We start from the raw sequence: 1,153,433 nt of genomic DNA, 5'->3' as shown, positions 1-1,153,433 counted from the left end.
ACGTCTAAAGGTGAAATGTCTCATTTTGGTACTGCCTGTTCCAGAGAAAACATTTGTATTGGTTCTTGGCGTTTAAAACATGCACACCTTTTCACATTTTCAAAAACACTATTGGGAGAAAATCTCCTCTCTTGGTTTTTTGTTTGTGTTGATATTATGAAAGGCAAAGGCCATTCGCCCCATGCAATTTGGGTGGTTATGCAAAGCCAAATTAATGAAATGTGCATATTTCACCTTGTCATGCTAATTCCTGGCGACGTCACATACCATTGTGTTTGTTGATGAGTCCCCCACTTTAATTTTTAGGACTTGATCGCTGTGCTCATAGGTGTTAATTTTAGATCAAAACGGTGCCCGGTCCGCGGCATGTGCATTGAAAGTTACTGGGCTAAGTGTTCCAGAATGCAGCACGGCTCTGACCTTGCCCCGGTGGTGGCACTCTCAGTCTAAAGTTGTACCCATGCTCATCTCCATTTAAAACAACCCTTTTCCTCATTTTCAACATTCATTTTAAACATCCCTTATTCCCGAAATCAAGGAGTGAGTAAAACAATTACACCACCCGTATGTTTGAAAAGGTCTTACCTTAAGAGATACCCAGACATCTCTGTGTGCTGCATTAGTATTTTAACAACACAAAAGTCACTTTCACACAGCATCTTGTGAGTAATGTTTGCAAGTATGCAATGCATTATTAACACACTGTTTTGATAAGTTAAAAACAGGTTTATGGAGTGGAGATATCCACTGTAGAGTATACAGAGGATGAGGGGTTTTGGGATGCTAATAAACTGAGACTTCACTAAGGGGGGCTATTAGCACTCCCCATTTCACACTTGCATCTGCACCAGGCCAGTAATAAAAGATAAGACATGAAAGCAACAGACATGAGAGAATCTTCTGGGGCACGTGAAACCCTGCTATGACTTTGGTCTGCAGTATACACAAACAACCCTTTTGTTAGGATTTCACCGGGGGGGGGGGGGGGGGGGGGGGGGGGGGGGCAGGCCTCCGTGTTTTACACCTCAGAATAGCACCCTTTTCTGTGTTTTTAGGGACGAGGATGCGTACCACAAATCAGATCAAGTGCCACCAGCAGGGTCTTTGCATTGAAAGCCAGTGCAGCGAGTTCTCCTTTCCCAGAAAAGGCATGATACAAATCGCATAAAAGGATGCCAGGTCCGCCCTTTTTCTAGAGGCTGGCCTGGCATCTATTTCAGCCAGCACTGACATTTTTTGAACCAGCAGACAACCCTCCCTTACAAAAGCCTGACTACAGTGCATGCCAATGGAGGGACTTCCACTGTAATTTCTGGCACACATGCACTGTCAGGTATAAGAATGGAGCCGCCATGCACTAAATATGCTTTGCCGTCCATGGTAATGCAGTACCACTAGTGCTTTAGGGGGGGGGGTAAGAAATTGTGGGGGGCTCATTTGTGGGAGTGTCTTGCATGATGGGCGTGGTCTAAGACTGGATGGGCATGGCCTACAGACAAACATGTACAAATGTTGTGGCCTACATAATAAGTGCATATCCCAACACCGTTGGCTTACTACATTCCACAAATCAAAGCTAGACGTCCTATAGTTCACACAATACCCTCTCAGCCCACTACTGGCACACTGTCCCTATAGTGCACACACTACCCTCACATCCCACTACTAGTTTACTTTGCTCAGATCAAACACATATCTACCTTGCCAGTAACCTCGATGCATAACTCTCTCCATTTTCCGAAGTATTGCAATCTTCCATGAATGTTTTCATTAGCGCCTAGAGGCTACATAGGGGCATAGAAAAACTACATTGGGTCTGTGTTCAACTTGAAAGGAGAACTCTTGTCTTCGAAGTGCCGCATTCCTTGTTTACCTGTTTTCGCTAGTGTACCCTTTGCTTGTGAAGTTCAGGGAAACAGAATCAGGGTAATTTACTATAAATCAAAGGATGCAGTTCCTAAGGCGACCAACAGATGTCCTCCCAAGATATATGTAGGAAAGTAAAATGACTCTATCTTGTAAATGGAACTCAGTAATTCGTATGTCCAGAGGGCAACTAGAAACAAATTCTGTTTGTTTACTTTTCAAATTATCCAGATAAACGTTTGTCTGGGGTAAGGTCCTCACGCAGGCAAACGTTTATCTGTACACTTTGCTTGTGCTATTCAGGGAAACTGAATCAGGATAATTTATTACAGTCAAATGCAGTTCCTAAAACAACCAACAGATGTCCTCGCAAGGAACTTGACATGCAGGCTGCAGATCCACCAATCTTAGTGATTTTTAAAAAGTAAACAGATTGTTTTCCTACATATATATGTACATGAACCAGTGAATACATCGGAACACGGGTTCTGTGCCGTCATCCTTTTACACAGCACCAGTGTTATCTTGTGGGAGGAGCCATTCAGGTACAGTTTGCGCATGCGCCAAGCAAAACATCTGCATACCCCAAAACCTTTGCAAAATCAAACACTTTTTGTTCCTTCTGATGTAAATGAAGTCTTGTCCTTAGTGTTTATAGAGGTCGAAAATGGACACAACATTATACTCAAATGTAGATTTAACTTTAGTGCAAACCTTGTTTTACAGTGTTTCTGACACACGTTTTCTGCCGCTGTGATTGACAGAAGTGCCAGCCAGTCACAGTATCACACACATTGTAGTTTGCATGACAATGTGGCTGGCTAGCATTTCTGTCAGTCACAGCTGCCTGACTTGATGATAGCAGTGGGTTCATCTCCCTCAGGTGGTGGAACAGGGGATTGGTGGAAGAGGGGATTGAGGGGGGCGGGCGGTCCCGCCCTGCAGGGCCGCTAGGCTCAACTCCACTTTTTGAAGACTGGCTGGCCGTGGCCCACTTAAAGCACTGGGTACCACAGAGTTTACGCACAGCCCAAGCAGTGCTTACTAAACCGGGCCTCAAACTACTTAAGCCATGTTATGAAAACCACACCACTGTGCAAAGCACACCAGCTGCTGCAACTGGCTAATAACAAGAACTAGCTGCAGAGGTTCTGCATTCCGACTGTGGTGGGGTTAAACATGCTTTAGTTAGGGGGAGTGGAGAACCGCTAAATGCCAAGCAGAGACTTAAGTTACACACTTTTACCCGCCGCCTACTTACTACTTACCTTGGAGGAACTGGAACAGAACCACGGCCTGGCCTGCTGCTGTCTCTGCAGTGCTCAATGGTCGATGCAGGCAGATGCGCGCCTCATCGTCGCTGGAGCACGGCCACGTGGCGGGCGGCCGCACCTGCGCATGAAGCACACTAGGGCACGTGCGGTTTACTTTCAATGATGCCCAGCTGCCGCGACAATGCGAATGCGCGCGGCACGGGAAGAATCAAGCAGGCAGAGAGTGAACCACACAAAGGCTGGCTCAGGCAGCTGCTGGCCTGGACGGATAATTCATGTCATGTTGTTCCAATCGAATTTGATATGTAGCCTTCCTCAAGAAAAGACACCCTATGTCCCCAAGTCCTACTGGGGAAAGTCCTGGTGTCCCGATGGGCCAGTCCAGGCCTGGCTGCAGACATACTGGGGAGCTGTTGACAAGGGACCCTCTCAACTCCCCCACATCACCTCTGTGGAAGGGCACCTACCCCAAATGGACCTTGGCCTCCCTTGACAGGGTCATGCCCTTTGCCCTGTCACACTCTCTTTTCTGGTTTGTGAGGCAAACAGCTGGGGTTCTCTGTTCAGCATGACTAAGACTTCCAGTTTTTGTGTTCCCGCAAATCAGCTCTGCAGTGACCCCTCAGCAAGGCTTTTCACTGCAGACTTTCCATTCATGCTGCTCCCCTGCTCTGGGCTCCCGCGTCTCCACTCTGCACCCTCTCAGAAGCGGCTATTCTGCTCTGATGCCTTCCTTCTATGAATGATTTCACTGGTCCTCTGCACTTTGGCTTCTTTTGGGCTCCATGGACTGGCCTTAAAGCCAACAGTGCTTTACATCCTGGGACATGTAGTTTAATGCATCCCATTATGTTAACTACTGAAAATAAAGAAGGAAACAGAGAATATTCAAATGTCGGGGAGGAGGTAATCTAGAAAATAAAAAAAAATGTGTCTTAAAATACTTTAAAATAAATCTCTCTAGGCTGCATGGAAGAGTGGAGAGACAGTATTGTTGGGGAGGGGTTAGACGAGGGTAAGAACTGTAGGGGCGCTGTTTAAGAAGAAGAGGGTTAAAAAAGAAAAGGTCAGAATAGTTAAGCAGGTAATGTGGGTTAGCGACCCATGTGTTAAAAAGAAATCACATGCCTGTTTATTTTCAATGTTTAAAACATTTACACTTTCCATGAAGAGCACTTTTGTCATTTGAGAGTTCAGCCATTGCGTTTTATTTTAATATTCAAGATTTTTACACTGAAACACCCACCGAAAGCATGGACCTGTAGATCTCAGCATCCAGAGCGCTCTCAGCGTAGTAGCCGGGGCTGGCTCAAGGGGATACCGAGGAAAACGGGAAAGTTGCCAACTGGCAAGGAACACACATCGGCATTGCGAATTAAACAACCCAGGCACTGGAGTGTTCCTTTATGAAGTGAGTGGAGTATGCAGGCTCGGACTGGCCTATAGGGCAATGCCCAAACCAAAAACACAAAATACTAGTGTGGGCCAGTTTGATAGGTTACTTCACCACGTGGCTAGTAGTTTTGACCAGTGTTACTAAATAAATATTCTTTAAAATGCAGTATTTGCATCACATTTTATCAAAAACCTCCCCCTTCGGTACTACTCAAACAGTCTGTCACAAAAGGAATGAATTTGCAACGGTGGGACACTTTTTCATAGGTGCCCGAGACAATTGTATGCCCCAGTCCAACCCTGGGAGTATGGTATCTGAGTAAATGTTATCAGTGAGAAAGACATGACTCTTGTTAAGTCTACCTGCAGAGTGAGATTTCTCTATTAAGTTGGACATTTCACATGCTCATCTATTCTACAACCCCCGCTGCTCGATCACAAACGTGTGTGGTGAGTAAAAGGCTTGTGTGTGTGTGTGTGTGTGAGGTGGCTCTGCCCTCTTGTGGCCCATATAGGAATAAGCGGGAAATCTGTGTTTTTCTCACACGCTCTTTAAGAAGACATACACAGTGGGATGCAAACCTCCAGAAATTGCGCCCAACAGAAATAAAACGAGCCTTTGGTGACATGAACTGTTCCTTTGGGATCTGTGTTTGCTTGTATTCTAGTTATAACTTGTGATGGTATGCCAAGCACTTATCAGAGAATGTATCCGTTTATTCTCCCCCTCCGCCCATCCTCCCTCCCACCCCACCGCCCTGACACTCCCCAGTGGTGGCACTCCCAGTTTAAAGTTGTACCGATGCTCCGCTCCATTTTGTTAAAAACACCCTTTTTTTGCAACATTCATTTTAAACACCCCTTATTCTGGACATCAAGGACTCACCCCTGATGCTTGAAAATGTCTTAACTGCACGAGAGAACCAGACATCTCTGTGTATTTCCCTACTCGTCTTCACATCACAGAATTGTTTCATACAAGCACCTACTCAATAAAATGTGCACGTGTCCATGCATTACACTGTTTCAGGCGTATTTGTTGCAGCCATTTACTGTGGAGAATGGTCAGAATGGGGGCTTAGGAATGCTGATGGCCCCTTCTCAGTGAGCTGTGACCTGTCAGGGAAAAGGGCCAAACGCACTCTCCAGTTCACAGGTGTCTGCCTCAGCCCAAAAATAAAATATAAGACATCAAAGAAACAGACTTGGGGAATGACCTGGGGCCTGTGAAGTCAAGCCGTGGCTTCTACAATGGCTTGGCTTTGCTGCTTCAAAGTCCTCGTTAGTGCCAACCTGCACTATGCAACAACAACAGAACATTTGTTATGATTTCAAGGAGGCAGGCCTCTGTGTTTAACACATCCAAAAAGCACCCCTTTGCTCGATTTGGGAGGACAAGGATTTATTTATTTATTTATTAGCATTTATATAGCGCACAGCAGCCCAGAGGCATCATGGCACTGTTACAATAAACATATCTGGTTACCGTGATCATAACAGTCAAACAGAAACATGCAATAAGCAGACTTAATCACAGACGGTCCATTTGGAAATGCATTCTTTGATACAGTCAACATCTGTGAGGGCGTAGGGGCAGGGGGTGGCAAGAATCAGTTGAAGAGTGTGGTTTTGAGACATTTGTGGAAGGTGGAGAGGGAAGTTTTCGGCTCGAAGGGCGTTTGGTAAAACGTTCCACAGTTTGGGGGTTATATGGGGCAAGCTTATACCCCCTGCTTTGGCTCTTTTGATGGGTGGAATGCACCGTTGATTAGCGTGATGCACTCTTTTGGGGCACGCAGAGGTGTCTCTGCTGATGGTTTCAGATAGGTAGGAGGGGGCAGAAAAGCTAAGGCATTTATGGGTTAAGGTAAAGGGTCTTGAATGTGATTCTTTCCTTAACTGGGAGCCAGTGGGCATCCCGTCTGGCTTGTGTGATGTGTTTTCTTTTGGGGATGCTGAGAGCTGCTCTGAGCGCGTTATTCTGGACTATTTGAAGCCGGTTTAGATTCTTTGCTGATGTGCCTGCAAGGAGCACATTGCAGTAGTCTAGCTTGGCACCAATTGTGGCTTAGCCGATAGAGAGGCAGTTTTGATTGGAGAGTAGTGGTTTGATGGTGTTTATTAGTTTAGTGGTATGAGCAGAGGAGGAGGCTATGGCGCTAACCTGTTTGCTCATGGATCGGGTGGCGTCAGGGTGGACCCCCACGGTCTTTACTGAGGTGGAGACAGGAATGGTGGTGTTATCAATGACAGAGTTGTTATATTGCTTGTTCAATTTGCCAAGTATTTCTTTGGGACCTGGGAGGATTATCTCTGTTTTATCACCATTGAGGCATAATCCATTTGCTGCCATCCAAGCTTGGATGGTAGAGTATATTTGGAGAAGGGCTGCAAAGTCGTGATCATAGGAGCCGGTGAGGGGGAGGAGGACTTGAATATCATCGGCATAGCTGGTGTAGGCTATGCCGAGAGAGTCCAGCTTATCGTAAAGGGGCTTGGTGAACAGGTTACATAAGATGGGCGCAGTGCAGGAGCCCTGGGGGACACCGCAGTGAATGGTGGTGGGATCACCGTTGGCCGAGTATGAGAAGACTTTCATAGCTCTGCCTTCTAGGAAAGAGTTAATCCATGATGAGGCTTGTACAGAGAAGTGGGCTGCATTGGTAAGGTGAGAGTTAAGTATTTTATGGTCAACGAGGTCCAACGCAGCTGATAAGTCCAGAAGCAGTAGGAGGACTGGTTGGCCTTGGTCCATTATGGTGGTTATTTGTTTTTTAAGTCCAGGAGGGCAGGTTCCGTGCCGTGGCCTTTGCGGAATCCAGATTGTCTTTTGCCTTCGATGGAGTTGGATTCAAGGCAGTGCTGGATCTGGTTGTGGGCAGCTTTATCTAGCATCTTGAGCAGAAATGGGAAAGTGGTAATAGGGCGGTAGTTGTTAGGGGAGGAGGGATCAAGGGAGGCGTTCTTGAGAAGGGGGCAGACCCACGCTTCTTTAAGGCTCAACGGGACGATGCCTGAAGTGAATGAAGCATTGATGAATGCAGTGATGAGGGGGACAAGGGCATCAGCGCAGTCCTTAATGATGTTAGGTGGAAAGATGTCACCTTTGCAAGTGGATAGTTTGAGGTGTTTGAGGAGGATAGTGACTTCAGTGACAGCGACGTCTCTGAAGGAGAAGAGAGGAGGAAAAGGGTTCTGTCTGGGGGTGGATGGAGTGGCGGGGGGACAGACTTCGGTAGTGCGTTGCGCTTGTATTTTGTCTTGGAGAAGGGAGATTTTATTTAGAAGTGCTGCCTGGATACTAGTGCACCAAGCTTGGTCTTTGATGATTTCATCAGGGCTGGTGGGTGGGGTGGTGAGATCTTTGAAGATGGAGAACAGCTCTTTAGACTTGGAGTTGGCTTTGGAAATACGGAGGTTGATGTCATTGGATTTGGCATGGAAAAAGCTTGTTTGTATTGCTTGTAGATTCTTTTAGATTCTTCATTGGTGGAGTTGCAGGGGTTGGATTGCCAGTTAGTTAGGGCCGCACGTTTGATTGAGTGGAGGACTAGTAAGTCATCTGTGAACCATGAGTAAGGTCTTCATAGATTTGTTTTCCTTTTTTGCTTCAATGGGAGCTATGATGTTACTGGCATTGGTGAGGGTCCGAGAGTGTCAGCAAGGGAGTTAGGGTCAGTGGCAAAGAGGGTTTTTAGTTCTTTAATATCTAGGAGTGGGCGGAGGTTGTCTGCAGTGAGTTTTTTGGAACTTCTGGCCATAGTAGGAGGGGTGTATAATAGGGATCTGGTGGTGGGCTTGGCGGGGATTGAGAATTGGATGCAGTTGTGATCCGTCCAAGGGTATGCAAGGTTGGAGGTTATGGTGGAAGAACAGTTGTGGTCTGTGGCCCAGTCAAAGGTGCGGCCTTTGGAATGAGTGGGGTGGGTGATTTTTTGTATGAAGCCAAGGTCTTTAAGGTCTCTAGTAAAAGCAGTGGCTGCTTTGTCTTTGGGGTCGGGGAGACCGAGGTTCAGATCACAGAGTAAAATTGTTAGGGTAGAGTTTTTTAGATTATTGCTTAGAACTTGGAGGAGGTGCCCTTGGAAGTCGGGGGCTGAGCCAGGCGGCCTATAAATGACGTGTATGTTTATAGAACAATTCACTGATAGGGATAGCTTAGCTGAGAGGAGGTCAGAGTTGCCTTCCCAGGTGTAGTGGCAGAGTCTGACGGGGAGCTCATCTTTGGAAATGAGGGTGACGCCTCCGCCTGTGGAGAGCTTTCTATCCAGTCGGAGGATAGAGTAACCCTGTGGGAGAGCGAGCGAGATGGTGGGACCGGAGGGGTCATTGAGCCAGGTTTCTGTGACAGCGAGTAGATCTAGGTCGTGGGTGGAGATGAGGTTGTTTATCTCAAGTGCGTGAGCTTGGAGAGATCTAGCATTGATGAGTGGGCATTTAAGGGCATGGCTAGGTCTGGTCTTACTAAAGGGGGAGGTGTGAGGGGGGAGTGAGTGGGGTATGGAGATGGAGTGGCTGAGGAGATGGTGGGGAGTGTAAGATAGCTAGAGGGGGTTCCTTGTGTGAGGGTGGGTTGTGTACGGGTGAGCTGTGGCTTGGTGTGGCGTGCTGGTGCTAATTGACATGGTTTGTGTTTGGCCGCATAATGTGGGTGTGTATAGGTGGCTTAGTGCGAGAGCCAATCTTGTGATTTCTTGTTGCTAGTGGATTAGGGAGGCTGGAGTGCGGCAGGGGCTCTGTACGTGCTCTGAGCCTTGCGTTCCTTGCTTTGTCATGTGTTGTGGGGATAAGGGGGGGTGGGAAGGGTATTCATGGTGAAGGTGCTCAGTGTGGAAGTGTGGGTTGGCCATGTGAGCTTGTGTGGGGAGAGAGAGGGAGGTTGTATGTAGAATGTATTCAGTAAAGTGGGGTCAGAGTGCAGGAGAGAAGCTAGTGTGAACGCTATTATAAGGAGTGGGAGGGGTGATGGTGGTGTGGAGAAGTGTTTTGAGGAGTGTGCATGAGGGTAAACCGGTGAGGAGAAGATAGATACATTGGTCTGGGAGGTATATGTCGCTGTGTGGGCACAGTGGTAGGAAGCAGAAATCAGGGTAAAGGTAGGCTGGATGCAGTGTACGATATCCAGGGCACAGGTGAGTTGGGGGCATTAATTAGATTTCAAGCATAAATGGCTAGATGCAACATTCAATGGTGGGGGCGCAATGAGCAAAAGGTACAGTGATCCACACTTTCCTGGCACAGTGGGTAGGGATCAACAGCTAAATATCAGGCAAAGTTGGAGAAGTGCAGTATCCGTTTGCACGTAGAGTGTGCTAAATGTAATAAACAATACTGAGGGCACCGTGGGCTGATGCAGTGATCCTTGGAGCAGAATGCCAAATACAATGATTAGGGCACCGTGGGTTACGGTGCCCTAGCTAGGGGCTTGAAGATAAAGCCTGATGATGTCCTTAGGTGTCCTTGTCAAGCAGGCAACATCATCTTTCGGAGTGCCCTGACGTCTCGATGTGTGATGCACGACAGTGCGTGCAAGTATAGATCTGAGGAATCCAGTGTGGTGGTGGCGCTGGGTACCCGAAGATTATGTTGGGAGAGGAGGATACGTTAAAATAAAGGAACACTCACAGCAGAACGGGGGGCAAGGCGTCCAGGCAGCAGTCAGCAAACTGTCACAGACAGGCACAGACAGGCCCTTATCCATGGCCCGTGGGTCACGGCCGGCTTCCGCCTACCAGTGCGGATGGTGGGCAGAAGTAGGGTGCTCCAGCCAATCTGGGACCAGAGCTGAGAATTACAGTGCAGATTAGAACAACTTCCGGACGTTGGTGTAGAGGATCGCGGCCATTAACCACGTTGCTGGTAACGGCTTCCAATGGGCTCTGATTAAGCAGCAGCTGTGGGCCCAGATGGCAAGCAGATCTTGCTGTTCTAGCAATAATGCACTTCGGTACAGTGCTCCAATGAAATCAGGGGCATTAAGATAAATGTTTGTTGCTCCTAATCAGAGCATGCTTCTGCCCCCTCCTCCCGGCAGATGAGTGGATGTACCACACATCAGTTTAAGTGCCACCACCAGGCTTTTTCTATATGCGTGTTTCCGTGCTGATAGCTTGTCATCAAACTATGATGGAAGATAATGTCTGTCTCAAAATTGATGATATCAGGAGTTATTGTCAGTCTCAACAGACTCAGCAACAGGAAATGCCAATATCCACACAAAAGCTATGGCCAATGCCCACATACTCACTCACATTACCGGTATCAGGTTTAGCCAGTCCCAACAATGCCCACTAACAGGCGTGCCACTCCTCATGAAGTCCACTAACACCTGTTGCTAGTCCCACAATTCCTGGTGAAGGGCATGGAAAGTCTGCAGATGTCCAGTAACAAATAAGATCAGTCCCACTTTGCTGGTTGCGATGGGTGAGGTAAGTGGGTGCACCGTTGTGAATGTATCAGGGAGTGATTGAGTGGAGTTTAAACTGTATGCACTCCTTGATAGGCAACCAATGGGCTCCGCGTCTCACTAGAGAAATATAGTCAGATCTTTCCAGTCCCCAGACTGCCCGAAGCGCATTATTTTGGATCAATGAGAGTTTAGATATTTTTTTGATGGAGGTTCTTGCGAGGATGGTATTACAATAATCATTTTTCTACCGGTGGTGCCCCTGGCCACAGCGAGGCAGTTGTCAGGGGATACGCATTTTCTGGAGAGGTTGATGAGTTTCGTAGAGTATGCTGCGGCGCAGGCAACCGCTTTGACATGTTTGTGCATGGTGAGTTCTGAGTCAAGGTTGATTCCCAGGGTTTTACCAGAGCTAGATCCAGGGGTGATATTTCCATCAATGGAGAAGGAAGCGAAGGCTGGGTCAAGGAGTTTGAGGCGTTGCAGGGTGCCTGCGATGAGGAGTTCTGTCTTGTCATCATTGAAGCATAGGTGGTGGGTGGCCATCCACGCTTGAAGGATGCTGTAGATCCGGTTGATATGGGCAGATTCTAGGCAATGATTTCCAGTGAGTTTTAGGAGTATTTGCGTGTCGTCAGTGACATCAGTGTATGGGATTTTGAGGTTGTGAATGTGATCAAAAATGGGATTGGTATACATATTATACAGTGTGGGTGGGAGGCATGACCCCTGCGGGACCCCATAAGAGACAAGGATGCAGTTGGCACCTTCCAACCCTGCAAAGATCCTGGCACAGCGCCCACTTAAGAAGGAGTTGATCCGATTGGCAGCTTTGTTGACAGGCTGAAGGTGGAAGTGAGGTGGTGACAGGATGTCGTGATCCACGAGATCGAATGTCGCGGATAGGTCACGCAGGAGGAGGATGGTGAGACCACCTACATCACAGATGATATCCGCCTGAATCTTGTAGTCAAGGAGGGCTGACTCAGTGCTTAGCAAAAAACCTCCCCCTTGGGTACTCCTCAAACAGTCTGTCACAAAAGGAATGAATAGCCATTTGCAACGGTGGGCCAGTTTTTCATTGGTGCCCAAGACAATTTTATGCCCCAGTTCAACCCTGGGAGTATGGTATCTGATTAAATGTTATCAGTGAGAAAGACATGACTCTTGTTAAGTCTACCTGCAGAGTGAGATGTCTCTATTAAGTTGGACATTTCACATGCTCATCTATTCTACAACCCCCGCTGCTCGCCTCCAAACGTGTGTGGTGAGTAAAAGGCTTGTGTGTGTGAGCTGACTCTGCCCCCTGGTGGCACAGATAGGAATAAGCGGGAAGTCTGTGTTTTTCTCACACGCTCTTTAAGAAGACATACACAGTGGGCGGCAAACTTCCAAAAATTGCGCCCAACAGAAATAAAACGAGACTTCGGTGACATGGACTGTTCCTTTGGGATCTGTGTCTGTTTATATTCGAGTTATGACTCGTGATGTTCTGCCAAGCACTTATCAGTCTCTCCTTTTGCCCAGGTGGTGGCACTCCCAATTTAAAGTTGTACCCATGCGCCACTCCATTTTTTTTTAAAAACACCCTTGTTTCCAACATTCATTTTAAACACCCGTTATTCTGGAAAACAAGGAGTCTGCAAACATGTAAAACACCCTGATGCTTGAAAATGTTTTAACTGCAGGAGAGAACCAGACATCTCTGTATATTTCCCTACTTGTCTTCACATCACTGAATTGCTTTACACAAGCACCTACTCAAAATGTGCAAGTGTGCATGCATTACACTGTTTCAGGTGTATTTGGCGCAGCCATTTACTGTGCAGAATGGTCAGAATGGGGTCTTAGGAATGCTGATGGCCCCTTCCCAGTGAGCTGTGACCTGTCAGGGAAAAGGGCCAAAAGCACTCTCCAATTCACAGGTGTCTGCCCCAGCCCAAAATCAAAGAAACAGCCTTGGGGAATGACCTGGGGGCTGTGAAGCCCAGCGGTGGCTTTTACCATAGCTTGGCTTTGCAACTTCAAAGTCCTCGTTAGTGCCAACCTGCACTATGCAACAACAACGAACATTTGTTATGATTTCAAGGAGGTAGGCCTCTGTGTTTAACACATTAAAAAAGCACCCCTTGGCTCGATTCTGGGGACGAGGATACGTACCACACATCAGCTTAAGTGCCACCACGAGGCTTTTTCTATATGGGTGTTTCCGTGCTGATAGCTTGTCATCTAACTGTAAAGGAAGATAATGTCTGTCTCAAAATGGATGGTATCAGGAGTTATTGTGAGTCTCAATAGACTCAGCAACAGGAAATGCCAATATCCGCACAAAAGCTATGGCCAATGCCCACATACCCACTGACATTACCGTTAACAGGTTTAGGCAGTCCCAACAATGCCCACTAACAGGCGTGCCACTCCTCATGAAGTCCACTAACAGCTGTTGCTAGTCCCACAAATCCTGGTGAAGGGCATGGAAAGTCTACAGATGTCCAGTAACAAATAGGCTCAGTCCCACTTTGCAGGTTGCAGCAGCACACGCAAGCCGTGCTGCTCTACCCTGTATCTGTTACAGCAGGTGATTCGCAAGGTAACTGCACTCAACTGAGTATGCTCTTCCCACACTGACTCCTACATCACACTGTGCTATCAGTACATGCTCGGCAGGCTGCCACATCAGCTCTCAGGGGTCCTAGTGCCCGCTTGGTTTACATTTCTCTTCAGCATTTACAAATAAGTACAGAAGGATTGAAGCAGTCACATGTTAGGCCACAAGACCAGGGAAGCTAGAGAAGAGTCATTACGCATTCACTTACTTGGCTCACAATTTTGAACATGCATTGGCAATGCCAACAGTTTGGGCCTTTGTGTCCGCATGGCAAAGGCACTTGAGAGTCACTGCCATAGTGATATTTATTTATTATTTATTTTATTTGAAGATAGCGCCCAAACCCAGAAGTATCACAGTGCTAGATTACAGTAGGTTGCAATAAGAGTAGTGCAGTAGGCATGGTACGATAACAGTTGGAATCAATGCACTCGGTTACAGAAGAGTGCAGGAACCGTTGGTTCAGTAGAAAGGCAGGGAAGTAGTTAGGCATATTTCTTGAATGAAACAGTTTTAAGCTATTTACGGAAGATCGGGTAGGAGGGCTCTTCCTGGATACATGTAGGGAGAGTATTCCGGAAGGATAGGAGCAATGATGGTAATGCTAGCTCCTCCTGCTCTTTCTCTGGTGAATCTGGGTGTCACAACGGAGGTGGACGTGGAAGATTGCAGGCAGCGAGGTTTGTGTTTTTTGGATATGTGATGGGTCAGGTAAGTGGGTACACTGTTGTGAAAACATCAGGGAGTGATTGAGTGGAGTTTAAACTGTATGCGCACCTTGATAGGCAACCAATGGGCTTCACGTCTCACTAGAGAAATATGGTCAGATCTTTTCAGTTCCCAGACTGCCCGAAGGGCATTATTTTGTATCAATTGTAGTTTGGATAGGTTTTTGATGGAGGTTCCTGTGAGGATGGCATTACAATAATCCAGTTTGCTACTGATGAGGGCCCCGGGCAGAGTGAGGCAGCTGTCAGGGGATACACATTTTCTGGAGAGGTTGATGAGTTTCGTAGAGTATACTGCAGAGGCAACTGCTTTGACATGTTTGTGCATGGTGAGTTCTGAGTCAAGGTGGACTCCCAGGGTTTTAACAGAGCTAGATCCAGGGGTGATATTTCCATCAATGGAGAAGGAAGTGAAGGCTGGGGTCAAGGAGTTTGAGGCGATGCGGGGAGCCCACAATGAGGAATTCAGTCTTGTCATCATTGAAGCATAGGTGGTGGGTGGCCATCCACGCTTGAATGATGCTGTAGATCCGGTTGATATTGGCAGATTCTAAGCAATGATTTCCAGTGAGTTTTAGGAGTATTTGCGTGTCTTCATTGAAATTAGTATATGGGTTTTGAGGTTGTCAAGGTGATCAAAAAGGGGCTTGGTATACACATTATACAGTGTGGGTGGGAGGCATGACCCCTGCGGGACCCCATACAAGACAGGAATGAAGTAGGCACCTTCCAAACCTGCGAAGATCCTGGCAGAGCGCTCACTTAAGAAGGAGTTGGTCCAATTGGCAGCTTCGTTGGACAGGTTGACGGTGGATGTGAGGTGGTGACACAGGATGTCGTTATCCATGAGATCGAAAGCCGCAGATAGGTCAAGTAGGAGGATGTTGAGACCACCTGCATCATAGATGATATCCAACAGAATCTTGTAGTCAATGAGGGCTGACTCAGTGCTGTGCCTCGGTTTGAATCCTGATTGGCACATGCCAAGAAGATTATGGGCTACCAGGTTGATTTGGAGCTGTGTGTAGGCAGTACAGTCCAGAATTTTCAGTAAGTTGGGTATTGTCGTGATGGGGCAGAAGTTGGTGGAAAGGGTGGGATCGAGCAAGGGTTTTTTGAGGTGGGGGTAACCCAAGCTTGTTTGATGGATATCGATACCTTGGAAGTGTTGAAAGAGGCATTGATAAATTTGGCAATAATTGGAGCGAGGGGGGCGCACACATCTTGCTGAGATGCAATGGGCACATTTCTCCTTTGCAATTGAACGTTTTTAGGCGATAGATGGTCGTGAGTATTTCAGTTGGGGATACATGGGAGAAGTGAAAAGGGGACATGGTAGGCTCGGGGGGGCCATAGAGCCTGGGGGGGTGCAGTGTTGGTGGGGCGCATGGATTTTCTTTTTGTATGATTTTATCTCTGCGGTTGTGAGTTTTGTTGGCCAGTGCGGACTGGACCAAGGAGCGCCAGGCTGTGTCTTATGGGAAGCTAGCGATGGGGGGAGCTGGGGATTCAAGCTCCTTGAGAATTTTGAAAAGCTCTTTAGTATTAGAGCTGCCTTTGTTAATCCTAGTGTTATTGATGTTAGCTTTGGTAGTCACAATTACATTTTTGTAGGAGTTGGCTGTATTTAGAAAGGCCTCCTTGTGTACTGTGGAGGATTTCTTTCTCCATAGGTGTTCTTGGGAGCGTTTCAGTTTCCAGAAGGTGGTTAGCTCCTCTGTAAACCAGTTGTGGTTCTTGTTTTTTTTTGTTTTTTGAGTCGTGGTTTTGAGGGGAGCATGCAGATCAAGAGCATTGAGGAGGGTGGAATGAATCAGTGCTGTCGGGCAACAAAGCCATGGAGGCGCAGATGGTGGGTTCAATCATCTCTATAGTAAGTTTATGGGTGTGTCTCACCATGATGGGGGAGTGGTAGCTAATTTTGAGGACAGTGGTGGGATTGATGGCTATGGTGAAGACGAATGGTCCGTCCAGGGAACAGGGTCAACGGTAGAAACCATGATGGGTAGGTTGGTATTCAAGATCCAGTCAAGGGTCAGGCCCTTAGTGTAAGTGAGGCAGTGACGGCTTGTGTGTGTTTAATTTCTTGGAGGATGGCGCTAAGTGCTGTGTCTATATGTTCAGAGAATGGAGTATCCATTTGATATGGCGAGCGACAGTGAGGGGCCTGCTGCGTCGTGTAGCCAGGTTTCATTGACGGTGAGAATGTCAAGGTAATTTTCAAGTGTAAGGTCATGTATATCAGGGGCACGTGCAAGGATGGAGCGTGCGTTTATGAGGGCGCAGGAGAGGTGATCAGTTTAGAGTCGGTAGGGGGTGTAGGCGGGATGGTCAGGCTAGGTGGCTGAAGAATAGCTGACAGAGCGGGTGGTGCAGACAATTGGGGAGTATTAGGTGTGCGCGTTCTTATCTGGGACCTTGTGGTGCTCAGGTGTTTAGGGGCGTCAGTGCAGGAGCAGAGGCACTGTAATCTGGTTTACCCTGTGCAGGGCTGGGGGCTGGTTCTCAGCTGGGCGCTGGTAATACAAGAGGTCAGGAGTGTGGTAGTCTTGGTGGGTGTACGATTTCTTCTCTGCGGGCTGGCAGTGGGCACCTGTTTGGGGGTGTATTTGTGGGAGCGGAGGTGGTGTAATCTGGTTTCCCCTGAGCAGGCTTGGGAGCAAGTTCTAAGCTGGGTGATGGTGGAATTAGAGGTCAGGTGTGTGGTCGCTTTGGAGGCAGCTCACAGCCCCCGGGGGAGAGATGCAGTGGTCGAGGAAGGCAGTGACTCACTTCAGGGTGGAGTGTGGTGACAGTGAGTTGGGCAGCAGGATTTGTCAGTAAGAGGGGGGAGGAAAGGCGTAGGGTTGGGTAGGCACACGTGTGAAGAGCCAATGCAGTTGGCAAGGCTGTAATTAAAGGCCACTTTGGTGGGACGAGGTGTGCCAAAATGTAGGGCACTAGGTAGTGATTTGTGCCGTGGGAAGGCGTGGGTCACAGGGCATGAGTGAGGTGGTAAGGCGGTAAGGGCGGTTCCCCTGTTATTGCTGGCGGCAGAGATCAGGCAGGTGTGTAACGGGAGCAAGCTGGGTAGCATGGCATTAGGCGTGGGCAATAGCGTAAGGGCGGTCCCCTTGTCACTAGTGGCATCAACAGGCTGGCAAAGAGGTACAGTGTTCAATCCAGGCAACATAGCAAAAGTATTAGGCATAGTAGTAGGCATAGGCAGCATGACGTTGGGCAAAGGCAAAGTAGCAGTGGCGGGCCAGGACGTGCCCACGGCAGCAGATACATCATAGCGGTGAGCAGAGCGTGAGCAAGGCAACGCGCTTGGCGCAATCATTGCGGCAGGGGCAGCCCTCATGAGCTTAGTGGTTAGGTAGTCATTGTAGGTAGGGTTCGGTAGCTTGTGGGAGTGTGGGTCAGCCGGAGGAGCAACGCAAGTAAGCGGTAAGGCTGGGGTAGTGGCGGTATTAGCAACCAACACGTTAGAAGGAGTAGGTTTAACAGGCAGGTTGGCAGGCAGTGGAATTGGAAATGGCAGCGTTGAGTGAAGCGTCGGAGGCGTTTATGGCGTGACCATCATGTGAGGCAGATTAAGGCTGTGTGCCGGCGTGGGCATGGTTGATATAGCAAGGGGAGACCGATGTCTGCGGATCAGTAGTAATGGCAGTCTGAATGAGTGCGCAGCTCGCATGCATGCATTTGCAATGAGGGGCTGCAAAAAAGTTGTTGGGCATCCGGAGAGGGAGGGCGGGGGATTGCCATGGATAGTTGTAAAGCGGGAAACCATTGCAGGGCTGAACGAATGAGGTGGAGGAGTGGTGGATGGGGTCATCAGAGTGCTCATACGTTTGGGAGACTTACCTATGTCACTACATAGGGTTTGTGGGCAGGTCGATCCGCCAATGAGAAGGGGTGGGTTGATCAGGGGTTGGGGTCATGCAGGCATGCCGCCGACAGGCACCGACAGGAATTGGCCTTGCTTTTGGGACTTCCTGCATTGGGGCTGGCAGCAGGTCCTGCCAGCTCTGGATGCTTGCTGGCCATAGGCTGTTTTCCAGCCAATTGGATCGTTGCCGAGGTGGAACATTCATAGTGGAAGGCGGCGGCCATCTTATTCTCGGTTGCAGGCTAATTTTCTTTGCTGGGGGAACAGTGTTTATAGTTTTGTTGTCCATTGTGCATGAGGCATTAAAGCAGTTTTCATTTTCCAATGTGATGTTTGCAATCATGCTGGTTTTACTCCTATTTGTGCTTATTTTAGTGCGGAAGTCGCCGTTCTCACTGCATGCCTTCATAATGCCGATGGCTTCATGTAAAGGTAGGGATGGTGTCTCCGTGTTCTGGTGGGGTAATTCCAATACGGGTAGTGCTGTTGCACCAACAGGAATCGGTCTTGCTTCTGGCCATCACACGTTGGGCCTGCCGGCTCTGGTTGCTTGCTGGCCATAGGCTGTTTTCCAGCCAATTGGATCGTGGCTAAGGCAGTTAGTTCGCTGAAGCTCTGGGAGTTGGTACAGCATTGTGGAAGGTGTGGCCATCTTATTCCGGGTTGCAGGCTCATTTTCTTTGCTGGGGGAACAGTGTGTATGCTCATATTAACTGCCCATAGATAGTGAGAGCCGGTCGACATCTCCATCTTCTTGGGGGGGTGGGGGAGTGGGGTTGTGCTAAAACATGTGCCAGGTGAGCCAATTTGGAATTCAATTTGGACCCTATGGTGTTCCTTTTCGCTGTTCCATGGATCTGTCTGCGTATGGGCATGTATCGAGAGGGTAGCGGGGCTTGTGATTTTTTCTTCCCAGTTCCTTTCAAATACCCCATAACTAGCTATAGGGTGCAGAGGCTTGGGTTTATGAGTAATACAACAAGGACAGTGGCCAACACCTTAAAATGTTTGCCCAACCAGGTAGGCACCCAGGAGAACATCAGGTGATACCAATCTTCATCTATGACTGGACTGCTCTCCTTCTCCATAGTATTGTGTAAACTATGCAAAGCAGTTATTACATCAGTCAAACTGCCATTTTGCCCTTCTTTTAGTGCACAAAACGTGCAGCAACTCTTTCCATTTGTTTTGCAAAAACGCCCCCTTCCTTAGCAGTGAGGAGGTCAAGCACATATTTATTTTGGAGAGAGGTCAATCTAACAGCCTGAGCTCCTCAATGGAATTTAATCCTTTCTCAATGGCATTTGCCAATTGCTGCAGCTCCCATTTTGTAATCTGCATCCATTTTGAACTTGCTGCGGCCTGTATGCCAGGTAAAGGAAGTGAAGTAAAGAAAACAGCAGCTTTGCTGAAGAGTCTGTACTTGGTGGGTATTTCCTCTATCAGAGGATTCTGGTGAGAAATAATTCTCACGCTTCTTGCTTTGTAACGTCACAGAGCGACGGGTTTGCTTCTTAAAATGCACATTAATGAAAGGATGTTCGGTAATCGATACAACATGACTTTGTGGCACCACCAGTGCCAGTGAGTGTAAAGTGGTTTGTGAACACAAACCAGTTCAGTTCAGTGGGAGCTGCATATAAGCCCGGGTGCCACAGGACCAATAGTGGTTCCAGGTTGCAATCCTGGCATGTTCATTGCACTCCTACACCATGTATTCCAACCCACATTTGCTGTTCCATTATATCTGGAAACATAGAGATGGGTGTGTAAGACTCTGAATGTGGAATGTTTTTTTCTTTTCATCAATCAACGTAAGTAAATTGGCGTACTTACTCCATTCAGCAAGACATATGTTATTAAGATATGCAATTGTTTCTTTTGCCAGTCCTACCATTGCCTCTGCTATGCATCCCATTATCCCCTCATTCGATCTCCCTCGTTGGAAAACCTCCCCTGTTATCAGTTGCAGCCTCATCCAACACCCGGGCAGCGTGTTTCCACCCAGATCTGTGCATTTTTTTACACTGTTTCCTAAAGGTCAATTACCCCCGTGTGGACCCTGTAATTCATAACGCATTGCAATATTTTTTCTATCCGGATCTAGTTGCCATTTTTTGAGTTTGATAAAATCATCAACAAAAACGGAGTCATATTTTTCTACCCAATGTGTGTGTGCCCAACTCCCCTTAAATAACCCTCTTGTCTTGCATAATGCAAGATGGAGCATACAGTGTGCCATATTTACTGGCACCTCCTGCATTATAAACAGGGGGCACCCGTTGTATGGGGAATGAGAGAGCATACATAACAAGTCTCATTTGATCTCTCCCTTCCCACTCCCACCACCTGCATGTGGCCATACCACATATTATTGATGTCGGAGGAAAGGCCATCACTGGTACCAACCAGAAACCTTTCTGGGTCAAAAACCTTTTTGTCCAAGTCACAATTTCACTGCCATTATCAAGCACATTTATTACATTAATCTCTTTTTGTGCCAACAACTGCAATCATTCTAACCAAAGGAACGAAAGAGAAAAAAAAGCACAATAATTATACCGATACGAGGCACATTTGTCATAGGTCTTTCACATCTCCTGTGCTGTGAGGAAAATGAATGTCGGTCTGGAAAAGGACGAATAGAATTAGAACAGTCACATGAAACCGAACAACACTGTTCCTTCACTTCCCTCCTTGTCTCCAGAAAGAGGGTGTTGCTCTTGTCTTACTTGACGTCACTCATATGAACTCCTTCCTTGGCGTTTGACAGCAGTTGGGGTTGCGTAGTCAACTTTAAAAGGTCCACCAAAGTGAGGACTGTTCCAGCGATGCACAACATTTCTAACCAGCACTTTATCTCCTCGGTAGAACTGTGGTGGCAGTATCAGCACTGTTATTTTCTGGATGAGCCTCCTCTTCTCAGGTAGCTGGTGGGAAATAAACTTAAGAGAATCGGTCCTGGCCCTAACATATTCATAAAATTCATCACCTAATACAGCTGCAGGGCTATGAGCATCAGAAAGTGCACGTGCAGGCGTAAGCAGAAAATGCATTTGTCAGCCTGTAGCTATCTCATGCGGGGTTAGGTGGCGGTCAGAACCTGGCTGATTCCGCAAAACGAAAAAAACGAAAACGAAAAGAGCCAGCAGTAAGCAAGGGAGTCACTCAACTTTGCAAGGCTCTCCTTAGCAGGCTGTTGAGCAGTTTCACAACTCTGTTGGATTAAGGGTGATAAATTGAACACAATTTATGTTTAATGTCCAATAATGATGTAATTTCCTTAAAGAGATAATTGAAAAAATGATGTCCATTGTCAGACCACAATACTGCATATAGTACCCACCACGGAAATAGCTCACATACGAGGAATTTTGCTGCTAATTTGGCATCAAGATGAGCATGCACAAGGACCTGCCTCAAGCCAATGAGAGAAGGGGCACACCACAACAATTATATAGTGATAGTTGTTACATTTATTGCTCATATTGATACAATCAATATGAAGTTGTTGAAAGGGCCCAGATGGGTGAAGCAGCATAGCTTTCACTGTTTTTAGGGTGTGCCCTGCAGTATATTGCTGACACGCTGCACATTTGGTGATAAATTTGGACACATGCTCTGGTAAATTGGGAATGAACCAGTTCTCCTGTAAATCTGCTGCTATATACTCTTTACATACTTCTTGTATGTGCGGGATGATGTAATTGTTCAAGGGGAATTGTAAGCAACCCTAATGGCATAACAGGCTTCCCTGTAATGTTCGGTCTCCAATTTAGATCTGTGGGTGATACGGAACTCCCATTTTTTTATCCATAATTCTTGCTATTGTCGATGTGCAAGACCCTGCAGTTCTATTATTTGTTTCTGGGGTAAATCGTTATAGGGTTCAGTCATTTGCTTTTGTCGCATCACTTTACTTCTTCCTACCAATTTCAATATGTTTGGTAAATATGCTGCTTCTTTGGCTACTCTTTCTACCTACATCATTACCCCCAAGCTAGCATGTCTATTCCATTTGAATGGGCTGCACACTTCACCACAGCTAATGCTGAATCGATTGATAATGCCTCAATTAGTCTGAGGAGTAAATGGTTATGTTGAACAGGTGTGCCATCTGATCTCTTGAAACTTCTCCTTTTCCATCATGAGAGGCCAGAATGTACTGTAGAAGTGACATATGTGGAGTCTGAATAAATGGCGACAGGTTGGTATTCTTACATTTCTAATGCTGATATTAAGGCTATTAGTTCAGCTGATTGTGATGAGTAGTGTGAGGGCAATCTTAATGTTGCTACTACTTCAGACTCTCCATCTTCATAATGTGTAACTGTTGCTCCTGTATGTCTCAATCCTATGGTCTGACCGATTATTGATGACACGTCCATGAAAACGATCTCTTCCCCCTTCTAATACATCCACCTTAACATGGGGTATGTCATCAAAGAAGTCAGTGTATGTGGAGCATTCATGTACATAATCACCTTACTACACAGGTTCTGCAATAAAAGTGGCAGGATTACCAATGCAGCACTTCCCAATTTTGATAAAGAGATTTGAAAGAATCACCTCATAGCATGATGGGCCCCTGTGTGGTGAGTGTGGATTTCGAATTTTCCATAATCGCAAAAAGGGCATGCTCTACCTAAGGAGTCATTGAACAGCCCATGGTAATTGTCAATGATTTCTCTATTGCGAATGCTCCTGCTAAAGCCTGTTCACATGGAAAATTACCTTCCATTAATAGGACCACTATTGTAGGCCAGGGGTTTGTGTCCCATTGGAAACTTCTGAGTGGGGACAGCTGTCATCAAATAGCCATTAGAATGGGAAAACAAGAAAAGCTTTTTTTAAAATGATTTGGCATCGCTAAAACTGGGGCAGTACTGATTGCTTGTTTAAGTTCATGGAATGATTTGTTCCTCTCTACTGACAAAATAAGGGGAACCTTTTCCTTTTGTGCTTTGTTTAATCCCTGTAAAAGGGGTGTAGTGTAGGAGGTGTAGTCAAAGATCCAGGATCGGCAATAGTTGCACAATTCCAGAAATTGCTGCATCTCTTTGACAGTGGTAGGCTTTGGTGTGTTGTTTATTGCTTCTGCTGTTTTTGATGTCACTCTCCTTTCTTCCAATATTATTTCTCCCAAATAACTTACTTCTTTCTGGCATTATTGCAATTTGACCTTATCCACCTTGAACCTGTTCTCTGCCAATAGTGTCAAAAGCATCACTGAGTCTTTTCTACATTCCTCTTCATTGGTTGTACACACAACAAGGTCATCAACATATTGCACTACTACACTCTGTGTATGTAAATGTCCCAAGTCCATTGGCAACGCTCTATTAAAAACACTGGGTGAGTCACAGTGCCCTTGTGGTAATCGAGTGGGTTGAAATCTCTGCCCGTGGTACGTAAATGCAGTGAAATATTGCGAGTCTGGGTGCAATGGCATGGAAAAGAAAGCATTCTTAAGATAAATCACTGTAAAGTAGATGGCATCTGTAAGGATATTACACAAAATAGTTGCTAGGTTAGACACCACTGGACAAACCATCCCTTTGCTTTTTTACAGGGTATACAGCCGTATTACATGGAGATTCTGATCATTGTATAATGCCCTGTTGCCATAATGCAACACTTATCTCATATATTCCTTCATCTGCTTCTTTTGACATAAGGTGCTGTCTTACCCGGGGTACTATTACCTCTTGTTTTAGTTTAATTCTAACCACTCCTACTCCCTTCAGGAGACCTACATTCTGGGGGTTACTAGTGCACAGCTCTTTTCACACTCTCTCTAAATCTTCCTGAAAGTTTGGTGATTATGTTTTGACCAATAATACTTTCTGGGGGAGCTATCTGTGCTCTATTGTCAACTGGCTGGTATGCATATATCACAAATCCTCTCTCTATCATCATTATCATCTTGAAAAAGCTGTTCATCAGTCAAATCAGTCAAACACAGTGTTGGATCAATGCACAAAACGGAGCGCAACTCAATGCCCTCCTCAAATATTACTCCATATTCCTTTGTTATAGCTGCTTCCAAATGTACTGTGATGATTGCTCCGGGTGGAATATCTCTAGAAACTGCTGTTCTAAATATACATTCTGTGGGCAAATGTAATATTGTGTCTTCAATTCTAGACACCCATCCTAATAGCACCTGTATTCCCCATAGAGAAATAAATCTGGGTGAAGTGGCACTCCTTGCAAAATGCTGTGACCACAAAATGCCTGTATCACTGCCTCTGCTTGTGCATAGTGTATACCTGGAGTAGAGCACACAATACCCTTTTCAGTAAAGGAAATGGTCATGTTTAATTTACTCTTAATGACCCTGCCAAATATATTCACTGGTGTGTTTCGGGAATACAACAAAGGTGCTATTATGTCTTGTGTACCAATCGTCATGGGCAAATCTTCTGTGAAAGGAACCAATACCATAGCCCCAGAGAACTCCTGCATGCCCATTTTGAAGTCTGACAAAGGTCACATTCCCTCCCTGATATAGGATTTGGTAGCCCCTGTGTCTGCTAAAAATGAAAATGCCCTGTATCCTATCTTAACTCCCACCCGGGGCTCCTCTTCTGGGTCGGACATCACTGGTGTCTGGGAACAGAAAAGAGTTACCCCCACCACGCTGACCCCACCAAAGTGTGGTACAACACCCGTGGTATCAGGTTTTTGTCCCACTGCTGTTTTGATTGCAGTGCATGGGCTTGGAGGGGGTTTGGCAGTTGCTGAATCTGGGGTTGTGTTGTGTTCGGAGGAGTCGCGGCAGAGTACTGAACTTGCTGCTGCTGTGTCGAATCGAGTGTGTTTGAATGGGGTGTCGCATCTTTGCATTGTATTCTGCACATTCGCAAAGCGATATTGTGTCTGTTGATGCATGGGGTTTTGAATATTAGTGGTGTGCTGTGTCTGATTCGATGGGTGATAAGTGTATGATATGCTGGGCACTTCCTTAGCCATGGGTTCCTGAACCATAAGATGCTGCTACTCTACTCCGATATGCTAATGCAAAATATCCTGTTCTTCCACACCCCCAAACAGTGTCCTCCAAACCCCCCGAATCCTCTGCTTCCTCTCTGGAAACTCCCCCTCCCTCTAGAGTAATACATCATCTCTCCCCTACCTGTGATATATCACACTGGTCCTACTTGTGAATAGTCCTGTTCATACTGGCCCTCAACAGGGCTAATAATTACTCCCTTCCATTGTAAACGTAGCACTTGCTTTGCTTCTACCTTCTCTCTCTGTTCAACTTTATTTTGCTCTTTTTCCTTTTACAATCTACAATAATGAACTATATGTGATTGTATTTTGGGCCACACCCTCATCTCTATACCCACTATGTTGTGCAATTCTGGTTGACCTTGACATAGTATGTGATTTAAAAAACGGGGATTATTCTTGTCCCACGTTTCCCTCCTGTCTAAACACTGCTTCTCCTTCATCTCCTGAATGTATTGAGTGGGGTCCTCATCTATTTTCATTTTTCACCTCATAATAATGCTCAAATTAGATGTGTCAGGGTATTGCACCCTTAATGCTTTCTAAACATTTGTTCGGCAGTTATTGAATGGTGAGCCATCATGTGCATTGTTATTTGATGTAACTTCTGCGTAACCTGCCCTCTTCCAAAGATCGTGTGCTTGATCTCCCAATAGGAATTGAACAAGCTCTTCATGTAACCTGCAGCTAGAGTCATTCCCGCTGTAATGTTTTCTAATTCATTTACCAGCCTGTGCTGTGAGAGACAGCAAGTTGTTTACTACATTTTCTTTATCAATGTGGGGCCATGGGATATACTGCAATACCCCTGGGCCCTTCTGTAATAGGGGAAACTGCATACCTTTTTTCTTACACAATATGTGTTTCCTTTTTCTTTTTCCTGTTGCAAAAACCATTCGACCTGGTACTTTTCTAAGTCTGTCCCTGCAAGTTATTCCTCTGTTTTCCTCCATTGGGGCATCGTGCATTGGGTGTTCGTCTATTTGGCGTTCGTCACCTGTGTCCTCCTGCTCCCAATCTTCCTCATCACCAGCATACACTGTGACATAATCATCCTACTGCTGGGTGCTTCCACATCTAGTGAAGTCCCTCTTCCTCCGTGTAACAGCTTATCACTACCCTGCAATCGTGCTTTGTGGTCCCAAACCATTTTGCTATCGATCTTAAACATTATCCGTCATGCCCTCCACTCCTCTGGAGCTATCACTGCGCTCTGTCCCTTTCCTTGCGTCTGCTTTACTCTCGCGAGCTCTTGCTGTAATTCTGCTTCTAAATTTTACTACAGGTCATTTTCTACCTGTAAAATGAGCGGGTCTCTAGTCGCATCTTTTATGGGTTCTGTTGCCTCTTTACTGTCTTCACCCGAGGGTATGTAACAGGGATTGGAATAGCCTGCAGTGGCCTGTAAGGGGTAGTGTCTGGACACATTCTGTTGGGAAAGGCAACCAGAGAGGGGTGGGGCAGTGCCTGTATCTCATCACTTCTCTGTGTTACATGATCACTATTGTCTTTCTTCCCCTCAAACATCTTCCATAGCTCAAGAATACTTAATCTGCTCTTTAACTTCTTGCCTTTATGTGTAAACATCTTCCATAGCTCAAGAATACTTAATCTGCTCTTTAACTTCTTGCCTTTATGTGTAAACATCTTCCATAGCTCAAGAATACTTAATCTGCTCTTTAACTTCTTGCCTTTATGTGTAAACATCTTCCATAGCTCAAGAATACTTAATCTGCTCTTTAACTTCTTGCCTTTATGTGTAGCTGCTAAATGTGCTAACATGTGCTGCAGTATTTCCTTAGTATGTGTACCCACTGAACATTTTACCTGATGGCTTCTGCACCCACTCCTGGTGGCACATTAATATTTTTCCCTATATCGCGGGCTGTGCCTTATACATATGGGCTAGTGGATTATCCAAAATCAAACTTTTTTAATTAATTAGCCTGCAGACACTGTTCTAGCACTGTGTGTGAAAAATACTAGTTTCCCATTAATTCAATTACCCTCCCAATTTTATGTTCTATACCCTAAAGCACTTTCTCTCCCACAACAATTTCAAATCGTTCACTCCCAAACACTATCACAACAGCAACGGACCTCCCATGGTCCAAAACAAAAAACACAATATATACTAAGCTCAACAAAAATCACCCCTTGTATACACCATTACTCATTAATAAAAAAACAGCATTTCATTTATTTATAACAATTACTTAAGTTACTTAAGTTCTCCTCGTCCTCCTTCTCGAGGTGTTGCCTGTGACGGAGCGAAACCAAATATATAACCTTCCCTAATCTTCACAAATTCTAATCTATGCAGCCTTTACCCTTATAAGAGGAGTACTCACTCTTAAATTCACCTCACTTTTTCACCATAAAAAATGCCTATAACTACACCATGTGGTCTTTCCCACATACTGAGAGTACTCTTCTTATTCTTTAACCTGTTTAATCATTGCAACATCACGTTCTCGACATCTCTGAGGTCCACTGATGCTGAGTCTCCTCTCTCAACTACCTGCACCACCCAGCGCAGCGGCCGCCTGCAGAATTGGGCAGACTTTCGTAGAACTCGGCACTTGCGCACCTCCTAGTTCACGAGCACAGGAGCCTATCTCAGCAGGCCGAAGCCGCTGCCCAAGGTGTATGGCAAAGAGCCCTCAACCACACAAGGACAATCGAGATTGCGCTCGGGGCCTCCAAATGTGCAAATGCCCCCAAAGCCAATCCAATGAGACAAAATAATGGTGCACACCCGGTGCAAGGAAACCCCAGCTTTATTGCTTTATTTTGCAAAAGTAACAGCTGGGAGCAAACAAAAGAAAACTCAAAAATGTCGACATCGGGCCAAGGGTTAAAAAGTGGAAAACCGCAGGATTAACATAATTACAAAAAAATACATTTAATAAAATTCTAACATAGTCATTGGCTACTCTAGGATGGACCCAATATAACACTGTACATTGTAATCTATCATTGGCTTATCTACTATCTACAGAACCACCAGGTCCAACCCATTAACTTAACGTCCTCACTATGAACATCATCAACTCAGTGTTTCATTGGGTGGCAGGGTTGATGTTGACAGTGATAAAAAAAAAAGTATTTATACCATTGGTTGGCAGTCCTTAGAATGGCCTTGGATGTTGCATCTCTCAGAGACAACCCAATTGGCAATTCATGTGAACAGAGAGATCAAACCTTGGCTTCAAGAAAAACAAATACTCCCATCTCACTTGCCATGCTTGGGCCCCAATGATCCCAGACCATTCCCTAACCTTGAATAGCTCCATTCTGCAACTCTCGTCTTGATACATGTTGCCAACGCAGGTGCATGGTCTTCTAATTGGGTCATGGGATAAATAGCTTGTTTTAGAAAAAACATGGTGAGGGCCCTTTGTGCAGAAAATAGTTTCTCGTAGTTATTGGTCTCATCAATACACTAACTCGTGGTGGTGCTGTGAATGCAGCATAACTTTGTATATTTGGCAATGTTACTACGTGAATCTTCATGCACCTGGGGATCAAAGCTTTGTGTATTCAAATAGCTATCGTCTGGAATGAAAATAATTGTTGCATATCTAGTTTCAAGCCCTCCAAACAGCCAATTCTCGCAGCTTCAGCTAACACCATCCCCTCCTCCCTTCTTCCCTGGCTTTGGGAGTCTCATGCTTTCCAAGCAGGAATGAAAAGGAAAGCTGTTCAATAAATGAATAAATTTGGCATCTTCCAATGGGGTCTTGTCTCAAAATGCCGATAATCTTGCTCAGTGTTATAACAAAGTTCAACAAAACTGATGTTCCAATATATGCCCTGTGTGACAGTACATGTCGGTCTTCATTGTTTTCTATGTCCTCTGTTTTCAGAAACCTAATGCTTCCTGAAATGCAGAAAAACTAGTTCCCTTAAGTGTGGCAAAACAAACTCTATTCTACTTGTGTCCATAATCTACAAATATTTTGTGGCTACTTTAAAAAAAGACAAAAGCCATAAAAATGTTTACTTAAAGAGTTTTCTTATTTTATATTTCTGCTCTTGCTTGGGAGGTGTGGGAGGTGGTGTGTGGTGTTGCATCTGCCTTACTTGCACAACCACAGGCGTCAAAAGCGATACCTAATAGCCCAAACTAAAAATGGTATAAACAGCCCAGTGCCACTTGTAAGAACTTCATGGACCAGAATGCTCTTTGCGCTTAGGTTGGATGGATTGCGCTTGCAAGAATACACTCATTGGCTGAAAGCCCATCTGGAATGCCAATATCAGTCCCCGCACCAGTTGGGAAAACAAGAGCCATTACCTCCACATACTCTCACCCTCATCCCAGTATTACTCCATGAAGGCCCTCCGCCTACCGACAGAACGGTTTCCCAAAATTATTCTTTTTTGGGGCATAAAGCACCTGACCTGTCTCATAATCCTCCTGTTTCCCTTTTTTCCTTCTGGACTTGTTTTCCTGGAGTTGTAACCCCGCTGCTGGGCTTTGGAGGTCTAAGGATGCGGTTTGTGGTTTCCCCCTCAGTCCTGTTGGGCGTGGACTTCAGGAGAAGAGGGAAGTCCCAGCCCTGCTGAGTATGGAGCACCCTTGAATCTCTAGCAGGCTGAGAGTTAGGGGTGTCCAAGCCTGAGGGTGGCTGCAGCAAGCAAACTGGCGGATCTCTTGCTTCCAAAAACTTTGAACCAGTTACTGGGATTTGAGGTCTAAGTCTGCTGTTTATTTTCCCCTGAGTTCCTCCTGGGCATGGACTTCGGGAGGAGAGGGCAATCCTGGGCCTGCTAAGTATGAGTCACCCCGGGAGTCTCAGCTGGGTTGAAGTCCATGAATGCCCAAGCTTGAGGGAAGCTGCAGATACCTATCTGGGGGCCCCAAAGAGCATGGCACTAGGATTGAGAGGTGGATGTCAAAGGAGGATGGAGCTTTGCATGTTGAAGTGTGGATCACAGATTTCCCTCCCAGGAGCCTTCAGGTGACAGTGAGTAGGAAAGAATTGGACTGTAGTCATGGTGTTATTCTCTCTATCTCTATATACGTGGCCGCTATTCTGTGTATCTGGTTTGGTGATTCCCCACTTTCAAGTTTGCAAACAAGAAGACTTATTGCAGGTTTTGCAGTCTCCTTGCTGGTGGCGCCCCCATGTTGTGGCAGTGGCAGCTTGAGAATGGCATTGGGGTGAGCAACATTTTGGAGGTTCTTCCCGCAGCCAAGTAGACAGGTTGTGGGTGCTGCTGGGATGACACTGTCTCTCCCACCCACCACCCCCACCCCCACCCCCAAATAGATGGAAGGAGCACTGCAAGGGGATGTGTGGACTGCAAACGCTCCTCTCAGGAGCCATTAGTTCATAGTTGAAAGGGGAGGATAGGAATGCTGTCACTGAGTTCCTCATGTATGTTGCCTTTATTCTGTTTGGGTATTGACGGGCCCAAATCTGAGGTTCGCAGACATGACCTCTTCAAGAGTCTGCTGTGCTTCCTTGTTGAAGCCCCCCCACCCGTGGCTCAAAGAGGTTCCCATCCCCCAGATTACTGACCTTGTCAAAATATCCTGGCTTGTAAGACTAACATGGAAAGTGCACTAATCATATGATAAACCAACATGACAATACTTTAAAAAATAAACCCTTGTAAAACATGTTGCACAAAAGGAGCATGATTGTAGCTTTAATTTTGCCCTCATAAATGGAAGCCTGCAAGGAGCCAAATAATTTGTGTTTTACTGCTGTATTTCAAAGATATAAATAAACCCAGCCAAAACAATTAACTTTTGTGAGCTGTTTGGTTTCATTTTGAACAAAAACTAGCCAATTGTTATTCATAATGGGAAGAACAATTGAAATCATAGAAAAAAGCAACATTATCTTTGTGTACAATCAGTAGACTTGAAAATAGGAATGCCATCAGAATGTGAAAGGGCAACCCCTTTCTCCAAAGCCAGCACAGTACTCTACAATGAGATAAGATGATCTGTCTAGTATATCAGCATCGTCCAGTGGCAAAGCCAGAATATCAGTCATGACACTGGCTCCACTATCTGTGATGGGAGGATAGCTCTGTGGCAACGCAGGGTTCTTGAAAGCAAAGCCACGCTGAGCAAACACAGGTTCAAAACCCGGATCTGTGCTTGGGGAAAAAAACAAGCACGTTATTATAAATAACCTGCACTTCCACAATTCAACTTAACAAGCACCTAGATAGCTATTGTTGTGTACGTGGTACACATAATGCGCATGCGCGGCCCACGAGCCGGCGCATGCGCACCAGTTTAATAAAGGCGGCGCCCGGCGGCAGTTGGAGCCGGAGCGCCGGAGCAAGCGGACGTCTCCGTTGTCTGTTCTTGCACAGCGCCGCTGCGCGCAGGGCCCAGATATAGGAGGGGCCCGCACTCCACCACCGTGGGCCCCCCCATCACCACACTGGCGACGAGGATGAGCCACGGCCCACTTCCGTGCCCGGCAGCAACGGAGTGACTGAGTCCGCCGTGTCACGGACCGACGGAGCACCGGCGGCCATTTTCTTTACCCGCTCCCCGTCACACGTGGCGACCGTGGTTGCGGCCCAACAGGGTGCTCGTGCGCCACTCGCCAACGGCGTCGGAAGACCTGAAAAAAAAAAGAAAACAATTTTTGGAACGCCCACAGTCTTGCTGGTGCAGGACTGTGGCAACAAAGAAGAAAGAAGGGGATTTCGCTCCCAACACTACCGCAGGGCCGAGACAGCCACCCGTGAGTACCCGGCACTAAAATGGGTGATGGTGCTGACGATGAGGGTGCCGCAGCCCCGATCCCCCGCAGAGCCCGCAGCTCCCTAGCCCCCATGCCGGAATTCGATGCCACTGGGCCCCCTTCCAAGCTAGGCCCGAAGTGGCTATTGTGGGTCAAAAGACTGGACATGTTCTTCAGGGCGGCTGGGGTTAACGATGATTACGAGAAGATTGCAACCATGATCTATTCGGCAGGAGCAGAAGTCCACAAGATCTACGACTCCCTTGTCATCCCCGTGGTCACATACGACGCAGTCAAGCAGGCACTCAAAGACCACTTCTTACCCATGGCCAATGTGGATTTTGACAGGTTTGTCATGGGCGCTGAGAAACAATTAGACGATGAACCCCTAGACAAATTCTGCGCCCGCCTGAGACACCTGGCGACCTCTTGCAGATGGGCCGACGAAGAGGAAATGGTCCGCAACCAACTACTGCAGGGGTGCAGCTCCGGAAAACTTCGGAGGCAAGTGTTGAGGGAGCCTGGCCTGACCCTCCAGCAGATTCTAGACCTAGGCAGAGCACATGAGCTAGCAGAGGCCAGAGGCGCGAAAATGGACGCTGCCTCGCGACCAGGACACAACGAAGACGCGTTTGCAGTAGGACGGTCAGCTGCGAGTAGGTCGAGATGGGCGCCGAGAAGGCCTGACACCGCGCCCACTCCAAGCAACGCCCCATCGTGCTCGAACTGTGGGTATGACCTCCCACACAGCGGTGACTGCCCGGCGAAGTCAAGGACATGCGCTCGGTGCGGTACACCAGGTCATTTTGCCAGAATGTGCCGTGCGGCTGTCCCTGTTACAACAGCGAGAGGACCAGAGAGAGTGGGGCGAGGCGGTACTCGCAGAGTGAGAGGCATCTCCTCGATTGATCAAGGCCTGCTAGACCTAGACCTCGCGGAAGAAGAAGAAGAGGAGGAGGAAGAAGTCTTCTTCATCTCCAGCATCGCGAAAAGTTCCAGCACGAAGCGCCAACCCAAGTGCACCGTCAACATCAAAGGTACCCCCACCCCCATCCTTATTGACACCGGAGCCTCAGTCTGCGTGCTAGCCACCAAGCACTACGTAGCCCTGCCAGGCCCACCAGAACTGTCAACATCAACGGCTAGGATATACGCATTCGGTGGAGACTCCCCCTTACCCATCCAGGGTGCATTTGTCGCCCCAGTATCTCATGGACAGAACTCCATCAAGGCAAGATTCTTCGTCACCGAAGTCAGCCCCCATTCTCTGCTGAGCTGTGCTGCGTCAGAAGTGCTTGACATCGTCCATTTCACATTTGGGGTGTACCACGCAGATCTGAAAAGCATGCTACACAAGTTCGAGAGTCTCTTCAAGGGTATCGGCAAACTGAACGCAGACCCTATTCGCTTGCACATCGACAAGTCCGTAAGGCCGACAGCCCTCAAACACCGCCGAATTCCATTTCACCTGAGGGCACAAGTGGAGGACGAGTTGCAACAGCTAATGGACCGAGACATCATCGAACGGGTAGAAGGGCCCACTCCTTGGGTTTCGCCCATCGTAGTAGCCCCGAAGCCGAAACAACCAGGGGCCGTGCGCATCTGCGTGGACATGAGACTCCCTAATGCCGCCATCAAAAGAGAGCGCCACCTCACGCCCACCCTGGATGATATTGTCGGTGAACTCCAAGGCGCCAAGGTCTTCTCCAAACTGGACCTCAGATCCGGCTACCATCAACTGGAACTGCACCCCGAGTCGAGGTACATTACTACGTTCACGACGCACGAAGGATTGTACCAATACAAGAGACTTAACTTCGGGATCTCATCCGCGGCTGAAGTCTTCCAGAACGCCATAAGAGGAGCTTTATCCGGCCTGAGGGGTGTCATTAACATGTCCGACGACATTTTGGTCTTCGCCAAGTCAGAGAGCGAACACCTTAAAAGGCTGGAACGCACGTTTGAGAGGCTCCAGGCGGTAGGTCTAACACTGCACCAAGAAAAGTGCGAATTCCTCAAAGATCGGCTGGAATTCTTCGGGTTCACCTTTCACGCGAACGGCATTTCACCTGATCCTGGCAAAGTAAAAGATATAAGAGATGCACCTCCACCCACATCTCCAGCAGAAGTTCGGAGCTTCTTGGGGATGGTCAATTACTGCGGCCGATTCATCAAAGACCTGGCCTCCCTATCAGAACCACTGAGAGCACTTACCAGGAATGACATACCGTGGCAATGGACAGCGACGGAACAAAGATCATTCAATGCCATCAAAGAGGCCCTGTCAGAGCAGGAGACAATGGCCTACTTACACCCCAGCCGGGAATCAGAGATCGTCGTTGACGCCAGCCCTGTAGGACTAGGGGCAGTCCTCATGCAGGCCGATGAACTGGGTGCCATGAGACCCATAGCATACGCTAGCAAGGCCCTCACCAACACGGAAAGGCGCTACTCACAAATCGAGAGAGAGGCCCTTGCCATCCTATGGGGATGCAAACACTTCAGGATATATATCCTCGGCAAGCCTGTCGTCGTGGTCACAGACCATAAACCCCTGATTCCCATCCTGTCCGGCACTTCTTCCAAGCCGCCTCCCCGTATCGAAAGATGGATGCTATCGCTCATCGAATACAGCGTCAGGTTGGTGTACCGCCCAGGCACCCACAACCCCGCAGACTACCTGTCCCGCCACCCAGGCACGAGGGACGCCCAGAACCCGGTGGAGCTGTCTGACGCTGGGGACGCTGTGCATCTCGTCGTTGAATCAGCCCTACCAGTGGCCCTGTCGAGGAAGGACATTGCAGATGACTCGAACTCTGACGAGGCATTCTTGCGAGTGAAAAGAGCGGTAGCCACGGGGGAATGGCGAGACGTCCTCCTGAACAACGGCAGAAGAAACCCAGATGTGCAGAGAGACCTACAATCATTGTGGAAGGCTCGACACGAGCTCTCGGTGTCCACGGACGGCCTGCTACTGCGGGGAGAACAGATCGTGATCCCTAGGTCCCTGGTCACGAGGGTTCTCCAGCTAGCCCACACAGGACATCAAGGCATGGCTAAGATGAAGGCGCGCCTAAGGCTCAAAGTCTGGTTCCCCGACCTGGAACACCGAGTGACCGAATTCGTAAAGGCCTGCATCCCCTGCCAAGCCGCGAGTCCGGCAGATAAGAGCCCGCCCATTCAAGCCATGACACGGAGCGGCGTGCCGTGGGGTACCGTCCACGCAGACTTCGGCTCGACCGGCAGAGGCCTATACTTCTTAGTAGTGACAGACCAGTGGTCGAGGTACCCAGAGGTGGAACTCGTGGAATCCACCGCCAGCGATCACACCATCCTGGCCATGGACAAAATTTTCGCCACCCAGGGCTTCCCGCTCGAGATCTGCTCAGACAATGGCGCCCCGTTCCAAGGGCAGCGTTTTGCCAGGTACTGCGCAGAACGAGGAATCAGGCACCGCAAAGTGACTCCACTGTGGCCGAGGGCCAATGGAGAAGTCGAGTGTTTCATGCGGACACTTAACAAAATTTTTCGCATCTCTGTCAATGGAGGGGAAGACCTGCGCCATAACCTGATCGAATTCCTCCGTGAGTACCGATCCACCCCACATCAGTCCACCGGAATCGCGCCCGCCGAGGCACTGTTCAAGCGAATACCCAGAGGATTGATACCGGAAACTGGAGAACGACGCCCAGGGGTGATTGATGACGCACAGGTGGCAGCGGACAGGGCCGCGAGAAACGAGAAGGAGACAATGAGGCGGAGGCTGCCGGAAAAGGAGATAGCAGTAGGAGACACCGTCCTGGTCCGAAACAGGAAGCCGGAGCGGAAACTCTCAATGACGTATGAAACACACCCGATGGGAGTTACCCACGTCAAGGGATCCATGATCACGGCGGCGAACGCGCGTGGGACAGTGACCAGAAATTGGTCTTTCTTCAAACGCATAGGACCAGCAACCTCTGAAGGAGAACCGGATCCTGGCCAAAAGCAGGCGGCAGAAGCGCCACCGGAGAACGTTGAACCGCCCGGAGACCCTGAGGAGCCAGAGAACCTCGAAAGGGGCCCGCCAAGGTATCCCCGCAGGGAAGGGCGCCGCCCCCCACAAAGATTCCAAGACTTCATTATGGACTCAGCGACCTGAGCAACAAAGTCTGTTAAGTATAAAATGTTTTGAGCCACGTTGGCCCCCATGTTTAATGTTTTGTTGTTTGAGGGGAAAAAGGAGGGATGTTGTGTACGTGGTACACATAATGCGCATGCGCGGCCCACGAGCCGGCGCATGCGCACCAGTTTAATAAAGGCGGCGCCCGGCGGCAGTTGGAGCCGGAGCGCCGGAGCAAGCGGACGTCTCCGTTGTCTGTTCTTGCGCAGCGCCGCTGCGCGCAGGGCCCAGATATAGGAGGGGCCCGCACTCCACCACCGTGGGCCCCCCCATCACCACAGCTATGAGGTATGTGTGCTGCAAATAAATGCAATTGAAATAAAAAAATCTCCAAAGTGACCGTCTAATCTAGACTCCTTACAAATTCATTATGCTGCGCTGTTATTACAACCCTCGTTTGGAAAGGCAAGCTCTAGACCTTCACCATACAGATGCTATGTCAGATTTATAACTAGCGCTTTCTGGTGTATGTACATTGTTTTGTAGCATAGCAGATGTTACTGTCAAAGTTTACACATTTAAGTTAATCTACTTTAGACAGAAGAAAGGCGGAATTTGCCATGCTGGGATTTGGCTCTCTAATAGTGCCTGAACAACGAGCTATCTTCTTAACCAGTGTGGAAATTACCCCTATTAATGTGCATTTCAACCTCGGGTATTTTACATGATCAGTATATTCTGCCAAGATAGGTGAAAAGCACCAAAGTTGTGCTATTGTTAAGACACAAATTGCATACACTACAGTGAACCATAGCTCTCAACCTTTTTTGTCAGCAAGGCGGGTGAAAACACCCGATTTTCTTTTTGGCGGGTGAGAGGCCCATAGAAGTCAATGGGCGTATGAGGGACTTGGCGGGTGATTCATCTGCTTTCAAGGCGGGTGACACCCGCCAAAAGCGGGTGAGTTGAGAGCTATGTAGTGAACACAGAATACAATACAGGGTGAATTCATCATTGTGGAACCGAGTTGACGAGGACAGTCAGAAAGTAGGCTCACAACCTCATCAGCACACCATACAATATCATGAAATGTGTTATGGTTTGTAGAAATAATGTGCACTGCCTTCTTTGCCCCAGGTGCATCAAGCTGCTGGGGGAGCGGCTTTTGCCCACCTACTATGGCCTATCTGAGCTCAGAATGTCATCGGGGATGCATGGTATTGTATCCCCTTCATTTGGGAATGCAAGGAGGATTCGTCTGTCCCACCCCCCCAAGTTCCTACACCCCTGCAGATAAGCCACAGAGGAGTTTCATTTGATTTCATTGATTTTTCATAAAGCAGAACACGCTCATAGGCCGCAGCACGCAACATAAAACATAGAACCACAAGAATAACAAACAACCACAAGGCAGAAACGTCCAGCAAACCAGAAGAGAACGCCCCAGGCAAAGGTTAACAATTCCTACAAGTGAACAGAATGCATCAATTTGTGATCATTTTCAAATCAGTGTGGGATGACATATTGCGCAGATTCTCAGATGAACTAAGAACAAGTGGTAGATTGCTTTGACCGCACCCTATGAGAATACCGTTGGTATTGCTCTTAGTGCACCCGTTCTCAATGTGCCCCCTGCAGAGACACCTGTCTTCTAATAGAGTTTACAACCACTCTTTGATGTAGCCAGGCCAAGACTTTGTTTCTGAGCGTCTCCCTTGGCTCAGGCCAGCTCGGCTTCTCCACATTCGTAATTATATTATTTCGTGGGTCCATAGAAACCCCTCTAAATTCCTGTCAGTAACCCCGTGGCATTAGAGTTTTTCTAATGCAAATATCCTTTAAGGGGGGAGCATCCGGTATGGAATTTGTAATAACCACACATCCAAAAGGCTTCGAGGCGGACGGCATAACGCCATGGGACAGTTCTATCACTGGGCTGAAAACTGAACAAGTTTCCTGATATTCAGCAGGTTCAATATTTTCCTTATTCAGAGTCCCCGAGAGAGGTATTTCATTTAAGTTCGTCTGACAAAATTGATTAACCCTGCCATAGCTCTGATCCTTGACATGGCTTATCGACTCTTTCAGTAGGTACCCGTAATACCCTCGTATCCAGTGAGTCATTCCAGCAGCAACATTCCTCCACATTTGTGCATACATTAAGGTCACATATAATAAGCTCCTCAATGCGTGACCATCTCCCATCTTATCCAAAGCGGACTGCACCAGGGCTTCTGATATAGCCTCTCCTCCATCCTTTCCGTGGGGGGACTGCATTGCCAAGGTCAGTCCGCAGGCTAAAGTGTCAATAATGCCAGCTCGATTCCCCACAGGCCTTTCCCGGGGACACCCAGATGGTCCATCTGACTGGCCATTCCATCCTTCACCAACGGTGTGTCTTGTATGAAGTAACAGAGCTGATAGTAAGTTATATAAACTAGACTGCAGCACAATTATAACTAGAAGTCCTTCATTCTGCACACATCACTACCATAGTGGTCTTAACACACCAAGCCTTGTCTGTGTAGAGGAGAATTGTGGTGCCCACACAGGATGGTAGTCACACCTTGTTCTGGGTGGTAAAAAAGCAGTGGTCGAATTGAGCGGGAACGGTCGGGAGCGGTGTTCCACTGTTTTTTACTGTTAACAGCTCCACTACTATTTTCAACCATTTTCACCATTCCGTATCTGTTCTTTATGAAGTTAAAGCACACTTCTCCACTTTACCACCGAATATCAGTTACACTAAACTGATATCTATTTCAACTCAATTGGCTTTAAACCAGCATGACATAAACCCTTGAAAAATGTGTTTCACGCTTCTTCTTTCCTTCCTACTCTGTCCCCTGCCGGAGTCACAGTCCCACTACCTTTTTGGTACACTTCTATCACTGGTAAAAAGGAATCGGGGCGAAGGAGTGCAGGAAACGGGAAGAGTGGGGAAAGTCAGGGGGACAAAAATATACAGACTTAGCTCACAACATGTAGAGAAATTAAAACGTAGAGGTGAGTGGCAGCGATCATTGGAACATGTGTATAGTTTTAGGAGTTTTGACCAGAAGAAACTGTAACCAAGAGAAGGGATGAGAGCTTTCCTTATTGGCCAGCCAACAGCAGAACTTGCCTGGATACAATTTCTAGAGTGGTGGTGGTATTACTTTCAGTCTTGTTGTGGATGCGTGATGGTCTTGGAATGTAGGTTTTTTTTTATAAAGCACTCTGTCACCATTTCAGTGACCTCTTAGCACAAAACGAACTAACACCAGTGATCAAAGAAAACACCTATACAGGAGAACTGACTTTAAGAAGCTATGCACAGCCATGTGACAAATTAGCAAAGCGGTGAGCAGCTGCTTCTTTCGACTAAAAAGACTGAAAGGATTCCTGAGCTATTTCTCGTTCTCTGAGAAAGTGCTGCTTCTGAATCCTTTCATTTCCAGTCGCCTTGATTACTGCAATGCTGCCTATCTTGGGGCTCCCAAAGACGTCTCTATCTAAATGACAGCGTATCCAAAACGCAGTGTATCCAAAACGCAGCGTATCCAAAACGCAGCGTATCCAAAACGCAGCGTATCCAAAACGCAGCGTATCCAAAACGCAGCGTATCCAAAACGCAGTTGTACGGTTGATTTTCCACCTTAGGAAATATGATCATATTTCTTCTTCTCTTCGCTCCTTGAATTGACTTCCTGTGGCTAAAAGAGTGGAATTTAGAGCTGTGTGCCGGACGCATACAGCTTATTAGAAAATTGTTTCACCTTTAACGAGGACCCATGTCACTCTGTATGTTCCTGGACGACATCGTCCCTCCACCTCCGCTAAACTCTTGACCATTTCTAAATTCAAGAACCAAAGATGGGGCAGCCGATCCCTTGCTGTCCAGGCTTCGACTCTCTAGAACTCTTTACCCTTTACAATTCGGGATAGGTCTGACCATTTCATTTTTAGGAGATACTTGAAGACCTAGCTGTTCCCTAGAGTTTGACTTTTTACTGGCGGCCTGCAACTGAGATCTCTTTCCAGCGCCTTGATGCCTTGTCTGAGGCCATTTGTTGCCATTAACATGATTACTTTCTACACCTAAAGAAGTCCGAAAAACTAAGAGTCATTGTCCATCTCCCGGATAGCCATGCAGAGCGAGTTCCACGAGGTAGGAGCGATGACTGAGAAAGTTCTATTCCTTGAGCATGACCTCTCAATACACAGGTCACATGGCAATCGTGTGGACTCCGGTCTCGAGCAACAAGGTTGAAGACAATGGCTGTACTTTGAAGCAAGTAAGAGGAATTTAGCTAATGGCAGGCTCGGGGAGCAACACAACACAGCTACATGTTTACATACAGGAACGCAATGGTGCTGATGGAACAGTCCAGAGTGAGACCGAACAATAGTCACCCCCCGCTGGGAGTCATGCAGCTGTTTCGGATCTGTGCAAACTTGTTTGGTAAGTGCCAGGGCATGTTCGGAACACCAGTGTCTTCTTACCATATGAGGGCCAATATACTTTTCACCTTAAGATTTTCAGATATTGAAAGATGGCCGGGGAGGAAACACCTACCCAGTCTTCCACAGAGAGCTGAAAGTGGGGTATATAATGATCTTAGCGGATCTACATGATTATTGCGATGGCCGAAATTGCCGACTTTTTTTTTAAACCCCTTTACACCACAAATATATGCGGGGGAGACCCCCTACAGCCCTCCCCCATATATGTGGTTAAGGGATGTGGGGGTCCCAAAAAAGAAAAAGTCGGCATTTTCGTCCCTCGTAAATGTCAGGGCGACATTTTGGTACGATTCCATCTTAGCCAAAAATGGCTCTGTTCCTGGCTCTCAGCCCTAAATGCGTCAAGACTTTGTGGGGTGACGGTCCATGACGACAACCGGATTCTTCACCACCGATGTTGACATTGGACAGGGTAGTAAAGAGGGTGGCCAAGAATCTAAATGCCATTCCTGTCGCCCATTGTCGCGATTGCAGATGTATTTAGGTTTTAACCCGCCACCTCCAGACAACGAAAGCTTACTGATCTGTGGCTGAACGCGCAATGACCATTGGTTTATTTCATCTCCCTGTCCTCCTAACTACTGTGGGAATATAGGTTTCATTTTGTACAAACAGGATTTTAATAAAGCACAGAAATGCGCAACAGGCAGTACATTTAAATAAATACAAAAATGGGTTGAAACGGTTGAATTCACAGCTTCCTTTTGGGGAAATGTAGATAAAAAGCATAATGTATGTTCCTGTAATTTAATTTATCTAGCGTTTACATCTTAGCACTGAATTGAGTTCATCAACATAACAGGACTATTCATGGAGCACTGATCCACGCCAGAAGGGCATCTTGGCACCGATAACAGATGCTTATTGCATAAAATGGTTTATAATTAGGAGAAAACGTGTGTGCAGGTTACATAGAGAGATTGGGAAGGGCGAGACGACAGAAGATGCGATTTCAAAGGAGAGCGGAAAGAAGAGCGCGTGGAAGCTGACTGAACATAAATAGTGGGAGCAGGATTGTTTAGGGGCAAGCGGTGAAAAAGAGCTGAACAGGGAGGGCAGGGTGATGAACAGCGGGTGAGTAGGAAGTGGCAAGTGGAGAGAGGTAGGGGGCAGAATAGGAAATAAATGAAAGGCTGTGCAAAGAAAACGAGAGCCAGTGAGGGGGAGATGTCAGAGGAGATATGTGGGCAGTGGCAGGAAGTTGAAAAATAACATGACTAGAAGAGTGGTAAATAGACCAAACAGAAGAGAAGAGCAAAAGACTGATTCATGGAATTTGTGCGCCGAAAAACTGGGATTTGTGTGACATTCTGCCCGCAAATCCCCATTTGTTAAACAGGGATTTGCGGGCAGAATGGTGCACAAATCCCCGTTTTTTGGCGCACAAATTCCATGAATCAGTAGGGAGAAAGGAAGAGGGTAAGAATGTGAATTGCTCCGGTGTATAAGGTCAGAAAATGACATATTTTACAAATGCTGAAGAGTTGGAGGCAAGATGTGCAGCACTGCAGAAGCGGGTCACCAGCCGTGCAAGGCAGCATTTTGCTGCATCACATGACCTATGTACATACTAATAATGTGCCAGTGCGAACCTTGCTTGCCCAATGGAAACTTTAGATGCACAGCAGGCCCGTGAGCCAAATCAATGAAGCATTGGCCGGTGCATTGTGCCACAGCATGCCATCAGGGCCGTCACGAGGATGCTGCGGGGGGGGCGGGAACTGCCCCGGGCCTCGCACTTGTGGGGGGCCTCGCGGCCCCCTCTCCTAAGTGGAAGGCTGCGCACACTCCCGTGTCCTTTATTCACATGGGGACTGTGCTGCCCCTGCAATGATTTTGCTGTTTGTTCCGAAGCCGTTTGGCTCTGCAACAAACAGCAAAATAATGGGAGACAGCAGGGCTCAGAAGTGGGCTCTGCTGTCTCCCGTTATTCAGCTGACAACGTGGACGTGCTGAGTGACAAGAGAGGACTCCTCTCCTGTCAGTCAGTGTGTTCACGTTGCTCAGCGTGACCACGCTGACTGATGGGAGAGGAGTTCTCTCTTGTCAGTCAGTGTGTTCACGTTGCTCAGAGTGACCACGCTGACTGATGGGAGAGGAGTTCTCCCTTGTCATTCAGTCTGTTCACGTTGCTCAGCGTGACCACGCTGACTAATGGGAGAGTTCTCTCTTGACAGTCCGTGTGTTCAGGTTGCTCAGCATGACCACGCTGACTGGCAGGAGAGAAGTTCTCTCTTGTCAGTCAGTGTGTTCATGTTGTCAGTGTGATCAGGCTAACTGATGGGAGAGGAGTTATCTTTTGTCAGTGTGTTCACGTTGCTCAGCGTGACCACGCTGACTGATGGGAGAGGAGTTCTCCCTTGTCATTCAGTCTGTTCACGTTGCTCAGCGTGACCACGCTGACTAATGGGAGAGTTCTCTCTTGTCAGTCCGTGTGTTCAGGTTGCTCAGCATGACCACGCTGACTGGCAGGAGAGAAGTTCTCTCTTGTCAGTCAGTGTGTTCATGTTGTCAGTGTGATCAGGCTAACTGATGGGAGAGGAGTTATCTTTTGTCAGTGTGTTCACGTTGCTCAGCGTGACCACGCTGACTGATGGGAGAGGAGTTCTCTCTTGTCAGTCAGTGTGTTCACGTTGCTCAGCATGACCACGCTAACTGATAGGAGAAGGCTCCTCTCCTGTCAGTCAGTGTGTTCATGTTGTCAGCATGATCACGCTGACTGATGGGAGAGGAGTTCTCTCTTGTCAGTCAGTGCGTTCACATTGCTCAGCGTGACCACGCTGACTGATGGGAGAGGATTTCTCTCTTGTCAGTCAGTGTGTTCATGTTGCTCAGCATGACCACGCTGACTGACAGGAGAGGGCTCCTTTCCTGTCAGTCAGTGTGTTCACGTTGCTCAGCATGACCACGCTGACTGATAGGAGAGGACTCCTCTCCTGTCAGCCAGTGTGTTTATGTTGTAAGCTTGATCACGCTGACTGATGGGAGAGTTCTCTCTTGTCAGGCAGCATGTCTACGTGTCGGCTGCGTGGATGCTTTTTAAGGGTGCATGGAGGTAAGGTAAGTGTTTTTTTTAATTTAAAATTAAAAGTGTATATGTGTATTTAAATTAAATGAGTATCTATATGTGTATGAATGCATGCGTGCATGTTGGTATTTGTGTCAATGCTGTGTTTGGTTTTATGTATACATGCATGTATGGAGTTGTGTAACTGGTGAATGAATGCATGGGTGAAAGTGTTTTTTGTGAGTCTGTGTTCAGCACCACCCCTAAATGTAGCCGCCCTGGGGGCCACTTCATTAAGGGGTGGGTTCATGGCATCAGAGGTGCACCTAGGCTAAAATGTCAGGGGGGAAAGGGGACTAACACTTCAAATGTTGGGAGAGGCGCTAATGTCAGAGGCTGTGAGGAAGGGGCAAACTTCCGTGTGTGGGGGCACCTAACATCTTTCCACATTTCGAATGACACTATTCTGGTGAAGCTTCAATGTTACAAGCAGCTACCTCTTGCCTTCATTTCTGAAACGTCACACTTAAGGACTGCTGTGAGAATGAGATGTCTCATGTCACCACTTCCCTTCTAATCACTCCCCTAGCATGCAAGTGCTAATCCCACATCACAATTTCAATTACCTAAAAATGTATGGATATGAATGCAGGTGCTAACAGTGAAAAGATTTCTCATGGCCATGCTAATTCCTATGGCAATTCTCACCCAGTTCCTGCCCTCCCCACCCAAAACACCTCCTCACTGGAACTCTTTGAGCTAGCTTTAAACCTGCCTTGCCATCAAAAGTTGCCCTCAATGTGCCTGCAAGTGTTTTCTCAAAGGAGTCTTCTGAGAATTCATGACTTCATTGGAGTTGTAAACACGTAACTGGTGTAATAAAAATGTCTTAATGAGGTCTGCCTTTGGCCACTCAATTTAAAAACACCCTGCGTGTCTTTCGCTGAAGTTCTTTTAAAAATAAGCATTGGCAAAGCCAACGGTTTTGGCATTTACAGGTACTGCTATTAGCTGCTCAGGTACTCAAACCATTTTGCACTGGCACTATCAATGTCCAGCTAATACCAATACAGAAGTGCCTTTCCCATGCCTACACAAATGCCCAAACTGTTAGCATTGCCAGTGCTCTTTTTGCTTTACCCTTCATGCACAGCACTATGCATCAAGGTTAAAGCAAGCATACTACTTGGCTAATTGGCCCACATTGAATGTAGGCCAATCTAGCCAGTAATAACACTTATGGTACACAGTCAGCCTGGATATACTTTCTGTGGCATGGCATTTTTACTGGCTGGGAGGCCGTACATGGTAATAATGGCATATATGGATGCAGCCTGCATCGACATAATTAGAACAACCAGCATGAATATATTTTTATACTAGCATATCTCGCGTGGAAAGGCGGCATGAAATGTATTGGAAAATGTTCCTATGCACAATTTGTGATTTGCAACTATTGGGAATTTCCATGTGCTTCCATACAAAACCAATTGCAAACTGTATGGATTTCTACCCAATTTTGCAAAGAAAGTGCTGTAAAATGCATACTTTTAACCCAATGTTTCAAACATTTTCTTGGGAGTGAGAACCCCCCCTCAAGCAACCCTTGTTTGTTTTAGGCTCCCTCACTGTGCTTTGTTGATCCTGCCTAATTGGCACAAACATTTAAGCCTCTTAAGTTCAGAAATGTACCAGCCTCCACTGTACATCATTTGTCACTGTATATGATGTGTGTTTTAATGGCATACAGGGGCAGGGTGCTCCTTAATGATATGATATGACATTTATAACGTGCCTGTATACAAGTGTTTCTAGGCGCGACAAGGCAAGGAGGGAGAAACAAAAGAGTAGGACAAAACATAGATCTTACTAGGCCTTGTGTCATTCAGATCGCGCAATAGCAGGGAAGAGGGGAGGGGAGAAGTGTCGAGGGTGGGGTAGGATGCAGAAGTGCAGTAACAAAGGAGAAACAAGAGTGCAGCCAACGGGTGGCAAGTGTGGGTACTCATAAGTGCAGCCAACGGGTGGAGAATAAGAGCAAGAGCGGGGCTTGTAGGGTTACAGATACAGACCACAAGTGTAGGGGAGCCAAGAGGCAGTGCGCGATTGCAACAGGACAGGCAGGTACCTGGGCCCGAATTCAGAGCTTGACCAGGTGACCAGTGCATGGATCAGGCAGGTGATCAGCAAGAGAGAGGAAGAGAGAAGGCAGAAGCAAAGAGACAGGTCTTGAGGTGCTTCCGGAACCGGAGATGGTTCTCCTCAAGTTTCAGCGAGGCAGGGAGGCTGTTTCCAGAGGGAGACCCCAGCAGAAGAAAGAGATCTGCCCTCAACTCTTTGCTTGGAAAAGTGACTGACCCTCAGAGAATTGGAGGTGGCGCAGTGGAGAGCTCATGCCATCTTATATATATTTATTCATATGATAAAAAAGTTAGTCTGGCATGAACCTTTCTTCAGTAGAGAAATCTAACTTTGCTGTAGTTGTTTTGGAGTTGTAGTAATAAACCATATTTGGGATCCTGCACACAAACTCAAGGGGAGATTTCTCGAGTCTCCTGTTTGCGGATGTGCCGCCGCTGGCCGAGTGCAAAAAATTGTAAGGGGGCCTCACCAAATGTTTTGCCCCGGGCCTCACCACATCTTCTGACAGCCCTGCATGCCATTACCACGCTGATAAACTGCCAGTCTTAATTCACACGCCAGTAGGAATTTGACCTGTTTTAAATATAGTTGCCAGGTATCTGATGCTCATTATTGCTCTCTGTTAATCAAATCCATTCAGAATTGCCAAAAGCACTAAATCAAATCAGAATCATTTCTAAGAAACTAGGCCCTAAAGCTGGCAGTGCGCAGAAACCGCCTGCACCTTTTCTTACCTGTTTAGCTCACTACCACCCGCATACTCGTCTTGCCTCTTTACAAATATATGGAAAAAGAGCTCTGGAATCATGTTGTGTAAATCCTGCTGTTTTTGTATTCCTGTGCACACTGTAAATAGTACTAGAACGGATTGTATTTGTGTATTTATTTGTTAAGGGTAACAGGTGCTCCGAATTCCAGTAATGCAGCGCCAAGGGATAGGAGCAGCAGAAGCAAGAGGCGATGCAAGGTGGTTGCGTAAACTAAAATGGAGTGTGCACAGAGGAGAGTAGCAGGAGAAATTGTTGGCTATGGAAGGAGGTGAAAGCCCATAACAAGATTTCTAAAGTAGTAGTAAGAATGTAACGAGGGACCGCTTTTAATGGAAAGCCTACTGGCATGGAGGCAGTGCTTGAATTGTATTGTACTGTATGGAGATTTGTAAAGTGGGAACTAAGGCCCATTGGTGTGTAGGTGCTTAATAGAGGATGGGTGAGAACTGATGCAAAGCACGGTTAGAACAAATGGGTTTTCAAGATCTTCCGAAAGTGGAGATATTCGGGAATGCTACGAAGATATGTTGGCAAACAGTTCCAGAGTATGAGGGCCAGCACCAAGAAAGATATACCCCACACCCAGAGCCCATCGGAACCTTTGAATGCATAGAAAAGACAGAGGAAGTACAAAGAGATCTTGGAGGTTTGTAAAGAGTCAGCTTGGACCTTACAATCTCAGCGCCAGAGTTATGGATTGCACGGTGCACAATGCCTGAAGTCTTAAACTTAATCCTGCTCCTAATAGGGAGCCATTGAAGCTGACAAAGGAAGTCTTGAGATTGCCAGAGTCTGGGGGCTCCTGGCACCAGCCGGGCAGCTGAGTTGTGGAGAATCTGAGGGCGCTGCAACAGCATCTCAGGTTGTCCAAGATAGATGCTTTTGCAGTAATCACCATAACCCATAATAGATAAAGTAATCACCCCAAACCTAGGGCTTCTCTAGATCCACTGGCTATGAGTTTAATACCTAAACTTTGTACTGCTGGGACTGGCTCAGGACAGGGTCCCAGGGAGGTAGGCCAGTAGTCGGTGGTCCATAGAGTCCCCATGGTATAAGAACCGACCAGGAGGACCTCTGTTTTATCTCTGTTGAGTCTGAGCCAGTTCTTGGCCATCCACTTACCATCCGAGGAAAGGCAGTCCTTTAGCCTAGAAGGAGGGTCAGAAGCAGGATCATTTAGGCGAAAAAGAATCTGTGTATCGTCGGCGTAGGAGTATAAATGTACCCCATAATCTGTGACAAAGTCTGCTAATTGTCGCATGTATAAATGAAACAAAAGGGGGGATAGAGCCAACCCCTGAGGGACTCCACAGTTAACTACAGTAGGAGTACAATGGCCTCCATCATAAGGGCTGGAGGTAGAGAAATTGAATGATAATTTTCAACCTCCGCAGGGTCAAGATGTGCCTTCTTGAGCAGTGGAGAAATGACTTCATGCTTCAAGGGTCCTGAGATCAATCCTGTTGAAAAGGAAGGTTGTAGAGAAGCAGTAAAGAGATGAGTGGTCTTGTTCGAAATGGATTGAGTTATCCGCAGAGGGATCGGATCAATGGGAGAGGCGGACCTACGTTTCAATAAAGTTAAGACCGTAGTGTCTGTAACTCTGTTAAACTGAAAAGCACTGGTCCGATTTACTACAGGATCCGACATTAGGGGATAAAAGGATCAGACACATCAGGCCCAATCATTTGTCCAATGTTGCTAATTTTATCCCTGAAAAAGGAAGCAATCCGATTGCAGTGAACTTGCGTCTGCAAGGCATTAGCTAACGGTCGCACAGGAGCTGAAAGTTCTTTAGCAACTTGAAAAACTTCTTTAGCTGAGCATGATGATCTCAAAATTTGGTCGGTATAATATATATAGATTTGGCCTTTGTTATAGCCACCTGGTAGTCTGTAAGGGCATTTGTATACATCTTTTTGGCAGAAGGAGCAGAATCAATGTGCCATTTATGTTCAGCTTGACGGCAATCTTGTTTTAGCAATCTAAGTGCTGCCAAGAACCCGAGGGCAGAGGGCTTAGATCGACCGCAAGAAGATCTCATAGGGGCCAACGTATCTGCAGTATCATTCATGACCTCAACCAGGGCAGTACATGGATCTTTATTTTTCCACACTACTCCTTCTTGTGTCAGAGAAATCAGCACGACTGATGAGTCTGTAATGACATACTGGCACCAGAGACAAAGGTCTGAACCGAGAGGGAAACAGGAAGCAAATAATGATCAGGCCAGGAAACAGGAAGGGGTTAAAACGTATTTGACTCACTAAAATCGGAGAAGATAAGATCAAGCATATTGCTTCCATTGTGGGTAGGAGGGTGGGTCCACAAAGAAAACATACAGTCAGCCAAAAGAGCCACAAAATATTTGTCCAGAAGGTGTGTAGGAATATTAGGGTGCAGATTAAGTTTTGGATATTTCAAAGATAAATCTGCCACCAGTTGTGCAAAATCATAACGAAGATCAGTAACACAAGCTAGTGGTCTATAGACTATAAGAAAGTGAAAAGAGGCACTCGGGGAAGACTGAAGTCTGACTAGCAATAGTTCACATGGCAGTTTATTAGCCTTAGGAATACATCAACATCTCAGCATGGTCTGAAAAATGAATGTCAGTCCATCCCATCTTGGGGCGGATCTGTCAAGTGGTAAAATATTATACAAAAAAGGTAGCAGGTGCCCTTCTCTAGAAAGAACATGGGATGATAACCTGTTTTGTGGTTTTTTTCCCACTTTCAGATTCTGCAGCCATTGCTTTTTGCTCACCGTACCTTTCACAAAGGAGGAATAGCCATTTGCATATCAGTCTTTGTTCCGCCCAAAAGGGCAGTCCAGCACCGAAATGCCAGGCAAACCTCCTTTGAACAAGAGTACCAACAGCAACCCCAGACACATGTTTCAGCCTTGTTGTGCCTCATCAGTGAGGCGGAACTGTCCCTCTTTGAGTACAGTGAACAAGGGGCCCACGTCTGGGTTTCCCCAGGTAACTTAGCGTCACCAACCCCAAGTTCCTTGCAGAAAATACAAAAAGGTTTGCAGGCGCCCCTCTCTAGAAAGAACATGGCATGGTAACCTTTTTTGTGGTTTTTTCCCACTTTGAGAATCCGCAGCCATCGCTTTTTGCTCACTGTACTTTTCACAAAGGAGGAATATCCATTTGCATATCAGTCTTTGTCCTGTCTCTAGAGAGGGGCGCCTGCTACCTTTTTTGTATTTTTGTAAAATATTATATTGGTGTGGGGGGCATAATCTGAACAATATCTGAACCAAAAGAAGATGAAGAAAACGTGTTTTAGTCATGCACAGAAAATCAGGTACAATGTCTTCCAAAAGGGAATAAATGTAGTCTCGGTGTTACGCTCAACTGGTATCCACAGGGACGCCACCCAGCCGGGTTACTCGCTGGTATGCTTCTCAGCTTTGCCCTGATGTGGTCTGCGGGGAATGTTCTGCCTTGTGGTAGAATTAGGCGTGCTCTCAGTCCTGCCTTCTTTGCAGGGGCGCGTTGTCTTTCATGGGCGAGTGTGGTCCAGTTACTTCACTGACGCCGGCCCGTTTGATATTGTTCAGGTAGGTCTTATTGCTGTTCTTTAGTTTTGTTGCTATCCTGCATGCCTTTCTTTGTTTAAAATGTCTCTTTTTCTCCCTTAGGTATGTGGAGCTTCAGCGCGGCGAACTGGCTTGGTTTAGCCCCTTGAGGCCAACAGGTATCCAGGGGAGCCAGAGCCGTCAGTTTGTTGCTTGTATGAAACCAACAGATCATTGGCGTAGATGGCTGCATATTCTGCATAGAAGACATGACCTATTGCCCGGCCGGTTTAAAGGTGGGATAGGATTGGGAGGATTGTAGAGGGAGCAAGTCTCAAAGCTGAGTTCTGTATTAAGTGTGGAGATGGAGTAGAGATGAAGGCTAAGCACAGTTGTCAAGGCAGCTGAGTACTACAGTCAGTATGATGGTGTTGGAAGAACTGTGAGGAGAGGGTGGGTGTTTCTGATATTCAGGAGGTTAAAGGAATAGTGCGCTCAAAAATATTATTGGCTTAAAAGATGGGCAATAATCAAAAACATATATTAAACATCTTTTTAAAGAAAGTTTGTATGTAAAGTTTTGAGCAAACGAGGCTCAAAGCGTTTACATGGTGGCATCCATTTTGGTGATTTGAAGCAGCCTCCTCTGCATGTTAAGCTCCGCTCTTGCGGCACTAATCAAATGCAAAAACCCCTACTAGGAGCTTTTTCTTATTGCAGCCAGAGCATAGCTGAACATGGAGAGGAGGCGGCTTTCACTTTCATTTCACGTTTTCGGTGCTCCCCAAGACCAGGGAAGCACAGAAAACGTAAAATGAAAGCCAGAGCAATTAAAAATACTTCGTCGGCTGCCGGCTGAGTTTTCTTTATTGCTGCCACTTTCTTTTCTAGTTTCCCGTGTGCGGGAAACTAGAAAAGAAAGTTGCAGCAATTATGAAAACTCTGCCGGATGCCGGTGAAGTATTCTTAATTGCCTGGACTTGCCTACAAGAAAAGGCACAGCAATTATAAATACAACGTTGTTGTATTTATGATTGCCGTGGTTAGAAAACCACTGCAATCATAAATACAAGGTTGTATTTATGATTGCAGTGGCTTCAGCTTTGAGTCTCCCGGGATCCCAGGGAGACACCTGACCGCGTTGTGTTTAGGATTGCCATAATTTTGTTCAGGAAAATAAATAAAATAGCACTTACCGGCATGCAGCCTTCCTGTCTGCATTCTCTGCTCTCCGGAAATAATTAAGCAAAAGCAGTAGACAAACAAAGTGCCTTGCAGTGGTGGGTTAACTGAGATACCAGCAGAAATGTGGGCAGAAAGGTCAGGAGTAAAAAAGGGGCAGAGAAGATAATTTGTTGTCATCTGCAAAGAGGTGATGACAGAACCCAAATGACGAGCTCATTTGACTGAGGGAAGAGGTGCAAAGGGTGAACAGTAGAGGGCAAAGAATGGAGCTCTGAGAATGCCAACCGGGAGACAGGGTGGATCAGAGGTGGTCACATTGCATAGGATGGAGCAGGACCGATGAGAAAAGTAAAAAGCCACCCATGCAAGAGCAGTGTCCTGAATTCCAAGGCTGGCGAGATTCAGAAGAAGAGAGGAGTGATCCACCATGTCAATGGCAGCCCAGATATCAAGTAGAATAAGGACAGAGGAGAGTTTGGCGTGATGAGCAGATGTCAAAGTTTGAGGTGTCGTTATGGTCACTCTCAGTAGAATGTTGGCTATTGAATATAGATTGGAGCGAGTCATTGGGCCAAGGTAGGAAGAGATCCTGGTGACTGCAATGTTTGGAGTGTTTTAGAATAGTGGAGAGGGAGGAAGGAGCAAAGAGAGGAGGTAGTGAACACAGGGAGCGGGGAAGAGGAAGCAAATGCCTGGGAGGGCATGGGAGGTGATGAAAGTGTCTTGATTTGTTCTTCTTTCGATGTGAAGTAGTGAGCAAAGTGGTTAGCAGAAAGGGAAGAGGAGAAAGCATGAGGGCGGGAAGGAGTCAGCATGGCTTGTAGTGTGGAGGGTAGTTTCTGAGGATGAGAACCATGGGAAAAGAAAACATTTGTTAAGTAGGATGATTTGGTGGCATCAAGAGCTCCATTGAAGGAGTACAGGGAAAACGTATAAGCAGGGAGAGCAGAGGCAGATCAGAGAGGATATCCCAGGCTGGGGGCAAGTGGTAGAAGAAATAACTTCTGGGGGTATACTGGTGGTCAAAGGGGAAATGGAGTGCCAGGTTAAATTCAGAAAATGCCTGTTCAAAGACGAAAGCTTGGGGAAGAAGGGAGAGGAAGGTGGGCCTGGCTTGGGCTAGGGAAGGACACAGAGTCAGGTTTGAATTTGCAGGTAGAAACAGTGGAGATGGGAAAGGGAGAGTGCAGGGGAGTAACAGTGATGTTGGAATGGAGACTGGAGTGGTCAGTCTGGAAGAAGAGGTCAATGGCCAGGTTAGAAGTAGAAGCACGGACGAGAAGAAAACTATGCCAAGAGAGTTAACATGGGAGTGAGCGGGGAGATTGTGGCGAGGGGAAGGGGAATGATCATAGAGGAGAGAATTAAGTTGAAGTTGGCATTTGGGAGAGATTTTAGGGAGGTTAGGAATGGAGCCATGGTGCAGGTCCAGATCAGAGGAGAAGTTAACAGGGCCAGGAGGGTGCACAATCAGGAGGATGGTGAAGGGTGGTGGGTGGGAGTGGTTGGGTGGTGGTGATTTTTAATAATACTGGTAGGAAGTCAGTGGGAGGAGGGAGACGGGGTGTGGCCTTTATTAACCATGATGATGAACCTCACCTCCTTTAGAAAAGAAAGAGTGAGAAGATAGTGTCAGTGTGCAAGGCAGCATGGGTAGCGAAGTCAAGAAATATGTGAGCCTAAAAGCCAGACTGCTTGATAATTTCACACCTTACCCATGACTACCCAAGGGCTCTGCAAACTGTCCTGTGGGCTACCTTTTTGACATACCCCGGAAGACAATGTGTGGTGAAACCCCTTGCTTGTATTCATTGTTTGAAACCGGCAGGCATCTTGCTGTCGTGCACATGTACATAACATGTGCAGTTCCACAAAAAAGTGAACTGTCAAACAAGCAGGGATCACGGGTCAGTCGAGTTCATAAAGTTTTAATAAAGCTAGTAACTGTGATTCCGTTTGAGTAGGCACATTGAGAAGCCAACTGGGGGCCTTGACATTAAAATTGCCCATGGGGCTTGTTATGGTCCACCCATTAGCACGTTCCTGTAACCGAGATGTGTCAGAGAAAACCCTGCATTTCCCCTTTAAAGCACGCATGCGCACACAAGCATTTCATTTACCAAAAACAAGGCCCCCAAACATGCACGGATGTACAGACATTCAAAAGTATTAAGATACCTGTGCTTTTTCTGGTCTCCTGCTGCTGGGAGTTGGTCTTCGGTTAGCATCTGAGGGAAACAAGATATCATGCACCCTTCCTCCGGCTTGCAGTTTCCTTTACTCTGTCTTATTTCCTGCTGGTGCATGCTCTGGGCATGCACCAGCAGCAACATTGCAGCACCCTCGCTGCCTTCTGTGGCATTATCAATGGCACCTTAAAGCACCTCGATGAAGACCTATGGACCCAGGACACCCAATAAGGAAACCGCACCCAGCTGCGACAACTAGGGGTAGGGGGTGGACAATTGAGGTCTATTCTCACACTTTTGAGGGAAGGACGGTTTGGGAAGGGGAACCCAACTATTCTCCCCCATACAAACACAAAACACGCAGTGAGAAGTGAAAGTCTCCCCAGGTTTCACTCAGCAGCAGGTCTTGTGCCCCTGGAAAACAAAGAAGCTCCTTGGAACAAAAAATGCTGCCCCTGCTAAACCGCACTTTAACTGCAGACAGAAGAGCTCCCATACCTACAGACAAGCAGGTTAGGAAACACCTATGAGCGTTATGTCTTTTAGGAGACTTGTTCACAATGGCTAATCCTTCCCTTCAACCCTTCTAACAGAACCCTGCAGTTTTTTGTTTCCCCTCGCTATGTAATAGCGGCAAGAACCAGGTATTCTTGTGCATTGTAAACAGGGAGTGTTTGTGCCCTCCCCGTCTATCTCATGCAAAAGAATAAAACCATCACACCCCAGATGGAGAATGAGGCACAGAGAGCAGGCTGCGAGAGTTCAAGGCAAGGTTTATATAAGTAAGTGGCATTCAAAGATCTCTGTTGCCTCTGAGAGTGCTCTGACCAAAATTAATGTTACAATACATTTTATAGGACAAATGACGCAACTAACATAGGGTACTACGTTGGTCCCGGATTGGACAGTCCATATGGTGCCCATGGTGTGGGCGGCATCTCTTCCTCCGGGTTGGTTGCTTGGTTGGCGGGAGGATGGACGTCAGGCATCTGTGCTCCGAATGGGTGAAGGTCAGGTCGCTGTGAAGCAGGGTGGTCACTAGCTAAGCTAACATACAATATTCTCAAAATACATGCACTAAATAACAATCGTTCATAGTGTTTGAATAATTCATCGTGTCTCTATAAAAGTCACACGTATATCTATACTATCAATTACATTGGATTATAAAGGCTTTAGGTTAAGGGTCTTGACCACCATAATAACACTGGTTGAAGTTAGGGTCTGCGTTCGTAAGAATCTCTGGTATGTGACATTTGTTAGTGGTAGACAATGATATACTGCAGTAGGGGTCTAGTGTTAGTTGGGGATCTGTTGGGTGGGCATCAAAGCTTGGTCAGTGGTCTGGCACATGAAAGGAATACCTTGCAGGGGCACAAGGTCATAATGGCAGTAAGTTTCCACTGGCGAGGGTGCGGGGCAAGGACACGTTTGTGGAGATGAACGAGCTATGTGCTTAGCTCATGCTGGTTCACATGCAGGACCGTGATCTCAGAGGAAGAGTGATGTGTTACATTTATTATTTGTTGCAAGTACCTCCGTCTTCGGCGTGAGAATGGAGCCACAGAGTTTTCCAGTTGGAGTGGGAAAGAAAGGGAAGCAAAGCGTTTTGTACTATCGCAGTGAGGCCTAGTAACCAAGATGGAGTCGAAAGGGGGTACAAAAATGGAAGCCCTGTGTCCTGCACAGTGGTCCCATCTACGCAAATGTTAACCAAAGTCGACATTGCATAAGGGCGAGGGGCGAACCCATCACTGGAGGCACTTAGTTCAAGTCTTGTACTGAGAAGTAAAGGACGCGAGGGGCCTGATGGCCCCTCGCTCCCACACAGGAGGCTGGGGCAAGGTGAGGTAAGGGTGGCAGAACCCCAGATGTTTTTCCATTTATAGTCCGATTTCCTCACACCTCCCGTTTCCACTGCCTGCACTGCTGGTAGATGGGGACAGTGTGGGAAAGAGATGTGTGAGTGACGGTTGGGTGGCATGCAAAACAAAACAGTGAATGCAGTAACTATCATTTTCTTTATTGTGTTTAAGGTATAAAATACACCATTCACAAATAAAACCTTTTATCAAAAACATCAAATTCAATTCCATGATTATCTTAAAATAATTAATTCATTAAACGTCATATTCATAATTTTCAAAAAGACAAAAACATGATGTATACACTAATTCATCTTCATCATATAAAAAGCAAAAAATACTACCTCATGATTACCACAAATACAAAAACTTCATTCAAACCACTTAATTCACTAATTTAAAAATGTCCTTTAAAAACCTAATTAATTCCAATATTAAGGATAATTATGCAGCATTCATGAGTTTTTCCGTAAGTATTTTAGGTAAGACCTTTGAAGTGGAGGATACAAACGGACCAAGATATTGGGCCTCATTACACGGTAGGCGGAGGACCAAGGTGCTATTAGCACCTTGGTCCATGCCGGTAAAATACCGGCACCGACTTGGTGGAAAGGGGAATTACCGCCCTATTCCAAGGTTGGCGGGCGGTAATTCCCCCTTCCCCCATTGCCCTTCCTCATTCCCATTTTTGCCCCATAGTGCTCTATGGGAATGGGGAAGGCGCTAATTACGGTGCCGCAATTTGCGGTACCATAATTAGCACCCTGGTCCCTTTGCGGGTTGGTTTTTAACACCTGCTAAACAGCAGGCGTTAAAGTACCTACCCGCAAAGGGACCTCATAGTAAAGCGGTAAGGGTTTACCGGTACCGGTGCCCTTACCGGTATCGGTAAACCATTACCGCCGTCCGTGTAATGAGGCCCATTGTATCCTCCGCGGTGTTAAAGATGGGTATTCGATGATTACATGATAAAGAGTTTCTATACACAGACTTTTACATGCTCCACAAGATCTTAATTCTATGGGAATGTTTTGTTTAGGTCCAACCACTTCTAAAATAGGCAAACAATTCAAACGAAATTTCAAATACAGGGATCAGAACTCCGACGAACGAAATCTTTGTAAGTATGGTCTTAGTTCATTATGTGTTACATACCAAACAGATTTTCCTTTATACAAGTTCAGTTTTTGTAGCTGTTCTGAGTCTGTTATTCTGTCCCACTTTCGTAACTTTTGCTTTGTGACACTAAATGTATCATCATTATTTAAACTCAACAATTGTATAGAGTCATGGCATCTTCTAAAATGTAAAAGATGGTTATTAAAATTGCCTTTTAGAATCTCTCCCAGTATACTGGCTAAATTGCGAACCTCTGTATCAGTAATTTTCTATACAAGCACGACGTACTTATTAGTATATGAGCCCCACCAAGATTGTAGATTAATCTCGAAGCGTACAATACTTATCGGAACTGATCGAGGGAGCCTAAGGACTTCTCACCAAACATATCCCTCAAGAATATCAAATTAGGAAAATAAACAATTTCAGTTTTGTAAAGTATCATTGGGGTAACTTTCATGCGGTAAAAGTCAATCCATGGTTTAAGGGAAAAGGCACATAATCGAAATGTAATAGACTTCATTAAAGATATAGATGCTCTGGATTTATTTTGCATCTTGTCTCTCTGCATGTTTACAATAGTTTTATTAGTCAAAATAAAGACCAAACAACAAAACAAATCTACTTCTTTTATCGGAATTTAATTAATGGACAAAACAAAGTGCCTTTACTGCTTTTTACAAGTTACTGTCCTTAGTACTGATTTTACCAGGTTTATCACTAGTTTATTCTTTCCAAGATAACCTGCCGCCACATTGAGTGAATGTTGCAGGCCAGCTGGTGTAAAGTCTAGAAGGGGGAGGCAATCTGCATATGCTATGCAATGAATTGCATTACCATTTAATTTGGGTGGATAGTCTCCCCGATTTAGAGCATGTTCCCATAAGCCAGAAAAGTATAAATTAAGCAGTGATGGAGCTATCACACAGCCCTGGTGGACCCCTCTATTAACTGCTCTATTACTTGACAAATTCCCCTCTGCATGTAACCTTACCCGGACCTCATTTTTAGAAGGCAGCAATTCCAACATATGTAGCAAGCCAGGATCGAGCCCCCAACTGTGCAACTTATTCCACAAAATTGATCTATCTACATTATCTAAGGCAGAGAATAGATCCAGGCTTGCCACCTGTAATGTACGACTTGTCGCTCTAACTGCCAGAGCCATGCATGAATGTAGGACCATCCTACTCATTATTGTTCCAATCCCTTTCCTGTACCCTGTTTCACACAGATTATGTCTTTGCACTCTCTCGGGTGATTTATTAAGATCATTCAAGATCAAATCAGCGAAGACCTTTGAGTAACAATCTATGAGGGAAATGGGACGATAACTTATAGGTGAGTCACATCTTCCTTTTTTAAAATTGGTATTATTATTGCATTGTGCCAGGAATCCGAAATTGCCATAGTCTCAGCTATCTGCCTAACGAGGTCAAAGAGACTATCCGCCCATATATCTACGTTGTTCTTAAAAAGATTAATTGATGTTCAATCCGGGCCGCAGTAATTTGAATTTGTGGACCTTCGATGGTTAGTTTTATGTCCTCTATATCAAATTCATACTTCCATTTCTCGCCCCTTGAAATACATAGATTTTCAGGTGCCCCATCACCACATTCTTCATAAACACAGCAGAGAAGTTATATACCCAATCCACTTCTGCAACACATGTTTATTTGGTCTTAGATTGGGTTTTCCCCTGTTTAACTTCCACCAGATTGCATGTGCATCATTCTGACCTATAGTTATACGAAACTCCTGATTTTCCTTGATATCATTTAATATTTCATAGTTCTTAAACTAATTTTTGTGGTTTTGTCAAGCAATCATATTTTACTTTTTTTCACCCCAGTCTGTCTCCAAAGCTTTCTTTACTTTCTTAAGATGTTTCCTTACATTTTTCTGATGCATTTTTTCTTTAAAATTATAAAGCTTTGCCTTATTTTCTGCAACATGGTTTGTTTCCACTTCCTTACTGTGTTTAACATCCCTTCAAGGAGGGACATAGTACTTGTAAACGCTTTAGGGGAGCAGCACTGATCTTTCTCAAACTGTGTTGAGACATTCCACCATGCTTCTAAGTCTAGATTAACATTAGAAGCATTCTTACTAAATGGAGTTAGCCTATTAGCGGAGTCATTCGTTATTATATTTGTACATGCAGGGTTGACGCTATGAATATCACCCAATTTTGAAAATCTTGCTGTTAAAATAGCATGATCACATAGCCTCGTTTTTCTATCACAAAGGAGATAACAGCAGTCATTTCAACTTTTGAATGAACAATGTAGTCAATTGCCGATGATGAAGCAATACCAAACCAAGTAGGGTCCGAAATTTGACCTGGTCAAAAAAGAGAGTTTAAGTGAATGAACTCCCATGTGGCCAGGAAATGGGCCCAAATGCCTCCGTCGGACCTTGTCGTCGTAAATCATACATGGTAACTTTCCCTCCCTTCTTTTCCTTGAATAGTTCATCAACTCCAAGATAAATACTATTAAAATCACCCGCAATTAATACAGCACTATTAGTGCAACCCATTAATAACAATGTCTATTTCCATCTTTAATTGGATTAAAATAAGCATTAATGATGCACATCCTGAATAAATTACCCCATTCTGTGTACAAACACTTTTTGCCAAAAAAGCTTCTGATCCAGATACAATATGTACAATGAATGTCCCTTGACCATTCTTTACCGCTGTCAACTTTCCTCCAAATGGACACCCTTTACTTCCCTTTCTGGCTAACTTGACGTCCAAAAGGAAACCATCAATTGTTGTGATAACATTTAACCATGTTTCCTGTATTAGCACAATGTCAAACTCCAGGAATGTTTTTCTCATATTGGTATTCAGAAAGCTATTGCGGCCGCAAGAGTTGCACTCATGTTTTAACCTCATGTTTACTTGAACCGGGACGATTTACAATATTGGTAGTAAGGGAGGAGGCAAGGCAAGCCAAGCCCAACTTGTAGGTTCTTGATTTAATGTGACCTACCTCCGTCCCTGCCCATCAACATTACATTTTATATTTATTTTTAGGTCCAACATCTTACAATCGTCTAACATATCACTTTTATCATATTGAGCAGGTTTCAATATATGGGGCAAACCCCCTTTTTAAAAATATTATCATAGTTTGCATACACCACATTTTGAATCAGTGGAGAATAAAACATCACTTTTTCCCAACCAGCCATCATCAAACAGGTCCACAAATTTTAAATCTGTTCATTATATTGACTCTAATTGTGGAATCGTACTAAAAAGAGACAATCTTCTGGATCTGTTTAGATGTATTTTATGTTTTTTTTACACACAGATTCAAATACTAATGTCAAAGAGTTAACACTTGGTGTAGTAGACTTATGTTTACATGTGGGGTTCCTTCTTTTTTTAACTGTTACAGTTTTAGGACCGCCATCTCTATCGTCCACCAATATTTATGTGTCAATCAGTTTGTTTTGATGTAAGACTGGTGAAAGCAGATCAATTACTCTCATTACCTCTTGTTCTTCATTAGAGCTAGTGGAAGAGTCAATCACATTTTGTTCTAGATCATCTCATTTTGACACAGTGCCAGCCACTGTGTCTGTTTTAGAGAAGAATTTTCTGATTCCGTTACGTTTTATTCTTCTCTTTTTCCTTTTAATACATGATTTTTTGACAGTTTTAGGAAGTTGCTCAGGTTGTACTTCTATGTTTGACCTATTTATCTGGGATTTTGCTTCCTCATTATCAGCAACAATGTTCTCCTTTAATTGTTGACTATCCTTGATTAATATTATCTCTGGGTGTTGTATATCAGAATTTTATAGATCTGATATCATTTGTTCATGAGGGTGTGTTGCCCCCAGAATTGTTGAGGAATTTCCTTGATCCTTTGTTGGTATTTTTCGTAGTTCCTTTTATATTTTTCAATTTCTTTAAGGGAGCACGAGTGGCGGATTTCCTTTTTTCAAATTCATCCTGCACCATAACTTATGGATCGTCTTCAAACTCATTTATTGTATTATTAAACAAGATAGACTCTTTCAGAGGTTGATTTTGCCTTGCTTTTGTAAGTTCAGAGTGAGTATTATTTTATCAACTCACATAATTCTGCTAAGATGGATGTATTTGTTCTAACTTCTACAACCAAAGTATTGTATAATCTTATGAATGATTGCAAAACCACATTCAGAGTGATCTTCAACTTGTATGTATGTGGGCCTGTATAATTGCTTCATTTCTTACAATACGTGCTGTAGTTGCACTATTCAATGAGGAATCCAACAGATTCGGTGAGATGCTTAAATGCGTTGATGGAATGTCTAAAGCTTGAATTTCATCATCCAAACTTAAACATGCGTGAGGTATTAGCTCTCCTTTCCACATCACACAAAACAGGATCCAAAATGTCAATATCTTCTGCCATGTCATTTGCCATTTCCAATATTGCAGTACCTGGAAGCGATTGAACTACTTGGCTGTAGGACGTGCATGCACAGGAAAGAAAGTAGTCATTTTTCTTGCATTGCCCGATTAACATTTACCACACAATTTGACTGGATAAGGTTAACCAGTCTCCTGGAAGGACCTGAATGGGAATATCCATAAATGGTTATATCAGTCCAATTGATTACTTTGAAGTTTTCAATGAAGATATCTTGCTTGATTGAATTGATTCAAAAATCTATATTTCTTGTTAGGTTATTCTTCATAATAGGCCTTTTGCATTCATTTACATTGTCCAATGCATTTCAGTCCACATGGGACCTTCTTCAGGGACTGTATATGATGAATTGTGCTCTTGGGCCTTAATAATCTGTTGACAGCAAGGCACCATGCTCGCGTGGATGCCTTGCTGTCAACAGAAGATCCTGCAATAGATTTGCTATCAAACATCAATATATGAAGAAAGTACTAATCAGAAAATCACTACCTCAAACCGCTTCAGCTTGAGTGGACATTAACTTTGGATACCTTTTGTTAGGCAGAAACCTGTGCAGTTCCCTTAGGGACCACTGCAAAAGATTTAAGACTACAGGTGTTTGGCAGTAAACTCACTTGGTAGCAGTCTGTACCACACAGATTCACTTGGTAGCTGTGGCTGAGCAGTCAGACTTCTCTCAAGAAGAGTTAGGCAGTATGTAGAGTATACACAATAGGTACAGAGATACAGTGGTACAAACAAACACTGACCAGAGCTTTGGTGTAAAAGTATATAATTATTTATTTAAAAACACACTTGTAAATCACACTAGCAAAAAAGAGGTAAGTAATTTCAGCACACAGTCACTATCATATATATACAACCCTATTCACTTATTAGACAAGTCTTAGTGAGAAACACCACTTATTTTCAGACAGAGGTGAGCGCTTAACATAAGATGACACTCTAATAAGTTGCAAAGAAAGGGAGGGAAAAAGGCAGAGTTAACGAAGCACACAAGTTTCAATACTTTCTCAAAGAACCCCAGTAAGGCAGGATAGGCAGAGTTCTACTGGAGAGCAAGGAAGTCAATTGCAAGTCCCACTCTTGGAGAGAGCAAGCAGAAGGGGTCCAGGTTCACCAGTGGGGTTATGCCCAAAGAGTCTTTGTAGATAGTTCGCACAAAAAGGATGAAATTAAAGTCAGGAAAAGTTAGCTAGGTTGTCCCAAGCCAGCCCAGGTTAGAAAGTCGAGGCTTTACTGTCACCCCGAACGATCTGTTGCAAGGGAAGCCAGGCGGGACACAGTACCTTAAGTGTGAAGGAAGCTCCAGCGGGGGCAGTTGTTCCTGGCAGCAGGTGCAAGTCGGTGTTTCGTCCAGAGGAAGAAGAGGTCTCGCCGTGGAGGAAAGATGAAGGTCGTTGCACTGCCAGGGAAGAAACCAGCCGCGGAGTTCTCCGGTTAAAAGGCACTACCCTTCTCTTCGCGGTAGTGGTAAACCGTGGTATTCCGGTTGCCGGGGTGCTTGGCACGGGCAAGGCGGCCACGAGATGCTCCAGGAAGGTGAAAAGAAGGTGAAACTGGTTATCCCCACCAGTCAAAGGAAGAAGACTCTCCGGACTGGAGATCTCCTCTGTCATCGGGAAAAGTGGTGAGACGGTTCAGCAGGGCTCCACCGGTGGTGTTGTCGTTGCAGGTCGGCTCAGCTTCTCCCTCCTCGGATTCTTAGGTCCTGTGGCGACTTCTGAAGTTCCAGTCCCCAAAGCCCTGCTTTTATGCAGCAAACCCCCATTCACTCAGCCTAGCTGTCAATCAAACATGCTAAGTGGTGAGCCGGCCGGCTCACCACTTGGGCCAATCACACAAGAGTGCGACTTGAGTTACCAAGGTAACTCAGTCCAGGGTGCCTAAACCCCCTCCCACACCCCCTTTGGTACCCAGACAGAGTGGCACCACTTTTGGAGGCTTCTGTAGAGAAGCCCGCCAAAAAGTGGAACAAAGGGCTCGACTCGGGTTGAGTCACAGAAGAGAACACAAATGCCATTTTAGAATTGAGTTCTGGCAAAAAATACCAACCAGTGAATTAATATTAAATAAATAAACCGGCGGTAGCTTCGAGGCTATAAGAATTAAATAATTAAAGTTGGTAGCCTCGAACAATGGGAAAATCCCATAGAGATATATTAACGGTCGAATATGCCCCCTCGAACAACAGACCCCGGGGCAATCGAATTGCCCCCACCAATATGTCCACAATATGATGGTTTGTACTGGTTTCTGTTCATAATTTGGGACTAGTAAAGCCAATGGTGACTTTACATGCCCTGGGAGACAGTAGTCAGTCCCAGGGTATGGAGTCTATGTTGGGGGGTCGCTACACACCCCTGGGTTACGGCACGGAGGGTGCTGTGTAACCCACATCAAAAACACATGAGACCCTATGGAGTAAAAGACCCCATAGCCCATAAAACACATGGAAAGATAAAGGAATACCTCAAATCATGTCTAAGAGTGTGAGTAAAAGAGTCTCACTCTTAGCAGGAGAAAAAAATAAACCCCAAAAATCCAGCAAAGCTGCTGGGGGACTCACTAGGTTTGGGAAATTAGCCTTTACAGAGAATTCTCCCTAACACTCGACCCCCCAGACTAAGGGACAGGAGGATTTAATCCACTCCTGGATGAACCTCATACCTATAGTCGATGACATACATCCTAGAGAGTCCATCAGCATTTTGGTGGTGACACCCTAACTTATGTTCAGTGGTAGAGTCAAAGGTTTTCCTTTGTAAGCTATATGACCTAGAAACCCTTTGAGGAACATTAGTCTTTTTAAAGTTATAGGGGATCTGGTTGACCAGTCCCTCAGAAGTAGGTAAAACCTCTGAACCTGCGTTAGGCGTTTTTAAGGGGTCCTTATAAAGGATTCCCTTAGATCTAGAGGGGCCTCCAGAGGTCCTCACCACCTCTCTGTTGGGAGAAGGTTGGGTTTTAGGCCTCTTGGTTGGAGGGGATGGAGATAAGCAAGGTACATGCTTCTCCTTCCTCTTAGATCTACCTTTACCTACTTTAGGAGTTTCCCCCTTAAGACTAGGAATTGGGTTGGAGTCTTCTGTGGAAGGTCCAACAGTCTGAAGGTTTTTGGCCTTAGACTTTTCTTTTCTGGTTTTCCACCAGCACTGAGAATTACCAGTTCTCTTAGGCCTAGTTAGGGTTCCAGTAGGTCTATCCACCTCTTCCTCAGAAGCAGGGGGAGTCACAGACACTAAAACTGGGGGAACAATGATGGAGCTTGGTTGGGGCTCCGATTTCCCTAACAGTTTAGCCTGAAATTTGCCTGGGTCAGAGGTCAATTTACCAACACCAGGGCTTGTAGTGGGGGTCTCAGTAGAGGTTCCCACTGGCTCAGAGGGGCCCCTTAAGGTGGCCTCTCTAGCCAATTTGGTTTGGTTCTGGGTCTCCATACTGGGAGGCCTGGGGGTACTGGATACTACTCCTAGAGTTCTTAGATCATTCCCCAACAGGACTCTCCCAGGCACCTCAGTCTGAACACTGACAGGATTCAACACTGTCATGTCATTACACTGAATGAGGGCTGGTAGAATTGGAACCATTTGGACAGGGCCTCCAGACATCTTAGTGGGACCTTTGGGAGCCTTAGCAACATCCTCAGGCCTGAAAAAGCTTTCATCCACTACTGTTCTGCTGGCCCCAGAGTCTCGCCTGGTGGGAGTATCCTGGCCATTGACAAGAACACTGTCCATATAATAAACTTTAGAGTTTTCTGGTATGGAGTTGTACACACTCCTATTCTGATCACTAACCAGACCCATGGACTCTACTGTTACACTTGCTTGGAAACCCAAAGGTTCTTCAGCAAAGACTTCAAAGTGAGCACTAGCCATTTGGACTTCCTCCTCAGGAGTGAAGGCTAAGGAGACTGTGCTGATCCCTGTAGGTTTTGCCTTACTTCTGGGATCTCCTTTGATGTGGTCAGTTGCCCCACAGAGATAGCATGTTCCAAATTCTCTCTGGAAGGGTGGCTTGGCCTGACCTCCCTCTGGTTTGTGACTAGAAGGTACACTAGCCTGTTGTGGTTTACCCTGGGACTTACCCTGGTTATTTTCTTGTTTGGGGCCCTCTTTGGTTTGGGAGGTATTAGAAATCTCTTGGTTCCCTTTTGGTGGCTGCTTTCCCTCATCCTTTTTCTGAGTGGCCCCTGAATCCTTGTGAGTAGCCCCGTTGGCAACCCACAAGTCAGCAGCCTTAGCTAGTCTTCTAGGATCTAATTCCTTTGAATCAGCCAAGTGCTGTCTGAGCTCAGGAGAGCAGGCATCATAAATTGACTTCAAAATTACAAGATTTGTCATTCCCTCATAAGTGTTCACCTTGTAACCCTTAATCCATCCCTCTATGTTTTTCAAACACTCACTCACCCAGGTAGCCCAAGGGGTACGATCATTCTTTTGAGGGTCCTAAACCTCTTATGGTACTGGGAAGGGGTCTTCCCAAATCTAGCTATCAAAGCTAGTTTCACACATTCATAATCCTTCTTATCCTCCTCCCCCAACTCCATTACCACATCAGTTGCAACAGGGGGGAGCCTAGAGAACAACCAGGAAAGTAACTCATTTCCTGTAATGTTCTGGAGCCCATGATTATATTCAACAAACTCAACCAGTCCAACACATCCAACTTAGGTTCATACATACCCACCAACTCCTTAGGCATCCGGAGTCTTTTGGGACTGGAACTCCTAGAGGATTCGGAGAGAGAAGCACTTTCCACAGACAATTTTTTAATTTCTAGCTCATGGTTGAGCTCCATTTCTCTGAGCCTTAGTTCTTGATGCCGTTGTTCTGTTTGAGCATTAATTCTTTTGAATTCTAATTCAAGCTTCATTTTTTCTATTTCCATATATTGAGGATTAAGTGTGGGACCTGGTAAGGGTCCAGTAGTTACAGCTGGCAGGGCAGGTAGAGGCCCAGGGGAGACAACTCTAACATCTTCCACCTCCTCTTCTGCTTCTGACTCAAAGTTATCAATACTAACATTCATATCAATATCATTGCTGTTATCTACAGTTGCTGGAGTGGTAGGTTCCTCTGAACCACTATCCAGACTTTGGTTTGCTAACAACCTTTCTATTAGCTCCATTTTCTTGCCTTTAGTCAGGAGATTCTTATGCTTACAGAGAACTCTTAAACAATCAGCAGTTTTTGTAGCAATGGACTCTTGACTATAACCTTTCATAGTTGACATGTTTTAGAAAATACTTCTTTAGTGCTAAGCTTTGTGGTTAGTTGTACTAAGGTATCTATAAGCACACTAAAATGTATACTCAATACAAATCCCACCGCTGTACACCAGTGTTAGGCAGAAACCTGTGCAGTTCCCTTAGGGACCACTGCAAAAGATTTAAGACTACAGGTGTCTGGCAGTAAACCCACTTGGTAGCAGTCTGTACCACACAGGTTCACTTGGTAGCTGTGGCTGAGCAGTCAGACTTCTCTCAAGAAGAGTTAGGCAGTATGCAGAGTATACACAATAGGTACAGAGACACAGTGGTACAAACAAACACTGACCAGAGCTTTGGTGTAAAAGTATATAATTATTTATTTAAAAACACACTTGTAAATCACACTAGCAAAAAAGAGGTAAGTAATTTCAGCACACAGTCACTATCATATATATACAACCCTGTTCACTTATTAGACAAGTCTTAGTGAGAAACACCACTTATTTTCAGACAGAGGTGAGCGCTTAACATAAGATGACACTCTAATAAGTTGTAAAGAAAGGGAGGCAAAAAGGCAGAGTTAAAGAAGCACACAAGTTTCAATACTTTCTCAAAGAACCCCAGTAAGGCAGGATAGGCAGAGTTCTACTGGGGAGCAAGGAAGTCAATTGCAAGGCCCACTCTAAAGATAAAGGAACACCTCAAATCATGTCTAAGAGTGGGAGTAAAAGAATCTCACTCTTAGCAGGAGAAAGAAATAAACCCCAAAAATCCAGCAAAGCTGCTGGGGGACTCACTAGATTTGGGAAATTAGCCTTTACAGAGAATTCTCCCTAACACCTTTCCATAAGAGAGAATAGATTATTAAGGCCCAAGAGCACAATTCATCATATACAGTCCCTGAAGAAGGTCCCATGTGGACCGAAATGCATCGGACAATGTAAATGAATGCAAAAGGCCTATTATGAAGAATAACCTAACAATAAACATAGATTTTTGAATCAATTCAATCAAGTCAAGATATCTTCATTGAAAACTTCAAAGTAATCAATTGGACTGATATAACCATTTATGGGTATTCCCATTCAGGTCCTTCCAGGAGACAGGTTAACCTTATACAGTCAAATTGTGTGGCATTGATTTTCACCTTCCCTTGCGAACAGGGAGGTATCTGGAAACAGGACCAAATACACGTATTCTTAAAACAATATATTACATGAAACTTAAGAATACCAGCTGTGCCCACTCGTTTATTCTTCTATACTGATTAACATGTACCTCTTAATCCCAAAATTGCTGCCATTTCCTTAACTAAGGGCATAGGTTCCCCACTTCTTAGATTATACCTCTTAGTTTTGCTGTGCCTAATACCTTGCGGAAAAGTACTCACAAGGCATATGTATGCTCTACGCAGTACTTTTAAAATGAGTGCAAAGACAACTATTCTAGTTTTACATAGATGTATTTTTTCACTTGCAAATAGATTACAAAAGGTGTCTGTCTGTGTGGGTTCTTTCAACAAACTACAAACTGCTCCCCTTCAGTACATGTATTACTGACAGACCCAATGCCCGAGGAGGAGGAATAGCCATCATATTCAGATCTATCCTAGACATGAGACTAGCCACTTCCTCTCCTCTGGCATCCTGTGAACTCCTGACAATCAAGCTCCAAACGGCTCCTAAAAATACTATCACGATCCACCTAATATATAGACCTGCAGGCCCCCCCCAGATCTTTCTAAGAAGACATTACATCACTAGTAGCTGAGAACACTAATCTCATGGCGCAAAACATCATCCTAGGTGACTTCAACCTTGGCTATAATTACCCTAATGACCTACCAGCCACCTCCGTAGCCAATGCACAGAACAAGGCTTCTAACAAATAAGTACCCAACCCACTCATGAGAAAGGTAGGATACTCGATTGGGTAGCAGACCTCAATTGCAATATTACCCTAAAGGACTCCTCACCACTTGTGTGGACTGATCATTACCTCCTTTCCCTATATAACAATGTCACAACTCAGAGCCTAAAACGCCCCCTATCACACCACCTTGTCTGACTAGGAACAAACGCAACATCACAGCTGAGGCTATATTACCTTTGGTAGTCCCCATACTCAATGCACTTCCTGCCACAACTGACCTGAATCTGTTGGTTAACACCTACAATGACTCATGACCAAAAACATAGACACCATTGCCCCGCTAAAACTACGCAAAATCAAACCTGCAGAAAAAAGAAAACTTGAGACACTCTGGAAAATTACCCCCTCTGCAGAAAATAAAGTTAACCTAACCAATATCACTGCTACATATAAAAGTGAGATTATTCGTACCAAAAAAGGAACTTTCAATGTCAGAATAAATCAGGCAGGATCCAGCACTAGAGAATTATTTAACATCTGAAAGGAATTAGAAAACCCTAATCCACCTGTAGATACCTGCACCATGGACAAACCGTGGTGCACCAGCATTCAAAATGCTCTATCCAACTAAATTACAGGGCTCCAAGCCAAAATAGCTAACAAACGGCACCAATTTACCTCCGGTATTTTCACCAGTCCAATCATGCCATCGTCCGCACACCTTAACTCAGGTTTCAAATTCAACAATTTATCCATACCCGAGGTACAAAAAATCATAGCATCACTGAAACCATCTAACTGTAAAGGTGACAGTTGCCCGGCTCAGATCATAAAAGATGCAGCCAGAGATGTATCTCATTTTAATACCAAACTAATTCTCATTCGCCAACAACTCAGTCTCAAATAATCTGAAACAATCTTGGGTTCTCCCATTACTAAAGAAACAAACACTATATCCGTCTATACCCACTAATTATAGACCGATCACCACTGTCCCTTTCTTACTGAAAATCTTAGACCAAGTTGCATACCTGCAAATTCAAGACTATCTAGAGAAAAACCAACTATTAGGAATCCGTCAATCTGGCTTTAGACCCAAACATGGAACGGAAACTGCCCTTGTTGACCTTAAAAGTCAGATCAACGAACTAAAAGACAAAGGTAGAGTTGCCATCCTACTTCTCTTAGACTGATCGGCAGCCTTTGATCTGGTTGACTATAAAATCCTATGTGACCACTTGTCATCAGCAGCACACTTCTCCAACTCTGAAGGCATGTGGATCCAATCCTTCCTCGCAAATAGAACCATGCGTGTTTTCTCACCCACAGCCGCGGCCGACCCGGTCCCCATCACCTGCGGTGTCCCACAAGGCTCCTGTGTATCGCTCACTTTGTACGATATCTTTACAAAGCCCTTATTCGACAAACTGGACCATCTAGGTGTCACCTACAGCAACTATGCAGATGACACCCGGATACTCCTAATTATATCCGGCACCTACGACTGATGTTTGCCAGATTAACGAAGTCTACACCATCATTCAGGTATCGATGGCCACACATGGCCTCTGCCAGAATGATGATAAGACTGAGCTACTCCTAGTCGGCTCACCCAACATCCTGCGGAAACGTAGCCCCAACTACGGTAAAATCCGCATTGATGGGAACAACATACCTATTGCCAAAAATGTAAAAATACTTGGCTTCTACCTCGATGCCAATACCAACCTAACTAAACAAGTAAATACGACTGCTTCAGCCACTGCCTGCATTGGCAAGCTGATCAGGGCTTGCAGACCCTTACTGTCCTCCAATAGCTGCCTTATATTGCCCAGAGCACGTATACAGTCCAAACTGCACTATAATTAACAAACTGCAGGTTTTGCAAAATAATGCACTCAGAGCTGCATTAAATGTACCTAGAAGAGAGCACATTTTTACAACCAAAAAAATGTCCAAATGGCTCTCCATACAAGAAAAGATTGACTTAAAAACCATCTGCCTTACCTATAAAGCTTTGAACCACCAAGCCCCACCATTTCTCACGGATAAATTTACTCTAAAATCGTCAGCCAGAATTACTAGATCCACTAACACCTCTTGCCTGGTGGTGCCCAGGTATAGCCTAAAAAGAACTGGCGGAACTAGTTTCCCGGTCCTAGCCTCACAACTATGGAGTCCTCACAGGACATCAAAACTATTCCTACCTTTCAAATATTCAGAAGTCACGGTTTCACATGTCATCTGAATAAAAACTAACACTACTCACCTTACACCTACACCCTGTACTCCTTTCCCTTAACTGTATACGCATTATCCTTGCCTCATCTGCTATTTGAATGTATTATTTGTAGTCTGTCTGTATAAACTGTATAAACTGTATAAACTGCATAATCTGCATCTTGTAACTGTTACCTTCACCTCAAAGCGCCCAGAGACCCCTGGGTCAGGCGCGCTATATAAATAAAATAAACAAACAAACAAACTGCAATTCCCCTTAAGTCACAATCAATACTTCCTAAAAAGGGTTTATTGCAATAGAAATATTTCTTCCTTTGACCAGGCCACTAAAATTGTAATCACTAGTCTGCTCCAAGGGGTATACCCCTCAGTCACTAACACTCCTTGCTGGCAGCTGTTTTTCTTGTTGGATTACTGTTTAATGAAAGGTCAGCTCAAAGAGTTTCAAGTATTCTACCCCGCAGTCACTGACACTCTATAGCCACAGCAAGCACTTGCTATAGAGACTAAATATATTAACAAGCATTGCCAAAGCCAACAGTTTTGGCTTTTGTGAGGATAGGTCAAAGGTATTTGCCAGGCATTGCTGTAATGGTACTAGGTGGCCATTAATGGAAGCAGCATGAAAATGGTGCATGTACCTGGACACATGATAGCAGTGCCTGGCAAATGCCTATCTAATACCTATACACAAGCCAAAACTGTTGGCGTTGCTAATGCATGTTTTTACAGGACTTCAGAGAAGGACAGGATTACTGCTTATAATTCAAGTGGCTAAAGGCAGGTCTGGTTAAGACATTTTTATTACACCAGTAACATGTTTACAGCACCAATTAAACCATTCGCTCTCAGAAGGCTGCTCTGAAGAAACCTTGGCAGGCACCTTGAGTGCAAAGTTTGATTTTAAGCATCAATAAAGTTAGCTCAAAGAGATCCAAAAAGGGTGTGTTTTGGGCAGTAGGTAGGTGGGAATGGCCATAGATATTAGCATGGTGGCTGCCATTTTGGAGGTAAACATGGCTGAAAAATTCACTACACAATACAAATTCAGCCAAAGAAAGTGACCATTTACCTTTGTGTGTAATGTTAAACCTAGTGGTCAAAGAACATCAAATTCTCGAGGCAGGTGACGTAGTGTTAAATCCTGGAAAAAATAAAATCTGTTGGAATCCCAGAAATCTGGAAGCGGCTAATATTCTTGCAACTGAGGAGCTTTCTCTTTTTGCTAATTATTGTCTGACGCTACAACCCAGGTCTGAAATTAATATTCTTCAGGAATTCTCAAATATCATGCTTAGAATTAGAGTTGTAACCAAATAGATCCTGCATTCAAAAATCCAGGTGAGTGCTGGAATAAGCCTGTTACTAAATATCTTAGACACGATCATAACATCCAACGTGTGACGAAAGTAAGGAGAAATGAGATTGCAATGCTAACCTACAAAACAAAAAAAAAGGTTCTGATGCTTCTTAAGAACATAGAAAAGGAAACAACAACATGAGTTATGGTTTACATTAGCATCTCAGGCAAGAGAAAACAATAACATTAGAATTTGGTCCACCCCTAGAGGTGTAGTTAAACGAAATATACCTATCAACAGTGTACCGGAAGAAAGATGGCATGCTCGCATTCAAAATCCATTAGGAGCAATATTACCTAGTGATGAACAGTATAGCCAGCTAGACGTAAAGTGGTCTTGCTGTCAATCTATTCCCCAGATCTCCACAATGATTTCTAAACTTCCATCTTCCCGGGCAATAGGGCCTGACGGAAATTGTAATGCCTTAATAAAATTAACTCCTGACCCTAGGCCTAGGGTCTTGCATCCCGTATTTAATGCAATAGGAAGTTGCGGCAAACTACCTAGCACATGGAAAGAAAGCATTATACTCCCAGTTTATAAAAAAGGCACGTGGAAATTACCTGCGAACTATAGAATGTTTGCAGTGCTAGACATCCATGCCAAAATGTTTGCACACGTGTGCTATTGAAGGAGCTAAATGAATGGATCGATCAAAACAACGTTCTGCCTATCAATCAGACGGGCTTTAGGACGAAATCAAGCACTAGCCACAATTTGATCTGCTTGGTATCAACCATTGAATATGTGTGGGAATGTCGTCAACTGTCAGTGTATGCAGCCTTCATTGATTTCAGCGTGGCATTTGACACAGTCATGAGGAATAAACTATGGCACAAGCTGGTGAAATGGAATATTCCTCATGGCCTGTTAGAAATTATCCAACTGCTATATACTGACACCAAAGCCCGTGTGAGAACAAATAATAAAGGCCACCTAACTGATCCATTCTCGACTGTGCCTGGTGTCAAACAAGGATACATATTAGCAGTGTGGTGTCAAACAAGGATACATATTAGCAGTGTGGTGTCAAACAAGGATACATATTAGCAGCGTGGTGTCAAACAAGGATACATATTAGCAGTGTGGTGTCAAAGAAGGATACATATTAGCAGTGTGGTGTCAAAGAAGGATACATATTAGCAGTGTGGTGTCAAACAAGGATACATATTAGCAGTGTGGTGTCAAAGAAGGATACCTATTAGCAGTGTGGTGTCAAACAAGGATACATATTAGCAGCGTGGTGTCAAACAAGGATACATATTAGCAGCGTGGTGTCAAACAAGGATACATATTAGCAGTGTGGTGTCAAAGAAGGATACATATTAGCAGTGTGGTGTCAAACAAGGATACATATTAGCAGTGTGGTGTCAAAGAAGGATACATATTAGCAGTGTGGTGTCAAAGAAGGATACCTATTAGCAGTGTGGTGTCAAACAAGGATACATATTAGCAGTGTGGTGTCAAACAAGGATACATATTAGCAGTGTGGTGTCAAAGAAGGATACATATTAGCAGTGTGGTGTCAAAGAAGGATACCTATTAGCAGCTACACTGTTTAACTTATATCTTGCAGACTTGACAGAATCACTTAATCCATCTGATGCACGACTAGTTAAATTTGGCCCTTTGGGCTAATGCTGATGACCTTTTGGTAGCTGATTACACACCAAGGGGTCTCCAGGCATTAATAGACGCCCCGGGAGAATATGCAGCCAGAAATGGATTACGAATCAATGTTGAGAAAACAAAGGTAGTGGCTTTTAAGTGCAAACTAAAGAGCAAGAAACAACTGAGGGTGATATGGAAAATTGATGGCAAGGAGATAGAACAAACCCAATGCTACAGATAGATACATAGGTATCATAATAGATGACAGGCTGAGCTGGTGCCAAAAATGGACAGCAAATGTAACCAAATGTATAATGATTGCCTACACATTGAGCAGGTTCATTGGTAGACAGTGTGGAATAGCCACAGAAATAATGGTATGGCTCTACACTATTGCTCTACACTATTACTCTACACAGCTAAGGTCGTGTCTTGCATGCTTTCTGGAGTTGAAGTGTGGGGGCACAATTTGACAAGCAAATTGGGGAAGCTCGAAGCTAACATTTTGAGACTACTCTTTGGCATGCCTTTTTCACTTCCCGTTGAATTCCTCTGGTTAGAATTTGCAATAGTGAAAACCGCTGGTGTAATGGAACATAAGCTAGTAATGACCTATGAGAAGCTGGATGGCCTAAAGAATGGAACCATAATGTGTCTCTTCGTGCAAGCTTTTGCGACTAGGGAAAACAAATCTAAGGTTGGGTCTATAGGACACTGGCATGTGAAACATAAGAAATGGGCAACAGATAATCTGAGTAGACGTAGCACTACGTCCCTGCTTAAGATCAAATGTAGCTATAAAGAAAAAATGACTGATCTGTACAATGAAAGAGACGTGATCAATTTAGTCTCATTGGTGAATAGTGGCCCCGTTTTAGCCTATTGGCTGCAACGAGCCAAGCGAGGCACATACATAGAAGCCTTTATAAACAGGGAAAGCTTACGATCTTATCTGCAGTGTACGTTTAACCGAGCAGAAGGGTTGGAAATAAGAGGAGCACGCATCCATTTAAAGCGTGACGAGCGAAATTGATGTCTATGTAGAGACAACCTGATGGAATCCATAGGACACGTTTTGTGTGGATGTGAGAGCCCACATGGTGTAATAATGAGGATAAACAAATCAGGGGACTGAGTAAACACCGACAAGGATGTGATTAGACCTTATGGAAGGAAATGATGCCTATTTGATTTACCACACGATGCCATTTTAAATGGACATTATGAACAATTTTAAACTGTTGACAGAATAAAACAGTTGAAGGAGTTGAATGTATTAGCAGTTTATGATACTGGACGTAGCTTATGTTTGGAAATTAAGGATGAAATATGATGTATATGATAATGGTTTTAAATTGTTCTTATGTTTGTTTTGTACAAAACCCGTGTGTAGTTATAAGTATAAATAAAAATAAAAGCAAGCTAAAAATGATTAGCATGAGCGCCCTATCCCAGTGATTAACTCCCTGCGAGGCACCGGAGCAGGGAGGTAGAAAATAAATGTGGTGCTCCTGCCCCCCGCTCCTCACCCTGTTGACCAGGGGTGTGCGCGGGGAGGGGGGGACGCCAATTGGCCCAGGGCGCTGCTGCTGCTGCTAAGGACGGCCCTGCTGCCACGTGTTTCCTGAGCAACGGTGCAGGGGGCTCTTGATGGTTTTATTTGTCCATGTGATGTGTGTTTGTGTCAGCAACACGGGTAAACCAGCATGGCTGAACGAATCGGCTCAGCAGACGTCAAAACGCGGCATCTGCTTCCCTGCCAATTACTGTTACCATCACAGAACCGTAAGAAGGGCACATGATGGCGAGGAGGGCGGCAGCGTTATTTTAAGGTTGAAAATAGAACTGCTGACCATTTCCAGGTGGAACTGCCTATCACGAGAATGCAGTGCCGTTCCTAGGGGGGGTAAGGGGGCTATAGCCCCTAATCTTTTGGTTGTAACCCGGATAGAATCTCAGGAGCTACAGCCAAAAGACTAGCTAGCCCCCAGTCCCAACAGTTCCGACATCAGCTTAGCCCCGGGTCTTTTCCAGACCTAGCAACTCCCCTGCGAGAACGTACACGGGTGAAGTGTCTGCTCATTAGACGCACTCATCGAGCAACATCACACAACATGGGGAGAGGGTGGCGGGGGCAGGGATGAGGAAAGAATGTGGAAAATAATGGAATGGGTTGAAGCAGAGAAGGGGATGAACGTGCTAATTACAGGGAGGTAGAGTGGGAAAGGAGTCGCGACGGCCAAATGAAAATACGAAAGAGCATGCTCTCGTACTACAGTCATAGCTCTCAACCTTTTTTGTCAGCAAGGCGGGTGAAAACACCCGATTTTCTTTTTGGCGGGTGAGAGGCCCATAGAAGTGAATGGGCGTATGAAGGACTTGGCGGGTGATTCATCTGCTTTCAAGGCGGGTGACACCCGCCAAAAGCGGGTGAGTTGAGAGCTATGCTACAGTGGTGCATTCAAGTGGACACGGCCTTTGATCAATTATGAAAAACGTGTGTGGGGGGCAGGGGAGTTGCTAGGTCTGGAAAAGACCCGGGGCTAAGCTGATGTTGGCGCTGGGGGCTAGCTAGTCTTTTGGCTGCAGTTCTTGAAATTCTATCAGGGGCTACAACCAAAAGATCAGGGTCTATAGCCCCCTTAGCCACCCCTTAGCAACGCCCCTGGTGGGGGGAAGGAGGTCTATTTTCATATGGGTGTAGCTTAATATTCGGTTTTCACTATAGTGGTCCAAAACAAGGTGGCAACCATATTATGAGCTAAAACAGTCAAGGGTGATCACACAAAAAAGGGCAAGATGGCATACAGGGGCGCCATCTTTAAAAATTCCTGTCAGAGCGAATCGTATATTTCTTCACATTATGTGTGAGAGAGAAACTTGGAAAACCAATTTCCGGATGATCACATATAGCTGGTGCCGATGAACTCATCCTTACAGGATTGCCTTAAAACAAAATGTACAAAAATGGTCACAAACATTAATGCAAACACAAACCTCATGATGTAAAAATGTGATCAACAGGAATGGACCGCTGCCTTTAACGCGCGAGATGTGAAGAGTTATTTCGGGTAGAGGAGAGTATACCGAACCAGTTGCGAGAACAAAAACATTTTAACTTCTTGATAAGTAGCTAGTTTGCAACTGACAGGCCAGAAGGGAGACTCCATGCAGTACAGAGCCACTGGACTCCTGACCGTTTAGGGGCTACTTGAGCGCATAGACGGTCTTGCCATTCCGCCAGTGGGCGGGATTTATAACGACGAGCAACCTCCAGTTGAGGGGTGCTGCAGCTGTGTGGACTCACTGGGCGGCGCTTGAGAACGTCTGACTCATTCCACTAAAAGCAATCGGTGGCTGAAGTTACCAGCCGAGCGTGGCATGCAAAAGCTGCCTTCACCTGCTGAGCTTCTTGTCTTTATTTTCACGTCATGTGTGCGCTGGGGATGCTGGCAGCAGCGCCAGGCAGCAAAGATCACTCTGTGTCAGGAGTTCAAGTAACAAAAAGCATTATTGCATAAAAATGAAAATATTAATGGGCATAGAGTTAAGTGCAGACATTGTGCTCCTACTTCAGAGCGTGCACAGCTCCCCAGCAACAGCAGCAAGCGGGCAGACGTCAGTGAGAGGGCCAGCCATGAATGGTGCTTCGGTCATTTCATCGCCCAGGCATCTGCAAATTGCCGTGCAAATGCCATGCACTGCACCCAAACGCACTGTACTGTTTTTTCTTTACATTACCAATGTTTTGGAAATATTTTCCCCAACCAAATGCCACGAAAAACCAAAAACTATTCATATTTACTGAAGGCCAGTCTCAATGTCCTTCACAAAGTTTTAACAGCCACGTTGTTATGATCGGGCCCACAGTTGTTATACAGCTCCCATGAGCAAATGCAATGTCACTAAAATAATTCTGTCAGCTCACATCCATGTTAATTGGGCCGCTGTTACACTTCATTCCTCATTCAAGAGATCCGTTGTAAAATCACTGTACAAGTAAGCGAGAAACAGAGAGGCAGCAAATAGTCGACACACTCCGCGCTGGGGGTTGCATTTAAACCAGCTGCACGCCCCCAGGCGTGAATGCACAGCAAATTGAATGCAGCTGCAGAGTGACTCCAAACCACCAAACACTCGACACACTATCAACAACGGGGATTTCCCACCTCAGGGTCCGGGTGGCATCCTAGATAAATCCAGCTTCACTCACAATGCATGTGTGGTTTACATACCTATTTTTGGTAGTAACCCATCATATAGGGTGACCAGACGTCCCAGTTTTTCCAGGACTGTATCCGGTATTTGGTGCTCTTTCCCCCTTTCTCAAAATTAGGTTCCCATTGTATAGTGGCCCTCAAATGATCACAGGACACTTTGTGATAGGAAGGGGTATTTATTCAAGACCTGATACATAGAGAGTAACAGTGGATGGTTGAGTCCAGGAACGGGGATGGGGCATTACTCACTGTTCCTTTCCTGTTGCCCAGGGCAGTTGTCTTCACTGCCCGATATGGGTGCTGGGGCATTAGTGATCCCTTGTTAGCTGGAGCTCCCACTAGGCTGTCCTCCAGCCTTGGTATTACACTCAGCTAACAAGGCTCTACATATGTGGCAGATCTTCTTAAGAGGGCTGATTTCCCTGTGCAGGAGGAGTTACGAGGCATGACTGCATCCTCCGGTCTTGCTCCACTTGTTGCGCAAACCTCTTGCTCTTAGCGCTTCACGCGCAAACTCCCGCACAAGATCTCGCGTGCCGAGTCCCCACACACCTCCTTTTCGTAGGAAAAGCTGGTTCCTAGTTCATGACAGTCTGTGAATCTGGTTGGCTTCTTTCTTTCCCATTGGGGCTGGTTCTGATCAGTGGCTGCTTTTGGAGATTGGGTGGTTATGCAGGATGTGTCGCCGGGGTTTTGTTCTTCAGAGGTTGTTTCCCAGTATGGTTCCCTAAACCAGGGTGTGGAGCTCATGTGTACAAGTTCATTATGGTTTGCCTCTTCCCTAACGTCCATCTCTGGTTGTTGGGGGTTGCTGGCAGACTCCGATGGCTCATGGTCGTCTCCTACTCCTAAGGAGGGCCAGGTGGTGGATGCCCTCTTCTTGTACACTGCCAAACTTTCCAGGTTGCACCTTCTTCCATCACTGGTGTGGACATGGTTGGTTCCTTTCCATGTGACTTCTATGGCCTTGCTATATTTTGAGCCAGTCACAGTGTCTTTGTGCGGTAGATGTATTTTCACTAAGTCTTCTTCATTGACTACTGTGCGATATGCTGCATTTGCATTTAGCGCCCTGAGATTTCATGATTTCTTTGTTCTTTTGCAATCTGAAAACGATGTCGCTCATGTCGATGTCCGCGTCCTCTCATACTCTTTGTAGCCACAGTGGTACCAGCGTGGATGCAGCCCTTCTCCCTCTCAACAAATGAAATGGCAACACTCCTGTGATGGCATTCGACATCAAGCGATGTGCTGCTATGGCCTCCTTTACAATTTTGCACAGATTGATGCCTGATGCGCATGCCAGTTGTAGTGCTCCTTTGATGAAGCAGTTTTCCCTTTCTACTAGCCCGTTGGCTCGTGGGTGATACAAGCTTGCTCTCAACTGGCAGATATTGTGCTTTTTGAGAAAGCTTTCCATCTCCCTGGAAACTAGTTTCACCCCATTGTCCGTTACAATCTCCTTGGGGAGCCTTTCTATTTGAAAGACGGAGCTGAGTGCTTCTATGACTGTACTCATGGTAATGTCCGGCACAAACTCAAATTCGATCCATTTGGAGAGATAGTCCACCATGACTACACTGTACCTGTTGTTGCTTGACATGTCGTCCAACGGGCCTATGAAGTCCAGCCCTATTTTGTGCCAGACGCCCTGTGGTATTTCTGTGTGTATTATGGGTGCTTGCCTTACCTTTAACCGTTTTTCACTGTTGGTGCATTCATGGCATCTTTCAATCATTGCTCTTACTTCTTGGTCCATTCCAGGCCACCATTACGCGTTGCGTACTCTGCGTCGTGTCATGTTGCTGCCTAGATGACCTGCATGTGCTCTACACAATATCACCTTTCAGATGCCTCTTGGGGGAATCACTTGGTCGCCTCTCATTATTAGGCCATCCATCTGTGTGATTTTGCCACTAACTTTCCAGTATGGTCGCAGACCTTCCAGCACCTCTCTCTCGTTTGGCCACCCTTTGCGGGTCCATTGTGCTATACGGCCCAGGGCGTCGGCCGTACCATTTCCTCGTTCAAATGCGACTCGCTCATCTCCATGAAGTCTTTGTTCCTTAGATCTTCTATGGATGCGACAACACACTCGTCCTTGTGGAATGTAGTGCCCGGGACACTTTGATCCAGGAGCCTGGACATGCAGTCCACTTGGGCGTTCTTTTAGCCCACAATGTGTGCAATCTCATAAGTGTACTCCTGCAGTTTGGCTGCTATTCTTGCTAGGCGTGCTGTCGCCCTTTTCATGCCGCCAGGGCTGAGGATGTCCACCAGTGGTTTGTGGTCGGTGAATAGGCGGAACTTGGTTCCTCAAATGTACGACCTGAAATACTCCACGGCCCAGGTGCACGGCAGCATTTATTTTTCAGCAGTGGAGTCATTTTTTTTCTGAGGTGGACAGTGCTTTCGTCGCAAAGGCAACAATATTTTCGGTGTCTCCCTTCTTTTGGGTGAGGGTGGCACCCAAACCATATGCACTGGCATCTGTAGTTATGTAGGTTTCCCATTCGGGATTGAATGGCTTTAGGCGTGGTGCATGCAGGATTCTTTTCTTGATTTCAGCAAAGGATTCTACTTGTTGCGATTCCCAAGCGTACTCCGCACCCTTCTTCAAAAGCTCTCTCAAAGGTGGTGTGGTTTCGGAGAATCTGGGAACAAATTTCGCGTGGTATTCGTGAGGCCCAGAAACGACCAAAGTTCATCTTTGGACGTCGGGGCTAGGGCATCGACTATGGCCTTTAGAAGGTTTTTCTTGGGACTTACTCCTTCCTTTGAGATGTGGTAAGCCAGGTATTCAACTTCGCCTGCTCCAAATATGCAGTTTTCATGACGCAGGTGGACTCAGGCGCTCTGTAGTTTGCCAAGTACCTCTCCTAGCACTCTGTCATGGGTTTCTGTGTCCTTGGTGTATACCAGGATGTTGTCTTGCAAGTACGACATGTTGTCGATGCAGTGCAGCAGTGAGTTCATCATTCTTTGAAATGCTGAGGCAGTGGATGACAACCGAAAAAGGTATTTGTGTATATTGAAACGTGCCGAACGGCGGGATGAATTCTGTAAGTGGGCGTGAGGCCTTGTGTAGATCAATCTGATGGTAGGCATCGCGCATATAATGTTTTGTAAATAAAGTGCTTCCTTCATCATCAGTATGATCTCATTGATGCTGGGCAAGGGAAAGCTGTCCATGACCACTTCTAGGTTAAGGCTGCGTAGATCTATACACACTATTAACTCGTTGGAGGACTTCTTCTTAATGAGGACTACCGGACCTAGCCATTCGGAGAACTCAACAGTCTCAATGGTTCCTTCCTTGACCATTTTCTGAAGCTGGGATTAGAGCGCCACTCTTGCTGTCGCTGGTACGGGCTGGACCTTGTGTTTGATCGGTACTGCATTGGGTTTTAGGTGAATTTTGTGCACCTCATTTTTTATTTTCCCGGGTGTTTCGGAGAACAGCACAGTGAGTACACTTTCGAGACTCTGCGCTCCTCCTGAGGAGACCAGCAGCACTTGTACAGCAGTGCTGGGGTCTAACCGGATGCTCAATCTATGCTGGTGGTCCCATCCCAGTAGAGCTGGACCCTCGGATGAGAAGTTGTTGTGGTACACCTATCCATGAATTCGAGTTTGGCTTTGATGTAGCCTAATAGGTCTACATTGGCTCCCCCGAAGACTCTGGGCCTTTGCTTGCTGCTTCTGATCTCAACTAGGTTGCCTCCCATCATGTTCTTGTATGTCTGAATGGGAAGGATGGCCAGGTCAGACCCCGAATCGGCCATGACGCATGTTTCTATTCCATCCACTCTCACAACGCAATGGGGTTTCTCCCTCCTTGCCCGAGGTGATTTAACTATGATTACCATTGACTTGTCGTACGAAACTTCTTCATCGCTCGTTCCCCTATCTCCATCAATGTGAGTGACGTTCTTCTCCCACCACATGCAGGCTACGGCAATGTGGCCAAATCCTCTGCACTTGGAGCATTCTTTGTTCCTTGTGGGGCAATTGTTAGGGAGTATTCTCACAAATGTGCCAATTCCCTTCACCTTAGAGACACCCATCAACTTTGCTGGATTTTGAGGACTTGGTTTTTTTACCTGGAAAGAGTGTGAGCCTTTTTTCCCACTCTTTTGATGTGTGTTTTATTCTTGTGTTCTTTGATTATGGAGTTTTAGATAACTCCATAGGCATCATCTTTTCATGTGTGCTACACAGCACCCTCAGTGCAGTGACACAGGGATGTCTTTTAGACTTCCAAAAGGTTTAAATACCTTCTCTGGGATAAACTACTATTTCCCAGAGAATGTAAAGTTAAATTGATTTACTAGTCTTTTTAAATTCCTAGACCCAGCACACACTATCTTCCTACAGAGTGCTGGAGGGGTTACCTATTACCCCCTGGGTCTCGAAACCTATGTAGCAGTCAAATTCTACCCTTTTCTATTGAAATGGCTGGTGGCAGTGGTTTTACAATGCACTACCATGATTTTTCCCAACCGCAAACACCGGTAGCTAAAAATGGCAGGAGCCATGTTTATCAAGATGGCGCCTTAAGGCCCTTTGTTTAAACAGGTCCTGGTCTTCTTTTTTTGCCATTTCTTTTTGGAAAGGGCCTTCTACTGTTTGTCTCTGCATGCCAAACTAGGTGTGGTCCTTTTGTTTCTATGCCTTTGGTGGGCTTGAGGACTGAAGACAGCCTCTGGCATCTGAGCGTCTGGGATGGGCAGGAAGTGAGGAAGGTGCGCGAAACTCCCTGTGCTTAGTCTCCTAGGAGACCCAAATGCACTCTGGCATGATTGGCTGGCTGATTGTCCGGCAAGGACAGCCACCCTACTGGGTGAGTGGCAGCTAGGCTGGAATGAAAGGGAGAAAACTGTTTAAAAGGCGAGTCTCTTGGACTGGAAAGCAGAGTCGACCACTGGAACGAAAGAACCAAAGACGAGCTGGAAGAGGACGGCTGCTGCAACTCCTGGACCAGTGGTTTGCCCGGTGAAGCCCTGCTGCAGGTCCGAATTGCCAAGTTCATCTCGACAGAGAAGCCCCTTCAAGGACGACTTCTTCCTTTGAGTTGGTGGGACCAGTCAACTCGTAAGCCACCTGGATACCATTCTCGGAGCTGGTTAGGATTAACCAGCGGGGGAAGGACACCAGGTTGTGTGCTTGACTACAGCTACTCGAATGGAAGATCTTCCATTTTGCCAGCTTGTTTGACCCGTCCCGCACAGTGCAGGAGTCCCCCAACGTCCTCCCTCTTGTCCCCACGACTGAGGCTCAGGAACAGTGAGATCTGCAGGAACTGCCAGGAGCCAATGTCTTCAGCTGCATCTTTTCTTCATTTTAAGGTACTGTGCCAATGCGATTGAGGGAACTTACCTCTCGCGGTGAAAGTTCGTGAAACTTTCCCAACTTGCAGGCCTAATCAGCTTGTGACCCAACATATGATTCTTTTTCGGTCAAACTACTTCTGAGGACTTTGGCAAAGACTTTAGCGTTTACTACAAGAACTGCTCTTTCCTATCCAAGACACTAGTCAATTGACTTTGGCCTAAGCCTATTGAACTGAATCGAGTCCTCTAGTGAACTACAACTATTTGCACTACCTTAGAAAGTATTTGTCCTCCTATTGAAAGTGACTGAAATGCCATTTTGCTTCTATTTCAGGGGAGCCTAATTTACTTAGAAACTTATTGGTTTGGTACTGAAGTGTATTTGTGTATGATTTTAAGTTGCCTCCTTTTAGTGAATGTTTTCTAAATGACTGTGTAATAAATTAATAAGTGTTTTACCAAGAAACCGTGAGAGTAAGTGTCTACTTGAACCACTGTGATTGTAAGACCTCTGTGTAACCTCTTTAACTGCTCACATTCCCTCATGAGATAAGCCTGGCTGCTCAGCTTGCTACCAAACACTGTGTAGTTCAGACTTATACCAAAGGTTGGTTTTGCTTACCCCTGTAGTCCTAATTGTATGTGGTGGTCCCAGAGGGCATCCAATTCTGCCTAACAGCAATCTCGATCGTTCGCCAGGTGCTTACAGCTGGTGCACCTGTAGCACTTGGGAGCTTCTCTCCACTTTGGACCTTTCTCCCTGGAGGTTTCTCACGGCTGTCTCTCTCTACGCCCCTTCTGTTGCACAGTGGCCATTTTGGGAGTGGGCGACGGCCCACTTCTCTGTGCCTGCTCGAGGTCTCCTCTTCTGCCCTTGAGATTTGTATGGCTTTATCTAGGTACAGTTATTTCTCTTGTATGAACTTGTCCTGAACTTTGTCGCAGATTACTTGTTCCAGGTTCTCCCCAAATCCACACTAAGCTGCCAATTCTCTCATCCTGGTAATGTAGTCATCGACGGGTTCGTTGACTTCTTGTTTCCTCATGTAAAATTGAAGTATGATGTTTTCTTTGTTGGAGAACCTTTTGACGATCCGTCGAATTACCTCTCGATAGACGTTATCATCCTCGTTTGCTGTCGGAACAGCTTTGAGCCCTGCAAAAATGCACTGCCCTTCGACCCCCATGGCATTAAGTAACATGGCCTACTTCCTGGCAGGGTGTTAGGGAGAATTCTCATTTATGGCTACTTTCCCTCACCTAGTGAGTCCCTCAGCAGCTTTGCTGGATTTCTGGGGTTTCTTTTTTCCACCTGGTAAGAGTGTGAGCCCATTTCTCACTCTTACATGTGTTTTGCCATGTGTATTTCTACTGTTGCGTGATCTTGGGCTATGGAGCACACCACTCCATTAGCCCCACTTTTTGTGTGTGTTACACAGCACCTTCAGTACAGTGACACAGGGTTGTCTTTTAGACTTCCCACTGACTCCATTTTTTTGGGGCTGACTACTGTCCCCCAGAAACCTGTAAAGTTGCCATTAACTTTATGTAGTCACTTTTAAACTACAGACCCAGTACACCCCATCTTACATGGAGTATTGGAAAGGGTTAATTCCTACCCCTTTTTGTCTGTGCCTCTCTGAGCTTTGTTTTGCTCTTTTATCATTTAGACTTGGCTGGTGGCAGTGGTATCTACCCTAACTTTTCTACCGCAATTATACTACATAAACGTGGTATTGTTCCAGGCTATTGTGGTAGCCTCGAAATTAAACCTGCTTGCCCAAATACTTTTTATTTCGTCTCCGGTCGGGTTTAGCCACCATTTCTCTTTGTTAAAGTCCTTCTTGTGTCTTACTTTGCGCGGCAAACCATGTTTGCCTTCTTTGTTCACCCCTGCACAGGGTATCCATGGAGACCCAAGTCGCACTTTGTGATGATTGGCTGAGGTGGTTGTCCAGGCCGGACAACCCACTCTGCTGCGTGATTGACAGCCAGGCAGTGTGAATGGAGGATTTACGCATTAAAAGGCAGGACTCTTGGGCTGGAAGTCAGAGTCGCCACTGGAACTGCAAGGAACCGAAGAGAAGCGGAGAAGACGGCTGCTGCAACCCTGAGTCCCGGTGAAGCCCTGCTGCAGTCCTGAGCTATCTACCCTTCAACGACCAAAGGAGATCCAGTCCGGAGTCTTCTTGCCTTGAGCCTGGTGGGGTCAACAGCTCATCTTCCATAGCCAGAGGAACCTCTTCGTGGTCGAAATCGCTGCACACTGCTGCAGTGGTCCGGATAGCCATCTGAAGAGCCTCTCCTGTTTTAAAGGAGCGCACCTTTTATTCACCGTCGCTGCTTCTGGCCTCATCCCTGGGTAGTGCAGATCACTCCAGTCGTCCTCCTTCTTGTCCCCATGACTGAAGCTCCAGGAACGGTGAGTCTGCAGGAAACTACCAGGAACAACTGCTGTGGCACCAGCTTCTTCAAAGAATAAGGTACTGTGTCCGACTTCGAGGAACTAGGGTGAACCCATTTTCTCCTCACTAAAGGCTTGCTCTTTTCTTCCTTCCCTCTTATAACTTTTGCCTCCTCTTCTGACAAAATCCAAGTACTCCTGGCAACCTTGAATTGTGAACTGTCTGACTGTGTGATCCTCGACAAGAGGAACCCTGTTCCACTTGACACTGGCGCAGGCCTATTGACTTTTATCTTCTTGTTAGAAAGTGTTCTCTGATTCTGTCTGCCTTGACAAAAGTATTGCCTATGATTTTTATCCCCAACTCTCTTGTGCTACCACAGGTGCTAAGTGTGTTTTAACTCCGGTAACATTTCTTCCCGTGGGCACGTGTATCTTTAGTAAGACCGAACTGTCATTACTGTCAAAAAGTGATCGCATATGTATTCCCGGTTACGTCTTTGTTTCATAACACTGGTCTGTCAAATCCTAAGGTACTTACCTTGAGTTGTTCTGAACAAGGGGAATTGGTTGTGTGTAGTGTATTTGAAGTGTGGTTGTATTTTTCTAGAAGTGAAGGGTTTTGTGAACAGATAGTTTAAAAATAAATGTACTTATATTTTTTAACCAGAAACCCTGAGTCAGTGTTTGCTTGAGTCACAGTAATTGTAGTCCTTTGTGTAATCTCTACTAGTGCTCATTTGCTCTTGAGATAAGTCTGGCTGCTCAGCCACTGCTACCACTCTTTCTGTGTAGTACAGGCTTTTACCAAAGGTGAACTTGTATTACCACTTGTAGTCTTAACTCTGTGTAGTGGTCCCTAAGGACACTGCATAGGATTCTGCCTAACACTGGTGTACAGCGGTGGGATTTTTAAGTATAGGGATTACACTTAGAGTGCTGCTATTGCCTTGGGTCAACTAACCACAAGGCTAAACACCACTATATCTGTTAACTAAAAAATCATGTCAAGTATGGAAAGGCACAGTGAGGAGAATCTCTTAAATTACACTGATGAGGTTTTGGGAACCATGTGTAGAGAGCAGAGGCTCCCTGGTAAAGGAATACAATCTAAACTGGTTGCTAAGTTATTGGGAAAACAAAGTCTGAAGAATGGGTCAGAAGGACCTACCCCTCCAGCAAATGTGGATACTGATGTTTCTGATTCTGAGAGTGTTGGTTTAGATGAAGTAGAGGAATCTTTGTCAGGAGATCCTACCACTCCCTTACCTGCTCAGAAACCACAACCTCTGACCACGGGGACCCCCACAGGTCCTACACTCACTCCTGAATGTATAGCCTTTGAGAAAATGAGACTTGAATTGGAAGTGAAACGTATTGAGGCACAAACTGCCATGAAACATCAAGAGTTAAGGCTCTGGGAAATGGAGATGGCTCATGCTTTAGAGATGAAGAAATTGTCTTTGGAAAATGCTTCTCTCCCAGAATCTACTAAGTCTTCCAGCCCTAAGAGACCCTGTATGCCAAAGGAAATGATTGGTATGTATGAGACTAAACTTGATGTTTTGGGTTGGTTAGCAATGTTTGAGTATAAGCATGGGATTCAGGGTATCACAGGGAATCAGTTGAGTCCTTGGCTTTTCTCTAGGCTCCCCCCTGTTGCAAGTGATGTTGTAGGGGAGTTGGGGGAGGAGGATGAGCAGGATTATGAGTGTGTGAAGCTACCTTTAATAGCTAGATTTGGGAAGACCCCTTCCCAGTACCTTAAGAGGTTTAGGAACCTCAAAAAGCATGATGGTACCCCTTCGGCTACCCGGGTGTGTGAATGTTTGAAAAACCTAGATGGTTGGGTTAAGGGTTACAAAGTGAACACTTATGAAGGTTTGAGGAATCCTGTTATGTTGGAGTCTATTTATGATGCCTGCTCTCCTGAGCTTAGACAGCACTTGGCTGATTCAAAGGAGATAGATCCTAAGAAGTTAGCTAAGGCTGCTGACTTGTGGGTTGCCAACGGGGCTACTCACAAGGATTCTGGGGCAACTCAGAAGAAGGAGGAGGAGAGAAAGGAGCCAGAAAAGACAAGGAGAATTCCAATACCTCCCATCCAGAAGAGGTCCCCAAATATAACCTGGGTAAGCCACAAGGGAAACCAAATAGGGCTAGTGTACCTCCTGGTGCCAAACCAGAGGCAGCTCAGGACAGACCCCCATTCCAGTGAGCATTTGGTAAATGCTTTAGTTGTGGGTCAACTGACTATATGAGAGGAGATCCCAGATGCCAGGGTAACCCTGCGGGGGTCAGCAGTCAGCAGTACCTCCTTAACCTTCTCCCCAGAGGGAGATGTACAGATGGCTAGTGCCCTCTTTCACTTGTTTGCTGAAGAACCTTTGGCTCTTCAAGCAACTGTATCCTTAAAGTCCAAGGGTCTGGGTAAGAAGCCACATAGTGTTGTGTATGACTCCATTCCTGAAAACTCTAGGGAGTATTATGTGGACAGTGTTCTTGTCAATGGCCAGGACACCCCTGCCATGAGAGACACTGGGGCCAGCAGAACAGTTGTGGACGAAAGATTTTTCAGGCCTGAGGATGTTGCTAAGGCACCCAAAGGCCCCACCAAACTTGCTGGAGGCCCTGTCCAAATGGTTCCTATTCTACCAGCTCTCATTCAGTATAACAAAATGACAGTAAGGATCCCTGTCAGTATTCAGAGTGAAGTGCCTGGGAGAGTTCTGTTGGGGAATGATCTAAAAACTCTAGGAGTAGTATCCAGTACCCCCAGGCCTCCCAGTATGGAGAAGCAGAACCAAACCAGATTGGCTAGAGAGGCCACCTTAAGGGGCCCCTCTGAGCCGGTGGGAACCTCTACAGAGAACACCACTACAAGCCCTGGTGTTAGTAAGTTGACCTCTAACCCAGGCAAATTTCAGGCTAGTATGTTAGGGAAATGGGAGCCCAAACCAAGCTCCATCATTGTTCCCCCAGTTTTAAAGTCTCTGACTCCCCCTGCTTCTGAGTAAGAGGTGGGTAGACCAACTGGACCCCTCTCTAGGCCTAAGAGAACTGGTAATTCTCAGTGCTGGTGGAAAACCAGAAAAGTAAAGTCTAAGGCCAAAAACCTTCAGACTGTTGGACCTTCTACCGAAGACCCCAACGCAAATCCTAATGTTAGGAGAAAACTCCCAAAGTAGGTAAGGTTAGATCTAAGAGGAAGGGGAAGCATGTACCTTGCTTATCCCCAGCCCCTCCAACCAAGATACCTGAGACCCAACCTGCTCCCGAAAGAGAGGTGGTGAGGATCCCTGCAGGCCCCTATAGATATAAGGGAATCCTTTATAAGGACCCCTTGAAAAAGCCTATCACAGGTTCAGGAGTTGTACCAACTTCTGAGGGACTGGTCAACCAGATCCGCTATAGAGTTATAAAGAAAGATGTTTCTCAAAGGGTGTGTAGGTCATATAGCTTACAAAGGAAAACCTTTGAGCACAGAGCAGGAAGTCACCACCAAAATGCGGATGGTCTCTCTAGGATGTTTATAACCGACTAGAGGTATGAGATCCATCCAGGAGTGGATAAAATCCTCCTGTCCCTTAGTCTGGGGGTGGGGGTGCGAGTGTTAGGGAGAATTCTCATTTATGGCTAATTTCCCTCACCTAGTGAGTCCCTCAGCAGCTTTGCTGGATTTCTGGGGTTTATTTTTTATCACTTGGTAAGAGTGTGAGCCTTTTTCCCACTCTCACATGTGTTTTGCCATGTGTATTTCTACTGTTTGTGTGATCTTGGGCTCTGGCGCACACCACTCCATGAGCCCCACTTTTTGTGTGTGTTACACAGCACCTTCAGTGCAGTGACACAGGGTTGTCTTTTAGACTTCCCACTGACTCCATTTTTCTGGGGCCGACTACTGTCCCCCAGAAACCTGTAAAGTTGCCATTAACTTTATGTAGTCACTTTTAAACTACAGGCCCAGTACACCCCATCTTACATGGAGTATTGGAAAGGATTAATTCCTACCCCTTTTTGTCTGTGCCTCTCTGAGCTTTGTTTTTCTCTTTTAACATTTAGACTTGGCTGGTGGCAGTGGTATCTACCCTAACTTTTCTACCACGATTATACTGCATAAACGTGGTATGATCGTTTATGATATGATCGTTTATTTATAGAGCGCCTATACACAATGTGTTTCAAAGGGCTTCAAGACAAGGGAGGGAACAAGGGAAAATACAACCACATTCTTACAGGCCATTAACAGTAAGGATGTGAAATTAACTATCGTACTCGACCTGACAACATTTCAGATAGTGCAAGAGCTAAGACATAGATAAGGAAGGGAGGGGGAGAGTGGGAAGGAAATGGAAACAGGAGGAAAAAGGACCTATGCTAGTTAGCCTTCGGAGTGGGCCGCACACCTAAATTACCCCAATAGGGTTAAAACATTTGATTTAGATTGTAAATGACAGTAAAGCCATCTTCAGTAAAGTTGCTTCAAAGTGCTTTAATTTTTCAAGTTGTTATTTTATTCAAACTTTCCTTTAGTTAACGAATGGTTAAACTTCACCAATTAGTTTTGTGCTGATGCAGTCGCAAAGGAAATTAACCTAGTGCTAATGCATTTCGGAAAGGTAACTTTCCTTCTTCAGAGCCAGGTTAAATGTACAAAAACATATACAAAAAAATCTTTCTGAAACAGGTGGCTTCAGTGTATGCCGTTCAAACGTTCCTTCTCAGAACGCTTGTGAGTGTATAGCTCGCTCGCTCGAGCGAAGTGACCTCCGACGGCGGGTAGCAAGAAAATGGAAACAGACAGGCGACCACCGTACTAGGCCTGACGACATTTCTGGTAGAGCCGGAGAAAAACAAAAGGTGAGGGAGAGGGGTGCCGAAAGGGAGGGGAGGAACAAAACAAGCGACTATCAAACTAGGCCTGACGACATTTCAGATAGTGCTGAAGGGGTGGTGGGGAGGAAAAAACCAGTAACGGGAGGATGGAGGAAACAGACGAGGTTGCTATCATATTAGGTCCAGGGACAATTCTGATAGAGTAAGTGCATAGAAAAAAGTAAGGGGAGGAGATAGGAAAAGGGAGAAGGGAAAGGAGGAGAGAAAAGAGAGTAAGCAGTCAAAAAGAGTGGAGAAGCAAGAGTGGAGAGCGAATACAATTGCAGAGGTCAGTATTAACACATAATGTTGCAAGCCAGGATACAAGATGAGGATGGGTACAGCATGATTCAGGGCCACCATGAATACAAGATGCAAAGGAAGTCCAGCATGAGAGTTGAGAAAGAGTGACGCACCGTGAATGAATGAAGTCCATAAAAGTCAAATCCAGCCTTGGCCACAAGACAGTGATGGTGAAGGAAGGCACTCGGTGGGCGGGGCTTGCTAAGGGGTGAAAAAGAGCGGCAGGCAGGAAGGCACCAGGTTGGCGGGGCTTAGGCCAGGTGACCGAGATCCACTTGCACCTGCTCCCCATCTGCAAAGGAAAAGAAGCTGGAGGGCTCCTTAAGTAGGGAAACAGAGCGGCAAGCCGGAAGGCACCAGGTGGGCATGGCTTGCTAAGTGGTGAAAAAGAGCAGGAAGGCACCAGGTGGGCGGGGCTTGCTAAGTGGTGAAAAAGAGTGGCAAGCAGGAAGGCACCAGTTGGGCGGGGCTTGCTAAGTGGTGAAAAAGAGCGGCAGGCAGGAAGGCACCAGGTGGGCGGGGCTTAGGCCAGGTGACCTAGATCCACTTGCACCTGCTCCCCATCTGCAAAGGAAAAGAAGCTGGAGGGCTCCTTAAGTAGGGAAACAGAGCAGCAAGCAGGAAGGCACCAGGTGGGCGTGGCTTGCTAAGTGGTGAAAAAGAGCGGGAAGCAGGTTGGCACCAGGTGGGCGGGGCTTGCTAAGTGGTGAAAAAGAGCGGCAGGCAGGAAGGCACCAGATGGGCAGGGATAGTATTGTTCCTAGGCTTTGTGGTAGCCTCGAACTTAAACCCGCTTGCCCAAATACGTTTTATTTCGGCTCCGGTCGGGTTTAGCCACCATTTCTTTTTGTTAAAGTCCTTCTTGTGTCTTACTTTGTGCGGCAAACAAGGTTTGCCTTCTTTGTTCACCGTCTTTTGGTGGGCTTCTACAGAGAAGCACTCCCCTTTGCGCCTGGGTGTCTAGTCTAGGTGGGCTGAATGTGAGGGAGGGGTGTAGTCACCCCCTGCACAGGGTCTCCATGGAGACCCAAGGCGCACTTTGTGATGATTGGCTGAGGTGGTTGTCCGGGCTGGACAACCCACCTGCTGCGTGATTGACAGCCAGGCGGTGTGAATGGAGGATTTTCACATAAAAGGCAGGACTCTTGGGCTGGAAGTCAGAGTCGCCACTGGAACTGCAAGGAACCAAAGAGAAGCGGAGAAGAAGACGGCTGCTGCAACCCCGAGTCCCGGTGAAGCCCTGCTGCAGGCCTGAGCTATCTACCCTTCAATGACCAGAGGAGATCCATTCTGGAGTCTTCTTCCCTTGAGCCTGGTGGGATCAACCAGCTCATCTTCCACAGCCAGAGGAACCTCTTTGTGGTCGAAATCACTGCACACTGCTGTAGTCGTCCGGATAGCCATTTGAAGAGCCTCTCCTGTTTTAAAGGAGTGCACCTTTTATTCACTGTCACTGCTGCTGGCCTCATCCCTGGTAGTGCAGATCACTCCAGACGTCCTCCTTCTTGTCCCCACGATTGAAGCTCCAGGAACCATGAGTCTGCAGGAAACTACCAGGAACAACTGCTGTGGCACCAGCTTCTTCAAAGAATAAGGTACTGTGTCCGACTTCGAGGAACTAGAGTGAACCCCTTTTCTCCTCACTAAAGGCTTGCCCTTTTCTTCCTTTCCTCTTATAACTTTTGCCTCCTCTTCTGACAGTATCCAACTACTCCTGGCAACCTTGAATAGTGAACTGTCTGACTGTGTGATCCTCGACAAGAGGAACCCTGTTCCACTTGACATTGGAGCAGGCCTATTGACTTTTATCTTCTTGTTAGAAAGTGTTCTCTGATTCTGTCTGCCTTGACAAAAGTATTGCCTATGATTTTTATCCCCAACTCTCTTGTGCTACCACAGGTGCTAAGTGTGTTTTAACTCCGGTAACATTTCTTCCCATGGGTACGCGTATCTTTAGTAAGACCGAACTGTCATTACTGTCAAAAAGTGTCGCATATGTATTCCCGGTAACGTCTTTGTTTCATAACACCGGTCTGTCAAATCCTAAGGTACTTACCTTGAGTTGTTCTGCACAAGGGGAATTGGTTGTTTTTAGTGTATTTGAAGTGTGGTTGTATTTTTCTAGAAGTGAAGTGTTTTGTGAACAGATGGTTTAAAAATAAATGTGTTTGCTTGCGTGTCACAGTAATTGTAGTTCTTTGTGTAATCTCTACTACTGCTCATTTGCTCTTGAGATAAGTCTGGCTGCTCAGTCACTGCTACCACACTTTCTGTGTAGTACAGGCTTGCACCAAAGGTGAACTTGTATTACGACTTGTAGTCTTAACTCTGTGCAGTGGTCCCTAAGGACACTGCATAGGATTCTGCCTAACACTGGGGAATAGCCCATACCTCCCAAGGCTTCCAGATACGTGGAGATTAACGGTTCCCACTGCTGCCACAGGATCGCTGGCGTGCCAGGGGACTGTAGGAAACCGGGGAGTGGCGTGGTGCCCTGCATAGTTCCTGCACGGTTGATTCCTGGTCCTCATCGCCATTTATGTAGTGGCCCTCAAATGATCACAGGACACTTCATGACAGGAAGGGGTATTTATTCAACACCTGATACATAGAGAGTAAAAGTGGATGGGGCATTACTCACTGCTGTTGTCTTCACTGCCAGATATGGGTGCTGGGGCATTAGTGATCCCTTGTTAGCTGGAGCTCCCACTAGGCTGTCCTCCAGCCTTGGTATTACACTCAGCTAACAAGGCTCTGCATATGTGGCAGATCTTCTTAAGAGGGCTGATTTCCCTGTGCAGGAGGAGCGCCGAGGCCTGGCTGCATACTCCGGCCTCGCTCCACTTGTGGCGCCAATCTCTTGCTCTTTGCGCATTATGTGCGAACTCCCGCTCGAGATCTCGCGTGCCGAGTCCCCACACATTGGAAACTGCAGTTTTCCCTGTATTTTGTAGAAGGTGTTCATAGCTGGCAGCCAGGAATGCACAATCTCGCACAGAAGAAATGCTTAATTTTACAACTTAAGACGTTGTTAGTTTGTGATAAATTAATTATATGTGTTTTTATGAAAAGTAACACTTAAACTCCCTTCCCCTCCAAACGCTACTGAAGTGTAGTGCCTCGACACTGTTGACAGCCACTTTTGGGAGTTAGTCCTACTTTTATGTTGGTTGCCCTGTCCCGGTGTTTTACTTTTTAAATCGGATCATCCTACCGTCATAAACTATGTCCGTCATCGGCCTGACTGCCAAAGTACCCTTGAAGCAGCTCTCCTGTATTCCCCTCTGCGGTTCAACCTTACGTTTTCTCATACACCAGGGTTCTTTATTTACTTTTCCATCGGCCCAGATTGGCAGTCCGCAATAACAGGCCAGCGATGTTTTTCCATTCTATAGACGTTTGATGCAATGCAATGCAATACTGTCCCCTGGGTGGCGCTGTGACAGCAATTCCCCACGGTGCAGCGCACAGGGACTGCGTGGCACTGGCTCTGGGCGATGAGCTGAGCCCTCGCGCTTCTCTCACAGCAGCACTGCCAAGTCCAACATAATCATTTTGATTACGTTTTCATTTGCATCTTTCGTACCTTGGTCTACAACGCCAGTGGAATCTGTTTGAGATTCTGTCCGAGGGATTACTTAAAGTATTGCAGTTTCTCTTTCATTCGCCAAGTATTAAATGACGATGCAGGTTGGTCAGGGGGTCTCGTAGATCGCAGAATTCTCCCTCAAATTACCTTATACACGGATAATACCACATCTCCAGTAATTGCAGGACAACAATCCCTTTTTTGTAACAAACGTGATTTTATGATGGGCGGATGCCTCGTCTCGTTTTTGGGGGACGTTGACCTCCTACCCCCCCCCCCCCCTCACGAAAGAGGGTCCGTTTTAGTACTAGGTACCTGCCACATCGAGTGCGGAATTGGGAACGTCGCAGCTACATTTTTGTAATTATGGAAAATAAGCGGCCAGCGCCCCGTCTTTCCTTGCCCTGCGTGGCAGCGCCCCTTCCCCTCCAGGGCCAGCCACTGAAGCCAGGTTTACAGGAGCATACAGCAGAGTCCGACGCCCCTCGGGGGCGTTCCATGCCGACTCCTTGAAAGTGCCTTGTGAACATGTAAGCATAAAACCATGCTAATGCCTCCACCCAAACACGATGAACGACGCATAGATGAAGTTAAATACACCTGTGAGGCATACTTGCCAACATTCTGTGACCAAGAAAATGTTGGATTTTTCCAAGTTTCAAAAATAATGCTGACATCATAGGAACATACAAAACATACATTGTTTGCACCACTGGAGCATTCTAAAATGCACAACCCTTCAAACAACACAACATGGAAAGATGTACAAATGTTTAAAATGTATACTTCTGAATGTTAAATTAACAACAAATTCAATTACCTAACTTCACAGAAGATAATCACACAGAGCTGGCAGGCAACGTTTGCCACGGCAGCAGCCTGCGAGTACATACCTATTCCTGCAGTGCAACGACAGACTGATACCCTCCTCCGCCTGAAAGGAAGATGCTGTGTGATGGTGGTACGCTCTGCCACTTGCCTTCACTGGTGGTTCACCGAAAGTCTGTCCCAGCAAGAGTGCAGGGCTCTGCCACTTTTCTTCACTGGTGGTTCACTAATATCTGTCCCGGCAAGAGCATAAGGCAGAGTCAAGTAGCTGTCGGGTCAATTGATTGATCTGAGCCTATCACTCAAAGTAATCGCTTACCCGCCCACCGCACAGACAGACAAATTAATGTGTTGCATGCTTTATCCTAGGCCCGATCTGAAGCAGCCTGCCTTAGAGTCTACAAATTACCTGCCACTGGAAAAAGCAGTAGGATCCATCACCCAAATCTGTAGGCAGTAGGCCTGCTTAAAAAGCAGTAACCTACTGCCTAAATCAGTAGGGTTGCAAGTATGGTGATGTCTGTCATATGTAAGCTTATGAGCCTGGGCAGGACGGTGCATTACGGTTGCGTAGCGAAATAGAACTGGCTTTTGCTCTTTTTTTTTAAAGTTTGCAACTTTCAATGCAACAATAACGTCCGTTCGGGCAAAAATGTTTCTTGGAATCTCTGGGTTTGTTTAATCTTAGTTAAGAACCATAATTTGCAATGTATACTTTGGGCATGTATTTGTGTTCAAAGTGTCCCCCAAGGCATGGAAATAAAACTTTGCGCATGTATTCCTGCCCCAAGCATCCCTAAGGCATGGGCTTTACCATACCTCAGGCAGAGAGACCTAGGCACTGTGGGAGTTGTGCCTGACCTGACCCTGGCTGCAATGCATGGCCATATTCCATGCATTGTGGGAGCTGTTTTTGACATAACCCTTGCTGCAGTGCATGGCGGCCTTCAATGTATTGTGGGAGTTGTGCCTGACCATGGCTGCAGTGCATGTCCGCCCTCCGTGTATTGTGGGAGTTGTGCCTGGCCCAACGCTGGCTGCAATGCATGACCATATTCCATGCACTGTGGGAGCTGTTTCTGAACAGACCCTAGCTGCAGTGCATGGCTGTCTTCCAAGCATTGTGGGAGGTTTGCTTGACCCAACCCTGGCTACAATGCATGGCCGACGTCCATGCATCATGGGAGTTGTGCCTGACCTTCGCTGCAGTGCATGGCCACCTTCCATACATTGTGGGAGTTGAACCTGACCCTGGCTGCAGTGCATTGTCGCCTTCCATGCATTGTGGAAGTTGTCCTTGGCCCAATCCTGGCTGCAATGCATGGCCGCGTTCCACAAATTGTGGAAATTGTGCCTGACCCGACCTGGCTGCAATGCATGGCCATATTCCTTGCACTGTGTGAGCTGTGCCTGACCTGACCCTGGCTGCAATGCATGGCCATATTCCTTGCACTGTGTGAGCTGTGCCTGACCTGACCCTGGCTGCAATGCATGGCCATATTCCATGAACTGTGGGAGTTGTGCCTGAACTGACATTGGCTAAAGTCCTATGGGGACATGCCCTTTAGGAAAGCCATGCAGGCTCTGTGACTCTCCATACAAGGTATACAGGGCCCGCTTGTCACTGCATCATCAGTATGGACTTGGCACTATACCAAGCACAATGACCTTAGGTAAGGCAGTACCGTGCTGACACTGTACCCTTGTAGCCGTTTATATGTCTTCAGCACTCTGACATTAACAGTGTGGGTATTAAACCCACCGAAATGGAGATGCATGCCTTTACCACGCTTCTGATGCCGGCACGTCAAGGATCCATGTCCGGGTTTAGAGGTGCGTGCGGGGAAAGGGGCAAGAATGGACGACATGGTCCTATAATTTCAGGGGGGGACAAGGGTGTTTGTCCCCCTCTCCAACTTTCATGGCACACCATTTTGTCCCTATTCATTTGGCTGGGGCACCTTTTCTGCAGATGTCATGTCCCCCCCGCAACATTTTCAGCAAAGTTACTCCACTGGCCATGGTTTAGAAAGGCATGGGTCGGCAACCATTGTACTGTTGCATATCAATTCTACAGTAACACTGTTCAGATGTTGGAGAACACTTGTACCACTCTAGAACAGCTGCGTTCCGGAAAGGTTATAAGGGGCGCCCGACTTCAGTGGAAAAAGAGGTACTGCGCTGAGGCATTTGCCTTAGCCCTACACCTGCAACAATGTTTCTGCCAGGTAGTTTAAAATATTGCTTTTGTGTGACATTTTGTCGTGAAAGAAGGTGTAGCCAACGGGTGTTCACGGGAAAAAAAGTCCCTTATTGCGGATATCACCAAAACGTTTAAAGATAAGCCCTCGTTGGAAACAATGCCTATGCAAGTATGTGCAAGCCCCAGTGGGACCTCCTGGGCACCATTTCCCAGGCCGTTGGGAAGGAGGGTTTCTCTCACAGCGACCTGGGAAGGTGAGAGCATGGCCTCCATCAGATCATGCTCGAAGCACACAATGGGCCTCATTACGACCCAGGCGGTAAGGGGTTTACGGCAGCGTTAACAGCGCTGACCCTTACCGCCTGAGTACGAGGTCCCTTAGCGCCATGGCGCTTTTAACACCTGCTTTTAGCAGGTGTTAAAATCCATGGCGCTAAGGGACCATGGAGTTAATTACGCCACCGTAATTTACGGTGGCGTAATTAACGCCTTCCCCACTCCCATTATGCCCTATGGGGCAAAAATGGGAATGGGGAAGGGTAAATGGGGATTGGGGACTTACCGCCCCGCCAAGGTCACGGCCCAGGCGGTAACTTACCGCCTGGGTCGTAATGAGGCCCAATGTATTTATTCATTTGTAAACATGTGACAAACTGGCAACTGGTACCTGTGGGGACCCGCCATAAGCAAAGGGCCCCTGGGCGATAGACAGACTGTCCATGCCTGGCCCTGATGGGAATGAGTCTATACAAAGCAGCCATAGACCACTGTCCTCTCGTTGAATAAGCTCTAGAGCTAGGCTTAGCCAGACCACCATGATTGACATGCATGATGCCATCCATCTTGCTGCGGGTTGCATGCTTACAGGCAACCATGCACATGTAGCATAATAAACAAACGGCTAGACAAGCTCACCTCCGATGTCCATTGAAGTTCCATGCATACAGACTTCCCACAATGTGGCTAGATTAGGAGCGCAAAAGTATATTTGAACACGCTAGTTTATGCCCTAAATTATTTTGGGCCAAGAGAACAGATGCGACTGGTGGAACACTTTCTGTTGAAGGCAAGTCCCTAAATGGTCACACCAGCGAGAATAAAACCCGCTAGGGAAGAAAGACACAATTTGATCTTTTAAGGATAACCAGTTTTAATATCACACGCAGATGAGAGCAACAGGAAAGAACTCTGCTGCTAAGAACATTCTGGCAAAAAGTAGTACAAACCGAATCTTATAAAGAGAAACATCGTCATACATGATGCAATACATAAGGTAAAATCCCACACGGCTGGTTGGTGTGCGCCTATACAGGATCCGCCTGCCCCATTAGGGAAGTCAGGCCATTCGTTCCAGCCTAACCTGCCCGTCTTCCGTCACGTGGGTGCTGCAGTGATCATCTTCTCACGTCAAAGGTCAGAAAACAAATTAACTATACTCCTACCATACAACTACTTATCACTCATACTTGGCAGGCCTTAAGACATGCTAAACAGAGGTTCTGGGGCACTCTAACCTTCACACACACATTTCACTCGCTCCCCTCTGCGCCATCCAGCTCCAAGGTCTACACCCTCATTTTGAACTATAATTTATCCCTCCCAGCACCTCACAATAATAATCACACGATTGTTGCATCCGCAATGTGCAGTGTCTGTCCACTTTGAACATCTCAGGACTTGTTACTTTGGGGTTGGTGGTCAAAGGACACCTGGAGCCATGGAATTCAGAGTTTTAGTCAGCTATATGGGCTATAACTCGTGGTCACCTGGGGATGGGCCGGGTCATGCTTTGGCCAGCGTGAGATACCATGCACACCAGCCGGTCTGTGATCGCGGCCTTGTAGGGCACATTCCTCTCAAACATCTTCGTAACACTGTTAGGACAATGAATAGGCATTGTGGCGGTTGTGGGTGTGGGCTGTCCTCATGGGAGCTCAGGCATTGCTGGGGATTTCGCTTGTCTCGAGATTTGGGCCTAGTGCATGCAATGGCACATTTACTGTGCAGGCTTTCCCTTCTACCTATGGTTACTAATATCTACATAAAAATAGCAACAGTGCTCGCGCCCTACGCTTCACCATATGGGTTAAGTATATTTGATTATATTGAAGTGGGGTCCTTTTATATTGGGAGGCGGTGCTCTCACCATCTCCTCTCCCACCCGGCCCCTGCTTAAAATGCAGCTCGCCTCACTATAAAGCACCTGGGGGGTAGGATGGGGACGCCCCCTTCCCAACATTCCCCCTTTTGTTACTTCTACAGTAACAAATTCTGCTATACCCCTGCGCTCCAGTTTCTTCCTCTCTGCTTCCATGTATGGCTGAGTTCCCTTTATTGGCACGCAGGCCCTACACATGGACCGCAAACTCTCCCCCTTACACGCATACCCTTCAGGTGAGCAAGTCATATAGATGCACCCCCACCAGGTCCACCCAAGCCTGTGTAATTTTCTAGATCAGGGGATGGAGAAATGATAGTGTGGTATAGGTGATCAACATCATCTCTATATGGGATGGGGAGCATTTTATATTTAGGGCCACCCTGTGGTTTAGCAGTCTGTACTTCAATATTTTTGTCTTGATGTGCTTTTGAAACCCCAATCGATACCAGTCGTGCACTATTAGGTGCCACGTTGGGATAACATCGAAGGGCCAGCTGACAAGTGCAGAAAAATAACAAGAATTAACACAATGATGGGCATTAACATCTTGATGATCGCTCCAAGCCACGACAGGGCTCAACTGAATGCCAATGTAAACCAATCACTGTCCCGTATTCCTCCCTCCTTCATGCGGACAGCCAGGCTATGGACAGCTACGATGATGCATTCTCAGCCTCCTCTGGAGACATGAATGTGCAGCAGGAATCACCAAACCTTTTGCAAACCCCTCCTTCCATTGATGTTAACATGTCCAGCACTTTTCAGTTTTGCATGGTCATAAGTCTTAATGCCCACAACTCAACCTTGATCAAATTGAACCCGTTCACTATCGTTTGCGAGCTGCACCAGCTCCCATCTCACAATCTGCAACCATTTGGATTTGGCATTTGCTGCGGCCTGAACTCCTCCTGGCAAAAGTAAAGATGCAAAAAAGGTTTCTGCTTAGCTGAGGAGCCTGTATTCTTCTGGTATTTCAGAAAGCAATGTAGAGGAATCTTTGGATATATAATTCAATCTGTTCATACTCCTTGGTTGTTGGAACTGTCCTTTTCCTGGCAGGATGTGGAGCTCTTGTCTAGGCAAAAATGTCTACAGGGGTGGTGCCCCACACAAAAGGTATTGACCCCTCCTACTAAGTGGGGATATAATATTATTCAATCTCAAATAAAGGAAGGGTGTTAATCCATAACCAACAATCACATCTATCAAGTGGCCGAACTATACTTGCTTACCTTGTATTAGCTCGGTACGTGTGGCCAAACAATCTTCACTCTGAATGGAACAGCCGAAGCGACCTCGCTCCCAAACAATGCTCGGCTTAAACACCGCCCAGTCACATGATACCAAAGCGTGCTCACTAGCCAGCGTGAGTTGGTAAGCAACCCCGTTACAACAATCGCTTGCGGGGGGGTGTGGGGTGTGTGGGGTGTGTGGGGTGTGTGGGGTGTGTGGGGTGTGGTGTGTGGTGTGTGGTGTGTGGTGTGTGGTGTGTGGTGTGTGTGTGTGTGTGTGTGTGTGTGTGTGTGTGTGTGTTTTTTCGCTCTCTTACTACGAGCACGGGAACGGACACCCCATTTCTCCTTTCTTGCCGGACTGAGAAAGGTAAGCAGATCCTCCTCCTCCTCTGCACTACCTTGCTTCCTTAAACTACACGATCGGGCTCGAACACCTTTTGAACATTAGAGTACGGCCCAGACGACTGAGAAGTCACAGCATCTCGTGTTCTGCCGGATCCTCCGGGTTGAGATTGTTGCCATTCTACCTTCACGGTGACTACTTTCCTTACCATAAGGGTAAGCACAAAAACCTTTTCAGACTAATATTCTTTTGTAAAGATACAGCCCGCCTCATATCTCTCAACATGAATAATCATTGATTAATAGCCCTCCATTTATGAATGAACCACTCTTTCTCTTGTCAACTACTGACAATGACAATGATATCTCCTACTTGAATGCCTTTTTAAAAAAAATATATAGAATATCTACTACTTGAAACTTTGAATTTGGTATATTGATTGTTGGACACACCTGATTGTCTAGGATAGAATAGGCCGAACAACTTTATAGTTGAATAACTGAGTGAATATGTTTACTTTAATGATATTTACCTAAGCCAGCAGTACATTGGGTTCTTTCCTGATGAGAATGCATGTGAATACAATATATTGAATTATGATTGACTTTGAATATATATTATCATAAAGATAATTACATGTTTTGTTGAAATTTCCCTTTAGATGTGATAAATTTTGTTCAATTCTCGAAACGCGTTGGGCCAACTATGAATTATTGAAAATTAAAGAAACTGGAAATACCTACAATTTATGTGTGGAGGTTCTTCGTTGAATACTAAAATGTTTTTTTGAGCTTTAAACTAAATAAGTATTGCAAACTATGTACACACATTTGGTGTATCTAAGTCATATTAATAATTGGGCTCGATTTGAGCTAGTGAAAGTGTGCAGGGGATGGGAGTTCCTCTATTAGGAACTTACTTTGTTTTCATTCCTCAGGGGCAATCATGCATCTTGTGCTTTGACGTGGCGTTCTTTTTCCACTCAGATTCTAATTCTTAATTTCAATAATGGTACTCCAAAATCTGTAGGTACAACAAACATACACAAAACATATCAATATGTGGGCATCACAGGTTTAGAACACTTCACCTAGCCCTAACCCTCAAAACCAAAAGGGTAAAACAGGTAGGAAAATATTTCTGTATCTCTACCTGTAACACGTATCCCAAGGGTATAATTCTCTTAGGCCATAAAAGGATAGTACTCCTTAGTTCCGTACACACTGGTCATTACATCCAACAAGGTCCACACGGTCAAACTGTACCAAAACAAATGGGGCAATTGCCCCCAAGCAGAATATTAAAAAAAGGTGCTGATATAACTCTCCACGAGTCTAAATGAACACCCCTAGATCACACCACACCCAAAATCAATCTGTCTCCTCACCTTAGCAGTCCAACTTCAGACTCAGAGGGTAGGTCCTGGAAAAACTCCAATGTATTCCAATAGTATCAAAAGGTTTCAAACATATCCAAATTACGTGACCAGTACCACCGACATGGGTTGTCTAATAGTCCTCACCAGTAGCCAGGTCCTGTAAACAAGAAGCGAGTGTCAACCACTTAAGCAACGCTAAAGTTACAACCTCCATATCCTTTAGTAACACAACATCCTGTTTCCCGTGCGGGCCGAACTATACTTGCTTACCTTGTATTAGCTCGGTACGTGTGTGGCCAAACAATCTTCACTCTGAACGGAACAGCCGAAGCGACCTCGCTCCCAAACAACGCTCGGCTGAAACACCGCCCAGTCACATGATACCAAAGCATGCTCACTAGCCAGCGTAAGTTTCTAAGCAACCCCGTTGCAACAATCGCTCGCGGCCACGTGATCCCTTCACGTCCTAGCATTGCTAGGGAACCGCGTTGCTTATGTTCATACCAGGAACCGTCATCCATCCCGCAGGGTACTGCGAGCAGCTGATCGAGTGAAACATATGCATTTTATATTTAGGGCCACCCTGTGGTTTAGCAATCTGTACTTCAATATTTTTGTCTTGAGGTGCTTTTGAAACCCCAATCGATACCAGTCTTGCACTATTAGGTGCCACATTGGCACAACATCGAAGGGCTAGCTGACAAGTGCAGAAAAATAACAAGAAATAACACAATGATGGGCATTGACATCTTGATGATCGCTCCAAGCCACGACAGGGCCCAACTGAATGCCAATGTAAACCAATCACTGTCCTGTATTTCTCCCTCCTTCATGCGGACACCCAGGCTATGGACAGCTACGATGATGTGAGATAAAGATGCATTCTCAGCCTCCTCTGGAGACATGAATGTGCAGCAGGAATCACCAAACTTTTTGCAAACCCCTCCTTCCATTGATGTTAACATGTTCAACACATATCAGTTTTGCATGGTCATAAGTCTTAATGCCCACAACTCAACCTTGATCAAATTGAACCCATTCGCTATCGTTTGCGAGCTGCATCAGCTCCCATCTCACGATCTGCACCCATTTGGATTTGGCATTTGCTGCGGCCTGAACTCCTGGCAAAAGTAAAGATGCAAAAAATGATTCTGCTGAGCTGAGGAGCCTGTATTCTTCTGGTATTTCAGAAAGCAATGTAGAGGAATCTTTGGATATATAATTCAATCTGTTCATCCTCCATGGTTGTTGGAACTGTCCTTTTCGTGGCAGATGTGGAGCTCTTGTCTGGGCAACAGGCCCTTATCTTCTTTTTCACCTGTGGGGAGACGAGTTGGTCTTCTGGGATTACTAATAGTGCCGAGTGCAATGTGGCCAGCGAACAACAGCCCCTCCATGATGCTTGAAGGTGCCAGTAGGCTTGTTGGCCACAGACCCAGTAGTAACCCATAATCGCTGCTGTTCCTTTCTTCATGTCTGATCAAGAGAGTCTTGTTGCAATGTTTCTTCGAGCAGACAGACTGTATCCTTCCTGCAGAAACAGAGTCTATACCCTTTTCCTTGTGCACTCGCAGTGGTTTTTCCATTGTTGCAATCCACATCAACTTTGTGATATGCACCGTTAGGACTGATATTCTATACTCTTGGCGTTGTCAACAGATGTATAGAAGGCCAACCTATGTTGTGACAGGGACAACTCTCTGGCCCTGTAGCCAACCCAGTTCAGGTAGCAGTGACTAGGCTAAGATCCTCAGAGGCGGTGAGCTTGTAAAGGGTCCACAATGAGGTCACACAATTGAAATCACAAATTACACTTAGACATGATGTATAAAAACAGTTATTTATTTACGACCAAAACACACTATGAAAAAAGACTACTAGCATGTAAAGTATTCACACAAGACTTATAAACATAGATACATATATATAAATGGTTCCATGTCATTTCATCATGGAATGTTTTTTCGCAGGTTTTTTATAAAAAAAATCCATCAAATTTTTGAATTTTTAAATTATTTTTGAGGGGTTCTCCCATTTTCTTTAATTTGTATTTATTCCCAAACACCCACTCCTCATATATATAATTTACTAACCACCCTAAAAAATGCAATTGGTTAAAAAAAATTAGCAGCAAAAAAACCCTGCAAAAAACATACTATATATATATAGATCGATATAGATATATATACAGTCACTTGTAAAAATGGCATAATATTCAACACAAACTCGTGCAAAGGAAAGGTATGGATATATTATGCACTTCTAAGTCTACAGAGATTATCCCCAACTAAAATTGCCCAGCCCTAAATTGTCTGGGACCTTTTGATCAATAGTTCAGGTAAAAGTTCCACAGAAGTTATGAAATGGGAAAAAAATGCAGGTAGGGTCTCCGGGGTCCAGTGAAGGGTTCCTAGGGTTAGGGTACAAGTAAAACTACCAAAAGTAGCCCCAACTTTCAGAGGTCTTGCACAAGCAAGCAATGGCAAAGACAATATTGCTAGAATTAAGGTTTTATTATAAGCCCACTGACTATTAATAGGAGTATAGGGGTAGGTTATGAACTCTGTAGTGTACCCCCCCCCCGTACTCTGATTCTTCCCCAGACTTGGCAGGACAAAGGAAGAGAGTCTGAGGTTGTTTTTCCCACCGAAAGTCACAGTCCTCAATTCGCAGGGGTTGCAGGTTCGAGCTGATCTCTGGTTGGTGTCTTTCACTGTTGAAAGCACTCTCGATTGAAGAATGTTGCAAAACTATGCAGAACTGGACTCCAGTCAGGCAAGCGATTTCAGATGGTGGTCACCACAGCACAGTTACACAAAAAGACTCAGCAGCTGTGGTTGGACTTTACCTCTTATCTCAGGCTAGGACACCAAACCTTTGCAGAGGTTAGTCTTGTAGGGCCAGCTAAGAATCCCCCAAGTTTCAGGCCGAAACTCAGAACAATGACGCTGGCAGCACGGTCGTCCAAAATCGAAGCTGGTCAGCCACAGGACAGTTCAGGGCACTTCCGAAGGCTTCCTTTGGCAGGGCAGGAGCAGACATCAGTAATGGATGGTCCCTCCACTCCAAGGGTCACAGCTCCTTCGCAGGACTGCTAAAGATCACAAGCAAGACAAGGGTCTTCCAGGACAGCAGCAGAAGAAGTTTGTCACCAGGCCTCCTTCAGTCAGGTCGCAGGTTTCTTCGCAGGTCTCACAGCTGGATATGATATTTGGCTCTTTCAGGTTTCTCCAGGATCTCTGAAGAATGGGTGCAGGGGTCCTCTTATCCTAAAAGGCAGGTAAGAGCAGCTGCCCACACTAGCCAATAGCAGGACTAGCCCACTCACAAACCCAAGCAGTGGTCCAATCAGGAACATTCATAAATACCACTCACACACACATCCTGCCAGTAAACACACAGCCCTCCAGTAGCCCGCCAAAAGCTTCTGCTTTCCTGGGCACTAGAAGTCCTTAAGGATTTTCATGGCCTCTCAGGCCAGGAAGAAGGCCAAAGGACAAGATGGTAAAAGGACAGGTGAAAAACCACGTGGCACGGCCATGTTTGGACACTAGACACAGTTAGTAGCCAAATGTGGTAAACACAGTAAGGCTAAAATGAAAAGTCCCAAAAAGTGGGAAAAGGTCACTGCTGCCACCAACTTATCCTTTTAGCACACCTAGAGTAACCAAAAATCCTCTGAGTGTTAGTCTAGGGCAAAACAAAAAATGCACCCCATTGTACCATGATAGAAAGTTACCACAAGTGATACAAAAGTAACCAAAAGTATTAACACAACCAAGGGAAACAAAGTTTCCCAGTACTGACAGCCTGAAGGGGATATCAGTTTCCCCATGACATATGAGTGCAAAAGTATAGGTCAGACTCAAAAATAAAAGCAAAAGGTTTGGGGGTTCCATAAAGATGGAAGGAAAGGTGCAGTAAAGAGAAATCTTTCCCAACAGCTGCTATTCTTTCCTTGCTATATGTTACCAGTCCTTCTGCCAAACAAGGTAGCGTGATGTCCTTCCAGTTATTATTGACATGCTTACACCCTTTCACCATCAGATATGGCAGCTCTATACACTTGATGTCTTTTGAATCGCTGCTGCATTGTACAAAATTTGGCCCTACTATTTGTAGTTGCACACTGTGTGCCTGGAATGTTCCTTTGATTCTACATAGCGCAAGATGAACTAGGCAGTGTGCCTCTATATTTGGGACTGCTTGCGGTACTAACACATTGGGTGCTCCTGACTCACGTGGAATGAGTGAACACACAACATCTTCCATTCACAGCATTTCTTCCCACACCACTCATGTCAGACTACCATGAGTTGGTAAACTCTGGATGACGGATATCAATCACATCCAACCCCGGCCGTTGATACATGTCACACTTTCTTCGTACCTCCCTTTTCATTATTCTATACATGCTTTAAGGGATGGCAGCTTTAATAGTGCTATCAGAAATAAGTTGTGTTGTATTTGTTATATTCATTTCCATTATTATTAGTATTCACATTGATACAAATATATGTAACTCCACTAATGTTATTAACATTTATGTTACCCGTTTCGAAAATATACATTCCCCCATTTTTAGGACCTCCCCCTATAACATCCTGCCCCAATACAATCCCACAGAGACCTGCGACATTGGTCAACCCACAATAGTAGACATAGATCTATATTTTGTCATTCGCACATCTACACCTCAGGTCCCTACGTAACAAATTATTAACATTAGTCCCGTTCACCATCATCTTTCCTGAAATGAGAACACTCACAACAAAAAGGAGAGACATACAAAGCATACTTTTTACACAACGAAAGAGGGAAAGAAAGAGAAAAAAGTGCTCCTAAGAAAAGGAAGCTACAGAGCTGGCAGCTAGGCTACGGCCTACCACGGGAGCATGCTACTGCACATGTATCATCCCTGGACAGGCTGGTGAGGTAGACGGAGTAAAGGTACTGCTACTCCTTGTTTTTAAGATAACTGGGTCTGGAGGCGCCCTACGAACATCAGAGAGGTGGACCCAATAGCGTAATTCCTTTACTTTTACAGCAAGGGGAGTACAAAACACCACCTCGTAAGGCCCTTGGAAGCGAGGGTTATTCCACCTGCGCACGACATTGCAGACATATGAGGTCCCCAGGCTGCAGCAGTTTTGTAGTCCTATGCTCGGGATCTGTCGCCGTAGTAGTCACACCGTCCGGTGTCTGTCATCACAATCATCGGAAGTGCAATCTGTCAGGGAACCTATTTAATTGCCCAAGTTAGTGTGGTCAAATACTCTTTGAACTCATTGCCTATCACCAGTGCTGCACTATGTGCACCTGTCACCCTTTTTACAGGAGATATGGGGGGTATGCATACTCTGGTCAGGGACCACTTCGTGAGGTGACAAATCGTGATCTTTACTTGGCTGCTTGCGCAAACTGAAGAGGGCCAGCAGCAAAAAGTGCACCCAATCTTTCTTCAACGTAGTACACAGTTTGGATAATTTGCTTTTGAGGAGCCTGTTTATCCTCTCCACACCACCATTGGCCGGTGCTTGATGCCAAGTAGTGCTGTAACATGGTGACATTTTGGACGCAGTGTAAACCTCCCAAGGAGAATGGCATGACATTGTATCGCAGAGACAGGAAGTTTCATGAACGCAGAAGACGGCAGCAGGACCAAATCATTTCCCGAGGCAAAATGAAGTGAGACAGCGATTACATCACCCCAGAACCTCATCAACATGAATACAGAACAGTATATTGAATTACGTATTGAGCACAAAGAAGCTTAAGCTAATATTGCTTAAATATGCAGGTGGTGGACTAAAGAAATATGGACCCATCTCAAGGCGGAGTTGAACAGAAATTAGTAAAATGTCTCAAGTCACCTTATGAGAAGTACATTTTCCATCTCTGTACAAGTCCTGAAGAAGACTGGCGTCAGTACCCATAAAAGGGTTTCCAGACAGCACGTCGTCAAAACTAGACTACAGGGCTGTTTGTTAATGTTATTAAGGAGGAATCTCCCGGTTGATACTCCCAAAACACCCATAGTTGGACATCACTTGTATAGTGGGTCTTCTAGCGGAATTATTTAACGTTAGTATGATCTAGCCTGGTCTATCGATATAACTAATAGGACAATAGGCCCAGGATGTTGGTTTTGTAACAATTTCTAACATTTGCACAATTTACCTTTTGAATTCAACAAGGGTTTATTCTATACAGTTAATCAATTTGCTGTCTTTTTGATATATGTATTATCTTTTATGTAAACTGTAAGGAAAGTATTGAATTCATTTTTGTGATATATTAAGTATTAATAAAGAATTGTGATAATAAGGTTGATACATTAATAACTCATACTGAGCCCTCACTTCTAGCCTTCTATACGGTTTATAGTCCATTTTCTTAAAATAATTGAGATTTAATAGTGGTTCAGTGAGGCATCACATCTGGTTTTGGTTAAGATGCTGAAATAATACCATGATAAAATGTCTGCCGTTGTCGGACCTTAAAACCTCACACACACACCCCATCGAGAGAAAATCTCTTGTACTAAATATCTAGCAGCACACTTGGCATCCAGATGTGCACACAGCCCTGCTTACACCCACCTTGAGAAAGGACCATCCACTACAATGAGGTACCTAGATCCATTGCAACGCTCACCCAGATCAGCTTAATCTATGTGTAATTCACATAACGGCCTACTAGGGCAGGGCAAGGTGACCGGTAGCGTTTGTAGTGTCATCCCTGTACTGAAACTTTGACATGTGGTGCAACGTGCAACCATTTCTGTAATACTTTCCTGGATATTTGATATAAACCAGTGCTCCTGCTTCTCTGCTGCTATATGCTGCTTCGAAATGTGGTATGGGTAGTTTAACTGTTCAAAAGGCTCCTGCTAGCAGCTGCTGGGGCATTACTGTCTTTCCAGAGCTTCCTTGCCTCCATAACAGATCTGTCAGAGATTGCTTACAACCTCTCAGTGACCACAACTTTCTCCCTTTCAGGTGCCCTTCTTGTAGCTCGATAATCTGGGAGATGGGTAATGCTGTGCAAGGTTCTGGATGTTTGTCTGCGAGTGGGGCAGTCACAACGTACTGAGCGGGTGTTTCATTTGGCAGATACGCCACCATTTTGGCTGCCGCATTAGCGGCTGCATTCCCCATCGATATCTCATCTGTCCAGTTAGTGTGGGTGGCTCATTTGACGACCACCACAAGAAATGGCTGGGACAATGCTATTATTTCTAGCAGTGCCACATGCTCTACTGGGGATCCATCTGCCCTCTGAAAACCCATCCTCTTCCAGCGGGATAGACCGACATACGCAGAGTTTGAATATATTGTAACATAGCGCTCTTAATGCTTTGATGAGTGCTAGGAGTTCCGCCGCCTCTGCAGAACAATACATGGGCAACCTTTTCATAACCACCCTCTCATACTTTCCTTCCTCAAGTCATACCACCGCTGACCCAGTCTGTCTTTGCCCACCTTCTTGATCAATTGTGGAAGACCCATCAACAAAAAGTGTCTCACCCTCTGACAATGCACGGTCCCTTGCCTTGGGCATATAATCCTCATATGTCGCACAGTCGTGCGTCATTAAGTCCTCTGTAGTTGGCATGTACGTTAAAAAGGTAGCAGGGTTCACTGTTTTGCACCCAACCACATGAATATGAGGTTTAGAAATGATGATCCCATATGCCGGAGACCTTTGTGTAGTCAGGGTGGATGTTGATCTCTCTAGAATGGCAAACAAAGAATGTTCCACCGACAACGTAACTGAACACCCCATTACAATTGTAGAACTTTTCTCTATTGCGAAAGCAGCAGCCGCAAAAGATTGTTTGCACACGAACTACCCTTGCATCACTGAATCCAAAGTGCCGCTATAACAGGCCAATGGCTTATGGCCCATAGTGCTCTTCTGAGTCAATACCGCTGCCATAAACTGACCATCTGAATGTAAAAACAAGTACAATTCCTGCGTGTAATCTGGGGTGGCCAGTACGGGTTCCGAACTAATGTTCTTTTAAGTTGTCAACGGTTTAATCATGTCCACTGTAACGTGCAGTCCTTTGTTTTTTGTGCTTCCTTAAGGGCTTGCAAAAGTGGACCTTTGTATGCCGCGTAATCTACATTCCAGGCCCTATAGTAATTACAGGCCCAGAAACCTCTGCATTTCTTTACCTGAGGCGGGTCTGGGGGTGGCCTGTACTGATGCTGCCCCTATCTGATAGTATTCTTCTGCGGCTTCCCATCAGATTTTAACCTCCCAAAGTAGAGGAACCCCGAACCAAGTTTTGCCTGCAGGGGCGGCCGGTGGGCGCATGTAAATCCATGAAAGATACCAACACTGGAGAAATGGAGTTACAGGTAAGAAACTACTCCCTTCTCCAGCATTGGATCTTTCATGGATTCACATGCTGTGAATAGATTACATAGCAATATGACCACTCAGAGGTGCATGACAGGCAAACAAATCCCCATGCCCCCAGTTCACAGTAAGCAACAAACAATAGGCATGAGAAACAAACACCATTAGAACAAACCCCAGAAGCGGCAGGGCTTACATTTTTTCGAACAGTTGTTGGAGGACTGCATGTCCCACCTGCACATCTTCCACATGTCTCCCCAGACAGTAGTGCCTGGTGAAGATATGCGGCACTGGCCAAGTTGCTGCTTGGCAAATGTCACTGAGCGCCACTGACGACGCTGTGGATGTTGCAGAATGGGCCTTAGGAGTGGCCCGCAAAGGCTTGCCAGCCTTCCCGTGGCAAAAGGAAATCGTAGAGGAGACCCAATAGGAAAGTCATTGCTTAGAAATCGACTGTCCCCTGTTGAAGGGGGCAAACAGCTGCCTTGACTTCCTGAAGACATGAGTCCGATCGAGATAAAATGTCAACACCCTCTTAATATCCAAGGAATGTAGCTCTTTCTCTGAAGGAGGGGTAGCCTTATTGAAAAGAGTGGGCAAGGAAATTGTACAGTTTTTGTGAAACTCAGACGGTACTTTAGGGATAAAGTGCAGATTAGTAGACAGGAGAACCTTGTCCCTCATGAACCTCAGATACGGTGGGTCGATGACCAGAGCCTGAATTTCAGAGACCCTCCTGGTCGATATAATAGCCACCAGAAAAACTACATTCCGCATGAGTAACCTCACCGTCGACATCCGTTCAAATGGGAGCTGAGAGTACCACATTGAGCTGCATTCCGGAGTAAACTTCTTCTCCAGGATAAATGTCCTGAAAAGGCCCTTGAGGCAGTGTTTGACCAACCTGTCAGTGAACAGAGGTGTAGAGTTGCGCCGTCTCGTGAACCTGGAGATGGCAGCCAGATGGACATTGATCGAAGATGACGACAGCCCCCACCCTTCTCCAGCAGCAGAAGATACGGTAGAAGCTGAGCTGGTGACACCTCTAATGGCTGCAAGTGTGGTTGCTCTGCATACCAGGCACAGAACCTAGTCCACTTTCAACTGTACGACATGTTGGTAGATGGTGCCCTTGCCACAGCCAAGATCCGACTGCAATCATGTGGGATTTCTAGATGTCCAAATTCGGAGTGGTCAGGAGCAAGACAGATGCCGGGTCGTGATGTCACACCTTTCCGCCGTCCTACGATAGCAGATCCGGTTCTGACCCCAGATGTAGCGGGTCATCCACCGCAAGGTGAAGTAGATCCGAAAACCAAGTTTGCCGGGGCCAAAATGGGGCCACCGTGCTGGCAAAAAAACAGGTACTGCTTGTTTTCCGGGCTGGTGAACAAGTTCAGAGGGGGGAGAACACCATTTCCTGAAAATTCTCACCTCCGGGGCGTCCTTCTGTTTCCATTCATGCAGCCAACTAGTGTCGGTGCTGAGAGCATCCGCCTGAACATCTGTGCTCCCAGCAAATGGTAAGTGGTGATGTGAATCCCGTGAGCAATGGCCCATTGCCAGAAAGCCTGAACCTCCTGGGACAGGAGCCGTGAGTGTGTGCCGCCCACTGCTTACGCACATAAAACATTGTGGCAGTGTTGTCTGTCAGAACGCTGACCACTATACCCTGCACGAGAGGCAGAAAAGAGCCCAGCGCACTGCCTTCCATTCCACAATGTTTATGTGTAAGGACGCCTCCTTGAGAGTCCACAAGACCTGAACCTGAAACTGGTTGAGGTGCGTGCCCCATCCCAACTGGGATGCGTCCGTCATGAACACCACCGCAGGGCCTCCGCCAAAGCCCGGAACACAACCACCTTGTCGGACCAAGAACGAGGCTCTGCGACCACCTGGAGGCGAGCAACTCCTGCACTGGCCTCACAAACAGACAACAATTCGGGATGAGAGGGATGCAGGACACCATGGATCCGAGAAGAGGTATGTTGCCTCGAGCCGTGCCCTGGAGATTTGCTTCTGTATTCTGTCAACCGATGGCTTCACAAGATTGAGCTGCATGTGAAACTGGGCCCATAGAAAAACCAAGTCCCTGGATGGCGTCGGACAAGATTTTGCGAAGTTGACCGTAAAGCCCAGCCGCTCTAACAGAAGCATTGCTGACTGGAGAGACTGACGTCCTTTGAGGAGACGCTCCCCTAACCAACCAATAATCCAGGTATGGGTATACATGATGCCCTTCCCTGCAGAGGAAAGCAGCCACCAGAGCCAGGCACTTGGTGGAGGTCCTCGGAACCGACTTGAGGCCAAACGGCAGAACCCGAAACTGGTGATGATCGTCGCCGACCACGAACCTTAGGAACTTGCGATGTTTGGGAAGCATTGGGATATGGAAGTAGGTGTCCTCAAGGGCCAACAACGCCAAGAATTCTCCTGGCTGGACCGAGCATATGATATCTTGCAACGTTAGCATCTTGATCTTCAGGCACGGCAGATTCTTTTTCTACAGCCGAAGGTCCAGAATAGGGCGCCACTTTCCATTTGGCTTTTTGATTACAAAATACGGGGAGTACACCCCGCTGTCCTTGTTCCGACACCAGGACCGGTTCAATCGCCCCTTTTTCCAACATCAGACGCACCTCCTGCCGCAAGATTGATAGATGTGGCTGCAACACCTTCACTGGTGGAAAAGGGAGCTCCGGGTGCCATAATGTACAGCACCCATTTTTCCATCGTAATTAAATGCCACCCGTCGACATGGTGCACCACCCTGCCCCCTAGTTGACTGCCTATATGGCAGTCATTGCTGAGGCATGGAATGCCGACCTCTACCAGCCAAGGCCACCGGACCCCTCTTTCGCTGCGCTTGAAAGTCCTTGGACCTCTGTGCAGACTGGAAAGAACATCGGAACCTTTGGGAGGGAATAACTGGGGTGACCGTAGCCGTATCGCATGAGCCTGCAAACCTGGCATTCCCGGAGGCTTCTCAAAATGCACGAAAGGCGCAAAAAGAGCATCCACTCTGCTGCCTGCCCAGTGACCTTGCTGTCTCAGAGTCTTCCTTCATCCCTTTCAACGCCTCATCAACTTTTGCACCAAACAGCTGCTCCCCTTCACAAGGCATGTCTACCACTGTGTTGCACCTCAGGCTGGAAATCAGTACAGCGCAACCAGATCTGCCTACAGAGAACCACACCATTGTTTATCTTTTGAACACAGACTCTGCCAGGTCCACTGCAATGTTAATGCTGTGGTTGGAGGCCTCCTCCCCCACTCAAACCAGCTGCATTGCCTCCTTCCTTTGTTGCTCAGGAAAATGATCCAAAAGTGGAGCCAGCCTGTCATGATTTACAAATGTTACGAACGAGCTAAGGCAGGTGTGCCACAGATTAGACTTCACTCACTGTGCATGCGGTGAATACGAAGTACACTGTTGCACATACGGCCAAAGCTAGTGTCTAAAGACAAAGTTAGACATTTACTGTAGACAATATATTGTCATTGATAAACGCTTGTGGGTTCAGCGGAAAGCAAGCGCATAGCTTGTTCCGTGGCTTTAGCAAAAGCGATTAACAAGACATGATAGATGCCTCTTCCTAACCACAGAATAGCAGCCTCTTGTCTTCAACAACTTAATGCCTTGAAAATACACATGGTCTTGACACCATCATAGTAATAAGCTATGGATGTTCTTTGGGCAAAAACACTTATTCACACACAATGCGAGTGTGGCTTTCAAAAGACAGAATCAAACACTAGCTGTAAACTCACAGGCACTTGCCGTTAGGGTCAGCTAAAGGTGAACATTTTTTTCCCCTAAAGCCAACCAGAAGTATCAGCTTCCTGTTTTAGATGGGCTCGAAGCAGAACGCAGCCATAGACAGGAAGCAGGGTACCAAAATACATGTGTGGTTAAAGTGTCCAGGTCACATTCAAACCCCTTCAGAAAATGCATTGGATATAATGGCATTCGAAGTAGGCCAGGTAAAAACACAGCACCTTGCCTGTTCGTCGAGCGGAAGGCCGTGCACTTCAATGGAAATAATCAAGAAGCAAAGCCATCACCTTTCACTTGAGTTCTCACATAGGTAAATGTGTGCACTGCAAAGCTAAGCGCACAAGCAGGTGCAGACTCTAGACGTTCTTTCTAGGCCAGGAAAGTGACACACATAGTACATGTAGGCTAAGTCACGCGTGTTAATATAAAAAGCACAACAGACTAAGGCTAAGGAATTCAGCAGCAGGCAGCTACGATCAGACACTGAGATCATGGGGGGTTGGGAAGAGCAGTCGATAGCAGGTCAGAGCAGCAAGCCCAGTGTGTTGGTTGAACCTTTTTTGCATATGTCAGACTGACGGCATGCTTTATTAAGCCACTCCACTCCTGATCATACCATAGTATATCTTAGACACACATAACATGAATTCCATGATTGCTCAAGCTGGCATTTCAAAATGATGAATTGTACTATCTTTGTTAAATGTGAATCATGTTTATAGCTTATGCAATAATGCTGTCCCTATATCTGACAGTATGCTACAATGATGATTAAATTTGGTAGAGATCAGAAATAATATTAAATATATTGACTTGCTACCTTCCAGTGTCAGCTTCATATTTGTGAGTAATGCTTCAAACTAAGGTCTCTCTGAGTCAAAACTACACAATATTCTCTGGCTGAATTTTGGTCAATATGACCAGAGGTGCAAACACTCAGGGAAACTGTCAAAGCGCTAGGCCGGAACCCATGAGGCACCTCTCATCATAACGTAACACTTTTGATTCTGTGCCCACGCCACACAGCCCTACCTAGGTTCGGGGGGGCTGGCAGGGAATCACACCCTAAGGGGCAATTAAGTCAGACTAGTGCCACATCTCCCTGTCATATCAAGCCATAATGGCCAAAGAGTAGGCCGCCTTGACCGTCGTAGCCCCCACCATAAGCACCTTCCTGTCGAACGCATTGTTGCACACTTGAGCTGACTACGCGCCTTACGATCAGACGCCGCCGACACCACAGACGCAAGTGGGGGTTGCGACGTGAGGCACTTGGGTGAAGACTCCGGCACTTTAAACTTCTCCAAGCGTCCCTTGACCACAGGCTCGGAGATCGGATGGCGTATCGTGCGGAGCCCATCTTGCCACACATGCTCCAAAATGTGATCGAATAAAAAACCGTCCTTGCGCTCCTCTTCTGGAGTAAAGCCAAACTCTTGACAAGCCTTGGCCATCACTGCATGAAAGGCACTGACATCATCCGGTGGAGAGGGCTGAGCCGGGCTGCTCGGGGGATCCACCTCTGGATCAGTACCCCAGGTATCCGCCCACCTAGGAGATGTCAACAGAGTGTCACCTGGAACACTATCAGGATCAGAATCCCCTAGCTCCCCCTCTTCTGGATGTGTCCGCGGAGGGGGGCAAACCTACCAGAGACGGCACCGGTGGCCGAACCATAGGCGACTTACTTGGGAGGCCTGGACGAGGGGCAACCTCATCCTCATCTTGTCGCGGCACAACCCGCACCTTCTCCACGGGAGCCAATGGGCTCAGCAGGACTGGGAGCCGTGCATCCAACTGACCCAACAGTGACTGCAGCATGGTCAGCATCTGCACGGACAGCAACGAGAGCGGATTCACCAATGGTTACTGCGGTGGGACAGCTCTCAGGCCTGCCAAAGTAGACAGCCCTGCTGGCTGCAGATCCAACGCCGACAGATCGAAACAATTGATGACTTTGCTCTTCCGGACTCAAGTCCACGTCGTACATCATGGGGTCTTGCTGCAGAATCTCCAATGGGAGCTATGGCCCAAGGCCAGACTCAGACTGCCATAGCACCTCCAAAATCAACGGTGCACCTGCTGCTGTGGTCAACGATGAGGAATTCAGTGCGGCTGACGGACCAGCCACCACAGTCGACAAAGGAACAACAGAAGGCGGCACCACCACCGTCGACAGAGGGACTTCCGTAGACAAACCCCCCTCGGTGACGGAAACAAGGCTGGCACCGACCTAGCCCTCTCCAGCGAAGCGGACCGCTTGGCCGTGACGCTGGATCGATGTTCAGATGGCTCACGGCCTGAAGAGGAACGGTGCCGGTCCTTCGATGACGAGCACTTCGAGGATGCTCAAAACTTTGATTTCTACTCATCAGCCACCAAGGACATGTGCAACAGCGTCACCGACTTCTCTGGCCTGGCACTCACTTCCTTCGACATTTCCAGTGTGGGTGCTTTATCCTGAGAGGGGCTGCCCGACCCTCTAGTCTGATACACTGACCGGGTACCAGAAACCTCACCGTCTTCCCCCACCTCAGATGCCGGCCCTGCCGTGCACTGCTTCTTAGAGGGGGGTTCTGCCGACCGTGTCCTCGGGTGCGAAGACGCCACCTTCACCGCTGTAGTAGAGGAATGGCCCCCATGAGCCTTACCAACTTCCAAACCCCGGTAAGTGCCCTCATTCAGCCAGCAAATCAACTGCCGATAGCCGTCCTTCAGCGGCTTCTGGGAGAAGCCTTGAAAAATTTCAGTTGTCCGCAGAATGATTGGGATACAGGCAATAAAGATAGCCTGCATTCCCATCCCCTTCATAGACATTCTTGAGGCTGCAGGACTCAGACGGCCGAAACAAATGATTTCTTTGGGCCCACAGATGACATGCTGGGCCTGAAAAGGCACAAACGAGCGAAAGCACGTGTAGAACACAAAGAGCAATGTTCTCGAGAGAAACCATGAGATGATCCCAACAGTTTGGAGATGGTTGAAATCTGAAGTGAAGCCATGGGGGCGGGGCTATTTATAGTAGACGTACTTTTGATGCAGCCTAAAGCACCCAAAAAGATGTCGATAGGACACTCAGTGTCGAAGTTTTCCATAGGAAAACGCCATGTTAAAGTGAGGTTTTCCCAGTCTGATGGGAAATATTCACAGCATGTGAATTCATTAAAGATTCAATGCTGGAGATTAATGCATTTTTCAAGTCCACTACAGTAAAAAGCATGGCTTCTTTTGGGATGCTGCATAAAATTGTTGCAGGATTCCGAACGACTGGAAATTCTTTCTGTACCACATCATTGAGGGGGTACAAATCCTGGATCATTCTCCAATTGCCCAGTGTTGATTTCTTGACAGGGTATATTGCCGCATTACACAGATGCTGATGGCACAATGATCCCCTGGGTCCAGCAAGGCCTGTATTGTCTTTCCGATACCCTCCTCTACCTCCCTCGATAATGGACATTGTGTTACCCTAGGCAGCACAGAACCTGGTTTCACTGTTATAGGCACAGGGGTCACATCTTTTAATAATCCTACATCATGTGGATTTGTAGTCCACAACTGTAAAGGCGCGTGTTTCAAGTCTTCGTGAAAGAATGGGGGTGGAGTTAATACAATATCGAAGAGCGCAGTGTCCTTTGATAGCAGTATTATGTCACAGGGGATACAAATCTCCAGTATTATCTCCCCACCTTTGTCATTATTCTCAAAGAATTCGTCATCCGTCATTTACTTTAGCTGCACTGTTGGATTTACACAGAGCACTGAGCGCCACTCACACCAGTCTGTCAGTGCCTAATACAACAACCCTCTTGTCAGAAACCAACAATCCCAGCAAATCCAGCGATACTATCGTTCCCACCACCACCTCAGGTGACACTGCTGGGAGAAAGATCAAATTGGTGGGCATTCGCCAACACAGTTTGGCAATCTGGGGCACCGTCTCCACGAGCGCAGTAATACTGTAAATTAACATATCTGGGTCCACAGGAATCCCACGGACCACCACCTCCCTTGTCATTGTATTATCAACATTGCTCTTACAGCACACATCCCAGGCATGGAGCAAACTATACCATGATCAGTAAATTATATTGTCATGTTTAATTTACTGAGCCTAATTAATTAAAAGGGGAACTTTCAAAATAGAACAAAGGCGCCCGCACCACCTTCCCTCCCACCTTTACATTCAGCTCCTCAGAGTATGGAACCTTGGAAATAGCCCCAGAGAATCTCTGTGCGTCAAGATATTTTCCTGATAAGGTATAATTTCCCTCCATGATACAGGATTTAGTTGCACCTAATTTAGAGTCCACCCTGAATATGAACTGTTTATTTCCCATCTCCGCCCTCACAAAATGTTCCTTTTCAGGGTGAATGGTTGCTGACAGGACCAGACATGCGAGTGCTCTCTGTGGGCTGTCCTAATGAGGACATGTGACAGTTCCAGGAAATTAGAAGGGGTAACCCCTATCACTGCTGCTCCTCCAAAGGGAGCAGTAGCCCCACTTGGTACTCTGCTTACCGGTGAAGCACCACCCAGCTGTTGCTGTGGCTGATGCCGCACTTGCGTGCCAGCGAATTATGTTTGATATTGCCCCTGTGGATACCCTTGTTTTGGATATTCCTGGTGCTGTTGCAGATACCCTAGCCCTAGGGGCCCTTTGCGCTGTTGCTGCAGCCCATAATTATACCCCACTACTGACCTGCTCCTGCATTACCTTGCGAAATGCCCCCACCTTAAACAATTCTAACATTGAGATGATCCAAACCCACCCCCTCTGGGTCCAAAAGCACCTCTTGCTCCGTGAAATCCCCCTCTTCCTCGCTACAGCCCTCCTTGTTGCCACTGTGGGCCAGGGTACTGTTGTCCTCCGTTCGACTGTCCTTGTCCTCTTTCAGCCCAAAGCGCAGCAATAATGGTGCACACAACTTGCTGGGTTACTCAGTCCCTTCTACCTGTACAGGCATCGACACAGGCACCTGAACAACAACTTTTGCCAATTTCTTTTCTGCCAATTTTGCGTCCTACGCCTGACTCCTTTGAGCTGTTCCCCTCCCCTGTTCCTTAATCCTATAGCAATGATGCACTATTATTGCTCTGTATTTCCGGCCACCCCCTTGTGTCAATACCCACAATGTTATCTAATGCCCTCTGCCTTTGGCAATCCTCTCTTAACAATAAAATAGAATGATATTGAACGATCCCATGCCCCCCCACCCCCGTCTCAGCTCTCAACATCTCATGTAATTAAAGAATAAATGTAGCTGGATCCTCATCATCGGCCATTGTGCACTGCATCAGGGACTGTAAATCTCGGACTGTAAATCAGGGGTGTCCGGGAAAGCGCTTTGTAACATCCCACGTGTTGCTCTAATTCCGTTAAATGGTGCTCCATCATGTTCATCACCCCACCCCCCCCAAACCCCAGGTTCCTACTGGATAGCCAGCTTTAACCCACACATCCTCAGCTTGGTCCCATCACAACCCTCAAGCTCTTAAGATCCCCTACTGCCAGGGTCACCCCTGCTGTTTGCTTTTCAAATTTGTATATCCACTTGCTCACCTGATGTGAGCTGTGGGAGGGCCTTAATTAAATTGTTCAAATCCATCTGCGGCCAAGGCAAAAACTGTTCTTCCCACTCCCTTATGTGTTAGGGGCATCTGAATCCCTACCCTGTTTCTCATGCCCTTCCCACTTCCCCTTTTTCCTAGTGTCGCCATCCAGCCAGTCCTATTCCTCAAACTGCCCCTTCCCATGTGTCTACTGCTTGGGGTGGGGGGTACCAGCCACCACTCACCCCTTTCTTCCTCTTCACCCTGGTCCTCAGTAAACAAATCACTATTATCCCCCCTCTCAACACCTCCCACTACCGTATATGATCCGAAATATGTCCACTTACCCCACTGCCTAACACACATTTTTTATGCCTCCCTTATTAATTCTAACCAACAAATCCCCTGATTTGCATTCTCCTGACCCATCTTCCGGTTCCCTACATCCATCCCCTCTCTTGAGGATGTTTGTATCCAATTCTGTTTGCACCTACACCAATCTGTTTTCAAACTCTCTTGACCCGACACCCATCGAAGCCGATAGTTCAGGCAGATTTCCATATGCGGGAAGGGGGGTGGGTGAGTGGTGGCCTGTGGTGTTACTGGTGCTGAAGGGGTCCTTATCGCAACGGGTACATGGATTGGTGCACCCTTCTGCAGGATATGCTGTCAAGGGATATAATCCCCCACACTCCACTGTAGTCCTGCCCTCTCCTTCTCCCTTCCTGTACTTTCCATCTTTTTGTCTCTGCGCCTCTACTCCGTCCCCTTTATCACCTGCATCTTCAAACATACGCCAGAGATCTAAAATCTTTTCTCATCTGTAGCTGCTTCCCCTTATATTTAGCTACTAAAAATGTGGACATATGTTCCAAGACGCTTTTATTGTGAGAGCCCTGCTCTGACCACAGGTAGGGCATCCCCGTCCTCCCATCGGTGCGATCCACTGCTTATGGTATTTTTCCACCCTCTCGCGATACAGTGGCAGGGCCATATACATGTGTTCTATTGGTGTTCCTTCCCCCATGCTAGTGATGGCCATCTTTTAATGACACCCGCAAAGTCCTGCTAACGCGTTGCGCACGCTGCCGCTTGCTTGTGACAAAAAACTCAATCCCCACACTTCTGCCCCATGCACAACACTACTTCACATAAATGCCACACCATGCTGCGACACACAATGAATGCCCCTCCCTAGGGCCCATTCTTCATCCAGTAAAACACAAATACAATGCAATGCAATAAAATTAAGATAAAACAACCACCACTACTTATTCCAGTCCTGTTATGAGACCATTCGTTTTACTTCTATATTCCTCCTTTAATATATTGTCTTGTGTTACCACCTTCCCTCCCCTTCCGAAGGATGGGCTCCCTGCCTTATCTTTGCATTTATAATGCCTACCGAAATACTCTTCCTATTACAAATTTTAACACATTATCCTAACCTCACATCAATGACGTCGCTCTCCATGTACTCACACCTCTAATATTTCGCTTACAAGAGTCTACTCACATGTGCATGCTCACCCGAACTCCTCCGTCACGGGGTTCCAACACCGGCCTGCACTCTCCTCGGAGCTGCGCCCGCTTCAAAGAGCAGAGAGGACGTCTCTTAAAATGGCTCCTACTAAACCACTCAAACCAGGTTTTTTTGGGACCAGTCGCTGAAGGTGGGCACAGCGCCTTCTGGAGAAGCGACCTAGAAACCTCCGCACATACAGGGAGCCCTGGGATCAGATTGGGGTCACCGGTTGAAGGCAAGTTCCTGAACACTCACACCAGAGATCATACAACACATTAGGGAAGAAAGGCACAAGTCGATCTTGTACATTTTAATCACATGCAGATGAGAACAACAGCAAAGAATTCTGCTGCTAAGAACGTTTTGGCAAAAAGTAGTATAGGCAGAATATTATAAAGAGAAACATTGTCATAATGACGCATTACATAGGGTAAAATCCTGATTGGCTGGCCTGTGTTACATATCAGCGCAGACCTGCCGTGCCTACCTTTACTGAGAACTACATGCGAGGGAAAATGCGTTCCAGAACGTTGTTGTGGCTCAGGTATCAGTTGCCATGGCGCCTGGCTGTGCAGTAGAGGATGCCGCGTCAGCTGAGGCGTCCTGTTCACGGAGAACGCCTAAGGAGGCCTGGGCCCCCTGCATCGTAAAAGCCGAAGCAACTCAGCGGCTTGTTGCTGCTAATTGTTTGTTTACTTCTAATGCGCACCAAAGCCAGGGGTAACAGGGCGCAGCAGTAAGAAAATGCAAAACTTACATAGTTACAAGTATGGTCATTCGTTCCGTTCCATAATTGTGGCGTTACGTTCCTTCGGTTACATCCCGCTCCTGGTGCTCTTCCCTTTTTCCTTCCGATTGTTGACTCCCCGGCTCTACGAACCTCTGTTCTCGGATTTCTTCTGCTTTTCCCTTCGGTCTAATCAGTGAACTCTGTTGCCAACCCCGGACCGCTCCTGGATTGCTGCTGCCTTCTCCCTGTCGGTTTGGTTACTTCCTTACCTCCTACGCGTTCCGCGTTTAATTATTCCAACGCAGACTGTCACGTTGTGCTCTACAGAGTATCCCGCCAACTTCTGCCCGTGACTGTGCCCCTCCGCATTCTTCGAATCCTAGCGGACGTCACGTTGGACCTACCGAGGGCTCCTCTCTCTTCCACAATAACCGTTGCGGTATTGGGTACAAAAACAAGGTAAAGAACGTCTAATTCTATCTATTATTGTTTGTGCCTCAATATCTGCATCCTTCCTCTCTTCGTTGTGTGGATTCCTGGAACTATCTCATTAACATTACAGCTTGAACTGCCCTACCGGAGTGCATAGATGTGACGCTTTCCTGTGTATGCACCAACCCATCACTAGTGCGACCCTTGTGCCGCTGAGGTGTACTATTCCTTTACTAACCTTCCTGTTTATTATTTTACACCTGCCGTTGTACTCCTTTTCCAATGGAAATCCTTTAACTATTAGGAATCGCACTTGTCAGGTCTATGCTGTGTGATACCAGTCATAGTGAGGCTCTATTAGTAATTTGTGCATATTTATAATTTTGGTATTGGTAATTTGTGCATATTTATAATTTTGGGTTTTCTTGTAGGATCATCCTATTTTCAACACCACATCAACCAGTATCTAACTATTTAAAGAGATATCTGATTGTCTTGTTTGATTCCATATTACCTTACCGCTTCTAAACAGCATTGGTTCTTGGCGGTGTGCGTTTTCCCCCGGCTCTTTTATGCGATAGACATCTCTGCTGGTTTTCATCCCAAACAGCAGATAGGTACATTGTAGAGAAGAGCCCCTCTTCGGAGGAAGCCTGAATCATAGAATTCAGGGGAGCTGGATTCCTGGAGGCTGAACTTGAACCTACTAAATACTACCTCCCTCCGCAGTACTCAGAGCGGTAAGTAACAGCTGGCTGGTGTGCCTATACAGGATACCCCTGCCCCATAAGGGATGCCAGGCCATTGGTTCCAGCCCAATCTGTCCGTCTTCCGTCACGTGGGTGCTGCAGTGATCATCGCCTCACGTCTGAAAACAAATTAACTATACTACCATACAACTACTTTATCACTCGTACTTGGCAGGCCTTAAGACGGGCACAATGGAGGTTCTGGGGCACTCTAACCTTCAAACACACATTTCACTCACTCCCCTCCACGCCATCCAGCTCCAAAGTCTCCACCCTGGTTTTGAATGATAATTTAGCCCTCCCAGCACCTTGCAATAATAATCACAAGATTGTCATTTCAGCAACAGTAGACTTCTGGAGTATGCTCCTTTTCAATCGAGGAAACCGAAGTCATGTGGTACCACAAATCTTGGGGGTCAAATCTTGAAAACATAGGGTCAACTATTTCTAGCAACTTTGTACCCGTCTAAACTTTGTGCCAATCATGGAGATTGGATTTTCTCCACTCCATTTCTGCTATATTTGATAGGCTGCAAGCACTGAGTCAACAGTTTGAAGGAGTCATCTTTCCCAAACACATTGAAATCACTCTAGCACTGTCGTCCATCTCTTAGTCTACTTGTGCACCGAATAAGGGGATGCCTGAAAACAGAATGCCCAAGATGTTCTATTGCACTTTTCATCCTGAGTCGCAAATGTCTTCTCATTGAAAGACATTTCTCGAAGCCAGAGCCACCAACTCTGCCAATGCTCCTATGGCTTGATACCATCAGAAGATAGATGGTGTGATCATGCCTTGAAGGAAGTCTCAAGAAATGCTGCAATTCTGTGTTTCGTTGTTAAATGCAGTCTTACTTCTGGAAACTGTCCCTATCTGGAGGGTGAGTAGACAGTCAGAATAGTATTTCTCAGCAGCGGACGGCATTAGGAAATTTGGTGAATAGTCTCAAATGTGAGACTTGTGTTTATTTTGGCCTTAACAAACTTGTTCTGGTAAATGCCTTGGTCTAAAACATTGGCCTAGCAGGTACCAGAAAGCTTACCAAGAGAAGTAACACTTCACTGGGAGTTGGGGGCTTTTAGCATCTCAAAAACACACCAATACATATTTGCACTGAGAAAACCAGGGTGTACAAAGCCGCAGCTCTGCAAAACAGGCAAAGTCATCAATAGCCAACTTTCAAGGGTCCCACGTGATCTTTCGAATGGGGCAAGAACACAAGGTCTGCCACTCCCAATCTGATAACCCTAGACCACCTGAAAGAGGAACAGAAATTAAGCTTTGCAAAGACGTCTGTCAAAGAGGCTGGACTGGATTGCCCATGGGAAAAGTGAATTGCTTTGCCTCCATTCACCCAGAGTGACCATTTTCAGTGAATTACTAGATTGTAAATATCCTCTGCACTCATCAGTAGCAAAGTGGTGACATCGCCAGAGTTGGTTGATGCGGGTAAAGTGGGCAGCAGCTGGTTTTAACTTCTGCAGATTCACCATTGAAATAGTTAGCAGGGATAAGTCAGCATTAGGTGATTGATTAGATTAGTCATGGCATGACCGATGCAGAAGCATCTCTACTGCAACCACAAGCAAGCTACAAAATGAGGGCTACTCACCAAAGAGAATTGGTTTGAGTGGGAACCAGCTGAGAAGACCACCGTGCTCCTCAGTAATTTCCTCCATAAAGGAATCACTGGGGACATCTGGAAGGGCTATTTTTGGATCTGAGTCCCAAAAATAATTCTAAATGAAATCCCTGCAGTCTCACTTAGGCCCCTCAGGAGGTTCCTACATGGCATAGCTCTGCAGTGACTTCATTCATAAACATCTTCATCAGAAAGGTGAAGCAGGGACTTGCCTATTTAACCACAGTTAATACACCAGGAAAGAGGAGCCTTCTGAAAAATGGGAAAACGGGTTAGTTTAATACACCTTCAGACAGGTGTATAAGGCTGGCCACGGAAGAATTTATAAAAAAATTTAAAAAGTTAAAAGCTTTTGACTTCCTGGATAGCTGGTCGTCTTACATGAGGGTCTGTGCTTATTTTACAGCAGCACCTTGTTTAATCTGCCAATGAACTGTTTCAATAAAGGACATTCTTTTCATTCGCTCTTAATAGGTTGCTAAAGGTGTTCTGCCAGTGCGCTAAAGATATCCTCGCAGTTGCAAATTATGAAAAAGGTTCCATGGTGGGAGACCCTTGTACAGAGACACCTGCCATCCACACACAATCTCTCCCCTTTCCTCCATTTCAGTTATGTGGTGAGCAGCCCCACAGATAAGGGGTCTATCAACCATTTGTAGTCCCTATAAATAGGGAAATACTCCCAACAAATAAAAATAGAGTAAAAATATTCTCAACAAAAAATGGGAAACAGGCACGTAGGATCTTGTGCCCCTACTTTCACCCACAAGGTTCCAATAGTGCACCTAGTACCACAGGAAGAAACTATTACTCCCTAATTGGAAGAAGCATGTATATTTTAATGTGTATGAATAACTAAGTGAAAAGGAATTACAAACATTTTTACTCTGTTAGGGGTGGGACCCCCTGGTCCAGCCAAGCCTCTCTGGGAGCCCGCAGGTGCAAGCCAGTGGAAGGCTTAACTCCTTCCCTAGGCCCAATAAAGAACGCCAGACCCACACAAGAGGCAAGGAATGACTGGTTTATTATAGCCAAAGCACCACAGGGATCACATACATGGAAGAACGTCTACGCAACGGACCCTGGCTCACAGGCCAGTTTGATGGCATCTGACATCACAATTTGCGTCATTTTCAGGAACCGTCTCAAAAACCCATCTTCACTCGGGACAGGCTGTTGAGTAGTAGGTGCCAAATAGAAACTTATGGAGGTGGTGTGGTATTGGACAATGTAGGGTTCAGGTAGATTTGCTTGGCCATCCCCAAAAGTTGTTACACTAAATTTGTTACAGTGAGCAAGCCCCATGATTGGTCGGTGACCCCCACAGTCCACCTCTAGGGTCCATGTTTGTGATTGGGTGAGTTGCAAGGCCCCAAGCCTTGGATAACCTCTGTTGCCAGCCCACCGAACACCTGTGAATAGTGCCTTGTGCAATTATGTATCTGCAAGATGCAACTGTGTCGGCATCATGGTGATGTGTAACCCATAGCTGTAATGAGCGTGCTCCGGTTCCCAGCGTAGAGTTGTAACGTGACTAACAACTTTGATGCAGCTATTGTCTGGACTGGCGGACCAGGTTGCTCTTCCCAGGCCCCCATCTTGCAAGCCGTTCAGTTCGGCCAGATCACGTGCTTGGATACCACGTCTGTGAGCCAAGCACCTTTGAATTATTCTGTGTTTTTTCACAGAGCTCACCTCTCCTGCAGCCAATGTTACCCAGGTTCAGAGTGAGGAATGTCACTTGCAACATTGCAACCTTGGTCTGGCTTCTACTGTGCATGTCTTCATCTAATCTATAGGTTCGTGCGCTCTGGCCGTCAGGTCTCTTGTGCTCCTGTCACACCATAGGGTTATTTGCATACGAGTGTCTGCCAGCATTTACACAAACTCTTCTTGCATTACCATGGTGCAGCAGCAGGCTTAATGGCAACATAAACATGCAGATAGTATGTGTATGTCACTGTCCTATAACTATAGAGCTGCATACCTGTGTTCTTCATGTAGGTGAATGTGTGTGCATGTCCAGGGCATGCAGATAGCACATGTGCTTCATGTCGCTAAGTCGTCATGGTGTCTAGAACAAGTGGCTTGGTTTCTTAGAGCTTAATGGAGTCTGTCCATGTAACCATCTCCAGCTGTCTTGTGTCTCCTCGTTCATTCTAGGTAAGATTCGCACTACTGCTGGATTGTAGGGTCTGTTGGGAGGGTATCTCTCGTGATAATTATCAATTGTGGGAGCAGTGGGAATGGATGCAAGTTCATATGACCGAAGGCCATATTGTCGCAGATTCTTCTTCCTCTTGGAGGCTCTTCAACTCGCTTATAAAATACCCTGTTGGGAATTGGACTTGCATTTCCCCCCCACCCACCAATAAAAATGATGTTACTCCCACTTCAAAATCTTATCTGGAGCACTGATGCGGAGAGCTCATTTTACTCTATAGGGGGGACCTGGGGAGTCCCATGATGCCGCTCAGGCTGTTTCAGTCCAAAGCCGCCCCACGCCATGATCTTCTAGGCAGGCAACCATGTTGTTTGGGTGCCCAGTCATTACTGCAACAGGGATTTTAAAACAAAAAAAAAAAATCAAATGAACAGTTTCTTTCAGCCATTTCCTGAGCCTAAACGATCCAGCACAGGAAATCGAAATTTACATTGGTGACGTTTATATTTTAGATTGGCAAGATTACATTTACCTAAAATAACATTATGAACTATAAAATTTTTATCAACCTTACATGCATTCTCCCATATGTCTTTACTTTGAGTCCTTGCATTAAAGATTTGGAATGATATGCCTGAATCTGGTGAACAACATTGTATTTCAAAACTGCAGAGCAACAGAACTGGAAAAGGTTTCTGGGATAGACCGGGAGAGGAAGGATCGGATGCCCTGTAGGACTCAAAAGGGACCAGGCAACCAGTCAATGTGGTAGAGGAGGAGGGGGGGCAGGGGGCATTAACAGCAGAGGGGTAGAGACGGAAGGAAGAGAAAAGGAGGGTCTTGAAAAGCTACCGGAACACAAGGAGATCTGGCTCAAGCCTGAGTGCCAGGGAGGCCATTCCAGGGGGCATCCAGAGGTTCTACCCCCCACTTTCTGCTTGGAAAAGCATCTGATCTTCGGATAGTTGAAGCTAGAAGTCCGAAGGGCTCTAGCAGGGAGGTATTTAGGGAGATAAAGTTGGATGTGGCGGGGCCCCAGGCCCCAGAAAGCCTTGTGGATGATAGAGGGTCTTGAACTTGAAGAGTGTGTTGTCCAGATAAAACTGGAAGTGAGGAGAAAAGGTGATCAAGTGGGCCAGAGGGGCAAGGTAGATGTTGAAGAGCCACGGCTAGATGATAGATGCACTGTGACCAGACATCTGCTTTGGTGAAAGGTCACTGAGAACATGCACTTGAAGACAGTTAACATTGAATAGTGTGGGGTATATTTGCCAGCCCCACAGAAATCCCCTGCATCACAAAACTGCATTGTAGCAGTTACAAAAACAATGGCTGTGCTTTTGTCGTTGAAGCACATATGGGGCGAGATTGAACATAAGCCCCACCGCCCCCCAAGAATGACTGCATTTTGTTTTCTTCATGCAAACCCATAGGGAATATCTCCAAGGCAGAATGGCTCAGTGCTGATGTTAAGCTGCACAAGAAAATGAACGAGGAGTAAAATAAGACTGTCTTCCTGGCATGTGGTGGGCATGAATGGCAGTAAAAGGGCATTTCTGGGGAAAGCGTAAATGGCACAGATATTACATTTGGAGAAAATATGCCAGACACTATTATGCTTATGTGTAGCCATTTGTAGAATTTTAGAGAAAATGTTTCTCCTAAAAAAAAAAAACTGAGAAATGGTGCCCATGGGGTGAAGCAGCATCGCACTGACTGTTTGAACCGGCATATTCCTTGTGAAAAATTGGATTTGCCTATCTGATTGGTATAATGGTGACTATTGTAAATATAAAGCTGTATTCCATAACTTTGTGAAAAATTAGGCTTATGGGACAAAGGAGTCAAACTGCCTACACCTAAGGGGAGGTCACTTCCTTCAATCCAATCGGCTCAGAGGGAGGTGGCGACATAAATAGCCTGACCTATCCTAGTCAAAAGGTAGGTCCAGATTATTTCCACCCACATTGTAAATTCTCTGATGCCATTCTGCCTATATAAGAGCTAGGCAGGGAGGCATGAGGAGATTCCACATTCAAAATTCACCCTGCAAGACTCCAAAATGAAGTCCAGAGGTAGGTGATCCAGATCCAGGCAGAACCACCTATCCAGAACCAGAATCATCCCAATAATTCAGGGAGAAAGGAGGAGAGCCTGCTGATCCCTTGGTGAGAATCCAGCAACTAGACCCCTTTGCCCATCGGATGCATCCTGCTGTCCACTGACCAGACCCCCGTTGCCCAGCTGTTCCCATAAAGGAGAGCCCAGCCGCTGTCCAGTGACCCGGTTAGCTGTCCGAACTACCCAACTCAAGTACATTTTGTAAGCATCACCCTCCCCAGTACCAAAAAGCTGAATACACTGCTCTGTTATCTTGCATCCTGTCCAAATCCCATAAAAACCCCCATAAGAACCCTAGTAAGCTCCAATAGTTTCAACATCCTCTGTTTTTCCGGTCCTTAGAAGAATCTGTGTAGTACATCTGTTAGTGTAATTCTTTTCATATCATTTCAGTCCTGTGTAAGTCCTTAGTACCATTTTTTAAATAAATTCATGAACTCCCCTATAGGAAGGAACTTGGCATGAATTGGTTAAAAATGCAAATTAACCTCCTTGCGTGCAGTGTCTTTCTTTAATAATCTAGCCAATAAAATAGTCTCAGAACAAATTGTTAGCAAAACAGATTTCTGCCTGTGTGATTACTTTCATTATAAAATCCGATTTTTCATTTCCTGTGAAGAAACCCATACCGTCACACCATAAGAGTCATCCCTTTATTTCAGTATCCTACCTGTTATGTGCCTGTGTTTCCAATCCCAAAAACAGATTTATGATTTTGATTGCTAAGCTCATTTCCTTAGCTGTTTGCTTATGTCAAATCAGTGAAAAATAAGAACTTGCAATTCCTACCACGTCTGAAATTTGCTGCATTGTTTTCCTTCCCAAAGTCGATTTTTTCTCACCTGTATTCATGTTGCTTTAGTACCTTGCCCTGTAGCTTGTAAGCTTTCTTGCCTCTTTAGTACAGCCACAGCCTTTGTCAAGGGTGGGGGGAGTGGGCGGAGTGAGACGGGTTGGGTGCCTTCTCAAAGCAGAATCCGAAATCAATAAAATTAAAGGTGTTTATTGAGCGCCACATCCCTTACTAGTGGAAGAGTCCGGGTCTGGAGTGTGCTGTGTCGTAAATTCTGCTACAATACTGATTAGCATGGAAAGGGATTATTTAGGTGTTGTATCGTCTATTCCCTCGGGTGGAGAACAGAAATAAATGTAGTGTGCAGGAAAAACAAAATTCTTTTGGCTGCCACCTTACAGTGGGATTGCTTTTGTAAAGTTATTATTTGCAATACTAAGTAGTGGTTTAAACCGGTGGAGAGTCCTTTGGGTCATGATATTGTTGCAAGTACCACCGCCTAGAGATGAGATGGCATGCTTTTTATGCAGCCACAGAAGGCTATAGTATAGATTGGTTGTTGCACAAGGGAATGTATGGCGAAATAAATGTATTCATGACTGTGTATAGTGCAATTTGCTGTTTTTCAATGCATAGTCGGGAGAGGGAGGGAAGAGGGTTTTCAACTAAATATCTGTTACTGGACATAGGTAGGCCCTTTTAAAAAACTGTGCATGCATCTTGATTGAAAGGAATACATTCATATTTAAGTCGAACACCACACACAAATACACATTGATGAATGAAAAGGAGTAAAGCCAGATTTGATGAGTCGCATATACGTCTATAGAGAACTGCACCAACACATTCATTAAAAAGTAGGATTCATCTGGGCCTGAGAACATTATCTGGTAATTCAAATTTACATGAGCTATTGCAAACAAGTCATCTTTTGCATGTACATGGCTTAACATGCTAGCCGGTCATTGTTTATATGTCAAATGGCATCTATACAGTTAATACATTTACTGCCTCACATCTGCACAGGTGGTTAGTGAAGTTAAACAGATTGCTATTTTTAACTTTCTCAAGTACCATCCTTGTTTTGATGCTGGAGAAAATCAAATGTTTAATCATATTTGCAGTGTGTAAAACGTTCTAGTGATTAACTAGTGATATTCACAAGTAGTCAATGATGAAAGAAACTAGACATACTAACATTTCTGCTTAGGTGATCAGTACTTCGAGGATGACTTGAAAGTGGATGCCTTTGTGGAATTAGTGAGATTCAAATAGAGGGTAACATTTCATTTTGTGTTACTTTGAATACAAACAATATTGTAGTGATCTCCAGGGTAAAGCCGAAGACCCAGTTGTCCAAAACGAAACTTTAAAAACAATTTTCTATTTTTACTACCTCACTACCTGCTACTTGCCTTGAACTGTGGGGGTGGGATGGTATAAATGGGTGTGTTAGATAGGTATGTCAGTTCTGAGTGAATCACTAGCCAAAAATATAAAGAAACTCAACTGGCCATGCAGCCTGAGCCTCACTACATGCCAGGCCAGCAGTGGCATATGCAGCCCAGCTCTCAGGAGTTCTTAACAGCCCTTTGAGGGTGATGGGGGCTGAAGGACAAGGTCCAGAGGGAGCCTTCCAGTTGGCATCTAGCTCCCTCATCGCTTCCCCATTCGTCATTTCTAATTAGTACCCGGCACCCGCTACGCACCGGGAATACAACGTGTGGATTGGCTCTTTTGCAAACCATACCACACGGTATTCCCGTGTACGTTAGTGCGTGCCGGGTACTCTGTTCCCAGCGAGGGGCGTGACAGCCCCTTAGCCAATTAGGAGGCTCGAAACGGGGCAATCCCCACTCCGAGCCTCCCCATGGCTGGAGGCTGCCTTAGTCCCCCCACCGGGGACTCAGGTAAGTTTTTTTCCTCCACCCCCCGTCCCCCGCAAACTATCCCCTCCCCATCCTCCCAACCCCACTTAGCTTCTTTTTTCTTCTTTTCTTGGAGCGAACGTGCTGGAAACACTTCTGTTCTCAGCGCGTCCGCTCCCGAAAGCCCCCATGGAAAGGGAAAATGGACTACGTTTTCCCCTTTCCCGGCGGCCATTTTGTATTAACTTTTTTTTCCCTGTTTCGAAACGCAGCAGCGTTTTGAAACAGAAAAAAATGCCATTAGTATCCTGGCCTAACGGGCCAGGGTACTAATGGCAATAAGACCCTCGGCGGCAGGCCAATACCACCGGGGCTTCGTTAAGGCCCTCCCTACACTCAGGCCTGTAACTACAGCCACGGGGGCATTACCTGGGGCGGTATTGGCCCTCCGCCTTGGGTCTTACTGCCACAACATTACCTTTTCCAAAGTTCTACCACTGGCAAGTCTATTCCTTGGCCTGTCCATTGTTCGGCCAACATTCCATGGAAGAGTAGAAACAGCAAAGTGATGTTAACACTGATACATTTAAAAAATACATGTTTTCTCTAGCCTGGTCTCCACGTCTATTTTTCCCCTATATTGCCCCTTGGGTTAGGGCACAATTTAACCAAACTAGATAAGCCCTTTTTGGGTGAGGGGCTACATGTGTACTTCAGATTAATGCAAGCCAACAGACATTTATAAACAAAGATAGGACAGCAAACATAAAAGAACAATTGTAGATATCAAACTGGCAACACAAACCCCTCTAAATGATGTACGGGTACATGTATCTTGAAAAAATAAATAAAGTACAACCAGATTATCAAAAAATATATATGATTACCAGAAAAAAGAAAGACTCTAAATAAGCACAACAATTAATCGTATTGAGTACAAATGTATTCAACAACTTGAACAAATACATAGACACAAATATAGCAGCATATCACAACATTATAAAACAAATGTGTCACAGAAAACACATATATTCCCGACATGAAGCATGTTTCAGTTCTTGATGCCTTTATGTGGCTGAACTTTCTTCAGGGGAAATAATTATTCTAAAATTCCTTCGCACAATATTGAAGGAATTGTAGAAGAATGATTTCCCCTGAAGAAAGTTCAGCCACATAAAGGCGTCAAGAACTGAAACATGCTTCATGTCGGGAATATGACAATGCATTACTTACCGTAAAAGCATTTCTGATGATTGTATCTGCTTAGATTCACATGCTGTGCATAGGTCCGACATCCAGTGGTCACTGCGGGGTATTGCATTTTGTTTTTCGTAGTCGAAAAGGGACGTCGACAAGGCGTGTCTGAAATACTATCCCTATAGTGACATGTGTTGTACCCACAATCCCTCACGCGTCGAGGTCCCTCTGTTTGTATTTTTCTGCCCTGAGGGAGCCTTCTAGACGTGAGTACAGAAAAGAGATATAAAAGGAAGTCTATGTTCCTTCCATCCGAGCGGGGAGGAAGGGTGGGCGCATGTGAATCTAAGCAGATACAATCATCAGAAATGCTTTTACGGTAAGTAATGCATTGTCTTCTGATGCTTGTTAATCTGCTTAGAATCACATGCTGTGCATAGACTAGCGAGCAGTACCCGGAGTTGGCGGTGGGTTATGAGAAGGAACAGTAGAGAAAAGATGTCTTAATACTGCCTGACCCACCTGGGAGTCAGATCTCGAGTGTGCATCTAGACAGTAGTGTTTTGTAAAGGTGTGCACAGAACTCCAGGTAGCCGCTTTGCAGATGGACTCAAGGGGAACATTTGCAATGAATGCTATGGACGCCCCCGTGCCTCGAGTAGAGTGTGCTCTAGGCTTAAAGGGCAGTTCTCTCTTAGCAAGAGTATAGCAGAGAGTGATGCATTGAACAATCCATCTAGAAATAGTGGACTTTGCAACTGCATCTCCTTCTCTTCCTGCTGCCACCGAGACGAAGAACTGATTAGTCTTCCTCAGTGGTCTGGTTCTTTCCATGTAGAACATGACCGCTCTGCGCACATCTAGTGTGTGCAGAGTTTTTTCTCCCAAGTTGGAAGGATTTTGAAAGAACGTTGGCAGTTCTATAGACTGGTTTACGTGGAATTTCGATATGAACTTCGGAGCAAACCTTGGGTGCGTGCGTAGAACCACCTTATCTTTGTGAACTGTAACGAAGGGGTCTAGAACAGAAAGAGCCTGTAGTTCACTTACCCTCCTGATGGAGGTGATAGCTATTAAAAAAGCAGTCTTAAGAGTGAGGTCTTTAAGAGATGCCTTGTGCAAGGGTTTGAAAGGTGAGCCCATGAGTCTGGTAAGTACCACGTTAAGGTCCCATCCGGGAGCTGGCTCAGCTATCGGGGGGGTGTATTCTCTTTATTCCCTCCATGAAGGCCTTTATAACAGGGATCTTCCACCACGACACCTTGAGTTGGGAAGTGGTGTATGCAGAAAGTGCCGCTAGGTGGACCTTAATGGAATTGAACACTAGACCTGAATCCAATAAGTGGGTCAGGTATAGAACAATATGTGTGGGAGAGAAGTCAATTGGGTTGATGCCTTTCCCTCTGCACCAGATGACAAATCTCTTCCACTTGCTAGAGTAGCAGTGGCGAGTGTTAGGTTTTCTGGCTTCCCTGAGAATGTCCGAATTCTATGATCTCAGGAGCCAAGCTGCTAAGTTCATGTTCTGGGGGCATGGATGCACAGTCCTGCCCTTGTCTTGTGACAGCATGTTGTACGGGCAGGGGAGTTTCACTGGGGGAGATAGAGACATCTCCATCAAGTGAGCGAACCACGGCTGTCGGGCCCACATTGGGGCCACCAGTATCATGGTTACTTGTTCCTGGTGCATCTTGTGCACCACCTTGTTGAGAAGGGGAGTCGGGGGGAAAAGCGTAAACAAATTTCCCTGACCATTGCATCGACAGACCGTTCCCCTTGGATTGGTTCTGGGGGTACCTGGAGGCGTAACTTGGGCATTGTGAGTTCTCCAGGGTTGCGAATAGGTCTATTTCTGGGAATCCCCATTGTGTGAAGACGTCGAAGACGATGTCTTCGTGCAGTCGCCATTCGTACTCTTCGGGCAGGGGGAAATCTCTGCTGAGTTTGTCTGCCAGCAGATTGAGTTCCCCTGGTACATGTTCTGACAGTAGGAACATGTTTTGTTTGAGAGCCCACTTCCATATATTTTGGGCCAGTTTGGACAGTCCTGGAGAGTGGGTGCCCCCCTGCTTGTTGATGTAGTACATGGCTGTGGTGCTGTCTGTAAGGACCAACACAGTTTTGCCTTGTAGGTGTTCCTGGAAGGCTTTTAGCGCCTTGAACACAGCTAGTAGCTCTAGTAGATTTATGTGTTTGGATGCTACGTTCAGAGTCCACACTCCGTGAGCAGTCTGATGGGATAGGTGTGCCCCCCATCCTGTTAGGGATGCGTCTGTGGTTAGAGTGGCTTCCCCCGCGGGTGTGGCAAAGGGTTTCCCTTTTTCCAGGTTTTCCTTTGTCCACCATCGTAGCGAGAGAACCAAGGCCTGCGAGACCACCACTGGATCGTCCCATAATCCGCTGGCCTGACACCACTGGCTGTTGAGCCACTCTTGCATAGGGCACAGGCGCGCGTGAGGTACCAAATAAATACACGACGCCATCATGCCTAGCAAGCGCATTGCTTTGCGTACCGTCACCTCTCGACCGGTCACATATTGAGGGATCTGAAACAGCATGTTTTGGACCCTCTCGTTGGAGGGGAAGACGAGGCTGTCCTTTGTTTGAATTAGAGCCCCTAGGAATTGTTTGATCTGGCTGGGGTCTAGGCTGGACTTCTTTTCGTTGATGGAGAAGCCCAACTGAAACAAAAGGTCTACCGTCTTTCGGGTATTGGAGAAGCATGTTTCGTAAGAATCCCCTGTTATGAGCCAGTCGTCGAGGTAAGGGTAAACTGGGATGGACAACCTGCGCAGGTGGGCCGCTGCCAGTACCTTCGTGAATACCCTTGGTGCTGATGCTATGCCGAAGGGTAGCACTCTGAACTGGTAGTGTTTGCCCTCTATCATGAACCTGAGTTATCTTCTGTGCGCTGGCAACATTAAAATATGAAAGTATGCATCTTTCATGTCTAATGTTGTCATGTAATCTCCCTGTGATAGCAGTGGGATCACTTCTTGTAAGGTCACCATACGAAACTTCTGGGGTTTGATCAACTTGTTCGCTGGGCGCAGATCTAATACAGGGCGCATGGTTAGATCTTTTTTGGGTACAAGAAAGATCACTGAATAAATACCTTCCGTTACCTGAGATAGAGGCACGACCTCTATGGCTCCTTTTTCCAGCAGTAGTTGTACTTCTTGGAGAAGGATGGCAAGGTGTTCCGGTGTCATGCGTCGTCCCCTCGGGGGTCTGTATGTTGGGGAACTGTTGAATTTGATGCAGTATCCATGGGCTATGGTGGAAAGTACCCAGCGGTCTGACGTTCTTCCCTCCCATGCTGGAAGAAAGGATGTTATCCGGCCCCCGACCGGTGTTGCATGGGAGGGGACGCAAATCTTTGCGTCACTTGGTGTTGCTGGGGGCTTGGGAGCCTCTGGGGGTGGACCCCCGACCTCTCCCTTTGCCCCTGCGCTGGCCTCTTTGGCTGTACTGCCCACTATTGGTCTGGTAACTGCTGGCAGGGTACTGTTGCTGCTGATTCTGCTGTTGGCGTTGGCCACGAAAAAAGCGTTTGTTGCCATAGCCGCGTCTGGTAGTGGGCTTAGAGATCTGGTCAAGAGTTTTGATAGTATCAAACTCTTTTTTAGCCATTTCCAGAGCCTCATCCACCGCTTTCCCGAAGAGGTTTGAGTCTTCAACAGGTTTATTTATTAAAGACGCCTGTGTCTCCGGTTTGAACCCCGAGTTGCGCAGCCATACATGGCGTTTTAGGAGTATTCCCTGAACCAGGGAACGTCCCGCTGTCTCAGCAGCATCCAGAGAGTTCTTTACAATACTCTGGTTGACCTGGGCTCCTTCGCCAATAGTTGATAGCAGGCGTGTACGTAGTGGTTCCGGTGCTTCTTCGGCGTCCTTGCGCAGTTTGGCCCACTGCGTGTCCGCGTAGCTAGCTAGCAAAGAATTGTTGTTCGCAATTCTTGCTGAAAAGGCAGCCGAGGATGTTACTCTTTTAGCAAGGGCATATAACCTCTTGCCCTCCTTGTCAGGTGGTGCCTCACTGGTGGACAGCGGCACCCCTGCCCTCCACCCTTGTATTAGTTACTACAAGGGAATCCGGAATGGAATGTCCCCTGATGTACAGCGGGTCTGAGGGTGAAGGAGTGAAAAGTTTTTCAATCCTTGGATTAACGCCTCTGATTAGTGCGGGTGTGGATAGCGAAGGGATGATTCTTCTCTTCACTGAAGCGAGGAGGGGAATGGTCTGGCTGACTGGGGGTTTCTCCTTAATTACTCTTTTCACAAAGTCTAATTCCGGAGAGATCTCCCCAGTGTCCAGTTCAAAATGTGCTGCTTCTCTGCGCAACAGGGCATTGAATGTGGGCTGATCGTCAATGGGAGACGTGTTTCTAACAGGTGAACTGTCAGGAGGATTTAGGTTCAGGACATCAGTGTCCGAATATACTGATGGGGATTGCCAGGGATGAGAAGGTCCTTCTTCTGGATTTTCTCCGAAGCCTTCTCCTACCATGTCTGGGCTGTCTTCCAGACCTTCCTCTTGGTTCTGTCCCTCTTCATTGTCCACAAAATCATCCTCCTCTTCTAAGTATTGTTCCTCACCAGTGAGGTCATACACATTATGGAAGTCTAGGGCTGTGTCCTGCCTCGGGTATTTAGCCCTGGGGTCCTCCTGAGGCCCTTCTCTTATTCTCTTGGGAGTGGGAGGGTTCTGGGTGTTCATAAACCTCTTCATTCTCTCCATGCAGAGATGGAGCCTTTCCATGGTTTCATGGGGTACCCCTGAGCGGTCTAGCGGGGGAAAATTAGTGTCATCTTGCTGAAAACGGCTCGACCTCTCCCACAATGTCGAGGAAAGTGTCCTGTCGCCTTCCGAAAAGCCTTCCGAGGTGCTGGGGTCCCCCCGACTGAAGGTGGTAGTCCCTGTCTTTCTTCGGGCTTTTTCGGCGTGTCTTTCGACCTTTGCGTAGCGCTCGACGAGTCTTTCGGCGTACTCTTCTGGGCGTCGGCTACAACGATCCTCGCCAAGCTCTCTGTGACTCGTTTGTCAGCGGAGGGCTGTGTTTTCGACGTTACGGGTGTCGATCGTTCTACGGCGGCGTGCGCTCTCTGCTGGTGCGCGCCGGCCGATGGTTTGGGGGTGGCGCCCTTATTTGCCGAAAGCCCAGTCGCTGGTCGCGGCTGCGAGAGGGGCTTCGAACCCGAACGGTCCGAGGAGGCCGCCGGTGTAACCTGCGTCTCCTTGGGCGCGGATGCTTTCTCCGTCTTCGACGAAGAAGAGCTATGGGTTGTGTGTTTATGTGTTGTATCGTGTGCGTCAGTGTCGCCGGGGTGTTTATCCCCATAAGCAGGGCGTGAGCCGAGCCCGTCGGGGGCCGGGGACAGACGACGAAGAGCGCGAGCGCTCTTTAGAGGGGTGTACGACTTCCGAAGCGGAGGTCGTGTTATCACGTTCCTCGTCACTGTCGGTGGTAGCAGCGGCGGGTGAAGACCCGGCCTTCGACATCGCGTAGGCCGCCCACCTCTTGACCCTACGGTCTTTTAGTCTTTGGCTTTAGAAGCCGACAAGCCGAGCAACCCTCCTCTTTGTGATCGAGGGGCAAGCAGCGGTTACACCGTGAATGCTTGTCCTTCCAAGTAAACTTGCCCTTACAAAGTGGGCAAAACCTAAAGGGTGTCCTCTCCATAGCCGAGGCAATAAACCGTGATAACTACCCCAAGGGAAAGGAAGGGGAAAAGGAAAGGCATTCTCAGAAAAAGAATCAGAGATGTCCCACGACCCCACTCTCCCTACTGTATTAGGCCTGCGAGGCCAGGCCACGTGTCCGGCAACGCCGAAGGATCTCCTCCGCTCGTCCCCCCCGTCGAAGATCTTGCTCGGCGGAGATAGGCTTCACAACTGCGTCGAGGGAGGGATCGATATATTAAATCTTTAAACAGGAAAAAACGACCAAAGGTCGAGGAGATGGAATCTGCAATGTCTCTCGAGGAGCTCCGCGTAAAGGCGACCAGTAGCTGGGCGGAAAAAAACAATCTGAGGGACCTCGACGCGTGAGGGATTGTGGGTAACACACACGTCACTAAAGGGATAGTATTTCAGACACGCCTTGTCGACGTCCCTTTTCGACTACGAAAAACAAAATGCAATACTCCGCAGTGACCACTGGATGTCGGACCTATGCACAGCATGTGATTCTAAGCAGATTAACAAGCATCAGAAATGTGTTTTCTGTGACACATTTGTTTTATGATGTGATATGCTGCTATATTTGTGTCTGTATTTGTTCAATTTGTTTTTTATGAAAATCAAGTAATACATTTGTATTCAATACGATTAATTTTTGTGCTTATTTAGGGTCTTTCTTTTTCCTGTTAATAAATCATATTTTGTTGATATCTGGTTGTACTTTATTTTTTCAAGATACAAGTACCGGTACATCATTTAGAGAGGTGTTTGTGTTCCCAGTTTGATATCTACAATTGTTCTTTTATGTTTGGTGTCCTATCTTTGTTTATAAATATATATCTATATATCCCCTGATGGTAGAGATAGTGAGGAATAGGGGTTATATTTTGCACCTATTGAAATCACTGCAAGCCAACAGACGCCATCCACAGAATGGAAAGATGCACCATGGTACTCTGAGTCGCATTTTCTTGTTGTATTTAGGTCTTATTATGCCATTAGACCAGGATTTGCCAAATCTCCTTACATCATAGTTCACCCTTTAAAAGCAGCAGATTGCTGTCACCAACGAGTAGCAAAGGCTGACTGATGGCAGACAGGGCCATGATTTCTGCCACCTTTTGCACTGGAAAACCCACAGCAAAAACGTTTTTCTCGAGTCGAAATTGTCCCTTAATTTATATTCATTATTGAAACAAGATTGCTGGGACCTATAAGGCACCTACCAGAAGCATGGCCAGGATGTCTTGGGCTACCAATAGGGCCAGGAACTATTTTTGCACACAACTAGCCTGGTGCAGATATTCAGAGGCTTTACACCTGCAAAATAGAGGGCTGTGTACCTGGTAATCCTGTGGTACCCTCTTCCTTCCACTACAGCCACAGACAACACAGGCAAACAGGTACATTGTTTTTCCACTTCAGCCATGGACAACACAGGCAAAAAGGTACATTGTTGGAAGGTGGGTGATGAGGTTAGGAAGGTGCCAAATTTGCTTCCCTGGACTCTGCAAGGGTTTAATGTCCCTCATCCTCTATCAGTACCTAATTACTCACGGATAGCCTCATTTCTCACCCAAGCCCCTACTCTCTGGACCACTTTCAAATAAATAGCTAGAGGCCCCAGTTTCTAGTGTGAATATTACAAATAACTTTGAAATTGCCCTTTGTGTCTTTCAGAGTACACAATCTCAAGACCCCTTTCACTCCCTAAAAATTCGGAAATACTCCAATAAAGAAAAACACGGAAGAAAAATACTCCCAAAAACCAAAAGGGAAATGACGCAGGCGCTTGTCCCCCTGCTTTCTTTCATCCACAGCTCCGTGGATATGTTTGTGCCACAGGAAGAAACGTATTGTTACTGCCCGATCTGAAGAGGTACAAATCTATCTTTTTAATGAGCATCTACAACGAGTTAAACAGTTTTATTTATGTTTACTCGCTTATAAATACTACTTACTCTTAAACTTGCTTTAGGCAGGCATTAGTTGTCTCCATTTTAGTTTACTTAAGTCACATTTCCCGAAAAACACCAATTGACCTCAAACAATCACAATAACTTTCACTTCGGCTCATTTTATTGAACATTTCAATTGAAAAAACACCTTCGCTCATCCTTAATGACTAAATATTTGTATCTAGAAATATGTTAACTATGATTACAATGCCATTGGGTAATTGTACAAATTGCATCTTACTAGGTAACAAAGATATTACCAAATTCACAGGAAAGCTCCTTGGATTTTTCAAATGCCAAAATAACATAAGGAAATGAAAATCTAAAATGTTTTTTCTGAAACGCAAGTCTTATGATTTCCTACATCTGGTAGAGCATGTGCTTTGGCTCTGAACTAAAGTTGGGCAAATACAAATTAGCAGACCCAACTAAGATAGCAGGAATCGAACAGTCTCGCTTCTGCAAAATGGGGACATGCCTTCGTCTTTACACATAACCTTAACGCTATTTCAGATGGAGATACAAGAGGAAGACTCCACGGAAAACGTGTTTACGTTGACTGGAATGTCACATGTTTTACGGCTTTTATGCACTTGAAGCATAAATTCGCGCTACAATGTCTGCTAAAACATAGATAGCAATTTCAATAAGGTACTACACTCAGTGTAATGAGAACTGGTCTTAAAACATTCCAACAGGAATCAAATTGCACCAACAGAATGTTTCTGCTTCGAAAGCGTGCAACGCGTGCGTGTGTGTGAATATATACATATTACATACATATTGTTGAACGTGTGTGGAGTACATTTCCTTTAATTTGTGTGCATTTTCAAGGTGTATATAAATTTGATCAAAGCAATTAGCCATAAAATGAATGTTCAGGTGCTGCCTTTTCCTTAGTTGGCAGGCTTAACACTTCTAACATATTCCACGGTTTCAGTGAAAACAATATGCAAATTAGGATTAACGTGGACTCCACAATACCAAATTGAGGGAATTTGCAGTTCCACACATGCTTTCAATAACCAATGGGTAATACACTCACCTCTGGGTCCATCACTCAAGTCACGTACTCATTTAACACCAACTAGCTTCTGCAGCTCCACATCCAACAGAGAAGTGCGACAGTGCAATGCTTTACATTAAATGTACAATGTATTTACAAAATCGCATGAAAGCGGTTCTATACATTTGTCTATGAGTTCGTTCATTGGGGGTTCAGTAAAACCTTAAATGTGCCCGCGTTGAATTCCGATGAGGACACTTATTGCTCACTTAAAATTCTATGGCCTCCCTGGGTCAAATCAGTAGATCACAGTGGAGTAGTAAGTGCTTCCTGACGCGCCGTTGTTAGGTGAAGACCTTGCCGATTGCCCATTGCCTGTGAAGGTGCTAGTAGTCCACTACTGCACAGCACCTTCTGGATGGAGGCTGGGTATTCTCTCCAATGTTCTGCAGCCATTCAACAATATCCACGAAGTACATTGTCTAATTAACTACACCTGGAGGGCCCTCCGGTATTAGAGATGCAAAGAAGGTTTTGAAGAACACCCAGGCTGTGCTTACAAATCTGGGATTGTGCAAATCTGTAGCAGCTCCATCATCGGGTGAGGCCTCCGCTTCATGAGCTTCTGCTGGTTGTTCCTGCTAAAAAAAGATCGCATATTTAACAAAATATCAATCGGCAGAGGGTCAAACATTTCAATTTTGGTATTGGTTTAATTTTGGAAGGTGAACTTGACGCTTCAGCAGCTCTGTTTAAACCACCACCTGGCACCTACCCCACTGACCAGCTGGGGTCACCCTAGGACTACAGCTGTGCTATGACATTTTTTTGGAGCTACTTAAATGCCAATTCAGATGAACAAATTCGATGAAGAGAAAACTAACATTTTTTAAATGTGGACATTGTATAAAACCTGAAATTGACAGCAAATCAGTGCAATACAAAATAGCTGTCTAAAATATCGCTGTGTAGTTCTTCACAGGACACCCAAACAGCACAAACTACATACACAGCACACATCTTTGAGTAATCAGTAGCATGGCCAAGTTAAGGACTGGTCGAAATTTGAGTCTGCTTCCTGTCTTGCAATTCGAATGTTTGACTGAATATCCAAAATGCAGCTTAAACGAGATCAACGTTGGAGTCACAATATGCCCAAGTTTAGAACTATATCCATTTAAACTAATACAAAGACCTTTCTAAACGACCTACACAGCCCCAACACTTAAAATGCCCAAAAGCAGCCGAAGATGGAAATGGTGTTGAGGATGTGCGGTATATGAAACACCAATGTGGCTTCTTTCCTTCATTTGGTCACAACGGTCGAACTGCATTCCTCCTAAGTGGAACCACCTTCCACTGCCCGCATAAAGGTCCTGGGTCCAATCCCCAGTGTTACAATTGCTCATGCACCCAATAAAATATCAATTATGGCATCAGAGTACAAGTTTGCGTCCTCATATCAGCACTACCGTACAACATGAATTTGAAAATAGTAATTCCCTTGCTTGCCAGCAGTTAATACAAGTCTTCCCACCCACCCAAAGGGAAATCAAATCACACTGCTCCTCTAACTGGAAATGGCCAATACATTTCATTTAAAGTGTGATTATGCCAACCAAGAGGGATCCAATTCCAAAAACCCAATTCTGAAACACGAGAGCCATCCCCAGCATTTCGAACTTCCGGGTTTGCCACATCTAAGGCATTGCGTTCAAGGGACCAGGTAATTGTTAACCCTCAACTGAGGGTGCCCTCATTTCCATGTTATCTTTCCACCTGGCTATTCATGGCCGTTTGGAGCTTCTAGTCATAATACCTCCTCTCTCCTGTGCCTTATCAGAGCCCAGCAGCCAATCAATGCCCCTTTCCCCCCACCCACGTCACCCCAAAGATAGGAGGTTCAGATCAACACAGCAGGATAAAAGTTCTATCAAGGTTCGAAATTGCTGGGGGCCATTTAGCTCCTACTTGTTAGCTTGAAACAAACGGCAACCGAGAGCTACTTTTGGCTTCCCAGGAAATCTGGTGCTTTACAAACATACACGTGACATTAAGATTGAGTATTTGAGAATGTTAAAGAAGGATCAAGACACATCTAGCACATATTTAAATCTAATGCATCATATATATTGAGCAAAAACGTAATGATTGCCTCTCCTGGCAGAGTTGCAGTGTGATGTGTACTCGCCCGACAGGTAGGAGCTGGTTTTAGCTCTTGCTCATTGAATCTTAATTTAGAAGCCAGACATTGTCTTTGTTTGGACTGGTAATTATCCTGGGTCTATAAATGCTGCAAGTTTTTGCAGGCAGGACCGAAAGTTTTTTAACCATGCAGGCTGGAGAACACAACACAGCTAAGTCACCAAGCCCTACCAATCTGTTCCCCATTTCAAACTGCAGCAATATATTATGGCAGCTGATCAAAATTAGGAAAAAAGCCCCCACCTTGGCACCATCCACAAGGTGTACCGTGTTTAAATGGGTCACAGGGAAAATGCAGCACTACAAAACACCACATTAAATACATCACACTGACGAATGCGGCCAAATCACTAAAACTCATCCAGGTGCAGTCTAGAACATGTACGTCTGAGGTTAACATTCCTCATAACAGGTCTCTAAGGTTGCACGCTTATGGAAGTCTGCTTGTGCTGGCTTAAGTCTGATAACGTGTGCTCTCTCAACATTCGGACCCCCCTCTCTCGCTGCTTCTCTCAACTTCAAACGAGTCGGCAGTCTTTCATTCCCTTCTAAGATTCAAAAAGTGGAAAACGCTGGATTTTGGCGAACTCTCAGACCTGCCCGAGTGCCATATAGGCTCCCAGAAAGCTACAGAGCCTACATATAATCAGAAGTGCTCGAATTCCACAGGTGTAGGGCATTGCTCTCCGGTAAGCCACAAACTCATGCGTTTGAGCCCTTCCCTCATTTCCACCAACTGTTTTGCCGTTTGGAACCCCCAGTGAGTAGGACACAGCCCTTTTACTCACACCTGATCTGGCAAGAGCTCATTGCAACACACAATGAGCTTTAGGAAATCCAAAACATTGCTGCGGTCCTGCCATGCCTAAACATTTTACCGGTAAGGAGAACCAAAGCGTAGGTTTGTTTTGGTCCATTGCATACAGTACCAAGACCATTTAACCCTAAACTGAGCAACCAGCCCCAAACAACCTGACACTGCACCACTTCCAGCCCTTCAAGAACCATATGACACTACCAGACATGCAAACACAGGAGGTGCCAACTTGTACAATGATACCGTGAAGCAGGCATGCAAGAGATTTCATGATGCTACAATGGAAGACGCAGTGCTCTGCAAAACCCTAAATATGTGCGGGGTTTTTAAGCTGCTAATGAAAACATCCAGTTACTGCCTCTTACATCAGTATACTACATTGTTTGGAAAAAGTTACTCCTCACATTTGGTCAGTGCTGAATTTTGAGAAATATGGTTCAACAGATTCTTTTTTCTAAATTCATGTTTTACACAGACTTAATCAGTGCACCACACTATCAATTTAACACAATAAACCAATGGCAATTTCAAAACTGTACATGGGACTAACTCTTAACTGACAAACCTGTAAATTATTGTTCTGGTCTTGAGCGACTTGCGGAGGAGGGTTGTTTGGAACAGGTTGAGCTGGTCTCTGCCTAAATGGAAATATCCCAGCATGGTGCCTGTAACAAAGTGCAAAATGTCAACTATCCACAAACAGAAGCACTTAACAAGCACTCACTCCCGGCATTATGCAACTAGGTTCCTCCAAAACTAAGTAATACAGCTCCCACAATAGGATGTTCATTCGTGACAGTTACCCCTTGTGTTTGTCCAGATGATTTGTTTTAGAGGTCTCCACTAGCACTTGGTCCCTGCCTCATTGCAAAGAAGCAATCACAAAAAACGAAACCCCCAAATGCTTAAAATGACTACCTTTCCACTGGTTTACTGGCGCCATTTCCCCCCTGCGTGGTGGTCATGGGTAGAATATGAAAAACGAACTTTGAAAATTGAGAATCGCCATTCAAACGTGAAAGTTTAACCATTTTCAATACCTTCATTTTAAGCATTGATATAAAATGACGACATTTCTGGTTTAGTAAGCAATAGCAATTAACATCTACTTTTCAGATTAAATATCAATGTCCTGCTCCATGATTTTAGGAACAATGGCCATTTTACAGAAGGCTACTAGTTTGAAGCCAATGCAATCTCTATTCACAAATGACCCAAATGTGCCAGTGTTTAGGTAGGTTCAACCTAACAAGACCAGAGTGGATTAACCATCATTGCGTCAATTAAAAGGTAAACATTACTGGTCCGAAGTGTAAATGTTAAGCAAACACCAAGATATGAAGGGCAGACTCTGATAAAAGTAATGCAAACCAGGTGTGCGACAGTCAAGTCTCCTCTTAAGACAATTTAACCATTACAAAAAAGATAATTCTAGGTTAAAAGGCACAGTATTATGGGCCCTGGGTAGTAACACTGGTAGAAAAAGGGAAAAACATGTAGCTACCTTTAAATGCTGCACTAAATGGCCGACAAGTCAGCAATCCTATAATTCAAATGCATATTTGGTGCCCCGTGGGCAACGTGTACAATATAAACTGGTTATGAGGGCTCAATATCCAAAACGAGGAAGACACCAGTTGACGTCCTGCGGATTGATGAATAAGCCCAACACAACCAGAAAAAATATTAAAAGCAAGGCAGCAAAAAATAAATTAAAAAGGAGCATTGGCAAAGCCAAATGTTTTGCGTTGTTCAAGCATTGGATAGGTATTTGCCAGACACACAAAAAACAGTGCGAGTATCTGAGCAATGTCGGTGCCTACCAAAAGTACACAAGTCAAACTGGTCACTTTGCTGATGCTCTTTTTTTTACAGTTCAGTTTAAAGGAACATATGAGGCCAATACTTGAAAAAAACTGTCTGAAGCAAAAGGTACACTTGGTTGACACATTTACAAATGGAATTAATCTATGAACTCTGTTTAGAAATAAACACTGGCAAGACCTATATAGTGGTGGTGTTCCAGTGTCCAAACTGGAATCTTCGGAAACGAAACACAAGTACACTGGGGGACGGTTAGAGAAGGCGAATGGAAGGGAGGTGAAGTAGGGTGCATGCTGACCTGCCTAGTCTCCGAGTTAAGCCCAGAGACTAAGGGTTTCCACGCTCTTCTCCGGTCTCTGGGGAAGAGCGGTGAGTCTCCAGCATTAGTCCCAGTAACTAAAAGATTTTAGGGAACATTTGGAAAATAGATCATCCACCTTTCCCTGGCAATCATAGTTCGAACACGATCCTACAGCATCCCAAAGTCCAAAAATACTCCTGGCATCAGCTTGTGACTGACTGAAAAGCTAACTAGAATGATCTTTTGTAACAATCATTCCCTCAGACGTGTTTTTCTCTGAAGTTTTATGCCAGTCAACCCAGTGCAAATATAACTCATCACCGCAATACAGAAGCTGCGACTAATGCAGCATAAACCAGCAATAATGGCTGAGCATGTACAGGAAAAGTGAATGAACATAACCAGGAAATAAACTGAAAGTCCTGAAAACATGCTCTCCTAGCAGGGTGCAAACTCTCCTGGAAAAGCCAGCCACTCAAATGTAAAACCGCACTACGAAAGAAGAGTTCTACTTACAGACACATGAGGATCATGGCCCCCATAACAATCATAAACCGGCTCAGGCTGGAGTAGAAGTAGAGAATACTGACGAACACAAAAAATCTTGCAGCTGTATAAATCCAGTCCAACCAGTCACGGTTTACGTCTTCCTCTTCGTCTGCCAATCCACCTTGTGCATTCATTCGCATGTTCTGGTTGGCTCCGGGGACAACCCTGGGCTGGATATTCGGATTGACAGGCTGGTTGTCCACAGGAAAAGCGTTGGGTAATGGTACTGGTGGAGGTGCGGCAGCTGGTACCACAGGTATCTCTTGGGCCCTTTGAGAAGGTGAGGATACAGCCGCTGCAGCCAGGCTGAAAAAAGAACATACCATCAGGCATTTACATGCATCTCAAATAAACTTTGCACACATAGGTTGGAGGTAAGGTATTATTCTAAGGTTGTAAAGTTCGAAGTTAGAGGGTGCACACTATGCCTGAACTGGGACAACGCAGCAAGTCCACAGAGAAGCGAGTAAGTGAGCAGATTGTACTAAAGCTTTCAGGCAACAGAACCAATAGGCTAGTGCAATCACACTTCTGCTCATAGAAGCCTTCGTACATTCTATGAACTGTAGCGGATAGTGGCACATGCAATGCGGCATGCACTATAGTCAAAGAAACGGCAAGATGCCCCGGAAAAAAACGGTTAGAACACTTCTCCTACGCCATTGTGGCCTACTTATTTTGCTACTCTTTTTACATGAATGTTAGTTTTTCATTTACTAAACTCACATAATCATAGTTCATTTAAGGTACTAGTATCTCGTAAAATGCGCATCCCTAAGAGTTTATTACCCCACTATTACCGACTATTGGACTTACGCTCACACAAAGAAATAATATATGACGTGTGCGTTCAATTGGCAGACCATGTGCAACTTTCGTTGCGTCCTCAAAGGACCACGTCAGAAATAATGTCAATGAATGGGCTCGAAGGACTTGCTTTCTTAAACAGTAAAAAAATGTCGCTCTACTTGGCCCCTGCAACACCTCTGCCTATGACGCATAATCAAGCGTCTTCCCTCAGATCCTTTACAGTGGAACAGCATGAAAACGTACTAATCAATGTCTGTGCTAGTTCTACCCATTGCATGCTCTCGCGAACTGTCTTATTGGGAGGAAATCCTAGCCTTCCATGGAGGAGCAACAGTTCAATTACTAAGTGCTGAATTTTTCAATGGACCAAAAGCAATCACTGAACGTGGACATGATATACGGAACTGAATGTGCAATACGATTTATAGACCAGCCTTAACGCATCCATTTGCATGCGCTCTTTGAAACATTTTGAATGAGTAACTTACTACTGCATGTAGTACTGCCTTGCATAAAGTTGCTGGAACCAGAGGATATGCTGTGGGCTGTAAGCAGCATATGGCGACCCTGGGGCTGCACCACGGGTTGCTTGCTCTGCAGTAGGGCTGTGGAAAAGCAATGGGTAACCGTATAGTTGCTGCATTAATCATTCAAGGAGGCATAAGGTACACAAAAAACACATGAACTGATCTACGGAGAAAGACCAAGTACAAACCGAAAATGCAGAATAAATCCATCGCCTCCAGATATACGCAAAATGCATTTAATTATTCAATGGCCTGCAGGGCGCTTGAAATGTAAGTGTAGCAGAATGTCAATAGCTACCGTTCGAACAGAACCACCCAACCACTCACTGAATGCAGTTTCCCCGTTACTTTTGTTGGGACGTGGGCACAGCTGTCGGCTCCAACGCAACATTAAGGAATCAGACTGCAGAGAGATGTGCATTTTGACTTACAGGGTGCTGCTATGCGGAGCTGCGTGCTGCGGAAGGCCCCTCTGCCTCAAGCCATGACTTGCTGGCACTGCAGACGGCTGCTGCGCTGTCGAAGGCGTGGGCTGCGCATTCGTTTCCGTTGGCTAAATGGGGCACATTAATGTAACAATAAAAGTGTGGCAAGTGTTTCTATAATATAATGGACCAACAAGTCAGCATCCGGTCATCTCTCCATACAGTTTTCAATGCGACAACTCAACGAAAGTCAACGCAAACTTGAAAATATGTAAAAACGTTCTTTAAAATTCATTTAAAAAACAAAGAAAATTACATCTAAAATACGCAGAAGGAAAACAATGAGGTTGAGATGTAAGGTATTACTCTTGGAGACCCCTCCCCTCCCCCATCATTTTACATTTAGGAATGAGGAACAGCGTGTACGACTCATTTATAGAATGAGAATGAAAAGCTTCATCGAAAATGGGGTGACAAATTCAGCACTTCATGATTCAAAGTTTAAAAACTTGATGTGGTCTGATTTCTAACCACTAGAAACAACCTGCTAATGTTGCACACAAGTGAACAGTAAGGTGCTGAGAACATTTACCAAAAGTAACTAAAAGGTGAGTGGGTGTATGCCTATGGTTTGTGCCTGACCGTTCACTACCACTACTTCTGAACACTGCTGAAAACAAGCCCCGGGCAGCGCAGAGTACAAAGGGCAAAGTGATTTACTAAACATTAACCTCGTCTCTAATGGAACGTTTTTCAATAGAGACGACATGACAACGTAGAACTCAATATCAATACAAAAGCAGCATGGCGCTGCAGAGATCAAAAGTGTCAATACTGCAAGTTCAGGCCAGCCACAGGGGCTCGTCAGGTTGACAAACACTTTGCACTGTGCTTTGGGCCAAGCACTGTTCTCAGACTAAAAGTTTACTCCTGATGGACACTGACATTTTCGCTGGAAAGGTCACTGTGACAACGACCAAAAGTAACTTAATTGGCCTGTAAAACTCAATTGCAAAAAGGTACAATAAACCATTACGTTAAACTGCTAAAAAAAAAAGCAGAGTAAACAGCGTTGAAAAAATGACTGGTGGTGGTGGTCCTTGTAAAACGCTGTTTCTTCTCAATAGCAACTAAAAGGACGTGGAAACAGCTTCTTTAGCTTATTATTGGCTTGATCTGATGATCTCATCTTTCATTACACCCCACCATATGTGTTTTTTTTTTAATAACGTTAAGGTGGAGTCAGACCGGAGGGGACCTCCTGAACACACGCTACCTACCTCTACGGCCGTGATTCACAGGCGCGTAATGCCTGCATAATTTGGTCTCACCCCCCGCCCCCTTTCCAGGACCAAGCAAACGTCGTGCTGCTTGCACGAGGAAGCTGGTGACCAGAAACAACTCGACTCACCTCCAGCGAGCTCAAGGTAAGCCCTGATGGGCTTGTGATAATCATTGTGAACTTTGCCATGTGTGCAGCGGCGAGTGCTCTTGTGGTTCCAGTCCTGTGGGCTTTGCTTTATGTGCAGTTGCGCTTCACGCCTTGATTTGGACCCGATTCCTGAGTTTGGCGCTGCTTGGGAACCTTTTCCATGCAGGGTTGGGGCCCCCCCACCACCCTCCATCATGGCCGCCGTCTGCACCGGACTGTACAGATGCCCACCTTCCCAACTGGCTGATTGGCATCCCATTGATTTATCTGGGCCAATCACGAGCCGGCTGACAAGGGAGCTGGGCCACTCCAAGGACCCCTTTGTCTGGCTCTGTCCGGCACTGGAAGGCGCCCCACCCATGGTGCCCGACTGACTCATCTCCTGTAATCCCACACCATGCTTGTCCACTCATAATATGCAACCCCGCCACTGATAACTCAGTACATTTGTTAACTAGTTCCTGTGTTTTGTAGTCTAACTTTGCCATGCAAGAAATGCGCCGATGCCCTTGGAGCGCTATACAAATAAAATACAGATACAATGGACCTTCATCAAACAAACTTACAGTGAGCTCTTCAGCGACTGCCTCATTCCTGGCCCGTCCGGACTCACGTCTGCCTCGCTTCTGGTCCAGTGACCTTCCCCTCCTAAGATGTTTGACAAACTTGCATTGGAAGCTTGCATGTACTCTTCATCTGTGCACTGACCCAAGGCACCGTTTATAGTTTCACAGGCATATCACTCTAATTGTGCTTTCCCCACTGCAGACTCGACCATTGATAATTGTCTGCAGTGCTTCTGGGTTTAGCGAGTCCTACCTTTTCATCTCACCATGCTGCGTGCCCCCAGAGATTTGTAGCAAGGCGGCTGTTCGACACCTCTACCCCGCTCTCTGTCCCCTCCTTCCTTTTCATCGTTGTGTATGTTTCCTTCCCTTTGTTCCCCCTGCCCCCTGCTCAGTGTTATAGCACTTTCTGAAATGCCGTCAGGCTGAGTCCGTCTCTTCCCCTCGCTCCCACCCTGCCTCTGTGCATTCATGTTTTAGTGATTGCACTATGAAATGCCATTAGGAATAGAACTACAGTCCTGTTACACGTAGTTGTTGTGCTTTACCTATCAGTAACTGCATATTTGATGTAGCACCCCGTACCATGAGGTGTAGCTTTCCAAAGTGCGCACCCAAACCCATATTACCTCAGTCTAATGCGTGTTTTAAACTGAATGTAACTAATGTCTATCTTATGCAATAAACCATTGTAACTGAATACCTATGCAAGCTACCAATGTAACCACCAACCTTAAGCAAAAGCGCCTAGATGCCTCTGGGTTAGGTGTGCTATACAAATGCCCAAATAAAGGCACGGTGCATAAAGCACTGTCATAAGAGCACCGGCTGCAATGCATATAGCCGGGATAAAAGCCTAACACCTTAAAAGGGGAAGGTGCATGTTCTTCAAAAGGTATGTTTAGCAAATGTAGCCACTGTCAGCCTGAGCTGCTCTTTTACACACACCGCAAAGGCGCAACAGAAGGGTGGCACTGCCAATGGGATGGCCTCAGATTGTGCTCTCCAGTGAAACTAATAGCAAAAAAATAAAGAGGGGTCCATGCACACATTGGCAAAAGGGGCATCTCTGGAAGACCTTTAGTCGGGAAAAGAACGAAGCCACTTCCGAGTTTGCAACTTCAAATTGTCACGTGTGGATCTGCTGCTGTCAAAAGCCAGGAGCATTGCTTTTGGCTTTATGACATGGAATCCTATCCAGAATATCAAGGGGCGTCCTAGTGGGGGCCTAGCCATTGGTACTAGTGTCCAATTTGAAATCAAACAATTTTCTCTGTGTATTCTCCATACGTGATGGCAGCTGTAGTGCATGGCAATCCAACCTCACGTATACTAATTGTGAACATTTAGGACTCTCCCTGACTGCTTGGTGACCTAGTGTATTCAGACAATTGTGGCAACAATGGCAATGGAAAGAATGATCCACACCTAGGTGCTAGACTCACAACTAACAATGATAAGACACTTGACATTGCCTTGGGTACCAGTGACGTTCTTACAGAAGGTGACTGCCTGGTGGCAGTTTGTAAGTTTGCCTCAACAACAAAAGGACAAGCAAATAACTTATCTCGTACTACCTGGACGAATGGTAAATCATTTTCATCCCTTGACTGTCTCCAAAGACACAAAACTATGGTCCCAGTGTAGTCACTTGGATATAACTGAATCTGGGGTCAGCGATCATTCCATACTTTCGTGGATGCTAAGATTGAACTATACTCCAAATAAATTGATGCCGAAATTGCTATTAATTCTGGTAATCAGATTTGGTCGACAACCAATATTACACGACTAAACAGATATATGGACGTTTATTGGTTGTCCCTTGAAGGTTGGAAAATAGCAATTGGAGCCTCAAAGTTACAGGGTTTGAAATTCCTGGACGCAGAACCCTAAATAGCTCCTGGGGATACTTATTCAGCACCTGTCTTTCATATGCTAAGGGCTGTGAGGCAAAGGGTGGCTCCAACAGAGGCAGCTCCACTGAGTGTCTGCAGGTGGCCGCGGACGCCAGTAAAACCAGCAGTTAACAGACACCAACAAAAACAAAGTGTGGCATGGGTGGGGTGTAGAGCAATTACTCTACACCAGAAAGCCCCCGCCACACTACCTTACCCTTCCATAACAGGCTGCCATAGACTTAGCCCATGCATATTTAGAAAGATATGTGACCACCAGCCTGATTTATCCACGGCAGTATTTTAAATGTTGCCTTGCATTGAATCCTAACATACTAATAAATGTTAACAAGTGTCACACCTGGAAGGAATTGTAGACGCTGGCCGGCACCGTATCTAGATAGGACTGTGAATGTTAGCATCTGCCACACCTAGATGGAACTTGAATGTTATCATGTGCCACACTTAAGAGTTGAGAACTTTATATCTAGATAATCATTGTGAAGGTTAACGAGTCCCACACTTATACGGAATTGTGTAGATCAGCAAATACTACAACTCAGACAGAACTGTGAATGTTTGCATGTTAAAAGTCACATAACCCACTAACCAATATAAGCTCAAACTCTCTGCATACTTATCACACTCAAAAAACTCAACCATCTCTCGCACAAACTGCACGCACTCCAACACAAGCCGCACCAACAGCACACGTGGACTGACACCAATCCAATACTTGCAAAGCTCAGCACCCGGTGTCTACCGTGTTGAAGCTGCCAACAGTACACACCTCACGATCCTAATCCCTCTTCACCTTACTAACCCATACCACCTTCTCGTTTACAGAGCCGCCAGAGCACCCGTGGGACCAATTCCCTTGGTGACAGTGCGCTATACAAGTACCTTTAACATAATATATTAATCAGTGCTCCCAGGCACAGTTCTCAGCGCCTGCTGTGTAATGTTTCATTGACGATTTAGTTAACTACCACTAGATGGCAGCACAGTGACCAGAAGATCGGAACGCATGAGCCTACCACCAACAGCTCGAATGGCAATGCAATTCAGCACACTTAACTCCCTGAACATGCCCCCAGGTAAACATTACCACATTACTTGGTGGTTGTGCACAGTGGATGGGCTCACATGCAGCTGCAGACCTCATATGCAGTTTCGATGAAAAGTAGAGTGATGTTATGCACGCGCAACATAACCTGACTTGTAAAGGACTGTGCTCAGAGGACATAGGCAGCCACCAGCAGGAGGAATCAGCTGCTGCATAAGACTGAGTCTATCGCCAGAGTTCTTACAGAAAGTAACCAGGGCTGCAACGCCTGATCCTTAAGGTAAATTTAATAGTGGTTCGGCCCACTGCATTTTAATGGCCATGTGGGTATCTAGGTACCATTAGGTAATTGCTGGCGGTAGTACACCACCCTGCAATGCCTAATCACTGACCAGGGCCGTCACGAGGGTGGTGCAGGGGGGGCAATCTGCCCCAGGCCTCGCTCTTGTGAGGGGCCTCGCGGCACCCCCCTGCACCAGAGTGGAAGGCAGCACAGTCCACACAGAGGACGTTGCTGCCTGCCTCTCAGAAGGGTCCTGTCCCCTGCAAAATGCTTTTTTTTGTATGAACTGAGAAATAATGAGCGGCGGCGGGGCTCAGAAGTGAGCTCTGGCGCCTCTCATTACTGTGCTGGCAGCTCGGCACACTGAATGACAGGGGGGGGGAGGCCTCTCCTGTCATGTTCATGATGCGAAGACCAGCAACATGAACATGCTGACTGGGAGAGGCCTCCTCTCCTGTCAGACAATGTGTCTAGGTGCTGGCGAGGAGGGGGGTCCATTTGGTCCTCCCGTGTGGCTGCGCCGGCAAGTATGAAGAAGGGTGCATGGAGGTAAGGTGTTTTGTTTTTTAAAATTAATGTGTGCATTTAAATTAACTATGTGTGTGCGCATGTGTGTGTTGGTGTCAATGGTGTGTTGATTTTTATGCATGCAAGGAGTTGTGACTGGTGGGTGAATGCGTAGGTGAAAGTGTTATATATATGTGCCAGCCCCCACACCTAAATGTACTGGCCCAGGGGGACACTACATTTAGGGGTGGGGCGCTGCTGGGTTGCTCTATGGAGGCAAGTGTTTTGTTTTCAAATTCAGTGTGTGTGTGTGTATTTCAATTAACTGTGTATGTATGTGCTCATATTTGTCGGTGGCAATGATGTGTTTGCTTTTATGTATGCATGGAGTTGTGTGACTGGTGGATACAAGTGTTGTGCCAGTCCCCACCCCTAAATTAAGGGGAGGAAGCTGTTGTGTTGCTTTACCCAGGATGTATGGAACCATGCATCAAGGATAAAGCAAAAATAAGGGTATAGCTAGGGACCGCGTCGGGGCCTTTCACACTTTTCAGTTGAAAGGGTCCTTGGGGGGACTACAGCAAATGCCCCCATGTTTCCAGTCATCAGTCTTGTAACACAGCAATATATTGATTTTTATATTCCTTTTATTCTGGAGCTTGAAATTGGCACTTTCAAATGCTTGCCTTACAAGCTGCGATTGATGAAGCCCTTCTGACCGTCACTTCCCTGGGGTACACAAGTATTATCACCTTGTTACCTTTTGACACTGGTTCCTCCACATCAGCCAACTGACAAAGGAGGATTTAAAGATTTTGAGCGGGCATTTGGCGTTTGAGCTCCCTGCTAGCTGGCTGTCTCGCCGGGGCCTTTTAGCTCTTTCAGTTGAAAGTGGCTTTGGGGGACACCAGTAAATGCCTCCATGGTGCCAGTCAGCAGTCTAACACAGCAATATATTCCCTTTTTATATATTGCTTTCGTACTGGGGGTTAAAATGAGCACTTTGAAATGCTTGCTTTACAGCTGCGTTTGTTGGAGCCCTTTCAGCCGTCACTTCCGTGGGATATACAGAAATGTTACCACCTTGTTGCCTTTTAACACTGGTTCCTCCACATCAGCCAACTTCTGACAAAGGCGATTTAAAGAATTTCAGTGGGCATTTAGTGGTTCAGCTCCCTGCTGGCTGGCCGTCTTGTGAAAATCAGCGGCTATTAACTCCTGGCTGTATTTCTTTGTCTCCATTATAATGTATGCACCCAATGGGTGCCTCAGTCTGTTTTCCGTTCTAAGCAATTGGGGGTGGAGGGGGACCAACCATTATTTGTAAATGGGCCCCAAGGCCTCTTCAGCCAGGCCTAGGTAAAGTAAAGATAAGTGTTGGCAGGTGACTAGTCTGGCCTACATTGAATATTGCCCAGTCTAGCCAGTAATAATACTTATGGGGCACAGCCAGTCTGGATATAAATTTCGGGCATGCTATTTTTTTTTACCGGCTACGAGTCCTTATAGGTAATACTGGCATATATTGGTACAGCCTGCATGGACATGTATGGGAACAACCAACATGAACACAAATTCATACTGGCATATTTTGTGGGCAAAGGCGGCATGAAATACAATGGAAAATGCTCCGGTTCATGACTTGCATCCATTTTATTTTTTCATGTGCTACCATACAAAACCAATTGCAAACTATTGAACAATTTGGTTAAAAAGCCATAAAGTGCTGTCAAATGCACCATTTTCATTGGCTTCAAAACAATTTTGGGGCGAGAAACCATCTCAAGCATCCCTTGTTTGGTTTGGGCTCCCTCACTGTGCTGTCAATCCCACATAATTGATGCAAACATTTAGGCCTCTCCAGTTCAAAAATCTATCAGCAACCACTCATCTGCCTGTCACTATATATGTGTGTTTTAATGCGCACCCAGGGGCAGAGCGCTCCCTAAAGCTGGCGTCACGCACCACACGTCCTCACGCCATCTTCTATATATTACTGCATATGACAGAATTGTTATTCTGGAGTGATCTTGTCTTCAGTACAGAAACACAACTTTGCTGTAGTTGATTTGCTGTCATAATAATGAACCTTATTTGGGTTCCTCCACACAAACTGAAGGGGAGATTTCTCGAGTCTCCCATTTGTGGCAGCAGCGCCGCTGGTCCAGAGCAAATAACGGGGCCTCACCAAATGTTTTGCCCCAGGTCTCACCACACCATGTGACAGCCCTGTCACTGACCAATCTAAAATGCCTCACCCCACGCTGCCATAAGCAGCCGACTATAGCCGCTGCCAGACGGACACCCGCTTTTAAAGCATTTCTTGTTGACCGTTTCCTCAAAATACAATTTAAAGAAAATATTATGAAGCTGGTTAATTCTGGATTTTTTTGTTAATATACTTTTACAGCTTATTTAACTTGTATTTGTTTGTAACGCAATCCAAAAACTATACGTGGAGTAAAAATAAAGACAAAAGAAATTTGCAAAAGACTACAGAAATTAGTAGTTATAGGCGTTCAAGAGATGTTTCTAGTAACGCCATACCACCCCCAGACATAATTTGATTTGTCTGAAGCAGCCCTCGGCCGCCCATATGAAAAGGCCAAATTCACACCAACAAGAACAAATGCCGATCTGAAAGTAATTACCTCGTTGCATTTCAACGCCTGCATGTGTTGATTTCAACTCAGCTGGTTCGTTTCTGAGATGGCAGCAACCCCCACTTTAGCCCTTTTTTAAATAGCATAGTGTCTCCGGAACGTAAGCTACCCTTTGTGTAAGGACATGTCCAACTGCTTAACTCCTTGAGGCACATTTGCAGCTTTGCCAAGCCTGGGTACATGTGTCCCAAATATTTGCGTTTAAAGGTGTGCTACATGTTCAGCATTCTGTGCTTTGCCCCTATACAAAAGCAGAAAGAACCTTGCACAGCTGTCTCAAAAGGCTGTTATTGCAACTTCTAGATGTGTTGGCCTACAACTTCCATCATCCCTAGCCAGCATACGCCGTGATGAGGGCTCATGTCAACCAAACCATTTTCAAGAGTACATTGCCTACTGCTGCTCTAGGCTGTAATGTTTGCAGGGACACGTGGGAACCCAAGATAATAGGTCACTGTCTCTTTCTTAATCACGCATTTTGGAGATTCCACTCTTGATGAAAGTACAGACCTTGTAAACATTTTGACAAAAATATGCACGTTTTCCAATATGTTTATCTTTTATTCCTGTTGTGCTGCTTGTATTTTCGTTTTCACTAAAACAATACATTTACGAAGCTAAATTTAATAGCTCCTGGTCATGCCAAAGAGCCCGGTGTCAGAGTAATATCCCCAACACCCAGGAGCTACTTTCAGATCGTATGAAGCTCAATTTCGACCCCTGAGGGTATGATGGCCACCTTGGGGAAATCTTTCTGTCCTATATCTCGGAAGAATTGCTTTAATCCCTCAAATAACGTTGTTTGATGTGATTACACAGGGAAAAGAAAGCTTATTGCAGTACAAAAAGCTCTTAACCAAGCAAACAACATCAGGGACAATAACAGACAATGGTCCAGACTTATTAACTAACTATAAGAATTGGCTTAGGGACTACAAGTATTCTACTACTAATGCTCGCTTTACTTTGTAGCCACAATAGCAAAACACTTCGGGAACAATCAGACACTATACGGTTAGAAAAACTTTACTTGATTTAAATCCCTAATGTGAAGGCAAGGCGCATGGTGTAAAGCTATAAGTGATCTTTACTATGATAACATCAAGGTTTTTGAAGAATGACTGAATCCATTGTGAATAAGGATTCTGCAGGTTTTAATGTCGATAAGATGTTCATCAGGACCCTTAAGAGCTCTCGTGTGCCCGGCCCCAATGGCATGCCTAATGCTGTTATGAAGGAAAATGCAGAACTCTGGGCCTCGTTATTGGAGCAGCTAAGGGTATAATAACCACAGATAGGATTTCTGATAGCTCGCGCAATTAAATTCTGGTCCCCGTTTTTAAGAAAGGAGACCGGAGTGATACCAACAACTACCGGCTTTTAGCCATGTTAGATACAAGCCAAAAAAATCTTCTGCACCATTATATTAAAAAAGAATGGGCAGAGAGTAAAGGTCTGATCTATAAACTACAGACTGGCTTCCATAAAGGACAGCACGATACATAACCCAACCCTTTACTAAGCTATAGCCGAGACCAAGGGCCCAAGGCACAAAAAGTATGTTTTATTGATTTTGCCAAAGCGTTCGATTTGGTCTCTCTGCCCCATCATTGAAATAAGTTAACCCGATGGGGGATGCATCCTTTTTTATTATATTTTATTAAAGCCTTATATGCATACACGTCAGCTATTGTCCACATCAAGGAGGCGCCGTGACAAAATAAATCTACTACAACGGCCTTAAAAAAAAGCCGTGTCCTTGCGCCTAATCTTTTTAATCTGTCTTGCGGATATGGACGTAGAGATAGGGCGAGCTCGGAACCACCCCCCGCAACCCCAAACTATCAACGGTACCATTGTTTCTGGGTATGCAGACAATCTTGTTCTACTTGACAATACACTGGCTCGCCTACAACATTCTATTGCTGCTCTTGCCACCTTTGCAGAAGCAAATTCTCAAAATGAATACTAACAAAAATTGTCATCATAGGTGGCACAAAAAATAAAACCTTTATTGGGCCATCTCAGACAAACCACTGGAAATAGTGAGGAGGTATATATCTTCAAAATCTTATTAGCTCTCGCACAGATAGGACCGGCCATCATGACAATTGGTCCTAAAGTAATGAGAACATTGGGCGTGAAAAAAGTTTATCAGAGAAAGAGGAAGCTACAATATGGAGGGACTCCTTATTGTTATCCTCCCCAAGACTATTCTGTGGCTTGTAAAATTGAAAGCTAAACAATTGCACTCCATTCCAAGTGTTCCATCAAGTGTCCGTCCCTGTGGAGGCAATTAAGATGGGAGCACGGTATTGCGCCTAAGCGCACGCCATGGTTATTGCAGCGCTCTACGCCTCTTCTTTCTAGGGTATCACCTCATTTTTATTCAGACAGCTTGTTAGGACTGTTTTGAGAAACAACTTTCTCTTAGTATAATCCGTTTCTACATGAATTAATTTCGATTATTACAACCTATTTGAATGGTTTGGGTCTTGTAGTAGAGCATGTGAAAATGCCTAATGTCAACGTGGTTCTGAAAAAGAAAACAATAGCGTGGAATATACATAATAATTTGAAGAGTTTATCTAACAAAAATGATTGCTCCATTAGCACCAAAAGTTTTAGACCTCAACTACCATGTACTTATTTCAACAAATTGTGTTCAGTTCAATTAAGGTTTATTACATACCTACGTTTTAACATTTTGCCTACTATCCAAGCGCATATTGGGAGATGGATGAAAATACTGTAGAATGATCGACTATGCCGGTTATGTGCCATGACAGTCGAGACTAACATTTTAACTGACTGCTCGAAACTTAGCAATTTATTTTTGAAGAGATACTGACTTCATCGAGACTGACCAGTTTAGCAGTAATGTCTACAGAGCGGAGTCTGTAGTGATCATTGCGGAATCATATGTTTGGAAGGAAGCCCAAAATCTCTTCAACCACACTTAAAAGATGTTACAGAGAAAGCTCTCTAGCTATTGTGGGCTATATATTTTTGGCCGGGTAGTTTTTATAAATGTTTATACATTTTATGTCTAGTCGCTTTAATAATATGAAGGCACTTTATCCTCACCTGTGGATGTCTCCTGTATGTGTGTGTCAAATGTAAACAGAGTGATTGTACTTTATCATGAGGCAGCTGACAGTAACATTCTATTTTGTATGTAACTCATAACATTTTTACTCTCATTGATATGTTATATTGAGAGGTTTATTTATATGATCTAAATTTTGGCAGTGTTTCACTATGACATTTGCGATGTGCTTTCTTTGATATATTAACTAATTGATCGTTTTATTGTGTCATGAACTTTGTTGTTTCGGTCTTTTAGGCTTGAATTGTCTTAGTCGAGTAACAATTTTGATTTTATTTGTATATATCTTTTAAAATGTGTATTTGTATGTTTTATCGATATTACATTTTGAGCTAAGAGGTTGTGTACCCAAATGCACACAAAATTAAAATTATAGTTTATGACATGGAAATGTACCATTAGCCAACACACCCTACAAGCCGAAACAAAGTCACAACATTACACCATACAAGACAGTAAAATATGACATCTTGGCAGGGTTTCTGCGTTCAGATACACAATTATAAAAAATAAATAGCAATAATTAAAGTGATACTATTTGACCTTGTTGTCTTGTGGTTCTTTGCGCCCCAACAACTCGGGAAGCGTTCTTACCTTTCCTTGTCGCAAAGTAGAGCCGTTCTTTGAGTTACAGACAAGATGCAGAGTATGCCGTGGCTCATGCTGGAAAGAAAATTAGATTGTTGGTAGTGTGCTGCTTAAATAATTAAAGCTACAGGTCTAGTCAGACACCAACGCTGCGCACTGAAGCATATTTGTGTTGTATTAAACGAGGAAAAGTAAACTAGCCCCAATAGTAGGGCCAGGCGAGAAACTCCAGCACCCACCAATTCCTTATAACCCATTTGTCACAGGTTCCTGGCTGAAAAGCAAATCTAAAACTTGGCAACTGCTGGCAACACTTAGATGACAAACGGCTGGAGTGTTTGCTTGGCAAAGCTCGGGCTTGTGGGCCTAGACAATACAGGCAGGATTACATACCTTTGGCAGCACATGATCCAGTAGCAGATCATCACCTAGGAGCTTTCCTGAATAAATCAACCTTTGATCTTCTTCAAGCTGAAAGGAGAAGAGAAAAGGATCAGTCATCGCATGAGCATTTATGCAGAATTCTGTCCTATCACCCACAGTGGAAGGCATTATCAGGATTTGCACAGCATGGCCACAACTATTTTGCTCAACATGTTCCACATTGAAGTTACAATCATTCTTAATATTTCTTGCTTTGTCTTATATTTGTGCCATCTCAAGAAGACCCTGAGCTAAAAAAAAAAGCCTTAAGCATGCAGGCGATTTAACAGGTTGTAGGACAACCTGGATGTGTAGTGGTCTCTATGGCTTGGGAATCCCCGGGAAGGACTTGAAGCATTGGAGATCTCAAACACAAGCTTTCTGCATTTTAGAAAATTATGCACATTCCCAGCCTTGGCCAACACCCCCTAGAATAGGAAATGCAGGATTCGGCTGCTAGCCGACAATAGCCCTTACTCTTGGTCCTCCCCACATCCCTTAATCAAGACGTGCCAAAAGTTACACAAGAATTTGTCATTTTTCCGTGACGCCCTCAGAAAGATGTTAAGCCCCACCTCTTCCTGTGGTTTTGCTCATTATAAGGAAGGCTGATATGTGGTAGGGATAGGCTGTAACAAAGGACTGAGTACTGATTATCATACCCAATCAGACAACACCCAGTCCCCCGTTTATCACATTTCTTACACCATTAAGAATATAACAAGCAGTGACAGGCAGCATCATACAGTAAAGAAACAGTACTGCAATAAACTAGTCACTAGTGGGAAAGGAAGACCGAGGTCGTTCTGCAGGACCTAGCTCGAAGAATACTGGAACACAGTTCAATGGGCGGGGAAAAAAAAATCATCCAAACCCCCAGTCTTAAAGTCTCATAATAAGTTTACGAACAATGACACTGCTGTGCCAATTTTCCTGAACCGGCCCGACCAGCCATGACACAAACAGAAGATCCTCTTGGGAATCGCACGGACGACAATGTAAAATCAAAATGTCAAAAATGCAATACAACGAAGATACAAGCTGGGTAGGTGGATCCTTGTCTTCACTCTGACACAAGAGATAAACAGGGCTTCATAATGTCCACCCAAGGCTCCCAGTTCAGTGATGGACTGAAGAGTAAGCTATTAAGAGAACAATGTAATTCAAAGAAATATGGATACCCGCAAGGGAAGACTGCAGCAGGGGGAATACCCAGAGTGCCATCTCAGAAGCTGCAATGCATAGGGGTTCGACAGAATGAACAAAAAGCTGAGGTGATAAAACACAGACAGCAAGATGTAGCTGCAATATATTGACGAGGGACAGGACTTAATCTGATAACGGCGTATGTACAGTCGTTTGTTGGCCACACAGTTGTGGAAAATGCTCAGGGGTCATGTGTATGTGCTTAATGTTCCATTTGTAATTCCCCAATTAGCCCACCAGACGCCCTAGTTGAGGTAGTACCTATTTCCACTCTCGACTGCTAGCCCAGCAAGCAGAGGTACATCTGGATGTAGGCTGCTCTGTCACAGGCAACACCAATGTGCCCTTAATGGCAACCCATATTAGGGAGGACAGAGTACCACAGATGAAGGGAAAACATCTCCTTGTGGTCAGTAGTTACATCACATCACACAAATTGCACTGCTTTTCAGGAGAGTGTTTCAGAACATCACAACGCCTGGTAAACCATAATACCACTAACCCGTCAAATTATTCTCAGGGAATCCAGTAGCTAGGCATGCTCCAAGTGTTTGGCAGGCAGTATGGCGCACAAACTAGGGGCCCCGTCCATTGTTGTGGACTTTCCCGACAGCCAGAGCAACGTAATTCCAATAAACCCACTATAGACTGGCCGTGAGAATGGCTGCTGTTCCCAATAGACAGAGGAGCTCCTAGTTCCAGAACTAATCTAAAACATCTGCAAACAGGACACCGCAGACTGGGCCCAATCCCTACCGATTTGTATCTGTATTTGATATACACTGAGGTGGAGGCCTGAATCTAGGTCAGTTTCACTGAGGTTGAACAGACATGTCCCCATCTCCCCATGTGTAATAGCCACAACTGAAGCTGTGCTGGCTGCCATGCCCCCCTGTGGAATAACCAGATGTTCTGCTAGTGAGATGTACTCAATGCTGCAAATGCAAAGCGCCATAACAGGTCCAGAAAAGACCAACACCAACTGAAATAGTGAACATATCTTGAGACCCAGATCTTATCCTCTCATGACACCCCACTGCAGGAGAAGCAATTGGCTGCAGTGTTTCATATTGGATTCTTCCAACTTCAGAGTGATGTAATCACAGGCCCATTACTAACCACACGTGGAATTCCTTTAATCGTGGAATTCCTTTAATCGATCTCAAGAGAAGGGCCGATTTGTCCTGACCAGGACATCCAATGCAAGCTGCACATGCTCACCCTGTTCCCCCGTCAAAGGCAAGCATGTTGCACACAAGCGATCCACCCAATTCCTTAACATGAAAACGTGTGCTTGGGAGTACAGCTCAGTCCTGATGCCAGTTGCTTTGTCCACATTGCAGGCTGAACTGTGTGTGGGAGTCTAAACCTCAACTAGAGGGATAATTGGATAACCCTGGATTAATCCCCACATTATGGAAAAACAACCTTGATGGAGATTGACAACCCCAAGAGATGTGGAACTGAAGTGGCCAAACCTAGGGATGCCTTGAAGCCATGAGCTGCCTCATGCAGAATGTCTCACTAATCTCCTGGTACGACAGATTCTAACATGTTGTGTTTATGTTTAAGGTAAGCACATGTCTCAATACTCTGAGGTTCTCTGGTCCACTAAGCCTAGACCCTTAGTAACCCAAACAGGTCTTCATCCAAGCACTAACCAGGCTATAACACTGCGCATTTAGTCGTGTGGATGCAGCCCTATATGAGGGGGACTATTCACTGCATGGGGACTTCCTAGCAACTATTCCCAACCACTGCCAACAGAAACAACTTGCTTCAGAGCACTTCCTCTGAGACCAAGCGGTGGAGGCAGACCATTGCAGTCCTCTCCCTGGGAAACGCATATCCCTTGGGGAGCAAGAGGTAATACTGAAAATAAAGGGTGTTCAAAGCCCTGAAAAGTGAATTGTGTCTGGCTCCCCAAAACCAACAAACATGTTTTGTGTTTAGCCCCTCCTCCCAAGAGCAGTTCACCGCTCTGCAAACACCCAGAAGCACCACCTAAACATGCACTGATCTGGGACTTAAGGTACAGTAAGTTCCATCCAGTTTCTTTATGACCAAATCTCCCTGTATAAATGCTTATGACTTGAACAAGTCACCTTCTCTGTATAGATAGTGAACTGTCCAGAGAAACTTTGGCGTTGCTGAGCCAACCATTGCCTTGAGTGCCACTGCATAGCAGTGGCTGAAAAGTTTAACTCAAGCACTGGAGCATGATCCATTAACTTGGTGCTGTATAGTGTCTTACAATGAACCAACTTGTGGTACTACTCCCACCAATCTCAGAACGATGATGGGATGGTTTGCAACTTCCATAACCACAAGACCTAAAGCGTTGCCCAATTCCAGGAGCAAGCATTCCATGCGATTTTATATTACAGCAGTAAATAACTTTACGTTTTTGTTTGCAGTGATTTTGTGTATTTTAATAGCATTATTATTGTGTTCAGCCGACACATGTTTCGACCCCTCGGGTCTTTATCAAGGCAAGTAGCCTATGAGGTCTGCCTGTTTGTTGGGCAATGAGGGCAATGTCTGGTTGGATGGCTTGGTCCTTTCCTTTCGGTATCCTGGTAATCCAGATCCGATCACCAGGACACCGAAAGAACAGACCATGCCACCTGGCCAGACATTGCCCAATTGAGGGCCAACAAACAGGCAAGACCAGTCGGTGGAGCCAAGTCAGATTCTATTCTATTAAACAATGGTCACTGGAATACTTTAAGGCATACTACTGCAAGTACAATGTTGACTGGAAGCTCAAACCCCCCCCCCCCCCACACCTCAAGAATGCATGCTGATGGTCTTTATATCGAGCAATAGCAATACTATTTTCTCTCGGTCAGTATTTTTGGTTGGAGACTATAAACTTTAAAATTTAAGTCATTTGACCAGGCATTATTTCGAACATGTGACTGGATAAGGATCCAGATTGCCAAAACTACGAAGAACTTAACCCTGATCTTTCATTGATTCCTCCATGTCAGAAGAATCGATTTCAGCTCTATTTAATGAGAGCCCGATATGCCTTAGGCGTGTGACCGCAGTTATAATGTAGTCGGAGTTACTTGGCAGAGTCCTGTTCCGTGTGTACGCTACACATACAGGCAATACAAAAGACATCCAGTAAGGTCCTCTGGAGGAGTTTTAGGATCCATATGACAAAATGCAGAGGGACAACATGACCTGTAGAACACTCGTGGCTAGCCGCGTCTAAGAGGGCCTCATCAGTGTTTATAGAACGCCTGAACTTTCAAAACCTGCCTGCCACAACATGTCATGTAAAACCACCAAGCACGGGCAACAGCAAAGCTAAAATACACCCACGCTTATTTTGGTAGCATGGAGAAAAACAATTAACAAGTGCTTACAACTGTGCGGCATGTGCACAATTGCTAAAAGAATGTACTTGGCACACCAGCCAATATCTTCATAAATTGTTCTCACGCTGCTCTACTTACTCCTGCCCTTGCTAACCAAGAATGGCGCTGCAGCGATAAAAAGAAATGTTCACATTGGCCCGTAACAGCACGCCCAGAACACATGTCAGTTGCCAACCCACCTCAATTCTCACAATAGGAGCCTGCAAGATTGCAGCCCCACAACAGAGATCTAAAAAGGTGGAGGGGGTGCAAAGAGGAGAAATCAAAGGTTTGCAACAGCGCCACATCTAGATAATGTAATTCTCATAAAATGTCATTGCGGATGGAAACTGCCTGGAACAGGCAAGGGAGGGGTATATCTCTCTCCTAGGCATAGTGGGAATATTATGTAATGTTCGTGCATAACCGCCTGGGAATCAATGGAGTGTCTTCATTGCGTAAGGAAAGTGACATGGGCACGTAATCCAAGTGGTTGAAGCCCAATGTCCACTTCCCAATTGGTTAGGGATGGGCGGAGAAACAGCAATACCTCTAGTTGAGAACCAGGATCTTAAATTAACTTATTTGTGTGCATGCCTGCCACAGGGCGTTGCGATAATGCTCGCATCACAAAAACAAAGCTTTGCAAGGTAATATCCATACCAAACTGTTTGCAAGGAATCCTTGGTAAACGACCGTGAGACCAAACAGTGTTGCCAAATATCGATGGAGAACACCCTGCATATTGGTTAACAGCTAGAATCCAATTAAGTTCAATTTGTACTTCAAGTAGTCACTGCAACTGAGGCAAGAATGCAGCCACCCAATCAGACTCCGTAAAGCAGAACACTGCCTTAGCTGACGGGATGCATAAACAATGCAAGAACACAAATCATGTCATCACCTTGCAGTGAGATTGGTTTCCAACGGTGAGAAATAAGGGCGTATTTTGTTTAATATTGAGGGGACCCGAGTGAAATGTATCAGCAGTCACCTTCACTGTATAGGGTTTAAAAACGAAGTGAAAGCGAACCAGGATCATGAAGGCTTAAGGTGTCTTTTAGCCAAGTGTTGTATTTCGACAGTTAAGTAGAAGGATAAGCAGCAACGTTATTTCCTGCTGTACGAGTTGACGTAAGCCAATTGTTAATCTTTAACCACAAGAATTAAACCATATTAAATACAAGCTGAAGTACATTCGGCATCGCATTTCCTAACCCTGTCTACTAGAATAAATGAACAATCCACCCAAATAACCAAGCTATCGAGCCCCATTAGAACTTCAGTCGCTGCCCCCAAGGTGACAATGCCATTTAGCATGTTTTGTTAACGGACAGTAATCCTAACCGTTTGTGGTTCTGGGTTGGCGTACTATTGCCAAACGATAACAGTCTGGCTGCTTTCAATAGCTGGGAACATGTACTGTGTGTTAGGCCTTCCGGAAGCAGGTCTGCGATGTGCGAAGTGGGTCACCGACACAGGACGGACTCTGCCCGTTGTGTCCGGGTTCGCATCTTTGGTAAAGTTGAGGGTGAAAGATTTTTTCAGACAGAAAAACTTCTTAAGTGGACGGGTATTTTTAAGCAAACAGAAACCCATGTTATTTTTTTATAACATTGGTATGTGTTGAGACACTGTGGTGTCCACTCATTACCATAAAAGGAAGAATAGCTGTAGGTGCTCTTCAGATCAGATAACCCTATAGCTGGACTGTATTTATGAAAGGGGTTGTTACAGTGACTGGTTATAATCGAAAATATAAGCAGTTAATGCTTGTGGGGGTGCCTGGATGCAATATTTTTACTCGGGGGCAGGTCGAGTGGCTCAGTATAAAAAGTTAAGTTTGCATACTGCTCTAGTCTGACCACATGGCAGTGCGGGTTGAATCAAAGTGGCACAAACCGTATGTATTGTGTTATATCTTGGTGTCTGTTGGTTGGTGTGATGTCAGAGGTTCCATGCATCGAGGAATGTTATGTTTCCCCAACGTTCCAATAAGACGGTTGGAAGTTCGTTATAAAGAAGGAGCTGGCTGGAAGGGTGTGGGGGGACCAGTGTCTGTTACTTCGTGTCTTGTGTGTCCTACTATACCTACCTGTATCAACCGTGTGTGTGATGGACTGGAGGACAGTGAAGCATACTATCAGATCACTTGCCTGGGGTCTTGTGTGACCAGTACCACAAGGGCACTTTGCTACATTGACTACAAGTTTCAAGGCAGGCAGAGATGCTGCGGGGGGGGGTGCAGCAGGCGACAGACACTGCCCCCCCAAAAAGGATTTTCTGGAATGAGGAGTAGAGGTGACAGCTAGGGGACAAGAGCCAAACCCCAGTGGTTGGAGGCTCCATCCAAGCTGGGAGGATGGCGGCACCTGGAGAACAGCGTCGGATGGCTCAAGCATTGCCAGCAGGTATGGCAGTTAGTCCAGGCTGTTTGGTGTTGGCAAAATATGCGGGCCTGGAATGCGTCCCAGTTGGCAGATAGTGTCTGCGGACTGGTGGCAGAGTTGTTTGAGCTGCCATTGAGTGGCGCCACCGACGCCCATGTTCGTCAAGCTGGGTCGACTACTCTGAAAAAGGATCCTATGGCGAGTGCAGAGACTTGGAACCTTCTACACTCAGAGGTGAAATTATGTCACTGGAGCGGTACATACCTTCCCAGAGGCGGTCCCTGCCTTCGCCTGTTCGTAGCACAGCAGGCAAGGGCAAGATGGACCAGGAAGCAGACCCGTGAAACGTTGGTGCAGTAAACGGAGGTCCTAAAATGCACGTGGCTCTGTGATCAAGGCTGGGGTTGCCGAATATAAAAAAAACTGTGCGGCGGGGGAGTTGAGACAAACAGTGAACTGTTTGAGTGGCTGTTTTCAGTGCTCAACGACAGTCTATGCCGGGTGTGAACAGTTGCGTGTGGAGTATGCCTGGAGGCGGATTGGTTTGCAAGGGACTTTTGTGCCAGCTGCCAGAGCATATCGAACATGGGACAACTGGATCCTGGCCTTTGGTCTTGGTTTGGGCACTGTGGCAGATTCAGCAGCAGGTGAGGAGCGAGTTTAGCTTGTTGTCGGGCCAGTGCTTAATAATATTTTGTGTTCTGCATTGTGGCCCTTTGTAGTGGGTTTAGAAGTTTCCTGTGGGTGGTTACGGGAGTATGTTTCGGTGCAAGGCCTGTCATGTGTAATGTTATTTGTGTTTGTGTTGTAGCCTTTTTATTTCAATGTTTGGGGTTGTTCTTTTGGCTAACCATGCACATGAGTGTGTGGGTTCACACAAGTGCATTTTTGTAAAAATTTTGTGCAAGTGGAAAAAACATTTGGTGGATTTTCCATGGACATGGGGTTGTGGGGTTTCACACGGGAGGATGCGAAAATAAACACGTTTCGTCTTACAGGAAGGAGTGGTAGTTAGCGCTTGCATTGGTGGTTTATATTCTTCCATTGGAGGGGAAATCTTATGCGGTGCATGGTTGGAATTATTGTGCTCGCATTTGAGGACAAATGACATGCGGGTGCGCAGTGGTGGTGCAGTTTGGTAAATGTTTTTCACAGCAACCATTACATTTTGATTGGTGTTAGGCCATGGTGCTAGGACTGCCATTGTTTTGGCGGTTTTTTGACCTGGTTGTTGAAGTGGAGTTCTTGCTGGTTGGGTTTCATTGTGTTTAGCCATGGTGCGGGTATGTGCCATAATGTGGGCCAATGTGGATGTTTGTGGTGCAATGGTAGACCATGACGCTGGTGGATGCAGTGGTGTGGGCGTCCATCTTTAGCCTTGGTGTTTATTCTGTTTTTTGGAGATTGTTTTAGGCCTTGGCTGTTTGGTTTTGGGTATTCTTCTGAAGCTTTGGTTTGCGTGGGTGCAAATGCAGAGTGTGGTTATCTAGGTTTTCATTATGCTGCCTTTGTTTGGGTATTTTGGGCATTTTGGTGGTGTAATGAGTGGAGCGTGTAGGTGGCAAATAGTGTTTTCCAGGTGGTGTTTTGGTTGTGGTTAATTGAGTGACGTTTGGCGGGATTCGTGGTTGTGTAGTTTTTTCGCAGGCGAACCAGACAGTGCTTAGGTGTGGCAGGCCTGAGAGACTGCGTGGCAGCACAGAGCAGGAGTAGTTCAGAATGAGTTTGTTGGTGGTCTGATTTGTTGGTTGGTCTTTTTCTCAGAGGAGACCAAAGCTATGCTCTGGCAAGGAAAGCCTGAGGCTCTGGGGTGGTAGCACAGAACACAAGGTGTGTATTTCTCGGGTTGTGTGATGCGGTCAATTTGTTGACGCAGTGGGTATCGGTGCCCTTATGGGCCGCGTGCTCCTGTCCTTCGCTTTGTAATGCATTAGGAGGGAGTGGAGTGTATTTGGTCATATGGTGTGGATTTCAGGATGCTTAGGCATGTTCACTGGAGGTATTCTTCTGCAAAGGTGGATGTATTTTCCATCTGGTTGTCATCACCCTCTCGGTTCTATTTGTGTTGTGGCATTTTGTTGATCCGGGTTCTTGTCTGGGGTGGGTCTACCTATTTTGTTCTTATGGCCCAGGCGTTTTCCTACTTTGCTGGCTACTTTGTGGGAAGTGCTTGGGGTGTGTGGCGTGCATGGGACATAATGGTTTAGCTGTGCAGGTCACTGTTGGTATTCGTCCTGATTTTGTGTGCCAACGGAGGGAGAAGTGCTATATCTTGGTGGATGTGTTGTCAGAGGGTCCATGCCTCGTGGAATGTTATGTTTCCCCAACGTTCCAACAGGAACAGTTGGAATTCAGTTCTAGAGAAGGAGCTGGCTGGAAGGGTGTGGGGAACCAGTGAGTTAATTTGTGTCTGTGTGCCTACCATACCTACCTGTATCAACCCAACATGTTCGACGGACTGGAGGACAATCAAAGCACACTAAGTTAATTTACCTTGCCCTTGGGTCATCAGTACCACAAAGCACTTTGCTACATATTGCTCCATGCTTTCTTGGGGATATTTGTCACATTTAGGGAACACAGCAGGTATGGCTTCCTATTGGATGGGCTGCGTGTACAAATAAGGGGTTGAAAACAGGACAATGCACTGCTAGACACTATACACGTTTTCCGAGAATAATGCATAAGAGTGAGCAAAATCCAACGCAAAAAACGGCAACGGTTTCAGCCCAACTTTCCCGTCCTTTCTTCCCCTTTATATAAGGAGTCGGTAGTCACCATCCTCTCAGCCCCTAAGGCAGCCTCATAAAATGACTGCTTTTAATCGGAAATATAAGCAGATGTGGCATTGGGGGGGGGGGGTGGGGGTGGCAGCATTACATATTTTTAATCAGGGGGGCTCAGCATACAAAAGTATGGAGACCTCTTCCCTATGGTCTGACGCACCACATCACGCACAGGTGTAGACGCTGCCAGCCAACTAGGAGCAGAGCTAGAAGGGTACCTAGAAGTAAGCACATACAAAGATTTCACTCAAATGTTGACAATGTTTATTTTGCTGCATTTGACAAACTAAAGCAGCTGCTGACCAAAGTCCAGACGCCCCTAAAACCTGAACACGCCATTCATACCTCATTACATACAAACCTCCTGCGACACCCAAACAAGATGCTCACAGGGGTACAAAGTAAAAACTGCACACAATCTAAAAGCCACACAGATTGTGATGAAACACTTACACCAGAACATAAAATTCGTACTAGCCATTGACAAGCAAAGCTGTTCTGCGCTGGTGAAGAATTTGCCATCATGTCAAGGAGCGCATGACTGATGCCTGGCTATTGGATCACAAATAGACATTTTTAAACCCCTGCTCATTTCCATTCCCAAATATTCAAATAAAATTACCCTCCAGTCTGCCTAATCAGGAGTCAGAAAGTGGCAACCTACGCCGCCTTCAATTGTCCCCTGGCTACATTGCATGTGCCTTTGCTCCTCTCTTGTATGCTGTGGGGCAAGGGAAGTAAATATTTGGCTGCATGGGGCTGGCTGAAACAAATGGTTTTCAGGAGCAGATACGCAATACAATCGTCACCCAGAAGCTCCCAGTCCTACTGTGCAAATTGTCCCCACACGGTTCTGGAAAGTTGACATTCCACAGCACATGCTGATCATTACGTGTGCGTCAGGTATTATGAGCAAGAGGTATATATCATGCAATAAGTACCCACAGTACATGCCAGGGGCATAATAAACAAGAGCATTCTGAAACCCTCTTCCCTTGTTACCAGAAGGCAATGCACACAACCCCTTGATGGCAAGCGTGTTATACTCAGCCCCGATAATACAAGCCATGTCAACCATAACATTTCACCTTGCAGAAACAGAGGTCGATAAAAAGGCAAAGGCTAAAAGGCATATTTTCAATATCCCTCTTTAGGTCTGCAATTCTAAGAACTATGCATCTCCATGGCGTGAACAAAATTAAATAATGTTGGTAATAAATAAGGTCCAGATGTTGATTATGAAAAATGTTCAAAGCTATTGCATGCCACCGATTACACGTGACATAGCATCAGTATATAGAGAAAATGATAGTCACAGTGGTGCAAGGTTTGTGTCATACACCCCTCTTTTGGGCTATGCCACTGCGGGATACGAGTGCATAAATTAAACAAATGTTACATATGAAATATGTAACAAAAATGCCATACGTGGGGTACATATTTTAAGCAATGAAACTCAGGCAGTGTTTTTGACTGGTTCGCCTCCTTCCTTGCTGTAAAGCACACTGTCTCCCATGCACCCTTTTCTATCCGACCCCAGTTTGAGTACTGCAAGGTTCCACCCCATCGCCACTCCTTTTCAACCTATATATTGAATTCCTAGGACAGAACCTCAAACACAATATCCATGTCTACCAAAACGCAGACAACATGCACATATATCACACCTGGCGGTCACCCACTTCCTCAGGCTCAAACCTTCCAAAACAGAATACATCTTTATCTGCCCCCCATACACAAACCCACCTCCTGGATCAGAACTTGCCATGGGCAACCCACAAATATCCCTCTCCAGACCCATCAAATCCACTGGCCTCACCATCGACCCCCACCTCTCCTTCATACACCAAACAACCTAGATCTACACTGCCCACAAAAGATCAGACACATTCTTTCTCCTGACGTGCGCACTGCAGTCCAATCAATGGTTCTTTCCAAACTAATACAGCAATGCTCTTCTCACCGGACTCCGCAATACCACCCTTGCATCCTGCAAGCCATACAAAACCACCACAATTCCTCCGCCTACCCAAACATTTGCATATCTTAGCTCTCGCCCAGGTCCACTGGCTCCTCAGTACCCAAAAGAGTTGCCTACAAAAGGGCCCTGCACAGTTTTCAAAGACCCCCACCACACAATCCCATCTTACCTTCAATGCAAACTCAGACCCATCACACTCAAACACCAAGCAAGCCAGCACCTCCTACATATTCCATTCTGCAAACCAACGTGCACACAAAAACAAGCAATTACACCGTGGGAAGCCAGAGCCTGGAACACCCTACACCTTTTAACATCCGCACTGCACCCTCCAGCTCCATGTTCAAAAATACGCAAAACATACATGTTTCCCACGCAACACTGCTCCCTCGGCTGCTACCACATGTCTTATCTTCGTATCCTATCTACAACATATTTTCTAGCTTCATTTTCACTTCCCACCTCTTTAACCTTTGAAACCTGTAAGAAGCTCTAACCTCCCCCCGCCCCCCATCGGTAGGGCCAGCCCTGAACAGAAACTCCAATAAAATAAATAAAAACAAGTGTCAGGCTACTAGCCAGGCATAAAAGGTCACTTGCCCCCCTGCCTCCAATAGTCAAAATGCACACTTACTTGGCAAGCATCAATTCGCACTCCCAAATGGAAAATGTTGAGGCGTCTTTATTAAGTCATGATTAAAGTAATGCAAAGACTGATGTCTTGTTACTCAGCTTGTATACTGCTCATTTCACCACAATAGTGGTCTCACAGCGCAAGGGATTATCCAAATAGTGGTAAATGGTCCCCACACAGGGATAAACTTAATGTGGTATGTGGGGGGTGGACTAAACCAGACACCACATATTCCTACATGGTATGTGGAGGGTTGCAACCCCGTCATTCTACTTTCCACCTCACCCTATGTACATCGACCTCCCATGGCAAATACCCCTCCAGGCACTCACTGAAAATATTAAAGTCGTCACACCAACTTGTATACAGTCCCAACAAAACCACCCTCACATTAAGAACACAACGGGTTCGGCTCCTTCCCAGATACCGATACCTCAAGTGCCTTTAACAGGTGCCATCAAGTAAATTATGTTTCAAAGCGCCCACGGGGCAACGGGGAAGGAACCAGGGAATAAAATGCAAATATAACAACCTTAAACTTCCATCCCCGCACATATACGAGGTTTGGTCCCTGTTTAAGCAGCTACACGTAGAATCTACATAAAGTGTTGAATTGAAATCAATCATATGTCAAGAAGGTTGGGGGGGCGGGTCGAGAAGCAGTACGCTGAGGAAACAAACATCCGGGTTGGCGGAAACGTCCCGTCAAAAGGCCAATAATCCAGCCATATAAACGTGTAAACAACCACGAGTTTGGCACATATCAGATGCAAATATCTCACAGCAACGGTGTAGTGACCCGAAATGTCGAATGGAGTACAACCATGCCAATAATATCGGAAACTGTTTCTAACTCAAAACGGTGTGGGTGGGGTAGTTACAGTCCGTACAAATGTGGCATGTGACGCTGCCTTGCTGTAACTTGACTGGAGCGATGCAGTGGTGCTGCTTTATTGGACAAGCGATTCGTTTCCCCCAAACCCACCCACAAGTCCAGCAGTTCGAATTCTCGCCTCTTTTCCAACAAATTCTGCCGTCTCCCCGCGCCTTAGTCTCACTCTACAGACCTTAAAAATGCCCATCCGGCCCTAATCATCAAATAAGCACCCCGCGACGATCTCGCGCACAGCCAATCAAGCCCGTCCCCCGTACTCACCGGTGCCCCCGACAGCACGCCCCTCAGGTGCCCCTTGAGCCGCCGTACGGTCCAACCTCGATCAGCCTGGACGAGTTGGTCCTGCTGCTTTTGGCTGGGGCTCCGGATGAGCAGATCGACGGGCGCGGCCTCCATGGCGGCGGAATGCAGAGAGTCAGAGCTGCCGATCCGGGAAACTCCCCTGTTAGACTCCTCTGTACGCGAGAGCGCGGCACTCTCTGCCCTTTTTATGGCAGGGCCTCCGAGCCGCACCGTGTGTGTCTGCTCTTGATAGGCTAGCAGGAATAGCGTGGACCTATCACCGGCCGAGCCGTCTCGCACCAACAGAACACCTCACACTCTGAGCTCCAGCAACGGGGCGGGCTAAGGTGACAGCTTGGATGCCGTCTTTTGAAAGCATTAACACAGATGCCAGAACAATAAAACGAATTCCCTAAACCTCGCCGCCATCTTCGAAATAGATCATTTCCAAAGCTTCCAACGAGCAGCACAACGACTAACTTTAACCAGACCTTTGGCTGCAGTACAGTCGTAACGTGAAATATGTAGAAATATTGGCATTATGAAGATTATAGAAATATTAAAAATATTTGTATTGTTATACAAATTTAAATACGTAGCAGTGATGTTATTTGTTTCAGAGTTTATACATATCTAAATATTTACATTCATAGTTATTGCGTTAGTAGTTTCACCCGTCTACGAGACCAAAGCAAAGTGTCTACAAAAAATGGCCGCCATATTCACATGTAGCAGAGAACTGCGTTATCTAGTCCTTTTATTATTTCAATCTTCGGCAGGACTTGACAACATTTCACCGAGGGCATTGCTTGGGGCAATGACGTGATTCCCGGAACAGAAAGGCTTGTGTAAGAATGGTGCAATGTGGCCCAAGGAGGATAGAGTGAACACTTTGGAAACAGTATTGTTTGGCTGGCCAGCTTTTCCTAATATAAAAATGCACTTTTTTTTAATGCAGACTGAAAAGGAACATGAACACGTTTGACCACAAAATATCATAAAAAAACAACCCTAAATTGTAGGGTAATCTACCCGCCAATAATTATATTTAAAATGTATAAAGTGGAACCCAGACCCGAAGGTAAGAGAGCGTTGTCCAACAATTCACTACACATTGTACTGAATGTTTACTTGTCAAAAAGCAACGTTTGATTTATTTAGACTAAATTGCAAACAAAACAGACAAAACGATAACGGGGTTACTGTATTAATAACGAAGTAAACAAGTGGGCTTTCAACGCATTAAAAGAGTGTAATATTCTTTGCCCTGCCTTATACTGCGCTCCGTTTGGTCCAACAGGCAGAGTTTCACAGCCTGCAGCTGGTTTGGACACGGAACGTGAAGCAACTGTTACTACCTGGCCAATCCAGCGTCATGGCTGACTGCTTGCCCTGAGTTCACGGAAACACTAACCCAATTCCAAAGCCAACATCATAGCAGTACGTGACTTTCCAGCCCTCATCGTAGGTTTTATAACGAGGAAAGAATTGACTGCAGGACAGAAAGATTCTAAACTCAGGAATGTCATGCATTTTGTACGAGCAGGGTGGCCCTCTGTAGTAAAATGCTTGTAATGAAGACAGGAGTCTCCGAGCTTGTAAACGTTGTATTTATTCTATCATTGGTTTCATGCAGGATGCACACAACATGTGTGCCTCAATAACAGAGGCCAACGGGCCTAATGTGGCTGGGAGGCAGCTGCCTTATGTCTGTGTCCAAGATTCAAAAGGAGCGGGCCCCGTATGAGGAGGGCTCAGCAGGACGCGCCTTATCGCGTCCTCCGCTCGTCCCGTAGTGCGCGCGAAGCGCGCGGGGGCGGAACTTTGGTCTGCGACGAGATCTCTCGCGATATCTCTACACATCTCCCTTTTTCAATGCACAGCGGAATCACTGTAAAACATAGTCATTATATCTCACCGGTCTTCTGTGTTCTCTTCTGGGCCGATCATCAGTTCTGGTGCAATTCTCCTGTTGCTCCTGATCGGGATCTGTACCCAGTGCTTCCGGTTCGACCTCAGTTTCCACCCTCTCTATGTCGTCTCCTTCTGGTTCTCGTTCTTCACCTGCTCCGTAGTCTCTTTCGGTTTCCGTTCGTGATCTCTCTGGGGTCTTCGCTCTTCCCCGAGTCTTCTGGTATAGTGCCACTCTTTCAAGATTCCACGCTCGCCCGTCTTCCGTACGAGCATGATTTGTTCCTTTGTGAATCACTTTGATGGGTCGGCTAAACCGAGACCCTGTGACCTGATCTTTCTTCGGCAACTGGATTTTTACCAAGTCTCCTTTTCCTATGTCGGACACTTGCTTGGTTCTTCTTCTCCTATCACTCCATAATTTCATGCGTGACTTGTTGCTTTCGATTCTCCAGACTTCTTTTGCCATGTCCACCACTTCATCTTCTCGTATTTTCGACAACCATGGTGGAATCAGCGTGGATGCCGCACTCCTCCCTCTCAACATTTTGAACGGGGATATTTGGGTGATCCCATTTGGAGTGAGTCTGTGGGCCGCTATGGCCTCCTTGGTGGTTTTGAGCGGGTCCATGCCCGAAGCCGTTGCTAATTGGATGGCGCCTTTTATGAACCTGTTGGCCCTCTCTACAAGCCCATTGGCTTGGGGGTGATATAGGGCCGCTTTCCTTTGTTTTATGTGATTTCTTTTTAAGAATTCCTCCATGTCTTTTGAGACTAGTTGCACCCCGTTGTCTGTAACCACTTCCTTGGGGAGGCCTTCCCTCTGAAAAATTTCTGTGAGTACTTCTATAACGGTTGCCGTGGTTATGTTCGGGACGAACGCGGCCTCCACCCACTTGGATAGATAATCAACCAGTACTATGCCATACCGGTGTTCAGGTGCCATTGCTTCCAAAGGCCCTATGAAGTCAATGCCAAGCTTTGACCACACGGCTTCTGGAATTTCCGTGGGTATTAGGGGTGCTTGGCGAACCTTAAGTCTCTTGTCGCTGTTGAGACATTCATGGAAACGTTCTATCATGGATCGAATCTCCTGGTCCATGGATGGCCACCAGTAAGCCTCTCTCACTCTGCGACGGGTCATGGTGTTTCCTAAGTGGCCTGCGTGGGCTCTACACAGGATGATCCTTCTCATTCCTGTGGGAGGAATAATCTGATCTGATTTCATAATTATCCCCTCCGTTTCAGACAGTTCGTCCGACACCTTCCAGTAGGGTCTCATGCCCTCGGGCAACGCCTTTTCAGTTGGCCAACCTTCCTTGGTCCATTTGCGAATCATGGCCATGGTGGGGTCTTTCCCATCTTCCTCTTCCCAGTGTCTCTCACTGAGTTCCAGGTAATCTGGCGCTCTCAAGTCCATGATGGATGCAACTATGCATTCTCCATGAAGGAACGTGGTGGCTTTATCCTTACCCTCCGGCAGTCTCGACATGCAGTCAGCTTGTGAATTTTTCCAACCTGAGATATGCTGGATCTCAAACGTGTACTCTTGCAGCTTGGCTGCAATGCGTGCCAATCTGGGTGTGGATACTTTTGTGCCACCCGGGCTGAGCATATGGATGAGGGGCTTATGATCAGTTACTAACTTGAATTTGGTGCCCCATACATACGTCCTGAAGTGTTCCACCGCCCATGCGCAGGCCAACATTTCTTTTTCAATGGTGGAATAGTTCTGTTCCGCTTCCGATAATGCCTTCGATGCAAAGGCCACCACATGTTCAGTGTCACCTTTCTTTTGTGTTAGCACTGCTCCCAGTCCATAAGCACTGGCGTCGGTGGTTACGACTGTTACCCACGCCGGATTAAACGGTTGAAGGCACGGGGCATCTATGATGTGCTGTTTTATATTCACCATCGCCGTCCTTTGGGGTTCTTGCCATACAAATTCCGAGCCCTTTTTGAGTACGTCGCGAAGGGGTGCCGTGGTCTCGGAAAACTTCTGTATGAACTTCGCATAGTATTCAGCCAGCCCCAGAAATGACCTTACTTCCTCTTTGCTGTTTGGTTCCGGTGCTTTAATGATTGCTTGCATGAGATTCTGTTTGGGACTGATAGCTTTTTCTGAAATCTTGTACCCTAAGTATTCAACTTCTTTCACTCTGAACAAGTATTTTTCATACCGTAACCGCACCCCTGTTTCTTGTAGCTTGTTTAGGACAATTCTTAACGTGGCGTCGTGCGTCTGCTCATCCTCTGCATACACGAGGATGTCATCCTGGAAGTACACCACGTTTTTAACTTTCCTTAGCAAGACATCCATCATGCGTTGGAAAGCCGATGCTGCTGATGACAACCCGAATGGCATCTTGGTGAATTGGTAGGTGCCAAATGGAGTGATGAATGCCGTGAGGGGTTTCGACTCTTCATGTAGCTGTATTTGGTGGTATGCATTCCTCATGTCCAGTTTTGAAAATATTCTGGCTTCTTTCATTAACAGAATGAGTTCATTTATGCTTGGAAGAGGGTAGTTATCTGTGATGACTTCCAAGTTTAAACTGCGTAGATCTATGCATACTCTGAGTTCCTGTGATTGGGGTTTCTTTATAAGGACGACAGGGCTCAGCCATTCAGATGCTTCGATTTCTTCGATGACACCCTCCATCTTCATCTTTTCCAACTGACTTCTGAGGATGTCCCTTGCCGTGGCTGGTACTGGCCTCACTCGGTGCTTTACAGGGACCGCATTCCTTTTGAGCACTATTTTGTGCAGAAAACCCTTAATGTGCCCCGGTTCCTCCGAGAAAAGTGTTGGGTAGTCGCTTTTGACGACAGGTCCGCTCGTCACCCTGACCGACAGGACCTGATCTTCGGTGCTGGGATCCAGTCTGATTTTTAGCTTGTCTTGGTCGTCCCACCCTAGCACTGCTGGGCCTTCGTGACTGAAGTAGACCCTGGTTGTGGTTTCCCTTCCTTTGAATTCTACTTTGGCTTTGATGTATCCTAACAGTTCGACTGACGCCCCTCCAAAAACCGTGGGTTTGTGCCTCGTCATAAGCACTTGCACCTTTTCTTTTCCCACCATGTCCTTATACGTGCGAAGGGGAATGATCGTTAGATCCGAACCTGAATCTGCCATGACCCTTGTTTCCATGCCATCAATCTTGATCATGCAGTGAGGTTTCTCTCTCCTTGCTCTTGTGCTGTTCACCATGATGACTGTGGGTCTTCCTTCATCTTCTGAAGATGATTCTTTCTCTGTATTGCGATCTGCATTAAGGCTGGAGACTTTCTTGTTCCTCCACCGACACACAATGGAGAAATGGCCAATGCGTTTACAAATGGAGCACTCTTTGTCTCTGGCTTGGCACTCCCTGTCAAACGCCAGGTGTTTCGTTCTGGTGCACCTGTGACACTTTAGGGGTTCTTTCCTGTTTCCTCTCCCTTCTCTCGTGTCGGTTGTCGGCCTTTCTCTTCTTGCATGGAAACCCACAGCTTGTATTTCAGCGGAACTCTGGGCCCCAGTAAGCTCCTTTCGTCTTCCCGCCGTTTCCTCGACTGCTCTGGCGATCTCAATCGCTTTCTCCAACTGCAGTTCCTTTTCCACAATAAACTTATCTTGGACCTTCCGACTGTTAGTGTGGACGACCAACATGTCACATATGAGGCTCTCCGCATTGTTGCCAAAATTACACAGCGCTGCTAATTCCCTCAGCTTGGTGACGTAATTGTCAACTGGTTCAGACATTTCTTGCCTTCGCGTGTAAAACCGTATCCTGTGGAGCACTGTGTTCTCTTTACTGGCAAACCTTTTTATGATTCTCCTGACTGCCTCCTTGAAAACATCGTCATTGTCGCCAGCCACCGGTATCGGGGTGAGACTCTCGAATATTCTTTGACCTTCCACTCCCAGGGCATTTAGTAACATGGCCCTGCGTCTCGCCGCTGAGAACCCTGCCCCACCTAGGGCCTCCACATATGTCGTGAATAGGGGCTGCCATTGTGGCCATGGGATGGCAGGCCTACCTGGAGTTTGGAGAAAGGGTGGCGGTGGCGTTGCTCCTTGCATGCTCTTCCGTGAGTTCTGGTGGTGATCCTCGTCGCCAATTTATGTAGTAAAATGCTTGTAATGAAGACAGGAGTCTCCGAGCTTGTAAACGTTGTATTTATTCTATCATTGGTTTCATGCAGGATGCACACAACATGTGTGCCTCAATAACAGAGGCCAACGGGCCTAATGTGGCTGGGAGGCAGCTGCCTTATGTCTGTGTCCAAGATTCAAAAGGAGCGGGCCCCGTATGAGGAGGGCTCAGCAGGACGCGCCTTATCGCGTCCTCCGCTCGTCCCGTAGTGCGCGCGAAGCTTTGGTCCGCGACGAGATCTCAAGAGAGCGCGCGCTCTCGCGATATCTCTACACCCTCCTTCAAGGATCTGGGAAAGATTCTTCTGACCTACCACAAAGGGAAGGATAAGCTTTCCGTGCCCGTATGTCATTCTGTGCAGGGCAGATCAAGTAGTGTTTCCTGCTGGCATAAGTTCGAGACTGCCTCTCAGTCCACTTGAGCATCACCATCACTGAGAGGGTGGAATGCAGAGACTTCTGGTGGCCTGACAGAGACCTGGACACTGAACGTTTTGTGTGGTTTTTCTGAGTTTCTAATCACCAGGCATTCAATCCTGTTCCTGCCGTAGAAGGTCTGTGGCACCAGCTCACCATTGACCAAGAGGGCCTGTATCACAGTCTACACCCAGCGACTGTGAAAGTTGCCAACGCCAGAAGCAGGCTCAAGGGCCACTGGATAGCGGCTTCCAGGTGACCATCGTATACCAGCGATTTTATCACCAGTGCCTGCTACAGATGACACTAGAGTCATTGATGTGGCTGAACCTTCTCAGTATGAGAGACAACCCATACAACTATGTGGGTAACATCCGGAACAGACTGCAACTTCTATATCAGATAGCTAGAGTCAGCGCTCCCACCAACACCCTCGCTCTGGTCTGTGGAACTTGAATTGAAGAACCCACATCTGTTGCTGTTGTGATTGGAACAACCTCCTAAATGTTTGATGCACTGGCTGTACTGTGTCTATATGCCAGCATGCTGTCCATGCAGCCCTGTGCTAACAGGCATACTTGTAGAGGGAGATCAAGTCCATCACACCACAAGATGGTTAAATTGGAGACTTTCACTCCACATGTTTTGTGCATATCAATTTTATGGCACAGACTCAGTGGGCACCATTGGCCAAGACACTTGATGATGGAGGCATCAGAGCATGAGTAATACCCAGGGGGATTGCTGATACAGTGCACCCTCTAGACGATGGATGATGAGGACCTGAAGATGATCAAGGTGCCTATCATCGACATTACCAACCAGACCAGGTGTTTGACCCAAAAACAATTTGGGGATTCAGCACTATGACAGACAGCCATTTGTGAGGGTGGAGAACCCTGAGCCCTTTTGCTTTTAAAAGTAAAAGAATGCTGTTAATTCTATCTCTGGAAGTGAAATCTGCCAATCAGACCTTTTAAAATGTCCCCTGATACAAAAAATATAGTGCAAGCATTTAACTGTGCGGAAACCATCTACTGGCATCCACTACAGCTGCCCTGTAGATGTCAACATGGCAGTTACAGAGCGGCATGTGTATTCATGCAGACAGCCTGATGGAACCCACATTTCCAAAAGCCTGGGACTGCCCCTTTTAACTGTGGCTCCCCTCCCCGTTAACATTTTACATATTTGTCTACTCCCAGGGCCTGGTGGTATTTGAGTAATAACTAAATATAGGCCATGTCTTGTCATGATATGGTGATCTCTGGGAAATGACATTTATACTTGCATCATTTTATTAGTTCTAAGTGAAAATCTCTTTTTCACTTGAAAAAACCCAAAAAAGATCAATTTAGAAAGACCGCTCGGAGACCACTCCAAGCAGTCTTTCTAAATCAAATGGTCACGCCCCACTACACACACGAGTGTGCACAGGGGATAACAGGTGCAACAGGGCTGGAAGAGGGAAAGTCACAGGCATCCCAGGTAAGTGTTTGTGTCTGTGTGTATGTGTGGGGCAGAAGGAAGAATGTTCATGGCAGGGAAGGGAGCGGGTTGTGGAAGCGGGTAAATGCAAATGTGTTTTTGTGTCTTTGTCAATGTGTGTCTGGTGAGTTTGATGAGCAATTTGGGTGGGGAAGAATGGTGGCGGGGGAGGGAAATCATTTGCAGGAAAACCCACCAGCGTGGGAGAGGGTGGGGGTGGGTGCGGCCAGGCGATCGGTTTCCCAGGGGGAAGCAGACATGTGGGTTTCGCCCCAGCAAAAGCCTTTGACTTCCCTGGGAAAGGTTTGTCACCCTCCAGGAAGACAGGAACTGCCCCCAAATACAGGGTGAGAGCCAGTGCTTAACAGGGTAGGCTCTGTCAGGTCCAAAGAAATCACACCAGGTTGGTAATTAGCAGGCACTCCTTTATATAGGCACGCCAAAGGGGCTGAGTTAGAGTAGCCAAGATAGAAGCACCAGCCCAGAGAAGGGTCCCACCATCTTATATTCTCCCAGGACTCCCAAACCTTCTGTGGCCCCTCCACACTTCCTGCAGGCAAAGCACACTGGGTGTGACATCAGCAGGACTCTGAAACAGCAGCCAAAATTGGACCCCTTACAGAAGGCTAGAAGGGAACCGATCCGCTATAGAAGATTGCCTAGTTATGGGGGTGAGTGACCCCCTTATACTGGAAAAGGTTTACACCTGGAACTTTGTCGGGGGTATAGCCTGCTCTAAAGTCCTCTTCGTCTCGGGAGGATAGCTCAGGGGCAACGTGCTCGCCTTGGAAGCAAGATGACACAGAACCACGTGGGTTCGAAACCCGGGTCCATGCTTAGACACCTCTGGGTATTAAGCTTGTTATAAATAACCAATCATATCATATATCATATCATAGAAGTGAAGACACAGACCTCTAAGAAAAGGGCAAGCCTTTTATTGTCTTTTATAGTATTTAGGGGATTTGGGAATCCTTTCCTGCACCTCACCCTAACATCCCAGTTACCCTGCCTCCTTGCACCTACCTTCCACCCATCCCTTGACACAATCCCTTGGCAATGAAGGTCAGGACTGGCAGTACCCAAGAGAGACAAGTAAGAGGTGGGACACACGTGATAAGTATTAAGTCACCTCTATGGGGATGACAGCATTTATCAAAGTAAGGGCTATCCAGCATCATACTATTGTACTGTACCTTCCCCTAGTGTGAAAGCTTTTCCACCCTAATTTAGAGAGCCTAAAGCTGACCTTAGCCAGATTCAAACCTACAATACTAAAAAGGAAGGGAAAACCTTTCCTTGTGGTTGATGAAAGCAGCAAGTACACCATCAATGTTGCAAGTTCATCCAGCACACTAAATTAATTTGTTTTGAAGATCCTCGGGCCAGAGACAAACACAGCAGTCCCCTGGATACAATGTTCCAAGCCTTTGGCTTCCTGAAAGCAGTGAAACGATACGGGAAGCAGCATTACAGCTTTGTTATTCCCTGGCAACAGTATCTCATGCAAAATACGCACCAGAGAAGGAGACACATTGAGGTGTGAGATAAGAAGTAGGACAGGAGGAGGAGGAAGGGTCAACATCAGGCTACAGGCATAGAGAAAAGGTGTTGAAAGATAGGGACCTAGAGCAGGTGCTGGAAATAAGGGGCAAGGAGGTGGCCTATACATCAGAGACTTAGAGTGACACAGAAGAAAAGGGAAGGAAAGCAAAGAAGATCGAAGAGTGAAGGAGAGTGTGAGGAATGCCAGGGCACAGACTGCGAGAATAGGGATGTTCCCATGGGCCAAGTCGACTTTAGGCATGACTCAGACGGTGAGAGGAGGAATTAGATGGGGATAGTGAGGTTACGGTAAATTGAGAGAGGTGAAGGGTAAATCAGGGTGTACTCCGTCCGAGCAATGATGCCCTCTCTAGCTCTCTCTGTGCACCATAACCACAGACACATCTGTTCATAGGACCTGGTGCCAGGATTAGTGATGAGGCATGGAACCCAGAAAGGCCACAACTAGCCTAGATGATGCAAACATTTTTGGGTCACTGGTAAATCCACAATGAAAGAGGACGGGAGGCAAAGCACCTCCTGGGAACAATATCAACTCAGGTCATTGGCTTCAAGGAATCGAAGGACAAAATACCTGACTATTGTGAGTATTATTATTATTTCTTGTTCAGAGATGCCAGTTTTGATATTGAAGCTGGCCCTTCCTTGTACACAGTCCCATACATGCCAACATTCTGTGACCAAAAATCTGTAGGAATCTTAAAGTTTCAAAAATATTGAAAAAAACGGTATTTGTTGCCACTAAATCGGTAGGTGGTAGGACTGCTTAAAAAGCAGTATCCTACCGCCTAAATCGGTAGGGTTGGCAAGTATGTAGCAGGTACCGGGGTGAGGGGCGCTGTGTTGTGTAGCTACGCTAAAGAAATAGCATATTGCACTTGCGGGCGGGTGGAAGTGGCGAGACTCGCGCAGTGCGGGGCTGAAACGTGCGGTTTCCCACCGGCTCCTGGCTCAAGCTCACACCTGCCAGAACTCATTAGGAGGAGTGGCTCGCCATTGCTTCAGCAGCTCGCCCCAGCATGTAGATGACTGGCACTGGGGAGCTGAGGTACAGTAAACCATGTGGCTGTTGATATCCAGAAGTGCTGGAGCGGATTTTATGGGCACCTCTGACAGTCTGGGGAGGTTACACTGGCGCACTGGTCTGCTAACTGCTGCCAGTAAGAACACACCATTATAAAAGCAGAAGCTTGGACACATCCCCACTGAAGAACGTTGCTCGGATTCTGTGTACTTGTGCACCCTGCAACCATGGCTGAACAGGCTGCTAAATCCAGGCAAAAAAAAGATATATTATTATTATTATTCTTTTTTTAAAAATCGGTATTTGTTGCCACTAAATCGGTAAGCGGTAGGACTGCTTAAAAAGCAGTACCCTACTGCCTAAATCGCAAGGGTTGGCAAGTATGCAGTCCAGAGGTGAAAATAGTGAACTGACACTACTTGGGCTTGGCGTCCTTATTGAGCCGAGGTACCTTACATGAATGGTGGGTTTATCTGTTTCTGAAAAAATGAAAGAGTGGTGCTAAATCCTGTCTTGTGGCCTGCCTACTGCCAAATGCTCTGCTCCGGCAAGAACATAATGCTTTGGGTCAAAAGGTCGACTACCTAGACTGGCAGTTTGGTTTGGACTCAGTAGGTGAAGCAGCTTTTACTCCCAGTTACTCATCATTAAACTCCACCTACTCACAGTGGTCTTATTTCGGTTCCATCATTTCAAAACACAATCTCAGAGGGAAGAAGGTGGATAGATATAGGCAATCGTTAAGGAAACTAATAATACTGTAAAGCCGCAAAACAACTTTTAGAAAAATAAAAAATGTGTAGTTAATTCAAGGCCTTTGGTAGTGTTTCAGAAAAGGCTTGGGCTGAGAAGTGACGCAATCTGGGTATATTGATCGAATAATTATGCTTTAACAGAAGTCTTTGCACAAAAAACGCCTTTTATTTTTGTGGTGACAGAGTTGCCTAAAGTGCTGACATGTATTTTGCATGCTTCATGGCACAGTCTATTTGCTTAGGCAATGTGTGGTACATACATTTAAGTCCCTAAGGACAATAGTCTGAAAAACAGACACATTTTGGTTCGAAAGAGATAGAGCTAGAGAAAAACATTTTTTTTTAGGGCGCAGGTTGGAGGTTACAACAATTTCAGAATACATCAGTGTATACGCGTCCATAAGTAGTACAATAAAAAAAGAAAGGCGAGAAAAACAAAGTTGCAAAAATTGTTGAACAGTGTCGTTGTGACATGTGGTCGATTACGATTCTCCATGTAGACACAGGCAGCATTGTGTTCTTGTGAAGTGAGATATTAAAGTTACATCCAGTAAATGTGATATCAGAAATAATTAAAATTCATAAGTGTTAAGATGGATTTGTAAACTCTGACCTGGTGGGCAGAGGTTTAGGAGGCACCCTAGTTTCGTGGAACAGGGGAACCCTCTGGAGCACACACAGTAAAACTCCACAGAATACGCTTAGATAAGTGTTTATAAAAAAATACATATACATTTATGATAGGCCTTAAAAATTAAACATGCATACACCAAAGTAATTTCAACAGTTCCCACACACGCCTTTCACTATTTACCATATATACAATTACATTTCACCTAATGCGGGAAAGGGGAAAAAACAACCACAACCTGCAACAGAAGGGTAAGTTAACACAAATATGAAATAACACTGAGACGAAGAGTGAGGCTTACCCAGGTGGAGGGGCTATAGTAACAGACATGAGGAAGATTGACCAAGGAGGCAGAAGCCAACTGGGGAACTAACACACGCGGTACAGACTGTTACATACTGCGAACATTATAAAAAGTGAGGAAGGACTGCATATTAGGAGAAAGGCAGTCAGGGCAAGCCAGCCCTGGACGAGCAAAGAACCGAACACTGGTTCCCTGGTGAAAGGTCCGGGAAGCAGGGACCAAGACACTGCTAGCGAGGAACGAGTACCTTAGAGGGCCTCATGGAGAAGCCTGACCGGTGACACTGGAAGCAGAATCTCGACTGGCGAAACCAAAGCAGGTGGAGGACGCGCAGCTGGGTATGCGCGAGTAAGTTTACCACCGTGGAGCCCCAACGGAGAGAACGCCAAAAGCAGAAACTTGAATGGCAAAGCTAAAGAAGATGGAGGACGCGCAGCAGGGTACGAAAGACAAAGCTTTCCAGTGCAGAACAGCCAAAGACAGAACACCAAAAGCAGAAACACTGCAGAAGCTCTGCTGAGCTCCCAGGACAGATTGGAGACTGCAACAACGTTTCCCAAAGGTAGGGAAAGAGTGGGGCCGGCTGGTGGAAAGCAGAGGGCACAAAATACATTTATCAGATATCCCCCATTATCCTGGGACACAAAAAGGGAAACACAAAGGGATCACCAGCAAACTGTTAAAGTGAAAGCAAACTTGATAAAGCAGCCTATGTGGAACAGTATCTGGCAGGAGAGTACATAATATCTGTACACGTGGACACTGAACCAAGTAGGGATAGAGACCCTGCAATACCAACATACTAGAGCCTGGGACCCATATGAAAACCTAGAGAAACATAGTCAATGAACTGTAAAAGATAGATGGAACAGTACCTGCAGGAGAGTACACCAGGTCTGTTCAGCGGGATATTGAGTGGAGCAGAAGTGAAGAAACCGCAGAAGCAGTATACAAGTGTCAGGGTCCCATATGAAGTTGGGGAAACCCCACAAAAGCAAAGTCAGGGACCCCCACAAGGTCAGAGACAGTAAAGAGGTTGAAGCCTGAATCAAGTCGGAGAGAACCCAAGAGAATATAAAGAGGTCTGGGACCCATAAGAAGGTTTAAGTAATCACACAACTAGTTGGGAGATCCCAAATAACCCAAAGGAATCAAGGGACACATGGGCCAAAGAAAGAGAATTACAGGAAGTTAAATGAAAGAAAGTAATTACCCTGAAATGACATTGGAACTGAAAACAAGGTTATTTTGAGACTCAGCAGTAGTTAATGAAATTTCAGTTTGATTTTAAAGATACTTACCTTGCTTCAGTCTATTTGCTAAAGAGGTTAACTAGTCCATTGAATAGTCGAGGATTGTGATAAAATCTATTTAGAAAATGGTTGACAATCCTCACACTTTGCAGAACTGATTATTTCCTCTCAGCCTTCAGAGGAGGAATACAGGTACATGTTTGCTATGAGATCTGTGTTGGAAGTTTTAGGAGTTAGAGGTGAGAATGAATGTGCCTGTCCTTGGTTTTTCCCCTGCAGATTTCCACCGAGCCAGGAAGCAGAAGTCTGTTGTTTGTTATTTTCTTAACTTCCCCTTTCCCCCCAAGGGTGTTGGGTTTTCAACTGGTTGTTCACATAGTTGTTGACCGGACGCTGTGTGTGGTCTGTGGGGTTCAGCAGCTCCTGCAGACAAGAATTATTCAGGACCAGACACCAAGAGGAGGGCGGCCACGTGGGCATAGCAAATGCCAGGCATAGTGCACACCGTCCCCTTCTCTGTGAATGAAATGGTGGCATTTAGTTTGCTGAGCAAATCTCTCCTTAGAATATTAAAAGGAGTGTGTTTGGAGTACAATGATGGAGCTACGAAGGGTTGTGTTCCTATTGTCAGTGGTAAATCTTTGAAACTGGAACCGTGACCACCACCCCAGAGAAGCAGTGCATATCCATTACCTTTTTGGATAATGGGAATCTCCCCTCCCTGATGCAGGATTGTGTTGCTCCTGTGTCAATAAGAAAGGAACATTATCTCAGTTCTATTTTCACTGCTACCTCAGGTTCCTCTCCGGGGTTGTCTGTTACTGCTGGGACTGGACACACTTAGGCTTTCCATGAGCCGCCCTATTGTTGCGTGTTGTTTGGTGAGAAAGGGCCCCACATTTTGTGCAAGTACTACAGCGGTCCCTGTTGTCACCGCCGATGGTTGGGTCCCATTGGGAGCTGCTATACCACCGTTGGCAGTCCCCCCTTGTATCAGTGCACCTCCCTGATGCAGGGATGCCCGTACCTGTGGTAGTTGCCATGGGAGGAGCTGCACCTGTTGCCATTCTGGTTGTGCCGTACTGATCCCTTGTTGCTGTGCTGTTTGGATCGCTTGTGTCTGAGCCTGTTGCACGAATGGGCAGGTTCACGCCAGGTGTGCCATATTTTGACATGTGTATCATGGTCCAAAACCCCTATATCCCCCTGTGGGTACTGTAAGGGAGGCATGGTATCACGAGTATGACACTGACACAATATGTACAATTTGTAAAACCTTTATTCAATTTTCGGGGTTTGGAAAAACTCCTACTTTGCCCTATATCTAGGATGGGAGTAGTCTCGACCATCAAATAATAAATAAAACAGTCCTAGTTTTCTGTCACATCAAAATGGCCTACACTAACAAAACCTAATACCTGCTCTATCTCTTGTACAAAAAATGTGTAATGGGGAATATATATGCAAAGGAAAATCAGTGTTAGAATATAAAGAATACATGTGACTTAGTCAGCTCTCCTCCCCACGTTGGACAGCACAAAGTAAAGCGGTCTCCGTAGACAGGATGACACACTCTGGCTTAGGTTCTCAAAACAAAGGCAGTTCAAAACGTGGATCGAGGCCCGCTTGGCCTTTCACGTTAAAGTCTCTCTTTTCAGCTTTCAAAACACAGTTCAACAAAAAGTTCACGCTGGTCTCCCTCAGTCGAGCTCAGACCTTTCAAACACAGCACTTGTGGGGATTCCCTTCCCCAAGCCTAATTCACATCCTTAAGGGGTTCCCTTCCCCTAGCTTATCACACTTCCGATCTCCCTCAGTCGGGCTCGGACCTTTTCCTAATGTCGAGGACTTTCAAATGTGCTTTTACTATAGACCTCTGCAGGACCACTTCAACTTTCCTTTCAGCTCACACTCTTGCGTTATTTGCCCCAGTGTCTCTTGGTATGGGTAGTTCGATGTCATAAGCACAAAAGTTCAACGTTCACTTTTTTACCCCCATCCCTTTTCCCGGGGTTGATTTTGATCACTTTGCTTTTACTAGTTAATTCACTTTCTCGCTTCATAACAAAACATTTCACCTTTCACAGAGACATTCGAGTGGGCTACTTCCTTTCGCTGGACATCTCCACTACTGGTTTCACAGCAATCTGTAATTTGAAGTTCATCAGAGGCAGTGGTGGCTGCTTATGTAGGGCGTGGGGGCGCCACCCCCCCTTCCCATGGCCCCCAGGAGTGCAAAGAAAACAGTGTACTGTCTTTGTGCATTCATGATTGATTTCAAAGGAAAGTATCTTACTAACATGCTATGTAATGTTTAAATAAATAAATAATTATCGTGTGATTCCAGTCGAGTCACGAACTGGCAGGGGCTGACTCTGATTGGCACAAGCAGAGGCCGGGGTGCGTCCCATTTCACGCATTTGCTGTATTACTACACTGCATGGAGCTCATAGGGCTCCACGCAGTTTACGTAATACATTTGTGTGAAGAGGCTGGCGGGGCGCTAGAGCGGTGGCCCCGCCAGTATTGATACATGCGCAAACAGCACAGTCTCAGACACAGGAGGATCTGAACGGTAAAAATGGGGTTAACTTTTTTTATTGGCTGTTTGTCAGCCAATTTATGCTGAGTTGGGTGGGGCCAGGTGGGCGCAAGAGAGCCAGAAAGCTGAGCTTGTCACTGCCCTCTCAGCTCGGGAGTCCCTCGTTGGTTGCTGCAAGTCAGTCAGGGCGTGGTCAGTCAGCCTAGCTGCCTGAGCCAGAGAGTTGCAGAGTTGAAGCAGGGCACGTGTGTGCATTGCCAGGTGCCTTGACTTAAATTTTATATCGTGGACTTCTCGTCACGGACAAGAACCGGTAAGTAATGTGCCCCCAGGCCGCCCAAGCCTGTACCGTGGCTGAACTAATGGTCTGGACCTGGTCCATGCCATTCAATGGACGCATTAGTCCAGCCACAGTAGGTCCAGGCCTCCATTCCCTGTCTATAACATTTCGTTGCTCTGCGTCTCCCTAGTCCCTCCTGTGAGGAGATGGTCATGCTGGGACTGGAGAGGAAAGCTGTGAAATGAAGTCTTGACCATGGAACTTGTGCTTTTTGAGGCAATCTCCTGCCTAGGTTTGCGGTCCTGCCACTGTCCATGAAACTTGGGGTCCGCAGCCCTGCGTTTCAGTGGAGGGGAATGTGCTGCTCGGTTGACGCTGCTTGTTTCTCTGTCCTAGGGTGGCAGGGACCTGCTGATCACTCAGTGAAAGTGGGGAATATATAACACACCCTGTGTTATCTGAAGGGTTCTTTCAGAAGGTAAGGAGGGGTTTATGAACTTTGTAAGCATAACCATAATACAGTTAGTGAGGTTTATAGCCATTTGTTAATAGTTGCTCTGGGGCAGGGGACTTTTATTGGTTCAGGAAAGGTTTGAAATGTGTATATAGTTATTGGCAAGAGCTGAGTGGGTCAGTAGCAGTGATCATATATTGAACACGTTGGGTGGATATGAATACTGATTTTTCTGTTACGATTTTTCAATGTAAAGGGGTTTTCGTATTTTGAACCATAATGCTTTAATTCAAAGGATGCTTTTGTAATTAAGGTGCGGTGGGGCAGGAATTAACTTTTGATGTCTTCAGCAGCAAGGAGTTTGGTTAAGTCTTTTTAGTTTGGGCTATTAGGTGTGCTTGCGTTGCAACACCAAATGTCAAAGCTATTGTATTCGAGTTCAGCTAGTGAGAAATATCATATAAGAAGGGAAAACAAAGTGTGTAGGTACTGTTTGGCTGTTTGCTCACACATTGACTGTCCATAATGGCCCTGCTAATCACTATGGCAATCACAATCAGTTCCTGACTCTCCCTGCCCAAAAACTCCTCCTCATGGGAACTCGTTGAGCATGCTTTAATCAAGCCTTACCATCACACGTAGGACTTAAAGTGACCCCCAGTGTTTTTTCAAAACAGTCTTCTGATAGTTAATGACATAATTGGAGCTATATACCCACTACACCCACTACTGGTGTAATTAAAATGTCTTAACCAGGTCTGCCTTCAGCTGCTCAATTTATATACACTCTGCATGCCCTTCACTGAACTCCTATTAAAAACAGCATTGGCAAAGCCAACAGCTTTGGCTTGTGTATACATATTAGGCGTTTGCTAAGCGCTGCTATAAGATGTCCAGGTACTCGCACCATTTTGCCCCTGCTACAATGAATGGCCAGTTAATAGCACTACGACAATTTTTTTTTTTTGGCAAGTGCCTTTCCTACACAAAAGCCCAAACTGTTTGTGGGGATTTCTCTGGTGTCATGATGCTGAGGGGTGGTGAGGCATGCTCGCAGCTAAGCGCATTCAGTGCAGGTTCGCAAGGGAGGCCAGGTACTGCATAACTTTTCTAGTGCTCAGTTGATTAAAAACATGTTCCCAGGTAAGATGTGATTTTCCAGGCCTCTGCTTTGTTTCCATCTCTTCTGGTGTGAATGATTTACATATGGGAAGGACCTTCGTTGGCGTGTAAAGGAAAACGTATTTTGGGTTCTGATGCAAATGTAAGAGTAGTTTGTGCTGCACTGTAGCCTCACTGAGCATTGCACACCATCGATGGTGTCTTTTACCTATCCGTTCCTTCAGAACCTTTTTCATAGAAGCGTTCTAGCCTCACCAAAAGGAACTTACGTCCGGGTTTAGCTTTTGGAGCGTATAACGTAAATCCCAGTGTTGGTCGAAACAAGCGTGTTTCCAATAGTGGGCCTTCTACAAGGTAGTTGTGCAGGTGAGTATGCCGCACTGTTTGTTCCTTGGGATAATTCCTCTGATGACTGGAAAGCGCGGCCTCGGAAGTGCCGAGAGTTAATGCACCTGGCCAGGCCTGGAACATTTGCGCACTTACAGCACTAGGCTTTCTGAAACTGTCTGCACGTTTGTTTTCCCATAATGTCAGTACTTATTATGAGAAACAAACGTGCAGTTTCAGAATGCATAGTGCTGTAGCAATGGGCTTGATACTCATACAGGACGACTCAGGCTCATTGGCCACTACACTGTACTGCACTCTGTTGAGTTCATCGTCCAGGAATTAACAACCCGTGTGTTTCGATTCCTTCCAACCTTCTCCTGATCATTTACCGTCTAATTACCGAGACTTTATTTATTTTTTTACAAAGGCGGACCCTTTTTGAAGTGTGTAATCTGCATATTTTTAACATTAGTTTTTGATAATCTTCGCTTTGGCTCCAGCAGACTGCCAATTCTTTGCCTTCCAAACCCCTCTCCCTTTGGATCTTTCTGGCAGTCCCAGACTGGAATACAGGGCAATGCTCAAAGGAGGCCTGAAAGCCTTTTGTTGGCCAAGTTTCTGGGCCATTTTGATGTCCTGTTGCACCGTGTAGCTGATCATTTTGGCTATTGCTATGGGTCCAATATGCTTTAAAATAGGCCACTTGCACCATGTTCCTCAAATTCACCCCGTGGTACCTTTAAGTGTGTAGACAGAAGTAATTAATTAGAATGTCTAAGTTTGGCCTCTTTGAATTTTGGAGTCCAGGTCTATTTTCTTTTGTTCTGGCTTTTGCCTCGACTGTCCTTGAGCATTCCTCTTTTATAGGCTCTACAGAAAGGCGCACACACATGTAGAAAGACATAGGGCCTCATTACGAGGTTGGAGGTAGCCATGGAGCTATTAGCGCCATGGCTGCATCCAAATCCTTTCCGACTCCGCCCTGGTGAATGGAGCTATTACCGCCCCATTCCAAGGTTGTTGGGGCCGGTAATTCCCCATTCACCAGGGCCCTTCCCCATTCCCATTTGAGCCCCCATAGGGCTCAATGGGAATGGGGAAGGCGCTAATAATGGTACCGCAAATTACGGTACCGTTATTAGCTCTAAAGTCCCTTTGCGGGTCCTGTCCTTAACGCCTGGTGAAACCAGGCGTTAAGGACAGGACCCGCGAAGGGAACTCGTAGTAGGGCGGTAAGGGATTACCAGCACCGGTGCCCTTACCGGTGCCGGTATTCCCTTACCGCCCACCTCGTAATGAGGCCCATAGTGTACCATCTGTTCTCAATAGAAGCTGCTGTGTAATACACCATCACACATGCACCCATAAGAATTAAGTGCCACCATTAATATCTAAAACCTAATGCTTTTTAAGTTATGTTTGTGTGGGTTTGAGAGTAAATTCAACATTTTAGTAGCCATTTTCAGACGTGGGTCGGGCTCACTCGCTTACAATTTGGTCCCGCTAAATTTCCGCCCCACCACCTTTCAAAGTCACCAGCCACCACTGATCAGAGGTCTGTCTTTCTTCGTGTCTCATCCACCCGCGTGCAGCCTTCAATTGTGTGATATATTGTTTCAACTTCAATCTTTCATTAACACAAACTGGTCTTTCATGTCTCTTGCCAACTCACCAGCTATGTGCATTTCTTTCTGGACTTTTGCAGTTTCACGAGTCAAGGTTAATCCCACAGGCTTGGCCTCGCCTTCCCATCTCTGCCTTTCACCCAGGAGGGTCGATGGCGTCCTTGAAACACAGTGCAGTCTTCTTGTCTGGAGTTTGGCCTTCTCCAAGTGTCTTTCACAGCCTTTTGGAGGCAACAACCTTCTGTTGGGAACTCCTGGTGTTCTCTATCCTTTGCTCTCATCCCTCGATCCGTCGCTCTGTTCCAGTAGGTTTGCCTTTGCCCTGTAAATTCTGCTCTCGCTCGTGCTCCACCTTGCTCAGAGTGTGTCTCTATGTTCTGCCCTTTATCTGTGTAAGGAGAAATAATTGGTATCAGATGTATGCACTTAAAGTCAACTGCCTAACTTTGCCTGCCCCGATTAGTGGGACATGTCCAATGAGATATGTAAGGGTTAGCCTTTTTACTCTCAGTCGCCCTCTTCCTTGGCCCAGCGTTTGTTTAAAAAGGAGGGGGTTCAGACATTGGAGAATTTCATGAAATAGGATGGGTCATGTGTACGGGAAAGGGGGGAATGCCGTGTCTCACCATTGGTCGCCTCACCCTCACTCGCCGAAGACCCCTCACCCAGGTGATCCTCCCGCACTGGTACATCCCCAGGGTCTGGATCCAAAGGTGAAGGCAGTGCCCTGGCCACCTGAGAGAGAGATACCCGGGGACTAGTAGGTGAGACACCCTTTAGTTTCTCACAGTACCCTCTTCCCACGGGGTAAAATCCCTCATGCATGTAATTTGCCCATGGTGGCAGTCCCCATTGTGGTGTATACTGTGGCTGTATGCAATTTCCTTGCTGCAGTATGTTCACTGTGGTAAACCCTACATTCTGTGCTGGTCCCACTGCAGCAGCATCTGGGACAAGCATTGCCTCTTCCATGGTATATTTTGCCAATTTCTTTTGCACTAATTTATTTTCCACCCTGACAGCATTTTCTGTTGCCTGTCTCTCCCTTTATTGTTTTCGCTTGCAATAGTGTACTATTGTTACTTGTATTTTGGGCCAGCTTTTGGCTTCTATTCCTACTATCTTATCCAGCGATGCCTGTACCTCAATTGGCAACCCTTTTATCAGGATGTGATTGAACAGGGGTATACATTTGTCCCAAGACCTCCACGTCTCTTGAATCCATAGGTCTTGTAATCGCTTTATATAGTCTGCTGGGTCATCATCACCCTTCATTTTATGGGCCATTACTGTCCCAGGTCATAACTGTGTGGATACATACTTCCTAGGACCTCCCACACATGGGCTTGGCAGTTATTAAAAAGAGCCCTGTCATGAGCATTTGTTCTTAATTTTACTCCCTGGTTCCATATTTTATCTGCCTGTTGGCCTAAGATTGTGGCGAATAAACTTTTCATATCCCCAACTGCTAATGTCACCCTGCTGAACTGGTGGACTCCAGGCCTTTAAGATGAGGTAGCAATACCCTTGAGATGGATGGGGATGCAGAAGTTACTCAAACATCAATAATCGAAATGACTCAGGTAGTTGGCAAAAAGTTAACAGTTTTAATATCAATTGTCTAAAACAGGGAGTACAACGGACGTCTCAGCGTAAGATCTCTCCATGCATCTTTAAAAAAAGCATTCTTTCATAGCAAAAAATCGTCATTGATGATGTTAACCTACGTATTACTAACGTCATCCTACGTGGCAGACTACAAAAACCTAGTGGCAATTGTGATAGGTTCTTAAGGAACCTCTAAGTATACAATCCATACTCGTCTAAGAGAGTGAAGAAAAGTGATAGGTTTCTTAACATCAGGTGGGGCAACTAAGCCCTCCCCTTAAACAGGTCACTTTGAACGTCACTAAATACACAACGTCCCATTGGTTACACAAACGTAGGACCCTTAATCACGCAGCCCCCTACAATTGGCCGGCACTCTATCCTCCATCAGTACTTTTCCAACTACGTTACCAGCACGCAGGCTGGTCTTCCAGGTGCTGTTGAGCTAGTCTTAACCATAGCTTCCCACCAATTAGCATATTCATCTATCATCACCTTAGTGGTCTGCTGTCAGTTAAGGCTTTGAACTTGTCCTTGGGAGTGTTCTTTTGCTCTGGAGAATTCAGGGGAGTGAAGGCACGCTCTGCCCTCATGCGTAGGTGTGACCATCATGTTCGTCGAGCTTCAGCCTTCCATGTGACAGAAGACCACAAAATCGAGCTCCAGAACATTAAATATACAATTTTCTAATAGACCTCTGACGTCTTCCTTGTTTTTGTCCATGTCTTCTGAACAGGAGTTTCGTTCTTTCACACGATTTGTATCCAATGTCTGCTCACCCCAACCTGATAAGACCTTAGCTTCTTGGGGCTCGTCCAGCATTGCCTTTCTGAGATCTGCTTCTGTAATGCAATTGCTTTTTTAACTGCGACACACTGGAGAAGAGGCCTTCCTTCTCTGGTCCAGCCCTGCTATAATACATAGTGGAAACATCCATTCTTTTCTCACTTCAGTATATATATGTATATGTTGGCGCATGCCGCAATCTTTTCACTATAAAGCTAACCTCAAGAATACTTTGTCTGCTTGCGTTTCTTTGCATCTGTACACGTGTACAATAACTTGATATCTTCATCATTTCTGCAGCATACGTTTCTTCATCTTGATCGCAAGATGTCACTTATCTTTGATACTTTCTTGATGCCTTATAGAATATCTGCATTCTCTTGTCTCTGCATCTCTTCCATGTACGTCATCTTCTTCATGTGACGTCACCATTCTTCCCTTCCATTCATTGGTCCTGCTTCTTCCGAGATTTCATCCAAATGGCCATCATACTGTCTCGTATGCAGGTATGGCTTTCTCAATGGGAACCTTTCTTCCAGGATTCTCTTCGGTATCAGTATTTTCACTGGTGCTACACGTGTCTCACACTCTGGTTCCCAACATATAGGCAAAAAGGGGCAAAGTGGTTGCGGTGGGGGTACTTGGCTCCTTCTCTACACTCCCCCCTCTAGGCGATTCATCGACCACTCTCCCATCATCCTTCATATCTAGACATCCTTGTCTGAAGAAATGCTTCTTTGGGTGGGATCCATATTTTTATGACTCCCTTCAGGCATCCAGCTGATTTCACTTGCTCATCCTTGTTCCAAGCTTTAGGCATGCACTGTCCACTTGGGCTGCAATAGATCCACTTTCCCACATACTTCTTATGGTTCTTTGGATACAGGAACTTTGTTCCTTCAGGTGCATGGATACTGGCCTTCACAAAGGCTCTGGTTTCTTCATCTGTCAAATCTCTGGCCTTCCATCCGGATTCAACATGGATCATAATTTTCATTCCTATGGCTTTCTTTGCTGTCTTCTTGCATTGTGTGAGTATTATCTTGATCACACACAATCCAAGCAATACCAACACGATCAGGGCTCCAAAGAACTTGTACCTGTCTGCCATCCATTGTGGAACCCAAGAAAAAAGTGATCCACACCAGCTGTCATCCGCAATATCTTTTAATTCGTCTACCATCTGGACGTGTAGCTTCGTTAGCATCTCTATGGCCTTGCTCAAGGTGACATTCTCGTCATCATGAGAAGGTGTGAACGTGCAACATGATTCTTCGATTTTTGCACAAGCACCTCCATCCATAGCTGCAATCATGTCCAGGACGTATGTATTCTGAAGAGTCATCAGTTGTATGGCTCTCATCTCTTCTCTGATAGCATTGAATCCCTTTATGGTCGTGTTGATTGCAGCAATTCCCATCTGGTCATCTGCAGCCATTTGCTGTTTGCTCCAACCTGGATTCTCGGCATGAAGATCAGTGTGAATACCAACGAAGTCTGGCTAAATAGCCTGTGCTCATATGGAATGGAGTCAAAAGCTTCTATTGACTTGGCAGATAAATAGTTCTCCCTCTTCATTCGATTAATCAGCTTCACAGATCTCCTCTTCCTCAGGTGAGCATCTGCTTTCAGGAAACTGTCAAGACTTAAGTCACTTTTAGGAATCACCAATGCTGGAACATGAACATTCACTAGTGAGCATCGTCCCCCCAATCCTTGGGTATCCTCATATATGCTCTGTATCTACAAGCCCAATAGTGATCCATGATCACTGCTGTTCCAAATTTAATTCCTGGTACATCAAAGTACATCAAAGATTCGACCAAAGCTCTGATTCTCTCCAACTTTTCTTGTGCCATTATTTCTAAAGCATAACTTTGCACTCTCCAAAGGCACTATCTGCAAAGGTCCTCCTCTATCTTCGACCCAGGTCGGTAGCTTAGCATGTCTTGGCCATGGAGGTTTTCAGCCATTCTGCACTATGTCAATGGCTGGTTGATAACAACCAATGACAACCCAGACTCTGCAGATCACCATTCCTTTTTCCCATCCATCTGGTGATAGCACTGATCCCCAGATCTAGATTTGGCCTCTGTTCTTCCATCTACATCTTCCATTCTGCATATTTTCCTGGACTCTCCAGTCTTTTGTTTACTTCCCATCTGATTCTAGCTCCTTTCACTCCAGGTTTTTCGTATCTGATCACATGGTTCTTAGTATTAGCCCTGTTTCTTGTCTTCGTGTCTTGGATATAATCATCTTCATCTGGATCTGTCCATTCAGTTGCCCATTTGAGATAGGCATCTCGGCCCATGAACTGACCTCTTGTACGACAGAGTGCTGTGTGTGAAAGACAATTTGCTGTCTGGACGTCTATTTCAATAGCTATTAATATCTTAGACGTCCCCATGCTATAGGGCAGGAGTCCACATACAAAGCATTCCTCCTTTCAGGTCCTCCTTCCCACTTCTTTCTTGATGCCATATGTTATTCCACAAGTGTGCAGTACTATCCAGTTAATCATTCAGCCTATGATTATCCTCCCTAGCATTTCTCTTAGATCTTGTTCTTTTCTCACAAGCTTCTCCAGCAATCTCATTCCATATGTCAGCATAGTTTCTCCTTACTGGACCAACCATAGAAACATTTGTCAGTGGACTGCGTGTTTTTATATGTACTACCTGTGTAGGAGAAAGATCTAAAAGTATTTTCCTATCTTGAAACCTCATTTTAGCAGCAGCTAATGCCGGCCATATGGAGTCTGCTATAATCTCTGCATGTAACCTCCCTCCAAAAGGTAACCCAGGCTTATCCATCACAGGACCAGGTGCCCTTGTGTGTATCTCTAGAGTAGGAACAATCACATAAGGTCTCGGCTGCCTTGTAGTTGCCACATCAGTACCATCCTTCTGTACAGGGAGATGCACAGGAGTCTTTGCTCCATTTAAGTCTATATAGTAAGCAGTACGTACTGTAAGTGAGAGCAGTATCACTATGAATAGAATGCAAGTGTAAATTATGTACAGGTAAGTCCATTTACAACAATAACTTCTTGCACATCGTGGACGTCTCTCAGAGTCAGACATAATGATATTACTATTAATGCTGCCCATTTTTACTCTTTTTTAAGGAAGGAAAACATAAACTTTAATCAGGCAACATTATGCAATACACTGGAAGCTGCTGAGTCTGCTCCACAAGTTCCCTCGATCAGCTCCGGCTGGCTGACTATGCGATGATGAACAAAAGTTCACAGTGAAGACCACAAATTGGCCTTTTACCAGAAGACATGAAGGTTCTCCTTCAGCATGAAACAAAGTACTTTAATCCACAGCCTCTTGGATCTCTCTCCTCGAAAGTCTCATTCAGTTCTCAGTGTTCTCTCAGAGTAAAAGGTCACCTGCGCGATGATGTCTCCTAGTATCTCATTAAGTGCAGCATTATTCCTCGGATCCCTCATGAACGTTCGGACATCAGTTTGTCTCCCAACGAGATGTGGGTATTCCTCAATCAGATAATCGAATACCAAGCTGACCAGTCTATGTGCATTATCCGTTGTTTTCCCCACTGTACTCAGGAAGCTGAAAGATTTGCTCAATGATAGCTGCAAGCAATCTCCTCACAATTGGACCATTCTTAGGATCCTGCAGGAACAGATGAACGCTATTAGTTCTCCCCACAAGCGCAGGGTATGCCCGCAAAATGAACAAGAAAATTGCAAGAACAATCCGTGAAACATTGTCATGGGGCACCACCATGGGCACCTCCGAAAAGAAATTCAGTGAGAAAGGAATCGGGGAACTGTTCCCTCTTCCAGTTGTCAAAAAGGAACTCTAAATCTGGCATGCACTACTTTATGATCAGGACTTAAACATGTCTCAGTCCAATGTCAACAAACTTCTGTGGCTCCAGAACAAATAGCTTCCCTTAACTCCTTTTTTAGGGACTGAAAAGAGTGTCCCGAAATAAGCCACCGTTCAATGTACTCTTTATCTTTATTCAACAGCTTCTGCGTCCTTCTTCCTCATCATAGACCTAGTCTGCACATGCTGTGGTTCTTCCCCGATGCTTGCTTCCAACAGGGGTGTGGGTGAAAGGGGTTCTCCAGCATACATTTTCACATCTCCAAGAAATATTCAAAGGGAATCTGCCCTGCACCTGGACTGCAGATGGTGTGACGTCTTCCACTATGAAGGGACCCCTGAAAAGTGGCTTGTGCCACCTCCTGGCGAAATTCCTGATCAGGACCGAATCATTGGGGAAAAGTTTGGGAAGGCATAATATTTCAACTCCAATTGTTGTAGCATCTCCTTCTGTGTTCTGAGCTGCCCCTCATCCTTTCCGCTTGAGCTGATCTGAAATGACAGAGATACTTGAGGTCATGCATGTTAAGTAATCACGTAACACCTTCCTAATAATTCTGCTGTTGTCTGGGCATCACTTCTAGTTCTAGACGGAGGTGTGAGAGATGTCCTCATTCACCTCCCTTTCACTATTTCCTGGGGGGGTAAGATGGTGGTCTGAACCTGGTTGATTTCTCAATGTGTACAATGCCAGTGGTAGACAATGCAATTATCCTTTCATCAAGGTAAGCTTCAATTTAGCTATTCTCTCGTTAAACAAGCCGTTGAGTCTCTCACAGACACCGTTCACTTGCAGGTGATATGCCGATGAAAACTTGTGCTTTATGCTAAGCAACAAGCTTATTTGTTCATAGACTTCATTAACAAAGTGAGCGCCATTATCTGATCTTAATACTTCACATATTCCCCATCTAGGAAATACTTCTCATACTAGAAATATTGCTGCACAGGTGGAGTCTGGGTGTGTACATGGTATAGCTTCAAATCCACCTCGAGAAGGGACATACCACTACAATCCTATGTCTGTATCCATTACATATTTGCAGCATGTCGGCATAGTCAATGTGCAAATGCTGAAAGGTTCCATTAGGTCTTGGAATAACTCCTCTAATTGTGCGCAGTGGGTGCTCATCAGTACACTTTTGACATACGATACAATTTACTACATAAAATGCAACGTGTTCTACTATATTCGGAACAAACCAATCCTCTGCAATAGTTGCGGCGAGGCTCTCTCTAGTTGAGTGAGCAGGGTAGTGTAGCTGTTCCAACGCCACTCTTAATAAGGCCACAGGCATCACCGGTTTACCAGTGCTGTCTTTTCGCCACAATGCTTCAGAGGGATTTAAAGAACACCCTCTCCACATCCACAAGTCTTTCTCATCTTGAGGCGCTTCCCTTTGAATCTCTGCCAATTGAGTCCTAGACAAGTCATTATAACATTCAGACACACTCATCATCACTACCATGCTTTCATTCACATCAGGTGCATCAAAAAACATAATAATATCTGCACATGCAACTCGCTCTGCTTCCTCATCTGCTTTTTGATTTCCACGTGAGATAAAGTCTTCTCTCTTGCTGTGTGCTGCACATTTAACTACTGTAATGGCTACTGGGAGTTGTAGTGCTCTAATGAGTCTGTCCAATAAGGCTGCGTGTTGCACTGGAGTACTGTCTGCTCGGAGGTAGCCCCTCTTGTTCCAACGTGCTAATCCCACATGCACTGTCGACGTCACATAGGCAGAGTCGCTGTACACTGTGACTTCCTGGTCTGCGTGTCTCTAGAGCGCGATAATCAGCACCACTAATTCTGCAGCCTGTGCCGAAAAGTGAGACAGTAGTCGTGCACCTATCAGTACTTCAAACTCGCCATTTGCCATGTGCTTCACCACAGCGACACCTGTATACATTTATCCATCATTCTGATCGATTCTAGAAGAGCCGTCAATAAAAAGAATCTCCCCAGCTGCCAACGCATTTTCCTTCACTCTCGGGAGTTCATCATAGAATTCCTCATAATTCGAGCAATCATGTGCATGCTCGTCCTCTGCCAGGGGTTCTGCTACAAACATGGCAGGATTCACAATTTTACATCAGACTATTGTAATTGCCGGATTCGATATGACTACCTCATAGGCAGAAGCCCTTTGAGACGTCAACGTGCCTTTAGGTTTTTCCAAAATGGCAAACGATGCATGTTCAACAAACAATGTCATGGAATGCCCCATTACTATGCTGGCAGCCTTCTCAATGGCGAATGTGGCAGCAGTCAAAGACTGTTCGCACAGAAAGTGACCCCTTATTACTGGGTCTAGAATCCCACTATAATATGCAAGGGGCTTGTACCCCAACGGGGTTCTCTGCATAAGTACAGCTGTTATAACAATGCCATTCGTGTGCGAGAACAAAAAGAATTCCTCAGCATAATTAGGAGTCCCTAAAACTGGAGCTGTGCAAATTGCCTTTTTCAACTCATGAAACCCTTCCTCCATTATCTCAGTTCAAACAATTTTCTTCTGAGTTGCTTGTGTTTTCTTCAAAGCTTGCAACAAGGGCTGTAACGCTCATCTGATATCCATGGAGACACCGCTCAGTCTGGTTGGACACTTCCGACCTTGAACCCCATCACTTGTACTTTTGTTCGGCCGAGGACCAGGTCTGAAAACAGAAGAATTTGGGTTTAGTTTTGGTGTCTCTTCCGGCCCGAGCCCACCTCCCTTGTGGTCCCAAAGACCGCCTTGATGCTCTCCTCACCTTGTTTTATTATATGTTGTGCTCTCCGTCCTGCTGTTCTGTGCAGAGGTGCGTTGTTGGGTGGGCGCGGAGCAACCTAGTTGCTTCACTGGTGTGGGCCCTCAGAGTCCAGACCTGCTGCGACTCCTGTTTGTCCAGGTAAGACTGCTTGTTTGGCAGTTTGTTCTTTACTTTGCTATTGCCCCTATTAATGTCTCTCCTTCTTCCTTAGGTGCGAATGGAGTTCTGGTGGTGCCGTGCTGCTGGGGGCTGTGCACGAGATGGTAAGTGAAAGCGCGATGCGTGGCGATATGTGCCTTATCTTGTTCTGACCTGTTTGTTCTCTCTTCCTTACAGGCCGCTGCGATGTCCCGGAATGGATGCTGCCGAGAAGATGAAGAGCGGTGAGTAAAGCATAGCACATGCCGCCTTCTTGATCTCTTGTGTGCTAATCAGTGTTTTCTTCCCTCTTGTAGGTCGTTAAAATGGCCCAGAATAGACGTGGGCCAAGGACAAGTCAACCCCAGGTAAGCGTGTGCTTATTTTGATTGTTTTTCTATATTGGGCAATAAACACTTACTAATGCTGTTTTTTCCGTTCTCTTTTCTTCTCAGGTGCGGTTTTCCAGATCGAAGGAGCGTTCACTGAGCTGGTGTATATTCAGGACCCAGGAGCAGAGGACAGAAGTAGGATTCACCCGCAGGTAAGCGTATTCTAACGATGTTCTTGTTCTTGCAGGTAACAGGTTCAGGAATGCAGAAGAGGATCCAAACAGAACGTGGGAAGCGTCACGCTGCAGGTAGCAAAGTACGCGAAGCGTGTTCCGCAGCTTGGGCGTGGCTTATATAGCCTGCAGGTATCCCAGGTGCCCCTAGGTCTGACCACCTAAAACACTAGACCGCATAGCTCAGTTCGGGGACTGAGCTATGCGGGGGCATCCATGTTGCCCAAAGGCTATTGCAAGTCCCAGTTTTCAAGTTCTCTGACTTCACATATGAGCCTGGCACCAAAGGCGCCAGGACTGACTCCAGGAGAGTCTTGGGCAGAATGGTAAGGCCCTTGGGGCCATGATGGAAGGCCATGGTGTAACCCAGATGGTTTGCCTGTTAGGGCCAGGGGCAGGGGTCATGACAGCGCCTTATGTATGAACTGTAATCAAAGACCCATGCTCTTACATAGTTACACAAACCCAGAAATCTCTGCATGTGCTTTATCATAAGTGGCTTAACTGTTTTCAAAATAGCCTCAGTCCTCTCAGGAGTAACTTTCTTTCCCTCACGCGAAATGAACTGACCTGTGTATAGTACTTCCTTTTCACAATACTGTAATTTCTCCTTGTCTACTTTATATTCTTTGTCTGCAAGAATAATCATCAGTTGAACTGAATCGCATCTGCACTCTTCCTCTGAGGTGCTACAGACCAATATGTCATCCACGTATTGCAACACAATACTTTTCAAATCAATATTGCTTAAGTCCATCTGTAGGACTCTATTGAAAATTGGCAGAGACTCACAGTACACCTGGGGTAGGCGAGTACTTTTCAGATGAGTCTGTCTGAACATAAATGACATCAGATCATGCAAGTCTTTATGCAATGGGATTGAGAAACATTTTTCAAGTCAATCACAGTGAAATATCGTGCTTCAACAGGGATATTACATAAAATCGTCGCAGGATTAGGAAATAGAGGGAACTCAGCCTCTAAAATCTGGTTAATCGGGCATAAATCTTGAATTAAATGCCAGAACCCCCCTTTCCCTTTCTCACAGGATAAATTGCGGTGTTACATAGTGACTCTGATGTCACTACGATGCCCTGTTCCATCATAGCAGATATTGGGCCTCATTACGACCCTGACGGTACGGTATAGACGGTGCCGCTATGGCACCGGCAACGCCCATACCGTACCACCTTATTCCGAATCTCCCTCGCAGGTCCCTGACAGCCCGCCAGGTCTGACCTGGTGGGCTATGCGGCACCCGCGAGCAGAACTCATGATTGCACTGGCACCGTTATAAACGGTGCCGGTGCAACCATGCTCCCAACCCCCATTGTGCCCTATGGGGCAGAATGGGGATCGGGAGCCCGGCATTACCGCCTCCCATGAATGGGCAATTAATGACCCCTTCATCTAGTAATGGCCCGGTTATTGCCCAATTGCGGGAGGCGGTGCCGGTAGCGAGCATGGCGGTAGCCGTGCCTGCCATACAGGCACAGCTACCGCCATGCTCGTAATGAGGCCCATTGTCTTAAATCTGCCTCTCGAGACATAGGATACTGTCGTGCTCAAGGTAAAATTGCTCCTGGTTTCAATTTAATCTTCACCTCTCTAACTCCCTTCAACAGACCTACGTCATAGGGGCTTGTTGTCCATAATGAAACTGGCACTTTCGCCATGTCTTCATCGAAATACTCGAGGCGTTTCTGGGCTAACATAATTTTCTGAGGAACCTCACGTGTAATTGATCTTACCCAATAAGTAATGCTCATCTCAAATACTACTTCGTCATCTGATGGATGGTCTCCAAACATATCCTCATCAGTGACATCTGTCAATCTGTAACCATCCCCAATGGCAATCACTGTGCACCATTGTCTGCCTTCATAATCATTCCCTTCAAGCAAAGCCATTTCTCCTCGCACTATGGCTTTTTGTAATTCTAAAGGAAAGATGTGCCCTTCCTCTTCATCCATAGGTACAGGAATTCATCAGGTATTCACATAGTTCTGCCCACTAAACCTGGCAGCCATGTCAACAGAATGCGTACCCCATAGTGAAACATTTCTAGTTCTAACGGTACTCCTTGCATGGCAATTTGTCCTGCAAAGGCCATAATAAATTCACTCACGGTTAAATAATACATTCCTGGTGTTGTACATACTATGCCTTTATCAGTGAATGAAATTTTCATGTTCAACTTGGTCATTAAATCTCTATCTAATATATTGACAGGTGTCTGCCCTGAATATAACAACGGCACAGACATGTCACACTCTCCTATAGAGACTGGTAATTCTTCAGTAAAAGGAACTTTGCTTGTAGCTCCTGTGAACCCTTGAGTATTCATGGCATTTCCAGACATCGAAAATCTCCCCTCTCGTATGCATGAGCGTATTGCACCTGTGTCTAATAAAAAAGAAAAAGATTTGCCTCCAATATTGACGTCAACCCTCAGTTCCTCTTGAGGATTGGGCGTCACTGATAGTATTGAACACATCAAGCCTCCCAGTGAGCTGTCCTATTGTGGATACATTCTCATCCCCGTACCTGTGAAAGGATTTCCTCCTTCGACAGTGACACCTCTTATTCTATGAGTCATTAACTGACCCATACTTGTACTCTGCTGTATCTGCATGGATGACTGCTGTGACTGCCCTTGTGGTGGATTCATTATTGCCTGCTGTGTTTGAAAATCTTGTTGCATTCTCGGCGCTTGTGTTTGCTGCACTGTCTGATTCTGAACAAACCCTTCTCCATTCAGCTATGAATATGCAGGCGGGTTTGCTGTCCCCTCTCTTGAGAATTGCCCATTCTGCACAAATCCTTGACTTCTACAAGTGCAAGCATAATGCCCTGACATACCACATGTCCAACAAATAGGAGGAGGTCTCCTAACTTGCCCCTCCTGCATGCCTTGACTATCGTTCTGCATGTTTTGAATCCCACTTTGATTGCTCCGGAAGTATCCCTGATTATTCTGGAAGCCTCTACCTCGAAAGCCTCCCCTTCCCTATGGTGCAAATCCACTATTACCTTCATCAAACTGTCTTTGGGTATTCATCTGCGGAATGCTTGCTGCGAACCCAATCCGTCTCCACTAGTCAACATCTCCCCTTCAATGCGTACTTTGATAGTTTTTTCTGCACTAACTTTGCCTCTTCACCTTTCCTAGCATTGTCTTTCTTTCAATTCTTCTCTTGCAAAAGCCTGCAATAATGTGCAATGGACAGCTTAATCTCTGCCCATGGCTTTGCTTCCATGCCCACTCATTTTGTGAGCTGCTTTTGTACTGCTTCTGGCAGCCCTTGGCACAATATATGATAAAATATATGTATGGATTTCCACCAAGCCTCGCGTGTCTCCAAAGCCCACTGCTCTTGGAAATTCTGAATGTTAACAAGAGGATCCTCCCCTTCCTGCATCTTCTTTGCCATTTTAGCTCCGTGTTGGACTTACAATACAGTATTCTAAGTGCTTTCCAGACCGCCGCCCTACAGTTATTGAACAGTGCTCCATCATGAGCAGTGTTTACCGTGGTAACACTAGAATAGACTGCTCTTGACCATACGTCATCAGCCCTTTCCCCAAGGATGGCAATAAGGAGACCTTTAATGTGCCCTATAGCTAACGCGTTTCCTCCTGCCATTTCTCTAACTCATGTATCCATTTCCCAGCACCAGAAGTTAAACTCAGGAGTTTATACCTTAAATTATCCTTATCCATCTGTGGTCAAGGTATATATTGTGGCCTAACTCCTCCCTTTTCTAACAAAGGAAACTGCGAGATCCCAAACTGACATTTGTCTCCCATTGTCTGTCTATCCATAGCAGGGACAATGGATCCACTCCACCTTCTAATTGGCAGTGACCTTAACCTGCTCACATAAGGTGGCGAGTCCCCCCTCTCACAATGGGATCGCCCTCTAGGTGGATCTAGCCGTGTCAATGTTTCTGATGCCAGAGATTTTGGTAGGTCTAGATCCAACCAACATACTTCCTTATCCATTGAAAAACACCCTTCAGGGCCACACGCATTGCCTTCCTCCTCCCCATGGAAGGTTTCCCTGTCCTCGTCTGACATATCCTGTCCCCAACTTGTGTGACTTCTCCCCTCTTCATCTCTATTCAGAGTCAGTCTAAAGACAGCTCCTTTGGCTGAAAACTGCATGAGGCTCCTTCTTTGTTGTACAACTGCGTACACTCAAGTCGATCATTTTCACCCTTCGCTTGCAGCACTTTCTTAGTCCTCATATCATGAAAGACTTTATCGATAGCATCCCCAATGCTTCTAGAGTCAAACTCAACCTCTAGATTTGCTCGAGACGGACCTGCTATTAGCTCATGTGCTGGGAAGAACTCTTCTATGTCTTCCCATGCCACTACTGGATTAGGATCTATTAATTCCTCTTCCACACGTTCAAGATCGCGTGCTCTCTGGCTCCTCTTTCTTTCTAGTTCATCATCAAACTTGCTTCTTCTCTTACTCTTGTTTCCTCTTTTCATATCTCTCCTCTCATTTGCCCTTCGTATCTCCTCGTCTTTTCGTCTTTGTATTCTTTTATCACTTAATTTTTGTTCCTCCTCTTCCTCTTTCTATCTTTTTTGTCTTTCTCATTCTTCAATTGCTCTCTGTCTATTGTCATACTTTCTCTGCTCCTCTGCTCTTTCCTGCTTTCCCAGTTGCTCCTCTTGATACAACTGTTCCTGTCATTGTCTATCCTTCCTTTTCGCTCCGTCTTCTTTCAATCTCCTCTCTCTTTCTCTATCCTTTTTGTCCTGTTCGTCTCGATCTTCCCTTTTCCTTACATCCCCGATGCTCTTACCATCGAGTTTGAGTAAAATCTGACCACCCATCCATTTGTTCTGTATAAGTGCTAACTCATCAGTCTTATCTTTTTCTCCTTTCCATCTCTTTATTTCCCGTCCTATATCTACGGATGTATTTGGTCGATCACTTCTCTCTTTGTCCCTCGGGACCTTAGAGATTGCATCTCTCTCGGGTATTTTCTCTGGGCCCTCATCGCTGCTTTGCGCAGGCGACTCATATGCCGGATTACTGTACCCTGTTGCTGCCTTAAACTCTCTTAATCGGTATAGCCCATCATCTTTCTTACTATTGCTGTCAAATTCAGGCGCGGCAGGTGGAGCATAAGGCTCCTCACCCCCCCTCTTTGCATATATTCAATATCCAGTCTTCAGGAGGGGGCTCTTCTCTCTCCTACTGGTACATTTTCCAGAGCTCGTTTATCTAACTTATCTAACTTTTTTCCCGTATACGCTGCATGCAAATATGTTGTCAAATGGTGCAAAACTGCCTTTGATAAGGATTCCCCTTGTGGCCATGGCATGAACATTTTGTCTGTCGTTCCTTTAACCCATTCCACACTGTACTGTCTAGGTTTGTGTGCGTGTTTCGGCAACTGTTTGCAGGGGTGCATAAGTGGAGTAATATCCTCCATTCTGACTTGTCACACTTGACTGTCAATACTCTCCCTTACACTTTGCAGATTTCAAAAATACGTTTCAGAAAAATAAAACAATATGAGCGTGCACCAATCTTCGCAGGCTCCAAACCCTCTATATCACGTTTATTTACTTTAATCTACTTTTTCATTAACCACCATCAATTCAATTTCCACTAAATAAATAATTAATTCTCAAATCTCGTGTTTTCTCTTCACATCTATCAATTCCTCTATTGTTTTTTCACCATATTCAGTCACATAAAACGAAAAGACAAACGGACATACTCAACCTGCCACATATATTTCAGTCCTCAAGACCGACCTTTACCTACCTCTAAAAATACCCAGATTGGGATGTTAATCGTCCTCTTTAAACTCATCTTTAACCGAGTTCGTGGTCTACGTCACCCTTCAATAGGGCTCTAGGAACGATTCCTTCTGTTACGTCTTTACGACCCAGGAAACTGAGCGTACTCTTTACCGTGGCACCTTCCCTCATGATACCTTTTAATTGCTTGGCCTCTCCTCAAGTCAATTACCTAATATTTCAATGCTCAAAATTCTCAAGTTACTTTACCCCATCCTCCCTCTGTTACTTGTTTTTCCTTTATCACTTTCTTCACCCACAGCCCATTCACAATGTTGCCACCTCACTCAGTTTTACTCACCATTCGTTTTTTCAACTTCTGACTCTCAGGATCATGCGCCTCTTTAACAGCTCTTTCAACTTTCCGTTAGTTCAGCTTCCTGTAGACGCTGGGAGGGGTTTCTGCCTGAAAACAAGGGACCCGTCTCACCTACCTTATAAGACTTGCTTTAAACTAATATCTGCAACTAATCCAGAACAGAACTGCGAGACGTGTCCTCGGCCTCAAGCCCTGGGATCGTATCTCTCCAGCTCTGAAATAATCTCTCCATTGGCTCCCAGAGGATGCAAGGATTAAATTCAAAACCCTCTGCATTGTCCACAAGGCTTTCTGGGGCCTGGGTCCAAAATACCTTCAGCTATCCCTCTGCAAATACCTCCCCTCTAGAGCTCTTCGCCCCTCTACCTCTAACTCCCTCAGAGTCAGTTGTTTTTCAAAGAAACAAGCTGGGGGGTAGATCTCTGTCTTCGGCTGGGGCCTCGCTCTGGAATAGCCTCCCTGCCTCTCTAAAACTTGAGGATAACCATCTCCGATTCCGGAAGCACCTCAAGACCTTCCTCTTTGATTCTGCCTTCGCTCCCCCTCTCCCCTGCTGATCTGCTCTCACTTGGCACTGTGAACCTGGCCACCCTCTGTCCCCTGGGCCCAGGTACCTGCTCACCCTGCCACCCTCCTGCACTGCCTCCTGGCCACCCCTTGCACTGTTGACTGTATCTGTAACCATACAGTCCCCCACACCCCCATTTCCTTCTTTTTCTGCTCTTATCAGACTTACTCAGTCTGCTGCCGTAAACACATCACTTGCCACTTGCTGGCCGCACTACCACTGTTTATTGCCTCTATTATCTATTTATTTTTATTTATTATTATTTATCTGTTCTCCCCTGCTCCGCACTTTCCACTCCCCCCTCCATGCACTTTTTCCCCTTTCCCTTTTCCATGCACCTGCGCGTTCTCAATGTCACTGGGCCTAGTAAGATCGTTTTTTTGTTCTCCCCTGTTCCCCTCCCTTGCCTTGTCGCGCTCTGAAACACTTGTGTACGAGCACGATACAAATAAATTATCATATCATATCCGCTATCTACAGGGAGCTTCACGTCCTTTCAATCGAATGGCAGAGGTCGTGTGATATTTCCAGGACCCCAAAGCCTACTATCTCGATGGATTTTAAACCATCCTCTCCACTACCACGTGAACTGGTGGACTCCAGCCCTTTAAGACGAGGAAGCAATACCCTTGAGATGGATGGGGATGCAGAAGTTACTCAAACATCAATAATCAAAACGACTCAGGTAGTTGGCAAAAAGGTAACTGTTTTAATATCAATTGTCTAAAACAGGGAGTACAACGGACATCAACCGACGTCTCAGCGTAAGATCTCTCAATGCATCTTTAAAAAAAGCATTCTTTTATAGCAAAAAATCGTCATTGATGATGTTAACCTACTTATTACTAATGTCACCCTACGTGGCAAACTACAAAAACCTAGTGGCAATTGTGATAGGTTCTTAAGGATCCTCTAAGTATATGATCCATACTAGTCTAAGAGAGTGAAGAAAAGTGATAGGTTTCTTAACATCAGGTGGGGCAACTAAGCCCTCCCCTTAAACAGGTCACTATGAGCGTCACTAAATACACAACGTCCCATTGGTTACACAAACTATAGGACCCTTAATCACGTGGCCCCCTACAATTGGTTGGCACTCTAACCTCCGTCATTACTTTTACACCTACGTTAGCAGCACGCGGGCTGGTCTTCCTGATGCTGGTGAGCTAGTATTAACCATAGCTTCCCACCAATTAGCATATTCATATATCATCACCTCAGTGGTCTGCTGTCAATTAAGGCTTTGAACCTGTCCTTGGGAGTGTTCTTTTGCTCTGGAGAATTCAGGGGAGTGAAGGCACGCTCTGCCCTCATGCGTAGGTGTGACCATTGTGTTCTTCCAACTTCATCCTTCCATTCTTTACTCCCTTCAATATATATATATATGTGTATATGTTGGCTAATGCCGCAATCTATTCACTATAAAGCTAGCCTCAAGAATACTTCATCTGCTTGCATTTCTTTGCATCTGTACACATGTAAAATAACTTGATATCTTCATTGTTTCTGCAGCATACGTTTCTTCATCTTGATCCCAAGATGTCACTTATCTTTGATACTTTCTTGAAGCCTTATAGAAGATCTGCATTCTCTTGTCTCTGCATCTCTTCCATGTACGTCAGCTTCTTCATGTGATGTCACCATTCTTCCCTTCTATTCATTGGTCCCGCTTCTTCTGGGATTTCATTCAAATGGCCATCATACTGTCTCGTATGCAGGTATGGCTTTCTCAACGGGAACCTTGCTTCCAGGATTCTCTTCGGTATCAGTATTTTTACCGGTACCGCACGTGTCTCACACTCTGGTTCCCAACATATAGGCAATATGGGCAAAGTGGTTGAGGTGGGGGTACTTGGGTCCTCCTCTACATCGCCGTCTTTTTCTCGATCACCTGCATCCATTTACTGGCCTCGGCCATGAGGGAAGGCAGGCTACATATTAAGTTGTCTCTGTCCATTGTTTGCCATGGTACAACATCTGCACCACTTCTCCCCTTCTGTAGTAAGGGCATTACTTGTGCCTTGGGTCCTATTCCTCCCCCTCTAGTAGTCTGTGTTAATCCCATTTTCACTTTGGCCAACCTACTGCAGAGAAAGGTGCACCAGTCCCTGTCACTTCCGTCACTATCCTGTCTTTTTTGCTCTTTTTTCCCAGTTCTTCTTGTTTTGTTGGGTGTCCGCTCTTCACTGTGCCTGTAAGTCCATTCATCCCCTACTAGTCCTTCGTCAGATGGTGCACCTTCTCCTTCCCTTTGTCTGCATTTTTCTGTTTTTTAAATTGTATTCTCCCTGATAGCCAGTCTCCTTTGTCCCCCCTGCTCTTTCTCCTTACTTCTTCCTCTATCACGCGTTTGGCTTCATTGAATAGCGCATTCACTTGTTGGTGCGTATTCTTTTTTATGTCTGCTAGATATTTCCGTTCTCCCTTTGTGTGTATTTCCTCTCTTCGTGCATCCCTATCTTTTTCCCCTATCTTTTTCCCCTGTCATTTTCCCATGGTCTCCCCCGCGGTGTCTCGCTGGGGGTTGGTATATCCTGCTGTTGGTTATAATGTAGGGTATAACCCGTAAGGTGGGGGCGGACAGCTTGGTCCGCTCTCTTCCAAAATCTCCTTTTTCTTTTTTCCTTTTTTCTTCTTTAGTTTCCCCGTATAGTTTCCCAAGCCTGAATATGTTCTGTCTGCTGTAAGGAAGGCATAGGGCCCCATCACGAGTTGGGCGTTAGCCCTTAAATCTGGCTCACAACTGTAATCCAGTCGGCGCTATTACAGCCGGCTGTAATAGCGCCGGCTGTAATAGTGCCGACAGCACACAGCGCTAACATAGACCTATCATAAGTACAGTACCAGGGCTAATGGGGGATGAGGAGGAGACCAGCCCCAGCAAGGCGTGCAGCCACTCCCAGGGTCAGGCCATCTCTCTTTGCCCTGACTGATGGCCAGTTGGGTGCAGGGTACAAGTTGAACAGGGCCACCATCACACAGTTGCTGGGCACATTTCAAGGGGACATTGCGAGTAGGATTGCTATCAGTACTGCTGTGCACCCACTCGTTAAGCTAGTTTCAGTCCTGCAATACCTTGGGACGGGCAGCACACAGTAGCTATGATGCATGGCATGGCCCAGTCCATATTTAGTGCAGTCCTGGGCCAGATGCTGGATGCACTGCTGCGCCAGGTGAACCAACATATGGCATTGGCCACCACCCAGGCACAGGTGAATGAACTAAAGGCACAATATTATGCGATAGCACACATGCCCAACCTGATTGCAGCCCTAGACTGCACACATGTTGCACTGGTTGCACCCCGGGACCATGAGGCAGCATATCGGAATAGGAAACATTTCCATTCATTGAATGTACAGATGACCTGTAGCCCAGAGCTCACTGCCAGCCACTGCTGCGCACACTACCCTGGATCCACCCACGACTCCATGGTGCTGTGCAACAGCATACTGCCAGCCTACATGATCATCTACAGGGATCAAAATCTGCTCCTCCCTCGCCTTCCATGCTACTAAACTCCTAATATCTTTCCTCATTTTCTCCCAACTTTTCTACTGTTTCTCTTCCTCTTTGGACTCCCTGCCTCTCACCTTGCTCCCCTCAAATCCCTTTACCACTCTGCTATCCGTACCCTCTGTCTTCTTTCACCTCTTCATTCCATTTCCTCCTCCCCTTCTTTTCTTGGCTGGCTTCCCTTTCACTCCCAACTTAAATTTAACTTTCTCTGCCTAGTTTTTAAATCTCTTCATGGGCTCGCTCCCGCCTACCGTTCCTCTCTCCTTTCTCTCTACTCTCCTTCTCGCTCCCTCAGATCCGCTGATCTCTTCCTACTCACAGTACCTTCTTCCCCTTGTGCTTCCTCTCGTTTCCGTTCCTTTCAGCTTCTAGCCCCCCATCACTGGAACTCCCTACCTCTCTCCATCTGTTCCATTTCCTCTTACTCCTCTTTCCGTGCCTCCTTGAAATCTTTCTTTCTTCACCCCCCACCCTAACTTCCCTCTTTCTCCTGTTATATCCCTCCTTTATCTCTACCCTCCTTCCTACTTCCCTTCTTCTTCTCTTTCTTTCTCCTACCTCCTTCCCTCCTCCTGTTATCTCTGTATTCTTCCCCCGCTCTGACCTCTCTCTCTACTTCCCTTTCCTCTTCCTCTTATCCATTCCTCCTTTAGAACTGGTCAATTGATCTACATACTGTTTTTGATGGTTTGTTTCATGTCTTTGTAACTATATGCTTCTTGTTTACTATGTATTCTTGTTGTATTGTAAAGCGCTTTGGCGTAAATCACTATATGAACCTAATAAATACAAATACAAATACATAGTGAGGCACAGAGCACAAAGCATATGGATAGTGGGTGAGTAAAAACCCTGCCAGAAATGCATGCCAAAGCACTAGAAATGAAGGGGGGGCATAGCCACAGGAAGCCTTACATGCCACCATGAGCCAGAGCCAGCACCATCACAGCACCAGTTTCATGTGCCGGCGGCACACACAGACACCTGTACACGGCCACCACACCTTGATACACACAAGGTGATGGCCACACACTGTTGAAAACACCATAGCACATGGGGTCACGACAACCACAATGCACCTGGTCTGTGCAGCCTTATACCCCGACACCCAAGAGCTACTCCACCCAGGGCACCACACAGGAATGCAAAGTGAGAGGAATCCACTCCCCATACCCTCAACCACTGTAGATGATCATGAGCATACCCGGACATGAACATCCCTGAGCGAGTGACCCATGCCTGCATGCACATTTACATGCATGCCAAGCCAAACGAAAACTGGGTCCATGTTGCTAAATCTCCACCATCCGCTGAGACAGCCAGATCCAAATACAAATGACAACTCACCCTGAACAGCCAGTCCTGACAATAGCCTCATCCTGAGGGTCTGGATGCACCACTGTGCCAATCGCACCCAAGGAGCGGTGCATGTGGAAAGTGGGCTACAAGGGTAATGTCGCCCATTGCAGAGCAAACCCAGGCAAAATGACTACACCATATTCCAAGTACAAGTGGTTATCTGACGGCACTTGAGTGGTACACACAAACCCGTTCACATAGTGCAGCATCCAGTGGCGCGACTTCAGTAACATCCCATGTGCAGCCAATTGTCAGCCGCCACAGGACAGCCCACTGAACCACACAGGGTGCATGGGCGGGTCAGATGATGCATGGCATGAAAGATTATGGATGTATACCTATCAGCCAATCACATTGCATGTCCCTGTTGCACACAAGTAGGACCACAATGCATAGTGTATTGATGCTTTGTCCTTGCACACCCATTGATGGGACCTAGGCCTCATGAACTAATTTCATTCCATGCAGGTGACTCAGGATACCCGCAGCTCACCTGGCTGATGACCCCTGTGTGGAATACCTAAACACCGGCAGAACAAGCATACAACCAGGGTCAGACTGGGACAAGAAATAGGCCTGGACACCCAAAAAAAGTGGCCCATCCCACGCCTCAAAAAAGTGGCCGACGCATCGCCTCACGACCCTTGACCTCTGTTGACATCACTGGAAGTGATGTCATTTGACCCCACCACAAAGTGACATCCCGGGAGGCGGTGAAACATGACCTTTCATCCATTGACAAAACAAGAAGTGGCATCGAATAGCACTGTTCCTAAGTACACTATGAAAAATATGGTTATGATTTCACTAATGTGATATACATTTCATACAAAAATGGATCACCATATGTATGCAGGTGTTTCTTTTTTTTTCTAAATGTTTTCTTTCAAAACCGGCCCAGTGCCCAATCTGACCCTGCATACAACAATGCCCACAGTAGGACACGCATATGTATAGAACGGACATTTGGACTATTGAAGGAACGATTCAGGTGCCTGGAAAGTACTGGAGGGGCAGAAGTGTATGCACCTGAAAATGTTGGAAAGATTGTCCTCACTTGTGCTATGCTGCACAACATCCTCTGCTGAAGGAATGTGCCACTACCCCCTGACGCTGATGGGCCACCCCCAGGGGATGAGAGTGATGATCAGCATGTGGCCAGGGCTGGGGCTCTTACACGTAGGTATGGGGTGAGGGAGGGGAGGTTGGCCAGACAGACATTGATCAACAATTTCTTTTAACATGGTGAATGAGCACATACCACGACAAGCACTTGTAAAATAAATAACACTTGTACACAATCATGAATGTCCTTCCATTATGTCAGGTTTCAAATGCTTTAATGATTGTGGAACTCACCCCCTCCCCCTACCAACTCCCCAGCACACATGCCTCCTTTCCCCCACAAACTCCCTGGCACACATACCTCCCTCCCCCACCAACTCCCCAGGACACATACCCCCCTCCCCCCACCAACTCCCCAACACACATACCCCCCTCCACCCACACATTGCCAATGGGTCCATGTGCCTGGCCCTCAGACCAACAGTGCATTGTTCATCTAACGGGGATGTAAACGCTTCCCATGTGCACCGGCATCAGGTGAGTGGCGTTGCAAATGACGCAGTGACCTCCGCCTGGGTGACCCCTGTAGGGACCCCTCTGTGGGGGTGGTGGAGGTGGATGGCACTGGTGCATCCAACTGCAGCTACTGGCGGAGAAGATTATTCGACTCACGCATCTATTCTGCATGTGCAGATTGCCACTCGCACAATTCGCTGACTCGCTGGCCAAACCCTGTGAGGGCTGCAGTGCATGCCTCCACGACCTTTCGTGTGGGTGCGTTGTCATGCACCATGGACTTGGCCATCCCCCTAATGGCACTGCTGATGGCCTTGATGTGGTGGTTGTGTGCGCTGGCCATGCCCTCGATCCTCATCTGGCTTTCCTCTATCAGATCCAGGCGTGCCATGACAGCACTGGCGCAACCTGTTCCTGTGTCCCGTGCAGGGCTGCTGTACCAGGCAGTAATGTGCAGTGTTGTGGGGCTGCTGTTGCTGGATGTGTTGGGCTGTCTGGTAGAGCTGCTGTGAATGGAGGGGCTGCCAGAAGATGACCCATATGATGGTGTGTCCTCATCCGCTACTGGTGTGCATGCACGACGGTCGCGTGCACAGACCTATGGACTGTGCGGCTCCACAAGGTATGGGGTCCCTTCGGGAGAGACCATTTGCAGTACAGGACTGTGTATCGGTGTCAGGACAGATACAGCCTGCTGCTCTTCACCGGATGATGCTCCCTCCTCTGGAGTGGTTGAACTCTTGGCCACTTCCACATCCTGGTAACCTGGTGGCTTGGGTGCGCTGAGGTGGTGAGGCCCTGGAGGCTTGGGTGCGCTGAGGTGGTGAGGCCCTCGTGGCTTGGGTGCGCCAATGGAGAATACTATTCAAGCCAAGTTCATGCGCTATCATCCTACTCTTCACCTTCACTCATCCACCTCCGAACAACTGCATGTTCAAAAGCACAACAGAGACCGGGTTGGCGGCCGGGCCTTCTCTATTGTGGTAGCAGTTCTGTGGAATAATCTCCCACTAATCATAAAGAAAACTCGTAACTATCTGGAATTTAGAAGGCGGGTTAACTCACCTGTTTTGAATGTCATGGGGCTGTTCCCATCTCTCCTAGCGCCATGATGCCTTCGGCGACTGTGCGCTTTATAAGAATCACAAAAATAGTTAGAAAAATAAATAAATAAATAAAAATGGGGTGTGACACTGCCGCGGTGGGGTGGGTACTCTGCCTTGGCATGTCCTGCCGGACCCTTCGCGGAGTGGTGGAGCTGGTGGAGGTGCAGCTGGGCACACGTTGGGATGGGTATGCTTCCTCGTCATCCACGTTGGCCTCAGATGATGCCTGTGTGCCTCTAGGGAACATAGGGTATGGCATGAGGACGGAGCCCCTCAAATATTTATTCATGCATTTCAGTACTTAGAGGGGCGGGGGTTGTATAGGGGAGTTTCACTCATGCTTGGGCCTGACTTGTTTTGATTTTGCAATGGGCTAGTATTACTGGGGCCTGCTACGTGAGGGGGGACAAAGTTTGGAATTGTTGGCCTAGCCATTTCATGCATATGATGCACATGCACAGCTGGCATGCCGCAGTTAATGAGGGGGGCTGGTACTACACACAGCCACCTGGCAATGGGGCGATGCTGTGCCCCCACCACGGATGTGTGTAGCATGGTGCTTACATGTGTCCATTGGCTGCCCTACCCACAACTCTGGTTCACAGGGGTCAGCTAGGTGCTCTGGCACATGGGTGCTGTCGTGGGTGCATGTGGTCGCTCCCACACAATACACCACTTACAGTGCCTGGCTGTCGGGTATTCACACTGGGGATGGAGTGGTGGCCTCTTCACAAGGCAGTTTGCAAGAGGGGTGGGGGGTTTCCTGGGTGCCGGTGCCTGCCACCGCTCCTCCCATTCCCTCGATGGAGGCCATGTCGATGAGGGTGGTGCACTGCTCTTCCCATGGTGCCAGCTCCGGTGGTGGTGGACCTCCCCCGGTTGCCATGCTCTCACTCCTGTGCTGAGCCAGGAGGCCCCGGACAAATATCCGCAGGTTGTTACATCTCTTGCGGCAGTCCTCGCCATCCCTGGGGACATGGCCCGCAGCAGTGACTTTCTCGCTGACGTTTGCACAGATCCGGTTACGCGGCTGTGACCCTGTCTTCTTCTGTTGAAGACCATATAGTTCATCTTGGTGGGAAATCACCTCCTCCACCACTGTTGTAAGTTCACAGTCTGAGAACTTGGGCTTGCGCAGCCTATCCAAGGCAGACTTGCCCCTCACACGCTACTGGGACATGTTCAGGTATTAGACTTTCCCCTCACACGCTACTGGGACATTAGTAGGTATTACAGAGGCTCCGATTTTAGGTTGATTGTGATTTTCAAAATGGCTGCCGCTGCGTTTCCCGTTCCGGGGGTGACGCATTTGCTGCGTTGAGAATAGAATGCGCTATTATCGCTTGCTGCTGACTCTAACGCAATGTTTTCTGGGTTTTCAGATTTCCAGCCACTATTGACTGAGAACAGTATTAGCGTTAACACCCGAGCCATGTGCGTGTGCCTGCGACTCATGATGGGGCGTTATTTGGGCCACAACTCACAGCATTAATGCAAAAACCGCTCGCCAGTGTATGCGCCCAGATACCACCCAACTCGTGATGAGGCCCATAGTATCAACAGTAAGACAGACATAAGTGACCACAGTTCAAGGGTGTTTATTGAACTTCATAAAGGGGTTGATAAACATCTATCTAATCCTAGATCTACAGGTGGGAGCAAGCTACGACCATCAAATAATAATAACGCAGTCCTAGTGGTGTTGTGTCAAAATAAAAGGGCCTGTACTAATAAACCTATTGCCAATCCTTACCTCTAAACACACAATAGTGTTACAAAAAAGAAAGAAGTGTTCAAAAAATTATATGTCAGGATGTTCAGCTCGTTGGCTTCTCTTCCCCACTTTTTCAGCATGGGACAAGGCGGCTCAATCATTTATTTATTCATTTATTTATTTTTTCATTTGTTACACGCCCAGACCTTGGGGTATCACGGTGTGGTTACAGACATCTTAAAAATATTGGTATACACAGGCATTGGCTATGCATAGGATACAAAAACATTGCAAAAACATTGGTATTACATGGTCATTTAGAAGTCAATACGATTGTCAAGGTTCGGTGCTGTGCTAGTATAGGTTGAACATCCATGTTTTCAATTGTTTTTTTAACATGGGGAAGGAGGACTCTTTTATGATGTAGATGGGGAGGGAGTTCCAATGTTTAGGGGCTAGGACATAGAAGCTGTCACCCCCTGCTTTGTTGTTGTTATACAGAGGAGTCACTAAGTTTTGACTGTTATTAGAGCTTAGGGATCTGGCATTTGCTTTTTTTTGTAGAACATTGTTCAGGTACAGTGGTGCTTTGTTAGTGATGTATTTATGCGTGATGCACAGTGTTTTGAAGATTATACTTGCTTTGATGGGCAGCCAGTGGGCGTCCTTCCTAGCCTTGGATATATGGTCATGTTTTTCTATCCCTAGTGCAGCTCTTAATGCTTTATTTTGCAAAAGCTGTAATTTGTTAAGGTTAGTAGTGGAAATCCCTGCGAGCATACTGATGTGTTTGGTCATCGTAAGGTTGGCATCTAGGTATACTCCAAGTGTTTTCACTTGTTTGGGGATCATGGTGCCGTCAATGTTGATAGAGGAGTAATCTAAGTGGAGGGTTGCTATTTTGTTTGGGGTTCCAACGATGAGGACTTCTGTCTTTTCATCGTTAAGACAAAGGCTGTTTAGCGCCATCCAATTTTGTATGATAGAATACATTTTGTTAATGGTCAGAGAGTCTTCTGTGATGGGAATGAGGATCTGGGTGTCATCTGCAAAGTTAGTGTAGATGACACCCAAATCGTCCAGGGCAGGGAAGTGGAGTTTAATGTTGGCGCTATATAGTGTGGGAGAAAGGCATGAACCTTGGGGACACCTATGGGTACTGGTATAGGATCAGCTGCTTCCTTGCCTATGGCCACTCTGGAGGTCCGTTCAGCAAGGAAAGATTTAACCCACTTGGTGGCATCGTTCGAAAAACTTAAGTCATTAGTTAGGGAGGTACATAGTTTATCATGACCTACAAGGTCGAATTCTGCAGAGAGGTCAAACAGCAATAGAATACAGAGTTTCCCTGAATCTCTGATGGTGTCCATATGGTTTTTTAAATCTAGAAGGGCTGTTTCAGTGCTGTGGTTAGGCCTGAAACCTGATTGCCTAGTTCCCAGAAGTTTGTTTTGTTCAAGATAGGATTGAATTTGTGTTTAGGCTATTTTGTCTATGAGTTTCAGGAGGAAGGGGACTGTTGTTATTGGGCGATAGTTGGTAGGTACTGTGAGGTCGAGTGAGGACTTTTGTTAAGAGTGCAGGGACCCAGGCTTCTTTCATGCTTGCTGGCACTATATTAGTATTAAAGGAGGCGTTGACAAAGTTGGTGATGGTGGGTGCAAGATAGGAGCACAGTCTTTCACTAATTTAGCTGGGACACTATCACCTTTGTAGTTAGAGGCTTTCAATTTAGATAAGGTGTTGAGCTCCATTTCTTGGGTGGTTGGAGCAAAAGGGAATGAAGTATTAGGCGTTACTGAGGAGGTGATGGGTGGAGGTATGGGTGTATTTCTTTCTGCTAGCGATTGTCTTTTAGTGGAGATTTTGTTTTGTAGCATCGTAAATTTGGCTGAGAGTGCGTCTTGGATGGTGGTGCATCATTCTTTACTGACATTAGTGGGAGTCGTGGTAGGGATGGGATTTTCTAATTCCTTGAGGATGGCGAAAAGCTCTTTAAAGTCTGAGGCAGCATTGCTAATGCGTTTGTTATAAGTGTGTGAGATGATGGCTGCTTTATACGTTTTATTGGCATTCTTGAAGGCTTCAGCGGAGTCAGAGGTAGGGTATTTGATATGGGCGTTTGCAAGGGAACGTTTGGTTCTTCTCAATGATGTTAGTTCTTCGTCAAACCAGAATTGGTTCTTTTTGTCAGTTCGACGTGTTTTAGATGAGATGGGTGCTACTTCATCGATGGTGAGTGTGAGGCATTTGTGGTAGTAGTCGGCAATGATACTTGGGTCATTACTATTGGTTGATATAGTTTCAAAGTGTATATTGAGGGTTGGTGCAAATTTCACTACCGTGGGTTTACGGGAGTTTCTGGATTCGATGATGTCAGTTGTTTTGATTTTAGGAGAAGGGCATCACTTGAGCGCATCACTCTAGCGTGACACTCGAGTGCATAACAGTCTCTGGCTTCTTTAGCACGAGGATACAGTTCAATCATTAGCATCAGGTCTTTATGTGTTCAAGTCTCTTTACTTCTCAAAGTCTCTTCCTTAAGAGGGCCTGATGCAACCAAAAAAACGATAAGTTCTTTTCCTCTTTCAGATTTTCACATGTATTCAATTTAGGTGATTCACTATTCACCCTGGATCCCCCTCAGCCGGGCTCCGATGCCTTTAGCATAATGTTTGTCACCTTGGATCCCCCTCATCCGGGCTCAGATCCTCTTAACACACTGTTCATAGGATATTCCTTTTTGGTGACTCACGGTGGACCACTCTGTCTACGGTATCGTATCTTAGCTTCAAAGTTCAGACACTCATCTGCTATTTTAATTATATTTGTGTCGCATACCACATATGCTTCACACACTGTTTTCTTTAGTTTGCTCTATAAAATGTTGCCACTTACACAGACTGGTCTGGTATCAGTCTCCCCAATTTACCGGCTACTGCTGCTTTGTTGTAAGAGCTAAGGACAGTACCACAGCGGCAAATGATTCTCCCCATCTTGACTATCGACGCGGGAGAGCCCTGTGTACCTCTGAAACAGAATGCAGGATTCTTCAGCTTTGTTTCCAGGTCTTATGTTTCCTATTCTCGAAGGCTCATGAAGGTTACAGTCTTTTGCTGAAAAGGTCAAGGGCACTCCCCTCCTTGCAATCCTCTTCAGTCTCGTCGTCCTTCACCTTGTATTAAACTGCCATTTTGGAACTGCTGCTTCCTTATGTGCTTTGCCTGCTCAGAGAGTGCTTTTGTGCCCCACCTTTTATCCGTGTGGGGAAGTGTAATGGAAGTCAGGTATGTGTGTAATGATCAGTAATTGCCTGACCCAGCCTGACCATTGTATTGGGACACGTCAGGTATACGGCTCAGGTGTTAGTCCGTTTTCTCTCACTGTGAGCTGTCTGTGAGAAAGTGTTTCTGTTGGAAAAGGGGTGGGAGGTGAGCTCCCAAGTTTCCTACCTGGTAGGATGGGGTAAAGGTCTTACAGGGAAGGGAATACCACATCTCGCCATCCGGTGTCTCACTACCCCCCCCCCCCGAAGACCCCTCATCCAGGTAATCCTCCCGAACTGGTCCACCCCCAGGAACTTGATCCAAAAGCAATGGCCGTGTCCTGGCCACCTGGATGACAGATCCCCAGGGACTAGTGGGTGAGACACCTTCAGGTTTCTCACACTGATCATCGACTTGGAGCCCTTATTTTTAGTATACAAATATGAGAACGTGTTTTCTATTATTTTGCTGTCAAATGTACCCTTCCCTGACCATGCATGGAAGCACTGACATGCAGTCTCTTGAGTGCATTGAAAATTGTATTTTAATATTTTAATATTTTCTCACGATACTGCCGCAATTTTTAACACATGTGGTCCAGGGGGCTATCCATATAAGCCAATATTTCCTGCCCCCTCCTTTCTTTTCTGTCCCACCTTGTGTTTTCTTTAACCCCCTATCACACACTCACTCCTTCTTAACCTTCACTCTGGCCTTCTCCACAGGCCCAGCCAGACACTCCGCTCGTCACACTGGCCCTCTCCACAGGCCCAACCACTCATTAAATGTTAGCATCCATCATCCCGCTCTAAGGGCTCATTGTTTCCTATGTTAAGGCAAGCCTGTACAATGTGCCTCCTCTGCACTATCTGCACACACACACACACACACACACACAACCACTGTGATAAATGCCAAGCGCCCTATTTACACAAGGTACCTCGTGGTGTGTACTTTTCCACCATGAGTCCTGTGAGAAACCAGAAGGTGTCTACCCACTTGTCCCAGTGGATCTCTCTCAGTTGGTCAGTGCATGGCCATCGCCTTCGGATCCAGACCCTGGGGGTCGACTATTGCGGGAGGATCACCTGGTTGAGGGGTCTTCAGGGACTGTGAGTGGGACACCGGATGGCGAGAAGCGGTATCCCTCACTGTAACACATTTTCCCCCCTTTCCCTTCCCAAACACTTCCACATGGACAGCCCAAGCAGTGTACCTGACATGTGCCGCTACTATGGTCAGGCGAAGTCAGGCAATTACTGACAATCACTCACACCTGACTTCCATTAAACCTCTCCACACGGATAAAAGGTGGAGCAGGAGAGCACACTCTGGGCGAGGCAAAGTACATGAAGGAACCGAAGTTTCGAGTCGGCAATGGAACGAGGGGAGAAAGACAGCAATCCAAGAAGGGTTCACAAGCCCTTGACCTTTTCGCAAGAAACCGTTACTTTCAAGAAACCTTTGAGTCAGAAAATATAAGTCCAGGAAAGCAGGCTGAAGAATCCTGCCTTGCATGTCGGCGATAACTGAGGCCTTCCCATGTAACTGAACTGAACCAGACGGGGAGGAGCAGCAGTGGTATCGTCATTGGCTTCAAGAATAAAGAAGCGCCAGAAAGATCAACACAGCCAGGGAGTTGGGGAGACTGATGCAAGACCGGTCTGTGTTGAAGTCAAGGTTGCAATCGGCAACATTCTATAACGAGCACTAGAACAAACATTGTTAAACGCGTTTGATGAAAGGCGCAAGTAAAGCTAAACGACTGATGAATGTTTGAACTTGAGGAGGACAGATACAATACCGTTGACACAGGGGTCCAGCACTGTGAATGTACTCAGTCGAAGGTCTCTGTAAAGTATCCCGCCAAGAAGTGGTAGAAACATAAGTAGAAGATTGATCAGAGCATTATACAAAGTGAATTGAAGTGGTCCTGCGACGGTTTAAACAAAACCCATTGCGCATTCGAAAGTCTTCGATTTTGATATCAAGAGGAAACTGTAGAAAGTGAGACTGCATGGTCCAAGCCCGAACAAGGGGGGACAAGTGTAAACATTGTGATAAAAGGGGGTCCAAGTCTAAAGGAGGGAGACCCATGATGAATACTGAAAGTGAGAACTGGTGCATGTAAAGATCCTGATAAGAAGTGGAACTTTGATATTTGTTTGTTACGACTGTCCCTCTGCAGTAAGAGACTGTTATTGGAAAAGAGGCTTTGACAGAAGGCCTTGATACCCTTGCTTTGAACTGTATCCTCTTGGCAGAGAAGCCAGAGAGTGTGAAAAGCGCGAGTGTGCCGCCTTGCCTGTGCTGAAAACGTGGGCAAGGGAAGCCAACTGCCCAACCAGTCTGACATATTGTTTCTTGAACACTTTTCTTTTTGCATACACAATTGTCCCACACCCTTTTGTATTTAGAAGTAAGGATTGGCAATAGGTTTATTAGTATAGGCCCTTTTATTTTGACAGAGACTTTACTAGGACTGTGTTATTATTATTTGATGGTCACAGCTTGCTCCCATCCTGCGATTTAGGCTAGATAGGCGTTCAACCAACTGTAAGGAAGGCATGGTATCAAACAGTAAGACAGACACAAGTGATCACAGTTCAAAGGTGTTCATTGAACTTCAATTGGGTTTGAAAAATCCCTATCTAATCCTAAATCTAAAAATGGGAGCAAGCTACGACCATCAAATAATGATAACTCAGTCCTAGTCAAGTCTGTCAAAATAAAAGGGCTTATACTAATAAACTTATTGCCAATCCTTATTGTAAATACAAATAGTGTGGGAAACAATGTTATGTAAAAGAAAAGTGTTCAAGAAATGATGTCAGGATATTCAGCCGTTGGCTTCCCTTGCCCACGTTTTCAGCATGGGTCAAGGAGGCACACTTTAATTTAGCACAGTCTATGGATTCTCTAGCATGAGGATGCAGTTCAAATCTCAGTATCAGTGCCTTCTGGGCCAAAGTCTCTTTATCATTCAAAGGGCCTCATTACGACCCAGGCGGTAAGGGGTTAACGGCAACGTAAAAGGTGTCGGCGCCGTTAAACCCTTACTGCCTAATTACGAGGTCCCTTTGCGGGTCCCGACCTTAATGGCTGGTTTTACCAGCCGTTAATGAAGGAACCCGCAAAGGGACTTTCGAGGTAATTACGGTACCGCAATTTATGGTACCATAATTACCGCCTTCCCAATTCCCATTGAGCCCTATGGGGCAAAAATGGGAATGAGGAAGGGCCAATGGTGAATGGGGAATTACCGCCCCACCAACTTTGGAATGGGGCGGTAATTCCGCCATTCACCATGGCGGAGTTGGTAAAATACCGGCGTCAACCATGGCGCTAATAGCGCCATGGTTAACACCAGGGTCGTAAGGAGGCCCAAAGTCTCTTACTTCAGAGGGACTGATGTAACAAACAAACGTTCAACAGTTCCTTTCTCCTCGGGATTCTCATGTACAACCTTGTGGGTGATTTACTGTTCACGCCAGATCCCTCTACGTCGGGTTCAGACCCACTTTAACACAAAACCCTTTCGGATGACGGGTCCCCCTCTGCCGGGCTCAGACCCAAATTAACACAAAACCTTCTCGGATTACGGGTCCCCCTCAGTCGGGCTCAGACCCAATTTAACACAAAGCTTTCAATTGATCTCCCTCTGCCGGACTCGGACCAACGTTCTCTGCTTTTATTTCAGAAATCGAACACTTTTGATTGTGTTCAGGATTTTGCTCGTTACAGGACCACTTTGATTCACAATTACTTTCTCTCTTCTTGATATGCTCTCTTTCTCACTTTGCCAATTCAAAGCTGGATACCTTACAGAGATTTTCGACTGATCACACACGTGGTGCCGGATCACTCTGTCAAAGGTATTGCATCTTGCTTTTAAAAGTTCGATCAATCATCAGCAGTTAAACTTTACTTGCGTTCTTCTATCACATGCATTTCAACAATGTTCGTTCCAGTGCTCGCCATACAATGTTTCTGCTTGCAACCTTGGCTTCAACACAGGCCAGTCTTGTATAGGTCTGCCTAACTCACCGGCTATGTGGATTTAACTGAAGGTGCTTTGTTGTTGGAGCAAAGGACAGTGCGACAGCAGCTGGCGATTCTCCCGACCTTGATTATTGACGCGGGAGGGCCCTGGGTACCTCTGACACACAATGCACGATTCTTCAGCCTGTGTTCCTGGTCTTACTCTTTCCAATCTCGAGGGTTCATGACAATAATGGTTTCTTGTCAAAAAGGTCAAGGGAACGTTTCTCCTTAACATCCTCTTCTGTTTTGCCATCTCTCGTTAAACTGCCATCTTGGAATTGCTGTTTCCTCGTGTGTTTTGCCCCGCTCAGAGTGTGCTCTCGTGCTCTGTCTTTTATCCGTGTGGGGAAGTGTAATGGAAGTCAGGTGTGTGTGATGGTCGGTAATTGCCTGACCTAATCTGACCATTGTATTGGGACACATCAGGTATACGGCTCGAGTGTTAGTCTGTTTTCCCTTATTGTGGGCTGTCGTGATATAGTGGCTGTGTTTAAAAAAGGAGACGGGGTTGAGTTCCTAAATATCCTACCTGGGAGGATGGGGTAAAGGTGTTACATGGAAAAGGATACCATGGGCCTCATTCCGAGATTGGAGGCAGCCATGGTGCTATTAGCACCATGGCTGCCTCCAATACCGGTACTGACCTGGTTCAATGGGGACTTACCAGTGTAATCCGACATTTGCGGGACCGGTAAATCCCCATTGAAAAAGGCAATCCCCATTCCCATTGAGCTCCCATAGGCTTGCCCCCATAGGGCTCAATGGGAATGGGGAGGGAGCTAATAACAGTACTTCAATTTGCGGTACCGTTATTTGCTTCCTGGTCCCTTTGCGGCTCACGCTAAGGGTGCCTGGTAAAACCAGGCGCCCATAGCGGAACCCGCTAAGGGACCTCGTAGTAGGGCGGTAAGGGATTACCAGCACCGGTCTCCTTACCGGTGCCCGGTATCCCTTACCGCCCTACTCGGAATGAGGCTCCATGTCTCATCATTCAGTGTCCCACTCCCACTCCCCAAAGACCCCTCATCCAGGTGATCCTCCCGCACTGGTCCACCCCAGGAACTGGATCCAAAAGCGATGGGCACGTCTTGGCCACCTGGATGACAGATCCTCGGCGACTAGTGGGTGAGGCACGTTCTGGTTGAAGTTCAATAAACACCCTTGAAATGTGGTCACTTGTGTCTGTCTTCACTGTTTGATACCATTCCTTCCTTACAGCCCACACCATAAGGCAACACTAACTATTGCATTTGTGTGCCGCGTTAAACCCCCAAAACAATAATACACAACACAACTCTTCCCTCAATGACGCAACTATACAATCGCTGGTTCTACCTGCAACTCATGTCTAATGTGGTCCGCCACACACTACGCATCTCTCATGCTCTAATGCAGGGGTGGTCACACCTGCATCCACTCCCTAACGGGTGACCCACACTCATTTCTACACTACTTCAGCCGATCGTCCTCCCTCCTTGAGCATGCATACTAGACACCTTAAAAAGCTATCTCTTCCCCTCTCGTGGGCATGCACCACTAAGCAGTGTGTTCTTGCAGTTATACTCACGCCCTAGAGACCCTCGAGTCCCCTCGGCACAGAGCTTCCAGCATGTGCTCACCCCCCCACTGAGTGCAGACGGCACTCGGGACCAGGCAGACCATCGCAAACTCAGCATCTGCAAGGCCTCCTCAGTGATGCACGTTGATTAGGTCTGCGATTACTGGACCCGCACCCGGAGGATGGCCTAGATACCCTCAGCTGACCAGGAGAACTGAGTATCTTTCTGGGGTCTCCCAAAAATTTACTCAGGGTTCCTCTGCTCATAAAATAAAAAATATGTACTCAATAAAAGAGCACACAATGGGCAAGAAGCAACGCTGTTTATTAGAGCCGGGAAAGCACAAATCAAACAGAGCAGTGGAACACGTTTGAATTAAAAGAGTTGGCATCTGAGCGCACTTTGGTTATTATTTTTATACCATAAAACACAATAGACGGAAGTCATTGAAACATTTGCAATTTGACATGTTCTCATTCTCGACATTTTCTCAGCAATTTCATTAGCTATTGTGTGTCACATCCTTAGTGCTAAAACATACAATAGTCAAATGCAATTGGACCAAACAGATTAGTACCATCTCGGCACATCACCTCCACATGTGGCGCCACATCGTTTCTCAGCCCCCCGGAACAATTAGTAACTAGTAAAATAACCTTTGCGCTGACCGCTGGAAATTTAATACACTGCCATTGGTCAGCACCATTAAGGATGGGACACAAGGTACCCACCTTATGGTGGGAAAGGACACATCCACATGATACATGCTAGATGGTGACCTTAACAAATCCAGTGCTGGATACTCTTAAGGCTGGCCACCTCCCTGAAGCACAGTAATTTACCATCTGATTGGTTCTCCCAGGAACGTCACTTTCTCCAGTGTCCTTTTCCCACAGCCACCTGCTGATGGGCACGGATGGCCATGTGACTAGTACGCTGGCTAAGGTCCATTTCTCCTCTATCCCATATGACCGCTGGATTGGCAGACCACACTGTAATTGTGTCACCTTATTCTATTCCAGCTACTTCGATTTGCCTGTGACAAGCAACTTGTGCTCCGTTTCCCTCCTCCCTGGCTCCTGGTAAGTGGGTCACATGTTTCAGATCGGGTTTTGCCTGGTTGGACCCACCCCAGGGTTTCCTCATCAAATGTGTGTATTGACAATGTTGTGTTTTCCTCATTCTTGTGCTATTTATATACAGTGCCTTGGGCTATTTGTACACGCACTGCATATCCACCCTCGCCCTTCCCCATGAGGTCTTTTATTCATAAAAGGAAGGTACCTTTGGCTCTTGCTCCCAAGAGGTGTGTCATCACCCCATTCCTTATTCTCGAAGGTGGTAAGTGCACCCCCCATCTGAATTAGCACCTTTAGTACACTGCCACTAGTCGCTGTGAGCTGGGACAGGCAGCTGCTCATGCTGCGCCTGGAAGTAGAGCTGCAGGACAACCAGGCCAGGGCACAAGGAGTACAGTGGGGGAAGAGGTGAAGGAGAGTGAGAGCCCAAGCAAGGCGTGCACTGATCCCCAGGGTTAAGCCCTCACCCTGGATCCTCACTGACAGCAAGTTGGTCACAACCCTACCGTCTCAACAGGGAGACCAAAACTGAACTGCTCACCACACTACAGGATGACATAGGGAGCAGGATCAACTTCTGGACAGCTGTGCCCCCTTTGTTGAAGCTAGTGTCCGTCCTACAATTCCTCAGAACTGGCACCTTTCAGCACTCCGTGGCATGATGCATGGCATGGCACAGCCCACATTCTGTGCAGTATCGGGCCAGGTGCTTGAAGCCCTCCTCTGGCAAGTGCAACGCCACATCTCATTTCCTACTACCCCAGCTCAGGTCAATGCCATGAAGGCACAGGTCTATGCTGTTGCCCAAATGCCAAATGTGATCGAAGGCCTGGACTGTACCCATGTTTTGTTTGTTGCCCCCCCAGGCCCATGAAGCAGTGTATAGCAACTGGAAGCACTACCACTCCTTAGAATATGCAAGGGACCTGTGACCCCCAACCTGTACATCACCCACTGCCGTGCCCACTACCCTGGTTCCACCCACGATCCCCTGGTCCTACGGAACAGCACACTGCCCGAATACATTGAGAGGCACAGAGGACAACGGACGTGGATAGTGGGTGAGTAAAATTGCCTGTGCGCATGTGCTGCGAAGCACCTGACCAAATGGGTAGAGGATTGGAATGACTACACAAAGCATGGCATGACAAGAGTAACGCAAAAGTCTAACCTGACCATCTCCCGCACCAACGTCACAGTACAGCGCAGGGAGTATCTTCATGTCAGACATACCTGGATGGAGAAACTGATTAACACATACAGTAGCAACTCCAAACACAAACATGACTACAGGTACCACAATGCAACATGCACAATCCAAATCAATGCTAACACATGGCCACATCACATCAAACAACAGCAACCCTGCCAGTACCACATCCATGCACCCATGTGTGCCCAGCCCACAATACCAACCCACTTGCCCCAGAAGCCTAGGGAGGGTCGATGGCAAATCTAGCATGCCACATGCATAGGAGAAATAGACCACCACATGACAGCCACCATCTCAGCTGCACATGCCACCGACAGAGACCTTACGTAACACCTGCTGCAAGGGAACAGGGCTCATGTGAAATAATACAAATGTATGATACGAGTGACCCAGCATGCACAGACACTGTGCATAGACATGCAATGAATTGAAGCCCATATGCATGCACTTGATGTCTAATGCCCTGATACTGTGTAAGGCCACTCCCACACATTGCACTGTGACTTATGGCTCTGCCTTCCCCCCACTCTGGATACCCACAGCTGCCCTGGCTAATGACCCCTGTGAGTGATCCACTAACACCACAGGATAATGCCTACAACCAGGCTCACAGTAGGACTTGTGTGTGCATTGAACATACTTTCGGCCCCCAGAAGGCCCATTTCTGCTGCCTCGACCGTACTGGCGCAGCCCTGATGTACGCTCTTGAGATAGTGGGCATAATTGTGCACAGAATCTGCCTGAAGAGAAATGTTCTGCTACCGCCCTGACATGGACATGCCACACCCAGAGTATGAGAATGCAGTGCTTGTGGCAGAGGCAAATTCACGCATTGCCAGAGATGATGTGAGGGCTGGGAGACTGGCTCACCAGGGACTGATAGACAATTTCCTTTGACACATTCAGATGGCACAAGGGTCCTCTCCTGTGACGTTTTAGCTGTCTTCCAGTTCTGGATGGCTGCAGGAAGTTGGAGATTCTGGTTGGATTGAATTTTCCAAGATGGCCGCCACCATGCTTACCGTTCCTCTGGTGATGCAATTTCTTGAGGGCCAGGGGACGGTGGCGGTAGCATTATTAGCAGTGACATTCTGGCAGTCAGCTTTATTTCCGTGCAGTTTCCGCCTTCACATCAGGTTGTGATGCAGTGCTAATTCCGCTGCAAGACCCAGCGGTAATGCTATTTCCGCTCAGCAGAAATTGCGCCGGAATATCGTACGACTTGTGAGGAGGCCTTATGTATTTTCATTCATGAGAAACAGTGCCTCTAGGGAAATCCAACACAAAACTCTGTACCAGGGATAAACACCTTTACAAAATCCCAGGTGTTTTACAAGAAAACACCATTTGGGCCCAATTAGAGACGTGGAGTAGGGGATGTGGAATAAGATCTGCTTACTTCCTCAGGGGTGGAAACCACTGGACGAAAGGACATAGAGTGTATTCATGGCGATACAGAGGGACATCCACAAGCTGAAATCCCTATTACGATTCTGGGAAAAAGAATAGATTTGTTGGTAGCTGTAATTCCCAACCTGCCAGCCCAACTGGTCTTAGGAAGCGAAGGACCACACTTTGACCAGTGGATCTCCCAAGTGGCCCAAACAGGAATCCAAATACCCAAAGACATTGGGCCTCATTACGACCCAGGTGGTAGGGAGTTAACGGCGCCGGTAGAGCTGCCGGCGCCGTTAACCCCCTACCGCCTCATTACGAGGTCTGCTTGTGGGTCCCGCTAAGGACGTTTGGTAAAACCAGGCATCCTTAGCGGGACCCGCTAGCAGACCAGGATGCTAACAACGAGCCCGTCATTAACGGGCCCGTTGTTAGCATCCTCCCCATTCCCATTGAGCCCTATTGGGGCTCAAATGGGAATGGGGATGTACTGGGTCCGGGTCCCGGGAAAGGGAATTACCGGGCCCTTGAAGGTCGGAATGGCCCGGTAATTCCTCATTCCAGGAACCCAGTACCCTGTATGGGGGTAGCCATGCCACGAAAAGTGGCATGGCTACCTCCATACTCATAATGAGGCCCATTGTTTTTACAAACAGCTCTTAAGAGACCCAAATTGACTATAATAAAGCCCTCTCCTCATATTCTTCAATTCATTCTTGGGAGGACAAAGAATTTCCTATAACATGCTCTGTTTGGGATTGGGAAACCCAAACTAAGGAACCTCTTAGGTTCATAGGGAAGGTTAATGATTTTCATCAAACCAATGACCCTAGAGCAGGAGGCCAGATCTTTAGGGGAAGGGTATAAGATGAATCCTATAGAGTCATCACTGATTCCCTGGCAGGGATCTCCTCCCATGTGGCCAGAGGACGGCAGATGCTACCTGATCCTGACCCTGGGGTGGTACTATAAGGATAAAGGAGAATTATGAGGTAGGGGACGAATGTCGGGAGGAGGTGGTGACCCGGACAGAAGAGATGCAGCATTCTTTCCCTTCTAAGTAAGAGGGCTTAATAATTCTTAAGTTCTTGATGGCTTGTTGTTACTATGCAAAGCCCTCTGTAAGGAAGGCATGGTATCAACAGTAAGAAAGACACAAGTGACCACAGTTCACGGATTTATATTGAACTTTCACAAGGGTGTGATTAAAGCCTATCTAAACCTAAATCTACAGATAGCAGCACGCTACGACCATCAAATAATAATGCAGTCCAAGTGGATTCTTTGCCAATCCTTACTGCTAATTTACAAATAGGGTGGGGTAATGTTCATGAAAAAGAAAGAAGTGTTCACAAAATGATATGTCAGGATGTTTGGGCTGTTGGCCTCCCTTCCCCATGTTTTCAGCATGGGGTAAGGCAGTTCACTCGAGCAAAGCACACACTCTGGCTTCTTAGACATGAGGATACAGTTCATTTCCAGCAACAACCCCTTCTGTGCCCAAGTCTCTTTTCTCATCAAAGTCTCTTGATTCAGAGGGCCTGGTGTACAAAAAATAAGATACACAGTTCTTTTTTTCTTACAAGTATTTAACTCGAGTAGTTCACCCTGGATCCCCCTCAGCTGGGCTCAGATCCCTGCTATTTTACGAATGTTATTGCGGATCCCCCACTTCTGGGCTCAGATCCTTGTTATTTCAAAGTTCAGATAATATTTGTTTTCTCGGGTGACTCACGGTTCACCTCGGATCCCCCTCAGCCAGGCTCAGATACTTTTTCCTTTTCAATTAGTCTCCCTCAGCTGGGCTCGGGCTAATTGTAGTTCACCTTGCTTTACCAAAGACTTTCGAATGTCCACAGGATTTAGCATGACCTGTTGCAGGACCACTTTGATACAAACTTCTGTTTTACAATACAGTTGGCATTCAGTTGGTCACCTAACAGAGACCTTCAAAAGAGCACCCACATGGAGACGGACCACTCTGTATACGGTATCTCACTTGGCCTCCAAGAGTTCATTCACTTTCTAATTATATCCGCGTCGCTCATCACATGTGTTTCATACATTGTCCTCTTTGGATTTCTTCATACAATTTTGCTGCTTGCAGACTTGGTTCAAACACACGCTGGTTTGTTATCAGTCTATCCGACTCACCGGCTGTGCTGTCTTTACTGGTGCTGCTTTGTTGTAGGAGCCAAGAACAGTACCCCAGCGGCAATCGCTCCTCCCTGCCTTTGTTATCGCCACAGGAGAGCCACAGGTACCTTCAGCAAACAGTGTAGGTTTGTTCAGCTTTAGTTCCCGGTCTTATGCTTCTTACTTTCCAAGGTTTGCAAAAGTACCAGTCTTTAAAGGTCAAGGGCACTTCCCCCCTTGCAACCCTCTCTGGTCTCGCCGTCTTTCTCCTTGTATTAAACTGCCATTTTGGAATTGCTGTTTCCTCGTGTGCTTTTCCTCACTCAGAGTGTGCTTTCGTGCTCTGCCTTTTATCCATGTGGGGAAGTGTGATGGAAGCCAGGTGTGTGTGTAATGATCGGTAATTGCCTGACCTTGCCTGACCATTGTATTGGGACACATCAGGTACACAGCTCTGGTGTTAGTCCGTTGTCGCTCACGGTGAACTATCCGTGAGAAAGTGTTTGTGTCAGGAAAGGGGGGGTTGATTTCTTAGGTATCCTACGTGGTAGGATGGGGAAAAGGTGCTACAGGGAAGAGGAGACCACGTCTCACCATCCGGTGCCCCACTTCCACTCCAAGAAGACCCTTCATCCAGGTGATCCTCCCGCACTGGTCCACCCCCAGTAACTGGATCCAAAAGCGATGGCTGTGTCCTGGCCACTTGGATGACAGATCCCAGGCACTAGCCGGTGAGACACCTTCAGGTTTCTCACAATCCTCGTTATCCAGCACCCCTTTTCCTGCAAATCACACTAGACAAATTATCATTCATACCCATACACACAGGACACACACCTAACACCTCCTGTTTCTAATGTTTTTCTAAGTGAAAGTCCTAAACAATATCACTTTAGAAAACCTGGGAATTCTATGAACTCCAACTCCCATAACGCCTCAAGTAATGAGATGAGGAAGAGGAAGAAGAAATTAATGTAGATGGAAAGAAACACAAAGTTGTACTAGCTGCTTTGGTATAGTACGAGTGTGCAGGACATTTACAAATAGTGTCCGCATTCAAGAAAGCAGCAACGCGGGAGAAGGAAGCAGTACGGGAAAGAACCGTGCTGGAGAGAGCAGGCACTTCCAGCAGCGGCCCGCAAATATATACCGGCATGGCACGCAGCCAGGAGAGATGCAGTGGGCATTGTGGGAGGAGCGTGGGAGGACTGTCAGAGTACCAGCATCAACAGCAGAGCTACCAGAGACAGGGTCATGCTGAGAAGCAGCAGTCTTGCCGAGGCGGGATCACAGAGCTGCCGGAAGCATTGGAGGAAGGTCTGTAGTGCGAAGGAGGCTGTCCCAGAGAGGAGGCTTCACCACAGCAATGTGTCATGGGTCAGGGATGCTACATGATACATGTAAATTTGCACAAAGTCATTGGGGACCCGGGGGCATACTGACAGCCATATAAGCAATTAGGAATATCTGACTACCAACCAAATGAAGTGCAAACAAGACCCCATGTATGAGATGTCAATGTGGGGAAAGTTGGAGCAAGTGTTACCCCAAGAAAACAAATAACTTGAACAAGACCCCATGTATGAGATGTCATTGTGGGGAAAGTTGGAGCAAGTGATACACCATGCAAACAAATAACTTGAACACGTCCCCTTGTATGAGATATCAAAGTTGGAACAAGTAGTATCTCAAGCCAATGAGGTGGAAGCACAGTGAAGTAATACAACTGTGCTAAGCAAAAGAACGGTGAAACAAAGAAGACGTCCTGGTGAAAGGAGTACTTCAGGCAGTGAACATTTGTGGGAGAGATAGCTGGCAGAGAAGTATACCAGGGGATCTGAAAGATCCCAGAAAGGGGTTTCTGGCAGCGGAGTATACCAGGCAATCCATTCAAAGCATATGGAAGCATGAGACATTGTGATAAAATACCTGTCATGGGAGTATACCAGGGGATCTAAGAAGCTGATGAAAGGAAGCCCTGGCAATCAAAACAACAGGCATTTTGAAGTTAAATAAAATCTTTGAAGTGGTGGGAAGATACCTAGCAGGAGAGTATACCAGGAGATCTGAAGAACCTGCTGATAATGCCTGACAGGGGGGTATACAAGGAGATCGACTAAAGGCGCAGAAAGAGACTTACCTACTTTGCAAACCACATGGTAGAAAAGTATACCATAGACTCTAGGAAACACATGGAGAAGATCTGGTTGAATAGATATATCGGGCATTTGAAGTTGTGAAGTTAAACAAAGACCGTTCTATGTTCAGACCAAAATACCTGGCAGAATGGTATACCCAGAGACCGGAAGAACTCATAGGAGGATACCTGGTCGACAAGCACATCAGGTGATCCACCAGGATACCAAAGAAGTTAAAAAGAACCTTATTTGGAACACCTCATCTGAACAAGATCCTTTTTGTGAACTCAGTGCAAAGAAACCTTGGAACAGCTAAATGGAATGGGACATATTGTTTGCACAGAAACCTTCTGAACCTGGTTCAAAGAACCCAAATAAACGATTGCTATCCTAAAGAAACCATTGTTTGAAAGAGACATTTTTGCCATCCTTAAGAAACTGTGGTTTGAAAGGGACACTTTTTGACATCCTATCTGGATACCAAGGGGAAAGGAATCACCTTCTGGATCCAAGAATTTCTCATTGAAAAAGACTCTTTTCTGTTGGATGTATCTACTTGCTTTGATTGTGAACACTTTTTGCCAAATAGAAGCCAGAGAAATTTCCTTGCACCCTTAGTTGTTCATTTCTAGTGTGAGCATCAGATTAGTATGTTTTGGACACATGGACAGTTTAAAAGTTTGACGACATGACACAGACGGATGTTTAGTTTTCGGTACCTAGGATAGGGACAGAAAGGCCTTTATCCTACCCTTTTATTTAAATAAAGATGTCTGATAATGATAATATTACAACTTTGTGTCCGCCTCTAATTTCTGACTCGTATAATGCCCTGTCAAGACCCTTTACATGCCAGACCTGACCTCTTACCCTGCACATGACAGCCACCAACCCACAGGACTAGAACATGCACGACAATGCAGTAGTATGTCAGTAATGCACATTTCCTCAAATGCCAAGCAATACACACACAGAGGACTATAGGACCCGCAATGCAAGGGGACACATACCTACACATCGTATGTCACAACTCAACACTGTACAAGGCAATGCAACACTGGCAGAAACGAATGCCATGTAACCTGGTAAGCATGCATGATTAGCAATAATGGAAGGAACGTAGATACTGCAAACATAAACACCAACAACAAATTGCCCATCAGGGCACCTGCATAATAGCAATGCACAGGCCTAACACAGGCAACCTGCACACTGCAATGCAAATCACAGACCATGAGAGTGATGACTGCTGGTAGTGAGCTGCACGCAAGGTGTAACATGACAATGTACATGTACCCCAATAGTGTATGTCACTGCATGCATTAGCTGGGATGGACAACCATATTGTAGGCAATACATGGAAAATGCATGCACAGAGTGTCCATCAATATCCAATTACAATTGAATACAATCACTATAAGGGTGTTACATTTGACACAGTGGCAATTGTGCACCACCCGAATTTGATAACATGTGGTATAATCACATGCGCAATGTGGTGAGGGAGAGGTCAAATGAGAGCTGCTTTGCAGGCTCTTTGATACCTTATGCGATGGGTGCACCCAAGTTGTTTATACCCCAAGAAAGGCTGCCTCTTATAGCCCAGTGACTGGTACATTTAACCCTGTGCAGAGTACAGAGTCTTTTCCAAGGGCACACTGTCTAGGTGGTCATCATGGACAGTGATGATGAAGAATGTGCCAAGAAGAAAGAGCAGTCACGGTGCAAGGTGCGGTTATTGTTGAAGATGGAAGTAGCATTGTTTTCCAACAATAGATAGGTGGCAGTAGTAGTGTTTTACTGGGGTTTCCTGAAGACGCAGTGGCACATGTCAATAAGAACTCTGGCAAAATATAACTTAACTTTGTGCTGAAGCTGTCATGAATTGAACTAAATGAAACACCAGCCAAAGTACAAAGTCCAGCAGAGTACTCTTTTTTTTTTTACGAGGAAATGGCACTGTACCCAATGGAACAAACAGCCCTTGCAATAAAACTCTATTCATCCCTGATCTCACTGAGGGCACAGAAGCATAGATGGACGTGTACTAGGTGTGTGGACGATATGCATATTTACACCTCACACCATTGTGGAGGGGCGTATGCTCACTGACCACCCTACACACAGCAGTTCTAATAGTTAATGATACTCATCTATCAGTTATAAATGTGCCGGCCCCAGAACCAACTAAGCCCCCAATCGATAAGCGGGTTTGTCGGTCATTAAAAGGTCACTGTTGGAAGAGATTTAATTACCTGTCCAAAGACTCCTCAGAGAAGCTGAAAGAAATACTGGACCAATACTGATTATTCATCAAGATAGAAACATTTTTTGCCTCCCATTTGGTGCCAGGGAGCCAGGCTGCAGCCAATGCAAAATGGCTGCAGATAACCAGATGGGAGATGCTCCAGATGGCGAACCAGACTGAGGAGGGCCTCAACTCGATAAAGAGTGAGTTGAGAGCGATTAGACCATCTAGAACAGATATGTTCTGAACCTGCTCACAGCTATGGAGGGGAGAGTGTGTAAGAAAATTGGGGTTTCCTGCTGCACGTTCACACCCCCAAACGATGCTCACAACTTATCTTTTCCCATGTTTTATGGGCCCTTCACAATTTGAGGATTATGGCATAAGTGGTCTGCCGTGGTCATAGCAGACTTTGCTAGCATTTGATGAAGCGTTCAGTGGAGTGTATTACACTGTCATATTGAATCAAGCAGCTGACTCATTGACTAACATACAGCACTGCCTGTCACTTTAAGGATTTACTATATGTGGCTTCGACCTGCAGGGAGAGGAGGCTAGCTAACTACAAAAAGTCCAGTGCGGAAGCACGTGGAAGTGGGCGCAAGTGGTCTGCCATGGTCACAGCAGACTTGGCTGGCATTTTCTGAAGCATTCAGTGAAGCATGTTACACTGTCATATTGAATCAAGCAGCTGACTTGTGCAGTTACATACAGCACTGCCTGTCACTTGAAGGATTTACTGCGTGTGGCTTCAAGCTGCAGGAAGAAGAGGCTATCTAACTATAAAAAGCTCATCCAGCATGGAAGAAGCAGAGGTGGGTGTAAATGGTCTGACGTGGTCACATCAGGCTTTGATGGCATTTGGTGAAGCGTTCAGTAAATTTTCTTACACTGCTCTATTGAATCAAGCAGCTTACTTGTGGACACACATACGGTGCTGCCTGTCACTTTAAGTATGTACTGTATGTGGCTTCCACTTACAGGAAGAGGAAGCTATCTAACTACAAAAAGCCCATCCTTTGCAGAAGAGCTGGCGTTGGGCAGAAGTGGTTATTATTCATTGATTGTGAGACATGTTATTTGTGATATATTGCATTTTATATAATTTGTGTGGTTTATATTGTACTCATCTGTGTATGTATTTTTATTTTGATGCTCATTTTATTTTTTTTATTCTGAATCTGAATATATTTGATAGTGCAAAAGGCTAGAGATATTAGCCATACACGCGTAAATAAAAAATAAAATAATTGAGGATTGCTATGGAGAAGGGAGCTGGAGTGAATGCAGATGATTGGTTTGATGCCATGTTTTCATGGGCCCCATCGTGGTTGGAAATAGCATATAAAATGTTGGTTCCCATCCTAGTATTTCTGTTAGTAATGTTTTGTTTCTATCGAATGATCCTAAGGTGCTGCACAAAGACACTGATGAAGAGTGCTACGATGACGATTTCAATTAGGTTGAGTAAATCACCTCCTTTCACAAAACACAAGTACACCCAGACTGATGAGTGGGTTGTGGATGTAAGGCCAAAAATGCTACAAATAGAGCAACCTTTGTACCCCTCAGCGACAGTGACCACACCCGACCATATCCAGAGAATTATGTCGAATGTTGGGTTGATTTAGCAAGTGAAGGAGGGTGCCCGAGATGGGAGGAGTTTACGTCACGTGTGTAGAGCATGGGTACCCAAAGATGATGATTATAGAAGGAAGGAAGAAGGGTTAGTTAATGGAGTATTAACTAAAGGGGGGATTGTTGGGATGCACGTACAATGTCCCAGCCAGGCAAAGAGGTTCAGGCTGAGGAAAACCTATTAGAGAATAACATTATGGAAGCAGAGTGCCATGGACAGCATATACATTGTATTAGGTAGGTCTGACACACATTAGGTTTGTGACCAGACATCATTCTTTGAGGTGGCTTTACGTCTTAGGCACCCGTTTTATTCAATCTCTACATGCAGGAGATCATAGATGAGTTATTAAAGGGGTGCCAGGACTGCCCCAAAATGTCTCCAGCCAAGTTCCCAGCATTATTCTATGTGGATGATGCGGTTTTAATAGCTACATCACTGCATAGCTTGAAGGAACCCCTTTCAATTTTTTTAAGGAAATCGAGGGAGCTGGGTCTCTGAATAAGCATGATGAAAACCAAGACGATGGTTATCAAGCTGAAATTTGGGAAGAATATCTTGCTCAAAATAATGTTTGACGATTCTCTAATTAAACAAGTTGATAGCTTTGACCATCTAGGTGTGAGATTTCAGGTGAGCCCAGCATGGGCCCTTCAGATAAATATGGCTGCCGTTATGCTGAATAAATTTAGCGGGGCTATTTTATCTTTTTTTTACCTGTCGTGGGAGTGGTACATTTTCACCTGCATTGGAACATTATCAAAAGCAGGCGGTTTCAGCTGCTCTCTACGGTTCAGAGTTATGGGGGTCTGAATATGTTGAGATGATTGTCAGAAGGGAAAATAACTTCCTGAAGAAATTGTTATTATTACCCTCTAGTGCCTCGACTGCTTTAGTTCATATGGAATATGGCACAAACCCCTTTAGCACTTGTTTCGGCCTGTTTCCTTCTGGGTTAGAGTGTGGACCCAGCCAGCCTTGGAACCGTGTACGGATGCTCTCTTACATATTATGGGCCTCATTAGGACCCTGGCGGAATGGGTTTAACGGCACCGGTAAAGGTGCCGGCGCTGTTAAACCCATTCCGCCCTATTACGAGGTCCCCTAGCGGGACCTGCTCTGGACGTCTAGTTTTACCAGACGTCCTTTGCAGGTCCCGCGAGGGGACAAGCATGCTAACAACAGGCCCATTATTAACGGGCCCGTTGTCAGAATCATCCCCATTCCCATTGAGCCCTATGTGGCTCAATGGGAATGGGGATTCATTTTTACTGGGTCCATGGAATGGGCAATTACCGGGTCCGCCAAGGTCGGCATGACCCGGTAATTGCCCATTCCATGGACCCGGTAAAAATTCAGTACAGGCGGCGGCCGTGCCCTTAATAAGGGGCACGGCTACCGCCAGCGTCCTAATGAGGCCCTAGGTCTTTTGAAGGAGCAAGAAGTCTGAAATGGCTTTCCCACATAAAAAACCTATTATTCAGTTTGAATATGGGTGAATTTTGGAAGGACCCTGGGAGCTTTTGTGCAACGAGCTGGAGCCGAATTAAGCCCCTGATAAAACAAAGAGCAAGGAATCTCCTCCTCAAGGCGTCAAGGCTAAATTTGGGCCCGGACCATCTGGCCCAGAGGCATTCAGTTGGATTTAAAGCCTATTTGGACCTGATCAAGCCTGCACACGCAAGATCACTTTATATGAGGCTTACATTGGGGATCCTGGTAATTGCTGCCTTCACATCCAAATGAAAAGATTCAGACTCAGCAAACTGTCCAATGTGCGGTGCCGCTGAGGAGACACTTGCACATTTATTTTTATTTTGTAAGCCTACCAAGCAGCTAAGGCGGCTGTATTTGAGAACCATATTGAGGAGAAAGATGGCTGCTTATTAATTTGAGCCCCAGGCTGTGAGTGTTTCTCCCCTGGCATTCTGAAAATGTTACGCATGGCAGTGCCTTTATTCCCATTTATACACGACAACCGAAGATTGATGCCGCTGTAACAACCCCTTTTCAGTAGATTACATTTGTTTTTTACCTAAGGTCTTCTTAGTAGGGTTATTTTAAACTGTAAGGTGATGTGTATTTTATCTATTGAGCATGGTTGCTGATGAGAAAGATGGCTGCTTATTAAAATGGGCCCCAGGTTGCGAGTATCTCTCTTCTGGCTCTCTAAAATGTTTACGCGTGGCCGTCCCTTTATGCCCATTTGTACATGACAACTAAAACCTTATGCTACCACAACAACTCTCTTTAGAGGATCATACTTGTTTTTTACCTACAGTCTTTTTAGTAGGGTGATTATAAACTGTAATTTGCTTTGTATTTTATCTATTGTGTAATGTATCTAATCCTGATGATTTTATGTCGAATAAAGGTTTTTGAATGATATTAGATACCTACGTATAGCAACACAGAAAGAGCAATAGATGTATTAATGTTGCGGATGCAGTGGTTATCGACAGGGCAGCAGCATAGGCCCAGTGTTTAGTTGATGTACTGTAGTGACGTAGGGTAGCATGATTTGCAGGAAGCTGGGAAATAAGCGCAAGTTGGTGTCGTAATATCGAGGTCAGTGTGTCAATTAGACAGAAGTAACGCCATTTTAGATGTAAGGCATAATCCATGATGAACAGATGAAAACACAGGCTTTGGAGTGGAGCTCCGGCTCTGTTAGTTCAGTTCCGAAAATAAATTCCCTTTCCCATTCCCCAGGAGAGAAGCCGAGATCAGAAGCACCCATTGTGCTCATATAAGCACTAATTGTATCCAGCTACGGGACCTGAATGTGATGGAAACTGAATGTTAGTTGGTAAACGAGCAGGAACGGATGCACCCTTTGAACAACACATTTATGGGAATAGGGCACGAGACTCAGCAATGTCAATGAGCCAGGCAAAATATGTAGAATACTACTACCCTCACCCCGGGGCGGCTACCCCATACGAATTGCACTTAGTCACACAACTTAAGCAAACAAATCTTAGAAATTCAGATTTAAGAGTGGTGCCTTGATCACATCATCTCTGGGCACCTGGGGTAGGGAGGAATGTCTTGTTATTCAGAGCGGGAGGAGCAGAGGTGATGCAAATGAATTTAGTACAAGGTCGGGGGGCAGCTTGTGTGCACCATGGCGTCTGGGTTAATGAGGAAGCCTATTGTCTAATCAAAAGCAGGATTGGCCTCGCAAAGGTTCTTTGATTGTGTCTGGGACCAGAGGGTCACAGACACAATCACATCATGTGGCAGTCCCAAATGTATGCGCTTATTGATAAGAACCCACCAATTAGCTTTTGGGTTTGGAAGTGGCGATGTAGGGGACCACATATCTAGGGGAATGGGGTAGTGTAGATGTGGCCAATATATGTCCCAGATGCCCTGCTGAGGGTGCAGGATACGTTCACATGCTCTGGAGCTGCCCCCGGTTGGGGGCCTACTTGACTGTGGTCTGTAAGATCATGTCAGAGAAATTCAATAGTACTTTTGACCCTACCCCGTTAAAGTGTCTGTTCCACCAATATGACCAATTGCCATGCAGCTCTCGTAAACTGGCTAGCCTTTGTTCGCTTTTGGCTATCCGTGAAATCCTGTTACTCTGGATCCGCCCTACCATCCCCACTGTGATGCAATGGTTGTGAGCTGTCACATGGGCATCGGATATTGAGGAATGTTGGTCTTTACTGCAGGAAAAAGTTCTTAGGGGTTTTAGTTCATAACTTCTATATCTAAAGTGGCCTAAAGCTCACTGAATTACCCTGTTAGAAAAAACATACTGCCCCTAAATGATGTAAACTGTCCCTCGTTGGTGCTGTTGTGCCACCTATCTAGGGTAGGGGATAGAGAAGAGACTGTCCCTTAACTCACTCACTACTTTCCTCAAACTAAAAAACATTATTTGTGCTTTTAATACTTCCCTTAACTATACCGTAAACCATGTTAAAAAAGGTTTGTTATTCTTATTCTTCAAGAATCTTATGCAGATCTAATCTGCTATTATAGCTAAAATGATATAATTCAACCAAGCTCTCAATATATCTGAAAGTCTTGGGGGTTCAGGTAATCAGCCTGAACCTCCAGTAGGTCGACCGGTTTCAGCGGTATTAGAATTAATCTGACTGCTATCTTCAGGACTAGACCCCAACTAGATCGTTGGGATCACTAATTACAAAAGAGGTAACGCTGTTCTCCTTGTCAAGGGCTCCATCCTATTTTCTTTCAGGAGATTTCTCTTCTTTAGTCTTGTGTATGTCTTTATTACTTTGTTTTGAACACTAAATGGGGAACATAAAAATGGGAACCATCACTGTATATACTTTCTACTATTGTGTATAACACATGCACTGGCAGTTCCATTACTACATATAAAAACACTTTCTTACTCTCTTTTCTGTTCTCATTGCTTCACAGTTGTTACCCAGTTTTCTGTGTTCTGCCTGGAGTCAATAAAAGGAGAGAGAGCACATATTGATAGTGTCTTCCCCAGTTGTAGCTATTTTTGTCATTGTCTTCATATCAAGGTTTATTATTCATCACTCTTCAGGTATGCAGGCTATGCTTACCGGTGTGTCTTCTCAATTGTACAAGAACTGTTTCATCTCTCACTCTAGACGTGCTTCATCTCTTTATGCTGTACCTGTAAAATTATATGGTCTAAATTTAAACAATGTAGCGCTAGTCAAAATAATGACTCGCTCGCACTTACATCACATGATTGTTCTAATCCTGTAAGTATTTTACCTAAACATTTACCTCCCATGTCGTTTTTATACACATTATTGTGGGCCACTACATAGTTCGAACTACTTTGTTTCTACTTTCTGAAGCGCTCACTTCCAAGCCGTTCTTACTTGCTCCCTCTCTATACCAACATTGTCCCTCACTCAGAGGTAATGATTTCCTGTTATGCCATGAGAAAAATGGGTTGCGTCCTCCCGTTTCTAGTAAGCTATAGCTTTTTACTCAAAACGAGCTGCAGATAATGTGGTGAGTCGACCGCACGAGATGGTGTCAAGTGAGGCAGAGTCACCTCGCAATGCGGGACATCCTTGTCCTCTTTCTTTTTCCATGCCTGGTTCGTAAACCTATGTGTTTATCCCGCGATGTCATTTCTTCACAGGATCAAATAAAAACGTGCTGCAATGTATAAGGCAGCAATACGGGCCATACGTGTCATCTTTCTTTATCCATATATTGAGTGCCGGGTTCATAAGCCTATATGTTTATCCTACGCTATCCTTTGGACCAGTCAGGTGGCAATATGTTGGATCTGAAAGCTCTCTTACAGAGGCACTTACATGAGGAGGAGTTGTTGTTATATACATGGATCTTCACATTCAGTGCATATCTCCACCCCCATCATCTTGTAATTTGGTGTGTCTTAAAATCACCTCAAAGGGCACAGACATAAGACAAAATCAATTACCAAATTATTATTGTTATTTTGTACACCTAGTGCCTAGCTCTCAACCATTTGAGTCGCAAAAGCGGGTGAAAACACCCGATTTTGTTTTTGGCGGGTGAAAGGCCCATTGAAATGAATGGGCCTGCAGGAGGCTTGGCGGGTGAGTCAGCTGTTTACAAGGCGGGTGACACCCGCCAAAAGCGTGTGAGTTGAGAGCTATGCCTAGTGTCTATCTCCACAATGCACAAAATGGTGTCTTGCATAGAGCATATCTTCTATTGTATAATTCCAAGAATTCAACTACCCACAAAGTCAGGTTTTCTGTTCTCACCTATATGTTGGAACATGGGGGTCTATTCCATAGTGGTTTTCCTTCAAGGAATCGTGCGCTCAAAAATGTTATTGTCCTGAGCGTTCAGGCATGTGGTTAAAGCAATCTAATCGATCATGAAAACATTTCCTATGCACCTTATCTTAGTTTTCTTCACTTTTACACATGCAAAATCAGGCAGCGTGGCGCGCCCATCTTGTGCTAAACTTATCAGTTGCCGTATTGCCCTAAGTTGAACTGCCCTCACGGCACTAAATCATATCCCCCGTCACGGAAGCTGACATCACTATTCCTAGCAATATTCTCCACCTATTTTCATGATGTTAGTGGGCAGCGTAGCCAAACCCGCCCAGTCATCACCTACGTCTTAACGTTAGTTGGCGCAGAACCCGGAATATCAACACACAAATCCTCTCACAGCACAGCGCATCCCAAATCGGAATAGGAAACACTTTTTTTAAAGGAAACACTAATACTCTGCAATTCGTAATGTGCTTTTATTTCACAATAAACGCTCCGGGAACCTCCGCCAATTTCCATATTCAACCACATTTGAAATTTCTTTCTTTTCGAACATCAAATCTTTATCATGAGGCACACGGTGTTCCTTTCAGTAGAAGAAGCGCATTGGACGCACCTTGAATCGCAAGGCTTCGGCATCAGCTTCTTGCTAGACCACCGTAAACAATGTCAGGTTGCTCCTTGTTGCTGGTACTGCGAAAGGGCATTTCACTCCGGGACGATCGTCCCACATTAGCGTAATTGTAAGCCAGCCATTTATGTGTATCTGCCACTGCCTGCTGAAGAACCCGTCACTGGGTATCTGGAATTGATGACATTCACAGAAAGGGAGGATGTAGCTGTGTAGAGAACATAACATAAATATATCTCAGTAGCTGTTCTTTATTCTAATGTATCCATTTAACCTTTAATTCTGCACCGGGTGAAACCTAATAATGAACACAAACCAGAAACAATAGAAACACAGAGAAAACATTGGGCGAAAGTTGGAGTCTACGATGTGCTTGAGAGGTTAGTGCTGTGGAGTATTTTTAGCGCGCAATGGGATGTGGATGCGGAAGCTGACGGAAGAATTTGAACAACACTAGACGGCATTATAACGGAATATTAGCAACGAACTTGGCATTGGTGGAACCTGGGTAACCCAGACGTGGACTCCATGCATTTCGGTGCTGGACTGCCCATGCGCCCGGGGTAAAGACAAATACATACAGGTTGTGTTTGCGTATCATCACAATATGCCCCAAACAACAACCCATTACAATGTAAGCCAGCAATACCAGTCAGAAAATGAAACTTTGACTCGTTCAGCTATAAACACGTTTACAGTAAAACTTACATTATATTTGGTATTTCCATTCTCTTGGCGACACGCAGAGTGTCCGCTCAGATCAACGGTTTTCATAAAATGAAATTACATGTTCCTTTGTCCAGTTTTGAAATGGTGAACCTTATCATTTTTGCGGGTATTATACACCTCCCGTCATTCAATCCATAGCAAATCCTCCCTTTCTTCCAAGGACGAACAACAATTGAACCTTCTTAGGAGCACGTATGCTAAGTTTCCTTTTGGTGAAGGAAAGCCACAAATCAAAAACATACTGTACAGGATACGTCGGTGTCAAGAGCCCACAAGCAACATCAAACGCAATGACCTTCACTCCCCTGGGAGCGATTAGCCCAGCCGACCAACGTGGCATTTGAAATATGTTCGAAAAATAAACTAATTGTTTGCTGCCATCTACCAATGCCGCGCTATCGTGAATACCTTTTTACTCTTCTATATTGATAGTGATTTCGTTATTTTATGACAACAGTTCCAGTTAGTGTCCTCCCCATTGTCACATCTGTGTGTGCCCTGTTTTCGCAGAGGATTGTGCTCTGCGGATAACGTGAGACACTGACAAGTCATAAATCCAAGTGCCCTTCCATCTCCACTGAACTTCACATGCACTAACGAATGTTGGAGGAGAGGCGGTATATCCCGCCCCCCTGCACCATTCTCGTACCGGGCAAATGACGTGTAAGCTAAGGTGGGAGACATCTCCACCACTCCTGTACCTATTTGCATCACCCATGTTTCATATAAGTGTATTAACGCTGTGCTAATGTGTATTCTTTGAACTCCATTTTGTTTTCTTCCAAACGCCTTCTTTTTCGAGGCCCTCTGCCCCTCTGGCAAACTGTTCACTCTCCCTCTCCCAGCGCTGCACACAGCCAGCCCCACCACCTCTGTCCTCTGTCAGGTCAGCGTGTCTCCTGTTCTCATGGAAATGCAGCTATTCATTTTTGCAAGTAGCGAGTATCGAGCCCTGACAAAATGTGCTCATCCAAGAATGTGAGACCAAGGCCTGCTCCAATCCCTCCCTGCCAGGCCGTGGTCCCCAGAACCCATGACCCCTATTCCCGTTGAATGCATCTGGTCACCAGACCATACGCCCGCACCACCTCAAATTCACCTACCATATAGCTAATCTAGAGTGGTCATATATTTTGGTAACACTAACACCTATCCCCACTGTGTTTGAAATCGTAAGACTCCAAAGGCCGCAAATCAAAGATCAGCCCTTCGGATAAGGCATCCAAAAGCAACGGCCCCTAACACATGCCCCCATGAAAATATAGGTCAGAATGCACCTATTTCACACCAATAACACCCTTTCATGCAGTGTTTTGCTTAGAGTCATTAGTTCTTGCATGCCAAGTTTGTTATTTAGCTTAGGTCTCATTCCTTAACGGGACGCATATTTATTCTGTCTATGTGGACACGTGCATGCTAAGGCAACTGCAGACCCGCAGTTGCTTTCATGCTGATATCCATCTGACCCTCCCGTGCCCTGATTAGTGAAGGACCCACAAGTGCTGGCCGAAAGCAGGAGTTTGGAAAACACAGAGTTACACTGTATGGCATCCTCCAACAGGCACTTCTTGCAAACAAAATGAACAAAGAGAATACATTTGAAAAGACAATTTGAACGCTTAATATTTCTTAATACTTTTAATAGCTTTGAAATTCAAGTTACATAGATTTCCACTGGTCATGTACAATGTACAAACATTGTGGAACATACACACCGCTGCTAATCATTTATACCGGGAAGTCAACTGTTCAACGAGGTCCGCTTTTGGTGGACAGGGCACGTTTGCAATGTTTTATGGCAATGTATGTGTCCTAGGATCAAAATCATGATCGATTCCATGAGTATGCATGTCCAACACAGTCATAGTGAGATCTTTCACAAACTTGAATTCTATTTCCTGGTATATTGGCTTGACCACCCATTTTTTGCTTCTTTTTGCAAGGGCCATTGTGTAACGAAGCATCCCAAAGTTTCCTCCAAAGTTTCCTGCAGTTCTCGATTGTTCTCTCCCAATGTTCCCGTTATCCAGTAACACCGCTAGTAATGTTCAATATTGCATACCGTCTATGCCGAAATGCAACCTCTTGGGCCTGCACTTCAGGCACATATTGTGGAACACCTCCAAATCTCCGGTGTGACAGAATTCTGTGAGTCCCTTCAGGTCTCTTGAAAGAGTTTTATCAAACACAATCTTCTCAAGAGCTTTGTGTGGAGGTGAAGATGGAACAAACCACTTCTTCTTGCGTTCCTGTTCTTCCGATAAAGGTCCATGTGCACATTGGTGAAAATGTTGGTTTTCAAGCCATGAGTGAACGTTCAAACAGTGATGCATCAATGAGCACCATTTTTCAAGTAGAATTTCCACAGACCCAAAACAAGTTTTGGAGATCCACCAAAGATGGGTGCTGAAAGACTCAGACCACTGTAAAATATTTTTAGAACCTTTTTTTTTTACGTGCAGCTTTGATTTTTTTATTGATTGATTTGGCAACGTACCATACATCAAATTGATGGCGAATGTTTGGAAACTGCTCTCGCATGGCCTTGGCTATTGAAACATGTCTGTCAGTGGCTATGAGCTCTATTTGCATTCCCCTCGATTCAAGATGTTCGAGGGATTTTATGAAACCATGTTTCTCCATGGCCACTGAGGATTTACATTCGGACACCTGCACGACCTCCAAACTCACCATTTATTTTAGTTTCCATGTCCTGAAAGTGGTATGTGCAGTACTTTACTAAAAATCTGGGGCTGCCACGCTGTCCATCGCCAGCTAGCCTGAACCATTTACCAGAGAATGTCCTTTCAATTGACATTTGATCAATTTTCCAGGCTTAACTAATAGCGGGGAATTAAAATTCTCTTTGATATTTGTAGTACTGCGTTTTAGCAAGGAACTGACGTCCCACAAATTGACAGAAACTGGACAATTTACTAAAAGTAGATCCACTGAAAAGTAGAGCTGCAGAACACAGTAGATTTCCAGCTGGCACTTTGCCCAGCATCGGTTGAGGGGACCATGAAAATCTATCATGGAGGTGGGCACAGGTGGCTTGGATTTTCAGGTTAGTGCCTTGTAATGCATGTCTCACATTCACCAATGGCTCCCCGCATATTTTCCCCCTCACTGGATGCACACATTTCAGCATCAGTATAATCTCTACCAGGCAGCTGTCAAATACAATGTATTTCTACTCCTTTATTAGCCAATCGCTCTGAATGATTGTGGTTTGTGAAGCAACTGTGGTGGACAATTCGCCCAAACTGGGCAAACTGTAGTCAAGATCTTTGGCAAGCTCCTCAGTCAATTGCGTTGAAGCTTCAGTCTTTGTTAGTTAAGCTTGTGTTATTTGCACATGAATTGGAGAAACCGTCAACAACTAATGTTTGAATGTTTGTTGGGTGGACCTTTTTTTGCGGGTGTAGATTGTGTCAAGTGGTCCTCAAGAAATTCCAATGCATCTTCATTATATTCAGTTTCATCTTCATCTTGTCGAGTTTTCACATTGTAGCAATGGTCCAACAACACTTTGCTGGCTTCGCTGGTCACATTCAATTCATTTTCTGGCCATTGGGCATAAGCATCTCGAGTCTGCTTATTGACTAGACCATGCTGCGCCTCAATTAGTAGTTGCTCCATGGTGAAATCTATTTGGCAAGCAGCATCTTTGGTTTCATTTGTTGTCTGTGTCTTTATACTTCTTTTCCTTCTGGGCCTCTATGCGATGGGTTGTAAAAACATGTTCAATGTAAATCAGATAGCCCTTTAATAAAAAAAACATGTTATGAAGAAAACACCAGCACAAAACACTTTGAGAAAACATTTATTTTTATTTTTATTTACCCTTGTTTTCTTGATTTTCTGTGAAACCGTGGTCTTCTCTGTAACGACCACACCAGCAAGCTGGTCCACCACCTCTGATCCATGTGCCTCCTCTTCTAATTCCCGATCTTGTATACATTCATTGAATAGAATATTGATTTAAAAAAAAAAAGAGAATCAAACATTTTTTAAATTAAAATCTTTCATCGCACACATCGCTTACATACATACCCTCCTAGACAGTGTACGTCGTTTAGTCAAAATATGCATTTCACATTTTACCTGATTGATGTCAAGTGAACTCGATCAGAGATCACCGTGCCAAACATACTGATTGTAATGTTGCCCTCAAACATTCTGCAATGTATTCTCCATTAGGTAGAAATTGTAATCTTAGAAATGAAATGATAAAAGTTTGAAAGACTGCCCGTTTATAAGAATGTCGCTGGCTAAAAGTATCCTATGTAGCATTTACTTTCTTTCATTCAAGGGAACTGTCAGTACGCATACCTGATACTCTGGAACAGCTCCAAAGGATTATGTAATTGTAGTCGAAGTACCAGCATCCCCCTCTAACACAGTACTTGTTTTAGTATGGATGAAAACAGTGAAATGGAACAGAGAACTTGGGATACAGACAATGGTATATATAAAGAGAAACCCTAAAATGACACATAGGGCCTCATTACACGGACGGTGGTGGACCAAGGTGCTGTTAGCACCTTGGTCCATGCCGGTAAAATACCAGCACCGCCTTGGTGGAAAGGGGAATTACCACCCTATACCAAGGTTGGCCGGGCGGTAATTCCCCCTTCCCCCATTGCCCTTCCCCATTCCCACTTTTGCCCCATAGGGCATAATGGGAATGGGGAAGGTGCAAATTAACGGCACCGCAAATTGCGGTACCGTAATTAGCTCCCTGGTCCCTTTGCGGGTTGGTTTTTAACGCCTGCAAAAAGCAGGCGTTAAATTCTCCAACCCGCAAAGGGACCTCGTAGTAAGGCGGTAAGGGTTTACCGGTACCGGTAAAATACCGGTACCGGTAAACCCTTACCGCCTACCGTGTAATGAGGCCCATAATGTAAACAACCAACAGGATACATAAACAATTTCATATTATTTGAAATTCCAAGCATAATACTTTCTCGTAATTGAAAAGTGAAATAAAATTACCTGATAGGCGCTAGAAGTTGTTGTGACTCTGGAAAAGAAATGGATGCAGAATCTTGCTCCTTCATTTTCAGTGCTTTGTCACAAAGTGGTAAAAGTGAAAATTAGATTTGCATTAGATATGTGGGAAGATCCAACTCTTGATAATATGAACTTCTGCAAGTCTGTAGGGCTCACCATTGGTATACTGGACGTGTTGGTGGTGTAGTCACTTGCAAGGGACTGTGCTCCAGTCAGTATGCTCTCCTAAACAAATTGACATTTCAAGCACGCGATTACGAAAAGATTATGCTTCTTTTGAAGGGTACTATGGCATTGTTTTCTATGGTCATAATTACTTTCTATGATGCTCCATGAACCAGGGACAGATGTGTAGTAAAATGTGGTATAGTTAAAAAGTAATACAATCTGGTAAATATGCAATTCATCATCCGTGACTCCCCTGAGGCAGCGTGTGCACGAATAGAGTTGGAATTGCATTTGGAAGCAATTTACGAGACGTTCCGAGTCAACTTTTTTGTGTACTGCGATTGGTCGTACATATCTGGGGTAAAGTGCAGGCTGCAGATGCGGAATCGATTGGCCCTCGAGTCTCCCAAGACATCCTTGACTCTACTTTCAAGCTCGTCCACCGGAAATCCACAATGTCAAACCCATTCTCTTATTAAATCAATATTAGTTTGGAATGTATGCATGATAGTGCCCATACTTTTGACATGGCTCCTAGAACAGCAACCAAAAACCATACAAGCAGGCATTCTTGAAAAATCTGTATAAAAAAAGTACACATAATTACAAAAGAATTCTACTGAATGCATGAGAATGATGGGATTATATCAAAGTTTTCTATGCAATGTTTCTTTTGGTCAAAGAAGCAAAACCTGTGTAGCATAGTCGAATATACACCGGGATAACTTTCATACAGAATTGATTGATGCGATGTAAATCGTAACATGTTACTCGTTCGTTAAATGTACTTTCATGCATCAAAAGGAAACATGCTTATAGACATGGGTCAAGAAAAATGAAATTCTATCACAATAGACACTGATGAAATTTGCTATATATCGAGATCAGAACACTTTGAACAGTAGACAATGGTAAAGTCATGGAGATGAATGAACATTATACTACTAGCTACATTCGTTCGAAATAGATAGAATTTTTGAGATCAGAAAGAGATGATTAGGTGACCTGCCCTTACCTTGACTAACAAACAATTGGATTCAGCAAGCAGGGTAGTTAGTAGCAGGAGAACAGGTAGCACAATCACAAGTTGAGTTAAGTGCTCACAGGTGTTCTCATGATAAATATCCAGGGGTTTATAAAGAATTAGAAAAGTGGGTGTGTATGTGATGCAGAAAAGGGCCGGAACACTGATGAATGGAGACACACTTATGTGGATTGCAGGGGCGCGGCATGCTTCAGGGAAGCCTGCCTGGGGACACTGGGTCTGGGGAGGCCATGTGAGCAATGGCCCCTGCGCGGAAGATACCTTTGAAGTGTACATGGTGTTTGGCACCTTGGCCGTTCCCACCCTGCCAACCCTGCCAGGACAAGTGAGCCTGTCCTTGATTCAATTAAAAATGTTGCTGATGTTGATGCCGCAAATGTACTACAAATTGTATACTCCGGGTTGCAGCACAGTGTGGGAAAATCCCCTGTACTGACCGCTGTCAGTGGGGAATTTGGCTCGAATGGCACCAACAACATAGGCGGGTATTACTCGTCGGACGCAGTATCCAAGCCTCCCATGAAGCCACCATGTAAACGAACGATAGGCTACAAGCCCGTAACGCCTGTGGAAGAGAAACATACAAACTGTATTTAAATGAACATGATAAGTGTACAAGCCTTAGTTTAAAATGCAATCTTATATCTTATGGCATAGTTGCCAGTACAAATGTTACTACATGGATCAATCAACTTGGGCTTTAAAGTGTAGACACATTACAAAAGTGAACACCCATGCAATCCATAACATTTTGGGGACAGAGAAATATTGTTTCTTGGTTGTATGTGAAAGACACATAAGATGACCACTATGAATTCCCCAAATCGCGAGAGATGTATTGAATTGCCAGACTACATTCATTTGGCAGTGATAGATCAAAGTTACGACAATATAGGAGACAAACATGAAATGTTAGTGGCCTAAGTTACATCAAATCTAGAGTTCACTTACTCGTTACTTGGTTTGCAAGGACGAACTGTTGCGCGAAGTTCATGCATATGCACCATCATAATCCTCAACACGGACCTTGTGAGGCAGGCTGCCCTGAAGTCATGCAGCTCGGTAACACATTGCGGCCGTGTCTCGTCTTCTGATATGTAGGCCAAGCATCCAGAGTTTTCTCTGCAGTTGCAGTTCTCCTCCTCGGTTGGCATGACCTTGCACCAATTGCAGGTACACCAGGTGGAGACCTCTTCCATGTGACTAGGCTCTTGCTCAGGATCCGGTGATTGGTGCTCCCAACTGTTGTCCGATGCCCCATAGTATCCACATCTTTCTCTTTCAACTAATTCCGCCTCGGAATACTCTGGCTCGTACTGGTAGGGCTGTATTGTTGCCATTATATGACAAAATTAAAATTCATAGTAATGCTAGTAATAGTATCTGTTCGCACAGGATACGAGCAATGAAGATAGCTGAACAGAGCAGAAACGAGTCACAGGAAATACAAAACGAGAGTGTGAAAGGATTGAAAAACCAACTCTGATGTTGTCTGATGAGAAGCGGTCTGTTAATAGTTATTAAGGAAGGAGGCATCCTGCCATTTCCATGGAGACGCGTCATTAGCTGGCGCACAGAGAACGTTGACACAAGACGTGCTTTCGCATTGTGAAATGGGCCCTACACATCTAGTGATGTAAGCTTCAGGGGCGGGGATATGATTTAGTGCTGCAAGGGCAGTTCAACTTAGGGCGATGCAGCAACTGATAAGTTTAACACAAGATGGCAGCGCCCCGCTGCCTGATTTCGCATGTGTGAAAGTGCGGAAAACTAAGGTAAGGTGCATAGGAAATGTTTTTATGAACGATCACATATTGCTTTAAAGCACATTCCCAAATGCTCAGGACAATTATTTAACGCATTATTCCTTTAATATTAGGTGTGTATTTGCCTGATCATATTCCAATATGTGTCAACATATGTTGGTCTTCATACCTTTGTGTCATTACAGAGTGAGCGCATGTGGTATTTTATTGTGCACTTTTTCATAAGTGTGGTTTTTTTCTCTTTTTATTCCTGAGGGGAATAACATACATATTAAAGCATCATCAGAGGATAGATAGTGTTTGCCAACAGATGTCCTCATTAAGACCCTCCTTGCTGCTATTCAGGCGAAAAATCCATAGCTTTTCTATTTTAAGGAGCATGGCTCCTATATGGCCTCCTCTTTTTGGTATCTTTATTTTCTTCAGAACTGTCCAAGATATATCATTTTCTGTGTGGTTTGCATTAACAAAGTGGTCCACCAATGATGCTGTGGTCCGTTTGGTCCTAATATTGGACCGATGTTCACATATTCCTACCTTTATGGCGCTTGTAGTCATTCGTATGTACCTCTTTTTCTATGGACATATGATCTGATAGATCACGTTTGTTGTATTGCAGTTCGTCAGGGATCTTTGTTCCCATGGCAATGACCGCCCTATGTCGATTACAGTTGTCCGGTTGGTAAATTGGCAAACTGAGCATTGGCCACATGGAGTGTGTCTTACTGCTGTTGGCAGGCCCCATAGTCTGGTTTGATTTTCAATCTCCTCATTGTTTTCTCTATAGGTGTTCACCAGTGCATCTCGCACGTTTTTCCTTCTTTTAATCGCAAAGAGTGGGACCGCCAGATTTCCTTGTCCGACATTGAGGATGTGCCAAACCTTTTTTACTTCTTTTTCAACCTGTTCACCACAGGTGACTGGCTGAATACTGCTGTTATTGGAGCCTCTTCATGGTGTCTCTTTTCACTTTGAGTTAATGTAATTTCCTTCTGTATTTTGCGGGCTCTTTTTCTTGCGTGGTGTATGCTTCTCTTCGGATAATTCCTTTCTCTGAGTCTCTGTGTTAGTTTTCTCGCCTGGTTGTCATACTCCCTTCTTGTTGCACAGTTTCGTCTGAACCTTAGAAACTGTCCAAACTGTAAGTTGTCTTTCAAACTTCTTGGGTGCAAACCCATGGATTTTCCCTTGTTTTGCGCCTCTGTGGTGCTTTTGAATGGTCAATGTCATGTTGTTGCTCTCTCTGTGCCCGAATACCCCTCAACCCCACTATGGCATTGGTGGCTGTGCAGCACTAATCACAGTTATGTGCCAGTGTGGGTTTAAGACTCAGTGGGGGTCACTACGACCCAGGCGTTAAGGGGTTAACGGCGCCGTAAAAGGTTGCAGCGCCGTTAACCCTTTAACGCCTTACTACGAGGTCCCTTTGCGGCTCCCAACCTTAACGGCTGGTCTGGAATCGGTAGGTTACCAGCGTTAACCATGGCGCTAATAGCGCCATTGGTTAACGCCGGTCTCGTAATGAGGCCCAGTGAGTTGGTGGCCTGGCACATGCCTTCGTATTGATGAATCCCTTGCTGGCTGCATACTACATAAATATAGGGGATGTTTCCAGTTTAACAAGCCCTCTGCATGTGCCTGCTAAGTGTCCCCACCTTCAGAGGCACAGTAAAGCCAGAGTAATACTGACACTGGCACATAAACAGCTGCATCTGGTACCCTGGCTGCCTAGCTGCTGCCTGCCACAAACGCCTTAGCAATTCAGCCTGCTACAGCAGTGCTGCCAGTTATTACATTAGTGGAGGAGCAGCACCAAGGTCCTATCGGCTGATTACAGCAGTGTGCTTCATTAACCTTTGCTATTCATGAAACTGGACATCGAGGAGAGCAGCACCCTCATTGCTCACACTGTAGGTGCTTGTTGTGCGACTAAGACTGACCCACAGTGAAAAAATAAAAGTTGGCAAAATACCACATCTAATTGAATTCAGACTCAGACAATAAATGCAGGTGCTCAGAAATAAGTCCTGGGGCTAACTTCCTCTCCGCCATGCAAATACTCCATATTCATGCCGGTGCAAATGCTGGGGATCGCTATGGGGTCCGCTGGCTTATTACACCAGCAGAAAGCAGGAGCACTCCATAGGGATTCTTTGTAAACGCTGCCGGCCATGCATAGATTGCTGGTGACGTTTAGTCAATTTGCATGGTGGAGTGCAAAATGGAGGTCAAAAGGTGGCACACACGCGTGTACGCTTCCTATTGCCCTCCCCTTTTGCGCTCTGCAGTGCAAATGACAAAAATTTGCGAGCAGGGACCTGGCTACGCCAGAGTGCAAACGTACCAGGTGCCCATCGCCATATATTGCAGAGCTGCAAAATGAGCTCTGAAGAGTTTGCTAACTTTCTGTGTCGCATGACATCATGGGTGAAATTCATGTCTTTGGGGAACTGTTAGCTCTACAATGAAACCTTTTCTCTAATCTTCACCTTTGCGTCATTGAAACTGTCTTCATTTCATTTAGGGATACATTCCCTCTAGTTGTTTACATTTAGGGATACATTCCCTCTAGTTGTTTACATTTAGGGATACATTCCCTCTAGTTATTTACATTCAGGGATACATTCCCTCTAGTTGTTTACATTTAGGGATACATTCCCTCTAGTTGTTTACATTCAGGGATGCCTTCAAACACCCTCTGTCCATGAACTCCCAGTGCATTTGGTGGGATAGATCTTTTCCATTCTGCAGGAAACTGTGTGCCTCCAAGAGCTTCCACATGAGTGTTAAAATATGTTCCCATTAATGGAATGGTATTGGTGGCTTCTGGGGGACCTGCAGAAGAGCTGCTAGTTGTGTGATTCCTTGTAAGATTACCTCTGTGCTTGACAGTGATCTGTTGAAGTGTTCATGCTCACTTAAATATTGGTTCGATCCCACCTTGTTTGTCATGGCCAACCAGTAAAGAAATGTGATAACATAGGAGCTCATGATGCCCCGAAACGTAATTTGACTGCGGTGACCGTGTACATTTGAACTCAGACACAGCTAGGTCCCTGCCACCAAATTTTCATCATTGTGAGCGTAAAGCACCCTCCTCGTCAGTACTGTACTATCGCTCTCCGCATCCGCACCCCGCGTGCCATCTGTCGATGACGCCATGTTATTCACTCGAGTGGATTAAGATTTTAAAAAATACATAAACAGATTGGAGAAAAATGACCTGTGTATATACATACGTTTTCCTTTTACTTCTGGCTAAATCTGGACTATATTTAACCTCTTTTCTATTATTATAAGGTTATTCTAACAATTTTAAGAGCAATTTAAATACTTATTATATTTTCAGGGAGAATTGGTGTCTCCTTCTGCAGAGCACTAATGATTATAAGCACGGCTGGTGGCACACCTGAAACCATATTGGGTTTCAGAATTCCGGATGTTTTGCCCACCCCCCAGATTTCGAGTTTCACAACTGAAACTCTTCAACGCCAGCTGATTTTGTGTAGAGGAAATGTACTCCCATAAAAGCAGTACTGGATATGATATAGATTAGATATGGCGTCCAAGGGGACTCCAAAATGGGGAGTAACTGGACGTTTGCATGACTCGGAATCATGTGGACACTTCCCATGACTTAGAATCATGGGGCCACTTCCGGTTAGTGCATATAAGCAAGTCTGGTTGCATTTCCTCGTGGTGAGACCCTGGAAGTAGATACAGCTTAATCACGTCGTTGTTCCTCTTTGCCTTCTTCTCAGTTAGACGCATCCTTCCTTTCATTCTCCTCTATTGCCTCCTCATTCCATTATAGCATTTTCTCCCCTCTAGTTCATCCCCTCACTTCTCCAAATTGATTTAAAGTCAATGTTAATCGTACTTGTTCAGCAACAACTAAGTCCCATTGCAATAATTCATGCAAGCTTTCTACATTAAAATCTGAATACAAGAATGCATCATGAACTATGACGTTAGCTGGTGCAGAACAAATAACTATGAAAATGTATAGCAAATGAACAGCATATGTTAGGTTATAAAGCTTTTATGCTCCGCCATTCACCACTCTTATAGTGCTCGTAGCTTGTGCTTGAAATTGGCGTATTGGGCTCCGGCCTGGGGTACAGTGGCGGAGGCAGCTTTTGGTACCAGGAGAGGGGCGGCACCTCGATTTATAAAAGATTTAATGTCAACGCTGCTTAGCTCTTTTTTCACTGAAGGTGCATTCATATTTTCTCCAATTTAATATGATCTACTGAGTGAAGTTGCTATTGGTTCCGCAGTATAACATAAGATAAAAATCCAATAGTAGGCATGAGTATTGTACTTCATTTTCATTATGCATGCACCCAAATACATGCTGATATGGCCTCTGAGGAACACCTTTAAGATAGTGGCCACGATATATGCTACCACTGCCACTGTAAAGCACATTTCGTGCCCAAATGTATGCCAGTATATAGTGCAAATATTTGCCAAATGTATTGCAAATGCACATGAAATCAATGTCAGGATGTCCTGGTCATATTTGGCAGCCTGGTCATGTAAAACAGTTTTTTAGGCTACATGGGCCCACTTGTACCCAAATATTGCCGCTGTAAATCAAAACACTTTCAGGCTCCCTTGGTCACAACACCTGCCATCATGTTCCTGTAAAACACTTCACGCTTCCTTGGCCTACATATATGCCGGCATTGCTATTATCACATACTTTCTAGGTCGTTACCATAATATATGCTAGCATACCTCTTTGAAGCGAATGCTCAGAATGCCAAGGTCCACACCATATGCCTGAATAGAGTGAGAGTTGCCGATGTGAGGCACAGTGTGCAAGCTGGCTCTTTTCCTTAACAAGGCCAGCATTCATTCACACAGTCATCTGAGACCCAATTCCCCCTGACAGCTAATACCTCTAAAATAAGTTCATTCTAAAAGAGTTACCACAGCATTTCCTAGCTAGAGAATATGAAATCAACATGCATTCTTGCAGTTTAAAATGCAGAATCCCAGCAAGTACGGTGAGCTCAAGGAATGCTCTATCCACCTAATCTGAAGTCACAGAGCTTTTCTTAACTTGCTTCTGAAGCAAATGCTTGTATGCATTTGACTTGCTTAGATGGTTTGTAAGCAGCTATATTTTACCTTGTGGCACTTACTGAGTCTGCCATTTTGGTGGTGCAACTTTGGGGTTCAAGTCTTCAATAGACTAGACAGAGTGAGAATGAAGTTTGCATTTAAAGTAACTCTCATAAAATGATTCCCCTCCCAAACAAATGCAATGAAGAGCAGCACATCAATGCAATGATCCACCAGGCCTGCCAAGTTTCACGCAATTTGTGGTAGTCTCCGGTCAAAGGAGATATGCTCCTGCACTCCCGCAATTTTATAAAATGCTATCGCAAGATCATCTGGCCGTGTGATGTTTCTCCAGCCGGCTCCAATCTCTGGGGAACTGGGGCTTCTGGGTGTCCTGTACGCTTGCAGTGGGTAAGCATGTGCTGAAGAGAACACAGGCATGCTTGCGTTTAGCGGTTCGGAGAATTGGAGAACATTGTGCCCAGTCTCAACAAGCCTGCTCAGTTGTGAGTGCATTGCATATGCCAGGGGTCTGCAACCTGTGGCTCGCCAGATGATTTGCACTTCAAATCCCATGATCTTATACCATTGACTTTGCTGGCTAGGGCTGATGGGAGATGCAGTCCAAGACACCTGCAGAGCCAAATGTTGCAGACCCCTGGCATATGCTAACTCTCGGTTGACTGCAAGGCACCAGCCAGGTACAAAGTGATGTTTAAGGACCCAGGGTCAATTCCTAAAAAAAGGGGGGGGGGGTCATTACCAGAAATTAGCATATTAAGATGCCCTCTGAAAACAGTGGGGGGAACCTGTCCACCGCGTGTACCCTCGAATTGAGCCCTGTTAAAGACTGAGATGGAAGGCAGGATACTCCTAGACACTTGCCTGTCATTGCTGTCATGCAGCCAAGCTGTGTGTCTAGGCTCAGCTGTGTGCTGCTTTTACCTACCGTGGTGACACTGTTTAAGGTCCTTTGTGCAGATGTGACGGTGTGCCACCTGCAACGTCAGCTGAGCACATGCACACAAGACAACAGCTGTGAGACAGGTGAATGGCTACCATCAGATCCATATTGAGGGCACTAATAATATCCATGACAGAACTGTGCATGCATGGTCCTTCCCTTTGAGGGAGTTCGAGGGTCTTCCTTTGTCCCCTGATGGATGCACTAGGCACACTACAATTTTTCCATGGTGTTTATTGATTCAATGCAACCTTTTAAGCTCTGTTTTGAACTTTTAACACCCAGGCATACTGTTTTCTGTACACTTTTTTAAAAATGGAAATTTCATTTATTTCGATGTACAGTCACAAAATGCATCTTATAAGACATTTCGCTGACAGGTAAAGCGTCATTCATTCCTAATCGAGGATTGCATATCTGGTAACATTCCGGTACCCGAGAGCAGTGCTTTGCATAACCTCTTTCCAAACTAAAATAGAAGCATGAGAATGCAATAAATCTCCGGGCTTAGACAACAAATCGCCACACCTTGCAATGCACAGGTGCCCGTGGGAGTCTGGCCTAATTCTCACGCAACACTCTGCGCAGTCACGTGACATGCAAGCCAAGTCTCAGAGGCAGCAGCAGAGTGCTGGTTCTCCTTTCCTCTGAGGAGGCTGGTGCTTCCAAGCATGCCAGAGCCTCGTGTGCTAGTGTGGGCGAGAACACTCAAGGCTTAATAGCTCCTGTGCCCTCTGAGGGGTGTTCAGAATCAAGAAGCATCCTGCACTAAACAGTTCTGCCTAAGTACAAACGCTTTGGCAGAAAAGCCCTGACTCACAAAGGCTACGCCTCCTGAAAACACCTTCCCTCACATGACACCAGACCTTATATAGTCTAGGAGAATGTGGACAATGCACCTGTTCCAATCACTCACACTAATGACGCAACAATTAAACTACCCTCAGTTCCTCCCTCCCCATTCATCCACCTCCTCCTGTGTGCGCCCGGAAGTGGCCTTCTGACGATGGGGCGCTACACAAATAACCAAACGAATTTGTTTTTTAAACAAAATGTTAGAAAGAAATGTAGGAGTACAGGGAAAGCAAGGTATTGCTCTGTGGCCAGGGTAAAAAAGTAACCTTCAAGAAAATTCATGTGGGAGTTAAGAATCAAGATTACATGGTTGTGCAAAACCACTTCACCATGAGTGCAGGATGGAAGGAAATGATTAATGGCAGCAGGGAGATGTGTGCTGTGTACTCTCATCTTGTGTTCGGTTTAACTCTTCTGTTTCATTCAGCAAAATGGTAACACTGTCAAATGGCGCCCCACAACCGTAAAACATCACGTGACAGAGAGGTTTGACATTCTGCAGTCATATCCAACAAGATGAGAACAGGCCCCATTGTTTTTCTTTTTAAATGGTATTGAGCCCTGTACAGGTGAACCGTAAATACTACATGTATTGTTATGTTGATAAAGTATTTCAGCTTTATGTGTCTTTTTTAATTCCTGTATCAGAAGTCGATGTTTAGCATGTAGATTGGGTTCATTTCCTGAAACCCTGGTGCCTCCGTTGCTTTGTGTTTAACATACCTCATTCGATATTGGATAGAATTTTGATTTCAAGCTTTGTCCAGATCTCTAAAGTTATATATGTTGACATCGCCAGCCAATCTCGACTCTTCACAGGGTCAGCACTTTTCACACAGGACAATGCTTATGTTGTTAGAAGCACAGCTGCTTACCGCCGATTACCAAATGCTTTTCAATACAAATGATTAAGTGACCTAAGGAGTTGGCGTAGGACGCCAGTATTCTTGGGTTTATTGTGCTGCTGCCGGCCAGTAAGGGGCCCTGGTTCCACGCTTCTGCTTGGAAGCCCAAAGCACTGCCGTCACTTTACTCCTGACCCAGGAAACCAGACCCCGCAGCGCATGTCATTTAGGAGCAAGCATTACAGTTATAAACACTAGTAATGTGCACGAGATAACCAGTTATACTGCTCAAACCATACAAAACATATTTCCAAATGAGAAATATCCATAAATAAGAACTGGTCCATTAACAATCAAAATAGTCGGCCCTCGACCATACGTAACTAAAGTGTACATGTTATTTAAGATGCTGTATGTAGTAATGTACACAGCATGATGCAATAGGAACGTGTTTCCCAATTGAAACCTTCATCGGGGGACTAATACAAGCTTTGAAAAGTGTATTTTTCTCTAATGAGGTTGAGCCTTGTTGTGGGTGTTGCAGTAAACAAGAGCAAATCTTAAAGAAAAAATCATGTCTGGCCCTTGGCATCAATGGCTCGCAGGGTCTCTGCTGCCCTTCTCTCCTCTGAACTCGCACACACAGACACATGCACGTTCTTACTCTCTCACATACTCATTCAAAATTACGCACACATTGCACAACATTTAAAGCACACACACGTACATACATACACTTTGGGCACGATTCATGGAATTTCGCGCAGATATCGCCCAAGGGCCGTGTGCCGAGAAGGACTCTGCGCGAGCCTGCGTGCTGAAAGAAAAATGCGTGCAATGCCTATTCATGGAATTGTTCTCACAAAGTAACCGAATTGCAAATCACAGCTGGAACGCCCCCAACACGCCCACACGCAAAGCAGGAAACTGGCAGTTCAGCTACCTTTGCACGCTCCCCTGGGGCGCGAATACACGCACACTTCAAACAGTAAGCAGGCTTGCAACCTGGGGTGCCTGCACGGGGTCCCCCATAACTGTATCCAACACCCCGATAACATGCGTATGAAAATGTGTAACTCAGCAATAACTCGGGAAATGTGTGTGCAAACCCACATAAAACGTTCCTGAACTCTGCTACACAGCTTATGTGCACCCCAACGTTATATTGGAACCTCCTATTGAGTACACACACCCTGAAATCCGACATGCAATCCCACCTGCGCGTCGAAAATCCTACACGCAAGTGTACTTGCGCCAGCCTTCAGGTGGCGGATCCAATGAAGGACTTGCATGGGCATTTCCCAGCTGAGACGTTGCACGATTAATTCCATGAATACGTCTCTTGCCACGTAATAGGGGCGGAGCGAGGGACTGCTCGGAGGCTGTCCCTCGGAATGCCCATCTCTTTGCAAGTTAGTCCCCATTTCTGGTGTTCCGCCCCTTCCCGCCCTCTGCGCAGACCACCCCCACCCTCTGGAGTCTGGCGCAAGACCATCAACGTCTCACACAGGTGTGCCAGGCCTGCGCAAAATCCATGACTGTTGTATGACTGCTGGGAAGCCAAAACTACATTTGGTATAGTATGTCCCCATATCTACGTCTGCAGTATCTGTGGCTTCTGAAGGCATGTTGCAGAATGATGTTCCCTGCATTATCCATTTTTGTGGACTAAATCCAGCCACTTTCTCATCAACCAAGCAACACACGGTGCGGTTTGACTGGTCCAGCCCACAACGAGTGCCTGCCTCACAGTGAGATTAACCTCATGGTTTCTGTGGGCCACCCACTCGCCCTGATGAAGGCGGTTTACGTAGAACAAAATGTATCCCTCAGAAGCATTTCCAAATGGGATAATTTTTCCGCCGAAACGTGTACTATGTGCAAGGGGGCTGTATTGATCCATATGTCTGATTAGTACTCATTTTACCAACATCCTTAGGCCAGCATTTGTATTTCATAAGCTGACCCAGTTCCCCCTGCCACGTTCCATTCAGCAAACACTAAAAGGCCTGAATGGGTATTTCTTTCATGCACCTTATTAAGCTATTGTTGTCTAGATATAGAAATTTGTCCCATATATATTGCTTCCAAATATGTTTTTTTGATTTTCTCATGTACCCCACCAAGTTATTCGTTGTTTAGATTATTGTAATTTGTCTCATACACATTGTTTACAAATTGTGTTTCTTTGATGTTTTTTTGTCTTAACATAAACCTTGTATGTTCACAACCTTTGACACGTGTGAGTTTCCTTATTTGACCTTTCTTCTTTCTGGACAGACCTTATGGGTTTCTAACTTAGGGATTTAATCCATTAGTATAATTATACCAGGCTCCCCCACTTTCATTTGTTTCATTTATTGATAAAAATTGGGTATAAACCTGGAAGGTAGCAGTTCTACTTCTTTTTGTTTTTGTTCAAAATCCATGCAAATCCAGGAAAAGTGCCACGCATTCGATTCCATGAATCGACAAACAGAGTTGCATGCGCAGATTGGGCGCAGATTGGGTACAAGTACCCTATTTTCTGTGCAATAAATTCCATGAATCGCCTCCTATATCGCTTACCTTTTTACCCTGCCTTGACGTTCTCTCTCAAGGGCTCCAGAAAGCTACTGCAGGCTGCACGTGACCGCATCAGAGAGCATGTGTAGGTCTGCCACTGCTGGGGTACCCTTACTGTAGTATATGGAGGAAGACGAAAGAAAACAAATTAAAAAGGCAAAAGCGAGGGCTAGGGAGCCACAGTAATAGAAAAGGGACACAATGAACTAACACATTGGGAAGATACAGTGGGGATGAGGTAAGAGGCGTGCAGTTGTGTATGCAGGGGCGCATGTGCAATGGTAGACAGTAGATCAAACGGAAGGCTGATCATGAACAAGGGAAAATAAGATTAAATACAAATTAGCATACAATAATTAAGACTTTCCTATTCCTTGTCTATAATAAAAATAACTCAGCTTCTCTCCTTTTCTGCCAATCTCTCCGCACATAACTTGTTACTCCAGAAACTAGCACTGGGCAAGCGGGGATAGGGGGCCATGTCATGGCCCCCTATACATGGGTGGTCCCTGCTTCCTGTGGCAGTGGTCTATGCCGTTTTCCCAATTCTAGGGGACGAAACAAGGAACAAAACTTGTAATGTGGTTTGCTAGTGCTCCTCCGAACATGTGCATGAACACTTGTGGGATTTCCATTTCCCTGCATCACTTTTCAAGGGCAACATGCCAATCCTGAATCACACACATAGGCAGGCGCACATAGTGTTGCAGCCTTGGGGGTGTAAGATGAGCCCTTGGCCCTGCAGTGATGCCGGCCATGGAGCTCGCCACGCTACATGAATAAGTGAGGTCCCCATGGGTCATAGATAGGGGCTGAATTGCTGCTGGTGCCCAAAAAGCCTTCTCTTTATTTGCACAATGATGTTTCATGACAACAACACGTGTATGTGCATGAGTGCTTCTGAGAGCACACGCTTTCAGGATTCAAATCTGGCTGACACTGGATCAGAGGACACCATCACATCCCTCCCCTGTATGACAATGTTCCAACTGTCATTGTTTGTGGAGCCTGGCCCAGTGCTGGGTCAAAGTCCTAGTCACTTTAAAATAAAAGTTTGTAAACTTGCCTGATATCCGCCTCTGTATTCTCCTGGAGTATTTGGGCCTTGGTGATCCTAAACTTGCCTGATATTCGTCTCTGTATTCTCCTGGGGTATGTGGGCCTTGGTGATCCTAAACTTGCCTGATATTCGCCTCTGTATTCTCTCGGGGTATGTGGGCCTTGGTGATCCTAAACTTGCCTGATATTCGCCTCTGTATTCTCCCGGGGTATGTGGGCCTGGGTGATCCTAAAGTTGCCTGATATTCGCCTCTGGATTCTCCCGGGGTATGTGGGCCTTGGTGATCCTGAACTTGCCTGATATTTGCCTCTGTATTCTCCTGGGGTATGTGGGCCTCGGTGATCCTAAACTTGCCTGATATTCGCCTATGTATTCTCCTGGGGTATGTGGGCCTTGGTGATCCTAAACTTGCCTGATATTCGCCTCCGTATTCTTCTGGGGTATTTGGGCCTTGGTGATCCTAAACTTGCCTGATATTCGCCTATGTATTCTCCTGGGGTATGTGGGCCTTGGTGATCCTAAACTTGCCTGATATTCGCCTATATATTCTCCTGGGGTATGTGGGCCTTGGTGATCCTAAACTTGCCTGATATTCGCCTCTGTATTTTCCTGGTGTATGTGGGCCTTGGTGATACTTATGGGGTCACTGGATCACCTGAGCACCCAACATCAGAGCTCCACCATCTCTGTCGAGGCGGGTTCAGTCTGCACTTTGCCATCACGTCCAGTTCCCCTCTCTTCTTCGGGCATGGAGTGAATGTAGTAAACCAATCATATTAAAGAAAGAATTATGAAGCACACCTTAACCCCATTAGACCAGGGCCGTTCTAGGAGACTGGTCTACTTAAGGACCCTACTTAAGAGAAGGGTTTTAGCGGAAGGGGTTGTGTGTTTGGAGAAGGAGTGCATTTGGAAGAGGCTAGCGGAAAGAGCAGACATACAGAGATACAGCAAGAGGCTGGAGAGGAGAGTCGGGTCAAAGGAGTGAAGTAGAGCAGAGGAGAGATGGGCCATCAGTGGGAGAGAGGAGATGGATGAAAAGGGGGGAGAGGGGCCGGAGTGGAGAGGAGGATAGTACCCACATCAGTAAGATATTTTAGAAGGTGGTTGAAATGAGAGGACATGGTGGGACCAAGCAAACTGAGGAGACAAAGGTCTGTAGGGTGAGTTCTGAGCCTGGAAAGGTTGAGCCTTGGGGTGGAGGAATGAGCATGTGATGGAGTATCAGTGTGGTGCAGGTTTATCAGGAGAGACGTTTGGAGAGAAGACGGGGGACTCAGAAAGGTTCCTTTAGGAACAGGGTGAAACATTGAGGTGGAGAATAAGAATGGGTTGGTGGGTAGTAGAGTGGGGCCTTAGGAGAAGGAGGTGGCGAGTCTCCTTGAAATAATCCAGTGAAATCATCCTGTGGCTCACTGTTTGGAAATACCTCTGGGCATCTGTGAAAGCAGGGGCCTGCCGTAACATCAAACGTACCCCAATTGGTGACTGCCAAGCTAGACCAGAGACGGAAGGAATGGTCAAACCACCGAAACAAGAGCAGCAAGGAGTTAAGATATCAGTAAGACCAAGAAAGAAGTGTGAGGACACTTCTACCCTGGGACTGTGAGTGACCCGAGATTAACTCAGTGCCAACATTTTGAGAATTCTGGGTGAATATTTGTTCGGCCAAGCAGCCAGGAAGGATGGGGGACCCACTCTCAGTGAAATTTAGAGGACCCTTTTTATGGTTACCCTACACGAACACTCATTTGGACAGCCTTACAGGAAGGGAGCCTGGGGAAGAGGACTGATCTGTTGATCCTGATCAGTCCTAAGTTTACATTTTGCTCCCCTATTATTATTTTGGCCCTCCACTTTAATGACTCCTGAATAAATACTATATAATGACCATGTCGGTTATCTGTCCTTTGATTGATTCATGTCTACTTTGTGCCAAGCCACACATAGATTGAGACAAGGAGTCATTTATGCAGTTGCCAGGATATCAAATGGGTGCTGAAAGCCAGGTCTAGTCTCTAAGAAAGAATTACACACCTGGATTCCGTATGCAGGCTGTTGTAATCAGAATAACTCAAGCTCCTGGGCAAAGTTGGCCGCCAGACCAAGCTGTTGATGATCAATGAGCTGAGTGGACTGTGAGGCTGAAAGGTTTGCGATTCCAGAAAAGACTGAACTGCTTACAAAGCACTATGGGGCACATTAGAGGTTTGCCAATGCAGTAGAAAAGTGGCGTTAATGAAATTACCACTACTATTTCTGCACCGCCAGTTTGGATGTAAATTGGAGGAAATACCTCCACTATTCCTCCAATAATTGGAGGAATTACTGCCGGTGGAATTACCACTAATGGTAATTCCTCCAAACCGCAATGGGGTCATAATGGGGAATAACACTGCCTTAGTATCTCCAGTTTCTTCCACCTTTCCTAGGGTTTTTGTTAGATTCTGCTATTTTTAACGCAACAGCCATAGGTCACCCTCTTAGGACAAGTTCCCATTGAGTCTCCATGTTTGATCGCCTCTCAGATTCTGGGCTATAGGCTCTCTACTTTCTCTCCTTCTCTATATTGCTCTCCGCCCGTGTCAGATATAGCTCTGGATTTCTCTCAGTAGTATTGCAGCTCTAACGGTAATTCTATTTGGTGGATTTACCACTGCTAAATTCACCACACTCGGAATGGGGCAGGTGAGCTGGGTACTAAATCCCTTACATGTAAAATATGCTGTTCTTAATCCGTTCCACCAGCCATACCGGGGGTAATGGCCCAGCAGCCCAAGATAACAGCCTGAGCGAAGCGAGAGTGGTTAACGACACCAGGACGTTACCCCAGGTATGGCCCATGGAACTGATTAAGAACACCATATGCACACAGGGTTACCAAAGCAGTGTTAAAAAAAAATAAACATTTTCATTAATTGGACAGGATGTCACGTGCATCCCGTCCAATGAATGAAAATGCTTTGCCAAAATGGCCGCCATGGTAGTAGATGGCAGGGCTCCGTATGGAACCTTCTTCTATTACCATGGCAGCCGGAAAAGGAAGAGGAAGGGGAGCAGCTGTGGCAGCGGCGGGTGGCGCCACATTCAGGTAAGTGGGGTTGTGGAGGGGTTGGGATAAAAAAAAGGGAATGGTGGGTGGGGGAAAAAGGCATCTGTTGTGGAGCCAGCCATCAGGCGGCCTGGAATGCGGGCTAGATCGGGAGTATCAGCCCACATTTTCAGCCTCCTGATTGGCCGGTTCACAACCCCAGGGTACTAATGGGTAGTATATGTTACGCTCACCTGATTCCCACGGGGGCGTCGATCTGGACTGGCCTGCTGTTGCTTCCACCAGAGTAACACGTAGAGCTGAGATGACAGACTGGACAGACCCACTTAGCTTCGTTTGTTGGACTCGTACGAATATCTTTCTGCAATGGAGAAGGGGAATTAACCTCCCCTAATCTGAGCGTTAACCCGCCTTCCCACTCCCCTTGTCAGCTCACAGAACACTCCTGAAGTTCCCTCTTAATCTCACCTGATGATTTGGAAAGATAAGCTCTTCATCCTGCGTCGAACGCAGGGGCACGTAGACGACCAGTTACTTCACTGGCGTGGAGGAATTGGCGAGTTCCAGTATTGACTCTAAGTCCAATCGTTCGTAAGAGTTCAAAAGTCTGATCTTCACTCTGCCAGATTCCTTGCAGGTTGCAGATTTAAACCACTAGAAGAGTTCCAAGTGGCAATTGGTAAGATCCTGGTAAGTCTATTGTAGTTCTCCCCTTTGGGGCCGGGGTACAGCGATGATGCAGAATTAACTGCGCCGACCCGAAATGAGGTGAGTACCCCCCTGTGGTAAATCAGGTAAGTCTTTGGGGTTAGGTTGTATTGTCCTTGTTTTCCCCTTAGGGGCCGGGGTGCGGCGGTGATGCAGAATTGACTGCGCCGACCCGAGATGAGGTGAGTACCCCCTGTGGTAATCCGGGGTGCGGCGGTGATGCAGGATTGACTGCACCGACCCGAGATGAGGTGAGTAACCCCCTGTGGTAATCAGGTAAGTCTTTGGTAGTGCTTTGTATTGCCCTTGCTCATCTATTTGTTCTTGTCTCCCCCAGGTGTTGAAGAATGGCCTGGAGATGCTGGGTTCGCGATGGAGTAAAGGTATGCAGCCCCGGATGGTGAGTTCAGCGCAGCGCTGCGAGGCACTGTGAAGGCTTTTCTCTTCCAGATCGACGAGCTGGATCAAGGATTCAGGTAAGGGTTTTGTTCTGATCTCTTCTCCTTTTCTTGTTCCAGGTGTTCCAGGGCTGAAGCGGGCGTGGCTGAAGACTGGAGCTGCTGAAGACACAGTGAGCGTTACGCTGCAGCCCGCAGAATAACGCGAAGCACGTGTGGCTGTCTGGGTGTGGCTTAAATAGCCTTGGAAGAAGTTCCAGGTAAGTATTCTTCCACAGCCCCACCCTAGAGGAAAGGAGTCCCTGAGGTAAAATAGTCCCTCTAAGCCTCATTTGGCTTGTGGCTTCGTGCAGCATGGTCTTCATCAGGTAGGTATGCAGCATGGTCTGCATCAAGTAAGTTTTCTGTATGGCGCCAGGACTGACTTTATTCTTATGAGCCTGGCGCCATAGGCGCCAGGACTGTAGCCAAATAGCCCCTAACTGGGGTTTTTGGGCATGCTTCAAGTGGCATGATGCCTGCTTCCGGGGTTGCTGGGCCTGGTCTGGCTTTCTGGGGGCAGGCATCGTGACAGCATATCTCTTGAAAGTGAACTGGGCATTCCCTCCCTGGATTCTTCCAAGCAGGCAGAATTGAGCCAGGCATTACCAACCTGGAGGGATTACAAATAGCTGAACACTATAATCCCATGACTGAGATTTGCTGAAAGAATCAGGGTGCGCACAAAGTCGCTGTGATTGTGATTTGGGGGAAAAGCAAGCTGAGATTGTTATAAAGGAGCATTCTGGGCATTACATCCTGACAATGTGTTACAATGACACGTCCTTAGGTAGACCCAGTGCTACAGATAAGATTTTCAAGTAGGAGTATTGTACTCCCTATTTAATTAAAGTTGGGAGTAACATTATTTTTTATCTAGAAAAAAGTATGTCTCATTCCAAATGGGAGTATTTTCAAAGGGAGTAAAAAAGTTTTAACTCGTCTTAGCCCTTAGTTATGTATGCACATTAAAAGATACAGTTTTACCTCTTTGGATCAGACAGCAATAATGATAGGTTGCTTCTGTGGCACTATGTGTACTACTGGTCCCAACCTATCCATGAAGTTGTGTGGGTGAAGCAGGGGGACAGGCACCTTGTGTGTATGTACCCTATTTTTTGTTGGGGGTATTTTTACACCCTGTTTTTCTTTTTGGGGAATATTTTCCTATTTCTAGGGAGTGAAAGTGGCTGATACAACCCCTATCTGTAGTGCTGGGTAAACCTGTAGCCCTACTAGAGAAAGAATACTGACACTGCATTTTTTGACCCATCATGACACCTTTTGTTTATATTGTTCCAAGACTGATCCAGCCTTTTAAGTTGTGGTTTTGTTTATTTTCTTTCCGTATAGATGTGTATCCCAACCACTTCCTAAGCACAATAAAATACGGTAAAAAGTATATCTTTTGTTCCACATGTTTGTTTGAATGTTTATTGGTCCTGTTCAGGTGCAACATTTCCTCCCCAGATTCCTGCACTTGCACTTTATGCATGCACACTTTCCACTGCTGTGTGTTAAAGTGTTAAACCATGCGATTCCATTGAAGATGAAGTTGATAAAGAGCAGCTGTACAATGTTCTATGCCCATACCATGGGTTATGCCCATACTCTGCAAGAAGCCATGCCTTGCCATGATGGTGGACCGTACCCCAATGTCAATTATTAATGTTTCTGGGCAGCATTCACTGCAGATCTAGTCTTGCAGACACACTGTCCCAGTCATTACACATGTGACCAGGGATCGACACACAGCATACAATAGTGAGATTCAACACGAGGGTAACTCATGTTGGTTCCAGGGCAAGTGATCCAGAAACCATAAAGGTTACTGGCATGCAAGGGTGGGTTAACGCAAGGTGAATCTGGTCTTCCCTAACTGTGTATTAAGATATAGTACCTAGTACGCTTCTCATTCCAAACTTAGTTCTCAGTGGTACAGTGCCCTGCATTCTTCTTGAAACACTGGGCCTCACTACGAGTTTGGAGGTAGCCATGCCCTTAATAAGGAAAAGTAGCCTCCATGGCTGCATGGCTGCCTCCAAACTCGGGTCCGGTACCGGGTTCCTTGAATGAGGAATTACTGGGCCATTCCAACCTTGGAGGACCTGGTAGTTCCTCACTAAAAAAACCCATCCCCATTCCCATTTGAGCCCCCAAAGGGCTCAATGGGAATGGGGAGGGAGCTAATAACGGGCCCGTTATTAACAAGCCCGTTATTAGCTCCCTGGTCCCCTTGCGGGACCCGCAGAGGATGTCTGGTCTGACCAGACGTCCAGAGCGGGTCCCGCAAGGGGACCTCGTAATAGGGCGGAATGGGTTTACCGGCACCATTACCGGTGCCGTTAAACCCATTCCGCCCACCTCGTAATGAGGCCCACAGTCTCGGGAGGATAGCTCTGCGGCAAGGTGCTCACCTTGGAGCAAGACAACACGGAGCAATGCAGATTCAATCCCCGGGTCCGCGCTTAGAAACCTCTGGGTATTAAGCGCGTTATAAATAACCAATCATATAATGTCATACTAGCACCTAGTTCTTCAACCAGTGCCTCAGGGTTATAGCGCCCAACTCTTTTTTTGATCCCACCTACCATCAAGTACTTCTCTCCTCTTGCTTTAGAGTAGCGATACGGCTCTGGGATTATTAGTCCCTAGCTGCAGGGCAACCCTCTGGATACAGTCCTACTAAGAAGTGCTTCTTCCGCCCTTGCGTAGGGTACAGATGTGAGCATAGATATTGTCACTGTGTATGTAGCGGAGGGCTTCTCTCCAGGGCAGTACCAATACATTTGACACACTCTGGCCAGAAGGTTTTTCTTCAACCCTTCCTAGTGTTTTTGTGAGGCTATGCTACTTTTCACGCATGCGCCATAGGTTACGCTCCCAGGGCAGGTTCCCCTGAGTGACGCTCCATGCTTGATCGCCTCTCAGCATCCGGGCTACGGGCTCTCTACTTTCTCTCCTTCTCAGCATTGCTCTCCGCTCATGTCTGAAATGTAGCCCTGGCTTTCTCTCAGTGCTTTAAGTGGTATAATAAATTGAGGGGGGACTCAGACGCGTCCCGAAGAAATATTTGGGCGCGGGCCCAAAGTGTCTGTTGCAGATTAAAATCCGAAATAACCAAGTAGAACCTTTAAAAGACGCGTGCACAAATAATTAAAGGTGTGTCCTACCAATCGAGTTTTCGTACATACAATTAAATGGAGGAAAATCTATTTGAAAAAGTGCCTTAAAATATAATATGCAGTTAAAACATTGACTAAAATATAGCCAAATACCAAATCGAAAATTAAAAAATAAAATAAGTCAATGCAACATATAATCCCACAGTTATTTTGAATATTTTGAACGAAATCCATGGTTCTTACATATGAACATAATTAAAGCATTGTAATGACAATACTTTAATGGAATGTGTTACAATAATCAAGCAATGTATTCTTTATTTTGTAATTTCTCTTAGTGTTAGAAACCAACCTAAATCCAAATGTCTTCAACTAATGTTGTGTTTCTAAATATAGTTGATAGTGACATCTACTGCCGAAGGACGGTACTGCCACTAGTCGTTTTGTTTACATTGCTGCATAGTAAATCAGGTCGGAGAATTCCGTTCGGGGCCCAGGAGCAATATTTTCAGATTGCCTGGCTGAGCGCTACATAGCCCCGGCTCACTTAAACCCCGCCTTTCCCTTCCTTTCTGTTTTCTAGTCTGTAGCCGTGTCTGAGATACAGCAGACACTTGGTCTTCCCTCTTTCTCGCTCTCGCTTCATTTTCAAACGTGAAGTCGAGCTTCTTACTTCCATCATGTGTTGCAAAATTCCCAGCGTCTCTTAATTTCGGACTAATTGAAGACTTGCATCACTCCATGACACTTTCCCTTATCTTTACATGAATTCCCAACGCCCGCCTGCAAACACCGCATTTTGCTTGGTGCCCTAATGCCACCGGGCAGCAGCACCAGGATCACTTTTGATACTCTGTGTACCACCCTTTTCTCCTCTCCCTCCTCCAGACTTTGGCGTGTAGGAGAGGGGAGTAGGGTGAGCATTGAGGGAGGTGTCGGAGGACTGGTGTGGCACCAGCTATTTTCTGTAAGCACAGGTTGTCTATTCACCCCTCGAGTCTCCGGTATCCCCCAATCCTGATGCTCCTTGGGGAATGCATACAGAGGGGGGGAGGGGGGGCATACACAGAATAAAAGGGTTGCCAGGCACCTCCCACCACCAGGGCTCATTTCACCTTGGGGTTCCAAGTGACATTCTAAGCAGCTCAAGCTTAGCTCTCGTTTGAAGGCCCTGTTGTTTTTACCCAGCTACAATTCTATATGTTCTGCATCGAAACACTTGTTCACATAACCACCGAGTTCCATGAACTCCTTTCCCGAAGGCACGCAAACAGGATTTCATGAAAAACATATCCGGTTTCATATTTCTTGCAGCGTGACAGGTGGCGCCCATTCCTTGTACTGCTTTCAGCAGAATGTAGGCCAACCTGCCCACACCCACCACAAAATGAAATGCATGTTATTTCATGCAGGCATTTGCATTTTTTTAGCAATTTTTCATGACAGTTACAGAAGTTGTTTCTTTAGCGTACTAGCCCGCCCCCGTTATCTAATCCCAGAGCTACGCCGCCTCTTTAACGCAATGCAGCAGAGTGCAGAATATTGTTCATTATCTTTTAAGCAGGCCCTCCAGGATATTGTGGCATGAAATGGCAAATTTTGCGGCATTAAATAGCACATTTTGGAGCACAAAACTTTATATTGCTGCATTTTTGCGGCACCATTTGTATTGGCTGGAGGATGTAAGATTGGCACATTGCAGGAAAGAGGCAGTGCCCAAGACTACAAGAGAGCCAGGGTGTCATTATGTGTACCTTTTGCATCAATGTAATAGGAAGAGTCCCAGATATCTCTGGCTTGGCAGAACAGTGTTGGTTTTGGCTATGTTTTTGGATTAATGTGCATGCCTATTTAATATGACTGACAGCATTGATAATTATCATGTGTAATGCAGGAAACACCCACACACCTCTCTCTCACCAATACACCACACACGTCTCACCAATTGCCCATCACAACTTGCATTTCCGAACCTCTCACTTTGCCATACACATACTTACTGCTCTGTCACACTGCAAAGTTTCAATTTGCACTCCCCAGCACCCTGCCACACTCCAAATCATACTCCCAACTCACACCTTAGGCTCCCCACCACCTCCTGCACTATACAGCCCTTCATTCTTTCATGCTACTTCTGCATCTTGCATACTTTCTCCCATTCTATTGCACTCTTCCCTCCTTTCTCACAATCTGCAGCTGCTTGCCTCTTTCATGCCAAACGCTCCATCTCTGCTTTTTGGCCCAGTGCACCCCCTGAGCCCGTGCTCCCTCTACTTTCTGTACTGCTCCCTCTCTGATGTCTGGCCCACCACCCCACTGCTTCCTCTCTGCTCTCTTGCCCACTGCTTCCCTCTCTGACCCACTGCTCCTGCTCTGCATTCTTACCTACCACTCCACTTCTCGCCCCTCACCCCCCTCTCTCTCCTGCCCCTCTCATATTGTGACCATTTGTACATTTTTAAAAAATGTAGATTTTGGCCCAGATCCTCAAATAATGGGGCATCTAATAAAAAGAGCAGAGGATATACTATTTTTAGAAACCCCATTTATGGCAAAGAGCAGGTCACTTATTTTAAAAGGTGACCTGCCCATTTCCACAGGGCTGAGCTGTGGTGCAAATGATGTGCTGGCTGCTGGCCAGCCGCCTTCAATATGATTGTGTTCGAAGCGCTCTTCTAGCAATGTTCTACAGGCTCCCAGCACATTACTCTGTGACAGGGGGCCTGCCACTGTAAAATGCGACCCAAAAAACGCAAAACGCAATTTGAGGATCAGAAATGCCAGGGAGACAACAGCGGTTCATAACGCTGCTGTCACAACAAAACAAATAAAAAAATCTAAATTGTATGACAGGGTTGTGAAGGCCCTATCATGCAGTGGCACAGATCGTGCATAGGGTTCCCTACAATCTCTGCACATTTAAAAGCGCATCCTGTTTGTAAAATTGAGATGCTCTTTTAAATGTGCAGAACCCCCCCCCCCCCCCGATCTGCGCAAACTGGTGAAAAAGGGCATCTGAATGCACAAATCCAATATGCGCCTATTCAGATGCTACAGTGGATTGGGCTGCTCTTTTTTTGGCGCAAGTGAAGAGATGTGCTTACGCATTTCATTTCATGACTCAATATAAGTTTTGAGAACCTTGAGTCTTTTTTTTAAATGGTCCTTTTTGCAAAAATTGCCATTTCGCAGGTTTTTTTCTCAAAAATGTCTGTTTTTGTGCTATTTATAAAACTACAGTTTTTTGTGGCATTTTGCGGGATCGAAAAATCACTATAAGCTGGAGGGTCTGTTTAAGGCATGTCTTTTCATTGAATGCTGTGTTTTAATGAATTAGTATCCGACACGCAGTGCGCACCGGGAATACAACATGTGGATTGGCTCTTTTCTGAGCCATACCACACGGTATTCCTGTGTACGCCGTGCGTGCCGGGTACTCTGTTCCCGGTGAGGGGCGTGGAAGCCCCTTAGCCAATGAGGAGGCTCGAAACAGGGCAATCCCCGCTCCGAGCCTCCCCATGGCTGGAGGCTGCCTTCGTCCCCCGCCGGGGACTCAGGTAAGTTTCTTTTTCCTCCGCCCCCCTCCCCCGCAAACTATCCCCTCCCCACCCTCCCAACCCCACCTACCTTCTTTTTTCTTCTTTTCTTGGAGCGGACGTGCTGGAAGCACTTCTGTTCCCAGCGCCTCCGCTCCCGATGGCCGCCATGGAAAGGGAAAACGGACTACGTTTTCCCTTTCCCGGCGGCCATTTTTTCCCAATTTTTTTTCCTGTTTCATGCGTTGCAAAACAGAAAAAAATGCCACTAGTACCCCGGTCTAACGGGCCGGGGTACTAAGGGCTATAAGCCCCTCGGCGGCGGGCCAATACCACCCACGGTAATGCCCCCGGGGCTTCGTTAAGTAACTAAGGTCCCGGGGGCATTACCTGGGGCGGTATTGGCCCCCCGCCTCAGGTCTTATTGCCACAGTAATGTTCATGTGCACTCTGTATGTCGGCTGCCACATTAACATGGGCAGTCAGGTACTGCTTGTCCCCCACCTGTCAAGACACACATAAATCCCGTTGTAGCCCCCCCAAACTCCCTTGGCTAAATAACTGAGGCCAGACCAGTTTTCCTCAGTTGTGACATAACAAGACCGCAGTTTATTTATAAACATTGCTCTCACATTATTACAATCCCAGACGATCGGTAGCACCTTTCTATTTACACCTTCCTTGGCACCCCTTTTTTCACTTTTCTCTGTTCCTTCCTTTGTTTCCAGTCGCCATTCCTTTCCAGCATACTTAGGCCATCACTCCCCAAACCTCCCAGAGCCTCGGTCTGGGCAACACACATTGGCCGGCACCGCTGATGGGCTGCAGGGAGTGCCATTATTCTTTTCTTTTCCACCACCCCAAGCTGGAAGCTGATGACCACAGTGGATGCCCCTCCTCTTTATACCATGCGGCCCCTTGCTGTGTTAAGCTTCCGGGGGGCTAGTGACCCTTAATCATTTTAAAGCTCCCTCAGGAAGTTAGTTTAAGCATTGCTCGATCGCCTGAGTTACTGCCACACTAAAACGGGGTTTCCTCCCCTTTGCCGGCCCACTCCCGCCGAAAACTGCCCTATCATTCTCTTCCTCCGCCTCTCATGATGTTCCCCCAGCTCCGAAAAAGAGGTGCCAAGCCCTGATAGCCCGGTGAACCCCTCCCTCTTGTGCTTCGCAGGCACTCCAAAGGACCTCCGCCCGGATTGGCCTCCCTCCCTTTGACACTAGGAATCATTCCTGACCACATCCCTTCTTCACTCGCTTCCTCTGCTTAGGGACGTGCTGCTCCTTACTCCTACACCAGTTGGCCGTGTGGTCTCCTCTGCATATGCTGCACCCGTGCTTGAACTTGCACTTGGCTCCACACGTGCAGTTGCCTTTTTCGAATTTCCAGCAGGAGGTGTTCCTCCCAGATGCGCTGTCTCTAGGCCAGGCACCACCCCTGCCCCGCTCACTCTAGATATTGGCATTTTCTCATTACCACCATACATCAGGAAACGTCTGCACAGTTTGTATCAGCAGCTGAAGAGGCTGCCTATCTCTTCAGAGAAAATCTTTAGTGGCCCACATGGCCAGCCTCTAAGCCTGCCTGAGCATTGCAGGCCCTGTTGCGGTTAATACTGTTTGCTGGTCATGGTCTGCTTTCACAAGCTAGATTTATGTGTCTTGTCCCTTATCCTGCCCTGCTTGCTGTAAACATACCCAGAACCTAACATTAGAAATTCCTTTACCAGTCCGATAACATCACTAAACAAACAAAACAGCGATGTGGTGCAAACTTTGCCTAGACCAGAGACCGCAAAAATAAAATGTTGGTACTTCTACCGACATACCACTATGAAATGTACCCAGAGTGCTATAGCTCTGCAAGCTCTGCTACACGCCCGGCTGCAAGGATCTTTTTATAAAAAATATTAACTGCCATCCATGGGTATCGGTGCTGTGCCAAGATCACTTTTGCGGCTCACCACTAGTTTGGGTCAATTGAGACACCAAATGTCGTTCAAAATACGTTCTTCAGAACTTGTTTTTGTTTGTTTGTCATTGGACTGTTAATGTGCCATGTTCTCCCGGTACCTGCAACGAAAAGGAGGCGACCAAGGTGCTGTGGCAATAAACTAGTCACCTGATTGTTTCGTACCTGCGTATGTCCAAACTACCCCTCGAACCACCTCCTCTTTTATACCCATTCGGGTCCCACTGCTCTACCCACTGCAGGTGGCAGGGAAAGAAAACAGAGGAGATGCCTCAATGGGCTGCAATAGCGGCTCAGGGCCGGTGCCAATTGGGTTGGAGGAGCTTGCTCTGTTGTGAGAAACATGACTTCACAAGTAAAAGCACTGCTACTGGGCACACTCTTTGCCATACTACTCATCTTATGAAAGCGCATTGACCCAAAATCACACTCAATTCTTGTTCTCAGTCACGACATAACACCATGCAACACATTTGTGAACAGAAACCATGGCAGTTTTTGGGTTTTTTTTGCTGTCAGATTTCACATTTTTGTGATTACCACCACACGTGACCTGCATATTTCAGGCCTTATCCTGCTAGGCCTCATTGCATGGCCAACAGTAAAGGTATTGTTCGGCAAAGGCTTAAAATGAACGTGGACTGCCTTTATACAAAACAAACTAGTCACAGCTTAAACGTAAGCTTTCCTGCCACACCCCGATTGGCAGCATTGCAGGCCCAACACTGAGCTCCTGTGCCAGTGCGCTCTCCAGGGCCGTCACGAGGGGTGTTCAGGGGGGCCAAACTGCCCCAGGCCTCGCGCTTGCTGGGGGCCTCGCGGCCCCCTCTCCTAAGTGGAAGGCAGCACAGTCTCACGTGTCCTTTACACGGGGACTGTGCTGCCCCTGCAATGATTTTGCTGTTTCTTGTGAAGCTGTTTGGCTCCGCAATAAACAGCAAAATAATGGAAGACAGCAGGGCTCAGAAGTGGGCTCTGCTGTCTCCCGTTATTCAGCTGACAACGTGGACGTGCTGAGTGACAAGAGAGGACTCCTCTCCTGTCAGTCAGTGTGTTCACCTTGCTCAGCATGACCACACTGACTGACAGGAGAGGGCTCCTCTCCTGTCAGTCAGTGTGTTCATGTTGTCAGCGTGATCACACTGACTGATGGGAGAGGAGTTCTCTCTTGTCAGTCAGTGACTGATGGGAGAGGAGTTATCTCTTGTCAGTCAGTGTGTTCACGTTGCTCAGCTTGACCACGCTGACTGATGGGAGAGGGCTCCTCTCCTGTCAGTCAGTATGTTCATGTTGTCAGCGTGATCACGCTGACTGATGGGAGAGGAGTTCTCTCTTGTCAGTGTGTTCACGTTGCTCAGCATGACCACGCTGACTGACAGGAGAGGAGTTCTCTCTTCTCAGTCAGTGTGTTCACGTTGTCAGAGTGATCACGCTGACTGATGGCAGAGGAGTTCTCTCTTGTCAGTCAGTGTGTTCATGTTGCTTAGCGTGACCACACTGACTGATGGGAGAGGAGTTCTCTCTTGCCAGTCAGTGTGTTCACGTTGCTCAGCATGACCACGCTGACTGACAGGAGAGGACTGCTCTCCTGTCAGTCAGTGTGTTCATGTTGTCAGCGTGATCACGCTGACTGATTGGAGAGGAGTTCTCTCTTGTCAGTCAGTGTGTTCACGTTGCTCAGCGTGACCATGCTGATTGATGGGAGAGGAGTTCTCTTTTGTCAGTCAGTGTGTTCACGTTGCTCAGCATGACCACGCTGACTGATAGGAGAGGACTCCTCTCCTGCCACCCAGTGTGTTCATGTTGTCAGCGTGATCATGCTGACTGATGGGAGAGGAGTTCTCTCTTGTCAAGCAGCATGTCTACGTGTCGGCTGCGTGGATGCTTTTTAAGGGTGCATGGAGGTAAGGTAAGTGTTTTTTATTTTAAATTAAAAGTGTATATGTGTATTTAAATTAAATTAGTATGTATATGTGTATGTATGAATGCATGCATACATGTTGGTGTTTGTGTCAATGCTGTGTTTTGTTTTATGTATGCATGAATGTATGGAGTTGTGTAACTGGTGGATGAATGCATGGGTGAAAGTGTTTTTTTGTGAGTGTGTGTTCAGCACCACCCCTAAATGTAGCCGCCCTGGGGGCCACTCCATTAAGAGGTGGGTTCATGGCATCGGAGGTGCATCTAGGCTAAAATGTCAGGGGGGAAAGGGGACTAACACTTCAAATGTTGGGAGAGGCGCTAACGTCAGAGGCTGTGAGGAAGGGGCAAACTTCCTTGTGTGGGGGCACCTAACATCTTTCCACATTTCGAATGAGACTATTCTGGTGAAGCTTCAATGTTACAAGCAGCTACCTCTTGCCTTCATTTCTGAAACGTCACACTTAAGGACTGCTGTGAGAATGAGATATCTCACGTCACCACTTTCCTTCTAATCACTCCCCTAGCATGCAAGTGCTAACCCCACATCACGATTTCAATTACCTAAAAATGTATGGATATGAATGCAGGTGCTAACAGTGAAATTACTTCTCATGGCCATGCTAATCCCTATGGCAATTCTCACCCAGTTCCTGCCTTCCCCACCCAAAACACCTTCTCACTGGAACTCTTGAGCTACCTTTAAACAGTGTTTCCTCAAAGGAGTCTTCTGAGAATTCATGACTTCATTGGAGTTGTGAGCACGTAACTGGTGTAATAAAAATGTCTTAATCAGGTCTGCCTTTGGCCACTCAATTTAAAAACACCCTGCGTGTCTTTCACTGAAGTTCTTTTAAAAAGAAGCATTGGCAAAGCCAACAGTTTTGGCTTGTGTACAAGTATTAGGCATTTATCAGGCGCTGCTATCAGCTGCTCAGGTACTCAAACCATTTTGCACTGGCACTATCAATGGCCAGCTAATGCCAATACAGAAGTGCCTTTCCCATGCCTACACGAATGCCCAAAGTATTAGCATTGCCAGTGCTCTTTTTGCTTTACCCTTGATGCACAGGACTATGCATCAAGGTTAAAGCAAACATACTACTTGGCTAAATTGGCCCACATTGAATGTAGGCCAATCTAGCCAGAAATAACACTTATGGTACACAGTCAGCCTGGATATACTTTCTGTGGCATGGCATTTTTACTGGCTGGGAGTCCGTACATGGTAATAATGGCATATATTGATGCAGCCTGCATCGACATAATTAGAACAACCAGCATGACTATATTTTTATACTAGCATATCTCGCGTGGAAAGGCAGCATGAAATGTATTGGAAAATGTTCCTATGCACAAATTGTGATTTGCAACTATTGGGAATTTCCATGTGCTTTTATACAAAACCAATTGCAAACTGTATGGATTTCCACCCAATTTTGCAAAGAAAGTGCTGTAAAATGCATACTTTTAACCCAATGTTTCAAACATTTTCTTGGGAGTGAGAACCCCCCTCAAGCAACCCTTGTTTGGTCTGGGCTCCCTCAATGTGCTCTGTTGATCCTGCCTAATTGGCACAAATATTTAAGCCTCTTAAGTTCAGAAATGTACCAGCCTCCACTGTACATCATTTGTCACTGTGTATGATGTGTGTTTTAATGCGCACACAGGGGCAGTGTACTCCTTAATGATATGATATGGCATTTATAACGTGCCTGTACACAAGTGTTTCTAGGCGCGACAAGGCAGGAGGGAGAAACAAAAGAGTAGGACAAAACACAGATCTTACTGGGCCTTGTGTCATTCAGATCGCGCAAGAGCAGGGAAGGGGGGAGGGGAGAAGTGCCGAGGGTGGGGTAGGATGCAGAAGTGCAGGAACAAAGAAGAAACAAGAGTGCAGCCAACGGGTGGCAAGTCGGGGTACTCATAAGTGCAGCCAACGGGTGGAGAATAAGAGCAAGAGTGGGGACTGTAGGGTTACAGATACAGACCACAAGTGCAGGGGAGCCAAGAGGCAGTGCGGGATTCCAACAGGACAGGCAGGGCACTGGGCCCAAATTCAGAGCTTGACCAGGTGACCAGTGCATGGATCAGGCAGGTGATCAGCAAGGGAGAGGAAGAGAGAAAGCGTAATCAAAGAGATAGGTCTTGAGTTGCTTCCGGAACCAGAGATGGTTCTCCTCAAGTTTCAGCGAGGCAGGGAGGCTGTTTACAGAGGGAGGCCCCAGCCAAAGAAAGAGATCTGCCCTCAACTCTTTGCTTGGGAAAGTGACAAAGCCTCAGAGAATTGGAGGTGGCGCAGTGGAGAGCTCATGCCATCCTATATATATTTATTCATATGATAAAAAAGTTAGTCTGGCATGAACCTTTCTACAGTAGAGAAATATAACTTTGCTGTAGTTGATTTGGAGTTGCATTAATAAACCATATTTGGGATCCTGCACACAAACTCGAGTCTCCTGTTTGCGGATGTGCCGCCGCTGGCTGAGTGCAAAAAATTGTAAGGGGGCCTCACCAAATGTTTTGCCCCAGGCCTCACCACATCTTCTGACAGCCCTGGCGCTCTCTCAGTTTACTGCTTTCCTCGCCACATCAGGCGGGTACCAAACACGTCTCTCTGGGTATTAGAACCCCATCCACACCGTTGCAAAATAACATTCTCTTCAACACTTACAAGGGAACATGATAACTGGCACAGCGCATTTGGCACCAACACGGAAGGCAAAACAAAAACAGGGGGGAAGATGCTGCATGGCTTCCCTGGACAACAAACTGTAAAAAACATTGGACAAGGAAATATGGGGGAGGTAGGTCGAGGCACACAAGTTTTGCCCATGTAACAGAACCCATGCACTGTGTGCAGGGGCCCTGCTGGCTCTCTGACCCTCAAACCTCACTAACATCGCTAATGAAGTTACAGCACACGCGATATCATGTTCAAAAGTCTGGACTGCAAAAGAGCCATTTTTTATGGGGAAGGAGGCCCCCACACACTGTTTTATGGAGGAGGAGGTCCCCACACAGTGTGTGCACGCTCATGAATTGTGGTACTGACATGACATGCGGCATGTGGCTGTTCAATGGAGCCTGCGCTTGATATCACAACAATTTGAACAGTAGGAATTCACAGCCATTGCCACACATGGATTTGTGGGTGATGCAAAATGCCTTGCAACAACTGATGTGGTTGTGGCACAAGGCTAGAGAAAGGCAGTGGCCGGCTATTGTGATATCTAGGGCCTGTATCTAGGGATATATTTTGGGGAGGAGGTGTGCCAACAATGTTTCCTGCCTGGGGTGCAATCTGGTCTAAGACTGGCCCTGGGTTTTGATGCCTTTCACTGTAATAATTGTTTTCGCTTTTCCACATTTCTATGCACATTTAACACCACATCTTATGAATTAGTACAAATCATCATAGTGTGACAAACATTAGATATGGATGCCACTCATGAACAATGTATCAAGGTTTCTTTTTTAAGTTTCCTTGGGCCTCATTACACGGAAGGCGGTGAGCCATGGCGCTATTAGCGCCATGGCTCATGCCGGTAAAATACCGGCACCGCCTTGGCGGAAAGGGGATTTACCGCCCCATTCCAAGGTTGGAGGGGCGGTAAATCCCCTTTCCGCCATTGCCCTTCCCCATTCCCATTTCTGCCCCATAGGGCTCTATGGAAATGGGGAAGGCGCTAATTACGCCACCGCAATTTTGCGGTGCCGTAATTAGCTCCGAGGTCCCTTAGCGGGTTGGATTTTAACGCCTGCAAGAAGCAGGCGTTAAATCCTCCTACCCGCAAAGGGACCTCGTAGTACGGCGGTAAGGGTTAACGGTCACCGTTGCCATTAACGGTGACCGTTAACCCTTACCGCCGTCCGTGTAATGAGACCCCATGTCTTTTAAACAACAGTTCCGCCTTGGTACACCAATGCCCATTCTCTGAGCGTGGCACCCAGGGCAATCACCACAACGTCTCTGACGCAGTCCCTAGAGGTGTGCACACCAGGCGCCTCACCGGAGACAGCCAGGTCTTGCTGAGTGCACGCCGGCTTCCACACGAGCCTCCCGTCTCCACCTTGTGACACGCTGGGTTCATGCTCACAGGCCGCTCGGCTGTACATGCCTCCCACGGTGGGTAATCACAGTCCTTTAACGTGGAAGAGGATCCCCTTTCACGCCACCATCTTGGGGAGGGGAACCTCTTAGGAGTTTCTCTGATATCGTGAAGAGGAGCCGAGCTCTGGGCCTAGGAGTGGGGATCACATACGTCTGCCAAGGCCTCCATCTTGGCCACGTCAATAACGTACCCATTTTGCTTGAACTTATCAAAAACATTGATGTTGAAACTCCCACCAAGATTTCCAAGGACTGGTGCATGGTTAGACAGCTTAACATATGGGTGACTGAAAAATGCCTTTTGACACAGGGAATAAGTACTGGGACAATATATGTGGGGAGTGTTTGAAAGGGCAAGTAGGAGTCAGAACAGAACCGCCCCATCCAATGTGGGGTATGCCCCAATGTGCACATGCAGTGATTGATATTACTGCAGTCCCTGTAGTGCTCGTTAGAGTAGGCGGGTTCCTCTATAGCAGGTGCCCAGGCTTGTGTCTTTTGAGACCAGTTGTTGCCTGGGGCCCAAACCTGAATGTTAAATAGGGCCACCTGTAATTCTTGGTTATTGAAGTGCCCACTTTCAATCAGATATTGCACAACCTCCCAGGGGATGTGTGCGTGTGTCTCTCTCTCCTTTTTCTCTGGGCCTCCTTCCCACTTCCCCCTGTCCTTTCTCTAGTTCTAATCTCTCCCAAGAACGCCTTTGTTCCTCTGTGTTCCTTCTCCATGCCAACTATAGCATTTCCCTATTGGTTTATCTTTCTTCCGACTCCTCCTGCTCTCTCTTTCCCTTCTATAAAATCAAGTATTTCCCTGAGTTTCTCTTCCTCCCTTCTCCTTTCTCTTTCCCTCCTAAAAGGTCAACCTTTCCCTGATTTGTTATTTTATTGAATTTATAAAGCACCTTTTTGCCAAAGGTGTTGAACAATAAAAAAGAATCCAGAAACAGTACAATCAAAATGATACAAATGAATAAAGGTCACATCAGCAGAGAGAAAGCAAAGATTTTTTTTTTAAGTATCAAGAGACGAACGAAGGTAGAGCTTAAGTTTTGTTTGCAAAATGTGAAGAGAAGAGGAGGCGCGAAGTGAGAGGGGAAGAGCGTTCCAATGTTTAGGAGACAAAAGAGAAAAAGAGATGATGCACGGGGGGCTTAGGAACAGTTAAGAGAAATAGATTCTGAGATTGTAAGGGGCATGAAGGGACATATAACGAGAGTAGGGAGGAGAGGTAGGGCAGGGCCAGCCCATGGGTGCATTTGAAAACGATCGAGAGAAAGTGATACAATATCCGGGATTCGAAAGGAAGAGATGAAATGGAGAGCAGGGAGGATGTAATAGGGGACAAAGGAAGTAAGGAAAAAAGTAGGCAAATGGAGGAGTTATAGATAGAACTAAGAGGGAAAAGGTGGCAGGCAGGGAGACCAAGCAATGGAGATGAACATTAGTCAATACGGTAAAAGACAAGAGAAAAGAGAAGAAGTTTAGTAGCGTGAAAGGAAAGATAAGCGTGAGCACGGCGAATGTTAAACAGAGTATAGTGGCAGGAGCGGGCAATAGAGGAGATATGAAGGGAGAAGGAGAGGGAAGGATCAAAGATAACGCCCAGGTTGCACGCTGACGTCAAAAGGAAAGAAAGGATTGGGGAATAAAAGAGAGGAGGGGGGTGGAGTGGGAGAGATAGTAGAAGAGGGAAAGCACAGAACCTCAGTTTTTAAGGGATTGGGATGAAGAACATTGGAAGACATCCAGTTCTGAATAGCTAAAAGACAGTTTGAGACGGTGGAGTGCAGAGCAGAACAAAGGAAGAGAAAGAGAGAAAGATCTGGGTGTCATAAGCGTAAAGGTGAAAGGAGGAGATGAGGGTAATGAGAAGAGCGGTGTAGAGAGAGAAAAGAAGAGGGCCAAGTACCGAGCCTTGGGGGACACCAAAGAGAAGAGGGAGTGAAGAAGAAGAGTGTCCAGCCCAGGTGACAGAATAAGTCAGTTGCAAAAGATAAGAGCGAAACCATTTGAGAGCAGACCCAAAGATACCCAAATTGAAAAGAGAGGAGATAAGAAGGGAGTGGGCCACATTGTCAAAAACGCCGCAGACAGATCGAGAAGAATAAGAATCGAATAAAGCTTGGAGTGGCGGGCTGTGAGGAGAGAATTAGAAACATGAAGAAGGGCAGTTTCGGTAGAGTGAGACAGGTGGAAACCAGACTGCAAAGGAGGAAGAAGAAAATGAAGACTCGGGTAACAAGTTACCTGGGTGTAGGCGGCCCGTTTAAGAATTTTAGAGAGAAAGGATAGAAGGGAAATAGCGTGGAGATTAGTTGGGGAAGATGGATCAAGAGAAGGTTTTTCCACGATAGGGAGAATAAGCATATGCTTGAAAGCCACAGGAAAGCAGGAATCTACAAGGGCGGAGTTAATAAGGGAAGTAAGATAGGGAAGAAGAAAGGGATATATTTGGGGGATGAGAGAAGGGAGAGGTTCAGAAGGAGAAGCAGTAGGATGAGCACGAGTTAAGAGAGCAGAAGTGTCCAGGTCCGAAAGAGAAGAGAATGATGAGAAAGAGTGAAGTGATGGAGCAGGAGAAAGAGGAGGAGAAGGAGACGGAGAGGGGTGAAAGCTAGACAAAGGTTGGCTGCTTTAGATGTAAAGTAGTTTGCGAAGTCTGAGGAAGAGAGGGACGAGAAAGCAGAAGGATCAGGGGCTTTTGGAGATAGGATATTGTGTTGAAGCTGATAGAGATGACGAGGGTGATGAGATAGAGAAAGTGTACGTTTGGAGAAGTAGGATATCTAGGCAATGAGTAAAGCAGAATCAAAAGAATAGTGCAGCATTGAAAGCATAGCAAGATGCAAAAAGGGAGTGAGAGTTTTTCTAAAGCCGCTCGGCTTTATGCAAGCTACGGCAAAGGGAAATAAGACTTGCAGTGAGCCAAGGCTGTGAAGTTTTACGAGTCGGGAGAAAGGATATAGAGGGAATGTAGAGTCAAGAACAGATCATACAGAAGAGTGTAGAGTATTGTTAGCTAAGTCAGGAGAAAGGGAGGAGAAGAGCAACATTGGAGGAAGGTAAGAGCTCAATGATGAGAGGAAAGATGAGGAATCAAAAGAAGAAAGGATCCGAAACATAAAGATAGTCGAAGGAGGAACGGGGACAGTAGGAGAAAGGGAAAAGGAGCTAATTAAATGATCAGAGGCATAAAAGGATGAAAAGGAGACAGGATGGAGGGGGAAAAAGAAGAGGGGATTAAGTTGTGGCAGGAGCCAGACTGATGGGAAGAAGGAGAAGGAAGGAAGTGCAAGTGATAAGAGTCAGCAAGAGAGAGCAGCATGGAGAGTGAGGAGAGTGAAGAGTTAGAGGTGCAAAGATCAAAATCCCCAAGGAGAAAGAAAGGGGAGGCAAATGGAAGAAGATGGGATAGAAGGAGATCAAGATGTTCAAGAAAATCGGTAGGTGGGCCAGGGGGAAGAAAAACAGCAAGGGGAGAGATGGGGAAAGGATTGCAAAAGGAGGAAAAGTGGTATTCAAAGGAAGGAAAACCTGGGAGATTAGAACAAGGAGATAGGAGAGTCAATGAGGAATTGAAGAGGATTCCAGTACCGGGCCCCACGCATAAGTCGGCAGTGGTGTGGGAAAAAGAAGTAGAGGCAATGTGAAGAAAAAAAGGAGTTACAGAGTTATCAAGGGTGATCCAAGTTTCAGTTAAAGAGAGAAAATGAAAATTAGAACAACTAAAGAGATCAAGAATAGAATCTGATTTATTACAGATAGAGCGAGTATTTGAGAGACCTAATTAAATTGTGGAAGAGCGTCAGAAGGAATGAGAGGGCAGGACAAGTTAGATGCATCACATAGATGAGCAGATGGTAGCACCATAGGTTATCCTAGATGGGATAGGACGAGGCATAGAAGCAGAAAGAAGAATGAGAAGGAGGAAAGTAGACAAATAGATGACTAGTCGGCACATGATTTGCCACAAACAGAAATAAATAATGAAAATGTAAGCCTTTGAAGGGGAGTCGCCCGCAGAGTACGGTGTACAGGGCTACAGGTGCCAAGGGAGCTCCTTAAAATAGCAGTCACGTGAAAACACGTGACAGAGCCAGTCACCAAACAAGTGAGGCGGGATAAGATTGGAAGATCCGCTGCAGTGGTGATGAGATGGCCACGGGGAAGTCAGTTTGGTGGTACAGGAACAATGTTACAAAGTCAGCAGCAGATGATAATAGGAGAACAGCGCAGGTACCTGTCCAAGGAAAGGCACAAAGCTGGAAAGTCAGAGAAGATGGTAACGTAGAGGCAGTTGAAGATGGTAGTTCCGGTGCCCTAGGCAGAAGTCCAAGAGCAGACAGCAGAGGGCAGCGAGCACACTTTCACTGAGGTCATAAGAACTACAGGTCACAGCCTGGTGTAAACTACCTCCAAAGAAGTAGGCGAAAAGGCTAAGAATGCCACCCGGGGGGTATGGCTACAGGGCCATGTAAGTGGACGTGTTCCCAGAGAAGCACCTGCTGATCCTCCATTGATCCGTGCTGAAAGTGCACCCAAATGCTGCTGTAATGCTGGAAGAGACGTGTACATATACATGAAGAAGCAGAGCGTGACAGGAGCGTGCTTTAAGCCTGCAGGACGCCCAGGCTTCGAAGCTGTTTGCCTCGGGAGATCGGTGAATACACACAGCCAGAGGTCTCAAAATGGCAGAACAACGAGACTGTGAGAACAAAGGAACATAACGAGAAGACGAACCGCCACGAAGCCAGTGGGTGCAGATGGCCGGAAGATAGACAATACGTTGGAAAAGCTTGGAGGTACTACCTAAGGAGCGGAGCAGCCCCTGCGCTGCACCAGGGAATCACGGACGGGGCCGGAGATGCTGACTGGCATTGCAAGTGATGAACGGAGTGGTGGAATAGGGGTACAGACAAGGCCGAGCACTCTGCGGCCCCAGACCGGCATCCACACACTTCGGTGGCTGCGAGGGACTGGCTGCCTGTCGGCCTGCGTGGAAGCTTCGAAAAAGCAAAAGAGGAATGCGAGCACCGGAGACGCAGACGCGTGCTGGCCGGGTCCGCGGCCGCCAGGCACCCGAACAGTGCATGGTTTGTGGACGTCCGGAGCAGGCGCGAGGCACGGAGGACTGAAGGGCCGCAGATGGCCCGGGTGCAGATGGCCGCGGTGGCAGCGGGTGTGACTTTGGGGCACCGGGGTCCAGCTGCCGACCTGTTAGGTGGACAGGAAGGTGTTGGAGACGTGCAGAAGGCAGGGGCTACACAACTATATGCCCGCAAAAGGAGGAGATGCGGATGCCCAATGTACGAAAGCAGCGGAGGCACAATACGGGCCTGAAGGCACCACAGTAGCACACAGAGCGAGCCCACTCTGGAGGCAGCCCCAGTGGGGAGGAGAAGTGCGCACTGTGATACAGTCCCCACAAGCAGTTACATAGTTGCCGAAGTCAAAGAGCGGCCCCGGCAACGTACGGCGGGCGAAATTGACACGAGCAGGAAGAAATGGCACACAAACACTGCACTGGAAATGAGTGAGCCCAAGACACGGGCAGGCTGGCCATAGTGGTGGGCCCTTGAGCACAGTAGAAGCGCTGTGTGCCCTCAGGGAGGCACGGATGAATTTAGTTTCACCCTGGAAAAGAACACGACAAGAAACCACAACAGAGGCGCTGATAGCGCGATCGTGGCACCCTGGCCTAATTATATACTGTGCCAGATTGGACATGAGCTGGCCCACCTGACCAGCGGACACACGACAGGGCGTCACATTGAGCAGAATTGACATCGAAATGCCCACAACACAAGAGCACACACTAACCCTCCCTGGGACTTTGAACGGACCCCAGCAAAACTAGAACGCCACAGGAGCCGAGGTAGGAAGGAATGAACCCACATGGTTACGTGGGAGGACACAATCCATTCTGGAAATAAGAAAAGTTGCCAGAGGACACCCCTGACACGATCGGGCTGGGCCCAGACATTTTGGGCACTGAGCAGCAGAAATCACATAGAGATACAGCCAACACACCTGCTGCCCTGAGGCCGCTAGCAGAGTCGGAGAGGGGATCCACACGGTTACGTGGGAGGGCACAATCCATTCCTGCAGCTAAGAGGTAGTTCCGGGATGCTCCTGGGGCGGCCCCCCTGGGCTCAGGCGATAACAGAAGTCTGCCCCCGCTGGGGCTGAAAACCACAAGTAGTGGGGCTCACCTACGAATTCTAGCCGCACCGCCATGTCCAACAAACCTCCAATACTGAAGGGCAAGCAGCCTTCGCTAGACGAATATGCCAGGACACTGCCCAGCCCGGAAGGAGCCAGGAGCAAGGACAGGGCCCACACTGGGAGCGTGGCCGCCATGGGCATGAACCAGGAGGTCCTTGCCGCGATCGCTGACCTGAAGGTGGCTTGGGAGACCAAGCTTGAACTGGCCGTCACCGAATTGAAAGCAGCGCTGGAGCTCAAAGTTGGGGTGGTGCAAGAGGAAGTGAATCTTCTCCGGCAAGATGTCAGGTCAATGGGGGAGCGCACTGAGAACCTTGAGAAAGAGGTGGGCCCGAACACAGCGGACTGTGCTTCACACAAATCGGAACTTCACGTCCTGGTGCAGCGTGTGGGAACCTAGAGAACAGGGTGGAGGAGGCGGAAGGACGTGCCCGAAGGAATAATATCCGCATCGTTGGCTTGCCGGAGGGAGCAGAGGGTCCCAACCCCACAGAGTTTATTGAATCTATGCTGCTGCAGGAGATAACCGGAGGAGTCTTGTCCCAGGGGTTCGCGGTGGAAAGGGCGTATAGGGCTTTAACGAGGAAGCTGCTGCCGGGCAACCCACCTAGGCCGGTGATCACTAAGAACCTCAACTATCGGGATCGAGAAAGAATCCTTGAAAACTTCCGTAAGGGTGGAACAATACAAAGAGGGACAGCAAACATAACTGCCTACCCGGATTATACCCTGATGGTGCAATAGAGCCGTATGAACTTTGGGACTGTCAAGAGAATACTGCGAGAAGCGGGCCACAAGTACATGTTGCTCTACCCGGCGAAGCTAAACGTTTTCCTTAAAAACAGAACCTTGTTTTTCGAAACTCTGGAAGAAGCTATGGTGTGGCTCGACATGCAAAGCTGCCCCCAGGAGTCGGGCATCCAGATGGGAGAAGGAGAAGGAAGAGATAAGTAATGCGCAGGGGGGGCACCTGAAGGTGCCGTGGCTTAAGACTATGGGACTTGATTATAGTAACTGATGCAGCTTATGGGCTGGCATGAACAGGTTGGAAAGGAACATGATCCGTGAGCACTGTGACTATTGCTTAGTTAGGAAGCCTCGCAGAGCTAGTCCTTATATCCCCATCTAGAGTTTAGTTAGGTCACCGATAATGCAGTGACACCCTGCTGGGGTCCTGAGATCCAGGGATGGAGCTGGGCACCTGTTGGGGTCGGGGTGGAGTGGGGATGGGGGAGGGGGGAGGGAAGTGGTTTGTTGTAGTTGGGGAGGGTGTACAGTTGGGTTATGAGCCTACACCCCGGGAAAAACGATATGAACCATGGGAGACCTTAAGATAGTTACTTGGAATGTCAGGGGGCTCAACAGTTATTTGAAAAGAAACAAGGTTATGATGTACCTGCGCAGACAGAAAGTGGACATAGCCTTGTTACAAGAAACTCATTTAACGCAGGAAAAATTGGAAGTGATACGGAAGAAGTGGAAAGGGACGGTAGCAGGGACAGCATACTCAGCCTACGCAAGAGGGGTAATTACATGGGTGGCCCCACATGTCCCGTTCCAGTTGTTGCATTCTGCAGCAGAGTCAGATGGCAGGATGGTGGTTATGAAAGGGCTGGTGGAAAATAGAGAGATATGTATTGTAAATACTTATGCCCCGAATCAGGACACGGCTGCGTACTTTAGAACCCTGTATGGTAAACTCAGGGGTAGTGTGGGAGGGGCTGTGCTGTGGGGGGGTGATTTTAATTGCGTGTTAAACCCAAACATAGATATATCAGACACTAAGGTAGACAGACCCACTCCGGCTGCAAAGGCATTGCAGTCATTATTGGCAGATTTTGGGCTGGACGATGCGTGGAGGTCACGCCATCCACAGGATAGACAATATTCACACTATGCGGCCCCTCAGGGCCTATATACTAGACTAGACTATGGGCCTCATTACATGGTATGCGGTAACCATGGCGCTATTAGCGCCATGGTTGCCGCCAGTATTTTACTGTGTCCGCCTTGGTGGATGGCGGAATTACCGGCCTACTCCAAGGTGAGCAGGGCCGGTAATTCCCCATTCCCCAAGGCACTTCCCCATTCCCATTTTTTCCTCCATAGGGCTCAATGGGAATGGGGAAGGAGGTAATTACGGTACCGCAAATTGCGGTACCGTAATTAGCACCAAGGTCCCTTTGCATGCCCATTCCTTAACGGCTGGTAAAACCACCCGTTGAGGTCGGGTCCGGCAAAGGGACCTCGTAGTAAGGCGGTAAGGGTTTACCGTTACCGGTGCCCTTACCGGTACCGGTAAGCCCTTACCGCATACCGTGTAATGAGGCCCTATGTGTTTGTCACGCATGATCTAATGACTGAAATAACGCATGCAGAATACAAAGCAAGGGTTCTTTCAGACCACTCGCCACTGATGTTAGTGTGGGAATACCGACCCCCGAGGGGAAGGATATCCACATGGCGCATGCGTGCAGAGGCGCTGAAAGACAACGTATTCAGGGAGGATATGCGAGAGGAAATAATAAGTTATTTTGAGATAAACACTGGCAGTTTTAAGACAGCGGGCACACTCTGGGAAGCCCTCAAGGTGGTGGTGAGGGGGATTGCCATAACCAAGTCTAGGGGACTGCAGAATGGGATCCTGACCGAGTTGCAGGAAGCCGAAAAGGAACTAGAAAGGGTGTCGGAAAAGGGTAGTAATACTAAGGAAGACACGGAAATGGTACTCGGCCGGCAACAGAAATGTGCAATATACTGGGATAGATTATGCAACCTCAATTATAAAAAGTATATAGAAAGACAACATGCAGAGGGGGACAATCCAGAGAGAGTCCTGGCATGGCTATATAAAAATGAGATCCCTAGGCCCCCAATTAGAACGATAGTGAAAGAAGATGGGAGCATAGCAGACACACAAGAGGGGGTTAATCAGGAATTTGCAGAGTATTATAGACGCCTGTATGGGGATGAGACAGGAAGCAACAGTGAGGAGATAGGGGATACATTGGAAGATATTGGACTACCCCAGATCAGTGCAGAGGAGAGGGAGGAGCTAGATGCCCCGATCACCCTGGAGGAACTAGAAGAGGTAGTGAGGCAGCTGCCCATGTGCAAAACCCCGGGAACTGATGGACTCCCAAGCAAATTCTATAAAGCATATAAAACATTTACTGGAATCCTTACGTGAAGCGGTAATTATACCACTTCCCAAACCCAATAAGCCTGGTAGTGACTGTGGCTCTTACAGGCCCTTGGCGATGTTAAACCAAGAAAGCAAGATTCTAACAGCGGTCTTGGCAAATAGACTGAAGAAGGTCATTAATAAGTTAATACATCCCGATCAGACAGGATATGTCCCGAATAGGAACATCTCAAATAACCTTAGGCGACTCCACCGAGTCATTGAACATGCTAATGGAGATGCAGGTGAGATGGCGATAGTATCATTAGATGGGATCAAGGCATTTGACTCGGTCAAATGGCCCTGGTTAATGGGGGCCCTAGCCAATTATGGCATGGGACCAGGATATCTCAAATGGGTCAAACTGTTATACAGCACGCCACTAGCTAGAGTGAAAACAGGAGCTGTAGTTTCTGAAAGATAGCAACTCAGTAGAGGTACTAGACAGGAATGCCCATGGTCCCCCATGCTGTATATTTTAGCCTTAGAATCCCTGGCGATTTATTTAAGGCAGCAATATGATGCAATAGGTATTGTCGTTAGGGAGACACCACATTTAATTTCATTGTATGCAGATGACATGTTACTGCATTTGCGCTACCCAGAAGAGAACCTCCAATATATATTGGAAGTGATGAAGAGGTTTGCAGAACTATCAGGCATAGCTGTGAACCCCAGTAAATCCTCTATGTTCCCGTTGGGTAGATATAGAGGGCTCCCGTTAGAGCATTTGCCGGTCCTACAGATACCGTGGGAGGTTACCACATTCAGATATCTTGGGGTAGACATATATCACACGGTAGAAGCTGAACATAGGCATAACACGGAAAGAACAGTTAAGAAACTGGAGAGTAGCATGAAGTTTTGGGTGAAGCTCCCCTTGGCAATGATGGGACGAGGGGCGATGCTCAAGATGGTGGCGCTGCCCAGATTGTTTCACTGCTTCGCGAACATCCCATACTCAATACCCAGGAAATTCTTTGCTAGGCTGTACAGCATATGCAGGGAATTCTTATGGCACGGGATCAGGAACAGGGTAGCCCTGTGGAAATTACAAAACCCATACGAGAAAGGAGGCATTAAATTACCAAACTGGGAAGTCTATTACGTGGCGAGCCAATTACAATACGTAGCTATATGGCTCTCTAATGAGCCTACCTTAGAACACAGGCTGTTTCAGAGGGATTGCGCCCCATACTTTCTACAAGAGATGATATGGTTGCCTAAATCGGAGTTGGAAGGCCGCCCGGGGATGATGGGCCTTGGGTTGGGGATGTGGCGAAGAGCGTGCCAGTTAATGGAAAAGCCATCCCCGTGCTCCCCACAGATCCCATTGGTCACAGTGGTGGGAAGAGAAAAGCAACTGAGGTTAATGATTAGCAAGCACTGGGAACCGGTGGGGATAGCAACGATGGGGGATGTGTGGCAGGAGGGGAAGATATTGGAATTTGGGGAGCTGGTGGAACTAATGGGGTTGAGTGTGGGGCAATATATTACGTATCACAGGGTGGTGCAACGAATTAAAGATACCTGGTCTGAAGTGGCACTGGCGGAGGAACCGGACGCCACTATAGATACGATATATGACATTGTAGAAGGGGGACACAAAACATCTAGATTATATGAATTGATAATGTCCCAAGTGGGCAAGGAGGTGGTGCAACTTAGACTGGACTGGGAAGAAGAAGTAGGGGCCCCGATGAGTGATGGGATGTGGGAGAGAGCACAAGGATATCATAAAAAAGTATCGAGAAATGCTAGGTTACAGCAGATACAGTTGAATATAACTCACAGGGCATACCTGACGCCTAAAAAGATAGCTAAATTTAAAAATGCCGGACGTCAAGTGTGCCCTAAATGTAATGTAGAAAATGCGGGAATGGTGCATATGTTTTGGGCGTGCCCGTTGATAGAGAGATACTGGGGAGAAATAGCACAGAAAATGGAAGACAAAGGGATCCACATGAAGGTGGATACTGCATGGGCTTGTTTGATAGGAGGGTTTCCCAGCCCACGTAAGCTTAAACATGTAAGCAAATTGAAAGATCTAGCATATGTCCTAGCAAAGAGAAGGATTGCGATGGGTTGGAAGGCATGTCATAGACCCAAAATGGAAACGTGGTGGAGGGATCTGCAGAAGTGGGTGGAGGCGGAAACAGTGGTATGGCAGGAAGCTTGTAAAGGGGAGATAGAAGAAGAAGCCGGAACCCTATCGGGTTGGAGGCAACTGATTGCTGAATTATTTGGGCCTTCGCATGATGGACCAAATGATGGAGACCCAATATGTTCTGTCGAAGAGGAATCCCCACCGCAAGAGGTAGAGACTGGAAATGAGGGGGATATGCTGGGGAGAGGGGAGGGAAGGGGAGATACGGTGGGCTGGAATACAGCAATTCATGTTTATTGTGATTGACATTATGCATCCACTGTAAGTTTGGTTTGAGTTGTTATTTTTGGAATATAATTAATAAAATTGTTTAAAAAAAAAAAGAATGCCACCACAGCAGTTAGCTCCAAGGGGAGGTGCGGGCCGAGCCAGGAAACCTGGGTGCACAAGGGGCTCGGGAGCAGTTGCTCGCAGTCACCCCTCCTCCCCAAAAACCTCAACCAACACCCAAGCTAACAAATGCTTAGGAAAGGAGAAAAAGAGAGGGTGGGAAGAGGTGTGCACGGGTGTATAGTTGATGGCAAAAGGCATGGAGGGCAACAGAGCCACAGAGAAAGCTTGAGCCTCAGATGGACTCAGGACCTACTACATGGACCCCAACAAGCACCCAAGGTATCTGGGGCACCAAATGCCCCCACGGCATCAGCAATACAGTTTGTTGCCCACCACAGGATGCCCAGAGTAGATCACCTTATCCAGTAGTGAAAAGACAGGCTCAGACCTCAAGGCTCAGACCCTACCAACCCTGCATTAGCAGGGCTCAAGGAGACTTTCAGGAGGAGGGTGCCATGGCTGGAGAGAGCCCAGGGCACAAGGAGCTCCAAACACAGGCAGCTCAAAAGCACATACAGTGGAAGCGCTGATCTCCAGGGCAGCACGGGAAGGCAGGCGTGGTAGCCGCAGCTCAATGAGCGGTGGTAGATGCCCAGACCTCGGTCACTGACGTCGCGTAGATGAATGCTGTGTCGGTGCAGGAAGGTGTGCGGTCTTCCTTCCTCACCCTGCGACCTCCAACTTCAACCTTTTCACAATGTTCTCTCTTCCTTCCTCCTCTTTCTCTCTCTTTTCATCTTCCAACTCCAGCAGTTTCCTGTGATTCCTTTACTATTCTTTCCATGTCCCCTTCTATATTTTGTAGCTAATCCTCATTTGTTCAATATTTCTTGTGATTGATGATGGCTTCCTGTCACTCTCATGAACTCTCGGGATTCGTTTCTCCCTCCCAGTCCCGCCCTTTCCTCAAGTGCCCCTTCGAACCTTCTCAAAGGCAGGCATGGACTGGCCTATAGGGAACTCTGGAGATTTCCTGCTAGGCCTCTGCACCCTGGGCCTCTTTTGTGTGGTAATCCAAGGTTTGGGCTTGCTGAAAATGTGCAATATGGGGCCACTTTGAAAATTATTTCCAGTGCCTCCTTTGGTTCCCAGTCCATTCCTGATAACAGATTTCATGTGTGGTCCATTATTAGTATTCAAATGAGGCATATGCCTAGGCGGATGCGGGTCCATAGGCCGAACCTTCAAGAGGTCAACTCCCCATTTTGAAGTGGTTGGTCCTGTCATGGTGGTCGCCCACCTCAGCAATTGCGGATGGTTATGTGCTTGCATCGATCACTCCGCACTCCTGCTTGTGAGTTGAGAGTTCATGGAATTCTCTTGCTCGATCGTAACTGTGCATGTTCAAAGACCGCATATCAAAAAACCTTTATCATTCTTACCTTCCAGGGCCTGCTTGCAAACTGCATTCGTTCACCGTGCTTTTATCTCGTAGGGCTCCAGCCTTGACTCTGTTAGGGTTGATAGCGGCATTGGGCAGCTTGGGCAGCTTGGGCGCTGAGGGTGAGAAGAGGGCAGAGGCTCTACGGGATGCCCCATATACCACCTCTGCTCTGAAAGTCACATAGTCGGTCGCTTTCAGTGGTTGAAGTGGGAGGGAGCGGTGCTCTTCTACTTTTTAAAAAATGTTTTACTGTTCCTATACTTTTCCTTTCAAAATAAACCGTTCCGGAAATGGCCTAGTTTTAAAATAAAAATGTTGGAAGAAATTGAAACTTGCACTTCAGTGCAAAGCATTGAATATTCCCTTAAAAGCAGGTGTGATTACTGTAACTAATTGTACTCTGCTTAGTTTTGCCAAGTAAACAAAAGTTTAAATGAAAATAAAAAAATAGCAGGTGTGTTTGTTTGGGGGTGACAGGGTTTGTGGGAAGCAGGGTAGGCCAGCAGGGAACATAGTTCCACATTTTGTTTCCATATACTTTGACCACTGAGGGCTTTCCCCAAATTCTATAGTCTCCTGAACCTCATTCCCATTCCTTCCACATGTGACTTTATCACAAGGGCTACAGCCCCTCATATCCTCTGTTGGGCCTAAACCCCCCAGTGCGGATCCCCAAGTATCTGAAACTGCTGTAGACATTTGAATAGTTGCAACTCCTTCCAAGACCTGAAGAAAGAATGCATATTGGAAATAGGCCCAGGGTGGAGTACAGAAGCTAGCCCAGAAAAGGTGTTGCCACAAGGGGGAAATGCACGGTTTTTCAGGCAATCGAGAACAATTGCTTTTCTTAACGAACAGTTCACAACATTTGTGGAGGGGCAAACATGTATGCGGGTGTCAGGATATGCCAGGTCCTGAATTGGTAAACCGGTAGAAGTCCTCGAAGCGTAGCCGTTGAGTTCTTCTTACCAATGTATCCCTTTGTATTTCTAAGGAAAAACTACAAAGGAATCAATTAGCCGAAAGATGGGGTTGCTGCATCAGCTATCGAAGGACACGGACACCGTTGACTGTAGAAAAGGAAAACACCTTATATCAGAAAAGGACCTCCCAAGAACAAGAACAATGCGTGACAAAGAACAAGAGCTAGTGACAGGAAATGCTACATCAACAAGAAGCAATGAACGAACATGGATGTGACTTACCACTGCAGGGCACAAGGGAGGGACTACCGAGGAACTCTGCACAACCCAACCTATCCCTTAGACCCGACGGTACAAGGACACCTATGTGAAAAACCAGCAGTCTCTAGTCCAAGCGCTAACCCGACGAAACGAGGACGCCTATCGACCTGAGCGCCAATAATAACAGTCTCTGGTTCGGGCACTTTGGAGTTCGGGTAATGCAGGTTTACTCAAGGTAGTGTGGGTATGGAAATTAGACTTGAGTTCCAGGTGCAATGCCAAACTGGTGAGGAGAGTGCAGATGTACCTTGGGTCTGACAGATAGCTCTCCCAACATGTAGACTAACTGTGAATGAAAGGCTGAAGCAGTGGACTGGAAATGCTCCTGGGTCAGCAGGGTACGAGCAGTGCAAAAGTTTGGCAATCAGAAGACAAGGCAGGTCAGTTAAACGTTCCGGAGTCAGCAGCATGCGAGCAGTGCAAAGGTTTGCAATCAGAAGACAAGGCAAGTCAGTTCATGCAGGCCGTGGTCGGTATCAGGGGAGGTAATCAAGCAAGAGAGGGAATGAGCAAAACTGGCACAAGGACCGAGAGCAAGAATACAGGGTAAGCGCTAACTATAATTCAAACAATCAGAAGCAGAGAGTGCGGCAACCCAGAAGCGTTATAATTGGTGCTCGCGACCTCGCTTGGCTCCTCCTCTTTGAAACGTGATAGCGTTGCTTGTGGACAGGATGCCACAGTCGCCTTGGTAAGATGGCAGCGTGAGTTCTGAGGCAATGAAGGCTGAAACAAGGTACTGCACGTTGCGGAACGCTCGAGCAAGCGTTTCCAGGTTGCTTAAGAGGGAAAGGGCGCTGTCTCGGGCTAATCCTGACAGCGGGCTACTAGCCATAGAACTGTGGCACAGGTCAGCTGCACATGAAGTGGCTTCAATCATGCTGGTCACATTGATAATTTCTTCTTTGATTTCTAACTTGAGAATTGCATTTGTGTAAGAGATCTGCCAGGCAGGGAGTGGGTCTCAGCACAGCTATTCAACCAAGTGGCATTACCAAGGTAGGCAGAATCCTGTTGCTATATTATGTGTACATTCCAGAGAAGGAGGTAGCATGCGATGTTTTTCTAGATATTTAAGAATGTTTAAGATATGGCTGGAGCCTTTCCTGTAATGTATCTGGGCTCCTTTCAGTGTTGCCAGAGCCTGCACTGCTTGCTGCTTGGCAATAACCCTGCCTTTTATTAGCGAGATAGAGTTTCAGCGCAGATGACATTTAGCCAATTTCAGTTGTAGTTTACACAGCTCGGAATTCCGTATTTTTACCTCGAGTTAAACATTGTTATCGTGAAATACTATCTAACAAGTGCAAGATATCAATCACGCTCCGAACAAACGCATACAGGCAAAGCAGGGCCTACTGGCCCTGTTGGTGTTCTTTAAAGCTGGAGCCAGGATATAGGGAACCAGCTGGATGTCGGGGGATGCCCACTGAGGCCGGGTAGACAGGCAAAGCAGGGCCTACTGGCCCTGTTGGTGTTCTTTAAAGCTGGAGCCAGGATATAGGGAACCAGCTGGATGTCGGGGGATGCCCACTGAGGCCGGGTAGACGGGTCCTGCTTGCCCCATCAGGTGTTTGCCCAGCATGGTGGAAGAGGCATTCCTTGGTAGAAGGGCTAGACTGTAGAATAAAAGAAACACTTGCTGTAGAGAAAATCCAGCACTTTCTCCATGCCTAGGAATCTGGCAGGCAATTCCCCTGGACAGCTCTCCCAGCGATCTCAGTGGATTGCATCCCCTGCATGGAAGACTCGCCAACCGTTGGTGTGGGCCTCTGAGCAAAGCTTCAGGGTTGAGAGCATCTCGTTTTCAGCTAATGCACTATTTATGTTGTTTTCTCCTATATGTGATTCACAACACTACTTCTATTATTTAGAGTGTACACAGAGAAAAGGAAGAAAATGACGGTGAAGGAAGTAAACTGGGTTTTGTTTGTCTGTATGATCCGGAATAAGTGTAATACATTAATGTATGGGTCAGAGGTGAGTCCAGGCGCTTACATTGAATTTCTTTTTTTAAATCTGTGCTCACCATTACCTAGCCCACGTCATATCTCTTGGATCAGAAAGGTGTATGGTCCAGGGGGGTTTCAGTGTTTCCAGGCCTACACCGACATCTAGTGAGTACTGAGAATCAAAGCCATCGTATCATGCATCATGTTTTGTTGTTGTTGAGTGATTGAATGACTGTAATCAACGGTGGATCCAGAGGCAATTTTTATAGACAGTGGGGAAGATTCTCAAAACTGTGTTTAGTGCAACTGATGAGACTAACCACGTGAACAAATCCTGCGCATTTTAAAGCGCATCACAAATTCACTAATGGTATGCACTTTAAAATGCACAGAAAACAAAGGCATTCTTTTCTATTTGAAACAAGCACAGGATGTGTATAGCATGGCAGGTGTGAACCAGATAGAAACCTTGCATTTCACAGTGACAAATCCTGGGTGACAGTGACGTGGCTGCTGGAAGTCTGTCATACAATAGTATCAGGGTTCATACTCCAGACAGTATGGTCGGCAAAGGAGCTTGCCAGTGCATCATTTGCACTGCTGGTGCATTTCTCAAATGAGCAACAATAAAAAAGTGCATCCCCCAAGTATGTATTATTGGTGTGCTGCAGTGTGTGCTTCCAGACACTACGGTCCCTGGCTGACTCTTTCTACAGTGGTGTTGGCAATAGGAGGCGGCTTAACTCACGTATTCCTCTCTCCTGGCGGAGCGCAGCGGTGTGCTGCAGCTTGTGCTTCTGGACACTAGGGTCCCTGGCTGAGTCTTTCTACAGTGGCGTTGACAATAGGAGGCGGCTTAACTCACATATTGCTCTCTCCTGGCAGAGCGCAGAGGTGTGCTGCAGTGTGTGTTTCCGTGTTCCCGTGAAGCGTCAGAGCTGAAGCTGAGCTCGCCCCCAGTGTCTACAAATAAATGTGGCTCTGGCCGAGGTGCCTGCTGACTCATTCCTTTTGTGACTTTTACTCCAACGGGCCCGCTTCCTATTGATTGCCGTGTGCAGTGTGCCTGCTACCTAGGAAGCTGAAGTGCTGCCACCTAACGTGAGGGTGACAATCAACTGCTGCAAAGTAAGCTCTTTGCCCTATTAATTACCACTTACAGGCCGATTCATGGAATTAACGTGCGTCGAAAATCTCAGCGCAAGCGTGCGAAAGCGTGCAAATCGCAGCGCAAGTGCGAAAATCGCAGTGCAAGCGTGCGAAAGCCGTGCACATCGATTCATGGAAGTCCGTGCGCGTGTAAATACTGGGATGTGCGCCAAAATCCTGCGTGGCGCACGCGGGCGCACACGTCATCAAACGGCGCACATAGCGCTGTGCACACAACAAAAGTAGGCGGAACACAGGGTGTAGCACGCAGAATGGGGAACAACGCATGAAAATGTGGGCGTTACGGGGGAAGTACAGGAGGCAAATGCACGGAACGCCCACATGCGCGCCTACAACACGTACTCATGGAATCGAACAGGGGAAACGCGTGTGCCAAAAAAGACGCGCTAATCCGGAAACATATATGCCAGCAGGAAGCAGGTGTACGCGGACCCGCGCAGCATAAAAGTGCGCGCAAACAACAAACAAGCTCAGACGCTAAGATGAATATACCGTTCCTCACAGCAGTGGTCGTGGGACACCGCAGGAGGAGGAGGATAGTCAGGGCCAGAACTTTTACACCCAGGACCAGCCTTTTTGGGATGCCTGATGACCAGGTGTATGGGAGGTACAGGTTTCCACCTCACATGATACTCGACCTCCCCTTGGAAAAGGTGCTCAATGTACTGCACTTCTTGGCCACTGGTTCATTTCAGTGGACAAGTGCCATAGTGGGGGAGGTGTCACAGGCCACGCAGTCACACTGCCTACACCAGGTGTTGGCCATCATGACTGCACGCCCATCAGAACACCTGAAGAAAGGCAGGCTGCCATCCAGGATTTTTACGGGGTGGCACACTTCCCCAAAGTGCTAGGTGCCATTGATTGCACCCATGTGGCTCTACGTCCTCCCAGGGCAACTGAGCACATCTATAGAAACCGCAAGCACTGGCATTCCATCAACGCAGGTAGTATGTGATGCCAAGGGAATCATCACCTCAGTATATGCCAACTATCCAGGGTCCACCCATGACAGTTTCATTTACAGAATGTCAACTCTAAACCGGGATCTAGAAGCTGGGCGGCATGGCGATACACGGCTGCTTGGTGAGTATAAATGCCTCTGCACATGCATGCATGTCAGATACTGAGTAATGTCACAACCCCACTAATGATACCCATCATCACCTCCCCAGGTGACAGTGCCTACCCTCTGGCACCCACCTGATGATGCCAATTCGGAACCCCACCACACCACCTGAGGTAAGATACAACACAGCCCATATTGCGACCCGGGGCATAGTGGAGCGCACATTCGGAGTGCTCAAGTCACGCTTTCGCTCCCTTGACCGCTTTGGTGGGCAGCTGCTATACGCTCCCCCAGTAGTGTGCAGGATCATAGTGGCAGCATGTGTCCTGCACAACGTTGCAACCCCCCGGGGCCTGCCGGTGGACATGGTGGTGCCCCCACATCCCCAACCACATGCACGGCCGCTGCGCATGGGAGGGGAAAGGGCACGGGGTGAGGCAGCCCGTATGCAGCTGGTGGCTAATTACTTCATCTAAAATCACACCCCTGTGGAGTGCACACATCCCTGGTACATACAGCTGACAATCAATGATGATGACATAAGGGATAGTCAACTGTCACAACCATACCAGCCTGAGATTGGTCACCTGGAAGTGTTATATTGTGTGCATCCCTACCTACCTCAAGACAACCAATGCTGTGTCACAAAAAGACACACATTTATGCTGCATGAATGACTACCCCCTTGCAAAATAGTATATGAAAACAGCGCCATGTCACCCAACCCCTCCCCATCTCCGCTAGCCAACACACCATGGCATGTCATGCAATGTGAAAGCAAACAAAGGAATGCACAACACATGACACAAGTGTCACAAAGTGCACTGTCCCAAATGGAAACCGGCCACAGACAATATGCTCCCAGTAATCAATAACAAACAGCCACATGACCAAATGCTTACCAGCAACACAGGATGAAACATTGCCAAAATATGACAGTACCAAATCAAAGTAGTGCAAGTTTTACAACCTGCAAATCCTTACAAGCCAGCACATCCACCCCTTCCAACTGCAGAGTGTTGACGTCAGGCAAATGTGTCAGTGTACTGCATACAACATGAACTGCATCCGCAAAGGAGACGGCCTGGTGAAGACATGAAGAAGGTACCTGTGAATAAGGAGGAAGACATGGATGCACAAGCACACATCAATACACCATGCAGTGCTCAATACAACAACAATCCCCACTAGGGATGTACACACAGTTTTGACTACAGATTGCCCACACAGCTCATGGGAGCCCAATGTCACTGTGTAAGTCACTGTCACTTGGTCACACCCTTTGCAAGCCCATGGAAAGGGAAGCAGGAGGGGTGTGTTTGTCAGGAACCCAAGCATCTAACCCAAACACAGGACAAGCCTGCATGTGCCCAGCTGGAATACACAGTGCATGCCCATGGGAGCCACACAAGGCAACACACTGTAAAAAAATTAAAAATCAAAAATGGCCATGTGGGGGTCAGGGGGCGAGGCCACCCAGGAGGTTCGAGGAAAGGGTGCACACCAACACCCACCGGCGTGGATGTTGCGAAAAGAAAATACCTCCATGGGCTCATGGCCTGCACGGCTACGCTATTGTGGGAGAGCTGCTGCTGTCGCTCTCTTCATCCTCTGCTTCTGCATCAGGAGGTGGTGGTGCTATGGGTGGCAGCCCACGCAAAGCCCTGGTGTGGTCCTCCATAGCAGCAGGCATGCGGGTGTTGAAGGTCTGATTCTGGAGGATGATAGTGCGGAGATCCCCATGCAGCACCTCATGGGTTGCCTGCATTTCTGCACGCATGGCCTCGCGTGATGCCCGGATCTCCTTCCAAGTTGCCTGCAGCTCAGCTGAGAGCGAACGTGTGAGCTGCTCCAGCTGCTGTTCTGACCTTAAATTTCGGGAAGCCTCAAGTTCACTTAGAGTCTGCCTGAGGAACTGGAGTTCTAACCTCAGGGCTTCCCTGTGGCCCTGTGACTCTACAGAAATGGCTTCCCGCAGAGTCTCCAGTGCCGCCCATCGGTTCCTGTTGGACGCCAACATGTCTTCCCTGTGTGATTGGCAAATGGAGTCTGTTGCCTGCTGTTGTTGCTCCATCTGCCTTTCAGGGGGGAGAATGGAAGTGGCCACCCTCTCCATTGCCTGAGCCATCATTTCAACTGATGCTCCCTGTTGTGCTGCTATACCGTACATGGAGTTTTCCCATACAGTATTGCCTGGTGGCTCAAGGCCACCGCGTCGGCGGGTACCACACCTGTTTGGGGCAAGGCGATCTGCACCTTGCTGTGCCGGCACTGACTGAGGCTGCAGGACTGCATTCCCCCTCTGATCTGCTGGCCCAGGATCAGATGTTGTGGAGTGTGACCCTGCATCCGTACCCGTCAAAGGTGGAGTTATCAACACTGACATCCCCATAGAGGGTTCTACCCCTGGTGCAGGTGGGTTGGACAGAACAGAATCCCTGCCAGAAACACTCACCTGCGACAGCACATAAGTCTCATCATCCGATTCAGCACCTGAATCATAGAGGTCTGGGGAGGTGCAACCAGAGACACCCCTGGACAGTATGGTCTGCAATAAGATTGGGTTTTCACCCACCACCACACCACGTCCTCCACTGGTGCCAGGTCGTGCCTGAGATACCTCCTGGGTCTGCACCATCTCCTCAACCTCAACAGCATCAAGTGCGTCATCACCTGCAAAAACATGAAAGACAACAAATGGAAACAGGCATGAGCACCATAGAACACACATAGGCCTGACAAGCCAGAGATCCGGTACATGATTTACACATGTCCCACATGGCAATAACCCTGGCATGCATGCACTGTCAATGAGTTGGAAGGGGAGGCAAAAAGCAGACACTGAGGACACCAAGATGGAAAAGCAACACATTTGCTGCATGCTGGGTAGTACTGGCATCACACATTAGCCTGTGAGTGGCATGTCCAATACACATACATGACACATGCCAGCACACAGATGGCATGTAGCCTAGCCATGGTACATTTGACAAGTACAGCCATATGTCAGTGAATGAGTACTGTCACCCATCCATGTGAGATGGACATGATGAGATGAAAAATGCTAAATAGTGTGACAAAATACGCATGTGCCACACACTGCAACACATCCAGTGTACAATAATACAGTGATCGCAGGCAGATGGACACATCAATGGTTGGTCACTTCAACATGACAGTAAACAACTATCATGTTCCACATTCAAACAGGCCCCAAAAATTAATGTGAGCAGGCCAATACTCAATCAGCCTGAATGGTCTAATCATTCACATAACAAGGCAACAAATGTGGGCCAATGTGGGGTGTAATCAATGACAGAAGCATGTCACATATGTGGCATTAGGGCTGAAAAATGCGTTGCAAAAATGGGAGAATTGAAACAATCAGCCTGAATGAACAATGAAAAATTCAGAACAATGTTGTAGCAAGATAACAGTTCATGGGCAACTGAAGTAATGTGACGCTAATTGGCTACTGTGGGCAGAAGAGATACTGTCATACCCAAATCCAAGGCCGGTGAATGTTTTGGAGGAAGCACATGGGTGACCCATACCACTCAGGAGTACACACCCTCACCTGGCACTCAATCAGAACCCGTCACCCAAACAACATACACATGGATTACACACACATGCATGGGCACTCACCGGACAATGCGTCGTAATCTGGTAGGTCTCCCACGCCTTGGATCTGTTCCTCTGTGACGAAGGTTCCAGCAACAGACTCATGTTCAGTGAGTTGGTTGTCCTCTGGTGGAGATCCACCGCCAGTCACCAGAGTAGAGGCATGATTTGAGGCCAGCTTGTTCTTTGCTCTGCGTTTCAGGTCATTCCACCGGTTGTAGCAATCATCAGCTGTGCGCCTCACAAATCCAAGGGCACTAATGTGGTCCGCGATGGTCTGCCAGTGTGCCCTACGTTGACCATTTGTGGTCTTGCACCCTGCAGTCACCACCATTTTGCGGCTATGTGCCGACACATAGGCCACAAGTGCATCAAGTTCGGCGTCATTAAAGCTAGGCTTCCTTGACGTGCCGGAGTGTGTAGCCGTGTCTTGGGTCTCAGCCTGTAGTGCCAGAGCACCCTTCTTCTTTTTCAAAGGTGGTGTGGATCCTGAGTGGCTTACGCCGCTCTGGTCAGTAGGGGCAGAAGCGCAGGTGGACTGGGTACTAGAAGTGTGAGAATGCACAATGACCATATGTCTTGGTGCAGGCATTGGCTTCAGGGTGACGTTGGCAGGGCCAACGTCGGTTTGATGGACCTGGACCGACACTGTCCCGGCTGGGAGACTCAGAGCAGGGGTGGATAGAGCTGCAGCTGCCCCTGCAGCCTCCCCACCCTGCCTACTTGGGGCAGCAGATGACATTGCTGCCCAAGATCCACGTGGCCTGGTGACAGCAACTTGCACCGCCACACGTGGCTTAGACTTGCTGACCTGGAAGTCAGCCTGGGAGTCATCCTGTGCCGGTTCAGGTGCCAAAATGGGCCGGTCCAACAAGGGCTGAGCTGGGATGGTGTCAGCTACATTTCCCAGAACCATGGGGCGGGGGCATGGGTGTCCCTGATTGGTCCTCCACACACGGGGGTCTATGGGCACCCTGCAAATCCTGGCCACATCCCCTACCACGCCCACCACGCCCACCTTTTGGAGGTCGGCCACCTTTGCCTCCCTTACTGCTTGGTCGCCTCCCAACCATGGCACTGATGTTGTTGTGCGTATGGGAGTTGCAGTAAACAATTGTCCTGGGAAATTGGGGTGAAAGGGGTAGGGTACTAGATGGAATTCGTACCCTAGTGCTCTAGCAAGGCTGTATGTGACCCCTGGGGGAAGATGACGGGTCATGCAACGCACAGGCACCCCAAAAACAAAAGCACACATGAACGCAACCCCAGGTAGACCACGTGCGTGGAAAAATAAACCCGCACTACGCTGTGGCACCCAGAAACACAAAAATAAGCATACGTGTGTTACACGCAGCCTACAATGACCTCTGAAGGGGTACACGACACACGGGGGCAACCACAGTTGGAAAATACGTGCACGTACCGTCTGACTTGAAAAAGAACGTGAAAAAGATGCACGTGTGCGCGTAGGCAACACCCCCACCAAAAGAAGAAAAGAACGCAGTCTGAGGAAACAAGGAGTACGAACTGGAAACGTTGTGAAGTAATCGCGTATGAACCGACAAGAAGTACAAGATACACCCGCTCGCTCTCCACAAAAAGCACATACAAGGAAATAGCGTGATACTCGTACCTTTTAAGCCAGCCCACACGTGAAACGCCACTTACGCGCTTACGCGCTAAGGCCCTTTCCTCCAATAGCACGGTGACGTGCAGTTTTCTCACGTGCTGATTCACTATGCACCCGTGTTGTGGGCAATGCCTGCGCGCCTAATGTCACTGATGCGCTTACGCGCTAAGGGCCTTTCCTCGAATTACACGCTGACGTGCAATTTTTTCACGTGCCAAATCACTCCGTATCAAGCTGGCCATGCGAATACACACGGAAGACCACGCTCCTGCCCAAAAGGCCATTTTCCTGCCCCCCAGAACCCTGAGCACACTCCCACCTGCCATCTGCTGCTGCCTGACTGCCTGCTGCCCACGTGCCTTGCTATTTGCTGCCTGCACGTCAGCCAGGGGTGCAGTTGCTGTGACCACCCCTGCTGGAACTGAAGACTCCCGACTGGGATACCATTGCTCCACAGCCCAGCCCCAGGACCCAGTTGCCCACCCACACCTGCCTCTGGGGTTGCCATGTCGGGCACAACACTTTCTGACACCACTGGCAACCCCCAGCCAGAGAGGCAGAGGGCCACCAGCTTCAGTGCCAGGGAAGTTGGTGTCCTGGTGGAGCAAGTCCTGGGGCAGTATGATGCCCTCTTTGGAAGTTTGTGCGCCGACAATGAAGGACGGATCAGGATCTGGATGGACATCGTGACTGCCATCAACGAGGAGGGGGTGGCAGTCTGCGACATCAAACATGTCCAGAAGCGCTGGGAGGACTTCATGTCCAGGACCCTCGACAAGGCCCAGCGCCTCTTGAAGGCAGCAGATGCCAAGGGGCGCCGGAGGCCACCTGTCGGACCACCAAATGAGGGTCCTGGAACGCACACGCCCAGCGCTCCACGTCCAGGTCCTTGAGAGGCAGACCCGTCTGGAGTCAAGTGGTAAGTGTACATGCACACTGATTGGATGCTGTGCGTGTTGTGGTGTGCCAGTAGTGTGCAGGTTGCACATGTGTTTTTGGAGGGCCATGTACGGATGTGTATGTACAGGGGCATGAGGCTGACACATGTGAGTCCTCTCATGTGTGAGACACATGGATGGTGTATGTGTTGGTAAGTATGCAGGTCAAATGCAGGTGTGGGAGCACACATGTTTGAATTACTGTGTATGTACGTTGGCATGGTTATGGTGTCACACATGGATGGTGGTTCCAGCTGCATGTCTCTGCACTGTGTACATGTGCACGTGTGTGTATTTGACAAGTGTGCAACTGTGATGGAACATGGATGCATGTGACACTGACATGTAGAAGGCTGAATGGCAGATGTGACATGGATGGCAATCTCATCACTGCGACAGTTGGTGGAGATGTACACATGCATGTAAGTGTGGTGGCCTGTGTGCATGTGTTGTGCACTCCCCGTGTTTCATGTGACATCAGGCTCACCTTCGGCTGCTCGTGCTGTTGTTTGTGTATGGATGGTGCTGCCTGGTGGAATAATGCTGTTGAATTGCTGATGTGTGTGAGTTGAAATGACATGTGTGTTGGGGAGTGTGATGCCATGTCTGAAGTTTGACACTGACACTCATGTACAACTGTCATGTGTGTATCAGTCCATTGTCCAGTGCCCTGATGCCTGTGTTCTATCTCTCCCTGTCTGCAGCGTCAACTGATGACGAGGGCGGAGAGGGTGCTGTTGAGCAGAGCGGCTGGGATCGCACCACCAGCCAGAGACGCAAGGCCCGGCTCCCCTCCCAGGTTGTCATCTTGTCGGGGAGTGAGAAGTTTGGTGCCACGTCCCAGGCCGCAGCTGCCGAGGGTAGGTGCAAGAGGCAGAGGTTGGAGGTGGACTCCTCGGCAGCAGAAGGGGCAGCTGAGACCCCACAGGGTCCAACGGAGGAAGATGGCACAGAGTCATCCAGGTTGGTACCGAGTTTGGTGGAGGAGGAGGCCGTGGAAGGGACACACACGGGGTCTGGAGGTGGGGATTCCACTGGTGCTAGTGGTGTGGTGCAGCGGCAGGGACAGGAGGCAGCACAGGCCACCGCGGAAGTGCCTGTGTGTAATCCTGTCCCCGATCCTGTGACTGCATCATCCCGCACCAGCAGGGATGCGTACGTCCAGACCCGTTTTCAGGGAGGGGATCCGCTTACAACAACTGGCCTTCCTCTCCCTGCGGACGTGGCTCTCCGGGACCGGGTTGAGCCTGTCCTGAGTGGGATAGCGTTGCGTCAACGGGGCATGCGAGGTGACCTGCAGTGTTTTCGTGTAGACACTGCACGTCATCTCGAATGCCTCATTGACCGCGTTGACCTACTGGGACTGGTCACCAGGGCTGGATTCCTCCGTTTGCTGGACCTTGTTCCGACCCCCTCCTCACCTGAACACCCTACGCGCCAGTCGTCCTCCATGCCATCTTCCCACCCATGTATCACCTGGGTACCTTGTGGAGCTGCCTCTGACCCAGCGGCCAGGCTGGTGGGGGACACATCCCTGCCACAGTCGGGAGTCGGACGTCCAGCAGTGGTGGCCACCATGACAACTGCACCCCAGCCAGAGGAGGACGTGCAGGCAGCAAGGCAGGGGCACAGGCACAGCAGCAGCAACAAGGTGGGAGCCATGATGGCTCGGGGCCATCGACATCGGAGGGGCAGGCATCGGCCAGAGGGCAGGAGCACCCAGGATTACAAATGTCTTCCGTGTGGCAGCGGTTGGGCCACGCCATAGATGCGGAGCGGCAGCGGGCGGAAGAGTCACGGCTCACAATGGTCAGGGCGGAGAACTCCATGCGGAGGGCACTGAGGCGGGCCGAGTGCCTCGAGGCAATTCGCAGGGGGTTGGAGGCGAACATGTCATCGTCCCTGCGAACCCTCGGGGCCATGGAAGAGGACCGCCTCCAGGACACTGAGCGGGAGTTCGATGATGCCCTGGCCGGGACATCGAAAAGTGAGCCGTCGGACTAGCCCGCTGCCATTGTAAATAGTTGTTAGTGTTAGGTTTCATTTTCATTTTCCTTTGATTTGGGGTGATTGGACTATGCCCCACACATTTGTATATAGTTTTTTTCTTAGGTAGTTTCTTAGGTAGGTTTCATTTGTTTCGTTGGGCTCATGGACCCTTGACAATGGATTGTACATAGTTGGACAATGGATTTATTTGAACTTTTCATTTGGATTTGAACATGGATTAATGGATTTTTCTTTTTGACAATGGATTGTACATAGTTGGACAATGAATTAATTTGAACTTTTTCTTTGGATTTCATCATGGATTAATGGATTTTTCTTTTTATGTTTCCTTTGGATTTGCTTTGGTGGAGGGAGAGTTTGGACTATTTTTCATTTGGATTTCTTTGGATTGGTTATACTTTTCATTTACTCATCTTTTGGACATGCTTTTCATTTGATGTTTTTTATTCTTTTATGCTTTAATTACATTGCATTATTTTTGTCCATAATACATTTTGATATTTTACTTCCATGTGTGTGATTTGTTCATTGGGTTCATGCATGTGAAAATGTGGGTTTACGCAATCAATGCCAACCAGTGTGTGTGTGTGTGACGGACATGTGTTGATGTACATAGTTGACTTTTGGTTTGTGTCTTGAGATAGGCATGTCAGTGTGGGGTGGATTGGGAAATCATTGCGTCTCAGGACTGGGGTGGCGTGCTGTGGTATTCTGGTGTAGAAGTGGGCAATGATTGTGCATCTTTATGTCATGTGGGGGGGGACATGAGTGGGGCCCTGCTGGCAGGTGCCCCTCACTGCTGGGGGGTGGGGGTGCAGTGGGACATGAATGGGGGCCTGCTGGCAGGTGCCCCTCACTGCTGGGGGGGTGGGGGTGCAGGGGGACATGAGTGGGACATGAATGGGGGCCTGCTGGCAGGTGCTCCTCACTGCTGGGGGCTGGTGGTGCAGGGGGACATGAGTGAGGGCCTGCTGGCCGGTGCCCCTCCCTGCTGGGGGGTGAGGGTGCAGGGGGACATGAGTGGGACATGAGTGGGGGCCTGCTGGCAGGTGGCCCTCACTGCTGCGGGGTGGGGGTGCGGGGGACATGAGTGGGGGCCTGCTGGCAGGTGCCCCTCACTGCTGGGGGGTGGAGGTGCAGGGAGACATGAATGGGGGCCTGCTGGCAGGTGCCCCTCACTGCTGGGGGGTGGGGGAGCAGGGGGACATGAGTGGGACATGAATGGGGGCCAGCTGCTAGGTGCCCCTCACTGCTGAGGGTTGGGGGTGCAGGGGGGACATGAGTGGGGGCCTGCTGGCAGGTGCCTCACTGCTGGGGGTGAGGGTGCAGGGGGACATGAGTGGGGGCCTGCTGGCAGGTGCCCCTCACTGCTGGGGGGTGGGGTGCAGGGGGACATGAGTGGGACATGAGTGGGGGCCTGCTGGCAGGTGCCCCTCACTGCTGGGGGAGGGGTGCAGGCGGACATGAATGGGGGCCTGCTGGCAGGTGCTTCTCACTGCTGGGGGGTGGGGATGCAGGGGGACATGAATGGGGGCCTGCTGGCAGGTGCCCCTCACTGCTGGGGGGTGGGGGTGCAGGGGGACATGAGTGGGACATGAATGGGGGCCTGCTGGCAAGTGCCCCTCACTGCTGGGGGGTGGGGGTGCAGGGGGACATGAGTGGGACATGAGTGGGGGCCTGCTGGCAGGTGCCCCTCACTGCTGAGGGTGGGGGTGCAGGGGGACATGAATGGGGGCCTGCTGGCAGGTGCCCCTCACTGCTGGGGGGTGGGGGTGTAGGGGGACATGAGTGGAACATGAATGGGGGCCTGCTGGCAGGTGCTCCTCACTGCTGGGGTGTGGGGGTGCAGGGGGACATGAGTGCGGGCCTGCTGGCACTTGCCCCTCACTGCTGGGGGGTGGGGGTGCAGGGGGACATGAGTTAGTGATCACTAGTGCAAGGTGACATGTGGCCTGGCTGGGGGGCATGCCCATGGTGGATGGGCTGCCTGCGGGACATGACCAGTGGTGCAGGGTAGTCCCCTGTAGTGTGGGCTGCCTGCAGGGCCCATGGAGGGGGTAGAGGGCACACCTGGGAGGACCCACACTGCCAATTCACGTGTGGGACTCCCCGCGCACCCTACTGGATACACGTACCCCGCTCTGACAGCGAAATTGCGTGTCAAAACTTCACGCGCACCCCCGAAATACAGGTACCCCGCCCGCACAGGGCCAATCGCGTGTGAAACTTCCTGCGCACCCCCGAAATACACGTACCCCGCTCGCACAGGGCCAATCGCGTGTGGAACTTCCCGCTCACCCCCGAAATACACGTACCCCGCTCGCACAGGGCCAATCGCGTGTGAAACTTCCCACGCACCCCCGAAATACACGTACCCCGTTCGCACAGGGCCAATCGCGAGTGAAACATCCCGTGCACCCCCGAAATACACGTACCCCGCTCGCACAGGGCCAATCGCGTGTGAAACTTCCCGCGCATCCCCGAAATCCATGTACCCCGCTCGCACAGGGCCTACCGAGGGTGAAACTCCCCGCGTACCCCCAAATACACGTAGCCTGCTCTCACAGGGCCAATCGCGTGTGAAACTCCCCGCGAACCCCAGTAATACACGTACCCCGCTCGCACAGGGCCAATCACATGTGAAACTTACCGCGCACCCCCGAAATCCACGTACCACGCTCGCACAGGGCCTACCGCGTGTGAAACTCCCTGCGAACCCCAGTAATACACGTACCCCGCTCGCACAGGCCCTACCGCATGTGAAACTCCCCGCGAACCCCAGTAATACACGTACCCTGCTCGCACAGGCCCTACCGCGTGTGATAATTCCAGTGCACCCCAGGAATACACATTCTCCGCTCGGCGTGTGCTGTGTAGCGGCCCTGTAAACTGGTCCAGGGTTAGCGCAGCCCTTGGAGCTGGATGGGGATTTTGATGGCTTTTCCTTGCGCGAGGGGCGTTCTTGGGGGCGTAACTGGCGCTGCGGGATGTTCTTTGCGCCAGGGCTCTTTTTGCCTTGGGAATTCCATGAATACGCGGTGCACCAGAATGCTGTTTAGCGCACACGGCTGGCGCAAGCTGGCGCACGATCCCTCTCTGCGCTGCTCGCGTGCAATGCCTCTGCGCTGAAATCTATGAATTACCCCCTTAGTATTTACGTCTGTTGGTACATGTGCCCGCGCTTGTTGGGATAAGGCCAGACTTTTTGCCGGCAATGTGATTGTGAAGCACCCTTGAATCTGTCACTTCTATAATTACGAACAGCACGTATGGCCTTTGTGTGCCATCTGAACCTGCGAACTATTAAAGCACCAAGCATGCCGGCATACTGCACAGCATTATAGCAGGTCATTCCCTTTGCATGCTTGGTGGCTCACAGTCACCCCAACCTTACCGGTAATGAAACATAAGCTAGCCCGGAGGCTGGGCTTGCGCAGTGATATTATTTATAAGGCGAAGAGAGTCCAGAGTCCCTTGCAAATGAGGAAACTCCAAAGGGATGGACCTAAAACTAATAAAAGGAGGAAAGATGGAGGGCTCTCTGGGAATATGGTGACTAATACACAGCCAAGGATCTCAGGGTATTTCTCTGGATCTGGAGCCCTACTATTCACCATTCAAAGACTACTTCGTCAAATAATTCACTACCTGTCTTCTGTACGGACACAGGACTTGTTCATATGGAGGAAACTGCCCCGCAGGCAGACCCAGATTCGCAATTGTCCTGCTCTGTCTATTCTTTGGATAATAACGGATCCCTGTTGACATTATGTAAGACCATAAAATGGAATTCTTTGGGCCTGCAACTGCCGGTGCGGGATGCTTCAGAGTTTTACTGATGGCATATTAAACTGTAAATATAAACCATACCTGAATTTAAGGTATGGTCACTATCATCTCACATAGTTATCTAAGCTACATCAAATTGATATCACATATGTGGCAGCCCTGGACCTTGACCCTACTGGCTGGATTATAGCCTGGTGATTGCCTCTCTTTCTTCCTTTGTAAGGGCAGGTAACACCTTTTCCAGTGACTGCGACTCCACAGGAAGCTGGCCTGGGAACAGAAATCCAAGGGCACAAACATTCACAAAAGGTTGGCCTCACACAAGGGTGCTGCATTCTAAAGGCCTTTCTTCCTATTCAGAAAGGAAGAGGCAGGGTTAGTTTAGACAGGGAGACCTCTGTACAGTTGAGGGAGGGTTCCACCATCCTGTTTCTCTCTGACTCTGCCTCTCTTTCCTGTCCCCTTCACTTCCTCTTGAACAAAGCACTTTTGGTGTTATGTTGGAAGGGCAAAGTCCACTTCTTTCAAGAACAGAGAATGGACCCCCTAAAGCAGGCCAGCTTTAGTCCAATCACCTGAGGACTTTTACCTTTAAAAGAAGTGGTCTCACACCATGTCTTTGAAGCATCTTTTGGACTCCAACCCTTGAAGAAGATTTCATTTGGACCCTGGTGGGAGGACAGTCCTTTCCAGAGTCCTCCACTTGTGAGGTGAAGGCAGGTGTTTCAAGGCAGAGGTGAGCTCTGTCCCCTAACCATCCACAGGGACCATTGAGGGTGAACCTACTGCTGGAAATAAAGCCTGCCTCTCTGCCAGCCACAGCGGTACCCATGACCTCACCATTTTGAAGGACCTCTGCAGGTGGGTGCTAGCCTCCCCCGTGTTTGAGAGTCAGAGAAAATGGACCACCTTGTACCTGAGTCCCTGGAGTGGGACTCAAAGCAACCTTGGGAGTGGCCTGCTGTTAGAGCAAGATCTGCCTATCTGCTAGCCACAGCTGTACCAAGGTCCTCACTGTATTGAGGGAACCCTATCGTTGTGTGGCAGCCTACCCATGTTTAGGAGCATGAGAAAAGCACTCATCTTGTCCCTGAGCCCCTGGATTGGGACTCGCCGCACCCTGAGAGCCAAGACAGGTATCCTAGTGTTTTTCCCATTGTACTGCTTGGAACTGTTTTCAAAAACCATTTGATACATTCGAACCACCAGGACCCTCCGGTGCTGCCTTTTGCACTCTCTCGATCTTTGAATTGCATGCACAGCGTCAAGAAGTCTGGTTCGGTGCTGCCGGACCATCAACAACCGCATAAAAGGTACAATTGACTGCTAACTGGTGCCTCGGTTCATTCATTTATGGGCCCTAGAAACTGGCTAGGTCATTTGTATCCCTTCATGCAACCTCAAGAACATATACTTTGAACATTGTGGTATTTTCACAGTCTTTTCCCCCCTTGTCTCATTGCATCTGTTATCTTTGCATATTCTGTTTTCTTCTACAAGGGTAGTTTTTTTGTAGTGTCTTCTAGTTTTTTGTACATGGTCTTTCTAAATAAAGTATGTATATTTTTATAGACCCTTGATTGGACCTTCCTTTATTTTTGGACATACTTCGCTGTTTGGGTTGCTAATGAACCACACTCCTCTTGAGAGTATAGCCTTCCCTTAGCCCACATTACCACAAAAGGCAAAGGAGATATATCTCTTAACTATGCCTGTTTTACTTTTGTGATTGTGTTGGCTCTTGGTTTGTAGAAGTCTGAGGGCTGAGTAGGCACTTTAGCCTCTCCTAATCATTCTATGCCTGCAGGGCAGAAGTCAATTCATCACCTGGGACAAATGGGAGACATTGTGATGGGTGTTCCACCCTCTAGCTCTAAATTGAGGCCTTTGTCTTGTGGTAGTGTGTGCAATAGTGTGGCATCTCCACCCCATTTTAAGGATTTAATTCATGTTATTACTTCACACTGGGCTGTAAACATCAGTGCAGGGTTAGGTTTTAGTGTTCCGTTAACTTTAGTAACATACACTTTCATCTATGTTAGTATACCTGTTCTATTTCTAAGTGGATCCACAGTGATATGTGTTAATCTTTGGTTGTGCCTATCCAGGAGATACCACATATATGTTGCATGGGTGGGAGTGATCAATGTCTACATTTGGCTGGTTAGTGAAATATGGGTGTGTCTGGTGACAACATTGGGCATGTCTGGTGGCACAATGAGTGTCTAGTGACACAGGCCTTTATTTATTTTATTTATTGGTTATTTGTAATGCACAATATACAGCAAACGTATTTCTAGGTGCACCACGTGGGATATGGATGAGGAAAAAGAGATAAAACAAAAACAAAATGTTCTTAAAAGGTCTTGAAACATTCAGGACGTGCAAGCACTATAGCATGAGAACAGGGGAGAAAGGGTGGAGGGGAAAGTACAGGAAGGGAGAAGAGGGAAAAGAACAAACAAAACGTTCTGACTAGGTCATGAGGCGATTGGGAACGGGCAAGGGCTGAAACATGAAAAAAGGGGGCAGTGGGGGAGGAAGGAAAGTGCAGGAGGGGAAGAGGGTAACAAGTTAAAAAAAAGGGTACAGGGACAAGTAGGTAAACTGTATTAAGGAAAACCAGACATGTAATTATGACAATCAGGTATGAGTGATTGTAGCCTGGAAAAGCCACGCCTCGTGGAATGAGGGTCTACATCAGGCAAGCAGATGAACAGGGAATTGAAGAATAGGTGCACAGTTTGGGAAAGCCTCACCTCATGGAGGGGGCTACATCAGGTATGCAGGTGAAGTAAGTAACGCAATAATGGAAAGCCTAACCCTGAGGTGCAGGGGGCTACATCAAATATAACTTCAAGCAAAACAATGCAAACCGAGCATACAAATTAGACAAATGGATGACAGTATATAAAAAGCAATACGCAGCACAGGTTGCGAAAAGTCAAGACCAGTGGATGCAGGCAGGTCAAAATCCAATGCACAGCATAGACTGCAAAAGTCAAGACCAGTGGATGCAGGCAGGTCAAAATCCAATGCACAGCATAGACTGCAAAAGTCAAGACAGCTGGTGGGAACAGCTTTCCGGTGAAAGCTGCCATGCTCTGGAATTCGTTGCCACATAACCTAAGAGCTGACCAACCATACTTACACTTTAGAAAACACCTCATCAGTCACCTTAACTCCAACAACCCTTGTTTGTAGCTGCACTCTCTATACCTAGGTATAGATAGTGATACCCTGCCCATGACCTCGCCCTCGCCTCTAACAGCCCTTACAGCACACATCTGCACACCTTCCTCCTGTATAGATATTGACCTATTTGTATGAAGATTTGCATACACTTCCATACCTCCCATTCCTGTAATCCTGTAAGACGGAATACTCTTCTCAGGAGTACCCGCCTCTAACAGCCCTGTACATATTTGTATATTTGTTTATTTACCCCTGCATAGATATTGACTTTGTATGTTTGAAGATTTGTACATCTCTTATCTTGTAATTCTGGTTATCTCTATCATTACTTCATTGTGTATATTGCCGCAACATTGTAAGCTTCGAATTATCTTCTGCCTGCGCCCTGGTGCCCCTGGGTAAGGTGCGCCATATAAATAAATAAACAAACAAACAAACAAACAAGACCAGTGGATGCAGGACGGTCAAAATCCAATGCACACCATAGACTGCAAAAGTCAAGACCAGTGGATGCAGGACGGTCAAAATGCAATGCACAGCATAGACTGCAAAAGTCAAGACCAGTGGATGCTGGCAGGTCAAAATCCAATGCACAGCATAGACTGCAAAAGTCAAGACCAGTGGATGCAGGACGGTCAAAATGCAATGCACAGCATAGACTGCAAAATTCAAGACCAGTGGATGCTGGCAGGTCAAAATCCAATGCACAGCATAGACTGCAAAAGTCAAGACCAGTGGATGCAGGACGGTCAAAATGCAATGCACAGCATAGACTGCAAAAGTCAAGACCAGAGGATGCAGGTAGGTCAAAATGCAATGCACAGCATAGACTGACTGCAAAAGTCAAAAACAGTGGATGCAGGTAGGCCCAATAGGTGCATAGCTCAGGCAACGAAATATTAACACAGAGGATATAGCTGAGGGGCAGTACAGTAGCAAGTTAGAGAGGGTGGTAGCCGCAGGGATAGGAGGGACAATCTGCAAGGGTTTCTAGGGCACACCGGAGTGTGAAATATGGTGAGAAGAGGCAGAGCAAGAAGCAGGAAAAAGGAAGCAGGAAAGGGGCAGTGAGGGCTAAGGGGGTGCAGGCAACCGGGAGACAAAGTCGCCAATAATAAAGGCAACTGCGATGATGAGGTAAGGAGAGGGCATCACATGACGCAGCAGGGTAAGGTAACTTGCAAGTACCTCTACATGAAAGTCAAGTGGAGCGAGTACACGGGACAGGAGGACGAGCCATGAGTCGTGGAGAGACAGGAACACAGGACCCCAATGGTGGACCAGGATGCACGTGGCAGTGGTGGGGTGATGGAGTGACAAAGGGGAGGCAGAGAATGGACCCATTATGAGGTATCACAGACAGAAGTGGGACAAGCGGGAGTGTAGTGAAAAAGTGAGGAAAGCCCAGAGCAGAGAGAGGGGGCCAGCACAACAGGGGGGAAGTAGAAGGTGCAGCGGTAAGGATGGAGGAAGGCAAGCGGAGCGAGAGGATAAGAGGAGAATAGAAGAAACGTGAGGGAGAAGCCTCCTTACCTTACGGCATGAAGAGTGAGCAGAGTAGCAAGGGAGTAGAACAGGAAACTTCAAGGAGATGAAACAAGGAGCAAGAAAGACACCCAGGAGGCAAAACGGCAGGCACCGACAGCACCCAGACAGGTGAAAGGCCTTTTTTGGTGGCCTTCTGCGGGGGTACGCCGGCAAGCCTGCCAGCTTGGAACAAATTCAGCCTCTTCATCGGGTCTCCTCAGATCATGTGGCACGAAGGGCAGCCATAGAAGAAGCATTGCCTGTAGAGCCTGGCGGACCGGCACTGCGGTCTCGATGGTAGCAAAAGGAACAGGGCAGCCATCTTCGAATGGAGCAAGTTCTCTATGAATTTAAATGGTTTTAAATATTTCTTTAGGGATCAGCCTCTTCCTGCTGGCGGTGTGCTGCACGAGGGGCTTGGATGCTTCACACTAGCGTGACTGTTTGTAAAGTCTTGGGTGTTGTATGTTTGGGTCGTGTGCTTATGGTCTGAAAGGTTTGGGCATTGAATCAGGACGGTTATATGTGATTTAATGAAGATAAAACCAGATTGGTAAATTTCAGAGTGGTCAAAATACTGAAAAAGTACTGAATTGTTTTTTTTTCTTCATTTGGGCCCCCCCCCAACTCCCATTTTTCTATCATTTTAACCCCACCTCAACCCCATCCCCACCCATTTAACCCTTTACCCCACTACCATATATATATATTTAATTAACATTTTCGGTATTGTTTCGGTATTTTGTCTTTTGGTAAAACCTACCACTCTGATTTCTTTTCAGTAAATGACTGGGTACCAGTCGGGACACAGTTCACATGGTGTCATCAGTTGTTGGGTAGTTTTGCATATTCTCGTGTTGTGGGATTGCCTTCCGTTCTGGAAAGGGGGTTCAATAGTTTCAGTTTTTCTGTAGGATAGTGGAAGGCTGTTCCTGGGAGTCACACCATGTGTTGCACTAGAAGCTATGGTGTAACACCTCTCGAGGCTGGTAGTATAGTTTGAGTGCAGGTCATCTTAGATGGGCCTAGGCTCTTCACCCCAGGGATGGTTGCATCATAGCCCTATTGCCGTGGTAAACTATGGTTTCCTGCTCGCAGTGACCCTGGGCAGTTGGAGCATGCACCTGCTGTGTCTGATCTCGTGTGTGGTGATCCGTGTCCATCTGAATGCAGTTGTGCAGATATGCATGTGGGCAGCTTGACTGAACTGAGTGTGTGGAAGGGGGATGTGGTGACTGGTTGAATGTAGGTGTTGTATGGTTGTGTTATAATCTGTGAAGAAGGGAGATGTAGTGACTGTGTGAATGTCATCTTGTCCTGCTGGCCATACACGTTTGCTGAAGGAATGTGGATGCATGTGTATGACTGACAGGTCAGGAGAATGTTGAAGAGTGCTTGGTACGTGAGTGTTTTGAATGTGTCAATTGGAAACCTGGGCTGGAATGAACGAGGATCCCCCTGGTGGGTGGGTCTTTCTCTATCTGTACAAAACTAAAGAGTGACTGGAACCCTGCAGAACGGTACCTGTACCTTTCTATAACGGCGCACAGCTGATCTCTGTGTGGGATGACCATACCTCTTTTCAAGAATGTCTAATCCCCCTCACTGTCCTGATTGGGGTTTTGGATTCTAATAAAGACACAGAGGCAAGTATTGCAGAGAGAATATGAAATGCAATCACGGAACGATATGGATTAATGACCCCTGTAACACCCAATCACTGTAAGTCACATATAAAAGCCCCTACAGTCTCCCTTCCTTCTTATTTAGTGTCGGAACCATGACAGATCCTGTTTGGTAGGACTGTGACTCCTAGTGTCTTGACCAAGAGCAATCGGCACCATGACCAGATCGCGCCAGCCGCTTAATGTGTCATTCCAGTGTTCATCATTATGCCCAAGAAACCTCAGCCAACATAATTTACAATCTTGCCAGTCACTGATAACTGAGGAAAGAGAAAATCAAATAGGGTGGGAGAAATAATATTACACTTATTTAAATTATAAGCTACTATGATACAATGTTTGTCAATGAGAAAATATGATCCTTTGCAAGTTGTGCAGCACATTACACCATTCCACAAAGAGAATTATATAGTTTCATCACAGCTCCCGCTGAACAGGGGCCACACAAGGAGTTATGCAAGATGTTAATGTACAAGTTTACATGAAAGAAAATGTGTGAGATAGCCTGCAAGTTAATACTACAGTGGAACCATCTTTAAAAGGCACATACATGTGTTATCCCTATAAACAGAGACACGTATACAAATGATTCATATGGCACCATGAAATAAAAATATCCACATGCTGTGAGGAAAATGATACCTAAAAATAGCATTATAAGTGATGTAAGACAGGCATGGTATTAAGAGAGACAGACTCAAAGATGTTAGTTTCAAATCCTTTATTTATTAAGGTTCCTGGGTTGGTGTAAGGCCTAACTGGCCCTAACTACAAAGGGATGGTTCCCTTAACTGATGTTTCTAAGGGCCGTCCAAGTCTGAAAGTCCAAAGTAAATTTCTGCCTGTGTCGAAACCTATGCTTGCCCTCACGCTTTAACAAAATGTGTTAGGAAGTCTCTTAAAAGAAAAATATAGTGGTTCAACAGAAAATAGGAAACCCACGGTTGCTTTCAGGTGGTCTTCTCACCGGGTGGAGGATGGTCAGTTTCATAAAAATAAGTTCAATCAAAAAGGGATGTCCATAAGACCTTCTCCACAGTTGTTGCAGTAGTCTCAAACACTGAAGTTCATTGGGATTCTATTCCCCAAGCTTTAACTCTTCCAAGTTCAAAACATAACCAAAAGAAATATACACAGTTCCTCTTCAAGCTTCCCTGGGTTACCTTCCCCAAGCTTTAATTCCTTTAGCATAAAAAAAACAATAAGTATTCAACTTTGTCAGGCCTCTCAGGTTTCCCTTCCCCAAGCTTAAGCCCCCCTTCCCCAAGCTTCAATTCCTTCAGTTTCACAAAATAATAGCTATTCCACTTGTTAGGCCTCTCAGGGTTCCTTTCCCCAAGCTTAGGCCGCTCTTGTATTTAAACACAATTTCAGCTTGGGCCTATCAGGGTTCCCTTCCCCGAGTTTAGGCCCCTTTTAGTTTCAAACACACGTTCAGCTTAAGCTACTTACGGTTCCCATCCCCAATCATAGGCCCCTTTTACTTTTAAACACAAGTTCAGCTTGTCAGGATGTAACTTTCTCTCATATACAGTTCTTTCACAAATAATCCATTCAGGGGATAGCATCAGATACTTTCGAAATGCCAGTTTCTTTGATCATCCTAAGTGCGACCACTCTGATCTTTAGCCCCTCTCTTTATTCTTTACTCTTCCTTTATTAACCTTTCACCTTGAGGTGCTTCCTGCACCACTTCTTGTTCTCCTTTGTTTCCTCTTTCTTGTGCACACTTGCACTTTCCTTGCTTTCTCGTGCACACTTGCACCTTTCTTGTGCACACTTGCACTTTCTTTGCTTTCTAGTGCACACTTGCACGTTCTTAATATCTTTACTTTCTGTCTGCGCCGCTAGTGCCTTTTCCTTTTTTTGCTATCCTTATGTATATATTTCACTTTCAGTCTTTCTCATATTTCCTTTCACTTTTACGCTCCTTGCCGCTCTACAAGCTTTCTGTCGCTTATTTCACTTTTCTGCTCTGTGCTGCTTTACAAGCTTTCTCTCGCTTCATTCACTTTTCAACTTCATGCCGCTCTCAACTACACGCTCCTGAGTTTCTCTCTCACTGACATGAAACTCACCGAGCAGCATTGACGAGCGGCCCCTTTGAATACACAGGGTTGAGGTCAGGGTCTCACCACCTCCCCCTCAGGCACCCGTGGCACAGCACAAGTCCCATGGGAACGAACACTTTCCCGCCCACCAACAGCAGGACGCAGGTTGCCTTGCTCCAGCTCCTTGGATACACAGCTCCCTAGCCACGCTGCAGTCCCTTACAAACACTGGGCCCGCATCTCAGCACACAGTTCTCCTCCAGGCTTCAGGTCTGCTGTTCTCTGCTCCGTGTCCTCTCTGGTCCAGACAACATCCCCAGCTCGCTTATTCTTTGGAAAAAGACCACACCTTTTATAGTTGTGAAAATAGTCAAGTGGAGTCAGGTGTGAGTAATAATTAGTAAATGCCTGACTCTGCCTGACTCTATGAGTGGGACAGTTTGAGCTTTTTCTATAGCCGGTTTCCCTTACACTCCACATGTTGTTCCTATGGGAAATTGTCACTACTCCTGTTTACCTCTTCCTCATCACGGTATTAGTTGGAAATAGGGAGGGGGAGATGAAACGGGATTGAACATTATATTTCTGGGTGGAATAATCATAGGATGACTGACAGAGGAAAGAGGCAACTCCCCTGGCCCTGTTTTGATACCAGTGGGGTGATTCCCCTTTTGTTAAGTTGGTTCCTACTCCTGGTCCCCTGTCATAAAGACACTGATCTTGAAGGCCTCCCCTTGGGTCTGAAATGTGGGAAGATAAATAGGTTTTAGGTTTAAAGTCATATTGTTGTTTCCTCTGACCCACCTCCCTGCCTGCTTTTGTTACGATACGGTATTCCTGCCTCTCTCTTGGATCAGGGACAATGGGCCTGCATATCCCATAAAGGCTTCAGGGACTTCCTCCTACTTGCCCATTATCCTGTTGGGTATTTCCATGATCACAACCCCGGACTCCCCTACCAAGGTGATCCTGCCTCGCTCGTCCACCGCCAGGGTTGGGATCCGAAAGCGACGGCCCTTCCATGGCCACCTGAATAGAGAATTCTCTGGGTCTACATGGGAGAATACCCCTCGGTTTCTCACAGTGATTTGTCAACGTTGTTTAGAAAAACAGGAACTATGCGGTTTAAGCAATATTGTAATTTATCTCCATAATTGGAGAGCCAAGTAGACCATACGTATTTGGGAACTACAACGTAGTAAATGACCAGCAAGCTGAGGTTATGTACATTAATGAACTTTAAAGAATTAGAGCTAGGGATATGTAAAAAATAGGTATGGTGAGTGAAAGATAAGCTGGTAAACTACATAAAATAACAGGAAGTCTCAAAGAAAACCCTTTGAAGTTGTGCTAACAAATAAGAGCGGTATCCTTCTTAGCTCCATGGAAACTTCTTTCGAAAAATTGGAAACAAAGTGATCCAGTGAGAAATACTAACCTGTTCTTCCAGTTGGGTATATAGAAGTATAAGAGTCCTATAGTCAAATCAATGACATGGATTAACACACCAGTCATAATAGGAGCAATCCTTGAGCTGGGACATTTGGAAGTAAAAGGAGTTAATCATTTAAGGAATTAGGCACACCTATCTAGTGAAAACCAGATACGAACAGTCTCCAACATTAAGTACACTTACGAAAAAGTAATGACACAAATGTGCAGATTTTAATACTTAGAGAAGGAACATTCTTGACACCCATCGGCGGGCCCTTTCTAGGCAGGGAACTACCCGTCCCTTGATAACACCAGGCTAAAGTTGCTTTGTATGTATTGCAAGCCCTCTAAAAGGGAGACCATCCTGATGACATGTCAGTCATAACTGATAAACAACAAAGCATCATAGCTGTATATAAACAGCGTAAAGTTGGGGATAGGCAATGCTATACTTGGGGTGAAATCATTTGCAACATATTTGATGTTTAAGGAGAAAAACCTAGGAGGGGTAAGAGTGTTTACCAGCAGATGATGCATTCTTGACATAAGCACCTCCCAGAGAAGGGAAGAATCCCTGTACTCTGAAAAAAGTCTTAAAAAGGAGTCTCAATTTTTAGCTATCAATTATCTTGTGAGCCTCACAACGGGAGGAAGCATTTGAGACACAATGCACTTTGCATGGTGGGGGGAGGGTAATACTCGCCTCCATGTCTTCAATAGAATCTAAACCCCCACTCATGATATTGAGGTGATTAATCATTCTAGGTCAAGAACGGAGGCATCATATTACGCAGTTCAAAGCAGTATAAATTAATCCTGAACCAGTTGGGTGACAAAAAGTTGGAACACCATCGGGCACGTAAGGTGTGTAGCTATTCCCAACCTTAATTTAAATGTCCATCTTTATGCTGATGACTGGAAACCCACAAACACCAGTCCACCTAGGCTGTCATAATGTGGAAAAGAGATATGAAGGAAAGACAATCATGTGAGTCACCCTCTCTGCATAGCAACTGAAATCCAGAAGATGAGAAAAAAGGAGAACCTTGCAAACACCCAGACAGGAAGCAAAATGGAGCACCCTGCAAACACCCAGACAGGAAGCAAAATGGAGAACCCTGCAAACACCCAGACAGGAAGCAAAATGGAGAACCCTGCAAACACCCAGACAGGAAGCAAAATGGAGAACCCTGCAAACACCCAGACAGGAAGCAAAATGGAGCACCCTGCAAACACCCAGACAGGAAGCAAAATGGAGAACCCTGCAAACACCCAGACAGGAAGCAAAATGGAGAACCCTGCAAACACCCAGACAGGAAGCAAAATGGAGAACCCTGCAAACACCCAGACAGGAAGCAAAATGGAGAACCCTGCAAACACCCAGACAGGAAGCAAAATGGAGCACCCTGCAAACACCCAGACAGGAAGCAAAATGGAGAACCCTGCAAACACCCAGACAGGAAGCAAAATGGAGAACCCTGCAAACACCCAGACAGGAAGCAAAATGGAGCACCCTGCAAACACCCAGACAGGAAGCAAAATGGAGAACCCTGCAAACACCCAGACAGGAAGCAAAATGGAGAACCCTGCAAACACCCAGACAGGAAGCAAAATGGAGCACCCTGCAAACACCCAGACAGGAAGCAAAATGGAGAACCCTGCAAACACCCAGACAGGAAGCAAAATGGAGAACCCTGCAAACACCCATCTGGATTGGGGGTGAACTTGCTGCTGGAACAAGTGCTGACAAAGCCAGGTAAATAGGGGGCTATAGCAGGAGGGTCTTCAGAACTGGGGAGACATGTAATCGGCAGAAACCTCTGAAGATGTCAGTACATCTTGGTGCAGCACAAGTTATCCCCAGAGAAAAAGAAGAGCAGGAAGGGGAGAGTAAGCCTGAGAAAACCTCAGGAAGAAAAATACTTTGACCATAAAAAATATATATGTATACCCACCTAAACAAAATATTTAAAATGCCTGCCACTGATAGGAAAGTAAACTCTTTGAAACGGAAGAGAACTGGTTGATTAGAACTCCATACTTTGCACAGAAGCGAAGAGCCACCATCCTTGGAAATACAAAGTTTGTATTTACATGAAAGCCCAATTATGATGTACCAGGTGAAAATACGCAACCAGGATGCATTGGCCCTCATTACAAGTTTACCACAAAAATGCTGGTAATTCCGGCATGCCGGTATTACCACTACCAGCAGGCCGACTGCTGGAATCACTGGCACATTATAGGTTTGTGGGCGCATGCGCACAACCCCTCTGCCAGAAACGGTAATACACTTGCGCCAAAATTACTGGTGATGACATCAAAGTGGCAGTGTTTCCAGCAGAAATGTAACAAATACAGATACTGGCATCCCAAACTGCCGGAATCACAGCCGTCGGAATTACCGGCTCCAGGAATATCATCATTTCAGTTGGGAAGCTTGCTGGTGGCCACTTAAAAAAACTCAATCCACTTTAAATCCCCCACTTCCTGCTGCCATCCACTGCATTTCAAAGTGCAGACATGCCAGGAAGTAGAAAATCAATTCAGTTCACAAAGCTGACTGCCCTTGTGGACAATGTGGTCAGCAAAGCAGAGGCCCTCTTCGGGGCCAGGAATTGCAAGACAAGCCAGAGGAGGAAGACGGCCATCTGGCAGGAGGTGGCTGGCAAGGTTACAGCTATGGGGACTGTCACACGCATGCCATAGGACTTCCACAAGTGCTGGGACGACTTGCGGCTGATGGTCCGGAACATCCTGGCTACCCAAAGGAGGGAATCTACTGCCACAGGAGGAAGGACGGTGGCACTCCTCATCCTCATGTCCTGGGAAGTCCATCATGCAAATGGAGGGCATCGAGGGAGTCAGGGCAGAAGAGGCCGGAGCTGGGACCAAAGGCGATGGTGGTAAGTACAACAAACACCATGTAAATGCAAATGTTGAGTCCAAACACATGCATGCCCAGGCAGAGAAACACCAAATGGGCAGGGGAACAGGTCCAACACGTGTCAGCCACAGCAAATGAGCCAATCAAACACACATGCCAGGGGTTGCGGGCAGATGTAGCCATGCACAAGCACCGTAGCCAAAATGCACTGCCTCACACATGAACACATGATGTGCACCTATGTTTGTCAGGGGAGAACAGGACAGGAATCATAAGCCCATCGCGCACACAACAACAAGCCACTTTGGCAGATCAACAGTCTAGTTCCACTCCCACCACCCAAATGTAGAATTACACATTGGAGCAAACAGCCCAAATAAACAGCATGACAAAAGCAGGATACACACAATATAGCATGAGTGTAATACAAGCCCATATATGTGACTAGCAGAAGACTAACTGCATGCTATTCTCACCCCAGCAACCACATCCTCTGACAGCGACTTGGCTGGACCATTGTCAAGCCCAGCACGTGCAGTCGGGAAGGCTGTACCACCACCTCCTGAAGTGCAAGCACCACCACTTCCTGCTGTGCCAGCTGCACAACCAGCACCACCACCACCTCCTGCTGTGCCAGGTGTGCAACCACCACCACCCCAAGCTGTGCCAGTTGCACATCCACCACTGCCACCACCACCATCGTCAGCTGCCGGCAACACCACACCTGTGGTCAGTGGCCCCAGCCGTCCCTCCTGTGCCCTACGCAACACCATTGCAACACCAGCCACTGCCCTATTATGGGAGGTACAGGACAGAGGAGGAGGAGGAGTAAGAGGAGGATGACGAGTACAACCCCTACCCGGCCCCGTCGTTCCACCCCCCTCCTCCACCCATGCCCAACATCCGGGGCATGGATGTGTGGCTCTGTGCAATGAAGAACCAGCACAGGGCGATGACGGAACTTGCCCAGCATCAGCTCAATGAGCTTTGGCTGCTGCAGGAGTGCATTCAGGCCAGCAGCCACAGGAGCGCACAGACACAAGGCCATACCACTGCTGCCCTGCTCATGCTGGCACAAAGGGTCCGCAAGCAGGGGCGGCTGACCCATCAGGGCGTATGGGGCAGTGCACTGTCAGACCAGTGCCAGCTTCCACCACTCCTCCCTCATGTCCATGAGTGACAGGCAGCCTAACACGGTCTGCCTCACTCGTGGACACGGGGTCCATACTGCAGATGTGACATGGGGGTCGCCTCTAGAGCCACCCCCATCACACATGCGCAGTTTGCAGCAGGTCTAGGTGGATGAGGAAGACTTCACAAGCCGGAACCAACTGACTGACTGGGGGCACTAAAACTAAAGTGCCCGAAGCCATACAGATTCCTTCATCCCACACCCTAGCCTGTCTCTCACAAGGGGTGGGTGGGGTCAGTAACTTGCTGACTCGACCCCCACCTATCCCGAGATATGACAGGGGGCAGATTCAAAGAAGTGATGTCACCAGTTGAGGGAGGGCTTAGGCAGGGTCTACCCTCTAATCCAGGCTTGGCACATGACCCGGGTGGCGTCAGGTTTTGTGCTGAGACTCTACCAAGAAAATGACTCAACTACAGAAGCCAAGTATGGAACCTCCAAAGACAAGCCAGTGGTAGGAAAGAAGATTCACTGCAGCGGGGCCACAGACAGGCACCTGACCCCCCAATTAAGAGGAAAATAAGGAGCCAGGAGTATGGAATGCAGCACAGAAATCGGGTAGGTAAAATGATTGGGTTCAGAAATACAATGTGGTTGGGAACTACCACCTTCCAGCTTGCTTCTTCAAACATGAGTTAATCAGTTCGGCCACGGTGAGATGAGCTGTGAAGGATATGTCTATGTTTCACTGTTAATGAACGTTCTTCTGTGCCCTGCCCACACCTAGACCCTCCTTTGACACGCGCGCTCTTCTGGGCGTGTCTGCCAACGTATTGTAAACATCAGAGGTCTGGTGAAGTGAAGCTCTGCTCTGCTCTCGCCTGTGCCGCCCAGCTGTATTTACCCTCTATTTTTATTAAATGTACACATAAATCTCTGAAGTTCATAACATGTTTGTCACTCTATTCCATCCGTACTTAGTATGCCTTTAAAAATGCTTTGGGGAGCCTGATGTTTTTTTTTAACTGCGTAGGGGTTCACTGAAGTTCTCAGCAACAGCCAGCACATAACATTTCACAATGACAAGTTTTCGAAATAGCGTTATATATTAAACTGATTTCATAAGTGGTATCCTGAGGATGTGCTGGTGAAAAATAATCTTTAAAACGTGCTCCAGTGCAAAGGAGAGGCAGATATCAAATTGCAACACAGCTTTCTACCTTGATGCGAACACATTAATTTACATAATAAAGTAGCACGGCGGGTGCATGCTCTTGCTGTTTATACCTGCGTGAATGTTTTTTTTTGTGTCTGAGTACATATGTATGCTAGCCGGCTGTTTTGATCATTCGTTAAAAGTTCAGGTGCACAAGGCCACATCCCACTGGCCTAGAAAAGCACACAGAGAGATGGGTCAAGCCCAGTGATAAGTAAATATGATGCCAGAGTCCTGGCCAGGTTAGTGTTTGCAGCACAGTGAAGACCTAAGAAATAATGACTGGCTGCGCATTGCAGTGTCACAAAAACAGCTACGAGATCAAATCCCTCCTCTTTTAGAGACATGCCAGGCGTGTGCCCATGGTTATTTTCTACTATTCATGGAGTGCTCTTCATTCGCAGTTTTCATTCGCAGTTTGACGTTTTTCTCGCCCGTAGCACAGTGGGCATGCCCCTCTCTTGATTGGTAGCACAGAGAAGTTATTTGCAAGCTGTTGCAGCATAAGTATATGTATTCCCCTCTGCTCACCCTCACTTGGAAGGCATGTGTCTTTATCCTCGGACATTCGCCGTCTGGCAAAGCCACCTATAGTCTTCAAGAAGGTCAATGGCCCAATTACCTTTTACCACTTTGCTATCCTCCACAAATGTGTCCATCCCTAATGATTTCAATGTGAGCATGCGACAAAAAAGTCTGATTTCATCCTTTTGGACATTCAAAGTTTGAGAGTCTGTTATAAAAGAAGTTGCAACTTCTGCTGTCCACATGTAGGTGGAAGTAAGCCTCTGGCAAGGCCGCAGTGACCTAAAAAGTCGTATCTCGGCTTTGCTTCAGTTTTTAGTTAGACATGAATGCATTTGGGACACAACAAAACAATAACACTGCACAGCTGAGCAATACCTTCCCCCTTTATCACGTTTACGCTTATCTGAAGACTTTTTAATTCTTTTTTGTGATTACAATGTCAAATAGTATTTTATGACTGTGATCAAGTAAACATTTTATAAAGCTGACTGGTCCAGGCCTGCTCGTTTGAACCGGAAAAATAGCATCTTCATATTGTCTGGTACTGCAAATATGCATAACAATATAAACATGGGTGGAACTGGGGGTGGCAGGACAGCAACAAGTAGCTTACAAACACAAGTAGCATGAACATGGTGTTTTACAGTGGAAATGCTGATATATATATATAGATAGAGAGAGAGAGAGAGAGAGAGAGAGAGAGAGAGAGAGAGAGAGAGAGAGAGAGAGACGTGTGTGTGTGCGGTGTATCCGGATTTTCTATTGGCACAGCCAACTTGAACATTTCTGCTGCTGCCTAATTCTCCTGTGTAGTGTTGATGGCCTTGCAGTATTGCAGTATTTCATGTGCTTCCCAGTACAGAGCTGATTCTAATTAAATGGCTTTCTACCCAATTTTTCTGAAATGTGTGCAGTAAAATTGCACTTTTTGACCCATTCATTAAAAAGTCTATCATTCTATCCCCCTGAACTGGATTAGCCGCGCTCGCTTGCTTTGATCAATCCAGAGAAATCATTCACTCCCCGCCACTGGCCGCAAGGGGAATGAGGGGATCTGCGCCATGGCTGAGTCCTTCACACACCCTGCAAGTTACCTTGGAGCACTTGGGGGCCCAGGGGTCAGACCTGCACTCGACCATCACTACCCATGAGAGCTCGCAGCATGGCAGCCCAGGGTGCCGCTGCCAGCGGGTTTCCTTGACACCTGGGCAGCCAAGAGCCCCATGACAAAGATGCAGCGAAAATGACTCTTGGTGTGACAACTTGGTTCCCTTACTGACTATGGGGTGTTTGGGGAGTGGGTGTGTGAGGACGGGGCTGTGTGGGGGGGGCAGGGGATGTGTGTGGAAGGGGTGCAGGGAGGGGATGGATGCTTGGGAATGCGTGCGTGGGAAGGGGTTAGGGGTGTGAGGAGGGAGTGGTAGGGCGTGGGGACCGGGTAGTGCACGGAGGGGGGGCAGACGCAAAGGTTGTTGTATTTTGAATTTATATTTCAATACATACTAGCTTTCACTTGACGCAATGAATGTACATTTCTTATTTGTGTGTGAAGGTGCAGGAGAAGTGCAGAGTGAAAAGGGTACTCAGAAAAGGTTAGCTATGAGTTCCTGATGGGCCATGCACCCATCCCTGGCCTCCATGCTCACGTGCATGCGCCAGGCTGGCGCTGCATCATCATCATCACCTGGCGGAGGAATATCCAGATTGGGGAGTAGGGGTGTGTTGCATCTGATGCAGACATTATGCAACATTGTACAGGCCAGGACTATCTGCCCCACCTTCGCTGGCCTGTACATGAGCATCTGAAACGTGCCTTCAAGAGCCCGAAGGTCCGCTCCTTGGTCAGCCTTGTCCTCAAATGCACGCTGTTACATGCCATTTTCTCCTGCATCTTGGGATCCCTCAGAGTGCTACTCCGCAGGACCATGGAGTTGTGGGTTGATCCTGGGAACTGGGCACAGCAGTGAGTGATGGTCAGGTCAGCATCACAGGTCACCTGGACATTGAGGGAATGGAACTGCTCCCGGTTCCTGTAGACCTTGTCTAAGGCATGGGTGTTACCAGCTCTACGTGCATGCAGTCCAATGCTGCCAACCCATTGGGCATGCCCACAATCGCATAGAGCTGGGCCTTTGTGGTGTTTAACTGTGCCAGGGTGGTGGGGAGGGCTATGTGGAGGCCCACATGGCGCAGGAGGGCCTACAGTACCTGCACCAGCATCTGGAGAAGGCAGGCTGTGAAATGACATTGCACCTGGCTTGCAGAGTGCTGGAACCTGCCAATGGCTAGCAATTGCAGTCCCGACTCCAGCTACAACATCAGTGGTATGGCTGTCCTGATGCCGATCCTGCTCCCAATGTCATCCTGGATAAGGGTCAGGAGGACATGAACGGTCTTCATGTTACGGTGGTGCAGGGTGTGAATCTGGCTGTCTGTGAGGGCCAAGGGTGTGGCCCTTGTGCAAGGGATCGCAGCACTCCGCTGCCTTGCTACCTGCATCACCTGTATCTCGATCCTCCTCCTCCTACTTCTTCTCCTCCTCCTTCTTTTCCTGGCCTCCTGTCGCCACTGCTGCTGCTCCAGCACCAGCAGCTGAACATCAGCATGGAGCAGCTCTAGGTCCATGGTAGCTGCAATGAGTGGCAGCATGATTGTGTTGGAAAGTGGTCTTGGGGAAGGTGTGGCCCTTAAGTACCATGCCAAGGAGAAAACTGCATTCTCCACCCAAGTTGGCCTCTACCAATTTAAGGTAATGCCTTTTGGATTAAAGAATGCACCTGCTACATTTCAGAGGATGGTCAATCAAGTTCTGAATGGGATGGAGGACTTCTGCATGGCATACTTGGATGACATTGCGGTGTTCAGCCCTATATGAAAATAACATATTGATCACTTAGGATATGTATTACAGGCTCTGGAACAGGCCCATTTGACCATAAAGGCAAGTAAATGTCAAATTGGTCAGAGTACAGTGGTCTACCTTGGACTTGAGGTAGTAAAAAACTGTGCCACCCCTACTACTCACACCCAAGTGTGAGCCTTCCTAGGTCTCACTGGGTATTACAGGAACTTCATTGAGAACTATGGGACCATAGCTGCTCCCTTGAATGTCATCTCCTCTCCCAAATTTCCTAAAAAGGTCAGGTGGAATGAGGAATGCAATCAAGCCTTTGAAGGTCTAAGAAAGCCATTTGTCAAGTTCCGGTCCTAAGAGCTCCTGACTGCCACCAACCCTTCATTGTACAAACGGATGCTTCTAATGTAGGTGTAGGTGCAGTCCTTAGTCAACTGGATGAGAAAGGTAGGGAACATCCCATGTGTTGCATCAGCAGGAAGTTAAAGGATCCCGAGACAAGGTGGGCAACAATAGAACGTGAATGTTTTGCTGTTGTGTGGTCACTGAAGAGGTTTAGGCCATACCTGTATGGTTCTACCTTCATTATTCAGACTGACCACCAACCCTTGAGATGGCTGATGCAAATGAAAGGGGAAAACCTCAAACTACTCAGATGCTCAATCTGCCTATAAAGATTTGATTCTACCATTGAGCACAGAGCAGGAAGTCACCACCAAAATGCTGATGGTCTCTCTAGGATGTTTATAACCGCCTAGAGGTATTAGATCCATCCAAGAGTGGATACAATTCTCCTGTCCCTTATTTTTATTTGTATTTAGTTTATTTGTAGTGCGCACCCTGCCCAGGGGCATCTGGGCGCATGTTTAGATAGGCAGTTACATGTTACAGTAATAGGTACATTTACATATTATACATATTTGCAAAGAGGATAAGAACATTGTAAAGAGGAGCAGAGTGGACCAACGTATACAGTATAAACAATGAGCAAAAAATGTGTGGCTGACAGCTGCATGGATTACAGTGAGGTGGCCAGGGCATCCTGTTCATGAAGCCACAGTTTTTTTTTTTTTTTGAAGGAATGGATGGAAGGACCATTTCTGAGAGCATTGTGTAGAGAGTTCCAAAGCTTGGCCGCAAGGACTGGGAAGCTAGAGCCTCTGGCTGTCAGAAGTTTGAAACTGGGAATAGTCAGAGTGTGAGCCTGTGCTGATCGCAAGGGTCTGGTTGCTGTATACTGTGAGAAGCGTGTGGACAGGTAGGCAGGTGCTGCTTTGTTCTGGGCCTTGTGAGTTAGAACGAGTGCTTTGATGGATATGCGATGTGTAATTGGTAGCCAATGCAAGTTGCGTCTGGTGGCAGAGATGTGGGAGCACCTAGGAACGTTGAGAGCTGTATTATGGCATTGTTCTGAACGACCTGAAGTTTGTCAAGATTTCTTTGACTAGTCCCTAAGTAGAGGGCATTGCAATAGTCGATTTTGGACATGATGAGGGTTCTAGCAAGGATTAGACAGTTGCCCGTTGTCAAAAAGGGACAGCACGCTGTGATAAGTTTACACTTACACGATGACGCTGAGGCTACTGAATTGGTTTGTCTATTGAGAGAAAGAGTAGAGTCTAGGTAAATTCTAAGTGTTTTGGTGATGTTAGAGACTTTGATAATGTTCCAATCAATAATGAAGGATTTGTATTTGGGGTCTAGTTTAGTGAGTTTAGAATGAGAGCCTAGGATGAGTAACTCTGTTTTTTCATCATTAAGGCAGAGTCAATGATGTGCCATCCAGGCCTGGATGAGAGTGTAGACTGCATTTAGTGCTTTGACATTGGTTACATAGTCGCCAGTGATGGGGATGAGTATCTGGGTGTCATCTGCATAATTAGTGTAGGAGACACCCAGATAGGCAAGTATATCAAAGAGCGGTTTAGTAAACACATTGTAACGCGTGGGAGATACACAAGAGCCTTGTGGGACTCCACAAGGGATATGTGCTGGGTCAGCTGCGGCTAAGGGAGAGAAGACCCTCATAGATCTATTTGCCAAGAAAGAGCTGATCCGGGATGTAGCAGTGTCAGAGAAGTGAGCAGCAGTCTTGAGGTAATGGCAGAGGATTTGATGATCGACCAAATCAAAGGCTGCTGAAAGATCAAGGAGGAGCAGGAGTGCTTGTTTGCCCTTGTCTTTCAGTTCCTCGATTTGGGTTTTCAGGTCGATCAGGGCTGTCTCAGTGCCGTATCTAGGACGGAAGCTGGATTGTCTGAGCCCTAATAGGTTGTTTGTGTCAAGGTAGTCCTGGATTTGGATATAAGCTGCTCGATCCAGAATTTTGAGTAGGTAAGGCACAGTGGTGATGGGCCTGTAGTTAGCAGGATTGCTGGGATCAAGATTAGGTTTTTAATTAGAGGGATGACCCACGAATCCTGGAGGTTGTCAGGTACAGAGCCCGATATTAAGGAGGCATTAATGAAAGAGGTAATGAATGGGGCGAGATCATGTGCAACTTCCTTTATGACCGGGGCAGGGCAGGCATCTCCTTGACAATTGGAAGGCTTAAGCTTCATGATAATATTTTCGACTTCCTTAATGTTAAGGGGTGAGAAGCTGAAAGGTTTGAAGGAGTGCTTAGGAGAGGGGGTTTTGTAGGACGGGGGGTTACCTGCTGAGTCTGACAGGTGGCTTTTTTTAATATTGATTTTGGCTTGGAGCAAGGCAATTTTGTCTAATAGTGCCTTTTGTATATTGGAACACCACTCAGTGTCAGGGGTGCACGTATCAAGTGGGGCAACTGGAGACTCTAGTTCCTTGAGGATCTTAAAGAGTTCCTTGGTGTTTGATTGTACCTGTGTGATCCTTTTGTTGTACACTTCTTTTTTAGCCGCTAGTATGGCTTCTTTGTAGGTAAGGGAGGCTGTGGTAAGGTTATTTTTGTTGACTGGAGAAGGTGAGCTTTTCCAATGGGACTCAGCTTTTCTTTTTTCTTTACGCAGTTTGCGTAAGTGTGGGGCGAACCAAGAATTAAGGTGGTTACGAGGTTTTTGTTTGCGCAGTTTGAGAGGGGCAATGGTGTTGAGAGCCTTTAACATGACACGGTTGTAGGTATCTACTAGGACAGTAGGGTCCGAGCAAGTGGATGACACCATGTTCAATAATGGGAGGATAAGTGGGAGTAGTTTCTCAGCCGTAATATCCTTCTTGTTGCGTGTATAAGTGGGCGGGGCAAGGTTGGGTTTGTCTATAGGTGGACTGGAGTTAATGGAGAATAGTATTTTATGGTGATCAGACCAAGCACAATGAGAGACAGAGGTTACGTTGCGCACACAGTTCATGTCTGAGACCCAGTCAAGGGTGCGACCCTTGATATGGGTAGGTTCTCTGATGTGTTGGGTAAGGCCGAAGTCGGCCAGAACACTAGCTAAATCAATAGCTTTGGCATCATTGGTGTCCTGGTAACCTAGGTTGAGGTCGCCAAGTAAGATGATTTGAGAGTTAGGCTTTGTGCTAGTAGCTAGGATAGATGAGATGTCCTCCACGAAGGAAGAGGTAGGGCCCAGGGGCCTATATATAAGGTGCACTGTGGCGGTGTGATTGGGTGAGATCGGCAGTTTAATAGAAAGCAGTTCTGCTGATGGCAACTGCAGGCTGTTGACAGCTCTGAGATTGAGCAAGCTCTTAAATATGAAGGCTAATCCACCCCCCCTTAGTTTGATTGGTGTGCCTGTTGCACCTGATGATGGAATAGTTGTCAGGGATGGCCAGGGTCAGGGCAGGACCTGAAGCCGCATGCAATCAAGTTTCCGTGTTTGCAAGAAAGTCAAGATTTTTCAGGGTGATGAAATCTGCAATATCTAATGCATGGGCGGAGACAGAGCGTGCGTTAATGAGCGCACCTTTGAGTTTGGTGACAACGTTAGAATTGTGAGCGGGCAGGGCCGGGTCAGTTTTAGAAGCTGTCGGAACAGTAGCATTAATCTTGCTAAGGTTAGTGATTTTGTCAGTAATGGGGTTGTTCAGGTAATAGGACCAGTGGTGACATCTGGATGCTAATCTATGGTTTCTAACTGATGTGGCACATGGTTGACTTAGTAGGTTAGGAGAGGTCAATTTGGTCGGGAGAGACAGTGGGGGTTTATTGGCAACTGTATAAGCCTGAGAAGGAGAGGAGTGAGGATTCACATCGGGATACAATAAGCCTGTGTCAGACACAATGTGGTGACAGAGGGGTGAAGTTATGTTGTTGAATGTTGTAGGGTGGATGTATGGTGTATAGTGCAGGCGCGAGCCGAGCCTGGTGTTCCTAATGAAAGTGGGGCATGGTTGATTGGGAGTCGGTTTGGTAGTGAAGTGTTGTAGCCAGAGGGCCGGCGCGTTTATATAAGGATTAGGACCTGACACGCTGAGTGAAGGCAAAGGTTTGTGAAATAAGGTTGTACAAGTTGTGGGAACTGTTTGTGCTTTGTGCTGGGCGGTAATGGGGCAGAGTGGTGACCCGGTTATCGCCTGAAGGGTGAGCAGTACATAGGTGGCGAGATGTAGGGTAGGCAGGTGTGTGTGCTTTAAGGTACTCGCATATGATGCTAAATAGTGTAGGTATGTACCAAGGGTACAATGCATTTTAGTAGATAATGTGGGCTATTCACTTCAATTGTCTAGCAGGGAACATATGCACATGCAGGAGTGGCAAACTAAAGCGGCACCATGAATGGACTATGCACTTCAAAGATTAGCAGAGAACATATGCAGAAGGCAAGGGAGGCAACCTAAAGAAGCACAGTGGATGGGTGGTGCAAGGTACACAAGTTGTGAGCTGAGGTGCAATATGCTGTTTGCAAGATGTAAATACTGGGACACAGTAAGTTAAAAGGCAATAAGGCAATATGCTCAAAGAAAACACAAAGGCAATATGCTCAAAGAAAACACAAAAGATGTAAATACTGGGACACAGTATGTTAAAATGCAATATGGCAATATGCTCAAAGAGAAATCATGAGAGGGCTAAGTCCTTCAATAGAGGAGTATGGAACGTAGGCGACAGGCAAAGGAATCAAGCTTGGCAAGGCACCCTAAGGAAGCACAAAGAAAGGGCAATTCTCTACAAGTGACTAACAGGGACCATGTACGACAGACATATAATAGCTGACTGTACAGACATAGAGAATAGACAGTGCAAGGTACACAAGTTAGGTGCTGCAGCACAAAATGCTATTTGCGTGATCTAGGTACTGGGACACAGTATGCTAATAATGCCGTATTGCAGGCAGTGCATAGTAAACTGGGGGCACACGCATTTGCTATATAGGTGGGCGTATCATGCAGCAACTCAGGGGGAAATAGTGTTTAATTGTAGCTCCGGTTATTCCAACATGGATATTTGTGGGCAGATATTCATCTCGCGACGTATATGGTGCAGCAAGATCAAATTAGACAAGCCGGGGAGGTTGCCTGTGAGGGGATAGTATGTGCAGTGCAAGACATGTGGGTATCAAAAACTCAGCGTTCCGGCAATGATGCGCACATGAGTAAGAGTTAGTCGTGGAATCTGCAGGGTGCAGAGCTGCCACTTATCCAGATGAATGCTTCGATGAGCCACTGAGCCTTGTAAACAATGCCAGGAAGGTGGAGCAGAGTTCGTGGCCCCTGGCTCTGACAGGCTCCAGGCAGGCAGCCTTGTTGGGTGGCCTTAGTGGGTTGGGCCGGCGTTCGCCTGCCGGCGATGGGATTGGCCAAAAAAATACTGAAGCAGGCAATCCGAGCTGATCGGGCCAAATGGGGGCTATGCACACAACATCAGGGTAGCGTCGGCCATTTTTAAGTGTAGTCAGCCTCGTGGATCAGCATAGAGGCATGTCAAAGAATACAGTTCCGCAGTAAAATAGCGGTGTTCGTGAGATAAACACTATTTAAAGTGATTTATGATGAAATTAGGGATGCAATGCAGATTTTGAATCTGCTCAGGAAAATAATGCGATTTCGTCGAGCGTCCGTCTGCAGGGGGTCACAGACCATCCCTGGACTCACGTTAGTCTGGGGGGGCGAATGCTAGGGAGAATTCTCATTCTATGGCTAATTTCCCTCACCTAGTGAGTCCCCCAGCAGCTTTGCTGGATTTCTGGAGTTTATGTTTTCCACCTGGTAAGAGTGTGAGCTTTTCCCCCACTCTTACCTGTGTTTTGGCCTATGTATTTTGACTGTTTTTGTGATTGTGGACTCTGGAGTACACCACTTTAGTAGCCCCACTCATTTGTGTGTTACACAGCACCTTCAGTGCAGTAACACAGGGTTGTCTCTTAGGCTTCCCACCAACTCCATTTTCTGAGGCTGACTACTGTCCCACAGAAAAGGGTAAAGTTGCCATTAACTTTACATAGTACCTTTTTAACCATGGATCCAGTACACCCCATCTTACATGGAGTATTGGAAAGGGTTAATTCTTAGCCCTTTTTATCTGTGCCTCTTGGAGCATTGTTTTGCATCCTTAACATTAAGACTGGGCTGGTGGCAGTGGTACCTACCCTAATTTTCCTACTGCGGTTATATTACATAATGTGGTAACATTTTAGTAGCCTCGAACTTTAAACCCACTTGCCCAAACACTTTTTATTTCGGCTCCGGTTGGGTTTAATCGCCATTTCTTTCTGTTAACATCCTTCTTGGGTCTTTCCAAAAACCAGGTTTTCCTCCTTTGTTCGCCGACCTTTGGCGTCTGGGTGTCTAGGTGGCCTGAATGTGGTTCAAAAAATCTTCTGCCCATTTCGCCCGATATGGGCTCATAGCCCCGAAACCATTTTCCATAGAACGCCATCCCTGCCGGCTTAGTTGATATTGTCACTGGCGACAACCCTCTCTTTACTAGCTTCATTATGAATTGCACTTCATCCTCCCTTCTTTCCCCATTCCGTCTCACATCCCCCGCCATTCTCATCCTGGCTATCCCCTTTCCTGAAATTCTTCCCATGCTAACTTGTATGATGCTCTTGTGGATTCCGTTATGGGTAGACTATTGGCCTCATTACAAGTCCGGCGGTAACCAGGCGGTTTTACCGCCTCGGTTACCGCCGGACTCGTATTACCATTCCGCCTGCGTGACTCCCGGAAATACCAGGGCATTACGACCCTGGTGTCCCGGGAATTCCGGAGGCGGAATTCGGTAAATCCCCATTCCCATTGAGTCCCATAGGACTCAATGGGAATGGGGAAGTGGAAACACCGGCACCATCTCGTGATGGTGCTGATGTTTCCACGTCCGCCTGCAGGCGGGCGGTGTTAAACCCGCCAGGTCAGACCTGGCGGGAACATCACCTCCTGAATGCAGGACTCGGGATCGGGCGGTCCGGAATTAACAGTGGCGGCGGGTTTACCGCCACTGTTAATTCCGGACCGCCCAAACTGTAATGAGGCCCTATGTTTCAGGAGGATACGGGTTCCTGTTCCCAGTGGTTCCGCTTTTACTTAAAGCTTAGCACTATTGAATCTCGCTTACAGTTAGTAGTAGACAACAGGCTTCGATTACAAAAATACATATTTTATTTTTATGCATTCACATAAAAACGTTTTGAGTACGCATACATTTCAGAAAGACAGTTTCTGCAAAGGGTATTTCTCTATATCGTCCGTCTAATAGTAATAAAGTGCTTTGTGCTGTGCAAAGATGATTTTGAGATTAACCTGCATCAACCATTCCTCTCCAACTCATTCTCACTCATATATCCTTATTTACTCATACTAACACATCCCAGCATGTTTCTTTCCTCCTTTCCCGTCTGACTGAAATGTTATTTAGGGAAATTCCTCAGGGGCTTGCTGTCTTATTTGTGCAAATAACATACGAAATACAATACAAAATACATTTGGAGGTCATTCTTTCCACTCTTATCTCTTCACAACTTTCTGTGATGGAGTCCACACTGATACGGGACACTGCGTGCACACCTGAAACATAATGAACATTGGTTTTGTTATACCATATGTTCTAAAATATTTAATATTTTTAGCACAAGAAATTTGAATTAATCTGTGCTTTCAACTATACTTCTTTCTTTCTATCTGCCAAAGCTCTTTTGGTGCTATTGTTGGCAACACATCTGCTGTTGGAGCCAGCCCATGGAATCTAAACCACTGTGAACAAGATAGTGCATCAGCTCAGCAATACAGTTGTCCACCTCTGGTATATGTTTTGCTCTAAAAACAGTGTTCCATCTACACAATGCATTCATTATCCACTATGAACAATACTTTCTTGTTCTCCTACCTTTGTTTTCACAGTTTCAGTGCCATCAGCACTGGGAAACATCCCAAGGATGCAATGCTGCGGTTCTCTTCCAATCACTCTTCTTGCCACGTGGCACATTCCATTGCATCACCTGATCTTCCAGCCGCATTGAAATCCCATAGCACCCTTCCATAAAACATTGGCACATTTCCAGTTTCCTTCTTATCCTTGCTGTCAACCTGATCGTATGCTGTGGACTCTTTGCACCCGGTAAGGCTAAAGCCATTGGCCTACAGAAAGCCTTGCCTGGTGCTACTACCCTACATGCAAAGTTCAAAAGTCCCAGTAGCTGTTGTATTTTTCTCACCTCACATTTTTTCCTTGAGGACACTTCCATTATCAATCCTCTCAACTTCAATTTATTTTCTTTTGGCAACCTTGATTCCATTTTTTCTGCAATGTTCAAGAATGTCAGCACAGAAGCTGGCCCTTCTGTTTTGTCTGCAACCAGTGGAACACCCAGGCTCACCACCAGCCCCTCAAACTCTGCCAGCAGCCCATCACATTCCCCGCCATTCCTACCTACCATGAAGAAATGGTCTAAATAGTGCACTATCTGGTGTGAGCCTCTGCACGCCTTGAAACCACATATCAGAAATGTGCTGAAGAATTCAAAGCATGCTGCCGAGCATCCCATTGGCAGAGCCTTATCAATGTATATTTTTCTTTCAAATTGAATCCCCAATATCCGGAAATCACCAAGGTGTACTGGAAACAACCTAAATGGTGATTTCATGTCATATTTCGCCATCATTGTGCCAGTCCTGCATGATCTCATCAGTGCATTTGCAGATTCATTCCTTTGTCGCCATTGCTAGATGTCACCCTAATAGTTTTGCTATCCTCATGTAAGGCAATTTACTATCTCTCCTTCTTTTCTTCTTCTTTCCTATCTTTATTATTATGATTTTATCTTGTTTTACTTTCACCTTTTCTTTCATGTCCTTTTTTGCATCTTTCTACCTGACCTCTTCTTTCCCTGTTCTTTTTGTCTGGCTAAGGTGTTTAGAGTCGCCCATGGCCAGGGGACCTGTTGCAAAAGTGCATTATATCAATTTCTGATGGAGCATTGCACCATATATATGTGGTCAAGGGGAGCGGCGGTGACTCCCGCACCCTTTTAAAAAAAAAAGGTTTTGGAGTTGCAGGGGTGTCCCTCGTATGTTTTACGGAATGTCCCTGCAAAAAACTGCCATTTATTGGTGACTTTTTTGCCAGGTGACATTTTTGCTGGGACATTATTACATGGAACCTTTCAAAGGTGCTGTAAGGGTGCAGAAGTACAAGTGTGGCATGGTGATTGGCAAAGACTTTTATTTAACCAAAAATGAAGCAGAAACCTACCCCTAACTAACTCTAAGAGACGTTTCCCTGCCTCTAATAAGGAACTATAGAGTCGGTCAGAATGTCCAAGTAAATAAAATGAGTCAACCTTCGTGTCAAAACGACAACTTCTATCCCTCACACTTGTAACTAAAAAGGAAAGGGTTGTGGATCTTCTTGGTCCAGAAGAGTGGCTCCCTTCCTTTGGACAATGAGCCACAGTTTCAAACGTCGGGAATTTCTCCAGGTCTCAGTCCCTTTCTGAGGAAAAAATAAAGTTCCAGTTCACAAGGGGGTTGGGGGGCGGGAGGAATTACTCCCTTGCTCCAAAGACCTTCTCAGCCTTTTACAATTCTCAGCTTTTCACAATTCACATTCAGTATTATTAGGGTGGCGGGGAGGGCGCCACCCCTTCCCCGGGCTTGCTTTGCACTTCAAAGTTTCCAATTTACACAAGTTCACAGTCTTATGGGTGCGGGTCCCGGACCTGTGTATTTCTCTTTTCCTTGGAGCGTTAGACTTGGTTTAATCTCCTGCCAGGTACTGCGACTATGAAGATGATTTGGCCTGATCTTCATGAAAGGGCGCGAGTCCCAGACCCACAGGATTCTTCTCTCTCTTGGTGTTGTAGCCCTGGTTCACCATCCTGCCAGGTACTGTCACTATGAAGATGACTTGACTTGATCTTCACAAAAGGTTTCAGGTCCCATACCCGTGAGATTCTCTCCGCTAGGTACTGAGTTTTATTTCATTAGGGGTTTTAGCTCTCCCCCAGGGGCTTCACTTGTGCCCCAGAATTGTAGCTCCAGCGAGCGTCTGCCAGGGCCCTCTGTTACCCCTTCCAATCACCCGGTAGTCCTTGTACCTTTAGGGTCTCTACCACCTCAGCCAGGTCAGTCTCAGGGTTGTCTGCCCTCTGTTTCCGGCACCTCTGGACTTTGCCGCTCTCCCAGCATGCATCTCTGTGGTGCCTGCAGATCCTCAGTGGGTGCACCCTCTTGCAACGGCGCAGTCCCTCGGCTTGGCTTGCCTGTACGTTCACTACTCTGCTTCAGCCGGATGGTCCTTCTACATCGGACCAGGTAAGAGCCTCTCCACCTGCCCGGTAAGCTCTTCTGTAGCTGCTCTGGTTCTCCGCCCAGCCGATCGTTCCCCACGCTTGTGGTTCCTCCAGGGAGGGCCTCTCTCTCCTTCCAGATTCCCCGCTATAGTTTTAATTGGCTTTTGCCCGATCAGCTCTCAAGAACAACTAGACGGTTCATTCATGTTCTCACGAGTGCTCTCTATGCTTCCGCATGGCTTCCTTGTCCCAGTACATATCGTTAGATTTTCCAATGAGTTAAATGGTCTTTCCCTCATCTTAGTACTTAAGGGATACATGCTTCTTAAGGAGTCCACACTGTTCCTTGTTCCAGTACTTCCTTTATTGGTGGTATGACAAAAACACATAGGAACTCTAGGAAAAGTGTTGATGGAAGGGGGATAGGAAGATGTGTTAGGGTTAGGCGGGATATGGTGATACCATGTTCTGCCCAGTTCATCACTAATCCCATAGGGGACTTCCCTCCCCATGAGATTCACCTGCTGAGTACCACCCCAGTGGGACTAACGGTTAGCAGCCTCACCTCCCTGGCATCATGGGAAGGGGCTCCCTCTAGGGGAGAAGTGACGACATCCGGGGATTCACCACAGTGCCCTCAAGGGTTCATCCCAGATAGGGAACCTCAGACTCCCGGTGAGATTGATGACAACATGGTGGGCCACGAGAGAGAGAAAGCCAACGAAGATGAAAATGTGAGAAGAAGACTATGCGAATATCCCCTCGTACTAGGAGATGCAGTGTTGGTGAGAGTTAGAAATCCGACTGGGAAACTATCCCTAACCTACGAACCAATCCCATTTCAGGTAGTCGTTGTGATGGGTTTGATGGTGACGGCATGGAATGGACACGATACAGTGATGAGGAACTTGTGCTTCTTCAAGAAATATAATGCTCTGACAGAAGATGAGAAGGAGAGTTCCCCCACTAGCGATCCATCCTGGATTCGTAGTGAAGCCATAAGTGAAGACCTGAAGGGGGACTCCAGTTCCACTGACAAAGATTCCGTCCCGATCCCGCAAGACGAAGACAGTGGTGCCGGGGAGATGGCACTACAGCAAAGGTACCCCCTCAGGGAATCACATGGACACCCATCGTATCTACAGGATTATGTGTTTGGTTATTAAGTATAAATGGGTGAGGACTAGGTGTATGCCCACTATGTTATGGTTACCCATTGTATCTGTTCTGTTCTTAAAGTATATTGTTTCTTTGTTGCTGACCGAGTAGAATGAGGAAGTTAATGCATAATAGGAAGCCTCTGATCTCCACATAGAAAAACAGAAACTAAATAACCCAAACATTGATAACTAAGTTTTGCATGAGAAAAAGGTAATTAAGACTATTTTGCATGTATTGCATGTGCAGTTTATTCTGACACAAATCCATTATTTAAATTATAAACAGCTTCTCAACAGTCTGGATCTCCCCGAAATGTGGGAGGCCCATAAAATGTGTGCATGGAGGCCCATTATTGAACTTCCTGTATGCAGCTGCCTGACTCTGAAGCACATGATCACTGCACCCTAATACATTAAACGTGATGGCAGGGAAGTTATGGATTCAAATTTGTACTCATGGGGGCGGGGGGTCCTGCTGAGCAGCAACATTGATGGACACCTAGGCACGGAGCTCTGCTCCCGGTAAAAACGTGTTTCTAAAATAATCTGTTGTTTGCACAAATATTTGCTTCCATTTGCTGCTACCGTTGGTGAACGGTGCTGTGTGAGCTGTGTCTGACTCCTGTGTTATTTGATGCTGGTTGAGAAGAGATCACGACAAAAATGAAATGAGATCAGATAAGTTGCACCACTTGCTTTTTATTTAAATAGAGGTATAGTTCCCATATACACCCTGGGAAGATACACCAGCGAGAGCGTGTGGGTGGTCCCTGTGGGCTTCATTGACCCATTCAGCAGAATTCCCATCCATAACCAAGCTGCACTTCTGCAGTCAACAGCAAAATGGCTGCGCTGGCTCCTTGGAGCACCATTGCCCTGCATCAAAGCTGTGTTTTGCAGCTGCAAAATGATGGCTGCACCATCTGGCCAAACCCCTTTTGGGCGAGTTGGAACAGGGAGCACACCGAGAATGGTGCCAGTGTTTGTTCTTGTGTGCACTAAAAGAAGCAAATCAAAGCAATGCTGCTCTGCTGCTTTCTAAAAAGTTTGCATTGAAAACGGAATATTTTACATGAAAAATGATGCTGCCCTGATGCTATGTTCATCTGTTCATCATCAAACTACTTTTATCAGTTAAACCCTGCCATTGCCATCCATATTTACATTGTGCTCCAGCAGAGGAGAGCAGTATCCCCAAAGGACAGGCTGTTGTTCAGAACTGGGAAATTAAAAGAAGCTTTACTTTCAGCCGTGCGGGAAAATGATTGGCCTTTGGGCTACAAAATGTCAAAAATCAATGCTTCAAAGAGGCCCTGGCTCTCTGGGCCTATGTCAATTTCAGTGGATCTGTGTTTTAAACAAATTTCTGTATAAAAGAAACTGACTATGGCTGCAGAATAACGTGGGAAATTCAGATGGAACCTTTTGAAAGGAACATGCCAGCCGGCTTCACACAGTGTTTAAATGTACTTTTGCAAATAAGAAAAATACCTGTTTTAAAAGTTTATGTTGGATAAGGCCCTGCCCTTGTCCAACATTGTAAAAGGGTTTGTGCTGGGAAACATATATGGGATGTTTTATTTTAACAGGCTTGCTTCTGATTCAGAACAAAATAAAATAAAACCAACAATTAAATGCATTTGCTGGCTACTTTGGGAGCTCCAGAACAGGTTTATCTGCTGGCTAAACTGAGGCCTTCCCCCAAAAGGAGCCACCATAAACTTCTGGGACATATACCTGCTAATTGCCACCTTTGAAAACTTTGAATGGACCAAAAGCACTAAACAGCTCAGGCTCATCAGACTTTTGTCTGGGCTGAGGCCTCTTAAAATAGAGATTTTGGGTCATGGACACGTGAAATAGGAAATCGCACGTCCCCGCAACTTCTACTGGGAGCTTCAAAGCCAACTCAAGAGCAACCTTGTAAGCTATGCCCGTATATGGTGAACAATGCTGACCATTTGCCTCAAAAGACAATTTTATTAATAAACTTTTAAGACTTTTATCTCTGCAACAGGACTTTGCAGAAATGTAAAAAGTTAACAGTGTAAATGTAATTTTTGTGGCTGTTAAACAAGATAAGGTAGCCGTCACTGCCATATCGGGAACAGAAATGGCAAAGAATTGGATATTCTGATAAAAGTGTACATGATGCCACTCTGAAATTCAATACTTAAATGCCTTATCATAATCTATATCCATGTATAAAGTTATAGAATTTTAGGTCGAATATTTATCACTGAAAATTGCGAAAAACTACTAAACGGGTGAAACAAAGTCCTGCAACCCTGAGAATTGGACTGCCATGCTCTGCGTAAAATATGTAATCTGCCTATGTAATTTGTTAAAATGCCACAACTGTACAAATGTGTAAATTATGTCCAGATTGATCTTTGGCAAAAAGGACTGTGGGAAGGCTTTGTACATCATAAAGTACAACCCCATAAACTTACATTGGCTGACCTATCTGGGTTTTAGGGGGAGGGCTAGCTCAGTTCTGCCCAGCAATAAACCTGTGATGTCACCTGCTTTTTTATAAAGGGTGGGAGCTCACAGGGACAGGACACTCTCTTCTGAATTTTCCAGTGCCTGTGTATCCAGATCTTCACTCTGCAAGATTCCAGACCCCACTGCCAGAAAAGGGATAGTTGACCCAGGCCTTCCTATCTAGGCAGAACCACGCTTCAGCACTAAAACCCCATCACAAAATCCCACTAACTTCGAGGAGAAAGGGGAAAGGTGGCTGAGCCCGCTTTGGGATTCTCCAGTGCCGCCTGCTTTCCCTGCTTACCCGCTCCATCCAGCTGAGGCGTTGCTGTGCCATGACCAGACCTTTGCCCAGCTGTCTTTTGCCAGGAGTGCCCGCTATCCGGTGACCAGAACCTGGTGAGTACAGAATTCGGTTGGCTGCCCCAAATTCCAAACTCCAGCACTGATTGTGAATATTTTGTGGGTTGAGGGAACATTGCAGGCGGAAATCGTAACTCTGGTGCTATCTATCCAAAAAGTGTTTCTATTCATTAGTGCTTTGAATATGTTCTTGTAGAAGGTTACCCAAGTGTATTTCAGTGGTTTTCATTGTAATTATCACCCCATTGGTGATTGCTGCCCAATATAAAAATTGTGTGATTTTCTTTGAAATTAAAATAAATAAATATTGGGTTACCACCCACCGGCCTGCTTCATGGTCCATTGTGACCCGGGGTATTTGTAAAAGGGGATGTGAGATGGGTCGGCTATCGGCTCAATTTGAATTTGTTGACATTAAAGAAAAAGCATTCTAATTGCACACTACATCTAAGGCTGAGGGCGAAGGTCCTGGTCCGGTGTGATGCCCGGTTAGAATCCTTCACATCCCTGAGCAAGCTGGTTGTGTCCCTGGGGATCAATTGCAACATGATAGCATGGCTGAGTTGCGGCCTGTCCTAGGTTACCTCGACTGAGTTGGAGGGACCTTGTGAGCTTCCTCACACAAACGTAGCAGTGCACTTGACTTTCGGAGGGTGAATGAAGCCCCTTGTAACGTGAGAGTGTAATCGCTATGTGGCCAAAAATGATGCTGGGGCCTCCCGCACTTATGCGGATAATGCGCTCTACAGACCCATGAGTCCTGACCGAGGATCGGCACGCTTTACTTGCAATCTGCTCCCTGCAGGGTGTGGAAAGTACTTTCTTTGGTGCTGGCAGGTTGTATATTGGAACACAGGAGGTGCTTGAAGTGGACGTCCCGGAGGCCCTCCCGGATGCAGATTTAATTTGTGTCCCTGGCTGCTGCACGGCTTTCATAACAGAGACTGCAGTGTGAATACACTTGATTCTACTACTACTGTGGGGGAGCGCCCTTGATCCTCGTGATGACAGTGCTTGGTGGTCTGGGCACATGAAGCTCCTTGACACAAAAGGCGCTGCTTACCTATTGTACTGTGCTTGGGCCTCACTGCCACCTTACAGCCCGATTTCTGTGCTTGTGCTCGAGTCACAGGTTGACCAGTGCGATGGGCCAGTGATACTGGTTTTGGTCTTACTGGCTGCAGGAATGCCTAGACCCTTTCATATCTGGCCTCCTCGTTGAGCGCACTTGATCCCATCCTATCTGGGGTGCACTGCATAAATGTGCCCGAGCTGGGGGAGTGGGTGCTACTGCACCCTTCAGACTTGACAAGAGGGGCTGGTAAAAAAGGCAGGCCCATGGACTCCTAAACTAACACCTGTGAGGAGACAGGAGTGAGATTCAGAAACAAGGGATTCATAGTTTTGGTCAAAGACTTTTCTTAAAATAAAAGGGGGTGAGGAAATGCCCCTCTGTCCCTGTGATAGAGGTATTTCCCTACCTAAAACCAGAATTAAGTGTCAATCATTGTCAGAATGTCCAGAGCAAATCTGTCTCATGTCCAAAGTACTTTTCTGGCCCTCCCACTCTAACAAAATAAACTTTAAGGTGAAAAGGCTACTGTCTTTGACCTTGAGTGGTTTATAAATGTTCAAAAAGACAATGCGTAACTCCAACACAAAAGTTCAAGAAGGAGAGGGTTCTTTATTCCAAAGGGTGATTCCCTTCCCCTGGATTTCTCTTCCCTCTGTTTTATGTTCAAAGATATCAGTTCCTTGATTTTCTTTTAATCCATAATACAACTGTTCCACAAAATCAATGGGATTCATTACACGTTAGGCGGTAAGGGTTTACCGGTACCGGTAAGGGCACCGGTACCGGTAAACCCTTACCGCCTTACTACGAGTTCCCTTTGAGGGACCTGACCTTAACGGCTGGTTTTACCAGCCGTTAAAGTAGGGTGCCGCAAAGGGACCTTGGAGCTAATTACGGTACTGCAATTTGCGGTACCGTAATTAGTGCCTTCCCCATTCCCATTATGCCCTATGGGGCCAAAAAATGGGAATGGGGAAGTGCCTTGGTGAATGGGGAATTACCGCCCCCGCTCACCGTGAAGTAGGGTGGTAATTCCGCCATCCACCAAGGCGGACACAGTAAAATAGCGGCGGCAACCATGGCGCTAATAGCGCCATGGTTACCGCCTACCGTGTAATGAGGCCCAATGTGTCTTTTTCTCTTTATCTTATTGGGATACCAGGAGAACTCTCCTGACAGGTTTTTTCCTCCTTCCATCCTTGGTTTCACACAGCCTTCGGTTAGTCCTGATATATCCTTCTCAGGACCCTTTTTGCTAATGTATTTCTTATATCCTGTTCTGTTTGCCCTTTTCTGGTATGTTTCCCCACCAGAACCTTCTTATGTGAATTCACTTGCCCTTGCCCGGTCTACTCTCCTGGCAGGGCTTTCTTGAACACACTTGCAATTGTCTGGTATCCTCTTCTGCCAGGGCTTTCTTGAACACACTGTTAAGGATTTCAATCGGGCGACACACACCTTGGTCTCAGCCTAGTATGTAGCGCACAACTGAGATGCCTTTCTCTTTATTTTATGCGGATTCAATTTGAGATGGTACACAACTCGTCCCACACCACCTTTTTAAAATACCCAGGGTCACAATGGACCATGAACCAGGCCGGTTGGTGAAATTGCAATATTTATTTATTTTTAACATTCAAAATAAATCATACCATTTTTAATATGGGGCAGCAATCATCAACGGGGTGATAATTACAATGAAAATGGTAATGGAAGCAATGCACTTGGTTAATCTTCTCCTAGAACATATACAAAGCACAAGTGAATAGGAGCACTGTTTGAATTAGGATAGATAGCACCCAAGGTAAGGTTCCCCCCTGCAATGTTCCCTCAACCCCCAATTAACCAGATAGAAAGAAGCAGCAGGTAGTCAGGAATAAGGGGCAGAAGACAGAATCAAAATACGACCTTCCCTCACAGAATGAGAGGCAAAAAAAAAGGATTTTAAACCCTTTGCAAAGGCATGAAATGACACCCGGAAATGGACAAATAAATAATTAATGTGCGGTTAAATGTGTGAGGCAACTATGATTTCTCCCAACAACAGGAATGCAGAAACACTTGCAATCACAATGCAATGGATCAACAAAAAGCATACAATTCGAAAATGAGTGGAAAGTTAGAACATGCTGCCGCAGAATGACACGTTGGAAAGTTGCAATTTTCTCAATTCCCGTTTAAAATGACCCAAACGTTTTTTTATAAAAACAGGTGAAATACTGAAAATCGCAATGCAGTTTTTGGTCTGGGGGACAGATGTATATCACAGGGACAATATCAAAGTGAAAGAATGGTGGTAGCTGCAGATTTGGATGAGATTTGGGGGTGGAATGGGGTTCAGTTTAGGAAAAATAGAGCAGTTAAAATGAAAACTTTGGTTTTGAAAGAAAGGCAAATGTTACTTAAAATAAATTATCTAGACTATATTGTTAAAGAAGAACACAGTAAGCTCCAAGGTTGATTCGCGAAATCAACCTTATCACCCCAGTGCTCAACTTTGACTGGAAATTAGTTTGATTACTCAAAATATAACTAAGGGCTTAAGATTTACACCAGACAGAAATGAAAAGAGAGATGGCGCTAGCACTTAGAAATCAAGGACAGGGTGCGCATAGAATTCTAACAGTTTTAACAAGTTACCAGGGTATAAATAGGCTTTCTTAAAGAGTGTAATACAGACAAAAGGGTCAAGATGGGGAGACTATGGGCCACATTACACGGTAGGCGGTAAACATGGCGCTATTAGCGCCATGGTTGCCGCCGGTATTTTACTGTGTCCGTCTTGGTGGATGGCGGAATTACCGCCCTACTCCAAGGTGAGCAGGGGCGGTAATTCTCGAAGAACTTTATCCAGCCAAGAAATCAGCACATTGGAGAAAGGCTTAAAATTCGTACCTACCCACAGCACGAATAAGTTCCAGACTAAAGTGGAAATATATAAATTAATACGGAAACTAAAGCTTAAGACCTACTTTGCTGAAACATCCGACGCACTAGTTCCAGAGGCAACAAGTGAATACGTAGAGTTCAAACCCAAGAGCACCTTCTGTGCACCTGTGCATGTACCGGCTATAGACATTTTTGAAAAGATGGTCATGAAAGATGTATCACAAATTCAGTTTAAAAATCCTAAGAGATATAATCTGAACAGAGGGGAGCTTTCTCGGATTAAAAATATGTTTTCAGACGATTCCATTACCATTAGACCAGCGGATAAGGGTGGCGCGATTGTTATACAAGACACCGAGGATTACCACACCGAATGTTTAAGGCAATTGGCTGATTGTAACACTTATAATGAGTTAACACACAATCCTACAATGGAGATCAAGAAGGAATTAGAATCACTTCTTGACAAAGCATTAGAAAACCATTGGATTACAGAAAAAACGAAGTCATATCTTTTTACAGTATTCCCCAAAATGCCACACCTATACATCCTTCCCAAAATACACAAAAGGATGGAGAAACCACCAGGAAGACCAATAGTGGCAGCAACTGAGAGTATACTTCAACCACTAGGGACGTACATTGATTACTTCTTGCAACCCATTGTACAAAAAACATCCACCTTTGTTAAGGACACCACACACTTTCTACAAATTTTGAATCAAATTGTATTGGATGAACATGATATTTTGTTCACTATAGACGTCGTAAGCCTTTACACAAGTATACCTCACGAACAAGGTCAAGAGGCAGTACAAACCATCCTATTACGAACTGGGGAGATTGGAGCAAATAAGGAGTTTCTAATGATCCTACTGAAATTTATCGCCACACTCTATTTTCGAGTACGGTCAGAAGTATTACAAACAAATATCCGGGACAACGATGGGAGCTACCATGGCACCCGCGTATGCCAACAGCTTTATGTATATTTTTGAAAGTAAATACATCCTGGAAAATGCCAGATGGAAGCCTCACTTGAAAACATGGGTGAGGTACATTGACGACATCTTTGGAATATGGTCTGGAGAAAGAGAAGAATTGGATATGTTTTTGATATACCTGAATGGGATAGATGCACGGTTACAATTCACCCTAGAAGTTGGTGACCCTAACGTACATTATTTAGATGTGCAAACAGTAATCAATGGAAACAGGATAAACACTACACTGTATACAAAGCAAACGGATCGAAACAACCTACTACACCGCATGAGTTTCCACCCGCCGAATCTGTTACGTAATTTACCATTCGGGCAGATGCTGAGAATAAAGCGGATCGTTAGTGACACAGAAGACTGTGAAAGGCAATTTGAACTACTTGAAGAAAGGTTGAAAGTAAGAGGTTATCCTCAAACTGATTTACAAACAGCAAGAGAAAAGACTAGTACACGGACAAGAGAACAACTGCTCACTAAAAGAACCGAACGAAAAAATCCAGATTTGGTGTTTACCACCACATATGCGATACAAAGCAATAAAATCAAAGATATTATCAGGAATAGATGGAGTATACTCACAAGCGATGCACGAACCAAGGATCTGTTTCCCCAACCACCGGTCTTTGCCTACAAGAGAAGCAACAACCTATGCAACATGTTGGTGAATACGAGAGACAAGAACTCTAATAGAAAACCAGACAAACATCCGGGCACGTATCCCTGCATGAGTTGCAGCAATTGCAATAACGTGATCAAAGGCAACTGCATTACGCATCCCAAAACTGGAGCCAAAATCAAGCTTAGGTACCATGCTACTTGTCTATCAGAAAACGTAATATACGCAATTAAGTGCCCATGCGGTATATATTATGTGGGAGAGACATCACGGAAAATAAGAGTGAGGATAAACGAACATAAATCCTGCATTCGAAACAACAACTTGACTTCAGCAGTAGCAACACATTTTAAAGAAAAAGGGCACTCTGTGACGCAATTGAAATTCGCAGTACTAGAGCTACAATCCACCAGGAAGTGTGACAAGGATATGAAAAAATGGAGGGCTCAACAGGAAGCTTTTTGGATTGACAAACTGGATTCCCTAGCACCGGATGGAATTAATGAAGAGTTTGATTTGAGTTGTTTTTTGTAATTGTATCCATGACTAATTTTTCTTTCATTATGTACATTCACATGACAGATTATGCAGAACCGCATTCTACACAACAATGGAGTAGACCACGTGTCAAATATAGGGTATTTAGATTTGGAATATGCTTGAACCAAATTTATCAGATAAACTAAAGGTTTGAAGCATGATTTGTGACATAAATTAACGTAAAAAGTGTAGACATACACATTGTTAACAGAAGTTGTTTAGAGAAATTAATCACAGTACCGGTCACTATATTTATAGTAATGACATGTTGCATACTTTCATTTAAATATAGAGCGACCTGCAATAGTGGAAAGGTAATCATTAGGCTGCTGTGCTCAATTGTTTTACTGACCGTTTAAGTGATCGAGTCCATTACAACATGGCCGCCGTGTGCACCGGCGGTTCCTCCTTGTTTAACATGATCAAGTTACCATGGTAACTTTTAACAACTGAGCATACAGAGGAACGCGCGCACCCGCGATTCTCTGTAAGTTTCGTGGCACTGTGATTTGACACAAGGTAAGCAAAGTACAACGCTCCGCGTTGTTCTGTAACGCTGAGCCATTAGATAGGCTAAAGATACTCGTTCTTATGTCTTCTATAGGATTTGTGACGAGCACGAGTCTACCATGTATTCACAGACCAGATTAAGCTGAGTGATTACACGACTAGCGAAACAAACGCTGGCGTACAAGTTCACTAGGAAACCAGGTCAGATTTAATTTTCGTTGTGGTAGAACGGAAGATAAACACAGATAGCGTTTAATGTAAAGAGTGATTGCTAACTCTTGATTTCCTTTCGTTTTGTTTTTTCTGATCTTGCTTATTGTTTCCAAATCGCTGGGCTGTCTTTACACACTTCCATCGTTAACCGTATGTACTTTTCTTTTATACTTACATGCTGATATAATGTAATGTCTATGGAATGCTTTATCTAATGATATATATACACACGCGCATTTCTGAACTGTGCTCTTATATGTGAAATATATGGGGTTCTTTTCAATCTGGTGCATAATGGATACACAACATTGGGTCTAAATGGGGGTTCTCTTTAACTCTTTGGTGATTTTTCAACTTAAATGGGTGTTGCATTGATTTTTACCAGGCCCTGATGAAGGAATTTATTCCGAAATGCATTGGCCACCCGTATAGGCATCTGCAGGAATAAGAGACCTAAGATCTCGTGAGAGTTAGGAATAAAATACAGCCACACTTGAAAAGAGATTCTTTTTGTTTGTCTTTTTGAAAGATTACGTACCTGAAGTTTAAAGACTCCACTTACTAGTGGCTATAGGAGTGCAGCCCGCACCGCTGGCTTCACGGCCAAGGTCATTGAACACAGGGGCGGTAATTCCCCATTCACCAAGGCACTTCCCCATTCCCATTTTTGCCCCAAAGGGCATAATGGGAATGGGGAAGGCGCTAATTACGGTACCGCAAATTGCGGTACCGTAATTAGCTCCAAGGTCCTTTTGCGGCACCCTATTTTAATGGCTGGTAAAACCAGCCGTTAAGGTCGGGTCCCGCAAAGGGAACTCGTAGTAAGGTGGTAAGGGTTTACCGGTACCGGTGCTCTTACCGGTACCAGTAAACCCTTACCGCCTAACGTGTAATGAGGCCCTATGTGTTTCTCTGTGATGGGGAGATACTCACATTCCACGCTTAGGTTTGGAATTATGGAACAGCCAACTGGATCAGGTCACCGTACGGCGGGCGCACCTTACAGGAAACAGCTGGGCAATTCTGGTCACCGGATGGCAAGGACAACTGGATGGCAGGGTTGAAGCAGGCATGCAGGTAGCGGGCAGCAAGCTGGTCTGATTTCAGGATGCAAAAGGTACTACAGCTTTTCCCTTTTTTAATGGGATGTTAGTGGGTTTTTTCTGGATAACTGGCCTTGCTGGGAGAGGATCAGAAATGCTGTGTTCTTGCTGGAGTAGGGTCAGCAATGCTTTGGCCTTGTAGTGAAATCTGGAATCAGCAAGATGAATGGCGCAGATCAGGAACGCAGCCGCAGGAAATTCAGGAGAGAGTGTGTGTGGAGCTCTGTTAACCACTCTTATTTATAGAGCATGGTGACATCACAGCATTATTGGTGGGCAGAACTGAGGTAGGCCTACCTCCAAGAAGCCGATAGGACAATCAATGTTGGTTGCCTCCTCGAGGAGGAGTCCCAGTTTATGAGGTTGCATTTTATAAGGTAAAAAGCCATCCCACAGTCCTTTTTGCCTAATTTACACATTTATACATTTTGGGGCACTTTAACAAATCACATGGGCAGGTTACACATTGTATTTAGAGCATAGCAGTCAAATCCTAATTGTTGTGGGACCTTGTTTCATCCTTCTACCAGTTCTTCACGCTTTTCAGTGAGAATTATATTACTTAAATTCTATAACTTTACACATGTGTATAGATTATTATTAATAGCAATTAGGGTGAGTATCCCCTACACTGTGGACCAGGGGAACTATGCAAGAAAAGGGGGAGTTAGGGGGTCACACGGATGAATACAAAGATTCAAAACATTAAATGACTTACAAGGGTAGATGGGCGGTAGGAGGCATAGACAGGTCAGAAATCAAATTCACATATTTTATTCACTTAGCACTTTTTGACAACCCTTTTGCACTGACTTCCTCTGTCCAACTGTTTTAGAAATACAGTGGGTATAGGTATTATATCTAGCAGTGCTTGTTCAGATAGTTGTTTTAGATTTTTTCTAGAGCTTTTTTTGATGTATGTATTTAACATGCATTTTAGAAAATGTTATTGTGTGTACTAATAAAATGGTTTTTATTGTGACTTTTGTAGAAATTGAATAAAATATGTGAATTTGATTTCTGACCTGTCTATGCCTCCTACCGCCCATCTAACCTTCTGAGTCATTTAATGTTTTGAATCTTTGTATTCATCCGTGTGACCCCTAACTCCCCCCTTTTCTTGCATAGTTCCCCTGGTCCACGGTTTAGGGGATACCCATTCTAATTGCTATTAACAATAATCTTTGTATTCACAAGTGTGAACCCTAACTCCCCCTATAGATTATTATTAGGCATATCAGTGTTAAATGTGACAGTGGCATCCTATGCACTTTCCATGGGATACCCAAATCTCTGCCATTTCTTTTCCCCATGTGTCAGTGAATTCTATGACATCTTAAATTAAAGCCCATAAAATCACATTTAAATGGTTAACTTTTCACATGTTTGCAAAGTCTTGCTGCAGAGATAAAAGTCTTTAACATTTTTATTAATAAATAGTCCTTGGAGGCAAATGGCAGTATTGTTCCCCATATATGGGCATGCCTTTCCAAGGCTACCCCCTCAATCCAGGGTTGTCACAGAGATTTCCTTTGAAGCTTCCTGTAGAAGTCACAAGTAGGTGTGATTTTTCACTCTGCACATCCGTGTCCTAGAAGTTCCATTGTAAGATGGCTCACCCCAGACCCAAGTCTGATTAGTATGTGAAGTTTCTTTGTCTTGGTCAATCAATGTTTTCCAACCTAGCGATTATCCTCTAGGTGTCCTTGAAGATTATGGTGGTTCCCTTTCGGGGAAGCCTTAGCTCTGACCAACTGGAATAACCTCTTTTGGGAGCTTGCAAAAACCAGCTCATGCAGTTTAACAGTTTTATTTTTCTTTTATTTTGTCCTGAATCAAAACAAGCCTGTTGAATAAAACAGCCCACATATGTTTCCCCAGCAACAACCCCCTTTACATTGCTAGGCATGGACAAGCTTTCATTCAACATTGTACTTTTTAAAACAGGCATTTTTTTCTGGTTTGTAAAAGCCCTTTCTGACACATGTGGTGAAAGCTGGCATATTCCTTTCAAATTCAGTTTTTCACTTCCATCTGGATTCCCACATGGTTTTGTAGCTTTAGTCAGCTTGTTTTTACACAACAGTCTGTACAAGGCAAACGTCTTCATGAAATTGACATGTGCACAGAAAGCTATGATTTTCTTTTCAAGCAGTGATTTTTTTACATTTTGTAGCAAAATTTAAGCATTTCCTGTGTAGCTGAAGGAAAGGTTTTGTTGATTTTCTCAGGTACGGCTGGCACAGCCTGTCATTCAGGAATAAGGCTCTTTTCTGATGGAGCACAATGTGAATATGGCTGGGCATGACATGGTCTTTTTAATAAAGGTAGTGTGATGAAGAACAGGGAAAAATGGCATCAGAGCGGCATCATTTTTAAGGTGAATTATTCCCTTTTTCAATAGGAACTTTGGGCTTGCAGCAAAGCAGCGCTGCTTTTTCACTCCATTTCTTTGAGACAAACAAGAACACACCCTGATAGCCCTTCTCAGGGTGCTTCCTGTTCCATCTTGCCCAATGGCGCTTGGCAAAACAGTGCAGCCTTCCTTTTGTTGCTGCAAAATGCAGGTTTGGTGTGAGGCAATGGTGCTCACAGGAGCCAGCACAGCCCTTTTGCTGGTTCTGATGAAGTGCAGCTTGGTGGGGAAGTACTGCTGAGTAAATAAAAATATCACAGAACACTTGCAATTGCCTGGCTGCCGCCAGGGCTTTCTTTAAACACACACTTGCAGCTTTACTTTGCTTGATGTACCTTCCAGGGCTTTTCACATGTATACCCTGCACATACTTTCAAATAAAGTATCTTCTTGTGCTTGTCTCATCTATCACTGTACCTGCCTGGTACACTGTCATGCTAGGGCTTTTCTTCAATGTGTATTTCACATACTCACAAAACTTAAAGACTCTTATGGTTTATTTGCTTTCCCTTTCTACAAAAGGTTTAGTGTTTCTGCCTTTTTCAAATATTACATTTGTATCCTTTACATTTATTTACCTTCAGCATGCATTTGTGCCAATACACCCCGGTGTCCCTTCTACCCTTTCAGGGACTCACTGGCTCTCGCTGGCATACTTCACTCTTCCCGCGGTCAGCAGGTGGCAGTTGTTCGGCTTCTCTTCCCATCTCACCACCTTCGTTCCTCAGACAGTACGTCCCTTGCGGTTCCTGCTGGGCTCTTCTGCATTAGGCTTTGATTTTGAGCATTTGTACCGCTCTCCAAACATACTTAACCTGATCCTTTTTTACCCAGCCACCCCACCAGTCACACCCGGCATTCTGGGCCTTCTGCAGTCTATATATATGCTTGGCAGGTATACCCGCCATCAGTCCATTGCAGTAGTCCAGTTGGGTATTGGTCATGGCGCCCAAGACAACCGTATGATCATCTGATGGTAGGAATGGTAATACGTTCCTAAGCATTTGCGACAAGTGGTAAACTGGCTTAGTCTTAATCCCCACCTGGGCTTCACTGCCACGATTCTCCTGCCAGACACAACTCAAGTTCTTAATTTTTAGGGCGAATTGTAGCTTCTCACTGAGAATACGTGGAAAGACAGATTCCTTGGCATTCGCAACTCACTGCTTGGGCCAGAGCAAAATGAGCTCAGTTTTTGCTTCGTTCAGCTGGAGCTGGTTGTTGGCCATCCAACGATCAATATCGACCAGGCACAGATTAACTCTGGTGAATGCGTCCTCAATGTTCTTAGTCTCAAAATAGATTTGCATGTCATCGGCGTATGAGTGGAAACTCAATCCATGACACCTTACTATATTTAGGACTGGGTGCACATAGAGAGGGGGAAGTGATGAACCCTGACCTCACATCTAAGAAAGATAGGTTCAGAAGTGTAACCCCCAAATAGTACCCGCTGGGATCTGTTCACCAGAAGGATCCAAACCACAACAAAGCCTGTTCAGAGATCCTTCCTACTCTCACGAGATGGTTCAACAAAATTCCTGATCCACTGTGTCAAAGGCCGCGGAGACATCTAGCATCAACAAAAGAGTTGATCGATGACCTCCAATAGCTCATCATGCACTGCCAACAGCGCGGTCTCGGTCCCGTGCTTTAGTCGAAATCCCGATTGAAGTTCGTCCAACAGTCCCCCTTTGTCCACGAAAGCTTGGAATTGTGAAGTGACAACTTTCTCCAACACTTTCACTGGCCAAATCAGACCAGCAATTAGCCAGTAGTTTTTAGGACAGCTGAATCCAGATTGGGTTTTTTTAAGAGTGGTTTCACTATTGTGTTTTTAATACATCCAGAACCCGACCCTGGGTCAGAGATTTATTCACAGATGTAGTGATAAAGGGTGTGATGTTTGTGGCTAGTCGACCTAGCGGCGCAAACAGCACAAAAGCTGGACTATTAGTAGGCTTAACTTGTAGAATGTGGGAGTATATCAATTCCTCAGTCACAGGTTGAAACCTGAAGCTTTCCTCAGACCCCCAGTTTACTGGGACCACAACATCAACCTGTGGGTCAGACGATCCCGCACCACCCCTCGAGATATTGATTCTCTTCTGTATTGCCACAATCTTTTCCTCAAAAAATGTATTAAATACATTGGCCTGTGCCTGGGAGTCGAGGAGGGATGTGGCAATACAGGTAGGCTTACAGAATTTAGAGCCCTCGCCTGGTTCCCAGCACGCTCGATCTCTCCATGGAGGAAATCCCTTTTTGCCTCAAAGATGGCAATCTTATAGATTTTAAGTGCCTTCTTCATCTTAATGGCATCAGGAGACAGCTTACTATTCCTCCAAGGCTTATTGGTTTGTTGCACCTGCTTGCGTAGCGGAACCAATGAGGGCCTGAACAAGGGCATTGAAACCCTACTTCTCTTTGGTTTTAAGAGAGCGTAATTAGATCAGATTTCTTCATGTATAAAAGTACCTGCTTTAAAGTAGTCCTCATTCTGGAACGTGTTATCAATACTGGCCAGTCTCACCTGTAGTTCCACCCCTGGGATTTTGGCAAGATCTCTTGCTTTGCGAATCAGACAAGCGAGGCTAACAACATTGTCTGCTTCCCTTCTATGACCAGACCAAACATCTGTGCATAGTGATCAGACCAAAGCCTGGGATGGGTCTCATAAAATAATACAGAGTCCCCTCTGGATTACACTAAACTCAAACATTGACCTCTGACATGAGAGGGTGCGGTAGACAATATGGATAAATCATGATTCCCCAGTAGATCAGCTAATTCTTTGGAGTCGGGGTCCGAATTACTGTCCTACCAGATGTTCCAGTCTATCACATAAAGAAGTTAATTGTATCTGCTCCCGACCAAGGTCAAATAATAATCTAATTTCTATAAGAATTTCCCTGGCAAGGGAAACAATGCTGCTCTGCACCTACAAACGCCCAGGAGCACTGTGTTAGCTTCTGGCATTCCTGCAGCGTGTCTCCTCTCGCAGTCAGCTTTCCTTACCTGTCTGCTTGAGCCAGATGGCTCCATGATAATTTCTGCAGCCCCACACTCTCTCGGTCTGTCCTGAGAGATGCGGCTTTCTCCCTCCAGCAGCACGCTCCAGTCAGCTGTTGCTGTGATTTAAATCTCCCAGCTACAGGTATGTGCTCACAACGACTAGAGCGTAGCTTGTACTCTTGGTCTTTTCCACTCTGCATTAAACAGCTCATCTTCCTCATCCCAGGATTCTTGCAGTTATGGGAATAGAAGTCCATTCTTGATGTTTTATATGTAGAGTTGGTATAAGTGTTCTCAAAAGTCCTTAAAGGCAAGTTAGCTCTTAATAACTTGTAGGTGTGGTCTGAGAAGATATTTTCATAAGTCTTAGAAGGTAAGTCAAATTCGGATGGCTCACACACAGATCTTGGCATAAATTCTTCAGTGCCCTGCCTAGGTGGATGAGGGGAGGTGTAACAACATGCAATTATGGCATTGGGTATGTATGGGATATCCTCAAGAGAGGTAGGGGAATACCATTCCTTGTCCGATGGTGTCCTGCTACTCCCCCAGAGACTGTCTCCTCCATTTGATCCACCCTCATTTAGACGCCCCCAGGGTCAGGATCAGGTAGCGGCTGCTGATGTCCATTCTTGGTGATGTCCAATTCTCAGCTCAGTTTCTAGTGGAGGTTGCTCATCGGCCCCAGTCTGGTTCTGAAACCTGCAGCGCCACCGAGAACGATCGTTGCGTGGTTGTTAAACTACCGAGACAGGCACCGAATATTGAGATTATCGAGTGAATGGGGAATGCTGCAATCCGATTCAAGAAAAATCCACATTTACCCAGACTTTGCAGCAGGGGTCCAGGCAGCCCGACGTCCGTATGAGCGGTGAAGTACCTATTACGTGAAAGGCACATTCTCTATGCAGTCCTGATCCCGTCCAAGTTGTGCATACAGCATGGGGGTAGGGCACACTTCTTTGAGAATCCTGGTGATGCCATGGCATATATAGAGGCTTCACTACCTATTCCTCTGGGACATGACTTGAACAATACTTGATTGTTCCCCTACGCGCAGCTATACTCCTATGATCGGGGACTGCCCGCTGAACGCTTCACAAGAGAGGTCATGGCCTCCAAATTGATGGTGGACTTAATAAGTGATTGGTTACCATATACCGTCAGGAATTACAGTTATACATTAAGTTGCTGTTTGCACTGTTTTCCTTGATTTCTCAGTGGTGGTTGGTTTGGAACCCAATGTTAAGTTGCTGTTCGCAGTGGAGTTTTGAGGGGTACATGCACTGTCAGGTTGGGGCGTATGGTGAGGGTGGTGGGTGGAGAGATGAGGGGGGATGTTAAAAATGCACAATGTTTAACAGACATGCAGTTCGATGTTGTACGTGAGACGGGCATGAACATTTCTGACATTTGTGAGTAGCTATATGAATATGACGGGTCAAATGGGACGAGGTTGCCTGTTATGTTACTAACATGGAATGTACAGGAACTTAATAACCGTATAAGGGCCGGAAGATTCTTCCTTATGTCAAAAGACACGGCCTAAAGATGCTTATGCTCCAAGAAACACATGCTCTAGGGCAGGCCCCTGAGAGTTTTGCACGTAAATGGGTCTCTGACCTGCCACCCACCAGTGCGAGCGTGATGGGCCAGGAGTGCCATGAGTGAAATGTGTGCCAAGGAAAAACAGCAGGGCCTGTTGGCTAAAAAAGCGCTTTGAAATCACCTTTGTTTCTCTGAAATGCAAGCTAAAAATGCCTATTTTAAACATTGCAAGATATTCAAAAATATCAATGAACACCAGCAGACATTTGGCAGAAGGTAGACTTGTGTGCATACAAAATCTGGAAAGAGAAAGAGCCCAAAATAATGTTCATAATGGAACTGGCTGAGCTGTGGATGTCAGCAGCTGAAGTGAAATTGGACTTAAAGCCACTAACATCGAAATGTTTAAAATAAATGAGTGACCTACTGTTGAGTGTCACATAGTTTGCAACTGTTAAATGTCATAGTTTTGAACTTAAAATCAGCATTCTAGCTGCATGTGTAAAAATTGTAAGTTTGATTTGGATGAAGAAAAACTGGGAACAAAAGTGACATTTAGCTGAAGCCTGGCTTAAAGAGATTGAATTCTGCCCGGAAACTACCCCGACAGGAGTTGAAACTTGCTCAGCCACTCTTCCCAGGCCTGGCTGCATTCTGATGCCCCCACAAAAAGAGGATGACACCTCCCAGATTGGATTAGGGGAGGAGCAGCTGGGGACTGCAGGAAACTGAACAATGAGCCTTCCTTGGCTCAGGTAAATGTTAAATTAGGGGGTGTCGTAAATGGCTTCCTCTTGAGAGAAACGGGGAGGGGCAGTGCCACTGTGAGCAACTTGAGTTGGAGGAAGTGGACAAACCAGAAATTCCACCATGTGCTTTGGGAAACCACACCCCTCTTGGCCAGAGCATAATTTAAAATTAAGATGGATAATTCATAGTACAGACTTGCCAAAATTATATAATTAATGTCATTATTCTTGTGATTTTTCTGTTGCACATTTTAAGAGGTGTTAGAACTCTGTACCATGTTCTGAGGCAAAACCCCATGAATTATGGAGATAGCAGACACGGGGTTCACGCTAGAAAAATGAAAATTTACTGGAATATGTGTGGAAAGGCGGTGTACATCTGTGTCATTTTTGGTACAAATCCAATATTGGTAAACCAACCAAAAAGCGCAAAATGTTGTCATTTCTTAATCCAAGCTCTTAGAAACATCAGAGTTGGAACAGAAACTACCTTATGTGATATATGATGTGTATATGTAATGTCAACCACTTGTGTATCTGGGAAATGTGTTTAGTTATGAAAATGATTTTCTAAGGTAAAAGCAAAGGGGAGTGCTCTTTCTGTATGCCATAAACATGACACCTGATGACTCACTGCTCCCTTCTCAAATCCGGTCAAAGAGAAATCCTTGACCTATCAAATCATGAGTGGGTTGGGCATAGAAAGTTAGCATTCACACCCACTTTCAAAAGACATAAAAAGAGCCACTGGAAGCCAGACAGGGACATTCATTTTCCAACCTTCAACTGAATTCCTGCGCAGCACTCTGACGGAGGACTCCAGAATCCAGAACTTCACTCCAGAACTTAAAGCAGAGAGGCCTGGACCACCAGCTAAATCCTTTTTCAGCAGGCCTTCAGAATCCAGCAATCCAACCAAACTATTCTACAGCAGGGCGAGCTGTTAGATTCTTTGCCAAGAACTTTTGCCAGAACCGGTAGCAGACCCAGAAAGCAGTTCTGTATCCAGAGAGACCAGACCAGATCGCTGTGAGCAGAACCAGAGATCCAGACCAGACCAGCAGAGCAGAGCTGATCCAGATAGCTGTGACTTCAGAACCAACCGCCCAGAGTCCATTCCCAACCTGACCAGACCCTGACGGCCTATTTCAAATTCATAGTGTGAGTACTCAGCCAGAACTGTGCAAAACCAATCTCTTATCTTAAAATAATCTGATTCAAAACATTTTAACCTGTCCAGAAGTGCATCATAGGAATCGTGTGTCCCTTCTCCAATTTTAAACCTGTAAAAGTGTCATTTTGCCATTTTGAATCATTATTTCATTTCTGAAAATCTACCTTCACGAAATCATCTGTATCTCTTGAACCGTTTGTGCTAGAAGCGAGATTTAACTTTCATTTTAAAGCTAAGATTCTAGGCTTTTCAACGAACACATTATACTTTTTCTGTTATCGCGCTCGACGCACTCGGAAAAAGTGCCGCGATTTGCGATTTGGCTCAAATGTCTTCACTTGTCAAAATAGCAGCTTCTTGCTTTCCTTTGCTGAAATTCGTTTGCAACCTGACAATCATTCATAGAGCATTGCTAAAGTGATCCTGAACTAATTTAAAATAGCTATCACCCACCCTGAATCTCTTATAGGGAATTAAAAACCATTTTTAGCATATGTTACTTCATTGCCACCACATTTAAAAGGATTTTGCCTATGTTTTAAAATCATCCCTGTGATCTAAGCTTGCTAGGGGGGAACTGAACTACATTTGATTGTATTCCTGAGAACTGTGTGCTCTCCCTTCCATCTTCTATTGCATAGGGGGGGAGTGAATTGCCACCAGAGGAAAAGTGAACATATTATCTCTTGTGAAACCCTACCAGTTATTTCTGTACTGCATTCTTTCCATCATTGTTTTTCCTTGAAACCATAAAAGCATTCTCAGTTACCTTTTCCTCCCTATACTAACTCTTAAGTAATTAAATCAGTGTGCTAGTGTAACATCACCCAGTGTTGATCACTGTCATATTCTTAAGTGTGATATCAAATATTAATTTATTATAAAAGTGTAATATATATATATTGTTTAATTTTTCCAATAAATCTTTTAAATTGCAAAACAAACCTACTTCTTGGCTCAGTGAGGTCAGGAGGATTCAAAGAGAGGGGCGTTATATAAGGGTTTATCATCCAGAGTAAAACTTGTCATAAACATATATAAATAAGGGCTTCCCTTGGGCGTCCAAGATGAGGCACTGACTTAGTGGGATTGCTGAATTGAAGTCATTTAACAGGCTCCAACAGAGTCGGCTCCAGAAAGTGTCAGCAGGTGTCAGCAGAGGAAGCCAGTGAAGCCAGCGACCAGCCGTCAACCAGCAACAACCAAAAAAGTAAGTGAGGCATGGGTGGGGAGTAGAGCAATTACTCTACTCCGGAAAACCCTGCCACTCAACCTTACTTGCCTCAGAAGTGTAAATGTTAACAATGCCGCACTTAGAATTGTGAACATTAGCCTGCGGCAGACCCAGACATGTTTATGAATGTTAAATAGTACAACTTCCAGAGAGATTTGCAAAGATTAGCCTGAATCGTAGCATGTCCCACACTTAGAATTATAAATACTAGCGCGTGCCACACTTAGATGGAATTGTAAATATTAGCATGTGCCACGCTTAGATGGAATTGTGAATATTAGCCTGAATCGCGTCTAGATAGAAATGCAATTGTCCGCACGTCCCATACTTAGATGTAACTGTGAATGGTAGCATGTCCAACACTTAGAATTGTGAATGGTAGCATGTGCCACACTTAGATGCCAGTCCTAGATAGGACAGTGACTGTTAGCAATGCCGCACTTAGATTTAAACTGTAGCCTGTGTCACTTACAGATAGGATTCTGAATGTTAGCAATGCCACACTTCATTAGAATTGTGAGCATTAGCCTACGCCAGACCCAGACAGGATTGTGAAGGTTAGCAATGCCACACTTCATTAGAATTGTGAGCATTAGCCTACGCCAGACCCAGACAGGATTGTGAAGGTTAGCAATGCCACACTTCGTTAGAATTGTGAGCATTAGCCTACGCCAGACCCAGACAGGATTGTGAAGGTTAGCAATGCCACACTTCGTTAGAATTGTGAGCATTAGCCTACGCCAGACCCGGACAGGATTGTGAATGCTGGCAATGCCGCACTTGGTTGGAATTGTGATCATTAGCCTGCCAGTCCCATACTAGATTGTGAATGTTGGCAATGCCACACTTTCGTTAGAATTGTGAACATTAGCCTGCACCAGACTCTGATAGGATTGTGAATGTTGGCAATGCCGCACTTCATTATAATTGTGAGCATTAGCCTGACCAGACCTGACAGGATTGTGAATGTTAGCCTAAGTAGCTTCTAGAGAGAAATACAAATGTTGGCTTCTCCCACATTTGGGTGGAGCTGTGAACACTAGCCTGAATCACATCTGGATAGAAATGCGAATGTAAATGTTAACATGCCCCACACGTGTATCACTGTGTACCCTGCTTTCCTGTTCCCCATGCTGTTGCTATATATCCTAAACCCCCCTCCTGTCGCTGTAAGCCCAGCCCCTGTCTCTATGTGTCCGTGTGTCCCCCTGTTCCTTGCCATCCTGTTCACGTGCCTGGTCTCGGGCGCTTTAAAGATAACCATCATATATCATCACTACGCTTACTCTCTACTATACACCATCATTCAGCTAGAACACAGCTATACCCCTGATTAATTCGGCCTAGCTCTTCACATACAAACACGACCCCATGAACACCTCATCACCCTAAAAAACGCAGCTAGCCGAGCACATTCCGGCCTAGTTGCTCACACATGCATCCTTCAGGCCTAACACAGCCAGAGCCCAGTCTGGGTGTCCACCCACCAGACTGCACACATCCAACTGATATCTTCAGCACCACAGTAACGCTAGAATGCAGCTACCATCCAGCAATTACATCAGCTGCACACATATCTGGTGCACCCACACACCCTACAACACTATCTCTCTCTACTGACCAGAACTACGATTCCTCAGGGCGTTCAACCTACCAGCGCTTTTAGGTCATACCAATGATATATAGAGCGCTATATAAATGCAAAGTAACATGACATAACACAACATAACATCACATTGTGTGAAAATTCGAACTTTGTGTTAAAGTTAATCTGAGCCCGGCGGAGGGGGATCCAAGGTGAACAGTAATTCACCTGAGAAAAGTGTGCGTAGAAGAATCATGAAAGTAAAGGAACTTTGTTATTTGTTTGTTGCATCAGGCCCTCTCAGAGAAGAGACTTTGAACGCCAAAGAGACTTTGAGTTTTGAACTGAACCCTCGTGCTAGAGAAGCCAGAGACTGTGCTAAGCTCAAGTGTGCCGTCTTATCCCATGCTGAAAACGTGGGGAAGGGAAACCAGCGGCTTGAATATCCTGACATATAATTCCTCAAACACTTTTCTTTTGCATAACATTGCTTACCACACCATTTGTATTTAGAGGTTAGGATTGGCAATAGCTTTATTAGTATAGGCCCTTTTATTTTGACAAGACACCACTAGAACTGCGTTGTTATTATTTGATGGTCGTAGCCAGTGATGTCATTTAGGGGTTGCCAGGGGTTGCACTTGCGACCCCTGAGGTCTCCCTTGCTACCCCTAAAAAAAAAAAGTAAAAATGTTTTTAAAAATGTTCTTTTTTTTTTTACAAATTGAAGCTCCTGGGCTGTGGCCAATGCCATGTTGCTATTTGAGGTATTTGACTTTCTGGAATTCCATACAATAATTGCTAAACTCATTAAAGGTTGATTTCAGGCACACTTCAGGGGGTAAGTCACTGATTTAGTCTGATCTTAAACACCTCAAATTCACAACACAGACAAAATCCTCCAAAAAGCATTGAGAGTAGAATAAGCATCCATTTCGGACTATGTATTTTGCTTTTTGCAAGTTGCAGTTATAGCATGTTTTTTTTTCTGCCGATGCATATGGTGATCCATTCTTGTATGAAATGTATATCACGTTACAGTAATGTTTTAACCATATTTTTCATAGTGTACAATGCTATGTGATGCCACTTCCTGTTTTGTCAAGGGGTAAATGGTCGTGTTCCATCGCTTCCCGTGATGTCAATTCTGGGCAGGGTCAAATTACATCACTTCCTGTAATGTCATTAGAGGTCAAGGGTCATTTGATGTCACTTCCGCTACCCCAGGCATTTTGGTGAAATGACATCCCTCGTCATAGCTTGCTCCCATCTTTAGATTTAGGATTAGATAGGCGTTTTCCAAACCAAATTAAAGTTCAATAAACACCTGTGGACTATGGTCACTTGTGTCTGTCTTACTTTTGATTCCATGCCTTTCTTACACCCCAGGTGCTGACTAGGGCAGCTCAGACACTCCAGCATTTGATGTTATATTACCCGTTGTCTGATATATGCATGACATGAATCCTACTGCTAGATTGTATACTTTTTATTTGTTGGTCCACGACTCAATGTCTGATTGATTTATTGATCTACCCTCATACTTTGTCTGACCATTCTCCTGTTGGGATGTCTCTGGTGTTGGGCCACGTCTGTTGTGGAGGATTGCTCCATCCATGTTGAGAGATGCTGAGGTGGCGGTGACACTACATGGTAAAATTGAGGAATTATTTTGTAAACAATGAGGGGTCAGCAAGGCAATGCTCAATGGTGTGGGAAGCGTTAAAGGTGTGAATGAGAGGGGTGCCACTCTGCTTGTCGTCTGGAACAATCAGACATGTTAGGGGTGAATTGCGAGAGGTTGAGAAGCAATTGTGAGAATTGGAGAATGAACATGGTATAAAACATCATGGGGCCTTGTTGGGATTGATTAAGGGTAATGTATTGAAGTTTGAGGAACAAGCGGATCGCAAAGTACTACAAATGTCCAAACCACTCTTTGTCAGATGATATGGAGAAGACGACAAGCCAAGCAGATTACTGGCCGAGATAGCCAGGGCTGAGAGCAGCAGGCAGACCATTATTGGGATTTAAAGACACAATTGCAGAATTTTGACAGCAGAAACTGAAATTAATGTTGTTTTTCAAACATACTACTCAAAACTATATGCTAATTCCGATGATGGATCGGATGTGAGTGTTGAACAATATTTTAATAATATAGAGCTACCGGTACTATCGGAGGAGGTATACTTGGCTTTCGAGCAACCCATGACAGTTGAGGAGGTAACCACAGCTATGGCATCGCTAGCATCAGGAAAGGCGCCTGGATCTGATGGCTTTGGGATAGAACTGTAAAGAATATATCTACAGACCCTTGCCTGAGATTGTTGCAGGTGTGGGAAGAATGACTTCAGCTCAGTGGGCTTCTGCCATCCCTTCGAGAAGCAATAATTACGGTAATATTGAAACCAAACAGACCGCCCCAAGATGTGGCCTTGTACAGACCATTGCCCTTAATTAACTCAGATGCTAAGGTATTTGCCAAGATATTGGCCACGCATCTACTCCCACATATGGTGGTACTAGCACGCCCCGATCAGTCAGAATTTATTCCAAACAGATCCACGGCATTAAACCTATGAAGGTTATTTTGCATCATATCGCAAGTCAGCCCCCAAGCCAAGGCAGTTGTGGCATCCTTAGATGCTGAAAAGGCCTTTGATTCAGTGTCTTGGCGATACTTTTTTCAGGTGCTTTGTCTCCTTAAATTTGGTAGTTATTTTGCATATTCAGTGATAATGTCGTGATGCGAATGGCTGCCAGGTGGCGACATTTCCCTAAAAATGCACCCGCCAGACAATTAAACACTTTCGCCAAATATTCTAGGATTGGAGGTAATATATAATTATCCCCCTCCTAATATATTTGGGGAAGGAATTTTAGGGGTCAGGGAAAAAAAGTAATCGACCTGCCAACTTTTTTTTACAGTGAAATGATCACATGGAAACTTTTTTTGCTCAGTGTGTTAAATTACTGTATAGTGGCCCTGTGACCAGAGTGCCCAATAATAACACGATAACTGAACTGTTTGGATAGGGGAACGGTACATAGCAAGGTTGCCCGTTATCACCCCCGTTGTTTGCGCTCACGATTGAGCTACTTGTGGCCCTAATGAGAAACAACCACAGACACTGACCTGATGGATGACTGGACCACCTCAGGTGATCTCATTATATGCAGACAATGGATTTGTATACATTCGTTACCCTGAGAAAAACCTAGGTCCTGTGATGAATGAGATATATACGTGTACACATAAATCTGGCTATACAAGTAATAGTACTAAATTGGAATTGTTCCCTCTCATCGCTGCTACGACGCAACCTGCGGACCACTTGGGGTTTTGATGGATCCCTCTCCAATTTAGATATCATTATCTGGGGATAATCATTTCTAAGACGCAACACACTTTATATGCTGATCACAATGAGGTTTATCTGCAACACCTCCCCACCAAGCATAAGCTATGGGCTGGCCTACCAATTTCACTATATGGGAGACTTTCACTATTGAAGATGGTTGTGGTTCCTAAATCATTAAATGTATTTTGCAATGTTGCGATTTGGCCTGGGTGGGTCTTCTTTAATAAAGTTAAATCAATGATGGTATCATTCCTGTGCTGTATGGGGGCACCTAGGATCAGCTGGGATAAAATGACAGGACCTTATGAACAGGTTGGACTGGCGGCTCCTGACTTCGAGTTATATTACTTAACCACTCAGGCACAATTTGCTGGACATTGGTATATAACTGGGTCCAAAGTGGTGCTCTGACTGCTGGAAATATATGGGGCGGCGCCTTCAGACCTGAAGTCGGTCATCTTTAGTGATCAGTCTATTGACTCCAGCACACGTGATGCAATCAGGACCATTAGAAGGGCCTGGGATATAGCAGGACAATTAACAATGGGGGACATGCTTCCTGAAGAGCAATTTGTGTGCTTGGAGGACTTCACTAATAAATTAGGCGGTAGTCGCATTAAGGTGCTACAATACTACCATATGAGGGCAATTTTTTTCAGTTTGTGGCCTTTTTTCAGAACAAACCGGAAACCCATGTATGTATAAGAGCGATAGTAACAGGAGATGAGGCTAAGTGTATGGTGTGCAAACTATACAGAGTATTTCAAACTCTTAAATAATCCCAAAATATGATACGAAAGAAGTGGGAAAAAGATTTGGGAATTACTTTGAATGAGGACAAGTGGAGCAGATGCTGTCTGTTAACTAAGGAGGTCTCTATGAATGGTAGATTCCGTTTAATACAGTTTAAGGTGTTGAACCAGTTACATTACACCCTGGCCAAATTCGCTACATTTTCTCCTGGAGTGATTGGCGATTGTGTTAAATGTGGTAGGGCACTGGCAGATTCGTTCCACATGTATTGGGAATGTCCGCTGATTTTATTATTTTGACAGGAGATTGCTGCAATGCTGGGTGACATATGGGATATCCCACCAACGATGCTGCATCTCAAATATTGACTGGGGGATATTGGTCTTTGGGTCTGCAAGTCAATGTAAACGTGGACACATAATATTCCTTTCTTTTATTGGCATATATCACGTCTCTCAGCTACTCCTTGCTTTTCAGGGCACGTCTGGATTTACAGTGTTTTAGGATACATTTATTTGCAATAACGCAAGCTATGTTAAAAAATCGGCATGTGATATTAGTAAAGTGTTGATAGTCACATGCCAGCCTATATCGTTACTGGATGGAGCAGGCAAAATCTTTGCCAAGATAATTCTACAGGATGGGGCAAACTCGCACAGTGTGATTACCAACCTTCAGGCAGGTTTTAGGAATAATCGTGGGATAATTGGCCAGTGTTTCATGTCATACCTTCTGATCCAGAAGCATGTAGTTGTGCAGAATTGGAAATTATATGCTGTATTTTTAGATCTTCGCACAGCATTTGATTCCATATCCAGAGAAACCCTTTGGAAGATCCTGCTAAGAAGAAAAACACCCTCTCACTTGGACTCGATAGTCAGGATGCTCTATATGAACTCTTTGGCAACAGTACGATATGGCTTTGGGGGCAAGGAGATGCATCCGTTTAAGGTTAATAAAGGAGTCAGGCAGGGTGCGTCCTGGCTCCTCTTCTTTTTAATGTATACATTCAGGAAATTAGATGCACTGATGGGAGAATGCCATGACTGTCCTAAAATGGCACACAAGAAATATCCTACACTCTTTTACGCAGATGATTATTTATTTATTTATTTATTTATTTATTTATTTATTTATTCGGATTTGTAAAGCGCGCAGCAGCCCCAGGGCATTGTGGCGCTTGTTACATACATAGCTTAGTTACATATACATGGTCAAACAAAAATGTTACAGGCAAGGCGATAATGTACATTTTTACAGGAGTGTTTTGAGTATAGTTAAATTTTACTGTGCAAGGAGTGAGATCTTTAGTTTCCTACGGAATGTAGGGAGTGAGAGCTCTGCTCTGATGTCTGGGGGTAGTGCATTCCAGGATTTGGCAGCAATATATGGGAAGCCTAGGCCACCAGCTTTAGCTCAATTGATCCATGGGGATGTGGAGTTGGTTGGTGTATTGTGTCCTGGTGGGACGTGAAGAGTAGGATTTGGATATAGTTTCAGATAGGTATTAAGGTGCAGAGAGAGGGAGGCATTTGTGTGTGAGGGTAAGGATTTTGAGGGTGATACGCTCTTTGACCACGAGCCACTGAGCTGATTGTCTTGCCTGGGAGAAATGCTCTCTTCTATGGATGCTTAGGGCGGCCCGGAGAGCATTTTTCTGAGTGACTTGTAGCCTGTTTAGGTTTTTTGCCGATGTGCCTTCCAGGAGGGCATTGCAATAGTCTAGTTTGGCTCCAATGGTTGTTCTAACTATTGATACGGAGTTGGGTTTGGATAGGTATGGTTTTATGGCGTTAATTAATTTGGTGGTATGCGCGGAAGAGGACGTGATCGCGCTAACTTGTCTGGTCATGGTTAATGAGGAGTCTAGGTATACTCCCAGTGTCTTAACGGCTGTGATAATAGAGTCGTCAATGGTAAAGTCGGCGTATAATTTATCAAGTTTGGTTAGGGTGTTCTTTAGGCCTAGTATCATGATTTCTGTCTTGTCCCCATTGAGGCAGAGGCCATTAACGCCATCCAAACCTGGATGGTGGAGTAGATCTTATGGAGTGCCTTGGCGTCTTCATAGTATGAGCCTGAGAGGGGTATAAGTACTTGTGTATCGTCAGCGTAATTAGTATACGCAATGCCAAGTGAGTCAAGCTTGTCGAAGAGAGGCTTCGTGAACAAGTTGTATAGTGTGGGAGCTGTGCAAGATCCTGAGGGACTCCGCAGTTGATTGTTGTGGGTGTAGCATTTGCTGGGTCCAAGAAAACTTTCATTGCTCTTCCTTCGAGGAAGGAAGTGATCCATCGCGCTGCTTCTTTCGACAAGTTAGCCGAAAGTGTAAGGTGTGATGTGAGAGTCTTATGGTCAACCAGATCGAAAGCGGCTGAGAGATCTAGGAGAAGCAGTAAGGCTGGCTTGCCTTTGTCCATGATTTGGGTGATCTGGTTCTTTAGGTCCACCAGAGCTGTTTCAGTGCCGTGACCTTTCCGGAACCCTGATTGCCTGGTCCCTAAGATGAAGTGGGTTTCCAGGAAATGTTGGATTTGGCTATGAGCGGCTTTGTCCAGTAATTTCAGAAGGAATGGCACTGTGGTTATCGGTCTGTAGTTGTTAGGTTGTAGAGGGTCGAGAGTAGTTTTTTTTAAGAGTGGGCGGACCCAGGCCTCTTTGAGACTGGCCGGAATAATGCCTGATTTAAAGGACGCATTGATGAATGCTGTGAAAAGCGGAGCGAAACGGTCTGCGCAGTCCGTTATGAGCTTCGGTGGGCATATGTCCCCTTTACAGGGGGAGGGTTTGAGGTTTTTGAGTAAGTTAATAACTTATTGTTCAGTGACGTCCCTGAAGGAGAACTCAGGTGGAGTTGGTTGAGGCGGGAGTAGAACTGGTAGCGTTGGACCCAGTCTGCGGTGTTAGGGCTTTGCAGTGGTGCTTAATTTTCTTTTGGAGGAGGTCAATTTTGTGTAGCATGGACACTAGCACACCATGCTTCATCTTTGACTATTTCATCAGATGTATTGGGTGGGGAGATTAGCTCATTGAAAATGGAGAAGATTTCTTTAGAGTGCGATTTGGCATTGGAGATGCGTGTGTTGAAGGCATTAGCTTTGGCTGAGGTGATAGCTGCTTTGTATTGGTGGGAAATTAGGTTGCACTCATTTTTGGCACTATCACTTAGGTTGGGCTACTCTTTTGCATGAGTGCAATGACTGAAGTTCATCAGTGAACCAAGAGTTGGAGTGTAGAGATTTCTTATCTTTTTTCCATTCGAGTGGTGGTATTTTGTTAATGGCTGGAGAGAATGATGAGGTTATTCTCTCCACTACCCCTCAAGGCTTGAAACAAACATTGCATTCTTTTAATCAAAATGCAAAGAGTTGTCATTGGAGTTAAATATTGAGAACTCTAAAGTAATAGGGCCTCATTACACGGTAGGCGGTAAGGGTTTACCGGTACCGGTAAGGGCACCGGTACCGGTAAACCCTTACCGCCTTACTACGAGTTCCCTTTGCGGGACCCGACCTTAATGGCTGGTTTTATCAGCCGTTAAAGTAGGGTGCCGCTTAGGGACCTTGGTGCTACTTACGGTACCGCAATTTGCGGTACCGTAATTAGCGCCTTCCCCATTCCCATTATGCCCTATGGGGGCAAAAATGGGAATGGGGAAGTGCCTTGGTGAATGGGGAATTACCGCCCCCGCTCACCTTAGAGTAGGGCGGTAATTCCGCCATCCACCAAGGCGGACACGGTAAAATACTGGTGGCAACCATGGCGTTAATAGCGCCATGGTTATCGCCTACCGTGTAATGAGGCCCATAGTCTTTAAACTAAGGTTTGTAAAAAGTAGTGCCTGACTATCGAGGTGAACAATGTCCCTTTGCAACAGATTCAATTTTGTTACTACCTGGGAGTCCGGTTCCATGACACTGGGGGCTGGAACTCAGAGGTGGAAAAGTCTGGAGTAACCGTGGAGAAATACAGTGCAGCAATTATAGCTTTCATATACGGCACAAGAGTGGATCAGTGTCTTCACCACTTAACCTCTGTAGAAACCAGGCCCTTCCAGCAGCCCTCTATAGTGCAGAAATATGGGGGCACGCTGCACCGGGGAAACTGGATCTTTGCGAAAGTAAGTTCTTGAAGAAATTGCTTATTCTTCCTGAAAGTGCTCCATCAGCGCTGATATCTTTAGAACTTGATGTCAAGCCGGTGTCTTGCCAGCTGGCCCTCAAACATGCTTTGTATTGGTTAAAAATATGTCGAAATGAGGGGCTGGAGAGCTATTGGGATGCGCTGTCGTATCTGATGGCTTTGGAGGGAGGTAAAAGCCTGGGCTGGATGCTCTATGCTAAGAACACTTGGTATGCCATCGAAGCTGGCGAATTCTGGGAATATTCTACTGCCTGTTCACAAAGGTTTGTTAGGGTCCCAAAACAATCTGCTAAAGACAGATCAATGGCCCAACTAGTAACAAAAGCCCAGACCCTTAAGACCGGGAGAGAGAGAATATATTGAACTGGGCTTGGATCAGGGATCTTGGAGGTATTTAGATCTAATTAACCCAGCATATAAAAAATCCCTGTATTTACGGATGAGGCTGGGAATATTTCACAAAATCATGGAAGGCTATAGGGGGGAAATGTCCCATGTGTGGGTCAGTTTGTGAAACCCTGACACACTTCTTACTGATCTACCCTAATACAATAACCCTGAGAAAAATGTTTCTGAGACCAGTTCTGAGGGCTGTGGGAGTCCGCTCTGTAATGGAAATGTTGCAGTTTCTTAGACAATCAGTCTCATCTTGTGTCGTCTTTGCAACTGCGTGATACCTGCATAGGGCTTGTCTGAAAAGAAAGAGGGCTTTGAAATAGATTTTGAAGCTGCATATTTTTATTCTCTGTACCCAGATATTGTAACACTTTTGACAATGATGTTGCGAACGCCCGATGGGTGAAAACCAAAACGTGGTTTGAGGCTGTGAGCAATGCTCTGCTCCGTTCTGTCTTATTGGTTTTAACACTACGTGGTTTTATTATTGGTCTTTTGGAAACAAATGAGGAAACCTCTTTCTCTCAGAAACCTGGAAGGACCAGTGATGGCCGAGGAGGTAAGGTGAGCGTATTGGTTCTTCTTTGTGCAGATGTGCTCGTCATTGTTGAGAGTTAGTGGATTACGAGAGAGGTCTTCAAATGCAAGAGGGGTTTGGGTCTAGTTGGTGCTGATTGTGCTGGTATCGTGATCGATTTGGGTGGATAGGTGACCATATGTGGTTTAGGGTTGGCTTTCAGGTGGAAAGTTGGAAGAAAGGGTGAGGGAGCGGCATGGCAATGATTGGCGTGCAGTGTAATCTGATGGAGAGCCGTTTTTGAGCAGGGTGTAAGCAGCTGGGTGTGTTTACAAGTGGCGCACAATTTTGTAGCGCAATGCTGGAGGGTACGCATAATCTTGTTTTAGTAATTGTCAGGGAGAGTGAAAGATCGTTGGAGACTGGTTGTCTTGGTAGAGGCTTGGGAGGTAGGTGGCAGGAGATCAGAGCAGGCGGCACGCGTAGGTGTAGTGCATGTAGCTGGGAGGGGGCAGAGCTCTGTGGGATGAGGTGCCTGGCGGGGTCCGTTGGCAAAGACGCTGGGATGGCAGTGAGCAGCTAGGTAAATCAGTTCTTGAGGGCAGACAGCTGGGGAACACATTTTCAGCAGGTAAGCAGCAGAGTAAAACATTTCTTGAAGGCAAACAGCTGGGCAATGCATTTTCAGCAGGTAAGCAGCAGGGTAAAACATTTCTTGTAGTCAAGTCAACGGGTATTACATTTTTAGCAGCTAAGCAGCTTGGCAGTGCATTTAATGCAAGGAGATCATGCAGCAAGAGGATTTTGGTGGGCAGGCAGCTGGACAAAGTCTCACTAGCTGCAGGATCATGTGGCCGTACTTCATTAGCGGGGAGACAACTAGGCAATACATTTCTTTTTGGCAAACCATGCGGCAGTACATCTGTTATGGGACAGCAGTCGGACCTTTGCGTAGGCAGCAAGGTGCTTCATATGATGCTGGGGTTCAGAGCATGTGGTGAGAGTCCAGGGGCAGAGGGGTATGAAATATCAGAGCGATGTATATGGTTGTACGGTGCGTTATAGTCAGTCATATCGGTAAGGGCAGTTTCTCATGAGAGAGAGTGGGGGGTAAACATGAGAGGAGGGCTGACAATTTTGGATTGTACAAACAAATCCTTACCTATGTCATAGATGCATATCCACAGAGAGGAGGAAAGCATTGCTAATGCGCTTAGATCCCAAGTTGGTGGATATGTCTCTCGGAAGCAGGGCCTAAGGCCCACAGATTTCTGTTTGTGGACAGATTTTTTAAAGAATGATCTTCTTTTGTACATACCCTTACAACACTTGATAAGGCCTCTTCCTTCCATTCGGCCTGTCCTCAGCCCCCTGGTGCTTGACAATGCCTCTTTGCCTAGTAGTGTCGTTCCTTAGGGCACAGGGAGTTCTAATAAAAGTGTACTCGGATGATATGCTTATATTAGCTCAGGAGAAAGGATTGCTGTTGTTCCATCTCAGGATGACGATATCGTGCCTTCAGGATCTGGGGTTTGTTATCAACCACGGGAAGTCTATTTTCATGCCTGCACGATGCTTCCAGTTTCTGGGCTTCGTTATAGATTCTAAGCTGTGTCAACTGCTGCTTCCAAAGAAATAAATGGAATGGATTCGGCTTCAAATCCAATCTGTTCTAAGGAAGGGTTTTCTCTCTCAGGTTCCTGGCTTGGGTTATAGGAATGTTGTCAGCCTCTATACAGGCGATTTTTCCAGACCCATTGCACTGCAGGGCCTTTCAGAGGCTGAAGACCTGTCATCTCCAGAAGGGACTGGCATATTCGCTAGTGGTGCGGTTGTCTCCTGATGCCACAAAGGAGTTAAAATGGTCACTTCAACACATGGAAGCCTGGAACGGGAGAGCTTTCTTCTGATTAATTCCCAATATGGTTTTAGAAACCGATGCAAGTATGACAGGTTGGGGGTGCGAAGACAGGAGGTTTCTACCGGAGGATAGTGGTCTGTTCAAGAGCAGTCCCTTCATATAAACTGTCTGGAACTCTTTGTGGGTTCCTTGACAGTAAAGAGTTTCACAAAAGACATAATTCATTGTTGCATACTGCTGAAGATGGACACTGTCTGCCCTGTACGGTACATCAAACATCTGGGGGGATCACGGTTCAGCGGCCTAGCAGACCTAGCAAGGGATTTTTGGCACATCTACCTCAGTTGCGGGATAATGTTGCAGGCGGAATATCTTTCAGAGTTGGTCAACACAGTGACGTATTGGAACTCCAGATATCTACTGGACAGAAACGACTGGAGACTGGACAGCGAGGTATTCCGTCTCCTTTCAACGGTCTGGGGTCCATTGCAGACAGATCTCTTTGACTTTCACCTCAATTGCTTTAAACGTTAGCCTGTGAGCTGCATCATTTTGAATTGTGCCATTGATTTGTGTGCTGTTAGCAAGCCTAGGAGTTTACACTGCATATATTAGGGCTAATTAGCTTTGGGGGGTTTTGAATGCTACTCTGACATTTTGTCACTTGTGGCATTGTTTAAATGTGTTCAAATCATCTAACTGAATAGCATTAAACAAAACCTTGTGCCTTGAAAGAGCAGTACCCTGTACCCATATTCTGGGAACTACATCTCCCATCACACTGAGCGCACTTTTGTATTCATTGCAGGTGCGATAGCGCCGGGGCGGTAAAGCTGGTTTGTGCCGGGGCTTTAAAAGCCCCTTCAGGAAAGTTCTACTTATTGCTTTGAGCATTAGACTGTGTGTTGCATTATTTTGAATTGTGCCACCGATTTGTGTGCTGTTAGCAAGCCTAGGAGTGTACACTGCATATGTTAGAGCTAATTAGCTTTGAGGGTTTTTTAATGCTACTCTGACTTCTGTCACTTGTCGAATTGTTTAAAATCTGTTTGAGTCATCTAACGGAATCACATTAAACAAAACCTTGTGCTTTGAAAGAGCAGTACCCTGTACACATATTCTGGGAACTACATCTCCCATCACACCAAGCGCACTATGAATTAATTGCAAGTGCATTATCGCCAGCGCTGTAAAGCCGGTTTGAGCAAGGTCGTAACAGGTGGCGAGTTGCTTTGCTGCTTGCATGAGATCGTTGGATCATTAGTTTGGTGAGTGAATTTCCAAACTTGACTCTTCTTTCTTTCTCTCAAAATGTCTATGTTAAACGTCTGGTTGTCCTTACTTATTATGGGACGTCATGCTGGACTCATTCTACTTCTTGCTGCGTGAAAAGCAGCCCAGGAAGCTGTTGTGAGTAAGTATGTCCAGGCAACTGATCAGGATTCTCCAGATGTTGCTTGCATAAGCCCACCTGTTACTGCTGATTCAAACTCTACTGAGCCACAGTGTTCTAACCTCGTTCCTCCGGTTGGAGTCGACATTCAGCATGGTACGATTGATTTGTCACCCCAAATTGTACATGCTATGGACACCATAGTACCAACGGCTTGTAAAATGGAGACCTTACCCTCTTTGCCCCGCCCTACGGACAAATGTTGGGCCATTACAACACTTTGCAATGCTTTTCTGGCGTCCCGCAATAATCACAACCCATTCGTTTTGGCGGTTGAGCGATTATAAAAGACTCTCCTTCTTTTGTTCAGCATTCTCTACCCAACTACGATTGTGACTCTCACCCTACTTCAGACATCGGCCAAGTTATAGACTCAGTGGAGGCTATGGGCTTCCCTGTTGTGAACCCTATTACAGCTCCTGTTGTTACAGATATATTTAGCGATGCGCTGGTCTCACATGATCTTCTTCATGGTGATAACTCATCCATGTCGCCACCATCGATGTACATCACTGATGGTGGGACCATCAAGATGTCTCTTCTGAATACAAGGTTCCTGAATAAATACGCTATTGATGCCCATAATCACATAGTGGAAAACAGCATCCATATCCTTGGCCTTAAACTTGGCTTCAGGATTTCAATGGGCCCACAATTGACTTAGATGTCCCTCAAGGGTATGTTTTCTTCTCTCAGAATCGGGACCAAGGGAATGGAGGGGGAGTTGCTGTAATAGTGAGAGAGAAGTTTCAACTTTTCGAGGTAGGCTGCTCTTGTAGTGGTTGCGAAATTCTACATCTTAAAGTTATACGAACCACAACACTTGCATAAACTGTATACTTCTTTACCGCTCCCCAAAAAACATGCACAATTTCAAAGAGGATATTATTCAGATACTGGGACCACGTCATATCTAGACAAAACTGTAAAATAGCCTGCGTCATACCGAGACAGAATTGTGAAGATTAGCATCTGTCACATCTTGAGAGAATTCTAATGCTAGCTTGTGTCATATCTAAACAGAATTGTGAAGACTAGCATTGCGTCACATCTAGACAGAATTGTGAAGATTAGCCTTGTGTCACGGTATGCAGTCTTTATAATGAAAATTGTATGTAGAATGAATATATAACGGAACTTATATAATGAAAAACATAACGAAAATGTATGTGGAGTGGGTTAAAGGGTTAAATCTTGTGGGAAAACGGTTGGGGTAGGTTTATATTGGTGGGAAACAGAGGTTTGGGGAAACATCAGCTTGCATCGCAACTAGATAGAATTGTAAATATTAGCATTACGCCACATCTAGACAGGATTGTGAAGATTAGCATGTGTCGCATATAAATATTGATGCCACTAACCAACCAGATTTAACAATCTCACCCCTCTGCATACACCTCTCACACTCTACCCATACACAACCACATCTCCAAAGCACTACAAACAGCACGCACTTCACTACATCGCAACAACAAAACATAACACACATAGCCTCGCACAACAACACATGACGGCTACCAACAGAAAGCACACCTAAGCTTAGCGAAAGGTGTTAGTCGAACTGAGGCTGCCAACAGCACATCACAGCTCTCTTGCTCTTTTTCCTGCTCAACCTTACTAACGCATCCCTCCCTCTTTCCCTTTCAGATCCGCCAGAGCGTCAGGGCACCACTACGATGCTGATAGGGCGCAGTATAAATATCCTTTAACATAGCATAACATAACTAAACAAACCTAATTGTTCAACTGTACTGTTGGGCGATTTAAACAGATGGCGAGGAAACATGTGATAGGGAAGCATTATCATTAGAAATGAATTTTAACAACATGGGCCTCATTACGAGTCGGATGGTATTCCGGCCGTAAAGCCGCTGGAATAACACCAAACGTAATTACCATTACCACCACTTGGTCCAGTTGAATTTCAGCTGGTTTACAAGTGGCAGTGGCAGAGTTACTTCCCATTGGACTCTATGGGGTATTTTTAGCAGAATTATCACTCGCGGAATTACCGCTGTGGTAATACCAAAGATTCTGCCGATTTTCAGCGGAAAGCAGGAGGAGTTACCTCCAGCATGAGGCTGGAGGTAAATCCCGCAATCCAGGGCCATACTCGTAGCAGGGGGTAATTACGTTACTGCCAATTTTTTCCTGCACCACCTTACTTGGAATGAGGCCCATATTGGACTGGGTTGAATCACGCATCCTGATAACTTTTACTACCAACACTAGACCATGTATCTGGTCGGACCACTCATTTGTGGAATTTCATATTCAGCTTCTTGATAAATTGGAGAGGAAATTGAATACTACTAAAGAGACTTCTAGCAGAAACTACAAGAAAATTGAAGCATGCAAACTTTCAGTATGTACGAATTAAGTTATGGAAGCCACTATGTACTCAGATCCTCCATGCACCCTTGCCACCTTATAGAGAAATATCCTGACTAATACACTGGACTCGTGTCTCCTATGAGCAGGAAAATCATTAGAGATGGTCCTTGCCATAACAACTGGTTGAGTCCATCCTTTTTTCCCTCCGATAGTGATTTCATAAAGACACAACAGGCTTTCTCTGATAAAATTACCACTACATGAGAAAAAATCAAGAAGGACTTGGCTGCTAGCTCATCCATAAAAATGGACGACTCAATCACTGACTCAAGAAATAATTCTCAGGAAATAAAACATACGCTGAATGTTCATTTCTTCGTACAACAGTGACTGAAATGCAAAAGGTTCTAAGCAATCTACCACCCACTTCCTGCTTTGAGAACGTAATTCCATCAAAAACAGTTTTAGAGAATATTAAAATATTTGCACCTTTCTGACACAATTTGTCAACTCATCTTTTATACACAAATGTGTGCATGATGTCATTAAGGAGGTCATAGTGACTCCTTTAGTCAAGATAACAGGTCTTAACTGAAGAGAAACTATAACCAAAAAAGTGATGGGTGGGAGGTTTTGAATTAATCTGAACCACTGGCACTGCTATGGGCAACCTTTCACACAACTGTTTTTTAGCCTGTCTGCACCATTGCAAAAGGGGTCCAGCCATATGCAAATCAGTCATGTACTGCCACTAATGGGAGCAGCCCAGACCGAACTGCTAGGCCAGGTCCCTTCTGCACGGAAAGACAAGCAATCTCAGACAAGTTTCGACCTGGTTGGGCCTCATCAGTGAGCTGCAGCTTGGTTCCCTATGGCGCAGCGAGCAAGGGACCCACATCTGGGCATACCCTCTCTCACATAGGAAGACAAACTATAACCAATAAAATGATGGGTGGAAGGTTTTGAATTAATCTGAATCACTGGCTCTGCTCTGGGCAACCTTCCACAGCACCGTTTTTTAGCCCGTCTGCGCCACTGCAAAAGGGGTCCTGTTATATGCAAATCAGTCAGGTACTGCCACCAATGGGAGCAGCCCAGCCCAAACTGCTAGGCCAGGTCCCCTCTGCACAGAAAGACAAGCAACCCCAGACATGTTTCGGCCTCATCAGTGAGCTGCAGCTTGGTTCCCTATGGCGCAGCGAGCAAGGGACCCACGTCTGGGCATACCCTCTCTCACATAGGGAGACAAACTATATCCAGGAAAGTGATGGGTGGAAGGTTTTGAAAACCTGAGAGATACAGCCAACCTCAGACTAATCACCAATGTCCATTTCTTACTTAAAGTGACTGATAAGGTAGCCACTAAACAACTTCAAGCATACTTGGATTACACCTCCATCTTGCATCCTAATCAATCTGACCTCAGACCAATCACCAATTCCTATTTCTTACTGAAAGTGACTGACAAGATATCCACTATACAACCTCAAGAATATTTGTATTCCTCCTCCAGCTTTCATCCTAGACAATCCGGATTTTGGCCTCACTACGAGACAGAGAGTGCCATATTGGATTTACAGTCCAGTATGTTGAACATCTTAGACAGAGGAAAGTCTGGGCTGTTGATTTTGCTCGATCTCTCAGCGGCATTCGACCTCCTCGACCACGAGCCTGTCTTGTCTACTCTTGCCACAATCGGAAATGTGTCTAAAACTATCATTTACTGGGTCCAGTCATTTTTGAGCAACAGGAGGCCCTCTATGCATTGGGGTGACGCTATTTCTGCTTCAGCACCCATTCTTCATGGAGTCCCTCAGGGTGCATATCTGTCACCAGCATTATTTAACATCTACATTAAGCCACTCTGCGATATTCTCTCTAACATGGGCGTGCAGTTTAGCAACTATGCAGATGACACACAAATGCTATTTGAGTTGGACGGTACATACAAGGCAGATGCTGTCAAACTGAGTTTAATGTATTAATCCATCAAGCATTGGATGTCATCGCTTTGAATGTGCCTCAACAACTCTAAAACTGAGCTTCTGATATTTGGATCGTCTCAATCTGGGAACAAACTTTCCTCACTCACTCAAGCTTCACTATTGAGAATTGTTCCATCCCTGTTCTTGATAAAGTGAAAACACAGGGGGTTTTCTTAGAAGCTTCATTGGATTCAGAGTCTCGTGTGAACTACATCACTAAAAATTCTCATTATCATCTAAAGCTCCTTAGGCAGATGAGACCTTTTTCCTCTGAACAAAAGTGTATAACTCTTGCGCGTGCCACAATACTCCCCAGGATTGACAGTTGTAATGCTCCTCTGAAGGGTGCAAACAAAAGCAGTATCCACAAATTACAAATCATTCAAAATGATGTTATTCTCATTGCCAAAAATCTCCCTCAGAAATCTTGAATATCAGAAACAAGAAAGGAACTGCACTGCCTCCCAGTAGCGGCACAAGTCCAATTTAAGATAAACATCTTGACCCACAAATGTGTATAAAACAATGCTCCTATTTACCTTAAGGAAAGGTTGACTAGACATAAACCCAAAAGAGATCTAGGATCTGCTGGTGTCTGCCTTCATTCATGCCGGAGAATAAGACGGACAATTGGCAACGGCAGATCCTTTTCATATCTGGCCCCTAGGGCTTGGAATTCCCTGCCATTAACTTGACGTCAGATAAGTAACTTGCTTTTGTTGCGGAAACAATTGAAAACTATCCTGTTTGAATAGTTTCTGTTAGTAGTTTGATCCTTCTTTGTCTTCTTGTCATGTTTTTTATGTTTTGTCTTGAGTCTCTTTGTGCGCCCTGATGCACGTGGGTTTTTGGCACATAATAAACAAGTAAATAAAATTGTAAAGTTCATTGGTTCTTCAGTTGGCGTGCAGCAGACCCAGAGGTTCTAGCGGTGGATGCGTTTCTCCAAGACTGGACTCATCTTTGGGGTTATGTGTTTTCCCCCATTCTCCTTGATTGCGATAGTCCTGCTCCAGGTGCGCAGACAACGATCATCCCTTGTTCTCCTCATTCCTTTTTGGTTGTCTCAGGTCTGGTTCTCGGCCCTTCTGGAATTAACAATAGATATTGCCAGGATTCTCCTGCAATTTCCTCATCTCCTTAATGATCTAGGAGTGGGTTACCACAAATTAATCTTACAAGAGCAACTTCCTCTCATGGCATGGAGGATTTCTGCGAGTCCTGGAAGTTCCCAGGCATCTTGGGAGACGCTTGTCATGTCACCAGGGACTCATGGTCCCGATTCACTCAATCGTCCTATTCTTCAGCGTGGGCACTCTGGGTGGGCTGGTGCGTGGATTTGGGTATCAATTCTATTTCTGCCCATCCTCTGGATGTAGTTAACTTTCAAGCCCCTTTATCTAAGGAGGGGAAAGCTTTTAGAACTATTAACAATTTGCGTTGGGCCATTTCTGCAGCACATGTCCTGGTCAAGGGTGAACCTATTGATAGCCATTTTTTGGTCAGGAAAGCATTGCAGTCAATACGCATTAAAGTTCCACCATAGGCTAAGTATTCTGCTTTCTGGATGTTAACATGGTATTACATTTGTTTCAAACATGGCCGCCAATGAAAGTTTGTAACTTCAACAAGTGTCTGCAAAGCTAACAATGTTGCTATATCTTGTTTCTATTAATTATTCTTATTATGGTATTTATTGAGCACGGACCTAGCTTTGAGAGGCAACAGAATACTTTACAGAAGTATACAACAATACAGATAGACAACAGAGCTCTTTACAGAGGCATACATTAAGAGTGTTTGATGTTGAAGCATTAGATGTGGATAACAAAGCTTACTCTCCTGAAGGGGTAACCTTTTTTTAATCACTTGCAGAACGATATGCATAACTACCTCAGTTTCTCATCCCTCTATCCCATATGATCAGAAACTGTGCATGGTTTATTGTTTACAGTGCTTTGTACCGTGTACCTGATGTATTGCGTTCTCCGACCACCACTCAGCGGGTTATGTCATTCCGAAAGCCTTTTAGGGTTGTTTCCTCAGCCACTTTGGCTTGCTCAGTGCATTGGGTCGTGAAGGTGGCCGGGTGGATGTTTTCATCTTTGGGGCCCATTCGGGTAGGGGGGCCATGGGTTCAAAATCAGTTCTTCTGGGGGGCAGGTTGGAGGAAATACCAGGGCAGTTGATTTGTCTAAGGAATCTACTTTTAAAGCCGTACATCAAAAAAAGAATCGGCATGTGGCGAATGTTGCTTTGCAAGAGCTTTAAACTTGCATAATAGGAAGCCTCCGGTCTCAACATAGAATGCCTAGCTCCCCTGACTGGTGAGTGGGGGTTTAGATTCTATTAAGAGGGGGTGAGTATTATCCCTCCCACCCTCGTTGTATCGCTATTCAGTGCAGTTTTCGTCTGGAGAAAAGAAGCTGTTGATCCATTCAGACCTGACGCAGTTGGATTGAATTTCTAGTTTGAAACCTGTTTTGGATCTCTGAGACTTTCCCTGCAGCTACAGAAGAGGAGGCACTATCTGGATGGGAGTTAATAACATGGCATGGGGTTTTGCTTATGTTAGCAAAATATTTGGTTAAAATGTTTCTTATTTAGAATGTTCATTTTGATCTTTGCTACTGGTTTTGAGTAAAGAAGATGTAATGCATAATACATGCCCCCGGTGCTCTTAACATAATCCAAACCAGAGTTATGCCAGTGAGGGGGTTTGGCCATTGTTATTTAAATAGTTGCTGTGTTCAAGTGGACTAAATTCATGAACATGTCCATTTACAACTTTCTCAAAAGGAACGGTAGACAATCTGCAGAGGGCCTTGCCGTAGCATCAGCGCCAAAGCCAATTTAAAAGCTGCATTTACATTTAAAATGATGCTTGCTGCACAGTGCCTTTAAAAGTTCATGTTTTCGGTGTGGCAAGGAGCCCCTCCCCCGCTCCCTGTTAGTCAGCGCGCGCTGCACCTGTCCCAACCACCAAGAGCAGATATCAATAAACATCATGCGCTGTTCCGTTTGCTCATTTTATCTGCAGGCTGTGAAAACAGCAGCTGGTGTATAGTTTGTTAGCTCCAATTGGCAGTGGCAGGGAGCAGAGATAACACAAAATGCAAAGTTGAATGCCCACTTGACCTCCCCAAGTTTCTAATTTTGCCTTTCACAGTTTGCCACGTGCAATGCTCGTGCTTAATACACACGCCTACGAAGAAATCCCCTTTCGAGTTTTTTGGTGTCTTTTGAATGTACATTTCGTCCTTTTTACAGCGCGCTGAAAACTAAAATATAGTCTGGTTCTTAACACACCAAGCACTGCCAGGAAAAAGGGCAGATGCAAAAAAAGAGCAATTTGCCCAGGAGCCAATAATATGGCGCAAACGGCTGTTTGCTGGCTGTGGGCTCGGGAGCTCAGAAAGATTTGTATTTTCCAACGTTTTTTTTTACAAAAGGAGGTACGATTTTTCAAGTCTAAACGTCGTGATTAATAAAGACATCAGATGAATTGACAGTACATGACCATGGACGTGATGATGACATCAAAGTAACCAACAAGCACTTTATGTGTATTTCCGGAATTAAAGGTGGCATGTGGACGTGTTTACCTTTTTTGTGGCATTGCTCACGTTAATCATATCATGCAACGCAATGTGTATGCCTTTGTCACAGCCCACGAACAGGTGACCTTTGTGGAAAGGATGTTCTTTGCCGTTTTAAGTCTTTAAAGCAATGCAACCTGTAGGACACTGGTTTTTGCTTGGAATTCTGGTGCTTGTAGTTTTCCTAAATTTCAAATGGAACGAGCAAAGTCCCACAAACCAAAGGGGAAAAAGCAAGATTGGACACTGGATGTATTGGTGTAGTGGGGACCCTGCAGTGCACATGTCCTGGAGTGTGGGGAGCCCTGGGACTTTAAAAGATATAGTTTGTTTTTGAAGTCATTATGTAACGGTACGATAACGGAAATAATTTTTTCCGAATTAAAAAAAATATTAATCATTTTTTAAATCCGGGGGCTCCCCCCACAGGACATGGGGGCCGCCGCTTCATCCTCTCCACGCGTGACAGGATTTGGCAGAGTTCCTGATGCAGAGGAGTTCCTCGATTTGAAAAAGGTAAGAACATTTTTTTTTGGGCGTGTGTGCATGCCAGGTTGTGTGTGTATATGTCTATTATGTAATGTGTGTGAAGATGTATGGGTGGCTGGGTGTGCGTGTGTGTGAGTGCATGGTGAATAGATGCATGTGTAAATGAGTGAGTGTCTGGTGTGTGGATGTGTGTGTGCTTGTGCTTAATGCCTGGATTACTTACCAGTAATCTTCATTACTCCTAGCCCTACTCTTCCTTTTCCCAGTACTTGTGTATGTGACTCATAAGTACTGGGATGAGGAAGAGAGACGGGGAGGTAATGCCGGATTACTTACTGGTAATCTTCATTACTCCTAGTCATACTTTTCCTCACCCCAGTACTAACGTATGCAGTAACCCACCTCCCACAGGAACCACTCTTCTATTTGTATGTTCCTTTAGCTACACCCCCTCCTCCACCTGCCTCTGGGCATAATAGCCCACCTCCCCCGAACCACAACAGTAACTATCACTGCCCGAAAGGCCCATTCGACAACGTGGGGATTGTGAGGCGGGAAATTCATACGGGGAAGAGGAAGAGTAGGACTAGGAGTAATGAAGATTACCAGTAAGTAATCTGCCATTACCTCCACGTCCACTTTTCTTCATCCCAGTACTAAAGTATGAGGCATGCCAACCCCAGTGAGAATGGGCCGAGAGCAAAAACACCACAGACAAGACTGGGATATGAAATCCGGCCAACACCAATTTATTGAAGCACACAATCCAAGACAGTAGCAACAAAAACCAAGTCACAGAAGTGCCATAAAAAAGACCTTAGTCCAGAAAGTCCCAGCTTCCTTACGGTGGAGGTTTAAACGGTAGTGATGAATAAATGCAGCGTGCAAATGTCCTGGATATAACACCACCCACCTCTGCCAAAGAGGAAGCCATCTCCCGGGTGTACCTACCCTGCAGCCCAGGCAGGAGGAGGGAACCCGCAGAAGAATAAGCCAAGGAGATGGCATCCCGCAGCCATCGACTGATCGTGGAGACAGACGCTTACCTCGCAGGGGCGGCACCACAGAAGGTGACAGGCTGGAGGAGGAACAAAAGACCTTTATACGTTCCAAATGAACCAGGACGGCCCTCCTGACATCCAGGGTAGACCAGCGCACCTCTCCTGGGACGAGGGAGAGGGAAAAAAGCAAAGCAGGACAATCTCCTGTGAGACGTGAAACTTGGAAGCCACCTTACGAAGGAAGGGTGACACTTAAGCAACAATACATCAGGGAAGACCACCAGATAGGGCGCCTCGCAGGAGAGGGCATCAATCTCACCCAGCCTACGCGCTAAGTGATGGTCACCAGGAAGACAGCCTTAAGGGTCAAAATCTTAAAATGGACCTCCTCCAATGGCTCAAAAAGAGAGCGCTGTAGGGCCAGCAGAACCAAGGGGAGATCCCAGGCAGGCAACCCAGAAGCAGAGACAGGCCTGGCCAACGAGAAACTCTTGAGAAGCCTCCCCACCAAGGAGTGACCACCCACATCAGGACCTCCAAAGGAGCAAATGGCAGCCCACGGAGCGCGCAGGGTGGACACAGAGAGACCCATGTTGAAACCCTCCTGAAGAAACTGCAGAAGAGGAGCCTCAGAACTCAAGGTATAGAACAGCCGGGTTCGCCAGGCACAAGGACATGAAGTACACCCAGTGACGCTTGTAGGCCTTCAAGGTGGACGGCCGCCGGACCTGTTGAATGGAGGACACCACCTCCTCAGAGAGGCCCAAAGATACTAGGCAAGCCCTCTCAGCTTCCAAGTCCCCTAGACCAGGTTCTTTGGCCCCATCACACCCATCGCGCAGAGCACTGGATCTAGATCCCCCGAGAGAGGAAGCATGGGGAAATCGCTAGGCCTAGAGGAGGGGGAACCCGTGGGGCCAAAGAGGACCAACCAAGATGACCTCCGATTTAGAATCATGAATCTGGAGCGGCACCAGAACACTAAAAACACAGAAAGCAGAGTTGGCTAGCAACAGCAGCTCCACACGTCGCCGCCGACAGGTGGAAAAAGGGACACAACCCAGTGAAAATCTGGGACCAATCTGAAACATGTAGTAGGAAAATTAGCAGTCAAATGGGGGTACCACACAAAGCTCCATAAACCCGATCGGCTCTGCAGTCGGGAAACAGCAGTGCCCTCCCCGACAAGGGTGGGCCCCCTCAACCACCACCCTCGGCTATTCCAGGTAAGGTGGGAGGGTCCAGGCACCTGCCGACCTCAACAGAGGGTCCCTATCCAACAGGAACCCTGCGGAGTAAGCTCTGCTGTGGCAGAACGGCCCCCTGCCCAGCAAGGGCCAGTCGACATCACTGGCGTCAGGAACGGTCCGTGCCAGGCCATGCCATGGAGGGGGACAAAGAAGAACAGGAGTTCCTGCCAGAGGCAGGAACAAAAAGAACTGTTGTGGTTCGGGGAGGTGGGCTATTATGCCCAGAGGAAGGTGGAGGAGGGGTCATGTTCTGTCTCTTTCTTCTGGTGTCGCTCGTCTTTTGCCTGAGTCCTGGGATTGTTTTCTCAACCTTTGGTAACCACCTAACAATCAGCAATTCCCAGTAGGTGCAGAGGCATTCCATGAGTGGCTTTTTGTTCTACAGGAAGTGAGTGACAGACTGATTTGGAGAGACCACCACAGTCAGACACTGCAGCCAGCACACGCACAGGATTTTAACTTGGAGCAGACCTCTAAACATTTTAAGTCGCCATGGTAGGTGAAAACGGAGGATTTTGTTTTCAGCGTGTAGGAGCCTATTGAAGTCCATAGACGGATAAGGGGCTTGGCAGATCAGTGGGCTTAACTCCATGGCGAGCGACATACACCAAAAGTGTGAGAGCTGAGAGTTATGACTTAGCGAGTAACTTCGCTGTAATGGCTGGGTGATGCTAGGACGTGTCACAATCCTACTGCAATGAATGATACAAGACAAACCTGACCATGTTGACCCCTCTTACGGCACTCTCTCTCTCTCTCTCCCTCTCTCGCTCTCTCTCTCTCTTCCCCCGTGGTCTCAGTCTTGTCCACAGAGGTGTCAGCAAGCTGCAGACTTAGTTTGGCAAGCTAGCTGTGCAAACAGGGGCTGGTCAGACTTCATGAATTGTGGAAAGATGGGCGTGTTAAACCTGGAGGCAGCAGTGCTTTAAGATAAGTAGTAGACTACCACGTAAATTGGTAGGGAGAATGTACTTGTCATGTGAGCTGTGAACTAGATGCTGCTCTTACAATCCAGTAGCAGCCAATATTTTTTGTGTCATGGCATGAGTGTCTTCCCACACCCTGACAGGTGATAATCCTATCACAACATAGGAGGAAACATTGGTATTGTCTCGAGAAGTCACGTGGTCAAGAGAGACGGGCACAAGATAATTTGTGAATTCTTTCTTCTACCACACAATCTTTCACTGTTGCTAGTCCACTTGAAAAGAATCTTTCCTTCGGCTTCCTGCTTATCGCTTCCTATATGAAGTCATGTCCAGTGTCAGTGGAAAAAGAATCTTGCCGCACGTGTGGTTATGGGGTCACCCTACGGGGCTCACATCTCCCCCGTGTTACACCTATTGCACTGGCTCCCGGTTGCCCAGCGTATTGAATTCAAGGCGCTGTGTATTGTTCACCGGGCTCTGCATGACCAGGGTGCAGAGTATCTTCGCACTAAATTTGTGCACTACCTTCCCAAGCATTCCTTCTGATCAGCGACGGCTGGCCTGCTGTGTGTGCCCTCCTTCCGTTGCTTCCGGATTTGGGGGGCGCGCTTTTTCCATTGCTGCGGCTCAGCTGTTGAATAAACTTCCTTTGGCAATGAAAAAACTGTCCGACCATCTGTCTTTTAGCAAAGCCCTAAAAACACATCTATTCTGAGCTCAGTGGCTGTTGGCCTATGGCTTCTCTATTCCTGGGTTTCTGACTCTTCCTCTCCAGCGCCATGATGCTTACGGGTGACCGTGCGCTATATAAGAATTCATAATATAACATAACAGAGACACATGAGTATGTGTTTCATCCAAGGGGCAGAGCCCAAGATCAATCATTTGAGGTCATTGCTGTGAGGACCTGGTTAGCGGCTGGTGTGAGGAAAGGATTTGATAGGGCTGGAGAATTGAGCTGTTGGATTGCTCCATTACTGTGGTACGGTTTTAGGCAACTTTCTGCTATGCGCGTGGATTGGTTATGTTACAAGTGTAATGCAGAGGGAGATGAAGATCTGAGTTGGTTAGTGGAGGAGGGAGAGGGAAATGGTTTAGTAAAAGAAATCCAGTGCTGCAGATACGATTTAGAAGTGGGAGCATTCCGTTGAATTGGCTGTCGAAAATGGCTGTGACTTCCGTGTGGGTGTCCGCAGCGCGGCTTGACAGTGCTTGGCGGTATGAGGTTCTTTTCTCCCCTTTTCTCTTTCATTGCATCTCCCGGCTGCAGTCTAGGTTCAAGCTTGTATTCCATAATCCTGTTGTGTTGTGGGCAGCAGTCCATTGACCCTTAAGTCAGAGTCCCTGGTTGGAGCAGAGTGGAGGAACAGAGTGGAGGAACACGTTGCTTCAATCTCAAGCAGCAAAGCGAACCATTGTGCTGCTGAGTGCAGTAAGTGCAGTCCCCTTGCTTGCCGAGGTCTCGTAACGGGGAGCTTTAGAGGTTTATAGGGTCACAGGGGCCGTGGCTCAGGGCACATGGTTCTGGAGGGTTCAAGGTCTGCAAAAACCCCTCTGAGGTGCATGAGCTGGCTGGACAGCTAGGTAGCTGGTGGAGGGAAGCCACCCTAAAACCTGTGTGTACAACCCCCGGTGGCCCATGTGAAGAACAAAGTCACTGACCCCAGGTGACATGTGGTAGTAGTGGCTCCCAGGTGTCTAGGGGGCTACTGGTTGTGGTGACCACGGGCAGTAGCCCGCAGGAGACTATCTCCCAAGTTGCTTTTGCATTTAGCAAGGGCTCCTTGCTAAAACAGGGCTTTTCGTGGTCGGGGGCTTCCCACATGTAACACTTGCATCTGCAACTGCACCAGCATCAGCCAAAGGACATCTCCTCTCCTAGCACATCATCAGTTGTGCTTCCACAATGGTTCTAAAAGCCAGGCTTAAGCGGCTTAGTGGGAGTTGCATGCCTTCCTTCGTGCCTCTGTAAATCCACTAAACTGACGCAATCTTTCATTAAGTGGGCTTTGAGAAGTCAAGTGTTCTACAACAACAGGCTCCTCGGTTTGAATGGTTCTTCTAGCACTCAACCTGGAGCCAATTCGAAATGACCTGCTATTCTATCATTGGGACATACTTCGACACCTCAACAGTCGGCGCACACTTTGGTTCAACCTTCGGCTGTTACAGCTCAGGTGCGGTCAAACTCTGCAAGTGTTATGCTGGCCAGTGTTATGGAGAATGGTGGGCCCAGTGATGACAAAAAAGACCACTCTCTGACCGGCTGCTAGTTCATCTTGCTTCTGCTCCCTCAGACAGTTCTATTTTGCAAGCCCTGAGCGCTCCATAGACCTCCAATATATGGAGAACTGCATTGGAGCTGATAGCAACACAGCAGTGGAGGCCACGCCCCAGCCCTTGGCAGAGTGGGGATCAGCAATATGGGTGACGCCTCTGTTTTGCTGGCTCTGTAAGCGATCTTTCAAGGGGAACCCTTCCATTAACTCTGCACAGGAAGGTGTAGATATAAGACCTGACACAGCGTTTGCGGCAATACCAGCTATACAAGAGATAAACACTGACTTAAAGGATAGTTCCGGGACTTTTTTTTTATTGTCCCTACGGTTCGGCCATGTTTTTTAAAGCATAAATCGGTAGATCGTAGAAAACTTTCCCATGGACCCCCCCGACTTTTCGTCCATTAACGCACTCGAAATCAGCCGCCATTTTGTGATAATCCTATCATTTCCCCCCATCGACCTGGCTCACCTGCGTTTGCGGCACTAAATCAAATCCCCCGCCCCTGAGCCTGACATCAGCAGACGCGTACCGCCCATTTCCCAACGCCAAAGCACGTTTCGTGTCAACAATCGCTGCGCCTCAGCTAATGAAGTGTCGCCATGGAAATGGCAGGACGCCTCTTTCCTCAATAAGTATAAACACACCGTTTCACAACACACAGCAGCAGATTTTCGATTCCATTACTCTCTCTGTGTTACTTTGAGTATTCTGTGACTCGTTTCTGTGCTCTGGTCAGCTACCTTCGCCGCTTCTAGGCCTTGTGAACACCCGTACCATCTCTGTAAATTATTTTACTTTCTTTACCACACAATGGCTACAATAATGCCGTATATGTACGAGCTCGAGTACACCGAGGAGGAACTACTGGAAAGGCAAGCACGCGAAAACGATGGGGATTCGGACGGCAGTTGGGAGGACCAGTCAACGGATGAAGAGCCTGGACCATGTCGCATGGACGGCGTCTCCACCTGGTGCACGTGCAATCGATGCGAGATAATGCCAACTGAGGAGGAGAACTGCTGCTGCCGTGAAAATTCCGGGTGCTTGGCCTACATTTCGGAAGGCGAGCCAAGTCCCCAATGCATCACCGAGCTGCCAGAGTTCAGGGAAGCCTGCCTCTCACGGACCGTGTTGAGGATGATGATGGTGCTTATGCACGAACTTCGCGGCACTGTTCGTCCACGTAATCCGAGTAACGAGTAAGTATACTCTGGTTGTGATGTCAGTGATGCCACTTGGTTCCATATTGTGCATTTTCTAGATAGAATTTTTTTCAAAGCAGAATGACATTTTTTACCTGAATCGACATTGATAAGAAAGTTTTGTCATTTTAATGACAGTTTGCATCTTTCTTTTTCACAGGTGGTACAGGCTGGTGGCCTATCGTTGCTTCACTTGGTGGCTTCACGGGAGGCTCGGACACCGCGTTCGGAGAGTAATACCTGCCTGTGCGGTACTTGCCATTAGACAACATTTCCCCAGCGACAGTGGACAATACCGCAGATTTTCCCTGGATGTGCTGCAACCGGAACTTTACAATGTGTAATGTTTATTATTTATGTTCAATTGAAATTAAGATCTAAAATAAAACCCAACATATATTTTAACAATGGTTGTTACCACACCACTTTGTTCAAGCGTTGGCAATAAAAGGCCGTTGGATTTTATTGATACAAAACATGGTTATAGGTAAATAATCAATATGGTTGATCATAATAAATCATCCTTTTGGGCACCGGGTACAGAGATGACCCCCTCTGACCCGTGCCGCCTTGCCACCACAGGCCAGCCTGCTGCTGACTAACTGCCTAGGCATCCAGGGTCTCCAGGGTGAACTGCACCCATATATTCTCCTGGGAGGGTGAGGTATTTATAAACTCACCCCCCTGCCTTCCATGTACTAGATCCTGCAGCCTGCCTCTTACATGCAGTTAGATGGCCTCTCCTTGGTGAGGCCCTGCGGCAAACGAGTCTTGTCTGCACGACCACCGCCCCAATCCACCCCCCGCCCTATCAAAGGCAGTTCGCACCGGAGTACTGTGGAGCTGTCAGGGAGCGATAAAGGCCAAGAGGTGCCAAAGACCATGTACACTTCAAAGTGGTCTATAGAGCATGGGTTGTTGTTCCCATGTCTACCTCCAGACCCCGTGTCTCCTGCCAAGCATCCCCCCTCACGCTGGACGCCCCCCTGCAATCCACATAAGTGTGTCTCCATTCACGAGTCTTCCTGTGTCTTGTCTGCACGACCACCGCCCCAATCCACCCCCCCGCCCTATCAAAGGCAGTTCGCACCGGGGTACTGTGGAGCTGTCAGGGAGCGATAAAGGCCAAGACCCCGTGTCTCCTGCCAAGCATCCCCCCTCACGCTGGACGCCCCCCTGCAATCCACATAAGTGTGTCTCCATTCACGAGTCTTCCTGTGTCTTGTCTGCACGACCACCGCCCCAATCCACCCCCCCGCCCTATCAAAGGCAGTTCGCACCGGGGTACTTGCGCTGGCAAGTGGAGCTGTCAGGGAGCGATAAAGGCCAAGAGGTGCCAAAGACCATGTACACTTCAAAGTGGTCTATAGAGCATGGGTTGTTCTTCCCATGTCTACCTCCAGACCCCGTGTCTCCTGCCAAGCATCCCCCCTCACGCTGGACGCCCCCCTGCAAACCGCATAATGCCACGACATATACACGTCATTCATTCACAAACACACCCCTGTTTCGAATTCTTTATAACCCACTTCATATTTCTAATGAGAACTTCTTTGCACTTTGCTAGTCAACCCGTGAAGGTGCTGGTTATCTGCTCTTCGTCTCTGTGAACTTCCGTGACCACTTCGAGCAAACTCGTCAGTTTGCAACCTGTGAACTGCTCCCTGTTCTACGACAAGAAACTACTCTGATCCCTGCATCTAACTGTTTGTTCGTCAAGGTAAGGCCATGTACCATAATCATTTTGCGTCCAATTTTTTAATTTATATCTATTTGCTAGTAGTCATCAAATTGCATCCATGTTTTCTTTTCGTTCAAGACAGTACATGCAAAGAACTAGTCACATGTTCTGAGTTTAGGCAAATTATTTTTCTATTTTTTTAAAGTTATTCAAATACTTATCCGCATGTGAATAACGTGTATAGTTCCAAGAACCAAAACAAACCTTGCATTGAACCTTTTATGTGTCATTTAATTTTTTAACACATTGGTATTCATAGAGAATTGTTGATCTTTACTTTTCAGAACTTTCCACAATGCCTGCCTGTTCCATTGGCGGTTGCCCTTCGAAGACCCATAAAAAATCTGAAGGTACTATAATGCATGTTTTCCCTAAGACAATAGATCAGATAAGAGAATGGGTCCGATATTGCGGATATCCACCGTCTGAGCTTGAAAGTAGAGTCCTAGAAGTCTTTGCGGACAAGAGGGGTGATCGATACCGCATCTGCAGCAGGCACTTTAGCTCAGACATGTACTCCACATCATTGCTAATAAAGAAGAACACACCGCGAGCGAAGCGAAAATTGCTCTCAACCGCTATTCCCACTCTATTCGTCCACATCCCTCCACTGGTGAGTCAAGTTTACGGATTTAGCTCTCGGTCTTGCGGTAGTGTGTAGCATTAGCTAACAATAATTTCCCCATTTATGTATCCACTCAATATGAAGGCAGAAGATTCTCCATCCGTGTCGTTATTGCAGTCATCAGCCACTTCAAGCGCCTATCGGGTAATCTTACTTAGCTATTCTGCCACGGACTTGTTTTAGGCATGTAAATCAATAGTTTTAATTTATCGTGTAATTATTTTACCTAATGGTACACCCTAGTACTCGTCCTCTAGTCTCTGTTTTCAGTTATAATTATTGTTATCCAAAATAATGCAAGTACTGTCTTTCAGGGAGATGCTGAGGAGTCCAACGCATTGACGACAACCGTTGATGTCACTCAGATGCTCGAGGTACGTTTCCGGACAGTTCCATCGATGGAGGTCATCAGATCTTGCATTCTTGTAGCGTGATTGTTACACACAATGTTTCTTTTGTTTTTAGCCATTGATATGTCCTTCTGTCGTCGCCCTTCTATGTGTCTTCTTTTTTCAATATTGTGTTCATTACTAATGAAAGTCCTATGTTTCAGGGAGTCGATGGAGCATTAGTCCAAGAAGAAGGGGGAGCATGCAGTTACGGGTCGGCGCAACAGCTTGCAGAAGTGTGCACCGCAGTTACATCGTCCCTTGATGTTCTTATGCATTTCGAGGTATGGATACTGACAGTTCGATCAAGCGAAATCATATGACGTGATTACATCCGCTATACTTCCTTCTTTATTAACGCAAGTACTATGTTTCAGGGAAATGACGGAGCTTCTTCTAAAGAACATCACCCCTAGTAGTTGATGCAGATCTCTGGGTGGTGACACTTCCAACGATCGAGCAAATCGAATCATATTTAGATATCCATTATTTATTTTAGACAACTGATCATTTGTGCAGGTCTATTTAGATGAGCCGTTGACGCCTGCACAAAGTTTATGTTCTTTTTAACAAAATAGAAAACCATACTAATGCAATTACTGTGTTTCAACAATGCGTGAATAATTGTCGTTTGAATGTTCTACACAATGCATTCATTCGTGTTTTGCTATTGAAATGTACGTGGGTATTGGTCCCCAAGTACATTTTGTGTTTTCAATATTATTATACATACTAATGAAAGTTCTATGTTTCAGGGAGTCGATGGAGCGTCAGTGCGTGATGGATGTGCTTATCATGAAAATATAGTCGTTGCAGCGCAAGAGGAAGTGGAGACATGCACACACGAGTCGGAGCAACAGCGTCCTGATGTTGAAGTTCGAGGCAAGAAAGTTTCAAAGAAAAGAAAGCAAAAGAAGGTTAGTGTCCTGGTCACTATATTATGTTGTTTTTCACTGTTAATAGTTCAATACTGTAAGTTGTGTTTAAACTGAACATCCCTTTTCCAATCTGTCCTCTAGTTGCGAGTGGGTGTACGAACTAGATCTACACAGACAGTGAAGCGAACGAGAGATGTTGCTTGTCAAACCTTTTGGCAGGGACTTGAGACTGGAGATGCATCGTGCCAATGGGAAGAATATGAAGTGATTGACAACGGAGCTATACCACCACCAGCCATTGATAGTGAATGTCCTCCTGGTAGTTCGTATGCGGTCGGAGATCAATTCACAGAATCCAAACCCGCAAAAACTAAGACCGCGAGAAAGTTGAAGAAATTGTTTTATTCACCCATCGCCGGAAAAGGAACAGATGTTGCAATGGAAGAGAATGAAGTGGACGACAATGAAACACCATCAATATCACTGAACATAGCGGAAGACGATATCAGAGATTCTACCTTTCATGTGAGTGACATGTCCTCAACGTTACAGGCCGAACCAGCTGGGATGCAGAGTGACAGTATAAGGAAAGAGGCCAAATTCATTGTATTCGATAGTTGTTTGATTGATATTATTATTAGGATGAAATGTGGGCATTCGGTTGGTGGGGAAGTATGTGGGGAGCCATTGATTAATGTGACTCGTGCAATTCGAGGCACTAACCTTAAAATACATGCCACCTGTACAAAATATCATCCTTTCTCATGGTCTGCACAACCCATGCTGGGGCAACTGCCAGCTGGCAATCTACTTTGTGCAGCGGCCGCACTTTTTAGTGGTTCAAGTTTTAAAAAGTTAGAGTATTTCTTTCAGTTTGTGGGAATCCATTTCATTGCGAAAACTCAGTTCTACAAATACCAAATCGATTATCTATTTCCAGCCATTAGCGAAGCTTGGAGAATGGAAAAAATGTCTATTGATAGTACATTCGCGGGCAAACGGTTCAGGCTAGCCGGTGATGGACAGTGCGACAGCCCAGGATTTTCAGCCAAGTACTGCACCTACCACTTTCAGGGCATGGAAAGTAAGAAAATTGTGAGTTCGGTGGTCGTGCAGGTGTCACAAAGTACATCCTCAGTGGCCAAGGAGAAAGTTGGCTTTGTAGCATCATTGCAAGAACTACAATCGCGGGGAATGGTGATCGACCTGATAGCCACGGACAGACACGTTTCAATTGCCAAGTCAATGAGAGAAGAGTACAAAAATATAAATCACCAATTTGACGTGTGGCATCTTGCAAAAACAATCAATAAAAAAATGTCAGCTGCAGGTAAAAAAAAAGATATGCAAGGTATTTCACAGTGGTCCAAGTCAATCAGCAACCATCTTTGGTGGAGCTCAAAAACATGTGGAGGTTCGTTGGAAATTCTACTGGAAAAATGGCGGTCAGTAATGCTACACTGTAGCAACGTTCACCGCTGGACCACAAACCAACATTTCCACAATTGTGAACATGGCCATTTGTCCACAGAGGAGGCACGGAAGAAGAAGTGGTTGATTCCTTCATCACCCACTCACAAAGCCATTGAAAAGATTGTATTTGATCAAACTATAACAAGAGATTTGAGGGGACTCACGGAATTCTGCCACACAGGAGATTTGGAGGTGTTCCACAATATGTGCCTAAAGTACAGGCCAAAACGATTGCATTTTGGCATGGAGGGCATGATAAATCGGACTCTTCTAGCGGTCTTGTCACATAACCATAATGTTGGCCGTCAACAAAGTAGGACGACCAGAACTTTAGGGACGCTTCGCTACAATAAGGCCTTCACTAAAAGAAGTAAACAATGGGTGATCAAACCAGTGTTTCAGGATATGCAATATGAGTTTATTGAGAGACTTATTGTTGATGTCCTAGATAGGCACATACATGGAGTTGTGAACGAACCTGTGCAGGGGACAACTGCATTGCCACCCAACATTGCCTCTGTTCCATGTCCACCTAAAGCAGAGCTCATTGAGAAATACACATCACGGTTTAAATGATTGTAATTTGATTGTCTGTTCTCTCGAGTCTCCTCATGTTGCAGGCCCATTGAATATGTGTATCTATGTAATGTGTAAATAAAAGTGATTGCTCAGTGTACATGCAATGTGTCTCTCCACCCTTGCCCCTCCCTTCACCGTGCAGTAGTGCGAACCACCCGGGTGTCACCTGTGACTTTGCTCTCGAGTCTCCTCATGTCGCAGGCCCATTGAATATGTGTAGCTATGTATTGTGTAAATAAAAGTGATTGCTCAGTGTACATGCAATGGGTCTATCCAACCTTGTTCATTTGCGCATTAAATTAAACCAAACAGTAATATAAATCATTTTTCAAAAAATATAGAATGTCTCCGTATTTATGGTTCTCTGGGGCTGCAAATGCACGCAGACAAAATGCAAAGATGGAGTGTAAATTTCAAGTCCTGTGAGATGGCCTTACACTGAATGTAGCTAACTAGGAATGTGTGCTCATTCAAAGTGAAGGTCAGCTGCTTTGATTTTTTGCTCGGGTGCCGGAATGGCCCACGACTCAGTATAAGGTTCTATTGTTATTTGACCTTGACAGGCCGGGACCATCCCGAAAGACGTCTTTTTGGGGGTGTGGTGCAATAACGTAAACGATAATGAATATAATTTCAGAAACGAAAGCCATTTAATGTTCGTTCATTAGAAGAAATAACGTCGGCATAGAAGGAGTGGTATTTCGGGGCTGCCCTATGCACAGACACAATGGAAAATGCAAATATAATGTAAGTAACTCTTTAGATGAGTTTATACCGCAATTTAATTACTATACAGTAGCTTTAAAGACGGGTTAAGTTGTACTTGTTCGTTCTATGTGGCATATGGTTTTGTACCGCGCACTATCTTGAGGAGAACCATCTCCTTTTACGGAAGCACCTCAAAACCTTCCTCTTTGCTTCTGCTTTCTCTCTCCCTCTCCCCTGCTACAACTGGTCCACTGTCTGCGACCTCGGTCCTGGGCCCTTCCACTCTCCACCTGCACTGCCTCCCTGTCAACCCCTGCACTGGGGGACTGTCTCAGTATCCTTGCACTGTCCTAGCTATGAAATAATTTCCCGACATAATATATAAAATGAATCATTTTAATAAAGATCTGATGGTGAGACTAATTTCATTTTTTATGTTTTTAAAACAGGTACATCCTTCATTATTGTCTGTGTCACGAGTACCAGACACCGGCGGATGGCTTTTACAGCCACCAGTTGCTTCTCCGCGTGAACAACGTTACCACCCTGACCATTTTATGGGACGATCGCCAAGTACAAGTGTGCCCTTACGCGGTACTAATGGCTAGATGCAACATACATACCATTGTGGTGGCTTAGTGCCTCGTTGTTGGAACAGCCATGCGATGATCAGTGCGACCGAAGAGCTTATTTTATCGTAAACCAACATCCTGTGTACTGCACACGAACATCGCTTGCCTCAAGACGAACTATTTTGGATCGAGAGCAAATAAAAATGCAAATCTCTGAATATTCTCTAAACATTTGATGTCCAATAAATGTACTTTGCCAAATGTACAATCTTGCCGTTTGCTTTTAAACCATAGTTTCATATTCCGAATTGTGGCGCTGTATTGTGAGATGATCTAAGACCCTGTGTACAGCAAAGGAACATCGCGTGCCTCAAAACGAACTTTTTGGAACGTGAGCAAATAAAAATGCAAATCGCTGAATATTCTCTAAACATTTGATGTCCAATAAATGTACTTTACCAAATGTACAATCTTGCGGTTTGATTTAAAAGTACAGTTTCATATTCCGAATTGTGGCGCGCTGTGTTGTGAGCTGATCTGTGTTGGTTTCCGGGTTCTGTGTGGAGTCGCGTAGAAGACGCCTGGGCGCGTTTGCCTACGCAGCGCAGTCACGTCACGGATAGAGGCGGGGAATATGAATATTTTGATAAAGTCTGTTTCAGGGGCGGGGGATATGATTTAGTGCCGCAAACGCAGGTGAGCCAGGTCGATGGGGGGAAATGATAGGATTATCACAAAATGGCGGCTGATTTCGAGTGCGTTAATGGACGAAAAGTCGGGTAAGGTCCATAGGAAAGTTTTCTACGATCTACCGATTTATGCTTAAAAACACATGGCCGAACCGTAGGGACAATAAAAAAAAGTCCCGGAACTATCTTTTAATGCAAGTGCTAATTACAAAAGACATAAATGACTTAAATGATATAGTTGATACAACTGATCGACCCACTTCCTATGAATGCGCCTATGAACATGGGCATACATGCTACCCTCGAATCTAGACCCGTGCCAGACCAACCGGTTGAGTGCGTTTCGCTCAACATATCCATCCCAGAGTGGGAGTTCTGCTCACCTGAGCCGATTCACTTTTGTTGACATATAGGCATCTCTAGCCCATAATTTGGCATCGCCCGCTTCTTATGCCAAAGCAGGCAAGCACTCAATCCAGGAAGAGGTCCCGTCAGAGAAGCAAATAACGGAATAGATCGCCTACATGCTACTTTAGGGGAGGAGATGCTGCTAAAGTATCTCCCCCGTATTGACAAGGCCATTGAGGTTCTGAAAACTGAAGTTCATACTCTGCAAACTACATGGAATAAAACTGAACACTACAATCTACACCTAAATAAATACCTGGACATGGGATGGGTGTGCAGGCAGAGTCACGCTGTAGGTACAAATATGCCCTGGGAGAGATGTGGGCTCCCGAGCGGACCAGATTCTCCAGAGCGATCCCAGCCTTGTTCCGTGTACAATTGTAAGCACTTGAAGTAACAGTAGGTCTCAGGAAACATATTCCTTGTTAGATGATGGCCTGGATTCGGGTGTGGAGAGGGAGAGTGTTACATGTCCACCCCAACTAAACCTAGCCCCGGGGTGTCGACATCAATCTCATCCTCTACTGGATGGACAAGGCCCTGTGGTGAGCAACGCCCATGATACAGGAAATACAACAAACACTTTGGGCTATAGATCCTCAGCCGATTATTCAAATAGTGTAATAAGGGAGACATGTCCAACACAACCAAAGATCAACCTTATAAATGAAACAAATTAAGTTACTTCGGCATCAGGGACGGCTCGGGACTTACTGGCGGATTGACGTGATCATAATATAATCTGTCCGCATTAAGGGCCTCAAACATGGTAATAAGAATTTGTATAAGAGGGTTCTAGTTGAAGCCATCTGGGAGATCCTGGGATTATTGGATTTAACCTTTAAGATCTTCACCGGTACCCAAATCCTCTCAGATTGCATGTTTTGAGGAGGTTGTAACATCAGATTTGCTTTGGCCAATGTGCACATATGGCCTTGCATCTTAAACTTTGCAGAGGATTTAGCAGCAAGGGGCATTGAGGTTCATCGAGACTCAAGTCACAGCCTCTGTCACCTGCATGATACTTGGTTGGCCCCTTCACAGGCAGCCACGATAAATAAACCAACCTCTAAGATACAGAATAGTTTAGAAATCCCATGCGTATGCAAACGAAGGGCTTCTATTAACATGATGGATTTGAACCAAAGAGACTTGGAGGAGATTTTTTGACAACCTTCAAAGCCATTGTTGATCTCGGCAATGGAGAGCATTTTTGGCTACGTAACTCATGCATGGCCGCCTGCATCCTAGCACTGGTAATGGATTAGCGACACTAAAAATTATTTAGTGGAACATTGCAGGTTTAGGAAACAGATTAAAAGTGCCAGATTCGGTCTCTTTTCTGACTCCATTCAATATTCTTTTGCTTCAAGAGACTTGGTCTATTGACCCACCTAAACTCACAAACTACTTATCTTTGTATGTCAGTGCCACGCCGAGCAGTAAGGGTAGAAAATGCGGTGGTTAAGTCACTTAGATTTCAAAACACTTGAAATATAATAAGATTATGAGATTCTTTGCATCAAATACTCTTTTAATAATGGACATAATTTGGGCTAAAGTTTCAAAATGGCGTCTGTCAAACTTTTACAATGCACAGGAGGGAAATTCTGTGGATGCTCCGCTAAGTGATTGTTGGATGAAATAAGAATTAACTGTACCTACGCTAACTCTTTTATGAAGATACTGCACTGTATATGTGAGGATTTAAATTTAAAAATGGGTAACACAACAGAGTTTTCTTTGTAAATAATGAAGAAGATATTGCGTTTCAAATTCCGTTACAATATACTGATATTCCGTTACAAGATATTGCGTTACAAATACAAATACAATACAAATTCAAATTCCCTCACTGGTTTTAGTGGACCCTAACTCAGATACCAGAGGATGTAAATTATTATCGAGTTTCTCTGAGCTTGGTTTGCACCCCACTAATGGCAGGTTCAAGTCTGACATCCCTCGGAATTATACTTTTACCAATTCAAAGTTTCGTGCCATCATGGACTACTTTATAGTGGCTATAAAGAGTTGGTGCAGGGTGGTAGACTTTAAAATAGTCTCTAAACTGGAAAGCGCTTATGATCCTTTGGTGTTAACAATTGGTACTGGGACATCCGCTAGTTTTGGGAAGACCCAGCATGGGAACGGAAAGCAAGTGAGAGTGAAATGCGTAAGCCAATATCGTGGGCACAGTGTGACCAGAATTTACTAGTACCTAAGCTTATATATAACACCCTGCCCAGCACTGAAAAGTGTCTGAATGCCTCCAATGAAACCCAAAATAATACCAGTTCTGCAAAACAATGCCATCAGGGCAGCACTGAATAGCCCTAGATCTCAACATATATCAGAGGTAAGACGCAACTTGAATTGGCTATCGGTTAAGCAAAGTATTGTCTTCAAAACCCTATCACTTACCCACAAGTGTCTTGCTAACCTAGCACCAAGATACCTGACAAAAACTTCACACGTAATAGCTCAGACCGCCCAATGCGATTGGCGCATGCACACTGCCTTAAAATCCCTTGCTTCAAGCTACAGAAGGCAGGATGCAGTAGTTTCCCTGTCCTTGCAGCCAAATTATGGAATACTCTACCTTTACCATTAAGAACTGAACAGGCCTACCTCCCATTCAGGTGGAATGCCAAAATGTGGCTTCTTGACCAAGAATCTGAGATAGAAAATGTGAGATATGCAAGAAATATACTCCTTTAATAATGTATCCTGCCTGTAAATTCTGTATAGTTTTTACCTCCGTCAAATGTATATTTTGTATCCTGTAAGTAATATATTCCTGCATCTATGTAATTCTCTCTTGTAAATTCTGTAATTTCTCCTCTTCACTCTAATGTATTTCCTGCATTCTGTGTCAATCCTATTATGTCACTGGGCCGTCTGTAACCTTATATGCAAGAAATGCACCCCGATGCCCACGGGCTGAGAGTGCTATACAAATAAATAAACTAAATTAAACCAATGACTTGCATGGGAAACTAGTGGCATGGGAAAATATCGGTGCGGCAGGTGACACATTTGATTGGACTTGTCATAGGGCCAAAAGCTCTAATAGGCATGCAAACTGGTATGATGTTAATTGTAAGACTTCCAAAAAATCACTTCCGATAGCTGTAGGGAAGTCATGGTTATCAGAAGCACGACAGAGACAAGGAGTACAATCCAAGGGTGCTTATTAAACAGAATAATGGTGAGAAAAACCCCTAATCTAAGATGGGAGCAAGCTATGACCATCAAAGTAAAGAAAACGCTGTCCTTGTGGTGACGTGGCAAAATGAAATGGCCTATTCTATAAAACCTATTCCCAAATCTTTACTCTATAAAATAAAAGGGTGCAGGACAAAGCTATGTATAACAAGAGTGTAATGCAAACTAAAATGTGCAAAAGGGTTTTGGTAGTTCAGGACTGATGAACTAATATACTCCCTTCCCCACGTTGCATTACGGGACAAGGCAGAACAGTAGCATGTCTGTGAGTACCCCATGAGTCTAGGCATCAGGAAGCTGTTTCTTCTGAAAAAAGACAGGATCCTACGAATCAATGTATTTTGCCTGTCAGCGCAAGACTTTCCCCAAGCTCTCATCATGCAGGATTCTCCTCTTCTGCGGCTTTCTCGTGATACCCCTTAGTTGGGTTCACCTTTGTCTTTACCACACTGTTCAATCACTTTATCAACAAAATGCGGGATTCACCTTTCCCTTGGCATCCCTCCGTTGGGCTCACTGTAGCCTTCAAATCACAGTTCAGTTAACTTTACCAGTTCTATTAGTTTATAGCATTCAGGAATTCTTAATGTGTTTTTAAACAAATATTCGGTTTACTTTCATCTGTTCACTCTGCAGACAGTTCTGGCTTCCCTCGATCGGGCCCGAGCCTTCAAACCGTCAGAATCCACTTGTTTCTTTACAATCCTTCACACTTTCACTTTCACATACTTGCCAGTTATAGAGAGACTACTGATAGGTGATTGCATCTCACAGGGCCACTCTGTTATATTGTAACAAGCGCCTTTACTTTTTCACACATTACTTTTCATAATCAAGCTTCTTGTTCTCACAGGTGCCGTCCTACACGTAACCCACAATACTGGATACAGTTCAAAGATTTATACCGGCCTCCTCTTCCGGTGCCTTCTGGTCTCTGTAGTTCCTTTCACTTCTTGTCAAAGACCTTCGACTTTACGAGGGAGTTTGTACCCTTTGACTTTTTCCTCCTATGACCACTTTGACTATCTGCCTCCTTTCTTAGTTAATTTCTCTTGCGGATTCTCTCACATGCACAATCTTGGCATTCTTCATTCTTGTTACAAATGTGTTTTCGCTCGTGGTTTCTCGACAACCTAATGAGCACTTCAAACATAGCTGTCCTTTTCATTCATTATCACAAGCCGGTCTCTGTTTCACTCACTGGCAGCGGCTGATACGGCCTATCAAAAGCCTTCCGTTCAGTCAATACTTTTGGCCCAGTGCGGCTAGCCTCCCTTCAAGTTCTCACGCCGTACACAAAGGAGGTACTGCAGTGACCTTTTTCAATGGCAGGGAGCTGTCGCTTTTGGATTCTGTAGCGACCTTCACCTCACAGCTGGTAGGACCACGGCCTCTCGCTCGCCTCCTCGTCCTGTCCGCTCTGCTTCCATACTCCTGTCGCCTTCCCCGGATTTCCTGCACTTCTGTTCTGCTGGTCTAGCTCGCTTCGATTGCCTTTCTTGCCTTACACTGCTGGCGCTCTCATGCTCCGCCTTTTATCCCAGTGGGAAAAGGTAACAGGATTCAGGTGCGAGTCTTCAAGGTTAAGTGCTTGACTCTGCCTGACCCTGATATTGGGATATGTCAAACGGACTGGTTGTGTGCAAGTCTATCTTTCCCTGAAGCGCTTTGTCCATGAAGCAGAGTGTGTGTAGGAAGGGGGGGGCTAAGGTTCCTAGAAAGTGCATAGAATGAGGGTGTTCTACAGGGAAATGGGTGTCGGCATAACACCTCTCTCCTCTGAGTGCCCCACTCCCACTCCACAGGGACCCCCCCATCCTGGTGATCCTCCTGCACCGGTCCACACCGGGGTCTGGGTCCAATGGCGATAGCTGTGCCTGGCCACTTGGATGACAGATCCCAAGGGACTAGTCAGTGAGACACCCTTTGGTTTCTCACATAGTCTTAAAATGTCATATTAGGAGCACCATATAAATAGCAGGGACCAGGCAAACATTTACAAATGCCACTAGAGAGAAGAAAGCATATATGGCTGAGAAGAAGTGGCTAGATTTGGAACATTCTGCAACATCGGGCAGACCAAACTCTATTGGAAGGTGATAGCAGCTTGTCTGAGTGACAACCCACTTCCCTGTGCTGACAGAGTTGCTGAAATTTTATCAGTAACATGGATTGAACATTTTTCAACTCTATATTACCCCTTAAGCAGTTCTCCTGACTCTGGGTTCTGTAAACCATTTGTTAAGCATACTGTAAAGGTATGTACCCGGAGTTCTAGCAACTACGTAACACCATCAATGGAATAGCTAGAGAACGCCATAAATTAGATGGCCAATGGGAAATCAACAGGCCCGGATTGGGTTCCAATTGAGCTCTTTAAATGTGAACGCTCAATCTGGGTCCCAATTTTTACAAGAATATTTGACATCTTATTGTACATTAAGGCCCTCTAGTACAGCTCTAAACAGGCCATTATTCTGCCAATTTTTAAGAAAGGCGTGTTACTGCTCAATTTCTCTTATTAATGCTACGGCTAAGTGGTGTGGCAGGGTATTATATGAGAAAATAATGGAATTGGCAGAAGATAAAGCCATTGTTTCTGATATTCAATATGGTTTCCGTAAGGGCATGGGAACTGTTGATCACATTTTAAACTTGAACTTAATCCTGGAAAAGTATGCCCATGGTTATGGGGTCCCGATGTATTTAGCGTTTATTAATTTAACTGCATTCGACTGTAAATCATGAAAAACTAATGGCATCTTTGCAAGCTCTTGCTATGTCATCATCTATGCTCGTAATTTTGGTTGAAATGCATAGCAATCGGTCAATAAGAGTACGTCTTGACAGCTCGGGTCAACTCACAGATCCAATTACTTCGACATGAGGACTAAGACAAGGATGTGTGCTCGCTCCACTACTTTTTAATTTATACGTAAATACCCTCTCCGTCACACTGATTTGAGTCGACCAGCGATGTTCCTAAATTGGGCAAGAGGCGTATGCCAGTGTTGATGTATACAGATGACGCCGTTCTTACTGCAAAAACAAAACATTTCCTACAAATGCTGGTAACAGGTTTTAATGACTTTATAATGTATACGGATTTAAAAATCAATACAAGGAAATCAAAAGCTACTTGCGTTGGTACCACCAAAAGAGCTGCTAGTGCATTAATGGCAGAGGGTTGTAGCTTGGAGTGGAGCCAATTCATTCTGCTATTTGGGCGTTAATATAGCAAAAGGGCTAAAGTGGCATACACACATTAAAACCCAAGCAAGTAAATTTGCTCAGATAAATGGTTCGATTATAAGGTACGGGTATAAAATAGGGGGCTTCCCGATGGACCACACCATACGCATTTATAGATCTAAATCCATACCAGTGGCTACGTATGGTGCAGTGGTCTAGGGTCATCAATGTCCCGATTTTTCACAGAGCAAGAGTACCTTTTTCTTATAGAAATTATGGGTGTAATTCAAGATTTCCCAGGCTACCTTGTATACCAAGAATATAGCCTGACTTATCCTGGACCACATTAAGTTACATCCCATACGTAGTACATTGGCTATGACTGTGAGTAAACCCAAGCTCTAATTTAACTAGGCTGCTAATCGAAGATATCTTGGTATCAGATGTTCGTCATAGCTCCATTTGGCTGAACTATGTACAAACCACATTAAAATCTCTTATTTTTACTGATCTAAGCTTAGTAACAAGCGCCTCCTTTGCCTTTAAACAAAGTCAGAGCGAGGTGTCTGAGCGCAAAAAGAATGCTTTCTAGACTACCATAGAATTAAACCATTGTTGGGTGCCCCAAGCTATATTTATTGATTCAATGACACTAGCAAGAGGGTGATTTTGTTGCTCTTAAGAGCAAATTTGCTATTCACGAAAGGTACTGCTCTCACATTAGATAATGGAAGTAAAGAAACGAGAAGATGTTTTTGTGAATGGCATGATATTGATGATTTCTTGCATTTATTTTATTAAGGAGCTCTGTTAATTCGAATTTGAGATGCAAATTACTATATCCCATGTTAAAAAGGTGGGCGTCGATACATTTGTCTGAGGCTTTTAATCAGATTTTATTGCTTCATAATGCTTCATAATGCAAAATGTGCACATAACATTTATATTTTCTGTGAACGTGCGCTTAATTTAAAAATGTGTTTATTGCAGCCAAAATAGTTTTAAATTTGGAATTCTCAAATTTTATTGTGGCATTGTTTTATGTCTGTTTTATTAGTGTTGTACTTTATTAATATTTATGAGCGTTATTGTGATGTATGCATAATTGTTTTTTTAATTCTTGTTCTGCCATTTTCTTTCAATTTTTCAAAGTGCTCACGTGTTGTTTTCTGTCGCGCTAAGTCCCATTCCAAATAGGAGTATTTTATAAGCAAATAAAAATATGTTTTAACTGTAAAACAGGAATGTTTTTGGCAATAAATGTCTTTGAACCTAGTTATTCATGCACACGGAAAGATCCATTTGTATCTCTTTGAAACAGACAGTAATAATAGTAGTTTCTTCCTGTGGTACTACGTGTGCTTCTTGTCTAAACATAACCATGGAGCTGTGTGGGGGATACAGGGGAACAAGCTCCTATGTGTCTATTTCCTATTTTTCTGGGAGTATTTCTACTCCCTATTTTTGCTTTTTGGGAGCTATTTGGCTATTTTTAGGGAGTAACAGTGGCTGATACACCCTTTATCTGTAGAGATGGTGAGAACCTTTTGGTTTGAGATTATTGATCTGGTGAAGTTGAAATATTTGGTTGAATGTAAGGGGTGTAAGGAGATGCACCTGAATAAGTCGTCTCTCCCATGCTCCTTGACTGATGCGTTTTGTGCAGGCTCGTGGCATGTTCATGAGAATATCTTTCCCATTCCTTGTAAGGCAACAAGGAGAGGTACCCCAAATAAGTCTGATCTCCAATAACCCTTGGCTTATGTCTTGTGTGCAAACTTGTTTCATTTCATTTTCTCGTGAATGGGAAGAGTCAAAAGAGCATATTTGGCTGATGTTACTGAGAGTGGACCACTGTTGGTCCAAGGGGCTTAGGTTCAGTTCAGACTTTACTTGTGTTGTTCTGTTAACGAGCCAGATTTTCTGAAGGCCAGTGGTTTGCCTCTGCTTTCAGACATCTGGGCGTAGAATTCCAAAGCATTGTTGAGAGAACAGAGAAGGACAATCCTCTGTGGTGCACTCGATTGAAGCCTGGCACCATTAATAAGGACCTTACTGTGTCGAATTATTCTGGACGACTTGTAGCGAATACATGTCCTTGTAATGGATTCCGGGCCCTCGCCCTGGAAGGCATGATGAGCTATGCATAGAGTTTTGCAATGAATCCTCTATTTGATGGGCAACCAGAGGAGTTTTCTGAGGGCGTAAGTTATTTAATCGAAGTACACTTTAAAAGGATGGTATACAGTTCTGAGGGCTGGGGTGCTGTGTATGTGTCTTCAAAGTCTCACAAGTAGTCAAACCGCTACATTTTAGTCCATTTGGAGTTCAAAGAAGTGGCTCCTTATGATGGTTTTAACCTGCGGTTCAAGTATGAGGTTGGTGTACATCAAGAGTCAGAGTTTCACCATTTTGTAGGCAGAGAGCAAATTCCCTTTCCTTCAGGCCAAAGGATTGGTGTGGAGCTCAATATTGTGGTGCCAAAAATCACATGTTCAGTTTTGGTTTGGGAACGTTTTAGCCTGTGTGTCATCATCCGTGGGTTAACATGCACAAAGCCTTTGCTAAGATCTTGTTTATTTTATGTAGAGTTGTTTTTAAGCTTGTAAATTAATTAGTATAGTTCACATATTTAAAACATGTGAAGCCTGAATTAGTGAGAAGCTCCAGGGCGGGGTGGGAGGGACCCGAGTGGACCTAGTCCCCAACCTCAATTTTATGGTGGCTGAAATGGTAGCCAAGAGGTCCGAGTTCCACCATCTCCTTATAAGGTCACATGCGAGGTGCAGAGGATCACCACATTGCAGACCCAGTGAACACTGTCCATTTAAAAGCAGGGCTTACTAATTTGCAGAACTTTGCCTGCCTTTTACAATAGGACCTGCGGCCTGAGGCAGGACAGACATATGCAAAACATTGCCATTGCTTACCAATCCCAAACATGAAGAAATAGAATATTCAGCTACCTTTGTGAACCAGAGCCAAAGAACAAAAGTGCCTATGGGCACGGCAGCTCTACTTGTGGAACTCAGTAACTCGTTGCATGAGTTAACTCTCAGGCTCTGGTTTGACAGTTGAAAGATGGTGGACTGGATATTTATCGTCCTAGTCTGCATACTGTCATGGAAAAATAACCACTGACTATTCCTGTGACTTGGTGACAATTTATTAGAAAAAACAATAACAGAACAAACAAACCAACGACAGTACAAGACTTCGACACAATTAAGAACCCTTCTCCCCCCATTCTCTAATACTCAAAGGAACACATTCCTTTCAGTGGAAGGGGTGGTGCAGACAGGGCAAGGAATCATACGGAAGCAATGTTGCAAGCAGTCAAGAAAGCCCCACTACCAAAGTCTTTAATACCCTCTGCGATCTTACATGTTAGACAGTGTAATAAGGGAGGACAGCATAGCGTGATACATTTAGTGAAGGTGAATATGCTCCTCAAAGATTCACACACTCTGTTGAGGCAGGCAAGGAAGAACGCTTACAGTATGATGACTTCCGTCTGCCAAATGCCACGTTTCCTAAGAAACACGTTTACATATGCCAAAAGGGAAACATGTCATAAGCAAGAGATGGTAAGAGGAGCATAGCTACACTCGAGAGGAAGAGCCTTCATCGCAACAACATGCACAGTGAAGCCTAAGGCCTCACGTTGCACAAGCAAGAAACAGTGTATAAACATGGAAGTTTGCAGTGTCTGCTCAATATTATTTATTTATTTGAATTTGTAAAGTGAACTACAGCCCAAATGCATCGAGGCACTGATTATAATGTAGTAATGTACAAGGGGAGTACATACAATTTTCAATTCCAAACTTCCCCCCACAATATCCAATACTGGTCATGACCCGCAGTTAAAAACACCTGAGACAGAGAACCAGTTATTCTGGGATCATTCCATCTCCAAAGCTTAACAATAATGAGGCATAGTTATAGGCCCTTGAACATTGCCCAGCTGAGAGTAACAGATCAGGCACCCATGCTAAGCCAGACATGGATCATAGCGGTGTGAGTGTTTAGAGGTGATGTAGTAGAGTGTTAGAGTTGAGCTGGACCGCAGATTACTTTAGAGATTAAGGCTTTTGAAGATAGGGAAGCAGAGAAGGTATAGCTGTGATCTTTGAAGTTTGGGAGTGAAACTCAGAGGTGAGAAGGAGGTCCTGATGAGGAGAGAGGAAGACTGGAAGTTGGAGTGGAACTTCAGGTGTGAGTAGGAGACAGAGCAGTGAACTACTGGCTGGAGCGGGGAAAGCTTGAAGTTGGAGGGAGGGGAAAGTTAAAGCCACAAGACTTAGAAGAGGAGGACCTGGTGCAGGAAGGGTACACCTAGAAGGAGGGAAGGAGCAAGCATGAGGCAAAGCTTCATAAAGATGCAGGAGGAGGGGGACAGAAATTGCAGTGAGTATGGTTCAGAGCCCCTCAGGAATTGGCATGTGGCAAGGTGTTGAGGATGCAAGAGAGTGAGGGTTGGAGGGTAATAGTACCACAACCCTTGCAAGGTGAGGTAGTCATTGACCCTAAGTACAGCAGTGTAAGAACACACGAGGGCCGAAACTGCTGGAAACTTTGGGTCTTGTTGATTGATATCTATGAGGTGGTGTTGGAGCTGTGCCTAACATACTGAGCTGGACGGAGGCAAACAGTTCTCCCGATTACACAACCGATGAGAGCATCACACAGGAGCTCCAGAGGTTTTCCTAAAACAATGACCTAGATAGCCTAAGAGAGGCTTGCTGTGGCCTTCCTAGAGAGGCTAGAACAAGACTGTTTGCCTCTCTCTCTCTTACAGGACAAATGCTGAAATACTTTTTAGTTAATCCCCCCCTTTTCTTTTGCCTCTTTTGTTTATAGATCCTGCAATAAACTATCTTACATGTTTTCTTATCTATGCCTATTTGTGAAAACGACTCTGCGACCTGGCTAGACAAGAAGCCTGGCAAAAAATGTCCTTCCCCTACCTTTGAAGTCTTTCATCGTTCCAGAAATGCCTTGTTGCACACCAGAGCTACCCGAGTCTGCCAGGTTTGATCCTTTCAGTGATGAGGGCATTGATTACCAGGCGTAGGGCGAGCCTTGATTTTCACTGGTGAAAAAGTACAGCTTCCCAAAGGGATTTATTAAAGGAAAGCACCCAAGTCAAGAATAGCACTGAAGTGGCATAAATGAGGGTGCTAGTGTCGTAGACACAGATGATCGAGGCACAGTGAAGTTCCTATTATTTAACCAGGGAAACTCACATTTGTTAAAGACTGGCACAAGATACTGTGGGACCTTTGTCCTATAGAATCATACCAGTCATCACATCTTAGAGCAACTGTTTCCCTATTCCAGCAGAGTTGGGCCCCTTAATGAAATACATATGAATGTCCATATTTATATCTATGCTCATGATGAATTTGAACAATCTCTTCCAAAGAGATACCCCCCTCACCTCAGATCATAGACCTCAAATGGTGGAATGTTTCAACCAGACCTTAAATGCCTCCTTTGAAAGTTGGTAGATAAAGATGCAAGAAACTAGAATAAACTAATACCAGTGGCATTCTTTGCTGTAAGGGAGTGTAATCCCGCGCTGGATTTTCAGCCTTCATGCTTGTGCTTGGGAGAGAACCCAGCAACACCCTGGACATGATCAAAGAAGGGTGGGATGCGCAAGAGGGCACCAGCCTGAATATGACAAAGTTTGTACCGAATTTTGCAGAGCAGATGTGGCTGGTGTGAGAAACAGTCCATCGATGTCTACAATCTAGCCAGGAGAAAAGAAAACAACGGTATAATTGGCAAGCCCACCTACAATGATTCCAAGTTGGGGATCAGGTTCTGGTGCTCCTGCCAAACTCTGAAGATAAGCATCTTTCTAAATAGCATGCCGTCACAGAGTCATGGAAGTCCTTAGTGACCTTAACTACAGTTTTCAGCAAGATGATCACTGGAAGACATCTTACATATACCACATCAATTGGTTGAATGTCCGGAAGGAGTCCGGGGATCAACCATGATGGAGAATGTTGAGACTTTCTCAGAGACCTTGAAAGTCCTGGAGAAGATGATCCCAGACAATCTCCACCCAAAACTGGTAGCAGATTTACGTGGCTACCTACAACTCTTCCAAGATGTGTATGGGGACAAGCCTGGAAGAACAACTGGATTTGTCCATTGTATCAAGACTCCACTATGGAAGATAGTGTGTCCTCATCCTTAGTGTACCAAAGGCCGGAGGATGGTGTCCAAGGGTGAAGTCCAAAAGATGCTGGATTTAGGTGCAATAAAACCATTGCAAAGCCATTAGTTGTCCCCTGTTGTCTTGTTTGGTAAACAAGGAAAGCTGGATATTTGCATCAACATCAGGACGATCAATATAAAATCTCCCCGTTTGAGGGTTATCTCATGTTCAGGATCGATGAGATGATTCACAGAATCAGCCGGCCAGTTATATAGCTACCTTGAGCGCCACCTTTCATATTTGATTGGCACCAAAAGATACAAAGAAGATAGCTTTTTTGACTCACAAAGGTCTATTCCAATTTGCTGTACAACTATTTGGCATTTTAGGTGCACCTTTCAAAGGGTCATACTAAAAGGGTTAAACTGTACTACAACAACATCAGAGAATGCAAGAGGCATACAGCCGTCCATGGTCCAAAAACATGAGGCAACTCTACTTAGTTACCCAAAGTCTAACAAAAGCAGGCCTCAAGACTGATCCAGCCAAATAACAACTGCCTTTGGATTCCATCGACTACTTGGGGTTTAAAGTCACCGAACGGACTGTTCAATCATTGATGGCAAAGTTTGAAGCAATTCAGCAAATTCTTACTCCACAGAACAGGATGAACTTTCGGGCCTTTCTTGGCCTAATATTATAAAACATGAAATTCATCCTGAATGCTTCGATTTTAGCAAGCCTTCTTACTGATCAGTTCAGAGGAACAGAAACCAACAGAATTCAGTGGACCGATACCTTGGTGTAGGGTTTTATGCAACTGTGCCATCTGCCCCTCTTGTTCATGCCTGAATTTGGGGACACCTTCATCTTGCAAACTGATGCCACAAGGGTAGGCTTAGGATCAGCTCTATCTCAAGTAAGTACTGGGATTGAGCTGCGCCTACTCTATCAGTACAAAATGAAATCCAAGCGATCATAAACATGCTGCTATTGAATTGGTGTGCTTGGCAATCTAGTGGGCCATACATTAGCTACATGACAGGACGAAACATGGTGCTAACAACCGACCATGCCCCTGTAACCTGTTTAGTCTGAACAAATGATATGAGTCCTAGAGTTATGTGATGATTCTTAACCCTTCAACGGTTTGCATTGACTGCAATTCACTTTGAAGTTCACCTCCAAAGTAACATGGATTACCTCAGACAAGTCCCAAAAAAGGAGCTAGAAGGAGGGGCAGGGGATAATTACAGCCTCACTTTTATGGTGCGTGATGGGGTAGGCAAGGGGGTGATACCACCCACAATGTGATGCTGCGCCCAGGGACGGCATTGGAAAACCTCACCACACCAGATGTGAGAGGCAGGGGATTGCCACATTGCGGACATTGAAAACATTGGCCCTCACAAGCAGGAATGAGTAACTTGCATAACTCTGCTGGCTCTTTAGAACAGGACCCACAGTCTCAAGCAGAATAGAAATTTAGAACATTGATAACCAGTTCCAAACATGAAGAGTTAAGATTCAGTGCTACTGCAGTGAACCAGAGCAAAAGAACAGCTTTCGTAAGCCTGGCAGCATGTGCACAACAACACTCATGTGCAGGAAGGATAGTTTCAAGAAGGCAGACCGGTTATTTATTGGCTCGGTCCGTGTCTCAGATACTGATCATGACGCAGAGTTAAGCAATCCTGAGATTGAGAACCAGTTACTCAGTGACTAATTCCCAAAGCATATGAAATATGCTATGCTTTGGCGATTGCCCTGTCCAGGTAGAGTCTTCCAAGGAGCATGTGCAGCTTTATCACCTTCCAGGGCCTTATTGATGTTGGGGCAGAGGCAGGTGTTTGATCAAGTTTGGTAGTGCTGCTGCTTCTGTGAGGGCCCTCAAAGTCATAGAGGGAGGGTAAGAGGACAGCGGAGGAACTGGGGGAAATTAACTCTGCCAAAAAACGACAAAAGATTGAAATCTCCCATATATTGAGTAGTTTGTAGTCTACTGAAAAGTTAGGGACCGCATCGGCCAGTTTATCTGTGAAAGATGGTGCTGCCGTTTGGCTCAACATCACTACTACTTTTCTTATTGGGCCTTGCACCTCCATCTTCCAGTCTTGTAGACTGCCACTGAAATCTGCACCATGCTGGACTCTCACCTGTCCTTCACCACTGTGGGTTACCATGTTGGGCCTGACATCAGGAACCCTGTCTCTATGAGCTTTCTCCTATCAACAGCCGGTAAAAATGCCTGACACAGGAATGTGTGTACATTGTTTGTTTTATGCCTAACCCACACTTTTCTTGCAGGTATTTAAAAGAAAATGCCTTTGCTGTTGATTCTGAATTCTAGGCAGTGCTTCTGTTGTTGAAGCTGTTGTCCTGCCCAGGTACCCATCCATCTCATGTCGTTCTACTAGGTCAGGTCCATATGTACGAACAATTGCGGCACACTCACCATTCCATTACACGCTAAAGAGGGGACCTCAAACACAAAACTAACCCCAGGGCACCACTACTCATCCACCAGAGCCAGGGAGGGGGCAGTAGAGGAGGTCACCCCCCCTTGGTCCCCTCTGGTGCCCAGTGAGTCCACAGCATCCCACTGGCACCCTATTGGCCACCGTCCGACCCCACGCACCAAAAGCTGCCTCTGCTACCCTCCTTGGGTTCATCAACCCAGCAAGGGTGGCAAGCAACTGTTCTTTGCTCAATAACAAGCAGAATAAAGATAACAAAATGACCTTAAACACTGTGTCAATTTTATTTACTACAACAAGGATCCATTTGCTTCAGAACTATTCATGGACACTACAAGAGAGGAACGGTGGCATGAAGTTGGAGGTCAGAAGAGCTAGAGGTGCGGAGGATGTAAAATGAGTAAAGGAGAAATCAGAGGGAGATTGGACAGAAAAGCACAGCAGAAGGAATGATATCCCTGATGGAATGGTTAGGAGGTTGTGGTGTGGGAAGGAAGGAATGAAGAGCGAACACCAGAGAGAGGAAAGACATGCAAGGAGGAACGAGAAGAAGGGAGGGAAGGAGGATTAAAGGCGAGGAACAGAGAGAAATGGAAAAAGAGTATAGAGGGAGAGTTTCCGGATCGTCAATCCTATGCCAAATCATCCAGTGTTGGAGAGGGGCTGGGTGGAAGATAAGGGCCTAGAAGAATAATAAGCTGGACTGGGCCTATATTGCAAATAGGGAGGGAGAGGGGCTTGTTTATCCCAGGGACCAACACCAGCAAAATATCCTAATATCAAGACGACCCAAGGCATTACGGTTGGTAGTGTCAGGTAGTGCGCTGGTCCAGGAGGACCAACACAGCATCCTGACAAGTCCATCCCAAAGCAGGGAAAAAGCTACAAGATTCCAAGAAAGAAGATCAAGGCTCTCAAAACCCCAGAAACTGGGAGAGTTTACCCCCGGAAAGCCAGATTTATGAGGGTAGAGAGAGAAGGACTACAGACCATGGCCCTAGGAGAAGGCGATCCCTCTGCACCCATTCTAGAACCCCACCCTATGGGTTCAGTCAAACTAATCCCCTCGTTTTCAGTTGCAACCAATAAAGAAAGTGAACTGATACTTCGGCTTTGAGTTGTCTTTTGACTCCCTGGCCATGACAGAGCACACGCACTGTGGGAACCTTCGATGGGAGAAGGATGTTGGATCAGCAGAATGTAGGCGGCACCAAGACCACCGCAAGGACCTGCAGCATATGCCATCACGAAGGGAAAGTGTGTATGAGCCCAGTGTTAAATCGAAGTGCGAAAGGAATAGGGGAGTGAGGAGAAAGACATGGAAAAATCCTAGGAATGTTTTGGAGGGGACAGATGGAACCACAAGGGGGCCCAAGCAGAAGAGTTGTTGTAATCCCATTTGGCTATTAGATTAAAGGGGATTTTAGTGGGGTGAAGAGTGGCTGGTCCTCATAATCAACGTGGCTTCAACACTCTATGATGGGCACTGGAAAGTTCCTCTTATGGTTTATTTTATATCATCCCAGCCACAGCTGGCTACCGGAAATGAGTATGTGTATAAATCGGTAGTTGTCTGACTAACCCATATGTATTTACGTTTTGTAAATATATATTTCTTTGCTGTTGAGGCTGTAGTTCTTAATACTCAGATCTATTTATTGACACTGTTGTGTGGCTGTTTTCCATTTGCAGGTGCCCTATCCAGACCCCATCCTTGACATTTGCATGAGATTTTGGTTACATCCGGCCATTACCGAACACTCCAACAGGCTTTGCATGGTCTACTGTGAAGGTACTCGCACTGCTGACACATGTGGTCCTCAACGTCTGAAAGACAACTGCTACCCAGCATCTCAGTTGTAACCAAACAAGGGGTACACACAGCATCATAAGCTCCCAGAGTGTGGACCACTTGTTGACATTGTGGTCGCAATTGCACAGCACTTCCAAGGTTTACACAAGACTCTCCTCAGTCCAGTCATTTGCTGAAAGTCACCCCGTATGAGTGAGAGTTTATTTTAGTTGCGCCTAAAGCCAACCAAGGTTTAGCTTTTGCGGCAGGGTACTTGTTGGTCCACTGTTCAGTGTTGGCTGTGCAGGTATGTGGGAGATGAGATCAGCTCGGATGAGTGTTTGCCAGGTTGACAAAGCAAACATACAACCAGTGGGTCTCATTACGAGGAAGGCGGTAGGGGGTTAATGGCGCCGGTAGAGCTGCCGGCGCCGTTAACCCCCTACCGCCTCATTACGAGGTCTGCTCGCGGGTCCCGCAAAGGACGCCTGGTTTTACCAGACGTTATTAGCGGGTCCCGCAAGCAGACCAGGATGCTAACAACGGGCCCGTCATTAATGGGCCTGTTATTAGCATCCTCCCCATTCCCATTGAGCCCTATGGGTGCTCAAATGGGAATGGGAATGTACCGGGTCCAGGTTCCAGGAAAGGGAATTATCGGGCCCTCCAAGGTCGGAATGCCCCGGTAATTCCTCATTCCAGGAACCCAGACCCGGTACCCGGTATTGGGGTAGCCATGCCGCTAAAAGCGGCATGGCTACCTCCATTCCTGTAAAGAGGCCCAGTGTGTCTAGTGATTTTCGAGTGGAAAGCTTTCTTGTTGAACAGGGAACAGAAACCGAGAGACCTTTTGATGCTTCTGCTTCCTGCTGTGCGAATCACCAGAGCATGCAAAGATGCGTTTCCTTCACTGCAAATATGACCTGTGGATATTTTCACTGAGCCGCTAAACAATCAGAATCTGCTGGAGCAGACTTAAAGTGGTCGTAGCAGTGGTCCACTCGACTGCATTTTGATTATCTTCCAAAAGTGGTGATTAAAAGGCACACCGGGAAAAAATATATATATAACATATATATTTAAACTTTCTTTAATTGCATATTACACAAATACAGTACAAATGACATAGAAGCAATCAATAAAATCAAAGGTGCAAATGTCAACAATGAAAACAGGGAGATATTGCTATGCGCAAGAGGCAGTGGCTGACACAGGTGGAGCAAAACAAGCAATAAAGTCAATATAGCAAAGGCACAAATAATAGTCATGTATTAGTCTATATGGGAGTCCCTGTGTGTGTAATAAGTAAGATTTGAAGGGCTACCATTTATCTTTCCGGCATTTCCCATCCGATTGCATGGAGGCCACAGGTCTTCAGTATCACTGACCCAGGCGACAGCGCGCAGCCACTGATCTGGTAACGGTGTAGTGGGCTTTAGCCAATGTAACAGTAGACACCGTACCACTAAAAACAAGCATACGCTAACAGGTTTACACATATGTCCCGCTAGGTCCTCAAAAAAATGGAAAAGACAGTGCATGGGAGTAGCCTCAAGTCTGCTTCCAGTCATATATGAGCAAGTATAGCACATCCATCCGTCCAGTACCCATCAAGCTTTGAACATCTCCACACCATGGGACAATGACCAGCATTGTCTTCCCTGCACCTAGGGCAGCAGCCCGTACTTGCTTGAGAGAAAAGTTAGAATTGAGCCCCTCACGGGTTTGCGCGCACATCTCAGATCTCGTCTGTAATATCTAGAATCCTGTTGCACGCCCATTTGAACCGGATCTTGGTTATGGGCACCGGAATTTAGCTTTGGATCAGGCTATATAAAGTAGGCACGATGCCCCGGGTGCCATATGCATCCATAATATACACAAGTATGGAGTCGTTTGCAAGCTCAACTGGGAATTCCCCTCATAATCCCTTAAATACTCTGCGTAGACCGATGTAGTGGAGCAATTGCAAAGTCTTATACTGTGTGAGCACAGGGATATCATCAGCAGGAATAAAGTTCCCATCCAGATACATGTTCCCCAACGAGCTAAATCCATTGTGCCCCCACTGCAGGTCAGTAGCAGCATCTACCCAGGGAAAGGTTGGTATACAGTTCCATAAGGGGAAGACGCTATGATAAGGGTGAGCTACACCTAGAAGTTCTGGAAAATATTTTGATCACAGTGCTGTACGCACAGCAGTGACAAATATTGGCAACTTCTATGGTACAAGCATGGTGGCTGTCATTGCAATGAAACTCTATGCATTCTTCCTGCTTTTTGCATTTGTAAAAATCAGGTGTAACCCATAGGTGTGCAAGCCTCCCCATCTGCATCAAAATCAGATGCAGGTGAAGATGCTGTTGATTTTCCTGGATGGAGTGGAAAAACACTCAGAGCGGATTTTCCGTTCCTTCTCTCACTCAGTCTATGGTGGCCGTCCCAAAACGGCACAGATAGGTGAAAAACATACGCAAATCTGGTATTGTGAGAAACAAAAGGGCTTGTCGGATGCACAATGACTTTAAAAAGTAACAGATGTTAGGTTATAATGTTGTTGTGCTCTGCGTCGGAACACACTGGAAGCAGTGACATGACACTCGGAGGACCCATGGGTTGACAATTTCTTTTTAATTTTTTTATTTCTTTTTAACAAAATCTTTTTAGATTGTATGCAAAACATGCTTGGTTCACCCAAAACGGGGGAGTCCTGCCCAAACTGCTAGGTCACATCCCTTCTGCACTAGACCACAAGCATCCCCAGACATGTTCCAGCCTCATTGGGCGCCATGAGTGAGGAGTAGCCTAGGTCTCTAGGCCCAGCATGATTTTCTAGGAGTGATGTCGTGGAGCTGCTGCTTTCATTTTAAAATTGAAAAACCGTGCAAATACTGTGGCCTGCAACACATCCTCTGTCCCCTCTGATTCACATCTAAAATGAAATGTGGGTTACTTACCAAATAAGAAAAACAGAAAGGTGAGAGCAGGAAGGTTTCAAATCATTCATTAACATTGGCACTTCTCTGGACAACCCTCCAGACCATCGTTTTTCAGCCTGCCTACAGGAGGGGAAAGACCATATACAAATCAGGTTGATCCCACCCCAAAAGGGGCAGTCCAGGCAGAACTGCTAGGTCACGTCACTTCTGCACGAGACCACAAGCCTCAGAAGACATGTTTCAGCCTCATTGGGCATCATCAGTGAGGAGTAGCCTATGTCTATAGGCCCAGCAGGCTTTTCTAGGGGTGATGCCGTGCAACTGCTGCTGCTGTTTCCATTTTAAAATAAACACTGCAATTACTGTGACCAGTAACACATACTCCCCTCTATGCCACCTAACTACAAAAACCGCAAGTTACTTACCAAATAAGCAAATAAGCAAACCAAAAGGTAATGGCTGGAAGGTTTCAAATCATTCATAACTGCTGACACAGGTCTGGGCAACCCTCCAGACCATCATTTTTCTGGCTGGATTTGTGTTGGTCAGTTGCTGTTTCCAGTCTATGGTCAGACACTTGTCAGCCACTGGATGTCTCTGCTTTGGGGTGTAGGCCTCTCCGAAATGCTCTGTCTGTGTACAGTTTAGCCCGAGTGATGTACAGTAGGCCAGGTTGTTGTGTTGGACTTCTGCTTACGTTTACTGTAATTTGGTAATATGGGCATATACACATTGACATTAAGGCTACATATAGTGATCTATTCTTGTATGAAATGTGTATCATATTACAGTGATATTGTAACTATATTTTTCTTAGTGTACTGAGGAACAATGCTATGTGATGCCACTTCCTGCTTTGCCAAGGAGTGAAAGGTTGTATGCCATCACTTCCATTGATGTCACTTTGGGGCGGGTCAAATGATATCACTTCCTGTGATGTAATCAGAGGCATAGGGTCATGTGATGTCATGTGATGTCACTTCCGCGACACCTGGCATTTCGGTGAAATTACTTCCTTGTTTGGATGGGCTCAGGAGCATAGCTCAGGGGCATCGCACTCGCCTTGGAAGCAAGACGACACGGAGAACCACAGGTTCGATCACCGGGTCGCACTTAGAAACCTATGGGTATTAAGCGCGTTATAAATAACATATCATATCATGGTGCCAATAAGGACTCATTTTGTTTAAATAGAAAATCCAGTGAAAATTGTGTGTCCGTTATCACTTTCGTCAAACTCTCATGATCCCTGCATGATTCGGCACGGAAATCCAAGAGTACCTGTCATGATCCCAGTCAGGGGACATAAACCTCATTAGGGCTTTCAGGCTAGGCAGGGAACATTACATAAACCAGCAGGTCAAAGGTGGGTGTTAGCCTGGCACACATGGCATTTACATCATTCTCAGCATACACTTCCATAGACTTTTGTGACGTTTTACAGTAAATTCCATACACTTAACATGGCCACCGCAAGATCCATTCATAAGTTGCAGCACGTTCTATTCATATTGCAGAGGGAGCTATTTAAGCCCCGCCTCTACTGGAATGCGCACTTTGTGTCTGATCCACTGACAGCGGGTAACGCTACCAGCGTTTCTCCTCACAGAACCTGTAAAAGGAGATAATAGAGACATTAGCTCTACAGCAATTTACAGAGTTCCATAGTTAATAGAAAAGATTTACCTGACCAAGGTTATATCCGAAGCGATTATCTTGCATCAGAAGTTTTACTCTCATCCGCAGCATCTTCTGTCAGCAGTCTCCACTCGTAGTCTCAGCATCTTCCCTCAGAAGTTCCACTCACCGCTGCATCATCTTCAGTCAGCAGTTTTCGTTCGTAGTCGCAGCATCTTCAGTCAGAAGTTCCTTCTGCAGCCACCGCATCTCCCGTAGGTATTTTTCCTCAGCTTTCCGAAAACCTGCAGACAAAAGAAGAGGTATTCAATTAACAATAAACAAACTTAATAGTTAAAAGAAGAAGACGTTTAATAAGCATTACGTACCTGAAGGTTCATGTTTTCACCTGACCGTTGTTTCCGCGCTCAGCCCTGAAGGCTGCAGTTACTCCGTATAGGCAAACTCACGTTTTAAAAATGTTTTCTCATTCTGGGTAACTCCACAGTCCTTCTCAGCCATAAGCCCTTTTCCTAAATTCCGAGAGCCTGCAAAAGAAAGAGAAAAAGAGCAAGTTATTAGAAAGAGAGATCTCTCCAATGTAGGAATCTAATTTAAGCCCTAAATGATTACAGTATTTTCACCAGCTACTTACCCCAAGACTCATTCTTAAAAGTAAAGACATTTTTTGGACAAGAAGTTATAAAGTACAACAGCTACCCAGGTTACCATTGTTTCCTCACCTCAATGCGCCCCTGTAGAAAAGCAGGATGGAGAGCTTCACAAAACATAAATACAGATGAGAAGGGAGGGATTAAATGAGCACACATGTCATGCAGTAGTGTTTTAGTTAATAGATGTTATAGTGTTCTATTGTTGTTATTGTTGTTTAAACAGATAGAGAATCCAAAAGGTGTCATGTAGCAGGTCCACAGGTTGAGAAGGCATTACGCTCCCGAGGAGTCAAGGTAAGCGTTACAGTACCCCGATTCACATTCCTAATACTCCACCATGCTGTGAATCCGCTTTTATCTGTACCATGAACGATTGGCCTGGATGGATCAGTAATGATGGTCCAATTAAAATGATATGTCAGCCATTGTTACTATGACTTCATAGGGATTGTAGCTACTTTTTTGCGAAACGCACACAATCTGTATGAAGTCGGCTTCTCTGCTGTCATCATAATACTGATATGGCAGAGGTGAGTGCAGGTGGACTGGAGAGAGCAGGCACACCTGCAGAGAGGATGTCCTACTGTGGCAGAGGTGAGTGCAGGTGGACTGGAGAGAGCAGGCACACATGCAGAGAGGATGTCCTACTGGGGATTCCATGCCATGAGGGGAGTCCAATCTGGAATGCTGCAGATGTGGGAAAATCCCCAGGAAACATTGTAACCCATTGTTTGGCAGTATGGGGAAAAAACTGGTGGTTACTGCTGTTTCTTTTTCTTTTTACAGTAGCAGAATTTCTGTTGTTTTTCCTGCACCGCTGAACTATACGTTTCTTCTTGAAGTGGAGGATTTTTCTCCAGCATCATGCTTGAGGTAAATCTGCCTGTTTAGTGTCACATTTTCGGCTGAGTTACTGCAGCGGAATTACATCTTGCAGAAATTCTGCCAGAAATACCCCGGGAGTCCCACAGACTCCAAAAATTGGAATAGGGCGGTAATTCCCCTTTCCACCAAGGCGGTGCTGGTATTTTACCGGCATGGACCAAGGTGCTATTAGCACCTATTAGCACCTTGGTCCACCGCTACCGTTTAATGAGGCCCACTGTCAGTTGACAATGACTATACAAGTGAGATTGACCTTACTCATTAATGTATTCTTGGGTGGCTTGACTTAGCTGAATACTGAATTCTACAATAGAATCGTTCCCAGCAAACCACCCTTCCTCAGACTCACAAACAACCTGATCCATGATTACACAGGCCCAGGGGACTGCCACTTGGGCATCACATGACTGGAGTTACATTTGCTCTTCTCTGCTTGTGTTCAATCACACTTCTGAGATGCTTGCTTTAGGTGGTATCCCGTAACTACGGTGTCCTATGTACTCATCCTCTTCTGGCAAGGCACTTACCATTTGTTCAGTTGCTGGGGAGGTCTCTGCAACAAGCAAAATCCTGTTTACTCTGTTTGCTCAGAAGGGAAGCCCAATGCTTCATGTTCCCCTGTTTTGCAGTGTACCCCAATGATTGTTCACATTTACATTCTGGGAGATGTAATCTGGTGCTCGAGATGCTTCAACTAACGGACACCAGCAAGGGAGAATAGGAAGAACAGGACAAACTATGTGACATGGCGAACTAGCAGGGCTGGACTGGAAACCAAAAGAGAACCTGAAAATGAGTGACAAAGTGGCCCCATATTACACATTCCAGCAAGCCCAACCCCTTTCCTGTGAGAACATTTGGAAATAAAATCGATTACCATACAGAAGAGGCCCAGTGGGAATTCTCTCGAGTTCCCCGTAGGCCAATCTGCCCTTGCATTCTACAAACAAGATGGCTACCATGCTGCACCCGAACTACAGGGCAGGAAAGGCCACACATTGGCACAGGCACTCTGGCCAAGAGACCTGCAGTTTATGCTTGATTTCTCCTTCAATGGATTGTTGCCCCCCTAAAAAGTCCCTGAGAGATCACCCTTTCTATCAACCCTAGCCGAACAGCACTTTAATTTTTAATCTTTTTTTCATTTTGGGAATGTGAAACAGGTTCCCCATATCCACCTTCAAATAGTAGCTGTTGACTAGTTCTAGCCATTACTTGTTTGCGAGTTCTCCTCTCCACAAGCAGAGAGTATCATTGCATATAACCTTGGTTAGATTTTAACTGATGGACCACTAACCATACCTTTATTTTGGGAGCGGGTAAAAAACATTCTTTTTGTTTTCAATTCAACGATTTGATCAATGAACATTTTCATTTTTATTGTAAGAAAGTCAGAGCTATCTATTAATTTCATATGTCTAAGAGTATGTGTGTTTTATAATATCTACTTTGACTGCTCCTTCCCCATTACCAACTCTTATTTTTCCCTATTGATCTCTGCACTGCTCTATCCCTCTCCATTCTCCCTTCTGGTCCAACACACCATGCTGGACACACTCTAGATGCCCTCATTCACTCTGGCCTCCCTCTCTCATCTCCTCTGGTCACCCCGCTCTCTTGGACATAACACTCTCTTCTCCCCTCCCATCTGGGTCCCTTTGGCCCTCTGACCGCACCCCCAAAAGTCCTGCCAACCTCGTTCACGAACATCTGCCTGATGAAATGACTGTCGGCTGTTGCCTTCACTGCCACTTTTATCCCCTTTTTCACCCCTAACTCAGACTCTACCACTAACACTACTCTCAAAAAATTCCACTTGGCCATCACCAACACTCATTCTTGCCCCAGTAATGAGGATCCACCTGAAACCGACCTCTAAGTGTAACATCTGGTACGACTCGGAAATTGCAGCCCTGAAATGAAAGTGCAGAGTGGCGGAACGGAAGTGGCAAACTTCAGGCTCAACCTCTGACAAACTGGCCTGCTCCAAAGGCAATACTCCATCCATGCCAAGAATAGGGCCCACATTCAGGCACGGGTATCTGGTGCGTCCAACAACACGGCTGAACTTTTCAAAATCTGCAGGGAACTTGGCAACCCTTCCACAGTCTCCTCCTCCCCTCTTCCTTCCCAGGCCCTTTGCAATGCACTGGCCACTCACTTTGCCACCAAAACTCAGGACATGCTGAACAGCCTTGTTATTCACTGTCCCAACCCTTCCCACACCCCGCCTCCCTTGGCCCCTCACCCTCCTCCTTCCTCCTTCTCTTCCTTTGCCCTTGTCACACCTGATGAAGTCACCAGTGTTGTCCGCTCCATGAAGGTCTCTTCCAAGCAGGTTTCCCCTTGCTCATCCAGAACCATCAAGGACAACATTGGCTTTCTTGCTCCCTTACTAGCTGATATCTGCAACGGTTTATAGTCATTCCATTGACAGCCAATGCATCTAATGCCATACCATCTAAAAAAAGCATCTAAAGAAAAGCATCTAATGTATTTCTTTTTCATTATATTTTATGGGGGGTCCCCCCAACCCCCTTTTTTAATCCTTTAAAACTCATTTTTATTAAACTAAACCCTTTACCATCTAAAAAATGCATTAGATGCTTTTTTTTAGATGGTATGGCTGTCGATGCTTTGGTTGTCGAGACAATGACCGGATACCCTCTGCAACCACTCTTTTGCCACTTGTTCTTTCCCCTCCTTCCTCAAGCACTCCCTTGTGCACCCCTCCTGAAGAAAAGTTCAGCAGAGCCTAACTGTCCAGCCAACTACCACCCTATTTCCATCACCCCCTTCCTGGGAAAACCACTGGAGAAGTTGGCCTTGCCCCAACTCAACTCTCACACTGAACGTGTTGGTGGTAACCACGATCATCAATCTGGGTTCTGAGCATTCAGAGGCACGGACACAGCTCTACTGAACACCCATGAAGAACTGCTCGCATCCCTGGATTCCAGCTCCCCAGCTGTCCTCATCCTACTTGATCTCTCCTCTGGCTTTGACAAGGTCAGCCGCTCCAGCCTCATACAATGGCTCCACAATACCCTTAGTATTTTGGGTCGGGCACTGGACTTGCAGACTCCCTAACTGACCGTTCTTCCCAAGTCATCTTGGGCACCTTCTCCTCTTCCACTTCCTTCTCCACCTATAGTGTACCCCAGGGTTGTATCCTCTCCCCTTGGCTCTTCAACATCTACCGTACTCAGCTGGCACTCCTCATCTCCTCCTTCTCCCCAATTTCCTGTGTTATGCAGACAACACACAACTCTTTTTCAAACTTCCTGCTGACACTCTTGCACCTTCCATCATACCCAACTGCCTGTCTGGCCTAGTACGCTTCCAATGATCTCTGCCTCAATGCCAGCAAAACTGAGATCCTTCCCATTGGGACCCCTGCTCCCACCTTCTTCCCTTCACTCTGGCCTTCCTTCATGGGCTCCCCCTGCTCTGTTTTCTGAAGCCAGAAACATAGGAGTCATCTTCGACTCCTCTCTCTCCTTCCTCCCTCACACTCAGGACATTGCCAAGAAGTCCCACTTCCAGCTCTTGCTTCTCAAAGGAATTCTACCTTTTCTCATCTTCCCTCAGAAGCTCAATATTACCCGAGCCCAGGTTCTCTCTAGGCTTGATTATTGCAATAGCCTCCTCCTGAATCTTCCTTCTTCTACTCTGTGACCCCTTGAGCTAATCCATAATAGGGCAGCAAGACTAATGGGCGCTTTGAAACAGTATAATCTTCCAGTATAAGCGCCTAACAAGTGAACAATAAATAAACAAAATAAATCCTTGGCGTCAAACCCAGGGACCACATCTCTCCTGCCCTAGAAAGCCTTCGCTGACTCCCGGTGGCTTCACATGGATTACATTCAAATCCCTCTGTATCACACTATCTGCAACTCTCACTTACTAAATATTCTCCATCTAGACCTCTGCGTTCCTCTTGCACCAACTCTTTGTGTGTAAAGCGTTTTGCTAAACAGAGGGCAGGTGATCGATCCCTTTCCTCTGCTGGCTCCCTTCTATGGAACAGCCTCCCGCTCCCTCTGCACCATGAGCAGGACCTCCTTAAATTTCGGAAGCTCCTCAAGACTTTCCTTTTTACCTCCTCCTTCCTCCTCTCTCCTCTGCTAATCTCACAGTTGCTTGATTGGTGTCCAAGGCCCTTATGCATCCTTGGGGCCTTGACCGCCCACACCGAATCGTCCCCAGCTTCTGTCCATCATCAGCACTTGCCTCGGCACATCCTCCATCCTGGAGGCTTGCACTTACCACACTTTGCACTTCACCTGTTGTTCACCCATGAGCATGGGCACCCCAGCACCCTTCCCTTCTGCACTTGCGTGTTCTGAATGCTCACAAGGCATAGTAGGTTCACCCTTTTTCCCCTGCCTTTGTATTTAATACTTGTATGTATTTTAATGTGTCTCATTCCCGTGTCCCCTCCCTGTTGCCCTGTGGGCACTTTGAAACAGAATTTACTTGCTGTATAAGCGCCTAACAAGCAATCAATAAATAAATAAAAAATCAAATAAATAGACTTGGGGAAGGGAACCCTGACAGAACTGTTTTTTTTTTGTTTGGAACCAGAGGAGTCCGAGCTTGGGGAAGGGAACCCCAAGAGACCCTGAGACATTGTGAACTCTATTGATTTACTGCAAGAGCCCTAGTGGAAGGTTCCAAGGGCAACCCATTTGAGTTGAACTATTTTGCACTGGCAGAACTACACCTAGTGGTAAGACTACCTGAAACCAGCTGTGGTTTACATTTCCTTTTTCTTGAACCACTATTTTTCTTTAAGAAGACTTCCTATCACATTTTGTCATAGAGTAAGGGCAAGCATAGGTTTAGACACAGACGGATTTGGGTTTTGGACTGTCAGACATCGACACCCCTTGCAAACATCAGTCGAGGGAACAATCCCTTCAGAGTTAGAGCCAGTTAGCTATTACACCAACCCCAGAACTTTATTAAATAAAGGTTTGGAAACTATTACCTTTGAGCCTGTGTCTCTCTTGATACCATGCCTGCCTCACAAAGTGCACCCTTAAACTGGCTGATGGCCACACCGCCACATGTCAGGCACATGTGTACCCCTCCACCAACAAACATCACAGCATCAACAAGAAACACACATTCAGGTCACAATACACATGACCGACAATGAACAGATGCACTGGGAGAACATCATTAAAAACTCAAATGCATAAACAGAAAGAAAAATAGACTGCACGAAGCAGGGAATGAAGTGATGAAAAACCTGTCTTGAAATTGAGCTTTATACATGATAAAATCGAAGGAATGTCATACAGCTGAGGGGAAGAACAATTAAAAAAGTCACAAATAGGACTGAAATAGTTGATTATATGAAGAGGAGCCTTGCAATATGATTGTAATAATGGTGAACATGTATGTTGAACCATATGCTCCTTCATTGCACACCTGCCATGAGAAATTAATGTTTGATTATTCCCGCTTTATCTTTTGGAATATTGTGGTATGGCTATTGCGAGGGGGTTCATTCGCTTGTTCTCATTTATTGACAAACTATTAGTAATCAGGGGGTGGGTGATACTATTATGAATTAGCTTTGTGAAGGGATGAGATTAAAGGGAATGATATGGATATTGCAGGTTATTAGATTTCTACTCCCTCAAATACTTGTTATGTATTACCATGGAACTCATATGGTCCTAAAAGAGACTGTAGTTTGCTAACCTGCTTTTGATGCTGTGTATATTTACAGTTAATTATTTTAAGAGTTAGGTTGCTGTTTAACTACTCTCCACCGTCAAATGAAGTGTGGCTCATTTACATGGGGGAGAGGGATAAGCTTTATGGGCGGTGTTACCAAATGCTGTATTCTTTTTACCTATTTGGGAGTGGAGATATGCGTTAACATTTGGATTTTACACCAAAAGATCTACATATACTAGAGACCTCTAATTTTGCCATCAAGGCTTTCTTCGTTTGATGGCTGGAATTTCTTCTGATATTATACACCAACAGCATTGATTGTGGGAAGGGGGGTACTCAGGGGGTCTTTCAATTTTAATTCAAAGTTTACCTTTCATAGTTGAATTCTTTGAGTTCTTGTGGGACTTGGGAGAGGTCCTAGTGTTTGTTCCGATAAATGTGTCTTTCATTGTTTACTAGGTTGAACAGACTTCGCAGTTTCGACTGTTTCTTTAGAGGATATTTTTCTTTTACTTTTGTAGATTTATTTTTCTTAGTTTTCGTTTTCCCTGGTGGATTTGACACCATGGCTATGCAGTCAACTAATTTGATTAATGAGGGTTTGGGTGTCGTGTCTTGGAATGTGAACAGAATTAACAATTCAATTAAAAGAAAGAAAGTATTTACAGCTTTAGATGAAATTAAAGCAGATATTTGTTTTCTCCAAGAAACTCATATTTTAACTGATGAAATTAAAATGTTGGAGAAGGATTGGGTTGGCTATGTTTTTGGCTCCTCCTTCATATCCAAGTCTAGGGCCGTCGCCATTATGGTTCGAAAAAAGGCGCCTGTTAAAGTTTTTAAGGAATGCACCGATAAAGAGGGAAGAATGCTGATTGAGATTCAAGGGGAGCAAATGATTTTGTGTAATGTATATGCGCCTGTGGTGGATATTGGCTCATTTTGTAGAATGGTAGCACAAACGTTGCAAGATTTGAATTCACCCAATATCCTTCTTGGAGGTGATTTTAATACTGTTGTTGATCTGGTCCTTGATAGGTGCCTATTTAGAAGGGTTACTCGGAACGATCCTCAGCATCAAGCTCTCATCTCACTCATGGATGAGCATAACTTAAAAGATAATTGGCGCCTTACACATCCAGATAGGCGCAAATACAGTTTTTTCTCAGGAGCACATGGTGTGTATTCCAGACTTGACATGTTTCTCACTGGTGGGGCTTTGGCAGAAAGTTTTCTTCCTTGTGAAATTGATAATATGTGTGTGAGTGACCATGGTCCAGTAACAATGTATCTAAAATTGAAATATGAGTGTTGTAGAACATTTTCTTGGAAATTAAACACTTCTATATTGATGGATGATGAGTTATTAGACAGAATAGTTTCTGAAGCCAATTTTTTTGTTGAAGAGAATTGTACAGGTGAAGTTAGTTTGAGAAATGTTTGTGAAGCATTTAAATGTTCTATGCGAGGGACTTGTCTTAGTTTGTCCAGTGGTAAATGGAAAAAGATGATAAATAAATTTAGACTGGTGCTTGAACAGAAATTTAAAGATATCTCTCGTGATCTGATGGATGACCCCACTGATTCTACAGACATAGAGTTGTTAAAGAAGCTTATAAGAGATTTGGATGGAATCTTGTCTTTAAAGGCAGAGCGTAATCTGTTCTATTTGCCATGCGCTTACTATGAGAGGGGTGAAAAGCGCGACAGATGGCTCGCTTATAGGTTGAAAAAGAAGAGATCTGAATCAGCCATTACCTCCATCACTGACACGGATGGTAGGATTACTTTTGACCCTAAACAAATCAACTTGGTGTTTTGTGATTACTATATGGATTTGTATCACAACAAAGCAGGCATTACTGGGAATTGAGGGATTTCTTTAGGAATCTTACAATCCCTAGTCTTTCTGACAATGAGAATCTGCTTCTTGGCTCTGAACTTACAATTGATTCATTGAAAACTGCTATCTCCATGCTGAATACTGGAAAGGCCACTGGTCCGGATGGGCTTCCAATTGAGTTTTGCAAAATCCTCCCAAATTCAGTCCTTGCACTCTCGATGTGTTTCTTTCATGTAAACTAGACAAGATGTTGCCCTCAAGTACATGTCACGCTTCAATCTCAGTTTTCTTGAAAAAAGGAAAGGACAGCAGTCTTCCTTCGTTATCGCTCTGTTAGCCTTATTAACACAGACAAGATCCTGTCTAAAGTCTTGGCTTTAAGAATGGAAACAAGCAATCAGGCTTTGTGAAGAATAGACGCACATCTAGCAATATCCGAAAACTTTTACATACTATGGAGAAGACAAATGAGGGTGATTGTGATGCTGCTGTCTTTTCCCTTGATGCCGAAAAGTTTTTGATAGAGTCAACTGGGGATACCTATATACGGTTATGAAGGAAATTAATCTTGGTAATGAGTTTATCTCTTGGGTCCAACTGTTGTATGCCAATCCAACTGCAGATGTGAAGATGAATGGAATCAAGTCTGAGCTATTTCGTCTAGAGTGTGGTACCAGACAGGGATTCCTTTTTTCACCGCTTGTGTTTATTTTAGCAATTGAACATCTGGCTGTAGCTCTAAAAACAGATCCTAGGTTGCATGGTATCAGTTGTTGGGGAATTATGCAGAAAATCTGGTTCTACGTGGATGAATTGTTGTTAGCCTTACAGAAATTGGACGTTTCTCTCCCATGCCTGATGGAGATCTTATCTAGTTTTCACGAAATATCAGGATATAAGATTAACTGGCAAAAATCAGAGGTTCTACCACTCTCTCATAGATGTAACAAATCCCTAGTTACTGTATTGGGTTTTAGATGATGTGATGCAAGATTGCATTATTTAGGCATTTGGTTGACAACATCTGTTTCTGATATGGTTGAGGAAAACATGTGTGACATATGTAATGATTGCAAAATGAATTTAGAAAGGTGGTCGCTCCTTAATTTATCACTCTGTGGAAAGGTCAATGCCATTAAAATTAATTTGGCTCCCAAAGTTATTTATATAACTTTGGATCTTCAAAGGTTATGATACCTTTGAAGATCAAAAATCAATACTGGAGGGATTTGGACCGTTTGTTACAGGAATTCCTATGGTTGGGACAGGAAACTTCCAAGGCTTAAAACATGGAAATTACAACTCCCGGTTGATGAAGGTGGATTGGGGGTACCAAATTTTAAAGCATATCACTTGGCCTTTACTTCACAATCATTCATCCCATTTCTAAATACAGTACATGACCCATGGGCGGTCGCGGAATCTAATGCCTTTGGCCCGCTTGGCTCGGAGGCTTTGCTCACTACAAAGTCAAAGGATCGTGGATGTAGATCAATGGTGACTGGTTCTTTACGTACTGCTTGATGTGAGTTATTACAACATTTGGGTAAAGATGCATATAAGGGTCTTGGGGCTTCAATTTGGCTAAACCCTAAAATTAAAGACAATGCCAAAACACTTTTTTGGCCGGATTGGTTTCTATGTGGCATTAAAAAGATTGGTGATCTTGGTAAGGATGGTCGATGGATGACAGCGAATGAGATAAGAGAAAATTGGATTTTAGGAGCTTGTCGGTTAAGCCTATAGGCGTTTGAAGAAGTCAGTCGGTGAGGTGGATTGGTCTGATACTCTGGAATTGGATATCTTTCTTGCAAAACCAGAAGAGGGTGAAGGTGGTCTAGTTAGACGAATAGATAAACGGATTGTGACAAATTTTCAAAAACATGAAAAATTATGAGAGGAAAGGGGCAGACTGATTGATTTTGATATCTCTCCAGAAATTTGGCGTAATATGTGTAGAAATGTAGCACATGTTCAGTGAATTTAGAAGAGCGATCTCGACAAATTAAAATTCTGAACCATGTGTATTGGTGCCCTGAGAGTTTGAAAAAGAGAGGTCTTTCGAATTGTGATGAGTGCTGGGGCTGTATACAAAGTATTGGCTCCTTGGAGCATATGTTATGGAGCTGTATACATGTCTTGAGTTTTTGGTCAGAGGTAAGTGAGACTTATATGAAAATTACAGGTCTGAAATTGAACTTAGATTTCAAAACAGTGATATTGGGAGATGATTCCGAACTAGATGAACTCAGTTCTGCACATACAAAATGGCTTTTCAGGAGCACGATCCCAGGCAAACGCCTGGTTCTTTGAGGATGGAAAACTAGGATTGCTCCTTCATTTGATGACTGGGTCGAGGAGATGCACAAACTTTCTAAAAGTGAAAAGATGATTTACAAATTGAAGAACAAACTGACTGTGTATGACAAAATCGGAGGAAAATTTAATGATTTAATGTAATGTGCAATTTACTTTTTTTAATGGGGGGATTTTGTTTTACTGCTGTATTACATGTTTTGGTATCCTCCTGTTCTTCTGTATATAACCATTTAGTTTGAGATGCCTTTTTCATGTTATTGATGTACATTTATTAATAAATAAATAAGTCACAAATGAAACCTAATCCTAAATAACTATTTACAAAAGCAGCGGGCTAGTCCTCTCCAATCTCAGACAACTTTTTGACCAGGGCTGAATCGTAAGCAGCATCATCCTCCCTCAGGCAGGCCTTCTTTGTTGCCTGGAAGGCTTGCAGGGTGGCCACCATCTGTTGCTCCACGTCCTCTGACGACCAGCAAGTTGCCTCCAGAATGGCAGCCTGCCTCTGTGCTCGGTGCAGCACCAACTCAACTCTGGCCACCGTCACCGCAGCATCACTTGCCTGCTGCCTCTCTGCCACTATCTGCCTCTGGTAGTGCCTGGCCACAGAGGACAAAGCCTGCATGGCCCCCGTATGGTCCTCCTTCCACAAAGGGGCCACATGCCTCCTCTGGGGCTGTATCCCATGTGATGGTCTGCCTCCTTATGGTTGCCACTCGCTGCTGCCATGCAGAGTGCAAGCTGTGTAAGTACGCCCTCCGACCTTATGACTGTCGTCTGGGGCATACTGCACCTGCACTGCTCTGAGCTGCCTGCTGACCCTTCACTGTCTGTGTCGGTGCCTGGGGAGGCACAGCGACCACCTCATCTGATGTTGAATTGACACCCACCTCAGGCAGGGGCATTAGCTCAACCAGACTGGGCAGCAGTAGTGGGACTGGTGCTCAGGGGACTGTGCTGGAATGTGGCCCGGAAGGCACCCTGCAGGATGACTGGTGCACAGAGGAGGAAGTGGAGGAGGGCGTCACTACAGAGAACAGCCCACCCAAGAACATTGCTGTTGCCAGCAAGGCCATGAGGCGTCACAGCTCATTTTGATGATCTACAAGCATACTACGAGTAGCCTGTACATCATCACGTATGACTGCAGTCCGCCTCGTGAGACCAGCCAGCAGGGGCAGCACAAAATCCCGGACGGACACATCAGCTGGCATGGCGATGCTGATCTTGGTGGAGGCATCCTGGAAGATGGGCACTGCTGCATCCGATGACGCAGGGGCAGGAGTTTGTGCAAGTACCTCCATAGTGGCCTGCACAGCCTCATGCCCCTGTTACACGGTTGCAGCATGCACACCCTCCTTGACGCCCCCACCTGACCCCATGGGCTGGCCTGCAATGGCCACCTCCTTCACCTCCACCTCCATCAACCTGGATGACTCCAGGGTGTCTTCCCCTGTGGTTGGCCCCTGTGTGGTATCACCCTGTCTCACCACTGCTGAGGTGTCTCCTGACACCTTCACCTCCTGGAACTAACCCCCCGCAGCCACGCCTGATGGTCCAGGTGCTCCCTGAGCCACATCGCTCCACAAAGAGGTGGGTGTCGTGGGGGAGTGGCTGAGGTCTGCACCTTGGTCTGGTGGCCTGGTCCCTGCATCCACGCTTCACAGCACTGCTTCCATCATCTTCACCAGCTGCAGTAGCTGTGGGAAAGCAGACATAGAACATTGACATTAGTCAACAGTGTGAAAGCATGTGTGGCATACATAACATTTACAGATTTACAGTAACATTAAGACACCATGGGTCAAACTGCAACAGCCACACAGACACCCATGCAATTCCCATGAAAACTGACACACCACTCTATGGTCACGACACATTCCCATGTCAACAGAGCAGATAGCCGGCGGTCAACAGAAACATGACATGGCACTATGGCAATGCCAAGGTGACCAAACTCCAAACTGCTGCGTTGCCATGGGAGTCAGGGCACAGGGGCACATGGGTGGGCAGGGAGTCCACTTGTAGTTTGGCCAATCACGGAATACATGGAAGAACAGATGGACTGGGGTACTGTTGGGAACACATTGGTGGCAAGAGACCCAGTGAAATGCTGGATCTCAGTAGACAATCATGATTGTACTATGCACAGCATGGCCATGCAAACGCCTGCCTGGGCATCTGTCCACACATAAATCAACCAACATGTCTCCCTGACAGCCAGACCTGTAAGCATGCAACACATACATGCCCAAGTTGCAGAAGCACATGCGAGTATGCTATAGCCCCAAGCACATACACATGGCATGATCAGTTGTCAACTTGGACTTCACATACAGCAGGATGACAGATCACATCAATGTCCCTGAAAGGTCAATGCTCCAACACAACAATTGCCAACATCCACAGACACCTGTCACCTTAAGACATTGAGGTTGAATGGCTACACTTGGTTTTGGACCGCACAACAATATGTCCATCATGCATACCCCTCACACTGGCACAACATCGTGATCTGGCACCCCTACTGTCTAAGCACATGTAACCATCAACTGACATTGTATGTGCAAGTTTGGCACAAGTCCACAACTACGAACACTGCACATACCAGCACCTGTTCAATCAACAGATGTCCGACATCACACAAGGCGAGCATTGTATTGGGGACTGCATGCCGCTATGGATCACTAAAACGCAAATGATGCATACTTAAGGGAGTAACTGCAATCATGCAGGCTCATGCATAACACAGATGCACTGTAGAGCAGTGCACCACATTTCGACTTACCAGAAGTATCCAGATGCCATTGCCACTCAATGATCTGGGGATATAGCTTGGGTAGAACCTCTCCAGAACCCACATATTGGTGGTGGAAAACTTGTAGCAGCCTGCACGGAGCCACCCCCCACGAGGGCTGCCAGTCGCTTGGAGTGGGTTTAGGACTTGAGGTCCTCCCATCGTGTGTGCATGATCTTCGGGCAACGGACTGCCACACCCTCCATGTTGGTGGCAGCTGTGATGGTCATCCATATCTGTTTGCGTCCTTCAGTCCCCCACTGCGTTGCTGGGTTAAAGATGGCATCATAGTTCTCCAGGACCAGATCCACCAGGAAGCCAACTTCCTTGGAGGTGAAGTTGGCAGCGCTCTGCTTCAACGCCCTGGGGTGCTGCTTTGTGATGATGAAAATGGCCCAGACATGGCAACCCGCGAGACAGGTGTGGGTGTGCAAACTAGTCCTGGGAATGGACCATGGAGCAGTGCTGATGGAATGGCGAGGTGGGAGCCCAACATAGCAGATGAGGTGATCACAGGGCCAAACACAGGAGCACAGGCAATGATGTCAAAAGGCACGCCAACACAGTGCAGGTGGGAAGCAGGCACTCACTCTTGGCAGGCAGCAGTAGATGGCAAGGTGGGGGGCAGTACAGGGCAGGAGGAGGCAGTAGAATTGGCACTGTGGGCAGGAGCAGGAGTGTGGTCCGTGTCTCGCATCAGAGGTGGGCTGAATACAGAGGAAAGGCCCTTAGCACGTAATTTACATGTTACGTGCTGCACGCGGCATGCCTATGCAGCCCACTGCAATGACAGTTGTTAGGGCGAATTCTCTTTAAAGGCTAATTTCCCTTACCTATAGAGTCCACCAGCAGCTTTGCTGGATTTCCAGTGTTTATTATTTTCTCCTGCTAAGAGTGAGACTCTTTTTCCCACTCGTAGGCATATTGTTTGATGTGTGTTTGAGGTTATTATTTGTGATTATGGTCTATGGGGTTTTTCTCACCCCCATAGGTATCATCTTATTCATGTGTGTTACACAGCACCCTGAGTGCAGTAAAACAGGGGTGTCATAGTGACCCCCAAACATAGACTCCATACCCGTGGACTGACTACTGTCTCCCAGGGCATGCAAAGTTACCATTGACTTTGCTAGTCAATATTTATGAACAAAACCAGTACACACCATCTTACTATGGAGGTATTGGGAAGGGTTAATAGTTTTTCCCTGGTGTTCATTTTCAAGAGGGCACTGTCCAGTCCCTCTCTCCAAAGTTTCTGGCTGGTGGCAGTGGTTACTACCCTTAATATTCGACCGCAAATATTTTCCTATGGGATTTTCCCATTGTTCGAGGCTACCACTTTTTCTGACAGCCTTTAACATACCGCTGGTTCATCTTTTTATTAATTTGACTCCTGTGTTTTTTTTTATCAGATCTTTGATAATATTTCTTTATCGTGTCTCGCTCTGTAATCCAAACCCAGGTCGGGGCCCCTTTGTTCGTCCTTTTGGCGGGCTTCTGGCGCCAGGGAGTCTGGGGTAGACAGGATGTGTGGGAGGGGGAGTAGGCACCCTGGACAGGGTTGCCTAAGCAACCCAAGTCACACTCTGCCTTGATAGGCTGGGGGGTTATCCCGCCAGGATAACTCCCCACCCTCGCTGTGTGAGTGACAGCTAGGCTGTATGAATGGGGGTTTTTCTGCATAAAAGCAGGGATCTGAGGACTGGAAGACAAGACGTCGCCACTGAACCTGAGAAATCCGAAGAGGAGAGAAGCCAAACACATCTGCAACGACTGAGCCACCGGCGAACCCCTGCTGCAGGTCCTCACCACTTTTCTCCAACAACAAGAGAAGATCTTCACCTGCAAGAGCCTTCTTCCCTTGAGCTGGTGGGGCCAACCAGTTCGCCAATTGCCTTCCCGGACCTGCCTTGGTCGAATCGCCAGTGCCAAGCACTAGGAGACCAGATAGCCAGGCACCCGTCCACCACGACCACGATTTAAAGGAGTGTACCTTTTATTCCATTTTGGCATCACCGCGGCCGGCTTCTTCCCTGGGCAGTGCAGTGACTCGAACCTTCCTCCATGACGAGAGCCTAACTTCCTCTGCTGGATCTTCCAAACTGCAGGAACTGCCAGGAACTACCGCCACTGCTGGAGCCCCTTCCACTTTTAAGGTTCATTGTTCCGCCAGGCCTCCCGTTTCGTTGGGTACTGATAAAGGTGTTTCAAATCCTTTACTTACCTTTTGGGTTGGCCACCCCTATCGTCTAACATTGTCTTTTTACCTTCTGCATCCTCCTTTTCAACCATTAAACAAAGACTTGACTGCAGCTACTAGAACCGTTTGATCCTGGGCACATTGCCTCGTACCACTGACTCTGGCACAGGCCTATTGACTCTGGCTAATTCTGTTACAACTGCCTTCTCTAGATTGCTTTTCATCAAGAAATGTGTTGGTGCACCTAAACTCTTATAATCACCTTTCCTTCCCCTTTTATATACTGTTGAAGGGCCATTTTGCTCGGTTTTCACCGAAGTATTGCTTATGCTAAAGTACTACCTCACCTAACTTGTTCACAATCCATTTGGGAAGTGTTGCTGGTGTGTTTAGGAGTCTAACCCTGTATAAGTTGACCTTTCCCTCCCTCTGAAGAAATTGTTAGAGTGTCATTTCTGCTTGGTTTACACTGTGCCATTTTGCTCAGTTTTCACTCTTGCTCAAACTTGTCTACAATTTAAATAGGGAGTTGTGTATACTTTTCTTGACTGTTTTAACTTGCGTTAATGATAGTGACTTGTGTGTTGAGTTAAGAGTGTGTAAAATAAATATATATTCTTTTCGATACAAAGTTTTGATCAGTGTTTTCTTGTCCCATAGTACTGTAATTATGTTATGTTATGTTATGTTAATTTGCATTTATATAGCGCCTTATGTACCATTGGTATGGTCTGAAGGTGCTGGTAGGTTGAACGCCCTTGGGAACCGGAGTTCAAGTTACTAGAGAGAGAGGAAAGAGTCAAAAGGTGCGTGTGAACACCAGATATGTGTGCAGCTGGCGCGGCATTCGTGTAATAGCTGCTTCTTAGCGGTAAGTGTGGTGGTTGGGAGATCAGGAGTATGTGTTCGTTCTGGCAGGATTTATCCAGACCGAAAGTGGCTGCGTTAGGCCTGAGGAGCACGCCTGGCTGGGGGGTGAGTAACCAGCAGTGTTTACTTAGAGTGATGGGGAGTATGCGGCAGATGTTAGTATAAGAACAGTTATACCGAATGGTGTCATAGTATCTCTGTGTTCTAGCTGAGTGGTGGTGTAAAGAGGAGAGTAAGCGTGGTGATGTGATATGATGGGTTATATGCTCTTTCAAACATTCCCTGCACTCCAAACCATTCCATGTAAGTCACGCAATTTTATACGCTCCAGTCCGCCACATGCACTCCAATCCGTTCCACGCACTCCAATCTGTTCCACGCACTCCATTCTGTTCCACGCACTCCAATCCGTTCCACGCACTCCAATCTGTTCTATTTACTCCGATCCGTTCTGTGCATTATAAATTGTTTTATGGATTCCATCGACATATTTCACCCGTACCCTCTTCATACTTCATCCGTTCCATCCACATATTTCACAAGTTCTATCCACATACGTCGCCCGTTTCATCCTTGGTTTAACTGTTTTGTGGCCAGAAGAAAGTCTACTGAAGTCAAATCAACACTTTCAGCTAGAGTGCGCCCATTTGGCTACCAGGACAGAAGTGGTTTTTTAGCACCCAATTTTGGTCCCAGGATTATTCTGTCACATTAGTGTGATGTGAAGTAATGGTGGAAGAAGTAATTTAGTTTTTGCTTAATCTGGGGGTCTAGTCAGGTTTACTAAATTGGTAGCCCAAGGCAGTAGCCACTCGGATACTAATGTATTTAAGCCCTGTTGCCACAGCTACTTTATTGGCAAACAAAGGTGCTCCTCTGGTGCCCCCTTTGGCTGAGACATTTGCTGCACATGCGAGGTAGAACCTGCCTTGTTTTTGCCCATAGAGTGATGGGGAGTATGCGGCAGATGTTAGTATAAGAACAGTTATACCGAATGGTGTCATAGTATCTCTGTGTTCTAGCTGAGTGGTGGTGTAAAGAGGAGGGTAAGTGTGGTGATGTGATATGATGGGTTATATGCTCTTTCAAACATTCCCTGCACTCCAAACCATTCCATGTAAGTCACACAATTTTATACGCTCCAGTCCGCCACACACATTCCAATCCGTTCCACGCACTCCAATCTGTTCCACGCACTCCATTCCGTTCCACGCACTCCAATCCGTTCCACGCACTCCAATCTGTTCTATTTACTCCGATCCGTTCTGTGTATTCTAAATTGTTTTATGCATTCTATCGACATATTTCACCCGTACCCTCTTCATACTTCATCCGTTCCATCCACATATTTCACAAGTTCTATCCACACACGTCGCCCGTTTCATCCTTGGTTTAACTGTTTTGTGGCCAGAAGAAAGTCTACTGAAGTCAAATCAACACTTTCAGCTAGAGTGCCTTGAGTAGCCCATTTGGCTACCAGGACAGAAGTTCTTTTTTAGCACCCAATTTTTGCCCCAGGATTATTCTGTCACATTAGTGTGATGTGAAGTAATGGTGGAAGAAGTAATTTAGTTTTTTCTTAATCTGGGGGTCTAGTCAGGTTTACTAAATTGGTAGCCCAAGGCAGTAGCCACTCGGATACTAATGTATTTAAGCCCTGTTGCCACAGCTACTTTATTGGCAAACAAAGGTGCTCCTCTGGTGCCCCCTTTGGCAGAGACATTTGCTGCACATGCGAGGTAGAACCTGCCTTGTTTTTGCCCATAACCACAGTAGACTTGTTGGATTCATCCCACTTCCTACAACAAACATTTTGGGAACTTAGAAAAAGGAATCCCTGCAAATCAGTCCTATTGTGTAAACCCTGAATACTGCTCATCTCCCTCTTGAGATAAGTCTGACTGCTCAGCCACAGCTACCAACTAAATCTGTGTGGTACAGACTAATACCAAAGGGGATTTATTGCATATACCTGTAGTCCTAATCTTCTGTAGTGCTCCCTAAGGGAACTGCATAGGATTCTGCCTAACAACAGTGATATTGTGACATTTAAGGGGTGTGATGCACATCACTGGTTTTGAGTGTGCAGGTATGAAGATGGATGACTTTCCCAGAACGTATTTGGGGGGGCTACGCAAGCCATTTCCTTCAAGTAACGCATACCACATTTTTCCTTTCGGGGGTTGCCTCTGCGCATATGCTTACATATAGCAAAATTCAATATTATAAACAAAGAAAAATAGTGGAGTCAAAACTTAAAACAGTCTTCAATGCATAATTATCTTGAAGTACACAACATAACCCGATACAGATTAATAAAGTATCTGGTATATGAAAAGCATCTAATCTTTCAGGTGCCTAAACCAAATGTACAGAATTGTGAAGTATCCGGTGTGTGGAAAGCATCTAATCTTTCAGGTGCCGCACACATATATATTGGTGTGCATTCCATTCATCCATTTCATCTCCACCATGAGTGGTAAGGCCCCAAAAAGGAGAAGACGAGGACACATCCTCCCCAGTCCCATGAGGCCGTGGTGTGCCTCGCCCCACAGGTGACCCGGCACCTGCACAAGGACATAGTCGGAGGCAGACCGGTGAAGCAGCACCACCTAGGGCCACTAGATCCAAGAGGGGATGCCCTCCAGAGCAGGAAGGGGCTCCACCCCAAGACACGGCACAGGAGAAGGGTCCACAGAGGAACAGGCGCTTGACCGATGAGCAGCTCCAGATCCTCTTAGTCTATGTCACAGAACACCATCATGAGATATATCAGTTTGTGGGCGGAACCCATACTCCAGCTCAACAAATGGGGCATTGGAAGCAGGTCACAGCCCGCATCAATGCATGTGGTGTGGAGATACGCAATGCTGAACAGGATGAATGACTTCACGCGAAGGACTAATCTGGTGAGTGGCATTTCTTTGCATCATATGTGTGGACAGTTATGGTTGGCAAACGCATACATGTGTTATAGTACAGCTGCCTGCAGTTGTCAGCCATCCTTAGCCATCGATGTTTGCTACTGTATTCACTTCTGTGACATGTCCTGTATTCTGAGAGGCTGCTGGTGGTTCACATGTGTTGCACATGCTCGTGTGACAGTACTGATCACCGTCTGCTGGGCCTTACAGCTGTGCCAGTACTTGTATGCAGGGTTGCAATGTGAAAAACATGTGCACATAACAAGACCCCATGATATGCCCCCCTGGCAGGCACACATCACCCACAAGACACACGGTTTCACGTCCAGAAATTCCTTCTCCACATGAATCAATCATTGCAACATTCATGGAGCCTGTCGCTTTGCATTGTACATCAAGTACATGCAAATTATGTCACCCCGCATATCATTTGCTGCTGAGGTGCATGTATGTACTGTCAACTGCACTTACAGAATGCGTCATCAGGATGCATTTCTAAGCTGACATTTATGACTGTGGTGTGTCGAGCCTACCGGAGTATGAGTGCTCACAGACCGCTGCCCTTTGCAGAAGGTGTTATGTTCAGACAGCTTAACTTGTAAATTGAAAGGGCCCACACTAGTAATTTCATAAGTGTAATCAGCTGATAGTGGGTTATCATTCCAAGATAGTCTGGTACTCTCCCATTGATATGTATGTAGACAGCCCAATCAAAAGATTAGAGTTGATGCATTCCAATGAGTGTTCCTGTCTGCATTGCATGTCATTTATGTGCATTTTCAAGTAGCAAATATGACAATGCAGATCAGGTTTGTATCACCAGTTTGGCATGTAAGGCCTGTATGTGGTTATCAGTCGATACATGACAGACACATGCCTTGTTGCTCGCATCACTGTTCATGACACTCACAAAAACACTGCCCTGGCTTTGTCATTGAGACATACATATCCTGATATATGGATTCTGTTTGATGTGGAATGACATGGCAGCAACATCACCCACTCAGATGTGGCATGAGGGGTATGTTGCTCATCGTGTCATGAGGTTTGTAGATCATGAAGTACTGGTTTTCAGTCTGAGCATGCCCGGTAAACAATACTGACAGATCTTTGTAGGATGCTGCTCATAGACAGGGACAGATGCCCCAACAAAATCACCCATACAGGAGGCATGAATGCAGAGAAAGATTGTTGCACCTATATACGATTCCCAGACCATGAATCAGCTTTAGCTGCTCTCGACATGTTGTATGGGGTCCACCTTTACAGTGACACCGCCAACTCACCATCATGCATGCCTCATGGGTGATTTGTGCACAACAGACCAGGCCGGTGCTTCGATTGGCAATGCTGGCATTCGTGTCTCTAGTAAGTGCTGGCCTGCAGCAAGGTCATAGCATGTTATAACGGTGTGGTATGTGGGTTTGGTACAGTGGAGTGCTGAATTTGTGATGAATTCTGTGATTGAGTCATGTGATTTTATGTGGGTACAGTATGGCACACTGGTAGTAACTGCATGTTCAAGTGACACAGAGCTGGCTCAAGGGACTACTAAGTTGTGCGGTCACACAGGGCCAGGGCACATATAGTGCACAGCCAACACACACAATGTGAAGTGTCACTTCAAATTGTGTGATATGACAGTGCCCGTTACATGACAGTGCCATTCAAAAAGACATTTATTGACTGTCAGTCACTCACTCATGGACAATCATTGCATGACACTTCACATGACAATGTCACGTGAAGGGCGCTGTCATTACACACAATGTGAATTGACAATAAATATATATGAATTTTGCTAGGCATATAGCAGGGGACTCCCGCCCACATACAATCACACACAGGGTGCAAGTGGACCTGGTATCATCATTGACGTGACATATGTCTATTCACATTTTTGCCCAGAACAGGAAGGGCTTGACTGTGAGGGTTCTGGTTTTGCCTGCACACTCATTGCTGCACACATTTCACGTCATTGACCTGACATGGACTACGGTCTGCACAATGACACAATTGACCTGCTGTCCAAATCAAGGTGCAGAGTCACATTTAGGAGACATCTGTCAGTGGTTGGCAAGTTGGGAGGATGGAGATGATGTTGATTGTGAGGGAATGCATGTGGGCCATGTCCCAATGCATCTACTGGAGCACTAAGTACATCACACTTTGCTTTTCTCAGGCATGCAGCATGTGTGGCAATGTAGTGAAATGCATGAACAGTCTTCATGTGGAAATCAACATGACATGGTTATCAAGTACATAGTTGTAATCACATAATGTCTGTCATATATTGTTCCTGGTAGTATATATGGATTTAGCCCGCTAACTGATGCCATGTGCTGACCTTCAGCAGTACGGTGAACCATGTGCAGTACTTCTCCCTGGGTTGTGTGGTATATCAGTCCTGAGTAGGCCACATTTGTAAGGCTGTGTCCACACTAACTGCAAGGGCAAAACATGTTCGGGGGAGGGTAGAATTGTCGACAAAAGACATACATCTGTGGCATATAGCTCACAGTGTGACAAGTCATGATGTCTGATTTATGGGAGTTCATCCATATTCACTCTGTATGCACTTTATGCACATGTGCATTTTTTCAGGATACAGATGACTCAAAATGTTGTCTGTCCATGTGCAGGTGATGATGCATCAGATATAGAGGAGGAGGAGAAGAAGAGAAAGTTGTACATCAGTCCACCAATGGAGACTGTGGTGTCCTTTGCCATGAAAATCCACAGGTGCTACAGGTGATTATCAGTCCTGCTCCTGCTTCTTCAGACCCTTCTGACTCTGCAGATTCAGATGCAGAACCAAAAGTGGATGACTCACTGAGGGAAAGGTGAATCCCCCAATGGCCAGATCGGATGGGGCCATTGAATCTACGGCGATGCACCAGGCTTAATGAGGCCAGTCAGTGGTGAGCCCCACGTCTGTGGTAGATACGGCTGCAAGACTTCCCTCCCATGAGATGGTGTCAGATTTCAGAGCTGATGTCCAAGGTGGGTTGCAGACCTTCAGCCAATGACAGGGGCCCTGCAGCAATGGGCTTGGTCCCTTGTATCAGACAGCCATGGGCGACGCTCACGTGGTGGACGTGTACATGCTGGAGAAACAGTGTGGGAACAGCAAATGTTGTGTGCCGCCATCCGGCATAGAGTTATGTTATGTCATGTTGCAGAGGGCATGGATCACACCAGAGGCCCGAGATATGCTACAGCAGAGACTCATACAGTCCTCAAGACTCTCTAACAGACTGGGCGTGGAGGACAACATCAAGGGCCGATGGGCTGATCTTAAGTATCTGCAAGACTCCCTGCATTCAAATGTTTAGGCACATAGAGAGACCCTGAAGCAGTAGATGTAGGCATCTTGTAAATCCAATTGCCGTGAGATGGAGAGCTTGAGGGCTTCACTGCACAATGAACTCTCAGCCACAAGTACCCAGCTCCACAAAGAGATGGACACCTTGAGGCAGCCACTGTCCTAGCAACTTGAGGAATCATGAGGAGTGCACAAATAGACTCTGCGGCCATTTGGGAAGAAGTGCATCATGACCTCACCACTTTTGGGGTGCTGGTGCATGCATCTGTGTCAAGGCTGGCCCTAGTCAATGAAGACCAGGCTTTGGCACTGTGTGGACTGGATCCACCACCACCCCCACAACCACCTGCAGATCCACCACAGGATGGTGGTCCCAGCACACCCACGCCACCTTAACCACATCTGCTGTGCTATCCTTCAGCCTACGGGCCGTATTATTTTGTTTGATTATTTTTGGTGCTGTTTTTTTGTGATCCACAAATGTAGATATGGGCATGCACCCTCTCCCTCACCCTTCCAGGGTGGGCATGTTATGCCCAGTCCAGGACGGGCTTTATTTTTTTGTTTTGAACCAGTCTGGGGTAGTCTGAATTTTTTTCTATTACCCGCTTGTTGGGGATGGACACATTGTTCTGATTTGTTTATACTCCTGCCCAGGATAGAGGCATGTGTTGTTTTTTACATTTATTTATGTATTGTCTGTTTTGGTTACATATCAGAACCTTTCACCCAATAGTAAAATCCATTCATAAAATACAACATTTATATAAACAGTTTTTAAAATAAAAAGAAAAAATCATAAAGATATAACCTAAAAAATATGAACTAAGACATCAATCGGTGTTAAATTCCAGAAATTCTAAAATAGCAATTGTCAACGAAATTTCATTTAAATTTATGATACGAATCCATAAATGATCCAAGCACACGTCCTCAAGACTATGCATAAATCTACCCAACTTCTCGTATCGAATATTCGTAAGAGCCAAACATTTTATGCATAAATGCCTTACGGTTTCAATCCTAGAATTGCAGTGGTGGCATACCCTAAAATTCAATTCACTGCCACAGCGCATACCTTGGACATCCCGAGTACAGATTCAATTTTTATTTTAATACCCTGAAACGAAACACTCTTCAGGTGTGATCTTTCAAATAAGGTGCTACTATGTTAAACATTTTTATATTCCAGCTAAAATGATCATTAAAACATTGATATTCTAATAAAATAGCCTTATTCTTAATCCATTCATGTCTTTTGAGTTTTAATGTCACTTTATTAGCATTAGTAATATGCTCCTCAGCCGTGGAATCTGCCCTGGACATCCAACAGAAATTTGCATGAGCCTTTCTTGAGCTCCTTTCCTAGATTAATATATATAGATGCCCAGGGAGGTTGCAAGATTAAAACATTTTTGTAGGACATTTCATTCAACCTGCATCCCCAAGGGCAATAAACCCAACTCATTCCTTATGGCTATCCTAGGAACTGACAATGGAAGATGGATAACTTTTCTCCATAATAGTGCCTCCAATGTTTACCATGGAATATCTACATTCAGATTTTCAACACTAAAAATCAGTTTCGAACAATGTTTGCCTACATAACTTGATAATTAGAAGCGCTGAGAGTCGACCAAACTTGTGATCCAAAAGTAGCAGTTTTGAGTCAGTGGCTAAAAATGCAGCTCTATACCTTTTGTATAATTACGGCTTAGATATCCCTGAATTTACTAGGCTACCCAAACATTTAAAGTATTTAACGACTTCCAAAGGTTTCCCTAAAATGCTCAATTTAAAGGATTTCCATTTGGATTTCACTATGTTTAAAATCAATACCTTTGATTTAGAAGCATTTAGATTAAGTTCCAAACTTAACAAGTATTTATTTAAGCTGTCTAGTTCTCATTGCAAACCGACTGGGGTCCTGTCAAAAATGATGATATTGCCCACATACTTCAAATATTGAATTTTAGTTTATACTAAATGCAGCGGATTAGTACTTGTTGAGTCCTAACACGAACCCATGTCCTTTATATAGCAATTAAACAAAAAAAGGAGCCAGGACACATCCTTGATGGAGTCCTCCATTTGTATTAATCCAACATGTACTAGAACCCTCACGGTCAAGTCTCACCCTTATTTTTCCATCCTTGTGTAACGTAACAAAGGTACCTATTAGTGTAACCGGGCAACCACTGTTATACATTTTCACCCACAAAGGTTTGCGATTGACACAGTCAAAGGCCTTACTTACATCCAAGAACGATAAGTACAATGAATAGTTTTGATCCCGTGACTGTCTGTCTAATAAGAAACCACAAAGTTATTTAATTCAGTTCCTACTACTTTCTTGAAGTCGGCTTGATAAATATCCAAGTTATCTGAATTACGAGCCCAGGTTACCAATTAATTTGGAAAACATTGTACATGCTGAATCCAACAAGGAAATTGGCCTGTAGTTCAAGGGTGAGAACCTGTCTCCTCCCTTAAATATCTGAATCACTGTAGCCAAATTCCAAGATGGAGGAATCTGTTGGGTAAATGAAATATTATCGAATAAGCTTGAGATAATCCTTGCCCATAACAAAGGATCTGAACCCTCCCCAGGTGCAGCTGTAGAGTACTGGATTGGATATTACTTCAGAAGTGTATATTTTCTTAAAGTGATTGATCCAGGTCGCCTCCATTATCTGCTGCATCTTCAGTTAAGGGTCCATCACAGATGATCTAATCAGACGCCAAAGGTTATCGGGACATTTACCCAAAACACAACCTAGCATCTTCTCAGCACCATTCACCAGCATGAAAAACGTATGGCCCTGTAACCAATTTAAAGTTAAAATTGCCAATTTAAAGTGCTCAACTCATCCAGCGGGACCGGCACTTTTTTCTTCAAAGCCCTTATATTAGATTGTAGCTCTTTCTTGCGGTTCAGAACCTCTGTATAGAAAACATGTCTGTAAGAACTTGCCAAGCAAACTATTGATTCAAAAGTCAGTGGACTGCATAACCGAGAAGCACTACTCTTAAACTGCGACTCAATTAGCATATTAAAATGGCCTGCACATTTCTGGCACCAACGCACACTGTGAACCCTATGAATAAAAGTTACTCCCAAATTCGATATTACATTGCTATTCGAACATAATACCGGTGACACATATATCACCATTAAATGATCACTTAAGAATGATTGCCGCAATTCAAGGGAGCCTCCCTTCACTTGCAGGTTTTATGTCACAAATACATAATCCAAAGTGGATCTCCAAGGAGCGTTGTACCAAGAAAAATTAGGGGGAATATCACCCTGTAAAGCCCCATTAAGGAGTACCAAATCCCAAGAAGCCAATTCTTTCAGATTAAATGGCCATTTGATTTATTTTTGATCGAGGACCTCAGTCGATCCAGCTTCCAGTACCACTCATCATCTAAACACTCAGAATAAAAATCCCAGCTAAAATAACAAAATCACCCTCTTCTGGGGTTTCACCAAGCATCAGATAAGAAAAATAAGCTAGAAATGTGTCTAGCAATGCACTCTCAGGGTTAAAGTACATATTAAAAAGGAGGCATTTACATGTAATGGTCGATTCCTGCTGTTCCCAAGAAAGCAATGTTACTAACATGCCACTCCTTGCAGTTTCAATATGGTTCCCAACAATGCCCTGATTACGCTGAACATCTGTGTGTGACCCCACATATGGACGGCCTTTTGGACCCTGTTTAGCTCTAATAGCAAACTGCACATAACCGTCCGTTATAAGCGATGAACAATGTAAGGAGTTCACAATCCTAGACCAATCATGATTGACTTCTCTTTCAGGTTCGATTGAGTTTACCCGAGTAGTTCACACACCCAAATCGTTTTGCAGCTTAATTGTCAGATGTCGGGTTGCTTCCTTGACAGCAGATGTTTCCCTTGGATATTCCATGAAGGAATTAGGGACCACTGACACCAAGTTCTCAAATGCTTCATACCCCAGTGATAATAAAGTTTCACATTCGGCTAAGATTGCATTCTTGATAATCTTAAATCATAAGCAAACTTTCACTATAGTCACACTGTTTGCATAGACCAAAACAACCTGCTGTATGCCGCTGGAATGTATTAATCGCAAAATAAGCCCTTTGCAAAATAGAGATAAGATACACTGTCGATGTAGGTGATTATTATCATATTCTTCAAAGAGGCGGCTCAAATAAATAAAATGGAGCCCCTCCTTGAGCTGCCCTTTACTTTTCCCTTGTGCCACCTCATTCCCTTGTTTCTTAATCATCTGGCAAAGAACCAGGCCATCTCTTTTCACCTGACAATGCGTGATATGCTCAGATAGGCCAGTATCAGTCTCACTGGGCCTCATTACAAGAGTGGTGGTCCGGAAATAGTGGTGCCGGTCGCACTGTACCGGCACACTTTTCCGTACCGCCTCACTATGAGTTGCGGTGTCTGAAACACAGTGACCGCAAACAAGACCCACAGTGCCACCGTTGCCAGCAGCACCATGACCGCGATCGCACCGGGAGCCGTGCCTGAAACACTGGCACAGCCGTCGTATAGGCATGTGCTGAACTCCGCCAACACGGAAACATCAGCATAAAAATGCCATTGCCACAGTACTCACTGTGCCAGAAACACTGGCATCGCAGATCAGGCGAAAAGCTGTCTCAGGAGTGCAGCAACAGGCCACAGGTGAACATAATCAGCCCAGCTGCACACCATTATCACTTAGAATGCTCAAAAGGGCCACACCCCATACACCTCCCAACACAACCATGCTGGCAGCTGCCGTAGCAGTTATGGAGCTGGGGGCCTGCATGTAGGGCTCCAGTATGAGCACGATTTGGAAGAGGCAGAGAGGCAGAGGAGGTGGCAGAGGCGCCGGAGGAGTATGATGGCCATGTCCATGAACAATGGCCAGCAGGTAGCACCCTACAGGCAGCCACCCATACACTGTTTAAGGGGCACACCCTGAAACCTGAGTGCAGCACAGATCCACATCCTGTATCGGCTGGAGAGGGAGACCATTATAAACAATATTGATTTGATCCATGATGACATCAGCAGCCCAATCACTATCAGGACTGCAATACCCCCCATGCTCAAGGTAATATCAGTGCTGCATTTTGTGGTCACTGGCGCCTTTCAGCACACCGTGGGAGAGCTGCACGGGTTACCCCAACCCTGTTTCTTCAGTGTGCTATTCCTGGATGCAATCCTGCAGCACGTGTCAGACCCCATAGCCCTCCCCAGAACACCTGGCCAGGTGAATGCCACCAAAGTGGGGTTCCACACCCTGGCAGGCATGCCCAACCGCATTGGTGCGCTGGACTGCACACATGCTGAGCTGGTGGCCAGACATGCAAATGAGGCAGTCTACCGCAACTGCAAGCTGTACCACTCCCTTAATGTGCAGGTTGTGCGCGATGTAGACCTCCTCATCACCCACTGCTGAGAACGTTTCTGCATGATTCCATGGTGCTGCAGAACTCCACACTCAAAGGGTATACATTGCATGAAACAGCAGAGAGCAGCCTGGCTTTTGGGTGAGTCAAAGTACCATAGCATGTGCAGTGTGGAAATGTGGGTCGGTTGTCCACTGTCAACCGTGCATGTTTATAATGCAATGTCATGTACACAGATAGCATGCAGGAGCGCATGTCTGGCATGTGGTGCATGGGCAAGTGGAGCACACCCCATCACAATTTGTGCACAGCGAGACAGGCACAGCACATGCACTACAGGTACCAGAATGCATTTCACTCATGTCCCTCACCACAGCATCTACACAATGCGCACATCCCCCACCACCTGTGCTACAGCCATGTTAGACTAATGTAACTTCACCCTCCACAAGCACTGCACCCCACAGCATGTAGCCAGATCACATAGCCATATGAATGTGATATGAAGCATAACAATGTTGGAACACAAATGAACGAATGGGTGAGATGACCATTGTATGACATGCAAACGGAGCCAGAAGAGGCACACGCAATGGACAACGTAGAAGCTGGTGTAGCCGTAGGGTCAATGGGCAAGGTGGGTTTCAAATGGTGAGGGAAATGTGTACCACTGCGCCCCCCTTGCATCATGATTAAGGCTTCTGGTTCATGGCATATATTAACTAGAATTTGTGTCTGTATTCATGCACATACATTTCTTTCTGGGCCTTTCATTCTGTATTCATCCACATTTCTCTGGTGTCATATAAAAAGATAATTCACAACCAGTATTAATCTGCTTTTAATACAGTTAAAAGATCCAAGTATTAAAGCATGCATGCAGACATATAGGAAAGAAATGCTGGCTTCATCCTTTCCATAGCAACAAACGATTGATCCTGTGACTCCTGCTGCCTTAAGATATATGCTGTCAGCAATTTTACGACCTTCCCTGCAATTTCAATACAACTATTGCACTATCCATGTTGCCAATCTGCAATGAGATTGACCTGCGATGCATGAGAGAACCAGACAGAGAGACCTGTTTTATCCTTATTTTCCATTTACATAAATAAATACAGACTGTAAGCAGGTTGATCTTCACCTGCATGAATGTGTAAAGATCAGTAAAAATGGGAAACTGGAAGCCTTAAACATAATGCCCCGGATGTTAGGGTCATCTGTGCCATTGCCTAGGTCTTGTGCCAATCCCATTTGACACAGACCAGCATACAGACTTGGCTAGCATGACACTACCACCACAATGACATTGTCTCCCTTGTGTCCCTCCCATGCAGATGATGCAGGATACCCCTTGATGCCATGGATGATGACCCCCGTCAGACAACCACAAGACCAGCACGAGCATGCCTACAACCGTGCCCACATCTGAACACAGTGCACCATAGAACACATTTTAGGCTGCTGAAGGCAAGGTTCCAATGCCTGAATAGGTCTGGGGGTGCACTCATGTACAGCACCATGAAGGTGGGCACAATAGTCCTGGCCTGTACCATGTTACATAACATGTGCCTCAGGTGCAACATTCCCCCTCCCCCCCCACCCAGCAGAGGCAGAGGACGACACTTAGAGCCAGGATGAAATGCCATTGCCCCATCGAAGGGATGCCATGAATGGTGTGATGCAGGCTATGAACTGATCAACCACTACTTTTGAGCACATCACACATGCACATGGCTAGGCCATCAACAACAATCTACACCGTACACCGAATTAATCACACACTCACATGAAAAATGAATGTGCAGTCATGATTTCAATGCAACACCCAGTGTATTGATATGTATGATTAGAAATAGCAGGTGGACCAACACCCCCTCCCCAACTATCCCTCACACACCCCACCCCCTCCCCAACTTGTATCATATTGTCCATGATGTCTCAGCCCAAGACACACCCATGGTACATGTTAGTCCTTGGCCTAATGCGGTCTCGCTTGCCACCTGGGCTGCTCTTTTGTCATGTGCCTGGCAGGCACATTGACCTTTGCCTTGGGCTGCCACAGAGAGAACTGGCAGGCGTGGAGCTTGTGGAAGGCGTGTATGAAGGGTCACTGGCTCGTCGATTCAGGGCCACCTGCAGGGACATTGCCATTGACTATGCCATGGACGACATGATGCTGTTGCCCTCGCGGACCTTCCTGGCCATAGAACAATAGCGGACGTAGCACGTCCAAGGGCGCATGCAGGGCCTGCACGCTTTCCAGCATAAGACGGGACTCCTCAAGGTGCTGCTGAACCAGGGCAGTTAATCCCTCCTGCTGTTCCTCGATGCAGCGCTGGTGGGCGTCCATGTCCCTGACACTGGGGAAGGGCGGGCATTGTGGGCTTGAGAGGTTCATGGGGCTGCAATCAGGCTGCTCATAGGTGGTATGATCAGTGGTGTCCCCTGTGGTGTCTCCTGCATCATCAGCAGCCTCCTTTAGCTGGTGGGGTTAGTGTCTGTCCTCCTGTTGTTGGCCATGCAGGCAATTGCACCAACACAGTTGCTTCCAGGGTGGAGGGAGCAGCAGGTGTAGCCACCACAGGTACTGCCAGGGTGGATGGGGCAGCAGGTTTAGCCACCACAGGTGCTGCCAGGGGGCAGCAGGCTTAGCTACTATAAATGCAGCCTGGGTTGTAGGGGCAGTTGCAACGGTCACAGTGGTTGCTGCAGTGGCCTGGGTGATGGTGGTGGTCCGTGGAGTTGCCCGCCATCGTCGTCTGGTGCCCCTTGAGGCACCTGGTTGCACTTCGTCGCTGTCAGATGATGTGCCTGAGGGTGGAAGAAAGGCATGATGTTAGGGTCCAGTGTGGGTTGAAGATGCACTGATACATGCAATGTGTTGGTTGTGAGGAATTCTGTAGAGGGGACATGCTGTTGAACATGGCATGGTGCACACATGCTTCGGTTGTGCGGACTCAGCTGCAGGTTGTGGGATGTTGGTACATGATACACTGCTCTACTGGGACTACTGGCTTGACGTCCTGGCATTTGCTGGGGATGGTGGTATGGAGGCTCTGTAAGAGTGTGGGGTGTTGGGATGTTTACAGGGTTGTGAGGGGGTTCAATGGGGCAAGGCTGGGCCTGATGGCTGACCCAGTTGCAGGGACTGTATATATATTGGGGGTCTTTGGTAGGGACGTGGGGGACATGTGTCATTGCCAGTGTGGGTGGAGCTGAGGGATGACATTGTTGCCGCGTGGTGGCAGTGGTGGCACGCCAGGCATGCATGCAGTGTGCTGTAACAGGGTACTGTGTGTCTGTGTGGGGGCAGAAGCCTCTACACTTGGCAATACAGGGTGCCTGTGCATTGTTTAACATATATTACAGGCATGGGTCATTGTGAGGGGGCCAGGGTGTATGGCTATGACAGCACCCTTGGTGTTGGATCAGGTGTGGGAACGGTGCAATTCCCATATCAGTAATGTGGTGGTACGGTGATGGGGGCAGGGTGGACAGGGGGGGTTGTTCAGTATTGTGGGGCTACGTGTACTCACCGGCCTCGTTTGTTGTCCAGGCTCCGGCCTCCGCCACGCCAACCCCTTCTGTGGACTCCATGTGAAACACACTGCTGCACTTCTCCTCCCAGGACATGAGTCGAATTGGTGAGGAGGGTCCACCGCCTGTGGCCTTGCTTTGCCTGTGGTGTGCTGACAGGAGGTTCTGGACCCTGAGGCATAGGTCATCCTACCGCTTGTGGCAATCCCTGACTGTACGTGGGGTTGTCACCACTGCTGACACCTTCTGTGCCACTTCTTCCCATATGGACTTGTTCGCTGCTGTGTTTGGCAGTGCTGGTCTGTTGAGAACAAATCCCCTGCATGCAGGACAATGGTCTCTGCAAGCATGTGCAGCTCCACCTCAGAGAAGCGTGGCTTGCGCTGCCGGGTCTCAAGGATGCGAGTTGACATGGGCCACTGTGGATTTGTGCAGTTAGGAGGGGTGGATGGTAACTGGATGCTGCAGATTGAAATGGATTGTGTTTTTATGATGGCCCCCGGACTATTTCCTGTTCCGGCGATCACTTTATTTCCTGTCATGGTAATTCTGGTGCCGCTGTTTCCGGTGCCGCTGGCTCCAGCATCGTGATGCCGGATCCGGGGGCGCAGGGGGCGATGATGCAGTTGTTTTTGGCCACTTTTCACAGTGTTTCCGTGATGCCGGTGCCACCGTTTCCGGCATGCCATTATGTGCGCGCCCATCAACCTGTGATCGCCTGTTATTTCCGGCATCATGGGCTGCCGGAAACAGTGGGACTGGCATCCCAGAAACTACGATTTCTTACTGGCAAACCTGTAATGAGGCCCACTGCCATTTACTTTGAAAGCCTTTTGTTTATCTTCTAGTTTCCTAAATATAGGAAAAACCTTCTGGGGAACGACAGGGGGGCCGTCTGAGCCAGTAAGTGAGGCTATGGCAGGACAAGTTATAATTGCGGGGTATAGTGGGGAGGATAATTTTCAGTTAAGCTACGAAATTTCCCCTTGCCCACTTTCACCCAACTTTCCTCTTCCTTAACTGCAATAAGCTCCTCACCTTGATCCACTTGACATTCATGGCCCACAGAACTGGGATATATAGAAATATTACTTCGATCCAAGGAATCATTCTTGCTTTACACAGGAATTGTGAAACGTGTTTCAAGTTCCCATGAACTTTAGGTAAAGGGTCTGTACTAACTAATCCATCCTTTTTTTTAATGCCTAGCTCTTTTATTCCTGGATTTAAAGGGGACTGTTCACATCTCAATGCAGTGCCCTTATTCCATGCCCTATCATCCTCCTTTAGCCACAAATTACGCCAGAACTTTCTAGACCCATTGTTACTTTGTTTTCGCAGGGGTTCACAATTTGTTTATTTCATTTGGATTGTGTTCTTACAATTTTTAATCTTACCCAACCATAGTTTCAGCTTTGGTGCTATGACTGGTGGTTCTACCATGCTACATTTAAGAATAAACAAGCTGGTGTCCCTAACTAAAGTTGGTAAGGTCTGCCCCGAAGTAGACACTGGGCCTCATTATAAGTTTGCCGGTCCGGTAACAACGCTACCGGTAAGCTTGCCAGTACCGTTGTTACCAGATCAGCAAACTACGAGTTCTGCTCGCGGGTGCCTTCCCGCCTACCAGGTCATTCAGAATGGTGCCGGTGCATCCGACCTCCCCATTCCCATTGAGCCCTATGGTTAGCAGAGCAGTGTGGTTTTGCTGGTTGACAGAGGGTTACCTTAGATTGAAGAAATTGGGCTTCCCCGGAGTGAATGGCACGGTGGACAGTGCATAGGATCTTAAAGCTCACCATAGCTTTGTCTGGCAACCAGTGGAGGCGTTGGAGAATGTAAATGGGATAGTTTAGGGGCATTAGGAGCCAGTCTGGCGGCCACATTTTGAAGACTCTGAAGCTTTTGAGTTAGCATCTCTGGTTGGCCAAGATAGATGCTGTTACTATAATCTAAAGCCCCCATAATGGAGGCAGTAACAATCTTAGACCTAGCCTCATCAGGAAGAAAGGGGAGAACCTTCTTTAAGGTCTTCAATTTAGCAAACCCAGCCTGGCAGACTGCAGGGATTTGAGACTCTGGAGCCGACTGCTTGCCAATCACCAGTTTCCCTGACTTCTCTGCGTTCAGTTTCAACCAGTTTTCTGCCATCCACTTCCCTACCGCTGAGAGACAATCTCTCACACGCTGGGGGGGACTTTCATAGGGAGCATTGATACGAAAGAGAATCTGGGTGTCATTTGCGTATATAAAAAAATGCATACAACTAGAGATAAGCCTGGCCAGTGCTACCATATACAAATTAAAGAGTAATGGCGAGAGTGCCGACCCCTGAGGGACTCCACAGCCAAACACCATGGAAGGAGAGGAGAAGGGGGTGAAGACAACACCTGAGTGCCGTCCAACAAAAAAGATGAAAACCACTTCAGGGGGACACCCGACACTCCCACATCAGAGAGGCAATGTAGGAGTCTTTCATGGTCAATGGTATTGAAGGCCGCGGAGAGACCGAGTAAAATGAGTGGGTATGCAACATGGTTTATAGACTCCTGACACACTCTCTACTTTGACAGGTAATGGTCCCCTTGCTAATAATAAATGTTCTTTTACAAAGGTAGCGGGCGCCCCTCTCTCGCAAGAACAGACATGATAACCTGTTCGGTGGTTATTAACCACTTGAGAGTTCGCAGCCACTGCTTTTACTCACTGTGCCTTTCACAGATGGGAAATATCCATTTGCATATCAGTCTTTGTCCTGCCCAGGGGCAGTCCAGCACCGAAATACAATGGCAATTCCAATCTGAACGAGAGTACCACCAGCAACCCCATACACGTGTTTCACACTTGTTGGGGATCATCAGTGAGGTGAAGCTGATGCCTCTCTAAGCACAGTGAGAGGGAGACCACGTCTGGTTGCCCCCAGGAGACCTAGGGTTACCAATCCCAGGTTCCTTAAAAAATTGTTTTACAAAGGTAGCGGGCGCCCCTCTCTCGCAAGAACAGACATGATAACCTGTTCGGTGGTTATTAACCACTTGAGAGTTCGCAGCCACTGCTTTTACTCACTGTGCCTTTCACAGATGGGAAATATCCATTTGCATATCAGTCTTTGTCCTGCCCAGGGGCAGTCCAGCACCGAAATACAATGGCAATTCCAATCTGAACGAGAGTACCACCAGCAACCCCATACACGTGTTTCACCCTTGTTGGGGATCATCAGTGAGGTGAAGCTGATGCCTCTCTAAGTACAGTGAGAGGGAGACCACGTCTGGTTGCCCCCAGGAGACCTAGGGTTACCAATCCCAGGTTCCTTAAAAAATTGTTTTACAAAGGTAGCGGGCGCCCCTCTCTCGCAAGAACAGACATGATAACCTGTTCGGTGGTTATTAACCACTTGAGAGTTCGCAGCCACTGCTTTTACTCACTGTGCCTTTCACAGATGGGAAATATCCATTTGCATATCAGTCTTTGTCCTGCCCAGGGGCAGTCCAGCACCGAAATACAATGGCAATTCCAATCTGAACGAGAGTACCACCAGCAACCCCATACACCTGTTTCACCCTTGTTGGGGATCATCAGTGAGGTGAAGCTGATGCCTCTCTAAGCACAGTGAGAGGGAGACCACGTCTGGTTGCCCCCAGGAGACCTAGGGTTACCAATCCCAGGTTCCTTAAAAAATTGTTTTACAAAGGTAGCGGGCGCCCCTCTCTCGCAAGAACAGACATGATAACCTGTTCGGTGGTTATTAACCACTTGAGAGTTCGCAGCCACTGCTTTTACTCACTGCGCCTTTCACAGATGGGAAATATCCATTTGCATATCAGTCTTTGTCCTGCCCAGGGGCAGTCCAGCACCGAAATACAATGGCAATTCCAATCTGAACGAGAGTACCACCAGCAACCCCATACACGTGTTTCACCCTTGTTGGGGATCATCAGTGAGGTGAAGCTGATGCCTCTCTAAGCACAGTGAGAGGGAGACCACGTCTGGTTGCCCCCAGGAGACCTAGGGTTACCAATCCCAGGTTCCTTAAAAAATTGTTTTACAAAGGTAGCGGGCGCCCCTCTCTCGCAAGAACAGACATGATAACCTGTTCGGTGGTTATTAACCACTTGAGAGTTCGCAGCCACTGCTTTTACTCACTGTGCCTTTCACAGATGGGAAATATCCATTTGCATATCAGTCTTTGTCCTGCCCAGGGGCAGTCCAGCACCGAAATACAATGGCAATTCCAATCTGAACGAGAGTACCACCAGCAACCCCATACACGTGTTTCACCCTTGTTGGGGATCATCAGTGAGGTGAAGCTGATGCCTCTCTAAGCACAGTGAGAGGGAGACCACGTCTGGTTGCCCCCAGGAGACCTAGGGTTACCAATCCCAGGTTCCTTAAAAAATTGTTTTACAAAGGTAGCGGGCGCCCCTCTCTCGCAAGAACAGACATGATAACCTGTTCGGTGGTTATTAACCACTTGAGAGTTCGCAGCCACTGCTTTTACTCACTGTGCCTTTCACAGATGGGAAATATCCATTTGCATATCAGTCTTTGTCCTGCCCAGGGGCAGTCCAGCACCGAAATACAATGGCAATTCCAATCTGAACGAGAGTACCACCAGCAACCCCATACACGTGTTTCACCCTTGTTGGGGATCATCAGTGAGGTGAAGCTGATGCCTCTCTAAGCACAGTGAGAGGGAGACCACGTCTGGTTGCCCCCAGGAGACCTAGGGTTACCAATCCCAGGTTCCTTAAAAAATTGTTTTACAAAGGTAGCGGGCGCCCCTCTCTCGCAAGAACAGACATGATAACCTGTTCGGTGGTTATTAACCACTTGAGAGTTCGCAGCCACTGCTTTTACTCACTGTGCCTTTCACAGATGGGAAATATCCATTTGCATATCAGTCTTTGTCCTGCCCAGGGGCAGTCCAGCACCGAAATACAATGGCAATTCCAATCTGAACGAGAGTACCACCAGCAACCCCATACACGTGTTTCACCCTTGTTGGGGATCATCAGTGAGGTGAAGCTGATGCCTCTCTAAGCACAGTGAGAGGGAGACCACGTCTGGTTGCCCCCAGGAGACCTAGGGTTACCAATCCCAGGTTCCTTAAAAAATTGTTTTACAAAGGTAGCGGGCGCCCCTCTCTCGCAAGAACAGACATGATAACCTGTTCGGTGGTTATTAACCACTTGAGAGTTCGCAGCCACTGCTTTTACTCACTGTGCCTTTCACAGATGGGAAATATCCATTTGCATATCAGTCTTTGTCCTGCCCAGGGGCAGTCCAGCACCGAAATACAATGGCAATTCCAATCTGAACGAGAGTACCACCAGCAACCCCATACACGTGTTTCACCCTTGTTGGGGATCATCAGTGAGGTGAAGCTGATGCCTCTCTAAGCACAGTGAGAGGGAGACCACGTCTGGTTGCCCCCAGGAGACCTAGGGTTACCAATCCCAGGTTCCTTAAAAAATTGTTTTACAAAGGTAGCGGGCGCCCCTCTCTCGCAAGAACAGACATGATAACCTGTTCGGTGGTTATTAACCACTTGAGAGTTCGCAGCCACTGCTTTTACTCACTGTGCCTTTCACAGATGGGAAATATCCATTTGCATATCAGTCTTTGTCCTGCCCAGGGGCAGTCCAGCACCGAAATACAATGGCAATTCCAATCTGAACGAGAGTACCACCAGCAACCCCATACACGTGTTTCACCCTTGTTGGGGATCATCAGTGAGGTGAAGCTGATGCCTCTCTAAGCACAGTGAGAGGGAGACCACGTCTGGTTGCCCCCAGGAGACCTAGGGTTACCAATCCCAGGTTCCTTAAAAAATTGTTTTACAAAGGTAGCGGGCGCCCCTCTCTCGCAAGAACAGACATGATAACCTGTTCGGTGGTTATTAACCACTTGAGAGTTCGCAGCCACTGCTTTTACTCACTGTGCCTTTCACAGATGGGAAATATCCATTTGCATATCAGTCTTTGTCCTGCCCAGGGGCAGTCCAGCACCGAAATACAATGGCAATTCCAATCTGAACGAGAGTACCACCAGCAACCCCATACACGTGTTTCACCCTTGTTGGGGATCATCAGTGAGGTGAAGCTGATGCCTCTCTAAGCACAGTGAGAGGGAGACCACGTCTGGTTGCCCCCAGGAGACCTAGGGTTACCAATCCCAGGTTCCTTAAAAAATTGTTTTACAAAGGTAGCGGGCGCCCCTCTCTCGCAAGAACAGACATGATAACCTGTTCGGTGGTTATTAACCACTTGAGAGTTCGCAGCCACTGCTTTTACTCACTGTGCCTTTCACAGATGGGAAATATCCATTTGCATATCAGTCTTTGTCCTGCCCAGGGGCAGTCCAGCACCGAAATACAATGGCAATTCCAATCTGAACGAGAGTACCACCAGCAACCCCATACACGTGTTTCACCCTTGTTGGGGATCATCAGTGAGGTGAAGCTGATGCCTCTCTAAGCACAGTGAGAGGGAGACCACGTCTGGTTGCCCCCAGGAGACCTGGGCAGGACAAAGACTGATATGCAAATGGTTATTTCCCATCTGTGAAAGGCACAGTGAGTAAAAGCAGTGGCTGCGAACTCTCAAGTGGTTAATAACCACTGAACAGGTTATCATGTCTGTTCTTGCGAGAGAGGGGCGCCCGCTACCTTTGTAAAACTATTTGTTAAGGAACCTGGGATTGGTAACCCTAGGTCTAATGGGGGGAACCAGACGTGGTCTCCCTCTCACTGTGCTTAGAGAGGCATCAGCTTCACCTCACTGATGATCCCCAACAAGGGTGAAACACGTGTATGGGGTTGCTGGTGGTACTCTCGTTCAGATTGGAATTGCCATTGTATTTCGGTGCTGGACTGCCCCTGGGCAGGACAAAGACTGATATGCAAATGGATATTTCCCATCTGTGAAAGGCACAGTGAGTAAAAGCAGTGGCTGCGAACTCTCAAGTGGTTAATAACCACTGAACAGGTTATCATGTCTGTTCTTGCGAGAGAGGGGCGCCCGCTACCTTTGTAAAACTATTTGTTAAGGAACCTGGGATTGGTAACCCTAGGTCTCCTGGGGGCAACCAGACGTGGTCTCCCTCTCACTGTGCTTAGAGAGGCATCAGCTTCACCTCACTGATGATCCCCAACAAGGGTGAAACACGTGTATGGGGTTGCTGGTGGTACTCTCGTTCAGATTGGAATTGCCATTGTATTTCGGTGCTGGACTGCCCCTGGGCAGGACAAAGACTGATATGCAAATGGATATTTCCCATCTGTGAAAGGCACAGTGAGTAAAAGCAGTGGCTGCGAACTCTCAAGTGGTTAATAACCACTGAACAGGTTATCATGTCTGTTCTTGCGAGAGAGGGGCGCCCGCTACCTTTGTAAAACTATTTGTTAAGGAACCTGGGATTGGTAACCCTAGGTCTCCTGGGGGCAACCAGACGTGGTCTCCCTCTCACTGTGCTTAGAGAGGCATCAGCTTCACCTCACTGATGATCCCCAACAAGGGTGAAACACGTGTATGGGGTTGCTGGTGGTACTCTCGTTCAGATTGGAATTGCCATTGTATTTCGGTGCTGGACTGCCCCTGGGCAGGACAAAGACTGATATGCAAATGGATATTTCCCATCTGTGAAAGGCACAGTGAGTAAAAGCAGTGGCTGCGAACTCTCAAGTGGTTAATAACCACTGAACAGGTTATCATGTCTGTTCTTGCGAGAGAGGGGCGCCCGCTACCTTTGTAAAACTATTTGTTAAGGAACCTGGGATTGGTAACCCTAGGTCTCCTGGGGGCAACCAGACGTGGTCTCCCTCTCACTGTGCTTAGAGAGGCATCAGCTTCACCTCACTGATGATCCCCAACAAGGGTGAAACACGTGTATGGGGTTGCTGGTGGTACTCTCGTTCAGATTGGAATTGTCATTGTATTTCGGTGCTGGACTGCCCCTGGGCAGGACAAAGACTGATATGCAAATGGATATTTCCCATCTGTGAAAGGCACAGTGAGTAAAAGCAGTGGCTGCGAACTCTCAAGTGGTTAATAACCACTGAACAGGTTATCATGTCTGTTCTTGCGAGAGAGGGGCGCCCGCTACCTTTGTAAAACTATTTGTTAAGGAACCTGGGATTGGTAACCCTAGGTCTCCTGGGGGCAACCAGACGTGGTCTCCCTCTCACTGTGCTTAGAGAGGCATCAGCTTCACCTCACTGATGATCCCCAACAAGGGTGAAACACGTGTATGGGGTTGCTGGTGGTACTCTCGTTCAGACTGGAATTGCCATTGTATTTCGGTGCTGGACTGCCCCTGGGCAGGACAAAGACTGATATGCAAATGGATATTTCCCATCTGTGAAAGGCACAGTGAGTAAAAGCAGTGGCTGCGAACTCTCAAGTGGTTAATAACCACTGAACAGGTTATCATGTCTGTTCTTGCGAGAGAGGGGCGCCCGCTACCTTTGTAAAACTATTTGTTAAGGAACCTGGGATTGGTAACCCTAGGTCTCCTGGGGGCAACCAGACGTGGTCTCCCTCTCACTGTGCTTAGAGAGGCATCAGCTTCACCTCACTGATGATCCCCAACAAGGGTGAAACACGTGTATGGGGTTGCTGGTGGTACTCTCGTTCAGATTGGAATTGCCATTGTATTTCGGTGCTGGACTGCCCCTGGGAAGGACAAAGACTGATATGCAAATGGATATTTCCCATCTGTGAAAGGCACAGTGAGTAAAAGCAGTGGCTGCGAACTCTCAAGTGGTTAATAACCACTGAACAGGTTATCATGTCTGTTCTTGCGAGAGAGGGGCGCCCGCTACCTTTGTAAAACTATTTGTTAAGGAACCTGGGATTGGTAACCCTAGGTCTCCTGGGGGCAACCAGACGTGGTCTCCCTCTCACTGTGCTTAGAGAGGCATCAGCTTCACCTCACTGATGATCCCCAACAAGGGTGAAACACGTGTATGGGGTTGCTGGTGGTACTCTCGTTCAGATTGGAATTGCCATTGTATTTCGGTGCTGGACTGCCCCTGGGCAGGACAAAGACTGATATGCAAATGGATATTTCCCATCTGTGAAAGGCACAGTGAGTAAAAGCAGTGGCTGCGAACTCTCAAGTGGTTAATAACCACTGAACAGGTTATCATGTCTGTTCTTGCGAGAGAGGGGCGCCCGCTACCTTTGTAAAACTATTTGTTAAGGAACCTGGGATTGGTAACCCTAGGTCTCCTGGGGGCAACCAGACGTGGTCTCCCTCTCACTGTGCTTAGAGAGGCATCAGCTTCACCTCACTGATGATCCCCAACAAGGGTGAAACACGTGTATGGGGTTGCTGGTGGTACTCTCGTTCAGATTGGAATTGCCATTGTATTTCGGTGCTGGACTGCCCCTGGGCAGGACAAAGACTGATATGCAAATGGATATTTCCCATCTGTGAAAGGCACAGTGAGTAAAAGCAGTGGCTGCGAACTCTCAAGTGGTTAATAACCACTGAACAGGTTATCATGTCTGTTCTTGCGAGAGAGGGGCGCCCGCTACCTTTGTAAAACTATTTGTTAAGGAACCTGGGATTGGTAACCCTAGGTCTCCTGGGGGCAACCAGACGTGGTCTCCCTCTCACTGTGCTTAGAGAGGCATCAGCTTCACCTCACTGATGATCCCCAACAAGGGTGAAACACGTGTATGGGGTTGCTGGTGGTACTCTCGTTCAGATTGGAATTGCCATTGTATTTCGGTGCTGGACTGCCCCTGGGCAGGACAAAGACTGATATGCAAATGGATATTTCCCATCTGTGAAAGGCACAGTGAGTAAAAGCAGTGGCTGCGAACTCTCAAGTGGTTAATAACCACTGAACAGGTTATCATGTCTGTTCTTGCGAGAGAGGGGCGCCCGCTACCTTTGTAAAACTATTTGTTAAGGAACCTGGGATTGGTAACCCTAGGTCTCCTGGGGGCAACCAGACGTGGTCTCCCTCTCACTGTGCTTAGAGAGGCATCAGCTTCACCTCACTGATGATCCCCAACAAGGGTGAAACACGTGTATGGGGTTGCTGGTGGTACTCTCGTTCAGATTGGAATTGCCATTGTATTTCGGTGCTGGACTGCCCCTGGGCAGGACAAAGACTGATATGCAAATGGATATTTCCCATCTGTGAAAGGCACAGTGAGTAAAAGCAGTGGCTGCGAACTCTCAAGTGGTTAATAACCACTGAACAGGTTATCATGTCTGTTCTTGCGAGAGAGGGGCGCCCGCTACCTTTGTAAAACTATTTGTTAAGGAACCTGGGATTGGTAACCCTAGGTCTCCTGGGGGCAACCAGACGTGGTCTCCCTCTCACTGTGCTTAGAGAGGCATCAGCTTCACCTCACTGATGATCCCCAACAAGGGTGAAACACGTGTATGGGGTTGCTGGTGGTACTCTCGTTCAGATTGGAATTGCCATTGTATTTCGGTGCTGGACTGCCCCTGGGCAGGACAAAGACTGATATGCAAATGGATATTTCCCATCTGTGAAAGGCACAGTGAGTAAAAGCAGTGGCTGCGAACTCTCAAGTGGTTAATAACCACTGAACAGGTTATCATGTCTGTTCTTGCGAGAGAGGGGCACCCGCTACCTTTGTAAAACTATTTGTTAAGGAACCTGGGATTGGTAACCCTAGGTCTCCTGGGGGCAACCAGACGTGGTCTCCCTCTCACTGTGCTTAGAGAGGCATCAGCTTCACCTCACTGATGATCCCCAACAAGGGTGAAACACGTGTATGGGGTTGCTGGTGGTACTCTCGTTCAGATTGGAATTGCCATTGTATTTCGGTGCTGGACTGCCCCTGGGCAGGACAAAGACTGATATGCAAATGGATATTTCCCATCTGTGAAAGGCACAGTGAGTAAAAGCAGTGGCTGCGAACTCTCAAGTGGTTAATAACCACTGAACAGGTTATCATGTCTGTTCTTGCGAGAGAGGGGCGCCCGCTACCTTTGTAAAACTATTTGTTAAGGAACCTGGGATTGGTAACCCTAGGTCTCCTGGGGGCAACCAGACGTGGTCTCCCTCTCACTGTGCTTAGAGAGGCATCAGCTTCACCTCACTGATGATCCCCAACAAGGGTGAAACACGTGTATGGGGTTGCTGGTGGTACTCTCGTTCAGATTGGAATTGCCATTGTATTTCGGTGCTGGACTGCCCCTGGGCAGGACAAAGACTGATATGCAAATGGATATTTCCCATCTGTGAAAGGCACAGTGAGTAAAAGCAGTGGCTGCGAACTCTCAAGTGGTTAATAACCACTGAACAGGTTATCATGTCTGTTCTTGCGAGAGAGGGGCGCCCGCTACCTTTGTAAAACTATTTGTTAAGGAACCTGGGATTGGTAACCCTAGGTCTCCTGGGGGCAACCAGACGTGGTCTCCCTCTCACTGTGCTTAGAGAGGCATCAGCTTCACCTCACTGATGATCCCCAACAAGGGTGAAACACGTGTATGCGGTTGCTGGTGGTACTCTCGTTCAGATTGGAATTGCCATTGTATTTCGGTGCTGGACTGCCCCTGGGCAGGACAAAGACTGATATGCAAATGGATATTTCCCATCTGTGAAAGGCACAGTGAGTAAAAGCAGTGGCTGCGAACTCTCAAGTGGTTAATAACCACTGAACAGGTTATCATGTCTGTTCTTGCGAGAGAGGGGCGCCCGCTACCTTTGTAAAACTATTTGTTAAGGAACCTGGGATTGGTAACCCTAGGTCTCCTGGGGGCAACCAGACGTGGTCTCCCTCTCACTGTGCTTAGAGAGGCATCAGCTTCACCTCACTGATGATCCCCAACAAGGGTGAAACACGTGTATGGGGTTGCTGGTGGTACTCTCGTTCAGATTGGAATTGCCATTGTATTTCGGTGCTGGACTGCCCCTGGGCAGGACAAAGACTGATATGCAAATGGATATTTCCCATCTGTGAAAGGCACAGTGAGTAAAAGCAGTGGCTGCGAACTCTCAAGTGGTTAATAACCACTGAACAGGTTATCATGTCTGTTCTTGCGAGAGAGGGGCGCCCGCTACCTTTGTAAAACTATTTGTTAAGGAACCTGGGATTGGTAACCCTAGGTCTCCTGGGGGCAACCAGACGTGGTCTCCCTCTCACTGTGCTTAGAGAGGCATCAGCTTCACCTCACTGATGATCCCCAACAAGGGTGAAACACGTGTATGGGGTTGCTGGTGGTACTCTCGTTCAGATTGGAATTGCCATTGTATTTCGGTGCTGGACTGCCCCTGGGCAGGACAAAGACTGATATGCAAATGGATATTTCCCATCTGTGAAAGGCACAGTGAGTAAAAGCAGTGGCTGCGAACTCTCAAGTGGTTAATAACCACTGAACAGGTTATCATGTCTGTTCTTGCGAGAGAGGGGCGCCCGCTACCTTTGTAAAACTATTTGTTAAGGAACCTGGGATTGGTAACCCTAGGTCTCCTGGGGGCAACCAGACGTGGTCTCCCTCTCACTGTGCTTAGAGAGGCATCAGCTTCACCTCACTGATGATCCCCAACAAGGGTGAAACACGTGTATGGGGTTGCTGGTGGTACTCTCGTTCAGATTGGAATTGCCATTGTATTTCGGTGCTGGACTGCCCCTGGGCAGGACAAAGACTGATATGCAAATGGATATTTCCCATCTGTGAAAGGCACAGTGAGTAAAAGCAGTGGCTGCGAACTCTCAAGTGGTTAATAACCACTGAACAGGTTATCATGTCTGTTCTTGCGAGAGAGGGGCGCCCGCTACCTTTGTAAAACTATTTGTTAAGGAACCTGGGATTGGTAACCCTAGGTCTCCTGGGGGCAACCAGACGTGGTCTCCCTCTCACTGTGCTTAGAGAGGCATCAGCTTCACCTCACTGATGATCCCCAACAAGGGTGAAACACGTGTATGGGGTTGCTGGTGGTACTCTCGTTCAGATTGGAATTGCCATTGTATTTCGGTGCTGGACTGCCCCTGGGCAGGACAAAGACTGATATGCAAATGGATATTTCCCATCTGTGAAAGGCACAGTGAGTAAAAGCAGTGGCTGCGAACTCTCAAGTGGTTAATAACCACTGAACAGGTTATCATGTCTGTTCTTGCGAGAGAGGGGCGCCCGCTACCTTTGTAAAACTATTTGTTAAGGAACCTGGGATTGGTAACCCTAGGTCTCCTGGGGGCAACCAGACGTGGTCTCCCTCTCACTGTGCTTAGAGAGGCATCAGCTTCACCTCACTGATGATCCCCAACAAGGGTGAAACACGTGTATGGGGTTGCTGGTGGTACTCTCGTTCAGATTGGAATTGCCATTGTATTTCGGTGCTGGACTGCCCCTGGGCAGGACAAAGACTGATATGCAAATGGATATTTCCCATCTGTGAAAGGCACAGTGAGTAAAAGCAGTGGCTGCGAACTCTCAAGTGGTTAATAACCACTGAACAGGTTATCATGTCTGTTCTTGCGAGAGAGGGGCGCCCGCTACCTTTGTAAAACTATTTGTTAAGGAACCTGGGATTGGTAACCCTAGGTCTCCTGGGGGCAACCAGACGTGGTCTCCCTCTCACTGTGCTTAGAGAGGCATCAGCTTCACCTCACTGATGATCCCCAACAAGGGTGAAACACGTGTATGGGGTTGCTGGTGGTACTCTCGTTCAGATTGGAATTGCCATTGTATTTCGGTGCTGGACTGCCCCTGGGCAGGACAAAGACTGATATGCAAATGGATATTTCCCATCTGTGAAAGGCACAGTGAGTAAAAGCAGTGGCTGCGAACTCTCAAGTGGTTAATAACCACTGAACAGGTTATCATGTCTGTTCTTGCGAGAGAGGGGCGCCCGCTACCTTTGTAAAACTATTTGTTAAGGAACCTGGGATTGGTAACCCTAGGTCTCCTGGGGGCAACCAGACGTGGTCTCCCTCTCACTGTGCTTAGAGAGGCATCAGCTTCACCTCACTGATGATCCCCAACAAGGGTGAAACACGTGTATGGGGTTGCTGGTGGTACTCTCGTTCAGATTGGAATTGCCATTGTATTTCGGTGCTGGACTGCCCCTGGGCAGGACAAAGACTGATATGCAAATGGATATTTCCCATCTGTGAAAGGCACAGTGAGTAAAAGCAGTGGCTGCGAACTCTCAAGTGGTTAATAACCACTGAACAGGTTATCATGTCTGTTCTTGCGAGAGAGGGGCGCCCGCTACCTTTGTAAAACTATTTGTTAAGGAACCTGGGATTGGTAACCCTAGGTCTCCTGGGGGCAACCAGACGTGGTCTCCCTCTCACTGTGCTTAGAGAGGCATCAGCTTCACCTCACTGATGATCCCCAACAAGGGTGAAACACGTGTATGGGGTTGCTGGTGGTACTCTCGTTCAGATTGGAATTGCCATTGTATTTCGGTGCTGGACTGCCCCTGGGCAGGACAAAGACTGATATGCAAATGGATATTTCCCATCTGTGAAAGGCACAGTGAGTAAAAGCAGTGGCTGCGAACTCTCAAGTGGTTAATAACCACTGAACAGGTTATCATGTCTGTTCTTGCGAGAGAGGGGCGCCCGCTACCTTTGTAAAACTAATAATAAATGTTCACCTGGGAAAGGTGAAGCAAGTCAGACGTTGGCTTCCGGGTTAATCTCCCTTGAAATAGGGCCTCCTAATGTTTGCAAAATGTCACCCTCAACATCCAAGACCAAATCAAGTTCATTGTTAGATTCCACACGTTGAATATTGTCATTAATGTTTGGAAAAGCCGCTAATTGGGTAGATAATCCATTAATAAACACATTACTTGATGGTGAGGGTACTATAAGAGACATTTTGGTCTCACCAGCTGTTAACGTTGCTGATGTCTGCTTTTTATCTGTCATACCAAAAGCACCCTTGACTAGTCACTGGTCACATTTTCCACAGGCATTAATTGATTACTACAACCTTTACCAGCCATGTTTATATTACTAAAGTTAACAGCAGGCATCAGAGCATTAGTATCGCCACTCCCAAAGTTATTTGTAGCTAAAGGTGAGGTAGGCGTTTGTGTAGAGTCAACGTTCCCTCGTTGATTCAGCATCTTACATCTGAGGAGAGCCACCATAGCCTTGTGAAAGTCATAGTTTGTGGCTCAAACTCCGAATAAGGCTCAAAGGAAACTAGTCCCGCAGTCTCCTCAAACGGAGCAAACCGCTCAATGAGTGATACCAAAGAAAAACGACAGTGAACAGGAGATAACCGCCAGAGGCAAAAACAGCTTGCCACTCATATGTTAGCAATAGTGGTTAGCACCACAGCGCCTTTACAAGTTTGCTTCCAGGTGCCTTCGGCACAAATATAATCAATATATGTCAAGCTTGGAAAGGTCATATACGTCAACAATTAACAATCCGAAGAGAAATGGGGAAATGGGTACTGTGGTCACTTTTCACCAAGTTCACTGAGGCAGCAACAAAATATGAATAAAGTTGGGAATGGGGACTCAGAGACTCAGAAGTAATGAGGAAGTTCAGCCTGCTAATCCGGATCTTACTGTTTATGCCAGCTGAGTAGAAGGGAGTTCGACAGGCCACATGCCACACGCCACACCAAACACAAAACACTTTGCTCACACCTTGCACCCGCACTTCGCGCAGGCTCGTGATGTTATAGACGACTCCTTAAAGGGACAGTACTGTACATTGCACAGATGACCCCTGTGCAAAAATTTGTTTTTCTTGCAATGCTGACTTCCAAAAGGACACGTCACACGCCACAAACCACTTTGCCCACATTTCGCCTATATTGTTTTTTTTCCCTGTCCGGGATGGACTGTTTTAATTTTTTTCTGACCTTGAAAGATGTGCTGTTGCCCTATCAAGGGATTAATGAGTGAAGCACTGGACATGCAGTCATGGGTTAATAGACTGAACATATGTGAATTAAGCATGATTTGCTACTATGGCTGGTGACATACAATGTCCCATGTTGTTGCAGTGATCCTGATTCATCCAGTGACTGGGAGGTACAGTTTCTGGTGGAGGTGATGAGGGAATCGCATCAGGGCATCTCTGTCAGCAGGTAAGGTTGAGCACTGTCATTCATGTAATGTCTGTATTAGTGGTCACCGCAATCTTTGTATGCATTCTCACACATTTTATTTTCTGCGGCTGTAATCATTTTGTCATAGTGAATGTCAGTGCAGATGTGTGTTTGTCTACATGCATGTGTGTCTATGTACCCTTGAACATCCATGTGTGTGCATTGTTTTTCAGGTTGCAATTCTACAATAGACAGCCAAATAATGGGAATGTGCAGAACTTATCATGCTTGAGCCATTGGCAGTATTTACTTCATTCTACATCAACATCCTCATTCACGTCCTGAATTCTCTGTACATCTGGACTCTGCTTTTTGATTGTTCACCTCTTGCCTCACTGACCATTATGATGTCTTCTCACTCCCACCCTTCTCCTCCCCCCGCACCATGTGATCTACAGGGCCATGCAGGTGTACTCCCTGTCCACACTACTCTTTAACCTGTGCCAGAGCCCACTCCACACCATCATCTGCTCACATGACCTGCCCTGCTACAAGTCCAAATCTTACAAATACGTCCATTCACAGGTCTACAAGACCTCGGCTGCTCCCCTTCATGGCCTTGCCTCTGGAAAATTGGGTATGTTTGCACTGATGGTGCAACAGCATTTAGCCTAAATGGATAACATTATAAACATAATTTTAGCCCCACAGGATGGCTGCTTTTGGTGTGTGTGTTTTTAATACGTTGTGCCTTGAGGAAATGCTTAAATTATATGCATGTTCCTTTGCCAATTTGTTTAGGCCTGCAACAGAGCTGTGAACCCTGCACTATTTTGAGTTTTGCAGGTTCCGCCTTGATCTTCTCTTATGTATGGCGGCAGAGGTGTGGTAATGTTTACCTTATTTAGCACCTCCTTGGCTATTCAGTGGAACATGTCACTGGAGAAATTGTGAAGACTGTCCTGAAGAAATTGGTTTCATCTACATTATACCACTGAAATCGGTAGACAGTAGTTGCTGCATCTAGGAGGTTAGAAATTCTGTAGTAAACCCGAGCAGCCATTACTCTCAACTTCCTGTTGATTAAGAACAACCATCGCTAGCAAGTTGAGAGTTGTTGTCTTCATTTTTAGTAAGTGATGGCTATGGTTGTAATACAACCACTAATCTTTTTAAACTAGAGAGATACTAGGAAAATTCAATAAGTCTATAGGATTATAAAGTGTTTGTAGTCTGAAATAGACTGCTGACCATATGCCATAGGCATTTCTCTTTTGTTTTTTCTCTTATATTGATGTGAGTGAAAGAAAGTGATGTAGGAGGGAATGATTGGCTATCTTCTCACCAGGCTAGTGAGATCATTGCTACCAAGTTCATAAATTGTGTAGATCTCTCTTTTCTCGTCCTATCTACTTTTAGATAAGTGGCACATCTGCGCTTCCTAGTATTAGTTCATCACTAGATAGTCTTAGATACATAAGTGTTCTACCCTTGTGTTCTTCTGTATGGTTATAGCTCTTAGTTCCTCCTATGACCACAGGGTGACTGAGAAGTGCGTTGCATAGCACTTATGCCCAGACGTCTTCTGCCCTTTTTTTGTGTTAGGACCTTGACCATTTAGGGCAAAACCATGTTTACTGATATATTGGCCCTTTTTTGCTATCTTGCCTCTGGAAACACAGATCTGGCCATTTGTCTCCATCGACTCCACAGGACAGGTTTGGCACACTTGGTGAATCTAGGTTTGTACTCGTTTGCACATGTGGACTTCCAAATGGCTTTACCTGTGTTCCCCATTCAAGTCACTTGTTCATTTTTGTTTTCTGTATGTTCTCTTCTCCTGTATTGCATGGCTTTTCTTTATATTACTTGTTTTTCTTCTAATCCTGCACTGTGAGTGACTGCATGGTATCTGTGTGTACATTGTGGGCACATGCATGTGGTACATCGTCCACTCCTCCCAGCTTCTGTTCATCTGTTGTCCCTGTAGGTGTTGCCAGTGCACCCTATGATCCCTGCCCCCTTCCTGGGAATGTATCCTCAATGGTGTGTGGTCTGTTGGAGGGTGAGAAAACAGCTGGGGATTGTTGTCATGTCCATTTACTGTGGTGTCCAACAGGGGGGGATGGTGCAGAGTCTGGAGTTGTGGTTGAAGGGACTTATTTGCATGGATGTTGTGGACATGGGAATCTTTCTGGTTTGCATACCATGGTGGGTTGAGCATGTTTTCGTGATGAGGAGCTGAGGATTGCCCTTTCAGAGGTGGCCTTTGTTTTCCAGTCTGCCCTTCTCCTTCACCCCTATTGTCCTTCTTCACCCACAACATGCACTTTTTCCCATCAATGTGCCTTCCAGGCTCTCAGACCATGCAGCCTTTTTTCCCTATGTTTCTGTCTGTCTTCCTCTCTTCACCCACTTCTCTCTGCCCTCACCCACTGTAATGGCCACCATCTCTCTCCTCCTCTCCCCACCAGCCAGACTACTCCTTACACCACAATTCCCCTATCGCTCTCTCTCTCTCTTCACTCTGCAGCTACACATTCATCACTCTGTGTCCTGCCTCCCTCTTGCCCTCTGCCATCCTTCACATCAGCTCCCACACTTGTGCTTCCACTCACCAGACCTTTACCTCCTCACTTGGTGTCCCTTTGCTCCCCTGCATCCATGGGTGACCCAAAGGCACACGTGACACCTGGCAGTGGTTGTGCAGAATGTCTGTGCCTGCAATCAATAGCCCGACCTGTGCTCGGATCCCTGTGCTGACTGACACCTGTTGCCAGAGTGGATGTCATGCTGTGCTTGAAATCTGTTTGCTTCACTGCCAGTGATTGTTCTGTCAATGGGTTTTGATGTTGTAAGATTGATAGTTGCTCACGCTCTGTTATTTGGACATCTGGACGTTGACACTGGGGCGTCCATGACGGTTACGTTGTTCAATACGAGAGTTGAGAAGGTTGTCCTGTTTCTTTACTTTAAAGCAATGCATGTCTTTGCAAGCTTAGAATGTTTTTTCAGGTGGAATGCTGTGGATGTGAGACAGGTTGGTACCTTGTGCAGGTAAGTTCAAGGCATTAAGGGGGGCACATATAGTGTCGTGGGTGACAGGGAGTCTGGCACAGTGTGTGATATTTTTTTATTGCCATGGACTGTGGTGAGCCATACGGCTTGAGGGGTGAGGGGACACATGGTGATGGTAGGCTGGGAGTCTATGCTTGCCATTTGTGCATGGCAATCTGGGGGGGCACAGGCTGTGGGTTGATTGTTGTGAGCGAGGCTGTCACTGTGGGGTGTTTATTGTTGAGTTATCCTGAGACGAGCAGGTCCAGCTGCATGGGTGCAGGGTCACATGGTAATGGAAGTCTGGTGAGTGATTGCTTGCAGTTTTTGGATGTGTCGTGCCTGCCATACGGCATCCTGTTCACTCAGCTTTTCATGGCGTGTTTGCCTTCTCAGGGTGCTGTCTCAAGACAAATCCACACACAGCAAAGCATTTCAGGCCCTTTGGGGGATGCCATCTTCACCGCAGACACCAGGCACACGTCATTGGCCTGGTGTTGTTGTTTGCCATGGGGACATGTATCATGCACGATACACCAGGAGATATTTTGCTACCTGTTAGCAGCTGCTCAGTGCATCTCAAAGCTCCCTTCAGTTCTCAGCTCATTGGTCCCCATTCAGTCCATTCCCTCAGACCTCGGCCTTCCCTTCCTCTCGGCTGTTCCCTGCTCTCTTTTGTGTGCCAATATCCTTGCCCTCCGTTTCTCATACCTTTCTCTGTCTGCTTGTCTCTTTTATGCCAGTTGCCTCTGTGCCCTGCCTTCCTCTATGAATGATGCCTGTTTACCGAGCTGACTTCTGCCAGATCCTGTCTTCACTGCATTTGACAAGAATTTTGCATTCCGTCGTCTTGGACATTCCATCATCGGCTCCCTGCCAGTTTTTACTGAACTGTCCTGATGTCAAGTTAATGAGGGGATGCCATATTGTGGCATTGGGAGTGTTTCCAAGGGGATCCTGGGTTCCCAATCTCTCAGTGATCTCTATTTGGGAGTCAGTCGTCTCAGTGTCATTCTAACTCCAGCCGGATTTGAGTGTTCACAATTACCCCTCACCAGAACAAGCGGTAAGTGGGACCTTGTCCTTCACTACATGGCACTCAGGGGGGCAGGCAGTGCAGGTGTTGTGGGTGGGGAAGGTGTCACTGTGGGGGGTGTTTTAATTGCATTGGCCTGAGGTGAGCAGGTCCGGCTGCATGGATGCAGGGACACATGGTGATGGGTGGCTGGAGAGTTATTGCTTGCATTTGTTGCATGGCACTCGGGGGGGGGCACATGTTGGAGTGTCATTGGGTGCATGGATGTGTTACCTGCTCTGACCTTGTGTTGTCTTTGTATACTGAGGCATTCTGCGATGGGAAGATGGTTGCTGATAATCTATAGAACAGTGCTGTTGGATGCCTGCATGCAACACGTTAACAAAGTAGGCTGGTTGGTAAGCCCACAGAGGAGAGGAAGGATACATTCCAGGGTGAAGCTGCAGCAGGCTCACATGGGAAAGGTGTGAGGTGAGATGTGCATCTTTCTTGTAGTGAACCGGAAATGGTATCATTCTGTATGACTGTTTTTATGTATATGTGCATTGTGGGCATAATTGTTGTGAGGTAATGGGGTGCAAGCAATATATTGTTGTGAGGCATGCATAGGCTGGCCAGGGCAGTCCACACAAGTGTTAGTTGCATGTTTTCTTTTGTGCTGTGCTTTCTCACTTGTGTTCTCCTGTGTGTTGTTGGGGGTCTGTAGGCACTATTGTGGGTGTTGGCCATGTGAAAGTGGTTGTGGATTATGTTGCTTGTGTTGTGTGCTTTGGTGTGTGCAACATGGACACTGTTGTTTACAATTGCTATGACTGTGTCAGTATTTGTTGCAATTGATTTTATGGCAAAGGCAACGCACAGTTAGCTTCTCCCAGACACACATGCTGAGGGCAATGTTGTGAGCATGTAGGATTGACCCCAAGTCATCATTGAATGGCACGAGGGATTTGGCTTCAAAGTGTGTGCTCCACAGGGCCTGATCTTCATGAGAAGTATGTTTGCACAAGCTGATTGCGTGCAGCCTCTCCCTGTGCCCTTTGGCCAACCAAGGGCAAGGGTGGTGCCTGTGGCTGAGGGTGATGACCCTTCTGTATATCGACTGGTATGCCATGTTGTGTGGCAACATTGTGCAGGACACATGCTGCCACAATGATTTTACATACTACTGGTGGGGCATATGGTCGAGGGAGCAGAAACGTGACTTGAGCACCCGGAATGTACACTCCACTGTGTCCCTAGTGGCTATATGTGCTGCATTGTACCTTACCTCAGCTGGTGTGGAAGGATTCCTGAATGGCATGATCAGGAATCTTGATAGCGGGTAGACACTGTCCCCTGCAAATGTGTAAATATATATTGTCATGTCTGTCGTTCAGCGTGTCACATGAATGCATGCATGGGCCCAACAGTTGATACTCACCAATGAGCCAGGTGTTGTCAAAGGTTCCCGATGCCATGGCCCGGTAGAGTGGTGACTGGCGGTAAATGTAGCTGTCATATGTGCTTCCAGAAAAATTGGTATTGACGTGGATGATGGCTCCATTTGCATCACAGATGACCTGCACATTGATGGAATGCTAATGCTTCCGGTTGCGGGAAATGTGCTCCGTCAATCGGGGAGTGAGTGGTGTAGCGCAACATGTGTACAATCAATGGCTCCAAGTACACGTCGGAAGTGTGCATAGAACTCCTGGCACTCTCTGCCTTTCCTGCAATGTGCGTGGCATGTATACGTGCCTACACAAACACACAGACATGTCATGTTATGCAGGCCAACACCTGGTGGAGAAAGTGGGTGGAGAAAGTGGGATTGTGTGGGGTGAGATATGCCACCAACAATGGCTGTGGTGCGCTGAAAGGAGCCTATGGCTATGAAATGGATTGCCAGCAGCACCTTTTCCAGGGGGGTGAGGACATGGGAGCAGATGGTGGGGATGCAAGGCCTTGTTCCCACTCTCCGACCAGTTCTAAAATGACATAGGGTGGGAACGAGTACCTTGCATGCACCTGGTTGTCTGGCATCCCAAACAGCATGGTGCGTGTTGTGAAAATGCAGGGTTTCTGCATCCTCCTCCTCCTTCTGTGCCCGTGTACGATGGCTCCCAGTATTCCTGCATTCATTGTGGCTGACCGACGTTGGAATGGTGTGCATTGCATGCTTTATACACGTTATTTCCTTTGCATATTGTACTTTGCGTGTACTATCATGTGGTGGTGAGATCACAAGGTTTGCGCGTGACTTGCCCCAATGTGATGTCGCGCGGTGCCAGGAACCCTGCACTAAGATACTAAGAGCATTCTAGGAAATGTAGTCCTGTGGGCTTCTATATTGAGGGCATAAACTTGCATTCTCACATGTGATGGGTGTGCCTGGGTGTTTGTGTGGCAGTTATCTAGTATGAAAGACTTTATCTAGCATATGAGATGTACTTATGCATAAGAGGCTGTACATGGGCATATGCAGCTATAGATGGGCATACCTGGCTAGCACTGCCATACAATGGCAGAACCTGGAACACCTTAGAGGTATACCAGATGTACAGTGATCCATATGAGGCTGCAGATGGCACATGATGGCTGTAGTGAGGCATAGCTAAAGGCAGCACTAAATAAAACCGGACCAGTTGGATTAGTCAGTGCTTGCTAGCCTAACAATCAGAGGCGTTGCTAGGTTGGGCTAAGGGTGCTATAGCCCCAGGTATTTTGGTTGTAGCCCTGGATAGAATCTCAGGAACTACAACCAAAAGACTAGCTAGCCCCCAGTCCCGACAGTTCCGACATCAGCGTAGCCCTGGGTCTTTTCTAGACCTAGCAACACCCCTGCTAACAATCCTCGAAATCAAACCTGCAAAGTGAACCAGTCAAATAAATGAAACCGCCGAACAAGGAAGTAGACAAATGTACAGAAATGTAAGTCACACACGTTTTTTCTTTCATGTTTTGTATTTTATATCAGAATTAGCAATTCTTTTACACATTCAGTACACTGTACAAAGGTATCATAATTGAGTCAAAAAGTAATACCGAACCACATTCCAGAATTCTGCCCAGCAGCAATTAACTAGGAAACATGAATCAGAAACGAGTTCCTACATGGTAAATCATACTGTCTCCAAGCCCTACCTCTTTAGAGATTCTGATTTCCCTACAGGCGGAAGCATTACAAAGAAGTCCTACGCCTATTTCATCCAACACACGTGATGAGGGAACCTAGGATGCAAAGCTCTCTGAGGCAGTTCACCAAAGGACTGAGGATACCATCTGTAGAGACACTGGGAATCCTTGTCGTAAACATTGAATGAGACTAGTCTGTAGTGCTTACATGGACAACAATGTCCCAACATTCATTAGGCTTTCCACTCAATATGGTACCTGTCCCCAGCTCGCAATAAAATGTGATATTGAAAAAGGGCTTTATCTCTGTCTAAGTTTGTAGTTATTCTGGTAAAGGTTTGTTGTGTATTTACTGTGCAGGCACCCTTTAAAAGAGTTGTTTGCTTGTAGACATGTAAGCCTGGATGCACAATGTGGCTGAAGGGGAACTATGCCACAGATATGAGTGACTGGGACCAAGGTTTGCTCCATGCTATGCATTTGGAGCACGCGCAAAGAGACACTGATGCGCAATTGGCTTGTCTTAAGCCACGTGGTGCTACAGTTGCGATTCCCTTCAGTTGGAAGAGTAGACCGGCCAAAAGAGGATGCCATCTGAAGGCAATCCCTGCTGCCCCATTAAGACTCCAATCTGTTAAGGGAATAGGACATATTAGTTGGGCAGCGCATTAGCGCAGGTGCCTCCACCAAGGGGAGAGAACCTTATCAATGCATTGTTGCCCATATACATGGAGCGAGAGGTCGAACATGGACGAGCTTTAGAATTTGCCCGTGTACTATGTACTCTGAACTGCCAATCAATACTGGGGAATATACAAAGAATCCTTGAATAAATAATTGCTCTTATTGACAAGGCGGTTGTGCCACCATTCAGAGTTGGAGTCAAAAGGTCCAGAAAACACCTTCCGTGGTATCACCCTTTTGCTAAAAGTCTTTGAAAGGCCCCATGTTGCCTACTGCAGCAATAGGGGTCAAACGTAGCCACTTTACCCAGTCATTTCGTACTGCATTCCCAGACTCCGGCAGCCAGGAATTGCTGAACACTCAGGGGTATTCCCCATTCTTTGGTGGACTGTCATTATGGACAAGCCATTTTATAAATTCAGACCTTACAGACAGCATTTTTGCAGTATTTCTGCTTGGATCACAGTAGCATTGAATACAAAGTGCTTATTACATTCAATTTCAGTTGAGTGCTTTCTTTATCCACCCATTAGCATTTTAGCCCAGGAGTTAACAGACAACTCACAAAGAGAAGCAAAAATATATATTTTATATATATATATATGCACCACTGCCATACTTTATATACAAAAAGAGCATAGGAAGGTCATGATAACTTAAACCCTAGTAATTGGTCAGATCTGGCATAATTTACATTAAACCGGGCATACACTGCACGGAATCATGAGGCACTACTGACAGTAGAAGGTGAGAACGTTCTCTTGGTTTCCTCGTGTCAAGAGCACTGGCGCTCTCAGGTCTTGGGACAGAGTTTCCAGCCAGGCCATGTAGAGCGAACTCGGGCATTTGTCCTTTCTGCCAACTGGCATGGTTCTAAAATGGGGGAGAAAATACAATATGTAATAACGATCGTACACAGAATATCCTGCATGCAGTTGCTTTTGGATGGATCTGTGCCTGAATGTAGCCACCTTTATATCGGTCACTAGTCCTGGGAAAACCTTATTCGACTATACTCCATGCAACTCAAAGATTTTGGGAGATGGTTTATTCGAACATCCAAGCCCTGTTCTAGACATAGAAAGAAACAATGTGCATCCACTGCCAAGGAGATGCTTAAAACCAGAAAACATATTCCCAGCTTTAGCTCGGGAGGATAGCTCAGGGGCAACGCGATCGCCTTGGAAGCTAGATGGCGCAGAGCGACACAGGTTCGATCCCCAGGCCCACGCTTAGAAACCTCTGAGTATTAAGCAGCAGCGTTATAAATAAGCAATTATAAGTGTGCTTTATAAGCTTTTCTGTGAGGGCTTGCTAGACCCATCAGAGTAAAGGGGCATGTTGGATGTAGAATTTCTTTTTTTTTTAAAAGACTTGCTCAACCTGCGGTAGACACAGAAAAACTATGTCTACCATGCCGATCAAGAGCAGGTGGGCTCCTTTGCCAGCTGCCAAAACTCACCAAAACTTTGCGCTAGGATTCCATAATCCCCTAACGGCAGCAAATATTCCTGGATTACCCAAATTCCCCTGGGGCAATCTATGATTATTCGTGGTGTTAGTGCTCCTTCAATTAGTTTTTATCAAAGCTCGAATCCTTGAAATTTTAGTGAGTTCCACTAAGTCAAACTTTTCAAACTTCCTTCAAGGCTCAAGGAAAAGAGGTTTGAGTAAGTTTGCAATGGCGTCTGTGAAAGGCACCTGTTTCTTAGATTCAGGGTCTGCATGGGAATGGCGTTCCGAGGGCCAGGACGGTGACGGTGCTGTATGTGTTCATGCTTGTGTAGAGAGAGATTACTTTAGAGTACTGCTAATTTAGAATTTAGAATAGATAATTTTAGAGTAGAAATTAAATTAAAGTAGGTTTCCTTTTAGAATAAGTTTTAGATTAGATGTAAGGTACAATTATAATATGGGGCTTTTCATTAGTCAAGAAACTGAAGGGTAAAAGTGATATATGACATTTTAATCAGGACCAGACGATCTTAGTGGCTGAGTTGGGAAAGTGACACACTTTTTTTGGCTGAGTTCACTACAGTTTATGCAAATAAATAAATAAAAATGTATGTTTTTCTTGATGGAGGAGACGATTAGTGGCTAGGTCCAGAAATCAAGACACATGTTTTGTTTTTTTTTACCTTTAGGATGCGGACAATGAGAAACTGAGTTCAGAGACTGAGACACTTGTTTTTCTCTGAGGGTGTGTAACAACATCAACTGGGTTCAAAGACACACATTTTTTTTTCTTTTCCGAGTGGAGCAGAAAATCAGTGGCTGCATTCAGAAAGCTACACAATTCATTTCTTGAGGGAGATTACAGTTAGTATCGACGCAGACCAGCGTAAGGAATGATTGGAAGTGACAGAGGATCTGTGGACCTTGCGACGTACGTCGCTTTGATGTCTTCCTCTTGTAAACATTGTTGTACAATGAAAAAAAAAATACAGTTAGTGACTGACTTCAAAACAACACAAGTGTTGCAACTGAGGGAGCGGAAAATCAAAGTAGCTGGATGCAGAGTGAATCACATTCTTTAGGGAGGGGACAGAAAACCAGATTGACTGGCTGGCAAGGTGTCATTCTTCGCAAGAAAGAGATACATCACAATGAGTTACTTAGAGGGCTCTTCTTGACTACCATCCAAAGTCAGGGAAGTCTCAAACTACAATCAGGCATTTGAGCAGGACTTTAAAGTGCCAAAATACCCACGGGGGCTGTGGGGTGCATGAATGCTCAAGCTAAATTGTTAGGGTAGACAATGGGGATATTTTGGAGGCCTTTGAGCAGATCTACCTAAGACTGTGATCCTGCCTGTCTACCATTGTCTTTAGAAGTACTAGTGAAATATCTTGTGTCTACTGTGTATCACTCATGAATGGTAGGATTTGGAATCAATGAGAATAAATTAGGGAACAGGAACTATTTCAAATCTGAACAGACTAACTTATCAAAGGTAACTAGAAGTGGCTGCAGTTGTGCTATTAATATGGAGTATGTCAATTATATAGTATTCAAGAAGAAAGTTAATTCTATATTGTCCATTAGTTCATGGTCTGGGTATGTTATACCAAATGTACAACAGTACTATATTTCTACCTTCCGCGGGATGCAATAGTATCCCCTAGTAACAATTCTAGAAAATATAAGAGTGTAATCAAAGTACGAATTAAAACGTAATCTGATTCAGCGTTGGTCTACACATGTTTCAGGTGTGTGCTTCTTCAGGGGATAGTAGAATGAGGTAATGAGGGAAATAAAGGAAGAAATGAAAAAAATAATGGGGAATGAGAAAAATGTAAACTCTGAAATTAGAACATGATTGTGTAATTAGTTATACAATAGTTGAATAGTCAGTCTACAGGCATTCAGTAACTTGAATTGTATTATTTGAATTTTAATGCCCACATTTGGGTAGTCTTGAAATCTGATGTTTTCACCTTTATGTCATTAGTCTTAATCAGAATTATATTTCAAAAGTTTATTTAATAATTTATTGTAGTGGTCTGGAACTTTCTGAATCTGTCCCTCCCTCGATTGAGGAGGGTGGTTGGACTGATCCTTAACTTTAAAGCCACTTCATGTCAAAAGCTCCATCTTTGAAAAGGGTATTGCCGATGGGACGCTATGAATTAGCTTGCAAGGTAATTAAAAACATTTCTTTTTGGAAGCTACCTTACTAATGTACTCAAGAAACATCCATTGTGTGCCCGTCGCCTTTAGGGCTCGTAGTGCCCCGACAAAAGAACATTTTGTCCGACATTCAGGGAACTTGGATGGAACACATGATTTAATGTTCCCCCCGGCCAAATTAGGATGCATATGGCACATCATCATATTTTACGGGTGTGTACATGCACACTGACGGGTACAAACAGCAGTCAAAGGGAGAGTGATATTAACGAGGCAAGCAATTCATGGCTACTTACATGACTACAAGTGCTGCATCCCGGGAGTAATCCAGCAAGACCTCGTTAAGACGCACTTGTCGAAGGGACTGTAGAGCAAATCAGGAACACAAACATCATTATGGTCTACTCCAATGATCCATCATTAGAAACAAGAAGTCATTTCTGGTAGCACAGTGCATGCCGACAGCAAACATCTATTTCTCAGATGAATGCTAGTATGACATGTTAGACAGGATAGTAGATTGCAGTTTTTTTGAGTTTTGCAAATGCAAATTTTTAAGGATTTGATGATCAGTGACTTTTTTCAGTGTTGGACACATGTGGATCCAAAGCATCTAGATTTGGGCAGCTAATCTGAGTCACTCCACCTTTCTGAAGCCCTAGATCCCACTACTCTTAAGGAAGGTGCCAATTATAATGCCCACCGTTTTGAAGTCAGGGATGAGTTCTGGTGGCCATTAAGTAAAAAAGCAGTTTTCATTATTATTGAAGAACTAATAGAATGTATATAGCAGACCCTATAAACGGAACTGCCTCTAGGCCTTGCTAATGGTTGTTATTATATGACTCTCAGAAATACCAAAGGCTGTGTGGAGCCGACAGGATTCAAACCAGCAACGTTCAGGTACACGCAGATCCCTGCAGCTTCTGAGGAAGACCACTAACTGCAGCATCCTATGAAATTACTTCACCCTCATGTAGACATGCAATACTGATTTGCTTTCAAAATGTTAACATACAAGACAGACACAAAAGAAATGTTTGGAAAACCTTTATAGTTCTCGAAAAGGGGTTGGAAGAATGCCTATCTTGCCCTACGTCTAGGATGGGAGCATAGTCGACCATCAAATAATAAATAACACAGTCCTAGTGGAGTCTGTCTAAACAAGATGGCATATACTAACAAAACCTATAACCAGCCCTTCTGCTAGTGTAACAAAATATCTGTGGGGAAAATGTGTATGCAAAAGGAATAGTGTGCAAGAATATAAAGAATCAATGTGACTGAGTCAATTCTCCTCCCCACGTTGGATAGCACGGAGAAAGGCGGCCCTCGTAGACAGAATGACACACCCTGGCTCAGGTTCTCAAAATAAAGGCAGTTCAAAACATGGATCGAGATCTACCTGGCCTTCCATGTTAAAGTCTCTTTTTCCAGCTTTCAAAACACAGTTCAACAAAACGTTCTCACCGGTTTCCGTCAGTCGGACTAAGACCTTTCAAAGCAAAATGTTCACGTAGGTCTCCCTCAGTCGGGCTCGGACCTTTCAAAGCAGAACATTCACGTAGGTCTCCCTAGGTCAGGCTCTGACTTTTCAAACACAACACTTCCATGTACTCCCTTCCCCAAGCTTAATTCACATCCTTTACAGATTCTCTTCCCCTAACTTATCACACTTCCGGTCTCCCTGAGTCGGGCTCAGACCTTTTTCTGATGTTGAAGACTTTCGAATGTGCGTTGCTTTTACTATAGACCTCTGCAGGACTACTTCCACTTTCCCTTCGGCTCACACTCTTGTGTTATTTGCCCCAGAGTCTCTTGGTCTTGGTAGTTCTATATCATAAACACAAAAGTTTAACTTTCGCCTTTTTACTCCCCTCTTTTTCCCCGGGGTTAATTTTGACCACTTTACTTTTTATTGTTCATTCACTTTTTCGCTTCATAACAAAACATTTCACCATTCAGAGAGACTTTCAAGTGGGATACTTCCTTTTGCCAGACCACACCGCTACTCAGTATCGCTGGTTTCACAGCTATCAGTAATTCAAAGTTCATCACAGGTCTGCCTTCCTTTGTGTCCATCCACACATGTGCAGCCTTCAATTGTGCCATATGCTGTTGTAATTTCAATCTTTCCTTAACACACACCAGTCTTTCATGTTGTTTGCCAACTCACTGGCTGTGTGCATTTTTTCGGGTCTTTGCAGTTTTTAATCCACAAGTCAAGGTTAATAGCACAAGCTTGGCCTCGCCTCTCCAACTCTGCCATTCACCTGGGAGGGTCGCTGGCGTCCTTGAAACACAATGCAATCTTCTTGTCTGGGATTGGGACTTCTCCACATGTCTTTCACAGCCTTTTGGAGGCAACAACCTCCCGAGTGGACCTCCTGGGGTTCTCTCCACTTTGCTCTCTTTCCTCGGTCCGTGGTTATGCTCCAGTAGGTTTGCCTTCTCCCCGGAAGTTCGGCTCTTGCTCGTATTCCATCTTGTTCATCTTTTCTCACCAAAATGTCTTTGGACTTCAAGTCCCATAATCCTTTATTCTGAATTTGCTCCCTCTTCGCTAGCTCCCCTTTTTGGTACTCTGGCGGTTTTGGGAGTTGCAGGAAGTCAAGGGAATACTTGTGTTCAGGGTCTTGCCACCTGCCCCTCAAGGCCTGGGCTTGCCAGCTTTGCCCAGGGGAGGAGCTCTGGTGTGGGCACCGCCAGGTAATCCCAGCTGCCCCTGGTTTGGCTCCCTGGAAGTAGCGTTCCCTCTGCACACTGCAGCCTCCCCTGTACTCACAGGTCCAGCAATCAGACAACCCTTCTTCCACCAGTCCTTCCAGGGTCTCTCCAGCTCGAATTCTCTCCCTCTGGTTTCTGTGCACCATCCAGCCTCACTAGTTCACTCAGAGTGTGCCGTATGTTCCAACTTTTATACTTCCTGGGAGCGTCAACCAGAATCAGGTGTGAGTGGTTGTAGAGGGAGGCCAGACCTTGCCTGTCCTTGTTAAGAGGACAGTCTGTTGTTAAAAAGGAAGGGTCTGTCCTCTGTGTCTGAGTGTGTTTCTTCTTAGTGATCTTCATCCACTCAGTCCCTCTATTCTTCGTCTCAGTGTTTGTATAAAAAAAGGGAGGGGGTGGGAAGTCATAGTGTTTCCTGGTAATTATCGGAAAATTGGGTAGGGTATTGTCAGATCAGGGGCGGTAGATGGTTATGGGTCCATGAGTTCTGGTTTCCCATGAGCTCTCGGCTTCTTTCCTTTAAGGAAAAGTACTGGGGTAGGATGGGACTTGGTTAAAAATATCCCATGTAGACTGAGGAGGTGTTGGGTAGGGGTGTGTCGGAAAGTGGGGAATACTGCGCCTATCCCAAGGGCATTCCTCCTGCAGTCTCAAAGGACCCCCTGTCCGGGTGATACTCCCGCACTGGTACACCCCTAGGGTCTGGTTCCAAAGGCGTTGGCCGTGCCCTGGCCACCTGAACTAAAGATCCTCAGGGTCACAGGACCAATTTGATCAAAACACTTGTTAAACTTTTTTGTATTACCAAATACATCACTCAGTTCATACAATTTCTCCAGCATTGGATCTTTCATGGATTCACATGCTTAGAATATTCCCCGTCGTCAGGCTGGGAATCCCCGGTACATTATATAGACCCTTTCCCGTAGGAAAACTTTTTCGACGCTTATGCGTCCTATCCACCTCGTTTTGTATCATGCGTGCCCGTACCGTCAGGACGTCATGATATAAATACAGGCCCCGCCCCCGCGCTCCCTCAGATTTCAACCGTCTTTCAAAGTAGTGGGATCCTCGTGTTTACTACTAGTGAAAACTAGGTTGTTTTTTCTGTTTCGCTTCGGCGAAGTTCAAATTCTGGAGAATTATGTCTGGAAAAGCGTTATTTCGCCTGTGTGCAACATGTGGCCTCAAAAACGTTTATGAAGGAGACGGCCACATGGACTGTATCTACTGTCTCCACCCGCACCACACGGCGGATACATGTGAGATATGCCAGGGTTTCTCCCAAAAAACCCTTAAGGACCGTAAAAGAAGGCTGGTCGACTGGCTTAATGACAGAGCGGGTGCCTACCCGGCTTCGGAAGTTGGCTCCACTGCCTCCAGGAGCAAGTCGGAGCCTCCATCGAAAAAGGTACGGCCAGCGGAAATTCGCACTGAGGACAAGCATAAGGGGAAACATGCTGGATCTTCCTCATCACATAAAAAGCCCTCCTCCTCCTCATCATCTAAGACGGAGAGGCTAGCGCTGTCAAAATCCTCCTCAGGGGACCGTCCCAGGTCTTCCATGAGTCGAGATGCTTCAGCCGGGAAGTCGGCATCGAAATCGACGACGAAGTCTAAGGGCTCGACGACGACGTGCTCGTCGACCTCGGTGTCATTGACGATGCCTATTACCGTTCAGGCAGCAGCGGTTGGGATTCCTTCGTCGACGGAGACTCAGTCTATGGCTTGGCTGCCAGAGGTCTATGACCCGATCCCCCCTGAGGTCTTACTGCAGCCAGACACGGCCTGCTCGGCGGAAGGAGAAGGTGACACGGTTCTGCAGCCTTCGGATTTAGGCTTACGGCCTTCCACGTCGGCGACGACGACGATGAGTGCGAGCGGGGGTATGGTACCTATATCATCCACGTTACTGACCCCCAGACGGTTTTGTCTCTGGATGTGCTTAATACTCTTCAGAAGCTCCTGCAACGGCTGGATACGCAGTTCCCCCAACCTGGGACGTCATCGTCACTTTTTTCTGTACCTTCTGTCGACGAACAAACTTGTACGGCTCGCTCGACGACTAAACACCCATCGGCTCCCCAGGTGGTAAAAGATCATCCTCGAGCTCAGGAGGAGGGTGAGTTGTCGGAGTCCGACTCTATACTGGGTGACTTCTCCCTGTCACCGTCGAGGGACCCAACCTGGAATTTGGATGTAGAGTTAGAGTCTACGAGGAGCCAGACACAGCCATCTCCCCCGGATGATGTGGGAGCCTTCCATGCAATGATGGGAAAAGCTTGTTCCGAGTTCGGCTTGATTCCTGAGGAGCAGAAGAAAGACTGTTTCCTTTTTGACCACATGGGTCAAAGGAGAAAATCGGTATTTGCCATCCCAATCCTGGACCACGTGTGGCAAGAAGGTCTCAAGACGATGCGCCATCCGTTCTCGGAGCCAGCCATAAAGGGACGGTTCGAGAAAAAGTTTAAAGCTCCGGAGTCCACTCCAAAATGTCTAACATCACAGCCTCTGTCTGACTCGGTTGTGTCGGCGGCAGCGGCTAGGAAGGCCAGGGTACAGCAAAAATGTTCAACGCCACCGGAAAGCGAGGCTAGGAGGCAGGACGCCTTTGGAAAAAAGGTGCTCTCGGTCGGAGCGACGACAGTAAGAGCAGCCAATTCCTTAGCGATCGTGTCACGATATGATAGAGAAATGTGGCACAAACTAGCCCCTATCCTAGAACACCTGCCAGACGAACACCGGAAAGCAGCTATGTTACTGGTGCGGGATGGCGAAGAGGCCTCGAACCACGCTATTAATATCGCAGTTGACCTAGCAGAGTCTGGCTTCAAACAAATCAACCATGGAGTAGTGCTTCGTCGACAAGCGTGGCTCAAATGTACTACTTTCCGTCCTGAAGTCCAGTACATAGTCCTTGACATGCCATGCGAAGGGGAACACCTGTTTGGCGAAAAGGTTGATGAAGCGTTGAAAGGGATGAAAGAAGACACGGATACTGCTAGGTCCCTCGGCGCCCTTCAAACGGGTAGAAACTTTCGCTCTTTTCGCCCCTTCAGGGGTGCTTCTGGAAACTCCCGCTTTGGAGCCTCGAGGGACCGTGGATTTAACAGGCCCTCGTACTCTTCACAAGGGTTCAGACGAGCGTCCCAGTCGGCACGTAGAAGCAGGGACTATCAAGCCTCCAGGCGGCGAGGCTCGGGTCCGTCGTCAACGAAGAACAAGCAAACCAGCAACCAATGACGGCCTTCGGAACGTCCTGGGGGGTCGAGTCTCTCATCACTTCGACCGATGGAAATGCATCACCACAGATCGATGGGTTCTAGACACGATTCGCATGGGTCATGCGCTACAATTCAAAGACAAGCCTCCGCGTCTTCCTCCTTTATTCTCGACACAGCCCCACCTCCGAATCCTACGACAAGAGGCGGCGCTTATGTTGCGAAAAGGGGCGGTAGAGAGAGTTCCTGCGGCACAGGAAGGACAAGGAGTTTATTCCAGGTTCTTCGTTGTCAAGAAGCCAAACGGCAAATGGAGGCCCATTCTCGACCTGAGGGTACTCAACAAGTGGCTAAAGAGCCTAAAATTCAAAATGCTAAAGCTCCAAGAGGTTATCAGGTCGGTGCAACCCATGGATTATCTATCATCACTAGACCTTCAAGATGCTTATTTTCACATCCCAATACGCCCACGACACAGGAGATATTTAAGGTTCGTCGTCGGGAGAAAGCATTTTCAGTTCAAGGTCCTCCCGTTCGGGCTCAAGTCCTCCCCCAGGACGTTCACCAAGTGCTTGGCCCCTATAGCGGCCCATTTAAGAAAGGATGGTCACCATGTCTATCCATATCTAGATGACTGGCTGGTCAGAGGTTCGTCCAAGGAACAAACACGAGACAGTCTAAGGGCCACAATGTCCCTCTTACAGGAACTGGGCTTCGCAATAAACTTCAACAAGTCCTCCGTAGAGCCTTCGAGGACCTTGGTCTTTCTAGGAGCGGAGTTTCATACACACACAAGCCTGGTGAGACCATCCAGCGAAAGAATTCAGAAACTTCAAAGCAAGGCGTCGGAATGGAGAGGCGGTACCAAGGTTTCAGTGCGCAAGTACATGTCCCTGCTAGGGACCATGTCGTCCTGCATTCCGTTGATAAACAGCTGCCGTCTGTTTATGAGACCTTGCCAGGAATTTCTAGCGGACCGTTGGGCGCAGAGCCGAGGTCGCTGGTCCGACAGACTGGTCGTCGACGAACAACTAGTTCAAGCACTCTGCTGGTGGAGAGTGTCTACTCATCTAACAAAAGGAATGCCTCTACTGGAACCAGAGTTCCAAAAGACGGTGGTGACGGATGCATCGCTAAGCGGATGGGGAGCTCATCTGGATACGTTACAGGTACAAGGCCAGTGGTCGTTGCAGGAGTCCTCCCTGCATATCAACCTGCTAGAACTGAGAGCAGTGCGATGGGCTCTGAAATCTTTTCTTCCTCAACTGAGGAGCTCGGTGGTGCGTGTCATGACGGACAACACCACTACGATGTTCTACTTGAGGAAACAAGGAGGGACACGTTCCAGGTCCCTATCGACGGAGGCACAGAAAATCTGGCATTGGGCCCTGCAACACAACATGCAAATCTTAGCGTTCCACCTGCCAGGCGTGAAAAATGTGGAAGCCGATTCCCTCAGCAGAGAAATGAACGAAGTTCACGAATGGGTGCTGAACGACCAACAACTACAACATGTATTCAAGAAATGGGGACATCCTTTCATAGACCTGTTTGCGACGAAGAACAACAGGAAATGCCATCAGTACGCAAGCAGATGGCCTCAGCAGGGCTCACTGGGGGATGCGTTCTCCTTCCCATGGACGAACAAATTCCTGTACGCATTCCCTCCATTTCCCCTTGTCCGGAGGACGTTGCAATGGATCCTCAGGTACCCATGTCGGGTAATTCTGGTGGCCCCGTACTGGGCCAGACAGGTGTGGTTTTCAGACCTGCTACACTTAGCGGTGGCGGAACCGATGAGATTCCAGAAGACCCCCGACCTTCTGTCTCGACAGGAGGGTGTCGTTTGGCATCACGACCCGGACAGCCTCAAGTTGACGGCCTGGCTCCTGACTTCGCCGAATTTGGTCGGCTAACGATTCCAGAGGACTGTCGGCGTATCCTGCAAGCGGCAAGAGCACCTTCCACAAACGCCTCATACGCGTACAAATGGAGAAGTTTCTGTCAATGGTGCGAGGATCAACCAGGTTTGGCCCCGCAATCGATTAAGCCGGAACAGCTCCTTCCATACTTGCTGTTCTTAGCTCAAAAGGGCCTGTCGGTATCGTCAATAAAAGTACACCTGGCAGCCATTTCCAGGTTTACTCGTCAACGGCATTCGGCACCATTGTTCAGCGACCGCCTGATTAAGCAATTCCTTAAAGGCCTCTTTCGGAGTTTCCCTCCAGAGAAGAAATTTCCGCCGGAGTGGAGCCTCAATCTGGTCTTAACGTCTCTTATGAAGCCGCCTTTTGAGCCAATGTCATCATCGTCTCTAAAGTTTTTGTCGTGGAAATTGGCCTTCCTGGTGGCCATCACTTCAGCCCGACGTATTTCAGAAGTTCAGGCTCTAATGGTAGACCCACCATACTTACGAATTTTCAAGAACAAGGTTGTCCTAGCCACTAACCCACAGTTCATACCAAAAGCTCCTTCGGTGTTCCATAAACACTCCTCTATTGTGTTGCCTACGTTTTTTCCGGAGCCATGCTCGGGAGCGGAGCGCATGTTACACACATTGGATGTAAAAAGGGCCCTCAAGTTTTATCTTCATCGTACGCAACCGTTCAGAGAAACGAGACAGCTGTTCGTGGCCTATGGTTTGGGTGCTAGAGGAAAAGCCATTTCAAAGCAAGGACTGTCAAGATGGGTGTCATCTACCATTTCGTACTGCCATTCCAGGGCAGGGAAACCTCTTCTACGACGGCCAAGAGCTCATTCAACTAGAGCAGCGGCATCGTCGACGGCACTGTGGGCCGGCGTCCCTCTGGGGGACATCTGCATGGCGGCTACCTGGGCGGCGACACACACCTTTACCCGCCATTACTGCCTGTCGCAGCAACATGCCGAAGATACCCGGATGGGACAGGCGGTGCTCCGACACCCATTCCAATAAGGTAAGCCCCGGCTGAGGGGTTGCATCCTGTGGAATTTATGACTGTATGTGGTTCGTTTTCCTATGTTAACGATTTCTAATGTATACATGGTCATAAGGAACGGGCTTTGCGAAGAAAGTATATGGGTTTGCATGCACGCCTCCTCTTTGGGGGTGGTACTGCTATGTAATCTATTCTAAGCATGTGAATCCATGAAAGATCCAATGCTGGAGAAGGGAATAGTTTCTTACCTGTAACTCCATTTCTCCAGCATTGGTATCTTTCATGGATTCACATGCGCCCGCCTGCCTCCCCTGAACATGCAAACCGGTTCCCCCACTACTTTGGGGGCCGAAATCTGAGGGAGCGCGGGGGCGGGGCCTGTATTTATATCATGACGTCCTGACGGTACGGGCACGCATGATACAAAACGAGGTGGATAGGACGCATAAGCGTCGAAAAAGTTTTCCTACGGGAAAGGGTCTATATAATGTACCGGGGATTCCCAGCCTGACGACGGGGAATATTCTAAGCATGTGAATCCATGAAAGATACCAATGCTGGAGAAATGGAGTTACAGGTAAGAAACTATTCCCTTACTGTGCATATGTTGCCACGCTTAGGGGCTCAGTGTCACAAAAGATTACAAAAGACAATCAAAAGCTGAAATTCGGTAGCGGCTGATGAGATTATACAACAAGAGACAGCCAAAGTGGCCAGTCTTGTACAAATTACATAAAAAGCAGGCACTACAGTTGTTTTGGCTCTCGGGCAGAATACATTTTCAAATACCAAATTCTGCACTTGGGAGAACTCTATTTATTCCCCCCCCTTTGTCTCTCCACATCAAGTGCCCCCCCCCCCACTACTGCAGGCAAGGGCTTTGGTTGCATGACCCTTGCCTAATATGTATTGTGGTGCAGTCTGTAATGACTTTGATCCATGTAAATGTGTAGCTTTTTAAGATGCTTATGGGCATCTGAGATGAGATATGATACTTCACTGTAAGCCACATCACATCCTGGTGTAAGGTTGCAATGTACTTGACACAAAACAAAATGAGGGGACCCCCAGATAAATGTGGTGGGGCCACTGACATTTCCTTCCAGAAAGACCTACACAGGCAATGGGACAATCTAGTAGCCCCTTAATTATTGGGGCTCCCGTACACTGTGTCTGTTCTACACCTGTGACAAGCATCATTTGACATAGGAGGACCAGGCTCCGGTCAAATCCCTCCCACGTAGTGGGTAATAGGTTTCCTTAAAAATGCCTCCACAACTGTCCTGGTTCTTTAACATTGTAAACGCTACTACAAATGAGTGCACCCTACAGCTCTAAACGTCTTCCATGCGAGTGAATAAACCCCACACTCATCCCTCCAGAACAATGCCAACAAGCTAGGGTTGAACAATTATTTACATCAAAAGATCATTTGGAAGGCACTGAGCGGGAAGATTATGCTCTGTGCCACTAGTGGATTTGAATTCGTGTTTGCCTTGAGCCATCATAGTGCATATCAGAATAAACAAGGTCGTGTATAGGCCATGCCTACCAAGGGCTTAACCCAAGGCAGTGGTCAGACAATATTTCTCTCCACTCCGGGCAAACTAAAGACCCCAGTCCTCAGACTTGAATGCATGCAGTTGGAGATATATTGCTTACAGCCTACTAATCTGCCCAACCATTACGTGTACATGCGTTGGCTATTCTCTTAAGCATTTTGTGTCCTATATGAAGCCATCATAAGTCACATCTGAAGCTTCCTGCAGTCTCCCAAAAAATGGAAAGATAAGAAGTCATGACCACGTCTGCTTCTGTCGCCTACCTTTGCTTTGTGCCTCCTGATTTCCTCGTCTGAGATCTTCCAGGGGCAGTCATGTCTCATTTCACTCACTGCAGCTTCATCCTTGAAGCCATCGTTGAGCCTGAAGGGGGCAATGAGGTCTTCAAACCGCTTTGTGCTGGAAAAAAGGTTCAGCCCAGTAAATTGGCATAGCTTTGCATACAATTTTCACAAGACTTTTATATTTCGAGGTAATGCTGGTTTTACATGAAAGATCTGGTGATCTGGAGCATGCATTCCTCAGTGGTTCAGTAGTTCAGGTGCATGGGGGCACTCTTGTACCTCCCTCCACCCTCCATGCCCACCTTAATGCCCTTCCTCCATCCCTTCCTACCGCAAACCCTACAACGAAACCGCCATATACCCTCAGGGTTAGGCTGACACTGTCAAGAGTGTATGAGTTTGGGATTGTATGTTTATTATGTTTATGTTTATTGAGGTTATATAGCGCTTTAAACCAAAGCGCTTTACAGTATAACAACAATGTACAATAAAGAAAGAAGCATATTTACAAACATGAGACAAACCAATGATACAGTATGTAGAACAATTTATGTAAAAGAAGGAGAAGAAGGGGGGCGGGGAGGGAAGAGGAGGAAGGTGAGGGGGGTTTCAATGTCTGATTTGAGGTCAGCAGGAAGAGTGGGAGGGGAAGGGAAGGGGGGGAGCCCCCTGGTGACCTCCCACGCCCCTGGTGGTTTCAGTGTCTGATTTGAGGTATGGGGAGGAGGGGGAAGGAGTCAGGGGAAGGGAAGGGGGCAGGGGGTTTAGGAGAGAGGTAGGGAAGGAGAGGCAAGGGGCGAGTGGAGGAGAAGCGCTTTCAGAGAGGAGCGGAAGGATGAGTAGGTAGGGGAGGAGTGGATAGAAAGAGGTAGGGAGTTCCAGTGGAAGGGGGCCTAGAGTTGAAAGGAGGGGAAGAGTGAGGAGGCGCAAGGGGCTGGGGGCACAGTGAGAAGGTAGAGATCAGCTGAGTGGAGAGGGCGAGAGGGAGAGTAAAATGAGAGGAGGGAAGAGAGATAGGGGGGCAAGATCATGGAGAGATTTGTAGACCAGACAGAGGAATTGAAATTTTAGTTGTGAGCGGAAGGGAAGCCAGCCGAGTTGAGAGAGTGAGGTTGAAATAGAGTCACGAGGGCCAAGAAGACATAGAGTATGGATAGAGAAGTGGTATTAATTTGTTTTCTCTTGATTTTCAGATGTGCAATACAGAAAACATTGTATTTTAGGTCCATTAGCGGGCTGCACTACCAAAGACATAATAGATTTAGAAACCACGAGGAACCAACGCAAGTGACCCCCTCCCTTATGTTGCTCAATAAGGGTGAGGAGTCGTTAGTTCTACACGTAGCATGTGCGTCTCCGATAAGGAGGAACTACCTCTCGAACAAGGGTTCAATACATTTTCTGTGCCGACTCATCCCTTCATGCTTCTAAGGTCCTAAATTGAGTACCACAAAGCCAGCCCTAATGATGATAATTACTAGCACCTGCTACAAAAGCGCTCAGACTTGAATTCTCTGCCATGCAGTGCTATATAAAACTAGAAATATATGACCTTCAGAAATAATCCTGTTTACCCCCTAACGTGGCTACACCAAAAAAGAATGCTGGAAACCTATGATTTATTTATTTATGTATTAATGTATGTACCTATTTTTAGTTTTGGCTGAAAGTTGGCAAGCCAACGTTCCCAAAGTGTCATGATGTATCTGGGCTTTCCGATGCTTGTAAGCATTCAAAGTATTTTATCTAGCTGCTTTCTTCCTGTAGAGCATTCATCCAATCAAGTGTGTGCCTGAACCTTACAAGACCGATTGAATGAATATTCCTATCCCATCAATCATTGTATTACCTGGAAACAAGTTCCTCCTTATTTTTGACAGTTCCCTACACCCGACTTCTTCTGCTTGGTCAAGGAAAGAAATTTGATGTGCTCCATCGGGTCACTGCCTGCTGGGCTGGCACTTGATCATTTACATAAATTGCATGCAGAAGGAGCTGCTGAGTGGCATATCAATACTGCTTGTTGCTGCCACTGCTTTGCTATCAGTAGGCCACTAAGTTTTGTGACTCTGCCCTGTCACTGTGATTTTGGTCCCACATGCCTTTTCTGCTACTGCACATGCGCTGGCACCTTACAAACTATGTAAACAGCGCAGTCGACCACCTGAGCCCTGGTTTTCGCCTAAGCTCAAGGACAGCAAACTCTTGTGTAGGCAGATGGAAAGAAAGTGGCGCTGCAGCTACTCTCCTAATTCCAAAATCCTGTACAGGAACACTTTAGCTGCCTACCATGGCGAAGTGGTAATTGCCAAAAAGGCCTACTTTGCTCAAACTGTAGAAGAGGCTATCAAAAAGGCCTAAGGCGCTATTTGATCTAGTGCAATCTCTCTCCACGCCAAAATTAGCGCAAGATGCAGTCGCCCCTTCCCAAGAGCTCTGCGACTCTATCTCCACTTTCTTTCTCTCTAAAATAACCACCATTTGAGATAACATCATGGTGGAGGCGGCAGCTATTGCTGGCACCCCAGTTTTCCCGCTACCCCCTTCGACGGGAGGTTGCTGGTCATTCTTCCCCCTCTTTTCTAATACTGAGGTTCTTTCTACCATTCAAAAGCTCAAATCTGCATCCCCTACTGATGCTATACCACTCGCTCTTTTGCAGGAGACGTCTATGAACCTGATTGATTTTATCACGTCAGCAGTTAACAACTCTTTCACTACGGGAATGATTCCGGATTCACTTAAACATGCTTTAGTGATCCCCTTGCTAAAAAACCCTTCTCTCGACCCGAAAATAATGGCCAATTATCGTCCCATTTCACTCCTGCCTTTCCTGATGAAGGTCATGGAGGCACTTGTATCGCCACTACTATCCACATTTTTGGAATCCACACAGTTTCTGGACTCCTTTCAATCTGGCTTTCGACCTGGCAGAGGGGCCGAGTCTGTTCTTAACTCGGTGATGGATGACCTTATGCGTCTTGTCGATCAGGGCGGTGTTGGAGAAGTCCTGCTTTTAGATCTATCGCTTCGTTTGACACCGTTGATCACTCTCTTCTTATTTCACGGCTCTCTGAGGCCCTAATCTCTGGTCAAGTCCTCAATTGGTTCATAGCCTTTCTTACTAATCGCTCGCAGTAAGTCTCGCTTCCCCCTTTCTGCTCTGCTCCTGTTTTCCTCTCTTGTGGTGTCCCTCAGGGCTTGGCGCTTTCCCCTATTCTGTTCAACATCTATATAAGATATTTGCTGTTCCTTATTGAGTCTCATGGGTTCCGCTTCTATTCATATGCGGATGATACCCAGCTACTGGTTCATCTTGACCTAACCAAACACGAAACAGCTTACAGATTAAAAAGGTGTCTGGAGGAACTTGGTCTATGGGTGACGTTGAATTGGCTCAAGCTAAACGGCACAAAAACTGAAGTCCTGGTTGTGGGTACTTCTACCCTCATGTGTTCTGGACGGCTGACTTTTGGCCCCCGTGACTGGGCCCTCTTCCTATACCCGTCCTATCAGTTAGGAACCTTGGAGTTCGCTTCTCGGCCACCCTGACCATGGACGAGCAAGTCGGAGCAGTTTGCAAATCAGGTCATTTTAAACTTAGGGTTCTTCGAAAAGTCCTCCCCTTTATCCCCTCTGCCAGTCAGGCACCGGTTGTGGCAGCCCTGGTCCTTAGCGTCCTGGACTACTGCAACTCACTTTATTTGGCGCAGCCTGCCTACCTGACTGGTCGGCTGCAGCCCGTTCCATTATCCGCCCTCCTTTTGGACCCCATATGACCCCATTACTGCGACAACTTCACTGGCTCCCTGTTGCTCAGCGCATTCTGTTCAAGTCTATGTGCATAGTACATCAGGCGTTTTATGGATCTGGAGCAGAATATCTACAAAGTAAATCCGCTCCCTATCAGCCCTCACGCACCCTTCGCTCTCTTACCACCCGGCAGGTGGTTGTATCTTATTTCAAGCTGGCCCGTAAGGGTGGCCGTGCTTTCTCTGTCACTGCTGCAAGAACGTGGAATGACCTTCCCCTTCCACTACGCAACACTACTAGTCATCTTGCTTTTCGTCGAGGATTAAAAACCTTGCTTTTCTAGCTGCGCTCCTTTCTGCTCGTCTCCTTAGCGCCAAGATGCCTCCGGGTGTATGTGCGCTTTAGAGGTTTTGATTACATAACATAACATAACATGCTCCTCCTTTCTCTCCCAGCAACCCACCCATGATAAATCCAGATGTGCTTGTGCCCCGCAACACCAGAATAAAGGTAATTTGATAAAAGGTTTGAATGCTCTGTAGTGTATTTTATGTGTGTGTGTATGTGTGTGTGTGCATGACTGTGCAAGCTTGAACAAGTTGATATATCTGATTTGGGTAACTATCCTATGCCCTTTGCCTTTCTCCCCCCCCCTAAAGTTGTCCCGAAGAAGATCCACCGGCCTGCCTATGCCGACGACGATCTGCTAGTGGCTAAAACACAAAGAGGTCTTCAGAAATTACTAATGGGAATTTCTTAATATGCAAAAGAAAATGAACTAGTTATTAATCCATGGTAAACGAAAATAGTCTGCTTCATGAAAAATCAGAAAAAGGCTTAGAACTATAATTGGAATTTAGCACAGTCAGAAATAGTTCCGGTATCATGTATTACGTACCTCTTTGTCACATCATGGCTACTCCCAATAAAGGGTACATAATGGCCTGATTGAAAACTAGGGCTGGTCAGTTTTGCAGCTCAAATGAAGCATATTAAGATCAGGTATTGTAGATTCTCAATCGCTCCTTTGATCGAGTATTATTGACTTAAAATCATCCCTGCGTTTCTGTATGCCACAGAAATAGCCTACCTATTAAGAAAGGTGAATTGGGAAAGGTTAGAGGGCATAATATGGAAAAGGGCTCTGGGGTTACCACATTGCTTCCCAATTACAGCACTAAGATACGAATTAGGTCTGTATCAATGAGTGCATGGCATAATTGGAGTTTATTTTTGTTGTAATCTTCAACACTGTCCCCAAATTAAATCTTAGAAGTCCTGAACTCTTACATGTTACCTAATACTTCAGGGCCTATATAGGACCTAAGATCACAGCTGAGAACTATATTATGGCGAATTATACATGTCTGAAGATCTGTTGCAAGATAATCCGGTCTTGGTTAAGAAGATTTTATTCAGAGAGTGCTGGATAGAAACAATTTTAAAAAGTTAGGAGTTGCAGACTATATACTAGTTCATCTAAATGTGGCATACCTGTAGGAGTTATTCTCACTTCTCTACAGAAATTCCCTAATTCTTACTGGCGGGACCAATATTTATGACTTAGGTTAAATATATTGAAAACAGGTGACATCAGGGCGGTTTGTTCTACAAAGGATGAGGCAAAGCACTATTGGGAGTTCTGCAAGAATGCTGGGGCCATACAAACTAGGGAACTCCTATTTGATTGCTGTTCCGCTTTAGCCAATAAGCAGCATTTGCTATTTGCAGGATTTGTACCTAATGAGCAAACATTGTCTGATGACAACTTTTGGTCAAGAGTCTTGCGTGGGCATCAGATCCCCTTACTATTGCTGCACTGACATTTTTAATTCAAATCGATAAGATGATGTTAACAATTGTACTGTGACTGATTAAGGTTGTTATTAGAATTAGCTACAATGTATTTAATTGACTGATATTCATGCAATGGTGCTTATATAATTCTGCATTGCTGATGACTGGTTTTAAGATGATATACTTACATTTTTGAACTATGAATTCTTGACCTATGCATGGCTTCTATTTGTCGTATGTGTATTGTTGATTTGTGTAAGGTTGATTAATATAACCAATCCACAATAAAAAAAGTGATTTACACTGGCAATGCTGGCATATGTTGTGGGCACTCCATCATGAAAGATTTACAGTGGGACTGCTGCAATTTACTGTGGGCTCAATATAACCAAAATGATGTTCCGTATTAATGCCTCAATCTATTGTGGGTATAGCATCATTAAAGTGCTTTAGAGTAGCAGTGTATACATATATTGTGAGCCTGCATGATAAAAGTAATGTCCTGGCATATATTGTGGGTGCAATAGCATCAGAATTCACAGAGGCAATGTCAGCATATACTGTGGGCATAGCATAACATCATTTACAATGGTAATATTGGCATATTTTGGGAACAAAGGCATCAAGAAAATGTATTTAATATCTCCTATCTACTGTTGGTGACCTGGCATCTATCTGATTTCTTTATGTTTAATCCTAGAGTAGTGATTGCAAGCTGTAAGTATTGTGACCCAATTTTTCTCAAATTGTTCTTTAGAATGCACCATTTCAACCCATTATTTTTTAGTGGAAACGCCCTGAATCCCCTTTATTTTTCAGGGTTTCCTTGTTACTCTTGATAACTAGTAGTATGTAATGCCTCTCCACTGAATAGGACCATCACCCACCACTAACCTTGAACCTTAAAGAGTTGCAGTCACCCCCTTGGAAGCCACCCATCCCCCGGCAACAAAAGCTGCCTCTGCCATTGTGTGGGTAAAACAGAACAAGGGTAAACTGCATAAGTCTGGTGCTAAAATGAGCATCTTAAGCGCACCCTTCACCCCTCTACCCATACATTCAAACTGTGGGCACAGGAATTGCAGGCTGCTACTAAAAGGCCCCCATGCATTTTATCATGCTCTGGCCATCAATTTAGTTAGCACATGTGCCACTAGACTTGTAACTTTCCATTCTGTGTCACGCAATGCTCACATTTCCTTGCTGCTGCATGGTAAACAGTGGGATCACATGATGCGGCCTTGCTGTGGGCGTCACACTGCTGGCCTCACACTAGCTTATTCAACCATTCTCACATTCGCAATAATTTGCCAACTATCACACCCATGTATCCATCCCTACACTCTTATTCTGTAATCCATTCACCCACATAGCATTTATCCATCCATGTATACTTACTTAAACAGCCCATAAACTTTCCTTCATTCATTCTTCAAACTTTTTACTCATCCCTCAGCACTATGTCATTTCTATTTCATCTATCCTCATATTCATTTATTTACAAGTCCTCCTTTGCTCTCATTCATCAACCTCTCACCTGAAATTCTCTGTCCCTCTGGCAAAGCCCACCCCAGCACTGCCACCTACCTTCTCGGTCATTAGACCCATGAAGCGTGTGTCAATGGATGCCTTTGCCTCCACTTTCTCTGCTCCTCCTACTCCTGCAGCTGACTCACATTCTGAGAACAGCCCTCTCTAACCTGCATCGTTCTATCTCTAACACACTAACACACTGCCCATCCTTGCCCCTGTTGTGAGAATCCATCTGAAGCCTACCTCCAAGTGCAACTCTTAGTATGATTCCGACCTTGCCGCCCTGAAACGTGAGTGCAGGGTGGCTTAGAGGAAGTGGAGGCCTTTGGGCACATCCTCTGACAAAGTGGCCTGCAGTCTGCTCCAAAGGCAATACAGACTCTCTGCCCTGTCGAAGAAGAGAGCCCACATCCAAGCCTGCGTCTCTGCGGCCTCTAAAAACATGGCCAAACTCTTTAAAATCACCAAGGAGCTGGCCGGTCCTTCTGCAGTCTCCATCTCTCCTGTTCCCTCCCAGGACCTCTGTACGGCCCTGGCTTCTCAGTTCATCACTAAAACTCAGGACATCCTGTCCTCACTCTTCTCCTACTCTCCCCCTACCTCCCTCGGCCCCTCTCTTGACGCCTCGCCCCCTCCTTCTCCTTTCTCCTCTTTCTCTCTGATAACACCTGACGATGTTTCTCGACAAGTCCGATGTATGAAAATGTTGTCCAAACAGGTGCTCCCCTGCTCCCCCAGAACCATCAAGGAACACATTGACACCCTTGCTCCAGTCTTGGCCGAGTTCTGCAATCACTCTTTCGCCACTGGATCTTCCCCCTCTCTCCTAAAGCACTCCCTTGTGCACCACCTCCTCAGAAAGCCCTCTGCTGATCCTAACTGCCTGGCAAGCTATCGCCCAATCTCCATCACTCCTTTCCAGGGCAAACTCCTGGAAAATCAGGCCATCTACCAGCTTTCTCTCCACACTGAATCTGTTGGCTGTCTCCATGACCATCAGTCTGGCATCAGAGCATCCAGAGGCATGGAAACTGCTCTCCTGAACACCTGTGACAATCTGCTCGCTAATCTTGACCCCAGCCTTCCTTCTGTCTTCATCCTCCTTGATCTTTCCTCTGCTTTCGACATGGTCAATCACGCCATCCTGATTAATCTACTCTGTGAGCACCTGGGCATTACGGATCAGGCCCTGGAGTGGTTGACCTCCTGGATCGACCCTCCCAGGTCCAACTTGGGCCCTTTCTCTCCACCACCTCTCTCCCCACATGCAGTGTTCCCCATGGCTCTACCCTCTCACCCTGGCTCTTCAATGTCTACTTGGCCCCTTTGGCCCACCTGATCTCGAACCTTCCCCTTTCAGTGTTATGCAGATGACACTCAGCTCTTCAACAGACTGCCCTCAGCCTCCTCTCCTCTCTCGCTCATTCCTGACTGTCTATCCGTGATTCAGGATTGGTGCGCCTCCAACAATCTCTGCCTTAATGTCAGTAAAACAGAGCTCCTTCTCGTTGGGACCCCTGTCCTGCTTTCCCTCTATCGCTCTGGCTGCCCTCTTTGGGTCCTCTTCCATCGCCTTCCTGTGAGGTAAAAACATTGGTGTCATCTTCGACTCTACTCTCTCCTTCTCTCCTCACATCACGGACCTTGCCAAGAAGGTCCACTCTCAGCTGCACGTCCTCAGAGGTATTCTTCATTTTCTCACTTTCCCCCAGAAGCTCACTGTCTACAGAGCCCTGGTTCTCTCTAGGCTGGACTACTGCAACATCCTTTTTCTCAATCTGCCTTCCTCTACTCTCCACCCTCTGCAACCACTCCAGAACAGGAGTGCAAGACTTTCCTCTGCCCCTGGGATCTCTCCACTGGCTGCCGGTGACTGCAAGGATCAAGTTCAATACCCTCTGCATCATCCACAAGGCTTTCTGGGGCCAGTGCCCGCACTACATCCAACTCTCTCTTCCAAAATACCTTCCTTCTCGAGCCCTTCGCTCAGCTCCCTTTAACTCTTAGTTCAGACGCTTCTCCAGGCAGAGAGCGGGTGGTAGATCTCTCTCCTCTGCAGGTGCTTCCCTCTGGAACGGCCTCCCTGTCCCTCTCAAAATTGTACCGGATCACCTGAAGTTCTGGAAGCAGCTCAAATCCTTCCTTTTCTCCTCTGCTTTCTCGCTCTCCCGCCCTTGCTGACCTACCTGTTTGCTGCAATGACTGGTTGCTTGGCTACCCTCAGAGTGTCACTGGGTACCAGGCTCCTCCATGATCAGTCTCCGCTGCACTGCCTCCGGGCCTACCACGCTTAAGGGGCTGTATCTGTCACCCATAAAGTCCCCTGCCTCCTTGGTCTTACCCAGAACCGTGCTGCCCTGACCGCACTTATCCAGAGCAATGCTTGCCTGATTGCACTTCCCACTTCCCGTTCCATGGCACTGGCGGCACACTTAGAGCTTTGCTGACCGACTGCACCCTCTCCCTTTCTCCCCACACTTGCAGGATCTGAATGACACAAGACCTAGTAAGATTGTTTGTCTTGTCCTCCCTCCCTTGTCTTGTCGCGCCTAGAAACACTTGTGTACATGCGTACTATAAATGACGTATCATATCATATAACATTCATATCCATTCCTCCACCTCTCTTGAACGCTCTCTGCCCTCTGTAAGTGTGCCTGTGTGCGTAAGAATTAGGAAAACAATTCCACCATACAAAAGACAAGACTCTTGGCTTTGACGAAGCTTGCTCTATTCACGCATGTATTTTTTCCACAAATGTGCTGAGCATGGTTAGGCCTGCTCAGCTAGCATTCCATGAACATTTGCAACCTGTGGACAAAATGTGAAATGGCACTACCGATTATGAAGACGGGGAGTATATTATTGGTTTGTAGGTTGGGGACATTGTTACTGTGGACATTTACATACAGGTATGTGTCAGTCTTTGGTGGGGTTAAGGTGCAGCAGCATCAGGGTCACAACTAAATAGGGACAAATCCCTCCAAATCTTGGCATTTAAAAGTTCAGAAGAGTGACGTGTTTGCTTCAGAAAAGGAGCGTACTTTGGTTCCAAGTGCGGGTACTGGCATTCAGCTCTGCTAGTGGGTGCGAGGAGACGTTACCTTCCTTAGCCCATTTTTTTGTCACGCACGTGTTCTACTCTTGCTTAACCTTTTTTAAACTCCTGCCTTTATCTCCTGCCTATGTTGTCTATAATTTTATTCGCCTTTTTGGCTGTTAAGCGTACCATGAAAGGTCTTTGGTGGACCTGGCTCCAAGCATGCACCCTCCCATGCTGGGCTACCCCAGCTGGCTCAGTATTCTGGAGATGTTCACATTGGCAAGAGCATCAGGATAGTTACTCATTGCACGGTTTATGGTCATTGCATCACATTTTTACCATCGAATGACCATTCCATCTAAAAAAATGCATTGAAAAAATGACCATCGGATGCATATTTTTTCCTTTTTTTCTAAATTTGGAAATTTTTACATTTTTAATTTTTTTTACCCTTTAAAGCCCATTATAAATAACACTAAACCCTTTACCTTAAAAAAACATGCATTCGATGCATATTTCTTCGAAGCAATTTTGTCGATGGAATGGCATTCGATGTAATGCTTTAGATTAAATGACCAGATACTCATTGGGCACAGTATTCATTGAGTAATTAATCTTGGAACAGCATAACGTGGTGTCTGTTTACCTGCATTCCCGATGGAACTTTGCGCTTCGCAGGGTGTTGGTGATCATATTGTATCTCCTTGGCACAGTATCTTTGATGGGTGGACATTCTGGGTGAAATAGCATTTCTGATAACCAACTTTCATGCTGGGCTGATTGGTTTGTATCCTCTTTTACCCCAGTTGGATTGTCATGCAATTCTTCTGACTGTCGCTTGTTTCTAGTGTATATCAAAGGCTTCTACTGGACACAATCTTTCAATAATAACATGCTTGGAAATGTGTGCAGCTAAAATCTTCAGCAACCCCAGGGAGCGTGCCCCTCATCGGCTCATGAAAGCACTTTCAGTAGGGCTTGCAGGGGGTCCCCACATTTAGTGTTACACCACTGGCCTAATCCAACATGTAATGGTCTTCTTGCACTTTCTTTCCATAGACAGAAGAATCCTGTGGGGTCACCTTTGTGAGCAGTCTGCAATCGAGGGGAGTCACAGGCCCAGTTTACTGCCCTAAGGAATCTTCCAATGATATTACCATGGTTTCTGCCAGAGAGGCAACGCATGCAGATGGTGCAGGGGCACAGCATGCTGCAAGACCGAAGCATCCCGTTTTCAGCCATCCAGCTCTAGGAAGCAGAACATACATTGTTCTCGGTGACCAACTGAGAAACAGTATCAGGGGATAGGTGCAGGGGTGTAACACAAAATGTGGGGGACCCCTGCGAGACCTCCCTATGGGGGCCCCCCTAAGCTCCGCCCCAACATAGGTGTGCCCCACCCACCAATTTAGACCACGCCCACCACCATATGCCCCACCCATACAAATTTGATCAACTTGTATATTTATGCTCCACTCGTAGCCATTAGTCCCACTCATACCTTGCTGAGCATCTACACTCAAGTACAACGTTTTCACTTTTATTTTGTAAAGATTGCTACCAATTAATGTACAATGTATTGTATCTAATACATGGTACAGTCAGAATATAATGCAATACTTATGTTGTCTTATGACACATACAAACTAAGCAAATATACATAAAGAAGTGATAAAGATAACAAGCCCCAAATCAGAGTATAGTGATCGAAGTCAAATATTATAAAATATATGCTTCAGCTTGTCAGTCACACAATATAGTCGTTATTCCAAATCAAGCATTGGAAATTTGGAATTGCAGGTTTTGAAAAAAAAAAACAATCTTAATGACATATGTATATTCACATATAAATACAAAGAAAAGGCATGTGTGCATGCCAATAGACAGTGCATAAACATCAATGGGAAACAAAAAAGGCAATTGAGCAGGGTAAAGAAAGAGCAAAATGGTACTTTTGTCGGGAAATACCCAGGTTACCCTCCAGCAAAAATGGTGCTTATCTAAAGTTCATGTCTCTGACTTCACGCTTTCTTCCTCTCTGCTCCCACTTTCCTTTCATATCCCCCTCCCTCACCGGATCCCTCACTGTGCTTTAAGACACTTTGCCTTTCTGGTGCACCTCGTCAGCATGTTCTAAAATGCAGACCCAGACTAGATGTTCTAGTAGTCAACCCCACTTGAGGAATGAGGAATCAGGCCGGTAAATAAATGAAGAGACACGTCACATGCACGAAACTAGCTGTCCCATGATTACATGATTGTCTTTTGAACTTTAGCGGGTGTCTGGCTTTGTCGGTATACCTACCGTCTGCCACACGCTGATCTGCTTCATCAACCTGTACTGCACCCCCCACCCAAATACCCATATATCAGAACGTCATAAGGTAAAAAGAAAGAACATCTTGTCTTCTAGTAAAAAAACCCATTCACATGTGTATAAAATTGAGGAGATCACGGGCCTGGTTTACAAATGTGTCTTCCCCATCCCATTGCAGAACGCTTTGTAAATCAGGCCTCAGGTGTTCTATGAATACTATTTAAGTGCGTGTCCCTTGTTTGCAGAGCGTTTTTTTTTTCCAGTGGGCATTTCGTTTTGTGAATAAGGGCAGGCCCAAATCATTTCAGACTCTGGGGGTACATGAGCCTAAGTTAAGTATCGCACACCCTCCAGGATATTGCGACAAGAAATGTACAATTTTGCGGCACAAAAAGGAAATTTTGCGGCACACTACTGCATTTTCTGCAGCAATTTCTAATGCAGAAATTTTGCATTGTGCACTATTTTCAGTCCAAAAAACAGATACATTTCAGTTTACCCGACTGTATATTGAAATAAGTATGAATTCAGCATTAAGTGCTACATAAAGCAGATGTGGACCACCATTTACAGTGCTTAGAAGCTGAGACCTCCAGCATGGAGCAGTATAAAAATCATATCAGATGACACCAAGTTACAGTACCTAGAAGCTGCGCAGTACATCATGAAGTGCTACGTAAAGCAGATGCTCACAATTTACATTGCTTTTAAGCATAAGGAATTCAGCATGAAGAGCCACATATTTTATTTATTTGCATTTTTAAAGCACTCACACAGCCTGCGGGCATCGAGGCACTGTTACAGGAACATGTTTCTCTTAGTTGCGTATTTATAATGCGCTTACTACCCAGAGGTTTCTAAGCGCAGACCCGGGATTCGAACCTGTGGTGCTTCGTGTTGTCTCGTTTCCAAGGCGAGCACGTTGCCGCTGAGCTATCCTCCCGGGGCATAGAGCAGAAGTTGACCATTTACAGCACTTAGAAGCTGCAGAATGCAGCATGAAGCTCTACATAAAGATGATGTTAACAATTTACAGTGCTTATAAACTGAGCACTCCGACATGAACCTCTTTAAAAATCAGATCAGAGGACCCAATTTACAGCGCTTAGAAGTCTTGGCTAGGGGAATGCACAAAGAGGTACCTAAGGGAGTGTGGCGTTGCACAACTGGGTCCAGTCTGCAATACAGCACATGGAATGGGGCTAATAATGCAGGGCCTGGGGAAGTTAGGTTAGTGGTTCGACAATACAGGGACCTGGGGTCCACAATACAGTGCCGTGGGGATGGCACAAAATTCAGGGCCAGGAGGGGGGGGAGTGATTCAAGAAAGGCAGTGGGGCACATGGCTCTTGCTGGGCTAAGTGGGGGAGGGTGGGCCAAAGTTGTAATGCAGGGACAGGGATCACATTAGACAGAGCTCCCATTAGATGGATGGTCTTTGTGATGGGTGAGAAGGAATCTGAGTGTACGCGAGATTGAGGGTGTGCGAGAATGAGTGATAGAGAAATGGGATGCCTGCAAGGGTGAGAGGGTGCATGTAATTGAGGTTGCCTGTGATGGTGGGTGCATGGGGGACTGAGTTTATCTGGAGCCGAGTCCGTGAAATGGGGGCTGGACTGCACTGTAAAGAATGATGTAGTGTGCAATTGAAGGTCAGTGTGATGGGTGTCTGAGAGTGAGAGGGTATTTGAGAGTGTGTACGAGAATGAGGGTTAGGAACGGGATGCCTGCAAGGGTGCATGTGACTGAGGGTGCCTGTGTGTGACCGGTGGGGGAGTGAGTGTTTGAAATGTGGGCTGGGCGGCCCTGTGCGTATGGATGTAGAGTGGATTTGAGGGTCAGCATGATGGGTGTCTTATCTATATGAGAGTCATAGGGTATTTGTGACAGTATGCGAGAATGAGGGTGAGAGACAGGATGCCTACAAGGGTGAGAGGGTGCATGTGACTGCAGGTGCTCGTGAACATGGGCGCATGGGGGAGTGAGTTTGTGTGGCGCTGAGTGCGTGACAGGGGAACTGGCCTGCATTTAATAAATGGGGGTGAGAAGAGAGGTACATGGGGTGCCGAGAGAGGGTATGGGAAAAGACAGAATGGGGACACTGTCAGAGGTTAAAAGCTCACAAGTTGCAGGGTGAAAACAGACCTGGGTGTGGAGACCTGGGTCCTTCTCCTGCGATTTGTCCTGCGATTTGAAGATCTGGGGCTGCAAGTGAGCGCTGGTTCTGTTCTTGGAGTGGGCAGGGGCAGGGCAGTGCTGAATAGTCCCAGGGGCAAACAGCGGACCACCAGGTTCATTATATTCGGTTTCCTCACAGCATGCCCATTGTCTGCCGTGCGCTGGGTCAAAGAGAAACTGAACTGAAATGCACAGCCAATGGCCGCTTTGTGTATGGTGATTGATGCCTCCCCACTCAGCCTAGACCCAATTGCACGATCAGACTGAGGCCACATATCACGACTTCACGCTGCCGCCAGGAAAAACAAACACAGAAGCAGAGAGGGAAAGTAATTTTAGCGGAGTTTAATGTGTATTGCGCGGCAATTTACAGCAAACCGATAATTTTGCATGTTGCAAATCGCAAAATTGCATAAGCTGTAGGGTGGCACGCATGCTCCATCATTGTAAGGCTGCCTACAGTAGTTAAAATACAAATACCGTAGTTGACAAGTCGACATTCAGTGAAAGTCAAATCCTTTAAATCCCCTATCTCTGTCTCACTATCGGACCATTAGTCCATCACACGCTAGTGTCAGGGTGCTGCTCCCTCTCCTCTAAGTACTCGTACGGAGGCAGGGCTTGCCAGCTGCGCATGCGCCTTGCAGCATGCAGCACACGCGCAGCTTGGCAAATGTGCAAAGCAACTGTGTATGTGTGCCTGCCTGTGCCTGACTGACGAGAGTAAATAACTTACTTCACGCACGGTGACAGTCGCTGCCAGTCGAGGCGGCGAAAGCCCACTGTGCAGTGCAGACAGTCAGTGCAGCACCCCGACGGCACTGTGAGACCCATCTGAGACTACAGAGAGCCACTGTAGTCTCTCTCGATTATATGGTGCCGCCTTGAGGGCAGCTCTGACTGAGAACACAGTAAAGTTGCTGGGAGAGCGGCTGTGTGGCCCCCTTCAGTGATGATGGTGTGGGGGCTCCCTACACCACAGGGGCTGCAGGGGCCCCTGTTACTCCACTGGATAGGTGAACATTGCAGACCATACAGAGGTCCCTTTATAATTTGTCTCTAGTGTGGCGCTGGCCCTTTAAGGGCGCGCATGCGACGGGGTGACGTTCACTCCGTCGCGTGCCTTGTATAAACAAACAGGGCGTTCCCCGGTGGCACCAGAACCACCGTGGAGCCCACACGAGTAACATCTCTGTCTCTGTGTCTTTGTAACACGGGGGTGGGTGGCTCACGGCCGGCGGTGTCAGAACACCGCTAACAGTGGTGACGAAGACCGGATCACTCCCTGGGACAGGCGGCGAAATTCGATCGTTGCGCGGATGATCGTATGTGAGCGCATCGGCGATATCTGACTGCGGAGAGGGGAGAGACACACGCGGCCAGCGGCCATTTTGTTGAATAGGCCTCGGATGATCACAGCCTCATAACGAGGCATCCGTGAGCCATCTGGACCCAATTTTTGGATAATTTAGTGGCAAATAGTCACTGGAAGCAGCACGTGTCATTTTTACGATGACCCATTGACAATTTCACTGTTTTTCACCGAGTTTGTGGGTGTGACCCCTCTGGAAGCCTGCTGGATGCAAGTTGGGGCCTACCCTGCTCAATATTTGGACTCCCCATTGTCTGTCGGCTGGCCAAGGTTGTGCTTCGTGGATCTGCATGAGCCTGACCACAGTGATAAAGTGGTGCCATCGGTGTTGACTGCGTCTGGTGGTTAGTTGCGGCTCCATCATTTGGATATATTTGGGGTGCCTGTGCGCTTACCACCATGAGCCAAGCTGCGGCGGCCGCAGCTGCTGCGCAACAACAGGCTGCTCCCGCTGCTCAGCCTCCGCCTGTCCTGCCGCCAAGACCTCTGCTTAAGCCACCTGGTTCCCTACAGCCAATGCCTGAGTTTGATGTCTCGGGCACACCTTCGAGTCTGGGACAGAGGTGGAAGATGTGGATGGACAGACTTGAGATGTACTTCAGGTCCACGATGGAGACGAGCGACGACAGTAAGTTGGCCACCCTCCTATATTCTGCTGGCCCGGCAGTGCATGAGATATTTCTGTCCCTGCAACCTGTGGATGGGTCGTTTGCGGCAGCGAAGGATGCGCTCCACAACCATTTTCTGCCGATGGCGAATGCAGATTGTGAACGTTTCCTTATGGATGACGAGACTCTTGATATCTTCTATGGGCGGCTGCGCAGACTGGCAGCGCCATGTGCGTGGAATGACCCGGACGTTATGATCCGTAACCAACTCATACAAGGGTGTGCCTCGGGCAAACTGCAGCGCCAAATACTAGGTGACCCTGGTATCACCCTTCCCCGCATACTGGAACTTGAAAGATGCCATGAGGTGTCCGAGTTGCGGGCAACTAGAATGGAAGTGGGCGTGCGCACCAGCAAGGTGGAGGAGGTCTGCGCAGTCAGCAGGGGCCGTGGATCTAGACGCCCCATGAACACCCAGGGTACACGACCACAAGTAGCGCACTCCTCATGCCAAAAATGCAGGTACGACCTCCCGCACCCAGCGGAATGCCCAGCCATGGGAGTGAAGTGTGGTCGGTGTGGGGGTGCAGACCATTTTGCCAGGATGTGCAGAACAACAGCTCCGAAGGTAGTTCCCAGGGGGCCTGTCCGGGCCGGTTTCTTCCACCCCCAAAGGGCATCAAACGTTGCCCAGGTGGACCAGGGTGATGAAGAGGCCCCTCAAGAGGGTGAAGAGGAAGAAGAGGATGAAGAAAACATTTTCTTCGTGTCAAGTGTGAGCATGCTGAGAAATCACTCCAAGAGACAGCCCATGTGCAATGTGCTGGTCAATGGGGACTCTATACCAATGCTAGCAGACACCGGTGCATCAGTAAATGTGATGGCCAGACAGCATTATGACGCGATGCAGGCCCCGCCAACACTGACTGCACCGAGGGCACGCATCTTTACTTTCGGGGGCAACCATCCCATTCCCCTGGATGTTGTGTTTGTGGCAGAAGTTCAGTACGGCGAGTCATTCATCCATGCTAGATTTTATGTCACACCGGTAAGCAACAACGCGCTGCTGTGCTGTGCAGCTGCAGAAGCCCTTGGCATTGTGACATTCGCTTATTCGGTGTACCTGGACGACATACAGGTGCTCCTTGTCAAGCACATCTCCCTGTTTGAAGGCATTGGACAGTTGGTGGGTGAGCCGGTACGGATACACATTGATGAATCAATCCAACCAGTGGCGCTGAAGCACCGGCGAGTACCGTTTCATCTAAGGGACCTGGTGGATCAAGAGCTCGACAACCTCGTAGGTTTGGACATTATTGAAAAGGTGGAGGGCCCCACTCCATGGGTCTCACCCATCGTCATCGCTCGTAAGCCCAAACAGCCCGATGCCGTGAGAATCTGCGTGGACATGCGCCTCCCCAATAAGGCAATAAAGAGAGAGCGGCATTTGACCCCCACCATCGATGACATTATAGCGGAATTGCAGGGGGCGAAGTTCTTCTCTAAACTGGACCTAAGAGCAGGGTATCATCAGGTGGTCCTGCACCCCGAGTCCTGCTATATCACAACTTTCACCACTCATCGGGGTCTTTATAGATATAAGAGACTGAGTTTTGGGGTGTCTTCTGCGGCGGAGGTGTTCCAGAACATCATAAGGGGGGCATTGGCGGATCTGGATGGAGTCCTTAACATCAGCGATGACATCCTGGTGTACGCCAAGTCGGAAACAGAACACCTGGCACGCCTGGCCAAGACCTTCGAGCGCCTTCGCTCGCTGGGACTCACCTTGCACAAGGATAAGTGCGAATTCCTCAAAACAACGATTGAGTTTTTCGGGTTTGTCTTCAAGGCGGATGGGGTGTCGCCTGATCCCCGCAAAGTGAAGGACATAAGAGAGGCTCGACCGCCAGAAAATGTCGCAGAGGTGAGGAGTTTCCTGGGCATGGTCACTTACTGTGGCCGCTTCATCCGGAACTTGGCTTCCCGCTCAGAGCCGTTGAGATCTTTGACAAAGAAGGACACCGTTTGGCAGTGGGGGCCCCTTGAGCAAGCGGTGTTCGATGACATTAAGAATGCTTTGGCAGCAGAGGACACCATGGCGTTTTTCGATCCGAGCCTGCAGCCGGAGATCGTCGTGGATGCCAGCCCCTATGGCCTGGGGGCGGTGCTCACTCAGGTGGGGAGTGACCAGGAGGTTCGCCCCATAGCCTATGCAAGTAAGGCGCTCTCCGATACCGAACAAAGGTATTCTCAGATCGAGAGGGAGGCTTTGGCGGTCTTGTGGGGCTGTAGACATTTTCGCCTGTACATTCTGGGGCGACCTGTGACTGTCGTCACGGACCACAAACCTCTGTTGCCAATCATGGTTGGCTCTTCCTCCAGGCCACCGGTGAGAATTGAGCGTTGAATGCGAGCATTGCTTGAGTATGGTGTATCCTTAATATATAGTCCCGGGGCCAACAATGCTGCGGACTATCTATCTCGTCATCTAGGAGGGGACTCTCATGCATCCACGTCAGCAGAAGAGGTCGACGAACACGTTCGTTTAGTCATAGAAACAGCCACCCCTAACTCCATGAAGGTGGAGGAGCTGGAGCTAGTGTCAAAGAACGACGAGTGCTTTGCCGTTCTAAAGGCAGCCATGCAACAGGGTGCCTGGAAAACGGTGTTGGAGGCTTTGGACCGCAGAACGTGTGAGGCCAGAGTGGCTCTGGAGCAACTGTGGCGGGTGCGCGAAGAACTGACATTCTAGGAGTCGGGGCTCTTACTGAGAGGTGGAAGGTCGTGGTGCCCCAGACCAAAATCCCACAGGTTATCTCCCTGGCGCACCAAGGGCATCAAGGAGCCCCCAAAACAAAAGCTTGTCTCCGCCAGAAGGTGTGGTTCCCTGAGCTCGAGCGGCGAGTGGAGGAGTTTGTGGCATCATGCGTGTGGTGCCAGGCCGCATCATCGGCCCAGAGGGAGCCGTCCATCGAGACAATGCCGAGAGGGACCAGACCATGGGAGGTGGTGCACGCGGATTCTGGATCCAAGTCAAGGAGCACTCATTTCCTAGTGGTGGTGGACGAGTGGTCTCGATATCCTGAGGTTGAATTCATAGAGTCGGTGGCGTTTGACAATGTAGTGATAGCACTCAGAAGATCTTCGCCACTCATGGCCTACCCTCCGTTCTGTGTTCCAATAATGGGGCACCATTCCAAGGCGAGAGCTTCGCTGAACTCATGAGGGACTATAGCATTCAACACAGAAGGGTCACCCCACTCTGGCCTCGGGCCAACGGAGAGGCAGAGCGTATGATGCGTACACTGAACAAAGTGTTCAGGATCGCCCAAGGGAAGGGCGAGTGCTTACAGAGGGCGCTATACGTATTCCTGCGGGGATATCGGACCACACCCCATTCATCAACTGGTGTGGCACCTGCAGAGGCTCTATTCCAACGATGCCCGAGAGACATCATTCCTGAGTTGGGGGCTCGAGAGCCGGCTGTCATTGACAACAAACAGGTGTAGGAGGACAGACGGACAAGAACGCAGATGTAAAACATTCAGAGAGGGCTGAGACCACCCACTATTGCCCTGGGGGATGAGGTGCTAGTGAAGAATCGCCACCCACAGGGCAAACTCTCCCTCACGTATGAGCCCGCTCCCCTGGATGTTGTGGCGGTGAAAGGGTCTATGGTGACCGCCTCTGACGGGGCTTCATCAGTGACCAGGAATGCCAGTTTCTTCAAGAGGCTGGGTGAGCCGAGAGTGGACAGCACTGACGACCGAGAGAGCGAAGAGGCACTGGACGAGGGTGGGGGTGAGGCCCCGCCGTGGACTCTCCCGCTCGGGGCGGACCAGGTCAGGGCACACCGACCAGAGACGTCAGCAGGAGGTACCCCCTGACAACAGGGCATAGGAAACCTGCCCGTCTCACTGACTATGTGACAGACTGAGCCGTGGGAAAGCACCATTGAGGGATCCAGGGTGGCTGTCAATAAATGGGGGATTATTAGGGTTGTATTGTGTGCTGTGAAATGTTTGGTAGTTAGATTCTCTCCTTTTCAAGTTTTGTTGCTATGGAAAAGGAGGAGTGTGGCGCTGGCCCTTTAAGGGCCTGCACACGGCGGGGTGACGTTCACTCCGTCGCATGCCCTGTATAAACAAACAGGGCGTTCCCCGGTGGCGGCAGAACCACCGTGGAGCCCACACGAGTAACAACTCTGTCTCTGTGTCTGTGTATCACAGGGGGTGGGGGGCTCACGGCCAGCAGTGTCCGAACACCGCTAACATCTAGTCCCTTCCATGTGTTAATCCCACAAGAGCTAAAATTGTAACGTCTTCAGGTACTTCCCACTTTGCATTGAGAAGGGCAGACTAAAGAGGCATTCCACCAGGTTTCTCCCCTCTTCAAGCATAGCTTTATCAGCACAGTCTTTCCAGTTCCATATCAGAATTAAATCCTTTGTCACATAATTGATTTTGTAGCCATAAAAACAACTTAATGTATCATCACTTCGAGAAGGGTAGGAATTGTCTCCTCCAAGATGGTCCTCAAAAAGATAATTAGATGACCAAACTCAATTTGAGAGATAGTTAATTGCCATATTTTGTACACTGTTGGTCATGGTAGATTTGCCAGCACATACTTTGAAGCTTCTGATCGACATTGGTTCAATATGTTTTTTAAAATGAAATACTGTCAGCCTGGAGGTCTTAGTCTGTAAACCAGCTGGCTGAACACTTGTGATTTTTTCACAGTTTGACCTTCTAATTCACCTCAATATCGATTTTGGACTTGGACTCTGATCACCAGAGCCAGCCTGTGTCACGATTCCTGTTGCGTGACCCCAGGAGCTTGAGACTTCCATGTGTCAAGGATAAACTGAGCACACCCTTTTTTCTAGGTTGGTTGTGTTTGAAATGTACCTTGTGGGTTGCAGTGTAAAATAATTTGCTGTGCACATGTGACTTTACCCAAGAGTGATGCTCAGTAGCAGGACATTGCTGCTCCGGATGTATCGTTCAAGGATTGGGCGCATGTATGGTCATGGCTCGGGCCTGTCTGCAGCAAAAATGGTTTTGACCAGACGGGGAAGACATATAGATGAGAAGAAGAACAACCAACACTCTATGACAGAAAAGCTTTGCAGCAGCTTCCCCCAAAAGGCTCCTTTTCTCATTACCAGGGGAACTGAGAACTGACAAGGGAGGTCGATTTAGAATGACATCTATACTGAGATGGCTCCTACTCCCCTACACAAGAGCTCTTGAACTTCTTCAAGCATGCAGCCGGCAATACGCATGGAAGCTGAGCTACACCCTCCATCAATATCCACGTGAATGCAACCGTTCTGTACACTGGTATACTGTTAGTACCAACATTTATCTCCAGTAGACCAGTACCATAATGGTCTCGGGAACAGAAGAATCCTAGCATCGAAAGACACCCGTGTATTTATTTTGTACGGAATGATATTGTCCCTCATCGGCCCTGCATAGTTTCTGTAATAATTGTTTATTGGAAGTTGCGCGATCTAAGGGTATATGTTTTTGGTGTCAGGGCACACATCCCTCTTGAAGGTAGACCTTGAACGCTCAGCCATGTCTAGCAATAGCACAGTCAAATATTATGTGGCATCTTGCTTACTCTATTCTAGACCTAGTATCCAGATGTTGTGGTGTTCTAGCAATAATCTCAGCTGCTCCACCTAAGCTGGTGCCTGTAGGAAATATTTATCAAGCATTCAATCAGTTGCCCACCTGGAGGAGTGCCAGAGGCATCCGGCTCATCTCAGTGGAGTGCTTAGGGTTCACCATTAACCAAGCAAAACAAAATGTTGCTCGCACGCTTGAGTATCTCCCTTTTCTTCCACAATAAATCCTAGACAAGTGAGTACACGCAAAATCAGAGTCTGACCACCTGTTCCTCAGCCATTCCGAGAAAGGATAATCTGTCTGAGACCAGTTACAAAATGTTTCACGAGAGCCGAAGTCCATGACCCATTATCCGGCAGCCAGACAGTTTTGCCAATGCTGTCTCTAATGCAAGATTTCAGTACAAGAAATACACATTGCTGGTCAAGCAAATACCGCCAGAGTTCCAGGAGGGTCCTGAGCAGCTGAATAATGGATTCGCCTACATTCACTAAGACTAAGAATCAATGTGGAGCCCTTGATCTGTTTACTGATCACTCGAACTGTCAGCTCAACATATGAAGGTCTTTGGAAAATGTTCGCTCCAGGTTTAGAGTGAGAGGGGAGTTTCAGAGGGAAGAACCAGAGAGAACACAGCAACACTGAACAAATGTGATTGGAGAGCTTAAGATCGTAGGTGCGACAACCAACGGAGTTGTGCGCTTCCTCCTTTTTCTATGTAAGGTTTGAACTGGACGTCCTGCAAAGACATTTCTTTCCTAGTCTACAAGAGGAGTAGTTTCCCCCAAAGCCCTTAGTGTAAAAAGGCTGTTTCTACAGCTGTGGTCAAGTCACTTGTCAAAGGAAGAAAAGGATTGTGTCGAATGTAACCCCTAAAATGCTAAAGAGCGCGGGGGATCAACTTGGCCAGTGAGGAGAAACTCAGTGTTGGACGTTTTTTAAGCAGAGGAGGTTGGTGTACATCCAGAACTGTGTATGCAAATTGCATCCGGCCACTCCTTTCCCACCATCCAAGCATTTGAAGAGTTTTAACAAAGTTAAGTATCATTGGTAGAAATATGGGAGTCGATCTTGTGGTGGATGGGAATGTGAGACGGTGGGCCCATGTAAACAGTGATGAGGATTGATGGTAGTGTGAATGCTCTGTCATTAGATAGAATGCGCGCCACACATTAGATTTCTTTGATGGTCGACAGCATGGAGAACATCATTTGTCCAAGATGGCATTAGCAGCCCTCATGTGGCCAGTGCTGACATTCTTTTTGCTGCTTGTGTGTCTTCCAATACACCCTCAATTGGTCAGACCTCAATAGTGTGCCCTTATGAGGAATACATACGGATCAAAGACACCCAATGAATCCGGACAGATCCCTATTTCTAGTACTATGCACCTTTTCTGGGTTTCCTGCAACATTCATCAGTTGGCAGACACATTTGCAAAGTTATTCACCCGTCCTGCATGAAAACGCTCATGCAAGAGCTAGGTGCAGGGAAGGGGGGTTGGGGGTCCCTTTCTTATTACACTTTGTACTTCCATCATCATTAAAAAACTTTGTTTCAGCAATGAAAAAAATGCATGTCCTGCTCCAAAACAGCTCCTGTCTTCTATCTCCATTGTTCAGCTCCTACTCCAACTGCTTCCAATATCAGACTAATTCCTTGGCTTTTTTAAGGCTTCAACTCAGCAGTACAGACTCTCTCTGGTGAAAGGAAAGTCTGGTCTGGTAGATGTGGCGGGAATGACTGTTAGGCGTTGAGGTGGTTTACAGCCCTAACGTCGGACTTGGGAATGGCTCATCCCTCACTATAGGCATTTGTCTTTCTGTCTGCCACACCTGGCCCTACCTTCCAGTCTCCCTCTGGGTTAAGGGATCTCAGGCTTTCAGGCTTGAGCTTAGGAGTCGTAGTTCTCTGGACCTGGGTGGGTCTCTACTGTTTGCTGTGCCGCAACTTCAAGAACCCTTCTTGACAACCTGGAGATCGTAGCTTCTGCTTCCTCTTTATGTTGCGGGCAGTGGGACTGGCTGGTGAGTCCCACCCATGAGGAAAGTGGGACTGAAGTGGCTGGCCTCTCCTGTTGGGTGGTGCTCTCTCTAGCTGTCACCATTTGGCCCTTCCCTCAGATTGTACTCAATCCGCCTACCTGTCTTGAGCTGTTTGAGAGTGGAGGCCTTGTGTGAGGTCTGGCTGTCTATCTCTAGATTCTCTGGCCTATCGTAGGTTCACAGGTAGATTTAGGACCGGTGTCTGCACCTGTATGAGGGTAGCCGAGTGTGCAGGCGCTGTTCGCTTCATGTGACCGCCACTCCTTGATTCATTTAGAGAGGCAGGGGCAGCTCAGGTAGCTCCAGAGTGGCAGCCTGAAGTGGAAGCGAAAACCCTGTGCTCTGGGTTTGCAGAGAGCTGCTAGCCCTATTCCCATGTGGATTTTGCTTTCCAGGATCAGTGGGCTGTGTCATTGAAAAGAACCCTGTCTCTTGTTAGCACCATGTGACTACCCCTGCCCCGAGATAGAGACTACATGAGGCTGTCCATGCTATCCGGCCCCCCAGAGAAGCCACTGCTCTTTACCACCTGAATGCAGCAGGTGAAATGATGGCAGTGATGTCTTTCCAAAACTGAAAACAATACCTTTCTTTGTCAACGGAGAAGTTCTCATAACATTGCTGCTTGATGCAGTGGACATCACAAGTCAATTGCTCCTCCTGCCAGAGAGAAAAGAGCACGAAAGGCTAAACTCGCCTTCATTCGCTTGCACTGGAGAAGATGACGCCCTTCCAAGGCCGCTAAATGGGATGCTCTTTGAAACTCAACCCATGTCACCAAAAAGCCGAACTTTAAACTGTTTGCCAAGGACCTGCTGCAACTCCCTAGTATACTTATATTTCAGTAACGGGGACTTTAACCATCTAAATGATTGCATAAGTGTTATTATCAACAGGATTCCCAGGAATATGGGAATGGCCGCACAAGATGCCAGAATGATACATATTAGAGGTAGAAAGCTGTGCAAGTGCACACATTACAGAAAGACCAGGGGCTGCATGCAATCCAACTCGATGGCTTTACCTCTGGCAACTTTAATGAGGCGTCCAACCTAGTGACTGTTCTTGGGGCCTTTCTCGCAGTTGACACCTTGTCACAGTCATGGAAGGGACATTCCCTGCTCATGGCAAAGGCGATGCTGGTTACCCCTAAAACTATCGCTATGTCCCTCAGAATGATAATGCAGCAAAACCCAATGCATGCTACTTTTCAATGGGATGCATGATTGGCTGTGTAGCCAAAATAGTACCTTCCAGGGTATGATTGGCCACTGTTTCAGGCTGGCTCGCATCGAAATGAGCTCTGTGTACCTTAGTGCTGAGAACACTTTTGACACCTTCACTGATTCGATGAAGGTATTCAGGGGGGCCAGTTGTGGGACTCCTAGATTTGGAGGGAAACGAGCATGAGAGAAAAAAGCAGGACACAATGAGACGTCTGCCGATGAAGGCGAGGGCGAGTGAGCCTCAACGAGGCTCCACTGGCAATGCATGTACCCTTTGATGAAAGCGGGCAGCAGGCAAAACCACCTTGTTCTCAGTTGTCTGATCTTGGGCACAGTCCTGTCCTGGGAATGATATCACAGTAGATCTCGGTGTTGCTGTTGCTGCTGTCACCTTTATTTACAGGCTAGTATTCCCTACAGTACCTGCAGTGCAGACCGCGGCCTACTCCACACACGTATATTCTGTGGATGCAAATCATTTATTTTAATTCATTCGGAGCGCCCCTGATCACATAGATTTGTTTATTCATTTCTCGCGAGACTAATATTGAGAATATGCTCTACAGCATTTGTATTACTTTTGAGCTACTATGGTAGACGTTAGTGTAATGGTGATTTATTCTTAGTGTGCTACCTGGTTTTGCTTAAACTCCTTTCCAAACTAAGGGTGTCACTTTGAATGAAATACACAAGCTACGGATGAAGCATGTCTCTATGTGAGGCACCAGAGGTGTCATGTGGTACGGACACAGAAACAAGGAGTTAAGCATGTATCGCTGGAAAAGTCCTGGCACGTGGAGTGTGGAAACTAGCGATTGCCATTCATGCGGGAGGATTCTAGAAGGATCCTGGTCAGGTGGCGACATCTGCGTTGACAAGTGACTGTCAGAATATGCTATAAAAGGAGGGGTAGAAGAGAGAGTCCGCCTCTCCGAGACACTGGACAGTTGACTATTGTACTGAGGGTCTACTTCCCAGGGCTGGACTGGGAACTAAAAGAGGCCCTGGAAATAATTACTGGGGACCAAAAGAGGCCCTGAAAATAAAGTTCAAAGTGGCCCCATATGACACATTTTCAGCAAGCCCACTGCTTCTCCTATGAGAAAATTTGGAAATACCACAGAAAAGAGGCCCATGGTGCAGAGGCCCTCCGGGAAATCTCCAGAGTTCCCTAAAGGCAAGTCCACCCCTGCTTCTTCCTGATTTTCAAATCAGTCACAGTCATAACCTATGACAGGTATGTGGGTCAGGTTGTTGCAGGATTGGGCTGGTGGAGTAAACATGCAAGACAATATAAATGTTTGTCTTTTGATACTGCCCTACACTGAGTTGCATGAGCTGTATTTCTCCAACAATTCCCTCTTATCCCAGTGCAAAGACTAGCACTGTTATGCCTCCCTTATCTCCTCCCCTCTCCATGGAAATGGGTGCTACACCTTTTGTTGTCCCCCGCAAACATCATACTGTGTGCTGGGATCCCATATCGGGAGCAGCAGGTGCAAGTTAAAGTGGGACAAATCCCCAGGACTTTCTCGTTTTCTGCATTCTATGGAAACAGAGAGCAGGCAGTGAGGAAGCTCTTTTGGGTTGTGGGCTTTCACTCTGGCGTCTCTTTAGTTCCTGCTTGCACCGTACGGTGGTGGCAGGTGACTTGCAAAGCACTTGTGCAGTTTGTTGAGCTACCGTGGCGAATCGAAATTCATGTTCCAGTTTTATGCAGTTCTTTCCGTCAAAACCTGTTTCAAAGTTGTCGGCTCAGGCGTTTAAAAACATGCGGTAACAAGCGATTTCAGAAGTCGGCATCAGGGACACATTAATGTGTAGGCCTTTCACCTTTAAGATAATTGTGTAAGTTTTCTTTCGTTAACCTTCCAATTTTGCCGTTTTCTCCTTGGTCTTGATCGTACCAGAGGTGCGCCATCATCTGCTTCGTCCTAATACCGCTGGCTTCCATTAGTGGCTTAAGCCTTCACTTCCTGCTCTCAGGAAATGAGAGAGGGATTCTTTGGGCTTAATGCCACAGGTGCACATCAGTGAATGGCTAGACTCTCTGATTATATTATGGCCAGTGCTAAATTGTTATTTTGGGTTACCATGAAGTGCCATTCTTCGTGAAAGGCCTGGTTAGCTAAATAACTGAGTTTTATATGCCTAAATTACAGAGGCGTAACCAGGATTGTCTAACAAGTGGGACCTGAAGCTAACGTAGTTGGGCTCACCACAGTGACATTTTCATCTGTTAATGCCCACACAGTGCTGCTGAGTGGGCATTTACAGATTTTGGTGGGCCTTGCCTGCTCAGGCCCAAACCTGTCTACGCCTCTGCTAAGATATCTCTTTCCATGGTATAAAAGTCAGATGGTTGAGGTTCTGACTATCCTGCAGTCGCTTTTCCTGAATTTCTTTAGATGGCATTACTTTCTACAGTGTTCAATACTGCTGGGCTCAATCGTTTTTTTTTCTCACAATTGAGTGCCTCCATTCTTATCTGCAGCACTGTTGTCCTCTTCGTTTTGTAGTTTTCTTTGAGGAGTTACTTCCGGCATAGGTTCCCAATGTTTATCCCTTTACATGTGGGTCTCTCAGTCAATTTGCTTGTGGGAATTAGAAGGGGTTCATTGCAGGGGTTCCTTTCAAACAGGGCCATCTGCTGACAGGCCTGGTCATCTGCCCAGATGTCTGCTTGACAGGCTTTGAGGCCCACCAGGTTTTGCCTGGATCGCCCGATTAAGGTTGATCGTTGAGTTAGAACGTAACTTTCTCGTGAAGCGCTCCATCCATTGTATCATGTTTTGTGCCTTGTCCAGTGTTTGATGAAGATGAGTCTCCAGTTTAAGTTGCCGCTCATCTTCGGGCTTAATAAAGGCTCGGATTGTACTCTAGGACTTTCTCGTTAAATCTTTCATGCTTTGAAGGTTGTCCCAAAGTTGATTTAGTTTTATTTACTTGTAGGATGTTTTGTTGGCAGTGCTGCTCTGTTGATTGGAGCAGTGGCTTTAGTATCACTGTTGGTGGTATGCATGTATTTGCTTACTTACTTGCTAGGGATTTAGGATACGCTACATGTGAGACTGCTCCACAGTGCAAATGATGGCGACTGGGAGGGTGGGGGGTTTCATGCTGCAGAAAGTAGACTTCCTGGCACTATGTATTTTGTATTCCATGTGTGTATCCATCTCAATCTTACTCTCCCTGTCCTGGTTGAGCACATTAATGCGGACCGCTTGACTCTTGTTAATCATCAAGTAGCAAACACCCTTGGTTCCATAACTATAGTTCTATGCAAAGTAATTTATTATGCTTAGTGATCTGTCTGCACCATGTAAAACTCAAAAACCAAAACAATAGCAAATGACTAATAAATAATTGGGGGACACAAGAAAAGGTTTCACTACAATCTTCGGTGATAGCCATACATCCATGATTAACTGCTGGAAATGGCAAGACCTCCTTGGAGCCTTTCACAATTCTACCAATTCAGGCCATATTAAGGAGAAAAGGGAGAAATGGTAGACACAAATAATCCAAATGCTAATACAATAGATGGGGATTTTTTAGATCTCTCAGGGTCATTTTCTAAATTGTCGGATCAGTAATGAATGGCGGGAAAGGTGGCAGTAATTGTCACTGCCACGTTTCCCACCACTTTTAATGATAATGAGGATTTTCATAGATTTGCCGGGCCGATTGGAAAGGCGCAGCGGATTGGAATGCCCACTAGCTTTACTGATTCACCTTTCATGGTGGCAGTACCGCAATGGATTCACATGGAATGCGTTTACTACCTGGAAAATGCAGGTGGATTGTAAAGGAATTGTGATGAATCTAGTCACGTAATCACTCCCTCTCTAGGGAAACTCTCATCCCATATAGCCAGGGAAGGGCAGCCGCTACCTAATCGCAACCCTGGGGTTGTCTGCCTGAGGGAAGACCATACGGGAGAGGCAACCCTCATGGGAGGGAAGACAACTCACTGGCAGAACATGGTATCCCCCTTTCCATTCAGGGTGTGACATCCACCTGAAATCCCAAACCTATTTGGCATATTGTTGTATAGAACCAGTCCAACTACTTTACACGGATAGTAAGGCTCTTGCTAACCCTTTTTACAAAAGCACTGAAATGAGTAAGAGCATGAAAGTAATGCAGAACGCTGAAGCTGCAGAATTAGAGATGCACTGTAGTGGTTGGGAGGATCCGATAGGTGCTAGCACATTTAAAACCCTGGTACCACGAGGAAGATGGAGTTCAGTGGACGCAACGTGTATTGGGAAGCGAGAAGGGAGCCAATAGGGAGCAAAGGAGTTCCTACCGGTGCTGTCACAATAAGCAGAGAGGGAGATGGTACGCCGCAGGGAGGCCTGCAGTAGGAGACACTGCCGAGAGGAGGCCCAGGCACGACGAGTAACCGAGAACAAACGGGTTGGCAGCTGAAGGTGGAGGTGCCCTCCTGGAGAGACGAAAGACCACAGAGAACGCAGAAGCTGCCAGATGACACCAGGGAGGCCAAAAAGGGGAATTGGGACACTAAGGCATTTTGCAGCATACACGGCACACCAAGCAAAGGTGGTGACATTCACAGGGTGCACCTGGGCAAGGGAGCTGTGATACACAGTGCATTTGAAAATGAAAATGGATCGAAGACCCAGTACCTGAATGGAGTGAATTTTTGCATGTGGAGAAAGCTCTGGCAGGAGAGTATACCAGGCAACCTGTTGCAAGTCTGGGACCCGCACCAAAGCAGAAAGTGAACACTGAAAGTCCTGGCAGGAGAATACACCAGACAATGTGATTGTACCCAATTACAATTAGATTATGAGATGCAGGAAGAGGAAAAAAAGCATCTTGAGAGTGGGAACCCCCTTGGACTGGAAAGGCGGATAAGCTGTGGAAATGAAGGAGAAGAAAAAGGGAACCGCTTGAGTGTGTAAAATCCAGGGGAAGAAAGTCATAACCGCTGGATTAGATGAATGCATATCCAGAGGAAGAGAACTGTGATTTTGAACTGTGAAAAAATCTGAGAAACTCAAGGGACGAGATCCAAGACCCCCTCCAGACCCCCCTCCTGAGAATTGTGTAACTTTGATAAATTGTTCATATTTGCACTTTTTGAAACTCATGTAAGGGTCAGGTTAGGTTTTTGGACACAGGATGGAAAACTCTTTATTTTTGGACATTCTGACACTGACAGCCATTAGCTTTGTTGAGGCAGGGGAAACCCCTTGTAGCCATAGGGCGAGATAGGTCTTTCTCCAACTCTCTGTTTACTTTAACAAAAATCTATAGCTAGCATCACAATGCCCCTGTGCCCGAGTCTTATTCCTGATTCATTACAGAATCCACTGCAAATGCCTCCAGCAACTGGAAATTGCAGGGGGCATCCATAGCCCCCCAAGCTCCCGCCCCCAGCATAGTGGAAAGGTGAACAGTAAAGGTGATTGTGCTTGTTTCTACTCTTTACGTTTGCACTCCGTTTTGGAAATGTAGAACAATGCACAGATGTGGCCTTTTGCACTTAATTGCAAACGTTTGTGGTCCCATCCAGTGCTTTTTTTTTATTGTTAAAAAACTACCCCTCGTCTCCGGATATCTATGTGATGAGCTGTGGTAACATTTTTACTGCTTCCACAAAGCTTTTAACTTTACATTTTAAAAGCTTTTTTTTCTTCATATGTTTGTCATATGTTGCATCCCCACCCTGAACAGTGCCATAATACTTTACAAAGAAAGATGTGAAATGGACTTGAGAAGTAGGCCCTTAGTGCCCGATTCATGGAATATTTGCCCGGTTCAAAGTGAATTTGCACTGCTGACATGGGCGTAGGACATGGGGGGGGGGCAGGGGAGACAAATCCCCCCCACAATTGTAAGTGGGGGGGATGTAATGTCATGTATCCCCCCCCAAAATATGTTTGGTGTGTCATTCAGGGATCTGTGTTTGAAGTGTGGGGAGGGGCTGCTTACTATGTAAGCAGCCCCTCCCCCCTGACCCCCAAACCATGGGGGCAATACGAGAGGCGTTGCTGTGGGGGCTAAGGGGGCTATAGCCCCTGGTCTTTTGGTTGTAGCCCCGGATAGATTCACAGGAGCTACGACCAAAAGACTAGCTAGCCCCCAGTCCCGACAGTTCCGACATCAGCGCAGCCCCGGATCTTTTCCAGACCTAGCAACACCCCTGGGCAATCCCCTGGGGGCATATGGGTGATCATCCGCCCCCAGGGAAGGGGGCATACAAACAAAAATATTTTTTTTTAAGCTTAGTTTTGGGTGCGGGTGGGCCCACTAGCCACCAGGGATTTCTGCAAGGGGGTGGTCCTCTCCCCCCACCCTAAGTGGATGGGGGTACCTTATGTAGCCCTCCCTGGGGGCAGATTTATGCCCCTAGGAAGGGGTACATAAGATGCCCCCCCATCCATTTGGGGTGGGGGGAGAGGCCACTGTAAATATTGGCAGAACCACCCCCCCCCCCAAAATTGGGGCAGTATGTTTTGACCCCCCCGGGGGCAGATGGCCACACACATGTGCCCATTTGCCCCTAGAAAAGGGTAAAAACAAAAACAAAACATTATTATAACTTGTTTTGGGTGAGGTGGGGCCCGGTGGGGCCCACTAGACTACCAGGATTTGTTTGTGTTTCAAAGGGGGCCCTCTCCCCCAACCTAAGTGGAGGGGGGCACCTTATGTAGCCCTCCCTGGGGGCAGATTTCTACCCCTAAGAAGTGGTACATGAGATGCCACCCATCCATTTGGGGTGGGGGGAGAGGCCACTGCAAATATTGGCAGAGCCAAACCCCAAGCCTGTAGCAGTTATGTTTTGCCCACCTTGGGGGCAGATGGCCACACACATGTGCCCATCTGCCCCTAGGGAAGGGGCAAAACAAAAAATATATTATAACTTGTTTTGGGTGGGGGTGGGGACACCAGGGGGACCCACTAGACCACCAGGATTTTTTGTGTTTGAAAGGGGGGGTGGCCCTCTCCCCCGACCCTCAGTGGATGGGGCACCTTATGTAGCCCTCCCAGGGGGCGGATTTCTGCCCCTACGAAGGGGTACATGAGATGCCCCCCATCCATTTGGGGTGGGGGAGGCCACTACAAATATTGGCAGATCCAGCCCCCAAACCTGGGGCAGTACGTTTTGCCCCCCCCCGGGGGCAGATGGCCACACACATGTGCCCATCTGCCCCTAGGAAAGGGGCAAAACAAAAATTAAACAAATTATAACTTGTTTTGGGTGGGTGTGGGGGGCCACTGAACCACCATGGATGTTATTAGTGGAAAGGGGTGGCCCTCTCCCCCCCACCCCAAATGGATGGGGGGCATCCCATGTAGCCCTCCCTGGGGGCAGATTGCTAGAGTGGGGTTATCACTGGGTTAGCCTTTTCCCTTTGTGCCCAGGTAGGTGCACCCACACATATGAGGTACCGTTTTCATTGGGACACCTGTGGGAACGCGGGAAGGTAGGACATCTGTTGTTGGCGGCGTGTTTCGGTGGGTGGGCAGAGGGAAATGTCTCTGAAATTTGGTGGAAAAAAACACAATTTTTAGACATTTCACTTTGGGGACCCACCGAAACACGCCGCCAACAACACATGTCCTACCATCCTGCGTTCCCACAGGTGTCCCAACGAAAATGGTAGCTCACATGTGTGGGTGCACCTACCTGGGCGCAAAGGGAAAAGGCTAACCCACTGGTAACCCCAAGTCTTTCCTCAGAGCAGATTTTGCTCATGTGGACTACATACAGATTTTTTTTTTTTTTTTTATTTATTTATTTACAAGTATATACAAAAATAATACCAAAGTACAGAGGAACAACAAGGAATATAGAAAAAACGGATCAAATAAAATCATTGAACATGTTCCAAATCTTTTCATATGTGGACAACTTACATTTTAATCTGTAGATCATTTTTTCTGTACTAGACAGGCTATGCATTTCTTGAACCCACTCCTCAAATGACGGACGGACCTGACCTTTCCATCCTCGAAGGATCAACCTTTTAGCAACAATGGTTGCTCTGAAAAGCCATTTCTTAAGGGAAGAGTTGACTTCAGCCAGCTCGGAATCCTCCCCTAGGATCATTGTCTTAAAGTCCAGGACACACCCTTCACCCAAAATTCTGACACACACATCACAAATGTCTATCCAGAAAGCCCTGACCCTCTCGCAGGCCCACAGCATGTGTTCCAATGTTCCCACTTCCTGAGCACAACCCCAACAATCAGCATTGTCAGTCATGCCCCTTTTATGTAACGTTTCCGGACACCAATACACACGGTTCAGGATCTTAATTTGTCTAGACCTTTCGCCCAGATTCAGTGAACATAATGAGACATTTCCGCATATATTCTGCCAGGCCTCAAGATCAATATCAGACCCGATTCTCTCACTCCAGACATCCCGTAAATTGTCATTGTTCCGAAAATACGACATGAAAAGTTTGTATAACCTACTGGCTAAACCACCTCCCTGTCCATTAGAATCCGTCAGAAAAATAGTCAAGTCAAAGGAGTCAGACCAGTCCACCTCACCGATAGACCTCTTGAGTCGTCTATAAGCCGAGTCCAACAAGTCCTCAAAACTCCATCTCTCTCTCAGCTCAGCTGCAGTCAGCCACCGATCATCGTTCCCCAAGTCGGAGACCTTTTTAACATTCATTAGGAACCAATCGGGCCAAAAAATTGTCCTGGAGTTATCTCTAATCCTAGGATTCAGCCATATAGAGGCATTCTTACACTTAAAAGCGTCCCTCCCTATCAAAGTCAAGACCTCAGTCCAAGAGTTGGGCAAAAAGGACGTGGTTAACAGACTTCCCCCCGTGATCTTTGTGTTAGTGGTCAACAGTGCTTCCGGGCCCAATGGCCCATATGCATTCGACTCCGCCACCGCCCATCTGTCCAGTTTACCATCTAAAAACGGAACAAAAGAATGAGCAGAAAATGCTAAATGGTAAGCCTTAAAGTTCGGAACTCCTAGACCACCCAAATAAATTGGACGCTGCAATTTCCATAGACTAAGTCTGGGCGGCTTCCTGTCCCATAAAAATTCTTGCATAAGGCGGTCTAGATCTTTCCAATAACTACACTTTATTCTCAGTGGAAGCATGCTGGTTATAAAGTTAATCTTGGGAGCCAAATTCATGTTCAAGGCATTGACTTTACCCCATAGTGAAAGTTTAAGTAAAGACCACCTTTCCAAAACCAATTTGCAATCTCGTACTACCACACTCATGTTTTCATCAACCATACGGGAGACTGGAACTGTCAACCATACCCCTAGGTAGCGTAAGAGCCTATCACACCAAGTTAACCCCAGACCCTCAACCAGGGATTTATCACATCTATTGGACAGAGGCAACACTTCTGACTTCTGGCGGTTAACCTTGTATCCAGAACAATCATGAAAATTTGACAAAATCCTCATCAGACATGGCAGGGATATGTCCAAACTCTGCAACACCAACAAGAGGTCATCAGCATAAAGCCATGCCTTTTGCACCATACCCCAACATTCAATGCCCTGTAAATTCGGTTCATTCTTTATGTAAATAGCTAGGGGTTCAATCGCCAAAATAAATAACAGAGGAGAAAAAGGGCAACCCTGCCTCGTGCCCCGCTTCAAACAAAACGATTCCGACACCACTCCATTAGTCTTAACGTCAGCCGTTGGACTGGCATATAAAAGAGCTACCCAGGAAATAAAATCCTCCCCCAGATTCATTTCCCTCAATACCGAGTATAAATAATTCCAATTAACTCTGTCAAAAGCTTTTTCAGCATCTAAGGACAGGATGGCTGCATCACCTACCAGTCTGTCCGCCATTTCCATGGTTAATAACAATTTCCTGATATTGCTGGACGTACGGCGACTCTTCATGAAACCAGATTGTTCTTCCCCTATCAAGACCGGCATGAACTGTCCTAAGCGTATAGCAAGAACCTTGGCCAAGATCTTGTTATCTGTATTGATAAGGCTGATAGGACGATAACTTGCTGGTTGATTGCAATCCTTATCCTTTTTTAAAAAGACCAAAATCGACGCATGATTGGTACTCTTAGGTAACAACCCAACAATTCTACTTGACACAAACATATCTCTCAGGAGTTCCAAAGCCGAGTTCGGAAGGACCCTATAAAATTCACATGGAAGGCCATCCGGCCCCGGAGATTTACCTACATTCAGCCCGGAAATTGCGCCTTTAATCTCCTCAATAGTTATCATTTCACCAAGCCTATCACGCTCAGCATTCTGGATCCTGGGCACATTCAAATTACCAAAAAAGCTCTCACCCCTACCTGTAATACCAGCCTCATCACCATACAGATTCTCATAAAAATCGCGGAAGATTGAGTTACTTCTAATTGGATCAAAAGTGATCCTACCCTCCTTGTCAATCATGGAAGCAATAGCCGACTCTGAGATCCTTTTTCGCAGCCGGTATGCCAGCCATCTGTCACAACGCTCCCCTTTCTCAAAATATGTACACCTAGAGTAGAACAAACTACGCTCGGACCTCATTGTCAAAAAATCTTCCATTTCTTTTTTGAGCTTTTTCAATTCAGCAAGTTTCAATGAATCTGTTGGATCGAACATCAGATCCCGAGAAATTTCACCAATACGTAAGTCAAGCTCACGCCTCTTACCTTCTTCTCTCTTCCGTTTACCACTAGACAGCCCCAAACACACACCACGCATACAGCATTTAAAGGCTTCCCATGTATTTGCCACACAGATCTCTTCTGAGCGATTCTCCTTAACAAAATAATCAGCTTCAGTAACTATCCGATCCAAAATATCATCATCTAATAGAATAGAGGTATTCATTTTCCATGAGAAGCTTCTTTTACACTGAAATTTAAGTCTCAATTGCAACACAACAGGGGCATGATCACTCAGTACAATGTAACCAATATCGGAAGAGACCCAATTGTCTGAAACTGTCCCACTAGTGAAAAACATGTCCAGTCTAGAAAACACCGCTTGTGCACAGGAATAAAAACTGTATTGCCTCTTGTCCAGATGCTCAAGACGCCATATGTCCTTCAAACTATGTTCCTCTAAAAGCAACCTAAGTGCCCGGTGATTATAATCACAACGAAGAACCCGGCCGTTCTGACTCTTATCCATTTTTGGATCAATCACAGTATTAAAATCACCACCAAGCAGAACATTAGTATTATTCAACTCTAAAATAGTCTGTGCCACCATTCTGAAAAAGGATCCATCATCCACAGTAGGAGCATACACATTGCAGAGAGTTAATAATTCCCCCTGGATCTCGATCAACAACGCAATCATTCGACCTTCTTGATCTGCAATTTTGCGTATAACTTTTATAGGTAATTTCTTTCGAAACAAAATGACCACCCTCCTTGATCTGGAAGTAAAGGAAGAGCCAACAGCTAAACCAACCCATTCCCTCTCCAACCCAGATATTTCATCCTCCAATATATGAGTCTCCTGTAAAAAACAGATGTCAGCATGCATGTCCTGCATCATTTGAAACACTTTCTTTTTCTTGAGCAGGTTATTGATCCCATTCACATTCCAGGAGATAATACGTAGGTCATCCGAAGTCCCACCTGAGTGGGAAGTCATCATTACACTAAAAATATCAAAAAAATCAAAATGAAAAGGAACACAAAAAAAATGACAAACAATAAGCAGAAAACAAAAAGAACGGACAAGGCAATGAAGTCTATTCAGCCCAAAAAGAAAATTGAAAAACATTGAGAACCATCCCCAGGACCCCTCCCTATGATGCGATAAAAGATAACTATGTGGTCAGAAAACCCTGCCAATAAAGAAAAACAATATTTGGTAATGAATGAACAACCCGAACCCCAGTCATCCCCCCAAGAAGAAACCCCACCATCAAGAGTCACATTGAAAAACACAAAAAAGTTATAGCAAACAAACACTACTTAAAAAACATACTGTCAGACCCCACCCCACACCAAATTGCACCTATCCACTAACATCGAAAGAACCGTGCAAAAACCAGTAAGGTTAGAAAAGGTAACTCCAAATGTATAAATATATATACTATATAAGAGCACTGAGATCATACCATTCATGAATATCTAAACAGTAACATGCAACATCAATATCCGTACATCAGGCTACTCCATCACTATGGTCCAAAACCTCGATTAAATTGCAACTTCCCAATAGAAGTTAAAAGGAAAAGGGTAAAGGAACATTTGGATATCACATACACTACGTGAAGGATAGCACAGAAAAGAGAGTGCCTTCTGATGGTTAATCTAGCCAAAGTAATTGAGCACCTGTACTAAAATCAGCTAATCTCGACCATAAGTCTGTCCCATAGTTCCCTTGGGAGACCAGATCCTTTGTGGCCACAAGGCTCGCGATGGAATGAAGATTGCCGAAACTGAAATAAAACTAACATTTTAACTTTCCAACTTCGTAATCAGTGAAGGCGTGCCAAAGTGACCGCAGCGGAGTAAAAGGAGAACTGCATCCTGGGCGCCGCCGTAGTCTCAGCCATGAAATAAAATATCTCAACACATACCAATTGAGGAGCGGATGTCGGTATGCTTGTAAGATGACTGTACTGAAGGAAGGCCGATCGGCAATGTAGCAGTCAAACAGTCCCCCCTTCCGAAAAGGGCCAGTTTGCCATCAATGGCTTGTGAATACCATGTGCCCCCGTGGCACAGAGCCGCAAGGGAACCTGTGCAGCCCAGAGTGCTCCCAGGACATCCATAGCTTCCGACATGAAGGAGACAGTCCCGACAACACTGAACCCCACTTGGACAGCACATACCTTGAGCTGAAGGCGAAGATGCTGCTCTCCGTGTTCTCGGCCACGCCCGGGCGCAAGCGCCACTGGAGAGTCCGGACACGGCCATCCAAGGGGAATCGGGAGAATCTTTCCAGCACCTTCCGCAAGAAATCGAGGCAAGAAGGGCACTGTCGGAGCCCGGCCGCACACACATCCACTCTTGACGTCTGTGGCTGGTTCCGCATTTCCGCATTCAATGGCCGTGATGAATTACACACACACACTTCTCACGCCAAATTGAATGGTCCTTTCCTTACATCTAAAATCACTGCGAGCCGGGATACGAAGACGTGCAATTCCATCGAATGGTACAGTGGGGGTTCCACAATAATTTCAAATAATACGAACTGCCAAAATCCGGCGGCGCCATTTTAAAAGGCGAATATTCAAAAGAACATTGTTAAAAATAAAAAAAAAAATAATAAAAATAAAAATATACAAACATGGTGGGGCGGGGGGACACCAACAATGTCACTCACTGTTCATGGGAGGCGCTGGAAGGCCCCTCTTGTATGTTTCCAACCAATCTAAAGCCAATGCCGGATCAGATGTGTTTCTGTCCCCATCAGGAAACACAACAGTAAGAACGTTATTTCTACTAAGAAAGGCTTTTAAAGTTAGTTGATTAGCCAATTCTTTTGCACTCCGGAAAGATCTTCTTCTAAGTAGGATCTCTTTAGGATAATCAGGATAGACATAAACAGATCTACCTTTGAATAAGGCTTTCCCAGCCTGTCTGGCAGCTTTCATCAAACATTCCTTTGATCTTATATGTAAAAAAGTGACCATAATATGCCGAGCTCTGTTCCCCAGATGTTTACCAATCCGAAAGATATTATCTATGTCTTCATTCCTGATTGCAGAGCACTGGAAACTGTTTTTAAAAATCTGTAAGACTAGGGATGGCAGGCCCTCCTCATCTCCTTCAGATTCCTCTACACCAACCAGTCTGATGTTTCTTGCTCTGATTCTCATCTCCAAATCCAAGCGTTGTTCCCTTTCAGTCTTCAAGTCAGATTGTAGGTTCTTGTATGCTTGGAAGCTGCCAGCAATCTCAGTGCTCATAGTTGAAGAGGATTTTTCCAGTTCTGTGACTCTGCCATCCAGCTGACCGGTTTTCAGATTAAGTTCAGCCATTGTCAGTTTAATATCACTGACATCCTGGGCCACCTGAAGAATGGTTTTGTAGACATCTCCAAGGCTAGGGATTTCTTCCATCTCAGGAATTTGTTTAGATTTCTTGGAGGCTGGGTTTTCTGCTTCCCCAATCTTTTTCTTGGAGCTCATTATAATTTCAATATAAATAGCTACAGGGAGAGGTCCAGAGCAGTTAAGTTAAGCTGCTACTCCACCGCCAGCCATTCTAGAACCCAACATACAGATTTTGGGCGTATGGTGTCGAAGCCACCAAGGAAAACAGGGAACCTCATGCATTTCCGAAAATAGGACACCCATGGGAATCCACAGAGGTCTGACTTGCGTGAATCGGCCCAGAATTTATTACCCACAATCCCGGGCAAAGTCCGAAACGTTATGACCGCCTACATTTGGGGAAAAAAAGGTGCCAAATTTGGCCGAGATAGCTTATGTAACAAAAAAGTTACAAGGGATTGAATGGCGTTATACCGAAATCACCAAAAAAGGCCTTGGCAGAAATACCCATGGCAGTTAAGGGGTTAAGATGGTAAAGCCCCAGAAGAGATATCATTTGTAAGGTAGCTCAGTTAGTTAATGCTCCAAATACAGATTGTGCACAGGAATATGTAACACCTGTGTTCAGCACCTGGCTTAATCTTCTGGTGGGATAATATGCAGAGTGAATGCATTCAGCTTCCGATGCAACACAGCATTTTCCAGGACAATTGGTTCAGAAAAGTGGTGGAAAACACTATTACTGTTGCTTTTTCTAATTGGCCGGATTTTCGTGCATTTTCTGGGTGGAGTTCTGGAGCCGAGAGGACACACCAGGACCCCCTGTATTTCCCGCTCCACCAGACAAATGCGGCCTTACTGCCAGCATGGATTCTCATGCTGGAAATAAGGAAAGGGATTCCTCTGGGATCTCCTTGGAAATTAAACCTGGTAAAAGCGGGCGGAGTCCAGAGGAAGCCATTGTCAATTCCGCCAGGAATCGCTAATTGCGTGAGGTATTTACACTCTTCCTGAGTGGAAAAGCAATGTGATTTCACCTGCTTTTTATGCTAAAATCTTCCATTTTGTGGCGGAAAAGTAAAAACTTGAACCAATGGAAGTGGTCCACTCCATGCAGTTTACTTTGCGCCTTGATGCTTGTGGGTTTTGCGTGGTGCTACACATGTAATAAATAAATACATTTAACATGACCCCAGATAAATGGCAATTCATGATCAGAATGAGTGAGCATGGCATGTCGCTGGTAAGAAGAGGGTGTCCTATGCTTCTTGAGTGCGTTGGCAAATGCCCTTAATTGCCATCTCACATTAAACAGGTGCTTAAACCCATCAGTGTGGATTGCGTAATAATAAGTCGACAGAGGTATTTCAAATGGCCAATTTAGCTCTTTGGGTGACATTGTCAAAGTGGGAGAATGTTGCCCAGAATGTGCCACTTCCTCTGCAGAGTGAATTGTGCCCACCCCGAGGAAGAAGTGTGAAAAACCCACAAGGGCACCGTGCCCTGCTTTTTCTCTGTGCGTCTTCCCCACAGGGTGACAGATGCCGACTCAGACATGGGTAAGTCTCAGGTGGCAAGCCTGTACCCTAGTTGATGTTGAAAAAGATTCCAGACTTCCGAGGCTGATAACATTAGTAGCATTGAGTTGCATGCTATCTGACAGGTATGTGTGATAAAGTTGCAAAACAGAGCTGTTAGTGGGCTAAAGCAGGAGGCAATGTCTGCCCACCCTCAAAGGGTACGTATGACCAAAAGCAATAGGCCACTCCCCCATCATGCCTGTAAGGGCCAGGCTCCAAACCAGGGCATGAATGCCCTCCAATTATCCATGACCACAAGTAGGGCCCCCCCCCCCCGTGCTCCAGGAACCCTGTTGAGCAACCTCTGTGCTTTCCAAGTGATACTAACATTATTTAAAGCCAGAAGTCTAAAAGGTAATTGCTTAATTGCAGCTGGAAATTAGCTCCTGGCGTGATCAAAACGGTGTGCAGTCATAATGTCGACTGCAAAAAGTCAAAAACAAAAATGTCGAAAAAAAAATGTTTTTTTTTATTTGTATATTTTTTGGGGTTTGGGTAGCAAAAATAAACAGGGGGTTGGGCGAACCCCCCCCATTAAAAAAAAAAAATACATTAAAAATAAAATTCAACATTTTTGTATTCGACTTTTTTGAATTCAACATTATCACTATGAACCGATCAAAACATCTTAACCAAGTGTGAAATCATCCCCTTCATTTATAAGCAATATGTGTGTTCTCGCTTTTCTTCATTCACTGAATTACTGTTAGAAACAAAGGCAAGAGTTGTGTCTCTTGTGTAGGTATTAGGAAGGCAGTTGCCAGCCTCTGGCATAATATGCCCATGTTTTTCCAATATTGGCTAGCTGTTTCCCTCTTATGGCCAGGTACAACCATTATGGCAATGACTGGCAAATGCCTTTCCCCGGCAGACAGTAAAGCGGAAATAAGTGGCCAATTCAAGACATGGAACAAATAGCAGTTAAGACAGACTGCAGCTGCCTTTGCTGTGTTAGGGAGAATATGTTGAGTATTCAAGCAAGGAGGTATGTATTAAGCAAGCAAGCAGTGAGACAAGGGAGAGGCAAAGAAAGGCCAGAGGGGCTCTTTGAATAGTGTAACAGGGAAGAGGACCCATGCTCTGCCATCCTAGTAACATATGAGAGAATCAAATAGATCAGGATTTGCAGCAAATGTTAAACGAGAAAGGGACAGAGTCCAGCTCTGCATTCAGAATAACAAAGGCAAAGAAAGGTTAGGCTCTAAAGCCAGCATGAAATGGAATAAGAGGGACCAGACTCATCGTGAGAGTCTGGACCGGCCCTCACAATAGCGCGAGAGGTGCAGCCCACATAGCAGGCTGCCCCTCTGGCCACCCCCCCTGGGTCCACATACACCCCACCTACTAGGCATCCCCCGGGTCCGACGCATCCGGCCGTGGACCTGGGGAGTGCTTATAAGGGGGTAGGCTTGCGATCTCTCATCCTCCTTGTTTGCTGTACCCCACACCCCCCAGAGGACAGTCAAAGCAGCAACATCACACACCTGGTCCCTCTACTCCAATAACAGGGCTTACTCGGAGGTACAAGCAAGATTTCCTCTTTCTTTGAAACCCCCATCCTTCCATTCCAAGAGACACACACGTCTCCTTGCCCCACACAAAAAAGTAGCAACTTGCAGTTGGTAGAAAAGGCTGCAACTCCTTTATTTGGCAGGAATCCACTTACAGGTGATCTGCCTCTTAACGAGCTGCTGTCCTAGCTGTGGCCCACTGGAAGTAATTGTTATTTGCTCTCTCTTACCATAAACTCATAGTCAGATGACAAATCCAGAAATGCAACATATAAAGACATGTTCTTTGCTGGTGCATCCTTTAATTTTCTTCTGTTTTCTTTTCTTCTTTTCTCTTGTTTTATAAAGTGATGATATTTGTAATGTAATACGTACTGCTATTTGAATTTTAATGTTGTGAAAAGTCGAGTGAGTTCTTTGACTAAAACAAAAAAAATAAATTAAAAAAGCAAAGTCCCCAAGGTGTCCCCTGCCCCCTCCCCAGATTGTATGTGTCTCCTACGCCCCTGACTGCTGAAAAGTGACTTTGTACTGCTGACACAAACCCTGATTCATGGAACCGTGCAAAGTGTATTTTTGCCGTGCAAATACCGGGCAAAGTCATTTTCCACTGCAAAAAAACCACTTTGCACGGTTCCATGAATGAGGGTTTGTGTCTGCAGTGCAACGTCCCTTTTCAGCAGTGCAAATTCACATGGAACCGGGCAAATATTCCATAAATCGGGCCCTTAGACTGGAAGGGGAGAAGAAGAAGAAGGTTGGGTGGGAAAGGAGAAGGGGAGCAGTGAAGGAACTGAGCCATGGATTGGTCAGTTATTTAAAGGAAGAATGTCATTGGCAGATAGCGGCGGGATTTGCCCCTTGCCCCTGTTCAACTGTCCAACTATCCTTCTGCACCGCACATCCTTACTTTTGTTATCAAGCACTGAAAAAGTCCTAGAAAGTGTATGGGCATTTCTGTTGCAGGTACTAACCAATAATATAAATAAGAATACAAAATACAAACACAATGCAAGGAAAGCACAACTGACTTGCATAGGAGAGCACGGGAACACTTACTGTTCGGGCCGGGGTTTTTGGTTGATATCTGGGAGGACGTGAACCTCGTGGTACGAGAGTCGGAATTTACTTAACAAAGAAATGATCCTGCAAAATGAAGAGAGAAAGGTCAACAGATCAGAACACAATCTATAATGTGTGTCCCACTCCCACAGTCCCATCTCTTGCACAGCAAAGTATCCATATGGGGATAAACAGAGACAAGATGGCATTGCAAAGGGGGGCTTGAGGAAGGGTTCTACTGAAATGTTTTGGGGACACCCCAAAGGCAGGAATCCGATTTCTGAAATGAGCTGCAGTCTATAGTTAACAAATCAGGCCATCAGCAAACTTTCCTTGAAGGTGGCGGATGAACTCTTTCGCCTCACTGTTGCTGCGGTGTGTGTGCATTTGATGGCAACGTATACCTTTCTCCTTTCTTGAATAATCTGCAGCAAATCTGAGGAATGACCACTGTAAATTGTACTGTCAAGTGTACTGACAAACAGTCAAGTGTGCATACATTATTGGGAGCAAGAGGAGCCACCAAAAGGTGTTTTACATTTAATTCTCTATAGGTGACGAAATGGAGAATGCAAAAAATGTAGCGTTGCTGAGCTTGGCAGGCAGTAAGTGGCTCGTTGTTGAGTTCCCCGTAATTTGACGGCAGGGACCCGTTACCTGTACACCTTCATGTACATGGGTCCCTGCTACCAAATGTTCCTTGTTTGCAAGCCAGAGTGCAAAAGTGGAGGACAAAAAGGTGGCGTGCATGCTTGCATGCTGCCCTTTTGCACTCCGCTGTGTAAATGAAACTGATGCTGCCTGACATGTGCACTTGCAGGCAGCGTTTACAATGGATTCCTATAGTTTTTGATGGTAAAAAAAAGCAGGCAGACTCCATAGGAATCCACAGCCTTTGTGGCGGCATGAAAATCCATGCCAGAGCAAATGCTGTAGTATTTGTACAGTGGAGAGGACTGGGGCAGCGGAATCATACGTTACGATCCTCACCTCCTTTCCGCCATACCAATTAATAGAAATGAGCCATGACCCGAATCTAGTGCGTAAAAGCCTCACTGAAGGTTTTTAAACATCAGATTCCCATTACAGGTACATTGAAAATGTGCCCCATTGTGTATTGATTTTCTGTTTCATATAACCAGCGTGTTTTCCATGATCCCTTGGATTCTGCTGTCATTGCATGTTTATTTTATCATATTAAGGGTGTGGTGTAATTAATTAATCTTTTATAACACCATATCAGAGATCTGTCCCTGAGCAAAGGACCAGGATTCGAACCTGTGTCACTTTGGCTTGCTTCCAAGACAAGCGTGTTGCCCCTGAGCGATCCTGGCGGCCCATGTATGTACACGCATATTAGGATCACTTATGTTTCATGTGTTTTGTAAAGGTATAGTGTGGTTACTAATTTTGGGAGCATATTGGTGTCTTTTCTATTACAGGCATATTCGATGTGTGTATTGTTGTTACTCATATACCAAGCATAATACATGTATGTGCCTATTGGGGCCACTAATGTTATCTGTGTATTGTATATTTTTAATGTGCTCACTCGCATTCTGGGGGCATTGCATTTGTGTGTGTATTGGGCTCACTTATATTATAGGCGTATTAAAGGTGTATATTGTCCTTACTCACAATTTGAGTGTATTGTATGAATCAACATGTTGTGATGACTAATTATACCCTACATATTGTGTGTGCGTAGTGTGCTTACTTAGGGCCTCATTAAAAATACGGTGGTGTGGGAAAAAGTAGTGGTAAAGTGGCAGTAACCCTGTTTCCATCACTTTACCACTGCATTACCGCACATCCATACTACTAGTTTTGCAGGCCGCTAGCAGTATTACTGTATTGTAAATAAAACGATTTTTGGTGGTAATTGCATATTTTACCTGCAGCTTTTTGTTTGAGGTAAATCATCCAATTTACCACCAAAAATCGGTTTATTTAAAATGCGGTAATACTGCTAGCGGTACATCCACCAAAAATCCTCATGGAGTTTTATGGACTAAAAAATGGGGGCTAAAACAACCGTGTCATCTGTGGTACAATTTTCAAAAGTGAGTATCTCATGTTCTGTTTATGTGATATTCAAAAGGTGTTTGATGTGCACAAGTTCCATGTAAGGTTTAAGTGTGTGCTGAAAATCACAAAAGCTGAAAGGGCTAACTTTGAGATAGGCATCCTAAAAGGGGCTATGGAAAACACAATGCAAAAAAAAACTGTTTTCAACATTCTTGTTACATGAAAACCTCCATGAAATTTCACAGAATTCAGTATGAGTGTTTGCACTTGGCCAGCTAGGTTTATTTGTCAAAGTTGTGGAACTTTCATGGACGAAGGCAAAAGATACAGAGGAAAACCTTTCCTCGTTTTCCATGCAACGGGCCATGTAACATTAGCTATAGTGTTGCTATACTGTCAGGAGCATGCATATACTCCTCTCGTATTCTCTCACACTCTTAACTCCACAGTTCTATGTCTTGCTCCACAGCTGCCTGGGCCATCCCCGCACCGCGCTCTCTAGCCCTCTTGGTGCTTTCCACTCTCACACGTTTTTCTGAACCCGTCAGTTTGTGGATCTAAGAAGGAGTTCCAGCAATGCGAGCCATGACTAATCATTTCAGAGGTTAGAGGTAAAGCACCAACACCCCTATAAAAGTTCTCTAAAATGACATATGTGTCTGCTTTCCACTTCCACTTTTTGCAAGTGCCATTTCTCGTGGCCATACTGCACCAGCGCCGGCAAAGCACAGAAATAACTGGCGGCCATGTTCGAAGCATTCCCCTACATATAATGGGAGTAGTGTTTTCCGCTATGAACATTTAAACATAAATACATTACAAAAGGAGCAAATGTGAGAAGAGGGAGTGGCTGCTTCTGTTGGTTCTCTCCTTTAGGTAGAAGGGGGCGGGGAACGGGATGGATATGCACTCACATCCTGTGGCAACTTGTGCGGTGCGTCACAGAATGAGCTCCCCGGTCTACAGACACGTTACAAGAGAATAATTAGTCAAGCAATTGTTTCCTGCTGTCCCGCGGCGCTCACTGTGCTCGTTAGGGGGCGAAGGCACTTACGCTTTCCTTTCTTCGTCCATCCTGTTGATCTGCCCTCCGACGAACACTCGGATTTTGCTCTTTGCCCACCTCTTCTTGCGACTCAGAAGATATGGAATCAGGAGGGTCATGCCTGGCAGAGGAGAATAGGTTTGTTACTTTGTGTTATGCACTTTCTGTAGGCGTGGCATCTGCTAGCACAGAGCATGTACTTGCCGTCAAAACGAGATCCATAAGCAATCAGGCCTTATTTCTCATTTTAATAATGGCGACATGTTCTAATATAGCGCATCCTGCCAAGTTCTTCCTGCTTTTCAGCGCTGTAATAATAGGCGTTGTTATTACCCTATTTAATGTTACTCAGTCTTTAAATCTTTGGAGGGTATAAGAGCAGAGGTCAGCCCTACTAGGAATGCAACGTGTAACTGTGTTGTGAGCACAGCTCTCTGAAGTGAGCACTTACATTACGGCACTAGTTCACCACCCCCTTCCTGTCCATTTCTGGCTCACCGAATTTGCCTTTCGCGCGTCCTACCGGCAATCAAGAAGACTGCATCTTCTGGTAGGCTGAGAGTTACTTTTAGGCTCAGCCGCCATAGCCATGGCGGCTGCTTTGTGTGAATCACAGATTTTCGTTTCTGTGGGATTTTTGTAGGTCTCTCACTGCATAACCCATTTTCTTGGTACTTAACTGACTTGACTATTGATCCACTTAAGGACACATTTATTAAAATATTTATGTTCTCGGGTGTAGTCTTTTTATTTAAGAAGACTCTCGAGATGGGGCTGGAGGTCAACCACTTCGTGATGTCTAAGGGTCCAAGTTACAGGAGGCCCTGATCGCACCACTGATCAACAAGGGGGTTATAACTGTGAGGACCCCGGCCTGCTTTCTTGGGGCCACAAGCCTTTTTTTGAAGTTACGTTGTTAAGTTATGAAACAGTATGTTGACTCACAATTTAAGAATCTATAAAAAATAATAGCCACAATAGAAAATACAGAAGGCAACTACTTCTTATCCCTTCGCCCCTTCCATGAAGGGCCAGAGGAGCAAGCAGCGAGCGGAGCGCAGCAGAAGGGAGAGGCAGAAGGAGGTAAATGGATGCAGGGAAATGTGGTGCAGAGAGGTGGCGAGGTGAAATGTGGCTGGGGATTGGAAGCTGGTGCACGGAGCCCGAGAAGCAAGATGGTGGCATCCCACTGCTCATGGGGCTGGGAAGGTGAGCCATCACAATGAGATATGGCCACCATTCCAAGCTGTCCTATTGGCTGAGAGTCTCATCTAATTCACCACCTGGGTGCTAATCATAAGTATAGTTCTCGAACTTTAACTCTCTGAAATAAATCACACAAATATTCTCGAATGATATGAGTATAAAACATGTCAGTAGAACTACACCTGCTTTGAGTTCAGTAGCATAACATCAATTGGTCATGCCATAACAGTGCTGTCAGCCCCTCACTGCTTGGGCTGAACACTCTAAAAATGCAGGTTGCTGCTCATTCACTTTTCATCCCCTCAGTGGGGAGCATTTATGGGGACCAGACATGTTTGTGTGCAACATCTTTGTTTGTGAATCTCAGAGGAGCCAGAGATAGGTCTATGGAGAAACTTCCTGAGAAACAGGTCTTTCAGGAGACCTCCATAGAAACCAGAAAGATAGAGAAATACGCAACTGTCAGTAGAGCGTCCCTTGAGAATCAAAGACAGGCTCTATCAAGAGACCCTGTAATGTTGAAGAGGGAGGACAGCCAGGTGACCTTCTGGAAGAGCTAGTAGAACCCAAAGCCAGAAAAAGTTACCCAGGAACCCAGGAGAGTCACATGGCGTGGATAGACCCATCGTTAAACTGTGAGTATCTTAGGTGGTTGACACATAAAGAAGGAAACCATGTGTGGTCACAATGTGTTGTTTGGAATGTTTAACTTATTGTGTTTCTACACCAGGGCTAGCCTGGGAGATAACAGAAAAGGTTTGGACTTTTGTTGGCAACTTCTTTTTGAACCTTTGTGTTTTGGAGTAGAAATAGACTCCTTAAGTATAGGGCAAAGGCTTTCTGTCAGAACCTATGAGAGCCGAGGAACACTATTTTAAGCTGGCCTGCTCCTGACACTGTCTGCATAGTATCTCCTTTTTTGTTTATAGAATGGTCCCCGAGCTCCAGCAGGCATTTGGCCTTCCCTCGCTTTGCAAACGCTCTAAATAAATGGGCTAATCACTTAAACTAGAATCTCGACTCTTCCCTCATTCTCTACACCCTCACTCTCCAGAGTTGGAAACACAAGGATTCTGGGATTTCCTTTTTCTTACTTTCATAATGGAAAACAAATCATACTAGATTCAGGGCTTTTGGTTCCTCAGGTAAACTGTACCTGACACCTCTCCAGTATCTGTGTCTCTTATAACGTTGATTATGGATCTTAGCAAAACTAAAGAGGTGATGGCTGGAAGGTTTAGAATAAATCTCAACCTCTGGCATTGCTCTGGGCAACAGTCCAGACCTTCATTCTTCGCCTGCCAAGCCATTACAAAAGAGGAATGACCATATGTAAATCAGGCTTGGTCCCACCCCCAAAGGGGGACTGCCCCTTTTGCAGTAGGACCAAGCCTGATTTGCATATGGTTTTTCCCTTCTGTAATGGCTTGACAGGTAAAGAACGATGGCCTGGACGGTTGCCCAGAGCAAAGCCAGAGGTTAAGATTAATTCTAAACCTTCCAGACATCACCTCTTTGTTTTTGCTTTATTTTGGATCCTATACTTCTCAACCCCATGCATTTCATTTTTGATTAGCCATGTGACGAATCTTGCAACATCATCACCGATTCCACAGAGGGGAGCTTCTCTTACGTGGCCAGGTAAAGGCAGAAGCTACCTGACTCTGACCCTGGGGGTGGCCACCTGCGGGAGCACCACGTAGGGGAGAGCAAACTCCAGGGAGACAGAATAAATACACTGGATCAGAAGAATCCTTCACCCTTATTTCTTAGTGATGGCCATTAGCCTTTTCAACATTCTTGTTTGGCTTATTGCAATGTAGGCAAAAAATTCCTAGGTGTTCCTAACAAGCAACCTTATTTACGCCCCCCCTTTAATAGTACTAAGACGAAGAAGAGGGACGGAGTAATGAGGATCACTAGAAGCGGTTGGCCCACGCCATATTCTGGTCATTGGAAAATGCTAATCAATTCCAGGACATTCACAACTGACACAGCTGAACAGTATGAGAGACTGACCTGTCCTGATGCTGGTTGGGAGAGTGGAGGAGAGCAGACTGCAGGGCGCAGTGAGGAGGCTGATGAGAACGGCATGGAGAGAGGTTGATAGGGAGGAGTTCGCCTCATAATTGCCACGGGCAGCTGGAGCTGCCAAATGACGGGGAAGGCAAAGCGGGAACCAAGGGGCTGACGAAGCGAACTCCCAGTCAGTGGGCCAAGAGCAAGGGAGATGGTGAGAGGCGAGGGATGCTGAAGCCGCCAGTGAAGACCAGTAAGCCCAGGGAAAGCAAATGGGATACTAGGGCGCTTCAGGGCGATTGCCGCGTACCGTTGACCGAGTGAGAGAGCCTGATGAAAGGAACTGAAACAATTGATACGAATACGAACATTGTTAAGAAAGAGTCAGTGGCCCAATACATGAAAGACATTATTCCCTGGATTCAAAAGAGAGTGAATGGTAAACGGAAAAGCCCTGGCAGGAGAGTGAACCAGGCAAACTGTGAGTCTGGGACCCGCACCCAAGTAACAAAGTTGCGATACCTTGGCATGAGAGTAACCATGGGTAGGAAAAGATTAAGAAATCTCAGGGGTAAAACCCCCTTCTTGAAATTGTGAAACAATAACAATCAATGCAGAAGGGAAGAACCATACCCCTTTGAAGGATAATTGATGTCCAGAGAATGAGAGATTGAATATTCAAAAGAACTGTGTGATTGAAGGGAAAACAGGGGAAGAGGGTTCTATGTCATTTCACAGACAACAGTTTTTTCGACAGGTGTTTTTATGAAAATATTTGCCAAAAAAACGAATTGAAATTTTTTTTTTGGTGGGGGTTCCCCCTCTGGCCCCCTTCCTATACCTATTTGCTACTATTCCCGACCCCCAACCCTTTATATGACCTTTCCCACCCTCCAGTATATTTTTAGATGATTTCTTTCTGCTAAAATATTTCGTAAAAAAAAGACCTGTCGAAAATACTGCTGTCGATGAAAGGACGTCCTACCGGGAAGAGCTACCCCATCCCATTTAAGTTGTGGAAGTATGAAATGGTAAACACTGAAGGAACAAAGGTAGAGAGTTGTCCCTCTTGAAACTGTGAAGTAAAATATGTATGGATGTGGAAACTCAAGGGAGGAGTCGTCCCTCTTGAAACTCTCAAGTTAAATATTGTATGAAAGGAGAGACTCAGGGGAAGAGCCGCCCCCCTTGAAACGGTGGAACATTATTGACTTTTCTCAGACATACCGAGTAGACAGTGGAAGACTAGAAGAAACATAGGGGAAGGGAAGACCCCCTTTTTGCTAGAATGTTATTGGTTTTCTTTTCTGCACCTTGGAACAGTAAGGTTGGAACGTTTAACGAGTAGCTGCAGCTGTATAGCTTACAGAAAGTCCTGATTTGCACATTATATTGAGTTTAGCGTGTAAGGGTCAGCTTAGGATTTTGGACACAGGACAGGGGACATTTGGTTTAAACATACGGACACAGACATTCCTTAGTTTTGTAGAGGCAGGGAAATTCCTCTTAGAGTTAGCGATAGGATTTCTCCAAATCCCTTTGTGATAAATAAAACTCTGTAAAAAAACACTTAAAACGCCAGTGTCCTCTTACTCTTGATCCCTTACACCATATATCTTAGACTTCCATACCACCTATCCTTGCTTGAGTGGGTTTAACTTGTTTTCCATTCTTCATCAACTCTTAGGTTCAAATGTGTTTGAAGGATCACAGCACTGTTTACCTTCTAGTTTTTCTCGTGTTTCTCAGCAATTTAAGTGCTTCTCCGGCTTCTCAACATGTCTTCCATTCAAGTCCTTATTAGCACTTCTTAGGGTTAAGTGCTTCTCAGGGTTCTCCACACTTCATAGGGTCAAGTGCTTCAATTAGTTCTCAACACCACTAAGGGTCAAGCGTACCCACCCACCTCATCACAACCATTTCACTGTATTTGATTAAATGTGCATTTGGCTGCATTTTTCTGTATTTTGGGAATATATACTTATGCTTTTTGGAGTGGTAAGGGCTAGGGAAGGGGAAGGGGAATGGAGGTGGGCTTTCCCCCTATAATAAAAAACAGCTGCATCAATACCTGCTCCGGGGACCTTCCTCGGATCAGCCAGTCGTCCAGGTATGGTAATACGGGTACACCGGATCTACTTAGGTGCACCGCCACCACTGCCATCAGCTTGGTGAAAACCCTGGAAGCGGAGGTTAAGCAAAAGGGGAGCACATTGAATTGATAATGAGTTTCCCATATGCCAATTTTCAGAAACCGCCCGTGCCTCAGATGAATTGGCACATAAAAAAAATATCCTGAAGTTCCAGTGACATCAACCAGTCCTGGAGTTGCAGAGCTTGGAGAATTTATTTCAACATCACCATCCTGAACTTGTCGTTCCTCAGGAACTTGTTCAAGTCCCTGAGATCCAGAATGGAACGGTGTCCTCCCCCTTTCTTGGATACTAAAAAATAACAAGAATACCAGACAGATCCTCGCTGCTCAGATGGCACCCTTCAATAACAGGGCTTTCCGTTCTTCCTGAAGCTCCGGTTCTGGTTGTTGTTGCGGGGGGAGCGGGGCGGTCTTGAGGTTTTCTTAAAAATGGTAGACAGTACCCCCATTTGATGAGCTGTAAGGCTCAGGCCTCGGAGGTTATCTCCTTCAACCCAGCCAAATGCTCTGAAATTCTCCCTCCCACCAGGGAAGCGTGGGGAAAACTCAAAGCTGCTTAGTGGGCACCGACACCACCGCTGCTGCTGCCTAAGTCTGCTGGCCCGTAGAGGCCCTTTTGCCTCGTCCTGGATGCGAGAAACACCTCTGCCCTTGCCTGGCTTGCAGGAGCTGTGCCCTCGTTCCAAACAGAGTGTTCCACCTGTAGCCTCTTCTCTGGGGTAGAAGCCGAAAGATTGTTTCGCAGGTTGCTGCACAGCTAAGCACAGCGCCTTGGCAGCCAATTTGGAGTCCTTGAAATTTTCCAAGAATTTATCGGCCTTCGGGCCAAACAGGTGCTCACCGTCGAAAGCTATATCCCAACATTTAGCCTGGACATTCAGTGAGAATCCTGAGCTGTGATCTTAGGCTGACATCCTTAACACAGTGGATGTCCCAGCCTATGCAATCTACATTATCCAGGCACGACTGCAGTGCTTGGCATGCCACCTCCTTGCCATCATCAATGATCTGCATTCACCCATCCCTCATTTCAAAAGCTTGGATGTGCTCTGCTGCTTCCGCCATGAGTCTCCACAGCCTGTGAGAGTACTTAGCGAATGTGCATGATACATTGACTGCCTTCAAGGCCATGCTGCCTGAGACAAATATATTTTTGGCCAAGGCATCCATGTTCTAGGATTTACTGTCCATAGGCCAGTTAGAGGTGGGCGTGAATGGTCTAGAGTTTACTGTGGCGGCTTGCACCACTGGGCCTTCTGGCGTGGAATGGGAAGACATAAAAGGCAAATCCCCCCTAGACTGCTTTTATTTATTGTTAAGCTCTGTATCCACAGCTGGCATATGGCAAGGTCTTAGCCACAATGTTGAGATGGGGTCTGATATGGCCGCATTAACAGGCAATGCCCTTTCCATTTGCTGTCCCTTATCTAAAATGTCTTTTAGATCATAGGCTGGCAGGGTTTTTTGGAGTGCCTAAACCCAAGGGCTCTATCACCCTCTCAACAGTCCTTTGGTACTGTGCATTAGAGTGACCATAAGGAGCAGACTGCTGAACATCTAGATCAGGAGACGTGTCCAATTTACTTGTGTCATGCGGCCCTTCAGCCAGAGCAAGCAAATCTGCATGTTCAGCTAAATAATCATCTCCTCCAGACACCCCGCTAATAAGCTCAAAACCAAAAGGCACTTTGTCCACCTCCTCAATGAAAATTGACTGCATTGCATAGAAATGGTCGATGGTCGGCGCTGACGTCGATTGCGTCATTCCAGCCAGGCCTAACAGCACTGGTACCACAAGGCCCTTCGGCACTAGGGCCAGTTTACCGGTCGTCGTGGTTGAGCATGAGTGTGTGGCACCAGACTTGGCTACCTTGGTGCCGGAACCTCTGGGCACAGCTGGAACCATATTAGCCTGCAGCGTCGAGGCTGGAGTCGTACCTGCTGCAGCCATCTTCAAGATCTGGAGCATTTTCTCCTTGAAAGTCTCCCACTCTTTTTTCGACGTGCCTGGGGTCGGGCAGACCTTACCGTGGTCCTCCGATGAATCGGAGTCATGCCTGCATCAATGGTGTCTCTTTTTCTTATGGGAGGACGAAGAGGATGAATGGCTTCAGGAATGGGAACGCTTCTTTGCCTTCTTATGTAACCTGTCCTACTTTTCGGGTTGGGGCCTTCGGTCTCTTGTCCTGATGACCTGACGGCCGTACGAGCCTGGGACTTCGGCGGAGGCTGCCTGAGCACTAATTTAGCAGATCGTTCCCTAAGGGATTTGGGATTCATTTGCTGACACGAGCCGCACCATTCGATATCTTGATCTTTACTGAGGCACCACATTCAGATGCAATGCAGATCGGTGATTGACATCTTAGAGTTGCAGTCCTGGCAGCGCTTGAACCCTGACGCCTTATGGGCTGACATATAAATATAAATACGTTATAAATGCCATATCATATCAACAAAAGTCAATCGAATTTGGACGAATTGTCGAATTTTTATTTTTATTTCACAAGAAACGTTCCAAATAGCAGCGTGCTGAGCATGTGGAAAATAGGAAATGAGGTAGGGGGCTTATTACTGTAGTATATATGCACCCGCCGTCACGATCGAGTCAAGAGGAGTCGAAGGTTGATGTTGAGTCGTACTACATCCCCTGTCGAAAAGGTTTCTGAGCAGCTGAATGGATATCTATCTGCTATGTGAGAATGTAATCCCATTGAAGAGTAGATGTGTTAGAGAAAGTTTGGTAGTGGAGGAGGGAATGATATAGGAAGAGGAGAAAGAGAAGACGAGTTTGAAGGAGAAGATTGTGTTGGAGGATGGAGAGAGCAAGAGAAAGAAGGAGGAGAAAACAGTACAGAAATAAGGAGGTAGAGAGAAAGTAGCAGGCAAAAGCAGAATAAAGACACCCCGTCTTTGGTTTGACAAGGAAGGACCACTGTGAATTACTCACTCTGGGATTCCGACCCAGATCCTGGCCTGTGTGAAAGAGCAGAGTTCAGAGTGAGGAAAAAGTGGAGCTCGTCTGGCTGGGGTCTATTTACGTGGACCCAAGAGGGGCAGAAGGCATAGTGTCCCTTTTTAAAATTTAAACAGTGCCCTTGGTTGCGGGGTGCTGATTACTAGTGCAGTTTGAAAATGCACACTGGACAGACTGGGTGGAAATAGACTGTCATCAACTAAACCCTTTAGCATCAGAGTTGCAGGGATTAGCATTGGTCAAGGCGCTACAAGTCCAGAACGATCAAATGACCTGCAGACTAGGCAGGAAGGGGCCTGGAACCTGGGAACTATGGTTGGAATTTCCTTCTTAATTGATTGTGTTTCCCTTGAACCTCTGCACTGAAACGTCTCCCCGTTTTATTAAATCATTTGCCTGTTAGGCACTATAACCCCCACTCCAGCCTCTGTGTTCTGTTTAATAAAAGAGACTCTGACCCCAATTCTGCAGTCTCGAGTCTCTTGCTGAACTCTGAAGCTGTGACACATCGCAGGACCTTTTACACAGATCCTACCATAGAGGGGTACATCATCGAAGCAGATAAACCAATCCCACCTGAAATGTAAAATTATGAAAGTAACTTCAAATGTTCACTGATACTCCACCCTTCCCCCTCAACATCCTACTGAAATTGTCCGAATGAGTGCCAAAGTGGGTAAATAACAGGGGGTGCAAACTTCAAACCATTAGTACACGGGTAGCTATGTCCAGTCATAAATGATGCCCACATTGCAACCCAAAGGGGAAACAGCGTCTTCTTCTCTGGCAATCAGCTGATGAACCAAACCCCCCCCCCCAGTTGTAACCAAATAAAACCAATTTTTAAATCAAGCCGAGTCTTGGTGGGTGCTTACTTGAGAAATCATGGGCACCTGGAGCATTTTCATATACAAGAATCAGAAGATTCTATTTTAGAATGATAAGTTGCGGGCTAAGATACTTGCATCAGGTGCAAATTTAAGGATGAAGGACTCAGCTTTCAAAACTTTGGCACAAGTGATGGGGTGCATCACTTGCGCCTGCAAAATGTTTGCGCAGAATACATAAAGGGCTTCTGAAACCTTGGGCCCTCTATACACCCCTTGGCACAGATGTGCACAGGAGGGGGTGTTCCTGCACATTGCACATCAGCAAGCACAGCTCAAATTCAGAAACCACTTTTTAGAACAAGGCAAAAGAGGGTCATTGCTGACCACTGTATGCACTGGTTAGTTTTGAGTCATAGGCAGTGGCAATTGTGAGGCAAGATTAATCTCTCTGGAATTCATGAGGATGGATACACCGCCTGTAGCTATTGTTTGGCTAGGCCCCCGCCCAGTGCATGCCCAAATGCATTCTAAACGTGATACCTTTTTCTGTCCATTTGCTGTCCATAGCCGATCACACCTTCCTAACGAGTCGCCTTTCACAGCAAACGATATGCTGTCATGGGGCTGCCATTCTTTTTTTCAAGCAGTCTTCTGAAATGTAATTGCTTAATTGAAGCTGTAAATCAGTTCCTTCTGGAATACAAATGTCTTAACCAAGTGTGCCTTCAGTCACTTGGTCTATAAGCAATAACTTCCTGCAACTAATTTAAACTCAAAAAGCCTCCAATGTTCATTGAATGGAAACTGATGCTTGCTACACTGATGCTTGCTACATTCTAATGGTACAGTATTGGTCATGCTTACACAGTAGTGTTTTTGCGTTTTTCAGATATAAAGGTATTAAAACCGTGAAGGCAGTGTTTGTCTTTCAATAACAGCCTTTCATGTCATTTACTGTGCTGCTTTGTCTTACCGCTACCATTATATAAAAAAAAGTCATGTTTTTCCAAAGGTAAGAAATGCATGCATGTATTGCGGCAGGGAATGCAGAAATAGTGTTATTGTCAAATGTTTACACTGCATTGGGTGATGGCAATACATCTGCCGCTGGTCAGAAACTACTGTTAATGAGTGCTTGAAACATCAGCACAGTATAAAACAAATCAAGATTCAGAAGCAAATAGCACGCTTTGTCAGTGTGCGTGCAGGAGTGTTTCACACAGTATAGGACAATTATGAACACCAATAGAGGACAAACAAAATGTATAGCCATCACAAACACTGAACTGGTCCGCTGCACCGTGAAACCTATGCAGGTGCATTTATTTATCTCTGTTGCTTTGCATGGCACAACATGATGCTCAGTGTGGGTCCACAAAAGCACTCTGAATTGTTGCTATGGCTACGAAGCTGCTACTGCCCACAGAGAACCTGAGCAGGCCTGATGAGCGCACACTAGCAGCTTTTCTCCCTTTTAGCAAGCATGCCACTCTCTAGGAGTGCAGGCTGCTGGTGATGGTCTCAGCACCCCTCCAAATAGTAAAGTCCACTCGGATATTCAGGAAGTCATCACTTTATATATAATGCATGTCAACAGTTTACATGACTCTTATTTCATTGGACAGAAGGCTCACACTGCAAGTGCTCTATGATGTATAAGAAAAATGACATGAGCTGGCTTTGTAAAAGTAGAGGGTTCGATGGCAAAGAGTAGGCCCCGAATGACCTGACCTGCGGTATTAGACCGGCATGATCTTTCCAGAGAGGCCAGGGGTTGAATGAGCACAGAGAATGGCCTTCTGTGTTCCATATGGATCTTCCTCTCTGAGAGGCCCTGAGGTTTATTTTATTTTGTGATTTAATTTGCAAAGCGCACTAAACCCAGAGGCATCGAGGCGCTGGTTACAGGCATTCAAGGAAGCATTTGGTGCAACAGTATGTACATCAAGTACAACATTTATCAGTAATGACTTGAGTGAGTATCTATTGAAAGGACGGGAACAAGGAGAGGAGGCCCCAAGGTCGCCTCAGGGGTCGATGGATAAGGAATGCAAGTGTCACAGTGACACGATCTTAGGAAACGAGGAGGGTCCCTTGGTCACCTCAAGAGAAAAAAGCAGAGAATGTAGGTGCTTGCGGAAGGTCCAGTGCGATTGTTCGGTTCTTAAAGGTAGTGGTAGAGCATTCCAGTTTTTTGATCCAATGTCCTGATCTCTGTCACCTGACTCTTGGGCTGATGAGACAGTGCATGTTGGAGGTGCAGGTGGGTCTTGCAGTCTTTGCTTTTCTGAACTCCTGCAAGAGGTATTCTGGTGCCAAGTTCGAGAGGCATTTGTGCGTGATAGCTAATGTTTTAAAGAGGATGCAATCTCAAATCGGTAGCCCGTGCACACTCCTTCTTGCAGCCGAGATGTGCTCACTTTGGGGATATTACGGGATGCCCTAAGAGCGTTGTTATGAATCAAATGCATCTTGATAATGTTGTAAGCAGAAGGGCATAATGCATTGCAATTGTCTAGTCTGGAGCCGATGAGGGGCCTAGCAATGGATAGGTGGGTGTCGGTGGAGAGAAAAGGCTTGCAAGCATTAATTAGTTTGGTGTAGTCTGCAGAGGATGCAGGTGTCCAGTCAAACGATGGAAAAAAAGGATCGAATGACCTTTTGCTCAAATTTATTTATATATATTTTTTAGTTTGGGTTGGTAAAAAAATGTATTTAATAAAGAAAACAGGAGGCTGGGGGGAACCCCCCCATAATAAAAAAAAGCGACCCTTTTTTTCGATCCTTTGACTGTCGATCAAAAGGCATTCGATCCTTTTTAAAAAAAAAAAATTATTTTTTTATTTGAGCTTTACTCAGTGAAAACTGAGTTTTGTCAAAAACTTCTTATTCCAATCTCTTTGTATTTCGATACACACATTAGATCATAAAAAAAAAAAATCATAAAAATGCCTCCCTCGAAAGGCTGGCCCGGCCTGTCGCACGAAAACGGCGACCTTATCCTGAAACCTAGTGGGCATTATTCCAGAGAGTCGATGTTCTGTATCGGAGCCCCCTCAGTCTTAAGGGTATTTATCTGGTCAAAAAGTCTTGTCTTTTCTCCCGAAATAAGTCTGTTCCAGATTTCCTCTTCTTGGTAGATCCACATATTTTCAGCCAAAGAAGGGAGGTATGCTTTTCTAATTTCAATTGTGTAGGGACACTCGATCACAAGGTGCTTTATCGTCTCGATAGTGCCGATTTTACATAGCAATGATTTTCAGTTCCTACCCCTCTAATAGTTATGATCTCTCTCGTGGGGAGGAGGTTGAGCCTTGCTCTCAAGACTAACGTTCTCATCTTTTTGTTTGGAAACTTAGCACAGTACAATAGGGTTTTTTTCCCCTTATTGAAGGTGGGGGGAAGATGTTTCAGGAGTTTATTTCCCACCGCTTTTTCTGTTGTCCCGATCCAATCCATATCTTCCATCTTTTTTTTGATTCGTTCTGGATTTTCTTTTAGGTCATTTTCTGCAGTTCCAATACTGAACAGATCGTTTTTTCTCATTTCCACCCATTTGTTCAAGGCCACGCACTTGCCTAATTCCATTTCATCCCGTATGGTGTTATAAATGGGTAGGGTGTCCGCCATGATGATTCATCTATAGAGGCGCATGGCACTTTGATCCACCGTCGAAGCTAATGATATGAGGCCCAGCTCTCTTCTTATAGCTGCCATGGCGGTGGATTTTGGTAGGCCTAGGACTGTTTTCCAGAGGTGACCTTCAAGTTTAGCCCAGATATTTCGCCGAAGGTATAACGCACACTCTGTTCCATAGGTCAAAGCCGGCGCAGCTTTAGCGTTATAGAAGGTTATAGCTGGGATCAAGGAAAATTTGCCGTACTTGCGATCCACTGCTCTGGTTTGCGTTGTTAACCTTTTCACCTTTTCCCAGAGTTGATCGACCAGACTCTTTTCCAGACCCGAAATGTCGACTTGAATCCCTAGATATTTGAAGCTAGTAACTATTTCAATTTTGGCCTCGGCCAGGGTGATCTTTAGATCTTTCATCTTTTTACTGTGAACTTTTTCGAGGACCATGATCTTTGTCTTCGCTTTATTAATTTCCAGATTGGTCTGCAGGATATACACCTCCAAGTTACGGATTTTTCTTTGCAGACCCACCTTCGTCTGATCAATCACAATGATGTCATCTGCATAGAGTAGCCGTGGGATCTCCATTTTCCCGATTTTGGGGGGAAAGGATCGAACTTTTTCCTCTGACTGCTGGTAATCACCTAGGAAGGCAGTGAACAGTACCGGCGCCATCGGGCACCCCTGCTTTACTCCGCATGTAACATTAATCTCCTCTGAAAGTAGGCCCTGGGTGTTGAGTTTCACTCTGATTTTGGTGTTCGTATGGAGAGCTTTTATGGGCTCCAATATTTGAGTAGGGCAATTCCAAACTTCTAGCTTTGCCCACAAGGACTGTCTGTCAATCCTATTGAATGCTTTGGACAGATCCACGAATGCCAGGAACACTTTAGGCGCCCCCTCTTTAACTTTTGCTTTCAATATGTTTAATATGAGGAGATTGATCAAAGTACACCCATTTTTTTGGAATCCAGTTTGTAGTTTGTCTTTGGCCTGGCTCTCTTTTTCCCAGACTCGGAAGTGGACGAGAAGAAAGGTGGCGTACAGTTTTCCTAAAATATCCAGAAGGGCGATAGGTCTGTAGCTTGTGGGTTCTTGTCTAGGCCCTTTTTTGTAGATTGGGACGATTACCGCTCTCTGCCACGATTCCGGCACCATGTTTGTTCTTCTACATTCCACAAAGATTTTACTGATCATTTCTGCCCATTTTTTCGGGGACATTTTCAGGTCCGTATTTGTGAGTCCATCTGGGCCCGGCGCTCTGGAAGTTTTTAGGTTCCGTATCGCTAATTCAATATCCACAGGATTGGAAAGATCGACCCACGTAGACGCTTGGTTTAGGTTTGCTCCTTGGATGACGTTAGTTGGGCCTTCAAATTCTGCGGTGAAATAACGGATCCAATTTTCTTCGGCTACAGCATTTACCATAGGGGCCGAGAGGGGGTTATTCATTTCTTTCATCAATCCCCAAAACTCGCTAGATTTTTTGGTTTGAAGTTTTAGCATCATCGCCTCGGCATCCTGTTGGTATTGATTTGCTTTATGGTGTTTATGCCAATTCTTGTATCCTTTATTTTCTATGCGCCAGTTTTCCCAATCACGCTCATCGTTAGATTTCTTTGCAATTCTTCGTAAGCGCCATACACTTTTTCTTTTTTCAACCACCGTCTTATTATACGAATGGTTGGTAGTAGGCGTGATCTTTGCTTTCCCTGCTCCTTTAACCTGGAAAGCTAGGAGTAACGGTAGGTAGTTAGGTCTTTCCTTCTTGTCAGCCCATACTTGGTCTCTTATTTTCATCTCCCAGGTGCTTTTAATTTTCTCGATGTCTTTTTCACTTAGCCGAAGGCGAGTCTGTTGCTGGTTTAGCTCTATCATCCAGTCGTATGATTTGAGTGTCTTGGGTGTGGAACGCCATGTACAGCTGAGTAGGTTGTGGTCACTGTGAATGGTTTTTTTGACCTCGAAACCCATCAGCTCATGGATGAGCCCGTTGGAAATGAAGATATAATCCAGAGTAGCTTTAGAGTCGTTCCGTTCCCATGTTGGATAGTTTATTTTGTTTGGGAACAGTGACGACACATTTTGGATATTTCTTTTGCTGATCACTTCATTTAAGGCTTTACCTCTTTCAATGGCCGGATCCAGGTGTCTCCGGTGCCCGCTTGCAATGGAATCCTGGGCTTCTGTACATTTGGCGTTCATATCCCCGCAAATGATGAGCTCAATTATTTCAAATTCTGCATAAAGGTGGTCAATTGTTTCGGCGATGTTGTTGCAGAATACTTTGGTAGACATTCGCTGGGGGTTCCAATAGCAGTTTATGATGGCCACCATCTGTTGGGGGCCATTTTTCCTTGTGATCTTTCCCTGTAATTGAGATGTCAAGACAACTAGCATTTCATATGATTGTTTCCACTTTTTGGGTTCACTCAGTCCCGAACCAGATTTTATAGCTGTTAGTAAACCCGCAGACGGTCTACCTAGCAGGCCTTTCGCTGCGGGGGAAATCAGCACAGAGTATCCATCGAGGGCAGGTTGGTGGACGAGCCAGGTTTCTTGCAAACAAAGAATATCAAACGAACCCAGATCGACATCTCAAGGTGAAGTGAGGTGCATATGGCCTCTTGTGTTCCATGAGCCCAGATTATAGGCTCCCTTAACGGGTTGCTCGTTGCATTTATCGAAGGAGGTTTTGTTATCGTCAATGTGACGAGCTAACCCAGGTCGTTGCTATTTGCCGTTGTTTTTTGACCAATTTGCCATAAGCCATTTCCATGGCCCTTTCGGTTGTCTTTCTTCTTCCGTCATTTTCTGCTGCATGTCAGCTCCATTTGTGAAAACCTCGGGGGATAAGCAGTCCGACCTTGTACGATGTTCGATGGAACCTTTGTCTTCTCTGTTGATTCTTATCGGGTGCTTTGTCCAGTCAGGATATTTTCTGGAGTGGTGACCGTTACTTTGCTTTGAGTAGTCTCTCACCCTCCAATCTGCGGGGTATCTTGTGCCCCTGCCTTGATGGTATTGGCGACTGTGAGACTCTTGCCTTTCCGGAGTAATTCGCCTTTCGGTTTGCAGGTATAGATCTTCCGTTTTGGATCTATAATGGATTTGACGTTTAGATTTCTCTGTCAAAATCTCTCTGGGTGCTTCGGTCTCCGTAGATCTCTTGTACTCCTTCAAAGATAGGCCTAATTGATGGAATTCCTTATAGACAGACTCATCAATAAGATCGATGGCAGCTGCTTTCAGATGAATGAAAGCTTTTGCTTTCTTTTCTCTGTGGTAGGGTTCGATGAGCACTAGGTCCTCTGTCCTGATCTTTTTCAGGGTTTTCATTTTCTTTGTTATCTGGAGAATTGTAGATCTATTTAGAATGCAAAAGTTTTTCTCCACTTCCATTTGCTCGAGCTTAAAGACTTGTATCGTTTCTTTGGACACCTTTTTGTTACTCGCAACATTTCTTTCCACTCGATGTTTACAAGGACTTCTTTGACTGTCTTCTCTTTCACACCTTTGTCGCTGTTTAGGAGGGCTTGTTCTTGTTTTCTCCCTCTCTATCTCAGGTTTATCTCTTTCCGGTCCCGGTTTTTTCGGCAGCTTCCTTTCCACCTGCCAGCCTTGATGCGATTTTTTCCATCTGGCACTGTTCATCTCTGTCCCTTTTAGGCTTTACTGTATATACGTCCTCATGATCATTGGGCTGTTTTCCCCTCAGGTCGTTGTCGATTTCCTTTGGTTTCAGAGGGACATTGTCCGAGTGAGTAGAAATGTTCATTAAGTCGCTAACTTTTAAGAATTCCTCTGTTGTTCTTGGCGATCTCTCGCTGCCCAGAGCCTCTGCTTTGGAGCAAACATCTTGTCGTTTTTTGCTCTCTGGCGATTTGCTCGGACCCTGATCCCTCCGGTCTTCTTTGGCCGTTTTTATGATGTCCTTCTTTGACTTTGTTATTGTTTTAGCCAGTTCAATATTTATGGGGTTTGTCTTTTGGGTCAAGGCCTGTGGCCTACCATCTGATTTTTCTTGCGCCAAAATCAACACGGTTTTCTTTTTTCCATTGCTTTGAGTCTCTGCTTCGTCTGGTCCGTATTCCGAAATCCTACAATAGGTTGCGCCATTTTTATTCAGAATTTCCAACCTTTCGATCTTTTTTTTCCAGAGCTTCAATTTTCGTTTCCCACATTGTTTTCTGTAAAGTGTTCTGGGATCTATCTGATGCTCTTTCAAATTGGGTCCCCATCCCCATTTTCATGTTCTCAATCTTTTTTTCCAATGTTTCCAGTTTCCTTTCATACTGAAGTTTCTGGTTTAGCATAAGATCCGTATTTCCCGGTAAACAGGACTCCATCTGGGCTAATTTTGTCATTAGATTGGAGAGGATTGCTGTATTGTATTGGACGTTCTCTTTGCTAGTTTCATACAGCTTGCAAAAGGGGGCCAGGACAATTGGCATTGCCGACATAATGGCTATCATTTCTGGTTTTTTATTTGGTGATTCATTTTGTAAGGCCATGGCGATTTCACTGAGTCGTCTCTTTTTCGGTGGCGTTAGGGTTTTGTCTGATCTTCTCGATGGTACTGAGGAATTGAGGTCCTGGCACACCCCTAACGGTCTTGCATTTCTGTCGCTTTCAAAAGGGTTTCTCAATGATCCGGTATTCGAAGGTAACGTGGGAGATACAGATGAAACTCTCCTGGATAGGTGAGGCTTTGTCCAAGCCAGACGCTCTTCTCTATTCTCTATTCGATCCTTTTGTTTTCAACCCTATCCCTGGCAACCGAGGATGCAATGGCATTGACCTGCCTGTTGAGAGAAAGAGTACAGTCTCGATAGACACAGAGGGTCATGACCACACCTGAGACTGTGATAGTGATGCAGTTGATGTTTACTTAACAGGGTTTGCGTGCCGACCTGGAGGATCTCGGTCTTGTCATCATTAAGGCAAAGCCTGTGGGAAGCCATCCAAGCCTGGATGGTTTGATAGATTGCATGCAGTGTGTATGAGTCAGTGGCATAGTCGCCAGTGATAGGTAGGAGTAGTTGTGTACCATCGGCATAACTGGTGTATGAAATGCATTGGGCATCTACATTGGGTGATACACAGGAGTCCTGGGGAACCACGCAGGTAACAGAGGTGGGAGGGGCAGATGCAGTAGGTGAGAAAAAGCTCATGTGCCGGTTGGATAGCGATGGCTTCGGTGGAGAAGTAAGCTGCAGAGCTGAGGTGTTGCCATAATCAAAGGTGGCAGATACGTCAAGGAGGAGGAATAGGGCTGCCTTCCCCGCATCTTTGAGTACGTCCGATTGGTTTTCAAAGTCGATTAGAGCTGTTTCAGTGCCATAACCTGGTAGAAACCCAGATTGGCGCAAACTAGGAGGTTGTTGGATTCGAGATGGGACTTAATCTGGAGGTCTTCTGCGCGATCCAACATTTTGAGCAGGAAAGGTACAGTAGTGATGGGCGGCAGTTTGTGGTGACGGCTAGGTCTTGGGTGGTTTTTATAACAGTGGTAGGACCCAAGCATCCTTAAGGTGGTTGGCACTGAGCTGGAAGCAAATTAAGTTGTTAATAAGTGTAGAGATGAAGGGAGGAAGCATTTCTGCACAGCCTTTGATGACTGTAGCGGTGCAGATGTCTCCTTGGCATTTCAACGGTTTAAGGCTGTTTATGATTTGGATGACTTCAGGTATTGAGACCGACCTGAAGCTGAATAACAAGGGGTTTTGCAGGGGAGCTGGGTGTGTATTTGTTCAGGGTGTTATTCTGTAGTTGGATCTTTATCTGAAGAGATGTGATTTTGTTTACAACGGCATTCTGAATGTCGGAGCACCAGGTGCCGTTGTTGGTACAGTTGGAAGCTGGGGGTACAGGGGATTCTAACTCCTGTAGAATTGCAAATTGTGCTCGAGTTTGCATTGGCAATTCTAGTGTTATAAGTGACGGTTTTTGCTAGAAGTATCGAATGTTTTTGGGCTGTCGCTAGATAGGTGAAGTTAGCTTTGTTGGCTGCTGAGTGGTTATTCTTCCACAAGGTTTCAGCCGCACGTTTGGTTGCAGAGTGTGCTTTGAGGTCAGAAGTGAACCAAGTGTTGCAGCGGGCAGATGCATTGGCTTTGTGTTGGGGTGAATGGGTTTAGACACTTAACATGTAGGAGGTCATTGCAGAAAGGCCACGTGTTGATTGGGCAGGGAGACATACATCTAATTGGACTCATTATAAGCTATCAATCCAGAGTTTATGATTGACTACACATGTCTCTCTTCTTATTTCACTGAGAGCTCAGCGTGTAGATTCATAAAACACATATCTACATTGTAGTCAAGTACAAAGAGAACACAAAAAGATCAGTGTAAACTGCTCTTAAAATGTTCATCCAGGAGGCCACCAGGGGGCGCAGGCAAGACGGCCGCCTGAGCCGATAGCTCCGCACCCAGCCCCGGGAAACTTGTGGAGTTGAGCAGGAAGAAGGAGCCCATCCCTTACAAGCCCCTTAAAAAAGGCTGTGTGAACCCTTGCCCCCCCAGGGGGTCCAAACCAGGAGTCTCTACAACACCCACGGGCCGAGTTCAGCCGCCTGGAGTCACCACTGCCATCCCCCCGCGGTCCCGAGCAACACACAGGTGGCACACGCCAAGGCTGCAGCAGAGAGCAGGGGCGGGGAAACATTGCGGCCGCCTGCGGGGGGTGTATCCACCTGGAGCGAGGAGAAGGCAGGGGCAGAGGGCCCTGGAGGTTCTGCCGAGCCGCGCTGAGGAGTTCCTGGCGGCCCGGCCCCCACGTCGGAATTCATAGGAGCGGTCCTCTCGTGTCCCGAGGCCTCTGGATCACCGCTCCCAGGCACAGTGAAGTGGTGCAGGGCCGACGCGAGGACATGCCCGACACTGAACGGAGACGCCTGAGGAGCTGAACACGGACCCTCATCGCCCCAGCGAGAATCAAAGCACCCCGGCACACCACTTATCCACAGGTGGAGTTGGACAGACCCGCCTACCTTCACACCAGAGCTCCCCAGTCTGGGCCGCCGCGGGAGCGCGCTCACACTACACTGGGGGGCATTGGAGACGGTACGTTCCAGGTGAGAGGCCCTTGGGCCAGGACTTTATGAACTAGCCCCCACGAGCGCCGCTTGATTAAAGGGCCCCCCCCATACCCCGCCACAGAGGACACCCGCTCCCCACCGACCACGACCAGCCATCTACTGGTTTCCCTAACCACGGGGGGGATAAACCCGCTCTCCCACTGGCACTGAAGCCCTAGAGTTACTCGGCCGGCGCATCCATAGACAGTCACTCCGAAGGCACCTCCCCACCATGGATAGCTCCGGTTTCTCCTCCTACACGAGTCCCACCACGGCTGTGGGCCCCATGGTGGACAGTGTCACACTTTGCTGCAACCAGCACCCCATGAGTTGGAAGGAGGCCCTTTCCAAGTACCAATTTGCAGCCGGAGGGGACAAGATGGCCGCCGGGTGCCCATCAGTGCCGTCCCCTGACCTGGGAGCCATCCAAAATAATATCCAGATGATCTTGGAGGAGATACGTGGGATTCGGACCGACATGGGAGCTAAGCTGGCTGACCTTACCGCTAAAGTTACCACTCTGGAAGACCGCGTGGAGGGAGTCGAGAACAACCAGCTCTCTAGGGCGATCCTGGAGACGCAAATGGAGGCCAGGTTTCAAGAGGTGCATCGTCGGGAGGAGGAATTACGGTTCAAGGTAGATGACATGGAAAACAGGGAAAGGAGGAACAATTTGCATATTTTTGGCCTAGTGGAATCGGAAGGGGAGAGCCCACAGGGACTGGAAGGCAAGGTTCACGATATCATAAGAATCGTCATGGGGGCGGAGGCCGACACCGAGATTAAGCTCGACAGGGTGCACCACGCTGGTGGACGAGGCAGGGGCCCGAGGTTGGTGCTGGCCCGACTGCATTATTACAAGGACAAAGCCAGGATCCTGGAGAAAGCGAGGAACTTTGGTGATATCCAATATGGAGACTCTAAGGTGGCAATCTACCAGGACCTCTCAGCCCTCACCCTCGCAATGAGAAAGAAATGCGGTGCCCTTACCAGATGGTTGCAGGGTAAGGGGGTCAGGTATCGCTGGGGGCACCCCTTCTATTTGGCATTCGAGTGGTCGGGGGAAGACACCACCTGGTGACGGAAGAGGACATTCAGCGGGCCACTGGTGACCTGGTGGGCGACTGTGCCGGCCCATCTGGCGGACCAGGGGGAGAGACCTGGAACCCCCCACGGGGCCCCGGCAGACTGTTCTTTCACAATGTGTATTGACTTGTTTGATGGACCCGCACAAGGGGTCCGTGCCTGGGGACAAAGGGGGAGGTGGGGGACCTCGAATGCAAGGTCACGCTCCACATATTTGTTTAAAGGTTCATACACGTACATTCTGAAAAGAAGGGCATGGGTTATCCACTACCCGGGGCTGGGGTAAAGTCCTTGGTGGTTCGGTGACCGCCCCCGAAGGATATCGGGAGACATGGACGAACGCCTCACGATGGAGGGGAGAGGAGTGGGGGAAAGGCACAGGGGGGCAGGGGGGAGAATAACCATAAAGGCCAAAACGGTAACACCTAGAAGGGTATTTGGGGGCGGGGGGATTAGCCAGATTGAACAAGAACCTTCTACTTTACAGCAGGCCGCACATAAGCATTACATTACGGTGAGGATAGAGATGGACTCCCCAGATGAAAATGGTTGAAGGCAAGGTAGGCACACTCAATGTGAAGGGCCTCAACTCTCAAAACAAGAGGTCATTGACCAGTAACATGTTCCGCAAACAACAGCTAATGGTGCTGTTCCTCCAAGAAACCCACTACAGACAGGGCAGGGAATCACCCATCAGGGGGAGGGAAATTGGAGCCAATTTTTGGGCCTCCCACAGAAGTTCGAAGAAGGAAGGAGTGGGGATCCTCTTGAGCAAAACATTCCACCTCACTAACATTGAAACCAAAAGAGGCTTTGGGGGGAGGTTCCTGGGGATTAAGGGTACCTATGAAGGGGAACGCATAACCCTGGCCACCCTCTATGCTCCCAACTCAGGTCAGATAGGGTTCTTGACCCAAATCCTTGGGGTAATGGACAAATGGGCTGAAGGGGCCATGATACTGGGGGGCGACTTCAATCTTATACTAGAGCCCAGGCTAGACTGGTGGACGGCAAGAGCGACTGAACCGAAAGGGACAACTAAAGATAACCTAACGATGCAGACCCTTCTGAGGGAACATTACTGGGAGGACGTCTGGCAAGTGGCACACCCGGAACCCGGGGGATACACATTCTTCTCCCCCCCACACCACACCTACACCAGAATCGACTTCCTTTTAACTTCTAAGGAGGGGAGTGGGGTAGCTACAGCCTCAAGGGTTGAGGCTATAACGTGGTCCGTCCATGAGCTTCTTGTGGCGGACTGGTCACTCACCCTGTCCCCCAGATCAGCCCGTTGGCGGTGCAACGACACGCTTTTGAGGGATCCGGTCTTTAGGGACTTCCTGAGAGGCGAAATGGTGGCGTACTTTGAGACGAATGACAATGGGGAGCAGGGGAGTTGCTAGGTCTGGAAAAGACCCGGGGCTAAGCTGATTTCGGAACTGTTGGGACTGGGGGCTGGCTAGTCTTTTGGCTGTAGCTCCTGAGATTCTATCCGGGGCTACAACCAAAAGATCAGGGGCTATAGCCCCTTTAGCCCCCCCTACCAACGCCCCAAATGGGGAGACAGATATGGTGACATTGTGGGAGGCGGCGAAGGCCACCTTTCGTGGTCTCCTCATAGCTGAGGGTTCCAGGCGCAAGCGGGAAAGAGGACTCATTGAGGCCAGGATACGGACGGAACTTAAGAGCCTGCAGGGCAGGCTTACCCAGGAGGGGGCTGACAGGGAGTCCCTCCTGTCGGAAATGCGAGAGAAGCGCCAGGCCCTACATACGGTCCTCATAGGGGAGGTGGTCAAGAAACTGAGATACACGCGACAAAGGTACTACGAAAAGGGAGACAGGGTGGGGACATTACTGGCATGTAGAGCCAGGGGTTGTAGACTGGAGAGGAGGGTCGGACCTATTAAAGACGGGGAGGGTAAGGTCCTCAATAAAAAGGCAGAGATAGTGGGCTCCTTTGCAAACATTTGTATGGACCTGTATGCAAAACAAGGGGGGGAATCGTTGGGGGAGATCCGGGCATACCTGGAGGAACACCGGCTACCCTACTTAACGGAGGCTGAATTGCAGGATCTTGAGGTGGACATATAGCGGTGGAGGAGGTGGAGGCAGCCATCAAGAGACTTAAAGCAGGGAAGGCCCCGGGGGGGGGGAGATGGGTGCACGGCTGATTTCTACAAACAATTCCAGCCCATATTGATGGAGCCCTTGGCCAAACTGTTCAACCAAATCCGAAACAACGAGACGATCACCCCACATTTCTACAGGCCCTCATCATGGTAATCCCCAAGCCAGGAAAAGATCTGACAGAGTGCGGCTCCTACAGACCCATCTCCCTCTTGAACCTTGATGCTAAAATCTTTGCCAGGATCCTGGCCATTCGCCTAGAGAAATGTCTCCCCGTCTGGTTCACCCAGATCAGACGGGCTTAATAATAAATAGACAAGCCTCGGACAGCATGCGCAAAACCCTCCATGTGCTACTTTCAAGGGAAACCCGGGACGAGGGGGTCCTGCTGCTGTCCCTGGATGCAGAAAAGGCCTTTGATAGGGTGAGTTGGGCTTTCATGGGGGAGGTTCTCTAGGCAATAGGGATGGGCCAGAGGTGGTTGGGATGGATGGCGGCACTATACTCCGCCCCCACGGCCAGGGTGGCCGCCAATGGGATGGAATCAGAGGCCTTCCCCTTGGGGCGAGGAACGAGACAGGGCTGTCCACTATCCCCCTGATATACGCCCTCGTCATGGAACCCTGGCCGATCTCGGTGCGCAACAATGAGGCTATCACTGGAGTTCAGATGGGCAGCTCCCACTGTAAGATCAGCTTGTTCGCCGATGACGCTCTCCTCTATGTCACTAAACCATCACAGACGATCCCTCATGTGTTGCGGGCATTGGAGCGCTATGGGGACCTTTCGGGGTACAAGGTTAACCTAGGCAAATCGGTGGCTTTCATAGGGGGTCGACTGCTGGAAACCGAGAAGGAGTATGTGGAGGGTCTCCCCTTCCAATTGCAGACAGAGGGGTTCCGACACCTGGGAATCCAAATCACACCTAACCCAACGGACCTCTTCCCGAGCACCTTCACCCCTTTGTGGACAGAGGTCAAGAGAGATATAGAGAGGTGGGCGGTCTCAGGGTTCTCATGGATGGCACGACTCAACCTGATCAAAATGGTGGTACTTCCCAAATTTCTGTTCCTCTTCCAGATGCTCCCCACTCCAGTGCCTTCCACGTTCCTACATTCAATGAAACGCACCCTGCTCAGGTTCTTCTGGGTCGGAAAGAAACATAGGATCTCCTACGATGTCCTAACGAGGCCCAAGGAAGATGGAGGGGTGGGATTCCCAGATTTTGACACATACTACAGGGCTTCCCAGTTGAGGATTCTGGTTGACCACTTCAACCCTGGGTCAGAAAAGCAATGGGTGGCACTGGATAATAGGCTACTCGCCCCGGTCACGCTCGACGAGTGGTTATGGGTCCCGAGAGCACATATCCCCAGGCGGGTTCTGTACCACCCGGTAATGGGGGTTCTATGGTCCGTCTGGAAGGAAGGGAGCTACTACAGATGGCTCACAACCTGGCCCTCTCTGTTGAGTTGTATTTGGGCGCCACCATTCCTGGCCAAAGTAGCAGAGCATGCCGCCTATCAGAGGTGGTACAAGGCGGGCCTCGTTAGGGCCTGCCACTTGTGGGTGGATGGGTCCTTCATGCCCCTTCTGGTCTTGAGGAAGCCCTGGGGCTGGGCAAGCTATCACCTTTCTGCTACCTTCAACTGAAGGGAGTTCTCTCCGAACCCTCATGGAGGGACACCCTCAGGAGGGACCTCACGGACTTTGAGAAAATTATCATCTTCACTCGAGGTTCCAAGGGGGTCATATCCCGTTTGTACAAGCTCCTCTTGCTCTCGATACCAAGGGATCCCCCGCCAGCACGGACACAATGGGAAAAAGACCTGGGCATGGCAATAGATGACAAAAGGTGGACTAAAATGTGCATCCGGGCCCACCGCTCAACGACCTCCCCCCAGTACAGACACCAACCTCTAAAGGTTTTACACAGATGGCACTACCCTCCACAGTTGATAGCCAGAATGAGCCCGGGTTATGACCCTCACTGTTGGAAATGTCGAAAGGAAAAAGGGGACTACATGCACATGTGGTGGTCTTGCCCAAGGGTGCAGTCATATTGGGGAGAGGTCTTGTCCTGGATCAAGGGGGTGGATGGAGTCACTAGACCCCTGTGCCCCTGGTTGCTTCTCTTTGGCATTGAGATGGGAGATGACCAGGAGGACACCCAGGGCCACATGCTACAGGTCATGCTTGTGGCGGCCAGGAGCTGCTTGGCCCAGATATGGAGGAACCCGCACATGCCCGAGGAGAAGGAATGGGTTGCAAAGGTTTGTGCGATATATGACATGGAGTTCCTAACCTATGTCCTGGATGAATCCAGATCTAACATTGAGGAACTCTGGCTCACCTTTTTTGAAAAATACGAACGGCCAACCTGAGGGGTGAGCCCTTGATCCGTTGACCTGTCCAGGTTCCAGGCCAGGAGGAGTTTGGGGACTTTATAGGTACCTATTGTACGAGGCACGCGCCCCCTCATGGGGCGCCACTAAGTTGAGCTCTAGACTATGGGCCTCATCACGACTTGGGCGGTAACGGTAACGCTATTTAGCGCGGGCGGTATTAGCCCTACCGCCAAACTCCCCGGCGCTAATAGCGCCAGATCACGAGTTCAGCGGTAATGTCAATCCCCATTCCCCATTGAGCCCAGTCGGGAATGCCCCATTCCCCATTGGGCTCAATGGGGAAATTTCGCGCTAATACCGCCAGCGGATTTCCCGCCGGCGGTAATAGCACGAATTTTCCGCAGATTTCCCCCCAGCTCAGAGTTGGGGAGAAATCAGCCGAAGTCCTGCTTTGGCGGACCCTTAAATCCAGCGGTAATAGCGCTACCGCCGGATTTAAGGGTTACCGCCGAAGTCGTGATGAGGCCCTATGTGTGCACCAGACTATTCGACAGTCCGAACTTAAAAATGCACAATGCGACCCTGCAAGACAAGTTTGAAATCGATACCTGTTCACTAGCGATGGGGAGTGGGAGGGGAAGGGTTATTGACTGAACGTTCTTTCTGGGAATGGAATCGAATTGAAATGATATGTTTGTTGTAATAACCTAAAAATGCCAATAAAAATTATACTTAAAAAAAGAAAAATGTTCATCCACACTGATTACTGCCGGCAGTTCCTGGGTAATTTGGTGTGATTGATGGATGCACTATTTATGGTTTACTGCTTAATTCAGTCGACAAACACATAGATTTCACTGTTTCTACTCCTCAATGTTAAAACAATCTAAATAAATATCTATACCTTACTTTTCCACAACCCCAAACAACCTAATTTTGTATAGAGCAAATACTTGGCAAGAGACGATCAAAGATCCAAAGTGGCCACTCCAGAGCCAATCATGGATCTCTAACCAAAAGCACTTTGCATTCTGGGACTTGCAGTTTAATTGACCTCCTAATAGTTATGTGCCCTCTCTCAACATGTAAAGCATTGTTGGAAAAAAAAGTCACGAGTGGTTTAGGGTGGTGTCTAATGCCATAGACATATGAAAAGCTGTTTTTCTGTTTGTTTTGATTATACATTGCTACTAATATCTTGATTCATAGCAATTTGGCACTGTGACTGGTTCAATGAAGTTGTTATGTTGTTTTTAAACATAGCTAAAACTTTATTTCTTGAGTGCTAGAAAACACTGCTGTGTGTCTGCACCCTTGCAACCTGAATTACAATTTCACATGGGGTGACCCAGTGCATCACATTTCAAGGGAAACCCGTCTCTGCTCATTTAGAGTCCTTTTAGTATCCTATAGGAGTGTCCGTGCATTCATCTTCCCAACTCTACTACAACCTTTTTGTTCTGTGGCAGGCCCATTCTTCCTCCTCCATCTCCCACCTCAACTCCCGTCTCCTTCCAAATCCCGCCCATCCATTCAAGTTTGCCACTCATTGCTTCTCATTGTCACAAAAACATTGCTCTGGTTGCTAAAACATATTTAATTATTGACGTGTTTAGTTCCTTTCAGTTTCACGATTAGGGCCAGGACTGCGCAAAAGGTTCAGACAGTTGTGTTACACATTTCAGTAATTGCTGCATTGTTTACACTTCCTCTTCAGCAGAGTCAAAGCTGGCTTTTGGTGCTGTGTGTCATCACTGGCAGACACAATAGTTCAAATGATTCTGTGCAATTTGCAATGTGCCTATTGATGCCTCCCTTTCTCTTCTGGTGAGAATTCTGTTGCAGTTTATAAATTATATATTCCCAAAGACCAGTCAAGGATGGAAGAAGCAACTTAAGAACATCACTGTTTCCTTGCCACTGCGCTAAACCACCTAACCTTATAGAGAAGCTACTTGGCAAGTGATCTTTAAAGCTGCAAGGTGGCCAACCTTGCACCCGTTCTGGACTCCCATCCATCAGCTCTTTGCATTCTGTGATAAGTAGTTTGACTGCCCTTATTGAAAATAGTATCTACCTACAGTGGGTTAATGTATCTATTGAAGAATTCTATGTAACCCAGAGGTCATACTTTTGACTGAATCTTTTACGTGCGAGAGGTGGATACAGCATATTCGATTGGCTTGCATATTAGGGACGCATGCACAATAAGGCTACATCAAATCCCAATCCATGGGGGAAAGCAATCTGTGCTGATAGACCGATTTTTGGGATGTACAGTGCTACGTTTCTTAGTGCTGTAATACGTGTGTCCTTCATCTGTTTCTTGAGTTCCTGTTAATATAAGCATTAGCGTTTGTCAGGTATTGCCGAACTGTTGCCATCTTATGGCCTGGTGACAATGACTGGTAAGCCTATCCTATGCCTACACAAAAGTCAAAACGTAGCCATTGCTGTTTAAAAATGGGCTGCAGTGACATTAAAGGCTTCCATTCCATTTGCTTTTCTATCCCCCAAACAAGGATATAAATGTTTACATTTAAAAAAAATAGGATTGTTATGGTCCAATCACTATGAAATGCAATCTAAGCAACCGTGAGTGCCAGGAGCCTGCCATACATTAGTGTCAGAGGCATGCTCTTGTATGACTTTCCTGTATCTTCTTAGTAGCTTTAACTTTTATTTGAATGACAAATTCGAATAACACATTAGCTTTTAAGGCTACAAAGCCTTCCAGGTGACGCAAATACCTTCATTAGAGGCAAGGAGCTATGTGTTTATAAAAGCAAATTGACTATTCAATTGTTGTACTCCTCCTGTCGTTCAAATGAAAAGTACCACTGCCTTTGTAACCCAGATACCTTGGTAGCGTTACTGAGCGAGGGGTGCAGATATGTTCAAAATTCTACAGAGCTAAAGAACATGTGAAGTGGCAGTGTGAATGGTTCCCGTCACAGAGCGAAACCCAGTAAGTGAGTAATAGTAATTAGTACCCGTGGGGAGGGTGGGTGGCAGCCTCTCAGCTGTAATCCCCCTGCTCCGAGCCTCCTCACGGCTGGAGGCCATCATCTTCCCCCACCGGGGAACGAGGTAAGGGTGGTCCTCCCCTCTGCCATTCCTCGTCCCCCATCCACAGAATTCCCTCACCACCCCCAACCCCACTTACCTTCTTTTCAGTCCATTTTGGGAGCGGACATGCTGGAACACTTATGTCCCCAGCGCAACTGCTCCCGATCTGCGACAGGCCATCATGGAAAGGTAGTAGGGACAACACGTAGTCCCTTCCTCCTTCTTCCTTTCCATGGCGGCCATTTTCTTGTTTACTCTTTTTTAATGGGCGCCATGGAAAGATTGAAGGGTCTATGTGTAGTACTCTCCCGTTTCCATGGTGGCCATTTTCTTTGTTGACCTTTTTCTATTTTTTATTCAACGGCCGCCATGGAAAGGGAAAACAGACTTTGTTTTCCCTTCCCCGGCGGCCATCTTTTTACATTAAATGTTTCTGTTCTGAAACGCCAGAGCATTTAGGAATAGAAAAAAATGCTTTTAGTACCCCGGTTTCATGGCCCGGGGTACTAATAGCAATAAGCCCCTTGCGGGTGGGAGGAGCATTACCACTTCAGGTAATACCCCAGGGCATTAACTAGGGCCCCGCGGCATTACCTGAAGTGGTAATGCCCCCCTGCTCAGGGGTTATTGCTTAATTAATGGTTAGCTCTAATCGGTAGTTTACTGTCGTAAGCAGTGTGAGGGGAATGGCAGGCGGTGCAGAGAATATGTTGGAAGGGGAGAGAAATAGAACTCTGAAGTGACTGACAACATGTCAGTGTTCTGTATGACGTACCAACAGTTTGACAGTTGGAGGGCTGAAGCCAACAGACTGGTCAGGTGAGAATAAGGAGGATTCATTGCCAGACGAGGGACCATTTGTAGGCGTTTCCAGCTGCAGAACTGTGCCTTTAGCAACGGAGAAGGCCCCCAAAAGAATGCAATCTGGCGATAAAGACTGGACTGCACTGTTTTGTGCTTTTAACTAGAATATGCACTGATAGTTTTGTTATGTTATGTTATAAGAGTCTATACGGCACCAATCATCACTGTCCTGGTCTGACAGTGCTGGTATCATGTCTTAGAAAATGGTGTAGTGTAGCCCTATCCAGTTAACCAGATTGTAATATGAGTAGAAAGAAGAAAGGAAAACAGGTTAAAGTGTGGGTAGGGGAGAGACGCAGGAATAGGCTATGGGCCCACAAAACTAACAAATTGGGAGGATGTGGTGCGATTGAGGAAGGGGGAATATAAGATTGTGAACGTTTTACGAAAGATCATTATTTGGCACCTGAAAATGTAGTTGCACATAAGAGAACAGAGGACCTGATTCACAGAAAGATAGGAATGACAAATGCAAAGCGATACAGAAGGGTGCCTCTGAAAACCTTTAAATGAAGGGTTACGCAATGCGCAGTAATAAGAATACATTCTTTGTTAAGCGTTTCCAAGGGGCCACCCAGATCAAATATTCCAGTATGAACTAGCTATGAATGACCTGGAAACCTTCCCAGGAATCAGAAAGTTCAAAGTTTTCAGCCTACATCCACTTTCGGCAAGGGAACATTCCAGTGTACATATGAGTCACTCACTCATGATATATATCGTGTTGCGCTGCTTTCACGTGGTACGCCTCTCCAAACCATACTCTTGCTCTGGGTGGTCCCTCCCACCGGACATCTTGTAGTTTAATGTTCTGCAAGATGGTCAATATCCCCACAGAGACCTTGACCCTTCCATTGCTGTCTCTGTGGGGCAGAGATGCATATTGCAGGAATCGGAGCGAATTAATTAGATTGCACCAAATCAAATACGGATTAGTCATCTATATTAATCACATCGGTGCTCATAGTTAAAGCTGCATTTGCGAGAACAAAAACGTAAATAGATGTTCACAAGCTGCGGTGTTTGTGAGCATTTGTGTCAAAATATATCTGGCATTTCATCTGTTATTTTGTCCTTGTCTTTTAAGCATGAGAACAGAGTCTATGGGGAGGCACAAGGATATATAATATGTAAAACATCTCTTAAGATTCATATCCTATAGTGGTTGGTACAGGGATATGGGGATGTAAAGAATGAATCTACCACTACTTAAAGACAAATAATGGACAAGCTCCGGATTTTGTGTGACTTTGTGTGTGAGTGCTAGACTAGATACATGATCAAACAGGTTGCATGTGATCAGTGTCAAAGCCAGAGGGCAAGTGCAATGGCTACTCCCATTACAATCCTCCTACACATCCTGGTGCACCCCCTACTGCTGCCTTCTAGGCCTTCTAGGCCTGGTTCTTCATTTAGTGCAAGATCAAGAGGGGTTGCAATATTGATACGTAAAAATGCCCCTATTCAAATTCTAAAAGAATACTCAGATAAAGAGGGTAGAATGATTGCTCTGCTAGTGAATATTCAAGGAGAAATAATGGCGCTGTGTAACATTTATGCACCCACAGTGGATCATGGCTCATTTAATAGACGTATTGCACAAACACTGCAAGACATGAATACGCCCAATATTTTACTAGTCTGGGATTTCAATTAAGTTCTTGACCCATTACTAGATAAAAGCAATTGTATGGTAAGGAAAAATCAGAATAACCATTTCAAATCGCTCCATTCTTTGATGGAGGAAAACAACCTGATTGATGCATGGAGATTAGAACACCCCTCATCAAGGGATTGCAGTTTTTATTCCAATGCTCATGACACGTATTCAAGATTGGACATGCTGCTGATGGCGGGTAAAGTTGCTGAGAACTACAGGACAGGGATGTTCGGAAATATGCTTTTATCTGATCATGCATCGGTAGAAATGCGTTTGAGACTACACTTTGAAATTAAAAGGACATATACGTGGAAGATGAACACTTCAATACTAAATGAGGAGGAGTTGATTGAGAAGATTATTTCAGAAGCTGATCATTTTGTAGAGGAGAGCCATAATGGAGAACTGGATGCAAAAAAAGTTTGGGAGTCATTCAAATGTACGATGAGAGGACTGCTGATAAGCTTGTCGAGCAATAGGAAAAAGAGACTGGAAATAGACACATTTGATCTGGATAAACAGATCAAAACATTAACAGAGGAAGTGGCAGGGGATCTGAAGCCTGAGAAGATTAAGGATCTATGGAACCTAAAGATGGAGCTTAACAAGAAAATGTCAGAAAGAGCAGAACAGAGTTTATATCGGATCAAATGCACATACTATGAAAAAAAGAGTGATTGATGGCTAGCTTACCGTCTAAGAAAACTAGAGGCTGGCAGAGCTATACCATCAATAGCAAAACCGCAAGTGTCAGTTGCATTTAATCCCGCAGAGATCAATGAGGTTTTTCCAGAAATATTATGAACACCTATACAGCAATGAACATTCTGTGACCGGGGACATACACAATTTTGTGTCAGATTTAGAGCTGCCTAGGTTGTCGGAGGAAGATCTAATGATTGAAGAATTAACGAAATCTATTTCCAAACTCTGTTCTCAAACTAATGAAAGACATGTTGATGTCATCGCTAAAGAACTCGACATTCTACGATTACATTAATTTAAAAAAAGAAAGGGACCATACATTACCATCGAATTATCGCCCAATCAGCCTACTGAATACAGACAGCAAAATATTATCAAAGACCTTGGCTGGAAGGTTGGAGGTTTTACTGCCAAGGTTAATGCATGAAAACTAATCTGGTTTTTATAAAGGGAAGACATGCAACTTGTAACTTGTGAAGTCTCCTACAAACAATATCACAAGCAGCAGATAATTGTGATGACATAGCAATACTATCTTTAGATGCTGAAAAGGCGTTTGATCGGGTGAAGTGGACATATTTATATGCTGTGTTGGATAGAATGGGCTTGGGCGAGGGCTTTGTATCCTGGATTAAGTTACTGTATTTCGGACCAACTTCAGATATAGCAACAAATGGTTTGAGATCTGGAAAGTTCCAGCTATGCTGGGGCACTAGGCAGGGGTATCCCTTGTCACCCCTCTTATTTGTAATTGGGATCGAGCCTCTAGCAAATGCAATTAGACAAGAAAAGGATATAAAAGGAGTGTGTTATGGAGAAGTAGAACAGAAGTTATGGCTTTATGCTGATGACTTATTACTAGGAATTCAAGATTTGGGAGGCTCTTTACCAGCTTTGATGAAGATCATTTCAGATTTTAACAAATGTTCAGGATACAAAATCAACTGGGCAAAATCAGAGATGTTACCCTTGACAGTGAACTGTGATAAACAATGGGTTACTTCACTTGGATTTGGATGGTGCACGGATAGATTAAGATATTTGGGAGTCTGGATGACCCCAAGGATAGAAGGAATGGTTCATGAAAATATGAAGGAATTAAGCATGGGCTTAAAACAGGATTTGGAAAGTTGGAAAGCTTCTGTTTTAGGACCATTGACGCCAAGGGCAATTTTGAATACTACATCAAGACCAGGAAGTAAAGTGAATCCAACAACTGTATTTCTGAGGAATTCATGGAAGGAGTTGTTGAATTTACTGGGGGAGAATGCATTTAAGAATCTGGATGCATCCATATGGTACAACCCAAAAATTAAAGAAAAAGGAAAATCTATTTTTTGGCCGGATTGGTTTTTGGGTAGAGTTAAACTGATTGGGGATCTAAGACACGATGAAACATGGGTGACCGTAAATGAAGTGAAGGACAGATGGGAAATTCAGAATTTCACTCCAACTGATTACAAGAGATTAAAAAATGCATTTGGTGAAGTAGAATCTGAGAAGGGTACAGATTTTGTAGCCATATCAACTAGTAACAGGCTGAATGAAGGAGGATTGGCGAGTCGATATTATAAACTAATTGTGTTTAGATCTAAGTGCAATGAGTGATTGATGGAGGATTGGAGTAGGAGACTGCAGTGTGACATTACGACAGAGCAATAGTTGACTATGTGTGTCATGAACTACAGAACACGCCCCTTTTGGACTTCCTGGTCCTTGTCTCAACGGGGCTTACACTCCCTTGTACTCCCAACATGGCCGTCCACTGTGAAACATGTTCCTCGCTCTACACCTTGGACGTAGCGTGTTCTACTAATAGACCACGCCTCCCGCGGCTCTGCGCATCTCAATGCTATTGCGAAGTAGCGACCTGACATGTGCTGCGTAGCTTGCGGTATTGTTTTCCTTGCTACTTTCCAACCAACCCCATTCCTAGTCCCTTTCCTTCCTTTCTTGATTCCTGGACTCGTGTCCTAGTAGCGCACTCTGTAAATTTCCCGGATTCCTGGATCTTTGCATCCCGGAACTTTGAACGCACGCTGGAGTTGGAAGAGACTCGTGCAGCCTTATTCAAGACTTGATCCGTCCGCAAGAAGGCATCGATCAAGAAATCCAGAAAAGATCGAACTCAGGTGAGAAGTTGGGAACTCCTTGACAGTTTGAGATGCCACCCGACCGAACTCGATATGGACATGGAAGCGGCATTCCAGGACCTGATGCGTGGCATGCAAGAGCTATCAACCGAGGTGCACAATCTAAAGGCGGAAAACGCTGCTCTCAAACAATTAGTTCTATCCCGTGATTCTGCCACAAAAGAAAGTGTGTTGCTGGGCGGCATAGTGGACAAATACGATGGGTCGGCAAAAACCCTTCGCGGATTCCTGGATTCATGTTTGGTCCACTTTACTTTAAGCCCTACCACTTTTCAACTCCCAGGGCTAAGGTGGGGTTCATAATTTCCCACCTTTCAGGAAACGCCTTAACCTGGGCTACGCCCTTTGTTAATTCCGGCGACGCTCTCCTAGATGACTATGATGGCTTCATACAAGCTCTTAAGACCATGTTTGACCGTACAGAGCAGGTCTATAGTGCCCAGGAACGCCTGTTAGACTTTCAGCAAGGATCCCAGGATATGCTCACCTATGTTACCCGATTCAAGCAATTAGTCAAGGAAGTTGATTGGTCCCCCGAGGCGAGTTTTACCCTTTTCAGGAGAGGACTGAATGAGGAGATTAAGAATGAGTTGGCCAGAGTGGCTCGCCCAAACTCTTTCCAGGCACTAATGGACCTTGCCATGCAAATAGATTTCCGTATCCAGAAAATGAAGGCAGAGAAGAAGAAATCCAGAGGTAATCTTCCGAAGCTGTCCTTTGAGAGTACCACCAAGATGGACACAAACCCAGGCTCAGTCTCTGAACCACAACCCATGCAGATAGGAGCCTTCCGTGGACCTATATCCCCGCAAGAAAGGATGAGAAGGATTCATACGGGGTTGTGTATGTATTGTGTCTCAGACAAACACTTGGTTAGGGAGTGTCCTCTAGCCCCTCCTCGGCGTTCGGGAAACGCCAGCTCCCAATCCTAGATGGAGCAGAGCTTCGGGAGAGAGATGTTTGCTCCACATCAATTCCATCCTTGAACTCTCCTGGAAAAAACAATTTGGTGATACTAGAGGCCTTCCTGTCGCCCTCCAAGAATAAGACCTATCCCATTCTGGCCTTGGTAGACTGCGGAGCTATGGGAATTTTCATTGATCAAGACTGGGTTGTTAGTCATCATATTCCATACGAGACACAAAGCACCATGCAGCCGGTGGAAGCAATCGACGGAAGACCCCTCACTTCAGGACCCATAAGCCTGCAGACAAAAGAGATCCAGCTTTCAATAAACCATCACCAAGAGCGGATTACATTCGACATCATTAAGTCAGCTCATTACCCCATGGTATTGGGTATGCCCTGGTTACAGAAGCACAATCCGTATATCAATTGGACAGCAGGATCACTATTCCTAGGCTCAGAGTTTTGCATGTCCCACTGTCTATTCCTGGATCCCTCTTCGACACCCCCTAAAGAACCACTAAGAGACCATCAAACACCACTCATGGTTTCCAATATCATGCAAGTCCCAGAGGCCTATCAGGGATATGCCGATGTATTTTCAACTGCCATAGTCCAGGCCTTACCCCCTCACAGACCTGAAGACTGTGCCATAGATACAGATCCCTCAGCAGTGATTCCCTTCGGCAGAATGTTCATCCTTTCCGAACCAGAGAAAAAGGCCCTCCGAGAATACCTTGATACCAACTTTGAAAACGGCACCATAAGACCCTCAAAATCTCCAGCGGGTGCTTCGTTGTTCTTTGTTCCCAAGAAGGACACCAAGGAACTCAGACCTTGCCTCAACTATCGTGGCTTAAATCAATGCACCCTCAAAGATCGGTACCCACTGCCCCTGATCTCGGATATCCTGGAAGCTGTGAGAGGCGCCGTAATATTCACAAAGTTGGATCTCCGGGGTGTCTATCATTTGATCTGTGTCCGGGAAGGAGACGAATAGAAAACAGCCTTTAGAACACCCTTTGGTCACTATGAATATTTAGTCATGCCCTTTGGACTAGCTAATGCCCCTGCAGTTTTTCAACGTTTTATGGATAGGGTGTTTTCTGACATGTTGTTCCTCTTCGTCATTGTCTATCTGGATGACATATTGATCTTTTCCAAGGATCCTCTAAAGCATGAAGAACATGTAAAGGCAGTATTACAACGACTCCGTGAACACAAACCTTTAGCCAAACCCGAAAAATGCTTGTTTCACGTTACTTCTGTTCACTACCTAGGATTCATCCTTAGCCCAGAAGGAATTGGTATGGACCCTTCAAAGGTAAAGGCCATACTGGCATGGCCCGCTCCCACGTCCGTGAAACAAGTTCAATCCTTCCTGGGGCTTGCCAACTTCTACCGGAAGTTCATTTCTACCTTTTCCGAGATCGTTCAGCCGATCGTTGCCCTCTTGAAGAAAGACACCCCCTTTATCTGGTCTACACCGCAAGATAAGGCATTCCAACGTTTAAAGACAGAGTTCACGCAAGCCCCCATCTTGGCCCAACCTGACATAAATCGGCCATTCCTAGTGGAAACGGATGCCTCTAACTACGCCATAGGAGCGGTCTTGAAGCAGGAACTTGAGGATAAACTGGAATACCCCATTGCTTACCTCTCACGAACCCTGACTCCCAGTGAGACACATTACTCCAACCTGGAAAAGGAACTGTTAGCCATCCGCCAAGCCTTCACCAAATGGCGACATCTACTTCTGGGTGCTAGATATCCAGTTCAGGTCCGCACGGACCATCGGAATCTTCAAATTCTACAGTCGTTGGAGTGCAGGAACAGTCTTCAGGCGCGTTGGGCCTACTTCTTTGCCCAGTACCAAATTCCAAATCACTCATGTTCCCGGATCACAAAACCTGATTGCTGACGCCTTATCTCAACGTCCTGACTATGTAACTACTGAAGACAGGGCCTATCCTAAGATGTTTCCCCACACGATCTTTGTAGCTCAAGTTGTCAACCTCCTGGAAGAAATTCGAGTGCAAACCCAATCCTCTGACCTCTGGAAAGATATTTGAAGGAAGAATCCATGGAACCTAAGAGTTAAGGAAGGATATTTATTCAAGGACAATGCACTGGTCATTCCTACACAGAAATGACAACAAAGAATAATAAACCTCTGTCATGATACCCTTCACTCCGGACATCGTGGCATAACAAACACCCTCTGTCTCATACAAAGACAGTTTTGGTGGCCTGGAATGAAGACCAACGTACAGCAGTACATCAAAGCTTGTACAATCTGCAGTCAAAATAAACATGATAACAAGAGATCGGCGGGTCTTCTACTGCAACCTACACTGCCAACAAGGCCATGGGAATTCATTGCTACAGACTTCCTTGTGGAATTACCACCTTCTCGAGGATTCACGACCATCATGGTTACCATAGACTTGTTCACTCATATGGCTCATTTTACACCCCTGTGTAAGCTACCATCCTCGTCCGAGCTTGCTGGAATCTTCCTGGAGCACATATTCCGTTTACATGGACTTCCTTCCAAGATCATATCTGATCGAGGACCTCAATACGTCTCTCAATTCTGGAAACATCTCTGTCGCATTTTGGGAATCCAACGTGCCCTCTCATCTGGTTATCATCCCCAAACCAACGGGACCACAGAACGTGCTAATCACACCCTGGAGCAGTATCTTCGATGTTTCGCCACCAAGGTTCAAGATGACTGGTCGCTCCTGATACCCGTGGCTGAATTCACCTACAACAATTCCGATCATTCAGCACTTAAGACCAGTCCCTTTTATTATAGCCAAGGTTTCCATCCATCGGTTCTACCCTCTGTTCTCCCTCATCCTACACCAGTACCTACTGTCGACTCCTGGATAGAAACCCTCATCAATGTACACCAGGAGGCCAAAGAAAACTTAGAGAGGGCCAGAACACAGACTAAGAGGTATGCGGATTCCAAAAGAAGACCAGGTCCTTCTTATGCAATTGGTGATCAAGTCTGGTTGTCCTCGAAATTACTACCCCGACATCTACAGCCAAACAAGTTGGACCCTCGGTACTATGACCCATTTCCCATCAAGGAAATGATCAATCCAGTTTCATACCGGATCAGACTACCAGACTCCTGGAAGAAAATTCACCCAGTATTTCACACATCCTTATTAAAACCCTACACCCAATCGTCCCAGAAATCCTGCCGACCTTCTCCTCTGCTGGTCGACAACCAATTGGAATATGAAGTATCCCGAATATGTGACTCCAGGTATGAACGGGGTCAGCTTCAATACCTGGTTGAATGGAAAGGATATCCTCCTAGTGAAAGAACCTGGGAACCACTTTCTATTCTCAAGGCCCCTAGACGGCTCAGAAGATTTCACCTTATACACCCGGGCAAACCCGGAGGAACGGGTCTTCGGAGGAGGCATGCTGTCATGAACTACAGAACACGCCCCTTTTGGACTTCCTGGTCCTTGTCTCAACGGGGCTTACACTCCCTTGTACTCCCAACATGGCCGTCCACTGTGAAACACCTTCCTCGCTCTACACCTTGGACGTAGCATGTTCTATTAATAGACCACGCCTCCCGTGGCTCTGTGCGTCTCAATGCTATTGCGAAGTAGCGAACTGACATGTGCTCCGTAGCTCGCTGTATTGTTTTCCTTGCTACTTTCAAACCAACCCCATTCCTAGTCCCTTTCCTTCCTTCCTTGCTTCCTGGACTCATGTGCTAGTAAATTTCCCGGATTCCTTGATCTTTGCATCCCGGAACTTTGAACGCACGCAGGAGTCGGAAGAGACTCGTGCAGCCTTATTCAAGATTCGATCCATCCGCAAGAAGGCATCGATCAAGAAATCCAGCAAAGATCGAACTCAGGTGAGAAGGGGGGAACTCCTTGACAATGTGTAGGAATATCTGTCTGTGCTCAATCAGTCAAGGCGAAAGGTTGCGTCAGATAAAAATAATGAATAGAGTATATTGGACACCTGAACAATTACACAAGAGAGGACTGTTGGATACGAATGAGTGTTGGGGTTGTGTCCATAGGAGTGGAACATTAGAATACATGCTGTGTGAGTGTGTGCGAGTGAGTGAGGGAGATATGTGGAATTTTTAGAAATGTGTTGGGTCAAGATCTAAATTATGATTTTAAAACCCTGATTCTAGAAGAGGAACTCTTGGAGGATTTGAGTACCTTACAACGGAAATTGTTGTTTAGGGGGGCATCAATAGCAAAGAAAAAGATACTGTTGTCACCAGAAATAGAGGTTTTGAAAGATTAAATGTTGAAATGAGCAGAAATGGAAAGAGTGATTTATGATCAAGAGCGAAAGCAAATCTTATTTAGGAAGATTTGGGGGAATTCCTGGTTATGTATTAGCCCTGAATTTTAAGTAATTTATTTAAGTGGCATGGGGGGTCGAGGAGAAAGAGAGGGGGGATTGTTAAATGTAATATTTATAGTGGGATAGTTGTAGGAATTACCTTTCATTGTTGAAGTATAGTTTATTAGTTAATGATCTTACGAATTTGAATTAAACATTGTGATTGTGATTGTAAAGAATTTAATTAAACATGAAATGTTGATATTGTTGTATATTTAAGAAAACTAAAAAAGATATTGTAGGTATTATAATATTTTTTTGCAGTGGCAATACTGGCATATATTTGGGCAGAGGCAACATGAGAAAGTATTTTACAGGGCCAAGGTGGCATATATTGTGGACGGAGGCATCATGTGATTTACAGTGCCAATGGGTACCATGATGAATATGATTTACAGTGACAATATTGGCACATATTTGGGAACATGCTTTATGAAAATGTTGTGCAGTGCTCCTGGGTACTGTTGGTGGCCTGGCATCCACCTGTTGGTTTTATTTCACATGTTACCCTACAGAGTCCCTTGTAACCTGTATGGCATTTTACCCAGTTTTCTTCTCAAAAGTTGTGCTGTTAAATGCTCAAAATGTTCTTGCGGAACCCACTGATCCCCCTATGGTAGGTCAAGTTCCCTCACTAAGCTCAGTCTCTCATAAAAATTCACAGGAAATATTATTACACCTCCATTGAAAGAAATCACCAGATGTTACCAACCTTGAATCATTTATAATGGGGTTCCATCCTCCTGATCCCCACTACTCCAGATCCAAAACCTGTCTCTGTCACTGTCTATGAGAAAAAAAGGCTGCACATGCAACATAGCCTTAAAGAGATAGAGGGATGACCATAAGCACTGATACTGGACCTTGGGTCCATGGAACAACAGTTTTCGAAACTATTTAGTACTCGTAAGTCTGATAGAACAGAACTGGATGCAACAAGAAGATATCATCCAATAAACAATGACAGAATCGACGAGACACAGGGATGACCATAGACTTGCAATTTGCTTAACCCGATAAAGACTAAGAATAGGACCACTCAATCACTGATGACAGTGACAAGCAGGGAAAGAAATCCATAAACCTGGTTATCATGACAAACTCCACAATAGACAGATAATCTCTCTCGGCAAAACAATCCACAGAACCTCTAGAATAGATATGGCCAGAGCAGCTGGCACTGGAAGTTAATCAGGAACAGGGATTTCCCACCAATACACCCAGACACTCACACATACCAATATGCTCACTCTCTCCTCTACACCAACAAACAAAAGAATGCAGCACTACCCCTCGATAAATTCCAGGCCTAGCTGCACACATAACTACACACCGACATGAACACTGGAACAGTCTTTAGAACACAGCTATACCCCACAAAAATAATCGGCTTAGCTGCATCCATAATCTCATACACAAGTGCCACCACTACCGGAATGCAGACACAAGGTTATCGAGGAGAAGGTTGATGCCTCTTCTCTAGTCCCCACCCCCTCACCACCGTCCTATTCAAATAGCAGAAAAAGAGCTACAATTGGGAACCCATGCACAAGTTTATGCGACATGTCTATACCGCGTGATTTATATGGAAGAGGATATGCACTTAGGCAGCCATTCAGAAGATACCCTCACGTTGAGACAATAGAAGGATGTTACCAGGAAGGATGTCCACTTCCAAAGTGCCAGAATGGGGCTATGGGAAATATGGATGAACTCTAAGTAAAAGTCTGACGACAACAGAATGTTGCCATAAAGAAGATATATAAACCTAAGCTGAAACGATATGGAAATACTTAAGACTGATGATGTAACTGAAGCAGAAACATGTACCTAAAGATGGAGTCATCGTGAAAATAAGAAGATGAAGTAACTTGCTGACCAATAACTTTAAATACGCTGTAACGCAAGGTAGAAAAATCATATAGACACTTGCTAAAATGAGCTATATGCATAAAGTTTAGGACGGCCATTGGAAGAAAATGGACAACGGCCCGTGTTAAAGAATCAACCCAGCTACCTCAAAATACGAGCCTAGGATTGCAAACTGAAGAACTAATGAAGAAGCTGTTTTCATGTGCAGAATAAGGGAGTACCTTGGCCTGGGATCAATGAGGCTATTTCGACAGATGGGTGCAAGGCACCAACAGAGTCGAATGAACAGACCATGTGAATAAGACATATTTCTGCTAAGATTAGAAGAGACGGGGGCATTTGCAGAGGCCAAGTGTTGGACAACTACGAAGGCAACAGCCTATGTGAGGTGGAGCGAGCAACTCTCTAAAGGCCAAAAAGGGTAATGGCATCCTGTTTAATAAAATCAAATAGCAGTAATTGAGAGGCTGAAATTGACAAAATCGTGGTCTCCTAACACGTGATGAAGAACTCAAAACAAAGGTATTAGCCTATTTGATCGTTTATAATCGATCAAATAGTACATTTGACCAAATCTGGCCAGTACCGTTCGATCGATTATAAAACATACCGAACATGTGGAGCAGGGGTTGCGGGGGTGTCCCCTGCTTCCTCAACAAGGGAGGTGGGGGACCCAAAAAAAAAAGGGGGGAAGAAAAAGGGATCCTGCGGTGTCAAATCTGACCCACGTTACAGGGACGGATCCGACGCTGCAGCGTTGCAGGGGACCGGGAGGTGAGCCAGCAGGTTTGTAGGAGGAGGAAGGTGGGGGCGGGTGCATTTGGGTTGAATGTGAAGAGGGATTGGGTTGTTTCTCCATCTGGTAATTGTTCAGATGCAGATTTATTTCAAACAGTACGCTGCGAAAAATTATCAGACGAACAAACAACCCCAAACTAAAACAAAGGCTATTCAGTAGAGCTTCGGGTTAAGATAGTGTTGTGCTCGCACTCCCTCGAATATCCCAGAACAGTGACAAGACTACAAGGTCAACTACAAACGGTAGACTTTGGCTCAGAATTGGGTCGATGACATATGATGGACTAATTGGGAAAACAGAGAACAAGTTGACGCAGCTCGAACACCTAGGTTTTGTTTTCACTCACGTGCTGCTAAACAAGCCGAAAGTCCAAGGTTGGATAGGGTTGCCAACCCATCAGAAAGCCTGCAACACTCTTTTATATACAATGTTGCAGTTATTAGTCTGCTGCCATATTCTCTGCTATAATCAGTAGGTGACGTAAGTAAAAGTAGCTCAGGGCGTGCCCTACAGACAAGGGGCAGCCAATGAGATATTAACCCTTATATTAATTCTATAAGTAGACATGTTCCCCTAATCCAATCGCTCCCGTCGATAAGTTTTATAAAATGCCACATAGGATGACGTCATAACTGACATATGTGGAAGTATATAAACTCTGTACAAGCAAGATAAAGTGTAAATATTCGAGCATCTATTTTGATAGCTATGAAATTCCCTCTGCTTTCTTTCATTGAGATTAAAGATGTATTTTACCATCTTCCTCTGGTCTGTCTGAATATTTGGTCTGAGATACTTATTGGTAATTCATTCTAGCACAAAGAAGACACTTCTAGGTGCTAGGGCACAAGGTCAACGGACTTGCTGGACACATTCTTCTGATCTCACACATCCACTGCACCATGCCTAACATTGGAATTGAGCTACACACCACATATTCCACACTGGCTGCTAACATACTGAGTACACCCAAGTGTTATTTCCTACCCTAATCTCTCCACTGACCTGGACTACGGTACCCAAGGGTGTTCAACCCATAGCGCTTTGAGATCATTCCAATGGTATATAAGGCGCTATACAAATGCACACTAACATAACATAGCATAAAGAATTATTTCCTGGACTGTCATGGTGATAAATTATGCTTTTGGTGCATTTTTCTGAAAATGGGAGATCTGTAAACGTACATGGAACAAAAGAATTGCTCATGAGAGCAGCATATGGTGGCCTTTAGATGTCCATGCAGCAATGCATTCTGACCTTACCTCCATCATCAAAAAGCCAGTATACGTCAATAGTCTTCTTTCCTTGATCGGCCTGGAAAATGGTGCTCGCCTGCTGTTCCGCTGTCAGAGCATCAGGGTCTACTGTAAGATGACATGCCAGAAACGGAATGTGAGTAGTGCTAAACGAGTATGGTAATCCAATGGCACACCTCTGATACATGGACTGGCACATCTAATAATTGCAGCATTGTAAGTGTTCCTATTGCTATGCATACTGCAGGAGAGTGAGTATGAAGAGCAAAAGTGAATAATCAATGTTGCATCCTTTCAAGGCTGGCCAACGAAAGTTTCTAGGCATTAGTTACAATATAGGTATTTTGCAGGACTCAGAAACAACTCTAAAGAAATTATGGCCTTGGCTGCTATGCAGACCATCTGAAATAAGCTATATTTTCTTTTTTTTTTAAACTTCTTTTTATTAGCATTTGTTAGACAGGCAAACAGTCGATTGAAATCAAAATACTGGTGGATGCACGGTTACGAGAAAAGAACAATATTCACATTTCTAGTTCGGGTTCGGAGGAGTCCTTCAATTTTTGCACATTGTCCTTTCTGAGGCCCCCTCCATCCACCCTCCCTCCGGGTTGATCTCACCATGCTCCGTATCAACAGCCTCATCAACAATATTCCCAACAGCTAAACCCCCTGCCCCCCAAACTGAGTTGCTTCCATATGGTGCAGATGGGCGAATTGTCTATGATAGGTTGTGGAGCCGCTGAATGTTAGTGTTCACATTGCTAGCATGTGTTCCCTTCATTGGCCCATGCCTTCTCATGCTGCTGGTGTTTTCCTCCTTCTCCTTATTTTTTTTTCCCTAGATGTATGGTTCTGTTAATTCTCTGAATCTCAGAGCACTCGTGGGGTTTTGAGTCTGATGTCGCATGAGGGCCGCTGTAGAAATGAGTTATATTTTCAATTAAAAAAATAAATAGAAAACATTAAAGAGGCGGAGACTCTGTTCCTAGCTTTTCATTCAAATCGCCCCAAGAGTGTAACTGCTCAATGTTGCAGCATGGGATCAGGAGTAGACGAATGGGCATGCATGCACAGGTCATTGTTGTAAAGGGCACGCACTGTATCTTCTTCTAAGGTTACTGGTAGAAGCTGTGATGTGTGACCCTCCACGTGTATTACCCTTTTAAGGGGATGTGTTCCTCCCACGTGCATTGGCCTTTTAGAATGGACCATGACTGTGTCATTGACCAAGCTAATAAAAGGAGCCTCTGCGGGCACGTGCAGCAGAACGGCTGCAGACTCCAACTATGGAACTCCTGTTGTCTCCGTCTCTCATTGTGGGCCTGCAGGCCTACATTGTGTGATCATGGTCCTGCAGCCCTGACCTGCAGGCCCCACGCCGTGTGACCACGGCCCAGCCCAGGCACCCACCATCCAGGATGTTACCGGCATCCACAATGCTTAGGCACGTAGGCTGTGCCCCACAGCCTCACACGGCCCTGCCCTGCACCTACCTATAAGCCCACTCCCAATACCAGTGAGTCCGGCCGCATGACCGCCGCCGGCACCACAATAGAAGCAAATCAATCTACAGTGTTTACAGTAACTGACATGTGTTGTTGGCAGTCGGGCCCACGCCATTCGCTCCGTCTTCTTTCCTTTTCGGTTCTTCTTCTTGTTGAAACACTGGATTAACTGGAGAGCGAGAGAGAGAGAATGCCCATTAGAAGGGTTTAATAAAGTGTTGTAGCAATGTTTTTAGATAGGTATTACAGTTCCGATGCACTTAAAATTGTTTTAGTTCATCAAATATTTGACCAGTTTTGCAGGCACTGAGGAAGTTGTGTGGACTTAGCAATTGTGCCAACAGAGAAAGGGAGAGAGAGAGAGAGAGAGAGAGAGAGAGAGAGCAGGGAGAGAGGAAGTAAGTGTGTGCGCACGCGCGTGTGCAAGTGAATGTAGCCAATATCTATATATGAACCGCATTGCGCATGGAGAGATGTAGGATAAATAAGTGAGGTGTGCAGTGCTTTTGAAGGTGAACCTTGGCTGCATGCTCCAGTCTCCTTGGACCTGCTCCGACCAGCAGAACCTGTCCACACACACAAACAGGAACCGACAGTCAAGAGGTCAAGAGTGTGCTTTGGATCCCTCTCACGCTTTGTACTGCGTATTAGAGTCTGCACTGTTCTCCTGGGAAATGGTCAGCTTGGCATGCAAATGACATGTTTACTAGTGCATGCCAGTCAAACAATCTGAGCCAGTGGCCTGACCCGACTCAGTGGCGGCATCTCGCTTTATAAAAAAGTAAGAGAGACAGAGCAAACAATCACGAGGTATTTCCTCTGTCTGTGTTTGTTTTTGTATTTTTGTTGCTGAGCCTCGCCGCCATGTGTAAGCCTCTGAAATCCACGTTTGGAGTTGATGAAAGATTGAAACAAAGCAATGATACATTAAAATCAAACTCATATGCAAAGGAGGTACTGCAAGTATGTAAGCTCTGTGTGCATTGATCCGGCTTCACCATTTGACATACTATGTGATCCTGGACAAATCCCTTTGCCCACTGAAGTCTCAATATTCTTTCACAGTTCTTTGGAATCTGCTAGAAGGATGCCATCCCATAGATTAAGGATATACACTGGTATTAACATGTATTGAATTAAAGGAGTCACGGATGACCTATTGCGCAAAATGATGTGGATGGATGGGTTAGGACACAGAGTTTGGAGAAAGCAGCAACATATTCTGTAATGGAAACATGGATGACATGGATGAGACATGATTATCCAGAAAAAGGCAGAAATGGGAAAACCTTGGAAAATGTCACCTTTACTCAATGAGCTGCTCAGCCCTTCCCACATTTCCATCTGAGTGAACTTGCTAGCCTTCAACGCTATCAGAGCACACACAATAACTGATTACATTTGCAAGCAGGTGAACCAATGGCACTGTTAGGAAAGATTTTACTTTTGCAGCTTTCCATTGACATCAATGGAACTCTCACCTTTTTGCTCTGGCCTGACTTTCAGAGGTTAAGTAAAGCCTTTTGGGGCACTGGTCAGCCCATAGGCTTACCAGTGCAGGGGGGCAATGCCCCCTTTGTTGCTTTCGTGTAGCACACACTAAAGTGCTGTAGGGGTACTTCATATTCCCAGTTCTTTTCTTTTTTAAAAAATGTCTACAACTTTTATGAAGTGTCCAAGGCGACTGGTGGCATCAGATATTTTTCTAAGTTTTTCTTTTTTACTGCATGCACATTTGCATTTTATGGCATAATGCCATTATAAGTGCCATATACTGAAAATGTCTGTGCCAAATGATTTCACCCGGTCCTTTGGCCATCTTGTCCCGTGGCCTTCTTCCTGCCTTCTCTGGTCAGGAAATGCCATTTATGATAAGTCCTTTCCCACACAAAACGTTGCATTTCTTGGGCAAAGCAGTGGTGTGTGCATCTGGCCGGATGTGGGGATGTCTGTTGCTGGGCAGATGTTGGGCAATAGACTGTCCAGGAATTGACAGCCTACGCCAGTTTAATTGGTGCAGATCCCTGCCATTGGTGGGCTTGGGGCGATCCCAGTTCCAATTTGGGATGAAAGGAGGTGTGCAGCTGTTTTCCAGATCGTCGTTTGGGGCCAAGATCCATATGAACAGAACCAGCTTGCAGAAAGCCCTAAAACTGCGGATGGAAACAACCAGTATTGCCTCCAGCCATGTCGCATTGAAGGCCTGGCTTTCTGCATCAATTTCAAGAAGACTCTTGACTTTGTTTGGGCCCTTCGGCTGGTGGGACCAGCGTCATCCAGGACATCTTCAGCGCACAGGTCCACATTCTGAGTTTTACTTGGCAGTCCACAGATCATCTACTTCTTGCCCAAAACCTGTGCAACTGCTGCTGCTCTCCAACACGAAGGGGAACCTTCCTGGATCAGAGTCTTTCCCATCACCACTAGAGTCGGCTGGAACCCTTAATAGGGGCGTTCCTCACTGCTGCCCATCTCGGTCTTGTCCTGAGGGTCTGCTGTCAACATGTGACCTGTTGGAGTCATAGTACTGTGGTGTCTGGGTCGTCCAGCTTCACGATATCAGGAACGGCCTCGGAGCGCGCAACCACTGTCTTGCCGCAGCCAATCCTGAACTACCACTGCACCAGCGGCACCTGGGCCCCGTTCAACTGGACCTTTGACTGAAGTAAGTAGGGCCAGTGACTGAGTGCCCTAGGGGTGGTTTCTCAGAGAATCAGAGTAAGAGGGGTTAAGTCTAGAGACGTATTTCCACCTCCGTCCTACCCTAGGAATTGTATGTGCATTAAGTCCACTCCCTAACTCTCCCTTGCCTGGTTGTGACCGGTGGGGTTATAAGCAAAGATCCACCCTAGGACCTCCCTTAGTGCAGTAGAATTGGGAGAGTATGCCTAATAATTCTGACCTACCTTCATTTACTTCTTCACTGGAATATGTACCTGCATGTTGGGTTTGTCAATAGTTGTTCTTCACTTTTAAAGACTTTTAGGTTCCTGAAACAGGTACCTACCAGGGACATTAGACTCTTTGAGTTACAAGGGCTACTTACCTTAGCTGGGAAGGACATCTGGAATGGGAGGAGCATTATTTTATTAGGGAGGGTAATTGCTTCAATTGCTTTTACCCCAAACTTTAGTTAAAGTTTAGTTAAGTTGACCAGATTTAATGCAACAAAACCCTTGAAATTTAGCGGATGTGGGAAGTCATGACCAGCTTAACTCGGCACGTTCCCATTGGTGTGCCCCATAATGGGATTTTGTTTGCCATTTTGAATCCCTTCTCTAATCATATGTATGTGCTAATGGGCTTTGCAACGTGAACACGCTGAGTTAAGCTGGGAGCTATTTAGCTCCTGCTTGTGGCCTAGAAGAGTCTGGTTAGCTTGACACCAACAGCTACCAGGAGCTGCTTTTGGCACTCAGGCAAACTGATGCCAAATAAACACACCTATGCAAATGTAACTCTGTGCATTTGGGAACATCTATAACTAAACATTAGGACACATCCATAAGATATTTAAAGCATAAGGAGTCCTAAATAAATGTCAATTTATGTGGTGGTAAGATTTCCAGAACGCTATGTGTTAACTCCTTGTTCCCGAGTGGTAGTTCCTGGTGAATAGTTAATGCTGGATACGCAGGAGTGGCTTTTAGCACCCGTTTCGCCCATATTAATCTCTATCCCTGCACCGTGCCCACTTTCCATATTATATCATTCGGTTTCTTAAAGTAACCCAGCTCCCAAATCCTTTGGCCAAACCCATTACTCCCCACCTCACTGTAGCTGTAAAATTCCTCTTTTTTTTAATGTATTATCTCTGGTTATCCTTAGACGCTCGCAAATAACTGCAGTTATTTTCACGTGACGCACTTTCATTCTTGATCCCGTTTTTACTATAACTGTGGTTTTCCCCAATATAACTCCAGTTATGTGAAAACATTCGAGCTCTGAACTTGGTCCTAAACCCCTACCCCCAACTCCTCAATTTCTCATGGTGTCCTCTTGCCCCCTCCCGACCTCTAGCCTGATGCTATTTTATCCTTGTTCCCCTCCAAATGGAATTCTTTCCACTTTTTGTTTCTGGCTAACACCGGGTATACCTGTTATAACCTCGCTATCTCTCGCATCAAACAAAACAAATGGCAGCTTTTTGATTTCTGAAAATCCTCTGCTGCAATGCACCATGTGAAAAACGTAGCTATAATTTTGGGGGAACGGTGCACCCACCTTCTCCATCAACTATTTTAACAAGTACTGGACGCTCACCCTAAATAACCGCAGACCCTGCCCGGAAATCGATTCAATGCTTCGTGCCCAAGTTGTTTCGTACCTGGCCTGATTCCATCCAGTGGTTTTTGATGTGCACGGCACAGACATTTTGACTTTTTCTCTATGAGGAAATGAATGGGAGTAGCCTGAAAACAGCATTTCTATGCTTTCTTAAAAATCTCTTCATTTTCTATTGAATGTTTCCCAAAATCCCCAGTCTGGAGCGACCCGTAACAAACATTTTGTTTGCAAAATATCAGCCTAATCCGTCATGCAAGTCAAAGGTTATTAGCAATTCAATGTTCGGGTTTCCTATGGAGCTAGATACTCAACTATAGTGAGGCAGCCGCTGCACTATAATATATGTACATAGATTTGCTTTATGGATAGTTACTAACCTATGATATTTCAAGAGTAGAGTGTTTTAAGGTCTAAAAGCAACAGTATTTTTGTACTTCTGTCTAATTGTATTCAATTGAGTGCCCTGTGTGTGGCTCATTGTACCATTAAAGCACCCCAATATATCCTGAAGTCTGCTACACTCACTTCATTGGATTTGGCCAGAGCAAAGTGTCAATAAACCTGATCACTAACTAGGGTGGCCGTCCAAAGGGCTGGTTTTGAAAATCCATCTTAACAGGCACACTTAAGGGTAATTTAACATGAAATAGAAAGCGACCTGGTGCTTGTACTGAATTCCATGTGGCAAATAAGGAATTCCCACAAAAACATGATCGAGTCTTAGGGCATGGAAATCTCGAGCAAAAGTAGATTAAGATGGAGTTCAGTGATATCAGTTGACTCACAACTGTTCTTGCAAAATAAAATGGTATAGGATAGTCAGCCTCTTGGAAGCAAATCTGCAAGTCATAGGATCCAAAGGAGTAATAGGGAAATTGCAGCCACGGTTAACCCGCTCAGGAGGGAACCCAACACCAAAATTCCCAAAATTCCAGAAACACCAACTTTCGGTTTGAACAATAATTTACATTTTAAAACCTTAAAGCCAGAAATCCAGGCCTCTGTGGGGGTCAACAGGAACTCAAAGGGAATCAAGGAACTTAGAGGATTCTGTCATTACTGCGACTCCCATTACTGTGACCTCAGAAATTATGACTTTTGTTTTTTTTTTTACCCCTTTTACACCACATATATATGCGGGGGAGACACCCTGCAGCCCCTCTAATTGTGTTATATACCATACCCCCTCCCACATATATATGTGGTGTAAAGGGGGTAAATAAAAAGTCAGCATTTTCGGAAGTCGCAGTTCTACGGGTGCAGTAATGCTATTATTCCACTTAGAGAGGTATTTGCTAAATTAATCTATAATACAAGGACAGAATCTATTATCTGTAAGAAACAGTTGGGCTTGTATGAGGTCAAGATTGAATGCGAAGGCTGCGATATTGTCCATGTTAAATTGATCCCTAATCCGAATCAAAGTGTAAACTTGGTGCTGCTTTATCGACCACCCGGGAACTCCCCAAGTTTCAAAAGCGACCGGGTTAATATCATTGGGCCTATGGTGACGACTAACTCTGCACTAGTCATTGCGGGAGATTTTAACGTCTGGAAAAATGACCGAAAAGATAAAAAAGCATTGGAACTGGAGAAAATGTTAAAGAATCACCAGATCATTATCCATAACTCTGAACCGACACATACCAAGGGTCATACCCTTGACTGGGTCGGTAGTGGAAACATCCTCATTGTGTTACTACTATCCCTTGTATTTGGGCAGACCACTGTGTCGTGTCTTGCCTGGTGAAACTTCCCAGCAAACAGCTTAGAATGCATGAACCTTTGCATAAAATAATGGCCAGTCATTTTAAAGCCATTACGCCTCCTGCGCTGGCAGAATGCATGAGAAACTTGATGAGGAAAACAAATGATTCCGATGGTCCTGAAATCCTCATTAATAGCTATATCGAAGAAATTCTAGGAATGTTAGATCAGCTTGCCCCATTAAGATCTAAAACGGTTAGAGACTCGCCTAACCATCAGAAGTGGTTCTCTCAAGCTCTAGCTGAAATGAAAGCCAGCAAAAGGCAAGCGGAACAAATATGGCGGAAAGGTAATTCCCCAGAAAATCTAAATGCTTGGAAAATTAAGGAACGAGATTATAAAACTATGATTATGGAGGCAAAAAAATCCTTCTATAATGACCAAATTGATCTCGCTGGGAATCATACCAATGAACTTTTCTGACTTTTTAGGTCCTGGGAAAAATCTGCTGTCATGAGTCCCTCTGGGAAACCTACAAGTGATGACTGCAACAGAGTGCAGGAAGCATTTGCTGATAAACCTTTAAAGGCTAAAAAAAAGAAAATTATGGAAGAGTCTATGTTAACACCCATCCTCCCTTTGGCTCCCATATCTAATCAGATTATGGGGCAAATAGTTTCTGACATCCCTCAGAAGAGTCTGTCCTGCACGGAATCCGATTCCCCTATTAGGACAGTTCCAGATACTAGGTTCAGGTTTAAAGGTGTGTCCATGGTAAAGATACATAACCATGCATCCCACAAATTGCCCTGGAGAATTGCCCCCCTCTAAATACATTTTGGAGCATAGGGACTTGTTTGTCCCTTTTCTCTGCAGGTATGTTAATTCTTCTTTTCAATCCTGTCATATCCCACAGGCCATTAAAAATGTTGCGGTTTCCCCACTGCTAAAAAAGGTCGGGCTAGACCCTAGTGATGCAGCCAATCTCAAGCCCATCACTAATACCTTATTCTTTCTTAAACTTATTGTTAAGGTTGATACAGTTCAGCTCCAATCCTATGTTCTGGATGCTGGCATTCTGCACAGGAAACAGTCTGGCTTCCGGAGTTATCATGGCACCGAGAGCGCACTGCTTGACCTCCAGACCCACATGTTATCCAAGTTAGAACATAGCAAGTCAGGGCTGCTGATGCTATTGGATTTATCAGCAGCCTTTGACTTGCTGGATCACCGAATTTTACTGGACCAGATGGCCACAGTGGGGGCCTTTCTTCTAAGGCAATCAGCTGGCTTAGGTCCTTCCTTGAGGGTCGTCATTCTTGGGTCCATAGGGGCGATAGTGCATCCAATATGTAAATAATCACTTGTGGGGTACCACAGGGGGCCTGTCTCTCCCCCATGTTGTTCAACATATATATTCTCCCCCTGTGTAATGATTTGGTGTCCCTGGATCTATTTCTTTGTAACTACGCCGATGACTTCCAACTTGTCTTGGAGATCAGCAGGGATTACGAGAAAGACCAAGCGGTTCTAGCCTCAGTGTACTAGACTATTAAGTGCTGGATGTCTACCAACTGGCACTGTCTAAATGCGTCCAAAACCGAGCTCATGTTGTTCGGTCCTCGGCACAATAGAGACAACCTAGATCAAGTATATGCCAGCTTTGAGATCGATGGCAGCAAGATTATGGTTGTTTATAAAGTTAAGACCTTGGGCACTTACTTGGAGGATAGTCTGGATAGTGAGGCCCATGTAGCTGCCATCACTAAAAGCACTAACTACCATCTAAAAGTACTACGGCAAGTGGCTCCACTGGTCTCTGTTGAGAACCGCACTAAACTTGTCAGAGCAGTTATCCTCCCCTGGGTAGACTACTGTAACACCCTGATGGGAGGTGCCAGTAGAGCCGATATTCAAGGACTACAAAAGATACAGGGCCTCATTACGAGGTATGCCGGTAAGGCAAAAACGATGCCGGTGTGGTAATACCGGCATCGTTTACCGTCCCATTGCATTCTGACCCGCAAACCCGGTATTAGCGACACACTAAACAATGGTGCCGCTAATAGCGGCATAGGCGCGTACACGCACGCCTTCAGGGAGCAAATACCGGCATGCAGGTAATAGGGGGTAATTTCAACCCACGCATACATGCAAATACCGGCATCGCGAAGCCGGTAATCACGGCCTGCACGATGCCGGCCATAAAGGCATCTCGGACCACCCGCAAACAGGATACAAGGCAGCTGCCACAGGTGCACACAATACCCACAGGTGGAGTCAATGGAGGCTGTGCCAGTATAAACTGAGCACACCCACACACCACAACCCCCTCCCCCACAGGTGTAGGCAATGTAGAGTGGCCCAGTACAAAAGGAGCACACCTACACACCACACCCCTTCCTACACCAAAATGCTATCACTGGCAGTTGCAATCATGGCACTGGAGGACATGCCTATACTGCTACAACTACAGCAACAACAGCAACAACTACAGCATCAAGAACAGGCTGCACAGAGGAGACGCAGGAGGAGAAGGAGGGTGAGACAGGCCCAGCAATTACCACCAGCGCAGCCACCAGTGCCTCGTAGGCAGCCACCAATCCCTCGCACCAGACCTAGCCCATTCAACCTAACCCCTGAGCAGATCCACACCCTGTACCGGTTGGACCGTGACACCATCACCACCATAGTGGACATGATACAGAACGACATTGCCAGCCACATAGGAATACGCACTGCCATCCCCCCACTACTAAAGGTGGTGTCTGTGCTACACTTCCTGGCCACAGGCACCTACCAACACACAGTGGGCCAGCTGCATGGCATTTCACAACCACTATTTTCACGCATGCTGAACCAAGTGCTGGATGCCCTCCTGAAGCACGCAAGCACCCACATATCCCTACCACGGACTGCCCAGGAGATAGCAGAAACCAAAGTAGGCTTCCATGCACTGGCAGGCATGCCCAATTGTGTCGGTGCCATCGACTGCACCCATGCGGAATTGGTAGTCTTCCATGCCATAGAGGCGGTGTACTGCAATCGCAAGCAATACCACTCCATCAATGTGCAAATGGTATGTGACTCCAGGAAGATCATCACCCATTGCTGCGCCCGATTTCCTGGATCAACACATGATGCCATGTTACTGGGTAATTCCACGCTACCCCATCACATGGAGCGACATGCCGGACCACGTGCCTGGCTGCTTGGTGAGTTGCACGACCGTCCCATGGCAGTGCTTTGGGGTACTGATGTGTGGGGATGCATAAGGGGGGGGGGGAATACTGCACCTGGGTGGGAATAGCCGGTGATTGGAGAATGCATGCGGAGCCAAACACTCCTGACCCGAACCAGTCAAACGGTACATGACACTTCACTGGGCCACATATCACAAATAATGCATATCGATGAGAACAAGTAAGAGTCACAACCAGGCCACCATGGTGATGGCAAGCAATGCATGAGTGAACAGGATGGCAAGTGTGGCAATGTGGGCAGTGTGACCATGCATAGTAAATAATGAACAGCATGAATTGGAGTCAAAACATTGTTGCACTACCACAGCATATCTGCCTCAGCATGCATGATTACACCCTGCATCATCTATTGAACGCCATCCAGACTACCACACCTCATGACAGTATAGATTGCACCTAGATAACATTTTTTCATGCTTACAGGGACATGTGCATGGCCACACCAAATAACTGCCGCCATGACTGCTCCCTGAATGTGGCAGTTCAGAGTGACACACACCTATTTGAATCTGCTTGCAGGTGATGGAGGATATCCCTTGAGGCCGTGGCTACTCACCCCTGTGCGTAACCCGCAGAACAGCCATGAGGAGGAGTACAATCGTGTGCACACCCGTACCTGTGTTGTGATTGACCAGACCTTTGGCCTGTTGAAGGGGCGGTTCCGCTGCCTCAGCTGGTCTGGTGGGGCACTCCTATATAGGCCTGAGAAGGTGGCAAAGATCACAATGGCCTGTGTCATGCTGCACAACATGTGCGTCCGGAGAAATGTACCACTGCCACCTGACATTGACATGCATAAGCCGTGTAAGGATGATGAGGATGGAGACGGAGGTGAAGTAGCCCCCCTGCCAGTACGTGATGCACGGGATGGCCATGCTGTATGCCAAGCACTAATTCACGAATACTTCTGAAACACAGGGACTATGAAAGACTTGTGTCAGTCAGACACTGGGCCAATGTGGACATGCACACAGGGAATGTTGGGAGTTGGGCACTGAACACCGTACCACATTAAATGGAGGCACACAAAAATAAAAATGTCCAGCCTTGGATATTTCTTATTACAACGTGTGTATTATTTACAACAGCAAAAATGTGCCCCCTTACCCCTCCCAAACTCCCCCAACAAACTCCCTGACCCCCCCAACAAACTCCCTGACCCCCCCAACAAACTCCCAGTCCCCCCCAACAAACTCCCTGACCCCCCCAACAAACTCCCAGTCCCCCCCAACAAACATCAACATCCCCAATAGACTCCACAAGATGCACCCCTTCACCCCCAACCTTGTGTCCCACTACCATTGTCCCCCCACACTACTTCCGGGACTTCTTCCTGTCCAGAGGCGGCATTTCAGTGTGCCTTGCACTCCTACGTGTGTGGCGCACTGGGCTGGTGGGGACAGATGAAGCTGGTGTGGAGGTAGTAGGTGATTCGCTGGCAGGTTCCACACCTCCTGCAAGCTGTGGCCGCTGCATATGAAGCAGCATTGAGGTCAGCACCTGAGTCACCGCCCCCAGGCAGTCCCTCCTTAGCCGAGCCGATGCATTGACAGCGGCTGTGTTTGCTTCGATGGCCTCTGTGGTCCCTGTAATTGCTGTGGCAATACCCCGCCTGGTTTCCTCCCCGTCCGCTATGTACTGGCGGAGTAGGTCTAACATGGCCTCCTGTTGGGCCTCCACCATCAACAATCGTGTCTCCAGGGTTCTGGAGGGGGCTGGAGTGGTGGGTTGTGCAGTCACGTGAATGGCATTTTCGGGACTGGACTCCTCAGAGGTGGGTAGGTCACAGAGGCAAGGATCAACTTCACTGCAGGTGGGTGACTGCAGGTGTTGGGGCGAGGGGGTGGGCACGGGGCTCGGGGTGGCCGGGCATGTCACCTCGGTGTCTCCCTCAGGCTCCACACTGGCATCAAGTTCTTCCCCAGTGGAGGCGGGTGCTTCCAGGGACTCCCCTTGGACAGGTGTGGGTGTGGCCTGCTTGTCTCCAGCGGAGGTGGTGGTGGTGGTTGCCCTCTTCTTATGGTGTGAGGTGGATGCCCTCGCAGTTGTCTCCTGGGTTGCTTCTTCCTCATCAGTGCCTGGGGGGGTAGAAGAGATGCAGGGCATCAGTGATGGTATGACATGGCAGTGGCGGTGCTGTTCATTATTCATTTGATCATGCTTTCATGTCTTACAGGTGTGTCACGCAGGGTATTCAGAGGGGGCATGTAAGCATTCACTGCATGGCAGGTGGCATGCCGTTGATTTTGGGTTTGTGTGCAGTATCACATGGGCAAGCTCCAGGTGTGTTGGCTGGGTGTTGGTTAAGGGATGGGCACTGAGCATGCATTTCAGTGTGGCAGCGTTTGGCCCGCCATCTGTATTTGGGTATGGTCATGTGGGTGTTGGGACATGCATTGCCTTGCCTAGACTCTCTACCACTTCACTTGTGCTACTTCATGCTCTCCCCTACAGGGATCTGCAGGGTCACTCACCTCCTTCCGCGGTTGATGCCGCACCCGTCTCCATCTCGCATAATCCCTCGATGGACTCAGGACTGATGAATCTGCTGGCCGTCTCCTCCCAGGGCATCAATTTGGCAGGGGGGTGGGCATCCCCGCCTGTGGCCATGGCCTCCCTCCGATTGGTGGCCATGATATTGCGTACCCTCAACCGGAGGTCATTCCACCGCTTCCTGCAGTCCCTCACACTGCATGGGGTGGGAACTACGGCTGATACCTTGCCGGCTACCTCCTGCCAGATTTGCCTCTTTTGTTGCTGCACCTCCCGCTTCTTGTCGTGGGATTGTATTGTGTCTGCATGTGCAGCTAGAGTGTCCGCTAATATGGTGAGCTCTGCGTCTGAGTAACGCTGTTTACGCAGCCGGGGGGTGGTCTTCCTGGTAGCCTTTGACATCCTCTATGGATTTCCACTGTGCTCTCCGAGTATCGACTGGTGGTTATGGAGGATGGCAATGGATTGTGTTTTTAAAGATGGCCGCCGGCCCATTTCCCGTTCATGCACGATGATGTAATTTCCAGGTCCGTTTTTTTGCGAACACGGTATTACCATGCCGGTATTTAGGGGTTGGTATGAGGCGGTACCGCTATGGGCGGGTCCCGCGATGCCGGTATAGGGGAGTTGGAGGCCCTTTAGCGGCATGGCGGTTTTGCCACTACTGGCATGGGGGGACGCACATGCTGGCGCACTCGTAATCACCCGCTATTAGCGGGTTCATACGAACACAGACCCGCTCATTCCGGCATGCCGGTTTTGAACCCGGTTTTACCGGGCAACTCGTAATGAGGCCCACAGAATGCTGCTATTCGTGTTATCTTTCAGATGAAAGGCTTTGAGCCTACCTCCGCGCCACGTAAAACACTGCACTGGTTGCCTCTTGGACCGCGGACTCAGTTCAAACTGTTGTCTATCTGGCACAAATGTCTTTTCGGCAGTGCTCCAGACTATCTCAAAGACAGGGTAAGTACCTATCAACCCACTAGAAATTTGGGATCATCTAACAACTGTCTCTTAAAAGTACACCACGTCAGGCGAGCCCGTGGCCTTGGCCGTTCCTTTCACATCCAGGGTGCTCGCACCTGAAACGCTCTACCTGTACATCTGCGCAAAATGGAGAACTATCTGACTTTTAGAAAGCAGTTAAAAACCGCTCTCTTTCATCTTAAACAACAATTAGTCTTGGCTTCTTCTTCGGGTTCTCTCCCATCTGCTTGCACCTGGATGCCTTTGGGCTTTGGCGCGGTACAAATGCAATAACATAACATAACATCTGCACAAGATCAGAGGGAGCTTTTCATTATTGCGACAGGCTTCTGCAATTCTAATCCCTCTCGACCCTGGACACAAGAGATCAGGCATCCTCCAAAGAAATATAAATGCAAACATCCCTGAACAAAGCTGCTTCTCACACTACTCGAATATATTTCAATATCCACCAATGTGTGGGCTTACTTCAGAAGAAATTCAGGAAAAAAGACTTGTATGGATGAATGCCTAGGAAAGGTAAGCAATGGAATATCAAAGCAAAAAAGGGATGCTGAGTAATAGGACATGTTCCATGGCAAGTAACAGGTGGTTCAATCTATAGACTAGCTCATTGGCAATTCACAAGTAGAGGGACAGCAAATCCACCATGCCCAAACATGATCCGCATAGAATGATGTTACTGATGCAGTGAAAGGTGCACTGTTCTCCCTCCTCTCTTCTTCACCCTGTTCAAGAAAGAGCAACATTCATGGATCCTTGGAAGACTAGACTGATTATTCCAATTTACTAAAAGGGGTGGATGGTGGGCCCAACCTACTTCAGGCCAATCACTTATCAACAAAAACAAAAAATAGTGATCCAAAGTATTTTGGAGTACACACAGTCCTGGGTAAAAAGAAACAATATCCCGAATCCTGTTCAAGCGGGATTCTATAGTGACCATTCCACTGTAGATCAAGTCCTAAGCATGATCAATATAATACATACACTCAGAAATAGATGCTCTTGCTCACTATATATTTCTGGAGTTCTGACAGTCGTCTGACCTAGTGAATAGGCACATCTGGATGCTCTTTTGTAGGTGGAAGCTTCTATCCTGCGGGTCTGCAACACAAGCTTTTCTCAAAGCTCCCTTCAGTGCTATGGAGACTGATTGAAGCCTGAACAAACCTGACCAGTCCAACCTCGATACAGATCGAGAATCATGGTCTTGGGACTGGGATCCAAGCATGCCATATCCAGAATCAGTGTCCTGGTAATCATTGCTCTGATAGGGAGTTCCTATTAAAAAGAAAAAAAAAAAACTTCAGGTACCTGGGTGTGGCATTCTGGATAGCCTAATCCATAAACCACATTTAAATGGCTTAGCTGAAAAAGCACAAGTCACCAGATGCTACGCGAACAACATCATGACAACCTAGAATGATTGTCCAACTGAATGCCTAAGCCCAAAATGGGAAGATTGAACAATACTAGAGGATACAAAATAGTAGGGCTGCCCTAACCAATGCCAGCAGCTGCATTGAAGGCCGATCTAGGATTCTAGGATGTGCTGTCCTGAGCAAAAAAACCAATTTGTTTGTGCTATTCAAAGAAGATAAGGAGTTGCGTGCTCTGCTCTCGGTACCCTCTTAATATCTCTGGTCCACTGATTCCACTCATATTTCTAAGAGGAGACTTTGGTCTGAACGGCACCAGGAGAGCCATCCTAGCAGCAGTGACATTACAGCTGAGTTCAAGGGAGCAGAGGGATAAACCTGCAGCATTCACATAAGGAGAGAAATATCCCAGAGGTGTTTACATGATAAGAGATTTCCCATCAGCGTTCAGGTGGCTCGTATAGCGCCAACATGCCAGTTTATGGTTGTTTCTAGGAGCAAGCAGAAATTCAGAGTCCGTACTGTCCATTTGAAGAAGAGGAAAGTAACCTCGAAACGCGTCGCCGATTATAATGGACTCCATTTTCCTTTTCTTTATTTCTTTATGTATACTGTGATGTTGAATTGCTTTCTTTTTTGTAAACAGACAATTCGTTTATTTACATCTAAATATATGCTTTGTCTATAAAAACAATTTCTTGTTAAATCTCATTCTATACCTATTTATATTGAATGCGTCATATATATGATTACACTGTTTCACTAACTTTAGTAGTGGACTTTTGTCCAAACATTTGAAAGTGTGCTGGGGACATGAGGATTTCTAGGAATAATCCTCTTTCTCTCAATATTCAAAGAAGATAAATCACCTGATAAATATTGCACAGAAAAAAACTCTTAATCCAGCCCACAAACACCAGCTGATAATAATTCTAGAAGGAGCTGACCAATCTAGGTCTGAAAGAGATTTTGAGCATCTCTGCCACTATCACGCTGTCCAAAACGATGTGTCAAGAGACTTGTAACCCAGTGTTTTGCAAGGACAAAGACTTGTGCAAGCTCAGGAAGACCTTGCCCATACAAAAAGCTTTGCGTGGCTACCATTTACAACAGAGGTGCACTATCTTTCCTACAGATTATGTCTGGCTGCAATCGATGATTCACAGAAGAGATTACTCTTCACCCCCCATAGTAATAACTTCCCAACAAACCACTTGTTTTTCATTGAGCAAAGTCGCAAACCGATAAAAAAGTCCTTGCTGTGGGTACCACACTCAGCATTGTTCAATGTCATACTCCTATGTCCCATATATGCACAAGCAAGTGCTTGTAAAAATATGTACGCTTCTGGAGAAGGGAGGCATGCGACAAGTAAAGCTGATCCCAATATATCTTGCGGGGTACAAAAATTAATGAATGAAAACAAGAGTGGCCGCTCAGTCTTTGCATCGCAGCGCCTGCGATCAGATGACACTCTGCTTGCTCTGTGAGTATTCTCCCTGGATTTCTTCTCTTCGCTGTTTCCGTCCATGCATCTCTGTCCCGAATTCTGCTTCAGCCTAGTTGAAGAAGCAGGCAAACAACACAAAAACACAAACAACATAAAGAAAAGCCAACTCTCCAATCAACCCATATCTGCCTACTCAAAACAAAGCGACATTACCCAATCCAATAAAAGAGGAACTGGAGAACGTTCTGCTTAGTGCACAGTCCATCACTGAATAGCATTGCGGAAGGCGTGACTCTCCTCATGTAGACGACATTCCCATCAGAGAAAGAAAAAAGAATTATGCTGAAAGCAGCAGCCTCATCCTAGAAACCTCACTTAAAAAGATTACTGCTGTCAAGATGCCGTGGTATAAAGGCACCACAGGGTCCCGTTACATGCTATTTATAAAAGCGCATGTGGCGATCTAGTCTATTTTGCAACATGGCAGAGCCCACAACTGAGCTTCAACTGAGACTGATATCTGCCAGAGAAGAATCTCAGTTTTCATGTTGCAATGCCTGCGTTCAGGTGAAGATGCTCTGCCCGTTTTGTGAGTGTTCTCCCGGGTTTCCTTCTCTCTGCTGTTTCCTTCCTTGCATCTCTGTCCCAAATGCTGCTTCTTCCACTTGCCTTGGATCCTTCTTATCTGTGCCTCTTTTGTTCGTCGTGGTCCTTCTTTCTGTGGAGCTGCCTGCCAATAGCTTCTTGGATCTTGACAGCGCCTCATCCAGCCTTCTACTTACCTGTGCAGCAGATTCTCCTTTGCCCACAAGAAATATTGGAAGTTTTATTCTCCTGAGGGTTTTGTGAGGGGTCAGCAATGAGAGACAGACACAAAGGTGTAGTTTTCTCAATGTTTGCCATATTTTATTAAAAGTAAAGAGAGGTGGGATAAACGCCTATATGTCTCTAACTTTATAAGAATATTCCTGCATAGCAAACTAAAAACTAATGAAAGATGACCTTGTGTCCAAATGTATCTGACCCTCACACTAACATTTACAAACAAAGTGCACAAGATAAATGTATCAATTTTCAGTTCAACAAAAATGTGCAAAGGTTCAAACTTATAATTCTCACAAAGCAATCCTTGTGACCAGGGTTTGATCCCCTTCCCCTGAATCAATTCAGGAAGACTTTTGAAAGGGTTCTATTTCAACAAACCTCTGTTCGGTTCAATGAACATGTCTTTTCCATCCAATACATCTTTCAAATTGGGAGAGTAAATGTCTCTTTCACAAAACAATTGTTCAAAACCAAACTGTTTCTTCCACAAAGTATTCTTCCCAAGATGTAGAGTGGTTATAAGGACATCACAATTATCCTTTCTAAGGAATACGTTGGCAGGACAGCACAGCAAAGGTCTTTTATTATATAACAGTTTGTTAGGATGATAAAGTTAATGGTTTCTTTTCACAACATTGTTTACCACAACCGCATTTCTTAAAGGCAAATATTTCTTTCCTGGTTTACTCGCCTGCCAGGAATAACTTCTACTTTATACAACTTGTCCCTTTCCTGGTTTACTCACATGCCAGGAGTAACTTCTACTAGTGGCAATCCTTGTTCCAGGTTTCTCCACACCAATATCCCATGTGAGGAGGTTTGTACAATGTTTGTCTGACTTTATAGTTTCTTGACTGTTGGCAATGTGGGTTACACGTTTCCCCAATCTGATACTTCATGAGAGGAGAATTGCATCCTTTTATCTCTTCTTTACAGTCTCTTGGCTGCTGGCTATGTGGGTTACAGGTTTCCCCAGACTGCATGAGAGGAGAATTGTGCCCTTGTTGCCCTTTTATCTCTTCTTTATAGTCTCTTTGCAATGTGGGTTACGGTTTCCCCAAACTGATATCTCACGAGAGAAGAATTGCACCCTTGTAGCCCTTTTATCTCTTCTTCATAGTATCTTGGCTGTTGGCAATGTGGGTTACAGATTTCCTCAAACTGATATTGTATGAAAGGAGAGTTGCACCCTTTGTACCCTACTTTTGTATTTGTCTGTTATTCAAAACTACCTTTTCGTGATAATTGTTCTACTCAGAGCACCCCTGGGTTACCTTTCTCTTTAGTCCAACTCACCGGCTTCTTTCAGCGTCTCTGTGTCACTCCTTGGTGCTGTGTTGTATTATCAGTGAGAACAGGATAGCTCTCCTGTGTTCTGTCTCACTGGACGCCTCAGTTATAGCTAACTAATGGCCTATCTATCTCTTTCCTTTTCTGATGGAACTATTGGAATCTTTGGTGTCACCCCTACACTCCTCCTTCTTGAAGTCTTCGTCCTTCTTAGACACGTTTCACTCAGACTTTCACCCGGGTCATGGGACAGAGAGTGTCCTGGTTTCGGTGGTCGACGATCTCACTATGCTGGTTTACCAGGGTGGAGTGGGCGTGCTGATACTGTTAGATCTATCGGAAGCATTTGACACTGTCGACCACTCCATTCTTGTGTCCCGCATGGCATCAGCAGGCCTTTATGGCCCGTCCTAGCATGGTTTTCATCTTTTCTATATGCTAGGGGTCAAGCCCTCTCTCTTTCTTCCTTCTTGTCTTCTGTTTTCTTCTTCTTCCTTGTGCCCAATGGAATTTAACATCTACATTCAGCCATTGATTCCTCTCATCCGTTCCCACGGCTTCCGGTGCTACTCCTATGCCGATGACACCCCAGATCTTGGTCCGTTTACATCTTGACCAAGCTGGGATGTCTTCCCGGCTGTGTGAGTGGCTGTTGGCCATGATGGGCTGAATGGGCAGAAACTGGCTGAAATTAAATGGATTCAAGACGGAGATCCTGATGGTGGGTTCTCCTCCTGATTCTGCCCTCTGGTCTTCTTCTTTTTGGCCCACTGATTTCGGGGTCTTACCTACTCCTGTAATGGCGACCAAGAATTTAGGGGTCCATTTCACTTCGTCTCTATCCATGACAGCTCAGGTTAACGCAGTATGTAAGTTAGGTCACGTCCTACTGTATGTAATCCATGGGGTATTGCCCTACCTCCCTTTCCATCTTCTCCCCTGGGTCATCACTGCAATTGTCATCAGTCGTATTGACTACAGCACCACTCCTTACAGGGCCCATGTTTGTCTGGTACTTTGTGCACTCCAGTGGCAAAAAGGATTGATTTTAAATCCTTGTGCATGGTGGACAAAGCATATTACTATCAAGGGGCTGATTACTTGCAGGACAAATTGAAGCCCTATGTGCCAGGGTGCACTCTTTGATCAGGTAATGCTGTCCTCGTGGCCATTCCTAGGTTTTGTCGTCTGAGAATTGGGGGGCATACTTTCTTCATCTCACCAGGATTGGTCTGCCCAGTCCTCTTAGACGGGTTGAGAACCATCTGACCTTTCATCACCTTCTTAACACACGGCTCTTCTGGACCCCCTGGTGGCCTTGATACTTTGTGTTTCCTCGCGCCATGATGCCTTAGGGTGACCCTGCGCGTTACAAATGCTTTTACAATAACATAACATAACTGCCTTTGCCTGCACAGTCCTTCTCTGGAGCGCCACAGGTTCCGTCTGGTCTCTTCGTCTCCAACAGACCTGACTGACTCTCCCCGGATCGGGAGCACCTCTGCTGTAGAGCTGGGTTTCTTTCCCCGCTGCTGTCTTCCACGATTTTGCTTCCTGCTGTGCATACTCTGCAAAACCGCATGCCTTCTCTTCCCGCATAGGCTTCTGCTGGCGCTTTCAATTCTGCTTCTACTTCCACTGCTTCTCGGCTTTCAGTGGCTTTTTCGACTTCATCAGTTTCTCTCATGATGGCTTCTGCCTCTGATACTTCTTCGTTCACATGTGGATGATTCCCACATTTAAATGTCCCGCTTATGTGATTTGAATTGTAACAACTAGACTTTACAGTCTTTTGATTAACACCACTGATCATCATTAACTCCTTGTTCCTCGTCCCGGTACCATAGGCATTATGGGTTTTGTTGAGTATTGAACTGAAAGTTATCAGAGCTAGGAGATGTTATGTGAATGGGAGGTGCTTTGACATTAGGGCTAGGATTTCTACCTAGGACAAAATCATGATAATTAGAAGATGTCACATTTGATTCATGAATTCCCAAGGTATAAAAACCTATTCTGTTTAGGTGGCTTTTCATAGAATGTTCTCTCATGGGAGGGGCTTGTGCAGTGACAGCATGCCATTGGATATTTGGGAATTATCGGATCCTCATCCTCATAAGAAGAGGAAGATTATGTCTCTCCTGAGGGAGTCACCACTTCCCCCCTAGAGCCATCTCCTCCCATGTGATCCTCCCTCATAATGCCACGCCCAAGGTTAGGATCAGGTAGCGGCTGCATCCTCTGGCAACACGAGAAGACTTTAGGCTGGGGATCAGTGATGGCTCCGCGGGATTCATCACAGTTTCCTCCATGTCTTTGGGTCTACCACCTACAAGCTCTCTCCCTGTTGCAGCTCAGGAAGCAGGCTGGCCCTCTACAGAAGTATTCAATTTTTCTTCAACAGGAAGAGACACCCGAAACCTTCAACAAGTACTGGTTTGACCACGACCTTGACGGCACACCACTAGTAAGCACTATAACACACAACATGGAACTCTTTAAGAAAATCAGAGACAGTGATGAGGTTCTAGGTGCTGAGGATCTAGGTACCCTGGAACCATCAGATGACATGGATAAAGGAGACAATATGAAAGCTCAACTGGAGGATATGACTGATAAAGAGATTATGCTTGCAATTCTTTTTTTTTTTATTACGAGTATATAATCACCAAAGTGATTTTTACAAGAGGATGAAAAGAAGAACTTCAATTTTCAATTTCTTAAAAGTCTTTACAGAGTGTTTATAAGAAATACCTATTGCTGCAGACAAATGTAGCTGTGACTATGGACACCAACCTGAAAATGACTACCTGAGCTCAGCATGTCAAATGCCTGCATTCCATAAAGTCTATGAACTCAGAGACATCAGTGAAGAGTCCTTGAAGAATCCCAAGAATTAAATCAGTACAGCAATTGATCCTGGACATACATACTGTAGTGTCCAAAAATGTGATACGAGTATTAGATACATTAAGTTAATTAAAAATCATTGCACTTTTTGGGGATAAGTAGATTGATGTATATTGAACATTATAGATTGCTAGCAGGTGATTATATTGCATGTGTTTTCTGAAATAGGCATTGCAGGAACATGTGTACATACAATTGGTTACATGTTTGACATAACTGATAGGGGAATAATCCAAGAGGTAATTAGAATACATTTTATTTAGAATAGAATATTTGTCTTCATATTTATGTTTGTTTTGTGTACAGTCCCTTGTGGAGGATCCTAATGGATCGAAACATGGGCATGCAGTGGCAGGTTAGTTCCTGTAGGTTGCCTTTAAATGGCTTTGGAAGAAGTACCTACGTGTATGAAATCATTTAAATGCATTAAAGGAATCAACTAAAATAAATTAAATGTGCATAAACAGTGAAGTGGTCTTCACTCTTGAGTCATTAACCAACCTCTCTACCGAAAGGTTGTATCCATTTTGGACATTGTTTGCACTTAATCTGATTTACCAGCGTCTGGCCAGAGGAGATGGGAATATTATAAATATGAACACTGGGTGCAGTTAATATTGCAATCAGAATTAGGTTGAAATCTCTCATTTGACTTTTAATGTGAGATGTAGTCTCGGAGTGCCAAGCTATTATCTGTGACTTGGAGTCTAATATGAGTGTTCCCACTAAACTGCATTGTGTGACCTTAGGTCCATCTCCCTGTTTTTCTATACCATTGCTTGCTAAATGTTGAAGTGGTAGAAAATATTTAAATGACCGAATTACACACTATTTACAATACTGGATATTTATATAAGAAATTGCACTTTTATGGTTCCCTTTTAAGTTGTCGATTCAAATAGGTTGCGACATGTTGGATCCAAAATAACTGACACACACACACACACACAAACACACTGTTTAGGTAGGTATGATTTTACCAAATTCAATTCCACTTTTTCACTTTATGATTAAATAAATGACGTGGGCTCCCTAATGCATTTTAAATTACTGGCACTGGGAACCACCACAGTTCTTCACAAAAATGGCAGATTCGTTTTAGGTTCAAGCAGGTGAAGAGTAGAAACAATGGTGTAAATGAGACTAAGGAATGGCAGGAAATACGTCTTCATGTGAGGCTGCTAGCTGTGTCTGTAATCACAATGTGGTGTACACTTACTGTGAGCCTGCATTACCCTGGAAGAGTCAAGTCCCTCTTTCATTCGCAATAGGCACAGGCCGTACTTGAAGTCAAAGGCATCACTAGAAATAGAAAAGGAAATTAGCGCATACAGTTTAATTCTTTGGAATGCTAGATAGTTAAAAACAATATTACTTGTGAATTATTTATTTCTTTAAATTTGACTTTTTATGTATTACAGAAACATGGATTCATCTGTAAAATTCCCACATGAATGCTGCGCTTAATTCTAATCGGTGGTCTTTTCTTCATAACCTTAGACCTTCTGGCCTCACAGAGGGTGTTGGGTTATCGTTTGACCAAAGTTGGATTCTGGCTCCATTTCACACTTCCCTTCCTGTGGTCTTATCATTTGCAGTCCATTTTGTGAAATGTTCCTGTCCTTATCTGTTGGGTATCTCAAGTACATATTTTCCACCTGGTCCAGAATGAAATTTGTCTGAAGATTTGGATTGTTTGCTTTCCATTGATCTTAATTTCTCACCATCACTTTTTGTAATTTGTGATTTTAATGTACATTTTTCTAATGTCCAACTTTGGTCTGATGTTTCTCCCTTATTAGCCGTTAATTCTTTGTATAATTTGACACATCTTGCTTTAGCTTCTTCACATAAAAAGGGTGGTATCCTTGATCTTATCTTTGTTTTGTTTTTTGAGATTTCTCAATCCTGGGTCTATAGCTCCCATTTGTATCCCTTATGCTGATCATTTCATACGTTTATTTATCTTTTGCTTTTTTCACCCCATTTTATTAACCCTTTTTCCTGGAGTACTACTTTTTTCCATCAAGATGTTCAACAGCTATCAATCAACAAGCTTAATGATAATATCTCTTCACCCTTCCTTCTCCATGACTTATCCACAATTAACACTGAGCATGTAGCAATTCTATTAAAGTATCAAATATTTCTTCTCTTGATCAATATTGTCCTAAACCTGCTTTCATTACCAAATCTAAAGTCACTGGTCCATGGTCTACTGAGTCTGTGTAGTATCTACGACAGCAGATTTGTAAGTTAGAACGTTGTTGTAATAAAAACAAATAATTTGAGATCTTCCTAGCTATCTCTGAAATATATAAATCATATGCTTCCATTTTAAACGATGCACAGGCTGGACTTTTATCAGTCCGTTATAGCGTCTCAAGCCATATCACTTCGCTACCTTTCTTCTACAGTTAACAAGATACTTGATGCCTCTTCACCTGATCTACTCTATCGTCTTCACTTGTTTATGAAGGCTGTGCTTCCTACTTTGTTTAAAAAATCAAGGCTATTATTTCCTCTTTTCCCCAGTCAGGAAATTCTGCTTAGGCAATCATACCCCTTTCTGATAGCTGTTTACTTTCTTCTTTTTCTTTCCTTACTGAGCCTGATATTATTTCAATTATTACTCATGCTAATTATACAGCTGTTCCTTATGATCCTCTACCATTTATGCATGTGAAATTGCTATTTTCTTCACTTATATCCAGTCCTGTGATTTCATATTTTATATTGACACTGATCTATCTTTTTCTCATCACATCTCTACCCTTTCTTTTCATACTAGCGCAGCTGAGAGCATCTCTCCACCTGCCCGCCTGCAATTTCCCCCTGAGGGTGCTTGATGTAATCAGACCAGTGAGGCATTTCATGATGGCCACCCTGCACGGTCTGCTGCTCCAGCTGATTTGGGCTGGCCTTGTGACTCGTGGATGCGCCCTCTATTGGCAGGGCTACACCACTACCCCTGGACCACCGCCAAATGCAGACAGGTGATCGCTAGCCCACTCAAAGGATGTCCACTTAAAGACCAAGTCCCTCCCTGGCTGGGCCTGTCCAGGCCTTGAGGGCCCTCTAATCTGTTTATTCCAGATCTGGCCACCATCAATTGTTCTAAGGAGCTCCTTTGGACTAACCTCCTCCCAGTGCTGCCTAAGGCGAGAGCCACATGTGTTTTTCCATGTGTTTTTCCAACTGAAACCCACGACTTGGTCATGTGCGCTCTCCCCCCACCTACAATCATTGATGCCCTGTGCCCACCTCCCCTCCTCGACTGGTACCCTGTACATTCCTGTGTTGATGCTCTGGTGGTCGTTCGCGTATCCGGATCTCCATGCCCTCGTATGGCATTTCGAATCTTGGTGTGCTTTACATCTTTGCACCCTCCATTTTGTAATGCATATGACTGTACTGGACTATTCTATTTCTTCGTTCTCCTCACTTGCTCACTTGACTCTTGGTGTGTCTTACATACACTGTGCACTCGAATCTAGGTGTGCCTTTCACACACATTTTTGAATCTCAAATCTTTCTGATTATGTAATCTACCTGTAACTATCTACTATGACCTGTGGAGCCTTGTGCTGTTTATGCAACTTACCTGTAACTACTCATTATGACTCATGCAGCCTTGTGCTTCCTATCCTTATCATGACCTGTGTGGCCTTGTGCTGCCTATGCAAGTTACCTGTAACTACCTACTATGACCTGTGCAGCCTTGTTCTGCTTATTCAACTTACCTGTAACTAACTATTATGACGCATGCAGCCTTGTGCAATTTACCTGTGACTTCCTACTAGGACCAGTGCAGCCTTGTGGTGCTTATGCTATTTACCTGTAACTAACTATTATGACGCATGCAGCCTTGTGCTGCCTATCCTTAGCATGACCTCTGCTGCCTTTAGTTGCCTATGCAATTTACCTGTAACTACTTATTCTGACTTGTGCGGCCTTGTGCTGCTTATGCAATTTACCTGTAACTACCTTTCATAAGCACTTTCTGTAACTAGTGCCTAGATGCCTGAGGGCTTTTTGCGCTAAAATAAATGCAAAAATAAATAAAATACTATGTCTCACTATTGTCATTATCATCTCTACAAAATTTGTAAAGCTCGCCCTTTCCTTATGTTTAATGCCACTAAACTCTTGGTTTCTTCACTTAATTTTTTCACATTTATTCTGTTGCTCTGTCTTACTTTTTGGTCTTCCTGTCTCCCGCCTGGCTCCTTGAAAGTCGGTTTTTAATGCCTCTATTTGTCTTCTATATTTAATTTCTCCTCGAGTCTTTATCTTCCCTTGGTTGTTTATCATTTCACTCTCGTCTCAAATTTAAATTTCCTCTGTATTGTGCTTAACTCTTTATTGTCTTGTTCCTCCTTATCTTTCATTTCTTATTTGTTTTTAGTTACCCTCTCGTTCTCTCTATTCTCCATCTCAATTCGTATTATTAGTTTCCCGTCTCCATTGTGCCCAAACACGATTTCGCTCTTTCTCACTGTTGGCGCCTTTTCATTGGAATGCTCTACTTCCCTGTACGCTCTACCACTTCTTATTCTTCATTGCATTACATTCTACACTTAAGCACCATCTCCTCCATCCTTGATGTAAAATATTCTAAATTTTGTACTTCCTTCTTTCCTGATCGTATTGTACTGTATATTTGATTTGTGCAACGCTTTACCCCAACCTTCAACTTTTAGCCCCCAAATTATCGAATGCATTACCCCTTGAATAATCTGTTTAAATCATGCTTAAAAGAGCATTCTTTGTTTTTATGTAGTTTATTAATTCTACTTCTTCACTGAAGATGGCTTAAGTATGCATATTGCATTTATATAGTATTTATGTTACTTCAAATTCTATGTACCGTTATTTTCATTAAATAGCATTTTGGATAAAAGGGCTATGAAAATGTAGTAAAATAAGATAAATAAATATTGCAATCAAATGTCGAAGGTTCACCTTCCAACCACTAATTAATTGACTTCGCCATCCCTCTGTCCACTCTTGCCTCGCTTCTCCCTCCCTTGGCCATCACCAAGAGAAAATTAAATCCTAACTCCATTGCTCTCTATCTTGATTGAATTAGTGCCTTGCTACAAGCTCTTTTTGCATCACTAGCCACTAGTAAATCAAACTTTCCTTTGAAGAGTTCAACACGGTTTTGGTTACCCTGTTTGTCATCCGCTGGCCAGCCTGCTCTTTCACTCCCTCTCGTCTGTGCCCACAGCCATGTATCTCCCTGGATAACCAACAGCTGAGGAAAACCATGCATCAACAGTCATCTTTTGGGTGCAAAATCTCCCCACCCCCTTCCTTGCTGCCTATAAAGACACTCTGATTGCTCTCACCACTGTTCTAGACTCTGCTACACTGTCATACTGCATTGATCCTATATCTTCTATCTGCTTACACTCTCACAAACTGTCCATGCTCACCCCCCCCCCCCTAGCAACCTCCCCTCATTTTGCTCCATATCCTCTTTGCCCTCCGCTGATGACTTGGATTTCCAGAAAGAAAGAAAGCATGTACTTCAATAACCTGTGAAATACAGGTAAGCACTTCTATTCATGAAATTAAGTAGAGACGCTTAGGATAACCACATAATAGTTCTCCGACCACTTAAAGCATCCAACTGTAAGATGGTTTGGGAACGTGTGCCCTAAAGTCACAGTTCCAAAGTTAAACTTCACAGGTAGGTCTATCACGAGATTTGGAAGATGCCAATGGTTATGATCAAAAAGTTAAAAAGGCAAGTAAAGTTCAGGTAAGAAAAGTAACTCAATCTCAGTCACTGGGACAGGCCTGAGAAGGGATCCCTGATCAGGTTTCCACTACCCAAAGTCAGGAAAGATATGTTTAGGGTGAGGCTTTACACCCATGTAACCCTATGCAGAACATGGGGAAGGAACAGATATGTTAACTTACCCCCTGATTTGATTTCTCCAGGGACCACTGATGAGGCTCCAGTATCTATTGGAGACAGTGTTTTCTGTGCTCGGTTCAGCTGAGGATAGCCCAGGGGTCAAGAGTGTAGAGGTCACTTTTGTGTGCAAGATTTGTGGGGCTGGGACGGTCTGGTCACAGTACATCATTGTGCCAGGATGTCTGTTGCTGGGTTGATGTCTTAGCAAGTGGCTATCCATGGTAAGATAGCCACTGCCAGTTTGAATGGTACAGATCCTTACAATTTTTGGGCTTGGGCAAGCTCACAGCCCAAACCTTGGATACAAGGAGGGCTCCTGTAGCCATTCATTGGATCAATGCTGGTGCCAAGAACTCCACGAAGAAGAGTAGCAGTTGACTACCCATGGGCAAGCCCTGCAGCAGGCCAGCTCCAGCTCCAGTGATGTCTCAGTGGAGCTGTGCTCCTTTACCTGATCTCAAAAAGACCCTCATCGGTTCTTCGACCCCTAGTCCAATGGGAACAACCAGTCTTGAAACACAATGTTCTCACTTTTGCTTTGGCCACAGAGAAACCACCTCATAGCCTGCGAAAGCAGCAGCTTTCCATAGCAAAGGGCTTTGCATATATGGCATTTCCTGAGCTGAGAAGAAAGGAAGAAGGCCAACGAACAGTATGGACAAAGCACAAGTGAAAACCTCATGGCACAGGCATCTTAGTGTGTTAGTCACCTTTCGTAGACCTTTGCGTAAAAATAAAACATCATAGAAAAATATCCGCTGCCACCAACTCATCCTAGGCAAATTATAAAAGCAACCAAAAACCCATTACAGAAAAAGTTATAAGGTATGGTATGGTATTGTTTATTTATATAGTGCCTATACACAGGCAAGTGTTTGAAAGTGCTCATAAGGATACCAAGGGCCTCATTAACGGTGGTAATGCAGTAGTAACAGGCATACCACTGCATTACAACCACATTACTGCACTGCCGAAATATGGGTGTGGAGGTAAGGCGGAAGACAAAACATCAGCTGAATGTTGGAGGTAATTCCTTCGCCCGAAAAATAGCCAAATCGGCAGAATTACCACCAGAAGTAATTCCGCTGAAATCCCCATGGAGTCCTATGGACTTCCATTAAGGGGACTAACACCACCTACCACCATTTGCAATCTGGCAGTAATTCCCCAGACAAGGTGGTGGTAATGGTAAATGTAATTGCTGGTATTTTGGCAGATTTACCACCAAATATCACCACACTTGTAATGAGGCACAAAGAAGCATAACCACACTTCACTTTAGGGTGTTGTATGCAATTGTAACAATACAAGAAATCAGAGACATAGATGCTCATTATGAGTCGGCGATAAGCGTGCCAGTGCTACCGGCAGGTTGCTGCAGGACCCGTAAATATTTACTGGCGCCTGACTTACCGGTGCCACCGGGAGATTACAACCCCTGCGGCCTGTAAAGTCAGGCACCAGTAAATTGTAAGTCCCCATGGAGTCCCATAGGACTCTATGGGAGTGGGGACCACGGATGCACCGGCAACGTTGCTAACGGTGCCGGTGCTTCCGTGACGGTCTGCCTACCATGGCTGCTGTGCCCAGCAAGGCCAGACCTGTCGGTCACGGCGGCTCCAACAGGCAGACCTGTAGTATGCCGGTCCAGAAACAATGATGCCGGTTAGCTTACTGGCACCATGTTTACGGACCAGCATACTTGTACTGAGCCCCATACTCTTTCAGTTATGATCGTCTAATTGACTAATCAGTTCCCCCCAGAAGAATGAGGAAAAAGACAAGCAAAGTAAAGCAGAATGCTTTACTTGCATCCAAAAAGTCAGGTCAGAATTCAAACCAAAGCAAAAAGAAAGGGTGTCCCATAGAAGTCTATGGGAGGAAAGCAGCAAAAGGGAAAACATTCCTAACACCCTCTTTGCTCTTTCAAACCTCTCATCAAAATACTGAACTTTGCCACTCTCCCACTCTACAATCTACCCAGACCGTTTCCTGCTTCAGTGTACTGTCGCCACGCCAAGGTGATCTCTATGCAAAACCACTGCCTCCTAAAGATTCTGCTCCTTCCTTTTAAATATATCAATGGTCGAGCCCTTGTGACCTGGCAGAATCCATCTCCTCTCTGCACTCAAACAACCCCTGCCCTACACACCACCTACGCTGCCTACCGATTCTGCTCCTGCTCCCTACTGGTCCCTCACCACTGGAACACTCCTCCCCCCTTGATATCAAAACAATCCAGTCAAAGTATTTGAGAGCCCCACAAGGTCCACTGCTAACCCCAGAAGGAACTCACTCTACCTAGAACCACGCACACCCTCCACCCAGAAATCGCCTCTCACAAACTTAATGCTTAACAGCTGTAAATATGTATACTCGTAAAAAAGGCCTCAATGAACATCACCCCTTTTAATGTCTCCACATCCTGCGCCCATCACCTGCCTCATAACTACCCACATATTCTCTGTACTATGTAAATGCACTGTACCAAGAAGTTATAGGCAATCCAATTTCAAAGTAACAACCTTGTCAACCAAATAAATATAAATAAATACAAAATAAAATATCAGACGAAGGACCTTCCCCTTTAGCAATATCGGCAACCTGATCAGGATTTCCCAGGCGTCTATTTGCAGAGAGTGACCTAGAGACACCTAAGAAGAATCCTAGTCTAAAACAAACACTGCAAGATGGTTACCTCAAGCAACGCAAGGGCTCTTTTAGTCCTTTTTTGCTACAGTTTTTAAATATGACGACAATGTCATAAATTGAGAAGTCAATAATTGTGGGGTGACGCAACAGTTTACATTTTCAGGGGTTATGCTGCATGTCAGGGCTACTGGAGGCATTTTACCTTAGTTAAGTCTGGAAAGTGTTGGACCGCTTAGGAAACTAGCAGTCCTGATTCATAAAGGATATTTTGTTTGTGTCCCTAGTGCTAGTAACACAAGTGATCACCATATCAGATACCTCCATTAGTTAACTTGGCAATAGCTCTGTTCATTTCCTCTAAGGAATAGTACGGCCCCAGGACCTGACTGCATGCCACCGGACATCATGAAGTATGAACCATCTCTCTGGGCCCCTGTCCTAATGAAGGTGATTAACACCATTTTGAGTATAATTCATCGCTATTCTTAAACATGGTGTTAAAAGTGACCCATCATGTCACCACCCAATTTCTTTGCTGGATTCACGAGATAAAACATGTGGATCCATGTTTACGAGTGAGATCATTAGATTGGGCTACCACTGATGTGGACATTGTGCCATTTAGGTTGGGCTTCCAGGCTTCAGTGCCTCACCCTGCATTTGATCGGTTCCATGTATTAATATCCCTGCAAAAATATTGCGATACAAAAATAACGCCATATTCTTTCAGCGATATTGAGCATGGACCCTGCAGGTGACACCCCTGCAACCCCCGCATTATTTTTAAATGTGCGGGGAACACCCCCGGAACCTCCGCTCCCACAAATTATCCCCCCAAAAAATATTGCCTGTGGCGAGACAGACGACCATATGTACGGCAATATTTTTGGTGGGGATAATATGTAAGGATACCCATTTGATCATGTCTAAGGTCTATATTGTTAGAAAGGAGAATCTGTTCTAGCTTCCTTGACCTAAACATGCCCTTCAACCTGGTACTGAGCAACAAGTTATGGAGGGTGCTGGCTAGTTTATGCATCCTTAATGACTACACACATTTATTCTGGCCTTAAATCAGGATAACACTGCATGCCTCAGGTCTGGTAGATGGACTTAGTCACTCCGCCTTTTCCTATAGACTGAGGCATGTGCCAGTGCTGTGTCCTTGCCGTCTTGATGTTCATTTTATACATTAATGGACTGGGCAATCAGCTACAACTAGCATCATTGCATGTCCCGCATTCAAAGGGACGTCATACTCCATTACTATTATATGCTGATAACATAGGCATTCTAGCCAAAACAGAAATGGCTTTACCAAGTAACTTGGTGCATTTACTCATTTCTTTTACTTATCATGACCTGATCATCAACTTGGCAAAATCAAACATTTGTGTCTGGGACTAAGGACAAGTGTAACGTTAAGGTATCCAATACATGGTGTGCCCCTGGAAATGGTAAGGTTGTACGTCTATCTTAGAGTCTGAATTCCGATAATTTCTCCAGAGCCACTCATACACCCAAATCACACAGAATAAAGCAATCAGCCGGGGCATCAATGGCTCTGTGATGCCCACTAGGCCGTAAATGTACCTGTGCTCTGAGAAAGGCTGAGGGACCAGCACATTTTCTTTTTTTGTACTTGGTATATAGTACCTTATCTAATGGATGTCTAAACCCCATCAGACGGTCAGGTCATAACTCTAATATTATAGAGCCATGATCTTTCTGTTTAAATTAGATAATAAATCACAGTTATACAGATTGGCAGCCTTTATCAAAAAGACAGCACCACTTAAAAATAGGACGATGATGATAAATGTCTGATTTTATAGCCATTATGTGTTGAAGTTCAAAAAGTTGTTACTTGCTAATCCAGTCTAAATATGCCTGTTTTATTTTAAGCGGATCAGACATTTAACTTGGGTTGTTTTTAAGTCTGTTTTTTCAATGTCTTTTCATGTGTATGGCTTTATGGAAGATTAATTCCGAATGAAAGATGATACTGACTAGTATTGGGGGCATGAAAATACAGGAAACAAAACATGGCAAATTTATGTCGCCAACACCCTTCAGGAAAGAGTTTATTAGTTTAAATATTTTTGATCCACTTGGGTGGCGACGGTGCGCGGTACAAATACCTTTAACATTAACATCAATGTAACTCTTTCCTGAAGGATAACTGAAACCCACAGATAAGGGTAACAATTAGTGGTGGGGACAGAGTTACAGAAAACATTTACTTGTGGAAGATGATTTCTTTTACCCCAATTTTCAGCAACACTGGACACAATGTGCAGTGTCAGAAATAATCACGGCACACCAAAATACCTTTCACCAGTTGGACACCTCTGATTTTAATTACATATTTTGCACCCACATTTTTAAGACACTTTGAGAAGTAGAGTATGATTTTCCACATTTGACAGAGTTCGTGGTATTTTGTAGGAGGTCTTTGATTGCATATTTTGACAAACTGAATAATTAAAATCTGCACTTTTGAAACATGAAAGCAAAGGGCAACACCCCTCCCAGCACCTATGACTCTAGAACAGGGGCCTGCAACCTGCGAATCTTTAGATGTTTTGAACTATGAATCCCATGATCCCTCCCCTTTGACAATGCTGGCTAGGGCTGATGGAAGATGTAGTTAAACATATCAGGGCATAAATATAGCCATATTAACTTAAAAGGGTTACCAGACAGGGTGGCCACAGGATCCCCCGTGAAGCACCTGTCCCACCACCATGAACATATGCAAAGCTCTATCCTCGTAGACAAAGTCACATGTGCAATACTTTCCACATCATATTTTTCAGTGGCCAGTGTGCCTCTTTCTCAAAGTTGATCGTTACATATACCTGCTGCAGAATTCACACTCACTGCAAGAGCGCAGCACCCATTATTCAAAAACTCTTAACTTCATATGTATCTCATAGCCAGACTAAGTAAACGTTAGTCAATTTTCTTTTAGTTTTCAGATCATGCTCTATTTATGTTGATGGTAATCTGACATGTCTTGTATTGGTATCAGTTACTGGCAGTATAATAACACTAGCAGGTGTTTTTCTGCCTTTTGCATAGCCCACCGCTTTTTTCAAGCTTGGGTTTGCGCACTTCCAGGACCAATACCCATGGGTGTATACCTAGTGGGGCTTTACAGACATGCATCCACAGGGTTAAATGTTTTAGGCCAAGGTTTGTATGTAGGACTCTACGTGGGCATTCCTAATGAAAATTGCAACAGGGGTGCCCTTGCCTCCATCCACTCCACTACGGGAATTAGGCCGTTGTGGTACTAACGTGCCTTCTGTGTGGCTAATACAGTTGTTGTCCCACCCTTCATACTAACATCGAATTTAGTGATTTAGCTTGGGAGAATAGCTCAGGGGAAACGTGCTCGCCTTGGAAGCAAGATGACACAGAGCACCACAGGTTCGATCCCCGGGTCCATGCTTAGAAACCTCTGGGTATTGAGCGCGTTATAAATAACCTATCATATCATTCTGTTCTGCAGGTCCACCGCTTCCTGCCGGTTCACCATGGGATAAACTGCTATGCAGGGCTGTCAGAAGATGTGGTGAGGCCTGGGGCAAAACATTTGGTGAGACCCCCTTACAATTTTTTGCACTCAGCCAGCGGCGGCACATCCGCAAACCGGAGACTCGAAAAATCTCCCCTTGAGTTTGTGTGCAGGATCCCAAATATGGTTTATTAATACAACTCCAAATCAACTACAGCAAAGTTATATTTCTCTACTGAAGAAAGGTTCATGCCAGACTAACTTTTTTATCATATGAATAAATATATATAGGATGGCATGAGCTCTCCACTGCGCCACCTCCAATTCTCTGAGGCTTTGTCACTTTTCCAAGCAAAGAGTTGAGGGCAGATCTCTTTCTTTGGCTGGGGCCTCCCTCTGTAAAAAGGCTCCCTGCATCGCTGAAACTTGAGGATAACCATCTCTGGTTCCGGAAGCAACTCAAGACCTATCTCTTTGATTACGCTTTCTCTATTCCTCTCCCTTGCTGATCACCTGCCTGATCCATGCACTGGTCACCTGGTCAAGCTCTGAATTTGGGCCCAGTGCCCTGCCTGTCCTGTTGCAATCCCGCACTGCCTCTTGGCTCCCCTGCACTTGTGGTCTGTATCTGTAACCCTACAGTCCCCACTCTTGCTCTTATTCTACCCCGACTTGCCACCCGTTGGCTGCACTCTTGTTTCTTCTTTGTTCCTGCACTTCTGCATCCTACCCCACCCTCGGCACTTCTCCCCTCCCCCCTTCCCTGCTCTTGCGCGATCTGAATGACACAAGGCCCAGTAAGATCTGTGTTTTGTCCTACTCTTTTGTTTCTCCCTCCTGCCTTGTCGCGCCTAGAAACACTTGTGTACAGGCACGTTATAAATGCCATATCATATCATTAAGGAGTACCCTGCCCCTGTGTGCGCATTAAAACACACATCATACACAGTGACAAATGATGTACAGTGGAGGCTGGTACATTTCTGAACTTAAGAGGCTTAAATATTTGTGCCAATTAGGCAGGATCAACAGAGCACAGTGAGGGAGCCCAGACCAAACAAGGGTTGCTTGAGGGGGGTTCTCACTCCCAAGAAAATGTTTGAAACATTGGGTTAAAAGTATGCATTTTACAGCACTTTCTTTGCAAAATTGGGTAGAAATCCATACAGTTTGCAATTGGTTTTGTATAAAAGCGCATGGAAATTCCCAATAGTTGCAAATCACAAATTGTGCATAGGAACATTTTCCAATACATTTCATGCTGCCTTTCCACGCGAGATATGCTAGTATAAAAATATAGTCATGCTGGTTGTTCTAATTATGTCGATGCAGGCTGCATCAATATATGCCATTATTACCATGTACGGACTTCCAGCCAGTAAAAATGCCATGCCACAGAAAGTATATCCAGGCTGACTGTGTACCATAAGTGTTATTTCTGGCTAGATTGGCCTACATTCAATGTGGGCCAATTTAGCCAAGTAGTATGTTTGCTTTAACCTTGATGCATAGTCCTGTGCATCAAGAGTAAAGCAAAAAGAGCACTGGCAATGCTAACACTTTGGGAATTCGTGTAGGCATGGGAAAGGCACTTCTGTATTGGTATTAGCTGGCCATTGATAGTGCCAGTGCAAAATGGTTTGAGAACCTGAGCAGCTGATAGCAGCGCCTGGTAAATGCCTAATACTTGTACACAAGCCAAAACTGTTGGCTTTGCCAATGCTTATTTTTAAAAGAACTTCAGTGAAAGACACGCAGGGTGTTTTTAAATTGAGTGGCCAAAGGCAGACCTGATTAAGACATTTGTATTACACCAGTTACGTGCTTACAACTCCAATGAAGTCATGAATTCTCAGAAGACTCCTTTGAGGAAACACTGTTTAAAGGTAGCTCAAGAGTTCCAGTGAGAAGGTGTTTTGGCTGGGGAAGGCAGGAACTGGGTGAGAATTGCCATAGGGATTAGCATGGCCATGAGAAGTAATTTCACTGTTAGCACCTGCATTCATATCCATACATTTTTAGGTAATTGAAATCGTGATGTGGGGTTAGCACTTGCATGCTACGGGAGTGATTAGAAGGGTGACGTGAGATATCTCATTCTCACAGCAGTCCTTAAGTGTGACGTTTCAGAAATGAAGGCAAGAGGTAGCTGCTTGTAACATTGAAGCTTCACCAGAATAGTCTCATTCGAAATGTGGAAAGATGTTAGGTGCCCCCACACAAGGAAGTTTGCCCCTTCCTCACAGCCTCTGACGTTAGCGCCTCTCCCAACATTTGAAGTGTTAGTCCCCTTTCCCCCCTGACATTTTAGCCTAGATGCACCCCTTAAAGGAGTGGCCCCCAGGGCAGCTACATTTAGGGGTGGTGCTGAACACACACTCACAAAAAACACTTTCACCCATGCATGCATCCACCAGTTACACAACTCCATACATTCATGCATACATAAAACAAAACACAGCATTGACACAAACACCAACATGTATGCATGCATTCATACATACACATACACATACTAATTTCATTTAAATACACATATACACTTTTAATTTAAAATAAAAAACACTTACCTTACCTCCATGCACCCTTAAAAAGCATCCACCCAGCCGACACGTAGACATGCTACCTGACAAGAGAGAACTCCTCTCCCATCAGTCAGCATGATCACGCTGACAACATGAACACACTGGGTGACAGGAGAGGAGTCCTCTCCTATCAGTCAGCGTGGTCATGCTGAGCAACGTGAACACACTGACTGACAAAAGAGAACTCCTCTCCCATCAATCAGCATGGTCACGCTGAGCAACGTGAACACACTGACTGACAAGAGAGAACTCCTCTCCAATCAGTCAGCGTGATCACGCTGACAACATGAACACACTGACTGACAGAAGAGCAGTCCTCTCCTGTCAGTCAGCGTGGTCATGCTGAGCAACGTGAACACACTGACTGACAAGAGAGAACTCCTCTCCCATCAGTCAGTGTGGTCACGCTAAGCAACATGAACACACTGACTGACAAGAGAGAACTCCTCTGCCATCAGTCAGCGTGATCACTCTGACAACGTGAACACACTGACTGAGAAGAGAGAACTCCTCTCCTGTCAGTCAGCGTGGTCATGCTGAGCAACGTGAACACACTGACAAGAGAGAACTCCTCTCCCATCAGTCAGCGTGATCACGCTGACAACATGAACACACTGACTGACAGGAGAGGAGCCCTCTCCTGTCAGTCAGTGTGGTCATGCTGAGCAAGGTGAACACACTGACTGACAAGAGAGAACTCCTTTCCCATCAGTCAGTCAGCCTGGTCACGCTGAGCAACGTGAACACACTGACAAGAGAGAACTCCTCTCCCATCAGTCAGCGTGGTCACGCTAAGCAACGTGAACACACTGACTGACAAGAGATAACTACTCTCCCATCAGTCAGTGACTGACAAGAGAGAACTCCTCTCCCATCAGTCAGTGTGATCACGCTGACAACATGAACACACTGACTGACAGGAGAGGAGCCCTCTCCTGTCAATCAGTGTGGTCATGCTGAGCAAGGTGAACACACTGACTGACAAGAGAGAACTCCTTTCCCATCAGTCAGTCAGCCTGGTCACGCAGAGCAACGTGAACACACTGACAAGAGAGAACTCCTCTCCCATCAGTCAGCGTGGTCACGCTGAGCAACGTGAACACACTGATTGACAAGAGAGAACTCCTCTCCCATCAGTCACTGACTGACAAGAGAGAACTCCTCTCCCATCAGTCAGCGTGATCACACTGACAACATGAACACACTGACTGACAGGAGAGGAGTCCTTTGCCATGAGTTAGCGTGGTCACGCTGAGCAACGTGAACACACTGATTGACAAGAGAGAACTCGTCTCCCATCAGTCAGTGTGATCACGCTGACAACGTGAACACACTGATTGACAAGAGAGAACTCCTCTCCTGTAAGTCAGCGTGGTCACTCTGAGCAACGTGAACACACTGACTGACAGGAGAGGAGTCCTCTCTTGTCACTCAGCACGTCCTCGTTTTCAGCTGAATGACGGGAGGCCGCAGAGCCCACTTCTGAGCCCTGCTGTCTCCCATTATTTTGCTGTTTATTGCGGAGCCAAACGGCTTCACAAGAAACAGCAAAATCATTGCAGGGGCAGCACAGTCCCCGTGTGAATAAAGGACACGGGAGACTGTGCTGCCTTCCACTTAGGAGAGGGGGCCGCGAGGCCCCCAGCAAGCGCGAGGCTTGGGGCAGTTTGGCCCCCCTGAACCTCCCTCGTGACGGCCCTGCTGCTATGCCACTCCTACTTACCGCCATCTTTAAGGAGAGTGATATGTCCCTGCAAAGTCATATTTTAGGCTTAACTGCTGCTAGACTAACAGTTAGTGGCTGCACTGAGCTACAGCATTCGACAAAGGGAGCGCTGGACTCCAGTTATGAACTTAAATCCCTAATTGTAAGCACCGATGGCCACAGTGCTGTAAAGAATAGGGGGCAGGTTGCGTGTGACATAGATCTGCTACAGGATGCATAAAATGTGTGTGATTATCAGTTGTGTGATAAGACGTCAACCTCCTATGGGCAGCACAGAGATGGACACTGACCAGCTTCAATAAAGAAGTGGTCAATTTTCACACCCCAATTTTATTTATCATGGTCCAGCGGAGGTGGAAACTTAGGTCAGAGGCAAACCCAATTCCACTAAGTCTGTGTTTGGGCAAAGGGGTCACTGTAGCAATGGGGGCACTTATTGTTATGTATACCTCACTTTGTGGGAGAACTTTTCACGTTCTAAATATACACATTTTATTTATCAAGGTGCAGCTATGAACACTACCATTGCATAACTCTTTCATACATTGCATTTAGCAGCTTTCTAAGGACCTGCTGAACAGCAAATGGACTGATTCTGAATTCAGACTGTTCAGGTCACCTTCAGGTCTTACCATGCAGATATATGTTACCTCTCCAGGGTGTTGACCTTTCCGTTGTATGCCTTCCACCCATGTTCTATGACAGGGCAACACTCTTTCTTATCTTATTGACATGATTGGGTACAGTATCTAGCAGCTGGAAGCATCCCATGCACTGAGATCACCCATCCATTTCCTGCCCCTTAGGGCCTCGCTTTGAGCGATGGAAGGTACGACAGCAGGGTTCGTAACACATCGCTCTATCTACAGAGTCGTGATGCACCTCAGAGAAGTGTGTGTGTCTAAGTAAGACGCTAGGTTCATATATCCGGCATTCAACCAAATCAGACCAAGTCAATGTTTGTCATGGGGTGTCCATCTTTCAAATGCTGTAGGCCTTATTTCCAACAATGGCTCCCTACAGAGCTGCATAGTAGACATAGAAAGTGTACAGGGCCCCTGGGGCTTCTGGGAATTAGGTGTCACCCTAAAAGGCACTCACTATGGCTTCCCCTTGTAAAAATGTCTCCCGTGGAAGAGATTCACCCTCTATGCATGCATTTACCCAATTTGATACCATTAAACAAGAAGATGGGTCAGGACAGATTAGCAATCAGAACTAGTCAATCGCATACGAGAAGTGACTACAAATGCAACACTAAGTGCTCATGCTAAGGAGATTGGGGTGAACGCACACAAAAACACACTGTCTTTCTCTTTTGTATTGTTTAAAGCGCGGACCTAGCTCGAGAGCAGCAGAGCGCTGTACAGAGTGCATTAGACATATGATGGATAACAAGTGCGCTTTAACTTACTGTAGAATGCCAACGTAATTTTCAACTATTCGTGGATGAGTGGATTGCCAGTTCTTTTTAAATCCCATCACTAAGATATTTGGTTTCATTCTCCCGAGACCTGATGCCTTTAATGAATAAAAAACATTAGAAATTAAAGGATTGGTTCAGAGCATGAGTCAAAAATTCACTTACAGACCACACTATTCTCTAGCTTCATGATATTCTTGGATTTTTATAAGAATTTTGGAATACACTGGTTCCACCCAGTGCATTAATGCATCCGGATGGCTGGCATTGGACCAAAGAAAGGCCCATGTAGTGATGAATGAACCTAAATAGCACCATCGCAGTCTAGGATTCATAGTTACGATCACTGAATAAAATGCACATGTTGGTAAGGGTATGCAGTGTTGATATATTGAAGCACACATATATTGAGTACTTTATGATGAAAACCTGTATACCGAATGCATTTTGGGTGGGGTAAAGGGTTACATTTTTGGGGGAAATGTTTGGGGTGGGTTTTTAAGGGTGGTAAACGTGGGTTTAGGGAGGCACCCCTACACCCCTTTAAAAAATGCATTCGGTATACAGGTTTTCGTTATAAAATACTCAATATATGTGTGTTAACATTTTCGATGTAAAGCCATGTAACCGTTGGGTTGGTAAGCAACATCCAGAATGTCTAAACCTAAAAACGGAAGGGAGGACATGTTACACACAACACACTGATCAAAAAGTAAACACTAGTCCTAAATAGCTGAGTTGCCTCCTGATGAAATGTAATTGATTTACAAAGATGTATTTCCAATCCGAGAGAGTCTGAGTGTGAAAGATGGATAGTGTAACTTGTGTGTGGGTGACACTGAGTGAACTGTGTGAAATGATTGTGTGTTCTGTCAGATAATTCACATAGTTATTTTTGTTCGAATGTCCCACTGCGAGAATCCCATTGGCTGATTTCTGTAAGACGAGTCATGCAGCTAGCCTCACATGGCCCTAGTAGGCAGTGCTTTATGTTCACTCAGTTTAGGTTTTCTCTGAAATGTCTGCTGTTGGGTCAAATTACAATAAATAAACTGCCTCTAACCATTACATGAACAATCAATGCACATTATGGCTAACCCTAACTGGGGCTTGCAGTTTAAAATGGTATTGCACCTCTTCAGGTCTCCAGGGGCAAGGAGGATATATATGTTCTGCACTTCCCAGCCAGGAAGGCTTTGAGAGAGCACATGCTGGGTATGTCACTTCCATTGAGCAGGTTCCTGCGCACAAGTGGTCGTAGCTTGCAATAGGCCTTATCCAGGCAGCAACTCGCCCCAAATGTTCCTATGGGATGGTTGTGGTTCCTTGTCTTAACCCTTATGAAAGAGGGCTTTGAAGCAGACTGTACCCCAACATAGTTCCTGCTTCATAGGTAAACATGTTTCAATGAAGGCGGCGGTCAAAGCCCCTTAAATAGGCATTATGCTATAGGAAATGTATTCCCTTATATCCTTCTTTAAGAGGTCCAATCATGGCTCCTGTGTTCAGAATGTTCTGCCTGGTCATGTCATACCCAGAATTCACTGTCTGCAGGAAGTGGGGAAGGGTGCAGGAAGTTTGGGAACCCTAGGAAATACCAGGATAGTGGAGCCATTCCATTAATAGAAAGGCATCTCTTGGGCTACTCTACTCTGCCCCCTTCTATTATCTGCCTACATCAAAGAGGTTCTGTTAATTACCACCTGGTGTGGTTTTCCTTGGCCTGGCAGAGCCTGTCCTTTGAAACACTGGAAGGTGACAACCCTTTTCCTGGGAGGACAAAGGGGCACAGATTAAATGGTCTATTTTGGGTGAAACTCAGTCCCAGTCAATGAATACACCATACACTTCGACCAAAATGTTTTGTCCAGTATAAATGTGGATTCCCAGAAATTAACACGTCAAACACAGTCATGGTTTAGATTTAGATTTTCATATGCCACCGGGTTCTGGGGCACAAAGTTATGTAATTTAATTTAATTTAATTTAATTTAGATTTAGACAGTTAATTTCCAGCAGCTGTTGACAATAATGCACATGCCCTTTTGTGACTGCCATGTTGCCAAACCACAAGGCTGCCTCTGAGGGTTGTCAGTAGACAAGCTCATCAGAGTCACATGTGCACTTTGTGTTTTAGCATAGTGCATTATGAAAGAGGGGAGTGGTTAGCCGACACAATTTTCAGAGGCAGATTTACATGCATCATTTTAGTATTTAAAAATATAAAATCTCAGGCTATTCCACCTTCACAAATGGCATTTTGTCGTAGTACGCATGTGCAATCGGTCTGCCTTAACATGGATGCAGAGCAGAGCTTTCCCCTTTGCAAAACCTAATCTGTGTTCGGGAGTCAGAAATTGACCCTTACCTGCATCAGCATCTGAACTCCACTGCGCAAGTCATCTGCTATCAAGCCAGAGTAGAACGACTTGATTTTTCTCTTGTTTAGCCACTTGACATGCCCGCTGCTATTCAGCTCTTGAATCTTCTGCTTGCGGGGACCCTAGATTTTGCAAAGAAAAAAGAAACACAATATTAGCATTTTGAATTCAGCAATTGGATAATCTTTGGAAACATTACAGGTGGAAAACCTACTCGAATTTAGGAAAAGTCTGAGAGGGTTTCTTTTTCCCTTTGCATTCTGTCTTTCAGGTTTTTTTCCTCAGTGAAGCCAGCACCCAGCACCTGCATGCTAGCACAGCATCCAAACCAAGAGTAATCTGAAGATCACGATCAAGCTAGCAAAGGATCCCATCGGACCCTTAAATATTTTATTTTTCTGCATCTCGAACTGGCTTCCACTGCTGGTCGAGGCCTTTAAATTTGCTTCAGGTTCATGGGTTTCAGTGAAATGGGCAAAACATGTTTGCCACAGAGTAAGGTTTAACTGTAGAAAGGCCATTTTGGGTTAACTGAGAATGATGTTTTAAAATAACATACACTGTGAAATGTTTCTCTGTGCACGTGGGCCTACTTCCTGCACAGACAATGTTCCATTTTAAAAGCACTGATATCATGAAATGTTACCTTTCTGCATGTACTTTGATTTTGTGTTTTGACATTGTGTTGAGCACTACCAGCATACGGGAAACATGATATCTGCCTTCTGTGTGCCCGAGGAACAGCTGAATAAATATATATATTTTAAAACTTTTAGAAACTTCATGCCCTGACCAATGAGCAAGTGCACACTAAAACCATTTATTCAAGCAATTATCACAATGATAATGTGTTCGGGCAGTTAATGCAGTGGTAATGCCCGAGTCTGCTGACATAATCGCCATCAGCACTCACTAATGGCTAAATTGCGAATAGAAATGTCTTTCTATGAAAGGAGGATCCTTTCAGTTTTATGAAATAAATGTTAGCCCAGCCAATCATCGCCACCAACAGATGAGAGAAAGAGTGCGCAAAGACAAGGCTCTCATCAGGGCCCCCTGGGGAGGGTTCTGCATCTGGAGCAGGAGGTGAGTGGGTGTTGGTGTTGGTTGGATTAAAGAAGCGGCAAGGAGAGCAGGCAGTGGGGTAGCAGCAGCTGGCAGTAGGAAATAGCAGGAATTCACTCAGGGAGCCAGGCAAACCCTAGAAAATGGATTTTATATCAGCAAATAGCATCCACATTCCGAACACTCTGACTGGCTGGGACAGCCAACAAGGATCCTAATCATCCATTTCTATATTTCATCATTGTGACCTGACAAACAATTAAAAACTAAAAACAGTACTTTAAAGACAGGCTGTACCCAGACAACTCCTAGCCTGTGCTACCTCCTTTCCCACCCAGAATATCTCCCCAAACCTCTAGAGTTGAGTTTGCCACACACATCACCTAGTAACATCAAATGTTGATATCAATTTTATATAAGAGTATAAATAGATTTCATCATGGCACCGCAGATCATTTGATGGCAGCCAAAATAACCCTATTTGAATTCGCTTTATAGGCAACGTGTGCTTGCACAGTGTCAATACAAAAGACCAAAACTATTGCCTTGGGCAATGCTTGTTTCTTTTAAATGAACACAAGGCAAAGCCTTGAGGGAAAGGGCTGTTGTAGAGACAGCAACCTGTTTGTGACTAGCTAGCGGTCTCTAAACCACCCCCGCCACAGACTTCAGATGCTCTGTGCTGTTTCAAGGCGGCCAACACTGTTGAGACCCATGCCCCATGCAGCAGACAAAATACAAATGACCGAACTGTGGTTGCAGCAAAGATAACCATGGGTTGCTGTGGGGAGGGATTTTTGCATCTAGGAAGCTCAGGGATCAGCTGACTCAATGCACTGACTCAGAGGCTTTGGAATGACAGGAATTCCAATGACTCAAACTGGCATTTGCAGGGATGCAAGGGCTATTTTCAGCATATGGTAGAATGATGACAGGGTGATATGGAAGAGACAGGAAACAACAGCCCAGAGGGACACATATTAAGTTTAGATTCTGCAACAGTGACACAGGAAGCCAGAGGGTATTTGCCTGCAAATCAAGCAGGAAATACACTGGGGCAGGAAATCAGCCAGGCTTGGGGGTAAGGGTAGATTCATCTTACCTCTGTGACCAAGAAGCAGTAGGGGGAGGGGCGGGGCTGCGTGCTTTTAACTCTTAAAAGGGCTACTTCTGACCAGTGTAGGGAAGTTGCATGGGACACGTGTGAATTGTTACCTGGCATTGACATTTCTGACAGCTGGAGCCATCACTGGAAAATACCCTGGGTGGATTCTCATGCTGGGTGACTAATTGCCTAGGTCTGCTGGACTATTCGGGTTAACAGTGGACTTCAAGACCCTCGCATACTGAGATTAAGGTGAGCTGCTTTTTTATTATCAAACTAAATATGTATATGATTTGAGGGTATTTTAAGATCTATTTTTCAATTAATGGGTTTTGTATTTTTAAAAATGCATAATTTCAAAGTGTTCTGTAAAGATATATTGGACAGCAGGATATTTTGTTAGTCTGATATGTCAAAGAAAACACAGTTGCATTTATGTTACTATGCAAATGTTATTGACAACAGGCTTAACAAAGAGACAGATGTGTGTAGCAAGGAATCTCCAGACCTAGCTGAATTTTCCACTGCTTCTTTTGAGCTGTGGCTTAAGCACTGTAGGGGCAGGGGAGGTAAATAAGTCTAGCAGGGTTGCATTCCCATCCATTCTGGCAGTTATAGTTGACCAGTGGGGTTGTACAAATTAAAAACACAGCAATATTCTTCAGCCTTAGCATGTTGCTATAAGGATTTACATGTTATACAGTTTCTGTGTTTTGTAAGTAAAAGTGGCTATGATTAGAACACCTTATGTATGAACAGTTTTTCAGCGATGCACTCGATGAGGCCATGAGAAAGCCTGTGATGGCGTTGGGACCCTGTACATGGATGGCAATATTGTATTGGGGTTGAGAATCAGAGTATTGGTTATTGAGGACTGAAGTCTGTTTTACACTGATGAATTGTGTTCATTAAACAATGCAATTGCTTGAATCCTCTTCTTGATTGTGGCTGCCAACATCATATTAACTTATATGGTGATGGGAAAAAGGGGCTTTTTGATAATCGAGGGGATATGTACATGGAAAGAGGCACTCCAAGAAATTCAACTGTAGTTGCAAGAATGTAAGAAGAAAGAAAGTATGACATCAAATTTATAGAGGGGGCTATAAGCCCTGCTTCACTGTGCACCCAATGTGTGTGATCCTGTGCAATTATTTAAGCCTACACTGATTTAACTGTACAAAATGGGTGTGCGGGTCTTATTTCAAATAATGTGAACTCTTTAAAAATTCAGGCCTTGCACGCATCCAACTCTGCACCCCATGTGGAGATTACATTCTAGAGCAAAATGTAATCTTTCGCTGCGGTCCAAAACCTCCCCAAATCAAGGAGTAGGGTCCTGCATTGCACACACACACATAAAATATTTTAAATGCAAAATATTCAATGTGGCAGGCCGCTCATTTATCACAGACTGATTATGACCCACTTTGACACACTTGGGGTTGCTATGTATGTAAGATGCAGGGTTTTGTGAAGTCCCAATTTTGTCAGGCCATTGAAGGTGGGGTTCGAGTTTTTGTCAAAGATCAAACATTTTGAAGAAGCAGTGTAGCTGAGATTATTTCACACAAACTGATTGAAATGTTGCATTTTTTAAGGGGACAAATGCAAGGGTGTTGCATCGGGCTCAAGATGCCGCAGCTGACAATGCAATATGTAGTGTACTGCAGCGGCTGGAACATTGTATTTCAATATTTGAAAGAGGTGATTGGCAGCGTGTAAAAGCTGGATTTGTTCAAGTTCCAATAACTGTATCAATCCATGTTTTTGCATGTGTTTAATGGGGGTATTGGAATCATTTTGTATTTTGAAGTTGGTGATACAATTGTCATTTTTTAGTTTTGTGATGGCAAAGCAGTACAATATATATGACTTGGGTGGTATGAGCAAAAGAGTAAAAAGCTTGTGCCGCTTGTGTGTCTAGCTTCTGCGTGCAAGGGAAGCGTAGATTGTTAGGATGCATCTTTTAAAAGTGGAAGCTTCAATGGGGTTGCCAAGCCACAGAGCATTTTGTCAGTTTACAGTGAGTTAGAAGTGAGATACTGTGTGCCTTTTTTAAAATACAGTTTTAACTCCAACTATATCTCACACAATTCTGACAGACCCCAAGCTACGGGGCTTTGTGAACTCCCAAATTTGGCAGGCCATGCACAGTGAGATTTGAGGAAGTGTCAAAGATCAGACATGATGATGAAGCAGTGCAGCCGAGATTCTCTTGCACAAACTGCTTGAAATGTTGATTTCTTAAGGTGTCAAGTGCTAGGGTGTTACAACAGACTCAAGATGCAGCCACTTACCCCTCAATGTGTTATTTATTGATGCAAATGGAAAACTGTATTTGGATATTTCAAAAGAGGTGATTGGTGCGGTGTAAAAGATGTCCTATTGTGATTCTATGTTCTGTTTTTATTTATTTAGAGACAAAACATGTGTTCCAGCAGCTGGATGGCACAGCAGCAGACCCTGAAGAAATGGAATGTGGACCCTGACAACCGGCCGATGCTGTGAACATGAAGATTTGTACATATGGTGAAACACGTGCCCGCTGTTGTGGGCCTGCAAGTTTTCACCAATTTAACAAGGGGCGTTGCTGGGTTGTGGTCCCCAGCAAGGGCCAATGGGGTGTCTAGGGGACCCGTGGCGATGGAAAGTGGATTTTCTGGCTTTCTAATGGACCGTGGCAACAGGTATCTTGGGAATGGGCAGGGCTTTTGGTCGCTACAACTATCCGAGAGCCCTAGGACCCACAACGGTGGTCATTGTTTTGTCATCACAAGGGGCATGCCCTTGGGGTGCCACCACTATCAAGACATCAATCATGGAACACTGTAGATAGTGGTGTTGACCCCCCCAGCCAACGCTGCAGGATGTGATGATGGCCACTACAGTTTTAACATTAACATTGTTTTGCAGGCCGGGGGTGGGGCCACCATATGCCAGATAATTGATTACAGGTTTTAAAAGCTATGTCGTGTATGATACACAATGGACAGCGGTTTATACAGCTTTTAAGGAGTACATTGTTGAAGAATATATGCAAAGCTGTCACATGTTTTTATTTGCCACTTCTAGGTAAGATAGAGAAGGCCAGGCATTTTAATTGTAGGTTTCCACATAGCGCTTAATCACCGAATATAGAAGAAGAGTTTGCATTAGCAGCCCCAGAAGTCTGAAATGCTGACCCCCGCAGCGAGTTAACCCCACCGGGGAGCTTGCCCGTAGATATCTGTATATGGTTCATTAACCCTAAGTATTTGTCATTATAGATACCAGGCTACAACATCCGTTCGTATGTGTGATGGCAGGGCCTTCCAGCAGCGGCAAGTTACTTTATCAGAAACCTTTTAGAAAATGCCAACAACGTGATTAGTCGAGTGCCCAATAATACTGTTTGGTTGTATAGCTTCTGGCAACCCCTTTATAGCACCTTGCAACAACAGTTTAAACACCTTCGTTTTGTAGAGGGTATGCCTGACAGTCTCAATGAAGATCATTTACTGCCACTGAGCATGGTGAATATGATCATCGTGGACGATTTGATGACTGACAGAGAGGGTGACCGAGAGGGGGCCAGAGCGCTGAGCTGGAAAAAAACCTTTACTCAATGTAGAGGAGGAGCCAAGTACTCCCCCTCCAACTGCCCCGCCCATATAACCTATAGAATGGGAACCGAAGTATGTGATGTATGCGGAACAATTGAACCAGCAGAGAGCAGAGAGTGGATTCTGTGCAGTACACATAAGAGTGCCAGTACTTAAGAGAATCTGGGAGGCAAGGTATCCATTGAGAAAACCGTACCTACCTGCAAGACAATATGATGGCCATTTGAATGAGATTCCTTAAGAAGCAGAGCAGATGAAAGGCAAGGATGAATGGTGACGTCACACAGAAAGAGATGACGCACACAGAAGAGATGCCGAGACCAGAGAATGCAGATATTCTATAAGGCATCAAGCAAGCTACAAGGATAAGTGACATCTTGGGCTCAAGGTGAAGAAGCCTATGCCACAGAAACAGATGAAGATATTAAGTCAGTGTACAGATGCAGAAGAAACGCATCTGTACACTGACTTATATATATATATATATTTATATATATATATATATATATATATATATATATTGGTGCTTGCCGCAATCTACCTATTATAAGCTTAGAGCTAGCTTCATGATCACTTTGCTGCTTGCGTTTCTTCTGCATCTGTACACTGACTTAATATCTTCATCTGTTTCTGTGGCATAGGCTTCTTCACCTTGAGCCCAAGATGTCACTTATCCTTGTAGCTTGCTTGATATATATATATAGATGCACATGGACAAATAAAAGATGGATGTTTTCACTATACATTATAAAGCAGTGCTGAACATAAATAAGAAGGTCTCACTTCAGTGTGTCGCAGTTAAAAGCAATTTTTTATTACAAAATGAATCTCAGCAGACGGAGTTAGATGAGCCAGGAAGCCAAAAGTCTTATCAAACAGGAACTGGCTGACATTGGATACAAATTGTGTGAAGGAACAAGAGGCCCCTGTTCAGGAGGCTTGAGCAAAACAAAATACGTCAGAGGACTATTAATAAATATTATTAAATACACGAAAAGCTTGATTTCATGGTGTCCAATCACGTGGAAGGAAGAAACTGGACGATCGAGGTGGTCACACCTACGCACAAGGGCAGGCTGTGCCTACACTCCTTGCAATTCTCAGAGCACAGTACACACTCAAGGCCAAACTTCAAAGTACTAATTGACACTGGACCATTGAGGTGATGATAGATTGATATAATAATCGGTGGGAAGCTAGTTTCTAGATGAGCGCACTAACACATGGATGTTCAGTCTGTGTGCTGCTAAACGTAGGTGGAAAAGTACTGATGGGGGTAAGAAGCAAACCAATTGTAGAGGACCGTGTAATCAAGGGTCCTATAGGTTGTATAGCCAATGAAACGTTGTGTATTTAGTGACGTTCGTAGTGGCCATGTTTTAGGAAGGCTTAGTTGCCCCACCTGATGTTAAGCACCCTATCACTTTCTTTCATGGTTCTATACTGATATGGAACTTATACTTAGCCATTCACTTAGAGCCTATCAATTTCCCCAATAGGTTTTTGTAGTTTGCCACGTAGGTCGTGACTCAGGACAACATCAATGATGACGATTTTATGCAATATAACCTCAGTTTCTACAGAAATGTGGGGAGGGATTTTTGCATCTAGGAAGCTCAGGGATCAGCTGACTCAATGCACTGACTCAGAGGCTTTGGAATGACAGGAATTCCAATGACTCAAACTGGCATTTGCAGGGATGCAAGGGCTATTTTCAGCATATGGTAGAATGATGACAGGGTGATATGGAAGAGACAGGAAACAACAGCCCAGAGGGACACATATTAAGTTTAGATTCTGCAACAGTGACACAGGAAGCCAGAGGGTATTTGCCTGCAAATCAAGCAGGAAATACACTGGGGCAGGAAATCAGCCAGGCTTGGGGGTAAGGGTAGATTCATCTTACCTCTGTGACCAAGAAGCAGTAGGGGGAGGGGCGGGGCTGCGTGCTTTTAACTCTTAAAAGGGCTACTTCTGACCAGTGTAGGGAAGTTGCATGGGACACGTGTGAATTGTTACCTGGCATTGACATTTCTGACAGCTGGAGCCATCACTGGAAAATACCCTGGGTGGATTCTCATGCTGGGTGACTAATTGCCTAGGTCTGCTGGACTATTCGGGTTAACAGTGGACTTCAAGACCCTCGCATACTGAGATTAAGGTGAGCTGCTTTTTTATTATCAAACTAAATATGTATATGATTTGAGGGTATTTTAAGATCTATTTTTCAATTAATGGGTTTTGTATTTTTAAAAATGCATAATTTCAAAGTGTTCTGTAAAGATATATTGGACAGCAGGATATTTTGTTAGTCTGATATGTCAAAGAAAACACAGTTGCATTTATGTTACTATGCAAATGTTATTGACAACAGGCTTAACAAAGAGACAGATGTGTGTAGCAAGGAATCTCCAGACCTAGCTGAATTTTCCACTGCTTCTTTTGAGCTGTGGCTTAAGCACTGTAGGGGCAGGGGAGGTAAATAAGTCTAGCAGGGTTGCATTCCCATCCATTCTGGCAGTTATAGTTGACCAGTGGGGCTGTACAAATTAAAAACACAGCAATATTCTTCAGCCTTAGCATGTTGCTATAAGGATTTACATGTTATACAGTTTCTGTGTTTTGTAAGTAAAAGTGGCTATGATTAGAACACCTTATGTATGAACAGTTTTTCAGCGATGCACTCGATGAGGCCATGAGAAAGCCTGTGATGGCGTTGGGACCCTGTACATGGATGGCAATATTGTATTGGGGTTGAGAATCAGAGTATTGGTTATTGAGGACTGAAGTCTGTTTTACACTGATGAATTTTGTTCATTAAACAATGCAATTGCTTGAATCCTCTTCTTGATTGTGGCTGCCAACATCATATTAACTTATATGGTGATGGGAAAAAGGGGCTTTTTGATAATCGAGGGGATATGTACATGGAAAGAGGCACTCCAAGAAATTCAACTGTAGTTGCAAGAATGTAAGAAGAAAGAAAGTATGACATCAAATTTATAGAGGGGGCTATAAGCCCTGCTTCACTGTGCACCCAATGTGTGTGATCCTGTGCAATTATTTAAGCCTACACTGATTTAACTGTACAAAATGGGTGTGCGGGTCTTATTTCAAATAATGTGAACTCTTTAAAAATTCAGGCCTTGCACGCATCCAACTCTGCACCCCATGTGGAGATTACATTCTAGAGCAAAATGTAATCTTTCGCTGCGGTCCAAAACCTCCCCAAATCAAGGAGTAGGGTCCTGCATTGCACACACACACATAAAATATTTTAAATGCAAAATATTCAATGTGGCAGGCCGCTCATTTATCACAGACTGATTATGACCCACTTTGACACACTTGGGGTTGCTATGTATGTAAGATGCAGGGTTTTGTGAAGTCCCAATTTTGTCAGGCCATGCAAGGTGGGGTTCGAGTTTTTGTCAAAGATCAAACATTTTGAAGAAGCAGTGTAGCTGAGATTATTTCACACAAACTGATTGAAATGTTGCATTTTTTTAAGGGGACAAATGCAAGGGTGTTGCATCGGGCTCAAGATGCCGCAGCTGACAATGCAATATGTAGTGTACTGCAGCGGCTGGAACATTGTATTTCAATATTTGAAAGAGGTGATTGGCAGCGTGTAAAAGCTGGATTTGTTCAAGTTCCAATAACTGTATCAATCCATGTTTTTGCATGTGTTTAATGGGGGTATTGGAATCATTTTGTATTTTGAAGTTGGTGATACAATTGTCATTTTTTAGTTTTGTGATGGCAAAGCAGTACAATATATATGACTTGGGCGGTATGAGCAAAAGAGTAAAAAGCTTGTGCCGCTTGTGTGTCTAGCTTCTGCGTGCAAGGGAAGCGTAGATTGTTAGGATGCATCTTTTAAAAGTGGAAGCTTCAATGGGGTTGCCAAGCCACAGAGCATTTTGTCAGTTTACAGTGAGTTAGAAGTGAGATACTGTGTGCCTTTTTTAAAATACAGTTTTAACTCCAACTATATCTCACACAATTCTGACAGACCCCAAGCTACGGGGCTTTGTGAACTCCCAAATTTGGCAGGCCATGCACGGTGAGATTTGAGGAAGTGTCAAAGATCAGACATGATGATGAAGCAGTGCAGCCGAGATTCTCTTGCACAAACTGCTTGAAATGTTGATTTCTTAAGGTGTCAAGTGCTAGGGTGTTACAACAGACTCAAGATGCAGCCACTTACCCCTCAATGTGTTATTTATTGACGCAAATGGAAAACTGTATTTGGATATTTCAAAAGAGGTGATTGGTGCGGTGTAAAAGATATCCTATTGTGATTCTATGTTCTGTTTTTATTTATTTAGAGACAAAACATGTGTTCCAGCAGCTGGATGGCACAGCAGCAGACCCTGAAGAAATGGAATGTGGACCCTGACAACCGGCCGATGCTGTGAACATGAAGATTTGTACATATGGTGAAACACGTGCCCGCTGTTGTGGGCCTGCAAGTTTTCACCAATTTAACAAGGGGCGTTGCTGGGTTGTGGTCCCCAGCAAGGGCCAATGGGGTGTCTAGGGGACCCGTGGCGATGGAAAGTGGATTTTCTGGCTTTCTAATGGACCGTGGCAACAGGTATCTTGGGAATGGGCAGGGCTTTTGGTCGCTACAACTATCCGAGAGCCCTAGGACCCACAACGGTGGTCATTGTTTTGTCATCACAAGGGGCATGCCCTTGGGGTGCCACCACTATCAAGACATCAATCATGGAACACTGTAGATAGTGGTGTTGACCCCCCCAGCCAACGCTGCAGGATGTGATGATGGCCACTACAGTTTTAACATTAACATTGTTTTGCAGGCCGGGGGTGGGGCCACCATATGCCAGATAATTGATTACAGGTTTTAAAAGCTATGTCATGTATGATACACAATGGACAGCGGTTTATACAGCTTTTAAGGAGTACATTGTTGAAGAATATATGCAAAGCTGTCACATGTTTTTATTTGCCACTTCTAGGTAAGATAGAGAAGGCCAGGCATTTTAATTGTAGGTTTCCACATAGCGCTTAATCACCGAATATAGAAGAAGAGTTTGCATTAGCAGCCCCAGAAGTCTGAAATGCTGACCCCCGCAGCGAGTTAACCCCACCGGGGAGCTTGCCCGTAGATATCTGTAAATGGTTCATTAACCCTAAGTATTTGTCATTATAGATACCAGGCTACAACATCCGTTCGTATGTGTGATGGCAGGGCCTTCCAGCAGCGGCAAGTTACTTTATCAGAAACCTTTTAGAAAATGCCAACAACGTGATTAGTCGAGTGCCCAATAATACTGTTTGGTTGTATAGCTTCTGGCAACCCCTTTATAGCACCTTGCAACAACAGTTTAAGCACCTTCGTTTTGTAGAGGGTATGCCTGACAGTCTCAATGAAGATCATTTACTGCCACTGAGCATGGTGAATATGATCATTGTGGACGATTTGATGACTGACAGAGAGGGTGACCGAGAGGGGGCCAGAGCGCTGAGCTGGAAAAAAACCTTTACTCAATGTAGAGGAGGAGCCAAGTACTCCCCCTCCAACTGCCCTGCCCATATAACCTATAGAATGGGAACCAAAGTATGTGATGTATGCGGAACAATTGAACCAGCAGAGAGCAGAGAGTGGATTCTGTGCAGTACACATAAGAGTGCCAGTACTTAAGAGAATCTGGGAGGCAAGGTATCCATTGAGAAAACCGTACCTACCTGCAAGACAATATGATGGCCATTTGAATGAGATTCCTTAAGAAGCAGAGCAGATGAAAGGCAAGGATGAATGGTGACGTCACACAGAAAGAGATGACGCACACAGAAGAGATGCCGAGACCAGAGAATGCAGATATTCTATAAGGCATCAAGCAAGCTACAAGGATAAGTGACATCTTGGGCTCAAGGTGAAGAAGCCTATGCCACAGAAACAGATGAAGATATTAAGTCAGTGTACAGATGCAGAAGAAACGCAAGCAGCAAAGTGATCATGAAGCTAGCTCTAAGCTTCTAATAGGTAGATTGCGGCAAGCACCAATATATATATATATATATATATATATATATATATATATGCACATGGACAAATAAAAGATGGATGTTTTCACTATACATTATAAAGCAGTGCTGAACATAAATAAGAAGGTCTCACTTCAGTGTGTCGCAGTTAAAAGCAATTTTTTCTTACAAAATGAATCTCAGCAGACGGAGTTAGATGAGCCAGGAAGCCAAAAGTCTTATCAAACAGGAACTGGCTGACATTGGATACAAATTGGGTGAAGGAACAAGAGGCTCCTGTTCAGGAGGCTTGAGCAAAACAAAATACGTCAGAGGACTATTAAAAAATATTATTAAATACACAAAAAGCTTGATTTCATGGTGTCCAATCACGTGGAAGGAAGAAACTGGACGATCGAGGTGGTCACACCTACGCACAAGGGCAGGCTGTGCCTACACTCCTTGCAATTCTCAGAGCACAGTACACACTCAAGGCCAAACTTCAAAGTACTAATTGACACTGGACCATTGAGGTCATGATAGATTGATATAATAATTGGTGGGAAGCTAGTTTCTAGATGAGCGTACTAACACATGGATGTTCAGTCAGTGTGCTGCTAAACGTAGGTGGAAAAGTACTGATGGGGGTAAGAAGCAAACCAATTGTAGAGGACCCTGTAATCAAGGGTCCTATAGGTTGTATAGCCAATGAAACGTTGTGTATTTAGTGACGTTCGTAGTGGCCATGTTTTAGGAAGGCTTAGTTGCCCCACCTGATGTTAAGCACCCTATCACTTTCTTTCACTGATATGGAACTTATACTTAGCCATTCACTTAGAGCCTATCAATTTCCCCAATAGGTTTTTGTAGTTTGCCACGTAGGTCGTGACTCAGGACAACATCAATGATGACGATTTTATGCAATATAACCTCAGTTTCTACAGAAATGTGTTGTAAGAGGATCGAACGACTGCTAATGTCCCTTGTAGTCCCTGTTTTATATACTTGTTAATAAAATGTACTCCCCTTTTGCCAAACTACCTGAGTCATTTTGATTATTGATGTATGAATAAAATCTGCATCCCCATCCATCTTCAGGGTATTGCTAATCATGTTAAAGGGATGGGGAACCCAGTTCACTCAATATTGCCATTACCGCAAACTACGCATTTGTTATATGGTGCAGATCTTGTTCAACAAGGGCAAGAGCAACAGATATATTACGTTAAATGCTAGTTATACAGTTTTATTTAAAAGAAAACAGGATACATAAGAACTAGCCATGATAGCTTGACAGATGTATCCATCCAAAACACATTTGTTTATGGAGACTTTTTGAAGATGTGACCAGTAAGCCCTACAGATATCTGCTGGTTGATTTAAAAACAACAACTCTAGAGGATTATAGATTGTGCACCAATATTTTCTGCCGGGGCTACACAATGTTTATACTCCTAAAAAGACATCTAAAAACATCATTGATTGCAATACCTCGTCTGCACTGATTACAGTAGCCGGTCGTGATTTCACCATGTTGACACGCATATGGAGAAACATCACGCAGCTCAAAATGCTTGTATACGCTACTCCTCAACAACGCAAGGCCATTCTAGCCACAGCCTTTGACAATCCGGTGGCCGCTATTTTGGAGATTGCCCAGAACACTTTAAAGGGACAAGTCCCCCTAACACACCATCAAGGAAGTCTGTTGAAAAAGAAAAAGGGCGTCATCAAGAAACTGGTCAATAGGCAGATATCGATATGGGCTAAAAAAAAACCTTGTCTCTCAGGCCAGTGGATTCATAGGATCGCTCATAGTCATTAACCTACCGTTAATCATCAGCTTTCTTGGGGGGCAGTGATGAATCATACCCATAAAATGTATTAGGTGGACAAACGGCAGTTAGAAAGTCTGGTGACCTGTATACCAGCTGTGGATTGGTATATACAAAAGGTTGCCAGCATGCGGCTCAACTTGGAAATGAAGGATGTTTTAAACTGACCTGATTTGCCGGCACATGATAAACTGCCTTTATATACGGACATTCTGCATAAATACTTAAACCATGCCCAGCGTGGTGATTCCGAAAAAAACTAACTAACCTTATACATGTCGCCCAAAGAATCTAGCGGTATGCAGGCTCAAGCAGGGGCAGACCGAGTTGTGGCAGATGTGGTGAATACCCATAGCCAGTGCTATGAACCTAGAGCAGAACTATTACTACATAAACTGGAACTTGGAAAGAATGTGGCCGCATGGACTGATAGGATGGATTTATCTACAAGGGTAGTGCTGTTAGGGGCTCGAACCTGCACAATCTAGTACAGGGTGTTACAAATCGATAGCCCACTTCTATAATAAAAGCCCCCAATGCTGGAACGAGTTCATGCAAGCGGTTGCTGATTAAAATATCCTGCCATCCGGTGTGGGTAATGTCGTCCAGTGATGCATTCTGGAGCAGCTAAAAACAGGTGCCCTCTACCCCACACCAACAACACAGCCTTCTAGATCCATCCAGAACAGTCACTGCGACTATTCCCCCATCCCCAAAGAGGAGTGGAATACCCAATGGTTTAAAGAGTATTTCCCCCTCACAAATCTACAACGCCTGACACCCATACCTCCGAAGCATCTAGTCCGTGCCAGAGACGTGCCTCGCCTATTTAGTTTATTTTCATTTTGTATTTAAGTTTTTATGGCATAACCTTTTTCCTTTCTGTATTAAATATGCCTTTTTATTTTGTATAAATGCATTTTGTTTTCAAATCATAAAGCAGACTGGTTCCTTATTACATTGTACTTTTCATTATGTATAATAACGCAGGTTGCTTGTTGATTTTTAAAAAGTTATTTTATTTTAATTATATAATTAATATAATTTTTTTTATAACGCGCTTAATACCGAAGAGGTTTCTAAGCACGGACCTGGGATTCAAACCTTTGTTGTTCTGCATTGTCTTGCTTCTAAGATTAGCGCGTTGCCACCAAGTTACTGCCCATGCCTTTATACTATTGATACTATATCACTAGATAGACTACCCACATTTACATTTTTGACAAACATTTTGCGAGATCTATACAATTTAGGTAACATCTTGTTCACAAATCTAGTCACCATTTGATAATTTCGCTTGCTATTGTTCAAATACATTTTCAAAAACAGCCGACAGCGATCTCCAGTCTGACATTTGACTGATAAAAAATATACAGTGCTGACCGCAGGTAATGGCTTTAGAGTCGTGGACTGGCACAGTGGTATTGCGTAAATACTTTGCAATGCTTTCCACATACTCTGTTAAAACTCCAGCATATATGGGGTGTTGTGGGAAGTGTGCCAAACTGTCAAACACAGTTAGCATGCCCCCCTTCAACCACAAAGCCATCCAGTGTTTTCCACCATGGGCCTCTGGATCGGTGTTCACCACCATGCTAACCGGTCGATTCCTGGGAAAGCGCTTGGGACATGTATCGCTGACATACACACTGTGAAATGTTTTTCGAGTGTGTCTGCACTTACGCAGAAATCCTTTTATCTGTGCAGTATCCATTAAATATCAAAGAGTATGTTTCTCTGTATGATAATCTCAAGAACGCTATCGAAAATGCTCCACACTAACAACGAATGCGTAACGGTTCAAACTTTCTCTGTGCAGAGGTTCCCGCTCCTCAGGAGGTTGAAATGACCCGTTGATGCACTGTCTGGTCTTAGATCGAAGGCCTTACTCGTTGCGTGTGATTGAAACCAGTGTATCACGTATGTGCTTCCCCGCAACAACCACCAGGCCCATGTATTCCCTAATTATGTTCGGAACTCCAAAGTTTGGCACGTATGCTTTGGCAGGGATCAGGACACCCTCCTTATGCAGTGCCCCATAGTTGATATTACAGTGTTTGAAGTTGAAGTGGTTGAAGGGGTTTCGATCGTATGTTCGGATGATCGATACTGTTTAACAACCCCCATGATGATTATTTTTCGGAGCTGCCCCAGGAACAGGTTGTCCACAGCTACATGTAGGAATCCTGAAGAGTTTAAGGACGACCCTCTCCACTGGGTTTCACGTTAGATATTTGCAACACCTCTGCATGCGCCACTGTAATGGTCAAAGAGAGGCTCACATGTTTGACAAATACACTCACTGATGTGATGGCTAGCTTGTATTGTTTGGTGCTCATGAGGCAAAAAGCATTCTTGTTTGTGGATAGTTTCAGTTTAAGGTCAATCGTTTATCCTGGAAGAAAAGGTCAGTTTGTAGACCGCCTAGTAAATCGAATACTCTACTAGTCCTCGCGCAATGGGCTCTTTTCATGAACTCGCCATCCAGAGTGATGTTGTCAAAATGCCCTGCATTGTTCGCTGTAAAAGAGACATGCCAAGAGCTGGCAGAGTATCATGGCCATGATTTAATAGGCTCTCCATACAGGCCCTGTAGGCGTACATATTGTCACTCTGCATTATCATTTGGTCACCCAGTGCCACATCCACCTGGTTGCTCATGGTGGATATGGGATAGGCGATTGTGGCCACTCCTGCTGTAGATGCGATATCAGTCACGTCCACTTTTGTTAATTTACAGGTAAGATGCAGCAGCGCATCGTTCAAACCCATTTAAATGACGCCAATACAAAGAATTCTATGGTGGCTAGCAATGAGAGAGCCGCCAGAGGCGAGACCTCCATGAAGAAACCGTTATCGGTGCTAGTCTGGGTCGGGGGTACGGTGATGAGATCAAGCTTCGATTTCACATACTTCCCTGAGGCTCTGTGTAAGAATGCCATTGTTCTTTAAAAAATATCACTGCCCTTGTGTCTTTTATGGGTAACTAATTTATTTTTCTTACTCAGCATGGGTTTCGGGGGGGCGTGCAGCTGGGACGCTGACCTCTTCTTCTTAACGCTCCTACGTGATCTATAAATTAATCCGAATCCGTCTTGGCCCTCCTTTTTTGCTTGGCAACAGCACCTGGGGACCTCTCCGGTGGTGACAGCGCATGGTACAAATACCTTTAACATTAACATTAATTAACATTAACACTTCGCATTACGTCTTTTGCAATTTTGGTGGCAGCCATTTTCACGTGCGGTTTAGCTAATTTGAAGCCGTGACGTGGAAGGGCCTTGTGCACCTGAAAAGACTTCTAAAGATACTGCCGAATCCCGCTCTGTAAATTACAGGCTTCTAAAATATGACTGATCACAGTAACTAACCTGGTTCATGTAATATTCCATAAAGACCCCAGGGTCTCCATAGTTCTTCACCACAGCCATTATAACGGGTGGAGTGGTCTGAAGTGCAACCGCAGACTGCTTTTTCCATATTTAAATGATACAAACTGCCCTTGGTCGTATCTTATCTGAATGTTTATGGTGTCAAAATGGTTTTTACACATGGGGACGTGATCGAATTTGTTGTATTGAATGTTCACACCATCGTTATTGTTCCCTTTAATCTCCATGGTTCTATGTAGCGGGGCATAGCTATCCCACACCCTTTGATATTCCACGATATTGCTGTAAAGCAGTACGCTGTAAAATCCCCTGTTAATGTTGGTGTGATTATTGTCACCTAGTTTCTCACTTCCAACGTGTTTCACGGTTCCCAATATTTTATGCAGTCTCCCATTGTTGAAAACCTAACAGATGCGTCCGGAGCCTGCAGAAAAATGTTCTGATAGTGCGGGTCTAGCTGTAACGTTTTATCACCATACTTGGGTATGATTGATATGGGTTTGTTGATGACTCTGACAAGTTCCTGTTTATTTGAGTAATACCCCACAAGCTTCAGTGAGCGCCACCATCCATTGTCCCTCCAAATTTACGGGTTTGGCCAGCTTCACAGTGAAGTTGAAAATGAGTTTCCCGGGATTGGCTCTGCTGACGCGATGCTTGGTAGCATAATGTAAAAAGATGAAGACTCCATGCCTCGCCCTTTATACACCTGTGGCCTCTAGAGATCCAGCGGCCACCCAACTTTTGGATTTATCAGGCCACCACAGCCATTTGACTAGATATTGGGCCTCATTACAAGTTTGCCGGTCCAGTAACAACGGTGCTGGTAAGCTACCGGCACCGTTGGTACTGGACCGGCAAACTACGAGTTCTGCTCGTGGGTGCCTTTCTGGCTGCCAGGTCTACATGGCGGGTGGGCGGACCGGGACCCGTGAGCAGTCCTTGACGGATGCATCGGCACCATTCATGAATGGTGCCGGTGCATCCAGCCTCCCCATTCCCATTGAGTACAATGGGACTCAAATGGGAATGGGGAGTAATAATTACCAGCACCCTGCAATGGGGATGTACTGAGTCCGCCGGGGCTGTAATGCCCCAGTATGTCCCCATTGCCGGGGGCCGGTACATTTATGACTCCGGTGGCAGTCGTGCCAGTATTTACCGGCACGGCTACCCGCTGGGTCATGATGACCCCCATTGTTTCCTAGCTCCACAACCTTCACTCTTTATGACTTTTTTGAGTCTATAAGCTCGTTGTTGGTCATTTTCTGGATCTCCTCCCTGTAAAAAACACCTTAAACAGCCTCCCCCGAATAATCAATTAGTCTGTATGTACAAAGACCCTCCAGTTGAGTCACTCCATCTATGATAAAGATATCATTGTTGTAGTTCTGCTCATGCCCCTTTGTAAAGGCAGCTTTGTGTTTCGAGATAGGCACATGCTCCCCCTTTTTAAAGGGTGTTGGTGTCGTCTTTTTAAAAAGTCTTTCGTTGTACAGCTTTTTCTATACCTCCAGGGAATTCTGTGGTGTTATACCAGCTGGGGTGGTTTTAATAGATCTATGATGCGTGTCGTTATACACATTTAAAATTAAGGGCAACACCGCCACATATTTGTGGGTGTTTTTAGCTGAGATGAATCGCCATAGCCTTGATTTAAAGGTGCATATAAAATGTTCTACTATAGACGCTTTAACTTCGCAGTGTGTTACAAAGTAATGTACTGCGTGTTATTTTAGAAGACTCTGTAGAAGCTTATTTAAGAACTCCTTACCAGCATCCGTCTGTAGTTCAACGATGGCTCAGTCTTTGTTAGGACATTGATGTTCGCTAGAATATAGCGGAAACCATAGTCGTCTCTGCGGAACTGGCTAAAATCCATAATATCTGCGTACCATTGTTGATCAATGTCAGATACTACAATCATTTCTCATTTAAAATGTTTTCAGCCCAACTGGTGTAGTGTGTAGGCCTCTTGGCCGAAAAGCCACACCTTGACTGTGCCCTGTGACACCTCCTCACCATCAGTTTGCAGTCTACGACATAGGCTGTCAACATCTCCATAACTACAATAGCCTCTTCTTCATAATATGTTTTTGGCAGCTTCACACCGGACATGTTCACCCCATAACTGCTGAACATAAATTCACAACTAGGTTTTATAAACAACAGATTTTTATTAACACTTAAAACATGTATTTCTATTCAAAATGTATCGACATTAAATAGTATGGATTTGTCAGCTGCTGCACAAAGATAAATCAGGCTATAGATCCTCTAGTACGCGCAATTACTTCAAAGACACACTGCATTCCATTGCGTTGGTAAGTAAACATGACGACATTGCATTAAGCGTTAATTTTTATTTCCTTCAAGTCTGCGTAAATACATGTCAGATACCTACAGTCTCAAATCTCATGGGGCAGTTTCCTCTATCCTGAATTATATATGCTTTATCCCCTCACGCTTGCGAACTGTTTAATCAACAATGGTTCTAACACCCATCGGACACATGTGTCCAAACTGTTTCATTTTCAGAAGGGGGTTGGTTATTCGCCGATTCTATATCCCATAATGTTTTAGACATACATTGTTCAGTCCCTTTGCCAATCCTTATCTGTGTTTACGGCTGCGTCAACCGCTTCAATTCTATAAGGCGTTTAGGGCTCAACACGTAACATATTTTACGTAGCAAATTAAATGTGTAAGATATTTCCAAATATTCGTGAGCATCCTGTTGGGGATCATCAATTTTATGTCCGTAGCACCATTTGTAAAAGTGCGCGAGGGAGATCTGTTGTGCCCGTATTGGTCTCCATTAGCGAGATACTTTCATTACAAAGGGTGTTATTGCAATTCCCTAGGTTTTCAATTCAGTTTGAACAGCAAGCACAATAAATAATAATATTGTCTTTAACACTATCGGTCTCTGTTAGTGAAATACAGTCCTTAGATAGGTTATTAGCATGATCCCCTGAGTTTTCAAGTTGATTTGAACAGCAAACACAGTAAATATTGATAGTCTCTGCTACAGCTTGGCGCTCCTCATACTCACACATGGCCCTCTGTTTTATATCAAGTTTCAGGGGGGGGGGGCGGGATCACTCTCTAGCGTCATAGCCACATCTGCCTGCAAAACCATAGATTCATAGTCACTGTCTTCAGAGTTCACTTCGCCCACGGTTGGTTGCCAAGGCATGATCAGCGACTGCTCCAGAACCACATTGTCGTTGTCCAAGAACTCTTCGGCTTAGTAGTCAGCAATCAAATCCTGAGCATCTTCCATCCCATCATACACCGTAAGACAATAAGGGGTATAACTATTGTCGTAATCGCCATGGCTTCCGGGTTTTGTCTTCCCTTCATCATAGCTGTAGCAGTTCATAAACATTGTTTCCTGGATACCTCGCCTGTTAGCACCTGGGAACCGGAAGAGCACACCTGTCTCCCAGGCCTGCCTCAAAAGCTATACAGCAGCCTTATTAGCATTGTTATAAGCCCCTGCCCCAGCGCTGTCATGGCCTTCGACTGCCCATACCTATTTATAGTTTGAACAATTTATGTCAAAATTATAAAAAATCTATATCAAAATGTATATTTATGTATATTCAATTAAAAAACTTTGTTGAAGGGACGTTATGGTTAAGTTGCGCTACTAAAAACCTATGAAATTCAGTGAAAAAACGTTGTTAAAGGGACGTTATGGTTCCAAGTAAAACTGAAAAACCCTTGAAATTCGCCAGTTATGGTAAGCTAAGCAACCATAACTCGCGCCACCACCGTGCACTGCTAAGACTAACACCCAGGACATCAAAGATGACATCACAAATGTCAAACAGGGAAGTGTGTCTGCGAAGCGAACACAGATATCACACATTTTTTTCACTTACATTTTTGTCATTTTCTTAAAAACTAGTGGACGGATTTACACCAAATAAAGCAAAGCACGCTTTCGGGACCAAGCCGCCGCTCCTGCTGCAAATTTGGTGTAAATCCGTCCAGCGGTTTGGGCTGTAGGCGTGAGAAAAGTTTTTTCCCATTATGTCTATGGGAAAAAAATTCAGAGTGACCCAAATACTTTTTTTGCAAAGTTTGGTGAGGATTCGTCCAGGGAGAGAGAAGTTATAAGCCGCCCAAAAAGTGCTCTTCCTATGGAAACAGCAACTACCGTGGCCATGTAATACAAATTTGTATAAAATTGATGGCAAAATTATTGGGGGTCTTATCCAATGTATATAAAAATGATTGGGGTTCTTATCAAAATGATATAAATGAATATAAAATGTATATAAAATGTACATAAAAATTATATAAAAATGATATCAAAATGCTTGGGGGGAATCAAAAATACTGGGGTTCTTATCAATTTGCTATAAAATGTTTCTCAACTTTATATCAACTTGATATCAAAGGGGTGGGGTGCGTGAAAAGGGGTGGGGCTAAGACCGGAAATGGGGGCGGGCCACCTGTCAACATTTAACAGTGTTATCTAACTAATATAAAGCAATGTTAAACGTTGCAAATCCAATGTAAGAATGGACTTTTGCAACTACACAAGGCACTGGCCATTATAGTACTGCTTGTAACTGTTTTACGGTCCTTATAAATTGTTGCGAAGATAGAATTTAATCCAGAAACAGTGGGGGGATGGCGAGTGGAAACAGCATTTCTCCATATTTGAAAATAATCCTTATCTCCAAAGTCAACGTACGACTTCTTTGACATGGTCTATGTGCAGTCAATAGATGGTCAACATGCAGTCAATAGTTGCTTGAGTATAGTCACCCCTTTTGGAGAAAAAAAAGACAGGTACCCCAAACTTGGCAATTCAGATCACGAGATAATGGTAGTGGGTTACAATTATTTGTGGTGATTGCATTTAGGCCACATTAGTCTATGCAAATTCTCATATCCCATATTCTATTCTGTGCTTTGTTTATGAGATTGCCTTTGAGACTCTACCTTCATCCCACACAGGATTAGGGTATCAATTAGGCTAAGCATTGTAGCTGTTATTCTGGTCAGGATCACCAGAGTCTCTTGGCTCCAAACACAGCAGGTGGGGCATCATCCAGTATTGACTTAGTAACAACATCCATTTTGATATGTAAGAGGAGGAGCAGTATGGCAATGGAAAGGTCCTATTTTTTCAGAAAGCACAGACCTTCGTTGTAGGTATAATTGGTGATTAGTTGCTAGTGCTATAGCAGCAAGGCACAGAACTGGAGGTGATCTTCCAGCAATGGTTTCTAGTTGGTGTTGTGGCATGTGTGACGTGGCTCAAATGGAATATTCTATTTTCACATTTGAGGTGAAAGGGCTTTCTTCAAGTCTTTTTCAAACCATCATAATTTAGCCAGTGTTTGTTAAACGTGCCCTAATGCTCCAACCGCAAGACTGTCAGACTATTCTACGCTGATGATCCCTGATGAGGGTGAAACCAGGTATGTAGTTGTCTGCATTCTTCAGAAATGTTTGCATTGGACTGATTGAGCTACATATAATGTAGGACTGCTCTGAATTTTCTACAGCAAAGCGCATTTCAGCTAATGTGCATACCCACAATGCCTTGGTGATGTGGCTCTGAACTAGAGGTAAACATCCAGTGATAGTTGTTACTAGGTGGTATTGTGGCATGTGTGACTTGGCTCAAATGGTATATTCACATTTCTGGTGAAAGGGATTTTCCAAGCCTTTTTCACCCACCATAAATTTGCTTGTGTTTGTTAAACATTTCCCGATGCTCCAAGCACAAGACTGTCAGGCTATACTACACAGGTCGAGGGTACATGCGGGGGGATGGAGGCCCCACACTTCATTCAGAGGGTGGACTCAGTCCCCCAGCTAAAATGAGAAACATTGAATGTGCTCTTTGAATTGAAGCCAACCTTAGGGATCAAACCACAGTAGTCGGGTTTGTAGGCCGGACACTTCACCACTGCACTATGTAACCTGATGAAGAATAACAAACAACTAAATGTGAAATGTCCAATTTCGGTAATGCAAGTGCCAGGGAAAACATTTGTATTGGTTCTTGGAGTTTAAAACATGCACACCTTGTAACGTTTTCAAAAACACTATTAGAAGAAAGTATCCTTTCTTGGTTTTGTGTGCGTGTTGATTTTTATGAAAGGCAAATGCCATTTGTCCTGTGCAATTTGGGTGGTTATGCAAAGCCAATTTAATGAAATGTGCGTATTTTACCTCGATATGATACATTCTGGCTACGCCAATCCCATTAATTTGTTGATGAGACCCCCCACTTTAATTTTTAGGACTTGACCCCTATACTACAACGATAATCACCTAGAATGGTTAAACCAGGTATGTAGTTGTTTGCAGTCTTGAGAAATGGCTGTCTTCATTTGATTAATCTATGTATAAAGTAGCACTGCCTTGTAAAACAAAGGCAATTTTCTGGTGCAAACGGCTTGCATTTCAGCTAATTTGCATACCCACAATGCCTTGCTGATGCGCACTGAACAGAAGGGGAACTTCTAGAGATGATTACAAGGTGGCATTGTGGTATGTGTGACTTTCCTCAAATGGAATATTCCACTTTACCATTTAAGGTGAAAGGTTTTTTTCAAGCCTTTTAAACCCGCCATAACTGCGCCAGTGTTTGTTAAACATGCCCCAGACATCCAACCACAAGACTGTCAGACTATGCTACATTGATGATCCCTAATAGGGGTGAAACCAGGTATGTAGTTGTCTGGAATCTTGAGAAATGTCTGTCTTGGGTTGGTTAAGCTGTGTATAAAGGAGCACTGCCCTGTACGAAAAAGGCAATCTTCAGAGGCAAAACGCTTGTACTTGAGCTAGTTTGTATACTCACAATGCCTCGCTGATGTGGCTCTGGACTGGAGGAGAACTTACAGCGATGGTTACTCGGTGGCATTGTGGCATGCGTGACTTGGCCCAAATCTCCTCATTCCCACCATATGGAATCATACAATCATTGTTGTCCAGCAGTGAAAGTGTTAATCTTGCCCTGTGCGACTCAAGTCTAAGCCAAGGTTCATTTGATCAGAAATGGCAGAGTATGAAGGTGAAACTTTGTAAATTGGACAAAAATGTTGCTATATTGGGGTAAGTATGATATTAGTAAGTCGTGGGGAAAATAGCATGCACTAGCAAAAACACATGAAAATCACTGAAAAAACTTTGGTAAAGGGACGTTATCGTTAAGTTGCACTAATAAAAACCTATGAAATTCAATGAAAAAACTTTGTTAAAGGGACATTATGGTTACAAGTAAAACTGAAAAACATCAGAAATTTGCCAGTTATGGTAAGGTAAGCAACCATAACTCACACCACCACAATGAACTGCTAAGACTAACACCCAGGACATCAAAGATGACATCACAAATGCATAACGTCCCTTTAACAAAGTTTCTTCCATTGAATATATATATGGGATACATTACTCACCGTAATCGTATTTCTGATGTGTGTGTCTGCTTAGATTCACATGCTATGCATAGGCCAACATCTAGTGGAAGCTGCAGAGTATTACAGTTGTTGTTTTTGAAAACTCGGAAAGGGACGTCGACAGGGCATGCCAGTAATACTATCCCTAGTGTGACGTCCACTGTACCCATGGTCCTTTACGCGTCGAGGTCCCTCAGATTGTTTTGTTTCTGACATGAGGTAGCATGAAATGTAGCGTGAGTACAGGTGTATCCAAGCAGATAAATATCAGAGAAGCTCATATAACATCAACGTACCTTCTCTCATGGGAGGAAGGGTGGGCGCATGTGAATCTAAGCAGATACAAGCATCAGAAATACGATTACAGTGAGTAATGTATCCCTTCTGAGGCTTGTGGAATCTGCTTATATCACATGCTATGCATAGATTAGCGAGCAGTGTTAGCAGAAGGTGGTGGGTTGTGAGAAGGATCAGCGGCAAATAGATGATTTAGAACTGCTTGTCCCACCTGTGTATCTGCTTTGGAATGGTTGTCAATGCAGAAGTGCGGAGTGAAAGTGTGTACTGTGCTCCATGTAGCTGCTTTGCAAATGATGTCTAAGGGGACATTTGCGATAAATGCCAGAGAAGCTCCTGTGCTAAAGGCAGTGTTTTGTTTGATAATGAATAGCACAGTTGTATGCATCTGACTATCCATCTGGAGATGGCATTTTTTTAAAATGCTGTCTCCTTCTCTGCCTGGTACTACAGAGACAAACAGTTGGTCGGTTTTCCTAAGCGATCTTACATAGTAAAGGACCACCCTCCTTATATCTAGTGTGTTGAGTTTTACCTCAGCTGAGCTAGTTGGATTCTGAAAAAAAGCTGGCAGCTCAATTGAATGGTTCACGTGGAATTTGGAAATGAACTTAGGAGAGAACCTAGGATGTGTACGTAAAACCAATTTGTCTTTGTGTATGACAAAGAAAGGGTCCTGCACTGACAATGCTTGCAATTCACTAACTCTTCTTATGGAAGTAATAGCCACTAAGAAGGCAGTTTTGTACGTCAGGTGTTTAAGACTTGACTTATGCATAGGCTCGAATGGGGGCCCCATTATCTTTGCGAGTATTACATTGAGATCCCAGCCTGGTGGTGGGTTAGAAATTGGAGGGTGGAGTCTCTTTACTTCCTCCATGAATACTTTAATGACTGGAATGTTCCATCACAATACCTTACTTTGAGAGGTGGTGTACACTGATAAAGCCGCCAGGTGAACATTTATTGAGTTAAATACTAACCCTGAGTCTAACAAGTGGAGCATATCATTTAGAATGTGAGATGGAGTACATTCTATGGGGTTTATTCGCTTAGACTGGCACCAAATTACAAATCTCCTCCACTTGTCGAAGTAGCAGTATCTGGTGTTTGGTTCATGTTCCTCTTACACCGTTGTGTTAGATTAAGATGTTCGAACTCTATGATCTCAGGAGCCATGTTACCAAGTTCATTGAGTGTGGTTGTACTGTTATTCCCCCATGTTGGGTCAATAAGTTGGCTTGGCGCTGGAGTTTGATGGGATCACACATCGCCATTTTGCGCAGATGTGGATAACATGGCTGTCTTGCCCATATACGAGCAACTAGGATGAGCGTAATCTGTTCATTAAGGGGGCTAGGAGGGGGGGAGCGTAAGCAAATTTCCCTGACCAGCTCACCCATAGGGCATTCCCCTTCACGTCTGGTTGGGGAAACTTGGACACGAAGTCTGGGCATTGCTTGTTTTCTCCTGTAGTGAACAAGTCTAGAGTGGGGGTAAAACCACTGTGAGAAGATGTGGTCTACGAAGCTTGAGTCTAGTTGCCACTCGCGTTCTTCTGGTAGGGGATCTCTGCTCAGAGAGTCTGCTAGAGTGTTGAGTACCCCTGGAACATGTTGGGAGGATAGGTACATCCCCCGTTGGAGTGCCCATCTTCAAATTTTCTGTGCTAGCTTGGACAGATTTGGAGAATGTGTGCCCCCCCTGCTTGTTGATATAGAACATTGCAGTGGTGCTGTCTGTTAGGACTTGAACTGACTGGTTCGTCAGCTGTGCTTCAAATGCTTGAAGTGCTTTGAATACTGTTGGGAGTTCTAGCAGGTTGATGCGGTTCTGTGCTGTGATGTGAGTCCACAGACCATGTGCTGTGTGGTGAAGGTAATGTGCTCCCCACCCGTAGAGTGAAGCGTCTGTTATAACGAACGCTTGTGCTGCCGGGTCGTGGAAGGGTTTTCCCTTTAACAGGTTTTCCTTTGTCCACCAGCGTAGGGTTTGTACTAGTGTTGGCGAAAAACCACTAGATCGTCCCACTGACCACTTGTCTAAGACCATTGTTTCACCAACCACTCCTGCATCGGGTGCATTCGCAGCCGTGCGCGTGGGAGCAGGTACATGCATGACGCCATCATGCCTAGTAACTGCCCTGCTTTGCGTATGCTTATCTGGCGACCAGCTTGATACAGAGGTATTTGCCGTAGCATGTCTTGAACTCTTTCCATTGATGGAAAGACTAAGCCTGCTTCCGTGTTCAGGACAGCTCCTAGGAACTGTTTTTCTGTGTTCGGCACAAGGCTTGACTTTTTCTCATTTATTGAGAAGCCCAATCGGAAGAGAAGGTTTATGGTTTTTTGAGTTTTTTGTTTGCAAAGATGGGGTGAATCCCCTGTGATCAGCCAGTCTTCCAGGTAGGAGTACAGTGGGATTGCCTCCCTGCGCAGGTGCGCTGCCACCACCGCCAATACCTTGGTGAATACCCTTGGAGCAGAAGCTATTTCGAAGGGCAGCACCTTGAATTGGTAGTGCTGGTTTGCTATCTTGAAGCGCAAGAGTTTTTCTGTGCGCTAGAAACATTGAAATATGAAAATAGGCATTTTTCATATCCAGTGTTGCCATGTAGTGTCCCTGCCTTAGCAGGGTGATTATCTCTTGCAGCGTTGTCATGCAGAATTTTTGTGGCCTTACATAAGTGTTTGCAGGGTGCAAATCTAACACTGGGCGCATAGACAGATCTTTCTTTGGCACAAGGAACTAGGTTGAATAAATACCCCTGTTTACCTTGTTTGCTGGTACGATCTCTATGGTGTCCTTGAGTATCAGCGCAGTGACCTCCTCGAGAGGGATTAGCTGTTCTTTCCTTCCTTGATTTCCTTTGGCGCGGGGGGGGTGGTTTAATGGTTTTTGGATGAGCTCCACACAATAACCGCCCACCATGGTTGATAAGACCCACTTGTCTGTGGTGATTCCCTCCCATGCGTGGGTGAAGTGTGAAATGCGCCCTTCTACTGGAGAGGCAAAGGAGGGGACCTGTAGCGGGCTGTCGTTGCTTAGGAGGTGTTCCTCCACCTCTAGATGTGGAGGAGCTCACGCGACCACGAGATCTGCACTGGCCCCTCTGGAATCCCTGCGAGGCTTGGCCTTGGTTGTTACTCCAGGAAGAACCCTGACTCTGTAACCAGAGCCCCTCTGAGAGTTTTGGCCACGAAACTGCTGAAAATGGCTTCCGCCTCTCTGGCCTGGTGGTTTGTTTGTTAGCTGGCCTAGGGATTTTAGGGTGTCATATTCCTCCTTGGTGGACTTTAGCACATCTTCTAAGGCTTTCCCGAATGAGACATTAGGCTCCAATAGCATATTAAGGAGAGTTGCTTGGGTCTCAAGTTTAAAGCCAGACTGGCGTAGCTTGATGATGGTCCCTTCAGCAATAATCCTGCCCACATTGTCTGCGGCGTCTGGTTATTTTTCAGAATGCAGATGGATGTTGCCTTGCCCTTCCGCTGCTACATTAATCTTTACACAGTTGTTTATTTATATTTTTTGTTGATGTTTCTGAAAAATGCACATAAGGGATTGTATGGAACTTAATAAAATAGCCAAATGTCAAATTTCCCATTTTATCACATTTTGGCTTTTAATCTTCAGTTTTCTGTGTGTGTGTTACAGACAATGGCCCTCATTACAACTCAGGCGTTAAGGGTTAACGCCACCGTTAACCCTTAACGCCTGATTCTGATTTTAACGCCTGCTTTTAGCAGCCGTTAAAATCCATGGCGCTAATCCGCCATGATGCTAATTACGCCACCGTAATTTACGGTGGCGTAATTAGTGCCTTCCCCACTCCCATTATGCCCTATGGGGCAAAAATGGGAATGGGGAAGGGAAAATGGGAAATGGGGATTTACCGCCCCACTCAACTTGGAATGGGGCGGTAAATCCGCCATCCACCATGGTGTAAACGCAGTTTACACCATGGTGGTAAAGTTGGTGTACTTAGCACCAAGGTTGTAATGACCTCCAATGTATACATCTAATGACAAATGCTAAATATATTTAACACATTTTATAGTGGTGTTAATGATTTTCCTGATTGGTACCATTCATTCCTACTGTATATCTCTCCACCCTCCATATCCTTCAAGGACAATTATTGTGTTAAATACTCCATACTTGTACTGTTATTAATCTACCAATATATATTGACATGTATATCATACTGGGAAAACAAAGTACTTGGCAAGCACTGCAAACTATTAATAACTATTATGCCATATCTGGGCTGATCTCATCTACCTAAAATGGATACTAGTTTTTAAAGATATTAAGAATCTGTGAACTTTGTATTCACTAAAACCTGAAGCGAGTGATTTGTAAAGGCATTGAACTAGATAGCCAGTACGGACCAAAACCAAAAATGTAATTGACAGATACAAACTTAGGAAATAACCCTCTGACCACTCTTGGACCGCATATATGCATTGAAACAAAATGGTCCTGTTTTGCCTATAGACACATATATATGACACAATTGCAATTCAGAAGCATTATATTCTCAGTAGTTTGGGTGTTGCTTCAGGGAACGGCAGCCAAAAGGTTAATCATAACCACTGGGCAACACTTACAGAACAGGACCAACCATATTGAATCAGTCTGACCCTACACCAATGGGAGCAGTCCAACCCAAAATACTATTCTGCATCCCCTCTGCACAAGAACTCAAGCAACCCAGGCATGTTTTAGCCTTGTTTTGATTCCAATATGCACATGCTATTCCTTTGTACTTTTTAAGTTGTAACCCGTAAATGTTTTTTATTACCTCTTTTAAGGTTATTCAATTTTAGACAATGTTGTGTTGCCTATTTTTGCTTGTTGCAAGCACAAGATCCTGCAGCAGGTTTTGCATTGGAACATTAACATGAAAAACGGAGAAAATGTATTTGATGTGTGCAAATGTTATGTAACAAGTATATCTTTATATATTCTTAATGTATGTATTGTATTTTATGTGTGTGTTTTAGGAATTGATATTCGAAATAAACTAATTTACTACTACCATAGGTGACTCCAATAACTTTGGCCACCACTTTGTCAGGGGGACCAGCCTCAAACTGTCAGCTTCCTGCCTGCTCCTGCTTTTATGAAACAGGATTTTATCCTCATTCCTGTAATTGGACACCACACCGGCTTTTACTGCATAATCATATTTGGATTTATTTGATTGCATTTCATGGGTGTCTTATATACAGGCACCAGATTACATGAGTGCTTCAAGGCGCCAAAGTCATGTGGGTGCAGCCAGGATGTGAAAGCTTGTACAGACCATTGCAATTTAATTAGGGTTAGTAAGCAAATACTTTCAAGGCACAAGAGAGTATGTTCCAGAATTGCTAAGGAGATATAGAGGGGAGAGAGAGGAGTGGGTGGGCAGTGATGATAGTTTTGGAATGAAAGTAAATGCAGATTACTGAACAGGTAAAGGTCCAATGGGGGCTGAAAGTGCATGCCATTTAAGTGCTATTGTTGTAAAAGGGAGATGGAAGGAGGGAGAGAAGCGGTGGCGGGTGAAAGTGTTAAGCAAGGTGAAAGGAGGGAGAGTCAGTCAGGACGTCTGGGGTGTCTAAGTGCCTACATAGTTAAAAAATGGGGTTTCCAGATGAAGGAGGGAGTGGAGTCATTTGGCTGAAGTGTTAGGTGTATGTAGTTTGAAGCAGGTTGTGGGTTAGGTTTGCGATTGAAGGTTGCCAGTGAACCAGCCTTTGGAGAGCGTTTTGAAGGTGCTGAATTTGGATTCTTGTGAGATTTAGTCTGGTAGTTTGTTCCATAGGGTGGGGGCAATGCATGAGAAGGATTTGTCTCTATTTTTTGTACTGAAATTGGAGAGGTGCTAGTTTAGTCTTATTTGATGACCGTAGATACATGTATGGGATGTAAAGCTTTAGGAATGACTGGAGGCATGAGCGGCTAGAAGAGTAAATTGTCTTGTGGGTAATGTTTAGGATTTTGAGTTCTATTTTACTTTTGATGGGTAACCAGTTGAGTGTTTAAGAGCAGAAGTTAAAGGGTTGTAAGGATTCAGGTTTATTAGTACCCAGCGAGGTGTTACGTGCTTTGTAAAAGCGCACGCTATTGGCTCCAGTGCGGGCATTACCCGACCTGGAATTCCTCACCTCCAGTGCCGTTTGGTGCTGTTCACAACATTCCTTCCCCTTCTGTCCTCGGTGGGGGTGGGGGGGGGGTGGCTGCCACTCAGCCAAAGAGGGAGCTCGGAATGGGGGAATTACCAATGGTAATCCTCCACTCTGTGCCACCAAACGGCTCGAGGCTGCCTTCTTCCCCCGCCGGGGAACAAGATAAGTGTTGCCTACCCACAATACACAGAATTCCCTGCCTACCCTCACAACTCCACTTACCTTCTTTTCTGTCCATTTTGGGTGCGGACATGCTGGGAACACTTCTGTCCCCAGCGCGTCCGCTCCCGATCCACAAAAGGCTTCCATGGAAAGGAAGAAGGAACTACATGTAGTCCCTTCCTCTTTCCATGGTGGCAATTTTGTCTTTCTGTTCCGAAACGCCAAAGCATTTCGGAACAGAAAGAAAATGCTTTTAGTACCCCGGATTTAGCGGCCAGGGTACTAATATAATAGCAGTAGGCCCCAAGGAGGGGGGCATTACCACTTCAGGTAATGCCCAGGGCCTTCGTTAAAGCCCTCGCTTGGCTCGGGCCTGTAAATATGAGCCCCGGAACATTTCCTGAAGTGGTAATGCCCCCCCTCCTCAGGGCCTATTGCTCAAGTATGCACCTTGCAGTTTTATCTTGGATAATTTGGAGCGATTTTAGGTTTTCTGAGGACAGACCCAAATAGAAGGAATTGCAGTATTCTGGTTAGGAGAATATTAGGGCATTGGTGATGATCTTTTGAAGAAGTTCCAAATAGGGGAGGGCCTTTCTGATGGTGTGTACAAGGTAGTTTTTTTGGGGGAAGGTCTTTTATGTTGATATGTGCTTTGAGGGCTGGGTCGGTGTCTATTAGGATTCCCAGGTTCCATGCTTCTGAAGTCGGTGATCTGGGGTTACTAGGTCAGCAAGCCACAAAAAAGGAAGGTGGTGAATGTGTTGAGTGCCAAAGCCAATGGGCCTCATTACGAGTTCGACGGTAGCCGTGCTGGAAAAACCGGCAGGCTGCCGCCGGACCAGTAATACCATTCCGCCTCTGTGATTGCCGGAATCCCTGGGGCATTACAACCCTGGTGACCCGGTAATTCTGGAGGCGGAATTCATTAAATCCCCATTCCCATGGAGTCCCATAGGACTCCATTGGGATGGGGACCATGGAAACACTGGTTCTATGACAGAGCCGTTGTTTCAATGTCTGCCTGCAGGCGAGTGGTGTTACTTCCACCAGGTCAGACCTGGTGGGAGTGACACCTCCCGCCTGCAGGACTCGGAATCAGCCGTGGCGGCAGATTTACCGCCACCGTTGTTTCCGGACCGGCTGACTTGTAATGAGGCCCCATGACCTCTGTCTTGCTGGGGTTGAGGTATAAGACATTTTAGGACATCAATTTGTGTATCATTGCACGGCATTGGCCGATGGAGTGGTTGAATTCAATGCTTAGTAAAATGGAGAAGGCAAGGTCTGTGCTGTCTGTATATCCTTGAAATGTGGGTGTGAATTATTCTATAATGTGAATGAGGGGCTCGATATAGGCACTGAAGGAACATGTGGATAAGGTGTATCCCTAAGGTACTCTATGAGTAACATTCCTAGGGATTGGACATCTGCGCCTATTACCGTGGTGGTGTGGTTTTGGAGACCAATACATTTTAGGGCAGTCTTGTATCTCTAGATGGAAATGCAGCTGTTTAGTAAATGTGGGGTGACTGATGGTATCTAATGCTGAAGCGAGGTCTAAAAGGATCATGGATGTACAAGTTGTTATCTAGTGCAAACAGGAGGTGTTCTTTCATATTTAGAAGTGTGGTTTCACTGCTTCTGTGGGGTCTGAAACCGGATTGATTGCTGTGGAGGAGGTTGTCCATTTGGTGGATTGGGTGAGTTGGTTACATGCTGGTTTCTCCATGATTTTTGCTATTAATGACAGATTAGAGATTTGTCTATAGTTGTCTGGATTCTTTTCAGGAGTGTTGTAACAATTATTTTTTTTAGCTCAAAGAGGTGCGAGACAGTTAAGAAAGGGGCATCACAGGGTTGTGCTATGTTGGGCCGGGCTAGTACGGATCTATTTTCTTTGATTATGGAGGACTGTTTGAGTGGAGGGTACTCTCAGGTTCATTTTTATCTTAAAGTAGGTGTGAAGGCTTTGAATGTAGGTGAACTGATGCTGGGGTTGAGCGGTGGGGTTGTCGACGGGTTTTTAAGATTGAAGTTGCCTAAAGTGTTCTGTATTTTTTAATCTTTTAATCTTTGTTTGGAAAGCTTGATCTGTATTGTCAGCCCAGTCTTTAGGAGTGGGAGGGTAGTCAAGGTTTCAGGGTTGGTAATTTGGTATGTTTGAAGAGCTCTGGTGATAGTGAGTAATGTACTGCTTCAAGTGGCCTAGGCTAGTATAGCATTTCTTAGGTCTGTTGTGTCTAGAAAATGGAACATCTTTACGTAACTCTTGGCCTAATAGGAAAACGGCTGCTTCACTCATGCAGTAGGTCACAGCAAACACAGAAACAGTAAATACTCACGATTAAAACATTGCCGCAGATCATGAGACTCAGACTTTTCGTAAAGGTGCCCACAAAGTCGACCAGAGCAGGGCGGAAATTGGGTGGACCTGTCAAGACCAAGCATTGTGGTCTAGAAAAGAAGCATGTGAATATTGTTAGCCTTCTTAACAAAAGTGCTTCTTTGGATATTATTGTAAGGTCCACTTTACTGGAAGCATTGCTATTATTCCAAACCATGTGAACAGCAGTAAAAGCAGTCAATATAAACTGGTCATGTCTTCATTTCTTTCCCTGATTACTATGCATTATTATCATACTGTTTAACAAAACATGGTGGAAGGACTTTGAACCCAGAGTAAAAGTCGCAGGATAACAGGAACCAGCTGTTTTGTTCAGTGAAATTATTAAGACAACAGTACACTGGGTCAAATTTAGGACAGGTCATTGTATACCTTTCCTGTACACCGCATGAAAACACATTCTCACCAGACTCCCTAATCGCTCCGGTGACAATTTGAAAACATAGCAACTGATCGTATAAGGCGATACAGCTGGTCAGTCTGGTCTCTGCTTACGAGGAGTCTGGAATCCAAATGTTGGTAGGCTTAAAGGGTTTTGCTCCCAACAAAACATTAAGCTACAAAAGACAGTTGTAGCGTTGTAATCTAAAGTCCTTCCCAATGCCAACAACGCACTCCAGACACTGCACTCTGCAAGCTCGAAAAACCTCTTAACACCCTCTTCCTCAAGCGTGGCATTCCTGTATGATTGCAGGCGTTCTCTCCTGTCCACTCCCTTTTTTATTTTCAATTTTTAATGCATTGTTTCTGTTGTATAATTATTTGCTGCAACTATTCTGATGTTCTATATTTCCTCCTAAATTCACTTGTTCATATATTGTAACTTTGCTGCCTTTAACAACCAGTGTTCAGTGATCATTATAAAAAGACGTTATATAGTTATTAAAATGCACATTTTATTCTATCTATCTATATATCTATCTATCTATCTATCTATATATCTATCTATCTATATATCTATCTATCTATCTGTGTTCTTGTATTGCGCCACTAACCCTAAGGCCTCAGGGCGCACACAGGAGAAAAAGAAACAGACAACAGAGAACATAGAATATGAAGAGGACAAAAAAATGTTACGATGATAAATTCCTTCTCAGGGTGCAAAAATTCTAAAGAACCAAGGTGGGGAGACGTAGCTTCCCAGTTGTGGCAGCCAAAGGTTGGAACGCCCTACCTCTAGAGATCAGAGCCGACTCTTCTCATACCTCATTTCGCAGAAAACTCAAGGCCTGGTTCTTCACTTCCAATGTGTAGCCCTCGATGCCCCAATGCCTACAGTACATCTACTATACAATCTGCCTATGTAAATACTTCCACTCTACTTCATCAGTACACCACTTATGTGAATAAGATTGCACATGTAAATATCACTGATTATCATACTCACGGATCCCATGCATCTGTTAATTATCCTATGTCTGTAAATATGCTCAATATAATATAATATGCCAAACTTATGTTTTCTATTGTTGACTGTACCGCATGACCTGTACCCAGTGCCCAGATACCTACGGGTTTTGCACGCTCTATAAATGTTAAACAAATAAATAAATAAAAATTGCTATACAGTTTTGTGATTGGATGATTCATCCAAATTTAGTATTCCGTGTCAGTCAGTCAGACAATTTGGCTTTACTTCGATCCTTGAATCGTAAAAGCAACAACAGAAAAAAACATATAAATCGCACTGGCTGGCTGAAGAAAATACTCAATGCACCATCAGGACAAATCACATGATATATAACAATTAAATAGAATCATAAAATATCAAAGATTTAAAACTAGATCGCATAATTACTCACAGAGAGCATCAAATCAACAAATAAGTGTGGTTTATAAAAAACGGAAATAAAGGAACATCATTGTCATATTGGTCTTCATGATACAAAACAGTTTTTGAGCATTGCTTGACTACAATATAAATATGCTAAAAACTGTAGAAAGTCAATGCAAAAAAAAAAAAAGGTATGTAAAGTCGTAGATTTCTCGAATGATGCACGAATGAAACACCCAGTTTAGACCCTTGGTGGCCCTAAGCAGTGAAACGGGATCGAACCCTTCACGCGCTCGTCAAAAGGTTTACACCCGAATGCACAGCTCATTCATCCCTTGAGTAAATACAGGAATCGTACAAAAATGTCGACCTGGGAATTGCGACGGCCGAAAATGCAGACTTTTTTTTAACCCACCCCCTTACACCACATATATATGTGGGGGGGTTAGAGTATAATATTAATATGGTGGGCTGTAGGGGGTCTCCTGCCGCATAAATATGTGGTGTAAAGGGTTAAAAAAAAAAGTCAGCATTTTCGGCCGTCGCAATGATCATAGATCTGTAAATACACAGTCCTAGAGCATTTTTTACGGTTGTTATTAATCTACATATGAATATTGGCTTGGGATGTCTCTTCCTTGTATTCCGATACAATGGACAAAATAATAAAAAGTATCAATGTGTCCATAATCTGTACAATGTGACTTTAATCTGTACATAAGGGGTGATTCCATCATTAAATATTCTGCAAAGAGAATACTGCTTTTGCATTTTCCAGGGTTGAGCCAAAATAAGGTATCATGAATCATGCGCTGGTCTGTGTTTTCCAAAGGATACAGGACCACATTCTGGGCTTCCCTATCTATGTGGCCTGGGGAATTCTTGGGATTTCGCCACTCTGCTGCACTGAGGCTTAAAGGTGGTGGGATCAAAAGCAGTGATTCTCAGTCATTGAGGAAACAGATGAGTGCCAAGGTTTGAGGTGAGTAATGGGAGGGTAATCCAGGCCAATACAAGCTTAAAGCCTGCACTCTTCACAAATGCATTTGTTGGGTTAGACAACTAAGTCCAGGTTCAATTTGACAGCCCCGTTTTTCGATCACAGGATGTGAAAAGTGGTAAAGAATTCGCAATTAAGTCTGGACTGGATTTCAAATTTGCACTCGATTATCCACATGATCTATCCCTCAAGATGTCAGTTAAGATAATTTGTCTTAAATGTCCTTACTACAAGACACATTATAAACAGTCTCCGGTATGCGGCAGATGCAGAGAAAATGCACAGAAATAGGCATTCCAGTCACCACATGGTTCCAAACCCAGTATGGAGTGTCCAGGTGAGGGATCTGACACTGTGCAGGGAGTTAGAAGTTCAATCGACGGGATTAGTATTCTGGGACCAGGAGTGACTTGATTTCTATGGACTACGGATTGAAATCCTTCTTAAAGACGTAAATGAAACATGTTTGATCCATTTTAAATGTACCGGGCGCCCACAGTTACAAACACACAATCAACAGATAAGAGAAAAGATAAGAGAAAACATAAACACAAATACATGTTGTTATAGCAACTCTTAAGCAACTCTCTTATCTTTTCTCTTATCTGTTGATTGTGTGTTTGTAACTGTGGGCGCCCGGTACATTTAAAATGGATCAAACATGTTTCATTTACGTCTTTAATTGATTTGTACATTTCAAAAAACAATGTATCCTTTGTGTTCAGGATTTAGTTAACATTGATAACCCGGCTCTGAAGAAGGATTTCAATCCGAAATGCATTAGCCACATAGGGTTGATTTTTTGTTTGCCTCAGACACTGCACTAGCCTAATTGGTGAATCTGCAATGCTAAAGATTTGGATAATTGAAATCCAAGGAATGCGTGAAAAATAAAGGATCTTAACATAACCACATTGGAATGAACATTTATTAACAAAATTAAACAAAATTGCTGAACCCGAAGTGGGTATTAAGGGTGTGCGGCCCACTCCGAAGACTTAATAGTCTTGGTCTCTTTGTTCAAGGCAGAAGTACTCCCAATATGGTCAAGGCAGAAGTACTGCGCAATCCATCTCAAGCTTTATTTGGGAATTTTGGAAGTCCTTGGCACTGGTCCTGCATTCTACCTCTAGTGTAATCAAGGTTGCGGGGAAAAGAATTGAAAATGTAATCCCCGGAAACGATCTAAATGACCACGTTGAAGAATACATATGTTAAAAACAAAGGAGACACATTGCCAAGTCGGTTTGGTTTTGTATATGATATCTCTAACTCGTGTAAGAACAGACAGGGGGTCATTTTAAACTGGGCAGAGCAGTAATATCAAAGTGTAATGCGTTTATGTCTTGCTTTACCACGCCACACCTTTTGCGCCCTCTTCCAAGGTGGAGAAGGGCCCCAAAGTGGAGTGTGCAACACAGGGTTGCCTTCCTCTTCCGTCTTGGGAGAGCAACACATTGTAGGCATGCATTAGAATTTCAAATCAATTCCCAGGGAATCAAGCTCGCAATAGCACCTGCTAAACAGCAGGCGGATTCCACAGGAATCCATTAGTAAAGGCCACCTGCAAAGCTTATTTTGCAAGCTTTACTTTTGTACAAGTGTAAAAGTAAAGAATGAACGTGATTTCGCCCTGTTTTACTCTTTGCGTTTGCACTCGGCTTGCAAAAGTTGAAAATGGCATGCCAGGGACCCATCAGCGTGTAGGTGCAAACAGTGGTGGTCCGCTGCATGCAATTAGCATGTTTTAAAATGAGCCCCACAGTAAATTATACAATGGCTGACGTGGATGCCACCGTTAGGCAGACCTTTAAATAAAACAAAACACCTGTAATATGTTGACATCCAGAAATTGATGAAGAGATTTACTGGCAGCCTTTTTCCTAAAAGCCAATGACCAAAAAACATAAATCTCCAGTGGAGTAGATTTCAAAAAGACCCCATTATGTTAGCCTTGGCCACCATTAAATAAGAATCTTTAGAACGTGATAATTGCTGAATGTATATACACAAACGTAGCCGAAGCAACAAGGAAAGAATGCAAGTGCAGCATTACCTGTAGTTTTTGATGTGCTCGTCCACCTCATTGAGTCCCACTGAGTAGTTAAGTGCCATGCTATAGGAGCCAGCCTGCACAGATGAGCCCCAGTTGGCCTCTGAAAAGAAACACAGCGAGGTTAGTGACTGCAGCGATTTCCTACATGGTGATGACAAGCAGCTGGAGAATGCATCGCTGAAGAACAGTCGCAACTAAGACATCACAGAGCCCAGCTGAAGAGGACATGCCAGGGCCCAGCGGAAGGGTAGGCCAACCGAAGAATACATCATAGCGCTGAACTGAAGAGGAGTCGAGCTGAGGACAACGCAGAGCCCAGCTGAAGAGGACATGCCAGGGCCCAGTGGAAGGGGAGGCCAACTGAAGAATACATCATAGCGCTGAACTGAAGAGGAGTCGAGCTGAGGACAACACAGTCCCCAGCTGAAGAGGCAATGCCAGGGCCCAGCTGAAGACGACATGCCAGGGCCCAGCTGAAGACGACATGCCAGGGCCCAGCGGAAGGGGAAGCCAACAGAAGAATACATCATAGCGCTGAACTGAAAAAGAGTCGAGCTGAAGACAACACATTGCCCAGCTGAAAAGGACATGCCATGGTCCAGCTGAAGAGGACATGCCATGGCCCAGCGCAAGGGGAAGCCAACTGAAAAATAGATCATAGCGCTGAACTGAATAGGAGTCAAATTGAGGACAACACAGCGCCCAGCTGAAGAGGACATGCCAGCGCCCAGCGGAAGGGGAAGCCAACAGAAGAATACATCATAGCGCTGAACTGAAAAGGAGTCGAGCTGAGGATAACACATTGCCCAGCTGAAGAGGACATTCCAGGGTCCAGCTGAAGAGGACATGCCATGGTCCAGCTGAAGAGGACATGCCATGGCCCAGCGCAAGGGGAAGCCAACTGAAAAATAGATCAAAGCGCTGAACTGAAGAGGAGTCAAATTGAGGACCACACAGCGCCCAGCTGAAGAGGACATGCTAGGGTCTAGCGGAAGGGGAGGCCAAATGAAGAATACATCATAGCGCTGAACTGAAGAGGAGTCGTGCTGAGGACAACACAGTCCCCAGCTGAAGAGGCCATGCCAGGGCCCAGCTGAAGAGGACATGTCAGCACCCAGTGGAAGGGAAAGCCAACAGAAGAATACATCATAGCGCTGAACTGAAGAAGAGTCAAACTGAGGACAACACAGAGCCCAGCTGAAGAGGACATGGCAGGGCCCAGCGGAAGAGGAAGCCAACAGAAGAATACATCGTAGCGCTGAACTGAAGAGGAGTCGAGCTGGGGACAACACAGTCCCCAGCTGAAGAGGCCATGCCAGGGCCCAGCTGAAGAGGACATGCCATGGCCCAGCGGAAGGGGAAGCCAACTGAAAAATAGATCATAGCGCTGAACTGAATAGGAGTCAAATTGAGCACAACACAGCGCCCAGCTGAAGAGGACATGCCAGCGCCCAGCGGAAGGGGAAGCCAACAGAAGAATACATCATAGCGCTGAACTGAAAAGGAGTCGAGCTGAGGACAACACATTGCCCAGCTGAAGAGGACATTCCAGGGTCCAGCTGAAGAGGACATGCCATGGCCCAGCGCAAGGGGAAGCCAACCAAAAAATAGATCATAGCGCTGAACTGAAGAGGAGTCAAACTGAGGACAGCACAGCACCCAGCTGAAGAGGACATGCCAGGGCCTAGCGGAAGGGGAGGCCAACTGAAGAATACATCATAGCGCTGAACTGAAGAGGAGTCAAGCTGAGGACAACATAGTCCCCAGCTGAAGAGGCCATACCAGGGCCCAGCTGAAGAGGACATGCCAGCACCCAGCGGAAGGGGAGGCCAACTGAAGAATACATCATAGCGCTGAACTGAAGAGGAGTCAAGCTGAGGACAACACAGTCCCCGGCTGAAGAGGCCATGCCATGGCCCAGCTGAATATGACATTCCAGCACCCAGCGGAAGGGGAAGCCAACAGAAGAATACATCATAGCGCTGAACTGAAAAGGAGTCGAGCTGAGGACAACACATTGCCCAGCTGAAGAGGACATGCCATGGTCAAGCTGAAGAGGACATGCCATGGCCCAGCGCAAGGGGAAGCCAACTGAAAAATAGATCAAAGCGCTGAACTGAAGAGGAGTCAAATTGAGGACCACACAGCGCCCAGCTGAAGAGGACATGCTAGGGTCTAGCGGAAGGGGAGGCCAAATGAAGAATACATCATAGCGCTGAACTGAAGAGGAGTCGTGCTGAGGACAACACAGCCCCCAGCTGAAGAGACCATGCCAGGGCCCAGCTGAAGAGGACATGTCAGCACCCAGTGGAAGGGAAAGCCAACAGAAGAATACATCATAGCGCTGAACTGAAGAAGAGTCAAACTGAGGACAACACAGAGCCCAGCTGAAGAGGACATGGCAGGGCTCAGCGGAAGAGGAAGCCAACAGAAGAATACATTGTAGCGCTGAACTGAAGAGGAGTCGAGCTGGGGACAACACAGTCCCCAGCTGAAGAGGCCATGCCAGGGCCCAGCTGAAGAGGACATGCCATGGCCCAGCGGAAGGGGAAGCCAACTGAAAAATAGATCATAGCGCTGAACTGAATAGGAGTCAAATTGAGGACAACACAGCGCCCAGCTGAAGAGGACATGCCAGCGCCCAGCGGAAGGGGAAGCCAACAGAAGAATACATCATAGCGCTGAACTGAAAAGGAGTCGAGCTGAGGACAACACATTGCCCAGCTGAAGAGGACATTCCAGGGTCCAGCTGAAGAGGCCATGCCATGGCCCAGCGCAAGGGGAAGCCAACCGAAAAATAGATCATAGCGCTGAACTGAAGAGGAGTCAAACTGAGGACAGCACAGCGCCCAGCTGAAGAGGACATGCCAGGGCCTAGCGGAAGGGGAGGCCAACTGAAGAATACATCATAGCACTGAACTGAAGAGGAGTCAAGCTGAGGACAACATAGTCCCCAGCTGAAGAGGCCATGCCAGGGCCCAGCTGAAGAGGACATGCCAGAACCCAGCGGAAGGGGAGGCCAACTGAAGAATACATCATAGCGCTGAACTGAAGAGGAGTCAAGCTGAGGACAACACAGTCCCCAGCTGAAGAGGCCATGCCAGGGCCCAGCTGAATATGACATTCCAGCACCCAGCGGAAGGGGAAGCCAACAGAAGAATACATCATAGCGCTGAACTGAAAAGGAGTTGAGCTGAGGACAACACATTGCCCAGCTGAAGAGGACATGCCATGGTCCAGCTGAAGAGGACATGCCATGGCCCAGCGCAAGGGGAAGCCAACTGAAAAATAGATCAAAGCGCTGAACTGAAGAGGAGTCAAATTGAGGACCACACAGCGCCCAGCTGAAGAGGACATGCTAGGGTCTAGCGGAAGGGGAGGCCAAATGAAGAATACATCATAGCGCTGAACTGAAGAGGAGTCGAGCTGAGGACAACACAGTCTCCAGCTGAAGAGGCCATGCCAGGGCCCAGCTGAAGAGGACATGTCAGCACCCAGCGGAAGGGAAAGCCAACAGAAGAATACATCATAGCGCTGAACTGAAGAAGAGTCAAACTGAGGACAACACAGAGCCCAGCTGAAGAGGCCATGCCAGGGCCCAGCTGAAGAGGACATACCAGGGCCCAGCGGAAGGGGAGTCCAACCAAGGACGGATTCATAGTGATCAGCTAAAAAGGACATCACAGTGCCCAATTCAAGAAAACATAGTAGTATTGTGTCAAGGTGAAGAGGACATCACAGTGTCCATAGCTCAACTAACAAAGACATTGTAGTGTCCAGTTGAAGAGGATGTCTGAGTGTCAAATAAAAGAGGATATCACAGAGCCCAGCTTGAGGGCACTCAAGTCAGTTTGGTTTGGCTGAGCTACCTTTAATCTTTAATGCTGCCACAACTTTGGATTTCCTTTTCACCGTTCTTTTTCCACATTAGGATCTCTTCTTGCATCAAATCACGGCATGGGTCTAATAGCTCAATATTTCAAGTCTTCTTGTAAACACCTAGTCACCCATTGCTGAATATCACAGGAAGAATGTATATAATAATTGTTAACACTCTTTTACTCTGGCGGTCATACACTGTGTGGCAATGATACTACGTCACTGGTGAGAGGCTTGGTGAGAACGTTAGGGAGACTCTGGGTGGCAGGTGGAGCCATCCACTCCAAGGTGCGATCCCATGAAGGCTGTAAATGGGGGATTCCCAACACTTCCTAGTCCTCCCAAGATTGGCAACAGAGACCTACAGCACAGGTTCCACTTGCAGACAACCAATGGGAAATCCATTGCAGAGTTAGAAGACTCCCAAACAAGCACAGGACGCTGGTGACAACCAGTTCCAAACAAACTTTCCGGGCAGTTCCCTGAGTGAGTCAGTAGCCATGACATGCCGTGAAAATGACTGAAAGCAGCAGAAGACGTCCTTCACCTGGAGGATAAGATTCTACAGGGGAAGGTTGGAGTAGAAGAAGGACAATTTGCTTACCTGCAGGTAATGTTCTTTCTTATGAATACATGTATAGCTCCTACAGATTCATCATCTTTCAAGTTCATCCTGATGAAGTCTGCTTACGGAACCAGCCATCAGGTGGTCCCAGGTGGCTCCAGGGCCATCTCTATCATGGGCCCAATTGTTATTGTTATATTTATTGTGCTTATACCGCTCCAAAGCCCGTGGGCATCCAGGCACCAAGAGATAGATAGGGTTAGAGAGAGATGTTCAAGAACATTCATGCTAGTTAAAGAGAATCGTTTTCAACTGCTTTCGAAAGGCGAAATGATTCTCCATTTTACGTAGCTGTAAGGGCAAGGCATTCCATGCCTTGGCTCCCTGAACATGGAAGGCCCGGCCAAAGCCTCTGGCTCGTTTTACCCGATGTAGTTCCAGTAGGGAGCCCTCAGCTGATCTTAAGTTTTTCTTAGGCTGGTAAAGATTAACCTTATCCTTCAGGTAGGCTGGAGCATTACCAAAAATGCACTTGTGGTATATGGATAACAGTTTAAACTGGATTCTAGCTGCCACTGGGAGCCAATTTAGCTTTTTCCTTGCTGTGGTCGTTGGCTCTGATCTTTTCATCTGAAAGATGATACGTATGGCTGCATTTTGAATTTTTTCCAACTGTTGAACTTCGGCCTTGCTTACACCTCCTAAGAGTCTGTTACAGTAATCGACACGTGGGAGGATCACCGCTCTCACGAGTCTTATACGATTTTCTATTGAAATCAATGGTGCTACTTGCCCAAGTACCTTGAGGTGATAGTTGGTGCTGGTAGTAATAGCTGATACATGGGCTTCACAATCTAAGTTTTTTTCCATGACATGTGCCCAGCGTCTTTACCTTCTGCACTACCTTGATTTGACTACCACCGATGGTAAAGTTAGCATACCTCTGGTCTAAATTGGTTTGTGCCTGCCGAGGGTCAAAAAGCATAAGCTCGGTTTTAGCCGCGTTCAGACAGAGCCAATTTATGGACATCCAACATTTTATCATATGGTATACAAGACACACCGACATGAGTTGGAAGTGACATCAGGACCATATATATTCTCAGGGTTGCTGATGCCATTTTCTCTGTTGCTTTTTTCTGCATAAGACTCGGGGAATGTTGGACTCAATCAGGCCCTTGAGCTTTTTTGTCCTTTGAGATATGTTTCCACGGAAATCAGGTCTCAGGGCCTTTAGGAATACCACTGTGCCATGTCGCTGACAGATCCACACACATCTTGTCTTTTTTACTGTTCAAGACACCAAGGAATGTGTATCCAGGCAGACAATGTCACCAAACACCAAAACAGTAACGGATTGTGTGGCAAGCATATTGTTAGCCTCTTCAAAAACGACTTCTGAATAGTTCCCCATCACTGCTTTCAAAACTCCCCCACTGAATAGGAGTTGGCCGTTCTCCCTCGTGGGAGAAGGATAAAAAGAAAAAGAAAAGAGACACCATCACTGTAGAAGTGAGTCTTCTGTTAAGGCTCCTGTCCCCGTCACTCCCTATGACGATAGTGCTGGACTTGAGAAAAGCCACTGCTGCATGCCCAAGGACTCACTGTTCCTTCAGCAGGGCTAGTACCCTGAGTGCCAGGGGCGCCAGAATCATGATGTGCTGCCTGTTTTTTCTCTGTCGCATCAGAGCTAATCTCTTCTATGCCAAAGTGTATAGTGGCTACTCTGTCAGTGCTGGGTCATGAGGAAGGGCTGTGCTGAGGGCCGTCCTTGTCAATGTTTATGGACCTCTTGGAAACCCCATACATCCTGCATCCAAAGCTATCCAAGGAGAGCAGGGCCTTTAAAATTCAGAGGTTTCATGATAATATAGCACATCAGTACTGGCCTGAAGAATTTGGTCAAGGGGAGTCTTTGCTGCAGCTACAGAAAGGGCTCCAAGAGGCAAGTTCCCTGACTCAGAGGTGTCAAGGAGGTGTCCTGACACAGATATCACTTCGAGTGGATGTTAGGGTCTAGATTCCATGACAGAGCAGGCCTTGGATCCGCTTGGCACCGCCTGAGAGAAAACTCTTTCCCAGAACTGACTGAGTCAGGATGAACTTCAAAGATGAGGAATTTCTGGGAGGAATTAATCTGCTAGAAGGAAAAGATAGAGGAGAATGTATATCACCAGTAGAGAGGTTGAAAGAAGGAAATGAGAAATGGAGGAGGAGAAGAGGAAAAGGAAAAAAGAAAGCAGAAGCTAGAAGATGAGTGGAGTTTGAGAAGAGCTTTGAGATTGCGATAGACAGCACTAACCCAGTGGTCCCAAGATTTAGTGCTGAGACAAAGAGGGGGCTGCAGAGATGCACGAAGCAGTAAATGACACGCGGCTAAGCTAAACGTGCCAAGCAGAATGAGAGGTTTAGAGGGGTAGGTGGCTAGGCCAATGGGGTCACAGCTGGAGAGAATTTAGGTTACAGGGTCAGCACAGTTGGAGTATATGGCTGGTCTAGGCCTAGAGCGGGAAAAGGGCAACATCCTATGAACTCTATAAGACAGAAGGAGAACATCTATCAGTAAGCTGCAACATAGACCCTGGTGGGAAATTCGAACCCTCTATCCCAGCAAAGACATCTGCTAAGTTGGAGTTCAATGTAAGGGGCTAAGGAATTCCACACAAGCCCACCCTGGTATAGAGACATTCCAACAATCTCATTTTGGTTAGAACCCCGGGGGCAAGAGGTGTTCCTGAAGGGCTTGCCTACAATTACTATAAACAACCATCCTGTGGCTGGAGGAGCAAAGGATTTGGCCCAACAAAAAGGACCATGACCCTGGGTGACAGCTCATTAAGTCCACAAGCCAGATTAGCTGGATCAAGAAGCAGACATGACCACTTTAAACCTCCAGAACAGCAGGTTTTCCCAGGTGACGATACCCCAGAGGATTTATGTGAGTTAAGGATTGGACTCGGGGGAATATGGCTCTTACAGATTAGGTGTCCACCCAGGCGATTCTACCCCCCGCCACCCTGGGTAGATGCGGCATTCAACAAGGTTGAACTCCTGATTCAAGTCTATGCTCTTGCTGGCCCACAGTCACCTCTGCTTGTCCCGTGGTGCCGCTGCACGGTGTCCACTCAGTATGTCGAACGCATTTTTTCGAATGCAAAAATGTCAAAACATTATGTCGAAATTTTTTGGGGGAAATGTTTTCATTTTTTTATTTAATACGTTTTTTTGGGGTTTTGGTAAGTAGAATAAAGTGTAAAAAAAAACAGGGGTTTGGGGGGAACCACCCCATTAAAAAAAAACAAAATGAAACATTCAAATTCTTTTTTTTCGACTTAATGTTTTTGACATTTTTGCATTCGAAATAATTGAATTTGAAATATTAACTATAAACCCCGCTGCACCTTGTCGACACTCGCCATCAACCCCGGCTGCCATGGAAATGGATCAAAAGTGGACCATCAAATGAGAGTAGACATTTCTCGTGGCATCCCTGTTAGCAAACCCGAAGTGCTCATAGCAATAATCACCCATTCTCAGGCTTTATCGGGAGGTACATTTCCTGAAACCCTCATTCAAGGCCCCCGCTACCCTCAGGCTTAATAACTCGGGTTTGACAGTCATCACTTGTTGCAGCCTGGGGTATTGGTGATTACTGCTTCCAAACAATCAAGTCACAACCAATAATAATAATCAAATCTACCTTTCATTCTAACCTTTTGTTATCTTCTGCTCTTCTATAATATTCGCAAAGTCCGTTCTTTTCTTTCTTTTCAGGCAACTAAGCTTCTAATTTTATCCTTTGTTTTCTCATGTGTGAGGAGAGTTTTAAACAGAGCCCCTTTTCAACTTTCCCTGGCAGCCCAATCAAGGGAGACAGAGGTGTGGCAGTCTAGGTAAGTGCAAAAATAGTACAATTGTAGATGTATGAGGGAGCTTAGCGAGTGAGGAGCAGAAGAAAGCGAGGAAGCAGAAGGGTGACAATGGATGATTGTCAGTCTACCTGGGACACATGCATCCACCAGGAGATAGAGCTCAGAATCCAAGAAACCTCATCGGAAATATCACCCGCGCTGGGTAGTGATGTTTCGATACCACACAGCACAATCTGAACAACCATCAAATTTATTATTCAAGTCAATGCTATTAACTTTATAGATGAGGGAAGGGTGAAAGGCTGTGGGTTCCTTGCTGGCATTTGAACCTATGATTTACACGTTTTCAGGTAGATGATTTGCCTGCTGAACTTTCTAATTGATTTTGCTGCGTCACTGTGTAGAATGCACATCATCTCCCCCAGACTGGTTTGTAAGGGTGAGGTGCATCCACATTCGGAAACAGCAATCCCTGCAGGTTGCTCTGGGGGAAGATTATAGGAGTCAACATGGTGGCCTAGGCTAGAGATTCTCAAAACTGGGTGAAGACTCTGGTCATTGTGCCTGTGGTGAGATATCTGCCACAGACCTGGTTTCTTATACAGGACGTAGGCCAGTAGAAAGATGACGATGCCAATGGCTATCAGAGCTGCCTCCCACGTCAGCAGGAACATGATTACCACGGATATGATGGCGCCAAACAAGGAAGCCCATTTGCTGTAATATTTAAAAGATGGTCTCCATCCTGCAAAAGACAAAAATACAACAGTGTGTTCAATGGCATATATTGACAAAAACACAGTACAGCACCATGGAGCATCTTTGGCTGTGAAATGGCCAACTTTATGCCTGTCTTATGCGGTTTATGGTGAAAATGTCGACTGCAAAAATGTCGACTGCAAAAATGTCGAAAACAAAAAAATCTCGATTTTTTTTTTAATGGTGCGGTTCCCCTTCCCAACCCCCCGTTTATTTTTACTAGCTAGATCCCAAAAAAACATAAACATTTAAAAAAAACACATTTGAATTTTTTTTTCGACTTTTTTTCCCGACATTTTTGCATTCGACTTTTTGAAGTCGACATTATAACTGGACACCGTCTTATGCTATTGCTTCTACTTGTAACCTGACCACTAGCCACTCCAGAGAGGCGAAATACTTGCCCCTTAATGTTGGTTATAAAAAATAAATCAAGCTCAGAAATCCACAGTAAGCATGATGCATTAATCATCGAAAGATCACAAACAGTCCCTGCAGAAACCAAGCACAGCCTGGGCAGAAAATATGTTGAATTTAGGCCCACCCTAAAGTAGAGATTCATTGGAATAGAGGAAAGTCTAAGAAAAGTTTAAAAAATCCATAAGTACCTTACTCACATCTACAGATCAATGCTCAGATTTCAGTATTTCTATCTGTAAATAAGGAATTTGATGCCTTCCCAGACAACTATATTGTTGGACTGATTGGTCTAACTTCCAATGTAGCTCCATACTCTACTGTGAAAAAGGTAGGGATTGCCAATGAGGATTCATAAAAACATAATCCACCAACAACATGTGGCAAGGGGTTGTTCATTTAATTAACTGGTTCAATATACCCTAGATTTGGTCAAAAGTGGCTAATTAATCTACTGAAGAAGTGTGTGAACCTCCTTACCCCATGTTTGTACCCTTAATAGTGTTGTCCATTATGTCATTCCTACTCCTCTATTGCATACTATCTAATCTCTGGCTACAAGACTTCTCAAGCACTTATGTTTTATAGCATCACGCCCTGCGATCAGGAACCGACATGGACGATCCAAGTAGACTTGAGAGCAGCGAGGCCTCTCAAGTGCTAAGGCCTGTTACATGCCATGTATGTCCCCCAAACACAGGGCCTAATGATATTAGCACCTCAGCATGACTCTTGGTGTGTTAATCGATTTTTGATAATCCCCTTGCTGAATGGGCATGTGCAAAGGTGAAAGGGATGGTTCGTACTATCTGAGAAAGCTGCCATGCAGGAGCTGCTCGAGCTCGTGTTCCGTCTCCCATTCCATAGTGGCTTTTTGGAGGAGTGGCATCATTTGGGGGTGGAGTGGAGGAGGCAGTGGAGGAGGCAGTGGCATGGAGGCGTTCATGAAAGCAAGTGATGGTGTGGGGGAGAGAGGGAGCAGGGTGGGGTTGCCGGAAGATTCACTGGTGGTAGGACACCTGAGCGTGGCATGCGGGGGCGCAGACTGCAGCACCTGCGTAACGTGCGTGGTCCTCAGCGGATTTCACCACACTCTAAGGAAGCTCACTGACCAGCACCCCGACGCCAAGTTTTACTTTATAATTTTTCTACCGTTTGATTCTCCCCCGTCGCTTTAAGCCCATTTAATTTTGCAGCACCATATTCTCAGTGACCGTAGGGGTTGCACAGCATGGATCAGTTAGTTGTACAACTATCTAGGCTGCAAAACAGTTTCGTCCGATAGTAATATGGGTTTCAATGCAACATGTTGTACTTTACTTGCTGGTACTTTTGAAAACGAATAGAATTTTGGAACAAAAACAATTGCCATTGTAAATATGGTACACCACTTTGACAAGGATTCATTCTTGCCAACGAAAATAACTTCTCCTTGTGGAGAAGGTTTGGAAACATCATTACCGCTTTACAAGCATATGCAATTGGTTGGGCTGTGGAAATCGGCAACACCTATACAACGCCTATACATGGCCCACAGAGAACTTTATCTGGATAAACTTGCAAATGTATCCTAGATTTGTGTCTGTATGGATGTATATGTGTTTGGCATTGTACATTTATATTTGTTCTATAGGTTATATCAATGTTTCTTGTTTTCTGTAAAGAACCTGTATTAGGTCAGAGTCATTCGCTGTTTGTCGTGATTCCGCCTCTCGGCATGTACAAGGTTCTGAAGTTCTTCCTATCTCTGTAGCATTGCAGCAGCGTGCACTTTAGTTATGAGCAATATCCTCTGGAAACGTGTCCTCCTAACAGTGCAATAACCTGTCTGGATTCTCCTACAATGGCTTTATTGTGATAAGTGACACAGGGCATGGAATGGTGGATGAACATAGCAGATGGTCACAGATCAGATAGCACACAAACAGAGCATAGCCACCCTTTGCAACAGATCATAGCCACCCTTTGCAACAGATAGGGGTGTCCACAACAGATTTATCCAAAGAGAAGTGGCAGTGGTACTAACAGCAATGGCCACACCTGGGTGGAAGAACATTGTTTTGTGAGTCTTTTTCAGAGATGGTAGTATTTCAAGAATTGCCTATGAAACATTTTAGGGACCAACACAGACTCAGCAGGTGCAGGATGTGTCTGTGAGGGTGCATTGTGGATGACATCTACAACCATCTCTTCTAGTGCAGCCCATGAACCAAGAACTTGCATAGAGCCCAGGGCACTCAGTTCATATCCTTGAATCCACAAAAGAAGATTGTGCACATGCTTCATGTGTGCATAGACAGTTGCCTCACAGTCACCCTATGGGAGCCAACCAGGGACCTCATTACGTAAACATTTCTTTTGTACAAAAAAGGAGCACGTGAAATTAGCAAGGATTATGTGGCTTGATTAAAAGGGAATGAAGCAAACTGGTTTTGCCCTAATCCGCATTATCTAAAATGTTTTCAGTAGGTCACACATGAAGCAGGCTCTTTTTTTGTTGCTACGTTTGCTGCAAAAGATAATACAAAGAAATATTCAATGCTGTGTTAGTCCTCCAGTTTTAAAATCACACAAGGTGCAGGCTTTGAGACCTTTAATTAAACTAACTGGAAATACTATACAGAGATGGAACAAAGCATTTGTTTTCAAAGTCCCAAAGACTTTATCATCAGATGTTGCAGACTGAAATGATAAGTAAAGGAAAAAGCCACAGCACGCATCACTCTCAAAATGAAGGGGAAAAAAAGTAACATTTTAAACTCCACTGGCCGAAAGAACAGCAATGTGGTCTGCAACTACTGCTATAAATCTCCTGGAAGCAGCGAACACATTTGAAAACAGTACACATTCAGAGAGTTGCATTGCATAAAAAAAGAAAACACCCACGCTTTTTACATGCAACAGTTAAGTTAGGCAGGTAGTCTTAAGGTGGGCTCCACTAGTTTGCTAACATTTCTGATGTTATTTTGAAAGGCTTATTCAAGTGAGAGGTTTTAAAACACATAACTTGAAAACAGAGTCAGTATTGCATTTTCCTCACATAGAGTCTAGAAATGTGTTTTGCAGCTTATATGTTGTGCCAGGACATTCTAGTGATTCCATTACAGCTGCTATGATTTCCTGGCTGGAATACAAGGTGGAACTACAACATATGCTGTCAGGGTTTAACTGGTGCAGTCCCTAATACTACCTATCTATGCCTCAAGCTTCACAAAGGTTTCCTGGCATGCATACTGTGGGGCAAATGCAAACTACCATACCCATTTCTTAACGTTGCAGTGTCCGCTGTTAACTCAGTGTGTCTGATCCTCTGTAATGGGTACCACTCATTGTTGTGAAATTTGTAAAGGTATTTGTGTACCAAAAACAAATAAATAAGTTATAAGAACGTGGGAAAAAAAGTGGTGCCACTCATTTGAGTTTGGACGCCCAAGAGTTCTGTCCACAGTGTCCTGTGCCCATCACACAATCGGGGTCTTGAACAGTATTGTCTGACAGCTGATGGTGAGAAATTGTGTCTTCTGACTTTGTTGATGTGATTGCACTGTTGGAACTGGGCTAAAAGGTGCCCATAGTGTGTCATTAAACCAATATCTCTGTTCATACCACTGTCTTTCAGGTTAAGCCTCTTTGGGTACTTGAGCTCAGATGCTCGTTTGTGTGTGATATTTGAGAGGCCACCATTTAAAACCCTCAACGACAGATTCTGCAAAGAATGCCCACCCTGCATGATGTGTCGACCCACTTGTGTTTCGGTTTTGTGGTTTGAGATTGTTTATCTGCGTAGGTTCATCCTTTAACACACCTCTTTGCAGGTCTAGCCCCCATAATTCCATTGCATGCATTGTTTGCATTGTCTGAGAAATACAACATTGAGTGATCTGCAGATGTATGTCCCTTCTATCTGTATCGTTCGGTTCTGCAGGGTTGTTATGTCAGATCCATTGCAGGTGACTTGCCATTTTTTGCATCTCCTGATGTCACAAGGTTTTCTTCCATCTCTTCTTTGGTCTTGATCTATCTAGTGGAAATGTGCTTCTGGTCAGAGACAGTGCTAGGTTTCTTGGTTGCTTGTATGCAATTAGGGGCACTTCTTTGAATATGTCACTCACCTCATCATCACTGCTAAAAATCGGCGTTAGGTCCTTAACAATCCTATTCAATTCTGTTAATGCTAGTTGGCAGGTGTCTCTCTTCTGGCTCTGTATTGTAGCAGGGGGTCTCTGGGTATGTTCAAAGCACAATCAAATTCCCTTTCAATTTGTCTGGCAGAGGGACCCTTTTGCAAGACTAATTTGCATAGTGTGGCAAGTTGGTTGTCCCTTGGCTTCCTGTTGAAGCATATCCATGGGCATCGGATGGCCTTGCACGTGTGGCTTGTGTGGAAACTTGCCCTGTGCAGGTATTTGTTCCTGACAGTGGGATTGCTTGTATACAGATGTTTCTAGATAAATGTTCCTTCCAATCAAGATGGTTGTATCCAAGAAATATGTGCTCTTTTCGGAATGCATTGCTAGAAGCCATTTAGTGATTCATGAAATTGTTTAAGAGAGGCCTCACCTTCTGCCCAAATCAAGCAAATGTCATCAATGTAACACACGTATGTTGGTGGTTTCAGGGATTGTTGTTGTAAGAACTCCTATTTTACGGTCCGCCATGAAATGGTTAGCATTTTAAGGTGCCATATTTTTTGCCCATGGTCGTTCCAGCCTTTTGTAGGAAGTGTTTTCTATTGAAGCAGAAATTGGTGTGTGTGAGTATGCATTTCATGAGATCTGTGATAGCTGTGGTTGGGGTTTCTAGCTTGGTGCCCACTTTTGCAGGTATTTCTGTGATGCTGCAATTCCATCTTCATGTTTAATGTTGGAATAAAGTGCATCGACATCCAATGTTGCCCGGAGTGCATCCGGTGGTACACAGTCTATTTCTTGAATACTTCTGAGGAAGTTTGTTGTGTCCTGTACAAAGCTTTCTGTGTCCACCACCAGAGGTTTTAGGATGGGTTCAATATATCCAGCTATGTCTCCGGTTAACATATTTACTCCAGAAATGATTGGACAGTACAGATTTCCTAGCTTGTGGAACTTTGGGAGCAAATAAAAGGTTCCAGGAGTTGGATTGTTCGGTATTAGATGTTGCAGGTGTTCCTCAGTGCTACTTGGCATGGATTTGATGTTTTGTTCCAGAGAGCTTTTTTATACTCCATGGTGGCGTCGTCACTAAGTTCATGGTGATAATTTGTGAGAGGAAGTTGTCTATATGCTTCCATTTTGTATTTTTGTGTATTCATGACCGCAACTGCACCACCAATATCAGCTGGTTTTATAAGAATGTCTTTGTTGCTTGGAGTGTTCTTATTGTCCTTATCTCTTTGGGGGGTGGTTCTATTTAGTCACCTGTTGTTTGTTAAGTATGGCATGTTATACGCATATTCAGAGACAGTCGTTGTAGGTTTCAAGTTTAAAGCCATGATCACCTGGAGGTGTCCAGTTTGAGTGCTTCTTTGTGCCATCATAATCTGGGCAGCCCTTTGTCATTCTTTCCCCAGGGAAGTATTCTTGGAGGCGCAAGCCTCGTAAATAGTGTTCAATTCCCTGCAGAGGTCAATTTTGCCTAGCTCCTGGCTGGGGCAGAAGGTCAGCGCTGTGGAGAGAAAAAGCTGTTCAGCATGTGTAAGTGCATACCCAGAGAGGCTGATGACTGATAGTTGGTAGTGAGGTCTTCCATGGGGTTCTCAGTGTTGGCCCTGCTTGGTGTGAGGATCACTGTTTCAGGAAGAGCCGTGGCTCTTCCCCATGCGTGAACGGTACCTTCTGTCATTCCTTGTAGGTCCTGAACCTTATTGTTCAGAATTAGTAAAGAATTCAGTCTCCTGTTATAGCTCTTTTTGAGCTCATGTCCAGGTTGCTGGGTCTTTTGTTTCTCTCTCTCGCCTTCTTGTCAAGTTGTTTATCTCCATTGTGATGAATCCGATGGTGCAAGACATCAACACGCCCATGACCAACAAGTAGTCGAAAAAAGGCGAGAATTGAGGAGAACCATCAGACAAGTTAAATCTGGCCCAACAGAGACATAGCTATTAAGAAGCTGAGAAGCCAATATAATAACTGGCTTATTTGGCACAAGTGCTCTATGATTCCGCAGAATGAGGAAAAAATGCTGAGTGCCATTAGCAAAAAGAAATCTTGTGAAGTCTGGAATCTTATTAAATTGACTGGAAAATGTCAGAAATTAACACAAATAAATGGCGTGTCAGCAGCAGAATGGATAAAACATTGGGTAGGCCTCAGTGGGTTTATGATCATGAGTCCATTTGGCATCAGATTTATTTTTTTGCAGGTATTCAGGAAAAAGATATTGCTGTCCAGCTGATGCCTTTTGCCATCCATTTTGAAGTGCAAAGAAACATTTGATGCCATGTTAGGCCAATTTTTAAATCACAGAAGATGCGTGTTTTTAAACCTTTTATTCGACTGAATAGATTTACTTTTATCGTATAAAGTAAATGAAGTGCACAAACTAGTCTGATTCATTTTGGCTTTGGTGCAAACATTTTTAGATAATACATATTAAGACTGTTTGCTGGGTTCCATAATACCTAAGCAGCAAAACTGGTGCTAAATCAACCTGCTCAATTTTTAACACTGGTGCATATGTTAGATAATTTGGCCCCAGGACTGCTATGCTGCTTAAATAATGTTTTGTTATTTCCATGAATCACCTGATGCTGATGAAAAAGCGCATGTCAGCTGAAGCCTCTTGCAGGATGGCCTCAGCCTCTAACAACCCTCGAGCATCCCTGATGGATCATGCAAAGATACAGTTGTCGACAGACAGTAACTGCAGATTTTCTAACCTTTTTTCTTTACAGGAAATGGTGCTGGGAATGCCGTATGTTTTCTAAAAGGTGTTCCTTTATCTATGTTTTAAATTCTGCATATGCTTTAAAACCTTGCAAGATTGCACTATTTCCTTTCTAAAATCCTGCAGATTCTTTTGCATAGGTTCTGTGCAGGATATATAAGGCTGTTCTGCTTCGCGTAATTTTCTTAATGTTCTGAATCCAAAATCAGCACCATTGGAAGTGGATTTCCTCCGTACCAAGCATTAGAAAATGCAGGCAAGCACGCAATGTTGCTTTCACACATGGATTTATAGGCATTAAAAGTGCATTTAAGTGACAGCAAAATCAGCCAAAGACTTTGGCAAACTCAATCTGGTTGTGAATATCTGCTAGCAGTACACCAGGCGTGTCTGAAAATGTTAGTACATTGATCCCAATGTCATTATTTGGGTTCATAATAATTCAACTGGAGGAAAACTCTTGCATTCAACTAGATGTTGCACATCTCCAAATTTATTAAGAATTGTTACTGTGAATGTAGATCTTTTTGAGTTTGATATAGTAATAAAACATACTCTTTTGAAGAAAGATTTAAAGGAGATATTGCACAATACACTGAAATCAGTAGGGATTTCCACTCCACATATGTTTTTACTATAAATTGAAGACTACATTTTGGTGGAGCTGGATACTCTGAGTAGAAAAGAATCTGACTACAGTACTGCTACGGTTTCTTTTCATAGAACAAGCCCAATCTTTAAGTAATCTGATGCCTGTCACTGAGTCACTGAGTAAATTAATTTAGGATAATTGTGGAACATGACCCCTACTTTGAAAAGTATTCATGCGTTCAGCACAGATTATCATGATCATTGGGATATCAAAATCGAAGGGTGCAAGTGCATTTTAATTCTCAAATGGATTATTTCAGAAGCGCATCATTCCCTTGTGGATAGTGAACAAACAGACGAAAGCTGTGGATTAAATAAACAATGAACCTCAAACTTGGTGCGTAGACATGGTGCTCTGCACAAACACCTCAACGTTTCTGTTCATAAGTCATCAAAGATACTAATCGGAGACTAGCATCTGGAATCCCATAGTGTCGCTGTATTATCACAGATTCCTCTGTGGGAGCGCTTACCTGGTGAGTTGGTAATCGAGGCGTGGAAGCAGCTGAAGTTGATGAGGGCATAGGAGCAGAGAAAGAAGTTTGAAATAATCGGGGCAATTGTGTTGAGTTCAGCTATAGGGAGGAAAAAGGACAAGGTGTTCATTAGGCTATGATATGATATGATAGTTTATTTTTATAGCGCCTATACACAATGTGTTTCAAAGCGCTTCAAGGCAAGGGAGGGAACAAGATAAACTAAAATGACATTCTTACAGGTCACGAACAGTAGGGTTCAGTCGTAATCTGGGTCTATGCGAGAATGCAGGTAAGGACACCCCTTAAAGTGGATAAATAAAGAAGGCATTGCAAATAGTATAAAACTATGAGATATTCACTGCCAATACATAGAGAAGGAACATACTTTGTACTCTAAAGCAATCCCTATACTCAAGACAACCAATGATCCATGGTATCCTGTGATAATGTGACCATGAAAATGGCTGCCAGGTGGCAACATGGCCCCGAAAATGCACACTGCAGACAATCAAACACTTTCCCTAAATATGCTCTGTGCTAACGGTAATAAGGAAAACATGACAAATATATGGATTTGCCAGTCACTCCATCAATGTTGAAAAGCTATTGTTATAGTCATAGCTGGGAACACCCCCAAAGCGATAACGCACATCACATGGAGGTATTGGATAGAAATAAAATCTTGACCCTAGAAAAAAGAAGGACGTCAGTGAAGAAGTAAGCTACTGTGCATCGTTTTCTTCAATATCAATATCCTATAAGTAAATGTAAATTACCCCCGAAAATGAGCCCACAAAGTGACTCCTGCAGGAGCCATTTTGGATTGAATCTTTGAAACTCTTCAGTTTGAAACTCTTCAGTAACTGTTACAAAGTAGCAGGAATAGATTGCTGCCTGGAAACTTGACATTGTTCAGCTGGGCTGTCTCCCGTATTAAAAAAAAGAGATCATTCTAAAATGGCTTCATACAGTGCACGAGTGGATTCAATTCGAGGGCTCATTTTCTGTGCTAATTTAGACATAAGCGATTGCTAGCATTGAATGTGCCACTTAAGTTTATTTCAATGATTTAAAAAGAAAATGGTGCGCAATATCACGCTTTTAATTACGTGCCTTAAAAACAGATTCAATTCATATTGATAGAATGTATATGTTTGAAGTCCTACTTCTCGTCAAGTACTCTTTCGAGAGCAAGGCTTGCCGACCTATGCTTTTCTCTCTGGAGTGTGAAAAACAGTCTTTTTGTTTCTCATTTCTGAGACGGGGTGGGAAAGACGTTCCAAAGAGCCTCAAAGAACAGGAAAACATGCTCTGTGCTTGGGAGATTGTTTGTACTGTTACCAGAAATCAAACACATTGGGCCGCATTATGAGTATATGCCGTTCCGGTAACAACGGTGGCCGTAGCTTACCGGACCGGCATACTCCGAGTTCTGCCTGCGTGACCAGCATGCTCTGAGTTCTGCCTGCGGGTGTCTTCCCGCCTGCCAGGTCTGACCTGGCGGCCAGAACGGCACCCACTCGCAGACCTTGACGGTAACCGCGGCACCATTATGAATGGTGTCGGTGCTACCGTCCTCTGCATTCCCATTGAGTGCAATGGGACTCGAATGAGAATGGGGAGTATTTTTTCTGGTGCCTGTCAATGGGGAATTACCGGGACAGCCGGGGCTGTGATGCCCCGGTGAGTGCCCATTGCCGGGCACCGGAGAAAAAATGACTCATAATGAGGCCCATTGTTTTTAAGTGTTAAGCTCATTAAATGAAACTCACTTAACTGCAGAGCAATGCTGTGCTCAGTCAAGATTGAAGGCCCACGTTTCTTCTCCAAGTGTTCATCATTCTATGGTGTATGTTTCAGTGTAAAGACTTACTTGGTTAATAACGACTGGGACTTGTGCTATGCACCCCAAAGTAGTTCAGAAGAGATCTGCTGCAGCTTTGGCAATGTAAAAAACCCATCAGATTGAAATGGCACAGGCAGATCACAGGGGCGTACAGAGCCTGGCACAGGGAGCACTTGAATTCAATATTCTAGGTATGAGGTTAGTGTTGATTAAAACCATTTTAGATCAGGGGCTGGTTCAATGCCCTCGGGGCAAGGACTTTGAGGTATCCGTCCAGAGCATGGTGCTGGCCATGAATTTAACTTAAATTCTATCCCAATGTTGGTATACTTGCTACCCTACTTTGCAGCATCTTTGGAAGGGACGTAAACTACACCCAGAGGGAATTTTCCAGACAATATAGTGCTCAGGGCAAAACAATAACACTAACAAAAAATGCATCCAATACCTAGACCCCCCACACTGCAATCCCTGCCCCAATATTATCAAATCTTTGCAATATAAACCAAATATTGTTTTATTAGCTTGTAATTCAAGTAAGTAAATGTCATAAGTAGACAAAGTAAAGTAGACGACAATATTGCAATGATTCACGTTCATTATTTAATGTATATGTTCGTTGTCTAAAGGACACTCTTCTTAATCTCTGCCACAACTGCACTTTTTCCTGTATCAAAATGTATTTTTTCAAATATTTCGCTCACAACTAAAAGTACAAGTACAGCCAGTGGCCTCTCTTCATTCATTAAAGAATGTAAACATGTTTTTATCCGTTTTAATTTACTGAACCTCCTCTCAAGAATTGGCGCAAGCAGCCATAACCAAGATCCTCTGGAAGAACCACACATTCCGAATTATCAAACAAGTATTTGCATAGTGAAGTCTTTGCAACACAGAAACTATTTTCACTATCCACAAGCTATGATTTCTGACGTTCAATGCTATAATGTAGTCTAGTAAACCAAGAGTGAGACTTTGGTGTTATAGTGTACACTGCAAACTGAATCACATCCAGGCACTCAGAGGTTTGGCAGGTAAGGCACTGTGTTATTATTTGCCCATGATTATACAGTTTGGTTACGTGGTGAATCCAGGATTTGAGTCTAGTCTGAAATGTAGGAACTTGACCACATATCTTCCTAGCTGAAGTTGGTATAGCTCTGTATTCTTCATTGGTGTCCCAGGGCTCAAATAGTTGTCAGATTCATAGAGATTACTTGATCATTACAAAGAGCACACAATAAAGCAACCTCACAAAATATAAATTATGATAGAAACATGTTGAGCTAAAATAGTATGATTATAGCTTTATTTTTCCTATCATGAAGAGACTCAAAAAACACTCAGGGAAAGAAAATGTACAGTAGGGTTACCTATTCATAGTCACTGCTTCACACTGCATACAGCTGTATGCACCTCTTCAGTCCTAATACCATAATTTTCACAACTCTTAAGGAGCATCCTACTAACAACAGTTATTTCAAATTACCCTCGTAATTCTATGTAGGTACTGTTAAGGAGATTGATCAGACTTCTGAACCTTTTTCTTATTCTCCTGAATGAGGGGGGCCTTTTTCCCCCTCATTCGTTCTTTACTGCCCTGATCTTGGGAACCCTGTTTACTTCTTTTATGGAGTCTTGCTTTCCTCCAAACATATGGAAGGCATCTGTGTTTCACTTTTGCAGCACACGTCACCCTATGGGCCTCATTACAACGAGTGCCTTAGAGCGATAACGGCGCCGGTAGAGCTGCCGGCGCCGTTATCACTCTACCGCCTCATTACGAGGTCTGCTCCCGGGTGCCCCTAAGGATGCCTGGTCAGACCAGACGTCCTTAGCGGCACCCACTAGCAGACCAGGATGCTAACAACGGGCCCGTCATTAACGGGCCCGTTGTTAGCATCCTCCCCATTCCCATTGAGCCCTATGGGCGCTCAAATGGCAATGGGGATGTACCGGGTACGGGTCCTGTGAATGGGAATTACCGGGCACGCCAAAGTCAGCATGGCCCGGTAATTCCCTATTTCTGGAACCCAGACCCAGTAAAAACGGCATGGCTACCCCCAAACTCGTAATGAGGCCCTTTGTGTACTGTTGCTGAGAGCCATTTGGGTCCTCCTTTTTATATTCTTTTATTTTCCTTAAAAACGACAGTTCTTAAAGATAGGGGGATACTTTTTATCCTTCCTAACATATCGTTTTGAGAGATCAGCACAACCCACCTTATGTGGAGTGCTGAGGGGATACATAATATCCCGTGCTCCTGTAACGTTTTAAATTACAGTAATAACCCTGTAGTTATGGCTAGTGGCAGTGGACGTGTTGTACCAACTTTTGTGCAATTTCCCACCACAGGCTGTATTCCCAGCTGTGGTCGTGCACAGGGTATGACATCCATTCAGCACCCGTTTTTTTTCGTGCCTTTTTTTTAGGCTGATTTATTTAGCACAAAAAAAACACCAGAAATATGGGAGGGGTAGGTAAAGAGATGTAAGGTGTAGGAGGGGTTGGGGACTAGATTGTAAATAGGTGGTAAGGGAGGTTTGGGGGTAATCCCCCCAACAAAAACAAAACAAAATTCAAAGAGTTTGTGCGGCAAAAAAAACGGGCAATGGAATGACATAGAACCGTGCACAGGAGGGTCACCTATGTTCCAACAAGGGGGTTCCTTTCTTTTTTCGCCATTTCTTGCTTGGTTGTTCTTTCTTGTCCTGTCTTCTGCCATCCTGGGAGGTGGAGGTCTTGATGTGAGTTTTGTCTTTGGTGGGAACCGTTTGTGTAACCTGAGGCTCCAGTGTGTCTGTGAGGACACGAAGCATGGGAAGATCCCAAAGCTCTGCTATCCTTTGTCTGCTGATGTGCCTAAATGGAACCAGTTCCCACTTGGGGATGGCTGTCCTGATTGGACGCCCACTCACCCCTTTCTGTAAGGTTCTCCATGAAAAAATCAAATGGAGAAATTATTTTTTTGTGGTTTTTTTTAAATGTGAGGGGAGAACCCTCGTCTCCCTCTTCCCGCTACCATAACTATTAACCTTACCCCACACCACCCATATATTTTATTAAAATGTCCCCAAATTTCAAACATAAACGGTAAAAACAAGCAGTCATTTCTCCGTTCGATTTTTTCAATGCAACCATTTCCATGGATACCTTCTGTGAACTGCAGGGAGAGTTTGCAGAGGAATGAATGGGAAATCCTGGTAAAAGGTGAGGTTCAACCACTGGAACAGAAGATCCGAAGCAGAAAACGACCAGAGACACCAGTAGACTCTTCCAGTAACCACAAAGAGACCACTGGTGTCCTGACTCTGTTTTCTGAATGACATAGGATCTCCGAGTGGACGACTCCTTCGAAAGGCACCCGCGAGCACAGCATGCCTGTAGCACAGGCACTGTTATGATTGGTTCCGGTGCTACAGGCATCCCCATTCCTATTGAGCCCTATGGGGCTCAAATGAGAATGGGGATCATCCGATTCCGGCACCCGCAAAAGGGCAATTACCGGGTCCGGCGGGGCCGGAATACTCCAGTAATTGCCCATTCACTGATGCCAAATCTTTTTGCAATTTTGGAGGTAGCCTGCCTGTATTACACTCACTGTATTACAGGCAGGCTACCTCCAAACTTTTAATGAGGCCCACTGTCTGAGTAACTGTAATAAGTGACTTGAATTTTCATTGAACTGTGTTCTTGACTGATACATTCCACTACTATTGGATTACTCACTTGGTTAGTCTCATACCTGAATATTACATTGCCTTGTGTATATAAAATACATGCATATTTTACTACAACTACAAGTGTGTGAGAGTTTCTTTGGGCATATTTATTTACCTAGTTCAGTGTACTACCTAAAGCTCAGCTCCTCCTCATACGATAAGCCTTGCTGCTCTGCCATTCTACCAAACCTTTGGGTACTACAGACTTATACTCAGAGTTGGGGCCTGCATACATGATTGCGTGCCACCATGTTTTTATACATTTTTTATGATGCCCTTCTTCCAGATGTTAGAAGAGGAGAGGATCCTGTTCGCTAATTATGCAGATGACACGAAATGTGTTCTACCCATCTCAGGAACACATCAAAAAAGACGAAGTATTCATTAATAAAATTTACTCTAAAGTCCAAAATTGGATGGTCTCTAATGGCCTGGTCCTGAACAGTGCCAAAACTGAGTTTCTTCTTGTAGGCTCTCCAAGTAAACTGGACAAACTGGGAGCTGACTATAAGAATTTCAATTTGGATAATTGTGTCATTGAGATCCTGAATAATGTTAAGACTCTGGGTGTGTACCTGGATAAACACTTGAATATGAAGGCACAGGTCAATAGTCTTATTTCTTCAGCCTCATACTTCCTTAAGCTCTTCCGTCATCTACGACTGCTCATTTCTGAAAAAAACTCAGAAACTTTGGCAAGAGCCATTATTGGCTCCAAATTAGATTATGGTTCCAGCCTATTGGTGAGCATCCCTCAGACAGAGATCCATCACCTTCAGGTGATTCAGAATGGGGCGGTGAGAGTAGTGAAGGGCCTAAGCAAAAGAGATCATGTTTCCAAAGCCAGAAGGAGCCTTCATTGGCTCCCGATTGGAGCAAGAATTCGGTTTAGGCTTCTTCTTATTACCCATAAATGCATTAGGGGCCAAATGCCATCCTACCTGAAGGAAGCTATCGTCCTGAAAGACAACGCAAGGACACTCAGATCAGACAACTCCAATATACTCAAAGTTCCCCATAGTAATACCAACAAGACAAGACGGGTCATTCGAAGTAGCAGCTCCAACCGCTTGGAATGCTTTGTCACCTTCACCAAGAACGCTGGCCTCAACAGAACTCTTTAAGAAGAAGATGAAGACCTTGCTCTTCGCCTAGAGAACTGCTTGTAGACACTTCTGCTTATTAAAATTTTGCGTTGTGCTGTGTCGTATTTTCATGTTTTTTGTTTGTTAGTTTGCGCCCATCAGCCCTCGGGTACTAGGTGCGCATTACAAATGCCATAACACAACAACATACCAAGGGATAGTTTTATAGAGTCTCACCTGTTGGTAGACTTTAGGAAAACTCCCCTAACACGCACAGATCTAAATCTAATTGCTTCTTTAAAATACTCCGCTGGTAGCAAAGAGATGCCTGTTTTTCTAAGCAAGAGTTCTGAGCGCTGTGGTAAGACCTGATCCTGCAAAACCAAATGGTGATGGCTGGAAGGTTTAGAATTCATCTTAACCTATGGCATTGCTCTGGGCAACCCTCCAGTCCATCGTTCAGCACCTGCCAAGCCATTACAAAAGGGGAAAGACTATGTGCAAATCAGCTTTGGTCCCACCTGTGAGAAACCTGAAGGTGTCTCCCTGACCAGTCCCCGGGGATCTGTCATCCAGGTGGCTAGGACACGGCCATCGCTATTGGATCCAGTTCCTGGGGTTGGACCAATGAGGGAGGATCACGTGGATGGAGTGTCCTCGGGGAGTGGAAGTGGGACACCAACGGGTGAGACGTGGTATCCCAGTTCTTATAACACCTTTTCCCCATCCTACCACATTGTATACTCAAACACTCTATCCCCACTTTTCCGATGCAAACACTTTCGCACACCACGAAAGACGACGGACAAATACCAGAGCAGTTTACCTGACATGTCCCAAAACAAGGGTAAATGCAACTGACCAGAATCACATACACCTGACGGCCTATTCCTTCCCCCACAGGGATAAAAGGTGGAGCATGAGAGCACAATAAGAGCAAGGCAGACTGCACGACGAGAGATCTAATCCAGCATGGCAGTTCAAGAAGAGTAGAAAGGCAGCCACAACCGAAAGGGTGACAAGGAGAGACGTGACCTTGCCCTTTCCAACACAGACCCGCGCAACCTCTGTGGAAGGAATCGTAAAACAGCAAACAATAGCCAATGTGTGTTGCAGCAGATGTCAACGGTACATGAGGCCCTCCTCTGCTGATAACGAAGCCGGGGAGAGACGCTTGCCATCGTGGTACCGTCCTTGGCTCCAAAGACAAGAAAAGCCAAGCGGTTCATGACAGCCGGTGAGTCAAGGGGAGAGGCGATAAGAAATCGAACTGTGTTGAACAAAAGTAGAAAATGTCAGATTGAAGAAATTTCAAAGAACTATTAATAAGAGGGGAAAACCAGCTACAGAGGCGTCAGGAACCACATGGGTGCTCACTCTGGAAACTCTGGGTGATTACCCTATTGTTGAAACTACCGTTACCAGAAGGCCTCGGGAAAGGCACGAGAAAGGGTTCAAAGTGGTCATACAGGGGTATAGTAAAATCCTCTGTACAGTGGAAGGTCTTTGGCTGGCAGATGATTGTAAAGCTAAGGGAAGTGAATGCTGCATTGTAAGAAAGTAGAAGGAATTGTGTGATTGGCAAAAGTTGGCAAGAGTGTACCCAACGGAGGGATGCCAATGAACAGGGGACGAAGCCTAAAGTCCCAATGAACAGTGTGTTGACAAGAGTGAACCCAGCAGAGGGATGTTCACAGTGAACTGTTTAAAAAGACATTAAGATTTGTGAATGTCACAGATGAGATTGTGTAGATTTGTGAATGTCACAGATGAGATTGTGTTGAGAAGCTGTAGTGAACCCGATGGAGGGAGGCTGATATGTGAGAAGGGTCTGTCTTTACTGTTGCCACCATGAGTTCCTTCCACCCCCCAAAAGGGGTTGTCCACCCAGAACTGCTTGGTCACATCCTGTCTGCACAACACCTGATCCTGCACCTTTTACAAAGTACTTATTCCCCGGCAGGCATCCACTTCGCCCACCCCATTTAATTGTCATTGTACAAGCTCGCTGCCATGATCATTGCTAAAGTCATAAGGAATACAAATGGTTCTCCATGGATGAGTTTATCATTAAAAAAGCTGCAGGCCTTTAGAAGCAAAGAATGGTAGATTCATTTTCTTGAATCACGCAGAGAAAAACACTGCTAAAACAATGTACTACATAAACACATACAGGAGGATGCTTACTTACCTTAGTTACATATTTTGTTAAGAGGACCTGTCTTTGCTTTGAACTAAAAAGTGGAAAGTCAATTAGCTGTCAGCACTCATTTTATCTGTTGAAGAGTTGGAGACTGTGCATTGCAGACTTTGCAATGAAGGTTACAACATCATCAGCCAAAGTGGAATCTCAGAAAATAATTTCCTGAGGAAGGCAAACAATTACAAATGCAGCTAGGATGGGGAGCCATGCACAGTAAAACCTTTGCCATTTAATGCAAAGTAAAGGTTAAATAAAAGTTTCAAACATCTCTTGCAAATGCTACTCGCCCTTCATAAAATCGACTCTGCGAGTGGGCGAAAAGACTTTGCGAGCCATTGATGAGTGTCTGTAAAATTTAGAAGGGTAGCTGCAAATACATAAAATAGAAAGGCTCTGAAAACAGTCATAATCATAAAGTGAGCTCTTGAGGCTAACTACAGAGTTCGGTATCCAGTAGATGTAACAGACTGGATGGAACCATTGGTCACTACTTTGTGTAACCATCTAGTTCGCTTCTGTGTATTCATTATGTAAGAGGCAAGAAAGATTATGGCAGAGTGGATTGCGTAGCAGGCAGAGTACTGGTCAAAGTAGGTGGAATATTGTATTGTTTGGTCATCTCACTTTCAGGGTACCTGGTATAAAGCAACAGGGTGATAATATAGAATGTCAAGGAGTATGGGTTAGCTCATGGAAGCACCAGTTGCAAGATGTTTGTAACCTGCAGGTTACAGAACTAGGTTTTCCATCAAAAGTATTTGATCATGTCATCATGTACATTTTCAAAAAAGTGTCCACTCGTCAATATGATGCATCTTCCCCCAACAAAATGAAATTTAGTTTACACTATGAAATTTGGATACACTAACCTAAACTTAACTGTAAAGCATGGAGATGATGCAGTGTTTTCCAGTATCAATACTGTAATTATGCATTATGTAACAAAGTACATTTTAGTAATGGAATTGCATGATTGTCTTAAAAAAATATATAAAGTTGACACATAGTGGTTTTTGTTATACGGGATATTGAATGCTTAATAAAAGTATCATTCCGATTACTTCTGGTTTGCAAATATTTGAAAAAGAAATTCTTGCCTAGCACTCCCATACATGTCTTTGGCACTTACGAGTGGAGGAGGTGATTACTGCTGCACTTTCTCTCCATTAGCACTTGAAGTGAATAGAGAAAAGAGGGTGATGAGAGCACCGAGGACAAGAGAGGAATGCAGGGTGAGCTGTGCTTTAATTGAAGAGGGCAACTTAAATAGCTAACTTTGCTACACAAATGCCCATTTGATTAGCAACCCTACAGAATTGCATAGCCTTGAAATGGTATGAAAAGTATTGTAAAGGAGGGTCCGTGGGCATCTAAGTCTCCTTAAGGGGGTGTGCCAACACTGACTCTACCTACATTTTTTTTTTCTATCCACTCTTAAACTGTGTAAGATGGACTCTCTGAGACAAAGGCATGTATGAATATCAATAGTGCGACAATATATCTTACAAGAGATAATTAAGGTTTAAGTTGGGATTTCTGTTTGTCTATTTTGTTTTGGATGTGATAGTTATTATCGTTCACAGCATTTATTTACATATGTGTCCAAATAAATGAAAGGATGGGTATGGTGGTACACCCACTATATCAAAGATGAAATACTTGTTTCATACGGCTGAATAGAATGGTTAGGTGAATACATGTTGTTGGACAGCTGTTTTTTCTAATATTGGTACTTCCTGCGCCAGATCATTATCAGTTAGACTTCACAGTCTATATACAGGATTATTTTTTTAACATAGCTGTAATTGGCATGTTTTAAAGAACATTAAGCTAATGACACTGGTCGTAATCGGATTGCATGCATCGACAAGTGTAGAGATGAATTGGGGGGTTCTTCTAAGAGGAGTCAGGGTGAAATGTTGTAGCAAGTAGTGGATTTTAAAATAAATAGAGCAAATAACATGCTTCAAAAATTCAAATGTGGTGTGTGTTGGGGTTCTCCCCTAAAAACATGTTGTACATCAAAACCCTTTGAGCCACTGACATTAGAGAAAACTAGATAGGACTAGGCGCATTATAAATGACTTATCATATCAAGGTGGAGACAATGGCAGGTTCTTGTGAGGCTCGATAAATCAGTTATTAGTAAGGTTGCGGTGGACATGGAGGACAAGGCTACTGCCGCTGCTACTTGGGTTGAGTAGGGAGAACCGGAGAAGGGTCAGGGGATGCAGTAACTGGATTATATGATATGATATGAAATGGCATTTTTAACGCACCTGTGCACAAGTGTTATACAACTTCCAACAGGATTCTCCCCAAAGACATTTTGGGAAAATGTGCAGAACATTGTACATTTCAAAGAAATTTGGCGAAACAATGAATCCAAAGAAGCTTTCAGCTTGCGTGGCAAATCGTGTTTTAACTGATACACATCCATGCCACGCCCCCACAGGCGTCCCCATAAACAGAGGTAGAAACCCAAAGTAACAACTAGTACCTGTGCCGAAGACACACTGAACAATAAAAATCGGTTCCATGTGTTAATATCCGAGCATAAATATCGCCATACAAGAATATCGCCATATTTTTGTGGCAATATTAAGGCATGGAACCTGCGGGGGACACCCCCGCAACCTGCATCATTTGTTTAATGGAGTGGGGGACTCCCCTGCCTCCCCCGGTCCCATTAACCCCTTAAATTATCCCCACTAATAATATTGCCTATGGCCTTACCCCACGACCATATATGGCGATACTATTGGTGGAGATAATATTACCTGATACCTCAAAATCAGACCTCCAGTAACAAACATTACAGTCTGCAATGTGTGCCCTAGGATTACATGACTGCCCCAAATATATGATATGCTCACATCAGCACTTATCAGCCTCTTTGGGTCTTTTTCAGCGCAAGTACAGAGCCAATGTCGGCAAATCCTTCTCCATGCTATTATTGCATTATAGCCCAGTAACCCATATAAGCACCAGTTATTTCCCAGTCTGTATGAGGCCACTCAACACACATTACCAGTTTCCAAAATGCTCCAGTAAACACAATGCTCCAGTAAACACATGTAAACAGTTTCATAGATTGCCAGTTCTCAAAATGGCCCATTATTGCATGTATTATGTATTTCCATAATACCTCCAATAGGTGCACGTTGCCAGGGCGTATGTTATGTTAAGAAGCTTTTGTACTGAACGCATCACCACTGCAGAGGTCATACTTGCAAGGGCCTGCCTGGAAAGTGGCGTGTTGTGCCCCCGCCCAGGGTAAACAGACCTTGGTCTGAGGAGAAAATGGAAAAGGGAAAAGTTGAGAGGGAGGGAAAAGTGGGAGCAAGAAAATATAGTGACGTGGAGCTGATGAGGACCTAATGATCTGAATTGAGAGGTCTGCTACATCCTTTATTAATACTGGGCTTGATGGTGAATTAACGATAATCGAAGCAAAATGTTCCTAGGATAAGGCGGAGATGCCCTGATTCAAAGCCACAGTGTAGAAAAGTATACCAGTGTTTATTCTGAGTGCAAGACTGTCAGAGGCTACTAATTAGCAGCCACCAGACACAAGGCTTGGGACCTCTACATCGGAAATCTACCTGCTTTCTTTTTTAGCGTGGGCATCAAGAAGTTGTTGATACGAGCAGAGCTCAGGATCAGGTGGTTGCTAGGTTCTGGCTCCGCACAGAGGCAGAACGTAGTAGGCCTCTGAGGTAGGCCGCAGTGGCGCAGCTCCAGCCGGAGCGAAAGAAAACACAGCACACGTTGTTGGATGCTGTGCCCGGAACTGCCTCCATTGCGCGGGGGTGGGGCTTTTATTGAGACTCCCTACGTCACCGCATAGCGGGGCGGAGGGCGGATGTAACATTCCTCCTTTATTATAAACAAACACAACAACGGAACACACCCACGCAAGTGGGCTTCTACTTATGAATACAACAAAATACAAACGCAATTCCCCTTTTACAAATCTCAAAGTTCACACTACCAAACATAGTCCTTGAGCCGAGATGGCGGCTGAGTGGCAGTTCTCAGCCCATGTCTGCCACGCCGGGAGGTGGGTTCTACAGTCTCATTAGGTCTCTCACCTTCCACCTCCGGCTCACCCAGGTCTTGTTCGCTCCACTGCTCTCATGTTCTGTCACCTGCATTTTCTTCGCCCTGGTGATCCTCGGGTTCGTCCTCGATCAGCGGTGAATCCTCATCTTCTTGGGGACAGTCCCCATCAGTCCAGAGGTTGCACGGTACCGCCTTGAACCACGACGCGTTGCGCGTCACCTGACGATGCCCCCTTTGTGCGGTTATCATGGCCCCTCGTGTCTCACGGACGGTCCATGGGAGAGTCTCGTAGCGGGAATCCATTTTGGACTTCGACGGGTTCCGTAACATGACCACCCGGTCGCCCACCTGGTGGATGGATGGTCGCAACCTCCTCTTGGCACTCATGTGGGCATTGGCGTCCCTTCTCCTTCTGTCGGTGCGCCCCTCATCGAGCTCACCCGGTCCTCTGCTGGGGTGATGTGGAATGCACCGTCTTATGACGGTGCCAAACATGAGATCCGCTGGGGGAACGCCAGTTGTGCAGTGCGGGGTGACCCTGTAGTTCCTCAGGAACCGATAGAGGTCGACCTTCCACGGGCTGGCATTTGCCTTCGATAGCCTCAACACTTTATTGATCGTTCTCATGAATCGTTCCACATCCCAATTCGCCTGGGGCCACCTGGGCATGATGTGGTGATACCGGATGTTCAGATCTTGCAAGTATTGTTTGAACTCCACCCCCTGGAAAGGTGCTCCATTGTCACTTTTGATCGTGGTTGGGAGTCTGTGTGTCGCGAACATCTTCTCAATGGCCGGGATGACCACTTCCGCTGCCATGGACTCGACCACCTCGACCTCGGGGTATCGGGAGTGGTCATTGATAGCCACCAGGAGGTACAGGCCCTCTCGAAAGTCAATGCTTATTGCGTCCCACCTGTCAGAGCCTCGTTCCGCCGATAGGATGGGTTCCGGATCTGGTGGGGCTCCTGTTATAAGACACGGCAGGCAGGTCTGAACAAGTTTTTCCACCTTTTCGTCAATCCGTGGAAACCACACTCGGTGTCGAATGTGAGCCTTCGTTCTAGCCATCCCTTGGTGGCCCTCATGGGCGAGTGCCACTATCCGGTCGTGCAGGCCTGGCAGAATAACAATGCGATTACTGCGGAGCAGCAGACCCTGTTCTGTTATCGACAAGTCCTGGCAGACGGTGAATGTTCCCGTGAGGGACGCCTTTGCCTCTTCCGTCCTGTTGTGCGTGTTTTTCATGAATGACTTCCAGTTGCCCGAAATGATGGCGTCCTTCACCAAATCGCAGCAGGGGTCATTGCCTGTTTCCTCCGCGATGTCCTCAATGCTGACTGCCTTCGGCCTCATTGCCCGCACCACCTGGCAGATGTGCTCTTCGGTCTCTTCGGCCACCTGAACCTCCTGTGGCGTCGCCGCTCTCGGGTGCCTGGAGAGGAAATCTGCCGGGTTGCCGCATCCCGGCTGATAAATCAGCTCAAAATTGTACTGCTGAAGGTGTAGCAGCCATTCGGCTATTCTGGCCGGTGGGTGGGAGGAGGTGCCCATGAAGATGGGTAGGAGGGGTTTGTGGTCCGTAATCGCCATGAACTCGCGGCCATACAGATAAAGGTGGAAGTGGTGGCACCCCCACAGTATGGCGATTGCCTCTTTCTCGATGTGAGAGTACCGCTGCTCCGTTGCCGTGAGAGCTTGCGACGCATAGACGATGGGTCTCTTCTCGCCTTCTTTGGTGACCTGCATGAGGATGGCCCCCAGGCCGACAGGGCTGGCGTCCACATAGAGTTTGGTCGGAAGAGCGGTATCATAGTACGCCATTCTCGTTTCCACGGACAGCGACTCCTTGATGCTCTCGAAGGCGTCCTGGCAAGCTTTTCCCCATTCCCACTTCACGTTGAGCTGTATAAGTTCTCAAAGGGGCTCCGACAACGGGGCCAGGTTGCGGATGAATCTACCACAGTACGTGGCCATCCCCAGGAAGCTGAGGACAACGGTGGGTGTCTTGGACGGACTTGCGGCCTGTATGTCAGCGACCTTCTGGGGGTCCGGCGAGATGCCAGAGCTGCTGAACTTGTAGCCAAAAAACGTTATGTCCGTCTTGAAAAACTCACATTTTTCCTTGTGGATTGTTAAGCCCGCCACCTCCAAACGGTCCAGAAGCATCTTTAGCCTTCTCGAGTGTTCGACTTTGTCCTGGGCGTGGATCAGGATGTCGTCACTCACATTGAGGACACCTGGTATATCCCGGATAACTTCTTGAATGGTCTGTTGGAAGACTTCGGCCGCCGAAGAAATGCCGAAGCTTAGCCGCTTGTATCGTCGCAGACCCAAATGTGTGGAAAATGTCGTTATGTACCGAGAGTCTTTGTGTAGCTTCAGCTGATGGTAACCTGCTTTCAGGTCAACCTTCGAGAAGACTCTCGATCCCGTGAGGTCAGCCACAATTTCGTCGAGGGTTGGCTTGATGTGGCGCTCCCTCTTGATGGCAGTGTTCGGGAGGCGCATGTCTATGCAAATGCGGACCTTCCCCGATTGTTTGGGTTTTCTTGTGACCACCATCGGGAACACCCATGGTGTCGGCCCCGTCACCTCCTCGATGATGCCTGCTTCTTGCAACGCTTTTAGTTCCATCTCTGTTCGCGCATGTGGAATGGGGTCCTCCGGTGTCTGACGGCCCTTGGCTGGACCGACTTATCAATGTGGAGTTTGATCGTCTTTCCCTTCAGGCACCCAATCCCGTTCAGCAGGTTGAGATGTTGCGCCAGGATTTTCTCTACCTCTTGGGCTTCCTTGATTTGATTGATGAACTGTACCAGCCCTAGGTCCTCAGCCGCATCACCGCTCAGAAGGCATTCAATCCCCGCATTCACCACGTACACTTTGGACGGTAGCCTGTTCTCACCGTGGCTGAGGGTCGTGCGGAATCTGCCAACTACAGGTAGCGGCTTCTTGCAGCCATATGCGAACAGGAGAGTGTCAGTGTTCTTAAGGGCTGGTCGCGGTTGCAATGTCTTGAACGTGGACGTGGGCATGACGTTCACCGAGGCTCCTGTGTCAATGGTCATCCATATCTGCTGGTTATGGAGGGTGACCTGGCATTTGCGCCTCCGGAGCCCTTTCTTCTGCGTGTCATGCCCTCGATCCAGGGCTGACACTAGGTAGACTTTTCTTCCTTTGGTCCACTGCTCTCTGCCGGGGTCCAGTTGAGTTCCTGTGATGTCATCCCCGTCATCCTCAGTCAAAGAGTTGTTCGCTTTGACGCGCCTCGTGACTCACCGATTCTTCTTCTTTGTTCCACTTCTCTCCTGGCGGTTCTGCGGAGGCGATAGTTGAGCGCCCGACGACTGGCACACCTTGGCATAGTGGTCCTTCCTGCCACATGCCCCGCATGTTGTGCCTTGCGCCGGGCAGTTTCGCCGTCCGTGACGTGGTCCACCACACCATCCACACTCCGTGGGCCCCGGGATCCGTGGCTGCCATCTGGGCGGTGTGTAATTGCCACCGGATTCATCTCTTGTGGACTGTCTATTTGTGACTTGGGCCACCATGGATGACGTGAGGGCCGGCTGTAGTTTTTGCAGAGTCATACCCATGTTGGTGGCCCTGGTGTGTGCCAGCTCCCTCTGACGACCCAGCTCCAGAATGCGCGTCAAGGAGTTACCCCTCTCACCCAGCACCAACCTTCTTAGTTTCTCGGAATGGATGTCGTTTTTTTCCCCGGATTTCTTTCTCAACATCCGTGAACTCACATGACATTGCCAGTTTCCTGAGCCGGGTGTGATAGGCATCCAAAGTCTCCTCTTCCGCCTGGAACGTGGTGCAGAATATAAACGTCTCATAGTCAGGGTTGAGTTGCGGGAGAAAGTGAGCCGTCAGAGCGTCTTTTGACAGTTGGTAAAGGTCCTGGCCATCCGCGATGGTTAGCGCGTTGAAAATGCGCAGCACCTCGCCCCCCACGTTCAGAAGTAGGTGCGATCTCATCTTCCTGGACGAGGTTACGTCCTTACACTCCATAGCCATCTCAAATTTCTGGAGCCATAGCTGCCAACGGGGGCCAACCGAGGATGGATCCGTGAACGGATCGAATGGTTGAATCATTGTAGACGAGTTGCTTTGTGGGCGAGCTGGGGGTGGCGAGACCGACAGATTCGCCGCGATTCTGGACGGTGTACTAGGCCCAGGGGTGGACGTGCCGGTCGCTATGTCATGTGTCGTCATCCCCTGATGGTCCCTGTTGAGGCCAACCTATGAAGTCGTTGGCGGACAGGGACGCTGCCTCTCTTGTGCACCCCCTTCTTAAGAAACCCTCTTCCGACCCGTCCTGCCCAGCTAACTATCGCCCTATCTCTATCACTCCTTTCCTGGGCAAGCTCCTGGAGAAACTTGCCATCTCCCAGCTTAATCTCCATGCTGAATCTGTTGGTAGCCTTCATGACCATTAGTCTGGTTTCAGAGCTGCCAGAAGCACGGAAACTGCTCTCCTGAACATCCGTGAGGACCTGCTCTCGAACCTTGACTCTAACATTCCTTGTGTTCTCATTTTGCTTGATCTCTCTTCTGCCTTTGATACTGTCAACCATACCATCCTGCTCAACCGTCTCCATGATAACCTGGGTATCACTGGTCAGGCTCTGGCATGGCTGACCTCTTTCCTCTCAAATCGACCCTCCTAGGTCCAACTGGGGTGTTTCCTGTCTGACATCTTTTTCGCTACCTGTGGTGTCCCCCAGGGTTCTAACCTCTCTCCCTAGCTGTTCAACCAGTATCTGGCACTTCTCGCCCACCGCATCGCTGCTCTCTGCCCCAACTTTCAGTGCTATGCGGATGATACCCAACTCATTTTCAGGCTACCCTCGGCCTCCTCTTCTCCTTCCCTCATCTCTGACTGTCTTTCTGCTATCCAGGAATGGTGTGCCGCCAACGACCTCTGCCTTAATGCCAGTAAGACCAGGATTCTACTCATCGGCACACCCACTCCCTCCTTCCCTGCTGCTCTCTGGCCGGCCTCTCTTGGCCCTCTTCCTGCTCATACCTCCTTCTCTCCTCACATTTCTGACGTTTCTAAGAAGTCACACTACCAGCTGCACCTCCTCAGAGGTATCCTTCCTTTCCTCTCCTTCGCCCAGAAGCTCACTGTCTCCAGAGCCCTGGTTCTCTCGAAGCTGGACTACTGTAACAGCCTCTACCTAAATCTGCCTGCCTCTACTCTCCGCCCTCTGCAACTCATCCAGAACAGGACTGCGAGACTTGTCCTTGGCCTCAAGCCCTGGGACCGTATCTCTCCAGGACTGAAATCGCTACACTGGCTCCCTGTGGCTGCGAGGATTAAGTTCAAAACCCTCTGCATTGTCCACAAGGCCTTCTGGGGCCTGGGGCCAAAATACCTTCAACTCACCCTTCCTAAATATCTTCCTTCTCGAGCACTTCGTTCATCCGCCTCCAACTCCCTCGGGGTTAGCCGCTTCTCCAAGCAACGAGTTGAGGGGAGATCTCTCTCCGCAGCAGGGGCCTCCCTCTGAAACAGACTTCCTGCCTCCCTGAAACTTGAGGAGAACCATCTCCGGTTCCAGAAGCACCTCAAAACCTTCCTCTTTGCTTCTGCTTTCTCTCCCCCTCTCCCCTGATAAATCACTGAAACTGTACTGAATCAGCAACTGGGCCACTCACCAATCTCGGTCCTTGGCCCAGCCACTCTCCCCTGCACTGCCTTCCTGGCAACCCTTGCACTGCGGGACTGTCTCTGTATCCCTACAGCCCCTCCTCCCTGCACTTGTCTGCACTTATCTTGCACTTGCCACCAGCTGGCCCTTATTATTTATCTTGTTCGTTACTAACCCTGTACTGCACTTTCCCCTCTACCTTTCCCCTTGCACTTTTCCCGTCCACCCTACCCATGCACTTGCGCAATCTGAATGACACCTGGCCTAGTAGGATCGCTGTCTGTCTCCCCTTGTTCTCCCCTCCCTGCCACGTCGCGCCTTGAAACACTTGTGTATAGGCGCGTTACAAATGCCATATCATATCATATCATATCATATCTTCAACCGTCCACAGTCGTGAACGCACGTGCGCCTTGCGTGTGCGGTAGGCCCACACGTCGAAGAGCAGTCCCAGCGGTTCGCAGTAAAGCTGGTCGGTCGTGCGATGCAGGAGGAATGAGATGGTCGGGCGCCGAGCGCGTGTGCTGGGTCCCGTTTCCCTCGTCGCCAGTGTTAGGTTCTGGCTCCACACGGAGGCAGAACGTAGTAGGCCTCTGAGTTAGGCCGCAGCAGCGCAGCTCCAGCCGGAGCGAAAGAAAACACACCACACGCTGTTGGATGCTGTGCCCGGAACTGCCTCCCTTGCGCGGGGGCGGGGCTTTTATTGAGACGCCCTACGTCACCACGTAGCGGGGCGGAGGGCGGATGTAACATTGGTTAAAAAAAGGTAAGTTAAAAAAGGTGTGTGCTTGTGCATGTGTGCAGAAGCGTATGTGTGAAGCTGTGAACGTATGTGCATTGTTCTGTTTGAATTGTATTGTTTTGTATGGCATCTTATCGCAAACTATTGCCATACCAGCAAAGGAAGACTGGTGTACTCTGGGGCAACAGCCGCTATCTGATGAAATCCCTGGAGGAGGTAAGTGGGAGTTACTCAGAGCCCCCCAGTCTTCCTAATGCAGGCCAGACAGAGCAACAGCACAAGCGCTTCCTACAGTTAGTCCTTAATTGAATTAGAAAGCTCAAAAAACAGATAAACACAGGTAGATGGGCAGCCAATTCCTCACAAACTTCACAGGTAGACCACTTCTCCATTGTCACTTTGTCACATTTCCCTCTGCATATCTTTCACTTCTTCTAACATTCACTTCATCATTACAGCGGGAGACCTCCTGTTAGCCCCCTTCTTTTCTAACCCATCTTCTTCCCTCTAAACCCATCTTGACCCCAACCCTAACCTTACAGCTAACTTTATTATATCCATTGCCACCTTGAAAATGTGAAGATGCAGACGAAGTAAAGGTACAAAGAGTCTGGACAAGGCACTGCACTGCTGTCTGCAGTGCAGTATGGAGGAGGATGTACCATCTCGCTGCCCGGGTCAGCCTTGCTGCTTCATGTCTAGCCCATTTGGAGAGCCTGGGAGCATTTGCTCGGCACGTCACTGCTCCCCCCTTTGTTGGTGCTTGGAGCCATGCCACTGTCATCAAGTCCCCTCCCCCTGACCCCGGAACCTGAAGCCATAAATACTGCTGCCGGAGTGAAACCCAGGCAAAGTCTGGGCAAGTCGCTGCACTGCTATCTATCATCACTGTCTCTGCTTTTTTGGTGCTGGGAGCCATTCCCCTGTCATGTAGACCCCTCCCACCAACCCTGGAACCTGGAAGCCAGAAAAACTGCTAGCGGGGCAAAGCCCCGGGAAAGGCTGGAAACCCAGGAAAGGCTGGACAAGTCGCTGCACTGCTTACTGCAGCTGTCTGTGGATGGTAGCTGTGCGTCTTTTTTCTTGCTGGCATATTTTCCCCTGAGCAGCTACTATGCAGCTAACTTCTCATACCTGGCATACCTCGCCCTGAGATTTTTCCATCTCGTCGCTCACTTTCTCTGTACTTCCGCTCCAACTGGCGTCTATACCACTTTTGTTGAGTGGTTCATACTTTACTTACACCCTGACGCTTGTACACTCACCCAGTTCCAGTATTCCTTGCTCCCTCATTTCTCTTCTCCTCCTTTTGGTTTCTCTGTCCCCTATGCCCTCATCCAATCCCCCACATCATTAATTTAACCCCACTCCCTTGCATCCATCTTCCTGGAATCTATCAAATCGTATCTACCCTCACTGTCTACACTATACCTCCCCCATTAATTTAGCTCACTGGAATTCACGCTCTCTTTGTAGCAAGACCTATTCCGCCCTTGATATGTCTAAATCTATACTTTCTATGCCTTACAGAAACCTGGATCTCCCCAGTCAACACTGCTATATCTGCTGCTCTCTACGACCTCCATTGCCTTTAAACATATCCCCGCTCAACTGGCAGATGGGGTGGGGCTGGCATTCTCTACCACTTCTCTTTCTCGCTTCCCTCCTCACCACACTAACGTGCCTTCATTTTCATCTTTTGAGTATCAGTACTGCTTCTTTAAAGCACCTTTTTCTGTGGCCTTCCTCCTGCTCTATTGTCCTCCTGGTCTGACCAACTCATTCTGCAAAGATCTAGACGCACTTCTCTCTAGTCTTCTACCTTTAGAGGTTCGCCTTATTCTTCTAGGAGAATTCATCTTTCATCTTTTTTCAATCTATTCTTCTGTTCCCCTTATCTCTATTCTCAACTCTTACCACCTGTCTTCTGTCCTTCCTCCTACTTCCCACATCTCTGGTTCCTCTCTTGACTTGATTTTTTCATCTCCACTTCCAACTGCCTCTTTCTCTGCTCTCCCAATCTACTCCTCTGACCATCATCTCCTTGCTTTCTCTATTATTCCTGTTCTCTCCTATTCTGCTCCCCCTCCATCCAGCTCTTTTCATTGTCGTGATTGTTGCGTCTTTGACACGTCCTCATTCATCTCCACATGTACTCCCTCTCTCCCTTCCCTACCTGACTGTCTCCCTCTCAGCTGATTCTCCTGCTTCCTCTCTTTCAGATGACACCCAATGCACCCCGGAGCATACACTGATGATATTGTTGAGATTAATGAGATATACAAAGTGATTCAGACCTGGATGATACAGAATGTATTGTCACTAAATGATGGAAAGAGCAAATTAATGGTAGTGGGCTCCCCAAGCAGAATTCTGAAGCTAGACACAGCATACCAACACATACAGCTGGTTGGATGCAGAATCTCGACCCAACAGAAAGCTAAGACCATAGGAGTTAATTTAGATCACACTTTAAATATGCAGGCTCAGTTGAATAACCTTATCTCTACCTTGGTATACTATATAAAACTTCTGTCACAGTTATTCCATTTCTAGACGGAAAAGAGCTGTGAGACAGTGGTCAGAGACAATGTAGGCATCAAAATGGACTAGTGCAGTAGTCTTTTGTTTGGCATTAGCAAAAGGGACTGCAGATTATACAGAACAGTGTGGTCAGAGCTGTGGTAAGTCTTATCAGAAGAGCGCATGTGTCCAAAGCCGGAAAAAAGCTGCATTGGCTGCCGATAGAGGTGAGAATCGCTTTTCGCCTACTGTCTTTCACTTACAACTGCCTCTCAGGCAAGAGCCCCTCTTGCCTTTCAGAAAGTCTAAGAAAAAACCCTGAGATTAGGTCCTTGACATCTAACAAGGCCAATCTCGTTGTGGTGCCCAGGACTAAGCTGACCATGGTCAGTAAAGGCACATTTTTTGCAGCAGCTCCTATAGCTTGGAACTTGATCCCACCAGATCTCAGTAAGATCGAAACGGAAGAACTGTTGAAACGGTGCTTGAAGACTTCATGTTCAGATAATGTGTATCTGAAGACAGTATTGTTGTTACTGATGGGTGGTCACCTCAGTTATGTCTTGTCCACGTGTTGGTTTTTTTGCGCCCTTATCTCTTCGGCCCACTGGTGTGCGATACAAATGTATGAACTAAACTAAACTTTCCTCTTCTCTGTCTGCGTCTCTTGACACCTTATATCCGATATCTCAGTTTTGACGTACTCCTAAGCCCCATCAGCCTTGGCTCACCCCCCAGCTTCACTTCCTACAGTGTGATCTTCGCTGTGCTGAACAACGCTGACAAAGGTCTTTCGCTGCTTCTGACTCTGTGACCCTCGCTTCTCTTCACTCTGCTTTTGATACTGCCCATCTCTCTGCCAAACAATCTCACTATTCTGACCTCCTTTATTCTTACTCGTCTCATCATTGTCATTCCTTCCAATCTTTGTCTCGAATTCTCTCCCCCCTTCTCCTGGTCCTGCTCTCCCCTCATCCATTTCTGCTGGCGACCTGGACTTGTACTTCTCTTCTAAGATCACTCTCCTCTAAAATGCTATTTCACTTTCTCTATCCTCCTGATCTTCTCTTCTTTGTCCCTACCTTTGGCTTCACTCTCGTCCTTTATACCTCTTTCAGACACTGACATTGCTTCTTTGCTGGCTAAGGCACATCCCACTTCTGCCCCTACCGATCTTCTTCCATCTGCTCTTATTCTAAAAGTCTATCCTCTTCTTCTTCCCTTTCTTACTACTGTGGTTTAACCCCTCTCTCTTGACCTCAGCCTTTCCTCATCCATTTAAGCATTTTACTATTCTCCCTGCCTGAACCTTTCTGTTCCATCTAACTATCATCCCATATCGACTCCTCCCTGTATTTCTAAACTCATGGAGCGTGCTGCCTACTCTCAAATTACATTCTTTGTTACCTCCAATTCATTGCTTCCTCATTTCCAATCTGGCTTTCGCTCTCATCATTCTACTGAGACTTCTCTACTTTCAGTATGTAACTCCCTTCTTTCTGGTTGGTATGCTAAACACTCGATACTTGTAATTCTTCTTTATTTATCAGCAGCTTTTGATACTGTTGATCACTCTCTTCTACGTTCCCTCTCTTTCTTCTTTGGGCTTTTCCGGTTCTGTACTTAATTGGTTTAAATCCTACCTCTCTAATTCCATTTACTCAGTCTCCTGGGCAGGCAATGTCTCTCCAATCATTCCTCTTCTTCACAGTGTTCCTCAAGGTTCTGTCTGGGCTGCGGTATCTTCTCCCTCTACACTTGCCCTCTTGCTGCTATTATCTCTTCTTTTGGACTATTCCACCATTTCTATGCAGACGGCCCCTGGCTTTTTCTATCCTTTTTTTCCTTCTATTTTGAGATTCATGCTACCATTTCATCATGTTTACTGGCCATTCAATCATTGATGACCAACCATGACCTTGTGTTAAACTCCCGCAAAACTGAGGTACTTTTCTTTCCTACAACTTCTATCCCCCTCTCCGTCCAGCCTCTATTTCCTTTCTTTCCTCTGTTCTACCTATCTCATCTACTGCTAGCAATCTTGTAGCATACTTGGATACCGCCCTTTCCTTCACTCACCATATCTCCTCTATTTCTCGCTCCTGTAGAACTCAACTTTTGAAAAACCTTAAAGCTAGACCCTTTACCTCCTTCCATGCCACTAAACTCTTAATCTCTTCTCTCATCTTCTCACATTTCTTCTACTGCTTCTCCTTGCTTTTTGGCCTCCCTGTCTCCTGCTTCAGTCCTCTTAAATCTGTCTACAACTAGTCAATCCGTCTCTTATATTCCCTGTCACCTCATGACTCTATTTCTCCTGCTCTTTCTCCACTGTGCTAGATTCCATTTCACTCTCTGCTTAAGTTCAATTTTCTCTGCTTGGTTTTTTAAATCTCTTTATAATCTCTCCCCCCCTGATCTCGCTTCACTTATATCTTTCTTTTCTCCTACTTATTCTCTCCAGTCACAGTCACTTTTCCTTCTTTCTGTTCCTCGCCCTCCCTGTGCTCAGTCCCACTTATGTTCCTTTGCTCTCCTAGCCCCACACCACTGGAATGCGCTCCCATTGGCTCTTCGCTTTCTCCCCTCCTATTGTCTTTTTCAAACCCACCTCAAAGACTACCTCTAATCCTCTTAATGTTCATTTTGTTTTCATCCATGTTGACACGTGATGACCCGTTTTAATTCTGTTCAGCACTTTGCCGTAAAGCGCTATGCAGAATAAATACAAGTAAATTACTTGAAGAAGTACAAGTCTGACAAAGTTAATGTAGAAGAGGTAAGTGTTGAAGAGGTTTTCTAGGTGAATTAAAGGGGGGAGAAAGGCAGTAGCCATGATGCTTCCGCCTGATCCTAGCCTATTAGGAAAACAACATGAAACTGCAGAAAACCTCCCTCACCTGGAGTTTAGGAGGAGGAGGGTCTAACAGAAAACCAGGACGAAAGTGCCAGCCAAATGGAGTTCCTATTGTCTTAATCAGCCTATTATCCATAGTTATAAAAGGCAGCCAGGTTTCACTAAGACACTGTTCCCAGGAGAAGCTATGCAGAGAGGGTGTGAAGAGCCGATCAGAAGAGAGGATGAAGACTTCAGAAGAAGAGAAAGGAAAAGTTTGGAGTTTGAGAAGGAAAAGCAAGATCAGGAGAAAGAAGGAAAGAGAGGTCCAAAGTAGAGAACCACCACTGGCCAAGCCAACAGGACCAATGTGCAGGAGTGAGGGAGCCAAGTGGCAGGTGTCGATACCAGTCGAGCCAGAGGTGAAAGAAGGTGGGTCACAGGTGCAAAGCAAAGGGCAAGAATAGTAGACCTGGACACAAAAGGCTGCTAGGACCCCCAGCCTGAGGACCCAGAGACCCACACAGGGGTAGAGACAGGGACCAGGAGGGGGTTGGCTCCAGTGGTCCTGTACAAAGGCAGAGTGTCTACTGAGAACACAGGCACGGAAGATGGTAGGAGCCAAATAGAGCAACCAGTGATGCTGGTGAGCAAGTTATGGTAACAATATCCCCTAAAATTAGTAGCACATGCAGGACACTATATACCCAAAACTAGGAAAAGTAGATATAGAGAAATATGATGAGTTTGGGACAATGGGCCAAGGAGCAGACCACTGACTACAAGGCCCTAGAGCTGGTACCCAGGAGGGATGAGAGAAGAAAATCCTATGCAGACCAACACAGGGGGGGTTGGCCACCCAAAGTGTCCCCGACAGGAACAGCCAAGCCAAGAGGAACCGCTAGGGAAGCAGGGAGAACTACACACCTGCTCATTCCACAAGTTGCACCAGGTAGACAGCCAAGCCCAGGAGACCCCTCTGGTAAGATCAGAAACTATGCACCTGCCCATTCCAGGCCTTTTAGTATGCGCGGGGTGCAACAACCACAGGAGGCCATCTGTAATTCCAGGAGGTTTTGCGACTAAGACTGACACCAAAGTATGACTGGAATCTTAGAGGCTTAGACCAGAGCTGTAGTTGTATGATCTAGATGTTATAACTCCAGCAGACTGTCAGTGTCTTCACTGGACTTTGGGAACCTTGCTTTCTAGAGTAGGGCCTAGTAGAACAGAAGCCACCTTGCATTGTTTAACCCATATGTACACTGTGTTGATTACAGAACACTGTTGATTACAGAAAGCTCCATTCTTATGTTGTGTAAAGAAATCACTGGTTCTCATATGAGTTCCCCCATTCTGCCCTTTAGCTTCAAAAGGGAGGGAAAGATCCCAGGGCTCCGAGCAAGTCAGACATCAGGAGACAGAGACAGGCCAACCAGGTCACTAGTTTGTAGGATTCCAGGTGTGCTCTTTTCTGTCGGGGTGTCCAGGCATGCAGTGCACCTACAGAGGGAACCATAAACAGCAGACTGTGGGGTGGAGGGAGACTTTATATTGTTGTATGTTCCTATCCTCCCTCTTTGTGATTACAGACTAAACCAGTAAACACCAAATGTCAGTTTCAACTATGGCACAGAAATGTGCATTGTCATTGTTTCACAATGCCCCAATAACATACTCATTGCCATTTTCCATAAAGCCTAAGTACAAATTGCAAGTGGTCAACAAATATTGCCAGTTTTCACAATTACCTATTAATACAGTTACTGCCCATGCCACACAGTGTTCTGGTTGTAAATGTCAATGATTGCCCAGTAGACACAGTTTGCCTGTTTCCACTTACACGCACACACAAATGCTGACAGTCACGGACAGACAAGCATGCACATAAACCTGCAGGCACATGAACAAAGGCACAGACGATGGGCACAAACATTGGAATACAACTGGATACACAGGCACACACACAAGCACAAAAACAAAGGCCCACACAGTTAGTGGTTGGGAAGGCCCTGAGGAGGACTAGGTCTTGGAAGTTGGTGGCACAGCATCTGCAGTCACATGAGCCAACCAGCTCCACCCCACCTCCACAGTCCTGACCCAGAGCCTTTAGTATGTTTGCTTACACATATAAGATCTGGATGTGGGCCTTCCTCCAACAAGTGGCTAAATTGTAGTTCCTGTTTGTTTAGGTCAGTGCCATCACGAGGAGTGCAATTCAGCCCAAAAAAACAATATCTCAAGAGACTCATTTTACAAGCCCTACACATGGCCCTTATTATTGTTGACACCTCAATAGGCAACTGACCACTGTTGTACGGTGGTATTTCACTTAATAGGCCATGTGGTGGGCCTGATTGTCCTTGTGAGTGCAGGAAGCACTGGACTCCTAAAAGAGTGGGGCCAAGGGCTTTGAGCCCTGCTTCCTTCTTTTAATGGTCCTGCTATTATATTGTGGCTATAACACACTACCATGACATCCGTGGAGCAATACAAAAAAGAGAAATGCACGTCAGAATGGAAAGATTGGCCAAAAGAAATCAGTGGTCAGGGGTGTTAATACAATCCATAAATCGAGCTTATTTGCCGTGGCTCCCTAAAGAGGGTAGATAAGAAAACCACTTGGTCTGAAGACTGATAGGAAACACTTTGCCAAAATACAAAGAAGCTCTTCATCGATAAAACAAACAAATTAGCAAGGAATTGCTTCTCACACATAAATAGCACAGGAAACAAACCAGTCCATTAGTATTAATAGCATCATTTAAAAACGTATATGTTTTCCTTACCAATAAGGATGAAAGCAATTGCGATAACGAAGGTGAGTATATAACCCCGGATGGGCTCATTGTTCTTCCCGTACCCTTTGCCGAAGAACCCGATCAGAGGGTATAGGTTATCCTTGCACAGGCACTGTAAAGGGAAGGTAGACTTTACAAACCTGCTCAACTACAACAGTTGAATATTATTTACATGTACAGTTGATATGCGCAATTGCCAAGCAACACTGCTTGCTGTCCGTGCAGGAGTGAAATTGAAAATGGTCTCTGTGGCCAAATATACCAATAAGATACACTTGTCCATTATGATGTCATGCCTAACCATATTCTATAACTGAAGGGAATGTAAGTAATACGGATTGTATGTTGTCTAATCGAACGTGCATTTCCTACAATTGTTTTGTTTCACCTCACTGCGGTCTGTCCCTTGTGCTGCACTGCAACGTCATCTTTTGTTACCAGTGCCGGTGGCTCTCGGCAGAAATTCCCCACTGTGGTACTTCCATGAGTAAATTAGATGAGATGACACCACCATTCCTCTTTTCAACCATCTCCTGCTACACTCTTAACCTCCCCTCCACTTGTAATCTATGCACCTCCTGGTTTTCCGGTTAGACCGCCTTCAGGTTTTGTCTGCTTCCCTCATATCATCCATGCATGTTAATGCGCTCTGCTGGTGCAGAGGTCCATCACATCCCAAGACAGTACGACCAAGAATGAACGCACACCCTAACACCCTTCTTCCCTCTGGTTGCCTGCGCATGCTGCGTTGGTGCTATGGAACGCTATCCATCAAACCCAAACTGGAAATCTCTGAAAATGGGTTCATAGGGACCATCATGTTAAAATACGTACTGTTGTGTATTTTTCTTTTGCCGTGTCCCATTCCCTTGTTTGCATGACAATCCTGGTGAGTGTATACCACAGTGGTCAAAGTCTTCGAAAAGAAGTAGTGGAACTATGTTCCCTGCTGGCCTGCCCTGGCCCCCCCAGATCCGCCCCGCCATGCCTCCTCCGCAATCGAAACCTGTGGTATTTTGATGAGAGCTTCTGCCAGCCAACGTAATCAATAACTGGAAGTTCTGATCTGCAGCTACTCAAGGCATCTAAGATACTCTGGAGGAAACGTGCCTATTGATCGTTACCGCGGGTGGTGGTGCAAAGCCGGTGTGAAGCCGGTGTTGGCAGCGTTCTTTTAGGACATGGGCCCTTTGACGCTGTACCTGCTGGGCCTAGTATGCTGTTTTTCGACCAGCAGTAACTCAGCGCCCTGTGTTGTGGGTGGGTGAAGTGTGCGTAGGACTTTGTGTCTTCGCAGACTTCGATGTTTTCAGTGGCCACTGCTTGACTGTTTGGAGCTTAAAGGCACACAGAGCAAGGGGGGCGGATTCGGACTATGGCCGCTGCTTTAATCAGTCAGGTGTTCTTTGCTCCCGTGGCCATATATATATACCTATTACTTTTAGATATGAAGAGTTTGCTAGGCATTTATCGCCTGAAAAGGAATAACGAATGTGTTCAGTTTTATTTTATCGTAGCATCACATTGTCATTCGTCTATTTTAATTTTTAATTCTATTTTAACATTTTTTTTATATGACTGATATTATTAGATAGTAAACCGCTATCATTGAATCATATCAAAAGGAAAGCTGTCTCTTCTATGTCCCCCAAAGACAGACAAAATAAAATACAGAATATTCCAACCGATAAAAGTTAATACCCTCATTTCGGAGATTAAGAGATTATTATATGATATAGATTGTCAAGAAGTAAAAAAAAAAGCCTGTGTTGGCCCCAATTGTGTTATAAAGGATGTAGATTTTGAGTTAATAAAGGCTCTCTCAGAACCCCCCCCCATGCCTACTGCCATAAATACAAGTCTGCCACCTTCTTGAGGCCCCCAAAGGACCCCTCTTCTACCATTTGAAGTAGGAAAAAGCTTGGGACAGGAGGGAAAAACTATCTTTTACCCGTTAACAAGTGTAGGGGGTGGATGTCACAGCATTCAATATTGTAGAGGTCCATCCATGTAAGGGGTCTGCAGACTTCATTGTAGCAGCACAAGCCTCCGCACACTCAGCACAATTAACTGAAAGCACCCATGAGGAGGGAGAGGGTGAAGGTAGCAGCGGGCGAGCTTGCAAGAGGTGGTTATGTTCGATCCTCTTATACCACTGACTAATAGCTTCACCCCCCTTGATAATCTGAGCTCAGTTAATAACTGCCCAAAAAAGGATCTGGAGAAGGGTATTAAAAGGAAAACTGCACTTGGGATTAAGGCCACTAAACCTACCAATAATAAGCGTACATGTAGACCTCAAAATGTTGTTAACAGAAGAACAAATAATATGGTAGAACCAAATAATTTGGTCAACCAGATATCCCACCATTAGGCCACTTGCAACAAACGGGAACCAATGCTAAAGAATTATTTGATTAAATAAAAAATGTGATTACAAATAAAATTGGCATCTGCTTGCAGGAATTGATTAATGAGATTAGGTCACTTAAAAAGAGAATTGATGCACTGTCCCCTAAAGCTGAGTAACTCCACAACTTTAGGCCCCTAAACTCAGATCAGATTGAAGGAACTGGGAATGCTCTGCTGGGGAGGGGAAAATAAGTACTAGTGCCCTAGGCACTTCAGCAAGGGGCATGCTAACAGGTAGTTATCGCCCCAATTTACCACGCATGCAGTGAATAGTAATTCAGCGCCATATTTATTTACAAGAGTCCAGGCATTGCACCCCTTGACCAAACCAAAAATTGTTATCGCCAACAGTAATTTAGTGTCACTTTTATCTACCAGAGGCCTCTTGGACTAAACCAATAATAGCAACAATCAACCAGTTCAAGGACAATAATCCTCCCCTTCTTGAAGGCAAAAAGTCAATAGAGGTCATTCGGATGCATGATGGCATAGCCCCCTCCGTTACAATGTTTAATATTCAGAGATTGGCCCAAAGCACCTTTGAAGACCAAGAATCTTTCAAAATCAAATGTATCCATTGGATTTAATATGTTAAAGGTTGCCTGTCCATTATCAGAGCAGGCATTGTGAATTGTAACCGGCTACAATTGAGCAATTGCCTGTATGATTGTATACATTTTTTTTCCAGACTTGGGATCTGGCGGATGGACTTTTCAACAAACCAACAGACAGAAATGCTATGCTACACTATACAAGCTTTCATCTAAGACACGTGAGAGACAACCTCCCCTTGGGACAATTTCTCTGCCTAAAGAGGAACAGCACTAAGAAAGCCGATTTTAAAACAGAGGCCTATAAGATGAAAAAATGCTTGTGCCTAACAGGGTACCCAGATGAAGTTAAAGAAAAAGCATTCGAAAGGGCAAATAATAACCACAGAGATGCCTTATTGGAATATAAGGACCGGGCTGTTGACAAAGAAAAAAACAACAAACTAGTGTTTGTGAACACTTTCAGTCACAACTCTAATGCAATAAGATAATATCCAAAAATTGGAATATCTTGGAAAAGAGCCCACAGCCTGTACCGAGACCATGATAGCGTTCAGGAAAAGCACAAATTTGAAGGACCACATGACACGCAATGACATCAGTCTGAGACCGACAAAACAAATGACGCTGCCTCAACAATGGGGTATGCTGGAGATTATCAGGCATTACCCTTGTGGACAATGTACGTACTGCCGGTATACCTTTAAGAGCACAGAGATCGATATTGGTTTGAATTCGCCTAGGAAACAAACACAACACACAAATTGTAACTCGTCCATGGTTGTATACGTTATTTGGTGCCAATGTAAGAAAATCTATATCGGTAAAACCAATAGGAAGATCAAAGTGAGGATAGGTGAACATAAGAGCTGCATCAAAAATCGGACACCCAATGCACCAATGGTTGATCATTGGATCGATAAACTACATCAACCTGACGATGTTAAATGGTCCATTATGTATAAATGGAATTCCAGCATGGACAGCAATAGAGATAAAACCATGCTCCTGAAAAAATAACAGCAGTTGATATTCTTGACCAAAAGTGTGCAGAAAGGTCTCAATGACAAAATTGATTGGTCAATATGAGCTGGGTTACCTTTTTTAACACTTGGCCCATCGAATCAGGAAAGAGCAGCCCTGCATGAACCCGGATTTAAGTCAGCTGTGATACAGTGGGATCTTGATTACCACAGATCCACTGAACAGTAACGAGCACGTTGACAAGCAGAAGGACACGGACAAGGGGTAAGATTCATAACCATGTCTGGTAACAAGCGTGGTTTGTCTCTTTTCCATTGAGACTAACCAAGGGTCTCAAGTCACCCCTATCTTCCCTAATGTAGGCAGCCTTCGGTTATGGTGGGAAGGACATTCCGCACTGCTGTCTTGTAGCCGGATGCAATCCCTCAGCATTATATTAACGTGGAAGCCAGCAGGTACCTAGTGGAGTTAACGCCCTTTCGAACACAGCAGTGGCTATTTTCAAATGCAGGTTCCCTCTTAAAGGTTAATTGTAGGAGACATGCTGATTTTGACGGCAGCTAGCACACTCAAGCAATGTGTTGTAATATATGTTGTTTATTTTCCGGTGTGCCTCTCTCACTTTACCACAGAGGTTTAAACTGTTTCCAAGCAAGTTCTAAACATGCTGAACGAACGGTCACGTTAGAACGTTACAGTCCGAGTTATGGAAAGATGTATCTCAATGACGAGTTCCTAATGTGAAAACAAGGCTTTACGGCACTCATGAGGGGAAGCCTCTTTGCTAACATGCACGGAGTGCAGCTGCTGAAATAGATCCTTATAGAATGTAAGAGGCTTGAATAGACTGCCAAAGGACTTTCTGTAATCTGCTCCTGTTGCTCTATCTCTTATAGCGTTCATAAGATTCAGTAGTTGGTAGATGCTGCACCAAGGACGAGATACCCGCCGGTATAGATTGGTAAGTCGCTTCCCACACTTTTGGCTAATTTGGGAGCGGCCCGCTTGATGTCAGATTCCATGTGGTGCAAAGTCCAGGTTAAATTTGGTTTCCTCCAGTTGTATTGTAACGAGTAACTCCACCGTAGAGCATGTTATACGCTCAATATCACCTGTTGATCCCAGAACCCTGTTGGTGGCTTTTAGCTAGTGGTGTAAATTAAATACACAGTCACAACTCAGATAAGTTGGTGACTTTAGAAGTAATTATTCCATGAAATGGTAATTTGACACCAATGTCTATTCTGTTCCAGGGGGAGGTTCAGTATCCTGGCCAGTACAAGATGACATTCTTGAAAATAAGAATCAATAGTCCAGTAAAATCCGCCCATCAGTACTAAACCAACCAAAAATGGTTTTTGGTTCTTTCTTTTAGAGTGTAAACAGTGTTTTGTGTGTAGACAGGTAGCCCCTGAAGAATTTCTGGGATTGATTGAGCAATTAAGGAATAGGAAAGAAACCTCTTGGGATATTGTATTTGTGAAGAACTTGTGTGAATGGTACATGATGAGTATGAATGGTGTGCTTGATGTGAGTTTTATATGACAAATCTTTTGCACAGCACCAGACACTTTATTGAGAGTAGTGGAAATTTGCAATCTGTAAGCTTCCAATGCACACACTGTCTGCTTTTTTTGCACTGTTTAAACTCCTTTTAATTGCATTGTTATTAATAAAATATGTAAGAAATTATTTTTGTAATATGCGGTGTTAAGACTGTTCTGTTATCTTGGCCTGTGTTTGTGTCAGCAGAACCTTCCTTGAAACAGGTTTTGTTTGCCCCTAAGCATTTTTTTGTTTTGTGACTAAGGTTAATCAACCTATCAAAGGGATTGCTTGGGGGTGCTGTACCCATCATGCCTCTTGGAGTTGTTCTTGCCCCAGACATACCCACCAGCAGTCTTATCAATAACGATTCGATTGTCCGCACCCAGTGGGAATTGTTTCAGGGATACCGCCAGGTCATGGAAAGGTTTTGGTGATCCTCCTAGTGAACCCGGTATCTTTTCCCTAGTCAGTGCTCAACTGGATTCTGGGAAAGTAAAAGAGACAGATCCTGAACAGGAGGCACCTTGATGCACCTGGTTAGATCGATTTTGTAAGGGGTTTCCAATTAATTGTATTGCAGAAAACATGGGCCATTGAGCAGGTTAACCTGCAGGGTATCAATCTTTTCAGATTCCAACCAAGAAAGGGACCAAAGGGAATCCCACTGGTGGTTTCATAATTTGGGTGGAATCGATTTTAAACTGGCAAGTAGCTATAAGACCCACTGGTCTGGAAGATATGCAACATCTGGTTGTGCACACTTCTGGGGGGAACATATCCTCTTGTTTAATGTGTATAATAGGCCAACGTTGTCTCAAGGGCTGGTATAAAAGAAAGAATTCAGGATTTGATTGGTTCTGGGGGACGTCTGATCAGCAGAATACCCCTATATTGCTGGGGGTGGGGGGGATTTAACTTACATCTAGAGTCCATCAGCGAACTGGATGGCCTGTGGAAGGACCAAGATATTGTGTGGGATATCCCAACCCTGGTGGATACTAAGCCGAAGAGGGTACATCGTCATGCGATTGACACGGGCCGTATTATGTATAGTCTGGAATTAAGGGCCTGTAATGGCTGTTTGCCAAAGGACCACCCCACCAGTGCAACCTATGTTGGTGCCAACAACATCTCTACGATGGATTATATTTTGGTCATGGACAAATATTGAAGCAGAGTGAGCTATAGATAATAGATAATATATACTTCACATATCACACTGAGATTTGACAGGGGTACCCATCCATATACCCTGCCCTTCACAAGGGTAGAGGCTATTATGGTGACTGGGCATGCCTGTAAAACTGTTAAATAGTACAGGGTTATGGAACAGGATTTGAAGCCTACAATTTATGATGCTGTCCTGGATAATTTAGGAGAAATCTGCAGAGAAGGGGAATCTCACATTGAGAGTTTTAAAGAGTATGGGAAAATTATAGATAATCTGCTACCTCACATAACCAGCGTAGCATCTAAAGTTAAAAGGAACACTTTGACCAGTGTCAGCTGGTATGATGAGGATTGCAGAGTAGCGAAGAAACGGATAGTGACCTGCTTAGCAGTGGGCTCCATTGTGAATAAGGTACTTCTCCATCTGTTCAAATGTAACTATAAAAAGTTGATAGCAGAGAAAAAGAAAGCACATGCTAAGTTAAAGTGGACACGACTAATGCAAGTCGTTGAAGAGGGCGATTTTGTAACCTATTGGAAAATGGTCTCAGGGGAAGAAGTGAACAGAGATATAACGTTTCAATGTTGCATTCCTGCTGACTCCTGGAAGAACCACTTTAATGGTCTATATTTGGCTCCCCCAGTAATTTGGCTAGTCAAATATACACAGTCGAACAGAGTACTGAGGAGATCCCTCTGGTGGGTGACTTTCAGCTTGATGTGGAGGAAGTATTCAAGGCTGTATGTTCACAAAAAAGTGGAAAGGCTTCTGGACCGGATAGGTTCCCAATTGATCTTTATAAAGACGAGATATGTATTTGGGGACCAGTCTTTTGTAAACGTTTTAATGCAGTTATTAAGCTAAATTAAGTACCTAGTCCCTGGTAACATGCTGTAATAGTCCCCATTTGCAAAAAGGGGTCAGTGGGGCAGGGACTCACCCGCTAATTAAAGGCCTATTTCACTTTTGTATAGTGCAGGGAAGATTTTTGGTAAGGTTATTTTAGTCCACCTTCAAGCCGGATTTGATGAAAACAGAAATATTAGTAATCTCCAGGCGGGATTTAAAAAAAACCCCAAAAAGTATGGTGGATCAAGGTTTTCAACTTTGTTGTTGGTCCAGAAATACACTATTCTAGAATCCCCAAAAATGTGCATTAAAAAAAACGAAAAACAAAGATGGATTTCTTTTCATTCAACTGGGTGTGTGACCCCCTGGACATGAGGCTGAAGCCCCAAGGTGGTCGCACCCCACAGGTTGAATACTGCTGTTTTATGCGGATGACTCAGTACTTTTGTCCACTACCCCCTGGGGATTAAAAACCTCCCTGGCTGTTGTTTTGAAGAAATGTGGAAACCTTGATCTTAGTCTGAATGTTGGAAAGATGATGGCCATGGTCTTCAAACCCCAGTTTGCTAAACACTGTAAACTAGATATTGTAGTTGCTGAACGAACATTGGAACAAGTTCCATTATATGACCATCTAGGAACTAGATTCCGTGAGAATGGCCACTGGACTGCTCAAGTAGAAAAAGTCTGCACTACTTTGGGGAAATACGGTGGATCAACCAGAACATTCTTCAATAGGCATGGGAGAGGTGCTATTTCCCCAGCTATTGAGCAATATTGAAAACAAGCCATTCCAGTGTCTCTCTACGGCACAGAACTCTGGGGCTATGTCAACATTACGAGCTTAGAAAGGGAAGAAAATACGTTTCTGAAACATCTTTTACAGATTCCCCAGGCTCCCCAAATGTAGTATTACACCTTGAGCTCAGTGTGTGTCCTGCTGGAGAACAAGCCTCCCTTAACCCAGTGCTATACAGGGGAGGTTCTGGAGTACCACAGGCTTGGCGAAATATCGAGATGCACTGAATCACCTTTTGAGCTCAGATGGGGAAAAAGTCTCCCATTGGAGACACATGTTAAAACAATCCTGCTCACTCTGAATGAGGTTGGGTTGTGGGAGGAAGCATATAGTGCAGATAAAGCAGCTTTGAGTAGAATTAAGAAAGCAGCAATTGCCCTGGCCAGGAAAAAAATGGAAGAAGTGGCCAGCAAGCATGAACTAGGCCTAGAATGCTTTCGATGTAAATTTGAGTTTGGCTTGGAAGGATACTTTGATTACAAAGGTCCATTTTATGCCAAAGCTCTGTATGTCAGCTTTAGACTTGGGACATTGCATGTAGCCTCTTTCACATAACCTTGGGGATTGGATGGGACAGGCATTTGTCCTTTATGTGGAACGGGTGAGGAAGCAGTCATTAATTTTTCTTTATATGCATTATGCCTAGACCCCTGAGAATTTGTATTTGAGACCTTTGCTCAGGGGGGCAGGGACTCTCTCAACCTCTAAAGCCCTGGAGCTATGTAAGTGGAGCACAGACCCTCATATAGTGAACTGTGTATAACTGTGCGTTATATTCATTAGGCCTGGTCACACAGACAAAAAATAACCAAAAATGGTGATTATGACAACAATGTAGAAAGCACATAGAGAGAAATTTGACATGGAAAATCTGTATTAATTATGGCCATGTACTATAGCAGAGCTGTGAGTATACTCTCCCTGTTTGAAATGTTAGGAAGTTTTATGTATTGTATCTTTATTGCACATTGCACTTTAGTCATTTTTATGAGATTATTAATTGTGTTTACTATGATGTAATATTGTGATTGTTTTTATAAACATTATGGTTTTAATGCCGAATAAAGTTATTAGTGACTGACCAGTATAGCACACGAATCTAGGCCACATCCCCTCTGCACGGAAACACAAGCAACCTCAGATATGTTTCTGCCTTGTTTTGTCCCATCAGAAACGTGCAGCTGGACCCTGTGGCACAATGAACAAAGAACCCATGTCTGGGCATACCCTCTCTCACACAAGAAGAATGTGCTGGGATTAAGGTTTTGAATGTATCTTAACCACTAATAGTGCTCTTCACAGCCTTCCACACCAACATGTTTTAGCCCACGTGCACCATTGCAGAAGGGTGTGAGCCATATGTATCCCTAGACATGTCTTGGCTTGAGAAGTAGGGTAAGGTGGGAAACCAAGCTTGTTCTATGTTATTGGAAGACGGTCAATGATGGGATCTGTTAATCCATAATGGCTAAAAGGAAAAAAGAGGGTACATGTCTTAGCATGGATGCTGAACTGCTCATACTGGTGACAGCAACAGACTGATTTGTATATGGATGGTCACTTTACGTAATGCTGCAGTTGGGCTAAAAACAGTGGTGGGGAAGTTTGCATGGGGTGAGCGCTTAACTTGGTGAGCTATTTTACAGGATTATTTAGAATTATGATATACAAAGAAGCATTTTTTAAGGAACTTCTCGCTGACAGACATCAATGTTATCCTTGGGGATGACATAGAGCATCTGGAGGACTACTTGAGCAAGATGAACTACTGGCTACTTCTCAGTGCTAAAGAAATAAGGTGTGTTGTTGCCTTGCTATCACCTGTACATATCCACACAGTACACTTGATGAATGAGTGAGTCTTTTACCAAGGTAAGAAGTCATGCAATTTACAGTTGATGCTGATACTACTATGTGCTATGTTGGGGTGGTCAGGAAAGGTCCCACCGGGATAGAGGGGTTCACATTTAAGCACGCCATATTTGTGACTAGGGGTGTGGCGAAGTTGGCATGGTGCAGCAATTTTATATGTATCCAGAGTAGTTAAGGTGAATGGGATATGTGTTACTTTAATTGTTTAAATTGATACATTTTAGATTTGTATGCACACAGCAAGACAAATGTCAAAATCACCAGTGAAATATAAACACAATCTACATATGGTGTGCTACGAAGTGCCTAGAAGCTGGACAATAAGAACTTCATAATGTGCACTTGAGGAAGGGGAATCATCATGGAAAATCTACTGTGAAGAAGACACATCAGTTATTAAACGTGCATGCACACTGGGATACATACATAGGGAATTTACAAATCTACATGTAATGTGCTCTTTTTATAAATTGATTAAACTCTGAAGTCAGGGGTACGCAAGGTGAATTTTAAGTGACTGGGAGATTCTAGTAGGGTTACAGGTTGAAGGAGAAGTAATGATTAACCCAGCAGATGGTCAGCCAACAAACCGGCCAGGGTTTTTATAGCCTTGTAGTTTCGCAGAAGGCAGATGTAATCTTTTTAAGTGCATGGGAGCTTGCAGAGGGAATCAGCCATTTGCTTTTGACCAACAATAAACATGGGGTAAAGTGATGCTCAAAGCCAGAGTGACCGATACTCATGGATTTCATTGTATTTTCGTGATGTGCCATGCATGCTGAATTGGTAGTCATTTAGATTAGAATGTCCCGGAGACGCCAGTAAGACAGGATGCATGAGATGGTTATCGTCAGTTCAAAGGAAACCTGTTTATTCTGCCGCTCCTCATGTTGTTTGAAGTATTCGTTCGAACCATGTGCAATTACATTTATGGTTAGGTCTAGGACCAGCTGTGACTTGTAATAGATTATGTTTGTATGTGAATGGGTATCTATGTGATGATGTCATGATCGACCATTGAAAAATCCTAAAAGAGAGTATGTTGTACACATGAGCTGAAGATGGTAGATTGTCGAGATCAATGAGAACGGGGGAATTGGAGAAATATTGGATTTCTTTTGTATAGGTTTTAACCAATCGGATGTGGGGGGGTGTATTGTAATAAAATATATTGGAGTGTTTTTACTGTTGCAAAAATGTATATAATGTGTCAACTTGCGTGGTTCAGCGAGACTCGGTTAGTTTGACTCTACAGCATCATCTGGGCCCTGCCCCGAAGATTGTACAATGAACTTGCTTTACGTATAAATGTGCACTCGCTTCTTAAGTGGGCCTGCTTCGTTTAAGGTGATTAAAAGCCCATCCCCACAGCTATCTGATTTGCAAGGCCTATGCAACACTTCACCAGCACTTACACTCTATAATTCCCTCCATTAAAAAAGGACTAATCAGCTGTTCTTGGCCTGGAGGGGGCACTAGTTCATCAAGTGCCATGCAACTGGGCCTGCCTCCAAAATATCTAAGACACCCCATTAAATACATTAATTTATTATGGCAAGTTCTTTTGATGAGAAACGCATACGATAGAACAACGATATATGGGGAATTCCTGTATCCAGTACCTTACATAGGAGGGAATACAATGAGTGACTGGGCAGTTGATGTTGGGCATAAGAGGATATGTAGGCCATGGACATTCTAAGACACATGTCAGACAGTAGTCTGTGGTGGCTGCATATGAACAAGGTCCTAAGAATAGCGAGGACTAGGGTGAGAGTAGTCACAGAGGGAGTGATGAGGCGTGGGGTCATGAGTGCACTTCCTAGATTTAGATGGTAGAGCGTCAGCACTAAATTATAGGACTGGATGGTAGCAGTGCTTTTGATAAGTGGAGGCAGTGTATTTTAGTGGTGAGGAGCAAGGCTGGAGAAGGAGTGAAGTCGAGAGCATGCACGCGCAGGATGGGCAGGGAACAGAGGGAATACAGAGAGAGTTAGGGCAGAGGTTGTATGAAGGTGAGAAGTAAGTGCTAGTGTTAGCTTGGTAAGTGGGGGCAATCCCATGTCTGGATTTAAAAACAAGCAGTAGGCATTTCAAAGGGGACTCATACAGAGTCAGTCTGCATGGAGGAGGTAATACCCAGTGGAAGACAATTGGAGGAAGTTATGGAGGATGTGTGATGGAGTTCAGTATTTTGTCCAGCAGGGAGAAGGAGTAGAGAGGGAGGATATGAAAGAGACTTGTGCAGTAGTCAAGGTGGCTAAGTACCAGACTTAGTAACTGGGTTTTGGCATAGTAGTAGGTGACGAGAGGGCAGATTTTCATATCCCACCCCCAGTATGTTCTGGGTTGGGGCATCTTCTTAAACATGTGTGCTCAACCTGCAGTAATGTTTTGGGGTAGATTCCAGCCAACAGTCAGCAGAGGAATAAAGCAGTGTATTTCATATTAATGGCCAAAACCAAAGGTATGTAACTTCCTCCATGACACTAGTGTCAATTGGTATTGCAGTGTTAATTGAAGGCACTTTCGATAGATATTTAGGAATATAGGGTATTATATTATCACGGACCATCAAAACATGTGACACTCGAGGTGTTGTTTTAATTATAGTTTAGCCACAAACAGGCATGGGTTGGGAAAAATGCTAATGGGGTTTCTATATATAACAAAACAAAATATTCCTCCTCAGAATTTTCCTAAATGCAAGGTGACAGGATAGGTCAAATTAAATGGTGTTAAGGTTCACATGGGTACAGTGCAAACCAGTATATTCGCTAGAATCACAGTCCTAGGGATGTAGTCACCAGCTGCTTCTTTGCCACTCATATTCTTCAAAGGGATATAGGACCCAGCTCGCAAATCATACTCCAGGCAGGAGGACATTGCCTGGCCCACTTCATCCGGATCCTGGGCTATAGTGAGCAAAGGTCAATGTAAAGGCATATAAAACCCCTCCCACGACTAATGGGTGTACTGCCCTTTGCTTTCCTAAGGGATGTAGTGACATTCTTACTATCAGGAGAATTCATGCCCTTCATAACCTAAGAGTTGTTGGGCCTCATATGAGTTCGGGGGTGTGGTAAAAAGGTGGCAGTAATTCCATTAACACCACTTTCTTTTGGTGGTAACAGAATTATTGATGCTTTTACTGCACCACCGAACTCAGAGTTTGACCTTGAATTGGAAGATCTACAAACATCAGCAGATTTACTGCATGGTATTACCTCTCGCAGTAAATCAACCAACAATCTCCATGAATTCCTATGGACACAGGAAATGGGGAATTACATGTTCAGTTAGAACGGTTTCCATCCTAACGTGTATTGCTGGAATTATAAAATACATCAGGGGATTTTCAAATTCGAAATGGTGAAACATCGAAAATTCTCTAAAATTTTATATTATTGCTTATCTTGTGGAATATGGGGATTTTCTCTCCCTTGTTTTTTTGTATTTAGAAGGCGGCCACCATAATCTATCCCATATCTCTTCATTACATGCCCTCTTCTCTTTCCAATTGTTCCTCCTTTCTGTTACGAACTTCCGCTTCTGTACTTCTACCTGTTATTATCATATCTAAGCATCATTTTAAAAAGCTTGTCCCTAAAGACCTACCAGAGCAAGGCACATTTCAGCTTAACTCTTTCCAGTATCTAGGATGATTATACCATTTAATTCAGCTTAGTTCCAAGCTTTTGCATCTCATTTTGGCAGTAAGGTCAAGGCAAGACTTCAGCAGTCAAACTTTTAACCAAATTATTTAATTCAATAGCGCAGAAATGAATAACCAGAGCATCAGAGCGCTTCACAGTACACATATACAACATAATACAAAATATCGAAAGGCAGTACTAACCAGCAGTTCAATTAAACATTTTTCTATACTAAACATTCATTTCACACACCACTCGCTAAAAGTCTGTTAAAAGCAACCTACACAAATAGTTATATAAAATCCTAAAACATTTTGCAAAAAACCATTTCAAGAGAGCACATATCTACATCCCTACTAATATAAAAGACCTGTGAAATTGATTCTAGAATCAGTGCCAGTCCAGTTTCTTTAAAAATGGAGAAATGTGGCCAAACTTTCGTATCCCACAGACTAACCGGACGGAGACCAATAATAGTCATAATATAATACTAATATCCATATACAGAGCATACAATAATATTTCCCCTCAATTAATCAACACGTTTTGTTTGGAGCTAGACTTATATGCCAATTTATATCTATTTTTGTTCAGTTACTCGCTGATAGATAATAACTGATCTGACACTCTTCTTTTTGGAAAAATTGATAATTTGTCAATGCAACAAGCCTATGTTATTGAAACACAATCAATTTGTGGATTGAGATTCAAAAACCAGAAACACAAGATCATATCAAGAAAGGTTCAGCAATGTAATGACTCTCTTTGAAGCAGTACATGAAATAATATACAAATTGATAATTAAGCTATGATCATTCGATTTTTCTAATTACAGATTATTCCTCCAGGTGAGCAATATGGCTATGGCAAAACACGTGTAGAGGAGCAAATAATACGAGGAGCAAGTTATTCGTATTGATTTTCTTACAATCAAGTTTAGGAATATACATATAAAAATGAGAATCTGCAAACAGTTGCTAAGTGGACAAGATCTTAGACAATGTGTTGGTTGAAGAAAATTCAAACCATGTATACTAAAATAACCATAAAATAAGCAAATAATTACCAGGTTAAATGGAGAATATTGTAATCAAGTGTACAAACAATAATAGCTCCACTATAACAATATATATAATATATATATTTTTAAAACTCTGTGAACTAAAATAAACCAATTTTAATCAACATTAATTGGTACAACAGTTCTCCAGATCTCTTTTTCCTACATTATTCTTAATACTGGGCATATGCAGTATTTTTTGGAGTTCAAACTTGTACAATAATTCATATCTTGGTGTTAGTGCCAAAGGTCAACTTACATCTGCTATATATTTCTTTCAATAAAATAATTAAGCAGAACTAGAACAAGACAAAACTAATAACAGCAACTTCATAGAGAATGACTACCTACCTGAAAGACCTTTGGTGCAGATACAAGGCAGGCTAATGCAGATGAAAGAGTGGCCCCAAAAATCCCAGCTGTGACGAGTGGAGCAAATCCAGACACCATGCTCAGAGTCTACAACAAAGATAAATAAGACATTTTACAGAGCAGTAGAGTAGAGCATTCAAAGATCATGAAGATAACCATTACAGACATTTTAACACCATTAACAAAACCATTTGTTAAAAGGTGCTGAGTTCAAAATACAATACATTGCAAAGTTCAGAAAAATAGATAGCTTCATGTTTTCCTAGGGTCCTAATGCATACAAAACATACAGTAAATGACGGAAAATTAACCATAAAATGTAAGATGTGATTAAAAGCTCAGCTTTTAATTAGAAAAGTAGTTTCACAATAAAATCATTAAAGTAAATTATAACTACACCTTGGAAATGTTAGAAGTCTACAAGATAAATTTTTTAAAAGGTCATAATTCAAAACAACCCATTATAGAAGTTCATAGAGTTTAATACAGAATCGCAATAAAATAAATAATAAGGCCATGGGGGAAGCATAATACATATTGGTCAATGATGGAAAATTGAGCCCAATGCCACACGACCAAAAGTTGAATATCAAAAATCGAGTGAGCTCCTCACCCTTGTGCTCATCTTAAAGGCTTGCTGAATAAAGGTCACCAACTCATAAAGGTTGCATTGTGAGTGCAAGATCTAGAGGAACTTAATGGCCTTCGTATAGTTATTGCATTGAGCGAAGACCAGCAAAGGTATCAGAGTTCTTCAGATCATTATAGCAGTGGCAAAAAAGTAGAAAGTGCACTATATCCTCTTCCATTCCCAGCCCACATTTACCAACTCATCTGCCTGTGAAGGCCTATTTCCCGTTAGCACACAGCAATGGTTAATGGAGATAAATAGAGTTGTCTTGCATGATTCATATCCGAGTCAATCTGTTTTATTACAATAAAACTATTCCTACGTGTAAGCACACCCTGTCCTTGTCAGGGGGTGCTCGCCCTATAACAACGGTAGTTCGCAGCCTATCCAATAGAATAGAAAAGAAGAACTTTCCCTATTGCTATATCACATACAACGTGTTGCCCTTGGACTGAGGCTTTAAATACAACAATTAAAAAAGCAATAATTGGCTTCACCTCAATACCCAGAATTACAGTTTTGTAACATTGTGTGCATTTTCAGGGGGGACTATTTCTCTTGCAAGCAATGCTTAATTTATTCACCCACACTGGTGTATGTACATATGATGCTAGGTAGAGGTACGACACTATTAAAAAACACTGTATCTGCCCACAGTTAAAGCCATCTGATTACATAAAACCTGCTAACATATTATTAGGGAGGTATAACACTGGGATAGTTTATGGCCGTATTGTAAGCCCTTAGTTAATATCGGCACATAAAAAGGTCGACCGGTTTCAATGACTGCGTGCTGGATGTCATCTTCCTCAGGACCAGCAGTTTGTACAATTGAACTCAATCACTGTCATCCATCGTGGTTGGACTGGCAGCCGGAACATGACCTAGGGAAGGGGGAAACAATGTACTTGATTCACGTGGGGGTAGAAATGTGAGCTACTATTCATTGATAACTAGCTATAAAATGCTCTAGACCCCCATTTACTTTCTTCCCGCCATCACATACCAACACTACGGAATCAACTAACTGTGAACAGGCTCTTATGAAGAAGATCGAATTGATGGAAAAGGAAATACCTTTTGTATACAACAACTGTTCTAGAGAACAAATGGCACCCTTGAATGAGTTATCTAACAACAAAACATATTGGGCCTCATTACACGAACGGCGGTAAGGGTTTACCGGTACCGGTAAGGGCACCGGTACCGGTAAACCCTTACCGCCTTACTACAAGTCCCTTTGCGGGTAGGTACTTTAACGCCTGCTGTTTAGCAGGCGTTAAAAACCAACCCGCAAAGGGACCAGGGTGCTAATCACGGTACCGCAATTTGCAGCACTGTAATTAGCGCCTTCCCCATTCCCATTATGCCATATGGGGCAAAAATGGGAATGGGGAAGGGCAATGGGGGAAGGGGGAATTACCGCCCTGCCAACCTTGGAATAGGACGGGCCTTCCCCTTTCCACCAAGGCGGTGCCTGTATTTTACCGGCATGGACCATGGTGCTAATAGCACCTTGGTCCTCCGCCTACCGCGTAATGAGGCCCATTGTCATAAAACCAGCTGACAAAGGGGGAGAAACAGTTATTATGAATAATGAAGATTCCAATGATATTGTAAAGAAGCTACTGCAAGAAGAAAACTATTAACCTTAGATCCTACAGCTGCCATTAGAGCTCAAATAGCTCTGATCATCTAAGAAGCTATATCTGAGGGCTATATCAGCGGGAAGGAAGCTACTTTTTTTACTCGTATGCACCCTACGCTTCTGGCCTTTTATCACCTCCCAAAAGTTCACAAGGGTATCGTCCCGCCACCTCTACCACCCATTGTGTCAAGGATATTAATTCTCTACTGGAACCCCTGTCACAATATTTTGACTATTTTATCAGGGACGAAATTCCCAAAATCCAATCCTATGTTAAGGACTCTATAGCCATACTGAACTTATTGCAGACAATGACATTTAATGTCGAAACACAATGGCTAGTGACCATGTACATCGAGTCGCTATACACGAAGATTCCACAAAAGGACACATTGGGAGCTGTACAACGTCTCCTTGATTGAGACATCGATTTAGATATGGGACATGCCACCTTTATTCAACAATTGGCAGAGATTGCCCTTACTCAGAACTTCTTCCTTTATGAAGGAAACTATTACCAGCAGATATCAGGAACTGCTATGGGTGCTACATTTTGCCCAAGCCTGGCAAACATTTATGTACACCATTTCGAAGGTGAACACATATACCCAGCGACGAATCCTTTCAAAGCACAGATTTTGCTATGGCAGCGATATATAGATGACGTCCTGGTTATCTTTGAGGGACAAACAGATGAAGTTACACAGTTTCATAATAGGGTAGTCGCAACACACATTTGAAGTTCAGTATGGAGTCAAGTCACTCTGAGACTCACTTTCTAAATCTAAATATCTTGGCACAGGAGGGTCAGCTTATCACAAAAGTCTACAAGAAGACAACAGATCGTAATTCACTGCTGGCATATTCAAACTACCATCCCCAAGCATTAAGGGATAACCTACCATTTGGCCAATTCCTCTGGTATAGATGGACCTGCACCTGCCCTGGTGACTACAGCACACAGGCTGAGATACTGAAGCAACAATGGATACAGAGAGGATACCCCAAGAGAATTGTGCACCACCTACAAACGAGCTAGGAATATTCCAAGGGATGTGACTTTACAACAACTTCCGAAACCAGGGGATCGAGAGAGCATAACTGCAGTGTTCAGTTATTCCCCTCTTTAACAATTCTAAAAAAGCAATAGAGGGTCTCTGGCCTATACTTAATACTGGCTCTGACACTATTTCACAGCCTACTTTTGCAATAAAATGCAGACAAAATTTGAGGGACCAGTGTCATGGTCACTGGTCCAATGGGGTCAAGGACACTGACATCATGCCATCAGGGGAAGAGGACAAATGGTCACAATCACAGGGGGCCCGGGTGGACACAGTCCTAGCGCCAAGGCTCATGAAAGTCAGTAAAGAGTAACACTTTATTTTGTGTAAAAATGCTTTTAGTCTGAAGCTTCATTTTTCTGAAGCAGCTCCACGTGCACATTGTTCGGGTGTGGCCTCCCTGAGTTACTGTGCACGTGCTAACTCAAGGTGTGGATGGCAAGCCAGGCCTGATAGGCGTGGCCTCACAAACTTGGCTATATAAGCCTCTCCCATCCAAAGGCCACCGCTTCGCATTAATCTCATGCAGCATAACGCTCACCGTTGCCTGGGATAAAGCAGACTTACCTTGGGAATCCAGTCTCCTGTCTATGCGCTTGCATCCTGGAACCAGCATTCACCTGCATTCTTTACTCACTGAACCTGACGTCGATTCTTCCATCATCTTCATCTTCCGGAATGCAGGAATCCTGCTCTTGACACTGCAGCACAACGCATTCTTCATCTCCGAAGGCAGACCCTGTAAAAGGACGAAAGACAAGGTTAGACATAACAAACATTCAGTTTAAGGTCGCGCTTCCACAATTCTTCACTCTCATCCTTAAACACCCACTTACCTGCAGTTGGACCACCGCGGGAGCATCCCTGGCGCCGCCTCATGCTCCGCAGCTCTGCTGGGCTGCAATCACACCTATTTGGGAGAAAGCAGAGATAGGGCCTCATTACGACCCTGGCGGAGTGGGTTTACGCCAGCGGTATTCGCGGCGGACCCTTCCGCCCTACTACGAGTTCCCGTAGCGCCATGGAGCCGTTTTCCGCCTGGTTTTTCCGGGCGGAGAAATCCATGGCGCTACGGGACCTTGTTGTTAATTACGCCACCGTATTTTACGGTGGCGTAATTAACGCCTTCCCCACTCCCATTATACCCTATGGGGCAAAAATGGGAATGGGGAAGGGTAAAATGGGGATTGGGGATTTACCGCCCCGCCAAGGTCGGAATGGGGCGGTAAATCCGCCAACCCCCATGGCGGTATTGGCAGCTTTCCGCCGTGCTCCATGGTGCATATTGCACCACGATCTCCGCCAGGGTCGTAATGAGGCCCATAGACATTAATAACGAGCGGACAACCGTTTGTGGAAAGAACAAGACAAATACTTCACAACAAACGAAGAGTAACGAGAAAGGGGAGACAAAGAGAAAACTGAAAGACACTTACCAGAGAGGTGTGGAATAGTCGCAGCAGGACTGGACAACCTTGTGCGAAGGGCCAGTGAAGGAACTTGGTCCTCATCATAAAAGCGCCCCTGCCAGAAATAGCAGGACGGAGAGCTTGCCATTAAGAATCAGCAGGTGAGCCTTAATGGGTCGATGCATGCTCACGGAAACCACGCGATGGGAAGAAGGGTTTGAGAGGGGAATCAGTCACAGGCTGGCAAACTCAAATCCTCTCATATCTACGCAGGAGCAGTGCTACAGTTCACTGCAGCCCACAGCCTATTTGCAGAGGAAGAAGGTAGGCAGAGGGGATCTGTTTCCTGGGAGGCTGCAACCATGCCTCAATGCCCCAGTAGATACCAGGTGAGCGTAACAACCAGTTGGTCCACACGCTTTCTGAAAAAGACGAGAAGAACACACAACTGACCCTATGGGGTAGTAGTCCCCTTATAGGACATGCACCCTGTGGCAACTGCACCATGTGTGCCAAACCACATGCAGTACTGAGATTGGCATTGGATGGAGGACGCTATGGGCACAAAGATCATTCGCCAATTGTAATAGCTCAGGTGTGGTATACCTGTTGATGTGCCCTTGTGGACTACGATATGTAGGCATGACAGCAGAACCAGTCAAAAAAAGACTCATCAAGCATCAATCGTGCATCAGAACCGCGGGATTGACAGCCCCACTTGTGCCACATTTTGTGGCCATGGGCCATACAGCAGAAGATTTTAGATGGGCAGTTCTTGAGAAAATTCCTCTGCTGCGTCGTGGAGGGAACTAATCCGACCTTTTACTCAAACATGAACAACTGTGGATATTTCGTTTGGACACATGCAAAAGTGGCCTTAATGAAAATATCCGATGGCATGAGCTAGCCACGATGAGATAGATTGACAATACTCAACGGCACTTAAATGGCATATAACAGTTCGAGTACAGCCATTTGACAGCAGACTCCAATGGATTCATGAGATTTAGACAAGACAAGTACCATAGGCCGATGGACCTATGACCAATTAAAAAGGCAGATGGGGCACACAGAACCATTGCGGGGAGTCCTCTCTTAAAAAATCTTAAAAACTTATAAAACTTTTTTAAAACGTTGAAAAACAACACAAAAACACCTAAATGTGTGTTTTGTTTTCTTCTTTCTTTTTTACACAAAGTGACAAGTATACACAACTATAAAACATTGTATTGACTAGCCTTGGACTTGGTTGTGTATACCACTAAAAACAACAATTGGCAGAATAACTCATACCCTGCATTCATCCATGCACCGATGGTGTTGAATCATTTGTCAGTGACCATCCCCTATTAAAGCAAGGGAGAAGGGCAAACCTTCATGGCCCACTAAAGATGGTCACTGTGTGACTAACGTGTGATTCAAGCTGTTCCCACACCTGGCCATGCCCATGGCAGCATAAGGCCAGCATGAGAGGCTCAATAGTTTTTGTATACATTGAAACGCAGCATTCACTATACAAACACGGTCCTTTATGAAGTAGAAGACAAGTGGCGAGATGGTAAGTGTGGGTTCACCCAGGCGTCCCCTCTGTTATTTTCACAATGGATTGACGTTGATGCGTGTCGGGCCATATGGCCCACGACCGGCAGAAACTAAAAAGCACAAGAGCCTGTAATGCCTTGCTGATGTGCACACAGTGTACAGTTATAGACAAATGCACAACAGTATAACATGGAGGCACGTCTACAGCTGAACGGTGCCATTCTATGTGTAACAGTATTCCAGACATCATACTGACTGCTGCCCTCTGCTTTGTGCTTTGTCTCCACACAATCTCCATGCAAGACAAAGGAAGGAGCAGCTCACGGGATTGACAAGCCTGTACCTCCGTGCCAATGGCGACTCCATCATGGCTCTGAGGTACGCTATTTCCTTTGTGACATCGAAGGAAACTGACAACAGCAAGTGATTAAGGAGTGGTATTGAGCCTCTAACAAGAAAACTAGAGAATGAAAAGTGATTTGACGTTTTGCAACAATAATAAAATGCAATATATCATGTTATAGCCAACTATAAATGAATAGTAGTTCACATTTCTACCCCCACATGAATCAAGTACACTGTTTCCCCCTACCATAGGTCATGTTCTGACTGCCAGTCCAACCACGGTGGATGACAGTGATTGAGTCCAATTGTACAAACTGCTGGCCCTGATGAAGATGACATCCATCACGCAGTCATCGAAACCGGTCGACCTTTTTATGTGCCGATAGTAACTAATGTATTACAATAGAGCTATAAACTACCCCAGTGTTATACTTGCCTAATGATATGGTAGCAGGTTTTATGTAATCCGATAGCTTTAACTGTGGGCTGACACAGTGTTTTTTAATAGTGGCTTACCTTTACCTAGCATCAGATGTTCATACTCCAGTGTGGGTGAATAAATTAGGCATTGCTTGCAAGAGAAATAGCCCCCTCTGAAAATGCACATGATGTTACAAAACTGTATTTCTGGGAATTGAGGTGTAGCCAATCATTGCTTTTTTAATTGTTGTGTTTAGAGCCTCAGTCCAAGGGCAACATGTTGTATGTGATATAGTGTTAAGATGGATTTCTGATCTCTGACCTGGTGGGCAAGGTTCAGGAGGACAGCCTAGTTTCTTGGAACAGGGCAACCTTCTGGACAAGCCAGACCAATCAAGGTAGCATTGGCGGCGGTCAAGACTAGGTGTCAGGAGGTGTGAGGGTGACTAAATGACTCCAATGAGCACACAGAGTAAAGGGCACTACAAATCACTCCCAGACAGGTGTATCTATATTAAAAATATAAGCACATTTATTCAAGGCCTTTGAAGTTTAACATACAATAATAATCAACAGTAATATTTTCAAACCATCAGAATCCTTCTAAAATACATATATACAAGACCACCTGGCCTAAAGGGTTAAACGCACAGAATGGGTCCACAACCTGCAAAGGAAGGAAACAGGCAGTGCCCAATATCTTTAGGCAGTTCTGCAGTAATCACAATCCTAACTGAAAGGCAGTCCAGTCCATAAGGAGAGGGGAGCCTATTGCTCTAATGTACTTTCAATGCTGGGGCATGCGATAGTGCAGATGGGCCAAAATGGGGTCTCTTATATGGTCTGTAGCAGCTCAGGAAGGTGGGTGAGGTGATGCAGAACAAAAGGGCAGCGCAGGTTCCAAGAGTTGGGAATGGTTCGATAGCTCAGGTTATCAGTGAAGAGGAGAGTGGCACTCAGGGGACACTTGTGCGTAAAAATGGATGCATGTGCTAGGGGCCACCAGTAAGGGTTGCAAGTACTCACCGACCCCCGGCGCACTCCGGACCAAACTTCGGCAGTCAAGTCCACTTCGGTTGCAGGTTTAAATGCAGCAATTGTGCGTCTCTGCGGCTTTCAGCGGCGAAGATACAGCAATGATTCCTCCACGGGACAGTGGTGATTTCTCCTCTCCTGGTGGATGGATCAGGCCAGCTTCACTGCAGCAGGCTTCAGGGCACAGAGGGGACAGCAGCAAGGCACCTGAAAAGTTTGTCACCACGGGCTGAGCGACACAGTAACCGTGTGTACTCCGGTTCGGGTTCTCTCTCTTTTCCTCAGACCTGGGAATGCCAAGTGTACGAAATTCGGAGTGAGAGTGTCGTGAACACAGAGCTTGCGATGAACCAAGTTTCAAGGATTTCCTCGAAACGGCGATGGTGTCAGAGCAAAGGTCTTGCGCAAGCTGGTCAGTCCACTGGTTGGCCCAGGGACACTTCCGAGAAGGCTTACTTTCAGGGTTTGATGAAGGTGCCGAGAATAGTTAGGCACACTATACCAATGGGTCGAAGCGTCTCCGCAGACCTAGTTCAATTCGATGCAGAGGCTTCCAGCGGGACAACAGTGGGCAGCAGGCTCAGGGTGCCAAACCTTCCAGCGGGTCAGCAGCAGTTCCCCGACTCAGCTTCTTGGTTTCAGGATACTTGGATCCTATCCTTAGTTCAGTGGGACCTCTGAAGATTGACATGGTGTGGTTGATAAGAGCCTTCTCTTATCCAGGATCTCATTTGCGCCAAAATGAAGAGGACCCTGTGGGAGACCTGGTAACATACAGGCATACCATACTTGGACCAATCACGGACCACGGTGGTCCCAGTCATTCACAGCACACCAGACTCTCTGGCACCCTGGATGTGGATTGCAATTAGACAGTCCATCCCACAGCCTGGGGACACACACACAAGACATGCCGAAGCCCGCGAAAGCTTACAGTTTCGCGGGAGAATGCATGCCCAAATAAGGACTGTCCCGGGTCGGCTCGACCTGGGGAAGTAAAGGGGCAAGATGGCCAAAGGACAGGAAAAAGAACCTTGTGACATGGCCATTTTGGAGCTAGGCCACCTTTCCGTGCCAAAGGCGGTAAACGCGGTTTGCATGGCAGGAGAGAGTTACAAATATATGCTAAAATAAGCTGCCACCAGCCCTGTCCAAGGCACATCTGCACTTCTCCTAAAAAATCCTTTGAGGGTGTCTAGGGCCTTTAGAAATTAAAGGAAGACCCAAATGCACTGTACTGTAAGGTACATTATGCACTTGCAACATGTTGCAGAAAAGTTGCAAAATTGGAAAGGACTAAGGGAAACGAAGTCTCCCAGTACTGACTTTAAGAGCATGTCAGTTTCCCCATAATAAAGTGAGCGAAAAGCCCAGGGGAGTGCAGCTGAAGGCTGTGCTCCGCTGGCAGACTATGGTGTTTAAACAGCAGCAAAAAGTTGGAGGGTACACAACTGGAGGGAAAACTTCACATAAGTGGCAATTTTTTCTAACATATAGCTATAGTGAAAGTTCCTCTTTTCTATTCTATTAGATAGGCGGCGCACCACCGGTGTCCTAGGCCGAGTACCCCCTGACACGGACCGGGTGTGCTTCCATGTAGGGATAGTTTTATTATGATAAAACAGATTGGGCCTCATTACACGGTAGGCGCTAAGGGATTACCGGCACTGGTAAGGGCACCGGTGCCGGTAATCCCTTAGCGCTCTACTATGAGGTCCCTTAGCGGGTCCCTTTCTTAACGCCTAGTTTTACCAGGCGTTAAGGTAGGGACCCGTTGAGGGACTTCAGAGCTAATAACGGGCCTGCGTTAGCTCCTTCCCCATTCCCATCGAGCCCTATGGGGGCTCAAATGGGAATGGGGAATGGTTCCCAGAATGTGGACTTACCGGGTCCTCCAAGGTCGGAATGACCCGGTAAGTCCCTATTCCGGGAACACGGACCCGGAATGCGGTAAGGGGGTAGCCATGGCACTAATAGCACCATGGTTACCTCCTACCGTGTAATGAGGCACATTGACTCTGATATGAATCATGCAAGACAACTCAGTTTATCTTCATTAACCTTTGTTGTGTGCTAACAGATCTTTGATGTAGAGGGGTGGAGTTCATATGCAGAGAGGTCTCCTTTAATAGGTATTTGTCCCTGATTGTGAATAAGGCCTATCTCCCACCTGGAGATGTTGCATTATAAAAGGTGTCTGAATGGAGAGGAGCTTAATCCAGGGAGGGGTGGATTCTCCTTATTTTCACTCCCTCATTCAACCTATACTCAAATAGACTACCTGATATTGGAAGGGGAAAGGACTATAGGATCCCCTAGCACCATCCAAATGATTGCATTGTCTGACCACAATATGGTCAAATTGGTGATTGATGTTGGGGACTTCTTGGATAGATAGATAAAAGATGGCAATGTAACAACTCTCAGGATTCTGCTCTCAGGAGTTCACAAGGAGGGTGAATGGGAGCACAGTATAGGAGGGAGCATTGACAACATTTTGGGTCCTATTAATCAGGGAGGGCTCAATGAGAGTGAGAGATAGGAATCATTTAGAGGAGAAGTTGAAGGGAAAGATGTGTGGGCTGAAGAAGACCATGTTGGGTGGAAGGGAAGGGGTCCTTCTCCTAGAGACACAGACTAAAACTCGGTGATCAGGGAGGTTTTACTAAGGTTGCGCATCTTAAAGCAAAGGTTTTATGGAAAGGGTGACAAAGTGCATGCAATCTTGGTGAACAGGCTGAGTTCTCCAAGACTAGATAGGATGGTGGATTATATTAGGGGCCCAGCGGGACAGGAAGTGGTACATCTTAGGGAGATTGCCAACCGTTTTTTTCTCAATTCTTTAAGATGTTGTATACGGAGGAGGATATGGCTACAGTGAAACAGTTAAGGACCTTCTTGTGTGGTATGGGGCTTCTGCAGTTATCAGAAGAGGAAGCACTGCAGCTGGATCCACCCTTATCAGGTAAGGAAATGGCAGCTGCGATCAGGAGGATGACTCCGGGGAAGACACTGGGGAATGATGGTTTACCATACCTTTCTGCAAGAGGTTCACTACGTTGTCAGCCCCACATCTAACCAAAGATTATAATGTCAAATTGTGAGGGGGAGTGGGTCCAGTCCTCTTTATTGGATGTAATGATTATGATTATTTTCATGGAAGGAAAGGAACCTAAGGATAGCACCTCTTACAGGCCTATCTCCCTATGTAATTCGGATCTGAAGGCTGACTGCTATTTAAATGAATATCCTTCCTAGAATTCACTGCCTTTTCCAGATGTTGCCAGTCAATGTGCCTTCATGGTTTTTCCAGAATTGAATGGTTGGATCATGCAGTAACCCTGGGGTGGGAAAAAGAAAGGATATTGTCTAATTTTGGTTCTCCCTAAGGAGTGGTAGGACTATCACATTTTCGGAAATACTGCAGGACCTCCAAGATGAGGTTTATGATGGATCATTAGAGGTGAATCAATAAAAAGCTGTGGGTCTTTTTGCAAAATCAGTTTCTACAGCCTGTCACTGTAGGGGAATGCTTATAGGTTTGGAAAGAACAGCTCCTGGGAATAATTCAGTATTTGTGGTTCTATGGGACATTTGGAAAAGGTATAAAAATAAATGGGGCATCTCTTCATGGACCCCACTTTGTAGTTTCCTTTGGGCATTCCCCATCAGGGATGATATAGGAGACCCTCAAAGGATTCAAAAATGGTATGAAGGAGGATTAGAGTGAGTAAGTTAGCTGTAGATGGAGAAACCTTTTTTAGCCACATCCCAATTAGAGGAGTTCCACTATCTGTCTTTCAGCATCTCAAGTTAAAAGGCATTACCTCTGCTTCTAAGTGGGTTGAGGACTTTAGTAGCAAGCTCATGCCCTTTGAGACACGTTTGGAAGCATTTGCAGGATTAAGGGGTCTGATTGCTCACCTGTATACAACTTTGATGAAAACTGATTTCACGGAACATCTGCGAGTGAGGGCTTGTTGGAAAAGTGATTTGGGAATTACATTTTCTGATGCACTGTGGTCATTGATTTTTACCTGTGCGTTTAAAATATATGTGTCTTGTCAGTATCAAACACATGAGGTGAAATTACTTTATAGATGGCAATATGCCTCCCACCTTCAAGGTGTCCCATATGGCAGTGCGGGATCGTTCTGGCATATTGGCTGGGCCTGTGACAAAATCCAAATATATTGGAAGGAGGTGCTGGGTGGATATGAGAACTTCAGGGAATAACAAGCGTATTGGACCCTATATTATCCTTGTTTGGTCTTCTCCCAGAGGACTCAGGATCAGGTTCTGTGCAGCATATGGCTCGCTCATTACTGCTAGCAGAAGGGCATGCCTGATAATGAGCAGGGAATGCCTGTACCCTTCCCCCACTAAGAAGGAATGGCTACTGAGTGTGTGGGGTATCAATGGGATGGAAAAGTTAACAAAACTAGTTAACAAATCCTCATAGAACTTTGAATATAATGGCACCTGTTTGTGAAGAAATATGAAGAACCCCAGTCCCTCCTGCCTACACTGCACAGTGTAGAGATCTAAATGGTGTGGATCGGTAAGGTGGCCTTAATTGGCATCAGGGAGCTTATGTTTTTTTTAACCTTTCTTTATTTGCATTTTGCTTAACAATACAAACAACCAACAGATCCCCCTCTGCTACACCCCCCCCCGGTACATTCATGAAGGTGTGGAGTCTTTTCAGGACGGGGCACACCGGAAGGCGAAAGGAAGAACCAAGGAAGGAATAGCAAATATTGACAGGTATACCATAGTAACCATTAGTCTGAGTCTGACGCGAGCGATATGGGTGGCAAGCCCAGCGACCCACAATTAACACTCTCGAGAGATTCAAGCCACATCATAGCATCCGCTTAGTCCCCAATCCAGACGCCAGTGTTGTCCCGGAACCATGTGTACTGTGGTCTGTGAATAGAACGCAGGTCAATAGGTGAGCGCCTCCTACTGGGCAGGCTGAGGCAGACACTCCTGCGGTGATGGGGATCCGGTAACCCCTCCACTTGGCTGCTTAAGAGAGATATAGCGCATATACATGCCTGTTTCCCCAGTTCGTCCCCTTCATTGCGCCCCACCTAGTCTCCATGTCATTACAATATAAAATGCCCTCAGTCCACTGGGCGACTGTCGGGCTTCGTTTCCTACCCCAACCAATAGCCACTCTGCGTTTAGCCAGGAACAGGGGGAGGCCTATCAACTGCCTGGTCTCTTTAGGTATTTGCTTGGTATACCCCAATAAAGCCATAACGTGATCCGGCGTGAGCCGTTGCCGCGCAATGTCACTGATCATCACAAACACCTGTCCCCAGAAGTGCTCCAGCTCCCCACATTCCCAAGCCACATGAAGGAATCCCACTGCCTCTTGCCCACATCTAATACAAGCCCCCGACCTTTGAGGGAAATACTCCTTCAGCTGAACCGGGTGTAGTAATATTGATGCAAAAACCTAAAGTGAATCAGCTTGAAATTTGTATTGACAGCCCCCTTCCTGGTCATTTTACAACAGTAATCCCAAGTAGCTGCCGATATATCCCTACCCAATGTCTTCTCCCACAGTTCTCGGGATGACGCCACAGCCCCAGATCTGCTCCTCAGGGCCATTGCATACAATTCTGAGAGGACAAGCTGCCCTGTACCTCCCCCTATCACTTTATCAAGTATCTCAGCCACTGGGGGTGAGTCAGGAAAGGATGGGAACAGTCACTGTAGCGACACCCGCAACCTATAATACAAAAACAAATCTAATCCTGAGAGGGCCCCCTTTTCCCTTAGATGCTCAATTGAAATGAACCTTCCACTCGGGAGCAAATCTCCAAATTTAGTAACCCCAACCTCTTTACCATCGCCACATATCGTTCCTCACTTATCAGGGGAATACCTGGGATAAATATAATTGGGGGCTCTGGCGAGTAGAGGATGCCACACCCGGACCCACGTTCCAGGAGAGACCAGGCCCTGCACGTCAGCTCCACCAAATTCTGCGGCACTAGCGAGCGGCTCGGAGCAGTCAAAATGAGCGACCGTAACACATGTCGACGGTCTGCCGCCATCCCATACCAATAACGGAGAAAACTAGCCTGCGCCACCATATAGTATAATTCCAGATCTGGCAACGCCAGACCGCCATCCCGAACCGGCGCAATGAGCTTATCCCAAGAGGCACAAGCCTTTTTACCAGCCCAGATAAACTTTAACACCAGCGAGCGGAGATCTCGAAAATATTTTTTGGGCACCTTTATAGGCACATTAAGAATAACATACAGGAGCTTAGGTAAAATGGTCATTTTGATAACAGCGATCCTACCATATAAATTGATCGGGAGGGAGTCCCACCTCAACATCGCCAATTTGGCCGACTCAAGAGCTTCCTCATTATTCCTGCGATATGCCACCTCCTCCTCCCTAGCCACCGTGATCCCCAAATAGCGAGTGCCAATCAGGTCCCACTGAAATTCCCAGGCATCCTGGAATTGACGCGCCCCATCCGTCAGCGGATATATGATCGACTTACTAGTTTTCACCTTAAGCCCCGAAAGCTCACCAAATTGCTGAACATCTACCATGATCAGGTTCAGATTGACCTCCGGATGACGAACGAATAGGACCATATCGTCCGAATTCAACGAAATCACCACCTTGTGAGTATGTAGCTAGTCTCCCCGATGCAGGTGCAGCTCCCTAACCCTTTCAGCCCAAGGCTCTATTGCCAGGGCAAATAGTAAAGGAGACAATGGACAGCCCTGGAGCGTCCCCCACTCAACTTGTATTAACCCAGTGGTCAGTCCATTCACCCTCACCCTGGCTACCGGATTTGTATACAATAGCTCCGCCAAGGATATAAAAATCCTACCCAGACCCATCCTGCGCAAAACCGTGAATAAGAACGGCCACTCAATAGAATCAAAGGCCTTGGTCACATCCAACAAAACCGCCACCACTGGGTCCTCCCTTGGCAGTGCCGCCATCAGACCAAACATCCTCCGCAACCCAAATGGGGTCGACCGACCAGGAATAAATCCAGCCTGATCCGCCCTCACCATCATCGGCATCAACGGTGCCAGCCTTGCCGCAATGACTTTCACCAAGATCTTATTATCCAAATTGATAAGCGATATCGGGCGGTACGAGGAGTACTCTCCCTCCGGCTTCCCCGGTTTTAACAATACAACCACTACCGCCTCTTTAAGAGAGTCCGGCAGCCGGGCCACAGACATTGCCTCCTGATACACTCGCAGAAGATATGGCGCTAATTTGTCGGCAAAGCATTTATAAAATTCGGCGGTAAAGCCGTCAGGGCCTGAGGACTTCCCACCCGGCAACAATTTAATGGCCCCCACCACTTCCTCTAGAGTCACCGTCCTGTTCAGCCACTCCCTTTGCTCCTCTGAACACCAATACAGGCCCACCTGGTCCAAGTACGCCTCAATATCAGCCTGCGCGGTCTGCAGCTGGGATGCATACAGGTGACTATAGAACTCCTGGAACTCACATAGTATCCCCTCGTCTTCAAAGTGGTCTACCCCACGCTCATCTGTGATCCCCGCTACCCTGTTCTCTTGGCCACGTATCCGGGTAGCTTTGGCAAGCGACCTCCCCGGGGCTTGACCGTCTCCATACTTGCGAGGGGCTGCCCTATCCCACATATATTTCACCTCACGCTGGGCCAAAGCATGGAATTCCTGTAATTTCCACATGATGTTCACCTGCTGGGCCTTCGTCGGGCCAAGGCCCCCCACCTGCAAGACTCGTAAATCCCCTTCTACAGCGGCCAGGTCCCTGCGTATCTTCTTCAAGATCCCCAGCTCCTTAGCTATACACTCCCCTCTTATCACACATTTAAATCCTTCCCATAAGATGCCAGCCGATGCTACTGACCCATCATTCACCTCGAAATATCCATCTATGGCCCTCGTCAATTCCTCCCTGAAAACCACATCCAGGAGCTCATCACTCTTAAATCGCCACAGGGGTCTTGTTCTCCCCTGGCCCCTCAACCAGACAGACAAAAGAACGGGGGCATAATCTGGCAGAGTCTGAGCCAAAATATCCACCCCCACAGATCGGCCGATAATCGCATGAGACACCAGAAAATAATCTAACTGAGCGGCCGAGCCATGCGGTGCAGAGTAATGTGCGAAGTGGCTCACCCCTGGATTTCTCACCCTCCATATGTCCTCGATGCCCCACACTGTGAGCATACCCCGAATTCTTATAGAGCTTTTGCTACTCAGATGTGTAGCACTACCTGCCCGATCCCAAGTCAGATCCAGAACAGAGTTCAAATCACCTGCCCACACAATTTCCCCTTCGGGAAGTCCCCCTAACTGCCTCTCCACCCAATCCAACAAGTCTGTCGTATCTAGGTTGGGACCATAATAACAAATTAGCGTGTAGAGTTTCCCTTGAATAATCCCCTGCACCAACAGGGCTCTACCCTCCTGATCCTTCACAACTTTCGTCAGTCTGAATCCAACCGAGTTATGCACCAAAATACAAACACCCCTGGAATAGGAGGAATAGGAGGAAAAATAACTATGACAATCCCAGCTCTTGCCGAATTGAGACTCAGTTGCCGCTGTCGAGTGGGTCTCCTGGAGAAAAGCCACTTCCACCCGATGCCGCCTCAGGTATTGCAGAACCTTCCAGGCCTTAGGTTGGCCATTAAGGCCTCTGATGTTCCACGTCATAAGGTTCAGCGTTGCCATCAGGGAATATCTTGGTGTATGCCGACCGATCCCCACATGGCACCCCACATAAACACACCTTCAGTACCGCCTAGTCCCCCCCTACCACCCACCTCCCACTACCAACAACCCCCAACTTGTCAGTGATCCCCCCCGCATGCTGACTTACCCCCCCACTGAACCCCAACACAAACCCCCACCCCCCCACGCTGAATACCCCAACCTTTCAGCACCGTAACCACCCTCAGCATGTGCGCAGACAGCTTTCGCTCAAGGGGCGACTACAAGCCCGACGCACCATTACAGGAGTATTGTCTCCCAACATATGTAACTTGAACTATCCAATATCATCACACTACCTATATTTAAACTATAGTTAAACAGCCTCAATCATTATCCTTTCTGGACCTGGGGGAATTTGGTAGCATATCAAGAAAGGAGGCGGCTTCCTCCGGGGTTTGGAAAAACAGAGCCTTTCCCTTATGCACAATCCGCAACTTGGCCGGAAATAGCATGGCATATTTTATATCCCTGTCCCGAAGCCTCTTTTTCACATCCAGGAACATTTTCCTAGCCGCTTGTACTTTATCCGAGAGGTCCGGGAAGAACTTGATCACATCACCCTTATAGGACACCGTTCCCTTCTCCCTAGCCTTTCGGAGAGCCGTACCCCTATCCCGGTAGTTCAGTAGCCAGGCAATCAGTGGACGCGGAGGGGCTCCTGGGACAGGTCTCCTTCCACTGGGGATCCTATGTGCCCTCTCCACGATGCACAGCGGGGAGAAGCCTTCAGACCCCAGTGCTTCTCGTAATATGTCCTCCACCAGTGACTCCATGTTCCCCTGGTTCTCCGACTCGGGCAGACCTACAATCCTGATGTTATTTCTACGGGATCTCGATTCGAGGTCATCTTGCTTCTTCTTGAGTTCCCGGAAAGCCTTCCTGACCCCGGACATCTCTCCCGAGACTGAGGTTGCCACATCCTCCACTCCAGATATTCGCCCCTCCACCTTGTCCAGTTTTTCCCCATGCTTGTCCAGACAGACCTGCATGTGGTCTACTTTGCAGGTTAGCGTGTCAAGTTTGCCGTCCAGGGATTGTATACCGGACTGCAACTGCGTAAACATGGCCTTTATGTCCTGAAAAGCAGTTGTGGGATCCGGCTCAGCCACTGCCTCGCTACCCATTGTGCCACTACTTTTGGTTGGAGTGGCCATCTCGAAGTGCAGCTTCGACTGCTGTTTGCCTCCCTTGCCTGACTTGGACATGATATATGGGACAGACAAGCCGTCAAAGCAATCTGCAGTATGTAATGGCTAGGGCTGCTGGTTCCCCTATGATCGCCACCCTTCTCATCTCAGGGGTTCAGGCCTAACCTTGCTGCCAGTCTCAGATTCCACTGCCGATGACACGCGCAGGGAGAAATGGCCCCCCGGCCCGCAATGGTTGTCTCACCCCAAAAGCAGCACGCCAGGCCCAAGCGTCCCTATGTCCGCAGAAGCACACTGTCCATAGTTGCAAATGCCGTAGGTGCCCGCTCCCCTTAAGGTCAGGTCCTCCATCCCATCCAGCCAGCACCCCTCTGTGCACCCAGGTTGCAGAAGTATCAGACGCCCTTCAGGTCATTACAAGACACACACAATCCTTACGATGGCTGGGCAGTGTCCCTTTCAGCCCGGATGCATCGCAGGCCACTCAAATAGCCAGTACCAGTATAGAATCCCACAGTCCTGGCTCAGCACCTCCTCCTCCTAATAGACAACAGCCCCCACAGTCTGCGACACCGTCCTTCTAAGTGCCACACTGAACAGCTACATTCCGCTTCTGTAGTAGGGCCCGAGGCCGTTCACTAGCCCCCTTCCTGCAGTGTCCTCACCTGTGACCGCATCTGCCTAGGGGCCTCGCCGGTACAGCCCCGCTCGCCTCCACCAGCTGCTCACAGAGGGCCGGCGCAGATACGCGTGCCCAATGAGTCACTCCGTCAGAGGGGAACTGACTTCAAAGGCCCCTATTTGCCGCCCGGAGCTTCCCCAGCGGGCGAGAGGCTATTGTCCTCCGATTCGTTCCAGCTGTGGGGGGTGCCTGACCCCCACGGCTCCACCGAAGTGCAGGTCTCACCCCCTACTGCTGTCCGGACCAGTCCAATGGTCAGCCCGGCGCTCTCCGCGGTACGGCACCGGCGCCTCGCGATCCTTGCGGTCCTCCACCAGCAAGGCACACCACCAGGCACAGCGGACGGGGTGTCAGACGTTCTCCATCGCCCACCCAGTCGTCGGTTGCTCCAGGTAGGAGATTCGGTGCGCTGCACTACACCAGGCCTGCGGCAGGACCGCTCCTCCACCACTCCTCACCAGTTCGGCCCACGGCTGCAGCCGCCACACCTGTACCAGGACAGTCCAAAATGAAGTCTCCTCGGGCACACTGCAGTCAAACAGCTAATCACACAGCGTGATCCTGTATTACAGCTCAGAGACAGCCGGATAACGGACCGGATTAGCGTGGTGTTGGAGAGCTTCAGGGGCCTGCGGCCATCTTTGTCGGGCCCTCTAGCGCCCCCCATCAGGGAGCTTATGTTATCTTAGAGGGCACTCAGTATTACTGTGGGGGTATACAGTTATTTTGCTGCAGGATTTTTCGTTGCTGGACTTTTCATCGCCGTTTTTATATCGAAAAAAATCATTGTTTTTTTTGGGGGGGGGTTAAAAATTAAATAAATATTTGTGGGTGAAAGGGAATAATAAAAAAAAGGGGGGGTTTGAGGGGTAACCCCTCCCCCCAAAAAAACGATTTTCGGTAAAATCCCGCGGCAAAATAATGTAGAACCATTGTGGGGAGGTTTCTTCTTTTTCTTGTTTCTTAGTGTGAATGTGCATCACCGCAGGGGGAAGTACGTTAGGTGTAGACTGGGTATATTCACCTCACCCTGGCCTGCATGTGGCAACATTATCACCAAGCCAGAGGGGGACACTGCAAACGCCCCTCCCCAGACCAATTGAAAAGAGAATCAATACATTAGGTAACCTACATTAAAAAGAGGAACAGTATTGGGCTACATCCTGAGCTACTAAACAGTCATGACCACACAACACCTAGTTTGCATTTTGACCCAGAGGGGACCTCTACTGCCAATAAACACTCACACTTGCAAAATTGTTAACATATTGGCAGTTGCACACATTAAATACGTGGCACAGTACCTTGGATGGTTACCAACCGAGGGCAGTGTAATTCACCTGAGTCCACACCTCCTGTGATCAGGGAGAGCAGTGAGGGTGGTAATGGGTAAGGGGTGCATCCCTGACTCACTCACACTACATAAGGCATACTTCTATTCCTCACTTACAATTTCCCCATTGGATGACTTCCCAAAAATATCCTGGTCACATCCCCAACCCAGCCTCTGCCACTTTCTAAGCGCCCGAAGAGGGCACCAGGGACACAGATGGAATGGGCATAACACCTACTCAGGGTCACGGGAGCCTCCTAGGCTACCAGACTTGTTCACTGTATAGTGACCATTTAACACACGCATAATCATGCATAACTAACACCTCAGGCCCAGCATTAACCAAAGTGTGCCAGTCTATATTGCGTAAACAGGAGGTGCACCTCATAGGGCCCTCCACTAAGCTGTGCTTCTCTACATGCATGCGGTCTGCAGGGATTCCCCTAACCCAGTTTCTACTTTATAAAAGGCTGGCCCAATGTTGCCTCTGGCCCACTCTGCTGCATGTGACCAAACAGGTTCATAACTGGCCCGTGGGTGGTACCTGCCATGCAGTAGCAGAGGTCCCTCCAGTGAGAATGAGCCCTGATTGTCATGCTCTGATGCTTTTCCTCCTGCTCTATGCGACAGGCACTCTCTTATGACCAGGCCTGCTCTCTTCGTAGTTGCCTTCCTATGCAGCACTTACTATGAGTGGGCTTGCACAGCGGCAGCCTGCCTGTAGTTTACCCAGAGCCTCACTATGTCTCAGTGTTACCCTGCCTCGCCACTGGTGCCACTGAGAATGTCCTCCTCACTCATCTTTGGCTGCCTCCTTCCTCCGCACCGACTTCCAAGGAGCGCATTGTCTAGACTGGTTCTTCCCTGGGCCACTGCCATGGTGGCCCAGATCAAGAGGGTCACCGGCTCCTGCCAACACCACTCAGCTCCCCCATGCTCACGGACTTAGTGCACATAGAGAGTTGCTGGTACCTCCTGTTGGCCTGCGCCATGACCTTACTGGCCTGCACCATCACCTTACTGGCTCAGAGTGCACTCCCCACATACAGGTCTAGCGGTCAGCTGACACCCATCAGCGCAGTGGTCGAAGTGGGCAGGAGCGGAAAAGAAACCGTTCCAGAATGGTTTAGTTTTAAAATAAAGTTGAAACTTACACTTCAGTGCACTGCCCTGAACATTCCCTTAAACAGCAGGTGTGTTTGTTTGGGGGGTGATGGGGTTTGTAGGGAGGGGGACAGGCCTGCGGGGAACATAGTTACAGTACTTCTTTTCGTACACTTCGACCACTACTTCAGCTCCCCTCCTATGCACTTTCTTCCTTAAAGAGTTCTTCATTGCCCTTCACCACTGCAGGATGGCATTCCCAGTATTGGGGCAGCAGGACCGATCCTCCTGGGCCCTTGGGGCCACACAGGGCCGCAGCCCCCAGGAGTCAGTACTGCCTCCTCGTTCTCTCATTTTGTCCAACTGTCTCCTTCTGCCTTTCCCGCCGTTGCTGGCTTGTCTCATCCTTGGCCCCCCGAGAGAGGAACCAACAGCCTATCATCTCCACCTAATCGTCCCCAAAACTCCCCTACTCGTGATGCAATTTACTAGCTGGGTAAAAGCACAGAAAACACACACTTTCTTATCAAATAGACATCTTCTGAATCAATCAATGGTGTGTGTTTATACATTTTTCCTCTCAGGTGCTATCTCCAGGGAAGAGTTGCTGGTTGCCAGGCCTAAGCATTTCCTTTTTGAGTCAATTGATAAATTAGGTCTGCTATGTGTCTGGAGCCAACTGGAGGTCTGCCCCCGAACTATCCAAGGGGAGCCATAGATGGGCAACATAAGTGTTCCTTGTAGCGGCCTTGGTGCCAATATTATAGGCGTTATCTCCCATGGGCCATTTGGCAAAAATGGGCTGAAATGTCTAACATTCACATGCTAAGTACACGCAATCACACATTCAACAGCAATATACGACAACAACAGTGCATCACAGAGAGGGCTTACATGTGAACCTTCTGTCTGATAACGCACGCAAACACTGTCAAAACAGGGTCTCGCTTTTGACAGTTGCGTAGTGACACTCCACAACATTAGAACGTCTTGCCTGCTTCCCTTAAAACTGAATGCAACCGGAAAAGATTCCAGCACGCTTACATCACTCTTGTTCAATGCAGCTTTCCCTGGCATTTAAAGTAACAACTCAGAGATCCATTTCCAGCCGAGCCCACCTTGCGCCACCTCCACCAGGCCCTTGACTCAGCCTGAGCTTCTCGCCCTGAGGGACCCTGAGCCCCAAACTATGTTCGATGATGCACTCTCAATTCATGAATTATTAATTAGGAATACTCTCAGTATGTGCTGTTGTTCAAATAGGAACACGTCCCGCTCTTCCAGGTATCCGGGTTCCTTGTTTGCAATACCTTGTTCTTTTACTCAGCTGCACTGTGAAAACAAATGCATTGTAAACTGGCTCTACACAAAACACCAATCAAATCAAATAAATGCACATCAGAGAAGCAGGATCTGACTTCTTGACTCGAGGTTTCACACTCAGTGTTTCCATTGCACATGTTCACATGTCATCACTGATGTGCTGGGTAGATCATGGCTCTGTCCCAGTGTACGGTTTCATGTAACAGGCTGTGGTATCCCACACGTGGACCTCCTTACCCTCGCAGGCGTACCTACATTAATAAATGATGCGGACACAAGGAGCTGGGGTGCAACACGTCTTCTCTTTATTCTATAACTAACTGAACTCCCGCCCGTGGCGGTGACTCCTCCTCCTCCTGTCACGTGGGGCGCAGCCCACTCAATAACACTCACAGAGAGAGGACTGTTCCTCTCTATGATAACTGGTGACGACACCACACCCTCCCGTCACTAAACAGTCAGTTGCGTTCTCAGCCCATTTCTTCAATGAGGCGAGTGGGCTTTCTCCTGACTCTCTGTGGACGGTGATCCATGTTTGGGGAGACTGTCATCTGCTCTTCGGACGTCACGTCATCTCCAGAGTCTTCTCTGTCTCCCTCATAAGGGGCGTCCCAGTGGGAGAAGGTATCACACATGCTCGACCTTCGGGATGGATGAAAACTAGGCATCCTTCGGAAGTGCGACGAGTTTCGCGTTATGGACCGGTGATGCCCTTCAGCCGTGATGAGAGACCCTTTTCTTCTTGTGATGATGAGGGGCTCCTCACTGAACGGCGTCACATTCTTACGCTGTTGCTGCTGTCGGACCACTACCATGTCCCCTGGCGCCAGGTCACTCTCTCTGGCTCTGTTCTTGCGGTCAGCTGCTTCCTTCATGTGTTCTTTCATGAGGGAATCTCTAGTTCTCATCTCCGCGTCCCTTTCGTACTGTCCTTCATGGTCGGGTGCGTGCGGTAGTCGTGTTTTGATTATTCGCCCGAACATCACCTCCGAAGGTGACTTCCCCGTGGTGCTGTGTGGGGTGTTCCTGTAATCACGCATGAGTTGGTACAGCAATTTTTCAACAGGCTCGCCTGTGAGGCGTGCGATCTGAGTTGTGCGTTTGATGTTGCTCATGAACCTTTCCACGGTTCCATTTGCTTGAGGCCACAAAGGTGTTACTTTGCGATGTCGGAATCCCATGTATTCTGAGAATCTTCGAAAGTCTTGTCCCGTGAAAGGTGGTCCGTTATCGGACTTTACAACCTTCGGTATGCCATAGATTGCGAACATCCGATCTAGGGCCGGGATGGTGTGATGTGCAGCGGTGGACGGGATGATCTGTAGGTCTGGATATCTCGAGTATTCGTCTATGGCTACCAGGATGTATTCACCCCCTTCCATGGGCCCAAAATGGTCGACGGCTATCTCCTCCCATGTTCCTTCGGGTAGTTCGGTCATTCTTAGGGGTTCTGGGACGGTGTGTGGCTTCACAATGGCACAGGTGGGACAGTGTTGTAGCAGTTCTTCCACTGAGACGTCAAGTTGGGGAAACCATAGCTTTTGCCTCAACATCCTTTTGGTGGATACGATTCCCCTGTGTCCTTCATGAGCTAGTTCTAGCACTTTCTGTCGCAGGGCTCGTGGTATTACCAATTTTGTCCCTTTTAGTAATAGTCCTTCCTCTGACTTCGCAAGTTCTTCCTTAACGGCCAGCAGACACGTGATGTCAACCTTTACGTCTTCACTCATTGTTTCTCGAATCTGTTTTGCGTGTTTCCATCGTCCTGTCTCCAGGCACCTCAAAATGGTTTGTATTCCCTGATCCAGGTTGGACTCTCTCGTTATCTGGTCCATGTCAAGTCCTTGAGGTGTGTTACTGTGAATAACATATCTGATGTACTGATCAGCAATGGACGTTTCGGGTTCACTCTTGTCCTTGGGGTGCCGGGAAAGGAAGTCCGCGGGGTTTTGGTCTTTCCCTGGGCGGTGTATGATGGTGAATCGGTAGTCCTGTAGCCTGAGTGCCCACCTGGCTATCCTTGGTGGCATTTTCGCTTGTGGGTTGCCATAAATGAAAGTGAGCGCTTGGTGGTCGGTCACAACAGTGAAAGGCTTCCCATATAAGAAAAGGTGGAAGTGTTCGCACGCCCAGACGACTGCCAGTCCTTCCTTTTCTGCTTGAGAATAGGCTTGTTCGGTTTTTGATAGGCTCCTACTAGCATATGACACTATGTGTTTCCCACCTCCTTCTCTGTCATCTAGTTGTGTGAGAATGGCGCCTAATCCAACGGGACTGGCGTCCACGACAAGTTCTGTTGCCTTCTTGGGATCGAAATACGCCAGGTATCTGGCATCCGAGATGCGGTCTTTTATGATCTGGAATGCTTCTTGGCATTTGGCGGACCACACAAACTCAGTGTTTGCTTTCGTCAGGGCTCTGAGGGGTTCACTGATGGACGCAAAGTCGCATATGTACCTCGTGCAGTAGCTTGCGAGCCCCAAGAATGACCTGAGGTCCGATGATGTTGCTGGTGGTTCAGCTTCCCTGAGCGCACTGACCTTCTCAGGGTCAGGTGTCATGCCCTTCTCTGAGAATATGTGTCCGAAGAATCTGAGTGTCTTTCTACGGAATTCGCATTTTTCTTTGTTGAGTGTTAGTCGGGCTTCCTCTAGAGCCATGCAGACTCTCATCAGAGTGTCGTCGTATTGTTCCTGAGTTTGGCCAAACACTAGAATGTCATCGCTGTAATTCAAACAGTTGGGCACATGCTTGATGACATTGTGGATCTCTTCTTGAAAGATTTCGGCCGCCGAGGACACTCCAAAGCTGAGACGCTTGTAGCGGAACAAACCCAGGTGAGTTACGAAAGTCGTTATGTATCGCGAGTTCTTGCTGAGCTCCAGCTGATGATATCCTTTGTTTAGGTCTAACTTCGAGAATATTGTCGCCCCATTCAGGAGATGCACCATGTCCGTTATCCGGGGAGCTTGATGTCGTTCTCTTAGGATGGCTTCATTTGGCCTTCTCATGTCCACGCATATCCTAATGTCCTGAGAATCTCTTTTGGGCACCGGCACAATAGGAGAAACCCATGGCGTGGGGCCTTCCGCGGGCTCAATGATGTCAGCTTCCAGTAGCTTGGTTAGTTCGTTTTCAACTTGCTGTTGAATATTGATGGGGATGCCCCTGTAATGTTGGGCTACGGGAGTGACGTCGGGGTCGATGTGAAGTTCGATCTGCTTTCCCTTTAGTTTTCCTAAACCTTTGAACAGTGCCGGGAATATCTGATCTATGCTTGCCGTCGGATCTAGGTACTTGTGCACCATGAGGCGGTATAGTATGTGGATGAGTCCCATCTCTAGGGCTGACCGATAGCTCAAGATGCATCCGCTTTCAGTGGCGGCTTCCAGCACGTGCATGGGGATGTTTTTCTTATGTTCTTTGTATTGGCATGATGCCATGAAGAACCCTTTGCAGGCAAGGGGTGTTTTTGAGCCGTAAGGATAAATGAGGGCTCGGGCTGGCTGTAAACGAGGAGCATTCGGTATGCTTTGGTATACCTCTTCGCTTATCACATTCACAGTTGCTCCCGTATCTATTAGGAATTCTGCAGCTGTTTGGTTTATCCGTATTCTTAGCATCGGGCTGTGTTCCTTTGCCGTGTCGTTTCCAAGGGCATATAGATATCCCTTGTTCCGCGGTGCTTCTTGTGGTGTTTCTGGTCTGCGGGATCTTTCTTCCAAGGATGCGCTTGACGCACTTTCTGATTGTGACTGTTCTATGAGGCATCTCACATATCTTCTCGGTCGTCTCCTCGCTTTTGGCTGGGTGGTTTTGCTCTCTCTCCATTCCCTCCTTTCTTGTCTTCTTTCTGGTTGGTCGTCATGAAAGCGGCGCCGTCCCTGTTCGTGGGAGTGGTGTGCTGCCCTGTTATAGTGAGCGGGTTGGTGCTGTCCTGGTTCCATCGAGGGCATTCCATTTCTGCCGGCCCCTTTCATTTTGCGAAATATCAGGCATACGGACTGGTAGTGGTTGTCGCCACCACATGCGGAGCATGTCTGTCCCATGGCTGGACATGTCCCTTCGTGTGGGTATTCATGACCGCACCGGTAGCAGAACGGGTCTTGAGTGGTTCTCGTCGTGCCCTCCAGCTTGTTAATGCTTTCTTGTTTGCCCTGCGTGATCTTTATGTCGTCCAGGCCTTCCACCTGCGCTGCTAGGGCGGCGTCGGATCTCGCAAGGCACAGGATTTCTTCTAGGTTTCTCGGCTGTTGTAGTAGTCGCTTCCGAAAGTCCGCGCTTTCACACCCTACTATGATTTGCGACCTGAGGGCCTCTTCATTTGAGTAATTGTTGAAGTCACAGTGCTTCATCTTCGATCTCAGCCTCATGACGAATGCGTCTATGGATTCTCCTTTGTTTTGTTTGGTGGTGTGGAACACATGCCGTTCGTAGTCAACGTTTGTGTGAGGTGTGAAATATTCAGTGAGCGCTGTCTTTAGCTTGACATAGGTGTCTATGGTGTCTTCCGGCATCTCCTCAAGGATGTCACGTACATTGGAACCAACCGCATGATTTAAAAGGTTTAGTTTCTGTTCGTCCTCCAGTGGTCCCGCGGCCTTAAGGCATACTTCAAAGTCTCTCAACCATCTTCTCCACCTTGACCCGAGGGTGCTTGTCTCTGTGAGGTCAAAATTCGCTGGTAGTTGAGCTAGCAGGCTGTCCGTCATTTTTCTGTGCTGGGACGTTGAGGATCCCTCCTCTTGTGCTGGTGTCACTGGGATTGTGAGCGACACCCTACGGGCTGGAGTCGCTGTGGTGGTGGGTGACTCCTCTTCTGATCCGCTCATGAGCTTGATCTGGACTTGCCTGTCGTTACCACGTGCAGTGGCTTCTGACCGCCACTAGGGGGAGGCACTGTGTTGGGAGATCTGTTTTCCTTGTACCAGATGGGTGCGGATGGCTGTGTGTGATTCTACAAGGCTTCGTGGGTGTGCCTTCTGAAAACGTAGTTGGCGTCAGGGCTCTTGCTTACCCTTATTGCAGGTGTTAGGAGTGGGCACACTGTGTCCGATGCCGTTGGCGGGAGGCCACACACTCTTCAACCGCCCGGTGGTGCAGATGCGGGGAGTCACGGCTCCACCCGCGCCTCGATGCGCACGCTCTTGCCGTTGGCGGGAGAGGGATCCTCCAATTCTCCCGCCCGGATTGAGCGTATCACGGGGAGCTGCGGCTCCTGTTCCGCCCGTGGGGTAAGCGCTCCGGCGCCTATCATCAACACGGGGAGCTGCGGCACTTGCTCCACCCGCGGAGTGGGCGCTTCGTGGCCACTTCTCGCTGGGCTCACCCGCTCCGGTCCACAATCTTCAGGGTGCCGGAGGGCGAAGTCATCCAGGCGTCCTTCGCTATGACCAGAGGCGGCGGGCACGGCGGGTGCGTGTCCGCCTCGTCGCCAGATGTGGTATCCCACACGTGGACCTCCTTACCCTCGCAGGCGTACCTACATTAATAAATGATGCGGACACAAGGAGCTGGGGTGCAACACGTCTTCTCTTTATTCTATAACTAACTGAACTCCCGCCCGTGGCGGTGACTCCTCCTCCTCCTGTCACGTGGGGCGCAGCCCACTCAATAACACTCACAGAGAGAGGACTGTTCCTCTCTATGATAACTGGTGACGACACCACAGGCAACATTATATATTATTCTAAAAGGTAAAGTACCCATTTCAATGATGGCAAGAAGCACCATGGATTATTTAAATTGATCTCAAACAATTGTCACGAAACTGGGGGTACACAGAACAGACACGAGACAACGCCGTTTATTATAGCAAAAGACAGTCACAGAGGTTGGATGAGCGCATGCTGGGGAGGACATAACACAATAGGGCCGTCTGGCTGGCGAGATTATGAAAGCAGTGAACATGTTGGGAGAAAACAACATCTCAGTGTCAGGAATGTCGGCCCTCTAGCTTTGCCCTGAAGTCTGTTCCATTCCTGGGGAACCAACTTCCGGGAACAAGATTGAATAAACGCCTAGAGCACCTAGTGGAGTGACAAGTGAAACACAATATGGAAATGCAAGTATAACAGCGCCATAAGGCAGAACAACGCAAATAGCGAATAGGGCATGGTCGCGCGCGCGCGTGCGTTTGTGTGCATGTTGCCATTCATTCTCTGTGCCTCTATCGTGTGTGTGAGTGTACCGCCAATCTTTGTTGAGTGTGTGTGTATATGCATGATGTCATGCATTGTTGTGTTTGTGTGTGTGTTTTTGTGCTGCCATACTATTCAGCATTTATTTATTTATTTATTTATCATTCTTCAAGTGCCACAAGCCCATAGGTCTCAGAGCGCGAACCAACGCAGAGGGTCAGGTAGATCAGAGGAGAAGGTCAGACATAAGAGAGAGAAAGTATTAATCAGCAGAGTTAAAGAGGGGGGGTTTAATGGCCTTGTTGAAGGTCAAAAGTGAAGGAGAACGTTTACAATTCTGAGGAAGAATTTTCTACTCCTGGGGCGCACAGACTTCAAAAAGAAGTGCCTCCAAACCCTTTTAGACGAAAACGAGGCTGTTATAAGGAGAGCAAATTATTAGAGCACAGTGCTCTGATAGGTTGAGTATGCGAAATTCTTTTTTCTAGGTAGAGTGGAGCAGCATCATTTTGACATTTATAGGTCAGAGAGAGCCACTTATGTCTAATTCTCTGTCTGACGGGAAGAAAATGTAACTTTTTAAAAAAAGTTGATACATGGTCATTCTTGCCCAAACCATATATAGACCTAACAGCTCTGTTTTGTATAGTTTGCAAGGGGGCGAGATTAGATTGTGACGTGCCAATAAGCAAACTGTTGCAGTAATCAAGCCTCGAGTTGATTAGGGCGGTGATCAGGAGGGATCTATTTTTGATGCATAGATAAGGCTTAGTTTGATGCAGTAATTTAATGATGAATCCACAAGACGAGCGCACACTTGAGGCGTATTGTTACATGGAGAGTTCAGAATCCAGAATTACAGCAAGAGTTTTGACTGATTTGCTGGCAGGGATATTGTTAGCTACAATAGAAAACGGAGAGTAAGAAGTGTCAAGTGTCTTCAAATGAGGGCATGTATTAATAACGAGATGCTCCGTTTTATCATTGTTAAGTGCTAGAGAATTATAGGCCATCCGGGATTGAATTTCTTTGTAGATGCAATTTACTTTCTTGAGGTCAGTAGCACATATGCCTGCTAATTCAAAGAGGACCTGGGTATCATATGCATAATTAGCGTATTGGACACCCAGGTCATCAAGAAGATTAAGGAGAGGTCCAATATATATATTGAATAAAGTAGGAGACAAGCAAGAACCCTGCGGTACACCACATGTGCATGTGTTTGTATGTGTGTTGTTGTTATTGGTGTGTGTGTGTGTCTGTGCGTGAGCTGCCATCTACTGTGCTGTGTGTGTAGATGCGCTGACATCCATTGTGCGTGTGCTGACATCTGTTGTAGTGTGTGTCCTTCAATGCATTGTTTTTGTTTGGGTGCATTTATCTGAGTGAGCGGCCATCCTTTTTTGCATGTGTATGTGTGCCTGTGCTGTCATCCTTTGTTGGGAGTGTGTGTCTATTTGCCTGGGAATTGGCTGTCCTCACAAACTTATTCACAAACTGGGTAGTATGTGGGGACCCCATGGCCACTGCCCATAGCTTGAGGGGAAAGTAAAAGAAATTGTGCTGGCAGGCTCCTTATACAGTATAGGAAAATGCCCCAGGAAAATGCCCCAAGCAAAGGCTATTGGCACCAAAAGTTCTAGTACATCATCTGCTTTACTTTTCCATTAGTCGAGAAGCATGGCTCATAAATGTCAGAGCGTGGAACAAGTTAAGGGATACTTCAGCATGTGGTCTGCACATTATAAGTGATCAATAGTTGTATTACCTTTGGAGAAAACACTGTAGTTTAAGACTATATATATATATATATATATATATATATATATATATATATATATATATATATATATATATATATATATAGTAAAAAAATGTGTTAAAGGGACGTTATGGTTAAGTTGCGCTACTAAAAACCTATGAAATTCACTGATAAAACGTTGTTAAAGGGACGTTATGGTTCCAAGAAAAACCAAAAAAACCCTGAAATTCACCAGTTATGGTAAGCTAAGCAACCATAACTCGCGCCACCACGTGATGGTGTGATGTGACATCACTGATGACATCACATGTCTGTCTCCCTCTTTTTTCCATTACTGACACATCTAGGCCACATGGTTTTCTTCAGTAACAGTCAGGAACTAAAAATTGTAAACGTACTATATTTGTAGACTTATCCTTCAAGTATGCTCGTACAGTAATTCTCTTAGGGTCCACTCATATCATATGAAACATTCATAGGGGAAGACACAAGCTTGAAAGACAGGAATCCTTTCTGTGCATGAAAATAATCATTAGAGTTATCAGCACTTTCTGATAGTTCTGTTGTTTTTTTATTACTATACTATACTTTCCCTGTATATGTTCATATTTGTATACATTGTACTCACACTACTTTCCTTAGGGTCCAGTCACATCATGTGATACATATACATAGGATAAATAGCAGCTTTGCAACAGAGCAATCATTTATTACCCTAAAGATAATCAGTTAGGTTATGAATTGTTTCTGCTACTACTTCTGCTTTTTTGCTTACTTCACTTTCCCTGTATATACACATATTTGTATGCGTTATTGTGTCTTTGTGTTTTGTCTGTAATAATGCAATTATGTAATATGTGGGTTTTATTAGCTACTTATTATATATTTCACAGTACATAAAACTCTAGTAAGAAAACAGTTATTTCATTATTTAACATATCAACATTATGAATATTATAACTAGGGTTTCCTGTTTTAGGGGTTTATTTTTTTTTACTTCCGGGGGTGTTTTTCCAGTGTTTTCAAAAACTTTGGAAATCTGTGTTTATCAGTGTTTTCCCGTTTGCCACTTTCAAAAAATCGCAGACAACTGTTTTTTCAGGTGTAAGCACAGAAATGTTCTTTTATTGCTTCGTTGCGTGCATATGTAGGGTAATCTCTCAGTGCAAGATGTTCTAAGCAATTTCATGTTAATCAAGTCATATGTTGCATTCCTACAAGTCAAAATGATTGTAATAAATCATACAATATTTCTTCAAGGACTCTTTGCCCATCCGTGCCCTTTCTTTTCTTCCCATAAAGACTTTCATTTGGGAAAACGACCTTTCCACATTGGCACTGGACACAGGCAGGGCCAAAATATCCAACACACAAGCTGATAAATCTGGCCACTGTTGGTGCTTTCCCACCCACTACTCATGCACCCGAAGCTGCAGATTCTCAGGCACAGGCTCTGCCAAATAGGCGTTAAACTGGCTGCACACAGTCTCAGTGTCTTTAAAATGGTTACAAATAAATGCATATTTTTCAAAGTTTTGACTAAATTCTTTTTTGCGGAAGGGATCTAGTACTTGCACGGCATACCACAAAGAGGCTTCACTCACTTCGAATGACATGGTGGCTGATGGAATGTTTCGACACAGCATTGCTTGCCATTTTACATGCACTGTTGCGTAGAATATCCTAAAATTTTCCTCAACAGTCCTTTGTTTTCCAAGTGGCAGACATTCCAAAAGGGCACATGTTACTGGACCAAAGTCACTGAAAGTGTCACCCAACTTTCTTTCAAATAAGAGTTTGACCTCCACACCAATGACATTGTACACTTGGTAAACGTATGTGTTTTCGGATTCCAGCCTCTTCATTATATCAACGACAGCGGTCATGTTCTCCTGCAAAAATCGGAGAACACAGTACACTGTACTTTTATTCACCTCAGTATCAATGTGCGCCCTCAGATCCTCACATTTCTTGCCTGAGGCATCATCACTAAGGAGGAAATCGGTAAAAGGCTGCCACATCAATAGTATGGCATTCACTACCTCTAATACAGAGAACCACCGACTAAAGGAGACAGTTGGGATAACCTTTCCTTTCATGCCATACAAAGTGCAAAATGATAGGTATTTGCGTTTGAGTTCACGTGCATATCTAAATAGAGCACCAGAATGGACCACAAAGTCAACTACACCCCTAACCAAATCTGAGGACTTTAAGGCTGCTTTTAAAACTCCATCAAGTAAGTGGCACGGGTCTCGCATGGGGAATGCCTTGAAATCGGCATTGCCCTTGGACAGATCATCACATAACTTTTTCATATAACTTGCCGAATCACTAGAAACGCACACTACATCTCTCCAGTCCTTCCCAAACTTGCTGAGGACTTTCTGGAGTAATGCCGCTACTGAAACTGCATTGCAAGTTTCAACCACCTCTAAATCTGCCATGATAGTACGGCGCGCCCATCCACTTTTTGGGTCACAAAATGTGAAGAGGACTGCCACTGCTGGATCACCATGCATCTCGGGCGTTTCATCGACAGTGATTGAAATGTTTACGTCGCCTTGGACTAACTCTCTGATGTGGCCAATTTTTTCTTTGAACATTGGGACTAAAGCTAACTTGAAACCTGGGGAAGGGGGCCCCACCAAGGTTCCCAAGAGAGCCTGTGAAGATATTATAACTACACTTGCTGACGTAGTTGTGAACTGCCATATGTTATCTTTGTGTATTTTGGGTAAGTGTGAGGACCAGGTATCCCTTGTTAGTTTTGGATTGGCAGGGCAGTCCTCGTCAGGGCAGGGCAAGTGAGGTGTTTGTTCTAATTTAAAACTTAATAAAATGGCGCAATTTGACCAATCATGCAAAAGTTGTCTACCTCACATTTCTGAGCACTCACAATACACCCCCATAACTGGTCCTGCCCTGTAGGAAGACCCACTACCGACACATGACCACCTGTCAGCTGTCAGTGCCAAGAGGCTGTTAGTAGGATATGCAGCGCTGTTATCTGCTATGTCATGCTATGCTATGATGTGTTGCTGTTTTGTCTGGAAAGGACCATTGGCCCAAAAGTGTTGCCTGGTGACCTTTCGGTGACCTATGCCTTATTATGAAAGTTAAACAACTTTATTCAGTGGCTGAACTGTACTTCTCAACTTTTTCATCTAACCGACACACATGCAACTCTACACAACCGGCATCACCTGCCAGCCACTCTCCATGCAACACACAAACCAAGCACTCACTCCCCAGCTTCACCCCCCGCCCCCAATAAATACCCCAACTCCTAACAGCTCAAAAGACCACCTGCACTAACTTGCATGCAGGCACCTGGCTCTCGCCATCACTCAGCGAAAACTTGAACACACGATGCGCAGTCACGAGCCGGCAGTGGCAACTCCCTGCCTGCCTTACCTCGAAACATCGAAAATGACGATCCCAATCCACACCTGCCCCCCTCAAAATCTATATTTTCGCAAAAATGCGAGTAAAAAAAAACATGTTCTGGGAATTGCAGTAATGTGATTGGATGTTTTGTTATGATACCGCCCAGCCAATCAAATCGCAAACATTTGGACTGCTCTCACTAACCCATCCAAAGTGCCAAGAGGCCAGGTAAATGGCATAAAGGGCGCTATATTAAGAGAATTTAGATAACCTGCCGCAGTTTTCCAGGTGACGACCCTCGCACGCTACACGCAGCTTGCATAGGTCGTGGTGTGCCCCCCTCGCCCCCTATCTGAAAGCGGGGCTGGGGAGCTCAGGCACATGGGGGCCTGGGGGCACTTTTGCCATTAGAACGCATGGAAGGGGGCTGGGGAGCTCGGGGCACACGGGGGCCTGGGGGCGCTTTTGGAAGAAAAACGCATGGAAGGGGGCTGGGGAGCTCGGGGCACACGGGGGCCTGGGGGGCACTTTTGCCATTAAAACGCATGGAAGGGGGCTGGGGAGCTCGGGGCACACGGGGGCCTGGGGGCACTTTTGGAGGAAAAACGCATGGAAGGGGGCTGGGGAGCTCAGGGCACACGGGGGCCTGGGGGCACTTTTGGAGGAAAAACGCATGGAAGGGGGCTGGGGAGCTCGGGGCACACGGGGGCCTGGGGGCTCTTTTAGCATTAGAACGCATGGAAGGGGGGTGGGGAGCTCGGGGCACACGGGGGCCTGGGGGGCACTTTTGCCATTAAAACGCATGGAAGGGGGCTGGGGAGCTCGGGGCACACGGGGGCCTGGGGGCACTTTTAGCATTAGAACGCATGGAAGGGGGGTGGGGAGCTCGGGGCACACGGTGGCCTGGGGGGCACTTTTGCCATTAAAACACATGGAAGGGTGCTGGGGAGCTCGGGGGACACAGGGGCCTGGGGGGCACTTTTGCCATTAAAACGCATGGAAGGGGGGTGGGGAGCTCGGGGCACACGGGGGCCTGGGGGCACTTTGGAGGAAGAACGCATGGAAGGGGGGTTAGGAGCTCGGGGCACACAGGGGCCTGGGGGGCACTTTTGCCATTAAAACACATGGAAGGGGGCTGGGGAGCTCGGGGCACATGGGGGCCTGGGGGCACTTTGGAGGAAAAAACGCATGGAAGGGGGGTTGGGAGCTCGGGGCACAGGGGGGTCTGGGGGGCACTTTTGCCATTAAAACGCATGGAAGGGGGCTGGGGAGCTCAGGCACACGGGGGCCTGGGGGCACTTTTGGAGGAAAAACGCATGGAAGGGGGCTGGGGAGCTCGGGGCACATGGGGGTCTGGGGGGCACTTTTGCCATTAAAACGCATGGAAGGGGGCTGGGGAGCTCAGGGCACAAAGTGGTAAAAAGCGGAACACACATGACTCACTTACCTTACTGAAGATACTGAATGGGGGGGAGGGGGTAGGTCGCGACTCCCGGGCAGGCTGCAGGCTGGATCCTCTGGGGACTGACGGTGATGCCGGGCAGGAGCAAAACAAAGAAGAAGCTGGCTCAGGCTCACTGGAGACGGCAGACGAGTGGCAAGTGGCTGCTGTCAGTGCTCTCTGCTCTGTTAGTAACACTGGGGTGTTTTTAAGCGCTTTTTACGCGGGCAAACTGGTGCTGGTATGAATGAGTCACAGAGTGTTAACTGATGACAGTTGCACACCTGCAGAGAGGTAAAGCTGCCTAGAATGCAGGCCCACTCCCCATGCACCGGCGCACCTCCCCTACCATTACAATAACAGCACGAAACCATTCAGTGACTAATGGCCCATCATTAGCAGTTTGGTGCTGGCATTGTAATGGGAGGGGCTGATCTTAGGTGCAGGGAGAACTGAAGTGTTCTTATTGTTGTGCTTATGAAGAAATAAGCACAACAATAAGTGACTAAAACACACGATAAGCGGACAAAACCCTCGACAAGCGACCTATGAAAAAAACACGCGACTTGCTTCAAAAACAAGCCCAAAGTTTGCAATGTGAGGTCCTTATGACCAGGCAGTCAAATCGGCATTTGGCCACAGGGTGGCAATATGGGATAATAAAAAATGATCATTGCAGCGTCAGTAGCAATGTCAGTTCCAATAGACAATGCTTTAACAGAGCTGCTAGGATAGCTCACTGGCAACGTGTGTGTCTTGGAAACAAGACACCATGGTTTTGAATCCCGCTCCTAGCACTATGAAATATGGGGGTTATTGGATAACCCTGAGAATTTTTACATTTTAACGGGGGTCACATATCAGGCACTTTCCGGTTATCCCCGAAAACCGGACACCCTAATTATACCTTCCTCGTGTATGCTGCACACAATGCCTAGGTTTCTGCATGAGTAGCTTAGTATACTGTATAGAACTTCATAATAGAATGCTATTTATATCAATGCATTGCTTAATGCACTAATTAGCTCATGATATTTATTCCAATCGTCCTTGACACTTTTCTCTCAACATTATAATAAGAATCCCTTATACAGACATTTCATGAAAAGTAAATTCATATGTAATGTCATCAATGACATTTGTGATGTCATCTTTGATGTCGTGGGTGTTAGTCTTAGCAGTGCACGGTGGTGGTGCAAGTTATGGTTGCTTAGCTTACCATAACTGGCGAATTTCAGGGGTTTTTCGGTTTTACTTGGAACCATAACGTCCCTTTAAGAAAGTTTTTTCACTGAATATCATAGGTTTTTAGTAGCGCAACTTAACCACAATGTCCCTTTTACAAAGTTTTTTTACTGAATTTCATAGGTTTTTAGTAGCGCAACTTAACAATAATAACTCTGACTTTATGTACAAGTAACATAGAACATACTAAACCCCCTCTACTGAATTTGATGTCCGCAAACTCTTTTAATGTCTGCGGACATGTACGGACAACAGCACCACTACCCAAAAAGTCTGGGGGTATGTTTAGTTCACAAGCCAGCACACATACACTTTATATGTAGTAATAAATAAGAATTGTAACCCATATATATAACACACTAACCATTCATTTAAATACAATATGTTCTAAAATGGAATATACCAAAAGAAGAAAGATAGGCTTCCAACATGATTACCTCACAGAAACTCCACAACTAAGAGCAACAGCTGATCTACAGACCACTCAGAACACACCTTACCTGAAATAGTAAGTGTACTGCATTTTACTCATATTTGTACACTTTCTGTATTAGATACAAAAAAAATGATATTATGTTTTTTTTCTCACAGAAATGTCTAGTACTCTGGAGTGGCTAGAGGAGCATTTCCCGCGTGAGGAAATGTCAGAAGATAGTGAACCTAATGGTAGACACTTTACTATACAAAACAATTAATAAATATTATTTTATATACATTTAACATATATATATTTTTTTGTACAGACAATACAAAAATTGAAAATACTAAAGAAAAAGCAGTATTAAATTGACCTACTCTTGGCAAATTTTAATAAGTTAAAAAACTTTGTGGAGGATCACTTCAAACAAACAACTACATACCATTGTCCCACATGTGCCTGTCCCCCCTCACCATATCCCACTCAATTATCCCCAAACCCTCTCCATTAACCAAAACGTTTTGATGAGACTTTCATCCCTTCTTCACCTCATATAAATCCTATTGAAACCCTTAATTCTCCTGTTTTTGTTTCAGTTTCTGCCTCACCTTCTCTGTCATAAATTTAACATACATGTAAAATAAAGTAAAATTATTATATTGTGTCCTAATTCATTTCTTGTTTCTTTTTTTAAAAAAGCAGTTGAGGTGTCCGCAGACAGCGCCGTGTCCGGAATGTCAGTGAAGAAACGAAAATGGAGGTGTCCTTAGAACACTATATCTGTCCGTACTGTTCGCTAGCAAGTTCAAACTGTTCTAAGAACACACGCGGTGTCCTGAAATGTTCGTAAAGAAACAAAATGGGGGTGTCCTGAGGACACTATACCTGCCCTTACTGTTTGTAGACAGGTTGAAACTGTTCTAAGAACAAATTAAGTGTCCCGGGATGTTCGTAAATAAACAAAATGGGGGTGTCATGAGGACGCTATGCCTGTCCGTATTGTTCGCAGGCAAGTTGAAACTGTTCTAAGAACACCGGCTGTGTCCTAAAATGTTCGTAAATAAACGAAATGGGGATGTCCTGAGGACACTATACCTGCCCTTACTGTTCGTAGACAGGTTGAAACTGTTCTAAGAACACATCAAGTGTCCCGGGATGTTCGTAAATAAACAAAATGGGGGTGTCCTGAGGACCCTATGCCTGTCCAAATTGTTCGCAGGCAAGTTGAAACTGTTATAAGAACAAACGCCTGTCCGTAACTGTTTGTTTCACTTGTCATGCACTTTTAATCACTTCAGGACCCGAACAGTGTCCGTAGAACACTAACGCGCATGCGCAAAACAGTTTCAGTGCATTTGGTGTCCTGCGGACAACCGCTCCCTTCGCGAACATGTTCGCGAACCTATCATGTGACCAATGCCCACGAACAGCGTATGTTCTGATTGCGAACACTGTTCGTTTCCCCGAACAATTTAAAACTACATTTTCAAGTAATCTACAATATTTTTCAATAGAAACTCACCATAGAACAAGTCCCACATAGTAATCCGGAGTTTCTACGTACTTTTTGTGACTTTTTGAACCCTTTTTTCTGTTTGATCTGTCCGCGAACCGCACACAATCACCCCTATAAAAGACCATGCCCTAGAGCTCATTCTCATTGTGTTTCTGGCTATCCCTCAGAGCACAGTGAATTTTGCTGCCAATTTTCAGATTTTCAACTCCAAGCTGATGGCTTCCATGGCTGCACTCATGCCACCTGATGCTGCCTCTGCCTCAGCACCACCCCCAGCCCCTCCACCAGCAGCACCTCCCCAAGGGCCTGAAGAGGGGAACAGGAGTGAGGATGCACAGGAGGATGAAGAGGATGACGAGAATGAAGTAGTGGAAGTCCCTACTACCAGCACTCGGCGTGAGTCTTGGGTGTCGCGGCTATTTACCATTCGTGGTAATGGTCCTAAGGCGCGTGCGAACCAAGTCACCTGCAACGAGTGCAAAATGGTACTCAGTCGCGGGAGGCATGGTTCATACAGCTTTGGGACAACTACCATGAAGCGACACCTAAAGTCATTCCACTCTGGGGCACCTTGCGAGGAGTGTAGTAGGTTGACTTCCTCTACTTCATCCTCCGTTTCCGATCCTGTCACCACAAGGAACACTCCTGTGGGACATCGTATTCCTCAAGCTGCCTCACAGGCCATACGCAATACTGATGACCCTTACCTTTCGAGGGTCACAGTTGTGTGTATGTACTGCAACGCAGCACTGTGCAGGGGGGAGAGACTTCGTAGTGCTTTTGAGGCTATCGTCTCAGAGCACGAGAAGGTCTGCTCACTACCCAAGTAAAACCCACTCTACATCTTCCTCTCTCAGCTCGCCCTTTCTTACCCCCGTGGTTGGTGTCCCCCCTTACCCTCCTTTCCCCTCCTCTCCTAGTGTGTCTTGTATAAAAAACCAAACAAATATAAAACAACAAAAATAAAAAAAGCTCTTTACAGAGCCGCCTTTCACAGTTAAAAAATAGAAGTGAAAATAAATGAAGCAGGTCCCTGTGTATTTTTTAGACGTCCGCGGACAGTCCGCGGACATCTAAAATTTTGGGGTGCTACCCTATCATAACCATTGCCGTTTTATCTGGGAAGAAGTGGTGGCTCTGAAAAGAGCCTTTTGGCTGTGTTTTTTTGTGTTTGAAAAATTTGAAATGCTCAACACCTACTACAAAATGGATGCTGTAATTCCAAAAAAGGTTGCAATGCATTTTGTAAATTTCTCAGAAAAATCTGATTGCCAGCATAAGTAAGATGGACTCCATCTCTGCGAAAAATGTATGTACTACGAAACATAATATTTTCATTGTGAAAAGAGGACATGCCAAAATCTCTTAGAAAGGCACAAACAGCCTTATTGACATTGCGCCTTGCTTTCTCCATTTGTGGACCAAATGAAGAAGAACAAAGCCACATTTGTCTCTGCGCAATCCGTGACAAAATTACTTGGGAATTTGGAAACATGTCCATGATCTTCCCAAGTCCTTCTTTCATTGCAAATTGCAAAGAAATTCCAGACACATGTCCTAAACTGTTCCCTCCACAATGAATTACAATTATGTCTGGATGTTGCTCTGTCTCCAAAGTAGCACAGAGAGGTAGCAAGTCCAACCACTTAATTCCACGTACTCCATTCCAGTGCACTTCCACATGTGGGAATCCAAGATCTACAGCTACTCCAGAGCTTTCTGCATGCACCTTCAACCAATGTATCCATGAGTCTCCCAAAATCCAAACAATCTGTTTTCTGAAACACACAGCCATAGCTATCTATTCTTCTCTAAGCAAAAAGAGTATCTGAGAAACTCTCTCCTGGCACAACACACCCACTAAACTTTCCTGACCAATCCCTTTCTCTGCTCATTCTCATTTGCATGGCTCCCCAACCCAAAATCCCAAAATCCCCGGATGTAACACCCGATGTCCGCGGACTACCGCCATGTCCACGGACATATCATAACATGGACAGTCCTTCTACCATTTCCATTTCACTTTCTGTGCTATTCCCTCATTGGATATAACTGCATCATCATAGATCAGCACTTTAAATGTACTGTTCAAGTGTCATATCATTGGAAAGCACCTTCTACCAGAAATACTGTACAAGTCTCCAAGATTTCTACTTGCAGCTGCATGCATATCCATATGCATGAACACAAACTACAGGTATGAATATTTTCTATATAGTACATGTACAATTCTTATAGATTCATATAAACAGATTAACTGACTTTTACAATCTATAAAATGAATTTACTGTCATTTTTTCCATCTCCTAAAATCAACTGTTACTTCCAAACCTATCTGCTATTTAATTTCTTTTTACACACACATTTTCAAAGCATGTTGAACTAACATATTTAAAGTACAATATGAAGAGTTAACATACTCAAACAAAATTGCATGCACACAGTTTATTCAAATATCAAACAACAATACTTGTACAAAAACATAAACATTTATCTACTTATATTTATATACTGCGCAAGCAGCCCATGGCATTGAGGCCCTGTTACTTGCAAGAGCTTAGTTACAGAAATAGTTGTATTCAGTGGTACATTATGAATTCCACAAGGCATACACATTATATTTTGGTTGGTACAGTTAGTCATTACAATACAGTTTATGCATTACAAAGATATGATATGTATTCAACTGGTGCGACGCATCTTATGTGAAAATTAAAAACAGTGCTATATACAAACAAAATTATTTATTTGTTTCCTTTACAATTGCAGTGAAGACCATTCTCCTGAAAAGAAGCAGCCGAATTTGAAGCACAAAGAACAACTAAGAAGAAACCTGCTCATTTCCGAAAAAAAGTAAGTTGAATACCACCATATTATTTGTACTACTATTCAAATGCACTGTAAGGTTAATTCATGCTATTTCTGTGCCTAAAAATAGAGATTGTGCACCATTCTGTCTACAAATCCCAATTTCTTAAACAGAGATTAACAGACAGAATGACGCACAATTTCTTATTTTTCGACATGCAAATGACCCAACTCAGCCCCTAGAATTTTGATATTATAGAACAAACAACTGTTTTGATTGTATACCATTAGATTTACGATTTCTACTTCTCCACACCACTAGCTTACTTTCTACTATCATCTGAACCCCAGTTTAGTAGCACATAATTTCAAGAATACCCATCCCAACTAGTTGTAGTTGCCCAATGCACAATCACACACCATTACATACATCTTTATCATCTTACTCAGACACTCATGCACACAGCACACATACATTAAGAACACCCCAACCCATACCTTCTTTATTTTTTTCAACGGATCCTAAAGAATGCCTACCAAAAATCAAGTCCGTAGAAAGCAACGGAGAAGCAGAGCAAATGAAAATAGAAGTGTCCAAAACAAGCATCCATCTCTAGCAGAATTTGTAAAAAAAGTTAAAACAAAACAGCTAATACAGTCATTTAGCGAAACAAAACAAGCTTCAACTACAGAAACTTTGCCTTCTATATCAAAATGTAAAACGAACCACAAAACAATTAACAAAAAATCAGCTACCACTACAGATAAAACTGCTCCTATAAATCTTGATATAGTGCAAACTAAGCATACCAAAAAAAGTATTTTAGCAAAAATGTTCTGTCACAGAGTCCTTCAAAATCTTATAAAAACAGGAGAGAAATGAAGCTCAACCCTTAAAACCTATCGTAGGGAATTAATCTTAGAAGCGTTGATAGACAGTGCAATCCTTCTCAAAAGAAAGTTATTTATTTTTGTGCTAAACAAAATGAAACCACTAACAAAACTAATGACTAAATTACAAAAAAGACTTCTCAATAAATGAAATGTCAACAGAAATAACTTCTTAACTATCTGTGGAGATGAATGGAGTCACACTACGAGCACAGAACCATACTTTAATAAGGAAGCATACAAACAAAAGCAAACAAATACAATTGCCATACATAGCAGTGGACGAGGTTAGGAAAAAGTTAATAATACCATAATGGAACAAGAAATACTGCTTACAAAAATATCCCCAGAAAACTTAGAATTACCTCTCCATTCAACTGAATCAGAACGTCTAGTATACAAATGGCCATGCACGTCAATGTGTAACATTCCCAAATAAACTTTCAAGTCTTTACGCCAATTCCTCAATCAATATGTGAAAGGCAAAGACAAAATCAAAATTAAACTACTGCACAATATGGATACCTGTCCAGTGCGCAAGTACACAGGACTACAAGGACATTCATTGGCCTGCATTTCAGGACTAGCCAATTTAAATAACATTCTTCTACATGGTACAGCAAAAGACCTACTTGAAGAAATGGACTATATCCAGAAAAAAAATTTTGGAAGTGAAAGCCACTCTCAGAATGAAATAGCTTTAAAGCAAATTAGCAACAATTCTATGCATGGCAACCTTCTACTACACACATACAAAAAAGAAATACTGAAATTTAAAAGTACATCTGCTGAAATACCAAACCATATGTGTGTATGTTGCCGTAGAACTTTTTATAAAAGTAACACAAAAACTGTAGACCTAACATACAAAATAGAAGACAAGGAAGATTGTAAATGGTTTGAATTAGCTCTCTACCTTATAGCAGAAAACAAATACGAAATAACTGACCCCTTAATACTTTGCAGTTACTGCACTACAAAACTTGACAACAACCAAACTCCTTCACGTGCTATCACAAATAATTTGGAATTATTTCCACTACCAAAACCCCTACAACAACTGAATTTATATGAGAGCATCATAATTCAAACAGTGCACCCATTTCAAGCAATAATACGCCTTCAACCAAAAACAGCAAAATTACCTCCCTCTGAATTAGTAAAAGGTATTCGGGGACAAGTAGTAGAAAATGTGCACACTCTAGGAGTGCAACGTCCAATGGAGCAATCTTTAATTATCTTAGTAAGTGGTGTACCTACAAAAGACAAAAGAATTTGGCAACAACTGGTAGATTTACATAAAGTTAGACAAGCCTTGCAATATCTAAAAGACAATAATGAATACTACAAAGAAATTAATATTGAAGAAAACTTGAAGGATACCACTGAAGTAATTGAAGAGACACAAGAAGCTGGTCAATTTGAGCTCCTAGATCCTGCTACAATAGCCAATACTTTAGACCATTATACAATTCACCCATTGCACTCTAATGACACCGTAAAAGATGCACTAGAAACGTACCCAATGCGTCAAACAAAAGGATCACCAATCAGCATATGGGAAAAGAGTATACAAGCATGTGCTTTTCCTCTACTTTTTCCTACTGGCAAAGGAGGAAGGTACAATGATAGACCTATTCAAATAACAGCATCAGAATACCGCTCATTACGGATGTATTCTGAAGATCCACATTTTGTCTTAATCTGGGAATACATATTCCACCTACTCTTTGAAAGTGAGCTAGAAACTTTATGTTACGGAGTTGCACACACATTAAAATCAGGATCCCACTTTCAAAATATGTCAGCTACACAATTATTACAAAAAGTGCAACACAAAGATGAGGTTTTACAATCAAATATTACAAATCTATTAGCAAATATGCGTGGTACTAAAGAGTACTGGTTTCAACGTCATGAAGATGTACGTTGTATGATAAGAAACCTTGGCCCACCCACTTGGTTCGTTACATTAAGTTGTGCAGAATATGCATGGGAAGATTTACATGGTTTCCTACGCATATCAAACAAAAACAAAACAAACATAGATATACTAACACCTGGAGAACTTTGTTCTCTAGATCCTGTTAATGTTACAAGATATTTTCACCATCGCTTCATTGCTATGCTACACTTTATTTGTAATAAAACTGCTCCTCCCCTCGGAGAAGTGCAACACTTCTTTTGGAGAAAAGAATAACAAGTCAGAGGAGCACCACATATTCACATGCTTTTATGGATTAAAGAAGCTCCTAAATTTGGTCAAGACAGTGACGCCACTGTTTTACAGTTTATTGAAAAATGTGTCACTTGTGAAATTCCATCAGAAGCAACAAATAGTGATCTTCATGCATACATTTTACAATTTCAAAGACACAAATGTGGAAAATATTGTCGTCGCAAATACAAAAATAGAGGGAAATACTACAGCAAATGTCACTTTTGTTTCCCTAGACCGGTTACAAAAACAGGTCAAGTGAACAACTTCATGTCTTCAGTTAGACATAGTGTTAAAGGTAAATCACCTAAAAATACATATTACATAAAAAGAACAGAAGAAGAAAAATATATCAATGATTACAATGCAATCATTGCCCACTTATGCAAACATAGATGTGCAGTACATTGCAGACAATTCCACTGCAGTTGCACGATATGTTACAGCTTACTTAACCAAAGCAGAAAAAACAGAGCTCCAAGACCTCTGGAATGACCTGTCATCAGACAAAACACTGTCTCAGAAATTATACAGCTTTGGCATAAAAATGCTCTCCCATAGAGAATGTGGCTCCTATGAAGCAGCAGATCGTTTAACTGGTACTGCTTTGTATGGAAAATCTGAAAATATAGTATGGCTAAATCTTGGTCCTGCTAAATCTAGAAAAAGAGTTCTAAAATCATACGAAGATATAGAAACAATAGCCAAACATGATCCCAACAGCCAAGACATTTTAAAAAACAATTTACTGGACACATACTACCCAAACGGAAGTACCACTTTGGAAACCATGTGTCTATACCACATAGCCAAAACTTCACATACAAAAATAATATAAAACCCGATGAAAAAAACGTAAATACAGAGTGACAAATTGTGAAGGCAGCTTAGTAAAACTCACCAAACCAAATTTAATTAATCATATCAAATTGTCATTAAAGACTCCTCAACATAAAGAACTATATTACATGTCCCTGCTACAACTCTTTAAACCATGGAGAAAAGAAGAAGAAATACTAGATAACTATGACTCCTATGAAGACGCTTTCAAAGCAAATGAAAGCACTATAACTGATGTAAACTTTACACAGTACAAAACAATGTTGCACAATGAACAGCAACACGAAGAAGAACTCCAGGCCCAACTAGATAAGGACACTTCTGGCAGTAGTCAACCTTCTGTAACAGGAAGCCAAGAACCACTGGGAGAGCCACTAATAACAAATGAGGCAGAATTAGCTATGACAGAAGTAGAAAACACCATGTGTCAGTATGAAGATAAAGAAGACTTAACTATACTACAATCAAAACTAAACAATGAGCAACGTAGCATTTTTGAAGAAGTAACAAAAGAAATTGCACATGGTGTACAACATGAAAACAAAGAATGCACCTGCCAAAATGACAAACCTATACTACTGTACGTCAGTGGTGAAGCTGGTTCTGGCAAAACATTCTTAATCAAAATCAGTAAATTCCTTCAACAATTCACAAACAACAAACAACAAACTGTTGTCACTGCCCCCACAGGTTTAGCTGCCTACAACATACACTTTACTTTACACCGATTACTACTCCTGCCAGTAGAACACCAAAACAAATTAGACCATTACAAACTTTCTACAAAAGTTGCAATGGAACTATGCAGAGTATTAAAACAAATGAAAATGCTACTAATAGATGAAGTGAACATGTTCCCCAACCTAATGTTGGCCTTGATTCACCTCAGACTACAAGAAGTACTCAAAACAAACTACGAAGAGCTCTTTGGAGGAAAACACATTATTGACACCAGTGAAAGATGAGCCTATTTTTAAAACCTTAGGACACAAACTCTGCCATAAAACTGTTGGCAGCATTGGAAATGTCAACCTTTGGCAACATTTCCAATGCAGAGAATTAACAGAAAACATGCGGCAATCTGCAGATCTCACTTATGCCAACATCTTAAAAAGTATTAGAGTTGGTATATTATCTCAAGAAGCACAAGCAATATTGAAAACCCGGCACATTCATGCACTTTATGGCGATAATGCATGTGCTACGGATGTTATGGAACAATTAGCTCACAAAAATGTCAATTGTATGGCCTTAATGCCAACTCTTGCAAGCTGTTTCAAATTCAATGAAACAATGTTAAAAAAAGAAATGCAACCAATAATTGAAATTAGTGCCACAGACAAACTAGACATACATGGTATGACACTACCCATGTGTTAACAAGCCACAACGAGACTAAATAGTTTAGAAAATTCAATCTCCAACACAGCTGGATGGGAAAAAATATTAAAATTATCCTTAAATTGCACAGTAATGCTTAAACGTAACCTTGACGTGGATCAAGGACTAGTTAATGGAGCACTGGGTACAGTTGTTGGCTTTCAAACATACCCACGTGACAACAACATTCAGTTTGTCAATATTCTCTTTGACAAACTTTCAGAAGTGAAAAGGATAGGACGCTCAACAGCTCGATTCCTTCTCTTCAAAGACATGCATGTACGCAGAGAACAATTTTTTCGAACTCTTGCATACGCAGCCACCATTCATAAATCACAAGGTCTTACCCTAGACAAAGAATTGATAGACATTGGTAACACAGTCTTTAAAGAAGGCATGAGCTACGTAGCACTATCATGCTTACGTACACTTGACAGTCTATTTCTAATCAACTTTGATGCAAGTAAAGTAAACGCTGATATTCCTTGCATTTCAGAATACAATAGACTTCATTCACTATACACCCCCATCTAAAAACATATCCAGGGGTGGACTGGCAACCAAAAGAGGCCCTGGAAATAATGTTCAAAGTGGCCCCATATTACACATTTTCAGAACTCTCAACCCTTTTCCTATGGGAACATTTGGAAATACTACACAAAAGAGGCCCAAGGCTCAGAGGCCTACTGGGAAATCTCCAGAGTTCACTATTGGTCATTCCACCCGTGCTGTTATATCTGTGTTCTGAGACATATGGGTGTGTAGTGCTATATAAGAAATAGATATTATTATCATCTTGGAAATAATGAAACAGCAGAGATGCAGTTATGGTATGTTACGATGCTTATACTGTCCAGATTAATCACTCGAGTAGTTTCAAAGTGCCAAATCCTTGTCTGAGCTGTATTGCGACTCTGCTGGGAAGAGCCACACTAGTTGTTAAGTAAAATTGAGGGAATGTGGGACTGGAGTTTGCAGATGGGAGGCTATTTCCAGAAGTCTTTGCGATCTGTGCTGATCTTCAAATGAAGAGAAATGTTCCTCATTTATACATTGACCCATCAGGCTAAGCCCCTGCAAGTACTTTAAGTGGGCCGGGGCTGTCTAAGGCTCAGCCTTGACATTGGCCAAAAACAAAGCTTGAGCCGGGTCAACAAACGAGCGCTCTCTGTGCTGAAATTGAATGAAAAGATATGAGATAATACTGGTCTTTGCCGGTAGGTGTCACAATCACCCATGCTTAGAACCACAACATCAGTTTCAAACATTTCGACTTAAAGTATTTGTTTTGTAGTGCTCTACATTGTTCGATTTTTGCCATTTACTATAGGGAAGTCTTTTCAATAGAGTGAGTAGATAAAATGATTGAATTCAAAAGCAGGATGGGCGTCCTTCAGAAAACTACACTATTGGGATCTGCATTGATGGGTCCTGCGATCTGCACTCATTGACAGTTCAGTAGTCCCACCTGCACCACCCTATTCTCTCATTAAGCTCCTCCACTCCCATCTTCCAGACCGCGCCCCACAAGGCTGCTCCTAGGGTAGAGGTTTGCGCCATTCATGGCCGCTCCACATTATATTACTTTACAGAGAAGGGGAACGTACACAAAGCTGGAACATGCCGCCCCATTTCAGTGCCACACATGTATGCCACACCTCTTTGTAACATGTCATCTTTAAAGATCAGGGTTGGGCTGGGACATAAAATTATCTCGGGCACCAATGAAAAAGACGCCCACAGTTGCAAATGGTTTTTCATCCCTTTTGTGACACTGTTTGAATAGCACCCAGGGGGGGCATTTTTTGATAATATGTGATGTAAATTGGACATTTTTAAAGAAAATGTATTCAGCAACACTGGTAAAAACTATTAGCTGCATAGTGAAGTAACTCAAACTGGCCCACTTTGACCAAAAAAACTTCCACTCCAACATTTTGAGTTTTTGGTTCGGTCATGGGCCTATTGCCCTATAGGTCAGTCTGAGACTGTTAAAGGTTTGATCCCGAGACCGGCCTAAATGCGTGTGTAAAACTACACACATGCCTATACATGCGTACAGACATGTGTAAAAGCATATCTTAATGCAGGTACAGAACCATGCAAACAGAAACATGCATAGAAGCACATGAAGGCATTACACATGCAGATGTATGGAGCTGTACAATGGCACATTCCTAAATACATGTTCTAAAACATATGTATTCATACCCGAAAACATGCATGCACAAAAAACTATGTAGGGGTGCATAGAAACATGTAGCAAGCATGCACCTATACAGGTGAAATCATATATGGGTAGAATCATGCACAAACACATTAATAGGAACAGGTAACATATAACAAACACATCATCCATCACTGGGTAGCTTGATGCTGCCTGACGCTAATCTGCTCCAAGAATGAAGTAATCTCCACATCCCTCCCTCTTTAATGCTAATGCCACTCTCCCATCTCCCGTCTTCCCGACCTACTCACTGCAACCTTGGCCCTTTAACACCCTGCGATTCACCCAAGATAAGGAAATACCCCCCCCCCCAACACCTCATTCACGATGTGGCCAAGGCCCTGATCCCTGCCCTGGTGCTCAGCAGACTGGGCTACCGCTCAAGCCTGCACTGTGGTCTATCTGTCTCCTCCTTCTCTTCCCTAAACAAATTCCAGAACTTTGCGAAATCCTCCTCCACTGCTACACATTGACACCCTCCTGGATGGCTTCTGTATATAATAGCCTCTCCTTAGGTTCCTAACTCTCTTATACAAATTGACCCATGGTCTTCGCCCCTGTACCATGCTGTGTGTGTATCTCTCACCACAAACGGCCTTCCCAGCTCACCACATCTTCGCCTGCGTCCCCTCCCGCGTCCGCTCTTTACCTCAGCAGATTGCGTCCCCAAGACATTAAAGCCAGCCCATCAGGGTAATTGTTTAAAATCAGAAATAAGTTCCCCCTGTCATCCAATGAAGGGTTTTTCCGACCCCTGCACTACCGCTCACTAAATGACCACCGACAACCCCTCCGGAAAATGTCACGCGTGTGTTCAAAATGTAAACAAGCAAACTCTGTGCTTCTTCGGGGACTAGGGCCTTGCGGTGCATCTCGTGGATGCCTGTTCCTTGGGAACTGGCCTCGGTCTAGGTTTCTTTTTACAACACCCTTCTTCAACTGGTGCTATGCGCTTGCCGACATCCCCTCGCTGTAGGAAAGGAACCACACTTCTAGACTGGAGAGACTTCGAGGTGTGTCATTTCTGTCATGAATAACTTCCCCAGTCTTCATTAAAAAAAAAACATACATTAAATATATGGATCCGCACATGAATGTAAGCATAGAAATATGCCTACATCGAGGAAAGGGGACACATTGGATGTATTCAGTCATGTTCAGAAATATGTGTTTGTTTATACATGCATGCTTAGTTATCAACGAGGACATGCATACATACAAAACCTGCTCTTTCGTTTTTGAATGTCACACACATTGTCCAAACCCGAGATTGCTTGGCTACTGCCTCTATAGCGCTTTGCACACAGGCAGCTGTATAAATGAATGCTTAGTGGCTGGTGGAGGTCTCCTACATAAGCCACGAGACCCTGCATCCCCCCACATACACGGCTACTGACCTCTTTGTAGGCAAATGACCCAGGCAAATGCTACCAGCGCCCTGTGTACGATTCTTGGGTGCCCCAACCCCTCATGCCCGTAGTGCCTGCGTCAGAACCAGGCCCGGAAGGGTCAAGTACAGGTTGCAATTAAAGCAGGAAGAGGTGGAGGGAGGGGCGGCTGCATCACTCCTTAACTTTCTGCCCAGGGAAGGGAAAGGAACGCTGCGGCTATTCCATCAGCCAGCGCGGTATGTCTAAGTGAACATTATTAGGCTGCCTGCCTACATGAAGTGACTTACTGTGGAGGTTCACTTCTTTCTACACATCATTCTTCTGTGGCGAGAAGGTGGGGGAGTTAAAGCTGCTTAAGCTGCTTTGCTTTGAACCCCATTGTTACGTCCTGCCATGCCAACCAGGGCTGGGGTCACCCAGCTGACATGCTGGGGGCACCCAGCAGACACACTGGTTGCGTTCACGCAGAAGGATTGCAGGCAGGGACTGGATTGTGCAATGCGTGTGAACCTTGTTCCTCTAAGTTTGTATCCTTCCGCTCCTGCCAAAGAGGCCCTATGCCCAGAGGCCCACCGGGGGATGTCCCGGTGTTCCGGTGGGGCAGTCCAGCCCTGAACATATCCTATTCCACAAAAAGTAAAATGTTCTAAAAGAAAACTAAATCAAACAGAAATGCAACAGGATGTCACTGCAAATCCCCCAAAGAGATTAAAAGAAACTAATACTTTATCAAGTACCACAATCAAAAAAGAACCTATTAGGGAAAGTAAACCAGGTACTTCTTCAAAGAAGGAAGACAAACTCCAAAAAAAGCACTCAGATACAGAACTACCTGGTCCATTTAAACTTTCAAATGTAATTGGTGTAAGTTGCTACGCAAATGTAGCAATGAATATTCTATTTCAATTACCACCAATAGTTGACAACATTTACTTACACAGTACAGACCAATTGTGTTTGCAAATGTTAGTACTTCATGGAAACGCAACAAACAATCCTGACAACACGTATAGTGTTTATGAAATAAGACAACAATTGGACTACTGTGCTGGAATGGTGAAATTCACCTTAAACTCACAGGAAGATCCACAAGAATTTCTAATGTACTTACTACAAGTACTGCAAAACAAAAACATACCTATGAATGAAATCTTCCAGATTTCATACATGTGGAAACATACATGCACTCTGTGCAACAATGTGACACAAGAACAAATCCCCAATGAGCGATTTGTGTATGTATCAATACCTAATTGTGAATCCGTTCCATTTCAGCAACTTGTACAAAATGCAAACCATGGTAGATTATGTACTACCTGCAATTCGGATAATCGCTCCACCTTACTAATACAAACACATAGGGCCTCATTACCCGGTAGGCGGTGAGCCATGGTGCTATTAGCGCCATGGCTCATGCCGGTAAAATACCGGCAACGCCTTGCTGGAAAGGGGATTTACCGCCCAATTCCAAGGTTGGAGGGGCGGTAAATCCCTCTTCCACCATTGCCCTTCCCCATTCCCATTTCTGCCCCATAGGGCTCTATGGGAATGGGGAAGGCGCTAATTACGGCACCGCAATTTTGCAGTGCCGTAATTAGCTCCGAGGTTCCTTTGCGGGTTGGATTTTAACGCCTGCAAAAAGCAGGCGTTAAATCCCCCAACCCGCAAAGGGACCTCGTAGTAAGGCGGTAAGGATTTATCGGTACCGGTATTTTACCGGTACCAGTAAATCCTTACCGCCATCCGTGTAATGAGGCCCATAGTAAACACGTAATACTAATGCTTCTATGTTACAATGCAGATGGTACCAAAAATAACTGCAAGTTGACTGGATTCACACATGGTCAAGTATCACTTAGTAAAAAAACCTTCACAACAATAGGTATAATCTACCACACAGGAGACACAACCAATGCAGGTCACTATACTGCATATATAAAAAATAAATGTGGATGGTTCGAATGTAATGATAGTACCATTACTCTAAAGCAGAGATTACCTGCAAATCTTACAAACGCTTTTTTAATGTTCTTAAAACCAAAATTTATTAACTAAACTGTACTTAAACATTAACTAAACTTCTATTAAAAAACTATAAACTGTTATAATATGCCAACAGCTATATAACTGCCACAAGATTCTACAACAACTAAACAGATAAATGATTACCACTAAATTATATCAAACAATAAATAGTTAGAATACGCCAACTGGTATCTAACTACCCCAAGACTTTCAATAACCAGGTTATAAGCCACTATGGGCGTGATATGCTGCGGTGGTTGTGGCCAGGACATAGAGTCTTGGGAGCATGGCCATATGTCAAACACACCCATAGAGTCAAACATTTTAACTATGCCATATTGGCACTTTTAATGTCCGCGGACATGATGAGTGTTCTTAGAACAGTTTCCACTTGCCTACGAACAGTACGGACAGGCATAGCGTCCTCAGGACACCCCCATTTTGTTTATTTACGAACATCCCAGGACACATAATGTGTTCTAAGAACACTTTCATCTTGCCAGCGAACAATACGGACAGCGTCCTCAGGAAACCCCCATTTCGTCCATTGACGAACATTTCAGGACACTGCATGTGTTATTAGAACAGTTTCATCTTGCATGCGAACAAAACGGACAGGCATACTGTCCTCAGAACACCCCCATTTTGTTTATTTACAAACATCCCAGGACACTTCATGTGTTCTTAGAACAATTTGAACTTGCTTGCGAACATGTGTTCTTAGAACAATTTGAACTTGCTTGCAAACAGTACGGACAGGCATACCGTCCTCAGGACACCTCCATTTTGTTTATTGACGAACATCCCAGGACACATGATGTGTTCTTAGAACAGATTCAACTTGCCTGCGAACAAAACGGACAGGCTTACCGTCCTCAGAACACACCCATTTAGTTTATTTTCGAACATTTCAGGACACAGCGAGTGTTCTGAGAACACTTTCAGCTTGCTTGCGAACAATAAGTACAGGCGTAGTGTCCTCAGAACACCCCCATTTCATTTCTTTAGAACATTTCAGAACATCCACGTTGCCCACGGACAAAGCGAACACAACAGGGGGGACTACCACCTAAATAAATACAACATTTAACCCATCTCTTACTCCCCCACCGTCCCCAAACACTTTTACACACCAACACACTCTACTAAATAGTATTTTTTCCACCAAGTTTCACCGCGCTGTCCGCGGACGTCCGCAAATCCAAGATGGCGGGCGTTCCCGAAAATCTGACGCGCTTCACGCTCTTCACCGTCCAATCAGCGAGCACGTTGCATGTCCATGGACATGACGCAAGCCGGTTGGCCAATCAGGACACTGTCAGCGGAGCGAACAGGGAAATGGATCCGCGGACCGAACATAGATATCACTCATTTTTTGTGACCTACTTTTTGGCCATTTTTAAAAAAACGATTGGACGGATTTTCACCAAATTTGCAAAAGCACGCTTTCGGGACCAAGCCGGTACTCCTGGTCCAAATTTGGTGAAAATCCATCCAGCGGGTTGGGCTGTAGGCGTGAGCAAAGTTTTTTCCCCATTCAGTCTATGGGAAAAAAAGAAGTTTTGGGACCCCCCCTATAACTTTGCCCCCCTTGACCAAACCTCACCAAACTTTGCAAAAAAATTCAGAGTGACCCATATACTTATTTTGCAGAGTTTGGTGAGGATTCGTCCAGGGGGGAGCGAAGTTATAAGCCACCCAAAAAGGGTTCTTCCTATGGAAACAGCAACTTAACCATACCTACACAGACACTACCGTGGCTGTGTAATATATATATATATATATATATATATATATATATATATATATATATATATATATATATTACAAAAAAAACTTTGTTGAGGGGACGTTATGGTTAAGTTGCCCTAACAAAAACCTGTACACTTCACTAAAAAAAAAAAAAAATCCTCCTCCCCTTTATGCTTCACATTAAAACCGAAAAACCCCTGAAATTCGACAGTTATGGTAAACTAAGGCCCCAACCCTGCCACCGCTCCTGTGCACTACTAACACTAACACCCAGACCATGAAAGATGTCATCTCAAATGTCAATGATGACATCAATGATGACATCACTTGTTTATCCCCTTTCTTTTCCTTCCCTGCCATACATACATATGTGTATTCAGTACGAAAATGTCACTAAAAGAATGTTATACTTCACAGTGCAACCAAACACCACTGCACATTCCCCCATTATAATAAGCTAAGCAACCATAACTCGCACCATCTACGTGTATTGCTAAGACTAACACCCAGGACATCAAAGATGCCATCACAAATATCAATGATGACATCACTGTCGTAGGACACTTGTGCGCATGCGCACGTGTGATTCTTTGCATTTGCTGTCCAGGGGACTTTCATTACTGGGGCGGATGTGTTGAGGACGTCATCATGTGACCGCACCTACGCTGAGCGTGGGGACTAATTTCCGCGGTTGGTGTGCTTCCGCAACAATAAAAGTGAACTTGTAGACACAAGGCAAAGTATTGTAGAGTGTAAAAATGTAATTGCACACATCCCAAACAATAGGCCACTTCAGGAGTTGCTGTGTAAAATTTGTGTACCGGTTTGTAGGGATGAAAACGGTCACGAGGCACACCCCTGCACCCTTACAAAAGGCCACACCCCCGAGCGCATCTTCATTGTCCTTGTAGCTATAGAAGATTGAGGTGTGTTGCCTTTACTGCTGTAGTGACCAAAAGGAAACTAATCGGTATGGCTTCCATGGCTGCGGTTGGGTCATTAGCCTCTGCACCACCCCCAAACCCGCCACCACCACCACCTCACCAAGGGCCTGCAGAGAGATGTATGGGTGAGGATGTAGAGATCGAGGAAGAAGAGGAGGAAGAGAATGAAGTGGAGGAACTCCACACTGGGAAGACTCGGCAGGAGTCGTGGGTGTGGCGGTTGTTTTGCGTTTATGGGAACGTACCAAAAGCATGTGCGAACCTGGTGAAGTGTAACCAGTGCGACGTGGTGAGTCGCAGGAGATTTGGAGCGTACAGTTTTGGTACGACAACCATGAAGCGACACCTCACTTCGTTCCACACTGCGGACATTCGCAAGGTGGTGCCATGTGAAGAGCGTAGTCATTTGAGTTCCTCCACAGCATCCTCGGTATCCGATCTACCACAAGAGACACTCCTGTGGGGGAGCGCCTCCCTCCAGCTGCCTCACAAGCCATTCGCAATGCTGTTGACCCTTACCTTTCAAAGGTGACAATAGTGTGCACGTATTGTGATGCAGTACTCTGCAGGGGGGAGAGTTTTCGAAGTGCTTTTCAGGCTGCAGTCACCGAGCACCAGAAAATCTGCTCCTTACCCAAATAAAGCTCACCCTAAATATTTCTCTGTTCAGTTGCCCTTTCTTATCCCCGTGGCTGGTGTCCCTTCCTTACCCTCCTTTCGCCTCTTCTCCTAGTGTGTCGTGTGCTGTTAAACAATGAAAGTAAAAACAACAAAAATTACAGAAAAGGCTCTTTTCAGAGCCGCCTTTCTCAGTATAACAATAGAACTATGAAGTGCCGGCCATAAACCCCTGCAGAGTTCTGAAAAAGTTTGCAGACAGTCGTGGAGGAAAAAAGTGAGGGTGCAAGCGGAGCAAACGCAATAAAGTGTACGTTGGGAGTAAGTGGCGGCTCTGAAAAGAGCCTTTCGGTGGTGTGTTGTGTTGGTCAAAAAAAGTGGATTGGGGAAAACGGATTGTCAGATAGGTTAGTGTGATTGCAAAAGAGGTCGCAATGCATTTTGGACATTGCAAAGAAAAATCTGATTGCCAGCATATGTGAGGTGGACTCCATCTCTGCGAAAATGAAAGTGCTGTGAAATGAAATGTTTTCATTGTGGAAAGAGGACATGCCAACATCTCTTAAAAATGCACACACAGCCTTATTCACATTGCGTCTCGCTTTCTCCATTTGTGGCCCAAATGCAGAAGAATGCAGCCATATTTGTCTTTGAGCAATACGGGAAAAAAATATTTCACAATTTGGAAACATGTCCATGAGCTTCGTGAGTCCTTCCTTAATTGCAAATTGCAAAGAAATTCCAGACACATGGCCTAAACTGTTTCCTCCACAGTGAATGATCAGTATATCTGGAGGACGCTCAGTAAAGTAACACAAAGAGGTACCAAGTCCAGCCATCTCATGCCACGCACTCCATGCCAGTGCACTTCCGCATGTGGAAATCCGAGATTTGTAGATAAACTGCAGCTTTCTGCATGCACCTTCAACCAATGTATCCATGAGTCTCCCAAAATCCAGATAATCTGTTTTCGAGCATGGAAAGCCATGGCTGTGTGGTCTCCTGTGAGGGAGAAGACGGTTTTACTAAAGTATGTCGGTCAGAACACACCTACTGGACTTTATGGACCAATCCCTAGCTCCGCTCATTCTCATTTACATGCGGCTCCACCCTTGAGTACCCGGTGGTCATATGTGCTGGCTGCTAACTACCGCCATGTTCGTGGACATGTACAGGATCAGAGCATGATGACGGTACATTAAAGTACTATTCCCCTTTTTCCCTTTTAAGTTAGGCTCTGAAAAGAGCCTTTTTCTAAAAATTTTGGCCAGATACCGTACAGACATCTGGCATTTTATGTATTTTTTTGTATTTTTTGTCCTTGCTTTACTCTTGCAAACATTACAGAACCTTCTCTAAAGCAAGCCTTACGTTCCAAAAGAACATCGCATTTCCCAAAGAAGATAGCGCAACACCATCTCCTTCAAAGTAAAGCACATTGCTTGGAACAATGTTATCGTGGCTACAAAAAAACATACCAACGCATAGCATGAATGCACGCATGCCGCGATTGATGATACACCTCCTGATGCTTTGATCTGGACAGAAAACAGAAGTGTTGTTCCATTGCACTTTCGGGAGTAAAGCAGAAAAAATTACTTTCGTTGTTGGGAAGATGGCCATGAGTGCTTCAACCAACTGTGTCAAATCTGCCAACAAAGTACGTGAAGTCAGGTATCCCAAATGGCAAGTACCGTAGTGCAAATTTACCACATGAGGAGTGGTCATTCTACGCATATCTCTACAAACTTACAGAATTGCCGCAGCATTGGCATCAGTGTCAGCGCTCCACACCACCTCCACTCCTCGCACATCGAAATGGTGCGCCACATGCCTACTCTCGGCATAGTGTTGTAAGCCAAGTACAAAAATGTCTCCAAGCATCAAAACCCTGACCCTCTCCACCTCTGCCAGCTTCAGTGTGCGCACCGTCTTTCGATACAAAAGAGTAAAGTGAACATCTGATTGGCTGATGCCTACAGTCGCCTATCCATGAAGGATTTGCTGTAGAATCCCGTATGTGACACGCCGTACCACCGGACAAGCGTTGGCTAAGTGCGGCACGTAACTCTTACCCAGTCCTTCCACCCTTTCTACAGCGGTCCCAAAGCGAGTCCCTCATTGGACACAACTAAGCGGTCGCACAATCATCCACCAATCACATAGAACATAGCTAATTTCAACTCCGTCATCAACATTGCGCACTTCAAAATTACTGTCGATGATTCTTAATGGAAATCGCATTCGATTGCAAAGCACCTACTTTACAAGCTACTGTGCAAGAATTGTCAATTTCTACGTACAGCTCCATATATGTCCAGATGTGGAAGCCTTTTGATTTAAAATAGACAAAATAATGCCGCTAAATGTCCATAGGGAATACATAACAACGCTCCCCCTCTAAAGTGCAAGATTGCCGATTTGTCATTCACAAATTGCACGACTGCTTACTGTCTTCCGCATAACCTGTACATACGTTGCAAGCATGCCTATTTAGGGCAGACCTCAATTTTGTATGTGAAAATGTCGGAGTTCTGTACTCTGTACTGCCTACAGTAATGCTACTTGCAATGTGATCGTATGAGAATAGTAAGCGCTCCCGATTGTAGTGCTGACATGTCCTTCTGAGGGTCTCCCGATTTTTCAACATTGTGTTTTTCATTAACAAGTACAAAATGTTTCCCCATCTAGTACTTTGCCCTATCGCTTACAAACCTCTCTCCTATGCATAGTACACTTTGTAAAGAACAAGGCATGTCCATACCCTTAAAAGATTTAGTTATTTTGAAGGACTTTAAAGTACCATATTGAAAGTACTAGGCAAAGACTGCACTGAGTGAAGTGAAATGTGCACGTGCACTGGGTTGAAATTTGAAAGTTCAATCCTCTGACGAAAGAAGCACAAGTAATGTCTGCAGTTTCATCACTGCTGCAAACACACAAAGTTATTGATATTGTTTTTTTAATTCGCAGTGAAGACTACTCTCCTGAGAATCAACAGCATCTACACTGCAGACGACATATCCGAAGAAACCTGGTCATCTTGCACAAAAAAGTAAGTACAGTACAACCTTTATATTGTAACTACTCCTTAAAGAGCCTGCATGGGTTATTGCTTTATTTTGGGCACCAAAGCAAGCATTGATTTGTAAACCATTTTACCTACAAATATCCATTTATTGAACAAAGAATAACAGGCAGATTGGCTGACAAATCCCTGTGTGTTTGGTACTGAAATAACATAGGTAATCCTTAGAAGGTTAGATTGTGAAAAGAAGTTACTGTACCAAGTTTTTGGCATTTCGGTTATTAATAATGGTTCTCATCACAAGTAGGCCACTTTGTACTCTCATCTGAAGCACACTGTAGTAGTATACAAACAGTAAAGTAGCCTTACCAAATAATTGTTACAGTTCACTGTACGTTGATACACCATGCCAAAGAGCTTCCCCATCAAACTTATGCACACATGCACACTGCACACATACATTGGACAACAGAGCAAAGTATATATTTTTTCTCAACAGACACCAAAGAATGCCTACCAAAAAGCAACTCTGTAGAAAGGAATGCAGAATTAGAGCAAATAAAAATAAAGGAGCCCAATGTAAGCATGCACCTGTTGTAGAGTTTGTAGATAATCTTGGTACAAACCAGCTAATGCAGTTGGGTAACAAAATAAAGGAAGTCTCAACTACCGAAACTGTACCTCCTCCATCAAAAAGTGTCACAAAACACAGAAATGTTGTCAAAAAAACAGCTGCCAGTGCAGCTAACAATGTTCCTAATAATCCTGATAGTGTAAGAAGAACGCATAGTAAAAAAAGTATTTTAGCAAAAATGTTTCATCACAGAGTCCTTCAGAATCTACTAAGAAGAGGACCAAAATCATCCTTACCCCTTAAAACGTATCGTAGAAAGTTAATTCTACAAGCACTCATGGACAGTGCAATCCTTCTCAAAAGGAAGTTGTTCATATTAGTGTTAAAGAGGATGAAAGCACTAACAAAACTAAGTACCAAACTACCAAAGAAACTCAGCAATAAACGGAATGTGAACAAAAATAATTTCTTGCATGTTTGTGGTGGTGAATGGAGTCACACAACAACCACAGAGCCATATTTTAATGAAGAAGCATACAAACAAAATCAAACAAATACAATTGCCATCCATAGCAGTGGACGAGGGTATGAGAAAATCAATACTACCATAATGGAACAAGAAACACTGCTTACAAAACTATCTCCTGAAAACTCAGAATTACCTCTCGATTCAGCAGAACCACACCGTCCAGTATACAAATGGCCATGCACATCAATGTGTGCCATTCCAAACCAAGCTTTCAAATCTTTACGTCAGTTCCTCAATCAATATGTAAAAGGTAAAGACAAAAGTAAAATGAAAGTGCTGCAGAATATGGATATTTATGCTCTGCAGAAAAGACACAGGACTAAAAAGACATTCATTAGCCTGCATTTCTGGGCCTATTTGCAAAAGTACCTTCCATGATATCAAAAGAATATCAGTACATCATTCCAAAGTAAGAAATTTAGTGTATAAAATATACTATGCAAAAAGTCCAGCTTCAGAATTAGGCAATTTAAATACCAGTCTTCTACATGGTACACCCAAATACTTACAAGAAGAAATGGACCGTATTCATAAAAAGTATTTTGGAAGTGAGAGCCACATAGAAAATGCAACAGTTTTAGAACATAGTAGCGACAATTCTGCACATAGCAACCTTCTATTACACACATACCGAAAAGAAACAGTAAAATTGAAATGGTCATCAGCTAAAGTACCAAACCATGTGTGTGTGTGTTGCCACAGAACGTTTTACAAAAGGAACACAACAAATGTGGACATAGCATACAAAATAGAAAACAATGAAGACTGTAAATGGTTTGAATTAGCTTTGTAGCTTTTAGCTGAAAACAAATATGAAATAAGTGAACGCCTAATATGTTGCAGTTACTGTACTGCAAAATTAGACAACAACCACACTCCTTCACGTGCTATTACAAATATTTTGGAATGATTGTTTCCATTACCAAAAATCCTGCAACAGCTCAATTTGTATGAGAGCATAATAATTCAAACAGTTCACCCATTTCAAGCAATTATACGCCTTCATCCGAAAACAGCAAAATTACATTCCTCGCAATTGGTGAAATGCATTTGTGGAAAAGTAGTTTACTTGCCATTAGATCTAACGGAAAATCTACACACTCTAGGAGTGGAACGTTCAATAGAGCATTCTTTAATAGTCTTGGTAAATGGAGTACCAACAAAGGACAAAAACATTTGGCAACAATTAGTGGACTTACACAAAGTTAGATAAGCATTGCAATATCTAAAAGACAATAATGAGTACTACAAGGAAATAAATATTGATGAAAGCTTAAGGCAAACAACTGAAATAATTCAATTCCATTCCAATGAAAGCATAGATGATGCACTAGAAACTTACCAAATGCGACAAACCAAAGGATCACCAATGAGTATTTGGGAAAAAAGTATAGAAGCATGTGCTTTTCCACTGCTATTTCCTACTGGCAAAGGTGGAAGATACGATGATAGACCCACTCAGATTGGGGCATCAGAATACCGCTCATTACAAATGTATTCACAAGATCCCAGATTTAGACAAAATGTTGAATACATATTCCACCTACTCTATGAAAGTGAATTAGCAACAATATGTTATGGAGTTGCACACGTTCTTAAATCTGGAATGCACTTTCAAAATATGCCAGCTATGCAGTTAATACAAAAAGTACAAGAAAAAGATGAGGTGTTACAATCAAGTATAACAAATTTGTTTGCAAACATGCGTGGTACAAAGGAATACTGGTTCAGATGGCACGGAGACGTGTGTTGCATGATCAGAAACCTTGGACCACCAACTTGGTTTGTTACGCTAAGTTGTGCAGAATATGCATGGGAAGATTCACATGAGTTCCTATGCATAGCAAACAGCAACAAAAACAACATAGATATATTAACACCTGGAAAACTTTTGCTCTCTATATCCAGTTAATGTCTCAAGATATTTCCATCATCGTTTCATTGCAATGCTACACTTTATTTGCAATAAAACTGTTCCTCCCCTTGGAGAAGTGCAACACTTCTTTTGGAGAAAAGAATATCAAGCGAGAGGAGCACCACATATTCACATTCACATGCTGTTATGGATCAAAGGTGCACCGAAATATGGGCACGACAGTGATAGCACTGTTTTGCAGTTTATCCAAAAATATGTCACATGTGAAATCCCTTCACAACAGACACATAGTGAGCTACATGGGCAGATTTTACAATTTCAAAGACACAAATGTGGCAAATATTGTTGCCGCAAATACAAAAAGAAGGATAAATACTACACCAAATGCCGCTTTGGTTTCCCTAGACCAGTTACAGAAACAGGTGACGTAAACAACTTCATGTCTTCGGTTCTACATAGTGTTAAAGGTAAATCACCTAAAAACACATATTATATAAAAAGAAGAGAAGAATCAAAATATATCAATGATTACAATGCAATCATTGCCCTATTATGGAATGCAAACATAGATGTGCAGTACATTGCAGACAATTCAACTGCTGTTGCACGATATCTTACAGCCTACTTTGCAAAGGCAGAGAAAACAGAGCTTCAAGACCTCTGGGATGACGTAGCATCAGACAAAACATTATCACAGAAAGTCTACAGCCTAGGCATAAAAATGCTCTCTCATAGAGAATGTGGGGCCTATGAAGCAGCAGATCGTTTAACAGGCACTGCTCAGTCTTGGTCCTGAAAAATCTAGAAAAAGAGTGTCAAAATCATATGAGGACATAGAAACAATTGCCAAGAATGATCCCAACAGCCAAGATATTCTAAAAAATGTACTGGACACATACTATCCGAACAGGAGTACCACTCTGGAAAGGACGTGTCTATACCACATAGCGCAAAACTTTGCATACAAAAATAATGTAAAACCTGATGAAAGCAAACGTAGATATAGAGTGACCGATTGTGAAGGGAGCTTAGTGAAACTTAACAAACGAAGCTTAATTAATCATGTGAAATTGTCATTAAAACCTCCTCAACAGAAAGAACTATATTACATGTCTCTTTTACTACTTTTCAAACCATGGAGAAAAGAGGAAGACATACTAGATAATTATGAGTGCTATGAAGATGCTTTCAAAGCAAATGAAAGCACTATCACCGATGTGAAATTTACGCAGTACAAAACAATGTTACAAAATGAGCAGCAACCGGAAGAAGAACCCAGGCCCAACTAGATAAAGACTCTTCCGACAGTAGTCAACCTTCTGTAACAGGAAGTCAAGAACTATTAGGACAACCACTAATAGCAAATGAGGCTGAAGTAGCTATGGCAGAAGTAGAAAACACCATGTATAAGTATCAAGAAGATACAGAAGACTTAACTGTACAACAAGCAAAACTTAACAATGATCAGCGCACCATTGTTGAAGACGTAACAAAACAAATTGTACAAGGTGTACAACACCAAAATAAAGAATGTACCTGCCAAAATTACAAACCTATACTGCTGTACGTCAGTGGTGAAGCTGGATCAGGGAAAACATTCTTAATAAAAATCATCAGCAAGTTCCTTCAACAATTGACAAACAACAAACTGTCAGCTGTTGTAACAGCCCCCACGGGTTTAGCTGCCTACAACATCGGTGGTGTGACTTTACACCGATTACTACTGCTTCCAGTAGAGCATCAAAATAAATTAGACTACTACAAACTTTCTGCAGAAGCTGCAATGGAATTACATAGAGTATTGAAATAAATGAAAATGCTACTAATAGATGAAGTGAGCATGGTCTCCAACCTAATGTTGGCTTTGATTAATCTCAGATTGCAAGAAGTACTTAAAAATAATAACGAAGAACTCTTTGAAGGGAAACACATTATCGTTTTCGGAGATCTTCTACAATTGACACCAGTGAAAGGTGAACCGATTTTTAAAACCTTAGGCCACAAACTCTGCCGGAAAACTGTTGGTAGCCTAGGTAATGTTAACCTTTGGCAACATTTCCAATACAGAGAATTAACTGAGAACATGCGGCAATCTGCAGATCGCACTTATGCCAACATCTTAAAAAGTATTAGAGTTGGTGTATTATCGCAAGAAGTACAAGCTGTATTGAAAAACCAGCATATACATGCGCTTTATGGCGATAATGCATGTGCAACTGATGTTATGGAGCAAATTGCGCACAAAAATGTCAATTGTATGGCCTTAATGCCAACTCTTGCAAGCTGTTTCAAATTCAATGAAACAATTTTAAAGAAAGAAATGCAAGCAATAATAGAAATTAGCGCCACAGACAAACTAGACGTACATGGTATGACAGTACCCATGTGTGAACAAGCCAAAACAAGACTAAATAGTTTAGAAAATTCAAAGAATTCAGAAAACACAGCTGGGTTGGAAAAAATATTTAAATTATCATTAAATTGTTGTGTAATGCTTAAAAGTAACCTGGACGTAGAGCAAGGGCTAGTTAATGGAGCACTGGGCACAGTTGTTGGCTTTCAATCATACCCACGCGATAGCAACTTTCAGTTTGTAAATATTCACTTTAATAAAATTTCAGAAGTGAAAAGGATAGGGCGCTCAATTGCTCGATTCCTTCTCTTGAAAGACATGTATGTACGTAGAGAGCAATTTTCTCTAACTCTTGCATATGCAGTTACCATTCATAAATCCCGAGGTCTTACCCTAGAGAAAGCATTGATAGATATAGGAAACACAGTGTTTAAGGAAGGCATGAGCTACGTAGCATTATCACGCTTACGTACACTTGACGGCCTATTGCTAATAAACTTTGATTCAAGTAAAGTCAAAGGTGATATTCCTTGCATTCTAGAATACAATAGATTGCGTTCACTGTACATGCCTCATCTGAAACAATACCCTGTTCCAGATAAAGTGAAACGTGGTAAAAGAAAAGTAAATGAAACAGAAATGCAACAGAATGCAACAGCAAATTCCGCAAAGAAAAGAAAAGAAGCTAAAGTTTCATCAATTGCCGCAAACATAGAAGAACCTATTAGGGAATGCAAACCAGGCACGTCGGCAAAGAAGCAACAGAAAAACCGAAAAATTCACTCAGATACAGAACTTGCTGGCCCATTCAAATTTACAAATGAAAGTGGGGTAAGTTGCTATGCAAATGTAGCAATGAATATTCAATTTCAATTGCCACCAATTGTTAACAATATTTACCTGCATAGTACAGACCAATTGTGTTTGCAAATGTTAATGCTGCATAGAAATGCAACAAACAATCCTGACAACACATACAGTGTTCATAGAGTAAGTCAACAATTGGACGACTGTGCTGGAATGGTGAGATTCACTATGAACTCACAAGAAGATCCACAAAAATGTCTAATGTACATACTATTAGTATTGGAAAACAAAAGCACCCTTAAATGAAATCTTCGAAATATCGTACATGTGGAAACATACATGCACTCTCTGTAGCATAGCAAAGTGATACAGGAAGAAATCCCAAATGAGCGATTTGTGTATATTTCCATACCAAATTGTGACAGCATTCCATTTCAGCAACTTGTACAAAATGCAAACCATGGCAGATTATGTAGTATTTGCAATTCAGACAATCGCTCCACCTTACTGATACAATCACATAGTGCCTACATAATACTTATGCTTCTACGTTATAATGCAGATGGCACCAAAAACAACTGCAAACTGACTGGATTCACACACAGTCAAGTGTCACTTGGAAAGAAAACCTTTACAACAGTAGGAATAACCTATCATGCAGGAGCTACAACCAATGCAGATCACTACACTGCATACATTAAAAAGAATTCTGGATGGTTTGAATGTAATGATAACACCATTACTCTAAAGCAGAGGTTGCCAGCTAACCTAACAAATGCGTATTTAATGTTATTGAAGCCACAATTTACGAAATAATGTGTACTTCAAGATTGTCAACAAAGTATGTGAAAGACTGCAAACAGTTAGAATACGCCCACAGGTATCTAACTACCCAACAGGATGGAAGAATGACAGAAATAAATGATTATCACAGATAGTTGGAAACAAATGCACAGGTAGAATACGCCTATAGGTATCTAACTGTTGTTAAAAATGGGCAGGAAGGCAACAAACATAACATTGATCAGAAAAATGAAGAAAACACTGAAAGGAAAAAATGAAGTACTTACTACCATAAGAAATGAAGGGTTTTTTTTATCCGAGAAGGATTTTTTCCCCAGAACCACGGATTAGAAAAGCAAACACAGAAAATGAGCGCAGTGCACAGTACACTGGTTTGTAAACTAAATATGAGGGTCCAAAAAAAACATTCACTGTCTATCAAATGTAGTACATTGTTTAAAAATGCAAACACTAACACAACTTTTTCTTTCATCACAGAAATGGAAAAAGTGATACTTCCGCCAAGTACGATATCCAACTAAAAAAAAGTATGTGGATTCTGAACAAAGTAAGGAGTAAGTATATTGGCAGGCATTTTCTACACATGGGAATGTACTCGTCTAATCTATGGTACTAATATGCTGCAGTGCATGTAGGCTGCCCTTCCATCTTCAGTGATTAACCTACCACCTACGCCTTACAACCAAGGTACAAGGAGTATACTTCCTATCCACTACCATCGTTGCATATGGAAACCATGGTCTTTGTGAATTAGCTGCTTATAAATTTACTTTTCGGACCATCGTCTGCAGCCATGAAGTTAAGACACTAGGGCATCAACACAACTACCACATCCACCACACCCATATTTACTTGTAACTTCACTGCTTATGACTTCAGTCTTGCGTGCATGGGCTTTAGCCATGCACCCAAGTGTGCAGGGTCTCCCCACAACCACCTTGGTGATGTGTGATAGTGGGGGTTATTCTATAGGTGTGTTATCCTTCAGTATCTCTGCCCAGAGGCTTCCCTCCTAGCTGTATGTCTGTAGATCTTACATGGGATGGGTGCGCAGTGTCTTCCAAGTCTAGTACTTACCACTTTGTTCTTGGTTGCATGGCCTTCGGCCAAGCACCCAAGACTGCACGCACTCCCCACAACTTGCCAATCAAAACGCAACACTACGGGTGTATGCATGGGTGGCACATGCTACGGTGGTTGTGGCCAGGGCCTAGTGACTAGTACTAATGAATATAATAATAGCCATTGGAAAAAATAATGCATTCACATCATGTTGTCAATTTCAATGTTCCCTAACACCACATGTGTCCTTACAAATGTAACAACTCCCCCGTGCACTGCACAGGCTCAAATACTGGCCTTATTCGACCCCTCATTTTATGTGCGTACAAGGAGGCCATAGGACATACGTCATTAAGTAGGTATAAGTGTACTGTGCGTACAAGATGTCCATAGAAATGACATCATGACGACCGACCCCCAGAACAAATGCATTGGTCACCCATATCTTAAGACTGTCGCCCCTGGCCACAACCACCGTAGCATGTGCCACCCATGGCGGCGTACTAATGAATATAATAATAGCCATTGGAAAAAATAATGCATTCACGGCATGTTGTCAATTTCAATGTTGCCTACCTATACGCGTGTGCTTTCAACAGTTACAAATTTCCTGTCCACTACATGGACTGAAGTGCTATCCTTATTACACCCCACATTTACTGTACCTACAAGGTGTCCATAGAAATGACATCATGACGACCGAAGAACAAATGCATAGATCACCCATTTCTTACTGTCTGAACCTTTCACAATGCTCTGTGACACAGCAAAATAGTTTAATGAAAAAAGCATGTGTACGCTGGTTGTTGCTCTGCTTTCCGTGTATCCAAGATGTCGGGCGCATCAAAACCAATCTTACGCAGAACACGTCTCGCAGCAGCCAATGAGCAGAGACGTCGCATGTCTGCGCTCATGACGCCAGCCCCTTAGCCAATCGGTATCTTGTTCGTTGACCCAACATACATGCCAACCCACCCGATTTAGGCGGGAGAATCCCGACTTTTCGTGAAAAAATATTGCTTTCACATTCTCCTGCCTAAATTACTTCTAGCCCCAATGCATCCCTATGGGAAAATGTGCAACTCCCGATTTCTCTGATGAAATCTCCCGCCCAGGTGAGTTGGAATGTTGGCATGTCTTATATATATATATATATATATATATATATATTTTTTTTTTATTTTTTTTTAAAGAAAGGAAAAGTAATTGCACTTCCCCACACGGGGACAGCACTCAATGCGGTCAGGACGCCAGTATAAATCTCCAGAAAGTAAGTCAATCCACCATTCGCCAGAGTTCTTATGCCATATCCAGTTTTATTCAAGGCATTACAACCTACAACACGTTTCGCAACGCTCCCGTTTCTTGCTCACATATAAAACATAATGAGACTGCAAAGTGTTTTTAAGTACAGGAGAGCTCGATCTCTATGATTCTGCCCGACACATTTTGTCCTGCTTCTCCTTCAGCTCTTGCAATACCCCATAAGCATTCTGTGTTGAATGCATGCGGCCATTTTAAGATGTGTTGATTCTCATGCTCAGTGCATTTTTTAGAGATATCACAATAATTTTTTAGGGCCGTTCAGTGTGCAGTGATAGGTTTTCATTTTCGTTTTCGTGACAATTTAAATATGTTGTCACTCTAATAGTTGTAAATTGAAATCAAATCCTGCTCACTATGCACTTACACATTATTACCAATCACGGCCTGAATTTGCGGTTAAATACTGGGATCATAAAGTTAATTGCACACTGCCCCTGATTGATTTTCTATTTAACAACTGTATATATGTGAGGAACTATGACATTCCAATCATTTGATCTTTTGTAGGTTCGAGATTATAAAGTGCATAGTGCAAAGTGCTTTGTTAATATCTTGAACATTAATCCTCACACATTGTCAATTGAATTTTGTAGATGTTTTCTTGGAAATTCAAATCATTTTCTGTGGCAGCCAGATAAAAAAATGCTAAAGTGATCAGTACTATAAACATACAATAGTACCATGGCCAGTATTAAATATGCAATATAGAAGCCAGGATTTTCGGCAATGTAAACAGGGGTATATCGAAGGACAAGATGAATGAAGTCAAAACTAAAAGCTATGCAGTTCTCACTGTTACATAAAAAGTCAACACACATATAAAATGTAGAAAAAGGTTAAAGTTAAAACGAGCTCAAGTATCAAAAATCAGCAAAAGATGTTTTCTTATATTGCTAGCTTAAAGACATTATCAAGACCAAAGCAGAAGAGGAGATTCATGTCCCAAGGAATGTATACAATTCTTCATCTAAGTTATGTCCTCCTGGTTTCTTGGTTTGGAAATCTAGGATGAATCGTGCCTCCATCTGGCGTAATTCCAGCTCACGGTTCCCTCCACGTGGATTGAGCTTTATGTGGTGTACTCCAAAAAATCTAAAACTGTCTAATTTGCTGTGATGTTGATCTCTGAAATGTACTGCCTTTGGGTAGGAAGCGTCTACATTTTTTATGGCCCGCATATGCTGTAATATTCTCAATTTCAGCTTGCCAATAGTACTTCCCACATACGAAAGGTTACATGAACAAAGCAGTACATATACAACAAATTCTGTATTGCATTTTATTTTAGTTTTCACCTCAATATTGTAACCTAATATTGGGTGTGCATAGTTTGTTTTGTTCAGAGCAAATTGGCATGCTTTGCACTTAGTGCATTTGGAGAACCCAGTATTCTTTTTATTCAACCATGTGGATGCAGCGTTGGTTTCTTTCTTCAGGGACATGAAGCTGTTAACCAGTGTATCTTTGATGGAGGTAGATTTTCTGTAGGTTATATTGACTCGTTCTTCCATTAATGGAAATAAAGTTTCATCGTTTTTTAAAACATGCCAATGTTTGTGTAATATTTTCCTTATTATCTTTGCATGTGAGCCGTACGTGAGTATTAATCTCACATCGTCAGGTTCCTGGATCTTTTCAGATGTTCGATTGGTGGAGAGTAATACTATTCGATCTAGGTTTCGTGCTTTGATGTATGCTCTCTCGATAATTGACTTAGGGTACCTTTGTTTGGCAAAGTTACAAGCTGTGATCTTGCATTCTCTATCCAAGCAATCTAATTTGCTGCAGTTGCGACGGATCCTGACAAACTCACTGTATGGTATACTCCATTTTAATGGAGTCGGATGATTGCTACTCGCAAATAATGGCATGTCAGAACTTGTTGGTTTTCGATGAAGTTCTGTACTGATTTCTTTACGATCAGTTTTCACCAGTACATCTAGAAAGATTAAGGATTTATGGCTATGAGTCTCCGTAAATTTGAGATTCAAATTGTTGACATTTAACATAGTTACAAAGTCAAGCCAAACCTTTTCTTTTCCATTCCACAAGATGAATAAGTCATCTATGAACTGTAGCCAGAGGACTACTTGGTTAGTATACTTGGTACTGGCATCAGTCCAAACAACAAATTTTTCCCACCATCCCATTGTCAAATTTGCGTAGGACGCTGCAGAACTAGTTCCCATCGCAGTTCCGCGCAGTTGGTTATAGTAGGTATTATCGAAGAGAAAGACGTTATTCGTTAGGCATAGATCTATCATCTCCATAATCATTTGTCAATGGCTTAAATAATGTAACGATCTACTGTCAAGGAAGTATTTCCATGCTTTTTTTCCATCGTTATGTTGAATGGAGGTGTAGAGCGATACTACGTCCAATGTTGCAAACATAAAATCTCTTTCCCAGGTAATTCTTTCAATTTTGCAGAGAAAGTCTTTGGTATCATGTAGATATGAAGGTAGCGTGAATACCAAGGGCAGTAATGTTTGATCAACATATTTCGACATGTTTTCCAATGATGCCCCGTTTAAAGTGACAATGGGTCTTCCCAGGGGACAGGTGGAGTTTTTGTGGATTTTCGATAGGAAGTAGATTGTAGGTATGACAGGTGTTTTGTTGAAGAGGTACTTCGAATCATCTTCATCAAGGATGTTCAATTCCTCCCATTTGTGTAAGAAGCACTCAACTTTCCTTTTTATGAGTTCCAATGGGTTTTCTTCAAGATTTTCATAGCAGTAGTTGTCGCTAAGTTGTCGTTGTGCTTCCTTTACATAGTCTTCTGTATTAAGGATTACTAAGTTACTTCCCTTATCTGAGGCTTTTATGATCACATGGTCGAGTTCTTGCAATTCTTTTAAGTTATTTCTCTCCTTGAAAGAAAAATTAGGCTTCTGGTATTCCTATATGTTCTGACTTTTTTTAGATCCTGGATGACCAAATCCTGGAATGCTTCAACTTTGCCTCCTGGCTGTAACATAGGATTAAATCTAGATTTGACGTTTAGTGTGCTCTTGATAGGCCAATCGGTTTCTATGTCCAACATTTCAGGAGTAATGTCAGAGGTCATATCTGTTGATTGATTTATAGATTCCAACTCGGCCGAATCAATTAATGTTTCCAAATCCTCGATAGCTACTGCTTTTCGACCTGATGAAACCAATTTAGGTTTTTCTTTAGGTGGATTCAAGATAAAGAATTTCTTCAGCTGAATTTTTCTCATATATTTGAAGAAGTCTATTCTGGTTTCCATGTAATCATAACTTGCTGTTGGCCAGAGGTTAAATCTGTATTGGGGAACTTTAGCTTGTTCCTCGTTGAGCGCATAATTTGAGAGGTTGATGATACTTTTGTCAGGTTTATCTGGTTCTATTGTGCCTTCTTCTTCCCAGAGCGTGTTGTTGCTCCTTGATCTGACTCTGAGCTGCTTGTGCCCTTGTCCTCTCCTTGTTTTTTTCTTCCTCCTGAGCCCTGATGCTTTCCTCGTCCTTTGCCTGTATTTTTTGTGGGATTTTTGCTGCCATCTAGACCGAGCATCCTCATCTCCTCTAAAAAATTAGTTTTCTTGGGGGTATTTTCATTACTGCTGGCAGAGGCTTCGGAATCCGAAGTTGTGGCTACTTCGCTCGAGGTGGGAGTTGTTCCCTTGTTTTCAGCATTTTGACTCGCCATGTTCTTTCTCAGGTTGTCGAATCGGCGGGCAAAGGTATAATCTCTTCCGCTTTCGTAGTCCTGCTTATCACGAAGGAACTTTCTCTGCTTGCATAATTTAATATCTTCTTCGTAAGCTATTAGGGTTACTTCCATGCTTTTTCTGAGTTTGTTCCCTTCTTCGCTAGGCAAAACATAGGACAGTTGTTCATTAATTTCTTCTATTTTAATTAATACCTTTTGTCTGTCGATTCGGGCATATTTGATCAAAATGTTCAAAAATTGTCCTGAGCACAAGTTTGTGGAGTCGCCCTATTCTTTGAGCATTTCTGGATCTTGTTCCTCGAAGGAAGGTGATGTTAAAATTCTAAGCCCACGTGGAATCCTTCCAACATTCACATAGTTTTGGAGTTTTGGAGTGAATGCTCCTCCCACCATTTACTCACTTCTTTTTTCTGTAGTCTTTCCAATTCTTTCAGTAAGCTGATTTCATTTTTGTCTACAATATTTTTTTCTGTTACATTTTTGTTTGGGATTTTGATTTGTTGAGCTTCACTAAATAAATTTGGTGCCTCTTCACGGCGTGCATTTTCTTTATCAAGTTGTGATGCCATATTCCTTTGAAGGATATCTACAATTCATATACTGGAGGGAAATGGCGTTAGGTCGAAAGAATTCAAACACCCTGGTGTGAATTCGTTGAATGGGGAGAGGCTGACGCTATGACTTGGCCGCAATAATACACACGAGAGAAATCTTTTGCGTAATCCGCTTCACAGACCAATGGGGTCAGAAGTATATTGTGTGTAAGTTACCAGGAGTTCACTCACCGAACGTTGGTGTCTCCGTTCACCCTCCGATGATAACCGGGTACACCTGTGATCAGGCGGGCTCCTCCCGGCGACGAATACACACGCTTTTCCTCCTCTGATGTAATTCCTGGTCCGGAGCAAAGGCGGGCAGCCCGTACGTGACTCGGTGCTCCTTCTTTGCTTCAAGCAAGCCAGCTGGTGCACGTCCAGCGCCTGTCACTAGGCGCGCAAATATTTTAAAGAAAGGAAAAGTAATTGCACTTCTCCACACGGGGACAGCACTCAATGCGGTCAGGACGCCAGTATAAATCTCCAGAAAGTAAGTCAATCCACCATTCGCCAGAGTTCTTATGCCATATCCAGTTTTATTCAAGGCATTACAACCTACGACGCGTTTCGCAACGCTCCCGTTGCTTGCTCACATATAAAATATAATGAGACTGCAAAGTGCTTTTAAGTACAGGAGGGCTCGATCTCTATGATTCTGCCCAACACATTTTGTCCTTCTTCTCTTTCAGCTCTTGCAATACCCCATAAGCATTCTGTTTTGAATGCATGCGGCCATTTTAAGATGTGCCGATTCTCATGCTCAGTGCATTTTTTAGAGATATCACAATCATTTTTTAGGGCCGTTCAGTGTGCAGTGACAGGTTTTCATTTTCGTTTTCGCTACAATTTAAATATGTTGTCACTCTAATAGTTGGAAATTGAAATCAAATCCTGCTCACTGTGCACTTACACATTATTACCAATCACGGCCTGAATTTGCGGTTAAACACTGGGATCATAAAGTTAATTGCACACTGCCCCTGATTGATTTTCTATTTAACAACTGTATATATGTGAGGAACTATGACATTCCAATCATTTGATCTTTTGTAGGTTCGAGATTATAAAGTGCATAGTGCTGTAAACATGACTCTCAATCCATTTATCTTAAAACATAAAGTGCATAGTGCAAAGTGCTTTGTGAATATCTTGAACATTAATCCTCACACATTGTCAATTGAATTTTGTAGATGTTTTCTTGGAAATTCAAATTATTTTCTGTTGCAGCCAGATAAAAAAATGCTAAAAAGCTCAGTACTATAAACATACAATAGTACCATGGCCAGTATTAAATATGCAATATAGAAGCCAGGATTTTGGGCAATGTAAACAGGGGTATATCGAAGGACAAGATGAATGAAGTCAAAACTAAAAGCTATGCAGTTCTCACTGTTACATAAAAAGTCAACACACATAGAAAAGGTAGAAAAAGGTTAAAGTTAAAGTTAAAACGAGCTCAAGTATCAAACATCAGCAAAAGATGTTTTCTTATATTGCTAGCTTAAAGGCCCTTATCAAGACCAAAGCAGAAGAGGAGATTCATGTCCCAAGGAATGTATACAATTCTTCATCTAAGTTATGTCCTCCTGGTTTCTTGGTTTGGAAATCTAGGATGAATCGTGTCTCCATCTGGCGTAATTCCAGCTCACGGTTCCCTCCACGTGGATTGAGCTTTATGTGGTGTACTTCAAAAAATCTAAAACTGTCTAATTTGCTCTGATGTTGATCTCTGAAATGTACTGCCTTTGGGTAGGAAGCGTCTGCATTTTTTATGGCCCGCATATGCTGTAATATTCTCAATTTCAGCTTGCCAATAGTACTTCCCACATACCAAAGGTTACATGAACAAAGCAGTACATATACAACAAATTCTGTATTGCATGTTATTTTAGTTTTCACCTCAATATTGTAACCTAATATTGGGTGTGCATAGTTTGTTTTGTTCAGAGCAAATTGGCATGCTTTGCACTTGGAGAACCCAGTTTTCTTTTTATTCAACCATGTGGATGCAGCGTTGGTTTCTTTCTTTTGGGACATGAAGCTGTTAACCAGTGTATCTTTGATGGAGGTAGATTTTCTGTAGGTTATATTGACTCGTTCTCCCATGAATGGAAATAAAGTTTCATCAGTTTTTAAGACATACCAATGTTTGTGTAATATTTTGCTTATTATCTTTGCATGTGAGCCATACGTGAGCATTAATCTCACATCGTCAGGTTCCTGGATCTTTTCAGATGTTCGATTGGTGGAGAGTAATGCTATTCGATTTAGGTTTCGTGCTTTGATCTAAGCTCTCTCGATAATTGACTTAGGGTACCTTTGTTTGGCAAAGTTACGAGCTGTGATCTTGCATTCTCTATCAAAGCAATCTAATTTGCTGCAGTTGCGACGGATCCTGACAAACTCGCCGTATGGTATACTCCATTTTAATGGAGTCGGATGATTGCTACTCGAAAATAATGGCATGTCAGAACTCGTTGGTTTTCAATGAAGTTCTGTACTGATTTCTTTACGATCAGTTTTCACCAGTACATCTAGAAAGATTAAGGATTCATGGCTATGAGTCTCCGTAAATTTGAGATTCAAATTGTTGACATTTAACATAGTTACAAAGTCAAGCCAATCCTTTTCTTTTCCATTCCACAAGATGAATAAGTCATCTATGAACCGTAGCCAGAGGACTACTTGGTTAGTATACTTGGTATTGGCATCAGTCCAAACAACACATTTTTATATATATATATGTGGGTGTATATGGCTGTTTGTACAGTGAACATTTAACAGAATCACTTCTAAGTGGACCCTGATATGCCAGCCAAAAGAAATAGGAAACATTGAAATAGAGTGATTTGCTCGCGATTGCATAGATTGCTCAAGTGTTGAAGCAATGTATTCTGGTTGCACAGTGTGCAATGTTGAAGGTTTCCAACCACAAATGCTCCCACTGCATCTTGTGTTTTGCACCAACATGCAATTCCTAGCTGGTAACAGATTATCAAAGCACTCAAGTAGATGATTGCATATAGTTCTGTTAAGGGTCTCTGTGTGGAAGAGATGCTTGGCTTGCTCCAGTTGGGCCCTTCTTTTTCATTTGGCTCTAACCAGGCTTGACCCGGATCTGGCTCCCTCAACTCTAGCTGACAAGTAGCAATAGGACCACATTCTGAAGATGATTAGAGCAACAGAAGACTCGTTAGGTACTTGGGGCACAGATAGGAAGTAGTTTTGTATCTAAGACCCCAGCAATGGTTCTCCAGCACAGGTACAGTTGCAAGGCATAATCCCTGCAAAGGTCTGTGCATAGTTTTGTTTGGTGCCGATTCTGCAAACGTATTAATTCATGGAATATTTCTGCAGGGTAACTCTGCATATCATATAGAAATACAGCGTTTAATTCATGGTCGTATTTTCTATCACTGTTGCAGATATTAGATTGAAAAGGGTTCAGCTAGTATGTTGACCAGAATGAGGGTGCATATAGTTTCATAATCTGATAACTTCCCCGGGGTGCCATATTACACAGCATCCTTTACTCAAAAAGCCAATACCTGATACTGTGAGCACATTAAACATGTCCAATCTATAGCTATTTTAACAATTGAATATCAGTGTCTGCCATGGGTGACAATCATTTTGTTTTTGGCGGGTGAGAACCCATTGAAGTGTAAGGGAATGTAGGGGCCTTGGCAGGCGAGTCAGCTGATTACAAGGCGGGCGACACCTGCCAAAATAGTGTGAGTTGAGAGGTATGGAGTCATGCTTGGGATTTCGGGTGCTGAAGCCAGCTGTTAAACTAGCTATCCTGTAGTTATATTTTAGGGAATGGTACACCCTGTGCCCACATTAGGAGAAGACCACTGAGTCCTCGCCAGAGGTGCCATGGCAGCCATCTTGAGTCCACTTCCCAGGATAGGACGAGTACTGTGCCTTGATGTCAACCCCCTTGGGAGAGCTGCTTCCTACCTGAACCCCCAGATGGCTCTACATACAGCGACATGGGAGGGGTGTGGCTGTTTACCAAAACCCCTCAACCCCCCACCCGACCACTCCTTCCGCCTCTCTTTTACTCCAACTGTCTCTTCAGCTCTGGACTCTGCAAGTAAAGGTATGAATACAGGAGAGGAAGCGAGGCAGTGCTGTAAGTGGGAGAGAAATCAGGGGTCAAGAGGGTCTCCAAAAAGGGACATAGCCTAAGTGGTGGCGTAGGTGGGATGCATTCCCACAAAACGCCACATATACAAATCAGGTTGTGGTGTTCAGAAAATTGTTTTACTTTGCAATTTAGTTCGTCGGTTTTTTAAAGCTTTGGAACACGGCATTCCAGCCTCTTTAAAAAAAACAGATGAAGTTAAGTGACCAAGTAAAGCAATTTTCATGAACTGATCAGCAGATTCATTGCAACATGAAGCTGGAGCTGGGAGCGCCAGGTGGGGCTCGAGCAATGCGTACCATCTCTTTTATGCAGCTCCAGCTTTGCCATCTCCAAGCCCCCGCCCTTCCCCATTAAAAAAAAACACTGGCCCTGTTCCGCCCACTCCTCCCCCCTCCCAAGCGCCATCCAGCTCTTGTCCCTGGCCAGCGTAGTCCCTACCCCCACCCCCACTACACCCACACTCGAAGTGTCCTTGCCTTTTCACCCAGTGCCTCAATACCCTTTAGCCGCTTTTGCCCCAGTCCCATTTTGTTGCCTCTCACTTCTTTTGCCCCTTTTATCCCATTTAGCATCTGTTGTTGCCCCAACCCCTTTAGCCTCTTTTGTTGCACCAGTCCATTTAGCCCTTTCTGTTGCCCCCACTACTTTAGCCCTTTTTGTATCCCTCAGTCCTGTAAGCCTTTTTTGCTGCAACCCCGTTTAGCCCCTTTCATTGCTCCTCAACTCATTTAGCCCATTTTCTTGCCCCAGTCCCTTTTCGCCCCTGTTCTTGCCCCATGTATCCTCTTTTGTCGCCCCTTTAGCTTCTTTTCTCATTCAGTCCCTTTTAGGCTCTTTTATTGACCCATTAGCTCCTATTCTTGCCCTATCCCCCAACATAGGCCCCTCCCACATTTCACGTGGACATTTCCCAGGCTCAGCTCGTACTTGGCCTTACGATCCAGGCCAGGCCCCCACGCTCAGCCCGGCTCGGAAAGACCCATACATTCCATGGCTCTGCCAGGTCTGCTGCAGCAGACAAAGCAGGGTCCTCAGCTGTGTTATGGGGCCTAATTGCGTGTGAAACCCCACCGGCCCATCCCCACCATTCTCGCATCAAGGAGCTAAGAGAATGCTTTCCTGCTGGCCTCCATCTTCAAGTATGTGAACTTGGTTTAAAAAAAAAGCCTAAACACACTTCATGGTTTATAAACAGGAAGATTGCGCAAAGGATTATTTTTAGTAGACATCTGCCGTAGTGGGGTACCGAGCGCAGTGCAGGGCAACTTGCTCCCAGTGGCTCTTTTCAGAGTCAGACCGGGACATTTCGCAGCGGGACACCTCTCCCATTTCCGTTCACACCCTCACTGGCAAGGTGCTGAATGGGAAAGGTGTCCCGCAGGCAGGACAATGAGGATGCCGAGCAGGAGCACAGTGTTTCTGCTCAGCGCCCTCATTGTCCTGGGTGCCACCGTCGGTCCGAGGCATGGGTAGCTTGTGCGGCTGACCAGGGTCTCGCAGACACCAGCTGCCTGTTTCCAGTATATAAAGACATATTTTATTCAAAAGGGGCTGTCCTATCACCATGTACGAGGCTTGGCTGGCTCCCTTTTTTGTTTGTCCTTGTGGGGCAGCCTGAGACCTCTCAACCTCCTGTTGCAACGGTCTTGGGAGAAATAACCCCCTGTACGCTGCAGGCCTAGTAAGCACTGCTTATCACTTTCTTTCTTCAAGCACAGCATTTAAAGTGTGAGTGATTTACAAGTTATGGGACATAAAAGAGGCCATTGTTTTGGTCAGGATGTTCTTAACGTTTCCTTGTTAAGAACTGCAAAGGGCCATTTCTATTTTGAAAGCACACGGAAAGCACCAGCTACCTGCCTAAAATCTATGGCTTCCTCCAGGAAAATTAAACATATCACACAAAACCATTTTAAACTAGATGCCTTATTTTCGCTTGTTCATATTTAACACAGCAAAAAGCGTTTATTTTAGGTAGATTGTGACATTTGCCTCAGATTACATATAAAGCATGCCTTTGTCAAACATTGAAACACAAACAGGTAACCTTTTCACATATTTCATTTTGTTATGAGTCTTTAACCCTTGAAAGTACATTTCAAACTCATCAAGCCATTTTGTTGTCTTCTGCATAATTGCATTCTGGTATTTGTAGTCTTTCATTCAAGGTCGGTGGAGGGGATAAAGCCAACATTGAAAACGTTTTGCCTAGACTATTTCTATAAGGATTTATATATTTGTGCGAGTACTTTACTTTGGTTTGCATACTTTGGTTATCTTTGTGAAATAGAGTATTGATGAAAGCCAAACATGGGGGAAAGGACGAGAGAGGGCAAGTGTGGGTTGACTATTTGCCCAGGATGTGACAAGAGAGGTTGCAATTCTATAGACTCGAGGGGTTAATTTTGCTGGTTCTAGTCCTGTGTTGATTTTCAGGGCACAAGTCGAGGCTACATGTGGGTGGACAACATCCATCCCCTTTTTTGAGGGAGCGGACGCAACCCCTATTGGGTGTTTGTGAGGCCAGCATTTTAAAATGTTTGCTCGCTCAAGTGCTCAGCTTCTAGGAATTCCCCCCAGGTTCTCATGTTTCCAGATCAGACACTTAACCACAAGACCACCTACAAGTGTAATTAATGCACGCGTCTCCTGTTTGGATTTTGTTTTCCTTGGAATATTTCATTACAATGTGTTGGCTTTAAAAGGTGGGCACCTTTTTTATTTTGCCAGGATAGTTATTGGAAATTCTCCTCTCTCAGATTATTTTTCCTACTTGAATAATTTTTTTGAAAGGATAATGCTCTTGTCTTATGCACTCACTTCGAAAAGGAACAAACAATTGAACTAAAATTGTATATTTCACTCTAAGATATGTTCGCTTACTGTGCATATATCAATGGGTGGCAGCTTTTGATTTTTGCTATGTGGCAGAGATTCCCACACTGAGTGACAGGAGGGAGCTGGACCCTTCCTCAGGTTGAAACACCACATTTTACAGTACATTTTGCAGTAGGAATACGAATAAAGCTGCATGATTTACAGGAAGGTCTAATAACATCTCAGCACAAGTCAGCTAACCTGCTGAGTTGTCTTTGCAGCATCCTGCTCTAGGATCCCCTGCTACTCCCGCAACCCACATAGCAGATTTGGCCTGCCTATCCCCCTCAATCAAAGGTCAGGTGGTCCATTAACCAGGCTCCCTGCCATATTTTGAAGTGAGCAGCACTTGCTAATTTTGCAAGATGCATGCTAACACGTGACCAATCCTGAACTAAGCAGTAGAGGAGACAGGAACCCTACCACAACCAGTGATTTAGAGGAGCATGGCAAGAAGAATGGGTACAACTACGCCCTCTGCCCCTATGTACCCAGCGGCTATGCATATATTATGTAGCTCCCAACACCCCCACTTTTTTAGGTGCTTACTTCCCTGCCTCAAGACCTCCCAGGTAAATGGGCTATATCGCACTATTTTAAAACCAAGTATGATTTGGGTTATTACTTGGCTAGACTGGCATTTGGGGTCAGCCAGTCTAGCCCTTTCTGATTGTGGCATGACGTTTTTTCTGGGGATCCTGTCCGGGACAACAGTGTTGCTGTGTGCTCCTGCTAAGCCTGGCTGCCTGTAGAGCAGCGGTCTGAAGCAGAACCCGGACAGCAGTGGGGCCGTGTGCTCCTGCTCTGCACCCTCCATGCACAATGGGGGGGGGCATAGCAGGAGCTCGCTATGTGTCTCACTTCAGGCCGTTGACTGCACTGCAGGCCCAAGAAGGGGCTGAGCCAGATGCAGAGCAGGAGCACACTGCTCCCTGTCCCACTGTTGTCCGAATGTTGCAGGGAGAGGTGTACAGAGTCAAGTCAACATATGGGGGTCAGGAACAAATGTTTGTCAGTTTAGCATTCATTTTCCACGGTGCATTTGAGGGGAAAAGTAGCAGGTCTTGCTCCCCCCACACCCCCCACTCTTGTAATGCTGGATTCTCCGATGGCCATAGGAGTTGCCATTGCTGAGATCTTGGGTTCAGAGAAGTGGTGGGTGAACCAGAAAAACTACTGCATCACCCTCCAGTGCATGGGATGAGAAGCAATGGAAAGGTGAGAGAGAATAAGGACACGGCAGTACTTCAAGCGGTGAAACGATAACAAGACATTTGTCAAAATGTGTCATGACCACAGGTGAGTTTATTTTCCCATACTTGTCCTAAGAGTTGCAGGTTCATAGGGAATTTATTTGCCCTAGCTAGTTATTGATTCTAACTCCCCATATTAATGGTTGGTTGAGTTTCTTTAATGGCCGCTAGGTGGCGCCTCTGGTCAGTTAGTTAGCGGGTCTAGTTGTTTTCATGTGCCAGCTATTTAAGCCCCGCCCCTCAGGAGGCTCACGCTTCGCGTCGTTTGTCTGAGTTCAGACTGAACGCTCGCCGCGTACCTCCGTTCCCTGTCACCGCTCAATATACCTTGTCCACAGATAATTCCATTCATTCCTTGAGTAACTTTAATTAGTTATCAGCTCCCTTCCTGTGTTTTCCAGTTGCTGCCGTTCCCGGCTCAGTCACAGTCCATAGTTGAAGTCCTCTCATAGCGGTCTCCTCATCTCTCAGTTCGTAGCAGTTTTCTCTCACGCAAGTACACCTAATATATGCAAATGCATTTGCTCCGTTTTTGTTGCCTTATCAGATACAATGAAATTGTGTATGAATGTTATTTGAATTCCTCACGCATTGTCAGGATATTACGTTGTTTTTAGCGGGTTCGCGCCCTTTCCTGTGGAGTTTTGTCTTGGAAGCTGATTTTCTAGTCAGATATTTTTGGTCACGCTAAGATTCATATTACGCTCAGTGATAAGGTGTTTTCCTATTTCCGTCCCGTAGTGTAGTGAGGTAGTTTTTTCTGTAATTCTACATTTGCATTACACCTCAGCTTATTGGCCCCTTTTAGGTTCAAATAGCATAGGGTTTATGTCATTGTTTTAGTGCCATTTAGTCCCTTTCAAAAGAAACTGTTATCCAGTGTCCCATCTTCAGAACTTGCGCCCCTGTATAGAACAGGATGGAGAGCTCAACTAATTAAATACCAAGGTGAGATATTTGCTGGCTCCCATATTACCAGTGTTGACCTTCTGTTTTACAAGAGAAAAACTAAGGAAGGGAAAATTGTTATTTTCTTCACAGAAATTCAGTGTCTAGTTCCAAGGAAGGTAGAAGTCCGTTGGAGTTCCAGAAGGTTCCCGCAGAGTTTCAGGTGAGCGTTACAGAACGCGAAGCCACTTTTAAAAAATACTCTGCCTGGACATTATGGAAACTCCAGAAGTAGACCAGTTGGCTCAGTTATTGGGAGAACTAAGGGCTGAGGTCCATGCAGCCCGCTCAGAAACCAGTGCTCTCCGGAGAGAATTAATTGTTAACCGGGATCCCACTGAGGAGTTAGCTCGTCAGATGTTGCAAGCCCAAGCGGGTCAAACTCCCTTGCCTTCTGCCAGTGCATCTGCCCCCGTTTCAGTCACGCCTCCCTCACCAGTTCAAGTAATTGTTCCCAGCAATATCCCATTAGCTCCTCCTGAACGCTTTCTAGGAGATCCTAAGAAGTTTGCGGTTTTTCTCAACCAATGCCAGCTTCATTTTCTCTGTCGCCCTGGGGTATTTCCTTCTGAGCAGGCCAAGGTAGCGTTTATATTATCCTATTTGGGTGGTTATGCAGCTGATTGGTCAATTCCGTTAGTAAATAGGGATGATCCGATTTTGAGAAGTCTTGCAGATTTTCAGAAGGAGATGGAGAAATTGTTTGCACGTCATGCTCAGGGTCAGGCTCGGGATAATGAGTTGCTTTCACTTCGCCAAGGTAACCAGGAATTGTTGGCATATGTAGCAACTTTTAACAGATTGGTGGCAGAAACAAATTGGCCCACAGAGAAAAGAACCACCTTATTTCAGAGAGGATTACGTAATGAATTGAAGGACGTCCTGGCTCAGGTGGTGAATCCTCCAGAAGGAATTGCAGAATTCATTGATTTAACGGTACAACTTGACCAAAGATTGCAAGACAGAAGAATGGATCGCTCTCGTTCAGAAAACAGAACTTATTTTGTGCGCCCCAAGGAAAACCAGTTCAGAGAGTTCCGTTGAACCCATGCAGTTGGGAGCCGTCAGAGGACCGATATCACAAGCTGAAAGAGACAAGAGACGCCAACAACAGTTGTGTCTTTACTGTGGTAAGGCTGGTCATTTTCTCAAGGAGTGTCCTATTAAACCTTCCAGGAAGCCTATTGGAGGTGTTAACCCAGACAAGAAGGACTCGGGTTCGGAAAACTCCAGTACCCGACAAGTGTAGAGGTCAACTTGTCGAGCATGGAAAAAGGTTTGTGACCTCACATTTTGTTTTTCCCATTACCTTATCCAGTACGAAACAGCCCACCAGAATGCAGACTTTGCAAGCCTACATCGATTGTGGAGCAGTTGGGAATTATATGGATATCGATTTGGCAACTAGGATGGGTTTTCCTTGTACGAACAAGCACGAAGCTGAAAATGTATCAGCAGTCGATGGTACGCCCTTGGCTTCAGGTCCTGTTACTCAATGCACGGAGAACCTTATTATGTGTTGTCAGGGAAAACATGAAGAGAGAATCACGTTCGACCTTATTAGCGCTCCCCAACTCCAAATTATACTTGGCTTACCCTGGTTGGAGAAACATAACCCAAGGATTGATTGGCGAACTCGGTCTTTGACCTTTGCTGCTGAGTGTAGAGAATCTTGCTGTAAAACAAACACCCAGGATGATTCCCGTTTAATGGAGAAGGTCTCTGTACCAACGTTAGGAATCATCGGCTTACTACCTCACGAGTATGCAGAATTTCGAGACGTCTTTGAAGAGAAATTGGCCGAGGAGCTTCCTCCACATCGGCCCTATGATTGTCAGATTGATCTTCTTCCTGGAAGTGAAATTCCGTGTAGTCGGATTTATTCACTAACGGCGAAAGAAGATGCTCACCTAAAGAAATACTTAGACCAATACTTAGCCAACGGTTTCATCCGACCCTCTAAGTCTCCTGCTGCTTCGCCTCTTTTTTTTGTTGCGAAAAAGGAAGGCGATCTCAGAACTTGCATCGATTACCGAGCACTCAACCAGATTACTGTCAAGAATCGATATCCTATTCCTCTCATTTCAAATTTGTTGGACCAAATTAAAGGATCTCAGATATTCACCAAGCTGGATCTTAGAGGGGCGTATCACCTGATCCGAGTGAAGGAAGGCGACGAGTGGAAGACTGCTTTTCGCACAAAGTATGGCCTCTTCGAATACCAAGTCATGCCATTCGGGTTATGCAACGCTCCAGCAGCATTTCAGTGCTTTATGAATGACGTTTTGAAAGATTTGCTCGATGTCTGCGCAGTAGTATATATTGACGATATCTTGATCTTTTCAGCAACCCCCTCGGAGCATGTGAATCACGTTTCAGCAGTTTTGAAAAGATTGCGAGAGCACTCCCTTTTTGTGAAGATGGAAAAGTGTTCATTTCATGTTCCTGAAGTAGAGTTTCTAGGGTTTGTGCTGTCCTCTCAAGGAGTGAAGATGGATGTTCGTAAGGTAGAGGCAATTCTTTCATGGCCAGTTCCAACTTCGGTGAAAGGAGTCCAAAGTTTTTTAGGTTTTGCAAATTTCTATAGAAGATTTGTGGAAAATTTCTCGCAGTTGGTTCATCCAATCACGTCTTTGCTTAAAAAGAACCAGAAGTTTGCCTGGACACCAGAGGCCACCATTGCTTTTCAGACTCTCAAGTCCAAGTTTACTGAGGCTCCTATTTTGAGACATCCTCGTCCTGACTTACCTTTTATTGTAGAGACAGATGCCTCGAGTGCTGCCATGGGGGCTGTTTTGTCTCAACGAGATCCACAGACTCAAGTTTTGCATCCAGTGGCGTTTTGGTCGAAAAAAAATTCAGTTGCAGAACGAAATTATACCATTACAGACAGGGAACTGTTGGCAATCAAGTGCGCCTTAAAGGAATGGAGACATTATTTGCTAGGTGCCCAACACACAGTCACCATCCTTACTGACCACCGAAACTTGCAGTATCTCCGCTCAGTCAAGGCCCAATCGGCTAGACAACTGCGATGGGCTTTATTCTTCACAGAGTACGACTTTGTCATCACTTTTCGGCCAGGAGTTCGAAATGGGAAGGCCGACGCCTTGTCCCGGATTGGCAATGAAGATGAGACCTTTGTTCCCCAAGTTCCAAACAACATCATTGCTGGAGACAGGGTTTTAGGATTGCTAAACATTTCAGACCCTTTTTATGAAGAACTGCTGAAGGAAGTCAAGAGGAATGTGGTTCCTGAAGAGCTGCTTACCTGGACAAATCGAGGCGATCAATTCACCCTGCAGGAGGATATCCCGCATTATCAAAATCGCTTGTACCTACCTACTGAAGAATTGAGAAGACAAGTAATTGCTAACTACCATAGCTCCTTGATTGAGGGACATCCAGGGGTCACAAAGTCTTTGGAAAAAATCAAGAGACACTACTGGTGGCCTACATGGCGCAAAGATGTCATTCAATTTATTCAAACCTGTGGAACCTGTGCACAAAATAAGAATACTAAGAAAAGACCGGCCGGTCTTCTTCAACCTTTGGATGTACCACCGAGCCCTTGGCATACCGTGTCAATGGATTTTATTACCGATCTTCCTCCAGGTAGGGGTTTTGACACCATTCTAGTGGTGGTTGACTTATTCTCCAAGATGGCACATTTTATCGCAGTCCAAGGACTTCCGACAGCTTCTGGATTGGCCAAGATATTTCTGGAGAATATTGTTAAGGCGCATGGTTTTTCCTCCATTGTAATCTCAGACCGAGGTAGTCAATTTGTTTCTAAATTTTGGAGGCAATGTTGTGCTCTGGCCAAGATTGATGTTCGACTATCCACCAGCCATCATCCCCAAACCGATGGTCAGACGGAGCGCACCAACCAGACCTTAGAACAGTATTTACGATGCATGCTTCACCAAACAGAAGACTCTTGGTTGGATATATTGTGGGTGGCAGAATATGCTTACAACAATTCAACTCATTCCTCTACTGGGCTTACTCCATTCTATACATTACATGGCAAACATCCTCGAACTTCAGCCTTTGACCCTCCAGAACCTTTAGAGATGCCTGCTGTGAAAACTCTCCATGAATTCATCTCAACGGCCCACACTAGGGCTCAAGCTAGCTTGTCCGCAGCCAAGGAAAGTCAGAAGAAGTTTGCTGACCGCCATCGAAGTGTAGCTCCTAGGTTTCAAGTCGGAGACTCTGTGTGGCTATCCTCCAGAAATTTGATGTTGAAAGGTTCAAAGAAATTTCTTCCTCGATTTTTGGGTCCGTTCTCCATAGAAGCCATCATCAACCCAGTGGCAATGAAATTGACCATTCCTCGGAAGATGCGAATTCATCCAGTCTTTCATGTGTCTTTACTGAAACCAGTAACGCCAGATACTCGTTTAGAACCAGCTCCTGCTCCCGTTGAGTTTGAAGACAATCAATCTGAATATGAAGTGAAGGATATTTTCGACTCCAAGATTGTCAGGCACAAGGTTTTTTATCTGATTGACTGGAAGGGTTACGATAGATAGATCCTGGGAACCTAAAGAAAACATACATGCCACTAGATTGTTAAAAAGGTTTCATCAGAATCACCCCAATAAACCGGGAGGAGAGTCCTTGAGGAGGGGTACTGTCATGACCACAGGTGAGTTTATTTTCCCATACTTGTCCTAAGAGTTGCAGGTTCATAGGGAATTTATTTGCCCTAGCTAGTTATTGATTCTAACTCCCCATATTAATGGTTGGTTGAGTTTCTTTAATGGCCGCTAGGTGGCGCCTCTGGTCAGTTAGTTAGCGGGTCTAGTTGTTTTCATGTGCCAGCTATTTAAGCCCCGCCCCTCAGGAGGCTCACGCTTCGCGTCGTTTGTCTGAGTTCAGACTGAACGCTCGCCGCGTACCTCCGTTCCCTGTCACCACTCAATATACCTTGTCCACAGATAATTCCATTCATTCCTTGAGTAACTTTAATTAGTTATCAGCTCCCTTCCTGTGTTTTCCAGTTGCTGCCGTTCCCGGCTCAGTCACAGTCCATAGTTGAAGTCCTGTCATAGGGGTCTCATCATCTCTCAGTTCGTAGCAGTTTTCTCTCACGCAAGTACACCTAATATATGCAAATGCATTTGCTCCGTTTTTGTTGCCTTATCAGATACAATGAAATTGTGTATGAATGTTATTTGAATTCCTCACGCATTGTCAGGATATTATGTTGTTTTTAGCGGGTTCGCGCCCTTTCCTGTGGAGTTTTGTCTTGGAAGCTGATTTTCTAGTCAGATATTTTTGGTCACGCTAAGATTCATATTACGCTCAGTGATAAGGTGTTTTCCTATTTCCGTCCCGTAGTGTAGTGAGGTAGTTTTTTCTGTAATTCTACATTTGCATTACACCTCAGCTTATTGGCCCCTTTTAGGTTCAAATAGCATAGGGTTTATGTCATTGTTTTAGTGCCATTTAGTCCCTTTCAAAAGAAACTGTTATCCAGTGTCCCATCTTCAGAACTTGTGCCCCTGTATAGAACAGGATGGAGAGCTCAACTAATTAAATACCAAGGTGAGATATTTGCTGGCTCCCATATTACCAGTGTTGACCTTCTGTTTTACAAGAGAAAAACTAAGGAAGGGAAAATTGTTATTTTCTTCACAGAAATTCAGTGTCTAGTTCCCAGGAAGGTAGAAGTCCGTTGGAGTTCCAGAAGGTTCCCGCAGAGTTTCAGGTGAGCGTTACAAAATGGCAGCGCTGATTCTGTTGCTGGCATCGGGTCTGGTGCCCCAGAAAGTTCCATTACAATGGGACACAATTTAATGTCTCTAGTGCCAAGGTGGCACCCCCTTGCCTCTCTGCGGGTGGCATCCCCGGAAGAGTGAAAGTTGGTGGGGCGAGGTCTGCAGAATATAGACACACAAGAAGGTCTGATGTCTTGCAGTGAATTTAAGGTGAGAGGCAGAAGAAAGATGAGGATTGGAGAGTGGAAGAGAGGACTCGAAAGACAGCTTTCCGATTAAAGGTTTCTGCAATGATGATTGGGAATGTCTGAGGAAAAGGATGCAGGTGGCAGTGGCAGGCGATGGGGAGCCACCAGGCACAGCAACGTTATATCAACGTCGGCGAAATAACAGAATTGGGAACACGGGGCCTATTTCATGATCTGGTCACCTTTGGTGGGGCTTCCCAAACTATTGATTGAAACTTTGCTGATTTCCCGCTCCTGCTCCCTTAAACGTGGGATCATTGTGGTCAGCTCGGTCCTGCCTCTAGAGTCTAGAGGGCGCCCAGGAACTCCCCGTCCCGCCCCAGGACAGAAGCTTCTTCATTTTCAGTCTTTTGGTTTTATGAAAGGGCATTTCAGCAATAGTACATTTTGATGGGCAATAACTGACTGGGTGCTTTAAAATAGGTTCAGTAAAAAAATACCTTCATGGCAAAAATTGCGGCTTTTCCTTCACTTTTTCCTTTGAAATGAAATGTCCGCCTATGCTTTGAAGCAGGAAAAAGTGTACTCCACTGGAGGGGATCATCACGAGAACACTATTTAATGGCCTGTTCCTACTTTGCGTCTAAATCTTTCCCTCGTGTGTGGTACTACTTTCAATCATCTCCAGAGGTAACAGAGTAGCCACAGAAGCAGCTAACCTGTGATCATGGAAGAGGTGTGGGACATGCACTGGCTGTAGCATGTTCTAATTCCCTCATTAGTCATGGGGTACAGCACATGTGTCAATATAATTCCAGTTTCTTTGTCTGGTCAAAACATATTTAGGGGAAACCCTGTGCCACCCGTTGCTGCAGCCCAGGCTCCCGTGGGCTGCAAATGCTTTCTTCTGGGCTCCATCCATAGCATATGATATGATTTATAACGCGCTTAATACCCAGAGGCAGGGGTGTTGCTAGGTCTGGAAAAGATCCGGGGCTACGCTAATGTTGGGGCTGTTGGGACTGGGGGCTAGCTAGCATTTTGGTTGTAGTCACTGAGCTTCTATCCGGGGGCTACAACCAAAAGACTCGGGGCTATAGCCCGCTGAGCCCCCCCTAGAAACGCCTCTGCCCAGAGGTTTCTAAGCGTGGATGCGGGGATCGAACCTGTGTTGCTCTGTGTCGTCTTGCGTCCAAGGCGAGCATGTTGCTGTCAGTCTAGAAAAACGGACACCTCCCATGATTGACGACAAACGTATTTTGGTGGCCGTGGGCCAACCGTCTCATGTACATAACGATAGAAATACAAGTTTGGCCAATGAGCAGCCATTTTGATGTAACAAGAATCGCCATTTTGCTCTTTAACAATTGCTCATTGCTTTCTGTTCCAACTGCTTCGCAGCTTCGGTTTGCCAATTCTGCTTATTCTGCTGACTGTTAACATTGTTGTCTAAAACGTGAAAGGGCAAGGCCGCGAGGCTAATAACGAGTTCGCTGAAACACAATGTGGGCAGCCCAAAGAGGAATGCCCAGCTCCCTCCCGGGTGTAACCTTGAAGGAGAGCCGCAGGGCGTTTAATCATTTCACAGCTGCCAGCCAGTCTCGTTATATGGTAGAAAATGTTAGAATAAGGCAGCTACAGGCCTGAATTATGTTCCTCTTACGGCCCCCCTTTTCTAGCCCTGTAGAGCGTGTCGTCTCCCAGGACACGAATAGCAACTCAAAGATAGTAAGGTCTGGAATGTGACTCTTCCCCCGTATGTAGCTCGCTTACAAGAACAGAAGCACGATGTTCTGTTCAACAAAGAAGTCTGTCTCTAAACTTGCAAAATTGCATATTGTTGCATATTGTTACTAGAATAGATATTTGAAGGTGTCATATTCGTCGAAATTGTCCATCATCACACTGAGTTCAAAGAAACCCAATAAAGGGCGGTGTTAACATGTCATAGCTGATTATAAAATGTGCATTTTGTATATATGTAACTGATGTATGTAATTCGCTCTCTTGCGTCCCTCGAGGTCTAGAGATACACGTCGCAGGGCGTGAGACCGAGTTGGCCAACTGAGACTCTTTTGCTTTGCAATAAACCCTAGCTTTGGGAATTCAACCTCGTGTCTGGCGTATCTAGTGTGTGTGGTGACTTGCCTTGTTTCCATAACACGAGGGACGCCTAAGGGCCCCTTTCAAGATGGCGCTACAATAGGGACCCTCCCCCACTTGTTCCATCGTGTACGTTGTAATTGAGTAAAGGCGGAGAACGACGAGGACAGGACGATCGAGCCAGGATCAAGAGGTGTTCGGGGCACCCTGTAGAAGTGATGAGAAATTCCTTTGCAGATCTGCACACACCTGATCCCTGATCGACGTATATGGCTAGAGAACAAGGAGGCAAGGGTCCCGAAACGAGGCAGATGCCAAGAAACGCAGACACGACGTCATTGGTTGCGTCAGACTACAGATGAATTGTGTCCTGGAGGACAAATTGATTTATCAGGTGAGTCATACCCTGATTCAAAATAACCCTGATATTGGGTGAGATTTGACTTTTCAAAATCAAACACCCTAGGTAAGGTTGATTAACCAAGGGGAGGTTGAAACATGCTTGGGGTATTGTCCACCCTAGCAGGGTTTTTCCGCTGCGGTAGACAATCTTTGGAAGATGGCAAAATTGCACCACCTGGGGGAACACCGGCGTATAAGAGATGTATGTGAAGTATGGTGTGGGAGCGATAATATTCTGTGAGACTTGGCATAGGCAAACCAGAAAGCAACAAGACCATCAGTGGCCGATAAATGGTAGTTTTGAGATAGCGAGAATAGATAACCTGGAAAGGGTGTTGATAAGAAAGAAGGCGCGTCCTGCAGCATTTGATATCGTTAAGGACTGGAGAAGGGAAGCAATGCTCTGACTTAGAAGTAGAGCGAAGCATGTGCGCAGGCATAAATTGAAAGGTGAAGTAGCGGAAGAAAAGGAGGAGGAGGAGTGGACTGAGAGTCTAAGGAGGTCAGGTAGACGTGACCAGATGAATATAGAAAAAATATACCCACAACGAGAATTGCACATAGCAGATGAATTGATAGAAAACATATTGATCCATACAAAACAAGGCCCAAGATCAGAAGCGATGCCAAACTCGCCCGTAACAACTGCTCAAGCCCCTCCCATAGCTCAAGCCCTCCCACAGCCACAGACCGCGCACGTAACACTTCCTATTAGCCAACCAGGCTCACAGCAGACACTCCCCGCTCCTGTTGTCCCATCCGCACCTCCCGCCTTAGATACAGACTCGGTATCGTCTGTCCCTGCCGGGGTTGAAGTTGAAACCGCGGGGGCGAGAGGCGGGACTGAACAAAGTAGATGCAAAAGGGTAACTTGCAGCGCGATCAGCAAGGAAAGGAAGGTGGAATTGCAGCAACAGGCAGAGATGTATAGAGACGGGAATGATGGTACGGCAGCATTGGCCTCGCTGTATAACTTCCGAAGAAGCAACGAAAGACAGGTAGTGTTGGAATGTATGGGTGAATATTTGGTGGAGAGATGGAAACAGTTAATTGGGAAATTACCACCGCAGCGATTGTTAGATTTGAATGCATTAGCACGCTGTAGAGAAAGAGATGAAGAAGTAAGGGAACATGTATATGGACTTTTTGAACTTAAAAATGAATTGGATAATGATTATGCTGAAATGTTTACTGCACCTGGGTACAGGGGTAAGGATATCGGGAGAGATAGGAAGGAAATGCTAGGGCCACATAATCAACGGCAACAGTTACCATCGCCGGGGCGAAAGGCAATGGTGGATGAATTATTGTTGTTAAAACAGGTGGGGGAAGACTTGAAAGCATGCATACTAAAGACACGGGTGCTACTGCAGCAAGTAGCAGGACATAATAGAGGGAGAGGGAATGCACAAGGAAGGAGTCATTCGAATATGCATGGGGGCCATTGGGACCACATCAGTGTGCGTAATGTAAGGAGGAAGGACACTGGCAAGCGCAATGTCCACATCTGCAGAATAGAAATGGGTCTGGTCAGAGAAGACAGCACAGAGGGCACCAAGGAGCGAATGGACCAAATAGGAATAGTATGCAGCAGCACCACAATAATGGAGGTAATCAAAACCAAGCCCAAAACCAAAGTGCTCCTAACCAGAATCAGGGCCAGCAAAACCAACAGTATGGAAACCAGAGTGGGGGAAATAGAGGGAAGAGTGGGAACGTTTTTGATACACAGCCAAATACGTATTACAGTAATAGTAGTGATTACACATCGGATGATGTGTTAATTCCCCAATAGGACAGCCCAGGGCAGGGATTGGAACCAGTGTCTATTCCCGTGAATCAGAAACGACCCTATGTAGAAATGAGAGTCGGGAATGAGGAGCACCGCTTCCTTGTAGATACAGGAGCGCAAAAGTGTTCAATAGACCATCACTTGGTTCCGGATATACCACTGTCAGGGCAAAAGAATGTTTCCGTAGGGTTCGCAGGTACACCAGTCATAAACCCAGTGTCCCAACCAGTCCCAGTTACCATAGAACCATTCACTGAACATTGTCCTTTTCTCCTAACAGAAAATTATGGGGAGAACCTGTTGGGATTAAATTTGTTGAAAAAGTTAGGTGCAGTAATACATTGCACGGCAGACGGGGTGTTCCTGACAATTTGGCCACAAGATGCCCCTGTGTCAGAATTCATGTCTGAAGCTTTACCAGGAGAGTTAAGTAAAGTGCCAACCTGTATATGGGCAATGCATGATAATGATGTAGGATGCTTGAAAATAGAGCCAGTAAAGATCATTTTGAAAGAGGGTGTTACACTGCCGCAAATTCCCCAATACAGAATTTCGGCTGATGGTGAGAAAGGATTGAAGAGTATTGTTACAGATTTGGTGAAATTAGGGGTGATTGAAGAAATTACAGGCAGTACATGCAACAGCCCAATTCTTCCAGTTTATAAAAAGGGAGGCAATGAAGTACCGCAAGGATACACGGAAAGTCTGAATATTTACAGTAGAGCATTGAAAGAGCAGCTAGACATGCTAGAATTACCAGTGGGTTGCGTACTCTTGCAATACATAGATGATCTGATGTTAGCTGCTGACACAGAGGAGATTTGTAAAGAAAGCACTGTATTACTATTGTCACACCTAGCGGCACATGGCCATAAAGCTAGTCTGAAGAAATTTCAATATAATCGAAAGGAGGTGGCCTATTTGGGCTACCTACTTTCGAAAGAAGGGAGAAGGCTAACACCAGAGCGGATAGAAAGTATTTCTTGTATGCCTATTCCAAAGACACAGACAGGAGTCAGAGCCATAATAGGCATGGCTTCGTATTGCCGACAATGGATCGGTAATTTTGCGTTAATTGTGAAACCGATGGTGAACTTGACTAGAAAGGATGCGGTCATGCCTTTACAGTGGGATGAGGAATGTCAGAGAGCGTTTGATCAATTGAAAACTGCATTGTGTTCTGCTCCAGTTTTGGGCACACCAAATTATTAAAAGGTTTTTAGACTGTTTGTGTGTGAAAGTGAAGGATGTGCATTGGTGGTTTTGACACAGGAACAAGGTGGAAGAAATAGGCCGTGCGGCTATTTCTCTTCCGCGCTGGATCCTGTAGCGCGCGCACTACCACGATGTTTGCGATCTGTCGCGGCGGCTGCTGCGTCGGTGAAACAAATAGAAGGGATGGTATTGGGGCATACTTTAATTCTGATGGTGCCACATGCCATAGACGTTCTATTAAATAGGACAAAGACGCAACACCTCACCTCTGCTAGACTGACAAGATATGAGATTATCTTGTTCGCGCCCCATATCCAAATTATGAGGTGTAGCGCTTTGAATCCTGCAGAATTAATACCACTACCCACAGAAGAAATTGGTGACAACCAAACAACCCTCCCCCCCATGATTGTTTAATGGTTACTGAGGAAGAAACGAAGGGAAGGGTTGATTTGACAGACACCCCACAGAAAGAGCCGGACAGAGAGTTATTTTGTGACGGTTCTTGTTTCAAATTACCTGATGACACGACAACTGCCGCATATGCTATCACTACCCTAGAGAGCGTTGTAGAAAGCAAAAGAATCCCCTACAACTCGGCACAAGCCGCAGAAATAATAGCATTGACCAGAGCCTGCGAGATTTCTGAAAATTTGAATGTGAATATATATACTGATAGTCAGTATGCTTTTGGGGTGGTTCATAACTTTGGTCGACTCTGGGCTGAGAGAGGTTTCTTGACATCACATGGTGCCAGAATTCAACATGGCCCTTTGATTGTACGATTGATGTCTGCACTCACATTTCCAAAGCACCTAGCAATAGTGAAATGCGAGGCACATAAAAAGGTAACATGCAAAGTAGGGAAGGGAAACGCATTTGCAGACAGAATTGCGAAACAAACTGCCACTGATTTAAATACTAAAATTATGACAGTCCAGTCTGAGGAAGTGCCCTGCATGATAGAAGATGGAATTGCCACTGTCAAAGAAATACAGGCCGAAGCCATGGCTGATGAAATACATGGGTGGACTGAGGGCTCTGCTGAGTTAGATTGAGAGGGTTGTTGGGTGGACAAGGGAACTAAAAACTGGATGTTGCCAAATTCTAATGTGACTGCAATGGTCACAATGGCTCACAGCCCTACTCACATCTGTGTGAAAAAAAATAATACAGCACCTGTCTACGGTATGGCAGAATGTAAACATAAAGAAGAATGCAGAGAGGTTGGTGCAGAACTGTATCACGTGTTTACAACACAATGTAGGAAAGGGAACAGTGACACCAATAGGCAGTTTTGCCCGCCCTCTATGCCTTTTGAGGTAATCCATTTTGATTTCATAGCGATGGAGAGGTGCCAAAACTTGAAATATGTCTTAGTGGTGATCTGTGCATTCAGCAAGTGGGTGGAGGCATATCCCTTAAAAGACTGCACAGCAATGAGTACGGCAAAAGTAATGCTTAAAGAATACTTTGCCCGTTTTGGCTTGCCCCGTGTCATATGGTCAGATAATGGTCCACATTTTGTGGGCGCAGTGGTGTTACAGATATGTGCGGGTCTTCAGATTGATAAGAGATTTCATAGTTCAAGGCATCCGAGTTCAGTCGGTCTTGTTTAGAGGCACAACGGAATCCTCAAGTCAAAAATTAGCAAGATATGTGCAGGAAGCAAGTTGAGTTGGGTGGATGCATTATCGATAGCGTTATTGTGCATGCGTACGTCTGTACAGGCTAGAACTGGGCTCTCCCCGTATGAGATCGTGATGGGGAGACCGGCGAATGTTTGGTGCGCACCTCAGCCAAGGCGACTGAGTGAAGTGGAACATCCTGTACTTAGCACTTATTGTGGCCTTTTAATGCAGAAATTGCGTTTGATTCATCAGCAGGTGCTGGAGGCTCTACCCGTAAAATATACTGGTCCAGGGCACGCGCTGGAGCCAGGCGACTGGGTGCTGCTAAAAAACTTTGAGAGAAGATCGTCGTTAGCACCCAGGTGGCGCGGCCCCTATCAAGTGCTTCTGGCAACGCAGACGGCAATACGGGTGGATGGGAGGAAGTCGTGGATCCATGCCACCGATGCCAAAAAGATCCCATCTTTGCTGCAAGACTTGCCTGACCCAGACGACCAGAAAGAGACAGCGGTCCCAGAAACGAAAGAAACTGTTGCCAGTAAACTGCCACCAAATCTGCCCGAGCGAGAAGTGAAACTCGAAACAAAGCCTGAAAAGATTGCCAAAAAGGGGGAAGGGCAAAGAGTGCCCCAACGTTGCCCAGCAGAATCTACATCACTGTTGGCTGTCACGAAATCTGCATTGCAAATACCGGCAGACACTAAATGTATACCCCTTTGGCGCCCACCAGCGCTTGCCAGCACGCCAAAGACCAAATCTGCATCACTGGCGCGGCGCACACCAGCACCTGCCGTAGCGCCACAGGCTGACTTTGAGCCTGGATCTGGAAGTGCACCAGCACTGTTCACGGATCACACAATACCAGGAGTGAGGCGATAGGATTTACGGCCTTGAAAGACAAAGTGATCCACAGTTCTTTGGTGCTTATGTTAACCTCTGGTTCCGCTCATGGACGGAGAAGGAACTAGAGGTGTAGAGGAGAGAAGCGTGAGAATTGTGCAAATCGGACAATTCAAGACTGGCGGCTCCTCAGCGCGATCATAAAAAGTACATCTGTCTGGAACCAGAGCGGACAAGCTGGGCGCACATGGTACTAAGGCAATAGATAACTGATCAGAAGTCCTCTGAGCAGTATGAGAAAGGACAAGTGATCTTGCCTAAAACAAATAAGCAAATCCAGGCTATAAAGGGCTGGCAGACTGAACTGTGACAATTCCGTTGAACTTATTGACATCAGGACAAGTGCAACGAAGAGAGATATCCACGACAAACTTTAATCAGGAAGAAGAAGGACAATGAGAAACATGTCGGGACCGGTTCCAGCCTCCTCCTGCACTGCTGCTGAGAATGAGTTAATTATAAAGATGGTAAACTTAAGGAAACGCATGGTAAAAAAAATTGTATGCTGGCATTGACAATAATCATGTGCTTCATGAGTGTGGTAGCACCAATAACGACAGCCTTAGTATTATGGTATGTGGAGTCTATACACCCATTGGGAATGTTCTTACAGATAGTTAATGTATCCACTACTGAAAGCCTGGTTAATGTGATTACTGGTACCTTGTCCCCAATGGAAGAGAGATGGGCCTCATTACACGGATGGCGGTAAGGATTTACCGGTACCGGTAAAATACCAGTACTGGTAAATCCTTACCGCCTTACTACGAGGTCCCTTTGCGGGTTGGGGGATTTAATGCCTGCTTTTTGCAGGCGTTAAAATCCAACCCGCAAAGGGACCTCGGAGCTAATTTCGGCACCGCAGAATTGCGGTGCCGTAATTAGCGCCTTCCCCATTCCCATAGAGCCCTATGGGGCAGAAATGGGAATGGGGAAGGGCAATGGTGGAAGGGGGATTTACCGCCCCTCCAACCTTGGAATGGGGCGGTAAATCCCCTTTCCACCAAGGCGGTGCCGGTATTTTACCGGCATGAGCCATGGCGCTGATAGCGCCATGGCTTACCGCCTACTGTGTAATGAGGCCCATAGAGAGGGGTATGGGAACAATACATTATTACTGATTATGAATATGACACGTGCAATTCTAAAGAAAAATAATTGCTGGGTATGTGCCCATTTACCACAGCATGCAGGGAAAGGAATAGGTTGGTATGTACAACCATTGCCATTAAGTTCTGCATGCAGTGCATCTTTAAGTGCAATGTTCTATGGAAAGTGGAATAAGAGTAGTACGGGTCAATTAGACAGAACAAACATGAATGAGTTTGAGGAAATAATTATGAGGCCTGTGGGTTGTTCTATATTCCATAAAGCATAAGTGTGACGCATAGGCCAATCTACACAGTTCTAAATGCAATACATTGGTTATCTCTGGGTGTTCCTCTAAGTTCAAACATTGACCTACACTAACAAATCAGCTAAGTGCGATACATTGTAATACCAAAGCAAAGTGCAGATGAACAATGAATGAGTAGGAGATAGTAACATGGGAGTGGCAGGGTTTTACTGGAGCACAATAATAGCTGTGCACCACGCCCATAAACCCTACCTGGTTGTCGCTGTAGGATGTCTCGTCATGCGTCCATGGGTGAACAGGGGCTAACAGGGGATGGGAGCTGCCCTAGGGAGCTACCCTTTGCCTATGGCCCTTGCCCAGTGCCTGGGCAAGGCTGCCATGGGGCCATCAGTGAAGAGGGCTAGTTCCTGGAAGAAGCCACCAATCACATGCCGGGAGAGCGGGAGAGGGGCGGGAAGAGGACAGGGGAGGGCATTGGAGGGTTGGAGGCCACCGGAAGCAGCGAGCAGGGGTAAAATAAAATGGGCATAGGCAGGCGGGAGACCACTCAGCAGGACAAGAGTGCAGAACCCGCTCTCGCAAGCTTGCAGCCGTGGAAAAGGACATCTTGGGCTTGGTGGAAGACAGGAGAGGAAATTGGAGGGTTGCAAACCATCAGGAGCATCAAGCAGGGGGAAAGTAAAATGCTGTAAAATGGGGGTAGGCAGGTGGAAGACCACTCACCAGGCCAAGTGTGCCAGCTGGACAAGAGCGCAGGACATGCTCTCACTCTCATTGATGGAAAAAAGATGCCCCTATCCCCACTACAACTCTCCATGTGCCCGCTCTTCCTATTGGAACCCCCCGTGTGCAAACCCTCCCTGACTCTCTCCTATTATATACGTAAGACCCTGTCCTTTCTTTTGTCGGTTCGTGTGACTCATTCTTGCAACATTTCTGCGGGAATCGTGGGTAAATACCTCTGGATTACCCCAGCAAGGGAACAACGGACTCCACTGCCCAACTATAACTCTCCCACTACAAATGTGATCCTCTTTCCACCGCACGGTACCCCACTATGAACCCCCCTTCCTTTTCTTTCCTTCAAACATAATTTTGAGTATGTTTCATTTTCAGCTTCCATCCGGATTACCACAGGAATGAAAAAAGGAGGAGGGAAAAAATGGAGGCCCTGATTCATGGATTATTTGCGCCGAAAAAAACAGGATTTGTGCGCCATTCTGCCCGTAAATCCCTGTTTAACAAATGGGGATTTGCGGGCAGAATGGCGCACAAATCCCGCTTTTTTTTGGCGCAAATAATCCATGAATCAGGATGAGAGGCTTTTCACTACTGAAAAGCCTAACTAAATAAAAGAACCTTCGGGATATAGAAAAGTGTTTCGGGGTTGAGAGGCACCACATTCTCCATCAAATTATCTCCAAACAACTGTACGGTTTTACCCCAAACCACCAAAAGGCGCATCCAGAGCACTTTGTACGCATGTTGTTTCTTATTTGGTGCAAATCCATCCAGCGGTTTTCACGCTACGTGTGTTCAATGCAATAACCCTTTTCTCTCTCAGAAATTGAATGGGAGTAGGCTGAAAACAGCTTTTGTTTTCTAATACCTTTGAACCGTTTTAGGAGTTTTTGCAAAATCTCTAGTTTGAAGGGACCGGTGGCAGGCATTTTGTTCGGACATTTTCATCCAAATCCGTCCAGTAAATCAAGTTATCAGCAACTGGATTATGGAAAAAGTCAATGCAAATAGGAGTGCAAATAGGTGATGCCTGAGTTTTCTTAAAATTCTGTTGCTATTGACTTGTAAATGTAAATATATATATGTATATATATATATATATATAGTCACCTGCGGATAGGTATAAAAGACTGGGCATTAATTAACTGCACTGCATTCGGCCACCGTTCGTCACTTGTTGCTGCTTTACAGTAGTGGTTGTAAGGAAAGCAAAGAGAACAGCGGGTGTACTTCAAACTGCGGCTGTGCCCTTTAATAGCCTGGGCAAAGCTGACCATTTAAATCTGCCACAATACAGAGACCAGCTCTTATTGTTGTCAGTGCTTTCTGTGGCCATGGTGTACATCGTGCCCCGCTTGCAGCAGTGGGACTGCATATGCGCATTCTACTGTCATCATCAGTTTCTATTTGTTTTAGGGGGTTTGGGCTCGGTCCTCCTTCGCTTTACGGCTCCTGATCCCGTCTTGCCCCCCTGTAAAGCTGGGTTTCCGCCACCATGCAGCCCCCTGGCGATCTCTGACCTCAGGACCAGTAGGACCCGGTAGAGACAGGCCAGAGGCATGGGGAGGGTGGTGTAGGGGGAACCTCAGTTGTGTGTACCTGTGCAGGGGGACTGTTCGCGTGCCCATCTGCACGTGTCTCTACCTCTCAAGGGCAGCGCAGACCCTTGCTCGCCCGCTACATTTTAACAAAATGTGTTTGTGGGGTGGGGCTGGAAAACAGCCAAATGTGTGGGATGGGGAAAAGAAGGAGGTCCTCTTGTAATTTGTTTTCACTTTATTCTCTTCAGTCTACACATATTTAGATGTAACTGCTAGCAGGGCTCCGGGAAGCACGACCTTAGAGGCCGCTGGAGCCGTGCAGACGCCATTGTCCCAGGCGCTGCACAGGTAAGTTAGGCCCCGCACGAGACCCTCCAGGGCTCGCTCATTGATACATCAGAGGCCCGATGTGCCTCCTGGTACCGGCGCCCACGTGGTCCAGGCTCCATGTTCCCCCATCGGCTTCCCCTGTCCATCCCCTCCCTCCTCCCGCCTCCCAGACCGCCCCCGTTCCGTGATTGGCCTAAAGGCCGTGTTTACCACGACCTTAGAGGCCGCTGGAGCCGTGCAGACGCCATTGTCCCAGGCGCTGCACAGGTAAGTTAGGCCCCGCACGAGACCCTCCAGGGCTCGCTCATTGATACATCAGAGGCCCGGTGTGCCTCCTGGTACCGGCGCCCACGTGGTCCAGGCTCCCTGTTCCCCCATCGGCTTCCCCTGTCCCTCCCCTCCCTCCTCCCAGACCGCCCCCGTTCCGTGATTGGCCTAAAGGCCGTGTTTACCACGACCTTAGAGGCCGCTGGAGCCGTGCAGACGCCATTGTCCCAGGCGCTGCACAGGTAAGTTAGGCCCCGCACGAGACCCTCCAGGGCTCGCTCATTGATACATCAGAGGCCCGGTGTGCCTCCTGGTACCGGCGCCCACGTGGTCCAGGCTCCCTGTTCCCCCATCGGCTTCCCCTGTCCCTCCCCTCCCTCCTCCCGCCTCCCAGACCACCCCCTCACCCTGATTGGCTCATTCTACTCTATTAAAGCCATCTCCCCAGGGCAGCCCTCTGCCCGGCAGCCCCTGCGGCGAAGGACCCCAAGGCAAAGGGCGGCTCCTACAGTGGCGGCTCCAAGATGTGTCTGCAGGTGTCCGCAGGGGACGCCAAGGAAGCCAGCAGCCAACAGACACCAACAAAAAAAACCGTGAGTCTGGCATGGGTGGGGAGTAGAGCAATCACTCTACTCCAGAAAACCCCGCCACTCTATCTTACCTACCAATCACATAGTGTGCCATAATACTAGCATGTCCACTCTTAGAAAGAATTGTGAATGTTAGCATGTTCACTCTTAGATAGAAGCGCCAAATCTAGACAGAAATGTGATTGTTAGCATATACCACACTTAGATGGAATTTTAGAAATGTGATTCTTAGCATGTGCCACACTTACATGGAATTCTCAAGCCTAGCCCGTGTCGCATCTAGATAGAAATATGATGGTTGGCATAAGCCACACTTAGATGGAATTTCTCAAGTTTAGGCTGCGCCAAATCTAGACAGAAATGTGATTGTTAGCATATACCACACTTAGATGGAATTCACAAGCTTAGCCTGCGTCGCATCTAGATAGAAATATGATTGTTAGCATGTGCCATACTCGGATGGAATTATCAAGCTTAGCCTGCGTCGCATCTAGATAGAAATATGATTGTTAGCATGTGCCATACTTGGATGGAATTCTCAAGCTTAGCCTGCGTCGCATCTAGATAGAAATATGATTGTTAGCATGTGCCATACTTGGATGGAATTCTCAAGCTTAGCCTGCGTCGCATCTAGATAGAATTATGATTGTTAGCATGTGCCATACTTGGATGGAATTCTCAAGCTTAGCCTGCGTCGCATCTAGATAGAAATGTGATTGTTAGCATATGCTACATTTTTATGGAATTTCAGAAATGCGATTGCTATCATATGCCACACTTAGACGGAATTCTCAAGCTTAGCCCGCGTTGCATCTAGATAGAAATGTGATTGTTAGCATATGCTACATTTTTATGGAATTTCAGAAATGCGATTGCTATCATATGCCACACTTAGACGGAATTCTCAAGCTTAGCCCGCGTTGCATCTTGATAGAAATGTGATTGTCAGCAAATACCACACCTAGATGGAATATCAGAAATGTGATTGTTAGCATATGTGATTCTTAGCAGGCACCACACTTAGAATTATGAACCTAGCTTGCGCGGCATCTAGATAGAAATGTGACTGTTAGCATGTACCGGACCTAGATGGAATCCCACAATTGCAAGGACAGCAATGCCAACCAACCAACTAACAATTCCATCCCTCTGCATACACCTCTCAAACTATAACCAAACACAACCACAAGCCTTAAACGCAGCAATCCGCACAAACTTCACAACAATGCAACAACAAAACAAACCACACATAGACTTGCACAACAGCACACGATGACTACGGACCATAAAACACCCCAAGCCCAGCCGACGGACCCACCGGGCTGAGGCTGCCAACAGCACATCACTGCTCTCTTGCACTTTTCCAGCCTATTCCCACTAACCCAAACCCTCCCCCCCCCCTTTTTTCAGAGCCGCCAGAGCGCCAGGGGACCACTTCGGTGGTGATAGTGCGCGGTACAAATGTCCTTTAACATTAACATTAACATTAACAAGCACTCCTTCTGGAAAGGAGATGGCGGGGGAATGTCTATTCCATGGCAGGACCTGATTGGTGAGCTGGCAGCTGATTGACACCTGAGTCGCCCAGTAGACATTCATGGCTTCTTGATGGAAGGTGCCGGATCTTTCCCACCCCCTCCCTACACAGAATTCCTCAGATAGGCCCTGCAGACGGATACCAAGAGCAGGGGGCATTGGGGGTCTTGCGCGCTGGTCATACCTGGTACTGGTTGCTCAGTCCATACGGGCAGGTTTGCTTCTGGGCGCAGTCCGTGAAATTCCAGCCGTAGCTGCAGCCGAGTCCCTCACAGTCCGGAGAGTCGATGGGAACCGAATCATTCAGGCTGCCCGAGGCATCTCTGATCACACAGGACCCTGCAAGAGGAGGCGAGAGCGTCAGGGTTACCAGCGTCCTGCGTCCTGGCCAAGTTCATAGCGCTGTGTCATTACCTGCTACTCTGTTCATTATTGAGTTATGCAGTATCCCCAGACATGCATTGTATCGAGCTAAAGATGTGGAATGCATCGCACTTTCAGATAAAACGAAGGATAGCTTGGCGGCGCCTGCTCCCTCGAACGCTACTCCACGAGGTTCCCCTGCTCCGGCATCACAGGCGTGAGGCTGGTGCCCACACTCACTGTCTGTCCTGTCGCAGCTTTTTCTGTTTTACTACTCCAGCCCTCTGTCAGTCTGCTTATTTATCCTCAAGCTTTCGACAAAAACAATAGTTTCAAAACATTACTCTGGTACCAATCTAAAGACCACGGCTGTTCTAGTACTGATGAAAAGACAAGCTACCTTTGACGGCGCTCACACGGCTGCCACATTTATCTTGAAGTGAGGGTTTTGGATTGGTGCAGGGTTACCCTTTATTGGAACAAACTATCTAGAACCAGGGGGAGACAATTTAATAAAAAAGGATGTGCCCACTATTTAATAGAATAGAATGCTCCAGTCCATTTCCAGCCGCCTTGCTCATGCTACTGTAAATGGTTTTGGGAGCTGTTCTGCTGCAGTTTGCCTTTTACTCCCCTGTAGAGGGAAATAGAGTGCTGACCTCTTACATGAGGACCTGGCCCAGCGAGGGCAGTGGAGAGCTGTGCGCTCCTGTTTTCTGGATCGAGCGCCTAGCGCTGTAGCTATGGCCTGTAGGTGGGCGAAGTCCCTCCTTTTCCCATCACATAAGGTGTTTCTGCCGTATTAACATCATGTCCTATTTACATATACATGTCTGGAGGGTTTTTTATGTGATTTATTTAAAAGGACATTTTTAAGAAGTGATATTTGCATAAATTCCTTTTTCTTTTACATTTTGTATATGCTAAGGTTAAAGGTTATTTGTTTAACCGTATAACCAATAATAAAATATTTTAAAAAAACAACATACTTTTAGAAGTAAACAGCCACATTTCACTTCGGGGAAAAATACTGATTTAAGTCCCAAGAAAAATTTAAGTTTAGTACTAAAGAAACTTCAGCTGAAAAAGGTATATGTTGCTGGTATACTCCTAAAGCATATGCCTTGGTGTTGGCATGTCATCAAGAAAAGTCTGCTTTTCCCTTTCGCTACAGTAGGGCACGGAGCATAAACACAGAGGACGTGGTAAAAAAAAAAAATGTCAGAATCGGAAAGTTAGAGATTCTCGGGTTCAACAAAAATGCACTGAGTGACCTGCACGCTCACAGACAGTGAGTGTGGATATTGCCACTCACTGGCAGCTGGCTGTAATCAGAGATGGAAGTGTAATATAAATCACTCTGCTATGTAGTACAACTAGTTCGTTTGCTTTTTACAGAGCGTACCTTTAGTTCAAAGGCTGAAGAAAGGGGTCCTGGACGCTTTCTCGTTCTCCTGAGCCAGACATAGAATCAGCTCAGGCCGGACGTTCAAGCACTGCCCGTTTCCCAAGTCCTACCTAGGCAGACACACGCACAGTGTCCAAGGTCGTTAAGGTGCACAGGTTGCAAACACATTTCCTTTATCAGTGGCAATCTTTCATGTGCATGATGGAACATTTCCAACTCAGAGAGCTTGCAAAGCACTAGTTACCTGGCAAATCTGTGATAGTTAAAGTGAGCATCACAAAGCGCCAATTTGAAGATTTGTTCCTATCCATGATGTCTACTATCTTGACATGCAAAAAAGTAAAGTTGCTTTATGTCACTATTTAAATGTTTTCCACATCATGAATAACAACGAGATGGAGGTTTGTCACAAAGAAGCTCCAAATCTGTCTGAGTTGAGTACACAACTTCTTTTATTGCATGTCTTAAATCACTAAAAGTACAGTGGCCTAAAGTAGATTTTTCAGGTTGGCATTATCTTGCATTCTGGGACTTATAGTTTACCATTCTGGATGTGAAGATTAATGCCACAACGACATTCTTTTGGCTTAACATGTTGCTATAAGGATTTACTGTTGTCATGTGGCTTTATCATGCAATCTGTGATTTTAAATAAACTCTATAAGACATTATTACTGTAGGCTTGAAATCCAAACTATTTGTGCTGAGTAAAACTTTGAAGGTATGTGGTCAAATGTGAAGAGTAGCGCTTCACTATTCAGCCAAAGTTTGAGATCCTGGTCCCTCCCCCCTTCCACCCGCCATCTGTCCGACCATCCCACTCCCTCCTTTTTGGATGCAGTCAAAGTACCACTAGTTGCTTTTTTCCCTCTTCCACCAATGGCTGCAAACCTTGATTTGTCAGGGACTGATTTTCCCCTGTACATGTTTAACTATCCTGTCCCTTCCTGTGCAGCACCACGTGCCCCGTCAACGGCTGGCACACATGTACAGTGCATCCAGAGAGTGTGCAGCGAAAGTGGAGTAAAGTAAACTCCAGTGACCCTCTGAGGGCTGCCCCGTGTGGCCTTTGACTCCTCGCAATTTGCACTCAAACTTGACTCTCATAAATGCTGGCAGGAGACCCCTGATAGCATTCGTGATGGACAGATTTGCCAGCATAACAGAAGCATGCTCTACCACTTCCGAGTGTTGTGGGAATGAATGTTCAGAAGGGGCACTTGCCTTTAGTAATGGGGTGTAAAGCCCTGTGCTGTGCCTGGTGAGACTGCGGGGACAGGCTCTCAAAAACCCATGCCGGTGAAAAAGCACAAAGGATACTTGTGCAACTTAAAGAAATGTGCATGTTACCTTATTCACTAAGGTGACCTGTGCATTTACGGCGGGCTCCACAAGATCCATGTGGGCTACCCAAGCAGCACCCTGTTGCTTGGGTAATCTGGCCGCAGGGGCAAAGTGATGCTGCACAATGTGTTAGTATAGTCCACCTTGGTTACATATCTTTACAACAACACCCTAAATAACAACATACAATGGTTTTTATTTTTTTATTTGGGAGGTCCCTGACTAAGCCCCCGTTTCGACTGCCTTTTTACCATCCCCCAACAACCCCCACTCCTTTAATCCCTTACCCCACCCCTATATATACTAGAAATTTACTTTTTGTTATTATTAAGGTGTCGTAAAAAAAGTGTGTCGTTTTTTTTTCTTCGTTATAAACGCTGCATCCCATCCACCCTGTGTTTTAATATGTGCTGTGAATAGTTTATGTTTAACATTTTTCTATTGAATGCAACAGGTAAAAACTGAAATAAAGTGACTTTTGAAATTTGCTACTCACCAATCGTTGCAGAAATAACAAGGTAGGACACTGTAGTCCAGAAGATAGACATCAGAGTGCCCATGGGGATAGCAACAGCAGGATCCTATGGAAACAAACAGAGATGTGCTGTACTGAGGCACAGATTTCACTATAAAGCACGGCCAAGCCACTGCCACTGCCACTGTGTTAGTATCAGACCCTGAATACCACACAGAGTTGGTTATTGTTATGCAAATGGGAGAAACAGAGGAATGCATCTTTCTTGGAATAAGAGCTCTGCACTGGAACATTACTAGCCTTTGAAACACTGGGCATTTGTTAGCCTCATGAAAAGGACTGGTGAGTAGGCAGGACCCGAGTGGGGTGCAGGGAAAAAGAGAGGTGTCTTAATGTGAGGAAGATGGAGATGTACCCTTTTCTATAGAGGGTCAAACGGGAAACTGGGAAGAGAGATGGGTCTGACTTAATTGGACCACTGGTAGAGGGCCTTAGATGAAAAAGGGGGAGAGAAAGCTGTCCCGATTTCGGAACTGATGGACCACAGGGCAAGGGGAACACATCCCCCGGTGGAACCGTGGGGGTGGTAATTGCCGCAAACCAAAATATAATAAAGGAGAAGGAAATTGGGTAGCACTTAGTCTTAACACTGTGGGTAGAAGAGGTACTGCCACTGAATAGCCCTATGGAGAACCCCCACACCTCTGCACACAACATAGGAGTGGTCATTTTAATAAACCAGAAAGCGCAATCGGTAGGGACATGGACCACAGTCAATGAAAACAGGGTAGGATAGGGTACTGCCACTAACCAACCCTACTAGAAAACACATCTTTCTGCATACACCTCTCAAACCCTGAACTAAACACAACCAGACCTCTACAGCACAACAAACCGCACGCACTTCACTACACAACAACAATGAAACAAACCACACATAACCTTGCCCAACAGCACATGTCAGCTACCAACCAAAAATCACACCCACACTCCGCGAAGGGTGCCAACGGAACTGAAGCTGCCAAGAGCACATCACAGCTCTCTTGCTCTTTTCTCCCACTCAGTCCGACTAACTAACCCCCCACCCGCCTTTACTTTACAGGTCCACCAGAGCATCAAGAAACCACGCAGGTGGCGACAGTGCACCGTATAAGAACCTTTAACATAACATAACAGCAGGTTATGGCACTCGCCCCACTGAGTCTGTCCTTACTTCTACTTCTTGTCTTGTCATCTGAATGGGGAGAACAGATAATCCTGTGTCACTGTGGTTCCACTTTGCCAGTACTGGCTTTATGTTTAACACACTGATGCAGCAAAGCACCTGATTGTAAGGATATCTAAAATGAAAGTCTAAGAATTGAAAGTGGTGTCTCGGCACATGCGTGTGCCGCGCATGAAGACCTAGAAAAGACTCGCTTCCAGCGGCCGTGGGAAATATCCTGGTAACTCCTGTTCCCCAGCACTCATTTTAGAAAGAGTACGGAACGTTTCAGCGCCGGAGCGCCTTGTGCACCAGCAGCTCCAACCCTGACAAAAATCGGAGCCTGGAAGCCGAATCTAGGCTAAACAGGTGCCGAAGCTTTGGGAACCTGGAGGCCACAGCCAGCCAGAAGCAACTGCAACTGTTTCCCCCTCCCATCCCGGGGCACAGTGAGCCATATGGCCATTCAGAACTGAGGGGGCTGTTCTCCTCGAATCGGGGGCGCACCCGCCTCATGGCAAGGCGGAGGAGGATCGAGCAAGGAGGAGTGCGCCTCGGGGGAGCTCCCAGGGTCATCTTGCCTACGCCGAGGTGCGAACTACAGCGGCAACCCGAGCATCAGAGGAGGCTGGCAGGGTGCACTGTTCCTCCCAACACACCGAACCGGAGGCGGGGCTGACAGCACTGTTACCACCGCTCCCCAACACCGAGAGAGACCCCACCCTGGACAGCGACGCCGAGGAGGATTCTATCCGCAGGAGCACCGGCACCCGCAGCGGATGTACCATGAGCCCAGGCTCCAGTGAGCCCGAACTCGGCATCTATCTGCCTGAAGTGGGAGACAGCATATTCTCCTCCACCAGCGGTCACCTTGGGGATGTGCTAATACGCCGGCGGCAAGCACCATGCAAGCCGGCAAGAAGGAGTGCCAACACATGAATCCAGGGGCAAACCGGATCAAGGAGCCTGTCACTGCATGGAAATTACACAGTACATCCAGAGTGGCAAGCCTAAGTGAGAGCACGACGTTGCAGGGGGGATGCAGAGCAGACTCAAGAACAGGGTAAACTGGTCACCACTGGCAGCACCTAACACATAGCCCCTCACTGTCAGCGGGTGTAAGCACAACATTACCCATTGTCCGAACACTGGCCACCCAGGAGCGTAGCCCCACATATACAAGCTGCTAACTCACCCCCACGAGGAGGATCTACCCAGTGCAGCCCCTCCAAGAGAATAGCCGCGCAGCGACACCCAGCACGTGACCCACAAACAGAGAAGAGTGGGGTTACTCCCAGCCACCAAGCAAAGATCCTACAAGCAGCAAACTAGGGACAAGAACCCCCTGTCCTCTTCCCTGCCCTTAACGAACGCTGGGAATGCAAAGCCACACAGAGTCGAACACTCGCGCAACCATAACCTGCACAGGTTACCTTAAGGAATGGCCCTTGTCACAGAGCGATCCGCACGCTTGAGAACTACAATCTATCAGCGTCACACCACACACTGAGCCTGGCAACGCAATGGGAAAGGACAAAGCCAAAAGACAGACTCTCCAGAGCAGGATAGATCTCTTCACGGTCGGACCCCTCCAGGGCTCCCCAACCAGAACTCACGAAAAAGAGGGGACGGGAGAGGATGAACTCAACATCTCACTAAGAGACATCATGAATGCAATCAAGGAGTCACAGACGTACCTCGAGGGGAAAATAGGGGGCCTAGCTACGGAGGGGACCTTTCTATGGCAGGACCTCCACAACCTGTCCTAGAGGGTGCGAGAAGCAGGACAGAGGATCTCCAACATGGAAGACACCATGGGACGGATGAGCAAACAATTTGCCACCATAACCCAGAAAGTAGCACAGCTTGAATACAGAGCTGAGGACAGCGAGGGGCGTGCGAGCAGGAACACTATTCGGATTCTCGGAATTCACAAAAAAGAGGAGGGCCCCAGCGTCAAGCTCTTTCTGGAATACTGGCTGGCAGACGTATTCGCACCCAATAAATTCTCTCCATTTTTCTCCATTGTACGTGCCCACAGAGTTCCAACCAGACGGCCCACGCCCGATGCACAGCCACGTACAATAATTGCAAAGCTCATGAACTTCCGGGATAGAGACAAAATCTTCCAGATGGCCTGCGCCACTGGCCCCATCACATACAACGGCCATCGGGTCGGCTTCTATCCGGACTATACCAGGGAGGTCCAGAAAGCACGACAATCCTTCGACTCAGTCAAAAAGAAACTTCAATCCCTCTCGATGAAATACGCTCTGTTCTTCCCAGCCCTACTCAAAGTGCACCATGAAGGCACCACTCATTTGTTACATTCACCAAAAGAAGCATGGGACTGGTTGGAAACCCAAACCCTAAACACACCGGAACACCAAAATACTCAAGAGAATACCCAAGGCAGACGCAGGGCAAGGCTGGCTCTCTGCCACAGCAAAACCCACGGGGCTACGACCACCCTGCACTGTCACAAGACAGCCCGGTCAGCGAAGGGACTAGATGAGGACTGTCGCAAGGACTCCGCTCTCTCCTACATCGTAGAACTAAGGGGACCACGCACTGGCGGCCTCCATGGGAAGATGGAAACTCACTAGCGGCTGGCGTAAACTCCCTGCTACCTCCAATAATGTTATGGTTTCAAGTTATGCGCCCAGTAGGCGCACAGTTCGGGCTACAGGTGCTTCATGTTGAGGGGAATTACGGGGAGGTACAAAGGGTGGGTGAGCCTGTCACAGGCAGCGAGCACGGAGAGTAACCTGGATAGGCATCTTAGTTTTCAACCAACCAAAGCACATGTTTGAACTTGCAGACACATGGACAACACCTGAATATTGATCACTTAGCAGGAACACTAGATATAGGCAGAACCAATGGCCTAATACAGTGCGTAAGTCACTAGCGCACCTCAGAATGAACGCTGCAACACCCAACACCCCCACCACGCCTGATCATGGTCGCACGTAACACTACCACTAGGAACCTTAGGTTCCTGACTTGGAATGCTAACGGGCTAGGTAACAGAATTAAACAGCGACTAGTTGTGCAACTTCTGAATAAGCACATGCCAGACATAGCATTCTTGACTGAGACGCACCTAGCAGGCACAAACTGCACCTTCTTCAAATGCACGAATTACCGAATTGCAATCCACGCTGGCTTCACTATGGGTTCCCGCGGCGTACTAATACTAATCAACAAGAAACTCCCCATCCTCCTAACCACGGTCACCCAGGACAAAGGGGGCAGATACACGTACATAACAGGGACACTATGGGAACAAACTATTTCACTGCTAGCAGTCTATACACCACCGACCCTACTAACCGCGCTGCTTAATGACATCTCCCCCCTGATCACCCGGGACACATCAGATGTCATGGTCATAGGAGGCAACTTCAACGAAGTCATGAACGTGAAAGTGGATCGGACACATCTGCGAGGTAGAAACACCGCCACAAATACAAAACTGGCCACATTCATAAGCGCCCTAGGACTGCAGGATGCTTGGCGTACTGTGCACCCTGACCACAGAGAATACTCCTACCACTCCGGGGCCCACGCCTTACTCTCGAGACTAGATCACTTCTTCATCCTATCTATAGATACACATAAAATATGAGAGACATACCTACTCCCCAGAGGAATCTCTGACCACTCCCCTCTGGTATTAGAAATCAGCACTTCCAAACCGAACCCCACTCCATGCGGGCGCCTAAACAATTATTACCTGGGTTTCCCGGAACTGGTAGAAAAGCTCCAAGATACCACCAAAACATATTTTGAACTAAATACAGAAACCGCAGCCGACCCGGGAACACTGTGGGAAGCCTACAAAACAGTACTTAGTGGTGACATCATATCTTGGACAACTGCACAAAAAAAAAGCACATGGCCACGGTGAACGAAGCCGAAAAGCAGGTCAAACACACAGAAGAGTCTCACCTGTCTCAGGCCACGCCCGAAACACACCGGGCACTAATACTGGCGCAGCAATGCCTCCAAAACATAGCCCTGGACAATGCCAGGCAGGCGCACAGAGCCCTACGCGCCAGAGTGTATGAGACTGGGGACAAAGCCAGCAAACTGCTAGAACGCAGGGATGACGGGTGCAACCATGTTAGACAACTCAGCAGTGGTGATTCTGACCCACTAACAACGGACAGAGACATAGCGGAGGGCTTCGCCACATTCTAATCGGATCTATATTGAGCACCCCCCTCCCCCATAGACAAATTGATCATGGAAGAAATTACCCTCACCACAGAGCAGCAGACCCTTCTAGAGAAGGAGATCACAGAAGAGGAAGTGATTGCAGTCATGTCGGGACTCCAATCCGGGAAATCCCCAAACCCGAACAGCTTCCCAACAGAACTATGGCAGAAGATAGGGGCGAATGAGATTGCCCCACATCTACTGCACATGTACCGGAACATACACGAGGCCAGGGCTCCCTATCACCAGACCTCATAGAAGCCACGATAATAGTGCTATCCAAGGCGGACAACCCCCCCGAAAACTGCGGGTCGTACAGACCCATCTCCCTCATGGCGAAAGGAAAATCCTCGCAAAGGTATTAGCCGACCGACTGCAATTGGTTATTTCATCCTTGATCCACCCGTACCAATGCAGCTTCATGCCACAGAGGTCAACCCGAATGAACATATATAGATTACATTCAGCTCTAGAAAGAGCGGACAGACTTTGGGGTCCCATGGCAAGCTTTCGACTCGGTGCAGTGGGAGGACATATGGGAAATAATGCATCGCATGGGCATCGGGCACCAATTCATGACATGGGTAAAACTCCTATTCAACTGTCCAAGGGCGAGAACTAGGGTCAATGGCTGGAGGTCAGAACCCTTCACCTTAGGGAGGGGCACGAGACAAGGCTGTCCCCTATCAGCCATGATATTCGCACTAGCTATAGAACCCCTCGCAACACTGCTGAGGGAGTCAGAGATGTGGGAGGGCTTCCGATGGTCAGATACTTGTGAAAACAGGTTCTCACTGTATGCAGACGACCTATTAATCTACCTGAGGGACCCGGTCAACTCAAGCCCTGCAATCACAGACTTGTTAGAGAGGTATGGAGCCTTCAGTGGACTACCAGTCAACTGGTCTAAATCTATATTATTCCCGATAGGGTGGGCGAACAACATAACCCCTGCAAACTGCCCATACCGCATCGAAACAATGTGACTCAAGTACCTAGGCATACAGATCACAAACAGTCGCACAGACTGCATACCCGAAAACCTACATCCCATCACAATGAGATTCGTAGAGGATACGCGTCACTGGGCTTTGCTACCGCTAACTATACTGGGCAGAGCAGCCCTCTTCAAAATGATTGCCCTCCCCCGTTTCCTGTACGTCCTACAGAACGTCCCAATACATATCCCAATGCACGAGTTCCAGAAAATAGATTCTGCCCTCCGGAAACAGCTATGGTGCGGTGGTCATCCAGGTATAGCGCTTGCCACACTCCAAAGATCCATCTGGGAGGGAGGAATTGGACTGTCCAGACTACAAACATACTACTGGGCCAGCCAGATGGCGGTCGTGAATGACATGCTAAATGGGGACACAATACTGCCACATATATGAGCAATGAACACCAGCAGAGCTGCCCCACCGTCCATGCTATCGTATCTGCCACGAATCTGGGTAGAGACACATAAGTACATGGACTGGGACATGAAACTGACACCTGAGCAACCATTATGGAATAATAGATATCTCCCAGAAATTAACAAGCTCCCAAGATGGTCCACCTGGGCAACACACGGAATAACGAGGATCAAAGATGTCATACAAGAGGGCAAGATAGCCACATTTGAAACTTTGCAGTCCAGTTTCTCTCTCCCACCAACAAAACACTACCACTACACCCAAACGAAACACGCACTATGATCCCGTTTCCCAGACATGAACAATATGCCTGAATACACCCCGATTGAACGCAACATAATCCCGGAACAGATCAAACACAAAGTCACCTCAACCATGTACAATGCAATCACCTCCTTTGCCACAAAGGAATTACCCTAAGTTACCAGGGGAATCCAGACGTGGACCCCTTGCTCACTGCTCTTAGAGAGGGACAGCTTCACCTCACTGATGATGCCCAACTAGGCTGAAACACGTGTATGGGGTTGCTGTGGTACTCTTGTTCAGAGGAGAATTGCCTAGCATTTCGGTGCTGGACTGCCCCTGGGCAGGACAAAGACTGATATGCGGGGACATTTCTTCTCTGTGAAAAGAACAGTGAGCTAAAGACTTGGTTGAGACTCTCTCAGAGGCCATCCACCCCAGAACAAGTCAATGGGTTGTGCTCCTGCTGGTAGAGAGTTTCCCAGACCCCCCTCTGTTCCACAAAGGAATTAGTTAGCCTCAAGGCCAATGGGAACGGGATGTAGGAGCACTACAACCAGAAGACTGGATTACTGCGTTAATGTACCACAGGGAGGCCGCAATCTGATCCAGACATCGGATCGTCCAGCTTAAGATCCTACACCATACTTACTACCCGAGAGTGGCCCCCTTCTGGTGGGGTAAAGTCTCAGATCCACGGTGCTTGCGCTGTAAACACGAGGAAGGCACCTTCTTTCACATTTTATGGGTATGCGACCGCATACAGCAATATTGGCAGCAATATTGGCAGGCATGTTGCAACGAGCTATTTATGGTCCTAGGCAAAACAATACCAAGAGAACCAAAGCAGCTATTGCTGGGGGTGGATGACGAAAGCGATCTGTCAAGATATGAAAAATTATTTCTGTCTACTGCCACGGCAGTACTCAGAAGGAACATTGCGCAACTATGGGGCGCGGAGGCCACTCCCAGTTTCGATTAGTGGGTCACAGACATATGTGCTGCAATGGAACACCGGGTGCACACAGCAAGAGGTTGCCCTGACAAAGCGAGGAAAATATGGCAGAAATGGGAGGGCATTCACTGACTGGTTTGCTGCCTAGCCTGATAGATACAGCTAGGAGGAAAGTGTGAATCATGCAAATGCCAATGTTACATTGCCTAACACTGCTAGTGATTCTGAGGTTATGACTGGTTTACTGACATCCAGGGAGCAAGGGGAGGCGGGAGGGAACACGTAGAGCTTATCAGTAAATGTGTTGTTTACAATGTATGTGAAAAATCACTAAAATTGTTTGATTAAAAAAAAGAAAGTGGTGTCTCGACGGGGTGCCATCATCTGATCACCATCTACGCAGTAAGCATTGAGTCTGTTATCATAAGGGGCTCAGACAATAATGTCCCGAGTCTTGATCGAGCAAAATGGAGTCCTAAACTCGGTAATTAAATAACACTCTCGAATTTGTTATAATAAACCGGACGTTTCTCTATCCTTCCGTCACCGCTTTGCTCGTTATAGACACCCCTTTTGTTGCCTGTTGGCACTTCGTAGCAGTCCACAGTGGTCCAGCTCATGCGTTGGCTCTTGGAGTCAAAATCGAACCCATGGCTCGACTCATGTTTGGCCCGGCCCTGAATGTTCTGCCTTGCACACCTCTATAATCCCATCACTGTTTCTCCTCTCAGCCAGTCCCGTGACTTTTCAATCCATGCAGTTGAGTTGATTTTGCCATGTGCTCCTTGCATTTATGATAATTTCTAAGAAGAATAGTTTCTGTTTCGTTAAGGAGCCTCCCCCACTCAAGTCTGTCAAAAACATCCCAGACACCCTATGAAAAGGTAAAATTGAAGAGGAAGAATAACACATTTACCCGTGGCAGTAAGAAATAAAAACTGAAGAAGTGAAAAAGCACTGCATTATCTGTATACTTCTTTTTAAATTTAAGGGAAAATCTGCCAATAATGTAATGTGATAATTAATTTTAATAAAGCCCCTATGTCACAAGAACAACTCATGGCTCCTTTTTACATTAGCCTAGGTCCAATAGTAAATGTGGAATCTCCCCCTTTTCCCTTCTCTGCATGCAAACTCCACTTCCACCTACTCAAATGCTCCACACAAACACAGCGTCGGACTGAGAGATAAAATTAGTTTGTGCACCAATGAAAACGTGTCTCGCAGTGCCAAATTGCAGTTCCTTTTGGGACACACTCTTGAGCAGTATAATATGCGTACCAGCATTTCCCTGCATATCAGTCTTTGTCCTGCCGGTAGAGGGACTCACAGAACCCCCCTTGTTTTGCATATTAAGTAACTTCGGGTCTCACCCTAAGTTACTAGAGGAAACCAGACGTGGACCCCTTGCTCACTGTTCTTAGAGAGGCACAGCTCGACCTCACTGTTGAGGCCTGACTAGGCTGAAACATGTGTCTGGGGTTGCTGTTGGTACTCTTGTTCAGAGGAGAATTGCCTAGCATTTTGGTGCTGGACTGCCTGAGGCAGGACAAAGACTGATATGCAGGGAAATGTCTACTCTGTGAAAGGGACAGTGAGCTAAAGACTTGGTTGAGACTCTCCTGGGGGCCATCCTACCAAGAACAGGTCAATGGGCCATATTCTTGCCGATAGAGGGACTTCCAAAACTCCCCCTTGTTTTGCATATTAAGTAACTTTGGGTCTCACCCAAGTTACATGGGGAAACCAGACGTGGACCTCTTGCTCACTGTTCTTAGAGAGGCACAGCTCCACCTCACTGATGAGGCCTGACTAGGCCGAAACACATGTCTGGGGTTGCTGTTGGTACTCTTGTTCAAAGGAGAATTGCCTAGCATGTCGGTCCTGGATTGCCCCTGGGCAGGACAAAGACTGATATGCAGGGAAATTTCTCCTATCTATGTTTTCTGCCACTGAGGTCCAGCTGGACCTCTGGCAGTGCAGCTCTTCATGTTTTCCTTTTGATGAACAACACCCATGGGATAGCCTTATGGCATATGGCAACCATGGGTGGGGGTAAACCCTTGTACCCCCATGTGTGTTTTCGGGCACCTATGTGTTGCCCACAGAGCAGGGTATGGGCTGGTGGCAGATACATGCTGATTTGGCAGTGGCTCTGAGTGTCCTCTATTTTGGGACACCCATGCCCTGCCATAGGAATCAATTGATTCCTGCAGGAAGACAAAATGGCCCCTGTGGCCTCTTGGTTTCTATTGCCTTTTACCTTGTTTCCCAAAGTCCTGGGAAGCCCTGTCTCTGTTCCCTTCCTCCTGAGGGGCTGTTGGGTGGAAACACCATATATGTATCTGTTCCCCTTCCTCCTGACTGGCTGTTGGGTCGAAATACCACATATGGCTCTGGGGCTGCCTCCTGTCAGACTGACTGGAGCCTTCCCAGAGGCTGTGTGTTGTGGGTACACCCTAGGGGTGGTACCTGTATGAATGGAGTCTGAAGTGAACTCACATTCTGTGTTATGGGTGTCTGGTTTCTGTGTGTGTGACACAATGACTGAGACAACCCTGGCTGAAACTGACATGGATGCAGTGTAGTGTGCGAAAAGTTTGGTACTGACTCCAATGCACATTCTTAGTTATGGGTGTCTGGACGGAGTGAATGGCCTCAATGCCCTTCTGCGTGATTGGCTGACAGAGCCTGACCCAGCCAGAGTGAATGGGGAACAGATGTGTATATCTAGGGACCTCTCACTCACCAATTTGTTCAAAAGCTGAAATCGGTGCTGAAGCAAGAAGAAGCTCTTCCTTGAAGCCCAGCTAGAGGAGAAGTCTGCTGCTGCATTTTCCTCATGTAATCCAAAGCTGCCGTGTTCTTCCAATGACTGATCCAGAGAGGACCTGCAAAGGACACTTCTCCCTGAGCTACGAGGGACCATTGTAGAACCTGCTACTCTTCATCAGAAGTACCCTGAAAGCCAGTCCTGTGTACCTGCCATCGTGAGTCCTGAAGAGGAGTGCCCGGACACATCTCAAGTCGAAGAAGTCCATTGGTTTCACCCAGCGTCCAGAGATGCGTTTCGTGACCGCTGCAAGCTGTTGCAATCTATCGCCAGGAGCAGGGGGTACCCTAGCATAGTGCTTCTCTACACCCGGAGCTGCGGGGGTTCCAAACTGCTTAAGAATATTTCAAGGGGCATCCTTGCCATCATCACTGACAACTTTTTTCCCGCCGGGGGGAGTGCAAAGTCGTTGAGTGCAGAGGAAGGTCCATCAGTGTTTTCTCGCCACCAGAAGCTAACGAAGACATCCCGAGGGTCCAGACTTGGTGATGGTTTCATTGCCCACTCCAGTGGACGAGTCTAGGTTGCCAGAAGCCATACAGAGGTCTGTGCTGTGTCTGCAGCGCTGAAGAACCCAAAGGTGGAAAACCGCAATATTCCGAAACCCTACACAAAAGTGACCTATGCATCCGTCGCCGCCAGAAGTCATTGAAGTGTCCCAGGGGACTTACTCTCATCTGACAAGCCTTAAGGAGCCCACAGGAAGCGTTAATCTTCCAAGGACTTCTACAGTCAAAGAAATCATTGACCAAAGGAGAGCACCGCAAAGGACAAAACTGCTGCACTTCAGAAAGACTTTGGTTCCATTTTTCTTCTTAGAGTCAGCATCCCAGTGGCTCCTTTTTCCAGGGGGTCCATCCTCGGAGGGAATCATCAAGTGAAACAGAGACACTCTGCCAATTCGCCTGCCAAGGCACCAAAGGTACTGTGATGAGGAAGAGTACTTAAGAACCTGCCTGCATTACCTCCTGAAAGCTCAAGCCTGGCTGCTCGTCCATTGCTACCAAATTAAGAGCCCTTTCTGGGGTGTTCTGTACCTTTACCCTACCATATAGAGGGCAGAAGTACAGATACCCCATCAAGTCTTTAAAAGCACACAGACCACAACAAATGGATGTTAGCACACAACACAAACACGTACACCAATTACAACTGACAGCACACACACAAAGGGATGGCAACATAGACCCACACATCGCAACAACAATAGATGCCAGCACACAAAGGCAATGAATGCCGGCACACACACCCCACACACCAACAGATGGCAGCATACGCCAAAACAACAGATGACAGCACACACACACACATATCAATGGGCTACAGCACACACACAAAGGGATGGCAGCATATAAACACACACACCGGAACAACAATAGATGGTAGCACACAACAGTAATGAATGACAGCACACACATACACACACACACACCGCAAAGGGGAATGGCAGCACATTCAGACACACAAAAACACACCAACAACAACTAAATGAAACACACCCACTACAACAACATATGGCAGAACACTCACAGACACATACATGGATGGAAGCACACACAGTTGAACACACAGAACAAGAGATGCCAGCACAGAAAAACCTGCACACACTAGCAATAATGGATGGGATCCCATAGTTAGATAACAGTGCGCATATCAACAACCACAGCGGATGGCAGCACAAAAACGCTACAGTGGATAGCGCACACACACACACACACACACACACACACACACACACAACATATGGCAACATATAAACCAAAAATATGATATGGCAGCACACACAGAAAACAACAGTGGATGGCAGCACACACACCACAACAACTGATGAGTGGCCTGTTGAGAATCTTCACACAACATGAAACTGGAAGCGTACCTTTAAGTCCCCGGAAATGTTCGCTCCCGCTAGGATGCCGGTGGCTGATGGAAAGAAGATGGAGAACATCCCAAAGAAGGTGCCATCTTCACCACGCCAGTTTGGCACAAAGTTTTCAGCAAATATAGAAGCTGGGAAGAACATATAGTGGTTGATACAAGTTTAAAATGTATACACTACTTCCCCATCGCCCAAGAGGATTTTGCCAGCATAAGAGGGGCACTCCACAGCTCGCCCACAAGTAATGCAAGGTAAATCCTAAAGGAATCAATACCCATCTGTGCACCTGTCCCTTTTCTCTCATGTCTTGCAGAGATTTGTCCAGCGTCATCCACCTGCAAATGCCAGCCTTGTACTTCAAATACAACTTTGGGCCTAATCTTAAGAAAGGGCAGAAGTGATATCTTCTGCTGCCGATTTACCATACCTTCCTGTCCAACATCTGTTATAAGTGTGGTCCATTGATTTTCTATCCCTTTTCAAGCTCAGCTTTCGGCCAGCACTACGAGACCTTTTGCTATTGCTGGGGCCAGAATTTGGAACTTGTCTGTGACAGCCACTCAGACGTATGGATGCCCCTTCTCCCTTTAAATAAGCGTTTGGGCCGCATTAACTCCTCGCAGAGAAAATCTCCCATCTGATGAGGCCTAATACCACTAGTATCTGACACAAAACAAGACTGCATTTCCCCTTTGACCTTGAAGTGGCTCGTCTGCTAGGGCCTGTGACTCAACAAACCCTCAGAACTGTGAAGTGAACACAAGACAGGATGTCAAAACTGAAAACGGTTAATTAAATAAACACAGTTTCCACAAAAGCTGCAGATATTAATCACAATCAGACAGTTCATCTGTTCCCAAAGCCCCTCCATTTGCCACTTTGATCTGATGTGTGCACTGTGCTTGTGATCTGGATCATCTAAGCATCTTATCCGATGCATACACAAAATTCTCCAGTGATGTTTGTGCATTGGGAAATATTCTTGCACTGGGATACAGCTAAAATAGCACATGGAAAATATAAATGTTTATCTCTGGATGGCCCCTGTACCCCAATGCAGTAAGTGAAGCAACAACCAATAACCAAAGGCCAAGGCTGCCCGAATGGTACATATTCTTCAGTGTTGCAAACATTTTAATATTAGCATGAGTGTTGTGAAACATGAAATGAGCACCAAGCCCATTGTGCATTATGTACTTGGTGATTCAAGCATACAATCCTTTTATCATAAGCATATAAAGATCTGTGGTCATTCTTATGTTCCCAAAACGCTATTGGATTTTATGCAAAGCAGGCTGGAACCGTCACTGATGCTGTTTGTCCCCTTCCGCATTCTCAAATGGGAATTTCGAAAGAGTACAGTAGGAATTTACGAAACTGTCCATATTGCAATAGTTGCTTCGATAAAAGTTTAGAGTTATTGTAGGCTTTGATAATGCACTTTGCTCAGTGAGACGATTGTGAGCTTATAATTACGACTACTGGAAGTGATAATTTCATTGGAGCTCATTACGAGTTTGCCAGTATTCCAGCGGTGAATCCGCCAGAATATCGGCAAACATAATTACCAATACTGCCACTTGGTCAGGCAGTATTACCACTGGAGGTATTACCTCAGGCGGTAATACTGCCAGATTACAAGTGATGGTTTGGTAGTGTAAATCCCCATTTTATATGGATTTTTGCTGGTATTACCTCCGACAGTATTCCCGCAAGGTAATCCCAGTGATCGAAGTGGGTGGGAGCGGTTGGGAGCAGGGCTCCTCTACTCTTTTTAATTAAGTTTTACTGTTCCTATACTTTAATTTTAAAAAGAAACCGTTCAGGAATGGTTTCGTTTTTTAAAATTATAGTGTAGGAAGGAGTTGAAACTTGCACTTCAGTGTACTGCACTGAACGTTCCCTTAAACAGCAGGGCATTTGTTTGGGGGTTTGTATTGTGCATGGGAGGGGGCATGGCGGTGGGGTTTGTTGGGCCCTGGGGCAGACCAGCAGGGAATATAGTTCCACTACTTCTTTTCGTACACTTCGATCACTGGATAATACTAATACCACTGATTTTTTGGAGGTAAAGTGGAGGATTTAACTCCTCCACTTTACCTCAAAATATCGGTGGTATTACCATCCGATAATACCGGCAAACTTGTGGGTTGGTGGTGCGAGCAAAATGGAGGTAAATTGAATTACCTCCACTTTTTTCCTGCACTGCTAAACTCGTAATGAGCCCTATTGTAACATTTTCAAAAGAGTCAGTTTACAATGTTAGTACAATTATGTCCTTTTTGTGACAGATTCTTTTGCAAAAAAAAAAAAAAAAAACAGCCACCTCACCACCAAGATATCGTTTTTTCTCCTGGACACTCAACAGCTAGGTTGTCTCTAGCAAACGTGCACGTGACTGTGTCCCGTTAACCCACACAGTGAGAGACAGAGACATAGGGCCTCATTCTGAGTTGGTCGGTAAGGGTTAACGGTCACCGGTAATGATGCCGGTGCTGTTAAACCCTTACCGCCCAATTCCGAAGTCCCTTAGCGGGAACCGCAAAGGACGTGTGGTCTAACCTCACGTCCTTGACGGGTCCTGCTAAGGGACCAGCGCGCTAATAACGGGCCAGCTATTTGCGGGCCCGTTATTAGCGCCTTCCCCATTCCCATTGAGCCCTATGGGGGCTCAAATGGGAATGGGGAATGGTCTACAGAATGGGGACTAACCGGGTCCTCCAAGGTCGGAATGACCCGGTAAGTCCCCATTCTGCCAGACCGGACACAGACCCGAGTTTGGAGGCTGCGCCATGGCTACCTCCACACTCGTAATGACCCCCATAGAGTGAGACAAAGACAGAGAAAGAGAACACAGAGAGAGCACGAGGGAGAGAGTGCTATATCGGAGTTTGATATGCCATTGCACAGCTAGATTTTCCACTAGCCCCCATTCATAAGTCCAAGACATAGCAGAATCAGCAAAATCTCTCGAATTGTATGTCATGTTTCTAGTGTTCTTGTCTAACATTGAAGTGCATTTGGAGCCCGCTGACTACCTCTCCAACCTTGGCTACATTTACTGAAGTGTTGGAATGTGCAGAACTGATGTGCGCGGCTTCCAAACTAAAGCTCCCGACCACTGTACCTTGGTAGTTGAAGAAACCCTTGGCCTGTTTGTCCTCGGTCGCAGGAATGACCGTCCCCACCAAGTAGTTTACGAATGATATCATGATGACGATGAAGAAGAGGATTTGTGCCTAGGAAACCAAAACAGAGCAGTCAGAAGAAGGAAACTGGAAGCTTACCATTTTCGGTGGAATAGTGGTCAGTGACTTCCCTTTTCTCTAGTCATTTTAAACAAAGAGTAGACACAAGAACATCGGTTGTACTGCTGGGTGAGGAGATGTATAATGTTGGACTTTCCCCCCGGGTTGGACTGTGTTCAGAATCGGAATGGAACATTAAATTGCAAATGGCAATTCATTACTTATCATGACTAATGTGAGAGAAGGGGGATTTAGTTGGTTTTGGGGCAAATAGTTTTGATGGATGTTACTGCACCGGGCACTAACCTATTGAACTTAGGCCCAAAAAACAAACTTACTCCAGCATGTTGGCCATCTCTTTGGCATTGCCTTATAGCTCTATATTGCTACTAGCCCTGCAGTCCATACTAGCATTTTGGGATAGAGCGTTGGGCATTGCTCGATTGCACAATAGCCCACACTGACATGTTGAGCCGGCCGTTCGGCCATTGCCCTATAGCCTTTAAAATCACACTAGCAGGTTGGGCCAGCCCTTTGGTAATTCCCTATTGCCCTATAGCCTAAACTGGCATGTTGGACCTACCCCTCGGTCAATACACTTTTGCCCAATTGCCCACACTAGCATGTTTGGGCTGATGCTTCAGGCATAGCCCAATTGCCCGTAGGCCATTCCTAGCCTGCATGTGTGAATATTTAGGGCCTCATCACAAGTTCGGCTGTAGCCCTTAAATGTGGCGGTAACAGTATTACCCTATCGCGAGTTGGTCGCTAAATGGGCTGTTTCACCTCTAGCTTTTTTTCTGGAGGTGAAAATCCCATTTAGCGCACTATATTACCAACGGCTGTATTAGCATACAGTGTTAGCGTCGAAGATTCCCCATTGGGTCCAATGGATCCAATGGGGAATGGTGATTTACAGTTAATGCCCAACCCGTGATCCAGCGGTGATACAGCTGTACCGGTGGGGGCTAACACTTTTACAGTTAGGTAGTATTACAGCCGGGATACCGCCCAACTCGTTATGAGGCTCTTAGACATTTGCCATTTGCCAGATTTCATTGAGGGTGAGATAGGGCAGCAAGGTGATGTTGGACATTTTGTGTGGCTGCTGGGTCAATTGCAGGCCCATAAATGTTGTTTTCAAACATTACAAACACTTTTCACTACACAACAGGAGGGGAATTAGCTGGTACTTTGATTCAATTTTTACAGGTTCTGATTTCTGTATATGCAGGGTCTCTTATATTGGTGAGGACTAATTAAGGGGTCCTCTCGTTATGAATACATTGAACCCTGAGCTAAAGAGAGATTGGATTCAGCTGAGAATCCAGCATAGCAGGAGGCTGTGGGTTTGTCCATGGCTGTGAAACTCGGGAGTGACATAAGGTGCATGAAAATTGCAAATGTCACCAGTTTGTACAAATGGATTTCTGCAGATCACCAACTCTACCCATCACCTGTGGAGTCCTGCAAGGACACATCCTCTCCCTTGTGATATTCAATCTTTACATGGAACCACTTGGCACCCTCCTATCTCCAAAAAAGAAACACATCCACCAATAAGAGATAACACGCTGCTCTACCTCAAGATATCCTCCATCGAAGACATCCACAGGCTCAAGGCCTGCCTCTCTTTTATCCAGTCCTGGATGTCCAGTGCTTACCTGAAGCTCAGCACCTCCAAGACTGAATTTTTGATGGATCTAAGTATGTTGAAATAATGTACCATTAAATGCAAAATGAACGTCTGGTCCCTATGTAACTCCAGTAGAGGGGAGAGGAGACTCCTGCAGAGATTATTATATATATCTACTAATGGATTATCTTGGAAAAACGTCAGACCATCAGTTCTCTTTTCAGCACTGGTCATAAATTCATAACCCTACTTTGCCTATCATGTATTACATGAACTTAATAAGTAGGAAGGTACACAGGAAACATCCACCGTCGTCCACTCTTACAGGCTGTTTCACTCCATCTGACATTCATGGAACTTACAGGGGGCACTCACACCACAACATTCCACAGGAATACATTCCACCAGGCATTCTCTCAAGCAAACATTCATGCAGGACACAAGCAGAAAACACAAGACACAACAGAGAGCTTGGTAAATGTGGTACATGCGCATGTTTTGCCCAGCAGGGCACAGTCTCTCGGGTGCCGTCTTGTCCTTGTTCACTTCTTTTCTTTCTGATCATTCTCAATCTCTTTAACCTTTTTGTTCTGCCCTCACTGCTCTTTCTTGTGGTGTTCCTCAAGGCGCTGTCATTTTCCCATTCTTGTTTAATGTGTATGTTCAGCCACTTACTAAGCTCATCTTCTCCCACTGTTGCTATGCTTATGCAGAGGATTCCCAGGTTCTGGCTTGGTTAGAGCTGTCTCTGCCTGAAATTGCAGCCAGGCTTAGGGCCTGTCTTCAAGCCATGGCAACTGGCATAGACTGAACGGGGAAAAGACGGAGGTTCTGGTGGTGGGTTCTTCTGCTGCTGCTGCTGCTCTCTGGTTGCCTCTTTTTTGGCAACCCTCATTGGGTCCTTGCCCTATCCCAGTTCCCATGGTTAAAGACCTGGGGATTAAAATGATGTCCTCTCTGTCCATTGCTGCTCAGATTTGTGCAGTATGCCAGGCGGGCCATGTGAAACTGAAAATTCTTCATAAGGTCCTATCTTCGTGCACCTATAGTTTCTTCCTTGCTATTGCCCTCTCTTGATTACTTTAATTCTCTGTTGCTTGCACAACCAGCCTACTTGATTTGGCACCTGCAAATCTTGTAAAATGCTGTGGCTCCAGCAGCCACCTCTGATGACGCTGTGCTCATGCTGTGCTCATGTCTCCCCGATCCAGCTTGCACTGGCTTCCAGTTTCAAAGGGTACTCAGTTTATAGCACTCTGCCTTGTACATCGGCTCTGCATGACTTAGGAGCTGGTTATCTACAGGCAAAATTCAGGTTCTATGTCACTCGCCGGGCACTACGGTCAGCTGAAGCCTGTCTGGTGGAGGTTCCATGGTTTAAACTGGCTTGGATTGGTGGTTGGTCCTTTTCAGTGGCTGCCGCTTCTCTCTGGAACTCTATCTCCCTCGCGCCCTCTGGATGTGGATTATGTGTCATTTAGGCGCACTCTTTGAACGTATTTATTTTAGTTCTTTTTTTTCTGCTTCCATCATTCTGTCTAAGTTAGCAACAAGATGCGTTTGGGCATATGTTGCGCTCTACAAATGTTAAGATAAGATTTCCTTTTCCCAAAAGTTTCAGTTGCCAGTTTTGCACTCATCACATTTTCTCAAATGATTCCTCTAGCCATTTAGCCTTCCACGTTTTTATAGAATGGGTTGTGATTGGGCTGTTTTCTTGTACTTTTTCAGAGCCTTCTTTATGGAGATGCTGAGTGTCTCTGTCTCTTCCAATAGGATTAAGTAACTAGGAAAGCAGGGTGATGTCTCTGGTCCAGTGCTACTGCCTCCAGTGTATGTCCCAGAACGTTTGCCCTTTATTGTTTTAGATCCGAGTAGGCAAGAAACAGCAGATTCAACGTCTCTTGCTCATCTCTACCACAGGGCACGATTACGATGCGTTGAAATTTGTGCAGATAGAAGAGGATTGAGTCTACTGCATTTTGTCCTCAGATGTTTGGCAAACGTGGTCACTGATCAGTTGGATATGAATTTAGGCTTCTCATACAAGATCATACTCAAGAATGGGTCCAGCCTATAACACAGGTGTGCATGTTCAGAAGTTTTTCGATAAGTGGTAGGGAAGATCTGAAGTTGGAGTCAAATAGGCTGAGTAGTGCAGCAGTCCTGGAACTAATTGAAACATTAGAATTATTTTTCTTAAATGTATTTGTGCGCAAGGTAAGCCGGGGTAAAGATATGTGTGGACATCAGGGATCAGGACGCTAACATCTGGGTGGACTAGCATCCCCTTCTCAACGTTAGCGATTCGCTGTCTGAAGTTGGACCTGAAGGGTGGCTTTCTACATTTGATTTGTCCTCTGCCTATCACCAAATTGACCCTGATTAGAGTTTTGGACAGCATGCGTTATTTGAAGAACCTTTGGCGGCCTAGCAATACTGGTGCATGGTTTTGTGTCGACATTGGATGTCTTTAAGAGAGTTAAGCAAAAACTATTTTGTGATATGCAGCATATCAGTAATTTCCAGGTCAATATTCTAGTCAGCCACATGATCGAAGAGAAGCATGATAAAATGGATCATCCTGTCTTGAGGGTACTCGGGTACCGGGCACTTGCAATTTGCAAAGAAATTGTAGAAATGTCAGGTCCTGGTGAAGAGTGGGAAGTTCCCCACAGGATGCTGGGGTTCAAGGGTTCCCTCTCTCTCTGGGTAGTAGAGTGGTCCACAGCCCCTTCTGTTACAGCACAGGAATTCCGCTGTCCTCCAGGGAAGGCTTGACAACTGCTTCCTCAGTCTTTCCTCCCTTTTTACCCTGTTTGAACCAATAAGCAGTCGGCAACCACTAGGTCACTCATTATAGTTCTTATAAGTAATCTTGATGGTTCCATTCCTCTGACATTTCTCAGTATCAATCTTAGTACTCTCCCTTGGGTAGAAAAGGATCTTCTTTGTCTCAGTACTTGGTAATGAGGTTCTATCTGGGTAGTTCATGTTCTTCCTCGTCACAGTACTTTTAAAGGGGACTGGTAGAGCAGTGAAGTTACCAGGGGAGGAGTGCGTGTGGGATGGTGGTGTATTATATGGGGTCTTAGTCGGGACTAACTTACTAGGTTGGTTAACCTCACAACAGAACATATTGGCACTAACTGGGAACGGGGAAGGAGAGTTTGGCTTAGGGAAGGAGGGAGAGTCTAGTAAAGCGGGAGAATACCATGTTCTCTGGGAATGGTTGTCCCTAATCTCATAAGGGGTTTCCTCTCCCATGTGATCCTCCTCTGATGCACCACCCACGGGTGGAACTATTGTACTGTGAACGCACACCCTGACCCCATGGGAAAGGTCGCCCGCTAGACAACAGCCACATATACGTCACATATGTCATAATAGTACTCACTGATTTGGTGTTTTTAACTGTGATAACAGGCGACCGGTGATGCCATGATTGTACTGTTATCCATTTTTATAAGGTGAACTGATGAGATTCATTGAAGTCTTTATTATACGACAACAATAATGCGTGGAACCATGAATCAGAAAGATTATATTATGTGGCTATAAAAACATCAAAGAAAGACTTCCTTGGCCTTAACGATTAGAGACTATGTGATTTCTCATAGATAAAGGAACTATGAGGCACCTAGTTACCATGTTCAGGATGTTGTTCTTGTAAATGCCACTCTATTTAAATGGCAGTGTCATCTTTGCACAATCTATTACATGCACTTTGTTCTAACCTATGTTTACTAAGGAGCCAGAACTTTACATTTTGTAGTGCAATTATTCCTTGTTATGAGCAATCCTCGGTCCCACTCTTAAGAGCATATGTGACATTTACAAATATAGGCGAAGAGGCTGTCCATTAGCCTCATTGGCTTCATTACAGGAGCTGTGGTTGATCGATTAGGGCAAGCTCTCATGAAGGGAGTTGCATACACAAGAATAGAGTTTTCGCAAATGTACATGTGTAAGTATGTCAAATATACTTAAAACCTTGCAGCAGGTAGGTATGAATATGTACATTTACAGGTAAGTAAAATAGGTGACTTTAGTTCTGACGCTGCCAACAACAAGGATGTACTTGGAATAAAGAATGTATCTGAGGGTATTGCATGGCATTGCAAGATCTATATTTCCTCAGCCATGGGTCAGCCTCCTATGGGAAAGAACATGGAGTGGTGACTAGGCACATAACTGCCTTAACTGGATATTGGTTCTGATGCTGTGCTGTCACCCACTGGTAAAGTTAATATAAGCTACATTTTATTTATTGTGCATTGGTAAGGTGCTTTTACATCAAGTAAATTGTGTTTCAAAGCACCCACAGGGCAACAGGGAGGAAACATGGGAACAAAAAGCAAATATAACAATGAAAGATAGAGGCGGGCCTACTAGGCCTTGTGAGCATTCAGAACGTGCAAGTACAGAGAGCGAAAAGGTATGAGGGAATGGGGGGGTAAGTGAAGGTGTACCAAAGAGGGAAGTGCAAGGGCGTAAGCTGCTGTTAAGTGACTTGGTGAGAATGGTCAGATGACAATAAATAAGTGCAGGCTTGTGGTGGTTTAGGCCAGTGGGTGCGAAGGCAAGTGCTGGGACTGGGCAGAGACTGAAGGCGATTAGGTGTGGGAGGCCAGGACCCAGGAGGACGCATACAAGCCCTGGTTACCAACCTCAGCAACTGTGGATTTAAGCAGAGGAGGTAAGACTGGAAGGAGTAGGTGAAAAGGAAGGTCTTGAGGAGCTTCTGGAATTTGAGGAAATCCGGCTCAAAATGAAGAGGAAGGGGGAGGCTGTTACATAGGAGGGAGCCTGCCGAGAAAAGAGATCGGCCACCAGCTCACTGTTTAGTGAAACGCTTGACACACAGGGCCTCATTCCGACCCAGGCGGTAAGTTACCGCCTGGGTCGTACCTTTACCACCATGGCGTAAACTAAGTTTACGCCATGGTGGTTGGCGGACTTACCGCCCCATCCGAGGTTGGCGGGGCGGTAAGTCCCCAATCCCCATTTACCCTTCCCCATTCCCATTTTTGCCCCATAGGGCATAATGGGAGTGGGGAAGGCGTTAATTACGCCACCGTAGATTACGGTGGCGTAATTAACAACAAGGTCCCTTAGCGCCATGGATTTTAACACCTGCCAAAAGCAGGTGTTAAATCCTCCATGGCGCTAAGGGACCTCGGAATCAGGCGGTAAGGGTCGGCGCTGTTTACGCTGCCGTAAACCCCTTACCGCCTGGGTCGGAATGAGGCCCACAGAGAGTTGGTGCCGGAGGAACTTAAAGATCTGGAGAGAGAATTTAGTGAGAGCCCGTTGTAGATAGTGTGGTCCCCGGGCCCTGACAGCCATGTGGATGATGCAGAGAGATTTGAATTTGATCCTTGCAGCATCAGAGAGCTATTGGAGAGATTTTAGGGCTGGAGAGATGCATTCCCTGGGGTGGGGGCAAGTATAAGTCTTGCAGCCCTATTCTGGATTAGCTGGAGGGGTCATAGAGAAGAAGAGGGTAGATTAAGGAAAAGGCTATTGCAGTAGTCTAGCCTAGAGAGAACCAGAGCTCTGGAGACATTGACCATCTGTGGGAAAGTGAGGAAAGGAGGAATTCCTTTGAGGAGGTGGAGTTGAAAGTGGGCCTTCTTGGAAAGGTCCTGAATGCGAAGGAGAAAGGAAAGAGAGGAGTCAAAGATGACTCCAGGGTTTCTGGCTTCAGATGAAGGAGAAGGGGGAGAGCCTATAGAAGATGGCCATAGTGAGGGAAAGAAAGCGGGAGCAGGAGTCCCAATAGGAAGGATCTCAGTCTTGCTGGCATTGAGGCAGAGATCGTTGGAAGTACACCAGGACTGGATGGCAGGCAGATAGGCAGTCAGGAAGGATCGAGGAAGTAAGGAGAGGATCAGAGGGAAGTTTGAAGAAGGGTTCTGTGTCATCTACATAACACTGGAAGTTGGGGGAGAAGGTGAAAATGAGGTGTAGAAGCGGAGCAAGATAGGTGTTAAAGAGCCAGGGAGAAAGGGCAGATAGAGGTGGTGGAGGAGAAGGAGCCCAGAATAACCTGGTATGGATGGTCATTGAGGAAGTAGGTCAGCCAGTGCAATGCCCGCTCCGAGATTCATAGGGTATCGTGAAGCCATTTTATGAGGATTAAAGATATGGACAATGATAAAAATAGGACCTTGAATTCATGATCAATCAGAAGACCTTCTCAACGGGAGAAAAGTGGTTAGTGTTTTGCAGTACAGTTTACAACCATAGGCAGTCAGTGCCTGGCTCTGGAGAAGGTCAGAAGTCAGTGATCATAGCCTCTACTATTATGGTCTCCATTGCTGGTGGTGGTGTAGCAGCTGTCAGGTGAGATTAAAGGAAGAAGGATATCTGTGGAGCCAAAGAAGAAGATGAAGAACCAGCAGAAGAAAAAAGAGTAGAAGAGGAAGAGAAAAAGAGGAGGAAGAAGAAGAAAAAGAGAAAGAAGAAGAAGAGCTGTTGGAGAAGAAGAGTTGCAGAAGGTGGAGTTCAGTGCAGACTGTGTAGTCTGTTGGAGGCAGACATCTTGTGGTGGAAAGTGAAGGCAGGTTCCAGCGTGCAGCATTTCAGGTAGGTTCAGACATTGTGCACTAACCAATTGAATAGTACAGTGCCCTGGTGGAACTGCCAAGTATTTTATTTCAGTAAAACATCTAAGAGAGGCAATACTATAAGTCAAGGAAGTGCTTTTTGGCTTGGAGGAAAGTTAAAGATAAAAGGGTGCATTGTGATAATCCAAGGCATCACAGCATTCCCCAGCACAACAAAGGTAGAATTCTTAAAGGTGTGGCAAAGCCCCCTTCCTGGCTCTGCAGACCACTGGGAGAGTTGCTCTTGAGGTGTGTGTCACCATGAGCCAGTGGATGTTGGACCCAGGGATGGAATAGGGATAATCTCAGTGTCACTCTCCCACGGTCGGAATCGCTTGACAGGGGTTGTCACTCCACTGACACCAGACCCCTTCCCCAGCACATGCTGGTCCCTTTTAGGCTCCCTCCCCAAGCCAGAACTCAAAGGCCCCCTCGGCTGCAAGTAAAGATCCCCACCAAATATTTGGCAGGACCCTCATTACCCTTTGAGACCGCAAACCCACTCTTTCACTGAGTTCATGGACTTGTTCGCATCTACGGAGCAACCTACTAGCAAAGTCTGCAAACCTGCAAATCTGCAAAAAAGTATGAATCACTCAAGGAGCTCAAGAATAGCTGTAAATTTACACCTATCCACCCAAAGTGTACTAAATAGTCCAAAACACAAATGCAGGCTCATTTCAGGAGCAGACAGTAGTCCCTAACTCACCATCTAAAATGGCCACCAGGATTTAGATAGATTGAGGCCGGCACCCTCAGTCTCATTCTGCTTCAGATTAAGTGGGGAGCCCCAAACAATCACAGGCACACCCTTTGTTTAAGAATACAGCTGGAGACCCTCAAGCAGAGTCCCAACGAGGAAAGGAGATCTCCCTATAAAATCATGTTGCCCAGTCCACCAGTGTGGGTTGCAGGAGGTTGGTGAAAGCTGGAGGTTAGAGGGCAACACAGACAGAGGGTGCTGGAGAGAGTATGGCAAAGACAGAGGTGGCTGGAGGGATGGATAAAGCTGGAGAGGTGACAGGAGGAAAGAGGAGGAGGTAACATTTACAGGGCAGAAGGAGTTTATTAGATCAGAAGAGAGGAAGATGGTCGTAACGGGAGTGGTGGAGATGATAGCAGAGAAGGAGAAAGTGAGTGAGGAGGTGGTGAGACACGAGTGGAAAGGGGGCGGTGAGATTTACAGAGATGGTTATGGAGGCAGTGAGGTCAGAGCAGAAGAAGGTGGCAAAATCAAAAGGGAAGAATGTGGTAACAGTAATTGGAATGGCAGAGGTGGTAGGAGGTAAAGATAAGGTAGTTACCAATTGCCCCCAGCTCCTGTCTTCCACAGCACTTGCATCTGCACACCCTCCACTCTGGAGACTCACACTTACACTTCCGCGGCCCATGCCGGTTAGCACCCTACATTCCTAGCACTTTGTCCAGGGCTCACCCACGAGCTCGGACTCCCCAGCACTTACCCCCTTTCCCTCTTGCTTTGTGCACTTGCACATTCTGAATACTCACAAGGCATAGTAGATTTGTCCCTGCCCCTCTTCCCCTTCTTCTCTCAATAAATATTGTGTTATTGTGTTGTAATGTATTTTCCTCCCTCCCTCACTGCCCTGTGGGCTCTTTGAAACAGTATAGTCTTAATGTATAAATGCCTAACAAGCAAACAATAAATAAATAGTTTGTTTTTCCCATTAAAATGTTGTAGTTTAATTGTAAACGTTTTCATTTATATAGAGAGTCTTTAGGAGAGTTGCAGAGTAAATGACTCTCAGTGACTCTACTTGTTAAGTTCGAGAATACTTTGAAGGAACATGGCAATTGTGTAAATATATTTGTTGTTTTGGCCCTTCAGTAACGCAGTCCATCTTTCCTCTGTGGCCATTTGTTGTGCTGAAAGTTTGAAGTAGCCACCAAATTGTTCCCATTGGGTTAAAAGTAGCTGGCATTCCATCACAAGGTGATATAGAGTTTCGGGTGTGCCTTCGACTTTGCAGAAGCGACAGTATTGATCTGTAAAGGGTATCTGTCTAGCGATGGCGAGGTTTGATCTTGTTGGTAAGGTGTTTAGTCGTATTCTCCGGAACGTTGATCTGATGTTGGGATCTGGGAAAATTGTGAGATATTTTGGTAGTTCGTGGATTGTTCGAGTATCTGTAGCGCAGTGGAGATTCTGTTGGTAGGTATTTTTGATTTGAATTGTCTTCATCCAATCATTCTGCATAATTTTGATTTTTGCGTGTTGAGGACGGAGCGTTAAGAGTTCCTCTGATACATCTTCGTTGGCCATGTCTTGCTGAAGCTTCTGTTTCCAGTCTTGGAGAACTGCGTTGTTGAATGTTTTCGGATGGAGCCTCAAGATTTGTATGGCTGGAGTTTTCTGGTCAGATAATATCTTACGAAATATGTCCAATCGCTTCCAGAGTACAATTGAGTCCAATGATTGAGTTGCCAACTCGTATCTTATTCTTGGCATGGGGTATTACGGTGGGAGGTGTAGAACTTTCCACCAGAAGATAACCTCATACTTTGTCCATTTTATTGACCTTGCATTGAGCATTGCCTCTGTACCATAGGTGATAATAGGGATGAATTTTTGTCTGTAGTAAGCAATGATGGGCCTGAAGGAGAATTTTCCATATTTGTGGTGAATAAGGCATCCCTGTCTCGCTAGTGTTTGTGATTTCTGTTTGATTTTATCAAGCCATTGGGTTTCTGCTTTTGACTGATTTATTGGAATACCAAGGTATTTAAAGGTGGTAACAGTTTCTAGTTGTTTTCCATCCAGGATGAAAGTAGCTTGTTTGTCTTTTTTGAATGGGATCTTGGCTAGAGACATTGGGCCTCATTATGAGTGTGGCAGAAAGGCAACAACGGCACCGGTAGTGCTACTGGCGCCGTTGTTACCTCTCCACCACATTACGGGTTCTGCTCACCGGTGCAGAACGCATGATTGCACCAGCACAGTTATAAACGGTGCCGGTGCAACCATGTCGGGAGACCGGCCATAATGGCACCCGCAAATGGGCAATTACTGGGTCCACCAAACTCGGCATGACCCTTAATAAAGGCACAGCTACCGCCAGAGTTATAGTGAGGGCCATTATCTTAGTTTTTGTGATGTTAATAGACAGCTCGTTTGTGTTCTTGTATCTGCTTAATGAGGTCAGGCTGGTTTGCAGTCCTGATGTGGTCTTCTCAAGGAGGATAATGTCATCTGTATATAGCATGATAGGAACCGGAATGGAATTTATATTAGGTGGGTTTGTTGCAGTGCTGCATAGGTGTTCTTCGATGTCAGCCGTGAAGAGATTGTATAAGGTTGCAGCAAGTGGGCAGCCTTGTTTTAGGCCATTTGCCGTATCGATGGTTTCTGTGGTTGCACCTGCTTTCGATAGTCTAACCTTGATTGATGTTTTAGAATACAATAGCTTGATTGGCTCTAGGATGTTTGTTGGACATTTCCATGCCTTCAATTTCGTCCAGAGTTTTTCTCTTGATATGGCATCAAATGCCCTATGTAAGTCGATAAAGGCTGTATGTACGGTGGTATGGTTTTTAATGGCCTCATGTTTGATTAGATTTATCAGTATCAGATTGATGTTGATCCGACATTTGGGGTGAATCCAGTTTGTCTGGCAGAAAATCTGCCAGTGTCTGTTGCCAGGTGGTTAGATGTTTCAGGAGGATTGATGCAAACAATTTACCAAGGGGATCGAGAAGAGCGATGGGGCAAAAATTCGCTGGATCATCCCGGGTCCCTGCTTGTGTATGGGGATTATTGTAGCAGTCCGCCATGAATTCGGAATCTGATTTAAGGCGTTAATCAGAAAGAGGAGATTACACATCAACGTTGCCCATGTCGGGGGTCTTCTTTGATGACAGCGCTGGAGGTTCCATCAGGTTCCATCAGCTTTTTGATCATTAGCATGAGTCATCATAGTCTGCATTTACTTTCCATTTTGTTTTATTAGGAGTACTTTTGGCGGACGCATCAGAGGGTCGAGATTTGTAAATGTCTGAGAAGTGGAGGGTCCAGCTTTCTTGGGATACGTTAGCCCTCAGTTTGTGTTGATTCTGGGAGTTGTTATTTAGTAAATTCCACAGCTCTCGCGTGTTACGGGATTTGTATGTCTTCATGATATTTTCAGTGTCCAACTGTTGTAGGATCCTTTGCTGGGATTTTCTCCAGTTCGAGTACATTTGCTTTATTTTCTTTGCCTTTGCAATGTTTTCTGGGGTTTTAATCTTACTCAGTTGGTGTAGTGATTTCCTTAAAAGTTTTTTTTTGCTGCTGATTCTTCATTGTATGTATGGCGATGTTGTTTCAAGGTTGGAGGACAACACACTTTTTGAAAGGGTATCAGATCCATTGGTAATTGAGTTTGTCCGAGTCTTTCAGAGTAGAGTTTTGGAAGGCATTTGGAAGTGCAGACATCGCTTGCTGAGGAATTCGTAATCTGGTTGTTGTGCTAGTCAGTTCAAGGGGACATTGCGGTCCGTTTCTTGGTTTTTGGGGTAGGCCGCATCCATATATGGCTAAACGGTTGTGATCGCTTTTGTCAGAAAGCAACGTTTGTACTTTCGATATTAATGCATGCAAGTGCGCTAATCAGAAGATGTAATCGATTATGGCACTTGAGTTTCCTCTGGACCAGGTTGGGATGATTTTGTTTGACTTGTTGTTGGCATGGTCATGTAAAATGAAGTTACGGATGTTATTTCTTTCTTTCACCTTCTGGCTGGCATGGATAGTTTTGTCCAGTTTAAGAGTGTCCCTTCTAGGGTGTGGAGATGGATATTTAAATCTTCACAAATTATGAATTAAATTGCCTGATGTTTGGCGGTTAGCCTGTCAATTGATAAGAAGACACCATCAATAAATGTTTCGTTGGAGATGGACGCTGGGTTCCAGTAGAGATTCAAAATTGAGATTAATCTTCCGATTTTAGGGGGAGATGTCTTATCCTGCTCCATTGTAAGGATTGCTTTGGTTCTTATTATTGTGATTTGTGTCCAAGAATTAATGTTTTCAGTGTTGAGTACAGTCCATTCTGGGTGGATTTTAATCAAAGTAAGGAGGCCAGACGCAGGTCTTCCTTGGTTTTTTACAATTGCTGGATTTAGAAAGGTGAGGAATCCCTCACAGCAAGGTGTTGTGCTTAGCCAGGTTTCTTGTAGACAGATTATCTGGTAGTTGTCAAGTTCAGGTGTGGGGTGTGTGAAGAGGTGAGAATTTCCTGTAGTATTCCACGAACATAGCGACCATGTAACGCCTGTTTTGGTTGGTGGTTATGAGTTGGTGATTGAAGAGTTTTCTGAATATGATGGTTGGGTGTCATAGTCTCTTCTGAATGGTCGCTGATGTTGACTGGTCTGTTCTGTAAATTGTTGTTGGCTCTGGTTAGGAGATGAGTTTAGGGGGGACCTAGAGCTACTGTGGTAATTAGTTACTGGTTTTCCTGTTCGGTTTGGTATCGGAAGGCTTTGCTGGGGTAGGGTTTCTGGGCTAGATGATTGGTGATTTCGAGTGCCAATAGTAGTGTTCTCTGTAGCAGACCAGCAGTTGAAACCCAGCCTTCTGAGTGGACTTCACATTGCTAGTATGAGTTCTAAGTTGTATGCGTCTCAGAGGTCTATGCAGATTTGTCCAGGTGGAAGTCGTCTTCGAACATCACAAGATTTATGTCTCTTGTGGAATATAAATAGTTAAGGAAGTGATGAGACCAGAGCAGAAGGCATGGAGCAGGTGGTGACAACTAAGTAGGGGCTGGCAAAGAAAGTTGAAAGAGAGACTGTTTTGTAGAGGGTGATGGAGCGGGTGGATACCCCAAGGTGGAAGAGATCAAGTGTTGCTGATGGATATAGTAGAGCAAACTGATAGCAAGGTGATAGCAAGAAGAACAGGCCAAGTGTCAGTGAAGAGGCTTGAAGAAGGAAGAGTAGGCAGTGATTATAGATGCTGTGAAGATTTGGAAGGAAAAATATGAAAGAGCGGAGGAAGAGTATTATAGTGAGGAATTTGCAGAGGAGGAAGAATAAGGTGAGAAAGAAGATCTGCCCATCAGTGATGAGTAATGGGGGAGGACAGAGGGAGTCTTAGAAGATACCTGACCTTTATTGAAGAGCTTCTCAGTGATCCTAAAGTCCAGGAAGGGCCCCGTAAGCCAGAGCAGGAAGTTTCTAAAGGGCCAGGCCAGGCTCTATGCAGGTGCAGGTAGTCGGATGAGGATACAGTCAGGATCAAGGACCCTAGAGGCAGATCAGAGGGTTCTATGTGAAATGACCTTTTTTAAAGGTCTTGAGAGAAAAATACTGGTTTACTTTAACCGATTTTCTTTTGATCAGAAAACCGTCATTGTAAAGGTCTTTTTCTTTTGAGACCTTTACAATGGGGTTTTCCATTTTTGTTTAATATTCAGAGGGTTTCACTCCCCCGATTCCCTCATTGTTCTCCCCCCCACCCTCTCCCATGGGATTTCTGACCCAGTCCCCTCCCCCACCCTCTTCTGCGTGATTTCAGTCCCAAACCCCCACTCCTAAACCAAAACACATACATACAACACACACACCAACATACACATACGCACACACACACACACACACTTACCCCTTCTGCTCGCCCTCCGCTTCCTGGTCCCGCAGACCCTGTCAGGCCCTGCGCACACTCGTGCGTGGCAGGGGCGTGACAGTTCGCTCTAGAAAGACTGCTCTGTGCGGTCACGGAGCAGTCTTTCTAAAGCGACCTTTGAGTTAAAAGATTTTTATAAAAAGATCTTTTCACTGGGAACGGAACAGAGAAGAGTGAGGAAGAAAATACAGGCTCTCACGGAAGACAGAAGCATAGGTAGTGACCCTTCTGTCTGTTTCCTTGCTGATCGGTACATCATCTTTTAAGTGACCTGGAGAGTGGTACAAGACCTCACCTCAAGAACAGGGTTGTCATGGGACACAAGCCCCCAGAAGCCTGCATCTAGGCTCCAATGATCAGAACAACAGGGTATGGGTCATCATTAATCGCACAACACCACAGAGGGATGGCGTATCCCTTCTGGAACTTTTGTAACTAAACCTCTGGGGAACTCTAAAGACTGGAACTGTTGTCCAGAAGCCAGAAGTCCCAATTACTCATGTGGAGAGTAAGAAAAATTGAGAGTGGGAGCGAGAGAGAGTGAGAGAGAGAGATGTGTAAAGTACAAACCTGACTATTGTTTCTTTGGCAAGATCCCGGGTCTATACGTTGAGTTTGCTTCAATCCGTATACATACCCCAATACAGTATTGCATTTAAAAATGTTGGTATTTGCGTCCTTCTTGATTCCAGGTGCCTGCTATGTGACAGAAGTAACACTGGTGCAAGTGGGTTTATAAAGGTAAGAGGGGAGATCATAATTTCAGGAGATCAACATGCATTTGCAAAGCTGCTAGGTAAGGATGAAGCATCCACTCAACCGTTATGACAAATTAATTGAAAAAAGAGCGGGTGGCCCTCAAGATAATTTATGTCTGGACTTATTTTTACCTTTTGAAAGAAACCATGTGTGTTTTACACCCATTCACAGAACATAACCTTGGATTTACATCAAAAGTCTCTGGAGTTGAGGAATCTTTGCAAGACACTCTTATTGCAAACATCTACATTTCTGACCCTGCACCACCAGTTCACTCAAGAGTTTGCTTTCATAATGAAAGTAAAGTGTATGAAACAGAGTCAAGCATTTGAGTGGTTTATATATGAGTGTCACCATGTTGCCCTGCTTGCAATTTGGCTTACACCAGAATTGTGATGAGTAACTTTCCTCTCTTGGTATTATTTTATTTTCCAGGCTACTGAGGGTGCATAGTAATATCAGAAAATCGAGAAGACAATAGGGTCAATCCATCAGTGGAGACAGGGAGTTGCCATACCATCATAGCATCTTTAACTAGGTACTTTTTCCAATGTCAGCAGCCAAGAGATATGAAATAGCTGAAATCTGCAATTTAGATCCTTACCTTTGCTTCCCATTCCATGCCGGCCAGTGATATTCCAAGCAGTAATGTCACTGTAATGACGCCAATTATTCGGATATCATTCGTTGGATCAACAATGGCTGTGCCAGATTCCTAGAAACACAGAAAGCTTGTTTAAAAAGAAAGGTACATGTAGCTGTGGGAAAACCTGTTAAAATTAATCAGCCCATGAAGGATATGCAGTGTATGTTTAGTTACGCTTATGTAAGATTTGAAGTGTGTTTGGCTATCAAGATTTCATCATGCATTTCTGGAAAGTTGCCACTGCTGCGAATGACTCACTTTGTTAGCTGAGTCGTACTGTCAAGTGAGGACTGGAGCCAGGATTATCCCACCCGATCCAAAGGGACATTTTGAGGAAGCCTTCTCTTAACCCCTTAATTGCTAAGGACGAGTATAGAATTTCATAGAGCTCGGCATAAGCCAGCCTCGGCATAGTGCAAATGTTATTGCTTGTACTGAAAATCTGGTGCGCCCTGCTTGGAAGAGCAAACTATGATGCTCGGGCCATCATAGGTCACCACCTAGTCTTGCCTTCTTACCTTTGTCTGGATCTGGGCCCTGTCCTCGGCTATCAGCCATCCATGCTCACTCATTCTTCCTCTGACATATGTCTTCACATCATGTCCGATCATGAAGGTGCAAATAGAGGAGGAGGTTCTGTTGTGTGCATTGAAAATGATAATCCTGCCCTTATATAGCATTACTGTAATCATGTAACCTACGCTGTGATACCCACGGGTTTGGGCATATAATCAAATGTAAAAAATAAATAAATAAAATAAAAATAATCATCTTGTCGCAGTATTTAGTTATCATGATTAGTTACCATGAGCATTTTCTCAGATGTATGGGGCCAAATCAATCCCAGCCAGCAGTAGAAAAGAAGAATTAATGTAGCCAGGCTTTCTTAGCTGGTACATGGAATTGGAATGCTACTACACCGCCCTCATGCTTGTGTGATGAATTGGTGGATCATAATAATGTATACTTCATTTACTTCTGTGTAGAATGCAAGCACACAGATCCCAGTGACTTAGTATGATTTCTTCCAATGTGGTATAACGGGGGTTCAAGTCCCTGCACCCTTATGCAAGTCAAATAGTGCACCCTCAGCTTAATGTATGTTGTAGCCATATATGTGTGAATCAAGAAGTGGAAGCATATGTTGACCAGCCTCGTGATACAGCTCCATTTTCTTTATGTTCTCTTTCAAAATAGAGACTAGCCATTTAGGCACCACAGTGAGTAGAAGGTATCAAGAGGTTATGGTGTCAACTGTATATTAACCTAAAAACGTGTACAGAACTAAAACTGGTGAAATTGGGGAATAGGCTGTCTTAAAGAACTTTCCTCACTATTAAGAATGAAACAGCTGAAAATGTTCAAGTCATAGGGCGTTATTGAACCAAGCGTAGAGAAAGCAAAAATCGTTGTTCTCTTAGAAAGTGTATTGTCAGGGTATCTTAGGTTTTGACAACACATAGCTGGGTACGACGATGGGGATTGTAGAGTCTTAACCGCAAGATCTCAGGAAAGAAGGCACCTGAACAGATTATGCCGCGAGATACTACTCTGAGAGAAGAGTTTAGAAATACATGGTCTATGCTAGACTGTGCGACAGGGTCATGGGTAAGATCATGTCAAGGGGTGGTCGAGGACCCCTCCCAACCTACAGTAGGCGGCCTACCAGGGCAATCCCAGAGGCAGTGTGGGATGGCTGAGGGGGACCCCTGTCCCGCGCTTCCCAGTATGCATGAAACTGTGCATGTACATTAGGGCCTCTTTATCAAACCCAATGGATATCAGCCTCTGTCTTGGCCAGGTCTCTCTAAACGACAAGTACCACAATGCACCTATGCTCGACAGAGTAGACCAGGCCTAGAACAGGAGGAATGGACTCATTATCCAAATGGACATGCAATGGGATTCCCAGTTCAGGAACCAAACACCCACTGCAGACTGTCCATGCATGCTACAGGAGGCAGGGGAGCAGCAGTGGGGCTGGAACCAGCAGAGAGCAACATCGCAAGAACAGAGAACAGCGAATATGCCCCAAAACATTTATAGACATTGGGGTCATTACAAGTGCTGCGGTAACCCGGCGGTGCTACTGGCAGGTTGCCGCTGGACTGTAACAGCGTTTCCGCCGCCTAAGATCCAGGTGCCACCGGGACATTACAAGTCCCGGCCGCACGGGATATCAGGCAGTGGAAAATGTTGTACCCCATTCCCATGGAGCTCCATAGAACTCCAAAGGAGTGGGGAAACGGAAGCACCGGTACCGTTGGTAACAGTGCCAGTGGTTCCGTGACAAGTCTGTCTGCAGGGGCTGTTGTGCCCGGCAGGTAAAACCAGCTGGACGCTACGGCCCCTGTAGGCAGACTTGTAGTGTGGTGGTCCAGAATGGGTGTCCTTAATTCCGGACCACGACACTTGTAATACTTGTAATGAGGCCCAATGACTTACTTGACCCAGGAGGGAAATAGAAAGCAAAGGATGCAGAAGACTGCATGGCAAGCAGAAAGGAAATGAAAAGGGGACAGGCCTAAGTGCCCTAATGAAAGGAAAACAGAAAAGGGCTTTCCTGAGGAAATTACAGTTAACAAGGAGTGGAGATGGAAGGAGTTGGGAGTAACGTAGTTAGAGATTGGCCCAGGAAAGCAGCTGACTCAGTTAGCCAATGGTAGCAAAGAGGACCTTCTAGCCAGGAAGGGTTGGGCTACGAAAATTCAGCAGTCAGTTTGAAATGAGGGGTGTTTGGGTGAGATCGGAGAAAACCTAAGAGACCAGAGAAGAGTGGGTAGCAAGTAGAGGGGTACTTGGAGAAGACATTTGGGGTTTTAGAGAGCATGAAGGTAAGGTGTTGGGATTAAGTCGGTAAAATGGCTCAGCGAGTTAAAAAGCTTGTTGCTGTGATCTGTGTTTGATCTGCAGGTCGCAGGTTCGAATCTTTGCAAGGCCATCTCAGCCTTTCATCCTTCCAAGGTTAATCCATGAGTACAAATTTCGATTGGGTAATAATAGTAATGTATGTAAATATGTCCTATCTAAAGTGCTATATGAAAAAGTTGAGAGAGTGGTACCCGTTTTTGTTGTATGCTTGGAGAGAGTGATTGAAGATAACTTTGGAGGCAAATCAGGTGTGGGTTGAAACTCGGAATGAGAGAGAAAGGGAGAGAGAGAGAAAACGTTTTGAACATTTTAGATTGAAAACATGGAGGATGAAGGCAGAAAACTTGGCTCAGGGTCCTCAGGAGTTTCAGATATAGGCTTCTGATTGCAACTGGCATGATGCAGTTGATCACAAACTGCCTGCACTGTGAGAAGGCTTTCAGTAATACTAAGTAACAGGGTTCCCGTTACCCTTCAGTGAATTCAATAGCGCGATTCATATATAAATAACTGAAACGGAGTATGAGAAAACAAACTCGCACTTTCCTACAAAATACATTGAATTTGCATCCCTCGAGACTGTCATCAGAGTGGCTAGCATTATTCGTAGACTGTGGCTTACATTATGTAATCGCGCCAACGTGCTCAGTGAAAACGGAACCATCCAGTGCTTTCCACCTACCTTGATAAGATCCCTCACAGTCTCAGCGAAGCCCACGGTGTGCATGGCCACAGCAACCGCATTCGCAAACGCGAAAATAAGGCCGATAGAACCTCCCAACTCTGGTCCCAGGCTTCTCGAAATGAGGAAATAGGTCCCACCTAAATCGCACAAACAAAATCTCATTTCATAAAGACAAAGCAATGGTGCACGGTCTTCTGGGTTATACAGCACTGCTGCAGGGCACAGGCAAAGCCTGCACAGACAAGATCTGAAACACATTTCTAAATAATGGGAGATACGGCAGGAAATTGTGCATGTATGTGTGTGTGTAAATATACAGCATACATATATATACGTGTGTGTATAACTGTGTTTGACATTCCTGTTACTCCTATATAGTGATAGGAATGAGACCTTTTTCTGGTATAGACTGTATTTTAGTAATGCCCTCTGTTGGAGGAGGTAGTCCCCATTCATGGGATCCAAAGGATTCCCCTGGAGTCTTAGAGGATCTGCACTGGGCAGAATAACTACCCACAGTAAATTGTCTATTGTTTTGGAGGTAACGTGCAGGATATACCTTCATTTAATTTCTGGAGGTGTTTCCTCAACTTCACTTGCAAACACCTAGTTTGGCAGTGTGGTAAAAGTGGTGCTAACATCGTTACTGCTGCTTTTTTACCTCACTGCCACACTCAAAATGAGGTCCAGAATCTTTCCAAGAACTAACAACAGGAAAGATGTGCTTGAAAAAGAAATCAGACCCCGAGATGTTCAAATATCATCAAAAACAAAAGATGTTAAAGTGATGGATCGCATGAGAGGAAAACAGAATGGATTCAACAATGTACGCACATTAAACTAAACAAAATCTACAAACAGTGTGAATGTGAAGAAAAAGCAGTGCCCCATTTGCTTTGCAACTCAAAAACCATGAAGCTAAAAATAAGATTGATGGACAGTGTAAAGAGGGGGAACCACTGTTTGCAAAGGATTGAAAGAGCGCACGGTGTTTGTACATGGGTGCAATCATTGAAACAAGTATTCCACCTGGCACACACGGAATAAGATCATACTAGAATGACTTCCATCTTCTAAAGTTGAAGGAAGTGGACAGGGACGTGTTGGATAAAGCTATCTTATCTGCAAGAGTTTGAAAAGTTACTTAAGCCCCACATTGACAAAAAGCTGCCTGTGCGAATGGAAGGCCCTTTAAATGCTGTATAGTAAAATGTTAGTAGGTTACCTACAAGACGATGTAATAAGGCTATGGAAGATCAGCAGATACTACATTCTGGCAAAAGCATAGACCACTGTGATAATAAACAAGCAGACAAGGAACCTCAGTTGACTTTCCATTTCCAAAATGTAGTGAATCCCTGGAGTAACTCAAATGACAATATTAATTTGTGACAACCAACAAAGGGTCATTTGAACTAGACATTTTCAGTGCTAACTTACTGTTTCAGTAATGCCATGCATATTTAAATATTGGAGGAATGATCGCTTATAATTCTAACAGTGTATGTTGAAATTATTTTTGGTTGCATGAAGGGCCCTACTCCCATATATAAAATCTGTTGAATCATCATAAAAGCCCAATACAAAGGTCAAGGAAAAGTGGAAATCAATGGATCAAACCACATGTTAGAAAGGACCATGGAGGGAGGCCCTTTATCCTTTTACTGTTTGCGTTGGTGGAAAAATCCTTACCCTAAATGCTAGCTCCGAACAGATACAGAATTCCACCTTTCAGTTGCAATAGCTGTTCTACTAAAGTTGGGTTTTGCACTTATCTAATGATTTATTCGGCTCGAGCTATCATTAACTAAAAGTGGTAAACACGTAGTAGAGAAGTGCTTACAGGATATTAAGGCCCTGATTCATGGAATTATTTGCGTGGAAAACAGAGATTTGCGTGCCATTCTGCCCGCAAATCGTTGTTGGACAAATGGGGATTTGCGGGCAGAATGGCACGCAAATTCCAGCTTTACGCGCAAATAATTCCATGAATCAATGACAAAATGTTTATGGCCAACTCAGAGGTCATCTAATGGAATTTGCGCTTCACAACAGATCTTGGCAGATCTTGCGTAGAACAAGGAAAAAGGGAAAGTTCTGAAATATTTGGAGAATCTTCAGGTTGCTCTGATTGGGTAACTGAATGCCTTAAAAAGGGAATCTAATCCAGTTTCAACATTTTTTGTGGTGCATTGTAAATTCTAATATTTCAAAAATTCAAGCAATAGTTTGTTAATGTTAATTTGGATTCACAAGTCCGCAAAATGCTTGTGGGGGGAATACAAAAATCACTGAAAAAAAGAGGGTCCTCCCGACGTACATGGCTAATACTGAGCCACTTAAGTTTAAGAGGAAGCATGTTTTTTTAGAGAAAGAATAGGATATTATATCCTAGGGTTGGTTCCTTAAAGAAAGTCTTTTGTTTAATGAAAGACACATATGTCTGTCAGGCTGGTGGAAAATCTAAAAGAGTGTTTCATATAGGGTAAACATTGTAATAATGTCCAACCTGGGTGTGGGGGGAGGTACCTGATATTTCTGTAATCTTCAGGGAACAATTGAAAACATTTTATGACAAGCCACCATGGGAACAGTTAATTACAGTCTCAATACATTTGAAATTGTACATTGACTCTTAGCCTCCCCTGCAGCCTGTTACTTGTACACACACTGCAAGTGCTGGGGAGGGGAAGGTGCGTTTCTGGCATCACCTCAATGTAGGGGCATTGCTGAAGATTGGAACAAGGGGTCCAGCTGTGCTTTTAATTGGAACTGTTTTTCTCTTTGAAAACACAGCCCAAAAATGACTTTGAATAAAAGGTGCTGGTTAAAGGCAGGGCATACGTCCCTTTATGTGGCTGAAGTGCTGAAGTTAGAAGGCAGATGCTATTTAACGAGATTACCTCAGAACTGAATAATTACAGAAATACAAATCATGAATTCGCTTTCAGGTAAGATACACATGTCCTCATTGTTCTGCAATGGCTGTGCACTCTGCATTGAAAGCCATATTGCACTGTACCTGACTTCACCTTCCCGTTGGTGGATATGGCGGAAATTGAAAGGCCTGTGATGGTCGTCACCGTTACAGACATCAGGATGATCAGCCATGTTAAAGCTGCAGAGGTAAGAACACGGGTGATGTGTTAGGTTTCAATCTGAGACCAGCCAGTAAACTATTGAAATCACAGAGATGTGCTGGGTGACAAAATGCAGTGTAAAGCAATGAATGCAGATCTGTCTTTTGCATCATAGTTTAAATAAATAAATATTATTTATTGCCCAAACCTGCAAGTTGCTCCCTCTTCTGAGAAGTAAAAGTGAAGCAGGAAGCATGGACTGCTTCCAAACATCTCCCTACAGATTCTTCCATGACAGGCATGGCCTGTGATGCACAATCCCAAGGTTTTAAAAAGACAAATGGCAGCAACCAGTCCAGAGCTCCCTCAGCAGATGATCAAAAGGGGTTCTAGTCAGAGACACACTCTACATAATTTCTACATAATGCTTGAATGTTTGTTTCCAGTTCAGATTACTTGCTCATCCACATCGTTTTTATGCTTTCTTGAAATGACTTATTACATTGAATCACACGATGCACAATACATGGAAATGCTTGAGACAGCAGAGCAATCCTTTACATAGCATAAACTGCACAATACATGGTCAGGCTTTAGAGAGCCTGACATATCCTCCCCAATAATATATACTGAGACGTACACGGTCAGGCTTTAGACAAAAGAGCTAGCCCCTTAAATCACATATACTGCATGGTAGTTGGTCAAGCTTTAGACAACAGGAGAGTTCACCCCCTCCTTTACCAACCATTGGAAGGTTTCAAATGTCATAGCTATCCCACCAAATCGCACATATTGCACCATAAGCAAACTATGCCCCTCAATTGCGTCTACCACACCCAACAAAGCCTGGCTTCAGATAGCAGAGATATCCCCTAAATTGTATATACTGTACCTTATATGCTCAAAGATAAAACATCAGAGCTATCCCCCTAAATGAAGAGCTCATGTGACACAAGAATGTAGAAAATGATCAGGAAACCAAAGGGATCCCACATTGGTAAAGAACATGCCTCCTTTGTGCCTTTCGGAACAAGGTGCCTTCCTGCTTTGCCACCCTTTTTCCCCTCTTACGCATCCCTCTAGCCTCTTTTCCTTTGCAGTTGGTGAGTAGGTGCAAGTGGATCTAGGTCATATGGCCTAAGCCCCGCCCACCCGCCAATCACTGCTAAAGTGTTGATGCCTTCCTGTTTTGCTGCACCTTTTCCCTACTTAAGCAGCCCTCCAGCCTCTTTTCCTTTGCAGTTGGTGAGCAGGTGCACGTGGATCTAGGTCATGTGGCCTAAGCCCCACCCACCTGTCAATCAGTGCTAAACTGTTGATGCCTTCCTGTTCTGCTGCCCTTTTTCCCTACTTAAGCAGCCCTCAGCCACTTTTCCTTTGCAGTTGGTAAGCAGGTGCAAGTGGTTCTAGGTCATGTGGCATAAACCCTACCCACCTTCTAAGCCCTGTCTCTTCCTTTCTGTTCTTAACTCTTAGATCAAGCGCATCCAAAGTGAAGGGCAGATGAAGAAAAGGGTGATTCCTGTTTGAACCTTTTCAGACTGGGAGGACCCAGGGCTCGTACCCCTGCTCCGACAACAAGTAAGCACACGCCAACATGCGTTTTCTCCCTCCGTCCTCACAGGCCATCCCCACTGTGAGAAACACAAGGGTGTTCTCATGGGTAGACCCTCAGGATGTTTTGTTCAGGTGGCCAGGGCACGGCCATCGCCTTTGGAACCAGACCCTGGGGGTGGAGCAGTGCGGGAGGATCACCTGGACAAAGGGACCTTGGGGACTGTGGGAGGAATGCCCTCGGGAGAGACGCAGTATTCCTCCCTTTCCTATACACCCCTACCTGACACCCCCAAAGTCTACATGGGATATGTTTAACCCAATGTTCCCATAATTACCAGAAAACACTATGACTTCCCAACTCCCCCCACTTTTCTATACAAACAGTGAGACAAAGAAGAGAGGTATTGGGACATTGAAGATCACTGAGAAGAAACACACTCAGATTCAGAAGACAGACTCTTCCCTTAAAACAACAGATGGCCGCTCAACAAAGACAGGCAAGGTCAGGCCTCCCTTGACAATCAGTCTCACCTGGGACCTACTAAGTCTCCACCTCACTATAAAAGGCAGAGCACACAGGCACACTCAGTGCGATCTGGGGATGCTGGATGATGCACAGAAGCCAGTGGGAGAAAACAAGCTGCAGAGACCTTGGAAGGCCTGGAAGAAGAAGGACTGCCTGACTGCTGGGCCTGCGAGTACAGGGGAGGCTGCAGGGTGGAAAGGGAACTGCCCTCCCAGACCAGAGCTCCACCCCTGGGCAAAACAGGCAAACCCAGACCTTTGAGGGGCAGGTGGCGAGACCCTGACCTCAACAAGTATCCCCATAAACTCCTGCAACTCCTAGCAAAGTGAGAGCAAAATCAGAATGAAGGATTCTGGGACTGGAAGTCCAAAGACATTTATTTTGTGAACTTTAAGAGGGGTCCGAGCCCGGCTGAGGGAGAACCATCTGTGAACTTTTGAAGGGGTACGAGCACGACTGAGGGAGACCCATCTGTAAACTTTCGGAGTGGTCCGAGCCCGGCTGAGGGAGACCTGTGTGTGAACTTTGAGGGGGTCCAAGCCTGATCAAAGGAGACCCCGGGATAAAACAAGGACACTGAATTGCGCTCAAGGATGCCAGTGACCCTCCCGGGTGAACGGCAGAGTTGGGGAGGCGAGGCCAAGCCTATGGTGTCAACCGTGGCTCGTGGAAAGCTGCAGAAACAAGAAGAAAGATGCACACAGACGGAGAGTTGACAAGCAACCTGAGAGACTGTTGTGTGTTAAAGAAAGTTGAACTATGTTCTGCTAGTCAAAGTGGTCTTGCGGAGGTCTGTTAATAAAACCACGCACATTCTAAAGTCTTCAACACCTGAAAGTGGTCTGAGCCTGGCTGAGGGAGACACAAAGTGTAATAAAGTTTGGGGAAGGGATCTCCCTTGCAAGTCTTGTAGAACATTGTTTGAAGTGGTCTGAGCCTGACAGAGGGGGACCTATGTGAATTTCATTTTGAGGTCAGAGCCTGACTCAGGGAGACCTACCCGAACTTTGTGTTTTGGAAATGGTCCGAGCCCGACTGAGGGAGACTGGTGTGAACTTTGTGTTTTGAAACGGTCCGAGCCTGACTGAGGGACACCGGTGTGAACCTTTTGTTGAGCTATATATTGAAGCTAGAAAGAGGGACTTTAGCTTGTAAGGCCAGGCGGCCCTCAATGTACGTTATGAACTGCCTTTAATTTTGAAGAACCTGAGCCAGAGTGTCTCATCCTGTCTATTGGGACCGCCTTTCCCCGTGCTGTCCAATGTGGGTAGGAGAGCTGACAGAGCCACATTGATTCTTTATAGTTTTGCACATTATTCCTTTTGCATACCCATTTTTCCCACACACATTTTGTTACATTAGAGTAAGGGCTGGCATTAGGTTTTGTTAGTATATGCCATCTTGCTTTGGCAGACTCCACTAGGACTGTGTTATTTATTACTTGATGGTCGAACATTTCTCCCAACCTAGACGTAGAGCAAGATAGGCAATATTCAAACCCCTTGTTTGAGAACAATACAGGTTTTCCAAACTTATCTTTTGTGTCTGTTTTGCTTTTGATACCATGCATCCCTTACACCACCATCACCAGGCAACGCCAACATCAACAACATTGCCCCTCCTCTAAGGCATGGACTCTGCAATGCAGCAACCTCACACACATCAGCCTCAAGCACATCAGCACTCCCTCACCGTCCACAACACCGAAGATGCTCGCCAACGTCCACTCAGCCATCACCCATACAGCAGACCTCATCACTACACACAAACTTGACGCCATCTTCATCACAGAGATCTGTCTGAGACCCACCTCCACCCACATCCTAGACATCCTTGTCCCCGATGGCTACAGCATCCAAAACAGATACTGGCCGAACAAGACAGGCGGAGGCCTTGCAGTCTTCCACAAGGCCTTTTGGCCCTATGCCAGACTTGACGTCGACAACATTGGCTCCTTTGTAGTCCTCTCCTGCCACTTCCAGCTCTCCCCGATAGACACAGTCACCTTTCATCTAATCTACAGACCACCCACACCCAACACTGCCTTCATCAAAAACTTCACCAACCTGGTCACCACTATGTCCCTCAGACACACCAATAACATCTTCCTTGGCGACTTCAACCTCCTAGGCAACAAGGCCACCAAACCGATGAAGGAAGTGCTCCTCTGCCTTCTCAACGCCCTCAGCCTCACACAGCACATGAAAGACCCAACACACGAGAAAGTGAACATCATTGACCTAGTCATCACTTCACTACCTTCCCTCCACTTGACTGGTCTGACCACCCGGCCGTGCCTTTCAACATCTTGCACACCAACACAGTCAAGCACTCCCAGCAGAAACCCATCAGACAAACCTTTTGGTCATTCAAGAACTTCCCTCACGGAAGACTTCGCCAACATCCGCCTCACATGGACCGAACACCCCCAACCAAATGCGACTCTCTTCCAGAAACACTCAACGCCAACCTCTCGGCCTCCATTGACCAACATGCTCCTCTGAATCTATGCACCTGCAAACCAAAACCCTCAGCACCCTGGTACATGCAAGAATTCAACCTCAGCAAAAGAGTCATCAGGAAAAAAGAGAAAACCTAGCGCGTGCTTCCGACCTGGCGCTCCTCAAGGAACTCCAAGCAACCCGCCGACAACTAATCAACACAGCCAAGGCATCCTACTATCAGAACACATAGCAGAGGCCGACAACAAAATAAGAGCCCTCTCCAAAGCAGTCAAGCACTATTTGAACCCGTTACTAGACCCTGCCATACCACACTCTATTGAAAAATCCACTGCCATCAACACCTTCTTCATTGAAAAAATCAGCAAGATTCACCAGCACATAGACACCAGCTCTGCATCAACAGACTTATCAACACACCCTGGACAACATTCAAGGGACTACAGAGGACCTGGCAGAAACCCTGGATACCCTCATAGCTATATCATATACAGATGACATCCTCCCAGCATCATTCCTCAAGACCCTCCATGCACAAGCTAACCTTCCCTACCTGGAGAACATCAAAAGCTCCCTAACTCAAGGCACCTTCCCATCAACCCTAAAGACAGGACACATGATCCCTCTACTAAAGAAACCTACTCTGGAACCCAACAACCTAGGTAACTATCGCCTGATCACCCATCTTCCCTTCCTAGGTAAAATCATTGAGAAAGTGGTAGCCGCACAACTGCAGCAACACATCAGCAGCAACAATCTCCTTCAGACCTACCAATCTGGGTTCAGACCCTGAGGCAGCATTGAGATGGCAACCATACAGGTGGTTGACGATGCCCTCAACATCCTTGACGTGGCCACCGGTGCCTCCTGGTTCTACTCTACCTCTCGGCTGCTTTTGACACAGTAGATCAACAGGCGCTCACAGACACGCTAGATCAGTGCATGGGGACCATCGACCTTGTCCTACGTGGGTTCAAGCCCTACCTGGACAACCGCCAGCAGTTTGTTCAGATGGACTCCTCTAGATCATCAATGCTACCCATCACCTGTGGAGTCCCACAGGTTTCCATCCTCTCCCCAGTGATCTTCAAACTATACATGAGCCGCTGGGAGCCCTCATACTCAAACACAACATCCACATCCACCAATACACTGACGACACACAGCTATACCACAAGGTCAACTCCATCAATGGCAGCCACAGGCTCAAAACCTGCCTCTCGCTGATCCAGTCTTGGATGTCCAGCGCATACTTGAAGCTCAACCCCTCCAAGACCAAATTCCTACTCCTGACCAACAACACTGAACACCCAGACATACAGACCTGGCTATCAACCATGGACCCTGAGGGCTGAACACCCAAGCTCACCTCCTGCGCCAAGTCCCTCGGGTTCCACATCGACAAACACCTCTCCTTCAAGACACAAATAGCTAGGAAAACTCAGACAGCTTGGTATCATCTCTCCTTCCTGCAGAAAGCAAGCTCTTCCTCTCTCCGTACAGGTTTAGATCCACCGTTCAAGCACTGGTCCTATCCCACCTGGATGGATGCAATGCCCTCCTCAAAGGCATCTGTCGTCCACCCTAGTGCCCCTGAGAAGTGTCCTACACGCGGCTGCATACCTCATCAAGGGTCTATGCAGATACAACCACATCACCCCGGCACTCATTGACCTTCACTGTCTCCCACTGCATGCGTGAATCAACTTCAATTCTTGCTGCATTATATATAAGGCAGTCACTCTCAAGTCATCCAGCTATCTTGGGGAGAAACTCAGCATCTCTGGCGGACAGTGCAATACCAGAAGCCAGGATACGTGAAGACTTGAAATCTGTTGCTGCAAAAAGGAAAGGACCAGAAAACTATGTGAGAAACCTGACTTTATTCTCCCACCCACTCCATCAGGGTCTTCCATTCAGGTGGCCAGGGAAGGGCCATCGCTATCAGATCCAGGCCCTGGGCTTGCACAAGCAAGGGAGAAACCCTGGTGGGCTACCAGGTATTGGGAGAAGAATGCCGAAGGGTGAGACATGGTATTCCTCCAGTCCCAGAAATACCCCAACCTACTCTCCCTCATTCTTTGTAGGGCATCTCCAATCTCGCCCCATCTCCCCCTCCCCATTTACAACAAATACTTAGACAAGGGAGAGGCAACTAAAGTCAGTAAAGATTACCCAAAGGAATATCATGGGGAAAGTAAGAGCAACCTACCCTAGGAGAGAACTCGAGTTGTCCCACTAATAGAGTCAGGCAGGGTCAGGAAGTTGATAGTGACCATTTACACCTGACGCCACTTGGTTTTCACTATAAAAGGTGTGGTTTAACACAGATGGATGAGAGAAGCCACGAAGCTAGGAACTACAGGAAGGTGGATCCGGAGGAGAGTGGTGTGATTCAACACTGGCCCGGTGTGTGAGGAGGGCTGGGGAGCCGTATCTCCTGAGAGCCAGAGCGAGGCAGCTGGGACTCTGCTGGCAGAGTCTGTGCAAGTGCTTGTTCCCTTTGGCTGGGTGCCGGGCCCATGAGTGTCTGAGGGGCAGGTGGTAAACCCTGACCTTGACCCAAAGCATACCGCACAGACCGTTTGCCAGCGCTACGATACCCAGTGAGTTTTGCATAAAAATAAAAGAGAGAGCGAAACACGGGAGCGTGCAGGTGGCTAGAACAGGGAAGGGAGGAAAAGCAAGATTGATAAAACAGCACAAAGCAGAAAGCAGGAAGCAGAAAGTAGAAAGAAAGAAAGCAAGTAAACAGTGTGTGTGAGCGGTGCAAAAATAAGAGGACAGAAAATAAACAGATTAAAAAGAAAGGGCAAGCAGCTGTAAGCAACAGTAAAGACAGACATAAGTGATCACAGTTCAAGGGTGTTTATTAAACTGTAAATGCAGGGTGGAAAAACACCTAAACTAAACCTAAATATAAGATGGGAGCAAGCGTCGACCATCAAATGAAAATAAGGCAGTCCTAGTGGCAAAATAAAAGCGCCTATACTAAGAAAAACCTATTGTCAATCCTTACGCTAAATACAAAAGCGTGTGGGATAGGGTTTTTAATAAAGAAAGGAGTGCTCTCAAATAGGTCAGGATATGATTGCCAGGGGTCTCCATTCCCTACATTTTCAGCACAGGACAAGGTGGGTCTCCAGAGCAGAGCACACACTTGAGCTTTCCCAGCACGAGCCGACAGTTCCGCTCGAGCTATCAGGTTGTTCAATGGTTAAAGTATGTTTGCCATAAAAGTCTCTTGCCGTCGAGGGCCTGATATTTTCAACAAACAAACACAACAAACAAACACAAACGTTTTATTCCTCTTATGGCTTTGGGTGATGGCTTCACCCCTAGATCCCCCTCTTCGAGGCGCAAACCCCCCTCAAGTCGTATTCAAGAAATCACTTAAACAGTTCCTTTCTCAATGCACTTTGAGTGATTACTTTTCACCCCTGGATCTTCCTCGGCTGGGCTCGGACCCCAAACGACAATTTACTTCTCCTTGTCTTTCAATTCTCTCGTGCATTCATTAATCTCAATGTCTTTTTAAACAATTCTTCGGGCTTCGCCCCTGATTGTCAGTTTCCCTCTGCCGGGTTGACTCTCGCCAACATTTAACTGACAGCTTGCTGCGGGATTTTAGACTTTGTACCTTCTCGTAAACATCCCTCCGCAGGGTTCACTCTTGCCAACTTTTACAACATAGTTTGTATACCGATTTCACCTTTTGGGATTCATTTCCCTTCTTCGCAATCATCTGTCAATCAAAGACAATTTTGCAAGACCCCTGTATGACCACTTTGACCTTTCTTCGCCTCTTCCCAAGGTCTTCTGGTTACAGTAGTCTTTACCGCTGGTTAATCAGCCAGAGTTTCCTGCATGAGCACCCACGTGGTGCTGGTCTCCTTTGTTGCTGGTTTTCCCCTGTCAAAACATGTAACAGTTCCTTGTTTGTTCAAAGTTCAAATAGTCACTTGCTACTTTCCGTTCAATACAGTTCTGTATCTTATCGGTTCTCCCCTCGACTCACTGGCTGTGATGAACCGCTTGTCTTTCTTGTCTGTTTGGAACCACAGAGACAAGCATCTCTCCCCGGCTTGGTAATCAGCAGAGGAGGGCCTTGTGTACCGTTGACATCTGCTGTAACACGCTGGCTATTGTCCGCAGCCTTAAGCTTCCTTCTCTTGAGGCTTCATGGGTCTCTGTCGATAAGGGCAAGGTCACTTTTCCCCTTGGTATCCTCTCGACTCGCACTGTATTACACCTTCTCTTGAACTGCTGTGCTGAGTTAGCTCTTACGTCGTGCAGTCTGCCTTGCTCGTAGGGTGCTCTCTTGCTCCACCTTTTATCCCTGTGGGGAAGGGAAAGGGCTGCCAGGTGTGTGCAATTATAGTCAATTGCCTGACCCTTAGGTTGGGACATGTCAGGTGAACAGTGCTAGAACTAGTCTGGTGTCTTTCATGTTTTACGAAGGTGTTTGTGTCGGAAAGGGGAGAGTTAGAGTGTTCGAGTGTGCTACGAGGTATAGAGAGGAAGCACCGTTAAATGGGATTTTAGTTTTTGTGCTAAGGGTTTGTGCAAGTTTGTAAGGGTGAGATTGGTAGGGATTATGAGATGAACGAATATGACCAGAGTTTTTACCATGACCTGAACAGGGGGGATTGTGGGAATGGTAGTGTTTTGTGTGAGTAGACTGGATGTTCGGAAAAGAATAACCAGAAGGATGTGGAGACGAAGGATGGGGAGTATTTGAGTATGTAACAGAAAGACAGGGATCCTGGGAGATGTAGTTTCTCATGTCACTGGGGTTTGGATTCTTAAAGGGTTTACCGTAGGTGGATGGTTTGCTGATTTTGCCTTTGGGTAAGGGAGATTCAATGGGTGGAAGGGAAGATGAGCGGAAATAGTTTATGAAAGCTGCAGGGGCTTCATTCCCCTCACCATCCTCCCCGTAATGGTACCGCGTCCCACCTGGGGTGTTCCCCCAATTATAACCCTGGGTTCCCCTACCCAGGTGATCCTCCCCCACTGGTCCATCCCAGGAACTGGATCCAACAGTGATGGCTCTGTCCTTGCCACCCGAATAAGGGATTCCTGGGCTCTACCTGGGGAAGTACCCTTAGGTTTCTTACACAGCCCGGATGTAAAGTTAAAAGCGGGCAGTAGCAAAGTAAAAGGAAAGTGCCAGGGCGCATTAGGAAGTCAAGAGAGGGCAAGCGGCCCAAAAGGAAAGTGGGGAAAAGGCTCGAGTGAGCACTGAAAAAGAAAGGGACAGTATTAAAGGTACACAGATGCACGGCAAAGGAAAAGAAGTGCAAGTGGGCAAAGCCAAAGACAGAAGTGAGTAAAACAGAAGGATAAAAGAAGCACAATAAAGTAGGAAGGTGCAAGAGGCACATAAGTATAGAGTGGAAAAGAACAGTGCAAGTGTGCACCCCAAAGTGAAAGGAATAAAACACCATGCAAGTGAGCACGATAAACACCTGAAGATAAAAGGTACCAAGGAAAGTGCACATGAGAAATGAAGAGAGGGGCAAAGGGTCAGAGTGGTCCTGCTGAGGAAAATGCAAATAGCCCTGCGTTTTTCGAAAGCCTTTGATTCTTCCCCATGTCAAGACTGTATGTATGAAAAGCTGTAAATTAGAAAAGGCATATCCTGACCAGCAACAAGGCATTTCCATAATCTAATCGTGAGAGGATTATGTGCAATAGTTGCTGTGTTTTCCTCGCTTAAGTACGGTCTGATGGACACGAGTAAGCATGTATAGTATTGACAGTTCTTTTATAGGTACATGACCTGAGCCTCGACCCCTAATGATGCTTCTAAGGTCATTTCCAAAGTTCCTGCTACTTCTCTGACTTGGATGGTCGAGTCATTGATGGTAAAAGAGTTACACTGGAAACTGAGTTTGTTTCTAGCTTGGGTAGAGCCAAAAATCATAAGCTCAGTCTTCTTCACAGTCAAACACATCCAATTGTTTAGCATCCACGCCTCAATGATGTTATTATGTCACCCAACTTGGCGCAGTCCTGATTGTAACACCCGCTTAGTTCAACCACCACCTGGGTGTCATCTACATAGTTGGTAAAGAATGCTCTTATACTCTCGAGCACAATACAGAGACACCTCAGATATAGGTTGAACAAAAGCAGGGAAAGACTAGTGCCTTGAGGGACTCCACATTCTATAGATGTTTCTGTGGAGAATTTGTCTCCCCAATGGACTTTGGATTTTCTCCCTGAAATAAAGGAAATCATCCATTTGATGGCAACTGGGGAACAGTTTGCTACATTTCCAAACCCCACTGGAGCTGCTTGTGATCCAGCAAGTCAAAAGCGGCACTTCGGCCAAGCAGGACCAGTAGACCTGTTTTGCCTTCATCCCGGATGTTCAACATGTAGTTCTGCAGGTCTATCATGGCCGTTTCTTTACTATGGCTGATCTAAAACCTGATTGTTGTTTATGTAAGATTTCTTTTTCTTCTACACATTTTTGAAACTGGGCTGTTGCAATCTTGTCCATAATTTTAAGGAGGAAATTGCAGTTTGTTCTTGGCCACAAGTTGCTGGGTTCCTTGGGATCTTGTCCTAGTATTTTTTTTATCAGTGGGGTGACTGTGACTGTCTTGATTTTCTCTGGGATTATACCTTCTTTGAAAAAGGCATTCACCATATCTGTTAGTAATGGTGCAACAATCTCTTTATTGTCCAGGATGATCTTAGGATGGAGGATGTTCTCTGCACAAGCAGATGGTTTCATGGATGTTAATATTTTCAACATCTCTTCCGAGCTTATTGGAAGAAGGTCAAATGTATCCCGGTTGTCTTGTAAATTGGTCGGGGAGGCATACTCAGGCTGGGATATTGATGTTGTTTGCGCCTTTTGTATGCTTTCTCTGGCCTTGATTATTTTGTTTGCAAATAATTCCTGCCCTTTATTACAATCTTCCTGTGATGGAGCAATGGGTGTGGATAGTGCCTTGGGTTTCTCGATAGATTTCAAAATTTGGAATAGTTTTCTAGTTTGATTATATGAAGTGCATTGTTATGTCACATTTTTTCTATTGACACAAATATCTCTTACAAGCAAGCTGGAAATTGGATACCATTTACGAACATCTGCCACCCATGCTCTATTTTCATTTAAATATTATATTTTCTCATAGCAAAAGCAAACCAAGCCATCAGACATGCATACAGCGGGATGGTAGGGCTAAAATATATCATATCGGCCAATATATTGCTACTGTGTGTCAGACTAAACATATAGACGCATGTGAAAGTAATAAGGCTTCTTCCTAACCCTGTGGATCAGTGTATGTTGACCACATTGGCCGAAATGTGCCCCTCTCCTTTGTATTTGCTCACTTCCTTTCAAGAACCTGTTCCCCAATGCATCCCACCAGCCCCCAATGTTTGGGCTCACCGGAGCTAGCCATAATCTCTGAGAAATATTGAACAGGCCAACATGGTCACCCCTCCAAAACAGACCCTCGGAGTGTGAGATGTCATCCCAGCCACTCCTCTCCTCCCAATACCTGATCCATGCTCGTGCTCCCTAATATTCCGTGCACCCTGTATCCATCCAAAACACAGCGCCATTTCATTGCTAATTGGGTAATTCTGCTACGCATGTGTCAATACAAACATTCCTTGCTTAAAGGGTACACTTACCTATATATATCTAGCGGGGAGGTCTATATAAAGTGAACAACAGTAAGGACTGGGTATTAGGCTTCTGCGCAAGGCATAGAAGCACAAACCCACACATGTACCTGCTAAGCTAGAAAACATACTCCCAATCATGCAGCTGTAGTAACAATATTCACTTGGGTGCAAAGTTACACAGTGTTTAGCAGTCACTGGGGACCAATGGTTGATGCTGCAGGGATCAAATGTGTGTCCGTCTTTGGTTGCTCTGTGGGCTATAAAGGCGATCGCAAGCATACTATTTTGCAGGCAAGCACCCAGACGCATATTAACGACACGGAGACTAGGGTATATGCATTTTAGCCAATGAACACTAAACAAGATGAATAAATATCTAAACTCTATAAAAACAAAGAATGAAAGCAAAGCCCCGGAGATATTGTTGATTGTGGAAGTTAGAAACAAAACGATAGAGCCGAGGACTCTTGATAACTATAGCAGACCAGGGGATATTTCAACGTATCATTAGAAATTGATTATTCTAAAGCAAAAGGCTTCCCTGTTGGATTATAAGCATGCAAGTTGCACAGAAGGTGGTTCATCTGCGAATGTTGAAATATCAACCTTTTGTCCCCATTTTCGTACGTGCTGTTCTAGCTCTATGAGGATTTGTCGTTATGATTTCACAGATGAGGTACTAGTGCTATGTTCTTTGGTATGCCGGGCAATCGGCAAATGCCTTCCGCAACTCAACACCAATAGCTGCAGCGGCAAAGGGAACTGAACACTCAAACAGGTCTGCAGGCCCAGGCCAGAACCCACTCTCGTGCTAATAAGAGAATCCTGTACTCACCTATGCCGGCTTGTGCGGTGATCCATGGTAATCTCAGGTATAGGATCACTCCCCAGATGTTCAGCATGCACCGGATCTACAAGACACAAATCCAACGTGATTGCGCAGAATATATCCATTAAAGGCAAGGATGTGCAGAACAGCGACACAATAGCTATTCCTCCGTGGCTAGCCAATGGTGAACTACGAACTAGGTGACCTAGGACATGTGGACTCAAATTAGAAGACCCTTACCTCCATAGAGCACAAACATACTAATGTGTACATGGCTTATGTATCACTATGCCACATAAGGCATCATTATGAGTCTGGCAGTAATGGTAACAAAATGTAGTAATTTCAAATACTGGCTCTCCCAATGTTTTTTAGTTAATGCCCTGAGCGATTAAATTATTTAACGAGGATCACACACTTTAGTTAAGCAGCGTGCTACAAGCCCCTCGTTTTATGGCTGGTCTCTTGGTGACTGTTGTGATACATCGCACAACCTCAACTAACCGCATTCAAGCAGTACAGAAAAGGTAAAAAATGATCAGCTGCAAGAATAACATATGCCCAGGTACTTTTACCCCCATAGCAAAACTCAAAAGCTGGCACCCATGAAAATACGCACACTAAGTGACCATATATTTTAAAGTGGAATATACAAATGTAGTTCGATTAACCTTCTCCTTAGAAGAAAGTGCGCAAGACGAAATAGCATTGGACTTTTAAAAAAAGTAATGAACACCAGATAAATAACCTGAGAGAGGAAATCGTCCAATAAATATGCTGGCAACGTATAAAAGGTGCTTACCTTTTAAAACCAGCCATTTGTAGTGAAATATTCTATGGAAAACAAAATCCAAATACGAAACAAGTGCTTGTGGTTTTGTGGGTAAGCGTCTGCACTGGGAACATGACGCAGTGAGTAAAACCCTGGTATCCAAATACTTGAGCAAGCTTGCAAACCTCCAAAAAAACAAGGAGATGCGTCCGCCCTCTAAAAAAAAGTTACGCTGTCCGCCCGCATGTGTCCTTTACTGGTGCCCTGAAAAGCAGCCACAATCAAGGGAAAATAACTGCACCAGTGTCCAGGATTGCAAACTCTCTTGCCACATCGTGGGCAAATACTCAACTAAGTTGCCCTCTCATAATTTTCCCTCCTCACCCCCATGTCTGGCTTTCAACAATACTCTGCTTTATAAAGCTAACTTGAAAAGTACACATACCATAGTGTCACTCAAATATATATATACATCCTTATAGAACTATGTTAGGCAAAAGTGTACAATGGTGGCATTATTCCCCCCATCTTCAGTGTGAGACTTAAAATACCAGAATGCAATTAAGCAAAAGGCAAAGAAAATGGTCTCTGAGTGCAAAACCTTCAAGGACTAACAGTAGCACAGTTTAAAAAAAATAATGCGGATGCCATGTGTTACGAGATATTTAAAACTAAGAAAACATACAGAATTCCGGTCTGTCGGATGTCTCCCACCCATGCAGTAACTAATCTCCCAGTCAATAATACAAATACATTTTGACCTCTTCCTCGCTCTGAAGCTAAGCAGGCTTTGTCCCAGTTCCTGCAGGGATGGGGAACCCACTGTTGCTGTAAAAATATCAATGTATTTGTATTATTGACTGGGAGACTACAAATCCCAGAATGCAATTCAGCAAAAGGCAAAAAATTATCTATGAGTGCAAGCCTTTCAAGGACTGATAGTAGCACGGTTTTAAAAAAAAACAATTCCGATGCCCATCCGTGCAGTAACCGGGACTGACCCTGCTTACCTTCAAAGTAGGACTTGCCCTGCTTAGCTTCAAAGCAAGGAAAGGGCCGGCCTGTTTCTCTAAGTGATCTTGTAACTTTAATCTATTTATTGGTCAACGTGGCTTGAGGAGGCTGGCCCCTTCCTCACTTTGAAGCTAAGCAGCGTTTGTCCTGGTTACTGCATGGATGGGAGACCTGGATAGCAATAGTATCACTGTCTGTAAAAATATCTTTACAAAAAAACTGGAACTGGCTATCCATAGTACTTTATAGCCGCGAATATTGGAACAACGGCCAACAAATTAAATGCTTTCCAGGCCCTCACCAAGTGCCGGCCTGCTCACCTATCCCTTTCCCCCCTACAACGCACACTGTTTCTGTGACGCAGTTTGCTTTGAGATATCAGATATTCGCAGCCATAGCGGAGGCTACAGAAAGCTTGTGTTGCAAACTCAGTCCCTAGACCCCCATGGCTATCCATAGTACTTTATAGCCGCGAATATTGGAACAACGGCCAACAAATTAAATGCTTTCCAGGCCCTCACCAAGTGCCGGCCTGCTCACCTATCCCTTTCCCCCCTACAACGCACACTGTTTCTGTGACGCAGTTTGCTTTGAGATATCAGATATTCGCAGCCATAGCGGAGGCTACAGAAAGCTTTGTGTTGCAAACTCAGTCCCTAGACCCCCTCCAACTCCCAAATTTCCTAGGCACTCCCCTACCCCACCTCTAGCATGATGGCATTTGCATGTTTTTGACCTGAAAATCGCCTTTTCCCTGTGTTTCATTTTCCCATACCCTCAGGTATGACCTCGAATATCTCCACAACAAGATGGCGGCTGTTTCAGTTCTAAAAACACCCCGTTTTGGGTAAATCCCTGAGACCCCCCTTCTCTGTCAAATATTTCAGTAACTACTGCACCCAGTTTTGGGTAAATCCCTGCCCCACCAATTTGCCCTGCACAGGGCATGGTCCGGCCCTGTGCTATCAGTATAGGTGATTTTGGAGATTGACAATTTTGAGATTGTTTGCTCCAGCCCCACAACAGTTGATGGGCTGAAATTTTGGCCTGAGGACGACATACCAGTCTGGGCTGGGGTGTACTGGCGATGGTGAAATCTGCCCAAACCCACCCAATCACCCTGGACATGGTGGGTTCCGGCCCTGCGGTATCAGTACAGTTGATTTTGGAAGATTGACAATTTTGCGACTTTTCCAAAAATAGGAAGTTAGGACACAGGCCTCATTACGAGTTTGGCGATCCAAAAATAAGGGTGCCAGTAGCAAAGTACTGGCACCCTTTGCAAACCACCCAACCAAGAGTTTGCCGGTAGGGGCACAGAACCCTCGGGCGGCCTGACCTAACGGGAGGTCAGGACCCTACTGGCAGTGTTCTCACTAAAGCACCAGCACTGTTAGCAACGCTGCCGATGCTTCAGTGGCTCAATTCCCGTGGAGTCCTCCAAGATCGGCATACCAGTCTGGGGTACAATGACGATAGTGAAATTTGACCATTCCCACCCATTCACCCTGCACAGGGTTGGAGCGGGGTCCGGCCATGTGCTATCAGTATAGGCGATTTCGGGAGATTGCTGATTTTGGGATTTTTCAAAAATAGGAAGTTTTGACACAATAAACCATACACAAGGCTATACCAGACACCCACGTGCATGTCAGCTACAGACCCATGAAACACCGGGTAGTACAGCTAGTTAGGATATATGGGATAAAGCTTCCTCTACAGTATGTTTTGAGGATGTTTAAGTCAACGAGGAGCTATGGGACCAAATGGAGCAAGACAACTATGCTGGGTTCGTGAATGAGGTCACTGATCCCTGAGATGACATGCAATACCCTTTAAATCTGTACATTGGGGGCACTTTATTTATCATAACACATTGTCATACTATCAAGTCCTTTCAGCTGCTGACATGTAAAATAGTTGTAGACCCTGTTCTGTTTGGAAAATACACATCGATTTAAATCTTACTAACATATTTAAAGAAGTTTAAAATGTACTTGAGAAAGTCGTCTTTGCGATTTAAAATAAGTGATATATTTCTTATCTTCTAAACTAAATTTCATCAGAACACTAAATAAACATACTACCATAAATGTCTCCATTGCCTCTAATGACTGTTAATTGATCAAGAAGATCAGTTTAGGCTACATGGAATCTAAAAAGTTAGTTGCAGCGACCACTTTGGAGGGGCAGGAGCCCGCTCCCCTGATCTGCAGAGGCACACTTGTCGGAGGGGCAGGAGCCCGCTCCTTACTTCCAGCCTCTTCGTGCTCACGCACAAGGCACATGAGCAGCTGTAACCTGCACTGGAGAATACACATGATGATGGCCTCCCAGTGCGGGTAAGCGCTGCCACACACCTCAAGCATTGCCTTAATAATCAGCTGATTATTGACTAGGTTCCGCGTGGGCCCTCCTAAGATGGTGGCCCACTAACGAGCGTCGCAGTCTCCTAGCGACCGCTCGCAGCCAGGATTCCCTGCTTTCACTTTATTTCACCCCGCCCACAATCAGAAGGCAAGAGCCGGCGCACCAGAAGGGCCGGCAAGCAAAAGGGCCATATCCTGTCTACGCCTGTCTTCGCTACATCAGAGCCGCGAGGAAACACCCACACGCCCATCTGTGGTACTTGCTTAGCGCCGTGGCAATGCGCGCTCAGCGTTACCCTCTCTAACCTGCCTGCCATCACCACGCGCATAGCGGCACACACACTCTACTCCTGTAGATGCGTGAGCCATCACACACTGCCGGTAAGATCCTGCACCAACCCGACCGCACCTCATGTGCTCAGTCCCGAGTATCAACTTGTTCAATCTAACCATTTCCATGCATTAAAGTACTGGCCGCCCATGCGCAAGTAATGCATCACCCAAATCCCACGACTACATGATGCCTGATTTCGAGCCATAGCAGGCCGGGCCAGGCTAACCCTTGGAGCCCACACCCTGCCACCTGACAATACTATATAACCTATTGGCCTCCAACCTGTACTAACTGTAATCAGCCTGTATTGCCCTACCAGTGATTACTGCCTTCAGCCCAATTTGTGTCTCTTCTAGTTTTACTGCATTCAACCTAACCTGTGTCCCATGTGGTATACTGCATTTAGCCTAAATTGTGGATCTACTAGTTTACTGCATTCATCCAAACCTGTGTCCCATCTGGTATACTGCATCTAGACTAAATTGTGTATCTTCTAGTTTACTGCATTCAGCCTAACCTGTGTCCCATCTGGTATACTGCATCTAGCCTAAATTGTGTATCTATTAGTTTACTGCATTCAGCCTAACCTGTGTCCCATCTGGTATACTGAATCTAGACTAAATTGTGTATCTTCTAGTTTACTGCATTCAGCCTAACCTGTGTCCCATCTGGTATACTGCATCTAGCCTAAATTGTGTATCTACTAGTTTACTGCATTTATCCAAACCTGTGTCCCATCTGGTATACTGCATCTAGCCTAAATTGTGTCTCACCTGGATTTATTGCATCCAGCCTATTGCTGCCCCAATTGCTTTAACTGCTCCCAGCCTGGTCATGATACACCCTCTTGGGACCACTGCATCTAGCCTATTGGTGCTTTGCATGTGATAACCGCATTTAGCCTAGCTTTATGCCCCACCTGAGATTATTGCGCCTAGTCTAGCTGCTCCCTACATTGGTCATCTGCTTCCAGCCCATGCGCAGGCCTGTCTTAGGACAATACTAGTTCCTTACTTTTTGGTGACTGCACTCACCCCCGCATACTCCCTGCCCATTCCCAACCATTGCCCTCCGTAACCAACTAAATTAGCCTAGCCTCACCTCAACCACCTTAATGCTCTCAGCTATGATAGGTTGGATAGTGTTCAACATGTTCCCCTTCTGCCTTGTCCAAGCGGACACCCCCTGCACTAACAACTACTTCCTCACCATCAGTAACAGCCTCACCAAATTAGCCTGCCCGAGACACCACCCTATCCCCTGCCCCGCTCCCTTCCTCACAGTCACACCCCCCTTCCCGTGCCTCATCAGTCAGACTCTCAGCCCCAAGGACCGCTGCACAATAATTCAGGAAGACCTCCCTACCTCCACCAATCCTACCAACCTACTCACACTCCCCAAACCCTCAGTCAATGACAAAACACATTCCGTCTCAGGGATTGTGAGAACTTCCTGCCTAAGAGCACACACTAAACTACCCTACTACAATCACACCCCCATGACCCTACCATCCAGACCACCCAAACCCAAGACCCCCAAAACAAACAAAATGCTAACTCACCCTATAGCTACAAACACCTCGAGAAATTCTACAGAGCCCAGCAACCTACCAATTAAGAACGCATCCACAAAGGATAACAAACCTCCCACGAGCCTCAAAAATGCACTTATCAACGCCTGCTCTTTAGGAGCCCACGCCATAGAAATACATGATCTTATCACCGAACTTGACTTAGACCTGTTAGTAATCACAGAAACCTGGTTACACAAAGCGTCTGGCCATCTGTTAGCTCTAGCCATCCCACCAGACTACTCTATTCTCATAGCTGATAGATCCACCTCCCCAGGAGGCGGTGTTGCTATCATAACTAAAAACACTCTCAAAATAAGATCTAGCTCTTTTGAAATAATTGCAGGATATGAACTACTGCTCGCCAAACTAGCCATGAATGAAAACACCACAATCAACATAGTGGTTATATACAGAACGCCTAGCACCAATAGCCACCCAGAAACAGACATCCCACTAATACTGGCACCCATCCTTAAACCTAAAACGAAATGCATCATCATTGGTGACCTGAATCTTTACTTCAATGATGAGCCAATGCCTACAATGCTCGCATCAGTAATGCAGCACCAGACTCCAAAGAGCTTTTCTCTATACTCGGAGAAAACCCCTTAACTACTGATACACCCACCAATGCGAATAAAGAATGGTGCACTAGCATACAAGATGCACTGGCCTCCAAAATTGCTTTGTTGCAGAATAAAATCAACTCCAAAAGACTACTCCTAGCCAGTGTTCACTCTAAGCTGTGCGCATGTGTGCTTGCCCAGCTTCCTTCTGGGTGCAGCTCAGAAGATTTTTAGCAGCGCACACAGACAATTCTCACCTCTTCAAAAATATTTAATGAGGCACAGGCCACAGCAATTAATTGAAATTAGCTGTCTCATAAAATAAGCAACTAGTCTTGATATTCTGCTAATTTGCATTACACTACTATGCAAGGGTGAACGTAAACACCTAAAATCCCTAACAGCAAAATACACACATAAGAGGTAAAAAAACTAATATGAAAAACCGGCTCCATGAACAGAAGAATCTAACCTGCACACATTAACCAAATAATCTTCCCTCCCCACCCATGACTCCTAAGCTTGATTCTACCACACTTTGACATTATGACTCCTAACGTCTGCCCCAGAACACATTAGGATAGTACCAGACAACCTTGACTCCTCCGCTCTTGGCTCTGCGAAAGGTTAGCAGATGTGTACCTACACCCACTTGTTTTAGGTTTTTTGTAATCTGAATAATGTTCACGTGCCAGAATTTGTTACTCATTGTGACTTACCAAAAGCGTCACCCACACAATAAGATCAAACTACCAGCTAAAATATCGGGTACTGACTGTAACTAAGCAGGCTAGCTGGATGTGTAACCTTATCCCATACTTCCTCTTCTTAGTACATACATCGTACAAGTGCTTTGAAGCACCCCCTTGCAAGTTAACACATTATAAAACTAAAATATAAATTTGCCCTGTGAGGATTTTGAGAAGACAAATATGGTGCTCAGTATCTCCAACTTTAGCACTACTAACATTACACTATAGGTGAGAGCAACATTGCAATATCATTTACTTTGCCTACACGGGATAATGGGTATGGACTATGCCTGGGATTACTCGTCCATAGTATCAGGGCACCGGATATTCAGACAGGAGAATGCCTTCCTTTGGGCATAGACCGTCACACATTACATGGTAACTTGCTGCTATGTAAAACAGTTTCACTGAGAACTGTGTAAACCTACACAATGATATGAGGGTGGGGTATGTTGCAAACAATCCTGTATGCACTGCAAAAGAATGGCGTGTGAAGATACTGGTGGGGGGTGCCTGTACTTCCGCTCTCTATATGGTAGAGGAGAGGCACAGAGGACCCCAGCCAAGATTCTCAAGCGGTAGCAATGGACGAGCAATCAAGGCCTAGCTTCTCAGGAGGTGATGCAGGCTGGTTCTTAAGTACAGTGTAGTCCCCGAACCCCCACAAAGGAATGTCCACACACTGTATTACTGAAAACACAGTCTTTATATAATTAATATTCAAAGGTATGTACACAATCACAATAACCCACTTTGTACTCGGAAATCAACAATGATAAATATATACAATTCTAAAGTGGTACCACCAATGTTATCAAATCTCATTAATGTGCATCAACTGTACGGTTAAAATGTCACACAGATCAATAACGAGGAAAGCAGCAATAGAGATAGGAAGGAACGTAAAATGGTTGAAACAATAGGCAGAATGCTGGCCTATACCGATAGACACAGTTCTGTGTGTAGATACCCCCACCTGGGCAACCTATAACATAAAGATATATAGCACAAGCCCAGTCCATATATTGTTCAATAGCCTTATTCACTCCTATTAAGGTTTTACCCCCTTAATGTACCTGGTGGAGTAGAGTTCTTCGAAGACACGTCGAAGGATCCTTCTTGAGTGACTCCCTTTAAAGCAGGAGCCACGGATCGTCGAGAGGCGTCGAAGAGGGTGAACGTGTCGTCGACGGCGGCGATGAGAAGTTCAAGGGTGCCGAGACCCCGATGTCGATCCAGGTGGTGCTCGTCAGTGACGTCCTGCGAGGATGAGGTGTGCGGGGCACCTCGGCGATAGATTGTTCAGGACCGCAAAGAGTTTCGGAAGAACTGTGGCCCAACAAGGGCGTCGAGTCGTCGAACTCTTTGTGGCCTTCAGGTGGCGGGAAACCCACCGGCGGATTCTCCTCGGCACGTTGGTCGTCCTCGACTTTCTCCGGCGGGACAAAGCGGTCGACGTTGCGGACAAGGGAGTCCTTGGATTCAAATATTCTTAGGCAAAGGAGCGGGCGGCTCCGGTCGTCGGCGGCACGGCATCAGGTGGTCCCCACGGCTGGGCAACACAAATTCGACGGGCCTCCAGCGGTTACACAAACCTGCGAACCCTGGTTGACGGCAATGGACTTCGACGGCGGCAAAGTCCAGGTGCTTCACTTCGATCTCCTCAGCGGTCCTGTCTCGGGTCGGCAGCCTTTCGAGGGTCTGACTTCCAGGGAGCTTCGGCAAAGGTTTTAGCGGTGCTCGATGGTCCCTCGGAGCACGGGAAGAGGGCGCCTTACCAGGTCCTCTCTTGGATCAGTCCTTGACGAGTTTGGCAGCTTTTAGATCAGGCCGAAGCAAATGCAACAGCAAGTCTTCGTCTTCCATCTGGGTGTCGAGGATCAGCAGTTCCAGTTACTCTTAAAGTGTAGACACAGCTTCTGAACAATTTCCAGTGGTGAGAGGTCCCCAGATATACTATCTTGTCTCTCATCCACACTGTTGGGTCACTCTCAGCAGCCAATCATACAGAAGGGCATTCATGCAGTCAGTCAGCCAATCAGGCACACAGTGCATTCAGGCCATCCTCCTCCCTCTCAGACACTCACAACAAGGAATGTGGATTGGGACAAGTACTCAGCCATTCAACACTACACACTGCATTCAGGCCAGTTTCGGGCAGGGCTGTCTCAGTCTTTGTCTCTCATGCCAGAAACCAGACAACCACAACAAGAAGTGCATATTGGTCACACCCTCCATTCACCCAGGTCCCACCCACAGGAGGTACCCACAACATACAGTCACTGGGAAGGCTCCAGCTAGTCTGGCCGGGCCTTCACAACAACACCATATATGGCACTTCCACCCAACAGCCAGTCAGGGGGAAGGGACAGAGTCAGGGCTTCCCAGGACTTTGGGAAAACAAGGTAATAGGTAATAGAAAGCAAGAGGCCACAGGGGCCATCTTGTTTTCTATCAGGAATCAACTGATTCCAATGGCAGGGCCTGAGGATCCCCAAAATGGAGGATACTCAGTGCACCTGTCAAAGTCAGCATGGAGCGGCCACCAGCCTATACCCTGCTCTGCGGGGCACCCACAGGTGCCCAAAAACATACACTAGGGGCACATGGTTGTACCCCCAACCACGGGTGCCGTAAGGGTATCCCACGGGTCTGTTCACCAAACCAAAAGAGAGAGAGCTGCACCGCCAGGAGTCCCACATGAACTCCTGTGCGGAAAATATGACAGAACACATGATAAAAAGGCAGTAAAGGACAAGGATACGGAGGCCCTGTCCCTCCGATGCATTTCCAGCATCACATGGCGTACATGCAGAATCAACACATTCTTAAAATGCACATAATATGTTGAATATTAAATGTGCCTTGCTTGCAAAGTATTGTGGGTCCTCCCCTCAGCATCAGAATGGATTCGCTTTGAACCTTTAAAGCCAAAGTAAAGAGCTGGCTCTTCAATAAGAAACACTAAGGGTCTGCTAACACGCCGTCAATAATGTTGTGCCTGCTCAATCTCTCTGTATGCATCTCTGTTATACTAGACTAACTTTCTTACATGTACTGTTTCAACCTCCGAATTGTCTGTAACCATCGGTCGACCTGCACTTATTGTTATTGTGTTGTTGTAAATTCTACTATATGCCTGTAACACTCGCTCCAGTTCTAGTGCCCAGTTACCTCAGGGTTCGGTGCGTGGTACAAATAAACTAAACTAAACTGGGTCTGCAAATATCCCAGTGAGTGTTTATTGCTACGATCCCTCACTTTTTACAGTGCTCTATCAACTAGTATTGGAGGCAAGCACGGGGGCCAGGGAAGGGTATGGGTGGAAGAGCACAGGTCATCACTCCTTGCGGGTGATGAACAAAGCAGCAAATTTCAAAAACGAAGTCAGACGTTTCGGCAGTATACTGAAGGAAATGTGTTGCTTGTTTGCTAAAGAATAGGAAATTCTAGTACCCGTCTAGACAACAGCACCTTCGTTTTCTTTCTATGCTCAGCTGATGAGGGCTTTTCAATATAACCATGTGCTCTGTATCGTCTCTAGCATCTCCCTGCATCTTATTTAACTCATAAAGTATTACAGAAGAGGGATCCATAGTTACAGAAGAAGGGACTCAATGGGCCTCATTACGAGTTTGGAGGCAGCCATGGTGCTAATAGCACCATGGCTGCCTCCAAACCGGGCTCCATTACTTGGTTCCTGCAATGAGGATTTACCGGGTCATTCCGACATAGGAGAACCCGGTAATTCCTCCTTGCAGGAACCATTCCCAAGGGAATTTGAGCCCCGATAGGGCTCAATAGGAATGGGGAGGGAGGTTATAACGGGCACTTTACAACTGGCCCGTTATTACCTCCCTCTTCTGCTCGCGGGACCCAGGAAGGACGCCTGGTTAACCTCGTAATCGGCGCTCCCGTAATGAAGGGTGCCGGTCCCGTACCGGCACCCTTCATTACGGGAGTGCCACCCTTGTAATGAGGCCCAATATGTTGTATCTCTAGAGATTTGATGCCATTAGCCTAAAAGACGTATATATGTGATTTTATTACACAGAGATCCACAATAAACCTCAATAAAGCTCTTGTTTAACTTGTCTAGGCTCTGGTGTGGAATGATGACCAAAACTATAGACTATATTATGTTCCCTGTCATTTCACTTTCTAGGTTAGGGTTACAAGCAAGGCTCTAATCAGATTTTGCTCCCTACATGGAGTCAAATGATTTTTCGGGGGGGGGGGAGTAATTTGCGTTGCCACTAGGGATACTTTCTGCTCATTAAAAGATGTTCTTCCTCTTAAAATTCCTGTTGAGATCAGGCATTCATATTATTAGATTCCTTCCTATGCCACTGCTCTGCTGCTAGTCTCTAATTTGGGAAAAATATCAGCAGAGCTTTGTGGGTTGAAGCAACAAAATGTTCATTGTTTCTCGTTTTTTGTTGGGCACATTTTCATTTTTAGGGAGTAAAAATTGATGGTGTATATGTCTCTTAGCTGTAAGGTTGGTTTTATCACTACCCAAAGGACAACGTAATTTGGATAGTAAGCAGAGGCACAGGAATATTTAATCATCATATTCTGAGGTGCAGTTATTCTGATGCAATTATCATCCTTACACAAATTATTAGACGCATGTTCTCCTGGCCCTTGAATTACTTCATTAAAGTGGCACTTGAACTCCTATCAGCATGTTTTTTGACGCATTGCTTTTAATTGCCACTAATCCATTGGCAAATGTTGTATTCTGTCTGAATTTCTTGACAGCCACATCCGTTTATGGCAAGAGATTTGTGTTTTGTAGTACACATGAGTGATTTTCCAGTGGCATAAAACGTTTGCAAGGTACTGTGGCAGATGTTGAAGTCTTGGACTGGTTGATGAGTTTTCTGTTTAATCACAAATGACATTCTATTTTAGCCTATGTGTTTGGAAAAAGTGTAAGCTATGTCAAGAATTGAAGTGGCTGGGAAGAGGAAATTCCTTTCCAAACTCTCTTCTGCGACGGTAGTTCACTAAATACACATGCTCACATAGTAGCTTACCTCATTAGTCAGTTGCGCACATTGAAAATAATGTGCGCACAACAGCAAACCAGGTCCGTACATAGAGAAAAATAATTAGAGGGAACATTGCTCCTAGCTGATAAAAACTACCCCACCCCCAACCCCGTTGCCTCCTCTAGTGACAACACCGACCTTTCCTTCCAATTCACACCCGTCACCCAAGACCTTGTATTCGACACAATCTCCAAACTTAAAGCGTCCAATTGCAAAGGGGACACTGTCCCAGCCAAACTAGTCAAAGCCTGTGCCTCTACCCTGACCCCCACCATCACCAAATTTGTCAACGCTTCCTTCAACTCCAACATAGTTCCTACCAGCATCAAAGAAGCCTGGGTTACCCCGCTTCTAAAAAAAACAAACCTAGACCCCACCATTCCTACTAATTATCGCCACATAACTACTGTGCCGTTTTTACTTAAAATCATTGACAAATGAGCCTACAACCAAATCCAAACCCATTTGGAATCGAATCAGCTTCTCGGCACCAGACAATCAGGCTTTAGGACTAACCACAGCACGGAAACAGCCCTTCTGGACCTCAAAATTCAGTTGGATGCTATCAGAGACTCTGGGAAACTCTGCATCCTCCTGCTGTTGGACCTTTCTGCAGCATTTGACCTGGTGGACCATGATAAACTCTGCACCTCACTCGCTAGAGAGTTTAACTTCTCTAGGGAAGCCACTGCATGGGTGAAATCCTTCCTAACCGACTGTACTTCCAGAGTATCCATAGGGAAAGAAGCGGCCAACCCCATCCCAGTCCCCATGGGAGTGCCCCAAGGCTCTTGTCTCTCCCCTACACTGTACAACGCGTATACCTCATGTTCACAGAACTAGACGACATGGGTGTCATATACACAAACTTTGCAGACAACACCCAGATCCTCATACCCCTCACAGGCAACTACGACCAGGATACTGTAACTATCAATAAAATACACGTCATCATACAAAATTGGATGGCTTTAAATAGCCTCTGTCTCAACGATGAGAAGACAGAAGTCCTCATCGTAGGATCTCCAGCTGAAATAGCAACCCTCCACCCTGATTATTCCTCCATCAACATCGATGGTACCGCCATTCCCATACTTGAAGCAAGTCAAAACACTGGGAGTGTACACTGACGCCAGCCTTTCTATGACTAAACAGATTAATGGGCTTGCCTCCTCCATGGCTTACACCTCCAAACTCATTGATCTCAGCTGACAATTCCTGACCCCAGGTAATTGCCCCACCCTAGCTAGAGCCCTGGTTCTTTCGAAATTGGATTATTGCAATGTACTATTACTAGGCACATCCAATACCAACCTAGCTAAAGTGCAACTATTGCAAAACAAAGTCCTAAGAGCAGCTCTAGGTATAAAAAAATCAGACCATATTTCCAAGACTAGAAAGGACGCTCATTGGCTCCCTATCAAAGCTAGAATCATCTTTAAAACATTATGTATCACACATAAATGCCTGACTTGAAAAGGACCTATCTATCTCAACAACACTCTTCACCCAAAAGATGACAGGAGATCATTAAGATCTAACGACAAACTCCTTCTGGCTCCTCCCCGCTTCAAATCCATGAGAGCGTGGGGTAGCAGCTTCACCGCTCTAGCCCCCAAACATTGGAACACCCTTCCTATTAATATCAAAAAAGAATCCTCCTTCACGGCCTACAAGAAACTGCTAAAAACCTGATTATTCAACCAATATTAGAACCCAAGGACGGGTCTCTGTAATGAAATATTTTGTTAGTGATTATTTGTAAACTGTATACCCAAAAATGTAATGTAACCTATGCAACAATGTTTTACTATTCTCTAAGGTGTCTTGTAACCACGCTGTGACACCCGAGGGTCTGGGCGTGTAACAAATAAATAAAATAACTAAATAAATAATCACAGCTTTAAATGATATAGAGGCACCAGGTTTTCTATTTAAAGAGCTCCCTTTCACACACAGTGCTGGCTCTGGCAGCTGGCATTGTGATATCACAACTCAACTGTAATGCGTTATGGCAGATGAGTATTGATGTAAACAGGTACCACTAGACTGCAATTATAACATTACTGGTAGATTTTTACATACATTTAGATAACATAGCCCTACCATATGTTATAAAGATATTGCAAGTCAGCAAGGGGTTCTGTGACACGTTGGATGAATGTGACTGAATTCTGAGATCCTTTATAAGGTCACAGGACTCCGAAGTCACGGAACAATGAGAGATGGCCTCCTACTCTAAGTCTACGTGCTGAGAGTTGACTAATATTAGTGTGCCCAGTGCCACTATCACTAATATTAGTGTGCTCAGTGCCGCTATCACTATTTCTCACAAAACGGGTCTCACTAATAGTGGACTATGCGGAAAACCTTCCTTAAACTCATCTTTACTTGATTAATAAAATCTTTTTGCATTTTTCTTTTGAACTGACTTTTTTTGGCAATCCTTATCACTACTCATAATGTCCATTCATTCTAATACTCAGTCCATTCTGTTTGAAATGCTCACTGGGTTTATGCAGAATACCGAGGAGGCAAACTCCAGGGTTGTCATCCATCTGCCATTCACCTTACACATTTCCAGTGATACCCTTCTTCGGCGTTATCGCATGCCCACATCCCAACCTGAAGCTCCTCCGTGCCCCTCGATAGACTTCACTAATGGCTGGGAACCGTGGGATTGATCCTTGCCGTTAAAGGGAGGGTCCCTTTTTCTTAAAGCGGAAGGATCTCTGCAACAAAGGGCTCTTTATCAAACGGTTGGGTGTTGGACTTAAACTCAAGACCTGCCACTCAGTATTGAAAATGATCGCACATCTACTAGACCTCTTTTTACCCTCCGTTCAGCTGTTTATGTACAGCCTCGTCCTCAAGAAATATACCCCTCTTTATTTGCCAGCAAATGGAAAAATCAACAGCCCTCGCCAATCTCTGATCACTCCACTCAACTCTAATTCTCTCCCACCGTCCTCTGCCCCCCTATCTATCCCACCTTCTCTGTCACCCCTCCACCTGTAACTTGCAGCCCACAGGGTGCGTCCCCTATGTACAGCTCTCTGTTTCCTTCCCAGCCAGGTTTGCGCTTGTATCCCATATATACATCCGATAGCCGTAGCCCTACATGAAGTATGGAAACTACCCTATATGTTCTCTTCATTTATCTTTTCTGTTTTGTAATGTGCCACAAGCAGAAATGGCCCCTTTGCAGACAATGTAGATTTTCCTCTGCTAGCCTTTCTACTTACTCTTTTCTTTGGTTTTGGACAAAAGACAACCTCAATCAAGGTGTTAGGCAAGAATGGGGAATGGTGCTCACTTTGCATGTATTTCAATATCACCTCATTACATCCACTCAGTATTTGACCCACCACAGAGCAATCAAATGTCACTCACCATCACCCCTTTGATCCACCCGAAGCGGACGGGCTCTCCTTGAGGTTTCTCTTCAATGCCTTCATCCGTTTCTCCATTGGGCAGGTCAATGTTTGACTCGTAGACCGGAGGATGGTGTTGGCTGCTGTCCAGCTGGAGGAAGAAGACACAGCAGCATTAAGATGATATGAAAATACTGCAGTACATTTATAATGAAAATGTCCACATACCAGATTATCACCATGTCTATGTGTAAATGCTGGTTGGAGGTTTACGTAAGTTTATGTTACACTCACCCCCTTCACAACACGGCCCAAGATTTACTCTCTCTCAAACTATCCAGTGCATTCAAGCTGATGAACCTTAACTGCAGCAGAAAGAAGTGGACTCAGGACGAGGACACTAAAGGACCTAGCAAGGCCCCAAAACTTGGCTCGTGTACCCATTGCTGCAGTCCTATGTGAGGCACCATGTTTCTACCTTCTGCATAATAAATCAATGCGTGACAATGGTGGGGCTGAACCGACGGTGGTGTCCTATCATTTTATTTACTAATAATTTGAAATTAACTTGTCTTTATAAAGTTCAAGACTGTATGTATCATTTACAAAACAGTCACAAGTAACACACCAGCGTGCCTGGCCGCTAAGCTCCACATATCTGGTGGCACACGCTCCTCTCGCAGCAAATCGACCAACCAGCTTGAATCACCACTCATCCGCAAAGAGAGGACGTACAAACAATCCTTCTTGTGTCATGCACCCACCCACTGGAACTTGATCCCAGTATCGGCTCAAAATACCCCCACAATTCTCCAGTTTTGCAAATCTCTCAAAACATGGCTCTTTCAACACCTGACCAAGGACTCATTCCAATGGACGCACATACCGACACACAGAGCTCACAGTACTGCACTGTTAAAAGATGCCAGCCAAATGCCGGTAACCCACACTCTGTACATCGCTCGGCTGCTCTCCGGAAAGGTCTGCACTTTAAACAATAAAATAAAATAAAAGTGTTTGGTTCTTTATCTTTTGTCATTTTGGAACGCTACAAAGAACAAGCATTACTACTACCCAATATATTAATCTTGGAAGGTTGATGCTAGATTGAAACAAATCTGTTTTCTATAAAAGCATTGCGGTGGCTGGTGTACTGCCATCGCCTACATACTTTCCAAAGAAAAGATGGGCAATTTAAGTGGTTCTGAGAAGATGTCCCCTTATCCCATCTCGGCCCATTGGTGCATTCCCCTGGTCTTCCTCGGAATTGAACACCCTCACTTCTTCATAACAGCACTCTATTTGCTAGCTAACAAAATTGAGCCATTTATTATGGGACCCTCGGCAACACGCTGGATGCAGACGTGATGTTTTTTCTTACCTAGCGACATGCTGCTGCCACCATTCAACAGCTGGAATGGGATGTGTGGCAAGGCATCTTGTACAAGGGCGGGGAAGAGAAAATGGCTACCCGCCACACAGGTGGTTTCCTGAGCCCACACAGTGGAGTCATCCTAGGTGCCCCAGACTCCAACCTTTGCGGTGGCCTACACCCTTGTGACAGCCTAAAAGCAGTGAGTGCATCAATATATGAAGACCCCCCTCTATATAGTTTATAACATTGGGTTAATGTCTGAGGATCATTAAAAGGATGCCCAGCAACTACATCTCAGCAAAGCAACTATATTTAACTTCGATAATGCATACCAGAACCTAATACGATGCTCTTTTCCATTGCCTTCCCGTAGGTGCTCCTCAAATAATAACATAGAAGCATGGAAGCACACAGAATGCCATGTTTAGACAGCTACTTATCAACATGAACCTGAATTCATAGGTTTTAGATTTCTACATGCTTAATGCTCTTTTGTTTTATTTGATTATTGTATACATGTACTCAGAGGCGTTACTAGCGGGGTGCCCCCGCGTCTTTTGGTTGTAGCCCCAGATAGAAGCTCAGGGGCTAAAACCAAAAGGCTAGCTAGTCCCGATCCCTGACAGTCCAGACATTAGCGTAGCCGGATCTTTAGCAGAACTAGCAACACCCTACTATATACAGATTGATTGAACAATGTTTAAAGTTAAAAGAAGAGTTCACCACCATAACAAATCAGGAATTATTCTAATGCTTCAAGGTGCCTTATCTTTCCTTGGGGGGAGTCACTGCAGATGATGTTCTGGTTGACACAATTGTACGCGTGCAAGGTATGGATTTGCACTTTTAAGAGAAGTGATTCCTGCCACAATACCCCAATCAATGTGTGAGATGCTTGCCCAGTTCAGTTTTTTTCTATGCATTCTAAGGCTTGTAGTCCTGGGTATATAATGGGAAATTGCAACCTAACAGTCTGGCATGCAAAGAAAACTCTGGACTGGATGTTATTAATGAGAATTAGCACATGGAAATCGTTACTGACCTCCTCTCAGCCAATCAGAATGTTTAGAGTAAACATTCTGGGCCTCATTACGACCCAGGCGCTGGACCATGGTGCTATTAGCACCATGGTCCATGCCGGTCTCCAGCATGGTGGATGGCGGAATTACCGCCCCCATCACAAGGTTGGCGGGGGCGGTAATTCCCCATTCACCATTTGCCCTTCCCCATTCCCATTTTGCCCCATAGGGCATAATGGGGATGGGGAAGGTGCTAATTACGGCACCGTAAATTACGGTTGCCGTAATTAGCTCCAAGGTCCCTTAGCGGGTTAGATTTTAACGCCTGCAAAAAGCAGGCGTTAAAGCCTCCAACCCGCTAAGGGACCTTGTAATCAGGCGCTAATGGTTTAACGGCGCTGACGCTCTTTATGGTGCCGTTAAACCATTAGCGCCAGGGTCGTAATGAGGCCCTCTGTCTTCATGAGCACATGGGGAAACAACAATGTGTTCCCCCATTTCCCCACAAACCAGATGACCATTTAGTGACAATTAAGTAAAAGACTTTGGCCCTCATTACGACCCTGGCGGAAAGGGACTGACCTGACCGCCATAGCGTAAATAGCGTTTCCGCCATTGCACGACGGAGCAAAGTGCGGCTAATTCCGACCCATCGGGCACGAGCACTACGCCATGGCGGAAGTGCAAAGTCCGCGATGGCGGAAATGTCCCCAAAACGCCCCTCACCGCCGTCGTACGGCGCCCTAGGTGCAATTCTGCCACCCATCTTAGCGGTCACCGTAATGAGCGGCAATCGGAAAGTACGGTGACCGTAAATATACGGAAACGGAAGTAAAAACATGGTCCCGGAACGGGAAACAGCACGCCGTACACCTATAAAATCAGAATTCCCACACAACCATAAAAAATACTACCCTGAGACACATCCCAACCCGTCATCCACCCTAGTGAAAGCAATAAAAATGGGAAAAGTAGCGAAAAAAGCGTGCGACCGTAAGCGGCAGGTCCACTTCTCCCGTGAGGAACTCACCGTGCTCACAGAGACCCTCCAGGAGAATGCTGCCGTCGTCTTCTCGACGCAAATGACCAGGACTGCACTTGCGAACAAGAAGGCCATATGGGCCCTGGTGGCACAGCGGGTAAGTGCGGTGGGGACCGCACCCCGCAACCCACAGCAATGCAGAAAGCGATGAGACGACCTGCGGATCCGCGTCCGTAGCATACTTTCTGCCAACCGAAACATTGCCACAGCTACCGGGGGAGGATCGGAATCACCCATCAAGTTGACCCCCTGGGAAGAAATCTGTGCCTCCACCATTGGAATGGAGAGTATAGAGGGAGTCGGAGGGATGGAGAAAGGAGTGCAGACATCCGAAGAATCAGGTAGGTGGGCCAAATTAAACAATGCGAAATCCACAATGTCCAATCATGTGAAGTACCATGTGTCCACATAGTCCAACAGTAACACATATCCAGGAGAACGTCCACATACATCGGCCTGATAGCGCACTTTAAAACTCACATTAAATACATAAATAATTAAAAATCCTAAAAACACCCTCTACACGTGCAGCAGGCACACCCTAACTGCAGGCTGCAAAACAACTGCATCCTCAATCCACACAAAAATGAAACCACCTCCAAGGCCCCGACCCAAATCACCCTCAGGTACCACCCCAATGCATGTGATACATTGCCATTCCAATTTCAACAGACCCATTAATAACGCTCGCCCTCCTTTACTCCACCACAGGGTCCGATTCAAACGACGAGCTCCAGGACACCCCTACCAGCACACCTGCAAAGAGGGCCAAGACCAACGGCCAAAGACCCTCCACCTCAGCTGCACGCATCAAGACACGGCAGCAGCACAAATCAAGTGGCAGCACACAGGAGGGAACTTCAACAGGCACCCCAGCAGCCAGCATGCCCACAACAGCACCACCACAGGTCCCCCCAATGGATGCCACAGAAGGCACTGCTTCTGGTGGCAGCAGCACCATAGGTGACACTGCATTAATGGCAGCATGCTCCGACACAGAAAACGGGGATGTCGAAGTAAGATCCATCCATGACCTGTCTCAATCCCCCTGTTTGTTTCATCCCGTACACCATGAGGATACCACGCAGGGGCACCCACAAGACGACGACTGGCCATCCCCCACAAGCCCTGTGGCAAGGCAACATGAGGTGACCAGCCCCTCTGTGACACCACCGCAAATGGCCATGGCACAGCAGAGGCAACAGTCCCTCGACCAGGTGATCGTGCAACAGCAGCAACTGGCCACGCTCCTCAAGGACCATGCTGATGAATGTGGGGCTACTAAGGCAGCCATAGAAACATCAACTGAGACACTTAGGGCAGAAATGGAGAGAAGCACCGAGAGCCTGAGAGTACAAATGGAGAGAAGCACCGAGAGCCTGAGAGTACAAATGGAGAGAAGCACCGAGAGCCTGAGGGGGGAACTGCATGCGACGTCCAAAGACGTATGTGCTGAACTTGCCGCTGTGCGCCGTGTGCTCACTGAGCTCTCACAAACCCTTAGGGACATGCATGGACGTGAGCAGGCAGAGACATCATCCGTTGCAAGTTCCGTCCAGGGCAGCCCCCAACGTAGATCTGGGAGGAACCTGCGCTCCACAGGCAGGGGTGCCCCTGATACCCAGAGAGGGGGCTTGCAATAGCGTCTGCCCACTGACTATGAGCATCTTTGGACACTGGTGTTCGGGGGGTAGGTAGGAGGGTGAAGGGGGTATGTTGGGCTCACTTGGGTGGCGGGTCGATGGGGTGTGTAACATAATTTCACATATGCTATAAACAATGCACGATCATCCAATGAGATGTGTGGACATTGTTCTTTGTGTACGAGGCCTTTATAGGCATACAGTCCATATTGTGCATGTTCCAGACACACACAGTGCCACAAGTCCCGTGTCCATGTATCAGCCACCAGGCGTGAGTGCTAGAAGCATGAATCAATGAGAATCTGACGAATGTCACGGCCCTCCTGTGCCTCGCAGACTCCTTGAGGTGCTGCCACATCCCCACCCTCATCATGACCATCTTCAAGTACTTGCAGTTCTGCGTCAGGGGGCATGGGCACATTTCTACGTACGCACATGTTGTGTAGCATGACACATGCCATGACCATCTTTGCAACCTTCACATGGCGGTACAGGAGTGCCCCGCCAGACCTGCTGAGGCAGCGGAAACGAGTCTTCAGTAGGCCGAATGCCTGTTCTATGACTACACGGGTACGTGAGTGGGCATGGTTGTAGTCCTCCTCAGGCTGGTTCTGTGGGTTCCGGAGTGGTGTAAGGAGCCATCTCTTCAGTGGATACCCGGCATCACCTGTATGTGGACAATAAAGGATGTTTGTGGAATGACATTGCTACGTAGGCCCCCCCCCCTTCCTGCCAGGTCATTGCCGCATCACATACCCCACATTATCATGCATGAAATGAGACTCACCGAGTAGCCAGGATCTGTTCCCTGCGTGTCGCTCCATGTAGCGTGGTATTGTAGAGTTCCTCAAGACCATAGAATCATGGGTTGATCCTGGAAATCGTGCACAACAATGTGTAATGATCCTGTTGGAGTCACACACCATTTGTACATTCAGAGAATGAAATTGTTTTCGGTTGCGGTACTGGGCCTCCATGGCATGTGGGACGACCAATTCCACATGGGTGCAGTCGATGGCACCAATGCAACCCGGTATGCCGCCAAGTGCATGGAATCCCACTTTTGTGTTCGTAATTTCCTGCTCCGAGCGTGGTAGAGAGATGTAGTCGTCTGCGTGCTTCAGGAGGGCATCGAGCACTTGCAATAGTGTCCGTGAGAACACTGGCTGTGAAATGCCATGCAACTGTCCGACTGTGTGCTGGTAGGTGCCTGTGGCCAGGAAGTGGAGTACAGACACCACCTTCAGTAGGGGTGGAATGGCGGTTGGGCTATCTATCATGCTGACAAGGTCAGCCTGTGTCATGTCCACAATGGCGGTTATGGTGTCCCGGTCCAAACGGTAGAGGGTGTGGATCTGCTCATCCGTGAGGTCGAACGGATGTGCTCGGAGGCGTGGGATTGCGGGCTGCCTGCGTGGTGGTAGTGGCTGTGCTGGCGGGCCTTGCTGGGCCTGCCTTGCCCTCCTCCTCCTCCTGCGTCTCCTCTGTGCGGCCGGTTGTTGTAGTAGTTGGTGTTCGTCTTCTTCTTGAAGTTGGAGTACTTGCAGTGCTATCAGGTCCCCCAGGGCCAACATCGCTAGTCCTGCCGGTAGCATTTTGGAGTGGGTGTGGTTGTGGGAGGGGGTTGGGTGTGCAATTTATGTGTTTTCAAGCTGTATTGCCTCCACCTGTGGTGATTCATTCCACCTGCGCAAGCTGCAATCCCCTTTGGGCGAGCACGTCCCGCACACAAAGCTGCAATTCGACGCATGGCATCTTGCTATTACAATCATGTATTTGATCCCGATGGCAGTGAAATATTGGTTCATATGTTCATTCTGCTATGGTCCCATTGTTTCACATACTATCTTTGCAGTCGCGAACAAACTTGTGAAGGGTCAGTGGAATGTAGTACTCGATTAACGGTGGACCCTCATGCAGCACTGTACCGCGGTTCACCGACGGGCGGGGCGTCCCATTTGTGAGTGAAGCCACTTTGCATTTTCACACATTGCCGCACTACATGGATGGATTTGTGATTTCAAGCGGTCACAGATGCCTTTTCGACGTGATGTTGCAAATGAGGAATTCGAAGGACGGCGCTTTCGGTCTTCAGCTAGCGGCGAGGAGACGCCCACAGGTCTGACTGCAAATATAACGTTCTATTGTTTAATGTCCTTGGGACAGGGGCCATGGCGAGAATGCAATGATTGATATGAATAGTATGGGATGCGCAATAGCGTAGTGGACGATAAGGCAGGACGTTCCCAAATACATGTTACTTCACAACACTGGAATTCCGGCCTGGAGCACAGTGGATTTTGCAGACTGCATTACGCACAGACTCAATGGAAATTTCACATGTTATGTGAGTAAATAATCAGGCGTTTTCATACCGGGATGAGGGAATGATGTATGGATGCATGGACAGATGATTTGATGGAGAGTTTGCCATTTACAGGGCTTTTTGGGATCTATCCACCTCCCCTGCGCTATGTGATGCAGAGCTGCCATAGTGGGACCATCGTCTATCTGCCCTTGTTGAACCCTCCCTGTCTCGACGCGCCTTCAAACAATTGTGTCTATGCACGTTACTAATCCCATCGAATGGATTCTGTTTTGACAGACGCATGCACACAAACACTCGTTTGTAATAGTGTTTTCACCTCGATTTTCATAGTTATGATTCGCAGGTGATTTTTGGGTGGGAATAATCCTTTGGAGTGGGCTAGCATGCATATGGCTGTAGATTTAGTGTGGTGATTGAAGTGAGTAATACAAATCAAGTTCTGATGCCCATACTATTCTTTTTCATTTCATTTGGGTGACAGGTATCTCCTCCCCTTTTGCCGCTGCCATCTGTATGCCACTCCTGCAGATGGCTTTTACTCCCGACACCTGCTGCTTCGAGTTAATCAGTGGAGCACCATTACGATCTTATGGGACGATCGCCAATGGGCCACATGCCCTTACGCAGTTCTAGTGGCTAGGAGCAACATTTCGACCTTTCAGCTGGACTAGTGCCTACCTAATGGGACGGCCCTGCGGTTCTAGGCGCTTCCATGTTGCCTTTTTGAACGTGAATGTAGCCCCTGTGTACCATGAAGGAACAGGGCGTCACACAAGAAGAAGCTGGTCATTTATTGCGGATGCAGCCCACAATGATGAAATGTATTTTGGGGTTCATGACCTAATGGCTGTATGGGCTTGGTGATTTTGTGGTGCATTAAATTTCTATTCTGATATTAACCGTGTAGCGTTCTTCTTTGCAAGTAATGTAGCATATTCCTATTTGTGGTGCGATGTATTGTGAGGAGATCTGCATTGGGTTCCGGCTTCTGGTTATAGTTGCGTGGTACTGTACTGGCCGCGTTTGCCTACGAAGCCCAGTGTGGTCAGGGATCGGGGCTACCATTATGACTGTTTTAATGATGTCATGCTCATGGGCGGGGGATTAGCTTTTGTGTAACAGATGCCGGTCAGCCAGGTGGATTGGTGGAATGATGTGATTATCAGAATATTGCTGGTCACAGGTGCCTGTGTTTGCGTGCGTTTCTTGGAGGGAGACTGAGGTCATGTCCATTGGAATAGCTTCTGTATTCGTGCCATATGTGCCCTGCAGCTCCCATTGGCCCCTCTTGAGATGAGCCTGGCTGCTCAGTCACTCTGCCAACTTGTGTGGTACATGCTTATGCTGATGGTTGGTTTGTTTACTGGCAGGAGTACAGGGCTGGTGCAGTCTCACTCAAGATACTGCTTTGAATGTTGCCTTACACTGGTGTCAAGCGATGGGGGGACTGTTTTTGTTTGTCTCATATTTCAGTTCATGTTGCTGTACTTGAACCTTCACATGCCTGTGCTGCATCAGTGCGGCAATGGTGCCATGGCAAATATGGATGGCCACTCACAAGGCACTTGGAGCCCCTAGATTCATTTGTTCGTTGGCATGCATGGGTGACTTGTACATTTCACTGGTTGCATTGTGTGACTTCATTGCACCTATGGGGAGTTGTGCAATGTGGCCAGGGAGTGGTGTACAGGTACTCAGTAGGGCCGTTTACGGTTGATTCGCGATGCCGTACTTCTCACCATGGCGGAATGGTACTTTCCGCCATGCTTGATGGCGTTAGGTACATGTCCGCTAGGGTCAGAATTCGCGTACCATTGCGCCATGGTGGTAGTTACGGTTTGGCATGGCGCGCGTGCGCGTACTTGGTGCAGTTAGCGTTGGCGTTCACTACGGTGTCGCTAATGGCATCGTACTTTACGGTGACGGGTCATAATCGCACCGAGCGCTATTCGTTTTTCGATTTTCGCCAGGGTCGTAATGAGGGCCTTTATGTATTTACATATTCTATGACAAGACCGGAGGCGAGCATTATGCTTAACTCTTTATTGCTACTTCCAACAGCAGCCACCTTTTTTTCAAACGTATTCATCGTTTTTTTTTTGTTGTTTTCCAAAACACATGAAACCAAAACACACCATGTAACAGTCCACAAAACTACCCTGACCTGGGACCACCACTTCCCACAAGTCCCCAGTGTTCAGGTAGTTTCAAGTACAGTACTCCAAATCAATCCCCTGCAGGCAATGTCTATGCCTCACTTCCTGTCTGTTCCTCTTCTTCTTTTCTTGTTGCTCCTTCAGCAGATAAGTCACCTTATTTGTTGGCTCCTATGGTGAATGCGTCTGAATTGCGGCGCACGTATGTGGCGCTGAAATTAAGTGGGTATGAGTTGTATATAGACATATTGAAGCTTTTTTATGACAGGTGCTTGGTGTAATTGAAAAAAAAAAGAAAATAAGAATAAAAGGAGGAAAGTACGTGCCAGTGTCGCGTTGCTGCGAGAGGGCCACAACGGTGTGTGGAACGCAGGAGAAAGGTAGTGTAGGAAGAGCCTGGGGCCGCGAGTTATCTTGCTTGCATTAGGCGACCGGAGCTCTCCTACCCGGACGGGCTGCAGTTAGAGTAAAGGACCCGTTATTGTTACGCATCACGTGACAAGCATGACGTTAGACGCATGTGCAGTGCGCTTTTCAGTATTACGAATAGGTACACATTGCGAGCAGAGTTTTCTGAGTCCACGAGCCTCCAGCAGGGGTTTTCACTGCGCATTGAGCCTCTCGCACAGCTTGCCCTCTGCTAGGCATTGGCAATTGAGGCACTACTGATAAAGTATACATAAAAATTAAAATAAATACAAGGCTTGCAGTATTATCATTTGGCAGAGGGACCCCAGGGCTGATTTTCTTCCCTGGCACAAATGGAGGATGGAAGTACCACTCCCGAAGACAGTGAGGAGGAGTGGGAAGGGGACAGAGACCTGTCCCTTAGTTTCAAAAGAGTTCTGGAGGATTCACTGACTGTCGCAGTGCCACGAGGGGTTAAACCCATTGAAGAACGTCTAAACACGCTAGAACCGCTCTTTGCAAAAAAAGCCGTTCATAAGAAGACGAGAGAGCCAGCCCCGGAGACGGCACAACTCAGAGCCCGCAAGGGAAGCGGGTGCCATCACAGAAGGGACTGGACAAGACTCGGAAGAGTCCCCACTCTTCTAGCCCCCCGGGCTGGAAGTTAGGGGCCCAGACCAAGCCCTGTGAGGTTTTAGGTCCTTTCGATAAGCTGAAGGCGGCTTTTTTGGGAAGGACTGCAGTGCCGAACCTCGAACCCCCTGCCCCAGGGAGTTAAATACAGGGGACTCCAAAGAAGGCAGGAGTCTTCACCTGAAGACGAAGACGAGATTGAGGAAGGCCTCCTGGAGGAGGAGAGAGTGGACGAGGAATGCAAGGACCCGTCGGACGACTTGGGAGACATGTTTGATCCTGATAGTATCAGACACCCGAGGTCTTCAGAGTGGCTCCCGTCGCCCAGGGTGGCTCACTACATGATGCAAAGGATGCATAAACCCCTGGAAAGAGAAGTAAGGTTTAGGATGAGGGCGGAGTGTCCCAGGCCAGAGCTACCGGGGAAGGTGATGGAGACCCCAGAGCTGGACGCCAAAATTGTCACTTTCGTGACCAAGGCTACGAAGGACGACCGAAGAGGGGTGGACAGAGCTTGGAAAGCCTGTCAAGATAAGGTGTTGAATATGGCAGGTCCCCTCGCAAAAATAATGGACTTGGCGGAAAGAGCCAGGGATATCGGAGACCCGGTAGACCCTCACATATTTGCCGGCTGGGCGCAGAGAGCGATTTGTTTCTTGGGGAATGGCAGCTGTGCATTGTCGGTGGAAAGACGACGCAGTTTACTGTTGAAGATTGACAGTAAATTGGGGGACTTAACCAATTACGAAGCAGGAGAGGCAGCTAGTGGAATGTTGTTCGACGAGGCTTTCGCCAAAGAGATGTCCCATTTTGTGGTTACTTATGCAGCTTTAGAGAAGGCGCAATCTTCATTTCGTAAAATATTCCCAGGACAGGTTTTTGCCAGGACCGGTCGTCAGAGAGGTCAAGCGATCGGTCGTACCTTCGCAAGGCGACCTCATGGACCCAGAGCAATGTACTGGGAGGATCGTCAGCAAGACTCTTTCTTCCCAGCCAGAGGGAGAGGATTCCATGGCAGAAGAGGTTGAGGGAATTTCCGGCAACAAAATGCCTCCGCCAGGAAGTGCATTGGGCGAGAGTTACCCCAGAGTTGTGGGGAGGACAGCGCTGTTTTTAAGTGCATGGCGCACAATATCAGGTGATGCTTGGGTATTACAGGCGGTAGTAGGACTAGGTTTAGATTTCATAGCTATTCCCCAACAGCGTCAGATGCCAGTAATTCTGAGGATGGCGTCAGAAGAGGTTTCCCTCCTTGAGAAGTAGCTTCTGGCGCTGGTGAGGAAAGGAGCGATAGAACAGTGTCCACAAGGAAGCGCAGGTTTCTACAGCAATATGTTCCTGGTACACAGGAAAGGGAAATCAAGGTCAGTTATCAATTTAAAAGAGTTGAACTGATGGTTGGTTTACAGGCATTTCAAGATGGAGGACATCCATCTTCTGAGAGATTTGCTGCGCAAAGGAGATTGGCTAGCGAGGTTGGATTTAAAGGATGCTTACCTGACCATTCCAATAGCGCAGGAATTCAGAGATTATCTCAGGTTTTATTGGAAAGAACAGAGCTGGTGTTTCGCGTGTCTGCCTTTCAGACTAGCTTCGGCTCCCTGGGCTTTTACAAAAATAATGAGACCAGTAGCAGAGGCTATCAGGAGCAGGGGGATAAGGATTATTGTGTACTTGGATGACATTTTAGTCCTGGAACTGTCCAAATCGGTCTTACGATCTCAGGTGATCTGGGTGAGCAATTTGATTTCTTCCCTCAGGGTTTTGATCAATCGAGAGAAATCGGAGTTCAGCCCGAGGCAGAGGAAAGAGTTCCTGGGATTTGTAGTAGACACCAGGAAAGCCTCTCTAGAGCTACCACAGCAGAAGGTCAAGAGTATAAAGAAGGAGCTGAGAGTTGCGTTGGGGAAGTCTCATATTTCACTTCTGAATCTAGCGCGGATCATAGGATTGATAGCAGCGTCCATTCTGGCTATCTTCCCGGGGCCTTTACACTACAGAGCGCTCTAGAGATTGAAGATCAGACACCTGCAAAGCGGGGTGCGGTACCATCAGTTAGTACCGCTGGACGAGGAAGGGAGGTTGGAGTTGATCTGGTGGCTTCAGAAGATAGAAGCCTGGAATGGCAGGGCCATCTTCGGGGATGTGCCGGAGTTAGTGATAGAATCAGACGCCATCAGGTTAGGATGGGGCGCCAGATGTGGACACCTTCAGACAGGAGGGCAATGGTCGGAGGAAGAGCTGAGGCTTCACATAAATTGTCTGGAGTTGCCAGCGGGATCCTTCGCGGTTCGAGCATTCACCAAGGATCGAGTGAATTGTTGTATTCTGCTGAAAATGGACAATATTTCAGCAGTCCGTTATATAAACAAGTTAGGAGGAACGAGGTCAAAGTTACTAGCAGAGATAGCGAAAGATTTTTGGCACTATTGCCTGCAGAAGAAGTTAATGATAGCGGCAGATTATCTCCCGGGGAGACAAAACGCGATATCGGACTGGAATTCCAGGTATCTGACGGATTCCAGCGACTGGATGTTGTGCAGGGGAGTTTTCGTTCGACTGCAGGAGTTATGGGGTCAGATAGAAATAGATCTGTTCGCCTCTAGGCTAAATGCACAGGTGTCGAAGTATTACAGTTGGAGAGTAGACACCAGAGCTTTGGGGACAGACGCATTCCTTCACAATTGGGGAGGTGCTTTGCTGTATGCCTTTCCCCCCATTCATCATGTTGATGAGGACTTTAGCGAAGGCACGTCGTGAACGAGCGGAGGTGGTGGTGATAGCGCCGTTATGGAAATCGCAAGCGTGGTTTCCGATTCTGATGGAACTTTCTTTGGATTTTCCTAGACAGATTCTGTGGCAAGCGGACCTGTTATGCGATCTGAGAGGTCAGAGACATCCTCTAGTACAGTTGGGAGCCCTGCAGTTGTTGGCGTGCAGGATTTCGGGAGACAATGGGATTTGCCAGGTCTTTCGAGTGAAGCTGCGGATTGTATCAGAGACTCTTGGGCCCCCTCCACTATTAGGAGCTATGTCACCGCTTGGGCAAAGTGGGAAGAATGGTTCAGCAGAAACGTGTTCATCCCGTTTCAGCAGCTGTAGTTCATGTTTTGAACTTCTTGGCGGAAATGTCAGCCGAAGGGAAAGCTTTCCGTACGCTAGGAGTGCATAGGCCAGCGATTTCCGCGGGGCATGAAAGGTTGGAAGGTAGACCGATAGGGGAACACCCAGCAGTGGTTAGGTTGTTGAAGGGAGTTAAAATGCATAAGCCTCCGGTCCCTAGGTACTCAGTTTTGTGGGACGTTGAGGTGGTTTTCCGGTTATTTAAGCAATGGCCGGATAATGAGTTTCTGTCGAAGCAGCGGTTGTCGGGTAAGCTAGCGATGTTGTTATGCTTAGTGTCTTGTAGAAGAGTATCGGATGTGAAGGCTTTGGAGATTAATAGGAAGGTGTTTTATCCAGAGGGTATTGCATTCCAGATAGTCCAAAGAACAAAGAGTGATTCTAGAGTTATTTAATATCCGTATGTTTCAGGAGAGCCCAAATTGTGTGTGGAGCGATGAATTAAAGAGTATGAGAGAGTGACAGAGAGTGTGAGACCCCAAGGAGTACATCAGTTGTTAATTGCACTCACAAAAGCCTTTTCATGCTATATCAACAGCTACCATAGCTAGATGGGTTTGAGAAGTAATGAATTAGGCAGGTATAGATCTGAACAGTTTTGGTGCCCACTCAGTAAGAGGGGCAATGGCATCCAAAGCATTTGCGGCTGGGGCTACATTGAAAGATATTCTAAAAGCCGCAGATTGGGCCTCAAAATCCACATTTAAGACGTTCTATTTTAAACCTGTGGTTTCTGTGGCTAACATGGTTTTGGAAAGCTTTGAACAAGCATAATGCTCGCCTCCGGTCTTGTCATAGAATGAAGATTACCCAGGCTATTTGCACTGGTAGTCTTGATTCTATTAAAGACACGGAGGCGAGCATTATCCCGCCCTAGTACGCGGGGAAGAATTTAAATTAGACATTTAAATTGGACATTTAATGTTACTGTTTTATTTGTCTTGCTTTCTGTCATCATTGTGAGTTGCGTACTCCCTCCCTGATGCTATGTTTTTCTCTGGTTTGGGTTGTAGGGCAAGAGCCTAAGAACGGTTGAGAAGGATAACACCCAGTCTTGAGGAAGACGACGATTAAGATTTGGCTGAGAGTTTTTTTCCTTTGGGAATTTGGGAATCTACAGTTCGAGTTCAGAAGTTACAAGGTTTTCGATTGTTTTGTCATCTGAGCATCAAAGAAAAGAGGAAGAGGAACAAACAGGAAGTGAGGCATAGACATTGCCTGCAGGGGATTGGTTTGGAGTACTGTACTTGAGACTACCAGAACACTGGGGACTTGTGGGAAGTGGTAGTCCCAGGTCAGGGTAGTTTTGTGGACTGTTACATGGTGTGTTTTGGTTTCATATGTTTTGGAAAAAAAAACAAAACAATGAATACGTTTGAAAAAAAGGTGGCTGCTGTTGGAAGTAGCAATAAAGAGTTAAGCATAATGCTCGCCTCCGTGTCTTTAATAGAATCAAGACTACCAGTGCAAATAGCCTGGGTAATCTTCATTGTTACCTTTAAGGGTAAGGAGACTCATATATTTCAGTGGATGTGAAATTCCATCTCTTATATCATGAAAGCATGGAAAATAATTACTGTGTTTCAATTGATGGCCAATCGAAAAGAAAAAGGTTTGATGTGACAAAATAGTTTTTTTTTTTAAGTATTGTTTAGATTAGTTGGATTTTACACTAGTTTGTGTAAGGAAATATGCAACCAGGGTCGGTCTGGGGCATACATTTGTCTCAGGCACCAACAAAAAAGTGGCCCACAGTTGCAAATGAGAATTCATTCCTTTTTGTGACGCTGTTTGAAAAGTACCCAAGGGGGAGGTTCTTTATAAAATGTGATGGAAATTGGGCATTTTAAAGAATATTTAACCAGCAACACTGGTCAAAACTATTAGCTGCATAGTGAATTAACTCATCAAACTGGCCCAAAAAATGGCCCACTTTGACCTAAAAAACTGGGCCACACAAGCATTTTGCGTTTTTGCTTCGGCCATAAATCTATTGCCCTATAGGTCAGTCGGAACCTGGCTCTGTGTGTAGCCAACCTACTTGCTCTCAGGCACACCTTACTTTTTCTTTCTTTCTTTCACCAATAAATCAGGGGAAAGCGCAAACGCAGTCCCACACTACCAGAAAAAAACACAGTCGAGTATCCCGCATTTGGAGACGTCGCAATGCAAATCCGATGTGCAATGGATGAGCCTCACCCTGGAAGATTAGCCTTTCAGATCACAGATTCTCCCCTGCCAGGTAGGTATGAGTTGCACGTGGAAGGGCAAGGGCTGGGCTTAATCTGAAAGCCCCACTAAGCGAGGGTGAGAAGGCAGGCCCTGACCCAGCCCTCCTGGGAGCCCTGATCGTCTGCAGAGCTGCCTGGCCCACGTGTAGGGGTAGCTTCGGCAGGCAGAGCCGAGCAAAAGAGTTACATTGTAGCACAGTTCCTTTCTCCCATGAGCTCCGCTCTGCTGCCCAAGATTTGTGAAAATTTGGGCGTGGCCGCCAGCCAGCAGGCCCAGTCGGAAAGCAGGAGGGCTCGAGCAGGCCTGTTGCAGTCTGCCCACTGACCTGTCGTCCCGACACGGGCCCATGGCCTTCCGAGCCACGCTTAACAAGAGCGTCTCAGGCAGGGTGCCCCCCAGCCAAACACGGGAACACCGTGAAGGCAAGGCCTGATCGTGCCCGATCAGTGCTCGGATGGGGCGGCAGCAGCTTGTTCTATAGGCCAGTCCGAGCAACCCTTCTAAGGTGGCAACCAGCTGTCGAAATGAGACACTGACATAACTTTACTACGTCCTGCTCACACAAAGAGTGTTTTTATATGCTACAATATATGCAAGAAGCTAGCTACGAACCCGTGAAAATGAGATGTTCCGATTACCTAGCTTGATACAGATTTCTACTGCTTCTTAAAAAAGGTAAACATGTAATATTTAAAAGTGCATTGATGTGATCATGCAGATGATAAGAGCTATGATGGAATCTGTCATCAACAACAGCTAGTAAGCAACATTTCTTTTGCTAGCTATGAATGTGTGAAGATGCAACTGCTATGATAAAATATGGACTTGATTTACAGAGTGAACCCCATTAAGGGAAAATAAGTAGTTGTTTTATACAAAAATAGGATTATATGAAGGGAGACAGAGGATAGTGTGCATTACTGTTAGTGAGTTCAAACTCAGAATGGTGATGGGTAATCTATTTTTATATCTGTATGCATATTTAATTATAGTTATCATGTCCATTAATGAAGAGAAGGCATTTGCAAATGTGGAAAGGCAGCATTTAATCTGCTCGTACAAGGAATGATGGAAGGAATGTTTGTTTTACAATAACTATGGTAAAAATTGTGTTTCGTCACAACCATGTGGAAAGGGCAGGTTCTGGCACGATACTGGGGCCCTCATAGGCATCTGGGAAGCTTGTGGAGCAAGGGCTTTTCGATGGATGATGGGGCTGGGTTGGAGTGAGTCTGGCAACAAGCCATTGCCTTAGAGAGGCTAGTGGGGCTGATGCAGTGTCAGTCAGATGTCCAGTCCATGAAGGGCTTTGCAAAAAGTGATAGAAAGTGTAAGGTCTCAATCTTGTGATCCCTCCATCTCTTAGGGTGGAAAGATTGAGAGCATGTTAGTTGGGATAGTGACTCACAAAACTGCATTGTCTGTTCCAGCCCCCTGTCAGTTTATTGAACATTTATGGTATTCTTGCCTGTCTCTACGGAAGTTGAGGTGAGTTTCTGAAAAATGGTCTTAACAAGTGAAAACACTTAATAACACATTTGATAACTAACAAAGACTGGAATATTGTGTATGGCTTTGAATGAAGTCATTAACAACTAATTATGATTAGCATCCTGGGTGGGGGAGCCAGCCAGTCAGGCGGCAAGGAACTCAGGCTTCAACCGCCAGTACAAGCCCGCGTTCCAAGCCGCATGACGGCCAGCTCGCCCCACCGCCATCTTCCCTCAACCCTCTGTCCCATTTTTTTCCCACCCCCCAAACCCTAAAACCCCTGCTCTTTCTCTCCGCCTTGCGCAAGCCGCCATGGAAAGGAAACAGGGGCTCTGTACGGAGCCCAGGGTTCCCTTTCCATGGTGGCCATCTTGGGAAAGGATTTCCCTTCCTACAGTGAGGCACCACGCACCTCCTGCTGTAGGAAGTAAAATCCTTTTTTTTAGCACCCGTGTTACCGCTTTGTCAACCCGGGGTGCTAATGGCCTTCATCCCCTCTTCCAGACCATGGAACGGGGGATGAACGCCACATTCGGAATGCTAAATTATCCTACTGTGACATCATGGCAGAGGATTAAGGAATTCATATTCATCTATGATGTGACAGCAGGAAGATGCAGCATTTTCTCCGCCCACTATTTTCTGGGGTTGCTGTAGGCAAAGGGGAAATGCAGCCTGTTTTTTGGTATGTTGTGTGTAATTCCCTCATTCCTCCTCTCAATACTCCTTACATTGCTGCTCAATGGGAGCAGCACAGATGATAGAAAAGAGATGCAGGTGGCATTGACAACATAACATTATAGATTGACAGCCTTCAACTATATTAAGTATTCCACCTGGGAGTTCAGAGTGACATCATAGAGAACTCAAGCTTCACTCTCGTTGTCTATCAAATGTAACTGAGAATCTCTTATTGGAATATTATACACAGAGTTGATAGCTATCTGTCTATGATTCTAAAAATATAACACTGAGGGTTTTTGAATAATATCTGATGTACAATCAGAGCAGAGCTTTAATTACTTATAATGTGACTTGGAACCCCACTGTGAAAGTCACCCTGTAGTTGATAGTGACCAATCAGCATTTCTATACACGTTATCCTGCCATCCTTGCCAATCACCCTCAACTTTCTCATAGTGCTAAACCTGCAGTCCTACAATAGTGACAAGCTGCCTGCTCCCGCATCGTCAGCAATCAAAGCTTTACTCAGCCTATGACTCAAAGAGGCCAATAGGTCAGCGTGCTACAGCTCTTTGCGAATTAGGCAGTGTTGCAGAAGAAAAGGGGTTAATCTGCAGGTAATGGATGCAACAATTTGCACAGTGCCTGTTGTAGTCAGCCTGGATGTAAAGACTGGAGGGAGGTGTCTGTACTCCTGCTCTCTATATGGCATAGAGGAGGCACAGAGGACACCAGCCAAGATTCTCCTTTAGTGGTATCGTGGCAAGCAATCAACGCTTAGCTCTCAGGAGTTGATGCCGGCTGGTTCTTAAGTACAGTGTAGTCCCCAAGCACCCACAAAGGAATATCCACACACTGTATTAGTTAAAACACAGTCTTTATATAATTAAGGTTCAAGGTTATATACACAATCACAATCACTCTCTTAGGGCTCAGTTAATCTACAATGGCAAATACATACACAGTTCTACGTGGTACTACAATTAATATCAGAATTCATTAAAGTGCATCAACTGGACTTCGTTTAAATGTCACACAAATCCAGTAATAAAGAGAACCAACAATAGACATAGGAGGAAAGCAGTTGGGTAGAGCAATTGGCACAATACTGAGCCCCTACCACCAGGCACAGTGCTGTATAAGGATCCCCCACCTGGGCAACCTGTAAATAAAGATATATCGTACAAGCCCAGTCCATATATTGCTCAATATGAGTCTTATTTCCTTCTAAATAGTTCTACAACCCCAATGTACCTGGAATAGCAGAGTTCGACATCGGGTCATCGATGGATCCTTGCTTGAGCAGCTCCCTTTAAGGCAGGAGCCCCGGATTGTCGAGATCCCATGAGGAAAAAGGGCGAACACTGTCGTTGCGGAAGCAGATTCAGTTCTTGTGGTGCTCGTTGATAATCGGTCAAAAACGTCCTGCAAGCTGAAGCGTGCGGTGCACTGCGACGATGAGTGTTAGTTGCCACAAAGAGTCACTGAAGAACTTTGGGCCAGCAAGGGTGTTGAATCCTCGGCGTCTGGCATCAGTGAACGGAACAAGACCATGGCTGGCTTCAGTAGCTTCGTCAGCGTCTCTGAGATCTTCAGGTGGCGGGAAACCCACCGTCAGATTCTCATCAGTCGTCGGCGGCCTTGACTTTCTCCGGCAGGATGAAAGTGTAGAGGAGGTCCCAAATAAAGTCTGCACTCCCATCGCCCATTTTGAAGTACCAGGAACGTTCACACCAAAATATGTGACGTATGATGAGCAAATAAAGCAGCAGAGAGCCACAATAGGGCTCTGCCCAGTGCCTATCAGAAGAACAACACCTGTTGAAGTACCAATACCCAGAAAACAATGGACAGTAAGGTATCCATTGAGAAAGCCCTACCAGCAAATAAGACGAAATGAAGATTGCTTAAGCACCATCCCGGAAGAAACCAAAAAGGCCTTGATGGAAGACAAATGGTGACGTCACGAAGGCCCGGATAGACTCACAGATGGAAGAAATGAAAAACACAAAAATGACACACAGGCCCTCATTACGACCCTGGCGGAAATCGAAGAACGATGGCGGAAATGCAATACCGCCATCGAATAGCGCTCGGTGCGACTATGACCCGTCACCGTAAAGTACGATGCCATTAGCGACACCGTAGTGAACGCCAACGCTAACTGCACCAAGTACGCGCGCGCGCGCCATGCCAAACCGTAATTAGCACCATGGCGCAAGGGTACGCGAATTCCGACCCTAGCGGACATGTACTTAACGCCATCAAGCACGGCGGAAAGTACCATACCGCCATGGTGAGAAGTACGGCATCGCGAATCAACCGTAAACGGCCCCACTGAGTGCCTGTACACCGCTCCCTGGCCACATAGTACAACTCCCCGTAGGTGCAACGAAGTCACAATGCAACCAGTGAAATGTACAAGTCACCCATGCATGCCAACGAACAAAAGAATCACAAGAGGGGCCAATGGGAGCTGCAGGGCACAGATGGCACGAATACAGAAGCTATACCAATGGACATGACCTCAGTCTCCCACCAAGAAACGCACGCAAACACAGGCACCTGTGACCAGCAATATTCCGATAATCACATCATTCCACCAATCCACCTGGCTGACCGGCATCTGTTACACAAAACCTAATCCCCCGCCCCTGAGCATGACATCATTCAAACAGTCATATTGGCAGCCCTCACCCCTGACCTCACTGGGCTTCGTAGGCAAACGCGCCCAGCACAGTACCACGCAACTATACTCCGAAGCTGGAACCCAATGCAGATCTCCTCACAATACATCGCTCCCCAAATAGGAATATGCCACATCACTTGCAAAGAAGAACGCTACACGGCCCATATCAGAATAGAAATTTAATGCACAACAAATTCACCAAGCCCATACAGCCATTAGGCCATGAACTCCAAAACACATTTCACCATTGTAGGCTGCATCCGCAATAAATGACCAGCTACTTCTTGTGTGACGCCCTGTTCCTTCATGGTACACAGGGGCTACATTCTCGTACGAAAAGGCAACATGGAAGCCCCTAGAACCGCAGGGCCGTCCCAATAGGGAGGCACTAGTCCAGCTGAAAGGCCGAAATGTTGCTCCGAGCCACTAGTACTGCGTAAGGGCATGTGGCCCATTGGCGATCGTCCCATAAGATCGTAATGCTGCTCCACTGATTAACACGAAGCAGCAGGTGTCGGGAGTAAAACCCATCTGCAGGAGTGGCATACAGATGGCAGTGGCAAAAGGGGAGGAGATACCTGTCAACCAAAAGAAAAGAAAAAGAATAGAATGGCCATCAGAACTACATTCGAACAACTCACTTCAATGATCACACTAAATCCACAGCCATATGCATGCTAGCCCACTCCAAAGGATCATCACCACCCTAAAACCACTTGCGACTCATAACTATCCATATCGAGGTGAAAACACCATCACAAACGAGTGTACCTGTGCATGCGTCTGTGAAAACAGAATCCATCAGATGGGATTGGTAACGTGCATGGACACAAGTGTCTGAAGGCGCGTCGAGACAGGGAGGGCTCAACAAGGCCAGATAGACGATGGTCCCACTATGGCAGCCCTGCATCACATAGCGCAGGGGAGGCGGACAGATTCCAAGAAGCCCTGTACATGGCAAACACCGTATCAAATCATCTGTCCATGCATCCATTCATCATTCCCTCATCCCGTAATGATAACGCCTGTTTCCATACTCACATAACATGTGAGAATTCCATTGAGTCTGTGTGTTATGCAGCCTGCAAAATCCACTGTGCCCCAGCCCGTAATTCCAGTGTTGTGAAGTAACATGTATTTGGGAACGTCCGGCCTCATCATCCACTTCGCTATTGCGCATCCCAAACTATTCATATCAATCATTGCATCCTCGCCATGGCCCCTGTCCCAAGGACACTGAACAATAGAACGTTATATTTGCAGTCAGACCTGTGGGCATCTCCTCGCCGCTAGCTGAAGACCGAAAGCGCCGCCCTTCGAATTCCTCATTTGCAACATCACGTCGAAAAGGCATCTGTGGCCGCTTGAAATCACAAATTAATCCATCTAGTGCGGCTGTGTGTGAAAATGGCAACTGCCTTCACTCACAAATGGGACGCCCCGCCCGTCGTTGAACCTCGGTGCAGTGATGCATGAGGGTCCACCGTTACTCGAGTACTACGTTCCACTGACCCTTCACAAGTCTGTTCGCGACTGCAAAGAATGCATGTGAAACAATGGGACCATAGCCGAATGAACATATCAACCAATGTTACACGGCCATCGGGTACTAATACATGATTGTAATAGCAAGATGGCATTCCTCGAATTGCAGCGTTGTGTGCGGGACGTGCTCGCCCAAAGGGGAGAGCAGCTTGCACAGGTGGAATGAATCACCACAGGTGGAGGCCATACAGCCTGAAAACACATAAATTGCACACCCAGTCTCCTCCCACAACCACACCCACTCCGAAATGCTACCGGCAGGACTCGCGATGTTGGCCCTGGGGGACCTGATAGCACTGCAAGTACTCCAACTTCAAGAAGAAGACGAACACCAACTACTACCGGCCGCACGGAGGAGACGCAGGAGGAGGAGGAGGGCAAGGCAGGGCCAGCAAGGGCTGCCAGCACAGCCACTACCACCACGCAGGCAGCCCGCAATCCCACGCCTCCGAGCACATCCGTTCAACCTCACTGATGAGCAGATCCACACCCTCTACCGTTTGGACCGGGACACCATAGCCGCCATTGTGGACATGACACAGGCTGACCTTGTCAGCATGATAGATAGCCCAACCGCCATCCCACCCCTACTGAAGGTAGTGTCTGTACTCCACTTCCTGGCCACAGGCACCTACCAGCACACAGTCGGACAGTTGCATGGCATTTCTCAGCCACTGTTCTCACGGACACTATTGCAAGTGCTCGATGCCCTCCTGCAGCACGCAGACGACTACATCTCTCTACCACGCTCGGAGCAGGAAATTACCAACACAAAAGTGGGATTCCATGCACTTGGCGGCATACCGGGTTGCCTTGGTGCCATCGACTGCACCCATGTGGAATTGGTCGTCCCACATGCCATGGAGGCCCAGTACCGCAACCGAAAACAATTTCATTCTCTGAATGTAAAAATGGTGTGTGACTCCAACAGGATCATTACACATTGTTGTGCCCGATTCCCTGGATCAACCCATGATTCTATGGTCTTGAGGAACTCAACAATACCACGCTACATGGAGCGACACGCAGGGAACAGATCCTGGCTACTCGGTGAGTCTCATTTCATGCATGATGATGTGGGGTATGTGATGCGGCAATGACCTGGCAGGAAGGGGGGGGGGGTGCGTACGTAGCAATGGCATTCCACATAATTCGTTTATCGTCCACATACAGGTGATGCCGGATATCCACTGAATAGATGGCTCCTCACACCAGTCCGGAACCCACGAGACCAGCATGAGGAGGACTACAACCATGCCCACTCACGTACCCGTGTAGTCATTGAACAGGCATTCGGCCTACTGAAGACCCGTTTCCGGTGCCTCAGCAGGTCTGGCGGGGCACTCCTGTACCGCCATGAGAAGGTTGCAAAGATGGTGATGGCATGTGTCATGCTACACAACATGTGCGTACGTAGAAATGTGCCCATGCCCCCTGACGCAGAGTTGCAAGCACCTGAAGATGGTCATGATGAGGGTGGGGATGTGGCAGCACCTCAAGGAGTCTGCGAGGCACAGGAGGGCCGTGAAATTCGTCAGCATCTCATATATGCATGCTTCTAGCACTCACGCCTGGTGGCTGATACATGGACACGGGACTCGTGGCACTGTGTGTGTCTGGTACATGCACAACATGGACTGTACGCCTATGATGGCCTAGTACACAAAGATCATTGTCCACACATCTCATTGGTTGATCGTGCATTGTTTATGGCATATGTGATATCATGTTGAACACCCTATCCACCCGCCACCCAAGTGAGCCCAACACACCCCCTCCACCCTCCTACCTCCCCCCCGAACACCAGTGTCCAAAGATGCTCATTGTCAGTGGGCAGTCGCTATTGCAAGCCCCCTCTGCGGGTATCAGGGGCACCCCTGCCTGTGGAGCACAGGTTCCTCCCAGATCTATGTTGGGGGCTGCCCTGGACGGAACTTGCAACGGATGATGTCTCTGCCTGCTCACGTCCATGCATGTCCCTAAGGGTTTGTGAGAGCTCAGTGAGCACACGGCGCACTGCGGCAAGTTCGGCACATACGTCTTTGGACGTCGCATGCAGTTCCCCCCTGAGGCTCTCGGTGCTTCTCTCCATTTGGACTCTCAGGCTCTCGGTGCTACTCTCCATTTGGACTCTCAGGCTCTCGGTGCTACTCTCCATTTGTGCCCTAAGTGTCTCAGTTGATGTTTCTATGTCTGCCTTAGTGCCCCCACATCCATCGGCATGGTCCTTGAGGAGCGTGGCCAGTTGCTGCTGTTGCACGATTAACTGGTCGAGGGACTGTTGCCTGTGCTGTGCCATGGCCATTTGCGGTGGTGTCACAGAGGGGCTGTTCGCCTCATGTTGCCCTGCCAGAGGGCTTGTGGGGGATGGCCAGTCGTCGTCTTGTGGTTGCCCCTGCGTGGTATCCTCATGGTGTACGGGATGGAACAGACAGGGGGATTGGGACAGGTCATGGATGGATCTGACTTCGACATCCCCGTCTTCTGTGTCGGAGCATGCTGCCATTAATGGGGTGTCACCTATGGTGCTGCTGCCACCAGAGGCAGTACCTTCTGTGGCATCCATTGGGGGGACCTGTGGTGGTGCTGTTGTGGGCATGCTGGCTGCTGGGGTGCCTGTTGATGTTCCCTCCTGTGTGCTGCCACTTGATATGTGCTGCTGCCGTGTCTTGATGCGTGCAGCTGAGGTGGAGGGTCTTTGGCCGTCGGTCTTGGCCCTCTTTGCAGGTGTGCTGGTAGGGGTGTCCTGGAGCTCGTCGTTTGGATCGGACCCTGTGGTGGAGTAAAGGAGGGCGAGCGTTATTAATGGGTCTGTGGGAATTGGAATGGCAATGTATCACATGCATTGGGGTGGTACCTGAGGGTGATTTGGGTCGGGGCCTTGGAGGTGCTTTCATTTGTGTGTGGGTTGAGGGTGCAGTTGTTTGGCAGCCTGCAGTTAGGGTGTGCCTGCTGCACGTGTAGTGGGTGTTTTTGGGGTTTTTACTTATTTATGTATTTATTGTGAGTTTTAAAGTGCGCTATCAGGCCAATGTGTGTGGACGTTCTCCTGGCCATGTGTTGCTGTTGCGCTATGTGGACACATGTGGATCACATGATTGGACATTGTGGATTTGGCATGGTTTTATTTGGGCCACCTACCTGATTCTCCGGATGTCTGCACTCCTTTCTCCATCCCTCCGACTCCCTCTATGCTCTCCATTCCAATGGTGGAGGCACAGATTTCTTCCCAGGGGGTCAACTTGATGGGTGATTCCGATCCTCCCCCGGTGGCTGTGGCAATGTTGCGGCTGGCAGAAAGTATGCTACGGACGCGTATCCGCAGGTCGTCCCACCGCTTCCTGCATTGCTGTGGGTTGCCCGATGGGTCGGAATGGGCCGCACTTTGCTCCATCGTGCAATGGCGGAAACGCTATTTACGCTGTGGCGGTCCGGTCAGTCACTTTCCGCCAGGGCCACAGAGATGAAATGCCATGAATAAGGATATCATGGAACTAGAAGAAAAGAACGATGTTGAAATATAAAGAAGCTTAAGCTGTAAGCAGGATGAAGACATTCAACCAGCTAACGCTTGTGCATATGCTTGAAACCGCAAGAAAGCTAAGAAAACAGTGCGGCTTGCTATGCTAAGTAGAAGAATAGAGCGGCAAGCGCCATTATACATAATCTACCTCAAAACGAAGCACAGTATTATAAGTGCGAGTCCACTTTATACAAAAAGCAGAATCAACTGAGGTTACTAGAGGCCAAACAGGAAAAGATTTGTATTCTAGCTAAACGAGAAGAGACAGCTGAATCGAAACTCAGCAGATGCAACTTGCGCCAGGAAGAGTTAAGGTCAGAGCAATAGAAAAAACGAACAGTAGCTTCACATAATTGAAACTTAAGAACAGAATATCCTGTCTTTGGAAGGTCGAGATAAGGAGGCGTAGGCAGGTGACAAGCCGAATAAGAATTAAATGCACAAATTGAGAGAAACTAGACAAATTCACAGTGTGAACAGCATGTGACCAGCCTAGCAAGAAGGAGCACGGGTTCACACCTATGCTTGGCATCCGCCCAGACAGAGATATCAGAACTTTTCCAACCACAGTGAACTAATTGACACATAGCCACAAAAGTAATGATTGATGAAAGAAAGGCAGAGTGAATCAAGGGGCACCCGGCATCTGGCTGACCGTTCTGCGTGCTGCTAAGTAAAGTGGAAATGTATGCATGGGGTTGATGCCAACCCAATCACAATGGACCAAATAATCTAGGGTCCTATAGATAACAGAACCAATGGGACGTCGTACTCTTAGTGACGTCTACAATAGTCATGTTTGAAGGGAGAGCTTAGATGCCCACCTGATAGTGTTTATCCAATCCCCTCACTCCGTTATAATATACAGATATAGCACCTATATTGAAGATACCTTTTCCTAACCAATAGAAATGCATATTAACTTTTGAGTGTTACACGTCAATTATGATGAGTTTTGAGTATAAATGTCACTGTTTGTATGAAGATCATTGGAGTTGAAGCGAGACAGACTATCGCATCGCTGGATTTCCATGACTCCTCGTTTTTTGTACTTGTCATTAAACGGACTCCCTTTGCCAAACCATTGAGTTGTCCTTATTGATTAGTGTTGGAGTAATAAACCTGCACCCCCATACATCTTAGAGGTGCAGCTATCTCATCTTAAAGTACTCCGGTGCAAAACTTGGCTCTATGGGCCAGCTGAGGGTCTCCCCAGTACACTTGGTAGCAGAGGATGGTTACCGACTATCGATAATTGATTAAAGTAAAACACCTATTGACTGATGACATAAGTAACTCTAGGTCTTCGGCAATATCACGAGTCCTTTGCCATTTGGCTGAGTAGACCATGAAGCTCCCCGTAGACAGTGGTTATCTAGAAAAAACCTGCAGAAAGGGCCTGAAGGGACCAGTGTTCCCCACACTTCCCTTCCCATTCCTACAGGCAGCCTAGCGGGCGAAAAGCTGAAGAAGGCGGCAACAAAGGCGGTGATCCCGAGGGTTCCAGAGAGGAACCATGCAAACGGTGAGTGAAACAAAAAATTTAATGTTTTGGCAAATAAGTGCATGCCTTAGAACAAGTAAAGGGAAAAGGTAACAGAGGGAGGAGGGAAAACAAACTATAGTTAGAAGTAGAGAAGACTGTATATATATGTAAGGGGATAATGACTCTAGAATAATAAAAGTAAATAGAAGGTTACCGGGGAGGACACCCGAGAGGAGAGAGGCTACCGAGGCAGACACCCCAGAAGTGACAGGATTCGCCTTATTCCTACGCTTTAATATAGCAGCTAGAAGAAACGTGTACCCAGAGTCCCACATAATGGGGAACAAATAGACTGCCGCAACGTTTAAAGACATCGTGAAAGGGGCATGTTTACACTTCATGAAGGGGTAATGATTAGAGGCAGGGATATCTGTGTCCAGCTGGTGTCTGTCTAGTCTATCAAGCGTCTGTCTTACATGTTTTGTTGTGACATCATATGTAAAATATTTTTCTTGGAGAACTGATTTAAATTTTGTGCGGTTTAATAGCTGAGATAAAATCGCATGTGAATTGATGTTTTTAACTAAATCAGAAGATATAACATTTTGTGGAAATTGGATTGGAGCTTGCAGTGTTTGGTGCTTGCTCATATTGTTAGAAGTTGTTTAAGCCACACGGAAACGTTGACAAGTGTTATATAAGAGGAAAGGGAACAGATTTAAGCATGGAAGACATGACTCCATTGGCACACTTATGCAAACAGTTGCCAAAACACACACCCAAGTTAGAGAAATATAGTACCGAGTGGGTTAAAGGCACCGCCCACAAGATTTTTATGCTGTGGCCACAAAATGGGTCTTTATCTAAAGCCGTCTTACAACATATGAGGACATATTTGCATGCCACATATACAGGCAAGAAGTTAGAAAAACGCCTTGCTGTTCTCGAGTTATGGAAAATGTATGAACAGGGAAAGGAGGAAGCGCCGCCAACGGATTGGGTAATTAATGTATGTTGGAGGGGGAGCGAAGACAGAACTGACGAGATAGCATTAGCAAAGGACGAAGGGATGAGAGGACACATTTTATTGAAACTCGATGGCAAAGGCATCGATGATGCAAAACAAAAGGAGAGGTTAAATGAGATACAGAGGGAGGAGAGAGAGAGATGAAGTTAAGAGACGAAAGGATAAGGAAGAAAGATGGACAAAGGCGAGAAATGCTATATCGCGAAGAGCAAGAAAAAAAGCTTGATCGCAACTCAAGAGCAGCCAATGATCAAGACAGACAAAAACAGCAAAGGTTAGAAGAAGAGCAAAGGATACGTGAAAAAAGAATAAGGAGACGAAGAGATGAGGAAATTCGAAGGGCAGATGAACGTAGAAATGAAAAGAGAAAGGAAGAAGATGGGGTTACAGAAGAGGCCAGGAAACGCAAAGATTTTGATGACGATGAAGAACGTAAGCGAAGACAGAGAGCACACAATCGTGAATATCTGGGGAGAGAGGTTAAAAAATCTGCTCCAGTTGTAGACTGGGAAGACATCGAAGAATTATTTACTGTGTACGATTTAGTGCCAGGCATGTCTAGGTCAAATATTGACGGTGACTTCGACACCCGAAGCATCAGAGAAACGATCGATAGACTATATGATGAAATGGGGCTTGAACAAATACCCCAAGGGGAGGGGGAAGACGAGCACCTAGAGAGCACCCAGCTCTACGACACTGAGGATGTCACTTGAAGTAGTGGGAATAGGGATCTATCCCTGGATAGATTAGAAATCAGTAGAAACAATGAAGATACAAGAAGTTGCATGAATTGGGGACAGACAATGTCCGACTCTGAAAGGGAAGAGCACTAGGAAAATGAAGAAGGGAGGCAAAATGAAAGACTACTCCCAAAGGTAAAGCAAATAAGATGGTCAGACACTAGTGAGTCTGCACCAAGAGCATTAGAATCAGCCACACAGTCAGACCGGCATGGAGATGTATCTCACGGTCAGAGTGGGGTGTCTTCACCGCCCTACGTGGACAGACTTAGGTCCCTACCAGGCAGGAGATGATGTGGGAATATTACCCCTGCCTTAGATAGGAGAACCATGAGGGAAGAAAGAGAGGGCTACACATTCCAATGTCAATTGCTCGAGAAAGGGGGAATAAGACCACAATATATTCCATGGCCACACATGGATCGAGAAAATCTGAAAAACAAACTTCCAATGCTGACATCGGGAGCTGGAAAATGGATACATGAGTTAGAAGAAATGACCGGAGGAAACACACTAGCTATAGGGGACATTAAAGGTCTCCTGATCGCCATACTTGGTGAGAGAGCAGGCGATGTGTGGGCACGAGCAGGCTACCCTGGTGTAACCACAATTAATACCTTGCATGATGGAGCTCCATTTAACAATTGTAGAGCCACAGAATGGAAAGCGCTACGAGTACTATACCCAGATACTTCTGATATGAAGGAATCTGAAGATCCGTTAATTTATATACAGAATTTCAAAGATGCATGGGTGCTCGAGACTCATGAATCGTGGACGAAATCTATACCTGTGTTTTACCATATACTGTGCCAAGGGCTGCCAGAGCCGGTGCACAAACAACTCTTGGGCTGAAATACAGTTGACCATCGCGCATTATTGAAGGCTGTTGCAGGAAAAGAATCGCAAAAAGGAAGCAACTCGAAAAGGTGAGGAAGCAAAATTGGTGCAAAGGAGATTGTCCAAATATGCTCTTGAGGGAGCCATGATAACTAGTACAGCTGAATCAAGCATGCAGCAGGTGGCCAGTCCACAACAGAATAATCAGGGCAATACTGGATTTTATCCAAGGGAAAGGGGATTTAGGAGAAGAGGATGGCAGAGCAATCAGGGAGTTTTCCAAAACAATCAAGGAGGTTTCCAAAATATGCAAAATGTTAGCCAAGATATGTCAAATGGGCAAATCATCCGACCACCGCCAGTTTGTTGGCTGTGCGGAATGACACGGCATTTGGCGCGCACATGCAGACATCAAGGCATGATACAGAACGGCCAAGGAACAGGAGCAGGCATGGCAAATCCACCGGCAGTTCTACAGCAGGGTGTTGCACAGAATCACACGGTGCAACAACAAGCACAAGGAACACAGCAAGGGGTGCAGCCACAAAGCATGGGGAATTTTCCACAAGGTCAATCCCAACAGACACCGCTGCAACTATCACAGACCATGAACCCTGGAATGGGAAGTAACCATTGGAATGGGGGAATTCCGCAAGTGCACAGTGGACCAAATTTGTATATAAACTAGGAAAGCTCACTGGGAACCCTGATGTATTCTATCCTATCAGTGACACCAGACCCTCACAGGGAACCTAGGGTCGATGTCGTTATAGGAGGTAAAGGATATTCCTTCTTAGTTAACATGGGTGCAACACGCTTGTGCATGAATACTAACAATAGGACCCACTGCTTAAGCTGTAATGACCAATCGCATAAGCTGTTATGATAACTATGTCTGTATTTATCTATAATATGCCAACTACTTCTACCACGCCTGTACCTCTGTAACTAAGTTCATGCAAGTAACAGCGCCTCAATGCCCTTGCGCTGCTTGCGCGCTATATAAATATAAATAAATAAATACGTGAAGGCAAATTTTCCTTGTCCACCGAGGCCATAGATACTCAGAGTATTACAGGAGCTACCAGTCGAGTTCCTTTCACAAATGCACTTCCAGTCTCATTAGGAGAATGTGAAATGAATGTGCCTTTATTATATTCTCAGCAGACCCCAGTAAATATTTTGGGTCGAGATTTAATGACAAAGTTGAACATGACAATCTCATTCACGGAGGAAGGCAAAGTATGTTCCACACCAGGCATGCACTACTCAAATGTATGCAAAATGATTAGAGCATACTCAGGGCACATAGCCATGACGGCCTTACCATTGGAGCCAGAAATGTTTGCATATGGTATGTGTGTGCTTATGGCAGGATTGCAACGCCTCGCAGACAAAGCCATGAGAACCCCTGATGAGTTCCTATTTAGACCAAGAATACCGATGCATGAGGAAGAGGGACAAGTATTCCCCTTAATGATACACACAGCTGCAATACGAGGGAATGTGGCCTTGGTTGACGGTTACGATGATGAGGGCAGACAACGGTGAGCGATAATTGCTATTGAAGAGGGATATCGAGTGACTGCTGTCACCGATGATGATCTGTTTGAAGAACAAGCAGAAATAGGAGAGACAATGGTGGAAGTAAGTCTCACCTTTTGGGTGAAGATGATTAAAAGAGAAGTACCTCAGATAATGATGTTGGTACTAAATCATCCTGAATATTTTGATGACGACATAGCCAAAGTGCCTGTCTCAGTGTGGACCACAGGACCCTATGACGTAGGCCTCTTGAAGGGTGTTAGAGAAGTGAAGATTAAGCTGAAACCAGGAGCAATTCTACCAAGAGCCCAACAATATTCAATGTCCAGAGAGGCAGATGAGGGGATTTTCAAGACAATTTCTGCCATGATGGATCAGGGCATCTTAGTGACATCAGAGTCACCATGTAATACGTCAGTGTATCCTGTGAAAAAAAGTAAAGGGGGGTCATGGAGGATAGTGCAAGACCTAAGGCCAATAAACAATATTGTTGAGTTCCCTCTAGTTCCTAACCCATCTACAATCCTATGTAACATACCCGTTGCGGCAAAATATTTCACGGTGATTGACTTGCATTTTTCTCAATCCCGTTGCACCGTGACTCTCAAGATCTGACGTCATTCACGTTCAGACAAATGCGTCTGAAAAGCCCGAGGCTGCCACAGGGGTGCTGTGAATCTCCATCTATTTTCAACAAAGTCCTGCAGATGGACCTAAGCAATATTGCATTAAAAAGTGGAGTCCTGCAGTACGTGGATGACATCTTGATCTGCAGCACAACAGAAGAGCACTGCAGGCACGATTCTGTTCACCTATTGACTATACTGGCTGAGAAAGGATATAAGGTTGACAAGGAAAAGTTGTAATATTGTCAACAAGAAGTGCTGTACATAGGCCAGCTGATCTCACATGAAGGAAAGAAAGTGACCCCAGAAAGGGCTGAAGCCATACTGAACATGGCTAAGCCTCACATGATAAAGCAGATGCAGAGCTTTCTAGGCCTATGCAACTATGTTAGGGCATGGGTCTTCAACTACAGCTCCTATACCAAGCCTTTACTTCAGGCCCTAAAGAAAGCCCAAGTAACAAAAGGAAAGATCGAATGGTCTGAGACCATGGAGAAAGGGTTTGCTGAACTCAAAAGAGCTATCTGCACAGCACCAGTTCTCTGGATTCCCAATTATGCAGAGGAATTCTACCTGTTTTCACACACGAATGGCAGTGTTATTACAGCAGTACTCACACAGAGAACCACACTGGGGTACACGCCCTTGGCATACTACAGTGGGAATTTAGACCCAGTAATGAGAGGTAATTTTCCTTGCGAACAAAGTTTAGCTGCCGCAGCATTCGCCAAAGCTACAACCATTGTGATGGGATGCTCAATGACGTTGTACGTTGAGCACTCGCTATTTGCCATTCTAGAGAAACCAAAGGGCACATTGACTTCTCAAAGAGCTTCTGCTTATGAAGTGATCATATCAAACCCATCAATTAAAATAATCTGATGTAAAATAGTAAACCCAGCTATGTTTATAGCAGAGCCAGTCTCCGAAGGAGAGCGGATACATGACTGCAAATTATGAAGAATTCTATGATGACATCCCCAGGGTGAAAGAAAATGCCTTAGCAGAAGGAGAGATTGTCTTTATTGACGGGTCTTCGAGGATCGATCAAAGTGATGGGCAAAGATATACAGGCATTGCTGTAATGAAACACACAGCAAATGGAGAATTTGGAGTTCTCCTTAGTGCACGAATACCATCTCATTATTCAGCACAGGCTTCAGAATTATTGGCATTGATACTCGTCATTGAGAATCACACAGACCAGGAAGTAACGGTGTACAGTGACTCTGCCTATGTGACGTCAACAGTGCACGCATGCCTAGCGTGCTGGAAAAGGAGGGGATACCTCCGAGCAGACGGCACACCAGTGCAGCAGGCAGCCTTACTGGACAGGCTGATTAAGGCACTACAGATCTCAGTGGGAATAGCGGTCGTGAAATGCGCCGCCCACACGAAAGGGACAGATTTGATCTCACGCAGAAATCAAGCAGCAGACACGGAAGCCAAGCGTATGGCATCCAAGAGTGAGACGATTATGGAAATGGAAGTCACCCATACCAGTAAGAGAATGATGGTTGCACGAACGACACCTGAAGCCTATAACAGTCTTGGGCAAGCGCAGCTAATGGAACTACAAGGGGAGGCACCACAGGAAGAGAAGAACCTGTGGAAACATCGAGGGTGTTCTTTAAACCCCTCTGACAGCTTGTGGCGACAAGACAGCACTGGTAAACCAGTAATGCCTGTAGCCCTATTAATGATAGCGCTGGAGCAGCTACATTACCCAGCGCACATGACAAAAGAGAATCTAGCAGCAACGCTTGCGGAAGACTGGTTCATACCGAATTTAGCAGAGCATGTTGCATTCTTTATGGTGAATTGCATAATCTGCCAGCAATTCACAGCTGGACACACATTAAAAGTAATGAGAGGAGTAATCCCACAGCCCAATGGGCCTTTTCAGCACTTGCATGTTGACTATGTCGACATGATTCAAGTATGTAACGGGTACAGATACTTAATTGTTGTGGTGTGTCCATTCTCTAGATTGATAGAGGCAGGTCCATGCACACACCCAGACTCTACCTGTGCAGCCACATTTTTTGTGAGGGAAGTATTCCCAAGGTGGGGGGTAAGTCATGAGATCAGATAATGGCCCTCACTTTGTTAATTCAATTTATGAGCAGATCAGCTGGCTGCTTGGTATAAAGCACAAGTTCTCGTCGGTGTATCATCCGCAAGGTAATGAAATCTGTGAGAAGCTCAACAGCTTGTTAAAAGAGAGGATAGACAAGCACGAAGCTTACTCTAAGGAAGGGATGGTTGCACTGCCTTCCACTGGCACTGTATGCACTTCGGAACCAACCAGGTTCCGACCATCATCTTACGCCACACAAGATAGCCACGGAAAGAAGAATGAGAACTCCCCTGACACACCGAGATACAGCTAGATGTGATGACCAGTCGACAGGAGAGGTTTTAGGGTCTGAAATGCAAAATTATTTGAACTGCAATGACATCTTGTCTTACTGTAATTTCAGACCAGCTGCAGTGACAACGAAAAGGGGGCAGCACAGCACAGAACACAGAGGGAGACACTGCAATAGACCAACTTCAAGGTCTACGTGTTCCACTCATCTTCCCTGCAGACGCCGTCCTTGTGAAGAACCATACAAGGAAAAAGTGGGACGAGCCACGATTCAATGGTCCTTTTATAGTGGAGGACTGCACTCCGTCCGCAGTGAAGCTACAAGGCAAGAGAGCTTGGATATTTCTTGATGATATCAAACCCTACATCGGAGAAAGCCCACTGCCTGCACCCCGAGAGGAACCGATGAGCGACGGGGAAGAACCAAAGCACGTGCAGACGAGATCCATGACGAGTTTGGAGGTAGCCATGGTGCTATTAGCGCCATGGCTGCCTCCAAACTCGGGTCCGAGTCCGGGTTCCTTGGATGAGGAATTACCGGGTCATTCCAACCTTGGAGGACCAGGTAATTCCTCATTCAAAAAATCCATCCCCATTCCCATTAGAGCCCCCATAGGGCTGAATGGGGCTGAATGGGAATGGGGAGGGAGCTAATAATGGGCCTATTATTAGCTCCCTGGTCCCCTTGCGGGACCCGCAAAGGACGTCTGGGGAACCTCGTAATAGGGCGGAATGTGTTTACCGGCACCGGCACCATTACCGGCGCCGTTAAATCCATTCCGCCCACCTCGTAATGAGGCCCAAAGAACGTTTTTGCAAATTGTGGCTTAAACTGGACACTTCCTCTAAGCAAAAAAGGGGATAAGGACATAAAAACGGACACTCTGTGCATCCTAGTTGCAGGATGAAGAAGAAAATTGCGCGTATAAGCCACAACATAATCACACTTAAGCTTTGAGAAAAGAGTATGCCAAATTTTGACCGAGGGCACTTACATTGGAAGCAAATACAATATCCCGATTCGTTTAACACTGAGACACTCTTCGGAATCACTTATGGTGTCCACAGTAGAGACGTCACAAAGGATATAATAATATATCTTGTTCTAGTGCCAAGATCATGCCCATCATTGGTAGGGAGACTCACCAGTGTCACAGACTTTCTACAAGATCCTGAAAACGAAAAGACAATAAGCCAACTGCTCACTGTCATTGCCGAACAATTTATCCTACTCCCTGAGTACAGTGTGAAAGAATCAAATGATCCCAACACAGGCGGAAATAGATGAGCTCATCAACACACTGTTCTTTCGCATAATCGAAGATTGTCCAACTCTTATCGGGCGAACAATAGACACACTCACACTTCTTTGAGATCCAGCAAATACAGAACATTTAAGCCATCTTTTAAATAAGATAATCATTCTAGTCGCACTCCATGCGACCGGACAGTGCGACATTGTTTACATCAAGGAAAAAACATATAATCCTTGTAAAGGACCGGACGGGGGTGTCTGTACTTCCACTCTCTATATGGTAGAGAAGAGGCACAGAGGACCCCAGCCAAGATTCTCTATTATTGGTAACCTAGTGGAGCGATCAAGGCCTAGCTTCTCAGGAGGTGATGCAGGCTACTTCTTAAGTACAGTGTAGTTGCCAAGCCCCCACAAAGGAATGTCCACACACTGTATTAGTTAAAACACAGTCTTTATATAATTAATATTCAAGATTATGTACACTATCACACTAACTCACTTTGTGCTCAGAAAATCAATAATGGTAAATATATACAGTTCTAAAGTGGTACCACAATTATTATAAGATCTTATTAAAGTGCATCACCTATACTGTCAAAATGTCACACAGATCAATAAACCAGCAGTAGAGAGAGGAAGGAAAGCAAGATGGTTGAACAATTGGCAGAATGCTGGCCCTGTACCACTAGACACATTTTCTGTGTGGAGATCCCCCCACCTGGGCAACCTGTAAGATACAGATACAAGCCCAGTCCATATATTGTTCACAATAGACTTCCCAAAAGTGCTGCAACCCCAAAGTACCTTGTGTTGTAGCGTTCCTCGGCGGGGAATCGACGGCCCTTCTTGAGTGCAGGAGTCACGGGTCATCGAACGTCTGATGGAGAACAGAGTGAGCTATGACAGTGAATTGCCAGCTTCGTTCCTAGCAGTGCTCGTTGACTGTGAAGCGTAAACGTCCTGGAAGGAAGAGGCGTGCGGGGCACCTCGTGTCGATAGTTCTGGACTGCAAAGAGTTTGAAGAACTGTGGCCCAGAAAGGGCGTCGAGTTGTCGGCGTCTCTGTAGTCTTTGGGTGGCGGGAAACCCACCGGCGGATGCTCCTTAGCGCGTCAACGGTCAGGCCTTCTCCAGCAGGATACAGTGGTGACGATGCGGACGAGAGCGTCCTTGGATCAAATGAAGTTCTTAGGCAAATGGGAGCATGGCGGCTCTGGTCAGCGACGACGGTCGTCGACAGTGACGGACAACAGTCCGGGCACTTCTCCTTGGGATTCAGCAGCAGTCCCTGTCTCGGGTTGGCAGCCTGTCGAAGGTCTGTCTATGAGGGAGCTTTGGCAAAGATCAGCTGGTGCACGATCGTCCCTCCTAGCTCGGGAAGAGGGCGCCTTACCAGGTCCTCTCTGGGTCAGTCCTTGGGGGCACAGCAGCTTTCAGATTGTGAAGGAGAGCAACAGCAATTCTTCTCATCCAGCAGGGCTTCAAGATCAAGCTTCAGTTACTCCAGTTACTAGTCGTAGTGGACTTCAGCTTCTGAACATGATTCTTAGCAGTGGAAGGTCCCCAGATATACTGTTGATCTCCCATTCATTCGGCTCGGTCATACTCAAGCATCCAATCATGACTAAGGGCATTCATGCAGGCAGGCAGCCAATCAGGCACACAGTGCATTCAGGCCATTCACTTCTCTCCAGACACTCACAACAAGTTATGTGTATTGGGACAAGTACCCAGCCATTCAACACTCCACACTGCATTCATACCGGTTTCGGGCAGGGCTGTCTCAGTCATTGTGTCAAACACCAGATACTAGACACCCACAACACAGAATGCGTATTCGTCACACACTCCATTCACCCAAGTCCCACACACAGGCGTACCCACAACATACGGTCATTGTGAAGGCTCCAGCCAGTCTGGTCAGCACTTCCCCACACTACCATATATAGAACTTCCACCCAACAGCCAGTCAGGGGGAAGGGACAGAGTCAGGGCTTCCAGAGACTTCTGGAAGATCAAGGTAACAGGCGATGGAAGGCAAGAGGCCATGGGGGCCATCTTGTCTGCATCAGGAATATACCGATTCCAATGACAAGGCCTGGGCATCCCAAAATGGAGGACGCTTAGGGCACCAGTCAATTCAGCACAGAGCTGCCACCAGCCTGTACCCTGCTCTGTTGCCCACTCACAGGTGCCCAAAAACATACACTAGGAGCACAGGGTTGTACTCCTACCCATGGGTGCCATAAGGGTATCGCATGAGTCGGTTCACCAAAACCAAAGGAGAGAGCTGCACCGCCAGGAGTCCCACATGAAGTTCTGCGTGGAAAAAACGACAGAATACACGATAAAACGCAGTAAAGTATACGGAGGCCCGGTCCCTCCAATGCATTTCCAGCATCACAGTCGCCGCCCCCAGACTGAGGTTAGGGTGCCTAATCTCCCACGAGATGGACACCCTCATCCAGATGGCCAACATACCTTCTGGAAAGGCCATCTGCATTATCGTGACTCTTCCCTGGTCTATGCTCAATGGGGAAGTCTAGCCCTTGCATTCTAATGGACCAACTGAGCAGTTTCGGCTTTTCACCCTTAATCTGCATAAGCCACTTCAAGAGCTTAAGATCAGTTTGGACCTTGAAGGTAGACCCTGTAAGGTAGGGCCTAAAACGCCTAAGGCTCCAAACTATACTAAAACATTCCTTTTCAACGGTAGCCCACCTAAGTTCGCTACCCTTGAGTTGTCTACTGATGAATATGATAGGATGTTCCCTCCCTCTGTCATCTAACTGGGACAAGACAGCTCCAATTCCGGTGTCGCAGGTATCCGTCTGGACGATAAAGGGTCAGCTGTAGTCAGGCGCACACAACACAGGTGCCCCACACAGACATTCTTTCAAGCCATCAAAGGCCCTATGACAGTCTTCAGTACAATTAACCTTCCTAGGTTGTTTGGGTGAAGTCAGAGCTGTCAGGGGTGCAGCTATGGTTCCATAGTCTGCCATGAAATTTCGATAGTACCCATTGAGGCCCAAAAAAGGCTCTCACCTGTGTTTGAGTAGTGGGAGTCTCCCAGTTATGTACATCCTGTACCTTACTGGGGAGAGGTTGGATTTGACCCCCTCCTACCTCATGACCAAGATATGTGACTTTCCACTGAGCTATCTGGCACTTGGTGGCCTTCATAGTGAGGTTAGCCCTTTTCAAGGCCTGCAAGGCCTGCAACACCTTATCCAGGCGTGTCAAATGCTCTTCCCAGGTGGAACTGTAAACGGCAATACAAAAGCCATACAAAAGGCTTCCAGCCCACTAAGCGCATGGTTGACCAATCTCTGGAAGGTGGCAGGGGCATTCTTCAACCGAAAAGGCATGACCCTTAACTGGTAGAGTCCCTCTGGTGTTGAGAACGCTGTCTTTTCCTTGGCATGGTCCATCAGGGCTATTTACCAATAGCCTGAGGTAAGGTCAAAGGTGCTCACAAATTTGGCAGCACCTATGGTGTACACAAGCTCATCAGCCCTGGGCAATGGGTGTGCGTCAGTTTTGGTGACGGCATTGACTCCTCGGTAGTCCACACAGAACCTCCAATCCTTGGTACCTGCCTGGGAAATTGCCTTTGGGACAAGGACCACGGGACTGGACCAGGGACTGGTTGAGGGTTCAATAACACCCAGATCCAACATCTTGGCGACCTCAGACTGGATGTGGTTCTTAACGGTATCTGACATACGGTAGCACCTGCTTTTGACAGGCACACTGTCACCAGTGTCAATCTCGTGCCTACACCACGGTGTAAGGCCTGGTGTCAGTGAAAACAGAGAGGCATACTGCCGGAGCAAAGTCCTGCAGGCCTTCTGCTGCTCTATCGTCAGATCGGGAGAGAGATGTACTCCCTCCACTGAGCCATCCTGAGGGTTTCTATGCAGCAAATCAGGAAGGGGCTCACTCTCATCCTCTTCTTGCTCTGAAGCTAGCAAGAGACATGAGACTTCTGCTCGCCTGTGGAAAGGCTTGAGTCTGTTAACATGGAATACTTGAGGGGCTACCCCAGGGACTCCCATGTCAACCAGATAATTGACCTTGCCCATCTTGGAGATTATCCTGAAGGGTCCAGTCCATTTATCTGCCAAAGCCCGAGGCTTGGTAGGCTCCATCACGAGGACCTCCTGTCCCGGAGTCCAATCCACTTGCGATGCTTTAAGGTCATGCCAGTACTTATTCAATTCCTGGCTGGCCTTGAGATTTGCTGTTGCCTGACCCATCATTTGTGTCATTCTCCGTCTGAGGCCTAACACATAGTCCCCCACTTGCTTTGTGGGACCTGGAGGGGTGGCTTCCAAACCTTCTCTGATCAAGGCAAGGGGCCCCCTCACGGGATGTCCGAAGAGTAACTCAACGGGGCTGAAACCAACATCCGCTTGAGGTACCTCTCTGTAAGCAAACAGCAGGCATAGCAGGAGAAGATCCCACTTCTTCCTTAGGGGCTCTTCCAAAGTGCCTAGCATGCCCTTGAGAGTTTTGTTAAATCTCTCAACCAGACCATTGGTCTGGGGTGGTAAGAGGTGGAGAACTTGTAGGTTACCCTGCACTCTTTTCACATGGTTTTTATGTAAATCGACATGAAGTTGGATCCTCCGTCAGAGACAACCTCCTTAGGGAATCCAACATGGGTGAAAATGCCCAGGAGAGCCCTGGCAACCACCTTGGCAGTGATAGTCCGAAGGGGTATAGTCTCGGGGTACCTGGTGGCATGATCAACCAAGACCAGGATGAACCGATGTCCACCTGATGTGGGAGGGTCAAGGGGACCGACGATGTTGATGCCCACCCCCTCAAATGGTGTGCCAACCACTGGCAACGGCAGCAGTGGGGCAATGACACTGCCTCCAGTCTTGCCAGACAACTGACAAGTTGGGCAGGTCCTGCAATGGGGCTTCACTTCTACTCCCATCCGAGGCCAGTAGAAATGGGCAGAGAGCCTCTGCTTAGTCTTCTTGGTACCAAGATGACCAACTAAGGGCACCTCATGCACCAACTGCAGCAACCCTGGCAACCACCTTGGCAGTGATAGTCCGAAGGGGTATAGTCTCGGGGTACCTGGTGGCATGATCAACCAAGACCAGGATGAACCGATGTCCACCTGACGTGGGAGGGTCAAGCGGACCGATGATGTCGATGCCCACCCTCTCAAACAGTGTTCCAACCACTGGCAACGGCAGCAGTGGGGCAATGACACTGCCTCCAGTCTTGCCAGACAACTGACAAGTTGGGCAGGTCCTGCAATGGGACTTCACTTCTACTCCCATCTGAGTCCAGAAGAAATGGGCAGAGAGCCTCTGCTTAGTCTTCTTGGTACCAAGATGACCAACTAAGGGCACCTCATGCACCAACTGCAGCAGGAAGGGCCTGTAAACCTGGGGTAAGACCAACCTCTTGAGGACACCAGGTTCAGGCTTAGTGGGCTCACTAACAAGTAGCTCACCCTCCCAATAAATCTGGAATGTCCTGGGCACTGCTCCTTGTGCCTGGGACAGGGCCTGTTTCCTCAGACCCTCGAGAGTGTGGCACTCTCTCTGTCCCTTACAGAAGTCCGCCCGGGAGGGTTCCCCTTCAGCTAACAAGTATTGAAGGTTGGGATGATCCTCCGGGTTGAGAACCTCTCCCACAGGAAAGTCTTCTGGCTCTTCTCCCACAGGAGTTTAGACGGGATTCACCACTGGACCCAGCCCATCCAGAGCATGGATCCCAATGGGTGCTGTCGGAAGAGATGGAAGAGCAGGGGCTCCCTCCACGGAGGTGGCCTTCTTACTCTTCTGTTTCCTTTGCGCCTTGGGTTTCCCCGTCAGCTAGGGTACTGGGCTCGCAGCCGGACCCTGTGTGACCTGTAATCGCGTGACCGCCACAGCAGCCATGGGTAGACCATCCGTGATCTTCCCCAACTCGACCAAATCGTTTCCTAACAAAATGTTTGCAGGCACCTTGTCCTGAACCAGGACCGGAAGCTTTGCTGTCTTGTCTCCAATCGTAATGTTGACTAAGGCTACAGGCGATAATTTGGGAGGCCTACCAGCTAACCTGGTGGTTCTCAGAGGAGCACCTACATAGCCCTCTGCCTTGAGCAGGGTCCTGTCCACCACTGTCATGCTTGCCCCAGTGTCTCTCAAACCAGTAGACGGCTGGCCATTCAAGAGGACACTTCTCAAAAACCTACAAGTGTTCTGTGGGATAGTCACCAGTACTTCTGCATACTGGCCCCAGGGGACACTAAGGAAATCTCTACGGGAGCACCGAAGGTGATCCCAGTAGAGGAGGGGAGGACAGTGGCCTCCACCTCAGGCACAGAGTAGGGGTAGGTCAAGCTGACAGCATGGAGTCCAAGTGCCTTACCCTTACACTTGGGGGTCACCCCTTCGGTGATCCAGAGCCCCACAATCCCAACAATTGCCGAGAGTGCAGGGTACAGTACTGGAGCCACTGGGACCCTGCTTTGCAGCAGGCAGACCACTACTCTTACTCCCACCCACAATAGACTTATCCCCACTAGGTTTTTGGGTCTTCGGAGAGGAAGGTTTTGGTTTACCCGACTGTGACTGCTTTTGGGGCTCCTCAGCTTTGTGAGAGGTCCCCTTTTCTTTCTCCTTATCCTTCCCACTGGAGTCCTTAGGGGACACTCAGTGGGAGACCCACTTGTCAGCCAACCTAGCCAGCTTAAAGGGGTCCAAAATGTTCTGGTCAGCAACATACTGACGCAGCTCTGGTGAACAGGCTTCTGAAAAATGCTCAAAAAACAAGAGGTCGGACAATTCAACAAATGTTTTCACTTTGTAACCATCAATCCACCCCATCATGTTCATGTTCTCAGCACTCACCCAGTCAATCCAAGACACATTCTCTCGTTTATTAAATTCTCTGAACCATTTAAGGTATTGGGTAGACGTCTTGCCAAACTTGGCAATTAAAGCAGACTTTATGCATTCATACTGAACCCTTTCTTCCACACTCAGTTTCAGAAAACAATCATATCCAGTTTGAGGCACTCAGCTTAACAAATACTTAGCTCAATCTCTCTTATCAACATCATGAATTGCACAAGCCATTTCAAACGCTTCAATCCATTGGAGGATATCAGAACCCTCCGCATACACACCAACCAAATCTTTCATAAACTTGGTTGCTGGGGACCTGCCACTCTCAACTGATTTAGCTGAAGTCTCCACTCGAGCTTTTTCTAGCTGGATTCTTTGGTGCTCAGTGTCCCTATCTTTGAGTATTACTTGCTGGGCCAACTCCTGTTTCTTAAGCTCAGCATCTGTTGCCAACTTTTTGTATTGAAAGGCTAACTGTTCCCGTTGTAGCTCCAATTTTAAAAGTTCAATCTTCGGGGCTTCCCCCTGAAGAGCAGTGCTGGGGTTTGGAACAGAGGCAGCAGGAATGGTGGCATTCCCAGAATCAGATTCAGCGACAACCCTCGGGGTAGAGTCCTCATTGGTTGCACCCCCCCTTCAAGAGCTTCACAATCAGTCTGATAGTCCACCGGGGCAGCTATCAGCTCAGCCCTAGACTTATCCACAAAGTCTAACTCCCTGGCTTCACAAGCACTCTGGAGAGCCTCTAAGCTCATACAAGTCAATTTACCATTTGCAATAGATTCCATTGCTTGTAATGCAGTTATCTTGTACACACCTAAACCTTAATTTAAAGTGCAGATATCCTTCGTAAGTGGCACGGTTATACACTGATTCTTAAAACCATACGCATCCCACCGCTGCCACCAGTGTAAAGGACCGGAGGGGGGTGTCTGTACTTCCGCTCTCTATATGGTAGAGGAGAGGCACAGAGGACCCCAGCCAAGATTCTCTATTATTGGTAAGGTAGTCGAGCAATCAAGGCCTAGCTACTCAGGAGGTGATGCAGGCTGGTTCTTAAGTACAGTGTAGTCCCAAAGCCCCCACAAAGGAATGTCCACACACTGCATTAGTTAAAACACAGTCTTTATATCATTAATATTCAAGGTTATGTACACTATCACAATAACTCACTTTGTGCTCAGAAAATCAATAATAGTAAATATATACAGTTCTAAAGTGGTATCACAATTATTATCAGATCTCATTAAAGTGCATCAACTATACTGTCGAAATGTCACACAGATCAATAAAGAAGAAACCAGCAGTAGAGAGAGGAAGGAAAGCAAGATGGTTGAACAATTGGCAGAATGCTGGCCCCATACCACTAGACACAGCGGGGAATCGACGGCCCTTCTTGAGTGCCCTCCCTTTAAGGCAGGAGTCAGGGGTCGTCGAACGTCTGATGGAGAACAGAGTGAGCTATGACGGTGAATTGCCAGCTTCGTTCCTAGCAGTGCTCGTTGACTGGGAAGCGTAAACGTCCTGGAAGGAAGAGGCATGCGGGGCACCTCGTGTCGATAGTTCTGGACTGCAAAGAGTTTGAAGAACTGTGGCCCAGAAAGGGCGTCGAACGTCTAATGGAGAACAGAGTGAGCTATGACGGTGAATTGCCAGCTTCGTTCCTAGCAGTGCTCGTTGACTGGGAAGCGTAAACGTCCAGCAAGGAAGAGGCGTGCGGGCACCTCGGTGTCGATAGTTCAGGACCGCAAAGAGTTTGAAGAACTGTGGCCCAGCAAGGGCGCCGAGTCGTCAGCGTCTCTGTGGTCCTTGGGTGGCGGGAAACCCACCAGCGGATGCTACTCGGCGCATCAAGGGTCGGGCCTTCTCCAGCAGGATACAGCGGCGACGATGCAGACAAGAGCATCCTTGGATCAAATGAAGTTCTTAGGCAAACGGAAGCACGGTGGCTCTGGTCAGCGATGGCGGTCATCGACAGTGACGGACAACAGTCCGGGCGCGTCTCCTTGGGATTCCGCAGCAGTCCCTGTCTCGGGTCGGCAGCCTGTCAAAGGTCTGTCTACCAGGGAGCTTCGGCAAAAATCAGCTGGTGCACGATGGTCCCTCGTAGCTTGTGAAGAGGTCTCCTAGCCATGTCCTCTCTTGGATGAGTTCCTTGAAGGCACAACAGCTTTCAGATTAGCGAAGGACAGCAGCAGTATTTCTTCTTCTTCCAGTGGGCTTCAATGTTAAGCATCAGTTTCAACTTCAGCTTCTGAACGATTTCTAGCAGTGAGAGGCCCCCAGATATACTGTTGATCTCCCATTCACTCTGCTGGGTCACACTCAGGCAACCAATCTCTCAGAAGGGCATTCAGGCAGTTAGGCAGCCAATCAGGTGTACGGTGCATTCAGGCCATTCTTCTCCATCCAGGCACTCACAACACAGAATGTGGATTCGGACAAGCACTCTGCCATTCAGCACTATAGACTGCATTCATACCAGTTTCAGGCAGGGCTGTCTCAGTCATTGTGTCAAACACCAGATACTAGACACACATAACGAAATGTGTATTCGTCACACACTCCATTCACCCAGGTCCCACCCCACGGGCGTACCCACAACATACAGTCATTGGGAAGGCTCTAGCCAGTCTGGCCTGGACTTCCCCACAACACCATATATGGAACTTCAAAACAAAAGCCAGTCAGAGGGAAGGGACACAGTCAGGGCTTCCCGGGACATCGGGAAAAGTAAGGTAACAGGCGATAGAAAGCAAGAGGCCACAGGGGCCATCTTGTTTCCTACCAGGAATCCATTGATTGCAATGACAGGGCCTGGGCATCCCAAAATGGAGGACACTCAGGGCACCTGTCAGTTCAGCATGGAGCTGCCACCAGCCCGTACCCTGCTCTGTGGGCCACACACAGGTGCCCAAAAACATACACTAGGAGTACAGGGTCATACTCCCACCCATAAGGGTATCCCAAGGGTCTGTTCACCAAACCAAATACAGGAAGAGCCACATGAACTCCTGCGCGGAAAACAAGTCAGAACATACATGATAAGGCAATAAAGGACAAGGATTCGGAGGCCCCGTCACTCCGGTGCATTTCGAGCCTCACACTGGATTCTGTGAGATAGGCTGTAGAATACTTATTTCTACCAAGCAGTGTCAGGCAGATGCTTTGTTTATGTCTGTTGAGCTGAGAAAGTAGAGATAAGATATTCAGCTTGAAAGTTTCATGATGCCTGGGAGGCCATGCTTTTAGCAAATGCTCTGAATTGATGTGCTTATGCTTAGGTGTAATATTTGTTCCACCATATAACATTATTTTCTGCCATCCACTCAAAGAGATGGTGTAAGGTATACAGATTTCCCTTACATCCTTCCCACATTGGTAGAGTGGGCATCTTTCCAGCAACACTGGTCACCCTGACGCTCATAGGAAAGTGCGATTCTGACTTTATTTTCTATGTCCCTGGATACTAATCATTTTTTTGGTACCTAGTCTTTGCATCAAATGCCAAAGCATCGAATACCTTACCCTAGAAAGAAATGCATCGAAAGAAAAAGCATTGAATGCATTTTTTTCAATGGTAAAGGGTTTATTTTAATTATAATGGGTTTTTGAGGTTAAAAATAGGCTGAATGGCAGGGACCCCCCCATTAAAAAAAAATGAAAACAAAATATGTATTTGATGCTTTTTTAATGCTTTTTTTCTATGATAAGGCATTCGATGCTTTGGCATTCGATGTAATGACTATAAACCATTTTATTTTCAAGTTGAGAAACAACGTGTTTGCCGTTTCGCAACTTGGAAAAAAATACAAAACAAGATGGCCGCCATGGATCAGGGAGAAGAGGAAACTACATGTTCCCCCTTCTCCCTTTCAATCATGCCCATTGCTGCATCAGGGATGAGTCTGGAACACTAGTGTTCCCGGTGCCAGCGAGGGACAATGGAGCACCAGGTAAGTATTGCAGGGTGGAGAGGAGCTAAATATGTGGAAAGGGGGTGGCGTTGGGATGGAGGGAAGGGTACACGTGGGGCGCACTTATCTCAGACCAGGCAGGGGAAGATGGCCCACCTCCAGCTCCGAGGCTCAGAGCGGGGGGTTTTACCATGTAGTAAAGCCCCCGTTCTGAGCCTCCTACTTGGCTGATTGGCTGGCAGGACGCCACACCACCCTCAATCCAATTCTTAGATAAGACTCTTGTATGTAGTGTGAGGTGTCACCAATGAAAGGCGGTCACAAACCTATGTTATTTTCAAAGTCAAACATTTTTATTAAACAGAAATGGTTTGGAAAAACGCCTCTCTAGCCCTATTCTAAAGTGGGCTACCTAACAAACTAAAAGTAAGGATCTATCTGTGTGAGGTAGTCAGTAACTTAAAAGCCTTCCTTGTGACCAAACCATTCTAAGCTGAGCCTCAAACTAGAAACAAAAACAACAAACAGTGTATGGAAATGTGTCTGACTTGATATTAGCAAAAAGTGTACACAACCAAAAATATAAGGATAGCTCGAAGAAAAGGGGTTTCCAAGGAAAAATCCTTGGATCCAGAGGGTGGTTTCTTTGCCCTGGATTTTTAGGCAGGATGGCAAAAAGTGTCTCTTTATCCAACAATTCCTAAGTGTCAAAAAGTATCTCTTTATCTAACAGTTTCTGTGTGTCTTTGGAACTGGACTCTCAAAGTTCTTGTTCAAACAATAAATCCCATAAGAGGCTTTCTTTAGCTTTAAACAATACATTGCATAACAGTCTTTCTTTAGCTTCAAACAATGAATTCCATAACCGTCTTTCTTTAGCCCTTCTTGTTATTATTGCAAATTTCCAGGGTATACTCCCCTGCCAGGAATCCTTCTATGGGGTTTTCAGATATCCTGGTATACTCCCCTGCCAGGTATCTTCCCACAATGTCAAAGTCTTTATACCTCTTCAGGTGCCTGTTATTCCTGCCTGCCAGGACTTCTTTCATGGGTTTCTCAGATCCTTGGTATACTTTGCTTTCCAACTGCCTGGTGTGTTCCCCTTCCAGGACTTCTGCAAATGTTCACGAGATGAGGGGTTCCCCCCTCCCTTTTTACCTCTACCGGGCTTTGCTTCCCAACGGCCTGGTGTTCTCATCTACCAGGACCTCTTATTGGCTTCAAGGTTCCTTTCACTGTAGCACAGGAGCATATATCCTGAGGTGCTTGGTATATTTGCCAATGGTAGCACTTGCTTCAACTGTCCCCCACATTGGCATCTTAAGCATCCAGGCTTGCCTGTAGCTTGCTGTGGCACTTTGTTTTATTTGCTTTCAAACCTTCTTCTTATGGGTATTTGAACTTGTACTTTTTCTTGGTAGCATTTAAGCAAGCTTTGTGCCTTTCTGTCATTTGCAACTTCATACAGTTCAAACATTCGCTGGCATGCGTGTTGAAATGCTGCAGGGTCCCCCGCTGCTCTAGGCAGACTCACAGGGTCTTCTTTGCAGCCCCAAACTAGCACACTCTTCCACAATGCTGTTCCTTCCCCCATTGGGATTGTGCATATGCTCTGTCAGAGTCTGACTCAGCTCCATGAGCAACTGCAGACTTCCCTAGACTGTAGAGCGCCGGGGAATCGGTGATGGCTCCACCAGATACATCACAGTAGCAAGTAGAAAACTCTGCTATTTCATTGTTTATTTAAGGCTGACATTAAACTGTTCTGAATTAGTGTCTATGTTAGAGTAAATGGCCTTTTATTTTTCAAACCCTGCTTGTTTGGAGTGTTCATCATCGCAAAGTGTAAGTCGTAGTGTAGCAATATGGCATTTTCTCTGCCTCCCGGGTCTCTTCCTACCTGAGGAAGCAGAGGAGGCAGAGCTTGCTGACAACACATCCAGTTTGACTCTCAACATTAGGTCTCTGACACTGAGATTAGTGTAACAAAGTTCCCTGCCAGACCTTAATAATTAATGTTGGGACAGCAGAGTGGGCATGTGCCACCTCATGCCAGGTGATGATGTGCCATGGGGTGGCACCAAGAGAGAATACCCTAGCTACCCCCACCATGCAACACACAGAAAGCAGGGCTCATCACACTGCTACCTTAGAAGCTCCTGTCCTTTTAAGGGAATCAATGAGGGGCAATCCCGTGTGAGCCACCAGGGACTGCCTGCTCCCCTCCCCTTGCACAGGTGCAGAAAAGAAAGCATATAAAAAACACAGGGGCAGAGGGGGGCAGAAGAAGCTGATCTTAGACAAAATAATTGAGAAGCCAACCAATCACCCCACACAGTCTCCACAGACATACACATAAGGCCTGCAAGGCTAAGGGGTCCTGTTCGAGGGTGGTGCCAGAATGTGAGAAACGTAGAGGGACCACCTATGGGGATGGACTATCCAATCCAAAATATCACATCAAAATTGCAAGCTATACCCAGGGGTAGGGACCACCAATTTATCTCCATACCAATTGCACAGTGAGACACACCAGAGTTCCAGTCAGTCAAAGAGAGGGTGGAAGGAGTCATCAAAGACTTATAAAAGGAAGGGCCTGTGGCAGAAGGTTGTAATATAGGGGAAAGGAGCTCATTTAGAGACAGCTGGCAAAGAGTGCAGAAGGAGTTGGAGCAGGAAACAGGAGACTGGAGGCTAGGATAAGAAGGCAAATGGAAGCTGGAAAAAAGACCCAGGTGATTGGGAGAGAAATACTAAGGAGACTCGGGAGAGGAAGACCGGGTTCTTTGGGCAAAAAAGACCCTGGGGGCTTTGAAGGTAAATACTCACAGGTCAGGGAAGAGAAGGATCCAGGCAGCGGGGTAAAGAGAGACCAAGAAAGCTGGGGAGAGAACCCCAATAGGTTGAGGATAGAGAAACCAATGAGCCTGGGAGCAAGAGCTAGATATGCACGGATACCTGAGGAGAGAGAAGTCCAGGACATTGGGTAGGGAGACTTAAGAGGTAGGAGTGGGAGAGATCCAGAAGGTTAGAGGGAAAGAACCCCCAAAAGCTGGTGAGAGAGAACCACAGGGTATATGTAATGAGATGGACAGACATTTGGAAGAGAAATATTGTGAAGTTAGCTATGGCTACAGAGGTGCCTAAAATGGAGGTTGTTAGAGAGGTTAAGGAGGAAATGGTGACAGAAGGTATGGATGAGGTGGTCAGGATGAGGTGGTCAGAAGAACATTGAAGATAGGGTGGAGAAGCCAACCCTGGATATAGAGGTGCCTACGAAGGAAGTGGCTATAGAGGAGGTGGTGAACGGGAAGGAGATGACTAAAGAGAATGGTTACTAGAGTTCAGCGCTGAAGCAGAGGATCACCATGGGTAGGAGGAAGGAGGAGGAAAGGAAGACTTTGTGAGAACAGAAGAGCGGGCTGGGTAAGGGGAGACTCAAAGAAGATGTAAGAGGAAGCCTGACTGGGAAAAGTAATGAGCCTGAGTTCCAATGTTCCTAAAGTTGTCTGGCAATCATAACCCTAAACCGTGATGGCTACAATATAATCATGCCTTCTAAAGTCTCTTCTTTGAGCAACAATACCTGAGATCTGGGAGCCTGCATCAGTCTCACATACAATCACTCACACAAATGGGAATGATATCATTTTCTCTAACAATTGTATTGAATGCCTTGAGGAAGACTAGGGGTCGAAACACGTGTTGGCACACAATACAAGACTGATAAAGCATGATAACAGATGGACATAACAGACAGACACCATTACAAAACTGACTAAAACCCAGTAGAGCGAGGCATTACCCTGGAGCTGGGCTGACCTCCTTCTCTCTTTCTCCAGTGAAAGTGATTCTGTATGGTATGGGTCCATGGGAAGGTTCTCTGAATGGATCTGGCGACTAGAAGGTTCACCTTCACACACCCCCAGTGGTGCTCTAGAAGTTATTGTGGTTGTATACTAATTGACCTTTTCACAATTGACCTCGGGAGAATTGACCTCGGGAGAATTGACCGAATTTAGAAGGTCAATTAGGACATATATGTGGGGGAAACCCCCCGCAACCCGCACCCAATCCAAAAAACCCTGCAACCCTCCACCCAATCCCCTTATTTATAATCCATAACCAACCCAATACATATGTAAAATAACTAAAATAATATAAAGGTCAATTGTGCAGAAGGTCAATTAGGACCACTATAATTAGGTCAATTGTGCAAAAGGTCAATTTGGGTAATACTGTTATTGTGACTGCACCCTTTATCTGAACCTGAAACATCTTGTTGAGGTCAGTAGAACGTATGCAAAAAGACCAGTAAAGTGGTTGATTGATTGATTGATTGATTGATTTATTTATTTATATAGCGTTTTATACCAAGGCGCTGTACAGTGGAACAACATAATACAAAATAACAAAAACATTTAACAATGAGAGCAAAATTTACATCATGAATCATTCAACAAAACAGTGCAAAGAGCAATTAACTTAGGTGGGGGGGTGGAAAGGGGAGAAAGAAGAGGTGGGGGGAGTAGGAGATGGACAGGTCGAGGGAGAATGGAAGGGGAAAAGAGAGGAGTAGGAGAGGGGAGAGAGGAATCAGATGAGGGTAAGAAGATGGGGTGTGGGGGGAAGTGAAGAGGGCAGAGGAGAAGTTTTCAAGGAGGGGAATGGAGGAGGAGGGATTTAAGGGAAGTGCGAAATGAGGTGAAGGTTGTGGTAGAGCGGATTGTAAGAGGGAGCGAGTTCCAGTGCAGGGGTGCAAGGAGTTGGAATAAGCGGAAACGGGAGGAAGCGCAAGGGGAAGGAGGAACAGTGAGAAGGAAATGGTCAGCGGAGCGAAGGGAGCGTGAGGGGGAGTAGAAGGAGAGGAGGGAGGAGAGATAAGGAGGAGCAAGACCATGGAGGGATTTGAACACAAGGCAGGGAAAGTAGAACTTTAGTTGTGAGTGGAAAGGTAGCCAGCCAAGGTGAGAGAGCGAGGAAGAGATGGAGTCACGGGAGGTAAGGAGACAAAGGGTACGGACAGCAGAGTGGTATATGGATTTTAGAGGGGTAAGCTGAGATGCGGGAAGTCCAAAGATTAGAGAGGAGCAGTAGAAGAGGCGGGAAAAGATGAGAGAGGAAATTAGGAGTTTTGTGGCATGGAATGTGAGGGAGGGACGGATTTTGCGTATATTGTAGAGGTGGTATCGGCAGGACCCGGAGGTGAGTGAAATGTGTTGTGAGAAGGTGAGAAAGGAGTCAAAGAGAAAGCCTAGATTACGAGCTTGGGGGGAGATAGGGAGATTGGAGGGAGGAAAGTGAATGATAGGAGGAGGGGAGGGAGGGGGAAGAGAGTTAGAGGGGAAGAAAAGGACTTCGGTTTTATCGGTGTTAAGAGAGAGAAAGCGGGAGGACATCCAGTTCTTGATAGCAGTGAGACAGGAGGAGAGTTTAAGGTGGAGGTCAGGCGAGAAGGAGGAGAAAGAAAGAAAGAGTTGAGTATCGTCAGCATAGAAGTGGTGAGAAATGCCAAACGAAGAGATGACAGGGGCAATGAGAGAGGTGTAAAGAGAGAAAAGGAAAGGACCAAGTACATAGCCTTGAGGAACACCGTAGTTAAGAGGGAAGGAAGGAGAGGACTGGCCTCCCCACGATACAGCAAAAGAACGAGAGGAGAGGTAGGAGGATAGCCATTTTAGAACAGGGCTGTTAAACCCGAAGGAGGAAAGAGTATGAAGCAGGAGTGGGTGATCGACAGTGTCAAACGCTGCGGAGAGATCAAGTAGAATAAGGATAGAGGATTGCTTAGCATGTCGAGCAGAGAGGAGTGAGTTAAGGATAGAGGTGAGAGCAGTTTCAGTGGAATGTTTGGGACGGAAGCCAGATTGGAAGGGAGGAAGGAGAGAGGAAGAGGTAACAAAGGATGAGAGTTGAGAGTAGGCAAGGCGTTCAAGAAGCTTAGAGAGGAAAGGTAGAAGAGAAATAGGTCTGTAGTTAGCAGTGAGCAGTGGATCAGCAGAGGGCTTCTTTAGAATAGGAATAATCGTTGCATGTTTGAACGCAGAGGGAAAGATTGATGAGGAGAGGCAAGAGTTGAAGAAGGTGGTAAGGTAAGGGATAAGAAGAGGGTAGATCTTGGGGATAAGAACGGAGGGGAGGGGGTCAGCGGGGGCGGATTATCGTCTAACAAAAGAAAGGAAGCACCTCCTATAGTGTAGCACATATTAAACTTTACTGTGAGTTGAAAATCTGACATCACTAATCATGACTTTGGAAAAGCAAGCGCTGGTGGATTTATTTTCTCCTGTACGTGTTTACTTCTTCCGCACTTTCACCATTTGTGATGAGGCCGGAGATATTCCCTAATTGGAGATCATAACTTTATTCAAGGCATCATTATTATTATGGAAGTGTTTTTTTCATTGTGTATGCAAACGGTACATTTTAATAAGATATTGTACACTGAACTATATAGCAAAATAACATATAAATCAAACTGTGCCTCTCGCACCACATCGTATGTGAAGCATTTTGTAGTGCACTACTTTCAATGTGGAAGGATACACATAACATGCACTACTGAGGTGCAACACCCATCTTCAACGTATGCAAGTACATTTGGAAATTGATGGCCATCGATCAGCCAAAACTAAATAAAATGGAATTTTGACGGTAGAGAGTGTGACTATGAAGAGTGAGCACGCATAGAGAATCGGCGAATAGAGAACTACAACACCGATGCAAAGACAAAGAAAGAACAGCTATAATAAGGGCACCCTGGGAAGAGCAGGTACAGGTACAAACGGGCAAAATGGCAATTTCTCGCAGTCAAAAACACAAACCACTACCACAAAACAAAAGGGCTATGTCACTGGATTTAAACCCCCGCAGTAGTCTTGTGCAGAGAGCACATGGCTACTAACGTGGTAAAAAGGCTGTGCAGACAAATATAAAGTACACAGCTTACACCAACTTGTGACAAGCAAATGCAGGGAGAGGGAACTCACTCTGCAACAAAATGGGGCACGTGTGTTTTACCCCTGTCCTGTTAGCCATATGGGCTACTGAAGGCAACCCACTCAACTACAATCATGGCTTAACAGTGTCAGCAAAAGAAGAGTCACACAAGTCTTTCGACCCATGAAAACCCAGCTGACCCAGATGATGTAATGGGAAGTGAAATCACAGGGAATGGCTCCCAGGATATGACATCACATGCCCTTGTTGGTGACACATTGTCTAGTGCTACTTTTGAAATGTCACTCTGATTTTCTGCTAAACTAAAAATCGGTGTGCAAAATGTTTTAAATGAATCATACGCACTAACAGTGCTCTGGGCAATCTTCTATACCAGAATTATTTAATTCTGTCTGTGTCATTATAAAATAGGACTCGCATTTTGCAAACCAGTCTTGTTTTTGCCATAAAAAAAATGCATACTAAGCACTTGTCTTATACCGTGCCAGGGGAGCAGTCCAGTCAGAACTACCAGGACGTGTCCCCACTGCAGAACCACAAGCAACCCCAGACATGTTTTGGGATGTTTGTCGGTAAGGATGATTCCCTCGGCATGGAAAGAGAGCGACCCATGTCTAAACATGGGCCCTCTTACCTAGAGAGACAAATTAATCAGTTCTTTCCCCTCCCCACCCAAAACATCTCCTTATGGGAACTCTTAGAGCCTGTTTTAATCAAGCCTTACCATCAAACTTTGCACTAAAAGTTAATGTTAATGTAAAGGATATTTGTACCGTGCACTATCACAACGGGGGTGGTCCCCTGGCGGATCTGAAACAAAAAGGGGCGGGGGGTAGGTTAGGCATTTTAGTAGGACAAAGTTTGGAGAAGAGCAAGGGAGCTGTGAAGTACTGTTGGCAGCTTCGGTTCGGTTAACACCGTTCACTGAGCATATTGGTGTGTTATTCGGTTCTCAGTCCGTCGTGTGCTGTTGTTTGGGGGTTTGTGTGGTGTGGTTGTTGTTGTGGTGTGGTGAAGCGCATGCGGGTTGCTGCGGCTTTAAGAGGTGTGGTTGTGTTTGGTTAGAGTGTGAGAAGTGTGTGAGGAGTGGTGAGGTTTTTAGAAGTTTTTATGGGGTTGGTTAGTATCCTTGTTGTTATGAGAGATGCATATTTCTATTGTGTCTCCTTCATTATTTCGGTGATTAAATTTCAGCGTGATAAGGCTGTGTCATCTCTCAATCATTATGCTAAGTTGGCTACTTTTGTGTTTCCATCTTTGTAATTGTCCAGTCCTTTTATCCCAGTTTGTCTTTGCTGTAACCTAGTTTTTTGGATTGATTTACTTGCGAGCTACGCCTGTACCCTACGTCCTTTCTAAGTGGGTAAGGTTGTTGGTAGTTTTGGGCATGTATGCTAATTTCTGTCCTCATGGGGTTGTCGCTTGTGTTCTATTTCACCTAGCGCCGTCTCTCTTGTTCTTGTTTGAGTTTCCCTTAGTTGGTCCTGGGTGTTGTCTGTGCCATCATATATTCTGTCAATCTGTTCTTTGTGTTTCCTGTTTGATTGTTTTAGTTGTTTCAATTTGGTTCCGAGGTGTTGAAGAGCCAGGTTTTTAGGAGTTTTCTAAATTTTAGGTGGTCTTTGGTGTTTCTTATTTCTTTCGGGAAGTTGTTCCAGGTTTTTGCAGCTAGGTGGGAGAAAGAGGAGCCCCCTAGTTTTTTTCTTGACATATGGTTTGGTTCCAGACGGATTTCGTTGCTTGATCTGAGGAGTCTTGTTGGCTTGTAGATTGTTATTTTCTTTTGTAGGAATTCTGCTCCCTGTCCGCTGATTGCCCTGTGTGTTATGCACATTGTTTTGAACGTGATACAATCTTTAATTGGGAGCCAATGTAGTATTTTTAGTGCTGGAGTGATGTAGTCTCTTCTGGATAGTTTGAGGAGGAGTCTGGCTGCTGCATTTTGGATGTGTTGTAATTTATTCAGCAGGTATTCCGGAATCCCGAGGTAGAGGCTGTTTGCGTAGTCGATTCTTGACATTTTGTTGAGTGAAGGAGGAAGCATTTCTTAATTATTGCGTTTACTTGTGGTTCTAATGTTAGGGCATTGTCTATTAGGTCTCCCATGTTTTTTACTACCTTAGATGGTGTGGGTGCAGTTCCCATTTCCGTCGGCCAGGGAATGTGGGTGTTGTTGTCTCAGTTTTTAGATATAATCATGAATTCTGTCTTTCCTGGGTTGATTTTCAAGTTGTTGGCGTTCATACAGTCAAAGATTTCTTTTAGACATTCTATTAGGGTTCAGTGATCGGCTTGAGTATCTTCGATTTTGTAGATGATTTGAGTTTTGTCTGCATAGTTGTAGCATGTAATGTTGTATTTTTTGAAAATCCTGATTACTGGAGTCTGGTAGATGTTGAAGTATAGTTGTGATAGTGAGGATCCTTGTGGTACTCCACAGTCGTTAACTTGTGGAGTAGATTTGAAGGGTTTTATCCATAGGGTTTCTATTCTGTCTGCTAAGAATGATTGAATCCAGAGTAGTGCCATGTCCGTTATACCTATATCTTCCAATCTTTTCATTAGGATGTCATGGTTTACTATGTTGACGTCTGCGGAGAGGTCGAGCAGAATGAGACCCGAGGTTGTGTTGGAGTCTGTGTTGGTTTTTAGGTCATCCCAGATGGAGAATAGTGCCGATTCTGTTCTAGGGAATGTTTGAAATCGGTCTGTAGTTGGAGAGGTCTTCCACGGCGCCACTTGTGTTTTTCAAAAAGTGGCTTAATATATTCTGATTTGAAGGATCGTGGTACAGTCCCTGTTGTAAGCAACAGATTTAAGAGGTTGTGCTGCCACCACATGTCCCTGGGAGGGAGGGTGACATCGGAGGGCCCCCTCCACAGGACATAGATACCTCCAGCTTGTTTGCTCTATGCATGACAGGGACTAGCATTCCTGCTGCGTGGAGCAGGGCACTGGAGGCCTACCAGGCCTGCAGAGGAGTTCCTCTGAGCAACAGTTTCTAAAAAGGTAAGCAAATGTATTGTTTTAAATGTATGTTTGAGCGTGCATGCAAGGGTGTTGTATTTGTATAGCATGTAGTTTGTGTATGAATTCATGATGTATGGGGGCTGGGTGTGTGTGAATGAAGTGCACAAATAAATGAGAGAGTGATAGGCATGTGTGTTTGCTTGTGTATAATGTATGTATTACTTACTGATAATCTTCATTACTGCTATCCCTACTCTTCCTCATGCTAGTGCTTGTATATGTGGCACCCTGCCTCATACACAAGTACTGGGACGAGAAAGGGGAACATGGAGTTGATACCTGGCCAGTTTCTGGTAATCTTCATTACTCATAGTCTTACTCTTCCTCGTCCCAGCACGTATATATTAGACAAGCTGCCTCGTGCTTAAGTACTGGGACGAGGTAGGTGGGTGGTAGGGAGAGGGGACCTTTGGGGAGAGTGAGACAGCCATTGGTGCACTAACCCGTAATGGGAATCCATGATAAAGCAGGCATGAGATTTGTTATTAGTGGCTAGATTGGCATTTTGGTGAAGCCAGTCTAGTTATTTCTTGCTGTGGAATGGCATATTTTTCTGTGCATCTATAATCCAGGAAGCATCATAAGTGTTATTAGTGGCTTGACTTTATTTACTTGGCATCTCTGATACAGTAATCCTCATAAGTGAAATTACCTGGCTAGACTGGCATTTGGGTGCAGCCAATCTAGCCTTTTTTATTTTTGTATTTATAGTGTTTTAGCCATATATATACAAACAGACAAATATAGCAGTTAATGTCTTTTCTTACTGTGTCATTGTACATTTTTATGGGCATGTATGATAAACTAAGCATGATTAGTGTTATTACGTGCTTAGACAGGCATGTTGATGCAACCAGTCTAGTTATGTCTTACTGTGGCATGGCATTTTTTACTGGGCATCATCAAGGATAAAGCAAACATGTTAAGGGTTATTACTTGTCTAGACTGGCCTATATTGTGAAGCCAGTTTGGACATGTTTTATTGTGGCATGGCATTTTTTTTATAGCAAAGCATTACATTAATTAAAATATAAATGCTCCTGTGCACTGTTGGTGAATTGCATATTTTGGATTGGAGTCACCCTACAAAAACAATTGAAAACGCTCTGGCTTTTTACCCAATTTTTGTCAGAAAGTGTGCTGTATAATGCATCATGTTAAACCATTATTCAAACATTTATCGTTGGGGGGCATCCCCTTTGGATGGTTTGGGCTCCTCGCTACGCGTTGCCACTCTGGTAAATTTGTGGGAAATGAAAATTCACCAGCCGCCACTGAGTGACTGATTGATGGTTGAACGGATATGAATGTGTGTGTGCAAGCTTGAGGCCTGTGAAAGGTGCATTGGAACATTAATTTTGTTTACATGTTTTACTGACATTTTTGGGCAAAGTCAACTTGATGAATGTTACTAAATGGAGGGATGTTTGGGGTGGGGATTTATAGTGTATAGTGAATTCTTTCCTTACTGTAGCATTGCATGTTTTACTGGCATTGAGGGCAAATTGCACATGAAGAGTACCCTTACATGGGGGTGCGGAGTTGAACAGGCATGTGTGCAGCCAGCAATAACATGCTTTTTTCCTCTGGCAGGAGATTTTTACTGGTATTAACGGCAAAGCCAACAAGAGAATAATCGTATGTGGGGATACTGGCAGATACAGCATGAACGTATTGTCCTATTGTATCATTATTTTGTGTAATATTACTGGCCACACATAGAGTTAGCCGGTAGATTTGGGTGCCTGGAGCCAGGCACACCCCCCTTGTTTCTTCTACACTAGGTGAAAGATTTAAGATTTGATTAAAACACAGATTTATATCTTTCTCCTAGTGGGGTGCGCTGTGCCCCCGGGCAGCAGCATGATCATTGTGCGTATTGCACATGCATGGTGGTCCAGGCAGGCCCGGGTTGTTGCGCGACCCATGCTTTGTTGCCGAGCATGTGGGGGGGCACCCTCAACATGGCTCGCAGGGGGTCCCTGCATTTTGCGCTACGCCACTGCTGGTTCAGGAAAAATGTCGGACAGGTCTGCCTTCAGCCACTGGATTTATAAGTCCTCATCCTGTCCTTGACTGAATTCCTGTTAAAAACACGCATTGGCAAAGATTCTGTTTGGGCTTCTGTATAAATATGAGGCATTTGCCAGGCGCTGCTATTAGATGCCCAGGTGCTTGCACCATTATTCACCTGATACCATCAATGGCCAGTTATAACCACTAGGGCTGTGCCTTGCCCAAGCCTACACAAAAGCCCAAACTGTTGGCATTGCTAATGCTGGTTTGCAGAGGGTTCCCTAGCTCCATCTCTCCCTTCCCCTGCCACCCATTTCCCTTTACAGGAGAAGGTGCTAGTATTACTTGTATTACGTATTATTCTTCATATTGAGAGCGGAAGGATGAAATGCGGTGCTGGAACTCCCGCAATTTTCTCCTGGGTTCTGCAGGTTACACACAGATTGCTGCAATAGCCACTCAGCCCACCGAGCTTTCTTTCCGGCCGTTTTCATAAGCTCGACCATTCCTGGGAGCTCATAGTTTGTAACCGAGTCATGGCGGAACCAGGAAGGGCAGGATATTTGCTAAAGATCACACTGTGTCAAGTGGCTGAGCTGAGAAATGAAATACTCGCTATGACGCAAGTTGCTCACAAAATCTGTTACGATGTTTTAAAAAAAAGATTTAAAAGGCGTTATGTGGGTTAGGTAACAAGTAAATAGTTGATAAGTCTCCTGTGCTGTCTGTGCGCCAGCACCTGACTAAATAAACAGCCTAGCACAGATGCCTCCATATCCACTAATGGCTTCGAATTGTAGGAGGCAGTTCAGAAAAATGGAATCTTAAAAGTCGGTCCTGTTTTTTACTATGGCGTTCTTAACCTTCGTTCAGGCTGTTAACTCGTGCTGCCGGGTCGTGACCCCCGGTATGGCCGTCAAATCACTGCTACTGCAAGGCGCTGGACATCGCCCTCTGACCACGATTGAGTGCGTTATAGAGAGCTACAAATGGCACTTGTAAGGGCGTTCATTTGATTGGATCTGGTCCACATAATGTGTGTGGGTGCCCATCGTTGCATCATGGCAGCTCTGCCAAGGCATGCCAGCCTATGCTATTGCAAAAAAAAAAACCACTGTCCATGGTGCCGAATGTCTTAGCCCGTTTCTAAACGCTCAAATGATGGTCTCAAGGTGACACCTGACCTCGCGTGAAGACACGAGAAGAGACCAGTCACTGGCCTTGCTAATGCGCCTCTCTGTTGAAGGGGCAACGCTGAATTCCGTTTGGACCGACACGCATTTCATCCTACATCGCAATGAAAGGCAGGATGCGAAATGAACATCATTTAACTAGTGTTTCCTTTTTCTGTTGCTATGTTCAAGAGGAACCTCCCCTCTCCTCATATCCCCAACCCCACCCCGCCCTCCTCCCCCGAATGGCAGCGGTCTTCAGTTGAGTGTACACCAGACAGGTGGGACAATATGCCATGTGTTTCCCCGGTGCCACCTGCCGGTGTGGATGAGGTTATAGAGGTCAAATAGGAGCTGCCTGCTAGGCCGGTGGCAGGGGCGCCTGACGTGCTTGGTGTAGTAGTCATGCTGGGTACGTAAGGTAGACAAACACGATTATTATTATTCTCAGGCCCATAAAAGCCCAATAACCGAATATATCGTACTGTATGCGGGTATGGCTAACCCCAGTTAGCGGGGCTTTAAATGCCACAATCAGCTGCTCCATCTGAAACACAGCCCAACAAGGGGACATACAGGGTCTGTGTCTTTGACACACCTGCCACATGTGTATGCAATTTGCATGTGATTCATTGTTCACGTGGTTTGCATGCACGGCGTAGCAGTCTCAAGTGAAGGCAGTTGGGCTTGGGGGTTCGGGGTCTGAGTTGCACTAGGCCCCATGCCACCTCTAGCGCCGCGCGCCACAGAATGCAGCCCACGGAAACGGCCACTGGCATAGAAATCCATGCCACGCGAGAACACTCTTCATACCATGGCCCATTTAATCTCACTAAACTAGCCATCTCTTCTGACTGAACATATAAATACCATATTCACTCCACAGCACTCTGAAGCCATAGCAATGGCTGTAAGGCGCTACACCAATATCAGGTAACATATCTGCAAAAAGTGTCACGTGCAAGCACAGTATCATGTACAGATCTTTCCCTGCAAGGCCGTGCTCCATTTTGCCTGTATTTTCACACCATAGCAACACGCCATTTAAGCATGTAACGTCAACCAGATACACTTGGGATCTGCATGGTGTGTTTATCATATGTGCATGCGGTTTGTGTGTAATGTGTATGTGTATTATTGCAGCGCCCTCATGTGCTATCAGATGCTCCAGGGTTAGGTAGCCACATGCATAGCTCCTCTCACTTTGTAGTGCAGTCTCCCATGTTAGCTGCATGAGAGCCAGGCCACATTGTATCCATGCAAGCAAACACATATTCATACAGCGAATCACACAGCACGCTGCGCCCAATGTGTACATCTGCTAATTGTGAAGCCACCGTGCTAGTCATCTCTGACAACAAAGTGTCATGTGTATGAAATAGACATTCACAGAACGTTTTCCAATGGGGCTTTGCTATTATAAAAAAATGCTTTGAATTAGGCCCAATGTATCTTCAATGTCCTTCCCATGTACTGCAATGCACTCTTTACCATGTACAATTCAGACCAGCCTGCGGAACTCCCAGGAAGTGCATCAAAGTCATGCCAGCGACAGTTATCTACGTGCTATACAAATATCACTAGCAGCAGAACACATACACACATAACACACGATTTAATTAATATAAGGAGGCAACCCACTGCCCGTATATACGGTATATTGTACAAATACATAATGGCTTTGCAGGGGTCATATGGGCAGCAGTACAGCCTTGTAACTGCGACCACTGCAGAGCGACGCCGCCTTTGTATGGTACCTGTTGTAAAAATGCACTAGAATCGGCCTAAAGAGGAGTAGTCACTTTGTTGAATCTGGCAGCGGGGATGTAAGGGAGTAAGGCGAATGTATAGATCTTTTCGGCAGCTGTGACTGTGAGTCATGAGGCCTGCGAGCAGCTGCAGACGGAGCTGCCCGCAGCCTGTAACGCGCGCACTTGTTACCTTCAGGCAGGAGTGGAGATCTTCCAGTGTGGGCCTAACCTTCCTGGTCTCGCCCAGGACCTCGGTGTTGGCATAGTGGTCGTAGGCGGGCACGGCGTCCACGGTGTTGTAGCCGAAGGTCCTCATGTAGTAAGTGCTGCTGTGGGTGAGGTTGTTGACGTGGAAGGTGTCGTAGGGGACATTTTCGGCCTGGGGGTAGGCGCCTCTGGCGTTGTCGTCGTTGCTGAGCAGGGTGCTGATGGTGAAGCGTCCATGGGGCGACGCGGGCTCCACCGCCACCTCTGTCATCGGAAGTTCCGCCATGTCATCCCGTGCCCCTCAGAGAGGGTTTCCGGGCCTACTGCGGCGTCCAGGGCAAACAATATGGGCACATAACGACCAAAGAGGGTTTTATACCCGGGGGAACCGGAGCCAACCAACCAGCCCTAATGACGGGCGATGACAAACCAGGAAAACACACGGGCCTAGGCCCATCTAGGCTTCATCGGGTGAAGTGCAGCCTGAGGGGACACAAAACGACCTGCGCACCGCACACTCTGGCCGCAGGCGGCCGATGGCTTCGCCGATAACCGACTTTCGATTAAGTTGCAACTGCTGATAAAGGAGGAATGCGTGCGTTTGCCTCATAATGTAACCCCAGTACACGCTGTTCCATTATAATTAGTGATTCAAAAAGAATAGAAAGTTAATGGGCTACGCACTTGAGGCGTTCCGGCCGAAACTGCCTTCAGAAACTATACGCTGAGATGAATGTGCACGAGGCGGCGAAGGAGGATGCGTGTATGCAGACACGAGCCGCCATGTTCCTCTGAAAGAGTTACGATTACAAGTAACACCAAAGAGAACTCCACACACCCTGGGACGTCGCGTTAAAGTGTAAGATACCCGAATGAGGGATCCTCCGATACACAGTACACCCACCACACTACCACTTGAAAATGAACCCACATTACACCACGGTTTCACTAAACTCACTTTACCTATAGCAAAGATGCCAGCTACCTAATAGTGAACACGAGTGTTGCGAAGTTGTATTGTCGTATGTGTTCAGGTTTCATTGGTATGGTTATGGACTTCGTTTGGAATGGGACACGCTTTATTTGGATTGAGTGTTTGTACCCTGACATTTCCATCCTGACATCAGCATACTTCACTTTTCTATTAGCTGTGATCTTAACTCCGTTTAAGAACGCAATTCCCACGAGTTCCTCTTTTGTGTTTTTTATACATTTGACCTTGTGTGTATGTGCCTGTCTATCTGTCCTCTGATTGCCTATCTATCTATCTATCTATCTATCTATCTATCTATCTATCTATCTATCTATCTATCTATCTATCTATCTATCTATCTATCTATCTATCTATCTATCTATCTATCCATACCATCTATATGCATGGCCATCTATCTGTCTGCCTAGCCATCTATCTACCTGTCTGTCTAGCTGCCTGTTAATGCATCAATCAATCATCTACCTGCACATTAATCCATACATCTATCCACTCATCCATCCACCCAGTCAACCATCTATCCACCATACTTGCACCCATCCATCAGCCCATCCATTTATCTGCCTGCCCATCCATCTATCTATCCATCTTCCCCTCCATCCGTCCGTTCATCCATTCATCTACCTGCACATCCATGCACCCAACCACCTGCCCACCCACCCATCTGTCTGCACGTCCATGCATCCATGCATCCATCCGCCCATCCATCTGCACATTAATACATCCTCGCATCCATCTACCTACCCACATACCTACTTATCAGTCCACTCACCCATCCCAACACCCATCGTGGGCAAACTCTTTGGTGGGGCAGCTAATGAGGGAAGAGGCAGGCCCCTGGGCTAGAAGGGGGATGTAGGAGCATTCTCATAAGCTCTCATGTTGGTCTTGGGTTAGCAGAAGTGAGGTACACTGGAGCAACGTAGCCACCTGTCTGCCCACCTTACCAACAGAAACACTGAAGGCCTTAGAAGTTGGTTGCACCGGGTTGATCTTTACCCCTGTATTTGAGAAATTGAAAACATGAAATTGCCAATTATTAACGAGTGATCAGCCAATGTTGGAGTTCATCGTTTTTATTAGCTGCTTATGGTTTATAAAATCCTTTATACACAAATACAATATAGTATTTTAATAAAACCAGACAAAACCTACACTGTCAATGTATTAATAACTCATTACAATAACCATTACTACAATTTCTTTTGCACATAACAATGAAAAGAGGATAAACTTTTAAAACGTCTTTCCTTCACGTTACACTACAAGGTGATTGATTCTAAAACCACTGCTTGCTGTCACCCCTGGACTACTCCTAATCACAATGAGTATATGCATTTCTTTAACTTCCTTAACGAATGAGCCCAGAGGGCAAAATTGTTCATCAATGAACTCCACATAAACAATAAAGGCCTCATGGTGTGAAAGATATTTTATTTGACGTTTAAGTGATTGGTTCACATTAGGAAGACATGATGAATTTTATATCCCAGGTAAACAGTCGCACCCCACAGTTCTGGGTAAGAAAAACAGACTATGCTTTCTCAAAATTCAAAATGTATTAAAACAAATTAAATTCCCAAAGGAAATCACTACAATGTCAGAAGCTCAAACAATTTGTGAATAACACAAGATTTGACCTGCCTACATGAATCTCACTAATATAATTCACAAACGCGGTAGTTTCCATAATCAATTCTAGGTATATATTATACTCTAAAATATACTAAGCATTCTAAATACACTACTTCTACGATGGCTTCTATCTAAGCAGACCAATAAACTTCAATGATAGCATTTCCGCTTATCGGACAGTGGGTTTGCATATTTATATTGCACTATTAGGAGCCAAGTGGAGTGGAACTCCTTACCCGTTGGTGTTGTGAGCAGGACTGTATTGCTGTGCACACCAGTTTCCTACAAGAAAGGCTTGTAGCACGTAGAGCGCTGAGTAGAGTGGCAGAGCACAGTGAGCAGTCTGCTGGTTTATCCCGTGTGGGGTGGAACTCCTTAACCATTGCTGGTGTTGTGAGCGGGACTGTATTTCTATGCACACCAGTTACCTACAAGAAAGGCTTGTAGTACAGAGAGCGCTGAGCAGAGTGGCAGAGCAGAGTGAGCAGTCTGCTGGTTAATCCTGTGTAGACTGGAACCCCTTATACATTGCTGGTGTTGTGAGCTGGACTGTATTGCTGTGCACACCAGTTTCCTACAAGAAAGGCTCATGGCGCAGAGCTGAGTGGCATAGCAGAGTGAGGAGTCTGCTGGAGTCCACTGGTAGATGATGGATTAAGAGAGTCGGACGGTACTACAACACAGTAAGAGGTATCACTCTCGAATTTGGGAGAAGATGTACAGTTTACGCAGCAAACAAGGAGCCACAGTCGATGGGGAGCCAGCAAGGGTGGGTTCATCCTGCTCCCCGCAGTCATTGCAGGAAGCACAGAAAACCCTGTTTCAAGACAGTACCCACATGGCTTCCACTTCCGCCTCCCATCCTCTTAATTAACACTGGGGGTCATTACGACCCGAGCGCAAGGGGATACCGGGCACCGGTAAGGACACCGGTGCCGGTAATCCCTTTGCACCCTATTCCGAGGTCCCTTTTCGGGTCCTTCCCTTAACGCCTGGTTTTAGCAGGCGTTTCGGATGGGACCTGTAAAGGGATACGGGGGTCAATAACGGTACCGTAATTTACGGTACCGTTATTGCCGCCTTCCCCCTTTCCATTGAGCCCTATCGGGGCTCAAGTGGGAATGGGGAATGGTATTTTCAAAGGGGACTTACCGCTCCTGCAAAGGTCGGACTAGACCGGTAAGTCCCCATTGAACCAGGGCGGACACGGTACCGGTAATGGTGCTAGTCATGGCGCTAATAGCGCCATGACTAGCACCAACCTCGGAATGAGGCACACTGTTACGTCCACTAATATAAAGAAAAAGATCACAGATTTTTTTAGGGCTTGGAGTGTCAATGCGGGAGACATCCCAAGAGACAATGGCCAGGACATCTTTGGAAGGGCCCCAAAGAGAAGACTAGTGCCCCAGTTTCCAGCACTCAGCAATTCTCCTGAACAAAGAGTTTGATCAATTCCTATGCCAACTAACACTTCAAATGGGTCTCACTCCCCACCCCCCCCATCTACTACTCCAGTGTTATTTAAACCTGTCAGCAGCCTGGATGAAGCCGACTCCTCAGGATCAGTTCACCGCATCTGCCCAACAGCGCGAGGCAGAACCTAAGTACACTGCCCTTAACTGCTTTACATTTGGTACTCAACACATTGGTTAAGATATTCAAATATCTGCGGGAGGAAGTTAAAGAGCATGGTTTGTTGGAGTATGTTAAAAGCTGGATAAGTGTGTAACCCGCTTATGTGATTTGGAATTTGGTGGAGATTTTGGCGGCACTGGCATTGAGCAGCAGGAACCTGCTTGCATTGCTATCAGCCTCGATTCCCCACTTTCAGATTCCATGATGGTGGAATTTGCTCAACTTTGCAACATTAATAGAGTAGAGTCTGATATACAGTATGACTCACCATCAGTGATATGTGTGGAGCCTGCAATGTCGGGTATGGTTCTGCCGAACTCAGACATCTAGCGCAGGAAAGAGAAGTACAGGCAGAGAGCGTGATGGGGACAGCACAGAGACAAATTGTGGCGTGGCAGGACAGGATATAAGAAAAAAGGTCAAAAAACAGAAATGGAAAAAGAAATCATGCAAACGTTCCAAGAAAAAATGTGTTCAGTATTTGAAGGCAAGTTTGGAGACTGGACCCAAGGTCCTATCATATATAATATTTGCATAATAAGGGGAACCAGACAGACCTTAAACCTCTAGAATCCGATGCAGAACAGCAGGAGGTGGTGTCGTTAGGGTCTGTTGAAGATCGTGTGGTTACTGCTAGGCCTGCATTGGTTGAAAGTGATTCGCAAACTTCCCCAGTTAAAAATAGATTCAATCCCCTTGTAGACATTAAGGGTCAATAGGAGTTTGTTGGTATCCTGCCAATAAATCCATCAGGATACCACCATACGTTATTACAGTTCCCGCCACCTGATATCACAGGTGGCGGAAGGGTGGTAAATCCCCATTACATGGAGTTCCATAGGGTATTGCCCATATTATCGGCACCGATAATACCGGGGCCAGTAATACCAGCATTTATTAGCCAGTATTTACCTCCAGCTCTTGACTGGAGATAAATCATGCCACCCCCACTGGCAAAATTGTTCTCTGCCGGCCCAGAAAAGTGCCCGTATACGGAAATACAGGCACTTATTTTCCAGAATTGCAGGGTCATAATGACCCCTATTGTGTCCTTTGCCGCTGCGCAACAGCTAGAAGTCCGATTGTTTGTTTGTTTGTTTGCTTATTCATCAGTATTGCTATAACAGAACTAACTAATAATCATGCATCATCTGCTGGAGTAGGGCGAAGTATGGTCTCCGAGGACACAGTGAGCCTTGTAGTTGAAGGAATGTTTCATGCAGAGGATAATACAATATTGAAAAGGCAGGCAGAACTAAGTCTTTTTAGAGGAATTACGACTCTACAAAAGATATCCTCAGAAGACATTGATTGTGTGATTGTCGGGGTAGTCAACGGGGGTCCCCATTATTACGAGGGATTCATGTTGCGCAAACCATATTGATTATGGGGGGATGGCGGCCAACTGGGGCAGTGTTGCAAATCCATGTGTATGAAATGGAGTTAATTATGGATGGCATATGTTATTTTTAGTGTTACAATTGGTTAAAATGTATACACATTAGATCTTCACGCACCTAGAAAGATACAATATTAAAACTGCAAATGCAACACAAACACAATCCACACAATGGAGGTGCTTTGTCCACAGTTAGCTGTTACACATGAATTCTAAATAGCAGGTGTTAGGGAAAATTCTCATTCTATGGCTAATTTCCCTTACCTATAGAGTCCCCCAGAAGCTTTGCTGGATTTGAAGTGTTTATTTTTTTCTCCTGCTAAGAGTGAGACTCTTTTTTCCACTCTTAGGCAGATTGCTAGTGTGTGTTTTAGTCTATCGTGTGTGCTGATGGTCTATGGGGTTTTTCTCTCCCCCTCATAGGAATCATCTTTTTACATGTGTGGTACACAGCACCCTCTGTGCCGTATCACAGGGGTGTCGTAGCGACCCCCAAAGATAGACTCCATACCCTGGGACTGACTACTGTCTCTGCAGGCATGTAAAGTCCCCATTGACTTTACTAGTCAATTCTTATGAACAAAACTAATACACCCCATCTTACTATGGAAGTACTGGGAAGGGTTCATAGTTTTTCCCTCATGTTCATTTTCGAGGGGCTACCGTGCAGTCCCTCTCTCAAAAGTTTCTGGCTGGTGGCAGTGGTTACTACCGTAAATATTCAACCGCAAATATTTCCCTATGGGATTTTCCCACTGTTCAAGGCTACCACTTTTTCTGACAGCCTCTAACATACCGCCGGTTTATTTTAATACTAACTTTACTCCAGTAGGTTTTTATTGCCAGAACTTTGATTAAAATTCTTTCTCGTGTCTTTCTCTATAATCGTAACCCAGGTCGGGGATCCTTTGTTCGTCCTTTTGGTGGGCTTCTGCACAGAAGCCCTCCTCTCGGCGCCACTGAGTCTGCGGTAGACAAGATGTGTGGGAGGGGTAATAGGCACCCAAGTCGCAATCTACCCTGATAGGCTGGGGGGTTCTCCCACCAGGGGAGCCACCCCACTGTGTGAGGGACAGCTAGGCTGTATGAATGGGGGTCTTACTGCATAAAAGCAGAGTCCTGAGGGCTGGAGGACAGGATGTCGCCACTGGAACCAAGAAACGAAGAGGAGAGAAACTGAAGACATCTGCAACGACTGAACCGCCGGTGAAGCCCTGCTGCAGATCCTCACCACTTTTCTCCAACGACTTGAGAAGATCTTCGCCTGCAAGTGTCTTCTTCCCTTAAGCTGGTGGGCCAACCAGTTCATCAATCACATTCCAGGACCTGCCTTGGTCGAATCGCCAGTGCCCTGCACTTGGAGACCGGATAGCCCGGCACCCGTCCACCACGACCGCGATTGAAAGAAGCCTACCTTTTAATCCGTTTCGACATCACCGTGGCTGGCTTCTTCCCTGGGCAGTGCAGTAACTCGAACCTTCCTCCACGATGAGAGCCTCTCTTCCTCTGCTGGACAACACGAACTGCAGGAACTGCCAGGAACCACTGCCACCGACAGAGCCGCTTCCACTTTTTCAGGTACATTGTTTCCGCCAGGTCTCCCGTTTCGAGGGGTACTGCTAAAGGTGTTTGAAATCCTTTACCTACCTCCTGGGTTGGCCACCCCTATCAACTAACATTATCTTTTACCTTCTGCACCCTCCTTTTGAATCGTTAAACCAAAGACTTGACTGCAGGTACTAGAACAGTTTGATCCTGGGCACATTTCCCTGTACCACTAACTCTGGCACAGGCCCATTGATTTTGGCTAAATCTGTTACAACTGCCTTCATTAGATTGCTTTTCACCCTCAACTGTGTTGGTGCACCAGAAACTCTTATAACCATTCTTCCTTCCCTCTTAAGTATTGCTGAAGTGCCATTTTGCTCAGTTTTCACCTATGTATGACTATTGCTAAAGTGCTACCTTGCCTAACTTGTTCACAATCTACTTGGGAAGTATTGCTTGTGTGTTTAAGAGGTTAAATCTGTATAACCTGTCCTTTCCCTCCCTTTTGAGAAATTACTAGCGTGCCATTTTTACTTGGTTGACCCTGTGCCAGTTTTCACTCTTGCTCAAACTTGTCTATAATTTAAATAGGGAGTTGTGTATACTTTCCTTGACTGTTTTAACTTACTTTGATAACTGTGATTCATGTGTTGAACTAGAAGTGTGTAAAATAAATATATATATATATATATATATATATTCTTTTTAATACAAAGCTTTGGACAGTGTTTCCTTGTACCATAGTACTGTAGTCCTTGTGTGTAAACCCTGAATACCGCTCATCTTCCTCTTGAGATAAGTCTGACTGCTCAGCCACATCTACCAACTAAATCTTTGTGGTACAGACTGATACCAAAGGGAATTTATTGCATATACCTGTAGTCTTAATCTTCTGTAGTGCTCCCCAAGGGAACTGCAGTGGATTCTGCCTAACCTCAGGGACATTCTTGATGGAATAGAAGAATGAGTTACTTAGCAAGAAAGTCAGCGCACGAGCAGAACAATGTTTACAGTCCTTCAAGGGAACCAATGTTATCTTACCCTTTGTATTAAAATCTTTAGAGGGGGTTAGTCATTTGATTGGTGGTAATAAACATGAGGCCCGAGGCCAGGATATCCAGTGTTTACGTTTTTTTCCTGGTCATCAGAAGCTGTATGTGGCAGCATAAATTAGGTCTTTTTCGAGGTGCCAAGGGTCTGGGGAATTGAAACCGCAATTAGTAGTTCAAAGAAAATCCTGTTTATGCACACCTTCCTCTATTTGCCAAAATGCGTAAGCGGACCATGTACAATGACACTTAAAGTTAAAGGCCTTAGGCCAGTTATTGCTAGCAATAAATTATGTTTTCAATACCAATGTTTAACTATGTACTGACCTCATGGCCTACTATGGACAAATCCCAAGAAGAGGTGTGTTTTGAATATGATCTGAAGATAATAATCAAAATAAGACTGGCCGATGAAAATGGAAGAATTGGGAAAAGATGGGATTTCTTTGAAGCGGTTTTGTCCAATCAAATTTGGAGGGTGGGATGTAATAAACATATCTGGGATGTTTTAAATGGTTGCAAAAAGTATATAAGATGCCAGCTGATGTTGTATTGTTGGGACTTGGGTTAGTTTGGTCCTACAACACCAACTAACTGCTCCCCGGAGCTTTGTACAATACACTTGCTTTATGTACAACCATGTACTTGCTTCTTAAGTGGTCGGCCTGTTTTGGGTTAAGGTTATTAAAGGCCCATTACCACATTTGGCGAGCTAGGGAAGGAGCTCAGGCATTTGGAGACATTGGGGGTCTTCTGTCCAGACCTCTCAGCTGCGGCACCTAACAACGGGAACCAGTCTTCCGTGAAAAAGAGGTTGGTGGACGCCATATTGGCTAAAGGTCTGTCTGCTCCCTGGAGATGTGGTGCCGCGGCCTAGCGGTGCGGAATGATTTGGCGAAGCACCACATTGGAGCACTTCGGGTTCACATGAGTACACGTTTGGGGGTGTAAAGCAAGGGGGAATAGGGGTTGTTTTCTCTGATTTAAGGTTTTTTTGTTCTTTCTTTGGGGGTTAAGGTAGACTTCGAATGTGGGTGTGAAATAAGCTGAGGTTGCAGGGTTTGGAAAAATCAATATTTTTTGATAGGGTGGTTGACCTGTTCTGTGTATATATTTATACCTAGTTTGTTATTTTAGAGGTGTGAGGGGGTACCTTATCCTGCATGCCCAGTGTGAAGCTTGTCCTGATACCCTTTAATTTGCTTGTCTGGTTGGCGCGAGCCCTCACCTGAAGGTGGGGTGGATATTGTAGGGTAATTCAACCGTAGATACCTTTCTAAAGTAGGCCTTGACATTCTTTTGTATTTGCTGTGCGGGCAGAGCCCCTCACCTTGATTTTCTTGCTTAGTCAAAGTAGTGATGGGAAACTTCCTGTAGTCAGGAAAAGACGGTTATGTTGTAGAAAAAATCGTACTAGTAATGAAGAGAGCGAGAGCAGCAGTGCTGTAGTGGAAAGCATTGTGACCCTCCTATGCTCCAGTGGTGGGGATATCTTTGAAATATTGGCCGGCAAGTGTTTTTCATAACATGCTGTCTTCTGTCTATGAGTGAGAAGCAGAATTGGAGTACATAGTGAAGTCAAGTAATTGTGGTATAGGCATGTACGGTGAATGAGTGTAAAGTGCGACTAAGGAAGGGTTAAAAGGGAGCTCTTGGGTGAACATTTCTTCAAGCCACAGGTTCGGCTCAGTATCAGATTTTTGTGAAACCATTTTTTGATAACTTGAGTTGGAGTATGGAGACTACATTGAATCATTTGTGCCATGTGTTGCCCAGCTATAAGGCGAACATTTTAAAATATTTTAGGGAATGGTTATGGAGAAAATTATGCATTCTTGGCCTATTGAGGGATCCTATGATGCGGGGATATTGGAGAACCGGCTTACCTTTTTAACTACAAAGCACAAGGGCTTCAAGTTATAAAAGCGGTTAAACATCTTGGAATAATGGAGGATGTATGAAAAAAGCAGGACGGGCCATAATGTTGAAATTATTGGCGGAGAGCCGAAAAAGGAGTGTGCAGGAATGTGCTATGGGTTCTATCCTCTATCGCCCACAGAGGGGTATCATAGGGGAGGCATGCTATCACAAGTATGACACTGACACAAATTGTAAAACCTTTATTATTTTTTTGTTTTTACATTTTGATTAGATGTTAATCATAACAAACAGTATAAACCATACATCAATAGAGTTAACAATCCAACAAACGTAGAGGATACATCATAGGAATCACCACATTGGGGTATACATCATTAATAAGACAGAAAATACGGGAGGTCATAAAAGATACTCTTAGATTATCAGTACTAGGAATCTTCCCCCTAATCTGGTCAAACAAATTCATTTTTTTTATCTCTGAAAAGGATAATTCTCTCCATTCTGGCCACCTGTCTTAGATCTGAAATCCATTCTGCAAACGTTGGTTTTTCCACATCTTTCCACCTCCTTAGAAATACTTTTTTACAGAGTTAAATGCCCTGAAGAACCAACACTTTTGAGGGTATGTGAGATCAGCCACAAATTCATATTCGCCCAGAATTACACTTGCATAGTCATAATCCACATCAAGTATGAGAACCTCATTAATTTTCAGCAAAAACTTCCTCCAAAAGTGCCTTATTTCATAACACTCCCAGATCATATGCTCAAACGTCCATCTGGCATGTCTGCATCTCCAACACACCTCTGAGTCAAGAAGGCCCCTAGCGTGTAGCCTTTCCGGTGTCCAGAAAACCCTCTTTAATAACTTAATCTGATGACTTCTCTAACCAAGATTTAAAGATGTTAGAGCCACATTCTTGCAAATGTTTGACTACCTATTCTCGCACATCTCTGTGCCTAATGTTTCTGACCATTTGTCCAATAATTCTGAATTTGGTCCCTTGTATTGACTTAGCTTCTTGTATACTTTAGATGCCAGATGGCTTCTGATTTATATTCTTTCAACCAGACATGCCACCCTTTGTCTACGTCTGGAATTTTGTTAATCAATGTCTTCTTTAGCTTTCTATATTCCCCCAGAGTACAATCCAGGAGGCCTTTACTTGTAGACAGTTGTTTAAAATGGAGCCATTTTTGCCCATCCACTAGATCTTCTAGACACTGGATGCCCCCTAGTAGCCAGCTCGGCCAGAGACGGGATTTCCCATCCAACTTTATGTCAGGATTCAGCCAGATTGAAGTGATGGAGTTACCTACCACATCCTGTTTGCCTTTCCTCAGAAGAGCTTTCCAGCATGCTCTAACAAAAGTTGTTGGCGGAAAGGATTTGCAGCCAGCCCCATCCACAGATGTAAGAATAGCCTCTAGGGGAGAGAGGGGAAGATCTGGTCTCCGCCTGCGTCCATACATCATTCGAGTTTTCAATGAATGGGACTTAGTGCCTTGCACCAAACGCCAAATGGTAGTCGTCAAAGTCCAGACACCCAGACCACCACATCCCTGAGACAGTTGCAATTTCCACAATTTCAGACGAGGCTGCTTACCTTCCCTTAGGAAAGTTTGAATCAAGCTCTCAATCTTCTTTACAAAACCCTTTTTTGATCTGCAATGGAATCATGTTCAGCACATAATTGATTCTTGTAGTCGAAGTCATTTTAATAGCATGTACCCGGCCCCGAAGACTCAATTTCAGCTCATTCCATCTTTTCAATTCTGATTCCAAATTTTAGGTAATACATGCAAGATCGACTTCCATCATTTTAAACACATCATTCGCCAACCAGACCTGTAAATAACGCATCTTTTCAGGACACCAATTAAATCCGTACGTATTCATACTTAAGATCAAACAGGAGCTTGACGCTGGTACTCGTTTGGACTTTGTCCAATTGATCTTATATCCCAAGATTCTGTGGAAGGCTTCAATTTGATCCATCAACGCCGGAATTGAAGATTTGAAGTTTTGCAGGACCAGCAGCATGTCATCAGCGTAGAACCAAACCTTTTGACAGGCCTCTCTATATTTTATTCCTTCAACCTTCACATCTTCTCTAATCCGGACAGCAAGAAACTACATTGCAATAACAAATAAGATAGGAGAGAGCAGACAGCCTTGTCTCGTCCCCCTCTCAAGATCAAATTTCTGAGAGACATATCCATTCGTTTTTCACACAAGCAGTTGGACAAGAGTATAAGAGCCTAATCCATTTTATCCAGTTACACCCAAATCCAAAACCATCCCAGGCTGCCAAGAGATACTCCCACTTTATCCGGTCGAAGGCTTTTTCCGCTTCCAACGACAGCACCACCACCTCCTTCTGATGTTCTTTACTCTCAAACAATGTTAACAGCAACCTTCTCATGTTGTCCGAGCCATGCCTCCCCTTCACAAAACCTGTTTGACTGTGGTCTATTTTTGCCTGTAGAAATCATTCCATTTGCAATGCTAGGGCTTTGACGAAGATTTTATTGTCCGTATTAATCATGGTTATGGGTCTATAACTGCTTGTTACCAAAGGCGATTTCCCTTCTTTCAAAAATGTTGATATTGAAGCATGTCTTGTTGTCGCTGGTAGTCGACCCTCCTTTAGAGAAGCATGTAATATGGCCAACATAAGATTGTAAACTTCATCCGGGAGGATTTTATACAACTCGGCAGGCAATTTCAGTTCCAGCGAAATGGGAGCATGATCTGAGATTGTGATGCCTTTGATATCTACTCTGAAGAAACATTGTGTGCACAGACCAGTCGTCAAAAAAAGGTCAATTTGAGAATACATTTCATGTCTTGCTGAGAAAAATGAGTACTGTCTGATATGAGGATTCTGTAGTCTCCAAACGTCTGAGAAATTCCACTCCATCATCAGCCTCTTTAAGGTTTCTCTTTTAGGCTTGCTGTCATTGTGCAAATTCCCTCCACTCTTATCCATTAGAGGATCAAGTAAGACATTAAAATCACCCCCCACAATAACATTCCTTTCATTAACCTTTTGTAGGAACTGGGTGAGAGTAAAAATAAAAGGCACCATCCCCTCCATTGGGAGCATATATATTACAGATACAGTAATTTACATTTTGAATCATCAAATTCACACATACAATTCTACCCTCCTTGTCTTTTTCACAATACATTTTAGTAATAGGCAGGTTCTTCCTGATCAAGGTGCATTCACCTCTTGAACTAGAGGAGAAAGATGAACAAAACATATTGCCAACCCATTCTCTCTTCCATTTATCTGCTTCCAACTCCAATAAATGTGTTTCTTGAAGCAAGGCAATATCAGCCACTAACTCATCAAGTTTCTTCAAAATAATAATTTTCCTCTTATTTATACAATTTGCCCCATTAACATTCCATTCCTCCTATATGAGATTGCCATGAGAGTACTGTCAAGAATATCCCCCATGATGAAAACTACAAACACACTACACCAAGCAACATAAATATCACAAACCAAAAAAATACAACACCCAAACTCTTTGGATTTGTTCAACCCAAACCTCTGGAAACTCCCTTCCACAATTATGTAGAAAGAAACAACACCCCGCTCCCTCATAAGGATTCCCATCACTTCCACAATACCTATCAGATAGAAAATCAGTCTTAAAATGAAAAACCTTCCTTGCCGCAATGGACACCTGATTTCTATCCCACTCGGTCCGTCCCAACAAAAACCCTACAACACTTCTTGTCATCATTGGTTGAAAAACTTCCCAGAAGAAGTCCCCCACCTAATTACACATCCTCATTGAAACATTAAGACTCAAGCTAATTTGTACAATACATCCCCTATAGTTTGGATTAATATAACACCCCACATAGAACCTCTTATTCCACCTAATATTTGTTCTGGAATCTCACCACACGATTCAGGTTAAATCCCTTTCCCTACTACCCGAGGAGGCCCCCCTTATTTTGTCTTGGCTTCACAGCCGTCATTCTTCCCATTTGATCATTAGATCCAAGTGGTGCGCTTTAGAAGGTCAATACTTCCACGACCAAACTGCATTCACAAGCTGTTGTTAAAAAGGTGTATTTTGCAACACTATATGACTTCTTACCTATAAATTGGGCTCCACACTTCCATATTGAACCTCACACAGGACCCTACTCCATAATTAAAAATGCTCTTTCTGCCCCTCTATGTATCAGGTAAACTGTCATAGAAAGGTAAAATCTAATCATTCTCAAGACATCCAAATTCACTTCACGCATTGGTATATACAGCACAATCAGTCCACCATTTATACGACCGATTGCCGACCCCTTACCCAGTGTATTGCTCTCCCCATAAGCCCTACATTGCACTTAAGTATCCCTGAGAGGTGCAGAGAACCTGTATTGCCGTAGGACAAAAACTGTTCCCCTTCTCCGAGTGTCTCATGCACGGTCCACAAAAATACAAATTTAACACCTACTTCATTTTGCCACATCGTGTTATATGCACTGAAATTACATGCGTTTGGGAAACAAAATTTGTGCATTGATTGTCTCTGCAGAATGTGCACCTATTCCTATATTTCTTGTTTATTGAAGCTTTGAAGTGCCCAATTTTGCATATGGCCATTTCAAATGGTACCCTGCTTTAGGACCACTTGTTCAAGCTCCAAGTGTATTTAATTATTTATGGTATTCGGCATGGGTGTATTACAAGATAGAGTAATAGTACCTCTGAATCCTCTGCGTACTCAAGAAATCAGGAGAGCACAACACAAACACGTTAAGGGTAGAGCGAATATAGAAGGGTGAGGACCAGGGAACCGGGCACAAAGGAAATAACATAACCTGAACTGCCAAGACATATGGTCCACGCAGTAAGTAAAATTAGACAGCTCGTTCCCATTTCCCGGCGTGTCAAGCAAGCTCCCATCCTCACGGGCCGAACTTCTGGAAAAACCATGCCGATTCATTGATAAAGACAACAAAGCAATATCCAACTGACCTTCCATTCCACTTAAACATGTTCTGTCCGGCACTAATCGGTACTAGCCTCCCGCACCCCCCAGAATCCCTATTCCACTACCATGCCATCTATTCCACATACGGAAGAACCAGAGCTATGTTAGGCATGCTGCTTGCAAATTAGGAAGTACGGGCTCACGTAACCACGCACCGCATCCCGTCGTTCTGATGAGACAAGGACACGCATTCGCTGTCTGAATACAACGCCATGACACAACCAATTCTATTTGACATACTGCAATAAAAAAGCCCCCCGATCCCAGTCTCACTGAAGAGGCAGACACAGAATCAGCATGGAGCTCCGAACTCCTATACAGAAATCTTATTAACCAACTCCCATTTCTATATTGCCATACCTCCCTTCTCCCAGCATTCCATCCCTTATTAGAGAAGGGCACCTAACCCCTACAGTATTAGACCTTCCACGAGTCACACACACCGACGAAACGAAAAGACCATTAAGAAACGGTTACAACAAATCAAACCAAACATAAACATTAATGTTAAAACTCCCTTATATTACCATTTAAAAACATTTTAAAAGGGGCAGGAGCAAGGAAAAAATTAACATGTATAACAGTATAACACTTTCATGAGTTTGAGGAATGTAAGAGAACATAAAAGCTGAAATCAATTCATAACTTTACTGATCCTTTCAGCTCTCAGCCAACGCTCTGCCTCAGAGGGGTCCTCAGTAGATTTAACCTCTACTGGCCAAGGTGGATCCATTCAGTATGAGCTTCCATTTTTCCCTTGCCAGTCTCAAAATGTTCTCCTTTACACTCACTTTCGTTAACACGAGAATGATTTGCCTGGGTTTACCATCCTCCATTCTCTTCCCTGCTCTGTACGCATAGTCCAAACCTCCATCATTCAACACTTTGGGCCTCATTACGACTTTGGAGGGCATGGCTGCCTCCAAAACCGGGTCCGGGTTCGGGTTACCTGAATGGGGAATTACCAGGCCATTCCGAGTTTGGAGGGCCCGGTAATTCCTCCTTCACGGAACCCGGGCCCGGACCTTCCCCATTCCCATTTGAGCCCCCATAGGGCTCAATGGGAATGGGTGCGGGAGCTAACAACAGGCCTATTACTACCGGCCTGTTGTTAGCTCCCTGGTCCCCTCGCGGGACCCGCTCTGGACGTCTGGTAAAACCAGTCCAGAGCGGGTCCCGTGAGGGAACCTCGTAATATTGCGGAATGCGGTTAACGGCACCGGCACCATTACCGGTGCCGTTAAACGCATTACGCAATAGTTGTAATGAGGCCCTTTGTATCCCAACACCTCGGTCAAGATCCCTTCAACTCTTGTGACTAGATCCTTGTCCAGGTTAGGATTTTCTTTCACTCCTAGGGGGTCATTACGACCCAGGCGGTAAGTACGCCAACTTTACCAACATGGTGTAAACTACGTTTACACCATGGTGGATAGCGGATTTACCGCCCCATTCCAAGGTGAGTGGGGCGGTAAATCCCCATTTCCCATTTTACCCTTCCCCATTCCCATTTTTACCCCATAGGGCATAATGGGAGTGGGGAAGGTGCTAATTACGCCACCGTAAATTACGGTGGCGTAATTAGCACCAAGGCGGTTTAGCGCCATGGATTTTAACGGCTGCTAAAAGCAGCCGTTAAAATCGGAATCAGGCGTTAAGGGTTAATGACGGCGTTAACCCTTAACGCCTGAGTTGTAATGAGGCCCCTAGTAAGCGCAAGTTAAGGATTCTCCTTTCTGCTTCCAGCCTTAAATTCTTCTTTTTCAGGTCAGAAACCTCAGAACTCTCTTTATACGCTCTGTAACTTCCATCAACTTCAGAAGCCGAGGAAACATTTTCGGACTCCACTTTAGTCATTCTAGTCTCCAAGTGACCTACTTTGGAACATAGCTAATTCAGGGTAATTTTCATTTCCCCTACATCCTTTGAGACCTTCAGCAGCAGAGCATAAATGTCATTAATTCCAGAAGTATCTTCCATGTCACTTCCTTGTTTTGGTTTCTTAGGAGTAGGGTTCTCTGGAATCTCAATCTTCTTCTTTTGAAGGGTATTCATATTCAATCCTGGTATTAATCGTCCATAGGCCAAGAGGGAGCAGGAGCAGCTGGCTTAAACTGCTGCTCTGTTCACCAACATTCCAGAATCTCTTGTAAAACCTTTATTAAAGATTCTGGGTTTCGAAAAAACTCCTACTTTGCCCTATAACCAAGATGGGAGTAGTCTCGACCACCAAACAATAAACAAAACAGTCCTAGTGGAGTCATCAAATCAAAATGGCCTATGCTAACAAAACCTAATGCCTGCCCTAGCTCTTGTACAAAAAGTGTATAAAGGCGATATGTATGTAAAGGAAAACCAGTGTTCCAAAGAAAAAATGTGGCTGAATCAGCTCTTCTCCCCACGTCAAACAGCACGGAGTAAGGCGGTGCTCGTAGGCAGGATGACATATTCTGGCTTGGGTTTTTAACACAAAAGAGTTCAAAACGTGGATCGAGGCTCGCCTGGCCTTCCACGTTAAAGTCTCTCTTTCAATCTTTCAAATAATGTTTCAACAAAAAGTTCATGCCGGTCCCCCTCTGTTGGTCTCAGACCTCAAAAGGTTCACCCTGGTCCCCCTCTGTTGGGCTTAGACCTTTCACAACAAAACGTTCTCGTTGGTCCCCCTCTGTCGGGCTCAGGCCTTTCACAACAAAGTTCAACAATACTTGCAGGGTGCTCCCTTCCCCCAACCTATTACACTTCAGGTGTCACTCAGTCGAACTCAGACCATTTCGGATGTCAAAGACTTTCAAATATGCATGGCTTTCTTTACAGACCTCCGCAGGACCACTTTGACTCAAAGTTCAATGTTCAGCTTTTACTCTCCCCTTCTCTCTGGGTTAATTTTGTTCACTTAGCTTTTACAGTTTGTTCACTTTATCGGCACAAACAATGCACCTTTCACATAAACTTTCGAGTGGACTACTTCCTTTTGCCGGACCACTCTGTTACTCAGTATCACTGATTTCACAGCTGTCCTTACTTCAAAGTTCTTTCACAGGTCTGCCTTTCTTTGCGTCTCATCCACACGCATGAAGCCTTCACTTGCAATATAATGTTGCTACTTCAATCTTTCTATAATACACACCATTCTCTCAGGTCGCTTGCCAACTCACCGGCTATGTGCATTTCTTTCTTGGTTTTACGATTTCCAATTCACAAGTTAAGGTTAGAACCACAGTTCTAACAAGTTTAACAGTTTTAAGTTTAACAGTTTAACAAGTTAAGGTTGGAGACGCCTCACCTCTCCAACTCTGCCGTTCACCCAGGAGGGTTGCTGGCATCTTTGAAACACAATGCAGCCTTCCGCTTTGTGATCTGCCTTCTTCACATGTATTTCACTGCCTTTTGGAGGCAACAAGCTCCTGTAAGGAACTCCTGGGGTTTTCGACCCACTGCTCTCGTCCCTTGGTCCATCGCTCTGCTCCAGTAGGTTTGCCTTTGCTCCCGAAGTTCTGCTCCCACTCATGTTCCACCTTGCTCAGAGTGTGTCTCTATGTTCCACCTTTTATCCTTGTGAGGAGAGGTCATTTGTATCAGGTGTATGCACTTAGAGCCAAGTGCCTGACTTTGCCTGACCCAATTAACAGGACCTGTCCAGCACAATGTATAAGAGTTAGTCTTGTTACTCTCAGTCGCCCCCTTCCTCAGCCCAATGTTTGTGTAGAAAGGGGGGGTTGGACTTTGGAGAATCCTAAAAAAATAGGATGGGTTAGATGACAAAAAATAGGGGAATACCACGTCTCACCATCAGCGGCCTCACCCCCACTTCCCAAAGACCGCCTCACCCAGGTGATCCTCCCGCACTGGTCTACCCCCAGGAACTGGATCCAAAAGTGATGGCCGTGTCCTGGCCACCTGGATGACAAGTCCCAGAGGACTAGCCAGTGAGACACCCTTTGGTTTCTCACAGTACACAAACCCTGAGTTTGTACCACCATTTTCCCCAGCAGCTACTGCAGTGGTTGAAAGACAGACACAGGTAACGCCTTGATCAGTTATGATTTCTAAGAACTTGGATTTTGAGGAACATGGAAGGGAAACTCCTTCAATGGTTAGGGCTGCAGAGAGGTTGAAAACGGAGAGCAGGAGGGGATAACTCCCCCAACTGCTAGCTTAACAGATAGATTAAGGGCAGAGGAGCAAGAAAGAGGGAGGCCAGTAGTTAAAAGAGCAGAGGAAGGATTAAAAATGAGAAAAAAGAGGTTAGGCATCTTCCTGTGAGGATAGAGGATAGACTGTGAAGAGTGGTAGACATGCAAGAATGGTAAAAAATGAAGGAAGCACTACGGCTAGCATAGGTAGAGGTAATGCTGTTACGGTGGTAGAGAGATGAAGAGCAGGAGGAAGTAGGAAGACAGGTAAGGGATGTAGAAGGAGGAAGGTGGAGACATGGGCAGGTTCTTGTTAGGTTGGACAACTCAGTTACCAGAACGGTGGAGGTGGATATGAAGAACAGGGATACTGCCATGGGTACAGAGGCTGAGCAAGGAGGACAGGAGATGGCACCCTATGATAGTGCTGATTATGCTTTGTGCTGTAGAAGGGTTAGGGGATGTAGTAGCCAGAGTAGACAAGGAAGAAGGAGAGGAATGGGATGTCGATCAAGGAGAGCAGGATGTAGACACCCTACCTCCCGCCCCAATATCAGCGATAGAAATCATGCCATGGAGCAATACGACATACCATGGTATTTGCACGGCAGTAGTAAATGGTAGGGGTGAGATGAGGGAAGCCCTAGTAAAAACAGGTGTAACTCAGTTTCCATTGTCCAGAAGGATCTGGGAAGGGCGTATTATGTCCCATGGTCACACATGGATCGGAATAACTTGATGAAGACACTCCCTTTGCTCACTGCAGGGACATGGACATGGATTTATGCATTGGAGAAGCATATTGCCGGTGTCATATTGGCTATAAGGGACATGAAGAGCTTATTCACGGCCCTAATGGGGGAGCGGTTAGACAAGCTTTGGAAGAAATCGCGGTTCGACAAGCTATGGAAGAGATCAGGGTATCCGGGAGTTCAGTTGGATACAAATATCCATGATGGAGCAGCTTTTAATAATCATAGGACACGGGTATGGAGGGGCTTGCTGATTATGTATCCCGATGCGCCTGACATCAATTTGATATTAGCTTAGTCGATGAAATTGGATGGTGATCCTGTTGCACACATCCAGTTAATTCAGGAGATGTGGAGGGCAAAAATGGGAGAAGCATGGGACAAGAATGTGGTGATTTGTTACCACATGCTGAAGAAGGGACTTCCGAAAGAAGTCCAGCACAATTTAGATAAAGTAGTAGGGATGGTGGCCAAGAGCTGGCCAGAAATTCAGGCACACATTGCGCATTTTTGCAAGAGAAGACAGCAAAAAGAGAGGGAGAATGTAGAGCAGGCACAAAAAGCAGAGGCTAAACTTGTTCAAATGAAATTGGCAAAGATTTGTTTAGAAGGAGCAGCAATTACAAATTCTATGGAGGGACAGCAGGGGCAACAGTGACAACAGGGACAGAACCGGGTATGATGCAGGGTTGTGTGCACGGATATGTTCCTTGTCAAAGGCCAATGAAATGGTTTCTGAGGGGCAGTGGAGGATTTCCACAGGGAAGTGGGTTATTTGGCAGGATCGGAGGAATGGGTCCCCGGTTTAATGAGTCAGCAGGAAATAGTCATGGGGGATTTTATGGGATTCAGTGTTGGTTGTGTGGAAGGTTGGGGCACGTGTCACGGGACTGTCCTGAACGGCCACAATACTTTAACATGGGAGCTCGACAGATGCAGGCCCCAACCCAGCCATATGCACCAGGCTCTGAGCAATTGCAGCAGGCATGGGTTGAACAGGACCCACCAACTGGGACTGCACACACCTTTGGGATCCCACTGACCTTTCCAGCACAAGCATCAGTGCAGACATGGGAAAAATTTACCCCAAGTTACAGTTGCGCACTACACTGGAGCGAGTATTTTTTGGAGAAATCCTTTTACTCTCCTATGTGCTAATATATACCATAAGTAGGGCAGCCCACAGGGATCTCTGATGTGTCCAGTCCTGTCCATTAGCACTGATCCAGAAGAGGAACCCCGGATAGGTGTGCAGGTAGGTGATCAAATATTTTCATTCATGGTTGACACAGGAGCTACCAAGTCTTGTATTAAGGAAGGTCAGTTCCCCTTGTCAGGCAAAACAATGGCCACGCAGGGATTCTGTGGGGCTGTCCTGTCGGTTCTTTATACTGAAGATTTTTGTATCAAGGTGGGTAATCAAAATGTATCAGCTCCTTTGCTGTATTGTTCGGATACCCCAGCAAATCATTTGGGAAGGGACATCCTGAGAAAGTTGCGGATGTCTATTGCTTTCACGGGGGAAGGTATTGTATGCTCAACCCCAAGGTTGTGTCCGGTTAGGGAAGCAGCACATTTTCAGACCTATTGTAGCAACAGTGCGATTAGGGGGTTCCTGTTCATACAGCATTGTTTCGCTATGGGGTGATATTTTGTTGTGTTGGGTCACGGGATCAGAAATCACGCCTGGCGAGTACCATTTCAGTTTCTATTTTTGGCCTGATGTGCCACAGGAAGTAATGCCAGATGCCATTGTTACAATTCTCTTAGAGGAGGAAGGCATTGAGTGGTGCACAGTTCTGTGCATCGATCCAACCTTATCATTAAGGGATGTCTGACAAGCAATTGTTCGAAGACACTGAAGACACAGGAGCGATGGTCTTTGAAGTTGGGGTGCCTTTCCAGACAGCGATAGAGCAAAGGGAAGTATCACACACCATGCTCATCATTAAGAATACATCGTCATTTTGGAAGGGGGATTGGGGAAAAGTGCCTGACCATTTGTGGACCAGCAATCTTCATGATGTGGGGCGGTTAAAGAGTGTTGGAGCAGTGAGGATAAAATTGAAACCTGCTGCGATATTACCACGGGTTAAGCAGTACCCCATATCCAAGGAAGTGGACAAAGGGATTTATGAGACATTTTGGCATTGTTAAAGCAAGGCATAATGTAACCCTCTGTGTCTCCATGCAATACAGCTATCTATCCTGTGAAGAAGGCAAAGGGGTCCAGTTCGAGGATGGTCTAGGATTTGCGCTCCCTCAATAATATTGTTGAGGTGGAATTTCTGGTGGTACCAAATCCAGCCACCATCCCTTACACCCCGATTCTCAGTACCTCACAGCGTATACCTATCGTGGTCAGAGAGTCTAACACACGGGTTTGCCCCAGGGGTACTGCAAATCTCAGAGTATTTTTATTAGTGGGGTTCAGATGGATTAGGGGAATGTACATGTGTCCAGTACCGTAATTCAGTACGTGGATGATTTCTTAGTCCGCTGCACTTCAGAAGAGCAGTGTCGAGGAGAATCAATAACAGTCATCACCATGCGCAGGGAGAAGGAGTACGAAGGGAACAAAGAGAAATTGCAATACTGTCAGACAGAAGTAATTTACTTGGGGCAAGTAATTTCACCCGTGTGAAGGAAGGTAATGCCAGAGACAGCCACTGCATTTGAAAATACACCTCAGCCAGTCACAGTGAAACAAATGGAGCAGTTTGTATGGCTCTTTAACTATACTAGATCATGGATTTTTGATTACTCTAGTTATGTGAGCCCCTTATCGCAGGGTCTAAAGAAAACACAGAATGCAAATAAAGTCTGATATAGTGGTCTGAGAAAATGAGGACTTGCTTTCAGGAACTCAAGGCTGCAATCAGCAATGCTCCAGTAGAGGCGACCTCAAATTGCCATGCTTTCTGTTTTGCCATTAAAACTGGCAGGTGAGGACAGCGGTCCTGACCCAGCAAACATTGCTAGGCCACAAACCTTTAGCATATTACAGCGGCCTCCTAGACCCAGTGATGCAGGGACAGTTCTCTTGCAAACAAGCTCTGGCGGCAGGAGCTTTTGCAATTCAAAAGTCTTCAACCATTACTATGGGTTGCTTGGTGACATTGGAGGTCATTACGACCCAGGCGCTAATTGCTCCAACTTTACCACCATGGTGTAAACTATGTTTACACCATGGTGGATGGCGGATTTACTGACCCATTCCAAGGTGAGTGGGGCGGTAAATCCCCATTTCCCATTTTCCCTTCCCCATTCCCATTTTTGCCCCATAGGGCATATGGGAGTGCAGAAGGCGCTAATTACGCCACCGTAAATTACGGTGGCGTAATTAGCATCATGGCAGGTTAGCGCCATGGATTTTAACGGCTGCTAAAAGCAACCGTTAAAATCAGAATCAGGCGTTAAGGGTTAACAACGGCGTTAACCCTTAACACCTGGGTCGTAATGAGGCCCATTGCATGTAGAGCATGCAGTCTTTGTGATTCTAGAAAAATCTAAATCCACATTGACGACTCAGAGTGTCAGGGTATGAGGTCATCTTTATCAAATTCATCAATTCATCCCGTGCAATGTCACCTAGTAAATCCTGTGACATTTGTAGCAGAGCCGGTGTAGCCTAAGTATATTGTTCATGACTGTGCCACATATGATGGAGAAGAGGAAGAGAGGGTAAATATAAAAGAGGATGCCCTGGAGGGGGGTGAGGGTTTTTTTGTTGATGGGTCTTTGACCATCAACCAAGAGATGGGTGAGAGGCATATGGGCGCAGCTGTCGTAGGTCTTGTGGATGGGGAGTACCGGGTCAGACTGAAGAGACGGTTGTCTTCTCATTACTCTGCACAAGCAGCGGAACTGGTGGCACTCACAGAGGTGCTAGATATGTGTAAGGGGAAGGCAGTCCCTGTTTATTCTGACTCTGTGTACGTCCCCTCCACCATCCATTCTGGGTTACCAAGATGGCAGAGAAGAGGATTTAGGAGGTCTGACGGGTTACCTGTCCAGCATGCTGCACTGCTATCCCAGCTGAGTGAATAGTTAACTTTGCCAGCAGAGATAGGTCTAGTGAAGTATGCTGCCCATACAAATCACACTCATTCAATAGCTCTTGGAAATGATGCCGTAGACAGGGCAGAGAAGGAAGCAGTGCATTTCATTTCACAGATTCCAAGAAAAAGGAAACAGTGTCCCAACAACTACAGTTAACAACCCCGTACACTGCAGTCCTGATGCACCAGATAATAGAAATATAAGGGAAAGCCCCTAGAGAAGAACATGAGCTCTGGAAAAAGAGAGGATGTGTTCTCTCACCCCAAAATTTGCTTTGGAGACAGGAAGTGTTGGGGAAGATAGTAATGCCTGTAGAGCTGCTTCTTTTGGCCTTTAGAGCAAATACATAAACCATCACATTCTTCTCGATGACAAATCACAGCAGAGGTCCATGAGGATTGGTTTATCCCTAACTTACAAGAACAGGTAAGTAGATTCATAGGGAATTGTGTAGTGTGCAAGGAGTTCAATCCTGCAAATACTGTGAGGTTGGTGAGAGGGGTCTTGCCCAGGCCCTCTGGTCCATTCAAGAAGCGCCATATCTATTTCGTGGACATGATAACAAGGTGCAGTAATTTCAGATATCTTATTGTAGTGGCTGTCCATTCTCCCAGTGGCTGGAGGTTGGCCGTGTGTACACCCTGATGCTAAATCAGCTGCAAGATTTCTGGTGAGAGAGGTATTTCCAAGGTGGGGAAATTGAGAAATTCTAAAATGCGACAAGGGAGCCCACTTCTTTAATGCCTTGTTCGCAAAAATCACTTTACTGCTAGGAATAAAGCATTGGTTGTGTTTGGTGCACCACCTGCAGATTAAGACGATTGTGGAGAGGCTTAATCATCCGGTGAGCAAAATTGTGTGCACAGTTAACTAAATCATGGTTTGTTTGCCTCCCACTAGCTTAGTTTTATGTTACATATGAAATCAGCCAGGGATGGACCACCATTTGAGCCCTCACGAAATCATGACTGGGCATAGGCAACATACACCTCTCTCACCTACACGTATGACATCACATGCAAACAAGACCGCAGCAGTCTTAGGAGAGGAATTAAAAGAATATCTTACAGCATTAAAGAAAAGTGTTAAGATGATATCGTCACAGGTTGTGTCTTCTCACCAACAGACAACAGGAGAAAGCGGGGAGACTACCGATGAACAGCACAAAATACAGCTTGTCCCCGAGAGAGTCTACATTCACACCGTTGTGCACTGCTGTAATGAGCAGCATTTCCATGGGCCACATAAAGTGGTCTATGCGACTCCGACTGCCGTAAAGGTGGAGGGCAATAAGAGTTGGATCAACCTGAAAGACACTCAAAGGGATACTGGTTGCCCTCCACCTGCACAGCAGCAGGAGCAGGCATAGAAGTTAAGTACGCCCTAAGGATTCACTGTTCATTTCAGTGCAAAGGGGGATGCGAATGGGGATCTGGAGTTTAAATCATTTTTATATGAGAATAGACATGTTTAAGATAGTAAATTGTGTAACAATTAATGTTTTTGTGGTTTTGTTTGGTCCTTGGGTCATCATGTCTGAAGATGACAAACAGTACAAATGGAGAAAACTCAGAATTGTCTAATCTTAAGAGGAGAAAATGTTAAGAGGAAAAAGAAATGTTGATAACGATTATTTCAAAAATGATAATGATAAGATAAATCCCATAATGAATGCACATGGTTTTGCAGCTGATAACGTAGGGTATGGCCATATGAGGAAGGTGGGGAGAGAGAGAGATCCGTGGGATATTGCTACATCTGCTCTCTCATCCCCCATGCTTCTGGCATTCCGAAGGTGCTTATCCCAAGTGAGATAGAGGTCGCAGATGAGCTATGCCCAGTGCACTTAGCCCTGGGCAGGGTTCGAGGGCAGTTTGAAGCGCAGTCAATTACAGCATCAATCATACCAAGTGACGATGATGGTTCAATGGCTGAACGTGCAGAACACAAAAATATTAGTTGTATACAAAGAGTCCAATTGATCTTGGAAGGAGCTATTTTTCTAAAAGTCGATAGGCGCATGGGTTGAAGAGTTGTAGAGCTGGAAGAATGAAGGGATTCTCAGAAGAAGGGGTGGCACAAATAAAGAATGTGGGACAGTATGTAGAAATCATTTGGAGTATCCGACGTAGCCCAAAGAGCCAAAAAAAACCTGTTAAGATACAAACACTTACCAATTTTTCTCTATGTATTAAGGGTGATGGCATAGTGTCTGTTGGCCCAAATGTGAACTGCAGTAACACTCTAGGCATTGCAGTTTTGGCTGGAGGTACAGCTGCCCTACTCAACAACTTTTGGATTTGTGGCCAGAGTGCATACAGACAGTTCCCTCCAGCCTGGCGAGGTGTGTGCAGTCCCTCTACCCTTCATGTGCCCGTCCTTATGATTCCTGAAGAGCACCTCATTTTGGCCCATCCAATGCCCGAAATTACATCTGTGCCCCCTTCGTCCCCTTCGCCACCTTATATAGACAAATAGAAGACTATCTTTGATGGTGAAAATCAATGACAATTACAACGAAGGAAAAGGTCCTATTACCTCTCAGCAGCATCATCACAGGCCTACTAGGGCGACCACTACTTCATCCCACACGGGTACTCAAACTGTAGCTGTTTTGTTTCCTCTATCAAATTGGCATGCTTGTGTGGAGCGTTGGGTAGATTGCGGAAATGGTGGGGGAACGAGGTGGGTTGATTCAGCCGAGGAGTATGCCCATATTGAGACCGGGGTGAGAGATGGTTGTAGATTTGTTCCCCAAGAAAATGATTATGATTTCTTAGTTAAAGTATTAACTAAAGGGGGGACTGTCGGGATGGTCAAGAAGGGTCCCCATTATTATGAGGGATTAATGTTGCGCACAACATACTGATAAAGGGGGATGGCAGCAAACTGGGCCAGTCTTGCACATCCAAATGAATCAAATGGAGTTAAATATGGATGGGATATGTTATTTTTAGTGTTATAATCGGTTAGAATGTATGCATATTAGATCGTCATGCATGTAGAAAGATACAATATTAAAACTGCAAATGCAACATGGACACAATCCACACAATGAGGTGCTTTGCCCACAGTTGGCTGTTGCACATTAATTCTAAATAGCAGGGATATTCTTGATGGAAATGAAGAATTAGTTACTTAATAAGAAAGTCACCACACAAACAGGACAAGGCTTACAGTCACGCAAGGGAACAGATGTTATTTTTCCCTGTGTATTAAAATCTTTAAATGGGGTTAGTCATTTTTATGGTGGTAGTAAATATGAGGCCCGAGGTCAGGGTATCCGGCAGTTAAGTGTTTTTCCAGGCCATCAGAGGCTGTATGTGGCCGCATAAATTAGTAGGTCTTTCAGAGGTGCCAGGAGTCTGAGGAATTGAGATCGCAATAAGCAGTTAAAAAAAATCCTGTTTATGCAGACCTTCCTCTATTTGCTAAAATACGTAAGTGGATCATGTGCAATCACATTTAAAGTTAAAGGCCTTAGGCCAGTTATTGCTAGCAATTAATTTTGTTTTCAATACCAATGTTTAACTATGTACTGAGGTCATGACCTACTACGGACAAATCCCAAGCAGAGGTGTGTTTTGAACATGATATGAAGATAATAATCAAGATAAGACTGGCCAATGAAAATGGAAGAATTAGGAAAAGATGGGATTTCTTTGAAGAGGTTTTGTCCAATCATATTTGGTGGTGGGATGTAATAAAAGTATCTGTGAATGTTTTAAATTGTTGCAAAAATTATATAAAGTGCCAACTGATGGTGTATTGTTGAGACTTGGGTTAGTTTGATCCTGCAACACCATCTAACCGCTCCTCAGAGCTTTGTACAATAAACTTGCTTTATGTAAAAGCATGTACTCGCTTCTTAAGTGGTGGGACTGTTTTGGGTTAAGGTTATTAAAGGCCCATCCCCACATGATTTTCTTGGTTCCTATTTAATGTGACATTTGCTGGTAATTTAATATGGAATAGTGTGTAATATCATCTTGGCTGTGGCAGACGATCGGCGGGCTTGCTGATTTGATATGTGGCCCTTGAAACTATGTAGTAAAAGGGAATCACTAGTATCTTGGTAAATCAAAAGGGGCAGCATGGAAGCTGGTTTGCAAATAAGGATCTTAAGGGATGCGGATACCTCTCAATCTAGACAGGTCTTTGTATGTGATAACGGGAAATCCAATTTGGAATGGGCCTGGCTAGCTAGATGGCTCAATAAGGGGGGCACCTGTAAAAGGCTTGATTCGACTAGGATTTCAATAGGCCAAAGGAAGGAAAGGTTAACTCCTGGAACTCCTGGGGGAACAACATCTCCTGCAGAATGGACAGTTGGGTTCCAAATTGATGGAGCCAGATATTATTTGCCTTCAAGAGACCTTTGCAATTTCACAATTGGTGTTCAATGGGCTCACTTGTCTGACTCAAAATACTGTTAAATTACAGGTGGAAGACCGTCAGGTGGTTTATTAATGACTGTTGATAAACATGATCGGTTTTAAGCTCAGATTTTCATGAAAACCATCATATTGACAGTCCACATTAGTAATGTAAATGCAGAACTTGATGCCCTAATTGTAAATGTCTATTGGAATGAGATTGAAATGCAATTGGATTTCTTTCTTGAGCAGCTGGTGCTGTGTAACTGTAGAGAACAGTTCAGTATCGCCACTATGCTAGCGGTTGGGGACCTAAATGCAAATTGTACGTGGGATAAAGAGATGGAGAACCACATTGCCTCTGACATTTCTAATGACCTACTCCAGCAGACCAGGAGAGGAAAACAATGGGTGAGTACCCTGAACGACTGGGCTTTGGTACGGTTGAACGGAAATGTGGAAGGAGATTTGGGAGGGAATTTCACCTGAGAGAGGGAGAACAAATGATCAGGGATTGATGTTTGTGGATGAAGTGCTTTTAACCGTTGCTTAGCTTTTGAGGTAATCCCTACAGATCTGTGGGATCACTGGATGTTAAGTGCCACTATGGAAACTTTGGATAGTTGGATGGGTGAGCTCTATGTCAGGAAATGTCAAGGAGTAATAGTGTCAAATCAAAAGAATCTGATATTATGGCACCCTGGAGCTATAGAGGGTTTTAATAACAAGGTTCCCTCCCAGTTAACTCTTCTTGAGGGAGTTCCTAACGAGGACCCTTTGTGCCCTGATGGTTTTCCGACTTTGGTGTCTAATTGTATTGTGAATCCTTCCCTAGCACAGAATGCCCACTCTTTCGAGTGGGTTTTGCACCAGAAATTCAACAGCTAAACATTGAGAATCCATATTAGACACATGAAGTGATTCTGAATTGGAAAAACAGGAGGATATTCGAAGATTTAGACAACAGTACAAGAAGAAAAAAAGTGAACCTGCCCAGTATCAGTTAAATGGGGAGAACATGCTGGAAACAGTGAACTCGACAACAGGGGATAACTATTGGAAGCTGCTCAACAGCCAAGAAAACTTCCAAGTAGAGGCACAGACCAAACCATTACCCAAAGACATTACGGGATAAGCTGATGAGGTTCATGTAGAATGTCCTAGAGTGCCTCGGGAAATATCTTTTGATCAAGAAGACATCGACCAGATCATTAAGAAAAGTAATAATTTGTGTGGTCATCTGTGTAAAACAATCTTTGACGAATCTGATTGTGGGCGACCATGCTCAGCGAACACGGTATACCCCAATGTCAATACACCTAAACCCTTCTCCAATGCTAAATCACCCTTCCCCCTCTTTTCATAGGGCCAATGTGTGCTATTGACAAGTTAGCCAAACTAATATACTTGACAAGATTAAAACATTAGAGAATGCAAAATATACTGCATATGCCTCTATTGAAAGTATTGGGAAACCGGATTTAATTTACAAAACTGAAACTTCTAACAATACAAAGTATCCTGCACATGGGTCTATTCTGAGTACTGAGAAGAAGAAGATGTCCAGCAGCCAAGGATCACGATAGAGAAACAGAGTGGGCGCTCTAGCTTCTCACTTTTGTCCGATTGGCTCAAAGCAATTCAACTATCCAGTATAGGAGTTTAAATGAATCTCAGCTGAGATGGCGAGAGAGAGCTGTCCTTCAAGGAGGAATCCGGTGAGCTGTGTACTGGCCGAGCAGACGAGAGCCAGCAAAAGGGAAGCTGTGAGGGGAGGAGGAGATCCCAAACATGGTTCAGGAGGTAATGACTGCTCAGGCTGCTGCCGAGTAAAACCTCCGGGTATCCCAGGCATCTGCAAAGTGCCCTAGAGAGAGGACACACAGCTGGGGAGAAGCAGACGTCCGCAGAGCCGCTACAGACCTTGTCGGAGCCCTGCACGCTAATGGAGCTTCGCGAGACAGAGTAACTGCCTTGGAAATGCTGGCATTTGCATGAAAGAAGCAAACAGGTACCAGGGTTACCCAAGAGGTGCTGGAGGTCAAGGGGAAGCAAGGGGGTGAAGGCTGAAGATCGAATAAGAGGGTTTGGGACCCTGGGAATAAAGTGTGAGTCTGGGACTTGCAACCATATGAGAAATAAGGCCATTCAGAATATTGCAAGCCTGGGACCTGCACCCATATGAGAAACAGAAACAAAGCTGTTAAGATGGATTTCTAAACTCTGACCTGGTGGGCAGAAGTTTAGGAGGCCATCCAAGTTTAGTTGAACAGGGGAATCTTCTGGACGAACCAGACCAATCTACGGTAGCTTGGCAGGCGGTCAAGACTAAGTCTCAGAAGGGGTCAGAGTGATCGGAATCCACAATGAGCACACACAGTAAAATTCCACAGATGACTCTTAGAAGGATACATATCAAAAATACATTTATTTTACACAGTTAAACCACAGTATCAAGAAAACAGTTAGCACACACACACTTATTCACTATGTAACATATATACAAAATACGTTTAGCCTAATGCTGAGGAAAAGGGGAGAAAATAACCACAACCTGCAACAGAAAGTGGTAAGTTCACCAGAGATATCGCATTAGGCAATTCTTCATATTCAATCCCTAATTTATGTAGTCCAGCCCTAAGAAGTGAGGAGCCTTGTTCTCAAAGTACAACAGTGCGTTAACAATGCGCAGTCGTGCATAAAGCAAAAAGCAGGTTCTCTTCAGGGAGCTGAAGCTGTTCAGGAAGAGGGTTAAGGCAATGAAAAATAAAGTCCTACTCCTTGAGGAGGGTCTACCGTTGCAGATAGAGAGACCTTTGGAGTTCAAGAATAGCTAGGGAGTGCAGACTAGCCCAGCCAAGATGAGTATCTTTTAGGGTATTCTCATGCGTAAAAACAGATTGATGTGCCAGGGGGCCAACAGTAAGTGATGAAAGTACTCACTGACACTCGACCCTCAACACAGTCTGGACCAAGCATTGCCAGTCTAGCCCACTTCGCTAGTAGGTTTCACCCCTGCAGTTACAGGATGCTCCTGCTCTCAGCGGCTGCCGGACTGGACGATTGTACCTGGCAGGACAATAGCCTTTTCTCAGCTCTCGAAGAAAGGAGAAGGATAGTTCCAGTGCAGCACATTTCAGGACACAGTGGTGCAGGTCTGCAGGCACTTACAGCGACAGTCACCATGTCTCAGGGACTGCAAGTGCATGCGGAATGGTGCACTCTCAGAAATTGCGACCCAGAGGAGCTAGGACAATGAGCTTTGGCGGGAGAGGGCCCAAGACCAGGGTCGGACTGAGCTATTGACCATTAGGCCCGTGGCCAGACCAAAATCACTTGGAGGGCAATGCCCTGGGGGCCGGTACCACGCCTGGGCCGGTTTGGGGGTTGCTATTTGTAATTTACATTACTTTAAGTAACATAAGTTACATTGCTTTGCTTAGCGGCCCGGCCCACCGCGGATGCATTCGAAAGGTAACATAAGTGTTACCTTACTTTGATGAATGCCTGGGCTGGCTGCATCATCACAGTAGGCCCGGGGCGGGCCTGGTCAACCATGCACAGATTGCCCTGCAGGCAGCCCTGAGGGCCTGAGCCAACTGCCAACAGTTGGCGGCACCGTGGCACCAGGTGATTGAAGACGAGTGCTACTATTCAAAAACAATTCACACTGGCAGTGGCCAGGCAGCTGGGTGGGGCCGGGCTGCCTTGGCAGCCTGGCCTGCTCCCAGTGAATTTTAAGAAATATGAGTCCCGCTTCCGGGCCGTCTGCATTTGCAACTTGCGAGTTGCAAATTGCTTCTTCCTCCAAGTGCATTAAGGTTCTGTGGGTGGGGAGTGGACTGAGCGGGCTGATCCCGAGGCTCGGTGACGTGTGAACTACTGAGTGGGTTACCTCAAGTGAAGGAGGAAAAAAGCATACCGACGTAACGTCTCCTTCAAACATTTTCACTTTCAGTCGCACGACGGACGCTGCACGTCTGGATACAAGGAGGCAGATAAGAAGCAAGATTTACTTACTTTCTGTGGTTTCCAACATTCCATGCATATTAAGGGCTTACTGTAGTCTGCACAGCTTCATGCTGGGTTATTTTCTGTGGGTTATAACTGCAGCTTGGGAGGAAGCTTGGGCCGTGTGTGTGGGGGGGTCGGGCGAGGTAGTGCAGGAGGCACTTAGAGAGTAAAATATAAGCAGAGGGGCTACAGGCAATGGAGATACAATGGTAGTGCAACCTTTCACAATCTGCCCATCCAGTATTACACTGGAGAGAGAAAGAGAATCAGAGGTGATACGGGTAAAGTAGATGCAATGCCATTGTGTTTCTACTCGGCCCATTCAATGTGTGGCACGTTTTCTCTGTAGGACCGGCATGTGCTGGTTAGAGTGAATCTCCACTGTGTTGTTTGTGTGTCACTGTTGATTTGTGGTTTATATGGCGCAGCATGCAGGCAGAACTGTTTTTGCATAGACATTTCTGGCAAATCCTACCATGCAAGTGAGAAGACATTTTTCTCTATTTCTTCTAAATGTGGTTAATTGATGTTCGCAAAGCCTTTGTCTCACATACCTCTGATGTATTCCCTTTCTCGTCGCTTTTACATTTTCAAGCAGGGACCGTCCAGGGAAATAAAAGTGCTGGTGATTGGCTAATTAAGTGTCTGCACACACATGTGGCCCAACTTTCGAGTGGGGTGCCAGCCATTGACAAAAAAAAACCCTTATACTCTAACATCCGCCCCAACCCTTCATTTAGGCATGACAGTGCTGTGGAGCAATTATCAGAGAGATGATAATTTGGGAGATGGGAGCATTCTTAAACACGCATTGGTAATGCCAACAGTTTGGACTTTTGTGTTTGGTATGGGAAAGGCCCTGTCGTAGTGGTATAAACTGGCCGTTGATGGTAGCAGCAAAATGGTGCGACATGGGCATATAATAGCAGTGCCTGGCAAATGCCTAATACTTATAAATAAGCCAAAACTGTTGGCTTTCTCAATGCCTGTTTTTAACAGGACTTCAGTGAAGGACACACAAACGGGCTGAAGGCACAGACCTGTCTAAGACATTTTTTTATTACATCATTCGCGGGTTTACAGCTCCAATTAAGTCCTTAACTCTTGAAGGCTGCTTTTAGAAAACAATGCAAAGTTTGATAGTAAGGCTTGATTAACGCAAGCTCAAACAATTCCCATGAAGAGGTGTTTTGGACGGGGATTAGCATGGCCATGGGCAGTCAATGGGTGGGCAAGTGTCCCTCCTCATTTACCATTCTCCCTATCTGTACTCTAATGCAATAGTTTGGGCTGAAAGCAGCACATAATAGCCAAAACAAAAAAAAGAACAGTGAGCAATGTATTAAGCCATTGGGCCTCATTACGACCCAGGCGGTAAGTTACCGCCTGGGCCGTGACTTTACCACCATGGCGTAAACTACGTTTACGCCATGGTGGTTGGCGGACTTACCGCCCCATTCCGACCTTGGCGGGGCGGTAAGTCCCCAATCCCCATTTACCCTTCCCCATTCCCATTTTTGCCCCATAGGGCATAATGGGAGTGGGGAAGGCGATAATTACGCCACCGTAAATTACGGTGGCGTAATTAACTCCATGGTCCCTTAGCGCCATGGATTTTAACACCTGCTAAAAGCAGGTGTTAAAAGCGCCATGGCGCTAAGGGACCTCGTAATTGGCGGTAAGGGGTCGGCGCAGCTAACGCTGGCGTTAACCCCTTACCGCCAGGGTCGTAATGAGGCCCATTGTCTGCTAATTGGGGGGTAGATGGATTTGGGCAGGGCAGGCTATTGGGTCTTTAATACTGGCCTGAAAGCACAGGGGTATTGCGACTTTAAAAGCAGAGGCATTCATGTCATTCGGCCTCTATGTTCGTTTAGTTCTTGAACCCTAAGGCGTTACTAACTGCTTACTCCCGCATGCCCTTACTAACACGTCACCACTCATCAGAGGCGCTTGCGGCCCCTACTGTGCATGTTTAGTAGCTATGTGTGGCCTCGCTAAGTCTCCTGCATGTGTACATGCACGTGAACAGCAGCCCACATGCGGCAGTGTTTGATATGTACACTAATTGTAGCACTCTCTCTCTTGCAGCATTTGAACAGCTACTATGACACATCCAGGCACAACGAAATCACAGGCGACGACAACAAGGGACACTCTGGACGACAACTAACCTAAGCTCAGTGCTGTACTACCTCATGTGTGTTTATTATGCTGCTGTGCCTTTGTATACTGCAATAGTGATATTGTATGTGTGTGTAGCATCAGAAGCAGGGACGTAGGTTTGTATGAGTGCTGTGTAACAGCTCGCTGGAAGCATGCACAGTGGTCAAAACCTTACCCTAACATCCCCAACCTATCCATAATCTCTCCCTAAACCTCCTTCCGGTTTCCCGACTTCCCCTCTTCCTATCCAACAATTGTCAACCCGACTTCCCTGCTGGAGTTGCAGAGCCCTCCCATAAGCATCGACTTGCAGCAGGTCCCAAAACCGAAGTGTGGGGAGGGGTTGGTTCATGCCACTCCTGCGCCTCGGAACTGTGGACACTATCACAGAACTGTATGCAAAGTTATGTTATTTTATGAGTTGTGTTGTAATGTAATATTTGAGCATGAATACAACTGGCAAGATACTTTCCGATGTCATCATTTGGCTGTACTGCTTATTAAATGCAACTCTATTTTCATTACTGGCGGCAGCGAGTAGACATGCCTTGAGTCTGGTTCTGCAAAATAAGTATTTAGCTATGTGATGATGTTTTTTTTTTTTTAAACAAAAGGAATGTTATCACTTTCTCAAACATTTATACAAAACATAACATGCAACAGACAAATGAACCCTCCATAAATATCATTTTCTGTAAAGTTGTGAATTGATGTGATTCATGGGTGATGGTTTGAGGGCCACTTTCTGTGAGGTGAGGGGTGGGCCACTTTTTTTTGGGTGTTCAGGTCTATTTCTTGCCCCAGTCCGACCCCGCCCAGGACCACAAGTAAGCGATTCCCAAAGTCTTGAGTCTCAACTCGGGATAGTGGCGTTCCTGTGCGGTACTCCAGGTCCAAGCTGTACAGTTCATTGGATGGCCCAGAAACACTTTAGAAGGGGCTCTTTGCGAGGGTAGGCAGGAGGTGCCGAGAGTAGTTGTTCACACTACTCCAAAGGGACAAAGTTCCCTTGCAGGCCTTCTTGGTATGATGCAAAAGCAGGGGTCCGATGGAACAACAGCAGGAGTCTGTTCTTTTGTTAAGGATACTTGGCTCCTTCTGTAGTTCGGTATGAGCTTCAGTTGATCGACCTGGAATGGATGCAGAGCCCCTTCTTTTATCCGAGATTCGTTTCGCGACCAAATCTCAGATAGCCAATGGAAGATCTGCTCTCTTGCATACACGCCAGACGTGGACCAATCGTGCCCCACGGTTGTTCCAGTCATGCAGGCCTACCAGACTTACTGGCACCAGTAGTGTGGATTGAGACCAGACAGTCCCAACCCTCTTCCTGGGCACTAGCACACATCACATGCAGGAGCCTGTGAAAGATGCAGTTTTTGCAGGAGGCTGCATGCCCAAGTAAGGAATACCTGGGTCTCTCGACAAAGGGACAAAATGGTCAAAGGATAGAACTAAAGACTTTGTGGTACGGGCATTTTCAGCCTTGGGCCAAACGTGTTAACCGAAAAGTGAACTTCTGCCAATAGTTCGTCCTTGGCACAAAAGGACCCCAATGCACGGTACTGGAAGGTACTTGGCACATAGATAGAAAAGTTACCAAGAAATGGCAACATAGTCGAAGGACGTGCCAGTTTCCCCATAACAAATGAGCAAAAGCCCAGAGGAGTGCAGCTGAAGGCTGTGCGGACAGTCCGTGAGAGGAAAATTGCTTGGCAGGAGAGTAAACCAAGCAGATTTGAATATTATGAGTCTGGGACTCGCACCCATAGAAGGACAGTCCTGAGAGGATAAGTGCTTGGCAGGAGAGTAAACCAGGCCATTGTGAATGTTGAGTCGGGGACCCGCACCCAAATGCGAGGTTCATGAAAGCATAATTGCTTAGCCGGAGAATAAACTACGCAGATCTGAATATTGCGACTCTGGGACTGGCATGCAAAGAGGGAACTTCCATGAGAGGACAAGAGTAAACCAAGGTGTTCTGAATACTGTGAGTCTGGGACCTGTGCCCAAATTGAGACAAGAATAATTAATGAGACGGAATCCTACACTTGGTAAAAGGAGTGCGCCAAGTTATTCGGGTAAAACAGCAAAAATATAAGAAGCATATTCTTGTGAACTAGCCATGGACATTTGTTTAAGAAAATACAAGTCCAAAAATGACAGAAAGTAGAACAAGAAGCAATCTAGGGGAAAGGATTATGACTCTAGCCTTAGAATTCTGCATGTGTGTACTTTTCTTTGTTTTCACCAGTTTTGATTGCCCAAGAGACTGGGAACTTTTCTGTTGGTTGGATCCACAAAGAACACTTTATTTTGGGAAGAGATAGTTTTTGTACAGTTGGTTAAAATAATTAGTATTAGGGACAGAGGTAGGCTATTTGAGATACGACAGGGACGGACTTTATAGTTTTGGACATTCTGACAATTTCCTTAGTTTTCTTAGAGCCAGAGAAACCTCTCTTCGTTTTAGGGACAAAGAGGCATTTTTCCAACCCTTTCTTGAATAATTAAAGTTTCTGCCAAAAGATATGCCACCATCGTGTCCAAGCCTTACTTCTGCACCCTTACAAATCTTTAAAAAAGATCCAGTGCTCTGGGTGAATAACTTGTCCCCCTTTTTAAGAACCTATAAAGTCAGCAAAGGTTTCCGAGTACTTGGCACTCTGGGCTCAATGTCACTACTTTTGAAAAGGTGGACAAGCCGGACCGCTGGAATGATCGGCCTATCACGCTTTTTGATGCTGATCAGATCTTTGCGGCATTGATCCTAATGGATCTTACAAGGTGGCTAGAGAGTAACGACATCATCAGGTGGAATTTAGGCAAGGTGTTGGGACAAAATTGCCTGGAGCACTTTGGGATTTGTTGCAGCATTGGATACTGCAGAAGGGACAGTCGGAGCTAAATGTGGCTAGCATTGACTTGTTCCTTGCGTTCAATACTTTAAATTGCAAACGTTTGTAATGGAAACTGTAATGGATGAATATCCCTCCAGTACTTGTGAGTATCCTAATCTGCTTGTATAAAGATACCATCATAAGGGTCCAGTTAAAAGTGAGGGGAGACCTCATGAAACCAATAAAAACCGAGAGGGGTTTACGTCAGGGGTACATTTTGGCACCACTGTTCTTTAACCTCTACATGGCAGATTTGAGAGAGTGTCTTCAGAAGGCCTCAATGATTCCCCTGCAGATTTTTGGAGGTAAGCTTCCAGAGATCCTATATGCAGATGACATTATCCTCCTTGACCACTCACGAGTGGGGTTACAAATGTTAATCGATGCCTTGGCAGTATATGAAGGTTTAAATCACCTAGTGATTAATGAAAGGAAAATTCATGTATTGTCGTTCATAGGAAGAAGCAAAGGGAAGAAGCTTGGGTGGAACCTAGCAGGGAATAAACTTGAATGTGTAGAAAAACTAACATGTATGGGGTTTAAGCTCTTGACCTGTCTGAATTGTCAAACCTTGGTCGATATGATCAAGGCTAAAACTAGAGCATTTGGTTTTCGGATGAGGCACTTTCTGAGGAACTTTGAAAAATTCACAGTTACCTCCATGAGGACATTTTATCTGGCAAGAGTCGTCCCAGCACTCACGTATGGTTTGGAGATGTACCAGTCATTACACCAGCTTGATTTTACTATTTTTGAAGGACTGCTGTAGAAAATAGCCCAATCTCTTCCCAAGTGTGTGTTGATGGCCGCTTTGTGATTTGAATTGGGTTTAGGTTCCCTTAACATGAACATTTTTTGGAAGCATCTGCAACTATGTGGTACATTTGTGACTCTTCTGCCAATTCCCTGTTTGAAATCTTCATGATGGGGTGGTGGGTGAAGAAAACCCTTTCCTTATGGTATGTGTAAAGGCCCTGTCTAAGTGGAGTCTAAACTTGGCAGAGAGTTTATCTGATCACCGAGCATTGAAAAGAAATGTGTATTCTCCGGACTGGTGCGATACGGTACACTCCATGGCTAGTTATAAATGCCTGTAAAGTCTTGCCCGGGTCCACAGAAAATTGGGTGTGCTTTCATTCTATTTCGAACAATTCCCTTTTCCTGCCGAAAGGGCGACGTACATGCCATTTTGCCAGAATTTGTTGAGAACAAGGGATCAATCGATGATATTGAAAAATTACCCAGGGGCACCGGCCTGTTGCAGGTTTTGTTTCATTAGAAATTGAGACATTAAAACATGTGATCCTCGACGTTTATATCGGAAAACAATTTTGCATTTTTTGCGCTTTGTGAATTCCACTAGTTTTATTTTGACTGAGGGCCTTTGTGATTGTCTTTTTTAATACTTCTTCATTAGCTCTGATTATTGCACTTTTGCACTTTGTGAAGACATTGGTCTTGTTGAACGTTTATAAGTGCTCATTGTTGATTTTATGCTGTTTAGACTGTTGCAATATGTGTGTTTTTTATTGATTTGGTGTATTTATGAATGTTTAGTATGTATGTAATTTTGTTTAAAGGTTTGCACAAATAAAATATATATATTTATAGAACATTTTAAAAATGTTTAAAAAACACTTGATTTTCACCAGTATCAAGACACGTATGGAATCAGAGAAATGTTACTTCAACAAATTATATTGATAAACACATTTTCATTCTACATGGCTCCCCTGTAGGATAGTGGGGATGTGAATGCATTGGCTTTGTGCAGATAATTTAAGTGTAGGGAAGAACAAATTGCAACTGACTGTTATTTGGATTAAGAAAATAATGCTTTCAGGGATTGTGAACTCTTTCCTGAATGTATATGCGTGTGTGTGTAGTCTTTTCAGAATATGTATGTGTAACTTTCAATCTACATATGTGTGTACAGCCCCCAATCAATACACATGTGTAGGTTTCAACCTATTCCTATTGATTTACCTTCAGATTTACAGGTTTGGACTGGAGATGTAATCTTCTCCAGCAAATGGTACCATGCTAAGGCACCCTTGTCCTTTCACATTACACATATTTCTGCATGCGCATTTCAAGGTAAGGTACTTCAACTTCAAGGGTTTAACAGTTGGCACGATTCCCTGTGAATCGGATTAATTATCTGTGCTAATTTCTGTTGTGCAAATATCTAATTTACGACGGGCCCCCCTCCGGCCCTAAATGCACTTGATACCATGTTAGGTATTAGTATTTCATGAGGGCACAATGCCTGTGTGATTCAACGGCAGCATGAGCCAAGTATTCTATTTTTTTTTCAACAATATTTTTTATTAAGCATTTCACATATGATAACAACAACCACTACATCGTAGACATTATCAAATACAATCAGAAAACACATTTCCATTTCACCCTCAAAAGGGGAACTTGGAGGTGCGCCGAGCCCGGAGGACCATATGCACTGTGCGCTAGGATAGCGGAAAGGTACCCCTCAGTCCTGCAGCCAGCGTGTGAGTGGAGGCCTTCGGGTGAGAGCTGGATATTTTACAGCAAAGTCCATAAAAGGAGCCCACATGTTTGTGAAGGGGGACAAGTTCCCGGAGCACATCGCTGCTATTATTTTGGCCATCACCACTTCCCAGCATTTAAACCACCATAGTGAGCTCACAGGACCCTCTGCACTTTTCCAAACTTGCGCCAATGCAATTTCTGCGGCTAGGAGAAGGTGCATGCACAAGCGTGCCATATGGCCAGAGATCGGAAATGTCCCTCCCCCGTATCACCCAGGAGAATAACCCCTGGATGCCATGGGATAGATAAGCCTGTGATTTCTTTGATGTGACCCACAACTTCCCTCCAGTACTTCTCCGCTCTAGGACAAGACCAGAGAAGATGAAACAAGGTACCCTTTTCTGTACAGCCTCTCCAGCAATTCGGGGAAATGTCCACATTGACTTTATTAAGTTGAGCCGGCATTGCATAATACCTATAGCAGATCTTGTAACCGCCTTCCTTGTTCGTGACGCATTGGGTGCTTTTATGCAGCCTAGACCAAATCTTTACCCATTCTGCAGAATATATCTCACGTCTGAGATCCCTTTCCCATTACAGCATGTATCTTTCCTTGTTAGAAAGGTCAGTTCTATCTAAGAGCTTATAGAGTGTGGACACCTTCCCCCTTGATTTCGGTGATGTGAGATTGAGCGCAAAAGCCGTTAGAGCTCTCGCCCCCCTTTCCTTCACTGTCCTATTAGAAGCCCAGTGCCAGAGTTGGGTATAATGAAATCTCTCTAACTCTGGGACCCCACGTGTCTCTTTGCACCTTTCAAAGGATAAGGGACAACCCTCCTCCAGGAAATCCGATAAGTTCCGAAGCCCTCCAGCTTGCCATGCAGCAAACCCATGTGGGGATATTCCGGGGGTGAACTCTGGATTGTTCCACAACGGAGTGAGTGGGCCCAGAGAGGAAGTCAACCCCACCTGCGAGCTGCTGTCTACCATTTTTGCACCGTGTTTCTAGTAGCCGCTAGGGGGCCCTCCTTGCCTTGGATTTTAATAGGCAGAAGGTCCGACAATGGAACCGGGCTCCAGGCCTCATCTATGTGCCTCCATAGAGCGTTATCTGACGCGAGAACCCAAGCAAACGCATGTGAGAGCTGCGCTGCTACTGCACACCTATATACATCCGGAGCGCCCAGGCCGCCCAACTCCCTCCCCCGAAGCATGATTTTCTTCGCTATTCTGGGTCTTTTCCCCCCCAGGTAAACTTTTGGATATTTCTCTGCAGGGATAGAAGCTCCTTATCTGGAATTTGCACATGGAGGGCTGTACAGTGGTATAACAGCCTGGGGACCAGATTCATCTTCACTGCGGTTATGCGGCCGAACCAAGAAATGTCCTGCATTCGCCAGTGTTCCAGATCACGCTTAAACTCGCCGAACAGCCGTGGGAAGTTGCACTGGTATGTTAAAGATGGATCTTTGGGGATATGAACACCCAGGTTCCCTATGGAAGAAGTATCCCATGGAATTGGCAGGGCATAACTTAAGTCTGCCTTGTGTTGCTTGGTGAGATTAATTGCCATCGCTTCAGATTTATCAAGGTTCACCTTGAACCCCAAGACCCAGCCAAATTCTTCAATTTCTCCCCAAAGTGGGGCCAGAGAGAAGGACGGATTGATTATCGTGAGTAGGACATCGTCCGCGTATAGCGTGACTTTGTACTCCTGACTACCCAAAGTGAGCCCCTTGAGCCCAGATTTTGCCGGACCCTGTACACAAACGGCTCCATGGAAAGAGTGAAAAATCAGTGGAGACAAGGGGCAGCCTTGTCTCATGCCCCTGGAGATGTCTATTGTTTTCGATCTAGTACCATTCATCCACAATTGAGTGGTGGGGAACTGGAAATTAGCCATGACCCAAGTTATAAAATTCGCCCCAAAACCCCAGTGCTGCAGAGTATTCCAAATATAGCCCCAGTCCACTAAATCAAACGCCTTGTGAGCATCTAATGATATCACCAGCATCCCTTCCCCCATTCTAGTTGCGCATTCAATGAGGTCTATAGTGCGCCTCATGTTATTGTGTGTTCCCCTCCCTGGGATAAATCCTGTTTGGTCTTGAGCTTCAATGTGAGGGAGGTGCACATTCAGCCTAGCTGCCAAGACTTTTGAATAGAGTTTACTATCATTATTCATTAGAGAAATTGGTCTATATGACGCTGGGTGATCACAATCTTTTCCCGGCTTATGCAAGAGAACCGTTACCGATTCCGCCATCGACTTGGTGATGGTCCCTCTATCCAGAAATGAGTTGAATAGAGTAGTTAGCTGCGGGGGTAAGATATGGGAGAAACATTTATAAAATTTAGCTGATAACCCATCCGGGCCAGGGGTAGAATTTTTCAATGATTTAATCGCCTTGGCCGTTTTTTCCTGTATGATAGGATCCTCTAAAACACTCAGCCTGGACCTATAGTCCTGGATGTTGCTAGCCCCGAGATATTCAGGCAGCCCCTCAAGAACTGTAGGAGGGCCAGACATGATCGCTTTATGGTACTCAACAAGCACCTCCATCTTGCCCCGATCATTATAGTGAATTTGACCCTTCCCATCCCTAAGGCGGACTATGTTGTTCCTAGTGTGGTTTCTCTTCAGCTTGTATGCTAGAATGTGATTAGCCTTATTGGATTTGCTATAGTAAAACTGTTTAGTGTACGCCAGGGATTTCGCCGATCAATGCGTTCAATGCATCTCGAGCGTTATTCTAGCTTTACGCAGCGCCTTCTCCCCTTTCCTAGACCAGTGAACTTGTAGGTATTTTTCCAGCAAGGCGACCCTCCCCTCCAGTTTGGACCCTAGGTTCTTTGAAGCCCTTCGTAGGTCAGCTCCAGCACCTATGAGTGAACCTCCCACCACCTCCTTCCTGGCATCCCAGACTGCCCCTATGGGAGTGTCCGTCCCCAGATTTTCGGAGAAGTAGTTCTTTCCCTTTTTACGTTTGCGCCTAACAATAGGGAGTCACATAGCTTCCAATACCTCACTGATGCTGGAGGGGAACCGTGGATGCATAAATCCGCAGATACGGGCGCATGGCCCGAGATTGCCCCCGCATGAATCACTACCCTGTCTAAGCATGGATAGATTGCAGCTGTAACCAGTAACAGGTCAATTCTGGAGAACCCTTTATGTGCTTGGGAATAGTGTGTGTAGCCCTTGACCCCCACATTAGCCAGCCTCCACGCATCCACCGTCCCTGTGTCCCTGAATAATCTAGCCAGGGCCAATGCCAGATATTGATCCACCTTGGATGGCGGTAGCGTTTTATCTGCAATGGGGTCCGGGACAGCATGAAAATCCCGCCCTATAATTAGATGTCCCTCCGAAGATGCCAGAATCATTGGAATTAGGTTTGTTAGAAATGTATCATCTGCAGTGTTTGGGCAGTAAACTGTAATTAAGGTGATTGGTTGCCCCACCAGCCAACCTTTCAGCAATATGAACCTGCCCCCTGGGTCACGCTTTACTGAAAGTCTTTTCAGGGGGACTTTTTCGCTTAACAGAATTACTACCCCTCTGTTTTTCTCCCCAGAGGTGGCAAAACATTTTCCCTTAAACCTTTTAAATCTAACCCATTTTTCATCATCCTGAAGCAGGTGAGTCTCCTGTAGGAGGACTATGTCCCCCTCCAGCTGGTTAAGCTTGTGCTCCACCGATCTCTGTTACCCCGGAACATTGAGGCCCTGGACATTCCATGAAAGGAATCGGAGCTCTCTTTCATCAGCCTGCCCCATAGGATCTACTAATAGATGTCGCTTTAGTAATGGCAATAGCCGCTCCCGAGCAGGCTTCCGGTGTGATGTGGATCTGACCAAAATAGAACACATTGGGCCTCATTAGGACCCAGGCGGAGTGGGTTTCCGCCAGCGCTAATCGCGGCGGACCCGTCCGCCGTACTACGAGTTCCCTTAGCGCCATGGAGGTTTTCTCCGCCTGGTTTTACCAGGCGGAGAAAACCATGGCGCTACGGGACCTCGTTGTTAATTACGCCACCGTATTTTACGGTGGCGTAATTAACTCCTTCCCCACTCCCATTATACCCTATGGGGCAAGAATGGGAATGGGGAAGGGCAGAATGGGGATTGGGGATTTACCGCTCCGCCGAGGTCGGAATGGGGCGGTAAATCCGCCAACCCCCATGGCGCTATCGACGGCTTTCCGCCGTGCTTCGCGGTGCATTTAGCACCGCGAAATCCGCCTGGGTCCTAATGAGGCCCATTGAATGATAATGTGGATGTCTGATTGCAGTAACATTTCAACGCATATGAGAGAGTATTTACTCGCCCCTTTTTACCCCTGAAACTGACTCTCCCCATTTTTGTCCCTCAATCCCACCCACCCCCAAAACTGAAAGACAGGAGATACTCCTACCCCAACGGGGCAACTGGATGGGCTCCAACCCCGAGCCCCAATGGCCAACCGGGCCCAACCTGACAACATTGAGACCTCCTGCAAACAAGGCCTCCCGACGTATAGCAAAGCCAATAATCGGCGTGAAAAACTAAGCAGAAACCAGCAAGCCCCAGAAAGAGGAAAAGGCACTGGGACCACCCCCCGCGACTCCCCCCCGAGACCACTACCGGGTATGCTCCAGTACAGTTGTGCTTGCTCTTAGTGTTACATTACTGCTCAGTCGCGATTGGGCTTCCTCTGCGGTGGGCCCCGTGGTTTGCAAAGCCTGTTCACCCTTGTCCATGACTTTCCGGCTTGTTACTTGGCGTGATCTCCGGTGCTCGATTCCACTTCAGATCCATCGCTTGGTTCCTCGATGCCCATCAATTTCTCTGCCTCCTTCAGAGATTGGAACTGATACTGCGCCCCCTCCCATAGGAATCTGATAGATGTAGGAAAGCCCCAATGATACAGGATTTTCCTTTCATGCAACCAGGCCATCAGTGGCTTGAGGGATTTTCTCTTTTGGAGGGTGGAGGTTGCCAGGTCTTGAAATAGGGGGATATTGGAGTCCCGGAATGAGATTTGTTGCATCGATCTGGCTTCTCTCATAATTTCCTCCTTCAGTCTGAAAAAGTGGACCCGGGCAGAATGTCCGGATGCATAGTTGTTGTGCGATGTGGGAAAATTCTATGGACCCGGTCCAGTTCCAACGGAGAATCCCCAGGGAAGGTTATGATGAATCTGGACAACTCGGCCACGTATGCCTCAAGCTCCGAGTCCAGGACCGATGATGGGATCTCGTGGATGCAGATATTGTTTCGTCTGGACCGGTTTTCCGTGTCTTCCAACTTCGTCTCGATCGCTTCGCATCGCATTTCCAACACTGTTAGTCTGTCTTGGACTTTCTCCAGTTCAAATGCCTGATCACACAGTGCATCTTCAACCTCCGCTGTGCGTTTTGCCTCTGCCTCCACCCTTTTGTCAAGAGAATCAATTCTTTTTGTTACTTCCTCCGTGCCCTTTTGGATTTCTTTTGTTAGGGCGGCGAGGAGGTCCTTCAGATCCGCTCTGGTGGCAGCCTGTTCCAGTTCCTCAGGCTCCTGGGAGTCCCCCTGGTCCCGCATTTACTCCATGGACAACCCCCCCTTTCTTAACTTGTCTGGATTACTGTGACCCATCAGGGCAGCACTGTCTGTTTGCCTGGTCGCCTTGCCACTTTTCGCCATTTTTCCTGGCACTTTAGTGATGGTTCGGACTGTCGAGGAAGCTTCTTTCTATTTAGTTCAGAGGGCTCCTGGGAGGCAAGCACGACTGAATATCAGGGACTCCACTCCTTCACTCCACCCTACCGGAGCACCGGCGGCTCAGGGCCTGCTAGAGCCGACCCCTCGGACCCACGGGTGCTCCAAATCCAGCTGGGCAGACCTCCTTCACTACACCACCCGTATTTTCGACTGGCCGTGATTCATAAATGAGGTCTGGATAAGAAGCCTCCCAGGCCGGTCAGGTATGTAAAACCCCCACTCTAATCATCCTAAGTCCAGATTGCCCCAGGTTTGGACCGTGTAGACGGTAAGTATAGCGCCTCCCCCTGAGCGGGCAAACCACCAGCACCGCTCCGATGACAGCTGAGGGAAAGTGCAGTCAGGAAGGCAGGCTGCCCCAGCGCGCCCCTCCAATAGGTGCCCTCCACCTGCGTTGGTGAGGTCCCACCTCACGCGAAGAAGCAGCCGGCAGTGACGGACCCCAGAGTGCTGTGATGATATGCAGGTGAGCGAGGGGGGCGCACACCGCAATATAGAAACCCCCACAGGCCCTCACCGTTAATCGAGGGCAGATGCAGAGTGTTCCGGCACTGGATTATAGTCCCAGGACTGGTCGGCACTCCAATGCACGACCCACCAAAGATGGTGGGGCTCAATGTGAAGTATCGGTGACTTGAACTGGGCACCCCGCGGAGGAGTCGCTGCGGACCAAGTATGCTGTATGATGGTCGAGGCAAGCCACCAAGACACCGTTTGTCCCCGGAAGAGCCCCTGCCTCAGGCTCAGGCTGTGTAGGCGGACAGAGAGATGCCTCCCACTGGGCGGGTCATCCACCAACTCCACTCCGATGCTTGGCTGGGGAGAGCACAGTCAGGGAGGCAAGATGCCCCAGCACGCCCCTCCAGCAGACGCACTCCGCCTTCGTTGATAAGGTCCCCCCTCACACGTGGAACCAGCCCGGAGCCATGGACCCCAGAGGGTTGTGATGATCTGCAGGTGGGGGAAGGGAGGCACACACCGCCAGATAGAAACCCCCCTCCAGGTCCTCACCGTTGATCGGGGGCAGCCAACGAGCATTCTGGAGCTGGATGGCGGACTCAGGACTGGTCGGCACGCAAGTGCGCGACCCGCTGCAGATGGTGGGGCTCAACGCCAGGTGTCGGCGAAGTGGTCGGGACAACCCGCAGAGGAATCGCTGCAGACCAGATATGATGGATGATGTTCGAGACAAGCCACCAGAACACCACTTGTCCCAGGATGAATGCATTCTTGGCTCCTGCTGATGATTGCCAGAGGACAGCAATGCTACTATGTCGTTATGCAGGTCGGGAGCAGCTGGATGCTTCACTGTGGGGGCTCCCCCCTCTGCACACAGTGCTCTGACCTGCTGGAAACCGCAGCCGCCATTTTCTTTTGGCACCTCATGGCCCGGACTGCAACTTGTGAGGGCCATCGCTGTGCAATCCCAGTGATTTAGGGGGCTATCACGGCAGCGACACATTCACCAGGCTATCCTTGCCTCAAAGCCGTGCACCGTGTCGAAAACCGGAGAGGGGAGCCGATGCGATAACGCTCGTAGCGTGGAGTCAGCCAGGAGCTCTTAGGGAGCCATGCCACCTGCGGCAGCTCCAAGCCACGCCCCAAGTATTCTATTTGAATTTCTTATAATTCTACAAAAACAATCTGCATTCAATTTGTACAATATTCTGTCTGTTTGATATTGTGTCTTTCAATACAAAAATGCATTGGGTTTTAAGGAAATTATATTTCAGTTAGGACTCAATTTAAATGGGGGACACTATATCTTTTTCACATTAGCATTCCCCTTGGCTCCCAGCCCCCAGATTCCCTGGAATTTGCCATTGACAGCGCTATGGGTAATTTGGAGTTATATATTGGGGTTTCTACACTTACATTTTAAATGTGGCTTGTTATTTTGGATAATCAGCTGGGAGCCCCTCAGTCTGGAATTGCTGCCAGCTGGTTGTCTGGAAACTACTTTCCAACTTGGCTTACCCTTCATTTCCTCAAAGGGCTCCTTTCTCTCGCATGTCTGGGAACCAGTCATCCAATCATCCAGATGGTTCCAGCTCTGCTCCCCAGCCACCTCCTACCAGTTGTGTACAGAAATATTCATCAATGTTCATCAATATTTATTCATATTCCTTCAATATTTGTCTCCCAATATTAATCCCTCAATTTTGTGTCCATGCTATTTTATAATTTCCATCTCCGCCCATCATCTTGTTACTTGAAAGGAGGGGCTGTGCCCTCCGAGTCCCATGATTGTAAAGGTGGGATGGAATATCACCCCTCAACTTATAAACAAGGCATTTCTTTTTAATAAGGTAACTTTGGATGTGAATGTGTGAGTGTTTTGCTTTTCCGACACGTGTAATGATTTCAGAACTACTCACCCTATTACAAGGACCAAAAGTTCTTGGACTCAGCAAGGCAATAATATACACTTAGACCAACAATTGAAATATAATTGGCTTTTTACAGGGCCTTTATTCAAACTTAATAAGTATACAGATAACTATTTCATAAATGTAATTGGTTATACATAAACACACAAGCACAGTTAGTGCAGTTGCAGGAGAAGACTTCATCTCAGCCACAACAACACTACCCAGTCCTGAGGCAGGTAGGCAGAGAGATCACACATACTAACGGGGTCTGGAGAGGAGCTTCCTCCCTCTCAGTGAGACTTCATCACCCGGGGTTCCAATTCTCTGTCTACCATCAGGATACCTCTCCGTTTATGAGGAAAAAATCCCTGCCTCTCTTAGTTTGCCAAACATCCCCAGCTGAAGGACAGACAGCAAGCATGGGAGGCAAAGAGCGGAAAAATCCAGACAGTAGTGGAAAAACCCAGTTTGTCTCCCACGCTCTCGTTCCCAGCACCCCTTATCAATGCACCTGCACATCTCTGACTCCCTTCTTGGCTCGTGTTTGAGCGAACAATACAACAACTATGCTTCATAGTGAGCTCCTCTGTTTCATAATATTATCTTGCAACCATTGCAGAATTCATGTCTGCCTTCTAACTGAGATCACAGAAATGTAGACTTTAATTGCAGTTTGTAAGTGAATGTCCAAAATGGCAGTGCACTGGCACCATGTTTTAGCCGATTTTCGCACACGATTTACACTCCACCCTTTGGACAATCAACTGCCATATCCCAATGAAACAAAAGACAGTTTCTGAAATTGGCGAACACCAAATTGGGAATACAAGAAATACAACAACAACAAACAATCAAAATAAAAAGAACCGCAACAAATACAAATAAGAACATAGCGCAATGCCTCAGGAATCCAGGAAAATAGTAAATCCCACCAGTTACCGCCGTGGTCCTGAGTGACTTGGGAAATCAGGTCCTTCAAACCACCAATGTGCTTTTCAATAGAACAGGAACGATCATCTAAATCAAAACAACACACCCCTTCAACAGCACTGAAACCCAAATTATGTTTTAAAAAAAAAAATCAATAGCAGCCCTATTCTGCAAAATAGGTTTTCTAAAATTCTTGTCCACCAACAGCAGCTCAGTCAAAGCTTGAGAGGTTTCATTAAGGCCCTTAACTACGAAGCAAGCTAACTTAATTAAGGACTTGTAGCCCTCAGCAGCTAAACCCCAAACACCCACCAAGGAAAATACAAGCGCTAAAACCTCAGGTTCAGACAGCAATGCACATTTGAATCACAGTCAGGGGCCAAGCCAATATGATGAACAGAACGCGTAGAACGACGAATAGCAGGCTGCAAGGGAAACATCTTCAAACTAAGGTGAGTCAAAGCACAAGGGCCACCAGAAATGTTGGCAGGAATATAGGAATAGGTAAAGGTACTGCAGGAAAACAGCCAACCAGTAGGAAGTTTCACATGGCGAATATGACTGGCAGCCAAAACAGTATAATTACAGAACATAGTATATGACACATCAGTACAAGCAGACATAGACCAGGTACATGAGCATTCCTCAAAGTCAGTGCCACTGCGATCATTAGTCCAGTCCAATTGTTGACATTTGCCAATGTGCAGAGGATCACAAGTCATCAAGTAACAAACATCAGCAGGAGCAATATCGTAGGTGACAATACGGGTCATATTCCTCCATTTGCAATCTGTGTCCACACAAAATTTGCAGTACTCATAGACAGATAAAGAACTTCTGACATCAGAATCCTCCACAAGAGAATCATTATACAGTAGTCTGAAAACATGGCGCAACACAGGGGCCAGGGTTGGTATGGCCACAAAGCACGTTGAAATTACGTTTGCAGCATCATGAACATCAGCCAAGCAGAAGTGCGAGATGCTCAAAACATGGAGGGCCAAAAAGACCCACATATTCTCAGGCTGCTCGACAATCGCAGTATAGCCATGCCGTACAAAAGATATGAAAGTCGTGGAAGGGGCAAAACATCAAGCCAATGTCCACGGTGTCTCCACAAGTGGTCACGGTACAACCGAGTTGAATCAGCATCAGGTGACGAGGTAACATCAAAGCCGTCAGTCGTCATCCAGATCATAGGATTCAGTTGTACAACGGAGACATTCGCCACCTCCTCCAGCATGTCCTCAGACCCTCCCGAATGGACTCCACACAAATCCACAAACGCAAGCACCACCCACAGGGCCTGGAAAAAAAATAATAACCAAGATATCAGTGAAGTATATTACTCATTTAAATAAAATTTGTCAGCAGGAACGTGACTCCATTTTCTTTTCCCTGGTTCCATTACAAGAACAACTTGGTCCTCTCCTGCTGCAATTACATCTGCCAGAACCGGCGGACCACTGGGTTTTTCAACCCAGACATTCGCTCCTGGAACCATTCCATCTGATGAGCCAAAACCTTTATCACCACGTGTAGTTATCACTGTGGGTGTCTCTCCCTTCTTAACCATAAACAACTTTACAGGTACAATAATCAATTTTGTCACCCTATCACCTTTTTGGATAGGTAGCTTGTTTTCTCCACTATTGATTAGGATTACCGTTATCTCGCCTTGATAGTCTGCATCAACAATCCCTCCCAATACTTGGATTCCTCTCAATGCTAATCCAGATCTACGGGCAATTAATTCCATATGTTCTGATGGAATTTGCACTCCAATTCCTGTGTCGATAATACTAATTCCTCTAGGTTCCAGTCTAATCTCTTCTCTTGCAGGTAAATCCACCCCTGCATATTATGGTGTTGCTCAATAAGGCGATAACACTCCAGGTGACATTTTCCAGTACATCAATATTTCAAATGCTCTATTCGGCTTCATTTATAAGGCTGGCGTCAACACATGCATCAATGGGGTCTCACAATTGGCGATGGGTCTATTATTCAGCACTTGCACCGCATCCAAAACACGCTCATGCCACCCTTTCAGATTGCCTTCACCAGTTATGCGCAGCTGTCTTTTCAGCAAACCATTTATTCTCTCAATAAATCCCGAAGCCTTGGGGTGATAAGGAACGTGACAAATCCATTCAACGCCCTTCTCCTGTCAATAGTCTTCAATCAGTTTTCCTTTAAAATGTGACACCTTGTCACTCTGAATATTTAAAGGAATTCAATAATACACTGCCACTTGATCAAACAATTTAATAGTATTCAATTGCGTGGCTCTTTTGCATAGTAGAACCATCAAATATCCGAATATGTGTCCACAATTGTGCATGCATATTGACATCCTCTGCTAACTGGCATTGGACCGATATAATCAATCTGCCATATTTGTCCAGGTAGAGGACCTCATTTTAGTGTACCACGTATGACATGTGGAATAGATCTGTTTCTGATTCTGACACACTGGACATTGCAAAATTACATTACTGTTTTCACCAGGGATGTCATTTAGGGGTCGCAACTGCGACCCCTGAAGTCTCTCTTGCTACCCCTATGGCCTCCCTTGCTACCCATAAGAAAAATGTAAAAAATAAAAAAAATATATATTTTTTTTAAATTGCGGCTCCTGTGCGTAAGCCAGCAGCATGTGGCACTTTGTTTCTGGAGTGGCTGGTTTTCTGGTAGCTATAGCGGGTAAGATAGCTCAGTGGGTAGAATGCTCACTACTGCAATGTGTGCGTGATCTGCAGGTTCAACTCCCGGCAAGGTCAACTCACCCTTTCTTCCTGCTGAGGTTGATAAATGAGGACCAACACAAGTTGGCGATATTGCATGTATATTTGTTCTATATGAAGTGCTTAAGCGTAAGTGCTATATAATAACACATTATCGTTTGGCCTTGGATGTCTGCTTGCATTCACAGTCATTTGGTAATATGGGCCTATACACACTGGTATTAAGGATACATATGGTGATCCATTCTTGTACACAATGTATATCACTGTAAAGTGATACCGTAACCATATTTATCATAGTGTACAATGCTATGTGATGCCACTTCCTGTTTTGTCAAGGGGTGAAAGGTTGTGTTCCATCGCTTCCTGTGATGTCACTTCGGGGTGGGGTCAGATGACATCACTTACTGTAATGTCATCAGAGGTCAAGGGTTGCGTGGTGTCACTTCTGCTACACCTGGCATTTTGGTGAAATGACGTCCCTGGTTTTCACTATTTCTAAAGGAATGCTAAATCCTCAAAACTTGTGCCCACCTTATAGTAGCCATAACTCCAAGATGCCCACTTTACTGGTGTGTCTACTTAGCAATCCCTTTAAGATCATTTTCCTCAGACCATGCATACATAGCTAAAACTTTGGCATTTTCATCTGAAACCGAATTAAACCAACGCTCTAATGAATCTGTTGTGCAGTGTGCATCTGCATGATATACAGTCACTGTGCTATGCCCCCAATATGTCGGCAGTATCTTGCCACAGTTCTTTTCCCCATAATTCTTTTGCATGAATCTTCCATCCATGCTTCTGCCATGTTGGCAGCCAAACAACAAGTCCATTCGCAACGGACCATGAGTCAATGTATATATAACAACAGCCAGGCACTTCTTGCTTTAATGCCTGATAAACTTCATATAATTCTGAAAATTGACTACTATTATTTTCCTGATGTAGTCAATATTTCCTTCATTTTGGGATTATACGCCACTGTGTTTCAGAGTCGCTCAGTCCCCACATAGCTAGCCGAACCATATGTGAACCAGGCATGCTCAGTTTGTTCACTAGTTAGCTCCCCATAAGGAACTCCCCATTTTACAGGAGACTCACAAATTTCAGTCCCCTCTGACGGTTCCAAATCAACCAGTGGAACACCAGAACTTGCTCATGTAATTTCGCAACTCCACCCTTCCCTGTTTTGGCACGATCTTGTATGTACCACTTCCATTTGATGATACTAGCCTCTTGGGCATGTCCTATTCAATGTGTTTTAGGAGAGCTTAGTACCCATTGCATGATCGGAATTTCCAGTCGGATCAATACATCATGACCCACCGTCATTTGTTCTGTATCCACAAGAGCCCAATAGTATGACAACAACTACTTTACAAAAGTAGTATATCGGTCACCAGCTTCGGGTAACTTCAAAATACCAAAGGAGCATGCTTTCTGTCCTGTTTCTGGCACAAACTCCAATTGGCATAGTCTTCCTGGACAGATGCTTTTAATTCCACTTCACCTGCCCTCAATGGCCATAAGTCAAGCACTTTCTGTATTGTATATTTTGCTTACTGAAATGCCTTCTCTTGCCCCTCTTCCCACTCAAAGTCGGATTTCTTCTGTGTTACTATGTGGAGGGGCGCTAAAAGCTTCCCTAAGTGTGGTATGTGTTGTCTCCAAAATCCAAACAACCCTATGAACTGTTGGGCTTGTTTCTTATTCACTGGTGTAGCAAACTCAAAAATATTTTGTTTAGCTTTGGGCACCATCTCAGGATGCCCATTGAGCCACTGGATTCCCAGAAAAATCACGGTCTCTGCTGGACCTTGGGTTTGCGTCTCAGTCATTTCCCATCCTTCCTTTCTCAACCCCTCAATAATAATGTTTAGGTGCATCCGCACACTCTGCTCGTCCTTTCCCTGTATCAGAATGTCATCAATGTAGTGCGTAATCTGCACACCAGGTTTGCACAAGATCTTATCCAGATGTTCTGCCACCACATGGCCCTTTATATAGGTAGCTGAAATGACCAACTGGAGGCAAGGAACAGGTAAGTATGTTTATTTGTAATCACAAACCCTGCAGCTGTTAGCACACCACACACAGAGAAGGGCTGGTAGCTCTCTTTCTCTTCCAACAGCTAATCCCCCCCAGATTCCACGTTCCCCATTCCCAGCTGAAATGGCCTTGAGCCTACCCCCAAACCAGTCTCCACACACCTTCCCCCCTAAACCCAAAAGAAGAACAGAAAGAGCCAAAGAAAAACAACAAAAGAAAAAAATGAATATCAAAGCAAAACAACCAAGTCACAGAACAAGGCAGCATAACAGCAATGTAGAATAACCTGGAACACAATCCCTAGAATATGAGCTACTATCTCTAGAACATGAGCTACTAACAAAGTTCATTATCTGACATAATCCTTGATCCACAGCGGCTCACTCCTCCTTCTCACCATTCTGCTCATGCTCCCTCCACTACCAACATAATCTCTACCATAGTACGTATCAGGACCAACCACATTGTGTGCACCACACCCTTCATTCGCATCTGTGGCACCCACATCATGTAAGGAGCCACCACCATGCAGCAGCACCATAAATATTCACCAACCTGCGACAGTACATCACTGACACACCATCCCTTACACCATCCACAGCAACCACTCTGTCCAAATTCCAAATGGACCCATCCCCTACTCTCACCACATTGGCCAGCAACTCAACGACCATCTTGGGTTCTGAAAATGTCGACCTACCTTTAGCCACATGCGTGCCCTTTCTGATCCTCGCCGATGAACCTTTCACCACTTCGATACCGGACCTGGTCTTCTTCTCCAACCTAGCATCATAATTCACTTTGTTTTTACAATGCGCCTCACTTATCTTCCTTCTCACACTCTCATCCACATCCTCCTTTCGACAACCCTTAGCCACTCTGTTGAACCAGGCTGGATTGAGACCCGCATTGGCCTCCCTTCTCCTCATAAACCTGGAAGGCGACACTCCTTTGACCCCATTAGGAGACACCCTCTCAAACAATTTCCTCACAGCATTCTTGACCTCTATACTGTTCCTCACTGCTTGTTCAATCACACCTACCAGTGCCCTGTTAAAATAATCAACCAAACCATTTGACTGCGGTCTATACAATGACATGAATTTCCACTTAATTGCTCTCTTCTCAGCATAATTTAACATTTCTGCACTTCTGAACTGCGTACCATTGTCACTCTCTCTGCCTCCAAAGGATAACCCTCTCTCCTGAAGACTTGCTCCAAGAATTTGATAACGTCACCCAGAGGCGTTGCTAGGGGGGAGGGTAAGGGGGCTATAGCCCCTGATCTTTTGGTTGTAGCCCCAGATAGAATCTCAGGAGCTACAGCCAAAAGGTGAGCTAGCCCCCAGTCCTGACAGTTCCGACACCAGCGTAGCCCCGGGTCTTTTACAGACCTAGCAACACCCCTGACGTCACCACTAGAAATATGCTTAACCCACTTCACTTTTAGCCATTTACAACAATGATCAACCAAGACAATCATAAATCTACATTCCTCTCCCAAAATGTCATATGGTCCTAGAATGTCAATCGCAACTCGTGACCACGCACCCTCTGGCAAAAGAAACAGGCAACAATTCCTGTTTATGAGTCTTCAATGCCTTGTCACAATTACGGCAGGCCCCACTCTCCCTTACCACTCTCTCCACCACAACATCCATTTCAGGCCACCAATGCCTTTCACTTAACTTCCTTTTCGTACTTGTAATCCCAGAGTGCCCCTCATGAGCCTTAATGACCATTTTCTCTCTGAAACACATCGACACCACCAACACTTCTCCTCCCAAAAGAAGATCATCTTCTATCATCAGTTCATCCCTGAGCTCCCAGAACCCTTTAAACTCATCAGAGATCTCCCTCTTGATTGGCCATCCCGACTTTGTCCACTCAACCACCCTATTGAGAACTCCATCCACTGCCAAGAACTCTATTTTGTGCTCTTCCAAGATTGAATAAGGTGAGCAACTATCCACCATCACCTTCCCCCAGAAACCATCAATTCTAATCTTGCAGCAGGGACACTTCATATGTGAATAGTCCCAGCTTTTTTGGCAATCGCCATAGCCTCCTTCAGGGTCAGATTCCCACACATCCACAACCTTCTCCTGCACTACCGGGTTATTGGTGTCTATGTTATTTTGGTCCTTTATAAGTTCATCTGTCCCCATCCTGACAGTGAGTTCACACTAGGAAGTGAGCTTTGTTAATTTCGAATTTTTACAAAAATCAACCTGTAGTGTTCCACCAAATGGGGAATCAATTAATGTAATCTTTTTTTAAGTATTATTTATGGCTCATGGTTTATTACAAACCTTTGCCAACCATATGATTGACAGTGTGCTTATGGTTTCTAGTTCATATTCAGGTGGGAGCTTTAATAACGAGAATAGTATCCCATGTGTCCCTTTGGGCAACTTTGTGCAGTGATTTCCCTAAGGCAAATATTAGTTTTACATTTTCCGTTTCACACAACCTGTACCACCAGGTATCAACATCTCTTAAACAGCTGTTATTTATGAATGCAGCTAAGCATTTTGTTCTTGTTGTACATAGCTGGTGGCATACAAGTACAAGATGTTTTAATGTTTCACTTTCTCCATGGCATAATCAACATAAGAGATTGCCCTTGTCAATCTGTCTACGTTGGGTCAATATCTCCTTGATGTTAAAGAGATTTAGCCTAAAACGCATGTGCGTTGCTCGATACACAGGACAAGGAAACTTGACAAGGTAGGCAGGAATTTTGTTCTGAGCCTTAACTTCCGAACGGATATGACATTGCAGCTTAATTTTTGCTTGATCATCTTCAGTTCTCATCCAGTCAAAAATCCCGAATTTTCTTTTTGCTGCATTTGAATTGATGACAAATAGTTCCTCCGTAATGTTTGCTTCACAAAGCAGTTTTTTACAGCATTTGGTCCATTCTTGGATTGCAGGATCACTTTGATAAGGATGTTTGCTCTTTAAGATGTTGTGTTGTATAGTGCCGCAGTTAGCAAGAGTTTTTCGATAGAGTGATAGGGCGTTCCACTCAACTATTGCGACTAGTGATCGTAGCCCCAGCTCATGCCGAAAAAGTTGTACTGGTAAACTTTGAGGTAAATTCAAATTTCCAAAAGTGCCCTTCGATGGAGGGCCAGATTTCACGAGGTAGGCAAAGGGCAGTTTCCGCACTGTAGGTGACTGTCGGTCAAACTTTCTGTTTATAAAAATTATGTACGGGTATTAATGAGAATTTTCTGAATTTTTGATGTATGATTTTGCCTTGTGTTGTCAGGACTCGTATTTTTGCTTTTATCACTGCATGTTGAGGGGTGTCATTTTTACTTAGGTTGATCGTCACACCTAGGTATTTGTCTGTTGGTGTTTGAAGTAGAGGTTGTTTCCCCAGGTACCATCGAAATGTTGCCTTTTTGGCTCTATCTTGAGTGGCTTCTAGTACTAAGATCGTGGTCTTAGCAGTGTTAACTTTGAGATTATTTTTGGTTGTATAGATGTTTAGAAGCTGCAATTTCCTCTGTAGACCAATTTGGGTTTGGTCTAAAAGGATTAAATTGTCCGCATATAGAAGTCTTCCTAGTCTTTGTCCGTTGATCTTCGGCGAGAATGAGGAGTCTTCTGTGATTGTTAGGCCCATGTCAGCTATGAATAATTTAAACAATTCTGCTCCTAGAGGACATCCTTGTTTCAAGCCTTTGGTTGTTTCGATGTCGTTGGTTAATAGGCCGTTTGGCTTAGCCTAATTCTGACAGTGGTGGTCGTATAGAGAGCCATTATTGGTTCTAATATGTTTTCTGGGCATTCCCAGTGTCAGAGTTTTTTCCAAAGTAACGAGCGGTCGACACTATCAAAGACTTGAGCAAAGTCTACTAGCGCAATGTGTGTTTTATTCATGTTTTTCAAGGCTCTGATTTTTAGGATATTTAGGATAAATAGATTCAATGCACATCCTACACCTTTTACGAATCCACATTGGCGGTTGTCACAATGATTTGTTGATTTACTCCAGACTTTTAGTTGGTCTAATGAAAATTTTGCATAGATTTTATCTAGCACATCTAAGAGTGCTATAGGGCGGTAGTTTTTAGGATCATCTCTCAAGCCTTTTTTGAAAATTGGTATAATTACTGAGGATGTCCATGACGGAGGAAATCTTTTGGTGCTGGCTATTGTGTCGAATAAGGTCTTGCAGAAGATCGCCCATTCTTCTGGTGCTTTCTTGATTATGAAGTTGGTAAACCCATCAGGTCCTGGAGCTCGTGAGGTGCTCAACCGCATGACTATTGTTAGGATTTCATTGCTGTATCTTCAGATTCCAGTCAGATGTTATTCATTTTCCCTTTAATACTTGGTTTTTCGTATCATTATGTCCTGTTTTTAATGCAGCAATTTGTTGACTTCTGGCAACTGGTGGATCTGTACTGTTATTGTACAGACAGGAAAAGAAAGCTGTCCATGTGTTTGCTGGTGTAGGGTTCCAGGTTAGAGCCGCTTGTTCTGTTATGGAAACATTTACTATCAACCAAAAGGATTTTGTGTTCTTGTTTGCCAGGGTTTCCATCACTCTTTCAGCATCAAGCTGCTGATGCATGTGTTTATTTGCTATCTTCCAGTTAGTTTTTGTATCTTTGTTTTAGTTTTGCTATTTCAGCATGTTTAGTACTTGAGTTCTTTTTTCGGAGTTCTCGGACTGCTCTGTTTATATTTTGTTTTTGGAATTTAAGTGCTGCGTTTGATACGTGCTTATGTTCAAAGGTTAGGTTAGTTTCATATGCTTATTATTTTTCTGTTTAAACATTTGTAGCAAGAGCACATAGTCGCAGTCTAGGTTTCCTGTTGTGTTAGCTATTTTGTATGATTTGTTTAACTGGTGAACTCCTTCAGGTGTAATAAAGAGAACATTCTTACTTGCATTAGGCTCGACTTGATGATGGTATTTTTGGTTCAAAGGTATATTGAACCAGTTCAGTGTGAGTTTAAGTAGACTGTGATCGCTTTCGTTTGTTTCATTAATCTCCATATGGTTTGCCTGGTCAAGTAAGTTACCCGATACAAAAAAGTAGTCCATAGTTGAGGACGAAAATCTGTTTGACCAGGTAGTTGCTGACGGGAGATCCCCATTGATGTTACCATTCAGCAAGTGAAAGTTGCAGAGAGTAAGTTGTTTCATAAGCATTTCACCTTTCGCTGTCTTCAATTGCAAGTTATGGTTTGTTGTATCTTGTGTTCAGTGAATCGTGTTTTTTGGTAGGCAATTCACATTAAAATCTCTGCAGATTATGATGTTTGGTTTGTCGGAAGTAACTAGACATTCATCGAGATTTGTCATCATAGTCTCTATGAATATATTTGAGTCCCAGTCGGCTGAATTAATCTTTTTAGTTAAATAGGCTAAAGATCTACACAGTTTTGTCCCCACCCCCACGTCCACTATAAAGAGAAAGGATTTAAGGCAAGCAGACTTCCTCACCTTTTGGTTTCCCAGGGCTCAGTTCTATTTACATAGAAAGCCTCTGTTTAAAGTTCAGGAAAGCCAGCTACACGTCAGGATACTCTGGAAAGATAGGGCAGGGGTCTGGTCACTCCACTCTCAAGGATGGCCTCCCGCTTTCAACCAGAGGATGCAGTCAGCATTTAGGCCTTCCTAGCAATAGACAGCTCCACCAAGATGCACTCTCACCAATCTCCTCTGGTGTTTCCGTGCAGCTGTCAGAGTGTAAGTTGCAGAAGCACTCTTTTGATAGTACATTTGAGCAGCTCTGTCTCTTCCTCTTAGTGCAGTCCCCCTTATATAGCAGTGATGACCCCACCAATTTTACAATCTTGTGGGAGTACCTTGCAAGAGGTCACACAAATAGGAGTGGACAGTTACCCTTCTCTCTCCTCCCAAACCCAGCCGCCCAGTCGGGATTGACTTAGGGGTCTGGAGCAGACACACAGCAGCTTAATTTAAGAGCCCCATTTGTTCTCATGTAAAGGTTTGGCAAATATCTAGTTATGTGGCAAAACTTCATAATTGTACTAATAACTGCCAAATTATTCATATTTTATGATTCCGCTAATCATGGGGAATGAAATAAGATGAGAGCCAGGTCTGCATCATGTTGCCTTTTGGCAATTTTATGCCGTTTTCACAGAAAGCATAACAGTTATGAACATGTAATTTCCTACCCATATTCCTAATTTTACCCTTCACCAGTTTGCCAACTCTTACATTCTGGACATTTTCAGATCAGCCAGGAACCTAGTTTAACTGGCTATTACAGATCCCTAATTCATAGGTGCCTGAATTTTATATCTCCAAAATCGCCTGGACATTACCTAAAAAATTGTACATAAATGAAGAACGTCCACCTTATGGTCACTGGGAAAAAGGCCTATGTCATAACAGTCTTTAAAAATTAATTGTAAATCTGTAAGTTCAGCAAATGGTAGATCTGCTTCATCCAGCCATCTGTCTCCCTGGGCCAGCATGGGACCAGAGGTTTTTTTAATGAGTCTCGTTGAAGTTGTTTGTTTGCTCTTTGAAGTTGTAGCCCCCAGTCTTCACACCTTTTAGTCATGCTTCAGCCTATAGTAACCGTCCTGCTATCACTGCCTTCAGAGCCATCAAGCCTGATGAACAGTGGGGTTTCCACACCTTTTGCAGAACCCATTTATTGCAGTTGTAATTAGATGGGGGATGTAACATCCATACTGGCAGTAGGGAATTTCTTTGTGAAGTTTTCCCACCCATAAGTCAAAAGAGTTTGCCTTGAGCTGACATTTTTCCATGGAAAACAAAGTGGTGTTTCAAATGTCACTGGTATTTTGTATGCAAAACATAATGGACATTACTTTTTGTCAACATGCACCATGTCTTTTTCCCTGACAGTGTTTCTGCTAGCAGTGGTACATTTTTCACATTTAAACTGCAAATACACATGTCAAGCCTTTTTTTGGGGTCAGTGTCTAAAAATCCTGCTTTTCAGGTGAAAGGGACCTTCTGTTTTCACTTGCAGCCACCAGCAAAGCCGTTTTTGTGTCAGTGCTGAAAAAACCTGTTTTTCATGTGAAAGGGACTTCAGTTTGGGGCCTTTGAATGCACCCACAGCAGTAAGGTTTCAGGAGGATGCACCGTCACTGACATCCTCCAACTCCTGCTACAGTCCAGGACCCAGAACCTTGCACACACTCACAAAAGATGTCCTTTACTTGTGCTAAAAAAAGAGCCACGATGAGGTTAATGCACTCCACTCTTAATACACTACGCCGATGAAGCTATGGCACTCCACTGTCTAAATTCCATTCTCTGCTAGTGCCACTGCAACAATGATGATCTCCTGGTACTGGGACAAAGAAGTTGCACTCCAAAATGATAATCCAAAGCCACTGCAAGGACAAACTTGTACTGGGACGAAGAAGATGCATTCCAAAATGATGATCACCCACTTTGATAATGTTGCGCGAACAACGTTATTGTTATTGAGTTGCAGTGACAACCAAGATGGACACCATGCTCCCCCACTCTCGCAGGTCCTTTACTCAAAAGCGCAAGCGTTTTTATACACATTACCTGCCGCGCGTGACTCCTGCTCGCGCCTGCTCCCACTCCGGGGAGCCCACTGAACACTCCCAAATAAGCAAATCTGGCCAGGACAAGCGCACCGCAGGGTTTTTGCGATGACCCGGCCCCTCTACTCCCCTTCACGATCCGCCGCCGATGCAGGCCACTCACTGTCCTACTGCTTGGCCGAGTCGGGTCGGGTCCTCCTTCATCCACTATCCTGCATTGCCAAAATGAAGTGACCAACGTGGAGGCAAGGAACAGGTAAGTATGTTTATTTGTAAGCAAAAACCCTGCAGCAGTTGGCATACCGCACACAGAGAAGGGCAGGTAGTTCTCTCTCTGTCTTCCAACCGCTGATTCCCCCACATTCCATGATCTCCATTCCAGGCTGGAATGGCCTTGAGCCTGGCCAAAGCCTGCCTCCACAGTAGTTTGTATAAATATGCTGGCTTACTGACACAAAGGTTTTGCAGGTTGGCCTCAGCTGCTTGCGTTTCCTTTGATAGTGCAAAGAGGACTCTTTGTGGTGAATATGTGAACAGGTGGCCCTCCCCGGCTCCAGACCATGAAAGAGCTTGATAATTGAGCTGGAGGCTCCAGCTCCCAATTGGCTGATACAGCCTCTGAGGTATACCAGAAGGAGAAGATCAGTAAAATCCTTGTGGGTAGCAGGTGCAGTGGGGAGCCCAAGAAGGATGAGGAAAATCCTGGCCCGCATATGTCAGGAGTGGCTCAGGTGGGCTTGGCAGCATCTGCATGTAGATGCCCCAAGCCAGGAGGCAGGACAGCAAAGAGTCTTCTTTGGAAGCTTAGTGTTGTATTTATACCACATCACTGCACATGGCAGGAAATGGATTAAACGGCGTGACGTCTGACTCCCTCTTGGAGGATGGCAGTTCCGCAGTAGCTGTTATCCTGGCTGGCTGTGTCTCAATCCAGTACACTTGAAAGCCGACATTGCTCTGGGCCCCCTCACACACACACAAAGGCCAGAGCTCCCAGGCCTGCGCTCAGCAACTGAACACTGGCAACAAAGGAGTGCACGGCCCAGCGGCTAAGGGAGAACTATTTTGACTAATCTCAACCTTGTGGAATCCAAGCCTGAAACGCACATGCGCACCACGATAGCCGGCTCATACGGTGATTGCAGCATTTTATGGTCAGTGCTTCCCAATTACATTGCCAGAAACAGCCCAGAGAGCAAAATAAGTGGGAACTGTAAGGAAGGCATGCTATCAAACAGTAAGACAGACACAAGTGATCACAGTTCAAGGCTATTTATTGAACTTTAATTAGGTTTGAAAAACAGCTATCTAATCCTAAATCTAAAGATGGGAGCAAGCTACGACCATCAAATAATAATAACACAGTCCTAGTCAATATCAAAATAAAAGGGCCTATACTAATAAACCTACTGCCAATCCTTACTATACAAATAGTGTGGGAAACAATGTTATGCAAAAGAAAAGTGTTCAAGAAATGATATGTCAGGATATTCAAGCCGGTGGCTTCCCTCCCCCATGTTTTCAGCACGCACATGACAAGGTGGCACACTCGAGTTTAGCAAATTCTCTGGCTTCTCTAGCACGAGGATGCAGTTCAAAACTTAAACATCAGGGCCTTCTGTGTCAATGTCTCTTTGCCATTCAAAGTCTCTTATTTCAGAGGGCCTGATGCAACATGACTAAACATTAAAGTTCCTTTCTTCTCAGGATTTTCACGTATACACCTTCTCGGGTGATTTATTGTTCACCCCGGGTCACCCTCTGCCGGACCCACGTTAACACAAAACCTTCAATTGGTCTCCCTCTGTCAGGCTCGAACCAAGTTCATGTACTTTTCCAAACTTTCTGTACTTCATCAAAATCGAAGACTTTTGACTGTGCGCAGGATTTTGCTTGACCTGTCACATGACCACTTCGATTCACATTTATTCATTCTCTTTCAATCGGTCTCCCTCTGTCGGGGTCGGACCAAATGTATCTACTTTTGCCACTTCTCAGCTGGATACCTTAAAGAGATCTTCGATTGAGAACCCACGTGGTGCCGGATAACTCTGTCAAAGGTATTGTAGCTTGCTTTAAAGTTCAATCACTCATCAGCAGTTCAACTTCACTTGCGCCTCTTATCACACGCGTTTTAACAATGTTCGTTCTAGCGTTCGCCATACAATGTTGCTGCTTGCAACCTTGGCTTCAACGCAAACCCTTCTTGTAACCGTTTCCCCAACTCATCGGCTGTTTTAACTTCACTGAAGCTACTTCGTTCTTGGAGCCAAGTACGGTACCACAGCGGCTGGTGATTCTCCCCACCTTCATTATTGACGCGGGAGGGCCTGGGGTATCTCCGACACACAATGCAGGATTCTTCAGCCTGGTTTCCTGGTCTTACGCTTTCTATTCTCGAGGTCTGTGGAAAGTAACGGTTCTGTGTCAAAAAGGTCAAGGGAATTTCACTCTTTGCGATCCCCTTCGGTTTTGCCATCTTTCCTCCCTTGCTCAGCTGCCATCACGAAACTGCTGTTTCCTCATGTGCTTTGCCTTGCTCAGAGTGTGCTCTTGTGCTCCGCCTTTTATCCGTGTGGGGAAGTGTAATGGAAGTCAGGTGTGTGTGTGTGATGGTCAGTAATTGCCTGACCATGCCTGATCATTGTATCGGGACACGTCAGGTATACTTCTTGGGTGTTAGTCTGTGATACCGCGTCTCATCATCCGTTGTCCCACTCCCCCCCAGAGACCACTCACCCAGGTGATCCTCCCGCTCTGGTCCACCCCCAGGATGACAGATCCCCGGGGACTAGTGGGTGAGACACCTTCTGGTTTCCCCACAGAACACACACCATGTATTGTAACCAGAGGTGACTGAAGTATACAGGGATCTGGAAGTTGGCAGCCACGCCAGGCCTAGCCACACCAGTCAGGCTGGCACCAACATTCAGCCCCAATCCCCCAGCACGTGGCCTGGGAGGTTTAGGAATGGTGATGTCCCCATTTGACCCATACATGCACCCACCATTTGTTGGGGCCAGATGGGCACTGTGGATGCAGAAATTCGAGATGGCCATGGATTGCATGGACATAGCCACATGGAGGAAGATTCAATCCCATTTACTGCTGAACATGGGGGACGTCGGCCTCCATATCTTTAACTCACTACCAAGTGGACAGGATGGTGATGAGTACAAAGCAGCAAAAGACACACTCACCAACCACTTTATGCCCCAACTCAACACAGACTATGAAATACTCAACTTCTGCACATCGGTACAGAACGAATTGGAAACCCCTGATGCATAAAACACATGACTTGGTCGGCTAGCCCCGTCAGGCAACATCGAGGACATCCACAAGGATATCATGCACCAAATCATCAATGGTATGCACTTGGAGAAGCTAGAGAGAATAATACTGAGTGAGAAAGGCATCTCTCTGCACCGCATACTTGAATATAGTCGTCAGAAAGAGCTCTCACATGCCAGGACACCCCACATGAACAAAGCCTTGCAGAAACTCCAAATGAATCCAGCACCCACGATTGCATTGATCACCCACCAGCCACAACCAAAGTAGATGACAGGGAGACAAGCCAAGACCCCATGTTGCGCCCGAGGATACCAGGCCAGAACGACTGTGGGTGGTGTGACGGGCAGCGCCATGGATAATGAAACTGCCTGGCACAGGGCACCGCGTGCAACACATATGGCTGCCTCGATCACTAAACCAAGTTATGCCAGACATCAGGTACCCTGGTGAACCAACAGCCACCAGCCCTGAGGACGGTACCAAAGAAAAAGAAGCAGGCCAAAGCACAGTAGGACGAGGCCAAGAACAACTCCTCATCGGCCGAACGATAACAGTGATTGCAGTTCAACAGCCAGGAAAAAGAAAAGGGAAGATCCACTTGATACCCATGCTAGAGCAGGGAGCGAGGCAAAAAAAGAGGAAGAGAAGACCCTAATGCATGAATGACCCTAATGTAAATGAATGAATGCACCCAAATATTATACAAGTGGACAAGCAAGATGTAACAATGACCATCAACACCGGAGCCTCTATAAACGTTATGCCCCCTCGAGACACTATGACAGATGAAGCCCCAGCCGACACTGATGAACACCAACACGCAGCTATATGCACACAGCAGTGGGAAACCGTTACCGGTGGTAGGGCGATTTTGCACGTCGCTCAGCAGGAAGGGAGGCACAAAGATCCAGTCAAAGATATATGTCATTGATACCAGCATTGAGTGCCTACTCAACTGGAGCTCAGCGGAGGACCTGGGGCTAATCAAATATGTCTGCAATTTCACAGACACCGACGATATACATGAAATACCCTAACTTACTTCAAAGACAAGGTGGTCAAGCTACAGCTTCACACAACCATACAGCTCCAGGCGGTGCGACACCGGAGAATGCCGTTCCATATGAGGGATTTGGTTGCAAAAGAACTGTGCAAGTTGGAAAAGACCAGGAAAATTGAGTAAGTAACAGGATTTGCACACTGGGTCTCCTCTAGGGTTGTAACTAAGAAACTCAAACAACCAGGGAAGATTTCGATATGCACTGACATGTGTCTCCAGAACGCTGCCATCATTTGGGAGAGACACATAACCCCAATGCTGGACGAGATCATTGCAGATCTCACAGGGTCCAAAATCTTTCGAAGATAGACCTAAACACAGGTTATCACCAACTCAAACTACCTAAGGACTCGAGGTTCATCACAACATTCTCAACACACCTGGGACTGAGGAGATCCAAAAGGTTAAACTTCAGCATCTCTTATGCGACTAAAGTTTTCCAGCAGACAATACAAACAGTCTTACAGGGTCTCCCGGGGGTCCTAAACGTGAGTGATTACATTCACATCTATGCAAACGACAGAGCAGAGCACATGCACCAACTAGCAACAGTCCCGACTAGTTAGCCAAAGCTGGTCTAACCATCCACAAGGACAAGTGCGAGTTCCTCAAGGAAGAGCTGACTTTCTTTAGCTATGTGTTCAACAGCAAGGGCGTGTCAGCAGACCCCCTCAAGGTTGCTGTCATCAAGGCAGCGACACCACCCACCACACCTACAGAGGTGTTCAGTTTCTTGGGGATGGCAATGTAGTGCGGGAGGTTTATTAACAACCTGGCCGCAATCTCAGAACCACTGCAAGCCCTGGCCAAGTCGGCCGCCAAATGGGATTGGAGCAAACCATGTTAAGAAGCGTTCAAGGGCATCAAAGAGTCCCTTTCTGCCAGCACCACCATGGCGTACTATGACACCTGTTTACAAACTGAACTATACGTTAATGCGAGCCCAGTTGGACTGGGAACCATTTTGGTGCAAAGCTACCCCTCAACCGGTTGCATACACATCCCAGACCCTGACCCCCATGGAGCAACGATACTCTCACATCGAAAAAGAGGCCATGGCCATTCTGTGGGGGTGCAGGCCTTTCCACATATACCTGTACGTATATACGTTTAGGACATACACCCCCTAAATTCCCATCATCACGGGCTCTGCTCCTCATCCCCCAGCAAGGATTGGGAAGTGGCTGTTGCAGCTACAACAATATGATGTTGACCTCATATACCAGGCAGGATCGGACAATCCCAAAGAATTCCTGTACAAGCATCCTCATGCCACCACAGCAGCTGAAATAATGGAGTCCGTAGAGATAGAAGAACACATCTGCCTAATCATAAAAGCAACAAAGTCAAAGGCAATCAGTCTTTCTGACATGGTGGAAGCAACGAACCATGCTGTGACTTGGCAAATAACATGATCCTGGCAGGAGGGTGGAACTCTTTCTGCAGAACAACCACAACCACACAACAGAAGCAAAGGACATACTGAGGGGCACGTGCATCCTGGTACCACTCAATTTGCAGGCCAGAATTGTCACCCTCACACACGAAGGTCATCAGGGCATCATCAGAATAAAGGGACGAATACAGAGCCCGGTGTCGTTCCCACAGGTGGATGCCAGAGTGGAAGCAGTTGTATCATCAAGAAAGAATGCATAGCGCAAGAAGATGAGTTAAGGGGAAAGATCAGGGAACTGCAGCCGGGGGCCCGAAGGGGCGCCTACCTAACCCAATGCAGAGCGGCGAAAATGAAGCAGAAATGTAATCAGGGGTTAGGGGGCAGGGTAGTTTATGATCCAGTGGGAATAGGGAAAGAGTTCGCCAACTTCTATGAAAATCTATACTCATCCGAATCCACTGGCAGGGATGAGCAGATAGCTGCATCCCTCGGCTCCCTGGCCCTCCCGGGCATATCGAGAGAGGACTCTGAATGCCTCGGGGCTCCCGTCTTGGAGGAGGAGATTGTGCAGACAATTAAGGAAATGAAGACAGGGAACGCACGTGCCAGTGATGGGTTCTCTGTCCCATTCTACAAAAGGTTCAGACCCACACTGGCCTCCGTACCTGGCCAGGGTGTTCAATAAGGTATTATCAGGGGGCCCGTTGCCAAGCTCAATGCTAGAGGCCACAATAGTCTCAATACACAAGGAGGGCAGAGACCCAACGAGATGCGCCTTTTACCGCCCAATCTTTCTGTTAAATAGCAGCGTTAAAATCCTGGCCAACCCTGCTTCCATCCCTGATTCATGGGGACCGCGTGGGCTTCATACGAGGGGGACAGGACTCAGATAACCTTTGAAAGTCCATTAACCTTATATATCAGGTGCACACCCAAGGAACAGAGGCCTGTCTGGTCTCGATCGACTTAGAAAACGCATTCAACACGGTCAAGTGGCTTTTTATGAAGATGGTGCTGGGGAGGATGGGCTAGGGTCTGGGGTTTTTGAGGTAGGTAGATGCCCTATACATGCGTCCCACAGCATGAGTTCAGGTCAAAAACAGCGTGTCTGACTCCTTCCATCTGATCCATGGCACTAGGCAGGGATGCCTGCTGTCACCACTCTTGTATGCGCTCACGATGGAGCCGCTCTCTATCGCGTTCAGGATTAACCAGGAGATTAAGGGTATACAAAGCGGAGAGGTGGAGTTTAAATTATCCCTTTTTGAGGATGACATTCTTGGCTATCTTACGGGTGTGGGCTCCTCTCTCCCTAAGATCCTGGAACAAATCAAGAGCTATGGCCGCCTTTCAGGCCTGAAAATAAACATGGACAAATCTAGCATTATGCCCATGAGCCCAAATGACTCTGACCTGATCGCTCACTCTTGTTGCCTGGGGATGAGGGTCGAACAAACAAGGACAAAGTACTTAGGAGTGATCTTGACAAGAGATCTCACTGGGCTAGTTAAGGCCATCTTTGACCCAATTCCGGCTAAGATCAAGGATCTTGGAAGGTGGGCGCCCCTCACACTCTCCTGGTACGGGCCAATGACCTCTGTAAAGATGAATGTCCTCCTCTGCTTGCTCTAACTGTTCACCGCCATCCCAGTGAGGCTTCCAGCGCCATTCTTCAATGAAATTTGCATGGCAGAACAAACTGCCGAGAGTGAAGTGGGCAATCCTCACACTCCAGCGTGACCAGGGTGGTTTTTGCTTCCCAGCCCCTATGTATATTACAAGGCTGCCTAATTAAGGGTGTTTCTAGGGCACTCGAAGGAGGATCTGCGGACGTATTGGACCTACCTGGAAGGCCTGGTAGTACATCTTCTGAAGGTGAGAGACTATCTGTGGGCTCCCTATGGGGGCATTCCGGCTGCTTCAATGGAACATCCTACGTTGGGAGCTCTATGGAATCTCTGGAAATACAGTGGAGTTAATAGAGCGCTCTCGTCCTGGCCCTCTCCTTGGCGTCGGTCTATGGCCCCCCATTTAGTCTGGCAAGGCGAGGGATAAAATATGCACAACACTGGTGGGATGGGGGTCTTGAGAGGATAGGCCAATTGTTCGAGCAGGGCCTATTCAGGAGCTTCAAAGAGATGCAAGAGGTAGTAGGGCGGGACAGGATCACAATCTTTGAGTACCTAAGGCTGAAGGGGATATTCACAGAAGCAGGGTGGCTGGCCTTGGTCTCCTGGGATCTTACCCACTTTGAGAAATGGTTAGATGGTGCTGCTGGCCGTAGGAGCTCCCTCTCGAGTTTATATAAATTCTTGGTCTCTACCCTAGAAGTTGTAGAAGTACATTCAGAAGGTTTTGGTTGGAGCTTGTGGGAGAGGTGTATAAAAGAAGAGGTATGGGCAAAGAATTTCCGGATAAGATTTCATGGCAACATTTTCAATTCTGGGTTGGACAGTGTACTCCTATTTTTTCAACATGACTCCCCATTCTTGACTATGAACATGAATGATTGCACTATGCAGGATGAAACATTTGAGATGTTTTACATTTGGATATAAAACTAGGGATTCCATCTTAAGTTAACACATCTTCCATGGACCCTTAGTCACATCCAAAAAGCATTAGAGACTGGTTACATGCTGCCCTCGAAAACTCTTCCTTACAGACTCTTTACCTGAATTTTTACTTAGTTATTCTTATTTACTCACATTCCTTTAAAATAAGTCAAGAGAGAGGTTGGTCGTTGGTTCGATCCCCCTCTCCTTTTTTTTTGAGCAATGTATTATCCCCGTTCTCACACAGGAACGGCTGATGTTGACATGTGACGTCATTCATGTTTTCCACGTGATGACGTCACTAGGTAAACAACCGGAACGTCCGGGTGTATCATAACAGCTCCCGCATTTCTGTTTAACTTAGGGAGGATCATGCTCATCCCTATTCTATGAGTGTTTTGTACACACTCAGTTTATTATTCAAATAATAAACCTAAAATATGCATTTTGCAAAGTCGGGCATTAACGTCACACGTGCATGTGCGTGACGACGTCATGGCTCTTACACACATAAATAACGTAAGTACAAACAACATGGAGTCCAGTTATCCCGAGGGATCCTGACTCCGTGGGCCTGTACTACGTATTTAAGGTAAGAGCATATCCCTCACATTTAGTTAGAATCACCATCTTGTGGACTCCATCCCCACGATGTCCACAGTAGATTAATTTAAGCCCTTACCGTTTTTACTTTAGACCTGAACGGGACACACGGAGACTTGACAGCCTGATCCAGTTGGGTCTTCCGCAGCCTCTACACAAGGAGTGAATGTCCGGACTTCTATGTAAGTCCTTTTTATGCACTTTAAAGTAGTTATCCTATTTAGTTTTGTTAAATAACCTAGTCCCATTCTGGCCTTATTTAACAGACAGCACTGGGAAGCAGAAGCCTTAAAAGCCCCCAGCCGTACTTAGCGGACTAAATTGGAAGTTCCTATCCAGAGGACTATTCCACCCTGTTGTCAGCTTGCTGACAGCGCTCTTTAAAGATTGAAAATCACAAGGTTAGAATCTTCCTCCATTTTTTACTTTTAGGCTAATTATATACACACCATTATTTCTTCTCTTTAGCTACTTGACTACTACAGTTAGGAATTCTTATTGACTTGATTTTTTTGCAAATATTACGTTAAAATTTTGGATTTTCCTTGTAAAGACTAGAACTAAATCAATAACATTGAGGTTTCTATTACCAGAATATCTAAATGGTTATGATGAATGCTCAATGATGGGAAACATGATAACCACAAATACCAAGATGCTGTATAGGCAGATATATGGTACTAATGTATTGAACATATATTGTCAAAATTGTTTACTAAATTATGCTGAAAATTATGTCTAAACACTAATGTAAGCACAAATTGTAATTTCTCTTTAGAAATCACTTATTGCCCCTGATGAAGAGTGTGATGCACTCGAAACGCGTTGGGCCCCTCCTGACTTCCCCATCATGAATAAAAAGAAGACGGTTTCTTATGACCTAAAACTGTCTGTTTGAGAAATTTTCTTTCAAGAACATTTTTTTCTAAATATATATAAATTGATTTAATGTCATGTTTGAACACTTATAATTATTGGTCTGGTTTTCCAGACAAAGGATAGTGTGCAGGGGACGTGAGTTCCAGACTAGGGAACCTTTTTGTATCTTCAACATTTTCAATTCTACCATGGAACACAATTTCAAGATGCTACAGTGTAGTATATGGACACATTGAAGATTTCATGCATGTTTCCGGGGCCTCTCCCATGTGTCCCAGAGGCTGCAGCCAGGTGGGTTCCCTCTCTCACATGTGGTGGTATTGTCCTAAGATAACTTGATTCAAGTAAATTCTATTCAGATATTGCTTTTTTTCAGAATTCAATCCTTATTTTGGTATTCCTGTTGTCCTTGTCCTCAAATATACTACACACTGAGGATTTTTTTGTGTTGTTTTCCAAGTAAACGTCAATTTTATTTAGGTTTCGTGGAATACACCTAATTTTAAAAAAAGGATGTTTCTCGGCTGGAACAAATAGGTCGAGAAGAAAAAGTTCACGTGTATCTTTTTACACGGAGTGCTTAAAAAAGTTTTAAAGAAAACTGGAGTACTGGATCAAGATTGATCAAGGACAACTCCTATTCTTTGGGGTTCTGAGATCTATATCTTATTGTAGCTCCGTTCCTCAGAATTAATACACGGTCCCTCCTAGTGGTTATTAGGAACGGGATCAATTTGTGACCTGACTTGTGGATCTCACTTGTCCATTCTCACAAAGTCAGGGCTCAAGAAACAGCCTACCGGTTTCAGTGGAAAAAAGATATTGGTACCACTTTCATCAGGGCTGAACTAGATCAACACTAGTTGGTGTGTGATCTGATTCCTTTTAATAGTTCAGATGAATCTGGGTTGTCAATAGGAGGCCCACCCCATAAACGGTGGATTCTCCCATGTGTAAAGGTCCTAAATTGACACACGCATGGTTGTTAAAGTATTCCTTCTCCAATGTTGTGTAATTTATTGTGCAAAAACACCTTGTCTCCTCTCGCTGCCGGAGTTTCCTATGCTGGAGTCCAGTGTAGGAGACTCCGGCAACGAGATGAGATGAGGAGTTTTTCCAAAGCAATCTAGCGGTTCCCAAGGAATGCACGATAAATTACACGCGCCTCATGGCCCAGTGTAGTGTCACCATCACAACCATGGAACCCAGGACCTCTCTTTCTGCGCAGCACCTGTGCCCTGGAGCAGCGGCATCATCACCGCCAGGTTCGCTGCGATGTTGTGGACAAGGCCTGGAGAGTCATTTGTCAGACCTCACCGACCCTTCCTGGCAAGCTTTAAAACCATTGATTGCCAAGAAGGGCATGATGTATGGTTACTCAGTCTCCAAGTGGCAGCAGCAGTGTATGAGAAGCGATGGGCTGAAACAGAAACTAAAACAAGCAGTGGCAAAGCCAACAGGTCTGGATTTTGTGCTGGAATGGAACAGGCATTTGACAGACATCGCCATAATGGTACTAGCTGGTCATAAAATGGCAACTTGCAATATAAGAAAGGTAGGGACAGAGGGATTGTCAACAGTCACCTCTTCTCTTAATGATTAGATCGCATTTAAGAAAAATATAAAACGACTTTAATAGTGATGGTTTTTGAATTCAACATCGTACATATATTAATACAATAAAAATACATTTATAATTTCAATTTTAGACACTCTAAAATGCATGCATGATCAAGACAGTAAACAAAGACTAATTGAGACTCATCAATCTAAAAAAGATTTAGGGGCATATGGTGGTATAGCCATTTGTTTTTAACCTTGATTGTAAATCCTATAATTTTCGTAAGGTATTAGATCTTATTAGATCTCTAGGTAGATTAATACAATCTAAGTAGACTCGTAGATTGCCAACTCAACATGTTTCAGTCCTCTGTAACGGGTGTTGGGACTTTCTTCAGGAGTAGTCTTTAACATCCATATAGAGTAGTCAGGCGAGTGATATAGAGTCTTCTATTAGGTGAAGAGTCTTTAATTCAAAAGCGAGGTAACTGTTGACAAAACCAAACAACCAGAATCAATATTATGTAGTATTCTGGTAACACGGTTGAGGTGTTATACAACGGAGTGAGATAGATAAATTACCTTTCCGTTTTCGTGTAGAGACTCCCTTAGATGGTAGAGAGGTGTCCACGTTAGTTGGATAGATTCTCTTTTAGGGCTATGGGTATAATTCCTTGAGTGCCTAAAAGGGATTAGATATGGGAGTCAGAAAAATCTGTTTTTCCTATCAGGGTCGGGATTTACAAAGACATTTGCATCAGTATAAGGATTAAGTATGTATTGCCTAGCTTGCCTACCTTCTCAAACGTAGGCAGGAAACTACGTATGGGTATGTATCGCTTGAGAGTAATCTCGCAGTTGGTAAAAGGGCTCATCTAATTTTCACAGCTTGTGCACGGCACCTATAAAGTCAATAGGAGCTGTTAATATTGCCGTGGTGTTTAGTATGGTAATGCAAAAGCCTGTTAATGTGAAGAAACTGTTTACCTTAGTTTCAAGATGATAGTGCTCGTAAATGCCTTATTGTGCGCGAAGTGCAGTCTGCTACGCGGTCTTGTTAGTGGGTCGCGGAACGTATATTGATGTCGAAGGTAAACCCGAGTCAGCTGCCATTTTGGGTGTATAAATGTGTATATGCTTAATTCTCTGTTAGTCCTTCTTTTTTGTTTTTTGGTGTTGAACCGTACCAAAGAGGCGGCGTTATTCACCAGTCGATTGTTCCGCTAATATTTTATTTGAGTGCGTTGTCATGAGAAATTTTGAATGTTCTGCACAAGTGTATGTTTAATCATATTTCTACAGTAGCAGATAAAGTTTTTTTCAAAAAAACTTTTTTAGATTTTTAGCCATTCAATGGACTCATTAAGCCCTTTCTTGTCACTTTGTGTCAGGAAAATAAGTTTTTGTTCTTTTTTGAAAAGGATTCTGCTCTTAGTGAGGTGGTCATTCCCTTTAATCTTTAGCAGTATGGTCCATTTGAAATCTTCATATCCATGTTTAGCTTCTAGAAAATGTTTTACTAGAGGGGCATTTATTGTTTTGTTTTTCAGGCAGCTTTTATGTTCTTGCATTCTAACCTTTGCTTTTCTATTTGTTTTTCCTATGTAGTGCTTGTTGCAAGGACAAGTGATCATATATAGGACATATTCCGAATTACAGTTAGTAAACTCTTTTTGTTGCCACATTTCTGGTAGTCCAATATCCACTTCTTTGGTTTTTTGTGTTTGTTTACACATCATACATTTACCGCATGGAAAGTGGCCCACTATTGGGTTGTGGCCCCACATTTGTGTGAGGCTTGGCGTTAAGGGTCTATTCGTCTTTAGTTTGCTACTGCTAACTCTATCGCCTATAGTGGTTGATTTTTTATATGCAAACATTGGTATTGGTATGGGTGAGTCGCCCTTATCAAAGATTTTCCATTGTTTCTTCACTATTTGGTTAATTTTTAGACTCAAATTAGTAAAAGTATTCACACATACAAGGCGGTCTTGGATAGGTTGTTTACACTTATCTTCTAGCAGGGCATCACGGTTGTTATTAAATGCTCTCTTTGCAGATTTCTTTACTAATTTTTTCGGGTATCCCCTTTGTCTCAGTTTGGTTGTTAGGTTCTCAGCTTCTTTTTCAAATGCTGATCTTTGGCTGCTGTTTCTTTTCAGGCGTAAAAATTGACCATAGGCTAGATTGTCTCTTAGGTGTTTAACATGATGGCTTTCGTAATGTAACAAAGAGTTTTTCTCTGTGGGTTTATGGAAAGGTTTAACAAGTAGACGACCTTCTTCGTGAAAAATGGTGAGGTCTAGGAAATCAATCGAATATTTTTGAATATTGATGGTGAACTGCAGATGATGGTTGCAGTTATTAAGCCAAATAAGAAATTATCCGGCTTTTTCTGCTGTTCCTGTCCAGACCATAAGTATATCATCTATGTATCTTGCCCAGGATTGGATGTTGTTTTCAAAAGGGTTTGTCATATAGATGAATTGTTTTTCAAAGAATTCAACAAAGAGATTAGCTAGACTGGGAGCCATAGTGGCTCCCATTGCTGTGCCCTCTATCTGTTGAAAAAAGGTTTCTTGAAATTCGAAATAGTTTTGTGTAAGTGCAAGTTCTATGCACCATAAAATGAAAGAACTGGGTACCGGATCATTATCTAGTCTGTTAAGCAGAATTTCGCTTATTGTTTCAAGTGTAGCTTGTTGTGGGATATTAGTATATAAAGAAACAATATCTAGTCCTATCAAGTAGGAATTCTCTGGATTGTATGGTAGATTTTCATATTTAGTTATCACATCTTTAGTGTCTTTAAGATAAGATTTCATTTTTACTACATAGCTTTTAAGATAGTGATCCGCAAATTTAGAGAGGGGTTCCAGGATGGAATTAATACCAGAGACTATTGGTCTGCCTGGTGGATTAGTTAGTGACTTATGTATTTTAGGTAAACAGTAGAATTTTGGTACAATGGGTTCTGGATTGTTTAGAAATGCCCATTCCTGTTTGCTGATCCAGTTTCTTTCTAGGGCTTTGGCGGTTTTGAGTTCGATCATCTGTTGTAAGTCTTTAGTAGGATCTGTACTTAGTTTCTTGTAATAGTTACCATTTGTTAGTTGTTTTTGACATTCTGCGATATAGTCGATCTTGTTTAGCATCACGATGGCTCCGCCTTTATCGGCTCTTTTAATGATTATTTTATCATTCATTTCTAACGATTCCATGGCTAATCTTTCTTGTGTCGTTAGATTATGATACATAGGTATATTCTGCTGTTCTAGCTTTTTAACTTCTGCCAGTACTTTCTTCTCAAAAATTATAGATTCTGGAGAATAGGTGTAGGTAGGTGGGCAGAAGGTAGATGGATTCTTTAGGCCTGAATGATTCATAGTATTGGGTCCTTTTGGTATGTCTGGTTCTGTGGCGAAAAACTCTTTTAATCTAATCTTGCGCATGAATTTAAAAAATTCCATGCGGAACTGGAATGGATCATGTTTGTTGGAAAAGACAAATCCTAAACCTTTTTCCAAGAGTTGTTTCTCAGTATTAGTTGGTTCATAGGTCGATAGGTTAACTAAAAGTTGTTGCCGCTTCGGAGGTATCTCTGGTCTCCGTTCCTGTTGCCCCTGTTGGGGCCCTTGTATAAAAAAGATTGAGTACTCAGGTTCCCTCTTCTTTGTCTGTAATTGGGGTTCCCTCTTCCTCTATTAGGTGGGTTTCTGGAAGGGCCTGGATTAGAGTTATCTTGGTCATTACTGGAGTTGCTCGAGCTGTATGATGTAGCTCTAAATCTTACTCGTCTGTTTTGACGTGGCTGGCCATATGTGGGTGTTGCTTGTGTTTTATATCCATCTTTAGTATACAGATATGCTTTCTCATGTGAGTAATTGGCAAGGTCTTTTTTAAGTCTTTGTATCCTCTCTTGAGTATTTATTTGTTTGAACTCTTTCATTTCTTTATCAATTTCTTCTATTCTTTTCTTTAGTACGTCTAGAGCGATCAATTTCTTAATATCTAGTTCCAATTTTTTAAGATCGATCTCTATTTTACTTGTGGTTTCTTTAGCTGTGTCTATTATGAGTATAAGCCAGTCTCTTCCGCAGCGGTTCGCAATATAACTCCATTGTAATATGAATTTAGGGTTGTCTAAGAATAGTCGTGGTTCATTAGGTACAGTTAACCCTTGTGGTAGGGCTTTGTTCTTGAGATATTCTAGCATGATGGCACCATGTAGTTCTGTTCTAATCAATCTTTTCCGTAGTTGGATTATTTCGTCCCAGTCGTAGAGTTTGTCGCTATTTTCTTCTAAATCACTATTATTAATGATTGAAGAGGCATTCATGAGTGCTGTGGCGTAGTCATCGCTGTAGGCGAGTAATCTTTCCTCTGTCATTTTAAGCAAAGCAGTGGAAACGTGTATTCTGTATGTTAAGTGTAGCCGGTTGGCTTTAAAATCCCGCTCGAGAGAAGGAAAAACAGATCACTACACTGTGTGAATCTCCGTGACAAATTAGCCACTATGGAAGAAGGAACAACAGGGGGGAGATCCCAAACATCCACTGTATGTGGAGTCCTACCTTGAATTTGGGAAAATTGAAAGACTTGCAATATAAGAAAGGTAGGGACAGAGGGATTGTCAACAGTCACCTCTTCTCTTAATGATTAGATCGCATTTAAGAAAAATATAAAACGACTTTAATAGTGATGGTTTTTGAATTCAACATCGTACATATATTAATACAATAAAAATACATTTATAATTTCAATTTTAGACACTCTAAAATGCATGCATGATCAAGACAGTAAACAAAGACTAATTGAGACTCATCAATCTAAAAAAGATTTAGGGGCATATGGTGGTATAGCCATTTGTTTTTAACCTTGATTGTAAATCCTATAATTTTCGTAAGGTATTAGATCTTATTAGATCTCTAGGTAGATTAATACAATCTAAGTAGACTCGTAGATTGCCAACTCAACATGTTTCAGTCCTCTGTAACGGGTGTTGGGACTTTCTTCAGGAGTAGTCTTTAACATCCATATAGAGTAGTCAGGCGAGTGATATAGAGTCTTCTATTAGGTGAAGAGTCTTTAATTCAAAAGCGAGGTAACTGTTGACAAAACCAAACAACCAGAATCAATATTATGTAGTATTCTGGTAACACGGTTGAGGTGTTATACAACGGAGTGAGATAGATAAATTACCTTTCCGTTTTCGTGTAGAGACTCCCTTAGATGGTAGAGAGGTGTCCACGTTAGTTGGATAGATTCTCTTTTAGGGCTATGGGTATAATTCCTTGAGTGCCTAAAAGGGATTAGATATGGGAGTCAGAAAAATCTGTTTTTCCTATCAGGGTCGGGATTTACAAAGACATTTGCATCAGTATAAGGATTAAGTATGTATTGCCTAGCTTGCCTACCTTCTCAAACGTAGGCAGGAAACTACGTATGGGTATGTATCGCTTGAGAGTAATCTCGCAGTTGGTAAAAGGGCTCATCTAATTTTCACAGCTTGTGCACGGCACCTATAAAGTCAATAGGAGCTGTTAATATTGCCGTGGTGTTTAGTATGGTAATGCAAAAGCCTGTTAATGTGAAGAAACTGTTTACCTTAGTTTCAAGATGATAGTGCTCGTAAATGCCTTATTGTGCGCGAAGTGCAGTCTGCTACGCGGTCTTGTTAGTGGGTCGCGGAACGTATATTGATGTCGAAGGTAAACCCGAGTCAGCTGCCATTTTGGGTGTATAAATGTGTATATGCTTAATTCTCTGTTAGTCCTTCTTTTTTGTTTTTTGGTGTTGAACCGTACCAAAGAGGCGGCGTTATTCACCAGTCGATTGTTCCGCTAATATTTTATTTGAGTGCGTTGTCATGAGAAATTTTGAATGTTCTGCACAAGTGTATGTTTAATCATATTTCTACAGTAGCAGATAAAGTTTTTTTCAAAAAAACTTTTTTAGATTTTTAGCCATTCAATGGACTCATTAAGCCCTTTCTTGTCACTTTGTGTCAGGAAAATAAGTTTTTGTTCTTTTTTGAAAAGGATTCTGCTCTTAGTGAGGTGGTCATTCCCTTTAATCTTTAGCAGTATGGTCCATTTGAAATCTTCATATCCATGTTTAGCTTCTAGAAAATGTTTTACTAGAGGGGCATTTATTGTTTTGTTTTTCAGGCAGCTTTTATGTTCTTGCATTCTAACCTTTGCTTTTCTATTTGTTTTTCCTATGTAGTGCTTGTTGCAAGGACAAGTGATCATATATAGGACATATTCCGAATTACAGTTAGTAAACTCTTTTTGTTGCCACATTTCTGGTAGTCCAATATCCACTTCTTTGGTTTTTTGTGTTTGTTTACACATCATACATTTACCGCATGGAAAGTGGCCCACTATTGGGTTGTGGCCCCACATTTGTGTGAGGCTTGGCGTTAAGGGTCTATTCGTCTTTAGTTTGCTACTGCTAACTCTATCGCCTATAGTGGTTGATTTTTTATATGCAAACATTGGTATTGGTATGGGTGAGTCGCCCTTATCAAAGATTTTCCATTGTTTCTTCACTATTTGGTTAATTTTTAGACTCAAATTAGTAAAAGTATTCACACATACAAGGCGGTCTTGGATAGGTTGTTTACACTTATCTTCTAGCAGGGCATCACGGTTGTTATTAAATGCTCTCTTTGCAGATTTCTTTACTAATTTTTTCGGGTATCCCCTTTGTCTCAGTTTGGTTGTTAGGTTCTCAGCTTCTTTTTCAAATGCTGATCTTTGGCTAATAGAAGACTCTATATCACTCGCCTGACTACTCTATATGGATGTTAAAGACTACTCCTGAAGAAAGTCCCAACACCCGTTACAGAGGACTGAAACATGTTGAGTTGGCAATCTACGAGTCTACTTAGATTGTATTAATCTACCTAGAGATCTAATAAGATCTAATACCTTACGAAAATTATAGGATTTACAATCAAGGTTAAAAACAAATGGCTATACCACCATATGCCCCTAAATCTTTTTTAGATTGATGAGTCTCAATTAGTCTTTGTTTACTGTCTTGATCATGCATGCATTTTAGAGTGTCTAAAATTGAAATTATAAATGTATTTTTATTGTATTAATATATGTACGATGTTGAATTCAAAAACCATCACTATTAAAGTCGTTTTATATTTTTCTTAAATGCGATCTAATCATTAAGAGAAGAGGTGACTGTTGACAATCCCTCTGTCCCTACCTTTCTTATATTGCAAGTCTTTCAATTTTCCCAAATTCAAGGTAGGACTCCACATACAGTGGATGTTTGGGATCTCCCCCCTGTTGTTCCTTCTTCCATAGTGGCTAATTTGTCACGGAGATTCACACAGTGTAGTGATCTGTTTTTCCTTCTCTCGAGCGGGATTTTAAAGCCAACCGGCTACACTTAACATACAGAATACACGTTTCCACTGCTTTGCTTAAAATGACAGAGGAAAGATTACTCGCCTACAGCGATGACTACGCCACAGCACTCATGAATGCCTCTTCAATCATTAATAATAGTGATTTAGAAGAAAATAGCGACAAACTCTACGACTGGGACGAAATAATCCAACTACGGAAAAGATTGATTAGAACAGAACTACATGGTGCCATCATGCTAGAATATCTCAAGAACAAAGCCCTACCACAAGGGTTAACTGTACCTAATGAACCACGACTATTCTTAGACAACCCTAAATTCATATTACAATGGAGTTATATTGCGAACCGCTGCGGAAGAGACTGGCTTATACTCATAATAGACACAGCTAAAGAAACCACAAGTAAAATAGAGATCGATCTTAAAAAATTGGAACTAGATATTAAGAAATTGATCGCTCTAGACGTACTAAAGAAAAGAATAGAAGAAATTGATAAAGAAATGAAAGAGTTCAAACAAATAAATACTCAAGAGAGGATACAAAGACTTAAAAAAGACCTTGCCAATTACTCACATGAGAAAGCATATCCGTATACTAAAGATGGATATAAAACACAAGCAACACCCACATATGGCCAGCCACGTCAAAACAGACGAGTAAGATTTAGAGCTACATCATACAGCTCGAGCAACTCCAGTAATGACCAAGATAACTCTAATCCAGGCCCTTCCAGAAACCCACCTAATAGAGGAAGAGGGAACTCCAATTACAGACAAAGAAGAGGGAACCTGAGTACTCAATCTTTTTTATACAAGGGCCCCAACAGGGGCAACAGGAACGGAGACCAGAGATACCTCCGAAGCGGCAACAACTTTTAGTTAACCTATCGACCTATGAACCAACTAATACTGAGAAACAACTCTTGGAAAAAGGTTTAGGATTTGTCTTTTCCAACAAACATGATCCATTCCAGTTCCGCATGGAATTTTTTAAATTCATGCGCAAGATTAGATTAAAAGAGTTTTTCGCCACAGAACCAGACATACCAAAAGGACCCAATACTATGAATCATTCAGGCCTAAAGAATCCATCTACCTTCTGCCCACCTACCTACACCTATTCTCCAGAATCTATAATTTTTGAGAAGAAAGTACTGGCAGAAGTTAAAAAGCTAGAACAGCAGAATATACCTATGTATCATAATCTAACGACACAAGAAAGATTAGCCATGGAATCGTTAGCAATGAATGATAAAATAATCATTAAAAGAGCCGATAAAGGCGGAGCCATCGTGATGCTAAACAAGATCGACTATATCGCAGAATGTCAAAAACAACTAACAAATGGTAACTATTACAAGAAACTAAGTACAGATCCTACTAAAGACTTACAACAAATGATCGAACTCAAAACCACCAAAGCCCTAGAAAGAAACTGGATCAGCAAACAGGAATGGGCATTTCTAAACAATCCAGAACCCATTGTACCAAAATTCTACTGTTTACCTAAAATACATAAGTCACTAACTAATCCACCAGGCAGACCAATAGTCTCTGGTATTAATTCCATCCTGGAACCCCTCTCTAAATTTGCGGATCACTATCTTAAAAGCTATGTAGTAAAAATGAAATCTTATCTTAAAGACACTAAAGATGTGATAACTAAATATGAAAATCTACCATACAATCCAGAGAATTCCTACTTGATAGGACTAGATATTGTTTCTTTATATACTAATATCCCACAACAAGCTACACTTGAAACAATAAGCGAAATTCTGCTTAACAGACTAGATAATGATCCGGTACCCAGTTCTTTCATTTTATGGTGCATAGAACTTGCACTTACACAAAACTATTTCGAATTTCAAGAAACCTTTTTTCAACAGATAGAGGGCACAGCAATGGGAGCCACTATGGCTCCCAGTCTAGCTAATCTCTTTGTTGAATTCTTTGAAAAACAATTCATCTATATGACAAACCCTTTTGAAAACAACATCCAATCCTGGGCAAGATACATAGATGATATACTTATGGTCTGGACAGGAACAGCAGAAAAAGCCGGAGAATTTCTTATTTGGCTTAATAACTGCAACCATCATCTGCAGTTCACCATCAATATTCAAAAATATTCGATTGATTTCCTAGACCTCACCATTTTTCACGAAGAAGGTCGTCTACTTGTTAAACCTTTCCATAAACCCACAGAGAAAAACTCTTTGTTACATTACGAAAGCCATCATGTTAAACACCTAAGAGACAATCTACCCTATGGTCAATTTTTACGCCTGAAAAGAAACAGCAGCCAAAGATCAGCATTTGAAAAAGAAGCTGAGAACCTAACAACCAAACTGAGACAAAGGGGATACCCGAAAAAATTAGTAAAGAAATCTGCAAAGAGAGCATTTAATAACAACCGTGATGCCCTGCTAGAAGATAAGTGTAAACAACCTATCCAAGACCGCCTTGTATGTGTGAATACTTTTACTAATTTGAGTCTAAAAATTAACCAAATAGTGAAGAAACAATGGAAAATCTTTGATAAGGGCGACTCACCCATACCAATACCAATGTTTGCATATAAAAAATCAACCACTATAGGCGATAGAGTTAGCAGTAGCAAACTAAAGACGAATAGACCCTTAACGCCAAGCCTCACACAAATGTGGGGCCACAACCCAATAGTGGGCCACTTTCCATGCGGTAAATGTATGATGTGTAAACAAACACAAAAAACCAAAGAAGTGGATATTGGACTACCAGAAATGTGGCAACAAAAAGAGTTTACTAACTGTAATTCGGAATATGTCCTATATATGATCACTTGTCCTTGCAACAAGCACTACATAGGAAAAACAAATAGAAAAGCAAAGGTTAGAATGCAAGAACATAAAAGCTGCCTGAAAAACAAAACAATAAATGCCCCTCTAGTAAAACATTTTCTAGAAGCTAAACATGGATATGAAGATTTCAAATGGACCATACTGCTAAAGATTAAAGGGAATGACCACCTCACTAAGAGCAGAATCATTTTCAAAAAAGAACAAAAACTTATTTTCCTGACACAAAGTGACAAGAAAGGGCTTAATGAGTCCATTGAATGGCTAAAAATCTAAAAAAGTTTTTTTGAAAAAAACTTTATCTGCTACTGTAGAAATATGATTAAACATACACTTGTGCAGAACATTCAAAATTTCTCATGACAACGCACTCAAATAAAATATTAGCGGAACAATCGACTGGTGAATAACGCCGCCTCTTTGGTACGGTTCAACACCAAAAAACAAAAAAGAAGGACTAACAGAGAATTAAGCATATACACATTTATACACCCAAAATGGCAGCTGACTCGGGTTTACCTTCGACATCAATATACGTTCCGCGACCCACTAACAAGACCGCGTAGCAGACTGCACTTCGCGCACAATAAGGCATTTACGAGCACTATCATCTTGAAACTAAGGTAAACAGTTTCTTCACATTAACAGGCTTTTGCATTACCATACTAAACACCACGGCAATATTAACAGCTCCTATTGACTTTATAGGTGCCGTGCACAAGCTGTGAAAATTAGATGAGCCCTTTTACCAACTGCGAGATTACTCTCAAGCGATACATACCCATACGTAGTTTCCTGCCTACGTTTGAGAAGGTAGGCAAGCTAGGCAATACATACTTAATCCTTATACTGATGCAAATGTCTTTGTAAATCCCGACCCTGATAGGAAAAACAGATTTTTCTGACTCCCATATCTAATCCCTTTTAGGCACTCAAGGAATTATACCCATAGCCCTAAAAGAGAATCTATCCAACTAACGTGGACACCTCTCTACCATCTAAGGGAGTCTCTACACGAAAACGGAAAGGTAATTTATCTATCTCACTCCGTTGTATAACACCTCAACCGTGTTACCAGAATACTACATAATATTGATTCTGGTTGTTTGGTTTTGTCAACAGTTACCTCGCTTTTGAATTAAAGACTCTTCACCTAATAGAAGACTCTATATCACTCGCCTGACTACTCTATATGGATGTTAAAGACTACTCCTGAAGAAAGTCCCAACACCCGTTACAGAGGACTGAAACATGTTGAGTTGGCAATCTACGAGTCTACTTAGATTGTATTAATCTACCTAGAGATCTAATAAGATCTAATACCTTACGAAAATTATAGGATTTACAATCAAGGTTAAAAACAAATGGCTATACCACCATATGCCCCTAAATCTTTTTTAGATTGATGAGTCTCAATTAGTCTTTGTTTACTGTCTTGATCATGCATGCATTTTAGAGTGTCTAAAATTGAAATTATAAATGTATTTTTATTGTATTAATATATGTACGATGTTGAATTCAAAAACCATCACTATTAAAGTCGTTTTATATTTTTCTTAAATGCGATCTAATCATTAAGAGAAGAGGTGACTGTTGACAATCCCTCTGTCCCTACCTTTCTTATATTGCAAGTCTTTCAATTTTCCCAAATTCAAGGTAGGACTCCACATACAGTGGATGTTTGGGATCTCCCCCCTGTTGTTCCTTCTTCATAAAATGGCAACACCTGGAAAAGGGTGCGAGTACCGTGGCATTTGATAGAGGTTACTGAAAAATGCCTATCAATCACCTACATACAAGGGAAACATGTTCAGTGCAAGGAACAGATGTAAAGATATGCATACTGCTTATTAATCAAGTAGCTGAAAGCACAGGGACGACCTCTACATCACACAAGTGAAGTGTTTACAGCTGTAATTAAACCATGAACTCCCAGAAGACTGCTTTCAGATAATACTGTCATGCCCTATGCAGCGCAAAGGTTTATGTTACTGCGTGATGGACCGAGCTTAAAGAAATCCTAGCGGGATGTATTTGTGGGTGGGGAAGAGCAGGTAGTGGGTGGGAGTGGCCATAGGGATTGGCATGCAATCGACAGTGAATGGGTAGGTAAATAACCCCACAAGCTGTGTGCCCCTTCTCACGTCCCATCAACCTTTTCTGCACTCCAGTACAATAGTCTGGGCTTTTAAGAGCAACCTAATAGCCAAAAATAAAAAGCAGGCTAAAGTACAACACTGGTGGTTATCTGCCTGGAGTGGCAGACGGATGGGCCAAGGGCATGCCAACATGCACTCAACACCCTCGTCTGTAAACCAGGCGTGGTCAGTAGGCAGTTTGCCTGGTGTAGGTGCAGCGCGAGCACCCTCCACCCGATACTCACCCACACCAACACACATGCTTAGTTGCCAGTTTATTGCATCGGGCCGGCTGAGTCACGCCAAACTCCCAGGGCTATCAGTGCCAGGGTCGCTGGTTGCTTTTGCGTTTGCTCAATCTAGCAATCTTCGGTTGTTTGGTATCTATGCTGCTTAATAAGTAAACCAATTGGTTACTCATGAATCCATCAGGACAAGTTATTGATTGGTCGTAACATTGGACATACCATTGAAAACCATAAAACAATATAAAAGCAAGGGCCAACATTATTGGCAGAAGTGCACTATAGAAGACCTCTTAACTTGCGAGACCACTTACCTTAATTCGCCTGCAAAATGGCACAAAAACACATTAAATTCAGGAACCGTATACGGTATTTCTATCACATCTGTATTTTTGCTTTAAAATTACTTTTCTATCTATATTTGCATCCTAAGAAGCAAAGTTCTAAAGTTTAATTAATGACTTTCGCATTTCCGATTTTGGTGAAGCATCCTTGTGTTAGACTTGCAGATAAACCCAGGCAATAGACACAAGCACCCTCCGAAGGGCCCACAGGCAATCAGGATGATCCCACGTGGGCTGTATTCCCTGGTACAAGCCTGCATTGGGGGCATCTTGAGCTCTGTGCACCACTCACCCCTCAAAGTCATCCGCGTCTTACAATCGCAGGTGCTTATGGCGACAATACCCGCCATGGTGGGCAGGCCGTGTCTTTAATGGCACCACATTGCTCTCAAAAAGGCCCCTGGCTGAGCTCACTATTAACTGCAGCACGCTGGCCCTTACTGCTGGGGTCGGCCCGCGTGATGTGTATCACCTTACAGTATAACATTGGAATTTTGGTGGGCTGCATAAACATTGGTTTAATTGCGCTCCTTTGGCATTTTACCAAGGCCTACTGTTTCTCTATTAACATTCCCCATCAATGCTCAGTGTCTCCCATTCTCTAGGACAATACTCACTGCAAGGTCCAAGCACCTTCTCCAACTGTTTTCTTTTGTTTTGAACCAGTTTTTGCCATATTATCATGGTATTACAGCCCAGGGGTTAGGGCTGTAACCGGTCTTCAGGGGTCATTACGAGTTTGGCGGTAAGTGGTAAAGTTGGCACTAAGGGCCTCATTACACGGTAGGCGGTAAGGGTTTACCGGTACTGGTATTTTACCGGTACCGGTAAATCCTTACCGCCTTACTACGAGGTCCCTTTGCGGGTTGGGGAATTTAACGCCTGCTTTTTGCAGGCTTTAAAAACCAACCCGCAAAGGGACCAGGGAGCTAATTACGGTACCGCAATTTGCGGTGCCGTAATTAGCACCTTCCCCATTCCCATTATGCCCTATGCGGCAAAAATGGGAATGGGGAAGGGCAATGGGGGAAGGGGGAATTACGGCCCCACCAACCTTCGAATAGGGCGGTAATTCCCCTTTCCACCAAGGCGGTGCCGGTATTTTACCGTCATGGACCAAGGTGCTTTTAGCACCTTGGTCCACCGCCATCCGTGTAATGAGGCCCTAAGACTTTTACTGCCAACTTTACCACTACGCCAAGTTATGATTTCCAGAATATTTTGCGGTAACACCACACGCAGAGATACCACTGGCAGAATCACCTCCACTGGTAACTCCAACAATAATTTGCAGAATACGAGCCAGAGCTAATTCCGTGTGCAGGATTACCTCCAAAAAACGAAAACCCATTACCGTCATATTACAAGTTTAAAAACAGCAGAATGACCTACAAAAATCGGAGGTAATTCTGTAAAAAAAACATCACAATTACTACCACCAAAAAGGTGGAGGTAAATGAAAACAGTTGTCACAAATCAAGGTCCAGGTGCATCAGATCCACTCAGGTAGAGTATAAAAGGCCCACCCTCACCCCCAACACACATCCAAGCAACATGCAGCCACAAGCAGACGCAGATTATGGGCTCCACAACCTGCTACTCTACATTGAGCTACAGCAGCATGACGGACCACAGCAGGGAATATGAGAGGCGCAACCAAGGCATAGGAGACGCATGCAGACAAGGGCACCAGTCCCGCATGTCCAACCATCCCCATGGACACTCACGGACAGGCAACTAGTCACTTCATAAAGACTGGACCGTCCAACCATCACATGCCTGTTCACCCTGACACAGGCACAACTGCAGAGCACAATTTCCATCAGAACAGCTGAAGCTTGTGTCCGTCCTATATTTCTATGGCACAGGTGCCTGCCAGCACACAGTAGGGGCACTGCATGGCATGTCTCAGCCCACATTTTCTATGATGCTGGTCCAAGTCCTGCATGCCCTAATGATGCACTCACACCAGCACATCTTGCCCATCACCCAGGGACAGGTGCATACAGCAAAGGCAAGGCTCTACAACATCGCACATTTGCCCAACACAATAGCGGCATTGGACTGCAGCCATGTGGCATTGGTACCTCCCCAGGCAAGCAAACAGGTATACCGCAACCAGAAACGATATCACTCCATGAACGTGCAGATGACCTGTGATGCCGATCTCACCATCAGTCACTGTTGTGCCCGATATCCTGGTGTAACACATGATGCACTTATTCTGCACAACAGCACCCTGACTGCGTACATGGAGAGGCACAGAGGACAGCACACCTGGCTCGTGGGTCAGTAGCACTCAGACCTGACTGGCCAAAGCACTCACATGCACATGGGGCACATCAGTAGTAGTGAATTGAATGAACCACAAGTACCATGATGCAACAACAATGACACCCAGAATAGGCCAGGCACCCTGACTGACCCACACCAGGACACACACTCGACACATGATGAATCAGGGTATCCATCTATGCTAGGCAGCACCACGCAATCATGTTAATGTACAACCAATGTAGGCATATCCATGTACCAAACACATGGCATAGTGCCACACCGTAGCTGACCAGTGCATTGCCAATGTCGCATTATTGACAGACTACACATGACTGGCGACTCCCATAATGCATATGACTGCAAGGTAGCCATGTTGACCATGCCCCAACAACCCCTATGCACATAAGATGCTCTGTGCCCATCCACCGAGACCTGCACATAGGAGTATGCACGTCAGACCCGCAGTTGCCATGGCTAATGACCCCCATGCGAAACCCTGCCACACCACAGGAGATGGCCCATAACGATGCACAGAGGAGAACATAATCTTCCATTGAGAGGACATTTGGCCTTCTGAAATTCTGGTTCAGGTGCCTACATCACATAGGCGGTGCACTGATGTACAGCACCGAAAAAGTAGAGAAAATCATAGTGGTCTGCGCCATGCTCACAACATGTTCATACGCAGGAATGTGGCAACGCCTGCAGATGAGGACAATGACCCCCTAGCTCTGATGAGGAAGAGGCTGGAGGAGTCGACCAGGCATCCCAGGTCCTACGTGGGGAAGCAAGGAAAGGACGGACGGTCCGCCATGAGCTCATAGAAAATTATTTTTGACACCAGAGACATGACACCCATACATGCAATGAATGCATTTGTCGAAATTGCATTAAATTGATATTACCAACATCAAGAAGATTCAAGTGTGTCTAATACTGACAATAAGGCAACATCCCCAACAACAACCACCACCCCAACCCCCAACAACAACCATCACCTCAACCGCTACCCCCAACAACTACCACCACCCCCAACAACTACCACTCGCATTAGCGCTTGCGCTTATCCCCCCTGTCTGTTGCCCTGTCAGCATTTGAGGCACGCTGTTGTGAGCACCTCAGCGGGGTGCTCTGTGTAGACCCCTCTGTAAGGGTAGCAAACTGAACTCCCCTGCATGCTCCCCTGTAGATGTTCTAGGCTCAGATGTATGGCTGTGGCCATGGTCTCATGTGAGGAGGACATCTGTTCAGCCAGTTCCGGGACCCTCTGACTGGTGAGACACAGGCTTGCATTGCATATGACTGTGCTCCTGCATAGATGGTCTATTGACTGTGTCAACCGCCTCGAGGACCCCTGGATGCAGTCACGCATGGACTCGGCATGCCCCAAGTGCTCCCGTGCTATGTTGCGCATTTCCGTCTGCCTCTTTTCCATCCGGTCCCATATGACCTGGAGTGTGGGGTAGACCCTGGTGGTGGTCTTAGTATTTGCACATGTTCCTCGTGCTGGCTATGACGTTGAGCATCCCTGCCCTGATCGTCTGGTGAGTTCTCCGCATAGCGCAGGGCATGGCAGACATCACGCTGGGATGGTGTTAATGTTAATGTTAATGTTAATGTTAATGTTAAAGGTCATTTGTACCGCGCACTATCACCACCGGAGTGGTCCCCTGGCGCTCTGGCGGCTCTGAAAGGGGGGGGGGATGGTGGGTTAGTGGGTGGAGGCTGGAAAAGTGCAAGATTGCAGTGATGTGCTGTTAGCAGCCTCAGCCCTGTGGTTCCGTCGGCTGGGCCTGGGGTGTATGCGGCCGGTAGTTGTCGTGTGCAGATGTGAGTCTATGTGTTTTTTTTGTTTTGTTGTTGCAGTGTAGTGAAGTTCGTGCGGTTTGCTGCGCTAGAGGTTTGTGGTTGTGTTTGGTTTGGAGTTTGAGAGGTGTATGCAGAGAAGGAAATTGTTAATGGTATTCGTTAGTCATCTCTATCCTGGACTGAAACCGGTTGGGCTCGTGTAATCTTACCCGACGGGATGCTTGTACACCCTGAGCCTCAGGAGGTACGTGCCCGATTTTCCATTCGAGGCCGTTTGAGGATCTAGCTGTCCCCTCCGCCCGCTCCCTTAATAACCTTGCATGCTCCTCCCCCCCTCCACATGACTAGCGCCGCTGCTATTGTCCATACACCCGGTTGTGTGGTGATTGGTGGTATCTTGTCTGTTCCACAGCCTCGTGGGACCTAGTTGTGGCTGTGAGGGCGGTGGGGGATGGTAAGGGTTGGCTGGAGTAGTTGTATCCGTTTCTCTGGGTCTCGCGGGTGGACCCCTGTGTCCAGCGTCAGCCCTGCTGGTGCCCAGGGTACTTCTGTCGGTTCTAGTGGTTTGTCACTGTCCTTTTTTGATGATTCGTTTGTATTATTGTTGTTTCGGTTTTAGTCTCCGGTGTTGAAGAGGTAGGTTTTTAGTAATTTTCTGAATTTAAGGTGGTCTTTGGTGTTCCTTATCAATTTTGGGATGTTGTTCCAGGTTTTCGCGGCTAAGTGGTAGAAAGCGGTGCCTCCGAGTTTCTTCTTGATGTAAGGTTTTTGTTCCAGTCGGATTTCGTTGGTTGACCTGAGTGGTCTCGTTGGCTTGTAGATTGTTATTTTTTTTTGTAGGAATTCGGCTCCTTGTCCGCTGATTGCCCTGTACGCTGTTTTACTGGGAGCCAGTGTAGTGTTTTTAGGGCCGGGGTGATGTGGTCTCTTCTGGATAGTTTGAGGAGTAGTCTGGCTGCAGTGTTTTGGATCTGTTGTAGCTTCTTCAGTAGGTATTCCGGTATACCGAGGTAGAGGCTGATTGCATAGTCGATACTTGACATGATGAGGCCGACGATGGTGAGTGTTTTGTGTGTGAAGGAGAGGAAAGGTAGTATTTTTCTTGCCGTGTGGAGGAGGAAGAAGCATTTCTTGACTGTTGCGTTTATTTGCGGTTCTAAGGTTAGGGTGTTGTCCATCAGGACTCCCAGATTTTTTACTACCTTAGATGGTGATGGTATAGATCCCATTTCTGTTGGCCACGGGATGGCGGTTTCCTTCTCTTGGTCTTTGGATATGACCATGATTTCTGTTTTTCCTGGGTTGATTTTCAGGTTGTTGGCATTCATCCGGTTGAAGACTTCTTTTAGACAGTCGGTTAGGTTTGAATGATCGGCTTGGGTGTCTTCGATCTTGTAGATGATTTGAGTGTCGTCTGCATAGTTGTAGCATTTGATGTTGCGTTTCTTGAAGATTCTGATTACAGGGGTTTGGTAGATGTTGAAGTACAATGGAGATAGTGAGGATCCTTGTGGTACTCCACAGTCGTTGACTCGTGGGGTGGATTTGAAGGGTTTGATCCAGACGGTTTCAGTTCTGTCTGCTAGGAATGATTTAGTCCAGCGTAGCGCTGTGTCTGTTATGCCTATGTCTTCTAGTCTTTTGGTTAGGGTGTCATGGCTAACTGTGTCGAAGGCTGCTGAGAGGTCGAGCAGGATAAGGGCAGATGTTGTGTTGGAGTCTGCGTTTGTTTTTAGGTCATCCCAGATGGATAGTGGTGCTGTTTCTGTACCTCTTGTGGGTCTGAAGCCGACTTGTGCTTGGTCTAGCAGGTGGTGTTCTTCAACGTATTCTTGGGTTAGTTTGTATACGTAGGTTTCGAGGAGTTTGGCTGGGTAGGGGATGTTGGAGAGGTCATCTACGTCCCCGCTTGTGTTTTTCAGAAGTGGTTTGATGTAAGCCGATTTGAAGATCCTTGGTACTGTCCCTGTTGCCAGTGATAGATTTAGAAGGTTTCTGAAGTATTCTGCTGGTGTTCCTTGTCCGAGGATTGATTTGTAGATGTCCGGGGGGCAGGGATCCATCGGTGAGCCCGCTTTCTTGCTGTGTTTTATTAGCATTGCGAATGCCTCTGCTGATATTTGAGGGTAGTTATTGAGTTTGTGCTGCGGTTCTGATTTGGGTTCGTTTGGTTGTAAGTCGCTGCTGGTTGGTCTCTGTTGGATGGTTTGTCGGATTTCATTGATCTTCTTTTTGAAGTGGTCTGCAAGGTTGTTGCATAGTTTCTCCGAGGGGGTTGGGGTGTTGTCACAGCCTGGTGGGTTTCTCATTTCTTTAATGATACGGAACATTTCTTTTTGTGTGTTGGTGGCATTTGTGATTCTGTCATCATAATGCTTTCTCTTTGCCTTTTGAATTTCCTTCTTGTATGCGCGAATGTGCTTCTGGAACATTGTTTTTTTGTCTGGATTGTAATCTTTCCTCCATTCAGTTTCCATCTTTTTGTTTTCCTTTTTCATGGTGCTTAGTAGTGGGGTAAACCATTTTGCCATTGCTCTTTTTTTTGATGGTGTGAATGGTTTTTATGGGGCCATCTTGTCGATTGTATCTGCAATCCATTTGTGTAGTATCTCCGCTTTCCCGTCTAGGTCAGCTAGGTCTAGTTCTGTTGTTGAGGGCTTGGTTAACTCCAGTTGTTCGAATAGGTTGCCTTTTTTGACGTCTTTCCAGTTTCTTTTTGTGGTGGCTGTGAGTTTGGGAGGTTGGATGTAGACTTGAGTAGGCAGAGTGATTACGAATGGGATGATGAGATGGTCACTCCACAGTATTTGTATCGGCGGTGCCATGGTGATGAGTTTTTCCTCTGCGAATATTGCGTCCAAGGTGTGTCCTGCCGAGTGAGTTGCCCCTTTTACTAGTTGTCGTAGTTTCATGGTGGCGAGTTGTTCAATCAGTGAGTTTTGGGAGTTGGCATGACTGTCTTCGAACCAGATGTTGAAATCCCCCAGTATGATTAGGTGTTCGTGGTTGATGGCTATGTTGGTTATGGCTTCTATGAAGTTGTCGACGAAGGATGCATCATAAGTTGGGGGTCTGTACACCAGGATGAATGTTATGTTGGTTTTTGGGCTAGTTGTTAGGTGTATGACCATGGTGGTGTGTGCAGTGGCGAGAGGCTGCACAGGGGAGGCTCAGGGGAAAAATTACAGGTGGGTGAATGTAGGTGGCTGGATGCGGGGGAGGCACCCTCATACTGATCTACATCTGTGCCTGCTGTGGCCTGCTCTGATTGCTGGCTGTGTGTTCGCAGTCGGGCCTGATGTGGCACTGTCCTGGACTCTTCTTGGTGGCACAGAATGCACACCTGGGATCTGTGTTGGCCCCGTGGGCTTGTCCGTCTGGATGGCAGCAGTGTCTGTCGGTGGTCTGGTGGACGGGTGCCTCTTCCTGGGTGTCACACTCCGACTCCCTGAACTGTCTTGGCCTGGCTGCTTGCTGCCAGTGGTTGTTGCTGGTGTCCTGTATGGTCCAGTCTCTGGGGACATTTCCTAGGTGTCTTGGGTTCCTGTTGGAACAAATTGACATGTGTATTACCACATTGTTGATGACGTGCTTTGGATTACAACATTCACTGCCAACTTGTACATTGTTATCACTGTGTGGTGTGCCTCCTGTGGCATACATTGCGTATGGATGGTCAGGTGTGGGTTGGCCTGCTAGATTTGGAGGTGCATCAAAAGGATTAGTTGGGCCATGGGCTGTCCTGTGCAGTGGTGCATCTGGACTATTGGTAGCTGCTATCTGGTGGTGCAGTCCGGTGGGTGGAGTGCATTGGGTTGTGTGTGGGTCAGGTGGACATGTTGTCAGATGTGTACTCCTCAATGCGTCTGTACATGTGTCATGGTAGCTGATGTGCATGTGGCTGTGACGCAACTATCAACTGTTGTGCATCCATGGGCAGGGACACGTTGTATGGTGGCTATGTTGGCAGTGCATGGGTGTCATGTGAGGGTGGGGACCAGTGGTCACTGGTTGCTGTCAATGGGGCCTGGTGCCTCACATGGGTTGTGATTGCTTTTTGCCTGCCGGGTTGTGAAGTCATTGTTGCATGTGTCACTGTGGTACCCACCACATTCAGATTGGCTGCTGGCGCCTAGCTCTGCTATGCCCATGCCCTCGATCCCAACCATGTGCAGTATCCCACTGACCATCTCCTCCCACGGTGTCAGAAGCAGGGGTTCTACTGTGCCCCATGCAGTGGCAGCAGTCTCTCGGCAGTGAGTGGCGATGGAGGTCCTGACCCTGGACCTGAGGCCAGTCCACCTTTTCTTCATGTCCTCTACGTCACATTGGACATGCCCTACCGCCACCACCTTGTCCCGGATTTCTGACCATATGTGGTTTTTGCCCTGTTGGCTGGTCTTCTTGTGAACTGGGCCATATAGCCCATCTGAGTTGGCAACCACTTACTCTGCCAACACAGTGAGCTCCTGCTCACTGAATTTTGGCTAACGCTGCCTCATATCGGGCACCCTGCATTTGCCCTTTCCTGTGGACATGGTTGGCTTTAGCTGGGTGTCTGGATGGCACTCCTATCTTGAGATATTTAATGGGATTGTGCTTTTCAAAATGGCCGCCCTGGACCTTCCTTTTATAGCGATGACGAATTTCCGCAAGTGGAATTACCGCAGGTAGAATTTACGCAGACCGCCATTGTGTTAACGGTAATTCCGCAAATTATAGCTAGATTTACGTCGTACCTCAGGGTTCTCAGAGGTAACGCCAAGAGGCAGATTTCCCGGTACCGCGATTGCTGTGTGCGTGCGCACGCCAGGTTGTAATTTGGTGGAAAATCTGCCCTGATGCATGGCAGTAATGGTAAATCTGCATTTGAAGAATTACCACAGAATTACCGCCTAACTCGTAATGAGGCCCTTCGTTCCTTACCCTGGTTATACGCCCTCTCCTTCACATCAGGTCCATAATGTTGTTATAAGCTCCCTAGTCAGCCGCCCCTCATCCTCCATAATGCGAGGAAAGCGCCAGTAACAAGGAGTGGGACTGGCTAACATTCAACTGAAATAATGGTGGTACCCCCTCAGAGGTCATCAACAGGCTTGGGCTTGGCTGTGGTTACACTCTATCTGCGACCCTTTCCATGGACCTAGAGCAGCCCCTTTCACCTAGGGCAGGCGTGGGGCACACACACAAACCGTGTAAGGGGCCTTCACTGCTATGGTGGACTTAAGCCCCCATAGTCTTCAAGCCTTCACCTCACACAGGCAGGAAGGCGTAGGAGCCTAGCAGAGAATCCGCTCACAGGGAAAGATAGATACACGTACTGTAATGTCCTACTCAGACTACTGATAACACCATAGCGCTATATAGGAAAATAAAGAACAGCACTTCCTCGAATCCCTCCGGGCGCGAGCCAGAGCTCGTGCCACAGATGCCTAACTTTTTCCACAGGTCACCTGAGCGAAATGTTCAGCAGCGCTCCTCCAAGGACCGTAGCCCGAGGTTCCTTTAAATCACAAGGCCTATTAATGGCTCCAATAGATACAATCTCCTGAGACAATAAAAAACAGACGTTAATAAAGCGTAGCCGGCCGGGCTCTGGGGCTTAGCGCGCTCACCCAGCAGAGGGAAGTTAATGGAAAATTTCTAGTATGTTCTGCGCGCCCTCGGGCAGCGTTTACCATTAAAAACATCAGCCGCATTCCTACTCTACTGACTCGCACAGGTAACTCACTCGCTGGAATACAAACACATTTATCATTGTATGTGCATACATTATAAAAGGGTTTATATTTTCTGGAATTTGATATAGTGCACACATAGTCGTGCACATATATAGCAAGGCATATATAGAGGGCAGTTACTGTAGCTGGGCACGGATCCGCGGACATTGGCGCTCTCATTACGAATTGGCGGAAAATTCAGATGAGTTACTCCCAAACTTGTTTACCATTGCCACCATTCACTCTGGCAGAATTACCACCAAATTACGAATGGGGTAGCTGGGTAGGGATTTTGGAGGATTTACCGTAAGCGCTAACTCACCTGTGCTAAATCTTTTGGCAGTGAAGGGGAGGAGTTACCTCCAGGAATCGGCTGTGGTCAAATCCTACACCTTGGCCCTCATTACGTCCCAGGCGGTAAGTTACCGCCTGGGCCGTGACTTTACCACCATGGCGTAAACTACGTTTACGCCATGGTGGTTGGCGGACTTACCGCCCCATTCTGACCTTGGCGGGGCGGTAAGTCCCCAATCCCCATTTACCCTTCCCCATTCCCATTTTTGCCCCATAGGGCATAATGGGAGTGGGGAAGGCGTTAATTACGCCACCGTAAATTACGGTGGCGTAATTAACTCCATGGTCCCTTAGCGCCATGGATTTTAACACCTGCTAAAAGCAGGTGTTAAATCCGCCATGGCGCTAAGGGACGTCGTACTCAGGCGGTAAGGGTCGGCGCTGTTTACGGCGCCGTAAACCCCTTACCGCCTGAGTTGTAATGAGGGCCCTTAACTCCAAATTCGGTTTTCAGATGTGCGAAAAACAATTGTTAAAGTGGCAGTAAATCCGCTACTGGCATTTCTTCCCACACTGCCAAACTCATAATGAGGGCCATGGGGCCTCATCACAGCCTTGGCGGTATCCCGGTAGTAATTGCGCCGGGATACCGCCAACGCAAATAGCGTTACTGCAACTCGGTCCGGCGCAATTAGCTCCGGATCCCGAGTTGTGGTAAGGCTGTAATTCCCCATTTTGTTAAGAGTCCATAGGACTCCATGGGGCTTTTCAGCACTATTACTGCCGGCGGTAATATCGCCAGCGGTAATAGTGCTGAAAATGGACAGAAAGCTGAAGATTTGGCTGCAGCTCGCAGCTGGAGGTAAATCTCCAGCTTTACGGCCAAACTCGGCATTGGGTGGTGCATTAATGCAGCAGTAATAGCGTTACTGCTGCATTTTTGCCTCTCCGCCTACCCCCTTATGAGGCCCTATGTTATGTTGATAGGATTTGTACCACACATCGCTTCTGTTTGTATGTTCTCTGGGTGCTCTGGTGGGTTTAAAAGAGAATGGGCGAGTTAGGTGAGGAGGGAGGAGAGGGGAACGTAAGATGGTGGTGCTTCGTGTTGAGGGTACACATTGGACGACCCTGAGCTTTTGGAGCATTCAGGGCTTTGGAAACAGAGAGGAGACCTCATGCTTTCGGCGTGCATTGGCCAGTGGATGGGTGTGTCAGTTGGTGTTTTTAAAGATATTTAGTTATGTTGTTCGGAGTCAGGGGAGAGGGAGTATTAAAGCTATGTGCATGTTGGCTAGCTTAAGTTTGCACGTGGTAAGGCGAGGAGATTCAGAGCTAGTTAATAGGGTCGTGGTTGGTTCAGCAGGATTTTTATATCGTGGGCAAGCTCATGGCAGCACTGTTGGTTGCGTTGTGCCAAAAGGTGCTGGGCTTCTTTGTGGTTGCAGCAGGCTCATATCCTGTGTTCTGTTGAAAAATGAAGAACAAAAAAACTGGAAGGTGTTCTCTTACAGGTTTAGTTGTGCTTGAAGGTATTGTCATGGGAGTTGGTCAATTCACAGGTGCTGTTTCTTGGGAGTTGACAAGTTTCCGTTGACCAAGCATTGAAAAAACAAACTTTTCCTGAATTTCAAGTGTCATCAAAGTGTGCAGATTTTCTTTGGTAGCATGTTCCAAAGTTTGACTACCATAGTGGAAAAGCCACTGTGTCTTTCTCCTCAGAATCTTCTGAATTCTCATTAGCACATCTGTAGAGGAGGTCCCGAATAAAGCCTGCACTCCAGTCACCCATTTTGAAGTCCCAGGAACGTCCACACCAAAATATGTGACGTATGATGAGCAAATAAACCAGCAGAGCCGCAGTGGGGCTCTGCCTAGTGCCTATCAGAAAAGCAACACCTATTGAAGTACTGATACCGAGAAAACCATGGGCAGTAAGGTATCCATGAAGGAAACCCTACCAGCAAATGAAACGAAATGCAGATTGCCTAAGTACTGCCCCGGAAGAAACCAAAAAGGTCTTAATGGAAGACGAATGGTGACGCCATGAGGACCCGAACAGACTCACAGATAGAAGAAATAACGACCCAAGAATAACACAAAAAGAAGAAAATGCCATGGATAAGGATATCGTTACCTAAAACAAGAGGACGATGTCGAAAGTTTATGAAGTTAAGCTGTAAACAGGGCAAAGAGATTTGACCAAGTTCACGCCTGTAAATATGCTTGTAACCACAAGAAAGCTAAAAAAAACAGTGCAGCTTGCTATGCTTAGTAGAAAAACAGTGCGGCAAGCGCCATTATACATAATCTACCTGAAACGAAGCACAGTATTATAAATCTATTTCTACTTTGCACAAAAGCAGAACCAACTCAGGTTACTAAAGGCCAAACGCAAGAAGATTCATATTCTAGCAAAACGAAGAGAGACGGCTGAATCGAAACTCGGCAGAGGCAGCTCGTGCCAGGAAAGTCAAGGGCATACCAATAGAAGCTATGAACAGTAGCTACTTTTAATTGAAACTAAGAACAGAATATCCTGCCTCTGAAGGATCGAGATAAGAAGGCGAAGGCAGGTGGCAGGTGAAATGAAAATCAAATACATAAATTGTGAGAAACGAGACAAATTCACGGTGTGGGAATCACGTGACCAGCCGAGCAAGAAGAAGCACGGGTTCACACCTACGCTTGGCATCGGACCAAGCAGAGATATCAGAACTTTTCCAGACAGAAGATGCAGTTTCGACGCCAACCACAGTGAACTAATTGACACATGGCCATTAGAGTTATGATTGATTGTAACAAGGGATGGAGGGAGGCCAGGTAACTAAGGGGCACCTCGCACCTGGCTGACCATTCTGCGTGCTGCTAAGCAAAGTGGAAAAGTATGCTTGGGGTTGGTGCCAACCCAATCACAATGGATCAAGTAATATAGGGTCCTATAGTTAGTAGAACCAATGGGACGTCCTACTTTTAGTGACGTCTACATACTCATTTTTGAAGGAAGGGCTTAGACGCCCACCTGACAGTGTTTACCCAATCCCCTCACTCCATTATCATATACAGATATAGTACCTACAGTAAAGTTACCTTTTCCCAGCCAATAGAATTGCATGTTAACTTTTGAGTGTTACACGTCAATGATGACGAGTTTTGAGTATACATGTTACAACTGGAATGAAGTTCGTTGGAGTTGAAGCGAGAAGGACGATCGCATCACTGCTGATATCCATGACTCCCCGTTTTCTGTACTTGTCATTAAATGGACTCCCTTTGCCAAACCATTGAGTTGTCCTTATTGATTGGTGATTGAGTAATACATCTGCACCCCCATCCATCTCAAGGGTGCAGCTATCTCCTTTTAAATTAGTTCTGAGCAAACCCTGGCTCTATGGTCCCAGAGTACAATTCGTTTCCGGATTTTGCTTTGGATAAATTCTGCTCCTTGACCTTGTCAGACTCTGTGGGGGGAGTAGAGGGTCTTGAAGTGAATGTAGCTAGTGAAGTGGTCTAAGAGCTAGTGGTAAGTGTTCCTTTCACTTGACTCTAAGTAAAAGTCTAGCCACTGTGTAGATCCATTGTAGTTTTTCTTTAGGTACTCCGGCACACTATGATAGATGCTGCTTGTATAATGGACTTTTGAGAGAGCCAGACATATGACGGGCAACATTCTGTTTGGGAAACTGAGGTAGAGCATGATCTGTCTGATTGAGAGTAAAGGGAAGAAACACTTTTTAACTATTTTGCTGACTTCAGGTTCCAGTGCTCACCTGTTGTCCAATAATGTTACTAGATTCCTGATAATTTTCTACGGATAATTTTTAGATTTTCGAGGGCAGTCACCCATTTCCAGAGGCCAGGGTAGAAGAGTTTCAGCAGCAGAGTGGGACTAAACTCACATTTTATTTTGTCTATGTTGGGTATTAGGTTGTTAGCATCTGTTGTGTCTTGTGTTCCCTGCATTGGTCCTGCATGCCTGAGAGAATGCCTGATGGAATGTTATACCTATGGAATGTTGTGGTGCAAGTGCCCCTGTAAGCTCCATGAAGGTCAGTTGGAGTGAAGCAACCTGTGAGAGAGAAGGCTGGTGGATGTCTCCTGTGTACTTTCCTACTTACTTTCCCTTGGACTTACCTTCTGTATATACCTTGTCACTGGAACTTAGTAAAGAGGTTCACTTCCCTTACCTGAGTATCAGATGTTTCATTTCACCCCGCAACACTGGCGACGAGCTGGCTTGAGGCAAAGGCCAGGCACCTAGTAAGCAGAGTAAGCAGTACCTGAAGGAAGAAAGGAAGCAGTGAGACCAGGACAGGGAACATCCACCGGCCCACCCTCCCCCATAGGTGAGCTGACCCCTGTCCAATAGCGCAAAAGCAGTTACAAGGAAGGACTGAGTAGCAGGGGCCGGGAAGCGACGGTAAGAGCAGTTTGAGCATCAGGGGGGCCACTTTACAGTTATTTGGCCACTGGAGCAGCACATTCCATTGGGCCCACCTTACAGTTATTTGGCCAATGGAGCAGCCTTACAGTTATTTGGCCACTGGAGCAGTGGTTCCCAGTGGGGCCACCTTACAGTTCATTGGCCACTGAAGCAGCATTTCCCAGTGGGGCCACCTTAGAGTTATTTGGCCACTGGAGCAGTATTTCCCAGTGGGGCCACCTTACAGATTGTGGCCACTTTAAGCATTTTGGCCACTGAAATAGTAGTGAGCATCAGTGGGGCCACCTTTAAGTATTTTGGCCACTGGAAAAGCAGTTTCAAAGATTTGTAGCAGTTCCCAGCGGGGCCACCATGAAGAATTGATCACTGGCTCACAGTGGGGCCACATTACAGACTTTGGCCACTGGAGCAGATTTTCCAGCAGGGCCACCTCACAGTTATTTAGCCACTGGAGCAGCATTTTGAAGAGGGACCACCTTGCAGTTTCTGGCCACTGGAGTGAACATATGTTAGCAGCTGTTGTAGCAGCATTTCTCAGTGGGGTCACCTTGACATTATTTTTGGCCACTTGAGCAGCACACCTGATCATTGGCACAGATACAGCCTGGGAGAGATTAAGTAGTTAGAGGATCAGGCACCAGAGGAGCCATCTTACAGCGCCATGGTCTTATCAAGTATGTATTTCAGGAGGTGGGCACAGACAATGGTGAGTCAGCACTCACAGCCATCAAAGCAAAAGGTACTGTTGCTAGCATTTCGTTCTGTGCCTTGCATGCTGTTCAGCGTCAGAGGAGGCATCTGCTCGTTGGAGGGAGACTTGGGGATATTGCAGATGTTGTGGTTCTAGCCTTGAGTACATATCTCATGGTTTTGGAAGAACCTAATCCTGATTTGTTGGTATTTTTCCCAAGAGCTTTCAGTATATAACAGAGAATACTGACTTGGTTATTGCAAGTGATGCGAGGCCTGACTTAGGTCCTGCCTGTTTAAAGTTCATGCAGCTCTGTTTGCTCGGTTATGGTTAATCCGGGAATGAAACCTTTGGTTTGAGTGTGTTTTGGCTGATGATAGTATGTGTGACTTGGCCTCTGTAAAAGCAATTGCTAAGTTTTTGAGCATGGGATTACCTGATTATTTTGTGACAGCAATGCATTAGTGAAAAGTGACTAACAATTTATCTTCCACAGGACCAACATGTTATGTATGGACTTTTTTTTTCTTCATAAAGTGTTTAAAGTTTCAATATTTGGTTTGCAGTTTATCACATTGTGTGTGGTTGAGGGTGGTGTGCATTGGGAAGAATGGTGGACGTTTTTGCTTGGTAACAAGTTTTGGGGTTTGGAACCCAGCACCAGTTTTATATGGGTGTTCTGCCACCGGTGCCATATGTTTTGGTGTTTGGAACCTGGCTCTAGTTTTATTGGGGCATTCTGCCACTGGTGCCACCGATGTTGGGGTTTGGAACCCGACACTAGCTTTATAGTGGTGTTCTACCACCGTTTCTGGGGTTTGGAACACAACAGTAGTTTTATAGGGGTCTTCTGCCACCCGTGCCACAGATTTTGGGGTTTGGAACCTGGTACTAGTTTTATTGGGGTGTTCTGCCACCTGTGCCACAGATTCTGGGGTTTGGAACCCGGCACTAGTTTTATAGGGGTGTTCTGCCACCTGTGCCAGAGATTTTGGGGTTTGGAACCCGGCACTTGTTTTAAAGGGGTGTTCAGACACCCGTGCCACAAATATTGGGGTGTTGGACACTGCACTTGAGGGGGTTTCCTGCCCATGCCTTGGGGAGTTGGACACCAGTACCTTAGGGGATGGTCCTCATCGGCTGCCATGCACGGAGTGGATGCCTGTGCTCTGTTGATTTTGAGCTCTGATTATTTGTTCTGGTAGTATACTAGAAGATGAAGGAAGGGTGTGCTGTGTTTCAGTACACTTTAGTTGTTGACAGCAGGATGAATGAGGGTGTTGCTTTGGAATCTTGTGGCAATGCTGGTGTGATGAGAATTAAGGCTGGCACCTTGGTTTGATTGTCTGTGGCAGGCCTGCTACAGATAATGAGTGTATTTCATAGTGGATTGGTCGTCTTGCAGGTCGTTGAAGTGACTATGTTGGTGGGAGCATGAGGCATGTGTCTTTGTTCTTCGGAATGGAGTGAGTGGGATTTGGATTTGAGTTTTGGAGTTTGGAGCAGAGGTGGCCAGAGTTTTGTTGGTTTCATACGCATTACCACGTGTATTTTCTGTCTGACTTCTTTCCGTACCTTTATCTTGGTTTCTGTTGAGGAGGGAGATCTGTTGTGTCTTGTATGCATAGCTTTCTAGAATGTTGGCTGTGTAAAGGTATGTTTGAGATAGGTCAGCAATTGGAGGGGTCTTTTGCATCTTCAGCTTTTTTTGTATGCTTTTTTTTAACTGTTTGGTATACAAAAAAAACGTAAAATGAAAAATAGTAAAACAATGCATATCATTAGAAAGAACAAAACAGCTAATACAGACTCAGACTCAGTAAAAGAAGCCGATACACAAGTCATTAATATAATACACATTTAAAACATCCAACTAATAGAAGCATCATATTTTCACTTAATTACTAAAAGAATGTTAATTTCTCCTATGATAAAACTCAATGAATTCAGGAAGTACAAAATCATTTATAATTCATGATACCCGGTACACCAAAATGTCATTATAAATTCATGGACAAATAATTTTGACCCAAGTTCAGGGACTTCAAAAAAGATGTGACTACTATCCCGTCTGAAATATTGTATATACTAACACATTGTTGCCAGAAGGACTCTGCTTCCGACCATTTTATGGAGTATAATAGTTCTCCCATCAGAATATCCCTCGGTGCCTTTAGTACATTGCATTCCAACAATAAATGCTTAGTAGTTTCTAAGGTATCCTACTCACCACAAAACCGACATGAGGCTTCAGTTGTGGGAATTAATCTTCTCTTCAACAAAATCTCCTTATTTAAGAGAAAGTTCCAATATGATCTTAGCAGCAATGTACGATCAAATCAATTTGAAATAGTTGAGATCCTGCCACGCTTTATATGTTCATGTGAAAGAGGGTATAATGAAGGGTACTCATGGAATCGGTCTACTGTCTCAGACCAGTCTCTGTCATATGGTGTGTTCTTTACTTTATCTGGATTTGACAATCGTGTCTGCCAATCCATTGAGAGATCACACAAAATCCTGTCAGAATTTCCTGGCAATAGATGCAGCCACATCACTGATTTTACCTGCAGGAACCTTAGTGACCATGGATGCCTTGTAAAATCCCTGAAGATATCTCACATAGTGAAGCTCGAAACCCTTATTCAGGTGGCCAACGAAGGGCTGATCCACTCAGATCCCCACTCTAGGGGTGAAAGAGCAAGAAAGGCGCACCAGGATGGGGAAGCCAGTTGTTGTACTCAATGGAATAACCCAAGGAAGATGCAGTATTGTATCAGAGAAGGAGAGGAGGGTGAGATCCCTGAAACCTTCATAGGCTGCATTACATCCGCCTCCCTTGCTCCCATTGGATCTCTCCTGTCCCAACCCGAAGTCCCATCTATATCTGATAAATACCCTAGGAGCCCAAAACCTGTTGCACTACAAAACCGCACCTTCCAGAATCCCTGTTTTTCTGTTCCCTACCCGCATACTCCTGGTCATTCTTTTCCACGCCCCTTTCGTCACTATTTCCCACACTTCCTTATTCATTCAGACAAAACACTACCAATCCTACAATTCCCTCTGTTTACTTCATACTAATAATTCAGGTCATTCCCGTTTGACTCACAAACCCTTCTACACATTTCAAAATCCCTCCAAAACCCACCCTTCAGAGATCATCAAAAAACACTCTAATATGAGGGTTGTAATTCTCTATAGCACTGTTTACCCATTCTATCCCGCAGGACAATCTGACACTTTATCCCCCCACTCCCTTTTATGACATGAGCACTTTCACACACTATGAAAGACAAGAAAGAGTAACCCCAAGATCATTTACCTGACATGTCCCAACCCCAGCAACAGGCAAAGTCAGGCAAAGTCAGGCAATTAACCTGAATCACACAGCCCTGACAGCCCTTTCCTTTCCCCACAGGGATAAAAGGTGGAGCAAGAGAGCATAGTACGAGCAAGGCAGACCGCACAACGAGACACCTATCCATGCCCGGCAGTTCAAGAGGAGGAGAAAGGCGGCAAATATCAAGAGGCTAACAATAAAAGAGACAACCTTCGCTTTTGGACGCAGACCCGTGAAACTTCCGCAGAAGGAATCATAACACTGAGGACAATAGCCCAATTGTGTTGCAGCAGATGCCAACGGTACACGGAGCATGCCCACGCTGATAAGTAGGAGCAAGGGAAACTCCTGCTACTGTGGTACCGTCTTTAACCCTGGATACAAGAAAAGCCAAGCGGTTCATCACAGCCGGTGAGTCGAAGGTAAAGTCGATAAGAACCGAACTGTGTTGAATGAATGTCGTAAAGTGGACATTTGAGGAAAGTTCAAAGAACTGTAAAATTATTTGTTTGTTTGTTTGTTTGTTTGTTTATTTTATTTATATCGCGCACCTGACCCAGAGGTAATTGGGCGCTAGAGGATAGTAATGGTTACATGGCCTAGTATAGACAGTTGTGTACATGAATACAGTTTGAGCAATCAAGGAAAAATTACAAAGGTACATATATACATATTAAACATTATACATATTATGCATAGGTCATAGCAGTAGTATAGGATGGATGACACGTACTAGTTGTGCAGACCACCTAGCGGTCAATGGTATTATGTTTTGTTGAGTATCCATGTGATAACATGGCTTCTGAATTTGTTGAAGGTTTGAATAGTCTGAATATTCTGAGGGAGAGAGTTCCAAAGCTGAGCGGCTAATACAGGGAAGCTAGAACCTCCGGCACTTTTTAGATTGTATCTGGGCACCGCCAGACATGGTATATTGGATGATCTAGTGATTCTGTTGGGTACCTTCCATGTGAACTTATCTGTGAGATGGGGGGGCTTGGTAGTTAAGCGCTTTGTGAGTGAGGCAGATAGTTTTTAGGTCAATTTTGTCATGTATGGAGAGCCACCTGTGGTGCTTTCTAGTTTCTGATATGTGCTCTCTTTTGGGAATATTCAACGCTGCTCTGAGCGCGTTGTTTTGGATGATCTGGAGTTTATTTAAGATGGTTTTGTTCGCTCCTAGATAAAGGGTGTTGCAATAATCCAATTTGGATTGTATGAGGGCTCTCGTCAGGGTAAGGCAGCTGATGGGGGATAGTAAAGGTCTACAGGCTCTGATCAGCTTGCCTGTGTAGGCTGTGGCCGAATAGGTCATGTTAAACTGCTTAATTAGGTTGGACTGGGCATCGAGGTAGAAACCTAACGTTTTTACATGTTTGGCAATGGGTATACTGTTCCCATCGATGAGGATATTTGTGTAGTGAGGACTTAGTTTGAGAAGGTTATTAGATGATCCGACTTGGAGTAATTCTGTCTTATCACCATTCAGGCAGAGGCCATGTGTGGCCATCTGTGCCTGAATGATGGTGTAGACTTTGTTAATCCGCACAACGTCTATATCATAGGTTCCTGAAAGGGGTAGGAGTATCTGGGTGTCATCTGCATAATTTGTGTAGGTGACACCCAGACGGTCCAATTTGTCAAATAGTGGCTTTGTAAATATGTTGTACAAAGTGGGCGAGACGCAGGATCCTTGAGAGACTCCGCAGGTGATGGGGATGGGGTCAGCTGCTGCTGAAGGTGAGAACACGCGCATGGTTCTATTAGCGGGGAAAGATTGGATCCAGGCAACTGCAGAACTGGAGAAATGGGCCGCTGAGGTTAGGTGGTTACAAAGTATGGAGTGATCCACCAGATCAAAAGCCGCAGAGAGGTCGAGTAGAAGTAGGATGGCCATCTTTCCTTTGTCTTTTAATTCATCGATCTGGCTTTTGAGGTCGACAAGTGCGGTTTCTGTACCATGCTGGGGTCTGAAGCCAGATTGACGGGTACCGAGTAGTTTGTGAGCCTCAAGATAATATTGTATTTGCAAGTAGGCTATTCTGTCCAAAATTTTCAGTAGAAAGGGGACTGTCGTAATTGGTCTGTAGTTAGTGGGTATAGCCGGGTCAAGGGTCTGTTTTTTTAATAGTGGTAGAACCCAAGACTGTTTGAGGTTGCTAGGGCGGAGTTGTTAGAGAAGGAGGAGTTTACAAGTTTAGTAATGAATGGGGCAAGGTCTCTAGCTGCATCTTTTATAATCTGGGCTGGGCAGCTATCAGCCGGGACTGGGCGCCTGCATCGAATCCCCCAAGGACCCGAAGGGGCAGAAGGGAAAAGTTGCATTGCTCTCAGCGCAGAATCCTGAGTATAAAACGGAACACCTGTAAGCTAACTCCTGACTTTATGTGTGTAATAAAGTTTGCTGTGGCAATTTTTCTCCCACTCAGACAACTGGTCATGCCTCTCATTGGGGCGGCTGTAGGGGGGGGGGGGTTGGGCTCCAAGGGCGGAGGGTAGTGGGTAATGAAGGGGGGAAACATTTGGGGTGTGTGTGAGCAGCGGATGCAGTCGTGCCCCCACTGAGGGTGTCGGCGCTATGATGGGTTCCCGCGCCATTCAAAGAATGGCTTCTTGGCGGGGGCCCCCCTTCGTGCCGATGCTCTCATTGGGCACGGCAGTGAATTAGAAGCAAGGGGGGCGGGGGCCATGCAAGTCACCGCCCAGAAGAGAGGTGGGTGACCTCATCGGCGAGCAACGCAAAGGAAACGCGCCCTAGCCGGAGACCCTATAAAAAGGGCTCTGCGCATGAACTCAGCCTCATTCACTGCCGACTCCCACTATTGTTGCCCACCCACCCGCCCTTTATTGTGTGTTATTTATTGTATGTTTTTCTTGCTGACAAGCCCAGCGGATGTTACATGGTGTTCCCGTTAGAAAGTACTGGCGGATACCACAAGGGGAACTGCACAGCCATCAGTTTATTATGAACGGCGCCCAGGAGTATTAGACTCAGGGGAGGCCCATGTTAAAGGGGAGGGTTAGGGGGCTTGGAAGACCTTCCAACTCCAAAAGTGGGTGGGGGAAATGGGAAGTGCAACGTTGGAAACAAAAAATTGGAGAGCAACAATGAAGTCAGCAAAGGGCGGTGGAATGAAAGATTGTACAGTAAACGGGGCTTTGGCAAATTGGTTGGAAACTGGAGGGGAGGGGGTTCATGTGGGATTAGGGGTTGGTGAGGGGGGTTTAAGAGAAGTGGGGCATTCAATATTGGCAGCTCAAGCAGATCTAAAGAAACACTGGGAGGGGGGGCTTTGTAAAAGGGAAAACCAGCTGCAGAGGGAACCGGTATCACATGGGTGCTAACTCGAGAGACTCTGGTCAAATTCCATGTTGAGGAAAACTACAGATACCAGAAGGCTCTAGGAGAGCCACCCAGATAGGTCAAAGTTGTCATACAGGAGATCAAGCAAAAGCCCCATCCAGTCACAAGCCTTTGACCTAAGAAATGTAGTGACAGTAAGCTAAGTGAATTCTGCATCGAGAGAAATCAAGGGAAGTGAATCCTAAAGCAAGGGAAATGAATCCTGCAGTATGAGAAAGCAAGGGGAGTGAATCCTGATTGTCATTTGGTGTCCGAGCCCGGCTGAGGGAGATCCAGGGTGAAAAGTTATCATCCAAAAGTGTCTGAGGGGTCAGCGCCTAGAAGAGGGGGACCCAGGAGTGAAGTCGTCACCCAGAGCATTTGTAGAACAGAACAGTGTGTTTGTTTCTTGGAACTATGAGGCCCTCGAGGGCAAGAGACCTTTTATTGGAAAGAGACTTTTAAGCCATCAGAGAACCTGATACCTGGAGCGAAACTGTCGGCTCGTGGTGGGGAAAGCTCGAGTGTGTGCTGTGCTCAGGAGACCCCACCTTGTCCCATGCTGAAAACATGGGGAAAGGAGACCTCTGGCAATCACATCCTGAATTATTATTTAAGAACACTTCTTTCTTTCCTTGAAAGCTATCCCACAATCTTTTGTATTTATCGTAAGGAATGGGCAATAGGTTTTTTCTGAGTATAGGCCCTTTTATCTTGACACAACGCCACAAGGACTGCCTTATTTTCATTTGATGGTTGATGCTTGCTCCCATCTTAGATTTAGGTTTAGCTTAGGCGTTTTTCTACCCTGCATTAATAGTTCAATAAACACCCTTGAACTGTGATCACTTGTGTCTGTCTTTACCGTTGTCACCATGAGTTCCTTACAGCCCCCAGAACTTTGTAAAGAGAATCAGAGAAAGGGTTTTTAATGCTTTTGGTACGCTTCCCCTTTCAAGTGAGCAGTTCGTCATTTACCAAAAGTAGAGTGCAGGTGCTTCCTTGGTGAGAATCTCTTTGCAGTTGTCCGTAAGGATGGGGATCATTGAAAGACAGCTTTTTTTGCTTCGTTTCACTAACTTTTTGAAGTTTAAGTTCAGGTAGTGGTTTAAATCTGTCAGGCTGAGAGGTTATGGGGTGTTTGTCACTTATAGATATTTGATTGTTGCTTCCATTACTTAATTGATTTCCTGTTGAATATTTTATTTCTTAAGTGGTTGGTGATAGCTTTGCACAATTTCTGGGCTGCGGTCGGCACTGTGATGTAGGAGGCAGGGTTTTGCATCTCATTAATGATTTTGTAAAGTTCTTTCTCTGGGTGAGAGGGCCTTACTGACACATCCGGAGTAGTAACGGTTCTTAGCTTTTAGGATATACACTTTGTAGTGGCATATTTATCATAGGTAGACTGACTTATCTTGTGGATTAGTGTTTACACCATGTTTTTTCAAGAATTTGATTTCTTTTTCAAGGTTCTCAGATGGAGTGTCAACCATCTTGCTGCAGGCTTTTTTCTGAGAGTATGATGCGCTTTATTATGATGTGCTTTATTATGCTGACAATGTCAAGTGCCTCAGATATCCAGTTCTGTAGTGTTATTAAGTTTTCTTCTGTTAGTGACAGATCCAGCTCACAGGGGTTTGGCTTAATCTCTTCCAATAGATGTCAGAGTTGTTCAGGTTTACAGCCTCATGACGAGTTTGGCGGTAACCCTTAAATGTGGCAGTAACGCTATTACTGCCACATTTAAGGGTCCGCCAAAGCACGGGTTTGTCTGCATACGAGCTGGGGGTAAATGCACCATAAATTTTCCGATTTTCAGCGCAATTACCACACGGTAATACCGCAGATGATAGTTGTGCCAAAAAATCCCCATTGGCCCAATGGGGAATGGGGAATTCCCGAATGGGCCCAATGGGGAATGGAGAATGACTTTTCCACCAAACCCATGATCCGGTGCTAATAGCCCCAGGGGGTTTGGCGGTAATGCTATTAGTCCCAGCGGTATCCCAAAGAAGCCTTTCGTGTTTTCCAGCGCATGGTGGTTGTGGTGGTGGTTGCTAACGCTTTGAGTGTCAAGAATTTACATATTAGTAAGAGGATAGTTAAAGTTCTCATTAGGTGGTTGCAGGATGTGAAGGGGTGGGAGAACATGCCAAAGGGACAATACTAGATAGCACACTATACAGTAGGTTTCTACATTTTCATATCACCTATGTATATATCATTTGAGGTGTTGACAAATGACATGATTTGTCCAGGATATAACATTATTTTTGGTACAGTGCCAAAGTTGGGTGAATAAACCAGATATTTGGTTCTAAGATAGGAAACCTATCCATGAGCCAATATAGCCAAACATTCCATTCCATTAATTCATCCATACCCTCCTACCCCATGGCTTGCCAAATCTACTAGCCTGCTCGCATTGTCGAGGAGATTTGATGACGAGTGAGTGCTATTTGCATGTTACGTGACCTTTCTGGAAAGTATGAGAATGTTTGAAACTTATTTGGCATTTACTGCAAACTTTGTTTAGCTGTTAGCACACCGGGTTGCCAAAGCTATAACCCGGGGTGGTAAAGAAATAAGCATTTTCCTTCCTACAATGGGATGCTTGCGGCGTCCTGTCGTAGAAAGGAAATTCCTTTTCCAAGAGGGCTGCTATGGAAAGAGAATGTGGGGTTCCCTTCTGAGCCCCTCTTCCCTTTCCATGACGGGCAGCTGAAGGCAAGGGGAGGGAGCGGATACGGCGGTGGCACCCACCGCCCAAGAAATGTAAGTAGGGGCTTAGGGGGAGCAGAAAAGAAAAATAGAGTGACGGAGGGTCGGGGGAAGATGGTGGCGGGCTTGGAACATGGGCTTGTACCAGCTGTTCAAGCCTGCGTTCCTAGCCCTCTGATTTGCTGGCTCTGCCCGGCCGGGTGCTAATGATGGTGGTGCACTGGTTTTAATTTCTTACCATAATAACTGCCCGCTTAAGCACTGCTTTCTTTATCACCAACATTTAAAACAGGCATAATAGCTCAAAGGAAACCATTGTATCAACCACAGAAGACAATATATGTGTTTTTATTTATAAATTCACAACAAATATTTACAGTGCAAAAATTGCCAGCTAAGCGATGGCTGCCCATCCTGGAAAAACGTCATTCAACCTTACCAGTGCACACTGGCTTCACCGCAGAAATGTCCCATTGTTTGCAATATATCTTTGTCAATTTTCAGTGCTATTATTGCCTGTCTATGTTGGAAATGAAAATGTTGTCTAACAAGTGATGTGGACTAGGACCAGGGCAGTTTCTAGAGAATATTGCACTTAGGATGAAACATAAAAATACACCCCCCCCCACATTGCTCCTCTACTGGTATCCCACACTGCACCCCCTCGACAAAATCATGCAAATTAAATACAGCCCGGGAATGGGTACTGTCCTAAATGCAACTATCATGGGTCATCTATTGGAAACGGTGAAAAAGGGGGCCTTTGGTACCATCTACATGGCCTCCCTTGATATGAGAAGAACTTTCGACTAAGTAAATAGATAACTCTTATGGAACAAGTTGCTGGGAAAGTTAGTTCCTGTAAAATTAGTGCAACGAATGGCAACCCTTTACAGGAATATGACGGTTAGTATTAGGCTGACAAAAGAGGCTGTGGTGTCGGGCCCAGTTCAGACCTTTGTGGGTCTGAGACAAGGCTGGCTGCTGGCACCCACCCTCTTTAAGGTTTACATCAGCAATTTAGAAAACCTCTGTTCTGGGCAGTCACATTCCCAGTTAATCAGGGATATGTGAAATTAAACAGCCTGATATTTGCTGACAATTACATCTTTTTTGATAAAACTCCAATAGCCCTCCGTATGAAATGAAACTTATTGTTTACCTATTCCATCAGGAACAACCTTATGGTCAATGGAGAGAATTCGAAGATTATTATATTTTCTAACAAACAAACCCAAAGTAATGACATGGAAAGTCAGAGAACAGATTCTGGAGAGGGTGGTGTCCACACGATACTTGGAGTTCGATGTTACGAACACTCGCTCCATTTTAGAGAACAATCTAAACTATTAATCTGTCGGATAAATGGATTGATGGCTAGTCTCTGTACATTTTCTCGCCTGCCTGTCATTAAACACCATGGGCCTGATCACAAGTTTGGCGGTAGCCTTTAAATGTGGCGGTAACAGTGTTACCGCTGCATTTAAGGGTCCGCCCAATCTGGAGTCTGGCATACCTCATTTCAGAGCTGGGGGTAAACACGTCAGAAAAATTCCCTTTTTCTGCACAATTACCGCGATGGACCCAATGGGGAATGGGGACAGTTAGCACCCAACCCATGATCTGGCGGTAATCCAGCCGGGATACCGCCCAACTCGTGATCAGGCCCTCTCTGGCAAAAGTGGAGCTCTCTGTTGTATATGGGCTAGATTTGTAAATTTTTCGACTTGGGCCCACATTTAAACATCATTCGGGGTGAAAAGGAAAGAGACCATAGGCCTTTCTAATTCTATCCCTAACGGGATACATACCTTCCACCACTGTAACAAAGCTTCCTAAGTATCCTTGTATTGCTTGCACCCAGCTACCTGAGGGTTTTGGTTCTGCGCTATATTAAATAAACAAACAACCAACGGAATAGTTTGGCATACATTGGGCCTGTTATCTCTTCAGGCGGGGATGCAATGGAGGCAATTGTCAAATTATTTCAAAATTTCAAAATTATTTCCCCCCCCGAACAAGTCTCTATATGAAGACCTGGGTGTACTCTTAATAAACCAGTCAGTAACATCATTAAATATGTTCAAAGAAATGTGTGTGGAAACATCGAGTATCCACAGTGGGTAACATTAACACACCTTAGAAGTGGTTCACCTACATGAAGCAATATAAAAATCAAATGATGATCAGATCATGTAAGATAGTGTCAGAAGCGGTGGTAGCTCTAGGCTTACGTGCGGCTTGACTCCAGCTTCCTGCTAGGTCGTTTCCTCCAAACTCCTCACGTCGGCTGTGTGCTGTGTGTTGCTGACTGCGGCTGTTCGACATTACGCAGTGAATTTCGGGAGCACTGTGGCCTCGTGGAGCGGCTTTCCAGCTTCCCACACTACACCCTAAGCACTCCAGGCAGCCGTGCTTACTAGCACTTTGGTGGATTGTCGGGGAGGACGCGTAGGAGTGCTGACCAGGGATCCGTTGGAGGCTGCATGGCGTGGCGTGTCCTGGCATGGTAAGAGTCCCACTATTTACTGCCAGTTACTGGGTAACAGCCCCCCTTCGGGAGGGTAGCCTTTGGTTTGCGCTGCATTCACTTAATCCAGTTGCCCATGTTGGTTATGGGCTTAGTCCAACAGGGGTACTAAGATGGCAGCACACAAGAAGGCTGGGGCCAATCTTATCTCCAAATTGGCTTTGGGGGTCTCAGCAGACTCCATGGCCCTATCTCCAAACACTAATAGGGGTCGTGTATCGGAGGTTGTAGCCCTCAGTGAGCGCAGGATATTGAGAGTGCTCAGTAAGCAGAGTAAACTCCCTGCTGTAAAAGTCTCCCTATCAGATGACCCTGCTCCTCCGTTTAAAGCATCAGACTTAACACAGGATTTAGATAATCCGTCTGTGAAGGATGGTCACACAGTACAAGCACCCATGGCCAGTTCACAAAAAACTGGCCCTATGCACCAAATGATGCCACTACTGACTGTAGAGGCTCCACTCTCGGTAAGGACTGAAATACCCACTATCACAAAATCCCCTGCTTGTCAAGGTAGAGTTATGTCTAATTCAGTTAAAATGGAGCCCATTTGTCTGCCTATTGGTCCTCCCCAGTGGTCCGAGCATATGGCCAACATCGCTAAAGAATTACTTGCATGTAAAGATCCATTTGATCTTGGTTTATTGGGGGAGGCCTTGCATAATTGGTCATCGAGTCTATGGCCGCCTAATGTGAACACAGCTTCCCAGACTCATGGTTCCATCTGGACAGGCGTTTCCCCACAGGTCTCGAGTGTCAATGTTGCTTGCCAAGCCCCTAAACAAAGGGAAATAAGAGATCAAGGGACTCAAACCGACTGGTGAAGTATGAATTCATTGGCTCCTATTGGGGCAGTCATGGACTATAAGGAAAAGGTTCTCATCCCCACCATGGTCGGACCACAGGACATTTCTCCTCTGGCATCACAACGTGAGTCGAACTTTGTACACAAAGAGGTCAATCAGCCTACAATTCCGAATACTAAATTGAAGAGAGCACTCTCTTCGGAATTTACAACTAAAAAAGTCACAAATGCCAAAAAAAAGGGTGTGAACACTTATGACTTTGTTATAGATGAGAGAAACTTTATTATAACTAATATCCAGAAAACTGAAGTAAAAGAGTCTAAAGAAGCCCTGCACAACAAGGTTTTAGCCTGGCTGCCTCAGAGAACCGGTCCAGGGGTGGTTAGACGCATGGACTTAATTATCATTCTTAGGATAGATCAGAGCGACTGGTGCTCGCAACCTAACAGTGACTGCATCATAGTGGGCTGTGGGGCTAGCACCCTACCGTCCTTTCTCAGATGCTGTAAATATCTCCCCAAAGCTGCTTCTAATTGCAATCTCATTCTTTAAATGTATAGCCCTTTGGAAATTCTCGCTGAGCCCTTTCCCTTACCATAGCTATTGTGTTATTGATGAATGTTGGATAGTTGCCTTGTTGGATAGATTATTGTCACTGCCACATTGATTTTGGTTGAGCCTGTGTGGAATTTTACTTCCCATCATATGCACTGTTTGTGTATTAATGTTTGTTTCGTTCTTGTCCGCGCCATCACGCCTATGGGTCTATTGTGCACATTATAAATAAATAAATGTAAATGTAAGTACAATGCCAAAATATTCAACAGGACCGGGAGGATAGCTCAGGGGCAACGTGTTTGAAGCAAGACATTGCCGAGCAACACAGGTTCGAACACGGTTCCGCGCTTAGATACTGGTCTCTGGTATTAAGCGTGTTTAAAAAAATTAATTATTTTTAATTGTTAAGTTTTGCAAGTCGTTGTTTTCTGATGGCAAAAGCTGGCAATTTGTGTGAGTGCATGGCAACAATGCAAGTGCCTTACTGTATGATGACAATACCTGTAATAGGTTGTATGTTAACATCATGGCAAATAATGGCAACCTGGGCATATGCTTGTAATACTAGGCAGATTGTGAAGATACATGGGAATGTGAACTCAGTACATACAGTAGCAAGAAAGAAAACCATCTCACTACAAACTGTTGGCTTAGTTAATGCTTGTTTTCCACCTTTGCGCCAACAATATTTTCACAGTACATTACACACACACACACACCCACACAAAACACCTAACAAAGGAAGTAATCTCCTTAAATGCAATCCCCCCAGTCTTCAAACCTTCCTTTTTCCCCCCAACTCCTGGCCCCTTTGCTAAAACTTAAAGAGCAGCAACAAACATAATTAACTACATTGTTTTTTGCCCTTTTTACTGAAACCTTTTTTGCCCCAAACTAAACCTCATTGTTTGGTAAAATGACTCCGTGTCATTTGAACACGAGTTCTCCAGTCCTTGGCTTTCATGCATCAGATCAGTGCATTTTGGGAGTTGTAGTCTTTTATTTGTTTTAACTAGATTCACATACCGGAAAACAATGATTTTCAAAATGAACCCCCAGTGGCATTCTGATAACATGGAGTCACTTAATTGGCTTAAAACATCCCACAAACAAGAAACTTGAGCCTATTCGCTTGCACCATGAATGCCAGTTTCTCCCTTCCTCAGATATTAAGCTGCTTTGGCCATTTAATTTGGCCTTTCAGCCTTACCTCCACACCCCTAACCCTATAGACAGTCACTGGCCCTTTGATTTAGCCAGCAAAAAAAAAAAATCTATTAGGCCTCCACAATCCCCTACCCTCCATTCTGGCGTGCTAGTGCTATGCAGCAATTATCACATAGTCCAAGGTTGTGTGGTCTTTTAAGCATGTTCAGTTTCACAGGGAGATGCTACTGTGGGAGGTGTGAGCAGGGTCACCTGAGGCGTACAGTTGTCTCGGGCACCACTGAAAAAGTGGCCCACAGATGCAAATGGCAATTTATTCCTTTTGTGACAGACTGTTTGAATACTAGTACCTAAGGGGGAGTTGTTTGATAAAATGTAATGCAAATTGTCCAATTTAAAGAATATTTATTCAGCAACAACGGTCAAAATTACTAGCCGCATGGTGAAGTAACTTCTCATAACTGGCTCATTGGACAAAAAAGTGCCACACTTTGGCCCAAAAAAAAAACCGTCCCACTAGCATTTTGCATTTTTGGTTTGGGCGTTGCCCTATAGGATAGTGCGAGTCTGGGAGTGAGCCACCTTAAAAAAAAAAACTCTGAACAGAGAATTAAGCCATCACCTGCATCATAGGGGGTAGATAAATATGTGCGAGCCAGGCTCCTGCCCCCGCCTCTGTCCCCGTAGTTTAAAATGCTTTCTCAGATGGGAGTTTTAGCCTCTGCCGCAACCCTTACCCTCATCTGTGCCCCGGGACCTTGCCCGGTTTGGCCGCCCCTGGACATGACCCTTACTGGAACAAGGAAGATGGGACAAATAGGTGATAAATAATACGAGTACAGGCGATCTCGGTTGTGTCCTTGATCGGCTACTGGACCAGGAGTGATCATGGATAGGATATGAGAAAGCAGAAGGCAGAGCACAAAAGACAAGAGTGGGATTTAGCTGTTAAAGCCACTGCACACCCAGGAAGGGAGGGGAATGGATCTATGCAGTGACGCTAGATTCTAAATCAAAGATAAGTGTAAGGAAACACGTCTATGGAGAACGTGCATTAACAGCAGTAGATGTGTGTGTGCATGTGTGTGAAATTCCTTCTGTGCTTGTGAAGAGCACAACAATTTCCAAAAGGAAAAAAAGAAAAACCTGCCTACGCTAGAAATCTTTTTTCTGTTTCTAGCAACACCCTCGCCCACACTAGAAACAGAAACAAATGCGCAGTGCTCCACCATAACCTGGCCAGGCCTCTGTAAGGCATAGTGGCATGTTTTCATTTTTTCTCTAACCCTCCCGGGCTTGCAGTCAACCGAGCATTTTGTCCTATATTCAGCTGTATTCGGGAACAAACCAGGAGAAACATTTTGCCTGGAATTTCCCAAAATGTTCAGAGTTTCTGTATACTGCGATTCACCCAATAATTGGGCGAGTCAGGATTCAACCTAATAATTTCACCAAGGAACTCTCATATTATTGCCCATTTACTTTGAATCTGGAACTAGAAGTTGAAAAATACCTACACAGCTGGAAGGTACCCCAGTCTTTTATGCATCGAGGACACATACAGTTTCTACAACTGTCTCAGTCAGCATGTGTTCCACAGCATTCCGTGCTGCGCGAATCATTTTGCAGTGCACTATTTTGCACCTGACGGGATAACTGCACCATGGAATACTTGTAATGCAGTATTTAAGTCAATCTACAGCACCTTAGTATGTACATGAATTCAGTTGGCATTTGGTGTGTGCACCAAAATATAATGCTACAGGAATAATCAAATGAAGTCAGGTGTGTGGGGAAGCATGTACAACCCTGAACCATCTCAGACTTTAGCCAAAGGGGGGTTATGCCTGAAATTTGAGCTGTATCCAGTTATTTATAGATCATTTTTTGGTAACAAAGATGTGAGAAAGAGTGCTCTTTACACATTCTTAGACTTGCTGGTCCAGAGGAAAAAGGGCATTCCAAATAAACCAACGCTTCCCCACAACCATCTGTGGTAGGCCTGGTAGTGAAGCAGGCCAACACAGAAGATCACACAGTATTTTGTAACACTTCTTTAACACACCGTCAATTCCTGGGAAAAACAATAACTAATAAACTGATACCAAAGGTTTTAGGTTATGTATAAAGTAAAGTGATTAATCTCTCTGGGTGATTGATGCGTCCCCTCTATCCCCCTCTTTGCGTTGGTAGTTAGTACTATCGAGTCATTGTCTTCCCTGAGACACCCTATGCTACAACTTAAAGTTCAAAGGATGGCGAACACAAAGTCAAACAAAATCCAATTCTTAATAAGTGCTTATCCCAATGACACCCCTATTCAACAACAAAAGATCCAAAGTTTCATAACGTTTTCTAATCTTAATAAGGTCATCTTTATTCTGCAGTGCAACAAGTTCCTTTAGTTACACACAGTGTGGGTGTTACCCCTCCTATCTGCTTTCACCTGGTGTCTTTTCTGGGGATGTCCCCCGATACGCAGGTTTGACCTCTTTGACTCTCATATCTGATGAACCAGGACTGCAACTTGCTTTGCCAATAACTGAACACCACCCTCACAAACAACATCAAAGACCATGCCCCAGTGAAAGGGGGCACCCTCAAGCCTAAACCTTCCATACCGTGGTACACTCAAGAACTCAACCTCAACAAATCGAACCATCAGAAAGCAAGAAAAGAATTGGCGAAAAAATACGGCAGTGCATCTGACCTCACCCTGCTCAAGGAACTTACACGCAGGTGATTGATCAACACTGCCAAGGCAACTACTACCAAAACACCATTGCCAAATGCAAACAATGAAAGCAGAGTCCTGCTCAAAGCCATCAAGCACTGGATCAACCCTCTGCCTGACCCATCTGTAGCACACTCCATTGAAAAATCCACTGCCAACAACTCTTTCTTCGCCAATAAGATAAACATGATCTGCCAGCACATAGACACCAATGTCACAACTGACAGCATACTACACATCCCATCTCGCAAAACCACAACTATCTGGACAACTTTCAAGACATTAACTAAGGAAGACGTCACTGCCACCTTAGCATTCCTGAAGGCCATTTCGTATACCGACGATATCCTCCCTGCCTCCATACTCAAGACCCTTCCAACTGAAGTACTTCTCCTTTACCCGAGAATCCTCAACAGCTCCCTAGCTCAAGGCGCCTTCCCCTCGACCCTCAAAACTGGACAAATCCTTTTGCTTCATAAGAAACCAACACTGGACCCTGAGGATCTCTGCAACTACTGTGCCATCACACATCTTCCCTTCCTAGGTAAGATCCTTTAGAAAGCTGTAGCCATGCAGCTCCTCGAAATCAAAGCCAATAACCTCCTTCAGTCCTACCAATCTGACTTCAGACACAGCACAGAAAGGGCTACCATCAAGGCGATCGATGATACCCTTAAAATCTTCGATGATGGCCATTCTTGCCTCATAGTTCTCCCGGACTTCTCAGCTGCATTTGGTACAGTAGACCACCAAGCACTCACTGACAATCTACATCACTGCATGGGGATCAGCAAGATCTGGTTCACTGATGGTTCAAATCCTACTTGCTTATCGCCAACAGTTCGTACAAATGGATTCTTTCAGATCTCCAACTCTACCCATCACCTGTAGAGTCCCGCAAAGATCCAGCCTATCCCCTGTGATCTTCAGTCTTTACATGGAACCACTCAGAACCCTCCTTCCTTTCTCCATACATCATCCACATTCACCAATACTCAGATGACACACAGATCTACCACAAGTTGTCTTCCTTCGAAGACATCGGGCCACATTACAAGTCAGTAAAACCAGCAGGCTGCAGCTAGACTCGGGAATTTGTCCGGCACCTGGCTTCACGGAAACACTGGGGGATTACGACTCCAGTGTTCTGGAAGTCAGACGCTGAAAATTGTTAATCCCTATTCCCATTTGAGTTAATACTGGTGCTGGTGCTTCCGTGAAAGTCTGCGGGCGGGTGCCGCCCCCCACCCGATCAGACCTGGCGGGCAGGACGTCACCCGCCCACAAACTCGGAGTGTGCTGGTCCGGTAACAATGGTGCTGGTGCGCTTACCGGCACCATTGTTACCGGACCGGCACACTCGTAATGAGGCCCATCCACAGGCTCAAAGCCTGCCTTACTGTCCTCGATGTCCAGTGCTTACCTGAAGCCCAACTGCTCCAAGACTGAATTCCTACTGCTGATCAACAACACTGAACACCATGACATCCATATCTGTCTCTCTGCTATGAACCTCAAGGGCTTCACACCTCAGCTGGCCCCCGGTGCCAGGTCCCTTGGGTTCAACATTGACAGACACCTTACATTCAAACAGCAAAAAGCAAGAAAGACACAAACGGCCTGGTGCCAACTTTCTATCCTGCGGAAAATCAAGCCACTCATCCCAGAAAACAACTTCAGATCCGCTGTCCAAGCTTTGGTCCTCTTCCACCTGGATGATAGCAATGCCCTTTTGGAAGGCCTATTGGCAACTGCCCTGGAACCCCTGGGATGTGTCTTGCATGCGGCAGTAAGACTGCTGAAAAAACTCTGCAAATTAGACTGCATCACCCCAATCCTCATCCAACTGCACTGGCTCCTGCTGCAAGCCTGTATCATCTTCTAAAATCCTGCTGCATCATTTACAAGGCTGTCAACCTGAAGTCTCCAAGGTACCTCAGTGGGAAACTCAGCATCTTTTTAAAAAAAAAAAAATGTAGTTTATTACAAACGTTTAAAAACAGCAATTTCACGTTTGCAATTTAAAAAGACTTGTCTAATAATTCTTGAACTTATCCTTTCCTAACTCATTATTGTTGGCACATCATTTGTCACTTGCTAGGCAAGGAGTTTAAAAATGTGTCCCAGGAATAGGACCGATGCGAATGGGAGTTTCACGTTTCTTCCTTCGCACATAATATGCCACCATTCTTTCCCATTCATCGCCAAGCTGCTCGCGATGACTGATCCCAGCACCCTTGTTCGAAGTGATCTGAGTGCATAACAGAATAGAGTTAGGTGTTGGAGTGTTTCGTCCGCATTTCATGAAGAGGTGCCGATAACGTTGGCTAGGAAGTTTTTCGAAGTATTTTGGCACATTGTTTAGAGCTTTGACTTCACTAGCTATGAAGGCCTGCGATCCACCAGAAGTAAGTAAATGTGCAGACTTTAACTCCAACAGTGTAGGAAGGAAAGAAGCAGAAGACAAGCCTTCTCTGTCTACGCTCCAAGACTCTGGAACCTCCTCCCCGTCAGCATCAGACTCGCCCCATCACTTCTACAGTTCAGGACAGAGCTCAAGACCTTCCTCTTCAAGGAATGGCTCCCCCCTAACACCTAGGCCCACACACCCTACACTCTCCCACACTACCTGAGACTGGGTAATCTGCTCCCCACTGTCTCCTCCCCTGGTTGCTTGTAGATCCCTTGCTGCCAATTGGCCACGCTTGCCCTTCCGTTAGCTCCCCACTCCCTTTTTCTCTGCTTCCCTCCCTGCGTTCTTCCCCTATGACTGTAAAGCTCTCCATTGCTTCCCAAAGCTAGATCCACGCTCAATAAATACCTTAACAGCCTAATAATAATAATAGATTCTCTTGAGTTACTCAAAGTGTGGGGTTCCTCTCTCCCTCTTTTCTTTGACTGGCCATTTGTTCCACTGCAAAGTCTATTGCTTTGTTTTCTCTTCTCTTGTGGCTGCCTCAGTATATTGGCTCCATGTTCCTTGCAACAATCTTTTAGGTTTCTCCACAAGTCCCTTGTATCAGGGCTGGCAATGCTGGGTCTCTCGAGAGACATTCCTAGCTACCAGCGCATCCCAGTCTGCTTCCCAGGCATGATTTTGTTAGGAATGTTCCTCGTTACTTGTCGCACAGGTATTTCTCCCCTCCTTTTCCAAGTACTTGACAGGCAGACAATATTGGTTTTAAGTTGCCCTCCTGCCATGGGCGCAACCTCAACGGTCAGGTGCCAGGTGGGGTTTGTAAGCTTTTTTTACTACAGTTCCCTGAAGGTCTGTAGTTGAGTGTTTACCGATCTTGCCTGACCTCAGGACGGGCTTCCTCACCACCATGACTACTCCTTTGTGACAGCCTGTTCCATATCCTGGAAACTTACCACCAGGGCACAGGCTTCCATCGTTCGTTCGTTCCTCTCTCTGGCCTCCCAGTATAGCAAGAGAGCTGCTGCCAACTATCTATCCTTCCCTCATATAAAACAAGCTGTTCTCCCTGCTTCTGAATCCCTCAGGATTTCCTCCCGTGCTTAGCTCCTCTGGGTCCTATTATTTTCCTCCCTCTGGGGCTGAGTCTTACTCCCTACTGCCCATTGTTTACCGCTCTTTTGTATTTAAACTTGTGAGGCAAACTAATTATTCAAATAATGGCACTGCTCTGAGGGGTCTTGAAAATGTAAAGGATGGCACGTCATCCAGTGCCATCTTGAATCTCAGCTGCTCATGCAGCATTTCCTTGCATGGCTCCATGGCTTTTCCTCTCTGATGACTCGCTGTTCCCTTGGATCAAAAGATCCATCTTGCGTAGATGCTTCATCACCTGATATTCCTCACATGTAAACTGTGGCCAAGATCTGGCTGCTTACTTGAACTTCGTGGTGCGGTCCAGCGCATGTCTGAGCAAGCGGGCTGGGGCATTCTGCGTCTTTGCAGTTGTCCACCTACTGTCTTTGCTGCAATGCTGTAACAGGCAGTTTGCATCTGCAGACTGTGGCAAACTCTTCCTCCACTGCTCTCCCACATTTGGGACCACCAAGGGCCATTGTTGCGCAACAGGCCTACATGATGCTCTCTCAGCCACCCTAGGGGAGGCACATCGGCAGTGGCTGGGCCAATCCACCCCTTATGACCCAGAAATGGATCTTACTCACAAAGTATGGCCTGCTGCCATTTCCAGTAAATGCTCCATAAGCCCAATGGACATGGCCTGCCCCAAGATCCCATGAATGATAATGTTTTTTATTGTTTGCTTGTTAGGTGCTTATACAGCAGGTACAATACCCTTGTTATTTATGTAGCGCTTACGCCTAGACACTGTACATAGAACATATTTACAAACATCTTCCCAACCGAGATTGGTACTCATTTATCCACCTCGGAAGGATGAAAGGCGGAGTTAGCCTTGCTGGGACTTGCAACCTGCATATCCCACATAAATCACAGCAGCGAGCGCTCAACCCTCTGAGCTATCATACCAGCAGAATCAGCCCATAGGCCCACTGGCAATGGCCTGCAACTACATTCATTGACCCGGACCCAGGGTCTTGTGTACTGCCCCAGGCCCTCCATCTGCTCCCAAAGTAATCAATGGGTCCCCAATAGTGGTCTGCATTACTAGGCCTGTCCCCAATAGTGGTCTGCAGGCTACCGAACAGGTCCTGATGGAAAAGGTGGACTATTGACCAGTGCAATGGGCCGTGCCCCGGACCCAACAAAGCTCCCAGTGTGACCATGGCCATGGTCTGCAGTCATTTCCAGGGTACACGGTATACCCCGAAGTGGCTGGTGAGTATAGCCAGCGGCCAATTTGGATTGCAGGTTAGACTCGATTCAAGGTCTTTGTGAAAGTTTGATGTGAATCTGTCGAGCAGTTCCAACTGTAGGTGTGACCAAATATTTGTCTATGGAGAACGAATGGGTGAACTGATGTTTTGAGACCCTACAACTCCCCCCACGTCGAGTTGTATGCCACTCAAAGAGTACTTTTCATATGGGGAGTCCAACGTAACCATAACAACAAGCTCCTATTGCCAGTCTGCAATATATATTATCGACTCAAAATTCGGGACTGGCAAGATAATTTTAGACATCTTGCGAGCCTCCACAGCTACGGGTTCATAACTCATGTTTTATATACCTTTAGAAGGGCACAAGGATATCTCAACCTTTGCCCCTCGGATAATTTAAGACGCTTCTTATTACTCTTACGTATTAACCATCTACCTGTCCTAGCGGTGTTGGGCCCTGAAAGGGCCATCTCTAAAACAGAGCGTTTTTGCAGGATATGCAAGAATAAAGATTTATTGGAAACTGCAAGACACGTTCTTACACTATGTCCCAGTTTGGGTTCAACCTACATAAAACATTATAGCAGATATGTACATAATCCTGACCATATTAAGTCTAAAGATTTTTGGCTCACATGCATTAACACCTTGAATCTTTGCCTACATTTGGCCCTATATAGAGTATGGTATACAGTTAAGGGAATACTTGAAATCTGAAGACTAGCCAATTTCTCTCAGTATCAATAAACAATAAACGAGTGACTATATGAAATTACATGAAATTGCATGAAAGTTATCTTCCGGATATGGCCTATGAAATTTGTAATAAAACTGAATATGATTTTAAGTGTTTTTCCACTTTTAAATATTGAACTGCTGTTTAAATTATAAGAAGAAAATATTATTCTGTTGATTTATGTGTAAAGTTTTTGTTTTAAAAACTGTATCACATTAAAATAAATAAATAAATATATATTAGTGTGGGAATCACCATTATGGAGGGAAGAAGGACTGAAAATGATGTTTGCTGCATGGTCACTTGTGATGCTCTCGCTGGCTTTAAGGTAGAAATTCAAAATTGCCGCTGGGCCTTGTATGGCCTTCGGGAGGCCCTCCAAGTGACAGGCAGTATATAGATATATAAGGAACATTAGAGGAGGCAAAATAAGAATATCATGTGACCAGCATTTACAATGTATGTCATCACCGGCTGGTGCCCCTAATGGTTGAGTTCATGTGTTGAAAGTCTTTAGCGCACTGTTCTGCCTTTATGTGGACCACAAAGGCATGAGTCTGACCATCCACCACCCGCAAAAATAAAGCTGGATAAGCCATAAACCACTACATAAACATAAAGGCCCCTTTCTCTGGCTCGTGTTTGGGATGCTAGAAAGGGCTCCCTTGACTCCAAGAGCGGCGTGTGGAGGGGACCTGTGTGCTGCTTGCTAATCTACGCATCAGTGCATTGCACTGAATCCCTTTTCACCTAAAGTGAAATCTTCGGAAACAACAAAATTCGAATTTGGTTGGGTAAGTGGGTACATTGTAAAACATAGATGTGGTGGGGGCAAGGGCATAGGATAAGGTAGGAGGAAGTGGGGGTCTCCTCCCGCAAAATAAATAATTAAAAAAACATTAAAATATTTCACCTTTAGGTGAAGTAAATTCGATGAAATCACATGCATCCGGTAATTTAGGTCTATATTCATATTACGCTAATGCTCATCTTGCCTTTTGGCCTTCCTTCACTGAAAAGGGCAGGTATGGTTCAGGAAATGGTGGGGCAGGCATGAGGCCCTCCACCGGAGAAGCGGTGGCAATCCATTGTGCTGTTCATTTGAACACCACTGCTACTAGGGCGCATCTGAATTATTGTTCACTGTTTGGACATTGAGTTGCCGTTTGTGTGGTTAGGTTTACCCGCATCATTATGTACCTGCACTTTACCAGTTTACTCCATCATCCCCCGTGTGAAAAGCAAGTTCATGATGGATCCTGGGCCTGACGCCTATATCTGTGGCTCACCCAGTGTACAATATCATAATGAATATTGAATATACGTTAGGGCATTCCATTGTTTCTTGGAATTTTAAGGGACTAAATAGCCCCACTAAACAAAAACTAGCCTTGACTCGTTTGAAGAAACTAGGGTAATCAGTGGCGCTCTGGCAGGAAGCTCATCGGAGTCTGAAACAGGGATATATTATGAACAGGCTGTTTAGTCAGGATATTCGGAGCTGTTTCACTGCTAAGTTTAGGGGTGTGGTGATCTGCTTTGGTAATAGTATTTGCTATTCCCTTGACTGTGTTATTTCATACATGGAGGGGCGCTTTGTACTGGCTTGCGTGTGTTTGGAAGCTGTCCGTCTGCTCTTGGGTAATATCCATGCCCATAATTCAGGAGAGCATGGATTCTTCGAAGAGGTTGCAGAGAAATTACATGAGCCCTCTGGGTCTCATATTACTTTAGGAGGACATTTCAGCGGTTCCCCGGCTATGACAAAACTAGGAAAGCCACGGTCGAAGACCGACAAGCATCCCAGGCATTCGAACATCTAAAGCATACTTTCAATTTAGAAGATCCATGAAGAATTAACAACTTCCTGTCTAAAGAATATACTTTTTTCTCCTGACCCATGTCACCTATTCAAGGTCGATTTCTTTTGATCTTGCGCAATTCCCTGAATATGGGACTTGGATGAATATAGGTGAAATACTTATCTCAGACCATGCCTCTGTGTCGCTGGATCTTAACCATGAAGGGGTGGCGCAGGCCATGAACCCGAGAGGATGAGTATGAATCTGTTGTCAGAGGTTGGTTTTGTGGAATCTTTAGAGTATTAACCAGTTTATTAATAAGAATAATGACTCAGTACAGGGCGTTTTTATATTTTGGGATGCGCTTACATTGGCCCTCATTACAACCTTGGCGGAGGACCATGGTGCTATTAGCACCATGGTCCATGCCGCTAAGGTTACGATTCCGCCATGGTGGATGGCGGAATTACCGCCCCATTCCAAGGTGAGTGGGGCGGTAATTCCCCATTCACCAATGGCCCTTCCCCATTCCCATTTTTGCCCCATAGGGCATAATGGGAATGGGGAAGGCGATAATTACGGCACCGTAATTTACGGTTGCCGTAATTATCGCCAAGGTCCCTTGACGCTCTTTACGGCGCCGTTAAACACTTACCGCCTGACTTGTAATGAGGGCCATTGACAGTTAGAGGGCCTATTGTTCGTTTTGTGTTGCAAATACAAAAACAAAGAGACCGCGAAGGAGAGGATTTAGACTGCTCACTGACGTCTGCAGAGCTGGACGGAAGCTAACAAGAGTATCCTTTGGACATTTGGGGATAAGTACATATTTTTTTATTGCATTGTTTTCGCGCTTTTTACTATTCCTCTGCATTCCACTCTGCTGATACTGGTTCTGAGTAGCAGGTATTAGGGAGCCTCTTTGCAGATTTGCTAGTGCAACGTTGGATGGGGTAAAAAGGGCAAGTTTAGATGCAAATGTATCTGTGGATGAGATGAGGATGGCTTCAAAGTTGATGTAGCCTAATAAATGTGCCAGTGTGTAAGGATTATAGATAGAGTTCTATGGTAGATTTGGTCATTTGCTTTTTCTAGTCTTAGAGAGGCTGTTTAATAAATCTGTTGGGGTGGTGCTCTCCCGCTATCCATGACTGAGGCTGTTATTGCACTAATCCCGAAGCCTGACAAGTCCCTGACTCTCTGTGCCAACATTCGGCCAATATTGTTACTCAATTCAGACGTGAAGCTTTTTTATAAAATCTTTACTTTGAGGCTGGATGGTGTGACACAACTGTTGCTCCATCATAATCTGGTCGGTTTCATGAGAGGCATGTAAGGTTATATATGAGGGGGCTTTTGTACAAAATTAATCCCTGCAGGAATTATCCAAACCTGAGTGGCATGGTTAGTAATGACACAGAGAAAGCATCTGATCTGGTGTGTTGGAAGTATTTACTTATGCTCTGGCCAAATTTAATTGGGTCCCCCTCTTTATTATCTTGTTTAAAGCATTGTATGATCATCCATGTGCTCGAGATGTGGTTAACGTCCTGGACTCAGGTCGTTTTTGTTTGCAGGGAGGTAATCATCAGGTCTGACCCCTTTCACAGTATTTCTTCAACAGTGCAATGGAATAACTGGCTAGACCTCCGTGGACATGGAGGTGTTGCTGGGATTAAATGCAAAGATTACATATCTGTATCCTGTGTGGCAGGATTGATATGCTATGCTATGCGATGGTATGGTACATTATGCTCTCTCATACATTTAGGCCCCAGATCCTCCAATTTGCCTTTGCCTGAGGCCTCCCTCTGCACTGAGCTCCTCTGACAGGCCCACATCCCACCTGAAGCAGATTGGACCAAGACCCTGTAACAAGGCAAAGGGGCACGCCAGACCTTCTCTTCCGTTTGCTCTGTACAAGTGTAGCATTGGCACCATATATGGTAGATAACAGTAGGGTTTCTGCAAATGCAAGGCTTTGTCACAAGGTCACAAGTGAGATGATGACAGCTATTGCCAAATGTCTGAAATTTCATACCAAATACCTTCCACCATTGTGAAAATGTTATAATATATTAGTGATTGTTTATGATATGCTCTATCACCTGTGTTCTAAAGACGGTCTCTTGAGAGCTCCGAGTGCTGACTGCCCGCCACTTGTCCTTCTGTATTTTCCTGCTTCACCACTGATGATTTTCTCTGTATGCTGTTTATTTCCTATCTAATACAAGATGCTTATTAGTCCGGTGTCTCGTCTCCTTATTGCTGCAATCTGAGGGTGATGACGAGGTGACCCTTGGAAAGGGGCCAACCTTGGCTGCTACAGAGGTACTTTTTTATGTAGGTGATTTACTAGTTTTCTCTAGAACACAGTGAAGTCCACACCTGCCGTTGTTGAGCTACTGTACAGTTTTGGAATGATGTCATATTTTAAAGCAAATTTAAATAAAGAAGGGTTATTTCGTCTCTCCCCATACCACAGTCCTTGTTTGGTAGCTTGAATATTAAATGGGGAAAGGTATTGAAATACTTAGGCATTAAAGTGTTGAGGGAAACTTGGAATAAAGTGCAAAAGACCGTAGATTCAATTATGAATAAATAGACATTGGACTGTCAGAGATGGAGTAAACTGCAGCTCAACCTGTTGAGCAAAATACATGCTATTAAGATGGTGCTTCTACTTACGGAGCAATACGTTTCTTATAAGGTTCCGGGTGCACTATGCAGAAGGGCTGCGCAGTCGTTAGAAGAAGTATATAGGAAATTCCTAAGGGATGGGGAACAGAAAGGTGGTGTGCCAATGAAAATCGTTCAAAGGTGAGTAGACAAAGCAGTTGGGTTCGGTTACCCCTCAAATAAAGCACTTCTGCATAATAATTCCCATAGTATTGAGGTTGCAATAAGGAGCTGGTTGTGTTCTTTGTCTTTCTTCGCTGGTGTTTGCACCTTAATGTGTAGTTCTTGTCCGGCGGCCTTTCCGTGAGCAAAGCATTTTGCGTGGTTCATGCGATTTTTTATTTTTATTTATATTGTGCACTGGCAGCCCAGAGGCATCGAGGCGCTGTTAAAAGAAGTTGTGAGTAAGCTTGATTCAGGGTTACATATGAAACAATTGTCTTATGGGGAGATGTTACTTGGCTTGTCTATAGTGGGTTAATTTTGCAGTGGAAGTGTCAGGGAGCATTTATCTCAGACTTATTCTAGGACAATAGGGTAGTCCAGGGAGTGAACATTGAGATCTGGGGATACAGCAGGACCGCTATCAATGTTATCAAAGTGGCAAAGTTTTGGAGTGGCAAATTATCAAAGTTGCAAAATATCAAAATGGCAAATGATCACAGTGGCAAATTATCAAAGTGGCAAGGTATCCCAGTGGCAAAGTATTGAAGTTGGAAGTATCCCAGTGGTAAAATAACAAATGGTGAAATTATCTAATTTGCAAAATATCATAGTGGCAAGTTATCCCAGTGGCAAAATATTACGGTGGCAGGGGGCAAGAAATTCAAGTTGCAAGCTACTAGCCAGCCATTAAAAAGCCACTTATCACCTCATTTCTAAACATACATAAAGCACATAATTTCTTACTCGGAAATAGTCAAATATCACTAGCCAATGGCGAGTGGAGAGTGCACATTTTGCACCCTGATGGCAGTAAACTATCACAGTGGCAAACTGCCAAATTGAGAAAAATTACAGTGGTAAATTGTCAAATTGGCAAATATCACACTGGCAAACTGCCAAGTTGGGGAATATTCCTGAGTTAAATTATTCAAGTCGTGAATTATCACACTGGTGAAACATGAAAGTGGGAAAATCAAAGTGGCAAATATTACAGTGGTGAAATATCAAAAGAAATGTCAAATGGGAAAATATCACAGTGACAAACTGTGGTGAGATATCACACTGGTGAAATATGAGAGTGGGGAAAAATCACAGGGGGAAACATTGCAGTGGCAAACTATCAAAGTGGCAAATATTGTAGTGGTGAAATATTAAAGGAAATATAAAATGGGCAAATGTCACAGTGGAAAATATGGCATTGACAAATTTTGGTAAAGTATCACAGTGGAGAAATATCAAAGTGGCAAAATACCCCCAAAGTAAAGGATCAAATTGGTCAAATCATATCTTACTTGCAAGCTATCAAAGTGGCAAATTATTGAAGTTAAAAAATATCACAGTGGCAAAATATCACAGTGGCACACAAATGACAGTGCAAATTATCTAAATGGTAAATCATCAAAGCAGCAACATATCTTAGCTGGGAAACATAACCGTGTTAAATTATAAAAGTAGCAAAGTATCCCAATGGCCAAATATCCCAGTGGCAAATTATGAAAGTGGCAAGTATCACAGTGGTACATTATCAAAGTTGTGAAATATCACAGTGGAAAACTATCAAAGTGCCAAAATGTTAAAGTGACAAACTACAAGAGTGGCAACATCTCAGAATGGCAGCCTATCAAAATGGCAACACCTACAAATTATATGCGATCAATGTGGCAAAAATCAAAATGGCAAACTATTAAAGTGGCAAAAATATCACAGTGGCCCTCTATCAAATTGCCACTATAAAAGTGGCAAACCATCAACGTGACACAATCTCAAAATAGCAAACTCTCAAGATGGCAGTATATCTCAGTGGCAAACTCTCAAAGTACAAATATATAGTGGCAGACCATCAAACTAGCTCAATCTCAAAATGGCAAACTCTCAAAGTGGTAATATATCACAGTGGTAAAGTATCAGAGTGGTAAGTTATCAAAGTGCAACAATATCACAATGGCCAATTATCAAAATGGCAAACTATCAGAGTAGCTAACTATTCACAGCAAAGTCCCTTACCTTTATGCTGTGGGGACCAATGGATTGGGGAAGAGGGTGTTGCAGAACAGGGGTAGTGCCCCAGTTAAACTGGCAAACAGGAGGCACCCATAGCCTTTGCCCATATCCAGGTGTATGGCAAGGTTGCCCTAGGCTAACTTTAGAAACTGAACTTATGTATGGGTCAGGTAACATTAAGTGCCTTTAGGAGCCCGGGATTTCACAAAGGGATTGTGGGGGAGGGGTGTGCAAAGACGACTGCTTGCCAAGCTAATTCCGTTTTTGGCAAAAGTTAAAAGAGGAACAAATTTGAATCCAACTAACACCACAATCCTGGCTGTTTTGAAGCCTTAAAAAAGAAGAGGGGGAAATGGGATTTCAAGTAAAACAGATTAAAATACCCCATGGATGGGGAAACTAACAACTGCTTATAATACCAATCTCCTCTCGAGACAAGACTAATCACTGTGTTTTTTTGCAGTGCCTGGCACCATTCCATGCTTTCTGAACCTTTCTCAAGGCTGCAAATTGTGGACATATTGTGGACCTACCAAGCCATGACTTTGCACTAGGAGGAGATCCTTACGGGATGCAAATCACACAAAAGACCAACATGGCAATATACTATAAATGGAATGTTGCGTCTGTCCACTAGGGAAAAGGCGACATGTCCTAGAGAGGCTTACTAGATGTATATGATGAGTGTTGGAGATTTTGTCCTTGGGGCCAATTTCTGATTTGGTGGTATTTTAGTATCGTGGTATTTTGGCTGTATTTTGGCAGTACATTGGCCTTACCGTTGGTGATAGATCAGCATTACCCTATTTTGGTAATACTTCAGATCTATCTTATTCTGGTGGTAATTTTTTAGTGGTATCTTAATTATGCGGTATAGTGGTAATTTTAGTGGTGAGCATACCTTCCATCATACAGCCCTATGATAAGACAAACCTTCCCTCTTTATAATTATGGCCCACATTTGGCTGACTATAGACAACCTTTGGACTTGGTACACTTTTAGGGAACCCAGTAAGATTATACAGAATGTCACTTATTGCATGTTGCTCATGTTACTGATTTATTTACATCAGTAACCTATGTGCCTTGGGGAGCACCGCTTTCTCTTCAGCATGCAGAGAAAGCCCATTCACACACACACAACCTGTTATCTTGCATATGTACATTCTTCCTAGTTTCCTAACTTTACCTTGGGCGGTAGCAAAAGCGGTAAAGATTTTATTACCGTGGTGTAAACATCAGTACCTCCCAGTTATTCCTTCCCCTTGAAACAGTGACCAACAGACGCATGAAATGAGGCACACAAATCAAACCCCAGTCTTATTTCGGTAATTTCAGATGCTGTTATTATTTGCCTTACATCCTCTATTACACAACCAAAAATAATAATGTTACATTACATGATGTTATAATTTCATGCTTTTACCAACAGTGGATACAGCTTCGAGCCTCTAAAAGATAAGAGAAAACAAACACATCGCAAAATGGGAGAAATTTTAGCAGCTCGTTTTACCCAGTGCAGAAATGTATAAAGAAAAATATGACACTTTTGTTTTCAAACCTAACTCACTACACTGTCTGCCAGTAAATACAATGCATTCCATTCATGCTCACGTACTCCTCAGTTATGACCTAACTTACAAGAGTTTGAAGTCTGCTTCTATGTTCTGCCTGCGTTTCTTGCTGCCGGAGCTTATCTGCGCGACCTCACAAAGCCCACAGACACAGCCTTTGGAATACCAGTCACTCTGAGGCCAGAACGACACTCCCTCTGCCCTGTCTTCAAGCTGCAGCCCCCGAAGCACACCATCCCACAGTGTGCAGATAGGAACCGAATCTCAGACTGACTACACCCCCCAGCTCAGCTGCTTAAATTTCCTCTGCCTGTCCATCAAAATTAGATCAGGCTTCCTTGACGTGGTTCTGACATCTCCAGAACTGCCAACCACATTAGCCAATCACCTTACATAGGCTTGCATGTAACAAGTCATTTCCTGTGAGGACAATGAGTTTTCAGTTGCACAAAGACAGCCCTTCTGTTTTTTTTTTATTATTACTGTGCATGTTTCCTTCTTCCATGGAAAAACACTAACGGAATGAATTTCAATCTGTGTTAGACAAACTGCATTACAATGTTAATTGGGACAATTAGTTGGTTACTGGGCTTTTGGTTAGTATTTTCTGTTATATAGGTTATTTACACAATGCAGTTTGTCACAGATAGAAATACTTAATTTGTTTATATGCACATTGAAAACCTGTCTTTTTCTGCATTCTGTCTTTTTATGCAAAACCTAATGTGGCATTTTACCTGCTTCATGTAACGTCCCATCTCTTTCCTACCTTAAGGTTTGCCCCATTACCCTGCTGAACTGCACTCCTAATTTGCAGCCACTTTAAAATTACTGTATGTTTCATTTAGTGTTTCTTAAAGTGAACACTCATTTTACCGGTTTGTTAATGAAAACATCTTGCTGAATGCTTTTAAAATGAGTACCACATCTTACTGGCTACTACTAAAGACATACTGGCCCTCATTACGACCCTGGCGGAAAGCGACTGACCGGAGCGCCACAGCGTAAATAGCGTTTCCGCCATTGCACGAAGGAGCAAAGTGCGGCCCATTCCGACCCATCGGGCACGAGCACCACGGCATGGCGGAAGTGCAAAGTCCGCGATGGCGGAAATGACCCCAAAACGGCCCACACCGCCGCCGTACGGCGCCCTAGGTGCAATACCGCCACCCCTCTTAGCGGTCACCGCAGTGTGCGCCTACCGGAAAGTACGGTGGCCGGAAATATACGGAAACGGAAGCTAAAACATGGGCCCGGAACGGGAAACATCCCGGCGTACACCTATAAATACACTAAAACCACACAACCACTAAAATCACTACCCCGAAACACACCCCAACCCGCCAACCACCCTAGCGAAACCAAGAATAATGGGAAAAGCAGCGAAGAAAGCGTGCGACCGCAAGCGGCAGGTCCACTTCTCCCGTGAGGAACTCACCGTGCTAACAGAGACCCTCCAGGAGAATGCTGCCGTCGTCTTCTCCACGCAAATGACCAGGACGGCACTTGCAAACAAGAAGGCCATATGGGCTCTGGTGGCACAGCGGGTAAGTGCGGTGGGGACCGCACCCCGCACCCCACAGCAATGCCGCAAGCGATGGGACGACCTGCGGATACGCGTCCGCAGCATACTCTCTGCCAACCGCAACATTGCCACAGCCACCGGGGGAGGTCCTGAATCACCCATCAAGTTGACCCCCTGGGAAGAAATCTGTGCCTCCACCATCGGAATGGAGAGCATAGAGGGAGTCGGAGGGATGGAGAAAGGAGTGCAGACATCCGAAGATTCAGGTAGGTGGCCCAGATAAAACAATGCCAAATCCACAAAGTCCATTCATGTGAAGTACCATGTGTCCCCATAGTGCAACAGAAACACATGTCCAGGAGAACGTCCACACACATCGGCCTGATAGCGCACGTTAAAACCCACAATAAATACATAATTAATTAAAAACCCCTAAAACACGCACTACACGTGCAGCAGGCACACCCTAACTGCAGGCTGCCAAACAACTGCACCCTCACTCCACACACAAATGAAACCACCCCCAAGACCCCGACCCAAATCACCCTCAGGCACCACCCCAATGCATGTGATACAATGCCATTCCAATTCCCACTGACCCATCAATAACCCTCGCCCTCCTTTACTCCACCACAGGGTCCGATCCAAACGACGAGCTACAGGACACCCCTACCAGCACACCTGCAAAGAGGGCCAAGACCAACGGCCAGAGACCCTCCACCTCAGCTGCACGCATCAAGACACGGCAGCAGCACAAATCAGGTGGCAGCACACAGGAGGGAACATCAACAGGCACCCCAGCAGCCAGCATGCCCACAACACCACCACCACAGGTCCCCCCAACGGATGCCACAGAAGGCACTGCCTCTGGTGGCAGCAGCACCATAGGTGACACCCCATTGATGGCAGCATGCTCCGACACAGAAGACGGGGATGTCGAGGTCAGATCCATCCATGACCTGTCCCAATCCCCCTGTCTGTCCCCTCCCGTACAACATGAGGATACCACGCAGGGGCACCCACAAGACGACGACTGGCCATCCCCCACAAGCCCTGTGGCAAGGCAACATGAGGACAACAGCCCCTCTGTGACACCACCGCAAATGGCCATGGCCCAGCAGAGGCAACAGTCCCTCGACAAGTTAATCGTCCAACAGCAGCAAATGGCCACACTCCTCAAGGGCCATGCCGATGAATGTGGGGGCACCAAGGCAGACATAGAAACATCAACAGAGACACTTAGGGCAGAAATGGAGAGAGGTACAGAGACGCTAAGGGCACAAATTGAGAGTAGCACCGAGAGCCTGAGAGTCCAAATGGAGAGTAGCACCGATAGCCTGAGAGTCCAAATGGAGAGTAGCACCGAGAGCCTGAGGGGGGAACTGCATGCGACGTCCAAAGACGTATGTGCCGAACTTGCCGCAGTGCGCCGTGTGCTCACTGAGCTCTCGCAAACCCTTAGGGACATGCATGGACGTGAGCAGGCAGACACATCATCCGTTGCAAGTTCCGTCCAGGGCAGCCCCCAACGTAGATCTGGGAGGAACCTGCGCTCCACAGGCAGGGGTGCCCCTGATACCCGCAGAGGGGGCATGCAATAGCGACAGCCCACTGACAATGAGCATCTTTGGACACTGGTGTTCGGGGGGGAGGTAGGAGGGTGGAGGGGGTGTGTTGGGCTCACTTGGGTGGCGGGTCGATAGGGTGTTCAACATGATATCACATATGCCATAAAAAGTGCACGATCAACCAATGAGAAGTGTGGACATTGATCTTTGTGTACTAGGCCATCATAGGCGTACAGTCCATATTGTGCATGTCCCAGACACACGCAGTGCCACGAGTCCCGTGTCCATGCATCAGCCACCAGGCGTGAGTGCTAGAAGCATACATCAATGAGATGCTGACGAATGTCACGGCCCTCCGGTGCCTCGCAGACTCCATGAGGTGCTGCCACATCCCCACCCTCATCATGACCATCTTCAGGTGCTTGCAGTTCTGCGTCAGGGGGCATGGGCACATTTCTACGTACGCACATGTTGTGGAGCATGACACATGCCATGACCATCTTTGCAACCTTCTCATGGCGGTACAGGAGTGCCCCGCCAGACCTGCTGAGGCAGCGGAAACGACCCTTCAGTAGGCCGAATGCCTGTTCAATGACTACACGGGTACGTGAGTGGGCATGGTTGTAGTCCTCCTCATGCTGGTCCCGTGGGTTCCGGACTGGTGTGAGGAGCCATCTCTTCAGTGGATATCCAGCATCACCTGTATGTGGACGAGAAACGTATGATGTGGAATGCCATTGATACGTACGCACACCCCCCCCCCCCCTTCCTGGCAGGTCATTGCCAATTCACATACCCCACATCATCATGCATGTAATGAGACTCACCGAGTAGCCAGGATCTGTTCCCTGCGTGTCGCTCCATGTAGCGTGGTATTGTCGAGTTCCTCAAGACCATAGAATCATGGGTTGATCCAGGGAATCGGGCACAACAATGTGTAATGATCCTGTTGGAGTCACACACCATCTGTACATTCAGGGAATGAAATTGTTTTCGGTTGCGGTACTGGGCCTCCATGGCATGTGGGACGACCAATTCAACATGGGTGCAGTCGATGGCACCAATGCAACCCGGTATGCCGGCAAGTGCATGGAATCCCACTTTTGTGTTGGTTATTTCCTGCTCCGAGCGTGGTAGAGAGATGTAGTCGTCTGCGTGCTTCAGGAGGGCATCGAGCACTAGCAATAGTGTCCGTGAGAACAGTGGCTGAGAAATGCCATGCAACTGTCCGACTGTGTGCTGGTAGGTGCCTGTGGCCAGGAAGTGGAGTACAGACACCACCTTCAGTAGGGGTGGGATGGCGGTTGGGCTGTCTATCATGCTGACAAGGTCAGCCTGTGTCATGTCCACAATGGCGGCTATGGTGTCCCGGTCCAGACGGTAGAGGGTGTGGATCTGCTCATCAGTGAGGTTGAACGGATGTGCTCGGAGGCGTTGAATTGCGGGCTGCCTGCGTGGTGGTAGTGGCTGTGCTGGTGGGCCTTGCTGGCCCTGCCTTGGCCTCCTCCTCCTCCGTGCGGCTGGTTGTAGTTGGTGTTCGTCTACTTCTTGGAGTCGGAGCACTTGCAGTGCTATCAGGTCCCCCAGGGCCAACATCGCGAGTCCTGCCGGTAGCATTTCGGTGTGGTTGTGGGAGGGGACTGGCTGTGCAATTTATGTGTTTTCAGGCTGTATGGCCTCCACCTGTGGTGATTAATTCCACCTGTGCAAACTGCTCTCCCCTTTGGCCGAGCACGTCCCGCGCACAACGCTGCAATTCGGGGAATGGCATCTTGCTATTGCAATCATGTATTTGTACCCGATGGCCGTGTAAGATTGGTTGATATGTTCATTCCGCTGTGGTCCCATTGTTTCACGTACTATCTGTGCAGTCGCGAACAGACTTGTGAGGGGTCAGTGGGACGTAGTACTCGGTTAACGGTGGGCCCTCATGCATCACTGTACCGAGCTTCACCGACGGGCGGGGCGTCCCATTTGTGAGTGAAGGCAGTTGCCATTTTCACACACAGCCGCACTCGATGGGATAATTAGTGATTTCAAACGGCCACAGATGCCTTTTCGACGTGATGTTGCAAATGAGGAATTCGAAGGGCGGCGCTTTCGGTTTCCAGCTAGCGGCGAGGAGATGCCCACAGGTCTGACTGCAAATGTAACGTTCTATTGTTCTATGTCCTTGAGACAGGGCCCATGGCGAGGGAGCAATGATTGATATGAATAGTTTGGGATGCGCAATAGCTACGTGGGCGATGAGGCCGTCCGTTCCCAAATACATGTTACTTCAGAACACTGGAATTACGGGCTGGGGCACTGTGGATTTAGCAGGCTGCATAACGCACAGACTCAATGGATGTTTCTAATGTCATGTGAGTAATTATTCAGGCATTTTGATCCCGGGATGAGGGGATGATGGATGGATGCATGGGCAGGTGATTTGGTACAGAGTTTGCCATGTACAGGGCTTCTTGGGATCTATCCGCCTCCCCTACGCTATGTGATGCAGGGCTGCCATAGTGGGACCATCGTCCATCTGGCCTTGTTGAGCCCTCCCTGTCTCGAGGCGCCCTCAGACACTCGTTTGTGATGGTGTTTGCACCTCGATATAGATGGTTGTGAGTCGCAAGTGGTTTTGGGGTGGTGATGTTCCTTTGGAGTGGGCTAGCATGCATATGGCTGTGGATTTCGTGTGATCATTGAAGTGAGTTGTTGGTATGTAGTTCTGATGGCCATTCTGTTCTTTTTCTTTTCTTTTTGTTGACAGGTATCTCCTCCCCTTTTGCCACTGCCATCTGTATGCCACTCCTGCAGATGGATTTTACTCCCGACACCTGCTGCTTCGTGTTAATCAGTGGAGCAGCATTACGATCTTATGGGACGATCGCCAATGGCCCACATGCCCTTACGCAGTACTGGTGGCTCGGAGCAACATTTCGGCCTTTCAGCTGGACTAGTGCCTCCCCATTGGGACGGCCCTGCGGTTCTGTGCGCTTCCATGTTGCCTTTTCGGACGTGAATGTGGCTCTGTGTACCATGGGGGAACAGGGCGACACACAGGTAGTGGCTGGTCGTTTCTTGCGGAAGCAGCCCACAATGGTGGTTGGTGTTTTGGATTTCATGGCCTGATGGCTGTATGTGCTTGGTGATTTTGATGTGCATAAATGTCTATTCTGATTTGGCCCGTGTAGCGTTTTTCTTTGCAAGTGATGTGGCATATGCCTATTTGGGGGGCGATGTATTGTGAGGAGATCTGCATTGGGTTCCAGCTTCGGGGTTTAGTTGCGTGGTACTGTGCTGTGCGCGTTTGCCTACGAAGCCCAGTGAGGTCAGGGATGGGGGCTGCCAATATGCCAGTTTGAATGTTGTCATGCTCAGGGGCGGGGGATTGGGTTTTGTGTAACAGATGCCGGTCAGCCAGGTGGACTGGTTGAATGATGTGGTTTTCGGTATATTGCTGGTCACAGGTGCCTGTGTTTGCGTGCGTTTCTTGGTGGGGGACTGTGGTCATGTCCATTGGGATGGCTTGTGTATTCGTGCCATCTGTGCCCTGCAGCTCCCATTGGCCCCTGTTGTGTTTCTTTTGTTCGTTGGCATGCATGGGTGACTTGTACATTTCAATGGTTGCATTGTGGCTTCATTGCACCTACGGGGAGTTGTACTTTGTGGGCAGGGAGCGGTGTACAGGCACTCAGTGGGGCCGTTTACGGTTGATTCGCGATGCCGTACTTCTCGCCATGGCGGTATGGTCCATTCCGCCATGCCTGATGGCGTTAGGTACATGTCCGCTAGGGTCGGAATTGGCGTACCGTTGCACCATGGTGGTGTTTGCGGTTTGGCATGGCGCGCGCGCGCGTGCTTGGTGCAGTTAGCGTTGGCGTTCACTACGGTGTCGCTAATGGCATCGTACTTTGCGGTGACGGGTCATAGTCGCACCGAGCGCTATTCGATGGCGGTATTGCATTTCCGCCATCGTTTTTCGATTTCCGCCAGGGTCGTAATGAGGGCCACTGTCATTTTTAAAACACTGCTAATGAACACATTGCCCTTCACATGCATTCTGTATTGGCTGCTTTAAAAAAATAAACGGCCAATAAAACACTCATTTAGCTTCCCTTGGTAACACAGCAACCTGTACACATGTGTTATTATTTGCATGGATATTCCTACATATTTCCCTCCTTTTGAGAAATTATGATCGGCCCGCCAAATCATATTTGGCCAAAACACATATCATTTTCTAAAATGTGTGTCACAGGGTATCTCTCCTTCTCCATTGTCACCAGATAAATAATGGTTGAAGCAATAAATAATGAAAATGAACATAAAAATATTTCACAATGAATAACTGTCCAACTGTAAAGCAAAAATAAAGCAGAACCCACATTGGGCATATCAGTCTTCACGTGTATGTGTGATGGAAAAACATACATGCACACTTCCGACTGAAGCGCACATCTCTAATAGTCTATGTGTCTATGAATTGTCCAAACTCCATAACATTGTTATACTGTCTAAATTATAGTCTCTGTTCATGTATTTTATGGAGTGAACATTTCTTATTAGCGTGCACCAAGTAAAACAATAAAATAAAATAATAAAATAACAAAATAAGCTAAAATGAAATAAACAATATCCACTGTTCCCAGTTCCTGTCCCAACTGGCAAATCACAGCACAGTACTATGCTCCAACAGCATTAACTGTGAAATTAAAGTCAACTGAATACTGTTCCATTGCTGGTATTCAGAATCCTCAAGACCACACCTGTGAGATGTCCTGATCACCGGACTTCCATAACAGCATCATTCCCAGCGGAATCTCTCCAGCCTCGCACTCATGGACTTTTCTTTCCAGAAGTCATCTCTTTTGGCATCCCAGTTTTATCTTCATCTCCATACTTCCGTCCGCAGGCCTTCCTGGGGTTTTCTCCCGTGGCCTCCGATCCTGTGGGCTCCAGTCCCGTGGCCTCCATTGGTCCATCATCTCCAGGAACCGACCCTGCCAGGATAATATGTTATTGGTATCTAAATTGAATAGAAAGGAAATAGATCAAGTACATAGCACAAAACTATTTTCATTCCATTTTTCACTACTTGGTTAAAAACACATCCCAAAATATTATAGCTTCCAGGACTTGCCACTTTTGGACACCTGCAATTAAACACACATTATAGAGAAACCAATAACATTTTACATCTTGCATCATTACACATCACAGTAACCCCATGCAGAAGAATTCTACCACCCAGTATCAGAACCCCTCAGTCTGATTCAGCGCCCTTTATGAAAATAGCATCATAGCTCTTTCGTCAAGGGCAACTGTGACACTTTTATTTGCTTACACCTATGCACTAGACCATATTTCTGGTCCTTCATGTACCGAAACATACACCACTTTGTCCTCCGGATACATTCAGTATGAAAAAGTTAACGGCTATTCAATGTATCTGCCTATAGATTAACCTACTATGCTTTTATTCTTTACCAACAGCTTTTTTTTCCCATGCAATCAGTACCTGTCTCCACCTGCTGAAGTCTCTTGATTTCATGCTTTGGATGGCAGGGTTTAATTTGGTTAACATGGACAAATTGCTCTGTTACCATTTCACCCTCCTTTCTCAGTATCTTATATACTACAGGGGATGCTGTCACGTTCCATTTCCCCACACATCAGGTGCAGACCAACCTGCTCCGGACTTCGACTTCCATGAGGGCCTTTAAGGCCCCAAAGACTCTCTCAGGGGCCTCCTGGACTTGGTCATGGCGCCGTTGGCTCCAGGCTCATGCTGACATTACCAACATGGCACGTTTCAAACAAGGTAAAGCACGTGTGGGCCAATCAGACGCAGGCTGAAGGGACTACTTGCCTAGGTAACTATTTACTTGGGTGTGGTTGCTGGAACTACTTTACCTGGGACTACTTTTCTGAAGCTATATAAACCACGCCTTTAGTACAGAACACGCTTTGCGTTATTCTGCACTCCTGCAGCGTAACGCTCACCGTGTCTGTTACCATCAGGCCAGTCAGCTTCAACACCAGTCCAGTTCCTTCTTGAGCAACCTGCAAAGGAAGAAAAGGCATCAGGTTAGCCGCGCTGACCAAGGATCCACATCCCTACCCAGCGCATCGTTCGTACCTACCTGAGAGCTGCTCTTCCCGGCAAACCAACGAACCTCCATCCCGCGACCACTCATCGTTCGCCCACCACGCCTGAGTCGCCGCACCTGTCGGACGGAAGAAGAAACATCAGGTTAGCGCAAACTGGGAAAAACACCATTCGAAACAGTTAACTCAGCGACATACTCACCTAAAGGTCGCTCCTACTAGCGATCCGCTGATCTTCGTCACGCGGTCCTACAGCACCTACAAAATAAGAGAGCAGCAGGTCGGTCGCACAGAAGAGTCATAGCGCATATACAGACTTATCACAGAACGCTGGTGCAAACTTACCTTTTCTGGGAAAAACAACTCTGTGTTCTATGAACTTTCGCATCAGTAAGAAACCTACAAAGGAAAGACAGCAAAGGGAAAACCTGAACAATTTGAACTCTTTGGCTAACCATTTTTATGGTAAAGACTACTCATTGAGTCAACGTTGTCTGAGACTCGACAGGATCAGTGAAGTAACTGGATCCTAGAACTCTACGCGCCCCTCCATACAGCTGCAGGACGGAGAGCCTGCCATCCTTAAAGCAAAGGTGAGACATAGCAGAGGGGCTTTCAGAAGACCACGGGACGCGGGTGTGGGGCTTCTGCCTCACAGTTGGGTAACACTTCATTTAACCCTTTAGGCGCACCATCGTGGGGGCACAGATACAGAGAAGACACGTGAGCCATCTAACAGCAGACCTGCCAGTCCCGTTCGGCGCCCCTGTGGAGACCAGGTGAGCGTAACAGAACGCGAAGCCTTACACAAACTTCCACCTGGGCGCCATGGAAACCTCTGAGATGGATCAACTAGCCCAGCTTCTGGGGGAACTCAGAGCAGAGGTGCATTCGGCTCGGCAAGAGACTAATGCTCTAAGAAGGGAACTCATTGTGGCAAAAGAGTGCACCGATGACCTTGCCAGACAACTACTCCAAGCCCAGGCTGGTAATACGCCGCTACCCACGATGGGGGGATCAATCCCTACTCAGTCAAGCAATCCAGTGCAGGTGGTCCTTCCAGGAGCCGTACCCTTAGCTCCACCAGAACGCTTTGCGGGAGACCCCAAGCGGTTTGCGGTTTTTATGAAACAGTGCCGTCTACACTTCTTATGTCGGCCAGGAGCCTTCCCGAACGATCAATCCAAGGTGGCCTTTGTGCTTTCATACCTCAGCGGCAGCGCAGCAGACTGGTCAGTACCACTAGTTAATCAGGATGATCCTCTCCTCCTAGACTTTCAAGGGTTTCAGCAGAATATGGAAAAGCTGTTTGCTCGGCACTCCCAAGGCCAGGTCTTGGATAATGAATTGCTGTCTCTTCGCCAAGGGAACCAAGACTTGTTAACTTATATTGCAACTTTCAATAGATTAGTGGTAGAGACCGGTTGGCCAGAAGACAAAAGGACTACCATATTTCATCGGGGGTTGAGAGGCGAACTAAAGGACGTCTTGGCTCAAGTCGTGAATCCTCCCCGAGACTGTTCGGAATACATAGATCTTGTGGTGCAGTTAGACCACAGGTTGCAGAACCAGAAGGCTGACTGAGCTAAATTTGAGAATCGAGTCTTTGTGCGTCCGAAAGATGGCACCCCCAAGAGTTCAGACACTTCGGAACCCATGCAAATCGGAGGGGTTCGAGGACCGTTATCCAAGTCTGAGAGAGAGAAGAGGAGGCAACAACAATTGTGCATATATTGCGGAATGGCCGGTCACTTCCTTCGAGACTGTCCTGTGAAACCTCCCAAGAAGGCAGTCAGGGTTGCCGACAAGGTCGGTGTCGAACCAGAGCCGGAAAACTACCCTGCCAGGCAGGCGTAGAGGTCTGCTTGTCGAGCGAGAAGAAGGAATCCCAGACCTCGCATCTAGCCTTAAGAATAATCCTTATTAGTCACCAGCACCCGTCTCGTATGCACGCAGTTAGGGCCTACATCGACAGTGGAGCTATAAGTAACTACATGGATCAAGAATTGGCGTCAAGGATGTGCCTTTCTCTGTCTCAAAAAGCAACAACCGATTTGGTCACCACCGTCGACGGAACAGAGATCTCTTAAGGTCCTGTAACACACTCGACGAAGGAGATGACCCTGTTGTGCCAAGACAGGCATTGAGAAAACATTGTGTTCGACTTAATCAAGGCCCCGCAATTTCAAGGAATTCTGGGAATGCCGTGGTTAGAAATGCATAATCCTTGCATAGACTGGCGTGGCAAGAGGTTAACCTTCTTAGAATGTGCTCATACCTGCTATCCAGGGAAATCATTGCCCAAGGCAATTGCAACAATCACGGGTCCAGCAACTCAGATACCCCGGGAATACCAGGATTTTCAGGACGTTTTTCAGAAAGACCAAGCCAACACGCTACCACCTCATAGGCCATATGATTGTCAGATCGACCTGAAACCTGGAGCTCAGATCCCATGCAGCAGAATTTACGCCCTCACGGAACCCGAAAATCTTCATCTAAAGCAATACTTAGATCAATATCTGGCTAACGGCTTTATTCGTCCATCCAAATCCCGGCCGCCTCCCCCTTATTTTTCATCCCAAAAAAGGAGGGGGACCTAAGAACTTGTATCGACTATCGCGCATTAAACCAAATGATGGTAAAAAATCGGTACCCCCTACCTCTAATCCCGGAACTGCTGGACCAAGTGAAGGAGGCTCGAATTTACACCAAAGTGGACCTCAGAGGAGCGTACCATCTTGTACGAGTTAAAAAAGGGGACGAATGGAAAACCATCTTCCGCACTAAGTATGGACTTTTCGAATATCAAGTGATGCCCTTTGGCCTTTGTAACGCCCCAGCAGCGTTTCAATATTTTATGAACACTGTCCTTCGAGAGCTGATCGACGTTTGTGTAGTCGTATATATTGACGATATCCTTGCGTACTCGGCCTCCGAACAGGAACATGTAAAACACGTTCGTGCCGTACTAGAGAAACTTAGGCAACACAAGCTGTATGCTAAATTAGAGAAATGTTATTTCCATGTTACAGAGGTCGAATTTCTTGGGTTCGTCTTAACGCCAGGTGGAGTGCGGATGGATTCGCGGAAAGTGGATGCTATCCTCAAATGGCCCTCTCCAACTTCAGTGAAAGGAGTGCAAAGCATGCTTGGATTCGCAAACTTCTATCGCAGATTCATTCCAGGTTTTTCGCATTTAGTACACCCCATCACATCCTTGTTATGAAAGAACAAACACTTCCAGTGGTCTGACGAAGCTGAAAAGGCCTTCCAAGACTTGAAAAAGAAATTCATCTCAGCTCCAGTTTTAAAATATCCACGCCCAGACCTCCCCTACGTGGTGGAAACTGATGCGTCCAGCTTGGCAATGGGGGCGGTTCTTTCGCAGAAGGACCCAGAAACGAGTCAACTTCATCCAGTGGCCTTTTGGTCACGAAAGTTCACAGCGCCGGAACTGAACTATGCTATAACCGACAAGGAGCTTCTGGCCATCAAAGCAGCATTCAAAGTGTGGCGATATTATCTCCTTGGAGCCAGGCACATCATCACTGTGATTACTGACCACCGAAATCTTCAGTACCTCAAGTCAGCCAAGGCCTAGTCCTCCCGCCAGCTCCGATGGGCTTTATTTTTTGCAGAATTTGATTTCGTGATTACGTACCGACCCGGTTGCCGAAATGGCAAGGTTGATGCACTGTCCCGAATAGGGATGGAAGAGGCATACTCAAGTCCGGACCCCGTGCCCATCATCCCAGAGGGGAGAATCCTTGGAATCATCACGTCACCAACTCTGGACGACATCCACAAGGAAATCTCGCACCTCTTTAATTCTGAGGCCTTACAAGAGTGGTCGACCAAAAGCAACCATCATTCCATTATTGAACACATACCTTATTTCCAAGGACGCCTGTACTTACCTAGTAAAGAACTGCAAAGACAGGTTATCTCAAATTATCACGAGTCATTTATGGAAGGCCACCCTGGAATTGCAAAGACTGAAGCCAAAATCAAGAGACATTTTTGGTGGCCAACATGGCGAAAAGATATCAGACAATTTGTACTATCTTGTGGCGTTTGTATGCAGAACAAGGCCCAAAAGAAGAAACCACCTGGTCTATTACAGCCTTTGGACATACCTCCTGCACCCTGGCATATGTTATCCCTTGATTTTATCACTGACCTCACTCCCTGCAACGGCTACAACACCATATTAGTGGTGGTAGACTTATTTTCAAAAATGGCCCATTTCATTCCGTTAAAAGGCTTGCCCTCCACTTCAATTTTGGCGAAGGAATTCCTAGGACAAATTGTCCGGATACACGGATGTCCCTCTGTATTAGTCTCGGATCGGTTTATTTCACAGTTTTGGAGAAAATGTTGTCAGTTGGCCCAAATTGATGTCAGACTTTCAACCAGCCACCATCCCCAAACGGATGGTCAAACCGAGAGAACCAACCAGACTTTAGAGCAATACCTAAGATGCATGTTGCATCAAACTGAAGGCAATTGGAAGGACATTTTATGGATCACCGAGTATGCCTACAATAACTCTTTGCATTCCAGCACGGGGCAAACCCCGTTCTATACAATATATGGAATACATCCACGAACTTCAGAACTCGACCCACCTCAACATTTGGAAATGCCTGCCGTAAGCAGTCTACACTCCACCATTACCTAAGCCTTCAAGAGAGCAACAGAACATTTGAAACAAGCTAAAGAAAGATTCATGAAATGTGCAGATCAACATAGGAGTGAAGCTCCTAAATACCAGATTGGAGATAAGGTTTGGTTAGCCTCCCGACATATACCACTAAAAGGAACCCACACGTTCAACTCCAGGTATTTGGGACCATATACCATCAAGGCCTTTATCAACACAGTAGCAGTTAAACTGGAGTAACCTCCAAACATGAGAGTCCACCCGGTATTCCACGTTTCCCTGTTGAAACCTGTACAACCAGGAACTCAGATAACAAAACCACCAAGACCTATTTTGGTAGAGGATGAACCAGAATTCGAGGTAAACGACATTCTGGACTCAAAGTGGGTCAAATCAAGACTTTCTATCTAGTTGACTGGAAAGGCTATGGTCCCCAAGAAAGGTCATGGGAGCCCAGTGACTACGTTCATGCACCTCGACTAGTAAACCGATTTCAGCGAAATTACCCGACCAAACCTGGACCAGTGAAACAAACCACCTTGGGAGGGGCCTTGAGGGGGACTGCTGTCACGGTCCATTTCCCCACACATCAGGTGCAGACCAACCTGCCCAGGACTTTGACTTCCATGAGGGCCTTTAAGGCCCCAAAGACTCTCTCAGGGGCCTCCTGGACTTGGTCCTGGCGCCTCTGGCGCCAGGCTCATGCTGCCATTACCAACATGGCAAGTTTCAAACAAGGTAAAGCACGTGTGGGCCAACCTGACGCAGGCTGAAGGGACTACTTGCCTAGGGAACTATTTACTTGGGTGTGGTTGCTGGAACTACTTTACCTGGGGACTACTTTTCTGAAGCTATATAAACCACGCCTTTAGTACAGAACACGCTTCGCGTTATTCAGCACTCCTGCAGCGTAACGCTCACCGTGTCTGTTACCTTCAGGCCAGTCAGCTACAACGCCAGTCCAGTTCCTTCTCGAGCAACCTGCAAAGGAAGAAAAGGCATCAAGTTAGCCGCGCTGACCAAGGATCCACATCCCTACCCAGCGCTTCGTTCATACCTACCTGAGAGCTGCTCTTCCCGGCGAACCAACGAACCTCCATCCCGCGACCGCTCATCGTTCGCCCACCACACTTGAGTCGCCGCACCTGTCGGACGGAAGAAACATCAGGTTAGCGCAAATTGGGAAAAACACCATTCGAAACAGTTAACTCAGAGACATACTCACCTGATGGCCGCTCCTACTAGCGATCCGCTGATCTTTGTCACGCGGTGCTACAGCACCTACAAAATAAGATAGCAGCAGGTCGGTCGCACAGAAGAGTCATAGCGCATATACAGACTTATCACAGAACGCTGGTGCGAACTTACCTTTTCTGGGAAAAACAACTCTGCGTTCTACGAACTTTCGCATCAGTAAGAAACCTACAAAGGAAAGACAACAAAGGGAAAGCCTGAACAATTTGAACTCTTTGGCTAACCATTTTTATGGTAAAGACTACTCATTGAGTCAACGTTGTCTGAGACTCTACAGGATCAGTGAAGTAACTGGATCCTAGAACTCTACGTTCCCCTGCATACAGCTGCAGGATGGAGAGCCTGCCATCCTTAAAGCAAAGGTGAGACATAGCAGAGGGGCTTTCAGAAGACACAGTTGGGTAACACTTCATTTAACTCTATAGGCGCACCATTGTGGGGGCACAGATACAGAGAAGACACGTGAGCCATCTAACAGCAGACCTGCCAGTCCCGTTCAGCGCCCCTGTGGAGACCAGGTGAGCGTAACAGATACTTTATCTAAAATCTCAAATGGCTCTTGCCATGCCACGAGAAATTTTGATTTTTTTTGCCTATTTTTTCCAAAATGATATTTGTATACCCAGTCACCTATCTTATATTCTTTCACAGATGTCTCTTTATCATAATAGGTATTTTCACTTTCAGCAGCCCTTTCTAAATTTCTTTGTGCAAATGCATGTTGCAGGTGCTTCCTCAATTCTTCCACATATTCGTGAACTGTGGATGCACTCACAAGTGTTTGTTCATGTGTCCTGTACAATAAATGTTGTGGCAGTACCATTTTTCTTCCCATCAATACCTCATGAGGACTACTGCCTGTTGCTTTAGCAGAAGTCGACCTACCTAATGGTCATTAACACTAAAGGTAAGCGTAGATCCCAACTGGAACCTGCCTCTGCTACAAATTTCTTTAGTATCTCCACAATAGATCTATTGCTTCGTTCAACATTTCCAGAAGAGGCAGGCCGGCAGGAGAAGTCCAATTTCCTTTTTTCCCCCAATATCTGCCACACCTTGCTCATCAAAGCGCTCATGAAATGACTTCCTCTGTCTGATTCTATCCTTTGGGGTAATCCGAACCTTGAAAATATATGATTTACCAATAAGGTGGCTGCTGTTTGTGCACTACAGTCTGGTGCAGGAATGCATTCCACCCATTTCAACATTAAACATACCACTGTCAATAAATACCTATTTCCCCTAACTGATCTTTTCACATGCCCTACATAGTCGATTTGCAAATCTGACCATGGAAGAGTTAAACCTCTTTTCATTAATGGAGCTCTATTCATTGGTGAAGCAGGGTTAAATTGTGCACATACCAGACACCCCCTGGTATATAATTCCACATTCTGGGACATATGTGGTGAGTAAGCATAGTCTTTCAATATTTTTAAAGTTTTTTTGTGAAACCCTGTGTCCTGCAGTTATTGCATCATGCGCATCGTGCAACATTAGCCCTCTGAATGAACTAGGCACTACCCACTGTATCTTCCCCGTTACAGACTCCCTAATCATCAGACCATCCTGTAGTCGAATTCTCTTCTTATTCTTTAATAACAATCTCAGCTCCTCCTTTCCTGCACAATCGTTTTCAGTTTAGGGATTTTGTTCGGGGTCTATCAAATGATTATAATAAACTCCCAATATTGGGTCCCATTTTTGTGCCTTAACCAGATTCTGATCTGGCGTATCATAACTCCATTGTACTACAGGTTGTTCAACTTCTTTCGGAGATTTGGAGCGTGTAATTGCATCCACCTGTATCTCACCAATTAGGTGTTAATGGGCAATAATTCCCCCATAACAGCCCCAATCTTGGACAATTGATCTGCTTTATCATTTCCATCCTTATGCTCTGCTGGTGTCTTTAAATGTCCACAAATTTTCCTCCAGTGTATTGTTAAATGATTCCCTGACACTAACTTGTCTTTAGCTTGAATCATTTCCCCATGTTTAAGGGGCTTTTTTGAATATGTGAGCATGTCTCTTGCTTTCCAGCCAGGCAAATATTCTACAAAGCTATTTTGTGCATAATCAGAATCAGTTACCAGGACAATTTCTTTGAATTTGTTAACAACTGCAGTAGTAATTGCTTTATGAATGGCAACTAACTCTGCTATCTGGCTACTCCTGGCCCCAATTCTCATTCCTATACTAGGAATGCCCTCACAGCTTATCCAGACATTTCCTATCCCTGACACCAGCTGTTTTTGCTATCAATTTAATATGATAAGCATACCCATCTACATACACAATTGGCAAGTCCTTGCATGTATTTTCATTAAAAGCTTTGTGTGGTGATTGTTCAAATTCCTGCAAACTGGGCTCCACTTCTATCTCATCTGAGACACACTCAGCTGCGCAGTCATGTAGATCTGCTATCCCTTGAGCAATCGGGCTCTTTTTATTCCCGTTCATATCTTACTTCTACCTGCAATTCCTGCAATGCCAACGTCCAGGAAGTCATCCTGGACTGTGCTAGGTTGCTTGATCTAATTATTTTACTCTGTAAGAATTGCAACGGTTGATGATTTGTTTCAATAATTACCTTTTCTCCTTGAATAATGGGACGGATATGTTGTAACGCCCACACAGTGGTCAGAAGGGCCTTTTCACATTCACTGAATTTAGTTTCAACCTGACATAATGCCTTGCCTGCATAGGCAATAGTTCTATGAATCAAATCATGTTTTTGAGATAACACTGCTGACATACACTGCTTAGTGAATCCTATTTCTACAAATAAATATTTATTCTTTATGGGATAGGCCAAGCATAGTGCCTTCATGAGACATTCCTTCAATTTAGCAACTTCCTCAGACTGCTCTTTTTCCCATTTCTAGGGTACCTTCTGCTTCAATAATTTAGTCAAAGTTTGAGTGATTTCAGCGTAATTTTCAATAAATTTCCAATTATACCCTTTCATCCCTAATAGACTTTTCAAACCGTTCATAACCGTTCATATTTTTAGGATCTCTTAATTCCTGTATTGCTTCCAGCTTTTTCTTTTGTGGATTTAACCCATGTTCTGTTACTTCATGGCCTAAGAAATTAATTCTCTTTTTGCACCATTGGGCTTTCTGGAGAGATACTTTAGCTCCTGCTTTCCGTAATTGGACAAGCACATGTCTAATCTCACCAAAATGACTTTTTAAGCTCTCATTTTTAATTAGGATATCATCTACATAAACTATAGTCTCTCTTTCCGCCGCATCTGGCAGCCCTTTTCTCAAAAATATGCCAAACTCGCTCCCACTATTGACACACCCAAATGGTGTTCTGGACCAAGCGTATTGCGTTTTATCAAATGAAAATGCGAACAAATTCTGAATGCCTTCTGCCAAAGGCACACACCAGTAGCCAGATGTAAGATCTAATGTGGTAAACACTGTTGACCCATGTACCTGAGCGAGGCCTTGATCAATGAATGGGAGTGGCCATATAGACACTAGCACCCTTTTATTTAATACTCTCAAGTCTGCACACAAACGCCATTGACCATTTGGCTTTAATACCCCTAAAATGGGGGTGTTTGAGGTACTATGAATGGGTCTGATAATTCCTCTGGATTCTAAATTCTTAATTATCTCTGCCAGTGACTCCAAGCATGCCAGTGGCAACCGATATTGGCATACAAACACCTGATTTCTACCACATCCCTCTGGTAATGTGGCAACATGCAAATCAGTTAAGCCATGATCACATACATCCTTGGCAAAAACCTCCTTAAATTCCATAAATATTTTTCTCAATTCATTCCTGTCCTCTTCACTATCACATGCATCTGCTGACAGAATCTGCTCTTCTACCATTTTTTGAAAAATCTGGAAATGCTCTAATGGAGGAACCTCTGTGCTCTCTTCTAACTGTGTGGCTGTATATCGTTGCAGAGTTGCCACTTTTAAATATTTTGGAACATCAGCCTCCACTTCAATAGGCTGATTTTCTGTTTCACCTTCATCTAAATCAAACAATATGCAATTCTCCTGGTAACAGCATACTGTCTCATTAGAATTATAGGGATACACAGACTGAACTTTGAATATCGCTTTAGGTTGGGAGTCCATTGACACTGGCAACACACCCTGTGCATCCATATACCTCTCAGGGATGTTCCCAATTATTGTATTACTCAAAACTGCAGTGTAATGTGACTTTTTTATTGTCATTCCTAACACAGAATTTTCCTCTAAATAAATGTCTTGACACCCTTTATTATCCACCATGATTTTGAATGGCCCTTCCCCAATATCTACCAATGGAGTATATTCACAGTCCAGCCCTTGCTGCTTCATGGATTCACTTATGCATACAAAGGCATCAGAATCCTTCATCTGTTGTCCACTTTTGCACTTTAATGTTATAGCAACCTGTCTAGTGAATGCAGAAATGGTAATATCCTTCTTCACCTGTAGCTCAATTGCATATGGCACTCGCTGTGCGCAATGATACGCCTTTCTTTTGTCTTCAAATTCGGGCGCAGGCCCGCCTAGCCGGGACCATACTTTTTGGTTAAGGAAATCCAACACCATACACATCCTGTGCATAATGTAATTGCCCAGGTAAAAATTGTTTTGTGTACCACTCCCTATCCACGCATTGTGGAAGATAGTTTTTTTGTCCAACAGTGATTTTTAACATACACCTTCCTGCAATTCTATTTTCAAAATCTGGATTGTACAATCCAGCGATGTGTTGGTTTTTAATTCTGAATTTTGGGATCTCCTCCCTTTCCATTATTCTCTGGAGTAGTTTCTCATTAATAAAACTCCTTTCTTGTTCAAGCGCTAATGTGGCTTTTATCATTTCAGAATGGCGATTTACACCAATATGAATCCATGGTTGCTGACCTTCCATATGTATTTCAGCAAGGGTTGTGATATGTTTTACTGTGGTTGCCTCTGGGATAGTATTCTGCTTGCACTTCTCCGCCTTTAGGTAAATATGTATTTTCATCTATTTCAGTTTGCCATTTTTTTCTAGAATCCAAATAAATTTGCATGGATTGTTTTTCCTTTTCACTTTGCTTTTGCCCTGACACATCAGGATGACGGTGACACTAGGTACACAGCCATTTTGAAGATATACCTCCACTGCATCATTTGATTTAGCAACAGTATGGCATTCGTTTACACTGCTGTTTTGTGACTTTATTTTCTTAGGCCTTAATGGTTTCTTTCTCAGAGACCACAGGACACCATTCACTCCATAAATGAGGGGCGACAACCTTTTCAGGCAATCTGTTCCCATCAGGAATGGAATTTCACTGATAGATGTAATCAATACCTCCTGTCTCATTCTGTGTTTTCCTATCTGTATGTCAATCTCAGTGACACCTTCGATAGGTATCTCCTCGCTGTTAAAATTATGTACTGGGCCTTCATTTTGTTTCACTCTGTTCTGGTTTTGTGGGGATCTCCCTTCATTGACACCTTTTACCAACTCTTTGGACATAATCATGGTCTGTGCACCTGTGTCAATCATTGCAAATGTATTGCACTTTTCTTCCACAGTAATCGGAGCATAATACCTGTCTTCAACTTCCTCTAATACACACAGAAAGTGTGAATTTCTGCTGATTTCAGGACTTACTTTTATCAGGCACTTCTCACTTTTTGCCAAACACAGGGGTAAATGAAAGGATAGCTTTCCCTCCTTTTTGCTCATCTCATCTCGGAAATCTTGGTTTGTCTTGTCACGTTCAGAAGTCATCTGGTGTGTAGCCGCTGTTCGCCCCTCTGCCCGGGGATCATCAGCGTTTACACTGCAGTTCTTCAACTGAACATGCTCATAAACATCACATGGTAAGTTGTCACTTTCTAATTTTGAGCACCTATTGGTGTCTGGCACAGTATAAGCCTTTTTGATTTCTTCAAAAATATGTGGCTCAAAGAACTCTTCAGGTGACTGAACTGTACCCTCCTTTTTAGTACTTGTTTTTCCTGTTTGCACTTTATAGGCATTTTTGATCGTCTAGGGAGGATGTTTTAGCCGTCACACTTACTCCTCCATCAGTTATTTTATCGGTGCATATGATGTCTTTTCTGAATCTTTATCTTTGCTCTTTTGGAACTTTATGTTTATTTTCTCCTTTCTCTTTTCTATTTGCACAGACCTCCATAGTCTGATTCAACGCTAGGTTAAACCAAACCTCTTATTTAGGTGTGGTTTCAATCCCTGCCTCATTTTCATTTGTGGGCACCTTCATGTTTAAATCAACAAGCAACTCAGGGCCGTTACACACAATTGGTTTATGGGATTCTGTATTTTTATCATTGCACGTGCCATTAGCATTTAGTCACTTATTATCAGAGGCCCCCAGATCGCTTCTGTGACTTTCTGCCCCTTCATTTGATGACTGTTTTTGAACTGCACAGAGTTTCCCTATCTGTTCAGACAACATTTTTACTTGGGCCTATTTGATTGATTGGATTGTTTCTGAACTCTTGATTCATGGAGGGTGAGGAATGTGGTGTGCTCATTCTTTGGTTCTGATCCATTGGTGGTGGTGATTGATTATAGTGGCGTGGGGCATAGTTCGCATTTTGTCTTTCATTTTGTGGGTACTGTCCGCTACGCTGGTTTCCATTTTCAATTAATCTATCCACATATCGTGGTCTGTCCTGGTTGCCATACACCATAGTATTGGGGGTCAAATCTGCTCTGTGCCCCCAATGTCTGGTAGGGACTATTATTTCTTTGATCCTGATTTTGTCTCTGATTGTTATTTACACATACTGACATATCAGGCCGGTATCCCACTCTGGGTCTATCTCCCATGTACCTAGGGCTAATGTATCTCTCCCTATTACTTGGATCATGTGACTGAAACATCAGTGCCTGTGATGGCGGCCTCTGTGGGGCGCCCCTCTGTTTGGATGCCATATTATTTCTGCCTGGAGTTTGAGCTGACTCAAGTGACATTTTAGCAGATCTTATCTCCATTACTGTTGCTGAGGATTCTTTAGATTTTGATCTTGTTTATTTTATTTTATCGCCCTCTCCACTCTGGTAATAGAGCACCTCAAATAGTTTAGTACCTTGATCCACAAACCATTCAAGGGTTTTCTCTCAATCAAACTCACAAATTTACTGTGATATAATATATTTTTGTAAACCATAGAAATAAGCAGTCGTAAACTCAGTGGAGTTGGGACTAAAGGATACATCAATACGAGAGAATGCTCTTTTCAACTCTTGGAGAAATTGGTGACACACACATTTGGCCGAGCTGTCATTGTATATGCAGCTTTCTTTGCATCCTGCAGTGATTGATATGGAGAAAAATGGTGCCTAACCTCCTTTTCAAATGCTGCCCATGACCTGTTCTCCCGTTCATTCAAGCCCCTGATGATGCTCGCTGTGGCCGCATCAAGAGTTAAGTGAAAGTATTGTCAGTACTGTTCCTTGGGTATTTTTAGGGCTTTAAATATATTGTGCACTGCTTCCAGGTGGTCCTCTATACTTCACTCCCCTCCTTTCTTGAACGGTTTAATTAGGGCCTTGATTGCTTTTATTATCTTAATAGGGCTACTTGGCGCTATATTTGGAGTTGCATTATTCTGTTGTTCATTCCTCTTTTCAAGTGGGTGGGGTTGGTGGCAACCACTAGTGGGTGAGTCAAATCTCCCAATTGCGTTACAAACAGGCTCAGTAACCTGTATAGCCATAGGGACATTATTCCCTCTCATAGAAAAGGGGCGACCTCAATTCCATTGAATGTGGTGCCTTGTTGTTTTTCCTGAGATTTAAAATGACATATTTGCTGTTCCAAATCTTTGCACGTTTTATGGAGCCGGTCTGCTTCCTGACATAGGTAAGTATTCTCATCGCCCATTTTATTAATCACATCCTGCATCTGACTCATTTTCATTCGGCATTGATCAAATTCTTTGTCTCTTTAGTCCCTCACTTGGAACATTTTAGCTATTTCTTGTTCAATAGCTTGAAGCTCACCCTCTTTCTCCATGTTGTCTCTCTGGAGAGTTTGCATCTCTAATATAACCTCCTCTTTGTCTTGTCTGATGTCACTTACCAATCCTTTCAGATGTTTTATTTCTTTTTCACTGTCCTCAATATGCTTCCTCCTCTGAGACACTTGGGTGTCGAATTCATTACATTTTGACTGCATTTCTTTTTGACATATCTCGAGTTCTGATCTTAACTTTTTCTCCTGTTCATTAACCACATCTAATTCGTTTTTTCGTCTGCTACTCAATTGAGCATCATTCTCCTGCATTTGCAGAGATCTATTCAGAATGAATCATATCTTGGCACAAAGCCGTATCAAGCAATCTTTCTCAGAATTTTTGTCAACAGCTCTAAATAATCTCAGAAGACAAACCTGAATTATGCTGCCCTCATTAAAAATGCTGTCCAGCAGTTCTTTCTGCACTTCTCCACTAATACGGTCGTGCCATTGTATAGCATTGTCTGACAACCATACCCCATCCGCATATCGTTTTGTCTCTAGATATTTTACCAGCTCAGGAAAGGTGACTTCAATTTTCGACTTAACAGCGCTATAATAATCTCACAAAGTGAGTTCCCTTCAATGCATGGATGGCAGTGTGAGACACACTTGCCACGCCCAGTAGCTGCTTTACAGTCTGTTCCCACAGGGCCAACGCACCATATTATGTTGGAGATTTTGTCTTTGGGGCTAATTGCTGATTTGGCAGTATTTTAGTATCATGGTATTTTGGCTGCATCTTGACAATAGATTGGCTTTACCGTTGGTGATAGTTCTCATTATAATATTTTGGTAATAGTTCAGAACTATCTTATTCTGGTGGTAATTTTTAGTGGAATTTTATTTTTGCGGTATAGTGGTAATTTTAGTGATGAGCACACCTTCCATCATGCAGCCTTATGATAAGACAAACCTTCCCTCTTTATAATTATGGCCCACCTTTGGCTGACTATAGATAACCTTTGGACTTGGTACACTTTTAGGGAACCCAGTAAGATTATACAGAATGCAATTTATTGCATGTAGCTCATGTTACTGATTTATTTACATCAGCAACCTATGTCCCTTTGAGAGCACCACTTTCTCTTCAGCATCTCTCTCTCTCTCTCTCTCTCTCTCTCTCTCTCTCTCTCTCTCTCTCTCTCTCTCTCTCCCCCCTTTTTATCTTGCATATGCATATTCTTCCTTGTTTCCTAACTTTACCTTGGGCAGTATTAAAAGCGGTAAAGATTTTATTACCGTGGTGTAAACATCAGTACCTCCCAGTTATTCCTTCCCCTTGAAACAGTGACCAACAGACGCATGGAATGAGGCACATAAAGCAAACCCGTCTTATTTCGGTAATTTCAGATGCTGTTATTATTTGCCTTACATCCTGTATTATACAACCGAAATTATTAATGTTAGATTACATGATATTACAATTACATGCTCTTACCAACACTGGATACAGCTTCGAGCATCTAAAAGATAGAGAAAACAAACACATCGCAAAATGGGAGATATTTTGAACATGGTGTGCAGCTCTTTTTACCCAGTGCAGAAATGCAGAAATAAATATATGACACTTTTGTTTTCAAACCTAACTCCCTATGCTGTCTGCCAGTAAATACAATGCATTACATTCATGCCCACGTACTCCTCAGCTATAACCTAATTTACAAGAGGTTGAAGTCTGCTTCTATGTTCCGCCTGCGTCTCTTGCTGCCGGAGCTCATCTGCGCGACCCGACACAGCCTTTGGAATTCCAGTCACTCCGAGGCCAGGACGACACTCCCTCTGCCCTGTCTTCAAGCTGCAGCCCCCGAAGCACACCATCTCACAGTGTGCAGATAGGAACCAAATCTCAGACTGACTACCCCCTCCAGCTCAGCTGCTTAAATTTCCTCTGCCTGTCCATCAAAATTAGATCAGCCTTCCCATACATGGTTCTGACACCTCCAGAACTGCCGACCACATTAGCCAATCACTTTACACAAGCTTGCATGTAACAAGTCATTTCCTGCAAGGACAATGAGTTTTCAGTTGCACAAAGACAGCCCTTCTGTTTTTTTAAATTATTAGTGTGCATGTTTCCTTCTTCCATGAAAAAACACTAACGGAATGAATTTCAATCTGTGTTAAACAAACTGCATTACAATGTTAATTGGGAAAATTAGTTGGTTACTGGGCTTTTGGTTAGTATTTTCTGTTATATAGGTTATTTCCACAATGCAGTTTGTCACGGATAGAAATACTTAATTTGTTTATATGCACATTGAAAACCTGTCTTTTTCTGCATTCTGTCTTTTTCTGCAAAACCTAATGTGGCATTTTACCTGCTTCATGTAACGTCCCATCTCTTTCCTACCTTCAGGTTAGCGCTGCTGCACTGCACACCTAATTTGCACCGACTTTAAAATGACTGCATGTTTCATTTAGTGTTTCTTAAAGTGAACGCTCATTTTACTGGTTTGTTACTAAAAACATCTTGCTGAGTGCTTTTAAAATGAGTACCACATCTTACTGGTTTCTGCTAAAGACATACCGGGCCTCATTACAAGGTTGGAGGTAGCCATGCCCTTTATAAGGGCATCGCTACCCCCAAACTCGGGTCCGGCTTCGGGTCCCGCAAAAGGGGAATTACCGGGACATTCTGACCTTGGAGGGCCCTGTAATTTCCCTTTCGCTGGACCCGGAGCCGGTAATCCCCATTCCCATTTGAGCCCCCGTAAGGCTCAATGGGAATGGGGAGGATGGTAGCAGCGGTACCGTTCATAACGGTACCATTGGTACCATCCTGTTCTGCTTGACGGCACCCGCGAGCAGAACTCGTTATGTGGTGGCATGGTAACAACGGCGCCGGTAGCACTACAAGCGCCATTGTTGCCTTACCGCCACAGACGTAATGAGGCTCACTGACATTTTTAAAACACTGCCAATGAACACATTGCCCTTCACACGCATTCTGTATTGGCTACTTTAAAAAAAATAACTGCCAATGAAACACCCATTTTGCTTCCCTTGGAAACACAGCAACCTGTACACAAGTGTTATTATTTGCATGAATATCCCTACATGAGGTATGGGTCTGATATACCGATTTGTATATATAACTTCTAGTTTTACCTCCCCCTTCTGCTCCTTTGTACTGAGTCACTTTGCTTGGTGTTAAACCCTTCAATAGAACACACTGCTCTTTTTCTATAACTCTTCCCTTCTACCGTCCCTCCTTTTTTCTATAAATACAGATGTTAAATACCCTTGTTTCCCTAGAGCTCGTTAGAATGGGATGGGAGCAAAGCCTATCAAGATTTCTTTTTTTTTTTCGATTTTTATTTTTGGCGGCAGAGGTTTACAAAGGACGCACAAGGGCAACAAGTAAACATAGGAGTTATAACATGGAGCAACACACTAGGCAGCAGCGACAATAACAGCATTTGCAGCAGAGCATCACATAAGAAGGGAGGATACAAGGCTTCATATTGTAGGAGTAGAACCCGGCCGAGCCGGGGACAGTCCAGACTCGAGTGTATCCTCGCTCTGTCTGTTGAGGTACGCATTAAATTCAGCCCAGATGTTCTTGGGGCGGGAGTGGGCGGGAAGTAAAGTCAGGTATTCCTCCTCACAAATCCGTGACCAAGTGAGCAGGCGCAGCCAATTTTGAAAGGCAGGGCGGGAGGAACTTTTCCAGCACTGGAGAATACACTTTTTGGCAATCATACAGCTTACTTTGAGAAACTTTGCCAGGCGTCTAGTTTCCACAGTTTTCCAGACCCCAAACAAGACTGCCAGGGGTTCAGGGTCAATTTCAGTTTCAATTATTGCAGACAGTGTTTTAAGGATGCTTTCCCAGAAGTTGGATGGTCCACTACAGGACCAGAACATATGAAGGTGATCTGTCTCTTCTGCACTACAACGAGGGCATGAGTGCTCCGTGGTGTGGGTAAAGCTCAAAATCCTGTGTGGGGTGTAATAGAGCCGGTTTAGGAGTTTGTACTGTATAGCGCGATGGCGGAAATTGAGGGAGACTTTTGAGGTGTGTAAGCACATTTCCCCCCAGGCCTCATCGGCTATTTCTAGACCCAGTTTGTTTGCCCACTCATCGCGTGCCCTCAAGGGTGGGGCCGTGGAGGTGTCCTGTAGGATCTTGTATAATGAGGAGACGACGTTGCGGGCGCCGCCAGAGTTAGCGATGTAGGCGATCGCCGGGTCATCAGGGGGCTCATCTGGAAATGAGGGCCATCTAGTGCGGACTGCGGCCCGGAGTCTGTAGTATTGGAGGGTCTCTAAGGCGGATCTGGTATGACCTTGTCTCCATGTCCGGGGATCGATAAACCTGCCTTCGGGATAGAAATCAGATAGCGCCTGGTATCCCAGCGTCCCCCAATGACGAGCCAAAGCTGTGTCATGTGTGGGTTCCAGGCCGGGGAAGGCCCACACCGGAAGCCACTTGTAGTATGGAAAGGGCCCAGTTGTTGGATATAGTATGCGTGTCCAGGCGTGAATGGTCCCATTGATTGGGTCAATGGGAGAGTCAGGTGCATAGTGACGGTGCAGTATAAGAGACATGCTGTTGGTACCAGCTGCGGCGAGTCGCTCCAATTTGACGTGCGGTCGCACTGGAGAACCAGGGTACCAGTGAGTGGCATGTTGGGCTTGGGCCGCAGTCCAGAAAAGTGTCAGATCCTGGGCCGTGAATCCCCCTTGTTTATATGGGAGCACCATGTCCGACCACTTCTTAAGCACTGCACCAGAATGCCACAGGAACTGCGCGCAAAGTGTGTGTAATTTGGCGAAGTATTCCCTCCATGGCCATATGGGAATGTTGCTGAAAGTGTAAAGGAGTTTGGGGAACAGAATCATTTTAATGAGGGAGAGCCGGCCGGCCATAAATAGCGGGAGAGAACACCACCGCGCTATCTTGGCCTCAACTATTTGTGCCACCACTGCGTAATTGCCGGCAAGTAGGGCAGATTTGGTCAGGGATATTTGCACTCCCAGATATTTGATACCATCCGGGGACCAACGCAGGGGGTACTCAGTGGTGGGTTGTTGAGTAGTGTTAGTAAGGGGGAAGATTTCAGACTTTGAATAGTTGATTGTGAATCCGGAATACGTACCGATGCGGGTGATATCTCTTAATATGGGGTCAAGGTGAGTTGTTGGCTCTCTGATGTATAGCAGAACGTCGTCCGCATATAGAGATATAATTTCGAGGTCATCTTTCAGCCTTATACCCTTGCGAGCGTGGCATGCGCGGACATAGTCTGCCATCGGTTCTATTGCCAACGCGAAAAGAATCGGGCAGAAGGTGCATCCCTGCCGGGTACCCCTGGAGAGTGCGAACCGGTCCGATGTCAGTGAGTTAGCTCTTACTCGCGCCACAGGTGAGGTGTACAGTAGTTTAATGAACCCAATCAGGTTTGGGCCAATGCCCATTGTCTCAAGCACCAGCCACATGTATCTCCAAGAGACCATGTCAAAGGCCTTCTGAGCATCTAGGGTGATTTCCACCACCTGAGCGCACTGATCAATGCGGGACATAACATTGAACAGTCTCCTGATATTGTGGGAGGTGGACCTGCCAAGGACGAAGCCCGCCTGATCCTCGTGGACGAGATATGGGATGATGGGCAGAAAAGCAGTTCGCTATGATCTTTGCAAAGATTTTAGTGTCAAGATTCATGAGGGAGAGAGGCCTATAAGACCCGCATTCGTCATCTGGTTGACCAGGCTTCAGCAGGACCGTGATGACGGCTTCACGCATGGAAGGGGGGAGGATGGAATCACGGAGTGCCTCATCCCAGACCGCAAGTAGTCTGGGGGCCAATATGGCAACGTGTTCCTGGTAAAATTCAGTGGTAAGTCCATCCGGGCCCAGCGCCTTGCCTTTGGGCAAGTCCGAAATGGCTTTCACCACTTCATCCAACGTAATTGGAGAGTCAAGCTGGTCCCGAGTGGAGGGGGAGATCTCAGTAGTGGGGATCTGGGCAAGCAGCTAACGTATGTGTTGGTAAGAGTGTTCGGTAGGTTGGGAGTAGAGGGACCTGTAGAATTCAGCAAATGTATCCAGAATATGCTGGTCCGCCTACTGCGTGTTGCCAGAACGGTCTTTGATAGAGGTGATCTGTGTCCGGCAAGACTCCGTCCCCACCAGTGCAGCTAGTGTTTTCCCCGGCCTTTCACCCTCGCCATAATTCCTGGTGGCCTGTGGACGGCTAAAGTACTGAACTTCATTGGCAGCCAGCGTGTTGTATGCCTGAAGTTCGTCGCTAATTTTAGCAAGCATAGCGGGGTCGGCGCCTGTGGGGCATTGCAGCTCCAATTGCTTCAGTGTAGCCTCGGAACTGTCTAGGGCGGCTTTAATTGCTTTGAAAACCCCCGCCTCCCGGGAGATAGCCATTCCCCTGATGTATACTTTGAACGCCTCCCACCTAACCGCAGCCGATGTACCCTGGAGGGAGTTGTGCTCGAAGAAGGATACTATGTCTGCCAAGATTTCGGCCTTGAACACTATGTCCTTAAGGGCCTCAGATTTGAAGTGCCAGGTGCTGAACGTCAGAGAAGGCATACCCAGCCTCACAGACAGTGTAATTGGGGCATGATCTGAGAATGTGCGAGGTAGGATCCGGGAGCCCTCCACCCTGCCCATGGTTTCACTAAACACAAGGAACAGGTCTATCCTAGATGAACTATCGTGCACAGAAGAATAGTAAGTGTACTCCCGACGCTGGGGGTTTAGTGTCCTCCAGACATTGCGCATGTCGAATGTCCGTATGTGACCATGCAGCCTGCGTGCAGCACTAGACAGGGCTCGAGTGGCAGTTCCAGTTCTGTCCAGAATAGTGTCCAATATAAGATTCAGGTCTCCCCCCCATATGATCTTGATCCCCACGTACCCCAGCAGTATGGCAGCTACAGCATCAAAGAACTCAGGGGTTTCCACGTTGGGGCAGTAGGTGTTGACAAGTAGGTATTCCCTATTGACCAGTGTACAGTGCAGTATGACATAGCGCCCTTCTGGGTCAACATAGGTTTTGTGAAGTATAAATTTAATGGACTTATGGATCATTGTGAGGACGCCCCTGGATTGGGAGGAGTAGGTAGTGAAGACTCTGGTCTGGCCCCATGCCGGGGCCATGATACTCGGAATATGGCCTTTGGAGTGAGTTTCCTGTAAAAATAGCACCTTACAGCTGTGCCTGTTAGCAAAAGCCATTATCTTACGGGCCTTGGTGTGGTTACTTAGCCCCCGAACATTCCAGGACATTATAACGGTGGACATTTCAAGACCAGACGTCAGGACCCATGGTACACATGTCAGTGGACATCCCAGGTCCAGCACTGGTGTGAGCTCCCAGGTTATGAGTCAAATGTAAGCACTCGCCCTACGAGTGCGTGCGCCGCGAAACCTCAAATGCCTTTTTTTTCCAACACCCCGTTCCCACCCACCACCCTCACTACCAACCCGAGATCAGCAGTGTATCACCCACCCTAACCTGTACGCAGCTGAGCCATCCCCAACTTGGCCCAGTCTGCACGGAAGCCCAACTGGGGCTAACCCACAACAAAGGAGAATACAAAAACATTGCAATCGCAGTGGGGTGCGCCATGGCCGTGCACAAGAACGTTAGGAGCCAATAGACTCCGTTACAAAACGAGCAGTGTAGGCTGTCGTATAATACCTATCCCTGCTTTTCTAAGTGAGGACAGGGATCTCTATGGACCATAGTGGTCCCGCTGCCCAGCAGGTGGGTTTAGCAGTCATTTGATGTCCATCCCCGCAGCCACAGATGAAGGACAGAGGCCCACCGGAAGAGATTGAGTGACTTAAATCTTGAACAACCAGGAGTTATAAGAGTGATCGGATGGGTGGCCCAATAGTGCATTAGCTCCCAGTTACATATACATGTGTAGCATGCCAAGCGGAATATACACAGTGGAGCCTTGCACCAGGGCGAGCGCAAGAACGGGGCGGGCCGTGGATGCAAGCAGTGATCAGCGAGAGATGAACAGCCAATGAACTTTAACGGTTAGAGTTAACATTAGGGTGGCACAGGAAGCACAGAACTCAGTCATTGCCCATGAGGTCGACAGCCGGGGGCTGTAGGGGTATATGCGCTTCTATAAATTTCACAGCTTCGGACGGGACCGTAAAAAAGTACAGTTTGTTGTTGAACGTGAACTTCAAGCGTGCAGGTAATAGTATTGCGTAGGGGATGTTCCGCTCTCTGCAGAGTTTCTTCACTCCAAGAAATTGGCGGCGTTCCAGCTGCACTCCAGTGGAGAAGTCCGGGAAGATTGTGATCACCTGCAAGTCCAGTCTCAGCTCTCCCCTCTCCCGCGCCAAGCAGAGAATGAGATCACGATCCTTGAAACTCAGGATCTTCGCAATGATGGGCCTCGGGAAGTCTCCAGGTTTGGGCTGCGACGATAGTGCCCTGTGGGCCCTTTCGATGGTGATGAAGGGAGACATGTCAAGGTTACCCAATAGGTCCTTCAGGAGGTCTTCCACCGCCAGTTCAAGTCGGCCCTTCAGAGCATTCTCAGGAACACCAATAATACGTATATTATTTCTACGTGATCTGGATTCGAGATCATCACATCTGTCCTTGACCGCCTTCATGTCCGTGACCAGAGTGGACACAGTGTTCTGGAGTGTGGTTATATTATCTTCGTTGGTCCCGATCCTGTTTTCAGCCTCTGTGATTCTCGAGCCTTGTTGATCTAGCTTGGCTCTGAGTGATGCAACGTTGGCGTTGATATCATCTAGCTTTTCGTAAAAGGCCGGAAAGTTTCTAGCCATTGACTCCATCATCACCGTCAAGTCTGTGGCGGGTGGTCCGGCAGGGGCGCAACATCCACTTGGTCGCCGGATGTGTGGGCTGAGTCGGACCTCGGGGTGGCCTTAGAGAATTTATCCATGGCCCCGGTTCTATTGGCAGATTTGGATCTGTATGGCGCTAGGTTGGTGCTGTAGATCTCCCACAGTGAGTAAGGCAGGCAGCTAAAGTGCGAGTTCCAATGGGGTTGTGCAGGGAACCACAGCTTCGAAACCCTGTTCAGTGTGATAAGGGCAGCGTCAGGTAGCGCCCCAGGGGAAGCGCCAGTGCCAAGATGGAAAAGTGGAAGGCAAGTACAGTGGCAGGCAGAAAGCGCTGCAGCCCGGCCCTCCCAGGGCAGGGCTGCACTCTCGCCAGTTGACCAGCCTATTTATTTGGACTGGACATTGTACAGTGCGGTGTCCATGGATTCCGAGTGCAGTGTAAAATGTTATGTGGGCAGTACGAATCCGTTAGGGGTGCGGCGCAGAGGCGATGGTAGAGAACCAGACCCCCTGTCGGTGGCACCTCGACAGTGCGCAGGGCGCCCAGTCGTGGGAGCCTGTGACCGGTGAGTATCTCCCCTGGTGGGTGCTTTGTGCTGTGCTTACCATCTGTAAACAGTGATGTTACCTGCGCGAGAAGAGCAGAGGTCCTCACGTAGCTGCAATGCAATTCGAAACAGGCAGAGGAACGGGAGTGGAAAATGGGAGATACATACAACTCAAATGCACCAAGTTAAGAAATTTGACATCTGCTTTGACGAGTTAGACAAAGCCTGCAGCCTTCCAAACTCTGAATCCAGTTGCCAAGTCAGAACAAAGGAAGAAATTACACTTCATGTGACACCTCGCTGCTTCGAAGTTCTTTGATTCCCATTCTTGGGTGCAGATGAGACATTCACCCCCCCTCTATTTGGTAGTCAATATAGGATGCGACGTCACATTCCTGTGACAGCAGCCTCCACTGATCGTATCTCACACCCGGCACGGAAAGGGCCAACAGTCAGGATGCAATGGAAGGTGCCCGGGGGCGCACTACACCGGCTCGCAGAGGGCCGGGAACAGTCAGGCAAGGATGGAAGTGCACCGCAGGGCCCAGGAGCGCAGAAGGTGACAGGCAGTCCCAGTGATGGAGTGGGGGGCCGTGGCTTACTTGAGGGGACAGCAGCGTAGTCCGAGCGGGCAACTCCTCACCTTGAATGCCTCCTGCGCGGCGTGCCTGTATGTAGGCTCCTCAGCGTGCCCGCCGGAGGCAAGAAGCGGCCTGCGGGGGGCGGCAGCCCGATCAGGTCCAGGAGGGGGGCGGCGAGGGCAGCAAATCCCACGCCACGCAGCAGCGCCCCCGGGGGGCCCGGGCAGCGCCCGAAGGTCCGCGGCAGGGCTATCTGGGGCCCCGATGAGAGAACCAAGGAGAGGAGCCGCACACAGCCGCCAGGTTCCAGGCGGCCGCTGGAAGCCACAGCCGACAGCCGCCGATGTGGCACGGCCCACAAGTAGCAGCACGGGACCGTAGGGCGGCTCACACACGCCAGGCACGGCCCCCGCCGCCCGACAGCGGGGCTGGGGGGGCAGGGTGAAGGCAATCAGGCAGGCGATGGGAGTGCCAGCAGTCGCAGGGCCCAGGCAGCAGCAAGTGTCACACGGCGCCGCCGCGCGCCTCCACAGCCCAGGGCCCAGCCCGGCCCGACACCAGGCAGCGCAGGTGGGCAGTATCTCCAGACAAAAGGGACGAATCGAGCCCAGACTTCACAGGCAGGCAGCTTAGGATGTCGGCAAGGCAGGGGCCAAATGTGAAGGCAGGGCAGAGTGGCTGACCGCTGATGAAGGCAGATGACAAGCAACGGTGTACGGAGCGAAGAAGCTAGGCAGCCATTTTGTCGGCTGCTCAACAGCGCCCCCTCGAGCCTATCAAGATTTCTTCGGACTTTATGTCCTATCGTGTAGTTATCATCTGGGGTGGATCGTTTGTCTTCCTATATTATTGCCTGTATCCATTCACAGGGAGGGTTGGTGGCACTTAGTGGATAAATGCTTGCAAATGTATGTACATATGCTTTGCTGTGTTCGCAATAAATGTGTTTAAATATATATGTACACACATATATTCAGCAAAAAAAACATTGTTAACTGGACGGTATAGTTCAATTGCACAAAAAAACCCTATCGAAATTTAGTAAAAAAACGTTGTCTAGGTGACATTATGGTTAAGTTACAGTAACAAAAACCTATGAAATTCAGTGAAAAAACATTATTAAAAGGACATTATGGATAAGTTGCACTAATAAAAACCTTTGAAATTCAGTGAAAAAACGTTGTTAAAGGGACGTTGTTGTTACAAGTTTTAATAAACAAGAAATTCAACAGTTATGGTCGGCTATCAACCATAACTCACGACATCTCCATGCACTGCTAACAGTAACACCCAGTACTTCAAAGATGACATCACAAATTATATCACTGATGACATCACATACAATATTACTACTGTGTAACAATGCAAATGGAAGGTCTGTATAAGGGGTACCGATTACAGTACAATTAACAACATATCAAAGGTGATCAGTAGCCTTGTAATAAACTACTCCATGTCACACAAAAGGTGCTTATTGAAAACGAAATGTTGTACTGAAGATTTTGTGTGAATACAGCAATCAAATAATACATAAAGAGAAACAATGAATGCAGTATGGATCGTAGAACTAAAGTATTCTTAAGATGGTATGTTTAGGTAGTACAATGATAAGTCGAAGCATATCACATTCTTGAGAAATGTATTATCTGCGAGGGACCTGCTTCTTGTTCTATGTTTCAATGCAGTATAACCACACTAAGTCCTCAGCTTAAAATAAATACTGTCACTGTACAAAAAACAACCACCCCAAATATGTGATGCCATCAATGATGTCATTTTTGATGTCATCTTTGATGACCTGGGTGTTACTGTTAGCAGTGCATGGTAGTGGCGCGAGTTATGATTGCATAACTTACCCTAACTGGTGAATTTCTCTGTTTTTTGATTTTACTTAATCATAACATCCGTTTGACAAAGTTTTTTCACTGAATTTCAAAGGTTTTTTTCAGTACAACTTATCCATAACATCCCTTTAATGAAGTTTCTTCACCAAATTTGATGGTTTTTTTGGTGCAATGTAACTATAACATTCCTTTAACATAGATTTTTCACTGAATTTCATAGGTTTTTATTAGTGCAACTTAACAATAATGTCCCTTTACCAAAGTTTTTTCAGTGAATATATATATATATATATATATATATATATATATATATATATATATATACATACATACATAAATACACATTACAGGGCCAGCGGTAGCTGCCTTGTAGTTATGGTTAAGTTGCTCAACTCATAGAAAGAGCACTTTTTGGCCGGTTTATAACTTTGCCCCCCTGGACGAATCATCACCAAACTTCAAAGAAAAAGTATATAGCCCCTTAGAATGACTCTGTGAAGTTTGGTGCCATCCCGCCCAGGGGGGGGAAAGTCATTTATGAGCATTGCCACACCAAAATGTGTGGCAATGCTCATAAATGCAATGTAAAAGAACTGTAGCTCGCGCCTATAGCCCAAACCGCTGGATGGATTTTCACCAGATTTGCGCCAGAAGCAGCAGTTTGGATCAAAATCGTGCTTTTTTAAATTTGTAGTAAATCCATCCAGTTATTTTTTAGAAATGGGCAAAAAGTAGGTAAAAAAAACTGTGTGATATCTGGGTCCGGCCCGCAGACCCACTTCCTGATTCGGGGTCCATGGGCACCTCTGGACCAATCAGAGAGCAGATTGACGTTCGTGGTCATTGTCCGCACCCGCTGATTGGTCAGTTAAAACCATGAGGTACGTCAACACTTTTCAAACAGATGCCATGTTAGATTTGCGAACAGTGCCCGTAGTCCGCAGACATTGCAGTAAAAACATATCAAAAAACACAACATTACACTTGTCAAACAAATTAAACTTTCTATGGGGAGGTGATAAGTGATGAGAATGGGATGGCATATGGAAATAAAATGCCAAAAATCGGGTGTATTTTTTCTTCTCTGATGTCTGTGAACACCTCAGATGTTCAAGGATCTTCCTGTGATGTTCACGACGATCTCAGATGTTCAGGGGCATCCATGCATATTCCTGCATTACAGGGTCGGTGAAAAGCAGTTTTTGGATGGTTTATAACTTTGGCGCCACTCAATGAAAGTGCATGACATTTTGCAGCGTCATTTTAGACCTGACCCTGAATGGTTATGCAACGTTTGGCAGGGCTGTCAGAAGATGTGGTGAGGCCTGGGGCAAAACATTTGGTGAGGCCCCCTTACAATTTTTTGCACTCAGCCAGCGGCGGCACATCCGCAAACAGGAGACTCGAGTTTGTGTGCAGGATCCCAAATATGGTTTATTAATACAACTCCAAATCAACTACAGCAAAGTTATATTTCTCTACTGAAGAAAGGTTCATGCCAGACTAACTTTTTATCATATGAATAAATATATATAGGATGGCATGAGCTCTCCACTGCGCCACCTCCAATTCTCTGAGGCTTTGTCACTTTTCCAAGCAAAGAGTTGAGGGCAGATCTCTTTCTTTGGCTGGGGCCTCCCTCTGTAAACAGCCTCCCTGCCTCGCTGAAACTTGAGGAGAACCATCTCTGGTTCTGGAAGCAACTCAAGACCTATCTCTTTGATTACGCTTTCTCTCTTCCTCTCCCTTGCTGATCACCTGCCTGATCCATGCACTGGTCACCTGGTCAACCTCTGAATTTGGGCCCAGTGCCCTGCCTGTCCTGTTGCAATCCCGCACTGCCTCTTGGCTCCCCTGCACTTGTGGTCTGTATCTGTAACCCTACAGTCCCCACTCTTGCTCTTATTCTCCACCGTTGGCTGCACTTATGAGTACCCCGACTTGCCACCCGTTGGCTGCACTCTTGTTTCTTCTTTGTTCCTGCACTTCTGCATCCTACCCCACCATCGGCACTTCTCCCCTCCCCCCTTCCCTGCTCTTGTGCGATCTGAATGACACAAGGCCCAGTAAGATCTGTGTTTTGTCCTACTCTTTTGTTTCTCCCTCCTGCCTTGTCGCGCCTAGAAACACTTGTGTACAGGCACGTTATAAATGCCATATCATATCATTAAGGAGTACCCTGCCCCTGTGTGCGCATTAAAACACACATCATACACAGTGACAAATGATGTACAGTGGAGGCTGGTACATTTCTGAACTTAAGAGGCTTAAATATTTGTGCCAATTAGGCAGGATCAACAGAGCACATTGAGGGAGCCCAGACCAAACAAGGGTTGCTTGAGGGGGGTTCTCACTCCCAAGAAAATGTTTGAAACATTGGGTTAAAAGTATGCATTTTACAGTACTTTCTTTGCAAAATTGGGTAGAAATCCATACAGTTTGCAAATGGTTTTGTATAAAAGCACATGGAAATTCCCAATAGTTGCAAATCACAATTTGTGCATAGGAACATTTTCCAATACATTTCATGCTGCCTTTCCACGCGAGATATGCTAGTATAAAAATATAGTCATGCTGGTTGTTCTAATTATGTCGATGCAGGTTGCATCAATATATGCCATTATTACCATGTACGGACTCCCAGCCAGTAAAAATGCCATGCCACAGAAAGTATATCCAGGCTGACTGTGTACCATAAGTTTTATTTCTGGCTAGATTGGCCTACATTCAATGTGGGCCAATTTAGCCAAGAAGTATGTTTGCTTTAACCTTGATGCATAGTCCTGTGCATCAAGGGTAAAGCAAAAAGAGCACTGGCAATGCTAACACTTTGGGCGTTCGTGTAGGCATGGGAAAGGCACTTCTGTATTGGCATTAACTGGCCATTGATAGTGCCAGTGCAAAATGGTTTGAGTACCTGAGCAGCTGATAGCAGCGCCTGATAAATGCCTAATACTTGTACACAAGCCAAAACTGTTGGCTTTGTCAATGCTTATTTTTAAAAGAACTTCAGTGAAAGACACGCAGGGTGTTTTTAAATTGAGTGGCCAAAGGCAGACCTGATTAAGGCATTTTTATTACACCAGTTACGTGCTCACAACTCCAATGAAGTCATGAATTCTCAGAAGACTCCTTTGAGGAAACACTGTTTAAAGGTAGCTCAAGAGTTCCAGTGAGAAGGTGTTTTGGGTGGGGAAGGCAGGAACTGGGTGAGAATTGCCATAGGGATTAGCATGGCCATGAGAAGTAATTTCACTGTTAGCACCTGCATTCATATCCATACATTTTTAGGTAATTGAAATCGTGATGTGGGGTTAGCACTTGCATGCTAGGGGAGTGATTAGAAGGGAAGTGGTGACGTGAGATATCTCATTCTCACAGCAGTCCTTAAGTGTGACGTTTCAGAAATGAAGGCAAGAGGTAGCTGCTTGTAACATTGAAGCTTCACCAGAATAGTCTCATTCGAAATGTGGAAAGATGTTAGGTGCCCCCACACAAGGAAGTTTGCCCCTTCCTCACAGCCTCTGATGTTAGCGCCTCTCCCAACATTTGAAGTGTTAGTCCCCTTTCCCCCCTGACATTTTAGCCTAGATGCACCTCCGATGCCATGAACCCACCTCTTAATGAGTGGCCCCCAGGGCGGCTACATTTAGGGGTGGTGCTGAACACACACTCACAAAAAAACACTTTCACCCATGCATTCATCCACCAGTTACACAACTCCAAACATTCATGCATACATAAAACAAAACACAGCATTGACACAAACACCAACATGTATGCATGCATTCATACATACACATATACATACTAATTTAATTTAAATACACATATACACTTTTAATTTAAAATAAAAAACACTTACCTTACCTCCATGCACCCTTAAAAGGCATCCACGCAGCCGACACGTAGACATGCTGCCTGACAAGAGAGAACTCCTCTCCCATCAGTCAGCATGATCACGCTGACAACATGAACACACTGGGTGGCAGGAGAGGAGTCCTCTCCTATCAGTCAGCGTGGTCATGCTGAGCAACGTGAACACACTGACTGACAAAAGAGAACTCCTCTCCCATCAATCAGCATGGTCACTCTGAGCAACGTGAACACACTGACTGACAAGAGAGAACTCCTCTCCAATCAGTCAGCGTGATCACGCTGACAACATGAACACACTGACTGACAGGAGAGAACTCCTCTGCCATCAGTCAGCGTGATCACTCTGACAACGTGAACACACTGACTGAGAAGAGAGAACTCCTCTCCTGTCAGTCAGCGTGGTCATGCTGAGCAACGTGAACACACTGACAACAGAGAACTCCTCTCCCATCAGTCAGCGTGATCACGCTGACAACATGAACACACTGACTGACAGGAGAGGAGCCCTCTCCCATCAGTCAGCGTGGTCACGCTGAGCAACGTGAACACACTGACTGACAAGAGATAACTCCTTTCCCATCAGTCAGTCAGCGTGGTCACGCTGAGCAACGTGAACACACTGACAAGAGAGAACTCCTCTCCCATCAGTCAGCGTGGTCACGCTGAGCAACGTGAACACACTGATTGACAAGAGAGAACTCCTCTTCCATCAGTCACTGACTGACAAGAGAAAACTCCTCTCCCATCAGTCAGCGTGATCACACTGACAACATGAACACACTGAGTGACAGGAGAGGAGTCCTTTGCCATCAGTTAGCGTGGTCACGCTGAGCAACGTGAACACACTGATTGACAAGAGAGAACTCCTCTCCAATCAGTCAGCGTGATCACGCTGACAACATGAACACACTGACTGACAGGAGAGCAGTCCTCTCCTGTCAGTCAGAGTGGTCATGCTGAGCAACGTGAACACACTGACTGACAAGAGAGAACTCCTCTCCCATCAGTCAGTGTGGTCACGCTAAGTAACATGAACACACTGACTGACAAGAGAGAACTCCTCTGCCATCAGTCAGCGTGATCACTCTGACAACGTGAACACACTGACTGAGAAGAGAGAACTCCTCTCCCATCAGTCAGCGTGATCACGCTGACAACATGAACACACTGACTGACAGGAGAGGAGCCCTCTCCCATCAGTCAGCGTGGTCACGCTGAGCAATGTGAACACACTGACTGACAAGAGATAACTCCTTTCCCATCAGTCAGTCAGCGTGGTCACGCTGAGCAACGTGAACACACTGACAAGAGAGAACTCCTCTCCCATCAGTCAGCGTGGTCACGCTGAGCAACGTGAACACACTGATTGACAAGAGAGAACTCCTCTCCCATCAGTCACTGACTGACAAGAGAAAACTCCTCTCCCATCAGTCAGCGTGATCACACTGACAACATGAACACACTGAGTGACAGGAGAGGAGTCCTTTGCCATCAGTTAGCGTGGTCACGCTGAGCAACGTGAACACACTTATTGACAAGAGAGAACTCGTCTCCCATCAGTCAGTGTGATCACGCTGACAACATGAACACACTGATTGAGAAGAGAGAACTCCTCTCCTGTCAGTCAGTGTGGTCACGCTGAGCAACGTGAACACACTGACTGACAGGAGAGGAGTCCTCTCTTGTCACTCAGCACGTCCACGTTGTCAGCTGAATAACGGGAGACAGCAGAGCCCACTTCTGAGCCCTGCTGTCTCCCATTATTTTGCTGTTTATTGCGGAGCCAAACGGCTTCGGAACAAACAGCAAAATCATTGCAGGGGCAGGACAGTCCCCGTGTAAAGGACACGGGAGACTGTGCTGCCTTCCACTTAGGAGAGGGGGCCGCGAGGCCCCCAGCAAGCGCGAGGCCTGGGGCAGTTTGGCCCCCCTGAACCCTCCTCGTGACGGCCCTGTTAAAAAGCATCCACGCAGCCGACACGTAGACATGCTGCCTGACAAGAGAGAACTCCTCTCCCATCAGTCAGCATGATCACGCTGACAACATGAACACACTGGGTGGCAGGAGAGGAGTCCTCTCCTATCAGTCAGCGTGGTCATGCTGAGCAACGTGAACACACTGACTGACAAAAGAGAACTCCTCTCCCATCAATCAGCATGGTCACGCTGAGCAACGTGAACACACTGACTGACAAGAGAGAACTCCTCTCCAATCAGTCAGCGTGATCACGCTGACAACATGAACACACTGACTGACAGGAGAGCAGTCCTCTCCTGTCAGTCAGCGTGGTCATGCTGAGCAACGTGAACACACTGACTGACAAGAGAGAACTCCTCTCCCATCAGTCAGTGTGGTCATGCTAAGCAACATGAACACACTGACTGACAAGAGAGAACTCCTCTGCCATCAGTCAGCGTGATCACTCTGACAACGTGAACACACTGACTGAGAAGAGAGAACTCCTCTCCTGTCAGTCAGCGTGGTCATGCTGAGCAACGTGAACACACTGACAACAGAGAACTCCTCTCCCATCAGTCAGCGTGATCACGCTGACAACATGAACACACTGACTGACAGGAGAGGAGCCCTCTCCCATCAGTCAGCGTGGTCACGCTGAGCAACGTGAACACACTGACTGACAAGAGATAACTCCTTTCCCATCAGTCAGTCAGCGTGGTCACGCTGAGCAACGTGAACACACTGACAAGAGAGAACTCCTCTCCCATCAGTCAGCGTGGTCACGCTGAGCAACGTGAACACACTGATTGACAAGAGAGAACTCCTCTTCCATCAGTCACTGACTGACAAGAGAAAACTCCTCTCCCATCAGTCAGCGTGATCACACTGACAACATGAACACACTGAGTGACAGGAGAGGAGTCCTTTGCCATCAGTTAGCGTGGTCACGCTGAGCAACGTGAACACACTGATTGACAAGAGAGAACTCCTCTCCAATCAGTCAGCGTGATCACGCTGACAACATGAACACACTGACTGACAGAAGAGCAGTCCTCTCCTGTCAGTCAGCGTGGTCATGCTGAGCAACGTGAACACACTGACTGACAAGAGAGAACTCCTCTCCCATCAGTCAGTGTGGTCACGCTAAGCAACATGAACACACTGACTGACAAGAGAGAACTCCTCTGCCATCAGTCAGCGTGATCACTCTGACAACGTGAACACACTGACTGAGAAGAGAGAACTCCTCTCCCATCAGTCAGCGTGATCACGCTGACAACATGAACACACTGACTGACAGGAGAGGAGCCCTCTCCCATCAGTCAGCGTGGTCACGCTGAGCAACGTGAACACACTGACTGACAAGAGATAACTCCTTTCCAATCAGTCAGTCAGCGTGGTCACGCTGAGCAACGTGAACACACTGACAAGAGAGAACTCCTCTCCCATCAGTCAGCGTGGTCACGCTGAGCAACGTGAACACACTGATTGACAAGAGAGAACTCCTCTCCCATCAGTCACTGACTGACAAGAGAAAACTCCTCTCCCATCAGTCAGCGTGATCACACTGACAACATGAACACACTGAGTGACAGGAGAGGAGTCCTTTGCCATCAGTTAGCGTGGTCACGCTGAGCAACGTGAACACACTGATTGACAAGAGAGAACTCGTCTCCCATCAGTCAGTGTGATCACGCTGACAACATGAACACACTGATTGAGAAGAGAGAACTCCTCTCCTGTCAGTCAGTGTGGTCACGCTGAGCAACGTGAACACACTGACTGACAGGAGAGGAGTCCTCTCTTGTCACTCAGCACGTCCACGTTGTCAGCTGAATAACGGGAGACAGCAGAGCCCACTTCTGAGCCCTGCTGTCTCCCATTATTTTGCTGTTTATTGCGGAGCCAAACGGCTTCGGAACAAACAGCAAAATCATTGCAGGGGCAGCACAGTCCCCGTGTAAAGGACACGGGAGACTGTGCTGCCTTCCACTTAGGAGAGGGGGCCGCGAGGCCCCCAGCAAGCGCGAGGCCTGGGGCAGTTTGGCCCCCCTGAACCCCCCTCGTGACGGCCCTGACGTTTGGTGCAGTTTCACCAAAAGGGAACAGAATTAGAGGGGGGGTCCCACAATATTTGAAAGGCTTATAAATTTGGTGCCTTTTGACGAATCTGCACAAAGGTTTGCAAAAAGATTTTAGATACAGATTTGAATGGTTATGCTAAATTGGGTGGGATTTTGTCAGGAGGGGGCAAAATTAGAGGGGGGTCTCAACATTTTTAGATAGCTTATAACTTTGTTGCCGTATGACGAATCTGCACAAAAGGTTTCAGAAAGATTATAGACCCAACTTTGAATGTGTGTGCAAAGTCTGAATGGATTTTGTCAAGTGGGGGCCAAGTTATATGATAATTTTTTGTACATACATTTTGACAGTTTAAAAAAAATAAAACATGGACGGATTTGCAGCAAATTCGTGCAAGGGGCATTGGCAAGGACCCGAATGCATCGTTTTGCAAATGTGTCCGTGTTTTATTTTATGAAAAGTGTCATTATGTAGGTACAAAAAATAGTGATATACCTTGGGCAACTGAGGTATGGCCTGTGGCCATGGGTGGTGGCCAGATTGATAAAATAAAAAACAAATAAAAACCTATGAAATTCTGTGAAACAACTTTGTTAAAGGGACATTATGGTTACAAGTAAAACTGAAAACCCCTAGAAATTTGCCAGTTATGGTAAGCTAAAAAACCATGATATGCACCACCACCGTTTACTGCGGAGACTAACACCCAGGACATCAAAGATGACATCACAATCAGCGGCCATGTCTGATGTCCGCGAACGTCACGCTGCGCTCTGATTGGTCTAGAAGTGTCCGCTGATACCGAATCAGGAAGTGTGTTCGCGGACAGGACGCAGATATCACTAATTTATTTGGACCTACTTTTTGGCCTTTAAAAAAAAAATAACTACTTGACGGATTTACACCACCAAGCTGCCGCTCCTCAAGCAAGTTTGGTGCAAATCCGTCCAGTGTTTTGGGCTGTTGGCATGAGCAAATCTTTTTTCCATTATGTCTAGAAGGATTTCAAAAGTTGTGGGACCCACCTTATAGCTCCCCCCCTTTATAAAACCGCACTAAACTGTGCATAATCATTCAGAGGTGGCCATATACTTTTTATGCAAAGTAGGTGACAATTCGTCAAACAGCGCTAAAGTTATAAGCCCCCCAAAATGTGCTCTTCCTATGGGTTGAGCATCTTAACGATAACTACACAGCTGCAAAGTTATGTTATGTAATAAAGTTTTATAAAGCACTAGTAAGCCTGAAGGCATCTTGGCGCAAATGGAGGGGCCAAAACTAATAAAAACAAATGTAGATGGGACAAATTAAATAAATAAACTGACACAAAAAAAGAAAAATCTTATTGGAACCAACTCCATGGAAGTTTCATGTTAGAGTACTCAAAGGGAGGAATAATACCTCAAGGCCTCCAGGTGAGGAATACCCTTAGGATATTTGTGGATAATCCCAGATTTCTAAAGAATTTTAGTGGTGTTTGTAATAAATGCTCTAGGGATTTGATTATCCTTATAATAGAAACTGCTGAAGAGGAAGCAAAGGCACAAAGTGAAGAAATCGAGCAACAAGAGAAGGAATTTTTTGAAAATAACATCATACAAGATGCAAAATAACAACTAGAGGAAGAACTAAACAAATTTAAACAGTTGAACCTCGACCATAAAATCAACAAACTAAAAAATACCTTAATTCCTACAAGGAAGAAAAGACATATCCCTATTTACGGGTGGGGTTTTACACAGAAACGACAAGTGAACATATAATCGAACACCAAACAGGCTTATCACGTTCTCGAACATTTCAGGATCTTCGAGTGGTTCAGACGATGTAAGTGGGGGCCAACAAAGTACTAGCTCCCGTCACACAAGGGGACAATAACCAGGTTTTTTTTCAAAGGGGAGGTTAAAGGGAATCGTCCAAGGCAGAAGCAACAACAATTCGGACCAGGGGTCAGAACCCACCAGTGGTATCAGAATCATTAGAGATGGATAAAATACCTATTTTCAATTTGTCTTCATCCATCCTGACCAGTGCTGAGTTGGATTTATTGGCTAAAGGTTTATCCTTTGTGCCAGTGTCTAAAGCAGATGCGTTTACTTGTGAGATGGAGCTTCACAGGTTCTTTAGAAACATACGATTAAAACATTACTTTGAGATTTATCTACCCGGTTTGAACAGGGGTGGAACTGGAACCCATAATGAGTAAGAGATAAAAAAACATCACCGGTCTTAAAAATAAATCACATTTTACTCCTCCACCAAACGTCTGTCCACTGGAAATTCTGGCGTTCGATAATATAGTGACTAGACAAAGACAAGAAGCACTTAGAAAAAGAAATTACCATCAGGATAATCTGAAGAAAGAAGAGAGAGAAAGTTTGAAGAAGCTATGTGAAAATGACTTGTTGACCGTCAAACCCACCGACAAAGGCATAGGCATCGTCATCATGAACACTTGTAAATATGACGAAGAGCGCTTAAGACTTCTGGGAGGCATGGGATCCTACAAAAAAACTAGATAATGATGCTACGGACAGACTCCAGGCAGAAATTACAAACCTAATGAAAAATGCCACCCATGAACAATGGATAAGCCAAGAAAAATGAGCCTTGTTGTGTAAGAATTACCCCAAGAAGTGTGCATTTTATATATCAGCCAAAGTACATAAAAACCCAGTAAATCCACCAGGTAGACCTATAGACTTACTATTAGAACCTCTGTCGATGTACACCCAGTTTTTCCTCAAGCCATTTGTACAGCAAAAGCCAGCATACTTTAAGGACACAACAAATTTGATCAATATCATCAATAACATTATGATTGACAAAGATGACATCCTTGTCACAATGGATGTTGAGTCATTATATACACTCAGATGCAATGCCTTGATGTGTTGGGTTCAGTTCTGGATAAACGCGCCATGCCCCATGCACCACCTACAGGGTTCATTCTGGAGTGTGCACGGCTGGCGATGTGTGAGAATTTCTTTCTTTTTAAGAAACAACTGTACAGACAGCTAGGTGGCGTGAGCATGGGTGCCACTTTTGCACCTTATGTGGCTAATTTGCACATGGGGAAGTTTGAGAATGTATATATTCTGGGCGTAGACAATAGATTAAAACAGGACTTTGGAGAAAATGTAGTGATTTGGAAATCCTTTATTGATGATGTGTTTCTGGTCTGGAGGGGGTTCTAGTACCTCCCTTCAGATGTTTTTCGAGTGGATCAATACCTGTGACCCCAACATCAGGTTCACTATGGAGTGGGATCAAAAACAAGTGAGTTTTCTAGATCTGTTGGTCCAAAAAAATGACATTACTTGAGACAACACTCTTTAGAAAAGCTACAAATAAGAACACCCTCTTGCATTACTCAAGCTTTCATCCCAATGGATTGAAATTGAATTTACCGTATGGACAGTTCCTATGGATTCGAAGGAACTGCAGTAATATGAATGAATTCAAAGATCATTCAACTATTCTCAAGGAAAGACTGATCGACAGTGGATATCCCAAAAAGCTAGCTAGACAGCACTATAAAAGGGAGGCAAATACACACTGAGATACATGTCTGGCACCTAGAGTCAAACCCACCAATGATCGATTGATTTGTGTGTCTACATATTCACTGATAAGTAACTCGCTAAAGAAAAGCATTAACAAGAACTGGCATTTGGTGAACCAGGCAGGTAGTCTGGCCTAAAAAACATTATTTGCATTTAAACGAAATACGAACTTGAGGTAAAAACTGTCCACACATACACTGAGACAGAGGTGAACCAAACAGTGAGAAACCAATGGGGTTACCGCCAATAATGGACACTACAAATGTGGAAATTGTGCTGCATGCCCGTTCACAGAGACAAGAAAATCCTTTGAGCATGGCAAGATCACATGGAAAATGAAAGGACACAGCAACTGTCTCACAAACAATGCTGTCTATATAATCATGTGTCCATGCGACATGTTATATGTGGGGAAAACTACACGACAAGTGCGTCAGCACATTTCTGAACATCGGTCGTGTATACGTAATAAAGTACAGGATAAACCCTGGTCGATCATTTCAGTCAAGTCAGATGGTTTGTATTGCAGACCATCAGAGTACCCATGCGGGGAGGTGACATGTCCACTATGTTACATCGGGTGAGGCAGAGATGTATTTATTCCCTGGACACTGTTAACAGCGTCTCAACATTTCTATTGAGTGGAACAAACTGGTGGTCACATAAGTACCCTACAGTCCCTCTGTACTCCACCCCTTCCATGTCCTCTTGCAGTTTAACAAGGTCCATACCGGGTATATTTGTACAGACAAGTGAGCCCTAGAGTGGGGAATACATATGGGTCATTAAGGACCTTAATGTCAGTATTGAGCACGTGAATGCTCTTCTCTTCCACAAAAAATCTGTTTGAGTTATGCTAACCAGTAGTTTTCACTAAAAATGTTGTTTAAAATACGTTTTGTTGAAATAATGCTTAATTTTTTTGAAAGACTGATACTGCTTCTTAGCATTGGCTCTAAGATGGAGGGTCCGTTTCGATGTGCCCATGGGGTGTATCCTTAACGCCCGCAGGTGAGAACCGCAGTCCTCTGTTTATCTCGCATTTCAGCGAAATTAAGCCATGCCTCCTTTTTGTTCTCTATGCATGGGCACGGTGCAGCACGCCCGCCCTGAGTGTGAGCAGGAGAACACCAACTGGATTTTTCAGCTACGGACAGGTAAGCTGTGCTGTGTTGCACATACATGTTTGTCTTGCGGTGCTTGCTTAGAGCTGAATGGAGCCGCGTACGATTGTTCACCAAGATACCTGTTAAGTTGAGGGCCCGCAGCCTGCGCGCGGGGGCTGGCGTAATGCGATTAGGCCGCGCGGCCTGTGGCGCAGCTCCAGCGGGAGCTGAAATAACATACACCCACGCTGATGTCAGGTCTGCCCCGGAACTGCCTCCCGAACGCGGGGGCGGGGCTTTTATTAGGACGCCCTGCGTCACCGCGTAGCGGAACGCAGGGCGGAACGTAACATTCCTCCTTTATTATAAAACAAAACACATAACTCTAACTGCCAAACAACGGCGAGGTCCAACAAACTTTCAGTCTTCAACACTCAGCCACCCTGCCATTGGGGTTCATGGCACCAGTGCACCGGCTACCACACATAGTCACTTAGCTTGGCTGGCGGTCTCGTCGTTGTTCTCAGTCTGTATCGTCCTTCGCGGGGGTCATTCCCCCTTGCTTCCGGCTCTGTCCCGTCTTCGCTGTTCGGGCCCTCGCGGCCGGGTTCATCCACCGGCTCCCAGTCTCCATCCCGCGCTCCATTCTCCTCAGGGATGGCCTCCGGCTCTTCTTCACTGGGAGGAGTGTCCTCGCCTTCCCGATGGCCCTCCTTATCGGTCCACAGGGTACGTGGTACGGCCTTGAACCATGACGCGTTCCTCGTCACTTGGCGTCTTCCTCGTGTCACAGTTACCATGGTTCCATGCCGGTTGCTGACGGTCCATGGGAGTTCCTCGTACCTGGTGTCAAGTTTTGACTTGGAGGGATTTCGTAGCATGATGACCTGGTCACCCACTTGATGATGGGACGGCCTCGCTCTCCGCTTGCCACTCATGTGTTCGTTGGCATCCCTTCTCCTTCTCTCTGTGCGTTCCTCGTTCACCGCGTCCGGGGTTCTGCTTGGGTGATGCGGGATCGAGGATCTGATAACGGTGCCGAACATGAGGTCCGCTGGCGGAACGCCGGTTGTGCTGTGAGGCGTGACCCGGTCATTTCGGAGGAATCGGAAGAGGTCAACCTTCCAGGGGCTGGCGTTAGCCTTAGATACTCTGAGCACCTTATTGATAGTCCTCATAAATCGTTCTACGTCCCCATTTGCCTGGGGGTGTCTTGGAGTGATGTGATGATACTTCACATTGAGTTCCTGGAGATACTTTTTGAAGTCCTCCCCTGTGAACGGCGGCCCATTGTCGCTTTTGATTGAGATAGGTAGCCCGTGGGTTGCGAATATTTTCTCTAGGGCCGGAATGACCACTTCAGCTGCTGTGGACTCAACTACCTCAGCTTCCGGGTATCGAGAGTGATCATCGACGGCCACCAACAGGTGGAGGCCCTCTCGGAGCTTGCAGAAGTCAATGCTGATGGCCTCCCAGCGAGAGCGGCCCCGTTCTGCTGATATGACGGGTTCCGGGTCTGGCGGCCCCCCCGTTATCTGACAGGATAGGCACGTGGCAACGAGTGTCTCGACCCGCTCCTCGATCTGGGGAAACCATACTCGGTGCCGAATGCGGGCTTTCGTCCTTACCAGTCCTTGGTGTCCTTCATGTGCTAGGGCCACTATCCTGTCCTGTAGTTTGAGAGGGATCACAATGCGGTTTCCCCGTAGTAACAGTCCACCTTCCGTAACTGACAAGTCTTGCCGCACTGTGAATATGCCGGACAAAAACCCTTTCGCTTCCGCTGTTCTGTTGTGTGTGTGTCTCATGAAAGTCTTCCAATCACCGGAAAGGATGGTATCTTTCACTAAGTCACAACACGGGTCCTGGTGCGTTTCCGCCTCGATTTCCTCGATGCTCACCGCCTTGGGCCTCATTGCGCGCACTACCTGGCATATATGTTCCTCTGTCTCTGCCGCTACTTGGATCTCTTGTTGAGTGGCCTCTCGCGGATGCCTGGAGAGATAGTCCGCTGGGTTTCCGCTGCCTGGTTGATAGGCGAGAGTAAAGTCATATTGCTGGAGGTGCAGTAACCATCTGGTGATTCGTGCCGGAGGGTGTGCTGATGTTCCCATGAAGATTGGTAGTAGGGGCTTGTGGTCCGTGATCGTCGTGAAGTGACGCCCATATAGGTAGAGGTGAAAATGTCGGCACCCCCACAGCACGGCGATGGCCTCCTTTTCGATGTGTGAGTACCTTTGTTCGGTCTCTGTGAGGGCTCTCGATGCATATGCAATCGGTCTCTTCTCCCCTTCCTTCGTGACTTGCATTAGGATGGCTCCGAGCCCCACGGGGCTGGCATCTACGAATAGTTCTGTGGGCAGTTCAGTGTTGTAGTAGGCCATCTTGGTGTCAGCTGAGAGGGAGTCCTTGATGCTCTCGAACGAGTCCTGGCATGTTGGCCCCCATTCCCACTTGACGTTGGCCTTCGTGAGTTCCCGCAGCGGCTCAGATAGTGTGGCCAGGTTTCGGATGAACCTCCCGCAGTAAGTGGCCATGCCTAAAAAACTGCGCACTTCTGTGGGGGTCATCGGTGGGCTTGCCGCCTGGATGTCTGCGACCTTCTGCGGGTCAGGGGAGATGCCTGTGCTGCCAAACTTGTATCCGAAAAAAGTGATCTCGGATTTGAGGAACTCGCACTTTTCCCGGTGTATTGTGAGCCCAACCTCTTGTAGTCGGCCCAGTAGGGCGTGAAGCCTCTTGACGTGTGTTTCTTTGTCGGGGGCGTGAATCAGAATATCATCGCTCACGTTGAGGACACCAGGGATGCCCCGGATGACCTCCTGGATGGTTTGCTGGAACACCTCCGCGGCAGACGATATTCCGAAACTTAGGCGTTTGTATCTCCGCAGCCCCAAATGTGTAGAGAACGTTGTTATGTATCGAGAGTCTCTGTGGAGTTTGAGTTGATGATACCCCGCCTTGAGATCAATCTTTGAAAATATACTCGACCCTGTGAGGTCAGCCACAATCTCGTCGATTGTTGGGGTTATGTGGCGTTCTCTTTTGATGGCAGTGTTGGGGAGGCGCATGTCTATGCAGATCCGTACCTTTCCAGGCTGCTTGGGCTTCCGTGTTACCACCATTGGAGAGACCCACGGTGTGGGCCCTGTGACCTCCTCAATGATACCCGCTTCTTCCAGTGCCTTGAGCTCCTGCTCCACTTGTTCTCTCATGTGGAACGGCGTTCTCCGGTGCCGGACGGCTTTCGGCTGCACTGTCTCATCAATATGAAGTTTGATGGTTTTGCCTTTTAGACAGCCTATGCCTTCTTGCAAGTCAGGGTATTGGTTCAGCATCTGCTCCACTTCCTTTTCTTCGTTGACATGGCAGATAAATTGGACCACTCCCAAGTCCTCCGCTGCGTCCCCACTCAGGAGGCTCTCAACACCTGCCTTCACAACATAGACTTTGGACCATAGTCTGTTTTTTCCGTGTTCCAGCGTGGTGCGGAACCTGCCAATTACCGGCAGGGGCTTTCGACAGCCGTATGCATATAACAGAGTGTCGGTGCTTTTCAGCTCTGGTGTAGGACTTAGAGTCAGGAAAATGCTTTCAGGCATGACGTTCACCGAAGCGCCTGTGTCGATGGTCATCAGAATGCACTGGTTTTGGATGGTTACCATGCATTTGCACCTTCGGGTGGCTTTTCTTCGAGGTCCTCGGTCTTGGCATAATGCAGACACCAGGTATACCTTCCTTCCTTTCCTGTCTGTGTCCTTGGAGGGGGCCTGCAGCATCGCCGAGATATCATCCCCTTCATCCTCCGTGGAAGAGCTGGCCACTGCGACCCTTCTGGCACTGGCTTGCTTCTTTTTCTTAGTCGCGACCTTCTCCGGCTGGTTCTGCGGGGGCTGTATGGGGGTGTCCGTTGATCGGCATACCTTCGCGTAATGGTCCTTCCGGCCACATGCTCCACATGTGGTGCCTTGAGCAGGACAGTTGCGACGGCCATGTCGAGGGCCACCGCACCAGCCACACTCTGTGGGTCCCGGAATGCGCGGTTGCCACCTGTTTTGGCCGTATCCACCACTGTTGTCATCTCTCGAGGATTGTTTGTTGGTGATGCGGGCCACCATAGCCGTGTTGAGAGCAGGTTGCAGCCTGTGTAGCGTAGCCTCCATGTTGGCCGCTCTGGTGTGTGCCAGTTCCCTCTGACGTCCCAGTTCAAGGATCCGCTGTAGGGGGATACCCTTCTCACTAAGTATCAGGCACCTCAATTTTTCCGAATGAATCCCGTTGATGATCTGCCTCCTGATTTCCTTCTCCACGTTCGTGAATTCACAGGACATGGCTAACTTTCTCAGGCGGGTGTGGTACGCATCAAGGGTTTCCTCCGCTGCCTGTAAGGTGGTGCAGAAGAGAAACGTCTCATAGTCTGGGTTTAGTTGAGGGAGGAAGTGATCAGTGAGGGCCTCTTTCGCGCTTCGGTACCCATCCTGGCCATCATCAACGTTCAGGGAATTGAAAATGCGCAGTACCTCGTCACCCACGCTGAGTAGAAGGTGTGCCTTCAGTTTCCTGGGCGCTGTGATCTCTTTGCACTCCATCGCCATCTCGAACTTCTGGATCCACAGCTGCCATCTGGGTCTGCATGACGACGGATCCGTGAAAGGGTCAAACGGCTGGACCAGTGTCGATGAAGTGCCTTGTGTTCGAGGTGGAGGTGGCGTCATGGACAGGTTTGCCGCAATTCTGGACGGCGTGGAGGGCCCAGGCGTGGATGTGCCGGCCGCCATGTTGGCGTGGACCTGATCCGTGTTGTCGTAGGTGCCTCTGACGGCCACCAATGCTGCGACGTTGGGCCTACCTTGGAGGTGCCGCCGTATCCAGGCACCGTGTTACGACTCAGGGCCTGGCACTCCCCACACGCCGTGATGCTGCTCTCTTGTGTTGGATGTCCGATGCCACCTGGTTCTCCCGTTTCCGGAGGGAAGAACTATGGTCTTAGTGGCAGAGAGCATGAATGGATGAGGTAGAAAAAAAAAAATTTTTTTTTTTTTTTTGGGGTGGGGGGTCACGTGTGTGATGGCACCCCCACCGGGTGTCCAAAAATTTAGCCGCGGTGGCTGTGTGGCGTTATGGTGCTTTCAGAGCACCGAGCCTGTCGTGGAGTTCGTCTCTCCTCGTCGCCATTGTTAAGTTGAGGGCCCGCAGCCTGCGCGCGGGGGCTGGCGTAATGCGATTAGGCCGCGCGGCCTGTGGCGCAGCTCCAGCGGGAGCTGAAATAACATACACCCACGCTGATGTCAGGTCTGCCCCGGAACTGCCTCCCGAACGCGGGGGCGGGGCTTTTATTAGGACGCCCTGCGTCACCGCGTAGCGGGACGCAGGGCGGAACGTAACAATACCTAGGCACTAGCTATGTCTGTGTGACGACTAGTTTATATTGGGGTGAGCATGTTATCCTTTGTGCGCTGATCAAGCGACGTGTGATTTGTATATATACCAAGCCGTCAGTATGGCGGGTCAATGCACGGCTGAGGTTACTCGCTAGTATGTGTAAGAATGGACTCCTGCACTGAAGAATATATGGAAAGCTAAATGTTTAAGGGCGTAGTTAACTTTTTGTCCACTTAAATATATAGAATGCAAACTGATAGTCAAACCTGTTATAGTATCATGTGTCCTGTCCATATGTCCTCAGTTGAGCTAACAGGATGGGAACGTGAACAATAGGCACCACTGCTACGAGCGTATGCAGGCAGGTTGTCATGCATGTTATGTAATCAATTGCCCTGCCCATGTTTTCTCAGCAGAGTGAACTGGATCGGATTATTAAGAACACACATTACTGTGAGAAGCGATTTATTACAATGAAGAATCCATTTGGATCCAACCTGCTCCGTGACTGGGATGTCCAACTTGGTGAGTCCGGGGTCACCTACCCCTTTACATGTTGAAAACGGGGGAGATTGAGACATATGTGTTTAAGCTTTTGCAGCCCAAGGAGCACCCCAGTGATCTTAATACATGTTCACTATGTGTTTCCCTTTAGAACAGGGACAAGAGGATAGGTACAATGTGTATCATTGCGTGACGAGTCGGACTGAGATGGTTACTTGTTGTGACGAGAAAGTCATTTACCTGTATGACGATAAAAGAGGAACAACTCCTTACTAGGCGACTCCACTCTCATGAAAAGTAAGTGAAATCAGCCTAAATGGTGTTTATGTGATCAACACAATAGAAGAAACTAGTATAGAAATGAAATACTTTCTTTGCAAAAAGGAGAACCTCGCTCACCTTGTGCCTGTGTTCTCCCTTTGGTTTCAGGCTCCTTGAATCCATATATTAGGGGCAGGAAGGATTATAGACACTTTTGACACTACCCCCATGAAGTGGTATTGGAGGTGAGTGTCAATCAGTATAATTACTTAGGATTTATACACACACAAGTATTCTGTGTCGTCAAAATGAAGAGGTTGGAGAGTAATACGATTTGTATTGTTTGTTTGGTTTGCAGATCTGCACTGGAAGACATCGTTCACCTGATGTTAGTGGGTTAGGCCACACTGGGTCTACCCAGATCCTGAAGAAGGTCGAAGAACATTAGGCTAATTGAAAATAAGCTGTATGATTACGACCAAAACATATGTAGATCTTGTTAATAAGCAGAAGTGCTATTATATAAAATTACACACAAAAAATCGCTATAGGTGTAATGAAACTGTACATTGATGTGTTCTTCACGATCGGGTTCAATCACCCGTGTTTTTGTATGAATAGTTCATTTGGTGTGTTGAATGGGAATGTGTATGAATGATGAAATTAATGTAAAGAAGTCCAATGTATATGGATTTATGTGCTCTGTGAGCAAACAGTACTACATATTTTTTTGGAAAATAAAAATTATTTTTGAGATTAAAACGGTCTACCGAATGCATATAATATGTCTCTAGTCACAATTACCTAGGTCCACTTCTGTATAATCTTGGTGCTAAGACATCAACACAGCTAACTGGTCCGGGATGTTTTCAGAAGAGAAGTGTTTTCAAAAGCCGCCTGAATTGCAAATGGTTAGGAGTAGGTCTCAGAGCAGGAGGGAGCGCATTCCAGAGTTTGGTGGCTCCCACTGAAAAGGCACGACCGCCCAATTGAGAAAGACGGATCCTAGGGACACAGATTAAACCGGCACTCCCTGAGCGAAGGGCTCGGGTAGGGAGATACAGAAGCAATTTATCCCAAAGATAGTCCATCCCCTGACGATAGAAGGCCCGATGAACGAGGCAGAGGGCCTTAAATTCTATGCGCCCGTTGACAGGAATCCAGTGGACGGAACACAGGACTGGAGTGATATGGGCGCCATAAGGAGTTTTAGTGGCCAACCTAGCACCCAGATTCTGAAACAACTGCAACCGGTGGATAAGCCCCACTGGCTGAGCCAAGAACAAGGCGTTACAGTAGTCTATACGGCTCAGCACCAGTGAGGCCACCACTAAAGGTCTAATATGGCCTGGCAAAAAGGGTAAGACTCTGCACAAAATACTCAGATGAAAATGGCCAGCCTTGCACACTGTTCCAACCTGAGCAGACATAGTAGATGATAAAGTAACCCCAAGATTTTTAACGGTCGACAATCACCCAGAGCAGAAGGCCAAAAAGATGGAGTCCCAAGAGCTGGGTTAGGGGGGAACCCAAAACCTCAGTTTTGTCCCCATTCAATTTCAGCCAATTCCTACCCATCCAGTCCCCAACGGCCACCAAGCACTGACTCAGGCGCGACACCTCTGCCTGGTTCAGATCTAAACGAACCAGGATCTGGGTGTCATCGGAATAAGAGTAGCACCTGTAGCCGAGGGAGCGGATGAGGCGTATCAAGGGCTGTATATAGATGTAAAAGAAGAAAGTGAGAGGGTTTGGCCCCTATCAGTTAGGACGGAGGAGAACCATGCTAAAACAGACCCGGAAAGGCCAGCTAAGGCCAGGCGAGCCAGCAGGATCTGGTGGTCGACGGTGTCAAAGACCGCCGACAGGTCTAACAGCATCAGTGCAGCTGCTCCACCGCCATCCACCAGTCTGGCCAGGTCGTCGGTAACAGACACCAGGACACTCTCGGTGCCACATCCTGGGCGGAAATCTGGCTGAAAGGGGTAAATAAAACAGTGTTCTCCAGAAAGGAGGAAAGAAGAGGGGAAACCAGAGACTCCAAAAGTTTCATCGACAGAGGAAGAAGTGAAATTGGACAGAAATCAGCAGGAACAGTGGGATACAATGAAGACTTTAAGAAGACGGATAACTATGGCCTGCTTCAACTCCACTGGAATAAACCCAGACTGGCAAGACAGATTGACTGCCTGGGAAACCCAGGCAGTCAGCCCGGGGATGATATCCTTGAAAACTGCCAAAGGTATCAGAGAGAGAGGCAGATTTAAGCTGAAGAACAGCCTTTCCTACCACTTCCTCAGAAAATATCGGGAACTCGGATCACACACTGAAAGGGCCACCCACTCCAACCTCCAGGATATTATTAATGGCAGAGCACTAATGCCGCTGGTACTAATCGACCCGAATGGTGTCAATTTTAGAAATGAAACATTGAACCCAACAGTCGCAGAGAAACTGCGTCGGCGTCACAGTTGGTGAAAGATTCTTCGTAGATGACAGGGATTTCACAATAGCAAACCGCTACTTAGGTTGATTAAGAGCATTAATAATTCTCTGAGTAAAGAAGGTCTATGTAGCAGCAAAAATAGATTTATGATAGGTAATAGCTAGAGGTTTAAAGACGGTCTTGTCAACAGCACCATAGGAGTGGCGCCATTTGCATTCTGCCCTTCTAAGCTCAAGGCGGGCCACTCTAAGTGCACCCGTCAACAAAGGTTGGATGGACGATTATGAAGCCAGGCAGTTTTAAGAGAAGTGACCAAATCTGCTGCCTTCTTCAAGCAATTGGACAGACGAGATAGATTGGTGGGCCGACAATTATGGCAGTCTTTCAGCACACCCGTCAAGAGAGCAGGTCAATCCACAGAGTGCCATATACCCTGCAACACAATAGCAGAGAGCACTCTGAGAGGGGGGGAGGGGAATTGAAAAATTAATGGCACCAGAAAGTGATCGGACCAAATAAGAGGTTCCACAGGAAGAGAGGTAATATAGGATTCAGTGGGGAACACTAAGTCCAAAGAATTTTCCAAGGAATGGGTAGACTCAGTGACAGATTGGCAAAAACCCAGGTCTGATAAAGAATCAAAGAACTGACAAAGAAAGCGGGGTGCGGGGAAGGGTACATTTAATATTAAAATCACCCAAAATAATAAGTAAAGGATATTTAACCTGAAGCTCATCAACAAGTACAAGAGAAGGTTCAAGAAAACCAACATGGAAACCCAGAGGCCTATAAATGAGCAGAAAATGTAAAGTGCGAGTAGGGGAGACAGTCACCCCAACAAGCAGGGATTCCATATCAACCCCGTGGTGGCAGGGAATCCACAATACCTTAAATGTCACTTTCAAAATAAAAGTGATGCCACTGCCTCAGTGAGATGCATTCCTATCCAGATGGATGATTTCATAGCATTGTGGAAGTGCTTCCATCAGGACGGGAGCAGAAGCAGCCCCTAACCAAGTCTCAGACAAACACATAAAATCAGGGGAACAAGTGTCAAGAATATCACATACAAAATCTGCATGTGTGACTAATTAGCGCACATTGGTCAGCATTACCTTAACTGACAAGTCAGTTTCCTGGACAGCATTATTCAAAGGTGCTAACTCGTTTTTCCACTTGGGCGGAAAGCACGTGTCTGTGAGGCCCAGATATGAAATATTATTCTGAGAATGAAAGGAGCCTCTTCTGTCACCATGCCCGAACTGCGCACAGACAAGTACATATGGGCTAGACTTAGGCTCAACTTTGGGGCGCAAGGCTCTAGCCCGCTGTGCTTCCGAGGATGTGCTGCATTAATACACATGATATCACGGCAGTCGGGTCCCTCCCACTGTGAAAACAGTGAAGAGAGACTCCCGGCTGCTGAGAGACTGGATGTGAGAAAGGAAAGACTACCTCCAACCAGGCATTAGACCCTGGTGGCTAGTAGGGAAGTCCAGCTTACAAGTAAAGTAAAAGAATTCAATTAAGAACAGAAGGAAGAAACACGTGGCAGGAGTGAGGTTAATCTAAAAAACACAGCACCCAGTCAAACGCTCCACTCGCATTAGCAAGTTTAAAGGAAATTAAACAACAAGAATCAGCAGGGGCAAATAAACACAATCACAGTCAGCACACTAGCCAAAACAACAAACCCGACTGGAACCCCAGCTGTACCTGAAGCTACTGGAGATGGAGTGGCCCTGATTTTTCCTTAGTGGGTACCTGCCTCTGTCATTCCCACCCAGGCTTAATCCTCCTTTGAATGTCTGGTCACTAGGCTCTATATCTCTCCTGGCCTCTCTCTGACTCTGGCCACCATCTACAAGCCACCTGGCCAGGTCACCTTCCTTCTCTCTGAATGGGCTGATCTCTCCTCATTGTCTCTACCTCTAAGCTTCTCTTCCTCAGGGATTTCAACATCCACGTGGACTCCCCTGACC

The 1,153,433-nt window shown here is 45.7% G+C and overlaps 3 protein-coding genes, 1 long non-coding RNA gene and 1 other non-coding gene across 6 annotated transcripts; 2 read left to right on the top strand and 3 right to left on the bottom strand.

The window, feature by feature from the left end:
- Positions 1-140,581: 140,581 nt before the first annotated feature.
- Positions 140,582-175,237, bottom strand: HERPUD1 (homocysteine inducible ER protein with ubiquitin like domain 1). Its single transcript, XM_069640368.1, has 8 exons — positions 175,003-175,237; positions 161,452-161,529; positions 161,065-161,133; positions 148,953-149,074; positions 148,483-148,599; positions 147,152-147,490; positions 145,076-145,175; positions 140,582-142,129 (listed from the first exon to the last, which is right to left on the bottom strand). Exons 1-8 carry the CDS (start codon positions 175,135-175,137, stop codon positions 141,971-141,973), a joined length of 1,119 nt encoding a protein of 372 aa, XP_069496469.1. The 5' UTR covers positions 175,138-175,237; the 3' UTR covers positions 140,582-141,970.
- Positions 175,238-328,264: 153,027 nt separating this feature from the next.
- LOC138556585 (neurofilament heavy polypeptide-like) lies at positions 328,265-328,960 on the top strand. Its single transcript, XM_069642625.1, has one exon. The coding sequence runs from the start codon at positions 328,265-328,267 to the stop codon at positions 328,958-328,960; it is 696 nt and encodes a 231-aa protein (XP_069498726.1).
- Positions 328,961-483,190: 154,230 nt separating this feature from the next.
- On the bottom strand, positions 483,191-963,746 carry SLC12A3 (solute carrier family 12 member 3). Its single transcript, XM_069640343.1, has 26 exons — positions 963,376-963,746; positions 901,709-901,840; positions 885,885-885,960; positions 872,791-872,886; positions 869,766-869,905; positions 866,171-866,281; positions 849,815-849,926; positions 846,688-846,818; positions 833,956-834,040; positions 830,529-830,683; positions 728,662-728,769; positions 713,397-713,520; positions 685,914-686,015; positions 677,339-677,494; positions 668,434-668,533; positions 663,542-663,653; positions 630,114-630,248; positions 627,737-627,843; positions 611,127-611,209; positions 589,396-589,479; positions 587,809-587,910; positions 544,655-544,766; positions 541,570-541,656; positions 497,924-498,059; positions 487,529-487,596; positions 483,191-484,475 (listed from the first exon to the last, which is right to left on the bottom strand). Exons 1-26 carry the CDS (start codon positions 963,676-963,678, stop codon positions 484,334-484,336), a joined length of 3,099 nt encoding a protein of 1,032 aa, XP_069496444.1. The 5' UTR covers positions 963,679-963,746; the 3' UTR covers positions 483,191-484,333.
- LOC138528580 (uncharacterized) lies at positions 544,651-642,932 on the top strand. Of its 2 annotated transcripts, XR_011284179.1 has the most exons (4): positions 544,651-544,783; positions 622,006-622,092; positions 634,718-638,062; positions 640,233-642,932. It is a non-coding gene; the product is annotated as an uncharacterized lncRNA (long non-coding RNA). The 2 variants fall into 2 exon arrangements; XR_011284178.1 differs by lacking the exons at positions 544,651-544,783; positions 622,006-622,092 and adding an exon at positions 631,570-632,548.
- Positions 917,508-917,667, bottom strand: LOC138565557 (U1 spliceosomal RNA). Its single transcript, XR_011301399.1, has one exon. It is a non-coding gene; the product is annotated as a U1 spliceosomal RNA (small nuclear RNA).
- Positions 963,747-1,153,433: the final 189,687 nt, after the last annotated feature.

The sequence above is a fragment of the Ambystoma mexicanum genome, chromosome 1q (assembly GCF_040938575.1).
Source record: "Ambystoma mexicanum isolate Mex_15411 chromosome 1q, UKY_AmexF1_1, whole genome shotgun sequence".
Classification (NCBI taxonomy): Eukaryota; Metazoa; Chordata; class Amphibia; order Caudata; family Ambystomatidae; genus Ambystoma; species Ambystoma mexicanum.
The sequence above is the reverse complement of the archived record's forward strand: the minus strand, read 5'-3'. Positions and strand labels throughout refer to the sequence as shown.

Bases quoted from the DNA above. Each gene is read 5' to 3' on its own strand.
- SLC12A3 (XM_069640343.1), bottom strand. From the start codon at position 963,678: ATGGCGGAACTTCCGATGACAGAGGTGGCGGTGGAGCCCGCGTCGCCC. The intron at 830,684-833,955 runs GTGAGTAGCAAA...CTCCTCTTGCAG, and splicing joins TGTTATTTCTGCAACGATTG to GGTCCTGTGTGATCAGAGAT. The intron at 498,060-541,569 runs GTAAGTGTTCCC...CCTTTTTTCCAG, and splicing joins CAAAAACCCCGGCCCGAACA to CACAAAGCGGTTTGAAGACC.
- HERPUD1 (XM_069640368.1), bottom strand. From the start codon at position 175,137: ATGGAGGCCGCGCCCGTCGATCTGCTCATCCGGAGCCCCAGCCAAAAG. The intron at 161,134-161,451 runs GTATGTAATCCT...TTTTCTTTCCAG, and splicing joins TGGATCATGTGCTGCCAAAG to CATGAGCCACGGCATACTCT. The intron at 148,600-148,952 runs GTAAGTCAAAAT...GCTTTTCCACAG, and splicing joins GCTCCGCATAGCAGCACCCT to CCCTACTGCAGAGCAAGCAA.
- LOC138556585 (XM_069642625.1), top strand. From the start codon at position 328,265: ATGAGAAAAAAGGAGAACCTTGCAAACACCCAGACAGGAAGCAAAATG.